Source organism: Kogia breviceps, chromosome 4 (genome assembly GCF_026419965.1).
Source record: "Kogia breviceps isolate mKogBre1 chromosome 4, mKogBre1 haplotype 1, whole genome shotgun sequence".
NCBI lineage: Eukaryota > Metazoa > Chordata > Mammalia > Artiodactyla > Physeteridae > Kogia > Kogia breviceps.
The window spans coordinates 90,712,244-91,865,676 of NC_081313.1; the positions used below are offsets into that span (position 1 = coordinate 90,712,244).

Consider the following 1,153,433-nt stretch of genomic DNA (forward strand, 5'->3'; position numbering starts at 1 on the left):
ATTCTCATTATGAACTGTTCAGTCAAGATCTCTCTTCATTCCCTGATTCATCAGATACTTATTGAGAACTTAGTCTGTGTCAGCATCTTATTTGTGCTGGGAATATAAGCGATCAAAACTTGAAAAAATACAGCTGCCAGCAGCTCTGAATTTACATATTTTCCACTTAAACTAATTAGAAAGTGTTTATCTTTAAACAAATCCTGAAATAGAATTTCAATGAGCCTACTTAAACTTTGAACCATAGTTAAGGGTGACTGTATGGTGATATATTTAGGCAGAGGGAGAGAGGCCTGTAACAGATCACAGTTTTCCATGACTGTGGGTGACATTTGGAGGGCTCTGAACTTTCCACCTGTTCACCAGAGGAACGAGGGAGAGCTGAGAGTATAATGTCCACAGGCTGGCTGCAGAGCCACTGTGACACAGTGAGCCACGACCCCATAGCAGAGTGTAACTGAACCATCCTAGCCCAGGGTACAGCTGGAAGGCTAGCTGAGACTTAAGGCACAGGCTAAATGGGATGACTGGTGGGTGGAGGGAGGAGGAAAGGATCTGGCAACACAGAAGGCTTTTATCCACATGCCATCTTGCAAAGGAGAAGGGAGTGGATTGAACCACTGAGAAGAAAGCAAGCCTTAGTGGATAATTTGAACATAAAATTTCACAAAATGTGTATTCGAAAGAGCCTAAACTAATGTGAAAGACACTGAGATACTTTTTATTTGGTAAATTTGTTTCTCCCATCCCCCGAATCCAGTGGCATGACGGTTTAAGATGAAATTCAGAATTCTGTGGGATTTTTTTCAGTGTCTGTACTGTAGGCTGAATTTCCAATTCCAATTATGCTAATTTCCAATTCCAGCTGAATTCTACTAAATATCTCTAAAGGAGTACATAAAATATTCAGTAATTTTCATCTCCATCTTGTAAAAAGTGATTTATCTACACAGACATGCAGATAACAATGATTTAATGTTCATGGGAAAAAATAAGAATGGCACAAATCCTAGACAAATAATTTTTAGCAATATCATTTATTTTCTATTACAGCCAGGAATGTATATTTCAAATCAAAACGTTTTGTTACCATTTTAATTTTTTCCACTGTCTCTGACTAACCAGTTACAACTTATTTTGGCTCTTTTTCCCTACCCGAACTTTCCAAGTGTGGCCTCTGTCCCATAACTCTGGCTTTGTTTCCTCACTCCTGGCCACACCCTGCTGTCTAGAGTAAATATGCAAGCACAGTGGCCGAATTAGTGGTAGGTGCAAGGATTTTCCGGCCTGGATTCACCTTGCCCTGTTGATTGAGTCTCTTAAGCAGTATAACATACGAAAAGGTGAACAGCCTCCCCACCCAGCACAGTGTTTTCGCTCCTTCCTTCAGTCACTGACTTACTCATTCTGCCTCATCAAATGCTACCTTAGCACCTACTCTGTCTCAGGTATTGTTTTATGCTCTTGAGATACTTCACAAAACAAAACATACAAGGACTCCGGTACTTGTGGAGCTGAGTTTTAACTCACCATTCTTTCAAAATCTCTTGGTTGGCCATTTTCCTTTGCTTTCGTTTAGTGCACAGACAAAAGAGATTGTTTCTAAGCCCCTACACTTCGCAAAACCAGCGACTGCCCAGTTTGTTACAAAGCGCGGGCCCCGTGTGCGTGTGTGCGTGCGTGCGTGCGTGCGTGCGTGCCTGACGACAGAAGGTCTCAAGCAGCTTCTAAGCATGCAAGATACCTACGTGAGAGAGAGTACGACGTGAGGAAACGTCTGCTTGCTGTTTCGCTGCGGTTCTTTTTTAACAAAGGATTTGGTTATAACTTAGAAAAGCAGTGCATATAATAAGATTAAATAATTAAGGGGAAAAGAAAAACCTACGTTTTTTTTTTCTCAGAAGACGCCACCTCTCCGTTCTCTGGAGACAACGGGTTGGTACCAGTCGACCAGATTTGAGGAAGCGGAAGCGAGGCATCGGCCCGGCCCCACTTGTTAGACAGGGCTCATGGATCTGAGGGCCACTCCCCAGGCAGCTGGGTGCCAGTGTTCGCTCTTGGCACACTGGACACAGTATGACCCGAAGGGAAGGTGGAGACAGGATGCCTGTTGCTGCGGTGACACGGAGGTGAGGTGAAGGGCACTGTAAAAGCGGGGACTGTAACGGGTGAGGAAATAATAGGTACACATGGGGACCGTGTGCTTCCCTCGGTCCATCCCATTCCCTTTCCTTAGTGGTTCATTTGGAATCCTATGTGGGGTTGGACAAGGTGTTGGAGATACCGACTCAAATAAGGCAGTTTGACCCCAAACTCCAAGAGATGAGCCACACAGGAGGAGAGCATCCGCCTCTGTGAGCCCGGGCAGGCTGTGTGGAGAAAAGGACAACTGTCAGGAGAGCTCAGAGAGAAGTGGGTGGCCAGGGGAGTGGTGGAGTAGAGAGAGACAAGAATTCAGAGACCAAGGGGAGATGAAAAAGGCAGTGGAAAGTCAGGGGTGGCTACATGCTATTTGTTACCTCAGGGGGAGTGTGGAGACCAATGGTCCTTGAACTAAGTACAAAGGAAACGAACTTTTCTGCAATATTTTATGTATTTTTACTTAAAATTAGACAAAATCGGTTAAAATGTTGATTCTGGGTGTTGTATGCTTACATTTCAGTACTCTTTATATTTAGGTGTTTGGTTTCTTTTACTCTATTTTACTTTGTTTTTTACTCTTTTCATTGAGTTTTTCAAATAAAATTTGTTTATGTATATAGCTTAACATCCATCAACCCAAATGTACATACATCCTGTTATGCACATATATCCTATGTGGCTGGCCAGAACTGCATTTCCTCCCGGAAAGCACCACTGGAGCTGCAACTGTGCTTGCTGCCCTAATTACTGGACCTTCACCCAGACCTTCAAACTTGAGCTGATGACACTCGCTTGGGGATGCAAGTCCCTAGCACTGGCTCTTTGAGAGGAGGTGATACTCTCCAGTTCCCGTCTTCTCTCGGCACTTGGCTGACATGAGCTGGGATGTAGGAGACCCATGGAAGTGGCCATGACTCACCTGGCGCTGGGCTGAGTCTGGAGTTCTTCCAGGAAGTTGTGGGAAGGACAACTGGCAAAAGAGATCCACACCTAAATAAATGGTGTGGTGCGTGCCTGAAGTTTCCCAGAAAGCTTGAGGAATATTGGGGCTGAGAGGTTCACTGTTCTTCAGCGGTAAGCAGAAAGAAATAACCCACTTGGTTCCTCATGAACTAAATGGCTAAGAGAGACACAGTATCACATTAGCTTATCTCTTTATGCTTTACCAGAGCCCACAGAAGGAAATTACCATTCTCCTTCCTGCTGGGAAATGACAATCTCACAACAAATATACCACACCTTGTATTGCTTGAAACCAAGTTTATCTTTAAAAATACTAAGCCTTAAAAAATTATTCTTTATTTGAAACAAAAGGCCTTTTTCTTATAATTCTTATGTAGCAAAACTCCTGAACAAAGAACATTGCCCAGAGACACTTAGGGTAAATTTAGATCATACGGGAAAGTGTCTCTCATTGTTTTCCCTTATCTTCAGAGTGCTCTGCCTGGTTGGTTTCCTCCTCTTCTGTTAACATGGCAGTCATGTTCTCATAGATCTGCCTCTGTGCTGTCACCTTCAGCTGAACTTCCAAATTTGGTATAAAGTCCATTTCAGTGTTGTGCACACAACAGGTGTACAATAAATACCTAATTCCATGGTTTTCATAGCGTGATACAGTTGCCTGGGGGTTCCTGAAATCCTTTCAGGGGGTCAGCAAAATGTTATGAAAAAACATTTTAGTAATAAGACTCAGAAGTTAGTTGCCTCTTTTTGATCTCAGTATTTCAAATACAGGAAATATTAATAGGTATAATCTATATAACTAGAGCTTGGTGGGGGCCTTAATAAGTTTTAAGAGTAAAGAAGTCCTGAGACCAAAAATGCTGAGAATTACTGCTCTTATTAATTGGCTAAAGAAATACATAACCTCACCAAGAGGTGCTAGCATATACTATGCAATACCTTATGCTCATATCTGAAAATGCCTTAAAACCTGATGTTCCAAGATATGGAATATGAATCAGTACTGCTCTTAGATTCTCTGAGAGGGCCAGTGGGGCCAGGGCAGCTCTCAGGTTTTGAGATCCCATTCAACGTCAGATTTAGTTGGAATCAGTGGTCTGTTGAGTTCAGTGAGGACTAGATGGCAAACTTTAGGCTAAGACAATGAAGTGAAATCAAGAGTGCTAAAATTGTTAAGATAATGAAATGCATCAATCCATGTGTTTAGAATCAATTTTAGCTATTTTCAACAGGAAAAAAATGTTAAAGAACATTAGGGTAAAGCAAGTATACTCCAATAAAAATTAATTAAAAAAAAAAGAACATTAGGAACCTTTCCAAATCTTTTGTGGCCTTTGTAGTTAAGAACGATGTCCAGATCAGCCCAGGTCACTTGTGTGGCCAGCCCTGGGTGCTGGGTGTCTCTGGTACCTCTGAAGGCTGGGGATCTTGGCCACCACTCTCACTGGAACAGATTCTGTACAGTACCTCCTCCATGGCAATGACTTACAATTCATATTATGTGGACATATCCATTTGGAACAGTCTAAGGCTCATGCCTGTATCCAAGCCACAAGGGAGGCCAAGAGAGTGAGGTTCTGGATTCTGTGTTAGGGATCCAGGGACTTTAAGTGGGAAGAATGTTCAGGAGGTATTTGGACTGCAAAAGTAGGATAGATATCCCCATAGTTCTTCCCTTGGCTGTCCAACACACACCCTTCTTCCCAGCAACAATAACAGCAGCAACAATAATAAAATACTATCTTTCATACAAATAAAAACACACTCACCCTTTCCCTTAAATGGAGAAATAATTCTCTATCAGTTATAAATGATTTGAGGATTAAGTAACAGAAAATCCCAACTAACCATGACTAGAACAAATGGGGACTTATTTTTCTCATACATCAAGAAGTCTAGAGGTAGGTAGTTTTTCACATTGGTTCAATTATTCAATGATGCTGTAAAGGGCATAGGGTTTTGTTTGTTTGGGGTTTTTTTTGTGTTTCTTTGTTTTGTTTTCCTGCTTTCTCTGCTTCATTTTTATGACAGGAACATAGTTCTTCATATCTGTCATTTTGTGGTCTCAGGATGGCTGCTAACAACTGTAGACATCAGACCTATCAAACCTTCCCAAGCATAAAAGAAGGGAGATCAGCAAAATTATTTTTTCTTTTGAGGCTTTGTTCTTTTAATAGGAAAGACTCCTAATCACCACCCAAACAGATTCTCCCTAAGTATCACTGGACAGAACTGGCTCACATGACTACCACTTGGCCAATCACTGATAAAGAGAAATGATTAACTTAGACCAAACATGATTTATCCCCAAGGGCTGGGAAAGAGAGCAATGGGCACTATGTAAACATGAAATTCGGGTGCTATTAGAAGGGAAGAAATGGCAGACATTGCTGTTACATTGGCAATAGACACTGTCTTTGGTTCATAATAACCCAAAACAAACAAAAACTACATCATTCATTGTCTACTGGAGAGTGTTCTTATTGAGTTATGAGTTAAATATAATTTAAATGAAATTTGGTGTATAGTTTAACAGTGGTCAAATATTTTAGTATGAAATGAAAGGGAATGGATATTAAGGGATGAAAATGGTCCAAATAGTCCTGCTTATTCTGCCTTGTGAGCCTGGCTCACCATTTTTGAGTAGCTATGAGTGATGAACACAACACTTCTAGAATTGGCAGCAATGTGGCTCTTAGAAAATAATCTAGAAGGGAAGATTTAAAGCCAAAGGTGACATTTGTGACAAGGTCTGACAGTATTTTCCTGTATAAATTTGCTTTTTAATAGCAGCCTAAATTCCAGACTTCCTTTCAACTCAAGGGCTGGTGCCGGGTGGTCTCGTTGCTCTCAGCTGCCCCACCCCTCTCAGGTCCTCACTCTGCTAAGTCATTATGAGCATAGTAGCTGCTCACATAGTTGTTTTTTTTGAAGTATAATTGATATAAAAAATTGCATGTAATGTATATGTTTTGATGAGTTTGGGACATATGCATAGACCCATGATAGCATCGCCCCACCTTGGCTGGATCAGAGTGCCCTCTGCTGATTCCCAGAGTCCCATGTTCATTCAGCACTAACTAAAGCAGTCTTACTCAGGTCTAGTCCAGGATGTGTGGTCAAAGTGCTGATGAGTCAGCCTTCTCAGCACCTCATCTGTAAGCAGCAACACCTTGTGAAAATTAAGGATCAAAAGGACTTTTCAATCAAGGGATAGCAAACAGCTGATTCTATCTCTTTCTCTCATCTAAAAATGTTAAGTAACTTAATATCAGAAAGAAGATGCTAGGGAAGATTTTAGAACATTTTACAGGGGTTTATATTGAACTGAAAGCCGTCTCAGTATCATCTGCATGAAAATACGCTACATTCAGAAAATTATTTATTTATATACTATTATTATATTTATAATATACTATAATATATATACTATAAATATATCAGTATATTTATAATATGCTACTATTTAAAAGTAAAAAAAATACTTTTTTTACTTTTAAAAATAAAGACAGCTATAAATTTTACTTTCCATTAAGAAGAAGTGACAAAAAGAGAAATGACATGTTTTAAGGAGAGAAAACATGTCACGCCACTTTCCAGGAACAGTTAACCAGTGCTATGTTTTTAAATGAAACGAAATGCTTGTAAATGAAATGCTACATTTTTAAAGAAAACAAATGTAAATAACCTAGAATATAGAGTACTCCATGTTTTGCTCATTAAGCCTAATTATAGCAACTTAAAAACATATCTCTTCCTTCTCCTTCCTTCAAAAACAGCAGCCACAAAAGTGCCTGCTAAAAAATCCAAAATCATTTGGCACTTTTTCAGTTACCAGAAAGTTGTTGGCTGTGGAAAACTGAATTGTCAGTTGTAGTTAGTACTCCACTCTTAGGGTTTCTGGCTGGGCCTGAGAACTAAATTGACACAAACCAATTAACAGTAGAAAAGCATACAGATTTATTCCATATAAGATTCATGTGCCTTGGGAATCCTCATAAGGAAATGAAGACCCAAAGAAGTGACAAAACCTAAATGCTTTTATACTAGGTTGAACGAAGAGAGGCAATTGTGGGAAAGTAACTAAATATATGGGGAGGCTAAAGGAAGATGAGAAGTATTTTAACAAGGTGTGCTTATACAGAATTCTCTCAGCCTTGACTCCCAGTCTTTGGTGATATTTCTTTCCCCCAGTACAGGGAGGGCATCTTTCACACGGGAGTTTTCTCTTCTGTTTTCAAGAATAAAAGCTGAGGTCAAAGCACCTTTCTTACACCTACTGCTTTTCGAGTCTTTAGCAAAAAATAATCCTTATGCCCAAATAGCATATTTGGGCCATTCTGCAGTCACTAAACTGTCTCCACTTCGAACTTACAGTTGGGCACAAAGTATGACATTAGAAGACTTTGGTGTCACAAGCACCTGGCTTCTAAGCAGAGCTCTGCCACTTGCCAGCTAGGAGATCTTAGCTTGTTTGACTCTCAATTTCCTCATCTGTAAAGAGAGGATAAAAAGAATTCTACCTGATAAGGTTATTTTGAGAGTTGATTCCCTATTCTATTCTGGCCTCTGAGAGGCCTAACCCTCCTAGTTTGGGGAGCAGACTGAGAAATAGATTAATACATGATCCCAATCCCTGTCTGAGTCACAGTGGCATCACTGAGTGAGCCTCCACCTTTTTCCAGAGAGAGAAACAGCAGCTCTGCAATGCCCCAAAAGTTCTCAAACATACAGGACTAGATTGACAAATTTTCTCACAATTGTAAACCCCTCTTCCTTTGTTCCTTCTGATTTCACCCAGATGCCTACCTAATGCTTCCCTTGAGGTGGTCTTTGCACCCGAGGTCCCAGTTAGCTGTGTACATCTGCCTCTTTGTACACCATGTCTTTATAATTTATTGGATGGTCTGGTATCTTAGTCTTTGTTGACATCTGCACTGTCTTTCCTTGGAGTTACCCTTACTTATTCTTGATATTCTATTCATTGTAGGCCAATGACATTACACTTTTGTCATGTGCAAAAAACCAGAGATTTTCCATCCATTATGCCTTGTAGACATCAGTTGTCAACACTAGTTTATCTGTCTGTATTTTATCAATCCTTGACTTTTTTTCCCCTCGTTTATTTATTTTGTGCAGGACTTTATCCTCAGATTGTCTACTTATTTCTAAAAATATGGTTTAATTTAAACACATATTTTTAACTAACTTGGTTCATTTTTTCCCAGCAATGAAAATTATATGTGAAAAGTATGAAAAAGCATACAGCATGGGGATCTGATGCAAAGGTTGACACTTAATATCTGAAAGGTTTTGATGAAAACAGACCTTAGAAAATACTGTTCATTATTAGATGCTTCCTTAGGTCTGTTTATACTAAAGGAGCAACTACTGACAAGCAGTTCAGTCAGAGTCTATTCAGAAACTATCTATTTGTAGGATCAGAGAAACAGGGAGGAAAGATTGAAATTGTTATAATTTAGAAGCTTGGAGAAGGGGCCTCGAGTAGCAGGGATTATTATATCTCTGAGGCATGCATCCTGTCCAAATACTACTGGTGCCCTGGATCTGGAACTCAGAATGCTGAGGACAGTGGTGCAGCCTAGCTGGTTACTTGTGTCTCAGGAACTTGGAGGAGGTGCCAAAAGGAGATAGAACAGATCTCTAAGGAGGTTGCTTTGGCCAACTGGTGCTGGTGTCTCTGAGTGAATACTGTGAGTCTGTGAGGCCCTAGTAGTCTGGAAAAACTGCAACCTGGAATCAGCCATTGCTTCTGCAATAAACTGCTGCTTCTGGATCAAAGAGTGTTGCTAGAGCAGAAAGCAAACAAGAAAGAGAATGTCTCTTCTTCCAACTTCAGCTTCTCGTCTTATAGTCTTCCTTCAGTAGCCTCTTATTGGTGGAGCCTGACAGGACTCTAGAGAGAATCCCAGTCTTTCCTACCCCCAGGAAGATAGTAGCAATGTAATTTCCCTGTGGTAATCAGGAGAAATCACCCAGACAGTAGAGCCTCTCCTTTGTCTCCTTTTGCCTGTTTGTTCAGTGGCACAAGGAGCCTAGAGGGTAAGTAGTGTCTCAACTTCCAATTCAGTTTGATTTGTTCCCTGGTGGAAGCATTCTTCCCTTAGGAACCAAGACTTCCAAATCAGAAATGCTGAAAGTTGAGGGGAAGGAAACCAAGCACTCTGAGAGAGGGTTATTCATTGTAATAGGTCCGTCACTCCCACTTTTTCACAACCACTTAATTCTCAGATTCAGACATTTTATTATGGGAGAATCAGCACCATATATTGGTTGTAGAATCAAATCATACACTGCCTTCTGCAAGATAATATCCATCCTATTTTAGGGCATTGTCTCTCAACTAGCATCATAACTGAGTCTTCACTAAACTATTCCAATAGTCTATCAGGTCACGTTCTTCTGAAGTTTCAGGGTCATGGTAAGATCAGTGAATTTCATAAGCATGAGCCCTTTGGTGTACTTCTTTTGCCATGGCCTGAGTTTCTTGACCTGAAAAAATATTGTGGGAATGCCATGGCGGTGACAAAGGCACTCTGTAAGTTCATACATGGTGGTGCTGGCAGAAGTACTAAAAGCAAGGAACACGAATGTGTATCTGGAATATGAGTCTATTGTAGTGAGGACAAATTGTTTTCCCCTCCGTGATGGAAGAAATCCAATATAATTAACCTGCCACTGTATGGCTGGCTGGTTCTCTGAGGAAGTACAAGCATATTAAGGGCTCAGCATTCGTCTCCACTGTGCAAAAGCAAAACACTCAACAGTAGCGGTAGTCATATCAGCCTATGCATGTTTTAAAGCCTATGCTTTGCTTTCATCCCTGCCTCCATGGCCATTTTGTAACATGGGCACTTTAAACAAGCACTAGGGTGGCTGGGGAAAGAGGCCAACTGACATCCACAGTATGTGTCTTGTCCACTGGATTATTGAAAGCTCCCTCTGTAGTGGATGCCCTTTAGTGATATTCATATGGGACACAAATACTTTCACTTTTACCCACTCTGAGAGTCATTGCTCTCAAGTTGTGCAGCTGACCAAATTTACATATGTTGTCTGGATAGAAGAGCCCAGCATACTAATTAGTCAAATGGATTAAGCCCAGGGCAGTTCTTGTCTAGGTGTAGATGCAGTAGCCCTTGAACATTATTTTAGCTATTTTATTCATCCAGAGTGATCATCACAATGCTTTTTATGTGTTTTATCGATTGATATCAGTGTGGAGGATGCTAGAATCATCATATTCTGTCAGAGACCTCAGTTCTTACATGTATAAAATCCTTGACAGAAGCTAATAGATAATGCAGTCTCGGAATCTGTCAATCTGTCATTTTAAAGGTATCTTGAATCTGCTAACATGTCCCACTTTCTCCTCTGACAGTCACCTAATGTGATGATGATATATTTCTCTGCCCTTGCAGCACCAAGGATCTATTAGGTAAGCAACCCCTCCCCACCCACCCCAGCCCCACCCTTTCTCCCTCCCAGGACTTCAAAAGGACTATATCTCAATACTGCCATGCAGTCAAGAGTCATAAACTTCTAAAGTTAAAAGGGCATGGGGAACCTAAGTAGTCATTAAGAATCATCCAAATGATTAGCTCTCTTATTCTTCCCTAATACTTACAAATATTTTGATATTTTCTATAGTAACTGATACTCCAGAAGCAAGTAGCCTGATAAAATGGTGGAATAGCTTACTAAAGCCTCAATTATGTTTCTGAGGAAGCATTTTTCTCAAAAGGAAATCAGAGTCATCATTTTACGTATGTGTCATGCAGATTTCTGAGGAGGTTTAGAAAGACTCTCACCTCAGAGTTTATAATTATTTACCTCACTTGATCACTCCAAATAAATCATCGTTTTTTTCTTTCCAATACCTGCTCGTTTGAAGTAGTTTGGCCAAGATCACTCTCTAGTTAGTGATAGCCAGTGTCTCAGTTTCCAAAGCCTAGTCCACTTAAGGAAACTGGCACAGTGTCATTAACATTTAACAGAGTATTTTTGCACATCCCATAAATCTTGCGATGTCCTGGCTGGGATTAATTATTGCTGGCAAGCTCCTCCTCTTCACCTTGGGGAAAGAACTGTGCTTGTGCAGATTTTTTTTTTAAATGACCTATTCATTTTCTTATCAACTGGAGAACCCTTTTGCTGATCTGGTACCTGAATAGCTGTGAAAACTTCATACCCAGTTGCCCTCTAGATCTATTTGTTTGAGAAGTATTGATAGATCAGAAAAGCAACCTGACTAATAGAGCGTGGACCTCATTAATTACGGGCTTTGATCCCCTTCAGAGCCTCACCCAAGAGTATGGAATTATTTGGAAACTGACTTCCTGACTTACCTGTACTGGTGAACATCACCACTTCCAGAGGAGAAAAAGTGCAGCCAGCCAGAAACTGGTTGTTTGTTTAACTGTAATCTTCTCAGATTTCAAGAAGGCAGTTGAAACTTCAGGGTCCTTGGCTTATGGAAAGTGCTGGCAAGGCTGTTGGCAATATCTATGAAAGCCCTATATTTTCTAAGTTTTCTTGGAATTTAATTTATATATATTTAAATGCACAGATATTAAATACTCAGTTCAGTAAATTTTGAGTTATACAAACTCAATACAAAACTATTAAAAAAAAAACAAGATATAGAACATTTCCATCACGCCAGAACGGTACCTCTTGTCCTTTGCAGTCAATTCTCTACACACTCATCTCAGAAACAATGACTGTTCTTATTTCTGTAACCACAGATTAGTGTTGCCTGTTCTTAGATTACATGTACGGAAAATCATACACTGTGTACTTTTTTTGTGTCTGGCTTCTTTCACTCAACATGATGTCTTGAGATTTATCCTTGTTTTCAGGGATAAATTATATCCCTGTATATCAGGGGTTTTTCCTTTTTATGGCTACTTAGTATTCCTTCATATGAATCTATTAACAATTTATTTTTCCATTTTTAGACTTTCTGGTTGTTTCTGGTTTGGGCTTGTTTAAATTTCCTTTTTAAAAGGATTCAGATTAACTGGAGTAAATTTCATGCAAAACTGTGAAAGGGGAGCATATATTTTGCAAAGAGGAGGTTTCTCTAACAAAAGTTCATTCCTTTTCTGAAGAAAAGATAGGATTGAGTTTGTTTTAGAGCAGAGAGGATTTCAAATGGACTCCTGAATATTCTTAGCTGTAAGATTTGAGGGACATGGAATTCTCTTACATGGGAATATGTGGTATCTCCTTTATTGAAGGACCTTAATGATGCTGATTCTGATTGATTTAGGATAATTTGGATGCAATTCAGAGGCACAAGGAAGGACCAAATCAGTATACTTCAGATGTTGTTTTTACCCCCAAGATGATTTAGCCACCATTCTTTCAAGGAACTACTTCATTAGCTGCATGGTACAGACATGTGCTTTGCTGTTTGAATAAACTCTCAATTTTGCTTTTAGGCAAAATTTCAACTTCCCCTGATCTGCTGAAATTGAACCCTACGCCTCATTTGTTCAGTCATTTGTTCATTTAACACATGCTTGCATACCAACTCTGAGCTTTGCGAGAAGTTAAAGTTGAATAAAACTTACTTATTTTGACATTATTTGAACAGATTGATATCTCTTATAAGGGCCCAATATAAAAGCATTCTGTGTTATTGCTTGGTATATAGTTAAGATCCTAAACACTTATGTCGCAAGCACTAGATTTATTATGGCAAAGACTTGACTTGTGCTTTTCTCCAGACTGGGGGGTAGGATAAGCAGACATGCTGAATTGTGGCAGCAGGGATCTAACATTTAATCTTCATTCTGACCTCTTCCCTCCTACTCATTAACTCCTCCCCAGGGAAGGATGAGTGATTTATCTGGTTGATGGATATAGGAGGAGAAATTGTGCACATTCAGCTCAGCTCTTCTTTCCATTCCTCTTCCTTTAGAGAATGTTATTGTCTGCAGTCTGCCACAGGGTAAAAGTGGCTGCCATTGGAGAGTGGAGACAGTGAAAGGGCTGAACCTGTCCAGTTCTGCCAGGAAATGCATGAACAAGTGAGTTAATTTAGAGTGAAATATGACAGAACTATTTGGCTCCAGCTCTAAAGCCATGTTCTACAGTCAAATTTTCTAGTAAAGAAAGTACATATTTTGAGTATATTATCTTTAAGTATATGAGCTTTGCTAAACTTTTATCTGTTTCCTAATTTGCAGTAGGGTAGGGAAGAGGAGTGTGATAAAATTTTAAAACATGTAACTCATACAGATATATGATGAGCACATGTGAAAGATATATTTCACTCATTAATGATGGAAATATCAAGAAAGTAAAGCTGGTTCAAAGAGGATATAAAAGACTGAAAGAAAGTAAAAGGCAGCTAAGATTAATTCCTCAGATACAAAACTAGTTAGTGTTCTGTAGAGCAGTATATTTCAAACTTTGGGATATCTTTTCTTCTGACAAGAAATTACTTGCATCTCTACTGGACAAAAAAAAAAATGTACTTATGTTCTCCAAGTAAATAAATAGCTTTACAGAAGCAGGGCCTTAATCAAAAGTAAATAATATGTCCAAGTCATCTTCCCTTATATCATCAGATGACCCTTGTTAGACAACATGGCTTCTTAGACAGTGCTCTAGTATGGCTTTCAAAAGGCATGAAGTAATCTTTTTGCCTTATGTGCATGTGTGAATACTTTTTTCTTAAGAGTTGTTCTTTATCAGGACGCCAAAAGTCCTAAAAAAACAAGCACTCATTCAATAAAGGAGAGAAGAAAACACTCTGGACTGGAATATGGCCAGCTGAAGGCAGTTGTCACTAACTGGGCACCTTCACCACCACAAACAACATTCCTAAAACTAATCTATACCCTACAGCATCTGTTAGGGACTGAATATTTGTGTATTCCCCAATTCATGTGTTGAAATCCTAACCGCCCCCACCCCACCTGCTATGTGATGGTATTAGGAGATGGAGCCTTTAGGAAATAATTAGGTCATAGCAGTAGAACCCTCATAATGGGATTAGTGCCCTTATATGAAGAGACATGAGAGAGCTAGTTTCCTCTCGGCTCTCTGCCATGGAGGATACAAGGAGAAGGCAGACAGCTATCTGTGAAACAGGAAGAGAGCCTTCACCAGATATCAGATCTACTGGCTCTACCTTGGACTTCTCAGCCTCTAGAATTATGGGGAATAAATGTCTGTTGTTGAAGCCACCCTGTCTATGATACTCTATTAATAGCAACCCAGATTGACTATGACAGCATCTATATAGTGATTGATTTTGGATAGAAATATTTACCTTTAGATGAGTAAATTGCAAAATGTGCCTTCAGATTGCTAAATTAATTGACCTGTTTTAATAGAGTTCTTTACTGCCTGGACCATAGCATGTAGTTTACCTGGGTGTTAGCCTCTACTTTTATTGCCTATATGAATACTAAGGAGTATCTGATATAAATCATGGTTTTATTGTGAATCATTAACATTTAGTTCTTACAACAATTGACCAGAAAGTTTCTGTTTATTCTTGAAACCACACCTGCTTTCTATGACATAAACATAGAACAGAGCATTTGTATACCTCTTAGCCATGGCTGGAAGCTATGGAGCTGGTTCATCCAAAAGTGTATCTGATCATTTTCACTAAAGATAAATGGAACTAGGACATAAAACTGTCCTATGCCATTTTGTGGTGAAATGTGTTCTGTCAACTGCCTAGTCCTAGTAACTCTGAGAATTACAATTATTTGTAGGAAAAAAAATTCTGAGGGAGCAGTAATAACCTGGTATCTATGTAAAGATGAAATAGCTTGGCTATTCCATTGTTTCTTTTTATGGGATCAGGAAATGATAGCAGGGATACAATCAAAAATTGTATTATGATTCAAAACAGTGAAGAAGGTCTTAAATAACTTAACAATTTACTAAATTGTAAAAGTTCAGTTATATTTCATCCAAGATCTTCCTGTACGTTTCATAGAATACAGTTGAGAAAGTTGGACTACAGCCAATAGTGTATAAAATTGGTACAGATTTACAAGGAAATACATAGAGAAATTCAGTGTTGCCTGTTTGAAAATAAGAGAATTATTGCATAGTGAAATATGTCTGAGAAGGCAAATAAAGGTATAGATATGTTAATATATGTTCTATGTTCTAGGCTTCTGTTAAAATTGTTTTATATACTTATTTCAGTGAGCTGCATTAAGCTAAATTCAAAGCTAAACATTTCCCCCTTTTCATACCACAATGTAGAAAGGAGCATTGTAAAGATAAACAATGCCAGGTGTAATGTGAGTTTTCCCCTTTATTTGAGGATATTAAATTTTGTCATAGAGAATGAGATCAAAAAGAAATGGATGATGAAAAGAAATGAGGACAGTCTCAGAGACCTCTGGGACAACATTAAATACACCAGCATTCAAATTATAGGGATCCCAGAAGAAAAGGAGAAAGAGAAAGGGTTTGAGAATATATTTGAAGAGATTATAGTTGAAAACTTCCCTAACATGGGAAAGGAAATAGCCACCCAAGTCCAGGAAGTGCAGAGGGTCCAATACAGGATAAACCCAAGGAGAAACATGCCAAGATGCTGAGACACATATTAATCAAACAAACAAAAATTAAATTCAAAGAAAAAATATTTAAAGCAGCAAGGGAAAAGCAAAAAATAACATACAAGGGAATTCTCATAAGGTTATCAGCTGATTTTTCAGCAGAAACTCGGCAGGCCAGAAGGGAGTGGCAGGATATATTTAAAGTGATGAAAGGGAAAAACCTACAACCAAGATTACTCTATCCATCAAGGATCTCATTCAGATTTGACACAGAAATCAAAAGCTTTACAGACAAGCAAAAGCTAAGAGAATTCACCACCACCAAACCACCAACAACAAATGCTAAAGGAACTTCTCTAGGTGGGAAACACAAGAGAAGAAAAAGACCCACAACAACAAATGCAAAACAATTAAGAAAATGGTAATAGGCACATATATATCAATAATTACCTTAAATGTAAATGGTTTAAATGCTCCAACCAAAAGACACAGACTGGCTGAATGGATTAAAAAGACAAGACCTGTATATATGTTGTCTACAAGAGACCCACTTCAGACCTAGGGCCACATACAGACTGAAAATGAGGGGACGGAAAAAGATATTCCATGCAAATGGAAATCAAAAGAAAGCTGGAGTAGCAATTCTCATATTAGGCAAAATAGACTTCAAAATAAAGACTATTATAAGAGACAAAGAATGACACTACATAATGATCAAGGGATCAATCCAAGAGGAAGATGTAACAATTGTAAATATTTATGCACCGAACATAGGAGCACCTCAATACATAAGGCAAATGCTAACAACCATAAAAGGGGAAATTGACAGTAACACAATAATAATGAGGGACTTTAACAATCCACTTACACCAATGGACAGATCATCCAGACAGAAAATAAATAAGGAAACACAAGCTTTAAATGACACACTAGACCAGATAGACCTAATTGATATTTATAGGACATTCCATCCAAAAGCAGCAGAATACACTTCCTTCTCAAGTGTACATGGAACATTCTCCAGGATAGATCACATTTTGGGTCACAAATCAAGCCTTGGAAAATTTAAGATAATTGAAATCATATCAAGCATCTATTCTGTCCACAACGCTATGAGATTAGAAATCAATTACAGGAAAAAAAAAAACACCCTGTAAAAAGCACAAACACATGGAGGCTAAACAATACACTAATAAATAACCAAGAGATTACTGAAGAAATCAAAGTGGAAATCAAAAAATACGTACAAATGACAATGAAAACACGGTGACCCAAAACCTATGGGATGCAGCAAAAGTAGTTCTAAAAGGGAAGTTTATAACAATTCAATCCTACTTCAAGAATCAAGAAAAATCTCAAAGAAACAACCTAAACTTACACTTAAAGCAGCTGGAGAAAGAAGAACAAAACCCAAAGTTAGTAGAAAGAAAGAAATCATAAAAATTAAAAACAAATAAATGAAATAGAAACAAAGAAAACAATAGCAAAAATCAATGAAACTAAAAGCTGGTTCTTTGAGAAGATAAACAAAATTGAAAAACCTTTAGCCAGACTCATCAAGAAAAAAAGAGAGAGGATTCATATCAATAAAATTAGAAATGAAAAAGGAGAAATTACAACTGACACCACGGAAATACAAAGGATCATAAGAGACTACGACAGGCAACTATATGCCAATAAAATGCACAACCTGGAAGATATGGACAAATTCTTAGAAAGGTACAACCTTCCAAGACTGAATCAAGAAGAAATAGAAAATATAAACAGACCAATCACAAGTAATGAAATTGAAACCATAATTAAAAATCTTCCAACAAACAACAGTCCAGGACCACATGGCTTCACAGGCAAATTATGTCAAACATTCAGAGAAGAGCTAACACCCATCCTTCTCCAACTTTGAAAAAATTGCAGAGGAAGAAACACTCCCAAGCTTATTCTATGAGGCCACCATCACCCTGATACCAAAACCAGACAAAGATATCACAAAAAAAGAAAATTACAGACCAATATCACTGATGAACAGAGATGCAAAAATCCTCAACAAAATACTAGCAAACAGAATCCAACAGCACATTAAAAGGATCATACACCATGATTAAGTGGTATTTATCCTAGGGATGTAAGGATTCTTCAGTATACCCAAATCAATCAATGTAATAAACCATACTAACAAATTGAAGGATAAAAACCATATGATCATCTCAATAGATGGAGAAAAAGCTTTTGACAAAATTCAACACCCATTTATGATAAAAACTCTAGAAAGTGGGCATAGAGGGAACCTACCTCAACATAATAAAGGCCATATATGACAAAACCACAGCAAACATCATTCTCAGTGGTGAAAAACTGAAGGCATTTCCTCTAAGATCAGGAACAAGAGAAGGTTGCCCACTCTCACCACTATTCTTCAACATAGTTTTGGAAGTCCTAGTCCAATCAGAAAAGAAAATGAAATAAAAGGAATCCAAATTGGAAAAGTAGTTAAACTGTCACTGTTTGCAGATGACATGATACTATACATAGAAAATCCTAAAGATGCCACCAGAAAACTACTAGAGCTAATCAACGAATTTGGTAAAGTTGTAGGATACAAAATTAATGCACAGAAATCTCTTACATTCCTATACACTAACAATGAAAGATCAGAAAGAGAAATTAAGGAAATAATCCCATTTACCACTGCAACAAAAAGAATAAAATACCTAGGAATAAACCTGCCTAAGGAGACGAAAGACCTGTACTGAGAAAACTATAAGACACTGTTGAAAGAAATCAAAGATGACAGAAACACATGGAGAGCTATACCATGTGCTTGAGTTGGAAGAATCAACATTGTGAAAATGACTGTACTACCCAAATCAATCTACAGATTCAATGCAATCCCTATCAGATTACCAATGGCATTTTCCACAGAACTAGAACAAAAAATCTTAAACTTTGTATGGAGACACAGAAGACCCCAAATAGCCAAAGCAACCTTGAGAAAGGAAAATGGAGCTCAAGGAATCAGGCTGTATGACTTCAGACTATACTAGAAAGCCACAGTTATCAGGACAGTATGTACTGGCACAACACCAGAAATATAGATCAATGGAATAGGATAGAAAGCCCAGAGATAAACCCATGCACCTATGGTCAACTAATCTATACAAAGAAGGCAAGAATATACAATGGAAAAAAGACAGTCTTTTCAATAAGTGGTGCTGGGAAAACTGGACAGCTACATGTAAAAGAATGAAATTAGAACACTCCCTAACACCATACACAAAAATAAAACGGATTAAAGACCTAAATGTAAGACTGGACACTATAAAACTCTTAGAGGAAAATACAGGAAGAACACTGACATAAATAAAAGCAAGATCCTTTTTGACCCACCTCCTAGAGAAATGGAAATAAAACCAAAAATAAAAACCAACGGGGCCTAATGACACTTAAAAGCTTTTGCACAGCAAAGGAAACCATAAACGAGATGAAAAGACAGCCCTCAGAATGGGAGAAAATATCTGCTAATGAAGCAACTGACAAAGGATTAAGCTCCAAAATATACAAGCAGCTCTTGCAGCTCAATATCCAAAAAACAAACAGCCCAATCCAAAAATGAGCAGAAGACCTAAATAGACATTTCTCCAAAGAAGATCTACAGATTGCCAACAAACACATGAAAAGATGCTCAACGTCACTAATCATTAGAGAAATGCAAATCAAAACTACAATGAAGTATCACCTCACACTGGTCAGAATGGCCGTCATCAAAAAAATCTACAAACGATAAATGCTGGAGAGGGTGTGGAGAAAAGGGAACCCTCTTGCACTGTTGCTGGGAATGTAAATTGATACAGCCACTATGGAGAACAGTATGGAGGTTCCTTAAAAAGCTACAAATAGAACTACCATATAACCCAGCAATCCCACTACTGGGCATATACCCTGAGAAAACCATAATTCAAAAAGGGTCATGTACCACAATGTTCATTGCACCTCTATTTACAAAAGCCAGGACATGGAAACAACCTAAGTGTCCATTGACAGATGAATGGATAAAGAAGGTGTGACACATATATATGATGGAATATTACTCAGCCATAAAAAGAAACGAAACTGAGTTATTTGTAGTGAGGTGGATGAACCTAGAGTCTGTCATACAGAGTGAAGTAAGTCAGAAAGAGAAAAACCAACACCGTATGCTAACACTTATATATGGACTCTAGAAAAAAAATGGTTCTGATGAACCTAGGGTCATGACAGGAATAAAGACGCAGACATAGAGCATGGACTTGAGGACACGGGGAGGGGGATAGCTAGTGGGAAGCAGCTGCATAGCACTGGGAGATCAGCTTGGTGCTTTGCGACCACCTAGAGGGGGTGGAATAAGGAGGGTGGGAGGGAGACGCAAGAGGGAGGGGATATGGGGATATACATATGCATATATCTGATTCACTTTGTTATACAGCAGAAACTAACACAACACTGTAAAGCAATTATACTCCAATAAAAATGTTAAAAAAATTTTTTTAATCAGGAGGGGCTCCTAATATAATATATTCTAGATCTGTAACTCTTTGATGTTTTAGTTTAATCCACAAGAAGACTTTAAAGTTTTCTCCATAAATATCTTTTTGGTATTGAAGCAGAATTTGATCCATCACTAACTTTCACATAGAGGTGCAGCATCAGATTTTAGTTGCTAGCGGTAGCCTCTACTTAAAAAAACCAAGACTACTTGGAGGGTAGTTGAATCTATGTATGGAGCCATAAAAAAACATGGCTTAAGTAAATCACAAGGCCCTTCTGGGCAGAGGCCTTCTTACTTTACATTGGTTCTTTGTGAAGGATAGCACATGTGCTTGTTAAGAGTGACTCTCCTCCGGATACAAGGAATGAGGCGCAATATCACACTTTGCCAGTAGATGACGACACTAACCGGTGAAGATTCCTGACCAGAAATCCCTTAAGTTTGAGCATTGAAAAAGGAATCAATATTTTCTGTTATCAATCATGTTAGTTTGACTTTCTACTAGTTGATTTTACTTACAATGAGAAATATATGTTTTTATTTGTTTTTTGGTGGTTTTTTTGAGAAATATATGTTCGAAAAGTAATATAAGCATCAGAATTCAGTTGAATATACTCATCTTTTAATTAGTGGTAATTTGTGCTATAAGAAAACAATATTCAAGGCAATGACAGTGATTTATGTGAATTATATAATATATAATTATTTTTATAGATGAGGAAAACTTTCCAGGTAAACAAAATATCTTGTAGCAGAACCAGCAGAAAACTGATTAAGTGAGTTTTACTGCTGTGGCTACAAAGCTTTCAGCCAGAAGTTTTCAATCTTGGCTGTACATAGTAATCATCAGGGAAGTTAAAAAAATTACTGATGCATTGGCCTTATCCCAAGAGATTCTGGTTTAATTGGTCTGGGGTGTGACCTAAGCATCAAATATTTTAAAAGTTTCCCAAGTGATTCTGTTGTGCAGCCAAAATGAGAACACCTGCCATTGGCCTATGGTGTCCATTACTCTATGTTGGAATCAGTTGCTTAAAAGGGCCAGCCTCACCCTATTACAGAGCAGGTTGTCACCTACTGGATGTAATCTGTGGGACCAGGAAGGCTCTTGATCTTCAGTATAGAAAAGCTGCAGTGTCTGCATGCCCACCATGATGGGTGCAGCTCATCATTGCAGAGAGAAATATTTTAAAAAATAAACTCATGAAAATCATACTTTGAGTTTTATTCAACATTGCTGTTAGTTTGTTATGTTAGTCCTTTTCCAATGAATATTCTTTGTGTAAAAGGGACACAAGAAAGTTTTGGAATTTGCCCATGTCATGGAGGGAGTGATCAAGGGCTGAGGCCTTTGGTATATCTCAAAGACGATAGGTTCATTGGGGTCCAAAGTGCCAAGTGTGGTGCTGCCTGTGAGCTCAGTAGCCTGTAGTAGAAAGACGAGTTACAGAGGACAGGGAGTGTGAATATAATCTTTTCCTCATTTACTTTTCAAAACAACCTATGAGAGAATAGTCTCATTTTTATTTCTACATATGAGGCAACTGACATACGACAGTATTTCAGTAACTTACCAAAGGTCACACAGCTGGTAAGCAGTGGAACCAAACTGTTTGGAGTTCTAACCACTGCACTTACCCTCATTTATATCTGCTCCCCTTCTGAGCTGAATGCCTTCAAGCAAATTTGCTGGTTCCACCTCTATTTTCTTGTTTATTATCTGGAAATGTTATCTCTTAGGGTTGTACTGTGAAGTACAAAATATACTGTATGTGAAAGCTCTTAGAAGCCTGAGAGCACAGCATGAAGGCTTGCACTGTTCAGATCCCACTGCTGGACACCCTCTAATGATCATTCTGACACTTAGACATTTCTGCCTTTCTAGTCCCATGAAACCTCCAAAAATTTTAAACCACTTAGATAATATGACTCTTTAAACAGGCAGGTACTAGCACCAAGTCCAGAAAATTCATTCATTCATTGAGCAGTCATTTGCTAAACACCTACCGTGTGCCAGTTATTCCACTGAAGGTGTAAAATTAAATGAGTTATGAATCCCATCCCATCTCCAAAGGAGCTTCTAGTCTGGGAGCTCAACGACATACATCATGATTGTAGAATAGTGGTATAAAATAATAAATTCTCTGATATGCTAGTAATATTAATTCATAATCCCTCATGTTTATTGAGTACTTACTATGTGCTAGGCATTGTGCTCAGTGTTTCTTAAGAGGTAGGTATGAAGTAGGTGTTAGTCCTCATAAATTCCTTAAAAGGTAGGTATGAAGTAGGTGTTAGTAATATGTCCACGTGTAGATGAGGAAACTAAGGTGCAGAAAGTTGACATAACTTGCTCAAGGTCTCCCACCCAGTAAAGGGAGAACCAGGATCTGAACTCAGATGATCTGACTCGAGAACCTGAACAGATACATCCAAGTAAGACTGGGAGGGCCTGTGCAAACTTCCTGGAGGATGTGAGCCTGGAATATACACACGTTCTCACTTTTAGACTCCTCCAACAAGTGTGTATTGAAAGCATGTAATACATGTACTTGATAACATTATTTCACTTGCACTGATCCCTCCATATCCACATATGACAAATGACAAAAAGGAGTGCTACAGTGTGGGAAGCCCCTTCATGCTGCAAAATCAGCAGCTTAAGAGGATAGGTTATTTATACCACAAATCATAAATGTCAAGGTCGTGAATGGGATAGGATGAGTACAGCTTATGACTAATCCAGATGTTAAATACTTCAATGGAGAGTTTGAGGTTGATGCCAAGTTCAGTTTTAGGCACTGAATTGAGGTCCCATATGGGGGAATGGGGGTGGGACTGATGACTTGCTTTGTTTGTTGTGCAGTCCATGCATGATGGACCGATTCCTGTGCTAACCTTCAGGACCATTGGTTTTGCCTATGTCATGAAAAGAGTCCTTTCAATATCAAAAATAACCTTTCATTGGTGGCCAAATACAGTCATAGTAATTTCATACTTGGTGATGGATTTGAGTGGTGTTAAGACAAATTCCCAACCCAAATATCTTAATAGCTCCACTCAGTTATTGAAGCCTGAAAGTTCAACATTAATGCTTTTGTGGTTTTTTGTGGGTTTTTTTTTTTGTTTTTTTTCAAATTTTTTAAAAACATCTTTATTGGAGTATAACTGTTTTACAATGGTGTGTTAATTTCTGCTTTACAACAAAGTGGATCAGTTATACATATACATATGTTCCCATATCTCTTCCCGCTTGCGTCACTCTCCCTCCCACCCCTCTAGGTGGTCACAAAGCACAGAGGTGATCTCCCCGTGCTATGCGACAGCTTCCCACTAGCTATCTAATTTACATTTGGTAGTGTATATATGTCCCTGCCACTCTCTAAGTTCGTCACATCTTACCCTTCCCCCTCCCCATATCCTCAAGTCCATGCTCTAGTAGGTCTGTGTTTTATTCCCGTCCTACCACTAATCTCTTCATGACATTTTTTTTTCTTAGATTCCATATATATGTGTTAGCATATGGTATTTGTTTTTCTCCTTCTGACTTACTTCACTCTGTATGACAGACTCCAGGTCTATCCACCTCATTACAAATAACTCAGTTTCTTTTCATTTTATGGCTGAGTAATATTCCATTGTATATATGTGCCACATCTTCTTTATCCATTCATCTGTTGATAGACACTTAGGTTGCTCCATGTCCTGGCTATCGTAAATAGAGCTGCAATGAACATTTTGATACACGACTCTTTTTGAATTATGGTTTTCTCAGGTCATATGCCCAGTAGTGGGATTGCGGGGTCGTATGGTAGTTCTATTTGTAGTTTTTTAGGGAACCTCCATACTGTTCTCCATAGTGGCTGTATCAATTTACATTCCCACAAACAGTGCAAGAGTGTTCCCTTTTCTCCACACCCTCTCCAGCATTTATTGTTTCTAGAGTTTTTGATGACGGCCATTCTGGCCGGTGTGAGAAGATATCTCATTGTAGTTTTGATTTGCATTTCTCTAATGATTAATGATGTTGAGCATTCTTTCATGATCTTCTTTGGAGAAATGTCTATTTAGTTCTTCTGCCCATTTTTGGATTGGGTTGTTTGTTTTTTTGTTATTGAGCTGCATGAGTTGCTTATAAATTTTGGATATCAATCCTTTGTCAGTTGCTTCATTTGCAAATATTTTCTCCCATTCTGAGGGTTGTCTTTTTGTCTTGTTTATGGTTTCCTTTGCTGTGAAAAAGCTTTTAATTTTCATTAGGTCCCATTTGTTTATTTTTGTTTTTATTTCCATTTCTCTAGGAGATGGGTCAAAAAGGATCTTGCTGTGATTTATGTCGTATAGTGTTCTGCCTATGTTTTCCTCTAAGAGTTTGATAGTGTCTGGCCTTACAAGTAGATCTTTAACCCATTTTGAGTTTATTTTTGTGTGTGGTGTTAGGGAGTGTTCTAATTTCATACTTTTACATGTAGCTGTCCAGTTTTCCCAGCACCACTTATTGAAGAGGCTGTCTTTTTTCCACTGTATATCCTTCCCTCCTTTATCAAACATAAGGTGACCATATGTGTGTGGGTTTATCTCTGGACTTTCTATCCTGTTCCATTGATCTATATTTCTGTTTTTGTGCCAGTACCATACTCTCTTGAGTACTGTAGCCTTGTAGTATAGTCTGAAGTCAGGGAGACTGATTCCTCCAGCTCCATTTTTTGTTCTCAAGATTGCTTTGGCTATTCGGGGTCTTTTGTGTTTCCATACAAATTGTGAAATTTTTTGTTTTAGTTCTGTAAAAAATGCCAGTGGTAATTTGATAGGGATTGCATTGAATCTGTAGATTGCTTTGGGTAGTACAGTCATTTTCACAATGTTGATTCTTCCAATCCAAGAACATGGTATATTTCTCCACCTATTTGTATCACCTTTAATTTCTTTCATCAGTGTCTTATAGTTTTCTGCATACAAGTCTTTTGTCTCCTTAGGTAGGTTTATTCCTAGATATTTTATTCTTTTTGTTGCAATGGTAAATGGGAGTGTTTTCTTAATTTCACTCTCAGATTTTTCATCATTAGTGTATAAGAATGCCAGAGATTTCTGTGCATTAATTTTTTATCCTGCTACTTTACCAAATTCATTGATTAGTTCTAGTAGTTTTCTGGTAGCATCCTTAGGATTCTCTATGTATAGTATCATGTCATCTGCAAACAGTGACAGCTTTACTTCTTCTTTTCCAATTTGGATTCCTTTTATTTCTTCTTTTTCTCTGATTGCTGTGGCTAGAACTTCCAAAACTAGGTTGAATAAGAGTGGTGAGAGTGGGCAACCTTGTCTTGTTCCTGATCTTAGTGGAAAGGGTTTCAATTTTTCACCATTGAGAACAATGCTGGCTGTGGGTTTGTCATATATGGCCTTTATTAGGTTGAGGAAAGTTCCCTCTATGCCTACTTTCTGCAGGGTTTTTATCATAAATGGGTGTTGAATTTTGTCAAAAGCTTTCTCTGCATCTATTGAGATGATCATATGGTTTTTCTCCTTCAGTTTGTTGATATGGTGTATCACGTTGATTGATTTGCGTATATTGAAGAATCCTTGCATTCCTGGGATAAACCCCACTTGATCATGGTGTATGATCCTTTTAATGTGCTGTTGGATTCTGTTTGCTAGTATTTTGTTGAGGATTTTTGCATCTATGTTCATCAGTGATATTGGCCTGTAGTTTTCTTTCTTTGTGACGTCTTTGTCTGGTTTTGGTATCAGGGTGATGGTGGCCTCATGGGATGAGTTTGGGAGTCTTCCTCCCTCAGCTATCTTTTGGAAGAGTTTGAGAAGGATAGGTGTTAGCTCTTCTCTAAATGTCTGATAGAATTTGCCTGTGAAGCCATCTGGTCCTGGGCTTTTGTTTGTTGGAAGATTTTTAATCACAGTTTCAATTTCAGTGCTTGTGATTGGTCTGTTCATATTTTCAATTTCTTCCTGGTTCAGTCTCGGCATCTTGTGCATTTCTAAGAATTTGTCCATTTCTTCCAGGTTGTCCATTTTATTGGCATAGAATTGCTTGTAGTAATCTCTAATAATCTTTTGTATTTCTGCAGTGTCAGTTGTTACATCTTCTTTTTCATTTCTAATTCTATTGATTTGAGTCTCCTCCCTTTTTTTCTTGATGAGTCTGGCTAATGGTTTATCAATTTTATTTATCTTCTCAAAGAACCAGCTTTTACTTTTATTGATCTTTGCTATCGTTTCCTAAATTTCTTTTTCATTTATTTCTGATCTGATCTTTATGATTCTTTCCTTCTGCTAAATTTGGGGGGGGGGGTTTGTTCTCTTTTTCTAATTGCTTTAGATGCAAAGTTAGGTTGTTTATTTGAGATGTTTCCTGTTTCTTAATGTATGATTGTATTGCTATAAACTTCCCTCTTAGAACTGCTTTTGCTGTATCCCATAGGTTTGGGGTCGTCATGTCTCCATTGTCATTTGTTTCTAAGTATTTTTTGATTTCCTCTTTGATTTCTTTAGTGATCACTTCGTTATTAAGTAGTGTATTGTTTAGCCTCCATGTGTTTGTATTTTTTACAGATCTTTTCCTGTAATTGATATCTAGTCTCATAGCGTTGTGGTCGGAAAAGATACTTGATACGATTTCAGTTTTCTTAAATTTGCCAAGGCTAGATTTGTGACTCAATATATGATCTGTCCTGAAGAATGTTCCATGAGCACTTGAGAAAAATGTGTATTCTTTTGTTTTTGGATGGAATGTCCTGTAAATACCAATTAAGTCCATCTTGTGTAATGTATCATTTAAAGCTTGTGTTTCCTTATTTCATTTTGGATGATCTGTCCATTGGTGACAGTAGGGTGTTAAAGTTCCCTACTATGATTGTTTTACTGTCGATTTCCCCTTTTATGGCTGTTAGCATTTGCCTTATGTATTGAGGTGCTCCTATGTTCGGTGCATAAATATTTACAATTGTTATATCTTCTTCTTGGATTGATCCCTTGATTGTTATGTAGTGTTCTTCTTTGTCTCTTGTAATAGTCTTTATTTTAAAGTCTATTTTGTCTGATATGAGAATTGCTACTCCAGCTTTCTTCTGATTTACATTTGCATGGAATATCTTTTTCCATCCCCTCACTTTCAGTCTGTATGTGTCCCTAGGTCTGAAGTGTGTCTCTTGTAGACAGCATATATATGGGTCCTGTTTTTGTATCCATTCAGCCAGTCTGTGTCTTTTGGTGGGAGCATTTAATCCATTTACATTTAAGGTAATTATTGATATGTATGTTCCTATTACCATTTACTTAATTGTTTTGGGTTTGTTCTTGTAGGTCTTTTCCTTCTCTTGTGTTTCTTGCCTAGAGAAGTTCCTTTAAAATTTGTTGTAAAGTTGGTTTGGTGGTGCTGAACTCTCTCAGCTTTTGCTTATCTGTAAAGGTTTTAATTTCTCCATAAAATCTGAATGAGATCCTTGCTGGGTAGAGTAATCTTGGTTGTAGGTTTCTTTCCTTCATCACTTTAAATATGTCCTGCCACTCCCTTCTGGCTTGTAGAGTTTCTGCTGAAAGATCAGCTGTTAACCTTATGGGGATTCCCTTGTGTGTTATTTGTTGTTTTTCCCTTGCTGCTTTTAATGTTTTCTTTGTATTTAATTTTTGACAGTTTGATTATTATGTGTCTTGGCGTGTTTATCCTTGGGTTTATCCTGTATGGGACTCTCTGTGCTTCCTGGACTTGATTGACTATTTCCTTTCCTATATTAGGGAAGTTTTCAACTATAATCTCTTCAAATATTTTCTCTGTCCCTTTCTTTTTCTCTTCTTCTGGGACCCCTATAATTCGAATGTTGGTACATTTAATGTTGTCCCAGATGTCTCTGAGACTGTCCTCAGTTCCTTTCATTCTTTTTTCTTTCTTCTGCTGTGCAGTAGTTCCACTATTTTATCTTCCAGGTCACTTATCCGTTCTTCCGCCTCAGTTATCCTGCTATTGATCCTATCTAGAGTATTTTTCATTTCATTTATTGTGTTGCTCATCATTGCTTGCTTCCTCTTTATTTCTTCTAGGTCCTTGTTAACTGTTTCTTGCAATTTGTCTATTCTGTTTCCAAGATTTTGAATCATCTTTACTATCATTATTCTGAATTCCTTTTCAGGTAGACTGCCTATTTCCTTTTCATTTGTTAGGTCTGATGTGTTTTTATCTTGCTCCTTCATCTGCTGTGTGTTTTTCTGTCTTCTCATTTTGCTTATCTTACTGTGTTTGGGGTCTCCTTTTTGCAGGCTGCAGGTTCGTAGTTCCCGTTGTTTTTTGTGTCTGTCCCCAGTGGTTAAGGTTGGTTCAGTGGGTTGAGTAGGTTTCCTGGTTGGGGGTACTAGTGCCTCTGTTCTGGTGGATGAGGCTGGATCTTGCCTTTCTGGTGGGCAGGTCCACGTCTGGTGGTGTGTTTGGGGATGTTGGTAGCCTTATGATTTTAGGCAGCCGCTCTGCTAATGGATGGGGCTGTAGTCCTGTCTTGCTCTTTGTTGGGCATAGGGTGTCCAGCACTGTTCGTTGCTGGTCCTTGAGTGAGGCTGGGTTTTGGTGTTGAGATGGAGATCTCTGGAGGATTTTCACCATTTGATATTGCGTGGAGCTGGGAGGTCTCTTGTGGGCCAGTGTCCTGAGGTTGGTTCTCCCACCTCAGAGACACAGCCCTGATGCCTGGCTGGAGGGCCAAGAGCCTTTAATCCACATGGCTCAAAATAAAAGGGAGAAAAAATAGAAAGGAAAGAAAGGAAGGAAAGAAGGAGAGAATGCAGAAAGGAAAAAAGGAAGGGAGGAAAGAAGAAAGGAAGGGAGGAAGGAAGAAAGGAAGGAAAAAATGAAGGAAGGAAGGGAGGAAGGAAGGAAGATAGGAAGAAAGGGAGGAAGGGAGGAAGAGAGGAAGAAAGGGAGGAAGGAAGGGAGGAAGAAGGGAAGGGAGGAAGAAAGGAAGGAAGGAGGGAAGAAAGGAAGGAAGTAGACAAAATAAAGTAGGATAAAATATAGTTATTAAAATAAAAAAATAATTATTAAGAAGCAAAATTTCTATACAAAAACAAACAAAAACAAAAACGGGTCGGTCTAACCCTAGGACAAATGGTGAAAGCAAAGCTATACAGACAAAATCTCACACAGCAGCACACACATACACACTCACAAAAAGAAAAAAAGGGGAAAATAATAGCATATCTTGCTCCCAAAGTCTACCTCCTCAACTTGGGATATTTCGATGTCTATTCAGGTTTTCCACAGATGCAGGGCACTTCAAGTTGACTGTGGAGATTTAATCCGCTGCTCCTGAGGCTGCTGGGAGAGACCTCCCCCTCTCCTCTTTGTTCGCACAGCTCCTGGGGTTCAGCTTTGGACTTGGCCCCGCCTCTGCGTGTAGGTCGTCCGAGGGCATCTGCCCTTCGCTCAGACAGGACGGGGTTAAAGGAGCAGCCGATTCGGGGGCTCTGGCACAGGCCGGGGGGAGGGAGCGACACAGATGCGGGGCGAGCCTGCAGAGGCAGAGGCCGGCGTGACGCTGTACCGGCCCGAGGCGCGCCGTGCCTTCTCCCGGGGAAGTTGTCTCTGGATCCCGGGATCCCGGCAGTGGCGGGCTGCACAGGCTCCCGGGAGGGGCGGTGTGGAGAGTGACCTGTGCTCGCACACAGTCATTTTGGTGGCGGCAGCAGCAACCCTAGCGTCCCACACCCGTCTCTGCTGTCCGCGCCGACAGCCGCGGCTCGCGCCCGTTTCTGGAGCTCCTTTACGTGGTGCCCTTAATCCCCTCTCCTCTCGCACCAGGAACAAAGAGGCAAGAAAAAGTCTCTTGTCTCTTCGGTAACTCCGCGCATGTTTCTGGAGCTCCTTTAAGCGGCGCGCTTAAACCCCTCTCCTCGCGCACCAGGAAACAAAGAGAGAAGAAAAAGTCTCTTGCCTCTTCTGCAGCTCCAGCCTTCAGCCGGACTCCCTCCTGGCTAGCTGTGGTGCACTAACCCCTTCAAGCTGTTTTCACTCTGCCAACTCCAGACCTTTCCCTGGGATCCGACTGAAGCCCGAGGCTCAGCTCCCTGCCCACTCCCGCCCCGGTGGTTGAGCAGACAAGCCTCTCGGGCTGGTGAGTGCCGGTCGGCACCGATCCTCTGCAGGAATCTCTCCGCTTTGCCCTCCGCACCCTGTTGCTCCGACATTAATGCTTTTGTTGGTTCAATGGACTGCACCTATTACAATGTGAACATCTGTCCCAGAGGGGAGGCGTCACCTACTGAAATCATTGCAGTCATTGGTTTAGCAGTGCCTTCCTAGTCTGGCAATTAAGTGGGAAGCAGAAATGAAGAAGGTGACGGTCCCTGATTTATAGATACAAACAGGAACTGAAGAGGGAAGAAAGACATCAACAAAGAGAGAGCAGGGTACTAGGGCCAGAAAGCTCACTGCACAATTCTGTCCTGAACACCAGGAAAGGCTGATATCACAGAGACAAAGTTCCATTAAGGAAGCCTTTCTCTTTCACTCAGGAAATGACTAGGAATAACTAGATATCCTGCTGTCATTCTTTTCCATTTAGTCTATTTGCCACCCAGCAACCAGGGTAATTTTGATGAAGTGGGATCATGTCGCTCTCCTAATTGAAGTCCTTCAGTAGCCTCCCATTGGACTTAGAATTAATTACATCAGACCTCCTTCCCATGTTCTACCAACTTGATTTCCTGCCTATTTCTCAAACCTCAACTTACAGCAGTCTCTTTCTTTATCACTGTAGTCTCTATAGCATGTACTCAACAAGCATTTTTTCAGTAATAAATTATTGGAAGACAAAGTGTCTGCCTATCCCTGAGACTTATCGACACCCCAGACACTGGGCCAACTCAGATCCTCAGCTTCATTCATGCTCTGTGACCCTTTTCCACCTTTATTTCTGCCTCTTTGCCTTCTCTTATCCTGCCAAACTGGAGGTCAGGTTTATTTTTGTTTGTTTTATTATTTATTTTTTAAAACAAATCAAAGACTGATCACTGGCCCACATAGGAGGTTTCTATAGCTCCCACCTTTCCTCTGTGACTCCCCAGAAGAGGACTCAACCGCAGGCAGCCAGTTCTTTCTTGGTACATGTTTGCTGTCTTAGTTAACTTTTGCTGGACCTGTCATTATGCCAGGCCTCCTGCGATGGCATCTAAACAGGCCTGCTCTTCCTAGAGGCTCACAGCACCCCACACCTTGCCTTATATTTCAACTCAAGACAGCACAAATATAGAGCCTACAGACCTGATCTCAAGTCCCAGCCCACGTGCTTATTGGTTTATGATCTGGAGCAGTTTCCTTAACCTGGTTATAGTTTTTTCAGATAGAAGTGGGGAAAATAATATTTGATTTACAGGCTTGTTATGAGAATTAAATGATATAAAGTGTGAACTAGCATAGTACCTGGTACAAATAAAGTCTCCCATAAATTATTATTTCTTACCCATCCCGCCAAACCATCTTGTCCTGTGTTCTACTCTAGAGTGGACATGTATTGGTTCATATGGCTGTTCAATATCCATTCTTCCTGGGAGGCACCTGACTTCCTTTGGAGGAATTATTTATCCTCTACAGCCTTGGTGGGGCTGTAAATTAGGAATTTTATTCTCTGTGCACTTGACCCAAACTAGCCAGCTGTTTAATTGCTCCCTGGACTTACAAAGAGATACACAGACAGAAAAGATAAATGCCGACTACACAGCCAGGGTTGCTCTTACACCTGTGCTGATTCCTCTCTTGCATCCAAACTTGGTTCTCCAGATTCTTGTCTGTTCTGTAAGTACTTGTTATCCCTCTAATATACTCTCTTTTTGCTTAAGTAAGCAGAGTTGTTTTCTGTTATTTGCAAGTCCTAACTGATAAGCATTTCCTCAAAAATCTCTGAAGTCTTATTACATTTTACCTTGTTTTACTGTTTGTATATTTGCATGACCTGATGCTGTCTTTTAAGGCTTTGGTCACAAACTTTTTTCTCCATGAAACTTTCCTTGATACCTCCAGTAGTACTTAATTTCTCCATTATTTGAACTCTATGACTGATGGTACTAATAACCTATAGTGATTATTTGTGTATAGATCTCTCATATTCCCTTCAAGACTCCAGTACGATTGGACTAACTTTCTGAGTGAGTTGATTGCCAAGTGATCCAATAAATTAAACTGCATAAAAGGACAAATGCAAAACCCCTCCCAGATTAGGCTGTTTTATCAAGAAAGAGATCTCAATATACAATGCTTTACATCCCCAAAAGTAACCAAACAAGGACCTCCCAGGCTGGGGAAGCAGTAGATGTGGGGTGGAGTGCTTAATGGTGCATTTGGGGGATTTCCTCTTGGGATGCCAAATAATACTCTGTGTTTGTGGCCACCTACTCCACGTACATACAGCCTCTGCGTGAATAATCATCTCCGTGTTGGAAGAGTGACCATAGAGTTGCTTCACAAGTTTTTCCAGGGGAAGGGGAAGGGATGTGTGTGTGTGTGTGTAAGTGTGTGTGTGTTTCCAGATTGGGAGGGAAGGAGTAGAAAGGAAGGTTCGAATTTTTTTAATCTTCCTATCCATTACTCCCAAATATTTGATGATTAGCAATTGGCCATTACATTGTTGGCAAAATAGAAACCATAGCTTTTTGATTTATGTAAAGATATTTATATTTATTTAGTGCCTACTGTAATCGAGATGCTTACACACAGCATCCTTATGAATCCAGATTTATTATTTCCATTCTACAGGTATGAAACCAGTGACTCACTGAGCTTAAATGACTTAGAACACCGCATCTAAACTTATCCTGAACTCCAAATTTTCTGCTCTTTCCATCTAACCTCCTTAAAATGTTGCTTAATGGTAAGATGAAGCAGAGTTTAAAGGAAATCATTATAGGGATTGGCAAGTGAAGACTAGATTCTAATAACAGTCCTGCCACTGTCCAACTAAATAGGGTGACCTTGGGGAAGTTGCTCAATTTGTTATAGACTTTAGTTTTCTTATATTAGGTTGAAGCCTATGAAGTTGCTATTTTTATAGATTAAAAAAAATCAAAAGTTAATAATTTAACTAAAATGAGACAGTTGGATCAGTGTGGCCACATGAGACATTATTGTCTATTATTTTCCATAATTTGATAACCACCATGACCTCCCTGAAAAAGTTCAGCCATAATTCAATGGTGATAACCTTGTAACATCAGAGAAATCAGCCAATCCCCTGGGAGCTGCATTACTTAGTATTTTACATAGGATGATTCCAGTCAACTAGAAGCATGGTTTGAGAATTTTCTGTTGTTTCTGAGTGCTGGGTCAGGGCTTGAAACTTGTATACCAAAAGCAAGGAAGCAGCACACTGAAGTCTTATTTCATCTGGACATATGACCAATTTTAAATGAGGGCAAACATGGAGAACCCAAGAAAATTGATCTGAATTTTGTTTTCCTTTTGCTTTTTATCCTAACTACAGGACCATTTCTAGGAGTGTTGTCTCATGTAAAGAGACATGAATATCTTTGCTGTAACCAGCGCAGGAAGCCTAATGCTTCAGGATTCTGTAATGATCTTTTCCATCAGCATTTTGTTAGGGCACTGGCTTCCTTGCTCAGAAAACTCTCCTCAAGGAAATTAAGTTGTTCTGATTTAAATGTCATGGTTTCTACTTAAACTTGTGTGGGCCTTAGCTGCAGAGGTTTAGGCCAAGAAGTGGTAAGAAGGAGCAAGTGGGACTTATAGCCTCCAGAACTGTGAGAAAATAAGTTTCTGTTGTTTAAGCCACCCGGTCTGTGGTATATTGTTATGGCAGCCTGAGCTGACTAATATAACAATGAACTCACATCAAGAGAGAGAAACCGAGAACCCAGATTGAGGTAGCTTTAGGTTTAGAGAAAGAGATAGATTAATGAAGTATAAATAATTTAGTAATCTGTTGAATTGGGAGAAAAAGAGAAGGAGGAATCTAGGCCAACCCCAAGATTTCTAACATTGGTATTTGGATAGGTGTTAATTTCACTAAGAGTTGGTAAACTTGTGAGTGTGTGTGTGTGTGTGTGTGCACGCACATATACATGCATGCGTGCATGTGTATGTATATAAGTTAGCATAAGACTAAGAATCTATTAAAAAAGCTACCCCCCCCAAAAAAAATTTTTTTGGCTTACAAATGGTAGACTTTTATTTCTGTCTCATATATCAGTCCAAGTTCAGAACTTCAGGTTGATGGACAGCTCTGCTTTGCAATGACCCAGGTTCCTAGGCTGCTGCTTGTCATCATTTACACAGTTTAGATGGGGTTGCCACAGGTTCCAGGTGTTGCAAAAGGGAAGGAAGATGAAATATGGAGGAAACAGATCTGAACGTCTAAAGTCTCAGAGCTGGAAGTGGGACACATCATACTTGTTCACATCCCTTTAAAGAGAAATTAGCAATGTAGTCAAAACTAACTTCAAGAAAGACTAGGAAATTTTGTATGTCTGGGAATCTTCATGCCAAGCTAAAATTCTCTTTCTCCAGAATAAAAGGGTAATGGATTTTGGTGGACAGTAAGCAGTCTTTGCCACAATGAGAATGTGAATGTGGCTAAAGATGTACATTTAGGAGCCGTGAAACTATGAGATAGTTGAGAACTCAAGAAAATATGTGCAGATGAGAAAATGCAGAGAAGAAAGCACCAGCTTTTGGAAAAGGAGCCGGTGAAGGAGGTCTAGAATAACTGGGCACAAATATAGGAGCACATTCATAGCTTTTGGGTAGACATTTATCTTTTTTTTTAGCCTGCCCAGCATCTAAGCGCTCTTCCTATGTTTGAGGAATTTCTTACCTGATGAATTTTGGTATGAGGAGAATCTATCTTCGAATATAGAGGTTGAAGGTGCCAGGTACTTCTTTCCAGCCTTCCTGTAGCAAGAATGTGAGCATGTGACCTAGCTCTGCCAATCAAATGCATCCAACCAATCTGTAAGCTGCTAGCTAGTAAGACTGGCAGCAGTGATGGTTCCAGTGAGATGGAGTGTCCAGGGCAGCCATGTAGTGGTGCCACGGCAGTGTCCAGCACTGTTGGCAGTGCAAGCTGAAGTACTTAGTGTTTGTGACAAGAATAATGGCATTAATATCTTAAGCAGCTTATTTCTGCCTAATTATTTTAAGCATGGCTCCTGTCTGCATAGCCTATAAGCCACCTTCTCCATCTAATTCTGAGATTCTTAGGTCAGTGTAGTATCATTCCTTTTTTTTTCTTAAAAAAAAACTCTTGTTTACAATTAAGAGCTGTGGCCATACGTCTTTTTTAAAATGCAAAATTGTGGTTTGTTCTTTTCTTTTTAAAAGTCTAGTGAATGTATTTCAGAATATTATCTAAGAAGGAAAACATTTTTTTTTTCTAGAAAAATTTGAGGATCTAAATTTCTCTAGAAAAATATGCATGTGCATAACGTAGGTCCTGAGAGGTAGATTGTGGTTGATTACAAAAAGCCTTACCATGTTCAGGCAGGCAAACCCGGAAATGATTTAGAAAATGTTCTAGGTTTTGTTTTCAGTAATACAAGGCTGGTAGTTTTATAAAATTGCACGAACATTGATTTAGATCACAAGAGAAGTGGGACATGTACTTCCAGCAGTGATTAAATGATGGGACGTGCAGAAGAAAGACTAAGCTGCTAATGTTGCAAATTACCTAATGAAGCAATTTTCAAACACAATTTAAAATTTATTTTCCCTATCAGTTGAGGGTGCCATACGTTAACTATTCCCATGGGAATAAGTTATATATTTTATAATTTCAGATTTGGTATTTTTTGTATTCGTCTCTGGGTTAACAGTTAAGATAAACTCTTTTTCTGATTAGAAGGACACAGATTTAAATAGAGATAGCAGATTGCTGATTATTCCATCAAAACCAGAAGTCTTACAGCACTATTGTGGCATTATGATTATTTTTAAAAAGCTATTCTTTATGCTCCCCCACTTCTTTCTGTATTCTAATTCTCTTTTGTATCGCCTTTTCCTAAGAACTTAAGTGGACATTGACCTCTCTGTTTCTCATTCCCATTACTGGTCATTTCTAAGGACCTTTCTAAGTTATCCAACCATCCTCTTCAGTTTTCACTTAAAAAAACAGTCATTTTGGGGGTTTACGTATATGTTTATTTACTCAATAAGGCAGTCTTAGTTTTGAGTCTAGGAGTTCTTTATTAAGTTTTGGTTTGGAATGATTGACTGAATGAACTAAAAAACTGTAGGACATGGATGAGGTCCAACTATACTCTTCTGCAACTAGAGAGAATTTTCTTTTTGAAAAGGAGGAAGTGAAATTATATTGCAGATGAAATGTTCTTGTATTCAAGAAAATCCTAAGAAATCCACTAAAAGACTAACAAACAAAATAAAGTGCAGCAAAGTTGCAGGATACAAGATCAATATACAAAAATCAATTTTTTGTTTATACATTAGCAATGAACTATCCAAAAATAAAATTGCCTAGGCAACTACTTTGTGTCTCTGTGGATTTGCCTACTCTGGACATTTCATGTAAATGGAATTATATTGTATGTGGTTTTTTGTGACTGACTTCTGTGACTTGGCATAATGTTTTCAAGATTCTTCCATCTTGTAGCATTAATCATTTCTTCATTTCTTTTTATTGCTGAATAATATTCCATTGTATGGATATGCCATATTTTGTTTATCAAGTGATAGTTATTTGGGTTCTTTACCACTTTTGGGCTATTACTAATAATGCTGTTATGACCACTCAGGTACAAGTTTTGTGTGGACATGTTTTCAACTCTTGTATTTATACCTGGAAGTGGAATTTCTGGATCTATGGTAACTTTATATGTAACTGTGTGAAGAAATGTCCACCTGTTTTCCAAAGTAGCTGCACCATTTTACATTTCCACTAGCAGTGTATGAGGGTTCGAATGTTTCTATATCCTCACAACACTTGTTATTATCTCTTTTTTGTTTTTGTTTTTGTTTTGTTTTGTTTTTTGGATATATATATTTTTTCACAACTCACACACACACACTGTACTTTATTTTTACAAGAGATAAATAAACTGACACCAAGCATTGTAAATGGATGACCACGACAAAATCAACAATGATTGCAATTACCAAACATGAAACACACTAATACCATGTCATAATATTGACATTCAGTCCAGTAATCCTCCACTGTAACAGCTCCTTTACTTTGCAGTAAAAATTGATTTGTATATCTTTGGCCTCTGAGTCCTTGTGGGATTTTTTTTTTTTATTCAAACAGAAAGTCACAAAAATTATAATCATCCTCATCAGTTCACTCAGTCCCATGTAATTAATTTTTTTCTCATCTTGATCTTTTGTTAGCACTTTTATGAATTCATCAGTTTTCCATTAGAGTTCTGAAAATGCTTATTCATTCAATTCAGCAGTGTAGTCAGTTACCAGAAACCTGTACTTGTCAGTCTTTTCCATGAATTCCTTGAAGATAAAACCCTTTTATAGGAACATTTTTGCAAAAACATCAGAGTACACCCAGAAATGTCTGTAAATGACAAAAGACTTAAAAATGACCACGGTTAAAGATTTGATGGAAGTTCATAATAATACAATTGACAAGGAAATTTAGTTATTTCTGAGATAAACATTTTAAAGTAATAACTAGAATTATGACTTATAACATTATACCAGAACATATGATTTTTAGAAATTTCATGTAATGTCTGAAACATTTATGTTAACATATTTCCATACAAATAACCCAAAGAAAGTTTAGTATTAGTTTTTTTTTGTTGTTGTTTGTTTTTTTTTATACTGCACGTTCTTATTAGTCATCAATTTTATACATGTCAGTGTATACATGTCAATCCCAATCACCTAATTCAGCACACCACCATCCCCACCCCACAGCGGTTTTCCCCCCTTGGTGTCCATACGTTTGTTCTCTGCATCTGTGTCTCAACTTCTGCCCTGCAAACCGGTTCATCTGCACCATTTTTCTAGGTTCCACATACATGCATTAATATACAATATTTGTTTTTCTCTTTCTGACTTGCTCTGTATGACAGTCTCTAGGTCCATCCACGTCTCAACAAATGACCCAATTTTGTTCCTTTCTATGGCTGAGTAATATCCCATTGTATATATGTACCACAACTTCTTTATCCATTCGTCTGTCGATGGGCATTTAGGTTGCTTCCATGACCTGGCTATTGTAAACAGTGCTGCAATGAGCATTGGGGTGCATGTGTCTTTTTGAATTATGGTTTTCTCTGGGTATAGGCCCAGTAGTGGGATTGCTGGATCATATGGTAATTTTATTTCTATTTTTTTAAGGAACCTCCATACTGTTCTCCATAGTGGCTGTATCAATTTACATTCCCACCAACAGTGCAAGAGGGTTCCCTTTTCTCCACACCCTCTCCAGCATTTGTTGTTTTTAGATTTTCTGATGATGCCCATTCTAATTGGTGTGAGGTGATACCTCATTGTAGTTTTGATTTGCATTTCTCTAATAATTAGTGATGTTGAGCAGGTTTTCATGTGCTTCTTGGCCATCTGTATGTCTTCTTTGGAGAAATGTCTATTTGGGTCTTCTGCCCATTTTTGGATTGGGTTGTTTGTTTCTTTAATATTGAGCTGCATAAGCTGTTTACATATTTTGGAGATTAATCCTTTGTCCATTGATTCATTTGCAAATATTTTCTCCCATTCTGAGGGTTGTCTTTTTGTCTTGTTTGTGGTTTCCTTTTCTGTGCAAAAGCTTTGAAGTTTCATTAGGTCCCATTTGTTTATTTTTGTTTTTATTTCCGTTACTCTAGGAGGTGGATCAGAAAAGATCTTGCTGTGATTTATGTCAAAGATTGTTCTTCCTATGTTTTCCTCTAAGAGTTTTATAGTGTCTGGTCTTACATTTAGGTCTCGAATCCATTTTGAGTTTATTTTTGTGTATGGTGTTAGGGAGTGTTCTAATTTCATTCTTTTACATGTAGCTGTCCAGCTTTCCCAGCACCACTTATTGAAGAGACTGTCTTTTCTCCATTGTATATCCTTGCCTCCTTTGTCATAGATTAGTTGACCATAGGTGTGTGGGTTTATCTCTGGGCTTTCTATCTTGTTCCATTGATCATTGTTTCTGTTTTTGTGCCAGTACCATACTGTCTTGATTACTGTAGCTTTGTAGTATAGTCTGAAGTCAGGGAGTCTGATTCCTCCAGCTCTGTTGTTTTTCCCTCAAGATTGCTTTGGCTATTCGGGGTCTTTTGTGTCTCCATACAAATTTTGAGATGATTTGTTCTAGTTCCATAAAAAATGTCATTGGTAATTTGATAAGGATTGCATTGAATCTGTAGATTGCTTTGTGTAATATAGTCATTTTCACAATATTGATTCTTCCAATCCAATAACATGGTATATCTGTTCATCTGTTGGTATCATCTTTAATTTCTTTCATCAGCATCTTATATTTTTCGGCATACAGGTCTTTTGTTTCCCTAGGTAGGTTTATTCCTAGGTATTTTATTCTTTTTGTTGCAATGGTAATTGGGAGTGTTTCCATAATTACTCTTTCAGATTTTTCAACATTAGTGTATAGAAATGCCAGAGATTTCTGTGCATTAATTTTGTATCCTGCAACTTTACCCAATTCATTGATTAGCTCTAGTAGTTTTCTGGTGGCATTTTTAGGATTCTCTGTGTATAGTATCATGTCATCTGCAAACAGTGACAGTTTTACTTCTTTCTTTTCCAATTTGTATTCTTTTTATTTATTTTTCTTCTCTGATTGCTGTGGCTAGGACTTCCAAAACTATGTTGAATAATAGTGGTGAGAGTGGACATCCTTGTCTCATTCCTGATCTTAGAGGAAATCCTTTGTTTTTCACAATTGAGAATGATGTTTGCTGTGGGTTTGTCTCATATGGCCTTTATTATGTTGAGGTAGGTTCCCTCTATGCCCACTTTTTGGAAAGTTTCTATCGTAAATGGGTGTTGAATTTTGTCAAAAGCTTTTTCTGCATCTATTGAGATGATCCTATGGTTTTTACTCTTCAGTTTGTTAATATGGTGTATCACATTGTTTGATTTGCATATATTGAAGAATCCTTGCATTCCTGGAATAAACCCCACTTGATCGTGGTGTATGATCCTTTTAATGTGTTTTTGGATTCTGTTTGCTAGTATTTTGTTGAGGATTTTTGCATCTATATTCATCAGTGATATTGGTCTGTAATTTTGTTGTTTTGTAGTATCTTTGTCTCGTTTTGGTATCAGGGTGATGGTGGCCTCATAGAATGAGTTTGGGAGTGTTCCTTCCTCTGCAATTTTTTGGAAGAATTTGAGAAGGATGGGTGTTAGCTATTCTCTAAATGTTTGATAGAATTCATCTGTGAAGCCATCTGGTCCTGGACTTTTGTTTGTTGGAAGATTTTTAATCAGTTTCCATTTCAGTACTTGTGATTGGTCTGTTCATATTTTCTGTTTCTTCCTGGTTCAGACTTGGAAGGTTATACCTTTCTAAGAATTTGTCCATTTCTTCCAGGTTGTCTATTTTATTGGCATAGAATTGTTTGTGGTAGTCTCTTGGGATGCTTTGTATTTCTGCAGTGTCTGTTGTAATTTCTCCTTTTTCATTTCTAATTTTATTGATTTGAGTCCTCTCCCTCTTTTTCTTGATGAGTCTGGCTAAAGGTTTATCAATTTTGTTTATCTTCTCAAAGAAACAGCTTTTAGTTTTATTGATCTTTGCTATTGTTTTCTTTGTTTCTATTTCATTTATTTCTGCTCTGATCTTTATGATTTCTTTCCTTCTGCTAACTTTGGGTTTTGTTTGTCCTTCTTTCTCTAGTTCCTTTAGGTGTACGGTTAAATTGTTTACTTGAGATTTTTCTTGTTTCTTGAGGTAGAGAATTTTTAAAAACCTTTAATTTCTGCCATTGCTACCCTGTGTCTGTGAATTTCTGGGCTGAATTTACCTAATCACTGCTTCTCTTATGTGGAAAAGAGAATGTTATTTTTAGGATATAATGCTTAAAAGTGGAGCTGGACTTATGCCCCAGGGACCTGAATTGGTACCCATTATTATAATTTAGACTGCTTCCTGTCCCATCAGTGAGGTGGGGGTGGACTTCAGTCCACAGAACCACCTTCGAGAGAATTCTTGCTGTACACCTGTCACACAGTTTTTAATGCTCCCCCTGCCTTCCCACTCCTAACCCATCAGTTTTGTTCTCTTAGCCATGGAGTGGAGTTAGAACATGTGGCAGCCTCCATGGATGGTACCTAGAACTATATTGCTGTTTTGAGTCTCTTTAGTTCATACTTCAGTTCTTTTCTTTGCTTAAACATTTCTCTGTCTTGAGACTTTACTGAAAAAAGGTTTTTTACTCTTGGCTATCCCTAAAACTTTATGGGCTTTCCAGTTCTTTCTAGTGTTTATTTTCATTATCTAAAGACAATTTGAAAGCATTTTTGAAAATAGAAACAGGTGCCTGGTAATTTGTTTCCTTCCTGTTAAAGAACTTATTAAGTTTATCTACTAAATTTCCTGGCAGAATCAAAGCATAGACTCTGTAAAACTCATCAGCATAATAGGCAAAAAAAATCTTGTAATAATGTGAACTTATTTAAAAACCAATATGCAAGTGGACAACCTAGGGAATTAAGTTGACACAAACAGGGACTTTAACCCTTCCTATCTCAGTGCTACAATCTCCAGGTAAGACTGATGGTCTGTTTTTTTTTTTTTTTTTTTTTTTTTTTTTTTTTTTTTTTTTTTCTGGATTGGGTCATTGCTGAGAATATTGCTGATGACATTCAGGATCATAATTCAGTGTTGTTAAAAAACCACAGTATACTTATGTTTGATAAGAATTAAGAAGATAATGAGAAATAGAAGGAAGGAAAAGATGACTAAAAGGGAAGAAGGGTGAGAAGAGAAAAGGACTGAGAAGGAAAGGAGAGCTCAGAGGAACGAGAGAGAAAAGAGGCAGGAGCAGAGGAAGGAAATGGTGAAGAGAAAGAAGGAAAAATGTCAGCAACTGTATTCTTACCTAGTTCCAGATGCAGATTTATCTTCTCATTAGCCTAGGCTGCCTTGCATAATTTCCAGAACTAAAAGAATTGTCCTCTTTTATGATGTAATCCCCAACTGTATCCTTGGCTAGCCTTTTTGGCTTTAAACAAGTAAGGAAAGTTAGCATAGTATTTTAGGATCTTTGTCATTCTTCACAGGAGAGCCTGATTTGGAGATGTATAGGGTCCAAGCAGTTATTTCAGATCAAAATAATTTTATTTCTGAACTTTGGGATGTATGTTGTGTTAAAATAGGGTTGGGTAATATATCTGATTAGTTGGAATGATCTGGCTCATTCAAACAGGCAAAGCTGTGTGTCCTACACATTGGACTGTTTTGAGTGTAGTTGTTTGAGAAATATGTTGAATTGATTGGGAGCAGGGAGTAGGATGTATACTCTCAAGCCTCAGGATTAGTAGCTCTGTGGTTTTGGGCAACTCACCTAACCTCCCTGGTTCAATTGAGCAAGCATATGTGACCAAGTTGAGTTAGTTCCCTTCAACTTGAACATTACACAATTGAATGATTTAAGACATTTCTTGAGATTCCTTCCATGTCTTGTTTGAGGAGGTGTAGGTCATATGAACACAGGAACTATGTGGTGTCCTAAAAAAATGTGGTGGTTAAGAGCACAGGGTCTAGAAAGTCTAATTTAAATAATCCTAGCTCTGTCATTTAACTTCAGGCAATCTTAATCCTTATTCTAACCTTAATCTTTGAGTATTAAAAGAAAAATAATATTATGTAACTAATTCTAGCTCAAAATCAACTGTCAGAAGGGTAAGAATAACCTGGCTTTCCGTGGACTGTGTCCAGTCAAATGAAGAGCGCCCTCCCTCCATTTACACAGAGATTCTGCTGCAATTGCTACAACGTAGCAGCTGTCCTCACCAAAGGCACCTTTATTTTGTTATTGTGAAATCCAAGAAATAGTTTTTTTGCCCTTGTCTTCTACCACAGTCCGCTACTTCCTCTTTCTTGAAAATATTGCCTTGATTTCTGAAACACTGCTCTTCCCAATCTTTCTTCCAGCCTCTCAGGTCATCCCTTCTCTATTAATTTTAGTCTCTTTACTATAAAGCCCCCCCCCCCAAATGTTGGTGTGTTTTGTTTTGGAGTTCTTTCCTAGGAATTCTTATCACTCTATATACTTGCCTTAGAAGATCTCACTTCGGCTCAGGGATCTGCTAACTATGTCTTCAGTCCACACCTTTTTCTTTTGAACATTTTTTCACTGCCTAGATACCTAACATCCTATAAACACAAATACAAAATAGCACGCATCATTTCCTGTCTTAGTTCAGGCTGCTATAACAAATCACCATACACTGGGTAGCTTAAACAACAAATATTTATTTCTCACAGTTCTCGAGGCAGGGAAGACCAAGATTAAGCTACCAGCAGATCCAGTGTCTGGTGAGAGCCTGCTTCCTAGCTTGTAGATAACTGTCTTCTTATTGTATTCTCACATGGCAGAGAGCAGAGAGAAACAAGCTCTCTTGGGACTCTTATAGAGGCACTAGTCCCATTTACGAGGGCTCTACCCTTATGACCTCATCTAATTATCTAATTATCCTAATTATCTCCCAAAGGCCCTATCTCCTAATACCATTACATTGAGGGCTAGCGTTTCAGTGTATGAATTTTAAGGAGACACATTCAGTCTATGATATTCCCAATGAACATGTGCCTCTCTCTTTTATTCCTTTCCCAGTAAATTCTCCCAGCAGCCCAGACAGAAGGCTGAAATTCATCTGTGACTTCTCCATCCCCAGGTCCTATCATTTCTAACTCTTTAAAATGTGTCATGTTTGTTTACTCTCCATTTCCACGACTTCTGCTTCTTGCCTAAATTTTTTCACCAGCCTGTGGAATTACCTGCTTGTCCACAGTACTTTCATTTTCCAACACATCCCCCATTTGAAAGATCATTCTTACCTCCGAATGCAAATCCATTCTGTCAATATCTTTCTGAGAATACAGGGTCCTTCATGATTCGAGCACTGTGACCCAGCCAAGCCCATTCCTCAGCAGTCCCCTCTCCTACCACATTCCATGCTCTAACCCAATAACTACCTGGGATCCCACAATGAAACCTATCTGTGATTGCCACTCAGCTGTTCTCAGGTTTTTTCCTCTGCCCAAGAGGACTTTCTGTTCCTCAACCTTGTAATTAACTCCAGTTTATCTTTATAATGAGGTAAAGTATGTAAAGAATGATTTTCTCTGAGAAGACTTCCCTGAACTCTACCCCAACTCCTTGCTGAACTACTGCACTCCTCTTTTTCATGGAACATCTCAAATACTATTTATTATTTAAAATTTTAAAAATTTCATCAAGGTTATACAAACATATGATTTAAACAAATAGTTTCACACGTTTGAGAAATAACGTCCTACTGTCTAAATTCAACTATTTTCAACTCTTATGGCTTCCTCTTTTAATTCTAACTCATATCTCCAAATGACAATATTTTACTGTTTATACTGCTATTTCTTAATTTTTTGGTCTTCTCTCTGTGGAAAATAAGAATTTAATTTTTTTTCTGCTCTCTCCACAGCCCACCAAACAAAGACACACACACGCGCACACACACACACACGCACACACACACACCTTCCACAATCCTTCTGATATAGATATTACACAGTGGAAATATATGGCTCACAGTTGAGCAATATAGTGTATTACAACTACATTTCTTGTATAACTTTTTGTTTTCCTTGGAGAAGATAATAAATGTTTTATTTTCTTGTCTCCTTAGTTTTCTACGTAGCTATCATTAAATCATCTGTACACTCTTTACCTACCTTAAAAAAAATTTCTGTCAACAATTTAAACTTAATAGCCATTTCTGTGAATTTCAACTCCTTTTACTCCCCTCTCCAAGAACCCACTATGCTCTGGCCAAAATCCGAAATGATTTCTCTCTCAGCCAAGAGGTCATCTGTTGCTCTAGGTTCACCATCATTCTGTGGATTCCCTTTCCCTCTCATTGTACTGGATTCTCTATTTTATGTATCCCATGTTTTCTACTTTCTTAGTTTATTTTCTTTTAATGAACATCTCCATTCAAAACTTCCTAAGAAAGGGCAAGTATGGAGATATTCCTGTGAGACCTTGAAAGTCTGAAAATGTCTTTATTCCACTCTTTTTTTTTAAGGTGTAAAAGTGAATATTTATTTAGAATGAGAAAGAAAATCTCCACAAATACTGGCATATTTGAAATTGCCAGGCCCCTTTCCCCACTGGGATTTCTTTTTCCCTTTTTTTTCCTCTCTATTTTATAAAAAAATTTTTATTTTATTGAAGTATAGTTGATTTACAATATTATGTTACTTTCAGGTGTACAACATAGCAATTTGATATTTTTCTAGCTTATACTATATACAAAGTTATTGTAAAATATTGACCATATTCCCTTGGCTGTATATTACATCCTTGTAAGTTATGTATTTTCTACCTGGTTGTTTGTACCTCTTAATCCCCTTCACCTCTTTGGCTTCTCCCTCCACCCCTCTCTCCTCTGGTAACCACTGGTTTGTTCTTTGTATCTGTGAATCTATTTCTGTTTTGTTATATTTGTTCATTTGTCTTAATTTTTAGATTCTAAATAGGAGTAAAAACATACAGTATTTGTCTTTCTCTGTCTGATTTATTTCACTAAGCGTAATACTCTCCAGGTCCATTTGTATTGTTGCAAATGGCAAAATTTCATTCTTTTTTATGGCTAGTACTCCATTACGTGTGTGTGTATCTGTGTGTGTGTATATATACATATATATATATGTATATACACACATACACACAATATCTTCTTTAGCCATTCATCTGTTGATGGACGCTTAGGTTTCTTCCATATCTTGATTATTGTAAATAATTCTATGAACACTGGGATACATACACCTTTCAAATTAGCATTTTCATTTCTTTGGACAAATACTCAAGAGTGGAATTGCTGGATCATATGGTAGTTACATTTTAATTTTTTGAGGAACCTCCATACTGTTTTCCATAGTGGCTGTACCAATTTACATTCCTACTAACAGTGTACTAGGGTTTCCTTTTCTCCATATCCTTGCCAACACTTGTTATTTCTTGTCTTTTTGATAATAGCCATTCTCGCAGCTGTGAGGTGATGTTGTTTTGATTTGCATTTCACTGATAATTAGTGATGTAGAGTATCCTTTCAGGTGCCTGTTGGCCATATGTATGTCTTCTTTGGAAAAATGCCTATTCAGGTCCTCTGCCTATTTTTAATGGAGTTGTTGATTTTTTTGATATTGAGTTGTATGAGTTCTTATTTTGGATTTTAGCCCCTTATTGGACATTGCAAATATTTTCTCCCACCGGGGTGCCTTTTTGTTTTGTTGATGACTTCCTTTGCTGTATGAAAGCTTTTAAATTTGATTAGGTCCCATTTGTTTTGTTCTACCCTTGATTTTAGATGTTTTGTTTTTCAATTAGTTGATGTTGCTTGATAATGTTTTTCAAATACTCTATATCCATACTGATGTTTTCTTCTTGTTCATAAATTATTGAGAGGAGGGTTTAAAATCTCTAACTATTGTGGGTTTGTCTGTTTCTTTTTCCAGTTTCATCTGTTTTTGCTTCTTGTATTAGGTGCACACACATTTAGGATTATTATGGCCTCTTGAAAAAATGATGCATTTTAGCTGCACTTTAATTCTTCTGTGTCTAATCTTATTAATTCTATCCAGTGAAACTTTTATTTCAGGTATTTTATTTTTCATCTCTAGTAGTTTTAAAGTATCTACTTTGAAAAATATCTTCCACTTCACGGACTTCCCTGGTGGTGCAGTGGTTAAGAATCCACATGCCAGTGCAGGGGACATGGGTTTGATCCCTGGCCCAGGAAGATCCCACATGCCATGGAGCGACTGAGTCCATGTACCACAACTACTGAGCCTGTGCGCTAGAGCTCACATGCCGCAGCTGCTGAAGCCCGCTCACCTAGAACCCGTGCTCCACAACAAGAGAAGCCACCACAGTGAGCAACCGGCACACCACAACGAAGAGTAGCCACCACTCACTGCAACTAGAGAAAGCCTGCATGCAGCAATCAAGATCCAACCCAGCCAAAAAAAGAACAAAACAAAGGAAAAAAACCCACAAAACCACAAAACAAAGCCAAAACAGAGTGCCAACTAAAGAATAAAGCAAAGAAACAAAACAAACTGACAAAAATGATTACAAAAAAAAAGGGGAAAAAACACAGAACAACAGAACGGCAAAGTACAAATGGAAATATAAAAAAATGAAAAATATATTACAGAAAAAGAAGAAAAGAAAAAATGGGAAAAGAACACAGAACAACAGGAAAGCAATGTAAAAATAGAAATATATAAAAAAATAAAAATAAGAAATAAAATAATAATATGTTAAAAAACAAGATCCCAAAAGACTAAATAAAAATAATAATAATAAAACAACAGAAAAAACAAAAAACCAGAGCCAACAACAGAAAGAATCCAAACATAATAAAAGTAATAGTAATAATAATGTTTTCCTGGGGACTCAGCTGTCAGTATCCTGCTGTGAGCCACAGTCCACCTTCGCCTCCCCAAGAGGCCCCCCACTGCCTCTGGGATGGTCTCTGGACCTGCTGTAGGACTTGTGGGGGCCCCTCAGACTCTGATCTGACCCACCTCCCACGTGTGCTGCCCCCAAAGTCCACAGTTGCCAGAGCTGGACCATTTTCATTTGTGGGAACACTCATTGTCTACTCAGATATTCCATAGATGCAGGGTCTACCTAGCTTATTGCAGGGATTTAAAATGCAGCTCGTGCAGCTGATGGAAAGATTTTTGATCCTCTTCCTTAGTTGCCCCATTCCTGGGGTTCGACTTTGGTTTTATCCCCACCTCTGCATGTGGGCCAACCACAGGAATCTAGTCCTGAGGCTTCCCTGGAACACTTGGGTCTGCCGCAGTGAGAGCAGGTCACGGAGGTAGTCCGACTACTTGGATTGTGGGAGCCCCTCTGGTGCCAGATGAGCAGGGAAGCCAGCGACCACGGGTGCAAGTGATACAGTCCTAGTGAGGGCCCTTTCTGGTGCCCAGTGGTAGGCACACGAGGGCCAGCCCTGGCCAGGCTTTTTCTGGCGCCCGGCAGCAAGCACGGGAGGACCAGTCCTGGGAGGGCTTTTTCTATTCATTCCTGATAATTTTAGATTGGATGCCAGACATTTTCAATTTTACATTGTTGGCTGATGGAATTTTTAAAATTTATATCTTTAAATATTTTTGAGCTTTGATCTGGGTCACAGTTAAGTTACTTGGAAAGAGTTGGCTTCTTTTGAGTTGCTTTAAAGCTTTATTATACTGGGTCCAGAGCAAGATTAGTCTAGGGCTAATTTAACCTCACTACTAAAGTGGTAAAGTTCTGATGACTCTACCCACTGACCCATGTGTTAGGAAATCTTTCCATCCTGTCTGGTAGAAACTCCAGACCTTTTTTAGCAATGGAAATTATTTTGCCTACTTTGTTCCAATAGTTCTTTCTTCAGACTTGGGTAGTTTCCCCACATGCATGCACTGATCAGTACTCAGCCAAAGACTCAAGGGAACCCCTTTGGAGATCTTAGAGGTTGCTTGCTATGAAGCTCCTTTCTGTCTATCCCTCTAACCCAAATTCTAGCTGCCTTTAGCCTGTGAATTTCCAACCCTATCTTCTCAACTCAGCAAGACTGCCAAGGTCTCTTTGGATTTCCCCTCTCTGCATGGCACACTGGAAATGCTCTCTAGCATGAGATTCCTTACTTCTTATTCTTCAGATTTCATTTCTCAGACTTCTAAATACCATACAAAGTATGCACTGCATGCTTCAGGTGAAAAAGGCTCATGGTGTACTTCCTTAAGATTGCAACTTATGAAACCTTTTATAAGTATTTTCACTGTAACTAAATAAATTAATAAAATATATAATTTTTATCCCTTAATTCCTTGAAAGGCTATCAGTCCATATAAATAGGTCCCAGTTCTCATACTGATATAATTTGGCAATATTTTTGTTTTCCTTTGTGTGTAGTTCAGTAAATCAGGGGTAAATTTTGAATTTTTAGGCATGTAGGCACAGAAATCTTTGCTATTAAGAGTGTAAACTCTTCCTGGAAATGCCTATGCAAGTTTTTGGCAACCTAGTTTTGATGACCACCATTGCAGTTATGGGCAGGTTTAGGAAAGCAGTCATGTTCTAAAAGTTTAAGATTCTTTATCTGTCTCAAAGGGCTTCCAGCCACATATACAGGGATCATTACATCTTCCATGTTAATGTGCTTCAATTACAAATATGGCAGTTCTTTCATTTAGGGATGATGACACTTACTGGGGGCAAGATAATTTATGTAGCATAAGCCCAATCAGTCTCATGGCAATCATGGATAAGCATGGTTTCTGCAAATAAAATGGGTACCTTTGAGACTGTCATGTTTTCTAAAACTGTAAGTTTCCCCAGAATCAAAGTGGCTTTAGGATCTACAAAAGTCACAGTTTTAGCATGGGCTAAGGAATAGCTACAAGTGCTTACTCTAGGAACACAATGCCACTGTTGACATAGAGCATTAATCCAAGTATGTCAGTTACTAAAAGAAGACAGATATCTCTATACTGTCTTACTGACATGAAAAGGAAAAGTATCAATCATATGAGGTTTCTACAACACAAGCCTCCAACTCTTCCAAGTATTTTCTCAAATGTGAGGCCTTAGCATCATAGGGGCTTTTCCATCAGTGTCCTGAGATGTATGTCATTAGATCCAACTTTTGAAATATAAGCATTGTGCATATTTTTTGACAGCCCAAACAATGTTTTGTATATTTTTATTATAGTGTGGAGCATCAATAAAAAGAGCTGTAATAATAAAACTAGGCACAAACCCATAGTTTTCTGAATTTTTAAAACATTGAATACTTTTTGAATATTCACATAGTTCAAAATCAAAATAATACAAAAAAGTATATGGTGAAAATTATTGCTTCCTTTCCAGCCCACATTCATGTTCACCTTTCGCCTCTCCTCCATCTTACTAGTTTCTGTGTTATCTTTCCAGTGCTTTTAATAATGCAAATGAAAGCAAATATATAAATGTGATTTTTATTCCCTCCCTTTCAGTATAAATGTTAGTATAATATGTGCCCTGAATTTTGCTTTTTTTAAGAAAAGCTAATAATATAGCCTTGAGATCTTTTCACCTGAACATTGATATAGTATTGAGTAGTATTTTTTTATATGAATGTGTTGTAGTTTATTTTACCAGTCCCCTCCTGATGAATACTTGGGTTGTTTCCTATCTTTTGTTATTATAACAGTGTTCCAATGAAGAACCTTATACATACTTTATTTGGTGTATGTATTGATTTAGTTGCAGTATAAGTTCCCAGAAGTGTGACTATTAGGTCAAAGGGTAAATGCATTTGTAATTTTGACAAATATTATCAGATTTCTTTTAAGATAGGTTATACAATTTGTTGCTCCTAAGAAATAGAATGACTTTACCTATAAATTTGCCACAAGAATGTGTTGTAAAGTTTGGATTTTTAACAATATAATAAATAAGTGATATTTTAGTGCAGTTTCATGTACATTTTTCCATTTGAGTCAGTTTAACAATTTCGTATGTATAATAATTTTTTTCCTTTTTTTTTCAGATTGTAAACTAAACTGGGCCAAATGTTCTTAGTTCTTTTTTTTTAACATCTTTATTGGAGTATAATTGCTTTACAATGGTGTGTTAGTTTCTGCTTTATAACAAAGTGAATCAGTTATACATACACATATGTTCCCATATCTCTTCCCTCTTGCGTCTCCCTCCCTCCCACCCTCCCTATCCCACCCCTCTAGGTGGTCCCAAAGCACGGAGCTGATCTCCCTGTGCTATGTGGCTGCTTCCCACTAGCTATCTATTTTACATTTGGTAGTGTATATATGTCCATTGCATAATAATTTATATTTATTTTCGTGAATTCTCTGGTGTTGCCTTTTACCTATTTTTCTATAAATTTGTTTAATTTTTCTTATTTATGTTTGATAAATATTTTTAATTAGAGAGATTGCCTCTTATGATATGAATTGCAAATACTTATTCCTAGTGGGTCTGTCATTTGTTTTGAGTTTTACTTATGGTATATATTTGCCAGTCAGGAGGTTGTTTCTTTTTAATTTAGTTGTTCTTATATGGCTTCTGAATGTTGAGTCTTAGAAAGGCTTTTCCATGTCCAAGGTTATGAAGGAATTCTTTCTTGTATTTTTATTTTTATGTTTTATATTTATATATTTGACTCATTTAGAATTTACTCATGTTTAGTTGGTGACATAGATCTGGTTTTATTTTTTTCTATATGGCTCCCAGTTGTTCAAACATCATGTATTAAAAAGTCCAACTTTTTTGGCTTTTGATATACAACTTTATGACATATTGTCTATTAAGTGTGAATTTTTCTCTATTTTTAAACTTTCTACTCTGTTCTTTCAATAGGAAGAGATCACCACTAATATATCTGAAACTAGGTTAAATTTATTACCTGTTGAAGAAGATAGAAATATGTTTTTAGGACATACTCTTTCTGAACAAAACAAAAAGCCTACTTTAAAGAATTTGGGACAACATGAAGGGTAGGGATTGGCTTATTTTCAGAAGTGATAGATTTTTAAGAATTGGATCATGTTTAGCATGGACTTTAGGGATTGGCTGATTTTCAGAGAGGGAGTACTGAACGAGAGCTGTGATTGACTGATTGGCGGAAGCTTGTTTAAACCAGTTTTGTGGTAACTTATTTACAGCTACAGACTACAGACAAAGAACAGTCAAACTTGGAATGTAGGAACTTTTTCTTCTCTGTTCCATTTCCTGTGCATCTATCCATGGCATGGGCTAATTCCAACGAGGCCCATCATTTTATATAACCAGAAGCCTCATGGTCTTGTTTATGAACATTTTTCCATAGAGACAATTTCATACTCATATGAGCCATGGATAGTATGTCCGGTTTCTCTATGACTGTGGTGAGTTCACTTTTCACAATCCCATTTTGACCTATTTCTACCATTAGTGCTGAGTGCTGTGAGCAGATGAGGTATTGTTGAATCTTTAGAGTTCTGCAAGATTCATTTAAAATGCAGTTTATAAAATATATGCCCTGATTCTGGCAGTAGGCAAAGATATTAACAAACCTAGGAATGAAGTCCTGTAAATGTCTTTTGCTGTCAATTATTATGCTAGTCTTCGCACATAAATATGTACCCACCCAACCAGAAAAGGTATATGCAAACATTGAAATATTTTAATGGAATTAATACTTCTCACTTGAAAAAAATTAAGCTAAATGTCAAAAGAAGTGTCTCTACTAGGGAATATGAGTTGCCTGTATCTTGTCAGGTTTTCAACATTGTAGTCTTAAGATTGAACAGGGAGTTCTGACACTGTTGAACAAAGTGGTAACTTTTGGAATAATCTTAAATTTGTGATACTTCAGGTTTGCAGAGTTATTCATTACTCATCCATCTGGGTTTCATCTTTATAAATTTTATTGCCATAATTTCTTCTGTTCTACTTTCTTATGTAGGTTTATCCCTTTAAATTTTTTAATTTAAATTTTCCTTTATTCTTTACTGTCATTTTATTAGGGTTTCAATTAGGAGTGAAGATAAATGCATGTATTTTGACACCTTCTTCAGCTAGAAACCTTCCCATAGTATTGTAATTGTTATTTTATTCATCTATTGCTTTGACTAATTTGAACATCCCCTGAGACAATACCTATGACTTATTCATTTTTGTATAGTTAGAGCTCCAGCCCATGGTAAACCATCACAGGTTCTCATTAGATCATTATTATGTTAACTGTACATTTCAAAATATAGGTGCAACAAGAGACGGAGATTTTTTTAAAGGCTGCATTGATAGAGAATCTTTCATCAGACTATGTTTTGCACTAATAGAATTGTTTGGATTTGACAGGAGGTACAAGTTTTTCTCTTCAGTTCTCATTATCTATTTTAATCCACTTATTCTCAATATAAGCAACTTGCTTAAATTTGAAATAAGATTAAATCTTATCCAGAAAGAAACAGAACATGGTAACAGAGCAATTTGCTGTCATCTTGTATCATGGAAAATAATTTTCATTTCACAATGATATGTGGCATGCTATCTTAAATTCCCATCACTCTCACTACCTGTTTTTTCCAGAAAAATAGTGTAAACATTCCATTCCAGGAACTACTTTCTACTCATAAGAAGTTGTTCATGAAATGAATAGCTTTTCCTTTCCTCGAAATCAATGGATATGATGAACTTTGTATGTAGAAGTTCTATGTATGTTCATTGCAATGGGCTGTACACTGGTCTCCTTTCAACATAGAAAGTAAGAGAAACAAGTTGATCATAAATGGACCAATCTTATACACATTTTGATTACATTTATTGACTCACAGGGGAGAGTCCTATTTGACTTTAAGAATAAAAGATCTGGCCATATTTTCATTTTACTACTCAATCCAAAAAAGATGCCATGAGCAATGCTGGAAGAGTGATTATTCCAACTATCAGAAAATTTTTAAAATCTTAATGTTGACTCCTGATAAAAATCTAAAATCAACACCTTTCCATCTGTTTCTCCTTCCCTTCCTTCCTTTTTTCTCTCCCTCCCTCCTTTGAAGGGACATTACTTAATATACAGTAAAAAAAAATTAAGGACAAAGGTACACAGTAAAAGTAAATCTACAGCTACATGTAAAAGTATGAAATTAGAACAATCCCTAACACCACACACAAAAATAAACTCAAAATGGGTTAAAGACCTAAATGTAAGGCCAGACACTATCAAACTCTTAGAGGAAAACATAGGCAGAACACTATACGACATAAATCACAGCAAGATCCTTTTTGACCCATCTCCTAGAGAAATGGAAATAAAAACACAAATAAACAAATGGGACCTAATGAAACTTAAAAGCTTTTTCACAGCAAAGGATACCATAAACAAGACCAAAAGACAACCCTCAGAATGGGAGAAAATATTTGCAAATGAAGCAACTGACAAAGGATTAATTTCCAAAATTTATAAGCAACTCATGCAGCTCAATAACAAAAAAACAAACAACCCAATCCAAAAATGGGCAGAAGAACTAAATAGACATTTCTCCAAAGAAGATATACAGATTGCTAACAAACACATGAAAGAATGCTCAACCTCATTAATCATTAGAGAAATGCAAATCAAAACTACAATGAGATATCATCTCACACCGGTCAGATTGGCCATCATCAAAAACTCTAGAAACAATAAATGCTGGAGAGGGTGTGGAGAAAAGGGAACCCTCTTGCACTGCTGGTGGGAATGTAAATTGATACAGCCACTATGGAGAACAGTATGGAGGTTCCTTAAAAAACTACAAATAGAACTACTATATGACCCAGCAATCCCACTACTGGGAATATACCCTGAGAAAACCATAATTCAGAAAGACTCATGTACCAAAATGTTCATTGCAGCTCTATTTACAATAGCCAGGACATGGAAGCAACCTAAGTGTCCATCAACAGATGAATGGATAAAGAAGATGTGGCACATATATACAATGTAATATTACTCAGCCATAAAAAGAAATGAAACTGAGTTATTTGTAATGAGGTGGAGAGACCTGGAGTCTGTCATACAGAGTGAAGTAAGTCAGAAGGAGAAAAACAAATACCGTATGCTAACACATATATATGGACTCTAAGGGAAAAAAATGTCATGAAGAGATTAGTGGTATGACGGGAATAAAACACAGACTTACTCGAGCATGGACTTGAGGATATGGGGAGGGGGAGGGGTGGGCTGTGACGAAGTGGGGGAGTGGCAGGGACATATATACACTATCAAATGTAAATTAGATAGCTGGTGGGAAGCTGCTGCATAGCACAGGGAGATCACCTCTGTGCTTTGTGACCGCCTGGGGGTGTGGGATAGGGAGGGTGGGAGAGAGGGTGATGCAAGAGGGAGGAGATGTGGGAGCATGTGTGTATGTATAATTGATTTAGTTTGTTGTAGAGGGAAAACTAACACACTATTGTAAAACAATTATACTCCAATAAAGATGTTAAAAAAAAAAAAAAAAAAAAGGTAAGAAGGTGAGAGAACATTATCACTCTCATCAACAATAAAATCTGCTGCTGATCTTCAGTTGTGAAGATAGGCACATCTATTATTTATAGGATACAGATTGTTAAATATTAAATACTTGAGCCCAGGACAGTGTGAGGGTAAAACCGGGAGTGTGAACTTGTCAAAATAATAAAAATGGGACCTCTTTGCAACGGTGAAAAAAAAAAAAAAAAAAAAATTTCAAGATAACCATTTATCACTGAAAAGGGAAGCATGTATGGGTATGCATAGGTGTGATTCAAGAAAAAAAAAAAAAAAAAAAAGTAAATCTGTGCCCACTGATGACCTCTTTTGTCTCTCCCCAAAGGCAAACACTGGGGCAAAGCCAATATATTGCGAATCATTCCAGGTATGTTGTATCCTATGCCAGCCTATGTATGCAGATACTAAGTTTTAAATTTTTCTCAAATTTTTGAATATTGTACATTTTTTTAAGTCTTCCTTTTTGCTTAACAATGTACAGAGGAGAGTCGGTATTTAGGAATATTTACACTGTTTAACAGCTGTAACTGCCATTGTATGGTTGTAGCAGCATTCAACATATACCCTATGGATGAAAGTTTAAGTGTTTTTCACTTTTATGTTACTATAAACAATGTAGTAGAGGACCTTAATAGACATTTTCTTCCAAAGAAGACATACAGATGGGCTAAAAAACGCATGAAAAGATGCTCAACATCACTAATCATCAGGGAAACACAAATCAAAAGCACAATGAGATATTACCTCACACCTGTTAGAATGACTGTTATCAAAAACACAACAAATAACAAGGGTTGGTGAGGATGTGGAGAAAAGGGAACCCTCATACACTGTTGGTGGGAATGTAAATTGGTGCAGCCACTGTGGAAAACGGTATGGAGGTTCCTCAAAAAATTAAAAATAGAACTGCCATATGATCCAGGAACTCTGTTTCTGGGTATTTTTCCAAAGAAAGAAACTTTTGAAAAGATATATGCACCCACCACTATGTTCACTGCAGCATTATTTACAATAGTCGAGATATGGAAGCAGTCTAAGTGTCCCTCAACAGATGAATGGATAAAGAAGATGTGGTATATATATACAATGGAATATTACTCAGTCAAAAAAAGGAGAATGATATCTTGACATTTGTGGCAACATACTCTGGTTTCCTTATACCCCTCATTCAAATTTTTAAATATTTTCTTACATGATCGAAAACCAGAATCTCATTTGGTTTTATCTTATGTTTCTCTTATTATTAATAAGTTTCAGCATCCTTTCATGTGTTGTTTAAATTTTACTTTCTATGATTTGTCTTTTCATATTCTTTGCCCATTTTTCTATTGGTTGGTTGACTTATACAAGTTTATTATGTTAATGGTGTTAGTTCTTGTCATCTTTTTGTTGCAAATACTCTTTCCTTATTTTTATTTATCATTTGAACTTGTTTATGTGAAATATTTTTAGGGGGTCAAAATCTGTCTTAATTGCTTCTGGTTTTTGTTTGATTGCTGAGAGAGAGAGAGAAAGAGAGAGAGGAGAATGTTTCTCATTTTCTTTTTTGTACCCTCATCTGCTTTATTTTACATATAAAAAATTCTCTGCTTGCAATGTAGTTTGGTGTAAATAGTGACATATGAATCCAACTGTCACAATGTCTACAGTTTACTTTGAAAATTCTTTAGTATTTATATTGTGGTATTTATGTGTGTTACTTACGTTGAGCTGTAATGCAGGTTAGCTAGTATTGTGTCAGAAAGCCTATACTCCTGAGAAGCAACTGCAGACTCTTCTGTTATACCCATCACCACCAAGCCATGCTTTTCTAATTAGCATACTGAATGTCATAAATTGTTTTTCTATTCTTTTAAGTTTTTCTATTGAAAATTGTTACCTGTTCACTAATTTGGTGAAAATTAGATACAGAAACCCATTGGCAGAATTGAAGGTATTTAAGATTTATGGATGGGTCAAAAAATTTTGGAGATGTTCTAATCATGAGTGAACAGAGTTTGAAAATCCATTGAGGTCTGTTGGGGCTCAGGGCAGACTGCCCCAAAAGATGACAAAGAGACGTACTGATTATTTTGCTTTAAAGTGACTTAGGAAACAACCAGTGCAAGAACACTTTGACCCAACTCTCTGTCTCCCTGGAAGCAGGAAATAAATCTCCCATGTAAAAGGTACTCTCCCTGCACCAGAGAGAGAGACATCCTGAGGTAGGGAAATCGGGGCAGAAGAGGCTATGTAAACAAACTGCTTAGATTCTTCACTAATTAGTACCCAAACCCAACTTTCTTTGTTTTGTCAATTCTTCACAAATTTATTGTTTCTTTGCCTAAAAACTATTAAAGCTGCCTGCTTTGGTTATTTCTTTACATCTTATTTCTATTAGACCTCTGTACATACAAATTCAGTTTTTTTCTGTTAATCTGTCTTGTGTGAATTTAATTATTAGACCCACCAAAAGAACTCAAAAAGCATAGGGGGAATTTTGCTGTCCCCCACAGTTTCTACTTTTAGGAATAGAGCTTGAGTCTTGAATCTCTAAATAGTTTTGAATCCAGTCATTGTATGATGCTGATTATCCTTTCTCAGGAATACTGTCAGGTCTTCCTCATGTGAATCTTTTATCCAATGTGGTGGGTCTCAGGAAAGATTAGAGCACCTCAATCTTTATTTAAAACGTGGGATGTGTGTGTATGTGTGTCTGTGTGTCTGTCTGTAAGCTTGCTTTCTTTTTTAAAAAACTTTTACTTTTATATTGGGGTATAGCCAATTAACAATGTTGTGATAGTTTCAGGTACACAGCAAAGTGACTTAGCCATACATATACATGCATCCATTCTCCTGCAGACTCCCCTTCCATCCAGGCTGCCACATAACATTGAGCAAGGTTCCCTGTGCTATACAGTATGTCCTTGTTGGTTATCCATTTTTAATATAGCAGGGTGTACCTGTCGATCCCAAACTCCCTAACTGTCCCTTCCCTCCACCCTTATCCTCTGGTGAATAAGTTCATTGTCTAAGTCTGAGTCTGTTTCTGTTTTGTAAATAAGTTTGTTTGTATCATTTCTTTTTAGATTCCTTATTTTAGATAAGGGATATCATACAATATTTCTCTTTCTCTGTCTGACTTACTTCAATCAGTATGACAAGCTTTAGGTCCATCCATGATGCTGCAAATGGCATTATTTCATTCTTTTTAATGGCTGAGTAATATTCCATTGTATATATGTACCACATCTTCTTTATCCGTTCCTCTGTCTATGGACATTTAGTTTGATTCCATGTATTGGCTATTGCAATGAACACTGGGGTGCATGTATCCATGTTTTTCTCCAGATACATGCCCAGGAGTGGGATTGCAGAGTCATATGGTAGCTCTATTTTTAGTTTTTTAAGGAACCTACATACTGTTCTCCATAGTGGCTGTACCAATTTAAATTCCCACCAACAGTGTAGGAGGGCTCCCTTCTCTCCACACCCTCTCCAGCATTTATTGTTTGTGAATTTTTTGATGATAGCTATTTTGTCTGGTGTGAAGTGATATCTCATTGTAGTTTTGATTTGCATTTTTCTAATAATTAGTTATGTTGAGCACCTTTTCATGTGTTTGTTATCCATCTGTATGTCTTCTTTGGAGAAATGTCTATTTAGGTCTTCTGCCCATTTTTTGATTGGGTTGTTTGTTTTGATGATATTAAGCCTCATGAGCTGTTTGTAAATTTTGGAGACTTGTCAGTCACATCATTTGCAAATATTTTCTCCCAATCTGTGGGTTGTCTTTTCATTTTGTTTATGGTTTCCTTTGCTGTGCAAAAGCTTTTGAGTTTAATTAGGTCCCATTTGTTTATTTTTGTTTTTTGTTTCCATTATTCTGGGAAAAAGATCTTGCTGCGATTTATGTCAAGAGTGTGTGCTACCTATGTTGTCCTCTAGGAGGTTTATAGTGTCCAGTCTCACATTTAGGTCCTTAATCCATTTGGAGCCTATTTTTGCGTATAGTATTAAAGAATAATCTAATTTCATTTTTTTACATGTAGCTGTCCAGTTTTCCCAGCACCATTAGTTGAAGAGACTGTCTTTCCACCATTGTGTAGTCTTTCCTCCTTTGTGGTAGATTAATTGACCATAGGTGCATGGGTTTATTTCTGGGCTTTCTATCCTGTTCCATTGATCTATATTTCTGTTTTTGTACAGTACCATACTGTCTTGAAGACTGTAGCTTTGTAGTATAGTCTGAAGTCAGGGAGCCTGATTCCTCCAGCTCCATTTTTCTTTCCCAAGATTGCTTTGGCTATTTGAGGTCTTTTGTGTCTCCATACAAATTTTAAGAATTTTTGTTCTAGTTCTGTGAAAAAATGTCACTGGTAATTTGATAGGGATTGCACTGAATCTGTAGATTACCTTGGATAGTACAGTCATTTTGACAAAGTTGATTCTTCCAATCCGTGAACATGGTATATCTTTCCATTTGTTTGTGTCTTCTTCGATTTCTTTCACCAGTGTCTTATAGTTTTCTGAGTACAGGTGTTTTGTCTACTTAGGTAGGTTTATTCCTAGGTATTTTATTCTTTTTGATGCAATGGTTAGTGGGATTGTCCTTGAATTTCTCTTTCCAATGTTTTGTTGTTAGTGTATAGAAATGCAACAGATTTCTGTGTGTTAATTATGAAACCTGCATCTTTACCAAGTTCATTGATGAGCTCTAGTAGTTTTCTGGTGGCATCTCTAGGATTTTCTTTGTATAGAATCATGTCATACACAAACAGTGACAGTTTAACTTCTTTTCCAACTTGGATTCCTTTTATTTCCTTTTTTCTTCTCGGATTGCTGTAGCTAGGACTTCCAAAACTATGTTGAATAATAGTGGTGAGAATGGACATCCTTGTCTTGTTCCCGATCTTAGAGGAAAGGCTTTCAATTTTTCACCATTGAGAATGATGTTTGCTGTGGGTTTGTCATATATGGCCTTTATCATGTTGAGGTAGGTTCCCTCTTTGCCCACTTTCTGGAGAGTTTTTATCATAAATGTGTGCTAAATTTTGTCAAAAGCTTTTTCTGCATCTATTGAGATGATCATATGGTTTTTATTCTTCAATTTGTTGATGTGGTGTATCACACTGATTGATTTGCATATGTTGAAGAATCCTTGCATCCCTGGGTAAATCCCACTTGATCATAGTGTATGATCCTTTTAATGTGTTGTTGGATTCTGTTTGCCAGTATTTTGTTGAGGATTTTTGTGTCTGTGTTCAGCAGTGATATTGGTCTATAAAAATGGAAACATAATGACCCAAATCCTATGGGATGCAGCAAAAGCAGTTCTAAGAGGGAAGTTTTTAGCAATTCAATCATACCTCAAGAAACAAGAAAAATCTCAAATAAACAGCCTAACCTTACACCTAAAGCAACTAGAGAAAGAAAAATAAACAAAACCCAAAGTTGGTAGAAGGAAAGAAATCATAAAAATCAAAGCAAAAATAAATGAAATAGAAACAAAAAAAGCAATAGGAAAAATCAATGAACCTAAAAGCTGGTTCTTTGAGAAGATAAAATTGATAAATGTTTAGCCAGACTCATCAAGAAAAAAAGGGAGAGGATTCATGTCAATAAAATTAGAAATGAAAAAGGAGAATTTAGGACTGACACCACAGAAATACAAAGGATCGTAAGATGCTACTACAAGCAACTGTATGCCAATAAAATGGACAACCTGGAAGAAATGAACAAATGCTTAGAAAGGTACAGGCTCCCAAGACTGAAGCAGGAAGAAACAGAAAATATGAACAGACCAATCACAAGTACTGAAATTGAAACTGTGATTAAGAAACTCCCAACAAAGAAAAATCTAGGACCTGATGGCTTCACAGTTGAATTCTATCAAACATTTAGAGAAGAGCTAACACATATCCTTCTAAAACTGTTCCAAAACTTTCAGAGGAAGGAAAACTTCCAAACTCATTCTATGAGGCCATCATCACCCTGATACCGAAACCAGACAAAGATACCACAAAAAAAGAAAATTACTGGCCAATATCACTGATGAACATAGATGCAAAAATCCTCAACAAAATCCTAGCAAACAGAATCCAACAATACACTGAAAGGATCATGCACCATGATCAAGTGGGATTCATCCCAGGGATGCAAGTATTTTTCAATATCCACAAATCAATCATTGTGATACACCACATCAACAGACTGAAGACTAAAAACCATATGATCATCTCAATAGATAGATGCAGAAAAAGCTTTCAACAAAATTTAGCACACATTTATGATAAAAATTCTCCAGAAACAGGGCATAGAGGGAGCATACCTAAGCATAATAAAGGCCATATAGGACAAACCTACAGCTAACATCACACTCAATGGTGAAAAGCTAAAAGCATTTCCTTTAAGATCAGGAACACAACAAGGATGTCCACTCTCGCCAGTTTTGTTCAACATAGTTTTGGAAGTCTTTGCTTTGTTTCTAACCAAGGAATATCTGACTACATCCATCTCCTCAATGGTTTTCAATAGCTACTATTATATACCCAGACTGAGCTGTACATACCCCAGTTACTTAGATCAGGTTGTAACAACCTAATTCATTAGTGATGGTCATTCTCATCTCTTAAGTAACCCAAATTTCCTTACTGATTCAAAATACCACATTTATCATATACTACATTCCCATAGATATTTGGGTCTATTTCTAGATTCTTTGCTTAGTTTATTCAAGGTATGCTAGCATCAAACTTTTAATTACTGTACCCTCTTTTTCAGAATTGTTTTAGTTTATTTTTTTCATATAAACTAAGAAACTTGTCTCCTTCTACTGCCATCATAAAAAATCCATTTTTATTTTATCTATCTATCTGGCACTTATGTAGTTCTTAGAGTATACTTGGCACTGTTGTGAATGTGTTAAATTTATAAGCTAATTTAAGAAGACAGCTTCTAATAATTTTTACTCTTCTTAACCAAGAACAGGTATATCTTTCTATTTATCAAAGTTTCTCTTATATTTTTCAGTAGGCTTTATAGTTTTGTTCTTACAGATTTTATACACTTAAAGTTTGTTACTTATTGTAACTAGATTTTTCCTATTATATTCTATAATGGGCTGTTGTTTTTTTTAATGAAAAGGCTAGTGATTTTCCAGTATTAGTTTTGCAACCACCTAGATTATTAGATTCCCTTTTGTAGTTTTCAGAAATACAACTTTATCATCTACAAATAATATATTTTCTTTCTCCTTTTCATTGCTTATATTGATATATTTGTCTTGCTGGTATCTAATTGCATCAGCTAGCAGTTCCAGAACTGTAGTAAATGTTTTGTCAGTCGGTGTTCTCACTGCATGATTTTAGGTTGTTTTAAGAGTACCTAGTCAAAAAGAAGACTCAGGTGTTTAAAGTTTCTCTCACTACAGTCTGTATAACCCAATTGTGTGGTTTAATTTGGTTTTGTTTCATATTTAGGGTTGTAACTCCAGGACCTAGTTTAGTCCCTGGGATATAATAGGTGTTTAGCAAATTTTTATTGTATACATAGAACAGTGAGTGAATGAATGAATGAATGAATGGCATACTTATCTGAGGAGAGTATTCATTGTTGTGTTCTCCTTAAAATTCATGGGTACTTTTCTCATTAAGCATCTTTTTTTTTTTTAATATGTATTGACTAAATGGCTTTTTAAAAATTTTGTTTATTTTATTTTGGCTGTGCTGGGTCTTCATTGTGGCACACAGCCTTCTCTAGTTGCAGCGCTCAGGCTTCTCTAGTTGTAGTGTGTGGCTTCTGTAGTTGTGGCATGCAGGCTCTAGAGTGCAGTGGCTCAGTAGTTGCAGTATGTGGTATCTTAGTTCCCGACCAGAGATTGAACTCAGGCCCCCTGCATTGGGAGCATGGAGTCTTAACCACTGGACCACCAGGGAAGTCACTAAGCATATTTCTTTAAGGTTACACTTTTTACTCTCAAGTTCTTTTGTTTTTCATAATTTCTATGTTCTTCGTGTCTAGAACCCTAACTGCTTCTTATTTACCATGATTTTTTTTCTTTTTTCTTTATTGCCTTGTATTTGAGTAATTGAGTTTTTATTATTGCACTTTTTCCTCCTCGATAGATTTGAAAGTTATATGCTTTATTTTTATTCTTTTAATATTTACTCATACATTTGTAATATAAATATAATTTTTAAAGTCTCAAATTAATCAAAAATTGCTTTCATTTCTTATCAATATAAAACTTAACATTAAATACAGAATTGTATTTTAGTAACACCTTGTTTTTAAATACCTTCCGAAATTACTCAGTAACCTTTTTATCAATAGTTATTTAAAATTTCTCATAAGTACCAATTTCTTCACCTATCACTGATTTATTTTTATAAATAGTAGAATTGATCGTATAATTAGCACATACACACTGTAAAAATTCAAACAATGCATATGTGCATGAAAAATAAAGTTTAAAAATTCACATGAAATCCCATAACCTGGAGAGATTAACATTTAAAATACCAATCTTTATTTATCTATTTATGCCCATGTACAACAGCCCATGCATGAAAGCAGAGCTATATGACTCTTTATTTTTTAACACTGAACCTCTTTTTCAAAATGCAGTTTTGGAATATGTGTGTGTCTCTGTGAAACTCTCTTGTCCTCTTTTGTTCTTTACAGCACCCAACCACCCCAAGTAACCAATGTTATCAGGATGCTGATATCAGTGCACCCTTGCAGGCACACAAATACACACCCAGATAATTCATTTTATAAATGTGAAATAATAATTTATATATTTTTCTATGGATTTTCTCACTTAATAACACACAATACAAATCCCTCTGAGTCAGCTGGTAGAAATCCAGTAATATTCTTTTTAATTGCCATATTGTTCTGTGGTGAATGAAGCACAACACATTTTGCCCTTCATCTATTAATTGAAATTCAAGTGGCTTCCAATTTTCTTGACACTAGGAGTGATATTACAATAAACATTTTGTACATAACTCCTACCTGCATGTCATTGGTTTTTTATGGAATTAAAGGAATTGTTAGGTCTAAGGATATATGTGTTTTAAATTTTAATTAAAGTATAACATATAGTGAAAACATCATAGGTATACAGATCACTGAATTTTCACAAGTTTAACACACCTGTGTGATGGTACTTATTTCAAAGAATAGAAGTTTACTAGCACCCCACAAGCTCCCCTCGTAATTCCTTCCAGTCACAATTCCCACAAGGAAAACCATCTGCTTCATTTCTAACTGCACAGTTACTTTACTGCTCCTTTTTTACTTTGTGTAAGTGTCTGTTTGTATTTTGTGCATATTTCTATTTGGTTGACTGCATTTGCTTATTGATTTGTAGGAGTTGTTTATATTCCTGGATATGAGTTGTTTTATATATATGCTGTCTCCACACCATCCATAGCTTGCTTTTTTAGTCTCTTAATAGTATTTTATACACAGAAGTCATCAAGAAGTCATATATCTTAATATAGTTTAATATATCCATATTTTTGGTTCTGCCCCACTTTAAGAAATATTTGCATACTTCACAATCTTAAAGCTATTTCCTATGTTTTTCTCTAAAAGCTTTGTTTTGTTGCCTTTTACTAGTAAATGTGCAATCCACCTGAAATTGATTCTTGTGTACAATGTGAGGTAGGGGTCAAGATATATCTTTTTAAAAAAATATGGATATCTTATTGACTAGTGTTATTTATTGAAAAGACAGTAAGGCCATCTTTGCCAGAAATTATGTTTTTTCACTCTCTTTTATATTCCTCTAGTCAATTTGCTTATTTTTGTCCAGATACTACATTTTTAAAGTAATATACATATTGATACATACATACATTTTAATACATATTGATATCTCTTTTTAAAATTTTTCCAGCTTCATTCTTCCCTAATTGCTTTGACTGTTTCTAGCTTTTTGCATTTCTATATAGATTTTGAAGTCAGCTTGTCAATATTTGCAAAAAACAAAAACAAAAAAAGATAACCTGTTGAGTTTTTGACTGGGTCTGAACTGAATCTATAGATTGTTGAGGAGAATCGACATTTACATCTTTTCACTATGTAGTTTTCTAAGTCATATGCATGGTTTATCACTCCATTTTATGTATTTCTTAATTTCTTTCAGTAATGTTTCATATTTTTATAGTTTTGTATTTTTGAGTATAGAATTTCACCCACTATATGCTAATTATATTTCTAAGTATTTGGTGAGTTTTGATAAGATTGTAAATGATGCTATTTCATTTTATATTTTTGTTGCTAATATATTGAAATATAATTAATTTTTGTACATTGATCTTGTATCCAGCAACCTTACTATATTCACTTACTCTGTTGTGGTGAGGATTAAATGAGGTAGTGACTATAAACCACATAGCATTGTGCATAGGAAGAGCAAATACTTAATAAATTTTATTGCATTATGAAGAGATTTTTAAAATTAGATTAGATCATTGTTATTAAGGTCCCCTCCAACTCTGAGGCTCTGTTATTCCATCATTTATGGATTAGGCTATACTCCTAATATACATTACAAACCACAACTAAGGACATAGCTATATTTGGAGAGAGAATTGTGAGAATGGTAGGTCATACTCTTACTATTTATTTCAAAGTATGAAGCTTGACAGAAAAAAACATATATTTGAAAGTCAAATTGGAAAATAAAACATTTGTATATTTTTATTTATAAACACTTCCTAATTGATCCCAAATTATGTTATTTCATGTTAAAATTTTTATAATATTCCTTTTATAACTAGTACTAGTATTTGAAGAAGAATCTAGAGATTAATTAATATATAATATATAGAGATTGGTTGCAGGGTTGTAATTTAATCAAGAAATTCTAACACAGTGTCATAAACCGAAAGATAGTTCAGGGTGTCATTGTCAACTTAAATAAAGTTATGACACAGATAATCCATTATTTATTATAAGGCAAAGAAAAAGCATCACATTTTATAAATTCATTAATATGATATTAATAAAAAAGTTTAATTGCAATTTTAATCTTTTTGGGGGGATTGCATTTGGTATAATGCAGAAATAATGAAAAATTAAAACATTAAATGATTAAATTTTTGAGGTATGCATGTCCATTAAGATGTAAAAGTATAATTACTGATACTTTTTGATTACTAGCTTTTATCTCTTAGCTTCAAGCCCAACCTTCTCTACTCTTTTGTATGATTCTTGGGCTAAAACTTTGCAAGCCACATTTTTTTTTGCCATCTGGCTCCTTGTCAAATTGGGGACACAAGAGGCAGAAGGAAAAACTAGAGGCAGGAAAGGGGACTTACTCCTGCTTTTGCTTCCTGCTCATGTCAGTGTCATGGCAGCAACAGTTTGTTTCCCATGCTCCCAGAACAGTTTCATTTGCCTCCTCAGAGATGTTGGCACCAGCTTGCTGCTGCCCCTTCAGTGGCCCTTCCTTAGACTTCTGAGTCCCAACTCTGCAGGTCTCTCTTCAGAAGCTCCTGGGATACCAACACCAGCTGGTCAGTTCTAATAACCTCATCCTTTCTCTTTGTTCCTCCAGGTCTAATGGTAGAAGCTGCTTTCTTGAATTCCTTTATCTGTTACTTCAGTGCTTCCTTTTACCTTTCAGTCTTCCAATAACTTCTTCTTTTTTTTTTTTTTTTTTTGTGGTACGCGGGCCTCTCACTGTTATGGCTTCTCCCGTTGCGGAGCACAGGCTCTGGACGCGCAGGCTCAGCGGCCATGGCTCACGGGCCCAGCCGCTCCACGGCATGGGGGACCTTCCCGGACTGGGGCACGAACCCGTGTCCCCTGCATCAGCAGGCGGACTCTCAACCACTGCGCCACCAGGGAAGCCCCCTCCAATAACTATTTAGCCAATCCTTAAATTTACTCTGTTAAAATGACTGTGTGGTTCTGTTTTCATAAATTGATACTGACTGATACATTTATTATTTAGTAAGTCAAGGAAAAGCCATACAAATTTTAAAGGTTTATTAATGTAGATAGCAGTAAAATATCCAAAATAGAAAAAATCTTGACTTGCCTATTTTGGGGGCATTGGGGGAGAAATGTACATTTTAAATAATGTACAACATAATAAAAATTTAAAACGTGAAATGACTAAACTTTTTTAGTATGAGTTTTCATTAAGACATAAAGGCCTAATTACTAAAACTTTCTGTTAGATTTTCATCCTTTTTGGCAAGCTGTACATTTTCTCTATTAAAAGTATTGGGACCGTCATCTTGGTGGTTAGTACTGACTATGCCTTACCTTACAGAATCTGTGTGTGGTACTTCAGAGTGGGTTTGGCAAGGCCTGAGGCTGTTACTGATGTGGCTGCCACTGGATGTTCCCCATTCACTGTCTCTCTGGTTATACTCTCCCAAGTCTGGTCCACTATAAACTTGTGAGATATAACCTGAGGGTCTGATTTTAATTGCTTTTTATCCTAATAAGTAATTTTTATTTTATGAGGCTCAGAAGTTCAAGACAGAAAGGAATTAGAAGTACACAAAATCCTTGACATTCTGGAAAGAGAATTTGCTCTAATAAATTCTTCTGCATTCAAGTACAATTTGTTACAGCATTGTGCTAAAGAAAAAACTAGACTAGATGTTTCCACCTACCCATTAATCCAAATAACATCTTCCTTTGTGAAATATCCATTTCTCTGTTGAACCATGTGATCTTTCCACAGTGATATTAATAGGACTCTTTCTCTTTTTATTGGAAACATCCTTTAGAAATTTGAACCATACTTCAAGTTCAGCAGAAGTGTTATCAAAAGGTCTAAATATTTGTACATGAAACACTAATATTTTTCCTTCTAAATTTCAATATTTTTGTATTGGAGTTTTTATTTAGTATGCATATATGTTATATATGTCAAGTTTAAGCCCAATTAAATTTAAGAGTAGTTAGCTAATTTTAATATTGAAAATAATAATTATTTTGTGTTCAGAATTCTCAGGAATTCAGGCTTCTGGTAGATTACAGATTATTTATTTATTTGGTCAAGGTAAGCACATAGTGGAGGGATAATAAATTAAAGTAAATATCCTGCCCTCAAGGAGCTTATGAACTTGTATGATAAATTAAGCCATGTATATAAATAGCCATAATACAAAGTAGAAAGATTATGACAAATATATATATATATATATATATTTGCTTTAAAATAGTGCTATGGAAATTCAGGCTCAAAAGAAAATTGCCTCCAATAAAGGTGATGGGGAAATTAATTAAATTTACAGATACTAAAACCTAAAAAATATGCTTTTGAAAAACCAATATAATGTCCTAACTCTATTTAAAATGGAAAATAGTTCATAAAAATATATATCTATTTCAATATGTAACTATTAATTAAGATTACAACAGCAGAAAACATAATGAAGCCAAATATTTGCCCTTTATCATAAGGAATAAATCTGGATTTATGAGAAGTTGATCTGACACTTTCAATATGAGAACACAGGAAAACCATAGAGCAGAGATACAGAGGACATAAAAATAAAACCTAGCATTGGGATAAGTAATAACAGACAAGACTTATTTGAATACAATAAAAGTAAACTAACCTCAGTTAACATGGGGATAACATATCAGACAGTTACAGGCAATTACCTTCAGTCTTGGATTTTTGGAGGCCAGGGATAGAGGGTGGACTGAAACAGTAGAAACACCAGGGACCAAGAGAGGTTGTGTGGTAGACTGGGGAAAGGAAAAAAGTAAGAGTAACAAGTAACTCCAAAGAAATAATTTTAATATGTAATTTACCTAGATTTATCCTGTACTATAATTAAAAATTACATTAGGAGGTTAAGATTAAGATTTAATTTGATTAAAGATTTAATTTAAGATTAAGATTAAGATTTAATTTAATTTAATTTAAGATTTAATTTAATTATCAGCTTGCCAGGATCAGACTCAAAGAATGAAAACTTTCAGCAATGCTCTGAAAGACAGCTGAATGATTTTTAATGATCAACATTCACTGAGCTGTTAAGAAGTAAGGCAATCAGGGGGGAATAAATTCAAAATCTGAGAGGCAGAGATGAAATTATAGTCTCATGTAACATGACACATATTTTTAAAATTTTGTATCTAATTGTTGTACACATAGGTTTTTGTGAGTAATTTTGTGTATATATTTTATAAGCATCTTTCTAAGCTGACATTTTACCAAGGCACTGTTTCAACTGGATTATATAATTCACAGTTCTCTTTACTGTAATATTCAAGGTCTCAGTATGCTCCAGTAACTATTACATATTCAAATCACAAATGAGTACTCTTCAGAACTATAACAGTAACTGTATCAGAATAAGTTCAGGAAAAAACTGAAAGTGGTTAAATTTGGAGGAGGAAGGGAGCATTAGAAGTACATGGTAGGAAAGGAGCAGTGGGTGAACTAAGTGATGAAGTCACAATCTTGGGAGCCCCTCAGAACTTCTGTCAAGCAGATGCTTACAACAGCAAATGTCACATATCAACACTCGTCCTGGAACAGTGGTTATTTTAAAGAACCTGTGGACAACTGTTCTCACACACTCAGGTATAAATGAGAAATAATGACTAATTAGATAAGTATTTTTCCCAGACATTTATTTCATTAAAAATATTTAATAACATGATATCAATGATCTAAAAAAGAAATCATGTTTTCTTTTTTCAAAAATGTTTTATTTAGTAAAATTATGTATATTTATCATAGGTTATTTTGATGATGTACTCATTAAATCTTCACTTTTAAACCAGGGAAAACTTTAGAAACAGAAAAATGTCCCAGAATGTAATTTACCTAATCGTGAACTCCTAGAAGGCAGACACCATTCTTGTTTAACCTACTTTGTGTGTGTAGCATCTACTAGAAAGGAAATTGGGTTAAGGACAGCCTGTATTTATTCCTATCATAGCAATTATTTCCCCTATGCTATAATTGCTGTCTGCTTGTCTGTTCCATTCCTTCATTCCCAATAACTCTACTGGAAAATAAGCTTCTTTTCTATTAGATTGGCCTAATTCTTAAAGTGATATATTAAAATCTCCCTGTATAATTTTCAGTTTTATAGTTATAACAGTTATTACCATGTGTTTTTAGTCACTACGTTTTTTTGATGCATACAAGTAGCCTATTACATTGTGTTCAAAAATTGTGCCTTTTCTTATTATATAATGGCCCTTTTGGCTGAGTAATGACTGTATTTTTAAATTGTACCTTATTTTATATATGTATGTATACATATATGTATTCACTCATATTCGTTTTATTTATATTTGCCTAGTAATTATTTCTCTGTCATTTTATTATCATTTTAAAATGTATTGCTTTAGGTATATTTCTTACAAATAACATATAGTTGGGTTTTGGTTTTGGTTTTTCTTTTTTATTGAGTTATAACTGACATTTAACAGTATATTAGTTTCAGGTGTACAACATAATGATTTGATATTTGTAAATATTGCAAAATGATCACCGCAATAAGTCTAGTTAACATCCATTAGCACACGTAGTTACAAATTCTTTTTGTGTGTATGATGTGAACTTTTAAGATCTCCTCTCTTAGCAACTTTCAAATATACATTACAGTATTGTTAACTATGGTCACCATGCTGTACATTACAGCTGCAGGACTTATTTATGTTATAACTGGAAGTTTGTACCTTTTAACACCCTTCACCCTTTTCACCCACCCTCTACCCACTGCTTTTAGCAACCAGCAATCTCTTCTCTGTATCTGTGAGTTCCATTTGGGGGTTTATTTATTTGGTTAGTTGGTTGTTGTTTAGACTCCACATATAAATGAGATCATATGGTGTTTGTCTTTCTCTGACTTATTTTACTTAACAAAATGCCCTCAAGGTTGAGGTTTTGTTTTTTAAACAAAATTAGAACAATTTGGCTCTCTCATATGTGAAGTAAGAATTTATATTCTTCCTGCAGTATTAATATTTACTTTTTATTTTATTATTTCCTTCTTTACTTTCCCCGTTTCTCCTGGTATGATCAAACTACACTTTATTCTCTTTTTTTCTCTTGTTAATTTGAAAGTTCAACTTTATGTTTCCATTGCACTAGGGGTTACCTTCCCATTGCAAATGGAAATTCTCACTTGTGATATAAAAGCAGAATATTAACTGTTCCCTTTGTGGACAGCGGTAGTTACCTACCCACCTATAATATTCTCTCCTTCTGTACTAATCAAAATGCAGATTTCTTTGGGGGAGAGGGAGTGTTGCAAACTTGATTTCCCCTGCTTCCTTTAGACTAGGAGTGGCCAGAGGACTACTTCCTGGCTAATGATATATAAGCAGAAATCTATTGGCTGGGGCTTTAGGGAGAACAATAGTATATATATTCAGCTGGCATGTGCTTTTGCCCTTTGCCCTTCCTATTCTTCATGCCTAAAATGTAGATATCTTTCCTGAAGGTGGAACAGCCACCTTGTGGTCATTATGACAACAGCCACAAGAATAGGGGCCGTGGGAATGCAGGAGTTCAGACCCTTGTTGGCAGTGGGAAATTTTGCTGCACTGCCTGCTCCCAACTTCTGTTACATGAGAAATACAAGGTTCCTGTTTAGTCAGATTTCATTTTGTGTAGCTGAATGCAATCTGAATGGAGACAGTCCCCCAACCAAGGCACATCTAATTCCTCCCTGTTCCCGCAAAGTTAGATGGATTAGTGTTCTAATTCCCTACTCTCCTCAAGCCATGACTGGAATTCTATTACTTCTCTTCCTTTCTCCTCATTCTCAACACAAAAGTTTTGGTGAAATTATTTTGTATTTTAATTCTAAACTGTACTTTTGTATTATTTTAGAGCGTGTCATTTTATTTCAAAGCCCTAAATTATTTTGAGTCACTTTCCCATATATTGCAAAAATCATTTTTCATCACCATTTTTTTCTCCTTCACCTTTGCTTATGTTAAGATTTCTGTTCTGATTCACTCATTTGGCTAAAGTTCTTTATTATGTATTCTCAGATGAGATGTGTGCTGATACCTTCTGTGAATTCTTGCTTATTGGTTCACAGTTCTTTTCTCTCACTAGCCCGTGGATGTTACTTAAATGCCATTCCACAATAACAGGCAAGAAATCGGATGTCAGTCTGTTCTTTTTTCCTTTGTAACCAATTCTTTCTGTCTAGAAGCTTATGATGTTTTGTTTTTTATCTTTGAAATTCAAGCATTTTATCATAATACACATAGATGTTATCTTTTTTTTAAACATCTTTATTGGCGTATAATTGCTTTACAATGTTGTGTTAGTTTCTGCTGTATAACAAAGTGAATCAGCTATATGTATACAGATAGCCCAGTATCCCCTCCCTCTTGGGCCTCCCTCCCACCCTCCCTATCCCACCCCTCTAGGTGGTCACAAAGCACGGAGCTGATCTCCCTGTGGTATGCAGCTGCTTCCCACTAGCTATCTACTTTACATTTGGTAGTGTATATAAGTCAATGCTACTCTCTCACTTCATCCCAGCTTACCCTTCCCCCTCCCTGTGTCCTCAAGTCCATTCTCTACATCTGCGTCTTTATTCCTGTCCTGCCCCTGGGTTCATTAGAACCATTTTTTTAAATAGATGTTATCTTGTATAAGTCAATCTTGCTCAAATTCAGTGAGCACTTTTAAACTGCAGAATCAAATCTCTCTTAAAGCCAGGGAATTTTTCTCTAGTACTTAATTATCACTTCTCTTCCCTTGTTTCTTTCTGTCCTGGATCACCTATCATTTGCTTATTTAAACTTTCATGTGTTCTCCAAATCACTTCTTTCTTCCCTCAGGATTTATATCTCTTTTAATTTTTGCTCCATTTTTGAAACATTTTTATACTTTGATTTTCCATGACAGTAATCCAATTCTCAGCACTGCTCATTCTGTTCTTCATTTCATATTATGCATTGCATTTTTCAAAAGATTAAAAACCATACCTCTTATTTCCAGAAAGTATATCCTTAAGTGCTCTTATTATTTTGTTGTTAATGGTGTTAAATGTGTGGCCTGTCCCCATCAGAAGTTCTGATCCCAGGAGCTACCTTTTACTGGGAAGCACAAGCTATGCTTGTTCTTCCTCCATCTGATGATGGGTCCCTTTGGACCCTGACTTTTATTGCCTTCAGGGCTCAAATTGACTTGTTGGGTATACAAACAGCAGTAGAATCAAGAAAATGGTGGGAGACATGGCGTTATGTACTCTTGTGAGTTGATGATAGACCAGCATGGCTTCTTCCTAAGGAAGCCTCTTTCCTTTCCATTCTCAGCTACAGAATTAGTGTCAGGCTAAAGAGATAGAAAGGCAACATTTTTGGACCATATTGTTTCAGGTCCTGTTCTAAGCATTTTATAACAATTAAGGATTCCTATTATAACAACCTTTTGATCTATACACTGTTATCTCCATTTTATAAAAGAAGACTTAAGAAACTTGCCCAAGCTTTTACTACTAGGAAGCAATGGAGTCAGGACTTAAATCCAGGCATTCTTTGTCCACAGCAAGAGAATCTGCTATTCTGCCCACATGAGCATTACTCATGTTTGTATCCCTAATAGCTATTCCAGGGCCAAGTTGACCGGTAGTTCCTACAGAAGGACCAAGGGTGTCCAAAGGCCAAAATCTTGCCAGTAATCCCAGGGCTCAGTTTCTTGCCTGAGGTCTCTCCATTGCCAGTCTTCAGACTCTGTTGGACAAATGAGGACACATCCTGTTGCCCCTTCAGAACCCAGGTAGGGCAGAAGGCTTTGCACCTGACAGCCATTGTCAAGCTCAGGAGAAGGTGTAGTTGGAAGCTGGAGCAGAGTTTGGATAGGCTGGAGGTAGGGACATTGCATTCATATACCATCCTCTGAATGTAACCTGCTTGAGAGTGGCAACAGTTTTCATTGACTGTTGCATTCTCAATATCTAAGTACGTTATTTAAGTACGTTATAGGGATCATGATAGTAACCCAATAAATATTTACTGAATGAAATTGTAATAGGACTTAACCATCTGAAAGCCATCACCCTAAAGTAATGTGTAAACTTAGGACTCTATCCTCAAACTCTAACCCTCAAACCAGTCATCGTCTTAATTTTTGGAAAGCCATCTCTGGGGTAGCTATCTTCTTAGAATAAGGAAGAGGTATTCTCTCTTCATCCTTTTGCTTATGAGTTTTCAACAATAAAAAAAGATAAGACTTTAATTTCTTACAAAGCAAATGAATGAATAAACACCTTGTGTGTGGAAAAGCTCTAGAAAATGTGTGTGTGTGTGTGTGTGTGTGTGTGTGTGTGTGTGTGTGTGTGTGGTGGTGGTGGTGGTGGGTGGTGATTAGGAAAAAAAGAAGAGGAAGATCAAGCTCATGAAAAGTTAATATGGCAACCAAGCTCATCAGAGAAGGAGGAAATATTGCTTAGCAACTAGAAGTTTCAAGAAGGAACATTCTAAATTCCAGTGGGAGAAAGTGTGGAAGGTAAGTAAATGTGTATTTAAAGTGAAGGCTTTTTAGGTGATTGTTTTGGTGAATAATTTGCTACTTCTTTTCCTTTGTATCCATTGAAAATTTGGCCCTGTCTCAAAGCATGACTAATAAATGGCCAAAACAAATGGAGTGGCCAAAATGGGGCAAATTTGTCCATTACAAACAGAAGTGGCCAGGGACCAAAAAGGAAATTCTTTACTACTTCATTCCTCTAATTGTTTTGTCTTTTTAATTACCTCACTAATACATGAATATATTCTCATTATAAAAGATTTTTAAAATTTGGCATTATTAAGAGCAAACACTGAAATGACCCCTGTGGTATGCTACTCCTACTTTCATTTCTGAGTTGGTACCACTGTCATGTGTCTGATATGCATTCTTCTGACCATTACCATGTATTTTTGTATATATATATTTGCTTCCTAATTTTTAACACAAAGTGGTCATATCCTAGTACTTGACCTTGTAAAAAATAATATGGTTGGAAAATTTTTCATGTTTTACACAGACACACATATATATAACTCATTCTTTTTACATGCCATATATAAAATTCCACTGACAACTTCTCTACTGATGGACATTTCAGTGTTTCCAGTTTTACACTAATATATACAGTAAAGTTATGAATAGCCTTGAATATATCATGAGCACTTGAGAAAGTATCTCTTGAAAATGTATTGCTAAAAGCAGAATTGCTAGCCCAAAGGAATTTAAGATTCAAAGTATATACTTCCTAATTGCCTTCCCAAAAGACTTCTATCTACTGCATACAAATGTACCAGGTTCCCTATACCTATCCCAGATTTGACAGTTTATGCCATCTGATAAGTGAAAACACACACACACACACACACACACACACACACAGAGTTACCAGTGAGAATGACTATCCTCTATGTTTACTGGCCATTTTGTTTCTCTTTGTGAGAATTGCCATCTGGCATCCTTTACTCATTTTAGTATTGTTTGCCTTTTCCTAAATTACTTATAGCAGTCTTTATACATTCTGGTTATTAATACCTTGTCTGCTAAATGTGTTGCAGTAATTTATCTCTGCCACTTGTTTATTTCTCTCCCCTTACACAGAAGCTTTAAATTTTTTAGGAGAAATCTGTCACATATACTTGATGGTTTCTGGGTTGGTGGTATCACTTGAGAAAACCTTTGGTACCCCAAGGCTTTAAAAGTATTCTGTATTTTCCTCTAACACATTTATATTCTTGCTTAACATTTGGTGCTTTAAGCCACATGGAATTTGTTTTAGTAAATTATATGAAGCATAGATAGTATCTTGCTTCACTTTTTTTATACGAGAGCTACTTTCCTACAATTTAGTAAACACAATCTTTTCCCACTGATTAAAAGGGCAAGCAAAGAATAGTCTTACATATATGTGAGTCTGCTTATGTACCCAATTCAACTTTATTTCCCTATTCCTAAACTCTCTAGGCTTAATTAATATAGGCCTCATAGTATGTATTCATACATATTTAGAAGTCCTGTCTCATTGATAGTCCTTTTCAGATATATTTATCTCTTCTGTGGCATCTTCAGAGAAAATAGATAGTAAATCAAATATTTGCTGTCTTGGTTTTGTCTAAAATCCAAGGGCCAAAAGCAAAATAAAAGGTGACAAGGACTCCTACGTTTCAAAATGAAGGGTATTTTCTAGGTATCTTATATTTAATAAGATCTATTTTCCTCGCTGGATAGTGCTCATAAGAGGAAATGTGCTAACTTTATCTCTGCGTTTCTCATATTGATTCCTCCTATTTCTTTCTCTCCATGTGTTCATTACACTGAATATTGCTATAGAAGATATCCTTTTCTTGTGTCTGTAGTCATAATGCTTCTCATATTTTGCCATGAACTATGATATTTTCTGTAGATTTCATATAAGCAACCCTTATTAGATTGAAGATATTTCTTCTTTAGTTTATGCTTGCTAATTTTTTAAGTCATTAAAGAACATTGAAAATAGATTTTTTCCTTAGTTTGCTAATAATGATATATACACTTATTTTCTAATATTTAACCAGGAATAATATTTAAGCAAAGAAACCCTCGCTTAGACACTTCTTTATATGCGGACATTTAAAGATTTTTTTCCTCTCCTTATCGTACCAAAGAACAGAGAAGAACTTGACCATTTAACCAGTCTGAGTAAGGTAATAGAGTCATAACTGGTTAGGGTCACTGCTGATCACAGCTGCACTAGGAGAGATTAGATGCAGATCTATCTACCTCACATGAAGTGGGGAAAAAAAGGGGTTAGTATTAGTTCAGATACATGAAAAAAAAAGTTTCGCATCAACAAAAGCCTGAAACCAGTGTGAAAATATCTGAATATTGTGTAATATTGTATTGGCTGTAGAATCAGTAGTCAATAGAAAATACTCTATTTCTTAAATTTCTTAATGTACTGAAATTTCTGCCTTTATTTATTGTGTGTTTGTGTGTGTGTGTGTGTGTATCCAGAGAAGCAAATTTTCTATGATTTTTGCAAATATCAGTGCAGAAATAACTTTTACTTGATTATGGTATCCTTTAATTTCTTCTGGGTTTAGAATGTTAATACAGTTGACCCTTGAATAACATGGGCTTGAACTGCACAGGTCCACTTATACATGGATTTTTAAAATAGTATATATTACAGTACTATATGATCTGAGGTTGGTTGAATCCAAGGATTCAGAACCTTGGATTCAGAGGAGCTTCCTATATGTATAGGTGGGAGGGCGAACTATAAGCTATGCATGGATTTTCAACTGTGTAAAGAGTTGGCAACCCTAACCCCCAGCATTGGGGCAGCTGTATTTACTGTATTTACTGTATTTACTTTAAGATTGTAATATTCACGCTCATGAGAAGAAATTGGGTTATATTTCTCTCTTTGTATACTTTTTGTCCTTTGTTGATAGTAGAGTTTTGCTATTCTCATAGAATGATTTACCAAACTGTTTAAAAAATCTGTACTCTGGGACAGTTTATATATAATGTGGAAAATCATCTGCTATTTGAAGTTTGGTAGAATCCTTCTATGAAATTTCCTGGACCTAATATCTTTTAAAGAGTAGATTTTAATTTCCTTGGTCATTTCTTTGCTAATAAAACTTCTATTCCTACTTCTACACTTCTTGAACTAATTATAATAACATATACTTTTCTATGAAGTGATGTACTTCACCTAGTTTTCTAAATTTTTGGCATAAGGATAACTATAATATTTTCTTATAATTCTTACCTTATTTAATGTAATTTTATATTCCCTTTCCATCTATAATCTTCTTTACCTGTGTCTTTCCTAACGTTTTTCCTTATAACTACCAGAAGTTCAATTTAATGGGATTTTCCAAGAACAAAGTTTTGCTTTTACTGATTGTGCTTAATGTTCATTTTATTTAATCAATTTCTGCTTTTATTAATTCTTTTCTTTAACTTGCTTTTGTTCTATTTTGTCAATCTTTTCTGGTTCCTTAAGTTTATGTGTGTGGCAGGATTAGTAATCAGATATTTGCTGTCTCAGTTTTGTCTGAAACCCAAAGGCCAAAATAATAGGTGAGAAGGAACCATTACATTTCAAAATGACAGTCTAGTTCATCTATGTACAACTGACAAAAGAAGTAGCTGAAAAGCAGTTTTGTGATCCTTGGGCCCGTGCCCAACTTGAGGACATAAAAGGACTGAGGTAGGAGAGCCAGGAAAGAGCAGATATTTTGAGGAACTGTTGTTGCTTGGTGGCATTTTCCATCCATACTTCCCCTCCTCAGTGTGTGGGTTGAGTGGGTGGAGGGATGTTTCCCCTGACCTCAAGACAAGTTAGATGGATTCTAAGAGTCTTTCTTGTAGAATTTCATATCCCTGCCTTCTTTCTTTGCCCTTACTGTTTGAAGAGGCAAAGAGACAGTTTGTGAGAAAATGAAAAGCAGAAAGTATGTGGCTGGAGCTGTCTGCCTGAGGAAGAGCAAAGAGAGGTGCCTTCTCCACTGACAGCTGAGCAGAGCATGTGTTTCCCTAGACCAGACATGAATCATAAAAAGGAGAGCCATCTGGCTTTGAACAGACCCAAAAGAGGTAACCCTTAGATACTGAACCTGAGGGGAAAATCTTAAGTGGCCAGGCCAGAGGCAGAGCTCTGCCCACATCAAGGGAGTTTTAATTTGATGTTTCTAGTGAAGAAATCTCTAGAAAGTCCACAAAAATACCCTCATGAAGTCAGCAATGAAGATTCAGCCAACCCAGAGAACATATCACCACATCACAGCCCCCATCACCCTATCAAGTTAGACTTTTCTTACTCCTTATCCCATCTCTGACTCTGCCCAATCCAACTCTGGAAGGTCCTAATGTTACAGCTAAAAGTGTGGGAGTAGGTGAGGAGGGGCTGACAAATCAAAGACAGGAGTCTCCACACAATGCCCTCCCTGCTCCCTGCTGAGTCCCAGCCTGAAATGAACCCGAGTTGGGAAAGGGAGAAGTGAAACATAAATAAAATCCCAATGTAGACTATCACTAAAATGGGCATTTTAGTTATCTAAATAAGACCAAAACCATTACTAAAGGTGACTGGAGGATTTTTTTATTACCTTTGGAGTGATCAGAAAAGCTATGACCATTTCTCAATATTTTATCCAAGGAGAGGGGAAGAAAGAGACTATAGAATGGATTTTAAAAGATAGTGAAATGAATTTGAAAATGAATTTGCATTATGTTTGCATCCTATCAATTTCTGATAGTTCCGCGTACCACTTAGCTAGTTTTAACTCATTTATTTTCAAACTTTGTTTACTAATACATACATTTAAAATTATGAATATTTCTGAGTACTATGTTGACTATATTCCACAGATTATTGTAATTAGTGCTTTCACTTTCATTCATTATAAAGGATATAAATTATAATTTATAATTTGAATTTTAGTTTTATCTGAAGGGCATTTCCAAATGCATGATTTCTATTGCTACTTTTTGTTGTTAGTTTCTAATTCTACTGCAATTTGGTAAGAAAATTTGTCCTGCGTGATTTCTTTTTTGAATGATGAAGATTTTTCTATGTGGGCAGAGATTTTTATTTGAGGGCTTCAATCCAGCATCAAGGGAGCAGTTCCCATGCCTGCCCATAAAATCTCCCTTTTGTAATTTCATTTTCTGACTCCCTTGATTCAGGAACCTCAGGATCCAAATTCATGCCAGTACATGTTGGCTAGGTCCTGTATCTCCTTCAGAGTTTAATCCCTTTCCTTGCATAGCATGCCTCAGTTTCCTGGTGTGTTACGTTGTGTTGTGACTTGACCCTAGTTATTGGCCTGTAGACTAAGAGGATGGTGGGAGGAAAGATTCTGAGTGGGATGGGTACTGTCTTGCAAGACTGAAGCCTCAGTATCATCTCCAAGCAATGGAGGTGTTACAGCCTTTAATAGGAGGCGTGTGCCACTTCTACAGGCCCAGATGGTTCAGGGGAATCTGGGGTTTCAAGTTTCTCCAGTGCATCAACCAAGATAGTTCCATCCCAAGACTTGAGTGTCCCATTCCTTCTATCAAAGGCACTATCTTGGTATAGCAGGCTTTCCAGGATTGAGAATTCACTTTTTTTTAATGCAACTAGATATCTTTATAATCAAGTCTTGATTCACAGCTCTTTCCACTGTCCTGCTGCAGAAGCAAGAGTCTCTTCAAAAGCTACCAAGGAGGCCCACTAGCTTTTTCACTTTGCCTTAAACTAGTGATTAATCATCCTTGGCCTTTTATTTTCTTTTTTCCAGTGGCTGGTTGCACTCAACAAAATCCAACTGATTTCATTCTTGATATAATTATGATTTCCCCGAAACCTTTCAAAGATTTGAGACATTGCACCCATCAATGTTTTTCCTCCTACTGTGATCCAACCTCAGTTCATCATTAGTGAAATTTTAACAACTATTCTCTGTGGTAGCTAGTTTCCTAAGATGGTCCCAGTTTTACTGTATCCTACATGTAAATGTCGTACATCCCCTTTTCTGTCCCCATGGATCTGGCCAAAGCTCTGATTTCTTGATCAATAGAATATGGTATAAGTGATACTCTTGGCCTAGCTTTTAATTGAACTAGCAGTTTTCACATCCTCTCTTTTGGAACACTTGTTCTTGGAATGTTCCCTCTTGGAACCCAGCTGCCATGCTGTGAAAATCCCACTTGTAGGCACTCTGATCACCAGTCCTAGGTGATCTTGCAGTTGAAGCCAGCATCAGCCCATGTGAATGAGCCAGTTAACTTCCTAGTTGATTGCAATTTCAGTTGACCTCTTTGAAGCTGAAGAACTGCCCAATTGAGTACACAGTCATGAGAAATAATGAAATAGTTATTTTAAGCCACTAAGCTTTGGAATTACTTGTTATGAAACAATTTGTAATCATAATATGGTGCCATGGTATGCCAGGAGCTACCATTCTCCATTCACTACCAGTAATAGGGTCTTTATTGTTAGCCAGCTTGTGAGTGATTTGGCTCCAAAATTCCATCCTTAAAGTCTGCTTCCTTGGACCACTTGTCACCAACTGTCTGAAATCAAGTCCCCTTAGAAACATTTGTTGAGATAGAGAAGACAAAAGGTGTGTATGCACAAAGTTTATTGGGGAGCAATCAGGAACAATGCCTGCACGGGAATAAGGGAAGGATTGGGCAGAGGAGAGGTTGAACTGTGGTACATTTCTCCCAGAGGTTTCAGCCAATCCCACAGGGACTCTGGAGATGGGATGGGCCTTTAGAGTTGTCCTGAACTGAGGCAAGAAGTCTAAGATGAGTAATTGGATGCAAGTTGCCTCCGGGGAGCAGGGAGGGGACCAACTTGAGTGAGGCATCCTTGACAGTACACTACAACATCCACTATAGTGCCATTTAAAATATTTTGTAATACTGTTTTATTATTTTTTACCCCTCTGCCTTTTGTCTATCAGACTTTCTTTGTCCCATTTCCTCTCCCCACCTTGTTGTTTGAATGCTATAAACACTTTTTATTCTTCTCATTGTTATCCTTACATTTTTGAATGTATATTTAACCTTATAACTTTCTATCACTGTTTATATTTAATCAGAATATCTCTAATTTGCCGGGAAGGGGTGGGATTAGTCATCTACTTTTATGTGTTTTCTGATCCTAGCCTCTCTCCTCTGCGGCCTCTGTAGAATAATATATTATATTAATCCACATTATTATATTGTGCACTAATAATTTTTAAAACTTTAGTTTTTTCTTCAGTTAGCACTCATATTCTATCACTCACTTTCTTGCACATATTAAAGGTTTTACTACAGTTAATACCATGGTGATTATATCTGAGAGAATTGAAAGGGTAATACATTTTCCTAGTCCCATAATATTTGAAAATGTTATTTTGATTTATTTGAAATGGTAGTTGCTTGGGCATAACATATAGGTTCAAAATCAGTTTTTCCCTTGAACTTTGAAGTGGTTGCTTCATTTTCTTCCAGCATCCAGTGTTACTGATGAGAAGTGTGATGAAATTCTGACTATTGTTTCTTTGTAGGTAACCTGGTTCTTCTTTCCAGAAACTTCAGTGTTTTTAAATGGCACCAAAATATACCTTGATGTGGGTCATTTACCTTCACTTTTTTCTTCCAGAATTCCAAATAAATGAAATCATACAGTACATACTCTTTGAGGTCTGACTTCTTTTATTCAGCTTAATGTTTTTGAGGCTCATCCATGTTTCTGTGTATTTTAGTAGTTTATTCTTTTTATTGCTGAGTAGTAAAGTTTAATTTGTTTTTCTTTTCTAGTTGTTTGTTGCCAATATATAGAAATACAATTTTTGAATTGAATTTGGCACATTGGTTTTGTTCAGTGACTATAAACTCATGACTTCTAAGAATTCATTTATAGATTATTTTGGATTTTCAACATAAGCAAATTTATCATCTGTAAATAATGACAGATTCTTTTCAATACTTATTCCTTTTAGGTTTTTATTTTTTTTTATTCTTGCCTTATTACATTGGTTAAGACCTTCTGTACAATACTGAGTAAAAGTAGGAGTGGAGGTAGAGAGCATGCTTTCACCATTTCTGATCTCAGAAGGAAATTTCTCAGCATTTCACCATTATGATTTTTGCTGCAGATTCTATCTTAGTTTTTAAAGTATTTTTTTGGTTTTTATAATTAACAGACTTGACTTTTATCATTTTTTTTCTGCATCTAATGAGATGGCTATATGATTTTTCTTCCTCTATCTTTTTCTCTTTTGAGGCCAGGATAAGCTGGTTTATATTATAGGGAAAAAATTTTAAGGCCAGTATTACTCATGAGCTAATTTTTTTAAATTAAGCAGTACAAAAAAATTATACTATATCATGACACAGTTGGGTTTATTCTAAAATAAACCATATACTTCACCCATGTTAGCAGATAGAAGAAGAAAAATCTCCAAAATATACAAATAGCTCATGCAGCTTAATAACAAAAAAATGAACAACCTAATCAAAAAATGGGTGGAAGATCTAAATAGACATTTCTCCAAAGAAGACATGCAGATGGCCAAAAAGCACATGAAAAGATCCTCAACATCACTAATTATTAGAGAAATGCAAATCAAAACTGCAAATCAAAACTCACACTGGTCAGAATGGCCATCATCAAAAAAATCTATAAACAATAAATGCTGGAGAGGATGTGGAGAAAAGGGAGCCCTTCTACACAGTTGGTGGGAATGTAAATTGGTACAGCCACTATGGAGAACAGTATGGAGGTTCCTTAAAAAACTAAAAATAAAGCTACCGTATGGTCCCACAATCCCACTCCTGGGCAGATAGCCAGAGAAAACCATAATTCGAAAAGATACATGCACCTATATGTTCAGTTCAGCACTATTTACAATAGCCAGGACATGGAAGCAACCTAACTGTCCATCGACAGAAGAATGGATAAAGAAGATGTGGTACATATGTTTCTCAGGCATAAAAAAGAATGAAATAATGCCATTTGCAGCAACATGGACGGACTTAGAGATTGTCATACTGAGAAGGACAAATATTGTATGATATTGCTTATATGTAGGATCTAAAAAAATGGTACAAATGAATTTATCTACAAAACAGAAATAGAGTCACAAATGTAGAAAACAATCTTATGGTTACCAGGGGGAAAGGGTGGGAGGGATAAATTGGGAGATTAGGATTGACATATACACACTACTATATATAAAATAGGTAATAAAGACCTACTGTGTAGCACAGGGAACTCTACTCAATACTCTGTAATGACCTATATGGGAAAAGAATCTAAAAAAGAGTGGATGTATGTATATGTATAACTGATTCACTTTGCTGTACAGCAGAAAATAACACAACATTGTAAATCAACTATATTCCAATGAAAATTTTTTTTTTAATCTTTAGTCTTAGGTAGGCCCTGTGTCCCTGGATCTTGGGGATGTGACCTATTTAGTGCCTTTCCACCATTTGTAGTTCTGTTTTCAGGACATATTCCTGCCTTTCTCTTTAGTGTAGAGGGATTTTTCATGTTCCCTTTCCCCATCTGCTGTGGGCTTATGCCAGTGACACTGTTTGTTGTAGGCACAGTAGCTACTGTTCTCCAGGTTTGCACTACCAAGCATGCTTTTTCAGGACTTTCAACCATCTTTTGTTGTGAGCCCAATAGAGTTTGTGGAGAAAAGTCTGCAAGAAGGTGTGAACTCTTCCTCTATATGTGGCTCCCAGGCTCACATTCTTTTGTTAACCCACATTCAATATCCCCCAATTTGTTAGTCTTCATATCAAGTTCTTATTGGTATGTGGCTGTGTTTGCTGCAGGTAAACAACTGCCATCTTTCATTGTGAACACTGTCTCTCCTTAGATTTTAGACTACTTGGTTGTCCTGTGACCCCAGTTCTCTGAAGTGTTCAAGGAAATCTTGACCTTGCAATTTGGCTTTTAATTGTTGTATTATAAGGGTTAAAGCAATGTTTTTTGTAGTGTTCTACATGCTGAGCAGAAACCAGAAATCTTTTTTTAGTTTTTTAAATTGATTTCTAAGAATTCTTCATATATTCTAGTTACATATTCTTTGTCAGATATTTCTACTGAAAATATTTACTCCCAGTCTGTGGCTTGTGTTTCTACTTTCTTAACTGTGTCTCTTGCTGTACTTAAGTTTTAAAATTTGATAAATTCCAATTTTTAATTTTTTTATGTTTAGAGCTCACTTTGTCCTAAGACATTTTTATCTACTGTAAGTTCCTGAAGATATGATTTAGTCTTTTCTTTTAAAAGTACTACTGTAGTTTTAGCTTATATGCATAGGTTTATGATCCTTCTTAAATTAATTTTTGTTTGTGGTACAAGGAAAATTTTGGCGTTCATTTTTACCTATATATTTATCCAATTGTTCTAGTACTATTTATTGAAAAGACTTTTCTTTGCCCATTAAATTGCTTTGTTACTTTTTACAAAGATTAATTGACCACATGTATCATTTTACTTCTAAACTCTATTCTTTCCCATTGACATTTCTTTCCTTACACCAATGCCACAGCATTTATTTGTGTAGCTTTATTGTAAATTTTGAAATCAGATATAATGAGACCTCCAACTTTTTTCTTTTTTAGGATTGTTTTTATATTCCAGGTATTTTGTATTTCTTTACACATTTCAGAATAAGCTTTTCGATTTCTCCAAACAAAGCCTACTAGCATTAGTCTACATCTCAATTAGGGGAAAATCGATTTGTTAACAATACTGAAACTTCAATCAATGAACATGGTATATCTTTCCATTTATTTCTCTTAGCAATATATGGTGGTTTTCACTATAAAAGATTTGAATACCTTCTGTTGAATCGATTTGTAATATTTTGTGCTTGTTTTATTATATTGTAAATCAGTGGTCCCCAATCTTTTTTGCACCAGGGATCAGTATCATGGAAAACAATTTTTTCCATGGACGGGGGTTGGGGGGCATGGTTCAGGTGGTAATGTGAGTGGTGGGGAGCCGCAGATGAAGCTTCACTCACTTGTTCATCGCTCACCTCCTGCTGTGTGGCCTGGTTCCACACAGGCCATGGACCAATACCAGTCTATGGCCCATGGGTTGAGGACCCCTGTTGTGAATGAAATATTTTTATTGCCTTTCCAGTTTCCTGCAGCATGTAGAAATATAGTTGATTATTTTATTTTGACTTTGTACCCTGTGACCTTGCCAAATTCACTTATTAATATTAGGAACCTAAGTCAAAACCTACGATTTTCTATGTAAAAATCGAGTCATTTATAAATGGGAACAGTTTAATGTCTTCCTTTTCAATATTTATGGACTTTTAATTTTACCTAAAAGAATTGCTGATGCTACTGTTACAGTTTTTATTTGGCTTTATTGAGATACAATTTGCACACAATAAAATCCATTATTTTTAAAAGTATAATTGAAGCGTTTTGACAAATGCATGAAATCATGTAACAATGATCAAACTCAAGATACAGAACTTTCTGTGACCACCCAAATCCCCCCAAACCTATATTCAGTCAATCTTCTACCCTTCCTTGGCCCTGAGAACCACCAATCTGCATTCTGTCACTTCATTTTGCCTTTTCTTGAATATTATTTAGAAGGAATTATATGTAGTATTTTGTATTTTACCTCTACATATATTATAAACCACAAAATTCAGTGTTATAATTTTTGCCTTAAACCATGAGTTGTCTTCTAAATAAGAGAAGAATATGAAATATAGCCTTTTTTATTTGCCCATATATCCCATTTTTGCTGTCTTTTTTTTTTTTTTTTTTTTTTTGGTATGTCTGAGTTTCCATCTTGTTTATTTCCCTACAGCCTAAAAATATTCCTTTGGTATGGAATTCTGGATCTACTGGTTTTTTTTCTTTCAGTAGTTAAATATCTTCAAAGTTAAAAAACTTTACAGATATAATTCCATTGTTTTTTGTCCTACAGTATTTTTGATGAGGCATCATTTGTCATTTGTATTACTTTCCTTTATATATAATATATTCCCCCTCCCCCCTCTTTCTCTCTCTCGGAAGGGGATGCTTTCAGAACTTTTTAAAAAATCTATTGTTGGGAGCATTTGACTTAGATAGACCTATGTGTGATTTTATTTCTATTTATTCTGTTTGGGTTTCTGAGATTCTTGAATCCGTAAGTTGATGTTATTTACCTAATTTGAGGACATTTTAACTATTATTTTTTCAAATAAATTTTCTGCCCGAATCTTTCACCTTTCCTCCTGGAAATTCAGTTACATGTAAGATATATTGATATTGTCCAAAAATTCACTGAGAATTGCTCATTTAAAAAATATATTTTTCTTTCTGTTCTCTAGATTGGATAATTTCTGTTTTTGTTAGTGCTCTATTGATTCATAACAAATTACTCCAAAATTCAGTGACTTATAGCAGCAATAATCATTTAGCTCTCAAAGTTTCTATGAATTTAGAATTCTGAATCATCTGAAATTCTGAATTGTTGGGTGGTTTCAGCTGAGGTCTCTCATGAAGTTATAGTCAAATGTTGGCTGGAGATGCAGTCATTTGAAGGCTTGATTGGGATTGGGGAATCTACTTCAATTGTAGCTTACTCTCATGCAAGCTGGTTCTTCTCCCCATCAGCATCTCCATGGAGCTGTTTGAGTATCCTCATGTCACAGCTTCCATCAGAATAAGCAATCCAAGAGATCAGGGCAGAATCTGCAATGCTTTTATGACCTTGGAAATCACACACTTTCATTTCCACCATATTCTATTTGTCACAGAAGTCAACTGTAATTTAATGTGGTAGGTAAACTCAGAAGAGCATGAATACTAAGAAGTGAAAATCAGTGGGGATGATCTTGGAGGCTGGATACCATATTCTATTTTCAAGTTCACCCACCCTTTCTCCTGAAATCTGCACACTTCTATAAACCCTTTGAGTGATTTTCTCCCCCAAATTTCAGGTAGTTTGCTTGTTCAGTTCTTAAATTTCTAATTGTGTTTTTTGAATCATTTTCATATCTCTGATAGGAATACCCATCTATACACTAATTATGACTATCTTTTCCTTTAATTATTTGAACATATTTATAATAGCAGTTTAAAATAATTTGTCCAAGAATATCAACCTATGAGTCATCTTGGGGTTGGTTTCTATTGACTGATTTTTCTTTTGACTGTGGTCACATTTTCCTACCACTTCATGTATCTAGTCTTTGTGTGTGTGTTTGTGCATGCGTGTGTGTAGACTGGATTGTTAGTGACTCCTTGGAGAGATTCTGGATTCCATTTTCTTTTTCCTGAAGAGATTTTTTTTCTTCCAACCCACAGTTAAATTTGATGGGACTCATATTTCAAACCATGTCTCCCCTGTGGTGAAGAACAGCTAAAATTTCTTCTCAGTGTTTCCAACCTTCCAGTTATTGCTTTGTCCTTTTTGCTGGGTTCCTCAGAATTTCCCACACATATGTGTAGCTCAGAGATTAGCCTATTATTTGTGCACATTTTACATGTAGATTTTTGGATACTTCCACTGTGGTCCCTTCTTTCTGGAATTGCCTCCTCAATTTTTAGCCTCTCTGCCAGGCTTGAATTCTGTTTTCTGACACCTCAAGCTACTAAGAGTTGTGCTGCCTGCAGAGCCCTCAGAGGAAAAGCTGAATAAATGTGCATCTTATTCAGAAGAGTTCCTTTCTTTCATGGGTGGCATCATTTCCAGTTTTCTGATTTTGGTGGTTCTTTCTGCACATTTAATCAACAGATGAATGGATAAGGAAGATGTGGCACATAAATAACTGTTTTTATACTTAGTTCAGAGGTTATAATTGTCATATTCAGGAAGGTTAGTCATACCAGCTACTTTGCCTTACCAGAATGGAAACTTGTCCATTTATATTTGAGTGAGACATAAAATAGCTCATTAGTAGCTTTGGGTTCCTGATCCTGTTTAATGATGGGCTTCACTGTATGGTTTTAACAAAAGCCAAGTTCCTTTGTTGGCAGGGGCGGTATCCTAATTGTCAGTATCCACAGATCCCCCTCTCCTTGGGTTGTTTAGTTTTCTCATTGAGGAATCCTCCAATTTCTGCATGGCTGAGATTGTGATAGGACAAGCCTATTTTTCAGCATCCTGGGAGCCTGTTGGACCTGGAAGTCTCACTGTTTATTATGTAGAGTTTCATGAATCCCTCTGTGTTTAATACATTTGTAGCTATACCTTGTGATCTAAGACATACTTCATTTTTTGTTCAAAATTTCCAAAGATTAAATGTGCTCTCTTTTTGAAGAGCTTAGGAAGTGTGTTTTTTGGCTGTGAGTGATAGAAGAAATGTAGAAGCCTAAGAGCTTCTTATAAAAAAACACTGAACCAATGTCTTATCCTCACTCCACTTTTAGAAAGATCTGGTACTCTAATTCCTGAGCATTTCTGGAATTCTGTGGTAAGAATTATATTTCTTCATATTGGTTTCTCCCATTGCAAATCTGGGTTTCAGGTCTACCCAGTCTTCTGAGTGAGTGACCATTTGTTCATTTGTCCCAAGATTTTAAGTTTTAGTTGATATTATTTCTTCCTTTCTTTTTGTGGATATATGCATTTGTTTCTTTTCTGTCATTTTAGGTGATATTTCATAATGAGTGACAATAAATTGCATAGATTCTATTCCTGTTCCATCTGTTTTAAAATAAATTTTTTCATCTTCAGTTTTAAAATAAACTACATTCATGAAACCAAATACCCTCTTTTTAAGCTGCAGCTAATAACACTTTTGCAAAAGTCAGTTGTAAAAAGCATAGGTGTCAAATAACTAAACCAATGTTGAATGTAAATATCAATTCTACTATCATCTCTGTATCATGAAATGGTGTTTCTCTAGCTATTGTTCCCTAAAATAGCAGGAGAAAAAAAGGCTTACCATCTCTTTCAGTGTAATATGCTTGCTTTCAACTCATGAGTTGAAAAGAATTGTGAATAAAAGAATTGCTCACAACAGACAAGTATCTACATGCAGTTCTGCCACTTCAGGACTTACCTCAAAAAGGTGTAAATAAAAGTGGCCTAGCCACTACTTCATGCCCATCCCACAACAGTCAGTGCCAAGGGAAACTGATTTAGTAAGAACTAGAATTTACTTTCAAGAGCTTCATCAGCTTGCTTTGCTTGTGTACTTGGTTTTCTAACGTGAAGATTACTGAATTCATTCTCTGAAAAGTAACAATTCATGTGAGCATTTTGTCTTCACCATATAATTCAGTATTAATTGAATTTGTATGAATCTACATGTACTTGCTATTTTTTAGGCCATTTGTAAACTGATCATATGCTAATCTTCATAGAATTACCTGTGAAGAACAGTTTCTGTATAGTTTATTTTTCATTTCCTATCAACTAGGGGTCAATTCCTATCATTAATTGGTTAGATTTAGGGGGTTTTGTTTTTGCTCTTTTTGGTTTTGCTTTGTTTTTGGTAGTTCACCAATATAGCATAAAAGCTCTTAAGGGAAAGAAATTAATCAGTAATAGAGGAAACTATTGGACCGTGTTTACTGGTGTAATCAGCAATGGGGACACACTGAGAAGAGTTTAATGCATGTTACAGGAAAGTCAGAAAAGAAAAAAGACTAAAAGTAATACCTGTGAAGTAAGATTAAATAAAGGGCTTAAAGTTATTTAGCCAGAAATGAGATATGATGTAATGTCTTTATATATACAAAGATTTATTACAGAATATAATGACTAATTGTTGTTCATTTCTGCTGAAATCTAAAGAAAGTTCAAGGGTAGAAATATAAATTATATAGATTTAACGAATACTTAGATGGATAGCCTAAAGGTTGATGGGCAGACATTAGAATGCTTGTAATGGGACACATCTCTTGGGAAGAGGAAAGAGCTTTAAATGTAGCAGTCTTCTCTGTCATGAATGATGACAAGTCCTGCTTTAAGGCAGAGGGCTGGACTAGTTGGCTTCCATAGGGCCCTTCCAAACCTGTAATTCTCTGTGTCACTTCTGTTGCTAGCCTTCAGAAGCTGGGAGTCAACTAGACATAGCAAATACCTGCCCTTCCAGGAGCTCCAAAAGTGCTACAGGAGGCAGTGCCAGCAGCAGCACGACAGCACCTACTACAATTGAAGACTTCATTCAAAGGTGAGTCAGGTCACCGTGGACCCAGGCACTTCCCTTTCCTCCAGCTTTCACTGGCTCTGGGCATAGGAGCCCTGGAGGATCGGCGATCCTCCAGATCCCAGAGGACACCCTTCCCAGCCGTCAATATAACCTTTGACAGAGGGAGGAACAAGGGATGGCATGTTAGCTGGTGCTGGGTGGGAGGGGCTCGCCACCTAGACGCGCTCAAGGAGAGATGAGTTGCGCCAACAGGCAGGTCCCTTTTTCACCATCCTGCTGGCCACCCGGACCCATGTGCTCCCAGAGCGCGCTGGGCGCTCAACACTCGGAGCTATTGTCCCTGTGCGCTTGGTCTCTTCCAGGCACCCGATTCCAGCGGGAGGTAGCATGGGATGATGCTTTGGCCCTTGTGCCTTCCCCAGTCTCCAGCATCCGGAGGCGCCCTAGCCGGCTCCACCGCAGCCACTGCCAGAGAGAGAGAGAGGGAAAAAAGGGATGGGGGTTGGAAAGGCTCAGTGGAGGGAGGTGGGGAGGGAAGGACCGAAGGGGGAGGGAACCGCTCTCCTTTGCAGTGCCTCCGCCTCTTCTCTCTCGCCAGCGGCGACTGGGGTTCTCCCTCCACACCGTCCCCCAGTTCCTCGGCCCCTTCTCCGCCCACCCTCCCGCCAGAGCGTGCAGAAAGGGAACCGCAGCCCGAGCGCGGCTGAGGGCGCCGTGGGAGGCGGCCGTGGGTGTGTGCGTGTGTTTGAAGGACGCCACCTCTCGCTCCTGCGTTCGCAGGCAGTGACTGGCGGCGGGGCTTCTCGCTCCGGCAACGGTGGCGACCGCGGCGGCGGCTTCCGGAGTCCCACCGCGAAGATGCTGAAAGTCACGGTGCCCTCGTGCTCCGCCTCGTCCTGCTCTTCGGTCACCGCCAGTGTAGCCCCGGGGGCCGGGAGCCTTGTCCCAGATTACTGGATCGACGGCTCCAACAGGGATGCTTTGAGCGATTTCTTCGAGGTGGAGTCAGAGCTGGGACGGTAAGGCGGAGGGGGCGGGGTGGCGAGCTGGGGCGTTGGGGGGCGCCCTGGACCTAGTGGAGCCGGGCGCCCTGTGCGCGGGCTCCGGCTTCTGGGGAAGCCCGCGGCGCGCAGCGGGCACTCTCCCTCTCGCAGCGACAGCTCCCGAGGATGCGGGAGCCGGCCTCCCTGCCCTTCGGTTTCTACCTGCTCTGGGAGAGAGCTCAGCACCATGCAAGTGCGAGTCGGGTCTCCCCGGGAGAGCCCAGGCCGGTGCAGCTGCTAGCAGCAGCCTGACTCTCTCCCACTCTCCCTCCTCCTCACCGGCTGCCGCTTCCCTTGCGTGACAGCTCCCACCGCACGTGGGCCCTGCTTTCCCAACTGGTGTCTTTGCTCACGATTATAGCTTGCCAGAGGGTCCTGTTTGTCTAGTTATTTTTTTTTGGTTGGGGGGCGGAAGGAGCCTCTCCAAATCATGACAGAATTATTAAATTAGATTCTTGCTCTTTCCCCTCATCAAGCTCTTCAAAGCAAGTGGCACTAGAAATTAAACTTAAACACTAGCTTCCCTGCAGAGTCTGCTCAGGAGTGAAGGGGAAATGAATCATTTAAGAGAGTTCAAGGCAGAATAATGAACTAGTGTGGCTTTAAAGAAAAAGCAGCACATGGGGTGGTAATTAGTGAGAAGAGTTCTGCGGCTCTTCTTTCATGTGCTGGAGTGATTTGTTTAAATTATGTATGCAGAAAACCACCTCCCTGGGGTTGTAGAAATGTTCCTCATCCCTTCTCTGAAGATCCAAACAGGTAGTGGTTTTGCCATGTGAATGATGCCCTGTGTTCTCATATTTTTATCCATTGAAAAATATTTTTCCCTTCCTTCCTTTTTCCTTTTTTCCTTTCTGCTATCCATAGGTAAGGGACTTCTTTTCAACACTCATTTTAGAACCAGGCCCTTTATTATAGGGAATCTTAAGATGTAATTTCAGCGTTTAACAAGTTGAAGCTTCTGTACTTAATATTTCTTTGCAATTTTATTTCCCATTCTTTTTTTGTTGGAAACAGTTTGGCTAACAGCCATTTTCTTTTTTATGTCATTGGAGACTACAGTGTGGGATTCTGGATGTTGGTACCTAGTGGGACTATGTAAGGGCCACTTTCCCCCTCCGAGTTGCCACTACTATTAATGGCTCACTGAGTACAGAAGGTGTGGAAGAAAAGCAAAACTTCTGAATGAAAATTTAGGAGTTGCCACTGTTTTAAAATGTTTCAGAATATTTGAGCATTGAATAATGCATACATAAACATCCCGTTCTTGTCAAGTTTTTCAATGTTCATCTGAAGATCTGCTGTAGTATGCATTCCCTAGTAGGTTGAAAATGAAATATCTCCTTCTGTAAGGTTTGAAGCCTGCATAATTGTATGATGAGCTGCAGTGGAACAGTGTAAACTTCTGATTAAAGTGATAATCTACTTAAAATTGATGAGTTTTAGAAACTGCCACCTAGTAGAGGAAGTGCCTTATGGTGCTCCAGGGACTGTCTCAACTCCAAATCTAACTGCTTTCTGAGTAACGTTTACCTTAGATGCTTCTAATTGGTTATGACTAACCATCAGCACACGTTATCTTTGTGATTAAGCTTTGCCCTCAGGAAGCTCAAGAAATTTCCTTTAATGTAAGGAATGGGAAAATGGGTAGAAAAATAAATAAACTACAAATTGTGTATATATACAAGACGGTAGACTTCCTAGGGAAAACCTAAGGAAGTTGGAGTTTATTATACTTTTTAAAACAGCTTGTTATGTTTTGTACTAAATTTTGGAGCGTGAATATAAATCAATTATATATTGCTAAGACTCTCACTCTGCTAGCTAATCATTTGAGTACCATGAAAATCACAGAATTAATTTTTTTTTTTTTTTTTTTAACGGGCCTCTTACTGTTGTGGCCTCTCCCGTTGCGGAGCACAGGCTCGGGACGCGCAGGCCTAGTGGCCATGGCTCACGGGCTTAGTTGCTCCGCGGCACGTGGGACCTTCCCGGACCGGGGCACGAACCCGTTTCTCCTGCATCAGCAGGTGGATTCTCAACCACTGTGCCACCAGGGAAGCCCAGAATTAAAATATTTTGAGAAGAGATTTAAAATTGTTACTTCTGTCCTCTTTTTCAGTATTCATGTATATTATTAGGTAAGTTCTCTGTAGATGGCAGAATTGGTGAGGTGCATACTTACTCCATTTGGTTGAGACTTTGAGAAATATTATCACTTCATGGTCAAAGTTGTTTTTTTCCAACAAAATAAACCTAAAACATAAAGCAACTCTGTTACAAATATAATTAGTAAGAATCTATAAAGCCAGAGAATGCAACAGAATTATAATTGTAGATATTGACTGAGTGACAAGTTTTCTTCCTCACAAGTGATAAAGTTGAGGCTCAGTCGATTGGTTTCAAATCTTTACTCTCTTTACTCCCAGTCTTGGGCCAAGTCTGCCTGCCAGTGGTGACTCTAAAGCCAAAATATTTAATTCATTAGTAACACATTTGTTATCAAGAGAAATGCCCCTAGTGTTGTGTGGTGCCATTGTAGACAGGATGTAGACAGTTCCCTCCAGATCAAGTATAGATTAAGTTATAGAGTAATCTATTACAATTACATGTTGTAAGCTAGTGACTCCTGAATTCAAGAAAATTGGACAAATGACCATTAGGGCAACATAACTTGAGGATGTATTGGGATATTTCAGGGAACAAAATTCCCAAGGCTGTAACCACTTGAATCCCCTGGATGGTACTGACAGCACCAATCCACATATAGCCATTCAGACCAGGGTAGATGAGATAGCTTTCTTTTTTCAGGATGAGGGTGAGGCAGGAGCTGAAGCAGGGGCTGAAGCAGGGGCCAAAAGGTGTTGAAAGGAATTATCTAAGACTTTCAGGCAAACTATTTTCCCAAAAACCACATTTGAAAATAGTACTATGTTTATAAAATTTGTTTAAAAGTTTACAAAAATCAAGTTTACAACAAATACAATTCTACTCAAAAAAATGAATTGGCCGTGATCCTGTTCAGGACTCCATATCGTAAAGAGTGGTTGGTTCTTTGCCCAGTGATTTGAGAAATTGGTGTTTTAAAGGTTTTTCCAAGGGAAAAGGGAGCCTCCCTCTGGTCCAGATTCTGCTGGGTGGTTTGGCAAACAGAGGGACAGGATTTGGCCTGGGCTGCTCTGTGGTGATGATTTGGCCCTGTGCATCCAAACCCATGTTCTGTTTTCAGTTATTTCTCACGTTTTGTTTCTGTCTGTTGTATGAGATTGAAAGAATGTTTGTAACAAAATCAGATGTATTACCCCACACACACAAGTTCAGGGAAGCAAATGAAAGATAATTAGGACAAGAGAATAAGAGTGTGAAAATCACAGAATTAAATTATTTTGAGAAATACGTTTGCTCTCTTTTTCAGCATAGAAATTGAGTTTTTGGAATCTTTTCTTTTTTAATTTCCATTACATTTCACTATAGTTTGTTTATGCTAATGACTTTCAGTACCTGCCCACCACCCAACTTGATTCACAATTTTTAAAAAAACTTATATAGCAACCCAATTTAAGCATAATTATATAAGATCCCTTGCTATGTGTGTTCTTGCTCAGGAAACAAATTTAGTGAGTCATATGTGTATATAAAATGGAAAAAAAAAGCTTCATAAAACATTGTTTATTCTTATTACCAGCAATGTACTCTAATATTTCCTATTCTGTGCTGTTTGATTTTATTCTAGTTCCTTAAAAATATTGGTTGAACCTACGTGATTTCACATCCCACTAGTAGGTTGTGATTCAGTTTGAAAAGTACTGTTTTAGGCCGTAAATCTGTGTATGCCAGATTAAAGTATGAATATAAGTATCTTCCTTTCGAAAGATGCCATGCAGACCAATTGGAAACATTGAGTAGTGTCCAATTTCATAGCTCTGTAAAGAAAAATCCCCCTGTCTTTCCTTCCAACATTATTGGGTTTCCCTTTTCAAACACTACTGGAAAAACTCTGGTTTCTCCACGAGGCCTGCTAAGTGGAGTGTATTCTGGACTGGCTGAGCAGTTCAGGAGGCTGGACCAGGAGCACCTTCACTGTGGAGTGGAGGAATCCAGAGACCTGAGCATGGCTGTAGTCCACTCGGTAACACGTAACTTTGTTCCCAGGTAATGGTCAGCAAATGCTTCCTGTAAGGAAGCAGCAAAGTGTGCATTTTCTGAAAGGAGGGCTCCAACCTGTGCTCCTGGCTGGGGAGAAATCGGATCCTCTCTTTTCCCCTTTCCCTTCCTTCCTTTTGTTCAAGTCCGTTCCTGGGCCATTCTTAGCCAGTGCTTCTTGGGGTCTTGGTCTTTCCCTCACACTGTCCTTTAGGGCCCCACAGCCTATCCAGCGTATCCCCACAGCTGGCTATGGATCTCCTGCCATACGCACTGCACTTGGTATCTTAAGCTCTGTGGGGGATGATGTTGGTTTTTTTTTTTTTTATCTCACTAGGAATTTAAAGTATACCTGTTCAGTCCCTCTCGTTCTCTGTGCAGCTGATTCTTTTCTCAGGCAGTTGACTCAGTACCAAGTTGGGATTGCAATTGGAAGAACAGAAACGGGCTGCACAGGCTCTTCGCACCAACACTGACTACAAGTTCTGGAAGGCAGGGTCTGTAGATTTGGCTGGTTCACTCTGTGTAATCATTGCCTGGCATACTGCTCAGTACTCAGCAGGTGCTCAACAAATGATTTTGAAGAATGAATGATAACAAAGTGGGCCAGGTACTGTGGGTCCTGATGTGATGATCTCAGTTCTAAGGACCCCAGGGAAAGGGAAATCTGGTTACCTGTTTGACATGTGTGGCCATGATCTTAATCTCACTCAGCACTGGTTTCCTTTCTTGGCAGTATTGATAACTGCCACCTCTGTAGCTTGTTGGTATTGAAAATACTGCTTTTCTGTTGGCAGAGTGCTTTGTGGCTCTGAAATGAAAGGGATTCAGTTTCACCTTTGCTATCATTTTACCACAGGCATGTCAGAATTAGGAGTTAAATCAACTTGAATTTAAAAGCATGAAATGCCTGCAAGCTATGCCAACCACTAAAATTAATACATAGTAAATGCTAAATTTGAAAATACTCTCATTGTAAAGAGCCTTAAAGTCAAGTGAAGATTATGATAGGATCATTACTTTAAGAATGCACTATTTTTCCATGTTTAAATACTGTTTCAAGGATAAAAATAACTCCTAATTTGGAAAAAAAAAAAAAAGACACAGGTGCTATCAGCTTCTAAGTTGTTCTGGTGAACTCTACTTGAAAAAAAGAAAAAAAGCAAAGAAAGAGAACGAAAACACTAACCACAAAATAGCTTCAAAGACCTTTCTTGTAAATGCTTTACCTTCAGACACATCTGTGTGGATTATGTGTTTGCAATAATACTTTTGAGAATAAAGTACTGAGTGGTAGCCAAGCAAACTGTTTCAACTACTAATTGTTATGTTGTTTTATGTTAATGATTTTTTTTTGCTAGCTTAAAAAGTAGTTCTCTTTAGACTCCCTTTCATGAAAGCTAACATCTAATAAAAAATACTGAATTTGTAAAATTTCAAGGTCAGGTTTATTCTGCAAAATATATTATTTGAGTCAATGAACCATATAGTTCAAACCAAGGAATAACTTTACATGAAGTCAATAGCAGCTAGAATCAAAGTTTTACTCAAATTGTATTAATCTTTACTTTAATTATTTTTAAAAACCTATTTGATAGTGCAGGAAAATCTGAAAATTTCATAACTCCAATGGTTTAATTAGGAAGTTAGATCTAAATATTGATGGCATAGTATTAGCATATAAAGGACATGTACTCTTCAGTGTGGTCTATTTTTAAAATTCTAATTGCTAATGGAGGGCAGTGGCTGTGTGGGTGATGTAAAATAATGAAAGGTTTGGGTGGGAGATTTTCCTCAGGAATCTTATCAGTGGCAGATCAAATCAGGACAGAGTGCTGCATAGAGGATGATTTATAACGATGGGCAAAGGGTAGTACCTGTAAAGCTTGCTCTTTCTCTTAGAGCAGTTTCTCAACTTTGGCACTGTAGATATTTGGGGCGGGATAATTCTTTCATGTGGGGCTGTCCTGTGCATTGTAAGATGTGTAGCAGTGTCCCTGGCCTCTGCCCACTAGATGCCAGTAGCAATCCTCCCCCAGCCACCCCACCCCCACCAATTGTGACTACCAAAAATGTCTCTAGACATTATCAAGTGTCACCCCCTCCTCTGTTGAGAACCACTGTCTCAGAAGCTTGAAGCTAGTCTTTTACATTATTTTCTTTTAGTTATGTAGATGGTTAACAAGGAGTTTGATGGAATAAAGTCATTTGGCTTTATTGATTATCTGCTACAACCAAATGTTTCTGACATTTTTATGTATTACCGTTGATTTCTGTTGTATATTCATACCATCTGTGCTATAATTTGCTTAATATTTTTGTTTAAATCACCTCATTTTTGTTAACCTAAATTTATTTACTGAGAATACTTACCTTAATTAAATTGAAAACCAGTATTCATCCCATAAATAGAGGCAATAAGAACAAAGCATTTTTACTAAATCATAGCTAGAAATGCTTGCCTCCAGAAGGCTCCAAGCCTGAGAATTGTTTTCTCTTTGTTAAAAAGGGAGATTGTCAAAGATTAGCAAAGTTAAAACCAGAGTGGCACAAATTGAGGTTTTCTTCCTGATGTAATCAGATGATTGAAAATAATTGAAAAGAGAATGATGTTGTCATTTTTTAATTCCTTGTTATTTAATTCCATGTCTTCATGCCACTTAATGTCCTCTCTGTTACAGGTCTGATCCTTTGAATAACTATGAGCTAGGCAATTTATGGTGTAGGGGGCAGGGTGAGGGGGATAGAGTATGAATGAATATGATAAATAAAACACTACTTGGCCTCCACATGTATAGTTTACTTGTAAGGCACCAACAATTAATCTAATATGAGACAAATAAATAAATAAAACTAATACCAGATGGAGATAATGACAATTACAGCAGTCTTTACACCAGAGTGACAATTCTGACTGGGAAGATTGAGGTGTCTTCATTGGTAGGGGTGGATCTTGAATTTTGGCAGGATTTTAACAAGGTAGAGCTTTGGTGAAGAGCATTCCAGATGGAAAATACATTCTAAAGAAAAAGGCAAAAAACCCAAAACTGTCAGAAGAATGTGGGGTGTACATTTTATTTTGCAGACTTTACAAAGCATGAACATTGTAATGACAGATAAGTTTGGGAGGGTAAGTTGATTATCAGACCAAAGAAAGCCTGTAAAAAAAAATGACTGAGTTTGTATCAACCGAAAACCAAAATTATAGATAAAGAGAAAGAAACCATTATGAGAGCAAAAGGTGCCTATAGAAGCAGCTTTGTCTTGGGCTAAAGATGTGGGACTCAGAACTTGCCACTAACTCACAATGTAGATAAGTGAGGGGGGTGGGTAAGAGAGAACTTACCATGTTGGTTGAAAAAAAAGAAAGAAAAAAGGAACCCTCCCACACTCTAGACTAGAATAAAAAGGGGAAGTGTGGGATTGAGGGGATTAAGATCAGTTACCTACACTGGGTAAAGAGCCTGTAAAGGGATAGACAGTAACTATTTTAGGTTTTGTGGGCCACAGATCTCTGTGGCAACTCTCACCTCTGATGATTGAGTGAAAACAGCCATAGACAACACAGAAACCAATGCACATGGCTGTGTTCCAATCAAACTTTATGATAGTAAAATTTCAATTTCATATAATTTTCACATCACATTCTTTTGATTTTTAAAATGTAAAAACTCTTCTTAAGTTGTGGACTGTTCAAAAATAAGTGAATGCTATATTAGGCCCTTGGCCAGAGGTTTGCTTACCCCTGACCTAGATCAGTCAAGGTAAACTTCTACTCCTCCTCAGTTATACGAGAATTTCAGGTTAAAATGATCTCGAAACTTCATTTATTCAAGGAATTACCTTTAATTTCCCTTTTAACATGTCAACCTGATATTAGCTTTTCCTGTAGGCACAGGCTTTAAATGAATTCTCATCCTTTTTCTACATCTTTTGAAACTATATCAGCTGCAGTTCTTAACCTACATAGCACATTGGCTAGCTCCAATCATCATTCATGTTTTTGAAAATGAAGTAGCTTTATTTGGAGGGTGTTTAAGTTAAATTTCCATACCATGATCAACATTCACATTCAAAGACTATTGGAGGGTCATTTGTTTTGTGTGTAATAATTAGATTTCAAGTTGCTCATTCTTCTATTATATTTGAAGTAGCAGTCATTATAAAGTAATATGCTAAATAATCAATAAAGATTTGCTTCTAATTAGTAAAGTTTAATTAATTCATTTTTCTGTTTACTAATCTATTATCTGCATGTTGAATAATCCTTCTATATGCCATACACATATGACAGGTGGACTAATTAAGGTTCTTTAAGTTGAGACTGTTTAAATAAGCATTTTTTTATGAAAAGTTATTCTTTCTTAGTTTGAATAGAGTTTAGAGCTAACTAAAACAGTCACTCATACCTTAACTACAGCAGAAGTCTCCAAAGTGGGATGTTCATATCCAGCGGGTGCATGATATAAGGGGATGCTAGAAGAACATTTTTTTTCTAATTTTTGCTTTTTAAAAATGTTTTGAAAAGAACATTACATATTGGTTCAATAGCATATGTATTGCATTTATAGGTATGTAAGTATACACAATTTGGGAGCATGTGCTCAAAACATTTTATTTGATGATTACTGGATCAAAGAATGGTAGTTCTAAGTGGTTACTGAATAAGTTTTTTACTTATATTTAAATACTAACATTTTGCTATATGAAAATGATTTTAAAGCAAATACATAGATCAAAATGCAAACAAAGAAATCATATTGCACGGTGTGACTTTGTGCAGAAAGGGGAAGTGGGCACATATGTGCACTTGTTATGCATTTTAAGACTACCCGATGAAAGATTTTGATAAGAACGTAACTGCCATTGTAACCAAAAAAGTCATATGGCAGAGTAAAGAAAAAGAGAAAAGGAATACAGTTTGCCCATCAAGCAGAGGGTTAAATGAATTTTGTTTTTCGTTGTTGTTGACCCCAAAATTCATAGGCAAGAACCTCAATTTCAAAATACCTAACTTACTTCATGGTAAATTTTGTCAGCTGCTGGCTTAAGTAGGTGACTGCATTTGCCTGAAGTGTTTGGTGGGCAGGGGTTGGAGAGTTGTGAGCATTATTGCCAGGATGCTGAGTTTAACTTGGTTAACAAATGCATTGTCATCAGTTAATTACTTCTTAAGTCATGCTTCAGGGTGATATGGTTGAAAAATTCACCAAAATTTTGGTGCAAAAATATTTTTTTAAAAAAACTAGACTAGAGATAGCACTCTGTTTAGAATGGTCTGCTAAAAAAGTAATACATGTGACATGCTCTTAACTGTTTTCTCTACTAGTTTGTGGTAGCATTCTTCCTTAAAAGTGTACTTTCTTTGATTTGTCATGATTATAGACAGAATTTGACTAATATTACAAACCAGAACAAAGAAGAGTAGGGGATAGCAAATCTGTAGATATGTTTACACATTTATTGTTACGTATAATGCAGTATTTGAATGATGATTTCTTCCCACTTTCAGTCTTCATGGACTGTTTAGTAGGGACTTTTGCTTGCATTGCACAGAATCTTGTACTTTTAATATTTTTAAATTTATTTATTTATTTTTAATTTTTGGCTGCATTGGGTCTTTGTTGCTGCTCGCGGGCTTTCTTTAGTTGCGGGGAGCAGGGGCTATTCTTTTTTCTTTTTTATTTTTTTTAATTTTTTTTTTTTTGCGTTATGTGGGCCTCTCACTGTTGTGGCCTCTCCCGCTGCGGAGCACAGGCTCCGGACGCGCAGACTCAGCGGCCATGGCTCACAGGCCCAGCCGCTCCGCGGCATGTGGGATCTTCCCGGACCGGGGCATGAACCCGTGTCCCCTGCATCGGCAGGCGGACTCTCAACCACTGCGCCACCAGGGAAGCCCAGGGGGCTATTCTTCATTGTGGTGTGTGGGCTTCTCATTGCGGTGACTTCTCTTGTTGTGGAGCACCGGGCTCTAGTCATGGGCTTCAGTAGTCGTGGCTTTGTTGCTCCGCGGCATGTGGGATCTTCCCGGACCAGGTATCGAACCTGTGTCCCCTGCATTGGCAGGTGGATTCTTAATCAATGCGCCACCAGGGAAGTCCCTCTTGTACTTTTCAGCTTGGTCTACCTTACTTCTTGTACTGTCTTGAAGGGATAGTTAGTGACTCTTTAACTTAGTGACAACCATCCATGTGGGACTTTCACAGACGTACAAAATTGTTCTTTAGTTGTGACAACTAGTCATTCCAAGTGTTATCTTTAACAGGATATAAATGCACTGCTACCTATTCATTCAAGTGAATCTTATCTATTTTTTTCAAAGCTCCCTGTTAGGACAAGCACTGAGAAAATAAGACTATGTTATTAAATGTAACAAAATTCAAATTATATAATTCAGTAAATCAGCCTGGCCTAGAGTGTTCAGTCATAATAGGCCAATGAAGATTTCTTGTGTGAGTGGAAACATTTTTAGTGGTTCCTTTGGGACTCTGAGTCCTTCCTCTCCTTTTTCCCTCAGTGTGAATACATAAGGTAATAAAAATGTTCAGTGAAGTAAACGTGTGAGTTCTGAGTGTAACCTGTATCTAGAAGCAAATTAAACACATAATAATAAACAGAGCTTGTCATGTGTATGTATGCCACATCAGCAGAGTGGAAACCTGAGGAAATTGTTAGGATAATTCACAGTAAATGGTACAGTTCTTTCACATCTTGAGGTACTGAGGAAATGGAATGTCAGGGCTGAGCTGAGGGCCCCAGGGAGCAGATGAGGTTCTGGTCCAGGCCAGGAGGGGGCAGCAGAGCTCCAGTCCCGGCTTGAGCTGGCAGGTGGTGGCGGGGAGTGATGCTCAGGGAGCCGTAGCCCAAGGGGACAGTTGGGCAAGGCAGCTACTCAGGAAAGCTTTGAGGCTGGGGCAGCAAGTAGGGCATTCTGGACAGTTGAGAGTGGCGATGAAGGAGGACTGCTGAGCCAGGCAGGTGCTAAGCCAGGAGCTGAGCTAGAAGGTGCAAGGTGCAGGCAGGAAAACAAGAAAACAAGAAGGATAAAATTGCCGCTTGATGGCTGGGTCCCTTTGGGCATAACACTAGACCTCACTAAGCCTCATTTCTAAAATGAAGATTTGTGGTAGTATATCCAACACAACGTTGCTCTGACGATGAAATTAGATCGCATGTGTAAAAACACTTAGCTCCATGGTTGGCACTTAAGCTTAATATCATGCCCCAGACAGGACACTAGGTGGAAGGTAGGGGATGATGATTCCAAATTAGGTAGCTACAGGGAAAAAACCTTAGTCCAACTTACTTGGGTCTTTTAGCATTCTGACCCCAACTTGCCTGCCAGCCTTGTTCCCCACCACTTCTAATTACCACCATGGAGTGTTTACCAGGAACTTGGTGTTGAGATTTTCCTCTTTTTTTAATATGCATTGCTAACTATTGCAATAATACAACAAGGTGATCAACACGAGCATCATTTTTCAGATGAGGAGCCTGAAGCTCCGAAAGGTCAAGCAGCTTGTCCAAGCTCACGCAGCTGGGGAGGAGAGCAGAACTGGTATTCAAGACCAGGTTGTCAGACTACGGTGCTCCTCTCTTACCTGCCATCCTCAAGGGACCCCTCATGGTCCTCATATCTCCATGGTGTTGTGTGTGAAACTCTCCTGGCCTGAAACTCCCTTTTCCTTCTAATTCCTCCAGGAGAGTCACCCTGCCCCCTAAGCCGAAGGCTTCTCCTGCCTCCCGGCTCTCATACTATGTCACACATTTATTGTCTTACAGGTAAATGCTTTGTGGCCTTCACCACCAGAGCATCTGTTCCTCAGACAGAGGAACCCCAAATCTTATCCATCTTTTGTCCCCACTACTAAGCCCATTACCAGCTGCCCTCCATAAGTGCTTAATAAGTGTTTGTGGAATAGCGAGTGAATGAATAAATATTAGAAGAATTAGATGAACAACTGCAGGAAAATGAGCACACTCTTAAATCTCTCTTCAGGATGTTTTTCCTATGCATATCCTCTGCTAAACCAGCACACTGTGAAATTACTTATTCAATGTCTTTGTGCTTCTCTTTAGAATGTAAGCCTCTGTGGGCAGGACCTCTGTCTCTTTGTTCATTATTGTGTCCCCAGACCTATTGCAATGCCTGGTGTGTAGTGAGCACTCATTAAATATTTGTTGAGTAAATGAGTCAGTTGTACCAGCAGGGCATTTGCAATTGAAAGTCCTTTGTAATGCTAGGGGCTCTGGTCTTTTATCAGGCTGCTCTGTCTTAAAGAGTCCCCTCATGTCTGAATGAACTGGGAATAGTGTGACCTTCTGTGATTAGATCCTCTCTGTTGAAGGTACTCTCTAGCCACAAGCATCTGTGCATCTATGTTTTCTTCCAGTTGAATTCTCTGGATGATTACCTTAGTTCTTTACTGTGTGTTCAGGAGATAGAGCAGCTTTTGGAGTAAGTAGGGTTCTAAGTTCCAAAGGCTTTGTAAATGTGTTGGAGGCTCCTTGAATAATTTTTTTCTTATTTTGTATTTTTTAAATGCCTAATCTCTTTTTTAGAGACATGTACTCATTATTATATTTGCTCATTTTTACTTCCATAAGATGATACGGAAAAAATCTGAACTATCTTTTTAGCCAGACCAATAATTATTCTGGAAAATGTGTATGTCCCCATCTCTATTTTTGATGACAGAAGCCAGGGAAGTATGGTGAAAGAAAGATTGTGTATAGGAGAGAGGGGGGCAGAGATGGAGCTGAGGGATGGAAGGAAGGTCACTCCTCGCCTAGGGCTATTTTTTGTTTTCTGAGTTAGCTACACCTCAACCCACAAGCACGTCTCTGTCCCTACCTGACTTCTCCCTGTTACTGTTGTCCCACAAGAGCCCAGGTCCATTTCATTTTCCTTGTATCTCCCCTTGTTATGGTCTGAATGCTTGTGTCCCCACCGTGGATTTTTATGTTGAAGCCCTAACCCCCAATGTATTTGGAGAAGGGGCCTTTGAGAGGTGGTTAGGGTTAGATGAAGTCATGAGTGTAGGGGCCCTAATGATGGGATCTGTGCCCTCGTAAGAAGAGAGACGGGAGAGCATACTCTCTCTCCCTCTGCCATATGAGGACACAGCAAGAGGTTAGCTGTCTGCAAGCCAGGAAGAGAGCTCTCACCAGAACCCGACCTGATGTTGGCGCCCTGATCTTGAACTTCCGGCCTCCAGAACTGTGAGAAATAAATGTCTATTGTTTAAGTCCCCCAATGTATTTTGCTGTGGCAGTTGAGCCGACCAAGATGCCCATGTACCCCTTCCCCCACTTTGAATATCTATCTAACTTTGGTCACAACCTCAGAATCTGCCTGCAGTGTTTCAGAAACTAACCTGAGTTAATCTAGGCTAATGTGGCAAGCAGAGCTTGAGGAAAGTGATGTACTTTTCCTTTCCCAGGTGCCCACCATTGTTCTTCTCCCAGATGTTGGGGGATGCAGTCAAGAGGCCCACTTCACAGGCAGTATAGCACGGCCTTGGCTTTATCTAGGAGCTGCCTTCTGGCATTACCACCTTGGTATCCACTGTGCATCCATATCCATACCTGTTGGCTTTCCAAGTGCCCGTGCCTGCCAGCTCCCAGCATATTATTTCCTCAGCAGCTGGCACAGGATTTTTTTGTTGCCAACTAGAAGCTCAGCTATTAAAAAATAAAACTTGGCCCATCTTGAGAATCATATGTTTCCATCAGAACTTGGATCTGCATTCTGGCACAAGTCATACAGTCATGCACCTCTCTCAGGACCAAGAACCCAGTGTTCCTCTGGGTCTCTGACCACACTTTCACCTGCTTATTCCAAATGCAGTTTCCAACCTGGAGTAACCTGTGATGCTTGTGATTTGTTGAGCACCAGTTTACCAACATTTACTTGCTCTTTTTGAATTTATTAACTTGTTCAGTGTTTCTTTAGCACTAGATTGCCTTCTCTGATAGTTTGTGTCAGTTTTATATCTTAAATTGTTAATTCTCAAGAATCAGGTTCATGCTTCCTCAGTTAATGAGAAGCTAACAAACAACATGGAGGCATGGAGTAAACACTGCATGACTTTGCATGAGCTTGAGGCAGTCCAAGAAAGGAGATGTTAATATTTATAAATATCTGACTGCTGTTCTTTTGTATTTCACATACTGAAAATAATATGTGGTATAACCTTAAGGTTTTCCATATCTTCAGACAAAAGGACAGTTGGGGCAGTTTAAAATAACTGCTGTAGATGGGTCTTTCTGTATAATTTTTACAGTTTGCTTTTCTTATAAGCAGAGCATTAAAATTAGAGAATATTAATCATTTTGTAGCTTCGAGATGTTATTTGTGCCAACTTTAACTTTGTCATATATTTATTAATTTTTTACTGAGGATAATGCATTCTTCACTGGAAAGTTAAATAACCAGACCCAGAATCACTGCAACTTGACTGTGATTCAGAAATAAATAGGAGAGTCCAGGAAATCATTTAAGATGTTAAAAAAAAAAACAGATGTGATTAGGAATATTTTAAAGCAGGCTGTAGTCTGTGTACATTGGTAAAAACATATCACATAAAAAAGGAGCGGCTGGGCCCGTGAGCCACAACTACTGGGTCTGCGCGTTTGGAGCCTGTGCTCCACAACGGGAGAGGCCGCGATAGTGAGAGGCCTGCGCACCGCGATGAAGAGTGGCCCCCGCTTGCCACAACTAGAGATGGCCCTCGCACAGAAATGAAGACCCAACACAGCAAAACTAAATTAATTAATTAATAAACTCCTACCCCCAACATCTTAAAAAAAAAAAGATGGTCCACATCAAAAAAATCTTTAAAAAAAAAAGACTTCTTGTATTAAAATGACAAGAATATATTAGAATATATTTCTCGGGCTTTCCTGGTGGCGCAGTGGTTGAGAGTCCGCCTGCCGATGCAAGGGACACAGGTTCGTACCGCGGTCCGGGAAGATCCCACATGCCGCAGAGCGTCTGGGCCCGTGAGCCATGGCTGCTGAGCCTGCACGACCGGAGCCTGTGCTCCGCAACGGGAGAGGCCACAACAGTGAGAGGCCCATGTACCGCAAAAAAAAAAAATAAATAAAAGAATATATTTCCCTAACTTGGTACCTGACTAGTAAAATAAAGTTTGGTTTCATCATACGTTTCTTTAGTAGCTGCTGTTAATTGTCTTAGTCTCTTTTCTGGTGAAGGGATTTCTTTGAAGCACTTAAGAAACAAATGAATAAACTTTGAGAAAGGTGTTAATGAGATACAAATGGCTACGAAAAAAGGGGGAAAAAATAGAGACCAGATGACTTAGGAGGTGTCTTACTGACTGTCATTCAGGTAAGGGGTATTAATTCTGGAATGGCCCTCTGTAAAGAAGGTGATTAGATATCACAATCCTAAGTGATTGGATATCACAGTCTTGAAATGTCTTCTGATTCCAAGATTCTGAATATGAGTTGGCTATAGGCACTCTGAGAATGAAAATCAGGGCTGCAGGCCATATAAAATGAACCCATGACTCCAACAGATATTAATAGAAACCCCAGTGGCAACTATGGTGTAAAAATACGTTCCAACTCTGGTACCTATTAGCTGTCTATTGTTAATTAATTTTTTAAACTGTAATGAGCTTCATTTTCCTCGTCTGTAGAATGAAAATACTAGTGCCTTTCTCACAGGATTATTGCAAAGATTTTAAAAAGACAAATTATGTGACTATTAAGCAAAAAAACTATGTACATACTGCATAAGACTTTTTATTTTAATAATAATAATAATTTTTTTTACTATTAACTCCAGACTTTATTTGGATTTCATCAGCTTTTCCATTAATGTCCTCCCTCTCTTCCAGGCTCTAATCCAGGCAACCACATTGCATTTAGTTGGCATGTTTCCTTGCTGTCTCTGATATGTGACAGTTTCTCAGTCTTTCCTTGTTTTTCATGACCTTGACAGTCTTGAGGAGTATTGGACAGGTATCCTGTAGAGTGCCCCTTAATTTGGGTTTGCCTGTCATTTTTCCACATGATTAACTGGGGTAGTGAGTTTTTGGAAAGAATACCACAGAGGTGAAGTACCCGTCTTGTTACATCCTATGAGGGGTACTCGAAGCCACCTGACATCTCTGTTGATTTTAACCTTCATCACTTGGTGAAGGTGGTGTTTGCCAGATTTCTCTGCTGTACGGGTACCACTTATCCCTTCCCCTATGCTGTCTAGTCTTTGGAACTGAGTCACTAAAGCTAAAATAACCAACTCTTGGGAGGGAGGGTGATTAAGCTTCACCTCTTGGAGGGAGGAATATCTACATATTATTTGTAGTTCTGTAGAGAAGATTTGTGAGGTATTGTTTTATCACTAATAAATTCTTATGTGTATATAAGATGATTGGATATTTTAAGTCATTTTCCAAAATTCTTTTTAAACATACTGCCAGCATACATCATGCAATTAGGAATGTACTAGATGGTGAGAAACTTTGAACCTGGTAGAAGCTGTCCCTGGAATCTTGTGCTTAGACAATGGAGAGTATTGGAGATGTGTGTTTAAGGGGAAAGTGTGAAGTCAAAACCTCTCTTTTGTTTTGATGGAGGTAGATAGGCTCTAAACAGTAGTTGGTCTCTTCCTGTGTCTTGTAGGTGCATATACCTCATAACAGGAATGGCTCTCATTTCAGATGGCCTGCTGAACTCCCCCTTAGAAGAGGCCATATAGGCAGCAGTGATGCAGGTTTTATTCAAACCGACTCCATCTTCCACTCATCTGCAACCAACAGCCATTACCAAACCTGCTTCACTATATGTGTATGTTCCATCTCAGTAAATGTTACCACCATCCACCTTGGCTCCCTGCCTAGCATCCTGGGAGACAGTCTGGATTTTTCCTTCACCCCTGCTAATAAGTTATATTCTTCCACTTAACAGATATATGATCCTGGGAAAGTCCCTTATCCATTCTGAGTCTCAAAAGAGGTATAATAATCTCATAAATTTATTATGAGGATTCAGTGAGATCATGCATTATAAAGTTCTTGGCATGATGTATATTGCAGAATTCAATGAAAGTCATTGGGTGTGACCTCTCTTAAATATATTTTAAATCAGGGGTCCTGGTCCTTTTAGCTCTATAAATTAGGAACTCTTTCCTAGAGTATTGCCCTGGTATCTTAAATATTGTCTCTACTCTCCTCCACTTCCCACTCTGCTTGGAAGGTGACCTTTCAAAGACCAAGTGTGAGTATGCCACTCCCCTGCTTAGAATCTTTTAGCATCTTGCACCCCATTCAGGATGTGGAACCCTTTTGCACGAACAGCAGGTCTTTTCAGAACAGCTTGGGTTGCTTTCCTGTCTTACCTTCACCAAGCCTGCATTCTCACCTTGGGTTCCAGCCCAGCCAGCTATTTTTCCCCATGTAGGATCTATCATGCTGCCCCATTTCAGTGTGCAGTGTGCAGCACCTCCACTGTCTTTTCCCCAATGAGCACCCTTCACACCATACATTCCTTGTCTACTATATCAACACCTTTTTCTTCTTCGTGTGAGCACAGGAAAGCCTTGCCTGACTCAGAGGAAGGCCGTCTTACACTCTGCTTCTATAGCTCTGGTGTACTGCTAGCAGGATCCCCTGCCTCTGCATCTTGATTGGGGTGCTTCTAAGATAGTTTCATTCCCATGTGCCTGCACAGGCTCTGGCAGAGGGAAAATTTTTTGCTGCTCTGCTAAGGATATAGGTTCTATTTTGATTGAGTTAATATAACTGAAAGTTTTACTAGCCCTGTGGTGGTCCCTGTTCCCTTCTAGGCCAACTATTTCTTTTCTCTTCTTTTTTCTTTTCTCTTCATCTTTTGAAGCTTCAGAGAGGATGAGGCAGGATTCAGGCAAATATCTGGGAGAGGGGCATAGATAATGGTTCTCTCCTGTTTTCAAAAAGGGACACTGTTGGTGGCATTGCCAAGCCTCAAATTGTAAAAACATTGAAAATATAGTGACTAAATGTGCATATGACTAAAATGGGTGCACATCTACACCATTCTTAAGATTCTTAGATTTTCAGGACTGTAGAGCTGGATAGCACCTTAGAAAATCAAGCCAAGGGAAGGCACATGTCTTTCCCAGCTCTCCAAAGCTAGTTAATAGTAGAAGTGGGCCAGAACCTTGACCTTCTGCACTTTGACTCTGTGACACACTCCCTTCCCTCATGAGTGCCATTTAAGAAACCAGGGCTTAAATTAAGCCACTCCAAACTCTTCCTCCTAGAGCTTTCCTGAGTTATTTCAGAATACAACATTCCCTAATCTCCAAGAAGCTCTTACAGATTATGATTTTTAAATTGGCACTATTTTCTATTTTGTATGTTGTGCTTCTTTTTTTTTGAGGAGGAGGATGTAGTCTTAAAAACTGCAGCAAAACTATTAAACATTGGATATTTTACACTTAATTTCTTTCACATTTTGGACAGTGTTCATTCACCTTGTAAAAAAACCTGTGTCCCTAAATGTATTGAAATTACGTTTAAGAGTCTTAGCATGCATGTCCGAGTGCAGTCTGTTCCTGTTGGTCTTTGGGGACTGAGATTCCCATTCTTATACAACTCATTAAGAAACTAGTCAATATGGGAACATATGTATATCTATAACTGATTCACTTTGTTATAAAGCAGAAACCAGCACACCATTATAAAGCAATTATATGCCAATAAAGATGTTAAAAAAAAAAGAAACTAGTCAAATATTTAAGTGCCCCATCCACTTTTAAATGGCTACCTATGTTTAACTATAATATAAATAAATAGGCTTTCTTTGTTCTTCCTGAGTCCAGGAAAATTGAATGTTTGAGCAGATGAATTAATATATTACTCCAATATTTAGCACTACTTAGGAACTGGAAAAATTACATAGAGGCATTGTTATGGTGCCTGCACCTGTCGTGAGACCAAGGCTATTTTCTTATAGCTGGGGATGCTACTGATTCCAAAAGTTATTTATAACAGAAATATATTGGATATTTATTCTTAATTTCAATTGATGCTGCCAGCATCTGATTTGCATTAAATAAATATTCTTGTTTTTTCTTCCTAACCCTAGTAGTTTTGCTGACTACAGTGGTAGGCTGTCAAGTTAGGTTTGAATTTTTTTGACTAAGAAGAACTATTTTTATTTATTGTTGATAGAAATGACAGAAATTTTCATTATCTACAACAGGGAAAATTGCAACAATGTCTTATTTTGTTCCCATGCCTATATCTAAGCCTGTGCTGAAGAATGCAACACTAATAATCTTTAATTCTATATCTCATCTTCCTTTCTTAGTATGCCTTCCCTGACATGAGTCAGTACAGCCATTTTAAAATTTCTCTCAACTTCTACTTTGGCCCCTTCAATCTGGTTTTTATCCTCATAATTCCATTAAAAAGTGACAGGTGAGTTCCACTAGACTTCCACCTCCCAAAATTGATTCTCTGATCTCACTTTTTATTTATTTATTTTTTTTTAAATTTTTTTTTTTTTGCGGTATGCGGGCCTCTCACTGTTGTGGCCTCTCCCATTGCGGAGCACAGGCTGCAGACGCGCAGGCTCAGCGGCCATGGTCCACAGGCCCAGCCGCTCCGCGGCATGTGGGATCCTCCCGGACCAGGGCACGAACCCGTGTCTCCTGCATCGGCAGGCGGACTCTCAACCACTGCGCCACCAGGGAAGCCCTGATCTCACTTTTTAAACCTCTTAACTGCCTGTCAATCTGCTGATAAATTTTCCCTTACCTTTTTAAAAGTGATAAGAGAACCATGCTCTGCATGCCATGAAATGCTGTGCATTCATAGACAAAGTTTACTGATGTAAATAAAACTTACCATAAGATTCTATTGGATGTTCATAATCATGTGAACAGTGTTATCAGACCCAGAGCAAATGGTTCTCACAAGTCCCAGGAGCAAATAGTTCTCACAATGTATTACCTGTGTTCAGCCAAACCACATTTTTAGTTCTATTCTTCAATATCTATTTATAACAAGAATCAATGTTGGCAGTTTTTCCTGCCACCATGTAGAGCAGGGATTCCTAACTTTAATCCATAGACCTCTATGCCTATGTTTTAGGACTATATTAAACTCCTGAAATTGAAAGCAGAATGTTGCGTGTGTAATCATTTTTCTGAGGAAAGTGACCATAGCTTTCATCAAATTTTCAAAGGTGTTTAAGCAGCCCTGATGTTTGAGGTTTACCCAGACATATATATTCTTACATCTGCTCAGAACATTTGGGTAGCATGAAGCTTGTATTGACCTAATCATTTAACAAACTTCTTTTTTCCCTTTTCTGCTCCCCTGCCCAGTCCATTTATCCTTAAACAGAGATTTTTATATTATTATATACTCAGTTTTTACCTCTTCTGTATTCCCTTTAATTAGTTAGGATACTGTTATGTGCAGGTGCAATTCAACAAGCATATATCGAAGTGTCAAACTAAACCCAACTCAGATTATGTTAAACAACGAAATGGATTAATTGGCTCGAATAAGTAAAGTCCAGAGGTTGTTCAGGTTTTACATGTGGTTTGACTTGGAACACATTTATTTTTCTTCATTTCTTTCAGCGTTGCCCTCCTAAGTTTGTTGGCTTGTCTTCATGCTAGCTTTCCTCGTGCTAGCAAAATGCAGTAGTTTCAGTCCTGATGTTGGCAACCAATCATCATCATCCAGGACAGTAAGGATCTTCACTTCCTTGTACCACTTAATAAAGCAGAATCAATCAATGTGGTTGAGGGGCATCAGTACATTAATTGACTTAAGCCTGTATTACCACCATACTTGAACAAGTCATGGAGACAAAAGGGAAGAGATTACAGTTTTTGATTAGTGTTATCAGGGTCTACTTTTAGGACTCTGGCATTTCCAACTTGGAGGTGGATGTAGGTGCTGGTGGGAAAGATGCTGAGTAGCAGCTAACAATATTGATTATGTCCCTTAAATTAAGTGGAGTTCAGGCATACAGCTCCTGGTATCTGATTGCAGTTATGCTGTAGAAGATACGATTTTACTGAGGTAGAAGATGGGACTTTATTGCATGCCCTAAAGAAAGTTATGTAAAACATTAGTTCCTTGGGATGTTTCATCAGAGTTCTGCCAGAGAAACAGAACCAGTAATTAATACACACATGCACACAAATGCACATTTATTTAAAGATTATTTAAGTAATATTTTAAATATTATTAAGTATAAATAAATATTCATTTGAATATTATTTATTTATTTCAAGGAATTGGCTTATGTGATATGGAGGCTGGTAAGCCCAAAATTTGTGGGGCAGGAAGGCAGACTAGAAACTCTTGAGCAGGAGCTGATGCTGTAGTCTTGAGGTGGAATATCTTCTTTCTCAGGGAAACCTCAGTTTTGTTCCTAAGAGCTTTCAACTGGTTGGATGAAATCCACCCACATTATTGAAGATAACCTCGTATACTTTAATGTCACCTAATTATAGATGTTAATGAGATCTACAAAATACCTTCTCAGAAACATCAAGACTGGTGTTTAATTGAATAACAGGCTACTATAGCCTAATGAAGTTGACACATAAAACTAACCATCACAGATGTTAATAGTTGTAAGGTCAAAGAAGGGTTCTGTGTTTAAACAAATTTGAGAAATGTTATATTAAACGTTGCTCTAGGACTTTTCATTCTTTAATGTGCTCAAGTACATTGTGGTTTTGAACTATTTTTCAAACTTACTTGATCAGGGACATTTTTTTGTTCCCCTGAAGACTATCTCACTGTACTAGTGAATACATTTTGGGAAACACTGGATTAAATTATGACTGAGAAAAAGGGTTTTACTGTAACTATGGGCAATTTTGTTTGCCTGTATGTTTCTGTTTTTGTGTTTTTAAATGTATTAGTGTGTGCTCCTCTTCCTCTGTTAAATTACAAGCCCCTTTGGGATCACACTTTGTGTTTTCACAAAGTGGAAATTCAATAATGTTGACTGAGAAATATTTTTAGATAAATGAATGGTTATTAAGTCTTGGGTTAATGATCTTTATATTTGCTCAGAGCCATCACTTTCCCTTGGCAGGTATTAAATTGCAGTAGCTTTAAACTGTTTGCTGACCTTTGGAGATTTTCTCTCTGTGGGGAACCATTCAGTACAATGAAGCAGGTTCTATGTCCTGGACAGAGTGTCTCATTTTATTACTTTTACTTTTTAATGTGACAGGCCATAACTTTGTTCTACTTAAGAGATTATTCAAATCCATAGAAAACAAGTGAAAGAAAAGAACAGGACAGGTTAAGGCCCTGAAAGTGTTTCTGTTTTTGTTTTTGTTTTGCTTTACTATCCTCTCACAATATCCAGCATGTTGCTTTACTCTCAGTGGTGCTTGGTATATGTTGTGCCTGACTCTTAGAAGAGAAAAGTATTTTGCCTTAACTCTGCTTAAATCCATTCTTATTGGGATGACAAATTATTAGATCAAACAGAGCTGAGATTTGCTCTCCTGTAACCTATCAGGAATATCACATGATCTAGAGACGGTTTAAAGTCTGGATGTGGCTTAAAGTCCTGGCCAAAGACTATGACCAGTAATCAAATCATGTTGTGGGTAGATCCATTTGCCTGAAAGGCAGTGGAGCATGAAAGGCAGATGTGATTGTCACCTGCATGTCCCTGTGCATGCGAGCTGTATCTTGGATCCCTGCCAAGTCCTCTGAGCTGCTTACTGTATGAGGGCCACCCTAATCTGTATGCATGGATGTTGTGAACAAGTAAACATATTTTTGGAAAACAAATCAAAATTTAAAGTCTGATATTATTAGAAAGGTACTAGTTGAATCTGAAGAAACTATTGTTTTAAAATAACAAGTTTGATTGAATTCAACCAGAATACTTAAAAGACAGTTTGTGTGTGTAGGCATGAAAAAGTGGCCATATTAATTTCCTGTTCGTTTCCTCACTGTCATAAAGAAAAAGAGGCTTTAAAGCTGCCATCAGTCTAGAAGTTGGGGTAAAGCCCAACCTTGTAAAACTTAAAAGGTTTCTTCTTCTTGAGGACAGAGACAGTCCTGAAATTGCCTGTTCTGTTTGAGACAATAACCTGAAAACTGAAAAAAGCTGGCTTTAAAACCTTTATTCCCAGATTATACAGTGAATGACCTAAATATTACCATATTTATATATAATATATATATAGGTATCTATATTTATTACAAATTAATATGTTTAAATGTATTAAATATCTAAATAATTATAGCGTAAATTTGTTTCGAGTGTAGAAATTTTGGAAATGATAGATAAACAAAAGGCATACAATAAAAATTACTTTTAATCCCATTACTCAGAAATGATCACTATTCACGTTATACTCAGTTCTTTTTGTTTTTGTATATGTGTATAATTGTTTTCATCTAATTATTTATCTCCCCAAACAGTTACTTTGTTTTAGGGTTAAGGTTAATGTTTTATAAATTTACAAATATATTTACTGTTGATTGATTTTAATATGCTTTTATATAATTTATATAAAATATAAAAACATATTTAATGTGTTCTTTCGCTGAGTAGACAAAATCACATACAGCAATAGCAGCTGATTTAACAGGTACGTACTGTGAGCTGGGCATGTTATCTTTATTGTCCTCAACTCTCACAATAATCTGCCAGGTGGGCATTATTAACCCACGGAAACTGAGGCCTGGGAAAAGCAATAACCCGCCAGGTCACACTGGCAGTAAGCGCCGTGGCGCAGAATGGTCTGGTTATCTGTCTGACTCCAAAGCTTATACTTCTTAAAACTATCACATTGCCTCTTCTGAAGTGAATTCCCTGTCGAATTTACTAGGTCCCAGACCAAATATCTAAGATATAATGAAATGAAATTATGAGCAAATTGGCCAAGCACACCAATTTGATATTCAGAACCTTACAGAGGCAATTCAGAGTGCTTTCACATTTCAGAGCTACAGTGTGACTGTACCATCAAGGGACTGTGAAGAGCTGAGGGAGAGAGTCCTTTGGTCTGGTCCTACCTGACTGAAGGCATGATGCACTTCTTTAAAGAAAGAAAATATTCTATACAGGCTTTTCTTAAAAGATGAGGTTTGTTTCTGATAATGGCCTCAAAGTAGTATCAGAAGACCAAAATTGGTGACTTTTAGCTGATAACCCATATTATTTTTTGTTATCCATTATCAGTGCCTATGGGCGCATTATGTGCCGACTTTATTTCTAGAATGATGCACGCATAACTGAAGGCTCAATGCCATTTCCCAGTGTACTGCTGCCTCTTCGTATAGTGTCTCCATCCCTTCAACATTCACTTCTTTTTCCTCATATCTGCTTCATTCTTCATACTTTCTGTGCTTACCTGGATCCCATTTTACCATCTCTCTCTTCATTTTCTTTCAGTTTTCCATTCCCAATCATCACTATCTTCTGTCTTGACTACCATTTTATCTTCCACGTTGACCTTTGACTCCTGTGGCAGGCAATACTGAGCCCTTTCCTTGAGCTTTCGCATATTTTTCATCCTCTTTGTCTAGCACTTCCCACCCCTCAGTGAAGTGTGACTTTTGTCAGCCCGACAACTGCCTTCGCTTTGTAAATTATTGGACACTCTTTGCTGTTGCCTACTGAACTTAGATAAAACTTGAGCTTCTAGAGTGGTGGACATTTCTGTATCTTTAAGAAGTATAATGTGGGTAGCTTCATTTTATACTTTCCACTTCTCTTAATTGCACTTTCCTGAGGTTCTATTACCAGAAGAAAGGTTCTTGCGTTGTTAATAATCTGCTTATATTTTACTCTTCAGCAATCTTTTGTACACTACACAAAGGCTTTTGACCAAAAAAAGTTACATCCAGTCCATTCTGCAATGGACAACCCACTTCATTCCAGAGGAACAGGTGTCTTTTTTGAATTCTTTCTCCAGGGTCATTTAGTCCAGCAGAGGTATTGTCTGCTTGGGTGTCCAAGTTGATCTTGGAAATATACTGCACTGGTAGTAATTTAAAAACAAAAATAAAAACAAAAAAACCCTCCAAGACCATAACAAGACACATTCAGCGTGTTTGCCATGCCCACTGCATCACAAGTCTAGAAGGAAGGCAGCCGTCTCTTCATTTAGCTTCTTTTTAAAATAAATAATACAGCTATGAGGATTCAATCTGAGAGTGTTTTATTTCTTTCTGTGATTTTTTTTGGTGTCTATGCTTTTCTTTAATTCCCTCCATTTGCTTTTAATATTTGTCCTTTCTGCCTAGTCTGTCCTTCCCTTTAAGTGCTTCTAAATATCAAATCTAAATAAGTAAGAATGTGATACGTAACTGTGATGGAAGGGAAATTTCAATATGTGTTCATCAGTGAAGGCTTCCTGGTACAGACGTACACTGAGGCAGCTCATACTTTTCAAGTTCATTTTGTGTGGTGTAAGTATATGACTTTGTGGCAGTGAGTTTAGGGTTCACCAGGTTTTCAGTGTTCATGTCTCCTTGCCATTAATGAACTCAGATTTGATGGGAGAGAGCAGGGAATAATTATGAGTCCAAACTCTTGCATATATGTACATTTTCTTTTTCTTTATGTTTGTATTACTTCTTGATTCATGTTAGCATAACAGAAAGCATCTGGGCTAGGGCAGAGAGTTATGAGATGCCAAGGCATAGTCATCATTGTAGAATGCCAAGGCACCATCATATTCATGACAACTCTGGGAATTACTCCCCAAGTCTGTAGTCACACACTTTCCAAGAATGGATCTATTTGGAGGTGTATTTTAAACTTTGTCAACGTCATTTGTATTGGCTTCTTCAGTTGATTCATGTGGGGACTCTGATCGTTGGCTGCTGAAGTACCATCTGTACATAGAGATATAGGACTCATGCTGTAAATAGTATGGCATATTGTAAAGCCAGAAAGAGTAAGTGCCTTCTTACATATTTTTGTTTAGTATGGGTAGTGTGGAAGAACACAAATAAGACTACTTCCTTATTTAGGCCTTCATGATATATTCAAGACCAGCATTTTCTTATGGAGCTCTCCATAAGAGCTCTCCATTTAACCACGTTAAATTGAAAACAGTTTTGGGGAACTGTGGTTACTAATGGTTACACTAATGGTTAGTGTAACAAAATTCTATGAGCCTTACTTATAGGTCTCAATGAGAATGTGTATATAATACTTAATTTTAAAAATCTATAATGACATTCTTAGCAATAGGCTAGTACCTAAAAAATAATAATGTTGCAATAGTAAGTTAATTGTGATGTGATGCTTATAAAAAGAACTTGCTAGAAAAACTTTGACTAAATATTTTGTGACTTGCTACACGTTTGTTTGGGTTTTTTTTTTCTGGAGAAATTCTTTTACCTTTGATTCTACTGATTTTCAAAATAAGGACTGGATAAGGAACTTTCCCCTAACATAATGATAGTTATTAATGTAGCATTGCATGGACTAGAAAAATAATTCCAGTAGTCTACAAATTGTCACCAGTCTGACAACTACTTAGCAATAGCAAATGATGCTACCTGTATTGGTGAGAGCTCTGCACAGACGATGTATAAAAGAGATATAAGGCTGTAAATTGTATTTGCATTTGTATTAGCTTTCTAATTTTTGTTAAGCTTGTTTCCTTGTCTACAGAGACTTATTTCTTTGTCATTTGGCCTTTGCTGATTAAATAACTAGTTTATAGCAACACACACACACATTGACGCTGGTAGTGTCTTAGTCTCTGAAGTGGAGGTGGACACTCATTTCTGCATAGCTGATACTTCATTGTGCCTCTTCTGCACCACCACTCCTACCTTTCATCTTCCTCCAAAAGCACCTTTGGGTTCTGGCAGCTGCATATGGAACAGCCTTGGAGCCATGTGCTCATGCGCCTTTTTTGAGCAGATATCCCCAACCAACCACAGGTGCTGCCTGCTCACTTGCCCTAGAATCCTGGGAGGAGAGTCACTTCCAATTCCAGACAGGGCCGGGCTGTTCTGCCTCAACAGATGGTCAGCATTTGCTTTTCTCAGTCCGGTCACCTGGAGAACTCCAGTACTGTTTTATGTTCCATTATATACTATTCATCAAGAAAGAAGCAGAAAAGGGGAATGCAATGCCATATCAAAATAGTCAACAGCTTCATTGTTGAAGAGAGTGAAACATGATATTTTTAAAAAAAGAAAAAGAACAGAAATGAACATGACACATTTGCTAAAACGCTTAACTACGATGATTTATTTATTTATTTATTTATTTATTTTTTTAAATTAGAGCTTTATTCTTTTTTGTTTGTTTGTTTGTTTTGCGGTACTCGGGTCTCTCACTGTTGTGACCTCTCCCGTTGAGGAGCTCAGGCTCAGCGGCCATGGCTCACGGGCCCAGCTGCTCCACGGCATGTGGGATCTTCCCGGACCGGGACACGAACCCGTGTCCCCTGCATCGGCAGTCGGACTCTCCACCACTGCGCCACCAGGGAAGCCCCAACTACGATGATCTTGATAGTATTTATTTAATTTTATGGACCATTAAAAAGATTTAGCTATTAGGAAACTATTGAGATTTTATACATTTTTTTATTTTTTAAAAATAAATGTGCCAGAAATGGTCACTTTAATTTTCTAATTTTATATTCTTATATGCACACTGATATTTCTTCATCTCAGACAAGGCTTTTGTCATTATCAACTCCATTAAGCTACATAATGACAAGTCAATTCATTATTTGAATAATTTCTGAATAAATTTCAGTTATTTAAATAATGAATTGCTTGATATGTTATATATAAATATTTTCTTTTCACCTAGAAAGCATTTCAGAAGCCTTATGGTGCTCAGGTATAGAACTCTGGTAAAACTGTCAGTTTAAGATCAGAACTTTGAATCTGGCTTTTGAAAAATAGAAGCCCAGAATAAATGATCTTCCTCTAGATTATTGCCGCACATAGAGATGGAAGGGACTTCAATTTTGTTCTCAAACATAGTCAAAGGTCTGTTTTGGAAGTTGAGGGCAAGTGCTTTAGTTCTGCCTCCTGGGATATAACTAGGTATGTTGCTGCAGCCTATTAACTCATTTTATGAGTTTGACACAAAAAGAGAAGCTGACGGAAAATGGGGATTAGGGTGGGGAGCATGTGAGACCCAAAAGGAGATCATTGTGGGCAGACCCTCCAGGAGGCAGATTGCTGCAATGTGACCATTGCAGTGTGGGCTGTAAGATGATCCCAGGTCTGCTCAGAATCCTTTTCTAGATTGTGAGCAGGGTTGACACCCTTGATAAAACACAGGGAATAGACCTGTCAGCCTCATTTAACTCATTCTCACTCTGTGATGACATGAACTGATATTAACATCAAAATACAAATTTTAAAGTGTGGCAGAGATGATGTTCATGTAAGATATGTAGAATTAACATTTTAAGAGAGAAACTGAGGGACGAAGAGGTCAGTTTCTCTCAGGATTCAGAAATCCCTTCTCATAAATACATCTGCTCATCCCATCTACTCTTTATCACCTATGATCGCCAGCATCTGCAGGGAAGGGATCGTCACTGCTAATACCTCAGCATTGCATCAACATTGGCATCTACAATTCTTTGGGTGATGGTGGTAAAAATAAAGCTAATTATGAGTAATGAAGGTACTGGTCTCAATTCCCTAGTTTTCTCTGGGGTTCTGGTTCTTGGGGGCTTATTTCCATATCCTATGTAATTACTTGTGTTGACTTTGATGGGGCCCACATCAGGTGCTGGGGGGAAACCTGAAGCAGCATGTGGCAATAGCACTGCAGTGAGCTCACTGACTGCAAAAGAATCCAATGAAGTCTCAATGTTCCTAAAGCTGACCTTTGTCCAACCTTTACTTAGAACTTTGAAAAAAAAAAATAGAGCAGTTTTTTGTGTCTTCTAAATTGGGGCTGATTACTGGAATTCCCTGGTGTGACTGAAGTACATTTCTGACTGAATTTATTGATGGTCTAATAGCATAGTTGAATGTTATCTGAGCTGTTCTTGATGGCCAGGGGGCCTTGTTCCTGTGTCTTACAAATAACTTTGGTCTGCCTATCCCATGCCCTCATTACCTGCATTGGATCTACTCACTTGGTGAGCTGTGAGTAGAAAACTTCTTTCCAAGTACCAAGCAATTATATTTCTCCTTACAAAGAGAAAATGTTCGCAGCAGTCTTTATTATAATCTGAGTGGGTAATCTTGGACTCATGCCCAGCAAGTTTATTTTTGTGTGGAGTAGGCTGATTTTCTAATTTTCTGTGTATCTCTTGGTAGAATTTACCAAACTACTTATCTTTGCCAACAACTTCAGCTAGGTCAGAGTTTTGAGTAAATGGAGCGGGGCCTTTAAAAAGCCATTATCTAAAGTTGCCTAAGATCTCTATTGCCCGCTTTTAGAGTAACAATTTCTACAGCACCTTAGCTCAGCCTGTCTTGGGAATGAAAACAAGAGCTGAATTGTGTGTTTGCATCCCCAGCCCCAAACTGTATTTGTAAAGTCCCCATTATTTATCTTTGTAGTCTCAGAAGCTTTGCATTTATAGATTCATTGCATCATCATCTTATGATCATTTGGAGTCTCTGATGGTGTTCTAATTAAAAGCTCATTTCCTAGTTACCACAACACTGTTTTACACCACTTAAAATACCAACCTCCTCCAGTGTATTTTTGGATATGTGGGTAATGGATTGGAATCTGCAGTATTGCAGGAACTAAATAATTTTAAAGCTAATAGTGTAAAGACAAAACAATTCCTTTTAAAGTAAGTTTTCTCATCTTTAGAACACACACAAACACACACACATACCCCATATATAGCCATATATATTTTGATACTGACTAATTATTCTTTTAAAACTGAGTGCAGTCCAGGGAAAAATTGCAGCAACTAATGGATTCTCTTAGTGTAACTTGATCTGAAGTATAGAAAAGAAAGAAAAAGTGATTTTAACCTACGTACCCAATAGGTACGTAGGTTACTGTACTCATGGTATCCATGGAAAGAATACTGAAGGAGAAATGAGCATGTTTCTGACAATCCATTTGAAGTAACAGAGATCTGTGGTCTCTGGAGGATAGGTAAAGGTATACTGTTCTGAATTCTCTTCACCAGGTCCTTACAGTGACCCACATGCGTTGCTCCAAGTGATTAGAAGATGTTGTAATTTTTTAAATACCATAGCCATATGTGTGATCTAATTTTTCTGATTTCCATTAAGAAAATGTGATTCACAAAATTTCCACTGTATAAAATTAATTAAAAGTATTTCAAGAGAGCTTCATGTTATCAAAGTATTTCCTGTGACATTCATGTAAGAGTGAACTCCTTTAGGGTGTGAAAGTGGGTTTTTATAGATCATTAACAAATTGACAGATCTGGAAATAGAAAAATATAAAACTGATGTGTTAGGAAGCAATGCCAATTTAAGATCAAAAGTGACAAAGTATTCCTGAAAACTTTAGATGAATTAAGGAGAAAGTTACTCAATTTATAAGCCATTTTGCAAGAACATATCAATTATATACCCTTGTACATTGTCTATAAATTCTTTTGATATTATCATAAATAATAGCTGAAAAGATTTTTAAAGGACAAAATAAATGTATATCTTTTTCCTTTTATGGCTAACATTCTTGAAGGAGAAGTCAGTCCACTTGTTTTCTCCTCATCTTGGTCTCCCATTCTCTATCTAGATCAATCTTGATTCTGTCCTACTAGGTCACTAAAACTTAAACGCTAAGGTCTTTTATTAGCCAAGTTCAACAGAATTTTTGTCTTTATATTCATTGACTTCTTTCTGGCATTTGATGGCTTTGATCATCAAAACTTTTGGAAACATTTTCCTTTGGTTCCACTTATACCATGTCTTCTGGTAAAATCTCCTTCATACCTCACTGGCCCTTCTCTCCCTTCTTCATTGTTGTTTATTTCTTGGTCTATTCCTGAAGTGTAGGCTTCCCCCAAGCTATACCCTCAGCCTTCTTGTCTTCCTCTACAGCTTTTGCTCAGTGATCTTGTATGTGCCAACATTTTTGGTTATAACTCAGTATTCTTGTCTTGAATATGTATCTATAGCACCCAACTCTCTTCTGAACTGTAGGCCTGATTTTCCAATCTGAATATTTTATCTCCTTCAAAAAATTCCCGTTTCTCTCCCCATATACCTGCTTTTACACTTCCAAGCTCCCATATGGTTAATCTCAGTCTCTTCCTTGGCTCTGTTCACTCCTTGTTATCTCTCAGTTCACTTCCTAACTTCCCAAACCTGAAGATCCTTCAAGTCCAGAAACTTCTCTATATCTCTACTGCCACTACTTTGTTGAAGCCCTCAATCTTTCACACTTGGATTATTACTTCAGTAGTACTCTAACATGTATCCTGATCCCTAATTTCTTCCCCTTAACATTTACCCTCCTTATAAAATCAGAAATATCTTTCTAATTAAAATCTGATCATCTCAATCATGGTTCTTAAGACATTTTGCAATCTGATCTCTCCCTGTATTTTTGGATATGTAAATTGGCTGCCAGCTTAATTTTTGGCACCTCCATCCTAAAATGCACTGTCACTCTTCTCAGAATGCCTTTTGTCAGACCTTGTCATATGATGAACCTCTGTTCATTCTCTGTGATAGTTTCATTGTCATACATGGTGAAGTTTTTCCTGATTCTTCTAAAACTCACAACTTTGTCACAAACAATCACAATAATAATTGTCTTCATCTTCCTCACCTCCTCATCCTTGAGATTTCATCTTCTACCTTTGGCAACTGCCTTTCATGTCACCATAGTGAGGTCTTTTTTGTGCTTCTAACATTGGGAGAGAGTCACTCTATTTGGTTCCCACATTTACTGTGCAAAAGTTGGGGGAAATGCTCCCTCCACTTGTGTTGCATTCTCTTCCAATTTATGCATTGATCACAAGCAGAATTTACCTCTTATCCCTTCAGTAATAAGGCCTTATCCCATGACTTACTGTTTCTTACAGACCTTCTCCTCTTGTGAACCAGCTTAAGCTTTCTGGGACTGGAATATGTACCAGTCTGAGTGACTGGCGCTGTGCCCTTCTTAAAAGTATTTCTTTTCCCCACATGTTTAACCATTGTCCAGAGTCAAAACTTGTATAATGTATCGCCCTTTTTCAAGGTATATAGCCTAAGGCATTAAAGAGAGGCCCTTATCCTTTATAGTTTAACAGTTTAGGAGTCTTAGTTCTGCAGGTTCATTCTTGTGTCCACTTATTAGCACCTTCCACAGATTCCTGGGCTCCTCACTCCACCACTATATCTTCATGGGCTGTGAAGACCCAACTTAGGTCTTCCTTCTGCAACTTTGTTGTATTAAAGAAAAATTTCACCCAACCAGCTAAACCAGCAAAGAAGATTTTATACAAGACAACTGCAATAGGGCTTTCCTGGTGGCGCACTCGTTGAGAGTCCGCCTGCCGATTCAGGGGACGCAGGTTCGAGCCCCGGTCCGGGAAGATCCCACATGCCGCGGGGCAACCGGGCCCGTGAGCCACAACTACTGAGCCTGCGCGTCTGGAGCCTGCGCTCCACAACAAGAGAGGCCACGACAGTGAGAGGCCCACACACCGCGATGAAGAGTGGCCCCAGCTCGCCACAACTAGAGAAAGCCCTCACCCAGAAAAGAAGACCCAGCACAGCCAAAAATAAAAATTGAAAAAAAAAAAAAAAGCAAGTATCTATTTAAAAAAAAAAAAAGACAACAACTGCAATAGGGGAGAGAAATTATTGTATTAGTTGAGCTTGAATTCAACTCCACTGAAATAAAAGGCAGGAGTGTTTTTAAGTGCTGAGTTGAGCTAGTGGAAAAGTACTGGAAGACACTAGTGGGGAGATTGGTCAATGTGATTAGGCCATCTGTATCTGCTAATCAGTGCTTACGGAAGTTAGGCTCCTACCTTCACACAGAGACTGGAAGATAAGGATGCTATCTTTCTTGATGTTTACATTTCAAAGGTATAGTTCCCCTGTCCTGGAGAAAGAAAGACATTCCTGGGTTATAGAAGATTTATCTCTCAAAGGGGCAGAGGAAAAAATTATAAATGACAGTTTTCTAAAGTAAATTCTCTACGGAAAGGGAGGTCAGGAGACTATAGTCAGGAAGAAACCTGTCTAAAGTTTAGTCAAACAATTTTAAGTCCATCTTGATCAGATGGATAAGCATAATCTAAAAGGTAAATAATGACCCACTTAACTTGCTTTCATGTGGCTTTTCATATTCCATCAATAACAGTGAAATGGGTTGTGCAGCAGGGCAGGTACCATTATTAATACAATTTTTATATATTTAGCCTAATAATATGCTACAATTGTGAATAATTTCCCTCTTAGGTTATGTCCTTTTGAGGAGAAATGAAAAAACACTTCAAAATAAATGCTTTGCAATTATCACTCTTTTCTTCCTCTGACTCTCTATTTATTATAAGGTGAATGCATTTATCACACAGGCAAATGTTTTTGGTTTGATTGATTTGTATTATTGCTTTCTCTTTCCTGTGGAAGTACCCATTAGGGTAAGTTTTTTTTGCAGCATAGAAAATAGTAATTTAGCACCCTAGCCGGGTTGTTTCTAGAATCAATGAATCATACTAAACCAGAAGGCATATAAGTTAAAAAGAAAGGGTAGCAGTCAGTAAGACAACACAAAGAGATCATAGTTCACCGTCAGCATCTTTCTAGAAGGTACACTTTCAAGAGCTATTCTTGACTACATCAGATGATTTTTCTTTTTCACTTGGTGGAAACAGTGTTTGACTTAGTTTCCCATGCCTGTTATGTGAAATCAATTTCATAAATACAGTTAGTGATCTCAAGTCAATACTGATTTTTAAATTATATTACATATATCATAATTATCATTGTGACCTGACATTTTATATAAAGTTTGTGTGAATTGGGGAAGATAAAGGAAAGATAGGAGCTCAGTCAGGGTACTGAGTTTGATCTCGGGTGGCCTTGGCCTGCAGTGGCTTGCAGCAGGGCTTCGGTTCCTGGCCAAGATTGGGTTTGGGTCTCTGCAGTGAGAGCACCGAATCCTAGCCTCTAGACCAGTGGTCAGTGACAAGGCCCTGGCTCTTCAGCTTTGCAGAAAAAGAATTCCCACAAAGATGGAAAGTAGTGAAACAGGTAACATGTTTATTAGGAGGAAAAAAGAGTACAGTACGTGTGGATAGACACACAGGTAGGCTCAGAGAGAGAGAGTCATGCCTTCGTGGCTGTTTAAATCACTTATATGAGGCATTTCTTCTGGGTTTCTTTGGCCAGTCATTTTGATTTGCCTGGTTCACAATCCGTATTTGGTTTATCTCAGGATCATAAAAGAAAAGAAAAGAAAACTTTCTTTCTTTGTCTCTTAGTCTCTTTCTTCTATAGTGGAATATTCTCTACTTGTCCATTAAATATTGACACTTCCCCTTCCTTCCACACACATCTCTTAGCCAAGATGGACCCTACCGAAGAGGTCTATGCGTACTTAGCATCACTTACTGTGGGGTGGCTCCACCTCCCTTTTTGACCTCTAAGGAGCTTTTCTGCACATGTGTAGTTGGGGAGGTCTCCTGACATTGAGAATGAGAAATATGTGGTCTCTTATATTCTTGGGCAGGGCCCAGCCTTCTCTCTCGATTGTCCTGCTCTTTTTGTCTTGGAGTATCGGTCTACAGAGAACAAATTCCAATTGTTTACCCCGGGGGCCCATTGATCTCCTGCCTCAAGTCGAGTGGTCAGTAAAGGCTGTTTGGGGAGAATCAATAACTTGAGCTCTTTAGGAAATACTGTGATTCATTTCTTCACTTTTATCTTCGTTTGTATTGCCACATTTGTTCACTGATCCATTTCTTTCCTGCCATATTGCTCCCACACTAGCCTGCTTCACCAAACCCCATCACCATTGCCCTCTCTATCTGTCTCAACCCAATTCCAAACCAGCCTCTCACATCTCAGCTGGATTTACATCAGTTTTTAATGCTTCTCTAATATCTATTTTTTACACAGAGTAAGCCTTTAAAAATGTAAACTAAACCAAATTTTTCTTCCTAATATCTGTAAAACTCTCCCATTGCTTCCCAGTATACTCAAAATAAATTTCAAACTGTGACCCTCGAAACCCAATAGACTTTAGACTCTGCCTACCTCATCCACCTAACTTCTCACCTCTTACCACTCTCCCACTGGATCACGATCCCCAGGCACACTGTCCTTTCTGTTACTTACAGTTACCTGAAAATTTTCTTGTTTATCTCTTTGTTTTGCTTGTCAAGGTGCTTTGAGAATATAAGCCCCATGAAGGCAAGGATCTTGCCTCTAATTATATACTGCTGTAACCAAAGCACCAAGAACACCCCTAGAACATTAATATGCTTAGTAGATAGTTGAGTGAGTTAATTAATCAGTTTTTCTAAATAAATATCATTTATTGATGTCCAACTGTCTGCCAGGTCCAATGCAACACTGATTGGGAATCAAAGATGATTATTACATGGTTCCATACATCAGCTGGCTTACTGACTGGTTGTTATCTTTTTTTTTTCTTTTTTCCACGAATTTTATTTTATTTATTTATTTATTTTTTTAAACATCTTTATTGGAGTATAACTGTTTTACAATAGTGTGTTAGTTTTTCCTTTACAACAAAGTAAATCAGTTATACATATACATATGTTCCCATATCTCTTCCCTCTTGCATCACCCTCTCTCCCACCCTCCCTATCCCACCCCTCCAGGTGGTTGTTATCTTTATCTGGGCATCTGGTTATCAAGCTGTCTTTTATGGTTTATATTTAACTTTGGGGAATCAAGATGATTTGATAATATTCATGAGTAGTCAGATACTTTTGGTTCTCTAAGTATACTCTATGTCTACTTCCAAGGAACCTCTTAAAATTTAGGTTCTCTCATTATATACATATTATTTATTCATTTTAATAAGGCTTTATCCATCAGGTACAGAGTCAAGCTTTTTACTGCTTATTATGAGATATACACATGAGAGTAAGATGTTTACCCTGTCTTTAAGGAGTATGAAATTTAGTAGGGAGAGATAAGCTTTGTATTCTGATAAACATGAAATAAAGCTATATCTTATAAATTCCATTAAAAAGGCAGAACAAATAATAGAAGGATCCAGAAAAGGGAGTAATCAGAGAGGAGATGAACAGGAAATGCTCCATTAATAGATATGTTTCATCTTGGGTTTTAATGATCACTATGATTTCAACAGATGGAGGAAATGGCACATATGAAGGAAATGACAAGTTTTTCAGATGAGCAGCAGCATCAACATGAAGTTTTGGAATAGACCTCTATGCTGGAAGGCTTTGAAATGTCTTTGGTAGGTGGTGGGAGCCACTGGAGATTTCTTAGCCAGAGTGCCACTAGCACAACAGTGTAAATTAGACATCTTTTAGCAGAATGCATTGGAGTGAAGCCAAACTGGAGGCAGGAAGAGCAACCGATTAGCAATCTTTTGTGATATGACAGTCCAGAGATGATGGAATAATGGTTTGGTAGAATGGTAGTCTTCCTAAAGAAATATATTCAGGACACACACACACACACACACACACACACACACGGAGACAAATTGTGTACTCACAAGGAACTTTTCCCTTTATACATTTATCCTGAATTGGAGTTACTCCATTCTTCAAACCTAAGTTTTTTTAATACTTATGAACTATCTCTTCCTGTAGGTTATATCAGGAATAGATTTTTGGGTCCACTTTACTATTCTCATGTATTTAAAAGCATGTTAATATCTCTATATATCCTCAAAATGTTTCACACTTTTGGCAGAGTTGAAACATCCAGACTTGAGTTTGGTCTTTATTTTTTATGAATTACTGTCTTGCTATTTATCAGGCTTTCTCAGCAGATTGGCTTAGTTGGCCTAATTTTCTCTGTAAATCTTTCACTCCTTCCCCTTCCCCCCACCCCAACACACACATGTCACACACACCAGATTGAATCATACTTGTCTCAGAGATGTTTTGCCATACAAATCACATGTCTAGCACTGTGACATTCTGTTTGTATATTGCATTCATATATTTTAGTTGAGCCATATACCAGTGTACCACAGCCCCAGCTAAGAGTGTAAAAGTGCATTGGATGTGTTTCACTTCTTATCTTATTTGAATTCTTAGAATATTTGATGCTGATGACCACTCTGTCCTTGAAACATTTTTTTCCATTAGTTTCCATGATATAACATCCTCTATGTTTTTTTTTTCTCTTTGCCTCTTAGTCTCTTTCTTCTCTAGTGGAATATTCTCTACTTGTCCATTAAATATTGACACTTCCCAAAGCCTAGTTCCTCTTCTCTTCTAGTTCTGATTACTGGCCCAGTTGTTAGCTTCATTCCCACATCTTTGGCCAGTAGGATGCTCTTCAGGTTGGCTCCTAAATCCTTTATAAATGACTGTACTAGTCTCTGATAGCTTCCTTACTATCTACTTTGTTAAGATATTCTGGGCTCTCCTTATACCTTTCCTTCCCTAGACCGGGGATCAGCCGTTTCTCAAAAAAATCCTGGTTTTCTTTAGTGGTAAATGTGTTTCAAGACTGTAATTTGGGCCCAGTGGTGCTCATTGAGACAGGATTTGCCATTGTTTCTAGGCTTTTTCATTATATATACATAAATTAACGTTAATACTTATGATTCAGATTTAGGACTATGTGGCTTTCTTTCTTCCACATTGAGAATCTTGGTTCTGAAGGATACAGGGGGTGATAGCATTAGAATATCCCACATTACAAACACAATATCCTCAGAATAACAGTTTTAACACTGTCGCCACAAGTATGATTTATATATTGCTTTTGATTTAGAAAATGTTAGCAAGAGTACTGATGACTATGTTGTGCACATATTCTAATTGATTTAGAAAGTTACAGACCACAGTATCATTTATTTGTTTGCATACCAAATAGTACTGATTAATAGGAATTATTTTTCCTCAGTATTCCCTTCTTTATACTTGAGGTTGTCAGTGGATTCCAAGAGAACCCTAGTGGGAATTACACCCTCAAGAAGTAGAGTGGTATCATTAGGCCCAGTATATTTCACTGTGAGGAGCTACCTGGTAGAGGCTAGAGGTAGGCCCTCTACAGTTCATTATTTTTACTCCTCTTGTAGTAAAGGGAACTTCCACACTCATGAAATTATTAGGTCCATTAGGGATCAGCAATTCTCCTTTTATATGCTTTTCTTCCAATGAACATAGTACTGATTTTTTGTTACCTGCTAAGGTATATTTTAATGGCCAATTCCTTGAAAGCTACTTTGAGAGGATCTTAATTGTTGTTCACATAAAAATGGAGGTGCGTTTGTAATAGATCTAGGATAGAAAAGGTGTTTAATGGATTCATTTTGGAATAACATATATAAATGTTCATACTTTAGGAGAAAAAGGGAAGCTGAAACAGATTTCAACAGGAAGAACGGGAAGGCTGGAATGTTCACACCAGAAGGGTCCCTTGGATTACCAGCCCATGAATGACCCCCACTCAGTTTTTTTGAGACTCAGTATTTTTAGAGCAGCTTTAGGTTCAAAGCAAGATTAAGAGGAAGGTACAGAGGTTTACCATATGTGTTCCACTCAGTTTTACTGTGTAAATTGTTACTTTGTACAAGGAAATTTTTAACATTTGCAGGAAATTAATGAGGAAAAAAGTAAAGTCTTTTGAGCTTTTGTGAAGCAGGTTTTGGGGCAGCTAAACTCTAATTTAACTCTGAAAATATTAAGTATGAAGGAAATAGGAATGGTAGTGGAAATCATATTGTATACCTTTATGTGGTGATTTAATAGCTGAGAAGGCTGGTGTGTGATGTGTGGCATGTCAAGGATAATTTCTTTCTGCTCCTATTTTAGTGAGACATCACTCACAAGGCATTCCTTTCTAGCTGCTTCTAAACCTGAAAGGTATTAAAAATAAAGAAATGACATGTAGAACAGGAAAAATCAAATTAAGGAAACATGGGGATTCATTGAAAAGGAAAAATTAGAGAAGCTAAATATATACAACTTGAATTATATCAGTTTAAGAAAGGATATTATATACAAATAATGATAAGCAACAAAGGAAAAATCTAAAAGCAGGGGATATTGATTTGATGATGTAGAGGTATATGACTAGAAGAAATAAGATGAAATTAAGGTATGGGAAATATAGTTTTAAAGTATTTTAATGTGTATCAATAATGATAACTTGAAAGAATTACTTTTCAGTTACGTACACAACGTTTGTGTACGTTGAAACTGTAAATTTGCACACTGTATGCATATTTTCCAAGAAAACGGAGGTACTTAATGTCCTGTTTGTGAGCTGATTTACATTGAGTAGTGGGGTTTGTGAAGGGTTTGACTGGGGAGAATGGAAAAGGTAAACCTTAAACTTGACAATTTATTGTATCATATTATCTTCTGACTTAAGTAAACTATTTTGGACAGCTCAGTCTTTTTCAAGTGAATATTCAATCTCTAACATGTTTCTTCCTTTCCTTCTTTTCTTCTCCAAAGTGACATCTGGTTGTATGAGGGAATGGGGCTTACATGATATCTTAATGGGGCTAATGGGGGTCACATAACCAATCCACATCCTTTGGACCTTCCTGGGTCCTTGCTGTGCAGGGACTGATTTGGTTCACTTTCGAGACCTGTGGCTGCTGAAGTCTGTCTGCATGACTTACAATGTGGGTACCACATGAGCACTTACAGCTGATGCCCCTGGTCCAAATTCTTTGTCTTTGCTCATAAAATCCCTGCACACTGTGCTTATTTAGTCCCCCTCCAACCCTATTAGCACCTCCTCATCTTCTCCTGGATTCCCTGCATGCCCTAATAGAGAGCATGGGGGTCTTGGAGCTCTAACTCAGCTCACCCATTGAGCCACTTTCAGCTACTTGTGCTCTGCTATATGTCATACAATGCTGGGTGTGGGCATGTGAAGCACTTCCTCAGACAGCATGCATGGAAGTGTGCCACTAGCCAGACTTTGCAGTGTTTTAGAGCTACCTATACCTACCTAAAAGTTTACATAATGCTCTGCCCTTCCCAGAGTGGGAAAGTAAAGGACCTGTGCATCTGCCTTTCAGTCCTGCCAGTATCTCTCCTCTGCTCCCACAGTCCACTAGGCTATATCTGGCAGCCTTTCATTCCCTCCTCCAACCTTACAGTGACTTCCTGTGCAATACCCTTCTCCATCCCAAGGAAGAGTTTCCCCCTCCCCTTCCATTTTGTTATAATGTCAGAGTATCTGCTGGAAAATATTATTTCTTGGGAAGAGAAATGAAAACACATATAGGCAATATGTTTTAAATGTTAACCCTGTTACAGTGATAAAAACAATATCAGATGTAGGTTCTGGTGTAAATGGTTGTGTAAAGCTCCTTTCTCCTTAGGCTCTCACTATCCCATCCACTACCTTTTCTCCTTCCTGTCCATCTCTTCACTGTCACTCTCGCTAGTACACTGAACAGCTAAGTGCTTAGATCACATTTGCTTTCTCCCTCTGGTGACCGCCATCACCCTGGCCTCTGGACTCCTCATCCTCTTTGTCCTTAGTGACCTTTACCTAATTACAGAATGGCTCCACACCTGAAAGTATTAATTCCTGCATCCCAATCTTGGACTGCAGCCTCTCTTTTCTGCTTTCTTACATGATTACTGTTAAAATACTCTTTCTTCTTCAGCCTTTGGCTCCTCAGTTCCCTTTTTGCCTATCAGCTTCCCCTTGTCCCTTTTTTTCTCATTTCTCTGAAATTCCATGAACCATTCCTTCATACCATCTTGAAAGTATCATCAATTCCTCATCATTCTTCATTTTATCAGTCTGGCAAAACCTCAGTTTGCATCAATTTAGTTGTCCACTTTCTCCAAACTGCCACCTAGATTTCTGAGTACCAAGCAGAGTGCTTAGCATATAGTAATTACCTAGTATTTACTGAATGAAAAAAAGTCTGTGGAATACATATGGGGTAGTATTTAAGATGGAATTTGGATGAGACATAGGTACCACATTTTAAACTGAAGGACCTTGGGCATGTTAAGAAACATCTCTGCATTTCCATTTCTTCACCGTTAAAATAAAGATAAAATAGTGTCTACCATACGTGAGGAATTAAGAGGTGCAGTGAGGTTAAGTCACTTGACAAGGGGCTGGCGCAAGGAGCCCTTTAAGGCATGTTAACCATTGTGTAGTTGTTGAAACAGAATGGACCAGTCAGTTACACTTGCACCATGGTTTGTTTGAGTTTCTCTGCCACATTACTTCAGTAGACCAAATAGCTATGATTGGACTGGCTAGTGAGAGGAGAGGAGCAAGGAGCTGGAAGTTAGATAGATGTGAGATCATAGCAAGCAGTAGGTGGGAGTATCTCTCAGTGGTTAGTGAGATGATGTAGTATTTCAATTACAGTGTTTTTTGCCCAGTGCCTATTTTTTTGTATATTGTTACTATACAAATAAATTCATAGAAAAGCAGAATCATCCTAATTTTTGACAAGATTACATCTTAGATTTTGATCGGGCTTATGCTTCGTCCTTGCTTCATTCTTTTCCCCTCTCTCAATCATCAGTCTACCCTCTCATGTTTAGTTCCCAAGTTTTCTTATCCAGGACACTAGTTCTCTAAATGTGCCATAAAAGTTCATATATGCTCTGTATTTGAAGCTTTAGCAAAGAAACAGAACAAAATGGACACTATCATCCACATACCATTGGTTTCCTTACTGCTTACTTAATGGAACATTCTCTCTCTCCCCCTATTTTTCAGTGGTCTTTTTAGATATACTGAGACGTCTTCTCTGAGTGTCTCTCAACTCATAAACCCATAGAGGGAATAGGGTATGTCTTTTTCTGCCCTGTGGTCATAGTCCTAATTATCGTGTCTAGCCCCAAGACAGTCCTAGTTTTGTGTGTGTGTGTGTGTGTGTGTGTGTGTGTGTGTGTGTGTATGTGTGTGTTTATGGTTATTGAGTGAAGTTAAAAGATGGATAATTTACCATAAAGCTCAGATATCCTGAGAGATGTGGCGAGAATTTTTGTTCCAATTTATGATTTCTGGATTTCTTTGCTTTATTTCTGCTAAAGAGGTCACTTCATGACCACTATTGCTTTCTTTCTTCCATTCTCCCTTCTTTCTTTCCTTTCAGTCTTCATCTATGTTATGGTATAGGGAAGGGAACCAGTTTATAGATGCCATTAGTGGTGTTAAGCATTTTCATATATATTAGGTAATCACTTAATGTATTGTGATTCCCATAAAAAATTGTGATTACCATAATAATAACTCAAGAGGTAGATTTTTATCTCCTCCATTTGTAGGTGAGAAAACTGAAATAGAGAGAAGTTAAATAAATTTCCTAAGGACATACAGCTGTTAAGTGACAGGAACCTAGATTTGAATCTAGATTTGAACAATATGTTTTGGGACCATAATCATGAGAGACTACAGCTTACTTAAATTCACATAAAACTTAACACTTAACATATTCATGTCATGCACTATGCCAGTGATTACAAATTAGAAATTAGGTAATGTTACAGATTTCAGTTTTTGTAATTAAGTTAATTAATTACTTGGAAATGTTGTAAATAAAATTATTCGCGTATTTCCACAAAGTTGCAAAATGTCTGAGTGCCAGTTTGAAGGAATTAAAATAAATTCTTTAGTGGGAAATGTGGCTGTGGTAGAAAGGGAGTCATGGGTATCTCTACAGAGTATCTCTACAGAAGACTTTTAAAGAGGCCATTGTTTTAAAAAGGTTTTGAGTCATTTATCTGTATATGTTTGTCTCTATGCACAGTGTTTATTTTATTTTTTTAAATTTATTTATTTATTTATTTATTTATGGCTGTGTTGGGTCTTTGTTGCTGCGTGTGGGCTTTCTCTAGTTGCGGCGAACGGGAGCTACTCGTTGTTGCGGTGCGTGGGCTTCTCATTGCGGTGGCTTCTCGTGTTGCAGAGCACGGGCTCTAGACGTGTGGGCTTCAGTAGTTGTGGCACACGGGCTCTAGAGCACAGGCTCAGTAGTTGTGGCGCATGGGCTTAGTTGTTCTGCGGCATGTGGGACCTTCCTGGACCAGGGCTCGAACCCATGTTCCCTGCAATGGCAGGCAGATCCTTATTCACTGCGCCAAGCACAGTGTTTATGAGTTAGTTGGCAATAAGAAAATTAAGTTTCTAGGGCCTTCCACACCTAATCGTTAGATTGTATACATCACTTTTCCTCACTCTGATACATTCAGGTATGATTTAGGTGACCATGGTTTCAACTTAATCATCAGTATGCATCTAAAGGATTATCTTTCCATGAAGGTACACAAGTACCAGGTCTATTTCTGTGCTTCCCTGACTCAGGAATCTTTGGAAAGAGGTGCCTCACTGTGACTCACCTTTCTATTAGCCTAGAAACTTTTGTCATGTTGGACACGTTGTTGTGTAAATAAATTATATGACTGTTATCTTTGCACCAATCATCACTCATGATTTTCATTATAGTTTCTCTTTCTTCAGTTCATATTTCTTACTACTCCTGCTGATGGCATAACACTTTTCTTAGGATGCACACACACGCATACACACACATATATACACACAAATGAAAAGTCAGAATTTTCCAGAAAAAGTTAGTTTTTATGAGTAATTGGCATACTCATGTACCATTTATATAGAAATTTACTTGTAAGATTTCAAAGAGCTCATCTGGAGAAGAGTATAGCAACAATACCCATTCTTTCAGGATACAAAGTTTGCTGAGTGGTTAACAATGATCATTATTTTTCTTCATCTAATTTTTTTTAACATCTTCATTTGGAGCTCAGGCTCCGGACGCGCAGGCTCAGCGGCTATGGCTCACTGGCCCACTGCACCACCAGGGAAGCCCTGTATTCTTTCTCATCATAAAGAAATTAAAAATATATGGATAGATTTACTAAAATCCCTGTTGACTGCTTTCCCCATTCTAGAGCTGTCCCCAGTGTTTTTCCTCTTTGGAATGTATCCTTCCAGCTTTTAAAAAAATGTGTCCATATATACATACATACATACATACACACACACACACACACACACACACACACAGGACATTTTAGCTTTGTCTTGTGTGTGAATGGTTTTAATATAAAAGGTGTTACAGGCATGTATTATTCTACAACTTTTTTGTTACTCTGTGTATCTCTCAGACTCTGTACCAAGACATATATTTTAATAGCTGCATGCTATTCAGTCAACTTAAAATAAAATCCTATATCCTTACCTGATAGGATCCATGGAGTATGGCCACCCCATCTCATTATCTTCCTTGCTGCCTCCTTTCCAGCCACACTGGCTATGCCTTAATGTTTCTGGAACATACTGAACATAATCCCTTTCATGTCTCTCACTTGAAAAGCTCCACTCCTAGATATTTTTCTTCATTCCTTTACTTCATTCAAGTCTCCACTCAAACATGCCTTGTCAGAAACTCTCTGCTGTTCCTCTCCATCTCCTTCAACCTCCCATTCAGCCTCTCTCTCTCTCTCCTCTCTCTCTCTTCTCTCTCTCTCTCTCTCTCTCTATCTCATCTGTCTATCTTCCCTTAACCTTTTTTTTCTTCCTAACACCTGTCACTACCTGGCCTGTAATAGATTTATTTCTTCATTGTCTGTCTTCCTCCACTAGAATGTAGAACTTACTTTCAGAGTTTGTTCACTCATATATCCCCAAGACCTACTATAGAAGCTGGCCCATAATTGGTGTTCAACAAATATTTGTGAATAAATTACTAGTATGGAAGTTTGTTTAGTTTATTTAACTCTTCCCTTTCTGCTGAACATTTAGGTTTTTTCCAGGTTTACACAATAACAAACAATGTCACCGTGAATATTTTCTTATATGTGTCTATGTATATACATAAAGGTGTGTTTAGGGTGGATTCTGATAAGGAAAATCTTTGGGTTAACATGTATGAATATTTAAAATTTTAATAGACAAGGAAAATAGCCCTCCAAAAAGTTTATACCAATGTACACCCTCCCATATGGGAGCATATATTTCCTTCCTCATATCCTTGACAACAACTATATGTAACTTTTCAATGTTTGTCTGTCTGTTAGGCAAACTGGAATCTTTTGCTAAGAAAGAAAAAGTATGATTTCATAGGAAACTATTAGTTTCCACCTTAAAATTCATTTCCTTTTAAATATTATATCACTCTTTTCTTTTTTTTTCTTGATCATAAGCCACCTTGAAGAAGTTCAGTATGCTGTTGAATAATAGAAGACACAGGGGAGTCCGTTTCTTGTTCCTGGCCTTAGTTTTCACCAGTAAATGTGATTATTGTTGTTTTCTTGTAGATTCCTTATTGAGTCAAGAATATTTCTTAGTTTGCTTTATATTCTTAGTTTTCTATGAGTTTTATTTTTGTTTTAATCAGAAATGGAAGTTTTGTATAATGTTGTTTGAGGTCCTCCTGTGGGTTTTTTCTTCTCTTTTTGTCTGTAGTATAGTGAATTGCATTGATATATTTTTTAGTATTGAAACACTATTGCATTCTTGGAATAAACACTTGGTCTTGATGAAATTGATTTGCTATTATTTTTATAGGAGTTTTAAAAATTTTATTGAAGTATAGTTGATTTGATTTGCTACTATTTTTATTTAGAATTTTTACTACATGTTTGTAAATAAGATTGACTTTTGTTTTCATATTGCCCTGTCTGGCTTTGGTATAGGAGTTATTTTAGCATTATAAAATGATTACAATAGCTTTTTCACTTTTTCCATACCACAGAACAGTTGTTATAAGCTGGAAATTATCTTTCTCCTCAAAGGAGTATGGAAATTCACTCATTAAACTACTTTAACAACTACCTTTTTAAGAGATATGTTCCATCTCTTCTGTTGTTTTCAAACTTTTTAAGGTCTCTGAATTATTTTATGCCAATTTTGATAAAGTTTTCCTAAAGAGATTATTTGCCTAGATTTTCAGATTTATTGTGTAAAACTTCTCATAGTGTTCATTTATCATGTTTTATAAATCTCACAACTATTTTTAATGTTCCTTTTTTTATTCCTTATTTCTTCTCCCTCCTTTTTTAAAATTGACTTGCCAAACCATCTGGATTTTATGTAAATACTTCTATTTTTAAGTATTTTTGGCAACTAATTTGATTTTTTAAAAAAATAACTGAATTGTCCAGGCAAAGCACTGGTACTGGCCAAACTTGAACTGATAATGATTGAATATTATACTCTCGCTTTCTTTCTAGTGGGAAAACCTTCATTCATTTTTAACAAAGATTTAAACTCACATTTTACTTCAATGACCAGAGTTTTTCAGTAGCTATAGTCTCCCCAGATAAGACCAGAATCTAAGGAAAATTGAATTTTTTTCTTCCTTCCTTTCCTTGACATTTCTCATGTTGGTTGCACCTGGGATTTAAATTACAAATTATTATTGCAATTTAAAAAATTTATAATTTACACTTGTTTGCACTTAATCCTACATTTTACTGTTTTCTTTGCTCACCACTACTTCCATGTTCCATTTTCCTCATATTTATTTTTCATTTTACTGTAGTATCTCCTGTGGTAATTCTTTTAGACAGTGTTTGAGAGTGATAACCTTTGAGTTTCACATACTTGAAAATGTCCTTATTTTGTTTTCACATATGAATTATATAGCTTAGGACCGTAGAATTTTAAGTTCAAAGTAGTATATCTCATAACTTTAAAGATATGTTTCCACTGTCTTCTCGTATCAAATATTACTGAGAATTCTGTTTAAACCTAATATTAATTTTGTTTTCTTCAGTGTTTATACTGGAAGCTTAGTGGGTTTTTTCCCTTTATTCTTAGTGTTCCCAGACTGACTGTGATCTGTGTCCTCTGTACTCTCTCATCTCTTTGATTGTGAGGTCTAATGTCTTTATTTAGATTTGAGAAATGCTCAATTATAACTTATTGAAGCATTTCCTCTATTTGGCTGTATCTATTCTGTTTCAGGAACTACTATTATATAAATGTATAAAGATTCATATCCATCCTCTAGGTCTCTATGTTTTTCTTTCAAGCTCTCATTTTCTTTTCCTTTTTTGTTGCATTCTGTTGTACTTTCTTTGCTCAATTTTCCAGCTCACTTCCTCACTCTTTTTAAATGGAATTTATATACTTTAAAATGTACAGATCCCAAGTGCTTAATACTAATTAAGATATAGAACAACTACATGATTCCCAAAGGTCTTTCTGGGCCCCTTTACAGGCAATCCCCACCCTCCACTGGAGACAACCATTATTTTGATAGTTCTATCACCATAAGTTAGTTTTGCCCATTTTTTAACGTTCTATGAATGAAATTAGCATGTACTCTTTTGTATCTGGTTTCTTTCACTCAATATGTCTATGTGATTTTTTTCATGGTGTTGTCTGTCTCAACAGTTTGTTCCTTTGTGAGAAGTATGTCATGATATGAATATATTACAATTTGTTTGTCCAGACTTTTATTGATGAGCATTTGGACTATTTTTTAAAAAGCTACTACGAACAGTCTTGTACAAGTATTTTGTGGACATATGCACTTATTTCTGTTGAACCTATCCACTCTTCAGTTACATCTCTTTTGTTTCTTAGCCTATCTATTCAGTTTTTAATTTAAAAAATAATTTTTTCATTTCTAAGATCTCATTGGTTTTCTGTATGTGATATACATGGAGGGTGATTTGTTCTATTAAATGTGTTACTTCTTTTTGTTCTATTTTCTCTTCTATGGACTGGGTTATTTTTGTGTGTCCTATTTGGGCCTCTCTTTCATATGGTAATTCCATGTTATGTTTCCACCTTTGTCTGTGAGTTTAAGACCTGTTTACAGCATCTTATGCTTCCCTACCCATGATTGTGGAAAAGTGACAGAAGATGCTTGGAGATGTGGTATCCCATTTCTGGGCTGTTGGAGGCTGTCTCTGGGGACTCTGCCTGGACATATCTGCTCAAGTTACCGTGGAGTTGGACACCCCTAGTTTCTCCTTCGGGGTGTAAGTAAGGCTTGGGGGTTATGTAGAGACAGGTTTAGCCATGGAGAGGCATGTGATTGGTGATGCAGCCAAACACCCTTAGCCCCTGGGCCACCTCCACTTCTTTAATTGGCAGTGTACCTGTTCCCGCCACCCCCGAGTTTATTGCTGTCTTGGGGTTGTCCTCCATCTTTTTTGTAGCAGTCTGAATTTTGTCATTTAAATATTTCTTTCTCACTTAGGTCATGTTTTGTTTTCCACCAGCTTTGTGTATTTTTTGTTTTTCAAATATATTTCTGACATTTGTAAGGATTTGGAGCAGGATAGGAGGCTTCAATAAGTTCTTATTCTGACATCTTGATCCCATCCCTTCCTTAATGAAGGGTCAGATAATAGTAATAACTTCTCTATCATGAACATAGCTAAACAGTAGAGATGTTAAGACAGAAGACTCTACTGAAACTTTGTTAAATATATGATTTGGGGGAAGGAAATCTAAAAAAGAGGGGATATAGATATACATATAACTGATTCACTTTGCTTGTACAGCAGAAACTAATACAACATTGTAAAGCAACTATACTCCAATACAAATTAATAAAAAAGAAAACAAAGATTTTTGGCCATCTTTCTGTTAACATTTACTTGTGGTCCTTCCCAATCACAAGAGTTTGGCACTTTAAACCTTCAAAGGCTGTACGGAATTTGGTCTTAATATTAAGCATGTATATTTCTATTTGCCATAGACAATATTTTGCTAGATTGAAATTATCTGTTTTAAATGAAAATCTCCACTTGACTGAATTTCCATTTTCAGGAGATGTGCTCACACAGCCCAAAATATACTATTGGAAAGTTATCTCCTATCTAATTTTCATTAAGATTTTAACACATAGATGATAAACTTTGAGAAACTAGATTTTATGGATACAACACATGAACTTCCATCAGTAATGTGGTATTTGAATCCCAGAGATGTCAGCTATGGTTTTGGAGGCTGCAGGCTTTCAACCACTAAAACTGGAATCTAGTAGAAGCTGGAAAAAGTCCTTGGCTTGTTCTTGTAGCAACTGGCTGAAAAAATATCCATTGAATAAAATAGTGGCATGTGGGTATGCTATGTCATAAAGCATTAGGAGCATAATACATCATAGAGACTCCCTGCAAACTGATTTTCTGGGATTAGAGGTAATGTTTCCCTCAGCCAATTGCCTGTTACAATTTCCGCTAACTTGAAGCCATTTTATTTTTATTTCCCTTTTTATCTGCATCTCAAAGTTTCCTCTAATAAGATTTAGAGTGACTTCAATTTTAGTAAGGAATCATGAATTTCAGCAGCTCCAAAAAGGATAAAGAGTCCATATTAACTTGCAATCAATATAGTTTTTAGGTATTTAAACCCCCACAAATTGTGAATTTTTACATGCTTGTCATGAAACTCAGTCACATTTTTCTTCTCTAAGTTTGTATCACGCAGGTCTTTGTGTCTCTCAACTTTAGCTTCTACACTGCATGTACATACATGTACATTTCACACATTTTTAAAGTGTCACTACTTTTATTGATGGTTAGAGGACCAAATGATTCTAAACTGCTTCTTATTGGTGAGAATTTAGATTGTGTTTTAAGGCTAAGTCTGTATATACATATAAAAATTGTGAATCTAGAAAAAATTTTAATTCAGTACTGCCAGAGGCAATGTTTGATCATTATGGGTAATAATTACTTAATTTTAGGATGTGGTATTACTCAGAGAAAGAGAGAAACCTAGTATATGGCGAAGCTGTGCAGTGTTAGACCTTAAAGAGTCAAGTTATTCTGTTATTTTATGTTTCAGTAGCTATAATAATGCTTTTAGGTAATTCCTCTGTATGCTTTATTTCTCCCAACCGAGATGATTGTGTCCACAAGGGCAAGAGTTTTGCTTTTGCTTCCCTCCTATATGAATAGTTACAGCACTTTAAGCAGTGATCAATAAAGAAAATGCTTGGGAACTTTGGAGTCACTTGTATACCGCTGGACACTCGGGCATACCTACTTTGTATGGGAAAAAGATCTTGACTCAATCCACATAATCATTGCATTTCACAGATTTATGCAATAATGAGTTTCAGTAAGAAATTTGGAGAGGGACTTTCCTGGTGGTCCAGTGGCTAAGACTCCACACTCCCAATGCAGGGGGCCCAGGTTCGATCCCTGGTCAAGGAACTAGATCTCACATGTTCACAACTAACATTTCGCATGCCGCAACTAAAAGATCCTGCACGCCACAACAAAGATCCCGCATGCCACAACAGAGATCCCACACGCAGCAACTAAGACCCAGTACAGCCAAACAAATATTTTTTTAAAAAAAAGAAATTTGGATAATTGAACATTTGTTTATTTGGTTGGGTTTTTTTGCAGTGAAATTTAAATAGTTCAGAATAATTTGAGAAAGGCCATTCTCAATCACTAAAAACTTTAATGAAACGTTTAAAAGCAATGTGCTTTTGTTAACATTCAAATACATGTACAATTTATATATTGTATTACATTATAATATTATAAACAGAGATCCTATTAGGTCTATGTGAATTGATAGTTGACAGAACTAAATGTAGAAATATTTATTAAGTGCTATGAATTTATAATTGTCTATTTTCTTAAAAAGGCTTACCAGACATCTTATAATAAATGGCTCTCTGCCTCCTCAAAAAATCACTCAGTTCTTTCCTTTTTGAAGAAATGAGAGGGAGGAAAAAAAGGGATGGTTTCAAAGTGACTATAGAAAATTTTAAAATATACATACATATAACAGATCTTCTTTCATAGGCAAGAAGTGATCCTAGACAGTTCTAGACAGGACTGTAAAGGGCCTTAAGACACGAACTCAGTCGCAGTAGTGTACCTCAATATAGCCTCTGGGGAGAACCCTCAGAGAATACTCTAGTGAATGGTGCCCCTGGAACTTGGGCCTAGTGTGAATGCTACCCCATTGGGGTATTGCAACAGAGGAGCTTGCTCAGAGAGATGACCTTGCATCATTTGCCTGAAATAAATCCAGTTTGCACATTAAATTCCCTTTGTTTGAAGCAAATTTAGTCATAGGCTTGAACTGATTGTGTATATTGACCTGAGAAGTCAGCATAGAATAATGGATACTACTGGGGAAAAGGAGTGACGTCAGGCTAGGGTTCAGAAGGACCTGGGTTCCTGGCCCAGTGACTGCAGTTCAATATGACATACCCTGACTGAGCCACTTGGAAGCAGGAGCTCTGTCACCATAGCAACACTGGGACCACTTCTGCAGATCTTAAGCTGTCTCTGCCAATCAGCTCCCGCCCTAAGCCATCAAGTCCATTTATGATAAAGCCAGATGCTACACACTGAAGGATGCACAAACCAAACACAGATGAGCCAGAGGGAGGAAATTTTCTCTGAAAGTGATTTTTTTCCTTTATATGATAGAAATAATTAATGGTTATAGAATACAATTCTTCTGTTTTGTGTCAAAATACAGTTAATTCAGTGAATTCTGACTCCCATTGCTAATAAACTGCTTCTCTTTAAGAGCTCCTGAAGAACTTTTTATTTTTTATACTGCATGTATGGCACTCATTATTATTGTATTTTGTTTGCAGTATTCATGCAAACATGTGTATGTGTGTGTATGTTTACTGTGCATTTGTGTCTGTACATGTATTTTTTAATAGATTTTGAGTGCTCTGAGGATGAGAATTATGTGGTATTTATCCTTGTGTCCTTTGTACCTATTTCTATGTCTGGCACTTAGCTAGGCATTCCATAAATGCTATTTGAATTGTTGAAGATAATTGGCAATGGCTAAATTCAATGAATGGTAGAGCTACTCCTGACTAGATTTAATTGGTGAGTGGATTGGAGGTGGCCATACAGAGGAAGGAAGTGTTACAAAGCCTACAGTATAGAAACAGAATTGTCAATTTCAGTGTGCAGCTTGTAAACAAAAACATTAGAAGGCAGTTTTCATAAAGAGCACAAGAAAGTCTTTCAAAATAACCGTTTTCATAAACCCACACACCTACAGTCAGTTAATCTTCAACAAAGGAGGCAAGAATATACAATGGAGAAAAGACAGTCTCTTAGCAAGTGGTGTTGGGAAACTGGACAGTTGCATGTAAATCAACGAAGTTAGAACACACCCTCATACCATACACAAAAATAAACTCAAAATGGCTTAAAGACTTAAATATGAGTTGACACTGTAAAACTCCTAGAAGAGAACTTAGGCAAAACATTCTCTGACATAAATCATACCAATGATAGGTCAATCTACCAAGGCAATAGAAATAAAAATAAACAAATGGGACCTAATCAAACTTACAAGCTTTTGCACAGCAGAGGAAACTACAAACAAAACGAAAAGACAACCTGTGGAATGGGAGAAAATATTTGCAAATGATGCAACTAACAAGAGCTTAATTTCCAAAATATACAAACAGCTCATATAACTCAGTAACAAAAAAAGAAAACAAACAACCCAATCAAAAAATGGCAGAAGACCTAAATAGACGTTTCTCCATAGAAGATACAGATAGGCAATAGGGACATGAAAAGATGCTCATCATCATTAATTATTGGAGAAATGCAAATCAAAACTGCAGTGAGGTACCACCTCACACTAGTCAGAATGGCCATCATTAAACCATCTACAAATAACAAACGCTGGAGAGGGTGTGGAGAAAAGGGAACCCTCCTACACTGTTGGTGGGAATGTAAATTGGTGCAGCCACAATGCAAAACAGTATGGAGAGTCCTCAAGAAACTAAAGATAGAGTTGCCATAAGATCCAGCAATCCGGGCTTCCCTGGTGGCGCAGTGGTTGAGAGTCCGCCTGCCAATGCAGGGGACACGGTTCGTGCCCCGGTCTGGGAAGATCCCACATGTCGCGGAGCGGCTGGGCCCGTGAGCCATGGCCTCTGAGCCTGCGCGTCCGCAGCCTGTGCTCCGCAACGGGAGAGGCCACAACAGTGAGAGGCCTGCGTAACGCAAAATAAATAAATAAAAATTTTAAAAGGTCCAGCAATCCCACTCCTGGGCATATATCTGGACAAAACTATAATTCGAAAAGATACATGCACTCCCATGTTCCTAGCAGCACTATTCACAATAGCCAAGACATGGAAACAACCTAAATGTCTATTGACGGATGAATGGATAAAGAAGATGTGGTATATATATACAATGGAATACTCCTAAGCCATAAAAAATAATGAAATAATGCCATAGATGGACCTAGAGATGATCATACTAAGTGAAGTAAATTAGAAAGAGAAAGACAATGCCATATGATGTCACTTATATGTGGAATCTAAAATATGATGCAAATGAACTCATCTATGAAACAGAAACATACTCACAGACATAGAGAACAGACTTATGGTTTCCAAGGGGGAGGAGGGATTGGGGAGGGATGGACTGGGAGTTTGGGATTAGCAGATACAAACTATTACATAGATATATAGATAGATAGATAACTGAATCACTTTGCTGTACACCGGATACTAACACAACATCGTAAATCATCTATACTTCAATAAAATAAATTTTTTTGAATGTGTGTTTTCATATATCTGATTGTTGTTCACTAATGGAATAAGGACATTACCCAGCTGTCACAGCAGGGGGCCCATTTTGAAACAGAGCAAGCTTTTAAATGATTCTTCTAATATTTTGTCAGGTAATAGTGATAACCTCTTGGTTTTAAAAATCAGGAGATTGCAGCTCCAGGAAATTACAAGCTTGATATGAAGAAACATTCTGAAGTCACTGGACAAATATTATTGTATCTTAAAGGACAGAAAAATAATTCAATAGTTCAAATTCTTTTACTGTTTTTTGAGACTCAAAGTAAGTCTGCCAGTTATATAACCTAGTTATTAACCAGATTTTAAGAGACCTACCAAAAGTCTTGTCTTTAATACCCAGCTTCTTCCCCTCTATCATGCTGCTTTATTATAATTAAAATATATGCAGATGATCAAGAACTTGGCAAAGAAAATGAACACTCCAGAATTATAAATACAATTATTTCTATAGGAAAGCCAACTGTTCTGTTAAAAATCTAGGCTGACTGACCTAGATCTACAAACTGAAAGGTTTGCTGAGACACGTGCAGCCGTGTAAATCTCTGAGATGTGGGTTATTTAAACAGATGGTAACTGTGACACAGTAAGCTCCCCATGCAAATTGGCAGAGACTAAAACCAGAAAGGAAGCAAGCTAGAGAGGAAACATTATCTCACTGTGGACCTCTGAGAATTTTAATTAAAACACAGAACAGAATTCAGAGTGCTCGGATATACTTCTTCAGAATATTAATTGAATATCAGTATTAGTTGTATTGTTGCTATGATACCAATAGTGGGGAAGGCCAGGGATTTTTTGGAATCTTCCTTCACATCTTCTGGATGTGATTTGGTCCTGCCTTTTATACTCACTCAAATAGGATCTGGAAGGAGAGAGTAAAGTGAGGGCAGTGTTTCTGCAGTGTTGTTGATGTTGGCAAGTAAGTTGTAGAGAAGTTTTATTTGTTTGTTTTTTCTGTTACAACATTCTACAGCCATGGTGCTAGTTTAGTAGGTGTCAAGAGGCAAAGTAGAGGCATCCATGGATCTGGAAGTCCAAAAATTCCTGATGGTGATGGGGGACAGTTCTGCCATCTTGTTCTGGGACTCACTCCTAGTAGCCTAGCCTAAAGCCTGCTAGCTCTGGTCCTGCCAGTGATTTTGCAAACTCCTAGTTTCCTGTATTAACTTTCTAGCTTAAAAGAGCTAGAATACATTTTCTTTTCTGCAACCCAAACCTAACTGATGCAGTTCATATAATAAAATATAGGTATTTCGTCTTGCACCACCCTGCCCCACATCTGTATTAAAACACACATCTTTACCTCATTCATCTTTCCCTATAAGGAGGAGAAGAAGAATATTTTAGGAGAAAGGGGTTAAGCTTATTCAGTAAATAACTCAGAGAGATCATTTTGGAACATGAGAAGATTATCAAGAGAGATAAAGATAAAACACTTCGGGCTTCCCTGGTGGCACAGTGGTTGAGAGTCCGCCTGCTGATGCAGGGGACACGGGTTCGTGCCCCGGTCCGGGAAGATCTAGGACCGTGAGCCATGGCCGCTGAGCCTGTGCTCTGCAACAGGAGAGGCCACAAGAGTGAGAGGCCCGTGTACAGAAAAAAAAAAAAAAAGATAAAACACTTCATCTGAGAAGTCAAGTTCATAAGGGTTTAAGGTCATGTTTGCATCTTAAATGTATCAAGACAGAAGATGAAAGAATGGCTGCTTCTCACAAAGAGCTGTTATCTCAAATTGACAAGAAATTTCCTGGAATTAGGGCAATGAAATTTCGATTTATTGCATTTTTTTCCCCGAAGAGAGAGTTAAGAGACATTGCACTTACAGGAGGACTGTCTCATACTGCTGGATGGCTCTGATAGAAAGCTGAATAATCAAATTCATGCTTGATTATTTTATCTGACATTTAAAATATGAATATATGTGTAATTTCCTAATGTTATTTTACTTTCAGAAGTTTGGAGGCTAATGTGGACATTGAAAAAATTTCCAACTAAAAAATAAAGAAGACTGATAGTGCCATTAACCACTGGTTAATGTCTGTATATATTTACTTTCAGTCAATTTTCCTAGGTATGCAGTGCTTGAAAAATATCAGTAATATAAGAGTATGTTTCCCATTTTAGAAGTAGAACTTTATGAATGATTAAGTTAGATCACAGTTTTCTATTATCCCTAGTTCTAATTCCTTCACCTCCACCTGGCCCAAATTAACTTCTATAATTAGCTTTGTGTGTTTCCTTTCAGTTCATTTTTAATATGTTGGTCTGCATGTATATTTGGCTGCAAATGTGTAGGTTATTTTATATTCTATCTATGTGAATAAGATCATACTCTATGCTATACTTTTGCAACCTACATTTTTTTCTTCAACAATATGCTTCTGAGATCTATCCTTGTATTTGCATATAGATCTAGCATATTTGACTCATCAGTATTTTTGTATCACTGAAATAGAAAAAAATTTTCCAATTAAACTGACATATTGAAAGAGCTCTTTTAGACTTATTTAGATGTACATTTTTATCACTTACTACTCTGGGTATGTAGAAAGGAAAATAAAAGAAAAATTAGCTAGTTAAGATATTTCTAAAACTTCTTCACATTAGAGTTAAATTCTTCTTGAATCACTGATTGAATGATACTCGCCTTTTTCTAAATAGTATCATCCTCTATGCCATTGAAAGTATTGATGAAAGAGCACTTCTTTAATGAATGCTCTATCATTATCTCCAGGATTTTCTTCCAAGCTGTTGATACCCACTGTATCAGTTTTGATGCTGACACTTTCTTGGTCTGTCCAGAAGGTGAATGGGATGTTTACATATAGCAATCAGGATTCATATTCATTCTTCAGATAGTTCTTAAATGGTTTGTTGAGTGCAGCTTTACAGGATTGTACTTGTTTATGCATGCTATTATGAGTAACAACCCATTTTTTTGCATGTTTAATCAATGGCAACAGAAGCATGTCTACTGTCTAAGGAACAGAGATTTTATGATGAAATCGATTGTAAATAGCAACCCTATTTCATATAATAAAGGATGAAGAAATACATCTTGGAATTGATGAAATACAGTAGTTCATTCTTTTTAACTGCTATATAGTATTCCATTTAAAAATCTATAGCATATTTTAAGGATCTACTCTTGGGCATTTAGGTCGTTTCATTTTCTCGCTATTCTATTTCAGTTAAAAAATATTTCTATTTTTGTAAATTGTGTCTCCTGTTTAAAACAGGTAACTTGTGAGGCTTTTGTAAAATAGGTAAAGCACTTCAAATATGGTTAAACTTTAATATGTGATTAAAATAACTAAATTAATGACAAGATAACTGTTAAGTGAAAATTATAGTCTCCACTGTTTAAACATGCTATTATCACAATCAATTATTTCAATGCTGCACTTTATATCTCACTTATAACTGTGTAAGCCAAAAGATTTTCAAAATTTACATTGATAGAAGATGATTGCAGGCAACAAACATTTCATATGTGGCGTTGACAGTTTTAAACTTAAATATAAGTATGGATTTGTCAAATATTGATCAGTATATTCATTCAAAAGATTTACACTGGTAGTTTGATATTGCAAGGCACTATATTGGGTAATATGAGAAATATAAAGATGAACTACTGTGAAACTAAAAAGTTATCTAGTCTCTCCATTATGGCCCTTGCTCAGAATCATTTCTTATTTCTCACTTGTCACTTCAGATTTGGAGACGTACATGTGTAGGCTCTGTACCAGGCACAGAGAGAAGCCCTCTCTAGATCTGGGCAGAGCCCCAGCCTGAGGTAGCCCGTCCTGCTCCACCTACCCAGCCCTTCCCCCATTCTAAGAGGACACTTAGTTTAAAGCTGCAAGTGCTTCCCTGGAGCACTGCAGGAGGAGAACTCTTGAGATTTAGGGGTTTTTTTCGTTGTTTTTGTTTGTTTGTTTTTTGCGGTACGCGGGCCTCTCCTGTTGTGGCCTCTCCCGTTGCGGAGCACAGGCTCCGGACGCGCAGGCTCAGCAGCCATGGCTCTCGGGACCAGCCGCTCTGCGGCATGTGGGATCTTCCCGGACCGGGGCACGAACCCGCGTCCCCTGCATCGGTAGGCGGACTCCCAACCACTGCGCCACCAGGGAAGCCCAACTCTTGAGATTTAAAGCCTCCTGACAGGCAGAAGCATAAGGAAGGGAGAAATATCTGAGGGCATTATTGCCTCTTCTTCCTGAAGTTATTTTTGCTAATTTGAAAGTTAAACATACTAATGCCTTTCCAGTATTGTTGAACCCTATGGAAATAAGTAAGACTGCAGTCAGATTTTTGTTGCCCATCTAGCTTACATTTTCTTTTGTTTCTGATTTCTTTATCATTTTTAAGCTATGAAGAATATATCTTCAAAAAACACAGCAAATTCACTTCATCACAAAATCACATATGGAACCTAACTATACATCAGTAGACTGCATAATCATAGAATCATAGGTTGTGTCATGTGTAACACAGCCCGGAAATATTGGATATTTTCTGATTTTTTAACATTTCATACATGATACATATGGAATGTGTGTCAATAAAATAAGAGCTCTATCACATACTATTCTTTTGGCTGGAGCATAAAAATAAAGCCCTATTGCAAGGAATTAAAACAAATGAAAATTGTCTTAAAATGATCATGGTACACCAGAAGGAAAAAAATCCTACGTATTTTAGAATATGTACAAATAAGTGTACTAATGAACAGCTTATATACGATTTGGAAAATGAAATACACACACACACACACATCTGAGTTGTCTGTGTATGTCTTCATGCATTTTAATGAATCCTACAAAATTTGTACTTTTCACAGTCTCTGATGTGTTTACACAATTCACAGGTTGGCAATGTGATTTTCATGAAAATCAGAATGCCTTGGTACTTCACTAACTTAATTGTTCAATAACATAATGTGTCATGTGCTATTAACAAGCTGACACATTTTAGCTTTTCTAAGACATCTATAAACACACTTAAAAGTGCTGCGAAAATTGAGGTTCCCATGCTTACAATTTTCACAGTGGGTGAAAACTGATGTCACCCACTGTGCTGTACACATGGCTCCAATGGATGCAGTTTCTTAATGCATTCAACATTCATGCTTTCTCATGTAGATAATTTCTCATATCTTTTCTTTTTTTCCATGACCGTAATTCTAACTCTGCTTTGCTCTTAGAATAAAGTGACATAGTCATCTGTTTTTATGGTAGTCACCTTAAAGGTGGGTTGTTTATGTTCCTCATTAGGGCTAGTATGATCACAATGACACAATTAATGCTTCTCATCAGCAGGTAAATCTCTGGCCTGTCATTATGTAGGTGCCCCTGTGATGGCATTTCCATGTAGTTATCCATTTTTCTGATAAATTCATAGTAAGGGTTTCAACAGTCTATGAGGAGGACGCTTCATCACTCTCTTTTAGTAGTGTTGCTATGATGCTACCATTGAGCTTGCTTGGAATGAATGATATACTAGTAAGGGTTTCAACAGTCTATGAGGAGGACCCTTCATCACTCTCTGTTAGTAGTGTTGCTATGATGCTACCATTGAGCTTGCTTGGAATGAATGATATACTAGCCAGAATCTGTTACAGCCTGAGTTGATATGTGACCAGAATGTAAAATATATGTTATTACGCTGGGAACACACACCTGTAAGAAAACATGGTGGTATGCAAGATGCAACGAAATCCATATTAGAACAATAATAGTGACATCTAAGAGTTAGAGGGTTCTAGGTTCTGTACATAGCAACATCTGACATTTAATCATCATAACAGCTCTCTTGAGGTAATTCTTAGCATTTTCTCTTCGTAAAGATGAAGTGGAGCTCCAGCGACAGTAAAACTTTATTCTCCAGGATCATATAGCTGTGCCATTTGGCATCTTGCAATACCATATAGAAAATTTTTACTTGATAATGTGTAGTTGACTAATTTTTGCTTATGTGTCCATATTATAGGAATACTAAATATAAAATTAAATTAGCATAATAATTATGAACACTGGTAGTACTTTTATAAGTTGTATAGCAGGTTTTATATACCATATTCTATTTAACAAGGCTTTGAAGCCCAGAATGTTCAAGAAGTTTGCCCAAAATCACAAGACTGTTAAGTTTCAAAGCCAGGACTTAAACCCAGTACTCAGGACCCAAATTGCATACTATTTGTTGAGTATCTAACAGTAATCTAAAAGTTTATTTTATGAAAATTTTGCTGCTTTAAATACTTCATTAACCACTAATATTATAAATTATTTTTAAGTAGTATTTCTAATAGCCAGGTATCCAAATACAGAACACTAAAGTTTAACCTAATCCTATTAGGAGCTTGTGAATTGATGCACATTAGAAAGAAAAACCAGAGAATTGCTACTAAACCTGACTTTTTGATTCCTTAATAGGGGAAGCTCTTTGAAGTTAAAGTTTTCACTGTTTTTAGACAAGTCCATCCCTTCCTGATGCTTATCATTCATTCATTTTCTCTCTCCCTCTCTCTCTTTCTGTCTCTCTCTCTTGCTTTCTCTTCTCTCAGCAAAGCATTTAGCCTTTGTATGTGCTCCTGAGTCTTTTTTGGAAGTCACAGGTAATCAAATTTCATGACTTCTTTGACCTCTTTGTTAGAAGATTGCTAATTAGTGGGGATACTAGTATCTTTTGATAAGAATAGTCTCACTGAACCTTAACTGTTAAATTTTCGTTTATGTCAGATTCCTATAGGTACTGACAGACAGAAGACCACTGCACTTTCCTTCTTTCTTTCCAAAAATGTAAACAGGCCACTAGGGGAAAGGAACCTGAATACTTTTTAGAGTAGACAAATGGTACTAAAGTGGGTAAGGAGAAATGAGTCAAGCCAGATAGGGCAGGATAGGAGCACAGTCCCAGAGAAAGTTGGTGTGAAATTGAGTGATTGTAGTAAAGTTTAGAAGAGATCAACAAAAAGCTTTGGCTAATACTTAAGTAGAAAATGCAACTTTCATATTATATTTTACATGAAATCTTGAATAATTTAGATTTCATTTATTCTGCTTTGAATTTTAATATTGTTAATTTGAAAGAATTATTAAACATCAAGAAAAGTTATTTTTCAAGCATTATAATATTTACTGTGACAGTTATATTGTTTTGACTATTTTGTCAAAATGTCAAAATGTATTTGCATTCTATTTTATATTTTAATACTTTATAAAGTGATGGAAGGAAGGATTAGATACTTATATAACAGTTTGTCTTTCAAATATCTGTAGCATTTACTATCTGACTGCTAGAGATGTAATATTCAAAAAGTGGGCACCTCACATAAAAAACAAATTAAAATTTGCATTTTAACCTTTTTATTGCCAAAAACACCCCATAGGTATAAAGAAATGGAAAAGTACCAACACTCCTGCCTGCCTTTTCCTAATCATATTCCCTTCCTTTCTATAGTAATCAACTTCCTTGCTTTCCTTTGTAATTTTACCACTAAGTTTGCATTTCTAAATAATATAGTTTAGTTTTGCCTGTCTTGAACTTTATATAAATGAAATTATACAGTAACACTATTTTGGTCTGTTTCTTTTGCTCAAATTAAGTTGTTAAGATTTATTCATGTTTTGAGTATGGTTGTAGCTATTTATTTTCATTGCTGTATAGTACTCTACTGTAAACATAAACCACAATTTATTTTTCTGTTCTACTGTTCATGGACAGATGTATTGCTTCCAGGTTTTGGCTATTACAAATAATGATGCTCTGAACATCTTCTTTTGAAACCTGGTATACATAAGTTTCTCTAGGGTGGGTGATCAGAAGTAGAATTGATGCCCTTAGGGGATGCATACTTTAGCTTTATTAGATAATGCTAAGTTTTTTCCCAAAGAGATTATATCTACTGACACGGCCACCAATAGTGTATGAGAGTCTAAATTGCTTCCCATGTTTGCCAAAACACACTATTTTGATTTAGTGCCTCAATTATCTTAATTTGCATTTTTACGATTACAAATGATGTTGAGCACTGTTTCATATATTTATTTAGATTTTCTATTTTATGAAGTTTCCTTTCAGACCTTTTAGCCAGTTTTCTATTATGTTGGCTGTCTTTTTTGTGTTGATTTATGAAAATACTTTATACATTTTGGTTTCAAGCTCTAAGTTATCCTTCCCCTTATAGCAGAGTGTGGGATAGAGGGCTTATCTGCTACTACTTTATTAGGATGTGCAATCCCAAAGAGAAGGAGTAAGTAACAAGATGAGTAAGTCAGAAAAAGAGGGCGGGCCGGTGAAAGGATGAATTACTGAGCAGGCTGCCGCTGTGTACAACTGATTGCTCAATCTCAGAGGATTGTCCCCCAAGAGCAGTAAATGCCTCTCAAGATCTTCCATTGCAGAAGGAAAAGGGGAAAATATTTATCTGCTAGCTCTTGCCTCATACTGGTCAAAGGTCCACCCACAGAGTGTTAACTAACCCACACTTCTGGGTTGCACATATGTGGGTACTGAGTGGGGTCTGCTAGTGCAGTGTCAATAGGAAAGTTCATGGTGGGAGAAGAGAGGCTGAAACACAGGTATGAGGTAAAGTATCCAACTTTCATATGGGACCTTTATTTTTTGAGAATACAAGACGTCCTCCTCAGTAGCCCCTTCAAGGTAGTGACCTGTCACAATCTCTAAAAGAGTTAAGGCAAGAGGGATAGTGAAACAAGTAGTAGTCTCCGTTGTTGCAGGTAATCTCAAGACTGTAGTTTATATGCAGAGTAAATTTCTCTCAACATCAGTTCTACGTTTTTTCTTACTCCTGGAGAACAATTCTGCCAATCTTGGTTGCTTGCCTGGTGAATAGTTCCATATCTCTTAGAAATCTGAACCTTTAGATGCCATGTTTTTGTTGGCTGCTGCAGTTGCCTCTTCACCATTATCACAGATGCACCATACCATGAGATGACCAGCAAACCACCCCCCATCGTGTAGTAGAAACTCTAGCTCCTCTTGATGATCAAGGTTGATTACCCCTGATATTACACTAACTCATTTATTTGTCTGTTGAACCTCAAGCATGAGGAACATTACAATGTCTCTTGAGGAGACAGTATCTTCCTGGGAACTCAATATTCTACACTGGCAGAGTCTAAGCTTGTAGGGACAGGAAATATAAATTCCACAAGTGGGTCATTGGGAGTATTGGTGAGAAAAGCCAATCCTACCTCTCCCCGTAAATTCCCAAACCAGTGCATTCCAGACCAGTACCATACCATATAGATGCCATTGGTTCAATACATAAACCTTGTTTTGGAGAATAGATGCCCCTCAACCTCATGTAATTTTCCCTGACCTGGTACCTAAAATAATTTAATAACCAGCCATTTTGTTGTGCTATTAAGCCACCTGCTTTTCATCTTTGAAATAAGACCAGGGATTCCCATGAACATGCCCCTTTTTTCCATGATCATGAACATTTTTGCACCTTCTTGCCATAAAACGGTCCCCAGCCAGAAATCAGAGTCTGAGGCCAAATCCTTATGAGCTATCAATTAGGGAATTAAATCCCAGGCATTAGGAGTGAGGGAAAAGAGAAATGAACTAGAAAATGAAGGAGAGCCGATATGAAGATGTTTTATTTTGCTGGCAAGCACTAAATGAAACTGATTGTTCGATTCCATGGGACTGCCCCCTGAGAAGGCTTATAAACAGCTTCTCAGGACTATCCATCAGAGGCAGGGATGAGGGGAGAGCACAGGGGAAGAATTTGTCCACTGGTTCTTGAATTGGTCACAGATGAATGTTAACGAGTGTTAATTTGCCCACACTCGTGAATTGCACATCTGTGGATGCCAGGTGGGTCCAGTGGTGGTATCAGCAGGAAAACTCCATGGTAGGAAGTGGGAGAGATGTTGTGAAGACATTAGGTAAAGTGCCAGAAGTCCTCTGCTATTGTCACTAAGGTCTAAAATCACACTTCTCTCAGAGATTTATATAAAAGTAAATATCTAAAACTTGAGTAACCACATGTGCAGATTTGGATTCTATCATGAAATTTGGGCTTATAGTCCAAATGTCATTTAAATTAGGAAAATGCCACATGGCTCCTTATGTTATCATGGAGAATTCTAAGGAAAGAATCTCAGAATCCATGTTCCTGTGGTTTGCATATGCATGAGATTGAAAATTATAAGTGAAATAAGCTCAATTTTTTTTAAAGAATCACTTATCTTTATGTCAAATCATCTAATGTAAATATGCATTGGATTTAATGATTGAATGTAGGAGCTATATTCATTATGTGGTCAAAAAAATGAGAGTCTGCAAAATCTCAGTGTTAACAATGGTTACCTTCAGTGCTTAAATTATCTTCTTTATGCTTTTGTGTATTCTCTGAATATTCAGTAAGAAATATATTACATTTGTGATCAGAAAAAAATGTAATGAATATTTCTTAAAAATAATGGCAAAAGGGCTAAGAAATAACTGATTTTTTCCTATGTAAAAATCAGTTTCTTTCTTGCTATCTGTAGACACACTGCAAGTATCACTTTTCTTTAAAGTTAACCGAAGCAAGTGGAAATTTCTACTCAATCATATGTCTTTGCAGTACCTATCTCCTTGGTGCCTTACAGTATCTGAAGGCTCTATTAAGATTTTAATCAATCTGTATTTTTAAACTTGTACATAGTGGGTTTTTTTCCCTAGGGTCTTTTCTTTATCTGCCTTTGAAGTGATACTTCTCAGTTGTTTGAAATCTTGGGTTTCTCTTGAAAATATGCTATTTTATAAACATTAAACGGAACATGTCTTACAGTAACTTGCAGGTGCTTAAGAAAAGGAGATAAAAAAGCCACAGTGGGTATATGTTTCTAATATCCTACATCATAATCTGTGATTGGCAGGGGAATAAAGAAAATGCCCATTTGCAGTGAATTTTATTTCCATCAAACCATAAATGCATAACCTAAGTCATGCTAACACTGGGTGGTACAATCAGTCTTACAATAACACCAGAGACAATGTCTCCTCATAATTATCTCCATGATGTCACCCTCACAGGTTATAGTGTATGTGAAACAGGTTGACTTTCAGTAGACTTCTGTATCTGTATCATATGTAAATTTATCTAAGTTCCTCTAAAATTTGTTTTCAAACTCTACAATATCAGCCACAGATTATTATAGAAATAAAATACTGCTATATAAGATAGATATATATGATGTGAATAAATGAGAACATGTGTAGCAAGAGCTTACCTCATTATTTTAATAGTACAAATAACAATCTAGCTTCAGAAAAATATGTTTTTTTCTCACCTTAATAGCATAGTATGAAAATTCTATGTCCTTCATTAGCCTTTAGATAATCATGAATTTGGATCATTAAAATATATTTGAAGTATCTCTTCTAAATAGATTTTTTGTGGATTTTAATGTTTAAGTGCAGCAACACAGCTGCCTTTAAAACTGGGCATTAATGACCTGCAGGTTTCCTATATTTAAAATAATTTTAGATTGGAAGAGTTGACAGAGCAAGGATTTGATTTTTGTTGAAGTCAATATAACTGATATTCAGAGGAGTGTAACCAATGATTTCTCTTCGTTTAAAAGGCAGAAAAAGAGACATCATTGACACCGACATTTACTCTTTCCTGCCACACCATGTATAGAGAAGTGGCATGAGCCACACGTTCTGGATTCTGAGATAGAGGACTAAGATGCCAATCCTTGATAACTGACACACACATGCAGTTCATTGTTGAGTGGAATTCCCTGGGAAAATATTCATTTCAAGGTTTTTAGACTTTTAAACTCCAGCTTATATGTAAATTTAAATTTCTGAAGGAAAATACTATGCTTATGGAAGATTAGGTTTTATTTGGTATCCTTGTGTTCTTATAATTTTTAAAAATCATTTGCTTTCTTGAAAATGGTGTAAAGTTTATTCACTAGTTTGTACTTATCTACTTATTCACTAACCTATTTATTCACTAATGTATTCAAACAAATACTCATAGAGAGCTCACAGTTGTTATGAATGAAATGGAAATGGCAGCCTCACATTCTTACAGTAGGAAAGTTAAGAACTGTAAGTGACTTGTGAGCTTTTAAAACTACAAATCTCATGATGTTAAGCATGTTACTTATAATCAGTAAGTTTGGGGGGGAAAAAAACACCCGTAATTCCATCACATTTAGCTTTGCACAATAACTTCTAGTTATTTTGTACATACATGTGTGCATAATTTTAACAAGCTGCATAGAACATGTGCATTTTTTACATTCTTTTTTTATTTAACATTAATATGATATATTAAATTAGAAGGAACATGAAAGATTCAGAATGCCACATTCTCCCTCTTTTATTTTCATCCTGGGGTTTCCAGAGTTACAACAGAGATATATATTATTGAGTACAAAAGCAAGATGGTGACACCATATGAATACTAGCACTGTCTAAGCTACAGAAACACAAAAACTGGTGCACATTGTTCTGTGTTATGTTGCAAATGTTGCTGATTCCTCGGGTATTGGAGAGAATCCAGTGGGGGCTCAGAAGAGCATCTGAGTGGTACTGAACATGCCCTGTGGCAGAATCCCTTGGTGCTTTAATGCCATGTGCCCAAACTTGGGGGTGTTCCCTCCATTTTAAAAAGTAGGTTGCATTCTTCATAAGAAAATTATTAAAAGTTTAGCTATTATTATTATAAATAATTATGAAATTGCTGCAGGTGCTGCTAAGCTCTGTTCAGTGCATGAAGCTGTTATATTTTTCACTTTAAATTCAAAGTGATAAAAAGCTGATTGTCATACAGCTCTGATATCTATTACAGAGAAGTAACTCTTCCTATAAAACATTAAGAGGCAAATTTCATTTTAGAAATTTGTGACTTTAAAAGTCTCTGCAGATCTAAATTTCAAATTAAAAATATATTGCCAACAGCTGTGGTTTAGTAGCGCTTATTAGCAGTTGTTCTGGCTTTCAAATTTAACTCTTTATAATAATTCTCCCAAATTGGCTTTTCCCCTTTATCCTTTTATTTAAGACTTTAAAATAGAAAAGGAAACCAGCACCTGGGGCTGGGGGTGGGAGAAGTCCAACAATAAATATCTTAAAAGTATGACTGTATGACTGTTTTTCAAGTCTCTTCGTATTCAACAGATTTATCATTTAGATGCACCACCATGCTCTCTTCCCAATCTGAAATTGTCAGTGCTCTATTACTCTAAAATTGAAAGTGAAGCATAATGAATTCTGGTTTAAGTTAAGTTCAAGAACTCTAGACTTAGGCTTAAAATGATTACGAAGAGTTACAACAGTTTATCCTTTAGCCTCCAGCTTGGTGCATGTGAAAACCATAATTCATGGTGGTGTGCAAGATGAAATCAACTCAGATATGTATCTGTAAAAACTCTACCTATAATAAGGCAAAGACGTTTAGGTCCTTATTAAAGCTATCATGGAATTATGGCTGATGGAACATATAGGAAAGAATACTCTTTAATTCCAAATTACTTGCTGGGAGAAATCTACAATATTTTAAAATATTCAACTGCTGGGCCCCTCCTTCTTCTCCCAAATGTTGTCTGATTGTATGGGAAACAGAAGGAGCAGAAAATGAGAAAAGAGCAAGGACAACTCAAACCAACAATTTATTTTTCTTGTTGGTCTTACTGTTTTAAAAAAATGAGGTTGAAGCATACAACTAAAATTAGGATTTTTAAATGAATTATGAGTTCTGATTCTGTTATTGGTCTTCATTTACTGTGTAGTTGAACACAGTGACTTCCTTCAAATAAGAGTTTTTTACTGTATTATTTTTATTGTATACATTGTGAAAGGAGACCCACCATCTAGTTAATTAACACATCCATCACCTCATATATTTATCTTTTTGTGTGTGTATGAGAACATTTAAGTTCTACTCTCTTAGCAAATTTCAGTTAAATACAGTGTTATTAACTATAGTCACCATGTTTTATATTAGACCTTATTCATCTTATAGCTAAAAGTTTGTACCCTTTTACCAACCTCTCCCTATTTCTCCCGGCCCCCAGACCCTGGCAACCACTTTTTCACTCTCTGTTTCTATGAGTTAGATTTTTTTTTAAGTTTTTTACATTCCACATATAAGTGATACCATGCAGTATTTGTCTTTCTCTGTCTGGCTTATTTCACTTTTAATGGTTTCACTAATTAATGGTATAATGCTAAATGAAAGTATGTCCTCAAAGCTGTTTTTATTAGGAAAGATAACATGTATTCCTTTAGGAAATTCACCTGGTGAAAACAAAAACAAGTAACAACCCACATGACTTCCTCTAGAAAATTAGCAGCTTTTTTGGTACCCTCTCAACATCCCACCTCCACCCCTGCAGGTATGGCAAGTACCAATACATGTTCATTGGCTGTGTTGGAGAAAGAAGCATCTGGCAGCTCAACATAAGCCTCCTCTAAAAGAAGTCAAGCTTCCCCTTCAGGAAATGTGAGGGGATATTTAAGTCTAGTGAAGACAATTCTGTTACAATCATTCCTACTTTCCATCCCTCAGGAAAATAGTCAGAAAAGTTTCCATGAGTAGCCTTTGTATATTCAGAAGCCTAATCAAGAATTCCTGGTGCAGCAAATCTTTTATTTATTTATTTATTTATTTATTTAGCTACACCGGGTCTTAGCCGTAGCATGTGGGATCTAGTTCCCGTACCAGGGATCAAACCCAGCCCACTGCATTAGGAGCATGGAGTCTTAACTGCTGGGACACCAGGGAAGTCCCAGCATCAAATATTTTAAAAGGGAAAGATAATTAACTCTAATCTTTGCTGTCAGTTGCTTTCTTTCACTTATTTAAATTTGCATTTGCATTCTGCGATTGTTTTGTCAAATAAATATCTTCCAAGATATCTTATACTTTGTTTATAAGACAACTCTATTAATTAGCATGGATAGGCAAATAACCTATGGCTTGAAAGAAATTGATCTGGTGTGAAAAGATATTGATAACCAAATGAGTGGGAGTTTAAACAAAAACAGAACAACATCCTCAGAATATTGGCTTCATTATGATACTGTTATAACCTGTGGGAAATGCTATTGGGTGATGGACCCAATCTCTGCAGGGCCAGACATTTCTGATTCAGTACCAGCAATCCTAGTTCTGTCCATAATACTGAAAAGATTATCAGTCATTCAGTCCTGATAAATATATTTTAGATACATGTGTGGTATAAATCAAGAAAATGGTTATATGCAATGAAATTAGTATTGATTAGAACCTTTTTTAGGTTCTAAAAGGAAAAAACCCTAATGAACCCTTCTGCTCGTAAGTGCTTAGAATTGGCAAAAATACCACATTCAGTTGCTTTGGCTGGTGGAGTTTCAATTTTTCTCTTAAGCTTCTTTAGGGTACAAAAGATTCAGACACTTTTATAACTAAAATGCCCAACAGAATTTTGATTTCTTAAAAATTTGCTCAGTTAGAATCCTAATGTAAAAATGAGTTCTTTCTAGAAAAACTTTAGAATTTAACTTAAAACAATGAAACATTCTCTTCTTTTTCTGTATTCAACCTCCTTATGGATACCATGCAATTAACTTTCAGTACTTGATTGTAGGCAACTTAATAACTCATTCATAATTTCTAAAATCTCTCCCGGTAGTGCCTCTAAATTGATGAGGACAGTGCTCTCCATAGCCCCTAGGATAGGAATATTGGTTAATATTATTCAAAGCTGCTCTGTAATGAGAACATTTTACAATTGGAAATAGTATATATTTCAACATCTTTTATTTTTAAAATTCTTTATTGGCCATTAAAAAATTTTATGGCTAAGTTCTAAGTAAATAAAGATTATAAACATACATTTCAAATTGGATCCCATATAAAATCAAGAATAGTAAAAGGAAATATTTTGCCGTAAGACCAGTACACTTTTCACTGAAGTATAATTAATGCACAGTATACTTAATTTAGATTACTGTGATCTGTTTTGCAGAGTTCTGAGTGTAGCTAGGGAACTCAGCTATGATCATACTCTATCCAGTGAGAGAATTACATTTCCTTTCTCTTTTCATCTGCCTTATTATACTCACGAGTCCTGGTTATGCAGGCAGGACATTGCCTGGGAGAGCAGAGTGGGATGAGGGGCAGCAGACAGGAGTCCCAAGGCCCAATAATGGAAGCAGAGTTAACCCAAGTTACCTGAGTTAGTATATGCAGATTACAAAAATGCAAATTATTGTCAAGGTAAAAAAAAACAAGACTATAGCTAAGAAAATGCTGCCAAGAGAGAAATTAAAATGAGGCCACGATGAGAGTGGGATAATGAATCTCAACGTGGGTAGGCAGAAAGGTCTGGATCCATGTGGAATCAGTGGGAGGACTGGGCTACAGAATGCAGTTCAGAGCTCAGTGGAGGGCAAGATTGTGCTGGAGCCCCCCTTTGACACTGTGCCATTTCCTTAAGCTTTGGAAGTGTGGTGGCTGAAGAGAGACTTAACAACTTAAAAACAAACAAACAAACATATTTGGCACTTTGTCTCGGCTTTTTAAACTTCCATTTAATCCTCATCCCTCTATAACCTTTTTTCGACCTATAGTACTCCAAGAAAACCACTCTCACTAAAATCAGTACTGACTTTATAAGTAACTGGTCCAAAGAGCAATTTTTAGTCCGTGGCATTTAATATTATTGATCCTTTCCTCCTTATAAGTGACCTGATTTAAGTCAAATAGGTGTGTGATTGTACCATTGTTTGGAAAGAGGAGAGAAAAGTTACATTGTTGATTGTGTAGAGAATTGTGACCAAATTTGTTTTCATCACCCCAACTGATAGTTAGGCCTGTGGTAGAAACAGTTCCATGTTTTGCTGCTATCATTCATTTTGTGCAGCTCCTGTATTTCTGTCTACCAGCAATGTTTTAACATAGGAAAAAGGAAGCTCCAAGATTGAGTTGAAGAAAAGTACTGTAATGTGAGGAGAAAATGGATGGGGCCTGACAAGAATCAAAGGTATATTTAGAGGATATTTAGGGAAATACATTGCCATCTTTAAGAGAAGTTAGAAATATGGCTCTATTTTGCTTAGGGGTTACTATACTTCCCTAAGATTTTATAAAATGTCTCAAATGTTTCCTGGAAGAGGACAGATTACGATAATGGTAAGAAATTTAGATATAGTCTTTGCTTTATGGAAAATAACATTTAATTTAGGAATGAGAAATACCTATTTATGTTTACAGTACAAGGCAGTCCAGAATTAAGTGCTAAAATAAATGAACAAGTGACTTTTTCATTTATTTAACATGAAATCATTGAGTGCCTAAAGAATACAAGCACCCATGTTAGGCGGTAAGAGATACTGAGGACTGGGAGAGCAGAGAGGAATAAAATGCTTTGGGAGAAGGGGAGAAAACTCCAATTGGAGTGTTTGTGGGAGGCTGGTAGGAGGAGGTGGAAATCTGAGGGTAACTTTGAGGATGGGCGTAACTTTAAAACGTGAAAGGACATAAGTTGTTCTGGGCAACAGCATAAGTCAAGACATGAAGTGAGTAATGAACCTGTCTTCCAGGCATAGTTAGTGAGAGTGTCTAATTTTGCAGTTTCCTTAAAAAAATCAAAGGAATTGATTGTAAAGGGGAAAATACTTAGTCACAGTAGTCACGGTAGTAGAGTCTGAGTTGCATCTAACGTTCTAGACCTATACTGTCCAGTACAGTAGCCACCTGCCATGTGTGTAGCTATTTAGCAATTGAAATGTGGCTGGTCTGACTTGAGATGTGTTTTAAGTGTAAAATACATGCTAGATTTTTAAAGACCTAACATAAGGACAAAAAAGAATGTAAAGTATCTCAATAATTTTATATTGGTTACATGTTGAAATGACAATATTTTAGATTAATTTATATTGGACATAATTTGGATACATTGATTATATCAAATATGTTATTAAAATTAATTTTACCTGTTCCTTTTAACTTCTTTTTTAAAAATTTTATTTATTTTTTGGCTGCGTTGGGTCTTCGTTGCTGCATGCGAGCTTTCTCTAGTTGCAACGAGTGGGAGCTACTCTTCGTTGTGGCATGCAGGCTTCAGTAGTTGTGGCTCACGGATTTAGTTGCTCCATGGCATATGGGATCTTCCTGGAGCAGGGCTTGACCCCATGTCCCCCGCATTGGCAGGTGGATTCTTAACCACTGTGCCACCAGGGAAGTCCCCCATATTACTTTTTTTTTTAACATCTTTATTGGAGTATAATTGCTTTACAATGTTGTGTTAGTTTCTGCTGTATAACAAAGTGAATCAGCTGTATGTATACATATATCGCCATATTCCCTCCCTCTTGCATCTTCCTGCAGCCCTCCCTATCCCACCCCTCTAGGCGGTCACAAAGCACCAAGCTGATCTCCCTGTGCTATGTAGCTGCTTTTCACGGTCTATCTATTTTACATTTGGTAGTGTATATGTGTCAATGCTACTCCCTCAATTCGTCCCAGCATACCCTTCCACCTCCCCGTGTCCTCAAGACTATTCTCTACTTCTGCATCTTTATTCCTGTCCTGCCACTAGGTTCATCAGAACCTTTTTTTTTTTTTTTTTTTTCAGATTCCATATATATGTGTTAGCATACAGGATTTGTTTTTCTCTTTCTGACTTACTTCACTCTGTATGACAGACTCTAGGTCCATCCACCTCACTACAAATAACTCACTTTCATTTCTTTTTATGGCTCAGTAATATTCCATTGCATATATGTGCCACATCTTCTTTATCCATTTATCCATTGATGGACACCTAGGTTGCTTCCATGTCCTGGCTATTGTAAATAGTGCTGCAATGAACATTAGGGTTCATGTGTCTTTTTGAATTATGGATTTCTCAGGGTATATGCCCAGTAGTGGGATTGCTGGGTCATATGGTAGTTCTATTTTTAGTTTTTTAAGGAACCTCCATACTGTTCTCCAGAGTGGCTGTATCAATTTACATTCCCACCAACAGTGCAAGAGGGTTGCCTTTTCTCCACACCTTCTCCAGCATTTATTGTTTGTAGATTTTTTGATGATGGCCATTCTGACCGGTGTGAGGTGATACCTCATGGTACTTTTGATTTGCATTTCTCTAATGGTTAGTGATGCTGAGCATCTTTTCATGTGTTTGTTGGCAATCTGTATATCTTCTTGTAGAGTTGTCTATTTAGGTCTTCTGCCCATTTTTGGATTGGGTTGTTTGTTTTATTGATGTTGAACTGCATGAGCTGCCTGTATATTTTGGAGATTAATCCTTTGTCAGTTGCTTCATTTGCAAATATTCTCTGCCATTCTGAGCGTTGACTTTTTGTCCTGTTTATGGTTTCCTTTGCTGTGCAAAAGCTTTTAAGTTTCATTAGGTCCCATTTGTTTATTTTTGTTTTTATTTCCATTTCTCTAGGAGGTGGGTCTAAAAGGATCTTGCTGTGATTTATGTCATAGAGTTTTCTGCCTATGTTTTCCCCTAAGAGTTTGATAGTGTCTGGCCTTACATGTAGATCTTTAACCCATTTTGAGTTTATTTTTGTGTGTGGTGTTAGGGAGTGTTCTAATCTCATACTTTTACATGTACCCAGTTTTCCCAGCACCACTTATTGAAGAGGCTGTCTTTTTTCCACTGTATATCCTTCCCTCCTTTATCAAACATAAGGTGACCATATGTGTGTGGGTTTATCTCTGGGCTTTCTATCCTGTTCCATTGATCTATATTTCTGTTTTTGTGCCAGTACCATACTCTCTTGATTACTGTAGCCTTGTAGTATAGTCTGAAGTCAGGGAGACTGATTCCTCCAGCTCCATTTTTTGTTCTCAAGATTGCTTTGGCTCTTCGGGGTCTTTTGTGTTTCCATACAAATTGTGAAATTTTTTCTTCTAGTGCTGTGAAAAATGCCATTGGTAGTTCGATAGGGATTGCACTGAATTTGTAAATTGCTTTGGGTAGTATAGTCATTTTCACAATGTTGATTCTTGCGATCCAAAGACATAGTATATCTCTCCATCTGTTTGTATCTTCTTTAATTTCATTCATCAGTGTCTCATAGTTTTCTGCATACAGACCTTTCGTCTCCTTAGGTAGGTTTATTCCTAAGTATTTTATTCTTTTTGTTGCAGTGGTAAATGTGAGTGTTTCCTTAATTTCTCTTTCAGACTTTTCATCATTAGTGTATAGGAATGCAAGAGATTTCTGTGCATTAATTTTGTATCCTGCTACTTTACCAAATTCATTGATTAGCTAGAGGAGTTTTCTGGTAGCATCTTTAGGATTCTCAATGTATAGTACCAAGTCATCTGCAAACACTGACAGTTTTACTTCTTCTTTTCTGATTTGGATTCCTTTTATTTCTTTCTCTTCTCTGATTGCTGTGGGTAAAACTTCCAAAACTATGCTGAATAATAGTGGTGAGAGTGGGTATCCTTGTCTTGTTCCTGATCTTAGAGGAAATGGTTTCAGTTTTTCACCATTGAGAACGATGTTGGCTGTGGGTTTGTCAATATGGCCTTTATTATGTTGAGGTAAGTTCCCTCTGTGCCTACTTTCTGGAGGGTTTTTATCATAAATGGGCGTTGAATTTTGTCAAAAGCTTTCTCTGCATCTATTGAGATGATCATATGTTTTTATCCATCAGTTTGTTAATATGGTGTATCACATTGATTGATTTGCATATATTGAAGAATCCTTGTATTCCCGGGATAAACCCCACTTGATCATGGTGTATGATCCTTTTAATGTGCTGTTGGATTCTGTTTGCTAGTATTTTGTTGAGGATTTTTTGCATCTATGTTCACCAGTGACATTTGTCTGTACTTTTCTTTTTTTGTGACATCTTTGTCTGGTTTGGTATCCAGGTGATGGTGGCCTTGTGGAATGAGTTTGGGAGTGTTCCTCCTTCTGCTATATTTTGGAAGAGTTTGAGAAGGATAGGTGTTAGCTCTTCTCTAAATGTTTGTTAGAATTCTCCTGTGAAGCCATCTGGTCCTGGGCTTTTGTTTGTTGGAAGATTTTTAATCACAGTTTCAATTTCAGTGCTTGTGCTTGGTCTATTTATATTTTCTATTTCTTCCTGGTTCAGTCTTGGGAGGTTATGCTTTTCTAAGAATTTGTCCATTTCTTCCAGGTTGTCCATTTTATTGGCATATAGTTTCTTGTAGTAATCCCTCATGATGCTTTGTATTTCTGCAGTGTCAGTTGTTTCTTCTCCTTTTTCATTTCTAATTCTGTTTACTTGAGTCTTCTCCTTTATTTCTTGATAAGTCTAGCTAATGGTTTATCAAGTTTGTTTATCTTCTCAAAGAACCAGCTTTTAGTTTTATTGATCTTTGCTATTGTTTCCTTCATTTCTTTTTCATTTGTTTCTGATCTGATCTTTATGATTTCTTTCCTTCTGCTAACTTTGGGGATTTTATGTTTTTTTTTCTTTATTTGCTTTAGGTGTAAGGTTAGGTTGTTTATTTGAGATGTTTCTTGTTTCTTAAAGTAGGATTGTATTGCTATAAACTTCCCTCTTAGAACTGCTTTTGCTGCATCCCATAGGTTTTGGGTCACTGTGTTTTCGTTGTCATTTGTTTCTATGTATTTTTTGATTTCCACTTTGATTTCTTCAGTAATTGCTTGGTTATTTATTAGTGTATTATTTAGCCTCCATGTGTTTGTGGTTTTTACAGTTTTTTCCCTGTAATTGATTTCTAATCTCATAGTGTTGTGGTCGGAATAGTTCCTTGATAAGATTTCAGTTTTCTTAAATTTTCTGAGGCTTGATTTTTGACCGAAGATGTGATCTATCCTGGAGAATGTTGCATGAGCACTTGAGAAGAAAGTGTATTCTGTTGTTTTTGGATGGAATGTCCTTTATATATATGAATTAAGTCCATCTTGTTTAATGTATCATTTAAAACTTGTGTTTCCTTATTTACTTTTATTTTGGATGATCTGTCCATTGGTGAAAGTGAGGTGTTAAATTCCCCTACTATGACTGTGTTACTGTCCATTTCCCCTTTTATGGCTGTAGCATTTGCCTTAGGTATTGAGGTGTTCCTATGTTGGATGCATAAATATTTACAATTGTTATATCTTCTTGGATTGATCCATTCATCATTATGTGGTGTCCTTCTTTGTCTCTTGTAACAGTCTTTATTTTAAAGTCTATTTTGTCTGATAATGAGAATTGCTACTCCAGCTTTCTTTTGATTTGCATTTGCATGAAATATTTTTTTCCATCCCCTCACTTTCAGTCTGTATGTGTCCCTACGTCTGAAGTGGGTCTCCTGTAGACATAATATATATGAATTTTGTTTTTGTATCCATTCAGCCAGTCTATGTCTTTTGCTTGGAGCATTTAATCCATTTACATTTAAGGTAATTATCGATATGTATGTTCCTATTACCATTTTTTTAATTGTTTTGGATTTATTACTGTAGGTCTTTTCCCTCTCTTGTGTTTCCTGCCCAGAGAAGTTCCTTTAGGATTTGTTGTAAAGCTGGTTTGGTGGTACTGAATTCTCTTAGCTTTTGCTTGTCTGTAAAGGTTTTAATTTCTCCATTGAATCAGAATGAGATCCTTGTTGGGTAGAGTAATCTCGGTTGTAGGTTTTTTCCCTTTCATCACTTTAAATATGTCCTGCCACTCCCTTGGCTTACAGAGTTTCTTCTTAGAGAGTTTCAGCTGTTAACCTTATGGGGATTCCATTATATGTTATTTGTTGTTTTTCCCTTGCTGCTTTTAATATTTTTTCTTTGTGTGTGGCTACTGGGAGTGTTAAATTACAAGCATGGCCACCATTCTTAGCTAGCATTTTGCTTCTATTTGGCAATGCTGTTCTAAATGCTATATAACACAGGAGTGTGGAAACAAATGACTTCTGCAATATGATTCCTCCCCAAGTACATGTATTTTTCAAAGCTTTCTTTGACTTCTAATCATGTGCCTTATATGTGGAGAGTGCAGGATTTTCTTTTCAGTTGCCAAACTGACTTGTACAATATTATGAAGTTGCATCTATGCTGAACTTCTCATAGGGTCCATACATTGAGCAAGCCTGCAAGCAGCCCCCAGCTCTATCCAGGAGACAGTTAGAGTTGGGCTCATACTTGGGCGCTTTTTGCACCCCTGCCCTCCTGTCATTTTCATCTATCATTTCACCTAGATTTTAAAGGAAATGAAAAAAGAGAATGAGAAGTGAGACAAAGCATGAGACCATGAAGTTAGCTGAAATCATAAAAATGATAGACAAATTGTCTACTAATATCTGAATCATGGGAGTGCTTTGCTCATAAGATTTATGAAACAAAGTACAGTTGCTACCATTAATACAAGTGAAAAATATAAGAGTGAAAGAGCACATCTGGACTGGCTGCATTTTTCCTTCTTGGTAATCTGAAACTTTGCTTTCTCTGGGAATATGACTCTTTACTTCGTCTAGTTGTTTGAATTATTTTGAGATTCTCTAATTTCCTTTTGGAATAAAACACTTAGTAATATGTATTGTTTTAGTAAAAATGAAGTCATTGATGAAAAGTATAGATAATCATTACAGTAATAGTCTTTTTGTTCAAGTATTCTTCTCAAAGAAAAATAAATAAATAAATGTCTTATTTTCCCCTTTTTGTTAAAATATTTAATTCACTGCTTCTTGGCCATTGATACTATAGTGGTAGATGTCATAGACAAATTGCTGAAAAATAGAATGTAATTGACTTTTTCACTGAATAAATGAGTTTTTCATGCATCACTTTTAGGAGTTGACCCATTTAAACTTTTGCAGTGTATTTTAAGTTAGCTTGAGAGAGGTGTTATGAAAAAACATGGGATCGTAAATGTTGGAATCAAGCGAAAATTAGTTTACTTTAACATCACCTTGTAACATGTCCTAAGAACTCTCCTGTCAAAAATTTGAACTGCATTTTACATTAGATTTAGTTGAATGCGTTTGCATCAAAATTACCAGTTAACTTTCGCTGGGGGGGAAGAAACCTCTTGAGAGCCAAAATGGATTCAAAATATCTCTGTCCTTGTGTTCATGAACTCAGTACCCATAATTTTAGAGAAGAAATTTTATTTACCATTGGGAAAATTTGTAGTTTGCAAATTTGTGATTTGAACTGACCCCTAATGAAAATCCACATACTGGAAAAGGATTTGATGGCTTTATGGTTAATTATTTTTTTAATCAGCCCCCTTCAGATACCGTTTGTAAGAGGTATCTTGCCTCCTTCGCCAGCTAGCTTGTCTATTTGCTTCTACATATCTCAGGCAAAATCTCTTCATAGCAATAATGGAAAAGGTTATTTACTGGAGAACAGCAACAAAAGACTTTTTTGAGAATAATTCATCTCATTTTATAGAATGATTTACATACATGCTTACACACTAAAACAGTCACAGTGAATATAAATGTACATTTAACTAACTTCAAATGATAAGAATAACAGAGTGACTGGTGGTAACTGCTGATCTATTTCTACTCGGGTGTTAGCAAAACTCTTACTGGAGTGGCTAAAGGAACTATGAGTCCTGATTTTATTCCAGTCATGCCTGGGATTGGAATGTCCATGAAGAAAAGTCATTTGTCTTTCAATGGGTTGTGGGAAAGGACCTAGATAGGAAGACGAATTTTTCTTAGTAAATGTAGCTTTCATAGGGATAGCTGAATTTGAGACCATAACTTAGGTAAGTGAATTGGATTCTCCCAATTCAGAGAGACTTAATTCCATCTGTCCAGCTTCCTTATGCCCTCTCCCCACTACATTTTGAGGACCTTGCTTTAACTAGGCTCTACAGAATTTACATTTACATAAATGTGGTTCCATTTACAGATTTAGATTCACTTTTAGGACAGGACTGAAGGACAAGCTATTGTAGTTTTCTTTTCATATTCCCTGTATCACTTATTTTTTCTTTCTGCAATTTACTTGCAAAAAGACTAAATTTAGTTGGTTTTCATATGAGAAAGAGAGAATTCTCTTTGTTCAGTTAAGAATCATTTATTTTGAAGACCTTTTGATATAATTAATCAACTGGCATTTGAATTAGGCAAGGATACTTACTAAAGAGTGAATATTCTTAAATAACAAAGCCTTGGAATCTTTTAAACTACCATTTTAAACTACCATTGACTTTGGACTGAAAGGAAATGTTAAAGTATTTTACACTTATAGGTTATATTCTCTCAGTTTCCAAGCTACTGCTTGGTTGTGAATTAAACATTTTTGGAAACGGCCTGAAGTTTTCAGGATTCCAGAGTCACCTTATAAACGTATTGAAACCAGTTATTGTTTTTAAATGTAACTTACTAGTAAAATATAAGTGTACCTTAAAAACCTATGGTTTAAAAATCCAAATATGTAGAATTATAAGAAAGGAGATGATAATAAGGATTACAGAAGAATATTTTATTTTATGAAATACTCAATGTTCCCTTTAAAGATAATAATTTTTTCCTGTACTTATCATTATTTATATGTGGATATTTATCTATAGGTCACAAAGTTTGCAGATAAAATTTAAAATAACTTTGGGAGCCATTGTCTCTTGGAATCATTTATGCAATGGGAAAAAGGAGCTAATTATCTGGGCTTTAGCACTAGATATTGAACTCATTAAAAATGCCTTCTATAATTTCAAACTGAAACCCAGTTAATAATTTAAAAAGAAAAAGAAAATTAAACATCCAGTCATTTGAAAATAACATTTGTTTAATTGTAAATAAAAAATATAATAATTGAGATGTTGTTAACCTTCCACCTGGCACATTGGGTTTAACTATGTTGTGGTTTTATTTGTTTAATTTCATTGACTGATTGACTTCTTTGTATAACAAACTTGTGCTAAATTCTTACTAGGTGTCACAGCCTATGATCCATGCTGGAGACATAAATGAATAAGACTTGATAACTGGACTTAGGATCTTAGAGTCTTATGGGTTCAGACCCACATGCACACACAGAAGAGTGATGCAGTGTCACAAGATTGTGACAACTGTTGGTTCAGGGCATTATGAGGGTACATAGGTTAATGATTCCAGGACTTTACAACTTAAGAATATTCTATTATCAGTAAGCATCCACACCAAATCAGTTGCCATCTGAATGATCTTATCGCTTCTCCTGAGTGAAAGACAAATAAGGCAGCATCATTAACGACATGCATTTGTATGGAACTCTTCAGGGTCCCGGGTCAACACCTCACTCCCTCCCTGGGGGGCCTGGCCAGTCTTGGAGGAAATGTGTAGCCACTTTTTGCTGCACTTAACCATCCTCTTAAGGACTCATTGAAGTTGAAGCTTCTTAAGCTAAAGCCAAACCAAGACGTGAACTTTGACATTTTGGCCCCTCTTGTGTTGACCCTGATTCTGAGCTGTTTACTGTCTGCTTAGTCTGGTAGTTCTTCCCCTCGGGGTGCTGTGGCCTCCATGCTTCTCACAGTATGTAAGTTGTTTCACCTGCTTCAGTTTGCTTTCCCTGCGTTGAGTGACCCCAACCACCACCCTTTCACCTCCATCATCTCATTAAAATTTAGCTTTGCTCATTTTTAAAAAGTGAGTTTGAAATGAATGTGAGCTGGGTATAGGACTCAATACTTGGGGTTTATTCCATCTCTAGGACCAGTAGTCATCTCAGTGTCATTTGGAGGTGAGGACAGAGGTTGATTAAGAGATGTTTATTGGTCTGATGCCTTGACTTGCGGGAAAATAAATGTGCAATCTTGTAAATGTTTGGCAATAAGCAGGCAAATAGTTTCTTAGATTAAGAATGAGTACAGAAAGGACTTTCCTGGTGGCACAGTGGTTAAGGATCTGCCTGCCAATGCAGGGAACACGGGTCTGATCCCTGGTCTGGGAAGATCCCACTAGCCATGGAGCAACTAAGCCCGCATGCCACAACTACTGAGCCTGCGCTCAAGAGCCCGTCAGCCACAACTACTGAAGCCCGCACGCCTAGAGCCCGCGCTCCGCAACAAGAGAAGCCACCGTGATGAGAAGCCCGCACACCGCAACAGAGTAGACCCCGCTCGCCGCAACTAGAGAAAGCCCACGCGCAGCAACAAAGACCAAATGCAGCCAAAAATAAATACATAAAAAATAAAATAAATTTATTATTTTTTTAAAATAATGTGTACAAGGTAGGTGACACCTTGTTGAGTAATCCTCCCTGGTGTGTACATGTTACTTAGCCTAACATGGCATGTTGAACTTTATTGGTAGTGGTGCAGAACTGATGTAACCATCCTCCTCAATCATGGCATGCTATATTCCAGGTTGTATGAGGTTTCTCTGGCTTTCATTCTTTGTTTCTTCTTCACCAGCCATCCCACCTCCCTACTTCTACCCCCAGTAAGCATCCATTCTAATGTGTTTGATGTATGTCTTTGGAAATGAATGTATCATTATAAAATTCAGTGTTTTCTATATAATCAGGCTTTTAATATACACAAATGGTATTATTCTGCTTAGTGAATGAGATGCCAGGGGGTTGCCAGAAGTTAAGTAAGGCTTGAAGTGAAGGCACTAATAGCAAAAGAGGTAGGAAGGAGCCAACTGATAGATGACCTTATACTTCATGCTAAGGAATTGGGATTTCATCCATCAATAGTAGGGGGTTATTAAAAAAGGGAATGACAATATCAGCTTTGAGGCCCAAGGTTACTCTGACAGTAGTGTGGAAGATGGCTTGGAGGGTATGTATGTAAGTGCTAAGCTTGGCACTTAGTTTGTAGGAACTTCTCAATAATGATAGCTAGTATTACTGTTCATGTTTCAGTAATCCCTGTTCTACTGAACACAGTATAGCTTTAAGATTAAGAATATTCTGACACATTCACTTAAAGAAAATTCTAGTGAATTGCAAAAAAGCATAGTAGTCCTTTTTTTATACTTATTGAACTACAAAAAGTCATTGTAAGTGTATTTTCTTTTCTAGCACACAAAACAATTATTTGTATTCATTTGGGAAGCTTTAGCTAGTGTTCTGGGCTGTGATGAGTATTATGAGTCCTCTTAGCTGTGTTCATCTGATAGCAGTGGTGAGCATTATTCTCACAGGCATATGACAGATCTCACACATACCTACCCTAAGAATGCCATTAAAATATAGTTGAATTTAAATAGTGAAGTTTTTGTGCGGAGAGAATGTTATTAAAGAATCTGACCATCATCAATCTTTCCATAATCAGAGCATTGCCTGGGTGAATGTGAAAAACTTCAAATCCCCCCTTCTACAACTTCCCCCAACACCCTCTGCTATTGTGACGAGATGTGGCATCAGTTTATCTGGCATAGGGTTGTAATGAGGTCCAAGGCAAAAAGAAAAAAAAAATATTCTATTTCCTCTTCCTCATATTTTCTAAAATTGGCTGATGGAGGGGGCTCCCTGCTGCCATGTGGCAGCCACCACCTGCATAGTTGCTGGCTTTGGAGAAGACTTGCTGAGAGAGAGAGTGCTGCTATAAGCATACTATATAGCTTGCCTTGTACCTCTGTGATTTCTGTTTAAAGATTAATTGAGTTTTGAATGGAAAAACTCTAAACAGTTTATATGTTAACCCATTTTTTCTTTGGAAGGAAAAAGGAGTTCAGGAGATAATAGAAAGTCTACATAATGGATAAGAGACCAGCTGGACAATCTGACTCCCACAGAATGTGTAGGGAGATATTCAGGTTTTATAGAGCCAGCATCACACCCTCTGTTCATATGGCAGAGCTGTCATTCAAAGGAAAGTTGAAGGATTCCCTGCTTTTCTAGAGAAGTTTCTCAAGGCCTGATAATTGTAAATATTATATTAAAACAGCTGTTTGCTGTTGTCTTTGTTTTCATTCCAGTAGAGAATCAGTGTGGATGATTTGTCCATCTTCTCAATCTTGAGTAGCAGTGAGGTGGGTTTGTGGTGTTGTTGCTGTTCTTTTTGGGGTTTTTTTGTTTGTTTGTTTCTTTGGTACTTTTTCACTGCCAGTTCTCTTGGTATATTTAGAAAGCCAGATTAAAAGTTACACCGTTCTTTAGAAAAGTCAAAGAACTAAAAATATGGGATGGATTTCTGTTCTGGAAGTGTTAGTCCTTTTCTTTTTAAACAAAAGCATATTCTTGGTTTTCTAATTATAAGTTTTGGTACAAAGAACTTATTCATTACAGGAAATACTTCCATTTCATTGCAAGATGATGCACCCTGCAACATGGCACAAATGTTTCTCATGCAGCTGAGTACCAGGGCCTTAAGACCAAAGTGGAGGACGCCTCATAGACACTCAGAGGATGTGGGTTTGAGGGATTGCCAAATAAGCCAGGTGTCATGGTGGTTACAGGCAGTGGCTTTAATGCTAGAGAGAACTGGGATCAAGTTCCAGATTTACCTTTTGCTAACTGAATGACCTTGAGTAAGTAAGTAACCTCTCTGGGCTTCAATCTTTTCATCTGTAAAAGGGCATAAAAAAGATTTATGCCCATATGTTCTGAGAATTAGATGAGATAATACATGTTTACATGTATTCTTCAGAATATGGTGCAGGGACTTCCCTGGTGGCGTAGTGGTTAAGAATCTGCCTGCCAGCGCAGGGGACACAGGTCCGAGCCCTAGTCCCGGAAGATCCCACATGCTGCAGAGCAACTAAGCCCGTGCACCACAACTACTGAGCCTGCACTCTAGAGCCTGTGAGCCACAACTACTGAGCCCACGTGCCACAACTACTGAAGCCCATGCACCTAGAGCCCGTGCTTCACAATGAGAGAAGCCACCGCAATGAGAAGTCCGTGTACTGCATCAAAGAGTAGCCCTGCTTGCTGCAGCTAGAGAAAGCCACATGCAGCAATGAAGACCCAATGCAACCAAAAATAAAATAAATAAATTTATTAATAAATAAATAAAGTTCTTTAAAAAAAAGAAAAAGAACATGGCACAATGCCTGACCTAGAGTAACTGCTTATTAAATATTAATTATTATCGTTTCTGAGATAGCTGGATTTGTTCATATTTTTCATGATTCCATCAGGCTTAGTCAGAACATAAAGAGGCTTCCTTGACTTCTCCTTTTGAGATATTCTGGAGTTTCTTGTGATAATCAGAAATTTCAGGACCCAAAAGGATGATACTTCAACTGCAGATTAATAGAATTCTTCAGGCTATGCCTTATAAATATTCTAGAACAGTCCAAGAAACTTTCAGAGATGTCTTTGAGTTTAAAACACAGTGTAGGGATGAGCTGAGGGCCCACAACCCATTGGTTCATGTGATTTGTTGGTGGAGGGCCCCTTCAACTCATATTGGTACCTTCAATGGGGCAACCTTTAGAACATTGGCTACAGTATATTTTTTGGAGATTTCAGTTAGTAATAGAATTCCTTTTTTCCATCATTGGGCAAATATGATTAAAACTAACTTCTTTGCAAACTTGAAATTTAACTTTAACTTAAGCTATGTATGAAGGATTTTTTGCTACACCAGATGGATGACCCTTCTATTCTGGATATCCTGTGTTCCTAAACAATTTGCAATTCTAAACTGGGTAAGTCTCACCTTAAGCCAGGGTTTCTCAACCTCAGCACTGTTGACATTTTGGGCCAATAATTCTTTGATTTTTTTTTTTTTTTTGAGTGATGTCACCGTGTGCTTTGCAGGATATTTAGCAATGTCTCTGTCCTCTACTTACAAGATGTTAATAGCAAACCCCACTGCACTCAGACAACAAAAAAGTCTGCAGAGATTGATAAATGTCACCTAGGGAAGGGCCAAAATCACCCACAGTTGAGAGCCACTGCATTAAGTACAGCTACTTAGCATTGATAATTTTAATAACAGGTCTAATTGTGTGACTTTAACATTGCTGCTTTGAGGAAGTTTGCTTTCTCCCCTTGATCTCTCTGTCCTCTGGAGGTATTCATTAAGCCTCTTCTCTCTTTATACTTATCCTGTTCTGTAGCCTCAGCCATCACCTCTAGTCATATGACATCCAACTCTTTCCAATCTGAACATCTTGACTGGATTTTTTAGTTTTAAACTTCATATATCAAAACCCTATTCCCAGCTTCCCTTTCTCCAAGTTCTTTCTTCTCTGTTCACCATTCTTCCAATAGCTCAGGCTTAGACTGAATCACCTCTGACTTCTCTGTCCATCTGTCTTTGTCTCCATCCCACCTCTCTCAGCCATCAAGATGACTTTTGAAATCTCTCCTGCAACTTTCCCTTTTCTCCTTTCCCACCACCACTGCCCTCCTGAATGCCTCCACTTTTGTGATGGCTTCTCCAACAGTCTCCTGGGGGGGGGGGGGGGGGGTTGTTGTTGTTTTTTTATACTCCAACATCTTTATTGGAGTATAATTGCTTTACAGTGGTGTGTTAGTTTCTGCTGTATAACAAAGTGAATCAGCTATAAGTCTTCTGGGTTTTGCTCTCCCTCCAATATATCCTGCATCCCTTATCCTCTTAAAGCACTGATCGTAATACTCCCATACTCAGAAACCTCAATAACTTTCCTCTGCCTATGGGGTTGATAACAGATTCCCAATCTTGGCATGTAAAACTTTCCATACTCACACCTCATCTTATTTCACGTTAGATCACCCCTCATCCACCCAATGGAATAGCCTACCTAAGAGTTTTCACTGTTCTTTTTGTGTGTCTTGAATCCCAGCTTCTGAGCCATTGCTTACTTTCTTTTCATGGACTGGCCATGGCTCTCATCTGTTCCTGCTAAATTCTTCTTATCCTTTAAGGAGAGTCAAATGATGCTTCCTTTATGAAGCTTTCCCTGATTCCATCACTTTTCTTTAAGCTACCATTGCCTTTTTCTGAGCTTCTTCCTTGTATCACTTGGTCTTCCAGCAGCGTGTGTAATTAGAGACTCAGGAAGGATTTTTTGAATAAGTAAGTGAGTGAACAGAGATGGGATCTCTTCATTAACAGAATTAAAACTTGAAATGTTTTACCCTTCTACTGAAAGATCTATTAGAAACTCTGTTATCAATTAATCTGTCTTTATACGTAAGTAATATGAATAGCCACACAACTTTTCTTAAAACTATCAATTATGCAAGTCATCAAATCCTCCCTCCCACTGCATGTTAGCTTTGTGACCTTGGTCATATTACTTTACTTCACTGAACCTTGGTAGTCTCATCTCTTCAAATAAGTTCCTGTTATGAAATCATGTGTGCAAAGGGGTCCATACAGTGCCTGGAATGTAGGGCTCAGTACATGTTGACTATTTGTTCTTTACCGTTGGAACTATCCAAAACACCCTCTTTAAGTGAATTTCTTCTTTCTACAAAATACCTATAATATAGACATAGCTATATTGTACTTGGTTATTTTACTGTTGTGGAGTTAAGAGGGAGGCCAATGAAACGGGACCTAACTTGAATGTATGCTCTTTGAAATGATGTATGAGGTGATGTAAATTGTCCTTTAAAATAATTTCTTGCAGTAATTGTGTGGGCATGTGAAGTGATAGGAGTAGAATCTTCCTTGTAGTGGACATTAGAATTCTTAAGTGTATCTTTTTTCCCCATTAAGGCAGTTTTTTCCTGTAGAAGCCACAGCTCTAAAGTATAATAGAAATTAATGGAAAAAGCAGTCCAATATTAATTATGATATTTTGGGGAATGCACCTGTTTAATATATAAGATATGGCTAGTAATTAGAGTTGAATTTCTTTTAAAGTAAGATTTGGTTAGTTACAGGCTGTGTAATTTTGAGGGAAAGGTAGTGACAGTTTTTGGTGCTCTTAAAACTGCTCATGAAGACTCACCTTTACTGTCTTTGTCCAAATCCAGAGAAGATTTAACCAATAGCACATCAAAATCTATGTAATGGAAAGTCATATTGTTCTAACACTCTTGTAATCATGAATCTGCAAATCCATTTATTAGTAAAGAGTATATCATAATCCAATTTTGTAACAGTGAAGCCTATTAAAGAATATAAAGTATTGCTCTTCTTCAATGTATTTATAAGAATGTAAATTGCTTTATATTCTTCTGGTGAATATAAAGTACTGCTCATTTGCCCCATAATATACATTTTACATTCTAAAAATTTGCTTTATAATTGACCAATAAATTTAATATTACCTTTAATTTAAAAAAGAAACAAACATGGTCCATAATCTTTTCAGAATATTTTCATATCTGAGAATTTTTTAAAGCTGGTAGTTAAAAATCTATTAATTAATTTCTTTATTCTTATCAATATAATGATATACTCCAATATAATTTTGTGTTTCTTTTCTGTTCTTGAATATGATTGAAAACCATTGAGATCTTGAAATAAGTGTCTTCTTAATATGTGGAATTTACTATTTCCATCTTCATAATGAACAATATACAGATGAGGAAAGTTGATATTTACCAATATAGATGTTATTGTGTATAAACTGAACCAGAAATAACTACAAACAACTGAGAGAGTTTTTTCAATCTTGACATTTTGATGAAGCAATAATATCAATTTAGATGATGAAATATCATTTCTGAAATAGATGGACTTGATATCAAAAAAGTATTTTATCAAAGATAAGAGAATGCAGTAGCAGAATGATATGACAAATGGATAACATACATGATTCCACAAGGCTCTTTCTGTTCAAGACACTTTGTTTCCTGATAAACATTTTATTATCTTGTTTATTGCTGGGTCAACTGGGGAATTCTGTCATACCTTATTTGAAATGAATGTGCCTTTGGGTGACCATTTGGCCAGAGTTCTTTAAGAAGAAAACTGTCAGTTGAAAGGTTTTATTTCTTCCACAAAATCAGTGGTCAAAGGGAAAGGTCACTGTTTGCCCAGATAATTAGAAACTTTTGCTAGCATTAGTTTTTCAATTGATAAGGGATAGAAATGGTGAGCTACTTTAATTTAAGGACTATTTTCCTTGTGCAATTTAATGAATATTGATTTGTTCAGGTTAATTTGAAATGATAACATTGAGATGGTGAACAGAACAGGGAATGTCATTTATTAATGAGTCTGTGTCTATCTGACTAGGTTAGTCCTCACATGAGATTCTGAAATCAGATACACTAAGGGGAAAAGGAGATTCTGAAATCAGATACACTAAGGGGAAAAGGAGGAAATTAAAATTCATTTAGCTCCATTTATGCGCCTGACACCGTGCTAGGATCTTTCACATAAAATATCTGATTTAATCTTCAAGACAGCCTTATTTGCCTTATTTGTTGAGGATTATGATTTCCATTGTTTACATATGAAGAAACTTATTCTTACCTCTTCTTATTTTTTTTCCACTCATTCTTTTTGTGTGTGTGGTACGCGGGCCTCTCACTGTGTGGCCTCTCCTGTTGCGGAGCACAGGCTCCGGACGCGCAGGCTCAGTGGTCATGGCTCACGGGCCCAGCCGATCCGCAGCATGTGGGATCTTCCCGGACCGGGGCACGAACCCGTGTCCCCTGCATCGGCAGGAGGATTCTCAACCACTGCGCCACCAGGGAAGCCCTGTAACCTCCTTTTTCTTTACTTTTTCTTTGAAGATTAGGACACCAAGGTGGCTTTTCTTTTAACTCTGAGCCTCTGATATAAATTGAGTGATTGATTTTCCTCCAGCTCTGAGGGCTAGACCCTTAGCTCTAAATGGATCCTGAGGTAAGTACATGAAGTTGCACAGAGAAGGCTCCTCTACAGTCATAGAAAGGGTCGTGTTCAAGTGGAGAACTACATCATTTGTTTAAATTACTTGTTTTAAAAATAGTTGTGGGGCTTCCCTGGTGGCGCAGTGGTTGAGAGTCCGCCTGCCAATGCAGGGGACACGGGTTCGTGCCCCGGTCCGGGAGGATCCCACGTGCCGCGGAGCGGCTGGGCCCGTGAGCCATGGCCACTGAGCCTGCGCTCCGCAACGGGAGAGGCCACAGCAGTGTGAGGCCCGCATACCGGGAAAAAAACAAAAAAAACAAAACAAAACAAAAAAATAGTTGTGTTACATTTTGGTTGTATTACTACAAGAAAAAAGAGTACAGAGCCTGTACTGTCTCAATGTTTTAGTGGCGTTGTTAAATCACTGGGAACGAGGAATATACAATTTCAATTAATATTACATTTTCAGGGATTGGAATGGCAATATTCTAATCTGTTTCATAACTATTTAAATGTTCCCTGGAAGACTGAGTAAGAACAAAGACCGGAACAAAAAGTGAAGATGTTTTACGTTCACACTAAAAAATTGAGTAAATTTTGTCCTTGGATCCTGGCATGTTCTTTGTTTTGAGGATCAAGAACGTATAGGAATTCATTCTGAAATTTCTAGCTAGTTTAAGTTTGTCTCCTTTGCTTTTGAACCAAGAGCAAAATGCAGGAAAATTACTGAAGAGACATTTAAAAAGAAGAAGAAGAAGAAGAAAAAAAAAAGCATCTTCCCGCAAGATAGGACATCCTGACAAAAAGGCAAAGAGCTCAGAATTGAAGAGACCTCAGGCTTCCCTCTTCACAAATTCTTATTTCAGCAAGAAAGAATAAATAGAGCCTATTAATGCATTTGATAATATAACATGCTAGGAGATCTTCTACCCAGAAACTAGGCAGGTTGGGGTGGGGTGGGGGAATTGTAAAACTGAGGGCTGGCTGATGAAGAGACTGGATATGTCAGAAAATGAATGTAAAATTTCAGAGTCCCATGACATAGTGACTTGAAATAGTTCAATTTAGTTTCAAGGAATACATTTGTGCTTAGGTACCTCTATTCATCTATCCCTGTTTCAAGAGATATGTTATTGTTCCCAAAATACGTATATAATTGGTATAAAATCTTGGTAAAGCCTGTTGTTGTAAGAAAGAATCTGTGTTTTCAGAGGGAAATAAATAATACTCATTTGTTTCAAGCTTAAGCCTGTTGGAAGTGTTCTATAATATTGCTTAAGTAAATGAAAAAAAAATGTGCATCAACCAATAACTTTGTAAAACAAACTTATACTTTAAAGTGTTTTGGAGCCTACAAAGCATTTGAACTTATCTCATGTGATCCTTACAACATCCATGAGAGGGACAAGGCAGGTGTGATTACGCCACATTTGTAGATGAACAATCTGAGGGTCAAGGAGGCCAAATGATTTGCATCTGGTGAGGGCCACCTTCATGGACATGTGAGCTGTACAATCACACAGGTTCCAATTCACAAGAACTCTACCCTTGTTTTTGTCCATTTATTTATTGAAGTATAACTGATAAACAATATCATATTGGTTTCAGGTGTACAGCATAGTGATTCAATATTTATATACATTTTGATTTGATCACCATAGTAAGCCTAGTTACCATCTGCCACCATACAAAGTTATCACATTATTGACTACATTCTCTATGCTGTGCATCACCTCCCCTTGACTTATTTATTTTGTAACTGGAAGTTTGTGCCTCTTAATCCTCTTCACTTACTTTGTCCAGCCCCCAACCACCCTTGCCTCTGACAACCACCAGCTTGTTCTCTGTATCTATGAGTCTGTTTCTGTTTTGTTATGTTTGTTCATTTGTTTTGATTTTTAGGCTCCACATGCAAGTGAAATCATACAGTATTTTATCTTTATCTGACTTATTTCACTTAGCATAACATGCTGTAGGTCCATTCATATTGTCACAAATGGCAAGATTTCATTCTTTTTTATTGCTGAATAATATTTCATTGTGTGCATATACATACCACATATCACACACACACACACACACACACGCACAGACACACACACACACATATATACACATATACACATCACATCTTCTTTATCCATTGATCTATCAAAGGACACTTAGGTTGTTTCCATATCTTCACTATTGTAAATAATGCTACAGTGAACATTGGGATATATATATGTTTTCAAGTTACTTTTTTCTTTTTTTTTTTTGATATATACCCAGAAGTGGAGTTGCCAGATCATATGGTGGTTCTATTTTTAGTTTTTTTAGGAACCTCCATACTGTTTTTCACAGTGGGTGTACAAATTTATTTTCCTACCAATGTGTACTAGGGTTCCCTTTTCTCCACATCCTCACCAACTCTTGTTATTTGTTGTGTTTTTGATAATAGCCATTCTGACAGGTGTGAGGTGATATCTCATTGCGGTTTTCACTTGCATTTCCCTGATAATTAGTGACATTGATCATCTTTTCATGTGCCTATTGGCCATCTTTATATCTTGTTTGGAAAATAAATCTATTCAGACCCTCTGCTAATTTTTTAATCAGGTTGTTTGGTTTTGGACATTAAATTGTATAAGTTATTTATATATTATAGATATTAAACCCCTTATCAGGTATATGATTTGAAAATATCTTCTCCCATTCAGTAGGTTGCCTTTTCGTTTTGTGGATCATTTCCTTTGCTGTGTTAAAGCTTTTTGGTTTGAGGTAGTCCATGTTTTATTTTTGCTTTTGTTGCCCTTGCTTGAGGAGGCAGATCCAAAAAAATATCACTGAGACCTATGTCAAAGAACTTACTGCCTATGTTTTCTTCTAGGAATTTTAAGGTTTCACATCTCACATTTAAGTCTTTAGTCCATTTTGAATTTATTTTTGTATATAGTGTAAGATAGTCGTCCAGTTTTGTTATTTTTTTAACATCTTTATTGGAGTATAACTGTTTTACAATGGTGTGTTAGTTTCTGCTTTACAACAAAGTGAATCAGTTATACATATACATATGTTCCCATATCTCTTACCTCTTGCATCTCCCTCCCTCCCACCCTCCCTATCCCACCCCTCTAGGTGGTCACAAAGTACCGAGCTGATCTCCCTGTGCTATGTGGCTGCTTCCCACTAGCTATCTATTTTACATTTGATAGTGTATATATGTCCATGCCACTCTCTCACTTCGTCACAGCTATTTTGCATCTCTGTCCAGCTTTCCCAACTCAGATTTTTTAAGAGACTGTCTTTTCTCCACTGTATATTCTTGCCTCCTTTGTCATAGATTAAAATAAATGCATGGGTTTATCTCTGGGTTCTTTATTCTGTTCCATTGATCTATGTGTCTGTTTTCATGGCAGTACCATACTTTGCTTTGATTACTATAGCTTTGTAGTATAGTTTGAAATCAAGGAGTGTGATACTTCCAGCTTTGTTCTTTCTTAAGATTTTTTTGGCTATTCAGGGTCTTTGCACTTGGTTTAATGCTTTGTTTGTCACCATTTTTCAATTCTTAATAATTTTTGAACAAGTTGCACTGTATTGTCTGAATGCAAAATTACATTTTCCTTTTAAGTAAATGTAGAACCCAGAACCCTAAAACTAGTGGAATAATATATGAAAAAGCATAAAAAGTTTTGAAAGTATTGGGACTTCCCTGGTGGTGCAGTGGTTAAGAATCTGGTGCCAATGCAGGGAACACGGGTTCGAGCCTTGGTCCAGGAAGATCCCACATGCTGTGGAGCAACTAAGCCTGTGTGCCACAACTACTGAGCCTGTGCTCTAGAGCCCGCGAGCCACAACTACTGAAGCCCACGCTCCTAGAGCCTGTGCTCCACAACAGGAGAAGCCACTGCAATGAGAAGGCGGCGCACTGCAACAAAGAGTAGCCCCCCTCGCCGCAGCTAGAGAAAGCCCACGCGCAGCAACAAAGGCCCAATGCAGCCAAAAATAAATAAATAAATTTATTTTATTTTAAAAAGTATTGAAAAGATACCTTTTAATAGAATGTATGAATATAGGTAGGTAAGAAAGAAAGGCAGATTTGTACTACATGTGGAGAGAACTAAACTACTTAATTCAGTTTACACAAGCTACTTAATCCTTTTAAACCCTAGTTCTCCATTTATGATAAGATAATTATAAAAGTGTAATGGTTGGTTTATGTAGGTATACTACTTAATTTAGTAAATGCATTAGGAGGAAGTATAATACTTATCTGACACTAAGTGACTTACTAAGTATTAGCCCTAAGAAAAATGATCAAGCTTTCCATATTTGGACTTTAAGTTGATGAAGTATATGGCTAGCTGAATTCACTATTCCTATGATCCATGTACCTATGTCAAGCCCAGAAGATGTCAAATGGTAAAACCTAACTGTGGTTCCTGTTTTCTGGGTTGAGTCAGAGAGGCTTACTTAGTACAGTTTATGGAGCATAAGACTCCTTTAGGGTTAATTGCCTTAACATAGCTGTGAATGACATTTATTTTATTCCCATCTGAACTTTATCCCCTAAAGGGAAGAGGGAAGAAGACATTATGGTTTTTTGGGGGGGACCCCAACAAACTGGAAATATCAAGCTCTGCTATCAGTCAGAGTCAATTCAACTCAGACAACACTGTCCAGGAGAGCAGTGTTACTTCTAATTGTAAGGTTGACTTTTAAATTGTCACAAAATGTCACTAATGGAACAAAACATTTGGCATTAATGAAAGAAACACATGATACATTAACAGAGAGGTGGCTATGACCTAGTGGAAACAAATACAAGCATCTGAAAGAGTAAATATGACAATGATGTGATTAACACTTTTAAATCCTAAATGGATGGGAAACAATATGAATTTATCAGTTTTATCATGACAAATACTGTTGATAAAAATGGGAAACAATAACTAGGTATAAGTGAACTCTTGTCTGCATGCTTATTTTTCTTCTTTTATAACAGTAGTCTTCTTTCTTTCCTTCTTCCCTTCATTTTTTCCTTCCCTCCTTTCATTTAGGATTTAAGGCATTGTTATGATAGAAACAATAGAGACTTATTCATTCAATTCCTTTAAATTCTCCAAGCCACTATTGCAGGTCTACTACATAAAAGGCACTGGCTGGTCACAGGCCTTCAACCTCAAGTCACATTGGGGAGACATACGCAGTGAACTGTCATACAAAGCAATGCGTGATAAGTTTTGTAATGGTGGGGATACAGAGGATGTGGAGATTAATTTATCAATAGAAAAAATATTGAGGTTTCATGACCTCACCAGGTAGAAAACCACACAAGACTGGGTGTCTTTGTAAGAAATCCTAAGACATGGAGTATAGATTTGGGTTTGGCCTCAGCTCTGCCTCTTATGAACTATGTATTTTTGAGCAAGAGTTGACTTTCCAAACTGTAGTATCTTTATCAACTGTGAATCATGATACCTTGCCTCTTTGCTAGACTGTTGTAATTATCATATCGGATTATTTAAGTCAATATAAAAATATTTTTTGAACTCCAACTATATATGCCAGGCTCTGTGCTAGGCACCAGGGTACACAGATCCGTAAGATACACCCTTACGTCAAGGAGTTCACAGTTCACACCCAAAGTTGTAAACTCTGATGCTTATAGAGGCCAGGGCTGTATTGTAAACAAGTGAAAAAACATTTAAAAAACCAGGGGGACTGGTGGATTCCCTGATACACTGTAGAAAGTATGTCTACTCTGGATGGGGCAGCCTCTGTCAGCTTCAGCTGGTTGTGGTTATCCAGAAATGCTAGTCCCATGTTTCTAGGGACTTAGTTTTCTTAAAATGTGAAAAGTCCCTATTTTTAATGTAGACATCTAATTATAAAAATTGTCTAAACATTTTGTAGGCAGAATGTGTCTGTGAAGGGTGGAATCAACTTATGAACTGGCCATTTGCAAGCTATGGTCTAGACAGGCATGCATGCATGTGAATAACTCACAAGGCAAATAGTAGGTAGGTGCAGAAGCAGACCAAACTAATTTCAAATGGCCCCAGAATGGAATTAAAAGGATGGGAATGTGTACCAAAGAAGGTCTCCCATAAGGGGTTGTAACTGTGCTGAATTAAAGAATGACTAAAATCTGATTAACCAAAAATTCGGAAGAGGTGATTTAAACAAAAAAGATAGCATGCTCAAAGTCTCAGTGAATTTGGTATTGCTAGAAACAAAAGCAGGGGCAAGAGAAGGTGAGATCAGAAAAGAGAAAGCCAAGACAGGGTGTGGTCTCACATGACATGCTAAGGAAACTGGAGCGTAGAGGACAGACATCGCCTGATTTCTGTTCTAGAACGATAGTTCTACTAGATGAATGGAGGAGGACTGAAAAGGAGTGAGACTAGAGACCTGGAGCCTATTTAAGAGGTTATGGCATTGAGAATGGAAATTATGAAGAAATTGAAATTGATCTGTAAACTAGAAAGTATTTTATTAATCACATTCATATGCACAATCTTTCACATTTTCACATCTCTGCAATCAAGATGCAGCTTTCAGTCCATGGGATATCATAGTTAAATGGTAGGAGCTTTTCTCTTTTTTTTAGTGATCAAAGCATAATGATGCCTCTTAAAATCAATGGTGTCTTTAATACAGTGAAATGGAATAATAATCATGCACTTCTAACCACTAAACTGAGTGTTAAAGTGGAGAAATGGAATAAGTTCTAGGAATTGATAATCTCACCTACATCTCTGGAAAGGAGCTTTTAGACATTTATCTGCTTTGGTTGCCAACTATTCCTACTTCCTGAATGTTATTAGATTGAAGGAGGTAAATGTATGCCATAGGAGCTGGTAGGTGGTATAAATGTTTAAAGGTAAGGGGACCACAAGCCATTTCTAAAAGACAGTTGCTTCTCTGGCTCTACCAACTACTACTGGACCCAAATTAAAAATTAGTGTTGCCAGATTCAAGAGAAACTGGAAATCTGAATTTTTTGATGAAATCTCTCAATATTTAAATGTTGGCAAGATATTCGACATTTTTTTAAAAACCCTGTGCAGGCCAAACAAACGTATCTGTGTGCTAAAGAAGCTACCAGCCTCGCCTCTGCTAAGCCACTTGTTAAAGGAGTGATCATACTGATTTCTAATCCTTACATTTTCATAACATTAAATGCCAGACATAGCTAAATGCCAGAGACAAAGTAAGTCACAGCTGGGAGAGATGAAATCTCTTCCTTGTTTGTATCAGCCATCTGGTACAGCTTTCAGCCACAAAAATCTTTCAGAAGTGGCATTGGGGGTAGTCTCAAGGCCTGTGATCTAAAATGAGTTAGTTATTTTGTCCTAAAATATGCCTGTTTGATAATCTATTCAACAGGAAAAATTCTTAGGCACAGTGTTTTGGCATAAAATTATATCTCATGCCTAAAAATTCCTTTTTTCTCCAGAAGCAGTAACAGAAACTGTTGATGTTTAAAAAGCTGCTGGGAATGCCAAAGGGAAATTTCTTAATTCTGCCCTTATAGATTTATCATTTGCTAATCTCCTTCAATCAAAGCTTTATCAACATTTGTAATGTACTATTAATAAATGCATAAAGAATAAATATATTTTCTCCTTTGCAATAATAATGTCTCATATTAACTTAATAAGGTGATAAAAATTAAGACTGTTGGGCTTCCCTAGTGGAGCAGTGGTTGAGAATCTGCCTGCCAATGCAGGGGACACGGGTTCGAGCCCTGGTCTGGGAAGATCCCACATGCCGTGAAGCAACTGGTCCCGTGAGCTACAACTGCTGAGCCTGCACATCTGGAGCCTGTGCTCCGCAACAAGAGAGGCCGCGATAGTAAGAGGCCCGCGCACCACAATGAAGAGTGGCCCCCGCTTGCCACAATTAGAGAAAGCCCTTGCACAGAAACAAAGACCCAACACAGCCATTAATTAATTAATTAATTAATTAATTTTAAAAAATTAAGACTGTAAGGAGGAGTTCTGCTCTAGAAATGATGGAGTACAAGATACTACACTTACACTTCCAAAAACTATTTGGACATAATGCATGAGACAGTTTTTTTCAGGCATTAAATAATGGGCAGCACAGGGCTTTGAACCCTGAGAGAAGGAAATCACAAGGTGAGTGCCATTTTCACCTTGGCTCTCTAACTGGGGATGATGTATGGTGAGACTTTACGAGGGTAAGCACGAGCAGTGTGCTACTGTGGATGGGTTGAGAGCTAACAGAGATATCAAAAGGAAGATAGGCATGTACTCTTAGAAGACGCTGGGTCTCTGGCCAAGCCAGGGTGGATAGACTTCACTGAGAACCTCAGATATTTGGTTGAGACTTCAAAAAGTTTGTACCTTACCTTTATGAGTAAAGATCATACCCTTGAGCAAGGGCCATGATTATGGACCAAGAAAAACCCCAATTGATCTGTTCTAATAACAAATAAAACCAAACTTGACAGAATCAGAAAGATTTGTCAACAGTATAACTGCCTGCCACTAAAAAAAGTCAACTCTCTTTAAAACAAGATAATATAATCCAGACTACCTAATGTGTATCATTTTAAAATGTCTATTACACAAAGAATACTAGATGTTCGAAAAAGCAGGAAATTAGACCCATAATCAAGGGAGAAGAGCAGTTAATAAAACAGACTTGGAGATGACCCAGATGTTGGAACAAGCAGAGGAGGAGTATAAAGCAACTGTGATACATACAGTCAGGAATGTGAAACAACAAGTTGGGCATAATGAGTAAACATATGGGGTATCTCAGCACAGAAATGCAAACTATAAAAAAGAGCCTAATGGAAATTTTAGAATTGAAAAGCACATCACATGAAATGTTAAAATCCATAGGCTTAAGAGTGGATTGGAGGCTGCAGAAGAAAGAGTCAGTGAACTTGAAGACAATCAATAGAAATCCAATTTGAAGAATAGAGAAAAAAAAACAATTGGTAAAAAAAAGGAACAGCATCCCAATAACTTGTGGGAAAATATCCAGAAGGCTATTATACACATAATATGCATCCCAGAGGAGAGGAGAGAAAGAATTGGGCAGGAGAAAAATGTTTAAAGAAATAATGGGCAAACATTTGTCAAATGTGGTGAAGAACATTGCAGATTTAAGAAGTTCATTGAGCAGCAAGCATAATAAATGAACAGAAAACCAAACCTAGGCATATAGACTAAAGCCAAAAAGAAAGGTAAATGGAAAAATCTTTAAAGCAACTGAAGATGATATGATATATACAGAGAACAGTGATACAAATTACAGCTAATACCTCATCAGAAAAAAAACAGGGCAGAAGATAATGGAACAACACCTTTTAAGTTCTGGAAAAAAACCCCTGTCACTTCAGAATTCTGTATCGAGTGAAAATATCTCTCAAAATGAGAGTAAAATAAAGACATTTAAAAATAAATGAACACTGGGCATATCTACTGTCAGTGCACATGAACTACGAGCAATGCTAAAGGAAGTTCTTTGGGCTGAAGGGAAATAATACCAGACAGAAATTCAGATTGGAAATAGAAGAATATAGGTAATATAAAATAGTTTTCACCCTTCCCTTAATATATTTTAAAAAGCTAGTCATTTGAAGCAAAATAAAATCATTGCAGAAGTAAAATATACAAAAACAATAACTAAAGAATAGAGAAAGAGGGGAAGGTGGTTAATGGAATTACTGTTTTGAGTTTCTTGTATTTTACAGTATTAGCTATGAGCCGACTATGATAAGTTAAAGATGTATACTGTAATCCTGAGAACAACCATTAACAAAATAATGAGGTATACCTTAAAGGCCAAGAGAGGTGATAAAATAGATACTGAAAATACTAAAATACTCAATCCAAAGGACAGCAGTAAAATGTAGATAAAGGAACAAAGAACAAATGAAACAAAAAGCAAATAGCAATATGGATGACTTAAACCCAATCATATCACTAGTAATATTAAATGTAAATGAACTGAATACTGCCATTAAAAGGTGAAAAACAATCCGATTAAAATATAGGCAGGGCTTCCCTGGTGGCACAGTGGTTGAGAATCCGCCTGCCGATGCAGGGCACACGGGTTCGTGCCCCGGTCCGGGAAGATCCCACATGCTGTGGAGCGGCTGGGCCCGTGAACCATGGCCACTGAGCCTGCGCGTCTGGAGCCTGTGCTCCGCAAAGGGAGAGGCCACAGCAGTGAGAGGCCCGCGTACCACCAAAAAATAAAAATAAATAAAATAATAAAATAAAATAAAATATAGGCAGAGGGGCCTTCCCTGGTGGCGCAGTGGTTGAGAGTCCACCTGCCGATTCAGGGGACACAGGTTCGTGCCCTGGTCCGGGAAGATCCCACATGCCTCCGAGCGGCTAGGCCCGTGAGCCATGGCCGCTGAGCCTGCGGAGAGGCCACAACAGTGAGAGGCCCGCATACTGAAAAAAAAAAAAAAGGCAAAGGAACGAAATAGACATTTTTCCAAAGAAGATATCCAGATGGCCAATAGGTACATGAAATGATGCTCAACATCTCTAATCATCTGGGAAAATGCAAATCAAAACCACAATGAGATATTATCTCGCACCTGTTAGAATGGCTGTCATCAAGAAGACAAGAGATAAGTGTTGGTGAGATTATGGAGAAAAGGGAAATTTTATGTTGATGGGAATGTAAATTGGTGCAGCCTCTATAGAAAACCATATGGAGGATCCTCAAAAACTTAAAAATAGAACTATATAATCCAGCAATACCACTTCTGGGTATATATCCAAAGGAAACTAAGCAAGTATCTCAAAAAGATATCTGCGCCCCTGTGTTCACTGCAGCATTATTCACAATAGCCAAGGTATGGAAACAACCTAAGCATCCATCAACAGGTGTGTGTGTGTGTGTGTGTGTGTGTGTGTGTGTGTGTGTGTGTATGTATGAAATTCAGCAATGAGAAAGAACATCCTGCCATTTGTGACAACATGAACGGACTTTGAGGGCATTATGCTAAGTGAAATGTCAGACAGAGGAAGACAAATACTATGTGATATCAGTTATATGTGGAATATAAAAAAGCCAAACTCGTAGAAATAGAGTAGAATGGTGGTTGTCAGAGGCTGGGAGGTGGGGGTTATGGGCAGATTTAGGGTACAAACTTCCAGTTACAAGGTAAATACGTTCTGGGGATCTAATGTACAGCATGGTGATTACAGTTAACAATAAATACTGTATTATATACTTGAAAGTTGCTGAAAGAATGTATCTTGAATGTTCTCACCACAGAAATAATTACGTGAGGTGGTGATGAAAGTGTTAACTAACACAACTGTGATAGTCATTTCACAATATGTACTTGTATCAGATCAACATGCTGTACACCTTAACCTTACACAATGTAATATCTCAATTACATCTCATTAAAGCCAAAAAGATATGATAAATAGTATACAAAAACAATAGTACATATTGCATTTGATGTTAACAAGCTTAAGTGAAGGTGTGGAAGTTGGATTAGATGGATATGTATTAAATATAGTAGATGGTATAGAATAGAAGAAAATGGGACTGGCAATGGAGGGTAGATGTAGAAAAAGAAGAGCCATAGCTGTCCTCAAATGTATTGTGGCATTAAATGGTTGATTGGAAAATCAATTCTTTGTGTTCTGCATGCATGTGCACGCACCCATTCAAAGAGAAAAGAAAAAGTCCTCATAAATAGTGAATAATTGATACTATGACCAACAGTATTAAGACCTTTTATATTCACAATTTTTACTGTCGCATCACTTTGTCATTGAGAGTAAATACTTAAGGCAGCCTGATAATTTGAAGTTGTTTTTTACTTACTTTGCGGTGGCCAAAATTCAGCATTTGTATTCTAAAGTTTCTTAAGCTCTTAGTTTACCTAGGATGGGGGTTTTGTTAAATTTTTGCAACAAAAGGTGTCATGTTTCAGCCAGTCCTTGCAGAGATTCAGGCACTAGGAGCAAAGTCACAGCTAGGTGCTGTCAGGCAACCATTGAAAGAAATTGTTAACCAGACAAGCAGGGTTGTGAGAAAACTAGAGACACACTAAGTAGAGAATATAATGGTTTATGATCTGAGTTGGTGATCAGAGTTGAAAAGTTAAACACTTGGCAATGTATATAGGTCTTGAGGAAGGGAATATAGGTCAGAAATTAGACATAAAATACAGAGAATATAGACTAAGCTGACCTCAGAGTGAAATGATGAATGAGAATCTTTCAGGGAGACAGATACAAGAGTCAATATAATTCCCCGAGTAAGAGGACGTGATATGACCCTGTTAGTGAAATGGAGTGCTTGCTCTTGCTCCCTGCGGGATTTAGCAAGTCAATGAACCAGAGAAGGGAGTGCAGTTATAGACAGTTATAGACAAACTCAAGCTTATTAAACTTTGGGCCTTGAGCACTTCTTAAGGTCTGGGGTTCAGTGTCATTCCTTGATATGATATTTTTGAGATTTACTTTAAGATTGTAAAATTTAATTGACTTGGAAAAACTCCAGGTCTAATAGCAACTTTCTAAATTCTAAAGGTTAGCCATTCTTCAAGTTGTAGGTTGAAAATGCCAAATCAGTAATTAAATCATTTCAGCAATATTTTTCTTCTGTTCTTTGTTGGTCTAAGGTTTAGCTTTTTTTTTCTTTAATCTTTGGTGACCAAAGAACATCGTGAAACACTTAAGTAGTGAAGAACATTGAGGAGTTGCTGCTGACGGAGATAGAGAATGAAACAATGAAAAACTGTCTCTGGAATGGAGCCAGATGTATGCTGACATTAAACACTCAGAGACTTTGACTTTTCAGCCTCCTGTTCCTGAATATGACTCTACTTTCACCCCCAAGAAGAATCAATTTTGAGGTTATAACCAGTCTTCTTTAATAATTCATCTAATCAAAATCAGTGAAAAGGCTTGTTAAATAATAGCAAGTCAATCATGTGGAAGAAATACGTTGCTATACAGAGTCGCACACACATTTTCAACATCTGATTGACAGTTCTTATAAACCACATCTTTGCTCTTAAACCTTTTCATAATGAACATTAGGAGGATCTTTTTTGCACACACATACACACCTTGGAAATAAAAAATTTAAAAATCAAATGTAAAAACAAACAGAAGAACAAGAAATAAATGCATTGAAATGTTTAGAAATGGTTAATATTTTGACATAACTATATTCTTTAACCAAGCACCTTCAACATCAGAAAAAGGTAACAAGACTCTTTGGTTCCATTTCAAGACTCCTCCCATTAAAAAATAAATAAATAAAAAAGGTGAAAGTCTTTAATAACTTATGAGGCCTAGGACTTCCCTGGTGGCGCAATGGTTAAGAATCTGCCTGCCAATGCAGGGGACACGGGTTCAATCCCTGGTCTGGAAAGATCCCACGTGCTGAGGAGCAGCTAAGCCCATGAGCCACAACTACTGAGCTTGCGAACCACAACTACTGAGACCATGTGCCACAGCTACTGAAGCCGGCATGCCTAGAGCCCGTGCTCCACAACAAGAGAAGCCACTGCAATGAGAAGCCCATGCACCGCAACGAGGGGTAGCCCCCATTCGCCACAACTAGAGAAATCCCGCACGCAGCAACAAAGACCCAACACAGCCAAAAGTAAATTAATTAATTTTTTAAAATAACCTATGAGGCCTAATGTCCTTAGCAAAGACCATTTTACATGGCTGTGAAGCATGTCATTACAGAGATACAGCTGGAGCCAAACAACAGAGTAGTCAACAGTCCTTCCAGACTTCTATATCTTAAGAGATTCCATACCTGAAGTTCTCTTGCATTTCCAAAAAGCAAGTTTTATGTTTGGTGCCAAGGGAAGCCAAGCTCTATTGCTTCAACCCAGTCACAAATGTCCCACTAGGTCCTCCCCCAGAAAGCCAGTCTCTGATTTATAACCTCCCTTGATGGGAGAATGGCAGTGATTATAAATTGTCTTTTTTCTTTTCTTTTTTTGCGGTACACGGGCCTCTCACTGTTGTGGCCTCTCCTGTTGCGGAGCACAGGCTCCAGACGCGCAGGCTCAGCGGCCATGGCTCACGGGCCCAGCCGTTACGCGGCATGTGGGATCTTCCCGGACCGGTGCACGAACCCGCGTCCCCTGCATCGGCAGGCGGATTCTCAAGCACTGCGCCACCAGGGAAGCCCTATAAATTGTCTTAACGTTGCACAATCATCCTAGTTTCCTAAAACACTGATGTGAATCTAGAACTCGGACTTCCTGCTTCCATTTCGAAGTAGATTAACCTCTGCCTGGCCCTTTGAATGCATTTGTATATCTATCTCTCAGCCAGTGGGTGGACAGTCATGTCAATGCACTTGGATTTCTTTTGAAGGGAAAAATTAAACCAATCTTTAGCCAATCTTGTTTTTCTAAAAGAAGAAAAAAGAGAAAAGCAAAGAGTAAAAGGGTGAGGTTATAAAGAAAAGAAAAGAGAAATACCTATGTTATAAGAGAGATGAAAAACATTTTTGATAGTTGTCCCCTAAGTGTTGACCATGCATGAGGAGCCTGTTAAGGTGAGCAATAGGATAAAAAAAAAAAAACCCTTTCTGTATTAAATAGTCCTAAATGTGATAGCAAGGGGCTCTGCTTGAAATGTCTTCAGGCAAACATTATATCTGGTGCTTTTCCCCCATATCTATAAGTTTGGACACAGTGCTAGGTACCAACATCAAGTGTTTCTTCACAGCTTTACAGGGCAATGGTGTATGTGTGTTGTGTGTGCATTATATATATATATATATATATACACATACGTACACTATATATACACTATGTATATGCACTATATATATATATATATACTATATACAGTATGTGTATATAATAGCATATACCTAGTATTATGGTTGTAATATACACATACTATAAATGATTTTACAAACATGTTGTAGGTTTGACTACCTTCTCTTTCTCTCAGTGAAACATGGTAGTTGACATTTTTAACTACTTGCTTTTAACTTTTTAAAAAATTATCAACCATATTAGACAAGGCTGTATCTAAAAAGTGATTTTGTTGCAAAATTTCTTTAAAGAAAACTAATGTGAAAGTAGAAGTTAGGCCCGGACTCCAAAAAAGTATTGACTTTCTCATCAAAATTATAGCAAAAAAAAAATTCTAACCAAAATAATTTCTATATTTGTTGGCCTTTTTGTTAAAGAATATGTTATAAATGAATAGAAATGAGTAGTGAATATTTTTCCAGTTGAATAACTCCATGAATATAAAATCCTCTATTGTAATCTTGCTTCCTTTGTATCTCAGGAAATTTTATGGCGATTCTCTCTTTATACAATTTATTTTGAAATTTAGATACAACACTTTAACAAAAACTTCTTTATGTATTAAAAATTTATTGTTAATATACAATATATTTTTATTTTTATATAAACATACTGAAAGTGTGGTTTCTTTCTAAAATTATATTTACAGACATTACATGATTTAAATTAATGTTTAATTTTAGCAAAGAATACAGATTAAATTACTGAGGTGTTATTTTTCATATAAGTGTGTTTGGGCTGTTCTATTCTTTTAATTTGATCTTTACATCCTTTAAAAAGTTATTTCTAGGGCTTCCCTGGTGGCGCAGTGGTTGAGAATCCACCTGCCGATGCAGGGGACATGGGTTCGTGCCCCGGTCCGGGAGAATCCCACGTGCCGCGGAGCGGCTGGGCCCGTGAGCCATGGCCGCTGAGCCTGTGCGTCCGGAGCCTGTGCTCCGCAACGGGAGAGGCCACAACAGTGAGAGGCCCTGTACCACAAAAAAAAAAAAAAAAAAAAGTTATTTCTAAAATTGTAACTATGTGAGGTGATGGATATATTAACTAATTATATTGTGGTATAAATTTTGCAATACCTATTTATATCAAATCATTACATTTTACACCTTAAACTTACACACTGTTATGTGTCAATTATATCTAAGTATAACTGGGAAAAAATTTAAAGTTCTATTAATATTAACAAGACTATTACTTAACAAAATAAATTGGACATTCTTAATGGATTCTTCATACACAAAAATTAAAAAAACTTTAAGTTATTTCTAGCACACTTGTATCTTGAGCTTGATCAGACAAGAATGTATTTTGTTAAAATTTCTTTGAAAGCTGTTGTTATGGTAATGATTTATATATTGAAATTATTGATAGATTAATTTACTGTGATAAGAAAATTAAGGAATGGATGCTATTTAATACATTTTCTTTTACATGAATTCTTGAATAATATTAATTTTTCAATTGGTATTAAAATTAAAGTTTTAGTTTTCTTCAATGTTTGCAAATCACTTCCCTGTATATTTATTTTCTCTTTTTTATTTTCTTTCTTTTTTTTTTTAATTTCACCAGTTGCCATTAAATGAAAATAGAGTAAGTTGAATGTTATAGGCTATATTTTGGTAGTGTGGTTTTTTAAGCTTACTTTTGAACAATACAGTTCTCTTGGAAAGGTTTTTTACTGTATTTTTATTAAGGTATAACACTAAATTATATAATTATAAATTTTACCTATTCTATTGCACAGTTCTACCTGTTTGGACAAATGTATATAGTTATGTAAAAACCACCACAGTCAAGATATAGAACAATTTCATTATGCTAGGAAATTCTCCCATACTCACTTGTAGTCAGTCCCTCCCCCACTTCTTAACCACTGATCTATTTTCTGTCCCTACAGTCTTATCTTTGCAAGAATATTATATAAGTGGAGTCATAAAATATACATCCTTTTGAGACTGGCTTCTTTCACTTAGGATACTATATTAGAGAATCATCCAAGTTATTGTGTGTATCCTATTTCATTCCATTTTATTTCTGAGTATTCTACTCATTTCTCAGTTGAGGGATTTGGGAGTTGATGGTAGTGTTTCCTGATTACTGACAAGCTGCTATAAAGATTCATGTTCAAATTTGTGAGTGAACATAGCTTTCAATGGTGTGGTATTCTTAATTTTATAAGAAACTGCCAAGCTGTTTTCCAAAGTGGCTGTATCATTTTGCATTCCTTCCAGCAGTGTATAAATTTCAGTTGCTCTGCATCCTTGCCAGCCATGGTATTGCCTCTCTCCCTCTCTTTTCTTAGACATTCCAATAAGAGTGTAGTTGTATCTTATTGTGGTTTTATTCTGTTTTTTGTTTTTATTTTTTAACATCTTAATTGGAGTATAATTGATTTACAATGGTGTATTAGTTTCTGCTTTATAACAAAGTGAATCAGCTATACATGTACATATATCCCCATATCTCTTCCCTCTTGCATCTCCCTCCCATCCTCCCTATCCCACCCCTGTAGGTGGTCACAAAGCACAGAGGTAATCTCCCTGTGCTGTGCGGCTGCTTCCAACTAGCTATATATTTTACATTTGGTAGTATATATAAGTCCATGCCACTCTCTCACTTCGTCCCAGCTTACCCTTCCCACTCCCTGTGTCCTCAAGTCCACTATCTATGTCTGCATCTTTATTCCTGTCCTGCCTCTAGGTTCTTCATAAACTTTTTTTTTTTAGATTCCATATATATGTGTTAGCAAACAGTATTTGTTTCTCTCCTTCTGACTTACTTCACTCTGTGTGACAGACTCTAGGTCCATCCACCTCACTACAAATAACTCAATTTCGTGTCCTTTTATGGCTCAGTAATATTCCATTGTAAATATGTGCCACATCTTCTTTATCTATTCATCTGTTGATGGACACTTAGGTTGCTTCCATGTTCTAACTATTGTAAATAGAGCTGCAGTGAACATTGTAGTACATGACTCTTTTTAAATTATGGATTTCTCAGGGTATATGCCCAGTAGTGGGATAGTTGCATCATATGGTAGTTCTATTTTCAGTTTATTAAGGAACCTCCATGCTGTTCTACGAAGTGGCTATATCAATTTATATTCCCACCAATAGAGCAAGAGGGTTCCCTTTTTTTCCACACCCTCTCTAGCGTTTATTGTTTGTAGATTTTTTGATGATGGCTATTCTGACTGGTGTAAGGTGATACCTCATTGTACTTTTGATTTTCATTTCTCTAATGATCAGTTAGATGTTGAGCATTCTTTCATGTGTTTGTTGGCTCTCTGTATATCTTCTTTGGAGAAATGTCTATTTACGTTTTCTGCCCATTTTTGGATTGGGTTGTTTGTTTTTTTGATATTGAACTGCATGAGCTACTTGTAAATTTTGGAGATTAATCCTTTGTCAGTTGCTTCATTTGCAGATATTTTCTCCCATTCTGAGGGTTGTCTTTTCATCTTGTTTATGGTTTCCTTTGCTGTGCAAAAGCTTTTAAGTTTCATTAGGTCCCATTCATTTATTTTTGTTTTTATTTCCATTTCTCTAAGAGGTGGGTCAAAAAGGATCTTACTGTGATTTATGTTATAGAGTGTTCTGCCTATGTTTTCTTCTAAGAGTTTGACAGTGTCGGGCCTTACATTTAGTTCTTTAATCCATTTTGAGTTTATTTTTGTGTATGGTGTTAGGGAGTGTTCTAATTTCATTCTTTTACATGTAGCTCTCCAGTTTTCCCAGCACCATTTATTGAAGAGGCTGTCTTTTCTTCGTTGTATATTCTTGCCTCCTTTGTGAAAGATAAAGTGATCATATGTGCGTGGGTTTATCTCTGGGCTTTCTATCCTGTTCTATTGATCTATATTTCTGTTTTTGTACCAGTACTGTACTATCTTCATTACTGTCACTTTGTAGTATAGTCTGAAGTCAGGGAGCCTGATTCCTCCAGCTCTGTTTTTCTTTCTCAAGATTGCCTTGGGTCTTCGGGGTCTTTTGGGTTTCCATACAAATTGTGAAATTTTTTGTTCTAGTTCGGTCAAAAATGCCATTGGTAGTTTGATAGGGATTGCACTGAATCTGTAGATTGCTTTGGGTAGCATAGTCATAATCACATTATTGATTCTTCCAATTCAAGAACATGGTATATCTCTCCATCTATTTATATCATCTTTAATTTATTTCATCAGTGTCTTACAGTTTTCTGCATACAGGTCTTTTGTCTCCTTAGGTAGATTTATTCCTAGGTATTTTATTCTTTTTGTTGCAATGATAATTGGGAGTGTTTCTTTAATTTCACTTTCAGATTTTTCATCATTAGTGTATAGGAATGAAAGAGATTTCTGTGCATTGATTTTGTAACCTGCTACTTTACCAAATTCATTGATTAGCTAGAGTAGTTTTCTGGTAGTATCTTTAGGATTCTCTACGTATAGTATCACGCCATCTGCAAACAGTGACAGTTTTACTTCTTCTTTTATGATTTGGATTCCTTTTCTTTCTTTTTCTTCTCTGACTGCTGTGGCTAAAACTTCCCAAACTGTGTTGAATAATAGTGGTGAGAGTGAGAAACCTTGTCTTTTTCCTGATCTTAGTGGAAATGGTTTCAGTTTTTCACCATTGAGAATGATGTTGGCTTTGTTTTGTCATATATGGCCTTTATTATGTTGAGATAAGTTCCCTGAATGCCTACTTTCTGGAGGGTTTTTATCATAAATGGGTTTTGAATTTTGTCAAAAGCTTTTTCTGCATCTGTTGAGATTATCATATGTTTTTTTTTGTTTGTTTGTTTTTTTGTTTTTTGGTTTTTTTTTTGCGGTATGCGGGCCTCTCACTGTTGTGGCCTCTCCCGTTGCGGAGCACAGGCTCCGGACGCACATGCTCAGCGGCCATGGCTCACGGGCCCAGCCGCTCCGCGGCACGTGGGATCTTCCCGGACCAGGGCACGAACCCGTGTCTCCTGCATCGGCAGGCGGATTCTCAACCACTGTGCCACCAGGGAAGCCCTATCATATGTTTTTTATCTGTTAGTTTGTTAATATGGTTTATCACAATGATTGATTTGCATATATTGAAGAATCCTTGCATTCCTGGGATAAACCCCACTTGATCATGGTGTATTATCTTTTAATGTGCTGTTGGATTCTGTTTACTAGTATTTTGTTGAGGATTTTTGCAGTTATGTTCATCAGTGATATTAGCCTGTAGTTTTCTTTCTTTGTGATATCTTAGTCTGGTTTTGGTATCAGGGTGATGGTGGCCTGGTAGAATGAGTTTGGGAGTGTTCCTCCCTCTTCTATATTTTGGAAGATTTTTGAGAAGGATAGGTGTAGCTCTTTGATAGAATTCACCTGTGAAGCCATCTGGTCTTGGGCTTTTGTTTGTTGGAAGATTTTTAATCACAGTCTCAATTTCAGTGCTTTTGATTGGTCTGTTTATATTTTATGTTTCTTCCTGGTTCCACCTCAGAAGGTTGTGCTTTTCTAAGAATTTGTCCATTTCTTCCAGGTTGTCCATTTTATGGGCATATAGTTGCTTGTAGTAATCTCTTATGATCCTTTGTATTTCTGCAGTGTCAGTTGTTACTTCTCCTCTTTCATTTCTAATTCTATTGATTTGAGTCTTCTCCCTTTTTTTCTTGATGAGTCTGGCTAATGGCTTATCAATTTTGTTTAACTTCTCAAAGAACCAGCGTTTAGTTTTATTGATCTTTGCTATTGTTTTCTTCATTTCTTTTTCATTTATTTCTGATCTGATCTTTATGATTTCTTTCCTTCTGCTAACTTTGGGGATTTTTTGTTCTTCTTTCTCTAATTGCTTTAGGTGTAAGGTTAGGTTGTTTATTTGAGATGTTTCTTGTTTCTTGAGGTAAGATTGTATTGCTATAAACTTCCCTCTTAGAACTGCTTTTGCTGCATCCCATAGGTTTTGGGTCACTGTGTTTTCATTGTCATTTGTTTCTAGGTATTTTTTTATTTCCTCTTTGATTTCTACAGTGATTCATTGTGGTTTGAATTTGCATTTCCCTAATGACTAATGATGTTGGGCATCTTTCTTTGTGCTTTTTGCCATCCATATATTTTCTTTGGTAAAGTATATATTCAAATCTTTGACCCATCTTTAAAATGCATTACTTTCTTATTATTGGGCTTTGAGTTTCTTTCTAATTCTAGGTACAAGTCCTTTATCAGATATGTGATTATAAAAACTTTCTCCCTGTCTGTGTCTTTCATAAAGCAGACATTCTTAATTTAACTGAAGTCCAATTTATTTTTTTATTCTTTGAATTATTGTGCTTTGGGCTGTGTATGTAAGAAATCATTGCTTAACTAAAGATCACAAAATATTATTCTTTTTTTTAAGGTTTAGAATTATAGGTTTTACATGTATATTTATAATCCATTTTGAGTAATTTTTTCATAGAGTGTGAGCTTGGATAAAGGCTTTTTGTTTTTGCTTTTGTTTGTTACGTATGTGTATCCAGTTGTTCCAGCACTATTTATACTTGGTGAAACTGTCCTTTCTCCACCAAATTGCCTATTTATTTACCTTTGTGAGAAACCAATTAGCCATATATGTGTACAACTATTTCTGGATTCTTTTTTCCATTCCATTTGTCTGCATGTTTATTCTTCCTTCAATACCACTCTCTTGATTACTGTAGCTTTATACTAAGTCAGGAAATCAAGTATATGAATCTTTTAACTTCAAAGAGAAAGTGTTTTCTGCTGTTTTTGTGTAGTGTTTTCTAAATGTTATTTAACTTAGTTTAGTTGAATGTTGTTCATGTCCTCCATGTCCTCAGTGGTAATTTTTCTGCTTTCTCTATTAACTTCTGAGAGGGTGTGTTGATGTCTCCAGCTGTATCTGTGGATTTGTCTATTTCTCTGTTCAGTTTTATCAGTTTTTGCTTCATGTGTTTTGAAGCACTGTTGTTAGGTGCATACAGATTTACATTTGTTATGTCATTTTGTGGAATAGACCCCGTAATAATTAAGTCATGTTCATCTTTATCCTTATTTTGAAGTCTGGTTGACATGATAGTAATATAACTACTCCTGCTTTCTTTTGTTTAGTGTTTTCATAGTATCCCTCGTCTATCATTTTATTTTTAACCTATTTACCCTTTATGTTTAAAATTGGTTTATTGTATATGGTGTATAGTTTGGTCTTATTTTTTTCAATCTAATCTGATGATCTTTTTTTTTTTTTTGAACCTGAAGTAATAAGTCATTTATTACAAACAAGTCATTGGCTGAATGAGTTTACATATGACAGAAAATTTGGAGGATACCCTAGTGTGGTAGATTTTCAGCATAAACAAAATTTTCTTAAAACAACATGGAATTATTTGTTTAGGTCATTGCTACAGATTGATACTGAAGATTAAGTGGAGTCTGTCGTAACATGTGACTGATTATCTTTATTTTTAACTGATATGCTTATAAAGTTTACATTTAATGTAATTTTTATATGATTGGATTAAAATATACCATATTGTTAGTTGTTTTATTTTTTAATCTCTTATTTTGTTTTGTTCCCCAACATTTCATTTCTGATTATTCCATTTTAGCTTCATTATTGATTTTTTTCTTTTAAAAATTATTTTATTAATTGCCCTAGGTTACATAATATACATCTTTAATTAATCAGAGCCTACTTTTAAATAATATCATACTACTTAACATGTAATATAAGGACTTAACAGTATTTTCTCAAATTCTTCTCCCATCCTTTGTGCTATTGTTATCATACATTTTACTTTAACATATGCCATAAACACAGTGAATTAATATTTTTGCTTTATATAGATATCATTTAGAGCAATTAAAAATAAAGAAAATAGAATTTTATGTTTACCTCCATTTATTCCGTTGCAACTCTTTATTTCTTTGTGTATATGTTATATCTTACCACAGTTTTTAAAAAATGTATTGAAATTGTTCTTACCTATTAGCATTTACACCACCAGTTCCTGACTCTTGCTGGGTGTATTAAAAATTTGATGTGCGTGGGTAGCTAGGAATATACTTGATTTGTATATTTATTTTGTTCTTTCTTAGAATTTCAGAACCACTGGACTGAATGTATCATGAGATGTCCTTTGGCTTAATCTTCAAAGTATGACAGATTTACTTCAACAGATCTTATTTTAAGACTTATCTGAAGTTCTCTAAGGTTGTACTTAAGCCTGCTCCGTCTCTTTTTATCTCTGTCTTGTTCTCTTGCTCTCATGACTGGAGAGGAAGCATCAGGACCACAATGTCCTGCTTTTTAATGTTCTCTTTTTAGTAACTTTGCACATGTATCACATACATAAAGATAGTCATTGAGTTTCTTCTTACTATTCTGCGTTACAAGTAAAAAACTTTCTCTACTGCTCCAAGTTTTTTATAGAGGGATAAATTTACTTTTTCTCTGTATATCTTTGACCATTTTAATAGGATTTTCTCCTGGACATTTCATATAATCATTTTTGTTAGGCACGTGTGAGTAAATGGTAGCAGTACTCACCAAGATGAAGGAACCGGTATCTCTACGGGACTAATATTGGCTCTGGGAGAATGCCAGGGAACCAAATGAAGTGGTGTAAATTCTCAAGCGTCCCCAGCACACTTTCCAAGTAGTGGAGCCTTTCCTGACCCTTACAGCCTAGTGCTGAAATTAAACCCTCTCCCTGAAACCGTAAGACTTACTTTTCTCCAGAGATGACTGAAGGCAACAGCCTTAGGAAGGTTACTTGTATAGTGTTGAGCTAGGAGAAAAAGAGCAGACAGGAAAATCAGAGCACGCTATCTTTAGTTATAAGGAAAAAATTCTCTCAACAGTTGGGCCAGTCCTGTAATAGAACTTATAAACACTTGTCAGTTATGAGGGTAACTGTAAGACATACTTATTTTCAAGCTTTCCCCTTAATTTCTTGTCCAAAGCATAACATTTTCTTTTTGTCTTTTTCCCCCTCAAGGGGTGCTACATCCATTGTATACAGATGCAAACAGAAGGGGACCCAGAAGCCTTATGCTCTCAAAGTGTTAAAGAAAACAGTAAGTTTATTTCATTATATAATAGCATCTCTAAGGGATCTGTGACCTGGAGAAGGCAGGAGCCCTCATTCAAAGGACAAAGGGCCAGAGAGCTGCTATGTGTGGCTAACTCATTTGAATCATGATTATGAGAGTGCAGCCAAATGAGTGGTTTTTTGATGGAAATTGTGATTCTTTGAAAGCAACTGGATCTCAAATTAGATACGGTTGTGGGGAGAAGTATGGAATGGAAAGACATTTAGAGTTGCCAGGTAAACTTTGCTTTTTATACCTGTCATGTTTTCAGATATATATGTACATTTATATAATCTCCAATCTCAATTTAGTATACTAGAAAAGGTTGCTATTTAAAAATATCTAAATGAAACACAAATAGATGCATTTGTTAAAGAAGTCATCAGCTTCTAACTTGATTTTCAAATGTGGGTTTACTTCAATAAAGTACAACCAGGCAAATGCTAATGTATCTGGGACTGAACCTGCTCATCGAAGAAGTTCATATTTGAACAAGAAGGATTTTTTTTTTTTTTTTTTTTTTGCCCTAAACTTGTAGGTGAGCTGAGGGGGCAAAAGTTACTTAGGCTCATCTCCAATAAGTAAGAAATGCTAAGGTGAGAGTTCAAAATACAAATGCCAGCATGTAATACTGGCATTTTTATACTCCCTGTGCCCCAGAGAATATTTGTCATTGTAATGCCCTACTTATACTTTCTATCCTTAGATTGTTTCCCCTTATAAAACCACAAAAAGACAACATATTCTTTTATAGCAAATTCTTCCTTTCTGAAATTTTATGTGAACAAATATGTGAAATATATATATTTCTGAAAACCCAGATGTAACATATGCTGAGGAGAGACATACTGTAACTTTTGAAGTCAAATAATACGTCTTTGAGGCCAAGGGATTTTTTTTTTTCTTCTTGATCCCAAGGGATTTTTTTTCTAAAGTCAGCTTAATATCACCAACTGTTTATGTATTGTCTGGCATGGAAATTTTAGACTCTCATATAATGAAGAAGAGAATAATGGCACAATGTTTTCAGTCAAGTAGAAGTAGAATGACATTTTCAAACAATCTGTTAGAATTTAAGGCCATTCAACTACCAAGAACAGTATAACTGAAGAAGGTAACAGTTTAAATGGCAATTGCTCCTAATAAGGTCTTTATTCTGGATTTCCTATTCGGAGTAACCAATGATTCCAGAATGTAGAGGCAGCTTTTGATTGATAAGCTTTGGAGTTTTCTCTTAAATCAGTTTCTTATAGTCATAAAATGTATTTGAACTAAGGATTATTAAAATTTTATGAAATAGAATTTCCTGTTCAACATCTGCTTTTTATGAAAACATATTGGCATGCTTTAGCAGTAGTGACACAAGAGATGTTTTTGGACTTGGTTGTATCATTTCTTGCTGGTTAAAAAATTGTCAGTAAAATTTGTGTGTAGTTATTTTATTTTCATAGTTGAGGAAACTTTGAAAGGCACTAGCTATATAAACATCTAGGAAAATGAGTGTTCAGAAATGACTTGTGAATACTCAGAATCCCAAAGGACAGGGGGCTGGTTTAGAGAATATTTGTTTATGTCAAAAAAATCTTTGGATGAATTGGAATAAGAGACAAGTGAAGACACTTGGTGGGTTCATGACTTTTATTCATTGAGAAAGTAAAGCTCTGATTTGCCCTCCCTGTCTTCTCTCCTCCACCTCTGTTGTGGAAACATCTTCTTCAGAAGACAGGCATGAAGAAAATGTGGATGGGAACCAAGTGTCAGATGGAACTGCAGAGCAATGCAGTAAGGCAGATGTTGTCAAACACAGTTACTGTTGTACCAAATGGAGTGAGAGAAATCCCCTGGAGAAACCTCAGTTTTGAACATAAATTAGATGGAATTCCCAGCATTGTCTCCTAGAATCAACCGTGTCCAGAGATGTATAAACAAGAGGAATATCAGGCAAAACCTCAAAGAGAAATTGCCTCCAGTGTTTAATTCTATATAGGTCATGAAGACAGAACTTCCTTATCCAAATGAAATGAATGAAGCCTATGATCTTATTTTAAGACTAAGAATCTATTTATGGAGGAAAAGTGATGCAGGGGAAACAAAGTAATCTTCTAGCAAATTCAGTTAAAGATCTGCTCTTGATGGGGAAAGTGAGCTTCAGAAAACTTGAATGACCTGTGTAATCTATTTATTAGATTGAGCCACATAAAACTGCATCTATTAAAGTATTCTTGACCTACAAAAAAATGACAATTTTATGTGGTTCAACTAACAACTTTGGGGCTTCTATACCACTTCATTGGATAATTCCTTGGGTCCTCATTTTATGATTAGACCCAAACTTAAGAGGTTTGAAAGATTATCTATCTACATCTATCTGTCTGTCTATCATCTATCAACTATCTGTAAGAATTTCATAGGGCTGATGTAATAAACTACCATAAACTGGATGGCTTAGAACAATTAAAATTTATCCTTTTACAGTTTTGAAGTCTAGAAGTCTGAAATCAAGGAGACGGGATGGCAAGGTTGATTCCTTCTGAGGGCACTGATGGAGAATTTGTTCCATGCCTCTCTCCTAGCTTCTGGTGACCATCAGCAATGCTTGATGTTCCTTGACTTGTCATTGCATCACTCTAGTCTCTGTCTTCATTGTCACATGGCAGTCTTCTCCCTGCATGTCTTCATATCATCTTCCCTCTCTGCATGTCTGTGTTCACATTTCCCTCTTCTTATAAGGACACCAGTTCTATTGGATTAGGGCCCACCCTACTCCAGCATGACCTCATCTTAAATTAACTATCCATATTTACAACAACTAATTCCCAGATAAAGTCACATTTTTAAGGACTAGGGGGTTAGTACTTCAACATATTTTGGAGGGGGGAACACAATTCCACCCAAAATCCTATCAATAAAAGAGGACGTCTAAGGTGAATTTCAAAATATTCCACTCAATAATCTATCTGAAGTTGAATAAAACTTTTATCACATTCAAGAAACTAATAAACATAAGAAAATCTATCCATTTTATAGGTGATTAGATTCATATATAAATGTTTTTAAGTCCAGGAAAAGTTCCCTATCTTTTCAACAAGTTAATTATTTGATAACAATAATCCTCTTCCCCAGGATCTGTTTAAAAGCTGTTTCAGGACAGTTTACCCAAATTTTATTTTGTGGCAATATTATGTTCCTTTCTCATAGCTTAATATTTTAGGAAGGATTTAGTTTACATTGGCAATAAGGGACTTATTCCCCCTATAAAACACCCTGCTTGTCATTAACAATCCATTAAGCACTCATATGTCTGAGTGATAGACAAAAGACTCTAATTTATCCATAGGAAGACAGACTAAAGCATCTACTCTTATGGAGAAATCCACATTCCAATGGTTGTCAAGTACAGGACAGAATTAATACTGATAATAAACATAAAGTAGCTTGTTATGTTCAGACAGTTGGGTATTTTAGCTAATAAAATATCCTTGTGGGAACTTAATATGTAATTATAATAAAAATATTATAAGTTACCATATATTTTGTATGTGGATATAATACCATGTTCTTTATCTATAGACAACTACAATTTCTAGAATTGGAATACATTAAAATACATATCGACCAACATCATTAATGTCTGCAACTTACTTTCAGATAGTTCACAATGAAAGAAAACTGTGCATGTGTGTATGTGTGTGCACATATAGGGAGAGAGAGAGAAAAAAATATATGGCGAAAATCAATAGTTATTAAATTTAGGACAGTATACTAGTGTCCATGCTGGATTTCAGAATTTCAGTATAAGAGAAAATTCTCATAACAAAAAATTTGAGTTAAACCAAACTTCAACATTGAGATACTGTTCAACATAACTTTTCTCTGGACATTCAGAAAGCGTTACAAGATCTTACAGTTTCTAAATGTCCTGATAAACACCAGTGACTCTCTATTATAGAAGTATTGAAGTGCCAGAAAACAGAAAATGATAATTGAACCAACTTTTTACTATACTGAAAATCCTGGACTTTTCCGGAAACAATACCCATTTGTCTCATCAAGTCATTAATGAGGATAAAGCTTTGAGGGCAGTGAGAGTAAACAAGAGAAGAAAATGAATTGAAGGGCTCTTTTGGTTGTTCATTTTAAAAAATTTTTTTCCACATAGTATTAGAGATCCTTGGACTGAAGAACTCATCAAGTCACTAGGAGTGCCATACCTACTCTCCTCCTGGGAAAGGTGACCCATTTTGTAACCTTTTATTTTAAAAGTTACAGATTCACAGGCAGTGCCATTTTTGTTGCCCATAAATACCTCATTACCTTGTATATAATTGGCTTGCAGATATCAGTGAAACTTTTACTGTGAACTTTGTAAAATGAATCCAGGGTGAAGGAAACAAGGCTTCCTTTTTTCCTTCACTCATGAGCCTTTCCTCATCTCCGTTTTATGCGATATTTAGAAGAAATTGAAGTAGAGTAGAAAGATTTTCTAAGCTGCGTCCGCAGATGAACAACTTTGGGGCATTAAAAGATCCTGACAGACACGGGTAGTAGGACAATAAGTGATTTACAAGATGGGACCTTTTTATCGATGTTACATGACTTTTTAATATGCTGAACTTAAAACTGCACAGAAGGAAAATAATAGATTCAAGAAAATGTCAAAGTTTGAACAAATTATGCAGATGGAACCTTCAGTCCAGACTGACTTTTGCTGAGTTAAATGGAATCACAACTTGAAGAGTTTTGGTGATAATGGAGTCACTACTTCAGGAATGAGTCACAGGCATTATCTCTTTTCCTAAGGAGTACATCTCTTAGGGTGTGTCTAAATAATCACACTTCAGGCCTATCAATATGGCTCATTTTCAAGAACTGATTGAGATTTAAGAAAATTATGATCATCAATCATTTATAGTGTCCCTGGAATTTTGAAGACAAATATATGAATTCTAAAATCATGATGACATTTCTAGCCATGTGGCTCAACTCTTGAAAAAGATTGCATTCAGATAAAATCCTTTCATGAAATACCCAGTATTGAGTCTAAGAATTAATCTGTGTGTAAATTCAGAATTTATGAGTCTGAGAGCCAATCTCAGTGTATAAGTTCAGAATGTATAGGTCTTCTGACTCTCCTTAAGAATGGCTATGTAGTTGTGGGGTAAGATCATGGGCTGTGGAGCCAGACAACTTGAGTTCAAGATCACTTCTGCCACTTACTACCTGTGTGACCCTAAAACAGTTATGTAAATCTCTCAATCTTAGTTTCTTCATCTGTGAAATAAGTTTAAGAACATCTAGCCTGTGGCATTTTAGTGACAATTAAAATGAGATAACTTATGTAAAATATTTCTCAGCACCTAGGGAGCATGTAATAAATGGTGAACATTGTTCTTAAATTGTAATGGGTCCACACAGATATTTTATATTATAATAGTACCAGCTCATTCTATGTAATTCTCGTGTTTTCATTAGCTTGATTGAAAACTAAGCAGTAAGCAGCACCAGACATATTGTATACTGCTGTATGAATAAACTAATTATATCATTTTGGGATTGCTTTTAAAATATCTGCTAAAAATGGGTATATATTTTACTATTATCAATAAAATTTAATGTGACACTAGAGATTTCTGGTCATACGACCTCATACTTAAACAAATCTTGGATGCCTGTGATTCCTAGATTTGGAACACTTTCAACCCTACTACTGCTCTATTCTGATTCTTGATATTGGAGCACTGTGACTTGATCCATGGTTTAGAAGCTGTTTTAGGTCTAAATTTTGTCATATTTTAGTTATTGTAATGTAAAGTTATCTATAGAGTTCTGGAAAGGCTTTTCTTGAATAATTTAATTAGCATTCACCTAGTAAATGTTCCTAACTTTTATAAAATTTCCATTAAGTGCTAAAGGATAAAAGAGGCCTTTTGTCCTCCTCTCAGTTAGTTGAAGAGCCACACATTGTGACTTGCTAATCATTCTATGAGTTAGTTTTTAATTTGTATTCATTTTTCCTTATGTTCTTATGAATTAGCTCTTTGAGTATGTTACTGATGCTGCAGGAGACTTTGAAAAGTTGCTGTAGATTAAATTACAGAATGTACACAGGCCTCTCTCGAATTCTTGGTAGTTGAATCTCCAGGATGTTTCCATTAGAGGAGTTTTCAGGTTTTTCAGTTCTGAAACAGAAATAATAACATTTATACCACTTGGTAAAATGAGGATTACCTGCTCTTGTCTCTTTCTATCTAACCATTGGGAACATGGAAAACTGATCACAGGCCATTCATTTTTCAATTTCTGTGATATACGTAAGAGAGATGGCTAGGTCAATCTGTGTTAAAGATATGCATCTATTAAACACTGCTATAACTACTTTTAACAATTAATGGGTATGCTCTAGAAGTAGAGTCAGGGTCGCCCTTGGTCAGTGATGGAGAGGAGAATAATAAATTACTAGCTCAAATAGACTTTTTGGGCCCAACTGAGGTCTCAGAACACATTAAGGAAAGTAGCTTGCTGATAACAAGCTGTGTCAAGTGAAGTGAAACTTCTTCAAGCATTCTGTCAGTTGGAACCTATTGATTTTCATAGGGACTATTAAACCAGGTTTCCTGGAATAGGAATAGGAATATTTCTATTCAGTTTGTGACAAGTATATGTCTACAAGAGAAGAGAGGTAGCAGGGTGGAATGTTAAAATCTTGGCCTGATTTGTTTGTTTTACCATTCAAAGATCCACTTGGAAGTCTGAACATTCTTGCAGAGAACTAGTCGTTGCAGTTTAATTTGTTTTCTTTCTTGATAGAAATGCTGCTAGAATCTGTCACAATTCAGCTCACTTATCTATCCTCTCATTTTATTGATCTTTCACAGGCAATTTGTTGCCTTTTAAAAAATAAACATAATCCAGAGGCAAGCTGATACAAGGGAAGTAGGGAGAGAGAGATTGAGAATACAGGCACTGGCCTGTGTGCTATTACTCAGAAAGAAACATACTTTGCAGTTACACCATCTACTCAAGTGATCACATTTAACCCTCTAGTACTTTCTTTTTTAAATTTTATTTATTTTTGGCTGTGTTGGGTCTTCGTTGCTGCTCACAGGCTTTCTCTAGTTGCCGTGAGCGGGGGCTACTCTTCGTTGTGGTGCATGGGCTTCTCACTGCGGTGGCTTCTCTTGTTGCGGAGCACAGGCTCTAGGTGCACGGGCCTCAGTAACTGTGGTGTGCAGGCTCTGTGGCTCGCGGGCTCTAGAGCACAGGCTCAGTAGTTGTGGTGCACAGGCTTAGTTGCTCCGCGGCATGTGGGATCTCCCCCGACCAGGGCTCGAACCTGTGTCCCCTGCATTGGCAGGCGATTCTTAACTACTGCACCACCAGGGAAGTCCCAACCTTCTGGTACTTTTACAAGTAGTGAGTGGTTGGATCTAAAGTGATCTTCACCCTTTATATGAAGCCTATGGAGGCAAAAAAGGAGGTGACTAACTGGCCCAAACCAGATGAAATCTTAGAGGAGGCGCTTATGTTACCATACCCTACTAGAAGAAAGAGACTAGAAACTTCTCAGAGAACTGAGTGGGAAAGACCTTGTAACCAAAGGAGAGGTGCTGGGCAGCAGGAAAGTTGAGAGGAGCCCAAGGAGATCAGAGTTGGGGAGTGGTGCCTGATGGACCACAACCAGGAAAGCTGAGAAGGAACACAGGTAGATCAGCCTCAAAGCAAACTTAGGATTCCTATCTTAGTGAGAAGGGGAAAAGCTATAATCTTAGTGTTAACAGGGAAAAACATTTTAACAAATTTTTATTTTTATATTTCTTTATGGTACAAAGTTGAATGATGGTCAAAGCTGTATTCATCCAGACAATGTAAGAAGAGCAGAGAGAAAGAAGGCTAAGAAAAGATCAAGTCCTGGAACTCCAAAACCATTAATTTGCTGAAAGAGAGGAAATGAATGACTGTGTGCAAAGGATATTGATTAGAAGAGATCCAAATAATTTTCAGTATTGAATTAGCTTACAACAGCTTTTTTTTTTAAGTAAGCATTTTCAAATCACCACATGCCACTCCAGCAATTTTAACAGTAAAGAAGCATAATGCTAATAAGAATGGGACCCATACTTAATTATTCCACAATATGTAGTAGCCCCTTTCATATGTTAACACAACAATGCCTCATGAGACTGTTTTACTTAAGGGAGTTTTAGAGAAGGGATGTTTCCCGGAAGGACACAATAGCATGGAGAATTTGAACATAGGACTTTTGAGTCCCAAATCTGAGCCCTTTCTATTGATACCAGCTAGGTCCTGAAAGAGAAAAAGACCAAAAAAAAAAAAAGTAAAGAATAAGCATGACCCAGATCTGGGACTGAAACTAGATGTTGCTCCTTGCTTATCTGATAAAGGATGAAAAAGCCTTTGTTGACACACAGACACAGAGAAGCTGAGTGCAGTTCAAGTCACACTGAGTGAGCAAGAGTTTCCTGTGTGCAGAGAAAACAAGCAACATATTTCTTTTCCAAATGTTATTAAAACCTTAGTTTAATGTGTCTCAATATACAATATCCACTAACAAATGAAAGAAGAATAATGAAGGAGTGTGTAATGTACAAAACATTGCCGGGTGTGGCTCTCTTTGCCTTTTATCTTATGGATAGGTAGGATGCAGTGATGGTCCCACGTGTGGCTGTGTACATGGAGTTCCGGTTTGCTCTCTGCTGTTAAGTGTCAGTATCACAGGGTACATTGAGTACATTCAAAGCTACTCATACTTATCTCTACCCCAGAAGTCTGAAAAATATATCAAATGTGTAGTTATATCTACAATGCTTTTTCCCCCACAGAATACCATGCTGTCACTGGGAGGATTTTTGCTTGAAATTTTGAGATCAGAATAGTTTAGAACTGTTTTTCCATCATAGCATCAGGACATATTTGGGTGTCATGATCAGTTTCAAGGTGTGACATACATACTGAAGTACTGTAGGCTGTGAATGATTTCTTTTATTGATAAATCAAAGTGGATCCAAGATTACTATCATCATCTTTTAAATTTTGACGTATTTTATGAAGGGGAATATGGATGAGTGTCACAATTTACCTACCATATTTATATCTGCAAAAAAAAAAAAAGAAATTTAAGTATTCTTTGCGTTCTATGATGATTAAAATTCTTCCTGGATCTGGTACCAACTGGATATCTGGGGGGGAAGTACTTAAATTTTTCAATCAAAGATATCTTAGTTTTTTACAGTTTAGTAGTCTCTTTTAGTTTAAAAGAATTTCTTTAGAGTAAATATTCAGTGTAAATTCAGCTCTCTCTCAGAGCTGTTTCTCCCTCACTCTGTTCTTACCACATTGGCTTCTGGGTTCAAGGGAAGCTATGTATTAAATCATTAAGATTTCTTGTATCTCTTTCCTATTCCAGCCCCAGAGCATAATTATATCACTTTTAGGGTCACTTAAAAGACTTTTGTGTCTACAGCCTGTTCTTTTCCTTTCTTTAAGGAAGTTTTTAGCATTTTTGAACAATATTAACCAGGGTATCTGAAAATCTTAATTGTCTTAGAACATCAAGGAGCTAAAGCTTCTAAGAGTGTCTAGGTGTTCCCCTATTCAAAGCTATCCTCAGTAAGGGATTCAACCCCAAGATGTAACCAATGAGACTTAAATGCTAATATTTCCAGGAGTACTTTTTGGTTTTGTTATTTGACAGGTTACAAAGTCATAAGCTTCTTGAATATGTAAATTCTCAGTTTAGTATCTCATAGATGATCACTTAGTTTTAGGATCAAAGGGAGATCTCAGGGCCTCTGAAAATATATGCCCCTCACTTCAAATGGTTTGGGAATTCTGCAACTGAGTCATTGCTGTCCAGCTGAAAGCAATATAAAATGAGAACTAAATTTTGCTGTTTTCATGCCTTCTTGGTAATTTTTAAAATATTTTGAAAAGTACTGCCTTGACCATGTGAAAACGACTAAAAAGAACGAAAAAGAAATGATGAATTTGTTTCAGTTCTATTAGAACCTGAATGTCTATAGGACCTGGCTGATACTCAGGTCTGTAGTAACCCAGGTGTGACCCTGATGGTCAACAGTAATTAATAAACATAAGAAATAGCCTTAAAACTTCCATGGAGCTTAACAACAGTAGTACAGCTCTCATCCCAGTCTTCAAAAAAAGGTGAAGGAAGGTGTTTAAATTTGAATGCAAATAGGCACCAATCCCCCTCTTTGATTACCATTCAGCAAGAAGATTATATTGGACATAGTTTAAGATTTTAATGAAGTTGTCTTCTGCACTTTTAGGGAAAAAAGGATAAATAAAGCTATATTTTCATGTTTATTAGGCATTTTTCCTTTCTAGGGCTGGAATACTCTCATAAATACTTGTATTTCTACACTTTGTTTTAGTTGGATTTATTTTTATGTGAAGACTTAGAAAATTGGAAATAGAAGACTAGGAAATGTTTACCTTACTTTTACAAATTCTTTCAGGAAAGGCACTGAACATCTACCATGGGCCAGGAGATTCCGTATATATTCTCATTTAGTCCTTACAACAATAACATGGTAGGGTAGCAATTATTATCCCCATCTTATCCGTGAAGAAATTGAAATAATCCTCACATAGGATAAGAGACTTTATGAAGGGCTCTAAATGGTAGGGCCAGAATTCAAATTGCATTTTTTTTAAAAGTACAACCAAGGATGTTCATTACAGAATGATTTATATTAGTAACAAAATGTAGGCAATTGTAAGTGTCTAACCATAGGATGGCCATTAGGAAGCTCTTTTTTACATTCTGCTTATGAACATTGGGTATTCATAAAACTTTATGGTATTTTCAGTGAACACTGTAAGAAACAAAATTGTATTTCCATATTTGAAATATATATGGAAATATGCACAGTTTTAAAAACTGAAAGGAAATAAACCAAAATGATAATGATAATGTTACAATGGTAGATATGGTACTCACTCTTATTTTTTATATTTTACATTTTTTTTTAAAAGTGGCTGATACCTTTATAAAAATTTATAATATGTGTTTATTTTCTTCCAGCCCTAGCAACATGAACATAAAAGAAAATTTGGGAGGCTAACATTATATTCATTTTGTGTAAGCACCTAATATCAATTTCTTTTTTGCATGGATTTGACCATGTGGTTATTGAAGTCACCAAATTGGGGAATATGTGACTAGGAATCCAGCGATGCTTTTCTTTTGAACCGTCCCTTGACTGGCACAAAGACAAAGCAGAAAATTCACAGTTGCATCCCTAGAATTCTCTGCTTACCAAGGATCTCACTTCTCCTTCTTTGGGAATGCATAGTATACTCCAGTTCTCACTCTTCTCTTTTCTAATTTTCATCATTTCATTCTCATTTAATCTCTTCTGTGGTTATGTTTGATACACAGCATGTATCACACAAATTAAAGGCAAGGTGTGCTGGTTGAAGAAGAAGCTGTAAAAGCTTTATATCCTGTAAGGAATATCAGTACCTGCTGCAGTGGATTTAGAAAGTCAGTAACTTCACCAGAGCTTTTGTTAATTATATTTCTTGGAACATTCCCCACTTACCCATGGGAGAGTGCAATCTTGAATAAGTGATATAGTGACCCTTTGTGGCTCACAATTTAGAAATCACAAGCTATTATTTGTGTAGGCTCTAGAAGATCTGGGTACTTAACTCTGACTGTGAGACAAGCATTCTTCACTCCATTGGTGTTGATAACATGACAAAAATGTCATACGGATTTGAATGGCAGGAGAAGTGACTAACCAAATCTAATCTCATCTAACCAGAGCTGTTAAACCAGGGATTTTTTTCCTTTGAGCCCCCAACCTTTTGTGTTCAAACACTAGTACCATCCTCATTTATTTATTCAATAAATTTATATACCAGGTGTTGGTAAATAATGCTGGCAGTACTAATGTGTAAAAAATGGACAAGCCCTTGCTATCATAGAGCTTATGTTCTGGTGGAAGAAACAAATAATGAATTTGTAACTAAATGGTAACATAGATTTGTGTAAATTTTATAAAGGGATTAGAGTGATGATTATGGTATGCATATATGTGTATGTGTGTGTAGCTACCTTTGATTCAGTGACCTGGGAAGGCCTCTCATTTGTTTTCTGAGTGAAGTGAGAAGGTCTAGTGGAAGAGGGCATGGCAGGTGTGAAGGCCTTGGAGCCTGGTTTGGGAGTTGAGTGGCCTGTATATATAGAGAAAAATGACATTAGCTCAAAAGGGTGAGGCCAACCCATCCTGAGTTTTAAGGCCTTGGTAAAGAGTTTGCATTTACTCTTAGAACAATGGGATGCCAACATTTAAGTTGGAGAGTGACAGAATCTGATTTACATTTTAAAGACATCACTCTGTCTGCTGTATGCAGAGGGAGTGATTTCAAAGACTAAGAACCAAAGCAGGGAGACTAGTTAGGAAGTATTAAAATACTTCTGCAGCCTTTAAAGTAAGTCAGACCAAAATGGTGACATGGTATAATCAATTTCACGTGAAGAAGAGAGTGATCAAATATATCGAATGCTGCTGACAGAGTAAGATAGATCAGAAAAGTAGTTAGTCTCCTCCAAGGAGATCACTGATTTCTTCTATAAAAGCAGTTTTGGGGGAGTTCTTGGGATGATGCCAGATTGAATTTCACTGACAAATATAGGGGGAAAGGGAGGAGGAAGTGGAGAAAACGCAGAGGGAGCTCTGGAGAGGTTTTCTGCTAAGGGGAGCAGAGCTGTGCTTTGGAAGCAGGAAGAGGGGTGAGGGACTGAGGGTGAGATCTTTTTAAAGATAAGAGGTATTAAATGAGGGTTACCCCCATATATTCTTAATGCCAGGGAGAGATACAGAGATGAAAGAAGAGAGAGGAGTATAAAATATAATGTCCTTTCTACTTTATATATCATGTTTTCTTCCCTTTTTTCTCTCCCTCTGTTAAGCCAAACCTGTTTCTAGAGAAAGTCTGGCAGCAGCCAGATCTTTTGTATAAACTTTGTTCAGCTTGTTATCTCTCCCAGGAATATTTTAAGCCTCCTTTATTCACTGTAAAGTAAAAGACTGTTCCCCGTGAAAGAATTTCTAGCATCTGCGAGCAGGAAGTCTTATGCTTTAGCCTCTAAGAATGAAGGAGGAGAGGTTACATCCTTTGGAAGAGCTGCTGTCTTCTGAACCTACCTGATTTACAGAGGTTTCAGGTTCTGAAAGACAAGTGGGGGCTTCCCTGGTGGCGCAGTGGTTGAGAGTCCGCCTGCCGATGCAGGGGACACGGGTTCGTGTCCCGGTCCGGGAAGATCCCACGTGCCGCGGAGTGGCTGGGCCTGTGAGCCATGGCCGCTGGGCCTGCGCGTCCGGAGCCTGTGCTCCGCAACGGGAGAGGCCACAGCAGTGAGAGGTCCGCGTACAAAAAAAAAAAAAAAAAAAAGACAAGTGTTCTTCTTTCTGGGTTGAGCTTCTGAGAGCCATTTTTGTCTTCTTAAATTCGATTCCAATCCTTGGGATCCTCCTCCATTGGAAAGCTCTACTTTTCTCCTTTTTGCCTCCCAAATGTTTTAGAGTCTGCAGAGAGTAGGAAGTGGCTATTACAGAACCACCAAAGAATACTGTTTCACAATTTTCAAAGCCAAGCTTATCTGAGTGTAATGCTTATTAGTCTGTCTTCTCATAGTGGTCAGAACCAGACTGGCATTATACTAGTCTTGTTAAATGTAAAGTAGAATACTGGTTTCTCTACAGTTTACTTTTTCTGTCGGTCCCACCCCACCATGTCTATTGCTCATCACTGCCTCCACCTCTGAAACGTAACCTCCTCTGTGTAGCTGCCCCTACCGTTCTCCTCTCCATTGAGTCCAAAGTCACACGGAAATATCTGGGAGAAGAACATTCAAGACAAAAGACTATCAAGTACAAATTGGAAAGGCTCAGAAGTGGAAATGATCTTGGCTTCTGGAAAGATCAATTCGATGATCAGTGAGCTGTAGTAAAAGGGGATGAATGGTAGGTGAGTTCAGTACAATGAACAGGGACACGATATTATTAGCATCTTTCTAAACCTGTTTATTCACCGTCCCAGTAAATGGCAATATTATTTTACCCATTTCTCAGGTGGAAAAACAAGCAGTCAACCTTTGCATTTCTCTTTCTCTTATACCCCATAACCAGTCCATCTTCAAATACTGTTTGTTCTTCCTTAAAAAAATGTTCATCTACTTCTCACTCACCTCCTTCATCACTAGCACCTGGGTCTAAGTTACCATCAACTCTTACCTGGATAACTGCCATAACTTCTTATTCAGTCTCTCTGATTTATCTCTTCCAATCATCCTCACATCCTCATCAGTACAAGAGTCAGAGTATCCTTTTTTTTTTTTTTTTTTTTTTTTTGGTTGCACCACTTGGCCTTTGGGATCTTAGTTCCCCAACCAGGGATTGAATCCTGGCCCTCAGCAGTGAGAGCTCAGAGTCCTAACCATTGGACCACCAGGGAATTCCCAAGAGTGAGAGTATCCCTTTAAAAATTAACTGAGGTCATGTCATTCCTCTCTCAAAATCTTCCAAATGTGTCTGACCTCTCCCATACAAAAATATCAAGTCCTTACCATGTTCATCCTGGCTTCTGATCATTAGGAGACTCTGTCATCATCTACTGTTTTCCTCCTCTGTCACTTTCCTCTGGCTAAACTGGCCTCTTTTTTGGAGGCATAAGGGAGGAGAAATGGTTTGGACATAGCAATGAGTAACAAAAAGGACACCCTGTCCTCCTTCCAGGCCCTGTGGTACCTTTCCTACTGGCATGAAAACAAGTCACCACTTGGGAAGACCCTAAAGAAAGTAGGGTAGTCATGAGATGCACAGGTTTCTGTTAGGTCAAGAAGATAAAGAAATAATCAGACTTGGCTAAAATTCTGTAGTTGTTGGATATATTAGCCTCTGGTAGGAAAACCTCAGTACTTTTCTCAGTGTCCCACATTTGATTTTTGCATGTTCAAATAGCAGTTCCTAGCTTTCAAATCCTTGTAGTCTAAAACTGTCATTCTTGAATTTAACAAAGCTCCAGTTGTCAAGTCTTTTCACCAAGCATGTTAGTGCCAGCATGTACTTGTTGATATGTCAGAAAACAGGATGCTAAATTAAGCAGAAGCTATGCAGAAAAGAATTGTGAAAATTTTAAGATATTTGTCTGCTTATTTACCCATTAATAATTTACATTTTGCCTCTTTCCACAAAGGATTTGAGGAGCACAGTTCTGTACTTCACATCATGTTCTCTGGTCATTGTTAAAACCAAAAATGAGCCTAAGAAGCCAGAGAAATAGCAGAGAGACAAAATAAGACTTATGGTCTCAATCTCTGCAAAGAAAATGAATTCTTTTTTTTTTTTTTTCGCTGCACTTCAAGGGACGCAGAGCTTCCCCAACCAGGGATCGAACCCGTGCCCCGTGTAGTAGAAGCGTGGAGTCTTAACCACTAGACCACCAGGGAGTCCCCCTGCAAAGAAAATGAGATGAAGCTGAGCATTTATGTGGAAATGCTGCTTTACTTGTCTGAATCCTAGAAGAACTGCAGCAGTAGTCTCTACTCATTTAGGTCACCCCAACTTGCCAAGAGTATTTGAAGTTTCAGAGTCCAGATCTAGACCACATCTGAGATAGCCAGGAGGATCAAGACCACCAGAAATCTGGTGCTATAGTCCCTCTCCTTTTCTCCAATTCATTCACCACCTCTGTCTCTATCCATCATTCTCACATGCAGAAACTGGTTTTCCTTTTTCTTCCCCCTTAATTCCTCATTACTTTCTTCTTCACATATTTTTCAATTCTTCCTGCTTTTCTTCCCTCATCCTTTCCAGCCCCAGTACAGGAGTATATTTGCGTGTATCTCAGTGAAGGGCCCACATTTGATCAACTTTATTCCAGTGGTGAGCTTTTTTCTCTGATGTTACTCTAGAATTATACCTCTTATCCATTTCTCTTTCTCCCCTCGTGGAGTCAGACAGCAAAGTTGGGATTTCTTTCAATATTAAGGAATCTTGATTTCCGTGGAGGTTTAAAACTGTACAAATCTGTATAATCACTCTTATTAAATTATTTAGTTTTTTTCTTAAATGATTTTATGAGGATGAAGATGTATTTCTTTGAATATTTAGGGCATTTCAAATAGGGGAGCTAAAATAACGCTTTACAGAAAAAGCCCATGTGTCCAAGCCATTTTATGCTTATCCATTTCATATTGGCAACTAAAACAATGGCACAAAGAATGTAAGTGGGAGACAAAGCCCTTTCTGATGGGTAGTAAAATACAGTAGAACTGTGGTCCCACTGCTGTCAATCTGGTTTTCCTGTGACAGATAAAAACTCAAGAGTGAACCGTGATTGGAGAAAACTCTTATAGGCCTTCCTTAGATTCCTTCCACCTGCCTGTCTTCCAGACCAGGGAGGGCTGGATTTCCTGCTGGCAAATTCATACAACTAGCCAACCCAGACACACACCTTAAGTTTCTGGCTCTTCCGCCACTTCTGGATTTGAATGAGATATGATATCTGATGAGGAGGGATATGGCATTACAAGTGACTGCCAAAAAGACTACATATGCAACCCAGAGGTATGGAAAAGTTAATACCACAGGGCCAAAACTCACCAGTGGGAAACAGGAGGAGGTTCCTGGGCAGGTAAATTCCCTCTCTTTCTGCCTTCCCATGAACTTCTTCAAGGCATGGTGACCTTGTTTATCTCCTCTGGGGAAGAACTGTGTGCCAGTTGGATACAACTACCCATGTGATCTGCTGTGTCTTTACAGCTCAGTGTAGCCAGTGGGCTTACTGCACTGTGTCACCTCTTAGCTTGCTGCACTCCCCTTTTTCCTCATTCTCACTGCATTGGGTTTGCACATTCCAAACAAAATACCTGAATGTTAATGTTCACCTTACATTAGTTTTCTAAGTTAGAATGTTAGTAATGTGTATTTTTATAATTGAAAATTGTTAGTAATTAAAAACTACCATTCTTCAAGTTATTTTGTACATAGCGAAGGTGTGTTTTATGGATTTCAGTATTGTTGTAACGTTGATTTGTTAAAGCCATCTGTTCGTGCTTCTGAAGATGCTAATTATAGTAGCTCTTGAAGCTAATTTCAAGGGCCAATAATGACTGTTCAGGTAGCTGCCCATTGACTTTTGTGGCTTGCTTAACAGTTATTTTCTAGGAAAACAACACTTATTCTGAATGGCAGTGCCAGTGCTCAGACCCTATCCTGACCTACCCAGGTATTTGGAAGGGGAAGTCAGAAGTAGGAAGGAAACAGTAGCTCCTGGAACTAGAGGAATATTGAGAAGATATCAGATGAAATGGCTGTCAAGATGCACACCAGTGTGACCTCCAAGACATGACACCTTTGGAGGAACCACTCCCAAAGTCCGGCTGCCTAGGTACCTCTAGACTGTTTCAAAAAGATGACAAATAATTCTCAGCTAATCTCTCTGGGAAGGATTTTCTGACCTCAGCCTTGTCTTGTCCTTGGCTTCTCAGTCATTTATCTGCCTGCTTTTTGTCCACTTCTCTGTCTCAACTTTACCCCCTGCTGGCTGGTTTCCTTGGTTGTCATTACTTTGGCTTCTAGCCCAGATTTTCTCACTCAGTTTACTCTCTGTGGACTGATGGTTTTTAATACCCCATTTTTCTCTAACTTCCTTCTTCAATTCTTCTCAGGCTCCACTTAAGTCATGACCTGCATTCAACCTGGGCTCCAGCATTCAGAGCAGGAAGGAGACTGCATTCACATTTTTCTTTCATTTAAATTATTACTACAGTTTTGTTCTTTTCTTTCTATTTTCTGTTTTCAAATGTATAATGTTAAGTTTTCTGGAGTAGTGGTTCCGAAACTTTTGGGCTTCAGGAGCCCTTTTTATTCTCCAACTTTACTGAGAATCCCAAATAGCTATACACATTTACTATATTAGAGATGAAAGAATCTCGATATAATAGAGCAGGGGCCCCCAACCCCACGGCTGCAGACCAGTACCTGTCTGCAGCCTGTTAGGAATGGGGCCACACAGCAGGAGGTGAGTGGCGGGTGAGCGAGCCAAGTTTCACATGCCGCGCCCCATCACTCACATTACCGCCTGAACCATCTGCCACTTCCCCACTCCGACATCCGTGGAAAAATTTGCTTCCACGATTCCAGTCCCTGGTGCCTAAAAGGTTGGGGACCGCTGTAATAGAGATTAAAGAATTTTTAAGTATTTTTAAATTAATTAAAACTATAACAGTAATAAACCCAGTATGTTTTAACATAAATAACATTTTTAGTGAAAAGTAACTATATTTTCCAAAATAAAAAAATACTTAGAAGAGTGGCATCATTTTGTAAATCTCTTTATTATCTGGCTTAATAGAAGACAGTTGGATTCTCATCTGCTTTTACATTCAATATATTGCTTTGTTTCAAGTATAGGAAAAAATCTAGCCTTACCCAGATGTGCAGTTGAAAAAGGGAGAACTTCATACCTACCATGAGTGAGTCTTAGGGACCTGATAGGGTCCTCTGATCACACTTTGAGAACCACTGATCTGGAGTATAGTGGGAAAATAATTACCCTTTTCAAAATTACCTTTAAAGAAAAATTAATTCTGAATTAAAAATAAATAACTACATTAGAAGATTACTAGTCCAAATAATCTAGTATGTTATGAATATTTCCAGAGTTTAGGTAACTTTCAAAGAACTAATTTTTGAAGGCATCCCAATATTTAATGTGTGACATAACATGATAAAAAATAAATTTGCTTAAAATTCATATTTGTATTAAAAAGTTTTTGTTTACTATGTCATATGAAAAAATTAAAGGATCTCTCTGACACTTATATGGATCAAAAACATACAAAAACAAGGGGGAAAACCTTATATTACATAAACGCTAAATTTGTAGTGAGAAAAATAGGTTTGAATATTAATAAATCTTAATTTAGAGACACCCATGTCCTTAAAATTTTTTTAAGCATCATGCAGTAATGAAAATATATTTATTTTGTATTAGTGAGTAAATTCTTATTGTCCTGTGGAAGAGAAGATTGTGATAAAAAATAATCTGTATTCACTAATTTGTATGGAAACACAAAAGACCCCGAATAGCCAAAGCAATCTTGAGAAAGAAAAACGGAGCTGGAGGAATCAGACTCCCTGACTTCAGACTATACTACAAAGCTACAGCAATCAAGACAGTATGGTACTGGCACAAAAACAGAAATATAGATCAGTAGAACAGGATAGAAAGCCTAGAGATAAACCCATGCACATATGGTCACCTTATCTTTGACAAAGGAGGAAAGAATATACAATGGAGGAAAGACAGCCTCTTCAGTAAGTGGTACTGGGAAAACTGGACAGCTACATGTAACACTCCCTAACACCATACACAAAAATAAACTCAGAATGGATTAAAGACCTAAATGTAAGGCCAGACACAATCAAATTCTTAGAGGAAAACATAGGCAGAACACTCTATGACATAAATCACAGCAAGATCCTTTTTGACCCACCTCCTAGAGAAATGGAAATAAAAACAAAAATAAATGAATGGGACCTAATGAAACTTAAAAGCTTTTGCACAGCAAAGGAAACCATAAACAAGATGAAAAGACAACCCTCAGAATGGGAGAAAATATTTTCAAATGAAGCAACTGACAAAGGATTAATCTCCAAAATATACAAGCAGCTCATGCAGTTCACTATCAAAAAACAAACAACCCAATCCAAAAATGGGCAGAAGACCTAAATAGACATTTCTCCAAAGAAGATATACAGAGAACCAACAAACACATGAAAGAATGCTCAACATCATTTATCATTAGAGAAATACAAATCAAAACTACATTGAGATATCATCTCACACCAGTCAGATTGGCCATCATCAAAAAATCTACAAACAATAAATGCTGGAGAGGGTGTGGAGAAAAGGGAACCCCCTTGCACTGTTGGTAGGAATGTGAATTGGTGCAGCCACTACATAGAACAGCATGGAGGTTCCTTAAAAAACTAAAAATAGAACTACAATATGACCCAGCAATCTCACTGCTGGGCATATACCCTGAGAAAACCATAATTCAAAAAGAGTCATGTACCACAATGTTCATTGCAGCTCTGTTTATACTAGCCAGGATGGAGAAGCAACCTAAGTGTCCATCGACAGATGAATGGATAAAGAAGATGTGGCACATATATACAATGGAATATTACTCAGCCATAAAAAGAAATGAAATTGAGTTATTTGTAGTGAGGTGGATGGACCTAGAGTCTGTCATACAGAGTGAAGTAAGCCAGAAAGAGAAAAACACATACAGTATGGTAACACATATATATGGAATCTTAAAAAAAAAAAAAAAAAAAAGGTCATGAAGAACCTAGGGGCAAGACGGGAATAAAGACACAGACCTACTAGAGAATGGACTTGACTAGAGAATGGACTTGAGGATATGGAGAGGGGGAAGGATAAGCTGTGTCAAAGTGAGAGAGTAGCATGGACATATATACACTACCAAATATAAAATAGATAGCTAGTGGGAAGCAGCCGCATAACACAGGGAGATCAGCTCGGTGCTTTGTGACCACCTACAGGGGTGGGACAGGGAGGGTGGGAGGGAGGGAGATGCAAGAGGGAAGAGATATGGGGATATATGTATATGTATAGCTGATTCACTTTGTTATAAAGCAGAAACTAACACACCATTGTAAAGCAATTATACTCCAATAAAAACGTTTAAAAAAATCTGTATTCACTGAATGATTCCTCTTATATGAGGCATCTAAAATAGTCAGACTCATACAAGTAGAGAGTAGGATTGTGCTTCCTAAGGGATAGGTGGAGGAGGAGATGGAGAGTTGATGTTCAATGGGTATCACGTTACAGTTATACAGAATGAGTAAGTTCCAGAGATCTACTGTACAACATAATGCCTAGAGTTAATAATAAGGTATTGTTCACTTAAAAACTTCTTGAGAGTAGATTTCACATTAAGTGTGCTTACCCCCACACACACACACACACCCCACATACACACACACACAACAAAGAGACACAGGAAACTTTTGGAGGTGATGGATATGTTTATTACCTTGATTGTGGTGATGGTAACATGAATCTATACATGTGTCCAAACTCACCACATTGTGTACATTAATTACGTGTGGTTTTTTGTATACCAATTATACCTCAGCAAAGCTAGAAAAAAATTTTTAATTTTTAAAGTTATCATCTATATCCAAATTTTCCTCAACAGCATCTACAGAACTGAAATGGGGTGTGAGGCAGGAACTCTTTGGAAGAGATCTGTCAGTGTCATCTGCCTGTTTTAGCAATGTCCCTCTTTCTCAGAGCTCTCCCTTTTGATACAAGTAGAATGACTCTTGCTCAATTTCAAATTTTCATGAAATATGTGATTTTTTAACCAGATAAAAGAACTTTTATAGTGTTTTCCTCTAATACTACATTACCCACAGACCATGCTGTCAATATCCCATGTGTTGGGCTGTCTGATATCACTAAGTGGCCATCAGCAGCGCACATATCACACTAGCATCACCTGTGCGCACTTTAACAAGTCTTTCTTCATTTTATATTAACAATAGTGTGACTTTTTTGTTTTTTTAATAAATTTATTTATTTATGGCTGCGTTAGGTCTTCATTGCTGCACACAGGCTTTCTCTAGTTGTGGCGAGCAGGGGCTACTCTTCTTTGCAGTGCACGGGCTTCTCATTGCAGTGGCTTCTATTGTTGCAGAGCACAGGCTCTTGGCACGCAGGCTTCAGTAGTTGTGGCATGCGGGCTCAGTAGTTGTGGCACCTGGGCTTAGTTGCTCCTCGACTTGTGGGATCTTACTGGACCAGGGATCGAACCCGTGTCCCCTGCATTGGCAGGTGGATTCTTAACCACTGCACCACCAGGGAAGTCCAATAGCATGACTTTGAATGGCTAATAATTTCAAAGTCTTTTAGAGTTAGCCCACTGTTTGAATGATAGCTGTATTTTGACTCACAGAAAAATGATCTTCCACTAAACAATGGAATTTTTAAAACAAAACTTGTTTACAACTTATGTTCTTGTATCTTCTTATGGCATCTGCTAGAGGAGTCTTAAGCCCAAAATTAGATTTTAATCTTCCTCTGAAAAAGATGATATTTTGTTTGTTTTTTCATATGCTCAACATTGTTTAACATGAGGCTGAGCACATTAAAAACTATATTAGACCCTTACTATGTACTATAGATCCTTGACTCCCCAGTTCCATGGAACACATTTTCTCTTTTTTAAATAGATCAGATTTTTAGGCTTTCCTCTGCCTCAGACATTTGCAGAATATGATGAATGTTGTAGATCCTCTTCCGTCCCAGAAAACACATAGATCTGAGGAACTGCTTTATCCAAATCTCTACTCCAATCTTTCATATTCAGTCATCATTTCCTTAGACCCCTTTATTTTCCTTCAGCTTACATCACTGATAGCATCAGCAACTCCGGATAACTTAAGTAGAAAAGGAGATTCAGTAGCTCACATAATAAGACAGCTCAAAGGGCAAACTAGCTTATGCATAACTGAATCCAGTGGATTACATGGTCAGCAGTACTCATTCTTCATCTCTAGCAATGTTTTTTTCTGTGATGGCTCCATTTTCAGTGAAGTGTTCTCCATATGGTATCAAAAATGGTCCCTGGTAGTGGCAGACTCTATACTCTTGCTCTCACAATTTCAGAGGAAAAGAAAATACCTCTTTCTTGATTATTTGAGCAAAATTTGGGGGGAGGACCCAGATTGTAATGACTTGGATCTAGTGGATATCCCTGACTCAGGTCACTTTGGCCAGAGAAGAGAGTACTCTGATTGGTTAGGCTGGGTTATATGCTCACTTCTTGGGAAAAAGGCAGACGAAGTGATTGACAGCTCCAATGGGTTTGGGTCAAGGATCCAAAAAAGAAAGGAAGAGAAGGAGGAGGAATAGGTTGAGATGTAGTTGTGCCTTAGTGGTGATAGCGATAATTGTGTGTGTGTGTGTGTGTGTGTGTGTGTGTGTGTGTGTGTGTGTGTGTGCAGTATGCGGGCCTCTCACTGTTGTGGCCTCTCCCGTTGCGGAGCACAGGTTCCGGACGCGCAGGCTCAGCGGCCATGGCTCACGGGCCCAGCCGCTCCGCGGCATGTGGGATCCTCCCGGACCAGGGCACGAACCCGTGTCCCCTGCATTGGCAAGCGGACTCTCAACCACTGCGCCACCAGGGAAGCCCCGGTAGTGATAATTTTTGATAGCAAAGGGGCCACACAAGGGGTCTGACAAGTTGTGACCCATATTTGTAACTAGTTCTCTTTATGTCTGAAACAGAGAGGAAAGACATGCAGCTGGACAAAAAAAGGGAGGAAGGCAACACTTAGAAATTAACCTCTGCCATTGACCTGATTCATCCAGGTGGTTATTGCTGTTTCTGACTCTCTGCTACAATGAAGATATTTCTAAGGTGGGAGTATCTTTCAGTTTTTCTCATTTTGCCTTTTAGGTGGACAAAAAAATCGTAAGAACTGAGATAGGAGTTCTTCTTCGCCTCTCACATCCAAACATTGTAAGTGGTTTTTAGCCTGTTATTTCAAATAATCTCCAATGTTACAGGATGAGATTTTTGTTCTTTAGTGTCCATTCTGACGATGAGAAAGGGATTCTTCTACCTCCAGTAAGTAGCCACCTTCGCCTAGCTCTTGTCCTTATCTGATCCCGTTTTTCAATTCTTTTTAACTGAATAAATCTTAAGAATAATACCCCTTGAAAGAGTTTCAAAATGGGCAGATCAGCAATATATACACCATTGATGTTTTCATGCATAAGAGGATAACTAAAATTGGAGAGTTTTTTTTCACTCTAATAAGACACTGGCTTTTTTCCTTTTGTGGGCCTATCTTACTAATATGCCATTGCTGAAAATGCCTGTGAAGAAAATACGTTGCTTTCCATAGTCATTTCACTCTCCTATGAGAGAGTATTTGCTTCAGAGACAATGTGAAGATTCAAATAAATAATGTACTTGAATGGGGAAAATAAAACATCCTCCCAAGCTCTGCTCTAGGCTATGTCCAGACAAAGGCACTGAGGGAAAGAAGGGCTGGGGAAAAGCTTTCTTGAGCCAGTGAAGTGAAAAGAACAAAATCATTTTCCAGGCCATAACTTGTTTCTATAAATTGAGTCACTTACTTAAAATATTTTACTCATTTCTCTGAGAAAGTTGTGGTGTTCCCGAGGATGACCTGCAATGCTTTGACTCAAAGCAAAGTGCTTAAAACTTGTATATTAGTTAGCAATGCATTCAGCTGTAAATAACAGAAAACTTGAATACGGTGGTCTAAACAAATATTTTTCTTATGTTGTAAGAAATCAGAAGGCAGGCAGTTGTTAACACTCGTTCAGTTCCTCAGTGATGTCATCCAGGACCCAGACACCTTCCATCCATTGGTTCGCCCATCTTCAGTGCACTGGCTTTCACCTTCATGATTTTCCCTCATGGTATTAAAATGGCTGCTCCACAGTGTTCACAAGTCTTCAGGTCTATATTCAAGACAGAAAGTAGTGGAAAGGTTTAACGAGCAGAGTCTGATGAGAAGCGTAAAGGCTTTTTCCAGAATTTCCAGCTGCTGTAGAATTCTCTTCAGTTTGTGGCCACAAGATCTGGTCACAAGATCACCCTCAACTGCAAGGAGACTGGAAAATTAGGGAGTAGGGTTATCATAAGTGGTTTAGATCAAACGTAATCCATAATTTAAGGCTAGGTACCTTGCTTCCCTAAACAAATCAGGGTTCTGTTTGCAGTAAAGTAGGGAGAGAAGGGCTTTGGGTAAGCAATTAACAAAATTTACCATATATAATCGCCACTTTTACATTATCCATCTTATTTCTTTCAAAGAGAAGTCCATATGGAATTTTCCTCAAATATAAATCAGTCCTGGTCACTAGATTCTCAGAAGGAAAATATCCAAAATTGGATAGATTATCTGAATGTGATGAAAACCCTGTTATGGTCAATCAAATCACTATCACTGTTACTTTTCTGAGTATCCTTTCATCCACCAGCAACTTTTTAGCTGTTAAGGGATTCCCTTTCCCTACAGACAGACTTTAACCTGGTCCTGTTCTGTCTCAGACCCCTAATTCAAGTCCCTTTCTAAGAGAAAGAGGCATTTGCATCTCTACCAACCATTATGCTTTCAAATGGTTTAGGAAGTTTTGTTTGCTTCTGTTTGGTTTTTTTTTTTTTTTTTTTTGGTTTTTGGGTTTTTAAAATTCTGTTGAAATGCAGAAATTGGGATGATTTGGCAAAATTTAAGAAGAATTTCTAGGGCAGGTATCTTTCAACTATCAAGATGAAAAATATAAAAACTCAAAAGGACCTTTGAAGAAATGAGGTAACTGATAAAAACAACCAGAGAGTGACAAATGACTGCCTGGTACTAGAATAAGGAAGTTTTTTTAACCATGATCCAACATATTGCTATTACAGAGAGTGCTGTTGTAGCCATAATTTTAACTATTTCCTAGAAAGTTGAAAATAAAGAATTTGTGATTTTTTTTTTATATCTTTTCCCAGATAAAACTTAAAGAGATATTTGAAACCCCTATAGAAATCAGTCTGGTCCTAGAACTCGTCACAGGAGGAGAGCTGTTTGACAGGTGAGTAGGTCCTGGCAATGTAACCACAGTAAGGTTTTGCTTCCAGTCACCAAAAATAACCAAAAGGAAATTTCTCCTGAAATTTTTCATAATGACATATTATACCAGTTGATAACTTCTACTAAAATAAATCTTAAAGGGAGTATAGAATGGAAAAAGTGATATTTGATAAGATGTGGGTAGACTAAAATTTGGGATGCTTAGTGAACAAAAATAGAAACATTGTACTATTTACTTCTGCAAACATTTACTTCTAGATAAAAAGCAGAATTTCTAAAGTCATACTAAATCTAAACTAAATAGTAAGATTTATGAGAATATTTTGTGAGAAAATGTTCAATGAGTATTATAGAAAGTTAAACATGTATTATAACAGTATTCTTTATTATGATCCAAAAGCCATAAAAATCAGTTCTCTCCAAATAATTGTCTCTAGGCCTACTTTCTTTGTTAGGCTGTGTAAAGAGTTCCAAGCTGCAGAGGAAAACATGTTCTGTTATATCCAATTATAGCCAATTTTAGTTGTCTGTTCATATGTTCATCACTCAAGGCAGAGGTTTGAGGATGGCAGGGAGTATTTCTGGAAATCTGGTAGAGCATAATACAGGCACACTATTTGTACAAGAGACACACACTTTAAGCTTCCATAGCTTTCCTACCCTCCTCATCTTCTCAGAATTCCCTCTTTGCTCTGATGGGCTCTTGGGAGCTCTTTGCTGTGCTGAGCAGGGTAATTAAGCAAGAATGGAATTGGAAGAAGACAAAGAGATTGAGTAGGTATATATCAGAAATGGTAAGAAACTACGGTTTCTGTGATGTAAAGGTCTTGTTAGTTGAAGAAAGGGTTAAGAGAAAAGTGGACTGAAGACAGAAGAGAGGTTGATGAACTGCTAATGTAGCATGAGTGCCTGGAGCACAGTAAATTCTCAATAAATATTTGCTGCATGAATGAGTGAGTGAGCAACTGCTACAATGAATGGACCCGGAGGAGAAAGATACCTAAGGGTTTAGAACGTTTTAGGAGAAGAGCATGCCTCCCCTTCCTCCCCACCCCTACTCCACCCAGTTAAATTTACTGCCTCTTCAAGGGCTTCCAAAAATCTTCGTATTGGTTTTCAAAGTTCCTGTCTTCTTTTAATGTTACCCAGTGCAGATTTGGATCTTCAGATAGGAAGGAGAAAAATGGCCTTGATTGGAGCTACATATGTATCTTTAACATTTTGTTCAGATGTATATTAAAGTTTCCTTAGAGCAAGTTATGTGAATTTATCAGATTTTTAAAATTGTAGCATTTAAACTATATTCATTCTTTACAAATAAATGAATCACCTGAGGGAAGTAAGCATAGGTAGCCTAGACATATATTGATACTTCTTGTGGTATTTGGCTCATAGTCAGTTGGACTCATGGTTTTAATCCTGATTTAAGGAACAAATAACTAACATAGAGCAGTTTGCTTAACTTCTCTGAACCTCAGAACAAATTTGAAGCTGTACTATGATCAGGAAGAAAGCCGAGACACTTTGATCCACTATAAGGATAGCCTTATCCTAAAACTATCATGTTCTCATATGCTTAGTCAAGACTCTTCTGGACTAGTTTATTTGAATGTTGCCTAAATTTGCCAATAATTGGTCCTTTTTCAACACCTTTTTAGCTGACTCTTTCATGGGCATATTCCTTCTTTAGGTACATTAACAGAGTCAAATTATAGTTAGATCCTGCTGGCTTTGGAGCCGTGAAATCTTCCTAAGGAAGACTTACATATTTCTCTGCTAATTATGGTCTAACAGAGAAAAATCTCCTGTTCTTTGTAAATAATTGCAGGACAGGAATTTCACAATGAAGTTGTCATCTACCAATGGCACTTACTATTTACCTTCTAACCTCTGTTTGTTTGAATCATTTTGGAATCAGGAGTCTCTTTCCTTCCCTTCTCCCCAGCCTTTCTGGTTCTCTCATCTTACAGTCTAGTTGATTTTGATGGAATAGAGTTAATTCAGCTATAGATAAGAGTGAAAAACTAAATGCTGTTGATAAATTTCATTTACAGTGATAAATGGATGAAATATTCAGATTTAACAGAGGATATCTAAAGAATGGCAGACAGCCAGTAGAGCACTCAACTACTCTATAAACTCTTAGTGGTCATAGATAATAAACTTTTTTTCCCCCTGAACGTTGTTGTCCACATATCTGTTGCCATTTAGTTACTTAATTCTACAGTTATCTTTAAATTTGTATCTAACTGAAAATATATCCTACATTATTATCCATTTATTGCTTTTTTTCTTGAGAGTTAAAAATCAAAATATGGTCTCTTTTTCCTGTACTTAGGTCAGAAACCAAACATATTTAATTGTAATGATTTCTGGTCTAATGATGACTCTAATAGTATCTAATGAATGAACTAATGGAGCAACTGATGAAGAGATAATTATGTTAGTCCACTATAGTCAAAATGGTTGTATTTTTTTAACAAAAGATTGTTCTATGGTGCTCCTAAAAACCGAAACATGGTAAATCCAAGTGGAATCTACTGTTTCATGTAGAGTATGAATAGTAAATTGCATAGGACAATGGATTACAATTTTAGGGATTAAAATCAGTGATATTTTGTGTCCAAGAAAATCCCCCCAAAAAATTTCCACAAAATTACGATATCATGGAAAAACCTCCAGAACATTTTCTGTTCTGTCTTTCTCAATCTAGTCACAATTCTTAAAAATTTATTGAACTTTTTAAGTGGACAATTTCTGAGGTTATGAGTAAATTTTCAAGGATTTTTTTTCCCAGAAAATGATTGTATTTTAAGACAACTAATTTAGCAGTGTCCTTCTGGTCTTCTAATTAAATTGTTTTGAAGGGTTTTTTTTTTTTCTGATTTTTGTCTAACTCCAGTATCAGAATATGTTGTGAATTTTTAATTGTCTTTTTTTTTTCTGTTTTCTCCTTGTGTTTTTGCTTGCTAGATTATGTTTGTTCAAATGCTAAACATTATGTATAAAAGGTTTTAGAATTTGAGGCTTTAAATGTTGTTGCCTTCCAAAAGTGCAGATTTTATTTTGCTCCAGCAGGCAGTTAAGGTAAGGAACAGATCACTTTAATCTAATCAGGCAGTGGACTGATTCAAAGCTGGGCTTCCTGAGGATGGATCTATTTCTTGTCAACTGTTACTCATAGGGTTTTGCTCTTTAAGGGTCCCAATTTAAGCCAGGGGATTTTGCCAGGACCCCCCTTCCTTGACAGACAGACCCTAAATGCCAGCTTCTGTTCCCTCTACCCTGTGAGATGGCCCATCAGCTGCTGATTTAGAATCAGTAAATGCTTTTAAAGGGAAAGCATAGGCATCAGATATCAGGTTTGCTTTTCTGGGTTTTTCTTCTCTTCTAAATCTTGGCTCCTAAAGCCTTAACTTCCTTGGTAACTCTGAGATGTCTTCAAATATACTTTAAAATATCTTTTATTTAGCTTGTTTTCATTTTTCTTGCCTGTACGCTTGTCTACCCCACCATTACTGAGAGCAAAAATTCAGTACATGTGGTTTTAAAAGTTCTTTCACAGACACTAGTGTGTCTTCCTCTTTTATGTCAACCCTTTGGGGCAAGCAGATGAAGAGCATTGTCCCCACTATACAGATGTGGAAACTGAGAATGAGTCACGGTAAATGATCTTCCCCAAATAGGCAGCTGGTGTGTCTTTTCGTCCAACTGTTCCTCCTCATATGGCCTTACTGTCTTTCTTATTAAATCCAGTTAGCCCCTTTTAAATCATTTCTAAGGGAATAAACTATTGTTTATTGTGTTTATGGAGAATCCCTGATGTATTGGTTGGTCCTATGCAAAACTGTGTATGATTTAACTCACTCAATCACCCTTCATGTTTTTCTAAGGCATTATTATCCCCATTTTTTTTAAGAACACCAACTATAGAAATTTATAAATCATAAAGTCAGGCCTGAAACTCACATCTGTCTGACTACAAACTTTTTTTTCATTTCCCAAAAGTGAAAATATTCTCTTTCCAAACAACAAGTCATCAACATGCAGGAGAAATAGTGCTTATGTTTAGGGATTATGAATTTACCCCATTAATTACCTGACAGAGTCCTAGTATATCAGTCCTAATAGTCATTTCTACTTCAGCATTCCTGGGTCTCTTACTCTTGGTGGAAGTAAGTGGAATTTTCAGGACATTGTCATTAGGAAAAGATTCTAGAAATGGAACTTACTTAGGTCTTTTCACCAGACTCCATGGAATTGTGTCATGGTTGGTATTCTTGTTAACCAAAATCAGAAGACATCTGAATTTGTGAAGACTGTTGTGTCAAAAATTAGTCATTAATGTAATTGTCTAAAGTGAAGACCTATAAAATCTTATTGTCTAAAAGGATAATTGGTCACTGTAATGAGGGCCATTTGTGAGTGCCTTTTGGGGTCCTGGCAACGGCAGGGCATTTTACTAATCATGATCTCATTTAATGCTCACAGTAACACATATACAAGCTAGGCCTTGATATATACATTTTGTAGACCAGATAACTGAGGATCAGAGTGTTCCGTTAACTACCATTAGGTCACTCAGTTTACATTGGATCTAATAATTACAGCAACAACAATTAAATGAAACTGGACTCAAGTATGTTAGATTCCAAAGCATATGATTTTTCTACCATGCCATGCTGCTGCTATGTAAGCAAATGCCAGTACTCTTAATACTTAAAAATAAAACTTCAAATTAGTAATGTAACATTTTGTTCTGCTTAAGTGTTGGCTTAACTTAAACATTTATATATATATATATATATATATATATATATATATATATATATATATATATATATATACTTGTTTTTCAACCATGGATATTTTAAATACATCTTCCCTTATGCAGTTTTATCTGGCTACATATGAAGAAAACATATACTTTGATTTGGACTAGATTTAAAGTCTACTTTTCCCAGAAGCTTTGCTCTAAAGGGAAAAATAAAAGTGAGGTAGTAGAAAGGGACACAGGATAAATGGAAGTTTATTTATTATTTTAAGCTGGAACACTGGTAACACATTAATTTGCTGATGGGAAGGAGGCTACAGGATGGGGAAGCAGAAGAGATCTGCGTGAGAGGGACTTTTATTTGGAACATCCCAGAGAAGACACTGAAGGAATAGGATCTACAGCCACATAAAAGGATTTGTTTTTTAAAAAGTTTCCCTCTTCCTCAGAAGCATAGTCAAGCTGAAGAAGAATCAAAGGACCTACAATAGTGGCAACAATTTTGAAAAAGAGGACTTAATATCAGGACTGGGATATAATTCTAGCCTACTTACAAACTAACAAGTTAGCCTTGTACACCTTCATGGATGTTGGGAAAAGATATGAGACTCCTGGTCAGAGTCCCATGGGGGTATCACAGCAGGCTCAAATGGATGCCTTCAGACAGAGTAGGGTGTGTTCCAGGAGAGGAAATAACCTATATTGTCCATAAACAGGCAAATGAACAAACAAAATGTACAATAGAATATCATTCACCAATGAAAAGGAATGTTACTTTGATATATACTGTAACATGGATGAACCTCAAAAACATTAGCTAAATTAAAAAAAAAACAAACAAACAGTAAAGACTACATATTTTATGACTCCACTTATCTGGAATTTCCAGAAGGGGCAAACCTATAGAGAAAGAAAGCAAAGCAGTGGTTGCCTAGGGCTGGGAATGGGATTGTGTTGGGGGAGAGGAGAGTGTAAGAGGTTTAAGTAGCTCAGACTTGATAGGCTCTATTCTTTCAGTATTGTTGAAGAGAAATTGATCTCCTAACAATGGCTGGGAGATAATGGAATAGAACACTTGAGGAAAGAAGTGATAAAGTTTGGAAATGTGAGAACAAAGAAGAATAAGGACTTTCCAGAAGCACTAAGGATCTACCAAGGCCAGAGGCTATGTGTTTTTGGAGAATCTGGTCTGTGTTAGTTTATATTGTTGGTTAAATCTCTCCATATCTTTAGTACAGTTTTTGACAGCATCTTTTTCCCTTGGTTTTTATCTTACTTTTTGGTTTTCTTTATCTTGATCCCTTTCTTAGTTCCTCTTCCTCTTTTCATCCCTTAAATGTCTGCTTTTCCTAAAGTTCTTCATACATTCTCTGTAGGTAAATTGGATGCTTTCCTGTGGCTTCAGTCACATTGGTGACTGTTGTCTCAGCAGAGATGGAAACAGTATTTTCAACAATCTGCTAGACATTTTCACCTACAAGTCCCATAGTCACCTCTAAATCAATATGTCCTGAAATGAACTCAGCATCTTTCCCTCAACTCTCAGTCTTGCTTTTCCTCCCTACTTCTGTGAACTGACTTAACAGCTAAGCTAATCACTTATTTCTCCCTCTTCCCTGCCCCCCTCCCCATAATTCTTTCTGTGAGCAGCTCTCAAATCCATTCCCTCTCCCCTTTCCCACTGCTTCTGTCCTTTTGAGCCTTCACATTCTCTTTCCCATTGCAATAGACTCCTAACTGACATGAGTTTCACTCTCTTCCATCCATCTATGTTTAAAGCACTCATTTGATCACAGATGAGCCCAGAAGGCTACTCACTACTTTTAGTTCAAGTAAATTGTTTTAAACATGGCAAACAAAACCCCTTATAGTCTGGCCTCATTCTACCATTTCAGATTCACTACCCAGTTTATTCTCTTCTCACCACCGTGTTAACCAGAGGACGTTGTCTTCACCCTCAAGTAGCTCACGGTCTAGAAGGGGGAAAGTAAACTGTGATATGGACCCAAATATTACTTTTAATACTACCATCACCTCCAAAAAAGTGTACTAGGCTTATAGAGACAACCACACTATCACAAGATAAAAAAAATAAAGGATGACAAGGGACTAAAAAAATAAAGATAAGAATCAGTAGTACACAAAAAACCTATCACAAGATACTTTGCATTTGCTAGAGACTGGTCACAAATTTGGCTGTAAGGATTCATGTGGGGAAGATAAATGCTATAATTGGGGCATAAACACAGTACATTTGTTACAAATTAAGGGGGTCTTCTAAGCCAGAAATGACTTCAGGGAGCTAATAGCGCCTTTTGAGCTGAATCTTAAATGGGAAATAGAAAGTTAGCAAGTGAAGGATAGAGGGAAGGGCAAAGTGATGTCCAAGGCAGAGCACACTGACGGGGGGTGGGGGTAGATATGAGTATCTTCATGTCCATCTTAGAAGCTGTTCTAGACAGAAAACAAGCAATTTTTAGATATTTGTCAGATGAATGATTGAATAAACTCTATGCTCTTGGGCAATTTATATATCTTTGGGTCAGGCTTTTCATTTACAGCATGAGAGAATTAGACTGGGAATCCCTTAGGCCCATTGCCAGGTCTACAATTTGATTTGGTCTCCTCTTTCTCCTATACTGTCAACTCCTTGGCCAGCACCCACAATGATCCGCAATTCCCTCAATCTCTCCCTAGCTTCTCAAATTTAACAGGTGCTAGTAGTACCCTTTGAAACTTTTTTTTTAAAGCATATGAATTTAATACTCTTTGGGAGAGTTCTTAGAAAAAGCATCAATACAGACAAAGGTGACATGAACGTAATAAGAAAAAGCAGTGAATGAAGCTTATGTAGGAGTGGTAGATTTACACAGGGTACAGCGGAATTCATTTAAATACAGTTTTGTATGTAGCAGCATAATGATGTACTGGCAGCCCTTAAAACTTGGGTCCTGAAACTCATATTATTTGGGGCTTTTGCCCTGTGTCATTCGATCCTTTAGTACACATTTTCACCAGACCAATGTCTTTCTCATATAAACTTACAGTCATCTAATAACATCTCCATTTAAGAAAAAGCTGCCATTTGTGGGGAGAGCAGTAGGGCTCTTAATCTTTGTGCCAGGAAGTCTGAGGGCCTCAGGATATGATTGGATTAGAGCTCTTCAGCTGCATTGCCTGTGCTAACTGCTGGGCTGGAGATGAGCTCAATTCAATTTGCAGCAATTAAGCTGACAGAAGCAAATGTACAAAAGTCATATTTTAAAGCAGATCCTTGGAGAGAAATAGGCATTGCCTGTTTAAAATCCTACAAACTCATCCTACAAGTTTAAAATGATGAGAAGAAAAACAGTCCCAACTGTGGGAAAGAGCATATGGGCCAACATAGCAAACAGTGGAAGTAAAAGGCATGGTCTTGGAATGATAATGCCTATTGAGGCCAAAGAATCACAGCCTGGGAGTCGAAGGAAACACACCCCATTGTGATTCCTTCCCAGATCTCCAGATGTAGCTAGTCCTGTTAGTGACTGAGAGACCTGTAGGAACTGAGACACCAGGGCAGCCTTTTGGGTCAGTGTTGTGATTAAAATCCTAAGAGAGATTTTATTTTTAGCACAGCTTACAATAGAGCAACAGGAAATTGTGCAGCATAGCTAAAAACTACATGGCCCTGGACCTTTGAAAATGATCTTAAAACGCTGGTAGCATCTTAACTGCCTTCTTGTTATGTAAGAAACATGAAAAGGAAATTACTAAATCTGAAAAGAAATATAGCGATAAGTATGTTTAAATACAAAAGACAAAAATATCAAACAAAATGATTCTCCTATTTTTACATCTCTAAAACCCCTATAATGATTGAACATATTGTTGCTTCTAAAAATTGAAGTCACTAGTATATTTTGCATAAAGCTATAAACTCTTAACTGTGTATATGTGGTTCAACTTAATTGGCATTTTTTTAAATTTCAACTAAATTTTTTGTAGGAATTGTTATTTGTTGCCTCATGAAACAAATACTCTATTTTGCTGAATTGAATCACTTTGATATTGTTCAAAAAAGTTTCTAAAAAGATCCATGTTATTACAATAATATCTAGGAACTAGGTAACTGTGAGTTTATTCCTAAGGACAACAATCATGTTTCTACCTGTTGCATGTTGCTTTGGAAAGCATGTATACATACAGTGGTTCTCCCTCTGGATCCATGGCCAGTGTGCTTACAACAACTGAGCATCACTTCCCAGTCCAGTACTTTTGTTCTACATGATAAGGAACATAGGCAAAGGAGTTGTCCAGATGTCCACAGTCTGAAATTTTTCTGGCATCCATTCACGTAGCAATTAGTATTGATTCCACAAATATTTATTGACTGCCTACTATGAGCGAGGCTTGTAGCGAGGCTCCATGGGTGATCAAAGCAACAGTCTAGTGAGAAGGCTAAGAATTTTTCCCACAATACCCAGCAGAAGACATCGACCAAACACATCTGCTGTAGTTTTGCTACCTAAATGAAGAGAAAAAGATTGCACGATTTCACTTTCCTTTGCTTGGTCACTAATATCTTCACCTACAATCTTAGCTCTAAGTTACAAACCTGCATTTGCAACCTGAGAAGTTCCCTGCTATTGCTCTTCCCAATCAGTCATGGATGGCCTGGTTCAACTTATAAAATATTTTAAATTGAATGTCTGAGTTTCAGAGACCTATCCCTGTGACACTCTGATGAACAAATCAGCTGGGAACAAAATTCCTTTTAGCAGAAGGAGCCTGGAAGAGAAAGAGTTGAGTTCTGATGGTAGGGCCAAACTATGGTGTGCAGAGTTCACATGAGACGAGGTGAGGAAGGCACCTGCATTTGTGCTTCTGCCCCACATGTCTGCTCTAGAGTTGTTTCTGACAAAAAAATTAATAAATTTCTTGGCTGTACAAACCTTAGTAAAACATATATTACATCTATGATGATGTATTTATTAGTAATTTCTCTACTGTCTGTGGTCTCATCTGGGGCAGAGCCCAAATCTTATTCTTTATTAAATCCAGCAAGTACCTGACTCACATTAGACAGTTAAAAATATTGATTAAATATCATTACCCCATCCTCACAATCTAATCCTCACTGTAGTCTTGGTCCTTTCTCTTAGAACAGTTTCCCTTCTCTGCAATCCCATACTCCTCCCTTACACCTATCCTACCCCCAGCTCCCACTCTCCCTACAGCTAGAAAACTTCTGTATGTCCTTCAGGTCTGAACTACCTCTGGAATCCTTTTCTCACCCTGCATAGCCTCCAGAATAAATTGTCTGCCCTTTCTAGGAGCTCCCAGGCCATTCTCTAATATCTCTGTCACAGCGTTTAGCACACTGTGTTGATTGTTGTCTGTCTACTCATACCAAGAGAAACCCCATGAGTGCAGAGGCCATGTCTGGTTTACTACTGAGTGCCCAGCACATAGTGGTCATTCCATAATATTTATTGAATAAATAAATGAATGGATATATTTGTTAGAATGCATCCTCTCCATTAATTAGATGAAGTATATTACTAATTTAACATATATATTATAGAAAATTAATGAAATTTTCACCATTCTTCTTACACCTACTATTGTTACCTCTATGCTACCTGAAAACAGCTCCCAAGAAAATTCAGTCCTCCATCCAGCCAGTCACTAGACATTCACACAAGGACAGGTTCTGAACACAGGCATTTAACCCTAAATTATATCAAAATGAAAATGCATAAATATCATATTTAGGTCAAAGCTTGAGACTTCATAATAAAGCAAATGATAGGAAATTCTAGTGGCTGAAGCACTTCTTTTCTAAGGGTTGGGGATGCTCATAAGAACTCATGTGTATTTAACAGACAAGGAGGGATTCCCATTAGGAATGCCACACATGGTTGTGCAAGTTGGTTCTGTAACAAACCCGAAGAGTACTTCTTGCATAAACTAAGCCATGAGTAACACTCCCTGGAGGGGTATCACAAAGCTGTTGTGGTAAAGCTCTATTCTTGAAGAGTGACTATGGGAAAGTCCACACTGTTTATGACAGGCAGGAGGTAATTGATTCTCTCCCCTTATGGGGAGAATGGGAGATGGAAAAAATGTTAATTATCAGCCATTCTTTTCCATTATCTTTGTAACAACTCCCTTCCTTTAACAACTGGAGAAAACCAAGCAGGTGCAGCACACAGAGGACACACTAATTACATTTGTGTTGGCTGATGGATGTACCACAGAATCCACATTTAGAGAGCAACGCAGAGGATGATGCAATGGTAGCCAAAGTTCTCAACTTACACTGACACAATAGTCCTTCTTTTCCCCTTCTCTCGTACTCTATTTAACAATGTTCAGAAAGTATAGTTCAAGAAACCATTTCAATTAAAATTTTAGTAAGTAGATATGTAACTTAATCATGAGTTGGAAAAATTCATATTCTAAGGAAATATCATATGAAAACATTTTAAGAACCAATTAATAACTCCCTGAATATTTTAATCTATTTTCACATTTTATTTGACCCTGGTGCATAACAGGTATCCAATAAATAAAAAGGTGAGGAGGGACATTCCATCTTTCATCCTTTAAAAATATGATGAGTTTGTGTTTCTTGACAACGTTCAAAGTAATTGAATGGAGAAAGTCGTTGGAATTTTTGCATCAATATAGTTTTTCTGGATCTTAATAATTATGATCATTAAGGTATCTTCTTGTAATACATCTTTCTTATTTTGTCCTATCTGTTCTGTTCATGCCTTATTTTGTAAACATTTTCAAAATTCAGCTTCTAACAGTAGCTACTTTGAGACTTGCATCCTTGGAATAAATCTCACTTGATCATAGTGTATGATCCTTTTTTATATATTGTTGAATTTGGTTTGCTAATATTTCGTTGAGGATTTTTGTATCTATATTCATCAGAGATATTGGCCCATAATTTTCTTTTTTTTGTATTGTCTTTGACGTTTTGGTATCAGGGTAATGGTGGCCTCAGAGAATAAATTTTGGAGTTTTCCCTCCTCTTATTAAATTTAAATTTAAATATTAAATTAAATTAAATATATTTATTAATTTAATTAATTTGATATATTTAATAATATTTAATATATTTATTATTATTATTTATTAATTTATAATATATCTGATATATTATAATAATATTTAATTTATTAATTTATTAATTTAATATATTAAATTAAATTAAATTCCCTCCTCTAAATTTTTTGGAATAGTCTGAGAAGGATAGATATTAATTCTCTTTTATATGTTTGCTAGAATTCCCCTGTGAAGCTGTCTGCTCCTGGACTTATGTTTGCTGGGAGTTTTTTTTTTTTTTACAAATTCAATTTCAATACTCCTAATCAGTCTGTTCAGATTGTTTCTTCCTGATTTAGTCTTAACAGGTTGTTTGTATGTTTCTAGAAAATTTTCTATCTCTTCTAGGTTGTCAAATTTGTTGGCATTTAACTGTTCACGGTATTCTCTTATTATTATTATTTTTTGTATCTCTGTGGTATTTGTTGTTATTTCTCTTCTTTCATTTATTATTTTGTTTATTTGGGTCCATACAGTATAAAACCTCTTATATGTGTGTAATTGCATACCCCAAAGAAGAAAAACGAAGCAATGGAAGAAAATAAATATGAAACATTCTAACTCAGGGAAATTCTTGAAATTAAAAAAGGAAAGACTTTAATTTCAAAGAATAATTTCTTGCCCAAATCTATACAAAAAGAGCAAGTCATTTACTTGGAAAAGAAAAGCAGGTGAGAGAGCGAGTGAGGGAATCGGAGAGAGGAGCTACAGGTAAAAAGAGAATAAGAGACATATCAACCAATCAATTGCATGGACCTTATTTGGATATTGATTCAAAAAAACAAACAAACAAATTTTAACATGTTCAATGCAATTAGAAAGTTGAAATACTGCATATTTGATAATATTAAGGAATTGTAATTTATAGACATAACATCATTGTAGTTATGATTTTTAAAAGGTCCTTTATTTTTAGAGATACCTCCTTAAATATCTATGAATGAAATTATATGATGTCTGATATTTGCTTTAAAATAATAAAGGAGGAGGGGAAGTAATTAATTAGATAGATAAAACAACATTGGCCATGAATTGATAATTGCTGAAGCAGTGTGACAGTTAAATGAGATGGTTCATGGTATATTGTCTACTTGGTATATGTTTAAAATGATTTGCAGGGCTTCCCTGGTGGCGCAGTGGTTGAGAATCCGCCTGCTGATGCAGGGGTCACGGGTTCGTGCCCCGGTCCGGGAAGATCCCACATACCGCGGAGCGGCTGGGCCCGTGAGCCATGGCCGCTGAGGCTGTGCGTCCGGAGCCCGTGCTCCGCAACGGGAGAGACCACAACAGTGAGAGGCCCGCGTACCACAAAAAAAAAAAAAAAAAAAAAAAATGATTTGCAATACAAAGTTTAAAAAGAATTTTTTGTCCTCAATAGGATGGAAACTTCAAGCCTAGGCAAAATAAATGTTTTCCATTTTCCTAAATAAACATAAAGACTTCTAGAGTGCCAACTTATGGAAATCTTTCCCCTCGTGTCATGGTAGCCTGCTGCAATTGTTTAGATAAATCTTCTTTAAAGTTAATTTAACTTCTTTTAACATCTACTCAACTGGATGTATGTGTCTGAGAAGGATTTCATGGGTTTTTTTTTTTTAGGATTGTGGAAAAGGGATATTATAGTGAACGAGATGCTGCAGACGCTGTCAAACAAATCCTGGAGGCAGTTGCTGTAAGTATGAAGTGACAGCAATAGTGTAATTCTGGGTAATGTCTTCCTTTTACAGAATCATCACTTAGGAAGTGTATATCTGTGACAAGCCATAAAATTTACAGAAAAACAGTATGAAATATTTACTAGAAAATGTAGAAAAAATTTATATTTTCTATTGATAACTCAAACTCTGAAAGATGCAGTCCTCATATGTAATGCCATAAGTTTGTAAAAATCATTTCCGTCTTATTAGTATGAATCAGGTCAGACTATGGTGCCTATAGTTGTTCTTTTCTCTCTCTTTCCATTTCTTTAGTTTATCTCTTTATTGTTTTTGTTGTTTGGTAAGGAAGTGGAAAAATGTTCAAGGAGATAAATAGAGACCTTAGAGCATAGAGATTATTAATTTTTCTTTCAAGAGAAGAAATGAGTAAATTAGGAGAAAAATTCTGACAATTTTATTTTTTTAAAAGGGAGAAGTATGTTAACATTTTAAACTGGAATAAAGTTTTGTAAGTTAATTATTTTCCTTTCATTCAAAACTTACCTTCTTCAATATGTTTTTTCTGGTTGCCTCCATCCATTTAGGTCAGCTCTTGACTCTTTTGGCTTATCACAGTGGGCATGCTTCAATTTAGTGATACCTCGGGTGGCTGACTGGGAGAATTCTCATTCAGTGAATGAGAAATGGATGCTTTCAGCATCAGGATTTTCCACCTGTTGGAGTTACATCAATTGGGGGATAAAAGAGCCACCAATAGAGATGGAGATGGAGATGCTCCACATAGAACACAGGGACTAGAGTTCCTAGAACTCTATTTCAGGTCTGCAAAGTTGGATTGGTTAGTCTACTGCTAATCTTAAATTTAAAACAAAAACTTAAAATTAAAACAAAAAACCTACTCATAAAGCTCTACAAAGGTCCAGTTTAAGAAGCGGGTTACCGCATTCAAGTCAAACATTCTTTGAAAGAAGTTTTATAAAAATCAGACTGCTGCCCCTAAGGGTTAACTTATAGAAAAAAATTAAAGTAATTTCCCTCAGTGTTTCACAGGTAGAAAGCAAGCAATTTAAAACTTGTGAGAAGTAGCTGACATTTATGAAATAGTTTATTGTCAACTACATGGCTATAGATAGCTATAAAAATAAGACAGTTGGGAACTCAAAGTAATCAGTGATATATCTCACATTTCCTCTGAATCACACACCTTTAAGACTGTATCTAGGCTGGTTTTTGAAAGCACAGAATTAGAAAACTTAAAAATTAAAAATTTCTTGGGAAATATGTCACAGGCATAATGACAGCCCTTAGGCAACAAATCTTGTAATCCTTCTCTTCCTCCCCACTTCATCCCAATTCTTGCCCCAAATATTTCACAATATTTGTCTGACTGTAATCTTGCTCTTTCTGCATTTTAGCTTTAAATAGCATTTTTGAAAGCTTTTAAAATGAATATGAAAGATGTTTCCCCCTTTGCGTTTGAATTCATTCAATTAGTCTTTAAGTGCAGATCTTTAAGCCTTCTTGAGTAGTCTATCTTCCTGAAATGAATTCAAGGTTGTCCCAAGTTAAGCGGTCTAGTCAGTCTGGACATTCAGGAAGGGTCATAGTGTCATGTGTCATAAAGCTCAAGGCCAAACCTTAAAACCCTCCTTTTCCATTTACTTGTAGAGATAACCAGGGAATGTTTCATCTCCTCTGGCAGCTCACTATTGCCACCACCTCTAGTTCTTTCCTTGTTATCATTGCTATCCTACTGTTCCTCTGTTTTCAAAAAAATTGCTGTCCCTCTCTTTTTTCCACCCCTAATGCTGCCTCCCCTCTTTTGCTAACCACAGTTCTCTTGGGCATGTATTAATTTCAAAGCCATGAACTTGGAGCCTGGAGAAACTTGTAATATAGGAGTGTACACTGAATTCAATAAAATAAAAGGAAATGGTTGAAAAAATATTAAATATGTTTGCTATCCCAACACGTAGACTTTTTTGTTCAAATCATTTTAAATATTATGGTGATGGGCGTGAAGAGTTGCAGACAAAAGCATCTAACCCTTTAAGGCTATGGAAAAAAATATGGTATCTGAACATCAAAGAGAAACAGGAAATGGACATGATTATAAGGATGCAGAAATAGTCAAAGCTCCTTTTGGTAAATTTTTTAAAACCTTTAATCTCCCCTAAAAAAGAACAAATTTATCCTATTGGAGAATCAATCGATAAAGAACTAATGACTAGATAGTGAAGAACTGGAAAGGCAAAAGGGGAACACTAAGCTAATGTATTGTAGAGGTAGCAGCTTCGAGAAGCAGCCTCCTCTTGAACTGGATAAACTAGATAAAGAGGTTGAGATTATTAAAATTTAGAAGTTTAAAGGAGGTGCTCTATAGACCTGTGTGAAAGTTCACTGCTTGGCTAGGCTGGTGTCTCTTTTCTCACATCAGAGGCATTGCCCATGCAGCGGGCACTCAAACCTTTGAGAATGGTGTTCTGGCCAGCTAATGCTGGTGTTACTGAAAAGGGACTCTGGGATTGGTTCTGTGAGCACTGGAAGAGTGCTAACTGGAATTAGCAGCTGCTATCGGAATGATCTGCCACTGCGGGGTTAAAAAGTGTTTCAAAGGTACATGGGAAGAACAAGCAGAAAGACAGACTCAGAATGGGAGCAAGTCCCTTCATCCTCTTCAAGCCTTCCACTCTCTTCCTAGTGCCCTCTAATGGCAGAGCCAAACAGGAAGCCAGCAGAGGAAAAGTGTGACTTGTAACTCAAGTCCCCACTTCACAAAGCAGACTATAGAAGGGCAGATATAAAGTTGAGAGACAATAGCTTAATAAATGGTACCGGAAGTTATTTGAAAACAAAAATCAATTCTCAAAATTTCTGTTTCTATTCATAGACTCTTTAAAGTCTTCATAGTCTTTACTAATGTGTGTGAAATGGTTCTAGAGGTCAATGAATTCAAAACACGTGCAGCAGCATTAAAAAAATTACCATCTAGGGGCTTCCCTGGTGGCGCAGTGGTTAAGAATCTGCCTGCCAATGCAGGGGACATGGGTTCGAGCCCTGGTCTGGGAAGGTCCCACATGCTGTGGAGCAACTAAGCCCGTGTACCACAACTACTGAGCCCGTGTGCCACAGCTACTGACATCCCCGTGCTTAGAGCCCGAGCTCCGCAACAAGAGAAACCAACTCAATGAGAAGCCTGCGCACCACAACGGAAAAGTAGCCTCCTCTCGCCACAACTAGAGAAAGGCTGAGCGCAGCAACGAAGACCCAATGCAGCCAAAAATAATTAAATTTATTTTTTAAAAATTACTATCTATATTTACTACCAAGTACTATGCTTGATAACATTTATAGGTTTAATGGGCAGTATATATGTCATTCGACTTTACATTATTTGACACGTTTAAGCCTTCTTCCACCTGACCTCTTATTCCTGTTGACAGAACCAACCTACTTTTATAAAGATGGAAAAGGCTAAAACTTCTCCCACCCTCCCTTTCAGCTAGGCAAGGGCATATGACCTGATCCTCACCAATGAGGTTTTTTTTTTTTTTTTTTTTTTTTTTTTTTTTTTTTTTTTTTTTTTGCGGTATGCGGGCCTCTCACTGTTGTGGCCTCTCCCGTTGCGGAGCACAGGCTCCGGACACGCAGGCCTAGCGGCCATGGCTCACGGGCTTAGTTGCTCCGCGGCATGTGGGATCTTCCCGGACCAGGGCACGAACCCATGTCTCCTGCATTGGCAGGCGGATTCTCAACTGCTGCGCCACCAGGGAAGCCCCACCAATGAGTTTTGATAGGCAGTCTGCTTGTGAGTTATTAGAAAAGTTTCCCTTTAATAAAAGGAGAACCAGGGGAGGAAAGGTCTTTTCTCTTTTCACTGTCATATTGGAGTCTGCGTATGAAGCTGGGAACTGCTTTTGCTGTCTTGCAATTATGAAGAGAAACATAACAATGTTGAAGAAGGCAGAGCAAAAAGTAGACATCGTTGGAATTCTCCTGCTTGATATCTCATAGATGATCATGAGTTTCTCAAAATTTCTGCCACTTTAAATTGTATGTCTCATTACTTGAAGCACAAAGATACTGGACTTCTTATTAAATAAACTTTTGAGTATATACTAATAATGGTTCTGTGGTCAGAGCAAATTGTATAGTTTTCCATCTATCTAAACATAACATGAAGGGCATACTCCTAGATAAAAAGATTCTTGTCCCTCACATTTCTAAAAACTGAATTTCACTGAACGTAAAACACACATCCACATACTGATAAATGAGGATTAAATATGATTTGAAGGGACACTGAGGTTTAAGGTGGTTAACAATAAGCTTGCTTCTGACACTTGTTCTTTGTTTTTGTGAATATTGTTCCTGCTTGGGTCCACCTATTGTCAATTAAAAGATTCTTCTGAGGACTTAATTAAGCAAAGAGAGACTAAGAAAGAAAATGGGGGGGGGTGCTGCTTAAGTTTGTTGGTTCCTGTGGTATTCACATTTTTTTTCTGGGGAGATTTTGTCTCTTGTTACTTCCATTTGAACATTGATCTCTGGAGGGTGGATTTTAATGCAAGCCTCAGGCATTACAACACTATAATGATAATTTTACCAGTAAAAAGTAAAAGTGGTTATATATTCTTACTAAGAATTGAGAGATTACATTCACCTGAGAAGAAATAACAACTAGTTCTGTTAATGTTCTAATTTTTTAATTTATAAACATAGAATAAAGTAGCTCAATGGCTTAGGCATAGCATAGATATTTTATCAAAAAAAAATGGAGCAAAAAAAAATCTACATTCTGAAGATTATAGCTCAATATTAGGAACGTGGAGATCTAAAAATAATGCCTGGGAAGGAGGTTCCTTTCTCGTTAAATGTTTCTGTACATCATTATCGACAATGATATCAAAAGTTTATCAAATTCTAAGTGGCCTTCTCTCTTTTGATTCCAGGGAATCACAATAAATTCTAGATATATATCTAGGAATTTTAAAATAAATATCTAGGAATTTTCCAAGTACTATATACAAAATATCAGGTTAATTGTTACATTCTAAATGACTTGTTTTTTCTGTAAATGTTGAATGATGTCAATAATTCAGTTCAACCATTAGCTGATTCTTTGGTATGTGCCAAAATCTTGGATACAGAGATTAAGAAGTTCATTAGTTTATAGAGCAGATAGACACATAAGCACATAGTTGTAAGATGACATATGTGCACCAATTGATGCATTTTGCAACTTCAAAGACATCAGGGAGAGTGAAACCTATTCAAAACATCTAGAATGAAACTGAGTCAGAAAAATCTTGCCAGAGGATTTTGTCTGTGTTGGGTTTTAAAAGAAAAATTGCTGTTAAGTAGGCAGCCAGTAAGAAAAAAAGGGAATACCAGGAATACTGCTTTTCTCCCACAAATTTTTATAGAACATAATAGACCAAAGATGCAAAGGCATGAATTTCTGGTCCTTGGATATTGCTAGAAAGTAAAGTACACATGGTGAGAACTGGGGTTTGAGCAAGAGGTATGGATCCTGTCCAGAGAGACTTATGTGAAAGAAGTGCCCATGTTTCTGTAGATGAGGAGACCCTGAAGGACTTTTGCTGCAGGACCATCATCCTTCACGGCAGCATGAAGTCCAAAATCAGGGCAGACAGTTAAGAGGTTAGGAAAATGTCCAGTCAGGAGATGAAAAGCATCTGAAAGGACATGGTTTGTGATTCTATGAATGAAATATGCTAACAACTAAGCCCAGGATTCCCCTTGGGTCTGCCCATATTTATTCATGTTACATATATGAAGACTTAGAGATTATGAGAAATAAACTAGAGTGGGGAACATGCATAGAAGAGGACTTAGAGGATTGATAAAAAATTCTCATCAACTTTCTCACCTTTATTAACATTACAATGCATTCTCTTCTCCTCACCTCTGCTCACTCGCTCTCTGAGGCTTTACTCCATTCTCTTCCATACAGTCACACAGTTCCTCTAATTCCTATTTCCTTCACCTACATTTTTTTTTCCTTTTATACTCTCTTTTGCCTCTCCTCTAGCTGAGAACAAATGATGAGTAAAACAACAGCAAAAAATAACAAACATTTTAAGAGACCAACCAAAGCCTCTAGCCTAGGATGACCATATTCTCTACACACAACATGCACTGTAGGTCCTGAGGAGAGCTACAGAAAGTAAACATGAGACACAGTCCCTGCCTGGAAAGATTTAACAAGAAAAAGAGGGTAAAAAATAACATCTAAGTTATCTTTCTTAGAAGGAAACACCTTGGGATTGAGATGAATGTCTTCACTATTGCAAAAGCCCATTGAAATGTCATGCACATGAGGTTACTGTGTAGATATGACCTGATTCTTACTTGATGTCCTTGCATTACAGTCTTTAGAAGTTCATTCGCAGCTGTCTGTCAGGCTTCAGTTGCTAAAGGAATGAGATTCACAGAATCCTTGACTTTGGAGCAGGAGAACTGGATAATCTCAAGTAAGGGTAGGAAAAATTTTTCTAGTTAACAGTGACAGTATTTTTTTTAAAAAAAAAAAAGCACAAAAAAGGAAACAAAATGCAGTAATAGAGATCTACCCGCAGTTTCCTTATGAGGTCAGGAAAGGCACACATTGTTTCTGTTTCTATAGATGACCTACAAAGACTTAATGTGAATAAAGAAAAAGAAAAAAGATAGGAATTCAAGCTGTAAGGGAATATGGTTTTAAGTAAAGTAATAAGTTTTAATTACATTTAAAAATGCTTATTCCAAGCAGGTGTGTATTGGCCATGAAAGGAAGGATATTATCATATTATCATGATACCTTTTCTATTTTAAACAAACCTTACTCTAATTGGCAATTTGGCCTATTTTAGGTTCCTGTGATACAGTATTGCACATCTATGTATTCTGTTCCTCTGACCCTGAATGCTCTGAAAAGCTAAAATTCAGAAAAAGCTGAGCAAAGAATTCTACCACCCACAATGGGCTCTCTAGGAGGACAGTCTCTTCTTTACGTCAATATAGCTTATGTGTGACAACCTCTACCTATGGGCTGCAAGGGAATGACTCTAAGCTAAAAAGATTCCTTTGACAATGGTCCCCTTTTAGGAAAGAATTATCATGTGGGAAATATCAAAGTATTGTGGCTTGAAGGTGAACAGTGATCCTTTCTTTGTATATGTGCTTCTCTCCAAGGATGGTGGAGTAACTAAAGTTAGACTCTAGCTAACTATTTCTATGTTGTTTTTTCATTGGTTATTTATTGGAGCATGGGGATGGGACCATGAAATTTATTTCCTTGCTCTCGGGTAACAGTTGTCTGCCCCAAAACTGAAGTACTCTCTGCCTTGAGGAAATGAAGTCCTACTTTGTATTATAAGGATGAATGTGAATCTTCTACTTATGATGTCTTTGACCCATAAAAAATGAATTTTTATTTTGGGAATAGTTAATTCAGAAGTAGTATGGAAAAATGAATAATCCTGTGAAAGAGTCAGGTAAATATTTTTTTTATTTCTGGGTCAGAAGAAGAACTTTCAAGCTACATTATAATAATACTCTGTTAACTTCATTCCTTGAACATGGACTTTTGATTTTAGTATTATTAAATAATTCAAGAACAAATTCTTGAATTTGTTCAAGAACAAAGTATTTTGCCTGCCTCATAAATGAGAAATATACAATTCAATGAAGATGGCAAATTAACAAATAGGTAGAGGCCTAGGTCATAGCCTATAGATTGCACCAGTCATGGAAACAGAAGGTTAACTTGGTTTTCTTGTTTTAGTCACTGTCTTTGGTCCCATCTCAAGTGTGTAGCTCCTGAATAAGGAGTGCTCACAAAAAATCCAGCTTACTCACTTTGGCTAAGATTCAGAGTTTCTCAATGGAAACAACAGGAACACTAGTTTCATTTGGGCAGGGCAGTTCTTTCTAGGTGTTTGGCCTCACTGGCTATATTAACCTGCTCAGGCTGCTATAACAGAATACCACAGATTGGGCGGCTTAAAGAAAAAACATTTGTTTCCAACAGTTCCATAAGTTAAAAGTCCCAGAACAGAATGCCATCATGGTCAAATTCTTAGTGAGGGCTCTATCCTAGGTTTTAGACTGCAGTCTTCTTGCCGTGTCCTCACAAGGGAAAGAGAGCAAGCTCTGGTCTCTTCATCTTCTTATAAGGGCACTAATCCCATCACGAGGTCTCCACCCTCAAAACTTCATTTAAATCTACTTACTTCAAAAGGCTTCACCTCCGCATACCATCACATTGGGGATTAGGGCTTCAACATATGAATTCTGGGGGGATGTAAACATTCAGTCCATAACACTAACCTCAATACAGTACACTGAATACCATAGGAGGCCAATACATTGCAACTACAAAAAAGAAAATAAATCTTTCACACAGTTTCCAATGTATCTAAGTGCAACTGTCCCCTTAATGTGTCTATTCTCTCCCTCTCTCTCTGTCTCTTTGTCTCTGTCTCTCTCTCCCCCTCTCTCTTACTTTCAACCTCTCTCCCTTTCTCCTTCCTTCTCTCCCTTCCTATCTTTATTTTGTAAATTCCAGAGAATCATCACCATCCAAAGATCTAAAGAAATGGAAACACCATTGCAATATATGCAGTGTTGGACACACTTACAATTCTTACTAACTTTTTGGCCTACTTTAAAGAAAAATTTCAGTAACCACCAGAGGTTTCAAAATGTTTTCTTGACCTAGGACAAGAATACCCTTTCTCATTCCAGTGTTCCACTTTATCTTTCTGCCTTTTGTAAATGTAATTTAAGGCCCCTCTGCAATATCCTCTTTATTTTTGGCTCACGAAAGTAGTGTGAAATAATTCTAATGCATTTTACATGCCATATATTTAATATTAATCTTCTGTGATTTCTGACCTCAGTGTTTCCTCCCAATTATTTATTTTGCTTAGAGTTTACAGAGCCTGCTCTGCTTATTTTTTTCGAGGAAATGGTTCCCTACATTTCATCAATCCATAAAATTTTGCTGGAATGTCAGGGCTCTCCCTATTATGTTATAAACAGTTAGTGGATTAAACAGATAACTATCAATACTTATCTGTGCTCAGGACACTTAAATATAGTCAAAACTCAGATTTTAGGGCTTCCCTGGTGGTGCAGTGGTTGGGAGTCCGCCTGCCGATGCAGGGGACACGAGTTTGTGCCCCGACCAGGGAGGATCCCATATGCCGTGGAGCGGCTGGGCCCGTGAGCCATGGCCGCTGAGCCTGCGGGTCCGGAGCCTGTGCTCCGCAATGGGAGAGGCCACAACAGTGAGAGGCCCACGTACCGTAAAAAAAAAAAACAAAAAAATCTCAGATTTTATTAATAGAATGTTCCACGTGTTTTAAAAGATATGTATAAGTTGCATGCTTTTAGTGGCAAATGATGACCACCAAGAAAACGAATAGTATATATACATAATTTGGAATGTAGACAAGGAAGATTCACATTTAACTGTCCTTTGTTTTCTTTATGTCACAGTATGGGTTGAACCAAAAGTACAGTAGCCCCCCTTATCTGAGGTTTTGCCTTCCTTAGTTTCAGTTACCCGCAGTCAACCATGGTCCAATAATATTAAGTGGAAAATTCCAGGAATAAACAATTTATAGTTTTAAATTGCACGCCATTCTGAGTAACGTGATGAAATCTTGCACTGTCTGGCTCCATCTCGCACCTGATATGAATCATCCCTTTGTCTACCATATCCCACTAGTCATTTAGTTGCCATCTAGGCTATCAGATCAACTGTCACAGTATTGTGTGCTTGTATTCAGGTAACCCTTATTTTACTTAGTGATGGCCCCCTTTAAAGCACAAGAGTAGTGTTACTGGCAATTCAGATATGCCAAAGAGAGCCAAAAAGTGCCTCCTTTAAGTGAAAAGTTCAAAGTTCTTGGGTTAATAAGAAAGAAAAAAGAATCATGTGCTGAGGTTAGTAAGATCTACTAAGATCTATGGTAAGAATGAATCTTCTATGCATGAAATTGTGAAGAAGGAAAAAGAAATCCGTGCTAGTTTTCCTGTAACCCCTCAAACTGCATAAGTTATGGCCGCAGTGCATGATAAATGCTTAAGATGGAAAAGGCATTAAATTTTTACAAGATATTTTGAGAGAGGTAAAGTGATTAAAGAAACAGAATAGAGTTTTTACACACCAAAAAAAAAAAAAGATATTTTGAGAGAGAGATAGAGAGACACCACATTCACATAACTTTTATTACAGTATATTGTTAATAATTATCCTATTTTATTGTTAGGTATTGTTATTAATCTCTTACTTTGCCTAATTTGTACATTAAATTTTATCATAAATACGTATGTATAGAAAAAGCAGAGTATATATAGGGTTCAGTACTATCTACGGTTTCAGGCATCCACTGGGAATATTGGAATGTATTCCCTGCAAGTAAGAGGTGGGGGGTGCACTGTATAATTTTCAGCTCTAATTTTGATACAGCACACCTGCAAGTTGGAGATTATTACATTGGCATCTGTAGTGATCAATTTTCTTCAGATTTATTTTGTATTATTTAAAAGACTTTCTTTGGATGTTTAGGATCCTTCTTGATTTTTAAGATAAAATCATACATCATATCACTCCATTTCCCCCCGTAACCCTCCAGTGTCTCCCCATCACAGTCACCCTCTATGCATGGCCCTCAAAGTCCTGCCTGGAAAGGCCTTCTGCTGACCTCATGATCCTCTTTCCATGGGCCTTCATTCACAGCATTCCAATGACCTTCTGTTCCACCAACATGAGAAGTTCTAGTCCAGGGAATTTTGAGCTCTTGTTTGAAACTAGAATATAAATTACCTGGTGTCTTGAACCTCTTTCTACTATGTCCTACACTCAGAATGGTTCATAGTGTATATTGAGCATTCCATAAATATTTGTTGGATGACTTGACTGACCAAAGATTGTTTATTGCTTCATTCATTCATTCATGCATTTACTCACCACCTAACCAAACAACTAAAAATATTTATTGAGCATATATTTAGATCCTAACACTATACACTCAATGAGAGAGCACATGGCAGGTGTGTGCCAAGAGTTTATATTTATGTTCTTTAGTTTACCATTTGCTAACTGCAAAATACCCAGTGTATTCATTTTCTATTTCTGACTAACAAATTACCACAAATTTAGCAACTAATTATCTCTCAGATCTGTAGGTCTAAGTCACAAAGTGGAAACTAAGCTGTTAGTTGTCCGGGTAATTATCTGGAAATTCTAGGGAAGAATCTGCTTCCAAACTCATTGAGCTTTCAAGCTCCTTCGCCAAATTCACATCCATGTGGTTGTATGACCAACATCCCCGTTCCCTCACTGCTTGTCAGCCAGGGACTGCTTTCAGCTCCTAAAGACTGCCTCATTCCTTGGCACATGCCTCCTTCCAACTTCAAAGCTAAATTGTTTCAAATCCCTGACTTCCTTTTCTGCTGCCAGCCAGAGAAAACTGTCTGCTTTTCAAGGATACATTTGATTTGATTAAACTTATCTGAATAACCTCCTTATTGTCATGTAAATTAATATAATCCTAGGAGTGCTGCCTCATCTATTCATAGATTCCACCCACACTCAGAAGGGAGAGCATTTAATATAAGAGCTAATTTCACATAGGGGTCATTCATAGAATTCTGCCTATTACACCCAGACCAACCTACTGTTACTAATCAAGGTGTGATGCTTTCATTTTCTAACATAATGTATTCGCTCTAATCAACTTGAAATGTGGATTCTATGGGAAAGTAAATTAGGAATCCAAAGTTCAACATTCAAGGATAAACTTGGATGTCATTGGTTTTCAGGCCTTTCAAAGACTCATTCACTGACACGTATTTTGGTTTGTTTTTTAATGTGTAGCACTTAATTTGTGTTCTCATGCTCTTCTATTCTCTCCTGGTGTGTTTTTTTTTTCATATGTTAGGAAATCAATTCTGCTACTTCAGAGTATTAACCACAACAAATATTTTCAGAGGTTTTCAAAACTATTTGCCATATCTTAGAAAACAAGCTGAAACACAGATCAGTCATCAAAAAGAAGGAATGATGGCATGTGGCTGAGGCTATGTGTGGCATCTTGGCACACACACAAAAAAAGAGCAATATGCTTACATACATTTGTTTTTTTATGTTTCTCTCTAACTTATTTTTTTGCTTAACAATATGCCTTGGAAATTTTTTCCATTTATGTGTTAGTTTTCTATTGCTGCATCACAAATCACCACAAACTTGAACACTTAAAATAACACTATATATTATCTTACAATTTTGTAGGTCAAAAGTTGGGCATGGCATGACTAGATTCTCACAATTCCAAAATTAAGGCATCATCAGGGCTGCACTTCTCTCTGGAGGCTCTGGAGAAGAATCCGCTTCCAAGCTCATTCAGTTCCTTGGAGGAATTCAGTTCCTGTAGTTGCCTTGAAACTTGGCCTTCTCCATCTTCTCACCTGCAATGGCATATCAAATCCTTCTGATGCTTTGAATCTATTTCACTGACTCTTCTGCCTTCCTCTTCCGCTTTTAAAGGCTCATACAGTTACCTTGGACCCATCTGGATAATCTAGGATAATCTCTGTATTTTAAGGCAACTGTGATTCATTATCCTAACTACATATTCAAAGTCTCTTTGCCATGTTACATGGCATGTTCACAGTCCCAGAATTGGAGAATGGAGTCTTCCTTGGGACCATAATTCTGTCTATAATATTTTAATACAGATGGATCTTCTTCATTCTTTTAGTTGCTATGTGGTTTTTCATACTGTGAGCTCTGTAATTTATCCAGTTCCTACATGGTTATTAAACTTTTTTCCAATTTTAAAAATTATACATAATATACTAATAAATATCCTTGAGGCATATTATGCACAAGTGAAAATATTTCCTTAAGATACATTCCAAGAAGTGGATTCTATTAAACAATTAATATATTCATTTTACATTCTTTTATGGATGTGGCTAAATTTCAAGGCTTTACCAATCTACAATATTGCTAATAGTTTGAATCTTCCTCTTTAACAGCATGTGCATCTGACCAATCCTGATCGTTATATTCTTTTTTCTATTCTTTGCTCTGTTTTTCAGTGATTTATATGTGTTTTTATGTGTTTTTCTCTTGGTATGTAGGAGCTCTCTATATATTCAAATATTAATCTTGATCATATATGTATAATCTTATGTATATCTTTATGTATAATCCATATCATATAGACAGATGGATAGTAGAGTAAATGTTTTCTCCTAGTTTTGCTTTATTTATGTTGTCTTGCATAATTTTATCATAGGGGATCAAATTTGTAAGGTTTTTTTTCATCAGTTCTAAGATTTTATATTTTTTATATCTTTCTTAGGAATTCCTATCATGTTTTCTCTCCCCCTCTTTCTTTCTCTCTCTCTATATACATAAAATTTCATGTAATTACTCTTAAAATACTTTTGCAGTCATTTTGTTTTGTTCTTGTCCTTTTCTTAGTTTAATAGCTCTTTAACCGACACTTATTATTGATCCATCTTTGTTAGTTTAATTCACATTTGTTTGTTTGATAGCTCTTTACATGGAAATATTATTATTGTTTGTTATTTTAGTGAACTTGTGTGTGCATTTATATTTTTATTTCTCTGGTGATACCTTTTATAACTTTAAACAATATCTTTCAACCTCTATTTTATATTTTATTAAACTTAGACACTGTATATTTTCTCTCCATTGAGAAAAATAAGGAAATTAATATACATTCACTTCCTTCCATTGACCTCCACCTTCAGGTTCTCTCTTGTCATATCTCTGTTTTATACTGGTAAAGTTTACATCATTTATAATCTGCATCTTACTTGTTTGGATTCTACCTTTAATGGACTTGATGCCCATTACCAGCACTTTACCACAGTTTTTTCTCTTTATTTCTTAATTGGCTGGATTTATTCAAGTAGCTGAGGTTTTTTTGTTTATTTGTTTTGCTTTGGGTTTGTTTGTTTTTTCTGTTCCCAGGAGGGTATAGCAACAATATATTCCCCAAGTTCTTTCATGACTTTTATGGTCACTTTAAATTTGCAGGACATTTTGTAACATTTGTGGGACACTTGGTCCTAACCTCAGCAGTCTGTACACATTCCTCTATAATCTCCTGGCACTGAAAGCTGTCTTGCAGAAATCTGACATCAACTTGATACTTCCCTTCTTAGAGATGATCTGCTTTTTGCTGCTTAGAGGTCTATGAATCCCTTCTTTATCCTTGAAGTTCAATTACTTAAGCAGGTGTGTGTCAGTTTTCACAGATCTTTTCCTATTCGGAAAGCAGCAATAGCATTTCCCCCATCTTACAATTGTACACAAACAAGCTTTGAGAGGTTGTTCAAACAGTGGAACCAAAGATGTTAAAACTCCCAGTCTAGGCTTGACCACATTGCCAGGCATCTGTGCAAATCTTCCTTATTGGCCTTTGGGGTTCTGGGTCTTTTAAGTTTCAATCTGTACAGAAGTCCATTAAGTTAAGCAGTCTTGTAGGCTTTTGGTAATTTTCTGTGCTTTTCTCTTCCTGAGAGATATAAATTTAGAATTTTAACAAATCTACTTTCTTCCCTGCACTCTTATGGCATTTTCTACCACTGTAATACAGCACTAACCACACTGTTTTATGGTTAGCTGTACATGGTCCTGTCTCCTGAAATAGGCAGGAATGATGACTTATTTATCAATGTCTGTCATCCTTTTCCTCTGCCCTTTACCACCTTTCCCCACATCCCATATATGCCTTTGTATTCATGGCACAAACAAGTACAATATATATTCATTGACTTGAATCCAATTATTTACAAAAGTTTGTTTAGGATACCAGCATTTTGAGTGCTGGGAATATTTTAGAACTGGAATTGTATCCTTCATTTTTACTTTTTATTTTTTTCTTATTGATTAATTTATTGATTCATGGATATTTATTTTCCCACAAAACTCTTATGAAAAGCAACTTTGCCAGTAGCACTTATTGTAAAACAAAAATAACTTCAAGATCATCTGATTTTTAAAAGATAATAGGACTTCAAACACATTTAATAATTCAAGACACTTAAATCACATTACTTTCAAAAATAATAATGCTAACCCAACTCTGCAGGAGAGCACATTTCATGGAATATAATCTTTTAAAATCTAAATAAATATACATAGCATATTTCTCTGTGTTTTGGAAAAAGATATCTAATTTTGTAGAACTTCATATGATGATAGATATAGAGGAAAATCCATGTTGAAAAACATAATTTCTCACACATACACTTTGCATTCTACTCTTGGATTCTACTTCTCAAAATTTAACCTTAAGATACTTAGATTTCTATGAATAATATGTTGAATGTGCCATAGGTTCTGACTATCTGTGTGATTTATTCTTTGAAATGTTCCCTTGAATGTTGGAACCTATCTAGAACCCCAGTATCTAACTTTTAAATTACCATCCTGACTTTTGCCTGTGAAATTATTGTTACAGAAGCTTAGCCACACTCAAGTCTTAATGGCTCTGGATCCTGCAAAATTCCAGAAATGCCATCTTATAGTAAGTAGAATTTCACTGAGGAAGAGCCTTGTTAACACTGATTCACATTGATCATACCTTCTATTTATATATAATGGGCCATCTAGTGAAGGAACTAAATGCTTATGCTCTACTCTGCTAGAAAACTGAAAGAAGAAAGAATCTTGAGAGGAATATACAGTTGAGCACATGTGACTAAGACCTAATAATAACTATCTCAATAGTAATAGTACCAGCCATCACTACCATGTGTTATCAAGCACTTATTGTGGACCAAGCTTTTGCTAAAAGCTTTATGTAAATTATTTCACTTAATGTTCAAAGGCTATCAGTCTCTTTACATTAATTTCACAGATAAGGAAACTGAGATTCAGAAAAGTTAGGTAACTTTTTTAAGATCACATAGCTGGTTTGTGGCAGAATCAAGATTAGAACACAAAATAAAACTTGACTTCAGAGTTTATGCTCTTAATCCCTCTACCGTCTGCCTTCTTCTACCATATTATGTTATAGACGATGTTGGGCCCAAAGCCAGAGACACAGATGAGCAGACGGGGAGGCCTAAGCACAGAAGGAGTTCAAGGGCTAACATTGAAATGTGACAAGTGAGATACATCTATTTTAAATATCACATAGAGGGGGAAAAAGTCACACCTTTTTAAAAGACACAGGTGCATTGCAGCAGGTGTGACTGTTTATGTTTGCCTTTGCTTTCTTACTCTTGGATTCAGTTCTTGAAAACTGCTTATTTGCGATAATGAGAGAGAAGCACTTTACATGCTATAATTAAAAAATTAAGTCTGTCTCAAATAAATTAGGAATATGTGCAAATGCATATTTCTTTCTTTTTTGGACAAGAGTAGGTGGGAATAATGATAGCTCCACAGATGTAACTCTTCCACGTGCAATCAGCTCTGTCACTTTTGTCTATATCCAGAATGATGGTAGTGTCAAAAGTTGAACAACCCTTGATGTGAGTCAATAGTAAGAAATTGGAGAAGAGACTTAAATTCTATGTAGCCAAATTCAGTGTCCATTTAATTATTGTATTTCTTCACAAGTAGTTGCCCTTTTACACAAGTTTTAGGGGGTCATAAATATTAGTGCAGCACCCATGGGCTGATTATTCAGACTGGTCTTACCAGGCATGCTGATGATGAGGCTGACTCTCAAATAGCAGCTCCCTGTTTTCAAAATGAAAGCGTCTACCTGCTCCTCCTTTGACATTTTGTAGAATCAATCCTTGTTTTCCTCAAAGTTAAGTCAAACAATAAGTAAACTAAGAGAGCTCAGCTTGGCTGAATTCAGAACTTTCTTCATTCATTCATCCAACTTTTCTTAAATATTGGGAATGATAGGTAGGCTAAAAGGAATTAGCATGGTTTGTTATGACAATATAACCAACACAGTACAAATACGATTCTTTTTGCATTGTAGAGTTTATTAAATAACTTATTATATTTGCATATGATTAAAATCTTATTCTCCATGAGAACCAGAAACCAAATTTATATTCACATGGAATTTTCATGGAATGGAAATAGAGATGCATTGATTTGATTTTGGTTTTGAGATGCAGTGTATTGATATACCCTGAGAAAACCATAATTCAAAAAGAGTCATGTACCACAATGTTCATTGCAGCTCTATTTACAATAGCCAGGATATGGAAGCAACCTAAGTGTTCATCAACAGATGAATGAATAAAGAAGATGTGACACATATATACAATGGAATATTACTCAGCCATAAAAAGAAACGAAATTGAGTTATTTGTAGTGAGGTGAATGGACCTAGAGTCTGTCATACAGAGTGAAGTAAGTCAGAAAGAGAAAAACAAATACTGTATGCTAACACATATATATGGAATTTTTTTAAAAAGTTCTGGAGATGCATTGATTTGATTTTGGTTTTGATATTAGATTTCTACCTTAGTATCACTTCAGGAGTTTTAACACTGAGCCTCATCATGTGAATTCTAAAGAAATGTCATTTAACAATTAAAAACATTAAATAAATACAATGTCATTTAACCTGAATTGACATTACCAGCAATTTAAAGAATGTGGTGTTTAATGGAATGATAAAACTTTTTGTATTTGTAAACCCTGAATTACTGAAATTACCAAAAAATCTTATATTCATATATGAAGTACTTGAAAATCCATAACAATTACTTTTATGTATTCTAATTTAGAGTAAAAAGAAGAAAAGAAATAAGAATTCGAGCAGAAATCAATGAAATTGAAAACAGGAAATCAGTAGAAAAAAAAAATCAATGAAACCAAAAACTGGTTCTTTGAAAAGAGTAATAAAATCAATAGCCTCTAGCCAGGATAACTAAAATAATAATAATAATAAGAGACTGGGGACACAAATTACTAATATCAGAAATGAAAGTCGGAACATCACCACAGAGCCATCAACATTAAAAGGATACTAAAAAATACTATGTCAGAAAAGTTGATAACCTTGATGAAAAGGACCAATTCCTTGAAAGACACAATTTGCCAAAACTCAAGCAAGAAGAAGTAAACAATCTGAATGGACCCATATCTATTAAAGAAATTGGATAAATAATTAGTAACCTTCCAAAAGAGGAAATGCCACGCCCATTTGGCCTCACTGGTAAATTCCACCTAACATTTAAGGAAGAAATTTTTACCAATTCTCTACAATATCTTTCAGAGGATAGAGTCAAAGGAAATACTTCCTAACTCATTCTATGAGGCCCACATTACCCTAACACCAAAACCAGACAAAGACACTACAAGAAAAGAAAACTGCAGACCAATGCCTCTTATGAATGTAGATGCAAAAATCCTCAACAAAATATTAGCAAATTAAATCTAACAATGTATAAAAAGAATTATACACCAAGAAAAAGTGGGATTTATTCTAGGTATGCAAGGCTGATTCAACATTTGAAAATCAATTAATGTACTCCATTACATCAACAGGCTAAATCATATTAACAGGTGCAGAAAAAAAATTTGACAAAATCCAATACCCATTCATGATAAAATCTCCCAGGAAACTAGGAATAAAAGGGAAGTTCTTCAACTTGATAAAGAATATCTACAGAAAACTCACAGATAACATCATGCTTAATGGTGAGAAACTCAAAGCTTTCCCTCTAAGATTAGGGACAAGTCAAAGATGTCCCGTCTCAGCACTCCTTTTCAGCATTGCACTGAAAGTTCTAGCTAATGCAATAAGACAAGAAGTGGAAATAAAACATATGTAGGTTGGAAAGCAAGGAAAAAACCGTCTTTGTTCATAGATGACATGATGTCTATTTAGAAAATCTAAAAGAATCAACAAAACTTGAAGTACTTTTTTAAAAAAGATTTTATTTTTTAGAGTAGTTTAGGTTCACAGCAAAACTGAGGTGAAAGTACAGAAAGTTTGCATATTGTCCCTACCCCCACAGATGCACAGCCTCCCCATTATCAACATCCCCCACCAGAATCGTACATTGGTTACAACTGAGGAACCTAAACTGACACATCATAATCACTCAAAGTCCATAGTTTACATTGCAGTTCACTCTCAGTGTTCTACATTCTGTGGGTTTGGGCAAATGTATAATGACACATATCCATTATTATAGCACCATACAGAGCATCTTCACTGCCCTAAACCGTCTGTACTCCACCTGTTGTTAGTCCCTTTGTACCCAGGGATTGAATCTAAGGAAAATAGTATAGGTAAAATGATATTTCCACCAATACTAAATAGACCATTAGAAATATGTACTTAATAGACTTTTATGACATACACATATATAAATAGAAAAATGAATATCCAACCTGTTGCAAGCACCCATGTTGCCCCATTCTGACTTTGTACACCAGGAGACTTGTACCTAAATCAGAAACAAGAATTAGAGTCTGATTGTTTTTCCTGACCAGTTCACCTATCAGCTACTCTAAACTGACACCACAGGTTTCCCTACCCATTGACATTCATAATTATCCTCTCTGTAGAACATCCTACTCTCTTTCCCCATGACATTGCCACTCCAGCAAGCATTTTCTGACAAAGCTTTGCTTTATCCAGACACTTCAAGCCACACCCATAATCTAAATAATGGTGCTCATGTAGGAACCTTACTGCAGGGACAGCAGCGGGCCCAGTCCTCTTCAGGCTCACTACTGGAGTCCAGTGCGGCTCTTTCATTTACAAACGGAGGCCTTTTGGCTTGGTCACTCTTTGCTAATGAGTTATTATGGCTGGACAGCTCAGTTCCATTTTATTACAATGCCCCGTACAATTTATGAATGCTTTAGACATGAAGGAAACTGAAGAGAAAACTAACAGGTGAATTTTCAAGTGTCTTTCCCCAAACTCCCCTGAGGTTTATGTTGTATTGAATATTCAGATCAACTTCAAAGAATGTGAAGAAATTAATTCAGCCATAACTATCAACTTAATGCTAACACAGAAGAAAAAAAATAACGTAATTTTTCAAAATGTCATTTTGTAGATGAAACCCTTTTGCCTGATTTTTTTTTTTTTTTTTTTGGCTGCGTTGCATTCGGTCTTCATTGCTGCTCATGGGATTTCTTTAGTTGCGTGGAGCGGGGGCTACTGTTGCAGTGCACAGGCTTCTCATTGCAGTGGCGTCCCTTGTTGCGGAGCACGGCCTCTGGGTGCGCAGGCTTCAGTGGTTGTGGCATGCGGGCTCTAGAGCTCAGGCTCAGTAGTTGTGGCACATGGGCTTCGTTGCTCCGTGGCATGTGGGATCTTCCCAGACCAGGGCTCAAACCCGTGTTCCCTGCATTGGCAGGCAGATTCTTAACCACTGTGCCACCAGGGAAGCCCCTTTTTGCATGCTCTTACAGTTAAAATATTCTTATTGGATTTTGGCTTTTCTCAAAGTGATGCTGCAAATCTCATCTATCTAACTGATACTGAGCACGTCTGAGGTAACTTAAGTATTATTATCCAGTAAGTATGGTATATGTTTCACAAACGCATAAATGCTGAGCCTTACTTCAACTAAATGTATCGAAGCAATGTTGCTGTGGAATCACTGTAGTGTAAGCACAAGAATTTAAACTTCTGACATTAATAACGGCAAATGAATAAAAGGTGCAGATTACCATCATTCTTGAATATGTAACTACAAGTTAGTGACTAAAAAGTAGAATAACATACATGTCTATAGGAAAATTTATTGATTGATCATTCAAAAGTATTTATTGAGTGCATGTTTAGTGAAGGCATTGTAGAGGAAACTCGGTATCTGAGGAACCAGGTAAAAATTTCCTTGTCTTCATGGAGTTTTCAGTCTAGTGAGGGAGACATCCTTAACATAAAGCTTGCAAAGAAACAGATATGCTATAAAGAAAAATAGGAAGTATCAATGAGAGGATATATGAGTGTGCACATAAGAGAACATGTTAATTTGGAAGGGCAGGTACAACCTCCCTGAGGATTGACATTATAGTCGAGTCCCGAGGATGAGGAGGGCTGGCCTAGTCTGGTGATATTTCTATGATGAAAGAGGGAATAGCAGGAGAGAGGTGAGGAAAAGGCAGTACTGATGGGGCAATGCCTCTGAGTAGGGAGGGGCCATGGGATAGGATCCAAAGCTGCAGCCAGGGATAGCTCCTGAAGAACCACCAAAGATCCAGGAGAATGGAGCACAAGCAAAACAACAGGCCTTGAAATGCAGCTCTTTATCAATGACAGATACTGTATATCACAGAAATTCTTTGTTTTACAATTGGGAAAAACATAGTAAGAATGTTTCAAATCCTAATTGACACAAACTTTGTTCCTTTTCTAACTTCTAAACATTCTTACCATAAACTATGAACACATACATAGCAATTTCAGTCCTTGTTTTTTTTTTTTACTTTTTTTTTGCGGTACACGGGCCTCTCACTGTTGTGGCCTCTCCCGTTGCGGAGCACAGGCTCCGGACACGCAGGCCCAGCAGCCATGGCTCACGGGCCCAGCCGCTCCGCGGCATGTGGGATCTTCCCGGACCGGGGCACGAACCCGTGTCCCCTGCATCCGCAGGCGGACTCTCAACCACTGCGCCACCAGGGAAGCCCCAGTCCTTGTTTTACTTAGACCTGTTTCGAAGGGGAAGAAGACTAATATATAACACATCCTATCTCTCTGTACTTTCTATTGCATCTTCTTGGTTAGAGAAGTTGTGGCAAATTAAATGAAAAATGCATACAAAGTAAAGCTTTTAAAGTGGAAAAAAGAATTTTTTAAAAAGCAGGGAGAGGGAGAAGTAGATAATCCAAATTAGGCTGGTTATTGTAATTGAAACCTCTTTTTCACTGAGTTTTTTGGCAGCCAAGACAGAAGAAGAAAATGTGATGAAATAAAAAGCAAGTATTTTCTGATCAAAGTATCCGTTGATACTTCAGAAAAGAGCAAGTTTTCCAAACCTCAAAGGATTTCTAAATGTAATTTATTTTGTAAGAGACGTGAAATAACAATGATAGAGTCCCAATAACTACTGTTTATAAAGTAGAATATCTACTACATGCTGAGGGCTTCCATGCCCCATCTCCAATTCTCACTACAGCCTGCAAAGTGGACCTTGCAGATGAGAAAACTGAGATTTAGAGGGTGGGCAAATTGCTTAAGGTCGCACAGGTAATAAATGGTATACTTGGGGTAAATTGCTCCAAAGCAGCTCTCATAATCTTTTTCCTTAATAACCATTTCAAAAACAATACCACAAAACCTTATTATGCTTTATTTCTTATATTAACCCTTGATCAAAACCAAGAGCATAATATTGAAACAGAACTCGGCAAAGATATGCCTTTGGCACCAAAATGTTAAATTTATTTTTATAAAATCCTTAAAAAGTATTTGTTTCCTATCTTGATTAGTCTGCAGATAGAATTATACTTGTCATTTAATGTTTTTTTTTCCTAAAAAGAGAATGCACTTTTCAAAAATTGAGCCAGTAAATTAGTTGTGCTTCTCTGCCTCTGACGCTTTCTTTTCCTCCTCCTTCTCCTTCTTCTTTTTATTCCACAGTTTTAATTAAATTCATACACACCTGGTTGTTTGCTCTTCCAATTTCTTTATTAAAGGTTACCATTAGTCAAAATAACCTTTAATAATTAGCTGCTACAATTGTTGTCAGATTTATTATTTATTTATTTATTATTTCTCCCTATTAAATTGTTGGATTCATATAGAAGATTTTATAGATCTTTTCCCAAACTGATGTTTAGGTTTTCAACCTGTTTCCTTGCTTGTCCTCAATTTACTTTAATTATGATTACTTTTAACACTTGGTTTATTCTAGAATATCCAATAATCTCATTTCTTAGTTTTTCTAATCCTTTTGTCTACTTACGTTGAATCCCCATAATCTGTAGCTAAAATGACGATACTTTGATAAGGTCTATTTCTCTGTGATTAGATATTCCTTAATCAGCTCTATATCATTCATATGATATAAAATGTCTTTACACATTTTCCTTTGAGTACACAATTTTGAGGAGCATTTTTCCCCTTAATATCGTTTTCTTCTTCACTTCTCCATGTGCAGTGATCTCGATGTGTCAAAATAAGATTAGCATTTGATAAGATTAGAAGTATGTATTTTATTTAAAACCTATTTTGAAAATAAGGGGAAGTGTGCCTATTATTCAGCTCTTAAAAACTACTCTTTTTATGTCTTCAGAAGCTGTAAGACAAGTGTTCAAAGTATATTCCAGGGATTCCTGGAGGGTCCCTGAGACCCCTTTCAGGGTCTGTGAGGTCAAAACTATTTCATCATAATATGAAAGCTTATCTCCTTACTTATCAATACTGTGGAATTTTCCAGAGTCTACATGATATGTGATTTTACAATAGAGAATGTAGCAGATATGAGAATCCAGCTGTTTTCCATTAAACCAGACATTAAAGAAATTTGTAAAACTTTAAAACAATGGCATAGTACTCTCTAATTTTTTGTCTTAGAAAATAGTTGTTTATGTTTTAAAATGTGTATGTTAATGTCATGAGTTTATTATTTTATTTTTAAATAAATTAATAAGTGATTTTTAAATTTCTCACTTTTAACTACTTACACAGTAACTAAATGTTAGTTTAGGCATAACTCACATAAACAAGAGCTCTTTGAGGTTCTTAATATATATTTTTTAACTTTCTAGAAGTCCTGAGACCAAAAAGTTTGAGAACTGGTGCTCTGGAAGTGTTGCTGCTTCTAATGATTGTATCTCTTTGGGGAAGACAAAAGATCATATACTCCATGCTTTCCTTCTTCCTGGCTTCCTGACTTGAGATAATGTAAAAGTCAAAACTACTAACTATTGATGAAAGGCAATCAGTGGGTCTAAGCAAAAATAAAATTGCCATTTTGCCAATAAAATACACTTAAATGCCTCCTCCCATATGTGTACATGATTATATTATGATTTTTAATAATCTATTATTTTCTCTAAAACTTTTCTTCTGTTATCTGGTCTAGTTCTCCTTTATGGAGTGCCAAATGGTGTTTTGTTTTTGTTTGTTTTGTCTTGCTTTTTTTAGATTTGGACTTAGAACACATGACCACCATTTCTGTTTAAGAAAGCCGGAATAACATTTAAGGAGAATCTTTACATAATTAGTATTTGCTAAACCAACACTTGTCAGTTCATCTCATTTACTATTGTTATTGTGTTGCTATTTTCAGTGTCATTTTCTTCCCAAAGCAGTGGAGCTTCTAAATTGGGTTAGATTAGGGAGGAAAATCAATATTTTCTGTTGATCCCAAACTATGCAATTCTTAGGTATGCTCCAAAGTTATTATATGAGAAACTCACATCTTTGCCTTTCAAACGCTGAATATACGAGATATAGTATCTTCCTCCTTAGGGATATGGTGGTTTTTTCCAGGGTATCATTCGAGGCTGAGTGTGGTCCTTTATCATGCTCTCATATCTCCTCCCACTCTCTTATTACCTTCCTTCTCTTCCATTATTCTCCCCTCTTCTCCTTCATTTTTATTTTCCTCTCATCCCCACCCTACAAAATCAAGAAATAAGTATTTCTTGAGCACCTGCTTGGGAATCATAACATGGGCAAAGGTATGGACTCTGCTGCCAGATGCCCAGGTCTGAATCTTGACACCACAATCTCTAGTTGTGACATTGTACAGATCTCTTAGCCTCTTTATGCCTCAATTTTCTCACTTCCAGAACAAGAATTATATGATTTACATCACAAAGCTGCTGCTAAGATTAAATAAACTAAGAGATCTAAGGTGTTTATAATAGTGCTTGGAATATAGTAAGTGCTTAGGACATGAATGGTATTATTATCTACCTGATAATGATCTAGTATAAAGAGTGAGCTAGACCTGGTAAGACATGAACAAAAGCAACTTTATGTTTTTCTCACTGTTGTCCTAACACATTAACCCTGTGAATCCATTCTTCTCCTCAATGAATAAAATTTCAGGCCATGCCCATAGTTTTTCATGTCCCTCTTGGGTAAGAAAAAGACCAACATTTTATTTTTTACTTTTTTTATTGAAGTATAGTTGATTTACAATGTTGTGTTTCTGCTGTCCAGCAAAATGATTCAGTTATACATATATATATATATATATATATATATACATTCTTTTTTATATTCTTTTCCATTATCATTTATCTCAGGATATTGAATATAGTTCCCTGTACTATACAGTAGGACTTTGTTGTTTATCCATTCTATATGTAATAGTTTCCATTTGCTAAACCCAAACTCCCAGTCCATCCCTCCCCGACCCCTGCCTTGGCAGCTACAAGTCTGTTCTCTATGTCTGTGAGTCTGTTCCTGTTTCACAGATAAGTTCACTTGTGTCATATTTTAGATTCCACATATAAGTGATATCATATGGTATTTGTATTTCTCTTTCTGAATTACTTCACTTAGTATGATAATCTCTAGTTGCATCCATGTTGCTGCAAATGGCATTATTTTTTCTTTTTTATGGCTGAGTAGTATTCTGTTGTATATATGTACCACATCTTCTTTATCCATTCCTCTGTCGATGGACCTTTAGGTTGTTTCCATGCCTTGGCTATTGTGAATAGTACTGCTATGAACATAGGGGTACATGTATCTTTTTGAATTATAGTTTTGTCCAGATATATGCCCAGGAATAGATTGCGGATCATATGGTAATTCTATTTTTAGTTTTTTGAGAAACCTTCATACTGTTTTCCATAGTGGCTGTACCAACTTAACATTCCCACCAACAATGTAGGAGGGTTCCCTTCTCTCCACACTCTCTCCAGCATTTGTTATTTGTAGACTTTTTAATGATGGCCATTCTGACTGGTGTGAGGTGATACCTCATTGTAGTTTTGATTTGAATTTCTCTAATAATTAGCAATGTTGAGCATCTTTTCATGACAAGACCAAAATTTAAGAATCATCCAGTTTTAAACTTCTTCCATTCCCCACCTTGGGATCTGTAATTTATAAACATAGGGGGTAGGAATTCTTGTTAGTTTCTTCTTTTTTTCTTGCTCTTTTTCAACCAGCTAGATGATTGTGGTCCTTCCAGGGTTGGGATGTGAAGGCAATGATGAATAGTGGGTTAGGAGATGGAGGGTTAAGACTTGGTCTTACCAGACTGGCACAGTTCTGGGCTGGCACCAGTGATCTCTGGGTGTGGCAGGTTACAAATGCCTATTGTTTTTTCCATATGGGACACCATTGATAACTCTACAGAGACTCAACGCAGGACAGTTCTCTCACTCCAGGTGATCTGAGTGGCCCTTCAGCTGCCTACTGTCACCTCCCTCATGTTCTGCTTTCTGTGATGCTGAGATGAGGTGGCATCATCCCAGCAGGAAACATCCCGCAAAGAGACCTCTTCTGGGAGACTAGTGTCTAATTCCCTTCTGCACAGTCCATACTGGGCCCATGAGAAATGTGCTTCTTTGTCCAGCTATTATTTGAGGGCAGCTGAACTCACTGAGACCCTCTCTGCTCAATCACCTGCTCCAACCATTTTCCAGTTTTTCATGAGTGAGCCAGGTATCAGTCCCTGTTTCCCCAAATCACTAAGTGACACATGTCAAGTTACCTTGAAGCTGTTTATCCCCTCTTACTTGGCTTGAGTAGAAAGAAAGAAGTACTTCCTCCCTTCCCCTATGAAATTGGAAAGGAGAAAAACTACAGCACCCTGGCAACTTTTTCTCTTAATGCAACAGAAAGATAGGCAAAGGATTTGAATGGGCATTTTATGAAAAGGAAAACCAATAAAGGTATGAAAAGAAGCTAGACTATACCAGTAAACAGAGAAAGACAAATTAAAACTTAAGGTATAATTTTTATACTTAGGAAGACATATACACTTACAATGTTTATGTGAGTAAATACTGATGGAGTCTTTTAGGAAAGTGATTTTGCAGTATATATTAAAATTAAAAGTCTATATGCCTTTTAACCCCACCAGACCTGCTTCCAGGTATCTGTCCTAGAGAAACACCAGCAAAAATACTCAAATATCCAAGTACTGAAGGTTTATTAATGCATTATTTGTAATTTTTTAAAATTTGAGGGCTTCCCTGGTGGCGCAGTGGTTGAGAGTCCACCTGCCGCTGTAGGGGATACGGGTTCGTGCCCCGGTCCGGGAGGATCCCACATGCCGCGGAGCGGCTTGGCCTGTGAGCCATGGCTGCTGAGCCTGCGCGTCCGGAGCCTGTGCTCCACAACAGGAGAGACCACAACAGTGGGAGGCCCGTGTACCGCAAAAACAAAAACAAACTCGAATGTCCATCAAAATGGGAATAGCAAAATAAAAAGTGATAGACATCAAACAAAAAATGGATGCAAGGATTAAATAAAATAAGCTGTGGTGACATGTGGGAAAGATTTCAAAGACATGTTAAGTGAAAAAAGAGCAGTGTAAAAACTTTTATTAATGATACATTGATGTAAGAAAATGGAAAAATCAGGGATATTTCTTTGTATACATATACTCATATTTGTAAATGCATAGAAAAAAATTCAGACCATTTCAAACTGATGAATGATTGCTTTTGGAGAGGACCTGAGGCCTCCCCTGGAAGAGAAGCAGGGTCAGGTAGAACTTGAACATTCATAATGAGAGTATGTTACATGTTTAATTACATATGATTTACAAAATAATTTAAAATGTAATAAAATGAATGGAGTTGTTAGAGGTAATTTTTAAGATAATCTCAAGTATAATACTCTATACTGATAGCTGGATATACTAATCCTCAGAAGAGTCTATGAGAGCATTCATTGTCATTAAACAATATTTTTCATATTAAGGGAAGTTCTCTATAATAATTACATCTAAATGTCTGTTCAAATGATAATTAAGAAATCTTTGCTATGGTTGTGAACTTCTAAGATGACACATACAATTATGCTTTTCAGATAATAAATCAGACAAATTTCAACACAGAGCACCTTGACTTTATTATAATAATAATTAGCCAATTTAAGCTGATATGGTAATATGCATATGAGAACCAATATTCTCTGAGAAGTAAATATTTTATTTCTGGCTGTTGGTTCTATACAATTTAAATTGCATTTCACTTTTACGAAAATATGTATAAGCTATTCTCAAATGGCATTTAGTTTAAAACATTTTCCCTTATGGTGTTTATTTTTAAATCATAGTATGTGTGTTGTTGAATCATATAACTTTGTAAAAATTATTATAATTCTGGAAAGATTAAATGTTGGAACCATAAATATAATTATATGAATGTTACTTAATTATTTTCCCTGTTTAGTACCTACATGAAAATGGGATTGTCCATCGTGATCTCAAACCAGAGAATCTTCTCTATGCAACTCCAGCCCCAGATGCACCACTCAAAATTGGTATGTTTCCTGATGTCTTATGATCCCTTTTCCCAAAGCAGAAGAAATTTATTCCACGGAATTTGTAAATATTGCTCTGTCCAGGTTTGCCTCCATTCAGTTTCCTCAAATATTGGTGTCTGTAAAGGAATAATGCATTGTTTTGGAAGTCTGTGCTCTTTCCTGGAATATTTACCTGAATTAGTGCGTGGAAGGTTGTGCTTCATTGCTGGACACACAAAGGAATCACAGCTCTTGGAAATGACAGGGACTTCAGGAGGTGACCTTGTATTTTGTAGATAAGTTTATATAGTAGAAAATCACAGATTACATGACACTTCTTATTGCACAAGTTAGTTGGAGCTTAATTTTAGATAATGAAGAACTTTGACACAAAATTCTTGTACATATCAGTGCATTTGGGCCCTGAATCATTTGTTTATATGAACAGAGATAAACTGAGATCTGTATTTCCCAAAGTACACTCCACAGAACACTGGTCCTCAGTTGAGTGAACCATTCCCCGCTCCCTTTGGTGGGGGGAACAGTTTGTGGAGGTGCTAAGTTTGGTCAAGTAAGTTAAGAAATGCCAACTTACAGTGAAACAAGATTTTTATTTCTGCAGGACTTTTGAGAAAGTTAAAAATTTTAATGTGTAGACTGACATCTAAATTAGTGTCTGTGAGGCTTTTTCCAAACCTTATTTGACTCTGGAAACCTTGGTTTGGTTTTTTTCCCCCAATAAGCACTTTGAAGAACTACAAAGATGATTTGGGAAGTTCTGATCTACCCAAAGAGATCATTAAATCATCCTTTTAGAAAAATGTATATTAAATTTTACTTTCCATGTCCCTTACAGAGCAAATCTTTGTTTGCAAAAATAATTATAAAATTTATTTTAGATGAAATCTCCTTAGTAGAATCTGTACTAAATCCTCTAAAGGGCATTGCTCTTTTGGCGCTGTCCTTTATAATGCTAATCTGATGAGTTCACTGCATTTATAATGTTAACACTTTTGAAAATCAAGTTATACATATCATGGAAGAGCTCAGACAACATAATGTGCTTTATGAATGCAAGAACCTAAAGAAAAAATACTGAAGTCGTGCTGGGCAGCCAGCTTGTTCTCATAATCACTCCTGAAAGGCAGTAGGCAGCAGGGAGGCTTCCATTTCCTTTAACATCACTTTCAAAGATTTTATCCTTCAAGAAATTTCTTTAAATGGATGGATAGATACTAATTTAGACAGGAGAGCTTTTCTTTCTGAAGGATTTCCTGCTGCTTTTTCTGATAAGGATCAGCACCTCCATGGAAATGTGGGTTTATCTTTGAAGTCTAAAATGGCATCAATTCTGTACCTGCCTCTCTTAAAGAATGGCCTTGAACTGTTTTCTTATGTTTCCTGGGTGAGAAGGATGTAGCCCAGCAAATAGACCATAATAGTAGCAACTTTTGTTAACGTTTTATCTAGGTACCATTCTGAGAAATAAATAAGAATTTTTGCACAAAGTTATATGTTCCTCATACAAGAGTAAATTCTTATCCGTCAAATATACTAGAGAACAAAATTATTTATTTTGAAGCAGAATAAACCTTTGATATTTATGTTCATTTTACTGACATTTACAAAAGTCTAATTTTTTATTTTGATTTCTTCCAGTGGATTAAAAGTTCTGAATTATATCAGTAACTCTATACTGTCTTTTAGAGTTAGTTTCAAATCTCAGAATTAATATTAGACAAAATATATCTGTCACAACTATTATTTCAAGAAGAAATAGCTTATTTACTAAAATCTAGTAATTATAGAGAAGAGCATAACATGTATTTGGGAGTCATGGGGTATTTTTTTTCCAATTTAAAGCAAAGCATGAATTATTATTTAGTTTTTTTAGTTTACTCTCCCAGATGACTGGCCCCTATCTATATCCACCCCAATGTCAAATACAAACAAATAAATAAGTTTTACTTTGAATAACAAAAAAGTAATCTGTCATCATATAAAAGCTGAGAAAAGACTCACTTCATCAAATTTTTTTCTTGTCTCAGCTGATTTTGGACTCTCTAAAATCGTGGAACATCAAGTGCTCATGAAGACAGTATGTGGAACCCCAGGGTACTGCGGTATGTTCTTTAATACTGATATTTTACTTTTATTGTATTCAATGATCTGATTTTTTTTAACTCCTAATATCTCTATTTGAAACACAATTTGATGTAAGTCTCCATGAGGAAGGCATATATAAATGACACTCAGACCACCTGCTGTTCTGCATGAGGGGTTCAATGATGTTGATTTTAGGGCACCCCTGTTAAGACAGCGGGGTTGCCCTCAGAAGGAAGGACTGGGTGTTCTGTACCTGCTTTTAGGTAGTAGCTACTCTTCGACCCACTCAGGAATAGAAACACAGTCACCTGGGAAAAGGGCAGGGAAACAGCATTGTGGTTGGGATTAAAGCCATGAGCCCTTTGTTACTTTACTTATTTACTTTTACTCAGGAAGGTGTGTGAGTAGAGCATATATCATTAATTCCGATGGTGTATAAGACTACAGTGAGAGCGGGGTAGCCCCTAGTTCTCATGGATGGCACTGCCCTAGCCTCACTAGGACAATGGCTTTAGGTGGGGTTTCCCCGCCAGAGTCCCCCAGAGATGAGCTATGGGACAGTCCTCCCATCCTCTTGCCCAGTCTCCCAGAATGGGCTGAAGGTACCCTGAGTACAATTCACAATACAGAGACAGAACAATAGCATTTGATCCAAGCCAGCATGAAGCTCGCCCTTCTTGTCTTGACAGCTATATTAATCTGGCAACAACCTAAAAGCCAATAAAAGTTACAAAAATTATCAAGAATTTCTAAAGTTTTTCTGACTAATGAATATGTCACAAATTAATTAAAATCTGGATTACAAAGAAAAGAGACAAGACTTCAAGTTACCAGTCATAAGATTAGCTATCATTTTCTCTTAGGATCATTGTATTTTTATACAAATCTTCCTTCACTCACTCATCTCTTCAGCAAAATCACCTGCTGTATTTCAGGCCAGTGCTTGGCACCAGGAAGATGCATTTCTTGCCTCCACCCCCATCCCCAGGGGTTCACAATCTACAGGGGAACAGACATGAAACCAAAAAAGTATCGCACCTTAGGAAATACCAGGTTATGCATATGGAAAGGCCTTTATGGAGACACAGGAGAAGGGTGCTATTTGGAGTTATCTGTCTTATTCGTCTATGGCATTTATATTTGTTAGTCACCCCACCTCAGAAATAGACACATAAGAACTACATTACTAACTCATTGTAACAACTTTTGAATTCATAGAAATCAGACTGGAGAGGTGCAGTAAGATAGTCAATGAAGCAAATTATGATTAAATTCACAGAATTTTAGTGCTGAAAGAAACTTTAATATTCATTTACTAACATTCTCATTTTACTAAGGTCAAAAGAGTATGACTTCCCCAAGATCCCACATCTAGTTATTGGTGGATCAGGGATGAGAATCCAGGTATACAGGGTCCTAAAAACAGATTTATAGAATTCCCTATTCAGAAAAGCAACATAGATAAATCAATATAGTTTTCCCTCATAGAAATATTTATCATTTATTGCTTTTAGTTTAAAATGTTCTCTATTTTAATTTTTGAAGCCTCAAAACTATTACTTGGTCATTGTAAGAAGTGAAAATCCAAACATGTGTAATCAATATTAACAGCCTCATTCATTCTTCCACACCAGTCTCCATGTTTCCATGTTCACATAAACATTTTATAATTTTGATTTTAACTAGTTAGTTTCCTGGTCTAAAATAATAATATTTTAGATAACTTTCTTGCAGCTGAATTGTTCATAAATCCAGTAATTACACAGAATTGTGTACCTTTCTTTCTGTTAAATCTTTACATTGTTCCAAATATTCTTTTTCTGGATCTTAAGATCCTTGAGGACAGGAGTAATTTATCAATGAGGAGTAAATTCAGAAAATGAAAAATAACTATGGCTTAAACAAGACAAGTTAATTTCTCTGATGCTAGAGGTCCAGAGATAGGCAATCCTGATGGGTTTCACAGCTATGGCTCTGCAGGTGTGGTGGATCTCAGTGTCAGGGATTCAGACTTTTTCTGTCTTACTCTACCATTCCTGAGTATGTTTCCTCACAGTCCAAAAAGGCTGCTTGAAATCAGTCGTTATAGCTGCATTCTACACAACCAGAAGGAAGAAAATCTAAAAAAGAGTGCACATTTTCACTGTTAAACAGGCTTTCTGAAGCCCCACATGTCACTTCCACTTATATCTTATTAGCCAGTACTTAGTTATAGCCTCCACACTGCCAGGGAAACTGGCAATATGTCCCTTGGCTGCACGTGCTGCTGTCCCAAATGAATTCAGGGTTTTGTTACAAAGAATGAATATTGCATTAGATGACTCACTATCTCTACCACAGGCTTATGAGTAAGATTTTCATTCTCAGAAAAAAATGTGAGGACTTCCCTGGTAGTCCAGTGGTTAAGAATCCGCCTTCCAATGCAGGGGACGTGAGTTCGATCTCTGGTCTGGGAACTAAGATCCCACAAGCTGCAGGGTGACTAAGCCCACATGCTCTAGAGCCCACGCGCCACAACTAGAAAGAAGCCTGCGTGCCGCCACTAAGACCTGATGCAGCCAAATAAATTAATATGTAAAGAAATATTTTTTTAATGTGGAAACCATTACAGTATGTTACCTATAGGCATGCTCTTTTTCATTTTCCTTAGAACTGTTAGCGGACAGCCTATCACCCTTCCCTTCTAATGATGCCGTGTGAACTTTTCCTTTCTCTATTCATATGTCCTTGCCTGTCCTCATCCTGAATTTCTTTCCTGCCTCCAGATCGCCAACAATATGGAGAAAAATAAGAACCTTGAATTTAGTACTGTATGCCAAATAGGGTTGCCTGTTCGTGAAAGCATTGAAAGAGGATAGAGAAAAGTGTGAGACAACAAATTAAGGATTTCTTACAAGAATAAAGCTGGTGGATAATTTAGTAATCGTTATCTAATACTGAACAATAAGTATTCCAGGGAGGTAGGTAGGTTGGAGAAATTCTCTGAGACTTGAGCAGCCCTAAAATTGAAGGATCAGAGAGAACTTACCCTAGTGATCTCTCAGGGTCCCTGCCATGACTAAGAGATAGCAGTCCTTTTAGTGGCTTTGATAATAGTGATAAGAGGGACTTCCCCAATGGTCCAGTGGTAAAGAATCTGCCTTCCAATGCAGGGGATGCGGGTTCGATCCCTGGTTGGGGAACTAAGATCCCACATGCCGAGGGGCAACTAAGCCCACGTGCCACAACTACTGAGCCCGTGCACCTCAACTAGAGAGCCTGTGTACCACAAACTACAGAGCCCATGCGCTCTGGAGCCTGCACACCACAACTAGAGAGAGAAAAACTGCACACCACAACTAGAGAGAGAAAATCTGCGCTCTGCAACTAGAGAGAAGCCTGCATGCCGCAACGAAGATCCCACGTGCAGCCAATAAATAAATAAATAAATAATAATAGTGACAAAAGCAAATCTTTCTTGCAATAGTACAGAATGGTCATTCTATGAATGAATGATTCATTCACTGATAAAATGAACATTGGTTGTCTAATAGACTCCATGTTAGTCACTGAGATTATAAGAGTGCACACAGTATGATCTTGCCCTTCAAGGATTTCATAGGCTATAAAAGAAGAAAGACCTGTACACATAAATCAAAATTTGTTGTAATAAGTTATATATTTATCTGAGCCAAAGGCTCAAGCATGCAGAGGAGAGGGAACAATTAATCCTTCTTAGATGGGCCTTTACAGAGGAGGGGTACTAAAGGATTAGTAGGAGTTCAACAAGTGAAGAGGTGGCCACAAGGCATTGTTTGTCAGCAAGCACAGGAAGAGAAAAGTCAGAGGAGTGGTAGCATCTGAAAAGTTCAGGGATTGTTTGTTACTTTGTCACTGCATGACTGGAAGATAGAGTCTTTGGTACAGAGAATACAGATGGACTTGGAAAAGTAGGATGGACCAAATTTTAAAAGAATCTGTACATTAGGCTAAGGAATTCAGACTTGCTTTGGTAGATAATAGTGATCCAGCAAAGGTTCTTAATCAGGGCAATTATATTTTTAAATCAAATCTGTATTTTATAAATACCTTGAAAATGACATTATGACAGATGGATTTGAGAGAGACAAGAGATCAAAAGAAGACAAATTAGAAAGCAATTGTATATGCTCTTTCCTGTCACTCCATAAACAGCTTCTCAGTGAAAAATGTATTCAATCTACTCCTAAATCCAATCATTTATTTTTTAATATAAAATTATTGTAAAAATACTATTTCAGACTCTTGTCTTTGCCATCTTATAAGACAGGACCATCTTACAGATAATGCCATCTCATAATGGAGGCTTATTTTCTATTTGCTATTTTTTTCCCTGCAGATATCCATATCACCCTTGAGGCTGTGTAATGGGGAAAGGGGAAATTGAGTGGTTGAACAAGATCAAGATAATCCTTCCATTCTGCTATAGGTAGAGACTCATCAGGAAGTAGTAATTTGCTATATTATACAAAAAGGAAGAGAAAGCAGCAAGGAAGCTGGGGCAGGGGTGGAGATTGAGAGAGAAAATATAAGTGCTTTGTGGACTCTGAAGTGCTAAACGTATGTGTGGAATTACTATTATATAGGTTGAGGTAGGCTTAGAAATCAAAAACAAGAAAGTTCAATGTATTTAATTTAAAAAGCAAAGTTCATAATACATATAAAGAGGGAGGACTTCCCTGTTGGTGCAGTGGTTAGAAATCCGCCTGCCAATGCAGGGGACACAGGTTCAAGCCCTGGTCCAGGAAGATCCCATGTGCCATGGAGCAACTAAACCCACACACCACAACTACTGAGCCCACATGCCACAACTACTGAAGCCCGTGCATCTAGAGTCTGTGCTCCGAAGCAAGAGAAGCCACCACAATGAGAAGCCCACATACTGCAACAATGCAACTAGAGGAAGCCCGAGTGTAGCACTGAAGACCCAGCACAACCAAAAAATAAATAAATAAACTTAAAAAAATAACAATATATATAAAGAGACATATATTCATACATACTCTTGGTCCAAAGGAAATACACTAGAATATTACCTCCAAGTGGGAGCAAAGGAGGGGCAGGATTTTAAGGATACACTGAAAGCACTGAAAAAGCTGAGTTAGGGAAAAGCAGAAGTCCTAGTAACACCAAGGCACAGGAACTAGGTGACCTAGAGTGGAGGAAAGATGCAGGGTTTTGAATTTTTTTAATGTAATATAGTAATATTTATATTCATCTGTCTTATAAACAATTAAACCATTTATAGACAAGGCTGAAGCCCTCTTTGAGGATCACCCTCAATTCTAGCCCTTTCTCCCCTCACCACATATAAGTACTGTCGTCAGTTTGCCATGTAGCCTTCTGAGAATATTTAGGTGAGGAGGAAACTGTTCATTTATAGAATGATCTGGAAATGAAACCCAAGAGCAAAACTGGCAACAATCACTGTCATGCTATGGAAAGCATTACTTTACACAGAAACTTTACATTTAACTTGGAACAGTGACAAAGAGGGGAGGGCTGACCTTGTTTCCTTGCTTGATGGGAGGACGATTACATCCTAGATCAATTATCCTTATGTATGCTGCGTCTAGTTTTTTGAATAGAAGCGTTTTTTCAATTACATCTTTGGAGAGAGTGGGTATTTATGTTATACCATCTGTCATTTGTCAGGAAATTAAAAAAGGAAAGTTACCCAATCAGTCTCACTTATAGAACCTTTGCCCCAGGCTATTAATAACAGAAAGTTCTCCTATAAGTGAATCTCAAAAGAAAAAATATCACAGATGCTGTGTGTTTAAGCAAATACTCATTATCTTCTGGGAAATCTGCCCAGTCAAAACTAAACTTCAGGCCAGAAAACTAAAATTGTGATCCAGATAAATGGAATCAATGACTAGTGCTCTGACATAGTCCATGAGGGGGTCAACATTGAAGAAGTTCTCAAAATCTTGTTGTTGGGAAAAGAAACAAGTCTCAAGAAAAAAAATCCATTGGGCCATGGCTCCTGATAAATGTGCTACAATGTAACTATGTAATATTACTTCCAAAATATCTTAACTGGTTCAGATATTTGAGGCTTGAATTCTGTGGGTGTTCAGACTTACCCATGCCCATCACAGAAAAGAAATACAAGCTGTTAGAGTAAAAACAAAACCAGTGTGGAAGTTGTTAGATGAAAGAATGTTTCTGTGTAATACCAAGTATCTAATTTATTCATAGGCTTAGTTAATTAAACTATATGTGTTCATATTTTATACTCCTACTTGTCTGTTTATCCTAATTCTATTTTCAGGGTCCAGAAACTGTTAAGAATTTATTTCCTCTTGGCATTTGCCAGTTCTTATTATTATAGGGATAATCCTTCCTTGTTACCACATTGCTATGTTCTAAAGAAATAACCTATTACATTCACTCTACGAAAATTACAATTTTTCAACAGTCTACAGTCAGAAGAGATTTCTATCTGCATGCACACACATTACCATGAAAAATATTGGAAAATTTACATGAGATAAAAGAAGTAAATTTAATAGTCTAAAATACAAGCTTTCAGGATAGTTTCACATTTTCATTCCTTTCTAGAACACTAAATAGTTAAGGTGAAATAATGAGTATCCAACTACATTGATAATCTAATCAAGTAGGGGATTATCTCACCTGAGAACTAATTAAATACCCACAATGATGCCTTCCTTTTTGCAATGAACTTTAAAAAAAAAAACCACTAGAAGAAATAAACATATAGTAAAATGTCATCTGCACCATGTGTAAGTTTCCCCTTGACAGGCTGGTGTGTGTACACTAGGGTTCCCATGGGGCTTGTTGACAATAGGAAGGGAGTAGGGAAGGCTGGAAGAAGAAAGCAAAGAACGATAAGCAGGTTGGTCCCAGATCCATCTCCCCTTCCTGAGCACAGGCTTTCGTTTTCCCTGAGATATGCTGTGTCCCCAAGCCATCATAAGATTATCCCCGGCATGCTAGTAGTGCCTGATCCAAATGAACAAGTGCCAGGTAAAGGAAAAAGTGGGACTGGGGACAGACACAGGAGTGATGAGGAAAGGTTGTAGCTCATCTTGTTCTTGACCTTGTAAAGGACAGGGACTCTGCAGGTTGAGTGCAGGCTTATATTAAGCTGTCTTGGAAATTTTAAACTTAGTGGAAAATGAGTCTCTTGGGGCCTTTGTATTGGTCTGATACTGATGTAAACAAAGGGTATTTTGTGGAACTTTATTCTTTTTTCATTTAATGAATATTTATTAAACTCCTATTATGCACCAGGCACTGTTCTAGGTGCTAGAGATATAGCAGTGAAAAAATTTCTTCTCTAAGAAAGGTACATTTTAGTGGGAGAAGATAAATAATAAACAAAGTAAATGTGTAAATTATATTAAAAGAGGTTATAATTTCTATGGAAGAATATAGATTTCGGAAAGGGGATAGGAAGTGCTGGGAGCCTGAGTTAATATTTAAACAGGTGTGATCAGTGAAGGCTTCACATGAGAAGGGAACATAAGAGCAAAGACTTGAAAGAGGTAAGGAAGAGAGCAAGCAACATGGATATCTAGGGAAAGAACATTCCAGGTAGAGGGGACAGAGCACACCGACCCTGAGGCAAGAAACAGTAGGTGGGAAAGAGTAGGCTGGAGAAGGGATCAGAGAGCTCCAGCTGGAAACATATAGCTAACATTAACTGAGATGAGGAAGACTTCTGGAGCAACAAGTTTGGGGTTTGTTGATTTTGAGATTCCTGTTAGACATCCAAGTAGAGGTGACATGTGGGCAGAGGAGTGTATATGTCTGAAATTCAGGAGCAAGGGCATGGCTGTTGATGTAACTGTGGGCATTATCAACATATAAATGCTATTTAAAGTCATGAGACTATCTAGCATCACCAAAGCAGAAAAGGAAATGACCCCCACTGATCCCTGGGCAACATCACCATTAGGAGGCCAGAGAGAAGAGAAGAAACCACATTATCATTGAGACTGTCAAATAGTAGAAGCTCCACAGGACAGAATTAGAAATCATGAATAGATGTTGTAAAGCACAGATTTGAGGCTCAATACACACAAAACAATGTTCTAACATCTAAAGCTGTCAGCAATATAAGGGGCTAATATAAGGGGCTGCCTCCCTAGCTTGGGAAATGGTCACAAAAGCTGATTGACTCATCTCTCGAGATTTAGGGTTATCAACAAGGAGAGGGGAGGAAGAGTCCTACAAATTTCTTCATCACCCATATGGTATTCAATAATATTACCACAAAAATCTGTGTATACATTCTATATGTATAAACTAAGTTTAGGACAAACACTCAGTTAAGTCAAAGTTAACCAAGTATATTTTGGCCTGACCTGGCTGATAAAATTGAGTCTAAAGAGATTGTCACCAACATCATCCCCTCACTTCTCTTGCTCCTTTTAGTTTAGAGACAATCTTTTAATGTACTGTTAATCCTTAACTTCTGGGTCTCAATATCACAAATCATTTTCTGTGCCCACTTCCTTATAATTGTAAGAGACTACTTCAAGAACAGAACCAACTGTGCCAGAGAGTTCACATGCCGTGAGCATTCAGCTCTATTATTACATATGTGAGGGTGGAATGATGGGAGGAAAACAGGTCAAAAGGGAGAGGTGATTGATGGCAAGTGGGTAGAAGACTTGCTTAAAACGTATTATTTGGGCCCTGAACACCCACAGAATGTTCCATTTTAGAATGTTTGCTACAGGAAGGATATGCATAAAATAAACATTAAAAGTTTCAAAAGAATTATTATTGATAATTATCAGTAAGATGTATAACGTCTTCAGAGAAAAACACAGTATTTGCCATACTTAACACATGAGGCAGAGTTTGAATGCTAAGTCCATTACTTTATATCTGCGTCTTCATATAAAAAAGAGATTCTTACACAATGTTAATATTAGGATGAGTTGGGTTGATTTATTTATATGGTTTATTTATTTATACTCTATCCCACAAAAAATGGAAAGGCAGCTTTTCAACAGTTAACACTCCTTTGCTGTCCCTCAGCCAGCATCCATCACAGCTTTAAAGTGACCAGAAGACTTGGTATGATTAAGATTTGGAACAAATAGTGATTACTCCAAGATGGGAGAGCTCAATGGAATCATAGAAAAGTGAATTCCATAGAAATGAAACTTTCACAGGGTAATTAAAATCAGTCGCGTTTCTTTTTTCCGCTTCTGAAAGCGCTAGGTGTTCTCAAATATTTGATTTTCTCTTCAGGGTATTATTTAAAAAATTAAAAAGTAAAGTGAGGAAAATAAACAGGCTCTTTCTTCACCCATTTATAAGATTTATACAAAGAGAACTATCATACAATTCATGTGGCGAGGAAGACTTTTTTAACAGCTAAAATGAAAAACATCAAGTGAGAGTTGGATTGCCTGATATTTGCTGTGTAAAAGATCAAGAGCCAAGGAAAATAGAAAAGATGCATTGGAACATAAAGAGCCTATCACTTGTGTTTCAAAACATCCTTCAAACTTTTTTCTTGCTCTACACGAACAAGTTATAAATAACTAAAGTGACAGGGGCTTCAAATGCCTCCTCTCTCGTTCTCAAGCTTCCACAGCATGGCATGCAAGAATTGATAGTATTCTGAGATTCACTGTAGTAAAGTGACAAGGCTGGTCCTAGCCAGAGGCAGCCCCCTCTGGAAGCATCTCTACTCTATCACAGTCTGATCCATTCCATACCTTTGTTATAACATGTAGCACTGGGACATCGCCTGTCTTCTCTGTTGTCAAAGCAAAAATTGCTCTTGACAACGTTAAAAAGGTTATGCCTCATTCTTGCCAAATGTATGTGACACCATCACAAAGGACCACACATGGTACAGATGCTAAGAAAAGCACAAGTTTGGAGTCTGCCCGGCTGTGGGCACTTGCTACCACCTATAGGACACTACCCTGAAGGCATTCTCCTCCCGGTTCCTACGCCAAATTAGGAACCGGGAAGAAGCAGAGAATTTCCAAACACTGCTCTTCTGCTTCTGGCAGATAAATCCCTCTCCTTCCTCCTTCCAAACTGCTCACTCCCCAGAGGCAAAGCTTAGAGAGACTTCTAGACGCTGTGCTAAAGATGCCATGGATTTTTGTGGCCCCAAGAAAACTATGAATTCAAGATAAGCCTCTACAGTGAAAGCTCCACAGTGTTTTTCCCTCAGCTATGGTGGGAGGGGGAGTAGTTTTGTAAAGTCAGATTCAGGCTTTAAGACGAAAATAGATTTTTTTTTCCATTTTGCAATTGAGGTAGAGTTGATTGACAATATTATATTAGTTTCAGATGTACAAAATAGTGATTCAAAATTTTTACAGATTATACGTTTATAGTTATTATAAAATATTGGCTATATTTCCCATATGTTTTGAATGGTTAAAATGAAAATGTAGGAGAGAATTTAAAAACAAACGAACAAAAAAAACCCCTGACCTAGTGGAATCTGCAGTCTGGCCTGAACCTGCCTCCCAGGCGCTGGATGCACCTGGGCCTCGCACACCGGCTACGCTCCACCCACACGGACTGCTCCCGTTCCCTAAGGGCCCCTTGCTCCTTCCTGCTGCAAGGTCTCTTTACGTGTGCGTTCTCCATCGGAACCCTCTTCTGTCTCTTTCAACCACTACCTCTCCCCCTTTGCTTAGTTAACTTCTGTAGATCTTTTACATCTGTTTAAACTTTGCTTTCTCTGATCACATTTCTCCATCTTTCTGACCAGGTCAGCCCTCTGTTAGAGCCACTCCCTCCAAGCATTTCCGGTTACCACTTTACGTTTCTTCGTATGGTTTTCTTCTTTTTTTTTTTAAAGGATACTTTTTAAAAATATATTTATTTCGTTATTTGGCTGTGCCAGGTCTTCGTTGCGGCACACAGGCATCTTCATTGCAGCTTGCAGGATCTAGTTCCCTGACCAGGGGTGGAACCCCGGCCCCCTGCATTGGGAGCGCAGAGTCTTAACCACTAGACCACCAGGGAAGTCTCCGTATGGTTTTCTTTATCAGCATCTACCTCCCCCACCAAACTGTAAGCTCTGTGATGATGGAGACTTGAGATGGAGACTTCTCTGTAACTCCGCATTATTCCCCAGCACTACCCAACAGTATCTGGCATACAGCATGTGCTTAACAAATAGTTCATGATATATTAATTTATTAAATTTATTATAAATTAAATTATTAAATGAGTGAGTGAATGAACCTGTTGATTTCATTCACCTCAGTCTCCCTTGGATTTGTCTCAAAACAGTTAACGGTAGTTTGAAAAAGTCTTCTGATAACGAAAGCCACTCTGTAGTTTTAACTCCATAGGTAGGAAAGGATCATAAATCTCATCTAGGGCATTGACAAAATGAAGTGACCTAAATTATCTCTCTATTCTTCTCCTAGGACTTTAAGAAAAGAGGGAAAACCTAGCACCAATCAGTGTGTCACAGGCTATACCTGATACTTCTTATTTTAGAACCATTTTCAGTTACAGTGATTTTATTTAATAAAACATAATTCATTTCAATCTTTATATGTACATTCAATTGCTAGATATTGGAGTGTGAAGTGTCCTGGGAGTTCTGTAGCATTTAGTGTTTAATGAGCAATAACATAAATGATAAGATAACTTTAGGAAGTGGCAGAAAACTTGGATCTACTTAGAAGATAGCCAGGAAAATCAATAAATGACTATTGGCTATTTCTGAAAAGATGATTCTAAATCACTTAAAATACACTTTTAAAAACTGTATTACACCTTGAAATGTTTTATCCTCCCATTTTGCATTTGTTTGTTTGTTTGTTTGTTTTGGCAATGAGGTAAGAAAATATATGAAGGACATCCAGAAGTGCTTATAGCATTAATAGTTGCACTAGTTGATGCCTTTTCTTGAACTGAATTGGAAGTGGTCAACTATTTCTCACTCTCAGAAAATCACAAATCTGTAGAATTACCCTCAAGGACATTTGATACCTAGGAGACTTGAAGCGCTGGCATGCCAGTGTCTGAAATGTATTCTAGAAAAGCTTTTGGCTCTTGGAAAGGGTTCAGATAGATTACAGGGTGTGTTCTGCTGGTTCTGAAGTCAAGGTCATATTAACTAATGAGTGAAAATATTTAAAGGTTACTGTGAATTGGTGTCCAATTGTGTCTAGGAATTTAGGTGTGGACCCAAATTTTATATTAGGATTAGTAAATATTCAATAGGATAAATTCATTAAAAGAATTCTTTTTAAGAGTAATTTATTATGGAGGGGAAAAACGTTCTATATTCCTTTCATCTCAGTTAACCTCACTATGGAAAGTCTAGCTTTTCACACAACCAGTTTACTCACATTGCAGCATAAGGTCTTACAAGGAAATAAATTGCCTTTGGAGAGTAAGGTTGCACCCAGTGCTGTGAAGGGAAATCAGATATTGCCATATCAGGTAAGAAACCCAGATGCCCTCTAAAGTGGATTCAGAAAGGCTTTTGTTCCGTAGTATTCACTTCATTTGGGGCCTTTGGCCTGGGAGCTATGGAGGATGGCCTGAGAGAGCACCTGACCTTCGAGACAGCGTGCTGACTTCTGCACAGCACAGGATGGGAGGTTTGATTTCACTGGAGCTGACAGGACAGGTGCCTGCAGGACAGCAGACACAGTAGGCACTCTGGTGGGAGGGATGGGATTTCAGCAGGTTCTGTAGCAGGAGTGCTTGTCCTCTCTTCTTGCTTAAACTCTAATAACTATCCCTTTACTAACATCACAGTGGCTAAAACTCAAAGTAAACTTGGAAATTAGCTAGTTCAATTCATTTACTAGAGGTAAAAGCCAAGACTCAGGAAATATAAGACTGTCCCCAACATATCTCTGTGTTTATGTTGAAATGTCAGTATGAGACTTGATAACGCTTCACGGATGTGGAGACTTGGAGTGGGGAAGGGCACATGGTACTAACTGTGCATGCCAAATATGCATGTGTTCAGCTCCCTGACGGTAGCAGCCCTTCTGAAAGTGGCAGCTGAACCTCAGTTCCCTTTGCATTATGATGAGCAAAGCATTTTCGAGTGGGAGTTCAGTGCGGGGGCTGCTGCGGCCCAAAGGAACTATGTGTGGGTACAGATGGCTCTAGAAACGGAAGCCAACCTGACAGAGAGAATGGTGTTGGCTTTGAGCATGTATTTTTCTTAATTATGTTAATTAAATCTTAAAAGGAAAATATTCTAGGAATAATTTGCTCATAGATGAGAAAAACTTCTTGGCCCCAGATCCGTTTCCTCAAAGGGTGCTTCTTGCTGAATTGCTTCTCAGAGTGCTAGAATGCACACAATCATTACACAGGCTCTTCATCTCCTATATTTTATGTAACACAGTTTCTACATAAAATATGAAGAGAATATTCTGGTTGGAAAGGATGGAGGGAAGGGGATAGAATGGGAAGACATCAGTGGAAAATCTGCTGTGTTCTTTCCTGTAAATTAAATTCAGAGTCCCATGAGAACAGCTTCCTTTAGGAGCTCACTTTGACAATCTCCACCAATATTGACATTCCCAGGCTGCATGGACAAGTGATCCTGCTCTCCTGCCCCCCTGAGGGAAGGAGGAGTGTGGTGACCCTGTCCCCAGGGCCTCCTTCAAGGAGCCCTCAGCATTCATCAATCAGCTCCTTCCTCAGGGGCCCTGCTGACACCTACAGACAGCACTTTTGTTCAAAATATAAAGGGGCTACTCTGAGCTCTAAACCTGAGGGTAGAGCTCTCACTTCTTTTCTTCCTTTGTTAGTTAGGCAAACAAACAACACCTCCAATCCTCAGTGCAAACAGTTAGACCCAGTTAACTCTCCATTTTCACGGCTCTAAGGTAATAAAATCATGGAAGATCTCACTATTCTATACTACCAGGCCATTTAATGGCTGAGACCTTCCATTTTCACAATGGTGGGCAGGGCTGATAGGAGCAGCCTCCTTGCGCACAGGGAAGCCCCCCCTTCTCAGTTCAAAATCCCAAACTGACTGGGGACAGCTGCTCTCTGAGGACCTATGTGTAGTTCTCAGCACCGAGACATGTGCCAGGACCCCTCCTAGCTCCTGTTCCAACCTTCCAGTACTAGAGACTTTCCAGTCCTCTCACTGTCTGCCCTGCTCCCTGCCCTGCACGTTGTCAAACACACACACACTCATGGACACCCCAGGTGGCATGATTATGCCTTTTTCCCCTTACTATGCTAAACTTTCATTTCTTTTCTATGTACACAGCTCCCTTTGTAGCAGAGATATAGCTCTATCTGATTTGAGCAGTATCATGATGTTCTGATGTAGAATATGAAAGTTGATAACTTTATTTTTATGCACCCCAAACACAGAGAGACTATACTGTCTCCCACTAAAATAGACGTAAGAATTTGTATACTCATACTTTGGTTTGGGGAGAGAAGATTGGTTATAAAACTGTCCTGAAGTTTCTGTTGACGAATTCATTTCTTCCCTATTGCTTGTTATTAAAATGTGAATATTGAATTTAAACTGTAATTTAATACAGTATTCACTCTTTCTGCAGCACCTGAAATTCTTAGAGGCTGTGCCTATGGACCTGAGGTGGACATGTGGTCTGTAGGAATAATCACCTACATCTTGTAAGTGAAGAAAAGCAATCTCTAAGCATACTGTTTGCCTTTGCTGTAATATTTTCTAGTTTCTCATAGTCCTCATAAAAAACAAGATTCCTTTTTGACTTTTTGTGGTTTTCTATGACATACTAAGTGTAGTTACTGATGGAATTTTCGGAAAATGAGCATTGCTTTTTATTTTGTAATTTTCTTGGGGCCAGAACTTCTGTCTAGGGCTTTACTGTGTCTCATTCTACTATGCAGTGTAGAGCAGATTTGGAGAACAATTCATTGTTTGATGATAGTAATGAGCATGAAACAAGTCCACCTATTAAACTTGCACTTATTTTATTTATGTGCATCTAGTCCAAATGATTAGAGTATTATTCCTTTTTAAGGAGCAAATGGCTGTTTAAACTCTGAAGCAATCCCAAACTGGTACATTTCGTATCAGGAATGTTTTAAATGCATTTGGGCTATCAGTTTTGTTTCCAATATCTGTTAAGTTCTCAAGGACCTTTAGTTTAATACCCTAAACTCAGAGAAACCTGTTCTCTGGTAGAAAAAAAAAAAAAGGGCTAAATCTCTCACTCTCTGGTATCCCCAACTCCATTCCTGAGCTCCTGTCCACTAATAAACATGGGGTTTCAGTTTGCCAAAGAGATGATGGGATTGCAGACAAATACAAGGGAAATAATCAAGAACAATGGAAGAGTATCTGGGGAGGAAGGCTGTTGTAGAACAACTACAAAAGCAAGATATCAACGAGTTCCAAAGTTTAATTCAAACAAGTAGATTTGGTTTTCAATTAGAGGATACTGCAGGAACCTGTAATATTCAAATCTGTAAAGAGATCTTGAAGGGTGTGGAAGAAAGCAAATTAGCTCAGGCCGCTATAACAAAATACCATAGGCTCGGTGGCTTAAACAACAGAAATGTAGTTCTGTAGTTCCGGAGGTTGAAAGCCTGACGTCAGGGTGCCTGTAGGTCAGGTTCTGGTGACAGCTGTCTTCTGGCCTGCAGACAGCTGCTTTTTCACTGTATCCTCGCAAGGCAGAAAGAGGAAGCAAGCTCTCTGGTGTCTCTTCTTATAAGGGCACTGATCCCATCATGAGGTCCTACCCTCATGACTTCATCTAACCCTGTTACCTGCCAAAGGTGCCATCTCCAAATACCATCACATTGGAGGTTAGGGCTTCAACATATTAATCTGGGGGGAACACAATTCAGTCCATAGTAGGAAGAGGTTTGGTTTGGTTTGGTTTGGTTAATTTAATAGTGATCTTAGAAAGTGCAGTGTCTAGGTAATATGGGCTAGGAAGAGGGTAACTAGGGTAGAACCCACAAGCAAGTTAGCAAACTCTAAGTTCACCTGGGTTTATATTGATATATTTATTGGTCAGTAAGAACCATAAAAATGTTTAAAAGCAACCCATAAAATAGCCATCTGCTATTATGTAATGTCAAAAGATATTTTCAGTGATCAATTCCCTGTGTTTTCAGGATATATTAAAGTTTGAAAAGAATTTGGAGAGCTAGGGAACCATGTTTTTTCTTACGAAAGTGAAAACTTTTAGGTAATTTGTTTGCCACACCAAGTGCTTATTAGTTTATTAAAATGAATTCCTAAGGCCGCATCATAGAATCCCTTCAGCTTACATTTAAGATCACTTTTATGCTGCAAAAGAATGTTGTCTCCTGAACTATGTGGGTGACATATCATACTTAGTGATGTTAAGTGAAAAACTGAACTGCAAATAATGCTCCAGATTTGCCCCTAAAATGTAAATGTGCCCACCCAATTAGAGTTTCATGTTGAAATGTGATGGGAGGGGTTGAATCATTGAGGATGTGTAAGAACTCAGAGATGGAGGTAGGAAATTTAGTAACATTTGCCTTGAAAAACTGAAATATGGGATGAGTAAAACTCCACGATATGGTCACTAACATGGGAAAATGAAGAGAAAATATTGTGGCCATTTGAGAAACGTCTTATTGTAACCCTGAAAATAATTTTTAAAATCTCTCGTTTCTTTCCCCTAGTTCACTTAAGGCCATTAATTATAGGTGTTGGTTGAATAAGTGGTAGCAGCCCCCCAAATTAAAATAACAATGCTACTTACAACTAATATTCTTCAGTTCTTTTTTAAAAAAAATAAATTTATTTATTTATTTTTGGCTGCATTGGGTCTTCATTGCTGTGTGCAGGCTTTCTCTAGTTGTGGTGAGCTGGGGCTACTCTTCGTTCCGGTGCCCAGGCTTCATTGCGGTGGCTTCTCTTGTTGCGGAGCACAGGCTCTAGGCACGCAGGCTTCAGTAGTTGTGGCTCTCAGGCTCTTGAGCACAGGCTCAGTAGTTGTGGCGCATGGGCTTAGTTGCTCCATGGTATGTGGGATCTTCCCAGACCAGGGCTCGAACCTGTGTCCCCTGCATTGGCAGGAGGATTCTTAACCACTGTGCCACCAGGGAAGCCCCTAATATCCTTTAGTTCTGATCCAACTTATGTCAGCCCCTAAGCCTAGGGACTTTATATTTAATCTGTAGTTCATTAATAATTGATGAAGTCCACTACGCAAGATTCATTGGAACATTCTCTCCAGTGGATTGTGCCATTGGGCTTATGTACCTCCTTTATTATTATTGAGTTCCACCAGGCTATTTTGTGCTATGACCTTGCTATTTCTAAGGATGACAGTAGCCTGGAAATAAAGGCCATTTTGTTTCTTACAAGAATTCTGGTCCCTCTCTTTGGTTTAAAGCATTAAACCAAAACCCTTTGTCCCCACAGACAAAAGCAACTACTACAGTTCTCAGGTCAAAATCAGAATCAGATAACGTCAGAGATTCAAATTCTCTCCTTCAGCTTTCAACACTACAGTTCTGCTCAATGGCTTGGAGCTACCCTGTGTAATACATTCACACTTCAGGTCTTATAATCCTAATATCCTCCTAAACTGTCATTGTCAGCATTCAAATATTTCCATTTCTAAAGGGTTTTCTTACTCTGTGTGTGTGCATGTGTGCTCATGCACACATGCGTGTTGCTCTCTTTCACATTTCTTCCATTTTTGACATTTCAGGCTGATGAGATAAACTTTTTACCTCTGTTACCAATGCACAGACTTGCTGACATGACTGAGAGGAAAGAAAGGCATTTGAGTACTGTACCTTCTGAACTATCATTTTTCTCTCTAGATTTCCAGAAGGGGAAACATTAAGAGTTCCCTAAACTAAGCCTGGAAAGTGGACCAATTTTTCCATGACTAGCCAACAACAGGCTATGTTTTTCTAGTGTTTTGGAGGGCAGAGGAGGGCCAGGTGAGGCTGAACTGCCTCCTTGGCAACGTGTGGACCTGTGCTCGCTTCTCTCCTTTTGCTGGAGCAGTATTCTCTGCGTGGACTGCTGCAGTGGGAGAGGGAGGATGCACAGCCCAGGCCTCAGCACTCCCTGAGCCTTGCCTTTTCCTGGCTGGCTCCACAATATTTGAAAGAAACAAAGACTCTCCCAACAGTATGTTTGTTCCCTGAGCAAAAGAGCATGAGAAATTGCTTCTTTCTAGAAACTCACTACATTAGGATGCACTGGAACGTTTCATTCTCAGCACCAACCTGGCCAGTTTGAAGGAAGAATTTGGGGAAATGTTTTTCATTCTTTTTCGCTCATTCCTTGTTAGATGCAGCACATGCCCTAGCAGGGACTTTTAAAAAATAGTTCCCTTTTGGTCTTTAGTGATTTCAGTACCTCCACCCACCTATAAACAGTAGAGGCTTGGAGGTCCCAGACCAGCAACTCACTTTTCCTCTCTCTCTTTAGGATGCCAGAGATGGTTCTCTGTTTCTTTTCTCCCATTTTTCTCATAACATTTTTATGCTGACCCATGACGGAAGATGAAGGTGACCATAGTGAGATGTCTTTAAGATGTGCAAAAGTGAGGGTCACTTAGCAGGTTGAACTAACACTAGGCTGCTCACCTCTGCTGGCTGCATCTGCTCACTGTAGTAAGTTTTAAAAGGCCATTCCCTGACAATAGTGTTAGCTCTTGTTTGTTCACTCTGAAATCCAAACTGGAATGGGATGGAAATCAAATATTTTATTCATCTCTATGGAAGAATTCAAGTGAAAAGGGCAGAATAAAAACAACTAAAAACTTTTCTTTCCACCTTTTAACCTTTTTATTCTCAAAATCCTAACTTTTCTGTTTTGTAATCAATTGGAATTCTAATCAATCTGTCTTCTCAATTCCTGGTGGCAAAAAATCCATGGAAATAGCACTATAGCATAATGCCTATAATAGTGTTAGCTATTATTATTGTTGTTTTGTGTCATAATTATTAATATGATTATAACTTTTTGTAGAAATCTTAAATCGGTTTTGTATCTATTCTTACTTCCTGAAGACATGACTGTGTGTTTATATAATCAAAAGTGAATTGTAAGAAGGTGATTACATGCTTAAACTGAGCGATTACATTCATAACAGGAAGCTGTGAAAAAGGACAGTCTTGAATTTCTACAAAAAATTGGTGAATATGCTTAGGCTTTTTAAAGACATTTTATTCTCTATCTTTTGTCCCTCTAGACTTTGTGGATTTGAACCATTCTATGATGAAAGAGGCGATCAGTTCATGTTTAGGAGAATTCTGAACTGTGAATATTACTTTATCTCCCCCTGGTGGGATGAAGTATCTTTAAATGCCAAGGATTTGGTAAGTGTGACCAAAACAAAATGAAACAAAATGAAATAAAATCCCTCGCATTCATTTTTATCTAATTAATGGGCAGTGCCATTTTTTAAATCAACCCCTCTTAATAGCTTATTTCTTTTTAATTATAAAGTATTTTTAATGAAACAATGCACACTAATGCATTTTCCTTATAGATAATGAAAAAAGATATGTTTGATTCATCTGTAGCTGAATTATCACAAGTTACAAATTACAGCATATTAATTAATGAGTTTTTACCATCTAGTCAATGCAGAACCTTGCTTATGATGACAGCTGTGCTGAGTGAATCCAAACATAATTTACACAGAAGACTTCTGTTTTAAAATGGCTTGCTATCACCTTGATTAGTAGTACTTTGAATAAAACAACATTGCTTCTTGAAATGTTCAAACTTATTAAAATATCCTGATAGTAACACAAGTCCCATCATGCATGATTATCATTATACAAGTTACACTATATGTTTTGTTTGGTTTTTTTGTTTGTTTTACTTGGTATCTCACTTCAGGTAACATTGAAGTTTGTTTGCATTCAGGAAACACATACCCTCTAGGGAGATGGCCCACCTGTTCTAAAATAAAGAGGATACTAGGGTGTAATTGAAACATTTACCATCAATCCTCTAGAGAGAAATCCCGAAGAAATAACTAAAAGCTGACTTCTGACTCATAGAAGGTTAGATCTCCAAGGGATCTTAGGAGTCATCTAATCTTCCCTGCATTTTAAAGATGAGTTTGCTAAAGCCCAGAGAAGTGAAATGACTGTCCAAGTTCACACAGCTTCTCAGCAGAAAGGCATTGTTAGGAACTAAGGATACAGATTTCCAGACCCCTTATCCAGTGCTCTTTTCCCTCCTTACCATCTGTGTTCTTTCATGAAAACATATTTCCTACAGGTCACGGATTTTCCAACATGGTTGTGAAAGAGAGGCCATGTGTGTGATGTGGGAATGTGTCATCCCAACTCCTCCCTCATGTCAGGGCCCACACTCCTAAACATCTCTCGAATCCGTCCACTTATCTCCACCTCCACTACAACTGCCTAGTCCAAGTCCCATCCTCTCCTGGTTCACGGCCACAACCTCCTATCTGGTCTCCTTGCCTCTTCTTGTGCTCTTCTCAAGTACACTCTCCACACAGGATCCAGAGGAATGGTTTTGTAAATAAGTGTCACCCTCTCTTCTGCCACTCATTTGACATCACTCTCCCTTGATCTCTCTTTCCTCCAGAGCACTAGACTTCCAGTCCCTCATCAGTGTAGCTCTGGGTATGGGCCATTGCTCTTTTTTCTGCTCTGTGATGTTCTTTCCTCCATCCTCTCCACCATTACATACACATACACACCTCTTTACATAGGTAACTCTTATCTTCAAGCCCTGGCTGCCATTTGGCATTCTCTGGGAGATCTCGTCTTCAGCAGGCCATTCTTCTCACAATTGGTTCATTCCTTCTGCCACTTGTTCCTCTCCCCCTAGACTTCCTTTTTCATGATGGTCATCATTTCTATATACTTGCTCAAAGGTGTTCCTTAATTAGATTGTAAGCTCTGGGAGAGGGTGAAGCACATGTGCCCAGATCTTAGTACCATATGGATATAAAGTACAGGCTCAATAAATATTTGTTGAATGAAACCATGAATCAGGAAACAGACCAAGGATTCTTAAAGTCTGACATGCCTGGATTCAAGTGACCCCCCCTTCCTATAATTTACAGGTATGACCTTGGGCTAGCCTAACCTCTCTGTGCTTTAGTTTTCTTCTCTGGGATGATACCAGTACCTATCTCTAGGTCTTTAGAAGAGTTAAGGGATATAATACATACTAAGTAATCACCACCAACTAACTCAATAATAACCCCATTATTTAGTCCTCCTTCCATTTTTTTTTAATCCCTCATAAAAATTAAATGGATAAGAGGGTTAGCTGTGATGTTCCTTCATTCAGCTAGACCTCCTGTTGGTTAATAAATTTATAAAACTTCAGAACTAAAGCAATCATTGAGCCTCATAATGTGTACTTATTACCAAAACCTGCATCTGTTCTGTCATGAGCAGAGGCTATGGTGCCATTGAGAGGGGAGTTGGGCTATAAGAGGAACCGTAGGATAATGGCAAGGCTTTGGGTTTGAATCCTGACAAGGTCACTGGAAATTTTCAGCAAGTTTCTTTTGTTTTTGTTTTTGTTTTTGTGCGGTACGCGGGCCTCTCACTGTTGTGGCCTCTCCCATTGCGGAGCACAGGCTCCGGATGCGCAGGCTCAGCGGCCACGGCTCACAGGCCCAGCCGCTCCGCGGCATGTGGGATCTTCCCGGACCGGGGCACGAACCCATGTCCCCCGCATCGGCAGGCGGACTCCCAACCACTGCGCCACCAGGGAAGCCCCCAGCAAGTTTCTTAATAATTCTGTGCCGCAGTATCTTCAAATGTAAAAATTAATGATGACATATATAAAATTTTGGTACATACTGGCTTTCAGTTAATTCTTTGTCTTTTCATGAGGAGGAGGATGGTAATGATAAGAGGAAACGGATGATTAGAAAATGAGAGGGAAATATCTGTCAGGGATGGTGTAAGGATTAGGTATCATTTACATAAAATTATTAGTATATGTGCTCAGCAGATGATAGCTCTGACTACTATCAAATTTGTATTACTACTGTGCATTCTTTTTCTTAATTATCCTTATCTCCTTCCACCTCCTCTCTGATTTTAAGACTAAGCAGTCTCACGTCTCTGCCCTTTACAAATTCAGTGTCTCTACCCCCAACACACATTTCTTTGCAAATGCTACAAAAAGGAAGTGAAAAGAGAACCAGATATTCATTCTTCATTTGACTAGCTGCCTGATTCTGTTAGCCTGTGTTCAGTTCTTAGGTTATTAGAGTTAGAAAAGATCATGCCTTAAATCATCCAAAGCCCCTCATTTTACATATTGGCAGACTGAAACCCAGAGAGGTTGACTACCTTGGAGGCACTATGGTGTAGTGGTCATGAGACAAACTCTAAGACCCGAGTTTGAGTATAGCCCCCACCAGTTACGAGTTGTCTGACCTTACACAAGTCACTAAATCTTTCTGAGCTTCCTTCCATCCCTCATTTATGAATTGGAGCTAATAGTTACTAATTGATAAGGTTATGGACAGGGTTACATGAGTTTGTTGGTTTTTTTTAATGTTATATGTCTATAAGAATGTATTTATCAGGGCTTCCCTGGTGGCGCAGTGGTTGAGAGTCCGCCTGCCGATGCAGGGGACATGGGTTCGTGCCCCGGTCCAGGAAGATCCCACATGCCGCAGAGCGGCTGGGCCCGTGAGCCATGGCCGCTGAGTCTGTGTGTCCGGAGCCTGTGCTCCACAATGGGAGAGGCCATGGCAGTGAGAGGCCCATGTACCACACACACACACACACACACACACACACACACACACACACACACACACAAAGAATGTATTTATCGATACAAAGGAATTAGGGTGGAAATGAGGTCATGTACGAAAGGGCCCAGGAGGGTGTCCATAGTCACCCAATTCACATGTGGTCTTTGTCTAAGGTCACAAAAGTAGTTAGAGACTTTGAATAAGTTAGGACTTGAACATGCTTCTTGACTCCAAATGGTCTCTGCCTCATTCCAGGTCACCCCTTCTGAGCCTAGGGCTGGGGATTATTTTGGTTGATGATCTTCCTGGAAATTTATTGTCTGCTCATCCTCACAAGCAGGGGTAAACCTCCCAGAATGGGCTACCATTGGTTTGAATTCAGTCCTTTAAACAAATCATACCCCCAAGCTACTGACACCTTTACTTTGATTCTAAATAGGCTTTTACCCCAGCTCTTGGCTTATTCCTTCAACTACCCTCAAGGGATTAGAGAGAGCTATTAACTTCATTATAGACTCATGGTATAATCATAAGGGCTATGATACTGCCCCTATTGTTTGCCATTCAGTTCCCATAGAAAGAATGATGGATGCAATGAACGATTCCGTCTCCATTGATGTGTATTTTAAGCTCTGAATTCTAAGTGATGTGAAGTGCAGCCGAGAATTATTCAGATGCTAGTTCTCATTCAAAGAACTTCCAGTCTATAGGCAAGGCAGGACTTGTTTCTTTGACCTCTGTGGGCAAGCTGTCCACCAGTTTGGGCTCTCAGGTAGCCTACGCACACCACTCTCAGATTCCTCAGCTACTGCTACCTGAAGCCATCTCTACAGTGACCTCTGGGGACTTAAAAAAACTGTTTTATGTATATTTAGTGTACTGCCAAGGAAATTAAATAAGACCTAGAAGTTCACGAGTTGAGGGGCAAGCCCAGGTCACCGTAAAAATCTCCCTAAGAAGACTATGGTTCTTTATAATTTCAGGTCAGAAAATTAATTGTGTTGGATCCTAAGAAAAGGCTGACTACCTTCCAAGCTCTCCAGCACCCGTGGGTCACAGGTAAAGCAGCCAATTTTGTACACATGGATACAGCTCAAAAGAAGCTCCAAGAATTCAATGCCCGGCGCAAGCTCAAGGTTAGATGGCATTTATTTGTTTTATTTTAAAAAAAAGATTTCTCTCATATCTTGATGATCAAAGATAATTCCACTATTATTTATCTAATACTATTAATCATCTCCTGTGATACCAGGAAAAATCCTGCTTTGAAATCCCAACAGTGCTGGTATAAAGCCAATTGTAGTTCTGTTATCCTCTCATAAGAATTCATTGTGGGGTTTTTTGGTTTTTTGGTTTTTTTGGAGGTGGGGGGCACCACGCCACTCGGCTTGTGGGATCTTAGTGAAAGCGCCGAGTCTTAACCACTGGACCACCAGGGAATTCCCAGAATTCATTGTTAATAAAGGGAAATGTGTTGTATGTTGAGCTTTACTCACCAAACAAATCCATTATCATTGCTTCTCATTTAATTAAGGCTGAACTGCTTGAACAGCATTGTTCAGGAAACATTTACTCAGAAAGTTGTCTACTTTCTGAATATGCAAAAATTGGGGAAAAAAATTTTAACTATGTTTTATTACATAGGCAAATAATTATACTTGGTAAAAATTAAAATAATTCAAGTGATAGGGAAAATTATCTACCAAAACATATCTCTTTTTATAGAATGTATATGGAATAGAAATTAGGTGCTTTTCTCTTACTTAATGGCATTTAGGACTAGCTATACATACAGGGGATCTCAGAGAACAGCTGGGGATCAAAAATAGTGTTCTATTCAGCAATTGCTTACAGGATGATACAGACTAAATAAATCTGAAGGGTTCCATGGTCATATAAATTTGAAATACACTAGATTAAACAACCTTGACTTAACCCAGGATTTCTCAAACAAATTTGACTGTGGAAGTCTTTTATCTAGATAGTGCCTAATACTTTGGGAAACACAATCTAAAATTTTTGAATATTGGTAATCCATGGGAATATGCATTTATTCAAGTTTTTGGTTGTCCAGATGATTAAATACGCTAATTTGAGATTAAACGTATTTTGCTGTTCATTTTCCAAACAAGTTTTCATTAGACAATCTTGGAATAATATACTTTCAAAGATTAAACACTAACATATAATAACAAATTCCCTAAATGCAAAATTGAAATTGAGTTCTGATTTGGGATTTTAAGTGAAAGTAACACCTGACACTTCTGTTTCCAATCAGGCAGCAGTGAAGGCCGTGGTGGCCTCTTCCCGGTTGGGAAGCGCCAGCAGCAGCCATGGCAGCATCCAGGAGAGCCAGAAGGCCAGCCGAGAGCCATCTCCAACACAAGATGGCAATGAAGATGTTAAAGCTATTCCGGAAGGAGTGAAAATTCAAGGAGATGGGGCCCAAGTGGCAGTTGAGGGGGTAGAGGCTGAGCTGATGAAGGTGCAGGCCATAGAGAAAGTTAAAGATGCTGAAATAAATGCTGCTGAGGCCACTAAGATGGTGCCCGAGGCATTAGAGGACGGGATAAAGGAGGCTGACCCAGAAATAGAGGAGGGTCTAGTGGAGGAAAAGCTGAAGACTATTGAGGAAGCAGCAGCCCCCAAAGAAGGTCAAGAAAACCCTGCTCCAGAATTTGGAGCTCAGCAGAATGATGTGATCCTGCCAGAGTACTAAATGGCTTCCTTCCATCTGGGAGCCAAATCCTGGCACTTTATGCATTTTGTCCTTCAGCAAGGAAGGTGTGGAAGCATGATATGCACTATAGTGATTCTGTTTTTAAGGTGCAAAAAAATACATATATATCAGTTGGTAATCCTAACTTCAATGCATGTGACTGCTTTATGAAAAAATAGTGTCTTCTATGGTATGTAATGGATACCAAATACCTACTGATGAATTAAATTTGAAATTGCAAGTAAACACAACATAACATTTAAAAACATACATTTTCAGGGACCAGTAGCACACATTTGAAGTAAATAGTAACAAATTGTTTTTGCTTTGAAAACCTAGCCAGCCTACACCCTTTGGATTTCTTTACAAGGACTGTTGCTCAGCTAATACTAGGTAGAGCTATAAGATGTATTCCCATGACATTCACAGTCTTTTCAGTAATGTGTTCAAACTGTTTACAAGAAGATGGTTAGGTTATAGTTGTATGGTATGTGCAAAAAAAAAAAATCCACTTATAATGGTAAGAAACTGAAGCATACTTTAAGGGCTATGAAACCATATATGCCCCTAAAGCTTGTGTGCAGAATGCTTTTTTATCTTGTCTTTATTTATACACACCATATTACTAATAACCAAAAACATTCTATTACAAATTTCTGCCATTTTACAGTCCTAAAAAAATTATTTTGCAATCTCACACTGAGGAATTTATTCTTTCCTTCACCTGCTCTCTAACAAGAAGTCCTTCTGATGGACAACACTTAGTGGTGGAATAAAGAAATTTAGTGAAGAAAAGGAGATAAGACTGGGACTTAGACTAATAAAGACTGACTCCTTGTCATTTTCCAGATAAAACTGAATTTATTCACAAGTTTGTACAGTTTTAAAGATAGGAACACTTTTATGAATAAACTCTATACTTACCAAGGTTCAGATATTTAGAAAAGTCTACACCAAAGGCTGGTGCCAAAGTGTCTGAATAGAGTGGGAATAATATTCCATTGTAAGATCATCCATTATTGACTTTAGTATAGTAAGGAAACCTCTGTTTTTATAAAAGTCCTTTTTTTCCTTCAACTGATGGTTATTTAGATATATAGCTTATGGACTAAAGATATTTCTGAAAAGCTAGTATATCTTTTTCTCATACTTGGAATGGAAGCACCCATAATTTACAATGTATTTTTGAAAGTTTCCATGTCCAGAAATGTAGAACAATGCAGCTTTTAGTTTACTTTAGTAAACAAAAACAAAAAGAAACAATGAAAAAAAACACTGATTTCAAATCAGACTCTTGAGAAGCTGTAACATTAGACCTAATACATTACCATGATTTTTTTCAAAATATTTTTCTTTGGTTTTCATATAAACACTTTTCCCTTATAAAAATCACAGTTAAATTCCAAATACCTCAGATTTATTTCTAGCTTGAGCTTAAATGAACATTTTTATCAAATTAATTATGCAGCATATTTTAGTAGGTTTCCTTAATTTTAAAAAAGGGTTATTTTCAGGCCAAAATTATGGATAAAAATGACTATCACATAACAATCCTCCTCAAAAATAGAGATCTTAAATTCTTTTGGCTCCTTCTCAGAACTATTAAATTAGAAAATTAAATTAAACATCTGGTTTCTGGGGACTATCGGACCCTGGAGACATTCTGCTTACCAAGTGCAAATCTTCCTTTACTACTGTTCTCATGAGAAGAAAATAAGGTAGAACTTCTTGTCTTCCATAATATAGGGGCCTGACAGATCACTGACGTGGAGGAAAAAGCCCTTAAGGGCACATCATCTGGACTCAGAGAAAGATTTTTTGTTTCATTTTATCTTTATTAATTAGTAGACACTACTTATCTTCTTCTCTACTGTTTCCTTCCTTCTTTATTCTCTCAGAATTTCCATTTTAGCTATTATAAGGGGCTCACTAGTTTCAACATTTAAGAATGCCTTCTTCCCTAAGCATTAAGATTTCTATTTTAAAAGACCAATTACCTGGTATACTTTTCCCAAAGAGACTTAACAGGTGTATATGGTGAGGCATATATGGTAAGTGTCCCATATATTGGAAAAGGGAAGAAGAGAGGGAAAGGAATCTTAATGGAAAGTGGCAATATTAATAAGAAGATGAGAACACATTGTCCCTCCCAGCCCACCTCCATATTGTTCCAAGGGCAGTGGTTATATCATCCTAACACTCAGCACTGACTGCAATGGTTGGACCTGCGGACTGTGTAGTGGGAAGAGCACTGCAAATGACAAGACCAGTGTGTGTTTAAGAATTTACCCATTTAAATGAGTACACATGCCTATTCCCTGGTGAGTACTTGAGGGTGTGAGCATAATTTCCTCTTTTTTAACCTGTAAATCGCACTCTCTAAAAATCAGCAGGAGTTTTAAATTTTGACTTGTATGTTAAAGATTAAGTCCTGGGCTTCCCTGGTGGCGCAGTGATTGAGAATCCGCCTGCCGATGCAGGAGACACGGGTTCGTGCCCCGGTCCGGGAAGATCCCACATGCCGCGGAGCGGCTGGGCCCGTGAGCCATGGCCGCTGAGCCTGCGCGTCCCGAGCCTGTGCTCCGCAATGGGAGAGGCCACAACAGTGAGAGGCCCGCACACCACAAAAAAAAAAAAAAAAAAAAAAAAAAAAAAAAAAAAAAAAAAAAAAAAAAAAGATTAAGTCCTGATAATGCCTAAGTGACTGAGTTAGTTATTTCAGTGGAAAACAAGTCAAAGCTTCACAAAAAACGGGCATTTCAGCCAAATGGTTCAACCTAAGATTTCACAGAGATGCTATTTAAGTTAGGATAGTTAAATTAACATTTTTGAAAAAACAGTAAACATTTATATTGCTTGTTAAAATGGGATATATTATCTATCTCAAAGATTACTTATTTATAATAGTAGACTAATGCAGATAGAACCTTAATTTGATGAACTATTTCATAATGTTTCCTTTAATTGACAATATAGTCACAAAGCAAATAATTAAGGAAATTTCAGCAAACAATAAATTACATTTTGCATTTTAGAGATGACAGTTATTACATTATTGATTTTTGTTCTCAGTTAAGTTCAGATACATAGCATAAACCAGACTATTTTGCCATAGAGAAGGACAATCTTGAATTATTTCTCCCATTTAAAAAGGCTAATTGGAATCCCAGTGGTTTTTCTCAAACTGTAAGAGCTCATTTGTCCCATGAATACATAAATAAGGTAGAAATTAGAATAATATGGTTGTAGAAGTTATTGTCTAGGACAAGTGCTGTGTAATATAGATGATACAAACCACATATGTAATTTTAAATTTTCTCCTAGTCACATTTTAAAAAGTAAAAAGAAAAAAAAGCTGGTAAAATTAACTATATTTTAATCCAATATATCCATACTATTATGCCAATACATAATCAATATGAAAAATTAACAAGACCTTTTACATTTTTTATTTTTGCACTAAGTTTTCAAAAGAAGGATTATGTTACACCTTTAGTACATCAAGTGCTCAATAGCCACATGTGACTAGTGGCTACTGTGGTACTGGAAGAGCACTGGTCTAGAGCACTTTCAAAGCAAAATGACACACGAATTTCTATGCTTAGATTTGAGCTGCCTTAGTTTTCCACAATGATGAGTTGGTAGGAGGCCAAAGAGAAAATGTTTCAGAAATGTCATAGACTGAAATGAGTAAAAACTCTGTTGGCCACGTCTACTTATTCATGTGCTTCAGAGGAGAAGCGTTTCCCACCATGACTGTTAGAGAACTTTCCTGGGCATTGGCAAGTTGTCTGTTGGCTACAGTTCCTCTTTTTGGGCCCTGGAATCTTGACTACAGGCTAGTGTCTCCTGAGTACTGCCATGAAGCCAATCGTGTTCTCACATACCAAAATCTACTGCAGGCGAACCATGTGTCCTCATTCAGGAAGGACTGCACACAGAATCTTGGTGGGATTTTGTAGGCCTGGCCACCAACAAACCTGGACACCATCCTTGTATTGCAGGCAATATTTCTTTATAGAAATCTTCTGAAATATACCAAATTTGCATGATAAAGACTGTATGATGAGGATGATATCACCCCAGTTATCCCTAAAATGAGAATATGGCCATCCATTGGCATTTTTTATATTTCCTTAGAAGAGTTTAATCAACTCTGCCATTACACATGGATTCAAAAGACTTTTTGGAATTTTCTTACATGTTGCTATTTTAGAATAATCCTCAACTTTCTATAGCCATTTTTAGTGGCAGACTTTAAAAGAAAAGAACAGTTTGCCTTTTACTGTGACCTCAATTACATAGTATTTTAAACATATTTTGTAATTTAGAATGTTTAGCAATCCCTATTTCCAGTTTCACATGAAAGGTAACTGCTTGAAGATTGCCTATAGACTGAAAATTTAGAGAAAGCCATTTTGTTTCATAATTCAGTTGTTTCACAGAAGCATCTGGTTGCATTTCAAATCGGAAAATAAAAGGAGTAAATGCCAAAAAGGCAAAGGATTAAATCAGTAAGTCATTTATTCTGTTTTAGGATTGTCTTTGCAAAGCAAATGAAAAAAAAGTCAAAAAAGTGAATCAGCACTAGGTTTTTCTTGATGAGGCTGACTCCACATAAATTGACATAAATATACTGAGAAGAGTCAATTACATAAGTACAGTGTCATTATGTAATTTACTTGTCATTGCAGAGTATTCAGTCTGGTTATCTAGGTCTACTTTAGCTGGTGCAAAATTTTCCGACATCTACTTACATAATAGTATTTGTAATATCCTTGTAATTACTGCCTATTAGGTCATATTCAAATTTCCTTAATGTTCAGCACTGATATGTCTCTGATCAAGGTCGTTGCTAATATTTGAGCATTTACTGGTTAAATACTGCTTACTGGTTAGACTCTATGTGTGTCTTCAGTGTTTTTTTAAAACATTTATGCACATATAATCTCAATATTGGTATAACATTCATAACCATATGTTAAGCAGAAATGTAACCAATAATTTTCTATAAAACTTTTTCAAAGTTCTTTTCTTCCCCTGTCACAACTCAGGGTGAGTTTCTGGCGCCTTGACAAATAGAAAAAGAACCTAAAAGATTACTGGGGAGATATCAGCTATCCACCCATAGTAACCAAGCTCAGCATTTCTTCTTTCTATATCCTGATCTGTTAAGGGCCAGTTTTTGTCATCATTACTTTTAAATATCAACTGAGATCAGATAATATAATCTCAGCTCACATAACCAACCATTTATATACTTTCCTTGGAGAGCAATAACAAACTTGACTAATTTATGTTTGCTTGTTTACAATTCTAATTTTCACACACTCTCTGTGGTGTACTCTAGAGGCTTTAATTGTGTGATTTTAACTTCCTTCAAGATTCAGTCTTTTCTCTGTCACCTGGCCCAGAGGTCTACCTAGGACAAGGAGGAAGCCTTGCCATGAGAGTGGACCATGTGAGTCCTTGACAAGAATCAGACATTGCTCTAGTGAATACTCAAGGCATCTGACTTGGTTGAGCTCAAATGAGCCAAATGGGAAACACCTCTTCCAGTGATACTGCTTGAATATTGGTACAGTGCCATCAGTCAGTAATGGAAAATGAGATTTCACCAATCATTTGTTCTTCCCATGACTTGGTTTGCTACCACTTATCCCAGATCAATGTTTTGTTCCATCCCTATGGCCATCAAGCTGCCCTCTCGAATTTTGAAGTCCTCTAAAATCCTGGAAGGAGTATCCCAGACTGGTCGAAGAAATATGGAGTCCTTGGTGGCCCAGAATTTAGTTTGAAACTCTAAACAGCAATGCTAAGACAGCAAAATCATACTGTTCTTCTTAACTAGTTGTTTTTAGCACATTTTGAAAACTGACTTGGAATACCCATGGATATGGAATATTTATATCTGTGTAGTCTTTTCTGTGATTCACTGTGTTAAAAATGACAGATACTTAATCTTCAGTCAGATTATATAATATTTATTTTCCATTTAAAAGATTATTTTGGGCTACTCAAATATAACAGGCTTCATATTAGAATTTTTGAAAGATGTTGTTTTCCCTAAGCACTCTCTCACTCTGACAATCAGTTGTGGATGATAAAAATTTACTAAGTTTGTCCTTTCTTTGTCCTTTCCTTGATACATGTATGGTAGTTAATCTGGTTTGTAAAGGATACAAGTAAGAATGACTATAAAGTGACAACTGTCATCTCATAACTGCCTCCTTTTAACTTGACCTATCTTTATAGCCTGTCATGCAGCTAATATACAGTAGCATACAAATGAGCATATTCATGAGTATGATTTTTATTGTCAAGATTATTATTTCAGAAGTTCCCAAAATGTTTATATTCATGCACCCTTAATTTCAGTAATATTTTCATGACCCCCTTCCTACCAAGCCAAAAGAATTACCTAACATGCCCATTTTTTAAGTAGTTAGGTCCAAACAACATAATAGTAGTAGTGCATTCCATGTCTGACTGATGTTGCTGTGCTTCCCTTGACATGTTAAAATGTCCTCTGAGTTTACTGAGTGGGAACGGCAGACAGGTGACAGACAAAAGGGATTATTAGTAAACAGTTAGGGGCTAATGTTTATACTCTTTCTTATTCGAATGCCAATCATTCTTTTATCTATGGTCTTTGTGATATACACATAAAACTTACAAGTGCATTTTTTAAAAGTAATTTCCACATAACTACCCAAGAAAATAAAGTTAAATCTTCAAAGATCAGTTTTCAAGAGTCAGGCAAACTATGGGTCACGGACCAAATCCACCAGAGCCCTGTTTTATAAATAAAGTTTTATCAGAACACAACCATGCTCATTTATTTATACATTTGCTATGGCTGCTTTCATGCTACTAGGACAGAGTGGAGTAGTTTCAAAAGAGACTGTACAGCCCAGAAAAGCCTAAAATGTTTATCTGGCCTTTTACAGAAAAAAATTGATGACCCTGGTTTTTCATGGCACCCTGCCTTTTTGGTAACATCTAGGAATACAGATTCCCATACTCCAGATTTCTTCTCCTTAGCTTAGGGTTCTTATCCCATTTGCTTCTTAGGAAGTTAAGAGGTTTGTTTCTGTGCAGGTGGTCTCAACAATAATTTTGATGGAAGTACAACGTAACAGTAAAATTCCCTACAGAACTAAAAATTCAAAACTGCATCATTCCTGAAAAGTTTAGAGTATGAATTGACTTGTTTAAGAGAGAGGAATTAGAAACATTTCTAGCACATCAAGCATGTTTTAGAAATTTGATCCTTTTATTTAAAATCATGTAAATGACATTTTATATTGCCCACGTTTAAGTCAATATGCAGCTGTTACTTAGTAAGCCAAGAAATGAGAGCCCCCTTTGGTTCTGAATCCTTCAGAATATTTTCAAGTAATTTATACCAATTGGATTTTCATTTAATCATTTTTAGGAAATAACATGCTTTATTATGTGGCATTCTATGACAATGACTTGCTTATCAATAGCTCAGGAGATAGGCAAATAGCCAACTTTTTAATGTAAGAAAGCTACTTTCCAATCCCTGTGTTTTTCTGAGTGTTATATATTTCATTTCTTCGGAAAGAGAAGGCCTTGAGCAAATGCTTTCCTTTCCTTTTCTTACATATTTAGAAATCCAGGAGGGGCCCTTTTCTTAGTCTATTTCTGTCACAGAGAAATTATTCATTCCACAATATTTGCCTTAAGGGAAGCAGGTGGCCCAGATATTGAGAATGTAGGCATGCATGACCTCTGTGTTTGACTTTGAACATCTATAGCCAAAAGGTTACAAATGAGATATTGAGTAGAAAACCTATTATCAGCTTATTAATTGGAATACCTAAAATTATATCATGACTCTAATTAAATAATATATTGTTTTCTTTAAACTGTTGCAGCAATCAGTATGATGTAGCCACTGGATACACTATAGAACTCAGGAAAAAAAGAGGTGAATCGTCTGCCTGCTCCTCATGGTTGATGTGAGTAGGAGGGAGACTTTACTGGAATGGAGGAGGGAAAAGGTAAAATGTAGATTAGGATTCCACATTCCCACCTACCCATTTTTCTTGATTGCTCAGAGTTTGAAGGCAGTTGTTAATGGACTAAACTTATCATTTTTAAACTTCTCTCAATATCTAGGTCACCAGCTTCCCTTAGAAATGAGTAAACCAAAGCCAATAGCTAATTTTCCTCCCAGAATAAGAAACTGAACAGTGTAGTTTAGGGAATATTAGACCTACATCGCAAGCACACTTTAAGGAGATGATTCGGTGATTCTGAAGCTTTCTAGGAGCAGCACATGCCAGGGACCCATTTTCTCAGTAAACTTTCACTGAAAAACAATTACGTACAATGAAAGAGTCAGAGTTGAATTAAACCCATGATACCCTCTAGGACTGAGCTTTGTCATTGGAGAGAAAAAACAAGTGTATATATAGCCTGTGCTAAATCTAGGCTGGCAGTAAGCCCTCCAGGGATGGAAAGCAGGAAAAGCTCCCCTTTGCTTGGAATGATCAAGGGAAGCTTCCTGGGAATATTAGCTAAATATAAAGGATGGGGAGAACCTTTGCAGGTAGGGAGGAGGAAGGCAGAACATTTGGCTGAGAAATCTGCGGAGTGAAGGAATGTGTTGAAGGAACAATGCTGGGTGTGAAAGACTGAAATCTGCAGGGAAGTGTTGCCAAGTCTGCATAAGAGTATCAGATCTTGTGCAAAGTTGAATTAGACTTCTTCACCCCTTTCTTACTCTGGGTAGACATTTGTGCAGCATTTCCTCAGAACATGTAGCCCTCTGTGATCTCCTACATACGTGGCTAATTTGGTGTGTCCCCAAGCAGAATAAAAATCACCCAACACATCAAAGACATTTTTGCAAGTCACCAGTTGAAATCAAGCTTCAGTCACTAAAAGCAAAAACTGCACTGGCGAGATCTCCACTGACAAAGCAGAGTAAAAGAAGATAGTGATTATTTGAGTAAGTTTGGCAAAACTCCAGTATCTGGATAACTCCCGGTGACTAGAAAATCACCTAGCTACTTGCTAAAGCTTTGCCAATGGAGGCCACGTCAAGGTTACTTCTTTCACAGTTATTTTAACCTTTTAAATTATCTGACCTGAAAGGGCAATTCCCATAGGATCTAAGATAGAATTATACCTGAAAGTTTAGACTTCAAAAGACAACCTGTGCTAAGCCTCAGACAATGAAATTTAAAATCTTCGGAGCTGCTTTCCCCAAACTTCAAGCCGATCCTGTGCAGTCCTTTCATCTCCATCTCTCCCTTTGCCGCTTTATACACCTTTCTATAATTTCCTTTATATATCACTCATTGCAGGCAGTATTTTACATCCATCTTCAAGAAACTTTTAAAAACATAATCAGATTACAGTATATATACTTCTACTTGTCTTGCCACTTTGCTTGTTTCAGATAATGTCTGTGATTAGTAACTGGCTATATTATTCGGGCAAATGAAACGAAGGAAGGGACAAAGGTTAACCATCATCTGAGTGATGGAAGAGGAGTTAAGACGTGGAGATACTGTCAGGGTACAGAAAACACAACTTAGCAGGCATTGAGAAAGGAATACTTCTTACTAGGGTTTTCAGACTTAGGTGACAGTATCTGGTATGTCTTTTCTAGTTTTTCCTAGAGGAGAAATCTGTACTGCTGCGTTGTCGAAAGTTTTCTGGACTAAAAGGACATAGCAGCTCAACAGCAGCTTGGAGGATTAGATAATGGAATACCACTCTGTACAGGAAACCTACATCTCCAGTAGTTTAGACTGCAAATCATTAGCCAAAAACAACTGCATGTAGGATTTGGAGGACAAAAAGAAAAAGTGTAAATATTGCAGTTTACACCACCAAGATCATAGGCTGCCTTCCCAATTTCTGATTGAAAAGTATTGGAAAAGGAGCTGTGAACATTTCATTTTTAAAACCTGTCAAAATGGTGCTATTGACTCCTTAATACAAAGATATATTACAATATTTTTTAGGTAAACATGCAAGTCTGACCTGGCCATAAATGTAAATACAGAGAATGTTTACAGAGAATTCATCAAAATCATGCCCATTTGCTTTTGACTGAGCTACCGTTTTGTTCAATGGCAGTGACTGACAGTCCTTGCTTCCAGCATATGGGACACATCAGAGTCACTGACTCTCAGCTGCCCAAAGCCTGGGGCAGACAACATGACAGCCATAGACAACTGGCTTCTTCTTGGACTCAGGTTAGACAACTCAAGTAAATGAGTAAACATGCTCATTTTTTGGTGTTTCCCAGGAACATAACAGAAGAGTATGTGACATGAGGCAAAATGGATGTTGGGAGACTGTTGAAATTGACCTTAGTGAGGGCCAGTGTTGCTTTGTGTAAGTTCATTCAGATTTGTCAGAGCATGCCAAAAGAAGCATACACTTTACTGCTGGGAAACTTGTAAAGCAAATTGCATGTATGGTATCATAATAAATCATCTAAGAGCCCACCAATACTTTGCATTCCGTGATTTGAAATATTAGCACAATTCAAGAGTGACACAATGGACATTTTCCTTAAATCTGAAATATGGAGTTTAAGCATTTCTTGATTGTTTTTCCATTCTCTCAGGTAACATTATACTTGAGTTTCATAGCATTTTTAATATTATACAGTGATGTCATAAAATCATAAAGTTAAAAAGGGATCTTAGTATTCATTTAACCCAACCTGCTCATTTTATTAAAGAGAAGTAACACCCAGAGAGGTAATGACTTATCTAAGATCGCAGTTAGTGGCTGAGAAGAGATCTGGGTTGCCCATCTCCTAGTCCAGTGCTCTCACAACTGAGAAGTCAATTCACTGGATACAAAGTCAATCCAGCGATTCATATAAAAATTGATTTTCATTATAAAAATATGAAAATACAGAAAAGTATATTACCATAAGAACGCCTTCCAAAGACAAGCATTGTCTTTTTAAAAATCTACCATTAGTTTATTTTTTTCTTAGAGACTTTAATCATATTGTAACTTTTTTATGTCAACCTAACACTACAGCGGGGATTTTTTTGTATAATCTTCAGAAACAATTTTGATAGCTGCATAATAATCCATTCTCAATTCTTTTTCTTTTCTCAGTTAACACTACATAAAGCTTTTTTCTGAGTTTGGGGAAATCTATCCTAAGGAAATAATCCTAATGTGGAATTGTTGGGCCAAATGATATTCAGTGGTCCTTTCATTATGATGCTTTCAAACCTGCAGGACCTGAGAACGAAGGGGAAAAACCTTTATGTTCCCTCCTAGGAAGCTGATTGTTAGCAACAATAGTTGTAAAAAGAACTAAAAGTCTTTCTTGAGCTTGGCCACCCAATCAGTTAGCAAACATTTGTGTGAAATATTGGGGGGAAAGCATAATATGTCAGTGAGGTTCACTCGCAGAACTGCAGGTTGCTACTATACTATTAGGTCCAAAATCCTCACCTAAACAATGACTTCTGAATTGAGGGAAATGCTAGAGAAAAACAAAAACCTCTCCCATCTGCAAGTCCATTTTTGACTATATGAAACATCTTTTTATTTCAACCTGGTTTTGCACAATCTCTGGACTACTTCCTTTAATAAAAAACCAGCTGCTTGTACTTAAGGAATGTCACTAAAGCAAAACCTAAGAAGGAAGGTAAAGCTCCTGAAAAAGAACAGTACCATCCAAATAATGAGTAAAAAGCCCATTTTGGTATTTGTACACTATGCTTCCTCCATAATTTTTATTGGCAGAATACTACACCCTACTAATCACCTGTACGGCTAACAAAAGTAACATGGATCCACCCTCTATCTCCTGGGATATATGTTTTCCAGCAATTTTCTGTCATCTCCTGGTCTAGAAGTCTTCATCCAGAGTGGACCCTTTGCTCCAGAGGAGTAGAAATGGCGTACTATAGACATAAGTCATTCACATTGGATGCCATGTGACACCAACCATTAATTAACAACCTTCTGAAGAAGCTCCACCACCTCATTACCTCAATGACGGACAGCTATGTAGAATCTGCCATACAGAAGCCCAATCAATGTTTCATGGAGGAGTGAAGGACTACTTTGCTATTTTCATTTCTATTTTGTGAATCTATCATTTTCCTACTGACATTTAAAGGAGCTCTATACACACTTTCCAGAGGTGACCCACTGAGAGATGCTATGACTGGCTAGCCAGAGTCATTACCAACCCTTTCTCCAAGAGGCTGGAAATACTTGCCTTCCCAGCTAGTGGTAGTCACGTGACCCAGACTACTAGAAAGAAAAGCTATTGGAGGCTCTGGAAAAGCTTTTACTTTCCTGATAAAAGAGACAGATGAGTAGTGCCATGCCTTCCCCTGCTTCTTCTTTACTTGAACGCACATGTAATTTCCAAGGCTAGTTGGTCACCTTATCATATCTGAGGGAAAGATGAGAACTGTAGAAACACTGGCCCTGACATCCTAATACTAATAATTACCGACATCCAGATTTTTTATTAAATGAGGAAAATAACTCCCTATTTGGTTTGCTTTGTGTGTGTTTTTTTGTTTTTGTTTTTTGTTTGTTTGTTTGGCCACACTGCACATCTTATGGGATCTTAGTGCCCCGACCAGGGATTGAGCCCTCAGCAGGTTCAATCAGTCCTAACCACTGGACCGCCAGGGAATTCCCGACTCTCTATTTGTTTAAACCACTTAATAGTCATATTTTCTACAGCATATTTCCCGCAGCATCCATAACTGTTTTCTTATAATACAGATCAACAGTTCCTTTGTAATCACTTCCACCTTTTTCCAACTCCAAAGGAAATCATCACTACAATTGCTAATCAGGTTAGTACAATTATTTTTAAATGTATACAATAAACCTTACCTATATGTTACAGTGGTAAGAGCAGAATATGTCATCATCCTTGCTATATAACAGCAAATCAAAATTCAGAAGTATTGTGGCTAATATTATATGAAACATTGGCAGGGGATTAGCATATGCATTGTTAATCTTAATTTTCCAGTTTATATTTTTCTTTTGTAAGAGTTCAGGAAGCTAAACTACATACTTTAAATTCAGATAAGGTTAAAGCAACTTAGATAGTATAAATGGTCAATACACAAGCATCTAGAAACTTTATTCTGATATATTTCATAGAAATTTTAAAATAAATACACATTTTATTATATTAATGCATGCTCTCATTAGTTTAATGAAGGTTCCAGCTTTACACATTGGCCCATAAAAGAAATATAAACTTCTTAAATATAAAATCTATATATAGTATAGCTTTCATTGAATTGCAAGAGATGAATTTTTATTTAACCATACATGTAAATCTTTGGAGACAACAAAATAATACAGAAATTATAATTCCAATTTCCTGTGCTCTGGGATTAATCTAATGTTTCTCCTAAACTCAGGTCCCACCATCCCCTACTTCTAGAATTTGAATTAAAAAGGCATGGGAGATAGACTGGACAAGTAATTATACAACACAGGGTCTAATGGACACCTGGTCAAGTCCCCTAGCTTTTCTGGGTTCTGTTAATTTATGCATAGGTTTGGGATAGCTACAGTATCCACTTAATTAAAAGAAACTGGATTTTAACAACTGATTCTAAGGATGCTAGCGTGCCCTTAAATAAACAGGTAAAGCTTTTATCCACATCAAAGGGAATTACTCATACCTAAAAGCTCAATAGACATTAGAAGTTTAAATTGTGCAATGTTTTCCTATCTTCTCCAGAAGCAATCTCCATTACAGAGTTTTTAGCTTGAGAGGTTAATTTAATTCAACTTGAGTGTTGATAAAATGTCCTTCAGTTAGGAAAGAAAGGGGGAGGAGAGTAGGAAAGGACTTTTTTATTGGGAGATAATTTTACATATAGAAATCTACAGTTTCAAATATATCCAACCTCAATGAACAGTGAAATGAAGAGATTTTTAACATTAACAATCTGTCTTTAATACTCTAGCAGTTTATATTATACATAACTGCAGAACACTAAATTCTCATAATTATTTTTGCTGAGTATTGTGTTAAACTTCAAGGATTAATCAAGGATTATCAATACAAACTAATATTTCATGCAGAAGCATCACTTATGATAAACTATTTTTTTCTTGTATGAAACTAATTTCCTTAAAAAATAGGTATCATGTACTAAAAACAGTACTATACCAAATGTTTCCTGCATACACGTGTTTCTAATACAAACTAGCTATAAGCCAGAGAAAATAATCAACCACATAACTACAAGGCAGATTATATTCTTTCATTTCACCAACTGCCCTATGAAAAGTTAATTATCTTCAAAGGAAAATATTTTGGGGCTGTAATTTTTGTTTTACTGACAAATTACAACTGATTTATTTCTAATGTTAAGGAGTCCACGTTTAGCAAGCACTGAAGGCTTCAAAGAACAGAAAATATTTTGTATTTAAGAGAGTGATTCTATGAAATTCTCTACTTCATATTATAGAAAGACAAATTAATATACAGATTAATATAGAACTGTGTGTTATTAAAATTAACTTGAAATGTGGCTAGCCCAAATTAGTAAAATATACACCAGAAATCAAAAAATTAGTATAAAAGAAGAATGTAAGTAAGCTATCTTAAAGATTTTTACAGTGATTACATGTTGAAATGATAATATTTTTGGATACATTGAGTGAAATGTACTATATTATTAAAATTAACTTCAGCTGTTTCTTTTAATTTTTTTAATGCGGCTGCTAGAAAATTTTAAATTACATATATGGCTCATATTATTTTTCTATTCTACAGCACTGCTATAGAAACAGCAGACTCTATTAAATGTTAATATTAATCCCAATCGACATTGTTAAATTTCATATCATTATGATATTTGACATAACGTATTTAATACATTATCACAAGATTCCTGAGCTTAGAATCAAATACACCTCTACTCTTGAAAACAGAACCAAACAAAATGTGCTCTAATCTTTTCCATCATCTTCTGTATACTTGCAACTGTGCTAAACTTTGGTTATGTATGATTCAGCAAACACGCAAAAGGGATCTTTTGGGTGATAGAACTATTCTAAAACTGGACTGTTGTGATGGCTGCACAACTATAAATGTATTCAAAAATCAATGGATTGTATACTTACAACTGGTAAATTGTATAGCACTGGAAATTATACCTCAATAAAGCTGTTGTTGTTTTTTTTAAAGTACACAGCTAGAGCCCAGCAGATTTAAAGTGCCATCTAGAAGCTGCATATACATTTCAGGTAATTCAAATATAATTCTTCAATCCATCATATGGCTCAACATTGCAATGAAAATTTTTCCATGAGGGTCTTGTTACCTGCAATGGGTCCTCATTCAACAGTGGATTATGTCATCACTAGTTGGAGGTATAAGTTACAAAAAACAAAGGGAACACAGAGTAGCTGAAAGTCGACAGTTTATTAGTGGCACCCAGCTCAGGCGATAATAGCCCTTATAATAATGTACATCTTGTTGCAAACTTACCCAATCTGGGCACCCTATAATTGGACATCTGCTGGTATTTTGCCATGCTAGACTGAATACTGGAATGTAAGAAACCCCCTGCTCTACACTAATAAAACCAAATAAAAGACAATAGATTGAGTCAAAATTAACATTTAACAATTTCCATGCGAAACTGCAAGCTAAACTGCTCATTTCTCTTTCCCTATTGCAAGAAAAAAAAAGGAGCAGAGAAATCCAGCAGCTCAAAAATTATAGTCAATTTGGAAAAACATATTGGTGATTAATAAATTTCAAGTTAAGAACATAGGATTGTTTGTGCATTGCTTCTATCAGACCTTGAAACAAACTATTTACAATCTAAAATTTGTGAGATTATTCATTATGGGTATTATGCTGCTGCCACCTTTTGCTTTTTTTGAACATCATCTCCATACCAAAAAAAAAAAAAAGTCAGCTCTACTTTTTCTACTTTAGCAAAATGGGTCTGAAGAACTATAACTTATGCTTTCTTTACACTCAGGAAAACACAGGAAAGTAAAACACAGATCACACCTTCATGCAATTGAACCACTATACAGTTTTGTGCTTTTTGTGGCCTACCTAGTAAATACTACTTCCAGAGCTCTCTTTACCCCATATTAACCAAAAAAAAAAAAAAGAGAAAATGAAACAATGGGAACAGTAATAATAACACATATATAACTCACATTTAACACTGGAACAGATTTCAAGATGTGTGCATGTACACAAATATAAATATAGACAAAAATTTGCACGGACACTGAGTTCCCTCAAGTTCTCATCTTAGGTATAAACTAGGTGGATAGTTCAAAAGCCAAAGACCATGTGGAGTGTTAAAATCATTTAGGAATGTTGATTTAATGCAGCCACAGAATCGAGGGATATATTATAGTCCATTCTAGTTATAAAATGACTCATCCAGGCATTTAGATAATCTATGAATGCATTTGTTCTAGTTCCAGACTGAAGTTACATTACAATTGTGAATGCTTATGACATAGTTATACTTTATGAGTTGAGTGACACATTTACAACTCAAACATGTATAAAACATTCACTGAATTTGACTTTCTAGAGAGATGATTCTCTATTGGTCAGTATTGGATACCACCATCCATTTCACATAACCCAGAATACTGTCCAATCAATGTGGTGTCCCAGCACATATCTGGCAGTTTTTTATACTGTCTTATTCATTCATAAATGCTTTTAAGACTCCCAAAATAAAAGTCCACAAAGATATGAATATATTTTTAAAGATATCTATAAAATAATGCTATCCAGGTATCAAAACTGAATTGCATTTTACTATGATACCTATTCTTTTCTTATTTCTGATATTTTCAATAGGGAAAGTAGTACAAGTCAACTGACAATGAAGTTCATCTTCATAAAGTATAGAGAAGAGCTTTCTTTCTTTAGTCCCAGATATTGTTAAACTCATAGAACATACGAGAAGTAAAGCATTAATATTTAACTCCTCCCAAAATTAAAATTTTTACAGAATGTTCATAAAACTCTAAAATAGGTGATTTTAACCTACCAGCATGAAGCTTGGCTTTCTCTAATTTCTAAGTAGCCAAAATACTCATACTGAGGCACTATTCAATTTCTTAAGAGTTTGTGTCAGAGAACTATATCTACTTCTTGGTGGATTTCTGTCATACTCTCCATTCCTAGACATATCACCATACGAAACAATGTGCAAATAACTGTTTAGGAAAACTGAAATGCCCACTCTAGATAGCTATTTACTTTAGGAATAAAATAAACCAAAAACATCTCAAAATTTTCTACAGGCTATGCAGAAGACAGGAAAGGATGATTTTTACAGGCCATGCTGCTAAGAGAGAGAGTTGATTCAGGGAATATAATACTATAAGTTTAAACATATGCCTTTTGTAAAGCTTTTTGTAAATCACCATAGAAGTTGATTAAAGTGCTTGCCATGGCTGTATCTACTGCAGACTGGGGAATCATTCCTCGCAGATCCGTCTGAATATAGCCTGTCAAAAGACTCCGGTTTGGACTGTCCTTAAGAGGAACACAAAACCAACCACAGGGATGGTTATATCCACGAACAAATTCTGATCTCTTTTCACTCCAGTCAAGACTTATCCCTACAAGGCAATTTAAAATGACACTATTAATAGCAATGCCTGACATTAATCTAAAACTCTCACTAAAAAATATTATCAGATTTCTTATTTACATATTTTTCTTCTTATCCATGTAGATGAAAATTAAGCCCCAAGAGTGACCGTGGAAGAATGAAAAAGATAATTACTAAATGGAATTCCGACAGAGGCTGGTAGATATGTAATGGGGAAAGTTCTAATCCCTTCAGAATAAATGGCATCATGTCATCTTGGTAACTCCTTGGAAACTACAAATCTTCTCTGTAGCAGCCAGGCCTCAAGGTACTAATAATCAAACCTATGTACCACCACTGCTCCCCACAGGCACTACCATATCACACTTTGGTTCTGGCTGGTTCAGATTAAACAGGTAGATGTGTACCTACAACTGCCAACTCAAATATATATCGTACATACAAAAATATTAATTTACCTATAGATATATTTTAGAAAGCAGAAGCCTTCTAATAGTATCTTTAATTTTGGAAAGAAAAATATTACACAGATCAAGGAAGGAAAAGTACTCTAACACATACCAAGCCTATTTTTTCTAAGTATATGACTAAGAAGCTGTTTCTTGAGAGTGACTTAGAAGGAAACCCAACAACTAGATCTCTTTCTTAGAGGCAGTCATGCGTTCCATATTTGTTAGCTGTGACCTGAAGGATACTGTGTAACGGGGAACGAAAAAAAGATTGCAAAAACCTTCCTGATATTGTTATTTTAATCCTTAGGGTTTAGCATTTGCAAACAGAGCTTAGTGATTATAAAATAACTATGGGGGCTTCCCTGGTGGCGTAGTGGATAAGAATCTGCCTGCCAATGCAGGGGACACAGGTTCGATCCCTGGTCCGGGAGGATCCCACATGCCGTGGAGCAACTGATCCCGTGTACCACAACTACTGAGCCTGCGCTCTAGAGCCCACAAGCCACAACTACTGAGCTCGCATGCCACAACTACTGAAGCCCACATGCCTAGAGCCCAAGCTCCGTAATAAGAGAAGCCACCGCAATGAGAAGCCCACGCACCACAATAAAGAGCAGTCCCCGCTCGCCACACTAGAGAAAGCCCGTGCGTGCGCAGCAACGAAGACCCAACGCAGCCAAAAATAAATTAATTAATTAAAATAAATTTTTTAAAAATAACTATGAAAGTTGAAACTATATCTTGTGTAGAAACATCCAGCCTAGAAAACTCAAAATTTAAAACACACCGAGAGAAAGTAAAAGGTTTTGAGACAATTACCACAGGATAAAAGCCCTTCTTTATAGTCCACAGTATAGGAGAAGTCAACAAACTCTCTTGGGGAAATTATATTCCAAAGCTGACCAGCAGTAGTATAACGCATCACACAGCAATTCTGAAAGAGAACAGGTAACAGCTGTTAGTACTATAGGAAACACATACTCATATATCATAAGTTAATCTTTAGCAAAAAATTCACTCACTTAAAATGTGTTATAATAAATATTAATAACATTTCTTACAGTGATTCTGACAGGTTTAGATCTCTATTCTATATCTCATGGTGACTGTATGGACTTGAGGAGGATATACAATCAAAACACAGAGGTAAGTTACCCAGTATCCAAATCTCTGTTTCAGTAGAGTCACCTCTTATCCTATATGATAAAAGTGAAAGCAGGTAGTATAGACTGTAGGTGTATAAGATAAAATCCACAAGTACTTTGACTAAAACACCAAATGTGTCAATAAAGGATTCAAATATGGCAAGGAATGAATTAATAAAAACAGACAAAGAAAGAAAGCCACTTAGGTTACATAATTCTCTAATGCCTAAGGTAGCATATTTATCTTTGATTTTGGCTAAATATTAATGGAAAACCTACATACTATTACCTAGAAACCTGAATATGATGGTGGCATTTTCAGAATTTTAGATTTCAGAACCTCAGCTAAAGTTTTACAATCAAAGACACTAATGATTTTCTTAAGCAGCAAGGGTAAAGCTACTGCAGAAAACAAACTCAGTTCTGACTAACACTCACTAGTTAATATGAGGAAACTCAAGCTTTTTAAAAGGCAGCAAGGATTCCCCTATGAGATCTTTGCCATGACTACTTATTCTCAAAGCAATGAATATAATGAATGCAAGTATACACACGTGTTCACGTGCACATGCGCACACATACACCCACACACACATACACTCACCCAAACACTCATACACACACACACACAATCTGAAGCAACATTTCTAAACAAATACCTCTTCAAAATACTCCAGAATATCCAATGATGTCATTAAGCTGTCCCAATCCAAGCGACAGGGACCTGGGCGTATATGGTCTATTACACTATTGACGACATCATCTATAACACCTTGGGCTTTGAAGCTGGAGAAAACATATTAAAGTCAAATGCTATTAGAATGAAAAATTTCAGCATGCTCTCACAGTTCAGAGCTCACATCAAAAAAAACAAAATGTAATGAAGATTTTTTAAAACGAGTAAATCCCGACTTTTCTGACAAATTAGGTTCTGTCAATTATTTCATCAGAATGTACTCTAAAACGTCTTCAAATCTAATAAGAGATCTGAAGGCTATCTTATGCATTATCATGAACATAGTAAAATACCTTCATGTTATGGTGTAGCCAAGAGCAGTCTGCAGAACACTGTAATGCTTCTATTTATTTTGTATGCTGTTCTTTTCTCAGCTATGCTCTAACATGTTATTAGTATTTGCATATTCTTACCCTAACTTTTGAAACCTTTTTATTAGGAATAGAAATATAGGTCACCCAAGAATAGAATGCCCAGGATTGACTCAGGAATAATATCAGAACTTGACATATTTCAAAGGTGGCATTACATACCAGTAGGAAAAAGATATACTAGTTCAAAAATGGTGTTTGGATTCAATAGTTATCCTAACAGAGAGAATAAAAACTGAATTCTTACTTCACATCATTCAAAATAACTCCAGATCGACTAAATACCACTACGTAAAAGGTAAACATTTTTAATTTTGAGAAAAATATACAAGTGACCATCTTTGTGACCTCAGGATACAGGGGGATTACTTGAATACATAAAACACACAAAAACACAAATTACACAAGATGGTTAAAATTAAAAACTTACATACCACAAATGACAAAATAAGTAACTTCTTTAAAAACTAGACACAGAGTGGAAGAAGATAAGTGCAACACATATATACAGATATATACTTATTATAGAGGATATATGATTAATTCCTATGAAACAATCAGAAGAGGACAATCCAAACAAAAGATAGGCAAAGGACAAGATTGACCTGAAATGTCAATAAACTTAGAGAAGATGCTCAATTTCACTCATAATCAAGTAATTACTAGCAAGATACCATCTCATACCCCTGAAAAACTGGCAGAGATTAAAAACTTAATAATAAGTGTTGAATGGAAGGGAATGAGAACTCTCAAAGTGCTACCACCACTTTGGAGAGCAATTTGGCAACATGCAGTAAAGTGGGATGATGTATGTCCCTAAGACACAGGCACATCCCAAGAAAATGATACATGTGTGTAGAAGGAGACATATACCAAGAAGCTTACTGCAGAGAAGAATTCACAACAACATGAAAATTCATCAGTAGGCAAACTTGCAAACACAATAAACGCATTGTGGTATATGAATACAGAAGTGAAAGACTAGATCAACATGTAACAACATGGGTAACTCTTGAAAACACAGTATTGAACAGAAAAAATTAAAGTATATTACTGAAACACACACACACACGGTCAAAGTGTGAAATAGGAATAATACACACAACTTCAAGACAGTAGTTATCTCTGGGGAGGAAAGAAAAGAGAGATAGATTGGCTTTAACTCCATCATTGTTTTCAAGGGTCTTTTTTCTCCTTTTTAAGCATCTGAAGCCTTTTTATCATTTTGTAAATCTCTCAAGCTCAAGCTTATATTATGTTCCATCCTAAATCTGCTCTTCTGCCTGTGTTCTCTAACTTGGGGTGAGGGTGGGGGTAGGAGGTGGGTAACACAAATTACTTCAGGCACAAATTAGAAATCTGGGATTCAATTTCAACTCTTCTTTTTCTCTTAACCCCATTCCAATAATCAGAACTAATAAGTCACCATGTTTCATCAGGATGATTTTCCAAACATAAACTGCTTAGAACAATATCTGGTTTTCAATAAATGTTAGTTAGTTATCATCGCCATCATCCTCATCACCACCACCATCACTATCATAAATCTCTTTCAAGTTCATTTGTCCTTTTCAACTCCCATGCTATGTCCTTACTTTGGGAACTCTGTGTCCAACTCAACACTGCATCAGTTTCTAGCTCTTCTGATCATATAATTCTTTAAGAATCTGAAAAAAGCCACAGATGTCTTCCCAGGAATATACACATTGTCACAAAACTTTGTATACAATCTTAGGGACACTTCAAGAAGCTAGCCATGGACCCCCAGGATACAAGCTCTTCTCTAAACTTTCCACGCTCATTTCTGTCTTTCACAATTGTTATTAGAATAAATGCAAAATCCTTTGAGGACCTGGGAGGTATGGGTAGGGTTGAGCAGTAGGTAAATGCAAAACTGAATGCGTTAGTTTAGAATTCAAAAATCCTTCAGACATCCTCTCCCCACCCCCATAATTAATACTCCAGCTATACAAACACAACTTCAGCTTCCCTAAATAAACTCCTTAAAGTGTTTCCCGTCTGTGTGAACGTAGTAAATGAAATTCTCTCTGCCTGGAATATGAATTTATCCTTCATTCCCTAAGAAACACTTACTCTTTCTTTAAGACTCCACTCCAATATTAGCTCCCCTATGAAGTTTTTCCATATCACCCAGCATAGTGCTCCCTTGGCACTTTTTACACTTTTTCAACCCCAGCAGGGATTACTGATCTAAAGGATTAACTTCTACACTTGCTTACAATGTTTAATCCAACTCCAGTTTCCCTGTCCTTCTCATAAATACTGTACAACCTATCTTCCTGGAAATGCTATCTCTGGTAATACACTTCAAAATACTCTGCATATAGTAAGTTCAGTCAACAGTTTCATTTTTAAAAGTGCTGAGTCCCAAGGATGTAACTATTCCACTCCAATTTCACACGGCAACTATCTCCTCTGGCTTTAAAAAACAATATTTTTTTTACTGGTTAAAGGCATAATTCATGTTCAACTATATGCAAAAATAAAAAAACAGAAATAAAAATCACCCATAAAACTGACATCTAGAGGTATATATTTTGTGTTAAATAAAACATTTTAATATATAAAAATATATATTTAAAGTCAACCCATTATTATGCTACATACAGTTTAATATTCTGCTTTATTCACTTTTCATTGTATCTTGAGCATTTTATTATGTTTTTAAAGACTGTAAAATAGCACATTTTATAATTTAATCATTCCCCAACAATTGATTATTCAGGTTGTTTGTAATTTTTAATATTTTAAGTAATACTGTGGTGGAAGAGACAAGTTTAAATAACTATTAATTTTCCCATGATTTCTTCAAGATAAATTCCTAGAATAAAATATGCTACAGCACTGAATAAATGCAGAAAGAATATTAGAAGGGTCTTATACCCCATAGTAAGAAATTAAGATTTTATCAGCTATCTGATATCACTATTTATGATCCCCTCACCACCAACTCTGTCCACCAAGGATATGGACATTTTAAAGGCTTTGAATTCATAGCAGGATTTGCTTCTCAGAAAGTTTAACATCTTAAAGCAAAAGCCAAATTTTGCTGGTAATGATCATTCAGTGATCATGTGTGTAGGTGTGTATATATCTGAAGTTTAGCAATGTCCTAAGAGCCATGTAACACTACAGGAATTTACTTACAGATATCCATTAAATTCTTCTGAAGGTTTCCTCCAAATTGTTACATCTTTCTAGAAAAATAAAAACAGTGTATACTGATAATTACATGGGTGGAAACCTGGATATAAAACTGACAATTTCATAAACTCTACAGCATTAGCTTTTGCATGAAAATAAAACATAAGTAAATATTCAAAGAAATTCACAAAAGTAATTTATACCATAAAATAATCCATATCTGAAAGTAGTACACATCTTACTTAAATTACAGACCCCTACAAAAGGTTTTTCAATAGCTTACTGACACCCAAACACTGTTAAGATTCGGTGATGGCACTATCTCATTGGCCATTATTATTTGCCTCATTCCAATCTCATATATTTACCATTACTGACACATTTAGACTGAGATAATAGAAATGTTAAATATTTCATTCTGAACTTGCTCACATCTCTTTTTAAAATTAAACAATTCAAATCTATTATGACAGTGCTACCTTGAATTAGTCGCTACATTTTTTTCCAGATCATTTCCCAAGAAATTCTGAATAGCAGAATAGCCAGAGGACTTAACTGGAAGAGTCCTGGGTTCAAGGATTAGCTCTTCCAACACTCAGGTATGTCATATTGGTAGAAAAAGAATACTAACTGGTCATTCTCAGGCTTATTAAAATATCTGAAACAATTTCAAATTATCAATTACTATACTTCCTTAAACTGACAATGACACATTTTATTTACTGACTTGAGAGGCTGCTCTTTACAACCTTGTTGCCATGAGTCTATTCTTGTGTCCAATATCTGAAGAACTAATGAAAGCCGTGCAGGATTACTATGTTCTTCCTTTGTGAAACAGTAAACCATCAACTTTATTAGCATGTTTATCTATCCCGCACATTCATCTAAAGTATGGTCCATATTTTTCCGTACCATTTTGAAAGTCATCCACCAGCTCATTAGACAGAAGATACACCCTCAAACATAAGTAATTTAATTAATTTACCATTTTCTTAGCAACTCTCCACTTGTCATCTTCAAGGCTGTGGTATTGGATGAGAGTGTTTTTAAGTCTAGTCGCCAAAACAACTGCATCAGGCAGGTCTTCCATTTGTTTTCCCTGTTACAAAGATTAAGATTATCATCAGCAAATACCAGAGTTAAATGCAGTAGACCAATGGGTCTCAAATATGGCTTCATAAAAGAGTCACCTGGGGAGTTGTAAAAGATACCTATACCTGGACCCCATCCCAAATCAACTAATCGGGATCCCTGAGGATAAGACCTGGCTATAGGATACTTTTCTAAAAGCTTCCAAGGTGTGGAACACATAAGGATAAGAATCACATATGTTGAGTTATTAAAATCACTCACATAAAAAATAAAATACAAATCCTATTTCCCTTTCTAATAGAATCTAACCCAAAGGAATAAATTATAAAATTCCAGATAACTTAAAGAAAAAAAATACTGCTTTTTCAAAAATACAAAAATAACACACAAGGCATAAACTCTTCTAAAATTCCTTAGAGATTCAGCCATTGAAAATTTTCATTTTACCAGCCAACAGATATAGGACTCAATCTAGCAAACAAATGACAACCACAATTGGAAACCTCCTCTTACATCCTTTAAGGATAGGGCTAGAGACCTCTGAAGAATTTCAAAAGTTTGAAGGACTCTATTGTCTTCAATATTTTATTTCATTTGATGAAGTGTCATAGGATTCAGTGACGTACTGTGTAACATAGGAGGTGATATGAAGACCTTGGAACCACCAGTACAGCAGAAATAAGTGGTTTATAATTTTAAGGCAATAATTTTAACTATACAGAGAGGAAAGTACTATATCATTAATAATTCCAAAGGTATGTTATTGTTCAACAATACTTTAAAAGAGAAATGATTACTAATCTTGAAAGATTATAAACAATATGAGGGATTCTATAATGTGATCATTTTAAAACATTGCTGCAAATTCTGTGACACTCTACCCATCAAGAGGGATTGACATATATACACTACTATGTATAAAATAGATAATTAATGAGAACTGACTGTATACCACAGGGAACTCTACTCAGTGCCCTGTGGTGACCTAAATGGGAAGGAAATCCAAGGAAGGGGGATATATGTATACGTGTGGCTGATTAACTTTGCTGTACAGCAGAAACTAACACTACATTGTAAAGCAACTATATTCCAATAAAAATAAATAAATAAAGTGAAAAAAAAAATTAAAAGCAACAAAGCATTTACAGTGAAAAAAAAAGAAGTGCAGTCTGTGACGCTGCATGACCTCTACAGCTAGGTTAGAAAATTCCATGCAGCCTCTGTACGTCTCTCTTAGAATAATCGCTCTGAGAGCCTTTGATCAACATGTAAGCATACAAGGAATCTGGTTATCCTGAGGCTGATATGTGGAAAGGTCCAGATGGAAAGAAGAGGAAAGGAGGGGAAAAAGGAGAGGGAAAGACAGAGACAGAGACAGACAGACACACAAACATACGGATCCAAAATCCCACCTCCAGAAGCCTATTTAGGGCTTCGCACCTAATGGGCATCTCTTGCTTCCCCAGTCTTCCTTCAATTTGCCTCGGTCTTCCTCATCTTAATAATTTTACTATTAAAATGATAATTGAGCCAGTTGCTCAATGTCAAAAACCTTGGAATCATCCTTAATAGGTATTAGGAGATTCATCACATACCATTGCCTACAATGCTCTTGTCCTACTGGTTTTCTTTCTGTCCCTTAAATACATCAAGCTTGTCACTGACTTTGGGACTTTGTACTTACTATTATTTCTCCACCTGGATTAGTAGATCCCAAATCTGAGCATGACTAATAACAACCTGTAATAATAATTTCAGATTAAACCTCCTGTCCTTAATACAACCTTCCCCAAATCACTATTATACCCTTCTTTTATTTTCTTCATAGTGCATCACTATGTGAAATTAACTTGTTTATTTATTGATGTACTATATTCTACTCTTTGACTACCATGTCCCCATCTAATAGAGTGGCTGTCCCATGTCTGCCTTTTTCACTACTATATCCCCACCAACTAGAACACTACCTGGAACACAGTAGGACCTTAATATTTGTTGAAGTGTGTTTGCTTCAAAACATGATTTATTTGGTCTTAACTTCTCTCCTTTTGGTGCCATGGTACTCTCCAGTAAAAGGCTAAAGAAGAAAAGGCTTTGAAAGAAAGCTGTCCATTTACAGAATCATGAAGTCACTACTAAAAAGGAGATCAAGAAAAGATCTAAATGAACTATCAAGGCTCAAACCTCTATGGGAATAAGGATGCAATTCTCACTACAAATGCATACATCAGAATCATGTTGTTATGATTTTTAATAGTTGTAGACCAGGGCACAAACCCGTGTCCCCTGCATCGGCAGGCGGACTCTCAACCACTGTGCCACCAGGGAAGCCCTCTATTATGTTTTTGAAGTAACTACTTGTGTAGGCAGTTGCTGCCACCATTGAGTGGGCAGCCTTCACAGGTTAAAAAATTTTCTTGAGGCCATCTATCAGAACCACAGTCTTTGACCAATACAATTTTAATTTTTGTCAAATGTCAATGAAATGGCCATAGGTTTTAATTAACTATGGAATAAAATAAACATTTTAACCTCTAATAAAAAGTGAATGCCATAAAAATCCGTTTGTACTTATGTAGTATGATTAAGTCAGAATTCACATATTAAAGAAACTCATATCAGAATCGTTTTACCTTCCATTACCTGATTGATATGTTTCATGTATGTGAATAGCTTCAATTTAACATGCCACAGATCTTCCCTAAGATGTGCAAACCAAGGCCCTGTAAATTAAATTATATTTTCTACCTAACATAAAAATTTCAGCATAGGCTTAATCGCCAGTCAATTTTGAATTAGTAATTTAGCTTTTCCAATTAGTCAAATATGGTAGTTTCTCATTTTTGAGACTGGCTGTAGCAGGAATGCAACAGGGTAAGTCTTCATCTGCAATGTGACTGATGATACTCCGATTCAGAGCTCACTTTGGCTTATTTTAGGACAAGCTTTACAACACCAATGAGACTTTTACAACACTTAAGACAATATTAATTTCTAATAACGTCACAGCTTTAAGTTTGAGTCCAAGTTAATGTTCAAGCTCCTAATGCTCTAATCCTTTATTTAAAAAAATAATAATAGCTAACATTTATTGATCATTTAACTACGTGATCAGTCTTTCCGGCCACTTCAAACTGTATTATTTCATTTAGTCCTCATAAATAACCTTAAGAGCCCATCCTATTATTGTCTCTATTTTACAGAAAGGGAAAGTATCAACACGGAGGTTAAGTCATTTGTCCAAGATCACACAGCCCATAAGTGATGGAGCCAGAATTCCAACCCAGGACCTCTGCCTCCAGAGACTAAAGGTCTATTCTGTGAAACACTGGAAGCTGATCAAAGGCTGCAAGAGACTCTAAAAATCTGACATCATGCTGAATTTGCTGTATTTTGTCTTGCTGAACCTAAAAAATCTCAGGTAATCTTTCTTAATTGTAAATTAGGGATAACAGCAACATTAATTTATTGAGGAATTACAAGAGTTAATATATTTAGTACCGAATTTGGAAGATAGTAAGCACTCCGAAAACACTGCCTCTTAACAACACAGCTCCGTCAAAGCCTGGTGTGAGGGAATAGACCTTCTGTTGTCTGTGTACCTACTAAGAACCAGGGAGCACTGTGCCCATCACAGAACGGTATCTCAATGAATCTTCACCCCGGCCCCCCGAAGCGAGGTTATTACCGCCCTTTCCCCATTTAACAGATGAAGTAATTTAGAACTAATCGGCGTCCTAACGCTGGTGAACTGGGTTGAGGAGGAGAGGGGCAAGACCTGGGATCCAACCAGCGCGACCCTTACCCTCAGTTTTCTCTCACCTGTGAGGTCCACACGCGTCCGGACGCCGGTTCCGCCATCCTGGACCTCCACGGCGGCTTCCCTCGCCCACTTCCCGGAGCAGCTCCGGGAAGACGACCCTGTCGCCCCGCCTCCAGGTGGCCTCACCTCCGTGCTGCTACTCAACGCTACTTGATGTGAAGCGAGGAGTGCGACCGAGATCAGGCGTGCCAGTTAGACAGGAAACTCACGATTTCTGCAATACTAACTCTCCAGCTCTCTCGGCTTCCCCGCCCGCGGAGGCCATCGGTGGCAGCAGCCAATGGTCGCCAAGCCACTGCCAGTTGCAGCCAATTGGAAGGCATCAAGCCTTCAGGGGAAGGCGGGCCGAACCCCGCAACCACGCCCCCGGCTCGAACACTGGCCTCCTCGGGGGTGGGTAACGGCAAAAGTTGGCAGAAGCAACGTGTGTTTGCAGGGATTGGCTGGCGCGGCAGCGTGCGGAGCGCTAATTGGTCGCCGAGAGATGGACTGATTCCACGTCGGGTAACAGTTGACGGTCTCCGGGCCACCTGCGTGTACGGAGTCGCCTGTGGGTTTGGCTCTGGAAGGGTGCCCTGTGGCCAATTAATTCTGAAAGAATTTCTCGTGGCAGTAAATCCAGCTGGGAGAATATGAACGCGAAGAGGGAGTGAATGACGACGGTGAGGGATAAGGCTGGCTAAAATTCGCTCTGAAGATCTAGTATCCCGCGGCTGCGTTGCCCCTCCCAAGGCCAGAGTCAAATAAGAAATAAGAAAAAAAAATGCACCCGTGCGAGGATGACCGGCTCTTCGGCTTCCTGCGGACTCCCATGACTCAAAGCTGAGAGTACTATACGAGAAAACATGTAAACAAAGTCACTGCTACAGTGTGAATGGATATTTCTCCAAATGTTTACCCTCAGATATGGGAGTTCAGAGGAAAACCTTTTAAGTAGGGAAGAGTTGGGGTGCGCAGGTGGCTTTAGCAGCCTCACAAAGTGTTCTAGTTTTCATCTGTTTGAAGGTGAGTAACATTTATACCAGTGCCTGTGAAGTCACCCATCTGATAGGATGCTTGGCAAATCTGAATACTAAAAATCAGGTGTTTGCAAATTACATCTACCAGGATATGTAGTTTGAGAACCAAGAATAGGAAGGAATGCAAGGCTACACTATTAGTCATTTTTGATAGACTTGCACTGAGAATAAACAATACTTCATAAACATTTTAATTAGCATCACTAAGAGAATCACCAAACCCCACTTGCTAGTTATTATTGGCAGATTTTAAAAATCTTACCTAATTGTTTATATATAAAAGGAATAATAATTTGGTGATAACTTTTCCGTTATCATCTTACATGTATTCATCTGTAAAACACACCTACCTTGGGGGGCTGTGTGGAGTTAATGAGATATAAAGTATGTAAAACTTTAACCAAAGCACTTTTCCATGACTATTTCAAGGTATTATCCGTACATACATGCAAACAAGAACCACGATGATTGGCCAATAATAACTAGAAAGTGAATGGAGCCCCAGGCATAGATCGTCAAGGCAGATTATGTAATTTCTGAGTAGCTGAACTGGAATTTGGTCCAGGTCTGCTGGATTCTGAAACTGGGGCTCTTAACCCCCATGAAACTCATAATGTGTTTCACAGGCTGTCAGGCACATACCTATGCACAGCAGGCGGGACCAGAAATAAAGCCCTAATCCCTGCCAGGAAGCTTTACACAGGTAAATGGTGGAGAGGAGCAAGTCCACTTAACCATTTCAGAAAAGTAGATTCGTATCTCTCATTATTAGAATTGAGCTGGGTACATTGCTCGGTAGCTTTGCATATTTTCTTACAGAACCTGGTAGAATATGTTTAAAAGAAAATCAACTTGACTTTTTTTTTGAAAGGGGTTGCTGCGTAAAGTCATACATCACACTTACTCCTGTAAGAAGGTTTTGTTTCTTTGCCCTTTGCTCTTCATCTTTTGCCTTGTTTTTCTTGGTTAGAAAGAAGTTGGGCTAACTCAAAACCCCTCTGTGTCTATCAAAGTGGAATGCTACTGAAAGCAAAACTGCAGGTTCAGAAAAAATTAAATAATATTATCTGAAGCTGTTATTGAGGACCATGGACCAGGCACAGTGCTAAGCATTTTACATGTATTAACTCATTTAATCCTGATAACCTTATAAGGTATGCATTATTATTATTATACTCACAAGAGAACAGTAATATATAGGGCAACAGACAGGTCCCCTATCCAAATAGTTTGGAATAGGTGGAGTAAATGGAAATTAGCTTTCCATCTAAAGTTCAAGTATAAAAGAGATATATAATGTATTTTACCAACTATAGAAAGTCACCCTAGAGAGGAAAAATAGCTTCCCTGCCAATCCCTGACTGTAATCAGACTGAATATATTAACAAATCTAAAAAAGGAATTTTTAAGAAGAAAAACAGAAAAAATTCCAAAACACAGAAATAATATATCCACTATTTCTGCCAGGAGGCAATAAATCTAGAACTAAAAAGCAAAATAAAAACATGGAAAAAAATCCCCAACTACTTGAAATTTAAAAAAAAAATCTGTCCCCCAAACTTTGATCAAAAAGAAAATCAAATATTACATACTGAAGAATGTTAATAAAATATTGCAAACATTAATATTAATAAATTAAACATTAATAAATATTAACCCTTTAGAAAAATTCATAACCTTAATTCACATCAACAAGTATTTATTAAATCCCTGCTGTAGGAAACCTGTTGAAGCTGAGCCAGTTTATAAAGTGACCCCCAACCAATTCCAGAGCTGGATTGAATCCTGAACCTTTTATTTATATAATCCAATAATTTTTTTTAACATCAGTTTGAGCTGACTTTCCCTTGTTTAGGATGAAAAGAGCTTTTAGGGAATAGAGGACCCCTTTTCTCTTGCGACACTTTCTTCCTTTGGTCAATTAATCTATGACAAAGGAAGCAAGAATATACAATGGAGAAAAGACAGTCTCCTCAATAAGTGGTGCTGGGAAAACTGGACAGCTACGTGTAAAAGAATGAAATTAGAACATTCTCTAACACCACACACAAAAATAAACTCAAAATGTATTAAAGATCTAAATGTAATACAGGATACTATAAAACTTCTAAAGGAAAACGTAGGCAGAACACACTTTGACATAAATAGCAGCAATATATTTTTGGATCCCTCTCCTAGAGAAATGGAAATAAAAACAAAAATAAACAAATGGGGACTTAATTAAACTTAAAAGCTTTTGCACCACAAAGGAAACCGTAAACAACAGAAAAGCCTGTGAACTGGGAGAAAATATTTGCAAATGATGCTACTGACAAGGGATTAATTTTCAAAATATACAAACAGCCTATGAGGCTTAATATAAAAAAAAAAAAATCAAAAAATGGGCAGAAGACCTAAATAGACATTTCTCCAAAGAAGACATACAGATGGCCAACAGGCATGTGAAAAGATGCTTAACATCACTAATTATTAGAGAAATGCATATCAAAACCACAGTGAGGTATCACCTCACACCAGTAAAAATGGCCATCATTAAAAAGTCTACAAATAATAAATGCTAGAGAGGGTGTGGATAAAAATGAACCCTCGTACACTGTTGTTGAGAATGTAAATTGGTGCAACCACTATAGAAAACAGTATGGAAGCTCCTTAAAAAACCAAAAATAGAGCTACCATATGATCCTGCAGTCCCACTACTGGGTACATACCTGGAGAAAACTCTAATTTGAAAAGATACATGCACTCAATGTTCTGGTGGCACTATTCACAATAGCCAAGACATGGAAACAACCTAAATGTCCATAAACAGATGAATGGATAGAGAAGATGTGGTACATATGTACAATGGAATATTACTCAGCCAAGAAAGAATGAAATAATGCCATTTGCAGCAACATGGATAGACCTAGAGATTATCATATTAAGTGAAGTTAAGTCAGACAAAGACAAATATCATATGATGTCACATATGTGGAATCTAAAAAAAATGATACAAATGAACTTATTTACAAAACAAATTAGACTCATAGACATAGAAAACAAGACATACACACTACTGTAGATAAAATAGGTAAACAACAAGGACGTACTGTATAGCACAGGGAACTATACTCAATATCTTGTAATAACCTATAAGGAAAAATATCTGAAAAAGAATGTATATATATATATATATATATATATGTACAACTGAATCACTTTGCTGTACACTTGAAACACAACATTGTAAATTAACTATAGTTTAATTAAAAAAACTTTAAAGGAAGAATATCTTCTTTGCAGCATTGTTGTAAGTGTTCAAGACTGGCTGCAGAGGCTGGAGGTTAGCAAAGATTTGGCACTGGTGGGCACAGAGAAATGGTAGTGGGGTTGGGGGGAAGTCCTTGGATGAGAACACGAGTTAGAGTGTGGAACAGAGGTCCCCAAATCTCCCATACATCTGCCTCATGGATGGGAAGCATTTAAAACTACAGACTTCAAGCCCTATCCTGAAACTACTAAATTAGAATCTTTGGAAGTGGGGATATAGGAATGTGACTTCTGGATGATGTCCCATAGCAAATCTAAAACCAGTCTGGGGACTTCCCTGGTGGCGGCACAGTGGATAAGGCTCCGCGCTCCCAATGCAGGGGATTGGTCAGGGAACAAGATCCCACATGCATGCCACAACTGAGAGTTTGCATGCTGCAACTAAGGAGCCCATGTGCTGCAACGAAGTAGCTGGGAGCTGCAACTAAGGAGCCCGCCTGCCACAACTAGACCCAGTGCAGCCAAATAAATAAATATTTACAAAATAAATAAATAAAATAAAACCAGTCTGACTAGTATTTAAGTACTACCAGAAAAGAAAAGGAAGCAAGGTTTGTGTGAGAATAGAGTGGGCCAGAGGCACAGGCAAATGTTAAGATTCAGTGGGTAAAATACTGAATTCTCCTTAGTATTTATTTCTGTTACTTAATTTTGTGTTTTACTCTTTTGTGCTGTCTGCTCTATTGTTTAAAGCTTATGCTATTTTTTTTAAGTGCACTTTTAAGAAAATTTAGGGCAACTGAATAGTAAAACATGCTCTACCAATGTACAGAAAATATTCATGTTAGACCATGATTAAAATGAACAAAGCAAGCAAACAAAACTCAAATTTTACTTGTTGTTCATATATCAAAATATTCAGATGAAAATGAAGGCCAACCAGCAATATTATAATCATCATAAATTATATAACTGGCTGATACCAAATTCAACCTTGTAGATAAAATCTATGGACTGTTTATAGTCCAGGCACTGCTCTAGGTAGATATTATCATGATCTCCATCTTGCTTACTAGGAAACTGAAGCTTAGGAAGTTTAGGTAATTATCCTAAAATCACATAGCTAATGAGTGACAGAGGTCAGATGTCAGTAGGAAAGCTGATGCCCCATCAGGAAAAGCAGTAGAATTTCTGTCTGGGTGTGGGAGGCCATGCCAGCTCATGTGTACTCACGGTACCTGAAGATCAGGAGCCTGGTTGCTTCACGTGTGGCTGAGCACAGTTGGTAGCAACTTGCTATCTCCACTGTAAAGATGGTTATTGAAGTTAAAGAAATTTCCTGTTGTGTTTAGGTTCACAAATGGTCAGAATATTGATACATGACTGTAAAGTGAAACCAAGCAGAGGGAAGTGCTGGTCTCAAACACCAGAAGTTAAGTTGAGTGTTTGTGTAAAAGAAAGGACTCTACACGCAGAGAGAGAAGAGAAAGGACCAACTATAGTCCATATCTGTGGACTGATATGATCAGCAAGGTAACTCTGATAGAATTATTTTTTAATTTATTTCATGCAATTATCTAAAACAAGGGTCCGCAAATGACAACCCATATGCCAAATTAGGTCCGCCACATTTTTTTGTAAGTAAAATTTTGTTGGAACATAGACACACTCACTAATCTATGTACTATGATTGCTCTCACACCACAATGTCATAATTGAGAAATGGCAACAGACACTATGTGGTCTGCAAAGATGAAAACATTACTATCTGAACCTTTATAGTAAAACTTTGCTGATCTCTGCTCTAAAACATATTTCACAAATCTAGGTTTAAGATTTAAAATTTTAAAGAGCTAAACGCAGTCTTGATACACATCTGAGAGCTCTTATTTCCTTGGATCACAGGTATCAAACACATGGGGAGGTAAAACCACTTGAGAAGGAACAAAGTATAAGAGAATTCAGTTGGACCAGGACCTTTGACTTACAAGGTCAATTTTTCCTCCAGAGAATGAACTTTGTTCACTGCAAGGGTACATGTATAAATATTCCAGCTCAGAAAACACTGTATTGCACTTGGATAAGCAAAAGTGCAAAGCAATTGTGACATAGTTTGCCTTTTGCAAACCTGATCTCCTGGGTTTTTTTTTTTTTATAAATTTATTTATTTTATTTTATTTATTTATTTTTGGTTGTGTTGGGTGTTCGTTGCTGCACGTGGGCTTTCTCTAGGTGCGGTGAGCGGAGGCTACTCTTCGTTGTGGTGCGAGGGCTTCTCATTGCGGTGGCTTCCCTTGTTGCAGAACACAGGATCTAGGCACGCAGTCTTCAGTAGTTGTGGTGCATGGGCTTAGTTGCTCCACTGCACGTGGGATCTTCCCAGACCAGGGATCGAACTTGTGTCCCCTGCATTGGCAGGTGGATTCTTAACCACTGCACCACCAGGGAAGTCCCTGATCTCCTGTTTCTGATTTCACATTTTCTCTCTTAAGAACTTGTATTGTGGGCTTCCCTGGTGGCACAGTGGTTGAGAATCTGCCTGCCGATGCAGGGGACAAGGGTTCGTGCCCTGGTCCGGGAAGATCCCACATGCCACGGAGAGGCTGGGCCCGTGAGCCATGGCTGCTGAGCCTGCGCGTCCGGAGCCTGTGCTCCGCAATGGGAGAGGCGACAACAGTGAGAGGCCCGCATACCAAATAAATAAATAAATAAATAAAAGAACTTGTATTGTGTTTCCATAAATTTGTCAATAAGGGCCTGCTCTGTGTCAGAGATAGTTCTAAAATATTTACATTCGTAATCTGACTACTTCTTTATTTCCTTCCCCCTTTTCCTTTTCTCTCACAGAATTATAGCTGTTAATTTTTAGCTGGGCACATCAGAGTCCAGAAAAACAGACATTTCCCAGGCACTCTGATAGCTAGAGCTCTGAATGGACTTGGGTCCTGCCAATAAGATGTACTCGTGAGAGATCTGAAAAGATGTCAAAATCATGCTTTACTGCTTCTGCAATTCTAGGCAGTCTTCTGTCTTCCAATGCCCTGCCCCAGTTTAAAGTTGCCTTATGATCCTTATGGTTTCCCAACAGCTGTAGGAACATCTGCATTGTTGGCTCCACACTGTTGTACTGTTCAGAAAGGATTTCTTCAACCCTCCAACTGATTCTCTAAGCAATAACAAAACCTGTACTAAATCTTTTTCTGATTAGACTAGTTAAAATGGCTTCTGTTCTTTGCAAGTGAATGTTTACCAATGCAAAATTTGGAATTTAGAAATGGGGTGATGCCCTACAGGATATTAATGTATGTTTTCTTGACTTAGCAGTCCAAGAAGCAGATGATGAGGACAGGTAACAGTTGGTCCTCCTTATCCACAAGTTCTGCATTCACCAGTTCAACCTCAGAACCTGAGGATACTGAGGGCAAGCTGTATCTCTGCTAAGGAAAGGAGAGAGAATCTAAAGCTGTAGCAGAGAATCTCAACCTGTGTCAGAGAATCTAAAATATTTGTAAGCCTGACGGTTTGGTGCTTCACAGCATTAAAAAATGTCCACTGTATCTGTACCTCCACACTGAAGTGATAATAAGAGTTAGCTGTGAAGGAGTACAGAGGCCCCAAATATTTACAAGAATCTCTAGAAAGCCTTCTGGGCTGGGCAAGAAGAATCAGTACAGCAGCACAGATCAGATTAAGGGTGTTGCCCTACCACTCAAGACTCTTATTATTTTAGGGCATTATGGAAGCTGCCTCTGTTAGTTGCTAGGGCTGCTATAAAAAAAGTACTGAAAACTGGGTGACTTAAACAATGGAAATTTATTGTCTTACAGTTCTAGAGGCTAGAAGTTTGAGATCAAGGTGTCCATAGGGTAGTTTCTTCTGAGAGCAGAGAGGGAAAATCTGTTCCATGGCTCTCCCCTGACTTCTGGTGGTTTACTGACAACCTGTGGTGTTCCTTGGCTTGGGGCTGCATCACCTTGATCTCTACCTTTATCTTCACATGACATTGTACCTGTGTGCATGACTGCATCCAAATTTCCCCTTTTTGTATAAGGACACCAGTCATACTGGGTTAGGGCTCACCCTAATTATCTCATTTCAACTTGATTACCACTGTAAAGATCTTGTCTTCAAATAAGGTCACATTCTGAGGTACTGGGAGTTAAGAATCAAACATATCTTCTTGGGGGGGACACAATTCAACCCATAAACACCATAATTAGGTTGAAAAGAGGCTGTGAAGATCATAGCAGGTAATAATTAAAACAAGGTCTTCAGACTTTTATATATATATGTATTTGATTGATAAATATATATAATACATCATATATATGTGTGTGTATATACACACATGTGTATATGTGTATATACACGTGTATATACACATGTATATATACATATGTGTGTGTATACACACACACACACACATATATAAAGTCTAGGTGATTTCTTTGGGTACAATTTTTACACTGCAACTGACCAGAAGAAAGACTGGATGCCTATTAAGTTAAGAGGAAATAGTTTACCAGAGAAACCATAAACCTGGCCTGCCAAAGCCTGACGGAGTACAGTGCAAACTTAAGTACTCAAACCTACACTAGCAAAAATCAGGATGTGAAAGTTTTGCAGCCCCAAGAAGGGCAGACTCTCCAACGCCCAATGAAGCTGTGATCGAGGCTAATGGACAAAGAAGGACCTCCAAGAAAATAAAGCCAGTAGTCATGGAGATGATAGAGGAACCAGAGGTTTTGGATGGACTAACCTAGAAAATTATAATAGTCTATTGCCAGGGCAGACATCTCTGAAATTTCTGCCCATTACAATATTTTTTTTTTTGGAAGGGAACTTTTTGTTATAGTTATCCTGTTCTTATTCCACCATAGAAGTGGTGTTGGGGGGGTGTGCTTGTGTGTGGGTGTCGGTGTGTGTTGGGCATGGGGGAATAACTCACCAGTCACTTCCTGAATCACCTGTCCACAGGTAGCCACATCTGGACCTAATGGAGAGAACTTTGTGTCACTCAGATAGCCTGGTCTTTGAGCTGGGTTTAGTGTCTGGAAGATGAAACTTTGAAGTCATACCTCTTAGGTAAGGTATGAAGTTTCCCTATTTGGGAAAAAGGGTGCTTACAGATCTCAGGGATGGAAGTGGTGGTCTATGTCAGACTGCTAGATGTCCTCCAATAGCTATTCCTCCCCTTTCTTTTAATCTATGGTGATAGAACCTCCAATGTTTTATTTGAACATAAGATCACTCCAGGGCTTCCCTGGTGGCGCAGTGGTTGAGAGTCCGCCTGCCGATGCAGGGGACACGGGTTCGTGCCCCAGTCTGGGAGGACCCCACATGCCACGGAGCGGCTGGGCCCGTGAGCCATGGCCGCTGAGCCTGCGCCTCCGGAGCCTGTGCTCCGCAACGGGAGAGGCCGCGACAGTGAGAGGCCCGCATACCGCAAAAAAAAAAAAAGATCACTCCAAATAAAGACTATATATCTGAGTTTCCCATGCAGCTACAGCTGTGGTTATGAATTAGTTTCTGCCAATCAGATGCTCTCTTGAAACATTTAGAAGGCAAGAGCCAGGAAAGGCAATGTGGAAGTCTCTGGTTTGCCTGCAGTGGATTCTTGATCAGAGAGGCTTTCCTGGTCATGGTAGAAGCAAAGTAGTTTTAAAACTGGTAACCAGGGCTTCTCCGGTGGCACAGTGGTTAAGAATCCACCTGCCGGGCTTCCCTGGTGGCGCAGTGGTTGAGAATCCGCCTGCCGATGCAGGAGACACGGGTTCGTGCCCTGGTCCGGGAAGATCCCACATGCCGCGGAGCAACTAAGCCCGTGAGCCATGGCCGCTAGGCCTGCGCGTCCGGAGCCTGTGCTCCGCAACGGGAGAGGCCACAACAGTGAGAGGCCCGCATACCGCAAAAAAAAAAAAAAAAAAAAAAAAAAGAATCCACCTGCCAATGCAGGGGACATGGGTTCAAGCCCCTGGTCCAGGAAAATCCCACATGCCACAGAGCAACTAAGCCTGTGCGCCACAACCACCGAGCCTGTACTATAGAGCCAGTGAGCCACAACTACTGAGCCCGCGCGCCTACCTAGAGCCCATGCTCTGCAACAAGAGAAGCCACTGCAATGAGAAGCCTGCGCACTGCAACAAAGAGTAGCCCCCGCTCGCTGCAACTAGAGAAAGCCTGTGCGTAGCAATGAAGACCCAGTGCAGCCATAAATAAATAAATAAATAAATAAATAAATAAATAAATAAATAACCAGTAACCATAGCAGCAGCTTCCCAAATGGACAGGTGGCTTCCCGAACATAGAAAGAGGCAATAGGTCCCTTGGTGGCCCAGTGTTCTTTTGTTTTGTTTTTTAACTATACACATTTATGTATAAAAAACATAAGTTTCATACATCACAAAAAACCTTCCATTATAACACAGAAGTGATATTACCAGACAAGCATCAGTGAAGTATACTGCCTCTTCTACTTGTTATTGTACAAAGCTGTAGATAATGCAGCCCATGCAATATACCCAAGAACACTAGAGTCCTACACCCAAGTACAATTAATATGATAAAGCAGCCCTCTGCAAGTGGTGCTGGATACCACTAAGAAGTCTACTGCAGCCATGTTGGTTATGATTTTCCATGCAGAAGGGTACAGTTACATTAAGAACTGAAGTCTTTAAAAAAGCTTTAAACATTCTTTCTTGAACCAAAACAATTCAACAAAATATGCACATGAAAAATTAGCTATTCAGATACCCTTGCAAATTAAAATTCAGATGCATGTTACTCAATAGAGCTGCTGTATGTGAAAACCAAATGTAGAGTTTTAACTTCGTCTTGTAGACAAATTAATCTTAGTGCAGTTCTGTGCTACACAATATTGTTAGCAATGAGAGTAATGCAGACATCTTCTGGTGCAGGCCAGCACGATAAGCTTCAAAGATAGCTCAAGACCCTGTTGACTTGATCTGTTTTACTCTTTATAACCAGTTATGATGTGTACCTTCCAAAGAATGTCTTATTTGACAACTTTTAGAAGACCAATTAGCCAGGCTTACATATGGCACCAAAACACTAGTTTCACGGAAAGGTCTGATAGCTTTCTTTATAGCTTTCTTCCCACTTCCAAGGAAAATGTGAAAATTAACAGGGTAAAGTTTATGGTAGAAGTAGACTGCCAGTCCTTTTCTGGTGTACCATTAAAAAAAAAAAATACAGGCACATAACACTAGCCACAGATTATACCTTGATTACATTCTCAAAGGCAGATATGCTGCAAACATGCAGATATTTCACGTACTTTGTTTGGCACAAGGGAACTAAATTTTGTCCCTGTTATCTGTGTTTTCAACTTGCTATGCAGATTTTCATCCAATTTTATTCAGGGGAAGGCATATACATTTTGTAGGGCTGTATCTATCCAATTCTGCCTGTAACAAACACCCACACATCCTAAAATATCAATTATAAGACAGACGAGTGTAAAGTAAAACTCTGGAGAACATCAAAGGAAAATGGCCATGCATCTGCTCTTTAATGTTTTCCTACGATATACTAAAATAAAAACAATGTTATCAGTCTCTTCACAAGTAGTAATTTATATTCTCTGGATTTTTTCAGCCACAACAACTGGATTCTCTTTTCTAATTTTTGCTGCAGCTTCTGCTTTGTAATCATATGGACAGTTGTGCTTGTCAGAGTAACGGTGAAGTCCACAGAACAAATTTCCACACCGGCAGTCAAACCCTGTAAGGCCAACTTTCTTTCTGCACATGAAACATCTGTTCTTTGGTTTGGGCAACTCAGGGGCTTTTTCTTCACTTTGAGAAGTACTGGGCTGAGAAACTGATGGACTGGGCTGAGTGACAACTGGCTCTGACACCTCTGTTTTCAGGGTAGTTATTTTGTCCTCTCTTGAAATGCTCATTTCTGTCATTTGCTGAGTTACAGGCAACGCAGCCACAGGCACATTTCTTGATTTTTCAGATGTGCTGCCAGCAGCACCTTCACAGTTGTTTAAACTAGCATCTGCTCTTTGTACAGATGCAGAATCTGAGGTAGGGCTGTTGGAACCACTAGCTGTCCCCATTGGGCTCATTCTGCCACTATTCTGCTGCCTCTGAAGATGTTCTTTGTAGCAAACAGAACACATTCCATTTGTCCTAGGATTCCCATAAAAGCCACATCCTGTACTACACAGCATGGGCCCTGGGGTCTGGTTAGTCTCCTGGTCATTTTTCTGCCTTTGGTGGCAGGAACAGAGCTGGCGCGCGACGCCGGCGCCGTGGGACCGGGCCGAGTCCTCAGGGAGGGGCGAGCCGGAAGCCCTGAATTCACTGCCACCGCGGCCGCCACCGCCGCGGGTGGTGGCCCAGTTTTATGCTATGACTCTCAGATTTATTTATTTATTTATTTTAACATCTTTATTGGAATATAATTGCTTTACAATGGTGTGTTAGTTTCTGCTTTACAACAAAGCGAATCAGTTACACATATACATATGTTCCCATATCTCTTCCCTCTTGCATCTCCCTCCCTCCCACCCTCCCTATCCCACCCCTCTAGGTGGTCACAAACCACCTAGCTGATCTCCCTGTGCCATGCGGCTGCTTCTCACTAGCTATACACCCTACTTTGGTAGCGTATATATGTCCATGCCACTCTCTCACTTCATCACAGCTTACCCTTCCCCTTCCCCATATCCTCAAGTCCATGCTCTAGTAGGTCTGTGTTTTATTACCGTCCTACCCCTAGGCTCTTCATGACATTTTTTTTTCTTAGATTCCATATATATGTGTTAGTATACGGTATTTGTTTTTCTCCTTCTGACTTACTGCACTCTGAATGACAGAATCCAGGTCCATCCACCTCAGTACAAATAACTCAGTTTCATTTCTTTTTATGGCTGAGTAATATTCCATTGTATATATGTGCCACATCTTCTTTATCCATTCATCTGTTGATGGACACTTAGGTTGCTTCCATGTCCTGCCTATTGTAAATAGAGCTGCAATGAATATTTTGGTACATGACTCTTTTTGAATTATGGTTTTCTCAGGGTATATGCCCAGTAGTGGGATTGCTGGGTCATATGGTAGTTCTATTTGTAGTTTTTTTTTTTTTTTTTTTTTTTTTTTTTTGCGGTACGCAGGCCTCTCACTGTTGTGGCCTTTCCCGTTGCGGAGCACAGGCTCCGGACGCGCAGGCTCAGTGGCCATGGCTCACGGGCCCAGCCGCTCCGCGGCATGTGGGATCTTCCCGGACCGGGGCACGAACCCGTGTCCCCTGCATCGGCAGGCGGATTCTCAACCACTGCGCCACCAGGGAAGCCCTATTTGTAGTTTTTTAAGGAACCTCCATACTGTTCTCCATAGTGGCTGTATCAATTTACATTCCCACCAGCAGTGCAAGAGTCTTCCCTTTTCTCCACACCCTCTCCAGCAGGTATTGTTTCTAGATTTTTTGATGATGGCCATTCTGAGTGGTGTGAGATGATATCTCATTGTAGTTTTGATTTACATTTCTCTAATGATTAATAATGTTGAGCATTCTTTCATGTGTTTGTTGGCAATCTATATATCTTCTTTGGAGAAATGTCTATTTAGGTTTTCTGCTCATTTTTGGATTGGGGTTTTTTTTGTTGTTATTGAGCTGCATGAGTTGCTTCTAAATTTTGGAGATTAATCCTTTGTCAGTTGCTTAATTTGCAAATATTTTCTCCCATTCTGAGGGTTGTGTTTTGGTCTTGTTTATGGTATCCTTTGCTGTGCAGAAGCTTTTAAGTTTCATTAGGTCCCATGTGTTTATTTTTGTTTTTATTTCCATTTCTCTAGGAGATGGGTCAAAAAGAATCTTGCTGTGATTTATGTCATAGAGTGTTCTGCCTATGTTTTCCTCTAAGAGTTTGATAGTGTCTGGCCTTACATGTAGGTCTTTAACCCATTTTGAGTTTATTTTTGTGTGTGGTGTTAGGGAGTGTTCTAATTTCATACTTTTACATGTAGCTGTCCAGTTTTGCCAGCACCACTTATTGAAGAGGCTGTCTTTTCTCCACTGTATATTCTTGCCTCCTTTATCAAAGATAAGGTGAACATATGTGTGTGAGTTTATCTCTGGGCTTTCTATCCTGTTCCATTGATCTATATTTCTGTTTTTGTGCCAGTACCATAATGTCTTGATTACTGTAGCTTTGTAGTATAGTCTGAAATCAGGGAGCCTGATTCCTCCAGCTCCATTTTTTGTTCTCAAGATTTCTTTTTTAATATAGGTATATACAGGAAGACTATTACCCCTATATTACTGCTTTAGGAATTATTACTTCTTTAGCTGTATACCATAAAATTTCTTATGCTATGTTTTCATTTTTATTCAGTTAAAAATTTTCCTAATTTCACTTTAGATTTCTTTTTTGACTCATGGGTTATTTAAAAGTGTGTCACTTAATTTCCAAGTAGGGTTTTGTCCAGATAACTTTCTGTTATTGATTTCTAATTTAAGTCCATTGTGGTCAGAGAACATAGTCTGTATGTCTTTTGTTCCTCTATTTTGATTGCAAACAGAAATTCAATCCCATATTTTTGGACTTGTAGGTTGTTTCTAATTTTTGTGCTATTAAAAACAATTCTTGGGCTTCCCTGGTGGCGCAGTGGTTGAGAATCCGCCTGCCGATGCAGGGGACACAGGTTCGTGTCCCAGTCCGGGAAGATCCCATATGCCGCGGAGCAGCTGAGCCCGTGAGCCATGGCCACTGAGCCTGCACATCCGGAGCCTGTGCTCCACAATGGGAGAGGCCACAACAGTGAGAGGCCCACATACCGGAAAAACAAAAAAAAAACCAATTCTTAGACAAAGATGAACTTGGAATCGTTGCACCCATTCTTTAGTATTTTCTTAGGTAAATTTCAAGAAGCAAAAATTCTGAGTTAAAGAATGTTTACTTTTTATAGAATTTGTACATACTGTTAGGTGGCTTGTTTCATGCTTTCGTTCATATTCAATAATGTGCAAATACTTTCTTCAGATCAATTTTTTCTATAACATGTTCTTTCTGATTGCATAATACTTTATTGATACACCAAATTGTATTTAATAATTCTCTCTTGTGGACATCTTGGCTCTTTCTAATTTGGGACAAATTTCCATAATGCTTTAATAAATTATATTGTGGATCATTAGTTTCTGGGAAAATATTGACCTCATAAAAGCAGTGATTGGGAAAATTAGTCAGGGACTATATATCTGTTGAATACATTGAATCAAATCAAATCTAACACCACATTAAAAGGATAATTAATTATATTGTGGATCATTAGTTTCTGGGAAAATATTGACCTCATAAAAGCAGTGATTTAGGAAAATTAGTCAGGGACTAGATATCTGTTGAAGACATTGAATCAAATCAAATCTAACACCATATTAAAAGGATAATACATCGTTACCAAGAGGGGTTCATCTCAGGGGTGCAAAGTTAGTTTAGCATTCGAAAAGACAATCAATGTAACTTACCATGTTAACAGACTAAAAAAGGAAAACAATATCATCATCTCAATAATGAAGAAAAAGCATTTGACAAATACCCGACGTCGATTCTGATAAAAAAACACTCTGAAAACTAGGAACAGACGTAATAGCCTCAACCTGACAAAGGACATCTATGTACTGCTAACATAATGATGAAAGGCGAACTTCTTCCTGCTAAGATGAGGAAACAGGCAAGGATGTCTACTCCCACCACTTCTATTCAACATCGTACTGGAGGTTTTCACCAGTCCACCAGGCAAGAAAGAGAAATAACAGACATCGTGATTGGAGACGAAGAAGTAAAATTGTCTTTAATCACAGATGACTTGATCATCTATATAGAAAATCCTATGGAATCTATATATCTATATATTTACTAGAGCCAATAAGTAAGTTTAGCAAGGTTGGAAGATGTGTGATCACTATACTAGCAACAAACAAATGGAAATTGAAATTAAAATAATAATACCATTTATGATCACATAAAACATGAACTACTTGGAGATAAATATAAGAAAAAAATGTGGAAGACCTGTGCACTACAAATATAATGAGAGAAATTAAAGAACTCCTGGGACTTCCCTGGTGGTCTAGTGGTAAAGAATCTGCCTTACAATGCAGGGGACACAGGTTCGATCCCTGCTCAGGGAACTAAGATCCCACATGGTTCATGGCAACTAAGCCCAATCGCCATAACTACTGAGCCCACGCGCTCTGGAACCCACACACCACAACTACAGAACCCATGTGCCCTGAAGCCTGTGTGCCACGACTAGAGAAGAGAAAACCCACACGCCACAACTAGAGAGAAGCCTCTGCACCACAATGAAGAGCCCACGTGCCACAACGAAAGATTCCGTGTGCCGCAGCTAAGACTCGACACAACCAAAATTTAAATAAATAAATAAATATTTAAATAAAGAAAATAAAGAACTCCTAAATGAATAGAGAAGAAATGCCATGTTTATGGATAAACATGGATAAAATATCAATTCTCCCCAATTTGATATATAGGTATAACACAATCCCAATTAAAATCTCAGCAGCCTCCTTTGTAGATGTTGAAAGCTAATTCTAAAATTCATGTTGAAATGCAAAGGATGTAGAATAGCCAAACAACTTTGAAAAAGAAGAACAAAGTTGGCTAATTTATACTCTCTGACTTCAAGTTTTAGTATAAAGTTACACTGATCAAGTTGTTATATTAGAATTAAAAAGACAAATACATCAGTAGAACAGAATACAGAATCTAGCAATAGACCCACACACATATGCTTAATTGATTTTCAACAAAGATGCAGAGGCAATTAAAAGTATGAGGTTTACTGAGTAAATTATTTTGTATAGGATGCAGCCATTAAATTTTGCTGTAAAAATACATATGTCAACAAAGTAACATGCTCATAATACATTAAAAGAAAACTGTAGGGTCTAAAACCGTTTATGAATTATTATTCTATTTTTGAATAGGATCTACATTTCTTTCAAAAGGATACACACACAAATAAATACATGCATACACATACAATAGTGATTGTTAATAGTAGGAGCTTGGAAGTGCTTATAATTTTAGTTTTGCTTTTAATGTTTATGCTTCTATTTTGTTTATTTATAATAGATATACACTGTAATAAAAGACAAAACCAAAACATTAAAATGCTGTATAATTATTACATAAAGTGCAATAACAGTATTATTTGGGAAAAAAAGGGGATTGTGTATAATATAAAGAATGGAAATATATTCCAAGTAATACAAAGAGAGATGGAGTTACAGATGGTCTTTTAGCTTTCTCTTTACTGGTTTCCAAGTTTTCTACATTGGGCATATCTAGCTTTTAAAATATTACAAAGGCAAGGTAATCCATATTATCCATACTCACAATAATTCTCTATAACTACCCAGCTAAAGATCTAACTTCTTAATCGGATGTTAAGATCCTCCATGAACAATATGGCCCAGACTGACCTTTCTGACTTTCCTCTTTTCCCCTGCAAGTCCTCCTGTTCTCTGCTTCATTTACCTGGTTCTGTTCTTCGCACCCACCCTCCCTCCCTTCCTCCACTGATGTCCCTTCTTACTTGGGCCATGCTTCCTCCTCTGTACCTTTCTACTTCACCCCAAAGTTTGACGTCAAGTTCCTGCTGTCTCTGAAGTTCCTCTGAGAAATGCTTTTAAGTTCTATCTCTGAATTCCTATGGCACTTCTGTCTTTCCCATACATTTGACACTTAACCATGTTCTAGTTAAAGGATAAGCAAGTTTTACATTAGTGGGGAGAACTTTGATTCCACAGTACTAATGTACATGTTGACCCTATGCTACGGAGACTTAAGGTTCTGGAACTAGACTGTTGGGTTCTAAATCTTGGCTTTACCTTGTTAATAGGTGGTTGATCTTGGGGGAAAATTTTAACTCGCTTTATCTCAGTTTTCTCTTTTAAAAATTGTATAAAAGAGAACTTACCTCATAGAGTTGCTGTGGGGTAAATGAGTAGTACTGAAAAGTATTAGAATGTTTTTTGGAACATAATAAGCACTCAATAGATGTTAGCTATATTATTACAATGATTGTTTTTATTATCATCACAACCTTAGAACCAAGTCTCAGTCATATGTGTCCTTTTGGTCAACCTGGAAATTTTAAGGGCTTAGAAAGCATTCTGAAATAACCCCTATATTTGAATTTCTAATATTTAGTCTCCTTAGTTAATTTAAGATTTCTCATATGCTATCTGTCTCCAAGCAGTATTTAGGCAGCAAATAAAGCTAGAATTTAGAGCTGATTGAAAATTAAATGTCCATTGCAAAGCCCAATTTTTGCCACGAGGTGGCGATAAAAGACTAATGATTTTTAAAAATCAACTACAGAAAACATTCATAATTTAAAGAAATGTTCCATATTTCACATTTACTTGCATGATTTCTAATTGCTCCCTCCTCATATAGGGAAGAAGGAGAGAAAGGGAACCAGGAGTCAGAAGTCTTCCTCTTTGAGACCACGGGGCTTGTTCAGAGGAGTTAGTATTTTTAGGAACCTCCCTAGCTTGGCTGCACATTCTGACGAGAAGCCTGGCAAAGGTCGTGTTCTATCAGAAGCACTGCTTGCCTAACCTGTGCACTCTGGACATGAGGAATCTTGATTTTTCCATCACTTGCTGCCTAATAATAGGGGAAGGCTTATTTACCTGCAAGCTCCCTCTGGCTTAACTGTTCCATAGGAGAGAGCAATGCTGTGGTCTGACATGATAGGGCACGGGCATCCAGCAAGAAGATGGAGACAGAAATTAGGTTTAATGCTGGAGAGGTTGCCAGTGACTCATATGAGCAACCTGTCCAGGTTCAAGGGAAGGTCTAAGTCCCTAGGAGTCAGTGCTGTAATAATATGAAAATACAAAATTCTCTTAGTCTCTGTATATGCAGGTCCTAAACATTCAGATTTAAAATACAGGATTGTCCACTGTATTTAAAGTTCTTGAATATATTCTCCCCAAGATGGCTCCCCACCAGTCTTTTTTTTTTTTTTTTTGCCGTGCCACGCAGCTTACAGGATCTTAGTTCCCCGACCAGGCATCGAATCCAGGCCCACGGAAGTGAAAGCACCAAGTCCTAAACTCTGGACTGCCAGGGAATTCGCCACCAGTCACTTCTTGCCAAGGAACAGCTCCTCTCTGCATCAACAGGAGGAATGTCTGTATGACTCTGGCTGCTGCCTGTGCCTGCCACAGGTGCGGAGCTCAGAGAGAATCACATCCCATCCTCCTTTTGCTGGGGAGTAACTTCCAGATCCAGGTCAAGTCTCCAATTGGTCTAAACATAGACTCCATTCTCCTGCAATACCATAAATGTTCACTACGGATGCCACTTCTCAGGAGGATTCATTATTATTACTGTGGTAAAAACAAAAAACATAAAATTTACCATTTTTAAATACACAGTTCAGTGGCATTAAGTATATTCACAAATTGTGCAACCATCACCACTACCCATTTCCAGAAGTTTTCCATCATCGCAAAGAGAAAATCAGTGTACATTAGACTAAACCTTCCCATTCCCTCCTCTCTCAGGGGGTTACTTGTAAACAGTTTTGGTGCCCACAAAGCCTGCAGCTGTTTTTACACCTCTTTTAAAGGACTTTGTTATTTCATTTCTTTAACAGACATTTATTAGGCAACTCTACTGGGTGAAATCAAATAAATACCTGAAGGAACTTGCAGCGAAGGAGCTTGTAATGAACTGATATAGACAGATAAATGATATCAGTGCAGTGTGATAAATGCTATGAGAAAGGAAAGAAGAGAACTGGCTAGATATCTAGTGTTTATGGAACACAAACTGTCAGGCTGCGCCGAAGTGCTTAGGCATTTCATTTCTCTTCATAATAACCCTGTAAAGTAGTTACTGTTACCCCATTTTGCAGATAAGGAATCTGAAATCTAGAAGGATCTAGCAATTTGCCTACAGGAGCTCAGTAGCTCAGGGTGCAATAGAGGGGGCAAGCCCTAAACAGACAGTTAGGAGTTCTGGGTGCCAATCCAGACTGTGTGATTGACCAGCTTCACGAATGTTGGTTTGTGCTCACAGTTTCCTGGGCCTTAGTTTCCTTTGTATAAAATGGAGGAACTACAGTAGTAGACCTCTTAGGACCTTTTCATCGAAACATGAAAAAGACTGAGTGAATACTGGAGAGTTCTAGTCTCAGATCTGAAGAGGAAACAGACTGAAGAGAATTCTGTACCTCTGGACTCAATGCAGGAGTGCTCCAGAGCTGAGACCCCATTAGCTGGGTAGGTGGGGCTTTGGGACCACAGAAGTGTGGCTTTTAAATCAGTTTGGGACTCAAGACTGCTTAACAGAGGAGGTTGGACTTGGTCTGGTAAATTTTGTTGAGTTATTAATTTATGTTTTCTGCCTCAGTTTTCCATTTTCTTTATGCCGTATTCAGGCAGTTAGCCAAACTCCCCCCTTGCCCCAGGAGAGTACTAAGGCAAGGTGGTTTGTATTCAAACACACTCAGCTAGGGGACTATATGGAGGGAGCAGAGGGAAATAGTAATAGGAGAGGACTGAAGATGTAGGTCTTGGATGAGATTCCTCCAGGCTGGGAGAGAGAAAAGATACTAGGTGGATTCTCAGAAATGCACCTAACTGTGTCATGGCACTGCTGATGGGGTGGAGATGGAAAATTCTCAGATACAAGTGTACATAAAGTGGAGTGTGGGGCTTCCCTGGTGGCGCAGTGGTTGAGAGTCCGCCTGCCGATGCGGGGGAAACGGGTTTGTGCCTTGGTCCAGGAAGATCCCACGTGCCGCGGAGCAGCTGGGCCCGTGAGCCATGGCCGCTGAGCCTGCGCATCCAGAGACTGTGCTCCGCAACAGGAGAGGCCACAACAGTGAGAGGCCCACGTACCACACACAAAAAAAGGTGGAGTGTGGGCAGAAGGGACTGTAGCCTCACTTATGTAGCAAATACGGGTAGATCTCCCCATGTACATAGCAGAATATGATGCTTCCAGGCTTTGACCAATGCTTTGCTCTCTGCCTGGAGAGGCCCTTCTTTCTTGCCTACTTGTTGGCTTTGTGTTGTCGGAGCAAAATTGCAGCAAAGTTAAACAGTCAAGGAAGACCTAATTCAAAGCTATTGCAATTGAGGAGAGGATCCAGAACCAAACCTTAACTCAACTTCACTGAAACAAAGGGCAGGAGGGTTTTTAAGAGCAAAATGAGCTAGTGGAAGAGTACTTGGGGACTTTAGAAGGAGGCTAATCAATGGGATGTGTCCAGCACATTGAGTTATTCCTGATTATGTAAATGGTTTTCTCTGTGATTAGGCCACATGTTTGCCAATTGGTGCCATAGAAGTTAGGCTTCTCCCTCCCACAGAGAGTGGGTATGGGGATGCCATATTCCTTGATGATTACATTTCAAAGGAATGGTTCCCAGGTCACTGGCAAGCTGCTTTTAAGAAGGTTTACATCTCAAAGGGCAGAGAAAAAATTTACAATTACAAGTTTTCTAAAGAATTGCTCTAAAAAAAGGGAGGTCAGGGCCTACAGTCAGAAGCAAGCCTTTCTAAAGTTGCCAAGCTGAGGGGAACCTTAAGGCCATTTGGTCACTTATTTTTATTTTTATTTTAATTAATTAATTTCGTTTATTTTTTGGCTGCATTGGGTCTTCGTTGCTGTGTGCGCAGGCTTTCTCTAGTTGTGGTGAGCAGGGGTTACTCTGTTGCGATGCGCAGGCTTCTCATTGAAGTGGCTTCTCTTGTTGAGGAGCACGGGCTCTAGGCACGCAGGCTTCAGTAGTTGTGGCTTGCAGGCTCTAGAGCACAGGCTCAGAAGTTGTGGCGCACGGGCTTAGTTGCTCCGCGGCATGTGGGATCTTCCTGGACCAGGGATCAAACCCATGTCCCCTGCATTGGCAGATGGATTGTTAACCACTGAGCCACCAGGGAAGTCCCTATTTTTTTAATTAATTTTTTTTTTTTTTAATTTTTGGCCACGCCACATGGCTTTGAGGTATCTTAGTTCCCCAAACAGGGATTGAACCTGGGAGTCGTAACCACTGGACCGCTAGGGAATTCCCGGTCACTTATTTTTTAATTCCACTTTTTTGTCACTGAAAATATAACACGTCTCCTGATTCTCTTTCTTTCCCCTATCCCTAATTTTTTACTTCAAAATCTATAGAAATTCTGATTCTTGTTCATGCATCCATCACAAGTATATGGAACTGAACTGCAAGTATTGATTTATATATTTGAGATATTTGAAGCAGGGATGGTATCTTATTCCATCAGTACTGTTATGATCACATGGTTGGAAATGCAGAATAAATATTTGCTAAACTAAGTCTTACCAATTCATACAGGCTATTCCAACTGTTTTCACTGACTGACCTTTCCATCAAACTGGCTAATTACATCAATAAATGCACTTACTTTCCCTCACCTATTTACCACATATGACTTGTTTTTTTGTTTTGTTTTGTTTTTTGTTAATTTGAATAGTTTGTGTCCTTAGGTTGAGTGACCAGAATTCTAACAGGACACACTACCACTCAATTTGAGTCCAGTTCAAAGGCTGGATAATTTTATCCAAATTCTCAGTTTTGTCACTAAGCTTTCCACTTTCTCTGTTAGCGACACTCAGGGATGGTAGCACCAAAAAGAACCTTCATGGATGTTATGATGGTTACTTTTGGAAAAGGAATTTGAGTATCCAAATGGCTCCCAATTGTCCATCAATGAAAACACTGCCCCTCACATGGTCCCACCAGTGATCCTACTCAGGCCAAGACTTCGCCTTCACACAGCAAAAGGAAGCGTTGAAGACATGGTTCGCATTGATCTCAAATTCCCTCTTCAAGATTCTCTAGTAAGAGGAAACATTATTCTTTTGGTCTGAATTATCCAAAACTGGTTTCTATTTTGATTACATCTACCAGACAATTTCTAGTCATCTCTGAGTAGTAACCCTATTGAGCCACCCAGATGGCTGAAGATGCCATGCCAACATCCCTTTTCTTAGTATGTTGTCTACCAGACACAGCCTGATTATTACCTTGGGTTTCAATAGGCTCACACACAAAAAAATATGAAATATTATATGGTTGTTGTTTTTATATCAAGCAAGGGCATTATTCTACTCCTGAGACTTAATTTAGGTAATTGTGGACCAACAGTTCCTGTTGGCCACTAGAGTAGCATTTTGTCCACAACACCAGTAGGTTACTAAATGGGTCCCATCACATGAAAGAGTTAACGTGTTTCTAAAAATTATTAGTTGCCAGGTCTCAGAAAGTCGGTTATGTCCAGACCACCAGATGACAAGGAAATAACATCACATACAAGTCTCACAATAAAGTGCATCCAAATTAATTTTGCTCGGGCTAGAACATAAGGATCTTTTCTAACTACAGAGAGAATGAGGTCTTTTGAGACAAACCATATTTCTTAAAATATGGGCTTCTGTTTCCAAATATCTCTTCCTCACAGCTTCCATTCTTCTACTGCTTCATTTATATCAATTACAGTGTATTTTTAATATAATTATCTGATGTGTTCACATGGAGATTGATGTAATGTATATGCTAGACTGAAAAACAGTTGCATGAGAAATATATATGAGAGGGCTTCCCTGGGCTTCCCTGAGCTTCCCTGGTGGCGCAGTGGTTGAGAATCCGCCTGCCAATGCAGGGGTCACGGGTTCGTGCCCTGGTTCGGGAAGATCCCACATGCCGCGGAGCAACTAAGCCCGTGAGCCATGGCCGCTAGGCCTGCGCGTCCGGAGCCTGTGCTCTGCAACGGGAGAGGCCACAGCAGTGAGAGGCCCGCGTACCGCAAAAAAAAAAAAAAAAGAAATATATATGAGAATATGGACTCTCAAGGGAAGAATATGTAAGATGTTTTTGCAGCACTTTTAAATCTGAGACTCTGATTGGTGCTGTGTTTGTTAGAGGCTTGTTATTTATATTGGTTTTTAAAATATTTCCTCCTAAATATCTTTGGTATGGGGGAAGAAAGGTACACATTTAGATGCTAAAAACCTCCTCTTTTTTTATGACATCTTATTAATTTGATGTGACATGGGGCTCTGATGCCAGTAAAGCGTTGGCATGAATACATGCTACTAAGTCTGGTTCGTGGTGTCTCACATTTTTGAGTATCCTCCACGTTTAAGATTTTTGTTTATACGCATAGAGCTTTGGAATGATGTCATTAATAAATTGTATCTCTAGTTCTCTCATGGAAAAGGTCATGCCTCTACAAGGCCACTGAATCAGTTGATTGAATTAACCTTGCATTAAATTCAATTCAGTTAAGAAAGCCCAAACTGCCATGATTAACCATTTCTCACTCTGTGTATCTGCTTAAAGGAGAAAACAATAATCGAACAAAGATAATCATCACATCCACTTTTTCTCAAGGAGAAAGTTCATTGTATGCACATGGCAATCATTAAACAAAGGAGATAAAATTTAATACATTTATGATAAACTATAAGATAATTATCTTACAATTAAAAAAACTACCATGAAAACAAAGTCCTTACCCACAGATAAAAGAGATAGGCTGGCTAAGAGATGTCACCTTTCTCTAAGCCTGAGTCTAGACGGATATATGAGCAAATTATTCCTTTTTCTAGCTGTGCTACTGTGGAAATTTATTTCATGCCATTTGACATATGTTTTTCGGTGCCCTCATCTGTAAAATGGGAATAAAACCCCACCTGCCTCTTAAGGTTCATGTAAGAATTAAATAAGACATTGTTTAAAGCACTTAAGAAAAATGATTGGTGCGTATTAAATTCTCAGTAAATACTAGCCATTATTAATTTCATTGTTAATTAGAGAGGAAAGGACCTGAGAAGATAGGTAAAATATCATAGCCCAATGCCTACTGGAGAGCTGTGGGAATCAGGAAGTCCCAGGGGTTCATGGTTCCCTCAGTTCTGTCAGTCGTGACATTTCTCTTTCACCTCCAGACATTTCCCTTGCTTTTCCTCTTGGAGAAACCCACAAAAGTGCTCAAACTTCTCAATCCCACTCTTATTTCCTTATTAATCACAGATCTCTAGGCCTCAGCCTGCTTTCTTCTCTTCATAACTACCCATGTTGTCCCTGGATGTCTTGTTCCTTCCAGGATGCTAAGGTTGGGGTATGAACTCCCCACCTCCTTCATTCATTTCTGGTTGGAAAGTATGAGACTCCCTCAGTGGCATATAAGCATATGGGAGGATAGCTTATGTAGGAAAAGTAAAAGTCAACATGGCTTGCACTGGAGCACAGGGGCAAGGGAAGAAGCAGGAGAGAAGGGGTCAGATCATGGAAGGCCTGGAAGGTTTCGCTGGCAGGCAGGATTTTATACTGAGGGCAAAGGTGAGCCAATGAGGTATAGTTTAAGCCTGGAGGGACCTGATCACATTTTCATTTTATACTGAGGACTTGGGCTATAGCATTGAGAATGGGTTGGAAGGCCAGATCATTTGAAAGATATAATAGGAGCCTCTTTAAAAGCTGTGGTAATGGGGATGGAGAAAAGAGACCAATATGAGGAGATATTAAGGAGGTAGATTCACCAGGACGTGGTGGCTCACAGGAGGTGGGAAGTGAGGGGCAGAGAGAGGCAAGGACTCTGGGGTTTCTGGTTTGGAAGACTAAGTGGATGATGGACATAATAAGAGGAGCCGGCTGTGAAGAAAGAGAATAAGGTGGAAAAGGCAAGCAAATGGGCTCTCTGCTAGAGCCTGCAGAAGGAACGTGACCTGCTGCCACTTCGATTTTAGCTCAGTGAGACTCATCTCAGATTTCTTTCTTTGTTTTTAAAAAATATTTATTTATTTATATATTTTTTTATTTGGCTGTGCTGGGTCTTAGTTGCGGCATGTGGGATCTTTTAGTTGCAGCACGGCACGCAGGCTCTTAGTTGTGGCACGCGGGATCTAGTTCCCTGACCAGGGATCGAACCCAGGCCCCCCTGCATCGGGAACGCAGAGGCTTAACAGCTGGACCACCAGGAAAGTCCCTCATTTCAAATTTCTGACCTTCAGAACTGTAAGATAATATATTAGTGCTGTTTTAAGCCAGTCAGTTTGCGATAATTTGTTACAATAGTAATAGGGAACCAATATAGGCCATTTTAGCTCCAGAGCTTTCGGTGAGGTCAGACAAGGCTGCTCTGGGGCCTACATCATAGAGTGACTTCTCCCTCTTTCCATGCTGCTCCCTTCACCTCCTTTCCACACTTGTTGGGGCACCAAGGGCACTCCCAAGTAAGCATCCTGCACGTGAAACTCTGTCTTGGAGTCTGCGTCCCAGAAAACCAACCTGGGACAGATTGTAAAAGCTCATGTTAACCTCCTATGATTGTAAATATATGACTAACAAATATAGTAAAGTTTATCATTGTTATCCCTTTTCAGCGTCACTCAAAAAGTATAATGCCTAACATGAATTGCACTGGCCCTGATATTAAGACAATGTGAAGTAAATATGACGAACATGAGCTTGACAGGAAGATATGAGTTCAATTCCAGCTCCTTTACTTGGTCACATTACTTAAACTTTTTGGGTTTAATTCCCCTCACTTGCCATCCCCTGCCCCATAAATAGGAATGATAAACACTTTCCCCCACTAGGTAGCATTAGAGTATTTAAACGCCATTACTGATCTATGACAAGGGCTCAGTGAAAGATAGTCAAGCCCCCTCAACTCTACCTCACTGTTATAATTGATACTCCAGGTGGCGGAGGCAAGTCACCACTAAACTACATGATTCTGCTGTGAAAATGTGTGCTTCAAGCTAGGAGGGGTCTGGGAGATCAGGGTGGCCTGGGGAGGTGAAGGAAGGCTTCTTGAGGGATATGGGAACTTAGCTGGGCTCATAAAAACACCTGAAAGAGAGAAGGGCCAGGAGGAGGCACCATAGGAGTCCTCATTCCAACTCTAGCGTGTCGTTCTAGTTCGGGTAAACAGAACGTGGAAGCGCAAGTACCAGATAATCAAGTTTGCACAGTGCTGCACTTGTTTTAGTTGTTTTAACTGGCAACGTTAGACATGGAAGACAGTATATCTTGTAATGTATACAGTGTATTTTGATATGTTTTACATAAATATGAAGTATTATTATAACCAAGAGGAATCTGAGAAGGAAAAAAACTGGATAAGGACAACAATGTTGAGCTATGTACACATCTCAAATAAATGCATAAAACCTTTGAAATTATGACACAACCAGTACTGTTAGATTTATGGTTATGGGTATTGCTCTCATTCCAAGCTCCTACTTTACATTTATCAACTTTATATTCATATGGCATCTCTATTTTCAATGTCTTAGAAATTTCTCCCTCTCCTAGTAACCTTTTCAGCTGAAATTTCATATGCTTCATATTAGCTCAGAAGCAAATTTTTTTAAAAAATTATTTATTTATTTTTGGCAGTGTTGGGTCTTCATTTCTGTGTGGGGGCTTTCTCTAGTTGCAGTGAGCGGGGGGCACTCTCTTTTTTTGTTTGTTTGTGGGTTTTTTTGTTTGTTTTTGCGGTACGCGGGCCTTGCACTGTTGTGGCCTCTCCCGTTGCGGAGCACAGGCTCCGGATGCGCAGGCTCAGCGGCCATGGCTCACGGGCCCAGCCGCTCCGCGGCACGTGGATTTTCCCGGACCGGGGCACTAACCCGCGTCCCCTGCATCGGCAGGCAGACTCTCAATCACTGCGCCACCAGGGAAGCCCAGGGGCCACTCTTCATCGCGGTGCGTGGGCCTCTCACTATCGCGGCCTCTCGTTGCGGAGCACAAGCTCCAGACTGCAGGCTCAGTAGCTGGGGCTCACGGGCCCAGTTGCTCTGCGGCATGTGGGATCTTCCCAGACCAGGGCTTGAACCCGTGTCCCCTGCATTGGCAGGCAGACTCCCAACCACTGCGCCACTAGGGAAGCCCCAGAAGCAAATTTTTTTTTCTGGTAGGTTGAACCTATCTGTTCAGCCATTTCTGAGTTACTCAAGCATGAACAAATGTTGTTTAGGAAATTTGTCAAGATCCACTTTTTATGTGTTCAGATTTAATTCAAGATGGTTTAAACTTAAATACCCAGAGCTGTCATGCATGTATTCTCTCAGGAGAAAAACATTCTTTGCTTTGAGATATAATTGGTTGAGGTTTACACCCCACTTTCTGTGTAAATGGAGTTTGGTTATGAAGAGACCTACTCAGATCCTGGAAAACCTTTTGGGTTTCCAGACCCTCCATGCACATTTATAAGAATGCTTTTTTTCTTTTTTTCCCCCCAAATTATCAACTTTCTAGGAGAACTTGAAGGTAACAACTCCTGTCTGGCTGTTTATTGTCAGAAAATAATAAAATCTTATTTATGAAAAATTGGAAAAATAAAGATTTTAAATATTTATTTATTTATTGAAACTTGGGCATTAGTCCTTGTTCAGTTGTACACAGCAATATCTGTATTGCTAACAGCATCTTTTAAGCAAATATTATTTGGTATATTGATAAGACTTCTAAGATGGCATACTATTCATCATAAGATTTTAAGTGCTCTGAAATACTGGGAACTTACAAAATTAAAAAGAACTAAAGTAGGAATAGGTGGATGGGGTAGAGACAAGAAAGAAGAGGGCAGAGACATCTTCCTCATGACCTGGCAGACAGTCTCAAAACATGATTGTATCCTAGTTATCTATTGTCACGTGACAAATCACCTCAAAACTTATTACTTAAAACAATAATCCTTTCAATATCTCTGGGCATTGGCTGGGCTCAGTTAGACAATTATTGCTCAGGGTCTCTCATGCATTTGCAGCTTCTAGGGCTAGCATCCTCTGAAGGCTCACTCACTGACTCACTCAGATGTAGCACCTGGGCAGGGAAGCCTCAAATACGAAAGGCTCCTTGGGCATCTCTTTCTGTCTTTACATGGTCTCTCTGCATGGTTTCTCCAGCATGGCAGCTTTGGCATAGCCAAACATTTTTCAAGGTAGTTCAAGGCTTCAAAGATCAGTGTCCCAAGTGAGACAGCCAAATGGAATCTGTATTTTCTTTTTTAACCTGGCCTCAGAAATCAAGACAGTCACAAAGGTCCACTCAGGTTGGAGGGGAGGAGGCAGACTCCACCTCTTGATGAGAGGTGCACCAAAGAATCTGCAGATGTGTTTTAAAACTTCCACAGGATTTCATAGACCTCTGGCAGAAAGTCTGGGACAGAATAGTGAGTCATTCACTAAACCACAAATTGGTTCATTGTGGTTCCTTTCTGCTGTGGTAGAAGGATACTGCCATGTTTAAGGGCTCCTGCTCTGGAGTTAGAATGCCTGCCTGGGCTTGCCCCTGCACTTACACTTACTAAGCTTGAAACCTTAAATAAGTTCCGGTGCCTCAGTTTTCTTATAAGTTGGAGATAATGAGAGTTAACGTTTATTGAGCACTTAGTAGGTGGCAGGCATTGTCATAAGTGCATTATATACTATCTTATTTTATCACCAAGATTAACTCCATGAGGTAGTTACTTTACCTCCTAAATCATAGCATTGACAATAATAGAGACATCCTTCAGTTGTGTCTGTGGCGTGGATCAAATGAGACTTATTACGTTCCCTCTTGACGTTATTAAACCTGATGGGGCAAATTCTAGTGATGACCGGTCAGGAGGGTGAGCCATTGCCAGAAATGGACCAAATGTGCATAATGCCACTTAGGAGCGCAGACTGTTCCAGTCTAGTGCGGAAGACCCAAGGAGGATTAGATTTCTTGATAGGTGTTAAAAATGCATAAAAGATCAGTCATTCCGGGTCTTATCTGGGGTTATGGGTACAGAATACAGCGCAGTCCAGCAGAGTAGGACCACGAGCCCCGCTTTGAGTTTGCAAAAACGGAAGCGTTTATCTTTTTCCTGAAAAAGAAATCCATGACTTGGGGCAGTGAAAAGAGTTCTGGCCGAAGAACACGCTCCCTCAGCCTGGAGCGTCCGCAGGTGTCGAAAGCCCGCTTCTTAGCCGGATGCACAACGCTGACACCCTTCCCGGGCGGCCTCCCCTCGCGTCCCCGTCGCCACCCTCAATTCCCTGACTCCACGAGCCTCCCCCCACTCCTCCCTCTCCCCTAAGGTGCCTACTCCCGCAATTGCAGAGAGCCCATCTTCCCAGGCCGGGCAAAACCCGGAGAGCTGGAATCCCTCTCCTGGAGCGCCCGGGCGGCCACTGGGCATGCTCCGTCGTCAGGCAGGTTCGAGGCGGCGAGCGCGTGTGCGCCTCGCAGATTCCTCCTGCGGCCGCGCGTCCTCCGCCTCCCGAGCAGGGAGCGGGCGCATGATGGCGGCGGCGGCGGGCAGCGCCAGCAGCGGCAGCGGCGGCGGCGGCGGCAGCAGCAGCAGCAGCAGCAGCAGCAGCGACACGTCCAGCACCGGCGAGGAGGAGAGGATGCGGCGCCTCTTCCAGACGTGCGACGGCGACGGCGACGGCTACATTAGCAGGTACTCGGGGAGGTCCGCGAAACGGGCTGGGGCGCGATCAGCCTCTCGGCGCTGCCCTTGACCTCTCCTCTGCCCCCTCGTCCCCAACTTCCAGCAAGTTGCTCAGAAACTCACGCGGAAAGTTGCCTGCTACTCTGAGAGCGCGTCGCCAGATCGGCCACTGAGGCCGAGGGGCTGCTCTGCTTGTCTTCTGGAGGTGCCAGCTGGTCCAACTTTTCCCAGCGCCGTCTTTGTCTGGGTATTGGGAGACGTCTCTTTCGGATGAGAGTTCTCCCCCGGGGCCCGGAGCGCTCCTGCCTGTGGGGAGACGAGTTATGGCCACTTGTTCCCGATAGAAGAGGCTGTCCTGCAGATGTGGGTGTCAAGATGCTGGGCCACCGGGCAGCGATCTTGTCCTGTTGCTCGGTGGACAGACCCGGGGCCGGACCAGGATAGGGATGCGCTCTCAGTGACAGAGTTGACTATGAAAACAAGCTGTGAAAAACTTTCGTGTGGCACAGAGACCCTGCGTTCCCAACTTCGGAGTCCAAAGAATGAGCGTAGTTTGCCGCTCAGTACTGATTTAAACCTGTTAGCCTGAGGGGAACGAAGCGCTCAGGTGCAAACTGGGGGTTTAGAGGTGAGGCTGGAAATAGACCCTAAGCCCTAGCCCGGCTCCGCGCTCTAACCAGGTGAGCCTCCGGAGGGGTCTCGGGGCGCCTCTGCGCGACCACTCCTAACCCTCGCTGTGCTTGCTTCCACCTCCCCTACAGGGGCGGTGTTGCAACGTCAAGCGGCAGGGCTTGGCAAAATAATTACTTCTGCCCCAATTTTTATCACTTATCAGACACTGATGGTGAAGAAGGTAATCGTAATGTTTTCTGGTATGCTTATATGAAAGGTCGACACCGGGCGCTGAAGCCTGTACGCGCCGAAATGTGAATTGCCTTCAAAGACGTAGGCAGCCTGAATTGTGTACTACATCTTTCTTTAGCCTTTGTCTTGGTGATGCTGAAGATCCTCTGAAAATTCCAGGATGCCTCCTGCTGATTGTCCTTGCCTACCTAGAGAAAAAAAGAGTGGGGAATACCTCCCCACCCCCAATTAAAAAAAAAAAAAAACTCTGAAACAGGTGGTTTGACATGTAAAAGAATTTGACAGGTAAAAAAATAATGATTTATTTGGAACTTCACTCAATTACGATAATTCTTAGCTGAACTTTATTACTTTTCTGAAGTTTCATTGGGAAACATTAGAAAGATATCAGAAAACTGTATGGAGTAATTATGTTATGAAATGAAAAAAAATATGTAACTCTAGTTGACCTCATATAGATTTTTATCTGGAAGTCTTTCCCTGTTTTGGTTCTGGGTTAAAAAAAATTTCATCCTATAGTTTAGGGTTTTGTTTTTTTTAAAACTTTATTTTTGGCTGCGTTTGGTCTTCATTGCTGCGCGCGGGCTTTCTCTAGTTGCTGCGAGCGGGGGCTACTCTTCGTTGCGGTGCGCGGTTCTCATTGCCGTGGCTTCTCTTGTTGCGGAGCATGGGCTCTAGGCTTGCAGGCTTCGGTAGTTTTGGCTCGGGGGCTCAGTAGTTGTGGCTCACGGGCTTAGTTGCTTCTTGGCATGTGGGATCTTCCTGGACCAGGGCTTGAACCCCTGTCCCCTGCATTGGCAGGCGGATTCTTAGCCACTGCGCCACCAGGGAAGTCCCGTTTAGGGTTTTTTTGTTGTTGTTTTCCTACTTGAAAAGCCGTTATCTCATTTGCAATAATAAAAACTATCTACATTCTTCATGTTAGAATGCAAAAAGAATTTAATTTCACATGGGCAAGAGTGCATATAGAATACTACCAAATTCTCTCCTTTCCTCCCACTAATCCTATTAATATGTTGCTTTACCTGAACTATACTTTCTGTGTAAATGCTTATATTATTTTGAATGGGGGCTATATGAGCACTGAAGGATAATGAATTCTTTAAGCACAGTTTGAGAACTTTGTTTTGGAGGGTGAAGCATTGTGAGGGCGTGATGTTAAAGAAGGAATTTTAGATGAAGGTAGAAACCTGCTGGGGCAAAAGTGGGAAAAAATGTTATCCTTCCTTGAGCCATATCACTTTAATATATCAGCTTGAAAGTTGGAAGGCATGTGCAATAGTGGACCCAAAGCCAAAACTTTAGCTGTGGGCAGATTTGCCCTGGAAGTTATTTTTAGGCTGTGACAGAATTTCCATATAGGAGGAGTTCAGGGGTGGCAATCTTATTGAGAGCAGGCACCAAAGAACTTGTCTAGAAGTGTGTTTACATAGCAAGCACAGTTTTATTGGAATATATGTTTATTTGGTATGCTTGAGGAATGGGGTTAATGAAAATAATGACTCCCTTTCCAATGTCACTCCTTTGTGCTGCCCCTATTTAATGACTTTACTGACCACTGTACAGTGGGAGATAAGGTGTGGAATGCTGTGAATTTTCTCTTTTATTAAACATGAGAGTTGGGCTTTCTGCTTTAAAACCTTGAAAACCTTGAATTCTTCTAAAGATGTCAAGTTTATGCTAATCATAAATAGCTATATCCTTTAGGATTTCAGTTTGTCTATATATAATAGAATCACAGTCAAATAAGTGTTGACTGTCACACCTAGAAGTCTTGAGGTGGGCCATCCACACAGAGGCAGCAGCTCCAGAATGGTATCAATGTCCACCTTCCTTGTATCTTTCTGCATTGCATTCTTCACATGGAGCATTCATTCATCCTCATGGTTATCTCGCAGTCCTAAATTGATTGCTCTGTCTCCAACTTCATCTCCAAGTTCTAGGGAGGGAAGGTGTAAGAGGAAGCTGAAATGAATGCTGCCTGTATCATCAAAGCGCAGCTTTCCCAGATCCCTAAATTGACATCATGTTGGTCAAACTACATCACTGTACCATGCCTACTTGAAGTAGAGTTTAAGGAAGTATATCATCCAATTGGGTACCTGGCCTCCTATACAAAAGTTGAGTTCTGTTATTAAGAGCAGGAAATGGATATTGGATAGGCAAGTAACAACCAATACGTATAATAAAACTCCCCATGTTAACCTAAATTCAACTATATTGGCTCCAGTCCTTTTACCTAGCCATTATCCTCAAACAGGAGTGAGCTGGAGATGTTATACTTAGAGGAAGGATGAGTGGAAGAGAGACTGAGGCCATTGGAGAAATATCAGGGTATATCATTTCAGGAAGCAGGGAGGTAAAAGTTAGGGCTCTGTGTCTTAAATATCCCCTTGGCTCAGCCTTCCCAATCAAACTAACAAAAAGGGTATTAGCTAGCTGGACGTTCCTGGAGTTGCTACTTCTGCCCTGGAACTCCCAGCCTGCCAGAGGGACCCAGAATCATTTCCATGGATACTTAAGCTGGAGCAGACAACTACCATCAGGTGGAGCCAAGCCATAGCTTGGACAGGGCAGGATTTGGGCTGCACAGTGTGACCACAGCAGGGTCTTCTGGTGCATTTATTAACCTTACAATGAGCTTCGGGAGCCCTGTATATCATGTTATAGGAGATGGTGGTTTTACTCTAGTTGTTGAAATTAATTTCCCTTTGGAATTTTAAAGCTTCTTGTTTTTATCCTTCAGTTTAAGAAACTGTTGAACATTTTGACAAATATCTAATACCAACACTTAAACATTTATATCTAGTCCCCAAGCCTCAGCTTAAACGCTGTTGCCTTAGAGAGAACTTCCATGACCACTGTATCAAAGTGTTAGGGAATTCCCTGGCGGTCCAGTGGTTAGGACTCAGCGCTTTCACTGCCGAGAGCATGGGTTTAATTCCTTGCTCGCGGAATGAAAATTCCACCATTGGCTTTCTTCCAAAGCACTCTTTGCAACTTGTAATTGCATTTCTATTTATTACTTTGCCCATTTATTGTCATTCTCCCATTGGCCTTCATGAGGGCCAGAATCATGTCTGTTTTATTAAAACAGTACACTCAGGATCTAGCACAGTATTTGCCATATAGCACTCAGTCAGTAAATTCTGATGAATAAATGACCAAGGATAAACAGTGGTATGTTTATATAGGTTGAAAAATCTTTCAAGCATTTTTCATGTTTATGAGATACTTAAATGTAAGTATATTTTATTATGTAATATTTTCCTTTAAAATAACTTCTTTTTGGTTATATAAAAGGTATTTTTATTGATGAAAATTCACAAAATACAGAAATATATAAAAATAAAATCAGGGCTTCGCTGGTGGCCCAGTTGTTGAGAGTCCGCCTGACGATGCAGGGGACACGGGTTCATGCCCCGGTCCGGGAAGATCCCACATGCCGCGGAGCGGCTAGGCCCGTGAGCCATGGCCACTGAGCCTGCGCCTCTGGAGCCTGTGCTCCACAACAGGAGAGGCCACAACAGTGAGAGGCCCGCGTACCGCAAAAAATAATAATAATAAAAATAAAATAAAATCAAAATCACCCATTATCCCATAATTAAGGTGTATTATTTCTGTTTTCCTGGTGACATATCTATACCATATCATTCCTCTAGTACGTTTAAAATGATTCGATAAAAGGAAAAGCATCTCATGTTCACGGTTAGGAAGTTTTAATATTGTTATGATGGCAATACTCCCCCATTTCGCCCCAACCTCCCCAGCCCTAGGTAACCATTAATCTACTTTCTATCTCTATTGATTTGCCTATTACGAATATCTCATGTAAATGGAATCATGCATTATGTGACCTTTTTGTTTTGGTGTCATATCCAAGAAGGTTTTGCCTAATCCAAGGTCACAAAGATTCACTCCTATGTTTTCTTCTGAGAGTTTCATAGATATAGTTCTTACATTTAGGTTTGTGATCCATTTTGAGTTTATTTTTGTGTATGGTATGAAGAAGGGGTCCAAGTTCATTCTTCTGCATGTGGCTGTCAAGTTGTTCCAGCACCATTTGTTGAAAAGACTAGTCTTTCCTATTTTCATGACACTCTTGTCAACAATCAATTGACCATAAACATAGAGTTTATTTCTGGACTCTCATTTCTTTTCCATTGGTACATATGCCTATCCTTATACCAGTACCACATTATTTTGATTACTGTCGCTTTGTAGTAAGTTTTAAAATTGAGAAGTGTGAATCCTCCAGTTTTGTTCTTCTCTTTTTAGGATTGGTTATTCTTAGTCCTCTGAGTTCCCATACACATTTTAGGATCAGCTTGTCAGTTTCTTCAAAACAGGCAGCTGGAATATTTGATTGGGATTGTGTTGAATCTATAGACCAATTTGTTCACATGCATTTTTAGTAAGTATATTTTTCAGGATAGTTTTGTTTTTTTCCACCAGCCCTTTATTTTACAGTCTTTTAATTTGGAGTCAGCAGGTTAGTGAACATCTGAAGTAATAATAGCAAATGTGTATAGAAGCTTTTATAGTTTACAGTCAGTTGGTCCATATATTATCTCACTTAATTCTCGCAACAAGAATTAATATCTCTGTTTTAAGACAGGGAGCCAAGGTAACATCGGCTCTAAGGAAAAAGAATGAACCTGTGGCCCTTACTTGAGAGCCTGTTTTACCATAAATGCTGCACAGCTAACACAAGAAAACCTATTAAAACCCCTAAAGCCTTAAAGTTATTTCCTGTTTAATATACCCAAGGTCTATGGTGCAGATGAATTTTCATTTTAAAACTGGCTTCTTAGCATCAGTGGGAATGGTATTTAAATTCTTGGTACAGAAGGTGAGGCATTTGCATTCTAAATGAGTTTCCATGGGGGTCTCAGCTGGGGAGACTCCCTGTTCTTCAGTAAATTGAAAATCTCTTTAAGTGTTAGTCCCAGAGTAGAAACCATATGGAGAGAAAGGGCATTTCCTTAGAGAACAGTTAATTGTCAGCTTCTTATTGTCATTTCAAAATGTCAGTTTAAATATGTAAATGAGTAATTACTAAATCCGTGCAATTGATTATTGATGACTCTGATGGGAGAAAAAGAGTTGGGTAGGCAGAAGTGCTCTCTGGACCTATTCATTGTTCAAATATTTTGGATCCCTGTCCCTTAGCAAAGTGAAAATGTAAACGGAACAAATTGCTAGGTTGACCCAATAAGCATTAAATGTGTTTGTCTGATGTGATAGTTGTTAGTTGAGTTTAAGCATAGCCCTCAGTTGAATATTTAGTTGTGAAACTTTTGCTTGGAAAATTCTAGATAGATGAGCTCTTTGTTTAATTTTTTAAATATTCACATCACAATGTAGAAGATAGTTGAAAATACATCTTAGACGTGATGTTGGTGTTAATTGGGCATCTATTCAACATTGTGGCAAGTGCCATAGATTAAGACACCTGTTGTCTATTGTTTAAAAGTTCTCATGTACACATTTGTGATACAGATGAAGGAAGTAAAAACAGATAGGGTGAAGGAGGGCATTTATGTAAAAGTGTGACTGCATTGCATTTAAATGTCAGAATTTTTCACTTATTTACAAAAAAATCAGAACTTCTTTCTGAGAATAACAACCTTAACAGAATATTCCACATTAGAGGTTAATGCTTTTAGGCAAGAGTTTTACTTTAACAATTGTATGTACTGTAGAGTCTTAACCTGAGTGTACTTCATGATAAACAGGGTGGAAATCATTGAGAGAATATTGTTGGGGAAGTATTTACTCTTCTAAAAATATGTGGCAGTTTTTTATTTATTGTAAGCAAAGGGTGAAATCAGTGCTGCTCATCATCCTCCCCCTTCTTGGTTTCCTAAATTCCTTCATCTCTGACCAGAATTATTCTCCTAGTGTCGTAACATGCAGGCTTGGCTCCTCCAAGCCACTTTACATGGACATTAAAGTCATTTTTCTATAAAATAAAGCTGAGCAGGCAGCTCCTCATAAAGTCCTTCAACAGTTAGTTGACTGTTTCTTACAGCTAATTTCAGGCTCCTCCTAGGGCCATTTGATTTGAAGCGCCTGGCCATCTGGCACAGTGATTGTATCCCCTCTAGCATTATCTTTCACACCCTCTCCTCTGGCAGGCCCAGCTGTTCCAAACTTCAGTGCTTTGCACATGCAGCTCCTCTGTAAGTGCCCTTCTCTCCCCCTTGTTGTCTAGTAAGCACCTTCTCAGTTTTCCTAGACTCAGTTCTCATGCAGCTCTTTCTCTCTGGAGACTTTCCCTCATGCCTCAGGACCTTATACACACTCCTAGGCCAGCACAGCTCACCTTTGATAGTCTCACTGTTTCCATTTCCTTGCTTCCCACACTCAAGGCAGAGACTATGCTACTTTTGTCTTTTGTCTTCATAAACTCAGTGCCGAACATGTAATAGAAATTTATAAAATATTGGTCAAATAAAATTGTTCATGTGTAATGGTAATTTCAAACACTTTAGAATACTTAGAAAAAGATTTATCAGGTTTTGTCCAACTTAGAAGAAGCTGAGAACCTAAATGGCTGTCGACAGATGAGTGGATAAAGATGTGGTACACATATACAATATATAAAATATATAATCTATATAATTTAATATATAAAACATATATAAAAAAGAATGAAATAATGCCATTTGCAGCAACATGGATGCAACTAGAGATTATCATACTAAGTGAAGTAAGTCAGAAAGAGGCAGACGAAAACATATGATACCACTTACGTGTGGAATCTAAAATATGATACAAATGAACTTATTTACAAAACAGAAACAGACTCACAAAACAAACTTATAGTTACCAAGGGGAAAGGGGGTAGGGGAGGGATAAATTAGGAGTTTGGGATTAGCAGATACAAACTACCATATATAAAACAGATAAATAGCAAAGTCCTAATTTATAGCACAGGGAACTATATTCAATATCCTGTAATGAACCATAGTGGAAAATAATATGAAAAAGAATATATATATAAGTGAATCACTTTGCTGTACACCAGAAACTAACACAACATTGTAAATCAACTATACTTCAATAAAAAAGAAGAAGCTGAGAAATTTATATTTGAAAATACGTATCATGTGCATTTTACCTAATCTAGAATATTAGAGTGATGGGGATTCTGTGCCCCTTCAACTAACTAGTCATGTGACTTTAGGCAAGTCACACAAACCTCTCCAATCAGTCATCTTCTATAAAGTGATTTTAACATCTTTTTCAGGACTGAAAACATTTTATTTTATGGACTGTAGGTACTAGGATTTTTTTGGTAGCGTATTTTTTTGGGAAAGCATACTGTTTAAATTAGTCCCATTGGGCAACTGTTGGTGTTTGCTTGTGAACTAACTGTGATAAATCCATAATTTCTATGTATTAGTAGCTGTTATCATCCAATAGTCTTCAATACCATCTAGTTAGTAGTATTTTCAAAAGCATTGAACTGTTGGTTAGGTTTTGTGTCAGTTCCTGAGTAAAGATTATAAGATGAAGTAAATGGAAAAAAAAAAAAACTACTTTAATTGTGTATTCTAGTTGTTATTAAAAAGTTGTTTGGCAGTTGACCACATGGTTCTATCCTGACTCTTTCAGGGTATATAAAAGCTTTAAAAAATATTTTCAAATTAATATTTATAGTCCACTTTTCTTAGGCTATTCCTTTCTGGTTACTGGGTATTCACAGTGAACAAACATTTTAAACTAATCACAGAATAAAAAACTAATAATAGAATTAAGGGAATTTACTTAATCCTAACTTGTGTTATAGTAACTTCTATTCAATTTCTTTCACCTACCAGATTATAAACTTCATGAGTGTAACAACCATGCCTTTTATCTCTCACACCACCTGACACTATTCCTTGTACATAAATGCTGTGTACATAGATGTTAAATCAGTGTTGAATGAATGAAGTGGTGGATTAATACTACCTTAAGACAAAATTATGTTGCTAATTCTACACTTGCAAGGTAGGATTTTGATTTTTCTCATTCCTAAGATAGAGAAAAACTCCTGTGCCAGTGTTGACCTGTCTCTAACTGTATGCTTACATGCTTCCAGATTTACCATCAGTAAAATAACATGGAACGAGGAAAACACAAAGACTATTGCCATGTAAGTTAGTTTGTTAAAGTCCCCCATTTTGGTAATATAAAATAAAGGTTCCCTTAAAGGAGTAATTTGCTATCCATAGTGTTTTTTACTTTATAGATTCCTTCTCAATCTTCAGTCCCTATAGCCTCTGCCGACTGTCATACCAGAGCAAATTTAAGAATATTAAATTTTATTTTTAAATGTTTATTGAATGCCCACTGTATGCACAGAGGAATTCAAAGATGGGTGTGTTACAACATCTTCCTTTAAGGAGTATTTGGTCTTATGCAATAAGTACACACATGACCAGAAACAAGGAAAAGTGCAAAGCATCTAGGAAGGTTCAGGGGAAGGGAGGAAAACAACTGGGCTTTATAGGAGGATATTGTTTTAGTACGTTTGTTGCAAGGAACGTGTAACTGGCCCAGAATGGTCGCTTAGCTTCACCTCCCATCATAGATCATGGCCTCTGTCTTTACTTCAGCCAGAGTGGCTCTAGCAATGGCTTCCCTGTTGCCCTGCACCCTCCTACAGACAAAGGAGCCAAGGGCAGCCCTGATGACAAGGAGAGACCGCCCTGCAGAGGCCCTGGCTTCCTCAGCGACTGCCTGGACTTGTCAGGTGCACAACCCTGAGCTGTTGTGGAGGTCACACCCTCTGGAGCAGCAACCAGTGAGAGACAGGAAACAGGAGGGAACCAGCTGTTAAGCTGCTCCTCCTTCCTCCCCGCTGAGGACCTGTTCTGAATGCAGTAGTTTCCTCCGGCCTCTGTAAGACCAGACTACCAGCTACATGTGCTGCAGAGCTGTGGCCAGCTTGCTTGCACACCCCTTACGTGAGCTTTCCCCGCTTTGTTTCCTCACTCAGCTTTTCCCTTCACTCGTACTTTCCTGAGACTGCACCCCAATAATGTATAAGCATGTAAGTTTAAGACAGAACCCGTGTAAACCGCTCACAAAAAGAAGATTATTGTCCAAATACATTGGGCTTCATTGGCCCTGAACCTAATTGAAAAAAAAAAAAAATTCATTCAATAAGTAAAAATACAAAGAAAAAGAGATCATTCTTAATCTCATCTTCCCAGAGATAGTAAGAGTAAATACACAAGAGATACACACAGATATGATGTAGTGCTCATTATTTGTTGCCCACATCTATCCCTACTTCTCTTCTTTCCAAAAGATCCCTAACAAAAGTGCAGGCAGCCTCTCCTCCTACAAGAAACCCATGTATTGCAGGGTCCCACCTCCCAGTGTAAGGGCAAGCCTGACAGATCTAAGGGTAATCCCAGCCTCTTCATAACATTTGAGTTAGGAATGGACATGTGATAAGACTTGCACTAACGAGTCTCTAGAAAAAGTGTGCTGGAGATAGCTAGAAAAGGTTTCCACGTTCTTCTGGTAGAGTTTCTGAAAGCAGCTCCTTCTCTCTTTCCCTCCCAAATGGGAGATAAACATGAAGAGGATGCATGTACCCTTGATTGCCAGTAGTAGCCACTACAGATCCAAAGGAGATTAATATTAGGAAGAAGACCACACTTTTAAGGGAGAGGAACAGCATGGAAACAGCTAAGACCTTCGTGATATTGATTGAACCACCCTGCCTCTAGCCTTCCTGCTGCACAATACATTTCTTTATTATTTAAGATCTCTTGAGTTATATCTTTTTTACTTATGCCCTAAAGCATACCAATGTATTTATATATAAATGGGATTTTACTAGGCAGGGTGTTTTGTAATCTGCTTTTTTCTTTACATACTATATCATGTAAATTTGACATGTAAATATAGACCTCATATCACCAGTTAAAATTAAGTATTGCATGGTGTCTGTGTGTGTTTGTGTGTGTGTGTAACTTGATATATTATACTAGTTGTCTCTCTACAGAAATTTTATTTTACTTTCTTAGTTTATTTGTTGCTCACCGCAAAACTCAGTGGCTTAAAACAACACATATTTATCATCTCACAGTTTCGTGGGTCTTGAATCCAAGCATGGCTTAGCTGGGGCCTCTATTTAAGGGTCTCTTAAGAGGCTGCCATCAGGGTATCGGCTGAAGCCAAAGTCATCTCAGGGTTCAACTGGGCAGATCCGTTTCTCAGCTTCCTCAGTGGTTGTTGACAGGATCCAGTTCCTGGAGAGCTGTTGGACTGACAGCTTCAGTTCCTTCCTCACTGTTGACCCGAGGCCACCCTCTGTTCCTTACTCCATGCTCCTCTTCCCCAGAGCAAGCGAACAAGAAGGGCCAGCAAGAGAGAAGCCACAGTCTTTTGTACCATGATCTCAGAAGTGACATCCATCACTTTAGCAGTGTTCTGTTCTTTAGAATCAAGTCCCAAGGTCCAGCTGACACTCAAGGGGAGGGGATTATATAAGGGTGTGACTCGCAGGAGGCAGGGATCATCGGGAGCTATTTTAGAAGGCTACCTATCCCACTTTCTGACTTATACAGTTATCTGTACGCCAAGGAGAGAGAGGCCTTAGAATGAAATCAACACTTCTAATACCTTGATCTTGGACCTCTAGCCTCCATAATGGAGAGAAAATAAATTTCTGTTGTTTAAGCCACCTAGTCTGTGATACTTTATTATGGCAGCACTAAAAAACTAATAAACCCCTCTATGAATATCTGGGTTAATATATTACTAATTGCCTTCCAGAATTTACTGTGCCTTCTGGAACCTGTAAAAGTGCCCATTTCCTCACATATTCAGTAATGTTACATACACATTATTACCTTTTTTAGCCTTCACCAATCTGACCTCTGAATAATAGTATCACATTATTTAATTTTACAATTCTTTGAATCCTAGTAAATTTGGACATCTTTTTGATTTATTTATTGACTAGCTCTGTTTCTAATTTGTGTCTTTTCTCAATTCTCTTTTTTTTTCTGTTAGAGAATTTGTGTTTTTCTTTTTGGTTTATAAGAAGTCTTTGTATATTAGGAATATTAATTTTTTGTCAGGTTGCAAATGTTTTCCCCAAATTTTTGCTTTAGTTTAAAATTTGTGATATCTTTTGCAAAACATAAGTTTTAAATTTAAATGTAGCCAAATCTGTCACTTTCTTCTTTTACTTTTGCACATGTTAAGGCTCTATCTATCGAGCTCAATAGATAAATATTGACATTATTTTCTTATAGCTATCTTATGGTTCCTTTATAAATATCGAATTCTTCTGGAATTTATGTGTATATGATTTACATGATAGGAAGCATCATTTTTTCCCCAAATGATTAGTCATTTGTCCTAATCCCATTTAATAAATCCATTCTTTCCCTGACAATCTGAATGTACACTTTATTGTATACTAACTTTAAAAGTATATATATTTGCATTTGATTATAGATCCTACATTTTCTTTTATTGATCTACCTGTTCTTGTATTAATACTGTTACTTCATAATATGGTTAAATATGCCATATGGATTCGCTTCCCTCATTGTCTCTCCTCACCCCCCAAAAAAACCATTTTGGCTATTTCCAGGCATTTTTCCCATCTAAAAGAACTTTAGCAATTCCGTTGAATTTTTTTTCCTTCTAGTTTTATTGAGGTATAATTGACATACAGCACTGTATAAGTTTAAGGTGTACGTTATAAAGATTTGACTGACTTACATCATGAAATAATTACCACAGTAAGTTTAGTGAACATCTATCATCTCATATAGACAAAAAATGAAAGAGAAAGGAAAAAATATTTTTCCTTGTGATGAGCACTCTAAGGATTTATTACTCTCTTAACTACTTTCGTATAATGTAACACACAGCGGTGTCAATTATACTTATTATGCTGTACATCACACCCCTAGTACTTATTTATCTTTTAACTAGAAGCTTGTACCTTTTGACCGCCTTCATCCAATTCCCCCTTCCTCCATGCCCCCACCTCCGGTAACCACAAATCTGATCTCTTTTGCTATGAGTTTGTTTGTTTTTGAAGTATAATTGACCTATAGCACTGTGTTAGTTCCTGGTGCACAACATAGTGATTGGATATTTCCATATAATACAAAATGATGACGATGATAAGTCAAGTTACCATCTGTTCCCTTACAAAGATGTTACGTTATTTTTGACTATATTCCCCATGCTGTACCTTTCATCTGGTGACTCATTTACTTTGTAACTGGAAGTTTGTACCTCTTAGTCTCCCTCACCTATTTCTCCCCTCCCCCTAACCTCCTCCCCTCTAGCAACCATCTATTTATTCTCTGTATCTATGACTCTGTTTCTGTCTTGTTATGTTTGTTCATTTGTTTTGTTTTTTATATTCCACATATAAGTGAAATCATATGGTGTTTGTCTTTCTCCGTCTGACTTATTTCATTTAACATAATACCTTATAGGTCCATCCATGTTGTCACAAATGGCAAGATTTCATTTTTTTTATGACTGAGTAATATTACATTTTATATATTTATTATATATATAATATTCTTAATATATATATATTCTTTATCCATTCATTTATCAGTGGGCACTTAGGTGGCTTCCGTATCTTGGTTATTGTAAATGCTACGATGAACATAGGGGTGCATATATCTTTTCAAATTAGTGTTTTTGTTTTCTTCAGATAAATACCCAGGAGTAGAATTGCTGGATCATATGGTAGTTCTATTTTAAATTTTTTAAGGAACCTCCATACTGTTTTCCATAGTGGCTGCACCAATTTACATTCACACCAACAGTGCTCAAGTGTTCCCTTTTCTCTACCTCCTCATCAATACTTGTTACTTATTGTCTTTTTGATAATAGCCATTTTGACAGGTGTGAGGTGATATCTCATTGTGGTTTTGATTTGCATTTCCCTGATGATTAGTGATATTGAGCATCTGTTTATGTGCCTGTTGGTCATCTGTATGTCTTCTTTGGAAAAAATGTCTATTCAGTTTCTCTGCCAATTTTTAAATTGAATCATTTATATTTTTTGATGTTGAGTTGTATGAGTTCTTTGTATGTTTTGGATATTAACTCCTTATCAGGTACTTTGTTTGCAAATATCATCTACCATTCAATAGGCAGCCTTTTTGTTTTGTTGGTAGTTTCCTTCACTGTGCAAAAGCTTTTTACTTTGATGTGGAAATTTCATTGACTTTTAATTGTCTGTTAATTTTAATTTCATTAACTTGTGATACATTTCTAAATTAATGTAGGAAGAATTGATATATTTGCAAGCCAGTTTTTTCATAAGAGGGATTGTATATCTCTACATTTACTCAAGTCTTTTTTATGTCACTCAGTGGTTTTCCTCATATTTACACATTACTTTTTGTTTTGTTTTGTTTCTCTGTCTTTCCCTCCAGATTTTGCTGTATCATGAATGGAGCTTTTTTTAAACCTCTTTGTTTTTCTAGTTGATAATTGATGGTGTATATTAAAGCTATTTATTTATTTGTTCAAATATTTTATTTTTTCAACACATTTTTTGAGTGCTTACTAAGTAATAGACACTGGTCTAATCACTGAGACTGTAGCAGTGATCAAAATAGACAAAATTCTCTGCCCTCAAGAAACTTAACATTCTTGGGGGAGGGGATGAGATAAATAGTAAACACAAAAGCAATATATGATCTGTCATATGGTAAGAAGTACCAAATGAAGCAGGGAAGGGAATAGTCAGCACAAGCGAAGAGGTGAATTTTAATATTAAATAGGGTAGTTAGGGGAGACCTAAGTGAGAAAATAATTTTTGAGCCAATACCTGTGGAGTTAGGGAGCAGCCATTTATTTATGTGGAGGAATAAGTTTCCTGACTGAAGGAACAGCAAATGCAAAAGTCATGAGGCGGAAGCTGGTGCATCCAAAGAATAAGGAAGTCAGTGTGGTCCGCGTGAGAAAGGGAAGAGAAGTGGAAGATGCAGGAAGGAGGGGTAGATGGTATGGCCTGGTAGGTTTCTGTAAGGACTTTGGCTTTTAGTCCGAGTCAGAGTTTCCTGCTTGATTCTGTAGGACTGGCTTTACATACGCTCTCCATTTTTTACTCCCCATAAACTCCTCAGCCCACTGAATTCTGGTATCTGTCACTGTCATCAATCCATACTTTCACGACATTACTAAGGTCACTAGTGACTTTGTCAGTAAATAAAATGGGCATTTTCAGTCCTTGCCTTGTATTAATTACCTCTCAGCAGTCAACCATGCTGACCATTGCCCGCTGCTCGCAGCCCCATCTCTTCCTGGCTCCCACGACCCCACAGTCTTCTTGCTTTTCTCCCATCTGTCTGGCTCCTCCTTTCTGTCTCATTTGCAGGTTCACCTCTTCTACATAGCTCCCGAGGATCAGAATTTCGCAAGGCATCAACTTTTGCCCCTTCCTCTTTTAACCTCATGCATTCTGTCTGGGCATTTATGTTTCATCTCTCTTATTTATGTTTCAGCTTCAGTTATCTTTGAAGAGGCCATTGACTCCCATAGTAAATGTCCAGCTCAGACTTCTCTTCTGAGCCTCAGACCTGCAGGACCAATTAACTCAATTGCCTATAAATCATGTCCCACCAGATATTTCTAAAACATGCTGAATTATACCAGTCCAATATTGGATTCATAATCTGCCGCCTAGTCTTGCTATCTCAGCAAATGTGTCTCCACGTACACCCACTTACACAAGTCAGAAGAGATCTTGGCATCATCCTGGACACCTCCTTTTCCATCAACTCCCGTACTGGTTTCACGACCAATTCCTAATATTTTTTAAATTTAATTTTTATTTTATATTAGAATATAGTTGATTTACCATGTTGTGTTAGTTTCAGATGTACAACGAAGTGATTCAGTTATACATATATCCATTCTTTTTCAGATTCTTTGCCCATATAGGTTATTACAGAATATTGAGTAGAGTTCCCTGTGCTATACAGTAGCCAAGTCCTATTATTTCACTTTCTAATCCTCTCTCATATCTGTCTACTTCATTCCATGTCTACTCCTGCCAGCCTAATTCTCTCTCTTGGAGTGCTGCAGATACTCCTAACTGACTTTCTTGTGTCTCCTTTGGCCCTCCTCCCATCCAGCCTTCCACACTGTAGCCAGAGGAGATCTTTCCTGAAGTGCCAGTATGCGCATGTCACCCCAGCTTAAAACCCTTCAGTTCAGATTCTTAACTTGGCTACCACAGGCCATGCATGGTTCCACCTCCTCCTTCCTCTCCTGCCTCATCTTGTCTCTCCTCCTGGCTCTCTGTCCACCAACCACTCTAGTCCTTGAATTTCAGCTTCTCCATCTTGTTCTGCTGTCAGTTCCCATCCAGTTCCCGTGCGGCTGAATATATCCAGCTGTTCTCAAGCTCCTCAACTGAACTTCAACATCACTTTTTCAGCCTTCCTTGGCCCTCCCTCCCATCTTTGTTGCCTTCAGAGCACTTATTTCAATTTGAAACAATGTGCTCATTTGTGGGAATTTCTTGGTGAATGTCTTTCTGGCTCACTCAACCATGAGTTCAGGAGAACAGGGACTGTTTGTTCACCATTAAATCCTCAGGCCTAAAGCAGGAACCTGGCACATTGTAGGCACTCAGTAAATATTTGAGGAAAGACTCAGTGAAGCCCTTTTTGCTTCTTAGAACTAAACCAAACGTTGCATGCATTTTTGCATAACTGGCACACTAGTACACATATAATTATTTGCGTAGGCAACTTATTTCTATAAACATAAAAGCACCCCTTTTGAGAGGTTTCTGAGTTTTTCTGGAGATGCTAGAGAGGAAATTGCTGTTGGGTATTTTCTTACTTTATCAAGATCTGATATAACTCCTCTGTTCTTTGTGCCTGCCCCCCCACCACCCGGACTCAGGATTGAGTAAACACACACATTCTGAGATGATAGCTATCCAACACTGTTAATGACTTTTCCAAATGTGTTAAGGGTGTTGTTGTTTTTTGTTTTTGTTTTTTTTTCAATTTTTTATTTTCTATGCAGGAGTCATTTCCCCTTTATTGCTATTTTTTTTAACATCTTTATTGGAGTATAATTGCTTTACAATGGTGTGTTAGTTTCTGCTTTACAACAAAGTGAATCAGTTATACATATACATATGTTCCCATATCTCTTCCCTCTTGCGTCTCCCTCCCTCCCACCCTCCCTATCCCACCCCTCTAGGTGGTCACAAACCACCTAGCTGATCTCCCTGTGCTATGTGGCTGCTTCCCACTAGCTATCCACCCTATGTTTGGTAGTGTATATATGTCCGTGCCACTCTCTCACTTCATCACAGCTTACCCTTCCCCCTCCCCATATCCTCAAGTCCATGCTCTAGTAGGTCTGTGTTTTATTCCCATCCTACCCCTAGGCTCTTCATGACATTTTTTTTTTCTTAGATTCCATATATATGTGTTAGCATACGGTATTTGTTTTTCTCCTTCTGACTTACTTCACTCTGTATGACAGACTCCAGGTCCATCCACCTTACTACAAATAACTCAATTTCGTTTCTTTTTATGGCTGAGTAATATTCCATTGTATATATGTGCCACATCTTCTTTATCCATTCATCTGTTGATGGACACTTAGGTTGCTTCCATGTCCTGGCTATTGTAAATAGAACTGCAATGAACATTTTGGTACATGACTCTTTTTGAATTATGGTTTTCTCAGGGTATGTGCCCAGTAGTGGGATTGCTGGGTCGTATGGCAGTTCTATTTGTAGTTTTTTAAGGAACCTCCATACTGTTCTCCATAGTGGCTGTATCAATTTACATTCCCACCAACAGTGCAAGAGTGTTCCCTTTTCTCCACACCCTCTCCAGCATTTATTGTTTCTAGATTTTTTTGATGATGGCCATTCTGACTGGTGTGAGATGATATTTCATTGTAGTTTTAATTTGCATTTCTCTAATGATTAATGATGTTGAGCATTCTTTCATGTGTTTGTTGGCAGTCTGTATATCTTCTTTGGGGAAATGTCTATTTAGGTCTTCTGCCCATTTTTGTATTTTTTGTTTGTTTGTTTGTTTGTTTTCTGTACGTGGGCCTCACACTGTTGTGGCCTCTCCCGCTGTGGAGCACAGGCTCCGGACACACAGGCTCAGCAGCCATGGCTCACGGGCCCAGCCGCTCCGCGGCATGTGGAATCCTCCCGGACCGGGGCACAAAACCACGTCCCCTGCATTGGCAGGCAGACTCTCAACTGCTGCGCCACCAGGGAAGTTCTGCCCATTTTTGGATTGGGTTGTTTGTCTTTTTGTTACTGAGCTGCATGAGTTGCTTGTAAATTTTGGAGATTAATCCTCTGTCAGTTGCTTCATTTGCAACTATTTTCTCCCATTCTGAGGGTTGTCTTTTGGTCTTGTTTATGGTATCCTTTGCTGTGCAAAAGCTTTTAAGTTTCATTAGGTCCCATTTGTTTATTTTTGTTTTTATTTCCATTTCCATTTCTCTAGAAGGCAGTTGTTTTGATTAGGGTGAAATCCACTTTCTGGAGGCTTCAGGAAAATATTTCAAGGTGAGGTGCTATTTCCTGGTGTTTCTGTTGAACACTGCCCAGGGGAGTATGAAATAGGCAGCCAGGAAACCCAAATCTGTGGGCAAATTTGAGATCAGAGCTGTGAGGTGTTTCCGAAGGATGCAAGGCCCAGAAAAGAAAATAGAAAGTGGGTGAATGGCTGGGTCTGCTGAAGTCACATCACCACACAGACAGTTCCAGAATGCCAGAGGCCCAACTCTGTGGGTGCTCTGCAACTAATTTTGAGGTATTTTGACCTGACTGACAAGTCAAACAAGAAGAGTACCAATATTTAAATCTTATTTATTTCCCTCAGTTTCTAATGTGCTGTGTGGGCATTAACTGGCGAGGGTTCCCAAACGTGTGGGTTAAACCTTTTTACTTTACCATTCAAACTGACCTTCGTTTCTAAAAACGTTTGTAAATGTATCACTAAAGTATAGTAGTTTTTGTTCATTTAGTATAACAATTTTTGTTTATTTACTAAATAAGTTATCACTGCTACTTATCTTGAATTCCTGATCATCTGATGGGAAGAAGTTTTCACTTCTTATAGCTCTTCCTGAACTAACAGTCCTTTTGGAAGAGAAGGATCCCTCTGGACATTCTAGTGTAATCCATAGCTTCCAGAACTGTTATTAAGTTTTCAACACCTGTGGATAAATTTTTAATGTTGCAAAGTGGCCATCCTTTAATATCAATTGTAATTATTTATTGTATGTCTCCAAGAGGCAGGCAGTATATAGAGTTGTGACATTCCGAATGGGTTCTGGTGTTCTAATCCTGACTCCATCACATACTAGCTGTGTGACCTTAGGCAACTACTTAATACTTTCATACCTTGGTTTCCTCATCTATAAAATGGGGGTGTAATAATATCTACTGTACTATTATAAATGAGGTTGTTCTGAGGAGTACATGAGTTACTGTTGGAAAGACTGTGTCCTTAAGAGTGCTTGGCTTATAGTACTTACTATGAGGTTTCTTAAATAGAATAAATATGATAAAGTTCCATAAACCAGTACTTCTCAAATTTTGATGTGCATAGAAATCATTTGGGGATATGGTTAAATTGCAGATTCTGACTCTGCAGTTCCAGTGTGGGACCTGAGAGTCTGCATTTCTAAGATGCTCCCAGCTGTTGCAGCTGCTTCAGGTCCACAGACCACACTTGGAGTAGCAGCAGCCAAATACACGGCAGCAAAAGCTGCATCTGTCTCCAAAATTCTGCCCGGATGTGACATGCTGCATTTATAAGAAGCTGGGGTTCCCAAATGCTCCTCTCTTCTGCAGCTCTGTGAGTACAGTGGGCACAGAATGCAGCATGGGGCTGTCAGGGGAGCCTCAAGCGGTCTTCAGGCTCCTCTGGTCCCCACAGCTTTCAGTGGAAGAGAAGCCAGAATCCTTGTTGCTGGGATTAGTTCTCTGATCAGCTGGGGGTGAGCTACGTGTGCTGTGTGTTTGGCAAGAAAGAGAAGGAGGAGGGCAGGCTGATGAGAAAATTCACAGGAAGAGATATTCATCTGAGTATTAGTTGAACCAAAGAACAAATGGTCACATCCAAATAAAGGTTCCTGTGCCTCTTCAGTTGAGGGATCCTCACTGACAAGGTGCCTCAGAGGATTTGTCACGTGCCTCGGGCTTGACCCTCTTTCCTGGCTCCACAGATGGTCGGTATTGCCAATGGAAAGAGGGTTCCCTTTATACAAGATATTCCCCAAATCCAACCATGGCGATAATGGAAAACTAGAAATAATTTCAGCTACAACCACGTGGGAGGTTCTTTTTTTTTCCTTAAACATTTTTTTATAGTTTAGGCATAAAAACTGTATCTGTTTTCATGCAGGGAACTCTGGTGGGCAACCTACTTGCTATTGTTTCGGTGCTTTCCCTTTCTCTCAGCTTTCCATGAATATCATGTGAACAGAGAAAAAGTTTACAACTCAGTTCCCTGCCCTAGGATGTCTAGTTTCCCTTTCTTTAAATGTCTGTATCCACAGAATATGACTCAGGTATGTGTGTGTGTGCTACATGTGTGCATACATGTTTTTTTTGGAATGGGTGTCTGGGTCATTTATTTTCCTTTGAAGCATTTGTCTGCCCTTTGACTTTCAAATCATTGATCTAAAGGTAGATCAGTTGGTTCAGTAGCAACACAGGTTTCTGAGGTAGCACATGATTACTGGCTACTTCTGCTCCAAAAGTTGCCTTAAATCAGGATTACCCCTCCTCCCCCACCAGTCAGAGAATAACAGAGTGTTTATAGTTCAAATAAAATTCTTTGAACACAGAATTCTGATTTTTTCAAAAGATCTCTTTTTCCAAGGTCTTCACTCATATTCTACACACAACATACACACACACACACACACACACACACACACACACAGACACACACACACACACCCTCGGCCCTGGTCTTGATTGGCCCTCTCAGCTTGCCTGGATCTTCTTGAGCAAGCTGTCTGGGAGAGGTCTGTGCCTGGCACCAATGGGATGTTTGTTCTCAGGAAAACTCTCCCCCAAAGTCAGTTCCACTTTGCTGAGGTGAAAACCCTTTCATCCTCTGAACCTTTGATCTAGGTAAGTTGAAGATTCCTCTGGTCAACTGAAGTGCTGAAAGTGTGATCTTATTACATAAGCCAGGCCACTTTGGGTTTTATCTTTATCTGTGGACAACCACACCAGACACCTGCTGATTCAGAGCCTGGGGTACTCTCTCTGTATGTAACCCCTCAAGCCTTCCTTTCTAATCCCTTCCACTTGGCCCAGCAGCTCAGGTCTGGCACAGCCCGTACTCTTGTTACGCTGGCCCCATGAGCAGCACACACCGGTCTATTGCAGTCACACACCATTGCGTTTTTATACACTGTGGTGCCTAGTATACGAGCCCTCATTCATTTTTACCTCAAATTGCATCATTTTTACAACTTGGAAGCAATATGACTTTGTCCCCTCCTCTTCATAGGTACCTTGCTATTATAAAAGAACTTAATTTCCCCTGGTGTGATCTCCTGGGCCCCACCCAAGAAGCTGACATTTGAAGCCTTTAAAACCCAGCCTGTGTAGCACAACCATTAAAACCCACTGTGAATGTAAGTTGGTGCAGCCACTATGGAAAACAGTATGGAGGTTCCTCAGAAAACTAAACATAGCATTACCGTATGATCCAACAGTCCCACTCATGGGAATATACCCGGACAAAACTATAATTCAAAAAGATACATGCACCCCTATGTTCATAGCAGCACTATCCACAATAGCCAAAACATGGCAACAACCTAAATGTCCACAGATGAATGGATAAAGAAGATGTGGTATGTATATACAATGGAATACTACTCACCATAAAAAAGAATGAAATAATGCCATTTGCACCAACATGGATGCAACTAGAGATTATCATATTGAGTGAAGTAAGTCAGAAAGAGAAAGACAAATACCATATGATATCACTTACATATGGAATCTAAAATATGGCACAAATGAACCTATCTACAAAACAAACAGACTCACAGATGTAGAGAACAGACTTGTGGTTGCCAAGGAGCAGGGGGAAGGGAGAGGGATGGTCTGGGAGTTTGGGGGTAGCAGATGCAAACTTTTACATTTAGAATGGATAAACAACAAGATCCTACTGTATAGCACAGGGAACTATATTCAATATCCTGTGATAAACCATAATGGAAAAGAATATAAAAAAAGAATGTCTATATGTGTATAACTGAGTCACTTTGCTGTACAGCAAGGATTGGCACAGCATTGTAGATCAACTATACTTCAATTAAAAAATAGTAAATAAAATTAAAAAAATAAAACCCACTGTAATGTGATGGTAATAACTTAGCCTTAGCCTGCTCTGGGGTGCTGTATCCAGGGGTTAAGATCAGTATTCATCTCGGTAAGTTGGGTAGCAGGTTAATCTTTACTTTATTATTTTAATTATTAAGCGTTAATTTTCATAAATGCCACATATATTATTTTGTATGTATCAAATACTGTATCATTTAATCTTTTTAAAATTTTGAGTTCTGGAGTCAGGCATTGGATTTTAGTTTATTCACTGTATGATTTTGGGCAAGTTACTTAACTTTTCTATGTGCCATTTCTTCATTTCTAAAATATATAGGGACAATTGTGCAAGTCCATACACATTTATTTGCATTTCTGAAATCCAAAAGCTCCAAAGTTGACAGCTTTTTTTCATAAGGTTGCTGCAAACTCAGTAGGAAGCAAAACTTGACCTGAACTAATCAGAGTCTACTTACAGTCCATATTTATTCCACTTCATGTGATTATTCGTATGTGTGGCTGATCGTATATGATTATATGTGTATGATTATCAATGATGCCCCAAAAATCCCTCTGGAGGTATTATATATACTCTTTAATATAACATATTGCCTTTCTAAAATACAAAAATGTGTGAAGTTTACACCCTATCTAACCCCAAGAGATTTGGAAAAGGGTTTTTGGACTTGCACTTTCGACCTCAGAGGACTGCTGTGAGCGTTAAACATGGGTGATCTACGGCAAGTACCTATCATATAAATTGTTAGTTGTTACAGACCCCTGAAAAACAAAAACAAACAAAGCAATCGATTTTTTAACACCTTTATTGGAGTATAATTGCTTTACAATGTTGTGTTAGTTTCTACTGTATAACAAAGTGAATTAGTCATACATATACATATATCCCCATATCCCCTCCCTATCCCACCCCTTCAGGTGGTCACAAAGCACCGAGCTGATCCCTGTGCTATGCGGCTAAAGCAATCAATTTTTAACAGGTAGGAATGTGAACGATTTTTAGGGAATTCTTTTAAAAATACTCTTTATATTTATTACTGTAATAATTTTTAAATTAGTCCCTGCACCCTTGCTCCAGGGATCTTCTCTTCTGTGACTGTGTTCTTGTTATTTCATCTAGTTTAACTGTGATGACACAGGAAACAACTGCAAGGCAGCTGTGAAGTCCCTTATAAACCAGGCCTGCTTTCACAGAGGGAAACACCTCTCCTAATGGCTCAGTACCAGAAAGGGAATCATCATACCTGCCCTTGTGGAAGAGTCACAGCCACTGCTGCCTGCTGACTGCTTGTGAAGCACGAGTGATGACAACTTAGACTGTGACACTCCATGGGGGCTCCACTGAAAAAAATGTCAACTTTAATTTTCACTTATTTAAAATAGCTGTTCCACAGCATTTTATGGTGGTGGGACTGTGTGTGTGTGTGTGTGTGTGTGTGTGTGTGTGTGTGTGTGCTCGCACAGGAGCTGGGGACCTGGACAGGTGGGGGGTCAGGTGAGTTAGGCATGGAGGAATTTCATGCCTAAAAGAATCTCAGCTGTAACCATGTATCTGTCTAAGGAGAGGTTTTAATTGGATGACCATGAAATGTGCTTTCAAGCCAGAAAATTCAATAAGACTGTGAGTCAGTCACATAAAAAACCTTCTTCCCATGATTTCTGCTGCCAGGTGGCTCTTTGCCATTAACATTCATCAGCAAGTCCCCTTGTGCAGCCAATCATTTGTCACCTCATACCTTGCTCTTAAAGTCCTTATTGAGAACATTGGCATTATATTAACTTAGACCCACAATTATATATGGGCCTAAGGTAATCTCTGCCTTCCAAATAAATGACATGTAAAGGCAAAGGTGCAGTGATGCCAGCATCACCTGAGAGCAAGTAGGGAATTACTTTCCTGTGTGTCTGTCATGAAACTTAACCCTAGACCTGAACATAAAGAATTAGCAGAATAGTGGCATTCTCACTGATCTTCCTGAGTTCCAACTATACCCCTCCTGGTGTGGTAGACTGTCTGCAAATATAGCTGCCCACAATTCTTCCCATTCCTGTACATGCATGTGGCTTCAACATCAACACATTGAATCTATTTTCTTTGCCTTGAACCTGCTTGGCTTTGGCTTGCTTTGACCAGTAGTACGCAGTGGAAGTTGTACTGTGTGACTTCCAGGCCTAGGCTTTAAGAGACCCGGCAGTTTCCATTTTTGCGCTCTGGAGATCCTGCCATGTAAAGAAGTCTGGGCTGTCCTACTAGAGAGACCATGAGAAGAGAGGTCTTGGGGGATGAGAGGCCATGTGGAGGAGAGCCACACTGCCACCACCAATGGCCAGCACCTACAGCCAAACATGAGAGTGAGACCTGCTTTATTATTCTAGCCGCAGCCAAGCTCCAAGTGGATACTCTGTGAAGCAGAACTGCCCGGCCAACTCGCAGAATCATGAGTAATTATAAGTGAATTTTTCTGAGCCATTACATTTTGGGGTAGTTACACAGCAGTAGGTAACTGAAACACTTGGTGACTTGGGCAAATGATTTGACTCAGTTTTCTTTTTTATTTTTTTGTGGTACGCTGGCCTCTCACTGCTGTGGCCTCTCCCGTTGCGGAGCACAGGCTCCGGACGCGCAGGCTCAGCAGCCATGGCTCACGGGCCCAGCCGCTCCACGGCATGTGGGATCTTCCCGGACCAGGGGCATGAACCTGCGTCCCCTGCATCGGCAGGTGGACTCTCAATCACTGCGCCACCAGGGAAGCACCCAAACCTCAGTTTTCTTAATCTGTAAAATGGGGATTATACAAATGACATTTGCCTCACAGGTTTGTCATGGTGACCAGTAAGATAGGTAAATGTTCCGGATAAACTGTAAATTGAATTTAAAATGCTAGTTGTTTCATTGTTATTCCTTCTTCATCTCCTCCTGAAGAAGCACTTATTTTTACCTTGGGGACTTTTATTATAGTACAGAGGGCAGGCAGGCCCCTGTGGAGAGTATACATGCAAAGAAATTCCACCTCAGTCAGGATATTCAAAACGTTTTTTCTTGGTGTTATATTTTTCTCTACATTTAACCCTTTTCCTTTTGACAGTTTGATGTGTATAGCGTATGAGTGTGTTTATTTATTTGCAAATATAGAAACATTTCAATGTTTGGTTGAGAAGAGATTCTCTAAGTTATTTCATGCAGGTCATATAAATGAAAGGGTTTGGACAGGGAACATATTCTCTTTTCTGCTGTTCAGTATGAAGCTGAGAAAGTATTATTGAAATACGGAACTTTACATAAATGTGAAAGCATGTAGAACAGTGTCTGGAACATAGTAAGGGCTCAGTAGGTGTTAGCTATAGTTATTATAATGAAGCCCTATCACCCTTCTGTAATGGCTCCACTACCCACACCACCCACTCCAAACCCTCCACAAATGTTTGGCTTCATCTCAGGGGTCTAAAGAAGAGGTGAATGAGTAGAGCATCTCATCAGGTGTGGTTAGGAGTAGGGACCACATACTGGTCCAGACTAATAAGACTTCCTTCTACCAGGTAGGAAGTTTTATTTTACTTCCTGAATTCCACTTAAGGGGGCCAAACTGTATCGTGACATGTGCTGGCCTATGTCACAGGTAGGAAAGAAAAATATACAGTTGTGGAAAGGGAAAGATGAATGAGAATAAACAAAGCAGATAAGGCTGTGGGTCAGAGGGAAAAATCAAGGAGAAAGAAGCCAAGAAAAGGAAGGTAGTGGCTGTCCTTAGAGCATCTCAACCTGCAAGGTCCTTCTGTTAGTACAATGAACACTAACCGGCCTCTTTCAGAATAGAAAGGTAAGTCTTTGTAAACGTGTTTCAGGAATTTGCATCTGCAGCCTTTACCAAAGCTGCTGATGGTGCATTGCAGAAGGGCTCCCTCTCGAGACCACCCTTTTCTCGGGTGTGTATGTACATGTATACAATGGAAGAGGCCGTTTAAGGGGAACATATTAGAAAATGCTTATGAAAACACATTCAAAATCAGCTTTCGAGAGGGGTGTGGAAATTCTGCACTACCTTACAAGCATTTCTTGTTTAAAAAAATTTATTTATTTATTTTTGGCTGCATTGGGTCTTTGTTGCTGCGTGCAGGCTTTCTCTAGTTGCGGCAAGCAAGGACTCCTCTTCGTTGCAGTGCATGGGCTTTTCATTGCAGTGGCTTCTCTTGTTGCAGAGCATGGGCTCTAGGCACACAGGCTTCAGTAGTTGTGGCACACGGCTTCAGTAGTTGTGGCTCGCGGGCTGTAGAGCACAGGCTGAGTAGTTGTGGCGCATGGGCTTAGTTGCGCCGTGGCATGTGGGGTCTTCCTGGACCAGGGCTCGAACCTGTGTCCCCTGCACTGGCTGGTGGATTCTTAACCACTGCACCACCAGGGAAGCCCCACAAGCATTTCTTAATGTGGCCTATGCGGTGAGAACATCTGTTAAATGGCTTCAAAGGTGTGCAGGGTCCCATAAGGGTCATGGTAATAAGCAAATGGTCCCAGCCAAAACGCTTCCTCTCCCAGGGCTCACACACATTTCTGTTCATGGGGCGGCCAAGTTTGAGGGCACCATGTTGGTCAAAGACAGTTATATTTGCCAAAAGAATTGTCTCAAGCTGCCGGGCCCGGGGCCAGGCCCGCCGCAGCCTGGAGCTCACCTTCGCCTTCTCCCCGAGGCTCTTTCACAGCCTGAGCCGCTCTGATGTCTCCCGGCTGCCAAGAGGCCGTTCTCTAGGCTCAACTTAATAAACAAGCTCAAAATACGGTATTAATAACAAGGTAACATTTAATGTTATTTCTCCTCAACCCAGCATTTGATTTTAGCTGTGAACTTCTACTCTAACTCAAGGGAAGAATTCAATGAAGGAACTTCATTCTTAGGGCCTTGGGGAAGGGTGTATACAGGGAGAGACCCTTCAAGTGTCCATAAAATCATATCTTTAAAAAAGTCCACTAAAATGGTGGCAGTGTATTCTTCACATTATACCTCATGAGCTGTGTCCCTTTTATAAAGAAAAAAGTAAACCTTTTGAAATCGAGAAAGTCAAACTCCAAAGGCAGCCGTAGACTTCGCCAACTTGTAACACAACCCAGACCTCCCCATCCAAAGAAAGGTGTTCTTTTCTTTGTCCCACACAGGACTATAAATGAAATTTCTCATCTGGCAATACATATACTTTTAAAATCATCATTGATTTGTTGTGATTTTGAAGATATTGCTAGGATCAGATTAGGCAAATGTGACCATAAAGATAAGTTCATGCCAAGTGTTTGTCTTGTAGACTGTCCTGGGTCTTAGCAGATGTAACTCACGGGCAGCCTCACCTCAAAAACCTGCTCAACGGGGAATTCCCTGGTGGTCCAGTGGTTAAGACTTCGCCTTCCAATGCAGGGGGTGCAGGTTCGATTCCTGGTGTGGGAGCTGGAATCCCGCATGCCTCGCGGCCAATAAACCAAAACGTAAAACAGAAGCAATATTGTAACAAATTCAATAAAGACTTTAAAAATGGTCCATATCAAAAAATCTTAAAAAAAAAAAAAAGACCTGCTCAATGACTGCTCCAAGTTTGAATATTGCTTTTTTTCCTATTTCACTTTACACTGCTCTGCTTCCCTCAGAAAGGAAGAGAAGAAACAAGTGAAATCCCAATTTAACCCTTTGTCTTTAGGTAAAACTGCACAGAAATCATCATAGAAGAGGCGGTGACTGGCCTCTGCGGAGGCAGCACCCAGCCAGTGTCTTGCTGGGGCTAGAAACCTAGGTCTTACTGTGGAAGCAAGGAAAGAAGGAAGGGAGGAGAGAACCCTTTCTCAGTTCCCAGGTATAGTGTGGACTCCCTGACATCACTATATTGGCCTCATTTTATTCTTGTTCTTGCTTCCTTGCCCCAGCTATCTTTTCCACTTTTGATATATACAGGAAGACCTTTACTACAACATTCTTCAGCTTTGTCTTTTCCAGGTTAAGCAATTTGTTTCATTTAGCTTTCCTCATAGGTCCTATTCTCTAGCTTTTACAATTAGCTGTTTTTCTCTCACTTAAATCCCCAGGGCTGAGGAATGTCAAATGGGCTTCCAGTAAGGATCTGCCCTCACCTGAGAATAATTATACAATTGATTTGTTCGTGAGCCATTTGTGCTATTTATTCCCAGTAACCAGGAGAGCTGACCCCTGTAGGATTTTCCTGGTGACCATGAGAGATGGAGCAGGCACTGAGGAGTGGTTGAATGTTAACAGTAAATCAGAGCACCAGACAGTGTTAACTTTTACCTGTTATGTACAGTATATGTAACACAAAATGGATTAGTTAAAAATTGAATCTATGTTGCAAGCCTTCCTTACTAGAGAGTAATGAGTCAAATACAAGACTGACAAGGTCAGGATCAAATGCTATGCCTTCATTTGTGTAGTTGCTTTGGAGATTTCTTTAAAGATCATCCCTTCTTGTTTTTCTCTCCTTTCCTGTGAGCACTGAGATCTAAGGACTTTACAGTAATGATTTTTTTAAGGTGACAATTTTGTAATGCCAGGAAAAAAACATTAAAGAGGAAATCCTTAATATGTAAAACAAAGCATTTATTCCTAATATCAATATAAAGGCTAAAGTTTTAAGAATCTGGGGTCTATATGCATCACAGCTGAAGGCAGTGTATCAAATCTGAGAAATAAAAGACGTCAGGAGTCATTGAACCTACAGCTGTCCTTCTGTGTCAGGGTCTGACAGTCTGGAGAAGCATTTATGAATTCCCTTTCACTTGAGGATATCACTGCCTTTCTTTGTTACTTAGACTGTATTCTTGTGTCTGGTTTTACTTAAGTTTAAGATTTAAACAAAATGTTTACCTTGGAAAGTTTTTCTGCTGTGAAGCCAGTTGTGTCTGAAACCATGATATTTTCACGAGTTATGTGTCCTTATCAGACACAGCTCTTCCCCATATGTTCTTCCTTCCGAGGTTATGCACCAGAAAGCAGAAGAAAGGAGAGGCAGACCCACTGCCATGCTAATAGCATGGCGCTGCCTGCCGGCCCACCCCAGGAACTCTCCATCTCTCAAAAAAGGGCTCTAAGCCTCAGCATAATTAAAAACTTTTGGAAGCTGATAGTAGGCTAATGACAGAAACATCCTGTTGTGAGATGTCATATGTGTTCCTCATTTTATTTACAGCAGTGGTGAAATCCACACTTCAGTTCTGTTACTTTACCAGGCACTTTTCATTTTCCTTCCTTCCTCCAGCCCCTTTCCACCTCCCCACATAATGGCCAGATTCCAGCCCATAGGACTCCTGAAGAAGGTCACAAAAGCCACAGCTATTTGTTGGCCCTCTCCCAGCGATTGCACCGGAGGGAGGCAGCTGGCCCTCTGTCTCAGAAAGCTGTCCCTCGGCATTGCAAACACTGCAGGACATTTGGCATGAACACAGAGGCCCCATGTGTCTTACAGTCTCGGAGATAGCATCTTCCAACTCTGAGAGAGCAGATCTGGAGAGAGAGAATGTGGGGAGGATCTGTTTGTTTGAATTCTAGCCAATTTAATAGTGGCTCACGTGTTTAAAAAAGATAAATCTTTAAAAAAAAATCCTTGGGGAATGAACCAACTCTAAGTGAATGTCAGAATGTATTCATATTGAACATGTGGTCTCGCTCACCTGTCAAAGGAGGTGGTGGGACTAGATATCTCTAAGACCTCTTCTAGCTCTCAGTTCAGCTGTAGAGAAATCAAAGTGGGATCGTAATGGACACAGATACCTGCAGACCCTCAGGGAGAGAGGTTTAATCAAAGCTGAGAAAAGGAGGGTGAAGGAAGGACTGGACCAGTTACTACAAATTATATCATGTTCCCAAGACTCCCTAGACCCAATTTATGACTCAGAGAGACAAAGAAGGTGGCTCCAGCCTTTCTGGAGAGTGAGGATGAAAAATGGGCCATATTCCAAGGTGGTCATTCAGTGAGATTGAATGATTTAAGATTATGCATCATGTCATGTTATAGTTAAATATGCAGCTCCACCCTTGGCTCGCCCTGACCTTGAATAAGTTACTTAAATGCTTTGAGCTTCAGTTTCCTTATCTACACCTGTAATTCCTTTATAGGGTTATTGTGAGGATAAGTGACATAAAGCAATCTAAAGCCCACTTTAACATTATTATTGTTGTTATTATTGCCATTGGGTCATTGGCCTAGAAACCAATTCAAGGCCTCCAGTATAGAGAATTATAATACTAAATGAGCTTTTAACGTAAAAGAGCTATAATAATTGATGAACAAAAGAAGCTTTTTCATTAGTGAAATAAAAGAGCCAGGAATCAGTAGGAACATTAAGGAGATAGATGGGTTTTGAGCTCCAGTAATGAAACCAGGCATTGATTTGACGGCCAAACACCATACAGATGGCTACACATCCCATCCTTCCTTTGATTATCCTCAAGGTTGTATGGTCTAGATGTGGAACATACAACTGTTACCCAAATAAATCTGGGGTCCACACGGCCCAGTCTTGCTTCCTTCTTTCTTTTTTTTCTTTTTTGTTGTTGATTTGGTGATTTTATTTTTATTTTTTTACATCTTTATTGGAGTATAATTGCTTTACAACAGAGTGTTAGTTTCTGCTTTATGACAAAGTGAATCAGCAATACATATACATATTTCCCCATATCCCCTCCCTCTTGTTTCTCCCTCCCACCTTCCCTATCCCACCCCTCTAGGTGGTCACAAAACACGGAGCTGATCTCCCTGTGCTATGCAGCTGCTTCCCACTAGCTATCTGTACATTTGGTAGTGTATATATGTCCATGCCACTCTCTAACTTCGTCCCAGCTTACCCTTCCCCCTCCCTGTGTCCTCAAGTCCATTCTCTACGTCTGCATCTTTATTCCTGTCCTGCCCCTAGGTTCTTTAGAACCATTTTTTTTTTAATTCCATATATATGTGTTAGCATATGGTATTTGTTTTTCTCTTTCTGACTTTCTTCACTCTGTATGACAGACTCTAGGTCCATCCACCTCACTACAAATAACTCAATTTAGTTTCTTTTTATGTCCGAGTGATATTCCATTATATATATGTACCACATCTTCTTTATCCATTCATCTGTTGATGGACACTTAGGTTGCTTCCATGTCCTGGCTACTGTAAATACTGCTGCAGTGAACATTGTGGTACATGAATGTTTTCTGAATTATGGTTTTCTCAGGGTATATGCCTAGTAGTGGGATTTCTGGGTCATATGGTAGTTCTATTTTTAGTTTTTTAAGGAACCTCCATACTGTTCTCTGTAGTGGCTGTATCAATTTACATTCCCACCAACATTGCAAGAGTGTTCCCTTTTCTCCACACCCTCTCCAACATTTATTGTTTGTAAATTTTTTGATGATGGCCATTCTGACTCTTTCTTCTTTCTTCCTTCAAAGAAATTCAATCCAGTAACTCTTGAAGGACATCAAAAGAGATCCAGCTCATAACCTACAAATACAATTTTAATAATTCCAATGTCTCAGTATCTTTTCCCTTGTAGCTACCCAATATCTCTCTTCTCATCCCTCACTTTCAATTCTCAACTAAAACTCTTTCCAGACCTTCAGGCTCTTTATTCTTTCTTCCTTCTCCTTGCAGGAATGTGCAAACTATGGTCTTCCAGCCAAATTTGACCTATAACCTATTTTATACAGTCCTCAAGATAACAATGGCTTTAATATTTTTAAAGTGTTGTACAAAAATAAAAAAGTATTTGGGACAGAGAGCACATGTGGCCCTCAAAGCCTAAAATATTTATTACCTGGCTCTTTAAAGAAAACGTTTACCAATACCTGTTCTACACCACTCCCTTTCCTCTATTACTCGTAGACCTTGTTTGTTTCTAATTCCGCATCTATCTTTCTTGGTTATTCACCTGCCTTATTAACCTAATCTGCAAATACACAGTGGGGATGGGGGTAGAGAAGAGAAGAAGCTGTCAACTCATAGACGTGAGTTTAACAGTTTTTGTCCCTGTGACACCACGATTCCAGCAGTAATGTGAAAAAAGAGGTGGTTCTTTCATTATCAACCATAGTAATTAAGTTATGTTAAACTTCTCCTAATAAAAATGCTCTATTTCTTTCTTCTCCTTCTCTCTTTCCATTCTCTCTTATTTCTCTACTTTCTTCATTTGCTGACAAATTTACTGAAAATGAGTTATTACCTATTCCCTTTAAAGACATAGGCATTTTTCTTTCCTTCCCTTTTCTTTACTTTTCTCCTTCCCCCCCTCCCCTCCTCTCTTCTCCTCTCTCTCTCTCTTTCTCTCTCTCTCTTTCTGCCTATTTCCCTCTTTCTTTCCTTCTATTTCTTTCTTTTTTTCTTTTTAAAATTTTTATTGGAGTATAGTTGATTACAATGGTGTGTTAGTTTCAGGTGTACAGCAAAGTGATTCAGTTATACATATACATATGTCCACTCTTTTTTAGATTCTCTTCCCACATAGGTCATTACAGAGTATTGAGTAGAGTTCCCTGTGCTATATAGTAGGTCCTTATAAGTGATATCATTTGATATTTTTCTTTCTCTGACTTACTTCATTCAGTGTGACAATCTTTAGGTTCATCCAGGTTGCTGCAAATGGCATTATTTTGTTCTTTTTTATGGCTGAGTAGTATTCCATTGTATATATGTACCACATCTTTTTTATCTACTCCTCTGTGGATGGGCATTTAGGTTGCTTCCATGTCTTGGCTATTGTAAATAGTACTACAGTGAACATAGGGGTGCATGTATCTTTTCAAATTATGGTTTTCTCCAGATATATGCCCAGGAGTGGGATTGCTGGATCATATGATAGTCATTTCTTTCTTTCTTGTTTCTTTGAACAAATATCTATTGGGGACCTACAGTGCATTGTGCACTGAGAATCCAGGGACAAATAAGATGTGATATTTGTCATGGAAACACTTAGCTGGGGAGACAGATAAGTAAATGAACAACTTCACTGTAGAGTGTTAAGCACCTGTGATAAAAATGAGATCAAGGTATTGTGGCCTGACTGGGGATGCGGTGAAGAGGAAAGTCAGGGAAGGTTGAAACGAAGACAGAGCCAGGCCGAAAAGAGGGGACAAGGCAATAGAGGCAGGCTTGGCAACACATACAAAGGCTCAGAGATGAGAGACGTGAAGAACATAGAGAAAGTATAATATTGGAGGGAGTCAGGAGAGCATAGCAGGAACCAGATGCCAAAGGGCCTGAGATTCTGAAGGAATCTGTACTTTTTCCTAAGGACAGTGGAGTGGAGATCTATTTAGGAATTTGAAGCAGAGGAATAAAATATCTGGATTTGTCTCTAATAAAGAATGCTGAGGCTACATGGAGGCAAATGCTAGACTGGAAATGGAGAGACCAGTCAGGGGGCTATCACAGCGACTGGGTGAGAAAAGATGAGGGTATACATGAAGGCAGCATCAGCAGTGATGGCTCAGATGTGATAAAGTGACCATCAATAATAACAACTAACATGAGTTAAGCACCTACTGTGTGCTAGCCTTTGCTCAGCACTATCCATCATTATCTCATTGGTTCCTTGCAATAATCTTATGAGATAGATACTGTTATTGTCCCTATTTTACAAATGTGGTTACAGAGGCTCAAAGAGATGGAATCAGTTGATTAACTGTGACCCCAGACTAGGATTTTGCTTCTGCCTGTCTCATCAGCATGATCTCTAGCAGAAAATTTGTGACTAACCGTTAGATTTTGCTTCCTAGTCCTATCAATTGTGAGGTAGCCTAGAGCATTGAGCGACCTTCTGAGAGCACCTGCCATGTTTTATTTATCCCTGTCTCCCCCGTGGCATTTTTCATATAATAAAGGTTTGTTCCTTGCTATAGTCATTCATTTCTCTGTTTTATTCAGATGTTTCCCTTTCCTATCTACCCTAGCTACATTTACCTGTATAACTCGTACCCTTATTTCAGGGTCACAAATATCTCATCACCTCCATGCTGCCCTCTACCTATTCCTTGTTAGCCACGTGACACAACCAGGTCTCAGGCTTGACTGAAACTCACTCTGAGCCAGTTCCTCACCACTAGTCTTGCTCTCCAACCCCGTAGTTTTGGCCTACCTACCTGATCAGTCACCTGGGCTCTTTGCACCTTTACAAACTGAATTTTGGTTCCCACTTTTCCATATGATCCCTTGGGTTTTTCAGCCTGGTTTGTTGATGGTTTCCTTCGCTCAGACCTTGGCCCTGCATTGTGGAATGTCTACCCAGAGTGATCCTTGGCCACTGAAGGATATGCTCTTTGGTTTCAAGTGCTGTGGTCTTAGAAGGTACTGTCCCCGCACCCTGCCATGGGTCACCTCCCAGCCACTGTATAAGTTTAATACTTTAATAACATTCACATATATTATAGTGATTTCTCCAAGTATAAAAATTTCTTAAAAGATGGGGCCATATCCTAATTTTTTTAGCTTCCCCACAGTGCCCAATAGTATTGAGAAAAGTGTTCAGTAGATATTTGAAACTAATTTGTTTACAGGATCCCTTCTGGAATGTTCTAAGATAGATCTACATTATAGTGAATGTCATTTTGTACATAACTTGGGCCCAATATAGTAGAGTGGCTCTGCTCTACACCATTATGACATAATGCAGTCCTAGGATAAGAAGAGGTAATATGCCAGGAATTACCACATTTAATCCTTACAGTAATTGTATGTAGTGCATCCCCATTTCACAGATGATAATCAGAGAAGAACGCAACTTACTTTCCCAAAGTTACACTGCTGATAAGATGGGGCCACTGGGATTTAAAACCAGATTTATCTGCTCCATATCTGGTGTTCTTAACTTACCTCAGCTCTTCTGCTTCACCATATGGCAGATGGAGCCCTTGAGGACCCATCTCTTCAGATATAGAGTCACAAAGTGCTAGATGTGGAAAGGACCTTAAGAATTTCTAGAGAAAATGCCTTTTTTTTTTTTTCCTGCCAATAAGAAAGCTAAGGGTGAGAGGCACAAATCATTTGCTTAAAGTCACAAAATGAGTTGTCAGAGCGCTAGGACCAGGAGTGGGTCTCCTTTTAGGCATTCCACGTATGAAACTATTTTCCTTCCCAGATCCTCAGACTTCTGCTTGCTCTATCACTAGGTCTTACAGATGGGTGATGCTAGCAAGATCACCCATCTTGATGGGTGTCGATTTTAGGACACTTCATCAACCTATGGGATGGTCTTCAAAGAGAATCCCGTGAGGCACTGAAGGAACAGATATGCAGCGCGAAGCAGCAATAGTTGGGGGTCTTCCTGCCCCTCACCCCACACCAGAATTCACAGAATACATTTATCCACTCATTCTGTACCCAGGAGCAACCTAATCAATAATAAAATGCCTTAGTCAGAGCTCTGGAATAGCTCGGGAGTAGATAAGGAGCTCTTTGTACTGAAAGCATCTGAAGAATCAGAGGAGGACCAAAGGGGTGGGGGAGACTGGAGAGTTGATTTCAGAAGTATGCTCAGAGAATTTTGAGCAAAACCAGATAGCATTATGAGTGCTGCAGTATTTCTGCTTTATCTCCAAGTGATTTGTATGTATGTCTATGTATGACTGTGTGTGTATTATCTGTCGCCCAGATTTTCGTGAAATGCAAATATTCGATGACCCCATCAATTTAGGATTTTAGGTATGTTGTTCCTCCATAATCCCAAGGTAATTATTTGTCATTCTGAGTGAATACCTCATACCTCACTGTCTTTATCCTTGGACTACACAGAACACAAAAAGATAAAGGAATAATAAAGGAAAATGGTTTTTTTCCCCTCCCCTTCTGTGCCAGTCAGTCAAGTCAGCCAGTGTTTATTCAGTGCGTGACTGTGTGTGAGGCTTGTGCGGAGGGCAGCCAGGGGACACACAGATGGGAAAGCCCAGTTTGCAAGAAGCTGTCTTCCTTACCTCTCTCTTGTGTTTGCCTTTGCTTGTCTTTATTTCCTCTGTAAGATAATAGCACTGGGACCAAAATAAAATTGTTTTAGCTGCTTTATTCCTAAGGGTAAACATAACACTGGATGTTTGTCATTGTAGACAGCAATAAAGATAAACTTTTAAGGAACACTTGAAAAATATTTTTAAAGCATTAAGCTGATGGAAATGCTGGAAATCTTTTATGCCATATGCGCTTCTTTCAATGATATCTTAAGATTCTCAAGAATAGCATAGACTGGAGAAAATGGAAGAAAAGACAAGAAGAAATAGAAGCTGACTTAACTTCGAGTTTATTCAATTTTAATTTTCTTATCTCATTTTTCTCTCGCTTGTTCAAATTCTGTATTGGTAAGTATTCTGTATTTGAAAATGAGAAGTTGGAAATTTTATTTCCACTTCTAACTCTTCTGTATTCTTTTTATTTATTTATTTATTTATTTATTTGGCTGTGTCGGGTCTTAGTTGCAGCACGCAGGATCTTCATTACAGTGTGCGGGCTTCTCTCTAGTTGTGGCGCGCGGGCTCCAGAGCCCCTGGGCTCAGTAGTTGCAGCATGTGGGCTCTCTAGTTGTGGCACGTGGGCTCTAGAGTGCACAGGCTTAGTTGCCCCGTGGCATGTGGGATATTAGTTCCCTGACTGGATACTGAACCCGCATCCCCTGCATTGGAAAGTGGATTCTTAGCCACTGAACCACCAGGGAAATCCCAGTCTTCTGTATTCTTGAGCCTTCTCTTTGTAACTGATATTATAGCTAATTACCCTCTATCACCACCCCCAGAAGAAAACTTGATAGATTAAGGGAAAGGTTTTATTTTTCTTTTCTTTAAATTTAAACTTTTATTTAAATGCTGATATCCCATTAATGGGCAAATGCATCACCTAACACTGAAAGCAATAAAATATAATCATTATATGAATTTTTGATTTCTATAAACTCTTTTACTAGATGCACCATCTTGTGCAAGTCAGTTAACCTGTATGAATGTTGGCTTCTTCATCTATAAAATGAGAAAAATAATAGTACCAACCTCATTAGGTGTGCTATTTATTAAGGTGTTTAGTTCTCATAATTCCATGGGATAGATCTTATTGTTACTCCCATTTTATAAATAAGAAATTGAGGAAAAGTCAGTTTTAGTACCTTGGTCACAAGATAAATAAGTGACCGAACTGAGCTTGAAACTCAGACACTCCAGCTCCAGAGCCCACGGTCTCAACTACTAAGCTGTTGCCTCAAAGTGGACCCCTTTAAGGCCCACATCTTCATGGCCCATTGCAGGAGGGGGGTGGGAAGAATTCAGAGTCAATGCCCAGGGGTCCTTGAAGAGCAACTCCGCCTCCTTTTTCCTAGTGCCTCAGAAAGCCCTTCATCCACAGCTGTGAGTTGAATTGTATGCCCCCAAGTTTATCTGTTGAAGTACTAACCTCCAGTACCTCAGAATGGGACCTTATTTGGAAATAGGGTCATTGCAGATATAATTATTTAAGATGAAGTCATACTGGAGTCAGGTAAGCACCTAAACTGATATGATGGTGTCCTTATAAAAAGGGGAAATTTGGACACAGACACGCACACAGGGATACTTGCATGTGAAGATAAGAGTTATATTGCCCCAAGCCAATTAACTATTAGAAACCAGGAGAGAGGCCTGGAACAGGTCCTTCCCCACTGCCTTCAGAAGAAGCATGGTCCTGCCAACATCTTGATCTTGGACTTGAAACCTCCAGAACAGTGAGACAATAAATTTCTGGTGGTTAAGCTAGTCAGTTTGTTACAGCAGCCCTAGCAAACACCCCTATGCATCTAACTGGTTAGCCCCTCAGCACCTCTCAGTGAGTCTTCTCTCCGGCCCCTCTCAGCTCCATCTTAATCCCGTGGATTGCTTCCTGCCTCGTTTCACCATCTCAGGCTCCTCCCCTTCCTTCCTCACTCCCTCAGCAGATGATCACACCTTCTACTCTCCCGAGGCCTCGCTGCCTCCTATGAGACCACTCATGTTCCCTCCTCCTCCTCCTCTGTCACTGCTGGCTCTTCTTCTCCTCAGACCACTGCTCTTCCTATCATTCACCCTTTTGCATTCCACAGGCTTGGTCCCTCTCCGTCTTTTCTCTCTCTACGTGCTCCTCTCAGTGTTCATATTCATTTCCATAATTTGAAGTATCAGCCCTGCGCTGTGAACTCTGATGCTCATTCCTGCGGCCCAGCTTCTCTCCAGAGGCCACGCCCCTCACTCACAACCACTTTGCGGTCAGTTCCAGCTGCTGACTCTTCGATTCCGGCCACACACTATGATGAGCAAGTCGTCTGACCTCTGTACCAGCTGCTTCTCTCTCTTTCTCCACAGTCAGTCAGACCCCCAAATTTCTTCCTTTTCCATGGCCTTCTGCAAACAAAGTCACCAAGACATGCTGATACTCTCTCTGCAGTGCCTCTCACATACATACTTTCTCATTTCCCTCAGCCATTTCAAATCCTCATCCACAGCAACTAGGGTAGCTTACTGCCCTTCCTTTTACTCTAATTTTCTGCCTGGCTTTCACAGGCTGCCAGAATCATCTTCTCAACATAGAATTACACTCCTGTCGCTACCCTAGCTGGCCTGGGCCCTGGTTGCATACAGAATAAAGTCCCATCTAAATTTAGCATTCAAGGCTCCTCTTTGATCAAGCCACAGCTCACCTCAATATAGTCCCCTAAAATAACCAAGGGTTATTAACCAATTGGTCTCAACTGTCAACACAGAAAGAGCTTTACTCGGTTCCATCCCTTAATGGAAACTTCATCGTCTGAAACTAGATTTATCATTCCTTTACAGATGACCTGGCTCAGCTGAGCTAATTCATGTTAACAAAATTCTTGAAAGACACAGTACCTGTTATAATTGCATTGCATATCTGAGTATACAAAGATGTGGCCTTGATTGAGTTTTTGTTTTTCCATAACCACAGGATTCTCTCACAGGATGTATTACTTCTATAGGTGGCTAACCTCATTCACAGTGTTGATTGCTTTGTTCATTCATTTGTTTATATGTTTGCTAATTTAGCACTCAGCTGCCTTATCTCCAGATTCTAATGGCTCCTTACTATGTGGAGCTCCCTCTGAATTTCTCTGAATAGGTTTTAGGCTACCACTCAGCAGCCTTTGAATCCTGAACAGACAACATTAGCTGGTCCAGCCAGGGTCAGAAATTTAAAATGTATGCCATTGATTTATATGTATATTCTGTATACCCTCGAGTTAAGGGCACTGACACTGAATGAGAAAAAAACAAAAAGGAGCTGAAGAAAAGAAATTGAGTAAACGGAGAGAAGCAGGGACTTCCCTGGTGACGCAGTGGTTAAGAATCTGCCTGCCAATGCAGGGGACACGGGTTCGATCCCTGGTCCGGGAAGAATCCACATGCTGTAGAGCAACTAAGCCCATGAGCCACAACTACTGAGCTTGAGCTCTAGAACCCGTGAGCCACAACTACTGAAGCCCGCGCATCTAGAGCCCATGCTCCGCAACAAGAGAAGCCACTGCAATGAGAAGCCCGCACACCACAAGGAAGAGTAGCCCCTGCTCACCACAACTAAAGAAAGCCCGCACTCAGCAATGAAGACCCAAAGCAGCCAAAAATACATAAATAAATACATACATACATTTATTTTTTTTAAAAAAAGGAGAGAAGCAGAGCTAAGAAGAAAACAAAAGATGCATTTGTGAGGAATAGTACCACACTATAGTTTACTTACGTTACCCCCTCCCACAAATTCAGTCAGCTTGGGCTAACTAATAATGATCTTCACCATAACAAAATACCATAGACCGAGTAGTTTAAACAACAAAAATTTACTTTCTTACAGTTCTGGAGGCTAGGAATTTCTAGATCCAGGTGCCAGCCAACTTGGTTTCTGGCAAGAGCTCTCTTCTTGGGTTACAGGTGACCACTCATGGCAGAGAAAAAAATCTCTCTCTCTTCCTCCTCTTAGAAGGTCACAGTCCTATAGGATTAGGGCCTTACCCTTATGACCTCATTTAACCATAATTACCTCCTAAAGACCCCATTTCCAGGTATAGTTACATTGGGGGTTAGGACTTCAGCATATGAATTTGGGGGTGGGGACAATTCAGTCCATAGCACCCCCGCTCCCAAAAAAGTATACATAAAGTTTTTTTCTCCAGTAAGTGAAAGAGAGCTGATGAATAGTGGGATACTTAGGTATAGTGTGAGTAGAGATAGTAAGTTCTGACCCAACATACCTGCCTAATAGTTGTAGGTTAGTAGCTAGAGACTGGGAAGCCATTCAGCCTGCTCCTATTATATTAAGATATGTGAACCTAGGGGCTTCAAAGACAGTTATTCCAATGGGAGGTCTAAATTTCATTTAATGTCTCATGGACTATGAAAACTTGAACCCTTAAATCTAGAAAGTTCAACTGTGATTGGTTGGAGTTAATTTAATTTGTTACAGAAAGCCAAACTATAGGATTCCCCTTAAATCCTTTCTTGAGTTTGGGTTCTTCAAATGGGGATGTCTTAGGTTGAGTTCCCCAGGAAACAGACTCCGGTAGAGATTTGGGTGCAGAAGGTTTGTTTGGGAGCACCTGTGTGAGAGTTGAAAGAAGCAGGATTAGGCAGATGGAGATGTGGAACTGTGATGCATTTACAAGAGATGTCTCAGCCAGTCTTAGTGGAAGGCCTGGAAGTAAAATGGCCCTTAGCATATCCAAGATTTGAGGAAAGGGGGCCAGGCCTTTGTCAACCAGTTATTAGGTATTGGCTGCCTCTGGGGAAGAGGCATAACTTTGGACAAGTTGGCTCCCTTACCCAGAGAGAAATTCCCAGGAAGGAACTCAGTCATGAGCCTTAAGAAGGTAACACTTCTTGCAGCTTCAGTCCATAAAGGCGGTGGTGGTCTGGTGATGCATCACTGCATCCACTACATGGGACCAAGGAGCCATTAGTTATACATTAAAATCTGTTGACATTCTTCTACACTTTTTTTCTTGTGGCTAAAAGATCATCCTTGTGCTAGAGGCTAAAGATTTTATATGTAGGATCCCTCTGAAAATTCTGGGTTGCGGCTAGCTAAGACTGGTAATTAATGTAAAACTAAAATGCACAATATTTCCAGTCATGTCATTACAAGCATAAGGGAGGGAGGAGCTAGAACCAGTTGTACACTTAGTTGGAAATGACTGACAGATGATGTGATGAGGAGCCAGTTTCAGACAAGCCTGGACATTTATTTTGGAGGAGCTGATTTCCACAGAGGTACCTGTAGTTTCTACAACCTTCCTGGCCATTTTTTTCCCTGAGATTGTTTAAATTCTTTTACTAGAATCAGCAGAGGTGTTATGAATGTGGAAGATGGTCCACTGCTGTATAAGTGTACCTCAACACTTGACTGTTAATTAGTGTGGTTAGGTTTAATGAACTCATTTAATAACAATATTCCTGCTGAGAATTTTGGGGGGCACTAAATTCTTAAATTTAATAGTGCAAAACTTATTTGTAGAGTGTTAGTAATGGTTGTAGGACTTTCAGAGAGTAAAATAGTGGAAGGTTAAGTGAAATGGATTAATTAAATAAGAAAACCCAAATTACCTTTCAAAGTGACTCCATAATGATCTTCACTTTGTATTAATGAATAAAGCAGGCCATGTCAAATGCCATTTGTGGGTGTTAGTTTAAAAGCAGCATTCAAAGCTAGCAAGTTTAGATCAGAGGAAACACAAACACAGCAAAATATTTTGCTTGGCAAACAGCATTTTGTTTTCTGTACTGATCCATTAAATTGAATAACTTGATTTTCTTACAGAGTGTCAACAATATGCTTCTTCCATGTAGAGAAATCAGTGGGAAGTCTCCAGTTAACTCCTGAACAGCAGCAGCTTGTATCAGCAGTGATCCACATAAGCACTTGAGAAATGTTAATTGTTTTAATTGCATTTTAGTGAAATGACACAATCTTCTTATTATAGCTTTTCCAAAGTAAGCAGTTCATTTAAATTGGCTAAGAACTTTTAAACCGATAAAAATACCCTTTTTATGGTATATTCAAATTATTTTTAGCAAATTTTTCAGGATGATGTTTTGTAATTTATTATCATAATGAATTGTTTGGACCTGGGAGAGGTATGTCCCTCAGTTTTCCCATCTGCACAATAGGGATAGGAAAAAATGCCAATTAGGATGTGATAAGGCAATGTATGATTACATATGCACACTTTGAGTTCTCCAGGGTCCTCAAAGGCAATTTCATTTGAGGATGAATTTTGTGGATTTTGTTTGCGGAAAGATAATTACTCCAAACAGGAATCCTGGGGGAGAATATTGAACTCATTTTTCACTCCCAGTGGGTTATAGAGGAGTAAATTTTGAGATTCTGAAATACTAAAAAAGAAGTTGTAGTTTCCAATCAAATCCATTCTCATCGTATTGGGAGGTCACATCCGTTAAGAATGTGTTTAGTTACTTTATTTCAAGCATCAAGAATTCTGGGGTAGGTGGCTCAATGTTGCCTTCAATGAATCTTTTTCTTTTCTTTTTTTTTTTTTTTTCATCTTTATGCTCTGCCATCCTTAGAATACCTGCTGCCACTGGGTTGTAAGATGCTCTGCCCATGCAGATGTTGCTGCATTTCTAGGTATCATATTCCAGGCATGAAGAAGATGGAAAAAGGAAGTAGGAAATTGTGGCATCCATATCTGGAAAGAAAGCTTTCCCAGGAACCTTCAGTGTTTGTTTCATTGGCTGCATATTCTTTTATTGTATGGATGTAGCACAATTTAACTAGTCCTCGGGGTAGATTTTGTTGGGTTACATATGGCACCCAGGTAGGGACTAACAGACATTGTAAAGGAAGAGAATGACCTGCAGCTCTCAGATCTAGAGGCTGGTGTTGATTTGGTGTTGGTCAGGCTACCCAGGTGTCTATTATAGTTTTGCTTCCCTTGTTGCCCTTGTCTTCCAGGCTCAGCCTGTGCTTAGCTCTCATAAGACGTAGGTAGAGAGTGAGCCCCAAGCCCTGTGGGCCTCAACATCTACTCCCGTTGTCTGCCATACAGGCTCGAGCCTGCTGTCCTGGTTCCCATCCCCAAGTCCCCATATTACATTGTTTCCTGGGCCTGACTCCCTGTCTTGGAAACCTACTAGCCCTCAGTCCCTGGAGAACCTGGCCTGCCTAGTTCTTATTTGCTCCCCTCTAGGGAGGGAAATTCTAGGTTTGAGCTTCTGCCTGGTGGCTGGGCTTCTACCATCTACTGACAGACTTAGTTACGAATGCTGTGGGCTTCAGATCATTGCCAGCTCCCATGACACCAGATCCCTGGCCTGGCCTCTGCCTCCCAGTCCACTCCCCGACACACACACTCACACACACATGCTTGATCAAAGATACATGGTTTAAAATATCAGGTAGATATTTGAGATTCATAATGAAAAAGAGCACTGTTCTGTCCACCCCTCCCTACTTCCCATTCTTTTCTGTATAAAACTTACAGTACTGTCAACTATTTCTTTTCATTTGCCTCCATAATTTATAATTTGCTTATATTGCTCTTTCTTCCATTTTACTTCAAATGTAGACATTATTGATTGATTTTCTACAAAGGAATATGTTGATTTAGTGTCCCTCCCCAAACACGTACCTACTTCCCCTTTACCCATTCTCCTAATTATAATTTTTTGTTAGATTGATATTCAGATTTCTTGTTACACAGGAGAAAAGTCAACTTTCTAGCTAATGCCATTTTTACTTGGTCACTGATTATATGCAGCTGATATACCGTGTTTCTGTCTTTCTTGTGAATGCTTTTTGGTGGATCCCTCCTCTAGTAGATTCCCAAGAAATCATCCATGACAGCTAAATGTTTTGAGAAATGTCTTAAGTCTGCCATTTCATTTGATTGATAGTTTGGGCATAGAATTTGAAGTTGGAAATTATTTTCTCTAGGAATTTTGAAGTGATTGTTCCAGGGTCTTCCAGCACCTGGTTGCCATCCAAAAAGTAGGTTCTGTTATGATTCCCAGTCCTTTGTTTGAGACCTCTTGTTGTTTCTCTTTTTCTCTTCTGGAAGCTTTTAGAATCCTCTTTGCCCAAAATTTCATGTTGATGTGTCTTAGTACGGGTGTAGGTTTATTTTATTTTTTTCCCTCCCCCCTATTTTTTTTTAAAGTCCATTATCCTGGTCCCATGAAGGACCCTCTCTTATGGAAACTGATATCCTTCAGTTCTGGGAAATTTTTAAAATTTACATTTATGATAGTTTCCTCCTCTCTATCTTCTCTGTCATTCTTTCTGGAACTCCTGTAATTTGGATATTAAATATTCTAAAATGATCTAATAATTTTACTTTATCTCTCATATTTTCCAGTTCTTTTTTTTTTTCTTCCTAGTGTTGCTGTCTTATTTCCTGGATTTTCTTAAAGTTACCTTTCATTTCTTTTATTAAAATTTTAGTTTCTGCTTTTAATTTCCAAGAATTTTTTATGTTGTTATTCTCTGGGTGTCTTTTAAAAATCTTCCTATTCTTGTTCCATGAATGTTATATCATCGTTTAACTCTATACAGAGTCCCATGATAGTTTTGAGGAAGTGTTCTTTTGTTCCACCATTATTTCTTTGTTTCCTCTGAATTGTTTTTTCTTTTTTTGTTCGTTTTTGTCTCTCTCTTCTACGTTAGATGCTCTCTTCCATCATCCAGTTGTTGCTGGCTATCTCCTCCTATTGAACAGTAAGATGCAACAAAGCTACTTAGAAATAGTGTATGGGTGTGTATGTATGTGTGTATTTAGGAGAGGAAGACTTTTTGGTCAGTGGGCTTCACCGTAGCTGCCTATTATATACAAGTATTTTTTTTTTTTTTTTTTTTTTTGTGGTATGCGGGCCTCACTGTTGTGGCCTCTCCCGTTGCGGAACACAGGCTCCAGACGCGCAGGCTCAGCGGCCATGGCTCACGGGCCCAGCCGCTCCGCGGCACGCGGGATCCTCCCAGACCGGGGCACGAACCCGTGTCCCCTGCATCGGCAGGCGGACTCCCAACCACTGCGCCACCAGGGAAGCCCTACAAGTATTTTTTTTTGGCCCAGGTAGCATCCCCAGAGGGACATTCTTTCAGCCTGGATGGTATAACGCTAATAGCAAGGGTTCTCAGAGCTGAGGAGGGGAAAAGGAGCCCAGGGTCCTATCATTCAACATGTGGACCTTCATTTAACTCCCTGGTTTTAGGACAGCACCCTTATCCTCTGAGCGGTGGCAATAAATCCAGAATCTATTGGGGATCAACTTCTGTAGAAAATAAACCTCTAGTTTTCTGCCTGGGTTGGGAGGACTTGACTATGCTGGGTTGGGGATGGGAAATAGGGATCTCACAGCTTCTTACCCACACTTTCAACTAATCCACCTATTTTGGGCTTTACCTTCACTCTCTGGCTCTCTTGTTTCTGAGCCTGTCCAAGGTGTTGCTTCACTCTGGTTTTCTCTGGTGAGCTAAATCCACTCATGCCTCTGCTTGGTGACTTCTGAAATTGAGTTCTAATCTGTCCTTGACATTATACAATCAGTTCTCATCATTTGCAAAAATTATGTTCTATGAAGTCACTCCAAACACCGAATTAGTAAATACTGAACCATGCTCCAAGGAGAAATACAGGGTTTAGGTACCTGCAAACCTTGTCAACTAATCAACACATAACCTTGTGTTCAATGTACTTCTGTTTAAAGACAGCTTATTTAACATATATGATTGATTCATTAACATTGAACTTATGGCCAACAGCACGATAACTCATGCCTGAATGAAGCTTATCCAACACACACATTTTCTCCATATGGTGCATCACAGCCCGCTTGTGCCTAGGGACCTAGACAGCACTTCAGTGGTTTGCTTGGGTGCCATTTTAAACAGCAAAATCAACAATAAAAAGCACAAAACTTTGAAAAATGTTTCCCTAAATAGACAGTGGAAAGGATGCTTGTTTACACTGTGAGAGCTGAAGCAAGAAAGGAAAGGGTCACCTTGTTCAACCTCAGTTGAAAACATGAGCATAGGAGGCTTAAAATTTTCACCACCTTGAGCCTGTCCACAAATGACAGTGAAAGCACCATGAGTATTGCTTTTTGGGTTTAGAAATAAGTTTTAGAGAGTAGTCAAGTTCACAAATACAGAATCTGCAAATAATGAGGATCGACCATAGTTTATTGCTCTTTTTCATTCTGTTATCTTTTTAGAGTGGCTTCAGGAAGGATCAAAGGGAAACAAGTAAGATAAATGAGCATATTAAATCCACCACCTTTAACTGCAAGTCTCTGTCGTTCACCCTAGTTATTTTGTATAGGACCCACTGATACTACTTGTCTACAGTGACATGTCAGATCTTCGTAGCGCAATCTGCCTCTTCCATACTTATGCATCCCCAGTGGGCTCATCCAGGTGCACGTAACACTCCTCATGTGGTCCAGGTCCTCTGCAATTAGCTGGGTCGAGCCTGACCTTGTCACAACATAACTGATGGCAATGTGTAACCAGTAGTGTGCTGGACCTGGCTCATACTGGCTCACAAAAAACAATTGCTAATTTCTCAGGAATTTTGTGAGGCCATTGTTAAACATGACCATTGTTAAAAATCAAATCGCATAGCTTACAATTAAGTAAATTACAACAACCTCTGTTAACAACAGAGATAGTAAACACTCAAAACTCATCACTTCCTGATTGTTTACTATTAGCTATATTCTTGAGGTTATTTACATGTCTTGAACCTCTCTGGTGAAAAAACTATATCACGGTGTGCTACTGCACATCTCTCCCAAATTCACAGTCAGTGACATGACATTGATAGTTTAAAATTAGCAGTGACAGAAGTATTTATACTATGGAAATGAGCAGATGCTTCAAATCTGGACTTTTTTCCCCCAGAGAGCCCATTGTTAAACATTCACCAACATATCCCTATAGCCTGAAAAATTGTGTGGAATTGAGTAAAAGTAGAAATTGACTGACAAAGGGAATGGGGAAGGAGTCAGTTAGCTAGATCCAAAGTTATACGTTAGCTACTTGGATGTTTATTAAGCAGAATAAAGAAGAAAATGAAATGAAGACTGGCAGACAGAGTCACAGAAAAAGAATCTGGGTCTTTCTTGCAATGTATTTATTATAGAATCTGACCCAACTGAGCCACAGGGTCTTGTATATATGAGCTTGGAAAAGGTAAACTTTTATAATTAACAGATGGGGATTAAAAATTACTGATACCCAGTTAGAATCATATTGCCTAGGAAACTCGTGTGAATAAGAGATGACTGACCCATATAATAGGTTATTTCACTGACCAGTTAGTACTGTTGTGAAATTAGAGTAAAAGTTAGTGTTTTCCCTGAGCAATAGCTCTAGGGAAGTTTGTTGAAATAATTATTGCAGGAAAATCCAGAAGGAAAAAATCATATTTAAAATTACTTTATGAAATTTCTACTAGTTGTAGATCCTTGTGAAGTTCAAGTTACTGGCTTATAGTATAAAGTCAGTAAGTATTTTTAGGAGATTTAAATGTGTTAGATTTAACTTTAAGTGCCTGCAATCAGTTGATTCCAAAGAGTTAAAAAAACGAATTGACTGATATATCCTTGGAAAGGCAGTTAAGCAGGGGAAAAAAATCAATGTAGAAGGTAAAAACAGAAAATAGTATTGCTGCTGTCCTTCATAGCTATCACTGTCATGAAAAAAAACTGCTTATAAAGACTGTCATACAGAGTGAAGTAAGCTAGAACGAGAAAAACAAATATCGTATATTAACACGTATATGTGGAATCTAGAAAAATGGTATAGGTGATCTTATTTGCAAAGCAGAAATAGAGATACAGACATAGAGAATAAGTGTATGGATACCAAGGGGGAAAAGGGGGGGTGGGATGAATTGGGAGATTGGAATTGACATATACACACTACTATGTATAGAATAGATAGCTAATGAGAACCTACTGTATAGCACAGGGAACTCTACTCGGTGCTCTGTGGTGACCTAAGTGGGAAGGAAATCCAGAAAAGAGGGGATATATGTATATGAATGGCTGATTCACTTTGCTGTACAGCAGAAACTGACACAGCAGTGTAAAACAACTCTACTCCAATTCAAAAACAAAAAAGAAAATAGTAGTGCTGCTGTCCTTCATAGCTATCATTGTCATGAAAAAACTGCTTATATTTTAAAAACAGAATGATTCCTCTTCATAGTCACAAACATATTGGCGTGTAGGGGAAGGCGCACCCCTGGGCATACTGTCATACTGATTCTTAGTTTTTGTCCCAAACTCTGGTTTGGGGACCCTTTAGTGTAATGTCTCTGAGGGAAAAAGAATTGCTGACAGGTTTATATATTAAAATTTGCTTCACAAAGATGATCCTTGCTTGAAGTGTTAGCCCTTTAAGTAAACTGAAAGACTTCACAAAGCTGCTCAAGGGAGAAGGCAAAAATATTTTTCCTGGGTTGTTTGGTATAATCTCCACATAACAGAGACTTTGTGAATAGTCCTATCAGATTTCTTTTTTCCTTTTCTTTATTTGAACTGTTCCCAGTTCGTGTCTCACTTGCTTTTAGTGCTGTGTTGTTGCATTTACATAAAATCATCCTTCAAGATTACAATATTAATCTTAAATATGGGCCATCTTTGGCACCATCAATGTATTCATTTCTTTTTTTTCAATTGGGATATAATTTACATACCATACACTTTGCCATTTTAAAGTGTACAAGCCAGCGGTTTCTAATGTATTCACTACGTTGTGCAACCATCACCACTGTCTAATATCAGAACATTTCCGTCACCCCCAAAAGAAACCCCATACCTATCAGGTAATTTTTCAGGATAAATACCTAGAGTGGAACTGCTGGGTCATATGGTAATTCTATGTTGAAATTTTGAGGACCTGCCAAACTGTTTTCCAGTGAATTCATCTCTGCTAGGCTCTTACCCTTACGTCCTTTATTGTTTGGACCCCTCCAAATATGTGTCCCTCTCTGGTATGTTGTGCCAGTTGTGATGTTCTGTGAGAGAAATGACAAGGAAGAGGTGCTGCTTGAGGTAGCGTGCAAGTCACTGATTTTTGTTTTGTTCTGTTTGTCTGAAGCTTGTCAGGAAATATTTAAAAACCCATATTCCCAGAACTGCTGTATGTAGACTCATTTGTCGTTTATGGTCTATTCTGCCTTCACCTTTGATAAATGGCCACATTCTGTGTTCATCTTCTTGATGATGATGATCACATCACAACTCATTAGCTGCTTTCCTTGTGTGAGGCACTGTGCCCAGAGCTTTGTATACGTTATTTTATTTAATCCTCACAGTGTGCTTCTGAGATGGATATTTTAAATTCCCTTTTCACATGGCCAGACCAAGGTTTAAATCAGTGAAGACACTTCACATAGCTGGAGGCTGACAGAACATTAGGAAAGTGCTGCCAGACTGGGGCCTCCGACTCCTTGGAAAGGTTTACCTATTCATTCTAGTTTGTCCTACTGTATTTGAAAACTGAGATCATACCTGAACCTATATCAGACAGAAAGGAAAAAAGAAAACCTTGGACAGAACCACCATGTAGTTTCAAATTCTGTACCTGAAAAAATACACGAGGGGAAAAATGACCACAAAAGCAGCATGCAATTGCTGTCCCACTTCTGTAATATATGAGTCTACTCTCCATTTTTTTTTTTTATTTTTTGCGGTACGTGGGTCTCTCACTGCTGTGACCTCTCCCATTGCGGAGCACAGGCTCCGGACGCGCAGGCTCAGCGGCCATGGCTCACGGGCCCAGCCGCTCCGCGGCACGTGGGATCTTCCCGGACCCGGACACGAACCCGTGTCCCCTGCATCGGCAGGAGGACTCCCAACCACTGCGCCACCAGGGAAGCCCCTACTCTCCTTTTTAAATGACACTAGGAAGATTTATTTCTTCTTTTCACCTTAGTATGACATTTTAATGTTGTCCATTACACATAGACATCATAAACCTAGAAAAATGTACACTAATGATTATTGGCTTTTAGATCCCCAAGATGAAAATTCTTTCTCTCCAAGAGTCATCATGGTTGTGGCTTTTCAAATGCAGAAGCTGTTTTGTGCCTCAGTGGACCCCCCTTGCTGCACTGGTGCCAAGGGAGGTCATCGATTGCTTAAGCAATAGTGGTATAAACTGTAGCAGCTTTTCCCTAAATGAAAGCATGGCCACTGGTAGCATAGTAACAAGCAGTTCTGCTTTATAAATAGGTTTGCCCAAAATGCTTGTGGATTTTAAGACTATTATAGGAGTTTTTAGAAAGATATATCTTAGGCAAGAGCATGAAAAGGCAATTCATAAGAGAAGAAATACAAATAGCCAATAGGTTAAAAAAATTTGTTCAAACCTCTAGTTATTGAAAAATGTAAACTAAAATGAGACATAAATTGTTTATTATTAACAGGTAATATATGCACATGGTACAAAATTCTAGAATACAAAATTATATACAATGAAAAGTATATTTCTCTCCTCCCATGCTCTTCTCCGGCCACTCCATACTCCTTCTCAAAGGCAAACACCATTACCAGTTTGTTATTTTCTTTTTTTGGCCGCGCAGCTCGTCTTGCAGGGTCTTAGTTCCCCAACTAGGGATTGAATCCAGGCCCCAGGCCCTGGCAGAGAAAGTGCCGAGTCCTAAACACTGGACCACCAGAGAATTCCATTACCAGTTTTTTATGGACTCCTTTAATGGTTGTCCGTGAACGTGGGTGTGTGTATACATATACATGCCTACACGTATACATCTGTGTATATATGTATAACATACATACATACATAATATTACACACAATCTTCTACACCTTGCTTTTTTCACATAACTGTTATTCTTATAAATTTTTACACATGGATACATATATATATCTGCCTCATTCTTTATCCCCCTCACATTTTTTTTTCCCCTAACATTTTTTAAATAAAAAATTTTAAGCATACAGAAAAGTTGGGACCTTGTTCTTTTTAACAGTTGCCTAGTATTTCATTATGTGGATTACCACAATTCATTTTACTAGTCCTCTATTGACATACATTTCAATTATTTCCCATCATTTGCCTTTATAAAATAATGCTGCAATAAAATCCTTATACATAGGTCATTTGACATATATGAGAATGTATCAGTATGGTAATTCCCTAAGAGTGGAATTGCCAGGTCAGTAGTGTATGTATTTTTAGTTTTATAGATGTGGCCAAACTTTCTCCGTGGAGATTAAAGCAATTTATGGTTATACTCCAGAGAGTTGCTGTTACCCCATACTCTCACCAAAAGTGTTATCAAAAATTTGATCTTGGGGCTTCCCTGGTGGCGCAGTGGTTGAGAATCGGCCTGCCGATGCAGGGGACACGGGTTCGTGCCCCGGTCCGGGAAGATCCCACGTGCTGCGGAGCGGCTGGGCCCGTGAGCCATGGCCGCTAAGCCTGCGCGTCCGGAGCCTGTGCTCTGCAATGGGAGAGGCCACAACAGTGAGAGGCCCACATACCACAAAAAAAAAAAAAAAAAAAAAAAAAAAAAAATTTTGATCTTGGTCAGCTTTAATGGATGAAGAACCAAGATACTATTTTTTCCTTTTGTTTTGGAAAATATTTTTAAATAAGAGAATACCCAGTGTTGGTGTAGGTGTGACAAAAAAAGGAAGACTCATACATGCAGGTAAAAGTAAAATTGATTGAGTCAGCCTTCCTGTAGGGCTGTGTAACATGTGTGAAAGTCTTTTCTAAGCATGCTTTTTTTGACCCAGCAATTCCACCTTTAACCTAAGGAAGTAGTCAGACAAGTGCTTATAAGAGAAGAATGATGGAAAAAAACAAATAAATAGACTTTTAAAACTATTATGCTGTAGCTATACAGTGGATACCCTGTTAGTATTAAAACATATGCAGAGCCTGACTTATTATCATGGAAAGATGTTTATGATTTTTTGGCTACATGAATACACAGGTTACAAAACAGTACGTTCAGCATGATCCCATTTAAGGGGAAGATACAGAGAGATAGATACAGAGATATGCAATTTGAGAAATAAATACCATTACATAAACATATACAAGCAGATGTTGATCTATCTATCTATCTATCTATGCATATATATACCTGGAGCAGTGTCTGTAAGAATGTACATGTTTGTAACAGGACATATGATCATTATATACTACCAAAAATATAGATAATTTTCCTTTGCTTTTATTATGTCCTATATTATAAACAAATTTTTATAATTAGCATATGCTTTATTTATTATCACAAAATAATACAATGGAAAGAAAATTTCATGTGGAATCCATAACACCAAATAATCTATGTTTGTACATGTAGTTGCAGTTTATTCATTTCCATGGCTTAAATTTCATTGTGTGAGTGTAGCACAATTTCTTTATCCGCTGTCTTGTTGACAAAAAATAGAGTTGTTTACAGTTTTTGGTATGTGCAGGGACATTCTTGAACTTGTATTCTGAAGAACATATCATATGTTTCAGATGGCTTTATAACTAAGGTGGAATTTCTAGGCCACAGTCTATGCATATGTTAGCTTTAGTAAATGCTGGTAGATAGTGTTCCAGCATGTTAACTGCTAGCAATGCATAAAGAGTTCTATGTGTTCCACCTCCTCCCCACACTTGGAGATGTCGTTATTTTCAATATGAGACATTCTATTGGTAATCCCATGACAATTTTAATTTGAATTTTGCTGATTACTTATGAGATTGAGCTTCTATTCATATTCCTAGTGTCCATTTGGATATCCTCTGCTTTCTATGCCAGTTCATCTTTTGCTCAGTTTTGTACTGTTTTTTTTATTATTATGTTTTTATTGATGTATAAGAATTCTCTGTATATTCTGGAATCAAGGTTTATGTATTAAATATTTTCTCTTAAAACAAAAATCCTGCTGAATATATTAAAAAGTCACTTATTGAGGTGACATTTATTAAGTGTCTACCGTGTGTGAACCCTCTGGTCTACGTGTTGGGGAAGGGACAGAGACCACCTAAACATCCCTATCCTCATGATCTGATATATAAATTGTCTGAGTACTGGAGTGGGCTGGGAGTGAGTGAGGAGCACATGATTCTTATTTTTCTTTAAAATTACCAAATTTCAGTTGGTAAGAATTATCGTGATGATGTAGATGTAACGCGCAATTGTTTAACAATTTTATCTGCAAGCTGCATTTTCATTGTCCCGGAGAAGAAGGCTTTTATGGCAGCTTTTTTGGCTAAAAGTAAATATCCACATGCAAGACAGTTTTAGCTGACAACTCCTTTCCTTCAGCTGGAAGGAAATAAAACAGCATAGAGCTGGATTCTAAGATGTATATTGCAGGGAAGAAGATGTATCTGTAATTAACTTAGAAAGTACTGTTTGTGTTTAACTTCACCCTAATTTTTCAGGATGAACAAATTGCACATTAGATAGGGCAGGCAAGAAGTAAGGCTTTTAACAAGTGTAAATGTTTTTTTTCCTGGTTGTAATTTCTAAGATGAACTTGTGTACTTTTAATTTATACACTGGTCTGGAGTAATTAGCCCTTGAATTGTCTATATTTCTTTAGAAGAGGGACGGACCATAGAGAGCATCTTGATTTTCTTAATCTTCAGAAGAAGAATGACACCCTTCATTGAAAATCATACACTAATGCTCAAAAGGAAAATATAGTCTTGCAGATGTAAGCTAAATACTTAAAATAATGTCATTTATTAATATTTTTGCTTTGCAAAAACCACAGTATATATCGTATGACTCATTTTCCCCAAATCACTTTGCCTGGTAGATTTTGAGCATTTTTCTATCTTTACAAAGTTTGGAAAGTGAAAAGAATTCAAATTCTCTCCAACTACCGGGTAATTAAGTCTTGTTTTAATATCTTGTAGAGTGATGTCTTTGTTACATAAGTTACCTACTGAAGATTTACTAACGAGTTTTGGACAATAGAAATGAACTGTTGTCAAGGCCAAATGTGAACTGCAGGCTACTAAAAAATCTTGACAGGATAATAACTGGAATAACCTGTAAGCTGATACACGATATGGAGGCATCTGGTTCCTCTTGGCGGGATACTGGGTGACAAAGCTAAACTCCTGGCTCACTTTTCTCTACCACTGCTCTTTAGATACCAGGATTCTGAAGACCTGGTATGTAGCTTTTTAAAAAAGACCTTATATGTGCACATGAATTCACAATGTGCCCAAAAAGGTGGAAGGCAGGGTAAATTTCTGTCTCATCTCTGTCCTCCAGACACAGTCCCTTTTCTGGAGGCAGTCCTGGGTAACAGTTCCTCAGGTGTCGTTCCAGAGATAATCTGTGCATATCAAGTGCATAAGGACACCTTCTACTTATGCTTTTATACATATGGTCATATAACTTATTCACTGCTCTTCACCTGCCTTTTTGTAACTTGACCTATTTTGGAAATTGTGCCATCATGATACATAGCTGCCTTATTCTTCTTAAAGTTTGTTTAGTATTCATTGCATTGTATAGCTTGACCATAACTTATTTACCAGACCCCCACTGGTGAATATTTAGATGATTTCCAATCTTTTGCTAATAAGACAAGCAGGACTGCATTGAATAACTGTACCTTCATCATTTTGCATACATCAGCATGTCTGTGGGACACATTCCTAGAAATGGAATTGCTGGATCAAACAATCTGTGCATTTTTTATTTTGACAAATGCTGCCAAAGTGCAGGAGCTGTCATACAAGTTATACTCCCCCCAGCAGGGTATAAGAGTGGCATGTGCTTTTAAATCCTAGACCTAGCCTTTGTCACGAAGGGCGTTTTTTTCTGAGTCTAGTCACAGTCCCTAGCCTCTGGGTTCACTTGTGTTATGTTGGTGGCTTTCTGTCTGTAATCGGGACTTATTTTTCAACACTCCTGGACGCTGTGGGTTTTTTTCCAACTACTTGAGGTCGTTGCTTAAGCCTCAGTAGGAAATAGGCTTATTTTTATGAGTTTCCCCATAGACACGGGGATTAAGGGGGTTACTGATGTTTCAGAGCCTTTCAGAGTTTAGGCGATGCAGAAGCATTAGAGGGGTTAGTTTATTTTCCTTAATTTGAAAATCAACATAGGAAGGTATCTTCCCACCCTCAAATAGAGAAATAAACTGAAGGGTTATTTTTTTGTTTTGGGGTTGTTTTTTTTTTTGCGGTACGCGGGCCTCTCACTGTTGTGGCTTCTCCCGTTGCGGAGCACAGGCTCCGGACGCACAGGCTCAGCGGCCAAGGCTCACGGGCCCAGCCGCTCCGCGGCATGTGGGATCCTCCCGGACCGGGGCATGAACCCGTGTCCCCTGCATCGGCAGGCGGACTCTCAACCACTGCGCCACCAGGGAAGCCCCCAAACTGAAGTTTTGACCTTTAACGCTAGAGTGTTGGTGATGTCTTATGGTTATCACTTTACCCCTGAGCCCTCTCTGCTAGCCCCACGTCACACGCTCTCCTGGGCCTGGATCCCCGTCAGCTCTCCCTGGGACACCGTTGGGGGCGGGTGTGCGAAGCCCTCTCCCTCTGCGGCTTCCTTCCCTATTCTGGTTCCTCTCCTTCATTTCCTCTTCTCCTTCTTATCCAAACAGCTTTTTATGACTTCTGTTGGAACTTTACCACGTCTGCCTAAGCCACCAGCATAACACAACAGGTTCAGGCACAAAGCAGAACGAGCTCCCTTTGATTTTTATATCTACAGATCTTTCTCCCCTTGCTTACTATTTTGTAATCTTTGCTATAGTCTGTATTCCAAACTTCTAAAACATAAAGAACCCTTTCTGTTCAATTACGTAAAGCACCTAGCTCACCGTGCTTACTTAAATATATGATACTGTGGTTAGTTGAGAGAGATTTTTTTCAAAAACTTACCTTTAAATTTATTTTGATTTAAATATATTTATATTTATAAATGAATTTATATATTTATAGAAATATATTTTTATATTTATATATTGTGTTTTAAAATATAAATATATTTATAAACTATAAAATTATGATGGCATTTCTGTAGGTGATTTCCCAGTGCAGTGTTCACTAAGACTGAACATAGAGTTAAACGTTATCACAGTACGTACTTACGTTCCTTAGAATGATAAGTCCAGGTAAACAAAGGTGGTGAGCTACCAAGGATAGTGGCATTGCTGCTGTTTGGTACCATTCATCCCATGTTGGTCTTTCGTTTATGGAGTCAGGGATTGCTTTAGTCACATCATGATATCCAGAAAACAGAACTGCTCCAAGAGTGGCCCACAGAGTGGTTGGTGGTTTTCATACCTGACTGCAACAAGGTAAGCATAGGAATTGGAAATACGTGTTCAGAAACTTTCAAACCCATATGACAGAATTGAACCTAAGTTTAAAAAATTGAGCTTATATTTTTCTATATCTTTTGCAAATTTTTTTCTGAAAACTCATTTTATTTTATTCTATAAAATACCAATCTATTACAGTTTAGATTTTGTAAAGTTATCTCGAAAATTCTTCAAATGTTGGTGACTCTCTAGCCTATAAGGCAGCCTATAAGTGCTCTTAACATCATTGCCCTGGCTTGTTTTCATAGTGGGACAAGTGTGACATCCCCATGTAAGATGTGAGGGAATGAGACACAGTGACAAAATTTCTTGCCTCAGGCTGCTGCATATACTGGGATTAAATCTTTCCCTTCTCATTTCTGTGATCAGACTACAAGGCTTTGGCTTTTCACATTATGATATTTTAATTAGAATCTGAGAGAGTGAGTTGAATAAGAAAGTTAATTCGTGAAAAGAATCCTGCAATTTTTTTTTTATCCTTCAAAGAAAAATGTAAATAGCATTTCCTCCCATATTATTTTTCCTTTACTGTCATTTTCTAAAACTAAAGTACCTTGCAAGATATTTAGGACAATTTTAACACAGTGGCTTTGCACTGAGAGAAAAAAAAAAAAATCTCTGTGTGCTGAATGTTTTTTGTTGCGGTACGCGGGCCTCTCACTGCTGTGGCCTCTCCCGTTGCGGAGCACAGGCTCCGGACGCACAGGCCCAGCGGCCATGGCTCACGGGCCCAGCCGCTCTGCGGCACGTGGGATCCTCCCGGACCGGGGCACAAACCCGTGTCCCCTGCATCGGCAGGCAGACTCCCAACCACTGTGCCACCAGGGAAGCCCTGAATGTTTTTAAGTGCTGGTGGAGAGTATATACATAATAAAATTGGGGGAAATTTGCAAGCCCCACAATGTCATCCTTAGAAGGAGGTTTGGGTTTCCATCCTGGCCAAATGAAGACTCAAGGAGCCAGAATAAATATTGACAACATCTCCAATTCTGAGTGTGGATGCGACAAGCCTTTCCTGGGTGTGAGCAGAGTCGATGGAAGTTAGGATGCCAGACGTACATTTCCCCATGACACGTGAAGCAGGAAGAACTGAGGGATGTTAGATGAGAGAGAGAATGAGACCATGGGACAGAGGACTGAAAAGAATAGGGATGGGTGGGAGGCCTCCAGGGTGGCTGAGCCTCAGTCTCATGGTGACAGACCCTGTGGGTGGGTCACTTCCATTTGCCAGGGGTTAAGGGCACATTTGGAGCCTAGCCTGAAAATGTGTTAGCCTTGGTGATTCGACTTAAGAGCATTTGGTGAAAATTTTTGCTTTATCTCCTATTATCACGTTTAGGTATTCCTTTTCTACAATGGAAAAAATAAATATAATTATAAGTTTATCAATCACAGCAGGTTATGTGTCTTTTATATGTTAAATACATGTTGTAATATAAATCTTTTGCCTTGATGAGAAAATTTGGGTGCAGTTGTCTTTTTATAATAATGGTGTTATGTGTGTGCTGTAATTTTCTCATGAAAGTGTGATCTGAAATAATCTGAAAGGATAACTGTTCTTGAGATGTTGTTAATATACACTTATAAATAAGTTTTTATAAAAGTGGCACACTACCCAAATTCTTTTATTGCCCCCAAACATATCTATCAGCCTTTTCCGTGTATCTTCTCTGTCTATATCTTTCAGACATGACTGCCTTATGTAGTTTTTGGATCGAGAGTCAATTGCTTAGCTTTAGTGGGGTTTTGCAGGAACATCTACATATTAAGAATCACTTAACTGTTTGTCATACTGACCATTACTGTTAGTATATTCAATTAGTAAGGATTTTCTGAGTGCTCACTACAAGGTTCTGTGTCTGTCACTGAGATTACAGAAGAGCTACCTTCTATTCATTCATGCATCCACCAACCTGTTGAAGTACCTGTGATGGACCAAGTACGGTGCCAGGAACTTGGGACAAGCTCCCTTTTACACAGAACTGATAGACCCTGTAAAATGGGGATAATATCTCTTAAAGTTATTATGAAACTTAAATGAAATAAGATTTCTAAAGCACCTAGCACAGCCCCTGAATCATAGGTACTCTGAATGATATTTTTCCCCAGGAATGGCAGAAACTTCTTTTAAGCAGCTTTTAACAATTCACTGTGAAGGTAAGCTGAATCTTGCTTAATAAAGAATGTTAACTTACTGATTAAAATAATAAGCCAAGGGCAAACACATTAAATATTTTCTCCCACTGGACTATGGATGGGAAAAGCCAAATTGGGAGGTTGCTAAAAGAATGAAGAGTAAGAGTATTAGGAGTCATATGTAAAAGAATTATAGAATAAAAGAGCTTTTAAAAAATATGTAAGTGTAGTATTTTACTTGCTTGTAGATGCATTCTTCTTGAGTATTGGCTTTTAGTCGCTCTTGACGTTTCACCTGGAGAAGGGGAAACCATCATATCATTGATTAATCTTGGCTATTCATTATTACAGTGAACTCTCAGGAAGTTCAGGGTAAACATCAGAAACAATTACTATTACAATAACTTAAATCTAAGAAGACAAAGCTAGTGCTTCCTCTAGGGAATATATGCATCCTTCCACCTGCCTTCTAAAGTCTGATAAATCTTTCAACCTATGTTTTTTGATCGGTGGGTAGTGTATCGGACATGAATTTGAATCTGGTCAGATTTCCTTAATCAAAAAGTGGGGATTTTTGTGTGTCCTGTGAATAAGAGTGAACCCCAAACTCGAAAATCAGCTGCAGAGAAAACTGTTTTATGACATAATGGCTTTTCTATATTCAGACTTTTTATATATCCAGCTTTGTCATTCCTTCTTTACCTAGAAATAATAACTGACATTTGTAACAATTCCCTTGCTTGACTGATACTATTGCCTGAAGCCTTTGAGGGTATTGTTCTTTATTTTATTTTCCCAGTGCTATCCCATGGGACGTTCTGTGATGATGGAAGTGTTCTATGACTGTTCTGTGCAGTGTGATAGCCGCTAGCCACATGTGGCTATTGAGCTCGTATAACTGAGGAAATGAATTTTTAATCATATTTAATTTTAGTTAATTTCAGTGTAAGCTTAAATAGCCACCTGTGTGTATTGACTGCCATTTTGAGCAGCGCAACTCAAGACTCTAAATATTAATTCACAGGAGTTAAAATAGGTTTCAACATAGACAATATTGAGAAAGTTGGTAATGGGAAATTCTGGCTTTCCAAAGAGCTTATATCTCAAATATTCCATTAGGAGTGAAATTTTTCAAAAGGAAAATCTTTATAATATAAATTCGATGACAAAGTGTGTCTTCTTTCAATCTTGACTTTCGTTTTGTCTTTCCTATTTTTCTGTATTTTTTCAAGTTGGTAACCTCAACCAAAAGCATTTTTTTCAGTTATAAAAATTAGGCCAACAGCTTTATAATTTCTAGTAGTATTTCTTATGAGAAAGAGAGAGAAGAAACAAGGAAACAGAGAGAGTTAGCCAGCCTCAGATATTCTTCCTTGGGCTAGCGTGCTTAGTGCTTTAAGAGGGAAGGTCCAAGACGATTTCTGTTAATTCCTTAGGATGCATGTCGTATGGCATTTGGTTTGTTTAGGTAATGTCACCAATTTTATCTTTCCTTCATGGCTTTTCATGTTCTCTTCCCATGAGTTTGCAGATGACAGCTAACCTTTTTAAAAGTCAATATTGAATTTTTTTAGAGGCTGGGCTGCATTTACCCACAGCAATATCTCTTTGCTTTCCCTTTTTAAAATCAAAACACTCTTTTAACTTGTAGAATGTAATGTTTATGCCCCTAAAAAATGTTGTCTGTTGATTAACTGAAGATTATATTTGCCAATTTGCCTTCTTTGTGTATAAAATTTCAATTAACTGGAATATTTCTGGGGCTTGTGGCTGACTAAAAGGAAATGAAAAACTTATTCATACATACATCATTTGTTTACTGATCGTCTGTTTCATGCCAGGTACTGTTTTGGGTATCAGGAATACAAGAGTGAACAGAAGAGACAAAATGCTCCACCCTCATGGAGCTTAAATGCTAGAGGAGGAATCATTTTGTCTCTGCCTCTGTAGATAACTTTTCTAAAATATCTCTTTCTTTTCATCTTACTAGTATATAACTTATCAAAATCTAATGTGTTTCTTTGGTTGGTTGGTTTTAAATTAAGATTTTTGAGTTGCCTCAAAGCTCTCATCCCTTCAGACTGTAGGTGTAGAAGTTCTACTCTGAATCACTTAGGAAGCCTTTTAACAAATATTGATGCTGCCCCCTCCTCCCCATCCTGATTTAGTTTGTCAGCGATGGAACATAAGCATCAATATGTTTTAATCACCCCAGGTGAACATCATATGCTGTCAGAGTTGAGTACCATTAGCAAAGAAGAGTTAGATTACTAGCTTGAAGGGTACAGAGCCTCTCATATACACTAGAAGATATTTTGAAACCTTATGATATGGGGACTTCCCTGGCAGTCAGGTGGTTGGGACTTTGCCTTCCAGTGCAGGGGGTGTGGGTTCAATCCCTGGTCAGGGAGCTGGGATCCCACATGCCTCGAGGCCAAAAAAACAAAACGTAACACAGAAGCAATATTGTAACAAATTCAATAAAGACTTTTAAAATGGTCCACATCAAAAAAACCTTAAAAAAAAACCCTAATGATATCAACTTGTTTTGTTTCCATTTGTGATTATAAATTGGGGTATACAAAAAGCAAAGAAGAAATGGGATTGAAGGTTCTCATTAACTTCTCTCCCCACCTCTTTTACCTCAAATCTAACATTTTATTTACCCACTTATTTATTTAACAGCTATTTGTATGCCAGGTGTTAGGGATTCAAAGATGAACAAAGAATGAACCCTCTCCTCTAAGAATTTACAGTCTAGTACAGAAGTTTGCAACTTCTTTTAAATAAAAGGCCATATAGTAAAGATTTTTGGTTTTACAGGCCATATAGTCTCTGTCACAAGTATTCAACTCAACTGTTGTAGTGAGAAAGTAACCATAGACAATACATAGACAAATGGGTATGCCAGGTTTCAATAACCTTGACTTACAAAAGCAGGCAATGGTCTGGATTTGGTTGTAGGTTTTAGTTACCAGTCTCTGGTCTAGTAGAAGAGAGAAAAAAATAAATCAATAATTACTGTACAGTGGGGTAAGTAATCAAAGCAAGCACAAGTGACTTAGTAACACAGGGAAGGGGCATCAAATTAAACTGGGAGTTACCTGAGATATTTAGGGAAGATTTCTGAAGGAGATGCTATTCAAGTGAATTATAAGCATGGGCTGGCATTTGGAGAAAGGTAAAGAGAGGATTTTCCAAGCAGAGGGCTAAATATATACAAAGTATGGGCATGTAAAACAACAATGCCTCTTATGGAACCTAAAAGAAATTCAGTGGGCTAGGATGCAGGTTGTCTACTTTAGCAGGAGAGTGAGGCTAGAGAGATAGGGCCTTAGCTATGAAGTGAGAAACATGGGTATGAAGCTGAAAGTCTTGAGGGGAACAAAGAAAGGATTTTAAGCAGGGAAAAATAACATGTTGCCTACCAGTTGGAAAGAGGGAGAGCCAGTAGGCGACCATTATAGTAATTCAAGTGGAAAATGATGAGGGTTAAGAATGATCAGGATGGGATGGATATGAGAGCCATTTAGAACAACAGACACTATTTTTGGTGACTGATTTCAGGGGGAATAAATGAGAAGGAAGCAACTTAGAACATTTCTAGACTTCTGCAGTGGGTGACCAATGGTGTAATTTATGTAGAGAGGAGGAGTCAACTTGTAAAGGGATACAAAATGGTGAATTCAGTTTAGGACTTTGAGTTCAAGATAAATGTATGACACTGAAGTGTAGCTATACAGTCAAAATGGATTACTACTTAACTGGAGAGGGAGATGTGGGAGTCAATGTTCCTAGTGATAGATAAAGCCATAAATTTAGATTAGATCAACTATAGAGAGTCTATAAAGTGAGAAAATAGAAAGGACAAGGCCTTGGGTAACACGGATATTTAAGGACAAGAACTCTGAAGGAGCAGTCATGCAGAGGTGGGAAACTAGAAGACAGGGCTGTTACACATGAAGGAAGGAGATTCAAGGAAAAGGCAGCTGTCAGTACTGAGTGCTGAAGAGAAGGAAAGAAATGTGTCTCTGGGAATGTGTGGTATAAATGCCTTCACAGAAAAGAAAGTGAGACCATAGAGATGGGGAATTTGATTCTGCTCTCCAGAAAAGTATGTAAAACAAGTGTGGGTAGCTGAAACACTGCTGGTGGGGCCAAAAATTGGTGGATGTTTCTCAAGGGATGTTTGAAAAACTGTATTGAGAGATTAGACTGTTTAACAATGAGTAATTCTTTTAGAAAAATCATACCAGGAAAATAATCAGATGCTCTATAGCCTGTAAGGATGCACAGTGTCATTTTGGATCATCTAATTTGATCAACTCCATGAGACATGTCCTACAAGTGCTTACTGATATGAATGACATTGCTCATTTTAAATGTTTTATCCTTCAACCGTGGCCTCAGACCAAATTTGTTTTAAGTTGCCTTTCATACATTAGATTTTTTTTATTAAGACAGATTTTAAATATTGAAAACTACAAAGTGTATAGTAAGCACACATGTATCCATACCCAGATTGAAAAGATGTAGACATTGTGTCATATTTTGCATATGCTTTTTTAATATAACATTGGAAATGCATGTTAAAACCCCTTTATACCCTTCCCCAATTCTATTCCCCTCTCTCCCTCACACCTTTATGGTTGATTTTTTTTGCTTTCTGACTTTGTTTTTATTATTCATATATAATTTATAGTGTTTTTTGGTATATTTTTAAACTTTAGATAAATACTATCCTGTCGTTCATGTTATTCTTGAGGTTTTTACTCACTGCTGTTTTTGAGATTTATTAATTATATTACAAATGTATCTCTTCTGAAAACTCTGTTCATATTTCATTAGCTGACGATTCCTCAATTTATGAGTCCGCTAGCTCAGGCCCTGGCACACAGTAAGCATCCGATGCATGTTTGCTGTTCTTATTAGCATGATTGTTAATACTAACCTTTTTCCAAATCTTTGCTCTTACAGATATTGTGCATGTCTCCTTCCATCCTTGCATAAGTTTCTTTAACATATATAACTAAAAGTCATACTTCTGGTTGAAGGGTGTGCATTTTTTTTAGATGTTGCCAAAATTCTTTCTAAAGAAGTGGTACCAGTTTTTATTTTCCACCAACACCGCATGAAAGTTTCTGCTTCTTTGTCAACATTTGGTATTGTCAGACTAACATTTTTGCCAGTCCTATACCTATTAAAATGGTATCCCATTGTTTGCTTGAATTTGCATTTTCCTTATGTTTATCGAGGTTGAGAATATTTCCACATCTTTGTTGTTTCCACATCTTTGCCATTTTTTGTTAATTTTCTGTTCTTATCATTTACCCATTTTTCAACTGGGTTGTTATCTTTTTCTTATTACATTGTAGGAATTTGTTGTATATTTAAATACTAATCTTTTGTCTGTTATAGCTCAGATTAATGACTTATTTGATTTTTTAAACCTGAAAACATTACTTTTATCAAAATAATTCATGCACATGGTAAAATAAAATAAAATGGTACAGAAGGGCACATGACAAAACACAAGTCTCTTGCCCCATCCACCTCTCAATGCCCAAGCTCACTCCCCAGGTACACATTTTTACCACTTGTGCTTTTAGTTCTCTTGATGACTTTTTCCATAATGTGCTTATACCACTGTGTAAGTATCCTGATTTATCACCTTTGAACATCTATTTGTTCCATGCTCTGAAAGGTAAGGTAGCCCCACCGTTGGCAGCCCCAATTCTCATTCTCATCATGCAGCATACTAACCAGCTTCTCCCATCTCTTTACTATCTTTCTGAATTTTGTTGAAGTCCTTCAGATCAATCAACTATTCTTTTTTTTTTTTTTTGCGGTACGCTGGCCTCTCACCGTTGTAGCCTCTCCTGCTGCAGAGCACAGGCTCCAGACACGCAGGCTCAGCGGCCATGGCTCACGGGCCCAGCTGCTCCGCGGCATGTGGGATCCTCCCGGACCAGGGCACGAACCCATGTCCCCTGCATCGGCAGGCGGACTCTCAACTACTGCGCCACCAGGAAGTCCTATTCTCCTTTTAACGATGTTTGTTTGCTTATTTAGTTGTTTGTTTTGTCTTCACTTTAGATCAGATAAACTCAGAAGCAATTGTGAAAGGCAAATGCATTTGCTCCCTCCAACAATTACTCAGAAATTACCAGCTGTAGCCCAGAAACCTGTTTTTTAATGACTTATTTATGATTTTTCACACTTTGAATACTTATGGAACTGAAATTAGAGTCCCCTAAATTACATTTTTGTGTGACTCAAATTGAACAGTTAGAGAGACAAAATGAACTTTTAGATTTATTTTGAGTTCTTTCATAATCAGCTATTTCTGGCATACCTATTAGTTCCAAAGGTGTCTGTTAGTTGAGAACTGTGAACAGAAGCATCTAACCGTTCCTCAGAGTAACAACTGCTTTCACATAGCCCTCATTCCGACTGGGTTTGGGGTTTAGTATCATTGTGGGGAAGAATAGTGTTTTTCTCTGCATCTGAGCTTGAGAGACCTAAGCCCATCTTTCCTGTTATGTATTCCTGATGTTAGGCTGTGAATTTCCCTCAATGATGAATAGCTTCATTGAATTTTCACTTCCTACTCAATTTCTTCACAAGTTAAAAGAAAAAAAATAGCCAAGAGACCAAAAGGCTTCTACATACAGAAAGTAATAGCTATGCTTTGTAAAACCATGCAGTTTTGAGCTAGAAGCATTGATCTTCAGTGCTGCCTGGTGATTGGTGTTCTCTGCAGAGCCAAATATTACCTGATTTGACCAGTTCCTCTGCTAAACTGGAATCTATTCCTCATGATTAGATCCTCTGAAGATAAGATATGCATATATGAATATGAATAAATATGCAACACCTTCTAGAGCAGTTGCAGCAATGATGAAAGGAAAATTTTATTTGGAAGAAATTTATTTATTTAGAGGAAACTTAGAGGAAAAAATGTTTACCATAATTTTGTGAAATTAGTTAAAATGTTCACTGTGGTCATTGCTGGGTAGAAAGGTAGCATGTAATTTGTATTTTCTTCTTACTAGTCTACATTTTCTAAAATGAATGGATGTATTTTCTGAAATAATATACAAAAGTTTGTTGGTTTTTATTTTAAAGGCAGGTGCTTTATATGATGATGTTACTACTACTGAAATAGTTCTCCACTGGACTATATTAGTTTTGGACAACCACTGCTTATTATGTCTTCCTCTGAGAAACGTTCCTGACCTAGTGCGGAGAAACCGTCATGTTGCTCTGTCACTAAGGCTACAAGGTTGCTGTTTGTTTTTACGGTGCCCATTGGTCATTCATACTCACTTAGCATCCCATGTGCTGCTGCCTTCTGTGGGAAGATACAAAGACAGGTATTGTGGGAAGATGTCAGATGAAGTGGGGACCCCCTTCAAAAGAATGATCATGTTTAACTTCTGAGAGTTTACAAATCCATCTATCAAAACAAATGGGATGGAGTTCTGTTGTGTACAGGGTGATGTGCTGGTTGCTGCACGGATCTTAAGGGAGATTGATGAATGGCCACTGGCTTCCAGGAGCCTGTGGTCAGGCTGGGAAGATAAGACTTGAGTGTGGGAAAATAATTTTTTGAAAGAGAGAAAGAGAAATGAAAGTTTAGTACAACAATCTAAAAGTTGTCCCACGCTGTATATAGTCACTGAATGAATGGTACAGGTGCTAAATGCTAGAATAAGGAAGAGACCACTTGTGGCCTTGAGTGGGCAACAAGGCCAGCACGAAGCTGGAAGGATTTGAGCTGAAAGTGGAAACTACAAGGCATGATAAGGCATGTGTTCATGAATCCTAGAATGTTCGTTATTTCTGCCACATTCCACTGGTCAAAGCAAGTCACAAGGCCAGCCCAGATTCAAGGTCAGGGAAATAGCCTCCATCTGTTGATGGGAGGAAAGGCAAAGACATAATGCAAAGGGGTGTAGTCCCAGGAGCATGTGACTCACTGCGAGCTGTTTGAAACAGCCCTAGCACAATGGCTGATAATGAAACTGTGATCAAGTTCTCTGGGCTTGCTCTTATATGTAAAGGAGAGCTTTGGGAATTTTTTTTTTTTTTTTTTGGCTGTGTCACTGGGCTTGCGGGATCTTAGTTCCTGTAGTGAAAGCACAGAGTCCTAACCACTGGACCACCAGGGAACTCCCTGGAATTTTTTTTTCTCTCTCTTGTAACTGTTTTCTCATGTTGATAACAAAATGTAATATTATTCTTATCCGTATTTAACATAGTCAGGTAGCACATATATGTAGTCTTTCTGGTTTAAGATAAAAGTACTGTTCATTAATGACTGTTGATTATCAAGGTGTTCCTATTATCGCTGTCCTTATTTGTGTTCAGAGGCCAAAGTTTAAGTATCATTGACATCCAAGGCGGTGTTTGGTAGAATGCAAAGGGCAAGAGCTTTGGAATCAGACTGATTTGGTTTAGATTCCTGGCTCTGCAACATATTAACTCTGGGACTCTTTCAGCCTTCACATCTTCATCTATAAAATGGGGATAATAGCATTTCCCCCTGCAGGATTGTTAGCTGTCCTTGCTAGTTCTGTGTTTCTATACTGAGAAACTTTAGCTTTCATTTAGTTTTTAGAAACTAGCACCGCTGTTTAAAGATTACTGTCTGACTTAATTTAGTAGGATGTACTGTATTTTGTTTTTGACCTTTTATGAGAGTCTCTCAGTGACCTACACTTTTTTTAAAATTTTTAATAACATCTTTATTTGAGTATAACTGTTTTACAATAGTGTTAGTTTCTCCTTTACAACAAAGTGAATCAGTTATACATATACATATGTTCCCATATCTCTTCCCTCTTGTGTCACCCTCCCTCCCACCCTCCCTAAGTGACCTACACTTTTTAAATAAAAATGCAAAATTATACATTCTCCTCTGAGTTGACATTTGACATTTCTAGAACACAAATCCTTTTTTGAGCTGCTTTTTGTGGAATGGGGCTTCTCAAGCTTGGACAGGCTTGGGTTTCTCACCAGGATGCCCAAGTGTAAGTGGGCCACAGGCAGGGGGGAAGGCGAGCCTCTACAGATAGATTGCTCCACTTAGTGAAGGAGTTAGTTCAGTTCAATAAGCATTATTTTCCCCTGAGCAGTTTGTGCTTAATTCTAATGACTTAATCGTGAAGCTGGGGCATTGTTAAAGATTTATGATCAATAATTATAAAATAATCATAATAATGGCTACTATTTATTGAGTACTTAATATGTGCCAGGAACTGTGTTAAGTGCTTTATATGCATCATCTCATTTATCCTCAAAACAACCCTAAGAGATAGGTGCTATTATTATCCTCATTTTTAAAACCTATAAAATGACACAGCAATTTATGAAAGTAGTATAGTACATTCTATAAAGTTACAAATACAATAGGCAAAAATAAGAAAATGAAAACACCATATTCCTACTATTCAGAAAATATTAGTGTTAACATCTTATTATGTGAACTTCTGAAATTTAGAAAACTTATTTATCTCCCACCAAGCCTAATTTTTAAGATTATTGTCTAAAAACATGATAAAGAAATTCTGTTTTTAGATGTAGAACTTGAACATCGGCCCTTTCTTTTAGTTTGCATTCCTGTTTTACTGTTATGTAAACAATACATAAACAGTACTGCATTCCTGTTTTACAGGAATCATAATCATTCCTGTCTTGGATGAATCCAGCTGAATATCAGACAGGTTGTATTCAGCAAAGGGCAAAAAAATAAACATATGAATAGATAAAAAATTATTCCAATGTGTCATTTAGCTATTGCTGGGGAACAATCACAAAATCTCATTGGCATAAACAATAAGAATTTATTCTTGATTACATACGTTTGGGTCAGCTGCAGTGATTCTTATGCTACAGGTCTGCAGATCAGCTGAAGTGCCTCATTTGGGGGCCCAGGCTAGAGGGTTAATAGCTACCTTGTTTGTTCTTCTCATAATAATGGCAGAAGCAAAAGGGGACAAGCCCAGTAGGGGATTAAGTAGATAAACACATACATCCCAGAGGCTAAGTTAGATGTCAAGACTGAAGTTAAAACGATGGGAAAGATCGTACCTACCATGAGTGTCCCTGGCCCCAAGGCCAAGGCAAGGGTATAGACGTATAACAGTTCTACAGGGAAATGAAAAATTAGGACTAATTTAATCTACCATACTTCCTTCCATATGTGTATATTTATTTATCTACCCATCCATCTATCTTACAAATAAAAGCATAAATATATACACATAAGTACTATATACTGTACGTATATACACAGACATACAAACAAGATAAACTAAAACTTGTAGCTGTGTGTGTCAAAATTCTTTATGAAACACGAAAATGAGGTGGCATATGGAAGCAAGGTGATCAACTAAAGAAGCTAATGTAATAGACCTGGTATAAACTGAGAAGGTTTTGGAGAATGTTATGAGTATTGAAAAACATAATAAAGAGTAAGTATAGAAGCATTTCAGGAACAGGACTAACAGAAATTTGATGAGAGATTGGATACTAGGGACGAGGATGGGGGGAATTAGGGTTAAAATGGAGTGAATGAGAAGATATTAAAAATATCGACAATTCTGTGAGCCTAGGGAACTTGAGGAATCATACTAGCATTGACCAGAAGGAACTTGTGAAGGGTGACTGGAGAAGGGTTGGTCTTTTCATGGTTAGGTTTCAGGTATCAGCAAACATCAAATTGGTCATGGTCTCCAGATGACTGGGTTTGGTGGTGTGTTGAGACAGGAGCACTAATTAGCTGTTCTTGTGACCATGGCCCAGTTCCTAATATCTCTTCCAGCTCTTAAATTCATAATACTTTTACCTTTATTGAGACTTAGAGTTGGAGCAATCTGAACAAAGTATTTTCCCAAAGAGTTTAGAAAGAGAGAAAAGAACAAGATTTATACATTCAGGGTCAGATGATGTCCTCCAGATAAATGTTCTTGGCCAGCATAGTGTTGTTGTTCTTGTTTCTTTTTTATTCTTTTTCTTTCTGTTTATTTAACTTGAGAACATGTAGGCTGAATATACTTCTCTAGTCCAGCCACAGACTCCAGAAAGCCCTCTTGTCTTAAATCCACCCACTTCACACGTTTACATTAAGTCCTAGATCTGGAAGACTTTTGGGATTTTGATCCCTGCTCTAGGGCTTAGGGTTTACTAATTGCTGATGAGAAGGTGGAAAATACTCAAAGAAAAATCAGGAAAAACCAGAGGTAGGTGAGCACGGAGTCATGAAAGTTGAGATTAAATAGCATTTTAAAGAAGTACTAAAATTAGCTGATTGGTCCAGAAAGTTGAAAGTCAAGCCTGTTAAAATCTTTCTTGTTCCTTTACAATTTGAGGAGATTTTCAACTCTGCCAAGAGTGGAAACAATATCTTTTCTATGTTCTGAAACTTTATCTTACAGTTAGGTAACAATGCTACCCTCTACAGGTGCTTTGTCAATTTCAAAAGAAAGAAAAGGAGGAAAGGGCAAGGACACGGGAAGAAAAAGGAGAACAAAGGATTTAAAGTTGCCTCACTGTTCCAAATAATAATAGAGTTCTTGTCTAGAATAACCCAGGTGGAACAGATCTTTTTGCACACTTAGCACTTTTCCAGAAGCAATGCGAAATGTGGAAGTAGGTTTCCTACGTGTGGATGTATTCAAGACTCTTTTTTTTCATTAACTATTTTCTCTAGCTTAAATGTCTCTCCTAACAAGCTGTTTTTCTGTTCAATCCCTTCTGTAGAAATGACTTGTTGATGGTCTGTCGCCAATTGAATATGGAAGAGTCTGTGGCTGAGATCATGAACCAACTGGGCGCTGATGAAAATGGGAAGATTTCCTTTCAGGATTTTACAAGGTGCCGCATGCAGCTCGTCAGAGAAATTAGGAAGGAGGAAGTAGGCCTTTCTGAGAAGTCAGACAATTTCTGTAAAAAGAAGAAGCTGAGAGACAGAATTGCTTCCTGGCCCACGAGCAGTGACAACAGTTTGGGTAGGTACAACCCCATGACAGTTGATAATGCACCCCTATCCCTACTTTGTGACCTTCGTGAGACTGGCCTGCCCAGCCTGATGCCTGCTTGTGCCCAGGCTGTCCTCTGTACCACACTTGCTCTGGGTGAGCACTTACTAATCCCCCAGTTCCGTCCTGTGGCTTCCCAGTTCCTGGTTTACTGCTTTCTTTATTTTAGTTCTTCCATTTCCCGAGTATAATAATGCACTCAAATAGCTATTGGGGAGGAAGGGCAAACTGGATGAGAAAGGTGGTAATTGAATCAGCAGGCCTCAGAAACTCTTTAGGGACTTCTTCAAAGCTTGGTTCAGATCTGCACAGTGAGGTTTTTAACCATTTCTTTTTTATTTAATGTGTAAAAATGTTTCTACAAACTGTTTTCCTGTTCCTAAGTATTATTGTTTCCTACTAATGCAAGATAAGCAACTAGGAAGAAAATTCTGAAAAATGTTGATAATTACTGAAGCTGAGTGATGGAAACATGGGGTTTATTGTACATGTTTTTGAGAACTCAAATATACATATTTTAGTATGTTTGCAAATTTTCAGAATAAAAAGTTTAAAAGAAAAAATGCATTTTAAAGGGATAGCCTGAACCAAGGGATACAGGAAGTATCTGAATTTCCTGCCTATACTTTAGGGAACTTTTTTTCCTTGGAAATGTCTCCTGGATCTCCCTCTCTGTTTCTTTCTCCACTCAGTAGATCTAGTGGCAAGAAGTGAAGCTCCATGTTAATTGTCCATCATTTGTTAAATACATACTAATTAGCTTGGATGATTTTGTACTGCCCCACAGAACACACACACACACACACACACACACACACACACACACACACAGACATGCACACCCTGAATGGTGTTCTGGGCAGTGGAATAATTGGGAGCATTATTATTGAGTAATTGAAATAATAAAAATGCCCTCCTATCCCCTATGCCTTGCTATCTTAATGGATTCCATTTTAGATGCAAATTAGATATCTGGTAATTCATATGCTCTTAGTGCAATATGTAGAAATATTTAATTTTTGAACTAACATTTTTCTGAGTATTAGTGTATGTTCATTATAGAAAAATAAGGAAAAAAAGGCAAGCAGAAGAAAGCAAAAATCATCCTTAATATCTTACTACCCAGAAATAACAACTACTGTTTACATTTCTCCCTCTCTTTCTCATGTGGTGTGTGTATGTGTGATTTAATTGTTTCTTACATATTTTTTCACATACTTTCCATATAATTTTGTATCCTGCAGTTTTTCCTCTACATTTTCCTCATGCTTTTAAATAGCATTAGAAAGCATGATTTGTAATGGTTGCATCATGTAAAATGGGAACTAAGAATTGGTTTATTAAATGAAAGGATGAGTAGAATTCTTTTTGCTAAGCTGTATTTTCTAATTTTTCTGCCAAGAACTTGGACTCCTTCTATAAGTACATAAGCACACACACATATATATATTTGAAGAGTTAAGTAAACTGTAGTATGTCTCAACAATTGAATACCATAGAGCCATTAAAGTAATATATAAATGTGTATCAAATGTGTTTACAGAAGGAACACTTGAATGAAAAAAAATTATACTAGCTGTTCAAAATTGTATTTTAATGTGTGGTGTTTATAAAATATCTTGAAAGGAACGGTTTTGATAGAATTGCTGCCCACATCTAATTGGTTTGACGTCTCATAAGATTGCCCCAACTAAAGAAAGAGTTGAAAAACAATTCCTTTTTATCCTTTTCTATAACCACATACCCTTAGAGAAAGAAGAGGTAAGTGAGAGGAGGTGAATCGTAAAACGTATCATGAACTGAGGAAATGCCAGCACACATAAGACCATTTACCAATTTATCCTGGTAGTTAAGGCTTCAGAGGCAGCTTATGTGAGTGGGAATCCTGGTTCTGTCACTTAACTGCCGACACAGCACTAGAGAAGTTACTTAATCTCTCTGTATCTCAGTTTCCTCATTAAGTATAACATGAGAACAATTATTGTTATTTGGAGGAATAAAGAAGCTAATATAGGGCTTCCCTTGTGGCGCAGTGGTTAAGAATCCGCCTGCCAATGCAGGGGACACGGATTCAAGCCCTGGTCCGGGAAGATCCCACGTGCCGCGGAGCAACTAAGCCTGTGCGCCACAGCTACTGAGCCTGTGCTCTAGAGCCCGCGAGCCACAACCACTGAGCCTGAGTGCCACAAGTACTGAAGCCTGCACGCCTGGAGCCCGTGTTCCACAACAAGAGAAGCCACCGCAATGGGAAGCTCACGTGCCGCAACAAAGAGTAGTAGCCCCTGCTCGCCGCAACTAGAGAAAGCCTGCGCACAGTAACTTAAGACCCAACACGGCCAAAAATAAAGAAAATTTTAAAAAAATTTTAAAGAAGCTAATATATATGGAAAGCACGTGAAATGATGCCTGGCATAGCAAGATAAGCTATAAGCCCTAGATGCAAGTTAATATTGTTATTATTATTGCCACTCAGTTTTATTTCCTGCAGATTGTCACAATTACACTCATGTTGGAAAACAACTTCCTATTCAGTCTAATGTGAATCAGGTACATTTAAAAATCTATAATAATTCAACAAAGCTTTATGTGTTCCATCAGTCCCTCTCTTTTCTACATCATTAATCTTTCCTTCTGATTCTATATAGATAAACTCTAGTATCTCCCATCTTGAGGTCAGGAGAAGCCTTTTTTTTTTTTTTTTGCGGTATGCGGGCCTCTCGCTGTTGTGGCACAGGCTCCGGACGCGCAGGCTCAGCTGCCGTGGCTCACGGGACCAGCCGCTCCGCGGCATGTGGGATCCTCCTGGACCGGGGCATGAACCCGCGTCCCCTGCATCGGCAGGCAGACTCCCAACCCCTGCGGCACCAGGGAAGCCCATGGAGAAGCCTCTTCTTGACTGCATGTGCCTTCTAACTACTGCTCCACTTCTCTGCTCCTCTTAACAGTTAAACTTTTGGAGGAGTCTGCTACACTGAATGCTTATCTGTCCTTACCTCTCATTCTTCCTTCAGCTCACTCTTCTCAGCTCCAGTCATCAGCACTCCACTGACCCTGCTCTTACTGCTTTCACATTGTCTAACCCAGTGGTTCCTCCTCCATCCTCATCTAGACCTTTGGCATTGGCTCAGCTGACCACTCCTTCATTAAGCTGCAGTGTATTTTCCTGGACTTCTCAACACGACGTTCTCCTGGGTTTCTGCATACTGTTTTGGCTTCCCTCTCTCTCTGTCTCTCTCCCTCTCTTTCTTTTTTTTTTTTTTACTCCTCTTCTCCTGGACCACTTCCAAATTTTGAGGTGCCTTGGAGTTACATTTTCTCCCTAGATGATCTCATGTGGTCTCATGATTTTATTTTATTTTATTTTTATTTTTATTTTTATTTTTTTTGCGGTACGCGGGCCTCTCACTGTTGTGGGCTCTCCCGTTGCGGAGCACAGGCTCCGGACGCGCAGGCCTAGCGGCCAAGGCTCACGGGCTTAGTTGCTCCGCGGCATGTGGGATCTTCCCGGACCAGGGCACGAACCCGTGTCTCCTGCATCGGCAGGCGGATTCTCAACCACTGTTCCACCAGGGAAGCCCGTCTCATGATTTTAAATACTGTTTTTGTGCCAGTGACTCCCAAATGTATGTATCTAGCCCTGCCCTTTCCCTTGAGCTTCAGAATCAGGTAAAATTGACACATATTCCTGCATATCTTATAGATGACTCAACCTTAACATGGTCAAAAAAGTATTTTTGATTCCCTTCCCTACCCTTCCTCCCAGGGTCGTTTCTGTCGCAGATATCCCCACCTAGGAAATATCACCATCCACTAGTTTGCTCAAGCCAGCAAGTTCCATTGCCTCTTTTGCCAGAGTACTTCCAGAATCTATCCACTTCCTTGGCTCTCCTGCCACCACCCTTTTCTAGCACCATCATGTCTTGCCTTGGCTACTAAAAGAGCCTGTAACTGGCCTCCCTGATTCCTCCCTTGACTCCTTACATTTCATTCTTTACCCTGCAGTCAGAGTGGTCTTTTAACAGTATGAAAACATGCTTAGGTCATTCCTGTGCCTACAGCGCTCCATGGCTTCCACATGACCTCAAATAAAGTCCAAATTCCTTACTGCAGTCTACCCCGTTCCCACCAGTCTAAGTTGATCTCATAGCAATTCCCCTACTTCTTTTGCAGGCTCCAGCCACACTGACCTTCCTGCTATTCTGCTAACTTAGCAAATTTAGCCAGCCGCCAACCTCTGCCCTGGCTTTTTCCTCTCGTCTAAAAGACTCTTCTTTCTGACCTTCTCTCTCTGACATTCTCTTTGCATGGCTAACTCTTTCCTGTTATTCAGATTTCAGCTTAAATATTCCCTCTTTGGAGAGGCCTTTCCAAGCTAATGTAACCTCTCCTCATTTACTCCTTCCCATGCCCTTATGCTTCATACCACTAATTCTTATCTGACATTATATTATATGCTTACTTGAACACTTATTTATCCATCTCCCCCAGTGCAATAAAAGTTCCGCTAGAATACTGATGGCCTTGCTGGGGTCCTGCTATACCCCAGCACTTAGAACAGTGCCTGGCCCATGAGACTTGCTCAGTGCATATTTGTTGAATGAATGAATGAGCAATGCACTGTGTTCATGCTCTTTTAGGACTTCACAGAAGTGCAATGCATAGTTCCAGACACTAAGTAACTTGCAGTTTAATTGTGGAGTCATAAGCACATGACAAATTAGGTAGCAGTAAGGTTTAAATTAGAGTCAGTGAAACTTTAGAGGCCATTGAATGGTGCAGAAAATAAGGTCCATAAGGAGATCTAAGAAATACTTGAGCAGGAGCTTCAGGAAAGGGTTGAGATTTCACCTGTGGCTGCATTGTGAAGAGAAGTAGAAAGAATGTTGTGCTGTTGTGAGAAAAGCCTGAGAAAAACCTAGGTTTAACACGTAAGTGTCAGAAAGACTTCATTGTCAGCCCTAACATTTCACAGCACATCACGGCAGGGAGTCGAGTTGACAGAAAAAGACCTGTCAAAACATTACAGGCTCTACTTGGAAGAGGAGTTTCGATAGATTTATTTTTCCCAAATGTTTTCCTCAGAACACTGATTTCAAGAGATGCTCATAAGTATTATGTGAAGAAAGAATTTCTTCGACAAATACATTTGAAAACTTTGGGTTAAATTAGATGAAGAGTTTACTTCGAGACATCTCGGAGTCTTGAATGTGCTAATGTTTCCTGTGAATCTCCAGGAGAAGAATAAAATACATAGCATTCTCCACATTTAATTGACCTTAAACTTTTATTTACAGATCTTCTCTTTGACCTTTCTCAAATATACTTTGGGGAAAAATCAAGATACCTGATCAACTGAATCATAATAGATTTTTGTATCATTTTATGTCATTTTAGAAATAATATTCAAAATTTTTTGTCTTTCAGGCACCAGCTATATAAAATTTAATAGTTATAGCAATAATTTAAAAAGTTAAAAATTACCAGTATTTACTGTGCACAAGGCAGTTTTCTAGGAACTTGTATTATATGCTAAAATGATAAATCCACAGGTTCACAACTGAGTTGCTGTGGGACTTAGGCTACATTCCTGATTTTTCTGAGCTTCACTTCTCTTCTCTTTAAAAGTAGAGTAGTAATACCTGCATTATAGGGTATTTGGAAGGACTTAGTGGGATATCACTTGTAAAGTTCTTACACAGTGCCTCTTCACATTAGGTTTTCAATAAACAATAACATTACATTAATTATCATCTCTAATCCTTGTGACTACATTCCAAGTTTAGAATAGAACCCTCCTTACATAGAGGAGGGCACTGAGGCTCAGAGAAGTTCAGTGATTTGCTCTAAGCCACAGAGCTACTAAGGAGTTGAGAACACTAAGACATCACTTATTGAAAGAGATCATTCTTTGAGTCCCCGGAAACTTTTGCTTATAAACTTTATCTTCATGACCAAGATGCAAACTAATAAGAACACTGCCATCCAGAGACCACTTCCAGCAATTGCAGACACATGGTGCCCAGGGTCTTGAGGAGGGATCTGAGGACAAGGCCTGTTAGAGAAGCCCATCTCTTTGGCAGCAAAGTGACAGCATGCATTATGCCAAAATAGTTACAAGTTTGTGTGTATGCTACCTAATTTTCCATTGGAAAATAAATAATCTAGATTCATTATAATTATTTGTAATTTTCATTTTAAAATTTTGTGATTAAAAGCTTTTCATTTTGGGGGGGGAAGGATAAATTGGGAGATTGAGACTGACATATACACACTACTATATATAAAATAGATGGGCTTCCCTGGTGGCGCAGTGGTTGAGAATCCGCCTGCCGATGCAGGAGACACGGGTTCGTGCCCTGGTCCGGGAAGATCCCACATGCCGCGGAGCAACTAAGCCCGTGAGCCATGGCCGCCAGGCCTGCGCGTCCGGAGCCTGTGCTCCGCAACGGGAGAGGCCACAACAGTGAGAGGCCCGCATATCGCAAAAAAAAAAAAAAAAAAAATAGATAACTACAACAAGAACAGGCTCTTACTTCCCATAAAATGTCTAGGTGAAGGAAAATGCAATAAAATATGATTTAAAGGGAAAAAATAATAAAATAGATAACTAATAAGGACCTACTGTATAGCACAGGGAACTCTACTCAAAACTCTGTAATGGTCTATATGGGAAAAGAATCTAAAAGAAGAGTGGATATATGTATATGTATAACTGATGCACTTTGCTGTACACTGAAAATAACACAACATTGTAAATCAACTATACTCCAATAAAAATTTTTTAAAAAATTTTTTAATTTAAAAATTTTTAAAATTTAAATCACATATTAAAAATTGTGATTTAAATTTTTTTTTCAATTTTCTTTGTGATAAGGGAAGACTCTGGAATTTTTTTTTTTTTTTTTTTTTTTTTTTTTTTTAACATCTTTATTGGAGTATAATTGTTTTACAATAGTGTGTTAGTTTTCCCTCTACAACAAACTAAATCAGTTATACATACACACATGCTCCCACATCTCCTCCCTCTTGCATCACCCTCTCTCCCACCCTCCCTATCCCACCCCCCCAGGCGGTCACAAAGCACAGAGGTGATCTCCCTGTGCTATGCAGCAGCTTCCCACCAGCTATCTAATTTACATTTGATAGTGTATATATGTCCCTGCCACTCCCCCACTTCGTCACAGCCCACCCCTCCCCCTCCCCATATCCTCAAGTCCATGCTCGAGTAAGTCTGTGTTTTATTCCCGTCCTACCACTAACCTCTTCATGACATTTTTTTCCCTTAGAAGACTCTGGAATTTTTAAAAATTCCTAGCATTAGGTATTTATGTATGTTAGCAATTCCAGCAGAGCCTTTATTCAACCGTGCCCTTTTAAATAAACAGTTTTTTACTTCAACTAAGCTGTGATCTTTAGACATGATTTCTACGTATTCCTGTCAAATGTGTGAATTATGTGAAAGAGGTACTGCTTCAGGGTGATGACCACTAAAAAAAAAAAAAAAAAAATGGCTGAATTGTTTGCAGAGAGATGATATGAGCCTGCAAGCTTGCCTAATGAGGTCTGTGCTTTTCATATCTTTGGGAGCATTTGTTTTTCTTCCTTTGGTCAGGTCTCAGAGAGCCCAGGAACTTATTTGAATCAAATCCCCATGGTTTTAAAACATTGCTTAAGACAACAGACATTAAAATCTGCTAATTAATGCAACTGAATTTAATTTATGCTAAGATTAGAACTCTGGGCACAGTTTCCAATAACCTGTATCTTCAAAGATGCTTTATTGGCCTTTCCTTGGTATATATTCCCACCTGATGTGTCAGCTTCATTAATTACTGCTCTGATAGTGCCCCTGTGGTCCAAAAGGATCATATAAAGTACTGAAGTTTCTTGGAGAAACTAATAGGAAGAATTTTCCTTAATGGAACTCAAAGTAAAAAGTTAGATCAAAGAATACATAGTTAGACAGGAAGGACTCCAAACCCCACAAGTCTAAGGAAATGTAAGGAGATATCCTGATTCCTTGGCACATTTAAAGAGACAAGCAACCCCCTGAATTTTGGTTTAGTATCTTGCTTTTAAAGAATTAAAACTAAAATTAGTTAATATATGCAAAACCTGTCTAGTCCTGAAACATCCCAATTTTTTCAGAATGAACGGTACTCTTAAATATTGTTGAGGTCTTGTCTATAAATATTTTTCTAAACTCTTAAAACAGGTTAAATTAAGTGAGACAGAGGGCATTTTCCAATTCAGCTGCATTGACACTAGTATGTGGAGTTATGGCTGGTAAATTTAGAGAATCAAATGCGGTTTAAGCCCTCTATGGACTCTGGATGAGAAATTAATAATTAGAACAGAGTCTTTTAAATAAAATCACTCATTGAGAGTGTTTCATTGTTAAAAATACTGCCCAGTTAGCATAAAACCAGACTAAAGTCACAGCAGTTTTTAGCCCAGTTGAAGTTTTCAAGAAGTTTGTTTTTTTGTTGGTGGTACTGGTAGTTTTTTACGTACTCTAAGCCCTATGTCATAGGGTTAACAATATGTTTATTTAATTTATCCTACTCCTAGAAGCTTCTAAATTCTTTAAATAATAGGTACCATGTTAATGTTCTTCTGTTGCATACTGAGAATACTGTCAACAACTGTCCATAGATTGACTGTTTTTAGAGTTAATTTGGGTAGATTTAGTTCTTGATTAACTTAGTCCACTTGTATCCCTTTTTATTAATCATTGTCCTTCCTGACCTTGAGCAGTTCCTAATACCCACTGATTCACCTGTTCATACTTCTCAGATTAGACCTGTCATGGTCCAGATCTGGGTCTTCCTCCCCATCCTCTGAATTACTGCAGTTTCCTTCTAACAGTTCTTTTCGTCTAATTCCAATTGATGCTGCTATGACTTCCAAATATTTTAAATATGTACTTATGGTAAAAATGCACTGATTCTCTCTTGCCTACTTAAGAGACTCTCTGAACTCTTTTGGATATCAAGACTCCTTACCATCCAGTGGGCTCATCCTACCTTACTCCATCTTGTTCCCCATTACTTCTTCACATGGATGCTTAGCTTCAGTAATGCTGGCCTTCTAGTTGATACATTCTCCTCAAGCCTACGTTTTGAGTTTTGTTCCTTCTGTACTATATTAGTTAGAGCTTTTTGGTGACAAGCCACAAACCCTCAACACTAATATTTTGAAGGAAAAGGGGAAGGGGAGAAGGAGAGAGAGGGAGGGGAGAGGGAGAAAGGAGGAAGGAGAGATAGAGAGAGAAAATGTGAATATATTGGAGGATCTATGCAGTTAGATCTAGCAAGAATAGCTCCAGAGATTCAAATGCCATCAGTCTTCTTTCCCTGTTTCAGCCCTTTCCCTCAGAAATAGCTTTATTCTCAGGCTCCTTGTTGTAGCCTACAGCAGCCCCAGGATTACTCCCGTTCTGTTGAGTAACTACAAGAGAAAAGAGTGATTTTTCTCTTCACAGCAGCTCCACAAAAATCCTGGAAATTGGTCTCATTAGGTCTTCTTGGGTCATATACCTATCCTTGAACAAGTTCCTGTGGCCAGAAGAATGCAGTGGTCTGATTGGCCAGGCCTGGACCACACACTCAACCTATAAGATTGGAGTGGAGTTGTTTCTGTCCACATCATATGGACTGAGAGTTGAGGAAAGGAGGGAGGGAATCAAGGTACTGTCACCACAAGAAGAGTAAATGGATGCAAGGCAGGTAAAAAGAGCAGATGGCCACCACATGGTCCTATGTGTAAATCTTGCCTCCTATCTTTTCATTCAATATATACCTTTGCAATCCTCAAAAGGCTTTAATAATTCTACATTAAACTGACATGTACACATATATTTTGCAACGAGGAGATTCACGTGTGTCTTGTCATAAAACCAAATAGTAAAAATTTTAATGCATTCTGGTTTTTAAATGTGCTTCTATTATATCCTATGCCTACACGTCATTGTAATTATGAACCATCCTGTGTTATAATTGTACATTTATATTTCTTTCTTCTCAACTAGATTATGAATCCTGGGTGGATAACAGAGAGCCTCACACATGCCAAACACTAGATGAACGTTTGATCAATAAATTAACATATCAATGAGCAAAACTGTTTGGTACTCATAGTACCTAGTCTTAGGTTTAGTAACTATTTGCTGATTTATTGTCAGTCTTCAAAGCATGGGCCTCTTTCTTTGAGGTAGAACTATTCCTTTCAAATAAGACGTGTGTTTGGACCTAGGCATTTTTTAAAAAGAAAATTAGTCCAAGTAATGAGTTACAGATCAATCTTTTCAAGATTAATTTTTTTCCTTTAAATCTATTCTTATCTTGAGGTTATAGTCTCAAGCTGGATATAATGAAAGTACCAGAACATTGAGTTCATTTCAGCTAGTGTCTAGTAGGTGCCTTCACTGTAACACTTGCTGCTAAAGTGACAAAAGAAGGAGGTTTGCTGTCCTTGATTGAAAAATATGGCCACAATATTTTGCAGCTCTTTTCCTACACCCCTTGAATCTAGGGTGGCTTTGTGGTTTATTTCAACCAACAGAATGTGGCAAGAGTGAAATTGTGCAAGTTCTAGAGCCTAGGCTTTAAAATGCCTTGCAGCTTCCTGCTTCACCTCTTGGAACATTCCTGCAACCATGAAGGGAAGTCCAGGTTAGACTAACAAATGGTGAGAGACCGCACAGAGAGGCCCAGCCAATAACCAGCATCAAGGCCCTGCCAGTTACCAGCACTGAGGCCCCAGACATATGAAAGTGCACATCATAGTTTCTCCAACCCCAGTTGAGCCACCAGATGACTGCAAGTCACGTTAATGATCCTAGGTGAGATAAGATGGAGAACTGCCCAGGTGAGCCCAGCCCAAATTGTTGACCCCAGAATCACAAGAAACAGTAAGTTGCAGCTTTTTCAAGCTACTAAGTTTTGTGATGGCTTGTTACATAGCAGTAGATAAGTGATATATATATATAGGGAATTACCCTAAGAAGTTTGTGAAAGTATTATGAATATGAGGCAAGACAAAAGACCCCAAGCCATCTATAAATTAATTGCAACCCCTATCAAAATCCCATTGGCATTTTGCACAGAAAAAAAAAAAAAAAAAAAAAAAAACGAGCCTAAAATTCGTACGGAACCACAAAAGACCCCAAATAGCCAAAGCAATCCTGAGAGAGAAGTACAAAGCTGGAGGCATTGTACTTTCTGATTTTAAGCTATATTATAAAGGCATAGTAATCTAAACAGTATGGTAGTGGTATTAAAAACAGACACATAGACTAATGGAACAGAATCAAGAGCTGAGAAATAAACCCACACATATACAGTTAACTAATACTTGACAAGAGAGCCAAGAATACTCAATGAGGAAATGATAGTCTCATTGATAAATGATGTTGGGAAAACTGGATATTCACATGCAAAAAAATGAAATTGGACCCCTATCTTATACCACTCATAAAATTAACTTGAAATGGATTAAAAAATTAAATGTAAGATTTGAAACTGTAAAACTACTAGAAGAAGACATAAAAGTTCCTTGATATTGTCTTGGCAATGATTTTTTTTAATAAGACAACTAAAAGCACACGCAACAAAAGCAAAAAATATAGAAGTGGGACTGCATCAAACTTAAAAGTTTCTGTACAGCAAAGAAACAATCAGCAAAATGAAAAGGCACCCTACAGGATGGAGAATGTATTTGCAAACCATCTATCTGACAAGCAGTTAATATCCAAAATATGTAAGTAACTCTATAGCAAAAAAAAGAACAAACTATCTGATTAAAAATAGAGGACTTGAACCGACATTTTTCCAAAGAAGACATACGGATGACCAACAGACACATGAAAAAATGTTCAACATCACTCATCATCAGAAATATGCAAATTGAAGCCACAATGAGATATCTCTTTACACCTGTTAGAATGACTATCATCAAAGACAAGAGATAGGTTGTTGGTGAGGGTGTGGAGAAGAGGGAATCTTGTGCACCATTGGTGGGAATGTAATTAGTACAGCCACTGTCAAAAATACTATGAAATTTCCTCAAAAAATTAGAAATAGAATTAACATATGATCCAGAAATCCCACTTCTGGATATATATCTGAAGAAAATTAAAACACTAATTCAGAAAGATATCTGCACTCCCATGTTCATTGCAGCGTTATTCACAACAGCCAAGATAGGGAAACAACCTAAGTGTCCACTGATAAATGAATGATAAAGAAGATGTGGTAGGGCTTCCCTGGTGGCACAGTGGTTGAGCGTCCGCCTGCCGATGCGGGGGACGCGGGTTCGTGCCCCGGTCTGGGAGGATCCCACATGCCGTGGAGCGGCTGGGCCCGTGAGCCATGGCCGCTGAGCCTGCATGTCCAGAGCCTGTGCTCCGCAACGGGAGAGGCCACAACAGTGGGAGGCCCGCATACCGCAAAAAAAAAAAAAAAAAAAAAAAAAGATGTGGTATATATGTACAATGGAATAGTATTCAATCATGAGAAAGAAGAAAATCCTGCCATTTGCAACAACATGGAGGGACCTTGAGGGTATTATGCTAAATGAAATTATACAGAGATACAGGCCTTCCTCAAAAAGCAAGAAAAAATCTCAAATAAACAACCTAACTGGGCATCCCTGGTGGCGCAGTGGTTGAGGGTCTGCCTGCCGATGCGGGGGACGCAGGTTCATGCCCCGGTCCGGGAGGGTCCTGCATGCCGTGGAGCGGCTGAGCCCATGAGCCATGGCCGCTGAGCCTGCGCGTCCAGAGCCTGTGCTCCGCAACAGGAGAAGCCACAGCAGTGAGAGGCCCATGTACTGCAAAAACAAAAAACAGAAAAACCTAACCTACCACCTAAAATAATTAGGAAAAGAAGAACAAAGTCCACAGTCAGCAGAAGGAAGGCTATAATAAAGATCAGAGAAGAAATAAATAAAACAGAAATCAAAAAAAAAAAAAAACAAAAGGAAATAGCAATGAAACCAAGAGCTGGTTTTTTGAAAAGATAAACAAAATTGATAAACCTTTAACCAGGCTCACCAAGAAGAAAAGACAGAGGACCCGAATAAAAAAGAAATGAAAGAGGAGAAATAACAGATAACACAGAGATACAAAAAAATCGTAAGAGAATGCTCTGAACAGTTACAGACCAACAAATTGGACAACCTAGAAGAAATGGACAAATATCTAGAAACATACAGCCTGCCAAGACTGAGTCAAGACGAAGCAAAGAATTTGAACAGATCATTAGAAGTGAAGTAGAATCTGTAATTTAAAAAAAAAAAAAAAAAGGTCCCTGCAAATAAAAATCCAGGACTGGATGGCTTCACTGTGGAAGACTACCAAACACATAAAGAAGAACTTAAACCTATCCTTCTCAGTCCCACTCAAACTATTCCAAAAATTTGAAGAGGAGATAACACTCCCAAATTTATTCTACAAGACTACCATTATCCTGATACGAAAACAGACAAAAACACTACAAAAAAAGAAAATTACAGGCCAATAACTTTGATGAATATTGATGCAGAAATCCTCAACAAATATTAGCAAACTGAATCTAACAATACAATGAATGATCGTAAACCTTGGTCAAATTGGATTTATTCCCGGGTTACAAGGATGGTTTAACAGAGGCAAATGAATCAATGTAATACACCACATTAACAAAAGGGAAGACGAAACCCACATGATCATCTTAATAGATGCAGAAAAAGCATGTGACAAAATTCAGCATCCCTTCATGATTAAAAACTCTTATCAAAGTGGATATAGAGGGAACATACCTCAACATAATAGGGGGCATTTATAACAAACCTACAGCCAACTAGTAATACTCAGTGGTGAAAAGCTGAAAGCCTTCCCGGTAAATTCAGGAACAAGAGAAGGATGCCCACTATCAATACTTCTATTTAACATAGTATTAGAAGTCCTAGCCACAGAAACCAGACGATATATATATGTGTGTGTGTGTGTATACACACACACACTCTTTCTCTCTTTCTCTCTCTCTCTCTCTCTCTCTCTCTCTCTCTCTCATCTGCCTTGGAGTACTTTGGTGGAAAAGACTGAGAAACATTGTATTAAAGGATCTCTTTAAAAGTGCATGAACCTTGGAGCTTCTTTCTCTTCTAGTTTGTTTTCTTGGGCTGTTTAAGGCGTTTGACATTTGAGCTGACAATCACTCTGGTACCAGATAATAACCTACAGAGTCCATCAGGGTCAAGGAATAAAGAGGATCTAAGGCTGCCCAAACACTGTTACGGTCACCAGCAAAGGCACTTTCTGGAGTGGCTATTGCAATGGCTTTGATAGTTTTTAAAAAAACAAAAAGAAATAGAGGTTTCAACTCGGCATATACAGGGAAGCAATCCTGCAGGAAAATCTTGATTACCCAGCAGCAGCTTATATGTAGCAAATCTTGCTTTCAAATTATGAGCGTAATTAAGGATATAACATAATAATGTCCTTAATATATCTCACAAATTTAGTAACCTGAAGATCAACAGCATCCATTAAAACCAAACATTTTCCTTTTCCCTAACCCAGGGAAAGTGTGAAACACTAAAATAGAGAGAAAATCTGTTTGGGTTTAGCCTGAGAAGTCATGTCATTTGCCATGAACAGACTAAGAGACCTTCTGAACAAGGCAGTGGGATAGGATATCGTAAATCATTTATCCTCCATCCCCAGCATCACCAAGTTATGTCCTCATTGGTTATTTAAGGTGTTGTGTGTTCTCAGAAGATTGAACACACATATTAAAACGTAAGTATAAAACAGCTAACAAAACCAAAGACAACAAATGTTTTTGACATCATCTGAGACAGTGAGAATGATCAAGAGTCATTTCTACATTACTTATCTATCAGAATGGAAATGTTTCTGTATAGGTATATTTGAACTTCAATTCTGTATGTGTGTGTGCATGTAAAGTTTAAATATTCTGCACTTAAGATGTCAAATTCTATTTATGGTACACTGGCTTTCATCTCTCCATTCTGAAGTCACTGCAGACAGAACAAGGAAACAAAATATGATGTATTTTGTTTTTAAACTTCTAAGCAAGCATGTGTAAGATCAGTGGATTCTCAGGTATTTCTTGAGATATTAAATAATTTAGATTTCTCTTGTAGATTAGTACCTCATGTAATAAAATACACTGTTCTGTGGCGGTCTAAATTCTTGTAAAGTGATGTCTCAAGTAGTGCATCTGGTTCTGTCTTACTTCCTGATTTTGTCTTTTATCAGCATTTCAAGCTATTCGATGCTGCTATTTTTGCATATATTATTTTAGCCTCATTCCCAGGGGCACTAATCACTTCATTTTAGTCAGCAAAAGACAAAGAGTTCATGGAAATCCAGGTGTGTTTATCTCAGGTGGTAATCCTGGCATGAAGGGTGCCAGTGATTACCTTTGTAGATTATATCTTTTGAACCACACAGAACCCAATAAAATTGTTCATCTTTTTTCTCTCCAGCATGATTTAACTGCACCAATTCGTTAAGTGTCACTGTTTTTATGGGATGTTGAAACCATGCCAATTTCAGTGGCAGTGATAAAACTTGGCATGATTTTAGATACTTTTCATGGAATAAAAATGATTACTTGGCTGAGATAAAGGCTCAGTCTGCTCACAGAAAGTGTTTAGTTTGGCCAGACTATTTCATTGTCCATTGTTCATTCTAGAGAAATTGTCACTCAACATTATAAGCACAAAAGCACAGGAAGGATTATTTTGCTTCCTGTTTTATCTTTTGTAAGACTACTGCAAGTTTGTTGGAGAACATAAATGAAAGAGCATTAATAAATGACTGTTTAAATCAGTTAAATCTTTATGGTTGTTTTGGAAGAATTTTGTATGGTTTCCAGTTGATCCATTTAAGTTGCTATCTACAAGAATATCTAGTTGAAGGAGAATTTAATCCGATACCTTGTGTATTTATTTAGCTCTCATTTATGAATACATATCAGTCAGTTCTAGATAAATTTTAATGCAAAAAATTACCATGTCAGATTTCTCTCTTGGTATTTACAATGTTTTCTTTGATTTATCTGATTTAAGATTTAGAGTACTTGATAAGATTTTGCCCTTGAATTATAAGACTACAGCCCAGAGAATCTGTTAAATGTCATGTAGTTTCACCATCTGTTTAGTATAGATGAGGAAATGGAGAACTGGAGGATTAAATAATAACTGTTAGGCCACAGAGTTAGTTGGTGGCATGGCTGAGGCTAGACTGGAGCTCTCCTGCCTCCTAGTTTGTTCTTCTGCGAATTCACACTGCCGTGTTCTTTCGTCTTTTTCTCTTGCTGTATTAACAAAAACTTAGAATTCCAACCTCTAAGATTGTTTTGTTTTTCTATTAGGAATTTCTAGGTAGAGATTTAGAACTCTGCACTCCTTGAGCTCCTAAAGAGTACATTTAGTTTCCAATCTCACCTACTTCAGTTGCTTTAATGCCACAACCAAGACACTCAAAATGCTTATGTTTTTCTAACACTTTACACTTTGCCTTTTTTTTTTAAACTTAAGTTATACTATTCTTCAAGGGATTTTTCACTTAATCTCATTTGGATAACAATAACTAGGTCTAGAATCTATGGATGTAAACATTAACCTTTTCACCTTGCCCTTTGTATGTCAACATAGTACTTAAATGTCATCTATCTCCAGACTTGCCACTAGATGGTACTGGTTCTTGGGCAAAAACCCTGATAAAAAAGGACCCCATTGTTAGTCTCCACCTCATGTATGAAATTGAGACTATAGTTTATGATATATACTTAGGTCTACAAGGCCACAGCCCTGGGATGGGTGGGGTCTCCCCTGAGCAGGAAGGTGATTTCTGATTGTTCCTCCCAGTCCATCGCCTGGGAAAGAGTAGGTCCTCAGATATAGAACTGTAACTCAAAAGAAAGGGTTGCAAATGCTTACTGAGGGCAGGTAGACAACATAAATGAGTGAAGTTGACCAGATGGAGGCTCCAGCAAACTGGAGGACACATGCCCATTTACAAAAAGGCAGCCAATGCTCAACTACAGCCAAATGTGGGAATGGGAGCCAAATGTTTCCAGGCATTGTATGTGTGTATGTTTGTGTGTGCGTATATGTGTGTGTGTGTTCAATAGCAGAAAATATTTTTACTTTTTAAAAATATGATCTCTCCAAATTTTTAATACTGATGACTAAATTTTTTTAAATGATTTTTTAGTAGAATCAACAAAATATAACTGTGGACCAGATATAGTTCATACCCACCACTTTCTTAAGACTTAAGAACGTCTTAAGTCAACAGAGTAGGAGGTGACTTCTTGAGCCTTCGCCCCTTGCTTTTGGAATAAGAGGAATTTGACTATCTAGTTTTATGCTCTTAAATGCTGGGAATTGGGATAATATCATAACATAGGCTGGACCTGGAATTAGGATGGGATAGGGATAGTACCCACAAAAAGTAAATAGATGGGATAGGGATAGTACCCACAAAAAGTAAATCTCCACTGATATGCCTGATTATCGAGTTTCAAGCCATTTCTATGTTAATTTCTCTTTTGATGTTTATAAAATCTTTTATGAATGCTGCCACTTTGCTTTGTTTGTGGTATTAAGGAAGAACAATTGTCCATTCTTGGGCCACAATGTCGGAGGGGAAACAACTCTGCCTCTTCATGGCCTGGGAATGGTTGCAGGGATAATTAGAGGGAAATCCTGAAGGGGAAGGTGAATTATGGATGATAACAGTTGAGATTATGAGGTTCTGTTACATCACCTGTTGTGGAGATTTTCCCTCCATTACCAGGTTTGTTTTTATTAAGAGAGTTGTCTATCTTATACATTTCTGCTGATTTGCTTTGTTGTTGACTAAGCTGTACTCTTAGAGTCTATTCCTTTGGTTTATCCCAAGGAATGCTTTTGTCCTCATTTTTTAAAAGGCAAACACCAGAGAATATATTTAGCCTTATCAGTCATTCGTACTGTGTGTTAGTAAAATGATCAGATTTTTTTACTTGAGCTGGCTCTCTAATGAGGGGAATCAAAGGGAGAGATTCTGAAGAACAGGTGGGAAGTGGGAGAATTAGTGTTGTGGAAGAAATCTGAGGAAGGAAGAAAGAGGTAAGGCTGGGGAAAAACATTTTGTCTTTTTCAGTTCTGTGTATGCCTGGTCTGATGAAGTCCCAATTCATCCAGTATGGCACAGATCAGTGTTTCCTAAGCTAAGCTTGAAAGGCTTCCATAATTTGGGGAATGGGGAACTGAGATCTTAGAGTTGGAAGAGGTCATATGGCCCAAAGGAGCAATCAACCAAGGAGGAGCACCAAGACATCTGAGGAATTCCTCTAAAATGAAAGATAGAGACCAAAACAAGTAGAAAAACTTAAAGGGAACATAGACTCTGCAAGGAGAATACTCAAAATAGTCCCTCTTTAATATACACAGGAAAAAATATTGTATCCATTAAAAAAAAGCAGGATAAAGAGAAACATTAACAAAACCTGCTCTGGAAAAAACATAGCATAAATTATAAGCTCAACAAAAAGAATGAGAAATAAACATAAGAATATCTTCTAGAAAGAGAAGCAGAGAAACAAAGACATTTAAGATAGGAAAGAAAAGATAAGAAAAATTAGAGGGCTGGTGCAGGATGTTTACCACCCAAATAACAGGCATTCTTAAAAGAGCAAAGAAAACACAGGGGGAGAAATCATCAACAAAATGGTCCATGACATTGTCCTCCAAACTGAAGAATGTGTTTCCTGATAGAAGGGGCTGACCAAGCATCACCTACCACAGAATTTTAAGACACACATCATTGTGAAATTTCATAACACTAGGGACAAAAAAATATATATATATATTCTTCAGACTTTCAGAGGAAAAACAAAAGAGCACAAATATAAAAGATTTGGAATCAGCATGGCTTCTGACTTCTCAAAAACAATGACAGACATTAAATTAGCATTGTCTTCAAAAGTCTGAAGAAGAATTGTTTCCAACTTAGAATTCTTTACCAACTATTAATGAAGTATAAGTATAAAATGTAAATGTTTTCACGCATGCAAAGTCTCAGAAAATTTATTTCCCGTGCCTAATTTCTTAGAAATCTAGTAGACCTCCAAAAAAAAGGAGTTAACCTAGGAAGAAAAATACATGGAACCATGAAGCAAAGAGTGAAAACAAGTTAGAAGTGAAGCATAATGGTCTTTGGAACCAGTCTGGACTACAGCAGGTCAAAAAGCTCCAGGAGAAGTTTTTCTGACTAAATTTGGTGGAATATCTCTGTGTCTTAAATTATTAAGAGGAGATTTAGATAATTAGCTAAGAAACTGAGGCTGAATTCATGATACATAGAAAACTAAACAAAGATACAAAGTATTAATTTTAGGGAAAACAAGATTATTCAAGAAAAGAAAAGTAGGCATGGCCCATCTGTGAATATGTAGTTTACATCATCATAATTCACACAAGTCATATTTTAAAGAACAAATATGGACTCCCATATCAAGTAACATGATTAGATATCAGGATGTATCTTCCAGCTGAAACAGGTTGTAAAGCTTAAATGACTATAATTTTAAAGCCCTCCTTTAACACACTGAATATCTGGTAAAATAGTAAAATTTGTGAATCTAAAACATGTCAATGAGGAAGCTTGGAGCATCAAGCCACTTTCACCTTGAGATTATTGTCTGTACCTGCTAAAATTGAATTTTGGATTACATGACCTTGTGGGTTCTGGGAACAGAAGACAAATTCCAAGGACTGATCAGGTAGGGAATTTTATAAAATATACCCTTATTTCAAGTGCTAGAATATTAGAGGGCTCTACCCTCTGTGTAAAGTTGAACCAGAAGTCCACAACCCTCAGAGTATTCTAAGATAAGTTGCCTTGGAGATGAGTAAAGCAGTTCTAAAAGTATCGCCACAAATAATTTTCCAAGGAATACAGGCAACTCAGTATCTAAAATTACTAAGTATATCAGGAGACTACATACCACGAGCAGGAATTAACATAAAAAACAAAGCCACCAAGATTTCATTTATTGGAATTATCAGACTCAGAATATAAAGTAATTATGTTTACTATGGTCAGAAAGAAAATCTAAGGTAGAAACAGAAAACCAAAAAACCAAGCTTCCGGAGCCTGTGCTCCGCAACGGGAGAGGCCACAACAGTGAGGCCCACGTACCACACACACACACACACAAAAAAAAAAAAAAAAAAAAAAAAAAAAAAAACCAAGCAGATTTGAAAAAGTACCAAATGGACATCTAGGAATGAGAAATGTTATAGTTGAAATAAAACAATTAAAATTAACAACAAATTAGAGATAAAGAGAGAATTAGTGAAATAGAAAAAAGGTTAGATGACATTTTAAAGCACAGAGGAAGTAACACATGTAAAAGGTAAAACATGAAAGACATAACATAAAATTGGATTCTCAGAGAAAGAATGAAGCAGAATAAGCATTTGAAGTAATGGCTTAGAATTTTTGAAAACTAGATACTAAGCAGTAGATTCCAAAATCCCAATGAGTCCTGAGCAGGAAAAATTACAATAAATATACATATCAAGTAACAAAATTAGATAATTAGACACATTACTGTGAGCCTGTAGAACACCAAAGATAAAGAGAAAATCTAGGAAAGTATTTTTTTAAGAGGCAGATTACTTTCAAAGAAGCAACAGTTAGGCTGAGAGCAGATTCTCAAGAATAATGGAAGACAATGGCATTCCTCTGTCCTCTATGTATTGAGAAAGGTAATTGACAAGCTAACACACCATACCCAGCAAAAAAGTATCTTTCAAGAATCAGGGTGAAATAAAGACATTTAAAGACAAACATGAACCTAGAGAAGACCTTCATTAAGATAAACTCTAAAGGATATATTTAGAACAAAATGAGAGTGGTTCCAGATAGAAGTTCTGAGTTGGAAGGGAGAAAGAAGAATAAAGAAAGTGGTAAATATGTGAATAAACTTAAATTAAATAAACAGTAAAAAACAATACTTTTCTTGGAGTTTTAAGAGAAAATATTCAACAATAGAAGCATATAGGTTGAGAGTGGGATGAATAGATTTTAAGTTTTCTAAGGTTCTTATATTGTCCAGAGCTAGGTAAAGATATGGATAAACTTTAGATTTTGATAAATTAAGGATGTGTGTTGTAACGTCTATCATAATCAGTAAAATAGAAAGCATTTAACTCTCAAACCTATAGATGTAAAATATAGAATGAGAAAATGTTTCGAAAGGCAAGAAAAGAGAAAGAAATATAGAACAAGTAGACATATAGGAATAACAAAATAAGATGAAAAGAGATTAATCCTTGTATTAGTATTTCAATTAAATGTAAATAGATTAAATTCTATAGTTAAAGACATAAGTGGTAAGAATAGATTGTAAAAATCTGCTTATGGGCTATTTATAAGGGATAAATCAGAAACCAATGAGGGACTTCCCTGGTGGTCCAGTGGGTAAGATTCCACACTTCCGATGCAGGGGGCCTGGGTTCCATCCCTTGTTGGGGAACTGGATCCCATGTGCATGCCTCAACTAAGAAGTCCACATGCCACAGCTAAAGATCCCACATGCTGCAATGAAGATCCCACGTGCCACAGCTAAGAACTGGCACAGCCTAAATAAATAAATAAATATTTTTAAAAAAACAATGAAAAGCTTGAAAGAAAAACAATGGCAAAATGTATGTTAAGCCTTCCTCAACAAAAGAAATCTGGAGTAACTATAATAATAGGAAACAAACTTGTCTTTAAGTTCAAAAGTAGGGTGTGGGTTTTTTTCCTGACACCAAATGGGTCACTCCAATACCAAGTCTCTGATTCTCTGACCCAACCAGATGTCCTACAGTTCATTTCAACTCTGATGCTACCTGGAGTTAGCATAGACCCCACAAGTTAAAGCATCAATCCCACAACCCTGCCTCAACTTCAGACATCACCCACAAAGGGGATCCCCAGGCTACCTGTACCTCTTCCTGGCCAACTACAAATTCAGGGGTTTCCACAACACCCTTCTCAGGTTTTATAATTTCTAGAATGACAATAGAACTCAGTAAAGTGCTATACTTATTATTACAGTTTATTGTAAAGGTATAATAATTGAACAGCCAGATAAAGAGGTATATAGGGCAAGACCCAGAGAATCCCAAACACAGGAGCCTCTGTCCCCATGGAGTTGGGTTGCACCACCTTCCCAGCACGTAGATGTATTCACCAACTTGGAAGCTCCCGAACCCCATTGTTAAGGGGATTTTATTGAGATTTTATTTTGTAGCCATGGTTAATTAAATCAACTGCTGATGGCTGAACTCAGTCTCTTGCCCCTATAACTCCCCTTCTCCAGTCCGTTTGAGTCATCTCATTAGTATACAAATGATACTCTTATTCAGGAAATTCCAAGAATTTTTAGGAGCTCTGTGCCTGGAAAAGGGAGCAAAAGCCAATATATATTTTTTATTATACCACAAAAATTTCAAAATGGTGAAGGATTAAATTCACCAAAAAGATGTAACAATTTTAAATTTGTATTTACCCAATAAAGTCTCAAAATACATGAAGTAAAAATTGACACCTATAAGAGAAATATACCAATCCATCATCATTATGAAGGATTATGAGAATATTTCTCATTAATTGCTGGAATATGCAGAGCAAAACAAACAAACAAAAGCCAAAATAAATAAGGCTCTGTAAGATTTGAACAACCCAATTAATAAACTTGACCTAATGGTCATATAAAGCAGACTCTATCCAACAACTATGAGATATACTTCGTTTTTCAAGTGTACATGGAACATTTGTAAAATTTGATCATGTACAGGCCATAAAACAAGTCTCAACAAATTTAAAAGGACTGAAATAACATAGACCATGTGTTCTGAATATAATGCAGTGAATCTATAAATCAAAATAATACCAAAACCCCATATGATAGGAAATTAAGAACATACCTTGAAATAGTTCCTCTATCTAAGACAAAATTATGAAAATAATTTGAATTGAAATTCAAAATAATTTGAATTGAAAGATTATGAATTGAAATGCAGCACTTAGAGGAAATTTTATAGCTTTTTATGCATATATTAGAAGATAAAATAAAAGGGCTGAGTTGAGCATCCATTCCAAGAATTTAGAAAGAGAACAGCAAAATAAACAAAAATAGAAAAGAAAGGATATAATAAAGATAACCAAAATCAATGAAATAGAAAACAAGCACACAATATAGAGGCACAGTATAGACTAAAGGTAGGTTTTTCTAAAAGATTTATGAAATTTATAACTTCCTGGCAAGAATGCTAAAGTGAAAAAAGAGAAGGAAGAAATAGTTGTTAAAGGAAAAAAGATAAATAAAGACCATTAGAGAGCAAAGATTGAATACTGAGTGGGAAAGTTTTACTGCCAAACAGGCAACTCAATCAAGCATGGAGTCCAGGAAGGCTCTTCAGGTTGAGGTCAGGGGAAAAGAAGACCATGAACTCTCTTGGTCCAGTATTAGGAATGCAAAGCCCTTGGGCACTGTTGATTAGCAATATTTGGGTTTGTTGGCTGAGGTCATATGCTATGTAGGCATAGCATGTTTGTAGCAGGAATAGGACATCCGGGGGCCTCAAATTTGCACATATAGCAACTGAGTCAAGATTATGTCACCCAGTCAAGCCAAATAAGGGATTATTATACCCAGTATCAGGAGTGAAAAGCAGACATTGCTAGAGATGCTGCAAACATAAACAAAAAGCAGATGCTATAAATAGCTTTCTGCTGATATAATTAAAAGTTTAGAAGAAATAAAGAAATTTCCAGAAAATAGAACTTACTAAAACTGATTCATTAAGGAATATAAAATCTGAATAACTAGTTTTATAATGCATTAAGGAATATAAAATCTGAATAGTTTTATAGCTAAGAATGAAATTAAAACAGTAATTTACAAAAAATCTTTCCACAAAGGACACTCAAGACCCAGACAACTTCACCAGCAAGGTCTACCTAACACTAGAAGAACAAATAATTCCAGTCTCACATAGACTCACACATAACCTTGATACCAAAACATGACAGGTACAGTATAAGAAAGAAAAATTATAGGCCAATTTTACTTTTGAACAGAGATGCAAAAATCATAAACAAAATACTAGCAAACCAAAATCAATAATATATAAACAAGATATCACATACTTTGACTATGTTGGGTTTGTCTCTTGAATGCAAGCTTGGTTTAACATTGGAAAATTAATATAACCTACCACCTTTTAAAAGCTTAAACGAAAATGCCAACTTTTCAGGAATAAAAAATAATTCTCTTATTTGCTAAGAAGCTGGAATCAGCATTCAATTTTTGTATTCCTATTTGTGTATTCCCCGCCTCCTCCCACCCTTCCCCAGCATTTTCCTGTTTTGATTAGACTAATTTTCAGCCAAGAAATACGACCATCTCTATGGGCATGCCAACCAAAGGATGTGTATGATGCTTCTCACCACAGAGAATAGGTCCAGATTAGCATTATCCCCATTTAGTCTTATGGTACTTAAAAATCAGTGACTCCCAAGGGCTTACCGAATACATGGTCCATTAATATGCCTTGTGAGAAAAGGATAAGTTGATCCAAAATACCGAGAGAAACAAATCTTTTAAAAAAAATATTAAAGTCTTGTAGACCATAGTTGTTACCTCCCCCAACCCCAAGCCAGACTCAGAGTCAAGTGAATCTCAGTTAACCCTTCTTTACTCCAATGCCTCCTCATTTTAACACACTTTCTCTAAATTCTCCTTTGAATTCTTTAGCTCCGAATCAACCCTCTTGCTTCTCTCCTTCATATGTCTAGTTTAGACAAACCAAGATAACAAGCTACCAAATATTATTTTTAGTTTTTTTAAAAGGTTAAAGATGATTACCACCACATCTTTATTAACTGCTGAAGGGCAGACACTTTGCCTTTTATATTATATTTGGTAAAGAACAGAACAATAGACTCTCAAGCTGGAGAAGAATTTTAAGGGCTGTTTGTTCCAGCTATCCCTTTGGTTGTCTCTAAACTATCTTCCATTTAGTGTTCTCAAGCCTGTGCTTAAATACATTAAGGACTGCTGAATTTACTTGTACAGAGGGGAACATTAAGAAATATCGGGCTTCTCTGGTGGCGCAGTGGTTGAGAGTCCGCCTGCCGATGCAGGGGACGTGGGTTCGTGTCCCGGTCCGGGAAGATCCCACATGCCGCGGAGCGCCTGGGCCCGTGAGCCATGGCTGCTGGGCCTGCGCGTCCAGAGCCTGTGCTCCGCAACGGGAGAGCGGGAGAGACCCGCGTACCGCAAAAAAAAAAAAAAAAAAAAAAAAAAGAAATATCCACTAATGATGATGATGATGTTGGTAAACACACTTCAATAAGAAATACATTTCTTCATTTCTTTCTTTCTTGTCACCTGTCAATAGTCTTGGGGTCAGGGGAGAGGGGAGGGAGTTGCATTTCAAAATGTATCTTCCACTGTATTCCTAATGTTCCATTGAAAATTAAGTGCATTGTCCCCAGATAGGACACTTGTGACCTGTATTCAAAATAGGATGCTAATAGACTCACTTCCTAAAGATTGCCAAAGGCCAAAGAACTGACTTTTTGAAATTGGAGTATAGTTGCTTTACAATGCTGTGTTAGTTTCTGCTGTACAACGAAGTGTAGCAGCTATATTTTACATATATCTCCTCCCTCTTGGACCTCCCTCCTACTACCCCCCCCACCCCACCCATCTAGGTCATCACAGAGCACTGAGCTGAGCTCCCTGTGGTACACAGCAGGTTCACCTCCCCTTAGTAGGATATGTGCTTCGAATTACTTTTTGGTTTTTTATTTTTTCTCAGAAGGATACATAGATTTTTTTAAACTATCCTGTCCTACCCAATTCTCCTGGAGATCACAGACACAGATTTTAAGACAATTGGCCTGTGTTTGCATGTAATTTGTGCTGTAGGAAGCTAGAAGCCCTCATGGGAATTGAGCTCCTGAATTTTCTACCAAGAATTGACATTAATAACTGACCAAAGATTCATATGGTGATTCTCCTTTGGACTAAAGGATTTACTGCTGCTTCTGTTGATGTTAGTGTTATCTAGAAATAGTAAATGTGCTATGACAGGGAAGGCTGACACCTGACATACAATTTGTTCAAATTCCCCTGTGCTGCTTTCTGTTGGTGTGGTAGTTCTGAATTCAGAATGGTAGCTGCTTCCAGTGTTTTGAAAGGAGTATTTTCTCTCTTGCCACTGAAGGTAATAAATTAGGCAGTGTTCTCTAAACAATCCACATAAATGAAAGATTAATGACCACTCATAAAATACTGTTAATACATGTCTCAGGATCCCCTAAACACTCTGCATTATCACCTGCCTGTGATGTGATGAGAGGCCCCGGGCATTCAAATGAAGGACGGAAAAGAAAGAACTGGAGGTAGAAAACGGGTGTCTAGGGTGGCCAGAGCACAAGTCTGATGAATAAATCATATCTACTGAGCCCTTGCTGCCGCCACTTGCGGGCTGTGCAGATTTCCTTACAGTGCCAGCCACAGATGTTAGGAAGGCCAGGTGTCCTCTGGATGTAGGAGTTGGCCAAGTAGAACAGGGAACCAAAGTCTGTCAAACCTGATAACCAAACACTGTGAGTTGTTAATGGAATATTCCATACTCAGAGAAACATAACTTTGGCTGTGGCCTAATTGGCTATTTTTATTGTCTGTAATGCTGATATTAAGTACAAAACTATTGATGAAAATTTAGCCACTGGTTAGGTGCCAAAGGTTTATTTTTTAAAAATTGGTAATTTTGGACTTCCCTGGTGGAGCAGTAGTTAAGAATCCGCCTGCCAATGCAGGGAACACAAGTTCGATCCCTGGTCCGGGAAGATCCCACATGCCACGGAGCAAGTACTGAGCCCATGTGCCACAACTACTGAGTCCGCCTGCTGCAACTACTGAAGCCCGTACACCTAGAGCCTGTGCTCTGCAACAAGAGAAACCACGGCAATGAGAAGCCCTCGCACCACAACGAAGAGTGGCCCCCACTGACTGCAACTAGAGAGAGCCCATGCACAGCAACGAAGACCCAACACAGCCAACGATAAATAAATTTAAAAAAAAAATTTTTTTTTAAAGCTCATAAATTTAAAAAAAAAAGAATTGGTAATTTTAACAGGTACCTTTCAGAACCCGGGGGGTACACATTTCTCTCATATATTTATTCCTTAATAAATTGTCCAAAATGGGTTCCAAATGACTAAAATTGTGAGGTGTGAACAGATAATTGCTCACATTTCTTGATCAGTTTGTCATATACCAGGGATTGTCTCATACGTTCTACATATTTTAATCTTATTTAACTCTCACAGCACCTCTATGAAATACATATTATTATCCCCATTTTAAAGATGAGAAAACTGAAGCTTACGTTAAATAATTTGCTTGAGGTCACATAGCTGGTCATGGTGACTCTTGACTTGACCTCAGTGAATCTGACCACAAAACCCCAGCTCTTAACCACTATTCTATGCAAATGAGCAAAGTCTATAAAATGAAGCTAAAAAAATAAAAAAACAAAAATTTAAAAATTTTTTAAAAATTAAAAAAATTTATAAAAATAAAATGAAGCCAAAAGAGAGTAAATATCTTTTTTTCTTAAAATGGAAAAATGACTTCGCTATTCATAGACTGTGGGTGGATCCATATTAGATAATATATGTAAGGTTCTTAGAACAGTGCCTGGCCCTTATTGGCTTTGAATAAATGTTAGCTGTCATGGTTATTATAGTATCTTTAAGGTAAATTTCAGGTGTTCCAAATGTTGGTTTGCCTGATTCTCACAGGGAGCTTGGCCCATGGGAAGGTGGCATAGTGCCTTTGGTGAATAAGTGCATTAATTGCAGGCTTTGGAACCAAACCTGGGTGGCACTTTGAAAATGGGATTAAAGCCCTAGCTTATAGCCAAGCACCCAGCAGAGCAAGGATTGGAATGTTTGGCAGATTTGCTGTTGCAGCATCCTCTCTGAAAGCAGGGTTTTCCCAGCAATGTATTTTATAAAGATGTCAAATTGCCCCTTGTTTCCTGTGCTTTTCTGATAAGAGAAGCACTTGGAATCTGTGTTCTGCCACCTTTAAACACTAAATATTCAGATTTTTAAAAGTATACATCATACTTCAGAGCACCCTAGAGGATTATGGTGGCAGGTATTATGGCCTCCTTTGGTTCTGTGTATGCAGAGACCTCTAGGCCCAGGGAGTGCTTTGGCCTTTGGTATTTAACGGGATGCTGTACAGTCACTGTCCTTACTGGCCTGGAGAGCAGTTGCTCAGTGGTTATTATGGACTGAATATTTGTGTCCCCCCAAAATTCATATGTTGAAGCCCTAACCGCCAATGGGATAGTTGTTGGAGATGGGGCTTTTGGGAGGGGAATAGTTAGATGAGGTCATGGTGATGGGGCCCTCATGATGGGATTAGTGTCCTTATATAAAGAGACATAGAGAGCCTGGTGAACATGGGGGACAATAGAACATGGTATCCATATTCAGGAAAAGAAAACATGGCCATCTGCCTATGGTCAACAAGCTTCTTTTGAGGTGAGCAAGGAAGTGAAAAGAGACTGGCATGAGGCTGAGGGTGAGCCTGTAAACCTCTGGTACCATCATGCTTCAAGGGGCAAAAGGAAGATGGTTACTAGATCTACATTTTTGAAATTTTTCAGTGAGTTCTTCCAAATTAAATGATGAATTTTGCCTCAGGAATGTTGGGTTTTATCCAGAAAAATGTAATGTGAAGACAGATTAAAAGAGAGTAATGGGGGGCTTTCCTGGTGGCGCAGTGATTGAGAATCCGCCTGCCAATGCAGGGGACACGGGTTCGTGCCCCGGTCCGGGAAGATCCCACATGCCGTGGAGTGGCTGGGCCCGTGAGCCATGGCCGCTGAGCCTGTGCATCCAGAGCCTGTGCTCTGCAATGGGAGAGACCACAACAGTGAGAGGCCCGCGTACCACAAAAAAAAAAAAAAGAGAGAGTAATGGGAATAGTCTACTATATTTTTTTAATTGAAGTATAGTATAGTTGATTTACAATGTTATGTTAATTTCTGCTGTACAGCAAAGTGACTCAGTTATACACATCTACTGTATTTTTTTAAAAATACACTTTGTTTTTTTGTGGTCCATTTATGTGGATGCTAATATGATTGCCTTGGCTCCTTAGCAGAGGATCTGAGTTCTCAGCATCGCTTCAGCAAAAATTGTTATGGTAATAGAGTGAGGGCTTTTTGATCTTGCTGATTAACATGGAGCTTGGCTAACCTGATTATATAACTCTGCCCAAAACTGGGTTTCGGTCTGTTAGTACAGCATAATACATTCAAATGAAGCTTCCTTGGGCTGTCTTATCCCAGAACTGTTGTGATTTATTATTTGAAATGAAGTTCTCATAAAGAACTTTGCATAAAGAAAAAGTTTAAGTGTATAATTTATTTTGATTTTTAAAATTAATCTCCATGTTGCTTTTCTTGGTTAAGAAGTGAAACCCTGGGGTACTACAACTGTGAATAATTCAGCAATCCATTCAATAAATGTGTGTTAAATTCCTGACATGTCGGGGCTTCCCTGGTGGCGCAGTGGTTGAGAATCCGCCTGCTGATTCAGGGGACATGGGTTCATGCCCCAGTCTGGGAGGATCCCACATGCCGTGGAGCGGCTGGGCCTGTGAGCCATGGCCGCTGAGCCTGCGCGTCTGGAGTCTGTGCTCCGTAATGGGAGAGGCCACAATGGTGAGAGGACTGTGTACTGAAAAAAAAAAAAAAAAAAAAAAACCAGAAAAGAAAAAAAATTCCTGATATTTCGCAGGCTATGTGCAAGGTACTGGGGATACCGTGGTGAAACATAAAAGGGCAGGGCCCAACGCTATGCTTTTTTGCCTTATGTATGAGCTATCAGGCCATCAATGATTCAACCCATTTTTCACCTCTAAGATCAGTCAGTCTTCTGGCCACACATTGCTGGGACCAGGACAGAGAATGTGTGGCAGCTAGGCAGACAGCATTCAGAGGAGCAGTGGGGAGGAAGGGCAGGTATTTTGGAGTCTATGCTGATATGGAAAGCAAAGCCACCCTTGCAGTACAGTTGATAGACTTTAATATTAAAATAAACTTTGGGCAATTTCAAACATAGCAACAGAGTTGTCTGCTTTGGTAGAAAGACATGTCACTCCAGCTATACAGCATTGTATGAAAAAAGTGTTGGGTCAGGCTGACTGAAGAAGATAAGCAGAACATGAACAGTAGAGGGAAACCATCTGAAGTGGTTCCAGACAAAGACAGTTTTCCTAATTCCATTGATGAAATTCACCAATACCCAATAAGGGGACATTAGAAATTCACATCAGAACCCGCTGTACATAATTTTTAGTTTGCTCTATGTAATTATACTCAAGTAAATTATCGAGGAATCTGTATATGTTCTCCTTTCATAGTACAAATTAAATCATTTTAACGAATCCATTTTTTAAAATTAAAAGTCATGTATTAAAGACCCACCAAAATGAAAACTCCACAAGCAGGGACTGCAATTCATCATGCTCACTGCTCTGTCCCCAGAACAGTGTGTAGCTCGTTGTCATATTTTCTGGATGCCCAGGCCTTTTGCATGCTCTTTCCTATGCTTAGGAAAGGTCTCATCTTACAAATCCTACCTCCCCAAAGTGGAAGCCAGAAAACAAATTTCCCAGCCTCCTTTACAGCTAAGATAGAGGCATGTGACCCAGGATCCACCAGCCAGCTGCACCCACAAGGGACTTCTACTCAGAAGTGAACACAAAGAAGCAAGCTTTACCCCAAATCTAATTTTTCTAGCAAAGGTGAAGACTGAAACATCAGTCTTTCTCCTCCAGTAAGGTTTCCCTGAATATCGCCCATCCTTCTTGAGGGCAGTCGGGTTTAGACCTTCTCTAGGTCTACTTTTCATTGTACTTACCCATGCTATTATAATGATTATCATCTTTAATTAGGTTCTAATCTGCTGTGATAGTTAAGGTAATCCTAGCTGTTCTCACAAACCAAAAATATATGGTGGATCAATCACAGAAGAAGTTTTCCTTTCCTGATCACATAAAGTTAAAATGATACCTGGGGGCTTCCCTGGTGGAACAGTGGTTGAGAATCCGCCTGCCAATGCAGGAGACACGGGTTCGTGCCCCGGTTCGGGAAGATCCCACATGCCACGGAGCAACTAAGCCCGTGAGCCATGGCCGCTGAGCCTGCGCGTCCGGAGCCTGTGCTCCGCAACGGGAGAGGCCACAACAGTGAGAGGCCCGCCTACCGCAAAAAAAAAAAAAAGGTACCTGGGTTCAGCCGACAGCCTCCTGGGAGGAGGTAATTCATAGATCCAGGCATCTTCTATCGTGCTGCTTTGCCATCTGTACCACGTGGCTTCCAAGGGTGCCATGCCCATCTGAACCAGTCGAGGCAAAGGGCCTGAAGAATCAAATGCTGGGGGTTTTATGAGCTAGCCTCTGAAGCTATGCTTATCACTTCTGTTCACATTCTATTGTTCAGAGCTCAGCCATGTGGCTACACCTAACTGGCAAATACAGTCTAGCTTCCCATAGCTTCTTCCAGTTAAGAGTACATGGGCACTAGAAAATTATGACAAAGTGCCATATCTAACTTTCTATCTTCTCTCTTGCTTCCATCCTCCTCAACTGGGAAAAAGGATGACAGTAAGAAGGCTAATCATACAGTAACACTGTGTAAATCACAGGCAGCTGTAGCTCTGATCTGGATTCCCTTTTCTTGGCTCTTCTGTGTTTTTTGCTAAACATTTCTCTTGGGGTGGGGGGAAGGCACATATTCATTGGATAGTTATTTCTGAATCCTTCGCCTAAAACTGCTTTTATCTCCAAGCTCCCCATGTGTCACTTTGAAAGGGAAAGTGCTTAGCGTGCAGCCTGGGCGCCACATGTGTTCTGACGCTCTGGCACGTGGATGAGTTAGGAGGTTCCAAATCATTGCCTCTTGGCCTCCCCCAGGCTAATGCAGGAAACATCTCTTTTTCGCCCCTGCCTCTCCTGGACCTAGGTGCCTTATCAGCGGCCAGGGAAAGCTGGGAATACGACTCGGGAGCCAGGGACCTCCAGAGCCCGGACTTGCAGAGTCAGTCAGCCCTACAGAAGCTTCTTGAGCATGGGGGAAGCTCTTTGCATCAACAGGCTGCTGCTCTCCACAAGCTGCTCACACAGTCCCCGCGTTTTGGCAACTCTGTAGGAGGAAGCTATCTAGAGCTGGCCAACACGGTGAGTCCTTTCTTGTTCAGAGAACACATCTTTAGGCCTGTGTGTATGCCAATACAAAATTTGAATTTTGAGCTCCAGGGGGCATATCGGGTATTGTCTTTTTTATTGAGCTAAATGTTGTACCATTCCCAGCATTGCCAATAATGTTAAGGGCTCCAAATACTTAAGATTGGTGACTTCACTCTCACTATTGAGAGCAGAGTTGTCGCCTAAAAAATGTTTTAAGTCTGTGTGTTGTACAGATTTAACTACTAGAATCTCTACAATGGCTTCACCATAGAATATTTTCTGGGACCAGACATTACAAGTGAATAGGATATAATTCTTTGTGTTCCCTAATTGGGACTTTACTCGTTTGAAAAGCAAACAAGAAAATATTTCATTGAAAGTCTGATAATTGTTTCTGCTTGTACTTTAAAAACATATTCTGTTGAAAACTATGGAACAGCTTAGAATTCCATTGTGCTTAGTTTAAACTTCTTTTTTACCTCAGGATGAATTATTACAGTGATGACCTTTGGGTGAAAAGCTATTGTCTTCCCTTTTAAGCTAGAGCTGGGGAACGGAGGTGGGGTTGGCTGATGACCTGGGCCATGTTGGGGTGACATGCAGACAGTTTATAAATTAGGGTTGCTATCTAGCCACTGTGTGAAAGGTCCGTAAACCTACCTTGCTTTTTGAAAGTGAAGTTTGAAACCAGAGGTGGTATAAGCATCGCATCTTGACAACTTCATTTACGTCTATTTACAGTCTGCTTTGAGGTAGACTAGTGGTTTTCAGACTTCTTGTGTTTGAGGCATATTTTCTAATTCTGACATTTTTGGTGACATGTTTGAAGGCACTAACAATTCTAAATACGCAGCAAAAATTACAGTACAATCATCAGACAAATCCCAATTAAAAGACATTCTGCAAAATACTTGACCAGTACTCTTTGAAATTGTCAGGGATATCGAAAGTAAGGAAAGTCTGAGAAAGAGAAACTCACAGCTAAAAGGAGCCTAAGAAGATCTGACAACTTCTTATTTGTGGTACCCTGGCTGGGACATAAGGTAAAAACTAAGGAAACCTGAATAAATTATGGATTTTAGTTAATAATAATTATCAGTACTGATTCATTAATTGTGACACTGTACCATAATCATGTAAGATGTTCATAATAGGGGAAATTGGGCGTGAAGTATGTGAGAGCTCTCTGTCCCATCTTTGCAACTTTTCTAAAAAATTTTTAAATATCTTAAAAACACACACAATCACTACAACAGTGTAACTATGTCCCATAAAACCTGTAAAAGAACCCATAGTTATTGCACTGTTTGCCACTTGGTCACCCTTCAAGGACATTCTTGCTCAGTTTGAGTAGAACTATTAACTCTCCAAATCTCATCTTCCTGTGTGCCCAAGAGACTAGGCAAGTAGCAGGAAATAAGTCATCTCTCTCTGGCATGGGCCTGGATTTAGGCTATGCTTTTACAAATAATTTGCAGCAAGTTGAACTTTACTCTTTACTATATCAGCTCAGCCTTTTTCAAGACAGACAGTGATGTGGCAGGATGGCTTATAGCAAGAATCTATGTTATAGACTGATCAAAATTTAGTGGCCCCCGCTCTGAAGGGTTCAGGGCTTGAGGCCCACCAGTTTTCTTCAGCAGACCTACTGGTGAAAACAGCAGGAGTTGGCTGTTTCCTACCTCTGCTTGACTCCTTGATTCTTAACCTTTCCAGGAACTGCTTGGATTTTGTTCTGTTCTCCCTTCAATCCTGGTCAGCCCCTGGGCTTCCCACAGCCACGTTCTCTTTTTGTATTATTGGTGAAGATTTGGAACTGATGGAACCCTGCCTGTGATGGCCTTTGCAGAGGCCAATTTGAGAAACACTCCCCTTACATGTTGAGCACCCAGCTCATGCAGGAGTGTTCGCTTTATTAAAAGTCACAACCTGGGAATTCCCTGGCAGTCTAGTGGTTAGGACTCCACATTCTCACTGCCGAGAGCCCGGGTTCAATCCCTGGTCGGGGAACTAAAATCCCACAAGCCACACAGTGCAGCCAAAAAAAAAATAAAAGTCATGACTCATATACTTACAGTTGGCACACTTTTCTGTATATATGTTGTTGATGAAAATAATCAATAAACAACCTAAAATAGTAATAGAAAAGTGTTTTATTTGAACCCAGCTGAGGACTATAGCTCAAAAGACAGCCTCTCAGATAGCTCTGAGGAACTGCCCTGGAGAAGCATGGTTTTCAGCACAGTTTTGTATCTTGTCAGAACAAAGAACATTAAACAAGTCAGGGATACATTCCTTCAGGATTAAAAAAAAAAACAGATCAGCACGTACATAGCGAGTCAGCATGACCTTGACAGCTGGGAAGTGTGTCTTATCATTGAGGGGGTACTAGCATTGGCGTCCCAGGAAGGGAGGAATTTAATCTCTATTTCTAACATAAACATTCTTTACTTCTGGCCCTTTTCTTTATTAATTAAAGCAGATGTACAGTGTATGTTTGATAGGCCACAAACAGGCTATTTTAGTTAGCATAAAATTCAGATTAACTCATGTATAAGCCAGAATGACTTCTCCATAACTCAAAAATGTGAAAATCTTTTTTATCAATGTTATATGTCTATAAAAGCTTATAATGAACACATAATCAATGGTGGTGACCTATTCAGTAGTATTCATTAGAATACGTTGAATAAGTTTTTTTTTTTTTAAGTTATAACTCCACGAATGAAGAAATAAAGTTGTACATGCTCACTTAAGGTGATCCTTGGTGAGAACCAGACCAAAATGCAAATGCAGGGACTTGCAATCTATGACAGTGATTATGTTCTTTATTTTCTCACTGAATTGAAAATGCACAATTTTTAGAATACATTTTATTGAAATATACATGATTTACAGTGTGTTAATTTCTGCTGTACATCTAAGTGATTCAGTTATACATATACATACATTTCTTTTTTATATTGTTTTCCATTATGGTTTATCACAGGATATTGAATATAGTTCCCTGTGCTATACAGTAGGACCTTGTTGTTTATCCATCCTATATATACTAGTTTGCAATTGCTACCCCAGAACTTCCCCTCCATCCCTCCCCCGTCCCCCCCACCCCTTGGCAACCACAAGTCTGTTCTCTATGTCTGTGAGTCTGTTTCTGTTTTGTAGATATGTTCATTTGTGTTGTATTTTAGATTCCACATATAGGTGATATCATACGGTATTTGTCTTCCTTTTTCTGACTTACTTCACTTAGTATGATAATCTCTAGTTGCATCCATGTTGCTGCAAATGGCATTATTTTAATGGCTGAGTAATACTCCATTGTGTATATATACTACATCTTTATTCATTCATCTGTCAATGGACATTTAGGTTGCTTCCGTGTCTTGGCTATTGTAAATAGGGCTGCTATGAACATTGGGGTGCATGTATCTTTTAGAATTAGAGTTTTCATCTTTTCTGGATATATGCCCAGGAGTGAGATTACTGGATCATATGGAAACTCTATTTTTAGTTTTTTAAGGAACCTCCATACTGTTTTCCATAGTGGCTATACCATTTTACATTCCCACCAACAATGTAGGAGGGTTCCCTTTTCTCCATACCCTCTCTAGCATTTGTTACTTGTAGACATTTTAATGATGGCCATTCTGACCGGTGTGAGGTGTTACCTCATTGTAGTTTTGATTTGCATTTTTCTAATAATGAGCATCTTTTCATGTGCCTTTTGACCATCTATATGTCTTCTTTGGAGAAATGTCTGTTTAAGTCTTCTGCCCATTTTTCAATTGGGTTGTTTTTTTTTTGTTATTGAGTTGCATGAACTGTTTGTATATTTTGGAAATTAAGTCCTTGTCAGTTACATTATTTGCAAATATTTTCTCCCAGTCCATAAGTTGTCTTTTTGTTTTGTTTATGGTTTCCTTTGCTATACAAAAGCTTATAAGTTTGATTAGATCCCATTTGTTTATTTTTGCTTTTATGTCTGTTGCCTTGGGAGACTGACCAAGTCTCAGAGAATCTTTTGTTTATGTTTTTTTTAGGACTTTTATGGTGTCATGTCTTATGTTTAAGTCTTTAAGCCATTTTGAGTTTATTTTTGTGTATGGTGTGAGAATGTGTTCTAACTTCATTGGTTTACAAGCAGCTGTCCAGCTTTCCTACTACTACTTGCTGAAGAGACTGTCTTTTCTCCATTGTATGTTCTTGGCTCTTTTGTCAAAGGTTAATTGTCCATAGGTGTGTGGGTTTATTCCTGTGGGTTTATTTCTCTCTGTTCTTTTCTGTTGATCCATATGTCTGTTTTTGTGCCAGCACCACACTGTTTTGATTACTGTAGCTTTGTAGTACTGTCTGAAGTCTGGGAGAGTTATGCCTCCTACTTTGTTCTTTTTCCTCAGGATTGCTTTGGCAATTCTGGGTCTTTTATGTTTCCATATATATTTTAGGATTATTTGTTCTAGTTCTGTGAAAAATGTCATAGGTAATTTGATGGGATCGCATTAAATCTGTATATTGCTTTGGGTAATATGGCCATTTTAACAATATTTATTCTTCCAATCCAAGAGCATGGGATATCTTTACATTTCTTTGAATAATCTTCTGTTTCCTTTATTAATGTTTTGTAGTTCTCAGCATACAAATCTTTCACCTCCTTGGTCAGGTTTATTCCTAAGTATTTTATTTTTTTGATGCGATTTTAAAAGGAATTTTTTTGTTTACATTCCCTTATGATATTTCATTGTTAGTGGAAAATACACAACTTAAAAATATGATTTAAACTGATAGACCCTTGATAACTCCTTGGACCCTGTGGTAAAGGGATTTTTGAACCCCATTTCTTCATCCTTTCCTATATCTTCACTGTTTGTCTTGTGACTTTGGTGTCTTCCTGTCAAATATCTGAGAAATAACAAAAGATTGTTGTTTTAACTATTGTGTTTAGGATGGTTTCTTTCATAGCAATAGTTGACTCAGGGTCTACTTGCAGTGGTCCATAGAGCCCAGATTGAGAAATACCCCTTATAAGTGGCCAAAGAAAGCAAATAGCCTCTCTAAAGTGCACACTTGGGCAATCCCTTCACTTATAAAACCATATTAAAAGTAATTTATGTTCCTTCTAAAACAAACCCTGAACTAATAAAATTAGATTTTAGTGGTTTTTTTTGAAAGTAGCTACTAAGAGCAAAAGGCATTTTATCAGTGCCCAGTTAGGAGACAAGAAGCACACGCTAATTCACACAGGGAAAGTTTAACATAAAAAGTGATTAACTAGTAGCAGGGGATTACCTACTGAGGAGTCAAGAAAATCTAATGAATATAGGAATAGTACACGTGAAGAGCAGTCACTCCCTCTAAAACTGAGTCCAGTACCCAAGGAAGGAATATATTTGGAAGAGGGCCCTCCCTTCACCCAGGGCTGAGATTCAGACCCCCTTGACAAGGAGTGGCTGGTACCCACTGGATGGCAGAGAAATTCCCTGAGATGCCGTGGGCCAGGGTTGGCAGCAGGAAGCCAGCTCTCTGGAGTGTCGGCCCAGCTGGCTGGGATGCCACCCACTGGCGCATCACTGAGAAAGTGCCCACAGAGGAATTCACTGGGAAGCTGCCCACCAGAGTGGTAGCAAAACCCACAAAGAAGTGCCCCAAATGGTGGCACTGAAACTTACTGGGGATGAGTGCCACTGCATGTCCTGTGCTACTGGTCTTCACCCAACACAAGATCCAGCAGGGAAGAGTCCAGAAGAACCAGCATTCCCTCCCTCCCCCAGTGGCCCTCCAGTGCCCCTGATGACAGGGGACAAATCTCCAGCTTCAGGATCATAAAGCAGGGCAAGGAAAGATGGGTTTGGAGATGAGAGAGATAAACTGATAACTGGCACAGGCATTTTTAACATTGAGAAGCTTCTGATAGCATCCTACACAAGATTTACCTTTCTAAGCATCCCTTCTTTTCTTCTACTACCAAATACCTGTCTTCTTCTGCTTCTACCAGACACAGTGCCTATTATGACGTTGAGGCTTAACACACTGTTTAAAATGCAAAGGCAACAAGATGATGTTGTACATAGAAACTTGTGGCAATTAGAGTTTATCTGAGAAGCAGAATGGCTACCCATGATATATAATAAAGTATCTACAGAAACAGACTCACAGACATAGAGAATAGACTTGTGGTTGCCAAGGGGGAGGAGTGGTGGTGGAAGGATAGATTGGGAGTTTGGGATTAGCAGATGCAAACTATTATATATAGAATGGATAAACAACAAGGGCCCTACGGCATAGCACTGGGAACTATATTCAATATCCTGAGATAAACCATAATGGAAAAGAATATGAAAAAGAATATATGTATGTATAACTGAATCACTTTGCTGTACAGCAGAAATTAACACAACATTGTAAATCAACTATAATTCAATTAAAAAAAGAATAAAGGATCTATGGTGAAGCAATCTATGCAGCAGGCTCTTGTTCTGCATCTGTGTTGAGTCTAAAGTTACTCTAGGTCTATCAGATCAGCAGATAAGAAGGAAAGCTGGATATAGAAGACAGCAGGACAAATGGGAATGCATGAACACAAATTGAGACTCCATGAGGACAAACTGGAACCCACTTCTATCTCTGAACCATGTCCAACCTTGATGCTGTGGGTGACCTGCAGGAGAGCTGGCACCCATTATCAGGGAACCACACACACATCTAGCCAAGGGCTCAGAGAAGCTGAAGGAGGTGGCCTTGGGAAGTTGGAGTTGCTACAAGTCTGATTCACCAAGTAGGTAAGCAACAAATTGGCAACAACTTTCAGAGCATAAATAGTATGACTTCCTCACTTCTACCTCTGGTCTTCACATGGAGTGTCTCTCATGTCCAGACAGAATCATGCAGGAAAGAGAACTTTGGGAAACATAGATCCAGCTTAGCTAAGTTGACTTAGCACCACAGAGCAGCAGAGAAACTGTCAGTGCAATCTGTACTGTATTCCTAAAACTATCAGCAAAACAAAATGAAGCACTTCGGTTTAGTAGAGCAGAGATGCAGTGGAAAGGATATACTGACTGTCTGCTGATGGATTTTCTCTCCAAAGATTTGTATTTCAGAGAAAAGTGCATGTATAAATTATAATGTTATAGATTCTAAGTAGTGACATATTTAAGTATTAAAAAGCATAAAACACAACTGAAGTTTTATTGTCTAGCTACAACACTGATAAATTACTGAACAAAATATCAGTTTCTTCATAGATTCTTGCAGTCATGCTACTTGGTCTTTTAAGTATTTATTACCAGGTTTATTAATTTTTATTAAGAAAAATATTGATAATTCATTGATAATGATTAATTATGACTGATTATACTAGAAAAGAAGTCATGTACAACATATAAAGTATTTGATTTACAATAGCCAGGACATGGAAGCAACTTAAGTGTCCGTCGACAGATGAATGGATAAGGAAGATGTGGCACATATATACAATGGAATATTACTTAGCCATAAAAAGAAATGAAATTGAGTTATTTGTAGCGAGGTGGATGGACCTAGAGACTGTCATACAGAGTGAAGTAAGTCAGAAAGAGAAAAACAAATACCATATGATAACACATATATATGGCATCTAAAAAAAAAAGGTTCTAAAGAACCTAGGGGGAGGACAGGAATAAAGATGCAGATGTAGAGATTGGACTTGAGGACACAAGGAGGGGGAAGGGTAAGCTGGGACGAAGTGAGAGAGTGGAATGGACATATATACACTACCAAATGTAAAGTATATAGCTAGTGAGAAGCAGCTGCGTAGCACAGGAAGATCAGCTCAGTGCTTTGTGACCACCTAGAGGGGTGGGATAGGAAGGGTGGAAGGGAAATGCAAGAGGGAGGAGATATGGGGATATATGTATATATATAGCTGATTTACTTTTTTATACAGCAGAAACTAACACACCACTGTAAAGCAATTATATTCCAATAAAGATGTTAAAAAATGATAGAACAGGATTATTATATTTGAAAAAAATAAAAATAAAAGTTGCCTTGGGGATCATGTGAACTCAAAATAAAGCTCAACTTATAGATGAAAAAAAAAGATATAAAGTATTTGAACCAATATAGAAAGTTGATGTAAAGTTAGTCGTCATTCGTCTCCCCATGTCTTCCCTCATTTAAAAGGTCTTCATCATTTTTTTTTTTATGTATCCCTGATTTGCTTTTAATATAAGGAACTTTCCATTTCTTCTTTGGTAGTATTAATTACTGTGATGCTAATGATCCTAATATAATGCTATGATCATTACGGTACTTGCCAAACTTGGGATTCCCATATTGAAACCTTTGGTCAAGAGGATGTGTCCTGTCTTTGTGGTCGGAGCAAGGCTGATTGTTCTGTCAGCACCCTCTTCTGGACATTGTTCAGAATCAGTGAACAGGAAATTCTTAAGCATAGGGCATGCTTATCAACTTTGCGATTTTCAGGAAATTAAGACAGTACAAATGAAATATTCTATTTTTGAGAGTAGCTATGGACGGGTCTAGAACATAGGGTTGATAAAAAAATTTCTTCAAAATCTTGAATTGTCACTTCCAAATGATTGAAGCTGAATTTCAAAATAAATCATCAAGGAGTTTGAAAATTCTTAAAGAGTTATCAAAAAATTGGAAATGGAAGATTACTGGTTACCCTTTCAAAGTCATATTAGAGCTCCTTACAAGTCATCTGAGGCTACAGGAGATGTAACCTCGTTTGGCTTACCGTTTATGAATGAAGGGTAGCAGAATATACCATCCCAAATATGACTATAGGAGTTCAGTGCATGCCACCCTAAAATATGTCGTTTTGGTGTTTTGATTATTTTGACCTGCTGGCACGTGGGAAACCATAAATGCAGGGAGAGGCTTTCTCTGAATTCCCCTTATCTGCCTAAAAACTGATCCTCCAAAAGGATCTCAGTTGTCATAGATCCCCTTCCAGGAGTTTCATCAACCAGGGAAGATTGACTTCTTTCAAAGGAGAGGAGAAGAGAAGTCAACACCACACCCTCACAGACTTTGTCACAGACGATCACACCTCCCACCTATTCTTCTAAGGTCCCATTCATCTTTCCTAAAAATCATTTACTCTCCCCTAAGAGTCCTACATCCCCCAACCCTTTCCGTATTAAGATGGTATTTAATCCTGAATTCTAAGCCACCTTGGGGAGGTACTCTTCCCCCACGCCTCGCTGGGCTTCTCTCAGGTACACATGAGATATACATATTAGTAAACTCGTTTATTTTTCTCTTGTTAATCTTTTATCATAGAGTCTCAGCTAGAAATTCAGGGGGTAGAGGGAAAATTTTTTTTCCTCCCCTACACTGTTAATTAGGGTCCACATTCTTCCAATGTGGATGTTAATTTGCAGAAGATTGATAAATTATCAGTGGTTTTGATAGAGATACAAATTATTTTTGTCCAGCAGAAAAGATAACCTTTTGTTAACAGACACTGTTACATTTTATTTTCCCTGGTAAGACATTAACCAGTTTTGTAACTGCCATCTTATTCCAGCATTCTTTTTCTTCTCCACCTTCTGTGAATAAGCTTTATTCTTCCGGGTTCCTCAATGAATTAAATAAATCTTAAGAAAAATGCTTACCCTATATTTATATGAAAGTCCTGTTTTTCCTTTTTTGAAAATTATACTTCAACACTGTGTTCTTTTTCTGTTTGCTTACTGCTAATGAAAAGAGAGAAGTAGATAGGAGTTAACAAATGAAGCACTTTACAAGGGTCGGGTTTCTGTGTAAATTACCTCATTACCTTTAGATTAGGCAGGCCCAGCCAGTCTCTTACTGACTCTCTCTTTCTCATTTATTTTATAGGACTTTAGATCCTTTCATTCTTCTTTGTCTTCCATCCTCACCTCCACCCGACCCGCAGCAACCTCACCTCCTTTCTTTGAAAAAAATCCCCCCACATGGCCCTACCCCCATGTCTTAGGTCCTGAAGCTGGTACTTCCTGTAAAGGAATAGAAAGAAATATAGGGTCCTGTAAATTCTTTATCTCCAAAGAAATTCATTACATCCCCAGGGCAACTTGGAACTGGCAGCGCTATCATTTTAGCTCACACTTCTGTTAAGTATGCGGCATGAAAGCATAAGGAAGTTGCCCCCCTACCCCCTGCAACAAAAAGGATGAGAAAGGAAGATTTCGCTGGATATTTATTTGCCTTGTGGGAGATTTCCACAATTGTACAGAGATGATTTATTATGGTGTATTCTAATTCTTCACAAAGATTGAGTTATTAAAAGGTCTTCACAAATACTTTTTAATCTCTAAGATACTCGGCAGTCATAAATTTGAGATTAAGTTCTAACATCATATTGAAATGATAGTACTCTTTTGGAGAAGAACTTTGACAAAGGTCTTTATTATGAAAATGAAGATGCTGTTTAAGGATTGTTGCTGTTACTATTATTGCTATTAATATTATAAAATCTGCAAATGCAGGATCTGTGGTTTACGTTCTGGGTTTTTTTCTGGAGAGCTTCTCTGTTCTTGGTTGGAGGAATCTGAGCTTACTCTTACTTTTTTCCCACTCCTCTTAGCTTAGCTTCTGTTTCCTCCATGTCTTTGTCACAAATGGAAGAACTGACTTACATATATAATGGCCTGAGGAATCCCGTTCTTCCTCACCTATAGTCTGTTCGGACTGTGAAGAGATAATATGACCCTCTTTTTACCAACTATTTATCATCAACAAGGCATACAAAAGGCAGGCACACCACCCTTCAGAAGCTTTTAATCTTGGGAATGACCAGAGTACCCACACAACAAATCCTCATACTACTAGGAACAATTGCTCCCAGACATTGCAATTTCATGGACTGATAACACTTCAGAAGGTTGAAACTTGCCAAATTTTTATGTTGCTAAAAATCAAAAGCCAATCTATCTACTATCCAGTATCACTATCTACTGTCATTTCATAAAAGAAAGGACTTTTTAGCAACCAAAGGTAGGTAGCCTCTAGATAAGTAAATAAATGAAAAGGTACATTTAGCATCATGGAAGAAATCACAATTGTTCTTGTTTTTACCATTTCTTCTCTAACTGATGGGAGTAGCTAAGGATGTGGACTTTAGCAACACACATCATGCTCTTAGGTCTGACTTTGGATGAGTCATTTAGCCTCTTTTAGCATCTGCATTAAGGAAAATAGGAATAATAATACCTTCCTCATATGGTTGTCATGGGAACTAAATGGCTAATGCATATAAAGTGTTTAATAAAATGCCTCATGCAAATAGATGCTCTGTACACGGTAGTGGTCGTTATGGCTCTTCCCCCAGCTCATTATCAGAAACAAATCTTTGAGAGTTACTTACAAGTGGATTCATTTGGGGTACAATTTGGAAACAGAAATGTAAAAATTGTGAAGAAATGAGATATTCCAAGAAGATTTCGAGATATTTATTGAGCACTTTTTTATGAGCTAGGAGCTGTCTCAAAGATATCGTTAAAAATTATAGTAAATGAACTTGTACATAGGATACTTTTGGAAATACCAGATCATGAAAAAGCATAAGATCATAATTCCTACCTAGAGGTAAAAGGGCCCTTAAAAAAAACCCTGGTCTAACCTCTCACTTGAAGAATGGAGGCATGGAGTCCCAGATCAAACTATCTGCTAATGTTACACAGGGAGAAGGAGAAGGGAGGCTAGAGGGCAGGTGTCCTGACAGCCCTGCACTGACACCACCATGCCCCTGCCCTGTACTGGGGCGACGTCTCCTGCCATTGGCAGAAGAAACAGCTGCTGGTGGGAGACGAGGGACCCCTGCATCTCTCTCCTTAGCATATTTGCTGTTGGACGCCGGGTCACTCTTCTACCCTGCTGGGTGGCAATGCTGCTTCTCTTTATCCTCAAGTCTCTTTCATGAGCTAATGTTCAGCCAGAACACTCTAGTACAGACAACCATTTGTTCAAATCTTGGCATACTTCTGTGCCAGGCCCACTCCTCTCCTGGCTACCTGGTCCCCTCTCTCAGGAGGCCCCTGCCTCTCCATGATTCAACCTCTAAGGTTCAATGCTGGGGCCCCAGCACCACTGCCAGCTGGCATCTTGCAAGCGTCTATTCTGGATGCCAGTGGCTGTGCCACACCGTTTGTCAAATATTTTTAATACCTCTTCTGTCCTTCGGGCAGTCTGTTGGACTGAAAACAATAAATCCATTTTTAGGGCCTGATAAGAGTGTGGGAACAGATAGTAAGGTAATAGGAAGCCATCAAATCTCACTCTCTTAATAATTTACGTTACTTTAAAATGATTCTGCTGGATAGTTCAACAGGGTTTCAAGTTTTATTCTGTTTTCTACTGTCTTTGGGGTAAAGATATCTGATTTACCAGGACAAAGGTATTTTGCAAATCTGAAAGTACACACTAGAGGGCAGTGGCCCCATAACTAGACACCTGACAGTTTCCACTGTCTGCATTTCTCTGGCCTTCCTGTGTGTAGGGGAGGGAGAGGGGAGTCTCCTCCACATCATATAAATGCCATTTACGCCTGAAGTGTTTTCTGAAAATAGACCAGCTGCTTGGCAGCACCCTGTCATTCCTTGTTGTTTCTTTTCCATTCTGCTTCCAATGGTTTATCTCAGTGGGGTTTTAATAACAGAGTTATATTAACATCTTAATGATCTTTCTCTTTCTAAACACAAGGGGAAGGAGAGATAGGTAACATACATTCCTAATTTGGAATATTAATGTTTTCTATCTTTGCATCTTTGTGAATAAAGTCTTGAATTAAGAATGAGGAAGAAGAAAGGTACAGTGAGTTATTCTTGTATTTTGCAAATGCAGAGGCTAAAACCATTTATGTGAGTCTGCAGAGCTGCCCCCTTCCCCATAATAACTAAGGAGAATCATGTTTCAGCTCAGCTTTACCTCTCCTGCCTACTTTGAAGTAGGAGAGAGTCCTGCTCACTGGGAGAGGCAAAGCTGACCTGTATAGTCAAGAGCAGGGCTGGGGTGAGGGGACTGAGAGATAGTAGAGCCACTAGGCCATGTGGTTGCAGAGCTCTGGGGTAGCAAAGAGAGAAGTTCCAGTGCAGCTGAATAGTGTAATGAAGTTCAAGAGGAAAGCAAAGGGACATTGAGAGGTATGTCAGTGGGTTATTTATGCATCTGCCTTTGATGGAATCTGAGGAACCTAAATAAAGGATTTGATTTATTTTTAATTACTTTTGGTTGTTGGACTGTTTCTTTGAAAAGAATAACCCTCTAAAACTGGATTATGTGAGTCCCTTAATTTCTAGGCATATCTCAGAGATTTTGCAGTTCCAGACTACTGCAATAAAGCAAGTATCAAAATTAAGTGAATCACATGAATGTTCTGGTTTCCCAGTGCATACAAAAGTTATCTTTACACTTTACTGTAGTCTATTTAATGTGCAATAGCATTAGGTCTAAAACACCAATGTATGTACCTTAATTTAAAAATACTTTATTGCTAGAAAGTGCTAACCATCAACTGAGCCTTCGGCAAGTCTTAGTAGTAACATCAAAGATCACTGATCACAGATCACATAACAAATATAATAATAACTTAAAAGTTTAAAATATTGCCAGAATTACCAAAATGTGACACATAGAAACGAAGTGAGCAAATGCTGTTGGAAAAGTGGCACCTACAGGCTTGTTGCCACAAACCTGCAATTTGTAAAAAAATGCTGTATCTTTGAAGGGCAGTAAAGCAAAACAACATCAAATGAGGTATGCCTGTATAAATGTTATATATTGAATGAATTTGCAGCGGTTTGTTTTTGAATTTGTGAAATCTAAAGCAATTGTGTTCCTTTATATTTATTTTTAAGTGTTTGTTCACTAAGTTTACTCTTAAACACAGGAGAGAGATAAGATATTCTTCTTTGGATTCACCCAACCAGGTCTTGGGTGGGGGAAGGAACACCTAGACCCTCGTAGCAGCCTGTTCTCTGCAACAGGCTGCAACAGGGGACTCCCTCTGCATTTCTCTTGGTGTTGCTAATGTTTATTGAGCATTTACTATATACTACATGTTGTGTTAAGTGTCTTGCATAGATCATCTTGCTTAATTCTCACCACCTTATGCCATATGCATGGTTATGATCCCTATTTACAGATGAGGAACCTGAGGATTAGAGAGGTTGCTTGGGATGAAACAGTGAGGATACAGCAGGCTGAGGTTTGAACTCACGTTTGCCAGCCTCTGACCTTATAACCATCATTTATGTGACCCTAAAGGACAGAGCGAAGCTGCAGGCAGTTCCATCGTGAAATCATGCCACCAGACCAACCTTATAGAGTGCAGTGCTGTCTCAAACACCCTGAACTGGGTATGGGTTCTTGATCTTATTCCTTCAGAGGACAGAAACGATGCCCTGGCTGTTCTGGGGATAGCCTGGGCCACCACACACACACACACACACAGACACTGGTTAGGTTTTCATTTCTCTGACTTTATATGACATTGTCACTGGAGAATAATTAAAACTCCTGGTGGATTTATGTTGGGGCCTCCTGACATGGTTATGTAGGTACTTATGCCAAGATGTCAGGGGAGATTAGCATTAAATACTGAGAGAAATGCTCCTGCCATTTTGATGCAGTTAGAGGCATCTATCAAAGATGCATTAGGAACCAAGAAACCTCAATCTTGTTGCCAAGAATGCTGTAGGCTTTCTTCAGCTAGACTTAAAGGTGGAGAGAAAAAGTAGTTAGTGGAAACAGAGGTGGACCCCACCTTAGCTTGACAGTAGATTCTTCAGGGGCAGAGGAGTCATCCCTTGCCCAGTCCTGTCTCCCTTGGTCTTTGAGGTAATAGTCCTTGTGCCACAGATGAAGGCAAAACCTTCTTTTAGAGACAGAAGCAGGTAGAACGACTTATGTGTCCGTACTATTACTACTAATAATAATTGGTCACATTTGTTAAGTGTTTATTATGTGCTGGATATTGATGAAAGGGCCTTGCCTGTATCATCTCATCTACTCCTTAGATGGTCAGCCCCTCTTTCAAGCCTGACCCCTCCCCCAACTATCACTTACTCTGCTATTTATTTCTTTCAGGGGAGGGAGAAGGTACTGCTTATTTGTAACATTGGCATTCATACAAGCTCAAGAAGTAAACGTTGCCAATGACTAAGGCACAAAAGGATCAGTGGATCTATGAATTAGGGTGTCAGTTACACTTCTACTGAGAGGAATAATTTGCTAGTTGTTAGATTTTATTTCATGTTTACAGACATCAGTATGTTTCATACTAAAATAATAATAATAATAATTAGTAGTAGTCGTCGTATTATAATAACCCAAACGTCAGCTGCCCCTGTGTCCTTCAGTTTCAGCGTCTGTGCTATCTCTGGTTTTGCCCATTGCAACCCAGATTTGGAACCCAGAGAGAAGAATCTATGATCATAAAAGAATTGGTGAGCAATTTTGATTTTAGTAAGGGAAGAAGTCATGGAGGAGATCTGTTACCACACCACCGCCCCCCACACACACCCCTCTTGTTAAGCAAGGAGCCTAAGTCCATATTAGGCACCTCTGTCCTCTAGAGACCCTCTCTGTCCCAGATCTGAGGCTTTTCTCTCTATGTTCTACACCCTTCTCCCCATCAGTGCCCTTGCTCACTCTTCTCTATGTCCTTCTTTTTCTTAGGAGGGATGCAAATTGCTCTCCTAATAGGTTATAGTTTATAAACCATCTTTTGTTACTAAACATGTCCTTAGCATCTTATGCTTCCACCCTTCGTGGTTTTGAGGTGTTCCTTAGAAAGAAACTCCTTACAAGAAATTCTAGGATATTAACATTTTCATTCCATTATAGAAATCAGCATTACTGAAACAGAATTCTGAAATGAGGGACTATTTACAGAATCTTAATTCTAAATAGTCTGATATAGTCCAACCCAATTCAGATATCTTACATTTAACAATACTTGAAGGAGTTCATTAGCATGGGAATTTATGAAAATGGCAAAAATAGTGTTGGGAATGACCAAATCCATACTCTGTAGTGAGAACCATAGAAAATTCTCTATAAACTTAATATAGGGACTTCCCTGGTGGCACAGTGGTTAAGAATCCACCTGCCAGTGTAGGGGACAGGGGTTCGAGCCCTGGTCCAGGAAGATCCCACATGCCATGGAGAAACTAAGCCCGTGTGCCACAACTGCTGAGCCTGTGCTCTAGAGCCCGCAAACCACAACTACTGAGCCCATGTGCCACAACTACTGAAGCCCGCATGCCTAGAGCCGGTGCTCCGCAACAAGAGAAGCCACCACAATGAGAAGCCCGCACACCGCAATGAAGAGTAGTCTCCACTCCCCACAACTAGAGAAAGCCTGTGCGGAGCAACGAAGACCCCATGCAGCAAAAAACAAACAAACAAACAAACTTAATATAGCACCAAAGCAATATATAAATAATACATGGTGATTTCTATAATAATCATACTTCCCCTTTACTGTGAAACCAGATGTAACCTTTAAACAGACAGTCCTGGTTCTGGCTGGGTTCTTCTGTGGGCCCATATTACTCATGTCCCTAGTTTTGACTCATAGTTAGCTATGAGAAATTCAAACCATATCACATTCAAACACATCTCCACTTGTGTCCACTAATGGATTTAATCAAGACAAACATCTAATTTACAACCAAAGGTGTAAATGAAACCCTAATTCATGTATTTGCTCATTGCCTTCCCTCTCCTGCCCTGCTCCCCACACACCCAGAGGCATCTCAGGTTACCTTTTTTTTTTTTTCCCCTCAGGTTACCTTTTTATAATGCAGTCCAAATTCCCAACTTCACCACAGCTTTCCAGAGTTTAGATACATTAAGATCATGTCTCTGTTAGACCCTGTTGGCTAAAAATATTCCCAAAGAATCCAAACAGGTAACTGTAGTATCAGAGTGGTAAAACCATATCAGAGTTGGCTATAGACGGATGATTAAAAATTCCTGTGAAATTTATCTGTAGTGGTTCCTTTTAAGCAAAATACATGTTTATGCTCTTAAAAGTTGAGTCTGCCTTCAAATTAATTAAACCTCAATTGAAACAGCATCATGCATGGTAATACTTTCCATTAAGTAAATGGCTTTTAGTTGTTCAGTAAAATATTGAAGATTAACACTGAGATTTAAGTTTTCCTGGGCTTACAGCACTTATGATTCTGGGCGATTGCCTAAGATAGCAACAAAAGACTTTTCAGGGAAGTCCAAGGAATAATATGAGAATAAGGATGGCTAATGTCCAGAAGTGGAAGAATTTTTACTTAAAACTTGGACTTGGGTCATTAGAAATATAATGAGAGAAACTTAGGCAACCAGGACAACCAGAATTTAATATGTTTGTCTAGATAGGTTTTGTTTTGAGGTTGAAAATTCAGTTTGAACATACTTATTGTATGAATTATTAGTACTGACCCTACAATATATTATAGAGGGGAGTTGTTGACTAGGATTTGTGGTGAGAAGGAACCTCTTTTTCCTATCCCCTATACCTTATCTATCTTAATGTGAGGCATGAAAATGGTGTGAAAACCCTCTACAAAGGGAAGAGTCCTCCAGAGAAAGACAAATATGATATAATATCACTTATATGTGGAATCTAAAAAAATGATACAAATGAACTTATATACAAAACATAGATAGACTCACAGACATTGAAAACAAACTTATGGTTACCAAAGGGGAAAAGGGGGGGGAGGGATAAATTGGGAATTTAGGATTAACAGGTACACACTACTATATATAAAATAGATAAACAATAGGGACCTACTGAATAGAACAGGGAACTATATTCAATATTTTCTAATAACTCATAATGGAAAATAATCTGAAAAAGGATATATATATGTATATGTATGTGTATGTATATATATAACTGAATCATTTTGCTGTACACCTGAAGCATTGTAAATCAACCATACTTCAATAAAGAAAAATGAAGTAGGGAACAGTCCTCAACATTTATTTTCCTTTTCAAGTGATCTAAGGGGGTAGGATAAAATTAAGGAAATGAGTATTTGTAAAATGGCAGCTCAGAGTGACAGCTGCAGACTTGAATGAGTTTCTAGCTGCCTTAGGATTCGCAGGAAGAAATAGAGGTGGTATTATTGGTTCCATTTATTTTTTTCTTCATATTTTCTGTGTGTTCAAAGCTACCTAAAACCAGCATCTAAGGTTTTTATAATGGAGAAGAAAAAAACTTCTAAATTTTTAGTCTTTATTTTAGAAGAGTTTGAGAAGGATTGGTATTAATTCTTTGAACCTTTGGTAGAATTCACCAGTGAAGCCATCTGCTCCTGGACTGTTGTTTTAGATCACTGATTTTATCTTCTTATAAGTAATTGGTTTGTTCAGATTTTCTATTTCATCATGATTCAGTCTTGGTATGTTCTATGTTACTAGAAATTTATCCATTTCTTCTAGGTTGTCCAATTTGTTAGTGTATAGTTGTTCATTATAGTCTCTTATGATCATTTGTATTTCTGTGGTATGAGTTTAATATCTCCTCCTTCATTTCTGATTTTATTCATTTCTGTCCTCTTTTTCCTGGTAAAACTAGCTCAAAGTTTGTCAGTTTTGTTTCTCTTTTCAAAGAACTAACTTTTAGTTTCATTGACCTTTTCTATTGTCTTTTTAGTCTCTACTTCAATTTTTTCTGCTCCAATCTTTGTTATTTCCTTCTTTCTAACTTGGGGCTTCACTTGTTTTTTTTCTAGTTCCTTCAGGGGTAAAGTTAGGTTACTTATTTGAGACTTTTCTTGTTTCTTGAGATACATATTTATCACTATGAACTTCCCTCTTAGAACTGTTTTTGCTGCATCCCATAAATATTGGTATGTTACATTTACATTTCATTTGTCTCAAGGTATTTTTTATTTCTCTTTTGATTTCTTTTTTGACCCATTGGTTGTTCACTATCATGTTGTTTAATCTCCACATATTTGTGGATCCAATTTTCTTCATGTAATTAATGTCTAGTTTCATACCATTCCGGTTGGAAATGATACTTGAGTGATTTCAGTCCTTTTAAACTTATTAAGACTTCTTTCGTGGCTTAACATATGATCTATCTTGGAAAATGTTCCATGTGCACTTGAGCAGAATGTGTATTCTGTTGCTTTTGGATGGAACACTCTGTAAATATCTGTTAAGTACATATGGTCTAACATGTCATTTAAAGCTGATGTTGCCTTATTGATTTTCTGTCTGTATGATCAATCCATTGATGTAGTGGGGTATTAAAGTCTCCTTTTGTTATTGTATTATTCTCTATTTCTCTCTTTAGATCTGTTAATATTTGCTTTGTACACTTAGGTGCTCCTATGTTGGTTATGTAAATATTTACAAATGTTATATCTTCTTGTTGGATTGACCCCTTTATCATTATGTAATGGGCTTCTTTGTCTCTTATTGTGGTCTTTGTTTTAAAGTCTTTTTTGTCTGATATAAGTATAGCTATTCCAGTTTTCTTTTCATTTCTATCTGCATGGAATATCTTCTTCCTTTCTTTCACTTTCAGTCTGTGTGTGTCCTTAAATCTAAAGTGAGTCTCTTTGAGAATAGATATCAATTACAGGAAAAAATCTGTAAAACATACAAACACATGGAGGCTAAACAATACACTACTAGATAACCAAGAGATCACAGAAGAAATCAGAGAGGAAGTCAAAAAATACCTAGAAACAAATGACAAAACACCACAACCCAAAACCTATGGGATGCAGCAAAAGCAGTTCTAAGAGGGAAGTTTATAGCAATACAATCCTACCTCAAGAAACAAGAAACATCTCAAATAAACAACATAACCTTACACCTAAAGCATGTAGAGAAAGAAGAACAAAAAACCCCCAAAGTTAGCAGAAGGAAAGAAATCATAAAGGTCAGATCAGAAATAAATGAAGGAAACGATAGCAAAGATGAATAAAACTAAAAGCTGGTTCTTTGAGAAGATAAACAAAATTGATAAACCATTAACCAGACTCAAGAAGAAAAAGGAGAAGACTCAAATCCATAGAATTAGAAATGAAAAAGGAGAAGTGACAACTGACACTCCAGAAATACAAAGGATCATTAGAGATTACTACAAGCAACTATATGCCCATAAAGTGGACAACCTGTAAGAAATGGACAAATTCTTAGAAAAGCACTACCTTCCAAGACTGAACCAGGAAGAAACATAAAATAGAAACCAATCACAAACACTGAAATTGAAACTGTGATTAAAACTCTTCCAACAAACAAAAGCTCAGGACCAGATGGCTTCACAGGTGACTTCTGTCAAACATTTAGAAAAGAGCTAACACCTATCCTTCTCAAACTCTTCCAAAATATAGCAGAGGGAAGAACACTCCCAAACTCATTCTACGAGGCCACCATCACCCTGATACAAAAACCAGACAAAGATGTCACAAAAAAGACTACATGCCAATATCACTGATGAACATTGATGCAAACATCCTCAACATTGCTAGCAAACAGAATCCAACAGCACATTAAAAGGATCATACACCATGATCAAGTGGGGTTTATCCAAGGAATGCAAGGATTCTTCAACATACGCAAATCAGTCAGTGTGATACACCATATTAACAAATTGAAGGATAAAAACCATATGATCATCTCAGTAGATGCAGAAAAAGCTTGTGACAAAATTCAACAGCCATTTATGATAAAAACCCTCCAGAAAGTAGGCATAGAGGGAACTTACCTCAACATAATAAAGGCCATATATGACAAACTCACAGCCAGCATCGTTCTCAATGGTGAAAAGTTGAAACCATTTCCACTAAGATCAGGAACAAGACAAGGTTGCCCACTCTCAACACTGTTATTCAACATAGTTTTGGAAGTTTTAGCCAGAGCAGCAGAGAACAAAAAGAAATAAAAGGAATCCAAATCAGAAAGAAGAAGTAAAACTGTCATGTTTGCAGATGACATGATACTATATGTAGAGACTCCTAAAGATGCTACCAGAAAACTACTAGAGCTAATCAATGAATTTGGTAATGTAACAGGATACAAAATTAATGCCCAGAAATCTCTTGCATTCCTATACACTAATGATAAAAAATCTGAAAGAAAAATTAAGGAAGCACTCCCATTTACGATTGCAACAAAAAGAATAAAATACCTAGGAATAAACCTAACAAAGGAGACAAAAGACCTGTATGCAGAAACCTATAAGACACTGATGAAAGAAATTAAATATGATACAAACAGATGGAGAGATATACCATGTTCTTGGATTGGGAGAACCAACGTTGTGAAAATGACTATACTACCCAAAGCAATCTACAGATTCAGTGCAATCCCTATCAGATTACCAATGGCATTTTTCACAGAACTAGAACCAAAAATTTCACAGTTTGTATGGAAACATAAAAGACCCTGAATAGCCAAAGAAATCTTGAAAAAGAAAAACGGAGCTGGAGGAATCAGACAACCTGAATTCAGACTATATTACAAAGCTACCGTCATGAAGACAGTATGATACTGGCACAAATACAGAAATATAGATCAATGGAACAGGATAGAAAGCCCAGAGATAAACCCATGCACATATGGTCACCTTATTTTTGATAAAGGAGGCAAGGATATACAATGGAGAAAAGACAGTATCTTCAATAAGTGGTGCTGGGAAAACTGGACAGCTACATGTAAAAGAATGAAATTAGAACACTCCCTAACACCATACATAAAAATAAACTCCAAATGGATTAAAGACCTAAATGTAAGGCCAGACACTATCAAACTCTTAGAGGAAAACATAGGCAGAACACTCTATGACATAAATCATAGCAAGATCCTTTTTGACCCACCTCCTAGAGAAACGGAAATAAAAACAAATATAAACAAATGGGACCTAATGAAATGTAAAAGCTTTTACACAGCAAAGGAAACCATAAACAAGATGAAAAGGCAACCCTCAGAATGGGAGAAAATATTTGCAAATGAAGCAACTGACAAAGGATTAATCTCCAAAATATACAAGCAGCTCAATATCAAAAAAACAAACAACCCATTCCAAAAATGGGCAGAAGACCTAAATAGACATTTCTCCAAGGAAGATATACAGATTGCCAACAAACACATGAAAGGATTCTCAACATCACTAATCATTAGAGAAATGCAAATCAAAACTACAGTGAGGTATCACCTCACATGGGTCAGAATGCCATCATCAAACAATCTACAAATGATAAATGCTGGAGAGGATGTGGAGAAAAGGGAACCCTCTGCACTGTTGGTGGGAATGTAAATTGATTCAGCTACTGTGGAGAACAGTATGGAGGTTCCTTAAAAAACTACAAATAGAATTACCATATGACCCAGCAATCCCACTATAGGGTATATACCCTGAGAAAACCATAATTCAAAAAGAATCATGTACCACAATATTCATTGCAACTCTATTTACAATAGCCAGGACTGGAAGCAACCTAAGTGTCCATTGACAGATGAATGGATAAAGAAGGTGTGGCACATATACACAATGGAATATTACTCAGCCATAAAAAGAAACGAAATTGAGTTATTTGTAGCAAGGTGGATGGACCTAGAGACTGTCATACAGAGTGAAGTAAGTCAGAAAAACAAATATCGTATACTAATACATATATATGGAATCTATAAAAAAAAAAGTCTGAAGAACCTAGGGGCAGGACAGGAATAAAGACACAGATATAGAGAATGGACTTGAGGACACGAAGGGGGAAGGGTAAGCTGAGACAAAGTGAGAGAGTGACATGGACATATATACACTACCAAATGTAAAACAGATAGCTAGTGGGAAGCAGCCGCATAGCACAGGGAGATCAGCTCCGTGCTTTGTGTCCACCTAGAAGGGTGGGATAGGGAGAGTGGGAGGGAGATGCAAGTGGGAGGACAAATGGGGTATATGTGTTTGTGTAACTGATTCACTCTGTTATAAAGCAGAAACTAACACACCATTGTAAAGCAATTATACTTCAATAAAGATGTTAAAAAAAGTTATAAAAAAAAGCTAAAAAAAAAGATATAGCGAGTCTCTTGTAGGCAGTGTATAGATATGTCTTTTTTTTTTAGCCATTCAGCTACTCTATGTCTTTGATTAGAGATTTTAATCCATTTATAGTTAAAGTAATTATTGATAAGTATGTGCTTATTGCCATTCTGTTTATTGTTTTCTGGCTTTTTTGTGGTTCCTCTCTGTTCTTTTCTTTTCATCTTGCTCTCTTCTTTTGTGGTTTAATGACTTTCTTCAGTGGTATACTTGTATTTCTTTCTTTATCTTTTGTATATTTACTACAGATTTTTGCTTTTTGGTTACCATGAAGCTTACATATAACAACTTATATCTATCACAGTCTATTTTAAGTTGATAACAACTTAAGTTTGATTCCACTGTAAAGTTCAACATTATTACTCTCCCCTCCCATGTTTTATGGGTTTTTTGCATCTTTTTATCATGTGTACACCTTAACTGATTATTTTAATCATAGTTATTTTAACTATTTTTGGTTAACTTTCAAACTAGCTTTATAAGTGATTAATCCATTACCTTTACTATATATTGACCTTTCCAGTGAGATTTATTGTATTATATGTGTTCTTGTTACTAATCAGTTCCCTTTCTTTTCAACTTAAAGGCATTCCTTTAACATTTCTTGTAAGGCTGGTTTAGTAGTGATGAACTCCTTTAGCTTTTTCTTGTCTGGAAAACTCTATCTCTTCTTCACTTCTGAAAACAACTTTGCCAAGTAGAGTATTCTTGGTTAGAAGTTTTTTTCTTTCAGCCCTTTGAATATTTCATGCCACTGTCTTCTGGCCTGCAAAGTTTCTGCTGAAAAATCTGCTGCTAGCTTTATGGGGGTTCCCTTGTACCTAACAGGCTGTTTTTCTCTTGCTGTTTTTAATATTCTCTCCTTGTCTTTTAACTTTTGACGGTTTAATTATAATGTGTCTTGGTGTAGATCTCTTTGGCATCCTTTTATTTGGAACTCTTTGGGCTTCCTAGATCTGGATGTCTGTTTCCTTCCCCAGGTTAGGGAAGTTTTCAGTCATTATTACTTCAAATGAGATTTCTGCCCCTTTCTCTCTTCTCTTTCTGGTAGCCCTATGATGCGAATATTAGTCCATTTGATGTTATTCCATAAGTCTCTTAAGCTATTTTCACTTTTTTTCATTCTTTTTTCCTTTTGCTGCTCTGGTTGAGTGGGTTTCACTGCCTTCTTTGAGTTAACTGATCCTTTCTTCTCCTTCCTCTAGTCTGCTCTTAAATTCCTCTAGTGTATTTTTTATTTAGTTATTGTATTATTTAGCTTCCATTTGGTACTTTCTTGTATTTTCCATCTTTTTGTTGAAATTCTCACTGTGTTCATCCATTCTTCTCTCCAGTTCAGTGAGTATCTTTATAACAAATACTTTGAACTCTATCTGCTAAATTATTATCTCCATTTCATTAAGACCTTATCTTATTCTTTCATTTGGAACATATTCCTGTCTTTGATTCTTTATGGTGGTTTCTATACAGTAGATGAAACAACCACTTCTTCCCATCTTGAAAGAGTGGCCTTGTGTAGGAGATGAACGTTCTCATTCAACCCTGCCTCAGCTCATGGTTATCTCTCAAAATTCTGTGCTTGTCCAAGCAGTCTTTTATATTTTTAATAGCTCCAAGTAGTTGAGGATGTGCCAACACCTCTCAATATCCCAGAGGGAAGGCATTCAGCACCTACATTCAGTTCGACTGAAAGTCAGACACTTGGGCATCAGCTTTTAAAAGTATTCAAATATATACAGTCCTATGAGACTGTAGCATAAGCCTCACTGGCCACCAGAGGTAAATGATCAATGGGCATTCCCTGGGCAGCAGTCACAAACACCAGGGCACCAAACACAAAACCAGGATACCAGGTGCATGTAAAGCTCCCCTCCAGGGGACTCTAACACTCTGGAGTGTGGCAGAGGGTGAGTGCAGAGTTAGTGCCCACCCTCTGAGGTCTCTGGGAAGGATTAGAGTTGGCCCCAAAATGTATGCCTAGCCAGAAGCCTTTCCCTCAGGCCACAGACATGATCATAAGCTAGTAGGCCTTCTTCACAGAAAGACCAAGCTCCTGAGCCTGTTACTTCTTGCTGCTGTGCCCTGTATGTAGTAGCTGTTTAAGAGCACTTTTTCCATTGGTCCCAGTCCTAGGGGACCCACGAGTGTAAGCCCCATGGGACACCAGTGCCAGGCAATGTAGAGTTGTCCCCTGGCAGCAGTCACAAAAACTGGGGCAACAGACAGGGGTATTAGTTCCTTTCTGGGTGACATCAATTATACCCCCATGGGACCAGGAACTCAAGTGCCCCTGGCTTCCAGGGTGGGCAGTCAAGAGCCATCCCCTAGGTGGCAGTCATAAAAACTGGGGCACCACATGCTTGCAAAAGCTCCCCTTCAGGAGACACTGGTGCTCTGCAGCACAACAAAGGGAGAATGCAAATACAGTGCCCACCAGTCTCCAACCCAGAGATTGTTCCAGCAGACTCCTAGATGTGTGTGTTGAATTAGATGCTGCCCCTCAGACCAATGCTTTTATATAAGCAGGTGAGCCTCCTTTACTAAGTCTGGGTGCCATCAGCTGCCTCTGAAGTGGGCCCAGGGATAGGTGAGTCCAAGCACTTGAGCCCTTTAAGAATGGCTTCTCAGATGGCTAGAGTCTTGTAAGTCTTGGGACACAAGCCTTGTTGTTTTTCAAAGCCAAATGTGTTGAGGGCTTGTCACCATCTTGAACCAGAACTCTTCCAAACTCATTTTACAAGGCCAGCATTACCCTGAAACCAAAACCAGACAAGGGTGCCTCAAGGAAAGAAATTACAGGCCAGTATCCCTGACGAACATAGATGTGGAAATTCTCGACAAAATATTAGCAAACCAAATTTAGCAATACAGTAATAGGATAATACACCACAATCAAGAGGGATTTATTCCAGGGATGCAAGGATGCTTCAACATCCATAAATCAGTCAGTGTGATACATCACATTAACAAAATGAAGGATGAAAATCATATGATCATCTCAAGTGATGCAGAAACAGCTTTTGACAAAATTCAACATCCATCCACGATAAAAACTCTCAACAAAGTGGGTATAGAGGGAACTTACCTCAATGTAATAAAGGTCATATGTGATAAGCCTATAGCTAACATCATACTTAATGGTGAAAAGCTGAAAGCTTTTCCACTAAGATCCAGAACAAGACAAGGATGCACGTTCTTACCACTTTTATTCAACATGGTATTGGAAGCCCTAGCCAGAGCAATTAGGCAAGAAAAGGAAATAACAGGAATCCAAATTGGAAAGGAAAAAGTAAAACTGTCACTATTTGAAGTTGAATGATATTACATATAGAAAATCCTAAAGACTCCATAAAAAAACTGTTGGAACTAATAAATGAATTCAGTAAATTTGCAGGATACAAAATCAATACATAAAAATCTGTTGCATTTCTACACACTAACAAAGAACTATCAGAAAGAGAATTTAAGAAAACAATCGCATCAAAAAAATAGAATATTTAGGATTAAATTTAACCAAAGACATGAAAGATCTGTATGTGGAAAACTATAAGAAATTAATGAAAGAAATTGAAGAAGACACAAATAAATGGAAAAATATTTCATGCTTATGATTGGAAGAATTAATATTGCTAAAATTACCATGCTACCCAAAGCACTCTACAGATTCATTGCAATCCCTATCAAAATTCCAATGGCATTTTTCACAGAAATAGAACAAAAAAATCCTAAAATTTGTAGGGAACTATAAAAGACCCCAAATAGCTAAAGCAATCTTGAGAAAGAAGAAAGAAAGCTGGAGTCATCATGCTCCCTGATTTCAAAATCTATTACAAAGCTATAATAATTACAATGGGATCTTATTAGCATAAAAACAGACACATAGTTCAAAGGAACAGAATACAGAGAGCCCAGAAATAAACCCACACACTTATGGTCAATTAATTTACAACAAAGGAGCCAAGAATATACAACAGGAAAAGGACAATCTTTTCAATAAATGGTGTTGGGAAAATTGGATGGCCACATGCAAAATAATAAACTGGACCACTGTCTTACAGCATACACAGAATTTGACTCAAAATGAATTAAAGGCTTGAATGTAAGACCTGAAACCATAAAACTCCTAAAAGAAAACATAGGCAGTAACCTCCTTGACATAGGTCTTGGTGATGATTTTTAAAAATTTGACACCAAAAGCAAAAGTAACAAAAGCAAAAATAAATAAGTGACTACACCAAGCTAAAAGCTTCTTCACAGCAAAGGAAACCATTAACAAAACGAAAAAGCAGCCTACCAAATGGGAGAATATTTGCAAGTCATATATCTAATGAGGCTAATATCCAAAATATATAAAGAATTCATGCAACTTAAGAGCAAAAAACCCAAATAATTCAATTTTTAAAATGAGCAGAAGATCTGAACAGACATTTTTCTAAAGAAGACATACAGGTACATGAAAAGATGCTCTACATCATTAATAATCAGGGAAATGCAAATCAAAACCACAATGAGATATCACCTCACACCTGTTAGAAAGGCTATTATCAAAAAGACTAGAAATACCAAGTGTCGGCGAGGATGCCAAAAAAAGGGAACCCTCATGCACGGTTGGTGGGAATGTAAATTGGTGTAGCCTCTATGGAAAATATTATGGAAGTTCCTCAAAAAATTGAAAATTAGAACTACCATATGATCCAGCAATTTCAATTCTGGGTATTTATCCAAAGAAAAGAAAAACTAATTTGAAAAGATATCTGCACACCTGTGTTCACAGTGGAATTATTTACAATAACCAAGGTAAGGAAACAACCTAAATGTCCATCGATGGATAAATTGATAAGGAAATTGTAGTATATATTTGAATAGTATTCATTCATAAAAAAGAATTAAACGTTGTCATTTGAGGCAATGTGGACAGACCTCGAGGGCATTATGCTAAGTGAAATAAGTTAGAGAAAGACGAATACCATATGATCTCTCTTATATGTGGAATCCACACACACACACACACACACACACACACACATGCATATATATACACATATAAAACTAACCTCATAGATACAGAGAACTGTGGTTGCCAGGGGCAGAGGGTGGGAAGTGAGAGAAATAGGTGAACTGTTTTGGGGTTTTTTAGTTTAAATAAATTGATTTTTTTTTAATTTGAAAAAAACAAATCTTAGTTGTAACCAGTAGATATTACATGTAGTCATAGGGATACTAGAAGGATACCTGCCAATGTGACTGGTAATTTTTAGTTTCTTCTCTTTTTTGCACATTTGCATTTTTAAATTTTTCTGCAGTTCACACTACCTGCATAATAAATGATCATTCTCCTACAGTGAGCATTATCTACATAGTTTAAAAATTGTTTATATTTTTTTAAAAAAATCGTACCTTTACCAAAAAGTAAATTTATTCCTGTTCCACATTAACATTTTAGGCTTCAGTTTCAGTTGTCTTGAGGACATTTCACTAAAATAGAGCAAAATGATTATTGAATCATGAGTGTATGATGAAATATCATACGGCCACGCTTTTCCTTTTAAATAAAAATTTAGCTTTAGAAAATCAGAGCAATTGAATTTCCTAAAGCTGTTGATATAATTGTGTCAACTAAGGAAGTATGTGGATAGTATATTAAAAATATTTGAGAAAGCATCATTAGTGCTGTATTGACACCTTGTTGGAGGGAGGTGAATGGATTGTCATTCAAGTCAAATCTTTCTTCACATTTCCAAAATCTGGCCAAATTATATTATATTTAAGAGCAAGACCTCACCTATATACTAACTTATGTACTGTGGTTTTCATTCGGTAACGTCCATGTGCCCGGCGCTGGGCCCAGCCTTACATTGCAAAGAGGAGGGTGTGATGTGTGTGGAAACCACTTTTTTTGAAGTGATAGTTTGGTCAGGGAACTCTGTTAATAATTAAACTAGTTGCTGGCTCCTGAAAATTTTAAGATACAGCAATATGCTCTCCTAATTCTAAAATAAACATGTATTTTTCCAAATATAAATATTCAGAGTAAGTAGAGGGCTTGTAGATTATCAAGCTTCTTTGCCAGTTAATACTCTGTTTCTCCCAGGGTGACATTTAAATTGTTTTTTTGCAGTGAATCTAGTGCATTTTTCTAAATAGTCTTGCCTTGTATATAATTTTATCACCATTGGAAAATCCTGTTTTCCTGACATGACCTGAATTTGTATTTCTTCCATTTTCAATGTATTTCTCACTTAGGATCTATTGCCATCTCTGCTACTGAAATTCAGTTTTTTGAGACAAACAGCTTTTGTGTGTGTGTGTGTGTGTGTGTGTGTGTGTGTGTGTGTTACTACATAGTAGGTTTGAATATGTACACATGAATGTAGGTTTTTCTGGGAAAACATAGTACATGCATACAGAAAACCAAAATATTGTTTTTATTTTTGCAGAAGTTTATATATTTGTTAAATATGCCAAGGAGTCAAAGTATAGAAGATTAGGAAACAAAATACTTTTGAGATAGGGATGTAGAAATGTCTCTTGGTTATTCTGTTTGATACATGGTGTCAGTTTTTTAGTATTTTATGGTGATGCTCCTGGTACTCTAATAATCATTCTGTCATTCTGTACTTTTTAGAGAAGTAAGGAGAAAATCAGGACAGAATTATGCTGAGAAATGACTTTTGGCCTCAAGTAGCCTCTCTTTGAGTCAGGTTTGCTCAGGAGTAGGCAAGGTCCTAAGAACTTCTAGCCTGTCTTCTCCAAGAAGTTTTGTAAGGAGGAGGGGTCCAGTGAGGCTTGCATGATGATGTCCTGCAATAGTTTAACCAGGAAGCATGGCAAAGGATACTCAACAGTTCCTAGACTCAGTATGCTCTAGGACAAGGCTGTGGGACATTGGTGTCCTGTAAGAATTTGGCCCTGTGTTTAATTTTTAGTTTGCTCTGAGATTTGTGACATATAAAATTTAATTGAATCATACATGGAAACAGAGATCTAGATTCTTTTGAGCTGAATTTTGATTTGAAAAAAAGATAGGATCCAATCAATTTCCTTCTGTCTTCCTTACCAAAAATGGTCAGCCAATGATGTGTCCTTCCCCAGGCATGGCCAGCTGGCCACAGGTGACAGGCAGAGCGGCTCCAGGTGGTATAGCCACATGGGCCACACACATCAGATGAGACTGTATCACAGGACAGTAACAGAATTCCCATTTTAGTTCTCTTTCAGTTCCTGTTTACATCAAGAGAAAAGCCTCATTTTGGTGCTTTAATTCTTAACTGTCTGAGCCCTCCTTATAAGGAAAAGGCAGACCCCAGGTTCTGAGCTTTGGGTAGGCAACCGTGTTTAGCCAGAGTTTAATTAATTTTTCAGTTACCTTCTGCTTATGGCAAATGATATTTTCCATTAATAATGTTATAAATTTTTCTTTTAAAATAAATATTCTATGAAGTATAAATCTATGAATTAGAGAAAAAATATTAAGTAGATTATAACACACATGGTACGTGGTCTGGTAAAAGTTATAAAGGTGATACATGAAAGACTACCTTTGTGAACACTTGTGTAGAAAAAGAACAGGCTTTGGAATCAGATGAGATAGCCTTTGAACTCACATCTCTATTCAGGCACTTAACTAACTTTGTGACTTTGGGGAAATTATTTCATCACTGAGCTTTAATTGTCTTCATCTCAAAATGGCAATAACAATGATACCATGTATATATGTAAACTAGGTAGTACAGTGTTTTTTTTAAAAAAAATGAATGTACTCAAAATGTAGCTACTCTCCAGCTAACTAAACTCTTTAAGACTTCATCATTTATATCTAATTTCCTTCACAAATCCATCTCAATCCATCTCCCAACAGTGCAGTATCAATAATTGGAAATCATCTGGTCTCCACCTCTTTATGATTGGTTTGCTTCCCGTTTGTCCTTATGTGATTTATAAAGCACTTAGGTCTCCCTATGCATCTTGTGATATTTAAGCTGTGTAAAATCTTACGTCTATAGACTGTGATTAAGAAGGCTGAAATTAGATTCTGATTATATTTTTCCTTTGGATAGTCACAAAGTGGCTCTGGAATTTCTGGGTCATCTAGGTGTTGTGAGGTAGCCAACTTAATAGTATACCTTTCCCCATTTGCATCATCTTTAGCCCATCCACACTGGCATTGTTGAAGACATGTGGCTTGCATTAAAATTTACACGGCCATATGCTACCATCTCATTTTTTAATTCTATATGTGGAATGAAGGTTTTATGGAAAACATTTTGCTACAGAGTTGTGAATGTGCTTAGGAGGATTCATGTCATACATCATGACAGCTCTTTCTCTATCATTGCCACATGAACTCTCCCCCTTATATGAAGTGCCTTCCTTAGCATCTGGCTGTACACATCCCTTTTTGGTATTATCGCTCATGAAAATAACTGCTGGTACACCTGTATATATTTGAGTGATGGCACATATGATTAAATAGACATGCCCATTAGAGTGTCATATGTTCAAATAAGTCTCCCAGTGTCCGTTTTAATATAATGCAATACACTCACTTTTCCAGCAAACTCAGAAATTGCAAGCCAAGCTCCATGTTGACCCAAGGGTCTGTTAATTCCACATATGGCCAATTCCCTGAAGGGAGATGTTTGAATACAGTTTTTTTTTTAAGTGGGTTAGCTAACAGAAAATTTAATTCACATGCTAAAGTGTGTCAGGCAGCTGAGTGCCAGCATTCAGTTCATCATTATCTTGAATTGTGGGTTTAATCAAGTTCCTTCACTTAATCTGAATGTTTGTGTTCAAAACCTAGCACCCCTCTTTAAGGAAAACCCTTACCTTTTATTTCTTTTGGATAGTCCCCAGTTTCATGAAATCTGATGAAGACAGCCAGTGAAGTGAATCTAATTTGGATGGTTGAATACTGAGGAGGAATCAGGGAGACTGCATGGAGTGTTGCTTTCATTAAAATAGCTTTGTCCAAGAAGACATTTTCACCATACTCTTGCATCTGTTCCAGTGTTATTTCCATTTTGCTTTGCTTAAGTTAAAAAGGAATGCTATTAAAATGAAACTTGGTTTTAGAAAAAAAATAATATATATATATATGATCAAGGCAGTGGGTTGGGCTGAATGCTATTATTTGACAGATTTCGCATGTCTGCCATGGGATGAGAAAGCAGTTTGGTGTACCCTTTTTGATACAAAGCCAGCACATGTAACGGAGTTTATTTGTTCAGAGCTGGGCATCAGATGTAATAGAATTATGCACTGTGTTTATGTGACCCTGCCTTTTATATCCCTGTAGTTGCTCACTGTAGTTGCTCATTCATTCATTTTTCAGATGTAAATTAAAAGCGGAGATTGTATATTAGATGCGCCAGGGCTCACGTGGGCCATGTGAAGTGTAGTTTCACTCTCAGAACTTATTGAATCATGACAGAAATATAAATGATCTCTAGGACAATATTCAACTCTTATGAGAATTCATTTCCATCAAGAGTAGGTAGTTGCCTTTGCTTGCAGATGAGGCCTGTAAATTTATCTTTTCCTTTGTTCTTGTTATTTGTTACTGTTATTTTAATTCAGTTAGCAATGCAAAGGGCTTTAAGCAATGTTCTCAAGTTACCTCTATACCCTTTCAATTGTAAATATGACTAATGTTAAATAGATTCTCCTACTTAGTAGAAGAAGCATCTTCTAAGAGTCTGCTTGGTGCCCAGCAGTGTCTGGGTACTTTACAAGGAGAAAGAATCCAATCATCCTAATCAATCTTCTGTCATTTTTTCAAAAGGTCAAATGAAGAGCATTTGACCTCTCTGGATGCTATCAAAATAACTTACGTACTTCAAATTTGACCTTCTAAACTGGCTTTGTGCCACAGGACTTAGTATTAAGTTGAACTATTTAAAATTGATGCTGCTATTTACTAATTTCATAAGGTTTGACCAAATACCTATAGATAAATAATTGTATTCAGCATAGGAAGAATATGCTTGTAATTCTAACAATAAAAGGGACAGTACCTTTGGGAACTGCTATTGAAGGAAAAGTTGCTGACATGGATATTGTTAGGAATTTGGGATTTCCGGGCAGGGATGAGGATGTAGGAATGAGAGCACCAGAGCTGAATTTGGGATTTATAATGTAAGATCTTTTAATCCTCACCTTAAAAGAGCCTCATCTAATAATAAGAATTGCCAACTTTATTTGCCAAGAACATGAATACCGAATAGAGCTTATAATGTATTTCTTTACAAAAGTTTTTATTGCTTGGTGGAGAACAAAGCTCACTGGCAGATTAAATCCGCAAACAAAGGGAATATGGGAATCAAAGGCCATCAGCAAAGGCGAAAATGAGCCAAACTCTTGAAAGAGCACTAAGATGGTCCAACTGAATCTTCATACTGACCTGTTGAAGTGAACATAATGGCCCAGTGGGACCGAATGTGGAGAGTTCAGAAACCTGGTGAGGCTCTTTCCTGGTCCGTGGCAAAAGTGCACTCAGCACCGCTCAGAACATCTGGTTGCGTGCCGTGTGGGGCTGAGCAAAACCGTTCTCTCAGGTGGTACTGCTGGCACCAGCAGCACTTAGGTGCCCTCTTTCTATTACGAACAAATCAGGACTTTCAGGAAAACGGAGTCCCCATAAAAATCTCTAGAACAGGGGGTTATAGTTATCCAACCTTCATTCTCAAGTCCATCCATATTGTAATTGGGAAAATGGCCTTTTGTTTGCCTATTGTATCATTTTAAAACGCCGGCTAAAAGCAAAATGTTGCTCCGTGATCTTTTGATTTTATTTAATCTTTTTTTCTAAAAAAGGGAACATTCTTATATGGGCCTCTTCACGAGCTTTGAGAAAATCTGAAATATCTATTTTGGAGTATAGATATCTTCTCACATACTATGGTTTCCACTAGAGGATGCACAAAGAACATCTCAAAACAATAGGAATCCAAGAAAATAGCTGAATTCTGAACTGATCTGTGACTTGGAGATGGACTTCCATACAGGAAGGTATTCTGGATCTCTCCCCCTTGTTTGCTTCCCTTTTCTAGCCTGTCGTCAGCCCAGCTAGCTACCCACTCAGCCGTCAGTGTCAGGTATGACAGATGCTTTCAGGTCGGAATAGGAACTGTCAACTCCTCAAGCTCATCTTACTTCCAATGTGTGTAATTTGTCCCTCACAGAATTAGATACTCCTTCTCTCTGCATCTAAAGCACATTGTTCATATGTCTCTGGCTAGAAAGGGTGTCTTTTTCTCCTGTCTACCTCCCTTACTACACTGTGAGCAGATCAAGAACAGGAGACCTGTCTCTGGGTCTCTCCAGTACCTGTTAGATTGCTCAGTGCAGGCTCATTCATTCATTTAATCTCTGATTCATATATTCATTCTAAAGTAGAGCCTCTTAATAAATATTCATTGAATAAATGGCTGGATGAATGATATCCTTGTTTTAGAGTGAGCTTGAAAAATTGGGCAAATTGCAAGGTGTTTGTGTGAGAAACCCTGTACCCACTCCACAGCTAGGTAAGCACATGAGAAGAACCACTGTTACTGCCATCTTATAACCACTCAGTAGTTCTCACTGTTGTTTGGATCAAGTCTCAAACGCTTCGTGTGTTCTATAAGGCTGTCTGCTTGCTCCAGTCACTGCCTATCGTTCTGGCCTCATTGCTTTGCACTCTCCCCTCTATCGCCATGTTCCAGTCACACTGGTCTTACCGTGACGTAAAGTCTGTACTCCTTCCCTGCAAGGCCTTTGCACATGCCACACCAGTGACCTAAACAACTCTTCCCCTGACTCTTCACCTAGTTAACTTCTGTGCAACCTTTAGATCTTAGCTCACACATGTCTTCCTTAAAGAAGTGTTCTTTGACCTCCCTTCCCCACCCAGTCTAGGCTAGATCTAGCTCTCATGTGCTCTCATATTTCTCTATTCATGTTCTTCAGAGTGATCTCGGGTGGCCTTGGCCTGCAGAGGCTTGAAGCAGGATTTCGGTTCCCGGCCAGAGATTGATGTCAGGCTGCAGCAATGAGAGCACTGAATCCTAGCCACTAGACAAGTGACCAGTGACAAAGCCCTCGCCCTTTGGCTTTGTAGAAATGAATTCCCACAATGACGGCAAATAGTGAAACAAGTAAAGTGTTTATCAGGAGGAAAAAGAGTACAGGTGAATAGACACACAGGTGGGCTCAGAGAGGGAGTCATGCCCTCGTGGTAGTTTGAATCACTTATATGGGACATTTCTTCCGGGTTTCCTCTGGCCTGTCGTCTTGCTTTGCCTGGTTCTGAGTCCGTATTTGGTTCATCTCAGGGTCCTCCCATGTGTGCGCACACATGTCTTAACCAAGATGGATTCTAGTGAAGAGGCCTATGGGTAGGTTGACATCATTCCCTTTTTGACTTCTAAGGAGACTTTCTGCACATGTGTAGTTGGGAAGGTCTCCTTGACCTTGAGAATGAGAAATAATGTGGTCTCTTATCTGGGCAGGGCTTAGCTCCTCCTCCTCTTCTTCTTGCAGTCTCTGTCCACAGGGGACAAATTCCAGCTGCTCAGCCTGGGGCCCATCTATCTCCTGCCTCAAGAGCACGTACTGCAGCTTGTGAGTTTATGTTCATTTTTTATTATTTATTTATTTATTTTGGCTATGCTGGCTCTTCGTTGTGGCACGCAGGCTTCTATCTAGTTGTGGCCCGCAGGTTTTCTCTCTCTAGTTATGGCACGTTGGTTCCTGAGCGCCTGGGCTCTGTAGTTTGCGGCACGCAGTCTCTCTAGTTGAGGTGCGCGGGCTCAGTAGTAGTGGCACGTGGGCTTAGTTGCCCTCGCGGCATGTGGGATCTTAGTTCCCCAACCAGGGATTGAACCCTCGTCCCCTGCATTGAAAGGTGGATTCTTTACCACTGGACCACCAGGGAAGTCCCTTATGTTCATTTTTTAATGATTAAGTGATATATCAGTTATCTGTTGCCACATAATGCTGTGTACTGAAATACCACAAAATCTCATTGGCACTCGACAGTAAGTGTTTATTGCTCGTGTATTTGGGGTCAGCTGCAGGTTGGCAGGGCAACTGTTGCTCTTGCCTGTGGAGGCCAGGCTAGCTTAAATATCTGGGGATCAGCTGGCTGACTGCTGATCTAAGCCTCAGTCTGGGTGACTGGGACAACAACTCACACGTCTGTCATCCTCCAGAGGCTGCCTCAGGGATCACCTGTTAGTGGCAGGTGCTCAAGAGGAGACATGAATGACCTCTTGAGGTGGCACAGGCACACCATTACTTCTGGCCTATTCTAGTGGCCCAAGTTAAGTCACATGGACAAGTCCAGAATCAGAGTGGGAGGGCACTGCAAAGTTGCAGACAAAGACATGCTTCCAAGGAGTTGTGAAGATGGGGCCATCTTTGTGTTCTACCACAACATGACTCTAGGATCACCTGAGGGCAATGATGGCATCTGTTTTTCTTCACCCTTCTATTGCTAGTACCTGGCAAGATGCGTGAATGTTGTAGTTGATAGCTAAATATTTCTTGAATATGAAAAGGCATGAATTTGATGCCACTGTCTCAAGACTCTAGAGGAATGTTCACTTTTGAAGTAGATTCCTGCCTTAAGAAAAGTAAAAGAAATTAGTTTAAAATTGTTATCCTTTTCTTGCTCTTCAGATTTCCAAATTCCTCCAGATAACAAGTGTTTGCATCTTAGGGTTAGCTTTCATGTCCCATGAGATTCATTTCCCTCTCTGTCATTGGTGCCAGAAAATGGTGTGTGAAAAATAATTTGAAATGAAAAGAGTTAAACATCAGCTGTGTGAAGAAAGGGGTAAAAATCTTAATATTTTGGTTGGTTGTGAGGGAAAAATAAGGGTCGTTTTCATTAGTGTGGACAGTGGTCTTTGCACACCTTCTTACATGCCATAGAATTCCACAGAACAGGTTCTGAAGGGCCAAGAGGAGTCTGATGATGATTCAAAGAGTTGTATTCCTAATAACTGGGAAAATAAGTCAGATATTTTGGTTAGTTCTGGAACATGAAATCTTAAAAAGATCAGTACAGGAATGAAACACAAGCAGGAAGGGACTTGTGTTGGAAAGGGAGATTGGCATTGTCAAGACTGTGGAGCATTCAGTGGGTTTCATATTCAGAGAGTGGTAAAGGGGTTGGGGAATACTGATTCAAATGCTGTTAGGAAATCCTTTAAGAGTATGATAATTGTTTAATGGAACCATGTAATTGGGTATCTATAGTAACTTTATTCTTTGATTCTGTCTTCATTTAAGAAATATGACCTCTTTTCTCCAGGGGTGATATTCAAAATACCTGACAATGGGGACAAGCCATGGCAATGCAGAAAGGTTCTAGAGCTCTTGACTGTGCCAAGTGTTAGTCCTATAGCTGCTAAACTGTGGAAAGGTCTGAGGGTTTTTAGAGGTAGGAATGGGGCAGCCTGGGCAGCGAGTGGTCAGGGTGTGTGCACTCTCTGGTTTTGGGGCAGTGGTTATCTACCAACTGGAACAGCATTGTTTCCATTTTCTAATACTGACACAGCCATATGAGTCCTGGTTTTCCCTTTACTTAATTGAGTTCACCGTCATGCAGCTTAGCCTTTAATGGAACCAATCAAGGCCAGAAATGCTGAAGGATTTTGGAGAAGAGAAAGATCAAAACACAGACAATAAGTGTAGGCAAGGATGTAAAGAAATTGAAACCTACATGTATTGTTGGTGAGAATGTGAAATGGTGCAAGCCATTTAGGAAACAATTTGGTAGTTCCTCAAAATGTTAAACATAGAGTTACCAAATTACCAAGCAGTTCCATCCCTGGGCATATACCCAAGAGAACTGAAAACATATGTTTATAAAAACCTGCTCACAGGTGTTCATGGCTACGTTATTCATAATAGCCAAAAATATGGAAACAATTATCCATCAACTGATGAATGGATAAACAAAATGTGGTATAACCATACAATGGAATATTATTTGGCAATAAAAATGAATGAAATACTGATACATACCACAGTATGGTTGAACCTTGAAAATTATTATGCTAAGTGAAAGAAGACAGATATAAGGTGTGACGTATTGTTTTATTTTATTTGTATGAATTGTCCAGAATAGGCAAATCCATACAGACACAAAGTAAATTGGTGGTTGGGATAAATGGAGAATGATGACTAAAGACTATAGATTTCTTTGGGGGAGGGTGATGAAAATGTTCTAAAGTAGATAGTGGTGATGGTTGCACAACTCTGTGAATATTACTAAAAACTACAGAACTGTACACGTTAAAAGGTGAATTTTATGGTATATAAATTGTATTTCAATAAAGTTTATAAAATATCTTTAAAAAGATTTACTTGGGCTTCCCTGGTGGCGTAGTGGTTGAGAGTCCACCTGCTGATGCAGAGGACACGGGTTAGTGCCCCGGTCCAGGAAGATCCCACATGCCGCGGAGAGGCTGGGCCCGTGAGCCGTGGTCACTGAGCCTGCGTGTCCGGAGCCTGTGCTCCGCAACGGTAGAAGCCACAACAGTCAGAGGCCCACGTAACGCAGAAAAAAAAAAAAAAAAAAGATTTACTGGTACAATGACATGAAAGAAAGCTGTATTTTGGAGAAAAATAGCTGGGCTAGAGTATGCAGAATGACTTGGAGTTGAGTCATATCATTAAGTGCAGTTAGCAATGTATAAATAGACAAGGCCCAGGAATTCTCCGGGGGTAAGGACTCGGTGCTTTCATTGCCTGGGCCTGGGTTCAATCCCTGGTTGGGGAACTAAGATCCTGCAAGCTGCACGGCATGGCCAAAAAAAAAAAAAAAAAAGATAAGGCCTGGAAGATGCTGCTATCAGGAAAAGTGGAGAGCAAGAGGAGATGAAGGAGAAGGGAATTGAAAATGACTCCAGAGTTATTTGACTGGAAACTGTGATTCTATTTACAGAAATGTGCAAGCTGAAATTTAACCTAGGTTTTGGTGGAACATGACAAGTTTAGTTTTAGACATGCTTTATGGTGATGACAAGACTTAAAAGTGTCTGGTAGTCACATGAAAAAACATGAACTGGAGAACAAGTAAGGGTCGTGGCTGGACATGCCAATTAAAGAGCATTTGCTCTGAAGGGAAAGTTTGAGCTCACATGACACTTGTGCAGAACAATTGAGGATGGCAGGGAGAGGGAAGGTGACTTATCAAGACAGGCAGAGCCTGTTCCTCATGGCTCAGAGTGTCCCTATAGGAAATCTCTACCAAAGTGCCCAGCCAGCGGCACTTAGTGGACTCCAGGTCCAGGATGATGGCTTTCCCCAACCTGTCTCTCAGATCTTCCGTCTTCATCTGTCAGCTTGGTATGATGCCAGGCGAACTGCCTCCTTTGTCATTAGGTCTGTGAGACATTATATTATATTAATTCTCTCTTTGCCCCTTCTGGGCAGCTGCTGCAACATATTCTAGCTAAAAGAGAAATGGAATGATGTTGTTTTAGCCTCCCAAAGAGCTCCAGAAATAACAGTGGCAGGCATTTGGAATTCATTTAATTTAAGCAACTTCTCCAAATTTTGCTACATCTATTTTCATGCATCTCTTTTTCTTTTTCTTCTCCAGGAGGCTGACTGGCCATATGCAAGTACTCCTGGGAGGATTTAAGACATTTTATTTACTTCCTTGGGTTTCCAAATCCCTAATCTCCCCTGATTATTTTTCCTTTCCATAGAGAATTTGATATAGTTTAAAGAAACTTAACAAATAAGTAAAGATGTTTTTAAAATATTCTGAATATTTAAGGCAAGATGACACAGATACTAAGTTTTGGACTCCAAAACATCTTATCAGACAGCGAAGAAGTTTTTGAGGCATCACACGATGCATGTATGTGGTTGTGAATCTCAACTAGGAATTCCCCACTGATGATGTCAGGGATCTTGATGCCAAATGATTCTAGGTTAGTAGAATGCCTAGGCGGGTGTAAGAGAGTCCATGAATGTAATTAATGAGACGACACACACCACAGGGGTGCTTTCTGCGCTTGAGTTATATTTGCAGTTGAGAAGGCTGGATTTTTGTTTGTTCTGTGTGTGAGGTTTAATCTGGAAATAGTTTTCAAGTATTTCCTTTCTTAGCAAATTTTTTTCTATTTTTAATTGAAGTATAGTTGATTTACAATGTTGTGTTACTTTCTGCTGTACAGCAAAGTGACTCAGTTATACATATATATATATATATATACATTCTTTTTTATGTTATTTTCCATTACGGTTTATCACAGGATGATATTGAATATACTTCCCTGTGCTATACAGTAGGACCTTGTTGTTTATCTGTTCTATATATAATAGTTTGCATCTGCTAATCCCAAACTCCCACTCCATCCATCCCCCACCTCCCCTCCCCTTTGGCAACTACAAGTCTGTTCTCTATGTCTGTGAATCTGTTTCTGTTTCTCACATATGTTCATTTGTGTCATATTTTAGATTCCACATGTAAGTGATATCATATGGTACTTGTCTTCCTCTTTCTGACTTACTTCACTTAGTATGATAATCTCTAGTTCTATCCATGTTGCTGCAAATGGCATTATTTCATTCTTTCTTATGGCTGAGTAGTATTCCATTGTATGTATGTACCATATCTTCTTTATCCATTCACCTGTCAATGGACATTTAGGTTGTTTCCATGTTTTGGCTATTGTGAATAGTGCTACTATGAACATAGGGGTGCATGTATCTTTTTGAATTATAGTTCTGTGTGGATATATGCCCAGAAGTGGGATTGCTGGATCGTATGGTAGTTTTATTTTTAGTTTTTTGAGGAACCTCCATACTGTTCTCCATAGTGGCTGTATCAATTTACATTCACACCAACAGTGCAAGAGGGTTCCCTTTTCTCTACACCCTCTCCAGCATTTGTTATTTGTAGACTTTTTAATGATGGCCATTCTGACTGGTGTGAGGTGATACCCACTGTAGTTTTGATTTGCATTTCTCTAATAATTAGCGATGTTGAGCATCTTTTCATGTGCCCATTGGCCATCTGTATGTCTTCTTTTGAGAAATATATATTTAGGTTTTCTGCCCAATGTTTGATTGGATTGTTTTATTGAGTTGAAAAGCTGTTTATTTTGGAAATTAAGCCCTTGTCAGTTGTATTGTTTGCAAATATTTTCTCCCAGACTGTAGGTTATCTTTTCATTTTATTTATGGTTTCCTTTGCTGTACAAAAGCTTATAAGTTTGCTTAGGTCCCATTTGTTTATTTTTGTTTTTATTTCTATTGCCTGGGGAGACTGACCTAAACTTTGGTACAATTTATGTTAGAGAATGTTTTGCCTATGATCTCTTCTACGATTTTTATGGTGTCATGTCTTACGTTTAAGTCTTTAAGCCATTTTGAGTTTATTTTTGTGTATGGTGTGAGGGTGTGTTCTAACTTCATTAATTTACATGTGGCTCTCCAACTTTCCCAACACCACTTGCTGAAGAGACTGTCTTTTTCCCATTGTCTATTCTTGGCTACTTTGTCCAAGATTAATTGACCATAGGTGTGGGTTTTTCTTAGCAAATTTCAAACACAGATTATCTACTGCAGTCCATCTGTTTCACAGCAGTAAGTCATTGGGTCTAAAAGTGATATAGCTGATTTCATAAACAGTAAGGTGAAGACCCAGCATGATGGAACAGTTATCAGTTTAGGGAGGGGTCCACTGTGCTAACAACTCAGAGTCTCTAATCCCAGCCAAGGGATTCCAAGATAACTTGACTAAAGGGGCATACTAAAGGGAGAAAAGTTCAGAAGTAGAAGTTAGGACTGTTTCAGGGTCTCATCAGATTGTTCAGTAGTAGTAAGGCTTTGGGCAACATGCTTCTCAAAAGTTACCTCCATGTACTCTTTCAACTTTTTCACTTCCTAGTCACTATTCAATCCACACTAATCTAGCTTCTATCCATCGCCACCACTTAATAAAATTGCTCCTCTCATGGTCCCCAGTAATCTCCATTACCAAAGGACACTTCTTTGTTGTCACTTTCTTGAACTCTCAGCAGCATTCCACATAGGTTGCAACTCTCCTTGACACAGTGGTCTCTTGGTATCTATGAGGTCATATCTTCTGTTTTGCTCTTTGTCACTGGTTACTTTTTCTTGATCTCCTTGCTGGATTCTCTTCCTCTATCTGGAAATATTGGAGCATCTCAATGATAAGTCCTGGGACTGCATCTTTTTACTCACTCCCTAGGTGACCTCATGTGTTCTTGTGGCTTTCAACATCAATTATAATCTATATGCTGATGACTTCCAAATACATTTGTCTAGCCTGACTCTCCCCTGAACCCCAAACTCATTTATCCAACAGCTGTTGGCATCCTCTTAAATGTCAAATAGGAATCTCCAATTTAATGTGTCTAAAGTAGAAGAATTGATTCCCCCAAACCCAGTCCTTCCCCACACCCAATTGTTCAACCCCCAAACTGATGGTCATCCTGATTCCTCTCTCTGTCTTATTACCTACATCCAATTATTCACCAAGTTGGGGTCAGTTTTACCTAAATAATATATCTCAAGTTCATCCATTTCTTACCGTCTTCATTGATTTTACTGAGTTTCAAGCCACAGGCATCTTCTTACAACTATAATAGCTTTTAACAAGTTTCCTTGCTCTACTGCATTTATGATGCTACAACCCATTCTTTACATAAAGGTAAAATTGTCCTTTTTTGGCTTTTTATTATGAAGATTCTCAAACATACACAAGTGGACAGAGAGAGAGAGTAGCATGAGCTACACCTGTCACCCAGCTTTAGCAGTTATCAATTCATGGCAGTCTGTTTCATTGACAACCCCATTGATTTCCTTGACTCCTCTAGAATTTTGACACAAATCCCAGACATCATATCATTTCACCCCTAAATATTTCAAAATATATCTATAAATAAGCACAAGGCCATTAACATATCCTTAAACATTAATAATTTAAAATAGCATCAAATATTCAAAAAGTATATTTCTGAATGTCTCATAAAGTATAATTTTTTACAGTCAGGTTATTTGAATCAAGATCCCAATAAAGAGCACATATTGCAACTGGTTGATATGTCTCTGGGGTTCTCCTTCCATTGATATCTCACTCCTTCATGTGCTTTTTTCTCCCTCTTTCAATTTACGTGTTTAAAACACCAGATTGTTTGCCCTGTAGAGTTATAGTCTAGATTTTGCTGATTGCATCTCTGTGGCTAACGTAACATGTTCCTTAAGGAGAAAAACAAATACTGTATGCTAATACATATATATGGAATCTAAGAAAAAAAAACTGTCATGAAGAACCTAGGGGTAAGACGGGAATAAAGACACAGACCTTCTAGAGCACGGACTTGAGGATATGGGGAGGGGGAAGGGTAAGCTGTGGCAAAGTGAGAGAGTGGCATGGACATATATACACTACCAAACGTAAAACAGATAGCTACTGGGAAGAAGCCGCATAGCACAGGGAGATCAGCTAGGTGGTTTGTGACCACCTAGAGGGGTGGTATAGGGAGGGTGGGAGGGAGGGAGACGCAAGAGGGAAGAGATATGGGAACATATGTATATGTATAACTGATTCACTTTGTTGTACAGCAGAAACTAACACACCATTGTAAAGCAATTATACTCCAATAGAGATGTTAAATTTTTCTCCCTTTGCGGAGCACAGGCTCCGGAGGCGCAGGCCCAGCGGCCATGGCTCACGGGCCCACCTGCTCCGCGGCATGTGGGATCTTCCCAGACCGGAGCGCGAACCCGTGTCCCCTGCATTGGCAGGCGGACTCTCAACCACTGCTCCACCAGGGAAGCCCCCCCGCAAATTTTTTTAATTAAAAAAAACCTGCTAAGATGGCTTCATAGGTGGTATTGTATTCTTCCATCGGAAGTCATGTGTTTAATTGCATGTCTTTTTGTGATGTTAGTAGCCATTGTGCTTTATGCCTAAATCAATTAATTCATTAGAGGTTACAAAATAGGGATATTCTAATTGTATCAATTCTTCGTTTATTGCAGGAATACTCATGTAAATGAGGTACTTTCTTTTGTCTACTTTTTAGGTTACCTAGTGGTAAAGTTTGTATAGGAATAGATTTACCTTTTTTTTTTTAAGATTGTTTTTTTGATGTGGACCATTTTTAAAGTCTTCTATTGAATTTGTTACAATATTGCTGCTGTTGGATATGTTTTGGTTTTTTTGCCACGAGGCATGTGGGATCTTAACTCCCCAACCAGGGATGGAACCCACATCCCCTGTACTGGAAGGTGAAGTCTTAATCACTGGACCACCAGGGAAGTCCCTAGAGTTACTTTTTAAAAACATCAATTGCATCATATCTCTGCCCTGCTTAAAGTCTTCCTGTGGCATCTTTATGCACACAGAATGAAATCTATGGCCAACACACACACTGCACGGACTCCTCCATCATTTTTTTGTCATGTTCCATCATAGTGTCTACTTTTGTGTTGAAATTTAAATTAAATTAAAAACTTGAAGTTTATGGGAAAGGGTCAAGCCCTTTTCTGCCTCAGGATTTTTGCACTTGCTCATCCTTCTGCCTGGCTATCTTCCCCCACTTTCTGCTTAGTGGGCTCCTTCTTGACCTTCATGCCGAAATGGCATCTCATCAAGGCCTTCTCTGACTGCTTCATTTAAGGGGCCTGCTCTCCCTCATCATAGCTCCTGTTTAATTCCTTTATAGCATCCATCACAAACTATAGCTATCGTCTTTATTTGTTTATTAATCATTTTCCACCAAGAATGCTAGCTTTGTAAGAGCAAGGATTTTTCCTGTCCCATACACCACTGAATCCCAAGGCACAGCACAATGTCTGGCACACAGCGGGTGCTTTTCTTTTTTGAATCAACACCACAAATTTGCTGCACATCCTCACCGATATAAGTGGAACACAGGGACGAGCTAGGTGATTGTTTTTAACATTGTTCTGTGAGGACACGGAGACCAAGGCCAAGGTCGTCGAGTGCAATGCTTCCTGAATGCTTTATGTTGTGTCACCTGGAGCAAATGATGTCTGATAGGGTAGGCCACTGAGGCTGGCTGGTGGCTCACAGCCAGGGACTCAGTCCTGGCTTTCCGCACCTGGCTTGGTGCCTGAACAGACAGCCACAGGAGTTGGGTTACGGAGAGCATTTCTGGACTTATGGGGGTGGGCTTATAGATTTAGGGCAGGAAATTCTTTTGAGTGTATACTTTGAGGGCTCCCTGACTTTTATGACTGTCAAGGACTCAGAGGATTGGGACTTCCTGCATCTCCACAGGGTTCTGAAATCCCCCTTTCCTCTGAAAAGTCACTTTCTTCTTCAGGAAATCCCACCAATTTCACACTATTTCAAAGCATCCTCTTTTACAATGCAAATACTTTGGGCTTGGTTGAGAAGATTATGAGTATTTTTCACCTTTGTGTGAAGTAGCTTAACCAGGCTGCTTTCTTCCTAAAATCTGAGATATCTAAGTTGGGTTTAGCTTAAGAAAGTCAAGGGGGAAGGGGGCAATTTTGGAGTTTGTTTCCTTATGTGGGCTGGAGGAGGACAGTGTGACTCAGCACAGTGGACTCATGCAATGGGCAAGGCTGGCTTGGACCCCCTAGGGATGGAGACGAGGGCTTAGGTCAGCCAGCCCCCAAGTTCAATTTCCTTCATGCCAGAGGTTCAAGACTTTTACCCAAGATTGCTTCAGTGAATCTGATGTTCATTACCAACGTAGGGTACAGAGAAGACCTGGAATAGAATCCCTACTGTGTAGAAATTCACTGAGGTCAGCAGCCATACATAGAGGGGCCAGCCTGCCCCTGACAGCAGAAAGGCAATGCCAGTGCGCTACAGCCTGTGATTGGTGCACAGAGCCACCCACTCATGCAAACTGCAACTTCTGCTTTCCCAGAAGTGCTCCTGGAACTACCACTGCCTCCTCTTCTCCCAGAAACCAGATGCGAAGAGATTAGCCTCTTGGGAAGACAAGGCCAGAAATAAGGGGAACCCAGGTCATTGCCCAATTGGAAGACAGGTTTTCCTCCTTCACCCGACCTGCTCCCACATCTTGATAAATTCCCCTGCCACTTCCGGTCCGCACCTCTGTGGACAGGGGCTTGCCCTCTGCTGAAGCCGAACTTGGAGAAGCTCTTCTAGAGGGGTCATGCTGAGGCAGCCACAGTATGAAAGGATTTGCAGGCATGCAGTTATATACTTGGTAACCTACAGTGAGCACTAATCTTGGGACCTCTTTCTCATTATATTGGAAATGCACGTGGGTTTTCATTCTCCTTTGGCGTGCTGACACGATATGCTGAGGGGCTCCTTGCATTCCTAACATACTTAGGACATTGACCCAGTTTCATTCTTGTCTGCCGCAATATCTTAGCTTTCTTGATAGTAGATATTCCCAGCCTGATTCCTAACTAACTAAGAGGTGGAAAAAACCCACAAAACATTTAAACTATGCAAAAAAAAAAATCTTCATTTCATGGAATCTTAGATTGGAAGAAAACTGATTTGGACTCTCCCTGATTGCATGAAGCTCTACTCTCTATACCACTGGCTTTCAGTGTGTCCCGCCAGCGTTGAACCTCTGCTTGAACAATTTCAGGGGAGGGGATCACAACTACTCAGTTCTCCTTGTACTGACAGATAGTTCTGTGGTCTTCCTGTTATTAAGTTAAAATTTGATGATAAGTTCTCATTAGTCTTCATTACCCCTCCACAATCACACAGAGGAAGTTGGATGGCTCTTCAAACAAACGCTGTTAGTTACTGTGTATCTCTGAAGGCTTCTCTTTACTAGTCTATAAATTCTCCAGCTCTCCCAACTATTCCTGGCCTCCTTGGAAGGAGCATCTGAATTCTCCTCCTCTCCAAGCCTACTCCAAAGCTAAGCTCATTGTTTTTGTCCTCGGCCCTTTCCTTCCCTCCTTTTTCAAGAACTTTGATCCATCTTCCTTTCCTCTGTATCTTCAGGTTTTCCTTTAGCCCCAGACTACAAATATGCTCATTCTACCCTCTACTCAACGTTGCTGACCTACCTGAAGAAACTCTCCCATCTCTCAATTTGCAGTCACCGTCAAATTAATGGAAAGAGTAGTACATGTTTACTACTCCTAGTTCCTCTTCATTCCTTGTGTAGAGATTTATCTTTGAAGGACATTAATGTCTTAGAGGTGTTCTTTTATCAGTCTTCAGGCTTCTCCCCCCTCGACAGCATGTAATATTGATGCTTTCCCTTCTGTCTTGACATCTCCCTTAGGCTCCCAGACTCAGAGTCCCCCTGGTTATCTTCCTGTTTCTTTAACTGGCCTTTCCTACCATTTCTTCTTTTATTCTTTTCCCTCTATGAAAAAGATGTTCCTTAAGATAATGCCCTCAGAGCACTTCTCTTTTCTCTGTCCTATCTTCTTTGGCAACCTTACCTGTTTCCACGGTTTTATTTAAAATTCTAATAGGAGTTACCCCAAACCTCCATCTCCATCACAACCTTGACTTACCTCTATAGCTCCATTTCAAGCTTCCTTCTAAACATTTCCACTTGAATATGCCACCTCAAACTTACAAAGATGCCACTTCAAACTTATGATATCCCAAATGTAGTTTCCTCCTTAACCTATTTCTTCTCTGGAATACGTATTTTTATTGAGAACATTGTTGAAAACCCCAGTCAGTCAAGTTCTAGATCTACAAGTCATTTTTAAGTTCTCCTCTTTCCACTACAGTTTCTGTTTACTATCTTTCTATTAGAACCTCTTACATCTTAAATGAACCTCTGGATCTTTTCCATTGTCCCAACTCAATTCAGGCCTTTTTAGCCTCTTGCTGGATTGTTGGGATAGTCCAATTGGCATGTCCATTTCCTACTTCCAGTTTACCACATTTAGATGCCAGATTGTAGTGGAGTTCCAGCTTATGTGGGGATTAAGTATTAAAGTTGGTGTTTAAGAAGAAAATCCCATATAATCAACACTGCTCTTGAAAATGCCTTATACTGTCCATAAAGTAGAATCTGCAGACATATTCCTTCTTAATAAGTTCAGTACTGCCAATTTTTCCTCCACTCTTGGAACAGATCACTTTTCTTTTTGTTGAACACCAGATGAAGTCATCTGCTTGGTTTTTAAGGGCCATCTAGTATGAAAAATATGTTTCTTTAAACACCAGAATCACACTCAACATGTCTACTTGACTTCATGTTATTTACTCATGAGTGTGTGAGTAACAAATGAGTGTGATACAAATCCACTGGAATGTCTAAAAAAGCACAGCTCTCTCTGATCCTATTATTTCTTTGATTGAAAACCTTTAGAGGCTTTTTTTTTTTTTTTTTTCCATTGCCAATCGGAAGGCCCATTTCTTTAGCCTGGCACTCGAAACTGTCCATGATCTGGCTTCAACTCACTTATCTAATCCAGGTCCCATTCCAGAATGGAATATCTCCCATTCCCCACACATGCTTTGCACATTCCAGTCTCCATCCACACTTTCTCTCACAGTTGGCCCACATCATGGGATACCTTCTCCTCACTCCCCATCTCTGCTGGGCTCAGCCATTCTTCAAATATCAACTCATGCTGCCTCTTCTAAGAGTCCTTCACAGTCTTCTCCTCCCACCCAACCCAGCCAAAATCCTATTTCCCACCTCTGAACTGCTGTAGGTCTTAATTTGTTCTGCTTTTATGGCAAGTATCTATTTATATTTAGAATAGTAATTTCTGTTTATGAGACTATAAACACCTTATGGGCAGGTTGATGCTTGAGTCTTCTTTATATTTTTATATTCTTTCACCACCATCTCCATCTTCAAGCACACAGTTCTCAACATTTTTAATGAATTAAATAAGTAAAATAATGTGGCTTCCCAAACCCTCCCCGTGCTGAAGAGCTTCTCCTAATGTGCACTGGTCTGGCAGTGTCCCAGAACTTGGGACCGGTGCTCCAAAAAAGCTGCGAACTCTTCCTCATCCCAGTAGAGCCTTCATCAGGCAATGAATGAACTCAACAGTAAGGCACAGGACTAAGAAGATCTATGCAAATGGTCAAGCTTTTTCCTTCTTCTTTTTTTTTTTTTTTTTTTTTGCGGTATGCGGGCCTCTCACTGTTGTGGCCTCTCCCGTTGCGGAGCACAGGCTCCGGACGCGCAGGCTCAGCGGCCATGGCTCACGGGCCCAGCCGCTCCGCGGCATGTGGGATCTTCCCGGACCAGGGCACGAACCCGTGTCTCCTGCATCGGCAGGCGGATTCTCAACCACTGCGCCACCAGGGAAGCCCTCCTTCTTCTTAAAGAGCAAAATAAATATCCTACTTCATTAAGAAAAAAAAGCAGCCTTGGAAATTAATGGCTTAATTAATTAGAAGGCTTCAGGAAGTGCCAAGGTCTGTCATTGGGGATGGAGACATTTTGTTCCCATTGTGTAGAAAGTGACTGATGAGGCCTTTAAAGCAATCCTGCAGACCTATTGTTAAAGGATCAGAATATTTTTCAGTGCATCTCAAGTTCAGTGGGACTTTAACCTTTACGGAGGGAAAAATTCTAGCTCTCTTCTCCCACCCTGCCACACACAGAGGGATGTTTTTACCTTAGGGAAACTCAAGGCTGCAGGGGAGCTCTGATTCCAGGAGTCCACTGAATTTAACAGCCTCTTGAATCTTTCCTGATTCATACTCCAAACCCCACAAATACAAATCTAGCTCTGCTCAGATGAGCTGTAAGATTTCTAAGGAAGGTCTGAGGGTTGAAGTGGATGGGAAATGTAATATTTTTAAGGACTGAGGGTTTGAGAGGATGGGAAATTTGGGCCTGTCTTTCATGTGATGGAGCATCTTAATCTTTACTAAGAACATGCAGAAATTGTAATCTGCCCGGGGTGTGGTGGGGGGAGTTTGACGGTGAATTTACACCCTCAGTGTCGACTTTAGACTGATCAGGGAAAATGACCGCCCCACAATCTTGTAAAATCTTAATGTACCATGAGAAGTGCACAGCGCTGCCTGATGTACAGTGTTCAGATTTGTCTTGACCTTCTTAAATTATGGAAAGTGGCTACTAGGAGGGAAGTGTTTTTGGTTTTGTTTTTTAATTTCTCTGCACAGTTACTCAGGTGACTTTTCCTGTTTCTTCTCTCCTCCTGGACCTGGGTCCTGTAATTACTATCGCAGGGAGCTGGAAGGATGCCTGCTCTCCCGGCGAGGTCTCCTCTGCTCGGCCTCCTCCCTCCCTCCTCACCCCGCCTTTTCTCTTTCTGGCCCCGCCTCCTCCGCTCACCCCGTAGCCAGCAGCTAGACAGCTGTATTCAATCAGAGCACTTACAACTCCCGAGGATTCAAACGGGAAACTTCAGCGTGAAGTGCAGCCGCGCTCCGGCGCTCTCTTAGCTTGCTTTTCCTCCCTGGAACCCGAGACGCGGATTTTCCTGGCCCCGCCGCCCTGGTTTCTTCGGGAAGCCCTCCAGGGAGGCCGGATCCTGCCGGGGTTGCCCTCCAGCCTGGTCATGGGGGGCGGCGAGGCACCATAGGAGACGCGAGGCGGCGCTGAGCGTGGCACTGCCTCGGGTCCCCGCGCCGGCCCGGCCGCTGCGAGCGCGCCTCGCCGCCCAGCCTTCTGCAGCAATGGCTCGTCCGTGAAACGCGAGCCGGCTCTGTTCCTTTTCGGAGTGCCTGCATCCTTCGTGTGGGCTTCACCACTGTCCTGGGTGAAAATGGCTGTCTAGACTAAAATGTGCCACAGGGGACCAAGCAGTGGATATCCAGCCTGTTAAACCCAACTCGTAAGCGCCGAGACCTGGAGGAGGAGGAGCTCGGCTCTGAAAAGTGCAGTCATGAATTCTGGAGTTGCCATGAAATATGGAAACGACAACTCGGCCGAGCTGAGTGAGGTAAGAAACAGCTGAGGTCGGGAGCTCTGGTTTCTTAGGCATTTGCTTTGAGACAAATCCCCCTCCCTCCCCGTCTCCCACTTTTCTACACGCCACCCGCCTCGCGCTCCCATTCTGGAGGCAGCACAATTAAAGACAAATAGATTTTCTGGATCTTGTTTTAACTTGTTGTGCTACTCAGGAAATGACCTGAACTGGCTTGATATTTCAGTCTGAGACGAGTGGCTTAAAAAGGAAACAAGCTCTCCCCGCGTCGCCAAGGCGTTTTACTCTCCGTGGTCTCTGGGTGCCCTGTCCATTCCCACCCCTCTTCCTCCAATGTATGTAACCACGTCGTAACCTTTCGTAGTCGGCAAAATACATGGGGATCCCAGCTGAGCTTAATCTGTTGGTGAGTAAATTGGTGGGGCCGGGGAGCTCATTGGAGTACTGAGTCGGCCGCAGGCTCCCACGTGTGATGCGTTTGGTTCAGTTCAGGCAAGGTGGTCTCTCCTTGGCTGAGACGAATGACCCGCGTTGGGGAGGAGAGTGGAGAAGGAAGCACATCAAAGCGGCTTAGAACTTTATTTCCTGCCCGGGACTGGACTCCTGAGTCGTTGAGGCAAGCGCACTTGCAGTTTCTGAGTGCTGGAGACCAGCTTTGAGATTAAGGCAACATCAAACGGTATGCAAGTATATGAGTGGTCAGATGCTGGAGGCCACCTTTTCTGATGACCGTAGGGGTGCCTCTGGCACATTCTCCGACCCCCCTCCTCACCCCGCAGGCTTTGAATACCTGAAAAGTGTGATGGGAAACCCACAGAACGATGCTCTGAAGAGGAGGAAATCTATCTGCAGCAGGAGACTTGGTGGCTGTGGGTTTTCCTCTTAGCATCATCACTGAGCCATTCATGGGGCAGCGCGGTCTGTGCTTCTTGAGTATGGCTGAAGAGAGAAAAGGCACCGTATAAAGACAGCGGAAGGCAGATAGAGGTGATGTCAGATGACCGACAGTGAAGGGAAAAGGAAAGGATGGAGCCCTCTTTGAGGGGTGAGGGCTGGTGCTGGGGAAGCGAGGGGGGTGTAGATAGGGGAAATCCGAGCAGGTCGGTGGCTGGTATCCAGCAGTGAATACAGTCAGCCCCTGCCTGGTGCTCTAAGTGTCTTGGTGCTGAGCCTTCCCTGCTCCAGTTTGAGATAGCATTTTGAGATGTTGGCCAAATGAGGTAGAGGCATTTCCTAATCCATGTGGTTTTCCCTGTGATGTAGAAAGCTGGGGAGATGCTAAGAGTGAGGGCTTCACTTAAAAACGGGAGGTGGGGGAAGAGGCTCAGAGACCTAAGTGATTTTTGCCAATTTTACATGCAGGGAGAGGTTTCAGATCTAAAACAGAACCCACGACCCTACTCCATTAATAACACTGTTAGGAGAAGCCTTTGACTTCTAAGGACATTTAAGAATAAGAAACTAAAGGCACGTATCTTGCAGAGTCTCTGCCAGGTCCTTCGCATTGTTTGTTTCTGCGTGGCAGCTTTAACTCTCTGTCACCTGAAGTGTGCTATTCAGGTACCTTTGCTCAAAAATGAATCACAGATTTAGGATGAAGGTGGCTAGAAGGCTGGAGAGAGAGAGAGGAGGCCAGGATTGACTTGAAGAGCCCTGGCGCGGTCAGTGGGCGCATTAGATTAGCTGAGAGTATCTGTGAAACTCAGGTGGGAACTAAAACTCTCCATTCTTTGCCTGGTTTTATCCACTCCTTAAGTTTCCTTGGAAACTTGTGGCCAGGTGAAAGAGCTGAGGGTGTTTTGTGGCCCCTGCTTTAGTTGGAGCTGTAGTACTAGAGCATTATAGGACATAGTTTTGTCCCTAAGAAAGTAAACAAGTTTCTGCCCCAACTATGTCCTTCACCACATTTTCTGCCGCTTGCCCTCTTTCCAGCCTTCTTTCTAGGTTCAGTGATTTAGTTGCCCCTCCATCCCCCCGGTCTTGAGTTTCCCTGCAGATTGAGTAATTGCAGTGGAGTATAAGGATAGTTATTTTTAGTTTTTTACATATTTTCAATTAGGGTATATGTAAAGAGAATTTGTAAGCAAAGGGAAGATGTGTGATTCATACCTTGTGGACTCTAAATCTCAGTTCACTTCATCATGGGCAACAGTTGTAGCATTTGCCTTTTCTATAATATCCATAGGGCAGTAGCCATATGAATCCATAGATCTGAATACAATTAATTTGTATTTCTCACATAAGGTGTATGATGTAGAGTTTCTTCTTTTCACTGTAATTTTTTCTCTTAAACACTGATTTTACTTTAATGTCCTGGGGGGCAAAGTTGCAATTCTCTTTTCGTGGTCGGTTCCTCCTTCTCACCTGAAAGCAGAGCTAATAAAAACCCCCTTTGGTGCCATATCTCTTATTGGTGCTCTTATTTGGTGCTCAGGAGCCTCAAAGCTGTCTGAGGTCACCGTAGGGTCAGATTCAACCTGATGCTCACCAGGCGTTTCAGGGGCAGGAAGAATTGTGAAAGGGCCTAGCATTATCCTGGGTATCATAAACAAGAGTCCTCTCGCATTGGTGTTGACTTGTGAATTTACCCCTTCTACAAGGGTTCTCTCGCCACAGGAGTCATTGACTCTTTGACAGTACTGTTGACACTGATGCCATAACATCCTAAACAAGGGGGAGTGACTGGAATCAATTTTTTGTTGTAATCTGCTTGTCCTATTCGTGAAAGCAGCTAGCTTTGGTCAGCAGTTGAGGTGCTGAGCTCCGCCTGCAGTGCTCCAGGAATGCTTGGGTGCAAGAAAGGCAGGAGGGATTTGGGTGTGAGGGATACATGATCAGGAGACCTAGCTGGGTTTTGCTCATGAGGTAGGTGTTCACGGTATGTTTGAGGGCTTTAAAATGGAAAAACAGGAAATTCATGAATGTGTTCCTTTTGTGTCTTTATTTTGAACAATAGCTGTTTAAGATCCTGTGAGATGATTATAACAGACAGTATAATTGTTTCTACCCATGAACATTCAAAATATTTTCATTTATCAATGACCACAAATGATTTTATCAGGTCTAAACACTTTAACCAAAGTGAACTAGTCCTTAGCATTGACAACAATATTACAAAAGGAAAACTTGAGAAGCATGAATTGGCTATTCTTTTTTCTTGGCTAATAGCTCTCCCTATCAAAGACTCAAAGGGTATTTTTCTTTTCCGAATGTGAGGTTAAGAAAGGACTTCAACATCAGCCAAATCAAAAGTATTTAGAAAATTAAATGTTTGACCTTCAGGCTCCCTCCCCCATGATCAAGAAACTAAGTGGACACACATTCAGCAGCGTTAGATTGAATTCTCCCAAACCGTGTCAAGGGAAGGCCACTAAATCTTTTTCCTCATCACCATGGGTTTTCCGTCAGCAGTTAGTTACGTTTGTCTTGGTAAAACTTGTGGGACCAGTATGTAGTTGAACCTTATTTTACTGTCACAATCACATTTCTTGGTTCTTAGAATAATTCAGACCTTAGGAAGATGTCTTTAGGCGCAGCGTTATGAGGGTATGATTTGAATTTACTCATCTTCACAAAATAGCTGTGGACTGGATCTGCTTGCCTGGTAGACAGCTGCCTATTTATGTAGCAAACTAAAAATTTATATTTAAGGGTTTGTTCTTTCCTGGGAATAACTAAAACCTCTTGTCCAAAGCAATCAATGTATATCCTTTGCTTTTTAAACATTAAGTAATGAATAGGTAAAATTCTCCCATCACTATTTACTTTGAAACCTCTGTTGCCCCAGAAAATCATATTTTCCTTACTCTGTTCTTTTTTCTTTATTCAAAGCCTCTTTCATAAGATTATTCCACTCCTGAATGCAGGCTATAGAGGCAACTTTTCATGCTTTCACCATTCACTTGTTGCGTAGCTACTGAAACCCACATCTTCGTTGATACTCTAATTAAGAAGTGGATTTATATAGGAGAAAATTGTTCTCTAGGTATATTATCTTGTATGACTGTCTTTAAGTGGCCGTCTCACAGATGTACTTGCTCTAAACCACGAAGTTACAAAATATCAGAGTTGGCAGAGACTGAGATCACCTGGTATTCCCACACCCATTTCTACTTCTTTATACTCCTCTGTCCTTATGGAATCACACTTCATTGTAATGAGTTGTTTTATGTCTGTCTTAGACACAGACCATAAGCATCAGAATAACAGTGTCACAGCCTGTCACATTGGCTGGCACATAGTAGGTGTTCTACAAATGTTTGAATGAACACCTTGCCTCTTCTCTCCCTTTTTCCCTTTTTATAAACATCAAATTTGAGAAAGTGATTTAAGTGCTTGGTCTGAGGCTTTTTTGGCTATAAATGGCTGTGTAACAAACTGCCCCCCAAATTTAGAGGCTTCAGATAACAATCTTAATTGTTCATGGTTTCGCAGTTTGGGGCAGAGCTCAGGGTGGGAAGACTTGTGTCTGTGACCCCAGCTAGACGATCCACTTCCAAAATGGCTTAGTCCCATGGCTGGCAAGCAGGTGCTGGCTGTGGACTCGGAGATCACCTCACTTCTCTTCTACACGGGCCTGCCCAGGTTCTGCTTGGGTTTCCTCTCAGCATGGCAGCTGGGTTCTAAGGAGGGGGTGGAAGCTGCCAGTTCTTTTAAAATGTAGGACTGAAATTGGCACAGGGTCATGTCTGTGTGTTCTGTTGGTTAAAACAGCTATAGGCTTAGCCCAGATTCAAAGGGGTGAAGAAATAGATCCCACCTCTTGAAGGGGGGATGTGATAAAGAATTTGCAACCATTTTTAATCTACTCCAGAGGCCACAAAACAAGAGCCATGTCTAAAACCCTGATCTCTTAATTCCCAATGGCTGGCAGTAGTTTTTGTCATTTTATTTTGTCATTTTAGCTGTTAATTTAGTGGTTTGTAGTAAGTAACACATTCTAAGCATTGCCCAGGTATTGACATGCTTAATTACCAAAAACTCTGTGAGATACATGCTGTTATGCCCATGTCACAGGTGGAGAAATTAAGGCATAAAGAGGTGAAAACCCTTGCCAAGATTGCACAGACTATTAATGGTGACCTCGAGATTTGAGGCCAAGTAGTTAGTCTTTCTCCAGAGTCTGCCATTCCTCCACTGTTTCCTCTCATTAGCTCCTGTTACTGCTCTCAGCTTTTTTTTTTTTAGTTCATCATTTTCTTTATTCTCAATTACAATTTCATAGTACTTCATTTGGTAAATATACCGTAGTTTACTCAACTGGACTTCTCTGTCTAGATATTTAGGCCTGCAGTATTCGGCAGTTACAAATAATGCTGAAATCTTCCCACATGAATTTTTTTATTGGTTAAGGATCTCTCTTCAGAGTGAATTCCTAGAAGAGTTATTTCTGTGCTCTCAGCTTTTGATCACGTATTCCTAGGAGGGAGTATTCTTTCTAATAAGCCTGTTTGACTTCATTTGTATTGTAATCTCCACGCAATACCCAGATAAATGTTTTTGATAAGAGTGGTATGAATATGCTCATTGCCGTCACCTTCAAGTGGCTGAAGAATTGTAGACATTGATTTTCTAGAGCAGATTTGTTAGTAAGGAATCGGGCAATCATCATCCAGGAAGACCTTCCTTCTGTTTCCACTTACTGCGAGGGAGTTAGAGGTGCCATGACCTCTGTCCCACTGCCTGTGTGCCCTGAGGTGTCTGAGGAATTAGTGCTACAGTATCTGAGGTGCCAGATGAGAATAAGATTTCCTTTGTGACAAGAATTAGGGTTCTCTTACCCCTGCAGGTGGGGCTCTAGGCTTCTTCTGCGGTTGGCTAAATCACTGTGGGGCTGCAGAGCGCTGAGTTTGGTGAAAAAGCCGATGAAGTGGTCGGCCAGGGCTGTGTGGCAAGGCAGCTGCTGGAGGCCTGGTCCTGAGGAAGCAGGTGCTGAAAGGGCCGGCAAGACCCTGAGTGGAGCCCAGTGGGCGGGGCCAGTAGATCAAGCATGGCTAGAACCAGGTGGTAGTCAAGAAACAGGGGAAGGAGCAGTGAGATGTGAGGGGGAGGAGGTTAGTCAAAGACCAGGCAGGAGACCAGGAACTGAGACCGCCACAGACCTGAAAGCAGAGCGAGAACCTTGATTCTGAAGTGCTTTGTCCAGGCAGGAAGTTTCAAAATTAATCCCAAGACTTTTCATGCTGATGAATTATTTACAGGACTATGGCTACCAGATTTGAGGTGCCAGAACTTTGAGTGGAGGCACCCATCCAGAGTAGGGAATATGATGGTGTTACTGAGGAAATAAACTCAAGGTGCTGTTTTAACAGCTGCCTGAAGCTAATTTACCAGTGCATGTCATGTGGAAGGCTTCCTGCAAAGCCAGACTGTAACTGGAAAATAAAAACTGCATTATGGAAAGATTAGGAAGTTGTTGATGAACAAAGATTGCAAATTTAGGTTTTGATCCAAGGAATCAAATTTCAGAAAACCAAGATTACGACGTTTTAAGTAAACTCCAGATTCTGGGAAAGAGGTTTATGTTGGCAAGATTACAGAATCAGACAAGCTAAAAAAAGACACAGAAAATTGATAGTAGTTAAGGATGTGGATTTTTACATCTGCGAGGGGGTGGCATGGCAGAGATAAATTATTTGCAATTATTTTCTCATCTCCCCCAACCACATCCAAATTCCTAGCAGTGGCCATCTTTCATTCTAGCAAGAAACAAGAAGAGAATAACCTGGATTATGCAGATAAAAAGAAGTTCAATTTATAGAGTAAATATTTACTGGGACCACAAAGCTGTCCTCTCTTTCTAGCAAATGTCCTTTTTCTCTTGCTGAACAGAAACAGCCAAAATTAATTCATGGGGCACTAGAAGCCACCTTTTGGAAGGTTTGCTCTATCATAAGGAATGACTGAGGCTCTAAAGCACTCTATATATGTAAGTCTTTCAAGATATTTTTGAAACTCAGCAGAGAAGTTAAACTTTGAGACAATTTAGGAAAAAAAAATTCAGCATTAGCAGCTGTTGATTCTACTTGTCATGCAAAAAGCTGTAGGTTAGGGTTGTTAACTTTGTAAATAGCAATCAAAGTCTGTTGGGCTGGAAAAATCTTACGGTAAAGCTACTCATTGCCTTGGCTGGTGGGATATTTTGAGGCAGATTGCTTGTCAGGAGGTTTGATCAGTGCTTGGAACACAGGATGGGACATATGGGGCCCGAGATGCAAATGCATCTTAAGCCAAAGGCTGTGGTGTTCCATCACCTGAGAACAGAAAGTTTCACAAAGCCTCAGTGTGTGTGCATGTCAGTGAAGGACTCCAGCTGGATTTGTGAGAAATATTGAAGTAGTTGTCAAGGGAAGAATGCCAACGTGAAAAAAGATTGCCTGTCAATTAGAAAAGCAACGGAGTGCTCTGGTTGGTTGCAGGGTAGGAGTGGGAGTAATTGCTTGTCCGTGTTTCCTGTGGGTTGTGTGGGCTTGTCCAGAGAGTACACGGCACACCTGAGATGACTTCTTGCTTCTGCCTGTGTCCCTCCCAACCTCCCAGTTTAGTTGTTCTTCCCTCATCTGTGTTCACAACACTTACTTTAATTATCCACAGCCTCCCTGGGCGACCGTGGGATCTTTGAAGGCAGGGACAGAGTGAAACCCATCACAGCATTGCCAGTACGTAGTCAATATGTGACAGAGGGCATCCACAAACTTCAAATTTACTTGTTGGACCAAACAGCAGTTGCCATTATAGTGTGACAGATGTGTTGGATTGACCACTTATATATTTTGGTTAAAGGACACATTTGAGGAAATTGAGTTTGGTCATTATTACTGTAACTTACTCTGTATTCCTAGTTCATTTTTTCTGTTCAGCAAACACTGTGTGCCTTCTGTATGCCAGGTGCTGTTCTTTGGTGTGGGGATACAGAAACAAAACGGATGTAGTCCCTGTTTTAATGGATACTACATTCTAGAAGGAGACAGGCAATACACGTGCCAGATGTATGTGGTGGTGATGAAGAGGTGATGGTGATGAAGAGATCCAGTGGTGATGAAGAGGAGGAAAGAGGAATGAAGGAGGGAGGGTTGCTATTATAACTGATCAGGGAAGACCTGTCTGCAGGAATCTTTGAACTGAGACCTGAATGCAAGGAGGGATAGAGCCATGCAAAGATGAGGATGATTATTTCAGGAGGTGGGTCTGATAAGGGTCAAGGTCAGAGGCCAGAGCATGCATGGTGTGTGTCAGCAAGGAGGAGACGTGGCTGGGAGTGCATTGAGCAAGGGGAGAGCGGAAGGAGGTGAGGTCAGAGAAAATAGTTCTGGCTAGATCACCTGTATTCTTGTAGGCTTTGGAGAAGAATCTGGATTTCTCTGGAATGATTTGAAAATATGCCTGAATTGATTTTTTTAAATCCTTTTCATGTGTGTGTGTGTGTGTGTATTTTATTGTGGGGCAGGGGCAGGGAGATATCCTCCAAAAGAGGAGGAGCTAGCAAAGAAACCTGGAAAGTTGTGCCCCAAAAGCCAATGAAAGAAAAGGGTAGAGTGATCAGTCAGATGCTTCTCCTTTTGTTTCTTTGACTCTTAAAGCCTGTGCACATAGTCCCAAACTTTCAAATGGTGTCATTTTCTACAAGCAGAAATAATTGTTATATCCATTAAAATCAAACTATAATTATTTTTGGACATTTTCAGAATATGTGAGTGTATTTTCCCCTTAAAAGGAATGGTTTAAAGAACTAAGTGATGTGGCCACTGACCAAGAAGGATTTGAAAACTGCCTTCCCTTCCCTGATGGATGGTCCAGTGTTGATGGATGCTGATGATGTAGAATATAGGTGGGTTTGGAATTAGGAAAACTCAGCTCTGTTTTCCACTCTCACTTGGACCAATTTCCTTCCTCTATTTATAATCACTGATTTTATTTTTAATGAACTTTTGTATGAGTTTTTTGATTTATAACCAATATAGCTCCAAGGAACCTGGAATGCTGAGACCTTTTTTCCTATTGAAAAGGTATTTGGCAGTCAGATTACAACCAGAAAGATTCCAGGTAAGCTTGGAATTAGACAAGGGAGATTGTCTAATTCTGTTGGGTGGTGCCATTAAGCTGTTCTTTGATTTGCAGTTTATTTTATCCAAACCATTTGCACGACTGGATGAGGAAACTGAGGCATAAAGAAGGCCAGCTAGCAGCAGAGGGTGAAGTGTAGAACTCAGATTTTTTTCCTTAACTCTCAGGGATAATTTTTCCTCTTCTACCTCAACTTCCTCAGTTTCTATATCACAGGATTTGTTTTAAAGTATGTGTTTTATAACAGTCTGTAATTATTTTAAAAGGTGGAAGTCCTAATTCTTCAGTATTCTCATATACATAGGACATGACTACTAATGACACTATTAAAATAATCAGAAGAATTTATTTTTAGCTCTGTGATTTTGGGGTATATTGTAATAGTCTGCGCCCTTCTGTCAATTGTGGTAAAATATACATAACATAAAATTAACAGTCTTAACCATTTTAGGGGTACAGTTCTGCAGCATTAAGTACATTCACATTATTGTACAACCATCATCACCATCTGTGTACAGCACTTTTTCATCTTTCGCAACTGAAAGTCTGTACCCATTAAACACTAACCCCCTGTTTCCCTCCTCCCCTGCCCCTGGAAACTACCATTCTCCTTTCTTCCCCACTATGAATTTGACTAATCTTGATACCTCATGTGAGTGTAATCATAAAATATCCCTTCATGACTGGTTTATTTCCTTTTGCATAATGTCTTCAAGGTTCATTGATACTGTAGCATGTGTCATAACTTCCTTTTTATGGCTGAATGCTAATCTACTGTGTGTCTATATTATATTTTGTTTATCCATTCATCTGTCAATGGACACTTGGGTTGCCTCTACTTTTTGGCTATTGTGAATAATTCTGTGATGCATATGGGTGTGGAAATATTTGTTTGAGTCCCTGCTTTCATTTATTTTGGGTACATACCCAGAAGTGTGATTGCTAGCGCATGTGGTAATTCTGTGTTTAATTTTGGGGGGAATTGCCATACCATCTTCCATAGAGGCTGTTCCGCTTTACATCATTCCCACCAGCAATGCGCAGAGGTGGACCTTGTCCACATCCTTGCCAACACTGCTTTTCTGTTTTATTTTGCTTTTTAAATAATAGCCATCATAATGGGTATGAGGTGGTATCTAATTGTGGTTTCTCTTTGCATTGCCCTAAGGATCACTGATATTGAGCCTCTTTTCATGTGCTTATTGGCCCTATCATCGTCAGAGAAATGTCTATTCAAGTCCGTGTCCAATTTTAATCAAGTTGTTTAGGAATCTTCTGTTGTTACAAAATATATTCTTCGTATATTTTGGATATCAAGTCTCTGTCCCTTTTCTCCTTTGTCCAGGTCTGATTTTCTCTGTGGTTGGAGCTTTGCACAGCCACTGACTATTTCCAGATGGAGTTACAGTGAGTGTAAAATGAGGCATGAACATGCACTGCTTCTCCACGGAAAACAAATGGGCTTGCCCAAGCCCAGGAGGACTCCTTCCTCCACGGTGTCCAGGAGGAAGTAACTTCCTGACGCATGGTGGGGCAAGTGCTCATTTCACAGGCTGGCAGCCAGCAGCTCTCCCTCTGGACAGACTAGATGATCTGGAGCAAGGTTAGGCAGGCACCAGAGTTAAGAGTTATGTTCATGGCACTTGAAGAGTTACATTGCTCCACCCACATGTGGTGATTTCACAGTATTTAAAGGGGATTTTTAGGAGAGGGCTTTGGCAACGGGGGCCTGTGGAGAGTAGCCGGGAAGTCTGAGGCTGGCCTGTTAGATTAGATAACTGTTACTTTATTTCTTGGTGCTGGGAATCTAATCCTGGTTAAACCAAAACCTAATTTATTTTCATGCTTGATTGGGGGCACTTTTAATGATGTGTTTGGATGAGAGTGAGCGTGGAATAGGAGTACTGTGGGAATGAGATAGTGCAGGGCTGCTCTGCCTGGGCTGATTATTAATAGGGGGTTAACAGTGACGAGGGGGAAAATAGGCGAGTTGGACCGCAATACAGGAGTTTTTACTTCCAGTGGGTAGATTTAAACTAAAACTGGGATCCCCTTTTTTCAGGATGCCTTGATGTACAGATAGGGCAGAAAGCAGTATGCCTTCTGGTATGATAGAGTGACTTTTAAGACTTTCTCATTTGGGGCTTCTGAGTTGCTAATGAACATACTGTCAGGACAAATGTAATTATGGCCGAAGAAAGTGTCTGATGTTGATAAAGCTGCCTTCAAACCCTTTAATTCCCCGAGTGTTGAAGATGGGGCATCCTTCTTATTTGGTATTAACATATCCCAGCCAGCAAGGATGACCTATTGGGGTCAGGGTAATATGTTGAGTGACTAGGAAAGGCCTCTGTTTTTTGGCCACCTTCTTTATTAACTTCTCCTCTGGGCCAAGTTACTTGATTCATCACCTCAGTTTGTCTGCAAAACCATGTGTGGCAAAGTTGTGAGCTCTGAAATCCTAGCTCTGCCACTTCTTAGCTAGGCTATCTGGGGGAAGTTGCTTTTCTTGGCTGCACATTCCCTATTATAAAATGGTGAAAATAAGAGTGTCCACCTTAGGGAAGACCAGTGACATAACCTATGTAGTGCTTTTCAAAGTGCCTGATAAATACTATTGGTTAGCTCTTGCAACATAATTGTTATTATTATTATTTTGCTACTACAAACGGAACATTAGTAGCTGTGGTTGTAAGTGAGCACGAAAATTATTTAAAAGAAGTTCTTAAGTGGAGGCAAACTTGTCATGAAGACAGTATCCAGGAATCTGAAGAGTTTCACAGCCTGCTGATGTTTGCTGGACCTTAATGCCAAAAGCTCATTATCTGGGAAAATGTTCTTCCAAATATTGACAAGTCTTAGAAAAGAAAGGTATTTCCTTTTTTGTATTTGCAGAACCAGAACGTTAATGAGCTAACGAGTGGCAGTAGTAATCACTTTTAAAATTTTATCTTGTTTATTGCTTTTATTTAATTTCTCCTAATTTTGTCCCACCTATAGTGTCCAGGACCGACCGTAGCACAGCCGAAATTCTAGTTGATGGCATAACATGGGAGAGGGAAGGCACGCCAGGACACTCCCAATGCCCAGAAGGGTGCATTGCAGAGAAACAGATGATGTTCATGTATTGCTATTGCGTAACTTTCTTTCACAGAGATAGGCTTTTATCAGTGAGGCACACTGTGGGTTCCCTTCCGAGTTATGATCTGTTTACTGGAAGAGGGTTGCAGCAGTGCGGGTAGAAGCTTTGCCTGGAAGAACAGTAGCAGGTGGAGGAGGCTCATCTGCTGGAGGCCAGGGGAGCCTTGCTAAGTGGGTCTGAGGAGGACTTGGGATGTGCCCGCCAGCAGTGAGGGCCATCTCTGTTGCTGTGTACAGCTAACGTTTCCATTTGAAAGAATTTTTTTTTTTTTTTGGTGGTATGCGGGCCTCTCACTGTTGTGGCCTCTCCCGTTGTGGAGCACAGGCTCAGCGGCCATGGCTCACGGGCCCAGCCGCTCCGCGGCATGTGGGATCCTCCCGGACTGGGGCACGAACCTGTGTCCCCTGCATCGGCAGGCGGACTCTCAGCCACTGCGCCACCAGGGAAACCCCTGAAAGAATTTTTTAAAAGCTTCCTGATTGAGGTTCTGTCTGATGGTCAGAAAGGAGGAAGTGATGGAATATTTCTTCTTGGATTTTCAAGTTGTTAGACAGTTTGATCATTTGCTGAAGAGGATATACCTGAGGGCAATGAGAAGGAAACTAACATGAGTCTCCGAGAATGCTCCTCCAAGTGATGTTACTCTAAACTACCATCTCTAAGCTGCTGCCTCACAAGTCTGTACCTCCAACCCAGATCGATTTGAATACCAGACAGGTACAAGGAGAAGTGCAGGTCTTGTGTAATACAGAAGCTTCTTGTAGCCAGTATTCTTCCTCCTCGTCCCTCCTGCCCTCTCGCACAGACACTCAGGCCCATCTCTAGAAGGCCTTTGTCAGCTCCCAGTTAACTGTCAAGTACCCCCTGCTGTCTGGCAACACTGCTTCACTGGAAGTGCTCTATCATCTCAGAAGCTTACCTAGTAGGGGAGTGGCCAGTAGCTGGATAAATGCACTTTTCTCAGAGCACATTACTGCAGCGTGGTTGACAGGACACATGATAGTTATGAATGATGAAAAGAAGTAAAAAGAAAAGACTAAGAGATAGAAAAAGTACACAAAGGCAACTACTTTTGTACCAATTAATGGTGTAAACTTCATCGTCCACCACCAGGTCCCCACTCCCTGAAGCTGGATCCGGCTTGCACCTCCCCTCCATCTCCTTCTGAAAACAAACACTGGGCCCTTAGGGACCCACCCAGTATGACTGAGGTTGGAGAGCGTTGCTTCCAGCCCGAGTCTCATGGGCATTATCTGGGCTGCTGTGGGTGTTCTCTCTTAGGAAGAGAGGAGATCAGAGTGGAAGCTGTTTGGAAGCAGGTCTAGTCCTGGGATGGTGGGAGTAGCTCCAGGAGCTAGATTGTGCTATTGTATTAGAAATGATAAATGTGAAGCATGGCAATGCAGATGTTTTGTTGGAATACTTCAAGTGAAACAATATGGTGCAAAATTACTTCTGTTTCATCTTGCAAATATTCCCTCCCTTTATGCATATCAAAGCCTAAATCTGTACCTTTTTTTTTTTTTTTTTTTTTTTTTTTTGCGGTACGCGGGCCTCTCACTGTTGTGGCCTCTCCCGTTGCGGAGCACAGGCTCCGGACGCGCAGGCTCAGCGGCCATGGCTCACAGGCCCAGCTGCTCCGCGGAGCGTGGGATCTTCCCCTACCGGGGCACGAACCCATGTCCCCTGCATTGGCAGGCAGACTCTCAACCACTGCGCCACCAGGGAAGCCCTAAATCTATACTTTTTAAAACATGCTGCCTTCAGTACAACAAAACTGATGCACAAGAATAGTTTTGATATTCAAAAGCATCCGTTATAGTTTTTTCTTAAGAGATTAGTGTTCTTTGATACTCTGACTAAAGTAAAATTGTTAGAACTAGTGAGAATGGTAACTTAATGCCTTTAGCCTTAGCAAGGTTCTTTCCAAAATAGAAATGAATATGTAGTATTTAAGGATGAGGGTGTGGAGATTAATTCTATATGTAATTGTGCCCTACATGCAAAAAGACATCCTTGCAAAGGTAGGGAAGTCCCTGCAGTTAAGCTTCAGCATTCATTTGCAAGTGACAGGAATATGTTAATTGCTTTTCTTAGGTGAATGATTCTTAGTCTGGTGGGAATGATAAAGATTTCAATTCATTTCAGTAATTTAGGTGTTTAAAAATATCAGTGTTCATAGGTGGTGGTATGGAGCTAATAAGGGATTCCAGTAAGGTCTGGGTTACTGGGTAGATTTCATCCAAAGTATGACTGCAATAGTCCTCAGTGGTAGAATTACATTTTCATCAAAGCAATTAGCCCGTGATTCTTTGGATGACTCTGAGTGCCCTGAACCACTAGTGCTTATGTGGGCTGGATGGGAAGATTGGAGCGTATTACGCTATGAAATGATGAGGCTGATGTGGTGTCTTGTAAACACTGCTTAGCACAGCAGTTGGAATTGAGAAGTTAGTGTCATCGGTTATGTGGAGACTTCTGAGGTTTATGACTTACATAAAAAATTAACCTTTTCATTGCTCTTCTGACTGCCGAAGAGGCCGGGTAAAGACTGATGGGATTTTCCCTTTACATTTCTGCCTTTAATTCACCAAGTAAACTGAGGAAAATTTAAAAATTGCTTTTACGACTTTGTAGGTTTGACAGATGTCCACAAGTACATCTTTGTCAGTATTTTGTCAGATTGTCTTTTAAAGTTTACTTTGATTCAGAAACTATTTAGAGTTATGTATCATTCTGTGAAATCTGTCTTATGATAACGTGTTCATATTATCCTCAACTTCATTGGAAATCCAACATGTTACTTTCATTAAGTCATGAATGTTCTTTTGTAATATATTCATATTCAATACTTGAAGGTAGGGCCTCCATAGTTTTGACTGGTGGTAGCACAAGTGCTTGGCGTATCATCGTAGGACCCTGGATGACAATAGAACATTGCTGTGAATTTGGTAACATTATTAGTGGATAGGGATTTTACAGAACTGAAAGTTATATACTAGTTTTTTAAAAAATCATAAGCATATGTATTTTAAGCATTTCATTTTAATGGGAAGTTGGAAGGAATTGTATCAGGCACATTTAGGTTGCCACTGTGCTAACCTGAGAGTAATCAAGAAATGTTCAGGAGTAAGGTTGTCCTCAGAAGAAAGTGTGGCTGGGTCAGTGGTTCTGAGAAAGGAATAACATGGCTGGTTCAAAGTACATAAAGAGGGCCAAAGTGATCAAACTGGAGTGAGTGAGGGGGGAAAAGAGTGACACAGATCTTGTCAAAGAGTAAGCCAGAAACTAGACCATGTCAGTAACGAGATTTAACTCTCCTTAAACATAGGGTATCACTAACTAGTGAGAATCATCCACTGCTAAACTAAGAGTTAACATATATAAACGTGGTTTACCTGCATGTTTTCAGACTCAAAATAATGTTGAAGGCAAGATATAGCTATAATCTAGTTTACCTTGCTTTGCATTTACACAGTACTATTTGGACTTGTAGAACTTCAAAAATGTCAAATTTGCATTTGCAAATTTTTTTTCTCCATTAATTTATATTGTGATTTGAGAGGCTTTTATTAAACTTGCTCTTTTGGATCATCAATTTGCTTCTGCTTCCAACAATAATATCTGAACTACTGTCGAGGATTTCCTCGAAGTCACCAGGGATCCTTATGTGAAAACCCGAAAGTATTAAGAAGCTTATGTTAAAAGCAATCTCTGTAATCAAATCGTTTTTTATGTAAATAAAAAAAGTTTTGAAATACTCTGTAAAAGTACCTTGTAAATTTTTACAGCTTCGCGTATTAAAAAATATTCCTTTTAAAAAACACTCTAACATATTAATAATTAGTAGGAAGAGGATAGCTTAAGAAAAAACATGATTGTAAATGTCTGGACAGCATAAACCAGAGTACACAGTAGTGAAAATGAAGCAGTTACATAGAGTATTCAAGAATAGCACTCAGAAGTGCTGAGCACTTTGCGTGCATGTTAAAAATGGCATTTCCCTGCTTAAAACCCTTCGTTTCAGGGTACCCAGCTCCTTAGCCCCTGTTGGCCTCTCCAGCTATATCTGGCCACTTCTCACCCTCACATTCTAGCCTCCAGCCAACTCAACTACTTGCAATACCTTCAAGGTGCCTGGCTGGCTCTTGACCTTCAAACTTCAAATTTGCTGTTCCTCTGCTGGTACACTATCCATATCCTCCACCTTTACTTATCTACCTTCTGCTAATCTCATAGAACTTAGTTGAAGGGTTAGTTCCCTTGAAAATCTTCCCTGACATTCCCACTCTGGTCTAGGTTCCATCCTCTCCCATATATTCCCACAGCATTGGGCATTTCTGCATTATAGCACTTAATACACTATACAGGACTGCAGATGTGATCATTCCTATCACAGTGGCTGCTGTTCAGCATTGATCACTAGCACTTGTATAGCATCCAGCTATATATTCCCTTTTGAGTGCATGACCTTATTTAAACCTTGCAACAGTCCCGTCATATAGGTCCTCTCTTTAGGGACATTTGGAAGCTCAGAAGGATTAAGGGTCTTGCCCAAGGTCATACATCTAGTAGGTGTCAAGGCCAAGTTTAAACTTGGGTCTGATTCTAGAAGTCCCTGCTGTTTGCATGATGCCTACAGCCCTCTCAGACCATGTCGTCATGGCCTCTAGAACTGGCATCTGTAAGACCTGGGGTTGCTGGGTGGGTTGATAGGTTGCTGGGAAGGAGAGGCATTGGGGGCAATGTCCGGGTTTCTGAGAAGGTTAGGTTGGCAGGAGAGATTGGAGATTTCATGTAAAATCCAGTTTGTGGGGAATGAGAAGTCTGGACTTTGGCATGCTGATTTTGAGATGCCTGTTGGTTATGTAAGTGGAAATATGTTACTAGTAGGCTGTGGGCTAATAAGGCTCAGAAAGAGGTCAGTTTGGGAATCTTTGGTCTTCATGTCTGTTCACTTACAGTACAGATGAGTTGACGGCTAGCGTTGTAGTCTGTTCTAGCCTCTCCACGGTAGATGGCTCCTCTCATGTACCACGTAAGTGAGGAGTAATATGAAGCAACCAAATGGTACTACTGCATACTCTAGTGCAGGTCAAAGTACCATAGTCTTTGCCTTCTAGCATTTTATGTGTATATAATATATGCACACATGTTTATGGTTCAGAATCTGCCATTATAACTGAAACAGGTTGTGCTCTTTTTTTTTTTTTTTTTCCCCTTTTTTTTTTGGTACGCGGGCCTCTCACTGTTGTGGCCTCTCCCGTTGCGGAGCACAGGCTCCGGACGCGCAGGCTCAGCGGCCATGGCTCACGGGCCCAGCCGCTCCGCGGCATGTGGGATCTTCCCAGACCGGGGCATGAACCCGTGTCCCCTGCATCGGCAGGCGGACTGTCAACCACTGCGCCACCAGGGAAGCCCAGGTTGTGCTTTTATAGTCACATTTTCTTTTAAATTTTAAGAAAAATCTGATTTGTTCATGACATCACCTGGGCATTTCTACCTTTGATTCCTCCTTAGGAAAGGGCAGGGTAAGGGGTATATGGGTATGATCACAAAAGTAATGCATGTACATACAAAATTTGGAAAATAAATTAGTAAAAAAGTCTTGTAATTATATTATAGGTAACATTTTGGTATGTTCTTTTAGTTATTAATATTTCTTTAAAGGGATTATACTTGAGTTTCACAGTATTATATCCTACTTTCCTCAAGTTTTCCTTGATATGTTTTCTTTTAAAAAAACTTGAGTTTTTTTTTTTTTTTTTTTTTTTTTGCGGTATGCGGGCCTCTCACTGTTGTGGCCTCTCCCGTTGCGGAGCACAGGCTCCGGACGCACAGGCTCAGCGGCCATGGCTCACGGGCTTAGTTGCTCCGCGGCATGTGGGATCTTCCCGGACCAGGGCACGAACCCGTGTCTCCTGCATCGGCAGGCGGACCCTCAACCACTGCGCCACCAGGGAAGCCCCAAAAACTTGAGTTTTAATAACTCTAATAGTCCATCTTATATGCATGCCAAAATAGCTGTTGAATAAATATTTTGTTCATATAAATAATGCACCTGTATAACTTTGTGTTTTCTTATATATTAATATTTAGGGTAGATGGGTGGAGGGAGAGGAATGAGAGAGAGAGAAAAATGTGAGTGAATGAAGAAGTATTATGCAGAGTTGGTATCTGGTGTTAAAGAAGAAAAAATAAGGGTACCTTGAGGTCTTGGGGTGATCTTTGTAAAATAAGACAAAGACTGAAAAGGCCGATTTAAAAAAAAAAACACCAAAAAACCAAATACACTGGCTAAAATAAATTGGGACCATCTGTTGTTCTACCTTGGCCTGCTTACATAGTCTTCTGCCGCTGCTTATTTAAGAATGCCTTTAAAATGGTGAAGGAGGGCTGCCGGGTGTCAGATGGCAGCAGGGCAGGAGTGCAGAGAGACAGCATGGCTGCTGCACAATTCCATGCTGGTTACCTTTTGGGGCCAGCATTACTGTGGCCACTGTGGCCTTGACGTTCTGATCCATAGAGGTGTGGGAGATGGGGGTAGGGTGAGTTAGCCTGCCTTTTTTTTAAAAAATAAAAAATCACCAGGCAAAGCAATTTTAGAATGATGTTTTTAAAAAGGATATTTTACCTGAACATCTAATAATGTATTACTCCTTTCTTATATGTATGTTGATGCTTACCTTTCTCTGCGTGATCTCATATTAACCTATTGTTGCAAAGTCTTTCATGAACCAGTCTAATTGTAGGAAGCTCAGTCCCTGGGGCCCAGTGGAGTCCTTTTTAATCATAGGAGCTGCTGAGTTTTATTTTCTGGCCAAGTATGACCCTCATGAATTGCTAGTGTTCCTCTGTTTTAATGGTGACTTCCTATAAATAACAGCAAAATGATTACTTGGAAATCCCTAAATTGAACTATGTTGCAAGTACTGGTCTACAGTTAAAGGCTTTATTTAATTTCTGTTTAAAGTGGATGTGACCAAAATGTTAATCTAGAGCAACATTTAACCTACTAGCTTGGGAAACTCTAATATGTAATCAATTTAGCTCTTGGAATTAGAGTAACTATTTTGGCAGATGGAGAAGTGTCCACTTGTAGCTTCAGGGTGTTTTTTTGTTGTTGTTGTTTTCATTTTTTTTTAAGGAGTTCATGAATTGGATAGCCCTCCCTGGATTACATATTGGTTTGAGGCTTTGCTTGTTGGGATGGCCTTAGGTCTTTGTTGCTTTCAGAAGGTTAAGGGAAGCCCACAAGCTGTGTGTGTGAAGCCCCCTGTCCCCATTCTCTGGGCCTAAAAGCCAAGCTGGGAATCCAGGCAGAGGGCGGGGAGGTGTCAGAGTCCGGTTTCTTACCCAGAAATGTCATTGCTTGCAGACATATTTTCTGAATCCTAAGGTATAACATTCATTCAGCAATGAGTATTTATGAAAATAGAGTTGATTGTGGGAACTTGGATGACGAAAGCATTCATACTTGGTGATTTCAATAGCCCAGTGTTTGGCCCATCAAAGGATTGTAGTGGAAACTTGATGGATTGAATGATTGGAAACAGCTGTCAGAGTGCTCATTGGCCTTAGCTTCATTAGTCTTCAAAAGTGTCTTTAGTCAAAATTAAATGATCCCAGCTTAGCACAGATGCTTCTCTGCTGGTTTTCCCCTTTCCTAGGAAGAAGTTGATTTGCTAAGAATTCTTAGCAAAGTGGAGGAAGAAACTGACTGGTTTCTAATGCCCAGAATCTGATTTATGCTCCACTCTACTGCTACACATTGTGACAAGCATGGAGGCTACCATAGGAAGTGGGTGTTGTCTAATAGCATGACTGAACTAAGTCCCTGTGTGGTACTCTTCGGTGACCTTCTGGAAGTCCCCCACCCTGCTTCATATGGCCAGTGGATATACAATGTTCAGCAATTCATGTGTGCTAGAGACGCATTTCTCTGCACAGTCAAAACCCTCTCTTCCTCTGTATGTCAGTGGTACAGATAAACCCTGAGGGCAGCCCATAATTAGAAGTGGAATTTAGGAGCATAACATGATAGGCAGAACTGGGAGATGAAGACAGGAAACGGGACAGAGCGTATTTCATGGAGGAAGGATTTATTAACCTGTCCACCCTTCATATGACTCAGTGTTTCTTTCATAATCCAGTTGATTATCATGGGTGAAGAGGTTCCTGATCTTGATTACCATGGGCATTTGCATTGTGTTATTTGTACTTCTTAATCCAATTTCATTGTGAAAATGCCCTTGTTTGGTCCAGCTGGCACCACCACGTGCCTACTCTCATCCCTCTTTCTAAAACTCCTATTGCGTTTAGTTGCTACAAGCACACGTTAAGTGCTTTAAAACGTGGCTTCATCCTGTTTCTCATGCTTAACTTTCTCCTCCCCTATGAGCTTGTAAGTACCTTCAGTGGTTGGGAATGGCTGGTACTTCATGTATTCTTCTGCTGTCCCTCTGTAATACCTAATACAAGATGAGAAAATCAAAGACGATCCAATTGACAGAGACCCTGCGTGTTGAAGGCATGACTCAGCACAGAATCCCCCACTCTCAGCTTTATGTAAACTTCCTAAGATCTCCTGGCTCATCTACAGTGCTTTCCCTGCAGGCAGCTTTTAGAAAACCCCCCGAGCAAGTCGGAAACCTCTGATCACCTTATGCTGTAGCTGATAATGGAACTTTGCCAGAATGGGAAAATGACACACATTCCAGCATTCCTACAGTTTGTTAGGAACTAGACATTGATTCAGTAATTGGTAATTAATCAATTTCCTGATTTGGAAGAAATGCTGCGTTTCTCTTTCTACTCCAAACATTTGTCCCGTGTCACTCTCAGCCCCTCAGGCACTGTTCTGGTAAATAGTAGATTAAGAGGTTCTTCATTTTCCTTTCTATTATCATAGGACTGGTAGTTCTCTCTCCTTAGTCCATTAATGTTTTCACATGGTGTAACAGTAACTTCTGTAAACCATTCCTTGCTCCATTTCTACAGTCCCTGTTGCTGGCAACCCCAAGGTTCACCAGCCACCTTGTTGACATTATTACATTTTAATGATTTCTGTGCTGCCTACCCACTTGATAGTCTGTGGTTTTATTAGCTTGAGATTGAAAATTCAAATGAATAAAGGACCACAGAGTAAAAGGAACCTAGTCAGATATGATAGGAGACTAATGTCCCTTAATTCATTCATTGGAGTGTTTCTTTGCAATCCATGCATTAATCGTATTCATTTTTGAAAATAATTACTGTATTTTGTTGAAAGAATAGGCTCATAAATTCCAAGAAGCTAATTATATTTTGTTACTAGTGTTGCTAGAATTCTAATAAGCTTATTCCTTTTTCTTAGGTTGGAAAAGGAAACATATCCTAACATGGACAAGTGTACCCTGGTAATTAGAAATCACTGAGAAAGAAATAATGATATTTTGTTATCAGAAGTTTTCTAACACTTGGTTATTTAAAATGAGCATGGTAGAGCCTGACTTTAAAATGACATAGGAAATGAAATTGCTTCTTTATATTTTATGTAGGTATGCCAGAAAAAAAGGGGAAGAATTAAGGAGAGCATATCAACCTGACTGTATTTGTAGGCTCTTCTGAGATTTAAAAAAAGAAGAAGAAAAAGAAAATACACTGTATTTGTAGAGATGATGGGTGAAATTTAAAAATCACCAGTAGAAAAAATAAGGTCATGTCACTAGGCTTACAGTGTTATATAGAGATGATATTATTGGCTTATGTTGGGGTGCTTACTGTGTGCCTGTCATGAGGAGAACTTGAGATAGAGAGCTTCAATAACTTACCCAGGGGGCTTCCCTGGTGGCGCAGTGGTTGGGAGTCCGCCTGCCGATGCAGGGGACACGAGTTCGTGCCCCGGTCCGGGAAGATCCCACATGCCGCGGAGCGGCTGGGCCCGTGAGCCATGGCTGCTGAGCCTGCGCGTCCGGAGCCTGTGCTCCGCAACGGGAGAGGCCACAACAGTGAGAGGCCTGCGTACAGGAAAAAAAAGAAACAAAAACAATAACTTACCCAGGGCCACAGAGTAAATGGCAGAGCCTCAGATATCTAAATCGTTACCTAGTTTTCTTTGGTGAAACTGAAAAAAAAAAAAAAATTCAAGAAGAAGATCAAATATATACAAGCTAAAGCTGGTCAAGCTCCAATTTTTAATGCAGAGAATTGAGTTTAAAGTTGATTAGTCATCTCTGATTATGCAAATATTCTTACTCATTTGGGTTTCTGTTAATGTAACCATCTCTCGGTTTACCCAGGAATTTCAGTGCAAAAACCTTAATAGTCCTGAGCAAACTGGGATGGTTGGTCACCTTGTTTCTGGTGTTGATACCAAGTTTTGTTTTTAATTTTGCAGTAGGAAATTTTTTACTAAAGCAAGGCTGACTGATCATTAGAAACCTTTTCTTTTTATAAGCTAAGTCTCTTGCCTGTGTTACCCGTCTTCCACTTAAGATCTGAGTCTGGGCACCATCACTGTGTACACAATGCTTAACACTTACTTATTAATTTGTGAACCTAATGTTCTGGGTCATTGTAGAACAGGTGACAACTGTGCCGTTGTTAGTGATGGGGAAACTGAGTCAAGGAAGAGCGCAACGTTTCTAATGGCTATGGGAATCCACAGCATCTGAATCAGCAGCATTAGGACCTTGAGTCTGTGCTTGGAAATGTAAACAAAGCCCTCTCTGATAAAAATATTTCCATTATCTTAAAGTAAACATCCTTGATCATTTAAGTAGTCCTGCTGCAATCAAGGACTTGGTTAAGCTAGACTACTTGATAGAGCATTTAATGAAGCAAATATTTTTATCCTTAGCAAACTGTTAATTTTCCTCAAGGAGAGATTAAATTAAGCCTATATATGCCAACTTTTTATTTGTATATTTGTTTTGCAGGGAAATCTAAGAGGTAAAGTGAAATAGTTACCTTTCTGTCAATAGTTTTTCTTAACATCCATTTTGGTAGTATTTGGGCCTTTTAATTTAAAGAGCAAAGACGTACATGGCTACTTGGAAGGTAACACGGGCGGAAGTTAGGGATGCAGCTCAGGTCACATGGAATTTGGCATTGGAATTTCCATTTCTCAACTTTCTAAGCAGAGGCCTTGTTACCATATTCTCTGTCTCCTCCAGTAAGTCGAAAAGTTAAAATGGGCCTTGATTCAGAAACCATGAATCATCTCTGTATCGCATTAGGTGGGGTGGGGTAAAGAGAGTCGTGGAGAGATTGGGGTGGGTGCAAAAAGGATGACCTGTTGCTATCTTGGGAGCCTGGAACTTCTTTTACTTATGAGGTCAGCTGTTGGGAACTAGACTGAGTGCTTTATTTTCTTTATCTTTCATTTTGCCTATCCTTTTTCATCATAATTGGAATGAATTTGATGTGTCCCCAAGGTAAACTTTGGACTTCTGTCAGTGAAAGGCCGGGGCCAGCTCCTCAAATCAACACCCATACATCAATCGGCCTTCTCCCCCGATTCTGTTGCAATGAGCTTAAGTGAGTGCCTCCCATGTTGGGATGTCCAGACACCCATGACCCAAAGGTGAACAGTCCTGTTATCCATTACTGACTCTCAGACTGATTACATGTGTTACTACTTATGCTTATATAAGAAGGATAAGTTGAAATTGCTAAAGATGGAATCTATTTTTATTTTGTCTTGAATAAGTCATAAGCAAAATTTTTTTAGCACAAAAGTGATGAAAGCAATCTAGATCTAGCTCCTCCAGGTACCCTTATTTAGCATCCTAAGATTTGTCATGAATGGAAGCAAATTTTGTTTAAACAGCAGTTCTCTTCCATCTCTCCCCCAAAAACATTTTCTTATGCTCTCTTCCTTCTATAGTGAAGCTTCTTACACGTTTCAGAATTTCAAAATGCAGTTGTACTTCGGACAAAATACGTGGGCATGTTTTGGTACTGAGCTCTGTGTACTCTGTTGGCTTGTCTCTGAACTAGGTCTTGCAGTGGTGAAAGAAAAATAAAAGCAATCTGTCAGTGGGGTGTTCTTGCTACCCTTCTAGTAATCATCTTTATTGCCATTCATTTCTCCTGATTGCTGCTCTGACATTTCCATGAAAATTACTGAGGGCAGCTGAACTAGATAAATTAGGCCCTTTCTGACCAAATAAATGACCATTGACATTTTGGCAGTGCTAACCTCATTAGCAGTATTAGCCAGGAGCCCTGCTTTGAGTAAAGCTCCTTCCTGGGCATGTGACTGTAGGTTGGGGCAGATAAAGACCTTCCAGCTCCTAATTAGCAAGAGTAATAAATGGCAAACAGTTTGTGGGAGTCCCTGAATAACATTAATCAGATGTAGAGCACTACCACAGTTTAACAATTTGTTTCACTGTCAATGTAGAAAAAACACATGCTAAAGATATGAAGGAAGTGCTTTTTTGATGTGTTATCATGGCAGTAGTGAAATTCGAGAGACGGGAGTTGAGCCACATAAGAATTCTTTATCCTTCAGGTTTTCTTTGAGAAAGCTTATGGCAAAGAGTTCATTGGCCTCTGGTTCCCCGAGGCAGAGCCTGCTGGAGTCAAGGGGCCCAGTCCCCGCCTGGAGAGAGAGTGTAGTGCTCTGATGCTGGGCAAGAAACTTGCCTTCTGGAGTTGCAAGGCTTTTTGTAAGCAGATAATCCGTATTCCCTGTTTCCCTCCAGCCTGTGAAGCTGGTCTGACTTCATCCCTGTCTTCTCTGTCCCTTGCTCGCCCACCCTAGTCCTGTTACCTCCATTGTTCCTTTCACTCTTTCTAATTTTTGCTGCCATTCTTGTTTGTCTCTTTGGTACTCTTTGCATCTTCCTTGCCTTCTCATCTTTGAGAAGAAAGTCTGGCCCTTACAGATAACAGCAGTCAGTGTTAATACTTCTGTCCAATCAAGATAACATTGGGTATAACTGTTGGCCTCTCCAAGCTGATCTGTCTTAGCTGATGTTTCTTTTTTTTTTTTTTTTTTTTTGGTATATACTGCAATTTTATTTCAATCACACAAAGTTAGCATGTAGGAAATGTAAATGAAAGTATGGTAAAAATAGCAGAGAACCAAAAAGTCTAAAAGAAGTACACCTAAAACATGAGAATACAACATTCTTTAGTGTTTCATCTTTAGTTTTGATTGACACTTAATGCTTGCAAATTTTGAAACAAACTTTTGAGATCATGATGACTATTCTGTAGAGATTCCAGCACCAGCACTAAGATTTGTACATTCAGTTTGTTTGCATAGTGTACAGGACAGATTTTTCACAGGTCAGATCACAGTGTTGAAGGAAAGAAGTACCTTCCTGTAATTAGAAAGAATCCCCTGAACTGCACTCAGCTTAAGACATCCAGTGTACAAGAGCACGAAAACTGTCATAATAATGGGGCTCCAAGGAACATCGTTTTGATAAGGAAAATAACCTAAGCTTCTGTTTCCCATTTTAATTACTGAAATCTCTAACAATGACAAAACGGTCACATAGGACAGTAAATGTATACAGTAATTCAGTCAAACTTCTTGGAAAGAAAACATTTTAGCTGAAGTTTCCTTCCCCTTAAACTGTTGGGAACAATTCTAGAAGCCAGTTATAACAGTTTGCAGATAAGCAAAGATTAATGGTGATTTAAGAAAAATCCACTTCCCAAACTAAAAAGGTTTTCTTTTGCCATCAACTTCTAGAGTGTTACATTAGACAGTAAATGGGTGACGTGTTATTTCTAGAAGCTCAGGATCATCTTTAATGGTAGCTAAATTGAGTGACACTTGTGTATAACAGTATTCTAGAGGTACTGGATGGAAGGAGGGCACAGAAAAAGTAACACCATCTACCTGCCTGAGCTGTCTTTTGACCCTCACTGGGAGACAGAACGCAAAATTGGCTTCTCTTGTTATCTAAGAGTCAGGTGAATCATACAGACCTATAAGTGATAGGTGTTGAGAGAAACAACATTATGGTCTGGAATGGTCAAGGGAAATTGATGAAGATGGTACATCCTGAAGGACTTCCCATAAGCAGGAAGAAGGAATTTCTGGTGGTGCTGTATGGGTTTGGGAGAGCTGAGCAGACTAGCCTGATGAGGTGGAACCTCTAGATGAAGGGGGAGAAGGTAGGGTTCAGCTTGCCTCCTGAGGGACCTCTGTGTATTCCATGCTGAGTTAGGGACTAATATCATTGGCTACTCGAGGAAAAATCATTACAGCATTTTAGCAGGAGAGTGGTGCAAGAAAATGGTGCTTTGTGGAGGAGGAATTTTGAACCTCCTGCGTAGGAGTGATTGGATAGGGAGATGTAGTGCTCAGGAAAAAGAGTTAAGGAGTTGTCTCAGTAACCAGGTTGGTAGAGACTAGGTGTGTATTAAGGTGGAAAAAATGTTGGTTGCAAGAGTGACAGGATTGTATGAGTAAAAGATTGTGAAAGAATGGAGCAGAGTGGAAGATGTAGCTGAGTTTTTTTTTTTTTTAAATCATCCATTCCACTTTATTTCATTCTACTTTAATATCAATTCTGTTGGGCTTCCCTGCTGGTGCAGTGGTTAAGAATCCACCTGCCAGCACAGGGGACACAGGTTCGATCCCTGGTCCTGGAAGATCCCACATGCCACGGAGCAACTAAGCCCGTGCGCCACAACTACTGAGCCTATGAGCCACAACTACTGAGCCTACAAGCCACAACTACTGAAGCCCAGGCACCTAGAGCCCATGCTCTGCAACAGGAGAAGCCACTGCAATGAGAAGCCAACGCACCGCAATGAAGAGTAGCCCCCGCTCGCCACAACTAGAGAAAGCCTGCACGCAGCAACGAAGACCCAACACCGCCAAAAATAAATAAATTTATTAATTAAAAAAAAAATGATTCTGTTATTTAAAAAATCAATTGTGTTTCAGCAGACCTATCTTGTTTATTAGAGGTTGCATATAAATATAGAAGATATTTTAATAGCTCTGTTGAGATATTCATACATGATAAAATTTATCTAAAGTGTGTAATTCCATGGTTTTTGTATATTCACAAGAATGCGTAACCATCACCACAATCTAATTTTAGGGTATTTTCATCATCCTGGAAAGAAACCCCATCAGCAGTCACTCCCTGCCTCCCACCCACCAGGCGACCACATATCCTCTGTCACTGAGGATTTGCCTGTCCTAGAAGTCAGATATTATGTGGCCTTTTTTTAAAAAAAAAAATAAATTTATTTATTTTTGGCAGCACAGGGTCTTTGTTGCTGCTCGCGGACTTTCTCTACTTGCGGTGAGCGGGGGCTACTCTTCGTGGCAGTGTGCGGACTTCTCATTGCGGTGGCTTCTCTTGTTGCAGAGCACGAGCTCTAGGCACGCGGGCTTCAGTAGTTGTGGCTCGTGGTTCTAGAGCACAGGCTCAGTAGTTGTGGCACACGGGCTTACTTGCTCCACGGCATATGGGATCTTCCTGGCCCAAGGCTCAAACCCGTGTCCCCTGCATTGGCAAGCGGATTCTTAACCACTGCGCAACCAGGGAAGCCCCTATGTGGCCTTTTGTGATTAGCTTCTTTCACTTAAGGTAATGTTTTCCAGGGTCATCCATTTTGTAGCCTGCCTCAGTGTGTAGCTGGGTTGGGACTTGACCGTGGAACAGGTGGGAAATTGTGCCTCTGACAGAAAGAAGCCCAGAAGTGGGGTGGCCATGCCCAACCTGCCAAATGGGAATGACAGCAACCATCCTCTTTACTTCCCAAAGTTATTCTCAAGATCAGATCACGTGTATGAATGTCTGTTGATCTATTTATTTAATATAAACTTAGAAGTCTTCCTGGCATATTTTGCTGAAGACAAGTTTTAGGGGTAAGGGGATGAAATTGAGACATCAGTACATTTGGGTTGATGGTAGCACATGTGTGAATTGCCAGGCTGAAGAGCCTCTTGGGAACTCATGCTGGTGGAGTCCCTGAGGACTGATGAGATTGTCCAGGACAGAGAGGTTAAAGAGGGAAGAGCAGAGGACTGAGATGTGAAGGAGGCCTGTTGGCGGAGGGTAGGAAGAAAAGAGCTGCAGAGGAGGAGCGCTAAACCGGTCCTGCTGGAATGGTGTAAGAATGCCGTCATTGCTAAGTTTTCTTAATTAGCTAACTGTTGGCCAAGTCCAGTCTGTGCAGGATTCTCTGGCTCTGTTCATTCTTGGCCCAAGCCCCTTTGCTAACTGGGCAGTGATTTATGCCCTTATTTAAAAAACAAAGTGAAACAAAACAATGAAGTGCCCGGGGCTTGAAATGTGACCTGCTTCCAGGCCAAGATTCCACTACCTAGTGTGCTGGCTTGAGCTCCGTGCCTGATCTCTGAGCTTTTGGTTGTTTTTGTCTCTACCTGATAGTTAGCTCCTTTGCTGGGAGGTTGAAGACCACCTCCAAGGCAACAATGTGTGCACAAAGGCTTTGTAAGTGCTAAAATGTCCTTGAAAGTAAGGGAGAGGTGCTGTTCCATCCATTGCCCACCCCTCTCCCAAATAAATACAAATCAAGCCTGAAGGAAGATACTGGGAATTTCCCAAGGGAAGGAGCTCTGCAGTGTTGGGTAATGCATCTGTAAGTAGTGTGATTGATTGTTGCTGGGTAAACAAAAGCCCCATTTTGGGAGAATGACCATTCAGACCGACTCCATCCAGCTTAGGTTTTTTCCAGGAGAGGCGGAAACTTTTGTGCTGCTAGTGGGTGTGTTTGTGTGTCTGTGTGTCTGTTGAGAAGGTGGAGTGGGAAAGAGGAAGTAAGCAAAAAGAAGTGTAGATGGAAAGCTGGAGGTGGTGGGCCCCTGAACCAGGACCCAAAAGTTAGATATTTTTCAGTTTTCCAGGAGAAGGAGTGAAGTGAAGAGGAGACATAAAAAAGAAGCTCAGGGTCTTCCCTGGTGGCACAGTGGTTGAGAGTCCGCCTGCCGATGCAGGGGACACGGATTCGTGCCCCTGTCTGGGAAGATCCCACATGCCGCGGAGCGACTGGGCCCGTGAGCCATGGCCGCTGGGCCTGCGCGTCCGGAGCCTGTGCTCGGGGCTTCCCTGGTGGCTCAGTGGTTGAGAATCCGCCTGCCAATGCAGGGACATGGGTTCGAGCCCTGGTTCTGGGAGATCCCACATGCCATGGAGCAACCAAGCCGGTGCGCCACAACTACTGAGCCTGTGCTCTAGAACCCGCGAGCCACAGCTACTGAAGCCCGTGCACCTAGAGCCCATGCTCCACAACAAGAGAAGCCACCGCAATGAGAAGCCCGCGCACCACAACGAAGAGTAGTCCCCGTTCACTGCAGCTAGAAAAAGCCCGCATGCAGCTGCGAAGACCCAATGCAGCCAAAATTAAATAAAATAAATAATTTTTTTTTTTAAAAAAAGGAAGCTCAGTTTTTCCTGGACTTTGGCAGTGGACCTAGGGTTTTAATAAAAGTTGAAATCAAATCCCTGAGATGCCCCATAGTGAGAGAGTCTTACCAGACTTGTCCTTGGAAGGAGACTTACACTCTCTCCTTCTAAACGTACATAGCTTGTTCTCCCCACCTATATGATGGCAGCCCAAGTGGATGCTTAAAATATTACCTAGGTCTCCCTGTCCTCATTTTCTAGGCACCACTCCACACGCCATATATGCTGCTATGTTAGGCCCTATAAACTTGGCCCATCTCCTGGGCACTTGGAAATGGAATATGTTCTACTCCTAGTCTGTCTCTGAATCATGGGAGCTGTTAACTCTGGAGGCCTATGAACTGGGAAGGGGCTGGTCTGCAGTGAGGGAAGGAACCAGGAGATGTGCAGAGAAGGACACAGTCCAGAGATGAGCTCAAGTTCCTGCATGGCGCCCTGAAGCTCCAAGAGAGCCCTGTGTACTTAGAACGGATGAAAAGTGAGTTGGTTGACTTTTTCACTTAAACTGTCTCAAGTTGTCTTGGGAACTTGCAACCCAAGGAGCCCTAACCCTGCTTTAGTAGTTGAAAGCAGCCTGAAACCTTTACAGCTGCTCTGAGGACCTACTATAAGGTAAAGCAGGGGATGGATGTAGGGGACTGAGTTACTGAAAATGTAGCCCCATAGAGGGGGCTGCTCAGCCCTTCCCTGAGCCATCGTTGAATTTGGGGCACATCTGGTGACATCATAGCCTTGCTCTGAAGTAGAAGGAGAAACATTTGTCAAAGGTACCAGTTGGGATAAAACGACCACTGTGTTGCTTTTCAGGACAATTGTCTGTCTCTGGGATTCATTTTGGAATTCATTCATTTCCAGTCTCAAAATGCTCAGATGCATGTAGGACTTGGGCCTGGAGCAGGGGTAGGCACACATTTTTCTGGAAAGGGCCAAATAGTAAATATTTTAACTTTGGTGGGTCATGTGGTCTCTGTCACAACTACTCTGTCATTGTAGGCTAAACACAACCACAGATAACATATAAACAAGTGGGCGTAGCTGTGTTGCAGTATAACTTTATGTACCAACACTGAAATTTGAAATTTATATCATTTTTTGCATGTCATGACATAATCTTTTGATTTTTGTTTTCAACTATTTAAAAATATAAAAACACTCCTTAGCTTACAGGCCACACAAAAACACCCAGTGAGGTGAATTTGGCCCATGGGTTGTAGTTTGCAGACCCTTAAAGCATGATGTGGAAGCAGAGGGACGTGTGTGCTTTTATAATAGCTCATGTGGATGAGAACAGTTTTCATAGAATGTGAGTCCTGAATATTTTAACCCTTCCATTAACACCAGCAGACCTCTGTGGGATAGACAGCTAGTATAGTAACTAACCCTTGAGATAGAGGAAAGATTTTAAGTTCAGTGAGCTGGTTTTAGAACTTGGAGCTAATAATTTCCAGAGCTTTTAGGTGCTTGACTCATGACTGAGGCCCTCGGCGCATTGCCAAGTGGAAATAGTGCTGTTTCGACATATAAGCACGTATAGAGACATCAAGGCTCCTGAAATATTGTGTAATGCTTTATGTGAAGCCCAGATTAGAATTAAGAGTTTAATTTTTCTGAATTAAAATTTTTAAAATTCAGAAAAATTAAAATTTTTCTGAAGCCACTGAAATCCATATCTTCCCTTGCTCTTGAAAGATCTAAATATGTGTGCTGTTTTTTTAAAAAACTTTTATTGAGGTGTTATTGACAGTGAACTGCACGTATTTAAGGTACACAGTTTGAAGGAATTCCCTGGCAGTCCAGTGGTTAGGAATCAGCTCTTTCACTGCCGTGGCCCAGGTTCAATCCCTTGTCCGGGAACTAAGATCCCTGTAAGCTGCCAGCTGCGGCCAAATAAATAAATTAAATAAAGTACACAGTTTGAGAAGTGTATGTGTGTGTGTGTGTGTGTGTGTGTGTATGTGTATACATATATATATATATATATCTCCACGAAACCATTTCCACAATCAAGACACTGAACGTATCCATCACCCCTAAAAGTTTTCCTCTTGCCTCTCCCCTTCTCCATTTCTTCTCTTTCCTAGACAATTGCTGATCTGCTTTCTGTCACTCTACACTAACTTGCATTTTATTGAATTTTATGTAAATGGAATCTTAAAATATGTACTATTTTTTTGCTCTGGCTTCTTTCATGAAGCATAATTTTTAGATCCATCCATGTCTCATGTATCAGTAATTCATTCCTTCTTGTTGCTGAGTACATTGCATTGTATAAATGTATCACAATTTGTTCATTCATCTGTTGAAGGACATCTGAACTGTTTCCATTTTGAGGACCTTATGCATAAATTTGCTGTTAATGTTTGCGTATGGGTCTTTTTATGGACATATGCGGTATCATTTATCTTGGGTAAAGACCTAGGAGTGGAATATCTGGTCACATGGAAAGTATGTATTTAACTTTTTAAGAAACTTCCAAAATTGTTTTCCACAGAGGTTGTACCACTTTCCATTCCCACCAGCATTATAGGAGGATTCTATTTCTCTACATGCTTGCCAACTAAGTGTGCTGGTTTAAGGAAGCATTTTTAGTGGACATTTATGTTGTAAACTCTTTTAAATACAGAAAATCACATCCTCTAGAATCCCTTAATTTTTGTTTCCAAAGAGCACTAAAATCTGCATGTTTTTCCATTTCCAGAACATCCCTGTAAAAGGAGGTATTAGAGGACTGAATCAGATATGTGGCTTAGGCATCATCGTGTGGTTTGGCTTCCAGTCTGACCAGGGTTGTTATTTTCTTTTTCTTTTTCTCTCCTTCAAACACAAGTCTGCTGGCTTCCCTTTCTTTCCTTTTCTACTTCCTTCAGTTATTTTGCTTTTGCCCCATTGAGGTGTGAGGTGTGTGGTATGCGTCTCGACCTGTGTGGAGTTGGTGTGTGAGAATCAAGCTGTTTTCTGTAGCACCATGAATGTCTCAGGAAAATTAAGATGCTCCTGGAGATCACCCCTTGGGTGATAGCTGTATTACAGTTTTTACGTTTCAGAGTGGCTTCCCTGCAATTAAATTACTGCCATCTTTTTGCCCTGTCCTCGAGTTATGTTAGTCTGAGAAATGAAATATTGCTGGAAATGTGTGCATCTCAGTAGGAGTTTTAAAACAATTTGAAAGAGCCGTGTCTTAACAGTGCCAGTTTCGTAGCTTGCTAGGTGGAGGTTTGTTACAATGAACCCATAGCTCTTCAGCTGTCCAAGTGAATCAGGGCCACTATTGATTAATCAATAGTAACCCAGCTGTGATTCTTGGGTATGGCAGCCAGTATCTGATCCAGAGTTAATGTATTGAGAAGATGTCTCCTCTGGTATATTGCATTTCCTGGTCTTTTTGCCTTCAGCTTCCGTTCCCATTAAGGGTTCCCCCTATCACAGTCTCTTACATTTAGCTACAGTCCTCCCTTACTAGTCAAGCTGTCTGCTCTGACTCCAGCAGATGCTGCTAAACTGTTGGTTGGTTTAAAAGAGCCACAATGTAACAACCCTGGTCAGACTGGAAGCCAAACCACCTGACTTTGCCTAAGCCCTGCATCTGATTTGGTCCTTTAATTCCTCATTTTACAGGGGGTGCTCTGGGAATGAAAAGACATGTAGATTTTAGTGCTCTTTTAAACCGACACTCTAGTTCTTAGGGTTAGTCTCTTTGTTTACTCTTTCCTACCTTGGGAACACTCTCCCTCTACCAGGTGAAGAACTCTAGTGACTCAGGGTTTCTTACCAGCCCTTTTCTGCCAGGATGGTGGGGACAGTGGTGGTTGTTCTACAGATTCACTGATGGCACTGTGACTGACTTAGGTTTTCTTTCTTTTTTTTTTTTTAAACATCTTTATTTGAGTATAACTGTTTTACAATAGTGTGTTAGTTTCTCATTTACAACAAAGTGAATCAGTTATACATATACATATGTTCCCATATCTCTTCCCTCTGACTTAGGTTTTCTTGAAGGGCATGGATGGAGAGTAGAAAAATACACAAGTGGGAAAAAAGCATTTCTGAAATTGAATTTTGAAAAATATGTTAGAATTCCATCCTTTTTCCTCCATGAAAATGGAGGCTGTGTTAGCCTTCATTTGCTTTCTGCATACACATTGAACCTTCTGCAAGGTCATGTTGGTTTCGAGCAGTTATTCTCAAAGTGTGGTCCCTGGACCCAACAGTATGAGCATCATGGGAGAACTTGTTAGAAATGCCAATTACCGGGCCCCACTCCACACCTGCTGAGTCTGAAAATCAGGAGATGGGCCCAGGATTTGTTTTGTTTTGTTTTGTTTTGTTGCGGTACACGGGCCTCACTGCTGTGGCCTCTCCCGTTGCGGAGCTCAGGCTCCGGAAGCGCAGGCTCAGCGGCCATGGCTCACGGGCCCAGCCGCTCCGCGACGTGTGGGATCCTCCTGGACTGGGGCACGAAGCCGTGTCCCCTGCATCGGCAGGCGGGCTCTCAACCACTGTGCCACCAGGGAAGCCCAGGAATTTTTTTTTTAACAGCTGATTATAATTCATATCCAAGTTTGAGAGCCACTTGTTTGGCGCCAAACCTGTGCTTGGATCCTGGCTAACTGGGGACTAGTTATTTTTCCTGCAGTTTTTTAATTTCTATAAATTTCTATAACCATCTCTACCTTTCAAGATCATTGTGGGGATTAAGATGATAAGTATAAATATCTGCATGTAAGTACGCAGTAAACAATAACCGCTGGTATTTGGTACCAACTTTTAAAAGGTATGGTGATAGAAAATGAGATAAAGGCATAAAAGATGGGCTCAGCCCTGAAAAGAGTTTGCAATGAGAAGAGGTGACCTACATATGAATGATTACCTGACCTCCAAAAATGGTAACCTTTGTCAGAAAACCCAAAACAAGGCTATTTCCCTTGACTTTTTTCCCTTTCTGGTAGCAAATGTGATAGTTGGAGAAGGTAGAAGTAGTAATGTGCCTGGAGTCATGGAGTTGACATTACTTTTACTGGGAATCTGTTAAGCCTGTATTCATAGTCATATACTAAAGAGGTTTAAGAGGCCTGAGAGGCATCCTAGAGGGTGCCTTTGTTTGAGAGAACCTTAGGAGAATACCCCTTTAGTTTTCTATAGACCTTGTACTTTATTATCCTCATTTATCCCTCCACCCTACCTTTCCCCTTTGGTAACCATAAGTTTGTTTTCAAAGTCTTTGAGTCTGCTTCTGTTTTGTAAGTAAGTTCATTTGTATCTTTTTTTATATGCCACATGTAAGTGATATCATAGGATATTTGTCTTTCTCAATCTCTAGGTCCATCTATGTTGTTGCAAATGGCATTATTCCATTCTTTTTTTATGGCCGAGTAATATTCCATTGCATATATGTACCACATCTTTTTTATCCACTACTCTGTCGATGGACATTTAGGTTGCTTCCATGTCTTGGCTACTGTAAAGAGTGTTGGGGTGCATGTATCTTTTTGAATTATGGTTTTCTCTGGGTATATGCCCAGTAGTGGGATTGCTGGGTCATATGGTAGTTCTATTTTTAATTTTTTAAGGAACCTCCATACTGTTCTCCACAGTGGCTGTACCAATTTACATTCCCACCAACAGTGTAGGAGGGTTTCCTTTTCTCCACACCCTCTCCGGCATTTATTATTTGTAGACTTTTTGATGATGGCCATTCTGATCAGTGTGAGGTGATACCCCATTGTAGTTTTGATTTGCATTTCTCTAATAATTAGCATTGTTAAGCCTCTTTTAATGTACTTTTTGACCATCTGTATGTCTTCTTTGGAAAAATGTCTATTTAGATCTTCTGCCCATTTTTTGATTGGGTTGTTTGGGGTTTTTTTGATATTGAGCTCCATGAGCTGTTTGTATATTTTGGAGATTAATCCCCTGTTGGTTGCTTCATTTGCAAATATTTTCTCTGATTCTGAGGGTTGTCTTTTTGTTCTCCTTATGGTTTCCTTTGCAGTACAAAAGCTTTTAAGTTTAATTAGGTCCCATTTGTTTGTTTTTGGTTCTATTTTCATTACTCTAGGAGGTGGGTCAAAAAAGATCTTGCTGTGATTTATGTCAGAGTGTTCTGCCCACATTTTCCTCTAGGAGTTTTATAGTATTTGGTCTTATATTTAGTGGACCTTGTACTTTAAAAAAACTGTTGAGACATAACATGAAAAGTTAATGCTTTTGAGATGGTGTAAGGGATTGGTTAATCAGTCTTTCCAATTCTTCCCCCCTACCCAGTTTTATTGAGGTATACTTTTCAATTCTTTATTAGCAGATGGGTAGATGGACATGTGGACCCTTGAATTTTTTTTTAATAACCAGGTAGCTTTGTGTATACTAAAGTAACATTTAATATTACTGAAGTATACACAAACCTTATACTTTGAAAGTAGATTTCAGGAGTTATACAGCATTGTGCGTATTCTATAATTTAAAAAGTGATTAGCAGAAATGTCTTGGATTTTGGACAAAACCACATTTGTTCTGTCAAAATCTCAAAAGATCAGTCTTTGGGAAAGAATGTATAAAGATACATCCTTATTTTTACCTTCTGTGCCAAAAGAGAGCTTAATTCCTTCCATGTTGGATGGAATACAATAGGATTTGTGTTTCATTTTTGTTTGTGTCACTGATGTGAACTCAAGTTGGGTTTTTTATTATTTAAATCTAACAAATTATAATATTTGTCAGGCTCCCCCACAAGTGTTAATACTTGGTATTAATGACTATTTGTAATTCTTTTAAAAGAATAGATACCTGCCTAAAAGTTTTGGGCTTGGTTTTATGGCTAGTTTGTCTAATACAGAAAAACCTCAAGTAGAGATACACAAACTTTTAAAAGCATAGCAGATACTATAATATATAAAAATTTTTTGTTCCTTTTTTTTTTCACTTAATATATCATGAGCATTTTCTCATACCATTAAATTATTTGTAAACAGTATAATGGCCACATAATTCCTCATAAGGATGTATCCTAACTTACCTCTTTTTGAGTACTTAAGCCATTTGATATTTTCTCAGAAATAAATGAGGAGCCTATCACTTCAAGGAAAACACCTGATAGTATATGTTACCAGTGATACAATTTGAGCTGTCAAGTGAAAAGTGAAAATTGGAATTTCGGAAAACTTGTATTCAAAACCCTGTGCTTGACAGCTTTTCAATACCTAAAGACATTTTTGCTAAAGCCAATGGTTATATGATTTTTGTAATATTTCCTAAAGAAATGTGTCAACGATTGGAATATCTGCATAACTCATTGAACCAAGATTTTTCAAAAGTATGCATGGGTTAAAGATCCTATCAAAGTGCAAGATAGACAATTGGATTTTAATGTAACAGAGTACAGAGTTTGCTTCCGATTCCACGTTGCAGTTAACTTTTGAGAAACTACCCTCATCAAATTGTATGTACTCGTCAGGTTGTATGCCTTAAATGTGTCCAGCTTTTTTTTTTTTTTTTTTTTTTTTTTTTTAAAGGAAGATGTTGGGGGTAGGAGTTTATTTATTTATTTATTTTTGCTGTGTTGGGTCTTCGTTTCTGTGCGAGGGCTTTCTCTAGTTGTGGCAAGTGGGGGCCACTCTTCATCGCGGTGTGCGGGCCTCTCACTTATCGCGGTCTCTGTTGTTGCAGAGCATAGGCTCCAGACGCGCAGGCTCAGTAGTTGTGGCTCACGGGCCTAGTTGCTCTGCGGCATGTGGGATCCTCCCAGACCAGGGCTCGAACCCGTGTCCCCTGTATTAGCAGGCAGATTCTCAACTACTGCACCACCAGGGAAGCCCTGTCCAGCTTTTTGTATGCCAATCTTATTTCAATCAAGTGGTTTAAAAAAAGGAGAGAGAGAGAGAAACAACTACTTTCTGAATTTTAGGGAAGCACCAAAGAAGCATCCACAATCATCTGAAAAAGGCCATTAAAATACCCCTGCATTTTTCAACTACAGAGCTGTATGAGGCCAGATTTTCTTTACGTCCTTCAGCATAAACAACGTATTTCAGCAGATTGCCTGCGGCAGCAGGCCTGAGACTCTGTTTTCTATTAAGCCAGACATTTAAGAGATTTGCAAAAATGCAGAACATTGCCATTCTTTTCACTAAATTTTTTCCATTTGGAAAATATATTTTTCATTAACAGTATTCAAATTAATATGTAATCTAAAAAAATATTAATGAATAAATCTTTTAAAAGTTTCTTAATTTTGAGTATGGTGAGTAGTGATTGATATACACCACAGAACAAAAGCTCTTTGAGATCCTCAATAATTTGAGTGTGAAAGGGTCCTGAGACCAAAAACTTTGAAAACCACTGGGTTAGATGAATTTCTTTGTTTAATGTTTTTGTTTTTTCCCAGAGTTGGAGGTTATTGATTCCTTTTACTACTCTTGAATTTGTAATGAATTCAGGCCACCTTGAAAGATGTTTATTAATCAACTAAAGTATTCATCTTTTTCTATCTTTTCTAGAGTTTTTTGTGCTTAGAGCTTATTTATACATTTGGTTGAGTTGAGGCTTGACTTTTCCTAGATCTGTGATACCTGAGTACAGTGTCACACATATAAAATAGCTTCACTTTTATTGTGATGATTAACGTGTTCTGGGAATTGGGCTAAAGGGAAAAAATAAGAGCCATGTTCTTCTCCCTCCCCCCAAGTTTAAGCTGATTCCTAGAGATAAAGAAACAAGTGGCTTCACAGTTATCTTTGCAGATGACTTTTGAAGCATATTAAGAACAACATGCTTTTCAATTAATTTTGTTTTCCTTTAATAAATGATAATGAATCTATTAAATGACTTGGAGGTGGGAGTGGAGTCCATTACCTGGCAACTTTCTGTCTTTTCAAAGGCTGTCTTCTAACCCATTCCATAGACTTGTGGAATGAGATGTCAGGGCTGAATGATTTTGAAGGACAGTCTTGATCTCCGAATATTATTGGGGTAAATGAGAAAGACAGCGTGTTCAGTTTTTGACTGTTTCAAGTGGGATTAATCTGTAACAATGGGGCATCTCACAAATGACTGAGAATGGAAAATAAATGCCTTTTTCTATAATGAAGGCACTTTTATAGTTCCTTTGGGAGTGGTACCTTTCTCTTTCTAAGAGATTTTATTTGGCTTCAGTTATTAGAGAGTATTTAACAAGAATGGGGTTTTGTGGAGTTTTGGGTCTTGCTTTTTGCTATTGTAAATCATAAAAATGTGGGTGATTTTAAAGTAAAACACCTTTTAACCTTTTTACTCCAAGCACATGATATGTCCTACAAGTTAACTAGATCACTTAAAGATCTTTTGGTATAAGAATTTTAATGGAAAGCAAAAAGCATAATTATGCGATCAAGCAGAGTAGTACGGTCTCTTAATTTACTGTCAAATTACTTTAAAAGTTTTAATTAACATAATTAAGTAGAGTAAGTGATAAGATACCACTTTATGTATTTTTATATGTATTCTTTCCTTGAGTCACGGCATTTAACAGGAGCCTTTCAATTTAATTACCGCTTCTACTGTTGGCCAGGTGTGAGGCACAAGTCATAACAATGTAGATAAGTGTCACCACAAGCTAAATTGTTTCCACCCTCACCTGAGTTCTCAGAGCTCTTATTCCACCCTCACCTGAATTCTCAGAGCTCTTAAGGGATTCCTTCTATTGTTGTAGTCGTTTGGTTTTCAAATATTTTGACTGCCACCCACGCAGAGAACATTTTACATCATGATTTAGTATACACATAAACATATATTGTATTAACTTATTATATATAATGATTGTCTTTACCGTATGAATAGTACTCATTTTTTATTCTCTTTTTAAAAAATATTGATTTCAGGACCCTTTGCAATCAGCTCACTGAAAAACACCAACTTGGTCTGCTACTCACCACAGTGGTCATCTGCTATGTTTTCTGCTCTCATATCTGACCACTTCCCTCAATTTTAGCGAACACGCTGGCCCCGTGCTTTACAGTGAGAGAGCCCCTGAGTTGTGTGTGGTTCCTCAGCTTGTCACGAGCCTGCAAGTTTCTGCACTGGTACCATCCATTCATCTGTCCTCTCTCCCGCCCTTTATGGAAGAGGTTTCTTTTCTCCACACATGCTCTAGATAGGTATTGCTCTTTGAACTCTGGTCCCACGTACCATGCTGGGCCAGGGTGACTGGCAGTCGTGCCTGGAGTGTATGCCAAATGCCCATGAACCTTAAAACTGAACATGCTCAGCCCCATAAATCCCCAGCTGCTTATGTATCTTGATACCACAAACTTCTGGTAATCTCCACTAACAAGATAGAAAGGATGAGGCAAAAAGAGGTCAGTTTGTGACAACCACTGGTGCCACCAGATATGGGAGGAGGGGTAATGGAGCATGATAAGCTCCTGCTAGGTTTCACCTCCTGCTGCAAAGATGTGAATTGAAATTAGTCAGCTTGGAGGAAATCAAGGGAGGTTGTCATCTGGCTCTCACAATGATATGTGTTTGCTTTTACTAGCATTTTCTGCAAAATAAGTAGAAAGCTGGTGTAGAAATAAAGCAAAAACTGGCGTTATCCCCAGTTTGAAGGCCACAGTGACTCTTTTCTCAGACTTGAGGCAACACTAAGTGTCTGCGTCAGGTTGGAAGAGTGAGTGGCAGTGTTTGCAGGAATCGTACTTTTCTTAAACTGTGTGACTTCCCGTTGGAATTCTGTTTGAATATCTCAAACCTGTGCCTCCCCTAAGTTCTTAATTTCAGTCTGTCTACATGTGCAGGTAGACAGCTTCCTCGAACCTGAACTCCAGGTACCTTAACTGTGCCATGTTATGTTTTGCCGCTAGACCTTTGCATGTGCTGTTGCCTGTGTTAGCAGAACCCATCCCAACTATATCTTATTTTTCTTTTTTTAGGACTCAGTCCCTGACCCCCGCCACCCCCCCCCCCCCGCCAAGTCCCTGTTCTTTATTTCCACAGTACTCTCGAATTTCCCCTCCCTAGGACTCAGTATAGTATGTTGTAATAGTTTGGTGACTCTTCCCTGTCTGAATCCTTCCTTTACCCGCTGGCCTCAGTAAACATAAGCCCTTTGAGGGCAGGTACTCTCTGATTTTCTGGAATATCCACAACACCTGGCATAGCATCTGACCTAGAAGGTGCTTGTTTAATAGTATTAATGACCAAAATAAGCAGTGCTAGGATGAGGATGGGCTTTGATTCAGTTAGTATGGTGGGATGTAGCTGCCTCTTGCGTGGAAACTGGGGAGAACCAGGAATAATTCCACTAAGGAGAGTAACGTTGGCACAGCTGAACAACATTGCTTGTTTCTTTTGAATTAGAACCTTCCATACGGATTCAGTTTACTTGGGGTGTGCAGAATTACCAGAACAACAGAGACACCCAGTTTAAAATATAAATTCATTCAAGGCAAATATTATTTTGGCTTATCTGTGCTATTATTCAGTGAATAAGAGTTTACTGAATAAAATGTTGGTTGTAGCTGAATCAGACCAAACAAGCACTCTTGCATTTTAGAGTTTACTATGTTTGAAATATTACTAGATTGGCCTAAATTACTTCCTTTACTATCGTTGTATCACACAATCCCATACTCTGACAATATTCTGTGTGTTTGTAAACTCTCTGCGCTGTTTTCCTGGGGCCCACGAGGGCAAACGCAGTGTCTCGTTAGGCTTGTTCCATGTTCAGCACAGAAATTAGCCTGTGGTTGGGGCCAAGTTAAGTGTTTAAATGAAAGCTGTGGGACCCTCCACAACATGCTGTTCCTCCTGAAGCTGCAGGTAAAAGATTTGGTCTTTGATTGTGGCTCTTTTTTCCTCCGGAGCAAAGTGCAAAGAAAGAGGATATGTATTGGGTTGGCCAAAAAGTTCGTTTGGTCAATGAATATGTGGTTCAACAAAATTCTTGGTGACAATGAAAAAATGTCTTATTTTTTACTTAAAACCGACCGAACTTTTTGGCCAACCCAGTGTTAGATCTTGCTTGCTTGCAAGAAAGGGAAACCCAACTCAAACCGGGTGTCATTAAAAACCGGAAATTGATTTGTTTTAATTAAGAATGTGTTCCCCAATAACAACAACAAATGGGGATTAGTTTTCTCTTGTAGCAAGAAGCCTGAAGGAAGTCCATCCAAGGCAGGTCGAGCCACTCATGGAAATCATTTCAAACCTTCTACCCTCCTGCCCCACCATTCTTAATACGTGCTTTTCATCCTTAGTCACAAAGTGGCAGAAAAAACAGGGAATGGAAAAGTGCACGGCTTTCTCTTTAGCAAGTCTTGGCCTTTTTATCCTACAGGCAACCATCCCAAGAACTTTGGTGGCTCACATTTCCTTGGCTCTAATTGTGGTCAGATTGCAAAAGGGGTTGGGAAATCAAGGGTGGGAAATGGAGATTTACTCAGGCAACTAACAGTGTCTTTCACACTCTTACACTGGGAAAATCCAAGGAGGTGGTTTTCTTTTTTTCTTGGTTGGATCCAGAGGCTCAGATACCTCTCTTAAAGTGGTATTCAAAAATATGAATGGATCATATAGATGGAATCCTATGTTACTAAGTGTAGCCTACTTAAATGAAGATGTTCTGAGCATATAAGTGAAATTCTTACTTTATGTGTGGTCGTTTGCTTAGGATCATGGCACACTTTTGTTTGCTTCATGTATGGACCACAGTATTCTTCTGGACTTTCTAATGGCCTGTTTTCTCATTAGGAGAAATAACATGTGTTCTCTTTCTCAACACTATAATTTACTCTCTTAATACACAACTTTTTTGAATGCTTTATTATGAACTAACTGCTTTCTAGACGTGCTTACACAGCTGTCATCCTGAAATTTCTTTTTTTTTTTTTTGCGGTATGTGGGCCTCTCATTGTTGTGGCCTCTCCTGTTGTGGAGCACAGGCTCCGGACGTGCAGGCTCAGCGGCCATGGCTCACGGGCCCAGCCGCTCCGCGGCACGTGGGATCTTCCCAGACCAGGGCACCAACCTGTGTCCTCTGCATAGCCAGGCGGACTCTCAACCACTGCGCCACCAGGGAAGCCCCTGAAATTTCTTTAAAAAAAAAAAATTCTTAGACTAGTTCTGCTTTTTCTTGGAGCTCTGTGTTTCTCTTTCTTAGACTTATTTTTAATTTTTCTTGAGTATATTTTGAAATTTTTCAGAAAGAGTGCATGGCAAGCATACTTTGAACCCATGCTTATCTGCCCTCATACTTAACTGGTAATTTGGCTGGGTATGAAAATCTAAGTGCAAAATATTCTTCCCTCAGTATTTGAAAGAAATTTCTTTCTAGCAGTCAATGTTACTGAGTCTGTGCCTTCATATAAACCTTTCTTTGGAAATTTAGAATTTTCTTTCTAAAGAAAGTTTTCTTTCTCCTTGATTGTGTGACCTTTCATGAGAATCTATCTTTTCTCACCTGTTCTGCTCACTACCTGTGGGGCTTCTCATCTTAAGACTTGTATTCTTCACTATCTTCTTGTCTTTTTTCTTTTTGTGGGGGGTGGGGGGTAAATTTAATAGATTGATATCAGACCTCCTGGATTAACTCTTATACTATGTTATCAAACGTTCTGTCTTCTCTTCTTCCTCCTCCCCCACCCCACCCTCCCAATTTTCTGGGAATTTCATGTACCCTTTTATCTCAGCCCTAATATTGAATTTTTAACTTCATAAATCCAATTTTTTAACAATTTTTTAAAAATTTATTTTATTTTATTTTTGGCTGCATTGGGTCTTCGTTGCTGCACACGGGCTTTCTCTAGTTGCGGCGAGTGGGGGCCACTCTTTGTGTGGTGTGTGGGCTTCTCATTGCGGTGGCTTCTCTTGTCATGGAGCACAGGCTCTAGGCGTGCGGGCTTCAGTAGTTGTGGCACGTGGGCTTCAGTAGTTGTTGCTTGTGGGCTCTAGAGCACAGGCTCAGTAGTTGCGGTACACGGGCTTAGTTGCTCCATGGCATGTGGGATCTTCCCAGACCAGGGCTCGAACCTGTGTCCCCTGCATTGGGAGGTGGATTCTTAACCACTGTGCCACCAGGGAAGCCCCATAAATCCAGTTTTAATTTCAATATGTGATTTTCCTTTTCATAATAAGGTTTTTGTTTCAGGTACATATTATGTGCTTCCTAGTATCTTTGACTATATACTCAGATTTTCTCCCCCTTAAATTCTCTTCTGCTTCATGAATTACTGTCTCTGTTTTCTGTGGGATTGGTTCTGTTTGTTTTATACTAGTCTTTCTTTTGTTACTTTAGCTTTCCTCACATCTGATCCCTGATTCCCTGTCCAGATTCATAAAAGAAGGCCTAGGATGATTGTTCTAGAGAGCTGATGTAATTTCCCTCCTCCTACAAGCAGCTGCTGCCCCTGCTCACCTTTCCCTCCACTGGGAGAGCTGACTGCGTTCTGAAACTGAAGGTGCAGGATGTGAAAAAGCAGGTTTCCCTTGAGGGTGTGTCCAGGTGCGACCAGCAGCACAAGTTGTTGAGCTTCCCTCAGTGCCAGAGGAGAGGCCCCTGCTGAGGGATGCCAACCCCTCCTGACAGGTCACTTGCTGCCTTTGGAGAGTAGATATCTGACTTCAGGCCTGGGGAGGACGCTGTGCTGCCCCCACAGGCTGGGGAAAAGGAGAGCTCGGGCTGCGCCACCCATTCTGAGACAGACACTCCTTCCGGTCTCTACACTACTAATTTCACCTTCCTACCATCTTCCGCCTCCGCTCTTGCCTTCACCTGGATGTGTGTCCCAAGCTCAGCTGTGGTTTATTTTTCAATCTTCTCTCATCTCACTTAAAAAATCTTTAGCCCATGGATGTGCCTCAGTGGGTTGTGATGAAGAGATGTCTTGCTTCTCAATCTAGAGTTCCTGCAGCAATACAGTGTTCTAAACTTATATATGCATGCATATATATATATATATATATATTTTTTTTTTTTAAGAAGAAATAAGGGAACTTTGTTTGAGCCAAACTGAGGATTATAACCCGGGACACAGATTCTCAGAAAGCTCTGAGAACTGTTCCACCTGTTAGCAGTCGAAGGCACAATCATACACATTTTCCAGACAAAGGATCAAACATCAAAATGAGATACTAATATTTTTACATCATAAAACTTATTATATTTTTGAGAAAGTGAGACTCATGGTGAGAAAAATTCTTCAAAAAGTATAGAAGGAGATGCAGGGGAAAACAAGCCTTCCTCAAACTCAGGCTCCCGATTCTCCAAGCCCCCCTCGCAGCGGCAACCACTGTCAGCAGCATCCTGCATACTTCCAGAGAATTTACGACGTGGACATTGAGGAAAATTCACTTCGGTAGTTGTGTATAGAAGGGGCTAGGGTTGGAGTGAGGTAGGAAGAGAGAGAAACTGGAGTCTGGGGGTGCCATGGTGACATTAGTGGTTTAGGCCATAGCTAAGGGTCTGCACTAAGGCCATGGGCTGGGAATGAGGGGTGAGACACTGAGAATTCCAGTAGTTATAGGATCCAGCCACTGCTTTGGTGTTGGCAAGATGTCAGGGGAGGCCGGAGTCAATGGGGGAATTGGGTTAGGGAGAAAAGAGTTAAGTAAGCCTCCAGGTCGATTTGGTAGTGGACAGAGGGTGGGGTTTTATTTGCATTAACCCAGTGACTTTACAGAGAAACTGAATGCTTCGTTTGTCCCTGATGTCCATAAAACCTTAATAATTGGCTGTCTCTGCTCATGTTCCTATTGCTTTTACACATTCCCTCAGGCCACTGGAGGATTTGAGACTAACATTCAAAAGTAATTTTAACAGTAGCATCGAATATGCATTATTCCCTTTTCCCCGCAGAGGAGAGCCTGCAAACTGGCAACCAAGTCTAGCCCGTGGGCATAGTTGCTCAGGCACAGACAGTGTTTTGTCTTCTACTTGAGTTAACATTTTACAAAGCTGAGACCTCCCCTAACCCTGGTGGCATGGTTTCTCCTGAGGAAGAGGAAGATCTGGCTGCACTGAGATGGTCTTCCTCACCGTAGTAAACTGGCCAAGCCTGAAGAGCTGCCGCCCCTGTAGACAGGCCGTACCTTCTCCATTGGGCACAGGTCTTGTGACTCACTCAGTTACCTGCCAGGACCCTGCAGCTCTCCATTAGTCATCCAGGCTATTAGAGACCCCACTGCCAAGGATTCTAAACTATCAGAGCAGCTGTCGCTATCTTAAGGTTTTTCTTAGTACACTCTCTGATGGCACTTTTATTCCAAATGTAAACAAATGGGATAACGGGGAAATTTAAATTCTAAAAGGTTGGAATCTAACCTAGGCAATGCTTGATCTTTTGTTTAAAAAGAAAAATGCAGGGGCTTCCCTGGTGGCGCAGTGGTTGAGAGTCAGCCTGCCATGCGGAGGACAGGGGTTCGTGCCCTGGTCTGGGAGGATCCCACGTGCAATGGGAGAGGCCACAGCAGTGAGAGGCCCACATACCACACACACCAAAAAAAAAAAAAAAAAAAGAAAGAAAAAAGAAAAATGCAGGCGGTACTGATTAAAGCTTATTAAAAAGAATACCTTTTGGCTTGGCCATACTTAGGTAAATATTCCTGATGATGTGGTCACCACAGCTGCCATTCACAAAGGCAACGAGGTGACAACTAGAAATCTCCTTCTGAGGTTCATAAGCTAAGAGACTGGATAACTTTATTTTCCTCTGACCAATAGCGACGCATTAACATGCAGGAAAGGAGAGCTGAATAAAACAGTTTTGATTGTATTGTTGAGGGAGTACCCTAAGAAATCCTTCCGGATAAAATCTCTGCCTCTTAAGCCAATAAGGAAAAGATATATATCCCTTGTGCAACATAACAGTTGGGAAAAAAATCATCAGTTGAGATAGTTTATTGGAGTGATGTGCCCTAAATTTACCTGTTTGGTGGGGGGGGGCGTGGTTTTTTTTCTAAGCTCATCCTAGGGAGTTCCTTTTGTGCATGTAGGTTGACCTTGGACTAACCCCAAGATTTCCAGTCACCAAAACGTAGGAAGTAGATGGAGTAGTATTACACATGTTTGGAATCTAGCCCATTAGAAAAAGGCACGTGCATTTTCCAGTGCTGGCCGTCTTTGTCTTCAGTTTTGAATCACTCACTGACCATTTGATCCGAATTCCCCACACTGCTTACATAAACAATTCCACATACTCCTCAGGAAGTGTGACATAACTGTGTGATTGATGTTTGGTTCCAATAGCAAGAACACAAGATTACAGACTTGTGTTAGTTTATAAAGGTCCATGTCTCAGTGTGTAAAAGAACAGAGATCGGGAGGCAGTGTGCTGGTAGCAGGGTGAATTAGGATAATGACCCAAGGAGCATATGGACTCTAATCCCAGCACTGTCTGTGTCCTGCTCTGTGACCGCTGAGCACATTTCCTCTACATCCCCGTTTCCTTTCATGTAAACTAAAGAGGTTGAACTGATGATCTTCAAGGCAGCATTCCCATCTCTGACACTCGAGCAGTCATTGACTCTCCTGCGGAAAGGGCTTCCCCCCTGACTGTCTCATCAGTGATATCAGTTGGACTGTTCTTCCTGATAAAATGACCTGATGTCCTGTGTCACTGAGGTCACTTGGCGAGTCCTCACTGACCGCCTTCCACTCCTCTGTATGCTGTGCATCTGGAGACACTATGGGAAGCAAGACTGGCTTTATAGGGAGACAGTCTTTTCTGTCTGGGTTTCAGAATGCCAGGGAAGTTCTGTTCCTTCTGGAGGTTTCTCTTATTTTTTGATAGTGATTCCTGAAATTCAACAATATTTCTTTTTTCTTTAACCATTTTTGTTTTCCTTCATAAAGACTGTTTTGGAGTGTGAAGAGGCTAGTAACATCACAGAGGATTGGTTTAGCAAATGGCAAAACCAAAGGATTACAGGTAGACAGTGACACCAGAATAAGGCACAGTGGGTAAGAGGGCCTGAAGGTCATCTTCAGCCATCTGATAAACGTGTCCAGACTGGCTCTGGTTGAGCAGGTCTGAAAGGGAGAGGAAGCATGCCGCTCTGCATAGCTCTGCTTCCTGCCCTTGAAACCCAACAGAGGCAGGGGTGTTCTACACGCCCCTAACACAGAAGTGCAGAGACATCCAGACCTACCTGAGCACATTGGTGGGGTGAAGCAGGAAGAAGGGAGAAGATACACAGGAGAGGAAATAACTAATGGAACAGCAGCCGGGCGGAGGCTGGAAAGAATGGGGTTGGAATGTAAGTAGAGGGTAAGGGCTTGCCAGATGTGAAAGGAAATCTCGTCATCACCGAAAGCTGTGAAGGAAAAAAATGAGTTAGTATACAGCCTGGACGCTGGGGAGATGGGGCCGTGAGGAATTGTTTTTTTTTTTTTTCTGACTTGTCTTCAGTCATGTAGGGAGGAAGTCTTACTGTCCTCATTCTCTCCCTCGACCTCCTGATCTTTCTGTGTTTTATTTGATTCTAAGTGGATCTTTATGTTGTTGGGATTGGCATTTGAAGTAGAATAATTGTTGAAGAGTAAACAACAGGGATTCGGCTTTGCTCTACATCAGCTCATCATTTCCTTTCTGAGCCAGCAGAGGAGAGAGTGGTGTTCAGTCAGGCATTTACACGAGAGAGATTGCTGCATGTGTGCCAAGCACCAGACAACGTTGTTCTGTCCTGCTCCTGGTGCAGAAAATTTTTTAAAAAATCAGAACCTCACTATTACCATGGGATAGCATGGTGACAGTACCTTTCCTATGGTAAATGTATCGGACCAAGAAGATGTGACCTATGTCCCTTTAGTGTTTAGAAGACCGCCAGGGTTTCCACACTAAGGAATTGCAGAAGCAGCCAGATCATTTCTTACGCTGTCCTCATATATCAACTTCGCTTAGGTATAAAATTTGTTATATTTACTGAAGCAGTGAGGCAGTGGTAACACATGATAAAACCTAGTACTGCGCTTGGTCTGATTCACATCCTCCAGGGTGACTCTAATCTCCAACTGCCTGTTGAAAGCAAGAAGATGCAAGCCAGGGTTAGCACCCTCTGTTGGGTTCCTGGCTTTATTGCAAATAAAGTGAAGTGTCTCGTTGAGATGGGAAGAACCCAAAAAAGGGAAAGAAGTTGTGTCTTTCATTAAAGACTTTTCAAAGACAGCCTCTAACACAGAGCCCCAGCATCTCAGAATGTTAAGGCTGGAAATGTCAGGTATCAGTGATGCCTGATCGTATTTTCCAGGTGAGAAAACAGGCTCGAAAGACCTGTCCTTGTCCAAGGCTACACAGTACCTGGTGGAGAAGAGCATAGTGACTAAGGGTGCAGATGAGGGCAGCCTGACAGCCTGGGGCCCATGGGTCTACCATGCGTTAGCTTGTGACCTTGGACAAGTTCCTGAACCTCTCAGTGCCTCAGTTTCTACATTTAAAACATGGGACTAATAGGACTCACTTTGCAGACCTGCTGTAGGGGCTGAGTTCATTAACACAGGTCAAACGCGGAGCACAGTGCAGGGCCCGTGTTTCATGCTCAGCACCATGGAGCTGGTATCACTGTTAAGTCTCCAGTTTCCGGAATCACAGTGCACAGAGCCTTTTGTTATATGTCACTGCCTTTTAGATTTTGCTATTTTACTTCTTACTCACAAATAATCAATGTAGATTATTCATATTCCCATGTCTCTTTTTGTTTTATTGCTTACCAACGGCTTTCTTACTTTTTCTTCTAATATCCATGATCTTCTAATCACCTCATCCAGTGTGTTTTCTCTTGTGTTCATTGACCTGGGCATTTAGTTCTATCATGAAGCTCCCTCCTGCCTTTTGTCCTTTGCCTCCTCCTGAGGCTTCTCCTTGTCTGTTCCCTTCCCTGACTTCTCCTGCTTCTCCCTGCCCCCTGACAATGGCCTGCACCGCAGGCTGAGCTCTGGGACTCCTTGCATGACTCAGTCACCCTCAAGATTTGGCCTGGTGTCTTTCCAGAGCTTTAGTTCAACATTTGACATCGCTCTCTCTGGTCGGAGAGACATCATCCTCTCGTATCTGTACCTGAAGATCTGGAGCCTAATTCGATTCCTCCATCTCCTTTCCTGCCCACATCCAGTTGATGGCCAAATCCCATTGACGTTTCTTTGAGGAAGAAAGGTCCTTCCTTCCTCTGCTTACCAGTCCCCGTCCTCTCATACCTGAACTGCTCCTCTCCCCAGGTTCCCTGACTCCAGTCTTTCTTCAGTCTATCTTGCACTGTATTTCCAGAGTTATTCTCCTAAAAGGCTGCCTTGTCCACATCACTTTTATTTTTACTAAAACTTCTATCTGTACCAACAGACATCTTTACTGTCTGTCTGATGAATACAGTCCAAATTTCACAGCTTGGCATTGAAGGCTTTCTGTAGTTTTTCTCCTTCCTTCTCGTCTCTGTTCACATTGTTCTCTGTTGTCTTAAATGTATCATGAGTCACTCCAACACCTATCTTTGTGTCCTGGGGATGGGACTGTACCCCCATTTCTCTTCCCTACTTAGAGTGGTCTCCTCTGGCCCTCACCTGTTCTTTACTCTTTCTCCACCAAAGAGAGACCACTTCCTCTGCTGGCCCTGCCCGTTGGCAAAGGTTCCCTCTCTGGATTCCTCTAGGATTTTTCGCTGACCATATTATCAGCTGTGTTTTCATGTGTCCGCCCAGTTGTAAACTGCTCCAAGGCAAGGGTCATGTCTTCAGACTCCATCTCCAATGTCCAGCATCTTCTTCTTCATCGAACCATTTCAGAACAAAGGTAGAAAGAATGGATTCCATAATGGACTGAACAACGAACCAAGTGGAGAAAACTGGGTTAGGATCTTCCACCTCTGCAAGCACAGAGAACCTGGCCATATCGCCTCATCTCTCTGGGCCTCCATTTCTGCATACCTAACTATGAAGGGAGCTGAAGCCATTTCTCAGGTCCTAAACCTAATGTTATATGAATGACTCCAGGGATTGGATCTGGAAACGATATCTGCACTGCAGTCTCCGCTTCCCTGTTATGATTAAGAAGGAGAATAGAGTGGCTTACAGAAGCAATGTGTAACTTAATAAAGACAAGATGGAGAGTTCACAAATAAAGTGGAAGCATTTTTCCTTAAACATAATCACAGAAAGTGATGAGATAACTTTCGGAAAAAAAAAAAATAATGAAGAGCTCACAACTGGAAACAAAAGACAGTATCTCCTCCTAGGATTCATTTACTTGGCTGTCAGCCTCTGTCTGTGTCCCAAAGAGGATTAGCTGCCAATTCTTTCCATTCCTCCAAATTCCTGGTTGAATTGGCAAATAGCATGTATTTAGCAAAGTCATCACTTGGCCTTCCTGTTCTCCTAAAAATGAAGTCCCCTTCTTCTTCCCCGCGCCACCCCTCAATCTGGAAGACATAATCTGAGTTCCTTTCAGTTCCATGATATATCACTGCCCTTCTTTCTGCTGGGATAAGATTTCCCCCTTTATATTCCTCTTCCTCTGAATCAAGATGAGGCTACTTATCACGAGAAACTGCTTTTGGAAGAATGAATTGACTTCCCACTTATCAATTTAAAAAAAAATACTTCAGTGGGTGGGGATTTCATTGTACTAAATCTCTGATTAGGGGCAAGCAAGCAGAAACATAACTGTCTCTGGAACTCTAAAACTTCTAGAATCTGAGTTGCTACACAGAGTCTCAAAATTCTGGCTACATGCTTTTTCCCTGCCATTGTTTATCAAATTCTCTTCTTGAAAACCATCTTCTATAACTGAATCCACATGTCTCTCTTTTCTACAGAAACTTCATTCTTTTTTGTTCCCCATCTTCGCCTTGGGAAATATTTTTGGTTAGGACTGTATCTCAAAGCCTTTCTAACAAGATCTTTTTTTCAGACCTCTGAAGTAACACTGCTCTCCTTGGCCCCCATGTCATCGTGAAGCCCAGACATCCAGACGTTTTCTGATCCCATTAGATGTTGATTACATTGTTGGCCTTTACTCCTGGTGACTTTTTCTTTCCTTTCAAAGTGGCAGTTGCTGTGATTGAATGGGTTTTAAATTGTCTCAGTAGGAGTTTTTTATGGCTTGGATCTCTTTGGATTTTCCATCTTTTAGGGCGAGGGGATTAAAATAAAACTATGAGGTTTGTCAGACATGTGTTACTGAAACTGAGAGGCTGCACATCCGCTAGGAAGGTTGCAGCGTGATAACACAGCTTCAACTTTAATCATTAGGAGTCCTGTTTCTTACACTGAATTCCAAACCAACTTTTACCCTGGTGGTATACTTCCTTTTTTTAAAAAAATAAATTTATTTATTTTAATTTTTGGCAGAGTTGGTTCTTCGTTGCTGCGCACGGGCTTTCTCTAGTTGCAGCGAGTGGGGGCTACTCTTCGTTGTGGTGTGCGGGCTTCTCGTGGTGGCTTCTCTTGTTGAGGAGCATGGGCTCTAGGTGCGCGGGCTTCAGTAGTTGTGGCACGTGGGCTCAGTAGTTGTGGCTCGCGGGTTCTAGAGTACAGGCTCAGTAGTTGTGGCGCACGGGCTTAGTTGCTCCGCAGCATGTGGGATCTTCCTGGACCAGGGCTCGAACCCGTGTCCCCTGCATTGGCAGGCGGATTCTTAACCACTGTGCCATACCCTGGTGGTATACTTCTTATAGGCTTTTATGTCCTTGATTGCCCCAAAGATATTGTGGCAAAGACTGTATTCCACTCTGCTAACCTTTCTCTGACTAGTTGGATGGCCAATGGCTTCAGCACATTTAATTTAATCAACTTAAAATGTTCAATTGGGTGAAAAAAAGAAACCAGATGACTTGGACAACACAAAAAAGAGGAAATAAGATATTTCTGTGCTTCACTCCTCAAGGGTCTTTGGGTTGAACCTCCATGGAAAAAAATATTTTTATGTTCTTTCCAGAAGCAAGAGCTACCCAGATGATTTAATCCAGCAAGTCTGTATAATTTTTTTAACCCATGTTGACTAATTGATACTAATTTTTGTACACTTGTGAGCAACATTGCTGGTGGAACAACAAAGAAAAAGTCAGATTTTTATCTGACACATTTATTGTCACAGTGGACTTACATTTTATACATACTTAGGGAGTGTTGTACTGATAAGAATATATAGGTGTGGTGTTTGGGAATAGCAGTAAAGTGAAACATTATTTTCCTAATTACTTAGGGAGGCATCTCTTCCCATTGTTGAGCTATCTATACTACTAACCTCAAAGAGTAGAACTCAGTAAATTCACTTAGTGAAATCCTTTCTCCAGTGAGAGAGTGGTTATGAATTTGCACTAATTTTGTTTCCTTCCTTTTGGAGTCTGACATTTAATCTTTCTGACTAAGTAAATTCTCAGTCACAAGAGATATTCCTAGTAGCCGAATGTATTTAGAAATGTTATTTAAGGCTTTTTTCTTTTTTTAAGCTGACACATTTAAAGTTTCGAAATGTATAGGCTAAACTTCAGAGCAGATGTTTAATGCATTCTCTCTCCAATTCCAGAGATTATATCAAGTATTATATAATGTGGAGTGTTTCCTCCATTTACTCAAAGTGTAACTATTGGAAGTTCAAAATACATTTAGTTTATTCCTATAGGCTTTAATATTTAAGTCTACTTGCAGGTCACTTATCTGTGGGTATTTATTTTGTTTATCTGTAGTTCATGGAAACATACATGATCATTCCATGTGTTGTTAGAAGTATATCAGCAAATGAGGCCAACAATCATAATCACATTACATATATAATTTGGGAGTCACAGAGGCATGTTCCCGTTTGGAAATTTGTTTATTAGATAAGCCAGATGTGTCAATTATTTAGATTTAGTTAATTTCAATATTTCCATATATACTATCCAAAGAAACATCTTAACCAGATTTTTATATGTTTACTTTGCTTGCACAGTAGAAGGGGATCCTGGTACGTGCTCACTGTTGCTGGGTATTTAGCGTTCTAATCCACTGCATAGCATCGTGTAGAGAACTCAAATGTGGGTCGACCTGGGTGTTGAATGGGTGGGAGAGCCTGAAGCAAGGAAAGGAGATAGAGAAATGTTGGATGTGGGGTCGCTTGGCTGCCGTATGAGGCAAAGGAAGGACAGCCCTGAGAACTGGGCTTCCAGGAGCCCCTCTGCAGGGCCTTGGGTGCCAGGCTGGAGGTTGGTACTCATGGTTATTCTGTATCTGTCACAGCTTTGTGGCCATGTGAGTTAATAATTGTTTCTTTTAATAAAATAGCATTTTCTTTACCTTTTATATGGGCTGATGATTCCTTAACGGAAATGGGCTGTTGTAACTGCAGTAAAATTCTAGATCATGCCGGTACTTGATACCATCCCATTAAAAAAAGAAAGAAAAGGAAAATCATGGTTAGACAGCCATTTTTAGACCTGGGCTTCTGGAATGTATCGATTGCAAGATGAGGGATACAGAAGGCATGGTTGTTATTTTCAGAATTCAGTAGCCTACTTGACTGGATGTTTTGGCATAAATTTGTAAAATGAATAATCGACTGGAAACAGAAGAGTTTCCCCACGTGGCATTGCACTGTGAACTGGATTTATTTGCTGATCCTAGTCTGAATGGGGAGTGGGAACATGCTTTACCACGAATTCCTGTAACTGGGTGCATGTTCGCTTCTCCTGGTCCTGTCTGACTCTTGTTACTGTTTTTTCGTGAAGTCACAGCTTCACCTCCTCAGTTTCCCATGGCACAGTTTTGCATTCCTCTTGGTGAGATTGGAGAGAACACTTTCTCAGGCCCCTCTGTGGGAAGCGCACACTTCCTCAGCCTGTGCAGTCTTGAGCTGTGCCAGTCTGGTGGCACTTGTCTGTCAGGTGCTGCCCCTCCCAGCACCCTCTTGAAGGCGGTGCCTGTGAGCTATCTCAGCCAGGTCCAGCCGTGGGGCGCCAGTGCACAGAAGGCCCTCAGCGCCCCAGCATTCATCTTCTCCTGCTGCCATCCGACATGGTGTTAGTCTTTGGGGAACCATTTTATAGAAGAGTCGCTGAATGTGTAGGAAGCAGATTCCTGAGGTCATTTTTTAAAAAAATTTCTTTTTCTTTTAAATTGGAGTATAGTTGATTTACAATGTTGTGTTAGTTTCTGCTGTACAGCAAAGTGAATCAGTTATACACATACATCTATCCACTCTCTTTTAGATTCTTTTCCCATATAGGTTATTGCAGAGTATCAAGTAGCATCCCCTGTGCTCTCCAGTAGGTCCTTATTAGTTATCTATTTTATGTATAGTAGTGTGTGTATGTCAGTCCCAATCTCCCAATTTATCCCTCCCCCACCCCACACCCCACCCCCGCCTTTCCCCCAGTAACCATAAGTTTATTTTTTACATCTGTGACTCTATTCCTGTTTTGCAAATAAGTTTTTTTAGATTCCACATATAAGTGGTATCATATATTTGTTTTTCTCTGACTGACTTCACTCAGTATGACAATCTCTAGGTCCACCAGTGTTGCTGCAAAATGGCATTATTTCGTTCTTTTTATGGCTGAGTAATATTCCATTGTATATATGTACCACATCTTCTTTATCCATTCCTCTGTCAATGAACATTTAGGTTGCTTCCATGTCCTGGCTAATGCTGCAGTGAACATTGGGGGTGCATGTGTCTTTTCAAATGACCGTTTTCTCTGGATATGTGCCCAGAAGTAGAATTACTGGATCATATAGTAGCTCTGTTTTTAGTTTTTTAAGGAACCTCCATACTGTTCTCCATAATGGTTGTACCAATTACATTCTCACCAACAGTATAGGAGGGTTCCCTTTTCTCTACACTCTCTCCAGCATTTATTGTTCGTAGGTTTTCTTGATGATGGCCATTCTGATTGGTGTGAGGTGATACCTCACTGTAGTTTTGATTTGCATTTCTCTAATAGTAATGTTGAGTATCTTTTCATATGCCTCTTGGCTATCTGTATGTCTTCTTTGGAGAAATGTCTGTTTAGATCTTCTGCCCATTTTTTGATTGGGCTGTTTGTTTTTTTGATATTGAGCTTCATGAACTGTTTATATATTTTGGAGATTAATCCCATGTTGGTCGCTTCATTTGCAAATATTTTCTCCTATTCTGAGTTGTCTTTTCCTTTGCTGTGCAAAAGCTTTTAAGTTTAATTAGGTCCCATTTGTCTATATTTGTTCTTAATTTATTAATAATTCTTAGTAATTTATATCTCCCTCTATTTGTATAACTCTATAAAAACATGAATGTCAGACAATTTTTGATTCAGTCAATTTTGTCCTTTACTCTGCCTATCATTTAAAATTTGGTTTGGGAAGGATCCTTGTTCTGTCAGCATATATTTTGGCTGTCCTTCCTAGAGTGGTGTCATCTAGAAGTCTGAGAACCATGCCATTGACATACTTATCAATAATTTGCATGAGTGTTGAGTAACCCAGAATGGATGCCTTGTGACATACCACAGAAGGCCTCTTCCCCAAGTTTAGCCTAGCTATCTTCTAACACACAGGAACTCAGATGATATCCTGAAAGAATTTGTTGATGCCTTGTTGATGCTCAGAATATTGTGAATGAATCCAGGTATACAATGCATATTGGTCTACTTGCCAGAGATGGCTATGGTGGGGGGTGTTAGGTTACTCCTGGTAAGGGGTGAGAGGTCATGGAAGAAATTAAGTGTGGTTTATGAGAGGGAGAGTTTTCACTTTATACTGTATTATTTGATTTGGTCTCTCTTTTCTGTTGGAGTAGTTCCTGACATGTATGTATGGTGCTCTTGGTCCTCTGCTCCTACTTAAAAATGTGAAAAAGCTAATTGGAAGCTCTATGGAGTAGGGTGGACTAGCCAACAGGTGGGCTTTGGAGCCAATTATTTTGCCAACTTGAATGTCTGTACAGTAACTGGAGATTTTTTCTCAGTTTTTCCAGAGAAGATTTCTCTAATTTCCTTCTTTAAGGGTGTCTGCCTGGCTTCTTACATTTGGAGAAACAAAACTTCAGAAAAGGAAAACAGCAGTTGAATCCCAGGGCTCAGAATGCATGTTTTAAAAAATACCCCTTTTTTATGCCCCCCTCAATCCAAGCCTCACTTGTGTTGCCTATAGCGCCTGAGGTCTGCAGTCCTCCTACCTCACTTTGGCCGGGGTTCTCTGTTGTTGAGGGAAGAAGGTCAAGGTTAGAAGAGACAGTCCTAGAGCTGTGAAGGGTTAAGGTTGAGACGTGGGGTCCAGTCTCTGTCTAAATAAACTTTCAAACAGTCTCTTCATTTCTAGTCTCACGTCTCACTCCTGTCCTCCGCGGTACACAGTGTCTGCAGGCCTGCGCCTCTTTGGATTTTTGTGAGGGCAGTTTGTTCTCAATATCCCCTCTGCAGGTTCTTCAGAGGCTACAGCAGAGTAGGGAAGTTAGGTCAGGGATCACTCTGCTTTTGTCTTCCCAAATTTGTTGAAAAGGCTCCTCTGCTGTCTTCCCTCCTATTTCTTGCCCTCACCTTTTTCTTTAGGTCTCTTTTGGGGGAGGGGGCAGGGTGGACTTTGCCATCATCTAGATGGCTTTGCACAGAAGAGGTGAGTAGGGTGAGTAGTATATAGTCATTCTGCTACATTTAACCAGCGGCCCGTTATCGCACTCCAGAGAAAAGGCTGGAAGTTAGTTGAGTTTCTATACAGTGTTATATCAATATGTCATGTAACTTAAACACTATTATTATTATGAAATTCAAGATATTCCCACATAATTTCTAAATGACCTGCCGATGTTACTCAGTCTCTGATCCAACAGATTTATAGGGCGAGCAAAGCCCATGGCAGCACGTTGGCACTTGTGTTATAGAGGCAGCTCGACGTCCCCACAAGCACGTCCCTTGTGGGTCGGGGACTGGAGTCTCCTCCCACCTGGCTGTGCGGCGCTCTGAGTTGAATTATTCCCCCTCTAGGACCCAGTTCTTTATTTGTGGATGAGGGTCTGGTCTCTGATGTGCCTTTTAGGTCTGCATTTTGTGACTCCCTGTGACTCCCGGCGCAAATGCAGCCAGCTAAGGGGAGGACGGCTTGTGTAAAAGCCACACGCCTCTCCCTCCAGGGTCTTTCACCTGGACCTGGAGACCCACAAGCACGTGGGAACTGAAGTCCCTTTGAAATGTCGTTGCTTGCATGTAAAGTGTAAGCCTGGGGGACTGCTCCGGTTCTCAGCTCTTCTGGTCCCGAGGCTGTGGTTCCCAGAGAACAGATGCTTGTTGGCTGTAGCGCACACACCCATGTGCTCATGAGATGGCCCGGTTTGCTCTGAGCGAAGTACAGATTAACCTGGAGGACGAGAAACTCTATTTCAGTTAGCATTCAACTTTCTAAGGGAGGGAAATGTGTTATCCGGGCCATTTCCATTGAAACTACGCTCATTGTAAAAAGTCCCACTGAACTATAAAACAAGCCGTATTAGAGGAAGGACGTTCAGTGAAGCTTTATAAACTAGAGCATGGGAATCATGGACTGTGTGACGTCCTTACGTCCCATTTTGTTGAACGATCCAGACATATTTACTCCTGTAGCTTTATAAACAGATGGTGCACCTTTCATAGGAGGGTCAGTTCAGTACGGTCTGAATTCTAGGTTTATTTCAGTTGGAAGTTTAGGACCTATTCCAAGTTAGCTTAAAACAACAACAACAAAATAAACTCATATAACTTGTAAGTCTATGAGTGACCTTGGCTAGATCCTGAGACCCAGCTGTTAGATTCAGACCTGACTCTCTGCATTTCTTTTCACTGCGCTCATGCATGTTGAGCCTCAGGGAAGGTTCACTTGGGTCAGTTCTGACCCCAGACCAGCCCCTATGGGGAGTGGGTATCATGACTGTCCTTCCTCAGGCAGCAGCCCTCTCGCAACCACACTGAAGGGAAGGTTTTCCCCAAAAGGAACAGGATGAGCAGTAACAACAGCTCCTTACCACTCTCTGCTTCATACATGGAAAGTACAGTCACTTGAGAAGATTAAATTTGCAGAACAGGAAACCAGAAAGGAGTAGGGTTTGGATTTTTTAAAGTAGGCAGAGAGGAGCCATTGGAGGATAGAAGCAGTATAATGGATGACCTGATGGGATTTGTATCTTAATGCTCAACCTGGGCTCCATGTGGATAATCAACCCCCTAAACTGAGTTGGAAATAGGAGACCAGGTAATGATCAAAAACTGGTAGCACCTGGCACAGAACCAGAAATCTGTCTTCCATGTTTAGATTTCACCCAGAGAAGAGTTGGCAGCTCGCTGTGGGAAATCTGACAAATGAGAAATGCGTGTGTGTGACAAATGAGTATATACACCATGGTTGACTAAGATGAGCATACCAGATTGAGGCTCTATCCACACAAGCCATTTCCCAGGGGAGGATTTGCCACAAATGAGCCGCACTTGGATGTATTATTGGACCTTAAGTCTCCATCCCCATCTGGACTTGACAACTGAGGTCCTGTCTAGTTGTGGCTGAGGCCCTGTACTGCTTCCTGGGATCATGGTCCCAGGAATCCATGAGTGGTTTCAACAAGTACATCAGTCAAACCCCTGAACATGTGTAAGCAGAAGGTCCATTCCACTTGTCAGAATAAGAGGGGGCTGAACTGAAGGAGATGAAGAACCACTGCTTCATGAAAGTCCCCCTGGAGAAATGAAGTAGCCCCGCTTCCTCTCAGAAGCCCTCTTCTGGGATTGCAAACTCCCATTACTCAGTTTATTTCTGAAGGAGACCCACAGTGTCATGGGATGTTCCAGTGACAGATATATTCCTGGGGCTGTCCCAGCTGAAACAGGAGACATATTTTTATAAAAAAATCTTGTTATCAATATGGTAGCAAGCAAGAGTAATGGTGGTGTTACTGTTAAAACTAATGGTCTCCAAACTTCTCTGTCTAACAAATAAGTAGTTTGAGTTTTTATAGCTTGTATAGCCAATTTCTGTATATTTAGAAAGTAATTACTTTCCCTCCTGTATTAATATTCTGTACTTTATAAAGCACAAACTAGGCATTAAAGGACAAGGTGAGAAATAAACAGATAGATGAATATTCTTTCCACACTTCAGTGAATTGTCACAATTACCTTATCTTTGAGAACTTTGTTTGAAACTACATGGATTAAATAGATTTAGCAGAAATATGCCCCAGCCCCTTTCTTGTACTATTTCCCTTGAAAATATGTTTTAAGTTCTAAGCAACACAAAAATTGAAACTACAATTTTGTTATAAATTTGAGACCTTGAGTTGTTTCCTGCTGCCACATTGCATCACCTTGAGACTGAGTCAAACCCTGGTAAGGACTGGATCCTGTCCTCACCACACCCCATTGGGAGGACAAACACTGGCTAATCCCCGGAATTCCTGAATGTGTTGACAATTTTTTCTAATCTCCTGGCTTTGTCTATACTTTTGAAGTCTTAGCATTAACAGCCTTTGTTTTTGAATTAAAAACAAACAGCAACTACCACCACAAAACCTTAAGGTTGGGAGAAATCTGTAAGCAAAATTTGGTTTCTGTTAAGTGACCAGGTTGTTTCTGTTTTAACAGCTTTAGTGAAGAGTTTTTTAAGGAGAGAATGTAATGCGGAACTGGGTTTTTCGTGTTGTTTTATGTTTGTTGGTTTTTGGGTTTTTTTGCGGTACACGGGCCTCGCACTGTTGAGGCCTCTCCCGTTGCGGAGCACAGGCTCCGGACGGACGCGCAGGCTCAGCGGCCATGGCTCACGGGCCCAGCCGCTCCGCGGCATGTGGGATCCTCCCGGACCGGGGCACGAACCCGTGTCCCCTGCATCGGCAGGCGGACTCTGAACCACTGCGCCACCAGGGAAGCCCTCGTGTGTTATGTTTAACTGCCACTGTAGGAAATAGGACAAAAAAAAAAAAAAAAAAAAAAAGACTGGAATGAAATATACAAAATGCCAATAATAAGTTGTGGAAAGTGATTGCGTAGGTGGCTTTTTTTCCTCTTCATTCCCCAGTTTTCAATTATATCAGGTATAATTGCTTTGTTTACAAAACAAACAGTTTTCTCCCCAAAATGTTACCGCCATTTCTAAAAGTGCCAAAATCTCATCAGCCTGATTTAAGAATGTCTACATCAGTAGGCAGTGGTAGGTATTGAAACATAAATTGATATTTTACTACATTTTATATTCTAAACTACCCAGGTGTCCCCACCCCCAAAGCTTTGTAATTCTTTCATTGCCTACTTTTTAAATTTAAGTAACTGTGAAGTTGAGTGTATATTACTGTGACTGCTGCTTATGCCATGTGGGAAGCCAAATATAGCTGCATTCTTGATGTCTGTCTGATGTCAGTCTAACAGCCAGAAATATTTGAACTCTCCATTATTGTTAAAGGAGGGAAAATCCACAAAGCACACTTCCTTCTTCACCTCTGAATGCCTCCTTTAGTTTATACCTACCACCCTTTCATCGTACTCAATTCATGGAAATTATTTTTCTGCAGTTGTTGAAAAATAATTCAATTCTGACCCTTCAAGCATGAGATGACCCTGATTGTTTTTCACTGCTCTTGCCTTAGAAGAAATTACATCACCAGCAGTATTTTGCATCCAGCCAACACACATCAAAACTCCTGCCTGTCTTGGCTTTGAGAGCCTTGGAAGTTTCTGAATCAGTCAGAAATTACAGTAGAGCTGAGACTGATCAGTGAGGAAGCCCCATTTTATTTTTCAGACACCTTCTATCTCTTGTAGCCCATGTGTGTGTCTGTGCTTTCTCTAAAATACAACTGATTCTTATTCTCTAACTTGTTTTAGCCCGGAAGCTTCTGTGTTTCCCCTCTTCCCAGCTCCCTGCTTCCTTACTGAACAGCTATCATTTTAATGTAAATGACTCGTCTGTAGATTTGAACTTTACTTGGATTTTCCTTAGCAGAAATAAGATTAGGTAATTTTATGACCTCTTAAATCTGGAGGCACCAGTTTTCCTCGTTAGCAGTTTTTAAAAATTGGGTTTCTCCATTAAAAATATTTTAGGAAGGTGAAGATAAATGACTGGTAGAAGCAGCTGCTTTTCATGGATTCTGCCTGTTTACTTACCCACCATGTGATATACATGATGTCAGTGAAAATAACTAAATTTTATTAAAGTATCTTTCACGTATGAAACTCAAACATTTCTGTGGCGTTAGCTTTAAACATGATGGCCAAAATCATACTATAAAGCAGAAATAAAATGTTCACATTTTTGCCTCAGTGAGCTGAGTAGTATATTTATACCAATTAAATATTTAACTTACATGTAAACTGTATTCTATGGTTACTGTTAAGAAGCCAGATACTTAGTGAATTGTATACTCCGAAGAAGAGTTATTCCCTGAAGGCATATACGTTTCCAAGTTCTCTTTGAATAGGCAAGTTCAGTCAATTAGCAAGTGTTTAATGAATACCCCAAGGGCTTTTAGTACATTAGGAGCCCCCTTTACTACTTTCCTTCCCAATTAAAAAAAAAAAATGTGTCAGAGTGAATACAACTTAATTCCAAGGTTTGATTTCTTTTCTCTTAATGTACACATTCTGACTTCTTATTTTGTAAAACTTCATTATAAATTCAGTCTCCTGGGCATCAGCCCGTCAAGAACACAATCCTGGCCCAGCCTCCCAAGCCTGCACCCACATAGTCCCCCTGAACAGACATGGAATCAGCTCTTGGAGGAGCTTGGTTCTCTTCTCTGAGTGTTATGTGCCTCTTCATCTGCCCTGCCCGAAACTTGGGGCTTGAGCTTAATGTGCTATTGCTGGTGCTGAGAGTGCCTCACTTGGGAACTTATAATGTTTATAGCTGGTAACACTAATCATGAAGACAAACACTATGTGGCACTCAGCATCCTGAGCACTTTATAATTCATTAACATAAGGAATCCTTCACTCCTCAACACCTTCCACGTAATTATCCCTATTTTTCAGTTGAGGAAGCAGAGACAGAAAAATTAAGTGTCCAAAGTCACACCGCTATGTAGCATCACAGCTAAAATTGAAGCATGGGAGTCTAGTTCCAGAGCCTGTGCTCCTAGCCACTACGCTGCCTCCCTGGGGGCCTGCAAGCCTGTAAGCCTGTCTGCTACCAGCGGCTCTGGGATTGGTTGATATTTGCATTCCAGATTGTTGGTGTCCTTCTTGGTTTGTGCAGTAAATGACGCAATGTCATTTCAAACCCAAGATCGAGTATCCTGCACCTACAAGCAAGCTGCCATCTCGCGCCCTCTTGGGAGCATGGCTTAGTTGTGTGGGCCAGAGAAGCCTGAAAAGGGGTATTGCCGCCAGCATCATGCCCTATCATAGGATTCCCCCATGGGGGCACTCAAGGGTCTGCCATTAACATGGGGAAGACCAGCTTACACAGGTCAGGATACCAAGTACATGGTAGTAGGAGCCCGAGTAATACTGCCTTCGTCTCCTGGACTCCCAAACAGTCTGGCAGACCCTGCCAAAGTCTTGCGGTTACTAAAATTAGGTAAAGTGAATAGAATGTTCAGATTCTAGTTCTTTCTGCTTCTGCAAAGTTGGAGTTGTCGAGCTTGGTATAAAGTTGAAGTAAAAGATGTCCTTTCCGAAATTGTTTTTGGAAGTCTGAAAGTCTTCATCACAGTGGTTTTCTGCAGAAGATTTTATGCCCAGAGAAACTTCTTTGCACCATAAGTGAAGATGTGCTTCTCCAAGCACTGAATCTCCTTGTGTAGTTCTGTTACGGAAAGTACATGGACCAGGAGAGTTTCCCAGGCAGTCTGCTCTCAAATGCCAAGACAGTGAATTCCACGTCCACCATTTTATTGTACTCCCCACACCCAGTTCCTCTAAGTATTATTGGGTCTTTTTAATTCTCAAGTACTAAATTCCATTTAAATATACTTGTTCTCAGAGGATCGTGTATTTTTCTCATATTGAATGGGTTGAAGAAACGAAATCCACTTGCAAGCTGAATCAGATAGATTTAAGTTTACTTGGGAATTCCTTTGGGGAAATAGCATGGTATATGTATGTGTTTGGTTATTGGAATCTAAGTTAAAAAGGAAGCCAGTGTTTTTATTTAGAGGAAAATTCCTCTTTGATGCATTTCTTATGTATACTGAAATCATACTTTTGAAGAACCCATAATGTGAAGTGAAAAGAAGAGGATGAGGAGAGTTTTGTGTTGTTCCCAGAATTGATTTTTTTAAAAATAGACCCTAGGGCTTCCCTGGTGGTGCAGTGGTTGAGAGCCCGCCTGCTGATGCAGGGGATGCGGGTTCGTGCCCCGGTCCGGGAGGATCCCACATGATGCAGAGCGGCTGGGCCCGTGAGCCATGGCTGCTGAGCCTGTGCATCCGGGGCCTGTGCTCCGCAAGGGGGGAGGCCACAGCGGTGAGAGGCCCGCACACCGCAAAAAAAAAAAAAAAAAATAGACTCTATTTTTTTTTTTTTTTTTTTTGTGGTATGCGGGCCTCACTGTTGTGGCCTCTCCCGTTGCGGAGCACAGGCTCCAGACGCGCAGGCTCAGCGGCCATGGCTCACGGGCCCAGCCGCTCCGCGGCATGTGGGATCTTCCCGGACCGGGGCACGAACCCGTGTCCCCTGCATCGGCAGGCGGACTCTCAACCACTGCGCCACCAGGGAAGCCCAGACTCTATTTTTATTGTGGAACAATTGAACAGTTTTGTGCAGCCCCGAGAGCCAAGTCATCTTACCCCTAAATAATTACAGAAAATCCGTTCGGCCCAGCGTAGGAGAAGCAGAATCGAGAGGCAGCGTTTTAGGAGTAGTGTTGATAATAACACACAGTTGGAAGTTACCACCTCGATCTGTGGAGGGGGGCTAAGGATCCTGACTATGGATCAGGCCCTTGGTTTTTTCTCCTTGCAGATGACATTCGTATCTCTTTCATGTATCTTCGTGCTGAATTGCTAGAACCTAAGAGTTTGTCATTCAGCGAGGAACCTGTTGCTGCTTTTTAGCAGCTTATGTTTTATTTGTAGTCTGCATATCCGGGATCCATGAAGAAGCATAGTATTATGTACAAGGCTGGGTGGGGCTGTGGGTTTCCTTGAGGAAATGGGCAGGAAGAAGAGTCCAATTTTAACTCTGTTTGTTTTCTCTATATAATATCTGTCCTCAGGGCAGCTTTCTATTTTTCTGTCTTTTTGAAGGAAAACTGAAAACTAGGGGTAAATCCCTTTTCTTCAGGGATTTTGGTTTTGTAGAAAGCCTGTCCAGGGGGACCTGCCCTCGCATCCTCAAGCATCATACGGTCCTATAGCATGTCCTTCTGCCGTGATCTGATGCAGTTGCTGCTTGCAGACACGTTTCACAAGGAAGAAGCTGGTAAGCTAATTGCATTTTATTATCGAAGTGTTGCTCTCGGAGGCCTCCTCCTCTTGGCAGCATCGTAACACTTGATTTTAATCAAATACATATTCATTTATATGAGATTACAGACTTATTCTAGTAACTTGAGTGAGCCTCAGTCATTCATCTGATATGTGCTAAATGTTGAAAGTGACTGGCTCACAGTAAGCAACTTTATTTAAAAGTAATCTTCAGTAGTATGGCAGTATTTGTATAAGAGGTTTCTTTATGTGTTAAAATGTCTTCCGTCATCAACGTAAGGATGAGGCAATTTCATTTTCATGAACTATCACAATGTTCCTGAAAGTAGGTCAGCACCACTAAGTTCAGTTACTCGACAAATCCTGAGTGCCTATTTTTCTTTAAGTTTAATGGATCTTTCAGTTTAAAACTCTGTTAATGTCAGGAGGTTCAGAACATCCCCCCCCCGCCCCCACTCTTCATGATAGAGTGGAAGAACTTTTTCTCTGGCACATACACTCTGTCTCTCTGTTCTTTTTTGCCCAGAGCCTACCCATTCTTTGAATTCTTTTCTGTTTGGGAGCAGGAGATGATCAGGCGAGCAAAATCAGTCCTGACAGTCAGGGTCCTCCTAGGCCATCTGTTAGTCTGATAGATTTCATAGTAGTTGGGATGGAATATTATTTGTAATCTAGGGATTTGGGACAGCCAGACATATCCTAGGTGACTTGGGCTGGATTTGGATCTAATTCCCAAAGAAATGTTGATTTAACGGTAAATGCTTCAGCCTTTCTCTCTTAAAGAGGCAGACGTGCTGGTAACATCTGGCCAGAGTGGGGATGGATGGGGAAGAGACTCAGGAGGGAAAGCGCGCACGCACAAGTTAGCATCACCTCAGAACGACAGATCACAGAGAAATCGCAGTCTTGTTTCTGTTCTCAGTCACGAGATTGTCTCTTGGAATAACACAGGACTTTTAACACCTGGGGTTTCAGAGAATCTGGCAAGTTAAGGAAACTTCATTGCATTCATATTTGTGTTTGGAGTCAGTAAATGTGATTACTTTGGTCACCTTTTCTTAAATTCATGACGTGAGGTGCTTCCTAATCTGAGCCATCCAGAGGCATTTGGGGTCTGTGTTTAGTTATCTAAGGTATTTATAGGAAACCATAAAAACCCTTTTGATAACATGTGCTCTCCCGAGTATGCATATTTTTGGACATTTCAACTCATAGCAACTTGCTGTGTAAATAAATATTCCATCTCCCCCACCACCCGCAACAGTTTGTTTCAAAGGAGCCTGTTTTCTTTGCTCTAATAGTTTGAGATAAAGTGAATGGGCTTACAGCCATTTGCTCTTTTGTGAAATTTTGTTTCACTAATATTAGTGATAGTCAAGTTCATAGAGCACTCACTGCTCGTTGGATGCTTTATGTGTAATATCTCATTTAATCCCATTTAATCGTATGGCTTTGCAAATGACTTCCCACTCTGTAAGCAGTAGCTCCTCCAAACCTGGTTTTGCCCCTGGGTAGATACTTTTAATGATCTCCATTTTATAGTTGAGAAGACAGACGTTAAGATCTGCCCCAGGTCACACAGTAAGTGGTAGAGCTGAGCTTGAAGCCCAGGCTGTCTGACTTCAAACCCTGAGGCACTCTGCCCACAGGAAAGAGGCTGGGTTTTTCTGAAGATCTGTTTAAAAGTTTTGCCTCATAGAAATGTTAGATTAATTATACTTAATATGCAATCCTATATTCTTCTTAGTGGTCAAACAGGTCCTTTCTTGCTTTAATCAATTTTCAGAGTACCTTTCATTAGAAGTTTTTTGAAGTGTTAATACATTGAATATATGTGTATATTATTTATGCATTAATCAGAATTTTATGCTAACGTGAAAAACTTACCAAATCAACTGACAGATTCTCCAGGCTCACCCGTTTGGAGCTTTACAGGCAAGTGAATCTGGCATGGGAAGGCAAAGGGAACGTTTGGGGCGACCTAAAAGCTGGCAGACCAGGGCATGGGTGTGGACATGAAGGCTCACATAGCCCGCTGCTGTTGTGTGCTAGTGTCTAGGCAGCTACTTGTGGAAAATTGACTCCAAAAATCAACTAATTAATCCCTTATCCACCCACTGAGGTCTAGTATTCCAGCATTGACAGATGGGATACAGTCATACTATATTAAATAGATTAAGCAGAAATGATTAATGCAAATCTGAAAAAGTTTCGGTTATGTTTTTTTCCTACCTCAGTGTACATGGATGTGGCTTTCATACTTGTTGATTCTTTTTTCTCTGGAGTTTGGAAAATCCAATGTTAGTAGTGAAAAACTTTAGTTTTCCTTGTGATTTTTGAGTTTCCGTTACGGTGGAAGCTAGTTAATAATGTACAGTCTTTGTGTTTGAAAGGGTGATAAACTAGGTAATTGGACTTCATAGTTGATGAATCCACTATACAGTGAATATAAGACCAGAAGGTTACGCTCAAAAGTTATATAGGTCCTATAGAACTTAACTTAGTGTCAGGTCATTGTTGGCATATAAAAACTAGGGATTGGTATAGATAGAACTGAAGTATATTAGCATATGATTTGGATGTTTATAAGGAACATTGGCCATGTGAGATACCCTTGAAATAAATACCACAGCTCACAAAACTCTCTTAGTATCAACAAAATTATGATATTCTATATTGTCTCAAAGTTCAATATATTTTTTCCTGATTTCTTTCGTACATATTGGGAAATTGGTCATCATGATTATCTTAGAGACATTACTTGTAACTTTCATAGCTGTCAAGAAAATTTGTGAGCTTTTTCCTTCTAGGAGGAAATTCCAGTTTGGAGATGATATGAGAGGGAAAGGATTAATGAGGAAGATTATTAACATACTTGGCTGTAGGAACAAAGCAAACATGGGTGACAGCCATGAGTAATGGGTGAAACATCACCCATATCCTGTGGTCATGCGGATGTTCTCAGTCGTGATCTGGCCAAATAACAGGCCTCCTTTATTTTAAGGAAACATGTTAAGAATATCTGCTTTAAAAAACTGAAGCAGTATGATTCTTTTTTTTTAAGGATCTATGTCCTAAGATAGTTTTTAGGTGGGAGCATAGTATTTACTGATGACATGCGAGAATGCAGTACAGACTGAGCTCCTAAATTAGAGTTGGAAGTGTGACATTAGGGAATCTCTAAAGCTGGGAAACTTACGAGGAAGGGGAGAAACGTGCAGGGAGTGAGAAGCACAGACATAGGGAAATGTGGTGGTACCTTAATACTCCAATTTTTTTTAAAAAAAAGGATGTAATCTCTGTAATTTTCACCAGTGATTGAAGGTCAAGTTTTGAATTTTTTTTCACCCTGAGGAAACATTACTGGAATTAGATAGGAGTTTTGGAGAATACGATTAGCTTTTCGTAATGAAGACTTAAAAATTTTGACTGCAATATGTAAATTCTGCAATCCAAGGAATTTCTGTAGCTGGGGAAAAGTGTTTGTTGGGCTCACCTCTTTAGGATCTGAAAACTCTTGTAAGGTATAGGGAGTACGTAGGAGCATGCTAAGAAGAAGTGAGAGAGAATGGTAACAGATACACACTCCTATTTATAAAATAGATAAACAAGGACCTACTATATAGCACATGGAACTATATTCAATATCTTGTAATAACCTATTTTGAAAAAGAATCTGAAAGAATATACATATGTATAACTGAATCACTTTGCTGTACACCTGAGACACTGAAAATCAACTATACTCAATTTAAAAACAAAAAAGAGAGAGAGAATGGGCTGTTCTGCCATCCTCTGTAGTCATATGACCCAAAATCAGTGCAACTGTATGTTTTCGTTTTAGAGCTATCACAATGTGGAGGTGCAGTCATAAGGCCAAGTTCATATAACCTATGTGGAAATGGACACCAGGGCTTTTTCCTAGTTTGGCTGAATATTCATATTTATATCTGCAAATTAGTACACTAAATTGAAGCTTCCAAAGAAGAGGAAGAGTAGATCTTTTTCCAGGTTAGTCTACATTAGCATGTTCTTTCTGCTTTGGATAGACTAAATCTTTAATTCTTATTGGATCAGAGACGTAGCTTTGCTAAAGTGGAAAGAAATCAGCGTGCCTTATTCTCTCTCTAAAGGAAGAAATGTCAAGTTACTGTAGCTTTCAATTCACTGTGCTAGAAAGAATGGTAAGATGGGCCCAGTTGCCTATAAGAATTTGATTAGGGCCCTTTTATTAACGTTTATGACATCAGATTGATTCGTTTCTGAAAATGCAGTGGTTTCTGTGTTGTTGATGTATGAGAGGTGAGATCTCCCTCTGTGTTGTCTAGAAATGCACTACCTGAGAGTCGTATTTCAAGGATGTTGATGTATTACTCTCGTAAGAGTCTTCAAATTGAATTTTTTTAAAAACATCTTTATTGGAGAATAAATGCTTTACAATGGTGTGTTAGTTTCTGCTGTATAACAACAAAGTGAATCAACTGTACATATACATACATATATCCTCATATCTCCTCCCTCTTGCATCTCCCTCCCACCCTCCCTATCCCACCCCTCTAGGTGGACACAAAGCACCGAGCTGATCTCCCTGTGCTATGCAACTGCTTCCCACTAGCTATCTGTTATACATTTGGTAGTGTATATATGTCCATGCCACTCTCTCACTTTGTCCTAGCTTACCCTTCCCCCTCCCTGTGTCCTCAAGTCCATTCTCTATGTCTGCATCTTTATTCCTGTCCTGCCCCTAGGCTCTTCAGAACCTTTTTTTTTTTTTTTTAGATTCCATTATATGTGTTAGCATATGGTATTTGTTTTCCTCTTTCTGACTTACTTCACTCTGTATGACAGTCTCTCGGTCCATCCACCTCGCTACAAATAACTCAATTTCGTTTCTTTTTATGGCTGAGTATTATTCCATTGTATATATGTGCCACATTTTCTTTATCCATTCATCTGTTGATGGACACTTAGGTTGCTTCCATGTCCTGGCTATTGTAAGTAGAGCTACAATGAACATTGTGGTACATGACTCTTTTTGAATTATGGTTTTCTCAGGGTTTATGCCCAATAGTGGGATTGCTGGGTCATATGGTAGTTCTATTTTTAGTTTTTTTAAGGAACCTCCATACTCTTCTCCATAGTAGCTGAATCAATTTACATTCCCACCAGCAGTGCAAGAGGGTTCCCTTTTCTCCACACCCTCTCCAGCATTTATTATTTGTAGATTTTTTGATGATGGCCATTCTGACTGGTGTGAGGTGATAACCTCATTGTAGTTTTGATTTGCATTTCTCTAATGATTAGTGATGTTGAGCATCCTTTCATGTGTTTGTTAGCAATCTGTATATCTTCTTTGGAGAAATGTCTGTTTAGGTCTTCTGCCCATTTTTGGATTGAGCTGTTTGCTTTTTGATAATGAGCTGCATGAGCTGCTTGTATGTTTTGGAGATTAATCCTTTGTCAGTTGCTTCATTTGCAAATATTTTCTCCCATTCTGAGGGTTGTCTTTTCGTTTTGTTTATGGTTTCCTTTGCTGTGCAAAAGCTTTTAAGTTTCACTAGGTCCCATTTGTTTGTTTTTATTTCCATTTCTCTAGGAGTTGGGTCAAAAAGGATCTTGCTGTGATTTATGTCGTATAGTGTTCTGCCTATGTTTTCCTCTAAGAGTTTTATAGTGTCTGGCCTTACATTTAGGTATTTAATCCATTTTGAGTTTATTTTTGTGTATGGTGTTAGGGATTGTTCTAATTTCATACTTTTACATGTAGCTGTCCAGTTTTCCCAGCACCACTTATTGAAGAGGCTGTCTTTTCTCCATTGTAAATTCTTACCTCCTTTATCAAAGATAAGGTGACCATATGTGTGTGGGTTTATCTCTGGGCTTTCTATCTTGTTCCATTGATCTATATTTCTGTTTTTGTGCCCGTACCATACTGTCTTGATGACTGTAGCTTTGTAGTAGAGTCTGATGTCAGGGAGTCTGATTCCTCCACCTCCATTTTTCTTTCTCAAGATTGCTTTGGCTATTCGGGGTCTTTTGTGTTTTCATACAAACTGTGAAATTTTTGGTTCTAGTTCTGTGAAAAATGCCTTTGGTAGTATGATAGGGATTGCACTGAATCTGTAGATGGCTTTGGGTAGTATAGTTATTTTCACAATGTTGATTCTTCCAATCCAGGAACATGGTATATCTCTCCATCTGTTTGTATCATCTTTAATTTCTTTCATCAGTGTCTTAAAGCTTTCTGCATTCAGGTCTTTTGTCTCCTTAATAAGTAGGTTTATTCCTAGGTTTTTTATTCTTTTGGTTGCACTCGTAAATGGGAGTGCTTCCTTAATTTTTCTTTCAGATTTTTCATCATTAGTGTATAGGAATGCAAGAGATTTCTGTGCATTAATTTTGTATCCTGCTACATTACCAAATTCATTGATTAGCTCTAGTAGTTTTGTGGTAGCATCTTTAGGATTCTGTACGTATGGTATCATATCATCTGCAAACAGTGGCAGTTTTACTTCTTCTTTTCCAATTTGTATTCCTTTTATTTCTTTTTCTTCTCTCATTGCTGTGGCTAAAACTTCCAAAACTATGTTGAATGATAGTTGGCGAGAGTAGGCAACCTTGTCTTGTTCCTGATCTTAGTGGAAATGGTTTCAGTTTTTCACCATTGAGAAGGATGCTGGCTGTGAGTTTGTAATATATGGCCTTTATTATGTTGAAGTAAGTTCCCTCTGTGCCTACTTTCTGGAGGGTTTTTATCATAAATGGGTGTTGAATTTTGTCAAAAGCTTTTTCTGCATCTATTGAGATGATCGTATGGTTTTTTCCCTTCAGTTTGTTAATATGGTGTATCACATTGATTGATTTGCATATATTATAAAGAATCCTTGCATTCCTGGGATAAACCCCACTTGATCACACTGTATGATCCTTTTAATGTGCTGTTGGATTCTGTTTGCTAGTATTTTGTTGAGGATGTTTGCATCTATGTCCATCAGTGATGTTGGCCTGTAGTTTTCTTTTCTGTGGCATCCTTGTCTGGTTTTGGTATCAGGGTGATGGTGGCCTTGTTGAATTAGTTTGGGAATGTTCCTCCCTCTGTTATATTTTGGAAGAGTTTGAGAAGGGTAGGTGTTAGCTTTTCTCTAAATGTTTGATAGAATTTACCTGTGAAGCCATCTGGTCCTGGGCTTTTGTTTGTTGGAAGATTTTTAATCACAGTTTCAATTTCAGTGCTTGTGATTGGTCTGTTCATATATTCTATTTCTTCCTGGTTCAGTCTCAGAAGGTTGTGCTTTTCTAAGAATTTGTCCATTTCTTCCAGGTTGTCCATTTTATTGGCATAGAGTTGCTTGTAATCTCTCATGATCCTTTGTATTTCTGCAGGGTCAGTTGTTACTTCTCCATTTTCATTTCTAATTCTATTGATTCGAGTCTTCTCCCTTTTTTCTTGATGAGTCTGGCTAATGGTTTATCAATTTTGTTTATCTTCTCAAAGAACCAGCTTTTACTTTTATTCATCTTTGCTATCATTTCCTTCATTTCTTTTTCATTTATTTCTGATCTGATCTTTATTTCTTTCCTTCTGCTAACTTTGGGGTTTTTTTTTTTGTTCTTCTTTCTCTACGTGCTTTAGGTGTAAGGTTAGGTTGTTTATTTGAGATGTTTCTTGTTTCTTGAGGTAGGATTGTATTACTATAAACTTCCCTCTTAGAACTGCTTTTGCTGCATCCCATAGGTTTTGGGTCATCGTGTTTTCATTGTCATTTGTTTCTAGGTATTTTTTGACTTTCTCTTTGATTTCTTCAGTGATCTCTTGGTTATTTAGTAATGTACTGTTTAGCCTCCATGTGTTTGTATGTTTTACAGATTTTTTCCTGTGTTTGATATCTAGTCTCATAGCATTGTGGTTGGAAAAGATACTTGATACGATTTCAGTTTTCTTAAATTTACCAAGGCTTGATTTGTGACCCAAGAGATGATCTATCCTAGAGAATGTTCTATGAGCCCTTGAGAAGAAAGTGTAATCTGCTGTTTTTGGATGGAATGTCCTATAAATCTCTATTAAGTCCATCTTATTTAATGTATCATTTAAAGCTTGTGTTTCCTTATTTATTTTCATTTTGGATGACCTGTCCATTGGTGAAAGTGGGGTGTTAAAGTCCCTACTATGATTGTGTTACTGTCGATTTCCCCTTTTATGGCTGTTAGTATTTGCCTTATGTATTGAGGTGCTCCTATATTGGGTACATAAATATTTACAATTGTTATATCTTCTTCTTGGATTGATCCCTTGATCATTATGTAGTGTCCTTCTTTGTCTCTTGTAATAGTCTTTATTTTAAAGTCTGTTTTGTCTGATATGAGAATTGCTCCTCCAGCTTTCTTTTGATTTCCATTTGTATGGAAAATCTTTTTCCAAGCCCCCACTTTCAGTCTGTATGTGTCCCTAGGTCTGAAGTGGGTCTCTTGTAGACAACGTATGTACGGGTCTTGTTTTTGTATCCCTTCAGCGAGTCTGTGTCTTTTGGTTGGAGCATTTAATCCATTTACATTTAAGGTAGTTATTGATATGTATGTTGCTGTTACCATTTTCTTAATTGTTTTGGGTTTGTTACTGTAAGTCTTTTCCTTCTCTTGTGTTTCCTGCCTAGAGAAGTTCCTTTAACATTTGTTGTAGAGCTCATTTGGTGGTGCTCAATTCTCTTAGCTTTGCTTGTCTGTAAATGTTTTAATTTCTTTGTCAAATCTGAATGAGATCCTTGCTGGGTAGAGTAATCTTGGTTGTAGGTTTTTCCCTCTCATCACTTTAAATATGTCCTGCTGCTCCCTTCTAGCTTGATCAGCTGTTAACCTTATGGGGATTCCCTTGTATGTTGTTGCTTTTACCTTGCTGCTTTTAATATTTTTTCTTTGTATTTAATTTTTGATAGTTTGATTAATATGTGTCTTGTCGTGTTTCTCCTTGGATTTATCCTGTATGGGACTCTCTGCACTTCCTGGACTTGATTTACTCTTTCCTTACGCATATTAGGGAAGTTTTCAACCATAATCTCTTCAAATATTTTCGCAGTCCCCTTTTTTTCCTCTTCTTCTTCTACGACCCCTATAATTCAAATGTTGGTGCGTCTAATATTGTCTCAGAGGTCTCTGAGACTGTCCTCAATTCTTTTTATCTTAAAAAATAAATTTATTTATTTATTTATTTTTGTCTGCGTTGGGTCTTGGTTGCTGTGCACAGGCTTTCTCTAGTTGTGGCAAGCGGAGCCTCATTCTTCATTGCAGTGCATGGGCTTCTCATTGCGGTGGCTTCTCTTTGTTGCCAAGCACAGGCTCCAGGCACATGGGCTTCAGTTGTTGTGGCACGTGGGCTCAGTAGTTGTGGCTCACAGGCTGTAGAGCGCAGGCTCAGTAGTTGTGACTCACAGGCTGTAGAGCGCAGGCTCAGTAGTTGTGGCGCACGGGCTTTGTTGCTCTGTGGCATGTGGGATCTTCCTAGACCAGGGCTGGAACCCGTGTCCCCTGCATTGGCAGGTGGATTCTTAACCACTGTGCCACTAGGGAAGTCCCTGTCCTCAATTCTTTTCATTCTTCTTTTCTTTATTCTGCTCTGCAGTAATTATTTCCACTATTTTATCTTCCAGGTCACTTATCCATTCTTCTTCCTGTTATTCTGCTATTGATTTCTTCTAGAGAATTTTAAATTTCATTTATTGTGTTATTCATCATTTTTTGTTTGCTCTTTAGTTCTTCTAGGTCCTTGTTAAACGTTTCTTGTATTTTCTCCATTCTGTTTCCAAGATTTTGGATCATCTTTACTGTCATTACTCTGAATTCTTTTTTAGGTAGACTCCCTGTTTCCTCTTCATTTGTTTGGTCTGCCTATTTCGTCTTCATTTGTTTGGTCTGGTGGGTTTTTACTTTGCTCCTTCATCTGCTGTGTGTTTCTCTGTCTTCTCATTTTGTTTAACTTACTGTGTTTGGGGTCTCCTTTTTGCAGGCTGCAGGTTCATAGTTCCCGTTGTTTTTGGTATCTGCCCCCAGTAGGTAAGGTTGGTTAAGTGGGTTGTGTAGGCTTCCTGGTGGAGGGGACTGGTGTGTGTGTTCTGATGGATGAGGCTGGATCTTGTCTCTCCTAGGTCAGGACATCTGGTGGTATATTTTGGGGTGTCTGTGAACTTATGATTTTAAGCAGCCTCTCTCCTAATGGGTGGCTTTGTGTTCCTGTCTTGCTGGTTGTTTGGCCTAGGGTGTCCAGCACTGTAGCTTGCTAGTTGTTGTGTGGAGCTGAGTCTTGGCATTGAGATGGAGATCTCTGCAAGAGCTTTTGCCATTTGATATTACGTGGGGCCAGGAGGTCTCTGGTGGACCAATGTCCTGAACTTGCGTCTCCCACCTTAGAGGCTCAGGTCTGACACCTGGCCAGAGCACCAAGACCCTGTCAGCCACACAGCCAGGTACATAGGGAGTTTCTTGCCTTTGGGGAAGTCTGAGGTCTTCTGCCAATGTTCGGTAGGTGTTCTTTAGTTGTTCCACATGTACATGTGGTTTTGATGTATCTGTGGAGAGGATGGTGATCCCCATGTCTTACTCCACCACCATCTTGAAGGTGCCCCCCCAAAACTGAATTTTTAATGAAAGTATGTTGAATTGATGAAAGCAAGTTTTAAAATCCATTAACAGTTTGTAAAAATCCTATCGCTGCCCTAATTTATTAGGAAAAAGATTAGGTAATTGAACTACCCAGTGGCGGTTTTTAGAATCCACTGTTTAATGTCTTCTCAGTCGGGGACTGAGAATCACTGAGGTGGTGTGAAGACTTCAGTTTGCTTTTGTCCTTTGCCTACATGTTAGCCAGAGAGAAGAATTCCAGTGGAACAGAAATGTAGCATATATAGTAATTGCCAAGTAGTTCTGTAGGTTACTTAGATCTGCCTAGAGTATGTGTCTAAACCTGTATAGGGGGCATCAGAAAATGGTTGTGTTGGGCCCGTAATCCTCAAAAGGCTCAGTTTTGCTGACCTGAGAATTTTTCATCTTTTTTTGTTAAGTCAACTTTTCCGTTTGTGTGTTAGTCGGAATCACTAGTATTTTACAATCTTAGATGCTTAGAAAGATATAATTATAATTTCTAGTGGCTGTTAGTCACCATTTTATATATACCAGTGTTTTTTCCGGTTTCTGAAGCTTTAAATAGGCCTTTAGTTAGCTTGTGATAGATGTGGCCAGGACACTGCTGTCCTGGGCTCTCCCCCACACACACTGGCTACCCCTCATGGTCTCCATTGCTGGTCCTCCCATCCCTCCCCGGCTCCTCATATGAGGATGTCTTATCCAGTCTTGTGGCTGAAACAGCCATCTAAATGCTGACTGCCAAGTCCATATCAACAGCCCAAAGCTGTCTCCTAGTTCCAGATCCATATTCAACTGCCTCCTCATCATCTTTACTTGAATACCCAACAGGTATCTCAAACTAAACAGGCTGAAACCCAACTCCATGAACTTTTTGTAGTCTTTTCAGCATATGGAAATATCAACTCCATTCTTTTAGGCCAAAACCCTGGAGAATCCTTGAACTTCTTTCTCGTACCCCACCCTCAGTCTGTCACCAAACCAGATTATCTCTACCTTCATAAATTACCTAGAATCTGTTCACTCATCACGGTACCTACAGCCAAGTCGTTATCACCTGGGTCATCTATTTTTCTTTGTTTTGTGTTTGTTGTTTCTGTAACTGGACTCTGTATTCACCCTTGCCTTTTTACAGTGTATTCTCACTGGACGATCCTTTTAAAATGTGACTCAACTTAAGTTATTCCTCTGCTCAAAACCCTCTTTCTATCTCACTCAGTGTAAAAGCTGCCAGGTCCTAAAAGTGGACCTAATTGTCCCACTTAATGGTGTATGGTCATCTCCCACTGCCACCATCTACAATTTCCCTCGCATTCTCCTGGCCCCAGACACCTCAGTTGCCTTGCTGTTCCTCTAAGCATGCCAACAGCTTACTTCTCAGGGGCACACTTTCCCCAGATAGGCCCATTATTTGCTTCCTCACTTTTTTCAGGTCCCTGCTCAAATGCCACCTTGTTAATAAGGCCTTTTGGGCCATCCTAGAAATATGGCAGCACCCTTCCTACCCCTCTACGCCTACATTCCCCACATCATCGGAATGTCATAGGGCAGGAACTTGATTTACATACTCCTGTGTTCTGGGAAGCCAGTATAGAGCCGGGTACCTGGTAGTTCTCAGTCGATGTTTAACAGAATAAATGGTCTTTGTGTCCTTTTTTTTTTTCCCCCTGAAAAAGTTGCAGGAGTACATTATTTTATATTACTTTTGATAGTTATGTTGGTCCTCAGTAATTTTATTTATCCTCCTGGATAATTTCCTTTTAATTTCTCTCCATTAAAAAGCCTCAGCTGTGCATATTACCGTTTTCTTGAGAAATGGCAAACCTTTAGAAAAGTTGCAGGTGTAGTATAATGAACACCCGTATACCCTTCACTGATTCTAATATTTTGCCACTTTTGTTTAATCTTTCTGTGCATGAGTTTATATAATTTTTTCTAAACCATTTGAATTAGTTGTAGGTACCATGACCCTTCATGCCTAAAATGCTTCTGAATTTGTATCTTCTAAGAACAAGGACTTTTTCCTACATATCCATGAAAGAAATCTCATTTTCCAAAAATGCTACATTGATTTAGTGCTACTGCCTAATATAGTCCATACTCAAATTTCCCCTATTATCTCTATAATGTCCATTGTAAGTGTTTCTTAAAATCCAGAGTCTAATCAAGTTTCATCGATTGTATTAATTGTCCTGCCTCTTTAGCCTCCTTTAGTCTAGAATATAGGTCCCTGGATTTTATTGGTCTGTCACAGCTTAACATTTTTAAAGAATCTAGGCCAGATGTTTGGCAGGACGTCCTTCAATTTGGATTTGCCTGATTACGTCATCTGAGTCAATCAAGAGGAAATGATTTTGGCAGGAGTAGAACACAGATGATGTGGTGTGCTTCTCTGACTGTCATCAGCAGGCACACGATATCACCTGGCCTCATCATTGGTGATGCCAATTTGGATCATTAGGTTAAGATGTTATCCACCAAACTGCCCCATTGTAAAGGTGTCTTTTTTCTTTTGTAGTCAGTGGTCTCTGAAGTGATACTTTGAGACTGTGAAAATCCTTCTCCCCAGCAACCTTTGACCCAATGGTATCACTCTCTGTTAATGATTCTTACCTGAAACAATTACTGTAGTGTATGTAAAAATGGCAGTTTTTTTCCTATCATTCCTTCTATGTTTATTAGTTGATACTTGTCTGTAAAAACTTTCCCTTCTGTCTCTTGTTTTAAAATCTTTTTCAGTATCAGTATAAATTCATGAATTCTTTTATATCCAATGTGTTCTAATTCATTACATTATTCATTTTGATACCCAAATTGTTATTTGACTAGGGGGAGTTCTGTATTCCAGTTTTGTTGGGGAAAATAATTGAGGCATCTTTTCTTCAGTATAATCAGAAGAAATAAAGGAGTTTCCTAATAATTGTATAACATTAAAGGGAACAATAGTATAGTGGAATCTTTGTGGGGAAAATGAAGAGGTCTCGGGTGTCCCAGAGGGAACAACGTTGTTTAACTGGCTTTCTGCCACTGTATAAATGTCATTCACGCAGGCTGAGGCAGGTCTGGAACTGGGATCCTTCTGTCCTGGAATCATTCCTACCCTGAGTAGAGCAATTTAGCAGAGTCTGAGAAGTTTGGATCTGTCACTACAGCACTGGTACCCAAGTGTAGCCAATCACCAGGAGAGCTATTTTGGCTTATTTTTATTTATTTTTTATTTCTTTAGTACAGCTTCCAGATCTACAGAATCTGACTCTTTGGATTGGGCTCCATATCTCTTCTGAATCGTGAAAAGCTTTCCTCAGATAATATTGACACCTTAGGTTTAGAAATGAGTTTGTTGGTTTAACGGGGACTTGAGTAGTCACATACTTTGGTCTTTTGGCTTTAGTTGAGCCCAGACTCACTGGGGCTAAAGAGTATATAACCTGTGGATTGGTAGCAAGTAGCCTGGTATCAGCTGTGTTGCACTTAATACCTTTACCTGGTTTTGGTTAGACTAGACCAGCCTTTTACCAGAAGGAGTAAAAAAGATCAGACATATGACTAATGAGAAGCCTTCCTTACTCTTTACTACAGGATTTTCATAAGGGAGTGCTACAAAATGGAGACTAATGGAAAGTAATACATCTTATAGGGGGGAAAGACTGCCTTTTACTTCACTTTTATGATAGGAGCAGAATGAGTTTGACATTCACCTCCTACTTTATAGTCATCATAGTCACACAGAAGTAGTATATGCCCATGAAAAATTTATAAGCTATCCTAATATTGTTTCCTCCAGATCTGATTAAGTTCTACAGTCTACCAAAATATGTAATTTGACCTTTGTTTCAAAATTTTTAAATGGAAGTGGTGGGGGAGGTGATCTATAAACCTTTTTACTTAAAGCACAAAGATTGGTTATATGAGTGAACTAGGTACCACAGCTACAGGACAGGAAATGAAGTCAAATTTGGGAACCATGTCCCACAGCTGGAAGGTATCACATCGGTAACTTAAGTTGCCATAAAGTATGCTTGTTAAAGTTAAGGAGTGAAATATTTGGAAAAGAGATGTCTGAGTTATCGAAGATATGGTTATATTCTATACAATATATGATATCTTTTGGTGAGGTTTCATATCCTGATTTCTCTAATGTTTTGACATCTTAGAGTACCTAACAGCAGATTATTTGGCAAAGTTGAGCATGCTTATATTTTCTGGTGTATTGGAGAAAGGATGAAATTTATTCTTTGAAGATGATACAGGGATATGATAGATACTCTAGAGATAAGGTAATAGAGGTGATTGCAAGAAATTAAAATGTGCATTAGAGCATTATGGGCAATTTTTGTTAACAGTCTAAAGGTTTATAATGCTCTAATGCTAAACAAAATTACTTAATTAGTCCCCTCTAGAAATAGGTGGTCTTATCACTTTGGTTGAAAAGTAAAATGATAACTGAGACTTGGTTTTGGTGCTGCTGTTAAATATATCTGACATAATCGCATTACTTTATCCTTAGCAAGTAACAACATACACTCATAATTTTCACAACAGTATATAAGGCAGGTACAGTTATCCCCATTTTCAGATGCAAAAATCATCATTAACATAAAGTAATCAAATTGAAGTCATTCATCTGGTCGATAGCAGAAACAAACTTTGAACTTAGGTCTATCTGAGGCCAAGACTTTTTCAGAAGGCTTTTCCCCTGACAACAAATAGTACTTACCTCAAAGAAAAACACTGTAAAGTTAGAATTCAAAAAATTACCCATAATTTCACATCCCAGAGATAAACACTTAACATTTTAGGGGATATTGTTTATTATTGGTTTGAGAAAGTGTTCAATTAGCTTAATTTAAAGCTTGTGAAGAGCTTATCGAAATTATTGAAATGTAACATCTTTTCTAAAATGTACTGTAATAATTCTAGATCCTCATATTAAATTGTTAGTTACCTGCAAACGTTGTAGCATTTAGACACATGTAACTTAATTGGAAATGAAAGCTATCATTTGAAAGCCTGATTTCATTCTATGCCTGGGTGCTGGAACAGTCTTCTCCAAACCTTTTCATCATGCTACATCCCTGTGTAGAAGTGTTAATGGATTTCTTGTTGCCTGCAAACTAAAATTTGAGCACATCTCATTTTTCTCCATCATGGCTCTTGCCATTCCAGTCATGTTAGTCCTTAATGAGGGACTCAAAGTCATTGCTTTTGGTCCTATCCTGGCCCTTAAGTATTTCAGTAAAACTTTTGTCCCCCAGGAAGGTTCCTAGTATTAGCGTAGATTAAACTGCCTGCCAGCATTCTCACTTTAAGCCTTAGCTTCTTTGTCTCAGAGTTAAAGCATTAGATGCAGTCATTTAATATCCTTTTCACCTCTGATATTCTGTTGTTCTCACTGCTTCCTGAGACACCAATGAGCATGTGTCTGTGACAGTCCAGCACACATCAGTGAACCAGGAGCAGAGGAGGTGCCTGGTATAGGTTCCCTGGGTTGTGATTCCCACCCTCCCACTGTAATAGTGTTAGAAGATCAAGGGGGAGAAGGACTCTCTGGGGCTTGTAGTCATGAAGTGCCCATCAGACTTGAGGGTTGATAAGGGCATGAGTGTTCAGAGGAAGTGACTGGGAGAATTTAGCCAAATCCCATGAATGTTCAGTGAATGCCTGGCGGTAACAGTTGAGACCCAAAGGAAGTTCACTAGGAGTAAGGAGGGACAAGTGGAAGGGTGGTTGAGGTTTGGTTGAAGAAGGGGATCTTGGTATTGAACTGTCAGAGGCAGAGCAGTTCTAAATGGTCCAAGGTATATATGGTGACTTCTTAGGGTGTGTTGGAACTGAGATCTTTAGATTGGTGGCAATCTGAACACTTCAGTGGCAAGAGTTTTAGAAGGAAACTCATTGATAATGTTACAGTTCAGTGGAATATAGGGGAGGGCATGTAAAGTTTAGTGTTATACTTGGGTTCGGGTCAAAACGCAGATAACGAACAGCTTTGTGATACTGGTATCTTTGATTCTGTGTATGAATCTGTAAATACTCATCTCAGGTTATCGCCAAATTAGGCAACGTTTATAAATGTTTTAGGAAAATCATAGAGTACTGTGCAGATATGATTGGCTATTGTTTGGCCCATGTGGATGTGACCTCATTCTTCAACCTCTTTTATTTCTATAAACTGAGTGTAAAACTGGGAGCAGGGCCACCACTTCTACATCTCTTATATTCTACCAACTTGTGTTCAGTTTTCTGTCTATCTATCCTATGCATTTGTTCTCTGACAGAAATTTTTCTTAAGGAGTCACTTGATATTCCCTGGTTGCAGTTGTCTCTGTGAACGGGGAGTGTGTACTTAGACTTACCATTGCGTCTGTAAGAGATTTGAAGTTCATAGCAACTGCACATGGCCGTTGTTTGTACTTTAGGAAGGTTCTTTTGATGACCTTTCAGTTGAGGGTTTTTCCTCTGTTTACTGCCATTTGAAGAGCTGCTCTTTGGATTAGTGGTAGGACTTTTGGAATTTACACAGAAGAAAACATACTGTTTACTGAGTCTGAGAGCCTTAAAAAGCTTCTATTCTTCCCACAGGTTAAAAAAAAAAAATTAAATGTTATGCCACCGTTAGAAAATTCTGAAAAAGGAGGATATTTTCTCCAAGGAAAACAGGTATTTTCAGTTTTAATCCCCTCCAATTAAGACTTGCAATAAGGAAAAATAGTTTTCATGCATTCACTATATAGGCTTTTTAAAAAAAAAATAAATTTTATTTATTTATTTATTTTTGGCTGCACTGGGTCTTCATTGCTGCTCGCGGCCTTTGTCTAGTTGCAGCAAGTGGGGGCTGCTCTTCGTTGCCGTGCGTGGGCTTCTCATTGCGGTGGCTTCTCTTGTTGCGGAGCACGGGCTCTAGGCACGTAGGCTTCCGTTGTGGCATGTGGGCTCAGTAGTTTTGGCTCACAGGCTTCAGAGTGCAGGCTCGGCACCTGTGGCTCACGGGCCCAGCTGCTCCGCGGCATGTGGGATCTTCCTGGACCAGGGCTCGACCCCAGTCCCCTGCATTGGCAGGCGGGCTCTCAACCACTGCGCCACCATGCAAGTCCTAAAAGTAGGCTATTTAAAAGTGCATAGAGAGGAAGAAATAAAGGATTGAAGAAGAAATACTATACAGGTATGCCCCACTTAAGGGATATCCTATTATAAAAAGTTTTGAACTTGAAGAGGTAATAGAGGGGAATTGAGTGATCTATAAAAAGACTTGCTATAAATATTACCAAATCTTCATTAGATCATTAAATTATATAAAATATTAGGCTGGTGGCAATGAAGTTTAAAGCCTAAATGCTAGAAGTGAAAATTAATTGAAGATCAATCAAAAGTAGAGATTAAACATGTATGATAACAGTGTTGGAGAGAAAAAAGAATTTCACTTGCATATAATGGTTTAGGACCCTATCCATAGAGTAAAAGAAACTTGAAGAGAAACCCGAAGGGGGCTACTGGTAATATTTGGCTTGAGGTTTTTGAAGGACATTCACATGAGAATGGTATTAGATACATCTTTTGGGATTCATGAGATAATTGATCCAATTTGCAGTATCTATAGGTAGACGCTATGAGAGTGTCACTCATATGGTGTAGCCGTCCAATGTGCTGTGCAGAGAGGATGGGCTGCCACAGCCCACTCGGAGCATTGAGGCTGGGCTAGGGGTGTGGTACAAAAATGAGCATTCCTCGGTCCTCCAACTTAGTCTTTAGGGAGGGAGCTGAGATCTGTACTCATAAACAGTTCGTCAGGACAGTGTGATGAGCCAGGTTTGGAGACCACCAGGCTAGATCAAGGAAGGGGTAGAGGTGGGTAGAGGCGATCAGCATGTTAACCTATCAAGTTGCTTTATACTCTGAGTTTTCTGGGTCTCTCACTTACAAAGTATTTGAATACAGTATGAAAAATAGTTAAGAACATGAGGTCTATCTAGAGTTAGACTGCCTAGGTTCAAATTCCATCTCTGTCACTTGTTAGAGGTGTGTCTTGGGGCAAGTTGCTTAACCTATTTCCTTATCTGTAAAATAGAGATATTAACAATACCTACTCCAAATTGCTATGAGTATGACTTGAATTACTACTGTTTGTAAAAAGACTTAAAATAGTACCTGGTACATAGTAAGCTCTCAGGAAGTGTTGGTGATACAGCAGTGGAGCAAGAAGATGGGGGTTCACACAGAGAAGGCCTCAGAAGTCCTTGGCCTAGAGACCTGGTCGTAATGCCAGTATTGGAGGGCTTGGCAGGAGTGACAGTTTTCAAGCAAGACATATGGAAATGAAATACTTACTTGGTAAAATGTCAAATCCATAGCCAGGTAATAGAAACTAAACTACCCGCGTTGATGACTTGGCCCTTCCCTTACCTAGGCTAAGAACCTCGACTCCTCCCTCTATTGAATGATCATTTAATCCTTGGTTTAAAAAAAAAAAAAAAAATCTCAATCCTCCTCCTCCTTCCAGGTCCTGTTTCCACTGCACTAGTACAGGCTTGCTGCATCTCCTACCCTGTCCCTGCAACCAGTCATTCTGTTGTAGGCTTGGTGTTGCCACCAGAGGGATTTTATCTAATACCCAGCCCCATTATCAAATGCCTTCTCAGGGCCTACGTTGGGTAGGGACCTTGGTGAACTAGGGTAGCTCTAACGGGGACCGATGCCTCTTGAATCTGGGAATCATGGACTCTGTATGGCCACATCGTCCTAAGAGAAGCCCCAAATCCAAATTAGTGTGTGAATCCCCAGAGTTTTAAACTTTGGTAATTGATGTTTCACAAACGTAACATGTTTATGGGCACCCGAGACCTTCCATGAGAAGTCTCCTACTTGCCTCCAGCCCCATCGTCTTGCACTTCCTGTTTCACACTTGAAGCTGCCCCTGCAGCTGGTAGTTTTCCTTCTGCATCCCATTGTTAGACCTGTGCCTCTACCCCTGTTAGTGAAGTCCTCGCTGCCTGGAGTGCATGTTTTGACCTCCTCACATCCTCACACTTAGCCAGGCAAAGCCCTCTTACTCCTGGATTTGCAGAAAAATATCTGAGCCCTAGGCACTGTGCTTCATTGATGAGTGAGATGGATCTTCCTTGCCTTCAGTGCCTTGCATTGTCTCATTGGCTCAGGGGTCATACCCTCAGGGGGTCTTCCCTGAAGACTCCCCCTACAACCTACCCTAGTATGATTCTGCACCCAGATCTGATATGTGTGGGTGTTTCCACACCACCAGCCAATTCTCAGACACCAGCTGAGTATGCTACAGTTCAGCTCAATTCTGACACTGCCTACCTGGAGACAGCATCACATTCCACAGGTTAAGGGCTCAGTCCCACAAGACTGCCCTCTGCTTCACATGCCAGTCGCAAGTTCAGGTTGTTTGTTTACTGTGCTTCTGACTGACTGGCTGTCAATCAAAGGTTCCCATGATGCACCCCCTTGGGCTTGATTATTTTGCTAGGTTGGCTCACATAACTCAGGAAACTAGTTTATTCACTAGATTACTGGTTTATTAAAAAAGGATACCAAAGGATAGGAATCAACAGCCGGATGAAGAGGTACATAGGGCAGGATATGTGGGAAGGGGCGTGGAGCCTCCATGCTCTCTGAGCATGCCCCTGTCCTTGAATCACCATGTGTTCACCAACCCAGAACCACTACGCACCCATGAGAATGGCTACAACTAAAAAGACTGAATAGAGCAAGCACTGGTGTGAACGTGGAGCAAATGGAACTCCCATACACTGCTGGTGTGAATGTAATATTTTTCACCACTTTAGGAAACAGTTCGGCAGTTTTCTAAAAAGTTAAACATAACACCTTCTGTATCATTCAGTCATTCCACACAACTGGACACGAACGTTCGTAGCAGCTTTATTTGCAACAGCCCAAACCTGGAACCAGCCCAGATGTCCGTCAACAAGTGAATGGATAAACGAACAGTGTAATAGCCACACAATAAAGTATACTCAGTAGTGTGAATTTCTGATACATGCAGCCACGACGATGAATCTCAAAAAATTATGCTGAGTGAAACAAGCTAGACGAAAAAAGAGTTCAGAGTGTATGATTCCATTTATGTAAAACTGTAGAAATGCAAACCAATCTATAGTGACAGAAAGCAGATCAGTAATTGCCTGGGGGAAATGGGAACAGGCCAGGGACCTTTTTGAGGGTCATTGGATGTGTTCATTCTCTTGATTGTGGTGATTCTTTCACGTGTAAATATGTCAACTTTTCTAAATGTCTAAGTGCAGTTTTTTCTATGAACTATTATGCCTCAAAACTGAAAATAAAGAGACAGGGTCTCTATTTCTTTGATCTTGTCCATTGTCTAGAATACATCGTTGCTTATAATAGGTGCTTGTTAATTCCCAAAGCAAATTTCTTTTAAAAGTAAAGTTGGATGTGGGGGAGAGGGGAGTAGGAAAACGTGGGAAAAACCACTACAAGTTCTATGGTCTCAGCTTTATTTGTTCAAATGAAGGCCGGCTGGGATCACCTGTCCTTTTAAACTACTCCACTGTTATTTTCTTGTCTTCAGTAGGCTTGTTTCTGGAAGAAAAGACTGAAAATAGAGCTGGTTTTTAGCTCTGATAGTTAGAGCCTTAAGCTTGTACACCTTTGTTCCCAGTGGGCCTTAAATAATATGAAGGCAAGCTTCACTTTTTACAGGTGAGTAAACCAGACCTGAAGAATTCTAGAACCCAGACTGATACTGTAGTGTTGGCCTTCACGTAAAATGGTTTCACGTTTATTAGCTTTCCTCTTCATGAATCCTATGTGGCAGATGCTTTCTCCAAGTCATATTGTCACTCTTGTTTATTTTTCTGCCTGATTCAGATAGACGGGGAAGGTTATTCCTATTTTAAGGAAAGCTGGCTAATTGCCGAATACAAATTATAGAGTCTGATTCTGCTTAATAATGTACCTCTGTATTTCTGCTGGAAATGACCTTAGTCACTTTGTCTTTGGATTCGTGTATTGCTGTTTTTGGTGCCTCCAAGCAAAATGACATGGACAGAAGTGCTCTTGATCAGATGGGTTAGGTTTATTTCAGTCACTGACCAGGAGTATGTGATGCACCACAGTTCCTTGTACCTGGCTGGTCAAGGCTCCACATCATGCTATAGAGCAGAGAGGCGTGTAGGAAAAAAAATAAGAAGAACTATCCTGCAGTCCAGTTCGGGCTGGTTGAAGAGGGATCAACACCTTCATCACAGCAGACCCAAACCTTCTGGACTGTGGTTTTGTTTTTGTTTTTTTTTTGAAATGATGAGAGATTACATCTATTTATTTATTTATTTTTGGCTGCATTGGGTCTTCGTTGCTGCGCATGGGCTTTCTCTAGTTGTGGCGAGCAGGGGCTACTCTTCGTTGAGGTGCACGGGCTTCTCATTGCAGTGGCTTCTCTTGTTGCGGAGCACAGGTTCTAGGCGCGTGGGCTTCGGTAGTTGTGACGTGGCCTCAGTAGTTGTGGCACACAGCCTCAGTAGTTGTGTCTCGCGGGCACTAGAGCGCAGGTGCAGTAGCTGTGGTGCATGGGCTTAGGTGCTCCACAGCATGTGGCATCTTCCTGGACCAGGGCTTGAAGCCGGGTCGCCTCTGCGTTGGCAGGTGGATTCTTAACCACTGCGCCACCAGGGAAGCCCTGGGCTATGGTTAAAGGACATGAAGTTTAGCCTTTAATAGTCTTATAAGGCTTAAAATGTGTCTTTTTTGTGGAAAGTTTCAAAAATGGAGAAAATAGATATAATGGGATTCACTATACTGTTCCCCAGCTGGTACTTATTAAAATTTAAAAATAATGATTATATGGCTATCAATAACATGCTATTATTAATATAGTCAGAAATGATATTCTATGAGATAGTAATGTTTTAACCTCACATTTCTTCAAATAATTTTTTTTGAGAATAAAAACATCATGTTAAAACTATTTCTAGGTAAGTTTGTGGATAAATACAACAAGTGTTCATTGGTGGTGTTTTAATTGCTGATTCTTAATGCTAGTAACTTTTGGAGGTTGTAGCAGGAGTTAAGGGCCCCTGAGGAAAGGCCTCAGGAGTGAGTTTGTTGCCAAGGGCTGTTTCCTCAAACCTTCCTGTACACAGACTGCAGGGCACCTTCCAAACAATAGTTTCCAGACTTATTTGGCAACAGAACTCTTTGTTCAAATGAAACCTTCAGCATCTGAACATTTAAAACAACCACAAAGATAAAAGCAATGAACAGGTCACCTCCTTAGGCATTTTATTCCAGGTTTGACAGCAAATACTTCATTGTTTACATAAGCTTATAAACATTTTCAGGACGCAGAGGACAATTTCAAAACTGCTGTTTTACTGCATTTCTCTCTCTTTTTTTTTTTTTTTTTTTTTTTTGTGGTACGCGGGCCTCTCACTGCTGCTGTGGCCTCTCCCGTTGAGGAGCACAGGCTCTGGACGTGCAGGCTCAGCGGCCTTGGCTTACGGATCCAGCCACTCCGTGGCATGTTGGATCTTCCCGGACAGGGGCACGAACCTGTGTCCCCTGCATCGGCAGGCGGATTCTCAACCACTGCGCCACCAGGGAAGCCCTGCATTTCTCTTATACGGGGATTTTTTTTTTTAAGACTCTCCCTACTCCCATCGAGAAAATGCCCCACAAATTATGTATTATCCGTAATATGTTGAGAATTTCTGTGGATAATCTTAGTTCTAGATTATTTCCAAAGCTGCTCCTATAACGTTGCTCCTTTTATTGATGGATAGTTATTAATTTAAAAATTTTATTTGTTAAAGTAGCTAAACTGAGGTTTCTTCATATCTGAGTATATTCTGACTTGCACAAAATATATGCCAAACACGTTGTGTGCAAATCAAAGGTTTAATTATTTTAAATGCCTGAGAGGACATTCATATTTTAAATGAATTCTGTAGTGAGTTCATTTATGATGTGAAAAAAAATAGCTTCACTTATTTGAGGGTGATTTGTTTTTTTAAAATTTTTGACTTGCATAAATTGAAATGCACCTACACTTTGGTGTTATGAAGTTCATTTCTACCTCTAGGCATTTTCTTATTAGTTGCCCAAGTGGGATTTGTAGGAAAGAAGAGGGGAAAAACCTAATGCACGTAACTCATGATTCTGACTTACCTTCTACCCTCCTGGTTGAGTGGATGGTAATGTCAGTAATAAGGAGAAAGCAGAGGCACTCAGCAGATCACACTCGGCCCTTTGCCCTTGTCTGACATTCACTCTACTCCTGAAATGCTGTTTCACCCAACCCCCAACCATTCAGCTCAGTGACAAAACTACCAGCTAATCTTAAGAAGATGTAAATGTTAGAGATGCAAAAAAATAAAATTAATAAAAGCCAGGATATGGATCCACCTACCCAGCATACATTCTGAAAATTATTTATCATAGATGAGGCATTTATAAGCCAGTATCAGGTTGATGAGGAAGAGAAGCTGGGTTGAGGGCTCTATCACCCCCCCTCCCCGCCCTCCTTCTGACTGCTGCTTAGGAGCCAGACCCTTAATTAGAAGTTGCGGCTCCTTTCTAAGCCAAACTGTTTGCATAGCCTGGTCAACATGGGGCAGGTCAACCTGCAGAAAATACTGTTAAGAATTCTGTTTTGCCTATCTACTCCCTACTTCCTCAGCCCCCCCAAAATGTGCTGAGTTGGAAGAGGAGTATTTGGGTGTGATGTGTGCACACGCACACACACAGTGCATGTGCCCTTTCTGACCTCTCAGTGTCTCTCTTCTCTTCTGGGAGTAGATAGGATAGCGCTACCATGAGCGGTGCTCAGTGGGCTCTGCCTGGATTCTGTGGTCTCACTCTAAAAGATAAATGGCTTTGGCTTCCCATCATAGTCACACAGGGCCACCAGAACATCAATTAAGGGATATAGGTGGAAGGCAGAGCTTTTCCTCTCATCAGCTTAAAACTCCGCTCCCCCACCCTCCTCAATTCCCAGCCTCTCCAAATATTTTAATATACTGGTGGGATATCTGTGTGTTTCCTTTCAGTGAATTTATTGGTATTACTCTTTCTTTTCGTTTTGACATGTGCAGAATTTAAGTATCTCTGTTCTAGCCTCCATATAATAAGGTCTACCTTTAAAGAAAGAAAAAGTTTCACATATATTCATTAACTTAGAAAAAGTATCTTTGCAATAATAAGACCCTAAAAGTTCATTTACACCATATTGTCTTTTTGATAACCAAAATATCTACTCTTAAAAGTTTGCAACTTGAGTTCTAAGGTATGTGTCAGAGCTGGAACAGCAAGTCATGGTGAAGTCTTATCCGGAAAAGGCAATTTACAGGACAGTTTGTTGATGCTTCCATTTAATATAAGCACTAATAGTTTTTAACTGAAGCTTTACAGGGGAGAGGGAAAAGCTCCTCTCTTAGAGTTTGATCTTTTATTTTGAAGGATAATTATTCATTTAAGACCCAGCCACTTGTCTTTATAATGTAAAATATGAAACAACAACCTGAACCTGGGCTCCTGCCATGAAAAATTAGTGTGATGCTCTAACGCAGAGATGCCAGTTACAGGCACATTCATTGCCAGTGTACTTAGAGCCTTAAAGCAGAAGAACTTGTCCATAAAAATAATACTTCTATTTATTGAGCACTTAAATTGCTTGACAAGGTGGTAGACACTTTACACACATTCTAGGTTTCGCAACCACCTATTATTTCCATTTTACAGATGACGCAGCTGAAGCTCTGAGAATAGACATCTTACTAAGATCACACACACAGCTAGTAAATGGCAAGTTCAGACTTTCAATTCTTAATTAGATGAGAAATCCCTCTTCAGAGTTTCTGCTTTGTCACCCATGCTGCTTATAGAGAGATCAAAACTGATAACACAACTGAATAGAAACTTCATGAATGGAATGATTGTTTTTTTCTCAAGAGATCATGGCTGAAATTTCCCCAGAGACTTTAAATATATTTTTGAAATGCCTTGTAAACACCCATCCACCTAGTTGATTTTTTTTTTTTTTTTTTTTTTTTTTGCGGTATGTGGGCCTCTCACTGTTGTGGCCTCTCCCGTTGCGGAGCACAGGCTCCGGACGCACAGGCTCAGCGGCCATGGCTCACGGGCTTAGTTGCTCCGCGGCATGTGGGATCTTCCCGGACCAGGGCACGAACCCGTGTCTCCTGCATCGGCAGGCGGATTCTCAACCACTGCGCCACCAGGGAAGCCCTAGTTGATATTTTTTGAGTGGCTACCATGTGCCTGGAGCTATGCAGAGTTACAGCTGTAGCACATGGGCCCTGTCCCAAGGAGCCTTGTCTGTTGGGGAAGACAAAGACACCTTACAGATACACTTAACGCTTCAGGTGTGTGATGGAGGATGTTCAGGTGCCACGGGAACCACGATGGAGGGAGAGAATACCTGTCATTGAGAAGATGACGGACAGAATTCTGGGGAGCACCAGCCTCCACTTCCACTGGGCAACAGAAGACAAAAGCCTGTGAAGATACAATCACGGACTGGGAAGGAAACCCATAGGAAAAAGTTACCACAGATAGGGCAGGGCTTGGCAAACTTCTATAAAGAGCCAAAAAGAAAATAGCATAAGTGTTGTGGGCAGCACAGTCTCTGTTGCAACTACTGAACTGTTGTTGTAGCAGGAGAAGCAATCACGGTCACCATGTAAATGAATGGGCATGGCTGTGTTCCAGTGGAAGTTTATTTAAAAAAGCAGGCAGCAGGCCAGCTTTGGCTCACATGCGCCATAGTTTCCTGACCCCTGGAATGGGGGAAGGAGAGGGGCTTGTTATCAAACAAGGGATGACTGGAAAGGAACAGTTTTTGGTTTTTTTTAAACATTTTTTATTGGAGTATAATTGCTTTACAATGGTGTGTTAGTTTCTGCTTTATAGCAAAATGAATCAGTTATACATTTACATATGTCCCCATATCTCTTCCCTCTTCTGTCTCCCTCCCTCCCACCTCCCTATCCCACCCCTCTAGGTGGTCACAAAGCACCGAGCTGATCTCCCTGTGCTATGCGGCTGCTTCCCACTAGCTATCTATTTTACATTTGGTAGTGTATATATGTCCCTATCACGCTTCACTTTGCCCCAGCTTACCCTTCCCCCTCCCCGTGTCTGCAAGTCCATTCTCTAGTACGTCTGCATCTTTATTCACGTCTTGCCCTAGGTTCTTCATGACCATTTTTTTTTTTTAGATTCCATATATATGTGTTAGCATACAGTATTTGTTTTTCTCTTTCTGACCTACTTCACTCTGTGTGACAGACTCTAGGTCCACCCACCTCACTACAAATAACTCAATTTTGTTTCTTTTTATGGCTGAGTAATATTCCATTGTATATATGTGCCACATCTTCTTTATCCATTCATCTGTCGATGGACACTTAGGTTCCTTCTAAGTCCTAGCTATTGTAAATAGAGCTGCAGTGAGCATTGTGGTACATGACTCTTTTTGAATTATGGTTTTCTCTGGGTATATGCCCAGTAGTGGGATTGCTGGGTCGTATGGTAGTTCTATTTTTCGTTTTTTAAGGAACCTCCATACTGTTCACAGTGGCTGTATCAATTTACATTCCCACCAGCAGTGCAAGAGGGTTCCCTTTTCTCCACACCCTCTCCAGCATTTATTGTTTCTAGAGTTTTTGATGATGGCCATTCTGACCGGTGTGAGATGATATCTCATTGTAGTTTTGATTTGCATTTCTCTAATGATTAATGATGTTGAGCATCCTTTCACGTGTTTGTTGGCAACCTGTATATCTTCTTTGGAGAATGTCTATTTAGATCTTCTGCCCATTTTTTGGATTGAGTTGTTTGTGTTTTTGATATTGATCTGCATGAGCTGCTTGTATGTTTTAGAGATTAATCCTTTGTCAGTTGCTTCATTTGCAAATATTTTCTCCCATTCTGAGGGTTGTCTTTTTGTCTTGTTTATGGTTTCCTTTGCTGTGCAAAAGCTTTTAAGTTTCATTAGGTCCCATTTGTTTGTTTTTATTTCCATTTCTCTAGGAGTTGGGTCAAAAAGGATCTTGCTGTGATTTATGCCATAGACTGTTCTGCCTATGTTTTCCTCTAAGAGTTTGAGTGTTTGGCCTTACATTTAGGTCTTTAACCCATTTTGAGTTTATTTTTGTGTATGGTGTTAGGGAGTGTTCTAATTTCATTCTTTTACATGTAGCTGTCCAGTTGGAAAGGAACAGTTTTGACTGAACAACAAAGCAGTTGGTGGCTACTTTGAGGGATTAGTGTGGTCATTCCAGCCCCTACCTAGAATATTTTAGGCATTTAGTAAGTATTTGTCAAATGACTAAGTGATGGCTTCTATTTGGGCTGGAGATAGTAACTGAGGCAATCTGGTAGTGAAAGGAGAGGTGAATGTGATAGGAATTTGATTCAAATTTTAAATGGATTGTGTATAAATTACTTGTGTCTTATTATAAAGAAAAAGAAAAGGTCCTGTTGTCTGAAAGCTTATTTTTATGTTTAAATGGAGTCATAATGATGACCGACCACCTGTTTGGGGCCCAGCAGGCATACTATTATTTTTGGTTGGTTTTCAGGATTTTTTTCTTGGGGTGCAGGGTGGTTGGGGGGAGAGGGGAAGCGTTGGTAATTAGCATCCAAAGATATTGAAGTCATTGAAACTGAAGAAAATTTTGATCTCTCATTGGAAGTCTGAGGATGTATATTATTCACAGGGCACAGACAGAATATGTCTTGAACATGACCAGAGTTTTTGTAAGGCTTAAACTTCAAGGTATCCATTTATATGTTGCTGCCATTAGGTGATTTTAATAACATCCCACTGATGTAAGATATTCATTTGGCACTCTTCTTTCTTCCGAACATCTGTGAAAGCATAACAAACCAGTTCTTTTTTTTTTTTTTTTAAGTATAGTTTATTTACAATGGTGTGTTAGTTTTTGGTGTACAGCAAAGTGATTCAGTTATACATATATACAATTCTTATTCATATTCTTTTTCATTATGGTTGATTACAGGATATTGAATATAGTTCCCTGTGCTACATTGTAGGTCCTTGTTGTTTATTTTATATATAATAGTTTGTATCTGCTAACCCCAATTTATCCCTCCCCAATCCCCTTTCCCCTTTGGTACTCAGAAGTTTGTTATTTTGTCTACAAACCAGTTCTACCATTATTTGAGTCACCGTGACTAATACTTGTCCACAGTTCAGTTGTATAAAAAAAATTAGTCTTAATAATTCAGCTTAGTGATTTTTTTGTGGTACCAAAATGAAGCACAGTTGATCCTTGAGCAACCAAGGGTGAGGGGCGCCCACCCTCCGTGCAGTCAAAAGTCGCCATGTAGGGCTTCCCTGGTGGCGCAGTGGTTGAGAATCCGCCTGCTGATGCAGGGGACACGGATTAGTGCCCTGGTCCGGGAAGATCCCACATGCCGCGGAGCGGCAGGGCCCGTGAGCCATGGCCATTGAGCCTGTTAGTCTGGAGCCTGTGCTCCGCAACAGGAGAGGCCACAACAGTGAGAGGCCCACGTACCGCAAAAAAAAAAAAAAAAAAAAAAAGTCCCCTTGTAACTTATAGCGGGCCCTTTGTGGCCACCCATATTCCTCAGTATCTGCAGTTCCATATCCATGGATTCAACCAACCACAGATTGAATAGTACTGTAGTTACTTGCTGCTGAAAAAAAAATCCATGTTTAAGTGAACCCACGCAGTTCAAACCAGTGTTTTTCAAGGGTCAACTGTCCTTCCTCCCTTACTAGGGAAGACAGAATCTGTCTCTGGCAGCTGTGATTGATATGGAAGAATGAGGCTAATGGGTGGATGGGCTTGGCATTTGGGGTTTTCTTTGCTTAGTTATTTGTTTTTCTCTTTTTTTAAAATTGAAATATAGTTGATTTGCAGTGTTGTTTAATTTCTGCTGTACAGCAGTGTGTCTCAGTTATATACATATATACATTCTCTTTTATATTCTTTTCCATTATGGTTTATGGATATAGTTCCCTCTGCTGTACAGTAGGACCTTGTTGTGTATCTGTTCTGTATATAATAGTTTGTATCTACTAACCCCAAACTCCCAGTCCATCCCTCGCCCACCCCCTCTTCCCCTTGGCAACCACAAGTCTGTTCTCTATGTCTGTGAGTCTGTTTCTTTTTCATAGATAGGTTCATTTGTGTCATGTTTTAGCTTCCACATATAAGTGATATCATATGGTATTTGTCTTTCTCTTTCTGACTTCACTTAGTATGATAATCTCTAGTTGCATCCATGTTGCTGCAAATGGCATTATTTCATCCTTTTTATGACTGAGTAATATTCCATTGTATATATGTACCACATCTTCTTTATCCATTCATCTGTCAGTAGACATTTAGGTTGCTTCCATATCTTGGCTATTGTGAATAGTGCTGCTATGAACATAGGGGTGCATGTAACTTTTTGAATTACAGTTTTGTCCCGATACAGGCTTGGCATTTGTTTTATTATTATTATTATTTTTTGTGGTATGTGGGCCTCTCACTGTTGTAGCCTCTTCCGTTGCGGAGCACAGGTTCCGTGGCCATGGCTCATGGGCCCAGCTACTCTGCGGCATGTGGGATACTCCCGGACCGCGGCACGAACCCGTGTCCCCTGCATCGGCAGGTGGATTCTCAACCACTGCGCCACCAGGGAAACCCTTGGCATTTGTTTTAATTTGAGGATCTTCCCAGAGTGACAGCCACTGACAGCATGGTCACAACCTGGCTGTACCAAACCTGAAGTGAACCATTTTCTTTCTTTGAAGACTCAGATGATCTTTTCCTGTATGAAACCTTCCACCAAAGCTTCCAAACTGAGTTAGACCTTCCATTCAATAAACAATTGTCTGCATCTGTCAGGCGCTATGCTAAGGACAAAGATATAAAGGTGTAGTTCCTGTCCTTATGATCCCTTATTTTCAATAGACATCAAGAGACGACTCTATATAAAGTTCCATTCTAGGCCCCCAAGTGGTTTGATATCTAGTGGAGAAAAGAGATAAGCTATCAAGCAATTATAATACAAGGTCATAAGTTTTACAGGAGGAATTTAAAGGAGAGACATCTAGCCTTGCCTAAGGTGGTCAGCAAAGGCTTCTGGAGGAAATGATATCCATAGCCAAACTTAAAGGACTGGGTGCAGCTAGATAAGTAAAGGGTAAGGGGGTTGGGGGGAAATGGGGATCATGTTCTGAACAGAGGGGAATGGTTTGTGTGCAGAGTCCCGGGGCAAGGTTGAGCATGGTGATTTGGGGGGTACTACAAGTTTTTCAGTATGGCTGAGCCAGGTGCCTATGAGACATGGGGAAACAGAGGGGTTACAAATGGCATTACCATATGAACTGTATCCCGATGGTGAGGAGGATCCATTAGCTGATATTTTTCTATGTTGGAAGTGGGGGGAACCACATCAAGTTTAAGCTTTGAAAGATGTACCTGGCTGCCTTGTGGAGCGTGACTTGGAGGGAGTTGAGGTTAGAAGTGGTGAGAACAGTCAGCAGACAGAAGTAATCCAGGAGGGAGATGCTGGTGACCTGAACTGAGTGAGTGGTGGAGCGGGAGAAGAGTAGAGATTCAGAAGTGAGGTTCTGGAACTGATAACTCTTGTAGTTGGATGGAGAAGGTGAATGAGTCAAGGAGCAGACCTAACGTACTGTAAGATCTCATGCCTGCTTTTGTTCCAACAGCACATGTCCCATTGGATTTTAAGTGTTTGTTTCTTAGATTCCCAAGTTTGACTCTAATTTACTCAAGGTTCACCGTTGTATCCACTATGCCTAATACAGGAGCGCAACAGGAACATTGCGTGGGAAATCAAGTTATGAGATGTGTGGATGTGCCCCACAAGAAGGGACCCCTGAGCAGAGGACTGAGCGTGTGGTGGTGCCTTCTGTCCTCAGCTCTTTTGTCCTTTGCAGGCTTTGAAAGCAGGCCCAAGGGAGTGGGGCGGGGGGGATGCAGTTGGACCTCGGCCGAAGGCCTTTCAGGACTGAAGCAGGAGCTGCTTGGTGTGTGGCTTTGGGCTTTTGTGCATTCACACCACTGTGCGTGGCCTTGTATTTCAAGTCTGGAGTGTGGAGACCGGGTGGGAAGAGGTACACGGGAGAGACAATAGCACTGCAAAAAACCGCCAGTCTGACAAATTCTGACTTGGATGCCTGCGTCCCTTGTGCTGTGTTCTGTGCCTCAGAAATGAGGTGGACTTAGGAAGTGGGGGGGGGGGGGGGGAATAAATGATGCACCCTGCTGGGAAATACTTTAGCATTCCAGAGGACTTGAGGATTAGCTGGTGTGTCCTTTTCCAGACAGAGTAGCTTTTTACAGAACTGTGAGTGATGGGATAACAAAGGGAAGTTGCTGGCTCTGTGAGTGTGTATGAAAGAGCACATGCATCAGGAATTAGAAATCGACCATGCATTTGAGTTAGGCAGCTTCAGAACATGGTTATCGGTCCCACCCTCTCTCTTTCCTGGAAAGGACCTCAGCTTGCATTCCCTCTCACATGGGACGTGCTTTGACACGAGGCTGTCAAGTCCCTGGGCAACTAGTTGGGTACGAGCCTGCCTTCCATCATTAGGCTCCATGCAGTCTTCAGGCTACGTTATTGTTCTCCTTTTATAAAGATATATTTTTATTAGGACATTGCTTGCTATGAACTGCCTGAAGGGTCGTGGCAGTTATGAGCACTTACTGAAAGCCATGAATATTGTGAGACCAGAAGGCTTTACATTTCATACGGCTTCTACAAAGCATTTCGTTCTCTCTCCCTTCCTAGCCTCCTTGGTTCTGTGTAACTCTTAGGGTAGTGTTTGCATTATGTTTCATATTTTAATACCTCATGGAATATCTTATTAGCCCACTAATTTAGCTCCTTGAGGACTCTGATTATTTTCATGTTTATTTCTAGTTGTCTGAGTTAGAGAGGTATGGGGCTGTCAGTAAGTTACAGAGAAAAGTGGCAAATTGCAACAGAAATGCCCCAGCACATGATAGCAGCAATTTCAGTTATCATAATCTTGTAGAAACAGTCTTGGTTAGATTATCCTAAAATGCAGGTCAAGGAATATTTTCACTGGAAAGCAAGTCGAATTTTACAATGCAAGAAAAACAAGTACACTTCAGAAGAAAGAAGGAACACTACAAACAGAGAAGCCGTGTTTGGGAGGAATTAAAGAGTAAAACAAAGTAAATCAAAGGTAAAGAGAACTCAGAATTGGATGGGAAAGGGAAGCATTAGTAGAAGGGAGGGTAGATTAGCAATGGAATAAGGTGGGTTTTGTTTTTGCCCTTTTTTTTTTTTTTAAAGCGGCAGTTAGAGGAGGACCGACCCCTTAGAAACTGTGCAATCTACAAAAGTGCGAGAATGTCTCCCCTTGAGCTCCTTGTGGGCAGGAACTGATTTTGTCGTTCTGTGTTCTGTGCTTGGCACGGTGTCTTGGCATACAATCAGTGTTGGTACATGAATAGTAGCATCTTTGGAGTAAGGGGCTGGGAGTTGAGAGAATGAAATTGCAGGCAGTGATCACTGTTGCTTGAAAGGGTGGAGATTTGGGGTTTGAATATTGGCATGGTAAAATAAAGGTGTTTATATTTAGAGGCTTACATCTTTGTAGTGCTTGCATGCATGTGTGTAACAACTGAGAATGTTAACGTTATAGTGACACTGTCTGCAGTGTGGGATTTTTTTGGTTTTAAAAGATCAGGCTGCATGTGGCAGTTGAATGCTTTCTAAGAATGGTATGAAGCCTTTTCTGTGGCCTTCCCTGGAGTGGAGTCAGGTCATAAAGCTTTGTGTGACGGTGGCTGTCAGCAGCAAATGTTCATGTTCAAAATATCTAGTGATTTAAGATTAGCGAGAAGGAAATGTGTAGCAAGCATGCTGCTTGGCAGAGAAAGGGGAATTGGCTTTTTCTTGCCTTTTAGCATTGGATAGGTGTGTATTGTCTGTAAGTGAATTGATAAAGATTGGTTATATATATAATTTATACATCAACATAGTTTTATGTACTGATGTGTTCTTTTTGAAAGATCTAATGGGATCCTAATTACCAAATATCCATCAGTTTTTAAATGCCAGACCTTAGTGCACTTTATTAGGTACTCTTTCTATAATAGGTACTCTTTCTATAATCGTTTGTAATCTAACAGCATAATAGGGACATCCTCAGAGAGAAACCATGTATTGTATGAGTTTAAAAATTGTAGATAGAGGGAGGAGATGTGGGAGCATGTGTGTATGTATAGCTGATTTAGTTTGTTGTAGAGGGAAAACTAACACACTATTGTAAAACAATTATACTCCAATAAAGATGTTAAAAAAAAAAAAAAAAATTGTAGATGCTTGAGACTTCCCTGGTGGTACAGGGGTTAAGACTCCGTGCTCCCAATGCGGGGGACCTGGGTTCGATCCTTGGTCAGGGAACTGGATCCCCCATGCATGCTGCAACTAAGAGTTCCCATGCCACAACTAAGGAGCCTGCCTGCCACAGCAAAAGACCCAGCGCAACCAAATAAATAAATATATTTTTTAAGTTAAAAAAATGTAGATGCTTGACTGTTTAGGTTATGATCTTAATGAAAATCCATATAGTTTTCAGTTTCAGTTGTTCAGGCATGTTTCACACATCACTCCTCACATTTTTCATGCTTCTGAAAATGTCAGTTTTTATGATATGTTTGTTTCAAATAAAACATCTCCATTCAAGCGGGCTACAAACTGACCTCTAAGCCAATTTGCTTATGTTTAATTAAGTGGGGTTTGGGGTTGGTATCGGCAACCACCATCAGTTGAGGTAGAAGAGGGATATGTCTTCTCCCTCAATCATGTCTCAGATATGAGAGCAGACTCCTACAAACCCGGCTATATATGTGAACACTTCATTCCATTAGTAGGCAGGAAACAGTCACCGAGTCTGTTCTCTGAACTTGTAGGTGCTCTGACAATACCTTACATGAAAAATTGTTGTGAAGCAAATGTGACATTTCTGAGGTGGGATCTTGCTAACCTAGTCAGGGTCAGGTGACAGGAAGCCTGCAAGCCAGTGGCTGCACACGGCATTGTTGCAGAATTGGGCCGTGGGCACCATTGCACAGGGTAAGGTTGGGTTCCTCAGATTCTCTGAGCTTGTTCATCCTTGGGTGGAGTGCCTAGTCCACATTTCTAGCCAGTCCCCAGATCTTAAACACCATGGATTCACCAGTGAGGAATCTTGGCCAGCCTCCATTGAACTAATTTACAAAGCATTTAGTGTTGAGAAGAGGGAGGAGGTGAAGAGTCTGAAGTAGCTGCCTCTTGAGGGATGCCTCTGATGAGCATCTTTCAAATGCTGGCCAAACACTTCCAGAGTAGGTGTGCCTGCTTCGGGTAGATCATGACACCTGGAGAGTAGATTAACACCCCTGTCCTATTTTCTGCGCTAGACTATTTTAAAGTAAATTATGTTCATATGACTCTTACTGGGAAGTAATTTCCACATTTAGGGAGCTTCCCTGGTACCAGTCAACCTTGGTTTCTTCTCCTTCCTATGCTCACTCACATCAAGTTCTTCTTTTTGCCTGGGTACATATGTTCATGGCCTGTCTCCTCCCCACCCCCAAACACACACACATCCTCTTTCACCTCCGCAAATTCCATCTTCAAATTCCTCACCACACCGTACTTCCAAATTCCCAGCCCCTTTCTGTATCCCAACCACACGGAGTCTGGGGACATATATTCATCAGATACACCGGCTGGCTCATACTGGATATTGGTTTTATGTGTGTGTTGAAGGAGGGAGGTGGGATGGTAGTCTTATATTCTTTATGTTCCAGACTAAAATATAGAGTTTAAGATAGGGACCTTGTATGCATTTTCTAAACTACCCTCACCCTCAGTTTAGCAGAGCACAAAACTCATATTAAACACAATAAATATTTAAGGGAGAGAATATGGGCAAATTATGGGGAAGGCATATTTAGATGCCTTTTGATTCTTGGTCAGTCACTTGTCTGGGGAAAAAAAAAAAGTCCTGTTATACTGTTGAGGGCTTAATGCTTCACTGTTGCCAGGCACAGTCTTGTCACCACATTCCCTGCCCTATTTTCTCCCTCTGTTAATGCCAAAATATGTGCTACAAGAGCCTAATAAATGGAATAGGGTAGATCAAATTGTGGTGGCTACATAAAAAGAAAACACAACACTCAACTGTATGTGCATTAAGTCAGGTGGAGACTGTATCTTAATCTTATCACTGCTGACACAGATGGCTGTAAGCATGGACACCATTTTTATTCGTAAAAAATGCAAGAACACTCTAGACACAGATATTTATAAATTTAATGAAAACACTCTCCATTCCTCCCCACCCCCACTTTTTTTTTTTTTTTTTGGTCCAGTCTTGGCGTTTCTTTTTTACGAAGAGTAGGTAAGGTAAATGTGGGATCTGACCAAAGTGTGATGATCCAGGAAGTAGATGATTCCCTGTAGAAATGGCCACAGAAGAAGGAGAGTGTCCAGGATCAGCTTACACCAGGAGCTACAGTCCAGTGTTTGAAAGCAGCTACTTTCCTGTTCTGAGTGCAATGGTGTCCTTGAATGGGAAAAAAACATAACTTGCTTTTTCCATGACAACTTAATATAAAACTCTTTTCCAGAAGAAATTTCTGTACCAGGTCTTTACAATAAAAATCACTGCATCCATAAAGGTAGTCATGTACCCAAAGCCTAAAGGAAATCAGGATAGGTCTCAAATAAAGTATATATATTCTGTCATCGTTCTATTTCCTTTGTAGTCTTTATGGGCTCTGTTTGGAGGAGCCCCGTGGAATTGCCATAGGTACAGGCTGATGTTTTACGTGTTGCTTAGGCAGAGCATGACTGATTGGGCACTGTTGATAAATGTCAATTGGGGGCAATAACATTTGGGAATGAAAATAATTTTTGAAGCCTTACTTTCTCTGCTTCTGAAGCATTTTAATAAGTCTGTTCTTTATGACTTCAGGTAAACATGTCTAGTAATCCCTAAAATCTGAATGAGTTTTGTATGTGTGGAGTAATGAATTGCTTAGAACATCAATCTTGGAATATAAGAGCCTGTCAGGATACCTAGACTCTAGATACAGAATATAATCTTGCTCTGTTGGGTGTACAGCTCCTACAAAAACCCTGGTTGTAAGAGATATTATTTCAGGACGGCAATTGAAGAGGCAGTCTGTATCAATCCACTTCTTTTGAAGTATTTTAGGATCTGTCCTTGGATAAAATTAGACCACTGTAGGAAATTAGACCACTATAGAATGTTGATGTGTTCCATATCCCTTAACCCCTCACAGAGTGTCTTCAGGATCTGACCTCAGTGTTAGGCCCCTGAATTTTGTAGTGAGTTGTAATATACATGTCCACGTGTGGATTTTGTGACCATGTTCTTGGTGACATTGCCTTTGGGTAATGTCATGGGGACTTCTATAATTCTTGAGGTGAGAGATGTCTCTTGAAAGAACTGAATCTTTCCAGAAAAGGAGGTGTTTTTGCTTTTTTACGTGGTATTCTTGTTAGCTAAAACGTCTGTGACTTCCTTAGTCTCAGTTTGTAGTAAACTTAAAAGGTTAGTGTTACCTTCTTATAGCAATTGTACTTGTCTCTTATGGTTGGAAGACTTGCTTTTTTTCAGTTTTTCTTCACCTCACATTTCAGATGAAAATGAAAATCTTATCCTATCTCAAAAAACTTAGTGAAAGAAAGTAGTAAAGATCATTATCCAGAGGATTTGGTCCTTTTTTTTTTTTTTTTTTTCAACACAAGGCAGCAGCCTGAGGTGAGAAACGTTCAAGAGGCCAGCTATAAATAGCTGCTGGGTGTTCTTGAAGGATTGTAGTTTTCCTTCTGTATAAGATTAAGAAACGTTGTAGAAGGGAATTGGTCTTGTCCATCAAAGGGTAAAGGACAGCTAGATGCCAACTTCCTTCTCATAAAGTCATTTTGTTGAGGTTCTTTTCAGAGATGTATTTCTATTAAGCTATTTATTACCACTGGCTAGCGCCAAAATGGAGCACAGATTTGCCGCATTTCACCCAGTAGGTATAACTCTGAAAAGTCATGTGGGTATAACTCATAAATGAGTTCATATTTTAAGCATTCTAGGAAAACCCCTTATTTAAGGGAGCCCTGCTGAGAATCATTTTCTAAAGTGCTGTGCTCACAGTAGACACTGGATAACTACATGGATGGATGGATGAAAAGAAAGATCCTTTTATATGAACAACCCCTTTATTAAAGGCATTCTCTAAGATTCAATTCCTCCAAAAAACGCTGTCTCCCAAAGTTGGGTGGGTGTCTCTGGACCCTGCTCCAGTAATGGCCTTCCTGTGTCTCTATCATTACACTGTGATAATGTTCATTAAAACAGGTAATACTTAGTGAGTGCTTACCATGAACCAGGCCCTGTACCGGACATCTTTAATCTGTTATCTCATTTAATTTTCGAGGCAATCCTATGAGCTGAGGAGAGTGCAGTTTAGAGAGGCTTGCCCACAACTTGCCATACTCACATAACTAGTAAACAGTATGGTCTAGTCACAAATGTGAGTCTGTCTGATTCCAAAGCTTCTATCCCCTGAATTCATGTCTTTATAAAGTGTGTTTGTCTCGCCACTAGATGCCAGCTCCCTGAAAATTGAGCCCTGTTTGCTTTTTGTTTGGGGGTGTGTGTGTTGTTTTTGTTTTTTTGCTGCACTGGATGGCTTGTGGGATCGCAGTTCCCTGACCAGGGATTGAACCCAGGGCACGGCAGTGAAAGCCCGGAATCCTAACCACTAGGCCACCAGGGAACTCCCATTGAGCTCTTTTTTTTTTTTTTAATTAATTTATTTATTTATTATTTGTGGCTGTGTTGGGTCTTCGTTTCTGTGTGAGGGCTTTCTCCAGTTGCGGTGAGCGGGGGCCACTCCTGATTGTGGTGTGCGGGCCTCTCACTGTTGCAGAGCGCAGGCTCGGTAGTTGTGGCTCACGGGCCCAGTTGCTCCACGGCATGTGGGATCCTCCCAGACCAGGGCTCGAACCTATGTCCCCTGCATTGGCAGGCAGACTCTCAACCACTGCACCACCAGGGAAGCCCCTGAGCTCTGTTTTATACGTCTTTGTCTCCTCGGTTTCAACCACCATGCCTGGTATATAAAAGGCTCTTAATTTGAATGAATGGCGAAGGAAGACCTGGGTTCCACTCTAGTGCTGGCACCAGGTAAATCATTGAACCTCTCTAGAGCAGCACGTAAAGTGGGGAAATAATCCTTGCCCTGACTATATCACAGAGTTGTTGTAAGGATCAAATGAGAAAGATCTTGTGGAAACCATAAGGAGCTGTGTAAATGTTAAGAAGGATTCATATACCAATTACCTGATTTAACCATTTTATACATTCAAAATGATTCAGGGCTAGGGTTCCTCAGAGCACCTGAAATATTTAAATCTTTGGAGAATAATTGGCCTAAGGAAAGATAGGGAACAAAGATGTTTTTCAAGCCAGGAGGAGAAAATGCTCCAAGATAAATTTAAAGTCTTAGGGTATTCATGCACATGACTGACAGATAGGCAAAAAATAAGGTTTCCAGTTATATCCCCCCCAGGCTAGTGGAATGTACACTGGGTGAGGAGTTCATTCAGGGACCAGGGTGCTTAGCAAGGCTTGGGTGCTGCCTTTCTTGGGGAAGTGCCTTCATCTTGTTGCCAGGCCTCAGGTTTCCCTATCTGTAAACGAGATACCTAGACTGAATGACTCCAGTGACCTATCATTCTAAACTTGTGTGTTTGGGGCAGCCCTGCAGGACTGAGGTGCATAGCTGTCACTGTTCACCGGGGATGCCAGCACAGAGTTGGCTGCCAGCTTTGGGCTTTTTCATGTGCTGGCAGGGGGCTGGGCAGACCTTCCTAGGCTGAGGCAACAGAGAGGACCTATCCTGTGTTGTGCCTTCAGGTACCTTATAGATGCTGGGTCCCAAAGCTGGTCTGTGCCCTGCATCAACTCCTCATTCACGCCTGTAGCTCTGGTTTCAGTAGTCTTATTTGGGAGAATGTTCTGTTTCCCCCTCGTGCCACTCTCATCGTTTCTTTACCATCTCGCCTCTAATCCATTGTTTCAAAACTGTTAGACTGGGCTTCCCTGGTGGCGCAGTGGTTGAGAGTCCGCCTGCCAATGCAGGCGACACGGGTTCGTGCCCCGATCCGGGAGGATCCCACATTCCGCGGAGCGGCTGGGCCCGTGAGCCATGGCCGCTGAGCCTGTGCTTCTGGAGCCTGCGCTCTGCGACGGGAGAGGCCACAACAGTGTGAGGCCCGCATACCGGGGCGGGGGAGGTGGGGGAACTGTTAGACTTCCTGTATTTAAAGCAAATAAGAGATTTTCCTACTGTACAATAGAAAGATGTTCTTTAAAGACTTTCTTTCAACCTTGGAACTATTTATACTATCCAAACTTAGTCTTTGGATAGAAAGCCCTTTGAGACTGATAAGAATGTGTCCTCTGATAACATCCTGTGTTTTGTAATGTTTGTTTTCGAGTGCATTGTTTAAGCGTCATGTTGACACTAGCAGGTACACAGAGCAGGAATGACTACCCACATTTTACAAATGAGCCTAAAAAGGGAAGGAAGGCACATAAGGGACATGGCAGCGCTAGGCTCAGATTTTGTTTTTGCCATCATATTTTGTCCACCTTCTCAACAGTACAAAGCCACTTTCACCTACCTGGCCATGCAGGCACCAGCTCGGTCCTGTTGAGGACGCAAGCAGGGCAGTGATAATACTGTCATTACAGCTGAGGAGATCAAGCCTCAGATGCTGACATCTTGCTCACGGGCCTGTGGCTGTCAGACCTCTAATCTACCTCCGCTGCCTCCTGGGCCTGCTCTGTTCACCTTATGGGTAGATTTTCATTTCAGCACATTCTGTGAAAGCTTCAGGCAGGGCCCTCATCTCACCAACATAAAAGACATCGTGTTTCAGGAACTCACTGGGGAACACGCTAGTAAGGGCAGGGTCAGGAGATGCGGAGAGGGGGAAGGCGAAGACCAGCATTTGGATTGCCTGCCTCCGTAACCCAGAGCAGGAAGCAGCCCTCAGGGATGGAATTCTCTGTCACTCTGTCTGTAAAAACCGTAAACCGGCTCCATACTCCCTGCTTCAGCCCTGTCACGGGTTTAGGGGAAAGTTACAGACAGTTCCCCTTTAAATTCTAAGTATTTGTCTATACCCTCTATTATTGCCTATTTGCATTTATTAATTATTGCATGTAAAACTAAGACTTCAAAATGGATTCAATTTAATTTTCCAAATTAATCCACCTTGAATTTGAGGTCTAATATCTGACAAATTGCAAAAGGTATTAGGATCAGAAAGTACTTGGAATTACCCTTCTCTCTGGTAATAATTAGAATTCTGGGACAGAGAACAAGCAACTTGGGAAGGAATCCCCACCCTTACTGAATTTCTCCTGGGTCCTTGATGTCCATGCTTTCCCCTCATGTTTTTCTACCTGGAAGCTCGTCTCTGCAGCCCACAGCCTGCTCTCTGTCCCCTCGCCAACCCCCGGTATCTCTCCTCTGTGATGTTCTCTGCAGCTCCCTCCCATCTGCCCAACTGGTTTGAACAGAGACTTGAATAAGCTTCAAGTATATTAATACTAAAAGTACATTTTTAGTTGGTGCATTTTTTTTCCATTTTAATGCATTTCTAAGGAAAAGAGGTTGACTTTTTCAATGGCCATCATCACAGTTTTATAACTAAAAACCTTGCTTTTCAAGATCAATAAGTAGAGCTTTTCTGAGAAGAGAGTTGTGCGTGCAAAGGGCTTCATCTGTTGAGATGGTTTCATAGCTTAACATTTCGTGCTGGAAAAATCCTTTGTGATCATTTTATATATGGCCTAGCATTCTTGTTCTTGCACGTAATGCTGATGAAATTGTTCTTGCAAAACCTCAAGATTGTCTCTCCAGGCATGTATGTCAGCTTCTCTGGGAACACCCAGTTATCTCCTTGACAGTTTGTAGGCTCTGTACTCATTCCTCTTATTTATCTTGTCTGCTCAGAAAGGCTGCAGAGAGGGACCAGGAACAGGGATAAAAATTGCTGGAAAAGATAGGAAAGGTGAGGGAATTGGTCCACTCAGTTTGGTTCCCTGGCACCTTCAAGCTTTGTTTCATTGACTTCTGTTCAGAACCAGTTTAGACTGTTTTGGTTAAAAACCAGTCTTAGTAATTGTTTCAACATTCTTTGAAAACGTATCGCATTTAGTCCAAATTAATCTGAGCATCAGACACCACGTTGCCTTGCCTTGGCTCTGTGGCAAAGACATCTAATAGCAAAACCGATACATCTGGTATTTTTGAGCCCGTCTTAACCCGTCGTTTAATACACAGCCTTTATTTGTAATGTTTTGATTTGGTGGCAGTGGTGGTGCATACAGGAACGATACTCTGCCGTGGTGTTTGTGTTTCATAGAACCCAAGAGTGGTTTTTATCGCTGCATCTATGTAAAATCCTCAGCTCCTGGTTGAGTGGTTGAATATTGGATGCCTAGTTGCTTTGTTAAAGCCACAAAGTTTGGAAGTGAAATCATCACACCAAGCGATCCGGCTTATGTTGACTCTTCCATAAATAGTACGTGCTGGGGGAGTATTCTCTGGCCCCCAGGGAAGGTCAGCAGAGTGGTTGTGAGTCAGAGTAATCTGGTCTGGGTTGTGCTGAAAGCTCTTATTGATATGGGATTAGTCTCAGTGGAGACACCGTGCTGTCACATGGGCATCCCTGCCATCAAGAGGAGTGAGACAGACGGGAGGCCAGTGGGGGGTGGGGAGGGGACGCCGCTGAGTCACTTAGTTCATTAAAAGGCTACTACATGGGCGGCCCGGCTGGGAAGACCAACCCTGGACTCTGCACTGCCGCCACACCCACACCTACACCTCCAGGTCCTTAAGACTCCACTCCATGCCCGGCAAGGAGGACGGCAGCACTTGACAAGGTAGGAACTGGAGAAGCTGATCTATGTGACAGTGACACAGCTGCGCACAGTCCCGGTGGTGGCAGAGTGAGGCCCCGGCGGAAACGCGGGTCCACAGCCTCTGGTCCTAAGTGTTGGGTTTCCATGCTGATGGGAAGGGGGCTCTTCACCGAAAGAGCTCCTGACCCGGTGGCTCAAAAGTTTGGAAAGGGTGAAAAGGAAATAGTATATGTTTTACTTACGTAGCCAGCAGTCGGTTACTGTCAAATGTTTTTGCAGTTTGAGCATTATTGAAAGTCACGTTTAAACTTGGCAGTGAGCAGGCATTGTTGATATAGGTGGAAAAACAGGGTTGAGAATTTGTTAAGCCTCTGTCTTTCCTAGTCTGAAACTTCTATACCACTAGAAAAAGTACAAATATGGCAAACTTTTGTCTGCATTGGGGCTAGGGAAGAAAAGTAGAAGGTATTTGGGGAGGGGACAGTTGGGGCAGAAGTCATAAAGTCCAATAAATCATCTCACTTCTCTAAGTAAAGAGAGTAGTTATGTGGTCTTTGCAGTAAGTTTTGTTCCCAGCCTTAGACACCTAGTACTCCTTCTGTGTATGAGTGTGTGCTGCGTGCTGGATGGAAATGGTGTGTGTATTCTTGTGTCCTCACCACATACACCGGAGACATAGCTGAGTGACTGTTAATACATGAACATGTCCAAAGAAAGAACTACAGAGATGGGTCTAGACAAATTGTGTATGCGTGTGTGTTGTCAAAAAAGATTGAGAATTGGTGGCAGTGCCTGCAGAAAACCTTTTAAAGTAAACTCTAACTGATGGAGGAGCTCCTCCAGTGTAGGTGATTAGTTCTGGAGAATTGATTTTGGCAAAGTGACTGCTTGGACTATGTGAGTCTTTTTTTTTTTTTTTTTTTTTTTTTTTTTTTTTTTTTTAAGGAACGACTAAGGAGTCATTTCTGCTTGACATTCTCCAAGCATTCAGGCAGAACACAGGGTTGCTTTATTTTTTGAACTTCTTCCTCCATCCCTCCCTTTTTTTCCCCCTTTGCCAAACTGAACACTGAATTCTGTTCATCTCAATTGCTTCAGAGGTGTCTAAGGCAAGGAAAGCAGACAGTGGATGTTTGGTGGCTTCGGGGAAAAGGGGGTATTAGTAATGGAGGATAGAGGTTGCACGGGGTCATGGAAGAAGGAAAGCCTGTTTGGTGCAAGAAATGTTTGCTGTTTAATTGGTTGTGTTGGCAGCCAGTAAGGCCTGGGAGGGAGGGAGAGGAAAGATGAAGAGAATGGGGTGGGGAGGGTCATTTCTTGCTGCTGTCACCTCTTTTCTGGCTAGCATGAGTGGAGCCTGTCGGATAACATGTTGCTTGGATGGCCCATCAGAAAACTACTTCATTCCTGGCTCCCCTGGTCTCAATTAGCTGTAAAAACTTCCTTGGTTTAATATGTCCCTCTAGCAGAGTAAGAGTTTCCCCTTTTAAAGAAACAGGAATGTGTGTCTTGGGCATTAATGAACCTTTGCTAAACTAACCTTCCTGAATAATTCAATTACTTACTTTGAACTAAAAGAGCACCTAAAAAATTAAGAGTTGGAGTATGACCCAGAATGTGGTTTAAATATTTCTTTAAAATTTTAAGTAAAGTTCGAAAAATGAGAATGTGAAAAGAATCAACTCTGAAATGCAAGAAGTCTGTTTAGCAACATTCATAACGGGGAAGAAAAACAAAAGCTATTTGGTTCTTGGGTTTTGTAAATTACCAGCAAGGAGCTGTGGATCGGGGCTTCATCTAACCTAGGGCCCTAGATTATGGAGGGGTGGGAAGGCTAGATTGCAGTGGGCCAGTCGTTTCTAACTCCTGATCCAAGCATACGTGGTGGCAAGTCAATTTTAGGGGAATAGATCAGAATCTTTTTTCCCACGTGTAATGGTTCAATGTAAGAATTTAAATGTTTGATGTTAAACTGCCATACTCCAAATAACCTGCACATTATCCAGTGTAGAACGTTAGCCCTTTGTCTGCTGCATGGTCAAGTTAATTTTTGTTCAAGAAATGAGAATACACTTACAGGTACAGCCTGACACAAAGTCTAGCCAAGGGGTCTTCTGGCCTCCCTCCTGGTCTCACCTAGGTAGCTCTGGGGGTACTGTCCAGCTTCAAACCCCCTCATTGCTCTTATTTTGATATTTCTCTTTGTTTTGGGGTCTTGATATTTTTGCTTCTGAGATTAGCTGAATTTTTAAAAAATTTCTGATGTTTTATCCAACATTTCTATATATTTGAAATGAGTAAAAGTAATCCTGTATCAGCTCAGTCTGCTATACAGACCCAAGCTGTAGCATAGCTAAATGGAACTGGGCAGTTCAGTACGTGAGAACATTTCTTTAAGTTGAACCAGAACGTCTTGGGGTGGAAGGAACCCTGCCGCAGCCCTCCTTCTCATAGTCTTCTGCCTGCTAACGGGGAGACGGTCTGTGCAGGCAGGCAGCCAGTGATATATTCTTATAGCCACTCATGGTTCCACGCTGAAGCTGTCATCTTGACACACAGCTGCTCTCCTGTACCCTCCTCTGGATGGCTTTCACTGAACAAGACACACTTTCCTCTTTCTCTGTCCCTTCCACCAAGGCCATACTTGTGTGAGATCACCTTTTCTTTCCTTTGGAAGTTCAGGTTCATGCTGTTTACCACCCGTAGTCTGTGTGTTTATGATGATATTCCAGTTCCCTTTTATTTTTTCTGTTTAGGTTTGAAACCCCTTCTCTGCTAACTTATCATATTTATTGTCTTCCACTGTAGTTGGGTGTTAAGTTTTACCTAAGTGTCTCTCTCCACTTCCCAAATTGTACATTAAAACTTGTTCACCTTGTCAGTTTCTTGACTGCAGAATTTCTTTTTCACTCGTGGTCAAGAGGTGTTCTTTTTCCCGTTAGGAGTCATCATTGTAGCACCTTACACACGTACCTAAAAAAATAACAATAACATGGGCTTCCCTGGTAGTGCAGTGGTTGGGAGCCTGCCTGCCGATGCAGGGGACATGGGTACGTGCCCCGGTCCAGGAAGATCCCACATGCCGCGGAGCGGCTGGGCCCGTGAGCCATGGCCGCTGAGCCTGTGCGTCCAGAGCCTGTGCTCCACAACGGGAGAGGCCACAACAGTGAGAGGCCCGCGTACCACAAAAAACAAACAAACAAACAAACAAAAAACACAATAATAAATACAAATCCTGTTTTCCATCATCATGTATGTTACTGTAATCCCTGTCCATCTTTATCTTTAAAAATCAATGACCTTCACCTGAAAGAAACCAGGAAAACACCTCCGTTGGGTTTCAGGACTGTCCTCTGAAAGTCCAGGATGTGTTAATGGGGTCACTTGTTCCTGTGTAAATTAGCAGATGGGAAAGGAGAGGGCGGGGTCAGCCTTGGCGAGCTGTCGCTTCTTTCTCCTGTTTGTCATTTTCTTCAGGAAGTCTGTAACCACTGGGGAGTAATGATCTCATCCACGTGGGAACCCAACAGGTGTCCCATCCTCACCATCTCCTGGAGCACCCCCAGGCTTGGTTCCGTAGTCCAGGATATTGGGTGCCGGCTTCTGCAGTGCTGCTGCTTCACTTCCTGCCCTTTCTAGCCCTAGGTTTACCTCTTTTTAGATAAGGAATCCTTCCAAGAATCTGAAAACCCCAGCGCTTCCTTCCGGAGAAAATATACACACATTCAAGTCTACTCTCAGGGGATTCTGCAGTTCCTATTGGGAACCCAGGTTAAAGACCCCTGGCATGAATCATACACAGGTTGCTTTGAAACTGGGTAGTTTATCTTATTGCAGTCTGTATTATGGATTTTTTGTTCTCTATATTGTGTGACTCCATTGATTATTTACTTCTGGAATTCAGGTGCCCAGAAATGGGTTAGTCAGTCTTTGGTTTATATCATGCTCATCTCTGGTCTATGCAGAAATCACTTTTATTTCTGTGTAACAACACTTGTGAGTCCACCCCCAACACAGAAACTAGAATGTGACACTATTCACCTCAGCCTATGCAGTCCTGCCTACAACCCAGCGAGTGAGAACCCTTGGGTCTCGGACCCATTGTTTCTTTGCTGTCTTCGGAAATAATTTCGTCACATTTACACATTTCTAAAAGGTTAGCTGGGGTGTGGTTTTGTTCTTAAATCCTCTCTAGAAATATAGAAATTGTCCAAGCTTCATTTATTTTAAAATGCCCGATGGGCTTCCCTGGTGGCGCAGTGGTTGAGAATCCGCCTGCCAATGCAGGAGACACGGGTTCGTGCCCTGGTCCGGGAAGATCCCACATGCCGCGGAGCAACTAGGCCCGTGAGCCATGGCCGCTAGGCCTGCGCATCCGGAGCCTGTGCTCCGCAATGGGAGAGGCCACAACAGTGAGAGGCCCGCATACCGAAAAAAAAAAAAAGAAAAAAAAAAAAAAAAAAAAAAAAATGCCCGAGCACCTACTAGGTGGCAGGAGAAGTTGGGAACAGAATGACGGCCCCTGCTGTCTCGCAGCTCAGAAAGATGCAAAAACCCTTTAAACTCAAATATTTACATCAGCAGAGACACAAACAAGTGGAACCACCTTCTGTGGGTGCTGCCATGTCTCTACATGGAAGGAGACCTGTTTTATGCCAGACTAATAAACATGAGGAGGGATGGAGCCCTGCAGGGCACCCACTTTCCTCGTATCTGAAGCTGTGTCTCTCCTTGCACGCCAGCAGCCCATCTCCCACCTGTCACATCTGCACAGCCCTATCCGTGCACCCTTGGCCACGTTGAGACATCAGACTCAGGTGACACGCCTTCACTGTCCTCCTCACATGCCTCCCCTTCACCTCTCCTCCTGCCTAGGTTTTTGGAGGGCAGCCTAGCACGGCACAAAGAACACAGGCTGTGGTGTCTGTAGCTTTGGGTTCAAGGTCTGGCTTCACAGTTCTTCTATGACCTTGAGTGGGTTACTAAACGCTCTCCCTCTTCTTTCCTCAACTATAAAGTGATGAAAGTAATACTCCCTCATAAGGTTGCTGTGAGGATTGAATGAAATAGTGTGCTTTATTTAATTTATCTCTGAAATCAATGGAATAAAGTGCTTAATGTGTAGTGCCCTGTATGAAGTAGGTCCTCGATATTTGATGCCATCACTAATTGTTGTTTTGGCCTGCTATAGCCTGAGAAATAGTGGAGGTGAAATTAAAGAAATTGGCTTTGTCCCTTGCAGTCTTAGGCATCAGACTTCCTGTGTACAAGGGGTCATATTGAGAACTTCTTTTAAGAAGAAAGAAGCCTGTCACAGTGACCACCTGGCCCATGGCAACCCTTCTCACTTCAAAAGGTCTAAAGTCCTACTTCTTCAATATTAGCTCATGCTGCCATTTCTTGCTCATGTTACCACAGTTTTGTTCCATGTCAGAACTAAGGTTCAAACTCTCTGAGGGCAGAGGCTCTCTTTTATTTTCACTGTTACACGCAGGACCACACCCTTAATAAAGAGTTGCCGAGAACATCAGCAGAGGTTCTAGATCACAGGCACCAGACTCACACCTGGAATCCGCAGATGTGCTTCTATTTACCCATACAGTATTGTTTTAAAAATTAATAAGTGGCCCTTGCATATCAAAATACTTCACTTGAAAATCTAGATATTTGGATTTTTTTTCCTTGCAGAATTATCTAGCAACATGGATCCCACATTCCCACCTGGCAACAAATGCTGGAGTTGAGAAGCAGACACCCAGTGGTAAACGGGGCCCACGCTCTCCAGTTTACTATAGGCCCCGCCGCTCCCTGATGCTCACCCAGCACTGTCCCCTCATGTTGCACCCATCTGACCTCCTGGAGTTTGTACAGGGCACTACATACTAAGCACTTTATTTCCTACGTTTCACTGGCGTTGGGGACCCAATCCCCATTATGGTCTGAGAGCCCAATACCAGAAGGGGAGTACTCACACATGTAGTGCATCTTCTAAGACCTGGCACTGGGTGCTGAGGGGAGGGCAAGGGAGGCAGAGGTGGAGCATGGGGACCAGCTCATGTCTGTCACCAGTAGGTTCAGGGATGACTGGTGAGCGCCTGTCCCTGCCAAATGAGCGGTGCAAATAAAGAACCGAGAGAAGGAGTCCCTGCCTCTGCCTGAGCTGCTCATGGGGGTCCCGAGTGAGACCCAGCTCTTTAAGGATGATAGGGTTTCCATATCTGGAGGAGAAAGCGGCCTTCTCCCCAGAGAGCATGACAGGTGCAGGAAAAGGCAGCTGTGACTTGACCAGCTTGACCCATATGGGAAGGAGCATAGGGGACTGAAAAGAGGGGGTGATGTCCGACAAGGAGACTTCAAGGCCAAATAGTGGCATTCTGGGCGTAGGCAGTGGGGAGCTGCCGGAGAGTTTTGAGAAGATTGCAATCAAAGGAGCTTGAGAAATGAAAACTTTTTTCAATTGTCGGCAAACATCCCGAAGGTAGAAATGGCTGCGGACATGTTTGCTTGGACGCCCGCTGCACCCTCTATCCTGCTGCTGCTTGAAGCTGCTGCTTCCAAGGGTGCTCTGATGAGGCGGGAAAGATCCCCTTTCCTTCTTAGGCCTGTGGCTGCTGCCAGGTTGACAGGCTCCCAACACTGTCAGGCCCAGAGCCCATAGACAGGTGATAAATGTCACATGCAATTTGAAGTGCATTAAAGGGGTGGTGACACTTAAAGAGGAGCTTAACCTGCCTGTCAGATACAGAGATGGAAAGTGTATCTTGGGCTGCTCTAAATTATTTCAGACTAATTCGGACAGTTTGTGTCTGGCTCCAGCCAGATTGTAAGTCTGATTAATCTAAGTGAGACTCACTAGGTTCTGATAGTTGTTAATTTGCTGCCTGCCAGTGAGTACTGGCAGAGACACTGCCTTCCTGGTGTTCGGTGCGGAGGTCTGGGTGATGGTGAGAGACACTGCTGTCCCCTTTGGAGCACATTCCTGCTGCTACTGCGGAATAATTACTGTTTGATGCCTTCACGAAGTCTGCCTCTGTCCTCACCGAGTGTGATCTACATGCTATCTTGGAGCTGGCTTCCTTTGCTGCTCTTTTCAATGAACGCTCTGATACGTCTAGTCTGCACTGTGCCCTCGGAAAGCCTGTGGTATAATCACCATCAGAAACGGGTACAGATGCTTCTTAGCTGCGATGACCTGGTTTCACTCACAGTTAAACATCCCTGCTCCCAGCGACGGAACCACCAGCCTGGCTGTGATGTTGCCACAGAAAGCAGAGAAGTGAGATCTGCCCCTGGAGCTGCAGGGATGCTTATTCCTTTATCTATTTTGTGGTTGTTTTAGGTCTGGTTTATTTCATTTGTTTTTTTTTGTTGTTTTTTTTTTTTTTTTTTTTTTTTTTTTTGCAGTACGCGGGCCCCTCACTGCTGCGGCCTCTCCCATTGCAGAGCACAGGCTCTGGACGCACAGGCTCAGCGGCCATGGCTCACGGGCCCAGCCGCTCCGCGGCATGTGGGATCCTCCCGGACCGGGGCACGAACCCGTGTCCCCTGCGTTGGCAGGTGGACTCTCAACCACTGTGCCACCAGGGAAGCCCTTCATTTGCTTTTTACACTGCATCTAGATATGTTTTCGCATTGGGTCCTCAAGAAATGACTGTTGATAAAGGAATTCAAGATTGCAGAAGCCTTGAATAGAGTGGAGTGGTCATCACATAGCAGCCACGTGGCATCAGGAGGCCTTTCAAATAGGCTTATGTCATTTTCTGTGGGGCAGTGCTGGACTTCTTTTCCCCATTCACTCAACAGAAGTTTCTCAGTCCTGTTTTGTGTGCACTAAGTGTTCCTCAAAGCTCTGGAGAAGTGAGTGACAGATAAGTGACCATTGTGCACACCTGCTGGATTCCTGGACTTCTTTGTGACAAATTCAAGGCAGAATCATTCACCTGTTAAATAGAACCATTTTTCTTTTTCCCCAACCATAAAACCACAAATGTGATGTTTATGTCACTTAATGGACTTGGGTTTAAAGAATGAGGCCTCTGGACGCAGGTTAATTTTACCCAAGTGTTATTTCTGCAGTTTGTGTAACAGTTACCAGGTGACACCTGCAGACATGAAGTAGAACGGGCATCGGGCTGATCCCCAGGTGTGGGTAACTGGAAAAAAAAAAAAACAGGAATAGCCCACAAAACATGCTTTCATAGAAAAGTAACGCCTATTACGTAGGGAGTGCTTTGGTTAATCATTCTTCAGAACAGAAACAGGTTAGAGGAGGAATTCTGAGGTGTAAAGGATTCAGGTGTAAAGGAACTCCCTGATGGACTAGAGACTTAAGTGTGCAAATTGGCCCCATAAACAAATGGAAATGCACGTGTGTGTGTGTGAATGAGGAGCATCAACTCGGGGAGAGTGGATCCCAAGCTATGAAGCGGTTTCCTGTGCGAAGCAGAATTTACTCTTACTTTATGTGTTTCTGTATTTTTTTGGATTTGTAACAGTGAGTCAGATACACACAGATACATGCACATGTACACATATATGAACCTGACTGGATATGGAAGGAATTCCTAGGCTTAAAATTAGTGGGAGAAGTGACCAAAGAACTGATCAATCGGATTTGACGGCAACTATGTTACTTTTATGGGAAGAATTTAGACAAACTGGAGAAAAATATTTCCAACATATTCATGTTACCATCCTCAAATAGGGTAGTCTATATACTAAGAGCATCTGGTAGGTTGAATAAGGGTACCCTCCTTCTAATCTGTAGAATTTATGAATATGTACCTTACAGGATAAAAGGGACTTTGCATATGTGATTAAGTTACTTTTGAGATGGAAATGTTATCCTGGATTACCAGGTGGCTCCAGTATAATCAAAAGGGTCTTTATAAGAGGGAGGCAGGAAGATGAAAGTCAAAAGAAAGAGATGTGATGACAGAAACAGAGTCAGAGTCTGAGAGAGATTTGAAGAGCAAGGCCGTGGCTTTGAAGATGGAGGAAGAGGCCTTAAGCCAAGGGAAGTGCCAGCAGCCACCAGAAGCCAGAAGAGGAGAGGAAATGAATTCTCCCCTGGAGACTCCGTGAGTCTTGATGTTGGTGTAAGTGAAACTACCTTAGACTCTGACCTCCAGAACCATAAGATAATAAATGTGTGTTGTTTTAAGTCACTGAGTTTGTGGTAATTTGTTTCAGCAGCAATAGGAAACTAACACAGAAACCAAATAAATGAGAAATTTTCCTAGTGATGTCTTGCTGTCACTTAGCAAGTGCTTCTGTGTCTGGACTGAATTGTGTGCTTTGCCTGTATCATCTCTCTTAACCCTCACAAATCTATGGGGAAGGTAGTGTAACTCGTTTTTGCAAATAAGTAAAGTAAAAGGCTTAAGTTGTTAAACTGTGCATCACACCATTAGTGTCAGAGCTAGGAGTCTGTCTATCTGCCTACATGACCCCAAACCCCATACATATGTGTCTTTGTGTATGTGTCACTTACGAGTACATGCAAAGGATATATGCTAACCTGTAAATGGTGGGTGGGTTATAAGTGATATTTTCCTCTTATGGTTTTGTTTTATTTACAGATTTTCTGCAGTGAGTATATGATCTTAAGTTCAGGAGAAGGGGGAAAAGTTTTTAGTGAAAGACTGGTACCTTGCCTCTCATGGTTTATCATAGTGTCAGAGCTAGGAGTCTGTCTATCTGCCTACATGACCCCAAACCCCATACATATGTGTCTTTGTGTCACTTACGAGTACATGCAAAGGATATATGCTAACCTGTAAATGGTGGGTGGGTTATAAGTGATATTTTCCTCTTATGGTTTTGTTTTATTTACAGATTTTCTGCAGTGAGTATATAATCTTAAGTTCAGCAGAAGGGGGAAAAGTTTTTAGTGAAAGACTGGTACCTTGCCTCTCATGGTTTATCATCACTGAGAACAAAGTCTCCCAGAGAATGTTCTTTTCTGAATCAGAAGCCCTCTAGAAAGCACTCTCGAAGGTGGTTGTCAAAGGGTGCCTTGACTTAGCAGTTGGCCTTATCAAAACATCTCCAGGTATTGTCCTTGGTTACTCTCAGGTGTGGGCACGTGTTCTGGGCTGGGGGGAGGGGGGGGCGGGGTGCTGTGGTGAAGGGAGGGACAGATGGTGGGACATGTGGCCCTGGGACCAGCAGAATGTGGAAGGTGCAGTCCTGGGGACTGATGGCCTACAAGCAGGCTGCTTGTTTCGGTCGCTTTTCTGTAATCGATTGTGTCACCTTCACCATCACGTAAAAGAGAAGAAACTCAGGAATGGTGGCACCACCGTTAGCCCCGTGACCTTGCTGCCTTTCTGTACCCCTTCATGTGCACAGAGGTGTGGCTCAAGAGGTAGTGCTGCCAGAGGTAAGGAGGAAATCTCTGCCTGCGTCACTGTGAGATCAGGGAGCCCCTACAGCTGTCGTCTTTGTTTCCCTTGCGCCCCTCTTTCTTCCATCTGCCTGTTCCTTCCTTTGCTCCAGCTGAAGGCCGCAAGCCTGGCTATGGGAGAACATGGTCCAGCGGGAGGGCCTGGGTGCCCTCTGGATTCTGTAACATCATGCTCAGGACAAGCCCTGTTTTCCCATGTGAAACTTTGTTTCACCAGGACCACCGATGCTCCTGCATGAGCCAGGGCCAGAAAGGGCCATGTTAAAAAAGAGAAGAGACACCACCACCACCCCCCGCCACTTCCTCGTTCCTCTGAAGGGATAGAGGAGAGGAGAGTGGCAGCAGCAAAGGCCAGGGCTGACCTGAAATGAGAGGTGTAGACAGCTGACTGGGAGGCTGGGTGAATTGAGAACAGAGTAGACACTCGCAAAGAATTCTCAAACCCTGTTCGGAAAAATGTGTGGAAAGCTGCTGTGGAGACTGATGGGGTCAGACCACCCTTGCCAACCCTCCCCACCTCTGCTGTTTATCGTGACGGGATGGGAAGCAATCAGGAGCATGGACAGGTAAACCGTTTCCACCTTCTCCACAGTGACATTTGGAAACTTACATGCAGTGTGATGGATAATGCCAAAAGGCGGTGATGCAATGTTTGCATTTGATGATTTCTGAGCCTTTAAAACTATTCATATAATCCAGAGAGGACCAGCCGTCCTGATCATGCCTGCTGTGAGTGGGCACCGAGCTCTGGCCTCCACTTCATCCCCCTCTCCCACTTCAGGGTGCTTTTGTTTGGCCCTTAAGAGGTTTGTAGTTGTGGTAATGGGCTTGTTTTCCAGAGATGTTTCCATTCTGAAACTTGAGGGGCATCTATTGTTTTTCTTTGCCTCTCAGAATGAGGCAGGTCCCCAGGGAAAGGAATCAGCTTGGTGGGTATCTTCATGCCCTTCCCAGGCTTCATTGGCAGAGCCTTTTTGCATCTCTAGATGCTTTAATTCTTGAACCATTAAGATATTTCTGTACTCTACTGTACCAGCTCCTGGTGGATATTATTGTAGCAGCTTCTGCGTTTCACTCTACCCCACCCCACCCTAATTTTTGCGATTGTTTTGTCTGCGTTTAGTTTTACCAGCAGAAGGGAGCGTAATTACTACTAGCTCTCCCTTCTTTAGCTGTGACTCAGGAACAAGTTTTCCTCCCTAGATTTGGAGCTTTGCTTTGTTTTGATCCAGAGCCATTTGTTTTCTGTGTTCCAAGCCCCTCCTTTTCCTGTGGAGTATGTCATTTAAAGTTTTCTAACATTGGAGAGTTCTTCTAAGAGCCCTTCCCTGCTGAACTTCACATGGAAATGGAGACCAAGTGGCCTGTCAAAGCCTTCATGACTTGGAGCAGCCTTGCAAATTCAAGCAAAAGACGACTAGCTAGTTCTTTCACAGCTGGTCACCTGACCCTGTAACCTGTGCAGTTTGCTCACTTTACAACAGCAAGATTGAGCAAGATTGTCATAGCAGCTCTCCAGGGAGGAAGTACAGGGACCTCATGGGCACTTTAACACCTGATTGGATGCTGATAGAAGAGCCCGTGTGGAGGGGTGGCGGGCTGCAGATGGCTTGGCTGGGTTGACAGGCTTTCTCTGGCCCCTGACTGGCCCTTTAGTCAAAGACCTGGGGAGGCAAATGCGGCTATAGTAACCCCTAGCTAGGGAGGAATCCTGGGGCTCCTCCTGCAGGAACATCACACAGCTGGGTTGGTGGTGGTAATGGGCTGCCTCTTTATGGATGACTGTTTAGTTAAGACTGTGGCTAATAAAAAGTAAGTGGCCAACCTCTTAAAATTAAATGCGGTAGTACCCACCCATGTCCTTGATGACGAAGTACGTCTCTTTTCAAGCTTAAATCATGATTTGACCATATTCTGGTCATTCGCACAGCACTCGGAGCCTCTTGGTTGCTTAGCTGATTTGCATTCACTTTGATTTATTCTCTGACTGTTGTGCAGCTTGATGACAGAGGGATATGTGAGGCAGGGCATTATGGTGATAGGTAGACTTTGGGACTTGGCGTCCCCTGAGTCCCCTGCTCTGCTTTAGCAAGTCAGAGTGATCCTGGAGGGTCCATTCGGTTAACGTCTCAGGCTCAGTTTCACCACCTGTAAAATGGGCTTACACCTATAGGGCAGGCTTTTACCTTGAGACTGCTTTTTGATGATGAGGATGAGGATGATAGCAACTAACATTTACTGAGCATTTGCTATGTGCCAGACACATTGCATTGATATTAGGTGCTTTAAGCACACTATTTTATCATAATAATGCCTCTAGGAAGATGCTATTCTTATACCCACCATTTTACATACATGATAACCAAAGTAAAATGAGGCCAAGGAACTTTACCAGTGTTACATGAGCTACAGATTACAGAGCCGGGATTCTGATTCAAAAGCTCAAATTTTGGGCTTCCCTGGTGGTGCAGTGGTTGAGAGGCCGCCTGCCGATGCAGGGGATATGGGTTCGTGCCCCGGCGGCTGGGCCCGTGAGCCGTGGCCGCTGAGCCTGTGCTCTGCAACGGGAGAGGCCACAACAGTGAGAGGCCCGCGTACAGGAGGAAAAAAAAAAAAAAAAAGCTCAAATTCCTCATCACATTGAAATGTGAATAGAAATAAATAATAAAGGAAGATGTTCACACCCATTAATTTATCAAAAATTAAACTCTAACTGTACGATTTATATTAGGATGAGAAGCAGTAGCTATTCTCATGCGATGCTGGTGGGAGTGTAAATTGGTGCCACCATTTAGAGAAGTATATGGGCAGCTTCCTGGAAGACTGAAGGTAGTCTAGCAATTCCACTTCTAGGTATGTCCCGGAGATGCTCTCCTCCACACGTTACAGGGAGACAAATAGAGGACTTGACATCACAGCATTGGTTATAGTGGTAAATAAATGAAGGGCAGCTGAAACTTCCTGCGGTAAGTGAAATGACAAACTGTGGAATCATCAGACGATGGAATACTACACAGCAGTTAAAATGAACACTTCTTAAAGATTGTGAAAAGGAAGCATTTCAGATTAATACTTCATTACTATTGCTGTATCAGTATAGATAATCTTGTAATGGTGAATGGAGGGGGGGAAGCAACATATCAAAGGCAATGTAGAAGAGAACACTTAGAATGTAAGAAAGATGAACAGTTTTACACATGTATGGGAGGTTATGTTGTATGGAAACCTGGCAGGGCAGGTTCATAGCAGCTTCAGTGGAGTGGCTGTCTGTGAGGAAGAGAATGGGGTCAAGGATGGATATAAAAGGGGGCTTCAGGGCTTCCCTGGTGGCGCAGTGGTTGAGAATCTGCCTGCCGATGCAGGGGTCACGGGTTCGTGCCCCAGTCCGGGACGATCCCACATGCCGCGGAGCGGCTGGGCCCGTGAGCCATGGCCGCTGAGCCTGCGCGTCCGGAGCCTGTGCTCCGCGACGGGAGAGGCCACAGCAGTGAGAGGCCCGCGTACCACAAAAAAATAAATAAATAAATAAATAAAAAGGGGGCTTCAAGGATAGCTGTAACATGATATTTCCTTTAAGAAAATCTGGAAGCGGCTATGACCAAAGGTTGACATTCATTAAATCGAGGTAGGCAATACACAGTATAATTCTCTAGTCATCTGTGAGTTCTAAATCTTTTCTGATAAAAGGGGGGGAAACACAGAGATGACTTTTGGGGAGCTCTCCATTTGGAATTCCTTGCAAAGATTGCCGCACATTCTTGTGACGTTTTCTCAGTAGCCACAAATCTTCATCTTTTGGGGGCAAATTGGAATTTTTAAAAATAAAAGGCCGTTGCATTGAGTCTGCGTGATGTAGATAAGAAATCAGGAGAGTGCTGGTTTTTAACTAGAATTTGACGTGGCAGTCAGAGACAGCGAATGGTTGAGTGGAGGTAGCATTGTGGAAGCCAGTTCCTGTCCCTGCGAGCCGACCTCTCAGGAGGACAGGATGCATCCACGTGAATGTGTAAGTTGAGTCTGCTTGTTTAGTAGGTTACCCTTGCTGTTGACCTGCCCCATAACCATGCTGAATGTCTTTCGACAGACCTACACAGTCCTTCTCTGCTGCAGTCATCTGGTCCTTCAAGCACTGTTCGCTTCTGTTTACGTGAAAAATTAGGCTAAAACTTCAAAGTTTCTTTTTCCTGTCCTGTGGAATCAGGGGATGGTCTATATAGTGAGTCCCTCCACCAGAACCACAGCTGAGAGCCTCACGCACAGGTGACAGCTGACTGTTAGTCACAATCTAGGACATCAGCCTCTTCCAGAGAGGATGTCAGAGCAAAGTGAGGGCTCCTGCTTGGACTGCACATGTTGGATTGCTTCGTGAATACCGGTAGAAGCCTTTGGAAGCCATGGGCAGTCTCTGGTGATAAAGAGTCTGCTCAGGTGCTTCTTTCAGCCCCCTGGATACTCTGCCCTGTGATTGCTCTTCTCAGGGCTCAGTGGCCTCCTGCCTTCTCTAAGGAGGCTGCCTCTGGGCTCTGCATGCAGAAAATCTGCTGTGAAAAGTTCAACTTTGTCCCATGGAGGAATGAGCATTTCTCTTCTCCCATTTACTTTTCCTTGTTTCATATCCTCTTCTCATTTACACTGTCTAATGCTAGCTTGCAGGGTTCTTTGCTCTGTTTTTATTGTTCACGGAGCTCAGCGTTTACCTAAGTAAAAGGCAGGGACTTGGAGTCAGGCAAACATTTTGATTCCTGGCTCTGCCTCTGCCTGACCAGCTGTGTTTCTTGGACACATCATTCTGTCTCGGAGACTCAGTCACCTCACACTCAGATGAGAATATCAACAGCACCTTCCATGAAGGGTTGTTGTTATGATTAAATGAGGTGATGTGTGTATAGGACCTTGCCTTTGACTTTCAGGTTAAATGTGGGTTGGCATCTCCATACCATACCCTCTGAGAAGTGTGTGCAATCTCAGTCTTGATTTCCCTCTTCTCTCTGCTGTTGTGTTTTACATAATACATCTTTACTTAATGATTATGAAAACATAAAGCCTTCAGCTTCTTGATCACATTTACTTATTAAATAATATAAACTTAGCAGCCATACCCCTGCAGTCACTGTGGCTGTCCTTTGAAACTAAATTCAGACTGTATGGTATTCTATGGCAGAGCACGTGAATCTCTGTTTCTTGGTTACCTGTTTCATGATGGTGCTAGAATAATTAGAATCTTTTTAACCTCCTTTTGGTAAATAATGAGATGAATTTAGTTTGTCAGCCAGGCCTCCTCTTTACATGAAGCTTGACAGTATCCGATCTTGGCTGTGATGAACTTATAAATGAAAATGGGGGCATCCAGGAACAAGGACGGGCTTGCGTGTAATCTGGACAAACTGGCTTTGATATAAGCTATATCTGTTATTTCAATTCCCATGTGAGGTCGCCACATCCTTAACTCTAAGTAACGCATGGCCACCTTCACATGCCCTTTGCAAAACCCTGGGAGTGAAAGAGGCTCCTTGATGGCTTGGTTTACTTGCTCCTCCTTTCCCATCTCTAGAATGATGACGGGATCATGCTCTAGCGGGGTGCACACCAGATCTGATCTGTTTATACCCCCGTCGTTCTGCATATGCAATACGGCTGTAAGGAGGCCGGCTTGTAACGTGGGTTGCATCTAATCTGGTGGGGCTCACGTTTGTGATAACTTAACCTCTTTGGGAGAGTCCGTTTGGTTTTTCTCTTTTGGTCACGGGTGCACATACTTTTGTTGGTGTGTTTTATTACAACATTCTCTGCTGGACTAAATGATACAGGGTGTTTGGGAGCTTGCTGAGCATTCGTTAACCACCTGGGAGACAAGGTCTACACAACCAGCTTCGACTCTAAATGATGTTAGTACTGGAATGGTATTCAGGAGTCACAGTAAAACGTGGAGACCTATTTTAAGAATTCTACAGCAGACACACAAATGGAACTAGGCTCTTGGCTGTGGATGTAGGTGGGTGGGTATTTAATCTCTATTTTAGGAACAGGCACTCTCTCAGTGCCTTCTTGGCTCCTGAGAGAATCCCAACTTGCAGTCAGGTGGCACCGTTTCTGGGGAACACAGGGTGTGTCTCAAGCCGGTGCTGTCTCCCTCCCTGTGCAAACGGGATTCCTACAGAAAGCCCCAGTATCGCTGTAGGATTTGGCCGCCAAAGACTCCCTTGTCTAAGTTCTGGTCATCATGACAACTTAGTCCCCTGAGGGTGCTCTCACCCGTTTTTCATCAAGAGAAAGTGAACAAACTAGCCCATGATCACAGAGCCAACTAGAGACGGTGCAGAAACCCAAGTCCTTGTGCACCTGGGTGCAGAGCCCGGGCCTTTAAGCACCTCACAAATACGTGCTCTCGTTGCTTTTCAGACAGCAATGCTGTGAGTCCTAAATGAGGTGGTATAAATACAGTCAAACTGAATGACACAAAACGGAGTTTGTCACATTTGTGATATTATCAAGGTGGTGTTTTGTTTTGTTGTTGTTTTAATTCTTAAAATATGAGAATGCAGAAGGAAGCAATCTCATGTTGGAGCACAGCCCATGGTGACCCTTTAAAGAGTCCATAGCTTGGAAGTTCTTCACCACCTCAGGGCCAGTAGAGGTTTTCTCTTAAAAGTGCCCATGTGTTTTACTTTGCTCTGTGATATATCCATGTCAGTCTTCAATACAGAAATATCTTGTTGACGTTTAAATCAAGTCAAGTGTTGCTCTAGGGCAGGCTTCGCAAACTCAAATGCCAGGCAGGGTAGGTTACATCAATGAAGTGGGCTAGGAGGTGTATCTGTTTTTGTTTAAGAGGAGGTGGTGTGAATTGTGAAAGGTAGCAGCCGAGGCGGGGAGGCTGCCCTCCCTCTAGACCACTGTCATCACGCCCGCTGCAGGTGGTTTCAGGAAATCCGGAAATATATTTGCCTGTTAAATGCATTCACATTTAAAATAGACTCAAAGGAGGGAGACTGTGCAAACCACAGACAGGATGTCTGAATGCCAGTCTGTAAAGTTCCCACCCCACCTGCACCAGAGCCACGCACGTTGTGGCTTCACGTGCCCACTGGCGCACACACCGTCTCCACACTCCGGGTTCCCCTAGTTTGAGAGGAAGGGCCTCTGAGCCGGCGACACCGTGCAGATGTGGTCAGACCCCTGGTAACGTTGTGAGCATCATTTGCAGCACAGGTGAATGTCCTCCTCCGAGAATCCCAGGAGCCCCCCCCACCCCTACCCTGTTTCAGCCGCAGCGGCTCCCACTCAGTCCTTCACACTGGGTTTATGCGCCCTGCTCCCTAGACCCCCAAATCAGCCCTCCACCTAAAAGCAACAGCAATGGCAAAACATCTCTCTCATTATTACTCATTTTCAAATCTCAGGGTCCTAACACCTCTCGTCTGAATGCACACTTATTTTTTGTTCTCAAAACAAGGAGTCCAGAAATGGATGGATCTGACCAGTGTGGGGGTTGAGAGGCTCCCCATGCAGCCTCTGTTACTGTGTGCGAAGACTGCAGAGCTCCTAGTCGGCCCCAGGCACGCTTAATTCTCCATGAACTTCGTGCGAAGTAGAATTCCTAAATCTCTTTTATATGTTCTGCCACCAAGCCATATTTCTCTCCTATACTTGGAATAAATTATTTTAGCGTGCTCAGGGATGGTAATGACTCAAGAGCGACTGAAGTTTGTAAAGCTGTTTGTCCCTCTTGGTGGCCCCAGTCTGCGGCTGAGTTTTTAAATGGGTTGGCTTTTTAAAATAATTGTCTTCCTTACCTTTCTGTCAGCTGTCAGTTCTTGCTGTTATCTGTGTAGCTGTCTCTAGCCTTTTAATTTGTTTCTTCTCATCTCCTATGAGTTGGGAAGTTGTGTGTCTGGGAATGTTAGAATTTTTAGAACCAGACAGACCATCTGTGTGTGGTGGACTCTTCTTATGGGTCAAGGTTGTAAGCTCAGGTTGGACATGACATCTCCTTCGCTGGTCAGAGCCATTTATTTACTTACTTATTTTTAAAAATGTTTAATTTATGTTAGAGTATAGTTGATTTATAGTTGATTTATAGTTGTGTTAGTTTCAGGTGTACAGCAAAGTGATTCAGTTATACATATACATTCTTTTTTTTTTTTTCTGCGGTAATGCGGGCCTCTCACTGCTGTGGCCTCTCCCGTTGCAGAGCACAGGCTCCAGACGCGCAGGCCCAGCGGCCATGGCTCACGGGCCCGGCCTCTCCGTGGTATGTGGGATCTTCCCAGACCGGGGCACGAACCCGTGTCCCCTGCATCGGCAGGCGGACTCTCAACCACTGCGCCACCAGGGAAGCCCCTGTGGTAGCTTTTGTAGAGTGTCTTAACTTGAAACAGAGCTTTGGGTTAAGGACCCGAACTATCCTATTATGTTCTTCCAAAGTATTGATATTATCCACATTCATCTCAACAAATACATGGTGCTAATAAGTGGGAAACCACTCTTGATAAGAGCAAACTCTAATGTTAAGAGGTGACAGGTCTTTGGAATATCACTGAAAATTAAACGCCAGCTGTCTCCTCTGCTGAGCTTTGTGGGGGTGGGAGGTGGCATCAGACATTCATTCTGCTAACCAGCTTTGTGACTTTGGATAGTTGCCGTAACCTCCGTGGGCTTCAGTTTGCACAACTGAAAAATAGAATGGGGAATTGTGAGATGGGGGTGCAGGAGGGGGTGACAGAGGAGGGAGCAGGTGGAAGGAACAAAATGATGGTAGTTCTTTACCTCCCACCCCTTCTCCGCAAGTTGTTCTTCAGACAGAACCTCAGAGAAACCTGACAGTCATTCCTCACTAGTCATAGTTTCCAGATAGTTCCCGTCCCTCTGGATGGTCCGGCTTCCCTGTGGCGCTCTTAGGATGGGGCTTTTGCATCAGCACATTCCTCCAGATGCCTGACTGGCTGTGGGTATGCTTAGACTCCCGCCCTTCTCTGTGCTGCATACAGTATTCCTGTCAGTGCAGGGGAGGTTGGACTGTCGTTTGGGACACTAATGCAGTGTTCCCTCCAGGCTTATTTGGAAGTGAAGCCAGGCCCCTCCTGAGGAGAGAGGTATGGGGGGTGCGCCGGGGAGGTTGCTTAGTCAGGGGCCGAACAGCAGTGGGTACACTCTTCTTTCTTCTGAGGTAAATAAGGAAAGAATGTTGTTTTTTTTCTTTTGTGGTACGCGGACCTCTCCCTGCTGTGGCCTCTCCCGTCGTGGAGCACAGGCTCCGGACGTGCAGGCCCAGCGGCCATGGCTCACGGGCCCAGCCGCTCCACGGCATGTGGGATCTTCCCGGACTGGGGCACGAACCCATGTCCCCTGCATCGGCAGGCGGACTCCCAACCACCGCGCCACCAGGGAAGCCTGGAAAGAATGTTTTTAAGAGTAGTTTTACAGGAAGGAAGAAAGAAAAGATAGATGTGAAGAGTCTTATATTGAAAATATTAAAATTTAGAGAAGCTTACTATACTATAAAGGAAAAATCTCTCTCTCTCTCTCTCTCTCTCTCTCTCTCTCTCTCTCTCTCTCTCTCTCACACACACACACACACACACACACACACACACACACACATATACACACACACACACACACACACACGCAGAGAGCTTAAACTTTTCAGATCTCTCTCTAGTTTCAGTCAGAGCTTTTCTCTCAGGAGTGTAGGGAACCTGCCTTTTGGCTACTAGAGCAGCTTCTAACCTTGTAAATCAGTAACAATCAGGAGCAGATGGGGCCACTGGGCGATACTGGGTGATCTAGAGCCCCAGCTGCATAGAGCCTATCTCCTGGTAGCTCTGTACACATTGTAAATGATACGACGCTTTCACTTAAGCCGTTCTGCCCACCTGGACACTCCCTCCCCGCGAACTTTCATTTTTCATGCCCGTTGAAATCCTACTTCCAGGCTTAGGGCAAATGCCCGTTCTCCAATAAGATCCTCTAAACCATCTCAGGTGGGAACTGCACGGAACTGTCTTCTGTCTCGTGATAAATTATTGGAACTTCCACTGTGGCCCTTAACACAAGCTTCCTGTGGCAGCATGGTTATTCAGTATGCATCTCTCTGTTATCTGGTTTGTCAGCTCCTCACGGGCTGCATGCACGGAGTTCCAACTGTGTGTCAGATATTGTGCTAGGAACTGGAAACAGGTAAATCTAGGAGCTCATCACCATGTGTGGAGACCGGCATGTAAATAAAATTCAAGACTTCCCTGGTGATCCAGTGGAAGACTGTGCTCCCACTGCAAGGGGCACAGGTTCGATCCCTGGTGGGGGAAGTAAAACCTGCATGCCCTGCGGCTTGGCCAAAAAAAAAATACAGTTTACCATGATGGATGTTGTATAGTGAAAGGAGATATCAGGTGCTTTAATATTTTCATGTGAGTGTCTCTGTGTAGCTTTCAGAGGCCTTACCTTTTGAAGCTGAAGAGCATCTTAGCAATCTTTTACTTCCATTCTTAACAGAATGCCTAGCACCTAAGAGGTACCTGATAGGTGCGTATTGAATGAATCACTTACCATCTAGTTAGAAAAAGGAGGCGTGTCCAGTCCACCACACTGGAACACTGGGTCTGGCTTGAGTGCTCTGGTGGAAGAATAGACATGAAGCTGTGGAAGGCTAGAACACCTTTCACGGAAACCATCCGGTATATGCTAACAGAACGAAGAAATTCTGTATAGTGTGTAAGGCAGTTTCATCCTTTCTCTCCTATAAAGACCTCCTTAAAAGCATTTCAGCCATGTGGAGCTCCCCTAGTGCAGAAACTAAACTGACAGGCAAGGAGAAACCCTAGGTGAGGAAGAGCGCTGTGGCTGTGCCCTGGGAAACGCTCGAGGATGCTTGAGCTGACCCGGAGCACAGGGTGGTTCTGCCCTGGAGCTGCAGAGAGGCTCTGGCTGGGCTGTTAGGAAAGAACAGAGGACGCTGATGGGCCACAGCTGGTGGGGAGAGTGCCCTACCGCATGGCGACTGTTACAAGCAGGCGCGGGACAGGGAGCTGCTGGCGGGGCTGCAGTCACGGGTAACAGAACTCGCTCTTCCTCGGCACAGTGACCAGTGCCACTGTCGTCTTGTTTTTCAGAGAGGTATAATTGATGTATAATATTATATAAGCTTCAGGTGTGCAATATTGGCTACTGTATAGCACAGGGAACTATATTCAATATCTTGTAATAACCTATAATACAAAAGAATCTGAAAAAGAATAGATTACATATATATGTGTATAACTGAATCACTTTGCTGTACACCTGAAACTAACACAACATTTTAAATCAACTATACTTCAATTTGAAAAATGTTTTTTTTTTAAAGAAGGAGTCACATTATAGCATAAGCGTTTCTCATGTCTGTAATAGGACTTTTTGTTAAGCAGCTGATCATGGGCCACCCCTTACCTGAAAGTTGAAAGAGCCTGAATCTAGAAGAATATTCTCCTCTCTGTTCACTTTCTTCTGAGCAGGGTTGAAAGCAGAGGGGTGAGGGGATGGAGGAAGAAATCATTAGTCCTGCCTGTGAGGGGGTAATAAGGGAGTTTTGAGGATAAGTGAGTTCTACATCCCATAAATCTGAGTCATACCATATTTATTTCTGTTCACTGGATTTCTGAACTGAAAACACTGTACTGAAAACTTGAAATGTATAACGTGATTAACTTGAAAGCACAGGAGACAGGATGGAATTGAAGTGGAAATAGAAATAAGACCAATAGACAGGAATTAGGAATGAGAAAGTGGCAAATTCAAAACCACATGGGGGGGCTTCCCTGGTGGCGCAGTGGTTGAGAGTCCGCCTGCCGATGCAGGGGACGCGGGTTCATGCCCCGGTCCGGGAAGATCCCACATGCCGCGGAGCGGCCGGGCCCGTGAGCCATGGCCGCTGAGCCTGCGCGTCGGGAGCCCGTGCTCCGCAACGGGAGAGGCCACAACAGTGAGGGACCCGCGTACCACCAAAAAAAACCACATGGGGGATAAGCAGTGGAGATGGGCCAGTGGAGTCCACATGCCAGTGAGAAAACAGTGCTCAGGGAGGATAGGGTGACCAGCTACATCTGTCCTAAAATTGGAGAAGGAGGGTGTCAGGTCACTGTATTCATACTCTATACGAGTCCTCCTTGATGTACTTCTGGGTTGGGAGTAGAAATATCTAGGAAATATTTAGCACAGCGTATGAAGCTACTTTTTCAGGTAATTAAAACCCGGATTTAGGTACACATAACACTACCTTAAGGGGACACATCCAAAGCCCTTGGCTGGGGAACAGTATCTGGCTGGGTGTTAAATGTGCGAAGTCATTCAATACTCGCTATATCCATGGTGGTTGGGTGTGGAGGTGACAAATGGTGGAGCTGGAATCTGAACCCAGGTGTGCCTGTAGTTAAGGCGTATACTCTTGTAAACACTGGCAGGCCTTGGTTCTGATGCTCCCCAGTGTGACCTGTAAGCGGGTGGCACACCCTTGCAAAATGCTCACGGTTCCTAATTGGGTTGTCTAATTTTATAGCAAAATCCGATGAAGTTCCGCTGTATCCTTTTGTCTTTTAAAGAACTTGCATATGACTAATTGGTAAATGAGAAGACATGCTAACACTTGAAAAGAAATCAATCGAAATCAATATAATTTGTCTTAATTTAATAACATCCTACTATCTACTGTTTTTAAAGGCTCAAAACACAACCACAGGGGCCACCAAAAGACCTTAAATTAGTTTGGGGACGCATTTCCCTTTGCTTCCCTCTCTAAGGAGTGTCGAGTCAGTCACTCAAGAGTACAGAGCGTTGCCCTGAAGTAGCTCTCCTGTCCCCCCCAGCCAGTGTACTTGCCTCTAACAGCATTTGAGAAGATAAACGTACCCAGTGCTAGGCTGCAAATGGATTAAAGCAGGGTTGATCCTCATCTGTCAGAACAATTAACATGAGTAAAATACTTGCCCTACTTAAAGCAGATGGAGGGAGGGGAGGGGAGGCAGAGGGGAGGGTGTTCCGTGGTACTGTTCGTGAGATTAATGTTGCTGTACGGGCAGCAAAGAGCACTGGATTTATTTCCTGAACATTACATGGATTTACAGGGATGTCAGTTATTGCTGAAAGCACAGACTGTGTTTTTAAAGGGTCTCCGTAGGGTATTGAACGAGGCGCGGAAGAGGCATGGGGGTGGGGGATGGTGCAGGAGATAGTCGGCATTTCTAACAGGAAAGTATGACTTGTTGACCATTTTTTCCCTCTGGTTTTTAAGCTCTGCTGAACTCAAGGCTTCCCAGCAACCTGGCTTCTTAGAGGATGTGTGAACGTTAATATTTTTTGGTAAGGTAAATGGAATAGGTAGAAATAGAACTGTAATGACTACAGCTCTGTGTTCGCAGGGAGACTTCAGATCCCCTTTGCCTTCCATTGGAGGTGGATTTGTGCTTCTAGGATGGGAGGAAAAGAAAACAGCATGTTAATTAAGAATGAGCTACCAAGGAGGATTTTATTATTCTTTGACAGTGAAAGTGGAATGAGGAAATAGTTGAGGTTAGCACAGGAACGACAGAAGATGAGAGTTGTGTGAGAAGTAACATTTATTTGAGTGCTGAACCAAATTTTCATTATAGGAAGCTGAGGGAGGAACCAGGCTGTTAGCAGAAGTTGAACGGTCTCTGCGAGGTCTGGACTTGGGCGCAAGGAGGTGGTCACTCGACCCATGTTCCTGGCAGAGTAGGTTGAGATTCTACCGTTCCTTCAGATGTGCTCTCCAAAGTGTCCCTCCTAAATAAATTTTCTGCCCTGGTAGCCACTTTCCCCTTGTTTGTTCTTCCTCTTCTTGCCTTCTAGTCCCCCAGGTGTTAGAAAAAGGTAAGAATCCTCTGCTGTCAGTCATGGCTTTCACGTTTATATGGGATACCTAGCACTGCTGGAAAAGCTGCTGTGCTCTGAGATGTCAAATGGTCCACTCACCCCTGGGATGTCCTGTTTCTGAGCAAGGACAGCTGCAGGGTAGAGTCTTAGTTAACTGTCTGAGAACTGAGCATGACTCTAGAATTGCTTCTCTCTGGCCCTTCAGGAACATGTTCCACTTGGACCTTGCCTGTCTGAATTCCTGCTTATCCTCTATTTCAGCAGCATCTCTTTCCCCCTTCTGTCTTCTCCATCACCACTTACAGTTTCCTTCCTTTCATTCCTCTACCAGGCATGTGTTTTGATCTGCAAGCCCTTTCCTCCATAATTACACTAGCCACTACTTTTAATACTGTTCATGTGGACAGTGTCCCAAGCATGCATTCTTTTCAGGTTCTTTCCAGTGGCAAAGGAATCCTCTAAAATGAGGGGGGAAGACATCGTGTCCTAATTGGAAAAAAAAATTTATATATTTGTTTTATGGATCTGTTACAGCATGATTTTAACTAGTAAAGATTAGAAACTGCCTAAATATGATTAAGAAAATTATAATGTGTTTACTTGATGGCATTTATTCTGTCAGTATTCTGAATATGAAGACTGTGTACCCACTTGGGAAAAACTGTACAGAATAGCACTAAATTAGCAAGCTACGCTGTGATTACAGCTATTTAACAAGAAACACAAACATACGGATTACAAAATGGAAAGGCCAGGGAGAAATCTGATAACTATTACAATTGTGATTTTTTTTGGTATAATTTCTTTATGTAAAGTAAAACCAGGTTTTAAAGGTAAAATACACTTAATGTTGATATTGTTTATAATCATAAACAGACTTACATAACTGACTTGAACACTCTTTTGTTTTTAGACTGTGTAGCAGAGGGTCATTGGATGACCTTCCAGCTCTAGCTTTTACATCCTCTGCACCTCAGAGGTTTATGGTTTCCTAATCACTGCTGGAAGTCCACATTGTGCAATTGTGCAAATCAGCAATGACCTCCAGTGCCTGGTTTGGCTTTTCCATGGTTCCCATGGCCCCAGACGGAGGAACTGATTCATGTTCATCTTTAACATACATGTAGTCAGCATTTGCTTTGTGCCAGGCACAGTGCTGGGTGTTGTAAACCAGTCAGACACAGTCCACTCGTCAAGGAATTCACAGGCCCGGTGGAGGAGACCCAAACAACGGAGCTGTTGAGTGGTGTGATAGATGCTGTGAGAGTAGTGAGGAAGCACAGGTGTGCTGTGCCCACCTGGGTCCCAAGAAGTCTTTCCAGAGGCCACCTGCCTGTGATGTGGAGACGAGTGGCAGGGGTGGGGGTACAGGGTTTACTTATCTGGAGAACTGCAGCGTGTTCTAATTGGCAAGAGAAGATAGCTTGCAGGCGGCGGGGGGGGGCGTTATTAGGCCACGTTGAGATATTTGGACTCTACCTGAGGGCAAAGAGCAGCCATTGAAGGGCTGTGGTTATTTATATTTATATTTTAGCAAGAGAAGTGACACACTCATTAATTGCATTTTGAGTATTGCGTTTGGCTCTGGTTTTGGAGAACGCTTTGGAGAGAAAGCAGGAAAACTGGTGACCTCACTGTTGCTGTAATCCAGGTGGGCAGCAGTATCCTGAGCTAGAATGATGGTAGGAAGCCTGGGGAGGAGCGAACACTTTCTAGAAAGTTGTATGAGGTAAGATCTACAGAAACTGATGATAATAAGAGAGAGAGAAGAATTCAGAAAGGATGCTTGAGTCTCTGGCTTTAGGTAAATGGGCATGAAGAACCTGGCTCTTGGCACTTATTCATTTAGTTGAAGCATCCCACCGGGCAGCACGGTGGATGTGTGTGGTGGGTTGGCTTGTAAAAGAAGGCAGGTTGAGTTTGGAATATATTGAGTTGCATCCCTCTGGGTACAGAGGTCTGGTAGGCCGTTGGATGTACAGGTCTGGGGTACAAGGGAGCTGTCACCCACGGCCATCGGATTTGTGATCAGTGCTTTACTTCTGAGAGTGAGGCACGTGGGAGCTTCAAAAGTAAAGGTCATTGGGCTTTCCTGGTGGCGCAGTGGTTGAGAACCTGCCTGCCGATGCAGGGGACACGGGTTCGTGCCCCGGTCCGGGAAGATGCCACATGCCACGGAGCGGCTGGGCCCGTGAGCCATGGCCGCTGAGCCTGCGCGTCCGGAGCCTGTGCTCCGCAATGGGAGGGGCCACAGGGGTGAGAGGCCCACGTACGGTGGGGGGGCGGGGGGAGCGGGAAGTAAAGGTCATTTACCCTGAGGATTCTGCTGGCAGCAGTAGTCTTTGGAGTTCCAAGTGCCAGCAGCCCAGCTGAAGAAGTAACATTTCACATTTGAGGGTTTACTACCGTTGCATACAGTTACTACAGGCCCTCTCTGTTCTACGGGTAATGGTGCTGGGCCGTGAGTGCAATCCTTAGGAAGCTAGCCAGATCGCAGCATTATAACTTTATTATTGTAATCTCCCTTACTTTTATGTGACATTTTAATATACAAGAGAAGGGAATTTACAAGTATTTTCTCAGGGAGAAGTCCAAAGGCAAAGCCTCTTACCCATTATAACACACACTTTGTGAGAGGTGGAGAAAATAGAATTATCTCTTGCCTTTTCTAATGGATATTTTAACCTGACTTTTTTTTTTTTTAATGGAAAAATTAACTCCTTGAAAATCAGCACAGGATGTGGCCATACAGACTTGAGAGAAAGTGTTTTGCTCCTGCTGGTTGGAAGTAGGAAATGTACGGATGGGGGCAGGAAAAGAAAGAGGGGAGTATTTAAGGCAGTGGTTTTTAAACTTTTTTTTCTCATCTAGACCCATACTGATCCAACACACTAAATTTATTTCTAGACTCATTCATGGGTCATGACCCACAGATTGAAAACATTCATGAAAAGTACTCTAGGGATGGTTGACTGAGGACTGTTTTATCTCTTCCTTAGAGTTGACTGTGTTTTAGAGTGTATGATAAGGAATATCATGTGGTTAACCTTTAATTTATCCTCTAGGGGCTCCACAGCAAATTTGCCATCTCATGCAAATCTCATACAGCCTCCTAAACATTTTCCCAAGCAAGTCACACAAGGCTTTCAGAAGTCAAATAAATTACAGCAGCTGTAGCATCATCTCTACTTACCTGTCACTGCTTCTCCTCCAGTTTGAGTGGCTAATCAAACATTAACTGCAATAATCTGATTTGCATTTTGCCTGTCAAATGTGCCACTCTATGAATAGCTAAATTAACTTAGCCTTCCTGGAATATGCCCAAATTTTGAGAACCATTTAGGACCTTTCAAAACCATTTGGTTTATTAGTTCTGTCTTGAGATAAGCAGAATAAATGTCCCTGAAATCAAAGGAAAACTAATTGTAGTACCTCTTTCCAGCTTTGAGTCATCAAACCTTGAGTATCTCAAGTATGTTCTAATGGGGTTCATTATTTTGTTTGTTCTACATTTGATAATTCTGAGATAATTTTACATTTGCATTGTTAATATCCATTTTTGGAAAATTTTTTGACATGTCTTTATTTTGGAGAATAATAATACATGAGCTTTTCCTTTCAAGACATAGAAGCAATGTACACCCATTTTAACAAATCGAATGACAAAGAAGTATACAGTTGTCCCTCGGTATCCCAGGGGCAGGGGGGATTGGTTCGAGGGTGCTTGTGGATACCAAAATCTATGAATGTAAAATAGCATAGTACAGTGGGCCCTCCGTATCCACGGGTTCTTCATTCCAGAATACAGTGGGCCGAGTGTACCCTGCAAAAGCCAACTCAGCCCCTTTTCCTCCATATATACGATCTCCCTCCTTAACCCATGTTACCAACTTGGTGTTTATTCTTCAACACCCATCTGTGCTCACATACAATATACAAGTACTTATGTATGTGGTGAACATTTTTATAAAAATAGATCAGACTATATATACATCCTTGTCTTCATTTTTTTTTTTTTTTAATTTTTGTTTGTTTTTTTTTGCGGTATGCAGGCCTCTCACTGTCGTGGCCTCTCCCATTGCAGAGCACAGGCTCCGGATGCGCAGGCTCAGCGGCCATGGCTCACGGGCCCAGCCGCTCCGTGGCATGTGGGATCCTCCCAGACCGGGGCACGAACCCGTGTCCCCTGCATCGGCAGGCGGACTCTCAACCACTGCGCCACCAGGGAAGCCCTTCATTTTTTTTTAAATTAAAAATATATCATGTTTTTCTAAAATCGCCAATAGATCTTTATTTTTCACAGCCACAGAATGTGGATATGGACAGTTTGTTCGTTCACTCCCCTGTAGATGAGTATTTCTGTATTTCAGTTGGTTAGTTTTTGTCATTATTACAGTGCTATAATCTTTGTAAATATATCTAGTAAGTTGTTAGATCAAAAGAGGCATTCTGTAGATGTCCTGAATAATGCAGGTGATCCTTATCAGTAATCTGGGTTCGATTCACCATCATTCCTTCCACCCTCTATCAGCTGGCTGATTTTTATTAGTTGAGTCTCTTCAGCAAGGCGTTGGGAAGAAGACAGGTCAGGAGGACTAATTCAGGCCATCTTTTTGACCTAGGACACTTCCCTCTCTACCTACCCTTGTCCTGGGCCATCGCTCTTTAAACGTCCAAAATCTCTCTTAGCACTGGGTCAAGGACTTTTAAAAAATAGTTAGCTGATCTTTACTCCTCCATGGCAAGGATATGAAAAGGACCTCACTCTAGTAAAGTTCTGCAGTTCTCAAGCATGAATTCCTAATCTGTTGATTTTAGTTCATCTTTACAGCAGTGTTACCCTCCTCTTTCTTTTGCCCATTGTGGTAATTTAGGAAAGGCACCATCTTTGAAGCTGGTTATTCCATTGGCCAGGTTTGGGCACCGTAGCCTATAAATCCCTTGTACACCTTTGCTCAGTTTACACACACCAGGTGCATTCACAGTTACGTTGCTGGTTTAGCTATTTTGGGTTAAGAGATACTAAATGAGATGTTCGAGACAAAAACAGGTCTAGGTCGCTTTGATTTCATTCAGTAATTGTATGTGTGCTTGCGCTGTGCTCAGTGCTAGGAATGGAACACACTGAGGAGCAAAGCAGACATTGTGTTAGTCCTCAAGGAATTTGTGTCTCGATTAAGGAGAGGCACTACAATGAAAATTACAGTTGATAGATGCACTGTCCATGTTATTAGATGGAACTCAGTGTTTTTTTTTCTTTTCTTTTTTTTTCTTTTTTTTTTTTTTTGTGGTACACGGGCTTCTCACTGTTGTGGTCTCTCCCGTTGCGGAGCACAGGCTCCAGATGCACAGGCTCAGCGGCCATGGCTCACGGGCCCAGCCGCTCCACAGCATGTGGGATCTTCTCGGACCGGGTCACGAACCCATGTCCCCTGCATTGGCAGGCGGATTCTCAACCACTGCACCACCAGGGAAGCCCTGGAACTCAGTTTTATACGTGACCATATTGACTTGGGAGGGAGAGTGGAAGTTTAATGTTGTTCTGATCCAAACCCCTGTGAGGATTTTTTAAATCTTCATAGTAATTTCATCTGTAAGAATAAACAAATAGCTAAAATAGTTTTGAAAAACAATAAAAAGGGGATACTGTACATTAATGAAACATTAGCATTGTAATACTATAATTTAAAACAATATAAAAAGGATTTAGCTATATCATAATGGCTGCAATAAGTAGAAAAGGTTTAATTATTCAGTTATGCTGGAATAAAAACAAATATAAACAAAAAGGTTAGATTTGTAATATATGTATACAATGAAATTCCACATGGAATAAAGTTTTTTTAAAAAATGACTGACCAGGGACTTCCTGGTGGCACAGTGGTTAAGAATCCTCCTGCCAGTGCAGGAGACACGGGTTCGAGCCCTGGTCCAGGAAGATCCCACATGCTGTGGAGCAGCTACGCCCGTGCACCACAACTATTGAGCCTGTGCTCTAGAGCCCGTGAGCCACAACTACTGAGCCCACATGCCACAACTGCTGAAGCCCGTGCGCCTGGAGCCCGTGCTCCACAACAAGAGAAGCCACTGCAATGAGAAGCCCGCGCACTGCAATGAAGAGTAGCCCCCACTCGCCACAGCTAGAGAAAGCCCACGGGCAGCAATGAAGACCCAATGCAGCCAAAAATAAATAAATAAATAAATAATTTTTTAAAGAAAATGACTGACCACATTTTTTTTAAATCACAATAAAGAAAATGTAGGTAACTATCTGAACAGAGTAGAGAAGGACTTTCTAAACAGAAAGCCGAGGGAAAAATCTGTAAAGGCAAAGATTTATGGAGGCAACATAAAAATATCAAACATACAGATGTCAAAAATGCTATGTAAATTAAAAGGTGAATAGACAACTGGGAAAGAATATTTGCAATACATATGGTAAAAGGTTAATATTTGTAATACGTATCAAACTCTTAAGAAGTCAACATAGTGTCAAAATGGGCAAAGAATGTGAACAGGCCATTAAAAAACAAAGCCACGTGTCCAGTAGATTTAGGGGAAAAGTTTAAATTTAATCAAGGAAATGAAGACTAAAAGTCATCTTGGAACCATATTGGTAAAAAAATACATATTTAAGTGATATATCTAGGGCTGTTGAGAGTAAAGCAAAATAGATAGAGCTGGCAGAAGTATATCTTGCAATAGCTTTTGTGGGGGAGGCAGTTTCACACTCAGGAGCTTTGGCCAAATGCTAATTTCATTTCTAAGAATTTGTCCTAATGTTCTTCATTGCAGCATTATTCAACAAGGAAAATTGGTTACACATACGATAATGGGTTGCTGCTTAAATTATGGTACCTCCAGCATGTAGGTAATTATGTTAAGATGGACAGATGGCCATAGCTGGTGATCTTCTTTCTTGTAGCCTGGTTTGTTCTGGGTTCTGTCAGTGTTTAAAAGGTGTGGGGAAAGAGTAAAATGGTATACTTGCGACCCCATCCCTTTTTATTCAGACAAGGTTTTGTACAAAGGGTAAGAGATGTACCTGCAAAGGAAAGATTTCTCAGCTATAAAGCTGTAAGAAGTCAGTAACCACATATAGTGTGAAATGGAAATGGAGCATATTCTGTATCCAAATGAATTGCTGAAGAAGTTAAGTAGCTGTAATAACCTCCAAAATCTTACCTTGGCTGTTAAATAACTTTCAAGAGGTGATTTGACACCTAAAGATGCTTACTTGCATTGTTCTGTGGTCGCATGGACAGAAGCTGTAACAGTCTCTTCTTTTTTTTTTTTTTTTTTTTTTTTGCTGTACGCGGGCCTCTCACTGTTGTGGCCTCTCCCGTTGCGGAGCACAGGCTCCGGACGCGCAGGCTCAGCGGCCATGGCTCACAGGCCCAGCCGCTCCGCGGCATGTGAGGTCTTCCTGGACCGGGGCATGAACTGGTGTCCCCTGCATCGGCAGGCGGACTCTCAATCACTGCGCCACCAGGGAAGCTCGTCAGAGCTGTCTGTGACAGTCTCATTTTTAAGCAGGATTTGGTCATCAGTATGAAGTCAGGTACCTAGATTGTTTGAGCTGAATTATATTCATTTGGTCTGTACTGTCCTTGGTATGTGTCGCTATTGTCTTCCACTCCTTGAGTGGAAAAAAGTGCCTTATATGTTCTCACACAGAATCCTTTCCTTAAGTAATAATCCTTTTCTTTCCCAGGGCTCCCACAGTGCCTGAGGACGGCCAACTACAGTTGGATAGCTTTCCATTTTACCTTTTCTAAGTCAAAAAGTTGGGCTCTTGGTAGATGGATTATAAGGACAGGGAAGGACAGGGAGCCTTTCTTTGAGGGGGCTTCCTGCAACAGTGTCAATTACTGACGAGTTCCAGGACTTCCTGGTTGACAAGCAGACATCTCTGAAACTTGCTGTGCCTTGAAACTTCACAATTTCTGGAGAATTTCTTTGCCATAGCTGCTTCTTTTGTTGGAGGCTGTCCAATAACCACTGTGAAATGAAGCGGTATGCAGAGCCACCAGTGAGGTTTCCTGGCTTAAAGGAGTTTCCACCTTCTGCTTGTATGTGCATTTTTGCCCTTGTCAGCTAATTGCCAGACAGGAGCTTAATACGTTTTGGTGCAGAAATGCAGGCTAATCTGTACCAGAGTGATGAAACAGCTCAATTGTCTGTGCTTCATCTGTTAGTCTTTAGAGTCAAGAAAATGGCTCCCTTCTGCTGGGCAGTGATCTTGTAGCATGCTGTGGTTGTGCTCTGCAGAATTTGTCTCAGAACTTCCTTGTGGATGTATGCGTTTGCGATTAGATGGTTTTCGTGCTGAGGGAAGACATTTGAGTAAACTTCCAGGAACTTTCTGTGATTTGATAAGGGCATGGCCAAACACCCCTACAAAACAGAAATGGTTCTCAAGAACAGCCAGCATATCTGAAGCCAAAGCTTTAGGGACGCTCATCCCCAGCACTTCAGTGAAGTCTCAGTTCAGGATGAAATAATCCCACTATGGGAACCAAATACCCATCCTTTACTTTAGGAGACTCCTATTAGTGTAATGATATTGAAAGTGATTTGACAGTATATGGATCCTGACCCTCAAATTTCAAGTCTTGTCCTTAGAGGTCAGTGCTCCTTAAGGCTCCTTTGTGGGAGCAGGACATGTCAGAGGTGATTGCTTATGCTGTAACTACTGACTCTATTGGCAGAGAGCCTGTAGACCATGATGTGACTTCTTGTCAAACTTTATGAAGTGTGTTGGAGATGAATTTTAAGGACCCAAGTAAGGGGAGTTACATATAAGGGTCAGTAAATAACATTTTGAACTGAATCGTATATCATAGCTAACGTTTTAATAGTGCTTACAACATATAACACTTACATAAACATTTCCGCTTTTCCCAGTATTCCTGGGAAGTGGGTAGGGTAGGTATTAGCTTCCACAGAACAGATAAGAAAACAGGAGTGGGTGGGGGTAGACGAGGTTGGGCCCTGAGATACTTTAATTATAGGCACAGAGCCGCGTGCGTGGGTGCACCTGTGCACGCACACACACATGCAGGGCACCGTTCATGCAGTTGTGGTTTGTCAGACGTTTTCAGAAATGTAACTTCCTGCATAAGAGATGGGAAAACAATATATGATATATTGCCCAATTCTACGAGAGAAGGTTGGTTTCTGCCATGGGGTAGAAATAAAGTCCATTGAAGAAAAGGAGAAAAAAGATGAAAGAAATAATCCTATGACTCCACATGTCCTTGTTTAAAAGAAGTAGTTGCTGTAAAGAAAGAAGGAAAAAATTTAATTTAGAACACCATTAATTACTTCTTTCCATGAAGACCAGACCTGCTAATGATCTTGTCCTTTCAAAAAAATACACATTTGTGCATCTTATAAAAAATCCTAAGAATTTTACATCGGAGTTGATGTATGTGGGGTAGATCCATCTTATTCTATTATAGTAGCTATGGCCATAGTATCACGTACTTGCCATCCCCAGAAGAAAGTACTTTATTTAACTAAAGTGAAGTTGTGCAGTGCGTAAATGCTGGAGCAGAATAGAAATGTATCATTTATGCCGATCTCTCAATCATTGTGCTTTGCTGGCCATTTCTGAATTGCCTCTTGCTACCTGAATAGCTACTATTAAAAAAATGAGGCATTTTGTTTTCTAGACAGCCCTCTGATTGTTCCCTATATTCACGCAGGAGTGCCTGGCTGCAAAGCTTTCTATTTTTCTCCCAGGTCATCCACCAGTAGTTCAAAAGGTGACCTGTCATCGGGAGGACGGCAAGTAGATGCATTTTAAGAAACCCTCCCTTGTGTCTCCGCAGGGCCAGAATGTGACCCGTACAGAGTTTCTGAACTTGAACATTAACCCCTTGGCTCTGCACCTAAGCAGTTTGACCAGATCTGAATGAGAGAGTTCTTTTTTGAGAACAAAAGAGCCGATTGAGCTGATTTTCGGTCCATTCCACCCAGTTACCTGAGCATGCAAGCTCCTCCTTGGAATGCTGGCTGGGAGACCGTGGGGATGGCATTACAGGTGGTGATACAAGATGAAGGCTTGTCACATTTAGGTGCAGGAATTGTCTTGCAAAAAGAAGTCTTTCGAATGACCTTTGTTCAAAAAAAAAAAAACTGAGGTATAATAGACATACAAGAGTTTATTAGTTTTAAGTGTATGATGTGATAATTCAACATTTGTGTATATTAAGAAATGATCACCACAATGAGTATAATTAATATCCATCACACAGTTACAGAATTTTTTTTCTTGTGATGATAACTTTTAAGATCTCTTCTCTTTGCAACGTTCAAATATGCAGGACAGTATTATTAACTATAGGCACCATGCTCTGCATTACATCTCCAGGACATACTTATAAATGGAAGTTTGTACCTTTTGACCCCCTTCACCCATTTTACCCACGCCCCGCCTCTGGCAGCCACCAGCTTGTTCTCTGTATCTATGAGCTTGGGTTTGTGTTTTTTTTTTTTCCCCCAACAGGCCCATTTTTTAAAACCTATCGTGCTAATTCCTGTAATTATTTTCTCATATTTTCCTTTCTCCTTCAGGGTTTCTTGGCTTCCTTCAGAATTAGTGGCCGCCTCCATGTGTATGGCGTATCCATTCTATTTCCCCTTTCCCCCTGCCCTTTGGATTGAATTCCTTCCCCTTTATCCTTTCCCTTTTCCAGCTTCCCCACAAAACAGCAAGAGGGATGCAAATCAGTGTCTCCTCTTTCCCCTCTCCTGTGGCAGAGTAGTGTGGACTGTGGCAGTTACAGAATTTCTATACAGAATGCTCTGGGGCAAGGGACTGGGGGAGGCAGGGGCCACAGGGAGCTTCTCTCAAAGCTCTGTTTTCTTAGCCAACACCATCTTTACATGATTGTTTCTATTGGGTGCCTGCAGGAGAGCTGTGGATATATGATGGGGGCTGAAGCCTGCCTAAGCTGTTGCTACTGGTCTAGCGCCAATTCAGGAGATCTTTGCTATACTGACTTTAAGGGGTAAAAGGCAGTGCATGGTATTGGCCTTGCCAGATCTTTGTCCCTGCCCTGCTCACCCTTCCCACCTCCAATTTGTCTGCCTTCTTCTTCCCTTCCCCCATCCCACTTGCTGGAAAGGCTTAATATATTAAAAAAAAAAAAAAAGACACATCAGAAAAGCTGTGGCCTGCACCCACTATTCAAACTTGGAGATTCAGAATTCCATAAACCACAAGAGTTTTGTGCATATGATATATTCTGGAATTTGAACTCACCATAGGCAAGGTCTGCTTTCTATTATCATCTTTCATAGCATAGATTTATCATTCCATCTACTCCATTAATGTATTTCTGTGGAAATAGTTTAACTTATGGGGAATAACTAATTTTTTTAAGTTTTTTCTTTTTTTGAAGTACATGAATAACTGCCTTTTTGTCCATAAAATGCAGTGGGAAAAAGAAACGCAATTACATTTTTTCAGAAGGTTTTAAAAAACAGATTATGTAAAGAACTGGTCTCTAGATGGATAGCCACTCTTAACATCTGGAATTTATTAAGGAAAAAAGAGCACCTTTTCAGCCAAATTCTGACACTCCTCATTTGAGTTATCAGTTCCTTAAGGCTGTCTAGTTGCCACGTTGACTTGAGCATGTACAGTGCAGAAGCTCCAAGTCGGCTTGCTGTGGCGAGCCCGTGGTTTATAGGAGTAACTGAAGAAAAGTCAACTTAACCTTGCTTTATAAAGAGACTCTCAGCCTCTTTGTTTCCCCAATAAATGATGTGATAGGTTCCCACTTTTTCTTCATGAACATAAATCTGTTACCCAAAAGAATGTACTATCTGGAACGAGATGAGATAAATTCCTAATTTTTTTTTTTTTTTTTTCCGGTACGCGGGCCTCTCACTGTCGTGGCCTCTCCCGTTGCGGAGCACAGGCTCCGGACACGCAGGCTCAGCGGCCATGGCTCACGGACTTAGTTGCTCCGCGGCATGTGGGATCTTCCCGGACCAGGGCACGAACCCGTGTCTCCTGCATCGGCAGGCGGATTCTCAACCACTGCGCCACCAGGGAAGCCCCTAAATTCCTAATTTTTAAAATCTTGAGATAGTAGGCAACTTTTGAATAATTTTACTTTCTTTTAAGATGGCCAATTAAAGGGCAAGTTGGTAGCTGTAGATTAGGCTTCTCTGACCCAGGAAAGATTGTTTTAAAGGTCAAAAGGGAGTTGAGACCTGTTCCATTACAAATTTAAGGTGGTGGTTTTTACCTTTTCTCTCTAGCCCACTCTATGGGGGGAAGTGGAGCTAATCCTTTACGTATCAGTCACTTTAAATAAATATCCAGTTCCACTGCAGTCATTTTCTGGGTAGCCCTGGCCCTGAAGGTATGTAAATGCCACAGCTCTCGGGGCCACAGTGCAGCAAGGAATGAAGTGCTCCGATCGTGTGCTTCTGTAAATGTTGCTCTGTTAGCCAGAGCATGATTGCCAGAATTTTAAAAAGCCAAGAAAACAAGTCAAAAAAGCTTACTCTGTGGTGCCCTTGCCTTCTTTCAAATAACCTCTGTTTGCCTTTGCCACATGAAAAGAAACGTTCTCCATATCTGTGTGTTGACTCACCTTTTTCGCCCGGCACATCTATTGGTGTAAAATGAGGGAATCATCAGACTGGAATGAATTTTGAGAGGCAGTAGACTAAATTCCCAGGCAGGACTGTTACCCACATTAACCCGGAGAGAGGAGACAGACCCCTGTCTTGAAAGGTTTTCCTGGAGAGAAATTCCATAGCATTACTACACCTTTGAAGACACAGCAAGCTCCACTGTCAGGAGAGATGTTGAGAGCAAACCTGAATCCTCAAGCTGAAATGTAAACATTTAGGCAATGGCTAGCTCCTGATAATTTTTAAACAAGGAAATGCTATGATCAAATTGTTATTTTAAGGGTATAAAAAGATCAGTGTATAGGGCCAACTGAGAGAACCCCTCCAATTGTATTAGTCAGTATCTTGGACCGGGTACACTGGTGACTGCCCTCAGTGTAAGAGCTCGTCATTTGCCTATCGGCTAGTGCTAATTTGCCTTCATCCTTCTTGCCTTGGAGCTAAATAATCCTGCTTCACATTTGTGATATTTTTCTGGGAGCCCAAAGCTAAGCTCAATTTTTTTTAAAAAATAAATGATGGCCTGGATTAAGACTGATGGGAGGACTATCTCACAGAGTCTTTGGATTTTGTCATCCTTGTTGACTCATCTCAGAGTGGTGTTTGCGCTTAAAGTATAATATGACCCAACACTAGCATTCAGAATCTTGACAACAGGGCAGATGAACAGGGCAGCTCACTCAGGCCTCTGAGGAGATGGCTTCTGAATATCAGGCAAAAGCTTGCTCACTGTGTTTTCCAGCCCTGTGTTTAGTCCTGTGCCTAGTGATTGACAGTGTCAACTTCTTTAGCAACGAAGCTTAGCTTTAACAGTTTGAGTAAATTTTGGTTTTGCGTTGTTGAAACGGCAGTATTTCTAGTCACTGCCAGATTTAGGATTTCCTTTGATATTTTTATGTAGGTTAGAAATGTTTAACTCTTAAACAGCCTAGGAGTCTTTAATACTTTCTCTGTACACTGCCTTTCTGCTTACAGGAAACAAAATTGGGCAGCTTTAGGGAATTTCCTGTTTGCATTCTAGTGCCATGTCTCTAAGGAGGTAAGAGGGAGGGGGTGCTGGGGAGAGCGTAGACAGTGCAGGAAACTCCAGGATTAGGTGTCACCACTTTTTCTCTGGTGTGTTGGATCTAATGATTTAAGGTTGCACTTCGTGAGCTTGGGAAAATATGCAGTTCCTCCCTTGCAAGCACAGGAAGAGCTTAGTTTGCACATGAACCTAGATGATGGGAAGAAAGCAGTGCCACATCCAAACTGTGTGACGGGAGAACATCTTCCTTCTAGGAGAGTGTGTGCTGTTTCGTTTCCCCAAAGCTCCCCGCCTTCCTGAGCAACCAGCGTGTCTGTCTCTGCTGCCATCCTTCAGTGAGGTCAGACTGTGCTTGGGTTTGTTGGGGGCTGTGCACTAGAGGCTCAAAGACAGTATCTCCCCACTGGGGGCTCCTTCCATTTAGAGAAAGTCAGAAGCGACTGATACTATCTGCACCCACAGGAATTTGTTTCATCAGCCATCCGACTTGGCCTCCCCTTTATCCTTTCTGCTGCTTCTCTTCCAAGGGCGTTACAGCAGGCCCACCACAGCGGCGGGGTGGAGGTGAGCCCCCATGCAGGGGACCTCACGTTGTCCTCAGCTTCCCCGTCTGCAGTGAGCTCTACCACACCCTCCACTGTACTTAAGCATTTCAGAGTTTGCCTGGTGAAATGGAGGGATCAGGAAAGAGGAATAAATCAATTTGTAAGAGAGAAAGTTGTCAAAGGCACATGTGATAAAACGTGTTCTTTGTAGGTAGAGGGGGAAGAAAGGGAGGCCTTGTTTATTAAAATAATGCTGAGCTGTCAGGTGCCTTTTGAATTCGTATTGTGTTGTGGTTTCTAGAGGCCAAGTGGGAGGGTAGGGTGCCTTCGCCCTCAAAGCAGCTCCTTACAGGAAAGGAGCCGGAATGCTGTCAAGCTGGACCCAAACCACAGTGTTTTGTTCTAGTCTGTGGCTCACTTGCTCACGTTACATCTTTCATCTGCAGTTCTGACATCTTCGTGATTTGGCAAGGGATTGTGCAACACTCCCCAGGTGCTGGCCAGGCCGGCAGTGGCAGATGGGTGGGGGGCACACCTGCTTGGGTGAGTTAATGGCTCACTTACAGGAACGGGGTCTTTCTGGGTTTGTCTGGCCACAGAGTTCTCCCTGCCCTTCACCTGCACCGTGCTTCTTGCCTCCAGCGCTGGGCACTGACAAAGCAAGTGCAGGGGATCTCACTGCAGCTCCCTTCCGGTGCCAGTGGCGTTTCCAGTTTGTGCGGCACTGCTAGAAACTGTCTGCTGCTGGGCGCCATCCAAGTCCGCAGTCTTGGATCCTCAGATTCTCTCCCTGGGCCACGTCAGATCATGTGATTGCAAACATTTGACCCTGGATACCCATGGTAAATGAGATGCAATATTGACCAATAGGGTAGGTCAGCTGGAGAGGTTCTGGTTTTAAGTACTAGAAAAACTTACTGTGCCTCCGTTTCTGATCTGCAGAATGAAGTAATCATTACTTCTATCTTGTTGAGTGAGAATTCAGTGAAAACCCGTATAAGGCAATTGGCATGGTCTCTGGCACATAGAAGTGTGCTGGCCAGAATTCATCTGGAGTATTGTGCTTGGTCTTAGGTACCATGTATCAAAAAACAAACAAAACAAAACCCCAAAACACTGACATCCTGGAGGGACCACTGAGGGATGGAGAACTGTTGTAGCCATTTGGTGACCTAGAGGGGATATTAATGATACAGTGGATTATTCAGAGAGTTTGAAGTATGGAAGACAGTACTACATTAGACATTGTTTCACCTAAGGTGTTTTTACTTTATTTTATAAACTACTTCTATTTACACATAGAAAAATATTTGACAGATATCTCTAGGTGGTAGGGGTAAGGATAATGTAAGTTATTTTATCTGTATCTTCTAATTTTCTAAATTTATCCATTCAACAAATCTGTCTGAAGTCCTCCCATGTACCAGGCACAGTTCATCTTGTTTGTTGGCTATTTCCCTAGTTCCGTGACGTGTCTGCCTTCTTGGAACTTATAGCCTCATGGGGGAATGACTCAACAAAAAACTCGTATGATATATTGTCAGGGAGTAATAAGTGTTACGAAAAATAAAGAGGAGTGAAAGGCTTGAGGAGCAGTAGGGGAGAAGGAAAACTTGTTCCAGGTGGTTGGTGGGGACAGGTGGAAAGCAGCTGCAATGAATTGACTCAGCATCCATATGGGAAGTTATGATTACCATGTTAATTATATATTTCTCTATTTTGTTGGCAACATAGCATATTATGCATATCATGCAATTTATTCAACCACTATTTTTCCTTTTTCTTTCTTTTTTTTATTTATTTTTTTTACTGTCATGAGCAGGTCTTTGTGCATATCCTTGCTTACACTAAGCTCTTCTGTCTTGGGATACACTTTTATGGAAGTTCATTTTGGGGTCACTGTATATGTCCCACTTGGTTCCTGACCCTCTCTTACTTTGTGCTATGAGGAGCCAGGAGGTGGGGAGTATAGACTGGGCATAAGGCTCCTCCAGTTTCTAGGCTGTTGAGGATAAATGTGTTTGCCTGCTTCCCTGCAGGCCCAGCCAGGATGTAGGGAGCTGCTGATCCAATTGCACATGTTGAAAGGCAGGCAAAGTGTAGATCACTCTGACTAATGTGAGCTGGGCCTCAAGGTAAAGATGAGTCATTCTGATTGCTTAATCAGGGTTTGTGTAAACAAGGAGATAGGAAAGTAGCCGGTCAACCCGTTTAAGGCCCAAAGTTATCTTGATACTTTTTAACAAGCACAAAGGCATGGCGTGATGATCATGATAATTAAGATGACAACAGTCATTGTGGCTAACTTTCTGCCAGGCAGCATTGTGTTCAAGTGGGCTACCTGTAGTATATTAGTTTAATTTTTACAATTCTGTATGGTTGGCTATCATTACAGGGTGAGTAAACTGAGGCTTGGAAAATTTTAACAACTTAACCAAGCTTTAACTAGTACACAGGTCTGGGGTTTTTATTTGTTTTTGTTTTGTTATAAAGCCTATGTCCTTAACCACTGAACTATGTTTTCCCCATCACTTTCTCTCTTCTTCCTCTCTCATTTTCTTCCTTTTCAGGGAACAAGTCCTGGTTGGGACTAGTATTGACTGGGTTAGGTGATTTGGAAAGGAAAGAAGGTTCAGACCTTTTCTTCTCTCTAAGCACACTGTTCTCTGAAGCAGTCAGCAGGGCCTCTGATGGGAGACAACATGGAGCAGATTTGAAATGTGTCTTCTACCCTTTCCTGGTGCTTTGGATTAGACGCAGCAGTGAGTGGTGAAATGGCCCATCAGTCAGCAGCCCCATGGTGAGGAAGGAGAAGCCAGGGCCCGCCTGAGACTTCCCTGAAATGGGAGCTTGTTTATGGCATCAAGCATTTTAAAGGGATTTTCTTTACAAGAAATAGTGCATGTGAAAATCTCTCTCAAATGTTGGGAATACATTTGAATATGATTGTACTGAATATATCAATACTCAACATCTTGGCTGTCTCCTGTGCTTAAATAAACAGACTGAGGGCTTCCCTGGTGGCGCAGTGGTTGGGAGTCCGCCTGCCGATGCAGGGGACGCGGGTTCGTGCCCCGGTCCGGGAAGATCCCACATGCCATGGAGTGGCTGGGCCCGTGAGCCATGGCCACTGAGCCTGTGCGTCCAGAGCCTGTGCTCCACAACGGGAGAGGCCACAACAGTGAGAGGCCTGTGTACCACACACACGCAAAAAGACTGAGATCATGTATGTGCCTTGAGTTTTGTATACATAGAAAGTTCATATGTATATATGTGTGTGTTAAGTATATATATGTATGTGTGTATAAGTATGTATATGTATACACACACACAAATCTAAATCATCACTTGTTTTCCCAAAGAAAAAACATTGTCCTCAATCCAGTAAAAAATAGGGAACTTCCAAAGAACTCAACTATTGCTATTAAAGTACCTTGGTTTTTCCTGATCTTCAGAGTTTATTGAGTGTTTCATCATTAAAGGTACTTGGTTTCTTTAGAAAGGAGAATTCGATACCAGCTAAATTAGATCAATATAAAAATTTATGAACAATGCAGACCTTATCAGGGAAGTCTTTTACTCCTGTTCATATAATTCTCTGTGGGACTTACTGCCTCAGGGATCACATCAGTATTTAGTACACACTGAAATATTCATGTCTTCTGATTAGCAGGATTTAATTGTTACATCTCAATCTCCTTCATGATGTGCCATTAGGATGCAACCCACCTTGAAATTTAAGCAGGTGCTGACAGGTTATTGCTGTGTCTTTATTTTGTTTGTGTTTCTTTCCAAATATTCTTGTATTGCATGTAATTGTGGTTTCCCTTGAAAATAACGCCACAAAGAGTAAGAATTTATTAGTGGAAAATGCTGTGACTTGTTTTTACCAACAGCTATTGTGTAGTAAATTTTAAAGTATATATATATATATATATATATATATGTAATATTCTGTTTAGATTTTTTATTTTTTAAGATTTATCAGTTAAGATAACCTTTCCTCCCATGTACTGTTTAGTTAGAGCTTTTTCACCTACACGTCAATATTTCCCTTGTTAACTTTCCCTCATCGATCAGGTATGGACATATCCGGAGATTAATTTTTCTCTGCTTTTCTGGGTCTGATATCAGCTTAATGGTCTTGTGTTTTTCAAAATGTTGGAAGTTTTAAAGAATTAATACCTTTTCCCTCATGCTAATTTTGCAGTTATGCTTTTTCCCCTCTTATAAAAAGAACTTGCTGTCTGAGACCTTATCTTCTCAATAGTTTCATGAAAGGATCTCAGCAGTGCTAGGGTATTCTGTTGCAAAGCATGAGGCATGATGGTTGTGAACCAGGCTCTGTGGTTAGACTGACAAGGGTTTTCATTCTAGCTCTGCCACTTATAGTTTGGCAAGTTACTAAACTTCTAAGCCTCAATTCCTACCTCTTTAAATTATGGTTAACAACAGTACCTGTTCCAAAGGCTATGTGAAGAATTAGAAAGTACATGCATGTTACATGCTTTAAATATAGCAATAGTGCATAGCACACGTCCACATGTTAGCTAATATCATTTCCAGTAAAAATTATGTGACATTTTATTTTATTTTAAACGATTTTTTTTAAAACCCCACATTTGTTCATTTATTTATTTTTGGCTGTGTTGGGTCTTCATTTCTGTGCGAGGGCTTTCTCTAGTTGTGGCAAGAGGGGGCCACTCTTCATCGTGGTGCGCGGGCCTCTCACTATCGCGGCCTCTCTTGTTGCGGAGCACGGGCTCCAGACGCACAGACTCAGTAGTTGTGGCTCACAGGCTCCAGACGCGCAGGCTCAGTAGTTGTGGCTCACAGGCCTAGTTGCTCCGCGGCATGTGGGATCTTCCCAGACCACGGCTCAAACCCGTGTCCCCTGCATTAGCAGGCAGATTCTCAACCACTGCGCCACCAGGGAAGCCCTGACATTTTTATTTTTTATTGAAGTATAGTTGATGCATAATATTATATAAGTTACAGGTGTATAATACAGTCATTCACAATTTTTAAAGGTCATACTCCATTTGTAGTTATTATAAAATATTGGCTTTATTCCCTGTGTTGTACAGTATATCCTTGTAGCTTATTTTATACCTAATAGTTTGTACCACTTAATCCTCTACCCCTATATTTCCCCTACACCCCTTCCTCTCCCCACTGGTAACCACTAGTTTGTTCTCTGTATCTGTGAGTCTGCTGCTTTTTTGTTATATTCACTAGTTTGTTTTATTTTTTGAGTTCCACATATAAGTCATATCATGCGGTATTTGTCTTTCTCTGTTGGACTTATTTCACTTAGCATAATGCCCCCTAGGTCCACCTATGTTACTGCAAATGACAAAATTCCTTTCTTTTTTATGGCTGAGTAGTATTCCATTGTATATATATATACCACATCTTCTTTGTGTATTCATCTATTTATGGACACTTAGGTTGCTTCCATATCTTGGCAAGTATAAATAATGCTGCTAAGAACATTGAAGTGCATGTATCATTTCGAATTAGTGTTTGTGTTTTTTTCACATATATACCCAGGAATGGAAATGCTGTGTCCTTTGGTAGTTGTATTTTCACTTTTTTGAGAAACCTTCATACAATTTTTCACAGTGGCTGCACCAATTTACATTCCCACCGACAGTGTACGAGGGTTCCCTTTTCTCCACATCCTTGCTGACATTAGTGTTCTTTTTGATGATAGCCATTCTGACAGGTGTGAGATGATATCTCATTATGGTTTTGATTTGCATTTCCCTGATGATTAGCGATGTTGAGTCTGTTTTCATGTGCCTGTTGGCCATCTGTATTTCTCTTTGGAAAAATGTCTATTCAGTTCTTATTGGGTTGTTTGTGTTTTTGATGTTGAGTTGCATGGACTGTTTATATATGTTGGATATTAACCCTTTATTGGTCATATCATTTGCAAAGGTTTTCTCCCATTCAGTGGGTTGTCTTTTTGTTTTGTCAGTGGTTTCCTTTGCTGTGAAAAAGGTTTTAAGTTTAATTAGGTCCTGTTTATTTATTTTTGCTTTTATTTCCTTTGTTTTAGGAGAGGGATCAAAAAAAATATTGCTTATGATTTTTGTTAAAGAGTGTTCTGCCTATGTCTTCCTCTAGGAGTTTTGTGGTATCCAGTCTTACATTTAGGTCTTTAATCCATTTTGAGTTTATTTTTGTATATGGTGTTAGAGAATTTTCTAATTTCATTCTTTTACATGTAGCTGTCCAGTTTTCCTAGCACCACTTATTGAAAGGACTGTCTTTTCTCCATTGTATATTCTTGCCTCCTTTGTCATAAATTAATTGATCATAAGTACGTGGGTTTATTTTTGGGCTCTCTGTTCTCTTCCCTTGATCTGTGTGTCTCTTTTTGTGCCAGTACACCATACTATTTTGATTACTGTAGCTTTGTAGTATAGTCTAAAGTTAGGGAGTATGATTTCTTTAGTTCTGTTGTTCTTTCTCAAGATTGTTTTGGCTATTTGGGGTCTTTTGTGTTTCCATACAAATTTTTAAGATATTTGTTCTAGTTCATATGCAAGGATTTTTCTCAATATCTGCAAATCAATCAATGTGATACACCACATTAACAAATTGAAGAATAAAAATCATATGATGATCTCAGTAGATGCAGAAAAAACCTTGGACAAAACTCAATATTCATTTATGATAAAAACTCTTCAGAAAGTGGGCTTAGAGGGAGCGTACCTCAACATAATAAAAGCCATATATGACAAACCCACAGCTAACATCATACTCAGTGGTGCTAAGCTGAAAGCATTTCCTCTAAGATCAGGAACAAGACAAGGATGTTCACTGTCGCCACTTTTATTCAACATAGTTTTGGAAGTCCAAGCCATAACAATCAGAGAAGAAAAATAACGAAAAGGAATCCAAACTGGAAGGGAAGAATTAAAACTGTCATTGTTTGCAGATGATATGATACTAAACAGAGCAAACCCTAAAAATGCCACCAGAAAACTACTAGAGCTCATCAATGAATTCAGTAAAGTTGCTGGATACAAAATTAATGCACAGAAATCTCTTGCATTCTTATACACTAACAATGAATGAGCAGAAAGAGAAACTAAGGAAACAATCCCTTTTACCATTGCATCAAAGAGAATAAAATACCTAGGAATAAACCTACCTAAGGAAACAAAAGACCTGTACTCTGAAAACTATAAGATGATGAAAGAAATTGAAGACTACACAAACAGATGGAAAGATACACATTGTTCTTGGATTAGAAGAATTAATACTGATAAAATGACCATACTACACAAGGCAATGTACAAATTCAGTGTGGCTTATTTTTAGAGGAGCATATTTCTGCAGATGGAGTGGGATTGAGGGTTATCTTCAAAGTTGGAAGGATCAGTCTTGGATGCCTCCCCTCCTTGAGAGCTGTCTCCCAGCCATTTGCCTTAAGTAGGTGCTAGGGATGATGGTGTTGCTGTTTTCACAGTTGGTACCTGGGTCCTGCTTTGTGATTTGGCACCATCACCTACATCAGGCACTCTTGGACGGGATCAATTTGTCTATTGGATGGTATTTTAGTGCTACCATGTTGAAGGGGATTTAGAGTGCTGTTTTTGACAACTGAACTTCAGTGGAGGTTTAAAAAGTAACTCAGGGGGGCTTCCCTGGTGGCGCAGTGGTTGAGAGTCCGCCTGCCGATGCAGGGAACACGGGTTCGTGCCCCAGTCCGGGAATATCCCACATGCCGCAAAGCGGCTAGGCCCATGAGCCATGGCTACTGAGCCTGTGCGTCCGGAGCCTGTGCTCCGCAACGGGAGAGGCCACAACAGTGAGAGGCCTACGTACCGCAAAAAAAAAAAAAAAAAAAAAAAAAAAAAAAAAAAAAAAAAAGTAACTCAGGGACCACTGAGCAATGAAATCATCAGATAAAATGAAAGATGAAAAGCTCCTGTTTTCTGAGTTGGTTGAGGTCAGCAAAAAGTGATTAGCGTGCAGGGGGGCAATCTTGTAGATGGTGTTTAATGAGTTTTTACGTTTCAAGGCTATGAGCATCCTTTCTTGAAATATTACACAGTAGGTGCCCCTAGCTGGAATTCTAGCCGTAAATAGGAATGTTCCAGTCCTGGAAGCTACTGAACAGGCCTGATTGTGTCCATCTGGCAAGGAACGTTCCCCGTTTGCCAGGGATTTTGTTCTTTATGTATCTGAATTAGAGCACCCGGCGTGTGGGGAGTCTTGCAGGGGAAGCTGAATGAGGCTGCTTTTTCGTGTACAGATGTCTCCTATTTCGAAGGATGGGGCTGGATATAGACATTTATTCACTACCCAGGAGCTCCTGGATTGCCATATGGGAGAGGAGGAAGCCTCTGGATAGGGAATGAGGAAATCTGAATTTGATGAGCCTTGTTTTTCTGAGTCTGTTTAATGCCTTTACAACGAAGGAATTGAACTAGATGTTCTTGAATTCCCTTGCCAGCCATAAGGTTATGTGTGATTCTGAGTGCTTTTTAAATTTCTAGGGGAAAGATTGTTGCTGATCAGTTCTGTATATAAATGAAGCTTCCTTGGGAAGTGAGCTTCAGCAAATCCATTCTGGGACCAGTGGGCAAATAACGTATGAAGAGCCCCAAGCACAGAACTCAGGGTGGGGCCATCTGATACAGACGTTTCTCAAAAAGATGAAAAAGCACAGAAAGTTAAAGAGAGTCTCCAAATTGACACTGAGCTGAGCTGACCGCCAGCCCCAAGCTTCATCATTGTCACTAGAGGGCTCGCCCTGCCATCTCCCGCCATCCCCTGCTTCACCCCCTGTCCCTGCCTCTGCCAGTGTGCACATCTGACCTCCCACTCCACATCCTCCCACCCATCCACATACATGCACACATGTGTATCCTGCAAGCCAGGAGGGCAGTGGCATGTTGAGTTGGAAGTACCAGCACAGCACATAGAGACGATTAGAGCATGGAGTGTCTGTGTGTTAATATGTCTTCTACTGTTTACCAGTTCCCTGCCCTTGGTCTGATTTCCTATCCCTCCTCTGCGCCTTGATTCCTCATTTGTTAGAAGGAGGTGATAAGACCTGTCTCATAGCATTGCGGTGAGGATTAAATGAGGTACTGCATGAAATGTGCTTAGCCCAAGTACCTGGTACCCGTTAAACATTCAGCACATGGTAACTATTAATGTTATGATTTACTACTATCGAGTTGCCTGGAATTCTTAAAATATTCCCAAAGCTTGGCACTGGGGTTGTGTCCCTTCTTCTGCAGGACTCTGTAGCTGATTGAATTAGGTAAAGTGTAGAAAGCACTTAGTGCAGAACCTGTCAAGAGTGTGTGTTCAGCATATAGTGGGTTAATTAATGTTATTTTTAAATAAATATTTTTAAGTCTCTAAAAAAAAGAATATGTGTTCAGTAAAGGTTAGTTGCCCTTATTTCTTCCCCTTTAAGGAAGAGAACAGTTCACTTAGTGGAAGCAGTTGGCACTACCCATTGTCTCACTCACATATGAGCAAGAACTATGTTGTATACCTTGCAGCTGGAGGGCAAGTGGCCCACTTACAAGGACAGGATGGGCATTCCCATCATCACTGGTGGGAGGGAAATAGAGGTACCCTGGCAGTGGATGGCCTACAGGAGCATCTCAAGTAGCCAGACCAAGTACAGGGAGAGAAAGAATAAGCACAGTTTGCTCTGAGTGAGCTTACCTGCCAACAAAGCGGAAAAGCCTAGCTCAGCCATGTCACCATTAGTACCCCATGGTCTCTGGATGGAGACTTGGGGATGAACTCATTCCTCTGTTTCAGGTGTGGCTGTGGAAGCCTTTGGTCCCTTTGAAGGCAGTGCTGTAAAAGAGCAGACCCAAGTTCCAGAAAGATGAGTAAAATGGTGGGCCTAGAGTTTGGCAGCCTCGATTCTGGTTCTGGACCCCTTCAACAGCTGTGGCCCTTGGGAAGAGTACTTGTTCCTCAGCACACTGGGAATCATAGCCTCCCTGTAAGCCACGGAGGTGTGGTGTGATGGAGACCCAGTGGGATAATGCATAGGAGGGTGCCAAGTGATCAGGAACGCACCGGCATCTGTTCCATGGTTTTTATTGCCAGTAGTAGCAAGATAAAGAAGCATCTTATAGCCATAAGTACACAGTGTTGCTCCTGGAGGCTCATTAGAGTCATTGGGCTGCTGGCTTAAAAGGGCATCCTAAGAACTGTGAAGGCTTTTGTCTCATGGCTAATGGGTAACGGGAAGCACATCTATCCACGTAGCCCAGGAGCAACCACCAGGAGAGACCATCACAAAGGCACTGCTTGCTCCTCACCCGGGCTCCCGGCAGCTGGACACCTTATCTCTCAGAGGCTTCGTAAGCTTGTCTTTACAGCCAGCTGAACTGTGAAATATTAGTCAAGTAATGTTTCATCCAAAAATAACCACCATTTTGACAGTTGTCTTGAAGCCAAATTTCCAGGTGGTTTACTTTTCCTTTGGATACACACTGTAAAATGAATGTGAAGCCAGGCTCAAAACAGCCTAGGGAAATCTTTTATCTCCAGAAATATGAGGTATGCATGGATTTATATCCTTCACGTGCTAGACCCAAAGTTGTATTAGGAAGTGTCATGGTCCCATCCCAACCTTGCTGAGGCCTTGAGTTAAAATTTCACAGAGAATTAAGAGCCTTGACAGTCAGTTCCTTAAACCTTGGGACTTCTGCTGAAGTCCCAAGGCTTAAGGCCTCTCATTCCTATGCTGTTAACCCCCAGGAAGTGTGCTGCTCCAAGACAGGATTGTGTTACTTACTCATCTGAGTGTACCTCTCACTACCTATAGTGAGGCTTCATCTGAGAAGGTTGTTGACTTGAAACTTGCTGACTTAAAACCTGGCTGGGAAAGAGGAAATGCACGTTGTTGAATGCTTACTTGGTTTCAGACACTATGCTGGTCATTTTATGGATGACTATCTCATTTTGCCTTTATGACAGCAAAAAACCCCATTTATAAAAAACCAGTTAAATCAACTGTCCAAAGACAAATTACTAACAAGTATCATAAACGAGATATGAACCCAGGTTTATCTGATTCTTTATAAATTAGGCTCAGATCAACTTCATCTGCCAGAGTATCACAACATAATAGTGGTCTATACAGCGGAGGTCTGTTCTTGCTGTTCTATTACAGAAGTCTGGAGTTAGGCAGTCCAAAGCTAGTAGGGTGGCTCTACGAAGTTGTTAGGGATTCAGGCACCTTCCGCTCCCTACAGTGTGGACCTCATCTTTCTGAAGCAAGATGGCTGCTGGAGCTCCATCCATCACATTAATATACCAAGCAGCAAGTGGGGAGGGAGAAAAACAGTATGACCTCCCTGAAAAAGATTTTCCCAAAACTTCCACATTTTTTTGTGTGTGTGTGTGTGTGTGTGTGTGTGTGTGTGTGTGTGTGTGTGTGTGTGCTAGGCGGGCCTCTCACTGTTGTGGCCTCTCCCGTTGCGGAGCACAGGCTCCGGACGCGCAGGCTCAGCGGCCATGGCTCACGGGCCAAGCCGCTCTGCGGCACGTGGGATCTTCCCAGACCGGGGCACGAACCCGTGTCCCATGCATCGGCAGGCGGAATCTCAACCACTGCGCCACCAGGGAAGCCCACTTCCACATATTTTTGCTTCTGTCTCCTTGGCTAGAACTTTGTCACATGGCTACACCTAGCTCCAGCCGCAAGGGAGGCTGGGAACTGGGATATTTTAGCTGAGGAGTAGTCTAAACAACGAAAAATCGAGGTCTTGTTTCCTGAGCATGAAGAGAAAAGTGTGTTTGAGAAGAGACCAACACAGACTGCAAACATCGTATATTTTCTTTCTCTTTGGTTACTGAAACATCTTTTAATGCTACTTCGAGGTTCATGTGTCTGAAGCTCTGACTCAAGGTAGAGGCCATTTCAGAAGCCAGAATATAAGTAAAGAGATCCTGAAAAATGATACCAGTATAATTTTTCTATTATAGATAGTTGATAGTTTTGGTTGCTGTGGTAAATTTTTCTTTCCAGGATTTAAACCCACTGTCACTCCTTTTAAAAATTACTCGGAAAGACCTCTATTCTCTTATTTTTTAAATGCTGGGCTTGACACAGGTCTACACAGTTTCTGTCATAATACTTATAGCATTGCCCGAAAACTCTCTAGCTATTGAATTTGCAGGGATACCACCAGGTCGGCCAGAATGAGAGGGGTGAAACGAAACCCCAAAAGAAGGAGATCCAGTCAGCTCGAGTACTGGGTGATTGACAAGGTGGAACAGGGGAGCTCCGGAGCTGAAGCTGGCAGGGAGTGTCCACTGCTGAGTACTCGTCAGTGACACTAAGGAACAAGTGTATACTGCACCTGGTTTTTAAAGTTTTACCTTCTATCAGAATTGCTGGTGGACAGGGAAAGAAGATGCAGCAGGGAAAGATAATAACCGTTTACGGTTTTTATGCTATAGCCTTCACCTGCAGAAAACGCTGTGACAACTCTTGTTTTTTTAATACAAAAGCCTCTTTCTCTTAAAAAAAAAAAAAGTATTAAACAGGAAAGTATCCCAGAAGAGTTTGAGACCACCCAAAGGCCATCACCAAAAAGTTAGAATGCCAACTTTACAGTTTATTTTTCTGTTACATATTCATAATTTTTATAATCAGAGGCAAACATTTTAAGTAAAGTTTTCATCCACAGGAAAAAAAAAACCCTGAAAATCACTGTCACATACAGCACTGCATAGTGAGGAAGGGGCATGGTGGCCTTGGTTCTGATGCTAAGCTCTCCATGAGACCTGGAGTGAGCAGGTCAATCTCTGGGTTTCAGTCCTCACTCGCAGATGTGGAAGTGGGAGATGCCACATGCCGAGGAGCTTTCCTCCACTCAGACATCTGTGGTTATGACACTTGACACCATCTGCAAAACTTGGGGGCATCACAGAGCTGGCGTCTAGTCCAGATGGTTCTTAGTTTGGAGTTCATAGATAGATTCCAGGGTGTGTCATCATCTTAATTTGGCGGAACACATGCGTAAGCCCCAACTCACCAAGAGTTCCTCTAGGAGAAGGGCCCATCACATTCATGAGATTCTTAAGGAATCTTCAAGTTAAGAACAACTGAGGGGCTTCCTTGGTGGCACAGTGGTTAAGAATCCGCCTGCCAATGCAGGGGACACGGGTTTGAGCCCTGGTCTGGGAAGATCCCACATGCCGTGGAGCAACTAAGCCCGTGAGCCACAACTACTGAGCCTGTGCTCTAGAGCCCACGAGCCACAACCACTGAGCCCACGAGCCACAACTACTGAAGCCTGCACGCCTGGAGCCCATGCTCCACAACAAGAGAAGCCACCGCAGTGAGAAGCCCATGCACCGCAACGAAGAGTAGCCCCCGCTCGCCGCAACTAGAGAAAGCCCGCCTGCAGCAACGAAGACCCAACGCAGCCAAAAATAAATAAAATAAAATTAATAAATTTTTTTTAAAAAAGGAAAAACTGATCAATTCGTCTTTGATAGATAGGCATCTTCCATCCAGGAAAGCAAAGGGTCTTCCCCCACAAGCACACCTGATGGATCCTTTGGCAACCCGGAGTGCTGGTGTTATCGTCTCTCAGCCCAGGGCTGTCCTCCATAGGATGTGACCCAGCCTGGACCCCTCTGCCCTGTACTGTGATGGAAATAGCCACTCTGTGTGTCTCTCCATCTGGCCCAGTTCATGAGGTCAGTATGGAATATATAGTCTCCTCTGTCAGCTTCTCCCCCGAATTCTCCCCTAACCCCTGCAGGCAGCCCTCTCCCCCAAAAGTAGGAGGGGAGATGGATGAGAGAGGAAGCAAGTCTAGGCTCATAGTTGGGATTCTTGTTTCTGCTCCTATATATCTTAAAGAACGTGTCCGCTCTCCATGTATTTCATCCTTCTTGTCAGAGGTGAGGTGGTGGGTCTTCTCCCAAGACATAATAGCATAGCAGACCACAGTTTCTGTCGCTAAAGGAACATTCTCTGACAGTTGAGAGGCAGAAGGTGCAACCCAGCTATGTAAGGGAGTGAATCTGTGTCCCTCTCCCCACGCTGGGAGCAAAACTGCCTCCAAAAAATTGTACAATGGGAACACTGTGGTATTTGTGCTGAGAATTCATCACAGAAACCCTGTATCTGAAACCCAAAGTGACCTTTTCTGAGCGGCCCTAGCCCTACATGAGAAGGCAAAATACCAGATTGCCTGACATTTCCTTTTTTAAATTTCAAGTGTTCCTGATTTCAAATCGGCTGTTGATCTGTTGGTTTGCAGCCCCGATGCAGTTAAGTGAAGTGTCACAGTCACTGCTGTGATAGTCTCACAAACAACCGCTTTGAAATCCTAGCCCCTGTCCTATGTCTCCTTCTTGCCTGCTCACCCTCCCCCAAGCCTCCCAGCCTCCACGCAGCGTGGAGGGGCAGGTTGCAGAAAAGAGCATCTTTCTAATCCTGCAATTAAAATCTTCAAAGTGGAGTTGTGTGCCGCTGCACTGGGTCCATCTTGAAAGATCAAATTTATTTGCTCCTTACTTTTACATCCTCTTGGCAGAAGCTATACAGAAACCCTATAAAGAGGGAGGGTTTGCTCTGATTCGCATCAGTCACCAAAGTGTCATGTGGAATTCAGCTCACGGATGGTCTGAGCTCCACCTGGGATTGACAGTGAAGACAGCGAAGTAGTGACTCAGAGGGCAAGGAAGGCTGGAAGGTGCTGCTCCAGGAGCCGTGGTTGAACAGATATTAAGGATGGTCCCAGCCATCCACCTGCAAAGCCACAGCGGGCACATGTGTGGTAGGCATGTGTGCATCCCGGGCTCCATGTGCAGAACCTGAAAGCTGAACGGGTTGAGATCCTGGAAGTGCGTGATACGCTTGTTAATCTGCTGAAGAACGTTCTTTCTTGCTCCACTTACCCTGAGAGAGTTGGCTGGGGAAAGGCATAGCGATGGATTCTTGGTTTCTCTCGCCATAGCATTATTTGTCAGAGTTCTGGTTCTGCTTCTGAGAGGCCTGCTTGCACAGAAGCATCATCTGGTCAATCTAGTCTGTCTGGGGGACAATGAGGAAGGAGGAGCTGGCAAGAAAATGAATGCGTCAACTTGAGGAGGAGAACGTTGGAAACAATGAGCTCTCCCTTTTTTTTTCCTTAATACTCAGCCGTTTGGTCTGTCTGGACATGCGGCAGTATGGGTGGTTGAATTGAAAAAAAAATGAATTGCCCCATTCAACGTGCATATTTTCCCAAAGGTAAAAGCTAATTTGGTCCTGCCTTTTCCTTGCTTCTTGAGAATCAGGCAGTCCACACCAGCTCTTAATCTCATCCTTGCTGAGTAACTCGGAGAAAGCCCTTAGAATGAGCAGCTTTCCTCTCCAGTTTTATTAGACAATCCAAAATTAGGTCCTACTGCGTACACATAATAGTGTTCTCCCTGTTACATTGAGGGTGACCAGATAATCCAGCTTGCCTGTGACACACCTGATGTCTGTCCATTGTCCCCTGAGATTAATATCACCCAAGGTGTCCCATTGTAGATGATACATATTTTATGTGATCACACTAATTACAGGAAATGAAGGGAAGGAGATGAGTTTCTGCCGAAGCGTCTAACCTTGTGCTCCTTTCTTCCCGTCACTGCAGCTTCACTTGGCAGCCCTGGCATCACTCAAGGGAGATATAGTGGAGCTTAATAAACGTCTGCAGCAAACGGAGCGGGAACGGGACCTTCTGGAAAAGAAATTGGCCAAGGCACAGGTAAGGGATCTGGAAAGGTTGTTTTTAGTTTATTTTTTAAGATGAAACAGATATAGAAATCTCCACAAAACAAATGACGGTTTGATGAGCAGACCTCCTCATGACCACTGTCCAGGTCAAGAATTAGAACCTGACAGTCATCCCAGAAGTCCCTCCTTATATCTCATCTCAGTCCCACTTTTCCTCCCCACATGTCCAGTCATATTTCCTGTTTCTTTACAGTTTATCGCTGGAGTTTGTATGTCCCTAGACAGTGGAGTTTTGTCTTGCCTGTTTAAAAATTACATGTTTCTTTTGAATCTCTTAATCCACAGGTTCCACAGGTTTCCCCTCCATTCTTTATTGGCTTTATACTTAGTCTTTTATTTCTTTTCTTTTTTTTTTTTTTTTTTTTTTTTTTTGCGGTACGCGGGCCTCTCACTGCTGTGGCCTCTCCCGTTGCGGAGCACAGTCTCCGGACGCGCAGGCTCAGCGGCCATGGCTCACGGGCCCAGCCGCTCTGCGGCATGTGGGATCTTCCTGGACCAGGGCACGAACCTGTGTTTCCTGCATCGGCAGGTGGACTCTCAACCACTGCGCCACCAGGGAAGCCCCCTATACTTAGTCTTTTAAAAGCTGGCCATTTGACCTATGGAGTTTCCCGCAGTCCAGATGTTGCTGACGGTTCACCCATGGTTCAGTTCAGCACGTTCTTCTGTCCCCTGTATTTCCTGGAGAATGGCCCTGGATCCAGAGGACCAGTCAGATTCATGGCCAGTCCCTCTGGCAAGACTGTAGAGGGTATTTGTCTTTCCACTGGGAAGCACATAGTATCTGGTTGTCTTGCCTTCTGAGATGTTAACAGCTATCTTGATACTCAGTGCCCAAGTTCACTGATTCATCAAGACTTTACAAAATCATGATAGTTTAGTTCTACCATTTCTTTCTCAGTTATTAATTGAAGTGCTTTTATAGAGACACTTCCCATCATCTATGATTTATTGAAACAATGGTATAGTTCACAGAGGAAAAGCAGAATCATTGCTTCATTCTTTTGATTGATTTAACATTTTTCAAGATAATGAATTATTTATGATCCTCTGAAAGTGCCCAGTTATTTTTTAAAATATTATGAACTTAGGGATTTAAACATATTTGGGTTTCAGTCCTTTGTAATTATTTTCCTTGTAGAAACTCAAAGTATACTATTTTTGGCCAGTAAGAACCTCTTCAAGTTGGCTCCTGAGTCTTTTGACGTGAGCCTAGTACTTCCTCCAGGCTCATCTAGTACATTTCTCACTCCAAAACTGGAATTAAGCATTCTCCTTGGTTTTTCTCTGTAGAAAATGGTATTTCAAGACTGCATTCTGGGTGCTAAGGGTGCTTATTGCGTCTAGTTTGGTCATTATTTTTAGGCCTCTTTTATAAACATAGCCAGGAAATTCTTCTTTCACTTATTTATTTATCTACATATGTATGTATTTATACATTTTAAGATAAAATACCTTAGGAGCTCATAATAATTTCTCCAATTTAAATTCAGACTACAGGGTTCTTTTACTTAGCTTCTGTATTTTATTTGTATACCCTTTCTTTCACACTAAAAATCTTGGTTCTGAAGTTTACAGAGGATGATTGGATAAGAATATTCCATAATTACTCATTTGCTTCATTTCATATTATATACAATCAGTCTTAAAATAATAACATTAATACTATCATAACAAATACAGTTACTGAGAAGAATTTTTTTAAGTTTTTTTTCATTATGCTTTTCTCATTCCCCCAGTTTTTTGCAACTGTACTATATCCACACTGCCTGACCCCATGGCCATTACATCTTAGACTTTCTCCTTTTAGTCCTCATTTAGTCTTCTACAAGTAAATTATATATTTCATATTTACCATGGTCTTTATGTCAATGTCCCTCTGTTTGTTTAATGCCTGAAGCTATTTTCTAGTAGATTTCCTCAGGGAGGACTCATGGGAATAATCTTCACCAACTTTCTGCTTGTTAATAACAATGTGTCTCTGCCCTTCATACTTGAAAGGCGTCCTTGCTGGCTATAAAACCCTTGACTCATCTTTTCTTATGTTTCTTTATTCTATTTTGGCATAGAGAGTTGCTCTCAAAGTCTGTTAATAATACAACTTTCTTTCTCTCTTTCTCTCTCTCTCTTTTTCTTTCTTCCTTCCTCCCTTCTTTACTTCCTTCCAGTAATTTTACTAGAGTAACTCTTAATCATTCTGGTTTGATATTCTCATGTTTGCTGTGTTTTCTTTTGATTATATTTTGTAATCTTTTTTTAATTTCAGAGAAGTTTTTTCTAATTATAGTGTTTAATATTAGTTTTGTTCCCTTGCCTTTTCTTTTGTTCAAGGATGTTTATTATTTATATCTTAGATCTTCGTTGCCTGTCTTCAGTATCTGTCACTATCTCAAATCCTTTATATCTCTCCCTTTTTACCTTGTTTTTCTTGTTCTCCATCTTCTGTTTTTCTTAGACCTTATATGTTGTATTTATCCCCTTCTGTGTGCCTTCCAGCTTAGTCATATATTTCTGCATTTTTATTTTATTTCTTTGGTGTGTGTGTGTTCTATTACCTTCTTTCTGAGTTTTTCTAATTTTGAATTATGTTCTTCCATGTTTTATGTCATTTCATCTTTTTAAAGTCTTTTAGCTTATTTTGAAATAGTAGTCTATTGTTTGGGACTTTTTGTGGGGAGAGAGGTTCTCTATTTTGTGGCATGCTTTCGTGGTTCATAGGGATGTTATTCTGCTCTTTTTTTCGTTCTTCTTTCTTGTAACTTTATGTGGGATTTGCCCTCAATACTGTTCTGTTTTTCATTTTTATGTGAAAAATAGTTTCTTTGAACTTTTAGGAGGCTGAGTTGAACATGGCCTTTTTAACTTCACAGAGCTTCCTTGTGTTCACGAGTATGGCAACCTGCTTTCCGACACTGCTTGGCTCTGTTCCCCTCACCTGCTTCTATCTTGATCTGTTCTTTCCTTTGTCTCTGTTACCCCATCCTGTTCAATTTTGATCCTACTCCCAGCAGTTTCTCCTCCTGGCAGAGAGTCCTAGGGCCAGTCTTGAAAGTTCACAGGGACTAGCTGCCTTAGTGCCTTCAGATCTTACTGTGGGCCCCTTGCTCACTCCCTCTTGGCTCAGGCAAAACCCCTCCCAGTTGGCCCTCCTCACTTTCCTGTGTATACTTACTGGCTCTTCTGGGTTTTTCCAGTTCTCGGGTCCCTCAGTCTTGTTTCTTCCCTCTGCTTCTACCCATACAGACACCCTTAGGTCTTGTGGATGCTGTTGGTTTTTCCCTACCTGTTTCTGTTTTGTTGTTCAGGAGGATACCTTATCTCTAAGCACTTGGTTTTGATGTGTAGGTTCTCTATGTTTGTGTGGGAATTCAGAGAGATTACAAGAACGGGGCTGCCACAGTCATCGGTCTAGAATGACCTATGGCAGGTTTTGAAAACTCATGTTTCATAATCTTAGACTGTTTGAGTAGAGAGGAAAGACCCTTTGTACTTGAAATCATCTATTTCCACATTTGACAGGCAACCCAGAGAGGTTAACTTGCTTACCCAAGGTCAAATGAGCAGCCAGCCCCAGAGCCAAGACAAGGCTACCAGTGTTCTTTCCTCATACAGGGTGTTAGAGACAGAAATTTTCAATTTTTACTTGGATGAAAACTTTATATTTTCCTTCTGATTATAAAAGTAACAAAAATGTGATAGAAAAAACTGGAAAGACAGCATTATAATGTTTATAGTGGACTCTGGTGAATTAAAACTTTTAAAAATGCTTTGTTGTTGTTTCTTAAGGTGTTTTTTGTTTTTTGAGAAAGTAGTTATTTTTGCATTAAAGAAAAAATAGAATGGTGTTAAGCTGGTGTAAAGCCAGCCATTGTTAGTAGTCTTAATTGGTGAGAATTTTTTTTTTTTTTTTAGGAAAAAGAAATTGTGAGTGCTTTTAACTGGAAGCTGGCATGTACCCCAGTCTTGGATTTTAAAAGATGACCAGGAAGGTTTTTGTTAAAATTTAAGTCTCAAAGACAGAGCAGCTTGTGCAGAGGATGATAAGAGGAGAATGGGAAACTTTTTGTCTGCTATGTCAGGGATTGATTCAGCTCCCTTTTGATTTAACTTATGGTCAAGATAATCTCATGTAATAGTTTTGTTGGCTGGTTTTACCCCTGATGGTTACGTCATAGTACCATTAGTTTACTCTCTTGCTTGTATACTTACAGTAAATATACTTTAGAATTACTCTTCCTTTCACTGGAAATGTCTTCCCAGTTCAGATACTGGGACCCAGGAAAGAACATGAAAAAAAGATTAGTCTTGCCAGGCTTATACCTTTTATAAAGAAGAGATTTATGCAAGAAGTATTAAGAACAAGGAAGTGTCTGTGCTGTGCTTTCTCTGTTACATGCCTTGGTAAGTGATTTGTGTTTGAGGCTTTACCAGCTGGTGGAAGAGCAAGTTTGTGTATAAATGTATAGTCTGTGGCTTTAGTAAGTTTTACCAGCTCTCTAAATATTACAGAGCTGTGATTAAAATGTAAAATATAAATGGTGCTTTTGTTCATCAGAAATAATCAAAGAGAGCTTCATAATCTGTTGAGTAATTATTAATGGTGATACTAGACCTAGTTGAATAAAAGAAGGCTCATTATACATGGGCAGAAGTCAGTGGAGTTTTTTTTTGTTTTTTTTTTTTTTTTTTTTTTTTGCGGTATGCGGGCCTCTCACTGTTGTGGCGTCTCCCGTTGCGGAGCACAGGCTCCGGACGCACAGGCTCAGCGGCCATGGCTCACGGGCTTAGTTGCTCCGCGGCATGTGGGATCTTCCCGGACCAGGGCACGAACCCGTGTCTCCTGCATCGGCAGGCGGACTCTCAACCACTGCGCCACCAGGGAAGCCCAGTCAGTGGAGTTTTAATAGTGATGGGAAAGGAAGAGCTAAGTAAAGGACCCCCAATACCAATGTGATGGGGCAGGCAAAGTGCTTCTGTATTTGTATCCTATTGCTGTGTAACAAATTGCCCCAAACTTACTGGCTTAAAACAACACACAATTATTATCTTACACATTTATTATCTCCTGTGCATCAGGATCCCAGGCATGGCTTAACTAGGTCCTCTGCAAGTTTGCAGTCAAGGTGTGGACAGAGCTGCACTCTCATCTGGACGCTCAACAGGGAAAGAGTACACCTCCAGGCTCACTCACGTCATTAGCAGAATTTCTCTGTGGTTGTAGAATTCATGGCAGCTTGCTTCCTCAAAGCCAGCAATGGAGAGAAAGATTCTAGAATAAATCTTCTGGCAAGACAGTCTTATATAATGTAATGCAATTATGGGAGAGACATGCCATCACCTTTGCCACATTGTGTCAGTTAAAGGCAGTCACACGTCCCACCCAGATTCAGCGAGATGGTAATCACACAAAGGAGACACAGGGATCATATGGTCACCTTGGAGTCTGTGCATCACAGCTTCCTGGGGGATCTGATTAACAGTGCCACTATTAGCCTACAATAGTGATGATCACCACACTTCTTTAGCTCTGTCTTGTGCCAGGCAGTATAGCAAGCATTCTGCATGCTTTATCTCACTGAGTTCTCATAATGACCTGTGATGAGAAAACCTTAACATTCCCATCTACAAATGAAGAAATTGTGAGATTTAGGGAATTTGAATATCTTACCTGAGATTATGGAGCTAGAAAGCACCTAAAGTCAGGGTAAGAATCTAGGTTTCGTGGGAATCCATAGCTGTACTAATCCTGTATTGTTTTTTAAGCTGCCCAGGCTGCCCTGGGGATCTCAAACAGGGTGGGGAATAGGGCACAGGTTAATTTGGTTTAAGTATCTACCCTCCCAAATCAAACAGGTGCTCAGACCCGCGCACGTGATTTGCACCGACACTAAACACTTTCTTGGGGAACAGTCTGGTGGGAAAGTGGCGAAGGTTATATATGGTACTGATTTGATGCTTTCAGCATATTTTCTTTGTGTTTAATACTAACAGTTATTTTCAGTAACTGCATTTTTTAAAAGTACTACAGAAGGAGATATATCGAAACCAGCTTCTGAGCCCCCTTTGAAATTGGTCAGTAGTAATACAGTACACCTTCTATTTCTAAGCTCTCTATCTTTAGATAGCAAGTGTTCTGAATTTTCTACTGCTTGACTTGTAGGAAAAAGACAAATATAGTTTTCATTAAATGTAATGGAGAGAGAGTTTTCTTTAATCTTTCTCTTGTGTGAGATACTTACAGAGGTGGTATGGATGCCTTCTCTTTGCCAGGATCTCCCTCCCCCCATTCCTTCCTTATTTGTTTATACTCTTTGGTACACTGTGCTAGCTGTTTTCTTTTGTCAATGACAAGTTTCCATTTGTGCTGAGCCTCTTTGTTTAGTTGCCTTGGTTCCCCACCCTACCCCTCAGGAGAACCTGGGCAAGGACTTTGAATGAGGGTAGAAATATCCTGAGTGGTATTACTTGTGATCAGTCCGGTGTGACCCTGAGAAAGTAGCGTAACTTCTTAGCGTATTTTAAAAGGGAGCGGTGCCGACCCTCTTCCCACGATGGTTGAGAGGGTTAACGAATGAATGATGGCATTGCATTTTTCAAGAATGGAGTTTATAATACCCTTAGGTTTGACAGCTGAGACCAATGTGATGATTAAAGATCAGTGGCCTCTGTGGAATAAGATAAAACCCAGTGAAGAACATTAACAAAACCATAAAGCTTCTTAGCATCACCGCATTACACAGGGTTTTTCCAACAAGGGCTCAAGTTCTCAGGCCAGCCTGTCTCAGGGCTGACTCACAGCTTTATCCCTGGATTGCACCAGTTGCAGAGATGAGCCTAAAGGGTTTTATTCTTAGTGGTTGTAATGATGATATTGCTTGCTTTTATTGAACCCTTTTGCATATAGGCAGTTTCACCCATTTATGTGGCTAGAGACAAGTATTTATATAGATTTTACATTTGCTTCATCATCATGATAGGAGAGCGGAAACCTAGAGAAAAAGCTCAGGGTATGTATTAAGCTCCAGATGAAATTCAGGAAAAGCAAAATTCCATCCTATCTAATCCCAGTCTTTTTTCTTTTTCTTTGCCTTTCAAACTGAAAGTCTGTAGTTGCAGGAGAAATCCATCTTCCTAATGATACTGACCTCCAGAAATTCATGGCAGGCAAGATGCTGCAAGCCTAGGCTTTCTGGCTTTGCTGTACTGTAGGATCAGTCAAAAATGCAATATAGGTTGGAGGGCCCTGGGTAAAATTCTCTGTAATAATAGAAGAAAAAAAAAAGCAGTAGCATGTTGTTTAAGACCATTTCTTATTTTGCTCAGCTGAAATTATGTGAGATGTTTCTATACAGTAAGGAGGAGAAAGTAATCCCTCAACTGCAAGTTTTGCTAGAAGAAGCCGCCATTGCTTTCTGTTCAGAAAGTTGTTGCTGAGTAATTGACTTTGGTAGCTAAAGCTGGCTTGATGGGAGCTGGAGGGACTTAGAATTCCCTACTTTATACCCCCTGACGTCTACTTTTCTATTTCCGGTGCTCCCAGGGAGTTGAGGAGAGAGCCCTTTGGTTTTCCTAACTCTCCTCTAGTATCGTAAGGCATAATGTTCATGTTTTCTGGAGTTCACCAGAGGTGGTTCAGGGTAAGAGACCAAGGGGGGATCACTCTGCTACCACTTGAGGTCTTTAGGCAAATGGTAAGGAGGAGGTAAGCCCACAGCTCAGGGAGCTGGAAGGGAGTAGAGGCGAGAAGGCTGTGGCTACAACAGCCTCAACCCCTTGATGGCGTGCACAGGACTCAGGACTTTGCAGAGCATTCCGTTTGCTATCTGGGATTTAATAAACAGTCCCTGTGCGTTTGCTCTGTTTTCATGTATAAAGTGGTTGTATCGTAAGGATACGCAATGATGACAAATAACCCCAAATGTTCAGTGGCTTAAATTATCAAAGGTTTGTGTTTTGGCTTCTTGCTGGGAGCTCACTGGGACTGGCAGGAAACTCTGCTGCATTGTCCTCACCCAGCCTCCCAAGCTGATAGCCTCTACCATCTGGAGTGTTGCCCAGAGGAAGAGAATATGGGAAAGCCTACAGAAGCACTTAAAGGCTTCTAGGCAAAAATGGTGTATATTCACTCATATCTTGCTGGACAAGCAAGTCACATGGCCTTATTCAGCTTCATGGGGGAGGAGAAATATTCCTCCACGTGCATGGATGGAGGTGAATCAGAGTTTTGGTAAACGCCCCTGCAGGCTGCCATCAGGGTGCTGAGGCTTATGTATGTGCATATGGTGGTCCTGGCGGTGCCCCACATACATAAGAAAATACTGGAGAAAAATGAACACCATTTGAAAAGGGATCTTGTTAATGGATTATGAAAAAGCAGATGTCTTTTTATCATTCTTTAAAATTGTCTATAATTTATTTAAGTTGAAAAATTTGTGCAAATGTTAAGTAGTAATAGGAGTAATACTCTTTTTCCTGTTTGGTTGTCATTTTTATATTACCTTCTTAAATGAGGCTTTACTGGAATACCTGCCCATAAGTGACTCATATGGAGGTGCAATATACAGCTTGACCTAGCCTGTGTCCTTGTGAAACAGAATACCATAATCACATAGCCTCCTGGGATAAAAAACGCTCTTGGCTCCTGCAGGTGATGACTTGTTTCGTCCTGCACTGTTGCCCTTGTGGGAATTGATGCACTTCTCCCAGCACCACAGCTTGGAAAAGCTCAAGGGATTTTTTCATTCAGCTTGGAGAGCAGCTCTTCCGCTCATCTTTGGCTGGGCATGATGTGTGTGCATGGAATGGGTGAAGCGTGTTTAATGAGATACCTCAAGGGGATTTTGATTTTTTTTCAATTTATTTATTTTTGGCTGCATTGGGTCTTCGTTGATGCGCTGGCTTCCTCTAGTTGCGGCGAGCAGGGGCCACCCCTCGTTGCTGCACGCGGGCTTCCCATTGCGGTGGCCTCCCCTGCTTCAGAGCACAGGCTCTAGGTGTGCGGGCCTAGTAGCCATGGAGAGTGGGCTCAGCAGTTGTGGCCTGCGGGCTCCAGAGCACAGGCTCAGCAGTTGTGGCGCACAGGCGTAGCTGCTCCGCGGCATGTGGGATCTTCCCGGACCGGGGCACGAACCCGTGTTCCCTGCACTGGCAGGCGGACTCTCAACCACTGCGCCACCAGGGAAGCCCGGGATTTTGATTTGTAACCTCAAATCAACTATGAGCTATGTCCTGAGCTATGTCTTCTCAGTCATTCATTCATCTGGAGGCTAGGGATTTCGATAATTATTTTCCAGTATTCTCTTTTCACTGGGAAAAGAATCTCCAGGGCACCATTCTATCATCTCTTCTTCTTCTTCCCCCTCGCCCCTCCAATTCTGTCCATGTTTCTTACGCACCAGCAGAGAAGTCTGCTTGGAAGTTGCGACCACATTTCCCTTCAAGGTGGGTGTCATAGTGACCCTCCCTATGGCACCTAGCACTATATCATAGTTTAGGAAATCAAGATATACCTATTATTTTAGAGGAAGTATTAAATTATAGAGGCTTTCCACCATTGTGAAAAACATACATATGGAAAAATATAGGAATGTAACCTCTGCCTTCAGCTGATAAATTTTTTCCTCTAAGATGTTCTTGTTGCTACTCCCAGATGAACTCCTAAGTTCCAAATAGACATGATGAATCTTTTTTATCCTTTTCACCTGCAAGCGCTGTTCTGTCTGACTGAGTTATTGGGCTTCCTGTTGAGTCTTGTTCATACTCATTACCCTCCAGGTGGACTTTCCAGTTAGAGGCAGGGGGAAGATGGTACGACACCAGCTCTCATGCTCTCGTTATCTGGGTACCAACCATCTGATCTCCCTGCAAGCCGGGCAGCCCCACAGGAGCTCACCTCTCAGATCGCTCCTAACAGCCAACAGGGGCACCTAGAGTGGACTTGGTGGTTATCGGTTGATCCTGTGCCTTTTTCTTGAATAAACACTTATGCATCTTCATCTTTAAGTGGATTTTGCAGTTTCTTGTCTGCCTTGGTGGTGGTGGCAGCGGCCTGTTGACCTGTAAAGACTGAAGGAGCAGGAATAAGTGGGGAATTTCAGGGAGAGTGAGAGCTCGTGGAGTTTGTAAGGGGAAGCGTTTCACAGCAGTTTATAGCCCTAGAGAACTGAATATGGGAAACCCCAGAGCAGGAACCAGCAAGATGACAAAGGAGTAGGAGTCATGGCATCCACAAGATCAAGGTCAGACCGGGCATTATCTCATAACTATTGTAAGATCTGGAACTGGTGACCTTCATGAGAGTGTCAGCTACATACACACATACACATACTACACACATGTGGGTGCATGCACGCACATGTGCACACACACACTCACATACAAAATCTGAAGATGGGAAAAAAGACCAGTAATAAAAGCTCATAGATATTCTGCGGGGACGGAGAGAAGCAGTATTCTGCTTATGGAGAGAAATAAGAAGCTTTTTCATTTACTGACAGGTGCTGTCTGTGAGACACTGTCATTTTGTGGACTTCTGTTGTTCCTCTTAAAGTGTGATGGATCACAGGTGAAAAGACATAACTTCATGGGAAGAGTATTTGTGGCCTGTCAGGGTTTTGTTCCGGTTAGGAAGGCTTCCATGTAGATGGGACTTTCACTTGTCCTTCCTCCTGGCCTCTGGTTCCACTTACTTCCTGTGTGTTGGACCTTGAGTGGAGGTTATTTGATGTTTTGGGTTGTCACTAAGAACAGAAGTTCACATCACTGTTTCTCTGAAAGTCACCATCTCACAAAGGTCTGTGGTACAGGTTCCTCTCCAGTCTCATTTCTGGAGCTCTGAGCAGCACCCAGGAAGTTACTACATTCATAGTGATCAAGCTGTTGTTCATAGGTATGGTCCCTGCCATGATTTATACCAACGTATTTATCATACTTTGCTGAGTACTTCTGTTTCAGGTAACAGTCTGTTTGGAAGGCTTTGTGTCCCTGCCCAGTAGCTTCTGGGTTACACCGTTGGAAGCCTGGCAGATTTAGGGACGGGGAGGACATTGGACGTGGTGGGTGAGAAGTCTTACCTTGCCCGCCTGCCCCCAGCCCTGAAAGTGCACAGCTGGCAAGTACATGTGGCTCTTGGCATTAGGAAAACCTTGCCGAAAATGAAGTTAAAATTCCTCTGCTGGACAGGAAATTAATCAGGACCGAAGGCAGTAGACAGGGGCAGAAGCTTGACTCCTTGTTCTATCACTGACTAGTGTTTTATTATTATGTAAATGAGATTAAATGTACAATGACTGGTTGGGGATTGAGGAGGAGGGAGAGAAGTGAAGGAGATGAACAGGTTCCTTAGGATTTAAACTCAAGATGCAAACATGTTTTTATAGCATCTGCTGCTTCTTAATCCTTCAAATGCTGAGCAAGGGAAGCTCCTCGGCCTCTTGAAACGCAGCGGTTTATTCGTCCCATGGCACGCCTAGGTCACCCACAGTGAACCAGGCTGTGTGCCAGGTGCTAGGGCTAAGTCATGAAAACACCCAGCCCCTGCCTTCCCGGAGTTTATAGTCTAGTAGGAAAGGATATGGGAAAACATTATGTGTGCAGATAACCAGCCAGATAAGAAATGGTGTCATACAATTTAGGATTATTTGATTGAAAAGTGGCTGAAACATACCCTAGCAAACTTCAGCAAAAAAGGAATGAATTGGTAAAAAGGAAAAAATGAGCAGCCATAAAAGAACTTGGGGGGCTTCCCCCAAGTGGCGCAGTGGTTGAGAGTCCACCTGCCGATGCAGGGGACGCGGGTTTGTGCCCCGGACCGGGAGGATCCCACGTGCCGTGGAACGTCTGGGCCCGTGAGCCATGGCCGCTGAACCTGCGCGTCCGGAGCCTGTGCTCCGCAACCAGAGAGGCCACAACAGTGAGAGGCCCACGTACCGCAAAAAAAAAAAAGAACTTGGGAAGAAAGCAGCTCTGGGGATAGAGTTAGCAGGAACTGGAGGGCAGTCTCATCAGGACCCTCAGTCCAGTGAATTGACAGCATGCAACTTTAGATCCATTCACTCAAGATTCAGATTCCCAAAAAAAGGTATCTGCCCACTCCGTGGCTGAGGAAAAACAGGAGGTATGGATAGTGTGCAAAGGCAGAGGGGCCTTTCCCCAAAGAGCAAATGAGAGCTAGAAAGGTAAGGACTCTGATGTCCACCGGGGGCTTTGTGAAGTTCAGCTATTGTCGTGTCTTCTGGGGTTCATGGCCAATGCGCAGGCGTATGTTTATTTGGGGCACACTCAACATTGAGGTTGTGACGGTTTGAGGCCGTAAAATTTAGAATCACTCACCTGTAGGTGTGTCAACTCATTGGCATTTCTGTCTTGTTCTCTCGATCCCAGTGTGAGCAGTCCCACCTCATGAGAGAGCATGAGGACGTCCAGGAGCGAACGACGCTTCGGTACGAGGAACGCATCACCGAACTCCACAGCATCATCGCTGAGCTCAATAAGAAGATAGATCGTTTGCAAGGGACCACCATCAGGTAGTCGGCTCCAAGTCAAGGCTCACTCTCTGCCCGTCTGGGTGGTAACCTGGGTTTCGGACTTGAAGTCACCCCTGTGAATTATAACAGTGTTTTACGTGTAACTAATAGTTTTACAGTTGATAAGTATTTTCTCTTTACTTCGTTAACCGTGTGCTTTCCTGTCCATTATTCTGTTCTGACCTTGAGCCTCACAGTAACCCTGAAGGGTAGACAGGGTGGGAGTTGTAATCCTCAGTTGACTGGTAAGGGGAGGTTGAGTGAGTTGCTTTATCAACAGGTTCTAAATGGAGCCTCTTCTGTCTTAGAGAGCAGCATCCCTACCAGCTCTTTTATTCACCAGGTCTGTTCTAGATATACAAACTCAGCACATCCCTTGGGGATTTTGAGAGATTTATGAACGTGGCTTTTAACTAAACATCACGTATGCTTCTAGATAATCAAAAAATTTTTGAGCTCACTTGAAGTTGACTTAGCAACATTGGCGTAGCCTTGTACAAACTCCTAAGGCGGGCAGTTGGGGAGGAGCAAGATTTGATCTATCACGTTATTGGTGGAAAAGCTGGGGCTTAAAAATGTTAAGTGACTACTTTGAAGTTACCCTTAAGAGGGGGCAGATAGAGGTGGAGTTAGAACCCGCCATAGCTCTGCCTTTGCTCAGTTTTCTTTCCATAAAAGTGATTGTTGGGGATTCTGCCTTCCTTGCCCATCAGTCAGCTGGCCCCTAAGTCTCCCGCACACAGCGCTTAGTTGGTGTGTCTGCCCTGCTGTCCCCAAGAGGGGTTTGCCTTAAGTGACTTACTGAGCCAAGGAAGAGAACTTTTATCTTCCTGCCCATGCTGAGGGAATAACCCTCAGGAAAACAAATGGTTGGCATCGACTTTTATGGAGAAAGAGCTCTCTGTACTCTGCCTGTTTGTATAGGCCTCAATTAAAACATTTTTAGAGGCAGCTTCTTTACACTCTCCCTCTGGAAGTCCTGGGTTAGAAGAAACTTTGGATGCATTTTGTTCCAACTCTGAGAGTTACAGTAATGATGGGGCTACTTGATGAGAGTACTGGTGGACCTCTGTTTCAGGGCAAAGTTGTGGAAAAATTTGCACTGAATTGGAGCCACCCGATACATCTCATATTCCAATTTAGAACCTCAAGCCTTTTAAATTGTATCCTGGTCTTCAGAGTGATTGTAGGTTAAGAAGAGCAGAGAAGAATTTTCAGCCCAAAGAAATGATTATAGCAGACTTTAAAGAGGCTGACAGAGTACACTGGCAAATTTGTAATTTCCATTAAAACATGCTGCACTTTTATACACTGGAGAAGGTGAAGGCAAATGGACTCAGTGAGTTGTGAAAAAAATGCATCACGCATCACCCAGAAAACTCAATTTCAGGATGTTTAAATTGAATATAATGGCCAAACTGCTTCCTGTTAAAATACAGTGAGCTTCTTTTTTTTTTTTTAACATCTTTATTGGAGTATAATTGCTTTACAATGGTGGGTTAGCTTCCGCCCCATAACAAAGTGAATCAGCTATACATATACATATGTTCCCATATCTCTTCCCTCTTGCATCTCCCTCCCTCCTACCCTCCCTATCCCACCCCTCTAGGTGGTCACAAAGCACCGAGCTGATCACCCTGTGCTATGTGGCTGCTTCTCTCTAGCTATCTGTTTTACATTTGGTAGTGTATATATGTCCATGCCACTCTCTCTCACTTTGTCTACAGTGAGCTTCTTGAGCATAAACATTTATCGGTGCCTTTTATTTAAAGGAAGATAGCATCTGTACAGATGTCACATTAAATTCTGTCAGTTTTCATTATGTAAATGCACTAGCCCCTCCTCAAGGTGGGGACTCCCTGCAAGGCTGGAAGACTAGTAGACATGTGGACCAGTAAGGCAAGGCTCTTCTTGTCCTCTGAGCTCTAGTAGCCACCGTATCTCCCAGGCTCCATCACTCCAGGAAATTGGTTTGCTCTCAGGTCCTGAGATGCGATAATAGACCCAGTGCAGGAGGAGCCAGATGCCTTAGAAGAACTCTAACTGCCCTGGCATATCCAGGCTATAGAGAATTGTCATGCTAATCAGGTACATTCCTGGCACCTTATAGACTTTCTTGTCACTTCAATCCGGGTCTGAGTTAAGAATTTATTGGAAAAGCTGAAAAATTATCAATAAGGGAATGGTTTGTGATATATCCACATTTAAGCCATACTGAATTACATAAGAAAAAGATATGACAGTCTCATAGTTAAAATTTTTTTTCTCAGGTCACAGTCAGAGAACCAGGGACCTTCTGTGACTGCCCTAGAAGACTTTCCCATCTTTTATAGCCACAGGGCTACTGTAGTCAAGAATCAGGCACTGCAGGTTGCTGAATTCCAACATAAGCTGAATTCAAAGCCACATCAGATCTCTTAGGTTAAAGGTTAAGCACTGATAGGAAAAGATGAAATGGTGAGAATTTAAATGGACACATTTGGGTAGATTCAAATGAATCAAAATGCCTAGAGCCTGCAAGCACCACTGAATTTCCCCTCCTGCAGAAGCAGTCCCACTCCCAGTCTGATAAAGTTAATCCTACCTTGCTTGGAGACTCTGTAGCAATCTGATGCCAGGCAGAGGGTACCAGATACGTTCATACCTCACCGCTACTCCATTCCTCTTTTATCTTTAGGCCTAAAAGTAGCCAAATTCAATCATGCCCTAGGGGGATAAGTAGAAAATCCAACCTTGGAAGATACAGTTAAAATATGTAAGAGATTTATAAGATTTTATTCATTTATATTCACAGAAACTTGAGAAGAATATGTATGGGATTAGGGCCTAAGTGTTTTAGACCAGGGAGGGAGGAATATAGTGTTAGATTGATGATGAATTTATTGATACAGCTGTTCCTATCAGACATTGTGGATTTAGTGTGTTAGCTCCAGCAGTCTGATTAAATGAGAACTAGAGTCATTGGAGGATTACATTAAATAATGTTGAACTGCCAGAACTTCCCTAGTATAACATAGGAGTCTGGAGGCCATGGGAGTCGGGAATGTTGGGTGGGAGCTGACGTCATTAAAATGGGGTCTTTGATGCCACTTCAGTAGTGGAGTCAGTGTGGGCTTGGCTCTTGTACTGGTCCACAGGGCTGCAGTAGGAATCAAAATGATTCGACCCGTAGAGATTTTTGATAATGGCTAATTGATCACGGAGTCTCCAGGATGACTAGAGTGCGTAATTTCTTGCCTTTTTATGTATATATGCCATTTCCTTTTTATTCTCTTACTTCCTCCTGTTCTTTAAGGTGAGTTGGTATTGGTGAAGCTTAGCATTTAATAGTTAGGCTACGTGATACCTAGGTGAATTTGTCATTAAACTAGAAGAGGAAGGCTCACCTAACAATGGATATAATTACCGATGGGACTTTGGGTCTCCCATTTTGATGAGAAAGTGAGTACATTTACATTTGAACGAGAGGTAGTTACCGAAGCCTGATGTCATTGCTGTTGCAATTTGGAAATTTAAGTATGTGTGAGAGGATGTGTATGGTTGTCAAGTAGTCAAAGACAGTAGTATGGATGGATGTTGTAGACAGTACTGTAGACCCATGAAGGATGTTATCTGGCACCTGATACCATTCCCACCCCTTCTCTCTACTCTCCCCCAAATCAAAGAAGATTGACCCTGGGGACTACTTCCCAAACTCCCTTAACAACTGGGCTCTGGGATACAGTTTTGGTTCTACCAGTGAGATGCATTCACCTGGATCTGGAAGGCTGAAAGGAGGTGGGGGCCATGGTCCCTCAGGCCATAATGGTGGCAGCTGACATACAGGCTTTGGTGAACATGAGGTCCTGCGTTGACTGACCTGACCCTGGAGCTGTGGGCAGGTGTGAAGGCAGCAGCAATTTCCTCATCCTGGAGGGGAGGGGACCACAGCTCTGATGGCAAATCTGACAGCCCCGGGTGGCCTCCACCCACCCTTCTCTTCTCCAGTCCTTCCTTCCGATGGTTTTGTAAGCACGAAACTACCTAAATTAAATCCTACTTGAAACACCCAGAAGAGTTTGTTTTCCTAACTGAACCCTGCCTAATGTGTCCTAAATCTCATCTGCTTGGAATAAACACTGAACAGTTTGTATTTATGGCCTTCTAAAAATTTTTTATTCATGAATATTTTAAGCAAATTGGATCATATAGCGCACACTGTTTTGTAATATGTGCTTTCTCACTTAACTGTAGTGGCTTTTTTTTTAACGCTCATCTGACTTGGGGGGATTATATAATGGAATGAGTAAAATGGAAAAATACGTCAGTAGCTCACTTTGGATCTGGGGGAGGAAAAAAGATGTCTAAGGAAATTAAATGAGATCTTTTGTTTCCCAAGGAGATTATTTTCTTTTCCCAAAAGCTGCTCTCATAACAGCAACCTTTCACTGCCAACTCTCATGAGTAGTTCATGATTTCTACTTCATTTCCCATTTGCTTGTTAGCCCACAGCCGTCTGGCTTCTGACCCCAACACTTTGCCAAAGCTTCTTCTGCTATGTACTGAGTTGTGCGCCCCACCTCCAGTTCACATGGTGAACCCCTCGATATGACAGTGTTTGGAGATGGGGCCCTTTGGGAGGTCATTAGGTTTAGTCGAGGTCATGAGGATGGGGCCACATGATAGGATTAGTGAGTGTCCTTATAAAAAGAGACGGGAGAGAGCTCGCTTGCTCTCCGGCTCTCTCCCTGCCATGTGAGGACGCAGTGAGAAGGCAGCCAGCCGTCTGTAAGCCGGGAAGAGAGCCCTTACCAGAAACCAACCATGCTGGCACCTTGATTCTGGACTGCCAACCAAAGTCTAAATCTGTGAGAAAATAAATTCCTGTTCTTTAAGCTTGTCTATGGTACTTTGTTAACAGCAGCATAAGCTAAGACACTTTGTTGAAAATCACCAACGATTTCTTAACCGAAAAATCCGGTGACCTTTTTCTTGTTTCTGGCCCTTTTTTGCAGCATTTAACCCTAAATCCTCCTTCCCAACTGGTGTACTCTTGTCAAACCTCCATGACCCTTTAAGTCCTAGATCTTCTCCTCTGTCCCTAAGATCCATCTTCAGACTTGGCTCTTACCCTGGGCTCTCCCCCATGCCTTTCACCAGGATGGCTGCAGTCCTAAAGCACTGACCTCTCCTATTTGTGTCACATTGACATTGGCACTTGACCTTTCTGCTTCTTTGTCTGCCAAATTCTCCTTATTTAGTGACTGAGATAGTATCCAAAGCCTCCTTGTACTCTAACACCCATTTGCGAAAATCTTGTGCCGATGCTATGCGCCTGACCTTTCTCCTGATCTTCAGGCCCATACTTGGGCCTGTGTGGTAGGTACATCTGTCTATCCATCTTCATGTTGCTGCATCTCAAACAGTGTAACCAAAACCTCTTTCTTTCCCAGTAAAACATGTTGTTCTGATTAACTTCTGGCCTAAAGAGTAGAATATATTGAAACAAAAAATAAAACCCAGGAAGATAAGGTAGCTGTCTCTCTCTCTCTGTCTTCCTATGTGGTACATATTCCAACCTTGTTCACTATTTGAAGTTTTTGAATATGAATCTTATATCAGACCTTGTTAAAACTAGTACTCATTGATGACAAGGATGGATTATTATATACATAGGAGAGCATTTCAGAGTCCCATTTGTTCAGTTATTCACCATAAGATTCCTAGATGAGTCTGAACTTCCTCTGTACTATATGGAAAAATAAGAAGAGGTATTTACTCATCACTTATTTCCTGCTATAGATCCTCTAGGAGAACTGAAAGGAATACCTTTCCTCCTCGTATCTAAAAAAAATCTTTGTTCTTTAAAAGAATGATGACCATTTCAGGGCAAGTCGGCCTTTAATTGCAAGAGAGACAGAATGTGTTTCAAAAGACAGACCACAGGGCTTCCCTGGTGGCGCAGTGGTTGAGAGTCTGCCTGCCGATGCAGGGGACGCGGGTTCGTGCCCCGGTCCGGGAGGATCCCACATGCCGCGCAGCGGCTGGGCCCGTGAGCCATGGCCGCTGAGCCTGCGCGTCCGGAGCCTGTGCTCCGCAACGGGAGAGGCCACAGCAGTGAGAGGCCCGCGTACCGCAAAAAAAAAAAAAAAAAAAAAAAAAGACAGACCACACACTCAGGTAGACTGGACTAGCTGGACGTAGTTGACTGGCAGTTACCAAGGCACGCAGATGTTCTTCTGGGTCTTGTTCACCGGTCACTCCAATCCAGTTACAAGGCATGAATGTGCCCCCCAAAATAAAACAGGTATAGAGACTGCTACTGAAGTAATATTTTTATCAACTGCTGCTGATTCCATAGTACTTCAGCTCAAGGTCTGGAAAGCATGATAAGGATTATACTTGCATTGAATTTTTCCTCTTCTAATTAGATCATTTCACCCCTAGCTAATAATGAGAAAGAATCTTAAAAAAAAAAAAAAAGAAATCTTTTCTTTAGGCCATCATATTATTGTTTTGTTGGTACTAGATTTAGGAATTAGGCTGTGCTGCTAACTGGTTTGTATAGTCTTAGGTAAGTCGCTTAGCCTCAGTGGTCTTATTTGTAAAACAAAGGTATTGATCCTGTCTTAGATGATCACCAGGTTCCCTTCCAGTCTGCCAGTCTGTGACTTGTCTGCCTCTGCTAGTTACATAGGTGTGTGTACAGTCTAATCCCTGCCCCCGTAGGAGCGTTTTTGGTTTTTTGTTGTTGTTAAGCTAGTAGCGAGCATTAATCATTGCAACTCTAAACTAAGCAACGTGGAAGCACTTCACAGATGCTTCGAAGTAAATGAAATAATGTACATTTAGAATCCTGTGAGATGATCCTTTATGTTCCAAAGAAAAACACCTGAGAACTTTGTAATTCCATAATTAGGAAACTGCCACAGTAGCATACAATTAGCAACATTTATCAGTTTATCAAAGCTTCTGCTTTTTTGACTTAAATTGATCACTTCTTGAACCTTTTCATATTTTCTTCCTTTTCCTCACCAGCATTAGCAGCCAGTGTTCTTGGGGGAGGCATTTTATTCCCCAAAGAAGTAAGATGTCACTTACCGAAAGTTATCATATACACCATGGAAGGAAGCAAACAAGCCACTTTGAGATGCCGATGCTGTGTCATTTGCTAGACACCTTGACCAGCTAGGTGACGCCCTGCTGCTCAGAGCAGCCTTAAAAACACGCCTCAAATTCTTGCCTTTGTAAAACTGCCATGGATCAGCAGGGTGTTTCTGACTTCTTGTTCCATTTCTCTGGATGGACCAATGCTTCTGAATAAAACAGTAGAGAGAGAACCCCCAGCATCAGTCTTCTGCAAATGCTGCAGTCCCAGATTGACTGTCAACTTAACAAAGGGCCCAAAGACCATTGGCTTTTGTCACTTTCCAGTCCCAGATTCCAGTCTCCTTTCAGGAACGGTGCCAATGAGGATGTTCAGGAGATGACGAAGATATGCAACTCCAAGATTTTTTACCAAGATATGCAACTCCAAGATTTTTTACCAAGTCAGCTGGAGAAACAGGGTTACACAAACTTTCTCATGTCAGGTTCAGTTTAACCTTTTAATGCCTCATTTTGGGGACACAGAAGTGCACGTGATCTTCTCACAAGGTTGCTTTCTACCTCTAACTACTGTTTACGTTGTTTGCTTGTGTTGTTTTGCACTGTAACCTTCTTTATGATTACCATAAGGGGGAACCTTAACCATGGATGGTATGTGCTCACCTCAGCCTCTCCCTGTGAGGTCAAAACCACAGACCATCTGCACTTCCCCGCCCGCCACTTATTTTATCTGTTTCCATAAAAGTTCTCAGCAAGACTTACTCCTTCCTCTGAATTCCTCGATTTCACACATTTTTTCCCTTTATTTCTTCCATCTAACCCTGATTATTTGCCTCCTTCAATACAATCAATTCTCCTTCTGATCAAAATTGTCCACTCAGCAAGTGGCCTGAGTGCTGCTCCAGCCTCATGGTTCCATCCTGCACCCCATTTTGGTTTCAGCTCTCCCGAGCCTCTGTCCCAAGCTCTACATGTCCATGTTCACGTTCACGGGCTCAGAGATACTCATACTCATACAGTATCAGATACAGATACTCAGAGGAGTATCTGCATGTGCCCTTGCACTCTCGTGACTTATCTAAAATCTGCTTGCCTTTAGACTCATCTTCAGTGCTGCTTCATCCAGGAAGTCTTCCCTGGTCACTGCACACCTGCAGCCCCACATGCTCCTCCTGTGTCCACCCAGAGCATCCTTCTTAGGTTAGAATTTGTTGTGACCATACCTGACTCCCAGAAGACAGCATCTGTTTGGTTTTTGCCATCCTATCCTTGTTTTGGTGCTCAATCAAATACCTTGAATGAGGATCCTTAGTTTGCATTTCATGACACTGAAAGCCTTCTGCCTAAGGTGACATTTCCAGTGTGGTGTCATTTTTCAGTCTGTGCTCTGACCTCAGGAAGGAATGTTTCCCTCAACAGCTTCCTTCTCCCACCCCTTCCCTATTCACTCCTTTATAAAATCCATCCTAATAAAGTAATTTTTACAAAGCAGGAGATCTGGCAGGCACTATGTGTTTTGGGACCTTCCAAGCCAAGAGGGTTGAAGGTGGCTATGAAAGATTTTTCAAATGCCATTTATACCAGAAATACAGCAGCAGCATTCATCTGGCTTTTTTGGTTGGAAAACGGTCTCAGCCAAGCTGAAGCTGATTACATTGGCCATGCAACAAAGATGATTTATTCATCATACACAAAATCTCCCCTTGACTAAAATCAGGGTTTTAACCACTGATTGAAAGGAGAGCTGATATATCAGGGCACAATTACCCTCTAGATCAAAAAGGTGACTCCTACAAATACTTTTTAATTGTTTTCTTTCCTGAACCTAATTATTGTTGACTTTGCAGATGTCTAATAATTAACTTATTCATAGAACGTTAACCTATATTTTTTGCCTTCACCACTACCATTCTGATTCATATTTTGACTGTCTGGGGGTTTTATATCTGTTTAAAGTCTTCCCAGATTTCTGTGTGGCTCTTATTAGAAATACTTTATAAAGCAGGGGCTCAGCTGATTTCCTTCCCTGAGAGGATGTTGATTTCTTGAGAGAACCAAGAACTCTGGAGAGTTCTTCCCATTTCTTTAATATAGATGTGTCTCCCCAGCTTCAAATGGCAGTTGCCTCTTCCCCAAGTTCCAATGAACACCTCTCACCATCTTGGTCCACCCAAAACTGTGGACATTCTGCCCACCCCACCCCCCACCCCCGGTTGTCAGCAACTTGAAGTGAATGCCAGGTCGAGAGAATTTCTTCTCTTCCGTCCTCTCTTCACAGACACCCTCCCCCTGGGGCTGAGCAGACACACCTGTGGACTTTCCAACCTCAGAGTTAAATCCCTTGACAATTTTCTTTTCTGGCTTAACTTGCAAAATAAATGCTTCAAAGAGGGCTAATGTTTGCTCTCTCTCCATTTCTGTATCCAGTATGCGTGTGGTGCTTGTGGTGGTGTGGGGAGAAGGTCTGCGTGTGCTTTGAAATAAGTATTACAGTTTTGAGTTTTCTTAGCTTGCTCATAGCGAATTCAGAGACCAGCGGTTGTGAGGGAACCATGACAGGCTGAGAAGGCGGTGGGGTGTGCTTGTGCAGATGAAACACGGCTGCATTTCGATGTTGTCTTCCTGCTAGCAAATGCAAATTGGAGGAAGTAGACCGTTGTGTGGTATTCTCCCACTCACTGATTCCATTCTTCTCCTCACCCCATCCTCCTTTCCTATCCCCTAACTCCATTTACTTCCTTTAGAGAAACTAAGTGGGATATTTCTCAGACATGCTGACCCATATACTTCTTGGAGCATTGGTTTTGATCTGCACAGATGAGGTGCTGGTTTTCTAGTCGCTGCAGCCTCAGTACTCCTTATGTCCTCTTCCCGGAAGGAAAGCCACCAGTGGGACCCTGCTGGTGATGGTCTGAGCCACTCCTGTTCACCAGACTTTTGACGCCTCTGCTCACCGTGGCCTCAGTGCTAGTAGTCTCCATTCTTTTTCCGCCTCGGAATTTGAGGGGGTGAAGAGATCTCATTTCTTGAGAAAATCTTTGAAAGGGAAAAGTTCCTGGTAGGCTGATAGGTGAATCTTGTTTGGTGGATAGGTATGGATGTTGACACAGAAGCAAACTTTCAGTTTCAAACGCTGACCGTAGATGTGCCCATCTCTTTGTTCTGCGAGGAATCCTGATCCATGTGGCTCGGAGAGGAGACCTGTCTGTCTTCTTTCTGAGTGTCTTTATCTTGTCCTTAAAAGACATATTCTCTAGGGATTTGTCTTACGTCTCTGTCAGTGGAGGCTGACTTCGTTTTTTTTTCTCAGGGAGGAGGATGAGTACTCAGAACTGCGATCAGAACTCAGCCAGAGTCAGCACGAGGTCAATGAGGACTCTCGTAGTGTGGACCAAGACCAGAACTCTGTCTCCATCCCTGAAAACCAGTCCACCATGGTCACTGCGGACATGGGTGAGTCTGCCTGCCATTACCACAAAGCCGGAGTTCGGTTTCTGGATTGTAATAGGAACTTTAGAAACACAAGGCAGCCTGAATTAAAATTTCATTAGTCAAGGAGCTTATTGAGTAGATGAAGGCCCATGCATTTCAGGTCTTTACATACTCCTTTGTTGGTCAAAATGGAACCAAAGAGCTGAATTCCCTTTCTGCCTTGAGATTCAAATATACGTCACCTTCTGCTTGAAAATTCTGGAACTAGGGAACCAGTTAAAAAGGCTGTGGCATTGTTCCAAGTACAGTAAAATCTGAGCTGAGGTGGCAGGAATGGAAAGGATGGAGTAAGTAGTGACATATCACAGTAGAAGAACCAATAGGTTTCAGCAACTTTGGGGTAAGGAGGAATCCAAAATGACTAACATGTTCATCCTGAATGACTAAGAGAATGATTATGTTCCTTAGTAAGGAAGCTTGGTTGAGAAATGAGTTGGGAAACAGATATATTATGTCTGAGGTTGTAGAGAAATGTCCGTGTGGAAATACCTGGCACAGTGTGTTGGTATGGTGTGTTTTAAACTACAGGTTGTGACCCATTAATGGATCTTGAAATTATATGAAAAAATAAAATATTTTAAAATGAAATTAAATAGAAAAATAGAATGACAGTATTGTTTCATGAAACGTATTTGTTGGATGTTTATATGTTGTAAGTTGCCAAGTGAAATGTTCCAGCTATGGGTTGCAGTCGAAAGGTTGCAAAACCTCTGGTCTACTTGGAGATGCTTAACTAGATCTCTGGAGAGGTTGGGGTTGAGGATAAAGGCTTTGTAGTCATAAGGTAAGGAGATCCCTATGGGGTTGAAAGGGTGTGGAGTCAAAATGGGGAGAGGCACTATATCTTAGGAAATGTTCGTGCACAGGGGAGTGATGGGAAAAGAACGGGGAGAAAGTATAGTACGATTTACAATAGAACTCAAAATTTCGTTGGGGAGAGAGACTTTAATCAAATATTAAACACTTATGTTTAATTATCAACCTATATACATGCTATAACACCAAGAACATAGTACCATGACAGTGTGTCAAAGGGATTCAGTTTAGGATTTCCAGGATAGCTTCCTCTAGGAAGTAACATTTGAGCTGAGATCCGGAGGATAAGTAGGAATTGAGTACATAAAAGAGGAAACGGCATTCAGGGGAGAAGGGAGAGATGTGTTTAAGGCCGTGAGAAAAGATCATCCTGTGTGGAGGGCACAGAGATGTGAGATGGAGGCTTGGAGAGGTAGGCAGGAGTCAGATCGTGCAAGATCTTATAGACCATGTTAGAGAGTCTGACCTTTATTCAAAGACCCACAAGAAACCACTGAATGATTTTAATAGTTGGGGGTCGGGGGAATGAAATGATCAAATTTGCATTTTGAAGCAATTACTCTGTGGTAAAGAGAAAGAATCAGTGGATCAAGAGTGAATGGGGGGGCTTCCCTGGTGGTGCAGTGGTTGAGAGTCCGCCTGCCGATGCAGGGGACACGGGTTTGTGCCCCGGTCCGGGAAGATCCCACATGCCGCGGAGCGGCTGGGCCCGTGAGCTGTGGCCGCTGAGCCTGCGCGTCTGGAGCCTGTGCTCCGCAACGGGAGAGGCCACAGCAGTGAGAGGCCCGCGTACCGCAAAAAAAAAAAAAAAAAAAAAGTGAATGGGGGAGGCCAGCTAGGAAACCACTGCAAAAGTCTAGGTGGGCAAAATTGTTGCTATGATTAGGGTGGTGGCAGTTGAGGTGTGGGAAAGCAGATGAGTGTAGAAAGTCAGCAAGATCTGCTAAAGGATCAGTAACAGGGTGAAGGAGGAAGTAGGCATGTGGGGATCTCCCATAAGTGTCTCGTTCGCACAGTGGATAGACGGTAGGGCCAATCACCAATATGAAAGCAAGGAAAAAGGACCAGGTGGTTTTGCTCTGAATTGTATTTTGTTTTGCTTGGGGGAGGGTGGAGTAGGGTAGAGATCTTGTGTTTTGTTTGGGCATAAGTTTCAGGCATCTGGCGGTATCTGGGTGGAGATGTTGGGAAGGCAGTAGGTATAAATAAACCAATAAAGTTCTGGCTGAAGAAAGCAGTTGAGAGACATCAGGCTGTTTGCAGATAGTTACTGAAGCAATGGAAGTCGATGTGAAGAGCGATGTGAAGAACTGCAGAGAGCTGGAGACCAAGCCTAGGGGGCCACCCGCTGAAGAGGAGACTCAGCAGCAGCTCATGGCAGGGATGCACCTCTCAGCTTTTCAGTCTCAGTTTAAATGCACCTCCTCCAAAAGCAGCTTGTGAGCACCAGGCTGTGCAAGTCCCTGTGCTGACTCTTGCTGCCCCATTGGTTTCCTTCTTACATCACACTGAAATTTCAAGCAATGTATTTGTATTTCTTTGCTTGACTGATGCTCCCGCTAAACCCCACTGAGCAAGAAGCATGTTTGTTTTATCTACTAGTATCTCTCCAGAGCCCACCACATGGCCTGGCACATAGTACGTGTTCAGAGATACTTATCTGAATGAAGGAGTGAAACAGTCACCCAATCCATCAACCAGTCAATCAGCTAAAGCTGTAAGAAGGGAATGAGGAGAGCCTTGTCCACCAGCCAGTGGGGCAGAGAAGGCTCCAATAAAGAAGAAGAGGTCAGCAGGATGGATTGCTGCTAAGGCCGGATAAGATGGATTTAGCTACATCCAAGTCACTGAGAGCTGTATACTGATACCAGGTTGAGCCAGACAGAAATGGGTTGAGGAGTAGGGATACCTCCCAGGCCTGGGGCCTTGGCTTTAGGCTGCAATGGCTTCCCTCACATTAACCTGAACCCAGACCCTGGGCCTTAAGTCACAACACACGCAAACCCCTGCAGTCAGCCCAGCCGTGGGCCCAAGTCCAAAGGGCTCAGCTATACCATCATCATAATCTCTAACCCTAGTGGCCCCGAGCTTCTGGACTCAGCCTTCCAGCCTTAGGCAGTCAGATGAGTGAGAGCAGCTGAGAAGTTTCTGATCACTGCAAAGAGACATTCCTACATAGATCCCTCCGTTAATTTCTCTGACATTGTTTTTTATGAAATGAAGCAAGTGACCCATATTCCAACAAAATATCTTAATCAAATAGGCTGGGGAAATGGAGGGCAAACCCCAGTCAAGTGGGCAGGGCGTCTTCACTGTGGGGCATCTCAGGGGTCCAGCTGTGAGGGAGCATCTGTAGCCCGGGTGCCCCACACAGGAGCCATTGTCTGCTTGTCTGCACTGTGAGCTGGCTTGGTTTTCCCAAATTGTTTATTTTCATCTTTTCCCTCAGTAAAAATACATGTTCATTGTAACTGGTGGTAGTGTCATTCCTGACAAGACTGGGCTCCGGCGGGGGAAGGGACCCTCTCTGCCCGATGCCTGTGCATGTTCTCTGTCCACAGTAGGAGGCCTTCATTCATCTGTGCAGCAGCTCACTGGGAGCTGTGCTGGAGACGGGGCACGTGAGACTCAGAACCTGCCATCAGACCACTCTGCTCCCACGCCCAAATACCTCACCCCCAGAGTGACATCCCCGCTCCTTACCCTGGCCTGCAGGGCCCCCAGAACCTGGGCATCCCAACTTCAGGCCTCATCCTCCCCAGCTCTCCCTTTTTTTTTTTGGTTATATTTATTTATTTATTTTTGGCTGCTTTGGGTCTTCGTTACCACACGTGGCTTTCTTTAGTTGCAGTGCGCGGGCTTCTCATTGCGGTGGCTTCTCTTGTTGCGGAGCACAGGCTCTAGGCTCACGGGCTCAGTAGTTGTGGCTCGCGGGCGCTAGAGCGCAGGCTCAATAGCTGTGGTGCATGGGCTTAGTTGCTCTGCGGCATGTGGGATCTTCCCGAACCAGGGCTCGAACCTGCATCCCCTACGTTGACAGGTGGATTCTTTTTTTTTTTTTTTTTTTTTTTTTTTGTGGTACGTGGGCCTCTCACTGTTGTGGCCTCTCCCGTTGCGGAGCACAGGCTCCAGATGCACAGGCTCAGCGGCCATGGCTCACGGGCCCAGCCGTTCCCTCCCCAACTCTCTTTGTTTTCTTCCCAGCTCTGGCCACACCGGCCTCCTTGCTGTCCCTGAGACCTGACCAGCGTCTCTGGCCTCAGGGTTTCTGCATCCACACGTGCCTCTCTGATGCACGTCAGTCAGCTGTCCTCTCATCACAGGCCTTCCCCAACCCCCTGGTAGAGTCCTGGTGCTGTCACTCACTCTGACACTGCAGGCACTCCCTGCCCATCCCTGCTTCATTTTTCTCCACAGCACTTAGCACTACCCGATGATACCTCGTGTTTGCATTTATTTCCTTATATATGTATCACCAGTCTTTATTAGTCTCTTGCACTAGAATGCAGGTTCCATGTAGGCATGGACTTTGGCTCTCCTGTTGACTGAAGTAACAGTGCCCGCTCATAGGAGGCTCCCAGATATGTGAGTAACAGTGAACACCATCTTGGAGCTCACGGTTCTTTGGAGGATGCAAAGGAAACAGGGAATGACTGACAGTGGGGCCACAAAAGGAGGTGGACAGGGGCCCCTAGTGACACCCTCAAGTGGGAGCATCAGAAGACGTGGCCAGAAGTCACATCTAAGCAGAAAGCTGCGGGATAAGTGGGAACGATGCAGGCAAAGAGCAGGGGGCAGGAGGAGAGTGTTGTGGGCATGGCGGTACCTGCCAGGTCCCCATGGAGGGCAGGCACCGGGACAGCAAGGAGGAGGAGCTGATTAAGGCCCCAGCTGAGCCCCGCCCCTGCATGTTCATTGGAACTGGTTGGCTGCGTCTTGTTACTCCTGTGCCATTTTCCAATTGAATTGCTTCAGTAGGGAAAAAAGCTACCATTTATAAACACCATCACAGGAAATCATTAAAAAGCAGCCATTTCATTATGCCTGCTACATTGGCAAACTTGCATAAGCAACCCAGAGGTTTTCTTGAGCTGGATTTTATATACAGAGTTTGCTGCAGTATATTTGCTGATCTCCACTTAAGAAAACAGGAGTATTCCCTTCATCAAAACGCACTTTTGTTTTCAAACCCCACTCATCACAGCCTGGCTGCCCCCTCGATAAGCTGGCGCCAGGGCACTGTCCTCAGAGCCTGGAGGAGTAAACCAGCAATTTAGAAAGTGTTTTGACTTACCTAAGCAGTCATATACAGCAGAAAGGTCCCGGCGGTGTCACACTGCATCTTAAAATAAATTGCATTACCTCTGTTCAAACCTGGTCACATAATCGTTTATGAAGTAAAGATAACTAACTAGACAAAGATAAGGTAGGAATTATGAGTTGGGATTCCTATTTCGTAATTTGGCAGAGAGTCCTAGTTCAAAGGGAGGCTGCATATCATAACTAACATGCTTTGTTCACTTACTTGGTGTTGAGCATTTACATCCATCCTCATGTTCAATCCTCAGCCTTGAAGGAGGCCCTGTAAATCTCCTCATCTGTAAAACTGGGATGACAGAGTTCAGAGAGGGCAAGTCATTTGTCCAAGACCGCACAGCTAAGCAATTGTCTTTGTTGTTGCCGCCCATGTTTCTATAGATGGCTTTGCTTTTACACACCCCTGCTTAAATGGTGAAGCATGCTTATGGATGGTGTACTCCGCCTAACTGCCCTCCTTTGAGGTCTCTAGTACCAGTGGCAGAATTTAGGGAGCAGCTGTCTGATTACAGCACCTGGCTTACTAGCAGAGTATTTGTTGTTCACTGAGATCTTGCAGGTCTCCATCTTAGAAACAACACCCTTAGACCAAACCATTCTGGGTGTTACAGTAGAGCTGAGCACAGATGTGTGAGACGGGCTCAGCGTTGCGTCATGCATGTTAGCATTTGTGGGGTGCACTCCCTCTAGCAGGCTGTCTTCCCAGCTCTGTTCATGGAACAGCAAAGCTTGTCTGGAGCAATTGTCTATAAACCAAACAAAATCCCTGACCTGATGGACCTTTTCACAGGCTGTGATGGGTTCTGCTCCTGTGTTTTGAGATCTTTTCTGGTTTTAGGTGAGAAATTCTTATTTTTGTGGAATTTAGCAATGCTGAACTATTAAACCCTTAGCGAGGACAGGAAGCATATGATACCATGTTTGCTGGTGTGATCATTTAGATAGAGATTTCCTCCTTGTGCGTAGTTTTTGGAGGACAACCAAGGAAGAATTTACACATGAAACCTGGCTATTTGGCGTGACTGTGACTGTGAAATATGTTTAATGTTGAAGCCAGATTTTCCTGGCTTAATGGCCCATGAGACTTACAGGCTTCAGGAGAAATCTTCCAAAGTGTCGAGCAGCCCCTCGCGGTGGGGACAAAGCGGGGGTCGGGGCAGGGAAAGCAGTTCCGCCTTCTCTAAAAATGATTTCTGCAGAGTGGGAGAGAAGTGTTTACAAAGGCAGGGCAGCCTGTCCAGAGAAAACTGGATTTTTGTTAGGAATGAGGCACTAAGTAGGCAGTTATATTCCAGCAGAGAATTTTTAGAGGAGAATCAGATCATTGGTAACCTGATTCTGAAACTTTGAGAAACCAGTCCCCAGGTTGGAAAAGTTAGGACTGAAACTAGTTACCCTGACTTGACGATGGAACAACCCAAGCCCTGTGTTGCTTTTGTTTTTCTTCTCCTTACTTTAACTGGGCAGCTTAATTTATCCCAAGAGGTTCATGATGTTGGTTGGTCATCCCTGAGAACCAAGCCCAGGGAAGGCTTAGAAGTTTCAAACATTGTCTCACCGGGGGCTCTGTGTACTTCCTCCCGGGGATCTGAGCCTGGTCAGACAAGGCCTGTCTGTGAATGTTAGCAGGGCCAAGTGGCCAAGGAGGCCACCTAATATCATTCCAGAACTTTCCTTACAGAGTAACCAAGCTTGAGAGCGGGAGAGATTATGGCTCCACTTCACTTTGTGGTTCTTTGAAATATTTCCCTCAAACTCTGCTATTCAGTAATTTTTCAGCGCCCAAAAGAGACTTAGAGTTTAAGATAGATATGGAAAGGAATTGATCTGCCACGTTTGCTCAGAATGAGCTCCCATGATTGTTAGGTTCATGAACTCCTCTCCTAAGATAAGCAGACTTTATTTTCTAAGCAGACCATGTCTTCTCAGGTTGGATTGTTTTTTGGGTTGTTTGGAACTCATGACATCTTTTTCCTTAAAACCAGTGTCATAAGGAGTGTTAGCTGCCCAGACCAGCCCCGGAAGCCTATTTCGTCTATAATGGTAATAAAGTACGGACCTCACTAGTGTTACTGCAGCCCACCCATCGCTGTGGACATTGTTTTTGTGAGAAGAGGTTCTGCAGACCACATTAGCGTGCCACAAGCACATTTTCCAAGTTGATGATACTTGGTCAGTGAGCAGTCTAAGAAAACTTGATACTTTTTTTTTTAGTGATTCAGCATTTTTATTGATTATATTCCATTAGAAGTTATTATGCAATAATGGCTGTGTAATTCCCTGTGCTGTATGATATATCCTTGTCACTTATCTATTTTATATATAGTAGTATGTTTTTTTTGGAGTATAATTGCTTTACAATGGTGTGTTAGTTTTTGCTTTACAACAAAGTGAATCAGTTATACATATACATATGTTCCCATATCTCTTCCCTCTTGCGTCTCCCTCCTCCCATCCTCCCTATCCCACCCCTCTAGGGGGTCATAAACCACCTAGCTGATCTCCCTGTGCTGTGCGGTTGCTTCCCACCAGCTATCCAACCTACGTTTGGTAGTGTATATATGTCCATGCCACTCTCTCACTTCGTCACAGCTTACCCTTCCCCCTCCCTATATCCTCAAGTCCATGCTCTAGTAGGTCTGTGTTTTATTCCCGTCCTACCCCTAGGCTCTTCATGACATTTTTTTTCCTTAGATTCCATATATATGTGTTAGCATACGGTATTTGTTTTTCTCCTTCTGACTTACTTCACTCTGTATGACAGACTCCAGGTCCATCCACCTCACTACAAATAACTCAGTTTCATTTCATTTTATGGCTGAGTAATATTCCATTGTATAAATGTGTCACATCTTCTTTATCCATTCATCTGTTGATGGACACTTAGGTTGCTTCCATGTCCTGGCTATTGTAAATAGAGCTGCAGTGAACATTGTGGTACACGACTCTTTTTGAATTATGGTTTTCTCAGGGCATATGCCCAGTAGTGAGATTGCTGGGTCGTATGGCAGTTCTATTCGTAGTTTTTTAAGGAACCTCCATACTGTTCTCCATAGTGGCTGTATCAATTTACATTCCCGCCAACAGTGCAAGAGTGTTCCCTTTTCTCCACACCCTCTCCAGCATTTATTGTTTGTAGATTTTTTGATGATGGCCATTCTGACCAGTGTGAGATGATATCTCATTGTAGTTTTGATGATTAATGATGGAGATTAATCTAATGATTAATGATGTTGAGCATTCTTTCATGTGTTTGTTGGCAATGTGTATATCTTCTTTGGAGAAATGTCTATTTAGGTCTTCTGCCTATTTTTGGATTGGGTTGTTTGTTTTTTTGATATTGAGCTGCATGAGCTGCTTGTGTATTTTGGAGATTAATCCTTTGTCAGTTGCTTCATTGGCAAATATTTTCTCCCATTCTGAGGGCTGAAAACTTGATACTTTTAAAAATTAGCTTAGAAAAAGTCTTTCATTACCTTTACACGTTCAACTCATGCGGTCTTTATCGAGTACTACTCCGTGCCCAGTGTTGTGAGCGCCTAGGAACACAAGGATGGATGAACAGAGTCCCTGCTCCCTAGAGCCAGACTTCGTAGGGTCCATGTGTCAGGTTATAAGTAATTATGGGGAATGCGATGCCTCAAAGAAAGAAGTAAATATGAGACTATAGGTAATCGGGGAAGACTCACTGGAAGAGCAGATTTTAAGGCAAAGCTTTAAAAAGAACCATTATGAAAAGAGAATGAGGGGCTTCCAAACTAGGCAGACACATAACCATTAACTGTGATGTGAATGCCGAGCCCCAGGAGTAAGTACGTTTGAAGTTGGGACCATATTTTGGAGCAGATTCATTCTGGTAAATGCACGTTGTTTGGAATCAAAGGACCAGGGGAAAATTTCTAACATCTAGCCTATTTAGGTATATTTTTATTTGGGTTAGGGTTCTTACAGGGGGTTCAACAAAAGTAGAGGCAGCCTTTAACACCGTATTCAAAATGAACCAACTCTGGTATGGTTTATTGCGTACAGCACTGGGGATAGGTCTAATTGATCCTGAGAGGAAAGAGGAAAACCAGCTTTGCCCACTAGTATGTGTTTAACCAAGAAAGCATGCTGGTGAGGCGTCATTTCCATAGCCATGAATGTCCTCTGGCCTCCTTTCCTGATTTCCCAGGTGCTTGGGTCTTCCCTCAGACAGCAACATAAAAACCTAAGGCTCTGGGTTGTCATTAGAATAATAGACCCTGAGCTGTCTTTTCTCCAGCTGCTATAAGAAGTCTAACTGGGGGAAGTTGCATTTGGAAAAGATGGCCCACCCAGGCAGGAGCTGCAGACTCTTGACAGCGGTGGCCAGCAGATGGGGTGAGGAAAGCAGGCACAACAGTAGAGCACCATGGCCTGACGAGTCCAAAGGGGCAGCTGCTGGCCACTCAGCCCATTGCTGTCATGGGAAGAGCTAGGCCCGGTATTTCCTGACCTTCTCATTTTACAGGAATAGCTGTAAATTCTAATAATTTTTAAATGCTGACAATTGATTAAAAAATGTTTTTTTAAGAAGGCTGCACCAGTTATGAAACCCTGCCATCCAAACAAAACACATCTTTGGCTGCAGGGGGCTAGTTTGCATCCTCTGGTTGAAGGGGAGATGTCCCTTCCATTTATTCTTTTTTATCCTCTGATTCATCTCTACAGCAAATTAGACAGCTAGAAGGCAGAGTGCCAAGTTTGTGTGAGCTTAGCCTTGCCCAGAATTCCCTTTACGTTGTACTTGAATGGTCTATAGCTTAAATTTAATTGAAAGTTAGTATCAGAAGAAACCATATGAAATCTGCATATGTGGGAAATTGTGGCTGAAAAGACTCGCAGTCACATCGCTTCACACCACATATGAGGTCCCAGGTACCTAAACTCTTTTAGCATGTAATTGTTAAAAACACATTGAGTTCCTTGTGCAACTGGAATGCTTCCTCCTTTCTGACAGGAGATCATTCATTTCTGCCCTGGCTGCCTGGGAGCACGGCACTAAGTAGAAGAGTCAGCCCTAGCAGCTGTGTTCACCTCCATTTTGCTTCCTCAGCCTTTCCCTGGTTCCAGTCATTGTGTTTTTCCCTTATTCGTGGTTGCGTGCTATGTGCTACCTCAAATTCATTTTTATAAAGATATAACCTCTGGTAGAGGAATGAGTATTTGCTGCAAAGGACATCCTCTTTGTCCCATGGACACAGAACCGAGCCATTAGCTTTACTTTACAAAGCACGGCATAGCCTGAGGTGCTGCAGAGGGTCTGCCTCGTGTGACCCTTCACACCGGAGTTCCATGTCAAGTGTGCAGTGCAGTGGCACTATGTATATTCACAGAGCTGTGCAACCATCACCAATATCCATTTTCAGAATTTTCTTATCCTCCCAAACAGGAATTCTGTATTCATTAAACAATATTGCCCCATTCACCCAACTACTGTAACCTCTCTTCTTTCTTTTTTTTTGTATTTTTATTTTTTAAATTAATTTATTTATTTATTTATTTTTGGCTCCGTTGGGTCTTCGTTGCTGCACGCGGGCTTTCTCTAGTTGCGGTGAGCGGAGGCTACTCTTCGTTACGGTGCGCGGGCTTCTCATTGCGGTGGCTTCTCTTGTTGCGGAGCACGGGCTCTAGGCGTGCAGGCTTCAGTAGTTGTGGCACGTGGGCTCAGTAGTAGTTCGCGAGCTCTAGAGCGCAGGCTTAGTAGTTGTGGTGACATGGGCTTAGTTGCTCTGCGGCATGTGGGATCTTCCTAGACCAGGGATCGAACCCGTGTCCCCTGCATTGGCAGGCAGATTCTTAACCACTGTGCCACCAGGGAAGTCCCTCTTCTACTTTCTATGAATTTGCCTACTCCAGGTACCTAATATAAATGGAATCATATAATATTTGTCCTTTTGTAACTGACTTATTTCACTTAGCCTAATGTTTTCAAGGGTCATCCATGTTGTAGCAGTATCATAATTCTGTCCCTTTTTAAGGCGGAATAATATTCTGTTGTGCGTTTATACCACATTTTGCTTATCCATTCATCTGTCAACAGATACTTGGATTATTTCCATCTTTTGACTATTGTGAATAATGCTGCTGTGAACATTGGCATACAAGCATCTGTTTGAGTCTATGCTTTCAGTTTTTTGGAGTATGTACCTAGGAGTGGAATTGCTGGGTCATATGGTAATTCTGTGTTTAACTTTTTCAGGAACCACCAAACTGTTTTCTACAGTGGCTGCACCACTTTACATTCCCCCCAACAATGTGCAAGGGTTACAGTTTCTCCATATTCTTGTCAACACTTGTTCTTTTCTCTTGTTGTTGTTTTTGATAACTACCATCCTCTCCGTAGTGTCAATCTTGCCTTTAATCCATGCTGACAGTATCTTCCTTTTGGGGAGTCTGTGAACATTTAATGTAGTTAATGATCGATTGATTGTGGGTCTTTCAGTTTACTATTTTTTTTCTGTTTGCCCCTTCTGAATTTTTTGTTCTTCTATCCATCCTGTCTTCCTTCTTTTGGGTTAACCGCATAGTGTTTAGAATTTTATTTTATTTATTGGTTTCTGGCTATTGCCTCTTCATTGTTATTTTCTAGTGATTGTTCTAAGAATTACATTATACATCGTGAATTTTTCCGAGTCCACTCACAGTTAATATTCCTCCTTTAATTCTGATATATGTCCCTCTTTTGCCTCTCCCGGGAAACAACAGCTATGAGTAGGTACCCTCAGAGGCTTGGCTGAACTGGCCTGTTCTTGTCCACACAGCAGTACTTGTTTTGGGTTGGAGCAGTGTGGTGAAGATAGCCCTAGACACAGAAGGCCAACACTGTAGTTCAAGCCCTGCCCCCCACCCATTGTCCAGCCGTGGGTGAGTAACTGGGTGTCTTCAAGTCTCAGGTTCCTCCTCTGTGGAGCGAGGCTTACCACCTTCCTGCTGGGGTGGAACTTGATGATGTATGTGAAGGCCCTTTCTGAGGTGTCAAGAGTGCTGATCAAACCAAAGTCACAGTGATCATCACCTAAATGAGGAGCCTTTTTTTTTCATTGTAGTAAAAAACGCATTACATAAAATTTACCATCTTAACCATTTTTAAGTGTACCAGTCCGTACTATTAGTTATATTCACATTGTTGTGCAACAGATCTCCAGAACTTTTTTTATCTTGCAAAACTGAAATTGTACCCATCAAACAATACCTGCCCCGTCCCCCTCCTTCCAGCCCCTGGTAACCACCTTCCTACTTTCTGTCCCCTATGCATTTGACTACTTTAGATAGCTCATATAAGTGGAATCATACAGTATTTGTCTTTTAGTAACTGCCTTATTTCACCTAGCTTAATATCCTTAAGGTTCATCCATGTTGTAGCATGTGTCAGAATTTCCTCCCTTTTTAAGGCTGAATAATATTCTGATGTATGTATATACCACACTTGGTTTATCCATTCATTCACCGATGGACACTTGGGTTATTTCCATCTTTTGGCTATTATGGACGTGATATACAAGGATCTGCCTGAGGGCCTACTTTCCATTCTTTTGGGTATGTACCCAGCAGTGGAATTGTTGGATCACGTGGTAGTTCTAGTTTTAATTTTTGAGGAGCTGCCATACTGTTTTCCAAAGCAATTGCACCATTTTACTATTCCCACCAACAGTGTACAAGGACCCCAATTTCTCCACTTCCTCACCAATACCTGTGATTTTCTGTTGTTGTTGATATAGTAGCCATCCTAATGGGCCTGAGATGATATTTCATTGTGGTTTATAAATGAGGCACTTTCTGTTTGTTCTGGAACTCTTGGTCCCTTGTCAGTTTATCTTGCTCCTCTGGTCCCGTAACTTAAACTTCGGGTCTTTTATAAAGACTCCAACTACCTTGACCTTCAGTGTTGAAGCTCCAGTGCCTGGCAGGGCCCATACCATGCAGGGCATTGGAGGCCAAGGGAAGGAACTGAGGGTTTATTCAAAGTCTATGTTTAGAAGAATATGCCACCAACTGAAAGATAAGGCCACCCTGTATTGAGTAGCGTTGATGGTGGGGTGCATGGTGGTGAGTGATTGGTGCTATGCAACAGCACCAACAGGGGACCCAGAATATCTGCTTCTGCCAGCCTGGCCACCCTGTCCTACTGTGAGGCCCCAAACTGGGAACACTGACAAAAGACAGCCAAGGGTCACCTGATTACTGGTGGGGCTTATGTAAAACCAGTGAGTAATAGGCAGGAGTGTGTGGGGTTCATCATCCAGCCTGTGTGATACACATTGGGCTTCCTAAGACCAAGGAAAGCATTTATAGCCCTCCTAGGTATGAATAGAATATGCTCCTGAGCTGTTTGCAGTCTGCATGTTAATTTAAATGCCTTCCTCCATCTTCCTTATTTATTTATTTATTTGGTTGCACCAGGTCTTATTTGCAGCTCGTGGGCTCCTTAGTTGTGTCATGCAAACTCTTAGTTGCGGCATGCATGTGGGATCTAGTTCCCTGACCAGGGTTCGAACCTGGGCCCCCTGCATTGGGAGTGTGGAGTCTTATCCACTGCGCCACCAGGGAAGTCCCCGCTCCGTGTTCCTGATGCTTCATCCTATACTTGCATCATGCTGTCTGTGGTTACTTTCCCCAGGGTGGTGGGAGAGAGGACTGTGGCTTTTGCCATGTACATCTGTGAGCCTCTCAGAGTTGAAAGTCTCATGCTCATCTCTGTACCCTGCTTCTAGCCTGAGGCCAGGGCTCAGCAACTGATTAAAGAATGAGAAAAAAAGACTGATCAGGTCCCTACACTTGCCTCCTGTTCCCTGTATCCCAGCATCCTCAGGACACAGCCTGGTGGCACCTCTCCAGTCCTGCTCTGAAGACCCCTCAGCAGACATGTCCAGGGTGATCATTGCATCAGGTGGGGCCATGCTAGGGAAATCCTTTTTTTTTTTTTTTTTTTTTTTGCGGTACGTGAGCCTCTCACTGTTGTGGCCTCTCCCGTTGAGGAGCACAGGCTCCGGACGTGCAGGCCCAGCGGCCATGGCTCACGGGCCCAGCCGCTCCGCGGCATGTGGGATCTTCCCGGACCGGGGCACGAACCCGTGTCCCCTGCATCGGCAGACGGACTCTCAACCATTGTGCCACCAGGGAAGCCCTAAGGAAATCCTTATGAATGGCTGCATAGAGACATCTTCCTTCCTCATCCCACTCAGGAATAATGCAAATAATTCAGGGGTATGTGTTAACTGCAGCTCAGAGTACCAGGAAACCCTGCACCTCAAGGTCAATGATCCTTTGGAGAAACTTCTCCATTTGTTACCCTGGAATTAAGTGTGCTCTGGAGATAGTTTCATTAGCGTGTGTGGGAACTAAGGAGTGCTGCTCCTGGCTCTGGACCTCCTGGTCTTGAGTTGGTGATGGGCACCTGCTGTCCATCTCCAGAGGGCTTCGGCAGTGGGGATTGTCCTCCTCTTGTCAGCAGTTCAGGGCATGGTCCATACTGAGGACAAAAAGCATAAGGTGGATGTAAAACATGCTGCTGTTGACAGTCTATTTCTAGTCTTGCTGGCTCTTAAATATATGATGATGTGGTATTTATATTTGGTCATTTAAAAAATAACTTTTGATTGCCTATCCTGTGTTGGAGATGAAATGAGGAGGAAGGTCAAAGTCCCTTCTTTCTTGAAGCTTGCACTTTAGTAGAGGAGAGATGACAGACACATAGGTCAGAGCAGATAGTGATAATTGCCATGGAGAAGACAGGATAATAGGACAGGGACTAAGGGGGAAGAGATGGAACCCCATGCTTTAGACAGAGAAGAGCTTGGTGAGGAGGTGGCATTTGAGCTGAGAGCTGAACGTAAGAGGAGATTTGGGTAGAATTCAGTCTCAGCAGAGGGAACAAAGGAAAAGGAAGCCCTGGGGCAGATGAGAGGTTGGCATCTTCCAGGGATGGAGAGAAGGCAGGAGCATGAACACAGCATAGTGGTGCGGCAAGGACCACAGATGAGGCAAGGACCAGAGAAGCCAGTGGTTCCCGCCCCGACTACACGTTAGGGTTATCTGAGGAGCCTAAAAAATTTTCCAGTGCCAAAGCTCCACCCCTAGAGATTGTGATTTAATTGGCCTGGGCGGGGCCTGGACATTGGTGTTTTGTAAAAGCTCCCCAGGAATTTCCACGGTACAGCCTCAGCCTGAGTTGAAACATCAACAGGGTTGATCGTGCAGAGCCTTAGAGACTCTGGTGAGGAGTTTAGACTTTAGCTGAATGATAGTGGGAAGCCATGTAACGGTTTGGGCCAGGGGAGTAACATGATCCAGCTTATGTCCTTAAGAGACTCACTGTGGCTACAGTGTTGGGGACTGGAGGTAGGAGGTTGTTCAGGTGGCTCAGTTGAGCAATGATGGTGGCTCGGACCAAGGCTGGTGTCGGTGGAGATGGTAAGAAGAGGTCAGTTTGGGGATATGTTTTGGAGGTTGCAGTCAAAAAATGGATTGGATTTGGGGTGTGAAGTAAGAGGAAATCAAGGTTGCCAGAGAGTTAACCGGAGTAACTGGGAGGATGGTAGTGCTGTTCACAGAGCTGGGAGAGATGGGGAAAACAGGTTGGAGAGGAGGGGGAGTCATTGAGTTCATTGGTTGCAGTGAAAGCTTCACACTTCTCTTCTGTCTAGATTTAGGCAACTTGTAGATAGAGGCAGTCAAATAAAGTTGCCCAGAATATTCTGAGAAATCCTCTTACCATAATGCTGAGAGTTTTCTTGAAGTCTTCCACAAGTGAGCACCAAAGGCAATGGACTGTTTTAGGGCATGGAACCTGCCATGAGAAGGGAAGAGGAGGGAAGTGTGAAGGCATTAAGCTTCTTTCATCCAGGAGTCAGGCCGGGTGTAAGGGAAAGGCGTACTTTGATAAATTGCTGTCGTTAACACCTGTCTTGCTATAAGAATTGAATGGCATAGTGATACATAGAATCCAAAATAGGTTGACCTATTTATATTTGACTTAAGGGGATTTTTGCCCCCCAAAAATTATCTTTTAAGATATGTCTAGTTCACATTAAGATTATAATTAATTCTCCTACCTGGACTAAGCCCTGGGTGTCCAGCAATTAAAAGTAACCCAGGGGCTTCCCTGGTGGCGCAGTGGTTGAGAGTCCGCCTGCCGATGCAGGGGACACGGGTTCGTGCCCCGGTCCGGGAGGATCCCACATGCCGCGGAGCAGCTGGGCCCGTGAGCCATGGCCGCTGGGCCTGCGCGTCCGGAGCCTGTGCTCCGCAACGGGAGAGGCCACAGCAGTGAGAGGTCCGTGTACTGCAAAAAAAAAAAAAAAAAAAAAAAAGTAACCCAGACTTTCAAGTCAGAATCAAATTATTAGAATTGCTTACAAGACATTTACATGGAGAACAATATGGAATTTGTTAGAATAGTTTGTTTTCCCCCTGATGGAAGAAGTGGTATAAATTGCAGTGGTAGAGCCTGTTGATTGGTTATATCAGGGGAAAAAGTCTTGATTATAAGCTCGCTGAGGGCAAGAACTGTCCCTTATACAGTTGCTATTTTTTTTAAAACACCTAGTGTCTCTGCTCACTCTGGGTTTTTTTTTCGTTTAGATAACTTATGAGATCTTTTTAGCTGAAACTTTTTCTGAAATCAGTCCTCATCTGAATGGCTGAGCAGCAAGGTTGACCAGAAGTCCTAACGGCCCCTCTGGGACACTTCTTTGTTCTTACTAGAGAAACTTGAGATGTGGCTGCCTTTGAGTGAAAGACGAGAGAATGCAATGTGGCATGGCTGTCTAGAAAATGGCCATGGTCTGAAACTCCTTAATAAAGCCTTTGCATGGGCCCCAGGCCTCAGAAGGCCAGCAGGCTGGGAGATCAGGCTGCCGGTGTTAAGCTTGGACATGTCCAGCTCCACTGCTGTCCATTTCACCTGAATGGGTTCCTCTCCGTAAGCAAAACAGAGAGCGCTCATTGCCCACCTGCCTGCTTAACTTGTCGTATCCGCATCCACTTGCAGATAACTGCAGCGACCTGAACTCGGAACTGCAGAGGGTGCTGACGGGGCTGGAGAATGTGGTCTGCTGCAGGAAGAAGAGTAGCTGCAGCCTCTCGGTGGCAGAGGTGGACAGGCACATCGAGCAGCTCACCACTGCCAGCGAGCACTGTGACTTGGCTATTAAGGTAGGACCCCCCCACCCCACCCCATCCTCTCTGTCTGGCTCTTTTCAGATCATGTGAGGGAAATGATCAGGTGCCTTTCTTCTGAAGTGTGATTTTACTCAAAGACCTATTAGAGAGTGAGTGTTTCTAAGAAAGCCATACTAAAGATTGGGCCACCAGGGAGAAGCAGGAGCCCTATAAATTTTTGCTGGGTTGACTCACATCAGAAAAAGTCATTATATCAATAGTCAAGATCACTGGTTTTGCTGCAAAAATGACTACTTCCTTGGAAACTATTAGACTACTAGTATTGAACCATGTCATTTTAGTGTGGTTCATCATGTAGCATTCTGGGGTGATAAGATTAACTTGGAAATTTTGTTAAAGCTTTCAGGTCTCTGGAATATTATTTCCAGAGTTATCTATTCATGGTGCTAACAAGGGGGAAGTTCAGGGCCTGTACGAGTCATCTATCCTGAGTGTACTGGACTGGACCTCAGTCCCGCCTTTCATGTGCATTCATCTTACTGCTTAGGGAGGGCCAGGTGAGAAGAATCTGCTGCATCTGCACAAACTCATCATGAGCATTGGGAATGTCAAGTCCCCTTGATACAGGGCCTCTGGTATCTTTATGTTACTTCACCAGAGCTTAGTGACCTAGGCATCACAGTTCAAACTGAAAAGTCTGAGAGGAGCCTATATAAAGGGAAATTGTGATGTGTTATTTGAAAAATGTCTGGGGACTCTGAGCCCAAGTTTCTATCAACAGGAATCCTGGATTTCACAAAAGAGCTATGGTATCTTGAGGTAAACCATGATTCATGTTTATAATACATCTGGTTTCCCATCTTTATTCATCACAATTATAAATACATAGTTGATGTGGTTTGGGAAACCACTAGTATTTCTTTCTTTGGAATCTCCAGACCCTGTATTTGATTGTAATGTCAGCTTGGGTACTAGCCCCAGCCTTAGCATTGAGAGGGAAGGAGGAAGCCAAAGGTGTCTGCCAACCAGCAAGGGACAGAGCAGGCCCTGGAGTGGGGCTGAGTAGGACATGAGTCTCTGACTTGAGAGGAAGGACAGAGCACTGCATGTGGAAAGTGGCAGCACGATTTGGGTAACTGTCCTCATCAGGGAACCAATGTGAGCATCCAAGAGTGACACATCCTTACGTCACCCATTTTTGAGACCTGTTTCCCATCCCATCTCTTCACTGCCTTCTACCCCTACATGGCAGTCCCACCTGGTCTTTCCAAATCATTTGGTGCATGCTTCCTTTTCCAAAGGACAATAATTGCGAATGAATAGTTTCTGAAAGCAAACAGAATGAGTTGTTCCTTTTTTTTCAAATTTTATGCGTGTTTCTTCTCCATTAATACTGGTGTTTTTAATGAATTTTTAAAAAATCTCTCCATGTAGTATTAAGATTCTGTTCTTCTTAAGCACATAGCTGTGTTATTAATTAAATCCCTGCTGTCTTAGAAACCTCCACAATGAACTTACTCTTTTCTGTGTCACTGAGGTTTATTTTTGTCTTTCTTATCTCGGGACTGAACCTCATTCACACCTTCTGATTCTTTTGTGACACTAAAAGCTGTAAACAGTGATGTGACCTATCCAACTGCTGAGTTGGAACATGGGAAGCCTGTAATTTAGGAAACTTCAAGTTAGATTTTGTATGCAGTTTGCAACTTCACGTTTACTCTATCGGGATCACTAACTGGCTTGCTGTCTGGTTATGTGTATTCACCGACTCTGGACCGTGGGTGAGGGAGATAAACATCTGTGTGGACATGACAGGTAGCACTACTGATAGACTTAAATACCAGGAAGGGATTGTGCTTTTCTTACTGGGGGGACTGCTGGGTAACACAGACTGTGACCCAGGCAAGTGACAGAGCCTCATCTGAAAATGGGGAGAGGATAGATAATCGGGGGCTCTCGCTAGTCTTGATTACATTCTGCAGTGAAGTGACTGTGGAACCCACCCCTCTGGGGACACTCACCCCGGGCTGGCCTGTTTTCTCCCCCTCCCATTTCTCCCAGGGAACTCACTTGGCTTGTCTCTCTGGCTGTGTTTTCCAGACAGTGGAGGAGATCGAAGGGGTCCTTGGCCGGGACCTGTATCCCAACCTTGCTGAAGAGCGGTCTCGATGGGAGAAGGAGCTGGCTGGGCTGAGGGAAGAGAACGAGAGCCTGACTGCCATGCTGTGCAGCAAAGAGGAGGAGCTGAACAGGACCAAGGCCACCATGAACGCCATCCGGGAGGAGCGGGACCGGCTGCGGAGGAGGGTGAGTGCCAGGCCTTTCCCTGGGGGCTGGGGCCAAAGGAGAAGCCAGCTGGTAGAGCCAAGGCAGCCCCAAGAATTTGGTGGCGTTTCTAGTCTTGTGAATCACCATCCCTTTCTGGTGATGAAGTCGTTCTTGAAAGTGTTCTGAAAGTGCTGAGACGTGCAGGTAAGAGTTTTAAAAACATTCTTCTCTGCAATCACAGATCTAAGTGGATGCTAGAAATTATCCCAGTGCAGTGATTCTCAACCATTCTCTGGGGACACACATCTTCCCCCAAGCTCAATTAAAATGTTCTTCCTTTGAGGTAGGATAATATTTTATAATTTGCAAAAATATACAGAATTTCCCCTTGGCAGTTTCTTCTGTAAATTTTTCTTGAAACTTATAGTACCTGCTCTCACATATCCATACTGAGTCTAATGTGACATGTCCTCTCCTCTAGCGCAGACTCATTAAAGTTAATAATCTTATATATATATTTGTGTGTGTGTGTTCTGAGAGAGAGAGAGAGAGAGAGAGAGAGAGAGAGAGAGAGAGAGAGAGAGAGAGTGTGTGTGTGTGTGTGTGTGTGTAATTCCTGGTGGTCACCCCAGCTCACTAAATGGCTCTGTGGCCTGAACATGTTTGAGAACCACTTTGCTTAGGAAATACAGCCATTATTAAAGGAGCTGATGTTTCAGGATAGAAATGTTTGGCAGAGTTGTCAAAGCACTCCCTTTTCCAAAGATGGAGTTTTTTCTTAGGAACCCACAAGTACTTCTTTGTTTGGCTGTTAATTTGATCTGTGATTGGACTGGAGGTGAAGCAATGAATTCTGCAATCAGAAACAATTCCCTCTGAATTTCACTTTGAATTACTAGACCTACTTTATTCTCTTTCTCCATTGTGGCAATATTAGAAGCTTGCTTTCTAGTTGTGCTGTGACTGGTAATTTTGCACACAGAGGAGAAAAAAAATACATCCAGTTGATCACACCATTACTCTTTAACTTGCTTTTCAGTAAGATCAGTGTGTGTACATCATTCTCCTTTTAATCTACATGCGGTTTTCATAATTGCCATTATTTATGAATATAGAAGAAATGACTATTTTTGAATGTTAGCAACTCTTTTCCTCATTTGTGGCTATTGCCAGCATTCCTCACTCTCATATCTGAATGTCATTTTGTGTGAACTCACACGCATAAGCTTATTTTCAGAACCCAGCTGTATCAGATGCCAGTCTCCGTCCTTGCAACAGCAGGTGTAAATCATTGCAGTCAGCAAAGACTTCGGGGCAAGCTGAGGACATTTACTTAGTGCTAAGGCCCACAGCACCTGTAATTTCCTGGGCTACACTCCCTGATCATTATGACTAATGCCCTAATTAGATGTGCTTGCTTAGCGTGCTGCGTTCTGATGGTGCTTACTTTGTGAAGGAAATGTTGGTCGTAGACCTAATTACATATTGCGGTTTAGAATAAATTTCCTCCTCTAACTTGAGTTACTAAAGCACAAGACAGCCCTTGATTGTGACTAGCAAAGGAGAAAAAGCCAGTTCCCCTTCGAGTATTTTCTCCAACTCTGGAGGTTAGTATTAAGGACAGCATAGTGTGATGGTAGCACACTCTGTGCCAGGGCTCTGTGACCACCTGGAGTCACAGCTTGATCTCCCGAGCCACTGTGAGACTCTGGCAAGTTACCTAACCTCTTGGTTTATTCCACCATGAAGTGGGGGTAATAATAGTACCCAGTGCAGGGAAACTAGGTAATCCTCATGATTACCTAAGCACTTAACCAACGCATGGCATGTAGTAAATGCTCAAAAATTATCAGTAATCGTTTGGGATGAAATCCAGAGATACCTGTTTAGTAGTCTGGAAAGATTAACCACCATACCATAGTTTTTCCCCCAAGAATTCTTATATATTTGAAGGACTCTTAGAACTCTTAGATGGACGTTGAATAACTACACACACACACACACACACACACACACACAGAGTACTCAAAATCTTTCTTCTGATCACATTTATTACCGTGTAAGTTTTGCAGTTAATAGTTTTATTTAAATTTATATAATTTATATAAATTTATATATTTTATATAAATTTATGTAATTTATATTTCCAAATAAAAATATATTGGGGAACTTGTATCTCTTCCTCAGTTGGAAATTTCCTCAGGAATTTGTATACATACCCATGAATTAGATTTATTTCTCTTTATTTCAAGACAATTGTGGGTGTCAGAATTTGCTAGATGCCTGTAAATGCCAGTTTGCTAGATTTTAAATGCTGGATGACTTCTACCTACCACCACCCAATATATTTTATTCCCCTGAGGAGAAATCTGTCTTTTGTGGTTGGTCGTTGTGTCTTCTTCATGATGTATAGCTCTGAGGAATGACTGAGGTCTAGTTTCATTTCCATCCTCGTGGTACTACACGATAACATGGCTGGTTGGCCGTTCCTGTCTTTCTAGCAACTCAGAATCCAGAGTTCATCAAAGTTGCGTGGAAAGCAATAGAGGCCCCCTTTTTTTTTTCGTTGCCCACGTTCATTGTATAGAATTTGAACTGACCAGATCAATAGGATTGGTGCTTGCCCCCTGCCTGTAATTAAACAGAGTGCTCTCAGGAGGTTTTCTGAGCCTTGTTCAAGATTTAATTAAATTAGATCTTTAATGTCAGGTAACAGATTGGGCTACTTGGCAGAGCAGTAACTAAGGAACAACAGGCAGACAGTTTTTATTACTAGTCCCGGCTCATTATTAAATGAGGTAATCATTTAGGTCTGCATGCTCTGTAATAGAGCCACTCATTTCCTCACACTGAAAGAAGTGGGTGTAATTTAGGCAAAGTAGAATTAATTACTCTAGAAAGGGAAGCACTTGGCTCTTCATTCATTCATTTTGTAAACATGATTGGTCATCTTCTCTGTGCTAGGCAGAGGGGGTATGGTGATGAACAGGACACAGACCCTGGCCTGAAGGATGTTTGGGAGACAGACCAATAAACAGGTCATTACAATGGTACATGTCAAGAGATAGGGAGGGGTAAACACAGGAGAAGCCCTGAGAACTCATAGGAGGGACATGTGATGGCAGGTCCAGCCTCTCTGTATTACGTATTTTTTACCTAATTGTTTAGGTCAGCTGCCGTTTAGCAAAAATGATCAGTGCTTTCCTCAGATAGTTTGGTAAAGCAAACTGGGTGTGACCACTGGCTCATGAATCTGTGTCCCATTGAACCATAGACTTGAATCAAACACAGGCAACACACATTCTTTATGAGGTTTTGTACAAACTCTTCAGAAAGTTCTGTCAAGTCAGTTATAGTTTTATTATAGCAAAAAGATACAAATCAGAGCCAGCCAAACTAAGAGACATACAGGTGAAGTCTGGAAGAGGTCTGAAGGCAAAGCTCCAGCTGTTTTCTTCGCCTGGAGTCCTGAATGGTGTGACCTCCTTTGCGCTGTGATGTGTGTCCAACTCGGAGTATCGGCAACCAGGGTAGTTCACCCAAGCTTCCGAATCCAAAGTTCTGATTGGGGTTTAATTATGTAAATGTGCTTGATTGAATTGTTGGCCGTGTGGTTGGATTCAGTTCCCAGTTCCTTCTCCTTTAGGGATATCAGGCTGATACCCTTTGGGCCATTTTTAAGTCTGTGAGTCTGCCAGGGATGGTGGTGCTGCACTGCGTCTACCCACAGTCATTCTAATGCAGGAGGGATCTCGGAGGTGTGAGGGGTCCGGCACTGTCCTACTCGGGCATGTGTGCAGCGTGCAGGTGTAGCACTCATCCTGTGAACTCACCGCCTGTGGCGATTTACTGACCATCCTCTTGTATGAGCCCAAGAGCCACCCCTAAAGCCATTAGTTCTAAATCCACTGGCGCCTGTTTCTAACTACTGCACTGGTTCTGAACACCTGATCGAATCCACTTTCACTGTTTGCCCACGTTATCTCGAAGGGCACTTGACGATCAGTGTTCACGCTTAAAGGGGGTTGGAAAGAGGAGTCCAAATCAAATGAAGGAGTCTGCTTAGAAAGAGTAATGACCTTAAAGGTTAACCATGTGTTTTATTATGTACTTCTTTCTACTAATTAATTCATTTATAATATGTACTTACTATTAGGCTGACCACCCTTACTGGGAGATAAGATGTATAGTGTCATGCCGAGGTGTCCAGAGCTGGTCTGTCTCTGAAGCAGCCATTCACTTCATCTGAATTATCTCCCACGATAGGCTGTGTCAGTATCGCTTTGATATTTTTAACTAAAAATTAGTAACAGCAGAGATATTTCTAGAAGTGAAATTGTTGTGACCTTACATAGGTTAAATAAAGGTTCGGCTCCGTTTTGCCTTATTTAGCCTTCGATCTCATGTGACCTCTTCTCACTCAGCCTCCCTCTCCGTGATACTTTTCTTGTCTATATATTGAAAATGCAGGACTGCTAAACAGTACTTTATATTTACTGTGAATTTGTGCCTGAATTCTATATGTGTGTATGCAAAAATATTTAAAATAGAGCAGAACAATTTAAGCCAATCTCATAATAGTTATGGGGTTGGGGGAGTGAGTACCTACGAGTATGGGTCAAAGGATATTTTGAACACTTCTGTAGTGTCCTAGTTTATTTTTTTAAGTGTGTATTCTTAGAGTTGTATGGTTTTTAATATATAGAAGTAGATTCACAATTCACAGAAATAGAACAGAAGCTAATATGCTAAAATATTAAGAGGCTAGTAAGTCTAGGCTGTGAAAAGATAGGCTTGTTTTTTTCTTTCTACTCTTCCTTAATTTTCAAATTGAAGAAACAAAAAAATAAAGTATGGATTATGGACCATGATTGGTATCTCCCAGCTTTAATAACTTGACATCCACACACAAGCACAGTTACTCTCTTTTGTCCTTGATGGAAATTCGTTCATATTTTACTTGTTCCGTTTCTCTTAGGAGTTTCTTCATATGAGGAAGAAGATGCCAATATTAGCGAAGTTTAAATTCATAAAATGCTTATTTAAAAAAAAAACACAAAAAACCCAGCAACCCTATTTTCACGTTCCCAGCCCTAATCTGGCTTCGTAGGAGGGAGCTGAGAGGAGGGCCATCTTGCTCCAGTGTTCTCCTTCCACCTCAGTTTGGGAGTCCCAGCTGGCTCTTCCTTTGTGTGACTGGAGTATTGGTCAAGATGAGGATAGGTTACATAGCAGTAGCAAACTAACCCCCCAAATTTCAGTGGCATGGCCCACCAAAAGAGCTTATTTTCTGGTCACACTGCACGTGCAGCGAAGGTTCAGAGATGAGCACACAGCTCTGCTCCATGTATTCACTCAGGAACCCAGGCTGATGGTAACCGATTATCTAAAACATCACTTGAACAGACTCACCCCTATATCTGAAAGCTTCTGCCCAAAGCCCATTGGCCAGAACTATATAGATGCTCCACCTAACCGTAGAGGGGCTGAGAAATATGAAGGAGCACATGGGTATTTGTTGAGCCGTAAATGTTCCTAACACAGCTGATTTATTTGCTTTGAGTATGATACCAGATAGACTTGGACAGGAATCAGGGTGCCAGAGAAACTGGCGGTTTCACTCATCCATCTCGAGTCTCAACATGTGTGACAGAATCACTGGGAAGCTCTTTCAAAGGATAGATGCCCAGGCCCTTCCATGAGCCACCAAATCAATGAATGGGGTGTCGGACACTTGTACACTTCCCTGCTGTGATCCCAGCCATCTCCCAGACAGGAAAGGGAAGGCAGTGTCCTTCAGTCACTGGGCATGTTCCAAGAGCCTCTCCAGCCATCTTTACCTCTCTCCCCACAGGTGGAGTGAAAAGAGAGAGAATCACAGCCTTCTGGCACTTTCCATTCATGCCTAGCCTGCTCCTCCAGGGGCCACAGTATGGCAGTGATGAATCTTGCATCTGAAACAGGAGAGGTTCCCAACCCTGTCTGTCCACTCGCCAGGGTCACATGAGCTATAGGAGTGGGTGTGGAGAGGGGTGTGCTCAGCCTAGCATCTGGCAGGACACAGGCACCCTGGGGCTCCAAAGGCAAGGTGCATTGCCTGGCATAGGGGAGGACTTCCCGTGCTACCCGATGAAGGAAAATAGTTTTACAAGGTGCCACCTACCAATGCAGTTTTTTTTCAGTGCAGTCTTGATAGTTTATTTTTAAGGATGCATTAATAATTTAATAGTATTAACATTCTTTGGACATTTTCAGACTAAACATACCCCTCTTGGACTAAAACTAGGTACCTCTGAAGGCAAAGTAGGACGCAGAGCCTGAATTATGACACTGAACATGTTTTGAGCATTTACTTGTGATGAGCAGTGATTTATGCACATCTCGTTTGGTCTGCCCAAGAATTCTACAAGAGGTACTATTATACCCTTCTTTGACGTGAGAGAACTGGGGCCCATAGAAGTTTAATAATCTTGGTCTATGCTGACATTAACTCTTAGCACCAAAGCTTCGGCTCTGGTAGCCTTACTGTGGGATGCAGCATTCATTTTTCTATTGTTTGGACTCCTTTTCTGTGTTCTTTCTGTTCTTTTTCCCATTTCTTCTCCTGCTTCCACACAGGCCAGAAGTAAAGCATCCTCTCTTATAGTAACGTGGGTGCCAGACTCCTTAGGGTACCACCCATCAGTCTTCCTGGCATTCCAAAACAACACAAAGTGAAGACAAAATACGTCTGTTTCATAGAGAAAAGGCTATGTGTGCATATATTTGTCTTGAGCCCCAAGGAGCATTATTGGCAAAGCCTGTCACCCCTCTTCTCTGTAGTTCAAGGAAGCTTTAAGTGCAATCCAAGGCAGAGAACCCTCAAAACTCTGATTTCCTCGTGTCTTCTTTGGAAACTGTTTCTAAAAGGACTTTATGCACATTTGTGCCACGGGAACTGTGAAGCAGCTTTTTTAGCTGTGGGCACCAGTGTTGGCTTATCCATCCCTGTCTCCCTTCTCCAGCCTCTGCTCCTGTGAGGAAGTCCAGCTGCATAAAGGCGAGCTCTTGGCTATAAAGCACGTAGCTGACTCCGTTTGTTTGAAAGCTGGTAAGAAATGGGGAAGACAGCCAAAGCACTGACCTTTTCCCTGACACAGCCACTGACCTTTTCCCTGTCCAGGTTCCTTCGTGGGCTGTAGAACAGAAGAACACAATACACCCATCACATCTTTAAAGAATGGAAATGCTGCTGGGCTTGCTTTCCTCCTTCTGTAAATAAATTCTGATTCCTTATCTGTTGGAGGGCTCCAAGAAAGAAAAGTCTTATAAAATCTCCAATAGGAGGAAGTGGTTCTCTACAAAACACTCCCCAAGCCTGGACTTGGAGGAGTATCTTGATACTCCACCAGACTCAATGCCTCAGGCTCATTCAGTAGAACTTTTCCGGCCCAGTGATCCTCAGCCCGCTGCAGGGTAGAAATCATCTCATCTCAGCCAGCCCCAGTTCACAGTGAAACTATGGATTACGACCTAACCTCCTGAAATTACGGCTGTGCAGCGACCGCTCCTCCGTTATCGTCAGTGGAACAGGCTCGTTCTTTTATGGCTAATAATAGTGTTTCTCATCCTACTCAGGACTCCGGTGCCACCTTTCTTTCCTGCTTGTCACTCATCTGTGGACCACATTCACAGATGCCTTCATCAGCACACTCGGTCATCTCGTTGTCTGTGCTCCTACCATGGTCCTGGGAGTGAAGGGCCAGTAGCTGCTCCACTTACGCCCGCCCCTGCCTCACTTTCCCGGTGAACTGCCCACCTTCCCGGAAAACTACCTCTGTGCCCACCCCAGTGATCTTTGTCCACGACAGCTCTAGTACCAGACTCTTGCTCCTCACCAGCATCTTGCTCTCTGGCTCTGCACAATCTCTCAGCCTCATGAGTGCTCATCTTTGTATTTACTTTCTTTCTTTCTTTTTTTTTTTTTAAATTTGGCCTGAGGTGCAGAGAAATAAGCTAATTACATCCCTCTGTTAAAGCACACTCATTGATCGTGAAAAGGCCCTCTTTTAATTTATGTATTGCTTTTCTTTCCCACTCCCTCACTTTTATGTGTGTCCTTATACGCAATGTTTTGTGTGTTGTTTTTAATTCACATCAATCGTGTCATGCTGTAGACGTTTCTCTTTGTTTCCCCTGAGTGCTCTCATTTTTAAGGTCTGTCCACATCACTGTGTACGCATGAGGTCTGATGGCCTCTTGACATTCTGTCATGTCCCCACTATGGTTACCGCGCCTGACATCCAGACCTCCCACTACCACAAGCAGCGCTCCAGTGCATATTCCCGGGCACATGTCCTCTTTGGTCCTGTGTGGAAATTCCTCTGGAATACATGTCCGGGGGTGAGGTTGCAGAGTCCTGGGGTGTGCGTGTTCTTACTTGGACCAAATCCTGCAGTGCAGCTTTCCAGACCAGGCCACCCATCTGTCCGCTCACCGGCAGCATAGGAAGGTTCCTTCTGCTCCTACATCTCCGCCAGTTTTTGTGCTTATCATTGTTCCTCGTATCCCATTCTTTTTCTGAGTTCAATGTTCTTATTCCTGAAAAGCCTGTGTCCTTGGGAAGTTCTTTCAGCAGAGGTCTGCGGGTGCCTAATTCTTAATCTTTGAGAATGTCTTTATTTTTGCCCACACTCTTCATGATAGGGGTACAGTTTCTTGTTGTTGCTTAGACAGATTACCACCAACAGTGGCGTAAAATAACACAGATTTATTAACCAGAGTGTCATCAGGGCTGTGTTCCTTCTCAGTTGTGCTTCCTTGCCTTTTCCAGTCATTCCTGCAAATTCCCTCCTGCCACATAAGGTAATATATTCACAGGTTTCCAGGATTCAGGTGTGGACATCTTTGGGGGCCATTACTCAGCCTACTGTAGTAGGCTAGCTATTGGATTTTCGGGTGACAGCTTTATTTGGCGATGTTCAACAGATTGTATTGAGACTGATGCTGTGTCAGACACTGTTCAGTGTGTTGAATACAGTAGTGAGTGAAACAAACCTACCCGCCTGCCCCAGAGCCTGTGTCATCTCTCCCCACCTGACAGCTTTAAGATTCTCTCTTTATCCTTTCCCCTCGCCCTACATGTGCACCGCAGTGTTTCTAGATACACCGTGTTTTCATCCTCTTCTTCCAGTTAGCACCAGCTGCATAACAAACCACCCCAAACATGGAGACCTAAAACAACAATCATTTACTGATAACTGCATCCTCCTGGGGACAGTTCGTCTTGAAGGGTTCGTTACTCGTTTGTCTGGTGGGTGAGGCTAGCTGCTGTCTGGCCCTTAGCAGGGACTGTTGGTCAGAGCACCCACAAGCATCCTCTCCTTGTGGCCTGTGCTTCCTCATGACAGAGTCATCAGCGTGTAAGGGCCAGCATCCCAAGAGAGAGCTAGGCAAAATTGTTTTGCCTTTTCTAACCTAGCCTTGGAAGTTATGTGGTAGCACTTTCACTACACTCTGTTCACCAGTTGTAATCTCTCAGGCCAGGCGTGTGCAAGGAGAGGAGAACTCGAGTCCAGTGATGGAGGGACTGTCAAAGCATTTGCAGACACAACTAAAAACTGCCACAACTACTTAGCACCTGACATGATACTTAAGTCTCGGGACTTATGTTGGTCTCTACATCTGGAAAACTCACCTGTTTTCTTTTCAAATAGCGTTTCTCTGTCATTATCTGTGTTCCTGTCCTCTGGAACTCCTTTAAAAGTGTGTTGAAGCCTCTCAGTGCCACTTGCATATTTTGTCCTTCTTTAGCTGCCCCATGCTGTGTTCTGAATTCTCTGTACTGTGCTCCTGTTCACTACTTCTCTTTCCAGTTTTATCCAGTCTAAAGCTTAACCTGCACATTGATTTTATTTCATTGACTATGTTTTCCGTGGGCTTTCTCTTTCATCTACCTATTCTTGTTTGTTATCTGCCTATTTTTGTTTCATAATTTATTGTGTACAGAAATTACTCCTTTTATCTCTTTAAGGGCCCTAAACATACTTGTGATTGTGATGTGGTTTACTGGTTGCTTTATTCTGATTTCTTCTCCAGTGGATTCATCTCCTGATTTAGCCTGCAGACTCTCCTGTCTCATCCTCCTCTCCCTGCAATCATCCTTCCATGTCAAGCAGCTCCATGGTCCTGGGCTCCCAGTCATGGGAGGCTTAAGTCTCTTCCTGTTCTCTAATGATATTGGGTGGTTTACCAGTTAGGTTTCTGGGGCAATGAGTGGCCTGGCAAAATCCAGACCAGTTTTCACTGTGAATTTGTAAGATTGGGGTCCCACACTAGGGAGCTAGGATAAACTTGGACTCCACACCCAAATGTGTCACAGGTCTGAGATGTTGGTTTCTTAGGCTTGACCCATCTGCACAGCCCAGGGGCTCCTTTCCGGCTTCTGGGGCAGCTCACTGAGTCCGCTTCTCACAGATGGGTCGGGCAGGAAGGCTCCCAGCTTGATGCTGGAGGATCAGCTCAAAAAGCCTGACCTGCAGGGGCCCCTGTCCCTCTCCCCCACCCACACCCTGGCGTGCACACTCCATGCCCTGCTTTCGATCCCATGGCTTCCTCCTAACCTCTCTAACCTTATTTTTCACTTCATTTCTGGCACCTGGAGATTTTACTGTCTTTCTTTGAACCTTGGCAATGAATTTCTTTCTCGTTGTTCCTTTTTATGCAGCATTTCTATGCATTTTTCATAGGAGGACTATCTGTTTACTTTAGCTGAGGCTGTCATATGCTGAAAATTTCCATTTGTTCTGTATATAGACAGTTACCCCTCCTGTTTTCAGCCCTACTTCTCATTCTTTCGTAGTACCTGCCGAGGCTGTGTCTAAACCCTGCCAACCTTTTTCTGGGTAGATTGGCCACCTCCCCTTGTATAGTTTATAGAATTTGGCTTTTTCCATTTTGTTTCTTTCATCAGTACTCTTCCTTCCACTCTGCTTTTAAGGAATGCGCCCAAATCCTCTGTCCGCTAATGCCCCAAGCACATTCTTTTCACTGTTATGGTTTTGATTCTTTTTTTATTCTTTATTACCATTTTCATGAGGTCTCTGGGGTTTGAAGAAAATAATGCCTTGAGTCAGTCTGCTGTCTAGAATGAAAAAGCCCAGCTGACTTCTCAGTGCTGCTGTGTAAGCCTCTCTCTCTCTTTCTCTCTTTCTCTCTCTGGTTATCGGTCAGCTTCTTTTCTCATTTCTGACTATTCCCTCCTTCTCTCCTAGCAGAGGACCTTAACTCTTGTCTCTAACAGAGACAAAAACCATCAGATGGGAGCCTCCTGTTTCCCATCCTCATTCTCCAGTCTGCAAACACACCTTTCTTATTATCTATCCTCACCTCTTCTTTCTCTCGTAGAGCAAAAGCCCCCCTTTCCTACTGTCCTCAGTTGAGCCTTCAGTCCAACCAGCTACGTAGAGTCTCTCCTCCCCTGCACGTGGCTGCACCTTTTCCCTTGGCAACTTTATCCACATGTAGAAGTCCAGTTCTGATCTCCTTCCCTCAGATTATATTTCTAATTGTTGACTGAATATCCTTCTTCACACATCTGATGGTTTCCTCAAATTCAGTATATCCAAAGTTAGCATCTTTGTTTATCTCTGAGAAATCAGCTGCTTATGTTTTCCCCATTTTGCTGAGTAGTACCATGATCCGCTAAGTCATTCCAGCCACAAGTTTGGGTATCTTGTCCCTTTCTTGAATCGTTCTAGAACTGCATTGACCAATACAGTAACTACTAGCCATGCAAAACTATGTAAATTTGAATTTCAATTAATTAAAATACAGTACAATTAAAAATAAAGTTCCTTAGGTATACTAGGCACATTGCATGTGGCTTGTGGCTACCGTTGTGGATGGTAGGGCTATAGAACATTCCCGTGTTACAGGAAGTTCTATTGGATGATGCTGGCCTAGGGAGTATTAGCAGTCTTTGCTCCCACTTCACTGATGGTGTTTGAGCCGTCATCATTTCTCACGTGTAGCTTTGACTCATTTCCTTTCTATTCCTCACTCCAGTCCATTCTCTTCTCTAATAAAATGATTTTATGAAGCCCTTTTCGCTCTTTGGGAAGTCATTGAACTCTAAGTGAGAGAAGCAGGGTTCTGGCATTTTACTGTCATTTCCTTCCTTGAACCTTCAGAGCCCCCCATGCCTTTTCCTCTTTTTATTTGCTTGTTAAACAGCTACCCAACCTTCCAGATTGCATGCCAGTGTTTCCTACTCTGGGAAGGCAGAATAATGCTTCTTTCACAACGCTGACACTCCTTGTTGGTGTCCCTTCTCAGAGCATGTTTCACGAGATGTCTGGCTAGGGCAGACATCTGAGCCTAGGACTCTGAACCACTGAAAGAGGAGAATCTCACCTTCCTACTCTGCAGGTTTCCAATGTATGTAACAGACAAACTTCTCTCTGGGCCTCTAGATGGGGCCTGGCTACATACTCACTTTAGGAGAAATGAGAAAATGGCCACTGAAGTCATGTTCTGTGTTCTGCTGTTGAAGAAGTCCAATTGGGAAAGGCTTTATGGGTGATGAATTACTTTCCCACAATATCGATTCCTACTTAGGGTTCCTGTGATTCCCAGCTACCCCCTGACTCCAAACCACATATCTGGTTGAGAGAAAGATATTTTCTTTAATAACATATCTTCAGTGAAACATGGGTGTATTAGTTAATTACCTCAAACTTAGTGACATAAAACAACAAAAACATACTCTCTCACCGTTCTGAAGTCTACAAAATCAGGGTGTTGTCAGGGCTGCACTTCCTCCAAGGGCTCTAGAGAGAATCCTTTCTCGCCTCTTCCAGCTTCTGGTAGCTCCTTGACTTGTGGCCAGTCCCTGCCTCCGGCTTCACATGGCCTTCTCTGTGTGTCTGTGTCTCAAATCTCCTCTTTTCTCTTACAAGAACACCAGTCATTATATTTAGGACCCACCCTAAATACAGGATGATTTCATCTTGAGATCCTTAATTTAATTACATCTACAAAGACTGTATTTCAAAATAAGGTCCCATTCACAGGTACTGGGGGTTTAGAACTTGGATATATCTTTTGAGGGGGACACAATTCCACTTACTACAATGGGTAAGAATAAAAGTGAGGACTCTAACAGCAGTCTCTCTCCCCTCTCCTAAGCCTTACCTAAGCTGAATCAGCAGATTGGTTATAGCCTTCATTTCTGTGCATTTATCCTTTTAAATTAAGACCCCACCCCCCAAGCCAGAAGAGAGAGGCTTTTAAACTCAACCAGCTGTCTCTCTTTCTTTCCATGACAGACTCACTCCACCCTTCAGCTGGATTTTTTTCACTGCCTAACCATGATCATTAATTAATAAAGCATAGACCAAAATAAACATGATTACCATCCTTTAGTTTTCAAAGACATTCTCCGTGTCCAGAGCTTTCAATATGAGAATGGGTATTTCGATTTAGAAATCATTTTAAGCTTGTGCCCATGCACAAGCACACCATGGAAAATGACTAGAAGCAATTGTCTCTGTAGAGTAAAAAAGAACATAGGTACTTTTTCTGGCTTCATTTTTCAGTGTCATCTAAATTTTCTACAGTGGACATGTTTGACTTTAGCGATTAGATGAAGAAACTTTTTTTTGGTAACATGGGTAGTTTTAATGACACTTTTATAAAATGCCCAGGGCCATTTTTGCTTTTTTAAAAGAGAGATGAGTGGGCCAGTTGAGATTCTAGGAAGCCCAGACCACTGATTCTTTTGGGGATGATTCACTTTTTGGATTTGGGAGTGGTGTTAACATTGTTGATTATCTAGGACCTCGTCAGACTTTCACAGTGGTAGAACTTGAAATCCATGGTCTCTACCAGCATGGTTTCCCCAGTGCCAGGAAGCTGGCCTGATGGAAAAATGGGTCCTGTCCCTCTGCCATGGGGCACAGAGAGGCACAGTTTATCGGGACCATTCCAGAATGAGCCCTGTAATCTCTCACCAGCAATACCACTTGACTTTGACAGGCATGTGTTTTTCTAGTCTTTAAACTATTTTGAGGGCAGCTTTGTGTCTGGCCCTTTATGAGGACGACACACATTTCTGTTAACCTACAGTCACTGGAAGCTGCAGCAGAGCCAGCTATTAGGCACTTTTGAGCTGTTTCACCATTGAATGCAGTTCTCTCTGAGGGAATTTTCCTATTTTGGCTTCTAATATGCTGATGAATTATTGAAATTTCAATTACTTTTGGTTCCCAATTTAGCAGGGTGGAGACATGCAAGATATTGAATACGAAAAGCTCTCCAGTCGCTTTTAGAGAAGGGTTTGCCTGGAAGGGTTTGGCGTCAGGGCTGGCGGGTGCAGCCCTGCTCCTTCTGTGTCGGGGACTAAAGTACCACGTGGCCTTGGCAGTCCCTTAGGTCACTGCTGCTCAAGGTGAGAGCCCCAAACCGGTACCTGGCATCTGCATCTCCTGGGAGCTTGTTAGATACCCAGACTCCTAGGCTTGGTCTCCACCTACTAATCAAAATCCCTGAGAGTGACACCCTGGGCTCTGTGTTCTAACAAGCCTTCTGGGACATTCTGGTACACTGACAAGTTGGGGAAACCCTGCCTTAGATGTCCTGGTGCTAATTTTTCCCAGTGGGGTCTGGTGCCCATTTGTAAGGGCCCTTGGATGCTGCAGTCAGTGTGCCCTTTAAGATAGACACTGTACGTAATAATAAAACTGTGATCAAGGTCATCAGAGAGACCAGTTTCTAACAATCATCTTCACTTGCTTGGAACGCTTCTCTCTTTGGAAGTCCGTGAGCCATAACCATAGAGAAGCAGGATTTGGATATTTAAATTCTGTGCAGGTAAATGTGTGTTCTAAATGTAATTGAAAGGGCCCTGTGTTTCTCTGTACCGAAGGGCCATTTAGATATTCCTTCCCAGTGTCCCCAGGATAATCTCATCTCGAAGTCCCTTGGGGAGAAGCCATAGGTACCATCTCTGCCTCATCACCTTAGCCTCACCTCCTTCCCAGGGCAGGTCTCTCTCCTACACTGTACACACTGAATAACTTGCAGTTTTTCAGACACAGTATGTCATCCAAGCTCCTCTGCCCACCCCACCACCAAAGCCAGCCCTTACTCATCTCATCCCTTAAGCCCTGTTCACCTGTGAGGCTCTACTCAAGGATGGCTCCCTATTGACTTCAGATGGAGTCACTCTCTTCGCCTTTTCTGCTTCCTGCCAACTCTGGATAGATCTTGATAGCACGCGCCTGCGCTTGTGTTGAAATTGTCTCTCTCCGCTGAGCTCCGAGGTCCACGCAAGTACAGATTTCATCCTGGGTTCTGTCCCTTGTGCCCATGTGTGTCAGGCACACGAGGCTGAATGAATAAACATCTGTCAAAGATGGTCATTCTACTTCTGCTGGAAGCTTCCAGTGCCTTAGGAAACATGTTCCCTTCGTACTTTTGAAGAACAGATACTTGGTCAGCACGTGGCAGACTAGTTAAGAACAACAGTGCATTTTTTGTGGACTCAACCGGCTTAGCTTTTCGGGGAAGCCGCTTTCTTTTTGTTTTTTGTTTGTTTGTTTGTTTTTTTGCGGTACGCGGGCCTCTCACCGTTGTGGCCTCTCCTGTTGCGGAGCACAGGCTCCGGACGCACAGGCCCAGTGGCCATGGCTCACGGGCCCAGCCGCTCCGCGGCATGTGGGATCCTCCCGGACCGAGGCACGAACCCGTGTCCCCTGCATCGGCAGGCGGACTCTCAACCACTGCGCCACCAGGGAAGCCCAAGCCGCTTTCTTAACGTAAATGAAAGTTCTGCCCCCCCGCCAATCTGGCTGTTCTGCTCTTTGGCCTGGGAGCCCACCCACTGTATCTGAAGGTGTTCTTTTTTTTCAGGTTCGAGAGCTTCAAACTAGACTGCAGAGCGTGCAGGCCACAGGGCCCTCCAGCCCTGGCCGCCTCACTTCCGCCAGTCGCCCTGTTAACCCCAGCACCGGGGAGCTGAGCACTAGTGGCAGCAGCAATGACGTCCCCATCGCCAAGGTGAGCTCCCGGGGGCTGCAGGGGCACCTCCTGTTGTCTGGCTTCCCTAGCCTGCATGGGGCAGGGCTGCCGTGCAGGCACACAGTTAGCTCAGCGGGCCTCCTGTGCTGGAGCTGCAGGCCCAGATAACCCACTAATGTTTTAGGCCTCTCTTGGCTGCAGGCTGGACACCAGCGCTCAGTAGTCAGCCAGCTGGGGCGTGTCACAGCTGACTGGCCGTCATGGAGAGTGAGATGTTTTGTCAGGCTCTGCAGTGCGAAGGGGTGGGTGGAGAGCTGCTCTCGAGGATTGAGGTTCAGCCCAGGAGGGGACCCTGAGTAATGAACCAATGATCTCCCCGCTCACAGGACTCACAGCCCTGCCAGCAGAAAAATAGATTGTGATGGGCAGGCCCTGGCAGCTGTGAGAAGTAGCCCCTTCGTTCTCAGCCACAGCCCCCCCGCCCCGCGCCTAAGTTGAGTCTACCCCAGAGAGACTGTTCGAATGATACATGTCCTCTCCCCAGTAGCCCTACCCATCTCCGCAAGAAGGTTCTCAACCATCAAGTTTATTAAGTCAAATCAAACCAGTGTTTCTCAACCAGAAGTGATTTTTGTCCAGAAGGGATATTTAGCAATGTCTGGACACCTTTTCGATGGTCATAGCTGGAGTGCTACTGTCATCTTATGGCTAGAAGCCACGGATGCTGCTAAACACCCCACAATGCACAGAACAGTCCCTACAGCAAAGAATATCCAACCCCAAATGTCAAAAGTGCTAAGGTTGAAAAACCATGAGTTAAGCAGAAAAACTGGACAAGTGAGTCGTTTTTAAGACTCGATGAATCAGTTTAGTGGCCACCGTTAAAGAGTAAGCCCTGTATAAACAGAGTCTCAACAGTTTATATGGGGAATTACGTGTTGTTTTTTGAAAATTTTTTGATTTGTTTTTTAAGATTGCTGAGAGAGTGAAGCTATCAAAGACCAGGTCCGAATCTTCATCGTCTGATCGGCCAGTCCTGGGCTCAGAAATCAGCAGCATAGGGGTGAGTGTTCATGAGAAGCAAGGCAACAAAATACCCAGTAAAGCTACACAGTGGTTTATCCATGATAGAAGAACTCGCAAAGTTCACCCCCAGTAAACCAGTTAATTATAATAAGAAATCATACCTGATTTCCTTCCAAAGGAACCGATAAAAATGTATAGTGGTTTGCACATGGTGAATCACTTCTTCAGCTTTAAGGGAGATTTTTTTTTTTCCTCTAGCTGAAACCATTCAGAAAGAAATAATTTAGGTCTGGTTACTGATTTAGGTCTGGTTACTGGCAATGCAGGTGAAAGTCTTAAAGTATCTGCTGTATATCACCCTGCTTCCCCAAAGATGGAGTAAGTCAGGAAGCTCTGAGAGAACTTTACCTTTTGCACATCCCGCTTGAAAGGGAAGGTGCTCTCCAGTGAGGAGGATTGCTGCCTTTGAAGTGTGGCCAATGCTGTGACAGACCAAAACCTTCCAGCTCAGTACTAGAGTTTGCATTTGTAGAGCCCTGAACCCCGTGGGGCCATAAGCTGATAAATGGTGAAAAGGGGATTTCAGTTCCCTGGGGCTGTCTTTTAGAATTCTGGGGTAAGGCTGGGAAATCCAGCTATTTGATCCTCAGGGGTGGGGAAAACCTGAACAGCACTCTTAAGGCCCTATTTTAGACTTCCGGGCTGGGCAGAAATTGCATGCACCCAGATTCCATGCCAAAGCCAAATTATGAACATAAAGGAGTGGGACGCTCCCCTTGACTACAGCAGCCGGAGAGAAGTCTGGGGGTGGCAGGGGGTTTCGGAAGGGAGAAGGATGTCCAGCCTCTGTTTAGTATCCAAAATTTTAGGTCTCTAAACGCTCATGATGCCTGCTGCCCAGGATGCAGCTTAGAAGATGCCGCTGCATTTTGACACTGTTTTGTGTACTGTTTCACAGTAGTTAAGTTTTCATACTAGGATTATATTATACAAACTGAGAAAGATCGGGCTAGCTATCTCCTGGTGCCTGATTCTCAAGGAACATCGGCTTTAAATTGTTTTGCATGCAAAGCATGCCTGGGGACCAGCGTCCCTGAAGTGACACTGTCCAGAGGGGGATTAATGCTCACCTGTACAGGTATCCAGCAGCGTGGCGGAGCACCTGGCCCACTCTCTTCAGGACTGCTCCAACATCCAAGAGATCTTCCAGACGCTCTACTCCCATGGATCTGCCATCTCGGAAAGCAAAATTAGGGAGTTTGAGGTGGAAACGGAACGGTTGAATAGGTAAGGAGAAATTCTGCATATTTGGATGGTGACACTGGGGGCAACTCCTTTCCCTTCCCAAAGATCAACTCAGGTTGGCTTATGTGTTGTGACATAGAGTGATGCTGTCAGGCTGGTGGGTGGGGAGTTTCCACCATCCTGTTCATCACGGGAGGGATGGCTTCATGGGCATTGTGTGACCTGTCATCAAATGCACAGGGCCTCGTGCTTAAAAGGACCCCACACTTGCTTTACTGCTCTTCTGTCACTGTTTTAAATTCTTCTCTTTTTTTTTGTGGTACGCGGGCCTCTCACTGCCATGGCCTCTCCCGTTGCGGAACACAGGCTCCGGACGCGCAGGCTCAGCGGCCGTGGCCCACGGGCCCAGCCGCTCCGCGGCACGTGGGATCTTCCCGGACCGGGGCACGAACCCGAGTCCCCTGCATCGGCAGGCAGACTCTCAACCACTGCGCCACCAGGGAAGCCCCTAAATTCTTAATAATTTATGAACCAGGGGCCCCGCCTTTTCATTTTGCACTGGTCCTAGCAAATTAAGGAGCAAGTCCCGGGAGCAGTCCATATGGAATGACAAGTAGGTCAGGATGGCAAGATGGCTCCCAAGCATGCAGCCTGAGCTGCTGAGAATCACAGAGAGCAGCTCTGGGATGTGGACTCAGCACCCAGGGGTGCCTGGAGCCAGGCGAAGCAACCTGATAAAGGCGCTCCTGCAATGGAGCAGGCATGCTGGTCTAATCCTCCCTGCTCGAACTAAGGGTTGCCTAATTTTATTTATGCTTTTTGCAAATGTGCACATCCCCCCATCCCTACATCCTATCCTACTTAGTTCTGATTATCTAAGTAGGTTTAACTATCCTGCTTGGAGTAATTCAGCTGTGTGTACCCAGTTTTACGGGTTCTTCCTAAATCTTAATGCCAGAGGTGGTTTGAGTTTGTCCTCCTGCCTCTTGGCAAAGACTGGCTTGTGTGTTGTCCCAACAATGAAAGAGAGCTACTAAAAAAGCAAAGGACCAGGGGCAAGCCACGGCAACTACTCAGAATTGGCTCCACGGTGGCAGAATGGACTAGTGATGGCATCCAAGTGTGCTGTGGCTGCCCTGACCTAGCAATCTTCAGTGGGAGAGCATAGTCAGAATTGGAAAGGTTTACGAGCTAACCAGTAAGAAATGTGGATGCCATTCCCCTGGTGTATGGCAGACCTGAATAAATTGAATTATCCTCGTTAGTCCTCCCTGATTTGAAGCTGTTTAATATAGCACTTGAGAACCAAGGAAATATAGCTATCTAGGTCATTTTAAATCTTGAAATTAAATGGTTTCCTTATGAAATCCAAAATACTTACTAGTGACAATCCTGATGATTGCCTTGTAGCAGTAAAGAAGCAGCCCTCTCAGTATCACAGGCAGAGGAGTGCTTAAAAATTGAATCAGATATGCCCTTTGCAGTTTAATGAAGTCAGATGCCTTCAGGGGCCCTCTGTGTAGTGAGGATCTCCTCTCTACAGATCCTGGGATTTAACACGCCTGCTATGTCGTTGAATTGGAGGGGAGGTTCCTTTCTCTTCAGTTATGTGCACCTAGGAGAGACCAAAGAAGGGGGAACTATTTGGTGCTTGTAGCTCACGTTTATCATGGAGTTTAACTTCTTACAAAAGGCTCCTGCTGACCACCTCTTAACCCTCAACTTGGGAGGGCAGAATAGTCCCATTTCGCAAATGAGAAAACAAAGGCTTTGACTTTGAATGACTTGCCTCAAGTCCAGAGCTGTTAAATAATAGCCCAGCTGATCGACCCCTGCCCCTCTACCTCACCTCTGTTGTTTTCTGTATTATCACAGCTACGGCAAGAACATGGGAATTCTTGTAAATAATCTACCAGTATGTTCTGGTGTCTGTTATTTAACTACCTATCTCAGAGTTGGAGTCCTATTACCCTCCAAAAATATTACAGCCTTTAACTTGTGTTTATGTGGGGGTGGGCAGGGGTGGGTGTCACGTCTACTCAAAAGTGTATTTTCTTATTTAACAAATCCATGTTAAGCACTTACTATATGCTGGACTATTTGGATGCAAAAGAAAGTAAAAAAGACAAGATCCCTGCTTTCATGGAGCTATATCCTGTTAGGGGAGCTAGACAGAAAGCAGACAAATAAGAGCATAAGAAAGCTCCACATAAATAGGACACTGTGACAGAATAACAGGAAGGCTTGGTTTTAGTAGGCAGCCAAGGGAAGGCATCTCTGAAGGGGGGACATGTCAACTGAGATTTTCAGGGGAAAAAGGAACAGCCATATGACAAACTAGGAAGAGACTTATGGGCCAACTTTACCAACGTCAAGGCTGGGAAGTGGTTGGCATGAAGTTAGAATTGCCCAAATGCCAATGGAACTGAAATAGACTGAGTGAAAAGAGGAATTCCATGAGATAAAGTGGCAGAATAGGCAGGGCTGGGTGGGATACAGATTTTGAGGCCATGGACAAAGTTTACTCTTTAAGTGTCATTGCAAGTTGTTAAAGGGTTTTACGTAGGGGAAGAACAGATCTGATTTAAATTTTGAAAGTTCACTCAGGTGTGAAGAATGGAAGGAGGTGGGCAGGCGTGGAAAGCTGGGCCAGTTTTGCAGTGGACCAGCGTGGCCCAGGTGGTGGTGATGTGAAGGGGTCAGTATATGTTTGGTGGTAAAAACCCACAGATGTAAGAAAAAGCGATGGTCTCAAAGGAGAGGCTCAGGTGTCTTACTGGTGGTGTTGGGTACACGGTGGTGGCATTTACTGAGATGGAGAAGATGGGGGAAGATAAGGTTTGAGGAAAATCGAGAGTCCCCTTTGGGAATGTTAAATTGGAGGTGTCCATATGAAACCCTGGATATGTGAGACTGGCACTCAGGAGAGAGGTCTGGACTGAAGAAATCTGGGAGCCATGGGAATATAAGTGCCTGTTAAGGTTGTGGTACTGGATAAAATCACCCCCAGGGGGAGAGTGTTGATAGAAGAAGGGGCCCAGGATGGAGTCCCGAAGGAACATCAACCCTCACAGATTTTATAGAGAAGAGGGAGTCGGCAAAGGAGACAGAAGAGATGACCTTTCGGGTAGGAAGAAAACCAGTAGACACCTCTCATGACCCAAGTAAAGGAGAACGTTTCAAGAAGGAAGCCATACCCGATTACAGGGGTGCTGCCTGAGAAGGTGTCTAAGATAGAATTGACCACATGGAGGTCTGTGAGCTGAGTAAACAGTTTCAGCTAATTAGTAGGAACTAAATGTAACTGGAGCAAGTTGAGAAGTAAACGAGAGAGTGGGGACTGTTTGAAGAAGTCTGAATGTGAACAAGGACAGAAAACTGTGTCCTTGTGACACCTTATGTTGAACTGACCTTGTTGTTGCCAAAGCCACACGGCGGTCTTAGCTATACACTCACCGGACATGTGCTGCGTTGGCGAGTGTCTCCATTATCTGCTCTAAGATATGTGCCCCTAACATTTATCCTCAAGGCAAATGACTTCCAAGCCCCTTAACATTTAGTGTGTGTGAAACGCTGTGTCTCTTTAAGACTTGGTGGTCAGAGTACTACGGATGGGCATGTCCCACAGGAAATGAATCATTGCATCCAGATCATCATTGTCATGGGACAGAAAACAGAGGCTGAAGGCTTACCTTTTTCTGAGTTGCTTTCTGACTTTGCCATGAACTTTTGCCCTGAACGTACAGTTCTCATTCCTATAAAACTTAAAGTTCCCACCACTTATCCTACCAATAGTTAGCAGTTAGGGGTCTGTCCAAGCTGGCAGGAGCTTTGGACACGATCCACAGTTCCCATTCAAAGGCCCCTTAAGTGCAGTTTCTTGTTCATTCACTGATTCATCTTTTGTTCCTGCTCCGTAGTGAGTGTTCTGAGTCGAGGATCTGGGGTCAAACTGCCTGGTTCAAATCCCAAGTATTAATTACCCTTTCTATGCCGCCTCTGAGAAATGCGGATGATAATACTTGGTTCAGAGGGCTGTTGGGAGAGTTACTGATCAAGGGCTCAACAAATGGTAGCTATTACTGTGATTTCATTTGTCCCTGTGGACGGCGGTTCATTGAAGCATACCAGTTGTAACTCTCATGTGGGCCTGAGGTCACATGGTTGATTCCTTTCCTTGGTGTATCTACAGAGCCTAGTGCAGTACCTAGCAAATGGCTCATCTGTGGCTGGCTGGGAAATAACCAGGAATTTATTTTTTATTGCTCATTCACACAGAACTTAGTGATTCTTCAGCATTGAGCTTCTTCCTTCATTACTTCTCGGCAGTTACATTTACTAAAACATCTGACGAGCTCACATCCAACGTGCATTTTGGCCGGAATCTAGAGTCAATGGCTAGAATCTTGGCAGATTCACTGGAATTCTGGTGTAAAATTGTGAATGTGATTTTCCTTCCTTCATAGCCGTATCGAGCACCTCAAATCCCAAAATGACCTTCTGACCATAACCCTGGAAGAATGCAAAAGCAATGCTGAGAGAATGAGCATGCTGGTGGGGAAATACGAATCCAATGCCACCGCGCTGAGGCTGGCCCTACAGTACAGGTAGGAAGTGGGGCGGGGCAGGCGAGTAGCCACTTTAATTTAGAAATGCATCCATAGCAAGCTTCTGCATGAAAGTAGAAAACATAACCAGCAAATGCTAGTGTGATATATATTGAAAATCAATTAGCACCCTGGTGGCAGCAATTAAGAAAATAAGGGTAGTGGGTGTGGTATTAGTAAACAGGTATGTTTCTGTTCACATGATCAGCTTAAATATTATTTCATTCGAGTAGTATCCCTCAGAACATCAAGTTTTGTGTTACATGTTCAAGTCTTGTCCTTTCTAATCTTTGTTTCCCAGTCTTTATTCATATTCATATATATTTTACTTTGTTGTAAATCTGGTGCATTCTCTTCCTTCAGTTTGTTACAGTTTTGTAATGTTGCTTAAAAGTCTCCATTTATTTTGACTGGCTGTATCCCCTACATCAAGTTCATATGGTGTTATTACTCATTTCTCTAAAAGACGTTTAGACTTTTTCAGACTCTTGATATTGAAAATAATTCTACGGTGAATAATTTAATACAAAAACCTTCATTCCTGTGAGTATTTTCCTCAAGATAAAATCCGTGAAGCCAGAATTATAGGTCAAAGGGTTATGAATATTTTCATGGCTCTTCAGGCGTGCTGCCAGTTTTTTCCCATAAAAACAAACCAGTTGAAATGTATATGATTCATTCATTGATGAACAAGTGGTATATGAATGTACCACTTTTTTTTTTTTTTCAGCTTCATCGGCTTTGGAATTTATCTATTTTTAAATTAGTGCTTGGTAAAAGCTACAAAACTATGCTTTATTGTTTTCATAGATTTATTAGTGTCACCACTTAGGCATATTTACCGAAGTCCCCAAGTAGCGATTGTATCTTACTCTTGGCATCCTTTAAAAATTCAGTATTGTTTTAAGAAACATTGCTTCTTCAAAAATCAATATCAAACCTAAATATAGGAGACCAAAGCAAGAAAGCAATCCTACTAGTTGACAGACACAGCAAAGTAAACAGATAATCCTCTATGACAACTCTTGAAACAGGCCGTTCTGCACCGGCACTCTGCCTTTCATCCGTACAGAAGAAACAATGTCCCAGCGTCTCTAACTTGAAAGACCAACTGCCCTTGAGAGGAGAGGCAGTCATTGGACCCTTTTCCTTATCTCTTAGTAAAGGAACTTGAAAGTAAAGACAATAAAAAACAGTCTGTTGACCAAGTGTTGTGTAAAGCAACATTTCCCCTGCTCAGCTTGGAGAAGCTAATCATTTCTTTGCTTGGGGGGGAATTTCACTACTGCAGGCATCTGGCCAGGATGCCTGAGGCATTAGGCACACACTCCATCCAGTGCAGACGTGGGTCCATGTGGGATCACAGGCAGCAGTGGCTTTCAAGAGGTCGCTCTTTGATCCTCTACCTGGTGTACCCAAAGAGAGACTAATTTTCTTGCTCTTAGAAATCCATTCTCAAACTCCTGTCAAAGTTTTTCTGAGTGTTTCATGAAACAGTTGTACAAACATCTAATAGAACTTTCTGTGACGATGGAACTGTTCTCTGTGCTATCCAATATGGTAACTGCTAGCCACACATGGCTGTTAAACATATGAAATGTGGCTACTGCAACGGAGGAACAGAATTTTTCATTTTATTTACCTTAAATTCTTTTTAATTTAAATATCCACATGTGGCTAGTGGCCAGTCTACTGAATAGGCAGGTCTGGGTCAAAATAGTCCCCTTTCTAGGGTGCTGTAGGAATTACCTATTATTGTATGACTGTTTATTACATCACAGTTTCTAGGCTTAGGAATCTGGGAATGATGTGTCTAGGTAGTTCTGGCTCAGGGTCTGTTATGAGGTTCTGGTCAAGCTCTCAGCCAGAGCTGCATCAGCTGAAACCTTAACCGGGGCTGGCAGATCTGCTTCAAAGGAGCTTTGGGTAGAGTCCTCAGTCCTTCACTGGCTGTTGGCTAGGCATCTTAGTTCCTAACCACATGGGCCTCTCCATAGGGCTGCTCAAGAGTCTTCAAGGCACGGCAGCTGGCCTCCTCTAAAGAGGATGATGCAAGAGGGAAAGTGAAGGGAGGAGAGAGAGAGAGACCAAGATGGAAATCACCATGTTTTTTAATAACCTAATCTCGGACATGACATCTCATGACTTCTGCCTTATTCACTTAGTCACACAGACCAATCCTGCAACAACGTGGAAGGGGGATTATGCAAGGGTGTGGATAGCAGTGTGTGGAGATCAGGGTGATTGGAGAGCATCTCGGAGGCTGGCCGTCTGGAGCGTGTTACCTTTCCCTTTGAGCTGATCATCAAAGGGCCAGCAGACTTGCCTCCCTCATCTTTATTGCTTCTCTTGTATTTTTCTAGATCCTAGTTTAAAGCTTAAAACAAACAAACAAACAAACAAAAAACAGTGGCTGGGGAGGGGGCCACATAACAGAGGAAGACCCTGGCTCTGGCCAGGAGTATCCCTGGGTATTTCCTTGCTGACATGGACGGCGAGGCTGAGAGCCAGGTCCCGAGCTGCTTCCCACCCCGGGCACAGCGCTGCCTTGGAGAGGCTCGCCGTCCTCTGCCCGAGTTGAGGATGCCGTGTGCTTCTGTTTCAGTGAGCAGTGCATCGAAGCCTATGAACTCCTCCTGGCGCTGGCCGAGAGTGAGCAGAGCCTCATCCTGGGGCAGTTCCGCGCCGCTGGTGTGGGGTCGTCTCCTGGTAAGCGTGGCCGGAGTCCCTCCATCCCCTTCCTCCTCATCCCCCGCCTCTCTTGCTCTCCTGCCTCCATCTCGGCTGTTGGCATTGGCACGCCTCCCGACAACATGAAATTCCCTTGTCAAGTGTGTTTTTCATTTTTTCCTCATGACTGAGTGAGTAAATTGTTTATGTTGAATGCAGCAAGAACTGGAGTGGAAACAGCATTACAGACAAGTTAAAACAAACCAACCCTCTCAGGAAACATACTCTCCCCGGCTAGCAGTAGAACCAGATGGAGTGGGAGGCCCAGGTTCACGATGAAAGGGACCAGCTCTCCCGCAGCCTCTCTCTGATGCTGGTTGTTGAGGGTCCCTTTGCTGCCCACAAGGCCTTTGCCCCTTCTGGCTGCTTTTGTTGGCTGTGCTTTTTCTCCAGGTTTGTCCCTTTGAGTAGGTTGGAAGCGTGGGTTCCCCCTACCTGGTCTCCAGGTGTCGTGGGACTGCAGAGGAACGTTTCATACCTTGCTCTTGTCAGCCTCACCGAATGCGAGCCCCTGCGGGGGAGCAGAGGTGTCGGCAGCCCACCTCGCAGCCCTGTCCCTCCCTCACCCCGGGGTCATGCGTCCTGCGGGCGTGATTCCTCCCTCCAGATCCACACCGTTTCCCACTGCTGACCCTCACTGCTGAGTAGCTAGAAGGGCTGTGAACGGAAACAGACGCGAGTGGGGCGTCCTAGTTACCATCGTTTGCCAAAACTTCACCAGTGACTATGGCTCTGGACCTTGAGATGACATGGGGACAGTGGCAGTGGAAATGGTGTTTGGGAGGAAAGAAAGCTCCAGGGACAGAGGTTGCCATCTCTGATGGTGAGGCCTGCAAACTCCCTCAGCCTATACCTGATAACAGCAGCTTCTCCCGAGAAGGCATGGCACATAAACAAAAAACTGACCAGACCACTCCAGAGTCAAAGGTGGGCGGTGTGGGTAGGCTGGGGACCGGGCCACTTGTCATGGACTGGCTTTTCCTCGCGGGCTGTGAGCCCACATTAGAGCTAGTCCTTCCAGGACACACCTTGCAGAGAAGGTCGCCTTCGGGGTACCTCCAGAACGCATCCCTGTCTTCCTTGCCAGCTCCTTGCTCCCTGCCTGGGCTCTAGCTTTTGCACTGAACATTCACCTATTTTTCCTCCTTCAGTTTTTTGGTTTTTTTTTTTTGTTTTTTGGGTTTTTTTGGTGGTACGCGGGCCTCTCACTGTTGTGGCCTCTCCCGTTGCGGACCACAGGCTCCGGACGCGCAGGCCCAGCGGCCATGGCTCACGGGCCCAGCCGCTCCGCGGCATGTGGGATCCTCCCGGACCGGGGCACGAACCCGCGTCCCCTGCATCGCCAGGTGGACTCTCAACCACTGCGCCACCAGGGAAGCCCCCTCCTTCAGTTTTGACATGGACAGAAATCTGAAGCAAGTCTGAAGGGAATGAAGTATCCTGGGTGTTAATTTCCTGCTTCATATCCAAGTCACCCAGCGAGGAAGCAGGCCTCCATTTGTATGGGTGACCATCCTCCACCCGCCTCTCTGGAATTTCTGGGTTGTTGGTTTTTTTTTTTAATAGGATTACCATCCCAGCCCAGAAGTAGAAACTCTGCCAGCATTTCCATTAGGAACCTCATTTTTCAGGGTCTTTTAACCAAACCATAAAACTTTATTCCTCCTCTTAAACAGATTCTAAAATGATCTTGGCCTGCTGTCAGGGTTTTTTTGTGTGTGTTTTTTTTTTAAATGTAAGTATTAAGGAAAATGATCAATTAAAGGAAAAGATCAATCATCTTATTTCCAGTTTGTATCAGAGTCTTAATGTCTTAAATGTTTTAAACTGTTCCATCCTTGAAAGGTACCTTTTATGAGGCTTGTATCTACTCAGCACAGTTACTTGGTAGGAGCTGAAAGGACTTAAATAAATCTGCATTTTAAATATTTAAAATCAATTATAAAATGCCTTGTGTTACCATAATCCTGGGTAGCTCATAGGTCCGTTTATAAAATGGGGCAGTCAGTAATACGCCTCTTCAGAATTCAGAGAACAGTCAGTTGGTGAGACATATGTAAAATATCTTATTTGTGGAAGGAGAAAAAAGCATGAAAGTTGGCCAGAGGGAGGTCCAGGGAATCTTAGCCTGTGGGACACGCACACCCACGTTTCCTCCCGCTCCTCTGTAAAGCAGAGCGTTGACTGACTTTTTAGCAGCTCCCTATTAAATCTTACTCTTCCATTCTGCTGACAGTGGCTGCTGACCTGTCAGCCTGCCCTAAGGTGCCATGTAGTTGCACAGGGAAGCAAGTACTAGTTGTAACATTTACCCACAGTGTCAGTTATTGTGGTGTTTTTCTTTGTTTCTTGTTGACTACACGGGCGTTCATTCTAGATGATTTAGACCAGTGCTTTTCGACTGTGCCTGGGAAGCTGGAGGAGTTTCTCTGGGCCTCAGTGGTGGGCGTGGAGGGTGGAGAAGCTGAGTGTATGCCCCCCCACCCCTGCCCACTTCAACCAGTTCCACATTTGCCAGTTTTGTATCTTAGGCTTTGGCATAAGATTTCATATATACACACTTGGAAGATCACGGGTCTGGGCTGCAGAGGTAACAAACCAATGACTTATTTGGCCGGCATGGTTTTTGAAAACACAACCAGAAAGTGACTGTCTTGGGCAGGGAATTCCCTGTCTGGCTCTGTGGTGGTGGCCATGACCCTGACATCTTGCTCCAGCCTAGTTTCCTGGCCTCTGGAGGCAGGGGAGCTCGCCCCTGGCCATGACCTAGCTCAGAGAGAAAGGTCAGGGATAGCGTCCATAGAGGACAGTCAGAGCCAGTCTCAAGGTCTCGTTTTAACCATTAGTTTTGTGTCTCGTGCCTACATGAAGCTCTCGGCAAAGCTGCAGACTTGTGGAGAGGTCGCAAGGTTTGGCCTCAGTTTCTCCCTGGCCTCATTCACAGGGAAGTACCAACCAGCGCAGGGGAGAAGGGCCACACAGGAGACTCGGGGCTGAGCACGGGGAGCAGCCAGGAGCCTGGGGAATTAGAAAATCATAGCAGGTTAGAGCTGGAAACAGACCTCAGAGCTCCTACTGGCCAGCCCCTCATTTGTCGGGGAGGACCGTGGAGGCCAGAGCAGAGAAGAAGCCTTCTTCAGTTCAGTTTCTCGGTGAAGAGCCAGGCCCAGGACACACGTCTCTTCACTGGCATCCACCTCTGGACTCCTCCCTACTGCGCCACCTCCACCCCGAGTAACTGCCTACTGATTATCCAGACTCACTCCTCTAGACCAGCTCTGATTAACCCATTGGCTTCTCTGCCATGCAGGAGACCCATCAGGGGATGAAAACATCACTCAGATGCTCAAGCGAGCTCACGACTGCCGGAAGACAGCCGAGAACGCCGCCAAGGCCCTGCTCATGAAGCTGGACGGCAGCTGCGGGGGAGCCTTTGCTGTGGCCGGCTGCAGTGTGCAGCCTTGGGAGAGCCTGTCTTCTAACAGCCACACCAGGTAATTCTCGGCCTTTCTGCCGCGAGCTGGATGCGTGCCCACGGGTAGTCCGCTCACTAGGCTTGCAGCCTGCTCCCGGGAATCAGAGTCAGGGAATCAGAATGGGAGAGCTGGAAAGCGCCTTCTCACTTTACCGGTGTGGGAACTGCTGCCCAGAGAGAAGGGGTGATTTGCTCAAGGAGGTGGAACCCAAACCTACCTTTCTGTCCGGTACACTTCCCCCTTTTGGTTCTACCCTCCATTTTGTTATAGTCCTTGATTTTCAAGAAGTATTTGGGGCGATGAAGAAGGCCCATGTGCTGCAAATGGTCCTTAAGCACCCAAGACCCAGACCACATCCTATTTCCAGGCTCCATTCTCTCCCTTCCTCTTGTGCCTCTGTCCTTTGTAAGCCCCTCTCAGGCAACAGACTTCCCTTCTCCCCCCTCTTTGCCTTGTAGAGTGATGCATAATCATAGCGTGTGCTTAGCAGACACTTAGTCATGAACCTGGGTTCAAGTTCAGTATCTGTGGATCTAGAAAACCGAAGTGGGTACTTGAAAAAGATGGGGAGGAAAGCAGTGAACACCTTGCTAAGCGTAATTTGCGGAAGCCATTGGATTCTATTGGATGTGGGTGGAGCGTCAGAATGAAACTTTTTCTAATGACCTTCTCATTTCTTGCCACCAAAACTCCTAAAAACATGAATGCCTTCCCTTTTTCTTTCTTTCTGTAAAATTATAGTTGATTTACAATGTTGTGTTAGTTGCTGGTGTACAGCACAGTGATTCATAGAGATATAGAGATATATGGATATATGGATATGGATATATGGATACATATATATGGATATATATATATGGATATTTTTTTTTCAGATTCTTTTCCATTATGGTTTATTACAAGATACTGAATATAGTTCCCTGTGCTATACAGGAGGACCTTGTCATTTATCTATTTTATATATAGTAGTTTGTATATGCTAATCCCAAACTAATTTATCCCAGCCCACCCCCTTTCCCCTTTGATAAGCATAAGTTTGTTTTCTATGTCTGAGTCTATTTCTGTTTCATAAATAAATTCATTTGTATCATATTTTAGATTCCACATATTAGAGATATATATTTGTCTTTCTCTGTCTGACTTCACTTAGTGTGATAATCTCTAGGTCCATCCCTGTTGCTGCAAATAGAATACCTTCCCTTTATATCGCAGTTCTGTCTAGAAAGTACTCTGTTAGAGATTGTCATGTGAAAACCAAATCACAAAAGACAGGAAGGGTAACATACCCCATTTGTACAGGTGAGAAAACCTTGGCTCAGAGGTGAGAGAGTGACTTGCCTAAATAAGGTCACATGGCTGATAGATAAGAGGGAACTCAGAACCCGAGCCCAGGACTTTGGCACCAAGCATATTATTCTTTTCACTAGGCCAGGTTGGATCTCATGATTTAAAAAAAAAAAAAAAAAAACAGTGTCTGCTTGCAGGTCAAGTGACCAAAGCCACATAAGGGTGGATTCAATCTTAAGAGCAAAAGGAGAAATACTGATGTTTTTTTCGGTACCTGAGAGAAACTTAATTGTCCCATGCGTCTTTCCCACTGATAGGACCCAGCCATCTGCCTAAGTGCAGATTTAACTGTCCTGGACCTGGTGCCTCAGGAGAGGGGACATTCCCAGTAACGTACTTGGCCAGGTGCCCACAAACACAAGGGATTTATTTCCTCTGGACTGCAGCAACAGTTGTCTTATTTGGGAAAGCACAGATTATCATTTATTTTTTTCTTAAAACCAGATTCTTCTGTTTAAACACAGAAGCAGATGCTCTTCTTAATGACTTTTCCCAATGTGTATAATCTATAATTTCCACCTTCATTTCGCATAAAAATGTAGTTCTCATGTTGTCAATGATACTGTTCTGTTGCATTAGTGAACACAAGAACTGGGTTGACAGGAATTGTGTACCATTTCAGTGGGTTATAAGGGGTGTGTTACAGATCTTTTGCTCATCCCTCCCCACCTGCAAAATAATTTTGTTGTTTTAATCTAAATCAGAGACGAATTTAGAGCCAGTCAGGAGTGGGAATGTTTTCTCACCAGCTATTCGTTGGAGACCCTGATTATGAATATTTCTTAGAAATATTTTAATGTATAGATGAGCCTTGATTTTTGAGACGGGCTTCTTAGAGAAGCTTAATTTTAGGTAATGTACTTCTGTAGGTTGACATAAACTCAGAACATAGTTCCACTTTGCAAGGATGACCTCACTGAAGAATGGCTCTTGAACTAAATTCAGTCTTCAGTGGATCTTTGCATCAAAGTACAGAGACCTTTAGCTCAGAATTTACTCGATTCTCCTTAAAAATTCCCTTTCACACTCCCACCCAAATCAGAGCAGCTCAGAGAGGGGGTTACAGGCTTCATGTGGCAACACACATTCTTGGGACCTGATACAGCCAGACTGCTTATGTTCACTGTGGCTCAGAAAAAATGTCCCAGACCACCAGATGCTTTCATAATTATAATAATTAATTTTGTTTGTAAATCTTGCCGTTCCACTCAGCCATTCCCACGTGTCAAGATTATGGAAGAAAGAAAGACAAGAGGCTTTCTGAGTTGGAGCTTTATGTGGCTCCATCAGTCGCCTCCCCTCCCACTGTAGCCAGCTGGCAGAATTCTAATCAGAGTCAGCCAGCTGTTCCTCCAGGTCTCAGGAAAGGAATGCTGAGCACCAGGCCTCCAGACGCCTTTCTGGCAGCACAGGGCAGCCCCCAGGTAACAGCAAGGTCATGGTTTCAGAAGGGAGCAGCTGAGGGGCAGTTACCAGCAAGGAGAATAAAAATGGTAGGCAGCCCATCCGTTGACTCTGTAGTCAGGAGCCCAGGGCTGCTGCTGTTTCTGTTTTGAAACATTTCATTTTTTGCAGAAATAACAGCCATGGCCACATCAGAAAGTGTAATTGGCTTAATGGACCGAGTAACTAGGTAATGTGGGTTGCCTGGATAGCTTTATCAATGTATCACAACGGAGAGGCAAATGGACTAAATCGATGAGACGTGCGAACAGGAATTCTTAATCAGGCCCACCCTTTTGGTCAAGCATCACAATTTCAGCTCCTCGGTGGAAGCACAATCATCGATCTAAATCTACGAAAGGACAAGGGGCCAAGACAGAGTAAGCCACAGCAAGTCTGTCCTCATGGAGGCTGGAGTCCCTTTTGTCCTGCCATCAGGTGTGGATCAGGGTGAGGCTTGTGAGACTGGTGATTGCAGCCTTGCAGCGAGCTCTGGGAACATCCAGGGAGCCGGGGTCCCACCTGGCTGACCACTCACACTGGGGCGTAATCCCCAAATTGGAATGGAGAGTGGTGGAGCTCCCAGCCCTCACCCTCTAAGTCAGTCTTAAGATGAAGTTTCACTGGGACGGAAAGAAAGGCTGAGGAGAGTGGAATCATGTCCATTGAAAGGATGAATGAGATTGAAACAGCCATCCAGTTAGGACAGGCCTGTGCCCCACCACCAGCAAGCTTCCGGGCATGAGAGTCAGACTAGGTCTGCCTGTCGTCGTAATAGGCGTCTTTACTTCCCTCTGAAAACCAGAGGTGCTTTCCCCATCCAAGTACCAGGAGAGTCCATCCAAAGTCCTTGGGATTAATGCTTAGAAGTGCTGGTAAATTCTGAAGCCCAGCTCAGACACAGTCCTCCACACGATGGCGTGGTGCTCAGGCCTCCTGCAAAAATGTCCTTGTCACTTGTCATTTAGGTTCTATGGGAACTAGATAGAGACCTGAAATGCTTTTGCTTTTCTTTTTTTAAGAGCTAACTTGCTGATCTCAAAAGAATTATATGCTCATTGTAAAAATAAACTAATCAGGGCTTCCCTGGTGGCGCAGTGGTTGAGAATCCTCCTGCCGACGCAGGGGACACGGGTTCGTGCCCCGGTCCGAGAGGATCCCACATGCCGCGGAGCGGCTGGGCCCGTGATCCGTGGCCGCTGAGCCTGCGCGTCCGGAGCCTGTGCTCCGCAACGGGAGAGGCCACAGCAGTGAGAGGCCCGTGTACCGCAAAAAAAACCCAACAACAACAACAACAACAAAAACAACAACAACAACAAATAAACTAAACAATTGAAATCCAAGCATTACATAAAATTCTCCGTGCTAGGACCCTCCTGGAAAGGACACTGCACACAGTTTAGAGCGTTATCTTCACAGATTTAACTGTCCATTTTTTATGACCTAGACCTTTGGTTGCCAATGACAGAAACATACTCAAATAGCTTAAAAGGGTGTCTTGGTGGAAGAATATCAGGTCTCCCACAGAGGAGCCACGTACCTGGGCAGAGGGCTACAGTGAGCCTGGGCAGAGGAGAACCAGGCACCTGAGCAGAGCGGGGGCCAGACCACACCCGGCCAGTCCAGCCCCCACACACGGCTTTCACCTCTTCCCTGCTGCAGGCTGCTCCCCAGATGACAGAAAACCAGCACACCACCTGCTTTAGTATATACCAGGCTGACTGGTTTCTCTGGTGTCAAGTAAGAAAATCCTGGGAAGAAGGAACATCTCGCCCAGCTGGGCTCAAGTGCCTACCCAGTCATCCGTGGCCATGACAGTTCTTACAGGAGCCACGTGGGCAGAGAGAAGGGGTAGGTCCCAGAAGAAGGTGGAGGGTGTGTCGTCAGCAGACCAACACATGGCATCTTTAAAAATGTGACTCCATCTCATTTTAATCCAATAAGGATCCTATTTAGGTGGACTCTCTCGAAACTTGCTTTTTCCCCTTAGTATTATATTTTTAGGCATCTTTCCATGTGTGTCGTTCTTTTCAGCAGTGCCCAGTCTTCCATTGAATGGCAGTTAGTCATGCATTTAAACAGCTTCCTCTTGTTTGGATGTTTGTATCCAGTTTTTTACTATTAAAACACTGCTGCAGTCACCATCCTTGTCCTTATACCTGCCCACCTCGTGCAGTTTCTGTGGGACCAATTCTGGGAAGCAGAATATGCTGACTCAAAAATGACTATTGTTTCAAATGTCAAATAGCCCTTCCATACATGATCCAGCCAGTGTGTGAAGGCCTCTTTCTCCGCACCCTTGCTGAAACGGGGTAGTATACATTTTTTTAATTTGGCCAATCTCTAGGCAAAAAAGTACCCTTAATATTTTACTCTGTACCTCTTAATTATTAGTGATGTTGAAAATCATTTACGGTCACCCCTCAGTATCCTTGGGAGACTGGTTCTAGGACTCCTGTGGATACCAAAATCTGAGGATGCTCAAGTCCCTTATATAAAACATTGTAATATTTGCATTAGAACATACAAACATCCTCTCATATATTTTAAATCATCTGTAGGTTACTTAAAATACCTAATGTAATGTAAATGCTATGTAAATAGTTGTAAATAAAATGTAAATGCTATGTAAGTAGTTGCCAGCACATAGCAAATTCAAGTTTTGCTCTTTGGAACTTTCCAGATTTTTTTTGCCCCCCCAAAGATTTTCCACCCGTGGTTGGTTGAATCCGCAGATGCGTAATTCTTACATAGGGAGTGCCAACTGTAAAATGTTTAATGTTTTTAATGTCAGAGAAATGGTTAGCAGCAGTATAGGTGTCACGTCTAGATGGTGTTTATCTTGGTGTGTTATCAGCAACCAAATCAGGAGCAGTTTAATATTTGTTTTAGAGATGCCAGGTTTCCAGCCCCATCGTAACAGCCCCATATAAAGACCTGCAGGAATAGAATCCATCTCCTAAATGTGTCTCTCATTTTGCCTTCCACTGTCAGCTGAGCTGAGTTTCTGGAACCAGGCAGTTTTTGAGGACTTCAGTTATCTGGCAGAAGATTTCCCCTACCCATGTAGTCATCCCCTGGGTATCCACCGGAGATTCCTTCCAGGACCCACCACAGACTCCCCCGGTCCCCATCATAAACATAGTACTGTATTTATTTTTTAAAACCCACATATAAGTGACCTGCAGAGTTCAAGCGCATGGTGTTCAAGAGTCAACTGCATTTTTTTAGATAATTTTTCCTCCCCAAACCGCTTCTCCTTGAGAATTCTGATAATCCTTTGAGAGCATTCAGACCTAAGAGGTTTGGATTGTGTTGAGTACTTTTAGTCCTATGTGACAAAGAATAGTCAGGAAAAAAAAGGTAGGGGGGGCATGGGGGGATACCCAGCACAACACCGAAAAAAAAAATTCAGGCAGTTGACAAGGCTCAAGCTTCTGCTTAGAGGAGTGGGGTCGAATGTCACTGGCCTGACCCCCCTCCTTCAAATAAATTTAAAATGCTCAGCCAACAGAAGGCCCCCTGGTGGCACTTTCCTTCTGAAAATGAGCTCCTCCTTGGTGTAAATGAGATCCTAACTGGGGCCAGGTGAGACACTGATAAAAACTTAAGGAAAAATCCACCTCTGGTTTTCAAGGCAAAAGAAATGATGTGTTCTTTTCTCTTTCTGCCGAGACAAGATGAGGAAGCTGGAAAAAAAAAAAAAAAGATTTTTCTTCTAAAAGCAGGATGGGGAGTTGTCTTGAGGACAGGGCTGGGACATGGTGGAGAGGGACAGAAGAGAGGACATTTGAAATCGACGGCTGCTTCAATAAACTGCTGTGCCCACGTCCCACTGTGAACAGGGCAGGCAGGAGGGTGGGCTGCCCCAGGCTGGCCGGCGTGCGCTCGTGTGCAGTGAGCAGACAGATCAGCTGTCAGCTGGCAACTAATGGACACAGAGTAGAGCCAGCCGAGGGGAGCTCAAGCAGAGAGCATCATGGTAAGGAGAAACCCACGCAACCTGGCCCAGCTCCTCGAAAAACCAGGGGAGAAGACAAAAATGTGTGGCCCCAGAATCCTGAGACCAGCTGGGGTCTGCTTCCTCTGCAGCCCTCCCCGCAATCCCTCTCACCCTGGAGAGGAGCAGTAAATCGGCCCACTGGGAAAGTGATTTATTCCCCCTTGACAACTGAGCTCACCCGGCATTCCAAGCCGGGAGAGTTAATGGATGACTTAACCCCAGCCCGGCAGCCAGCAGCCGGCAGCCGGCGGCAGGCTCTCGAGAGACCGACAGCGCCTTTGTCTGCAGGAGGCCTGAGAAGAGACTGCGGCTTCCCCTCCTCTTAGCATTGTCATAATCATATTCCGCGGTGGACCATTAAGATCACAAAGCAGAATTGTAATTAACCTCGCCTGATCTGTTCCCCGCTGGTGTCCTGGAAGGGAGAGAGGGAAGCTGGAGAGGGGCAGCGGGGCTAGGTGCTTACCTTGAAATTAAACTTTCCCCTGGAAAAGCACTTTACAGCTCTGAGCTTCCCGCAGGGGTAAAATCAGTGGAGGGAGATCTTTTGTCCTTTCTTCTTTTTTTTCCTTTCTTAAAACTATACCCACAGCAGAGATGGTGAAACAAAAGCCTTCCCCACCTGGCCTGGGATCAGGCGCCAGGCCCTAGAGGGTTCCAGGACCCCCCAAAGCCTGGCAGCCTCTGCCACCCCACCCCCCATGTTGGTGTCTTCCAGGCAGTTCTGGGGGTTTGCAAGTCCAGTCAACACTTGCTGCTCTGCTTTCCCCGCAGATGGGTGGTTTTCTGCAGGACCTGCTAGGTGACTGACATCCCTGGAGGGAGGCCCTGAGCCTGGTGTTGGGTGTCTCGGGGCCACTGGCACAGCTGTGCTTCCTCCCTGCCCAAAGCAAGTGCTGTGTGTGGGCTGCTGGCTTCAGGACCCATTGTCTCATTTCCATAGTCTGGTGACACGGGAACTGTTAGTATCCCCACTTTGTCACAGCCCAGAAAGGTTGGGTGATTTACTCTGGGGCATAACGCTAGGCATTGGCAGAGGAAGAATGTTTACTCAGGTCTGCCTGATGTCAGAGACCTGCTCAGAATCACTGGTACCCCCAGGTCAGCCCAAGAGCACACTGGGTCTCCCTAGAGAATTTGTGATGGGGTGCCATTACTTTACAGGCTACTTTGCAAATGCCCAGTTATCCTGTGGGGTGGACCAGTTGTTCTCAAACCAGGCTGTGCCTCAGAATCAGTGGGAGAGTGCATTCAAACAGATGGCTGGTCACACTCCCACCCCCGAGTTCCCGACTCTGTGAGTCTGGGTAGTGGGGCCTGGGAACATGCATTCCTAACAAGTTCCCAGGGGATGCTGCTGCGGTCAGTCCCTCGGCTGCTCTTTGACAACCACTGGGGAACACCAGTCCCGCTAAATGGAAAATATGCCAACATATTATCCTTTCAGGGCCTGCAGAATAATTAAAGAACTCTAGCTTCTACTGTCCTTAGAGTTTTGAAATTTTTGTTAAATTTTTTATTGAAGTATATAGTTGATTTAGTGTTGTGTTAATTACTGCTCTACAGCAAAGTGACTCGGTTATACATATATATACACATTCTTTTTCATATTCTTTTCCATTATGGTTTATCACAGGATATTGAATATGGTTTACTGTGCTATACAGTAGCACCTTGTTGTTTATCCATTCTATATATACCAGTTTTCATCTGCTCACCCCAAACTCCCACTCCATCCCTCCCCCAACCTCCTCCCCCTTGGCAACCACCAGTCTGTTCTCCATGTCCTTGGTTCTGTTTCTGTTTCATAGATAGGTTCATTCATGCCATAATTTAGATTCCACATACAAGTGATATCATATGGTATTTGTCTTTCTCTTTCTGGCTTCCTTCACTTAGTATGATCATCTCTGGTTGCATCCATGTTGCTGCAACTGGCATTATTTTGTTCTTTTTTATGGATGAATAATATCCCATTGTATACAGATACCATATCTTTATCCATTCATCTGTTGATGGACATTTAGGTTGTTTCCATGTCTTGGCTATTGTAAACAGTGCTGCTGTGAACATAGGGGTGCCTGTGTCTTTTTGAATTATAGTTTTGTCTGGATATATACCCAGGAGTGGGACTGCTAGATCATATGGTAATTCTATTTTTGATTTTTTTGAGAAACCTCCATACTGTTTTCCGTAGTGGCTATACCAACTTAGATTCCTACCAACAGCACAGGAGGGTTCCCTTTTCTCCACACCCTCTCCAGCATTTGCTATTTGTAGACTTGTTAATGATGGCCATTCTGACCGGCATGAGGTGGTACCTCATTGTAGTTTTGATTTGCCTGAAATTTCTTTTTTAAGTGACAGGAATCAAAGGGTGGCTCAAGTATGTTATATTTCTAAAAAAGCATTTCAAAGAAAATATGACAAAAAGGTCACCCAGGTATTGGTTTAGCTCTGTGTTTTCTCTGTATTTAAAATTTTCCAAAGCGACTTTTAATGAAAAGGAGGACTACAGTTGTAAAGTGAGTCTCTCGTGCTGGGTCTCAGCTTCACGGGAAAGGATCTCCTACCTGAAGCCTCCTCCCCACTCGCTGGAAGAGCAGTGCTGCTGTTTCCCGGTGCCGCGCTGTCTAAACACGTCATGCGTGGGAGCGCATCTCCTAACTCAGCCCCGTGCAGTGCTCCATGAACAGGGCCACCGCTTCAGTTCGCTCTGATTTTGTGGCTCATGTGTGGAAACTTAGGCATCTGTCCCTGCACGTTGTGTTAACAGTCCATGAAGGCAAGCTCCGAGTCCCGTTGAATGGTTTTGTGTAAGGCATGCCTGTCACCGAGCTGTTTGCAAAGCGGGTCTTTACCGAAGAAGGCTGGGATCCTGAGGGAGGGACCCTGTTTCCTCCCTAGGATGAATCCCTTCTTGTTGGGCAGCTGTCATCCTCAGAAGCCCCCGCTGGCTCCCCGGCGCCCTCTGCTGGCGGCACTGGTTGCTCCTTCATGCTTCTCTTGGGCTGCTTTGTTTCTTTATGCAGTTGCACCTGAAGTGTTCCAACTGGAGGGTATTGCTGCTTGTCCCATCTCGTCCTTTTTAAAATACAGCTTGAGAACACATGACATGGATGATGAGTAATTTTTAACCTCCTTCCTGCCTTCCCAGCTTCCACCGTCTCCCCCAAGCTTGTTGCAGTAGCCCCAAAAGGTCTCCCTGCCTCTGCCCTTGCCTCCCTGCATCTCTCCTAGTACAGCAGCCAGAGGGATCCTGTTAAAATGGAAGGCAGATCATGTCACTCCTCTATTACAAACCCTCCAGTGGCTTCTAAGTCTAATTCTAGAGAAAAAGACACAGCCCTTATGAGACCCTGTGTGATGTGGCACCCTGCCCCCCACATACACACCCTCCTGTCTGACCAGCTCTCCTCCCTCTCCCCTGGCTGACCCCCATTCAGCCACAGTCTTATTCTTGCTGGCCAGCCAGCCTTGCTGCCTCAGGGCCTTTGCATTTGCTGTGTCCTCTGCTTGGCTCCCTGTTCCTCCAGATACCCACATAGCTCCTTTTCTCACCTTCTTCACGTCTACTCCTCAAGCTCTATTTGGAAGAATCACCACATCCCCTCTTTGTGATCCCCATAACTGCGTCGTTTTTCTCCCTGGTACTTCTCCCTGTCTGATGTGCTGTTTTACTTGTTTGCCTCCCCTGTTAGAATATGAGTTCCATGAAGGCAGAGATTTCTTTAGGCCCTAGAAAAGTGACCCACAGTAAGCACCCCATTATTTCTTGAATGAATGAATGATGGCTCTATTTACTGAGTGCTTATGGTGTGCCGGGCACTTTTCCAGACACTTTCGGTTTACCTCATTTAATCCTTACCACAACCTTAGGAAGCATGTACTGTATTACCTTCATTTTAAAGATAAGAAACTAGGCACAGAGAGTTTGAGTTGTGCTACCTCTAAATCTACGAAGCGCATAAGGTGCTCGGGTCCCAGGTAAAGGCAGCACCGCTGTATTCAGGTTCCCCAGAGAAACGGAATCAACAGGTGTGTGTGTGTATGGATGGAGAGGCTGATTGATTGATTGATTTTAACGAATTAGCTCATTTGATTATGGTGGCTGGCAAGTCCTAAATCTACAGGGCAGGCAGGCTGGAGACCCCAGGAAGGGGTGATGTAGCAGTCTTGAATTCAAAGGCAGTCTGGAGGCAGAATTTCTTCTTCCTTAGGGGATTTCCATCTCTTCTTTTAAGGCCTCGACTCATTGGATGAGACCCACCTGCACTATGGAGGGTGATCTGCTTTACTCAGTATACTGATTTAAATGTCAATCACATGTGAAAAATACCTTTACAGCAACATCTAAGAGGGGTGTTTGGCCAAGCAGCTGGGCACCATAGCGTAGCCCAGCTGACACGTGTAAGTAGCCATCACAACCTCTGAAAAGGTGTTGTGTGTTGGTCAGACTGATCTTGTTCCCTTCATCTCTAAGGAGCATCCCACCTGTCTTGATGGGGATTGGGGGGTGAAGGATGGTAGGGGGCTGCAGAGAGTCTGTGGTGCTTGGGAGCTCCCAGTCGTGGCAGGAGTTCTCTGACCTGAAGACCACCCCAGGCCCTAGGAAGTTCTCTTCCTTGTGTGCATGGCCTACCATCTCTTCTCACCATTCTCTTCCCGGAAGGCTCGACTTCTTGATAATGTGTCACGTACAAGGGTGGAATAGCCCTTGGTCACATCGAGGTTATGGGGAGGAGATACATCTGCTGTGTTGGGGTCTTGGCCTGTTACCCTTTTCCAGTGTGAGCTGAGGAGGGCAGGCCTGGCCTCAGGGCAGCCAACACCTATGAATACCAGTCCCTGCTCCTGGCACAGCTTCCAACAACAGGAATCTTGGGGAGACAGAGCTGTGGAATAGGGAGACTGTGGCCCAAGTTGAGCTGCACCAGTTTCCATCCTCATGACCAGGCCAGCTACTTAATGACTCAGAACCTCCGTTTCCAAATCTGTAACGACAGAGATGATAATGCCGACCTGCACTATTGTGATGAGAGTTAAATGGGCCCCTGCTTGTTTTTCTGCCATCTTTCTAAAGCCAGTTCCATGAGGGCTACGTCAAGCGTAGGTGGGTCCAGAGAAACCGCCGTAGGTGCATGCTGGCCTCAGGTGCTTGAGAACTGGGTAGAGTGGGCTTCATTCTGAGCCAGTGGGGACAGCCTACAACCGTCTTGAGCACCAAGCCTCAGTTTTCCTGTGATTCTCACCCTTCCATGGTACTCTGGAACCCACAGAAACTTTCATGGACCATCACATTCCCGGGGTTCAGCCCTAGGTGCTCCTCAGAACTGCCAGCCCCTGCTTGGTCACTATTCAGCATGGGTGGCCAAGGGCCCCTTGGACCAGCCTGAGTCCCTGTGGTGGACTCATACTCAGCCATGATACAGAGGAACAGCTCTGGAGGCCTGGGGGCACCCTGCTTTCTAAGTTGGGGCAACATTACACACACAGAGGGTCCCCTACCACTACCACTCCTTCCAGCCGCCACCCCCAGGGGACTGCTGTCAGCAGTCTGGGGTGTGTGTGTGCACAATGTATATGTGTACACACACACACACACACACACACACACACACAATCTGTAGATCATGCCATAGGTATTTTGTTCTTCACCTTGCTTTGTTCCCTTAACATATCCCCTTTTTAAAGTTCTATCCATATATACACCTATTTTTATGACATATTTTTCATCCTATTTCCTCACTCAAACTCTCTCCACCATTGCCATAATTATTCCTGTAACGTCCACATCATGTTCTTCTTTTTGATATGTACTATAATTCACTAAACCTTGCATTCTGTGAAACGTCTTTGTACGTGTGTATCTTGCTGCTTCTGTGGAATCATTTCCTTAGACTTCATTTCTAGGGTCCACACCTTGTCTTAAAGGGTGTAAACATTTTCTGATATTCTTCATACTCATTTCTCTCCCAAAAGGTGGTATCCATTTACTGTGCCATGAAGAATGCGTTCTTTGTTGTTGTTTTTGGATTACCATTTAAATACTGTTGGAGAGGGGAGGGTGTGGAGAAGAATGAGGGGAAAAAAGGCCTGTTGGCCGCAACTGGAAGTATGATGGGTTTTCTTTGCCTTCTCAGCACAACCAGCTCCACAGCCAGTAGCTGTGATACGGAGTTTACTAAGGAAGACGAACAGAGGCTGAAAGATTATATCCAGCAGCTCAGGAATGACAGGGCCGCGGTCAAGCTGACGATGCTGGAGCTGGAAAGCATCCACATCGATCCTCTCAGCTACGATGTCAAGCCCCGGGGAGACAGCCAGCGGCTAGACCTCGAAAACGCGGTGCTGATGCAGGAGCTGATGGCCATGAAGGTATCCGCATGGGAGGCTCTTCTCAGACCCGGGTCCCATTCACTCCTGTGTCACCAGGAGGCAGTACGGAAAGGCCTCTCGGAAGTGGCCAGGCCATCCGTGGTCAGCCGCCTCTCCCCTGGAGGAGAGGCAGGGCCTCGTGTGTAGACAGGGATGGTTTCAGTATGTCTGGGGGGTCACTTGAGCTGGATGTGTTCCTGGAGAGGTGAGCTGAGCGCTGGAGAAACCTCAGGGGGTCCCAGGCCAGAATGGAACACCTCATCTCCAAGAGAAGCCAGGAGAGACCTCTGCAGGGGCGGGGAGCAGCTTCTGTCCGCGTGAAAAGAGCCCTGGTCTCCAGAACGCTTGCAAGTGCTTCCCGGGTTGATGCTGACATTAAGGTGAGGCGGGAAGAAGGGGGCGAGGCCAGTTGCAGCATTTGGACAAGAGCCCTGGTTTCCTGACCCCCTTGTCCCTTTGGTGTTGTGTGGTGGAGCATCAGTAACCCTGTCACCCTCCAGGGTGACTTGCTCAGCACGTCCCTGCCCTCGGTGGCTGCTCGAGCTGGAGTCTGGGTGAAGCCTGGGAGGACTCCGGGCCGTGGCAGCAGAGTCAGATCAGATATTGGCCTCACCCTCTCAGCTCAGACCCTCACTTGACTCCCGCTAGGGAATCCTCATGCGACGTTGGCTGATTTCCCCTCTCACTGCCCACGAGCCGGGCATTGTGTCCATAACCGCCGTGCCTTTTCCCCTCTCTGTGGGCCTTCGCACCCTGTGGCATGAACTGTGAAGCCGCCCTTCCATTACTTCTTCCAAACATCATGTTTCCTTTGGCCCAAGACTCCAGATTTCTTTTATATTCAGGCCAATATGTTGTGCGATAAATTCAGTGTTATTTTGGCCAGGAAAGATATTTTTGGTGAAGTAAAAGCTCTAATATTCCCTTTGCTACTTGCAAATAAAGTGTGTACACATCAGAGAAATTTTCCAAAACAATAGGAATTATAAAAAGCTGGGAGAGAAATAACCCATAATATCGTGACCCAGGGGCAGCCATTGGGTTCCCTCACTAGGAGTTTTTTGAAGAAACACATCAGAGTCACCTCCCTTCCCTGTATGTCTCTAATAGCGTGTTCAAGGGTGTGTGCTTGCCCACGCCAAATCCACTGCTGCAGATTTTGTCGGATTTCACCATTTTGTTCTAGGCTACAACTGCTGAGAGACTCGAGTTTTCTGGGTTTTTTCACTTCTTGTACTTGGTCTTTAATAAACAGCTTTTGATTTCTCGATGATTCACTCGGCTCCTTCTCAAACCCACTCTTCTTTTTAGAATATCCCATCCTTTCATTGTGACTCTTCCTCTTCCTCTTTAATTGCTTTAAATATTTATTTTCTGTCTTCATCCTTGTGAATTCTGGTTCTTTAAATGCCGATGCTACCTCACCGTGACTGACTTCTGTTTTCTCTTCGTGTGTGTGTGTGTGTGTGTGTGTGTGTGTGTGTGTGTGTGTGTGTGTGTGTGTGTGTGTTGGGAGGAGAACGTAGGTGACAGCTCCCCCTTTGTGGAGGTTGTGTCTTCCGTGGGGTCCCGCGGGTCCTGGGTGGAGATGTCCCTGTAAATGGTTGTGTCCTTAGATCTGTTGGGACCCATGGGTTTCAGAGGTTTAGGGCTAGTTTTTGTTATATTCTTGGCTGTGGATTCCTGTAGCACAGCTACACATGCCTCATGCCTACATGATTTCTCAGAAGAGGCTTTTCTTTCTTCTCCCACCCAAAGCCTGAATGATGACACGTTTCCTCGCCACATCCTCGCCACAGGAAGGAAGTCTTCTTGTCTCCTCTCGAGGCGGCACTTGGAGAGTCCTGGCTCCTGTAGGGGGTGGTCTCAGTCCCGGCTGTCTGCCCTGCCCTTGCATAGGTGCTGAAAGCCCAGGGCCTGGGGCCTCCCTGCCTGCCTGATGCCTCAGGTGGCCGGCACTGTGGCCACCTCGCCTTTCCTCTTGGGTGGAGTGCCTGCTTTGTTTCTGGCACCCATGGATTCATCTTTCCTTCTTTCAAGCTTGTGTTTGTATGCTTGTTCTGGGTATGACTGTCCACATTAGCTCAGGATGCAGTGCTGTCAGAACCTTCAGAATCTGGCTTCTGATGGCAAAAGATGAGAAGGTTCAGTGTATGGAAACACCTTTCATCCTGGTTCTGTGTCATTGTTAGGAAAGGTTTGGTGTCGTCTTTTCAGTGATCGCTCAGCTCGGCACATTGCCTTCTCCACGGCAGCCCTGAGTATGACTAGCCGTGGTGGGTACCCTCTAGGTGTTTCCCCATGTTGGAGGTGAGAACATCTACTCCCCAGGTCTGGCTTACCCAGGAGAGCACAGCAGGCCTGTGGCTTGTCACCTCAGAGGAGGTTCACTTCGGGGGTGACCTTGGTGAATTCCTCTCAAGGCAGTGCCTCAGTGTTATGGAGTAAGATGATAGAGATAGCTGGGGAGACTGACCGGGTGGTCATGGGGTGGTGGACTTGCCATCCAGCAGAGGTGAGGGACAAGAGTCATGTGTGGACTCACCTTGAAAGCGGGGCAGGGGAGGAGGAGTATAGCTTAGTGGTTACCTGGGCTCTGAGCCAGACGTCCTGGGTTCAAACTCTGGCTCCACAGTTTACCCAGTAATTGTGGGCTGAGCTGGTGGATTCCCCTCTGCATGCCTCAGTTTCCCCTCCATGAACGGAAATACTCATAATACCTACCTCAGGTTGGGAGGATTAAGTGAGTTACTTAGTGAAAACATTTAAGACAGTGTTACATGCTCAATAAATGCTGGTGATTACCACTGTTGCCTGGCTCTGGTCCCAGTACAGCACGGTCCCATTTGGGAGTCACTTCTTTCTCTCCATAGCAAACTCTAATTTGACTTCTTTAAGATCCTTGAAGAAGTTACCTGAGGAAGAGTCACCTGGGAAGGGCTCTGTTTCGATTAATTTCATTTGGGGCCTAAAGTAGAGAAGAGCTGGGGGCAGTATCATTGCTCTGCACACTTCCCAGCTGCCTGGCACAGCTCAGGGCCCCACACTGCCATCAGGGGTGATTAAATACGTGGATTGGTGCTATGGAAAATGGAAAAGGAAACGGGAATTGGAAGGGACCTAGTCAGACCCAGCCTTATATGAATGACCCTTTTACAACCTCTTTGATGAAGGTTAGCCTCTGCCTGCCAGAAAACTGGTTCCTGTCGTGGCTGATGTCACCACTGGGGATGTGGTCGTGGGGTATTCTAGTTGTTAGAAAGGTTTTCCTTATAGTGAGCCAAGATCTGCTTGCCTGTAACTTCTACCCATTGATCTCAGTTCTGGTGCCTAGTGACAAGTGCATGGCTTGGTACACGAGTCCATCCTTTAAGATGTGCGAAGACAGCTCTCTGGTCTCCTCGGGGTCATGTTCTCCCCAGCTGCCCAGTGATGCCTCCCTCCGGGCTGTGGGTGGTAGCTACGGACCCCCTTCCCCCGCCCAGCCCCGCTCTCACCCCGCGGGTGCCTCGTGTGCTCTGTGCCCCACAGGAGGAGATGGCGGAGTTGAAGGCCCAGCTCTACCTCCTGGAGAAGGAGAAGAAGGCCCTGGAGCTGAAGCTGAGCACGCGGGAGGCCCAGGAGCAGGCCTACCTGGTGCACATCGAGCATCTGAAGTCCGAGGTAGAGGAACAGCAGGAGCAGCGCACGCGGTCCCTCAGCTCCACCAGCAGCGGCGGCAGGGACAGGGCCGGCAAGGTAGGGGCCCGGGGCCCGCCAGCCACCGCTCCTCACCACCCTGCTGCCTCAGCTTCCTCATTTGCATAGGAACTGAAAGCCATTCTAGAAATTCGAAAGAAGGTGACGTTTTGCGGGCAGAGAAACCAAATCCACATTTTTAAAAAAAATCTCACTTTTATGTACAGTTAAAATTGTTACATGCAGTTGAAGCATTTTCACAGATCACAGTCTTATCCAGGGAGCGATCTATGCAGTGGTCCAGGAGTCTCATACTGGTTCCACCTCTTCCTTCTATCCCGTGTCACACAGTGACCATCGTTGGTTTATCACTCTGTACCCGATCACTGCGTGTATCATCTCCCTTAAGTCTCACAACTCTCAGGAAGGAAGCATTATCCCCATTTACATGAGGATAATGAGGTTTAAAAGAACTGAGGGGGTCTCACAGCTAGTAAATGGCAGAATCAGGATTTAACCCCATTTGGCTGACGGCCACTCCTCCTCTTGTCTGTTTCTTCCTTGACTTCCAAGAGGTGGGAGGCCGGAAGCATCATGAGGCAGAGAAGGAGGAAGGTGAGCCCTGCATTACCCAGAGGATATCACAGAGAGTGGGCTATCGATGATATCATCTTGCAAACACACCCTTTCATTAGCCCACAAGTCTTTTTTTCTAGAATCCAAACTCATTCCATCACCCTCTACCTCAGAGTGATTCCAAATACTGCACTGGAGAAAAAAATAGTCCAGACTTTAAAGAAAGATATCCCTCGTCCCAGGGTGCTGGAATTCTGTGTGTCGGATTTTCTGTTCCTAACAAATGCCAGCTTCTCCTGACCCCACTTTGTCTCAGGCCCAGGACTTGTGGGCCTACGCTGACTTGCTGGTCTAATGAGTGGCCCCTCACGGTGCAGATGCAGTGATGTCTTCACGAGACTAGTGTACCTGTGGAGAAAGCACCTTGATGATACTGTGTGGCTGTGAAGAAACAGCTAAACAGCTAAGAACTGACGCATGCTCCACAGAGGCCACAGCTACCCTTTGCCCACCTCTCACCTACAAGGGTACCAAGGAAGTCCATAGCCGTGGTACCCAGCTGGGCCACTCTCCCGAGGCCCCAGCTGCTTCTCAGTCATCCATTCATGTGATGGATGTGGTTTGGTCCAGGCAAGATGCTGGAGGCTGTTCCAGGAGTTTAGATTGCCCTGGAATGGGCAAATAGACGATCACAACGCAGGGACACAATGTTCTTGGGTGAAAGGATCCATGCCCGGTGCGAGGGGAGGCCACAGGCCAGACCCACAATCCAGATCTGGAGATTCGGGACAGGTTTCCTGAACTGAGAGCCAGTGGAGAGCGGGTGCTAGCCTGAGGAAGAGGGCCAGGGCAGACCAGGAAGTACACCCTAGGCCAATGGAATGGCAAGGGCAAAGCCTGGAGGGAGGAGGAATCCATACACTGGCTGGGGAGGCCAGCCGGCTGTGCCATCCTGAGGATGGGGAGGAATCGCTGAGGGGTTTTTGCAGGGGGTGAGGTGACACTCTGAGCTTTGGAAAGGTCACCATGTGGGTGCACCCTGAAACCACGCGCCCGGTGCTTGGGGAGTCTGATCGTGGTGAGCAGCAGCCTCTGGAGGGCTGTTTCACATGGGAGGATCTGGGGCTCTGTTTTGTGCCAGCAGCTTCAGAATCTTTGCTCAGCCTTTTGAGTTGGTTAGCAGACACTTTGGGACAGAGCCTGAGAGACAGAGCCCCAGCGTTCGTGTGTGTGCCCTTAGGGAGTGTTGCAAACAGACTAGTCAGGCTCTTGCCAGAGGCCCAGGGACTGAGCATCCCTCTGGTTCTTAGTATTTATTTCGAGTGGGGGAAGCTCTGTGTTCCGTGGAATAGCTTCAAAGAACAGACATCTCTTTGATGGTAAAGGCCGGATGATTTTTTTTTAATGACTCTCTTATTTATTTATTTATTTTTGGCTGTGTTGGGTCTTCGTTTCTGTGCGAGGGCTTTCTCTAGTTGTGGCAAGCGGGGGCCACTTGTCACCGCAGTGCGCGGGCCTCTCACTGTTGCGGCCTCTCTTGCTGCGGAGCACAAACCCCGGACGCGCAGGCTCAGTAATTGTGGCTCACGGGCCCAGTTGCTCCGCAGCATGTGGGATCCTCCCAGACCAGTGTGCGAACCTGCATCCCGTGCATTGGCAGGCAGACTCCCAACCACTGCACCACCAGGGAAGCCCTAGGCCAGATGATTTATTTTTATTTTTATTTTCTTACATTAGGGTAAGGAGCTTTATAAGAGTGCTCTGTGTTGTTCAGGTAATGAAATTAGAGGAAGCTGATTATTTTGTCTTTCAAAAGTTACATCCAGGGCTTCCCTGGTGACGCAGTGGTTAAGAATCCACCTGCCAATGCAGGGGACACAGGTTCGAGCCCTGGTCCGGGAAGATCTCACATGCCGCGGAGCAACTAAGCCCGCGCACCACAACTACTGAGCCTGCACTCTAGATCCCGTGAGCCACAGCTCCTGAGCCCGCACACCACAACTACTGAAGCCCGCGTGCCTAGAGCCCGTGCTCCGCAACAAGAGAAGCCACCGCAATGAGAAGCCCGCGCACCGCAATGAAGAGTAGCCCCTGCTCGCCGCAACTAGAGAAAGCCTGCACGCAGCAACGGAGACCCAATGCAGCCAAAAATAAAATAAATAAATTTGTTTTTTAAAAAATGTTAGATCCATTTACCATAACAATAATACCTCCCTTCTGGGCTATTCATTTGGTCTTACTTGTTGGTAGATGAGGCAAGCAGTCTGGAGCAGAGGCTGGTATACTGTTAACATTTTAGGATTTTCGGGTCATGTGGACTCTGCTGCAACTACGTAACTTTGCCATTGCGGAATGGTACGGTGAAGGCAGAGACAATACAGACACAAAGGCACATGGCTCTGTTCTAACACTTTATTTATGGACGCTGAAATTTGAATTTCATATGATTTCTATATATCACAAAATATTCCTTAGAATTTTTTTTCCATGATTTTAAAACCAAAAACAATTCTTGCCCTGTGGGCCTTTTATAAAAACAGGTGGCAGGCCAGATTGGCCTCTAGAACATCCACTCTCCCTTCTGAGGCGGGGGGGATGTCATGCTTGGTTTAAAACTTCCCTCCAGCCAACAAGCTGGGTCCCGGATCTTTCCCAAGTGACATTAGGTTTTTTCACTTCTTGTCTGTGTGCAACAGAGATTACCAGACGTGTTCAGTGAAGGGCACTGGGTGAGACAAAGCTGTCCCTTGTCCTTAAGGAGTCTTATGAAATGTTAACCCCGAGGGGAGTTGCTGTATACATTAGAAGAGGGTGTTGGACTCTGGAGAGACTCCAAGGCTGCTGGATGGGGGCTCGGGTCTGCAGGTCACCAGGTGGAGAGGAGAGAGGAAAAGCAGAGCTGGAGGAGCACGGGGATGGGAGGAGTTCAGGTGCTGCGGGCTCCTCCAGAGGAGCCCTGTGTGGTGGCATTTCTGTGCCAGTGGGCTGAGGGGACCCAGCGCCCCCTGTTGTCTGGATTTCTAGCTCCAGGTTCATGCTTCCTGGAAGCCCTCATTCCATCGTGATACAGCCTTCTGTTTACATTCTGTCTCAGCGTAACAGATCACGGGCTTTTATTCTCAAGCCTGGGCTGTAGTCAGCCCTCTGTAAATGTCTGCTGAGCAAATTATCAGGTGAGTGCCGTCCCCTGTGCTTATTACACAGCACAGCAGCTGCCCTCTGTCTAAATGCAGAGAAGGCGGAGCGCTCGGAGGGGTGTGAGCATTGCTTTCTGAATCGTCCTAACTCCATTTAGGCTTTAGGCATTCTGGCTCTTATGTTTCCTCATCTGTAAAAGGGGAGGATTTGGGTTAGGTGGTGTCAAAGCTCCTGTCTGATGCTAGGGCACATCTTCTGTGTCTGTGTGCTTCTGTTGTCCTCCTCCTTTCCTGGGTCTTCTAGATGACTACACTGAACCCAGTAAAGCCCCTAACTCTAGGGAAGATTGGCTCTCTTCCCAGGGGACGCGGGATGAAGGGAGGGGCGACCCAAGGATACTCACATGTGTTTCCCACTTTTATGAGCTACCAGAGGCTTAACCCAGTGGCGAAGGGCACTGACCTGGCATCAGTTGGCATCCTGGTTCCACCGTGTCCCGGCTGGTGACCTGGGGCAGTGTAACTTCCCTGTGCCCTAGTTTTCTCCTTGGCAAAGAGGGGATAATGACAGTACCTGCCTCAGAGGATCTTCACGATGATCAGATAAGAGAGCCTGTGTGTAGAGGGCTCAGCCCAGCGCGCGGCTCCCTGTGAGTGCTCAGAGCACGGGGCAGCCGTCGGACGTCGAGGGGACTTCGAGGGGCGGAGCTGCCGCTGCTGTCGCTGCCCGTCACCTCCTGCGTCTTCCTCCGGGCGCCCTCGGCTTGGCTCCAGACCTGACCCAGCTGTGTTTGCGTCCTCAGGAGTCTGCGGACGCTGCCTCCCCAGCTCTGTCTCTGGCTGAACTGAGGACGGCGTGCAGCGACAGCGAGCTGGCCGCGGAGTTCGCCAACGCCATCCGTCGGTAAGCGCCCTGCTCACAGCCCCGCCGGGCAGTTTATTCCAGGAGTGACGGTTGGGTGCCACGTTCTCCCCGCGCTGATGTCTGCGCCTCGTGGAGCGTTACAGGCTGCCTGGGAAGGAGGAGGCGCCCATACGGGCTTCTTTTGCCCAGACCTGGAGGCCAGAAAGGGGAATGACGGGGAGAATATATACAGTCATTTCACCTGCAGGTAGAAGACTTGCTGTACTTTTTGGTTGTGGTGTGGCATTGGCTAGAACCTCAGGACTATGTTAAATGGTGAGGAACAAATCAGGCATCTTTTCATATCACTGGGATGGAATATTGCAAGTACATTTTGTTGGATCTTTAGGGAATTTTTAACAATTTCTTTGGCTGCTTTATACGTGTATCGTATTTCTCAAATATAAAGGTCATTAAGTTGACTGAAGGAAAAAAAAACACAACAGGCATCTTTATCTTGTTTCTAGCTTCAGTGAGAATGCCTCCCTCCCCATCTCTGGCTCTTTCCAATCATACGGCGGCCTCATTGTTGATTCACTGCTGGATGTTTTTCCTCTATTGTGGCTGTTTCTTTCCCTCTATTCTTTCTCTCTGGATCTGTCTTCCATATTCCTAACTTTTCATACTCTTGCCACCCTTCTGCACTCTGTTCTAGAGAAGGGCTGTCCAGTCGAAAGGTAATGCAAACCACGCCTGATGTCCTAAATGTTCTAGGAACCACATTTAAAAAGTAAAAAGAAAAAGGTACAGTTCACTTTGATAACGTATTTCATTTCACTCATTGTATCCCAAATATCATTTCAAAATATGAATCGATATTTTTTAAAGATATTAATGAGATATCTTATTTTCTTCTAATTTTTTTTTTTTTTTTTTACTAAATGTTCAAAATCTACTGTAAATCTAGTAAATTTACACTTACAGCACATCTCAGATTCAAACCAGTCAGCATTTCCAGTGCTCAGTAGCTCACGTGGCCATGACTGCCCAATTGGATAGTGCAGTTCTGGGGAGGTTCTGCAGCTCTGTTTTCCAGCTCACTCATTTATTCCTTAGCTAGAGCCATCATGGTGTTTGGATGATGTGTTGTTTATTTTGGTGATGAAACCTATCATCTCGTGTCATGATATGATATCTTCTTGCATCTCTCTGAGGATATTTATTATACTTATTCTAAAATGTTATTTTGTCTACTGTATTCACTTTCCTCACATGTGAGTTTTTAAGGTTGAGTTTTGTGACTCTTTCTTGGCTTTGGCTCACAAGCTTGCCTTCTGGGCTTTCTATTCCTCCCGGCTGACAACGGGTCTCTAGGCCACATATCTGACCCAAGCGTCTGGTCCCCTCCGGTTCTAATGGCCAGCACCTCTCACTGAAGCACCTCTGAATCCCTTTCTTCCTTTTGTAGCAGCTTGCTTCTGTGTGCATTTTGAGTTGTGGTTTCCTTTTTCAAGAAGAATAAAAATCTGCCTTTCCTTTTTTATGATTCCTCATGGTTTCTGGCAGATGAAGAGCACTCCTTAGTTTCCATCGTGCTTGAGGATTTGTTTTTAAAATACATTTGCCATCGTTTCTGGGGATTTGGGGTAGGAGGGGGAGGCTACAGTGTGTGCTCAGGCTTCTGTCTTGGTCCAGCCAGGGCTGTTTATCTTATAGTGTGGCCTCCAGGCTGAGGGTGGATTGCAGGCTGCCATGTGGGGAACCTCACTACCCTCCTGATTTACTCACTCTCACTTTTTGTCTTTCCTTCCAAGTTGTAATAGCTCAGTTTTTACATTGCCAGTGCCTCTGGCCATGTGGTTAAATGGTAATCGCTTTGCTTGAGGCAGGAAGAGAGAAGCTGCACGGAAAATGCCCTCAGCTAATCCTGATGACGTGATCGTGCCAGAAATTCGGGATGCAAACCACCCCCTGCTGCCAACAGGGAGCCATTTGGATTTTGTATCTGTAAGCTAAGCCCCTGCGTTTTTCAAGTTCCCCGAACCTCAGAGGCCTTCGCTGGCACAGGCAGGATGCAGGTTCTGCTGACTAAACATAAAGGGATTTCAATTGTTCTGTCAGTCACAATGGATTTCCAATAGCCAGCCTTAAGTTGCTTAGCATGGATTTCTAATCAAGCCCCAGATACATGGAGCCAGGAAAGAACCCACAGGGCTACAGGAAAAAGGAAAATAACATAATTATACTGTAAATATAGCTTAGAAAGTGGAATCGTCGTCATTTCATGAGGATATATAATACAGACACCTAAAGGCTGAGGTTTGGGGATGTTTTTATTTTTAAAAATCAAGTGGAAACTCTACCACCTTCTTTGAAGCTATTAAATCACTGCCACACTAGTGGTTGAGTCAGTTGAGGGAACCTTCCCAGAATTTTCAGACCTATTCCTACCTTGGAAAAGGATGGTTCCAAACACTGAAGCCGTGGGCCAGGGGAACCAGACTGAGAAGAGCAGGTGTGGAGAGGGGGAATGGAGCAGAGGCTAGGCATGGTCTTTTCTGCAGGAGAGCCCCTAGGAAGGTGCCTTGTGACATTCAAGTCACTGGTCCTAGGTTCCTGCCCTGTCCCAGCCTAGTCTCCGCAACACCTAGCGGGACTGCAGCTGCTGTCGGGCCCCTGCCCTGCAACCCTGCTCTCTCGGTGTGTCTGCTCCTAACCTTCTTCTCTTTGGAACAAAACCAGGCCTCTATGCAATCACACATTTACCGGCTACCTCCCATCTGGTCTGATTTCATTCCCTCCACTTGCATGGACGTTTATTGTGGTTTATTGGCTCCGGGGTTGCCATAAAACCCCATCTGGATGGCCAGGTTTCCAGTCTTGCTCATGAGTTTTTGCTTTATCGGGGCACTTGTCTTTGCTGTTGTCTGCACAGGCTGCGTGCCACAAAACCCTTCTTCATCCCAGATCCCTTTCTTGCTCGTGGTCCTAGTAAAATTTACCTGAACAACCAAAGACGTAAACTATACAAATGCGGTTGAGGGAGAGGGAATTTTCAGAAACGAGTTTTCTTTGTACTTAACGTGGCATTCGTGTAGCGTGCCTTCGGGACCCGAGCACAGCTGAGAGGAGCAAACGGTTTCATCTTCGCCGTGCTTAGAAAGCGGCGAGGGGCAGGTGGTGTTCTCCATATGATGCGGGAAGAGGCAGAGGCAGAGGGGAGACCGGCACTGCAAGGCCCAGCCATTTCCCAAGGTCACACAGTGAGGCAGCGGGGAAATCGCAGGCCCAGCCCCGCCGCCTCTCTGCCGCCCCACCCCACCTCCCCTCCGCGTGCTGGCAGAGGTTTGCTTACGGGTGAGTGTGAGCTGAGCCCGCTGGTGTGGGCTCAGCTACCCCTGTACCTGGCGTAGTGTGCGTACCCCTCGACCCAGATGCACAGAGCCCAGATCGTTGTGGTTAAAAGGTAAGGCTGCTGTGCCCCTCAGTGCTGAGGGACAGGGAGGAATCGGGAAAGGGCTGTGACGCAGTGAGCGGCCGCATGTAGCATCACCTCAGATGATTCCACGCCCCTGTCCCTGGGCCCCAAGGCAGGGCAGGACCAGCTCCAGCTCCCACCCAGGCACCGCAGAGGTCGGCCGCCCTGTCCCTGCAGGAGGCTGTGCTCATTTAGTCACAGGCCCGCCAAGGGGCTCTGCTGAGCGCTTCGGGGCACTGGCAGCTGCCACCTGTGTCTGCAAGTGCCAGATGGTTCTACAAAACGCTAAGTGAAGGCAATCAACAAATCACAGCGGCCGCTCTGGCCAGGGACGGGATGCGCCCGACTCATCAGCAGAGAAGGGGCCCTTAGACTTCCTTTTATCTCTCTGATGAGTTACAGGCGAGCCGCTGCCGCCGGGAGAGGGCCGTGTGTCAGATCTCTGTAAGGAGACATCGGGGGGCAGCTGGGCCCCGTCTGGGTAGGGTGGTCACAAGAGACCAGATCTGGAGGATGGGGATGTGCCCCTGTGGGGAGTGGAGCTGGGCCATCCAGGAAGACACACAAGGTGGCGTCTCGGAGTTCAAAGAGACAGAGTGGGAGCTCCCCGGTCAGCCCTGGCCCGTGGGCCTCCGCCTCTGGGTGAATTACTCCTAATGGAAGGGACTCCAGGTGACACATGAACCCGCAGTGCTGACACAGAAGCCAAGCAAAGAACATGTTTCAAAGCAAGGAAGCGACCACTTCAGGTTGGGGTGGGTTAAGAAGGGGAAAGGCACGAAGCGAAGACAGCTGGTGGGAGAAGGTCGCTGTGCAGAGAGGGAACTCTGGGGGAACTCTCTCTAAGAAGGAGACCCCAGAGCGCATCTGTGTGCGCCTGAGGATGACCCCGTAAGAGGGGGCTCTCTCAGGGTCACAGAGTAACTTTACAGGATGCAGATCTGATGGTACCCTCACACTCGTGTTCTTCTGCTGTGTAACAAAGTACCACAAGCTTTGCAGCTTAAACAGTGCTCATTCATTAGCTCACAGTTTCTGTGGGTCAGCAGGGCACAGCGTGACTGGCTTCTCTGCTTAGGATCTTACAAGGCTGCAGTCAAGGCATCATCCAGGGCCCTGTTCTCATCTGGAGGCTCTTGGGAGGAATCTGCTTCCAAGCTCGTTCTGCCTGTTGGCAGAAGTCAGCTCCTGGCTGACTTCTTGGGGCTCTTGGCCAGGGGTAACCCCTAGAGGCCTCCAGAACTCCTTCTGCACAGACTTCCTGGTCCTCAAATCAGCAAACACCTCCCTCTCATCACATCCCTTCCCTGCTTCAAGTCTCTTTCCAGGAAGAGCCCAGTCCTTTTTAAGGGCTCACCTAAGTCCGCCAGGTCTACCCAGAATCATCTTATCCTAAGAAGATCAGCTCTTTGGGACTTTAATTACATCTGTAGAATTCCCTCACAGCAGCACCTGGATGACTGAATAACTGGGAGGTGTGTGTATCCTAACAGGCCAAAATCTCGGAGGCCATTTTAGAACTCTGCCTACTACACCTCATTACCCAAGACTCCGGCTTGGGTGACTCCGGCTGTCTGTGTCCAAGCTCCTTCGCAAGTGTGTGATCTGACCCCTGCCTGCTTCTCCACCCTCGCCTTATCACATGCCCCCTCCCACCCTGAGCTACACCAGGTCCCCCTGCACCTCTGTGCCTCCGGGGCTTCAGTGCTGCTGCTACCTCTTACCTCACACCACCAAAGCCCACGTCCCAGGCACTCACAGCACTGTGCCTCTTCCCTGTCTATAAAATTTGTTTATTTTTTGGTTCTTGTGAGCCCTGATTTCGTTCTGTCAGAGAACACATTATTGCTTTGTTTCCTATGTGCCTGCCTCTTCTTCCCCTGCTTCGCCCTCCGCTGCCTGCAGGAGAGTCCCTTGGGGGGTGGGGGGGCAGGGGTCATGACTTACCCAGCTGTACGACTCTGGTGACTTTGTTCCTTCTAAATGATCCCTCAGTGATCTCAGCCGCATTTCTCTCTGCCCACTGGACATCTCCCCCGAATATCAGGCTAGAGCCTTAAAACACACCATGTCTAAAACAGAAATTATAATCCTGTTTCCTCCTGCCCTTTGAAATTGGCCTCTTTTTCAGAATTCCTATTTATATTTAAAAAAGTAAATTCTTCTAGTGATCCAGGACTATAATTTTGAAGTCTCCTATCTCCGTCTCTTGTCTGCAGATTGTATTGTTTTTTTCCATTAAAATCCCATCCATCCCATGCCACGTGCATTGCCTTCTCCTGAGTTTAGCCCTCAATCCCTCAGAACTCAGTAGCATCCCGATGGGTCACTCTGCCATTAGTCTCACCTTGTGTTCTGCCACCAAAAATACCTTAAAACACACTTCTGATCATGCTGCTCTGCAGATACACCTTAAGTGGCTTGGCCCGCAAGGTCATCTGTAGGTCCCTAACTTAACTTCCTAGCCCATATTTCAGATGTTTCCCTACATGTAACCTGCGGTCCAGATTCATCTGGCCAGTTCATCTTTCCGAGAGCATGCCCTTTGCTTTATCCCCCCACCCTGCCCCATCTCTCTCAACCTGGGGACCCCTCCTCTTCATCCCCTCCCGTAGGACACTCATCTTCTGGAAGCTTCCTGTGTCACCTCTTCTCTGCGCCCCCGATGGTACGGACCACTCATCGTCCATCGGTGCCCGCAGAGCACGTGGTTGTCGGAGGGCCTTAGGACCAACCACAGCAAGCCTCCTTGAGTTCAGATCCATGTCCGAGTTCCAAAAATATCTGCCCAGCTCTAGAAATCTTCCGGATTTGTGGGAAAGAACAACTGGCCATGAAAGGAAAGAAGATGGCACTGATTGACCCCTATTTCAGCAGCCATGGATTAATACTGTTTTTGAGCCGTACACATAGTGGATTGAAATGAAGAGGGAACTGGTTGGAGTCCTTTAACGAGGGAGACCCTGCTGAGCAAACAAGCAGCAGAATCTTCACCATTTTATTAGTAGGACCATTATTTTTAAAGGTGCTGTTTTATTAAACTTGCACTTGCTGATTCTTCCTATGTGGCTGATTTATAAGAGCAGTCAGGCAGTGGAAGTTGTGCTCAGAATTCCATAAATGCACAGGGGTCTGCAGGACGTTAATGGAATACAAAGTGCACCTGTGAGTTCATTATCGTGTCAACAAATGGCTGAGCTCCAGAGCAGGCCTCAGAGGACACAGGGAGAGACCAGTGCTCATCCTGGGGGGTGAGGTAGGCATTGCTTGGATAACTGAGATTTCTTTGTATTCCTGTCATTCCCCCTACGTTCCAAAAGCTCAGAGAAAAGGCCTTCCCCTGGATCGCATAAAGGCGGAGTGATGGAGAACATCCAAGCACCCTGTAGCATGGGCAGGGCAGCAGCGTGCAGATGTGCAAGAAACATGGTCGTAGGCAGGTCTGGGCCGTCATCTTGTGGCTACTCCTGGCAAACTCACCCCAACACAACACCTGCAGAACATCATGATCTGGGACACCCCCTCCTTAGCTCCACAGGCCTGGGCTCTTCACCAGAGAGCTGTCTGCTCTGTCTCCTGCTCCACTGTCTTGGTTACGAATCAGCATACTTCAGCAAGATGCTGAAGAGAAGGCTCGCAGACGGACCCCTGGGTGCATCCCAGCTCCGCCGGCGAACCTGTGCCTCAAGTGCCTCATCTAGAAAACTAGAATAATAATAGAGTGCTGACCTCCAAGGCTTGTGGTGAGAAATAACTTCATCCTGTAAAGGACTTAGAGCTGTTACTGCTGGTTGGATTTTCTAAAAGAGAAGTAGTTATAGACTGTAGTGGCTGCCATGAAGGAAAGAAAATAGGGTCATAGTCTCTGCGGAGATTTTTTTTTTCCCCCAAAAAAAGTAAATATAGGTTGCAGTGAATAATGGGGAAGTGACAAGGTGCTGGGATGTCATTACTCTGGGACGTTTGTTTAGATGGGTGGTCAGGGTAGGCTGCTCTGAGGAGGTGATATTGAAGCTGAGATGAGAAGGAGGAAAAGTAGCCGTGGGTAGGAAGTTCATCCCAAGCAGAGGGGACTGATTGCACGGGGTTCTGTCCTGGGAAAAAGCTTGGTGTGTGCTAAGAATGGATAGGATCCCAGGGTGCGAGGGGGAGGGCGATACCAAAGACTGGGTCAGGCAGGGCCTTTAGTCAGAGTAAAGCCACGGATTTTATTCCAAGTGCAGGGCAATAATACAATCTGAGTTGTCATATTAAAAACTTCCTCTGGCCGCTCTGTGAAAGCTAGACTCGGGGGTACAAAGGTGAAGCAGAAACACCAGTTAGGAGGCTCCTGTGGTTGTCCAGGAGAGAAATGATGGCAGCTTGGGCCTGCGTGGTGGCAGGAATGGCACCCATTTGGTAGCTGCTGAGTGAACGTGGAGGACGAGGAAAAGGGAGGGTCAAGGCTGACTGAAGACGGGTGTCGGCAACTGGGTGAATGGCCTTGCCGGCCGCTGACAAGCGAGGAAGCGTGGGTCGGGGAGGCCGTCTCAGAAGGTCTGCTTTGGACACGCTGAACTGAAGATGCCTGTTAGGTAGAGACGTCACAAGGACAAGTCCAGAGCTCCGGGGAAAGGCCTGAGGATTTAGAAGTTTTTAGCATGTAGGTAGTTTCTAGGAAAATAAATGCGAATGGAGAGAATCAAGTCAAGAAAGGGTGGGGTACAAAATAGGGTCCAGGCCCAAGTCCTAAATACTCCCAGCATGTAGAGGTGGAGGAGAGGATGAGGAACCAGGGCAGAAGACTGCACGGACAGCTGGGATAGTGGGATGAAATCCAGGCGCTCAGGGAAGTGGAGAAGGTGCCGACAGGTAAGATCAGGCCAGAGAGGGGCCTTTGGGTGTGTCAATGCCCAGATCATCGGTGGCCTCGTGAGCAGTTTCCGTGGAGGTTTCAATGGAGACAGAAGCCTGGTAATGGAAGGTGAGGAAGAGGAACCACATAGGCGGACCATTCTCTCGTTGTCTAATTCCACGTAATGAGCAATTACAAAGAAATTCCAGGCCCTGTGGCTGCGACTCCCTGCGGTTTGCTCTGATTACAGCTCCTCTGGAAGGTTTCCTGGCTGGTGCAGCCACTCCCCACCTCATCAGGCCCGGGCCCTTGCCCTGCCTCCCCAGCTCCTCATTTGGACTTAGTGATTAAAGCTGTGCGGCTGGCCTTTTTCTTTGCGGGAGAATGCAGCCTCCTCCCTGATGGCCCCGAGAACCCTCCTTCCAGACCCCTCAGGCACGCTGACAGCCTCACTGCAGAGGCCTGCGAGGCCGCCCCCTGCCCAGGCTGCCCGCCTGGATTTTCTCGTCACCAGCAAACTCCCACTGTGAGTCTCCCTCTCACTTCCCTGTGTGTATGCCGCTGCTGACCATTGTTTCAGTTAAAAATAAAAAGCACTTCCGGCTGCGTGGCTAAAGTAAGATTCGGAGGACCTTTTGTGACCAAAGATGAACCTGGGGATGGGGTGGAACCTGTAAGTGAAACCCACGTGTGTGCTGGGGGCTGTGGGTCTTTGTGGTGAGAATAGGAGCCAGGATTGTCTTCTTGCTGCTGTAGGTGCATATTCCTGAGGGTCTGTATTACTGAGTGTGAAGACACAAGGAAGGGATTACACAGTTCTGGTCTTTCTGGAAAACACTGTGTGAACCCATTGGAGGGGCAAGTGGAACATGTAGTGTTTAATGTGTACTTTCTCATCTGCGTGGAGCCTATGAAAGTGTTCCTTTTAGCCTTATTACCTAGACAAACCATAGAAATTCTTTCTGAACTGAAAGCCAAGCAAATTTGAATCAGAAACTAGAAGGAACAGGACATGAATGGTTGAGGTTCCAAAGTGACTTGGAGTAGCAGGTTTATGGCTCTCAAGTGTTTTTCAGGTCATCCTCTGAAAATCAGAGGAAAGCTGTGGTCTTCAGAAAAGTAGAACCATGCGTGTAATTTTGCATAAAAATTCAGAGTTCAAGACCACCTGAAGCTCATTTGTAGACCCAGGTAAATAGCACTGCTGCCTTACCAGTTTCCCAAATTTGCACAATAATAAGAATCACCTGAGGCATTCTTTTTTATTGAGGTATAATAGACATATAACATTATATTAGTTTCTGGTGTACAACGTGATGATTCAATATTTGTATATATTGCAAAATGATCACCATAATAAGTCTAGTTAACATTTGTCACCATAGTTACCAAAAAAATTTACTTGTAATAACTTTTAAGATCTCCTCTCTCAGTACCTTTCAAATATGCAGTCCAGTAATATTAAGTATAGTCACCATGCTGTACATTACAGCATGTAATGCTGGGACTTATTTATGTTATAACTGGAAGGTTGTACCTTTTAACCCCCTTCACCCATTTCGCCCGCCCCCAGCCTCACCTCTGGCAGCCATCAGTCTGTTCTGTGTATCTATGAGCTTGCTTTTTGTTTTTTTCGATTCCACATACAAGTGAGATCATACAGTATTTGTCTTTGTCTTATTTCACTTAGCATAATAATGCCCTCAAGGTCCATCCATATTGTTGCAAACGGCAAAATTTCACTCTTTTATATGGCCGAATAATATTCCCTTGTGTATGTATCCCACATCTTTATCCATTCATCCACCGATGGGCACTTAGGTTGTTTTCATATCTTGGCTATTGTAAATAGTGCCGCAGTGAACATGGGGGTGCAGATATCTTTTCAGGATGGGGATTTCATTTTCTTTGGATAAATACCCAGAAGTGGAATTGCTGGATCATATGTTAGTTTTATTTTTAATTTTTTGAGGAACTTCCATTCTGTTTTGCATAGTGGCTACACCAGTTTACATTCCCAGCAACAGTACACAGGGTTCCCTTTTCTCTGCATCCTCACCAACATTTGTTATGTCTTGTCTTTTTTATAATAACCATTCTGACAGGTATGAGGCAATAGCTCACTGTGGGTTTGATTTGCCTTCCCCTGGTGATTAACGACGTCAAGCATCTTTTCATGTGCCTGTTGGCCATCGGTTTGTCTCCTTTGGAAAAATGTCTATTTAGGTCTTCTGCTCTCTTCTCATTTTTCTTCTTTTCTTTTAAAATTTTCTCTTTCATTCAAACCCTGGCTTCTGCTTATTTTTTAATCAGGTTGTTTTTTTTCCTATTGGGTTGTATGGATTCTTTATATATTTGGGCTACTAACCCCTTATTAGATACATGATTTGTAAACATTTTCTCCCATTCAGTAGGTTGCCCTTTCATTTTGTGGTTTCCTTTGATGTGCAGAATTTTAGTTCAGTGTAGTCCCATTTATTTATTTTTGCTTTTGTTGCCTTTGCTTTTGGTGTCAGATTCAAAAAATCATCACCAAGATTGATGTCAAGGAGCTTACTGCCTGCGTTTTCTCTAGGAAGGAGTTTGATGGCTTCAGGCCTTACCAGGTCTTTAATCCATTTTGAGTTAATTTTTGTGTATGGTGTAAGACAGTGATCCAGTTTCATTCCCTTGTATGTAGCTGTCCAGTTCTCCCAAGACCATATATTGAAGAGACTGTCCTTTCCCCATTACACACACACACACACACACACACACACACACACACACACACTCTCTCTCTCTCTCTCTCTCTCTCTCTCACTCACTCTTGGCTGCTTTATCATAAATGAATTGGGCTCTCTATCCTGTTGTATTGATCATGCGTCTCTTTTTATGCCAATACCATGCTGTTTTGGTCACCTGGAGCACTTATTTATTTTTTTATTTATGGCTGTGTTGGGTCTTCATTGCGGTGTGCAGGCTTCTCATTGCGGTGGCTTCTCTTGTTGCAGAGCACGGGCTCTAGGCCTGTGGGCTTCAGTAGTTGCAGCACACAGGCTCAGTAGTTGTGGCTCACGGGCTTAGTTGCTCTGAGGCACGTGGGATCTTCCCAGACCAGGGCTCAAACCAGTGTCCCCTGCATTGGCAGGTGGATTCTTAACCACTGCGCCACCAGGGAAGCCCTGGAGCACTTCTTGAAACTACAGTTCCTGGGTCTCAACCCAAACCTACTGAGTCAGAATCCCGGGATACCCCTGGTACTGTTACTATAAACACATGCTCTAGAGCAGCACTGTCCACTAGTAACATCACATGAGCCACAAAGGCAAGTCATGATGTGTGTAACTACATTTTCTAGGAGCTACGTTAAAAACTGTAACAGGGAAATTAACATATTTAGCCCAGTGTATCTAAAATATTATCATTTCAACATATAATCAATGTTTTTTCAGTTATTTTACCTTCTTTTTTTCATATTGTCTTCAAATTCCAGTGTGATTGTACACTTAACAGCACATCTCAGTTCAGACTGGCTGAGTTTCAAGTGCCCAAATGGCCTCCTGATGCCTCTAGGCTGCGTGTGGGAAGCGGCCCTAGAGTTGCTACCGCACCGGGGTTTAGCGTTTGTCCAGACAAGCGACACCAGAGGTGTGACTCTTACTGCAGGCGTCTGCCTCGCTCAAACAAAAACAGGTATAAAGTAACTCACATTTTAGGTTTAAGTTTGAGGTTTAGCTTGTCTTTATAGCTTTAAATAAATCAGCATCATGGTTTTCTACCCTGGTGTTTGGACAGCACTTCACTCCCATCTCCCTCCCTTCCGGAGGCCTAAGGGGTTCTAGGGACAGTTCTCGGCTCCCAGAGATGGCTTCCCACTCCCAGCCCTGTCCCCATCTCCCTTCACCCCCAGCCAGGGTTGGGCAGGGTCTGTGAGGGCCTCTCTTGCCTTCCTGGGTTCCATCCTCCATTGGAGCCCGCCAGTTCTGGAAGGTTCCCTCCATCCTCAGGGGGCCTGGGCCCTTCGTTTTGCAGGAGGTAGGACTTCCACACTCACCCTTTGGGGTTGGGGCAGGGTTGCGGATGTAATTAGGGGGTGGGGGAAGAAGCCGTATTTCTCCAGGCACTTTTTATGTTGTGAATTTGAATTCATGGTTAGATTTTAAATTCTCTTCGTAATTTTCTTCTTTCCTTTTGCACTATTAGTCGACTTCAGAATAAAGATAAAAGAATTGAAACAGTAACAAAATATAAAACAAATAACCCTTCCCTATTCTTTATAGCCAGAGGGAAGAGGGGAGAAATCTTTCATGCTCTCCTCACTTTCCCTCAGCTGACAGAGGGCTGCCTGCAAGGCTGAGGGGATGGGTTGGCGAAGGAGGAAGGAGCCGCCCTCCCCGAGATGCCATTCTTACTTCTGGTAGGAAATGGTGCCACTCTCGATTCCATTGGGAAATGCAGCCAGATCTGAGATTTCCTGGTGGCCGCTAGGGCCCAGGAGAAACCTCAGGCACTAGCTGGAAGGCCCTGCGGGGGGCTCCTGCTCCCTTAGGGCTGGTGGGAGGAAGTCACTGGGTGCTGCGCACACTTATCCTCACTCACAGAAGCAGGCCTGGATTTTTTTTTTTTTTTTTTTTGCGGTACGCGGTCCTCTCACTGTTGTGGCCTCTCCCGTTGCGGAGCACAGGCTCCGGACGCACAGGCTGGGGAGAACCAGGGCTGAACCACTGAGCACCTGAGAGTCCTCCCCTTCAAGGTCACCCCCCCAGGCCCATCCTACAGGAAGCACAACTGAGACTCCGCACATGCTTTACAAAATTATAAACACTTCAAGCAACTCGAAGCGAGTCAGGTAGAAAATGAAAGCGTCCCGTCATCCCCCTTCTGGGAGGTCATGACTGTTGAGTGTTTAGCCTCCTAGTCAGTCACTACAGTATATCAGCTATTCACCCATTTTTGGTTGTTTTTGCAAACGTGACATTTCACTTGACAATGTATCAGCTTCTCTTCCATTCCAGTGTATGTCAGTCTGCATGTTTTATTAACAGGGTAGAGCATTTCAAGAGAACCACTAGGAGACCTTGAGTGACTTAACCAGCCCCCTGGTTGTTTCCCATTCTTAAGCTTATAACCAGAGCTGAAGTGAATCCAACTGTATAGGAACCTACACTCATACTGTTTCTGTGAGAAAAATTCCTATAAAGTTTCTTAGTCAAGGGATGGGTTCATTTTTTGCTAGACGCTGGCAAATGCCTTCCAGAACCATCATGCTAATTTACATTCCTCGTACACTCATGAGTTGTTTTTAGGGGAATTTCTTCCATAAATCCTGGTTACTCGGTGTGCTCCAAGGTATCCCATACCTTCAGTGACCTGTTTTAACAACTGTTGTCACTGTGAAACTATCCCCTAGCGTGGCACTGGGGATACGTCAGGGAAGAAACCAAATAAGGTCCTTGCCGCCCTACAGCCTGCATGCCGGTGGGGGGAGTCTGCTGAGCAGATTACGGCCGACCGTGCCGAGCATGCCACGTGCGACAGAACACAGAGTGGCACCGTGCCTGTGGTGGGGACCTCAGGAGGGAGGAGGGCGGTCGGTAACGCCTCCCTGCCCAGGTCTGTGCTCTTGTGGGAATTAGAGGAAGGCAGTAAGCTGACTGGACAGCAAAAACCTTCTAAGTCACTTGGCTTGGGTCCCTGCAGTAGTAAAGACCCGATGGAACTTGAAGCCAGGGACTGGGGGAGTCGAATGAACGCGAATATAACTTCCGTACTTGAAATGTGATCAAGGACCTTCAAAATGAGGATACCAATTCTCCCTCTACCACGACCACACCTTTTTTTATTTTGCCTGGTAGGATCGTGTTGATTTCATTGAGAAGGGACTCATCCCAGGTAGGCACCCAGACCAGGTTTATACTCTTGAATCCCCACGTGGTTCAGGAGATGCTTAGCACACTTGGAAAAGAGCACGGAGACCAGGACAGGGGTTTGTGGTCAGACTGCACTCTGCTTGCTGAGCATCTGGTCTTCCCACAGCAGGAAGGAACTTCTCCGTGAGCTTAGTCTCCCCATCTGGAAGACGAGAAACAACTTCCTGTCCTTTTCCTTTGCAACACACACTTAGATCTCTAAAGGGCCCTTATCTTTAAAAGCAGACTCCAGCGGGCCTTCGAGACTGCAGTGGTGAGGTGTTCAGGCTCTGCAGAGGGGTGCTCTTGTGCTCTCAGGCGTCTCCCCTTTGGTCTGTACTTCTGTCTTCGGACTTGGCAGGCTAAGCCTTCCTCCTCTCTGCCAGGGCAGCAGCCATCTCCATTCTCTCACGTTACTCACAGCATGCTGCATCTCTCCTTGATACAGAGAAAAGAAGTTAAAGGCCAGAGTTCAAGAGTTGGTGAGTGCCTTGGAAAGACTCACCAAGAGCAGTGAAATCCGACACCAGCAATCGGCGGAGTTCGTTAATGACCTAAAGCGAGCCAACAGGTAAATTCTCCATTTGTAATCCACAGTAGTACCTGGACTCATACACCAGGGTTCCATAATTGCTGGAAATCAACTGTAGAGAACCGTGAATCCTCGGCTGTCCCCCTTAGAGCCTGACCTTCCCTAGGGTATTACTTCCCAGTGTTCCACAGAAACCTAAGGAATGCTCCATAAGGAAAAGTCCTTGGGTCAGATGTGTCTGGGAGATGTAGCAGACTGTGGTCCCTTCTTAACACTTCATATAAGAAAGGTTCTGAGAAGTCATTCAATTTAAAAAGAAAAAAAAAAAAAAGCCTATGTTTAAGCCAATGTTTTCCAAGCCAAATTGGCTACACAACTTTTTTTTTGAGCAGCATTCAAAAATCGGGTGGAACACTTTAGGGAGCATTGCTCTAAGACGGCAGCCTCAAACTTTTGGGGCTCGTGACCCCTGTAAAAAAGTAAGGACCTCAGAGAGTTTTGTTCTTAAAAATTACTTGTCTTGATAAATTTCATTTGAGAAACTAAAACAAATTTTAAGTTTTTATTCATTTACAAAAAACCCCACAACTCACTACATGTAATACAAATGGCATTTATTTTAAAAATTACTATTTTCCAAAAAGTAATTAGAAGAGGGGCACTGTTTTACAATTTTACAAATATCTTTAATGTTTGGTTTAAGACAGCTAGATTCTCACATCCACTTCTACAGGCAATATATTGTTTTGAAGCATACTGAGGAAACCCAGCTTCGTGTACATCTGTAGTTAGAAAATAAAGGATCTCACAGATTTCCCTTGAGAGGGCTTTGGGAATACTGGGGGTCGGTTCTCAGACTACACTCTGAGAACCTAACAGTATATGGAAGGGACCTGGGGTGGTGTTTTGGACCAGAGAAGAGTATGAGGACTTACCTAGCTCTGGGCTCAGCCCCTGCCCTCTTCCCCCAGAGGCCTGTGTCCTGTGTTTGGCTGGCAGCATTAGCTTATGGCCTGTGTGCTCTGAATCCCATCAGCCCAAAGCATAACAGGAAACGGTTGGTGCCTCTCTGTCCTCATCCTAGGTGAGGTGACTTAGACTGCAGTGTGTGAGGAACTCTCTCCTGCAACTGCCACTTGACCATGTTGCAAGCAGCCATGGAACAGCAAGTAGATCCACTATTTGTATCCCCGTGACAGATTTCTGGAATTCAGCTACCTTTTCTGCTTATCTGTTTTGGATGTGGCCAGTTTAGATTGTTGGTTTAAATCCCTCCCAATGCATTAGTGACAAGCCTCTAGCAGTCAGGCTGAATGAATCGTGGTTAAATCAACACACGAGTGGCCGTGAGTGTTGAAATACTAACCGCTTGATTTCAAATTCTTACTGAAGAGGCTGAGTGTCCTCTGTTTGGAGTGGTACTTACTGGACCAGGTTACCCAGTGGGCAGGACAGTGTGCATCTCAGTGCTACTTAGGATAAATCTTCTTTCTCATTTCCTTCTGTTCCCACATAGCAACCTGGTGGCTGCCTATGAGAAAGCAAAGAAGAAGCATCAAAACAAACTGAAGAAGCTGGAGTCTCAGATGATGGCCATGGTGGAGAGACATGAGACCCAAGTGAGGATGCTCAAGCAAAGAATAGCTCTGCTGGAGGAGGAGAACTCAAGGCCTCACACCAATGAAACTTCACTTTAATTGGCACTCAGCCTCCACAGTTCTGTCCGTGGAGGCTAAAGTCTAGCAGGTCGCTGAGGAGAGGGGCCCCAGAGGACAGAGTAACCTGTTGGGAGAAGGAGAAAAGGGAAGGTTGGCAGGTAGGTCAGCACTTGGACAGTGGAGAGCCCTGGACTCAGGCCTGGGGCGAGTGGCCCTGGGACGCGGTGTAGACTGTATCCAGAGGATCCTGCTCCTCCCCTCCTGGGCTGTGGACCGCGTGGGAACCCCTGCCGTGTGTGCTGGCTCCGCAGGTCTTGCTTCTGCTTTCAGCACTGGCTCTGTCACTCTCCCACCTTTCTGTTCTGGAACTTGTGCATTGGTGGTATAATCCAGGCATCATCTGTTCAAGATTTTCCATTCTTTTTTTCTCTTTTTGGTAGACAGCAACCTTATCTCTGACATCCCTAATTTCTCCTCTGTCCTTCTCCTTCAGGGGAAAACTGCCGGGGGGTGGGGGGACGGGGCGTGGGGGGAGGTTTGCGGAGACAATGCTCAGCATCTAGAAGAACTGCTGCTTTGTTTATTGCAACCAGGCTTTGGTTTTCAAGTCCCAGGTGTCAACATTTAAGACACAGGCTGTCACTCAGAGGTGTTCTGGGATGTCAAGCACAGGCGGATGGCACACAGGTATTCCTTACAGTCCCAGACATGTTGAAGCTACAGGGAGAGCAGTTGGGTCTGAACAACTCCGTATGGGAGAATGAGAACTTCCTTCACCTCTCACTGTGAAAGCAGGGCTGGGCAGGGAGCTCTCTTTAGACTGAGATTTCCCCATCCTGGTGGAGCCTTATTAACAGCCAAGGCTCGGAGCTGAGAGAATCCCCTTGATACGTGTAAGGGAACTAAACTTTTGTCAGGAGCAGAGACGCATTAGTACTTTCCACCACCCCAGGGCACTACATAATTGCTGTTCTACAGGAATCAAAGCTCACCCACATGAACAGATAGTTCTGGACCTGCCGCTATTTCTCTTAAGGGCAAGAGGCCGGATGCTAAGTAGATAATGTTTTGCAGGCTACACTCCTCTTACAAAGGACAGGGGGTGAGGGAAGGGTTGTTGAGGCCTCCTTTTATCCCCAGAGACACTGGTGATGGGTAGCATATGGTGTTTCAACGGGAAATTTCAAGCAAAATGCTGATGGGACTGGGCCAGGAACAAAGTACCTGAATTCTTTCAGGAAGGTCTTCCATTTTAAAATCAATTCTTCATCCCTTTTCTACTACAACCTTCCCTGTTGCACCTTTCACTTTTTTCAGTTCTTCTGTCGCTGCCGTACGCTGACTGATACATTTTAAAGGACCACTTGCCATTTATTCTGTAGCACCTGAAGATGCACCTGAAGTCACCTATGAGAAATATGCCCAATAACACAGTTCACTATGTTTTGCTAACGACCAGGTCACTGCATTCACTTCCCCGTGTCCATGAGCTGCTTTCAGAGGGCACGACACAAGTTCCTCAGCCTTCTGCACAATGGGGCAGGACACTCTAGCCACCACCTTGGAAGGCAGAGCAGTTCTATCCCAAAGCAACTACCCTTCTTTCTCAGGCCAGCAGTGAGGCTGCCCCGTATTAAAAAAAAAAAAAAAAAAAAAAAAAAAATCAACTGGTATCAGTGTGAAAGGCCCAGCTTTTGGATGCTGTGAAAGTACCCACTGGCTTCTGTTTCTATAAAATTCCGGTAAATCTGTTTCTGTAGAATCAGGTACACTTGGTTCTTGTGACATTAAGTCAATTTTTACTCTTCAGATAGTTTCACTTTGTTACAAGGAAAATGATTTGGCTGAAAAGTGTGCGCAAAAAGTGTAACAGATGAAATCATGGTTTTCCCCGTTGTTCCAATATGCCCAGGGAAAACGTCCTCCCTAAGCAAACCGTACTGTGCAAAGCGGGGAACCATTCATGGCTTTCTCTTGTATGACTGAACAGGCATCAAAACACATGGACGGTTTTCATTTTCACCAACACTAAAAAGTGTAGCTGATGCAGGACCTCTGTCTACCATTCTTGTTGATCCAAGTAGAAAACAGAAGCTGCTCTTCTAGGGTCATGGAACTCCTCCAGACCTGGGAAGTCTCAGCTGCTACATTATGAGCCCCAGTATTACTGATCCTACTTGGCCTCAATCTGAGTTTATACTTCAGCATAATACTTTCAGATATATGGTGGTTGGGTGAAAACTATTTCCCTGGCAAAACTGTTACTTTTATAAAATGTGTAGAATAAAAGCTATTAAATAGTTGATTACCTTTCCTTATATTTTTCACATACTCCCCTAAGACACAGTCCTTGTTGAAGGTGAACCTACGGGCACTTGGTTATTATGTTAATTGCAGGGCTTACTTAAACAGCATTGATTAAATAAATGATTACAGGTGCCTGGATCATTTTCTTTTTTTTTATAACCTGAATTTTTCTTTCTAAATAGGAGCTGTTTTATATTAACATCTCCATCAGAGGTAAACAGTGATCCTGATTATAACTTGTACAAGGTTAAAAATGTTCAGACTTTCATACGTTTGTTTTAATCCTCAGTGGTTTAACCCTTTTAGGCAGTCACCTTTGCCGTTTAGAGTTGTCTCTGGCTCTTAGAGAAATAGGCATGAGAAGAAAGGACCCGTTTCAAAGTTCCCTTGGAGTATAATTTCCCACTACTACACTGAGGCAAAAATCTCAAGTAAAAGAGACTTCTATCTGTTGCTGAAGTGCCATCAACACGTGCACCTACCAACCGGATCTGATGTTCTGCCGAACCCCATGTGCACCAGCTACCAAAACTGCCATGGAACTGTAGGCGGTAAGATTCCCTTTTGAGATTTACACCAAGAGCTACTGATAATTATGTATCTTATGTGATCAGACAGTTGGGATTTATCATGTCCTCCCTACCTCAGAGGTACACTAGATGCTTTATCATTGCCAATGCAGATAATTAACTGTTGCATATTCACTCTCATCTGCTGGCATGTCAGGTTTCTGAAGTTAATATCCATGCTGCCTGAAACTGGAATGGTAGAATAATAAAAAATTAAGTGGCAGTTAAACATAATTGCTTAACTCTCCTGTGAGGTAATGCATACCTTACTAAGTCTTCCTCTGAGCCTACAGCAAGACTTTACAGGGACGTTCCCCTTCTCCAGGGAGGCAGTCCAAGTTAGAGCCGATGAGGCTTTCTTTTTAGGATGAGGATGGTAAAGATTTTACTATTCTAAGAAAAACCTGAAATCACAGAAAAGTCTCCTAGTTCCCAGCTGCATATAGATTACATTATTTCAAGTGAAAAAAAAATGCCTCATAATTACCCGATCTGGGCTGGATTGCCTATGTAGATGGCATGAATTGTCTCCTATGGCCCACAGAAATTATCCTGCAATTATTTTTTAATTCTATCAAATATCTTAAAGCTCTCAAGAGTTTGGGGTAGCATGCTTGTGTTTTAAGTGAAGTAATGAGAAAGACTACAGAAGACACCCAAACTTTTATTATTAATGACTTCTGAAAGCCCTAAGCTTTTTCCATAAACTATTTGCAAATGCACAGCTGGGACTATGGCTCATCCATGAAACTAAACTCTTTATAAAGTGAAAAGATCATGTTCCCTAAGTTTACAGCTGCACCTATTTCTAGATGGATGCAGCAAACAGCTTTTAATTAGACAGTTTTTAGAGCCCAAAGGGGGAGAGAATTCTGATGATTGAAATTTCTGAATTGAATTTTAATTAGGGTGCATCCCATAGGGTTGCCAAGGATTTTGTGGGTGGGGAGGAAGCATAAGTAAATAACATTTTTGTTTTTCTGCACCACGTGACAGCTTGGTAAAACGACACTGTAAAAAATTCTGAAAAAATCATGTAGCAATTATTTTATTTCTCCAATGGAATGGCTGGCCTATTTGACAGGAAATGATACTGTTACCACCTTTCACCGAGGCTTGCTGGGCACTACTTTGTAGAGGCATCACTTGTTACAAAACACAAAAATTATGCCTTTGCTGCACACAATTCTTATTGAAGTCTATCAAAATTCCTATTCTAGTTAACTGAAATCCTGTGTTCACATAGGCCAGGCTGAACCTGTCACCTTCTGAAGTTCCTATTTCACACACTTGAAGTTAACTTTCTAACTAACTACATTTGTATTACACTAGGAGATGAATGGGGATGCCTTAGGCTGCCAAACACTGATTTTTCAGAATTGGCACCAGAATTATCCATTAATATAATGCTGGCTGTAGCCACCACAGCATCACTGAGCACTCAGTGGCTGTTAAAACATTAAGGAAGTGGAAAAGAATACAAGTTGAATAGCAGCTGTTCACACATTCTCGTCTTTTGCTAATATAGTTTCGCTTACCGGCAACACACTGCATCTGAGTGAGATTTTGCATAAGACCAAGACAAGAAATCCTTCTGACCCAGTAATAGCAACTGCTACTGGATCATCCTATCCTTGCCCAGCAGTACTGATTTTTCCAGTCAAGGTCGCTGCAAAATCACTTACCCACTAATCATCTGAAATACCAGCTCAGCAGTACAGAGCAAGCTAGAGACAAAACTCCCTCATACTGATGACCTGCTTAGTTATCCCAGCTCTACTATTCACTTTTGCACTTTTTTGCAAATCAAATGCACGTGGAAAATGTTCTGTTTGTAGAACTCATAGTATTCACTTATAGTGCTCATGTCAGGACAGCCATTCGGGAGCCCCTAATAATCTGCTTCTCTTTGAACCCAATGCAAAGATGATGGAACATGTTCACTTTTCTATGTCTAATCAGTTTTTAGACTTTGTCAAGACTTACTTACTTTGCATGAGATTTTAGTTTCCTATTATTTGAAAATGTGCTACTTTCAAGCTGCTTGAATGTACTGTCAGAATGTACCGTCAGTTATTAAAGCACATGTGACTCAGTTTGCATTTGTCAGTATTCTACTGTATTAAAGTCTCATTTTAAGGTTGCCCTTTAACACTGTACTATACCTTGTAATTTTTTCTTCACTTGTATGCTTTAAATGTTTCCAGATGCCTTTAGTTTTAGCTGCTGTAAAATAGCTTTGTGTTATTTGATATAGAATTGTTTAAAAAAAACTCCATTTATTTATACAGAGACATTTATAATATTTTACAAACAATCTTATATTCTGAATAAATATTTCTAATTCCATAATGTGCTTTAACTGTATTCACTGAAGGATACGGCTGTCCTGTAATACTGTGTGTCTAACATTTAATGTCAAACATCACAGGTTTCATAGTTACATCAAGAGCCCTCATCAAAGCGGAAAACTACAAGACAGACTGTATTAGGTCAAAACGGCCAACAAACAAACAGCCAAAGAAACCTCATTTATCGCCAGTTTCTACTGGGCTACCTTTTCAGATTTGGTATGAATGCAGGGTTCGTTATCTACTGAAGGATCTGCATCTTTTTTCCTCTTTAAAAGTTACTGAAAGAGGGAATAGAACAATGAGCTGGAAAGTCATCCATGCCTATAAAGAAGGATGGTGAGCAGCTCTGCAAGGTGTCTGATCTTAGAATATTACTGCAGTGTTGTCAGTTCTCATTATCAAAGCAAAACACCTTTGACAGAGCATAACACCTTGGTTACTCTCCTTTCTTAAAATCTTAAATAAAAATTGCTATCATATAGCTGCAGTCTCTAGTAGAGAAGAATGTATTTCTCTGACCCCTGAGATCCAAGGACTGGCAAGCATTCTATTCAGAAAACCAGGCTCTAATACAAATTGAAGAATTGTTGGATTTTATGTATCTAACAATATAATCTTGCTTTAAAAATCAACAACCAAACCATAAACTGAGATGGAGAATACATACCAGTTTTCATTTTTACAGAGACACTCTACCCTTAATATTTCTTCCTATCATATAAACATACCTTTATCTTGTACTTGTCATTTTTTACTGGTCCAAAGAGATGCAGCCAAAATATGAGCAACTTGCAACCTACAACAAGTATCAGTAGCAGAAGCCAGGTTAAGGTAGTAATTAAAACTGCCCAAGCAGCAAAATTTATTGATATTGCACTACAAAGAGTAAATTTAACATGATAATGTTTTTACAGAAAGCCAATATTTGAACAATCAACTGTAAAAATATTTTAAAATACAAAGGAAACCTTCCATCATTCAAACCGTATTTAAGACAGAAGGTTTCTCATTTCTCAAATGGTGTTATTTACATCAAAAGCTTTCAAAAAGAGCATAACTGTTAAGACACTGGACTTTGTTCATTTTCTCAGTGGAGAATACAGCTGGCATTTCTAGTCCACTCTGGAAGTGCAGTAATCCTGCAAACATTAAACTCCTGATTCATAAACATGAGTCACTGGAAAATCCTTTACTTATGAGACACACACTCAATATAAGTGAAAATCAATAGAAGTAAAATCCTTATCCTTTCACTAACACTGAGGGGAAAAGAGAAAACTATTCAGTCAGAATGTAATAAACCCTGAAAACACAATAAGTAATACCACTCTAAAGGTTATCAATTCGTTGAATGATAAGGTGCACCAATAAGGTTGCTTTTGGGGGTCCTTTTCTGCTTTTCCTTAATGTTTGACAATCAAAACAAGCACCAAAAACTTCATTACTACCATAGACAGAATCACTCCAATGGTTTACTTACAGTCTTTCTCGAAACATTAAAATGCCCTAGAAGGTAAAGTAATAAAATACTGATAAAATTAAGGTAAAAATTAAATCATTTTACATGAGACAAAAATTATTGCTGAATAAAGTTTACAAACCTATTTAGTTATCACATTTACTCTAAAGTTCAGTTTTCTCAAGTGGAGTATCATGTTTAGCAAAACCATTTCATCAATTTTTTTCTACCAGATTTTGTCGGCCCACGACTCAGCATAAATATCTTTACCTTTTTCAGACTAAAACCTACCCCCAAGAAAACTGTTTTAAGACTACATGTGTTCCATGAACATTACCTAGTCTCCACAGCATCAAAGACACTTCAAATCTTGTTTTGGAAATAGGCGGGAAATAATAAAGAAATCAATTCTTATTCCCTTTCCCATCCAAACTAAACTGTATGCCCTTATTTTGATGGTCACTTTAGTTAATACAATAACCATAATTCCATTCGATTAATCATTTTATTCTGAAACAAGACTTAAAATTTCATTAAACAGGTAAAATTAAAAATCTGAGTTGTATGAATCAATACTTAGCAAAGACGAATTTTTTATAAAGTATTAAGCTAATAAGCAAACCTCAAAAACAATTAGAAAAAATATATATTGTGTGTATATATATACACAAATATATGTATATGCAAAATAGTTCATGGTTTTATTTTCCTTCCCTATTTATTACTGAAGAAAAACAGTTTATAATATTTATAAAATGGAAGTCAGGTTACCTGTCTCCTGTCCTAACTTTGAAATGAAATTAGCAAAAAAGTAAAATTAAAGAATCAGTTCTTTGGGCTCTCGCATTTGAAATTAAAAGGTACTTGTGCAAGATCCAAACACAAACCTAAAATGACCACCAGAGACAGCAGTGCCCTAGGACAGTAGTGAAATGCACAAAGAAACTCTGCAGATATGTCTTTTGTGCTTTTCTATCAGTGCATATGGTATGTGTTAAGACATGAAGAGTACGGCTACTCATTTGTTCCAAAAGTATTCAATATTAACACATCTAACGAACCAAACTGCTGAGGAATAGTTACTACCTTTCCCAATTTCATTCACAGTTGAGAACCTTTGCTTCCATTTCCTGCCATCCACAGTCTATTCCTAAATATCACAAAAGCATAGTAAGCGAAGATATCATTTTACAAAGATCTAGCTAATAACTTAAAGCTTAAGAAATGACTAACAATGAAGATTTGTGCCAAAAATGTTTCACACCATCGTTTGCAGCTATAGATTGTTTTAGAAACTCAGATTCAATTCATTGTAAGTACACTAAAGTGTTATACCCTACCTCAAAAAGTCCACAACCTAAGAATGTTAACTAAGACCTCTCAAAGACCAGCAGAATACTGCCCATTTTGCCCTAGAACTACACAGACGTTTCCTTTGTTCCCAAACCAATGTGACAGCTACCTGCATGAGACTAAAATAAAACAGCACAGGCATCCACAGCCCTCCTAACTGCTCATGGCCCAATGGTCAAGGTTAAGATGCAATCAGTGCTTGTAAATTCCCACAGGGGCAGATTCCCCATAGGGATGCGTCACAAATAAAAAGAAAAAAAAAAAAAAGATTCTTTTACCGAAAGAAAAGAACTGACACGGGTTGGGCGCTGGCAGGGGAGGGGGGAGTAGGGGCAGGGTACAGTTGGCATGGGACAGACTCAATGGCCACTTCCTGATCAGTCACCCCAGAAAAGGGATTAAGAAACAGGTCTTCAAACAGCACTCACCGGACAGAGGCCAATAACCAAAAGAACACCCAAACACCAAAAAAGCATCAAGTATATGTTCAGGGCCTTATTCTTCCACTGGACTGAAGGATTAAAGGCTACTAACAGGAGGGTCCACGCGAAACAAAGTTACAAAGATAGGCAGTTGACTTCTGCATTTCAATCCCTTTCCCAGAGCACACTTGACCAGCACTACACAGCTAATGCAACCTTGCTAAGGTTAATTCCTCTTAGATTGTGCTTTCAAGCTACCATAGCTAGACCATCCCCTCTGCTAACAACAGAAGACCCAAGACAAATGGAATCTCTTTACTGGTGATTTCATAAGGAACCCAGATTAAAGAGTCAATTATGAACATTTTCTCAAGATAAAACTTTCATACTTTAGCGTAGTTTCTTGTTTACACTTCTCTGTACCTTACGTTAAAGTCTGAGCAACAAAGCTGGTGGAAGCCAACCCTTCAAGTCCACTCCCAGGCAGGGGAGGTAGCTTTACTCTGTTCCCTAGCTACAGACCACCAATTCAGTAATAAATAGTGTCTGCAACAGGAAACTAGACAGAAAGGATCACTATTCAGGACAAATGTATGGCTACCATGTGAAGTGACTATGACACACAGCCGATTATGGCTGTGTGTACTCTGGGTTGTGTTCCTGTAAGCAAGCCATGTACTTCTAATCAGCATATGAAGGACCAGAGTCCCGAACACTGATCATTAAACTGAGAAAAATTATGTTAGATTTACTGGATTGCTTGGCAACCATACTTAGAAAAAATTATACCCAGAGCCAGAAAACGCTTGGTAATGGCCACATATATTAGACTCTGTTTGGGCTAGGCAATGATCACATTTCTAGCCTCGTGCATCATACAGCACTCAATAATTGATTTTATCTTCTAAAATTTCTTCTTCATGCTTTCCTTGCCCAGCAACTATAGCTGTCTTCTTCCTTCAGGGCACTTTTATTCTATAATAATAAACCTATCATATTTTTTAAACTGCAATCCAGAACTCTGAAAGCATGAGAAAGAGCCTACACTGTCCATCTGCCATCTTTATGACAGAGGAGTACAAACTTCAAGAGCAACTCAATTCTAAGAAGAAAAAGATACTGAGAAAGCCCATCATAATCTCATTTTTCGAATTCTTGGCAACTATACAAATGTATCTTAAAGTCTAAGGACAATACAAAGTAAGGAACTCAAAGCTTTACCAAATGATCAGGAATAAAGTTTAACAAAACTGTTACTTACTAACACCCGTTTACCTAGAGACAGGTACTTACAGGCTATTGATACCTTCAGACCGAACAAGACTTTGTCCTACTCACCATTAATCTAAAGTTACAGTGACACATAAGCCCCCTTCCCCAGGCTAGAAAATATCCAAGTCAGAATTGCTAGGTAACACTTATTTTTCTTCAAGCAGAAAAATGTTAATGAATCTGACCTTTTAACTATGATTAATATGCGAAGAAAATACTGCCTCAGGGAATACAAAGACACAATAGATGTCAATCAAAACAAAATCTCTGGGTGGGTACAGGGAGGTCCACTGGTACAAAAATAAAGATAAAAAGCCAAGAGGTGTCATCAGAGTAAGAAAAATAACGGCAAAAAGTCTAATTTTTTAACTGACTGCTCCTTACTGTTCAACTGTTGGAAGCAAACCAAAAAAAAGGTGAAGGAATACGTAATGAAATGTTTTTAATTTTTTTAATGCACACATGCAGTCAGACCTGAACTTTTCTAAAGACTACCATAATGTATTAAGTTTTATAGAAAAATTTAATCCTGTGGAAGGATGTTAATCACTTAGATTTGAGGGGTTTTTTTTTTTTGATATTAACACACAAATTACTAAAGACTTAAAAGACAAAATACCAACCCAATCTCACAGCATAAAATTAAGTTTGCTATACATCTTCATCATCTGTACTTACTAATTGATATGTAATAGAAAAATAAGGATATCCAAGTTCAAAGCAGCAAGCAGTAACCACCATTTCTTTACAGCACAGGAAACTCACCTTTATATATAACCATGAAAATCCAACTTAATTTTCAAACATCTTCATTCAAATTTCATCCATGCTAAAAGAGCTCTATTAGGTTCTCAGACTTCCCCAAATGCTCATGTCTCAGGAGAGCATCACTGTTTGTAATCCTAAAACCATTCATTTGCTATTTCTGAACAAAAATTTGTGAAAGCATGTAAACCATACCCCTATCTTCTGGATTACAATGGTTAAGTACAAAAAACAATTCACTGAACATCTTACAAATCATTACAGTTATACGTAAAAGCACCTAAGAAATTTTAAAAAATAAAAGATTCACAGTGCACTGAACCTTGGAACATAAGGCTGGAACATAAGAACACTGAAAAAGTGGATTCAAAAGACCTGTTCTCTCAAAGACATAAAACATAATGAAGCCAACCCAACACTTTTCTCATCTAGCTTCTTAAAACGCAGCACACAGAAGTAAAGTACTGCATATTCAGCACTCTCCTTTATCGCTTGATTTCTTCAAACCACGCTAAAATTTCTCAGTCGAGAAAGCTAGTTCTGTGCTAAGCATGGCCTTTCTCAAGGTAACCTGAACACTGCGAAACTTAATACACAGGTTTGAGGGAATAAGTATAGCAGAAGTACATAAAACATGTACATCCAACTTATACATTTTCTGCATAGTTAAGTCACATCACACACATAAACTTTAAATCACATCTTTTAACATTTTTTTAAATCTCAAACTGTCAAGAGAGCTAAAAGCCTCAAGTTACCAAAGTTCCATTCCAACAATACCCTTATTTTGTTCCACCCACAGTGCATTAAATGAAGCAGCATAACAGCAATAATATTTAACCATAGTTAAACTACCATTATCGAAAAGAGAGAATCTGTTGGTTCTTGAAAAGGCTCAACACCATTAGAGGCCATACTTGTGGTAATTAATCTCTTCTGCTTTAGTATTGAGAGCTGAAAATTCCAACTTGAGGCACCAGAAAGACTGACCAAAGCACTCACTTAAAAAGGGAAAACCCCTACAAAATCATTAAAAATTAAAGTTTCCAGATGGCAGTAAATGCGTGAAAATTATTTACCTGCCAGGCAAACAGTTTTCACTGTTTCTGTTCATAATTTAACAGAAATCTGGAATGCTGGGACCAACTAAAAATATGGCTCAAGGAGACCCAAGCAAAGCAGCTGTATTTTTGGAAAGAACAGTTAAGAGCTTCCTAATGCAATCATATAATGTATTTTTAAAAGGTCACAGAAGGATTCACAAATCTGTCACATTAAAAGACGCAGGATTGTGAATAACCTAATTCTAAACACACTGCTATAACTGAATTATCCTGCTTAGCACCAGAAGGGTGACACGTGTATTAATAAATAGAATTTCTCCTTTAAAATCAAGCCATTGAAAGCTAAAGCAAATTAATACCAAGTGAACTCCTTACAACAGCACTTCTTTTGAAAGTCCCACCAGGTTAAATAGAACCCCTATTAAATAGGCTATCTATACAGAATAAAGATTTCTACAATAAAATTTACAAGCAGAGATATATTTTGTGGATACCACATGTAAAAAAGATTTTTAAAACCCACATGACAGAAGCACACGCACGCATATGCTCACACTCTCCCCCCAACCCCCAAAGAAATACCTTCAATGAGGTTAGAAGCAGCCCAAACACTAAAGCCCCTTAAAGCCCTGGTGATTGTCCTCAATTATATAGCTAAAATCCTTCTTTAAATGGGCACTGCCATCCTTATTTGGATTTAAGAATCCTAAAGGAGCAAAATACATTCCTAGGAGTGAACTACACATGTTACTTCCGTGTTCTGATCCTCCCCTAGTGAAATGCTTTATCTGTACTTGGGTAAACGGCATACCCTTCCCTTTGGCTCCATCATCTAGGGGCTTCATGCTAATAAAAGTGTGTCAGTCTCTGCTACTACTGCAAATTGGAACCTAATATAACATCAGTTTCCAGAGATCAACACTGAGATGCAATGTAAAACCTAATAATGTCAGTATTCCATACATATTTACACAACTTAATACGGAATAAAATTTCACAAGAATGAAATCATCATATGATACTAAGAGGCTGGCAGCAGGATGGTGCAGATGTGACCAAAGCAGTTTTGGGGTCCCAGCCCCCATGCTCTCTCCCCACTACCCTCTCTCCGCCATCTCCCAGGTTCACTGACTGCACACAGCACAATTCAAAATTAGAGCATCAACTCCCCGCCCAGCCAACTCAGTCCCTCTCCAGGCTGAGGACTTTGTCCTTTAATGAAGTGCTGAGAGTTCATTTTGAACATGAACATTATATAGCAGATGCTGACTCTAAATAAAACCTTAACAAAACTCCTAGCAGAGGAGGATTAGAAAACCTAAGTGGCTAGAAGCAGAGATAGGCACAAAATGCCACCAAAGCAGATGACCTGCAATCTTGACTTCTGTGACATTTCAGCTCTTGTATTCATTTAATAATTATGTATTTTAAGTTTCTTTTAAAATTTTCAATATAAGGAAACTAGTATTATCAATACAATCACTGTAATGGGTTGATGGAGCATTCCCATTAACTTAGCTATCAGTGATGACTCAAACACTATTTTCTTGACCAGAATACAAAATAAAAACCATAATCACACAGAAAAAAATGCCCTCATAAAAAGCAACTTAAATTCATTAGCCAAACACTGAAAAGGTACGTATGTATAAAAAGTTATAACTGCATTTACAGTGCAAACTCATGTTTCTTTCTACTCTCTCTTCTGCACATAGAACATCTCCTCAGAAACATCATTGCCTCCCTGCATTTCTTTAAAACACCTGAGAAAGGTAAGGCTCAAAGAGACACCCACTCAAATGCAACAAGTCTCTGATCTTGGGACTTCCACAACACATCTGTTGCTATCAAAGGTCCAAGATTTTCATTATAGCATTATGGTCAAACTTGAAACTCAAAAAGGCTCTGGATGAAAAGGGGAACTTGCAACGTCCATTACATGCCACAGACTGGCCCTCGGCATGTTCTAGCAACTGGTCTTCACCGGAGCAAGGTAAGTCATATACAGCATCTGCTTAAAAAACAAAATAAATAAGCTCAGTAACTTAGTAAGAAATCAAATCCTGCCCTTCACCTTTTGTTATAAAGGAATTCACATGCAGTATATATTCATCTCCCCATGCTCTAAATCTAACCTAAGTAGAACCACCAAGATATCATCCTTTCCCTAACCTGCTACTCAGGTGAATTTCTAATCTATTATTGCTTATTCCAAACAAACATTCAAAATCTTAATCTCAGCCTTTATTTTAAGACCCTTAATATTCACCTGCTTTCAAATATGGGCATACCTAGGGACTTCCCTGGTGGTGCAGTGGTTAAGAATCCTCCTGCCAATGCAGGGGATATGGGTTCGAGCCCTGGGCCAGGAAGATCCCACATGCCATGGAGCAACTAAGCCCGTGCACCACAACTACTGAGCCTGCGAGCCACAACTACTGAGCCCACGTGCCACAACTACTGAAGCCCGCGCACCTAGAGCCCGTGCTCCACAACAAGAGAAGCCACTACAATGAGAAACATGTGCACTGCAATGAAGACTAGCCTCTGCTCGCCGCAACTAGAGAAAGCCCATGTGCAGCAACGAAGACCCAACACAGCCAAAAATTAATTAATTTTAAAAAATGGGCATACCTTTGTTTACCACCTATATTTGTATTTTGTGCCAACATAAGGGGAGCTTCTTGAGAAGAGATCAAAATGTAAACATTATAAAGATTACAGTTACAATGTAAGATATGTAAAGATTCCAATTCTAGAAAAATAAAGCTGGAGGTTATCAAATCTTCAGGGAGTATGTCAACCTAAAGAAAAATCCAAATTTTCAAAATCATAGTACAACAGAACTCCAACTTATCGGGGCTTCCCCCCCGCCCCCTTAAAGTAGAACAGAGACCTGACCAGGAAAGTAGGTTTGGAATAGACACCAAAAGGTTGAGGCAGAAATGAAGTCTGATATGAGGTTTCCTAGGATAAGAACACTTTTATACTTCCTTCTCAAGACAACTCAAAATTTTATATATCTGAATCATGCCCAACCAAGTTGGATCTACATTATACTGTGCCTTCTTTAATGTTCCTAAACATATGTCTTTTTAAAGATTTTGTGAAATAATTGATTTCTGAAGTTACATTACTTCAACTATCAGCCTATCATGCCCACACCACCTAAGGTGGCCAGAAAAGTCCAACTAAGAGGAATTCTACCCCCATAACTTAATGATAGTTCCAACAACTTCTTACACTTAATTTTCCAAAACAGGGTTAAAGGATCTCTCTCTCTCGTTTTTTTTTTTTGGCCGTGCCGCAGCCATGTGTGATCTTAGTTCCCCAACCAGGGATCGAACCCACGTTCCCTGCATTGGAAGCAGGGAGTCTTAACCACTGGACCACCAGGGAAGTCACCAAAGCATCTCTTTTAAAACAGCTTCTATCTTGCTTAAATCATAAACAGTAATGCAAGAAAATATAATTATAATGCTTCTCAATTCTTAAGAGTTTTCTATATGAAAGACTTAAATCTATCTGGTAAATAAATGCTTACCTACTGCACAGGGAATTTCATACCATTCAGAACAGCACTGAAGAAAAAAAATAGCCTATTGCACTTCCAAATGACATCTATTAAATCAGTATTTACATAGAGCTTTCTACATTCCTCAACATTACCTTCCAAATCGGATCACACACCTACTCTTCATAACTGAGGATGGAGAAGTTCCAAATGTCACTTTAATAAAAGCTATCCTTAGTACCATCTTAACAAGTTGATCATTACCTCAAGTAAGGGGGAAACGTTTCCCTTCTGAAGTTAGCACTCCCCTTACATATATGTGAGAATGAGGTTTCTCCTCACCATTATATTACCTGGGTCTACTCCCTGTCTAACCCTTAAGCAATTATTTATTTACTTACAATATTCATGCAGAGCACCAAGGCTTCACATTCACAAAAGAAATAGCACAGTGAAAGGACAAATAATTTAAATAAATTTATTTTAGCCAGTTTCATATTTAGAGAACTTGACCATATATATGAACTCTCCCTCTACAGCCCATGTGCAACTCTTTCAGCTTATCTATCACAGTTCATCACGCACCACTAAAATCAAGGATACTTCAAAACCAAACCAAATCCCAACCAGCAGAAATTTTAAAAAAGAAAATGACTTGCCTGTTTCAAAAGTATCCTGAAGCTTTCGTGGAGGAAGTTTTTTTTCACATTTCTATTAAAAAACACAAACACACAACATACCATCTCCAGTTATTTCAATTATAAATAAGGAGATATACTATCAAATTTCTCAGGAACAGAATTAAACCATATAATCAACATGCCCACCTTGCATTGGTATTTTTAATTTTATTTTTATTTTGTTAAGCCTAAAACTGTTTTTAGTTCTTGATTACACATACAATATGGAAACACCAGAAAACAATAAAATTATTCATTAAATTTCTCAACCCAGAGATAATTACTATTAACATTCCAGTACATCTTTCCAGCATTTTTTCTATGAAGATATGTGTAAATGTATTTTCATATAATTATGTAACAAAGAGAATTATTCTATACATAGTATTCTATAACCCAATTTTTATTATCTTTTAACATCTTTATTGGAGTATAATTGCTTTACCATGGTGTGTTAGTTTCTGCTTTATAACAAAGTGAATCAGCTATACATATACATATATCCCCATATCTCCTCCCTCTTGTGTCTCCTTCCCACCCTCCCTCTCCCACCTGTCTCGGTGGTCATAAAGCACCAAGCTCATCTCCCTGTGCTATGCGGCTGATTCCCATGAGCTATCTAGTTTACATTTGGTAGTGTATATATGTCCATGCCACTCTCTCACTTCATCTCAGCTTACCCTTCCCACTCCCCATGTCCTCAAGTCCATTCTTTACGTCTGCGTCTTTATTCCTGTCCTGCCCCTAGGTTCTTCAGAACTTTTTTTTTTTTAGATTCCATATATATGTGTTAGCATACAGTATTTGTTTTTCTCTATGTGCCAAATCTTCTTTATCCATTCATCTGTCGATTGGACACTTAGGTTGCTTCCATGTTCTGGCTATTGTAAACAGAACTGCAATGAACATTGTGGTACATGACTCTTTTTGAATTACTGTTTTCTCAGGGTTTATGCCCAGTAGTGGGATTGCTGGGTCATATGGTAGTTCTATTTGTAGTTTTTTAAGGAAGCTCCATACTGTTCTCCATAGTGACTGTTACCAATCTTGCACCAACAGTGCAAGAGTGTTCCCTTTTCTCCACACCCTCTCCAGCATTTATTGTTTCTAGATTTTTTGATGATGGCCATTCTGACCAGTGTGAGGTGATAACCTCATTGTAGTTTTTTGCCTTTGCCCTGCGAGATCTTTTTTTAAAAAACATCTTTATTGGAGTATAATTGCTTTACAATGGTGTGTTAGTTTCGGCTTTATAACAAAGTGAATCAGCTATACAGAAGATTAGTGATGTTGAGCATCCTTTCATGTGTTTGCTGGCAATCTGTATATCTTCTTTGAAGAAATATCTATTTAGGTCTTCTGCCCATTTTTGGATTGGGTTGTTTGTTTTTTTTTAACATTGAGCCACATCAGCTGCTTGTAAATTTTGCAGAGTAATCCTCTGTCAGTTGCTTCATTTGCAAATATTTTCTCCCATTGTGAGGGTTGTCTTTTTGTCTTATTTATGTTTTCCTTTGCTGTGCAAAAGCTTTTAAGTTTCATTAGGTCCCATTTGTTTATTTTTGTTTCTATTTCCATTTTTCTAGGAGGTGAGTCAAAAGGGATATAACCCACTTTTTAAATGTATATACTATGAACATATCCCTTTTTCAATAAATACAAATCTACACCATCACTTTTAATGACTACATGGTAGTCTATGGCTTAGATCTACGATATTGCATTTAATATTATCTTCTTGGATATTTAGATTGTTTCCATGTTTTCATAATTAAGAGCAATGGAGTGAATATTCTTTAAATTTCTCTTCTAGGGAAACAAGGTAAGAACTTTTTCAGGCTTCCAGTATAGCCAAACTACTCTCTAGGAGGCTGTACCAATTAGCAATTTTTAAGTGTTCTCAATATTCTCAACAATACATAAGTGGCTATCTTTTCATCTTTGCCAATCTAATGAGGAAAAGTGGCATCCTGTTTTAATTTACTTTGATTACACATTTATACTTTTATCAGTCACTTTTAGTTCTTCCCTTATAAGCTGTTCATATACTTGTTCTCCATCATTAACTTTCTTTTAAGAACTTTAAAAAAATTTATTCAAGTTCTTTTAGACAAATATGAGAGTCATTTGTGAAGTTCCCCCCCAAAACTCAAGGATTTTGATTGGTATTGAATTAAATCTATGTATTAATTTGAGGAGAATTAACATTTGTATAGTACTATCATTTTAATCTGTCCAGCTTTTGTTAGGGACAGATGTTGAATTAGATTAAAAGCCTTCTGACCATCTATTGAGACTCTTCTTTGTTCTTGTCACTATTTCTACCAGAGTGGAGAGCAATAATAGTAAAGGGCAAGTAGTCTAACAGTAAACTGATCTTTAACATGTGCTTGCTAGTGGAATCAATACACCCCAAGTTAAATCAACAGCACCTAGGGAATTCAAGGAAAATACTTTTGTTAAAAACTTGAAATTACTATCATCACCCACTGTTAAAGAAATAGGTGAAGATACAATAAGAAAATTCAACATAGAAATACCAGGACTGGGACTTCCCTGGTGGTGCAGTGGTTAAGAATCTGCCTGCCAATGCAGAGGACACAGGTTTGAACCCTGGGCCGGGAAGATCCCACATGCCATGGAGCAACTAAGCCCATGCGCCACAACTACTGAGGCCACTAGCCACAACTACTGAAGCCCGCGCACCTAGAGCCCATGATCCGCAGCAAAGAAGCCACCGCAATGAGCAGCCTGCACACCACAACGAACAGTAGCCCCTGCTCGCTGCAACTAGAGGAAGCCTGCGTGCAGCAATGAAGACCCAATGCAGCCAAAAACAAATAAATAAATTTTTTAAAATAATAAATACATCTTTAAAAAAAGGGGAAAGAAATACTGGGACTTACAGAAAAGATAAGCAAGGAGACTTACCAGTTTATGAATTACTTTCTGGAACACAGACTAAAAGAATGGAAGTAAATGCCTTAAAATGCTCACATATATTTGTCTTTCAGCCTAGTCTAATGACTGTGACACTGGCTGTGAATATTTGTTTTCGTTTTCTAAATTCTATCAACTTGAAGAAAAAAAAACAAAAGCAAAAACACTGGGTTATTATTCCAAACTTATAACTTCATTAAAATAATACAGACTCTATTTAGAAAAATATATCGAGAATACTTAGGACTTGTCTAGAAAGCAGGGTTGACTACACACTGTTTCCAAAGTATTAAAATAAATCTAAATACCCACGTATAGATAACCAACAAGATCCTACAGTCTAGCACAGGGAACTCTACTCAATACTCTGTAATGACCTATAAATGGGAACAGAATCTAAAAAAGAGTGGATATATGTATATGTATAACTGATTCACTTTGCTGTACAGCAGAAACTAACACAACATTGTAAATCAACTATACTCCAATAAAAATTAATTTAAAAAATAAATAGATAAATACCCACATAAAAAGTAAAGATCAGATGCACATTTCAATCAATGTGATAAACCTATAATTGAGAGCAGGCAGAGATTTTTTTAGTGGGTGAACAGTACACATACAGCAGGTTCATAAAAACCCTGTCAATATATCAATTCAACGTGCCTTGCCCTATCTTAAAAAGTGTGAACTGCCTTCTTAGCATGAGAGCTGTTAACTCTTACCATCAAGGGATTCTGCTGCTTGCCTGGCTGGCTGTGGACCCCATTTGTTCTTTTCTTTTGATTAGGTGACTCTTGATACTGTTTTCTGCCATTTCCCCTCATACTTTGACTCTGTTTTTCCAATAAGAAGAAATAAAATGTAAACCTATAGCATAATGTAATAGGATAAAACAATATACCCCTATGAATGTATTTAGCTGGTTGAATCCGAGTTCAGCAAAGCCCCCCCACCCAAAACCTTCCTTAAACACTGGAGAACCACTATCAATATATTTTCTTATAGAAGACAGTGCTTCACAAAGCAAGAGTCCTCAAAAGATATGAAATAGCAAATATAATGGTCCCTAGGAATCTTTCCACATCTCTTGCCTTATGCCATTTCTGCTCATAGACTGTGTTTACAAGCATGAAGAGTAAAAGAAAAATGGGAGCAAGGAGAGGAACAACTTTGAAAACCTTATGTGACTGCCAAAGAAAACCTCTCTGTGAGGGAACACTGAGGCACATTGACTACCGTCCTTAAAGCTGGAAACAGGCAGCAGATGTGATCACTGTTACCCTAAAATCTGCTTTAAATTATTAATAAACGAATAGGGATTTTTTAAATTAATAATCTCTTTTTATACAAAATAATAAAGACAACTGGTTTTTAAAATTTGGGCCATTATCCCTAAATTTAGACCTAAAACCTAAATATGCAGTAGTTGACATCTTGCTATTATACTGCTTTAACGAGTTAATTTTCTTAGAAAATAACTCTAAGTTTAACTTAAAACACAAAGTTTTTAAACATTAATTTGGCCTTAGAGGTCTTAAAAAGACAGCTATTTAAGAAGACTAGCTGAAACAGTGAATAGAATAATTTTATCATTTTAAAATGTGTAAAAATACATTTATTTATGTACATTCTATCTACCTACAGAAAAAATTGAACAGTTCCTAAAATAGCTTGAAAACAAGCTAATTTAAAGAAAGAAAGGTAGGGAATTACAGCTTTCAGAGACTCATGTTACCACACTTTTAATTCAATCTCATTCCATTCTTCTTGGTATTTACCTTTTATTGTGGTACCATATACATAAAATTCAGCACTTGAACCATTTTTAAATGTACACTCAGTGGCAGTGTATAGTCACAATGTTGTGCAACCACCACCAGTATCCATCTCCAAAACTTTTTCATCATTTAACACAACTTCATACCTATTAAATAATTCCATATTCCCTCCTGTCCCTCAGCCCTGGTAACCTCAAGTTAATTTCTGTCTATAAATTTGTCTACACTAGGCACCTCATGTAAGTGGAATCATACAATATTTTTCCTTTTGTGTATGGCTTATTTCACTTAGCAAGTGTTTAAGGTTCATCCACGTTGTAGCACGTACGTATCATAATTTCTTTCTTTTTTTTTTTTTTTAATATTTACTTATTCATTTGGCTGCGCCGGGTCTTAGCTGCAGCATGAGGGATCCAGTTCCCTGACCAGGGATCCAACCCGGGTCCCATGCATTGGGAGCATGGAGTCTTAACCACTGGAACACCAGGGAAGTCCCTTTCATTCCTTTTTAAGGCCAAATAATATTCCATTGTATGTTCATTTTGTTTATCCATTAATCTGCTGACAGACACATGGGTTGTTTCCACCTTTTGGCTATCATGAATAATGCTACTGTGAACATTGGGATATAAGTTACCTGTTTAAGTCCCTGCTTTCAATTCTTTTGAGTATGAGCCTAGGAATGGAATTGCTGGGTCATATGGTAATTCTATGTTTAACTTTTTGATGAACCATCCGAACTGTTTTCCATGGCAGCTACACCATTTTACATTCCCACCTGCAATGCACAAGGGTTCCAATTTCCCTACATTCTTGTCAACACATATTATTCTCCATTTTTAAAATTACATTTGTATTACTTCATACCTAGAGGGTATTAATAGTATCTCCTGTGGTTTTTTTTTTTTTTTTTTTTTTTTTTTTTTTTTGTGGTATGCGGGCCTCTCACTGTTGTGGCCTCTCCCGTTGTGGAGCACAGGCTCTGGACGCACAGGCTCAGTGGCCATGGCTCACGGGCCCAGCTGCTCCGCGGCATGTGGGATCTTCCCGGACCAGGGCACGAACCCGTGTCCCCTGCATCAGCAGGCAGATTCTCAACGACTGCGCTACCAGGGAAGCCCTCTCCTGTGGTTTTGATTTGCATTCTACTAATGACTGTGAGCACCTTCTCATGTGCTTATTGGCCATTTGTATATATTCTTTAAAGAAATGTCTATTCAAGGTATCTACCCATTTTTTTTAATTGGGTTGTTTTGTTTGTAGTTGAATTGTATTTCTCCATATATCCTGTATATTAATCCATTTGATATGTGATTTGCAAATTCTCCCATTCCATGGGCTGTCTCTTCTCTTTTGATAGTGATCTCTGATGTATAAAAGTTTTTAATTTTGATGAAACCAGTATATTTTTAAAAGAATGAAAATAAAAAGAAAGAGTGGTACCCAAATAGATGGCTAAAGTAATAAAGACAAATACCATGGATTAGTAAGTATGAGGAACAAATGGAACTCTCATATATTTTGCTGGGGATATAAATTACTTGAGAATATTGTTTGCAGTATATACTCAAGAACATGGGCATATGCACTGCTCCAACATTTCTACCCAATAGAACTGTGTATGTTCCTCAAAAGACATGTACAGAAATAGTCATAGCAGTATGGTTTGTAAAAGCCCCAAAGTGGAAACAACAAACATGTCCACTAAGAGTAGAATGGATAAATAAACTGTAATATAATCATACACCAGAATACAACACAGTAATGAACCTTTCACTGGTAGCATATTTACCAAAATCAGATGTTAATTCATATTACTTACTACACTGGATTAATACCAAAGCTGTAAAGGTTGAGGAGTCTCATCCCTACTTCAAATCACAAGTCAGAAACACAGGAGTCTTGGATTAACAATTCAGAGCTCTACAACTGTCAATCTGTAATTCCTCAACTCAGATACATTTCAAAGTCAAATGATCTAAAGTTATGAAAATCTTTAAATGTGTATCACTCACCTTTGCTTTTAAAAGGTCAGACATTTCAGAATGATTATTATTATATGGTTTTTGTTGCAGTGGTTGCCTGTGCTTTACCCACTGGTCACCGGGAGAACCTTCAGGAAATAATTGCTGACTGTGGCGGAATTTGGTTCGACTACACCAAGATTTAAAAAATAAAAATCAGATCAGAAAATTTTCACTTATAGTTTTTCTAACACCTGTTAGTTTATCTTACAGACTACAAATTTTACTTTATTTACTGTCTCTCTCCGCCCACTGGAGTATAAGTTCCATGAGGGCAGGGGATTCTTGTTGACTCTATCACTTTACTCCCAGCACCCAGAAGAGTGCCTAGCATTCCATATTTCTTGAATGAATTAATAATCTGTTATTTTTAATCCCAAAGTTTCCTAAATTTATTGATACCACTCCTTCCCTATAAATGATTGTACTTTTAAAAATCTGGGGAGTTCCCTGGTGGTCCAGTGGTTAGGACTCTGTACTTCCAGTGCAGGGGGCACGGGTTCGATCCCTGGTTGGGGAACTAAGATCCCGCAAGCTGTGATGCATGCCCCCCCACCCCGCAAAAAAAAAACACAACTGAAGAAAATAATTCTTTCATAAATTTAATAAATTTAGTAATAAATTCAATAAATAAATCTAGTCAAAACAAACAAATGTCAGTGGATCTTCCTTCTTAACAGGACAGACAACTCAATTCTCAATTCTTTACTAGGATGCTTAAGTATGGAATTTTATCTGGCACAGGTCAGTTATGGACCCCAGCCATGCTGGAAGAGGATCTGAAAAATTAAGCTACATTGTACAGCAAAATAACTCAGGAGCTCAAAAAGGATGGAGAAGCAAATTAAATAAAGATCCAGTCTCAAATACTTATACAAAAGAAATCAACTGTAACAGCAGTTTGTAGTAAAGATAAGAAATCGTATTCTGTAGTACCACATACATGTGTAATACAGTCCAGAGTCACTGATCTCAAGATCCATATTACAGTAAAATTGTTTTTTGAGTATTTCAGAATCTGTCCCCTTTCCCATTTAAAAACTGCAATTAAACTGCAGATACTCTTTCTTTAGACAAAATTCAGATATTTCCTCCAACACATCAATAGATGTTATTCTATATGCTAAAAACAGACACCACCCTAAGAAACCTGAAATTTGGTTAAAGAAGTTGCTTTATTGTCTCCTTATTCCATTCTCTAGGACCACAAACCCTAACACTGACTGAAAGATGTGGGAATCTTATCACACACTATGGTGGACAGATTCTCCCAAATATGAACAGTGGCACAATTTCTTTCCAAACACTGTCACTATTTCATGACTTTTTAGTAGTGACTGGGTTTTTTAAATCTTGACTACATTCCTGTCTACTTTACTCTTTTTCTTTTTTACTGCTTCCCTTATGTTTAGTAGTATATAATTTGGTGATTATAATCATAGATTCTGAAAGGCAGAAATGACCTTTCAAGGCATTTAGTCTAATCTCCTATCCTCATAAAATTGAACTAAAATGGAATATTCCCTATGTGTTTAAAAAATATTGACTGCAGATGTGGTTTACTGCTATTGTTTACTTTTTATGCTCTGGGATAAAAACAGAACACCTAAATTAGAGAAAGTATAAAAAGCAACTCTCTCTGAACCTAACAAAAGCAAAGTTCTAGCAAGCTGATTACAAATACATATACTTATTTAAGAAAATTACTTACTCAGCCTACTCTATAATTGTGATTTGGGTACAATTACATTCCAACCAAGAAAATGCTCTTTGCGGTTCATGTCCATGTAATAGTCACTCTTTATAATATACAGTCTAGGCTAGGGAAAGAAAAGAAGCAAGCCCAAGCCTTCACAGTGCTATCTTTCTGAACAAATTATACATACACCAGCATCCCTCATCCCCTCTACACAAAAACAAACTTCAATATATTCCCCCATTCAATCATCTTCAGAAACTCAATTATTTCTAAAGTAAAGATATGAGAACAGGGAAGTAACAGTATAAATACACATACAGAGGATTTTTTGTTTTCCTCATAGTCTATCCATCTAAAAAGTTGATAAGCTCTTATGTATACCATTTTAAAATACGCCTGAAGCTCCTTGCCAACTTCAACTAACCTCTCATCAAAAACCCTTAAAAAAATTTCAATTATTTGTGAGACCAGTACCAAAATAGTACCTACAAAAAGGAAGCCAACACCTCTGCAAACTTTATAAGCAAAATGTCACTGCATTAAAAACTATCAAAAAGTCAGAATCCTAGGCATATATTCCTTTACCTCAATTTTTCCACAGTGGGTTTAGCTGGTGTGCTACCAGCTGAGGAAAATCCATTGTCGCTATCTGAGGAATCGCCAAATCTTCGAGAAAGCCAGTCCCTTAATGGTCTATGGAAACATTAAGAATTCAATTTTAAAACTTGGCTATGTAAAGAAACTCACTATCAGAATTTATGAAGTTTTGTATTTAAAGAAATACGAACATACCTGATAAAAGGAATGGCCATAAAAAATTTGTTCGGTGCCAAACCAAGTTTGGATTTTGGGGTCATATCATTTCTATGACAGGGCAATTTCTCAATGGAGAACCACTCAATGTTCTGAAACACAAGAAAATAATTCATTTTGTTAGTTATTTATTATCAAGGAGTTTCTAAAAGCAATTTCCTACATCATTTAATTGGGATACTGTCCAGCAATCTGAAAATACTTTTCAATTACATACCCGAATTTCTCTTCTGGTTTTCGGGTTAAATTTGGTATCTTTTGGAATTCCTGGAATGATGTACAAACGAGCAAGCTGGTCATTGATTCGAAGTTCAATGTAATCATCCTTACAAATATAATCTTTAATATCAAAACCAGTTTCTTCAAAGACCTGGAAATAACAAATTTAGATGATGATTTTCAAGTTTTGCTGTTAGACCTTCAGTTCATTAAAATTTGTTTATATCAAAGACAAAAATTCGGGACTTCCCTGGTGGTGCAGTGGTTAAGAATCTGCCTGCCAATGCAGGGAACACGGGTTTGAGCGCTGGTCCCGGAAGATTCCCACATGCTGTGGAGCAACTAAGCCCATGCGCCACTACTAGTGAGCCCACAAGCCACAACTATTTAAGCCGGCGCGCCTAGAACCCGAGCTCTGCAACAAAGAGAAGCCACCCCAATGAGAAGCCGGCGCACCGCAACGAAGAGTGGCCCCCACTTGCCGCAACTAGAGACAAGCCCGCACGCAACAACGAAGACCCAATGCAGCCATACATACATTCATGCATTCATTTAAAAACCACCAAGGAAAAAGTCAGAATATTTCAGGGTCTAGCCTCTGCTGAACTGTTCACTATGGAAAAAATTCCTTGCATACCTGAGCCTAAGTTTCTTCACCTATTCAGTGAAGGGTAACGTGGGAAATTATAACTTACAATGATATATATTTGGTCACTGTCCCCCTTTCTGGTACAAGATCTCCTAAAACCCTTGGAATGTCTTAAGGGACGAAAGCAAAAATGTCTTTTTGTTATGTTAATTAGGTGACTTAGGAAGCCCACGGTAAGGGCTGAGTAAGGATTGAAGCTGGTGATTAAGAGGGCTGGAACTTTCAGCCCCCTCCTCCCCCACACCTCCAGGGATTGAGCTCAATCGCTAATGGCCAATGATTTAATCAACCATGACTATGAAATGAAGCCCCCCCTAAAAACCCAAAAGGAGAGTTTCTGGTTTGGTGAACACATGAAGATTTGGGTATAGCAGTGCCCTAGAAAAGAGCATGAAAGCTCCCTGCCCTTTCCCCATACCCTGCCCTATGTATTTATGTCTTCCATTTGGCTATTTCTGAGTTATATCCTTTTATTACAATAAACTGATAATCTAGTAAGAAAAATGTTTCTGAATTCTGCGAATCACTCTAGCAAATTAATCAAACCCAAGGAGGAGGTCAGAAGCACAAATGACAACCTGGACTTGCGACTGGCATCTGAAGCGAAGGAGAGTCTTATGGGACTGAGCCCTTAACCTGTGGAATGTGATGCTATCTCCAGGTAGATAGTGTCAGAATTGAGTTGAACTGTAGGACACCCAACTGATGTACAAAACTTGCTTGCGGGGTGGGCGCCACTCACCTCCTGCTGTGCAGCCTGGTTCCTAACAGGCCGCTGACCAGTACCATTCCGTGGCCCAGGGGTTGGGAGCCCCCGTCTTTCACAAAGAAAACCATTTCTCAAACATAAAAGCGGAATGTGATTAATACTAATATTTAAGTGGACAGATTCCAAGAGTATAGCTAGAACCACATTTGCACATGTGTGTGTGGGGAGGTGTTGTAAATGCACTAAAAATGAGAACTAGTGAAGTGGATTAATGGTTCTAAAACTGCCTTTCCTTACCGTGCCTCAAGGACAGCGGGAGCGTAAATCTCAGGAATAAAATGTCACATCTAACCCTCACCTTTTCCTTCTGCCCGAGGAGCCATCCTTAATTTGATTAAAATCCCAGGCCTCTGCTTAAAATTTAAAAAACCAGTGGTATCTTCTAGCCTTAAAGTTCTCCTTCAGATAACATTTGTGTTCTCTGACAAAGTCCTTCCCCACTCACCCCCAAATGAAAAAGGCTTTGGAGCTTTAGTGTCTAGTAACCAGTGTGCATCTTTTACACTGGAATTCATTCCTCCTCTTCCCTCTAGTTTCAGCACCTTCTAACCAATCAGTGGGACAGAACATGCACAGGCCTGAATCTCTTACAAGGTATGGGTGTGAAGGAGCTATTTCTATCCATTTTTTTTGTCTCTTCCCTTTTTCTCTTGCCAGTACATCTGATAAGAGAAAGGTACATCTTTCTACCTTCCTCAATAAGGGCACATCTATACTTGTCTCAAACATGTGTAGACTGTAACTCCCAATTTAAGCTCCTCTACAACACCTAACTCATTTCTGTATACTCCCAATTATGCTAAACCTTTCCCTAATTTTAAGAACTAGGTGAATATACTTACTTGAAAACTGCTCTATGGTATATAGAAAAAAACAGATATTATTTGTATTTCCTACTTCTGGAAATGACAGAGTGGGAACAGAAATACAGATATGCTACCAAAAAAAAGTTTTCTTGTCCTAAACCAAAACTATATACCTTTTCCAAAATAAAATTCTTTTTTTTTCTTGTGGCTGAACCACTACGGGTTTTTATTTTTGAGGAATTGTTTTCATTGGAGTAAAATTTTTACAATGTTGTGTTAGTTTCTGCTGTACAATGAAGTGAATCAGATATATGTATATCTATATCCCCTCCCCTTCTTGGACAGAATAAAATTCTGAAGCCTCAGTGATAGAGATTTCTTAGTTTCCCACATCCCCAAATCTGAACATTTATATACATAAGACAATGTAATTAAACCACCAATTGTGGATTTATTTCACAACTCATGTACACTATCTGGAGTGAAAGTCCAGATACTTTGGTTTTCCTTTTCTTTGCAACTAAGGTCTACCCTACTCTACTGCTTCAGACACAGCTTAAAAAATTTTTTTTAAATTGTAAATCAATCGGGATGGATATTAGATTTATAACTGTAACAATTAGGACTGGTTTACCTGAAAGTTTACACATCAGTGACATAAAATTGTTTCTCTTCAAAGTTTCCATTAAGAAGGTCAAAAGGGAAGACATAAACCAGAAGACATTCACAATAAACTCAAATCCAGACTATATTAAAAAGTCCTATGGGCTTCCCTGGTGGCGCAGTGGTTGAGAGTCCGCCTGCCGATGCAGGGGACACGGGTTCGTGCCCCGGTCCGGGAGGATCCCACATGCCGCGCAGCGGCTGGGCCCGTGAGCCATGGCCGCTGAGCCTGCGCGTCCGGAGCCTGTGCTCCGCAACGGGAGAGGCCACAACAGTGAGAGCCCCGCTTACCGCAAAAAAAAAAAAAAGTCCTATATATCCACAGGACAAGTAAACCAACTCTTTAAAAAAATGGGTAACATGTAAGTGGGTACTTAATAAAAGAGGACATTCATATGGCCAATAAGAATATGACAATGTGGTCAACATCATTAGACTTCAGAGAAATATAAATTAGAAGCACAATGACAGACCATTACATTCCCATGAGAATGGCTAAAATTTTTAAAAATTGAGATATAATTAACATTATATTAACTTCAGATATACAACATAATTAAGTTTTTGTATATATTGAGGAATGACCATAAAATTTTTCCCAGTTTTACTGATATAATTGATATATATCATTGCTTGAGTTTAAGGTATACAGCTTAACAGTTTGACTTACATATACTGTGAAATGATTACTCCAAGTAAGTTTAGTTAGCATTCATCATCTCATAAACATACAATAAGCAAAAAAAAAAAAAAAGATTTTTTTTTTCATTGTAATGAGAACTCTTAGGATCTACTCTCTGAGCAACTTTCATACGTATCATACAGCAGTGTTAACTATACTCATCATGTTGTCCACTGCATCCCTAGTATTTATTTATCTTCTAACTCAGTTTGTGCCTTTTGACCACCTTCCTACAATTCTCCTCTACACGCACACACCCTCTGATAACCACAGATCTGATCTCTCCCTCTGAGTTTTGTTTTTTCAGATTCCACATATAAGTGAGACCATACAGTACCTGTCTTTGTCTGACTTATTTCATTTTGCACAATGCTCTCAATGTCCATCCACAGTGCAAATGGCAGGATTCTTTTTTTTTTTTTAAACAGCTGAAATATATTCCAATGTGAATATAACATACCACATCTTCTTTAACCATTCACTGATGAACACTTAGGTTGTTTCCATGTCTTGGCTGTTGTAAACAATGCTGCTATGAACATAAGAATGCAGATACCTTTCAAGTAAGCATTTTCATTTCCTTTGGATATATTTCCACTAGTGGAATTGCTGGATCATATGGTAGTTGTAATTTAATTTTTTTTGAGGATCCTCCGTACAGTTTTGCATAGTGGCTGTAACAGTTTACAATCTCAATAACAGTGAACAAGGGATCCCTTTTCTCCACATTCATCTGTCTTTTTAAGGTGGCCATCCTAACAGGAATAAGAGATATCTCATTGTGGTTTTGATTTGTATTTGCCTAATAACCTAGTGATGTTGAGCATCTTTTCACATACCTCTATCTTCCATTCCATTAGCCATTCCTCTACCTTCTTTGGAAAAATGTACATTCAGGTCTTTTGCCCCTCCCCCCTTTTTTTTCCGGTACATGGGCCTCTCACTGTTGTGGCCTCTCCTGTTGCAGAGCACAGGCTACGGACGCGCAGGCTCAGTGGCCATGGCTCACGGGCCCAGCCGTTCCGCGGCAGGTGGGATCTCCCTGGACCGGGGCACGAACCTGTGTCCCCTGCATCGGCAGGCGGACTCTCAACCACTGCGCCAACAGGGAAGTCCTGCCCATTTTTTTTTTTTTTTTTTTTTGCGGTATGCGGGCCTCTCACTGTTGTGGCCTCTCCCGTTGTGGAGCACAGGCTCCGGACGCGCAGGCCCAGCGGCCATGGCTCACGGGCTCAGTTGCTCCGCGGCATGTGGGATCTTCCCGGACCAGGGCACGAACCCGTGTCTCCTGCATCGGCAGGCGGATTCTCAACCACTGCGCCACCAGGGAAGCCCCTGCCCATTTTTTAATTGAATTATTTGTTGAGTTGTATGAGTTCTTTATACATTTTAGCTATTAACCTCTTATCAAATATATGGTTTGCTAGTAATTTCTCCCATTCCGTAGGCTGTCTTTCTACTTTGTTGACTGTTTCTCTTGCTGTACAGAAGCTTTTGGGTTGATGTAGTTGCACTTGCTTATTTTGCTGCTTATGCTTTTGGTGTCAGAGTCAAAAAACCATTGGCAAGACCCATGTCAAGGAGTTTTTATCCTGTTTTCTTCTAGGAGTTTTATAGTTTCAGGTCTTACATTTAAATTTAAGTCTTTTCATTCTTTTACATGGGAATATCCAATTTCTCCAGCACCATTTACTGAAGAGACTTCTTTTCTCCATTGAGTTTTCTTGGCTCCCTCTTCAAATATTAGCTGACCATATATGTGTGGGTTTATTTCTGGGATCTCAGTTCTATTCCATTGATCTATATATTAGTCTGTCTTTATATCAGTGCCATACTGTTTAAATTAGTATAGCTTTATAGTATAGCTTGAAATCGGGCAATGTGATGCCTTCCACTTTGTTCTTCTTTCTCAGGATTGCTTTGGCTACTTGGAGTCTTGTGGTTCCATATACATTTTAGAATTTCTTTCCTAATTCTGTAAAAATAATGTCATTGAAATCTTGATAGGGATCATACTGAACCTAGAGATAGTTTTTGGCAGTAATGACATTTTAACAATATTAATTCTCGCACTCCATGAACATGGGATAAAAATTTTTTAACTGGTAATTCTATGTGCAGGTCAGGACAACTAGAACTCTCATATGCAGGTGGTGGGAATGTATATTGGTTCAACCATCTGGAAAACCATTGGCAGTAGATATGCAACTTCCCTATGACTCAATAATTCCACTCCTAGAGAAATGAAGGCTTACTTTCCTCCAAGGACATGTACAAGAATATTTACAGCAGTTTTATTCTGAATAGCCAAAAACTGGATACAATCCAATGCATAAGAGAATGGATAAACTGTGGTATATTTGTACACTGGAATATTACAAAGAGCAATTAAAAAGGACCAACTGCTAATATACACAACAACACAGATGAATCTCACAGGCATTATACTGAGCCAAAGACATAAAACACAAAGAATAACTATTGCAAAATCCTAATTATATGAAGCTCAAGAACGGGCAAAACTAATCAATGGTGATAGAAGTCAAGATAGTGGTTCCCTTCAGGAAATGTGGGGAAAAGTAGGTATTGATTAAGAAGGGGCACAAAAGTATCTTCTGAGGTGCTGGAAATATTCTTTGACCTAGGTGGTGGTTTCACAGGTATATACATATATAAAAATGAATAACCTGTTAAGATTAGTGTGTTTTATGTTCTTATCCTCCAACAAAAACGTTTTAAAATAACTTTATATAGTTCTTAATTCTATTTTTACAGTTATTGCCTTTAACTACCTTCTTTGAATAATACCTTATAATCAGAAATTAGTATACATACCAGTCACGTATGTCTGTATACTAATTAGAAACTATGCTAAAGGTAAACTGTATATTCTAAGTTCCTTGTGAGCAGAGCCTGTTACCAAACAGAATCTAACTGAATACGTGCTTACTAAAACAAGTATTGGAGGACTGAGGGGCTGTTTCAGATTAGAGACTGAAAACATAACAATTAAATGCAAATACAGTGCATGAGCCTGGATAGAATCCTGGATGGAGGAGGGGGTGGAAACTGCAGAAAAGGACCGTAATGGATCAACTAGCAAATATGAATATGAACTGTCCGTTAGATGACAGAACTTATCAATGTCCCACTCCTGAATTTGATAATTACACTGTGCTTATATAAGAGAACTTCCCACTTCTTAAAATTTACATGTGTAAATAATAAGGGGTTAAGGGGCATTTTGTCTGCAATTTACTCTTAAAGTATTTAGCAATAATAATAAAAACCATTCACCCATATGTATCAAAAATAATAAAGCAAATATGGCAAAATATTAACAGGTGAATCTATTCTTTATATTATTCTTACTATTTTTCTCTATACTTGAAATTCTCTCAATAGTAACACAATTTTAAAGAGTAACAGGTAATCAATGTTTAGGTTTTTCTAGTGCATTCATTCAAATATATTCTGTGTGCTTAGTAAGGTACTGCTTACTTAGGTACTGTCCTAGGCACTGACTTCAGAAATGAATAAAGCAAGTGCTGCTCTTTAAAGAGCTCCATCTAAAAAAGCAATGATAGCTGCAATATGATACATGTGCCAAAAGGTAGATGGGTGCTATGGAAGTACAGAATCAGGGTGCCTAACTCAGTCTTGGTTACAGGTAAGGTGTGGTTGAGGGTTGGGGTGGTCACCTCTGGAAGGCTGTCATGGGCAGCATCCTATTCTGCTGGATACACTTGAGCTAGGATTTAAAAGATGAACAGAAGTTTGCCAGATAGACAAAAAGAAAAAGACATTCCATTCCGATAGCTGGGAATGGCTACAGCTGAAGAATTATATGAGAGGAAATGGTACAACATGAGGCCATCAGCCTAGTTTAACAAAGGCATCTTGAAACCCTGCACAACCAAACTTAGAATAAACATAATATAGTGACAGACCTCTTAATTCTAAAAGTGAGAAAGACTGAATTACCTCTAAAATTAGGTATTCATTCTCAACAAATATTTACCAGGAAAAAATTTTAACAGCTCACTTACATGTATAGACAACAAATATAAAAATTTTAATACCATACCTTCTGTGTATCCATTCCTGTATTATAATACAGACTTAATGTTCCTGGCACATGGACTAATGTCTCAAATGATATCAGATAAAAATCTCTACGTAAGAGTAAAGAAATGTGCTACCCAAAGAACACCAGCATAGACAATGAAATCCTCTGGGTAAAATATATGTCCTATATGCCTACAAGAGGTAGAATAAACCAATAGTTCCTCTGTACAAATTCTATCACGATTAAATCACATAAATGCATATTAAAGTAAGCTTCATTAGAATAAAATATGTTGTTCTGACAAATAATAAGCAACAATATAAAATCCTGAAACCACAAGTGAACTGCCAAGTATTCCTTGTTCTCAAAAACAGGTGGTGTTTCACCGCAAATGACAACAAAAATATACTAAGGTTATCCTAATATAGCCTTTCAATAATATCTAGAAAACATTTTTCATATCCCTGTCCTAAGTCTACTTCACTGAATACAAGTGATCAGAAATAGGGACTTCCCTGGTGGTGTAGTGGTTGAGAATCCGCCTGCCAATGCAGGGGACACGGGTTCAAGCCCTGGTCCAGGAAGATTGCACATGCCACGGAGCAACTAAGCCCATGCACCACAACTACTGAACCTACTCTCTAGAGCCTGTGAGCCACAACTACTGAGCCTGTGAGCCACAACTACTGAGCCTGCGTGCCACAACTACTGAAGCCCACGTGCCTAGAGTCCAAGCTCTACAACAAGAGAAGCCACCGCAATGAGAAGCCCACACACAGCAACAAAGAATAGCCCCCGCTCACTGCAACTAGAGAAAGCTCGCGTGCATCAATGAAGACCCAACATCGAAGACCCAATGCAGCCAAAAATAAACTAATTAATTAATTTTTTTTTAAAGTGATCAGAAATAACCCAATTAACAAAGGTGAACCAAGAGGTCAAAGAGAAGACTGGAAATTACTAAGTGAGATGGCCCTTAGCTTTCTATTGACAATTATTCATACCTTCTCCCTGAGAAGCCTGCTTGCCACTGTTTCTTTTAGCTCGGTCCACAAACACAGCCGTTAAAGGATGTGTCAAATTCTGCTGTAGCATAACAAAACACCTCTATACAGCCATATATGGTGAACTAACAGTAATATAATTATAATAAACCAAATTAAAATGTTATTAAGCAACCTAAAATAAAGCTAAGCATCCATGGAAGAACTGAGTAACTTAAAAATAAGAGAAAAAGTGCTTAAGACATCAGCCTAAGTCTGACTAATGGTAGCTAGAAAATGAGGGCAAAACCTCTCCATATATGTTAATACAAGTGAAAATGAAAAGAAAAAATGTAATATTAACATAAACTCCTATAAATGGAATAACAATCTGGTTTTCAACTAAGACACTGGTGATTCTCCCCTCCCTCAAATAGTGTTGCTTTTATTATACTGCAGTACCACCAAGTGGCAGAAGGATACACTGCAACTCTAGCACTGCTAGTTGAATACTTCATCACTCAAAAATGGCAACTACTATGGATTGAACCCTCCAAAATTCTTATGTTGTAGGCCTAACCCCCAATATGACTGTATGTGGAGATAGAGCCTCTGAGGAGGTGTTACAGGTTAAATGAGGTCATATGGGTGGGGCGCTAATCCAATAGGGCTAGTGCCCTTATGAAAAAGAGGAGATGCTACTAGCACACTAGCTCTCGGGGCACTCACACAGGCACCCGGCAAAGGCCACATGAGCACGCATGCAGAGAAAAGGCAGCCAACTGCAAGCCAGGATCAGAATCCTCACCAAGAAGTCAATCAGCAGGCAGCTTGATCTTAGACTTCCCAGTCTCCAGAGCAGTAGAAAATAAATTTCTATTGTTTTTAAGCCACCCAGTCTATAGTATTTTGTTATGGCAGCCTGAGTGGACTAATAAAGCAATGCTCCACCTTAATCCCAAAACTTTTCTCTTTATGAAAAAAGTATTCACTTAAAAATCAGGAATAAAAGTCAAAAGACTTGCCTTTAAAACTTCTAGCCTCAAAATTTACAGAAATTAAAGTTAAATATTTTTTGACAAGTTCCTTCATCAGCTAAAAGAGACTATTATTTAGACCAGAAAGGTTAGAAGTTAGGATTAATTCTTATTATCAAAGGGAACATTTTTTCCCTGAAATTAAGGGACTGTGCTTTCCTCAGAGCAAGACAAAAACTCTAAAACAGGAGGGAAAAATTCATATTGATCCAACAGAAAGGTAAATGTTATTAGGAAATAGATAGATGTACTTAAAAATCACAAATTCCTTCTGTTTTCATCTGTGTTTAGAAATTCTCACCCATTTACAAATATTCCTTAACTGCCTATATAGCAGTCAAGAACATGAACTCCAGAACCCAAATACTCAAATATCTCTGTTGTGCTGCTTACTGTAAGACCGTGAGCATGTTACTAAACTGCTCTGTTTCAGTCACCCCCACCTGTAAAATGGAGATAACAATTTCCCATACTGGCTGTATCTTTCCCAAAGGATTCTCTTTAGATCCTACAATCCACACTCCATTCTCCCACTTCCCATCACCCCAAGAATAAATTTTATTTACTTTCTTACAAATTTCAGTGATCATCAGTCATTACTGAAATCAGCACCACAGAGATAGGACAACTTTTTATCTTAGTATCCCAGAGCAGAGAACAAACAAGATAAACCAAAGTGAAAACTGTCTCAGTTCACAGGTTAACTTACTCTTTTACCCTAAATATCCTATTTCTGCACCATCCTAACTCTTCATAATACAGTGCAAAAAACTCATCAGATGGAGGTTTCCAGCACTCTTGGGTCTAGGGTCACTCTTCAGTTTTTCCAAGGTTAGGTATTTGATTCCTCCAAGAAGATCCAATTACAGAGACAGCTCATTTCACACAATTCAGCCTAAATTTCTGTTTTTCCCGTTATTATCTTTTCTGGACCTGGACAACTCTCTCACTACTGTAGGACTAGTCTCACACTCCATGTTTAAGATCTACAGATCAATTCCTCTAAGTAGGATGCTATGGTTCCCATTTTTTCCTTCCTTATAAGCAAGATGACTACAAAAATTGAAGGTATAAAAAGGGAAGACTTTACAAGTACTCTGTTTCATCTCCTGCCATCTACAGAAAAGAAAGAAAAAGCTCTTAGAGATTGTGGCAATTCCCCACCTGCTTCCTAAATAGCTTTCGATTTTAAAGGGTGGACATAAACCTTCACCTACTTGTACACAAAAGCTTTGTCTATACGCTGTTGCAAATACTTGCTTAGATAAGTTGTTCCATACGCAATTTAAAATGCAGCATTTTCAATCATTTTAAAAATCTTACTCCAAAGTAAATAACTAATAATTTTTCTACAGTAAATAACCACTAGTGGTTTATAAGAATTTTAACTATTATCCCCCACTAATAATTATACCCGAACTTCAATGAGGCAGTGAATACTGCCACAGGAAAACAATGAATCAAAAAATAAATAAATAAGGCAAGAGGTCCAAATAAAATAGTCACAAAATACATATTGCCATCTCAAAAAAAAAAATCTCAAAATTCAATCACCACCAGCTTAGATTCTAAAGATATCACTTCTAGTTATGAAGATCTTGTTTCTAGTTGTATCTGGGACTTCCCTGGTGGTGCAGTGGTAAAGAATCTGCCTTCCAATGCAGGCTACAGGGGTTCAATCCCTGCTCGAGGAACTAAGATCCCACATGCCACGGGGAAACTAAGCCCGCGTGCCACAACCACTGAGCCCAGGCACCTCAACTAGAGAGCCCACGCGCCCTGGAGCCCGCGCACCACAACTAGAGAAGAGAAAACCTGCACACCATAACTAGAGAGAAGCCAGCACACAACAAAAAAAAGATCACACATGCCTCAATGAAGATCCCGCATGCTGCAACTAAGACCCAACGCAGGCAAAAAAATAAATTAATTTTAAAAAATCTTATGTCTTACAGAGACTTGCGCAAAAGTCTCTAGGCTATTGAACAACATATACTAAAACTATACTAGAACAAAAACCTTTCAACTCCTAGGCCAGTTCTCTTTCCATTTTATCATACTTCCTCATAGCTCAACTTCTCAAATGTCAAGGACAAGGTATAATGTTATAAATGATTAGGAACTAATAAATAAGAATACAGTATACAATATATCACAAGGTACTATACAGTTAAGGCCAAGCAAATGATAAAGACAGCAATTGCTATTAAAGTTCACATTACTGTGGGCTACAGATGACTGGTTACATTTTAAAATAAACAGAATTTAGGGACTTCCCTGGTGGCGCAACGGTTAAGACTCCGTGCTCCCCATGCAGGGGGCCTGGGTTCTATCCCTGGTCAGGGAACTAGATCCCACATGATGCCGCAACTGAGAGTTCACATTCCATAACCAAGGAGCCCACGTGCCGCAACTAAGGGGCTGGTAAGCCGCAACTAAGGAGCCCGCCGGCCGCAACTAAGACGCGGCACAACCAAATAAATAAATTTTTTTTTAAAAAACAGAATTTAAACAAGAATGAACTTCCTTATTTTACAAATAAAGAAACTCAGGCCCTGTATATAGAGCTAGTTGGTGGCAGGCCTTTAGGGAAAAAGAGTAATTTGAGCTGGGTCTAGAAAGATACCTAGATAAGATGTGAATAGGCAGGAAGAAGAGAGGACTTTCCAGGTAGGGAAATCACATATGCAAAAGCTTAGACGTTGAAACAAATCAATCTAATTCAGAGACCAAAGAATTCATTCTTCTGACTAAGAATAAAGAAAGATAAATTTAGGAATGGCTAAGTTTTGTGTTGGGGGTAGGGGAGGGAGTTTCAATACTTAATTAAACTTCATCCTATAGGCAGTGGGAGGACGCTAGAGTGGGTTTTCAGCAACAAACATAAATTTCTTAGAAGAGCCCAAATTGTGCTTTTGTCTGGAAGCCAAGACTATAAACATAAAACAAAGGTTATAACAGCCAAAATATTTAACCAATAACAAATCCAATTCTAAAAGGAAAGGTGGAGAAGATATCATCTAAAAAAAAAAGTTAAATAATAGAATAGAAAATGAACAATGAAAGAAACTGGAAACAAATGAGAGAAGAATAAATGATAGATGTGGACAAATGAATCAACAGTTACATTATAAAAGATGTTACTTCATGCAGTCAAGTTCTGGAAACAGGATTAAATGATCCAAACAAGTTAGTCTCCATGGCTTAAAAAAACACACTCAAAGCATAACCACCAAATGTTACTGTTTCAAACTGCAATAACTCACCTCTCTAGCAGCACAATCATGAGGAGCTTCTTCTTTATTTACTTTTCCTTTTGGAAATCCCCAGCCTGATTTTGCTAGGTACCCCTGAACCAGTAATACCTACAAAACAATCAGAGGTAAAAATAAAACTTGACCGCCTTTCCCATGTTCCTTTCTAAAAGCCAAAAGTGCTTTTCTGCTTACTTCAGGTAACTGTTATCACCAATAATTTTACTTGGTTAACTATCTTACAGGAAGCTAAATATACTATTACTTTTCCTGTGAAGAAAGGCATTCTGTCCATTTTAAAGTATTTCTTCAAAAATCAAGTGATTCCTTTGCAATAAGCCATGCTGCAACAAGTATAAATTATTAAGACCCAGAATGCAGATGAAATATATAAAATCTGGCTTTTTATCACTAAAAATCTAAGTATATTTTTAAAACCTCAGTTCAGAACATTATAAAAACAACATATTAGGATGAAAACAGCTGATCACCATTTCACTAAAAATCTTTTATTACCCTCACTCACATTTTCAAGTGTCTCATCAAGAATAATTGCACCATATGTTGGCACTCCCATTTTATATTCCTTCCATTCATCCAAAATTTTTTCCACATCTTCACCTTGAGGCAGCAAAAATGGACAATGACTGAAGAGTATACATTGTGTTAAGGAAGCTACTTTCCCCCTTAATACAGCGTAATCACTTATAAAGAGATCTATTTAAATCAACTGTGTATTTTACATGAAATTACTCGTTATCTTCACCTCACTTAAGTTTATCCTTCTTGCTTTTGTCTTTTCACATTTGTTTTCTCTTGAACAAGCCATTGCTAACTTCTGCATTTAGCCTAGACACAAATCAAGTAAATTGTGAATACTCAAATACTCTGGCTCCCTAAGTTATTAACACAAATAAATTCAGGACCATGTGAACACTCCGAATAATTCTCTTTGTTAAGTGGGTCGAATTCATCATATTAAGTCAACAGATACTGAAACTGACAGCAAGAAATATGAGCACAGTACACATATACTGGTAAGAGGTCGGAACCATCAGAATAAGTAAAAGTGGGAATTCCCTGGTGGTCCAATGGTTAGGACTCCACACTTCCTGTGCAGGGAGCAGAGGTTCAACCCCTGGTCGGGAACTAAGATCCCACAAGCCTCAGGCCAAAAAAAAAAAAGAAAAGAAAAGAGTAAGTGGAAGTGGCTAACTCTGGGAAGCAAAACTAGGGATGACATATACCACTCTACACCGTCAAATTTCTTTACCATGTATATATATTGCTTCTATAATATAAAACATTTTTAAGACGAAGATTTATTAAGGATTATAGAGAAAGGTAAATACGGGTTTTAAGGAAAGTACGGCCTGTTTCAAAAGAAACTAGGAATGCCTCCCCAAAATTGGGCTGAGTAAAGTTGTTTTTAAAGTAAATAAAACCTACACCTGGTAAAGTATATGCTCAGGCTTCCAATACTCCATGCTACCAAATGCCTCATCACTACAGCACTGTTAATTATGAAAACGGTGGGGAAAATTATAATTTATGACAGCGTTTCTCAAATGGAGGACATTCTCAAGGGTCTTCAAGTCCTCTATGAAAACTTACATATTCTGTCTTTTCATTTTTATGTTAATATAAAGGCATGTAATATGAGCATATTTTCAATAATTTGGATGATCTCATCCATCAAGTACTACACTACTTGATTTTAGAGACCATATTGGTACTAGTACTTTAACTGCTGTAGGCTACTAAAACCAGAAAAAACTTAATACGCAAATAGTGTATTAGGCTCATATGATATTCCATTGTAACACAGAAAGGAAGGTTTCGTGACACATAAAGAAAGGTTCTGGGAAAACTTGTAGTACAGGCACATCAAAACACCCTTAAAGTCAGCATTATATTCACATTGTGACTAGTAGTTTGGTTTAAACAAAAACATCACATTAAATTCACTTTATGAAAACTAATTTTATGAGTTCTACATCTTTGTGTTTAAAATTTTGCTTTGGTTTTATAGTTGTAGTAAGAACTAAGGTTCTCAAAGAGCTCAAAAAAGTCAACCATCTATAACAACACTGTAATTAAAAGACAGGCAGTAGATTAATCTCAATATAAACACTCCTTGCCTTTATTTAGGGAGGGGGGAAAAAGAATAAATTATGGATATAATATTAACTATTCCATGAAGCCCTATGGTTCTACAACAGCTTGCTAGAATTCTGGAAGTTATTTCTCAATAAGTCTGGCTTGAGATGTTCAGTAAAATCCCTCATGTGTTTTAAAGTCACCACAGATTTTTTTGAATCTAGCTATAAATTTAAAATAAATGGATATTTTTCCTTTAAAAATTTAACCATAGTAAAAACAACATATGAATATACCCCAGGAATATAGGTAACTTTCAATAGTTCAAAGAGGAAGACACTTATCTCGTTTTTTTCTTTCTCTTCCTTCTCCCTACAACGTTCCACATAACTTCAAAGTGCATCAACGTCTCTCTAATGAAGTGTTATCTCATTTTTCTATCCATTAAACAACTTCTTTAAAAAGAGTAACAAAAACAAAGGTTGAGCAAAATAAATTAAATCAACTGACATAACCTTGGAAATTATCTACACTCTTCATTTACCTACTTTTTTTCGTATCCCCAAATCACCATAAAATGAGTAAGTTGATCAACCAACCAACTACAGTTCAAGATACACTTGGAATTGGGCTTCCCTGGTGGTGCAGTGGTTGAGCATCCGCCTGCCGATGCAGGGGGCTCGGGTTCGTGCACCGGTCCAGGAAGATCCCACATGCCGTGGAGCGGCTGGGCCCGTGAGCCATGGCCGCTGAGCCTGTGCGTCTGGAGCCTGTGCTCCGCAACGGGAGAGGCCACAACAGTGAGAGGCCAGCGTACCGCAAAAAAAAAAAAAAAAAAAGATACATTTGGAATTAATGTTGAAAAGTACTTGCTCAAGTCCACACAATTAGCAAATAACAGAACCCAATCCAAAATGACATCAATTTCCCCAGTGACAACTCTTCAATCCTCCTCCATATTCAGGAGTACATAAAGTAATTCAAACAAGGGAGTGGAAAGTTTTTGCATACCATTTTTATTTAATGAGACAATGTATTTAATTTTTAAAAACCCTATGACATGCTCTAAGTAATGTTAATTATCTTTCTAATTTTTACTAAAATCACTACTTGGCTACTGTCTTATTTTCTTAACCACCAAACCAAACTATTTTGCATCTTGAATCTGGGTTACTGGGCGCTACACAATAGTTCTAAGAGAAAGACAGAAGATCACATTGATTACATGAAGAATGTAAGAAATTTTAAGTACATATATCTACTTGTATTACATATATCCTCTTTCTTTTTTAACAATTCAGTGATTTTTATACACTCCTTTTATTCTAACATTTTTGCAAAAACATGAAAAATCTGCTCTAACGATAGACAATCATTTAGATAGTAATCTCCATCCTTCCATTATCATAGACGATATTGATCTCCCCAAGAACAACTCATCTCACTCTCCAGGCTCAGTTCCTTGTATTCCTTGTACTTTACATCCATGCCCACTTCTGGGACCAATTCCCACAGGAACATTCTGGACCTTGCCATCAATAGAACTATTCCAGTACTTGGATTAGAATAAAACATTGTGACCACAATTTTCTACAGCAGTCTTCTAATTACTCACAATATACTGTTATTCTACATCATTTTTGACTGTCTTCCTTTCTCCATATTAACACCCTCCTGCTTTTATTTCCTTCCCTAAACAATATGGTCCATCACTTTCATCAATTTCTTAGCAATATCTAAAATTTCTTTGCCCCACTATTCTGAATACAGCTCCCTAGTAAAACCCCAACCCAGGAGCAAGTCCAGGACAGCCATTCTATACCCACACTGCTGAGTGCTTACTGAAGAAAAATCACAAGACCATGCAAAATTAACAAAAGAGAAAACAGAGGCACAGAAAAGCCTCACTATTTGCCCAAGGTTGCACAGCTGGTAAATGGCAAAGGTGGGATGGCAACCCAAGTAATCTGGCTCCACAGCTCATACTATTAACTTTTATTCTACATAGTCTCACCACTTCAATATCCCACAGGTACCACAAACCAACATGTCCATAACTGAGCCCATCATTCCCCCACAAAATTTCTCCTCCATTACTTTTCTACAAATAGAATGGCACACCCATCCACTCAACTGTTCAAATCAGAAACCTGGATACCATCCTAGATTCCTTCTTCCACCTTTCCTCAAACATCCAAGTTAAGACGAATTTTACTCCTAAATACCACTGAAATTTAATCTCTTCTATTCACTTCTATCACAGGTTTCCATTTCTCGCTCATAAATTAATGAAATAGCATCTTAACTAGGTTTCCAATCTCATGTTCCTCCAATTCACTACCTACACTATTTCAGAGCTTCTTTCAAAACACCCCTAGAGAAATAAAGCAAATATGGCAAAAAGCTAACAATGGGTGAATACATAAAAAGGGTATAATGGCAGTTGATTGCAATATACTTTCAACTTCTCTGTAAGTTAAAATTTTTTCCCAAAAGTTGTTGTTTTTTAAATCTCCTATATTCTTTTATTACTCTTATGGATAAAGTCCAAACAAACATGGCCTACAAGACCCTTCCTCCAAAGAAAACTTTTATCTAATTCCAAATCTGGGTTGGATTAGTCTCTTCGCTATTCCTACTGAACCCTATGCTACCTTATCAAAACCTAACAGACTGCAATGTAATCATGTTCTTTCCTGTCTGTAATCTTCTTGAAGACAGCAACCAAATCTACCTTGTTCACTGAACAATGCCTGGCACAGAGGAAGCACTCAATTATTGAATGAAGTCTCCCACACTAGCAATAAAAGTTTTTTCCTCCATATAAATGAATTAAAAGAAACTTAACTAAAACAGAGGCTTTTTTTTTTTAATAACAAGGAAAGTTTTTAAAACTCATGTGCACACACACACAAAATCTTACCCAGAACCCCAAAGTATGTATAGTTGCTCTGGTAGAACCCTAAGTCTATGCAAAACAGACCAAAACCGCAGAAGACAACTTTCCTGTTTTAATCATGTTTATAGCTCCTTAAAAGCAAAGTCTTCTATGATTTCTTCATAAAACCTGCTACCAAGACTTTAACAAAGACAGTGCTCAATGGTACTTCTATTCCTCTTCGATTTTTTCATTTACTTCTCCATATTCAATCTGTCAAACAGCTTGAGCATTTCTGCCACTGAAATCTGTCTCTTCTGTCTTTTCTTTCTGGTCCCTCTACTATGGTTCAGGACCTACTGCTCCATATCTCAAGTATTTAACAGTCCTTGTGGTTCAACCTGTCCTGCCAAATAAGTTTTCTTGAATACCATTTTCAAATGGTCTGAGCAATATTCTTGACTTAGCCTTGCTCAAAAACTTTCAAAGGGGGCTTCCCTGGTGGCGCAGTGGTTGAGAATCCGCCTGCCGATGCAGGGGACACGGGTTCGTGCCCCGGTCTGGGAAGATCCCACATGCCGCGGAGCGGCTGGGCCCGTGAGCCATGGCCGCTGAGCCTGCGCGTCCCGAGCCTGTGCTCCGCAATGGGAGAGGCCACAACAGTGAGAGGCCCGCGTATCACAAAAAAAAAAAAAAAAAAACTTTCAAAGGTTAACAGTAATGCAGAATAAACAGAGTTTCATCCATTTTCTACAGAGCCCTAAGGGGTTCCTTATTTCATACAGCTCAAGAAAAAGCACAGGGAGCTGAGTATGAGGGTTATTTTAGGTCACCTATCTCTACTCCAACTAGTGTAGTACAGTGAACTTGTGGGTACAATTGCATCTGAGCACATGATTTATTGTTAAAAACAATGACCTAGAGAATAAAAATCAAAGCAGTTTGGCTCAGGATTTAAAACCCCACAAATTCCCCCCTATATAACTTCCATCCATATCCCCTCTTGTATCCCTGTAAGAAACTCAATACAAACTAATTTATTTCCCCAAATATCCCTTACCCTTTCCAACTCTCCAATTTTGCTCAGTCCCTTTTCTTTACCTGCAACATATTCCCCACTCCAGCTTGTTTAGAAAATTCTATATTCCCTTAAAAATATAGCTTTGCTTAAAATCGTTCCACCTTTTGCCAAATTCTAAAAACACTTAGTATAAGAAGCATTAGCAATTCATCAATTTTTTTGCCTTGTGACATAGCTTCTTTTATAATCTTAAATATTTATGTCAATCTTATAATTAATAAATGATGACAAGTTTCTATTTTATTTGTAAATAGGGAGGAACAAAAGCTTCTCTAAAGGCAAGGACTTCTGTGAATTTGCCACAGACCCAAAAACTGCTCTGAACACAGCAAGTACTCAATAATTATTTAAGAATTTCTATCCCAGAAAGGTAGTAATCTGAATAAAGATCATCCAGTTAAGTGGAATATCAAGAGGAATGTAAAAAACAGATCAGTTCTAGAAATAGGCTGGCTACATATGAAAAAAAAGAAAATCAAATTTAATTCTAATTATCACTGCACATTTTAGGGGGTCCTCAACATAAAAATAAGAATACAGTTGGCCCCCAGTATCCAGATGTAGGACCCGCAGATACCGAGGGCTGACTGTACTTTGCCATTTTACACAGTCTAAGGAACTTGAGCATCCATGGATCTTCGTAGCCTGTGGGAAGGGGGGTGGTCCTGGAACCATCCCCATAAATACCGAGGTACAACCGTACTATCAAACTGTGCCTACCACAGTCAGGCACAAACCATATATATATGTTTTACATTTTTGACAATTTTTAGAAATCAAGTATGTTTTTATCTAAAAGGTTATAAATCTCAATGACATACAAAAGAAAGTTTGTGCTAAAATACCTTATTAATAAGAATGAAAGACATTCATTATAGTAATAAAAAGGATATCAGCTTTAGCAAAGTCTCTTATCCCACACTGAGGTAATCCTGGTGTGTTCTGCATGTAGAAATCCAAGTAAAACCAATGGGCAAGTTCAATCTGAAAACACACTCGGATAGCATTGTCTCTTTCCTCGCTGGGAATATGCAAAATAAATCGGCTGTCAAAAACAAAAAACATACAAAAATTACATTTGCAAACCATAACAATTTATATTAACCTTTTTAATTGCTTCACTCCTGACCCACCAACATAGAAAAGGGACCCAGAGCAGTACTGATCAAGGAACCAAAACTGGCAGGAAATTACTACAGGGAAGATGAGTCTTTTAAAAAAAAAAAAAAAAAAAAAAGAGCTATCACATGTATCTCATTCATAATAGAATTTTTTTAAGAGGCCATCTACCCTCTGTTCACAAGTACAGAGATAAACTTAAGAGCTCTGTAACAATAAATTAAAGGTGAGCAAGAAAACACACTTCCCTAGGATTCCCTCCCATGTCTGGTAACATTTTCAAAGAATATATGCAAATATATTCATATACTCAAATAGAAAAGATGTTAGCTGCTTAATCTTCATATTTAAAGTATTACCAAAAAAATTAAAGAAATCATTAATAGACCAGATTTCCCATAAAGTTCATCTGAAGAACCTGAGTTCAAAATAACTTTCAAATATACTCACTTTTAAAAAAACCTAAATTGTCTTTTCCAAGTACATTCAGAGGGAGGAAGGGACATTTATTTTAATATGTAGTATAAGTGTGCACTATATTATATACACATATGTATATATATATGATTAATATAATTAACCCCTTTTTTATGCAACAAGTCAAAGTTTATGTGATCTACAGGACTCATTAGGCAACCACCATTAAGCTTCTTCCACGCTTAGCATTTTTGTAATCTTTTTTTCTAGCAGCCTTTAGAGATAGACAGAAATCCACTGGTTTTTAGAGTCATTTTCTAAAATTAAAAATAGCATCACCCAGTTTGATCACTTACACTATTCACTAGCTGTGGTGCTAAATGTTCTTTGTTGTTTTCAAGTTTCAAAGCAAACCTCAAAAAAAATGCTTTTAAATTATAAAAATAATGTAACATTCCAATAGGGGATTGAATAAGTAAATGTTAAGACAAATGTATGTACAATTATCTACAATGCAATATAGAAAAACAATGGGGAAAGGAGCTTAAAACTGCAACTACACTAAAACCAAGACATGTAACATGAAACGCTAATGGCATAATCTAAGATATAAAAATCTGAGCTCTTCCATATGGCATTCAAGATACAGTGCCTGCTCACCTGCACAGCCTCTATCACTCTGTAAGGTTCTTTATACCCAGTGATACCTAATTCTTAGTAATGTCCTAAATTGCCATCCACATACTATATCTATTCCCTTCTCTTGCCCATCTAGCAAACTTGTAATTCATCCCTCATGACTTAATACTGTATCTCCTATACAGGTATATCAGACTCCTCTGAACAGATTTATAAACACTTTCAACTCCTCCCTTATAGTAATTATCTAATTTTTACTATTACTGTCCATAAACTCTTCCAAATTACTTCACTGAGATATCTTTGCATACTTTTATTCCCATAGTCTAGCAAACTGTCTGCATATACTTACAGTGACATACTGATAGTTACAATTTATCTTTGAAAGGTAAGATGGAGTAAGCACACTCCACTCTGTCGCTCCCATAAATCGTATAAAACCTGGACAAAATACGTGGAGCAGCTGTTTGAGGACTGTGAAAAGTAAACAGCAGGAGGAAGATTGGAGAAGATGATGAATATTCAAATCTACCATTTTTCACCCTCCAATATCCCCTAGCTGGATTGGGGGTTAGAAGTGACCTCCAAAAGCCCTCAAGGATCAAGAAAGGCATCTAAAGGAATCTCTTAACATTCGGAGACAGTGGGGGAAATTCCCCCTCTCTTTTCTCCATTCTCTCATGCCCCAGTGCCCAAGCAATGCCACACTAGTTAGACTTGGCAGCAACAGTGGCTGTAACAGGGATCCACAGAGACTAAAACTTTGATGGACGGGAACCTTCCTCTCAGATAGCAAGAGCTGGGAGGTCCCAAAAGATAAGGGCCAACATCCATTGCTTATTTTACTTCTAACCTCCAGCTGCTTAGTCCCAGGCATGAGCAGAGTCACATGAAATGTGTGGTAGAGCACCTTTCCATTTTTGCCATTTTTCAATATTCAATTTCCTCAAAAGGGGGAGCCAAGAAGTATCAGGGAGATAGCAGAAAAGGAGCAACTCAGGAAAATGGTCCCATGAAATTGTTTATGAACTCTGAGGCTCAACCCCAAACTACACAAACTTGGATTAGAATACAAACAGCATACCACACACTCTGTGAGCTGATCGATGTATGAGACAGACCACTGCCCCAAGTCTCAGACTAGCCAGTAGACGATACACAAAGACAAAAAGCACTGCAAGAACTAGCCTTCTTTTATCTGATTTTATTTAACTTACACCAAGTCTCAAAAAAAAAAACCACCTGTCTGCTATTTCTTATTTTCTCAGTTTGGGACATTTTCTGTTGATTTCCATTATGGAAGCTGAAGAATTAACAACTCCACTCCTCCCACTCTCATTCTATACACCATTCTCATCTCTCCATCTTCCCAACAAAATGATATATTAGTTTGGTTAGTTTGTTAACTTCAGCACTATTGACACCTGGAACTGATAACTGTATGTTGAGAGGAGCTGTCTTGTGTGCACTGTAGGTGTTTACCAGCATCCGTAGCCTCTGCTTATTAGATGTAAATAGCATTCCGGTAAGTGGTGACAACCAAAAAGATCTCCAGCCACTGCCAAAGTTCCCTGAGGGGAGCAAAATCACTCCCAGTTAATAACTACCGGGTTAGATCAAAAATTCAGTCTTTACATTACTATGACTCTGCAAACGCAATTCACAACTAAGACATGTGACAAGCTACGATTGTTTTCCCTTTTAAGCACAATCCTTTGTTCTCCCACTAATTAATATATGTCTTATTCTTTGCTTTGTTTTCTCTATACTTGTCACTAACTCAATCTTCCACTAGTTTCCTAAATTTTTTTCTCAAGATGTTAATTCAGACACATCTGTTTCATCTCGAAGACTATCCCTGAGCCTTCTGATCTGTCCCAGTCTGGAGTGGCTGTCACTTCACATAATACACATCTGTCATCCTATGTTATCCTTTCACTAGCATCCTATAGTTTCCAACGCCTCTATCCTGTGTTTTTTTAAAATAAATTTATTTTATTTATTTATTTTTGGCTACACTGGGTCTTTGCTGCTGCACGCGGGCTTTCTCTAGTTGTGGTGAGCAGGGGCTACTCTTCGTTGCAGTGCGCTGTCTTCTCATTGCAGTGGCTTCTCTTGCGTGCAGAGCACATGCTCTAGGCGCGTGGCTTCTCTTGCGTGCAGAGCACAGGCTCTAGGTGCGTGGGCTTCAGTAGTTGTGGCATGCTGACTCAGTAGTTATGGCTCGTGGGCTCTAGAGCACAGGCTCAGTAGTTGTGGCGCACGGGCTTAGCTGCTCCGCGGCATGTGAGATCTTCCCCGGACCAGGGCTCGAACCTGTGTCCCCTGCATTGGCAGGCAGATTCTTAACCACTGCGCCACCAGGAAAGACCCATCCTGTATTTAGATCTCATGTTTCTTATATCCTGTCTTCCTCCTAATTAATGTACTTCCTATTTTCACGAAGTACATCCTCCCATGCCTTCTGGAAAAAGGATGCAGAGGAGATTAATATTAAGACATGGTTGCGGTGTATCTTTAGGTGTTTCCTCGTGGGCTAGTCAGATCATCTAGACAAGAACCTTCCAATCTCCTATCTGGAGGATAAAGCCGAGGCTGCCACATTCTGGGAGCTGAGCAGGGGAAGAAGGATGGTTTTCAATATGTATACAGGATGCATAAACTCACTTCTGCCACTTTTCAATATTCTCTAATTCTGAACTAGACTGACTACTACAGTAATCTTTCACTCTACCAGGTCTGCTAAGTCATATGCCACTTTCCCTTCTGCTGTATGGTTTCCAAGTTTTCTTGCTCATCTCTTTACCCAATCTTCCTTTTCTTGTGGGTTATGCATTTAAAATTGTTAAACTTTACTCTTTTTGTGGAGTAGATGTTTGTGTTCAATCTACTATCTTTAACTAGAAATTTGCATTTCAGACTTCCCTGGTGGTGCAGTGGTTAAGAATTCACCTGCCAATGCAGGGGACATGGGTTCAAGCCCTGGTCCAGGAAGATTTCACATGCCGCGGAGCAACTAAGCTCCTGTGCCACAGCTACTGAGCCTGTGCTCTAGAGCCCGCGAGCCACAACTACTGAGCCCAAGTGCCACAACTATTAAAGCCCGCGTGCCTAGAGCCTGTGCTCCACAAGAGAAGCCACTGCAGTGAGAAGCCCGCGCACCGCAATGAAGGGCAGCCCCCACTGGCCACAACTAGAGAAAGCCCGTGTGCAGCAACTAACACCCAACACAGCCAAAAATTAATTAATTAAATAAAATTTTTTTTAAATTTGCTTTTCAACAAATTTCTAGAGGATACTAACCACAATCTAAAATGGGGTAAGAAAATGCCTAAGGCAGAGAAATCCAATCCCATTCCCATGCCAATCCAGAAAAGTCCCAAATGAAGAAAGGTAAGCTGGAACATGAGAATAAGAAATAAAACTTTTTAAAAAAGGGTAACAGAGAGGTCTATTTATGTAATAGGAGAACATCCTCTCTTCTTTCATTCCTCTGACAGTAAGGAGTTTCTCCTACAAAAGGTGGGGGAAGGAGGAACAACACCCAAGGCCCTTTTCTAACTTTAGCAGATAGGTTTCAGTGTTGGCACCCCAAAGCGAAACTCCTACACACTGGTATTCAAGGGTCTCACAGCATAAAAGTCAGCTCCCTATCTACTCTCATAAAGAAGCCTATCAACAAGTGAGTCCCTCTACAGCCTCATCCTAAATATGAAACAGCAACCAAAAATCATCCAATGTCTAAGGAAAATCTAATTCGTGACAAAGAAAAAAATTAAACACATTAAAAAACTGGTTGTGAAGAAAAGACAGTGTTGAGGATATCTCCTGGAACCTTGATACAGAACGTGTGGACCCTGGACCACCTGGAAACATAACTGTGAGAAGAAAAAGAGACATTTCAGTCATATACGGACTCAGAAAGTTTACTCTCTAATGACCCCCTCAAAGGAAATTACTTCAGAATGTACAACAGCAAAACAAGAATGAAAACCAAGAAAGCATAAAACAGGATTCAAGAAAGAAGAGATACAACCTGGCAGAGCTGGGAAAGGGAATTCTAGTGTGCCAGTTGTTTGGCAAGACTAAGAAGCAGCCAGTCCAGATTAGACTAAGAGAGTAGAGATCTCCAAGACGGCATTATCCAGGAAAAAATAATTCTGTAGAACAGTAGATACTAGTATGATTCAGGGTAAGACCAAGGATAAAGCAAAGGAGCAGGGACTTCCCTGGTGGTGCAGTGGTTAAGAATCCACCTGCCAATGCAGGGGACACGGGTTCCAGCCCTGGTCCAGGGAAGATCCCACGTGCCACAGAGCAACTAAGCCTGTATGCCACAACTACTGAGCCTGCATTCTAGAGCCCGTGAGCCACAACTACTGAGCCCGCGCACCTAGAGCCCATGCTCTGCAACAAGAGAACCCACCGCAATGAGAAGACTGCACACAGCAACGAACAGTAGCCCCTGCTTGCTGCAACTAGAGAAAGCACGCACACAGCAACAAAGACCAAACACAGCCAAAAATTTAAAAATAAATAAAAAACTTAAAAAAATAAAGAAGAATCTTTAAAAAAATAAATAAAGGAGCAGATGAGGGGGTGATGGTGGATGGCAGCAAGAAACTTTGGGCATGTTGGGGGAGAAGGGTAAATGTACAAGAGAATCAAAGTCCAAACATGAAGCAAAAAGCCAAAATTAGAACAAAAGGAGAAAAAATTATTTCAAGAATAGCTAGAAGGAATCAGGGAATAATGAACAAAGCATATGCTTCCTTCTCCGAAAGAAAAAATTAAACTGTATTATTTTGAGCAATTTGTAGAATGTAAGAGAAGAGAATTCATTAGGACATTCATTCTCTTTCAAGATTCTTACAAAAGGATCTTGACTATGGCCAGATGGAAAAGAAACAAAATCCTAACCATTGTAGACTTGCCTCTACTGTGAAAAATATTTACATAGTAATATTGTATAACAAATGCCATTATTATTATTCAGCTTTTGCAATCAACCAGTAGCAAAATGTATAAGATTTCATAAGGTTACAAAATGTAATGTAAATACTATCAATCTTAATTTCTATTTTAAGTTCACCTGGATAGAAACTGAGGGAATGGGTAAGAAAAGAAGAAATGATGGGGCACTAAGTGCCTCACCTTATCAAATACAGACTCAAGAGACACTGAAGTCCGAAAAACAGAAACATAACTTTAAGCATATTAAAGTCACCAAGGTAACCAATGGAACGATTTTAAACAGTGGGGCTTCCCTGGTGGCACAGTGCTTGAGAATCTGCCTGCTAATGCAGGGCACATGGGTTCGCGCCCTTGTCTGCGAGGATCCCACATGCCGCGAAGCATCTAGGCCCATGAGCCACAACTACTGAGCCTGTGCATCTGGAGCTTGTGCTCCGCAACGAGAGGCCGCGATAGTGAGAGGCCCGCGCAGTGCGATGAAGAGTGGCCCCCGCTTGCCACAACTAGAGAAAGCCCTCGCACAGAAACGAAGACCCAACACAGCAAAAATAAATTAATTAATTTTCAAAAAATAGTGATATAACTGTATTGGAAGTAGGACAAGGGCAACAGTAAGTATAAACTGCACCCTCACTTAATAATCTACCAAGATACACTAAATCCTCAATCATTAGAGTTGATAGCAACTGGTGCAAGTATGCTTTAAAATATTGAAATATCCACCAGAAGAACTGAACACAAGACAGGAAGAAGTCTGGAGAGCAGAACTGGGATCAAAGGGGTAGGGCAAGAGACTGTTGCTTTTCATTTTATAAATTTATCTGTATTGTTTGATTTTTTTTTAAAAACCTTACAGATGAGTACATTTTTTAATACTGAAAGGCTAACTTCTTTAAGAAACTTTGTAAGAAATAGGAAATTTTGATACAGGAAAATTAAACTTCAATGCTTTCATTCTGTGAATGTTTTTGATCTGTTTTAAAGATTTAAAAGTGTTTGTATATACATACATATGTATATTTTAATAGCTAAAATAAAATGCTTTCCACAGTATTTTGTTATGGGAAAAATTTCTCCCCCTAACAAAAATGGCACCTTTCCAATGTTCCCACAGATAGACAAAGCATGAGCACAAGGACTACAATTAATACAAAAATGTTTCCGGTGAACTAAACACTAAGATGGCAAAAAGCTGAAGATAAACACAAAACACAAATTATTTAATTAACCTATGTGATCACCAAAATAGCAGCAACATCAGTTGCTAGAAAATACTTTTCTCCTTTTAACACTGGAGTGGCTTTACAATTTAATTCTAACGGGGCTTATAAAAAACTCCAAACACTTCTTCAAGAGAAATAACTTACCGAACTGCAGTTTTCAGTTTTTACTTTAAAAACATGCTTTCCAAATCTTTAATAAGATTATTTAAATAGTACTGAAAAACTATGTATTTTACTTTTAATGTCAAAAATCATGGCGCACCAAAGGCAAATATCACCATAAAATGGTGCTGATTTACTTTTTTACATACACGTACATGTTTTATTATAAAGTAATTTTGGTTCACTAAAGCATTTTAGACCAGAGTCTTCCCTTCCTCTCCTCCAATTCCATTTGCCCCAGAAGTCACCAGTTTTATCAGTTTGGTGTATATATTACTTTCAGACTTCTCCTGTGCATGCACACAAACATATACAAAACATTTAAAATCTGTTTTAACAAAGGGCATAAAATGACTAGTTATTACCCTCAGTAGTATATTGTGTACGTTTTCAAGACACAAACATTTTCCTTCAGTTTACTGTTTGCTAACTGCCTGAGGAATTTCTAATGGCTGCACAGTATTCCTGTAAATGAAATGTCCCATATTCAACCACCTGAAAAATAACATTTCATGTCTTAGGTTATAAGTTGTCTAATGGTTATAAAGTCATATCTTGAAAATTTAAGTCTCTTGCTCTAATGTTTCACATAAAAATCACTCTCAAATTTTACAAACATATTAATATATGGTCAATAACTGACATAGACAAGATTAGCAGGACTGTGTAATTTATCAAAAATCAAAATAACACAGAGCAAAAAAACCCTTACAGGTACTGATCATAAGAATTAAAACTGGAGAAAATACAAAGGGAGTAAAAACAAAAGTCAAGACCAAACTTATAAATCAGCAGGTACTTAAAAAAGAAGTATAGGACTTCCCCGGTGTTGCAGTGGTTAAGAACCTGTCTGCCAATACAGGGGACATGGGTTCAAGCCCTGGTCCAGGAAGATCACACATGCCACGGAGCAACTAAGCCCGCGCACCACAACTACTGACTCTATGCTCTAGAGCCCGCGAGCCACAACTACTGAGCCCATGAGCCACAACTACTGAAGCCCATGCTCCGCAACAAGAGAAGCCTGCGTACTGCAATGAAGACAGTAGCCCCCACTCACTGCAACTAGAGAAAGCCTGGGAGCAGCAATAAAGACCCAACGCAGCCATACATACAAACATACACAAAATTTTTAAAAATCTTTAAATTAATCAACAAAGATATTATAAATATTAACTTGAAAAATGGTATCACTTTTAAAACCTCAAGCTTTAAGAAATGGTTATTTGGTTTTAAAACGGAGCAGGGGCCTTCCTGGGAAAAGACCTCCCCACCCCCTATCAGTTACCTCTTATTCACAGAAAAATTTTAGCCTCCTAGACTTAATTTGGTTCAGAGAAGCAAGAAAATGCAGAAACAAAGGAAAGCAGTCTAGCATGACAAAATAATAATGGCTTAGCCATAAAACAAAGTCAAGGACCTTTAGTTCCTCCTCAAGGCCTATAGATAATATCCTGAGCCATATCCCAAAGTTGTTTTGCAGAAACTAAAACCCCCACCAGGTGGAACAAGTCAACTACATGCTAACCACCAGCAAGCAGACCTCAAACCCTTGAAACCAGGTTGATAATTTGAGATTCCTAAAATGCCACCCCGTTACCTCACCACCAACCTATCAGAAGGATGTCCACGAGCTGATTACTCACCCTGGACCCTTTCCCTCATCTTGCCTTTAAAAACCCTTCCCTGAAAGCCATTGGGTAGTTTGTCTTTTGCGCATGAACTGTCCATTCTTCCTTGCATGGCCCAGCAATAAATGCAGTACTTCCCTTCAACCACAACCAGTATCATAGGCTTTGCTGCACCTCAGGGGAGTAGACCCAAGTTTGGTTTGGTAACTTGCACTATTAGTTTAACAAGTAGCTAGCCCTAATTTTAAAACACATCATTCTTACAGAGCCAAAACACAGTAATTACAAAAAATTTTCTTAAAGGAAAAAAAAATTTTTCTCTATTCCAAAAAATTTGTATAAAATAGTTTAAATACACTAACTAGAAAAACAAGAGAGAATCTTTATTTAACACAACAGATGTTTAACATGAAGTCTACAAAACACAACACCATTATTTTTAAGATTACACACATAAAATCAACCGACTTCATAATGGTGATATGACTTCTTTAAATGATGTAATCCTCCATAATATACAAAATAAACCCAATACTAATGGGACAATTAGTTTAGATGCCTGTAAAAAGTATAGGATTACCCATCTTTTCTAAATCACCTGTATCCCTATTAATTCATACATAAACTACTGCTCACCTTTCCAAATACTACTCATATTTAATTGTTCTAACTACAAAATGTACATCCTGTAAAAAATCTTGGAAACATGAATAAGAAAATAAAAATCATAATCCCACATCTGGTATATGTTCTTCCAGTCATTTACCTAAGACAGGCATCAAACCTCTTTTTTTCTTAAGAAAATTGATCACAGAAAATGAGTGCCTTTTAAGTGGTTCATTCGAGTCTATCGTATTCCAAAAGTTATAATTATACCATCACTAAAGAAGTACAGTGACGTTCATTCTCAGTGGTTGCAGAATTAGTCTATTTACTTATCTACATGTACTTTTCTTTTGTGAGGATATAACGTTAGACTTGACTATTTCATCCACCTGCGTAGGAAAAAAAAAGCAGACATTAAAAATGCCTAAGTCTTAAATCTTGATTTTCTAAATTAAGATGAATGTGACCTTGTGTAAATTACAACTTGAGTCTCTCAGATGAAAATGGAAAAAACTGCACCTACCAAATAGGGTGGTTTCGAGGATTAAATGATACATGTGAAGAGAGCAGCCAGTGCCTGCCTGGCACTCAGTAATAACTCCACAAGTATTAGTTCTTCCTTTCCCATTAAAAGAGGCGTGAATGCGACACAACTACTAAAAGTCAGACTTTTATACATAAATACGTGAAATGTTTGTTTTAATCAGAGCTTTCACTCATTTGTAATTAAAATTACTTCACAACCCACTTACACCGACGACAACTCAGGGTATTACTGCACCAAAATGAGTTACTTTTCCTGAAGTAAAATTTTAAGGCCATTTTACACTTGCTTGACTATCTGAAATCATAGCCAACAAGAGAGAAGAACGCAGGAAATTTCTCTTGTGAAAGTACTCCATGAGTTAAAACCCAGCGGTTGAGAATTTCCTTTAAGAAGGATAATTAAGAGATTGGGAGCGGGGGCGGGGGGTGGAAGCAACTCCAGACTTTTTTTCCCACTTCCAATGATAAGTTTGGGGATGAACAAAAGAATAATTGTTTACAGCAATTTACAGAGAACGCCACGGACCCATAAGAATACTCCGGGGGAAAGGTAAATTTGAAAATTGCTCCCTGCGTAGGTCCGAGAATCTGGGATTCCAAGACTTAAAAACCTTGGGGTCTTTCAACAGAATTGGGGAAATGAGATGGAGGGAGGAGGGGGTAAAACGGTCTGTGAAAGCCACAGAGCCAGAAAAAGCAATGGGAGGGGGAGGGGCTGCCCCCAAAATGCCAAAGATCCAGGCTTTGGCGAAGCGGCTTCGCTTGCGGGGAAACCAAAGTAGTTGGGAAACTAAGAAAATGAAGAAATTCCAGCGCTGTGCGAGGAGGAATGGAGGGGGGCGTGAGAAACAGGGAGGCTGCGGCGGAAAAAGACGGGTGGTGTCGTCCGAGATAAGGGTCGAGGGGGAAAGGGAGCAGCGGCGGGACCCGAAAGCCCGGACAAGGATGTGAGCCGGGGGAGGAGACGCGGAGGCGTCCGGGGTCGCCGAAACTTAGAGAAAAAGAGCAGGGGACGACAGGGGGCCGGAGCAGCGCGGGGCGCCCCAGTACCTGCAGAGATCGTCCAGGACGCTGCAGGGAATCTCCACCCGTTTAGTCTCCATGATGAGGACCCACAGCAGGAGCAGTGCATCCCGGCTCCGCGCGGCCGGGGACCGAGAGTACGGCACGGAGAGCAGGCGGCAGCGGCGACCGCTGCGGTGACGACGGCGGCGGCGGCGGCGGCTCCAACGAAAACGAGAGGGGGAAGGGGCGGGACCTGCTCACTTCCGCCCGGCTGCCTCAGCCTGGGACCCCGAGGCTGGGCCGCGGAGTGGGGGCGGAGCCCCGGGAGCCACACCCCTGCTCTGCTTGAAAAGGCCAATGGGAAGCTGGAGAACCGGCAGCCTGAGCAAGCTGAGCCAATGAGACGTTTGTTTATTGGTCCGTCGGCTCCAATCCGTCTTCAAGCTGCTCAGTTGCTACTCAGAAAACCAACTTCCCGCCGCCTTGGACTGGGCCTTGAGGTGGATAGACGCATGCGCACCGTGCCTCCTTCGCACTATTAGAAAGTCTGGAGGGCTCAGGTCTTTCCACTAGGTCCCAAGACCAATATCCAGGACTTCGGCGTGGTCTGCACCGCCGCTCCGTGACCGAGCAGGCGCTCCGATCTCTGCACTGCAGAGCCCGTGGGCGCTTTCAGCACGAATGTGCATGCGTGGTTTCTGTCACCAGATATCCCGCTCACACACTCACCGCCGCCCCCAGCAATTCCAGGCCAAGGGCTGTGTCTCCTTTCGCTACAAACCCCCAAGAGAGTTGTCATTTTTGTGGTGGCTCACCTCGTTCACTCTGCGGGCACCTATCCCTGACTGTGAAGACAAGGGACTTTACCCCAGTATTTGACACCCTGTAAGATCTCAGAAAATATGAACTGATTGAACCTGAACTCTAGAATCTGCATTTCACCTCCTGCACGCTCACACCACTCCAACTGGCTAGTCCTCATTCATTCCACATCTTGCTTATTGGAGTCCAATCCATTTGGGATCCTTGGAGACACTCTGGATGTATCCATTTCTCAACTTGCTCCTTTTGTATCAGACCCACAGGCCCACACACACCTGCTCAGTCGTGAGTTTAGTCCGTTCTGCCATTTAATCTCCCATCTTTTAATTTCTGTTAAAATGCCCACTGCCTTTACATCAGGTTTGCATTATTTCTTCTCACTAGTCTAAGAGCTGCCTAACCAGTACCTCCTCCACCTCCATCCTTAGACTGTACACCTGCCCAGGTTTGGTTTGGTTTTGTCCAGATATGAACAGGTTACTATCTTTTCAGCTTCTGACAGCCCACCTACATCAGCTTCTGATGTGTGTTCAAGCCCAAACTTGGTATAGGAGCCATGTTACCATCTATTTTACTCTCCTATTTTCCATCTTTGTTCTTTTTGCTTTTTATCGGAAGATTCCTGAGGTTAATTTTCCAGCCATCTATAGTTTTTACTTTTCTAGAATTTTCTTTCATTCTTCAAATGGCTCTTCGTCATGATGTCATAGCCTTGCTTCATAGATCCTATATTTCTATGAGGATGTTAATACATTTCAAAAGTTTTCTTCTTCCTGAATAGTCTTTTATTCCTCTCAGTTGCTTTTTCCTATTAATTTGGCCTCCACCTGTCATATTGGAAGTTTTCTGGTGGTCCTCAACTATTCACTCATACTTAAGAGTATGGAACTAAAAAACTGGAGTCAAGTGCTATAAAAACTGATTGGAAGCTCCCAGCATGTGGGTGGGACTTGTTTCCTGAGAGCCTCACTGTAGCATGGTCTGGCTGGGCTGCTGGTTGGGAACACATGGCATCTGTATCTGTAGGTCATTCTTTCCAGCTGGTCAAATTCCCTGTAGAGAAAATCCTTTCAGGCAAAACTGGAAATATTCTAGGAGCCAAGTAGGGAAGCACAGGCTGGAGTATTCTGGTTGTTCTATTCAGTCCTCCCTGCCACAGTACAAGTCTAGTTTGGGTTTCCTAAGAAACAGGCCCTGCGACAAGGATTTGAGTGTGAGTAGTTGATTTGAGATGTGATTCTGGGAGAGACTGGTGGCAGAGCAGGGAAGGGAGTCAAGGAAAGAAAGAAAGAGAAAGCCAATGAAAGGATTATTATCAACAAAGTTAGCACTGAGGGTTAACTGGAGCTGGAGAACTTTGAAGGCCAGTATGAAACACACCTCAGAGTTATCCTACTCAAGGGGTGAGAAAGATGGAGTATTTATATACTAATTTCCATCAGCTATTGGTTGAGGGCTGCCCTTGATGGCAGCATCCCAGCCTGCCACATGGGCAGCAAGGCAGGCTCTGCTGACCAGAAAAAGCCCTCAGGCAAAGCCCTCATCAGGTGGAAAAGATAATTATGTGATGACCGGATGCTGGCAGTTGGATGTTGTTGTGCTGCACCAGGGCAAGCCTGCAAGCCTTGTAGCTGCCCAGCCTCGAGACCAAAGACAGAGCCCTGAGACAGCAACAGAAACATCAATGTTATATTGGACAAGAGGATATTACACAAAGGGTCCTGGGGTGCCCCTACCATGTGCAGCAGATGGCAGGCAGGACATGGCAGGGAGAAGGAGGCTACCATCTATAGGCGGAATTCACATCAGGTGGACTTATCAGTTACCAGTGACTAATTAAAGCCTATAGTTAAGAGGATTGGACAGTCATGTGAGTGAATCAGGGGCTGGTCAAGCAGGGGTGTACAGAAAGCAAGAGAACAGCCATCTTGAATGGCCTGACCATGCAGACGTCCAGGCAGCTTAGTGTAATGGATTGGTGGATGATGGTAAGCCCCTTCAGTAGCTCTTTCTTGCTTGGTGTGCATTCTATCTATCCTACTGTAACAAGCAGGACCCCATGAATCCTTCCTGGGACAGACCCCACCCCCCCAACACCATGTCCTCTACTTGCCTCTTGTCTGTAGAAAAACTTTAGCCAAATAATAAATTTAATCAGAGTAGTGAGAAAATGTGAAAGCAAAGGAAAAGAACAAGACAAAATTATAATAATTTAGCCATTAAACAAAGTCAAGGACCTTTAGTTCCTACTCAAGGGCTACGGATAATATTCTGAGCTATATCCTTTGAGCTGTTTTGTAGATACTGAAAACCCTCATCAGGTGGAAAAAGTTAACTTTGTGATGACCAGACTGTAGCAATGACATAAGCTGCTCTAGCTTACACAAGTCTGAGAACTGACCTCAAAGAAATGGGAACAAACCAACCCCGGAACTGAAGATTAACTGTACTTAAAACAATCAGGATGACACTGATCAGACCACTGCACGACCAATTTCAATATGATTGTTGGAGCTGACTGTGCTCTTCTGCACTTAGACCCCTCTCTCCGCTTATACACCCCTGAAACTCCCTTTAAAAACCCTTGCCTCCTGATCAGCAGTTGGGAATTGGCTTTTGGACACGAGTCCAAACCTTCTCCCCAGGTTGCCAGCCTCCTAAATAAAGTGTTTTTCCTTTCCTACCAACACCTGTCTCTCAAATACTGGCTTTCGAGCAGCGAGCAGACAAACCTGAGTTCAGTAACACTAACTAAACTTCTTTTCTGTGTCTGAGGGACACCTTGGTGGTTATTTTTCTTACTTGTCCACTTATAGCTCAAGTCTGGTTTTTAGAGTACTCTAAATGGTGGTAGTGAAACAATGGTGGAAGAGAAAGTGGTGTTTACCCCCAAGGGTCCAATGGCATAAAAACAATCAGGCTACCAGCCCCACTGAAGAACCTAGAGGAAGTTTTCCTGCTCCCTTATTTCTTTATAGTCTCCCAGCTCAGGGACAGCTACACAACTACCTCTTTGGCTTTTAAGGGCCCTGAAGTCCCCAAACTCTCTCACAGTGCCAAGTCAATCTCCTCCACAAAGAATTCCAGTGATGTCTGAGGGCAAGCATCTTCCAAGGTACTTTCCTGCCCATTTCCCATCTCACCCCTGCTTCCTCTCACACACATTTCTAGGAGCTGGGCTAGTGCACAGTGGAGCAGCCCTTATAGCAGCCCTCTGAGCTGTGACTTCTAGAGAACCCAAGGCCTCATTCAAACCCAACTGTCCACAGGCCCCAGCAGCCTGTGGATTGAGAGAGGAAAATAAATTGGAGTTTGGAGTTGAGGGAAAGGAAGATGCTAGCGTTCTTAACTTATAATATGATAGATATGATTTTTAAATAATTGGGTTGATCAAAACCTTTATAGTTTTAAACTATGCCATCTCATTTAGTGTTTATAACCACATGGGATGGGCAGATAGAGATTAATGAAGCTTATAAAGATTAAGTGACTTATAAAGACTAAATGATTAAACCACTGTATGCAATGGAGCCAGAGCTAGAATTCAGGTCTTTTGAACTCATCATCAGGAATTCTGCTTCAAGGAGAACGACACAATAATAATTATTCATATCTGTACAGCATATTAGAGTATAAAATTATTTTCAAATACAATAATCCTCACAACAAAATGAGTTGTTGTAGAATTCTAAAAAAATACTTAACATGCTTACTGGCCTCTCCCAAGTCAGCTGAGCTCCTGACAGCTCTGGCTCCATTTTCTACAGGTCTCCCAGCTTTGCCCTACTCTACATGTTAGCTTTAACCTCAGGACACTAGTGAGATGGCCCTGGTAGTTCCAGACATCATATCCCAATCTGATGACATTCAACAAAGAGAGGAGAGAACTAGAGCCGTCAAGTATCTGAGTAGCCAATTAAACCAGCAAGCCAAAAATGAAAGAGTTAAGCCTTTAATCACTTAATGTGACAGTGTGAAAAAGAGGTTAAAACCACACAAAGCATGACTCCCTCCTTTCCATTTTCTCCAAGGAACAGAGCACTTGTCAAGGTCAGATGGATTAGCTCAGACCCACCTGTGTTGGGTGGTGGTTTCACCGAACAAAAGGTTCCAGCTGTTTTATGGACCCTGGGGAAAGGGTTAGGAGTGAAAAAGCACTCCTCCTTCCCAGATAAGGAAGTCTCAGCGGAGGCACCTGAAGACGACCTCTGCCCAAGCCCTAGAAAAGGAGACCTAGGATTAAAGGCCCTGGGGCTAGGAATGCAAATAGCGAAGCACAGGAGTCTGGGAGGCCTGAGTCCTTGACTGCAACCCCCCTCAGAGATAGTAGTCCACTGGCTGTGCACCAAGGCTGCATAGAGAAGGCAGATATTCCCCAAGAGGCCTGCCAGGCAAAGCTTTTGTAATTGCCCAGGGTTAGGCCTGAAAAATCACACATAGGTCTTTAACCGTGAGCCAGACTCATCAAGAACCGCTGGAATTAAGTGGACTCTGAACCCTGTCCTACCTCTGAACCTACATGAACCCATACATTTCTTTTTTAAAAAATAAATTCATTTAGTTTATTTATTTAAATTTGGCTGCGTTGGGTCTTCATTGCTTCACGCGGGCTTTCTCTAGTTGCGCCGAGCGGGGACTACTCTTCGTTGCGGTGCACGGGCTTCTCATTGCGGTGGCTTCTCTTGTTGCAGAGCATGGGCTCTAGGCACGCGGGCTTCAGTAGCTGTGGCGTGCAGGCCCAGTACTTGTGCCTCACAGGCTCTAGAGCACAGGCTCAGTAGTTGTGGCGCATGGGCTTTGTTGCTCCGCGGCATGTGGGATCTTCCCGGACCAGGGCTCGAACCCGTGTCCCCTGCATTGGCAGGCGGATTCCTAACCACTGCACCACCAGGGAAGCCCAATACGTTTCTTTTTATTTCAGCCCAAGCTTTCTGTTACGTGGGCCCAAATCATTCCAACTGATCTGTTTCACTAGCCACCCAGGGGCTCAGACCAGAAACCTAAGAGTGCATCTTGATTCCTATCTTTCTCACACATTACCATTTCCAGTCCATCAGTGAGTCCTGTCCAATCTACCTCCCAAGCCTATCTAAAAACCAATCCCCTTTATATGTATTGGTATAACTGGATCACTTTACTGTACACCTGAAACTAACACAACATTGTAAATCAACTATATTTCAAGCAAAAATAAAAATAAACAAATAAATAAAACCCATTCCCTTTTCTCCAACCTCAGCCTTCCCCACCTCAGTCCAAACCACCTCATCTCTCACTTGGACAACTTCAATAGGCTCTCCTGTCTTCTGCTCTTGCCCTATTTTTTTTTTTTTTTTTTTTTTCCGGTACGCGGGCCTCTCACTGTTGTGGCCTCTCTCGTTGAGGAGCACAGGCTCCGGACGCGCAGGCTCACCTGCCATGGCTCACGGGCCCAGCCGCTCCGCGGCATGTGGGTTCCTCCCGGACCGGGGCATGAACCCGTGTCCCCTGCATCGGCAGGCGGACTCTCAACCACTGCACCACCAGGGAAGCCCTCTCTTGCCCTATTTTAATCCATCCTCCATGTAGCAGCAAGAGTGATCATCTTAAAACACAAATTTGATCACATCGCTCTCCTGCTTGGAAATCTTCATGATCCTTGTAGTTAAATCCAATATGCATGCCGTGGCCCAAGAGACTATATGACGGGGCACCAGACTATCACTCTTGTTTCTTCCTATGTCCCATCTGCATCTCTCTCTCACTACACCCTAACCACACTAACCTTCTTCCGATTCATCAAAAGCTCCAAACTTTGGGGAATTCCCTGGCTGTCCAGTGGTTAGGACGCTGCGCTTTCACTGCGGAGGGGATGGGTTCAATCCCTGGTCAGGGAGGTAAGATCCAGCAAGCCACACGGCCAAAAAAAAAAAAAAAAAGGGAAAAAAAGGCCTCTTTCTGCATACCATTCCCTCTACCTGGAATGCTGCCCACCCCCTTCTATAATTCCCTCCTTTTCATCCTTTCTATACAGCTTAAACATCACCTCTTCAGAAATCCTTCCCTGCCCACTGTATCTAAATAGTCTCTACTGTTATTATCAATCCCATTCCTTTGTTTTCTTCAGACTATGCTTCCTCAATGTGAATTTTTTTCAATCTATTTTTCCCTCTCCCCCACTATACCATAAGTTACAAGAAAGCAGGGATCTTTTCTATGTTATTCATTGAGTCCCCAGTGCTTAGAATATCTTTGTCATATGGTAGGCACTCTATAAACATTTGCTAATTAAGAGTAGGCAAATGAGTAAGTTATCACCAAATATGTGCTGAGATTACTGAGGAAGAAGTGACAAAAATGCAATATCTTAACATCAATAAGTGTGAAGTTCTTCAAAAAAGAATGTGCATCTCTGCTTAGAAATCTGTTGGAAAAGATGAACTCATTCTAGCTCAGATGGGTTTTTGTTTTTTAATTTTATTTATTTAAATTTTTGACTGCGTTGGGTCTTCGTTGCTGCGCACAGGCTTTCTCTAGTTGCGGGGAGTGGGGGCTACTCTTCGTTGCGGTGCGCAGGTTTCTCATTGCAGTGGCTTCTTTTGTTGCAGAGCATGGGTTCTAGGCACACAGACTTCAGTAGTTGTGGCTTGCAGGCTCTAGAGCGCAGGCTCGGTAGTTGTGGCGCACGGGCCGCACCATGTGGGATCTTCCCGGACCAGTGCTTGAACCTGTGTTCCCTGCATTAGCAGGCAGATTCTTAACCACTGCGCCACCAGGGAAGTCCCAGTTTTTGTTACTTTCACCAAACATTTCTAATTAATGCAGAGTTCACTTGCTCTCTCTTTCTCTATGTATGTGTGTATATAAAGATATATATACATATATACTATATCATATATATTATATAAATATATTATGTAAATATATAAAATATAATATACAATAATATAAAAATATATAATACATACCTATGTATGTTAAACATAAATATACATATAAATATATTATGTATATAAAACAACTCTAGACTCTAGAACTCTAGAATACCTTCCTTTACTTTTGCCCTCCCCTTCCTGCTCCTCTGTCATGTCTAACTCCCATGCTCTGATAAGTTTGCCCAGAATTGGAGGAAGCAGTTGAAAGGGGGAAAATGAAGTTGTCAGACACAAATAAAAAAGCTCCACTCCAGTGGTAAACAACCTTTTTTTCCATGGGGGACAGCTCAGGAAAAAAGAAACTTGTTTCAGGATTTTTCTTTTTTAGAAATAATTTCTTAATTTCTTAAAATCAGAAATATAATCTCTATAACAATTCTTAAGAATTTTCTCGTTTAATTCCCTGCCACTGATGAAGGAGTTTTGGTTTTTTTTTACTAAAATTTTGGAAACTAAATTACTAACAGGCACTAATTACTATGTTGATTCTTTGAATAAATTTTGTTGTTGAGTAAGCATGCTGGAGGCTGTTTTGTTTTTCTTTCTTTAACTGACCTTGTAAGCATCTTAACTGGGGAAAGCTGTTTATCTCATAACATCTCATATAGAATTCTTTAAAAGAAGAAATTTTGTTGAAACAACAGCATACAAATCCTAAGCATTTCTCCAATCACTCATTATTAAAATAATCAGCTTAATTGGGCCCCATTACCCATTGGTTGACATGGGACTCATTGTCCACAGTTGGTCTGTTACTCTCCAGACAGAGGCCCCATCTGTGACAGGCCTGGGTGGCCCCAACTGTTCCCAGAGTACACAAGGACACCAGAATCCAAAACAACAAAAGCCTGTTTTATCTCTACCAGCAGAGGGCGTCCATTCCTTTTTCCCATTTTTAAAGTTGACATCATACAGCCTTCTCATGTTTTTAGCACAAGAGCAGGACTTGAAAACTGAGCCTTTTGCCATACGTAGGACTCCCCTTCTAATGACTTCAGGTGAGTATATCATTATCTGATTAAATGATTCAGACCTCTGAAAAAACCCTTTCCCACATAAGGAAAACTCTCCCTGAAAATTGGCTTTCTCTTTCCTATTCTATAGTCACTGCAGCACTGCCAAATGGTGATATAATCTCACCCTCTACATTCGTTTTATATTATATTGCTGCTCTGACAAATTACCAAACTTGGTGGCTTAAACAGTAGAAATTTATTACCTTAGAGTTCTGTAGGTTAGAAGCCCAACAAAGATCCCACTGAGCTAAAATCAGGATGTTGGCAAGGCTGTGTTCTCTACTGGCGGCTCTAAAAGCAGAATAAGTTTCCTTGCCTTTTCCAGCCTCTAGAGACCACCTGCTTTCTTTGGCTCATGCTTCCCTTCCTCCCCTCCCAAGCCAGTAATGTTTGGTCGATTCCTTCTTGCATCACATTACTCTGACCTTCTTGCATAGTCTCATTTCCCTGTGACTCACTCCTCCCGCTTCCTCCTCCATTTTTAAGGACCCCCGTGATTGCATTGGGCCCAACTGGATAATTCAGGACAACCTCCCTATCTTAAAGCCACCTGATTAGTAACCTTAATTCCCCTTTTCCATTAACATAACATAGTCACAGATTCCAGGGACTGGGATGGACATTTTGGGGGGCATTATTCTGCTTGTCACACTGTATAGGTATCCTTGCTTTACAGCTTTTCTCTATGCCTACCCACTCCCCTACCTCCACTTCCAGGAATCATTGCCAAATTTTTTTTTTGGCCCTTTGGCATGTGGGATCTTAGTTCCCTGACCAGGGTTCAAACCCGCACCCCCTGTGGTGGAAGCACAGAGTATTAACCACTGGGCCACCAGGGAAGTCCCCACTGACACATTTTTATGGTGCCTGAAAATAGCTAGTTTTAGTAAATTAAAATTATGCAGTTTTAGCTCCTTTGTTCATTGTGCCTGGGATCACCCAGTTTAAAACCAGCCCTTACTTAAGGGTAAAATAATGCCTGGGATTTGCTTTAAAATAATCCACCACAGGGGGAAAAGTTGCAAGGCAAATAGATAAAATTAGGTAAGTAACTGTTGAAGTTGGGTGATAAGAACATGGAGTTTAATTATATTCTTTTCTTTTGTATATATTTTCAAAAGTTTGTAATTTAAAAATTGAGACTTTCTTGGGACTTCTCTGGCACTCCGGTGGTTAAGACTCTGTGCTTCCATTGCAGGGGGTCTGGGTTTGATTCCTGGTCAGGGGAACTAAGATCTCGCATGCCACATGGCACGGCCTAAAAAAAAAAAAAAATCAAGACTTTCTTACTGAGAATTCAATTGACTTCTCTTCTTGTTTTTGTTGTTGTTGTTTTTTTTACTGTTTGAGAGGGAAAAAAATCACTAAGAATAGTCAAAACTGCATACTAAATATGTCCTTATTAAATGCACTAATTTGGAAATGCAACTGACTTAAAAACAACTTTTTTGAGATATAATTTACAATGAGATGCTGCTGACTTTTATAAAATTAAACTTTGTTTTTGAGAAAATCGGAGATTCATATCTAGTTGTAAGAAGAGAGCTCTGATATACCATTTACCCAGTTTCCCACAGTGGTAACATCTTACAAAACTATAGCAGGATATCACAACCAGGAGAGTGACATGGACAGTCAAGACACACATTTTCATCACCTTAAGGATCTTTCATGATGCCCTTTTATAGCCAGCATTTTCTGTGTAGGTGACATGTATTTATTGTACATTCCAAATGAAGACCCTTCTTATCAATTTTACATGCCTTCCTTTCAGCTTTGCTTAAGAACTTATTGGCAGTTGCTTAAAATTACCAAAACCTATTTTTCAGAGCTGTCAAACACACTGACTGATATAATCCTAAAACTGAACTGACCAAATTTTAGGAACCATAGATAGACAAGCAAAATATGAGCTCAAATAAGGGATTGAGAGCAGTGCACAGAATAGTGGAGAGGCTTCCTGGGACTCCAGCATCAAAGCAGTATGGCAGGGAGGCAGGGCAGTCAGTGTAACCATCTGGGTGGCCCAGTCATCAAACACGTGACAGACACTGCTACTGCCATCTGCCTCTTCCAACATCCAGGCTCCTCGTTCCTTTCAGTTAAAGGGCTCATGTAGGAATGCATGTTGGTGCAGCCACTATGGAAAATAGTATGGAGGTTCCTCAAAAAGCTAAAAATAGAGTTGCCATGTGATCCAGCAATCCCACTCCTGGGCATATATCCAGACAAGACTATAATTCAAAAAGATACATGCACCCCTATGTTCATAGCAGCACTATTCACCATAGCCAAGACAGGGGGACAACCTAAGAGTCCATCAGCAGATGAATGGATAAAGAGGATGTGGTATATATATATATATATATATATATATATATATATATATATATATATATATATATATATATATACACATATACATATACAATGGAATACTACTCAGCCATAAAAAGGAATGAAATAGTGCCATTTGCAGCAACATAGATGGACCTAGAGATTATCATACTAAGTGAAGTAAGTCAACAAGAGAAAGACAAATACCATATGATATCACTTATATGTGGAATCTACAATACAACATAAATGAACTTATCTACAAAACAAAAACAGACTCACAAAGAGAACTGAATCACTTTGCTGTACAGCAGAAATTAACACGATATTGTGAATCAACTATACTTCGATTAGATAAATTAAATTAAATTAAATTAATAAAGGGCTCACTTAAAAGGCTACATCTCCTGGCCCCTCTCACAGCTGTATGTGAGTAGATGGAACAACTGCCTTTGTCCAAGAAGATGTATGCATAGGGTAGTCTAGGACTTCAGGAAAGTCTCTAAAAGAAAGTGGCAAGCTTTTCTTTAGTCCTTCCTGTGGCCAACAGCTGACCCTCTGGTCAGAGAAGTAAAATAGAAGATGCTGTGGACTCTGATGACCTTGGAGCCACCAAACCAGGCCTGGAGTACCTATCTGTAGATTTCCTTTATTGAGAGAAAGAGACAGTCAGAGAGAGAGAGAGGTAAACTTCTGTCTCATGTAAGCCATGATATTGGGCTTTTTTCTCTTACATGCAGACGGTAATCCAAGCTGACATAAGCAATCTTCCCCTTATCTGGAGGCAAAGGCTTTTCTCATTTGAGGCTTGAAACTGCTCTTTTGATTTGGGAAAAAAAACACTTCAATAGGCTTTTTGATCATATAAAATTAAAGGCCTGAAATGATTAGACTGAAGAGTATGAGACAGTGGGAGGTAACCAGCTCTGTGGAATGATGCAAAATTTTCTCTTCCTTTTAGTAGAGTTGAGGCTCTGAAGAAAGACGGTTACTAGGTTGGAGGAAGGGATAATGAGCAGAAAGGAAGGATTTCTTATCTTTTTAGAAGAAAACAAAAGGGTATGTATAGTTGAGGGCCTGACCCTGGGTAGAGTTTAAGTTCAGGATACCCACATCTATCGTCTATTCTCTCAAAGATGCTCTTGCCACCAGGGGCCTAAGGAGAGTGACAGCCAGTGGGGCAGCCTTCTGTAGAGATGGATCTGGGAGCCAGGATATCAGCATACATTAATTTTAAGGTAGATTTTTTTTTTTTCCCTGCACGGTAATTCTCTTTGCTGATGTCCAAATGTAGTGAGCATCTGTCTTTCCTTTCCTTCCTTTCCTTCCCTTCCCTTCCCTTTCCTTTCCTTTCCGCATCCATTTTCCCTCTGGTAACATGAAGCTATGTTTCCTTCAGGAGCAACTCCTCCCCCACCCACATCCTTGTGTTTTGGGAGCATTTGATTCCTCATCCCCAACCCCTCCACCCTAGCCCCCAATCTCCAAGAGCATTTGTCACAGTGATTAGTTAAGGGATAAGCTAGGAACACAAGTCATGCTCAATAATCCCAATACTATGACATTTGGGGGGCTTATTGGGAAAGGAATGTCTTCTTTCTGCTCTACTTGCTAAAGTGCTCAGAACATAAGCCTGGAGATTCTGTGCCTTCTCTGCTACCACTCAGGAGAGCCTGCCTGAGAATGAAGCCAAAACAGAGGAAACAGGGGCACAAGATGAAAAGAAACCATTTCTGATCACATTGTTTGCACCCTGGAATCCAACTGAGCTTTGAACTACATGTATCCCCTGCATTCTTCATGACCTTAGCCAACACATTCTCTTTTACTGATGGTGGTGTTATTGCTCTTTAAAACCAGTTTGAGTTGAGTGTCTGTCTCTTGCAATCCTGAGTCCTGACTGACACACTAAGTCTGGTCTTCCTGTGTTTGGGGGAATCAAGGAAGAAGTGTGTGCCTACATTTGGAGTGTATGTTTATTAGGGGAGCAAAGCGTCAAGAGAAAAAAGTTGTGAGAGCAAGAGAAGATTGGCAGGAATGGAGCAGCAGGCCAAAAGCAAGAGGGCGACCTTGGGAATGGAGACGAAAGCTTAAACTCTCTGTTTGGCACTCAACAAGAATGACCTCCGAAACCTGGAGACCTTGGGAACACTCCGATTATACTAATAAAGTCAGTATATCATAAATGAAATATGGTATCTGCAAAAACTGTCTCATATGTCCAAGTGGGAAGAGCTGAATCAGATGGTTGGCTAATATTATTCACACCTTCAAAAAACAGCGAGTAACAAGGTGTAGAGAGAAAAGCCTGAAAGAGATCTGAGATGCAGAGTTTGGCACTGCCTCTCCAAGTCCCACAGACTGGAGACACACTGAGTAGCCAACTTGAGGCTCTGCTTGGCAGTTCTTCCATATAATGGCTCTGATAGGACCTTTCGCCTTTAAAAATTACTCAACTTAGGTGCCATTTCAATTCAACACTCTTCAAGCAACTTTAAGATTACAATTTCATATCCATGTAGCCTTCCTTCAGCACTGTCAAGGTGGATGCAAGGCCATGGAAAGGAGAGGAGGCAAGTTCAGATTAAAACCATTTGAGAGCATGCAACATCAAACTGCACCAGGAGGCCAAGTCCAAAGACCAGGTCTGGAGGGTCCTAAACAGAAGCAGAGTTTGGGAAAGGGGTGTGAAATTGGAAGGTGGTGTTGGGTGAGGGGGCTACACTTTCTGAGACAGAGACAGAGTAATAAAATATCAGGTTGGAAATGAACAAAGAGATTTGGTAATGGTTCTAATAAAACTATAGAGGGTCTGCATCTGGCCTTTTTTGGCTTGGGCTCTGAGATGTGGGGCTGGTTAAAGGACAGGGCCCACAACACTTGGTCCTAATTTTTGCATGATAGAAGGCTCTCTGCCCACCAGGGGCCAAATCCACATTTTCATTAGTGTTAGAAATACCATTTTAGAAACTTAGTCCTTTGTCCTTATGCTTTTTCCCCTCTTTTGCATTTGGACAAATGCAAATGTCCATGAAGAGCATTAATACATTAAACTTCATCACTTGTATAGACATTCTTATTGAGAATTTTCTTTTTTTTAAGCAAAAATTAGGTGCCTTCTGTTTTACTTCTTAAAAAAGCTTCATTGTTTTTACTAGTAATCGACTTTCTAAAAGTTAATTTTCCTAACTTTGAATATGAAAAATTGATGCAAATCAATGAAGGACTCACTCTGGGAATAAATAATGCATGCAATTTTTATGCTGAAAAAGTCCAAGCCGTGATGTCATTAATATACAAAAATAGATCGCTAATTTCTGTACACCTGCCCATACATATTATTATTTTCATGACAGTGGGGTATGTGAACCAAAAATTTATATTTTCCAGAATTACATGTTTTAAAGATGATCTACCTCTAGTTTTTTTTTTTTTGCGGTGTACGGGCCTCTCACTGTTGTGTCCTCTTCCGTTGTGGAGCACAGGCTCTGGATGTGCAGGCTCAGCGGCCATGGCTCAGCGGCCATGGCTCACGCACCCAGCTGCTCCACGGCATGGGGGATCTTCCCGGAACAGGGCACGAACCCATGACCCCTGCATCGGCAGGCAGACTCCCAACCACTGCGCCACCACGGAAGCCCTACCTCTAGCTTTTGAGTGCCACTTCTTCAGAGGTATTTGTTTAAGAAAGAATTGCAAACAATGACCAGCCGGCAGACTGCCAGGTTTCAAAAGAACTGGTTTGGCCTTCTATCAGTACCTACATTAAAGTCTGTTTATTAAATTTTCTACAGAAGAGAATTTGCACTGCTAAAGTTGGCATGTACATCATGCGTCCCTAATTTAGGTAAAACACCCATTCTGCCAGAAATCCATAATTAGAAAACAAGCATAAAAGCTATACAAAAGCATATGTTAGTTTTTACAAATTTAAAGTTTTATGTGCAAAGCATCAGCCCACTCGATACAGGTGTTACGTGTATCATGAATTATTGAATGAATTATTGCTTTCTCTGCCCTGCTTTTCTTCCTAGTCTGGCTTACCTCCTCTCTCTTCGCTTCTCCCCAGTAATCCGTTTCCCCTACTCTGAGCAAGTTAACAATCTCTGCATGTCCTTGCATGCCTTCTCCCTACTCTTTTTTTCTTTTTTCTTTTTGGCCACGCTGCGTGGCATGTGGGATCTTAGTCTCTGACCAGGGATCAAACCCATGCCCCTGCAGTGGAAGCACAGATTCCTAACCACTGGAGTGCCAGGGAATTCCCTCCCTACTTTTAAAATTAGACAAACATATATAGATGGGGATTTCCTCCTCATTGTCTTACAAAATAAAGGAGGGTTATAAAATTTTTTAAATTTTCTTTCTTAGTAAAAATACGTGGAAATCTCTCCAGTCAATTGATAGAGAATTCACTCATTCTTTTAAGTATATAATATTTTGTGTTGCTTTATATTCTATGATGTGGCTATACCACAATTTAGTCAATTATTTCCCCACTGATGGGCATATACTTTGTTTTCGATCTTTTGTCCCTGCAAAAATAAAGTTCTGCAATAAAAGTCCTTTATGCAAGTCCTTAAGTACTGGTGCCTCTATTTCTAAGGACTAGCAGGAGTGAGACTGCTGGGGCAAGGGTGTGCATATATTAAATTTTAATAGGTACTGCCAGATTGCCTTCCCAATGCACAGTATTGAATTCACAGTTCCAAACGTAATGTATGAGTGTGCCCTGCCCTGCACTCACCTCTACGGCCACCAGTCATAGGCACTGTTATTCTTTTTAATTATTGAATATTGGTAAAAAGTGTTGGCATGCTCCTTGACTTCAGACTATACTACAAAGCTACGGTAATCTAAACAGTGTGGTACCAGCACAAAAACAGAAACATAGATCAATGGAACAGGATAGAAAGCCCAGAAGTAAACCCCCACACTTATGGTCAATTAATCTACAACAAAGGAGGCAAGAATATACAATGGAGACAAGAGAGTCTCTTCAATAAGTGGTGCTGGGAAAATTGGACAGCTACATGTAATAGAATGAAATTAGAACATTCTCTAACAGCATATATAAAAATAAATTTTAAAAAGATTAAAGGGCTTCCCTGGTGGTGCAGTGGTTGGGAATCTGCCTGCCAATGCAGGGGACACATGTTTGAGCCTTAGTCCGGGAAGATCCCACATGCTGCGGAGCAACTAAGCCCATGAGCCACAACTACTGAAGCTCGCGAGCCACAATTACTGAAACCCACGTGCCTAGAGCCCATGATCCTCAACAAGAGAAGCTACCACAATGAGAAGCCTGCGCGCCGCAACGAAGAATAGCCCCCGTTCGCTGCAATTAGAGAAAGCCTGTGCGCAGAAATGAAGACCCAACACAGCCAAAAATAATAAGTAAATAAAATAAATTTATAAAAAGATTAAAGACCAAAATGTAAGACTGGATACTATAAAACTCTTAGAAGGAAACACAGAACACTCTTTGACATAAATCACAGCAATATTTTTTTGGATCCATCTCCTAGAGTAATGGAAGTAAAAACAAAAATAAGCAAATGGGACCTAATTAAACTTAAAAGCTTTTTCACAGCAAACGAAACCATAAACAAAATGAAAGACAACCTATGGACTGAGAGAAAATATTTTCAAATGATGCTATCAACAAGAGATTAATTTCCAAAATGTACAAACAGCTCATACAGCTTAATATCAAAAAACAAACAACCCGGGCTTCCCTGGTGGCGTAGTGGTTGAGAGTCCTCCTGCCGATGCAGGGGACACGGGTTTGTGCCCCTGTCTGGGAAGATTCCACATGCTGCGGAGCGGCTGGGCCCGTGAGCCATGGCCACTGAGCCTGCACATCTGGAGCCTGTGCTCTGCAATGGGAGAGGCCACAACAGTGAGAGGCCCATGTACAGAAAAAAAAAAAAACGATTAAAAAATGGGCAGAAAACCTAAATAGACGTTTCTCCAAAAAAGACATACAGCTGGTCAACAGGCACATGAAAAGATGCTCAACATTGCTAATTATTAGAGAAATGCAGATCAAAACCACAATGAGGTAGCACCTCACACCAGTCAGAATGGCCAATTTTTTTTTTTTTCTGGCCGTACCACACAGATGTGGGATCTTAGTTCCCCCACCAGGGATTGAACCCATGCCCCCTGCATTGAGAGCACAGAGTCTTAACCACTGGACTGCCAGGGAAGTCCCCAGAATGGCCATTATTTAAAAACTCTACAAATAATAAATGCTGGAGAGAGTGTGGAGAAAAAGGAACCCTCCTACACTGTTGGTGGGAATGTATATTGGTGCAGCCGGTATGGAGAACAGTATGGAGATTCCTCAAAAGACTAAAATTAGAGTTACCATATGATCTTACAGTCCCACTCCTGGGCATATATCTGGAGAAAACTCTAATTCGAAAAGATACAGGCACCCCAATGTTCATAGCAGCATTATTTATAATAGCCAAGACATGGAAGCAATCAAAATGTCCATCAACAGATGAATGGATAAAGAAGATGTGGTATATATATATACAATGTAATATGTATATATATACACAATGGAATATTACTCATAAAAAAGAATGAAATAATGCCATTTGCAGCAACATGGATGGACCCATAGATTATCATATCTAGTAAGTCAGAGAAATACAAATATCATATGATATCATTTATATGTGGAATCTAAAAAAATGATACACCCTTGCTAAGATCTATTGAAAGTCAGCTCTCGACACAAGGCTTTGTAAAAAAAAAAAAAAAAGAGAGAGAAGAATGAAAAGGAAAAACTGATATACAAAGGAATTTATTTACAAAACAGAAATAGACTCATAGACATAGAAAAAGAAAAAAAAACCAATGGTTACTAAAGGGGAAAGGGCTGGGGAAGAATAAATTTGGAATTTGGGATTAACAGATACAGACTACTATATATGAAATAGATAAACAACAAGGACCTTCTGTATAGCACAGGGAACTATATTCAATATCTTGTAATAGCCTATAATGGAAAAGAATCTGAAAAAGAATAAATAAATAAATATTTATTTATTATTTGAATGATTTGAATCACTTTGCTGTATACCTGAAACTAACACAACATTGTAAATTAACTATACTTCAATTTAAAAAAATAGAAAAATGTGATAGCTGTGTTTTTAATATTCATTTTTATTAATTTTATCTTGAATGCACACACAGCAGTTATGGATCAGAGTCAGATTTCTTAATACCACACAATAAATAGCATACTGGTCCCCTTGCACTAGTTCTGATTCACTTGTTGTCTGTATCATGGGGAAGTTCTGTGATGCGCTCCCTGAATCCCTGTGGATCCATACAGACTTTTCTTTCACCTCAATAGATGAATGCTATCTGAGCTGGGTAAAGATTCTTGGGTAGGGATTTTTGTTTTTCCTGTCAGTATTCTGTAGATTTTATTTCATTCTCTCTAGCTTCAGATTTTTAATGGGAAATCTGATGCCAGGCTGATAGCTTTCCTTTTTAAGTAACTTTTTCTTTCTATCCAACAGATTCTAAGATTAGTACTGCTGATTCTTGAAGTTCAGGAATTTTACTAGAACATACCTGTGTGTAAATATATGTTTGGGTTTTTTGTTATTATTATGTTTTAATCAATCTGACTGGAACTCAGGAAGGCCTTCCAATCTTCAAATTGTTCTTTAGCTCATATAAAATTTCTTCCTTTTTGGTTCAGTTATTGCCTCTTCTCCATTTTTTCCTTTTTCTCCTTCTGGTAATATTATTTACATGTTACATCTCTAGAATCTGTCTTCCATGTCTTTATTTTTTTACCATTTCTACTGCTTTTTTTCTTCTGTGTTTTGAAATCTTTCTTCCCTTTCCAGAGCACTAATTCAGGTTTCAACATTACCATTCCTTATTTAAATTTATCTGCTAAATTGTAAAATTAGAAAATTATCCTTAATATTTCCAGAAATTCTCTTTCATGCTATAACTGTATCACATTAAATTCTCTGGCTTTTGGGGCTGTGGTTTAGGTTGTCATTTTTCTCCTGCAGTAATTTCTATTTTGCTAGGAGTTCATCTGGTGTATTAGTTATCTATTGCTGTGCGACAAATTACCCCAAAACTTTGTATCTGAAAACAACAGTAAATATTTATCTTCTCTGGAGAATTCAAATGGAATCAAAGTACTCCAAGAAAAGTAAAAGTCAGTTCAAGGTTTTTGAGCACAAGCCACCTGTCCTCCTTGTTGGCCCCTCAATAAACTTTTCTCTGCTACAAAAAAATTTTTAAAAAGAAAGAAAAAGAAAGAAAGAAAGAGTAAAAGTCTTCCTTCTACCCTAGAACTTCACTTCCATCTATCCATTCATCTACCCAGAGATAACTATATTTTATAGTTTTAAAACATTTCTAAGCATATACAAGCAGATACACATATGTGTAAAGATATATTTCTGGCTTTTTGCTTTGAAATAATTTCAGACTTACAGAAAAATTACAAAATGGCACAGAAAACACATACCCTTCACCCAGACTCCTCAAAGATGAGTATTTTGCCACATTTGTTTTCTTATCCTCTCACTCTATACTTTTTTTCTGAACAATTTGAAATTGGGTTGCAAATATGATGCCCCTTTACCACTTTATGAATGCATCACTATGTGTTTCCTAAAAACATGGACATTTTCCTTTATAACCATAGTATAATTATAAAGATCAAGAAATGGGCATCAATGGGAAAACAGTATGGAGGTCCCTCAAAAAACTAAAAATAGAGTTGCCATATCATCCAGCAATCCGACTCCTGGGCATATATCTGCACAAAACTCTAATTCAAAAAGATACATACACCGCTGGGACTTCCCTAGTGCTCCAATGGGTAAGACTCCATGCTCCTAGTGCAGGGGGATGGGGTTAGATCCCTGGCTGGGGAACAAGATCCCGCATGCATGCCACAACTAAGAGTTTGCATGCTGCAACTAAGAAGTCCACATGCCACAACTAAAAGACCCCATGTGCCAAAAGGAAGATCCTGCGTGCCGCAACTATGACCCAGCACAACCTAAATAAATCAATATAAATAACAACAACAAAAATAAAGAAACCCCAAAATAAAAAGATATATAAACCCCCATGTTCATAGCAGCAATATTCACAATAGCCAAAACACGGAAACAACCTAAACGTTCATCGACAGATGAATGGATAAAGTAGATGTGGTACATATATATATATGAGGGAATACTACTCAGCCATAAAAACGAATGAAATAATGCCATTTTCAGCAACATGGATCGACCTAGATATTATCATACTAAGTGAAGTAAGACAGAGAAAGACAAATACCATATGATATCACTTATATGTGGAATCTAAAATATGACACAAATGAACCTATCTATGAAACAGAAACAGAATCAGGGACATAGAGAACAGACTTGTGGTTGACAAGGGGGAGGGATAGATTGGGAGTTTGGGGTTAGCAGATGCAAACTATTATACATAGAATGGATAAACAACAAGTTTCTACTGTATAGCACAGGGAACTATATTCAATATTCTGTGATAAACCATAATGGAAAAGAATATAACAAAGAATGTGTGTGTGTGTGTGTGTGTGTGTGTATATATATATATATAAACTGAATCACTTTGTTGTACAACAGAAATTAACACAACATTGTAAATAATCTACATTTCAATAAAAAAAGAAATGAGCATCAATATAATATTGTTATCTAATCTACAGATCTTATTCAAGTGTTACTAATTACCCCACTAACGTTTTTTATAGCAAAAGAAGAAGCACTTTTCTCTGGTCCAGGATCCAATACAAGGTCATATACTGCATTTAGTTGTCATGCCTCTTTAGTCTCCCTTAATCTGGAAGAGTTCCTCAGTCTGTCTGAGGAACATACAGATATGTTTTCATAAAATCACAAGATAGAGAGCTTCCCTGGTGGCGCAGTGGTTGAGAGTCCGCCTGCCGGTGCAGGGGACACGGGTTCGTGCCCCAGTCCGGGAGGATCCCACATGCCGTGGAGCGGCTAGGCCTGTGAGCCATGGCCGCTGAGCCTGCGCGTCCAGAGCCTGTGCTCTGCAACAGGAGAGGCCACAACAGTGAGAGGCCTGCGTACCGCAAAAAAAAAAAAAAAAACACAAGATAGAATAATTCTATATAAATCTATGTCCCTTGTCTCTGCACTTAGTCTATCTTGGACATTTTCCATTTCAGTACATTTTTAACTGTCTCATATGTTTTATTGGCTGCTCAGTAGACAGAATAAGTCAGGATAATCTAGGTTATGCTATGATAACAAACAACACCAGAATCTCAGTGGCTTAACACAACAAAAGCTGATTTCCTATTCATGTGAAGTTTGCTGTCCTTGCTGTGAAGGCTCAGTCTGGCTGATTCTGTCTTGTGACTCTCCCTCCCAGTGTGTGTTTCTACAAATGCTGCAGCAGAAGAGAGCATGGAGAATCTACCATGGGCTCTTAAACTTCTTCTCAAATCTCAGGGGCCAAAGCAAGTCACGTCAGCATGCTCAACTGCAAAGGGGCAGGGAAGTGTATTCCTTCCATGGACTCAGAAGGAGAAGGGATTAAGATATGTTGGTGAACCCTAGTAATGTCTACCACACGTATCATTGAATGGGTATACCATAATTTATTTAAATAGTCCCTTATTGATGGACATTTAGATTACTTCTGGGTTGTTTTTTTTTTTTAGAGATCTTTCTACTTTTATTTTTGTACACTTGTGTGAGTATATCTACAGCACAAATTCCAAGAAGTGGATTTGCAAAAGTAAAAGGAATTTGTGTCTAAAGTTTTGACAGATCAAGGCTGCCATTTTGAGCTATGTGCAACGTGAGTGAACAGAGGAAGACAGACAACAACGAAGGAGACAGAAACAGGAAAATCAAGGAAAGTAAGAGATGGGAGAGAGAGAGAGAGAGAGAGAGTAGATTTCAAAGCCTGACTTTCCAATTCACAGGCCCTTTGAATGCAAGTATTCATGTCTATTAAACCTCAGTATGTGTTCAATAAGCACTTGTTTTCACTTTTGCATGCTTACGTGGGTTTCTGCTCCTTGCCTTAAGTTATACCAGACTTCAAGGGGAACAGAAAGAGGCCTGGTATGATCCTTACTCTCATGTCAGCTTTCAACCTAGTAAACAGTGGGGGCAGGAAAAGACGTGAGCACTGAGTTACACAACCAGAAGTTTCCCCACTGGACCAGTGATTATGAGTAGAGCTGCTTTTAAATCCAGTGCCAGTGGTTGATGGAATGAATTTTCCTCAGATCTGGAAAAAGAGCACAGTCGAAGAAAAGCCTTGCTTTTCCATCTCTGCACCAGAGGACATTTTTCTCATTTTTAAAAGCCCAGCTCAGATTTCACTTACTTCATGAAGCTTCATCAACTGCTATCAGATCTCATCTGATCTCCAACTTTTCTAAATTCTTATGACACATGACATACAGGTTAGCCCATATTTGGTTTCATATTGTCCTCTGTCTTATATCTAGAATTAGGTTTTAACTTATTTGAGTGTAGGGAAAATACTTTATATTTATTTTAAATTTCCTATGGAAACTTGCAGATTAAACACTCAATAAATGTATAACTGTTGACTGATCAATTCTACCTAAGCCATGCAAAGCAGACTTAACATAAGTGTATTTAAAGCCACAAACAAAATGAAGGACAACTCAGCTGAAACCAACATGTGGTTTGTATTTGCCAGGATTCCCAAGGAATAAAGATTATTGCCTTGTTGATATAACTGCAGCAATTTTGAAAACCTAGTGTGTGCACCTTCTAGTGACTACAGACTATTTTCTTAGACTTGTATTATAAACTTGCCTTAAGTAAGCTTACACACATTCTATAAGCAAATTTATAAAATCTGGTACTCACTCACTCCATAAGTAATCACTCTATAGAGATATTTATTTATTTATTTATTTATTATTATTATTATTTTTTGTGGTACGTGGGCCTCTCACTGTTGTGACCTCTCCCGTTGCGGAGCAGAGGCTCCGGACGCGCAGGCTCAGCGGCCACGGCTCACGGGCCCAGCCGCTCCGCAGCACGTGGGATCTTCCCGGACCGGGGCACGAACCCGTGTCTCCTGCATCGGTAGGCGGACTCTCAACCACTGCACCACCAGGGAAGCCCGAGATATTTATTTTAAGGTATTGAAAGTCTTTCTCCCTTTCTTAGAAAATCATTCTATAAATGTCATTGTATATCATTCCTGTGAATGTTTTCACATTTTTGCCATATTAGTATGTATCCATAAATAATATGTACTATTGCTGTCATGTGCATTTTAAGTGTTATCATACTCTACTTATTATTCTGCAACCTCCCTTTTTTCTCTTCACAATATGTATTTATAATTTATCTCATGTTAATATAACTGTAGATAACTTTTTTTTTTTTTTGCGGTACGCGGGCCTCTCACTTTTGTGGCCTCTCCCGTTGCGGAGCACAGGCTCCGGACGCGCAGGCTCAGCGGCCATGGCTCACAGGCTTAGCCGCTCTGCGGCATGCGGGATCTTCCCGGACTGGGGCACAAACCCGTGTCCCCTGTATCGGCAGGCGGACTCTCAACCACTGCGCCATCAGGGAAGCCCTAGATAACTTATTTTAACTCTCTAGAATTTTATTTTAGTAAACCCATTTTCTTGTTGATGCACATTCAAGCTACTTCCAGGGACTTCTCCGGCATTCCGGTGGTTGGCACTTCGCCTTCCAATGCAGGGGGTGCAGGTTCGACTCCTGGTCAGGGAGCTAAGAGCCCACATGCTTTGTGGCCAAAAAACCAAAACACAAAACAGAAACAATATTGTAACAAATTCAATAAAGACTTTAAAAATGGTCCACATCAAAAAAAAAAAATCTTTAAATAAACTACTTCCAGTTTTTCCCAGGTTCAAAAATAGGCTGCAAGGAAAGTTCTTGTTCATATCTACTTACACACATACAGGAGTTTCTCTGCAGTATTTGCCTACAGGTAGATTTCTGGGTATTGATATCTTCAACTTTGAGAAAGAAACCATCAACAAAATGTAAAGACAACCTACCAAATGGGAAAAGATATTTGCACATGATATGACCAATAAAGGGTTAATAATCAAAATATATAAACAGCTCATACAACTCAGTATTAGAAAAACAAACAACCCAATTAAAAAATGGGCAGAAGAACTGAATAGACATTTTTCCAAAGAAGATATACAGATGGCCAACAGGCACATGGAAGGATGCTTGTCATTGCTAATCATTATAGAAATGCAAATCAAAACCATGAGATATCGCTTCACACCTGTCAGAACGACTACCAAAAAACCCACAAATAACAAACATTGACAAGGGTGTAGAGAAAAGGGAATCCCAGTACACTGTTGGTGGGAATGTAAACTGGTACAGCCACTGTGGAAAACAGTTCAGCGGTTTCTCAAAAAACTAAAACTACCATATGATCCAGCAATTCCACTCCTGGATGTATATGTGAAGAAAACAAAAACACTAATTCAAAAAGGTAAATGCACCCTAACATTCATAGTAGCATGATTTACAATCGCCAAGATATGGAAGCAACCCAAGTGTCCATCAATGGATGAATGGATAAAGAAATATTTTACACATATATCTATATAAATGGAATACTACTCAGCCACAAAAAGGAAAGGAATTTTGCCATTTGAAACAACATGGATAGACCTGGAGGGTATTATGTTTAGTGACATAACTCACATGAAGAAAGACAAATACTGTATGTTATCATTTATTTGTGGAATCTAAACATAAAACAAATAAATGAATATAACAAGAAGAAAAAGACTCATAGATACAGAGAACAAACAAGTGGTTACCAATGGGGAGAGGGCAGCAGGCAGTGGCAAGATAGGGGCAGAAGTAGGGGATTAAGAGATACAAACTACTTTGTATAAAATAAGCTACAAGAATATATTGTGCAGCACAGGAAATACAGCCAATATTTTCATAATGACTTTAAATGGAGTATAATCTATAAAGAATTTTGAATCACTATGTTTTATACCTGAAGCTAATATAATGTTGTAAATCAACTATACATCAATAAAAATTAATTAATTAATTAATTTCTGTGCTTACTATTTTTTCTTGCATCTAATTTCTGCTCCCTGAGTTTACTGTTCTTCTTATTGAAATACATCTTTTACTAGGTCTCTCACTGTAGGTCTATGGTTAGTACATTCTTTTCCTTTTGTATATTTATTTTCCATATTTCATATCTAAAAATATATTTTCATCCAACACTTAATGCTGCTTTTCCTATAGAAAGTAAGCAAATAGAAGTGGACAAGTTTCTCATTATGGAAGTATTTCACCAACTAAACAAAGAAAGAATGATTAAATTTGAATATCACCATTTTGCAACTCCTAATGAATTAGTAGATCAGTGGCTCTCAATATTACACAAAGAGAGACAATCAGCTATTACATGTCTCCTCCATGCCACCTACAATGGAGTCCGTCACAAAATTGTACCTAAATCTGATCAAGTTCATAATCCCATACGCAATATGTAGAAAATACAGAAGACAGAGGAATGGGGAATACAATTAACAAAATCCAATTGTGGGAAACTGTACAAGCAAATCAAACAACCCAGTTTCTTCCAGAACTAAGTTGTAAAGAAAAAGGTGGGGCAAAGGAAGAATAGACTGTACTTGGAGAATTGGAAGAGAATTAAAAGGTGTACATTTTTTAAACTATAGGGTTTAGAGATGTATCTTGGTTGACAGACTATAAAGAAAGCAAGGGGGCTTCCCTGGTGGCGCAGTGGTTGAGGGTCCGCCTGCCAGTGTAGGGGACACCGGTTCGTGCCCCGGTCCGGGAAGATCCCACATGCCGCGGAGCGGCTGGGCGCGTGAGCCATGGCCGCTGAGCCTGTGCGTCCGGAGCCTGGGCTCCGCGACGGGAAAGGCCACAACAGTGAGAGGCCCGCGTACCGGAAGAAAAAAAAAAAAGAAAGAAAGAAAGCAAGGAAATGACCATATAAGTCAAGATATGGTTACTTTTGGGCAAAAGGGAAAGGAGGTTTGGGATTGATACAGGGTAAATGAAGGACCTCTGGGGTGGCTGGCGCATGGACCCAATCAGGGTACAGCGGAAAACAAGACAAAGTCCTGGGTCTCAAGGAGATTGCCTTCTATAGGCAGACATATACCAATTCATGCATAATATATAAAGGATGATTGATCCCAAACCTCTAAACAAGCAACAGCTGAGTTTCACTCCTAACATAAAATATATAGAAAATGTAATTATTTGATGAAGTCAATAAGTAACACAATTTTTCTCAATATCTTATGGCAAAACCAAAGACTGATACATAGAGAGATACCCACAAAGGCATAAAGAAACACCCACATCCATGGGGCCAGTAATTTTATGGAGTAAAATCTTTTACTACTGCTACAAATTCACCACTCTACGTAAATACATTTTCTTTTTTAAAAAATTTATTTATTTATATTTGTCTGTGTTGGGTCTTCGGTGCTGCACGCAAGCTTTCTCTAGTTGCGGCAAGCAAGGGCTACTCTTCGCTGAGGTGCGTGGGCTTCTCATTGCGGTGGCTTCTCTTGTTGGGAGCACAGGCTCTAGGCACATGGAATCAGTAGTTGTGGCTCACAGGCTCTAGAGCGCAAGCTCAGTAGCTGTGGTGCACAGGCTTAGTTGCTCCGCGGCATGTGGGATCTTCCCGGACCAGGGCTCAAACCCGTGTCCCCTGCATTGGCAGGCAGATTCTTTTTTTTTTTTTTTTTTTTTTTCCGGTATGCGGGCCTCTCACTGTTGTGGCCTCTCCCATTGCGGAGCACAGGCTCCGGACACGCAGGCCTAGTGGCCATGGCTCACGGGCTTAGTTGCTCCGCGGCATGTGGGATCTTCCCGGACCAGGGCACGAACCCGTGTCTCCTGCATCGGCAGGCGGATTCTCAACCACTGCGCCCCCTGGCAGGCAGATTCTTAACCAGTGCGCCATCAAGGAAGCCCTATAACCTTATTTTTTAACTTAATATATCATAGATATTCTCGGTATGTGGTAGAATGAAAAAATAAGTTACTGAGTAATACGTATGTTCATAGTATGAATGTATTTCATTTTAAAATTCTATGTTTATATCTAGATACAAATATAAATCTAGATATACAGATATATGACTTTATTTGTACAGAACATGATCTGGCAGGATACAAATCAAACTTTTAACAGCAGGGAATAGGATGGAAGGGGGATAAGTAGAGGAAACTTAAAATTTTAACTTTATATATATATATATATGCATCTATTCTAAAAAGGCATGTACTGTTTCAGAAATTAATAAAAGTATGCATAATGAACAGCTTTTCATGTTCATTAAAATATTTGTCATCCTTTTTAATTGTTCTTTTAAAATTTGTCACCCTTTTAAATTATGTCATCTTTTAAATTGTTTAATAATATTCCATTGTACAGCTATACTCTAGCATTTAATCCATTGTCTACTTATGGGGTTTAGACTTTTATTTTCAATTTTAATTTTTTTTTTCACCCACCAGTCAAAACTGGTATCTCATTGTTTTAACCAGCAGTTTTTGATTTAAAGTGAGAATGAACATGTTTCCCATGGTTGTGTATTTTCCTTACTTTGTGAATTATCCTATTCACTTTGCCCACTTTTCTTGTAATTTTCCTATTTTTCTTAGATAACTGCTTATACATAGTTACTAACCCTGTGTGTGACATACACATGAAATATTTTTCCAGATTTGCTTTTGCCTTTTAGATGTCTGTTTTTACCATTCCTCTCCATTAAAAAATATATATATATATTTATTTATTTGGCTGCACCAGGTCTTAGTTGCGGCACGTGGGATCATCATTGAGGTATGCAGGATCTTTAGTTGTGGTATGCGGGATCTAGTTCCCTGACCAGCGATTGAACCTGGGCCCCCTGCATTGGGAGCAAGGAGTCTTAACCACTGGACCACCAGGGAAGTCCTCCCCTCCACTTTCTTTCACATGTTACTTTTACATATATATTGTTGTCTGTCTATATGTTGTTTTATTTCTCTGATTTATCCATTCTTGCACCAGGATACATGGCTTTAATTACTGTAGCTACATACCTGATAAGACAGTCTCCCTGCATATTTTTCTTTTTTTGAATGTTACTAGCTATTTTTGCATGCTTACCCTTACCGGTGAAATTTAGAATCATTTTGTCAAATCCAAAATGTTGGGATTGTGTTAAACTTATGGATACATTGGGAAGAGCTGACACATTTATAATATTGAATATGTCCCAAGTCTTTTATGTTCCTCAGTCAAGTTATGTAGTTTTCTTTAAATATGTCCATCAGGGACTTCCCTTGTGGTCCAGTGGGTAAGACTCCACACTCCCAATGCAGGGGGCCCAGGTTCGATCCCTGGTCAGGGAACTAGATCCCGCATGCATGCCGCAAACTAAGAGTCTGTATGCCACAACTAAGAAGCCTCATGCTGCAACTAAGATCCCACGTGCTGCAACTAAGACGCAGAGCAGCCTAAATAAATATTTTTTAAATGTCCAACAATATCTTGTCAAATTTGTGCTTATCTATTTTATGTTTTGTGTTATTAATGCCAATAGGAATTTTTATTTCTGCTTAATAGTACGACTGGCATTGTATAGGCATTCAACAAGCATTTATTGAATGAGTAAGTACATAATAGAGAAAACTACTTTTAAAAGTCATGAAAACTGGGCTTCCCTGGTGGTGCAGTGGTTAAGAATCTGCTTGCCAATGCAAAGGATGTGGGTTAGAGCCCTGGTCCGGGAAGTTCCCTCATGCAACAGAGCAATTAAGCCTGTGTGCCACAACTACTGAGCCCATGTGCCACAACTACTGAGCTGGTGCACCTAGAGACCGTGCTCCCCAACAGGATAAGCCACCGCAATGAGAAGCCCATGCACTGCAACAAAGAGTAGCTCGCCGCAACTAGAGAAAGCCTGCACGCAGCAACGAAGACCCAACACAGCCAAAAATAAATAAATAAATTTATTTTAAAAAAATTAAAAGTCGTGAGAACTTTAATTATAGATGAAAGGAGAAATGTGCTTTAATATCTAAAAGATTTTGGTTTAATTGTACTAGCACAAAAAAAATGTAGCCAGCTTGGTTTACTAGGACTCATATCAAAAGGTGAACTGATCATTCAGGACTCAAAGTCAGGACTAGCCTTATTCATTTATGGTGGACCTTGGGAAATTACATACATTTAGGGGAGAAAGGCTCCATTATTGCTTCACTAATGTCTAGAGCTCTACCGTTAATCTCACTGCTTCAAATTAAGGAATTCCTTTCTCTGACAATGCAAACACCTCTGAGAAAGATAGTAGAATACAATGAATTTAGCCATTACAGTCTTTTACACAATAGTATGAATTAACAATCAATTTATTTTCAACTTGTAGCTAATTAAGAAGAGCTTTTGACAACAGGAGAGAATAAAGAGAGCAAAGAACAAGAAGTACTAGGATACTGGACATAAGGGGGAGGTACAGAGGTTAAAAAAAAGGTCAGGAGAGAGAAGCTACAATTTATAAATTTCTTTGGGCAGGAAGTGCATCTTAATCACCTTCAAGAACAATGCTTAGCACATCACAGCCACTGTATAGATATGCGTAAAACAGATGAGTCAGTGAATAAATAGCTCTGCTCACCTCACAATTTTGGCTTTGGGTTGTCCTGCCCAAAGCTGTAGTGTCAGGCTATTTTGGGGTGACTCTGCTATTCTGGCTTCCTTTCCTCAGAATTACTCAACTGGGATAGGATGTCAGAATCTCATTGTTAACAGATGTTAGTTCTCTGGTATAACAAACAATTTCTAACTGGCAACACATTTTGCATTAAGGTAAAACAATAATATGTCTGTTTATACAGTTGGAAATGTCTCCCCAAAGAATAAATGGAGATTATTAACATAAGGTGCTTGGTGAGGTCAATGATTAGCTCTCCCTCCCACTCCTCACGGGTCTGATCATTTCACAACTGACCCCACTAGGGAAGTACTGGGAGACTGGAAGATGGGGGATAACCAATGGATCTTCCCTCTTGTTTAGTTTTTTCCACTATTAGCACTTATGAATTTATTATGTAATGTGGCATAATGATGATTCACCCGTGAAGTCACTACTCCCCCAACTCCTATTGGATCTGGGGAAAGGGGGAGAGAAAAGCTGATGGAGTTGGAAAGGATTTGCTGCTAGCAGAGTAGAGGGTGGCTGGTAAAGAATGAACAAATGATACCACATAATGGTCAAGCGGAGAAGTTTCTTGATCTTGATCATAGTTTTCTCTTTAGTGAAGAAAAACATAAGTATTGGGTTAAGATATTAAAGTTTCTTTCAAATTCTCACTGATCGATATCAAATATTTTGAGATACATCAAGCTTGAACCTCATCTATCTTGGTTTCTGATGTATATTCAGTGCCTAGCAGATAGCAGGTGCTCAGTAAATAAATGTTGAATGAATGAATATTAAGTACTGATGATTCAGTAGCCTTCTGAAAATGAGTCTGAAACCTTTAGCAAATTAAATCTGAATAGTTAGGTCTAATATTAATGCAAAGGGACTTCAAGGGTGGAGGAGTATATTCTGGAATATTTTCTATACTTGACAAAAACAGCACTGACCATTCTAAGTCATCCTGAAAAATCTACCCATGTCCAATTTTTCTCTGTTAAAAGGCCATAGCATGGGGCTGTCTACACCAAGTTATTGTTCATATAAGTTTTAGCAGTAAAATCCAAAGATTTTTGCTTAACTCTCCACTTTCCTCTGTCAGTGGGGATGTAATCTAAGGCAAGTGAAAAGAAATCACACTCTATAAACTGATGCAGGTCTTCAGGCTAAGTTGATTCTTTTCTTTATTCTCCTCTGAATTAATACAAATTGGAAAAAGTAATTTGAGGTAACTATAAAAAATTATTTTAAATAGATTACTCTGAAATTGAGCCAATGTTTTCATTTTCGCTTATCAAGATAACTGCCTATCCTCCACTTAATTTTGCACTCAAGTCTTTTGTGCCTTATTTAAGATATCTGTATCTAACCAAATCATGGCATTAACATTAAAGTTGTGAACTTGATATCAAGCAATCTAAGTATAAAGGCCCTCCTACATGTTAAAGATATATGCTATAAGTAACCACACTCCCCCAAAATCCAGAAATGGAAACTCCTCCTTTAATCCATTTCATATGTCACTACGTTATAAACATACCAAATATTCAGGTGATGTAGACTTGGTGTACTGTGCTAAACATAAATTTAGTGACAATTGTACAAAATTATAAGTTACAGATGTAATGACTAATGTTTCCAAGTTCAAACTGTTTGCCTAAGAACGATCATCAAAAGTCTCAACACTGTGACTTTCAGTAAATTGTGTAAAGCTGATTAAGGTGATACACACAACAGGTGATGTATTTTGGAGGCAGTGTACGTACATCATAATTTTTTATACTAATACATTCTCACTTTCAGCAGAGAGTTTTTCTTTCAGTGGTCGATAGGTAAGGAGTTCTTAGAAACATAAGTGACAAAAAAATCCAGCCTGTACTCCCAAATCTTATTCCAAACCCCTCAATACTAACTAGTTATAAATCTACATCAGCATTGATTTTAGAGAGATCATCCTGGATAATAAGCAAAAGGCTACATGATCAAGTCATCCTCTCCAAAGTGCACGGCAGAGCTCATAATAAAGCAAAACTTATTTACGTATTTTAAGGAAGAGGCATGTTCTTGAGTCAATGAGTGTGGTCACGGCATGAATGATGTCCAAGAGCTGGAGGATCTTGGGCCAAAACCCATCCAAAAAAGGTTGAAAGACAGAGCCCAAGGAGAGAGAGGAAGCATTTGGAGACTGTTAAGTGATAAAGAGCTGCATACATCAGCTTGCTGCGTGTCAGAGGACAGCCTGACCTGACCAGGCATGCGTTGTTAGGTCAGTTTCTTGTTCGCATCTGTGCAGGCCTGGCACAGATGTCCATCTCCTTTGGCCACTGATTAGTCAAAGGGTCCTAAATGCAATAGGAAATTAGCAACTTGGTTTCACTATTGTGTACCTGGAGAAAGCCTACTTTTTAAATCCTCAAGCACCCAGTGCCTCCACTCTATTAAAATATGCTCTTAGATCCTTCATGCACACAAATCCCTAACACGAAATATGAGCTCAGTAAAAATTTTTGTTTTCCTTCCTCTTTCCCTTCATTGCTGATGAAAATATGCTCTTATTTCTTCTAGAGTATTTTTATTTTCACAGATAGCAGATACTGGAATCAAAGGGATGAGACAAGGGAGGAATTTCAGGTATCGACTCATGATACTTCATGTATGTATGAATCTTTCAGATTAGCGAAAACTTCATCAGCACTCATGAGGCTAGGCACCCTAAGGAGTGCTTTAGATGAAGTATGCCATTTGTCTCAACAACCCTATGAGGTATTATATTAGTCCATTTGGACTGCTATAACAAAAATAGACTGGGTGACTTAAACAACAAACGTTTATTTCTCACAGTTCTGGAGGCTGGGAAATCCAAGATCAAGGAGCTGCCAAATCTGTTATCTGGTGAGAGCTGGCTTCCTGGTTCATGGACTGCCATGGTCTCTCTGTGTCCTTGCATGATGGAAGGAGTGAGAGAGCTCTCTAGAGCATCTTTTATAAGGGTACTAGTCCCATTCATGAGGGCTCCACCCTCATGACCTAATTACCTTCCAAAGACCCCATCTCCAAATACCCCCACATTTGGGATTAGGTTTCAACATATGGATTTGGGGAGGACACAAACATTCAGGCTACAGCAGGTAGATACTAACATTACCTTCATTTTATAGACCAAGGAAAGTGGGGCTTTTGGAGTTTGAGAACTTTCCTAAGATTTTGCAGCTAGTAACCCAGGGTGTCTGCTTCAGGACCTGTGCCTTAATTAAACCTTTGCCATGTCCTGGGTGGGCCCTCAGTGTGAATAAAAGGGCTACACCAGCTCATTGATCTTAACATATTCATTCTTTCTAGGGACCTTGAGGCTGGTTTTGGACCCTCCATGTATGGCTGGTGTGGTAGGCAGGATAATGACCCCCCCGAAAATGTCTATGCCCTAATATCCAGAACTTGTGACTATGTCCCCTTGCATGGCAAAAGGGACTTTGCAGATCTTATTAAGGTTATGGACCTTAGAATAGGAAGATTATCCTGGATTATCTGGGTGGACCCAACATAATCACATGAGACCCTAAAAATGGAAGTGGAAGGAAGATGGGTCAGAGAGATGAGATGGAAGAAAAAAGAAGAGAAATTTGAAGTATGAGAGGGATTCAACCGACTGCTGCTGGCTTTGAAGATGAGGAAGGAAATGGCAACCTCAGTCCTACAACCACAGAGCCTGAATTTTGCCAAAAACCCCAAATGAGCCAGAATACAGATCTTCCCCTGAGCCTCCAGAAAGGAATGTAGCCTTGCTGACGACATGTTGGTTTTAGCCCAGTGAGACGTGTTTTCAGACTTCTGACATAAAGAACTGTAAGACAACAGGCTGTGGGTTTTTTTGTTTTTTTTCTCTTTTTTTTTTTGTGGTACGCGGGCCTCTCACTGTTGTGGCCTCTCCCGCCGCGGAGCACAGGCTCCGGTCGCGCAGGCTCCGGTCGCGCAGGCCCAGCAGCCATGGCTCACGGGCCCAGACGCTCCACGGCATGCGGGATCCTCCCGGACCGGGGCACGAACCTGCGTCCCCTGAATCGGCAGGCGGACTCTCAACCACTGTGCCACCAGGGAAGCCCGGCTGTGTTGTTTTAAGCCACCAAGTTTGTGGTAGTTTGTCACAGCAGCCACAAGAAACTGATACAACTGCTTGCTTCCTTTATTCAAGTTAAGTACATTTTCCTGATGTCTAGTCGCAAAGGGAAGTGCACAAAATTGTCTGACTCTTTCTCCTCCTTCTCCTACATGGAAAGAAAAGCAAAAAATGCACACCACCCTACGAGAATTGTTAGAATCTGTATTGTTCTCTGTGGTTGGAACCAGACCCCAGGGTCAGTGGACAATCTCAGTATGGAATCCAAATGCCATGGTTTGTCCAGAACTGGACTAAATGGTCTTGAACATAGAGAAACAACCTACCAGTGACTTATTTTCTATTTGTCTCCTGTGCAGGCACTATGAGAGAAATGGACGGCCATTTTACACCTGGTGAAAATCTCTAGATTTATGTGCAATAGCAATGGCATATGATATTTAATTTCAGAATAAAAATCTTTTGCTAAACAATAGGTTATTCCCAGGCTGATTTATTCTCAATTGTGAGCAGTTATTTTCTAAAATTCAACTTCTTGTTTGATACATGGAAACACAATAAAATGCTTTGTCCATATTTTTAGTAGAAAATGTTTAAGAATAAGACAGATGAGGCAAACAAAATGTAATTCAAATGTATTCAATGAAGCATGGTAATTTTCACATTTTATTTCTTTTAATACTCTTTCTTCAGTTATATTAATAGCCTCTGCATTTTCCTTCTGTCGTCTGTGCCTCAGGTTTTGTTTACTTCATCTTTTCCTCTTTTTATTTCGATGACATGTTGCCACTAGCCTCCTCCAGCAGAGGGAGGGGTGTGTGTGTCCATCAGGGCTGTGTCCACAGGGTCAGAGGGTCTCCTGACTGAGAAGGCTGGCTACCTCATGGGTGCCAGGCTCCAATAAAAGCCAGGGTCCCCCCTCCATATGCGGGGTGGGGGGAGGGTAACAATGAGATTATCTGGCAAACTATGCCCTACAACTTCTTCCTAACATACATGAGAGTTAGAACAAAAATATGTTAATGACTTCAAGTGGTTAAGAAATTACCTTGACCTGAAGAAACAGCCTGTGGAGAACAAAAGTGACCTGATCATAGGTCTCGGGCAGAAATTTCTTCCCTAGCTCAGGAAAGGGTAGAGTAATAGCATTTGCATCATCCCAAGTTGGTTTGACTTCCTTCTTAGGAACTGCCAAAGTCAGCGGGCTTCAGGCCAGCCTGCTCCATGGCCTTCCAGGCAGAGACCTGGTCTGTCTGCTTCCCAGGTCTAACAGGGTCTGGCACCTAGGATATACTCCATAAATACGAGTAGGTGAATGGTTTGAGACCCAAGTCTGAGCTCTTATCTTCTGCATCTTTTTTCTTTACTCTGAAAGAGTCTAAGCTTTGTAGTGGTGCCTGAATGGGCTAAGGGTCCCACACTCCCCAACCTTACTGTCATTTCCTAAAGGCAAGAACTATGTACTCCTCTCTCTCAACTTTAGCATCTAGTTATGTGTTTTCTTCTTCTTTCTTAAATTATTTAAGAGGGACTTCCCTGGCAGTCCAGTGGTTAAGACGTCATGCTTCCACTGCAGGGGGTATGGTTTTGATCCCTGGTCGGGGAACTAAAGATCTCACAAGCCAAAAAAAATGAAAAAAATGAAGAAAATATACATATATACTTAACCAACACTTATTTTGCAACAGGCACTCTTCCAAAAACTTTACAAATAGCAACTCATTCAATCATCATGATAACCCTATGAAATAGGTTCTATTGTCACCCCTATTTTGCAGATGAGGGAACAGAGGAACAGAGAGCTTATGTAACTTGCCCAAAGTCACACAGCTAAATGGTGGAGCTGGGATTTCATCTGTACAGGCTGGATCCAGAGGCTGTGGTCCACACACACACTACGCTTTACCTTGCTGCCTCATCTTGCCAGTGTTAGAATGATGGAGGAAAGAAAAAATTTGGAAGCTAACTTCACAGAAAACTGGGAAGGGAGCAATATTTATACAAAAGAATTCCAAATGAATGGTATGTTTCCAAATACTTCATACATAGTGTGTTGACACTATATGAAATGTAGTCATAAAAATCTAGGTTGATTTGAATACCTAACTTGAAAGATGTTGTTCCCTGGCTTAAAAAAGATAACACTATCAAACTGTGAATCATTTGAAGTTCTCAAAAACATGACACTGACTGCCAGGCAAATGAATAATTACTGTATTTACTTAGTAGGAAATTATACAAACACACAACTGGTTAAAAAGTTCAAAATTCAGTTATCCTCGTAGCCAGTTGTACTAGCTATGGCTGCTGTAACAAAGTACCACAAACTGCCTTAAATAAAAGAAACGTATTGTCTCACAGTTCTGGAAGGCAGATGTCCAAGATCAAGGTGTCAGCAGGGTTGGTTTTATTTGAGGGCTGTGAGGGAAGGCCTCTCTCCTTGGCTTGTAGATGGCTGGCTTCTCCCTATGTGTCTTCAGATCATCTTCCCTCTATGTGTGTCTGTCTCTGCACCCAAATTTCCCCATTTTATAAGGACCCAGTCATATTGGATTAGAGTCTACCCTAATAACCTCATTTTAACTTGATTAGCTCTATAAAGACCCTACCTCCAAATAAGGTAGGGGTTTTAACTCCAACTTACCCATTTTGCAGAGGACACAATTTAACCTGTATCAGCAGTATATTGAGGGGTAAGAGTCCTGTCTGAATTCTAGCTCTGACATTTATCAGTTTTGAGATGCTGGCATATCTCATATCCCTCCCTTAAATGAGGATAAAATAGATAGTATCTACGCCATGCTGTTTTGAGGATTAAGTGAATTAGTACATGTAACACATAAAATACTGAGTAGTACAATGCATGTTAGATATTCGTTAATTCATCAAATAGTTACTGAACACCTATTAAGTACCAGGCACTGTTCTAGGTGTTTGAGACAAAGACATAAACAAAACATGCAAAAATACCCACCTTTGTGGATCTCATAATTTAGTGGGGAAAGAAAAAAAATACAAATAGTAGAACACATAGAATATCAGAGAGTAATAAGTGTTATAGAGCAAAATAAAGCAAGACAGTGGCTAGAGAGCATTGGGGGTTGCAATTCTGGATCAGAGAGGGCCTCACAAATTTGTCATTTGATCAAGGACCTGACGAATGGGAGGAGACAGTTAAGTGCTTATCTGGAGCTTTTAGATAGAGAAGGGTTTCCCCACTTCAGCACTACTGACATTTGGGGCTGGATTATTCTTCTTTGCGGGGGTGGGTGGGTGGGGGACTGACCTGCGCATTGCAGGATGTTTAGCAGCATCCTTACTAGATGCTAGTAGTGGTGAGTAACATCTGCTACCCCAGTTGTCACCACTCGTCTGACAACCAAAGATGTCTCCAGGCATTGCCACATGTCCTGTGGCGGACAAAATCACTGCTGCTTGAGAGCCACTGAGACAGAAGAAAAGTAAAAGCCCAGGGGCAGGAGTGGGCTCAGCTTGTTTGAGGCACAGCAAGGAAGCAGGTAATCGGAGATGAAATTAGAAGGGAGAAGGGTGAACCATACATATCATCTATGACCTTGAGGCCACTCTTTCAGCAGATGGGAAGCTACTGGATGGTTAAGAGCAAAAAGACAACACAACTTGACTCACATTTTAAAAATATTCCAATTGGCTGCCACACTGAGAATTGCCTGTAGGTACAATGACAGAAATGGACACCTCAGTGGGGAGGCTATCACAGTAATCCTATTATTGGTTTATTTACTTTTTTTTTTTTTGATTTAATTTGGTTACTGATTTGCCTCGATGGTCATGGGACTACTGACAGAATTGAGCTAAGATCTGGGGAAGAAAAGAGGAAGGAGAATTAGCACAAAAGGAAAAGCCTAAGAGTGGGCAAGGCAGCTTTTCACCGAAGTGTAAGGCAGTAGTCTAAAGTCAATTTGAAAGAGCAGAGGGGTTGCATAGGACAAAGAGAGAATGTTGGGGGCAAGTCTGTGCGCAGGGCCAGTGAATGCTATACTAAGGAATGGGAGCTCTGGTCTGTAGGGAACGGAGAGCCTTTCAAGCTTAAGCAACGAGGAAAAACTCTGCAGCAAGGTGCAGATCACAGGAGTAAGAAAGAATACTTTCAAAGGGAGTTTCCTGAAATAATACGGGCGAGCGACAACAAGAGCCTAAGTTTAGGTGGAGGAAGAGCATGTGCACGACATTCTGAAGGAAACAAAGTGAAGTCCTGCCCGAAGATTTGGAATTACCTTCTGCAGGGTAATTTTGCTTGTAGGCAAGCGCACACTACTGTCTTCGCGGCTGGGGTCTGGAAAAGTTTCCATGGTATCAAAGATCAAGCAAATGCCAAGCCCACCATGAAATGGTTTAAGCAGTGTAGGGCAGCACTTTTCTTGGAAATGGTGTCCCCAGAGGAGGGTGTGTTAAGTTTCTTCAAGGGTCTTTTCAAAGAGACTACTATCTGTAAGAACTATGCCGACTACTGACAACGAAGGGAAAAGGTAGGTCTGCAACCAAAGAGTTCTTTCAGGATGGTCGAGCATTTCAATTTCTAGATTTAAAACGTCTCAGCAGGTTTAGCAGAGCAGGGTAGGTACATCAAAACAGTCCCGCTACGTTTTAGGTGGGAGCAACAAGGCCGCCTGCCCCCTCCTTTCCACCTCCTTTCGAGTACGATTTCCGAAGGGACCTCACAAGACTCACCACCCTCTTTTTACCCAGTTAACAGAGGTACGCGGCGGCCGCCCAGCAGAGAGCGGCGGCTGCTGCTCGGGCCGCCGCCCCGGGTGTGGCGTTCGCCGGGACCGCGGGAGGGAGAGAGGGCGGCACGGCTGGGCGGGGCGAGGAGGGGGGCTGCGGGGCGCGAGCGGAGGGAATCGCCCGCCTCCCGCCCCGCCCGCCGCCGCCCCAGTCACCTCGCTCTGCGGCGGCCACCCGGCACCAGGAGCAGCCCCAGGCGGCGGCGCGACGGTCCCCGCCATGTCTGCAGCCATGAGGCAGAGGTTCGACCAGTTCCTTCACCAGAAGAACTGCATGACTGACCTCTTGGCCAAGCTCGAGGCCAAGACCGGCGTGAACCGGAGCTACATGGCCCTCGGTGAGTGTGGGGCTGCGGCCCGCGGGATCCCGCCGCTTGCCCGGCCCGGGAGCGGCTGTCGCATCGCAGCTGGGACCACGGGCTCGGTGACAGACGGGGGTGAGTGGCGTCGTCGGGGACAGAACTGGCCGCCTGGACAGGCCAGGGACCAGAGACGTCGCCCGGGATGGCCCGGTGGCGGGGCGCCCGGGACGGGGGGCCGGGGACCGGCCGGCGCTGACGTGTCTGCCCTGCGGCCCAGTGCCGCGTGCCTGTGGCCGAGCGCAGAGCTGGCGCCGAGTGGCGGGGCCCCAGCGGGAGGGAGCGCGGTCCCCGTGGCGGAGTACCGGGTCCTAGCCAGACCCTCCGCGGAGTTGGGCGCGGGACGGGAGGGGCTGCGGGCAGGCGCAGGAATCCCGGCCTCCCCAGACCCTCCGGGAAGGAAGCGGGGCTCCTGCAGCTGGTGCGCAGCGTGGCGTGGGGCCCCTTGCGGGAGGGACGGGGGAAGGAAGGGCACAAAGGTGCGGCCTGCCGGGTATCCCCAGACCAAAGGCAAAGCCCCGAGAAGGCGCGGGCCCAGCCTCGGTTTGGTTTCTTTTTCTCCAATGCCTAGAACGGGCCAAGCTTTGCGGTGTTGGCGGGGGCTGCCCGGCTGCAGCTCCTCGAGTGGCTGCAGCCACTCGACCCACTTCCCTCCTCGTGTCTGCAGGTGTCATCGGGCTGGTGGCTTTGTACCTGGTGTTCGGTTATGGAGCCTCTCTCCTCTGCAACCTGATAGGATTTGGTTACCCAGCCTACGTATCGTAAGTGCTGCTCCCCCTACAACCGTCCCTTCCTCCCCTTCACTCCCCTTCCCCCATTCAGAGCTGTGCTAGTTACTGTACCATCCCCATTTCCCTGGGAGAGTGGTCAGAGGACCAAAGAGTAGTAACTGACTGCTTAAGGTTACACATTTTAGAGCCTTACCTTGACACTTGATCTCCTGATGACTAGCCGAAATGTATATTTCATCAGCTTAAACTGGCGGAGTGTGTGCCTTCTAACAGCTGCACAAATGAAAGGCAGAGCAAAGTCGACCTTTACTGGTGGGACGATCTTAGCGGGTACAGAGAGCCTATTCTTTATCCCTAATAATTATTTCAGTGTGTATTTCACCTTATATTTATGTACACAGTAAAACCCCATCAATTAGAGCTTCTTTAATTCAGAGTTAATGTTAATTCAGACACTGGGGAGAATTTTGTCTTCTTTATAATAAAAAGGCTGGCCACTTATTACAGGCAAACAGGAAACACCCTAGTATAAAAACAAAAACAAACCTTATAAAATACATCCCTAATATATCTCCTTGGTTATATAAATGACCCAGTTATATAATTAATCTAAATTACAAGTGAATCTTATCAGATTATGATCTGACTTTTCTGCTAGCTGAGGCTGTTTTTACTCTTACAGTGTGTTTAATTTGAAAATATTCTACAATTTCATTTTTCCATTCATTCAATAGGAATTATGCCTCTCCACAAATAAATTTTGTTTTATTCTACAGTTTTTCCCAAGAAAGCTGGTGGGTTTTACTTTTATTGAATTGGTCTGTACAACTTTCCTCAACCACAGGGATAAAAAAAGGAAGAAGAAATTTCAGCTGGAAGGCTAAGATACCAATAACACATTACAACTGTGTCTATCATAGGCCAAGCTAGAATTTAATATATGACTAGAAAGGGGAAATGTGTTTTAGAAAAAGTTCTGACTTGAAAAATTAAATCGAAATTACATAGGTAGTAATTACTGAATTAGTTTGGCACAGACACTTAGTGGCTCCAGAAAATCTAGCTACATATAGGACACTACTTGCTTTTGAATTTGGAGATCCTCTCCAGCATTATCTGCTAAAGTACCAACCACACTGTTTGTGTATACCAAACGATTCTGAAGACAGACCAGAAAAACTGGTTTGACTTTCAGATCAATGAAAAAGTTATAAGAATAGCAGTTCTCCATAAAATAATGGATGGTGTAGATAGGAAGTTTGTAGGCAACACTGGTTCAAAATGGCTTATCACTGTGTCTGTGATAATGGACAAAATAACCATGTAGAACATTCCTTTACTTTTCTTGTTTGTGTATTCTACTTGTAAGAGTTCTTTTAGTAACAAAGATTTAAAGCATTGTTCAAGTTTGTGCTTTAGATGTTATTGATCACATTTAGTAACTGCCTAGCTGCTTGAATTGTTTTGAACTAGGGAAGACTGTGGATCTTTAAAAATACTGAAGGGTATAAAAAACATTTTTTCCACATCAGTGCTATTTGGTGAGTAATCTTGTGAGAAACATAACCTTGTCCGTTGGTGTGATTAGATGATTGATAGGGGCTTTAGAAAAGTAAAAATCTGTTTCTGGGTGGGACGTGTAGATCCATGTATGTGGAAATGGATGTGACTGAAGGCAGACAGGGCTTGGACATGCTTTTCTTTGACCTAGTCGATTAATTCTTAGCAGGAGCCACTTTGTTTGTTTGTCTGGTTTTTAATTAATTTTTATTAGAGTATTGTTGCTTTACAGTGTTGTGTTAGTTTCTGCTGTGCAGCAAAGTGAATCAGTTATACGTATACATATACCCACTCTTCTTAGATTTCCTTCCCATTTAGGTCACCACAGAGCACTGAGTAGAGCTCCCTGTGCTATTCAGTAGGTTCTCATTAGTTATCTATTTTACACATAGTAGTGTCTGTATGTCAATCCCAGTCTCCCAGTCCATCCCACCCCACCCTTCCCCCCTTGGTAACCATAAGTTTGTTCTATACATGTGACTCTCTTTCTAGAAGGAGCCATTTTTGAGGTCATATTTTAAAGTAATTTCAAGCCAGTCAATTTCAGTTTTTTATCATGTGTTTGAACTCATTCTTTCATTCATTTTCTACATAGTCAATTGAATATTATTGGCTCTCTTTATTTACAAAAAGCTAAGTGTTCTTGTCTATTGCTAGGAATTCTGTGAAATGGTAGAGATGGTCATGTATCTGAGTGGTTCAGGTAAGTGGGTTTTATATATTTTAGAATTCTTTTCTTCACCAAGTAGACACACTTTTCTATCTGAGTATTCTGAAGCAAAGTGACATTTGTGGTACACTTTAATAGGAGTTGGAAGAGTGTTAAACATCTAAAAAGGGGGATTTAATGATTTAAATAAACATTCAGGAAATAATTTATGAGTGTCTCTAGATTAGTATTTATTCATAGGATGCTTCCTTTTGGTACACCCAGCTCTTTTACCTTTAAAATGAATACAAGATCTTATTATCATAAGGGAATTAAGTGAAAGTTGGTCCTGTGAGTGCTTGGATTTTTCACTAAAACAGTGCTTCTCAGCCTTGGCTGCCCATTGGAATTATCTGAGGAGCCTTAAAAAGTACTGATGCCTGGGCCCCATCCCCAAAGATTCTGATATAATTGGTCTATTGGTCTGGGGTGCAGCCTGGGTTTTGGATTTTTTTTTTTTTTTTTGTGGTACGCGGGCCTCTCACTGCTGTGGCCTCTCCTGTCGCGGAGCACAGGCTCCGGACGCGCAGGCCCAGCGGCCATGGCTCATGGGCCCAGCCACCCCGCGGCATGTGGGATCTTCCCGGACCGGGGCACGAACCCGTGTCCCCTGCATCGGCAGGCGGATTCTCAACCACTGCTCCACCAGGGAAGCCTCGGGTTTTGGAATTTTTAAAGGAGTCTCATGTGCAGCCCATGCTGAGAAGCCCTGCTGTAGAACAGCAGCATAACCTGTGCTTGTTACACTTGAAGAGGGGCTGAAAGGGGCAGAAGAACAGCCTGCTAACCCTGGGAATAGTCCACAGGCCCACCTGGCCTCTGCTTTGTGAAGGAGGTTCAAGGACACAGGGGACTGTGTGCACAGTGAAAGCACACAGACCCCCAGTTAGTAAACATTCAGGCAATCACTGTTATATTAGTCAGATCAAGTCTGTTCATTGCTTAACTGATGTAATTGTATAATTGTCAGAGAGAAAGTCCTTGTAAGTGGTACTATTAGTAGCACCACAATCAGTGTTACTTGAGATGTGATCTGTGACCACTTTGTTTTCCTTGTCTCTTGGAATTCTCCCCAGCCAGAGTTATTTTTAAAAATACAGGTTCATCTATTTAGCAAACATGAAATGCCAACCGTGCACCAGACACTGTGGCAGCACTTCAGATACACCAGGGACTAAGCTGGACATACTCCCCATTTTTGCATGACTAGTCTATTGGGTAAACTGCAATAAATAGTAAAGTAGTGACAGTTTGGTGAGCCCTCCACAGAGCACCCGCAGGGAGCTGTAGTAGAGATTAACAGGAGGGGTCCCCTGTAGGTATTTATCTGAGCTACTATTTGAGTTAAGACTTGAGGGATGAGAAGCTGCCCGCTGAGAGCAGAGTCTGACTGAGGGAGCCTCGTGTGCCAGGCCCAGGCTTGGGCTGTTGGAGGGCCTGGTGCGTTGGAAGCTCTGAGAGGGAAGAGGGGCGAAGGAGGACCAGAGAGGTGCAGCTGCCATCAGGCACAGCTGGTGGCTGGCACACCAAGTGTGCATTTTATTCCAGGTAGCTGTGGGGAGTTTGCATGTTTTCTGATTGCCTTGGATGGGTTCTAAGTAGGAGGTGACACGTTACAATGTACATTTTAAGGTCATTCTGTCTGCTGTGATTCCTGGAAGGAATTGGTGATCCTGCCAAACTATTGCTAATAGTCCTTCCTTTCTCACCTTTCAGCCTTTGCTCCTGCTGCTTCCTTTTCTTGGGCCACCATAGAGTGGCCCACAGACTGTGCTGAATGGTCAGTGATAGGCTTAGAGGCTGCAGGGTGCAGAAGTAAAATAAGGAAAAGCCCATTTGGCTTCGTAGCTTTTCTTGTGACTCATTACCTGGGGAAATCTGTGGTTGGGGTCAGGTGCACCTGGCTTCACACCAGGCCTTTTCGTGTTGGAGCACTAGACAGCTGGAGGCCTGGCTCACCCTTGGGGCGGGGCAACCAGTGCCTTATCAGGTAGCCCCTTCCTACTGGTTACTCTTATTTTCTGTGTATATCATTTCCCTTTGAGAGCAGGGCCATTAATCCTCTACCTCTAAGTTTCCAGACTTTTTGGCCACCCTTTATAGGCAGTTTGAAATATAATTCCAGACTTCTCATTATCAAGAGCTGTTGACAGAATGACTTTAATCTCCCTACTTCCTTCTATTTCTGATAAGAGAAGGCTGACTACTGGATAATAATAGGAACCTTTATTATTACAGCAGACCTGCCCCTCCCCCCACTTTTTGCTGAGATATAATTTCCATGCAACCCTTTTAAAGTGTACAATACAGCGGTTAGTATAAAGTTTTGCAACCATCGCTGCTTTCTTTTTTTTTAAAGAAATAAATTTATTTTTTAAAAAAAGATGATGCAGGAAATATAACAGAAGCAGAAGTAAGATCTCACCCAACAATTTTTATGTAATGTTAAATATAGCATTACCATTACCATTAAAAAATCTCCAAGGATTTTTAATCTTTCTTGTATAAATAACTTACACTGCTCTTAAGTTTATGATCCCCTCTCCCGACTATTATTCTCAGGTCAAAAAAACAATGAAAGTCGTCTAACAAATAAACCCTTAACAGCCACCAAGTGTGTCACTTTTATAAGAAAATTACTGAAATCTTGAGGAAAAAAAACCTGGAATCTAGAAAATTCATGACACAAAAACTAAATTGTGATCCCTTGTGTTTAAAAATCTTAAAACATTTTTTTACCTCTGCTGGAGTTCCAGATCCACCCCATTTTTCTCTCACACATTATTATGAAGAGAAACTACTCAAAAATAAAAATAATAATGTCCTGCATACTAAATACAGTCTTTAAAATATGTTCCACATAAGAGCTCTTCCAAAGAAAAGCCACAGGGCTTCTCTGGTGGCGCAGTGGTTGAGAATCCGCCTGCCGACGCAGGGGACATGGGTTCGTGCCCTGGTCCAGGAAGATCCCACATGCCGCGGAGCGGCTGGGCCCGTGAGCCATGGCCATGGCCGCTGGGCCTGCGCGTCCGGAGCCTGTGCTCTGCAACGGGAGAGGCCACAACAGTGAGAGGCCCGTGTATCGCCAAAAAAAAAGCCACAAATTTCCTTTAATATGGAAAGTAAGAGTTCCAGGCAAATATCTCTTTTGTAATAGTAAGTCTCTTAACAGTTTTAATATCCAGGTTTTATAAAACTATTGGCTTCTATTCAATCTGATATATATAATCCCCAAAAATCAAAGTATGAATAGGTATCTTGCTAAGTATCAGCATCTAAAGAACTTGTTAAAAATACACATGGGGTTTCCCTGGTGGCGCAGTGGTTAAGAATATGCCTACCGGTGCAGGGGACACGGGTTCGAGCTCTGGTCCGGGAAGATCCCACATGCCGTGGAGCAACTAAGCCCATGCGCCACAACTACTGAAGCCCGCGTGCCTAGAGCCCGTGCTCCACAACAAGAGAAGCCACCACAATGAGAAGTCTGTGCACCGCAACGAAGAGTAGCCCCCGCTCACCACAACTAGAGGAAGCCTGCGTGCAGCAACAAAGACCAAAAGCAGCCAAAAATAAATTAATTTATAAAAAATAATAATAAAATAAAAATACACATTATTTCAGGCCCTACGTATTTATATGTCTCCCTTGTTTGACTTAAACAGGATAAACATTCATGTCTAAGAAATATCGTTCCTAACATTGACACCAAAAAGAAGATTCCTATAATAAAATGTTCCCTACTTTTACAGGTTTCACACATTCTCCACAATAAATGAACATTCATTCATATTGCCAATGCAATTTTTGTTTTCTATCCATTATCATAAATTATAAAACGTATATCCCATCAATTTGCAAAAAGTATGATGGAATAGTAGAATTAAAGATTCCACAAGTTTTTCTTTTTATATTAAAGCCAACTACCCATCTATTCAGTTTAACTCTTTAACCTCCTTCAAAACCTGTCTAAACTCCTAAACCTAGAACTCTACTGAGCAAAAGGCTAGAAGCACTTCAGGTACCAATTAGAAAATACCTGGTCATTTGCTCTTATCATTTATACTATATCAAGAATATGATTTACTAACAATGTACTACATTAAAATGATAAAATTCTATAATAAAGACATTGTAACTATCAAATATATCAAAAGAATAGAATTTTTCTTGTATCCCAATATTTAGTACATTTGGCCTGTGTAGGAGATCTGGCTGCATCTTTACATAAGACAGCCATGAGAGTATAATCATCACAGAGTGACCAGCGGTTTCTAAGTACCCTGACCTCTCCTTGCTCTACCCTCTGAATTTCCCCCCAAAGGAGGGCTCATTCAGCCTAATGACTGCAACTACCTACCATTCCCATAGTCTAGTCTCATGGGTCAGATAGAGATAATGTGGCAGGGCATGTAATATTGAAGGAATGACCCAAGATGCCTCTTACCCAGTCTCTCCACAATAATTTTATACTCTTATTTTCCATCTTGTACCTTTATACCCAGCCCTCTGGTGACCCTGCCCCAGTCAGTCAACCCACAGGTACAGAAATGAAAGTTTGAGCTCCCAAGAGAAAAAGAAAGTTATTTTGATTTCTGTTGCCACATGATGGAAATCTAGAGACATTTAACATGAAAATACTGTTATACCTAGCAAACGGGTTCCATATGAATATACTTCAAGTACATCAGTGTTTAAATAAGCTGCTGTTGACTAGTATGGAAATCTAAGAATTTATAACATTAAAACCTCAAATACATTTCCTTATAGAGAAACAATCAGACTAGTGTACATTTATAATACAGTCAATCTGCAGCTGGGAAATGCCTTTACTAAGATATGTAAACCTTATTCAAGTGCATTTATAATACTCAAAAGTACACTATATAAAAAAAATCACAGGACAGTCTTACTAACATCCCCCCATTGCCTCAAAAATTTTATAATTCAATTTAAACATATTCAAGAAAAAAACCAATCAGGTCAATTTAAGAAAAAAGAAAAAGACAAACCTTTACATATAAAAATTAGTACCTTATCCATCTGTTCCTGAACCAGATCTGACAGACCCATCTGTGAAGGAAATGGATTCAGAATCAGAGTCGCTAGCCTCACTTCGGGTGTCATAATCACTTCCCTCTTCCGTCTGGTCTCTCTCATGCTGTTCATATTCTTCTTCTTCCTCCTCCTCCTCTCCATCGTCACCCACCTCTTCATCTTCTTCTGCATCTTCTTCTAATTCTTCATCTTCTTCCACATCTTCCACCCCTTCCTCCTCATTCTCAGTATTGTCGCTTTACTCATCAGAAGAACCAGTGCTGCCAGTCTCATGGTCAGAGCCATATTCTTCAGAGTTCACGTCCTCCTTAGAAGACTGGCTACATCTGCTTGCACGTCTGTCCACTTCAAGCCCAGTTCTCTCAGAACCATCTGGTGTAAGGGATTTGACCCTCCTTTCAGGGTCCCTTTTCCGCGGACATGTTTTTTCAGGTTGACTCTTATAAGGTTCTCTGGAGGCACTGCTTGACAAACGAATTTTCCGATCAGCTTCTAGACGTTTGTTTGTTTCAGATCTTTGATATTCCTCATTTTTATACTCTGTGACTGACTTCCCTTTTGTACTCACCATTCTTTTGTTATTGCTAACTCATGAGCTCAGTGACTTAGAAATCAATTGTCTTGAATGAACAGAAGGCTTTTGTCGCTTTGTGTCAGTAGATTCCATTTGGTCACTTTTTCTTTTTGAACCCTTTTTCTCATTTTTATCTTGTTCACTCTCTGGATTATATAGAGTTCATTATCCTGTTCTGGTACTTCAGTCAAAATATCATCTAGAACATTAAGTTCTCCATCTGCTAGTGTTGGAAGGGCTCCTGCAGAGGTGGGGGGCGGCTGTGGCTCACCATGGGGACAAGGACACTGGCAGTAGAAATTCTGGGAGGTACTCCTTGGTGTGGGCCCTCCTGGAGTCTCTATCACCGCTTTCTAATTCCAAAACATGTTCATCACCCCAAAGGAAACCCTGTACCCATTATCAGTCATTCTCCATTCCTTCTACACCTCAGTCCTCAGAAACCACCAATCTACTTATTGTCTCTATGGATTTGCCTGTTCTGGACATTTCATACAAATGGAATCATATGATACGTGGTTCTTTGTTTCTGGGGCAGCCCTGCTTTGAATGGCACAAAAGCAAGTCTTTGTGAGAGACCTCTCGGGGAGTGTGCTTTGCTGCACCGTCACATACACAAAGTTGGAGCCCGAGACTGAAGGTAACTGCCTCCCAGTGGTCCCAGAATGTGGAGGCTGCTCCTGTCCCTGTTTCTTTATTCAAGTGGAGTTATGACAGAAATCTAATGACTTTGTTTTCTATTTTTATCTTTGCCCTGCAGAGAAGGGAAAGGAGGAGGGTTGACTTTTTGTCCAACTCAGCCATCTTTTTGTTTAAAATTCTATTAAAATGTCTATTACTTTTCCTCTCATTTATTTCGTATGTTTCCTAAGGATCAGGTGGCCACCTTCCTGGGACTATCAGAGCTGGGCCTTAGAGATCAAACATGTAGTCTGATCACTTTTCAAAAGATTGAGGGACAGAGAGAGTTAGAAGGTTTTCCAAGGTCACACAGAGGCTAGACTTGTAACTGAGGGCTCCAGACCTACACAGAAATGTGAAAACACATTTAGGCATATGTGCTTAGAGTCCAGAATTTTAATGTCTGTATTTAATGTTCGGCAACACTTTTCAAAGCTGATACCCACTTTAGTGATCTGTCATTTTATCTTCTGTGTGTCCTCACCAGCCCATTTTAACCTTTTGCTATCAGTACAAAGAGTGTTACTGCTTTTAGGTCTTTGCACGGCTGCTGAATACCGGTGCAGCCCTTAATTTAATAAACACTTAAATATCTCTGTTTAACTGCTTTATAAATGTAGCTTATTTAATCCTCATAACAACCCTATGATATAGGTGTTATGATTATTCCCATTTTACAGGTGAGGAAACAGAGAAAGAAGTAACTTGATTAAGGTCTCATAACAGTAGATGGTGACACTGATATTTAAACCTAGGGAGGTTGGCCCCAAAGCCCAAATTTTTTTTTTTTTTTTTATTTGCTGTAGCCATTTTATTTTTTATTTTTTATTTTTTTAACATCTTTATTGGAGTATAATTGTTTTACAATAGTGTGTTAGTTTTCCCTCTACAACAAACTAAATCAGTTATACATACACACATGCTCCCACATCTCCTCCCTCTTGCATCACCCTCTCTCCCACCCTCCCTATCCCACCCCCCCAGGCGGTCACACACAAAGCCCAAATTTTTAACTTTTCATTATATTGCTTCCCATGTGGCTCTTCGAGTGTCCCATAGATACATGCCATAACCTTACATAGAGATGAAAATTAACTATTGATGTAACTTTTTCTTTTATCAGTTTGACACTGTCAATACAAATACATGACCTTCATGCAGTGTAGTTCTCAAATAAGGTACTACCATCCCAAATCATATATCTGCACACATAGTCATTTGCAGTGTTTTGTGAACATGAGTTAGAATATATTACTAATAAGTTCTTTCTCTTGTTGGCTGTGGTACAGCATTGATTTACAACAGCAGCAATATAGCTCATCATGTGCAGAGACCTGCTCTTTTTTTAAGCAGTGCATACCCATCTGAAGATGACACACTGCATGGTAGCTCCTGAGGAAATGCAGCCTTTAGTTCTTTGTCAGGAGGCAACGAATCTCAAGGGGGAGATGTTTGGGGATGGTCCCTATGAGGTCAGATCAGAAAAGGGGATCGTGAGGGAGAATATTTGAAGGAGACAGTCAAAATAACTACAAGAGTTGTAATACAGCCAACCACAAGTAAAAGCTACAGCATCTTAGCAAACGATGCACAGCAGATAACATGAGGGAATATAGGTTAAAAAGGGTTGAAATCTACTTATTTACAGTTTGCAATGGCAGATGGCTGAACAGGTCCCTACCCAGAGGAGAATTTGGGAAAGTCGCCATGGTTCTGACTGATGGTTCTGAACCACTTTCTGTTTCTCAAGAGCAAGTCATCTGAAGCAGAGCTAGGCTTCCCTAATGTTGCTGGAGGATGTGTATTTGTGGTTGTCTTCATGGACTCATTAGTAAGGCGTGTGTTTGTTTTCTTGTGTGTTTTTTGTTTTGTTTTGTTTTGTTTTGTTTTGCTTTTGCGGTACGCGGGCCTCTCACCGTTGTGGCCTCTCCCGTTGCGGAGCACAGGCTCTGGACATGCAGGCTCAGTGGCCATGGCTCACGGGCCCAGCCGCTCCGCGGCATGTGGGATCTTCCCGGACTGGGGCACGAACCCGTGTCCCCTGCATCGGCAGGCGGACTCTCAACCACTGCGCCACCAAGGAAGCCCTTCTTGTGTTTTTTAAGAACTTGTAATTATCTTATTTTTTTTCTTTTTTTACTCATGAGCACTTGAGAGCAGATATATTTTCTACTAAGCTGCTTATGTTCCTATTACACCAGCTTTTCTCTCTGCAACTGTGTGTTCTTTGTCACTAGCGCTTCAGGGCAGAGCAGCTCATGCCCACACTTTCCTCCTCTGGGTAGCATGAAGCACATGCACATATTCTGGCCTACTGGGCACTTGGACGAAAAATATAACTGGCATTCTGTAAATGCCTTAAGCAACAGTGTAGTCATAAACATTTAAACATTTACCTTTGTCAGCTTTTTACTGGTTGTGTTTTCACTTAGTATTATGGCTAGCAGTACTGAACTATTTTTTTTTTTTTTTTTTTTTTTTGGCGGTACGCAGGCCTTTCACTGTTGTGGCCTCTCCCGCTGCGGAGCACAGGCTCCGGACGCGCAGGCTCAGCGGCCATGGCTCACGGGCCCAGCCGCTCCACGGCATGTGGGATCTTCCCAGACTGGGGCACGAACCCGTGTTCCCTGCATCGGCAGGCGGACTCTCAACCACTGCCCCACCAGCGAAGTCCCCTGAACTATTTTAAAAGGAAGGAGTTGTGGAGAAGACTTAAATGTAGATAATTAAAGCCAGCATTTTGGTTATGTTTTTGTTTTTTTCCCTTTGCCTGTGTCATAGAGTAAAGAAAGTTTTGAGGAGCAAATAAGATTTAAACAATTTATTCATGATCTAGTTTCTGGGCTCTAAAGCAGTTCTGGAGGGTGAGCTCATTCCTAAGACTCTGTTCTGGAGTGTTCCCTATGAACTTCAATGGACTTTTTTTGTTCTCTTTATGAAGGCCCTGGAGATAGGGTCTATATGTCCTTCTGAGCTGCCTCCCTCTCCCCCCGTCCTAGAGCTCTCTTTTTTAGGACTTTGAATGAGAACTCTGTTTTTCAACTTAATATCCTCAGATAGTATTTTAAACAAGTATAAATATTTATGGGCCATTTTAAGATATTTAGTGCCTATCAATAATATTACCAAGTAATTAAGTTTTTGAATAAATGATTATAGCAGAAGTTTAAAAACAATTTCAAAAATTGCTAATGAAATTACTTTTGTAGCAGTTGAAATATAAGCAGGGGCTGCAGAAACCTATCCTGATTTCATTCTAACACTCCCTAATTCCTGGGAGGGGAAGAATCAGGGAGTGGAGCTATCATGCGTCCTTCTCACATGGCTACCATATATATCCTGCAGCTTCTGGTGGTTTGGCCAGGTGATCCTGTAAAGGGATCACTTACACGTCAGAGGTAACTCTGGACTGCTGTCTACATCTTGATGTGGCCCTCTTTTGTCTGGGGAAGGTCAGTTTAGGTTGTTCTTGTGCAGGTTGTGAGGGTGCTTGAGCGTAAGTTAAATTTTCTGATGACAGACCTGACATAGATATTATATAAACAGAGCCATCAATTTTATTGACAGAGGGTTGTCCCAGTAGGATTTGCATCTGCTGTTTTTTTGTTTGTTTACTGAAGTATAGTTGATTTACAAAGTTGTGTTAGTGATTGCAGTGTGGTGTACAGCAAAGTGATTCAGTTTTACATGTATATTCTTTTTCATATTCTTTTCCATTATGGTTTATTACAAGATATTGAATATAGTTCCCTGTGCTATGCAGTCGGACCTTGTTGTTTGCATCTGCTGTTTTATTGCTTCAGGCGTTCATTTTTTTTAACTGTCTATTGAATAGTCTACATGCATTCTGTTTTGAGCTATAAAATGTTAGCTAGGAGAGGTCTTAGAGATCAGGCTGCTGGGGCTATAGCCATCTTTAACAGATTTGGAAACCGAGGAGACAAAATGAAGTTTTATGATTCAGGTCACAAGTTTGTTGAGGCAAAGCCAGGCGTAGGTGTAGGGGTGCCTGACTCCCCTGGCCTGCCCACTGCCAACATTCCTCATGCTTTATATTCGACTGTGACTGAAGTTTCCATTTTGCATTAAAAAACAAAATGGTGAACAGTTGACAAATAAGATCAGTATAATTAAACACCAAAATATTTGACCACTAAATGACTGCTTTTGGTTTTTTTGTAATTTAATCTCCGTTAGAGATGTTTTACAGACTCATCTTAAAATGCATTTGCTTGTGAATTTACCTTATATTATGCATTTCATTAAGTCAGTCATTTTATACTATAGGAGAACACTATATTAAAAATGAAAGGAGCATGGTATATTTTTTCATTGTTCTTGTATGGTCATCTTATAGTTTCTACATATTTAAGCAGCATATTTGCTGCTAGTGATTGTATCTTTTTTGGGGTGGGGAGGATGATTGGGCATGATATAAACAGTAAATAAGCAAATTGGTTTTATTGTATGTTTAGTTTTTTCCCTTTGTTCATTTAATCTCTTGCTCTGTTGGTTCTCTCTCTTGCTTTGAAAGCACACCTACTCTGCAGTGAAAAACAAGTGTACTTTTCTGAGTGCCCATAGTTTCTGACCTTTTTTCCATGAAGAAGAAAAATCTTTTCCTTACTGGCATGGAAATAAAATACTGTTCATGTCTTAAAATGTGTGATTTTTTTTCCTTCTAATTTGACACACTGTATGTGTCAAATAATATTTGCAATGGCAGACTGCTAAACAGAGGTAATAAGAAATAGGAAAATTATTTTGAGCTATCAGGAATTCCTGCTTCCCAATCTCTAATAAACACAGCCAAAAGCAGTCCTACAGGTAGTGGGCACTGTGGATGGTCACACTATGTGTCTGCTGTATCAGAGAGGACTATAGACATTATGGTCCATATTCTTCATATTTATGCTTCAAAGACTCTACCTTGAACTCTGGAATATTTGTTATTAAACATAACTTACCACGTTAGAAATAAAACAAAGCAAATGGACCAGAAGTAGATTCCTTTCTGTTCTTTACCAACCGCACATCTCAAAGCTTTTTATTGTTATAGGTTTTTTTCATGAACTGCTTTTTTTGATGTCCTGTCTGGTAATATAATCAACTCATTAAAATTAAAATCCTATTGATGAGTACAACTGGTTTCAGTAGTAAAGCCAGTGGTCTGAAGACATATAATATTACTTAATTTTATGTCATTTGGCTAGTGTGAACTGTAGTGGCTAAGTTACATATGAACCATGTACAGTACAGGTAGTGTGTACCTAAGTTTCTTTGGTGTGAGTGGTCAGAAACATATGTACATGGACCTGATAATTACTAGTTAAATTAACCCTTGGGGAAATAGATTAACTTTTATAATACTCAGTTTTCTCATATGTAAAAGGAAGGGATAAGTTAAACACTAGCACAGGATCAAGATTTTAGTAAGTGCTTAATTGAGTGTGGCTACTTTTTTTTTTTTTTGGCGGTACGCGGGCCTCTCACTGCTGTGGCTTCTCCCGTTTCGGGGCACAGGCTCCGGACGCGCAGGTTCAGCGGCCATGGTTCACGGGCCCAGCCGCTCCGCGGCATGTGGGATCTTCGCGGACCGGGGCACGAACCCGTGTTTCCTGCATTGGCAGGCGGACTCTCAACCACTGTGCCACCAGGGAAGCCCATGTGTGGTTACTTCTGATCAACATACAAAGAGGAAAACTGACAATCATAGTCATTGTTGTCTAACTCCATGTCATTGAACTTTAAATGATTAAGGAAAAACCTCCAAAGTAGTATTTTCTTTCACTTATTTTTTCCCTTACTCTTTTTCTGTTCCTTATCTTACTTTTTCCTGTACTTAGATCAGCAGCTTAAGACTTCGTTATTCTAAGGCACAATAAAGTACCATAAAGTTTTTTTCTTCCAAGTTATAAATATGTGATATGGCAAGTGGTTTTCATCTCTTTTGGTTCAGTGGTATACATGTTTGTAAGCCCTGGGCATGGTTTAACGAACAATTTTTAAATATTAAACCTATTTTTTACTTGTTTTGTTTCCATTGAGATTTCCAGTTTCCCATAACTCCTTCACTGGACCCCTCCACACACACATGTGCTGCTTACTTAAGAATGGAATGATCTTTTGACTGCTTTTGACTTTATGTCCTTGAGCATCACTGTTTTGGCCTCAGAGCTTCGGTACAGTGTCAGTGCATGGTCAATGCTCGGCATATGCTTGCATCCAAAAGAGTCTGTCACTGACAGTTGCGGTGGATTACCTAGACAGGGCCTCTCTGGCCATTTCACTTCACCCCCCACTACTAAGAATTGAGTGGAGAAAAGTAGAGCCAGTTAGGTTTTTGGTTTGTACTGACGGTAAACAATCTTATTTTTTATCTTAAGAAAAATTTTAACAAAGAAGATTAAGCCAGACAGTCTTATTCCCTGTTAGAAGCTACCTTTAAAGTAGACCATTTGGAATATAGGACATAGGAATAAATAATTGTAAAACTTCTCAGTGAGCTTTTTGTATTTGTCATCTATCTTATGCTTCTCCTTCATTGTAGACATACATGGTATATAATACTAAATATAATATACACACAGTTTATCCTTCATACTATTGTAGGAAATTGACATTTTTTCAACTTAATGACATGAATGAAGATTTTGAAATACCCATTAACCAGGAATAACCTTTGAGTCTGAAAAAGTTAATATAGTGTTAAAAATGCTTAGTTTATAACTACATCAAAGTAAGAGAATGCAGCATCCATCCCAATGATAAATATAACTAAAGTTGTCATTAATGGAAGAAGAAAATCTCAGTAACAAATATCTATGACATATTTCAAAGGCTTAGAAAACATGGCTTTCCTCCACATATCTGCTTTTCCTATTTGCTGGTTTTAATTTCTTAATGGTATAATGATAGAATATTTATAATAGTAAATATTAGGTAAAAGTTGGGTAGCATATTATTTGACATATTATTGTTTATATATGTTAATTGCCTATACCTCTGAAAGCTATTTACATGTTACACATAATAAACATGGACTTTGTCCTAAAAAGACAAGAATTAGAAACGGAAATATAAATAGGTTGTACAATTCATATATAGAAAAGCATTTTTATCTATTTTGCTTACTAATAGCAGGAATCTGAATTGAGAGAATGTGTGTAAAGGTGAATGTTTCCCTGATGGATGTGTTGTGTCTGAAATAATTCTAAAAATAGTATGAACGGTTATCTCTTTCCTGCCCTCCTACATGAGCATTACCTGTAAACAATGATATATAATCAATAGATAAAACCTCAGTAAGGGAAGCAGAGCTGTTTCTGACAGTTACCTAGATATCTAATGTAAGTTTGGCTTAGAAAGCTTTTGGTGGGGCCACTCACCTTTTATATCAGGGTTCAGTCAGCTGCTTCCATTTACAGTGGCCTGAGCCACTGAATTATCTAGCATAATAAGAAGTCTAGAGGTTGATATTCCAGGGCTGGGATGGCAGAGGTTCAGGCTTTTTTTCTGGTGACCTTGGAGTGCTGGCTTTCCTACCCATGCCCATAGCTCCAAGGTATCACAAGACTGTTGCCTCCGTTAATGATTTTTGAACTAGTTCATTTCTAAAATACCTTCCTATTGCCTCACAAAATCATTTAAACCCCTGGACTGTCCTTAGTTTACATGATTTCGTTCTAATAAAGTATTCAGGGGATTTGCAGTTTAGTGGTGCCTGTGGGTCAAAGCATATTTAGGTTCTCTGAATGATGACTCTTAATTTGGGAGGGAGAGGATGCTGGTAGCCTAGGACTGGGCTCAAACTTTGGTTTCTTCACACATGTTAAATGCTATCCTTTGGCTATTTTTAGTTCATGATCTTGTGTTTAGAAAAAGCAGCAAAGAAAGAAATAGATGAGCCAACAAGGTAGAGGCAGCCAGTCAGTACCAGTCAATATACAACAAGGTCCTACTGTATAGCACAGGAAACTACATTCAATATTTTATAATAAATTATAATGGAAACAAATATTAAAAAGTATATACATACACATATATATAACTGAATCACTTCACTATACACCAGCAACTAACACAACATTGTAAATCAACTATACTTCAATAAAAAAATAATAATGACATGGAATGGAACTGAAAATATCAGTGGTTTCATAAGTGTTTGTTTCAGTTTATATTTGTGTGTGGATGTGTGTTTGCTGGTTAGTCATGGACTGCTTTGGTTCCCAAAACTAAGACCTTAAGTGAAATAAAACTATATATCCCCTCTGCCCAGGATGGATGTATAAGAAACAAGTTTTTATCGTAGTGATAACTTTAAAAATCCACTTAAATATAAATAGGTAAACCATATTCTATACCAAATAAAGCACAGAGGGGAAAAAAAACCTTACGTGTAAAGGGTATACATTTGTTAGTTCTTTGGTTCACATGCTTGCCTACGCTTTTCCTTTGGCCTTCTATTACATCAGCTAGCTTTTACCAGAGGAAAGCTAAAACACAAACACAGTCCACATGTGAGAAGCCATTATTTTATAATTAGCTACCTTCAATTCATTTTATGATTCTGTGTTTATTCTTGATGTTCAAAGCAGCATTCATTTAATCACTCCCTCCTCTCCTTTTCCTCATTAGCAGTCATCTCATTCAGCTATAACTTTTACCCCCTCGGTCATCTTCTTAAAACACTCATGCAGGCACACACACCAACACCCACGGCTACTTCCAATTAATTCAGAGGCTTTCTTAGGGGATGAGTCAGCATGATTCATCAGCCTGTCTCTTTGGTGAACCCGTGTTACCAAGTAGCCAATGTATTTTTAATAGTTAACCCATCGCATAGGCTAAACAAGATTCAGGTTTCTTCTAGTTTTCTGTTGTAGTCCAGCTCAGTTACAATAAGTATCCAGGCATATATCAGGGTAGGATAAAAAGTTATGGAATTGAGGTTTAGAATGAAGGGATTCCCAGGACTGGAAGAAATTCCTGTGATTCAGAAGTAAAAGAAGGTTATTTTAAATTTAGTTCTGTTCATTTACAGAGTGAATTTTGTTAAGCAGTAGTTGATACTGAGAAAGTCATATTATTAACTGATAAGAGGAGGAAAGGTCACAGCCTGAGGATCACACAATGTCAGTCGAAACCAAATGATGTTTGTTTTCACCTGTTTGTAATGAAGTGTGTTGTGAACTTTGGACAGTGCCTAAACTATGTTCCAGAAGGTCTTTTATGGAATGCCTCCTCACCATGATGTACTTCAATTATTAAAAGTGCATAAGAACTGAGTTACATGAGTGAATTATTGATATATCCCTAGTGGCAGGACCCCACTTGAGAGTGGGGATTACTCTAGTTCCCAGTCATTGGTGGTATTTTCTGGAGCCTTAGTGGAGACTCAAGCAGAGTAGAGATCCAGGGGACAATGGTGCTGGTTTCTCTGGTAACCAGAGAACCGGTAACAGGTAGTTATAATGGCTTGTCCTGACATCTCTACATTGCTGCCTGTTTTCACGTTGTACTTTTGCATCCAGTGACATGATGCATACATTTGCCTGAGTTTCTCAGTTGGTGTTGGAGGGCAGCTGTGAAAGTATAATGTTTGAAAATGTCTCATTGATATCTTACTACATGATACACTTGCTTTTGTATTGCCTTTCAGAATTAAAGCGATAGAGAGTCCAAACAAAGATGATGACACCCAGTGGCTGACCTACTGGGTAGTGTATGGTGTGTTCAGCATTGCCGAATTCTTCTCTGACCTCTTCCTGTCATGGTTCCCCTTCTACTACATGCTGAAGGTACGTTGGCTTTCCTGAACTGCCGTTTTCTTCCATCTGTGTTTTTGCTTTTCTCCCTACCCCTGAAATAAACTCCATCTCAGGACCTATATACAAGGAATAGGAACAGATGCTTGAATGTCAGACATCTGTGGCTCTGCCTCAGATTAATAAACAGGAAGACAGGATTCAACATGTCTAACTTATCTTGTATATTATCTTGGAAACAGCCAAAGCAATTGTGTCTTTACAATGTGTTTGATAATAATAAAAGATGGAAATACTGTGAACTAGCACAAGCACTGCTCTTTGCCAAGATCCTGTCTTCATGCTCTGTTGTCTGTGTTTGATGCGTCAACATTGTAAATTTTACCAAGTCATCAATTATTCACAGTGGTGTGCTGGAGTCATTATTTCTGGAAAAAAATACTTATTTCTTAATAGGTTTGGAAAAAGCAGATGTGAAACGGGCTCTCTGAGGAAGTCATTTGAATAGCTCTGGCAGGTGTAGTAGTCTGGGATCAGCCCTGCCACACCTTGTGTTTGCCAGAGAACTCTCCTCGGCTACTACTGTGTGAGGAAAGGGAGTAGGACATTGAACTCGTCCCTAATGGCACCTGTATCAACTCCAGCCTTGGCCTCCAAGGCACCTGACGATGAAAAGTTTGCATCTTTTGATAGATGGAGTAGTTGGTTCTTTTTCTCTAAATGGGACGGAATGTCTTCAGTTTATTCCTCAGGTATCTTCCATGGAAGAGGCTTGCTTCTGGTTAGTTGCATAGGATGTAAATAGTTCGTCAGGTTCACCGACCCAGACTTCCCAAGCTGCTGAGGGTGGTGAGTCCAGCTCTTATGAAGTCTGGGTCCTCTTCTTTTCCCTCATACTCTTAAGTATTTGCTTTAGTAAGAGTTACACATGACATAGTTTAAAGACTCAAGTAGCTCTGGAAGAGTTTTGAAGGTCTGCACTCCTGCTGCTTATATTGCCCTTCCTTAAAAGCAACTGCTGTCCCTTCATTTATGACAGATTATTTTGTCATTTACCTCTGGTTCTAAATAATATTCTTGTTTAGTTACCTTTTAATTTTTATGTTTTACACGTTAGCTCTTTTATTTATTTATTTATTTATTTATTTATTTGGCTGGGCCAGGTCTTAGTTGTGGCTTATCTGCAGGATCTAGTTCCCTGACAAGGGATACAAGCTGGGCTCCCTGCATTGGGAGCACAGAGTTTTAACCACTGGACCACCAGGGAAGTCCCTACACATTAGCACTTGATTCCCACCAGAAGATAAGGATTTGGCTTTCTTTCCTCCTTCCTCCTTGCCACACATAAAGGGTTGATAGTAATAAAAGATGTCCCCATCTTCCTCAGGGATAATTTTGGTTAGATAAGGCTTCACTGCTTTTATTATTATGACTTGTTAAGCACTGTTTAGTTGGGCCTATATAGTATATATATAATGTACATGCAGTGTTACTGCAGTTTTTTAGTTTCCCCGGAATCAATAATTGTTCCCTTATTTCTATATTTAGGCCTGTTTTGAGTGTCCTTGTTATTTTAATTTGTCCTAATGTCTACATTTCTATTTACTTGCTTTTTAAATTTTCTATCTAAAGAAATGTAGTTACAGGAAATTAGATAGCGGAAGCTCTGTCATCCTTTGGTCTCCTTCCCCGCAGCCGCCACCACGTTGATATTACCTTGATTTTTAATTCTTGGTAATTATGGATATATTTTTTCTTTTCCTCTGGCCTTACCTATTTTTCAAACATTTTTTGTATTTTCCTTCTTTCTGGGAGATTTTCTCAATCCAATCTTCCAGTTTTCAGTTTTGTTCCATTCTGCAGTTTGTACCATACATTGTGTTCTTATTTCAGCTGTTATATTTTTCATACCTAGTAGTTTTGCTTGGCTCTTCCCTATGTTTTCTTGTTCTTCTTTCATGTCGCTGTATTTCTTTTAGTATAGCTGTTTTTAAATTCTTGGTCGTTCACTTCTAAAATTTCTGCTGCTGATAGAATCTGTAGTTGATTGTGTTGTCTCTGTTTTGAACTGGTTGTACTTTTCAAATACCTTGTAATTTTGGCCTGTTAAGTTCCTTCTCCTCTGGGAGTATCAGCTATTCCATCAGGTGTCAGAATGGAGGAGGCCATACCCTGATCCATGCTAGTCCATAAGCTCAGGGTAGGGGTGTGTGAGTCCTAGGGTGGGGACCCCTAGGCAGCAGAAGAGCCACAGTTGATTACGCTTCCCCCACTAAAGAGCTCCTCAGGTGCAGGTGTCACCCTTTGCTCCCCCAGCAGCACTAGAAGCCATTGCTCCTAAGGTGGAATTCACAGCCCTAGGGGTTGGAGCAGGAGGGCTTGAGGAGGAACTGCCCTGGCTACTTAGTCCCTAGCTATTCTCCTCAGTGCCTCACAAGGCAGTACTTCTATGCCAAAACCTCTGTTTTAGAAGAAGTATAGGAGAATGTTTTTTTAACTTGGAGGTATAGACAGAAACTTCTATATGACAATGGGCAGTATAAGCAAAGATAAAATCATGACAGACTAGGAGGATGTATTTACAACACTTACACCAGATAAGGAATTAATATCCAGAATATATAAAAACATTTACAAGTAAGAAGAAAAGGAGAAAAATGAACAAAGGTTATAAATAGACATTTCACAGAAGAGAAAAAATATGAGTAGTCAGTGATCTGGGAAATGTGAGTTAAAATAATGAAATACCATATTTTGCTCATTACATTGGCAGGTATTTAAAAGGTTGAGAATATCTGGTATTGGTGAATATATTGGGAAATGGATGTGTGGTGGTAATGCTATAAATTGGAATAGCCTTTTTTTTTTGTGTGTGGTACACGGGCCTCTCACTGCTGTGGCCTCTCCCGTTGTGGAGCACAGGCTCCGGACGCGCAGGCTCAGCGGCCATGGCTCACGGGCCCAGCCGCTGTGCAGCACGTGGGATCTTCCCGGACCGGGGCACGAACCCATGTCCCCTGCATCGTCAGGCAGACTCCCAACCACTGCGCCACCAGTGAAGCCCTGGAATAGCCTTTTTAAAGGAGGCTTTGACAGTTTCTTGTCAAAATGAAAAATGATACTCTAGCAGTTCTAAGTATCCATCCTAAGGAAATATTCACCACACATAAGAGAGCTGCATAAGGACATTTACTGCAGCATTCTTGGTTAGAAATTAAAAAAAAAACAACAACCCTGCAGGGTCCGTCAACTGGTAACTGGTTAAATGAATTAATAGTACATCCATACAGTTAAATGAAATGAAATGATCCATATGTAGAGATATAGAAATTTTGCATAATTCATTAATTATAAAAATTATAGAATATTACAGTATGAAACCACTTATGGTAAAAACAAAAAAGCTAAAGTTTAAAAGTTTAAATGAAAACATGGGTATTCTATTAATTTTGAATGCTGTTACCACAGAAGGCCTGTAACACAGCTGAAAATTTTTCCTTCAAAACAAATGGGAAAAAAGTTGGTCTGTGGGAAGATTTAAGATTCCAGAGATTGCTGGATTTTTCATGTGTTTTTGTTATCCAAAGATATTTAGCATTTATAAAAGTAATTTTATAATCTTTAATTTGAATGTCCATATTTTAAACTTAAAATATTTTTGAACCCGTTAATAAGATCCATCTGATGGCAGTGACATCACATTGCAGTCTCTAACAGAAGGAAACCGGGCTTTTGCCTTGGGCCCCACCGCTCACCCTGAACAGTATCCCGTCAGCAGAACCACTCACACCAGTATCTGACCTCAGACTTCCTAAACACAAGCCCGACTTCAGCCTGCTCCTGATCGCCTCTGCTAATGGAGGCCCCTTGAGGTAGAAAGTATCCAAAATAAAAGATAATCACCAAGTCATTTATATTTGATTTTGAAGTACATTACAAAAATTGCTTTGCAACAAATTTTCCTTCCTAACAGTAAAACAAATGCACATCCATTAGTCGTGAGTGTCCAGCTGTTTGATGTCACGGCGTCCAGAATAAGAGAGTGAATTTACCGCATATGTTCCAAATAGATAATATACTTGAGATGATTAAAAATTGATTATGCTCTCAATAAAAATGCTTTCTTTCTGCATTAGTGGCATATTCTGAGTGGCTCCAGTGAACTGACTGAGAAAAGGTCTCAATTGCAGAGTGTGTCGGAGAATATCCCATTTTAAGGACTAGCATAGATCTTACCTACACCATTGCTACAATCACAAGGTGATTTTGTGGGAGGATGAAAAGGAGACCTGCAACTAAGGCCATGTTTACTATTTTATCTTTTGCAGAATTAGTATTGTTGGCCTTTCCCCCCCATTTTTCTAAAGCAGCCTATAAGATTGCAGGAATATAAGAAGAACCAATGATTAGGGATCAAGGGTTAGTTGAGAAGATACTGTTCAATGTATTGAGCTAGAAAAAGTGGATCCTGCCTGTTTAGAGTTTTGCTCTGAGGTCCATCTTTGGACAGGAAGGTTTAAAAGTTAATGTATTTATTTAAAAATAAATGTTTTCTCTGATTGTGAAAGTAGTGTATTTCTTTATTCAGCAGATATTTATTTAGAACCTCTACGTGCCAGAATCTGTTCTAGGTCAGGGGAATTTTGGTGAATAAAACAAGATCCCTGCTGTCATACTGTTTGCATTTGTGTTGTGTGTGTGTGCATGTGTGTTGGGGCATGTTTTAGATAAGGAAGAAAATAGTATTTGGAAGACCTACCACTGTTATCATCTTAGGGTAGTCTTCCTTTTTTTTTTTTTTTAATGTGCAGATAAATTGCTTGATGTAAGACAGTTGTTATTGTCTTAACCATCTATGTATGGTTGAAACCATATATATCAGGGGTCCCCAACCCCCAGGCCACGGACCAGTACCAGTCTGTGGCCTGTTCGGAACCGGGCCACAGAGCAGCAGGTGAGCGGCGGGCAAGCAAGTGAAGCTTCATCTGCTGCTCCCCATCGCTCGTGTTATCGCTTGAACCATACCCTCCCCCCCCGCGGAAAAATTGTTGTCTTCCACGAAACCGGTCCCTGGTGCCAAAAAGGTTGGGGACCGCTGATATATATGATATATGATTCTATAACTCACTTTTTTTCAATTAACACAGTATTATGAGTATTTTCTCATTCAATATTCTTTGACATAAATGTCTAATCCATTATAGAAAATAATGTATTCATTCCCCACTTAATAGACATTTAGGACATTTATCTTGCTATTTTAACTAATGCTACAATGAATATCTTTGCACCTCATCTTTACCCTCATTTGAATCATCTTCTAGATTTATTTTTAAAACAAGGTTGAATAAACTTTGGCAAGTTTAAGTCCTGATCCAGACTGTCACCTGTATTGTCTCACCCATTGACAGAGAGCATAACATTTCTCTTCTTAAATTTGTAGGAGGCAAAAAAGATAGAAAAATCTTCCCCTTTTACCTTTCATTTGTGCATGCTGAGCAGTCTGTTTTAACTTTAGCCCATTACTATTCTCGTGGCTATGTTGCAAAGGCTTCCTGAGGCTTCTGTTTCTGATCAAGTGATTGCAGCATACCAGGAAGTCAGTGCTGAAATACATTTTTTCTGACATTAACTCTCAGTTCTCACCAGGCTAGTCCCAAACCTTGCATATTAAATATATCGCTACCTTGGAAATACCTCTTCTAGGGGAAAATTTAATAGTGATTGCATTAGAATCTTAGAATTATCTGGCCTGTTGTAATTTATAATTTAAGGATTTAGTGTGTCAGTGCTAATAGTGCCAAGAGTTGAGTTGAAATGGCATGCCTGGACTCTTTGTCTGAACTCTTTGTCTGAGTGGGCTTGTGTTTGCTGTTGGAAGTATCATCAGCTGGCACTTTGAGGGCAGCTTGATTAAAAGAATGGCCAGATCTGTGTAGCTCAGAGTATTCCTCGGCTGTAGAGTTGTTACATAAATTAAGAAAAGGGAGTTGTAAAAAGCTGGTGGCTGAATAGCACCTTGAGAGTTGAATAGTAATTAACTTTATTTTTAATACAAGAAAGTTACTTCATATGAGAACTGGAAAATGCTTATGATGTAGGTAAAGAGCAGTAATTATTTTATTGTCTCAAGACGATAGCTAGAGGGTACCAGAAGGAACTAACTGAACAGCCTGGAAAATAGCCTATAAAGTTAATCACATTGCAGAGGTACAAAAATGTAGACTCTTGGCTCTGGTCCTGTCTGGTAGCCATGGTTAATTCATCCAGAAAAGGTGAATGAATCAGCTTTTCTGGGTTGCTGAAGGGCTGTTATCTGCATAGGCAGGTAATATTTCAGAGATATTTCAACAACAGTAAGAACTGTAGGACTTGGTAATACTAGTACTATCTTGTACGTTTTTTAATTTGTGACTTTCCTAAAAATCCTGCAGAAGAGAAAATCGACTCTTAGAGAGGTTGTTTGATTTACATAAAGTCATAGGACAGATACCAAACTCTCCTGATTCTTAACCCAGTGAGTCATTTCTACTTCCCCTTGAGGCCTATGGGCATGTGTGTCTACATCAATAATCCATTCCTGACAATTAGATATTCTACGTAGGAATACCAGCCAGGAGACTATTTCTTACAATTTTAAAGAGTAAAAATTAAAATGTATTACATGTCAATTAAAAACTCCATGCCAATTTAGTAAATGTTAATACAGCAAGATGCCCCTGTATAAATAACAAATATATTGGATGTTAGATGCTAGAAACTAAATCCAAATAGTTCTTGCTCTCCAAATAGTTAATATAGTTGGTGGGAAACTATTGCTTTGTTTGCAGTAAGTAGTACATGGCACATCCCCTTGGACGCTGCATTCTCTTCAAAATGTCCACACAGAATTCCGATGTTCTGTCAAGAATGTAACTTTTCCATTTCCTGTATATCATTTTGTCTAAATTGTTTTATTAAGTGTTAGGTGTGTGTGTATATGTATTAGCATTACCTATATAAGCAACCAATGGAGGGATTTCCCTGGTAGTCCAGCGGTTAAAACTCCGTGCTTGGGCTTCCCTGGTGGCGCAGTGGTTGAGAGTCCGCCTGCCGATGCAGGGGACGCGGGTTCGTGCCCCCGTCATGGAAGATCCCACATGCCGCGGAGCGGCTGGGCCCGTGAGCCATGGCCGCTGAGCCTGCGCGTCCGGAGCCTGTGCTCCGCAATGGGAGAGGCCACAACAGTGAGAGGCCTGCGTACCGCAAAAACATACAAACAAACAAAACTCCGTGCTTCCACTGCAGGGGGTGCGGGTTCCATCCATGGTTGGGAAACTAAGATCCCGCATGCTGTGTGTGTGGCCAGGAAAAAAAAAAAAACAAAAACAAATGATGGAAAACATGAATGTTTGGATACTAAAAACCACAGGGAAATGTTAACTAGAGAGATGTTCTCTAGGGCAGTCACACTTAGTTCCAAACTTTGGGTTAATGCAAATGTGTAGTTCAGAAAACCAGGTTTCTCTGGCACATCTTCACAAGGATGGCTGGCTGAGCCCAGTATGTGCTGGAGCAGAGTCTCACACACACACACACACACACACACACACACACACACACACACACAAGACTGAGGATATTTCAAGGAATTGGCTTCATTTAAGAGCTTGGACCTGTAACAGAAGGTCTTATTTGCCACTGTGTGTCTGTGCGGGCTCACTGGAGTTTTGGGTGGTTGCACATACAGCTGTAGTGAGACTACGAGATGGCCAGTCTGAATCTTTGCCCTTCCCCTTCCTTCTGCCATGCTTTCCCATCCTTTGCTTTCCTAACTCTGAACATCCCATTTTTTCAATAAATGAGTTTTGGAGTCTGTCGCACGTAAGGGGTGGGAGAGGTGAAGAGAGGGCTGGCTTAAAATTATAACTTGGAGATTATGGCAATGAATTGCATTTGGCTGAATTCTCTGACATGGAAAGCAGCAACCTTTTGGGAATACATGGAGAAAATTTTGTCTGTAGCTGTTACTAGTCACTGATTCTACTTATTATTTTATGTTGTTTTCTAATATAGTTTGGCTTGAATATTTACATTTTAAAATACATTGTTTTTTTTATAAATTACTTTCACTTTGTTTTTTCTTTATATTCCAGTTAGAAAACTTTTTTTTTTTTGTAATTGTGTATGTAAGTATGTCATGACCTTGAATTTCATTTCAGGTAGTAAAAGGAGAGGTAAGAACAAAATAATTGTTTAAAAAGGGTGTATGTTGGTCCTGGGATTTGATTTTACGTGGCTTAAAGCTCTAATGAGGTAGCTTGTTACTGTTGCATGGATGTTGGTAGAAGACACAGTATTCTTGGGATAGGGACAGAGCCTTACTATGCTAGATGCTCCAAGCGTTTCTTATTTTCTTACAAAATCTGTATGAGGTAGATTTTTTAAAACTTCTATTAATTTTATTTTTAGAGAGTCAAAACTGACTTCAGCAATTCAGTAACTTGCACAAGGTTTTCCCAGCTAGTAAGAAGATTGGAACCAGTTTTTCTGAGCCCAGTTCTCTTACTTCTATATACTGTAGTATACAATTCTCTTAGTCCCCAGTTTGTTGGGTGGAGAGATCTGTGTATATCTTTAGATCAAGATTTTAAATTTTGTGTATTTTGCTTTGTATTCTTACTGATTTCTAGTTTTTTGATATATCAATTTCTGATGGAAATGTTAAAAATCGATTGTGGATTTTGTCCATTTATCTATATAATTCTGACTTTCATGTTTATACATTTCAAAGCTATATTTGGAAGTGATATATAATTATAAACTACATAATTATAAAAATTAAAATTATATAATTGTAAATATAAAAACCACAAAGCTATATATATTTACGTATTTCAAAAATATATAGGTTCAGGCAAATTGGTCTCGTTGACAAGCTGTTTTCCTTCTTTATCACTGCTTACTTATTTTGCCTTATGTTTATGTACTATTAATATTACTATAATATATGAGCTAATTTGAGAGTTTGTATTTGTCAGATACATCTTTTTTCATCTCCTTATTTTCAGTGTACCTAATTGGTTTTATCTCTGGTGTTTCTTATCAGAAGCATACAGCCATAGTTTGTTTTTTTAAAATCCTGTCTGGTAACCCCTGTCTTTTGAAAGCTCACCCCCCAACCCTAATCTGTTTAGAACCAGCATTTTGTTTTGTATTTTGAGTGTCATAGAAGTTCAAAGTGTAATGGAAATTTCTCAGAGCCAACGTGGTACTGCTGGGGTGAGCTTTGAGCACAAATGTGTGCATTTTAACTCAAGCTCTCTGTCATTAGTAGTAGCCCCTTAGCAGGTTTGCATCTCTAGAGCAAACTTAAAAGACCATCTTAGAAAGGAACATAGCTTCTTGATTATTTGAATACATTCTTTGGTTTGGAATAAAAGGACTATAGAATTAAATATATATGGCATAAGAAGTTGAAACGTTTTTACTTTAAGGAGAAGTAAAAACTATAGATTTGGAATCTCAAGAAATGACTTCTGTTTTTTATAGAGTCACCTATGCTGTGTGGAATACAATATAGTTAGAAGCTTTTAAGCTGAAAGAACACAGTATGCTGTTTATCAAACATTCTAGGGAAATGAGCATATCATTCTGAATGTTCCCTTTTTTGCTCATTCACTATATTATAGAGGAATAAATTGCTTGGAAAACTTAAAGTGCTGAGTTATTTATCATTTGAATAAACAGTAAAGGTTTTTTCAAAGTAAACATAGTGTGACAGTTCTTGTGTACGTTTTTAGGGTAGAACTCTTGTCAGTTTTTCATCTCAATAGCAAAGTAGAGCCATGAAGAAAGAGTTAGGAATAATATCTACATTCAAGGTGAAACATGATGAACAGCTGACTGTAAAGATTCCTTGAAGGCTAAGATCTACCCAAAACTGAGATCCCACTAAGGGAAGAATTCAGGAACGGCCAGGGTAGTTTTTTTCTATAACAGGATGAATAAAGGTGACAAACTTTACTGAGGTAAGCCTGTTGAGAACAAGCCTCATAGATACCTACGTGGACAGGGTTTACACACGCAGATAAATACTGTTTTTTTAATTGATTAAGAGTTATAATTAATAAAATTCTCTTGTAACTGTCAACTAAAAAGTGGTCCAAGTTAGGAAGGAAGTTAAGCTGCTGGACTCGGTGTGCTTTGCCTTTCCTTGTCAGTCTCAGCTTTTCCTTACTAGGTCATTTTTTGTCATGTTTTTTTCCATCTAAGAAAAGCGTACCTGTATCCTGCAGGAAACACTGGAAATGCTGTTGGGGCAAATAGCAGAGGCAGTGCCATCCCCTGAGTAGTGGTGGCGGCGTGTGTTGTCAGATGCCGCTGCCCTCTGTCACCATGCTGCCTCTCCTCTGTGCAGTGCGGCTTCCTGTTGTGGTGCATGGCTCCCAGCCCGGCCAACGGAGCGGACCTGCTCTACGCACGCATCATCCGTCCTTTCTTCCTGAAGCACGAGTCGCAGGTAGACAACGTGGTGAATGACTTGAAGGACAAAGCCAAAGAGACTGCAGATGCCATCTCTAAAGAAGGTATGGCTCGGGGACAGCTGATTCAGCGTGTGAGAGGACATGGGATATACTGAGCCCACATAACAAGCTTCCTCACTTCGTGTCCTGTAACCTTTCCTCAGCCGTGTGCCAGGGCTAGTCTGGGGTTTCTTTCCCAAGACGTTGCCTGTTGCCTTTACTTTTCCCGACATTCTTCTGCCACGTCACATAAAACACATCATCCGGCCAGCACATCAGGAACAATGACTTTCCTTTGGTGGGTAGAGATTTCAGAGTCATCTGTATTTATACACAAGAGCAATCTCTTTAATTCATTTCAGGTTGAACTGCTTAATATGCTGTTCACACTGCTTTTGTCAGAGGGCCAAGAGGATGCCCTCTCTCTCAGCTCTCCTGATCCTTTCCTTCAAACACTTATTTGTTGACGTGCTTATTATGTGCCAAGCATGTTCATAGCACTGGGCATGAACCAGGCAACCAGACAGACCAATGGACCACAGTGAACTCATGAAGGTTACAATCTTGTTGAGAGAGAGAGAGAGAGAGAGACAATACCATTGAAAAGCAAGTTATATGGCATACTTAGCAGATGATACAGAGAAAAATTAAGCAGATGGAAAGATAGGGAGTGCCAGGGGCTGAAGGGAAGTGTACAATTTTAAATAGAGTAATTAGCAAATCCTCACAAAGAAGGCTCTACTGAGTCAAAGTTGAAAGTGTTAAGGGTGGGAACCCTGGGGAAGAAAGCTCCAGATAGAAGAAACGGCATGTGCAGAAGCGGGGAGCGGGCAGAGTATGATTGGAAAGGGGTGCTCTAGAGGGAGAGTTGAAGGAGACAAGGTCAGAGAGGTTGGGGAGTGGAACTGGAATAGGACAGATCATATAATGCCCTCCAGGCTGTTGTAAGGGCTTTGTCTTTTATTCTGCGTGAGATGCGCGTGAGATGCGCGTGAGATGGGGCGCCCCTGGAGAGCTGTGAGCGAAGGAGCAACATGATTCGTCCTCTGTTGGAACAGGCTTATGTTGGCCACTGTATTAAGAATAGACTGAAGGGGGACAAGAAGGAAATCAGGAGACCAGTTAAAAGGTTATTACGGTGATCTGGCTGAAGATGGTGGTGGTGGCTTGACTTGTTTGTAGTGGTAGCAGTAGGAGGTAAGAAGTCAGATCCTTGATAATGTTTTGGAGTTAGAACCAGTAGGATTTGCTTATGGATCAGGCATGGAGTGCGAGAGAGGAGTCAAGGACGAGGCCAAGCTTTTTTAGCCTGAACACATGGGAGGATAGAATTGCCACTGAGCTGGGGAAGACTGGGTGTTAACAGGTGTAGAGAGAAAGTAAGGAATTTAGTTCTGGACATAACTTTGTGTCTACTGGGTACATGGAGAAGTCAGCACAGCCAGGTGGATATGGATGTTGAGAGTTCAGGAGACAGGGCAGGGCTAGCGATAGAAATTGGGGAGGGGGTTTACCCACATATGGACAGTATAATAAGCATGAGACTGGATGAGATCACAAGGGAGTGAGTGTAGTTAGAAAAGAGGAAGTCTGAGGCCTGGGCCCTGTGGCCACCAATATTTAGAGATTGAAGAAATGAGAAGCAACCCAAAAAGCAGACTGATAAGGATTGGCCAGTTGAGCAAGCAAGAAAACTCGAGACTGTGGTGTCCTTCGGGCCAAGTGAAGACACTGTTTCAAAGAGGAGGGAGGGGTCTGTGGTCACATGGTGCAGACGGGTCAAGGAGGATAAGGGCTGAAAACTGACTCTTGGATTTAGCAGTGAGGAAGGCACTAGTGGTCTTGCCAAAACAGAGTTTGTGGGGTGGCGAGAGCAAAATCCTGATCAGAATGGATTTTATGGGAGGAAGGGCATGAGAGAACATAGATTAGTCTTTTGAGAAGTTTCCCACAGAGAGGAGTAGAAGAATGGGGCTGTAACTGGAGGAAGGTACTAGGGTCCTGAGGATTTTTTTTTTTTCTTTTTCTTAAGGTAGAAGAAACAAAGTAGATTTGAAAATTAATAGGAATGATCCAGTAGAGAGCAAAAAAATGATAGGAGTGAGAAGGTGAATTGCTGGAGCTCTGTCCTGGAATAGACCAGAGGAGACAGGGTCTAGAGTACAAATAGAGGGATCGGTCATAGGAGCGGGAACAGTTTAGAATTATAGGGGGGGAAGCAGTGTTGATGGGTGAAGATGCTGGTAGCTGAGCGTATGTGATGGCGAGGGCTTACAGAAGTGGTTTTCTCATCACTTCAAATTCCTCAGTAAACTAAGAAGAAAGAAGGTCAACTGAGAGAGGGTGAGGAAGGAGGTGATAGAAAGGGGAGTTGGTATGAAATAGTTACTTAGGACGAGGGTCAGCAAGCTTTTTCCGTAATGGGTCAGATAATAAATACTTCAGCTTTTGCCGGCCGTCAGGTCTCTGTGGCATCTACTCAACCCTGCCATTGTAGCTTCACGCAACACGCAGCCAGAGGTGACACAGTGACCAGTGAGTGTGACTGTAATGTGCTGGCCGCTCTAAGACAGGGGAGAGTGGATGGACTGGGACAGTGTTGTGTGATCGCCATGGGGCATTAGAGGCTCACTGGTGGTTTGTGTTCCTGAACTTATAGTGAGGCCGCGTAGTCTGCTTGTGTCTTTTTTTCCAGCCACATTTCCAGCTGTGTGGGTGCAGCTGTGGGATAGATGGAGAGCTGCGTCCGGGTTGACTTGCTTAAGTAGGAGCTCTGAAGGGGGATCTAATGAGTGGTTCATGTTTGATGGTGGAGGAGGGAAGTGAGGACAAAAGGGAAGTGAGGAACAGTGAAAGGGGCGATAGAATCGATGGATTTTACAACCAGGTGGTGGGGGAAGAAGAACTTGGAGTCAGGAAAATAGAGGGAGCGGGCTGCAAAGATAGGAGGTGATGGTGGAGTGGGACGCTCGGCACTGAGACCAGAGAGGGGCAGCCATTACTGGTTGTGACAGTGAGGACGTGGGGTAGGCTGGAGCAGGTAGGGTGGAATGTCAGGGTTATTGGAGGGGAGGAACCAAGAGGCCAGGATACTGGAAGAATATTGTAATCACTGATAATTAAAGTAAGAGTAGTGCTAGAGAGTGATATTAAGTTTGGAGTTAAAATCTTAAAGAAATGAGGCAGCACAGCCCAAGGGTCAGTGGACTAGAAAAAGAAGGACTAGTGGGAAAGATAATCTGATGACATGAGATTCTGAACATGGCCCTGAAGAACAAAGGGCGCTTTCTGGACCTCCAGACCCAGTAGTACCAGGGTCATGGAAGGAAAAAACAGCCACACTTGAGAAAGCAGTGTCCTTAGGGGACAGCCAGATTTCTGTAAAAGCAACAAGGTAAAGGAAGCATTCAGAGAAATGGATGAGGATAGAAGAGATCTCGCTAATGATGGGACTTAAATTCCAGAGGGCACAGTAAGGGTTTTAAAAAGTGGAGAATGGGCACAGAATTAGAGAATTTAAAAAAAAAAAAAAAAAAAAAAAAAGAGTTCTACAATAATGAGAAAGTGGGAGACAAGAGGTGACCTGGCCCCTGGGAAACAAGATCCCCCAGACGGTCCCCTGGCAGCTCTGTGTCCCCACAGTGGTGTGCTCTCCCCTCCCCACCTCACAGGCCGTTCTCTTCCGATGCCTGCTCCTGGGCACATGGCTCCAGTATCCTTCTTCAGAACGTTTTTTACAGTTTCTTCACATCCTCCCGCTTTGGGATCGCCAGTTCCTTTTTAAGAGATTTTTTTTTTCTTTTTTTTTTTGCGGTACGCGGGCCTCTCACTGTCGTGGCCTCTCCCGTTGCGAAGCACAGGCTCCGGACGCGCAGGCTCAGCGGCCATGGCTCACGGGCCCAGCCGCTCCGCGGCACGTGGGATCTTCCCGGACCGGGGCACGAACCCTTGTCCCCTGCATCAGCAGGCGGACTCTCAGCCACTGAGCCACCAGGGAAGCCCTAAGAGATTTCTTAACTGTTCCTCCTTGCTCTTAGCCTAACCAGCAACCTCTGGTGATGTCATTTCTGTCTAGTTTGCCCACATTTCTTAGTCTTTGATTCTCTCAGATCTCAGTACTCTGAAATCCGATTTTACTTTGATCCGATTTTACTTTGATACATTCCTAAACAGAGGTGTGAGAATGAAAATAAGAGGAATTTAGGTGCTGACACATTTTAGACTTTTCTCCGAGTTTCTGGATTCTCCAAAAAGGACATTTTTGCAAAAGGCTAGTTAAGAGAGAAGCTGCAGTTTCTGTGTAAACTTTGTTCAGCAATTTTAATTGAGTGAAGGGAGAGCAGCTGTCAGGCAGCTGGTGAACAAGGAGGGCCTCCTTGGCTAGCATTTCCCTTGGGGCTCCATCAAGAACAGCTGCAGTTTGTGGAATCTCAGGAGGCCTGGAGGCTTCCAGAACACTCCCCACTGCCTCATCACACATATCACACTCGTTCTTACAGCACATTCCAAGCCACTTGGTAATTAGGCAGGGTAGGTGGGGCCTAATCTCCCACAGATGTAAGAATATTTTCCTGATGAATGTAGCTTTGTGCCACAAACTTGAAGACTTACAGCAAACTCTTCCCATCATACAAGGAAATGGTGGCACAACGATAGAACATAAACAAGCATATAAGTATTCTATCATTTCTTGATTCGGGGAATGATGATTTTCTCTGATTTTTGTCACCAAGGCATAGACAGCCAACCCTGTTGTCATCAGATTGAGACATAGTGAAATTGTACAGGTGAGCGCTCAGACACAAAGGAGAATTTCTTGAATGTACAGGGGACACTATATGCTCAAGGAATCTCTACTTCTTGTGATACTTAAAGGAGGACAGAGGGCGATGGCTTAGGTGACAGTCACTAAAGGGGGCTAGGCCAGACGACCTTCAGTAACTCTGCTCAAGTACTCAGGATTTGCCCTTGAAGAGGTAGGTCTCTTGTACATTTCCGGGAAACTCTCCTAGCCCAGCCCACAAACCTCGGTATGTTCTCATCTGAGCATGAGTCATCCAAGTTGTTAATGTAGTAGCTACATGAGGCACAGAACCACATTGCAAATAGCTCTGATGCAATTTTCTTTCCTCCTAACAGCCAAGAAAGCTGCTGTGAATTTACTGGGTGAGGAAAAGAAGAGCACCTAAATCAGTGACTGGATGAAACCTTTCTGCCCTCTCTGTACCTTTCTTTTAGAGCTTGATGTTGTATTAGGAACTGTGGTATAAGCATTTTAATAATGTTGCCTTGGAAACATTTTTGATATATTAAAAAAAGGAATGTGTAAGTTTTTTCTGCTTATTTTTACTGTCTGTATACACAGGGAACATTTAAATTTAATGCAATGGGCAGTGTCCAAGTTTTTGGAAAGTACATTTTGCCTCTGGGTAGGAAAAGACATATGTCACCATCCTGCAGGAAATATAAACTTAAAAATTATATATCCTACAGGCTTTGTACTTCAGTGGGCTCTCTGCATGCATTTTCTCTGTACTTTTAGGATACTCTATAACTGTCTACTTCATGTAATGTACAATTTTGTATTAAATGTTTTAAATGTATTTGTGTACACACACGCATAGGGAAATGTTACTGTCTGTGCATAATGCTCATGGGGAGCTCCTGCCAAAGGCTGAAGGTTCCACTGTGCTGTTGTGATCTGAGTAATACTTCAGAAAATTAATACACATGAGTAATGTTTCAAGTGAACAGTTAAGTGATAAATGAGGTTGAAGTGGAGGTTGGCCTGGTGGTTTTCCTAACATTGTAGCAGCTGAATACAAAAACAGCTTTGTAAAGCAGTCAGTTGGGTGATTAATGGGGAAATGTACACACACACATCACAGCTCCCAGTTCTGTAGAACTACTAATATTGTCTTGTAGCTTTTTAAAAATTGGCTGATAAGCTTTCAATCTGTCTGTTTTTAAGATGCTATAGTGGAAACCATCCCTGGTTTCACCTTCATAGCTGAATAATATGTTGGTTTAGTCTTGTTTCTTTTCCAGTCTTTTTAAAAGCAGTTAAGGAACCTCCAGAGGCTTGCCCACTTCTGATTACATGTACATTCTTGTTTTTATCATTAGAAACGACATGCTAATGATGATACCAGGCTCTAAGAGCAATTCTCGGAGAAGAAAGGAAGTATGATATAACCCATAATCCATTTGGCAGTGGTTAAGACAAATGGCCTTCACCTTCTTTCCCTGGCCTTTAAGGTCAAACACCAGACGCTTCCCTAGTTTACAAATCAGAATCATTTGTAGTCCATTTACACGCCTTCATCTTTATGCTTTATTTTGATAAACTGCATAAAACCTCATAGTTTAAGTACAGAACACAAAGTTGAAATTAATGTCACTAGCTTGATTAGCGATATAGCTTATAGGGACCTTGACAACTTGTCTATACTACAGAATCTGAGCCTTGCACCAACCATACTGCTAGGATGCTTCTGAATTAGACCAAACTGACCAAAACAAGAGCATAACAAAACTAAAATATCCAGGCCTGTAAAATATTTCTTAAAGCAAATAAAGATGATTAGTTCCCTTTTAGATAACAATTAGGTAAAATCATAATGATGTCTCATGAAATCATTTCTCATGAAATATCAAATATATCAAAAATAGGGGATAATATCACCCTAATATTATAATATGGATAATATCACACCCAATATTATAATAATATTTTTTGGGGGGGAATGTGATGATAAGGCATCTTATTAACCATACCTTAAAAAATAAAAAACTTTTAGAACGCAAACAGAATTAGTTGTTATTGGAGGAAAATCAAGCCTTAGGTTAAAGATTTTTAAAAGTACCTCTAAGAGTATTTAAATCCCTTTCCCCATAAATAAACTATGCTTTTCTTGGTGGCAGAAGAATGAAAATTAGCAACTTCTAGCTAATCAGAGTATATAATCAGATTGTTAGTATACAAAATATGTAACTTTTAGTATACAAAGTATCAGGCAAGGTGGAGCATACAAGTTACTATTGCTCATAACTACTTACAGGCAAGTATCAGTTTTAAAACTACTATACTAAGAAAATTCTGAATGCAATTTTTTTTTTTATCCCTATAGCTTTATCCTGCAGTGCATTCTGTAAGGAACTTTAGTTACTGTTTTTGGCAGTCAACGTGTACATATTAATGACAGGAGATCTTATGAGTTGAGCAATTGTCTCAGTTTAGTTTTCCCAAATAAGATATTGCCATGGCTAGAGTCTTTGAAAAACTAATGGAGCCTTTGTCTAGCTATAAGACAAGCATTTGTTTATACATGAACACTAGTTCGGGGATATGTAAAGGCAAAGAATTCCTACGGCAATTCTTCTCCTACTTAAGAGCTTCTGATTGACAATTACTGCTACTCTGGGGAGTCTTGCACCTACAGCCTGAAGAACATGAGCATAGCCTTTAAATAAGTTACCACCTATCCTGAAGATGTGATATAGTAAATGAAAATAGATGTAAATAAAATTCCGTTATCTCATTGAGCTGTTTTAGTTCATTTTATTTGATGGGGCTTAAAAGACTTTCCCTAAAAAAATACCAACCAAAAAAAGAGTTTCTACCAGTAATTAGCATTAGATGTAGAGGAAACCGAAACTACTCTTGACCTTTGAAATAACACAGGTTTGAACTGCACGAGTCCATTTACATACGGATTTTTTTCAATAAATACATACTACAGTACTACACGATCTGCAGTGGATTGAATATCCAGTTGCAAAACTGCAGCTCTGGAGAGCCGTTTGTTTGCAAAGTTATCACTGGATAGTTGACTGTGATAGTTGTCAGCTGTACTGCTTTCTACTGGCATGATGTATTACAGTCACATACAACTACTAGTTGGTGTTATTATTGCATGTAAGTATATTTTGATGTAGTAAACACATACGTGCCTCCAAATCACTCTGTACTTTAAGAGACCAAGAAAAGAACTTGGGATTTTATTAAAAATACCTATTTTTGGAGGGTGTACTTTGGTCAGTTTCATCTCCTACATTTGCTTATTACATGTCTGTATGTCTAGAATCATGGTGTTTATAGTAATAGATACAATTCACGTCCTTAGCCATCAAATATTACAGTTCTATATAATACAGCAGGAGAAAGTAAATATATTTGAGAATGACCTTATTTAAAAGTTTTTCTGGCTGCTTACTACAATATTAGCTTATAAAGTATCTTTGTAAACAGACACCTCAGAGAATTAAGAGCAATAAAGAGGTTATTTGGTCAAATCAGTGGTTCTCAAACTTGTGTGCATCAGGATTTCTTGGCGGGGGTTGCAGGAGTGGGAATTGGTAAAACAGACTGCTGGCCTTATCCCCAACGTTTCTGATTCAGGAAGTCTGTGGTGGGGCTGAAAAATTTGCATTTCCAACAAGATCCGAGGTGATGCTAATGATCCAGGAATCACAATTTGACACAAAACCACTGGGTTAGATTAATGCTCTCTTTACACTTAGTATACAGAGGGTTTCAGGCCTGGGCTGTGCATTACAATCATCTGAGCAGCTTTCAAAAAATACCGGTATCTGCCTCCACTACCAGAAATTCTAACATTAACCTACTATACACCCAGGTGCCAGTATTTTAAAACTCTTCAGGTGATTCAAATATGCAGCCAAGGTTGAGAATGTGAAATAAGATTCGTATTTATGGCAAGACAAGAAAAATTTAAACATAAAAATTCTTCTCTGTCCTTTGGTGTCCCCTCTCCCCTCAGTGTGCATTGTGTACCCACATTCTGCATTGACCAAAGCTCCCCCATCAGCAGGAATACCTGCTCGACCCCATAAATAGCAACATTCTCCTAGCAACAACAGGACAACTCCTTGAAAGATAACAGGCCTTCTTGAGCTTGTAAAGGTTCACATGACCTACCACGATGTCGCTTAGATCTGGTTTATGAAAACTGTCAAGTACAAACACATCATTTAACGTACAGCCCTGTCTCAAAAAAAACCATATATAAACTGTGTCTTGACTTCTAATGGGCAGAACAATTCTCAGAGGTTTCTGAGATGCTCTTCCCGGGTTTGAGGATGCTCAATCCTCAAATTTGGCTTGAATAAAATTTTCCCATTCTTTCTTAGATCGACTGATTAAATTTTTCACCAACAAGAACTACTGGTAGAGACTACTAGTAAGGTCGAGAATCCCAAGGTCTGGAGAGTTTGTCTTAGCTCATTAGTTCACCTGGTGTGTTACTTTCCTATTGTTGCTGTTACATATTACTACAAATTCAGTGGCTTAAAACAACACAGATGTATTAGCTTACAGTTCTGAAGGTCAGACATCCAAGAGGTTGGCAGGGCTGCAGTACCTCTGGAGACTGTAGGGGAGAATCCATTTCCTTGCTGCTTTCAGCTTCTACATGCTGCCTGTATTCCTCGGTTTGTGGCTACCTGGTACTCTGACCTCTGCTTCCCTTTTATAAGCACCTTTGTGATTACATTGGGCTCACCTGGATAATCCAGGATACTCGCTCCAGCTCAAGATCCTTAATCTCATATGCAAAGCCTTTTGCCATGTAAAGTAACATACTCACAGGTGGTTTTGTTTTTTCTGTTTTTGTTTTTTGCGGGGGTGGCCAGTGGTAGGGAGATCGGCCTATTCTGCCTACCCCACCTAGTCTCTCTTTGGGTACAGAAATTTCATTATAGTTACCCTCAATATCAAAATAACCGCAAAGAGCATCTTAATGTTGGGAGGAAACTAAAAAAAAAAAAAAAAAAGGGTTTAGGGAAGAACTATTCATATCCAAGTAAAGACTGGAGGTTTATCCTCTCGAGAGAGTAAGAGGATCTTTGGAGTAGGGGACACAGGCAGAGTTAAGGGAGGGAAGTTGCATTAAAAACAGGACTGAGCGACTATGCTGAGACCCATTAGCCCCACCCTGCCTTCTCCCACTAGGCGCCCAGATCTTTATCCTCCTAGAAGCTTCTTAGACTTCTCTCTCGGTAAGCACATCAGCCTAAGAGAAAACACCTCTGATCTTGGAAGTTTCCCCCAAAATGTCTCAGCCAGATATCCCTTTAGTGAAACTCACAGTCTGCAAGCCCTTCTTATGTGCTCAGAACTTCCAATCAACTTTTTTGGTCTTTCACTCTTAAATAAAAAATTAAGGAAAGTCACTTAAATATGACAGGGATCTAAATAAAAACAATTTTTAAAAAAGTGACTTGGAAGTAAAAGGATATAAACCATACCCTCTAAGAAAGAACAAATTACATCCATGAAATAAGAATAGAATGCTAGAAAAAGGAAACATTTAGATGACAAAAGAGCTTACATAAGTTGAAAATAACAAGAAAAATGAAAAGTTCAATAGAAGGGTTGGAAGATAAAGCTGAGAAATTCTAGGAAATAGAACATAAAGACAAAGAAATGGAAATAAGAAGAGAAAAAGATAAGAAAATTTTAGGACTTGCCCAGCAGGTCCAATATTCAAATAAGGAATTCCAAGATCAGCTCTCCGGCTATAGGATGGCTGGATGCACAAAGCCTGAGGCTGATGCCACCAGGACCCTGCGGGAAGAGGGGCTCTGTTCTCATCTTTCAATAAAGCTGTTGGTCTAATTTTTTTTAAAAAGCAATTTCAAGATCAGAAAGGGGAGAAAAATCATCAATGAAATTTTCAAGAAAATCTCCCAGAACTGAAGAACACAAGTCTCCATAATGAAAGGGCCCATTAGGTACCCAGTACAATAGACAAAAGAAGACCCACACAAAGCACACTATTGTGATATTTAAGAATACTGAGATCTGAGTTTCAGTAAGAAAAATGTGAGTCACGATAGATCATGAACCAGAATGGCTACAACAGAAGACCATGAAGCAATGCGCTTAGACTTCTGAAATAAAATGATTTCCAATTCTAGTTCTATACCCAGCCAAACAGTGTGAGGGTAGAATGATGACACTTTCAGATATGCAAGGTCTAAGAACATTTACCTCCCTTACATTTTCACCAGGAAGATCCTGAAGATGCGCTACACAAAACAAAGAAGTAACTCAAGAAAGAAGACATAACATGCAGAAATACAGGATATCCAAAAATAGCAAAGTAGTGAAGCTAGTCACACTCTGAATGATGGTGAAGAGAGAGCCCTGAATGAAGCTGTGCACTGGGTGGAAAGGGTAACTAGTAGAGATTAGAGGCAGGTGAAAGGCTCCAGAAGAGACTTCTTTAAAAGGATGAAATTAATGAACTACTTGGGCTTCCCTGGTGGTGCAGTGGTTAAGAATCTGCCTGCGAATGCAGGGGATACGGGTTCGAGCCCTGGTCTGGGAAGATCCCACATGCCACAGAGCAGCTAAGCCCATGCGCCACAACTACTGAGCCTGCGCTCTAGAGACCATGAGCCACAACTGCTGAGCCTGTGTGCCACAACTACTGAGCCCGTGCACCTAGAGCCCATGCTCCACAACAAGAGAAACCACTGCAATGAGAAGCCTGCTCACCGCAACGAAGGGTAGCCCCTGCTCACAGCAATTAGAGAAAGTCTGCACACAGCAATGAAGACCCAACGCAGCCAAAAATAAAATTTTTTAAAAAACAAAAAAGATAAACTATCTGATGTGAACAAACTATTTGTAAGGACGTCTTGACAACTGATAGTTTATGGCTGAGTTAGTGACAAATATTCAGAAAACTGAGCAAATAAAAGAAAAAAAATTAGCCCCAAAGAAATAAAAAATAACCATAGCATACTTGAGAGTGTTTCTGGAGATCAGCTGGGGATCTTCCTAAATGCATTCGAATTCTGGGCTTGGGCCAGAGATTCTGCATTTTTCACAAGCTCCAAGGGGAGCCCAGTGCTGCTGGATCCCTGACCGTAATTTTGAACAGCAAAGGTACTACATAGTTCAGCTATGAATGGAATATAGGATAATAATGTAAACTTTGAATAGTTATTAAAATTATAAAATACAGTGGTAGAAGGGAAGATGGGAAAGATGCATGCATGTGTTGGGGGTAAAGGAAGGAAAACGAAATCATCCTCTTCTACAGATGGAAGTTAATGCCTAAAATTGAAACTATTAAAACTGGCTGGCTCTTTAAATTTTGTACAAGTATAATACTGATAATAATAAAGTCCTTAAAAAAAAGGGCAAAGGATGTGAACATAATTCACTGAAATAAATACAAATGACATTTCAACATATGAATAAATGCTCAATTTTGCTCATTAGAGAAGAGCCTATTTTTCACTTGATTGGGAAAGAAGCAAAGTTAATTATTCACTGATTGCAGCAAGATGAAGAAACAGCAATATGTTACAGCAATAGTTGTAAAACCTTTTCTGACAATCCTATTGCCCCATAAGTAAAAGAATTTTAGATTCTAGTCATCTTTCTCTAACAAATCTTTTAAGTTGACTGCCCCAGTATCCACTCTCAACTACTCACTTCCTTGGCTGCCTCTACTATCAGGACTGAAAGGCTGTATTTCACTTTGTGCCAGAGTTCTCGACCATGAAACTTAAGTGAAAGTTGGCCAGGAGGGATTTTGAGAAATCTTTGGCTTTCCTTTTAAGGGTGGACAGATGCGGAACTCTGATACAATGTCGGGTCTGGTATCAGCCCTTTTACAAGCTTGCGACAACTCTAAGGATGTTAGAAACATGCCATGGATAGTGGAGTAGAAAGGTATGAGGGCATCACTGAGCAACTGAACCAACACCTATAATAACCTTTGGGTTTCATGTTATTTGAAAAAATTTAATTTCTGCTTAAGTCCCTCATTGTTTTCTGTTACACAGCCAAACACATTCCTAAGTGATACACTTCCCCAAAGAGGGCTTCTCTAAATCATGTTTTGCACCCCTGTATTTATTTATAAGTCTGATATGTAAACTGCTGTACTATTTTTTTTTTTTTTTTTTTTTTTTTGCAGTATGCGGGCCTCTCACTGTTGTGGCCTCTCCCGTTGCGGAGCACAGGCTCCGGACGCGCAGGCCTAGCGGCCATGGCTCACGGGCTTAGTTGCTCCGCGGCATGTGGGATCTTCCCGGACCAGGGGACGAACCCATGTCTCCTGCATCGGCAGGCGGATTCTCAACCACTGCGCCACCAGGGAAGCCCTAAACTGCTGTACTATTATGTTCACTATAAAACGTATTAACAACAGAAGTCGTTAGAGAGAAAAAAACCTAAGTAGCAATTCTAATACTTCTTCCTGCATACCAATGGATCATCTCATACAGCCTGGATGTGTAACCCCTTTTAAAGCTCTGAAAGTCTGGCTTTGTTTATTCTGTAATCATTTGGAATTGTTTGATCTCAAGCAATAAAAACTTAAAGAAATGGGGATTTAAACAAGGACATAGGGAGCTCATAAGATTCACAGAAGAGCTATACCAGGCCTCAGGAAGACAGGAATCAGGATAGCTCAAACTTGTAAACAATTCCCATCACCATCTGTACTTGTGTTTCTACTCCAGATTTAATATTTGTGAGAAATAATCCATTGGCCTGGCTTGGGTCATATCCTGTGGTCAGGATGCAGTCCTATAATTAACTGCCCTTCCAGAAGCATATGGAGTCAGGGAAGGCAGTTCCCCAAGAGATGATCAGTAGACAAAAACATATGGCTGGAATTTTACACAAAATCACCACTTTTAGAACAGTGCTTTGGAATAAAGTCAGAATCACCAATCCAATTTAATTTCTTGAAAAAATGTTTATGTCAAGGTGCTAAAGCATAGATAATTTTAGAACTCCAATTAAAATAATACTCTTAAGTCTACACAATAAGCAAATCTAAAGCTTAAACTCCATGACTTTCCATATGCTAACAAACTAGTAATTGATTAAACAATTCAATTACAATAATTGAGTAGAAGAATATGATCTACAGAGTGAGGTCAGAAAGAGAAAAACAAATATATATTAATGCATATATGTGGAATCTAGAAAAAATGGTATAGATGATCTTATACACAAAGCAGAAAGAGAGACACAGACATAGAGATCAAACATAGGGATACCACGAGGGAAGGGGGGGTGGGATGAACTGGGAGATTGGGATTGACATATACACACTACTACGTGTAAAACAGGTAACTAATGAGATCCTACTGTATAGCACAGGGAACTCTACTTGGTGCTCTGTGGAGACCTAAATGGGAAGGGAATCCAAAAATGAGGGGATATATGTATACGTGTGGGTGATTCACTTTGCTGTACAGCAGAAACTGACACAGTAGTGTAGAGCAACTATACTCCAAGTAAAAAGAAAAAAAAAAGAATATGATCTACAGACTGCCTGTTCATAGACCTCCATAAGGATTTAACCACTTTCTTCTGGTTTTAGGCTCACACTACGCTTCTCTTTATCTCCTCTGCTAGCATTAATTAGTTCATAAGTAAAAGCTAGAAAAGTCAGTTTGAAATTTATTTCATTTAACTTAAATTTCAACTTAAAAGATGAACAAAATGTGTACTTCCAATCTTATTAAACTCATTTATCTGAAACATGTTTACACAGAGGACAAACAGATATAGGATTTCAAGTAACTTATGGTAGAGTCCACTGTCCATTTTAAAATATGATTCTTTCTTTCACAAAAACTCTGCATTAAAAGGCAAAAAGAAAAAATTTCTTTTATACTGCCTAAGAGCTGGATGCATACTTCTGATGTAAGTTTATTCCATTGTCAACTCTGATGCTGAAGCTGGGAGGCACAAATGTTCATAGTTCAGTTAAATGATGCAAACAGAAAACTTCTGTTTCTCTCAGATACAAATGAGAAACCTCCATGTCTCTTACAGTAGTACCACGTCCTTGATTCTCATACCAGGTCACTTCTTCTTCTTTCCTTTCCCTTTTTTACTTCCCTCTCCTTGCTGAAGACTTTGGTCACCACCTCCTATTTTTTGTGTCCTTGTTTTCAGTTTAGGTATCATTTCTGCAGCATACAACATTACTGACTTACCTAGGAACAAGAAGTTAGGCTTAGTGTATAATCTGAGAAATAAGACATAAAAGGTCGTTAACTTGAAAATCATAAAGTTTAAGAAATCATCACCACATCAAGAAAATAAGAATTTAAAAAGAAAAAATCAAATGACTATGAAGACAATGATTTGCTCAAGTGGGGACCTTTCCTGGAGAAAACGTATTAAGAACAACGCTGAAATATTTAAATGAACAAAATAAAAATTTAGAACACTTTATTTGAAATAAAAAATTTGATCTTGGTCCTAGGAATTGACTTGAAGATCAAAGGAAAAGATATCTAAACATAACAAGCTGGAAACGGAGTCAGGATATCATTGTAACTTAAGCTAGGAAGCACAGGCCCTCTAAGTCTTACAGCAAACACCCATGTCATTAAGCTATGTCACTCACATGCCCAAATGATTTAGGCCCATGTGACCCCTGCTCTGGGCACCAACCACCTCCTCCAGCTCCAGTGACTGCTGTCAACACACCAGTCGTTCATCTCTGTTCTTTTTACTTTCTTACTGGAAACAGGAAGCAACATCTTTTCAACTGTAATTTTTACTTCTGTTATTAACTAGTCAAAGCAAAAGGTTGGTTTTTTCTTTTTCTTTTTTTTTTTTTTGTCTTTTGACTTGTAAGAAGTAGTGTAGGAAGATGCCAAAGAAAAGAAAAAATACACTGAATATACTACCTGTCATTCTCAAGTCAGACCCTTAAGTTTCTAGAAATATCTACCAATCCTGACAGGTTTTGGTAGATATTAATAACCAAATAATTATGTTAGAAAAATAACCAGTTATTTTAATTCAATTAAAAACAATTCAGTTGTCAGTTTGGGATTACTGTGTCAAGAAATAAATTAACAGCTCCATTTAAAAAACCTAGAACATATTTTTTACAAATAAAAAATTCAGAAAAGTAAAGAATTACATGTAAATAAATACTCATCTTCCCAATATGCCGAGTTAATATACTGGAATACTGAAGTTTGTTTTGTTTGCTTCTCGTTGTTTTTTAAGAAATAAAACACCAGAGCTAATGCTACAATCTACTCTGACCATCACACCCCTGACCACACTCCTCACCCCCTACTCGCCATTAGGTTAACTACTACCTTAAGACTTGGTGTTTTCTTCCAGTCCGTTTCAAAAATGTTTATATATATGTCAATAAGCAATACTACATATACATCAATCAATAAACAGTAATATTTTGTATTTAAATGTATACCTAAGTGGCACCACACTATGCATATCTCTTGCGTTTTTCACTCAATATGGCTTTTTTTTAATTTTTAAAATTATTTATTTATTTTGGCCACCCCACCCAGCACCCCACCTGACTGGGGATTGAACCCCGGGCCCCTGGCAGTGAGAGCACAGAGTCCTGACCACTGGACTGCCAGGGAATTCCCTAAATATGGCTTTTTATTTTTTTATTTAATAAATTTATTTCTTTATTTTATTTATTTTTTGGCAGCGTTGGGTCTTAGTTGCTGCGCGTGGGCTTTCTCTAGTTGTGGTTAGTGGGGGCTACTCTTTGTTGCGGTGCACGGGCTTCTTATCGCAGTGGCTTCTCTTGTTGCGGAGCACGGGCTCTAGGCACACAGGCTACAGTAGTTGTGGCATGTGGGCTCAGTAGTTGTAGCTCGTGGACTCTAGAGAACAGGCTCAGTAGTGTGGCACACAGGCTTAGCCGCTCCATGGCATGTGGGATCTTCCCGGGCCAGGGCTTGAACCCATGTCCCCTGCCTGCATTGGCAGGCGGATTCTTAACCACTGTGCCACCAGGGAAGCCCTCAATATGGCTTTTAAAATTTACTGATAGCAATGAATAACAGACCTCAAGGGTCTCTAGGATCTGAAATAGCAGTAATGTATGACCATTTAACAATTTCACATTCTTAACCTGGGAACAATGATGGGACTTCCAGAGGTTTATAAAATGTTCATGCAACAATTTTTGTTTTTGGAGAAATGATTAGTAGGTTTCATCACATTCTAAAAGGTCCTTAACTTAAAAGAAGTTAAAAGCACTGTTTACCTCTCTGCATCAGCAGTAGCCCTTTTTCTAAATTAATCTATAGAATGCAAATTATGTTTTTGACCTGTCAAAAGGTCAGTGTTAGAACATTTTTGGCAATGTAGAGGAGTAACCTATCCCAAACTTTATTCAGTCATTAAAAAAAGCTTACGTGATGGGAACTGTACAAGACAGAGGCTGCCATCTTCCTGTTTGAGCTGGACCCGGACTCTGCCCCTGTACTGAAGATCACGATTCCATTCTCTAGAGTACATTTTATTTTTCTAATATAAAGAAATAAATAAAAACAGGCTTTAAGAAAATTATGTCAATGAGATGAGTATGGAAAATAGTGAACAAAGAACCATATCATACCTCAAGAAATACATTAAGTCCAACTGCTGAGCATACATCTTGAATCTCTGTAGCTGTAGGATTTTCAACAGCCTGAAAAGTTAAAAACAAAAACACTAAATAGCTCAGCTTTAAGTGGATATTGCTACATTGTTGTATAAATCATTTCAAATACTATGATCAAAACACATACCAAAATCCTAGGTTTCCCTTTATTTATTTTTTTACTAGGTACAGTTGTTTCGATTGTAATTTTTATTTATTTATTTATTTATTATTATTTTTAATTTGCGGTACATGGGCCTCTCACTGTTGTGGCGTCTCCCATTGCGGAGCACAGGCTCTGGACGCGCAAGCTCAGTGGCCATGGCTCACGGACCCAGCCGCTCCACAGCATGTGGGATCTTCCCGGACCGGGGCACGAACCCGTGTCCCCTGCATCGGCAGGCAGATTCTCAACCACTGCGCCACCAGGGAAGCCCTCGATTGTAATTTTTAAATTCCTAGGACTCACACTGATTCATACTTGTGTATCCACCTCGCTTCCAAGAGAACATAAACTTCACACGGTTAATACTGGTTAAACAACTATTACAGATGCAACCATTTCCTCCCTCCCTCCTTTCTTTCTTTCTGTCTGTATTTACTCTTTAGTTTCCATACTCAGCAAATTATAAGGTATAACAACCTTATATTCAGAATAGACAAAGTTTAGTATGGCTAATGGAGATTCCATTGCTTAATGAGGAGCAGTGTTTGTCCTGATCACCAAGAACCCTTTCTGGCTCCTCCAGTAGCCCTCAGAATTCTGTAGTCATTAATGGTACACGTTGATGGACACATCTGTCTATTAAATAAATATATGCTAGGAACTGTCTTTGCCACAAGGGTCTTTTTTTCAAGAAGTCTACATAATACAGATGCAACCACTTTAGAAAACTGTTTGGCAGTATCTACTAAAGTTAAGTATATGCATTTTTTATGGCCATGCAATTCCACTGCTATAGGTATGCATCAAGGAAAAATACAAAATAGACAATCTCAAGAATGTTCACAATAGCACTATTTTTAATAGCCCCAAACTAGAAACAACCCAACTATCCATCAATAGTAGGCTGGATTGTGGTATGTACACACAATGCAGTAGTACAGAGCAGTGGCTTTCAGCAAGGTAGTTTTGCCCCCTGACATTCAGCAATGCTAGGAGACATTTTTTTTTTTTTTTTTTTTTTTTTTTTTTTTTTTGCGGTATGCGGGCCTCTCACTGTTGTGGCCTCTCCCGTTGCGGAGCACAGGCTCTGGACGCACAGGCTCAGCGGCCATGGCTCACGGGCTTAGTTGCTCCGCGGCATGTGGGATCTTCCCGGACCAGGGCACGAACCCGTGTCTCCTGCATCGGCAGGCGGATTCTCAACCACTGCGCCACCAGGGAAGCCCCTAGGAGACATTTTTGATCATCACAACTAGGATGCGGTAGGGCACTGGCTTCTGGTGAGCAGAAGCCAAGATTCCGCTAAACCCCCCATAGCATAGCATAGCATAGCATAGCATAGCATAGCACAGCACAGCACAACACAGCCTCTGCAACCACGAATCATCTGGCTCAAAACGCTGGTGGTGCTACTGTCGGGAAACTACAACAGAGCAATGAGATTCAACAAACTACACTCACAAATGCAGGGTATAAGCACTCGTAAGCTGAAACCTCTTAAGCTTCATGTTCATTGAAATCAGACAGACATAAAAGTACACAGCGTGTAATGTCACTGAAACAAAATAAGAAACAAGCAAGAGTAATCTATGGTATCGGAAGTCAGGGCAGGGGTCATCCTTTGTAATGAGTGTATGTGGAGGGAACAGAGACTGGGAAGGGACATAAAGGAATCTTCCTGAGTGCTGGTAACGTGTTCTTTTTAAAATTTGGGTGCTTGGTTACCCATGTGTACTCATTTTATGAAATTTAATCAAAATAAACACTTAAGATTTATGTATGTTTCCATATGTATGCTATAAATCAATAAAGTTAAAAACAATTCAATCATTCTCCAAATTATCTCGAGAGCTTGCTTCCAGAGGCCTCTGTCAATGTGGCTTGATGTTAGGCATTATTCTGCATCAGTGCTTAGGCATCTTCTCTTTTACGCTGTAGCAGCAAAGTAGACTTTCCTCTACACATTTAAGCAGTAAAATGAGAGATATTAAATAACACAAAGATAATGTACTGCTTCAGGCCAAGTTCCTTAAATCCATCATTAGATTAAAAATGTAAATTAATCTTAAAAAATACAGGATATAACATTAATTTTGAAAATGAAAAGCTACAAAGGCCCCCGTCACTTGGCACTAGGCACTTTCTAAACTTAAGCCACCAGGCCAACTAAGAACTCGGATTTTTCTACTGAAACAGCACAAGGGAGAAATCATCTCTTTTAAAACTATAAACACTTTCTTTTAAAAAAGTATTAATTTTAAAGTAACTTTACCCCTCTCAAAAAGAAGACGATGACGATGATAATGGACATAAAACTGTATAACTCAACATATCTGAATTTTCTGCAAGTCTTGTTTAAAAACTCAGCTGCATCCTGTATATCATATTGTACAATGCCATAATTCTGGTTTCCTTTATTAAGGGAAAGAGTGTCATAATCTTAAGTTTAAAAAAACAAAAACGTGCAAACCCTACAACGCTCCATCCCAAACTTCTTTCAAACGCACGCTCATGAAGAACCACTTAAAAAATTCTTTCAGTTATGAATCAGTGCCCTCCTGCATCACCATTATTAACGAAAGCACCCCAATTGTTGGCTGCCGTTCTCCTCATGCCCCAAACAATGCAGTAAAGTAAAAGAAGCCTTTGTGGCCCTGACAATACAACCTCCCCAGGCCCTCAAACACAGAAGTATCAGCCCGCTTACCTTACTTATGGGGATTCGCCGCCCCTCCGCTATGGTCTTCTTGTTATTTAAATAAGCAGGATAGATACAAATGAACCTGCCACAGGAAAAGCCCAGCTGGATCACTAGAGAAATATTTCCAAAAATTCTTTCTTTCTCTATACTATTATGTGCTTAACTTTTTTTCTTTAAATTGCCTCCCCTCTATTTAAAAAGCGAACTTTAACTTACTACCTTAGATGGAAAAAAACATCACTTGCTAGAGCGAGGGAGGGAGGGAGGGAGGAAGCAACGCCGTAACTGTTCAGTTAGATACAGGTGCCTGTCAAAAGCTTCTGAGGGCGGGGCCTGCTCTCATAGAAACTACGGAGTCAGAGGTATTAAAGGATTGAAAGAACTCAAACGAGCCTTTCCGAACGTACCAACAACTGAAAGAACAGATTTTTCACACTGTCATTACTTAACGTCATGCCCACGTAGCACTCAAAGTCCTCTGTCTCACGTACAGATAAACACTGAGCTAGGTAAAGTTGGGATCTAGGGACCTGCGAACAGCCCTGGCGGAGCCGGCCTCAGGGAGGAACGGACGCCGGAGGACAGGCCCGGAGCCCGGGGCTGGGGCTGAGCTCCCTCGGCGAGCCTTCCTCAGGGCTGGGGAAGGCTGCGCAACACCCGCGTGCTCGCCGCAAGGCCTCTCCTCTCTCCGGACTCACCTGTCCTGGTCGGCCGGGGACCGCGTAGCAGCGCAAGCCATCTTCACCCAGACCTCAGGCCAAACCTGCAGGTAAAAACCCGGCCTGAATTCAGCTCGGAGATTTCCCAGACCACCCCATTTCCGGCGGATGTCCTGCCCACCGAAGCGCCTATGCGTCCGCCGCTTTTCACCGTCGGTTTGTTCCAGCACCTGTCGCTCGGCGTCAGGGTCTCTAGTTTCTGACGTGGCGTCGAAACCTCTCGCGAGAGTGTCCACGAACGCTACTAATTCCTTCGCTTCTCAAGATCTCGCCAAAACCAGCTTTTGGGGCGCTTGCTCGGACGCTGAAGTTGGCCTGAGTTTTCACGCGCTTACTTGACTAATTTGACACTGCGTTTGGAGGGTGCTAACTTCTCTCGTCCTTAGTTAGAGTAGGGCTCCACACCGCGGGTGATCTGTGAGTTCCGAGCAAGTTGTTAGAGTAGGCAAGAAAATACCCTTTATGTTTAATCTTTAACCGCTCCTTGGCCCTGCAGCTTGCTTTCAACTTGGCAAAAATGGAACTAGCAAAATTACTAAGCCCTGTATTTCAGTGTGCTGTATAATGTTAGAAATTTGACTATACACTTTTCAAAACCTTTACCCTAAAATTCACTGTATTTTTACATACCTTAGGTTAATTGCAAAGCACTGTTTGAGCATCCCATTCTTTAAACACAATTTTATTCCTATTTTCGCAGCGGCCGTTTATTCAGAAAGCCGGACAAGGTAAAATAGGTATTTTCTTCTAAAACTGAAAAAACAAAAAAACAACGAAAAAAATCTGCCCAAAGGCTTGAGTCTCCTCGAGGCTGGGTAATTTTCGCCATTCAACGTTAATGATGGCTGAGCATAAATACCCAGCTGGTCTGACTGGAAGCCCCTGATTTTTCTACATCCCCTCAGTTCCTGTCTCTCAATCTTCCTTGTACTAGTGTCTTAGTTTGGTGGATTAGTTTGGTGCTTATGTATATAAATGTCTTACTTCTTTCTAAAGTGCACAAGATTCCTGTAAAAAGAGCTTCATGCAATGACCAAACCAAACCAGTTTCTACAGAAGTCTGAGAATTTGCCCTAGGATAACTGTCACGGGGGAATTCCAGAGCACAACGTGGTGTTTATGAGTAAGATTTGTCTACATTCCATCTCCAGCCTCTGTTGGATTCATATCTATTGATATATCTTGGTGTAGGAGGGTAGACTGTAAGTAAAATTTCTTTTAGTGAACCTGTTTCATTACAAATCCTTTAAGGCATTTGAACACAAAGCAGTACTGCTCTGGTACTCTTACGGGGAAATGTTACACCAAATACCAAAGTGGAGGACAGGTGTTCTTCCACTTCTAGAGGAATAGAGTGCAACTTCTGGACACCAAGAACTCCTGACAGTATGGTCCCCACTTAGGCACCACCAAGATTCTGGCTGGGGTCTGATGGAGAGCACTGTTTTGGTAGATCTGGTTGGTTTGAAAAGACGTAACATGAGAAAATTTACTGAGCTGAAGACTCAAGATTGAAAAGACGCAGTACTAAAAGATAAGGTTGTGGAAACAAACACACACATGGACTTAAGCTAGTAAAACTGCTTTATTTCAACGATAAAAACAAAACTCTAAAAACACCAAGGTAGGAAATAAAAGTAATCTATAGGAGAAAAGAACTCAGACTGACTGTTGAACTTCTTAGACACAGTAAACATTAGAAGTTAAGAGTTTTGAAGAAAATGAACTGTGACTGAAGTTGTGACCCAAATTATCCTTTGTTTGAGGGCAAAAGAAAAACAATTTTAAACAAGCAAGGATTTAGAAAGTATATTCCCAACTTAGCTTTTCTGGGAAAAAACAAACAAAACTATTTAAGGACATACTCCAGCCAAGCCAAATTATATTAACATAAAGATTTGAAGAAAGTGTTTCCTCTATGCTATATAGGGGAAACAGTGGTGAACACTTATATCTAATATATAAGTGAATTCAAATAATTATTAATAATGTGATGGTGAAGATAACTGCAATGTTAAAAAAAGATTCTGAAAATTAAAAACAAGTGAATCTGTTACTACTGGAAGAGAGATTTTGCAAAGAACTTAGATCTCAACTGAAATAGTGTATGTCCCTCTAAAATCATTACCTGCTGCATCACCAGGGTTTTCATAGGACCTTGACTTACATTTTTTCTGCCTTCTCTTTCCTTTTGTCTTCCTGTCTCTGTTCCTCAATGCCCCCATCCTGGGTCCTCCAAGAACCCCAAGTTCTTGCCTCTCTTAAGCACACCTATGAGATTTTCTCGAATCCTCCTCCCACTCAAACTCCAGCCTTGGCTTTACAGATCCCAAACCCACCAAAGGTCCTCAGCTAAAGAAAAGGACCTTTTGTGAATTTTACCTTAACAAGAGCCACCCTTTCTGGAAGGAAGTTGTGGTTTTAAATAATAATTCTCCTTTTGTTTTGTATAGATGAAGTCATCTGGCAAAGACTGACAGTGTCACTGGTTCCATGGTTTTTGTCAGTATCCCTTTGTGTTTGTAATTTTGTTTCATACACTTGATGCTCTATCATTTGATGTTTAAAGAAAGTCATAACTGATGTTCACCTTCTTTTCATTATGTTTGATGTCTTTTATCCAGAATTATACTTTGACATAAATTTACCTTTACTGTTTTCTTTGCATTTGCCTGTGCAAAAGTGGTTGTGCTTTTAGTTTTATACATTCTTGATCATTTTTAAAATTAATTAATTTTTATTTTTTTGGCTGTGTTGGGTCTTTGTTACTGCGCGGGGGCTTTCTTTAGGTGCAGCAAGTAGGGGCTACTCTTTGTTGTGGTGCGCGGGCTTCTTATTTGGGGTGGCTTCTCGTTGTGGAGCATGGGCTCTAGGTGTGCAGGCTTCAGTAGTTGCAGCACAGGGCCTCAATAGTTGTGGCACTTGGGCCCTAGAGCGCATGGGCTTCAGTAGTTGTGGCGCGCAGGCTCTAGAGCGCAGGCTCAGTAGTTGTGGCGCACGGGCTTAGTTGCTCCATGGCATGTGGGATCTTCCCAGACCAGGGATCGAACCTGTGTCCCCTGCATTGGCAGCTGGATTCTTAACCACTGTGCCACCAGGGAAGTCCCCATTCTGGATCATTTAAAATGTGTCTTTTACTAATGGCGTATAATTGGAGGATTTTTTTTTTTACTTGACTCCAACCTGAGAGTGGTTATTTTACCATATATGCTCAATCCACTCATTATTTGGTATTACTGTGTCATTTTATGCTTCTTTGTGGCTAATTCTCCCTCTCCCATTTTCTCCATTCTTTGATATCTTGTTCAAGTATTCTTAGTTATCTTTGACTAATGATTTGGATGGAAATTTTTCTTTCTTTTTAACATTAGGGTTACCACTAAATAAAAAAATTGAATTTTTATTTTTCCAAGTTAAGAGTATAATAGTATCTTTTGACACTGCCTACTTAAGATGAGAAATTTAGCATGCTTTTACATCTTCTCTCCCTCATTTCCCAGTTTGGGTTGTAATAATCTGGAATTTAAGATTATTAAAATTATTAAGCATTTCATCTTTTCAGTTTTGAGTTACATGGACATTCACAATGAGATTCATTATCAGATTAACCACAATTATTTACACGTTTATTCAAGTTTAAAGGTTTTATTGCTCAAACCATTTCCTTAATAGTTTCCCATTTATTTAAATTGCTTGGGCAGCAAGAATACTATCGTAGAGGTACGTCATGGATTCTGGTTTCCCAGTGCTTTAGAAATGCCCCTCATAGATTTGGAGAATTCATGTCTTATGCATCCTGCTTCCTCAATGGAGAAACCAAACAACCGAGCGTCCCCAGACTCTACAGGCATGTGACAGAGCTTCCGCCAATCGTGTCCACCCAAGCAAGACTTCAATCCAGAAGTGAGCAGTGTGAGGGAGCAAGTGCTGCACAGAATCTTAATTTATGGGGAGGGTGGTGTCAGAGGGTTCCAGAGGTTAGGGGCAACAACTTGTTCTTTTTGAAGCGGTCTCACAGTATGGTTTGGGTATTATTTCCACTGTGGTTTCCAAGTCTGATTTTCTGGCCCTCATACAGCTCCTGTGAGCTACCTAAGATTCCTTAAATGAATGTCTCATCTTTCAGAGAAGGTCTCGTTCTTAATAACTGTAATAAGAATCCCAAATGATACAAGTATTCCAGATAAATTAAATGCTAGTTTGGCTGGTTTCAGAATTCTTAGGTAATATTTCCATTTGCTTCCAAATGCTGTATATATTGTTCCATTGCTTTATTTTCCTTTTCTGGCATTTGATATTGCAGAGAAGAAATCTGATGCCAACCTATTTTTTTTTTTTGGTGGGCAGCCTATTCCTCTCTCCCCACAGATGATTTTAGAAAGCTTTCTCTATATTAAAAAAACAAAAAACCTCACGAAGATGTGTCTAAAGAGTTTTCTGTTAGTTTCAAGTTACTTCAGGAATAAAGTGGGTTTAGAAGTTCATAAATGCCCCAAACACAAGGAAAAGTAGAACTAGGCCCCAGAGTCGGCAGGGACTGAGGTAACACAAGGAGCTAGTGACTCTTGTCTGTCTCTCACTAGCTTTCTATGCCTCCCTCCCATATCTGTTCCTTCTCTCTCTAGTGACTGACTTTCTCTTAGTTTTATCTTCACGGTGCCAATCATAGTGACCTCCGCCTTAACTCTACACGATCTTTCAGTTCCAGCACTCAATCACCAAGCAGAAATTTCCTTTGACTCTTATTTAAAATTGGCCCAGTCTTTTTTTTTTTTTTTGACAAGCCTCACAAGTCTTTGGTCACTGGTCAGTTAATGATGAGTCTCCCCTGGGTCAGGCATCTGCCTCTGGTGCAAACAGCCATGGTTGGAGGGAAAGACTGGGTACGGGGTTCAGTGACCAACAGTGAGACTAAGTGTCTGGATTCCAAAAGGTGGTGTAGGTGGGGCAGGTAATGTGTGCAACATTCTCAATAGTTCATTTTTCACTACTGTTGCTTTATATAGTGGTCACCTCCACTAGCGTAAAGCTGAGTAGTTTTAATTAAAAAAAGGAACAGTCTCATAACTTCAAGAAAATAAGCAAATAGTCACAGATGTAGCGAGTTATCCTGAATATCAGAAGTGTATTTAGCACCAAGAACATTATACACACAAAAAAACATACAGGTTGAAAGAAGCATCAATGGTCTAACAAAAACCAGAATATAGTTTTATAGACCAAAGAACAGAGGAGAATGGCAGGAAAATGACCTGGTGTTTATAGGAGTCAAAGTCAATAGGTTTCAACACTACAAAGTAATATTTAAAAGTCGGCATAATATGAAGGAATTAGAAATTAAAAAAATAATTTATACACTCTATTTCAACCATCAAGACTTTTGAAAAATTATTTTTGTTTGGTTAAGTGTGAACGATCTGATTACTGAAATACTCTTCAGCTCCTGGAAATTTTCTTTTTGCATTTGTGGGACTCTGTTCTTTTGCTATCTTAGATACAAGGAACAGCCTGTGATACCATGAATTCAGATATAGTGCAACTGGCTCCCTTCTCCAGCAAGACTCATCCCTTCAGTTAACCTTGTAACTAGTTTATGGAAAAAAAGTTTTTTGACTGTACTTAGAGTGCAATTTCATTCTTTTGGGCTTATCTTTTATTTCATTATTTCCCTCTCATTAACTTTCCTGTTAGTGCAAGGTTACCTTGTAAAGCTTATTCTCAAATACCAATTTGCCATAGTTAATTGGTTGTTGTTTGTATACTAACAAAACAGGTGCATTTTTCTTTCATCTGAAGTCAATCTGCCTTCACTTCAAAGTTCTCTTTTCTTTCCCCTTTTCTTGGTGTGTGTCTCTTTTGATCTTATTGCAAATCCAAATTAGGTATTTGCTGAAATTTTTGCCTTTTTGATAACCATTCCAAAAGGAACATTAGTCAATCCCTCAGACACAGTCATTGTCTTTAGAATTACCTGTTCATTTATGTCTGGCAAATTTGTCTACTATTGGGAGTTGCGATGGGCTACCTCAGATTGTATAGCTCAATTTTCAAATCTTTCCTGCCTAAAGGAGAGGGAAGTTTGGTATACTTTCTCACATGTCGAGTCCAGTTGTTAAGAGCAGCTGGAACTGAAGGCAATCACTCAAGGAGCTTCGCTGTGGTGACACAGGGCAGTGGTTCTGAGTGTGGTTCCCAGACCAGCAGCATCAGCATCACCTGAGAACTTGGCAGAACTGCACATTCTTGGGCCTCACTCAGAATCACAAAGTGTGGGCATGTGTCTTAACAACATTTTTGGTGATTCAAATGCACTCTAGTTGTTTTTTGTTTTTAACCACAAAGGACATATATTGAGCATGTTTTCATATTACAACATTACAGAATGAATGTATGGATACATTTAAAAAATACACACAGGGCTTCCCTGGTGGCGCAGTGGTTGAGAGTCCGCCTGCCGATACAGGGGACGCAGGTTTGTGCCCCGGTCCAGGAGGATCCCACATGCCGCGGAGCGGCTGGGCCCCGTGAGCCATGGCCGCTGAGCCTGTGTGTCAGGAGCCTGTGCTCCGCAGCGGGAGAGGCCACAACAGTGAGAGGCCCGCCTACCGCAAAACAAAAACAAAACACACAAACAATAAACAAATCCAGCTTGGATTTGCACTAAGATCAAATGCACTCTAGTTTGAAAACCACTCACTGCCTTAGGAGTGCTATTTGCTGCAGTTCAAAGATAACAGGGCACTGCCCTACTTCTCTTAACATGCGTTGCAACCCCACGCGGGTCTCAGTATGTTTAGTATGCCGTTTGTAACAAGCATAAACTGAGAATATTTGGCCTGCTATCACTTATGGCAGCACTCTGTGAAGTTCTAAAAGTAGAATTGAGATTTGCTCCTTTACTAATTCAGAGCCATTATCTCTAACTAGAGGGTCTCATACAGCAACTTTTTCCTCAATGGGCAATGCAGACTGATTGCACCTTCTCCCAGTAGGCGTTGTCTACCGGAATTCTTGAATTTTCTGGCATATGGAAGGCACCTTTTTCATTTTCAGCATTGATGTTTCCTTCCTTGAGAAAGGCGATTTTATTCTAATTGACTTATATCCCATCTCTTTCCATAAAAGTATTTGAAGTGGTTTATAAAAATTGGCACGAGTAACTCAAAAAAATAGAAAATCAGGACTAAAGGAAAAGGAAAGAAATATGACCTATATCTGTGTCCCTGCTGGATAAGGCAGCCTTTGAGAAAAACAGAATAATTTAGTATTATTACTTACAAACTATTTCATTCAGATAAAATTTGACAAAAATTTAAATGTAGATATACTCCAAAGGTCAGTAAATTGAGGTGTTTGCAAAGTGGTGCAATAGAAAGAGTATGGGCTTTGGATTCAAATGCCTTATTTCAAATCACAGCACTTATTTACTGGCATGTTAGTAAATGACTTTAAAAAAGTCATGACCTGTAAATGATAAACACAGGTAAGGGTAGATAATTAACTACATGATGTGATTTCAAAGACACCAGGTAGATGTGCTTACTCCTCACCCCCTTTCCCAGCATCCTGCTATATCCAAATACCTTTTCCCTTCCCCCCAACGCAGAGTGCATGAATTTTATTATTAAAAATAAATTTTCATTTATTCAACAAATACGTGAGCACTTATCATCATCCTTACCCTCTGATCATTTAGAAAACAAATTCTGGGAAGATATATTAAGTTAGCTTTTTAAATACTTCTAGCAGTTTATCTTCCTTCCTGAAGGATTCTCTCCCTGCTGTGTGAGGAAGGGGGAGCTTGAACACATACTCTACAAACCTACCTATCAAAAACAAAGTCTCCCTTAACAGACAGGGGTTTCTAAATAGTCTTTTGAATATCTTAATAGTGTTAAATCTACCTTTGAAGTTCAACATGATTTGCATTTTCTGAGCATGGCAAAGTGCTGATTATACTTGGTGTTAATCACACAGTAACACTTTTTTTTCAGGAAAGGTTAAGTGCCAATGCATGGAATGGTTAAATGCCAACAGTCAGCTTCAATTGTTTTTATTACAGTAAGAGGAATTTTACTCTTAATGCATAGAATTTGAAGAAAAAAATTATATAAGCTTTTAAAAGAGGCCCTTTTGACAATTATTAATACAAATGTGAAATAAGACCCTTCAAACAAATACCAATTTCAGTAACAGTTTATACATACAGCAATAATTTATTCTTAAATGTTCATTTAGTTTCTGTTGAGACACGATTCATGTCTCATTAATAAAAGAGCAGCCATCTCACCTCAAATACCAGAATGTACAACAAGTTACAGCATAGCAAAAATTCTACCTACTTTCAGATAAAATCTAGTTCAGGTAAAATAGTTTCATTCAATGTTTTACAGTTACACAGATTTGTTTGTTTGTTTTGAGCACAAAATAGTGTAAGTTGTTACACTATAGCTATCTATATGAACATCATGTGACCACAGAATTGTTAATTACTTCTGAAATTGAACCATCAGTTTCATTCATGCAGTAAAGCAAAGCAGGCTGGGTAAACTTGTTCATTGGGAACCATATTACTGTGAATTTCACAGCCACATGATTATGATGTCAGATGGACTCACAAGGACTAAAACAGAATGGTTTTTGCATAAATACCAATTTCTCCCTGATGTGTTTAGTCAGTTTATAATCTAGAAATGATTGGTAACAGCAATATATCATATCTTCTATCTGTAGTGTTATTTTAAGACAAGCAATAATTAAAGGATGATGGGATGGGATGCTACTTAAATACATGAAAAACATACTGTACAAATATACTTGGCTTTACCATTTTCTTCCTAACTATCAAGAGTGCCTCCCAAAATATGACCAGTGAAGACGAAGTATACTATCAAATATGGCTTCCAGAACAAAAACCCTCTAACAAGAATCAAACCTATTTACAAAATTTTTCAGTCTTTTAGTTTCATTTGAAACAAAATTTCTTTTTTGAATTTTATTTTTTATACAGCAGGTTCTTATTAGTTATTTATTTTATACATATTGGTTGAAACAAAATTTCTACATAGCAGTTGTAATTAACACATAACATATTCTTAGTTTCATCATTCCAGCTCTTTTTAAACAGATGTCACAAGGTAAGACCCAGAATGGCGTTTAGGACTTTGAGTTCCACTGGATTCTGTATTGTCAGTTTTTGAATCTCGTTTCTTTGTGTTGTTATTCACTGGCGTTGGGATCTGAGACGGTCGGGCTGAAGTGCTATCTGCGCTGCTTTTCCTTGGGCTTGGGTTGTAATTAAAAGGACTCACTCTGGCAGCAACAGTCCCACTCGGTGAACTGTGCTTGCTTGAGCTGCTAGAACTAAATGGGGTACGTTCAGCTATAGAACTTTCATTAGTCTCTGATGCAGGGACAGGATTACTTTGTCCCGGTTTTGCCTCAGTTCCTTTTTGGTCTGGGGCATCTACCTGAATAAAGGAGTTCAGGCGGTTTTCCAAACCCATGGTGCGTACAGGAGCACTACCATTGCTCACATTTTGTTTTCCCTGATTATCTTTTGAATCTTTAGTGTTTGGGTTTCCCTTTTCTGCAACAGTGTCAATCACTGGGGGAGTGTTTCCTGTTGGAGATCTTCCAGATCTAGGGTTGTTAATGGGACAGTCCTCAATTCTCACCCAAACATCCTCTGTTTTAGAAACAGCAGGTGCCATTTGATAAATCAGAGTCTTTGATTCAGCACCATTTGCAGCACCTGAGGAAGTGGTCTGAGAAGTACTATTGGTGGGAGAAATTTCACTTTCTTTCATTTTTCTCCATGTTCCTTTTGTGGATACTTGGTTTTCTTTAGTTTGTTTGGTTCCTGAAGTAGAGTTCACATGTTTTTCATCCTCACTTTTTGCTTTTTCACTAGATTCTGATGAAGCAGAAAGAATTGAGGATGAACTTCCAGTTCTCCTCCAAGTGCTTACTCGAGGAAGGGATGATGAGTGTTTGCTGTGCTCACGTTTCCAGGTTCCTGACCTATTGATGGGAAGTCTGGAAGGACTTTCAGAATGAGAGCGTGCTATATCATGGCGCTTTACTGGTCTTCCATCATTATACTCTATGGTGGGACTGAGATTAGGTGGGAGTTTTCGCCATCCACCAGCCTGAACAGACGAATGTGTAGACAGAGACATATCAGGAAGGGAAGGACTTAAAATTGGAGTCTGTGCCTGGGACCTAGTGGGAGAATCTGGTCTAGAAGATGGAGAAAGAGATTCAAATGAAGCAGATTCCTCCAATTTTCTCCTTAGGGTTGGGCTTGGAGCTTCTTTGATGAAAGTTGACTGGCGTACTAATACAGGTCTCTCTGACCTATCAGATTCACTTCCACTTGATTTAGTTGAAGACATTCTAGAAAGTTCTACCTTTTTATTGGATCCATTGCTAGTACTCATTTGATTCAGTCCTTTGGAGGCAGATTCACTTCTTGGGATACTACTGACATTCTTGGAAAAACCTGTTTGTTTGGTGAGGTTCTGTTGGCTCATCTGTCTGCCAGGAGATGTGTAAGACATTTTCCCAGAACCCGAGGACTTAGTTGAAGCAGTACTAGGGGATGACGTCCTTGGCAGTTGAGATAATTTGTTAGGAGGACTTATTCCATTTCTACCAGGAGAAATTGAGTTTCGCCCTGGAGACTGCATAGGTCTACTTAATGGCTGCTGGGCAGGTCTTGAAGGAGTGGAATCTCTAGATCCTGATCTAGAAGGCCCTTTATTTGACCCAGGTGTCTGGGATGCCTGCCTCGTAACGGGGCTTAATTCTGACTTCACTGATGGCTTGGCTCCTCTGGGGGAAGTGGTAGCTGCCTGACCTTCACTAGGGCTTTTGGAGGCTGGAGTCTTAAGGGGTGGGCCTTTTTTAGATACCGGACTTGTACTCGAAGAGCTATTCCGAACTCCTGGAATATGAATCATTGTCCTACCTCGAGAGATTGAAGGCATGTTTGCTTGAAGGGGTTGTTTCATTTGGCTTGAAACTTCCGAATTAGATCGAACTTTTCCAGTAATCAAACTCTTATAAACTTTTTTCCCTCCTTTTATTCCTTTATTTTCAGATTCTAACTTCTTAGTTTCCAATGTGCTTTTCTCCCCAGGTTTTAGAATTCGTGGGCCTTTATTACTTGCAAAGGGTTTTTCCTCTTGATCAGGTGTAAGATGAAATGGTGATCCCAGAGAGATTCCTGATTTCAGGGAAAGGATGGAATCTGAATCAGACGAAGCTTGTCTAGATAAACATGCGGCAGCAGCAGCTTGATGTAAACTACTTACTATGGAATTTGCACCTTCCTGGATAGCTTTCCAATCGAAATTTTCTGAATCAGGGGATAAACCATGTTCTGAATCTGGTCTCTGTATATCTTTCAAATTGAGTGTCAAATCTTCTACTAATATGCCACCCATGTTTCTGGGACTATGCTTTTCATTATCAGCCTTGAGTCTTGAAGGCTTTTTCTTTTTTGGCATTGCAGAACTTATACATTCCTGCAACAGGTCATCTTCAGAATCAATACTGAGAGAACTGAGAGAACTGTTTCTTGAGAAACAAACAGGGGTATCTTCAACGTGAAATGATTTAGGAGCATAACCTGATGCCTGAGGTTTACTTGGTTCTCCCTGTGAGTCAGGGGGCTCTGTCTCTTTGATAGATTCATTTTCCTTGTTGTTGTTGTTTTCTTGATCAATGTCACTAAGAGAACTTAGAGAGGAATTTCGGGAAAAGCAAACCGGAGTATTTTCAATAGCAAAATTCTGTAATTTCTCATCTGTTGCTGCCCCTCTGTCTGGTATATCTTTGGAGGACTGGGGAAAAGTGGATTGCTTCTGCAGCACGGGTTTAGGCTGACCTCGATTTATTGGATGTTTTGGAACAGCTTGTGTCTTATTAGCTGATTGTTGGTTTGAGGTTAGTTCTGTGTGGTTGGTAACTTTAGCTTCTGATTCCTTATTTTCCTTCCCCTTTCTTAATTCAGCCTTTTCCCTGGAAAGGTCGACATCATCATCATCAAAATCTAGAGAACTCAAAGAATCATTTCGTGAAAAACAGTATGGAGTGCCTTCAATAGGTGTGTAATGATGAGGTGAATCAAAAGTAAAACTTCCTCTGACTCGATCTTCATTATTTGGGACCTTATCATTGAAGTCCTTGGAGTTATTTTTCAAGTTCTGTTTCTTTGAATCTTTGTTGTCTGAGAAATTTCTTTCAGCATTTAAATTATTTTTTGAGTCTGTATTTTTTCTTACACGTGTCCTGTATTCAGTATTTTGTGGTATGGGCTTTACTGGTGAAGTAGGTTTCTTTTTCTTACCATCTAATTGATTTTTGTTAGTTCCAGATGAAGACATAGATGCTTGTTGGACCTGGTCCATTATCTTTTTCACACGGAAAGGCTTGTGACTTTTTCCTTTGGGCATAGCAGAATTAATGCATTCTGCAAGAATATCGCCTTCTTCTGTTTTATTGTCATCCAGTTCAGGTATAGTTACAGATGAGGCTTTCCCTGTTTGAGCCTCATCTGTACTTCTGCCTTCTGTAGGAATGGTGTCTCGTTTTTCAAATTCACCTGACTGTGTTCCTGCTCTAACACCTTCTCCAGCAGCTAACTCATTTGGAGGGGATTCTATCGTTAGATCACTTAGAGATGTAGCTGTGGAAAAGTTTATAGGTGTCCCTTCTACACAATACACCCGAGGCATATCATCTCCTGGTGTAAAACTAACATGCTTTTGTGCTTGTAATCTGTTTTGTGATGGTAGAAGTTTGTACACAGGCAGCTGACTTGGTTTCCTTGCCACAGGTGGAGGTAATTTGGAAGAAGTCTGGGCTGGCTTTTTGGCTTTGCGTGAAGATTTTGTTGGCATGGCAGAAATAATACACTCTTCTAGTATTTCAATATCATCATCATCTGAATCATCTAATAGATCTTTTTCAGAATCAGTGGGTTTTTCTGCCTCTTTTCCCTGGTTTTCATTTGATTCTTCAGGCTGCTCATTTTCTGTTTCATTCCCATTGTCATTTTCCTGAACTGGAGGCATTATTCTTAGTTCCACATCTTTCTGAATAAATGGCTCATCGAGGCTCAGAGCACTCAGGCTAGATGAACAAGAAAATCCATCAGGAGTACTTTCTGTGGCAAAATGTAACAAAGCATCAGCATCTGGAAGAACCTGGACCCTCTGTACTGCAGCATTTACAGCAGCTTGCTTAGGGCCACTTTCTCTCTTCTCAGCACTAGGTGCTTTATTTTTAGGTACTTCTTGCTTAGTCTGAGCTGTCTGAGGAGGAGGGGGAGGAGGGGTTTTACTTCTGCTTGGTGGCATGGTTTGTCCAGGGCTATCTGGAAGGTCACTGGGGCTTATAATGCCACTCACCATTCCACTGCAGGGTTCACTCTGAACGGAGCTGGCAATTGAGCGACTCTCAAAACTATCAAGTGAGCTGACAGAAGTACATCTGCTAAACATGAGTGGAGTCTCCTGAACGTAGTGCTCTGGTGGACTTTTAGGTGTCTGAGCACCACTCTTTGATGGAGATTTGGCCCCTGAAGAAAATTCAACAGCTTTGTGCCTGGTTGATTCTGAAGATAAACCAGAAGCCTGGAGTCTGCTGGATTTGGTTCTAATGTGCTGTGACACTGTTGGAACTTCACTCACAGAATCTTCAGTTGATCTAGTTCCACTGTTTTCTTTTATTTCTGCTATTTGTAAGGTATTAGCAGAATCTGCTTCTTGTGTTGTCTGATCACACCCTATTTCATCTTCAGCTGATGACAAAGATGATAATGAACTACATCTTGAAAAACATATTGGGGTATCTTCTACACAGTAAGTCTGTATTGTTTCTTGGTTGATAGAGGGAACTTTGCAAGAGGAAGAGGTGGCTTTTTGGGCCTGACCACTCCTGCTCTGTGCTGAACTTGGATGGAGCTGATTCTGCCTCTTGGCATTAGATGAAGGTGTGGATGTATTCTCACTGCTTGAAGAGATGTGTTCAGTTTTAGTGCTTTGTCCAGATGAATTCTTGGAGAATGAAAATGCTGGTTTCTGTGAAGAAGGAATGTCTGTGGTATATTTTAAACTATAATCAATAGGCTGATCCACAAGATGTTTTTCTTCATTATATTTTATGCTATAATTGGTTGGTCTCTCTTCCTCCTCATGTTGCTCTTCCTCAGAGTAACGTTCACTATAGTTGGTTGGCTTATCATCTTCATAGTCATCTTCCTGACACAAAGACTGATTTACATTTTGATTAATTCCATGATTAGAACCTACTCGATTTGTTTCTGAACCATTGGCTGCTCTTGACCTATACGGGGAAACACATTCTTGCTGTCCAAAATGTGGTTGGAACTTGAGGTGTTTATCGTCAGTGCTCTCAGGATATACAGGATAAGTTGTGCTTTGACTCCTTGATTGTCTTTGCTCATTTTGTTTCATTTCATCTTCTATTATATGTTTGGGTCTTGCCCATCTTTCATTCTGTGAAGGACTTTGCCTTCCAGAGTTCAACTGTTCATCAGAATATTTAAGACTATAATTTATTGGTGTATCTAGTTCTCCATCATTATCATCCATATGATTTGCACTATGTATTTTATGGGCTAGGTCAGCTGGATACTGACCATAGCTGCAAAATTTACTTTCCTCATCTTCAGAATAGGATTCAACTGAAGGTTTCATTTGACCTCTTTTACCATAACCATCACTACTGCTGACACTATTTAAACTATCATTTGAAGATCTCTTGTATTCTACTTTGGCATATGGCACTGGACATGTCCTGTTTGAGTTTTCTGACTTGGTGAAGTTGTAAGAGTTTGCATGTGTGTGGGCGGTAGAGCTTCTTCTTAGTGCATTCCTCTCATCTGTCCCACAGTGTAGTTCCGGGGTAGACCCAGAACTTCTGTCTTCCTGGGAGGTATGAATGGCTGATACTTCTTCCATGACTTTGGCAATCTGGGCTGCAGTGGTAGAAATCTGCAAACCTCGCTTCGAAGAGGTTCCTGGATTTTCTGTTGCTGGGTGGTAGTTGACTAGGCTAATACCTCGTTCTCTCTCTAAACTTCTATCTTTCTCAGAACGAGAACTATCTAAACTTCCCCTTGATGAAGAGGAGCTGGGCAACACTGTAGTATTTAAATATGGTGACAGGACAGTCATGTTTCCAGTATTAAAATTGTCTGACCTATTATCATCATGTCGATTGGTGTCAAAAACATAGTCACCATAGAGATTTTGCTTGTGTCTCTGCTTACTACGATGAGATGCCTTGGGACTTAAATTGTCAATATTGTCAAAAGTTTCTGATAAATGCTGAGCATCTAATTCTGCTTCTAGGGCTTTTTGTTTCCTGACATGAAGAGAAGGCAAGCTTGAACCAGGAGACATGATATTGGCATCCTTATACTTCGCAGGTCTATTTGCCATGAGATTCCTTAAAGCTGCAGCACTTCCCATAGCAATCATCTTGTGCTTTGAATGAATGAGGTTCTTGAGCATGCTGACTGCCCCCATGTCCCATAATGCTTCCTGATCTTTAGGATTTCTTGCTGAGAGATTCCACAAGGTTCCGCATGCATTACTGACTATTGTCAAACTGTGAGATTTCAAGTGTTGTAATAACGTTTGTAAGCAATTATTCTCTCTTAGGATTTGCCTGAAATACAGATATCACAAAAGTAAGGTTAAAAATCTGTTTGTAGTAACAACAAATAAAAGGACAGAAAACAAATTTAAATAGAAAGATAACTACTAAAGCTTATTAACAATAGGCATAATAAAATTACACCAAATTATACTATAAATTTCAGGCATTGCCCATCTCCTTTTGTTCTATCTTAGTTCATTTAATGTTTATTGTTTTAAAGTACTCATCTGTCAGACTAAAAGAAGTAAAAGCGTTAAGTTTAATCAATTCTGCATTTCCTATTCCTGACCCATTAGCTTTAAACACTTTTTCTTGAGTAGATATATTTACTTTATTTACATAGTGACGGAGTTTCTCAGTTTGAGGAGTACAGATGTATTATGAAATCTTAAGCTGAACAGGGGCTGTGGTAATTTAATCTCTGGATGGGTACCACAATGTCAACAAACTGAGACATCTCAGAAGAGGTAGACAGAAGAAACTGATTGACAATAGATCTTAACAAAGTCAGGGAGCACACTGTAAGCTCCTAGGTCAGCAGAATGACTTTTAGATAATCTTTCTGCCTCTGGTTTGATTTTGTAATACTGCCATTCCCCCTTACAAGTGTTCTCGGGCAAATTGTATGTAGTCGTTATTTCTAAAAATAAAGTGAAAGAAAAGTTTTCAGAACATTAACTATAAAAACAAGAGTTAAGAGCATAATGAATATTAGGATCTGAAAGAGCTATGGCTTGTTTAAGGGATGGTAAAATGAAGTTTAATAACAGCACAGTTGGCACTGGTGCAGTAAGCTTTACCATGGTGGCTCTCTAGCAGTCCAGTAGACACCGGAGTGCTTAACTGAGTCTAAGAGGTCTTCTATGAACAGAAGAAAGGGCTATAAGGCTTGTAGCTGGTGCATCAAAAACTTAAAGAAAAGATGTTTACGTTCTTTTCAAAGCCCTTTTATTAAAGGTACCTCATAGTCTTTTTGAAAATGAGAGAGGAACAATACAGGATAAAATAAATATGCTGTGAAAGATACCCATATTTTTGCTGAGATAATACAGAGCTCAAGTTCTGAAAATATGTGCCTTGTACCTGAGGAGCTCTCTTAGGTTTCACAGCTCTAACAGATTGGATGAATGGTGGTTGGCTGAAAAATATGATGATTATTGATGTTATGGCACCACTAGAAAAATGTGAACCATTGTACTCTCTGGATCATAACCACAAGGTTTTGTTTTTTATAAACCTCATACTCATTTAAGCCATACTAACATATAGGAAAGGATTTTCTTCTCTGTAATATTTATGACTTTCATTTTTTCTTCTACACATGGGTTATACCTCTCAAGTATCATTTATTTCTAGACATCTTTATGATACTATGAACTTTTATTAGAATAAGTGTTAATGAATAAGTCAGGAATTAAGTTATATTTTCATTGTCATAAATGTAATTTGGCTTAGACCTTGCATAATTACACAAAACACTGCTTATCACAGTTGAGTCTTTCTGAGAGTATGAATCTTACAATTTCATTTAAAAGTAATATAAAACCCTGTATTTACCTGTGGTCCTCATTCGTAGCTATCAAGCTGGACACATTCCGTAATATTCCACCTCCACTTTCGATAATAGCTAAAGTATTTGTCTGGCTCCGGTAAGTGAGAGTGCCAACCAAAAACGCAAGCGCACCATCTACGGCACATATATCAGCTTTATTCTCAGTGCAGTGTGCTGACAAATTCCATAAGGCACTCAATACGCTTTTGAGGGTTGATTCCTATCAAGAAACAGAATATGTGTCATCTACTTAGAGTTGGAATTTCCTTCTTATAACGTCTATGTTTATGAGGAAGCTTTTTTTTTTTTTCCTCTTTAAATCTTCCCTGCTGCCCATTCTTCACTGGTGAAGTATTAGGAACTCCTCTTTTAGAAAAACTTTCATAAAATACCAAATCAAACTTAAGACAGTGATATCCCCATGAAACAAGCAGAACACAATATTAAAATAATGACCTTCATGAACTTTATTCTAAGTGTTTAGATGGTGCACGCATATCTCACAAGAGCTTATATTAGAATATGAAACAGAACTGATGGGCATTCTGAAAAGATAGCATTTTCAGGACAACAGAAGCTAGAAAAAACCCTCTACATGCTGATATGGAAAGATATCTAGATGTATCATTAAATGAAAAGAGCAAGTTGCAGAGGAGTATGTGCAATCTTTTTTGTATAAAAACACACATATATATTTATGTGTGCCTGATTCAAAAGTAACAATGTAACTTATTAAAAAGAAAGCATACTAGAAAAACTCCAATTTCTTAAAATCCCCGAAGAAACAAAGTAATTGAAAAACCAGAACTCCCTGGTATACAGTATCACAGTAAACTGACAGATTATAAATGCCACAGAAAATACTCTGAGTATACAATTAAAGATATTTGGTCAAAACTTGCCATGATCCTGATGTCAGTCTTTCTTCTTACTACAAATCAATCAGGGAACAAACAAACATTCATTAGAGATCTACTCTGTGCCTATCACAATTAAAGGCACTCCAGAAAACATAGCAACTGATACTTCTTTGAAGGTGCTGTTTACTCTGGGGAAAAAAGAATGCAAAACCATACTTGAAACCAAGGGCTCTAATGGAAAGATTATTGCCATCTGAATTTAATTAAATAAGTAAAATATTTCACAGGGGAGACCAGAAAAAAAGACATGTACATTCAGAGAGAAGGCAGGGAAAGTAGAAGGAGGAAAGGCATGGCAGTGGAAATAAGCAAGGGAGGACTAAAGAACAGAAAGAAGACACAGAGGAAGTCAAAGTCCATGCTGGGGCATTGTGGGAAGTAAGGTCAGAGAGGTAAAAGAAGGCCCTGAATGTCATGGCAAACATTTTGGGCCTAACCCAATAAGGAACTAGCCATTGTATTCTCTTCATCAAGGTATTAAATGAATAAAACAATGTAGAAACAGGTTTAGATACTACTTATCAGGAAGCAGGGAAGAAGTACTTTCACCACTGAAGATGTGAAAAGGCTAAGAGCTCAATTTTAATTATATTGTGAATGAGGTAAAGGTGGGACATTCAAAGTTTCCTGAGAACAGAAAAAAATGGCAAGAGTTTAGAGAAGTGAGCTAAACTTACAACTGACCTAGAGGTTGAGAGTTGAAGGTAGGAAAATAGAAGTTGCTCTCTTCAAGACTACATGTAGAGGGCCAAGGGTCTTGTTTCAAAGCAGCTTTATAGTTAAAGGAGACAAGGAGAAATGATTAGATGTTGGAAGTACAGGTGGTAAAAACAAAGGGAAGAGATTCAGTAAAGAATGTGATCAAAAAGTATCAAACACAGGTGTAGTTAGAAAAGAAATACCCTAGTTAATCTGTAAGTCTAGATTTTGTTAGAAGCAATATTAGAAAGGACTGAAGAAGGTATGGCCAGTTAAGAAATGAAGCAAGTGACTACATGTTCAGGGTTTTGGTTCTTATAGGAAAAAGAGGAACACTGCAGAAGTTAGAAGAAGCAACAGAGGATTTTTGTTTTCATTTTCAAAATATTGGGCTTCTTACAGATAGCTGAAACATAAAAAAGCCTACTTCTCTACACCCAGTAGAGAAGATACAGAAGACAAGAGTAAGGGACTAACAGTTTTGAGTAAATAGCCATACTTAGGGCACAGAGTGCAAGTGAAGGAAAGATTCTGCCGTGTAGAAGAGTAACAGCCAGCGAATGATGGTAAAATGATGCAGTACGTGCGGAACATGGAAGGTAGTTTTGGTTCTTGTGGTCATTAGTAGTAAGTGAAGTTGATAAGGAAGAGATGACAAATTAGAAAAGAGAAAAGAATGTTCAGAATGACGGTTGCATTGAACGTAGAAAAAGAGGGAAAAAATAAATGCTAATACTGCTAACCACAGCAGGCCCAAACCAGAATTGGATATTATAAATTTCTGATGGGCTACTTTTTCCAAGATTGGTCTTGCATTAAAAATTTATAGATGAATTTAGGGAGAAATGATCTTTAAACTACTACTCTTCCTTTCAAGAACAGGCTATGTCTTTCCATTTATTACGGTATTCTCTTACGCTTCTCAGTAGGATGTGTCTTTTAATCTAACTTTCTTGGTTTGTAGCAATTAGTTTGTATGTAGATCTTTGAGGTCCTTGAGCGACAATAAAATAATGAGCTATTCGGCAGCAATACAAGTTCCCATAATACCTACAAATACATTAAATCTTTCTGAAAACACACAAGCTTGATAAGAAAGGAGTCTTTTTTTTTTTTTTTTTGGTGGTACGCGGGCCTCTCACTGTTGTGGCCTCTCCCGTTGCGGAGCACAGGCTCCGGACACGCAGGCTCAGCGGCCATGGCTCACGGGCCCAGCCGCTCCGCGGCATGTGGGATCTTCCCGGACCGGGGCACGAACCCGTGTCCCCTGCATCGGCAGGCGGATTCTCAACCACTGCGCCACCAGGGAAGCCCAAGAAAGGAGTCTTAAAGTGTACATGGCGCTAATTTTTTTTGTATAATTTTATTAAGGTATAATTAGAGAATAAACTGTACATATTTCAAGTGTGCAATCTGATCATTTTTGATGTATGTGTGTGTCCCAAGATAACATTTATCACCCCCTCCACTTTCCTCATGCCGCCTGTAATCCAACCCCAAACCCCAGGCAACCGCTGTTCTAATTCCTGTCATTATAGATTATTGAATGTATCAATAGGTCATTCTTCTTCTTCTTTTTTTTTTTTTTGCGGTACGCAGGCCTCTCACCGCTGTGGTCACTCCCGTTGCGGAGCACAGGCCCCGGACACGCAGGCTCAGTGGCCATGGCTCACGGGCCCAGCCGCTCCGTGGCATGTGGGATCCTCCCACACTGGGGCACGAACCTGTGTCCCCTGCATTGGCAGGCAGACTCTCAACAACTTCACCACCAGGGAAGCCCTTTTTTTTTTTTTTTTTCTAATAGCCAAATTGTATTCCACAATTTGTTTACCCATTTACCTATTGATGGACATTTGTGTTATTTTTAGTTTTTGGCTATCACAAATAATCTTTCTGTGATTATTTGTAAGTCTTTGTGTGAATTTAAGTTTTTGTTTCTCCTGGGTGGCCAGGTTGTATGGTAAGTAAATGTTTAATTTTAAAACACTGCCAAATGTTCTCTAAAGTTGGATAGGCATACCTCAGAGATAGTATGGGTTTGGTTCCAGACCATTGCTATAAAGCCAATATTGCAATAAAGCCAAGTCACATTATTTATTTTTTTGGTGTGCATATAAAAGTTATGTTTACACTATACTATAGTCTATTAAGTGTCCAATAGCATTATGTATAAAACAATGTACATACCTTAACTGAAAAATAATGCTGTTGGAAAAATGGCACCGATAGACTTGCTTAATGCAAGGTTGCCACAAACCTTCAATTTACAAAAAATGTAATATCTGCAAAGTGCAATAAAGTGAGGTATGCCTGTATGCCACGTAACATTCCCGCCAGCAGTGCATGAGAATTCCAGCTGCTTAACATCCTTGACAACACTTGGCCAATATTTTAAATTTTAACCAATATAATATCTTTAATGGTATCTCATAGTTGTAATTTGTATTTTCCTGATGACTAACAATGTTGAGTATCTTTTCAAGTGCTTATTGGCTATTCACATATCTTCTTTTCTGCAGTGTGAGCACAAGTGTTCTGCTGATTTGGTAGTGTTTTAAAGATATCTTTATGCAGACCCTAAGTATATTTGAGTATTACCTTTTTTTCCCAGTTTTGAGATATAGTTGACATGTAACACTGTTTAAAGTATAAAGCATAATGATTTGACTTATAAACATCATGAAATGATTACCACAATAACTTTAGTGAACATCTATCATCTCATACATACACACAATTAAAGAAATAGAAAAAATTTTTTTTCCTTGTGATGAGAACTCAGGATTTACTCTCAACAACTTTCATATATAATGATACAGCAGTGTTAATAAGATTTATCATACTGTATATTACATCCCTAGTACTTATTTATCTTATAACTGGAAGTTTGTACCTTTTGACCACCTTTGAATATTAACTTTATATGCAGTTATTTAGTTGAATACTTATTTCTAACAAATTTTCAGTTGATTTTCTTGGGTTTTTCAGGTATAAAATAATTTAGAAAAAATATATAAGCAAACAAACAAAACATCCCCAGACTCTTCCTTCTCTGAAAAGGAAATTTTGAAGAGAAAAATATGTAGGCTCTGGATCAAGGAGGACTGGTTGGGTGAAAGGAAATTCAGATTAGCTAAAAAGACTTGCTTAGTTCCTCTCAAATTTTAATTAAAAAAATTAGCTTAGTTTCTGAAGTAGATATACTATCTGGAGATTATTTCCTTTTGTAAACAAATTATTATTTGAGGGATTTCTCACCTTTGGGTCTGATTACCTCTTGACAGGGTGACTATCAGAATTTGAGGACTCAGGTAGATTGAGATTTGGGCAGCAAAAAGTTAACACTTAACACCAGTGATTGGCAACTGAGGGTGATTCTGTCCCTTTTCCTTTATAGAGGACATCTGGTAATATGTGGAGATATTTCTGATTGTTATGACTGAGGGGAAGGTGTATTGCATCTACTGTGCAAAGGCCAGGGATGTTGCTAAACATCCTACAAGGCACAGATCAGTCCTCCAAAACAAAGACTTATCTGGTGCAAGATGTCAACAGTGCTGAGTCTGAAAAACCCTGACTTATACTAGGCTACCCTGTGCAATCTTTTACGGGTTAATACGTCAGGAGTTTGGAGCAGTCTAAGTCTAGGGATAGGCAAGATAAGAGGGTCAGAAATTAGTGAGCCTCAGGGGTGGGAGACGGCAGCAAAAAAGTATCCAAAGATGAAATCCATATTGTAAAATACTAAATGTTTTCAAAGGTACCTTTTTCACTTCTAAAGCACATTCCATCAATGCTTTCACACTTCCAACTTCACGCAAAGTCTTTTTACTATTTACATCTGCTCTCCAAGACAGATTCCTCAAAACACTTGCAATAACCTGCAAATAAATCAATTTTAGAAAAATTTGTTCATAAAGTTATTCATACTAGTTGCTTTGTTGTTTGTAATGTTAAGAGTAGAAATATATTAATAAATAAATTTCTTCTAAATGCTAATATAGTGCCAAAAGGAATTCCTACAATATAATTATTTTCCTCTATTTTGGTGTTAATGTAGCCACAATTTAAACATGAGATGCTGAACACTGAGCCACAGCTTAAATTAATCTAAATCAGGGTATGAACCCACTAATAGCCAGGAAAAACATTTGAAATTCTAAGTAGTACCTGCTGTAAGTCCTCACTTTCAGATTTTAGTTGGGCCACAAGTGCTCTCATGCAGCCTTTCATAGAGCATAGTGTAGCCTGTAAAATCAAATATTACAGAGGGTCAATAATAGGGCAACCTGGAGCCATGCTTTATTTTTGACTAGTAAACTTCAAATCCAGTTTCAATCGTCTCATTTCAATCCTAACTAATGTTTTACCCATAAAAGAACTAGAACCAGATTATATAAATGAAAGACAGATACCCTCCTAATCCTTTGGTATTTGTTCTTTTCTTGGCAAACTGGAAAAATAAAGTGAATAAATGATAAGAAACAATAAGCAAAGGGTTTTTTTTGCTTGTTTGTTTTTCGTGGTACGCGGGCCTCTCACCGCTGTGGCCTCTCCCATTGCGGAGCACAGACTCCGGATGCGCAGGCTCAGTGGCCATGGCTCACGGGCCCAGCCGCTCCGCAGCATGTGGGATCTTCCCGGACCGGGGCACGAACCCGTGTCCCCTGCATCGGCAGGCGGATTCTCAACCACTGCGCCACTAGGGAAGCCCTAGCAAAGGGTTTTAAAGTCTTTTATTTGGATGGAACCAACACACGTATAACACTTGCACCAATCATCAAGATTTCCAGATTTGTGCTATCATTCCCAGGAATAGTATTTTAAATGTGATTACATAAATCCACTACTGTGTTCTATCTTTTGCCTTTGTTTAGGCATAAGACAACCAAATGAGTAAGGATATGCAGTGAGGTATGAAGTACAGGTTTTTGTTGGTCAGTGTTTAATGAGGAGAGTGACAAAAAGAAAGTCAGTGAAAAGTAGACCGTATGAAAGTAAAATAACTCACATCAGAGATATCATAAGAAATGGATCTTATAAAACATACCTTGTTGGCTACATCTCCAAAAGTCAAGTTTGTCAAAGCCATTCCTGCATATCGTCTTAAGGTAATACTGTAGTGGTCATTAGTAAGTCCATACATTTCACAGTCCACTTGCAATAATTCTGCAATGGCCTGTAGTCCCCCTAATTTAAAAAGGGCAAGAGGAAAAAGATAATAATCTAAAATAAAACAAATGGGTACCAAGTTTATAAATTATTAGGAAAAAATCTCAAAGGATGAGAATATATAAATTTAATTTTGTCTTTAGAATTACAAGCTACAGAAAATATTATAAAGGACTCTTGTGTAATATACTTATAAAGTACAAGTGACAACTATTCCATTTTCTGCCAGTTTCTCCACCCTCCAGCACCTTGCCTTACTGAGTGAAATGAACATTATACTCTATTTACTGCACATACACTGTATATTGTCACGGATGAAGAAGGCTATTTTCTAACACTAGGTCTTCCTGAATGTAAGCAGAAAAAGGTAACTTATTTTTATTATTAGGACTTTACACTCTTCATTGTCACACACTGTGGCCTAATTACTTTAATATATTTTTATCTCCCAGATAATTTTTAGTATCCTCAGGAATACTAAAACTTCTAAATGAAACTGTGCATGAAGCAAAGCTTATTTTTTTTATGAAAAAGAATTACCTATTCAACTTATTACTAAGCTCTATAAAACCATTTTTAACTTTTACTTTTTTAATTCTTACTTTTCTTTGATACTCATGAAGTGTCAAATACCAATACTAGGATTTAGTATTTTCTTTCCCCTTGATTCCCACCAATGGGTATACTTAACAACGCCCCCAGTGGTTAGCAGTAGGAAGGCAAGGAGGAAAATGATGGGAAAGGAAAGGAAAAGACATAAAGGAAGGGGTGGTAAAAAGACAAAACAAAACAAAACGACAAAAGGTGAAGCAAAATGGTGAGGGAGTAAATAAAAAGAAAAATAAAACTGCATATGGAGGTTATTCAAAATATTATTCATCATCAATATTAATCATCATGGGACTGGAGATATTCTTTTGTCAGAGAAGTGACTTAGACAGAAAAAGAGAAGATGAATATAAACAGGCAATTCTTGGATACTGTAAGTCTAAACGATCAGGTCATTAATCTGAAAGAGGATCGGTACATTTTTGTAAATGCTCTAGAAGGGTCAGTATGTAGATGAATCAGCAAGTCTGAAAAATAGACCAAGTTCTATCTTGGGTCAAGAATGCCAGGCTAGGGGATTTAACTCTTGGAACATTTGTGTAAATCTTTATAACTAGCACCAATGACAGATGAGTTTGAATATAGGTAAGTAAAAATTAATTTGGTTAAGGAAAATCCAAACCATACTTAGGAAGATTTTTCTCCATCCACCCATGATGATGGGAAGATAAACAGCCAATGAAAAAAACAGCCAATGTCTTTATGGAGCTTACAGATTAGAGCAGAGCCAGCCATTGAACAACTAATTTAAGTGTACTGGATTGTGTAGAAGCACAGGGCAAGATAACAGGTGAACTTAACCTACACTGGGAGGATCAAGAAAATGGCTGAGGAAATAATGTTTAACTTGAGACTTAAAGGATGAATGAATATCTACAAAGGGTGGGGCAGAAACAATAAGGAAGCATTTCTGGCAGATGAAACAGCATGTGCAAGGACTGCTGGGCCTGAAATATACAGCAACAAGGAGAGGGTCACAGGTAAGGCTACAAAAATGGGTAGAGGCCAGATTACGCAAGACTTTGTGTGCCTCACCAAGGATTTAAGGCAGGGGAAGGAATAATCAGATATATGTTCTAAACAGATTCCTATGACTGTAGGCTGCAGAATGGATTATGATTGGAAGTGGGGGGACAAGTAAGACAAACTATGGGAGAACAGGGGAGATGATAGAGGCTTGCTTGGGGTGGGGATAAAAAGAAGAGCAGTGATTTGAGATATATTTAAGAACCAGAATTAAATCATTTATGAGATATAGGGGATAAGGAATAGACTCATGGATGTCTTCTAAGATTCTGGCTTCAGCAAGTGGGTTGACTGGAATGCCATTTTCTGAGAAAAGGAACCCTGGAAGAGACGGAGATTGGGGGATGGAGGAGACAAACAAACTCAGTTTCTGTCAGCTGAGTCAGAAATGTCTGAAAAATCATCTAGGTGAAGATGTCGAATAAGCAGTTTGAAAAATGTGTGTAAATCTCAGGAGAGAGAACTTGGATTAAGCTGTAAATTTGAAAAGCACTGTAATTGAAGCCATGGAGTAGAGGATACTGCCTAGGGAGAGTGGAAGAAAGCCTAGGAGAGAGCTTCAAAAAAATTCCACTATTTATTACTTCGGTAAAGAAGAAGGAACCACCAGTAAAAGAACTGAGAGTTTTGACCCAGGAGACAGATCTGGGACTCACTGTTGACCTGAAGACAGTGGCCTTGTGTACTGAGGAGATCACCAAAATGTTGAGGATTATAAAGCAGACGATCAAAGCCAAAACAAAACATACTATGCTTCGTGCCTACATAAAATTCTGCCTGGCACAGCAGTATCTGTGATACTGCTCTAAGAAAGGTGAAATGATCTAAAGAAAATCCCAAGGAGGCACTTGACTACTTCTGTATGGAAAAACCAAAAATCTTAGGACTTGATTCTGAAAACAAAGATTAAAGAAGGATTTGGTCAATGCCAATAAAACCATGAAGAACGTGGCTAATGAAAAAAGGACATTCAATAAAATTTAGCATATCAGATAAAAGAGAGAGCCCTTTATGATTTCAGGCAGGTAAAAAGAAAACTTTCAGTGAATTTTAAGGCAAAGAATCTATACATTAAAACTATAAATGGTTTCACAAAAATATGATGTGAATTCATGACCAATACAATAAAAAATAGGTTGCCCTAAGAAATATTAGGATGTTTCAAGGTAATGCAAAGGTCATGAACACATCCTTCCACATTTTCTTGGTGTCTATGTTAGAGAATAGTGGTCCAGATGAACCAAATACTATCTCATATGGTATCTCATAACCTTACAGATAGAAGAGGATCAATGGCTTCAGGTGACATTTAACAAAATCCTTAATTTAAAGTTATCAAAAAGAGATAAAAGAAAGATGATACTTAATTTTTAAAAAGTATATTACTTTTCTTTTACTTGGTTTAGATAGTCACCATTAGCATGAAACGCCTCATTCTAAAATAAATATTAGGGGCTCAGCATCAATATTCTATATATTGGTGTTTCACAAAATTTCCCGATCATAAGAATCACCTGGGCCACTTATTAGATTTGATTCCTAGGTTCCCTTCTCCGGAGATTCTACTTTACTACACTTGCTTACCACGCACGGGCCAGAGAAATACACGGTTTGACAACTGCCTCTGGTGATCATTATGATCTAGTTTGGGAAACACTAATGCAAATTAACTATGAATTTCTTGAAAGTCAGGACCACGTCTTAATCTTTTTTATACCTAATGTCTAGCACAGTTTCTGGGACAGAGCTGGGAATTAATAAATGTATACATTACTGATACTATGGTCTAAAACTTGCAATACTAATAGGTGCAAACTTAAATGACCCTAACAGTTGTAGAATTTTCTTCTATGTACAAATGACAGTCCTAGCTGACTGGGCTTAGAAATTTCCCTTCATCCACTTGGGACTTGTTTCCTCCTTATTCCTCACTGTCAGATCCCTTGTGCTGTCTTAATCCATCTCCCCACGGTCCACACACCTTGATCCTTCTTTTGCTCCAATGCAAATTCAGAGGCTAGAAGTGAGAAGGTGGTAATCCCCTGTGGCTATATCCCCAGCAGTCACACCCCCAGAGGCCCCATCCTGCTCCTCACCTGAAAGCCCCTGCCCTAGCTCCTGTGATGAAATGCCCCGGGTAGCCTTCCTACCTGAAGAAGGAAGAGGAACAAATACTGAGTCTAGATTTTACTTGGAAATTCAGATGATTAATGTGTCAGTCCTAGTCTATAGTTCATTGGAACACAGGAACATTTACAAAAAACGTTTGTGGGAGCTTAAAATTGGATTAGTTTTCCCGTTTATTCATTATTTTCCCCATTATTACTAGCGTTAAAAAAAACACACCCAAACTTAAAATTTCACCAATGCTGAGACAGTACTGGGGAGGGGAGAACTCATAAGCTCATACTCAGTTTCACAGGAGGCTGGGGGCATGGGGGAAGGAAAGAGAATCAAGTGGGCCGACTGCTAGGGCCTGTGGGAAGAAAAGCATGGCTGGAGGGCAGGCGGAAATCACAAAGTACACAGCCTCCCGAAGTGATGACTCTGAAGGAGACAACACTCATTTTTGGCCGTTCAGGTTGTGTTTAAGAGTGTCATGACTCTGTCACTTTTAAGATAAGTGATGAATGACAATGATGAGGGGTGGCAGGAATACAAAGTGGGGGCTTGAATGAAATGTAACATAAACGGCACAAAAAGCAAGGGCACAGCTACACTAAGATGGAAACTCAGTGTATGGTTCTTGCTTGTGGCACGACTAGAGCGATCCAGTTCACATGAGATGGCTCAGCATGATGCAACTTATAAATACCACATGTGCAAAATGAACCTAGAAATCAAAGAAAAACCATTACATGAAAAATGGGGGGGCACAAATGCAGGTTATATAAGGTTCAGAGTATGTGAGAACACATACCTAAGAGTAATCCTTCCACAATTAATGGAATGTTTCCAACATAAATCAGAGCATAATGCTTTTCTGTATTAATCAGTTTCAGAGATACCACGCTGCTTATCATGAAAATCCAGTAAAGTACAGATAACCATGAAGATAAATGAGAATCTTAATAATAATTCCTTCTGATGTCTTTCAGAAGTGACTGAGTTCAAGAATAATTACATAGCCCCACGTCTCAAAACAATTCAAATTACCCTCCCCATCAACTGTCACCCAGGGTCTACCTTGACAATAGGGGCAAGAATGGACCATTTAGTATTTTTTCCGACCTTTGGCTAAGATTTTAAAAATCCAAGTTAGGTTACAAGGGTAGTAGTTTCTGCCACTTAGGACATTGTCTCCCCTGGAAACCAGAGTATAGTCATTTGCTACAAGGAGGAAGCAGATGGTAATAAAAGTTAGTGGCCTTACATCCTAATTCAACAGTGATGAAAAATCTTTAGTATTCTTCTATGGCATTAAGAAACATTTTGTCTTACCAAGTTCATTCATTGCGTGTCTATGCTCCTCATCAAACGAAAGTTTCATTAGAACACACACAGCAGGACAGATTTGATGTTCAACAGGAGCTGGCACTGAAAGATAAAATTGACATAAACCATAATGCTTTGTTTCCTCAAAAGAAGTGACGTTTATTATACTTAAAAAATACTCAGGGCTCACTAATACATCCCTAATGCATATCAGTTTAGTGAATCAACAAGTATTTGCTAAAGAGATGAATAAATACTACACACATGGAAAGGAAAACATACAGGTTTTTCTTGGTTCCATGAAAATGTCTACCTCTCATCAGCCTTTGACCAAGTCTGCTGGACTAAGTCCCACGCAGGTTTATGCTATAATTCAAATAATAACTTAAAAATTATATTGGCTATATGAAATAATAAAAACATTTTGGTATAAAACTTTTTATTTACAATCTCTATTTAAACTTAAAGGCATGTGGCTGTATACAAATGTAATACAGAAACCTAGTATAAGCCTAGTATAGAAAGCTTACTATACAGATACCAGATAGTAAACAAAAATTTAAAGACAAGGTGTCCAAGAAAATGTACCTGCACATTTAATACTACGCACAAAGTTTCAAAACTGTTACTTGAAATAAAAATTTAAAAAGCAAGTCTATTTTTCAGAAGTAATAATATTTATTCTATTTAACTTTTCTGAGAATAGGTATTAAGAGCACAAAATGCGAGTCATTATATAATTGTGGACAAAGAAAACAATCCAGAAAGACAATGTTCTTCCAGTAAAGCATCTTATAGTTCTCCTCATCCCTAGGACAAATATATATAAAGGACATTTCTGCTGTACTCTATTCTTGAAAACTTTTAAATTTTAAATAAATTCACTTTTATACCTACCTAAAAAAAATCTGCTAAGTCTTTATAGATCATGTTCTCATCATCACTCTTTCTCCTACTCCCGAAATCAAGATACTGATACAATAGTCCTTTGTCATGTGTGTGTGCGCATGTGTGTGTTCTTATCAGGTGAAAGGAAGGTCTTACCTTATATACTTACTGCTTTTGGTTCTTGCTACAGGAATGAAGTAAGTTATGTCCCCAAAGGTCCCAACTCCCATGTTCCCTGCTCCTGAGGGAGAGGGGCTGGTGGCCAAGGGTTTCTCCCTGAGCAAAGAGCTGGGAGGCTGATCACCCCAGCAACTGGGGCCCCATGGCCTGAAGCAGGATGATGCAGTAGGAAGAGCACTGGGCTGAGAGTCAGGAGATCTGACCTCTGATCCTGGCTCCACCACCCACTAGCTGTGAGGCCACAGGCAAGTCTTTTAGCCTCTCTGAGCCTCAGTTTCTTCATCTGTAAAATGGAGATGATATCTTCCCTTCCTACTTCACAAGGTTGTTGTAAGGATCAAATAACATATATAACACAGCTCTGTATCCACTGAGTAGAGTGATATGCAAATGTAAGAGATTACGGGTTGGTCACTAACAGCTAAAGGAATTTATGTAAAGTCACTTTCTTGAGTTTAATCTCAAGAGATGGAGGACATAATTGCTCAAGTTCTTTCTAGATCTGCTATGCTATGACTCTGTCTTGATTTTCTGTTCTTTTGTGGTTGCACTGTAGTACACAAAACATTTTCCTTTGCTAATTTTTTCTAGAGAAATAGAGAAATTAAGCTTTAAATTATGTTAGCAGTGTAGATGGCTAATATGAATTTCCCAGGCCTATTCATAAAGACATCATCCTAATTTAAAGTTTTCATTTCAAAATTTTTTACATTTGCTTTGTAACATGCACCATACGGAACATACTTGGATTTTTGTCCTGGTCCATGCCTTGTTCATGGGCTTCCTGCCACTCCCAACAGGTTTCACAGTAAGCTCGTATCTGTTCCAAAAGATGAAGGACTCGGATTTCACGCCTGCCTCTCTTGTCATCAGGCTGTGAGTGAATGATGTTGTGGAGTGCTGCACTGGCCCTGGCCCGAGCCTCTTTACTGCCCCGGGAATTTCCCAACAACACAGAGTCTTTGTCATTGCCATGTAAAAGCTGGATGAGGAGAGGAAGACATCCAGACTGTCGCATGGATATACAGCTGTCTTGGGAGCTAGACATAGCTAGCAAAGTTCGCGACATATCATCCTTATCATGAGTACCAAGCATTGACAACAATGAATACACCATTTCCACCTGTGGGCCAAATGAGTTTAGAAACAAAATTATGACTTTAATATCCAAAAGTCAACACCAATGAAGTGATGAATGGGATATTTATTGTAACTCATTAAAAACAAAAACCCCTTTCCAGGATGAAGTAATGAGCGTTATTTCAAAATCCATATAATATAATCATACCAACTGGTTTATGAGTAAATATTAGTAGTGGTAGTACACAGTGTTGAAAAAGAGAAAGTAGGTTCTTGCATAAACCTAAATTGCTGTTTGTCTGGATCAGCTGGTGATAATCCACTGATTATGATGAATGACCATCAACTGATTTACCTCTCTCTCTCTCACATCTCCCCCCCCCACGCACCACCCCCACCCACCCCCACCAACACACACGCAGAGTCAGAAATGCGGTTTATCTAAATTCTTTACACAATTTTAAAACTTTAAATTTTAAAATCTACAACCACAATCAATAAAGAGAAAATATTTTTCAGCAATTATTATTTACTAAGTACTATCTCTCAGCAATTGCTAACCCTCAACAGATTATAATTACAGTAGGTCCCCTACATATGAACGAATTCCATTCTGAGAGCATGTTCACAAGTCCAATTTGTTCATAAGTCCAACAAAGCTAGCCCAGGGACCCAACTAACACAATCGGTGTTTAGTACTATACTGTAATAGGTTTACAGTACATTCTCGTCTTTGAAAGTTCGCAACTTAAAGGTTCATATGTAGGGGACTTACTGTATAATATTGTTAAAGTTAGGATTTCTACCTTATACATGTAAAAATATTTTGTTATAAAAAGAAGAATGCTCTGATCATACAGGGATACAAAGCCAGGATTCTTATTCAATTTTTTTTTTTTTAAAGTAGCTGGTAAGCATCAATTACTCCCTGACCATAAATTCTAAGAATTACTTAGAAGCAGATTAGAAATAGGAAACAGTACCCAGTTTTCCTGCACTGTGATCAACCTCATTTTAAAGTGAGAGCTACTGCATAAAAGTAGAGGCTATTACATAAATGTATATCTGTAAATTAGTGGTTCTTAACCAGGGGCAATTTTATCCACCCTGAGACACTTTTGGCAACGTCCTGGAGACATTTTTGGTGGTCACAACTTCGGGAGGAAAAGCTTCAGGTATCTAGTAAGTAAAGACCAGGGATGCTGCTAAACATCCTACAATGTAATGAGGAATTATCCCCAGCCAATAATGCTGAGGCTGAGAAACTCCACTCTAAATGTGTAAACACACACTACTCTTAGATATGAAAGTTTTATTAGGAAGGCAGTACAGAACTGTGGATAAATAGTCTTTCAAATTCTGACTCCACTATTTACAAGTGAGTTGTGTGACACGACCAAGTTATTTGAATTCTCTGAGGCCCAGTTGTCTCAGCTGCAAAATGGAGAAATGTACCTAATAGGGTTTCCTTTGTGAAGATTAAATAAAATAACACATGTATAGCACAGTAACTGGCATTCAAAAATGTAGTAAGGTCTTAATATTATCATGCATAAATCACTTCAAAAGGAAATGGTATTCTAGCTGCCAGTTTTCATGCAATAGTACTGCTGAATATTAGACATTTTCTTTATAGTGAAAACTACTTGTTGATGTTGGACAGATCTGGGGTTGAATTCCAGTTTATTTACACGACAGCTGTCTGAATCTTTTTTTGGCTTCAGTATTCTCATTTTAAAAAGAGGGGCAAGAATACCTCAAAGGGTTTTCGAGAAGACGAGATAATAAACATACAACTCCCAGCAGTTACTGGCATCCTAGCGGTCCCAAGTAGTAACTATTGTGAGTTATTAAAATGATTAAGTTTCATATTAACAATACCATTGATACTCTAAAATTCATTTTTTAAATCGACATTAGTTATTTCAGTAATGCTTTTCCTAAGAGCCATTATATTATTAAAGTAAAGAAAGACTATGTAGAGTATGCTGTGAAAACTAGTGGAATTATTTAGATTTAACTGAAAATATACTGCTTAGTAATATTAGAATTTCAGCTTTGTTCATATAATAGTAAAGCCTCTGGCTTTAACAATAATAAAATAATTATTTTCTTTTCAAACATACTATTCTCAAGTCCCCCAAAATATTTATTAACATCTAAGAGACCCTAAGAAAACTCACGTATCAGCAGTGGATAACATTCAATTTCAATAATTTTTCCATCCACTAAGTATTTATTAAACACTCATTATGTGCAGATTCTGTGCTAGATGCTGCAAAGGATAAAAAACAGTCCCTATGCTCCAACTGTAGTGATTCAAAGGAGGTAGACAGATTGCATGGGGAGGTGAGAGGACTCTGGAAATCAGAAAATGTTTTGTAAAGAAGGAAAGCCCAAGAAGATTTCTGAAGGCTGGTTAGGACTCTGACAGTCATTTTTCAGTGGAGATGGGAAGTGGAGATGTGTGCCACTGCAGGCAAGGCACAGAGGCAGAAGTCACAGGGAGTGCTCAGTGCTTATAATCTATTACCTTGGTTCCCAGATGACTTGTCAGCCTTCGAGGAGCAGAATGTGTGCTGCTAGAACTCAAAACACTGGCTGTTTCGTGATCTATTCGTGCAGTTGAACCCTAGAAATTAAGCAAATTATAGACAGTATAATTTAGATTATAGATAAATACAGCTAACTTCATGTTAAGGTACTCCAAATGAACTGTCTTTAGGGTAAACAGCTAAATATATCATTAAAAGTGTGAACATTATAACTGCTCAAAATGAATATTTTTACCTATAAACTTAAGTAGAGTTTAGAGAAACACTGAAGGAAAAAAGATTGTTGCAAAAGACAGTTAAAGTACAACGTGGAAGTAACTGAACACTGCAGAAATTCGAAGAGTAAAATTCTTTCACAAATCAAAAGGCATGAAACTACATTCAGTTAAATATAAATTGATTGGTAGAAAGCTCCACTGATGACGAAATGCTCTAAGTTACCACAAAACTAACTGTAAATATCGTACAGACCAAGTTCTCCGGGAGCTCAGAGTAGAAAAAAAGACTGCTTAAAACCTCTGCTGGAGAAAGGCATAAAAAAACAAATAATTGCACTGAGATATCATGAGCACTTAGTAAGAAGAATGCATAAAATACTGAGGGAAAACAGAAAGAAACAACTACTTGCTTAAGAACTATTAAAGACTGAATAAGTTATACTTAAAGGTAGGCCTTGGATTTTGGAAGAATGATGGAAGAGTCTGTGTAAAGGGATAAATATGGAAAGCATGCTAGAAAAGAATATAGGCAGAACACTCTCTGACATAAAGTGTAGTATTTTTTTGGATCTGTCTCCTAAGGCAAAGGAAATAAAAGCAAAAATAAACAAACGGAACCCAACTCAACTTAAAAGCTTTTGCATGGTAATGGAAACCACAGACAAAACAAAAGACAACCTACAGAATGGGAGAAAACATTTGCAAATGATGTGACCTGACAGGGGATTAATATCCAAAGTATATAAACAGCTCATATGACTCAGTACCAAAAAAACAAACAACCCAATCAAAAAATGACCTGAAGACCTGAACAGACATTTCTCCAAAGAAGACATACAGGCACATGAAGAGATGCCCAACGTCACCAGTTATTACAGAAATACAAATCAAAACCAGATATCACGTCACACCTGTCAGAATGGCTATTATTTTAAAAAAAAAGTTTTAAGAGAAAATTACATTTGTAAATATAACTGTAGAAAAAAAACCATAAATGTGAAATTCATTTAACTGTATATTTAAAATGAGTATGTTAGTCTTTCCTCAATAAAGCTGATTTTAAGAAGTTGCAACTTGAGAGGTCTTTCTTATGTCTCCCCATATAAAAGCATGAAGACCCACTTATTCACACCCACATAGGGAAATCTAGGGTTAGATTAAGAATACTAGAACAGAGTCTCAGAGTGGCTACCCTTTCTAGTGTCTACTCCTTCCGTGGGTCTGGATGCTGTATGCCGGTTAGTCCTCTAGGGATACTTCTCAATTTGGAGCAGCAGGTTAGTACCCCTCAGGGTAGGGAGAACAGGCAGCAGAGAAAGACATCCTGCAACTCTTTCCACTGCCACTAGCTACTGGGTACTTCTATAATGGTATTTCAATTCACATGCAACCAAACAACAAACATTTACTGAGCTCTTGCTACTTTGTTGGTACAGTGCTAGTCACTAGGCATATACGTGAATAAGATATTCCCATCCTCACCGCACACAGACTCTAGAAAGGTTGCTCAACATGTAAATGTACAGTAGTAAGTGCTTTGACAGAGGCCACATGCACACACAGGAGTGGCATATACTCAGTCTTGGGAGTACAGAGTAAAGTGCTATCCGATTATGAACTACGAGGAAGAGTTTATATAATAAAAAGGAGGAGAGTTAGCCACAGGGCAGCCCAGATGAGGCAGAAGCATAAGCAAAGGTCAGAAAGAACGTGTGTGTGTGTGTGTGTGTGTGTGTGTGCGCGCGTGCGTGTGAGAGTGTGTGTGTGTGTGTGTGTGTGTGTGTGTGTGTGTGAGAGAGAGAGAGAGAGAGAGAGAGGAGAGACAGACAGAAGCTGATTCACTGATTGATTTGGAAATAAAGAACTTATTCTGATTGCAATAAAGAAGATGGAGTTGAGGGACCAAGACTCAAGGTAAAGAGAATAGTCAGAGGGCTTTTTAAGGAGACTTAGGCAAGAGGCCTCTCTTGCTCTACAGTAGAAGGGGAAAGACTCCTTATCCTGAAGCAAACATACCGTCTTTTTAAAAAAAATTAATTAATCAATTTATTTTTGGCCGTGTTGGGTCTTCGTTGTTGTGTGCAGGCTTTCTCTAGTGGTGGCAAGCGGGGGCTATTCTTCGTTGTGGTGCACAGGCTTCTCATTGCAGTGGCTTGTGTTTGTTGTGGCTTGTGGGCTCTAGAGCGCAGGCTCAGTAGTTGTGGAGCGCAGGCTTAGTTGATCCGCGGCATGTGGGATCTTCGCGGACCAGGGCTCAAACCTGTGTCCCCTGCATTGGCAGGTGGATTCTTAACCACTGCACCACCAGGGAAGTTCCAAACATACTGTCTTTGAAGATATCTAAATATTTTTACTGTTTCTGGTAGTGAGGATCTAACACAACCCCTAACGATCCTTCTTTCTTGGTATTCTCACCCTTATGTAACCGCCCTGCCATTGACTGTGGGCTAGATTTAGTGAATGGCTTCTAGTGAACAGACTGCTGCAGATGTGAAGAGAAGTCACTTCCAAGATAAGGTTACAAAGACTGTGGCTTCCATCCTGGGCACCCTCTCTTGTACTGAGGGAGGCCAGATACTACGTTGTGAAACGCCCTTTGTAGAGACCCTGGTGGCAAGGACATGATATCACTGGCCAACAGCCTGAGGACATGAGGCCTGCCAACAACCATATGAGTGAGCTTAGAAGCACATCTTCCCTGAGTCAAGTCTTGAAATGACCGCAGCCCCAGCTAACACCGTGACCGCAGCCTGTGAGAGACCCTGAACCGGAGGCACTCAGCTAAGCTGCACCAGGATTCCTGACCTACAGAAACAACAATAAATGTTTGCTGATTTTGCTAAAATTGTCAAGCAGCAATAGATAATTAACACATTGTTTGAAACAAAAGAGAAATAAGAGGTTAAACTATGAAACAAGGGAAAACCCATGTCCACACGAAAGCACGTTCCGGACATTCATTTCAGTGTAGATACCAAATCATCTTTAAGCTTCAGTCTCCGTACCTTCCTACACAGCTCCCTGATTTTGGGACACTCACCGCTCTGTTCTCCCGAACTCTCTAGCTAGAAATCCAGATGCATTTCTTATAAGGAGATTCCAAGAGAACATTCCCATACCCACACTACCTATAGGCCTAGAACCCGAGCCCTGAGAATCTTTCCTGGGCCCTTTTATTATGGCTAGGCCTGCACTGACATCTTTAATAGGAACCAGAGAAATGGTAACCTGCAAGAAATGGTACCTTCCTAAGAAGTATTTCCCACCCAACTCATGACTAAATTCTGAAGAAATGAGCGTCACTGACTCTCTCTCAAACTCAAGACCTATTAAATCAGCCATATTTTACATCCATTAAATCAGCCTTGCTCACTGTCCAAAAACATATCACTTCCAACTGTCAGCCTTAAAACGTGTGAGACATTATTTCCTACTATTTTCTTTCCTATCCAAACTTCCTTGTGAAATTTAGGTTCCATGCTCCATAAATACCCATACCTCCTCAACTTTTCACATAATGCTCCTTTCATTCCTGGCCTTAACTGAAACCTAGCTCTTATTGGACACCACCTCCCCCTGCAGCACTCTCTCCTATATCCCATGTACTTTGGCGTCAGGAGGTAGCATAAGCTTATGTTTTCCTCACTCTTCAACACCACTTTGAAACTATTATTTCTCCACCGTCTGGTAATAGCCCCAAATCTCCTTGTGTTATAATCACTTTTCCCTTTCCCCAGTGCTATCACTTACTAACCACCCAATCACTGTCCTCAATCATTAAACAACTTTGGCACAAGGGTCACTGACCTCCTTCTACTTCAATTACTGCCACCATTCTGGGTAACTTATGCCCCATTCAAAACCGTGGTCTCTCAGTTCTCTGGTATCTTCAGTGACGTTTTTCTCCTCTACTCCATTTTAGTCACTGACATCTATGGCTGTATCCTAGACCATTTCCATCACTCTAAAATGTACCATCTCTGAATAATGCATTTAGTTATCTTATGGTAACTCTGAAAACCTATTCTTCTGGCAATCTCCTTTAACCTTCCCCAAGAAAGTGTCTTTAAAATGACTGGAATGTCCAGCGCATGAATGTCTCTACATACTCCACCTTGAATTTTTTCGTGGTCCATCACTTCCGTAATTCTCTTGTCAGTTTTCAATATCTTTGCCCCATGGCTATTCCATCCCACCTGCCTGGAAACATTGCAATTGTAGATGAATCCAACTGTCTGTTTTCTCTACACCCTAATATGGACTGCTAAGCTGTATTTGAGAAATTTGAGCATGTGAGAATATCACACAATTCTCCAGGGTGCTGCCCATATAACATTTATGGTCACCAATACACCTGGGCCCTTAGTCCTCCATCTGTAATCCTTGTGTTTCCCTAGTCAGCTCTCCCTTCTTTGCTCACAGCAGCTATTCTGGATATGTCTCCTTTACCACAAATAATTTTACCTTCTAATTTACAGAGAAATAGAAGCCATCAGACAAAACTGACAAAATTACTTCTCGTTCTATAATCACAGGGGATATAAAAATCTCCCATACCTTTAATTATCACATTTTCACACTTCCCTTTGATTCCAAACCAACTACCTAATAGCCTACTTGACATTTCTGCTTCATTGTCTCAGACTGAACATCTTGAAACTTAACATTTTTGAAACTAGATTATTTTCCCTCACAAACTTGTTCCTCATCTAGTGTTAGCACTGAAATGTATCACCATCCTTGTAGCTGCCGATGACAAAAACCTGGAAGTCATTCCTGACTTCTCCTTCCTCCTCAGCCCTCGCATCCAACACTAACCCTTATGGATTATAGTTTCTAAACCCTCTCAGATACTCAGATATTTGCTGACTAAATGACTCTCTCACATCTATCAATTCTTCCCTAACCCCAAGGCCACCATCATCTTTCACCTAGATTACTGTACCTAATTTACCTAATCATTCTTAAGGTGTCAGAATAAATTAATTTGTAACTTCCTCTAGGATGAAAATCACCCTAACACTAGGTTAAATGCTGTAGCACTACGTACTTGCCCTTTCATAGTACTTAACACATTTTGTGGAAAATGCTCATCTGTCTTACTTCTAGATGATAAGTTTCTTGAGGACAAGGTAGCATCTACCTAGCCCACCACCACACCCGAGGGTTGAGAACAGTCTTGGCATAATGCAGATCCTTAGTAAACAGATTCTGAACAGTGATGAGTTTTATATTATCTTTCAGGTAAAAGGGCTGGGGGAGAAAGTTAACAGCAGAGTGAAAAATGGTCTAAGGAGCAGAGAGGTGGGGATAAGATGAATTGTCTGGAGGGGACCCCTCCAAGTAAATACAATTCCTTTTCACTACATATTAGAATCAAGCATCTATCTTCTGATTCCCCTTTATTCATCCTTAAATATCCATTGCCATTACAGGCACTCAAATGTTTGCTGAGGAACCCTAGAAGGACTATTCCTGGCAGTTAAAATTAGTACAGCTGGGATACAGTCAATTTCAATTACACTTGCTGAATTGGAACCCCTCTTCTATCCTCTGCTTGCTCACTTTACAAAGTGACTCAAAAGGGTTCACCATAAAGGTAGCAACAGTCTCCAAATCACTATGAAACTTGACATAAGAGGGGGAAGAAGCAACCACTCCCCTTGCCTTGCCTTTTTTTCATACAAACTGTATCTGGAAGTAGTCAAACAGAGATAAGGAGAAGTTTCTCTTTATAGAAATACTACAGCTCATTTTGTAACCCCTAATGAATTAATGGGGCTAGGCATTAAGTATCAATGGCTGTTAATACCACAAAATAGAGACAACCAGACATTTTGTGCTTCCTGATGGAAGACCACAATGCCATCTATGAAAAAGGTCTTTGTCCAAAAAAGGGGGGGGGGGCTTGAAACCAAATCTGATCACATCTCTAGATCTAAATACCAATTTATAGGAAATACAGAAGATAGAGGATCATGTCAAACTTCACCATGGAGATGTTCTCAGCAAAATCCAGACTATGGAAAACACTAGAAAACAAATAACTTTGGTTAGTCAACAAACATATAGCAAAAAACTGAGAGACAAAGAGTAAACCTATAGATTAACAGAGGCTTCAGAGACATATTAACCAATCTCTGTGCACGAACATTATCTGGCCCAAGTCAAATAAACTGAAAAATTATGACATTCATGAAACAACTGCAAATTTGAATACTGACTAGATATCTGATGCTACTAAGGAATTACTGTTAGTTTCTTTGGCAGTGTAATAATGGCACTATAGTTATGTATTTTAAAAAACTGTTCTTTGTCCTTTTTCCCCAGGATTGCTTTAGCAATTCTGGGTCTTCTGTGGTTTCATATAAATTTTAGTATTATTTGTTCTAGTTCTGTGAAAAATGTCATGGGCATTTTGATAGGAATTGCATTAAATCTTGTAGATTGCTTCGGGACTTCAGACAATACTACAAAGCTACAGTAATCAAAACAGTATGGTGTTTGCACAAAAACAGACATATAGACCAACGGAACAAAATAAAGAGCCCAGAAATAAACCCACACACCTAAGGTCAATTAATCTTCGACAAAGGAGGCAAGAATACACAATGGAGAAAAGACAGTCTCTTCATCAAGTGGTGTTCAGAAAGCTGGACAGCTACATGTAAATCAAAGAAGTTAGAACACTCCATCACACCATAAATTCAAATTGGTTTAAAGACCTAAATATAAGACATGACACCATAAAACTCCGAGAAGACATAGGCAAACATTCTCAGACAAAAATTATAGCAGTATTTTCTTAGATCTGTCTCCCAAGGCAAAAGAAATAAAAGCAAAAATAACCAAATGGGACCTAATCAAACTTAAAAGCTTTCACACAGCAAAGAAAAACAAAAAAACCCATCAACAAAACGAAGACAAACTATGGACTGGGAGAAAATATATGCACAAATGATGCGACTGACAAAGGGTTAATATCCAAAATGTACAAACAGCTCATACAACTTAATCCAAAATGTACAAACAGCTCATACAACTTATTATCAAAAAAACAGACAACCCAATCAAAAGATGGACAGAAGACCTTAACAGACATTCCTCTGAAGAAGACATACAGATGACCAACAAGCACATGAAAAGATGCTCAACATCGCTAATTATTAGAGAAATGCAAATCAAAACCACAATGAGGTATCACCTCACACCGGTCAGAATGGCCATCATTAAAAAGTATGGAAAGAATGTGGAGAAAAGGGAGCCCTCCTACACTGTTAGTGGGAATGTTAATTGTTACGGCCACTGTGAAAAACAGTATGGAGGTTCCTTAAAAAGCTAAAAATAGAGCTACCATATGATCCAGCAATCTCACTCCTGGGCATAAATCCAGAAACGAGGAAAACTCTAATTCAAAAAGATACATGCACCCCAATGTTCACAGCAGCACTATTTACAACAGCCAAGAATGGAAATGACCCAAGTGCCCATCAACAGATGATCAGTTTAAGAAGATACAAGGGAATTTTATTCAGCCACAAAAAAGAATGAAAGACTGCCACCTACAGCAACATGGATGGACCTAGAGAATATCATACTAAGTGAGGCGAGTCAGACAGAGAAAGACAAATATTATATGATATCACTTATATGGGGGAATCTAAAAAATAATACAAATGAATCTATATACAAAACAGAAACAGACTCATAGACACAGAAAACAAACTTATGGTTATCACAGGGGAAGGAGAAAAGGACAGATTAATGGTATGGGATTAACAGATACAAATAATCTGAAAAAAAATTACTGAATCACTTTGCTGTACAGTTAAAACTAACATAATAATGTAAATCAGCTATACTTCAATTTTTAAAAAAGTAATCTTAGACATAATAAACAAACTTATGGTTACCAAAGGGGAAAGGGAGGGAGGGATGAAACAGGAGTATGGGATTAACAGATACACACCTCCATATATATAAATTAGATAAACAACAAGAATTTACTGTATAGCACAGGGAACTATATTCAATATCTTATAATAACCTATAAGGGAAAAGAACTGGAAAAGAATATATGTATAACTGAATCACTTTGCTGTACAACTGGAACTAACAATACTGTAAATCAACCATACTTCAATTTAAAAAAAAGTATTCTTTTTAAAAAAATGTATTTGGTTGTGCCAGTCTTTGTTGCAGCACACGGGCTCCTTAGTTGTGACATGCATGTGGGATCTCGTTCCCTGACCAGAGATTGAACCCAAGTCCCTCACACTGGGAGCATGGAGTCTTAACCACTGCACCACCAGGGAAGTCCCCCCCAAATGTGTTATCTTTTGGAAATACACAGTGAAGTATTTATGCAAGAAATGATGTCTGGGATCTTTTCCAAAAATAAAATGGGAGGGCAAGTAGATAGGGTACATATAGATTACTATATTATTCTGTCTGCCTCTGTATATATTTGATATTTTCCATAATGAAAGGTTTAAAAATACATTACTAGCAGCAGAAAAGGTCCTCCTACCATTTTCTCTCTTTCCCACTCTTTGTTGAAGTTCACTACTACTTACTGGTTATATCACTAGAGATCTGGTTCTAAACATTAAACAGAAAAGCTGAGGATCAATTCATAAATGAATTACACACATAGTTATATACTAAGCAAACAGGGATCTGACCTGTATAATGTACTTTTAGCTTTCTCTTTTCATTTAACTTCCAGGGGAGATTAATCACAGGTCAAGAAACCTTATTTCTAGAAGGGATGTTAGTCATTCCTTCCAACATACATGTATTTATTGTTGTTATCTACTATTTATCAGGGATTGTGGGGATATAAAAATGGATAAAACTGGAAAGTATCTTTGCCCTTCTGGAGCTTACAGTCTACTGGGGAAAACAGAAATAATCACAGAAATAAACATAAAACTGCAAATGTGGTCTGCAAAGGAGAAGAACAAGCTAGGACAGCCTTTAATAATTGGATTTGAACAGTTCAAGCCTCTTGAGAAAGTCATGCTTAAGCTGAGACACACACAGACTGATGTTAACTGAGTGAAGTGGGATGAGAAGAGCACTACATGGAACAGGAGCAGACGGTGCACAGGCTGCAGAGGAGAAAGCTCAGGAAAGGTGAGGTCCTGAAAGGTCAGTGCGGAAGAAGTGCTGAGAGCAAAGTGTGACATAAAGCTAACACGTTGGGAAGGAGCCAGATTATATAGGTCATAATAAAGGGTTATCTTATTCTAAGAAACAAAGGACGCCAACAAAGGATTTTACAAAGAGGGTGATTTACTCATGTAAAGATCATTCCAGCAGAGTGGATGTGAGCAGGAAACCAGGTGAGGCAGAATGAATTTCCACAAAGTGGCAGAGAAAAGGGCACCAGGATAGGAGCTTTGGTAGATCATGCTACTGTGATCCTGAGAGAGTCTAAAAGGTTATTTTCGTTTTTAATTAGTGTCAATGGTTTTTGTCTCTGGAGCAAATAATAAAACAAAGCAAATGAACAAACCCCAAGCGGTTGTCATATGAGTAGATCCTATTAAGACAGGTTAAAGGAATCTTGGCATAACTGAATCACAGTCCCACAGATATATATCACTCATCTACATTAGGATCTGGGAGTAGCTGTAGCATCATTAATATGATCTTGTAACTTTGCTATGATTTTACGGCATACTGAAGTTTTACATTTTTATACGAAACCTACTGTTCCTTTCTCTTATGGTTTCCTACCCACTTCATGATTATAAAAATTCTACCTTCATTTTCTTATCTTTTAGTATTTTTAATAGTTTTCATTTTTGACATCAAATCTAATCTACTTAGAATTAATTTTGATGTAAGAAGTGTGATAAGGATTCGATTTTTTAAATGAATATCCTGCTTATTGGATAGGTGAGGTATTGGATAGGTGAGGTATTAAAGTATATAATAATTGGACTACCACCCAAAGCACTAATAGTGGGTCTAATCCTAAGCAAACAATTTTTTTCTTCTATCAGAAGACAGAACTTTTCTTCTTTCTACATATGTGTAGGAACATATAATGTTCCCAAAGAATTACCTAAACAATACACAAAGAAATAACCCAAATGTGCTATTTAAATATAATTTCCCTAATTTACCATCTATAGAGTTTTCTCCACTACAGTGCTCACCAGTAATATTAAAGTGAAGTATCTTTTTGTTTTAACTCAGTAAAATAAATTTAAGTACTCAAGTATGAGACATTTTAAACTTTAAATTTTAATGAACTAATAGAAGCAGGCTCTTTTAAAATAAATAGTATCACTAAAAGTAACCTACAGGGCTTCCCTGGTGGCGCAGTGGTTGCAAGTTCGCCTGCCGATGCAGGGGACACGGGTTCGTGCTCCGGTCCGGGAAGATCCCACATGCCGCGGAGCGGCTGGGCCCGTGAGCCATGGCCGCTGAGCCTGCGCATCTGGAGCCTGTGCTCCGCAACGGGAGAGGCCACAACAGTGAGAGGCCCGCGTACCACACACACACACAAAAAGTAACCTACAGACACTAAGGGAATATTTTATATCAACAGTAAGAAAATTTCCTTAAAATTAACTTAGTGAAATTGTATTTAAAACAAATGATTCAGGGGCTTCCCTGGTGGCACAGTGGTTGAGGGTCCGCCTGCCGATGCGAGGGATGTGGGTTCGTGCCCCAGTCCGGGAAGATCCCACATGCCGCAGAGCGGCTGGGCCTGTGAGCCATGGCCGCTGAGCCTGCGCGTCCGGAGCCTATGCTCCACAATGGGAGAGGCCACGGCGGTGAGGGGCCCGCGTACAGCAAAAAAAAAAAAAATCATTTACAACATAAAATATTCATTGAAAAAAATGTGGAGAATACAGAACACTCCAAAGAAAAATACTGTCATAGTAGGATGCATTCCAATAAAACTCTAATAGAAGACTGATGGCAACATAACAAGATAATAGTTCTACATTTAAAAAACAACAAAATTGACGTCCATAATTTTGCTAAAGATGACAATAGTAAACATCATTATGCTATGTTTCTACTTTGTATGAGCATTAGAATCATCTTTTTCAGTGATAGAATTTAAATTTCTAGATTTATGTAACCCTGAAGTACAACATAAAACAAGAACTATAACTAAGTTCTTATGACCATTTTTCAAAAACATAAAAATGTCTCTGCAAAGAATGCCACAGAGAAAGAGCAAACCTATTCAAATACAAGCAATAATAACTAGGTCAAATCACATATGACCAAAATGCAGCTTAGTATTTATTTTCCAAAAAAATTCTTCTCATGCTAATCATTTTAGGCTAAAACAGAGACACACAATTTAGAGCTATAAAATATACTTAGAAATTTTGAAAGCATTATTGTTAGATATAATAAAGAAAAATGACATAGCATTTTGGTACCGAATTCTTCTGGAGATATACATTCAAGACTAAGAAAGTAGATAAGATTTACAGATCTTTCTGAGAATCATCTCACTCTGTATTCCTTTTAAAATATTTAAATAGTTAATTGGAAAAAAAATTAATAAAATAATTTATTTACCTGACCACTACCCGAAGTTGCCATGTTGATTTCTGCCACTCCTTGACTTTCATTCTGTCTCTCAGCTTCATGTGAGCTGGCTTCATGCTTGCTCTGAGATGACCTCTGTTAATATGGAGTTAACATCATTACATACAAAAATGGTGTACGGCTTTCTTAGCCCACAGCTTTTCTTCGTTCTTGCTTTAGAGCTTTGAATGCCTCAATTATACAGGTTTACAAAAGCATGGAGCTGCATTTTATACTTCATCAGCTCCAGCAGGGTTGACTGTCGACTATTTCGGTAAAAGGAAAGTGAAGTGTGTCCCTCGAGCATTAGAGCCACACAAGACAAAGGATTTTCTGAGACTCACAGAAACACCATCCTCCACCAGCTGTGCTCACATCACTATCAGGGATATAACCCAACTAGAACAAATAACTGTCTTTTCCGCAAGGTCACATGGCTCTGGCATTTACTAGAGCTGCAAATTTAACAGTTAAACTATTAACCTAAGCTTAAAAACACCTTTTGTATAACTATGTTTATATGCAGAATATATATATACATCTTCTGCTAATAAAAGTCATATGAAACCAACAGATAAATTCTTAACATTCTGATCTGAAAAAACCAAAAACCTTTTCTAATGTAGCCACCATCTGCTATGAAAAATGAAAGTGACAGATTATATCCAGTAAAAGCAGTCATTTCAAGAGAGATTATATCCAGTACAAAGCAGTCACTTTGAAAAAAAAATCACCTCAGAATCAAAGAAATAAAATAACTTTTCCATTATCTTTTATAGAAACAATCAAATGTTCCTGCCCTAGGAAAATGATAACGCAAAAATAAAAATTACACTTTAAAAATTTGACATAACAGTGGAAAACTGTATTGCAAAATGGCTTTCACTAGAATTTCTTTAAACATAAAGCTTTCCTAGACCATTTAAGATGTGACTTAATAATTTACCAATATTTCCATCAATAAACTAGTATAAGTTATATATAGGCAAAAGAGAGGTAGTCTCAATAATTCAGAAACAGAAGAAAAAATAGCACCATGGGAAAATTACACTACTAAATTCAACAAAATCAACAAAAGTAGAGAAAACAAAATCAACCTAGAGACAAAATGAATCAAAAACCACTAAATCCACCAAGATTTGACACTGGGCTTCCCTGGTGGTGCAGTGGTTGAGGGTCCGCCTGCCGATGCAGGGGACACGGGTTTGTGCCCCGGTCTGGGAAGATCCCACATGCCGCGGAGCGGCTGGGCCCGTGAGCCGTGGCCACTGAGCCTGCGCGTCCGGAGCCTGTGCTCCGTAATGGGAGAGGCCACAGCAGTGAGAGGCCCATGTACCACAAAAAAAAAAAAAAAAAAAGATTTGACACTAACATAATTGAAGACGTCAATATTAAGAGTACTGAGTATCTGCCATGTTGGTTTCTTTCACTAGGTGCTGGGGAATACAGTGTTGGCAAAACCAGACACTGCTCAAAGCACTCTTCAAGCTTCAGTCTAGTCAGGGATACTATCAAATAATGAGAGAAACGACAATAGAGTTAAAACTCTGACAAGTACTCTGAAGAAGGGTACAGGGCGCTGTAAGGATATACACCAGAGGGACGCCATATGTTGTGGGGACTTGGGGGGAAGAGCTCCCTTAGGAAGCATTGTCTGAACTGAAATCTATATACAAACAGGAGTTCTAGGAAATGGGATGGGGATAGAAGGTGAAGGTTTTAGGTACACAGAAGACCATGTGCAAAGAACCTGGGCTGGGAGGAAACATGGCTTGCTCTAGAACATCAAAGAACTACAGTGTGAAGAGTAGAACAGAAAGATGGTAAAAACAAAAACAAAACCAAAAAACTTACTGATTTTACTGAATTTAGTGTGATTCTCAGATGGCACTCTTTTTTTTTTTTTTTGCGGTATGCGGGCCTCTCACTGTCGTGGCCTCTCCCATTGCGGAGCACTGGCTCCGGATGTGCAGGCTCAGTGGCCATGGTTCACGGGCCCAGCCTCTCCGCGGCATGTGGGATCTTCCTGGACTGGGGCACGAACCCATGTCCCCTGCATTGGCAGGCGGATTCTCAACCACTGTGCCACCAGGGAAGCCCTCAGATGGCACTCTTGCCCTCACATAACTAATACCAGTAATACTCATGGGAAAAGGTGCATGTACTTTGATTTTTTTAAAGTCAAATTTAAAATGGTCTAAGTAGGTAGGAAAGAGAAGAGACCAGTTTGGAGACTATGTATTAAAAGAAGTATTAGATAACGGTACTTTTCACCTAGGGAAGCAGTGATGGAGATAAAAGCAGTGGAGACAGGTAAATCTGAAGGACTGCATGACAGATTGGATATGGCGAGTGGAGGAAGAGGTCTGGTGTCAAGAGTTACTCCTGTGTTCCTTAGCTTGCATGACTGAATAATGATGGTACCATTCACAGAGATAGGTAATACTAAAGGAGAATGAAGGTATTTTGGAGGATGCAGGGCTCATAAGGAGGACTTAGGAGGAGAAGATCATTAATTATGCTCTGGATATGTTGGATTTAAAGTGCCTTTAACATAACTAAGTAGAGATGCAGAGTAGGTACACAGATTTACGAGTCTGGAGCTCAGGGATAGAAAAATGAATTTGAGAGCCAAAAGCATACAGCTGGTAAGTGAATCCCTAAGCATAAATAAGATGGTCTCAGGGAGGGAGAGAAAATAAAGAGAAAAGAGAAATATGTCTTAAGGAATGCATACGAACCAAAAAAGGTGCCAAGAGTGTAGTATTTCCAGCAACAGTGTTCAGTAATGTGGAAAATATCAAGATGAAGACTGAAAATGTCAATTTAATTAGCAATATGGAAGTCATCAATGATCCATTTCAGTGAAACTATGAGAGTAGAGACTAGACTGGTGTGTGTGAATGGTGGGGAGGAAATACAGACTTGGAGTCTACAAGCACCTTTGGAGTGAAGATTAGGAAAAGACAATGAGGACAGGAAGGGGATAGATGAAGAACAGCTGTAGGGAGAGGTGGAATTGAGGAAGGTTCACTTTCTATTTTTAAAGATAAGACTTGAGCATGTTTAAATTCCAATGAAAAGATGCTACAGAAGAGAAAGAAGATAAATATGTGAGAGAAACGAGGTAAGAGTACAAAGTTCCTGAGAAGGCAGGAGCTGAAAATCCAAAGCACAGGAACGAAGGCAGAATGCTTCCTGGTAGGAATGAGAGGGAGCTCTGACGATAGCTACTGTTTTCTCTGTGAAGGAGGAGATGAAATTATTAGAAGGACAAAGATTAGTAGACATCAGAAATAGTCATTTCCAGTAGAGAGAGAATGGGAGATCCAGAGAAACACAGTAGGCCTGCAGGACTGCCAGGCCCAACTGATGATGGTGACAATGATGAAAATAATGAAGTTAAAAAAAAAAATCTAATGTTTGTTAAGCACTAATCACTTGGCATCTATTGATTTATTTAATCCTTACATCAACTCTACAAAGCACATACTATTATTATCCCCATTTTACAGATGAAGAAACTGAGGAGGCACAGATGATAAGTATCTGGCTTTAGGTCACATACCTGGTAAATGGCAGAACCAGAGCTGGGATCACAACCCAAGCAGTCTGACTCTAAAGCACAAAGTAATATTTAACACTTACTATCTTTATTTTCTTTACTTATTTACTTCCCTTTATTCTTTCACTGATCCTAGGCTACAGGCCTGTCTGTGTTCTTTGATCACTGTCTAAAACTACTGCTAACACTGAGAACAAAGAGATTGTTTTTGATTCCTTTAAAAGAATAATCCTATCTAGTTTCCTTATTCCCATAGTTGCTGAACACCTTCCCCAGTTTTCTATCCTAGGACTAAAATAATTAAAAAAACAAAACAGGGCTTCCCTGGTGGCCCAGTGGTTGAGAGTCTACCTGCCGATGCAGGGGACACAGGTTCGTGCCCCAGTGCAGGGGACACGGGTTCGTGCCCCAGTCTGGGAAGATCCCACATGCCGCGGAGCGGCTGGGCCCGTGAGCCGTGGCCACTGAGCCTGGGAGTCCGGAGCCTGTGCTCCGCAGAGGGAGAGGCCACAACAGTGAGAGGCTCGCGTAAAAAAAAAAAAAAAAAAAAAAAAAAAAAACAATTTGTTGATGTATTTACATATCTCAAAATTGGTCCACTTTAAGTGTACAGCTCAATGATTTTTAATAAACTTACCAAGCATCACAATACTCCAGTTTTAGAACATTTTCATCACTCTAAAAAGATCCCTTGTGCTCTAAAAGAACCCTTTATAGTTAATCCCAATTCCCACCCAAAGCCTCAGGTAACTATGAATCTACTTTGGCTTTATGAATTTGTCTTTTCTGTACATTTATTATAAGTGGAATATGTGGACTTATGTGTCTAGCTACTTTTATTTAGTATAATTTTTTTGTTGTTTTTTTTTGCGGTACGCGGGCCTCTCACTGTTGTGGCCTCTCCCGTTGCGGAGCACAGGCTCCAGATGCGCAGGCTCAGCGGCCATGGCTCACGGGCCCAGCCGCTCCGCGGCATGTGGGATCTTCCCGGACCAGGGCACGAACCTGCGTCCCCTGCATTGGCAGGTGGACTCTCAACCACTGCGCCACCAGGGAAGCCCTATTTACTATAACGTTCTTGAGGTTCATCTCTGTTAGAGTATGTGTCATCAGTTTGCTCCTTTTTACTGCCAAACAGTATTCCATTGTAAGGGTATACCACATTTTGTTTATTAATTCACCAACTGATACACATTTGCATTTTTCTACTTTGGGGCTATTGTGAATAATACTGCCACGAACATTCAAGTGAAAGTCTCTGTGTGGACATGTTTCCATTTCTCTTAATACCTAGAAGTAGAATTGCTGTGTCATAAGATAATTGTATGTTTAATACTTTAGGTGACTGCCACACCTTTCAAGTGGCCAGACCACTTTAGATTTCTATCAGCAATGTATGATGGCTTCTATTTATCCATAACTCTGCCAATGCTTACAGTTTTCTTCATGATTACAGCCACCCTAATGGGTGTGAAGTGGTATCTCACTGTGGTTTTAACTTGCATTTCCCTAGTGACTAATGATGTTGAACACATTTTCATGTATTAGCCATTCCTATATATTTTTCTGGTGAAATGTGTATTCAAATCTTTGGTTCATTTGTAAGTGGGGTTGTCTCCTTATTAATGGGTTATAACAGTACTCTGCATGGGATTTTAATAAATATTTCTCACTGGCTATTTTCTAGAGATTTTTAAACCGTGCCATAATTTCCCTCACAGTTCGCACCCTTCTGAGCGCCCGCCCCGCCCCCAAATGTATGTGTTTGCCAGTAAACAACCTGTCTGAAATGCTACATAAGAAAATGGCAGCACTGGTTGCCTCACATATCCTTTTGGAACTTTTGAGATTTGAATCATGTGTAATAATTACATCATCTGAATTATGTTCCACATCTAGACCCTAAACCAGAGCTGTCAGCAGATAGGGCAAAGACAGTGTTATAACATGCTTCATGGTAGAGAAATTATTTAGCAGACATCTTTTCTTTTCTTGTCTACACTGTATGCAACCTAATTTATGAGTATCTGACTCCCAGTTTTCTTTATTTTCAAGCTTCTCTCTCTGATCTATATTAGAAGAATGATAATAATGGAATAAAGAAACATCAAACAGCAAAATTAGAGTTTTCTTTCTTGAATAAGACATAGCACCTTCTTTTAGTTTTCATTCACTAAGTAAATGTAAACATTTTAGACTATGAATGATATGACCATTATTATAACAAAAAGAAACAAGAATTAGATTAGGTCACAGTGGTAGACAGCCCCAAATCCAATGATCTAAATAAAATTTTGAACAAACACAAAAACCTGTGACAAACAAGCCCCCAACCTGCAAAAACCTTATAATTGTGCTGGAAAATGAGAATTGCTATTAACAAATGACAACTTTTTAAGGAATTTTCAGAGGCCAGAAAGTTGGTAAAATTTGGAAATATACAGACAGGGAATATGTTACACCAAGCAAATGATGACAGAAAGAAGGCCAGTGCAGTAATACTAATAGCAAACAAAATAAAATTCAAGGTGAAGAGCATTAAATGGAATAAGGAGGGCTACTTCATACACATAAAGGAGTCAATCAAATTAAAAAATGTGAATATTGATATAGAAATAGAAAAAAACTCTGCTGATGCAGCCAAATAGCAATAATCAGAATATAAGAAAGATGGGAGCAATAAAAACTAACTATAACTAAATAAGCTAGAAAGCAGCAAAAACTCAAAGCATAAAATATCAAAAAAGAAAATACAGGGCTTCTCAGGTGGCACAGTGGTTAAGAATCCGCCTGTCAACACAGGGGACAGGGGTTCCAGTCCTGATCTGGGAAGATCCCACATGCTGCAGAACTAGGCCCACATGCCACAACTTCTGAGCGTGCACTCTAGAGCTTGTGAGCCACAACTACTGAAGCCTGTGCACCTAGACCCCGTGCTCCACAACAAGAGAAGCCACTGCAATGAGAAGCTGATGCACCACAACAAAGACTAGCCGCTGCTTGCCCCAGCTAGAGAAAGCCCGCATGCAGCAACAAAGACCCAATGCAGCCAAAAATGAATAAATAAATAAATTTAAAAAAATAAACACTGTGCTGCTCAATAAAAAACAAAAGCTGCCTCTTTAAAAGCAATTAAAAAAATAGAGTGTAGTTAAGTTCAATCAAGGAAAAAAAAAAAACACAGTTGCACAAGCCTCTTAGATAGCCTAATCCACCAGAGGGCAGACAGCAGAAGCAAGAAGAACTACAATTCTACAGCTTGTGGAACAAAACTCACATCCACAGAAAGATAGACAAGATGAAAAGGCAGAGGGCTATGTACCAGATGAATGAACAAGATAAAACACCAGAAAAAGAACTAAATGAAGTGGAGATAGGCAATCTTCCAGAAAAAGAATTCAATATGATGGTAGTGAAGATGATCCAGGACCTCGGAAAAAGAATGGAGACAAAAATCGAGAAGATGCCAGAAGTGTTTAACAAAGATCCAGAAGAATTAAAAAACAAACAAACAGAGATGAACAATACAATAACTGAAATGAAAACTACACTAGAAGGCATCAATAGCAGAATAACTGAGGCAGAAGAACGGATAAGTGACCTGGAAAACAGAATGGGGGAATTCACTGCTGCGGAACAGAATAAAGAAAAAAGAATGAAACGAAATGAAGACAGCCTAAGAGACCTCTGGGACAACAATAAACACAACAACATTCGCATTATAGGGGTCCCAGAAGAAGAGAGAAAGGACCTGAAAAAATGTTTGAAGAGATTATACTAGAAAATTTCCCTAACATGGGAAAGGAAACAGCCACCCAAGTCCAGGAAGTGCAGAGTCCCATACAGGATAAACCCAAGGAGAAACACGCCAAGACACATAGTAATCAAACTGACAAAAAATAAAGACAAAGAAAAATTATTGAAAGCAGCAAGAGAAAAACAACAAATAACATACAAGGGAACTCCCATAAGGTTAACAGCTGATTTCTCAGGAGAAATTCTACAAGCCAGAAGGGAGTGGCAGGACATATTTAAAGTGATGAAGGAGAAAAACCTACAACCAAGATTACTCTACCCAGCAAGGATCTCATTCAGATTTGATGGAGAAATTAAAACCTTCACAGACAAGCAAAACCTGAGAGAGTTCAGCACCCCCAAACCAGCTTTACAACAAATGCTAAAGGAACTTCTCGAGGCAAGAAACACAAGAGAAGGAAAAGACCTACAAGAACAAACTCAAAACAATTAAGTAAATGGTCATAGGAACATACATATAGATAATTACCTTAAACGTGAATGGATTAAATGCTCCAACCAAAAGACAGGCTCGCTGAATGGAGACAAAAACGAGACCCATATATATGCTGCCTACAAGAGACCCACTTCAGACCTAGGACACATACAGACTGAAAGTGAGGGGATGGAAAAAGATATTCCATGCAATAGAAATCAAAAGAAAGCTGGAGTAGCTATACTCATATCAGATAAAATAGACTTTAAAATAAAGAATGTTATGAGGGTTGCGGAAGATGGCAGAAGAGTAAGACACGGAGATCACCTTCCTCCCCACAGATACATCAGAAATGCATCTACACATGGAACAACTCCTAAAGGACATCCACTGAACGCGGGCAGAACACCTCAGACCTCCCAAAAGGCAAGAAACCTACTCCTCCGGGTAAGGCAAAAGAAAAAAGAATAAACAGAGACAAAAGTATAGGGACGAGACCTGCACCAGTGGGAGGGAGCTGTGAAGGAGGAAAGGTTTCCATACACTAGAAGTCCCTTCGTGGGCGGAGACTGTGGGTGGCGGAGGCGGGGAAGCATCGGAGCCGCAGAGAAGAGCGCAGCAACAGGGGTGCAGAGGGCAAAGCGGAGAGATTTCTGCAAAGAGGATCAGTGCTGACCAACACTCACCAGCCCGAGAGGCTTGCCTGCTCACCTGCAAGGGTGGGCGGGGGCTGGGAGCTGAGGCTCGGGCTTCGGTCGGAAGCCAGGAGAGGACTGGGGTAGGCTGTGTGAACACAGCCTGAAGGGGTTAGTGCAGCACTGCTAGTCGGGAGGGAGTCCGGGTAAAAGTCTGGAACTGCCGAAGAGACAAGAGACTTTTTCTTCCCTCTTTGTTTCTTGGTGCTCAAGGAGAGGGGATTAAGAGCACTGCTTAAAGGAGCTCCAGAGATGGGTGCAAGCCACGGCTATCAGCGTGGACCCCAGAGACCGGCATGAGACACTAAGGCCACTCCTGCTGCCACCGAGAAGCCTGTGTACGTCCACAGGTCACTATCCACACCTCCCCTCCTGGGAGTCTGTGCAGCCTGCCACTGCCAGGGTCCCGTGATCCAGGGACAACTTCCCTGGAGAACAAACGGTGTGCCCCAGGCTGGTGCAATATCATGCCAGCCTCTGCCACCACAGGCTCGCCCCGCATCCATCCGTAACCCTCTCTCTCTCAGGCCTGAGGGAGCCAGAGCCGCCTAATCAGCTGCTCCTTTAACCCTGTCCTGTCTGAGCGAAGAACAGATGCCCTCAGGTGACCTACACTCAGAGGTGGGGCCAAATCCAAACCTGAACCCCCGGAGCTGTGCGAACAAAGAAGAGAAAGGGAAATCTCTCCCAGGAGCCTCAGGAGCAGTGGATTAAATCTCCACAATCAACTTGATGTACCCTGCATCTGTGGAAAACCTGAATAGACAACGAATCATCCCAAATTGAGGAGGTGGACTTTGAGAGCAAGATATATTTTTTTCCCCTTTTCCTCTTTCTGGGAGTGTGTATGTATATGCTTCAGTGTGATAATTTGTCTGTATAGCTTTGCTTTCACCATTTCTCCTAGTGTTCTGTCTGTGCAGTTTTGTTTGTTTGCTTTTTTATTAACAAAAATTTTTCTTAATAATTATTTTTTATTATAACTATATTTTATTTTATCATACTTTATTTTATTTTATCCCCTTTCTTTCTACCTTTTCTCCCTTTTATTCTGAGCTGTGTGGATGAAAGGCTCTTCGTGCTCCAGCCAGGAGTCAGTGCTGTGCCACTGACGAGGGAGAGCCAACTTCAGGACACTGGTCCACAAGAGACCTCCCAGCTCCAGGTAATATCAAACATCAAAAATCTCCCAGACATCTCAATCTCAACACCAATACCGAGCTTCACTCAACGACCAGAAAGCTACAGTGCCGGACACCCTATGCCAAACAACTAGCAAGACAGGAACACAACCCCACCCATTAGCAAAGAGGATGCCTAAAATCATAATAAGGCCACAGACACCCCAAAACACACCAACAGACGTGGACATACCCACCAGAACACAGGCACTACTCCTCTCCACCAGGAAGCCTACACAATCCACTGAACCAACTATAGCCACTGGGGACAGACACCAAAAACAACAGGAACTACAAACCTGCAACCTGCAAAAAGGAGAACCCAAACACAAAGATAAGCAAAATAAGAAGACAGAAAAACACACAGCACATGAAGGAGCAAGATAAAAACCCACCAGACCTAACAAATGAAGAAGAAATAGGCAGTCTACCTGAAAAAGAATTCAGAATAATGATACTAAAGATGATCCAAAATCTTGGAAATAGAATAGAGAAAATGCAAGAAACATTTAACAAGGACCTAGAAGAACTAAAGAGGAAACAAGCAACGATGAACAACACAATAAATGAAATTAAAAATACTCTAGAAGGGATCAACAGCAGAATAACTGAGGCAGAAGAAGAGATAAGTGATCTGGAGATAAAACAGTGGAAATAACTACTGCAAGCAGAATAAAGAAAAAAGAATGAAAAGAACTGAGGACAGCCTCAGAGAACTCTGGGACAACATTAAACACACCAACATTCGAATTATAGAGGTCCCAGAAGAAGAAGAGAAAAAGAGAGGGACTGAGAAAATATTTGAAGAGATTATAGTTGAAAACTTCCCTAATATAGGAAAGGAAATAGTTAATCAAGTCCAGGAAGCACAGAGAGTCACATACAGGATAAACCCAAGGAGAAACACGCCAAGACACATAATAATCAAACTGTCAAAAATTAAATACAAAGAAAACATATTAAAAGCAGCAAGGGAAAAACAACAAATAACACACAAGGGAATCCCCATAAGGTTAACAGCTGATCTTGCAGCAGAAACTCTGCAAGCCAGAAGGGAGTGGCAGGACATATCTGAAGTGATGAAGGAGAAAAACCTACAACCAAGATTACTCTACCCAGCAAGGATCTCATTCAGATTTGACAGAGAAATTAAAACCTTTACAGACAAGCAAAAGCTGAGAGAGTTCAGCACCACCAAACCAGCTTTACAACAAATGCTAAAGGAACTTCTATAGGGGAGAAACACAAGAGAAGGAAAAGACCTACAATAAGAAACAGAAAACAATTAAGAAAATGGGAACAGGAACATACATATCAATAATTACCTTAAATGTAAATGGATTAAATGCTCCCACCAAAAGACACAGACTGGCTGAGTGGATACAAAAACAAGACCCATATATATGCTGTCTACAAGGGACCCACTTCAGACCTAGGGACACATACAGACTGAAAGTGAGGGGATGGAAAAAGATATTCCATGCAAATGGAAATCAAAAGAAAGCTGGAGTAGCAATTCTCATATCTGACAAAATAGACTTTAAAATAAAGACTATTACAAGAGACAAAGAAGAACACTACATAATGATCAAGGGATCAATCCAAGAAGAAGATATAACAAATGTAAATATTCATGCATCCAACATAGGAGCACCTCAATACATAAGGCAAATACTAACAGCCATAAAAGGGGAAATCGACCATAACACATTCATATAGGGGACTTTAACACCCCACTTTCACCAATGGACAGATCATCCAAAATGAAAATAAATAAGGAAACACAAGCATTAAATGATACATTAAACAAGATGGACTTAATTGATATCTATAGGAATTCCATCCAAAAACAACAGAATACACATTTTTCTCAAGTGCTCATGGAACATTATCCAGGGTAGATCATATCTTGGGTCACAAATCAAGCCTTGGAAAATTTAAGAAAACTGAAACTGTATCAAGTATCTTTGCTGACCACAATGCTATGACACTAGATATCAATTACAGGAAAAGCTCTGTAGAAAATACAAACACATGGAGGCTAAACAATACAATACTTAATAACAAAATGATCACTGAAGAAATCAAAGAGGAAATGAAAAAACACATAGAAACAAATGACAATGAAAACTCGATGACCCATAACCTATGGGATGCAGCAAAAGCAGTTCTAAGAGGGAAGTTTATAGCAATACAATCCTACCTTAAGAAACAGGAAACATCTTGAATCAACAACCAAACCTTGCATCTAAAGCAATTAGAGAAAGACGAATAAAAAGACCCCAAAGTTAGCAGAAGGAAAGAAATCATAAAGGTCAGATCAGAAATAAATGAAAAAGAAATGAAATGATAGCAAAGATCAAGAAAACTAAAAGTTGGTTATTTGAGAAGATAAACAAAATTGATAAACCATTAGCCAGACTCAATAAGAAAAAGAGGGAGAAGACTCAAATCAATAGAATTAGAAATGAAAAAGGAGAAGTAACAATGGACACTGCAGAAATACAAAAGATCATGAGAGATTACTACAAGCAACTCTAGGCCAATAAAATGGACAACCTGGAAGAAATGGACAAATTCTTAGAAATGCACAACCTGCCAAGACTGATTCAGGAAGAAATAGAAACTATGAACAGACCAATCACAAGCACTGAAATTGAAACGGTGATTAAAAATCTTCCAACAACAAAAGCCCAGGACCCGATGGCTTCACAGGCAAATTCTATCAAACATTTAGAGAAGAGCTAACACAAATCCTTCTCAAACTCTTCCAAAATATAGCAGAGGGAGGAACACTCCCAAACTCACTCTACGAGGCCAACATCACCCTGAAACCAAAACCAGACAAAGATATCACAAAGAAAGAAAACTACAGGCCAATATTACTGCTGAACATAGATGCAAAAATCCTCAACAAAATACTAGCAAACAGAATCCAACTGCACATTAAAAGGATCATACACCATGATCAAATGGGATTTATTACAGGAATGCAACATTTCTTCAATATACGCAACTCAATCGACATGCTACAGCATACTAACAAATTGAAGGAGAAAAACCATATGATCATCTCAATAGATGCAGAGAAAGCTTTCGACAAAATTCAACACTCATTTATGATAAAAACCTGCAGAAAGCAGGCATAGAGGGAACTTTCCTCAACATAATAAAGGCCATATATGACAAACCCACAGTCAACATCATCCTCAATGGTGAAAAATTGAAACCATTTCCACTAAGATCAGGAACAAGACAAGGTTGCCCACTCCCACCACTCTTTTCAACATAGCTTTGGAAGTTTTAGCCACAGCAGTTAGAGAAGAAAAGGAAATAAAAGGAATCCAAATCAGAAAAGAAGTAAAGCTGTCACTGTTTGCAGATGACATGATACTATAAAGAATCCTAAAGATGGTACCAGAAAACTACTACAGCTAATCAATGAATCTCGTAAAGTAGCAGGATACAAAATTAACGCACAGAAATCTCTTGCGTTCCTATACACTAATGATGAAAAATCTGAAAGTGAAATGAAGGAAACACTCCCATTTACCACTGCAACAAAAAGAAGAAAATACCTAGGAATAAACCTACCTGGGGAGACAAAAGACCCGTATGCAGAAAAGTATAAGACACTGATGAAAGAAATTAAAGATGATACCAACAGATGGTGAGATATACCATGTTCTTGGATTAGAAGAATCAACGTTGTGAAAATGACTCTACTACCCAAAGCAATCTACAGATTCAATGCAATCCCTATCAAACTACCACTGGCATTTTTCACAGAACTAGAACAAAATATTTGACAATTTGTATGGAAACACAAAAGACCCCGAATAGCCAAAGCAATCTTGAAATAGAAAACCGGAGCTGGAGGAATCAGGCTCCCTGACTTCAGACTATACTACAAAGCCACAGTAATCACGACAATATGGTACTGGCACAAAAACAGAAATATAGATCAATGGAACAGGATAGAAAGCCCAGAGATAAACCCACGCACATATGGTCACCTTATCTTTGATAAAGGAGGGAAGGATATACAGTGGAGAAAAGACAGCCTCTTCAATAAGTGGTGCTGGGAAAACTGGACAGCTACATGTAAAAGTATGAAATTAGAACAATCCCTAACACCACACACAAAAATAAACTCAAAATGGGTTAAAGACCTAAATGTAAGGCCAGACACTATCAAACTCTTAGAGGAAAACATAGGCAGAACACTATACGACATAAATCACAGCAAGATCCTTTTTGACCCATCTCCTAGAGAAATGGAAATAAAAACACAAATAAACAAATGGGACCTAATGAAACTTAAAAGCTTTTGCACAGCAAAGGATACCATAAACAAGACCAAAAGACAACCCTCAGAATGGGAGAAAATATTTGCAAATGAAGCAACTGACAAAGGATTAATTTCCAAAATTTATAAGCAACTCATGCAGCTCAATAACAAAAAAACAAACAACTCAATCCAAAAATGGGCAGAAGAACTAAATAGACATTTCTCCAAAGAAGATATACAGATTGCTAACAAACACATGAAAGAATGCTCAACCTCATTAATCGTTAGAGAAATGCAAATCAAAACTACAATGAGATATCATCTCACACCGGTCAGATTGGCCATCATCAAAAACTCTAGAAACAATAAATGCTGGAGAGGGTGTGGAGAAAAGGGAACCCTCTTGCACTGCTGGTGGGAATGTAAATTGATACAGCCACTATGGAGAACAGTATGGAGGTTCCTTAAAAAACTACAAATAGAACTACCATACGACCCCGCAATCCCACTACTGGGAATATACCCTGAGAAAACTATAATTCAGAAAGACTCATGTACCAAAATGTTCATTGCAGCTCTATTTACAATAGCCAGGACATGGAAGCAACCTAAGTGTCCATCAACAGATGAATGGATAAAGAAGATGTGGCACATATATACAATGGAATATTATTCAGCCATAAAAAGAAATGAAACTGAGTTATTTATAATGAGGTGGATGGACCTGGAGTCTGTCATACAGAGTGAAGTAAGTCAGAAGGAGAAAAACAAATACCGTATGCTAACACATATATATGGACTCTAAGGGAAAAAAATGTCATGAAGAGGTTAGTGGTAGGACGGGAATAAAACACAGACACACTCGAGCATGGACTTGAGGATATGGGGAGGGGGAGGGGTGGGCTGTGACGAAGTGGGGGAGTGGCAGGGACATATATACACTATCAAATGTAAATTAGATAGCTGGTGGGAAGCTGCTGCATAGCACAGGGAGATCACCTCTGTGCTGTGTGACCGCCTGGGGGGGTGGGATAGGGAGGGTGGGAGAGAGGGTGATGCAAGAGGGAGGAGATGTGGGAGCATGTGTGTATGTATAACTGATTTAGTTTGTTGTAGAGGGAAAACTAACACACTATTGTAAAACAATTATACTCCAATAAAGATGTTAAAAAATAAAAAAAATAAAAAAAAAAAAATCTAGAAACAATAAATGCTGCAGAGGGTGTGGAGAAGGGAACACTCTTGCACTGCTGGTGGGAATGTGAATTGGTACATCCACTATGAGAACAGTATGGAGGTTCCTTAAAAAACTACAAATAGAACTACCATATGACCCAGCAATCCCACTAGTGGGTATATACCCTGAGAAAACCATAATTCAAAAAGAGTCATGTACCAAAATGTTCACTGCAGCACTATTTACAATAGCCAGGAGATGGAAGTAACCTAAGTGTCCATCAACAGATGAATGGATAAAGAAGATGTGGCACATATATACAATGGAATAATACTCAGCCATACAAAGAAATGAAACTGAGTTATTTGTAGTGAGGTGGATGGACCTCCAGTCTGCCATACAGAGTGAAGTAAGTCAGAAAGATAATGACAAATACCATATGCTAACACATATATATGGAATCTAAGAAGAAAAACAAAATGTCATAAAGAACCTAGGGGAAAGACGGGAATAAAGACACAGACCTACTAGAGAATGGATTTGAGGATATGGGGAGGGGGAAGGGTAAGCTGTGACAAAGTGAGAGAGTGGCATGGACATATATACACTACCAAATGTAAAATAGATAGCTAGTGGGAAGCAGCCGCATAGCACAGGGAGATCAGCTCGGTGCTTTGTGACCACCTAGAGGGGTAGGATAGGGAGGGTGGGAGGGAGGGAGACGCAAGAGGGAAGAGATATGGGAACATATGCATATGTATAACTGATTCACTTTGTTATAAAGCAGACACTAACACACCATTGTAAAGCAATTATACTCCAGTAAAGATGTTAAAAAATAAATAAATAAGCGTTTATGAACCTGATAAAGAGCATGCAATGTTAATTTTGGGAGATGCAGACTGATATATGTTTCAATAAATAGATTTTAATTTTCCAAGAAAAAAAAATAAAGACTGTTACAAGAGACATGGAATGACACTACATACTGATCAAGAGATCAATCCAAGAAGAAGATATAACAATTATAAATATATATGCACCTAACATAAGAGCACCTCAATACATAAGGCAACTGCTAATAGCTCTAAAAGAGTAGATCGACAGTAACACAATAATAGTGGGGGACTTTTAACACCTCACCTGCAATGACGGACAGATCATCCAAACAGAAAATTAATAAGGAAACACGAGCTTTAACTGACACAATAGACCAGATAGATTTAATTGATATTTATAGGACATTCCATCCAAAAACAACAGAATACACTTTCTTCCCAAGTGCGCACAAAACGTTCTCCAGGATAGATCACATCGTGGGTCACAAATCAAGCCTCAGTAAATTTAAGAATATTAAAACCATATCAAGAATCTTTTCTGACCACAATGCTATGAGATTAGATATCAATTACAGGGAAAAAAATGTAAAAAACACAAACACATGGAGGCTAAACAATACGTTACTAAATAACCAAGAGATCACTGAAGAAATTAAAGAGGAAATCAAAAAATATCTAGAGACAAATGACAATGAAAACACCATGATCCAAAACCTATGGGATGCAGCAAAAGCAGTTCTAAGAGGGAAGCTTATAGCAATACAAGCCTATCTCAAATAAACAATCTAACCTTACACCTAAAGGTAATAGAGAAAGAAGAACAAACAAAACCCGAAGTTAGCAGAAGGAAAGAAATCATAAAGATCAGAGCAGAAATAAATGAAATAGAAACAAAGAAAACAATAGCAAAGATCAATTAAACTAAAAGCTGGTTCTTTGAGAAGATAAACAAAACTGACAAACCATTAGACAGACTCATCAAGAAAAAGAGGGAGAGGACTCAAATCAATAAAATTTGAAATGAAAAAGAAGTTACAACAGACACCGTAGAAATACAAAGCATCGTAAGAGACTACTGAAGGCAACTCTATGCAAAAAAAATGGACAACCTGGAAGAAATGGACGAATTCTTAGAAAGGTATAACCTTCCAAGACTGAACCAGGAAGAAGTAGAAAATATAAACAGACCAATCACAAGTAATGAAATTGAAACTGTGACTAAAAATCTTCCAACAAACAAAAGTCCAAGACCAGATGGCTTCAGGTGAATTCTATCAAACATTTAGAGAAGAGCTAACACCCATCCTTCTCAAACTCTTCCAAAATATTGCAGAGGAAGGAACACTCCAAAACTCAATCTATGAGGCCACCATCACCCTGATACCAAAACCAAACAAAGACTACAAAAAAGAAAATTACAGGCCAATATCACTGATGAATATAGATGCAAAAATCCTCAACAAAATACTAGCAAACAGAATCCAAGAACACATTAAAAGGATCATACACCATGATCAAGTGGGATTTACCCCAGGGATGCAAGGATTCTTCAATATATGCAAATCAATCAATGTGATACACCATGTTAACAAACTGAAGCATAAAAACCATATGATCATCTCAATAGATACAGAAAAAGCTTTTGACAAAATTCAACATCCATTTATGATAAAAACTCTCCAGAAAGTGGGCATAGAGGGAAACTACCTCAACATAATAAAGGCCATATATGACAAACCCACAGCCAATATTGTCCTCAATGGTGAAAAACTGAAACCATTTCCACTAAGATCAGGAATGAGACAAGGTTGCCCAGTCTCACCACTCTCATTTAACATGGTTTTGGAAGTCTTACCCACACCAATCAGAGAAGAAAAATAAAAGGAATACAAATTGGAAAAGAAGAAGTAAAGCTGTCACTCTTTGCAGATGACATGATACTATACATAGAGAATCTTAAAGATGCTACCAGAAAACTACTACAGCTAATCAATGAATTTGGTAAAGTTGCAGGATACAAAATTAATGCACAGAAATCTCTTGCATTCCTATACACTAATGATGAAAAATCTGAAAGAGAAATGAAGGAAACACTCCCATTTACCACTGCAACAAAAAGAAGAAAATACCTAGGAATAAACCTACCTGGGGAGACAAAAGACCCGTATGCAGAAAAGTATAAGACACTGATGAAAGAAATTAAAGATGATACCAACAGATGGTGAGATATACCATGTTCTTGGATTAGAAGAATCAATATTGTGAGAATGACTATACTACCCAAAGCAATCTACAGATTCAATGCAATCCCTATCAAATTACCGATGGCATTTTTTACAAAACTAGAACAAAAAAAATGTTAAAATTTTTATGAAGACGAAAAAGATCCCGAATAGTCAAAGTAGTCTTGTGGGAAAAAAATGGAGTTGGAGGAATCAGACTCCCTGACGTCAGACTATACTACAAAGCTACAGTAATCAAGACAATATGGTACTGGCACAAAAATAGAAATATAGATCAATGGAACAAGATAGAAAGCCCAAAGATAAACCCATGCACCTATGGTCAATTAATATATGACAAAGGAGGAAAGGATATACAATGGAGAAAAGACAGTCTCTTTAATAAGTGGTGCTGGGAAAACTGGACAGCTACATGTAAAAGAATAAAATTAGAACACTCCCTAACACCATATACACAAAAATAAACTCAAAATGGATTAGAGACCTAAATGTAAGACTGGATACTATAAAACTCTTAGAGGAAAACATAGGAAGAACAAACTTTGACATAAATCACAGCAAGATCTTTTTTGATCCACCTCCTAGAGAAACGGAAATAAAAACAAAAATAAACAAATGGGGCCTAGTGAAACTTAAAACCTTTTGCACAGCAAAGGAAACCATAAAGAAGATGAAAAGACAACCCTCAGAATGGGAGAAAATATTTGCAAACCAATCAACGGACAAAGGATTAATCTCCAAAATACATGAACAGCTCATGTAGCTCAATATTTAAAAAAACAAACAACCCAATCCAAAAATGGGCAGAAGACTTAAATAGACATTTCTCCAAAGAAGACATATAGATGGCCAAGATGTACATGAAAAGCTGCTCAACATCATTAATTATTAGAGAAATGCAAATCAAAACTACAATGAGGTATCACCTCACACCAGTTAGAATGGGCATCATCAGAAAATCTACAAACAAGTGCTGGAGACGGTGTGGAGAAAAGGGAACCCTCTTGTCCTGTTGGTGGGAATGTAAATTGATACAGCCACTATGGAGAACAGTATGGAGGTTCCTTAAAAAGTAAAAAGAGAATTACCACATGATCCAGCAATCCCACTACTGGGCATATCCCCAGAGAAAACCATAATTCAAAAAGACACATGGGGCTTCCCCGGTGGCGCAGTGGTTGAGAGTCCGCCTGCCGATGCAGGGGACACGGGTTCGTGCCCCGGTCCGGGAAGATCCCACATGCCGCAGAGCCGCTGGGCCAGTGAGCCATGGCCGCTGAGCCTGCGCGTCCGGAGCCTCTGCTCCGCAACGGGAGAGGCCACAAACAGTGAGAGGCCCACGTATCGCAAAAAAAAAAAAAAAAAAAAAAAAAAAAAGACACATGCACCCCAATGTTCACTGCAGCACTATTTACAATAGTCAGGTCATGGAAGCAACCTAAATGCCCATCGACAGACGAATGGATAAAGAAGATGTGGTACGTATATACAATGGAGTATTACTCAGCAATAAAAAGGAATGAAATTGGGTCATTTGTAGAGATGTGGATGGATCTAGAGACTGTCATACAGAGTAAAGTCATTCAGAAAGAAAATAACAAATATCATATATTAATGCATATACGTGGAACCTAGAAAAATGGTACAGATGAACCGGTTTGCAGGGCAGAAATAGAGACAGAGATGTAGAGAACAAACATATGGACACTAAGGGTTGAAACTGGCGGGGGGTGGGGGTGGGGGTGTGATGAATTGGGCGATTGGGATTGATATGTATACACCGATGTGTATAAATTGATGACTAATAAGAACCTGCTGTATTAAAAAAAAAAAAACAAAACCCACCAAAACACAGATAAACTACACTGGAAAGCCAAAAGGGGTCATAATAACCAGAATGCCACGTACAGTAATGCCAATGACACTGAAAAAGAAGCAAAGAGATACTGTTTCGGGTTTATTTTTTTAAAAAGTCCTTAAGAGTCAACATTGCAAAAAGGACACTTATTCTTTACATTACAAATATTTGGTTTATATTGACTTAGGTCAGGTTAAACTACTTTTAGCAATATGACTATTACACTGTACTTAAACTGCCTATTTAGCAAAAAAAATGTGTCTACATATTTCGAATTTAGATGTACTGAATCCAAAGTTCTGAATCCAAAGATATTTAAAAAGACAAGCATGGATGAAAATAGTCTTAAAAAGGACTCTACACTTTCAAAAATTGTATTTTTAACATTAGAAACAATTGTCTTCTCTGAGTATAAATGGGCCTGCACTGTTTTTGGCTGAAAACAGAACTGTTCATTATTTGATCAAATTTCCCTCAGGTGGAAAATATGTGCGGCCATAACAGGACATGCCAAATTTGTTTTGTATACAAAAGTTTTCGGGCTTCCCTGGTGGCGCAGTGGTTAAGAGTCCGCCTGCCGATGCAGGGGATACGTGTTCATGCCCCGGTCTGGGAAGATCCCACATGCCGTGGAGTGGCTGGGCCCGTGAGCCATGGCCGCAGAGCCTGTGCGTCTGGAGCCTGTGCTCTGCAACGGAAGAGGCCAAAACAGTAAGAGGCCCACGTACCACAAAAAAAAAAAAAAAATTTTTCTCTTATTATAAAAACTGTCTAGAGTTAGTATAAAAAAATTACAAAACAACTGGCCAAACCAGAAAAAAGAGGAGGTATTAAGAATGGTTATCTGCCTTTTCATATTATTTCTGATACACTATGTTTGTGTATATCTTTTTAAAAATGGGATCAAAGTGTACATACTATTTTGTATATCATAAACATTTAAAAATATCAATAAATGCTTGTGATTTTAGGAATTATATTTAGAAAACAGCACTATGCTGATGTTCCACTCTTTGCAGGCTCTTCCTTTTTTCATGATCTGGAATGTGAGTCTGAATCTGGCTGCACATTAGAAACTTTCCATTGATGTGTCTCAAATCTGTCCCCAAATACTGAGCCAATTTCTCCCAGCAACAATTCTGCTGTTTATTGTTCATTGTGGATTTTTATTCAGCTTTTGTTTTGCTCCTGTTGCACAGAGACAGGTCTTCCTGCAGCTGACTAAAGAAGCAAATAATTTCCTGAAAATTTATTTTCTCTGAGCCTCCCACATGCTTTTCTGAAACTTAATCTGCAATAGTTCACTTAAGTCCCATGTAGGTTTTCTTATTATTTACCTATAAACAAGGTGAGAAGTGCCCAAATTCGCTGGCTATAAACAGATAGATGAGGGGATGGTCTTTTACACCCCCATCCTTCTATATGGTGGTCAAACCCAAATTTCAGCTGCAGAGCTGACCAATACGCACAAGCCTCAGTAACATTCAGTTTCTACCATGTATAAATATACAGTATTTGTGTTCCACTGAGACAGTACCTTCCTCTTACTTCCACTGCTTGGTCTTGTTACTCACTGATAGTATATTAAACATGACTTTTCCTAGGATATACTGCTACCAACGTTTTTGCTTTCTCTAAGCTCCTCTTAAGTTCTTTACTAATCATCATTATCAAGGTATAATTATTAAGCCAATCCAGATTATAGAGGAAGATCAGTATAAATATCTTCTAAATGATGGCCTTGGCTCTTTTAAATGTTTTATCATAGTTACACACAGTTGAAATAATCATTAGTTCTAAAGCCTTGTGACAATGAACAGTGGTCTTCCACACTTGCTTGCTCTGTCCCATTTCCTGTTATCTTAAGGCAAACATTTTCATCTCCTTCAGAGGATTTTTATTTTTTTTGGAACTCACTTATCTATCTCTAAATAACCTGCTTGTGTTGCTAGGTTCTGCTTTTCTTAGTTTAGTGCCTCATTTATTGATTTCCTAGTATGTAAGATGAGGACTGATTTCTCTTTTATCAATATTCCACCCTTAACACACCATACTCATCCTGTTCCTCTATTTGTCCAATTTACATTTTATGGTTAGATAAATTATTCACTATTTGCATGATTTTGACTATTAAATTATAGTCATGAGTGACAGGTGGTATACTATGATTCTTTCCTTTACAACTTCTTGTTGTCCATGGAGTAAGATTACTTTTTTTTTGGTTTATTTATTTGGTGTTCTGTGTACTTATGACACCCTCAGTTTCTCTCCTACTGTGTAAATTTCTTTTCCTTTCCATAAATTCAAAAACATTAATTAGTCTACTGATTTCATCTTCTTAGACTTATCTCTCCCAGAATCTTCTCAATTGTGCCAATAGGGACTCGTTACTTTCCCTATCATTAGTCTCAGAATCTCCCTTCATCTTCATTCTGGGGAGTCTTCCATGTCTTTCTCTTGTATTGTATTCTTTATGTCTTGGATCCCAAATCTTCATTTTTCTTGCTTTACCTTCTCATTTTAACTATATCTGCTAATAGCTTTGAGAAAACAGTATAGAGAAATACATATTTTTGATACTTTGACTATCTGAAAATGCATTCTACTCTCAAATTTAATAGGCAGTTGACTAGAGATAAATTTATAGGCTCGTGTGGTATAATAAAAAAATATATATATATATATCTGGTCTTTGTCCCTTTGTTCTTTGCACAGAGTTTCAAAAACCCTTGGAATTTCTTGAGTTTGCCATGCAGATGAGGTGACCCATGGGGGATCCCTAGATAGCTTCAGAATGGGTGCTGGTCACCTGAAAAGCCAACCATGTGACTAGAGGGTTGAACTAGTCAAGACTGACCTCCAGGGATGGGAAGGGTGCTGGAAACTGAGTTCAATCATGTAGCCACTTGTTTAATCAAGCATGCCTACATAATGAAACCCCAATAAAACTCTGGACACTGAAGCTCAGTGCAGCTTCCTGCTTGGTGAACACAAAGATGTCCTGGGAGAGTGATGTGCCCAGATTCCATGAGAGATCATGGAAGCTCTGCAATCCTCCACCCTCACCTCCTCTAGGTCCTGGCCTTATGTGTCTCACTCGGCTGTTCCTGATCTGCATCCTTTATAATAAAACTGTAATCATAAGTGTAGTGCTTTTACTGAGTTCTGAGTCACTGAAGTGAATTATCAAACCTAAGGTTGTTGTAGGATACCCCAAATTTGCAGAAGTATGGGAGGCTTGGCATCTGAAGTGGGAGTAGTCTTTGTGAAGGGCTCTGCCCTTAACCTGTAAGGTCTAGGCTCCCTCCAAGTAGTTAACGTCAGAATTGAACTGCAGTGTAATACACCCACTTGGGTAGAATTTATAACAAGCTGGGCAGAGTGCAGATGGTTTGGGACACCTGAAACTTGCCTGGTACCTGAAGTGAGGGCAGTCTTATGAATGACTTTACCCTTAAATGTAGGGTCTGTGCTAAGTCTGGGTAGTGTCAGAAATGATTTGAACTGTAGGACGACTAGTGGAGTCAGAGAACTGGTTTGGGAACATAGATGATAATAATCTTTCAGAAGTTTTAAGAAATTGCTACTCTACTTCCCAGCTTCTAGTGTGCTGTTTATATACCTAACGACATTTGCATTTCTGTTTCTTTGTGTTAAATTTGTTTTCTTCTCCTTCTCTACAAGGTTTTAAGATTTTCTCTTTATTCCCAGTGAGATGAAATTTCATCATGATGTGCCTAGTGTGGGATTTTCATCAGTGGCACTGGATACTGGAGAGACCATTTTATTTGGAAAACTATGCCCTTCAGTTCTGGGGAATTTTAATTTATTTTTATGATTTCCTTCCTCTAGTTTCTCCATTCTCTTTCTGGAACCCCCTTTTTATTTGGATATTGAACCCTCCTAGAATGATTCTCTGACTTTCTTATCTTTTCTATTTTCCATTGCATTATTCCTTTGTGCTATTTTCTGAGAAATTTATCTTTTAACCTTTCTGTTGAGTTTTTCATTTCTACTATTACAATTTTAATTCCAAGAACTCTTTTTTAAATTCTCTGAATATTCCTTTTGTATACCATAATTTTCTCACTTTATGGATGCATTATCTTTTATCTTGAGAATATTAATGTTAGTTCTATTTTTCTTAAGTTTTCTTCTTCTTACATAGTCTTTATTTCCATTAAATCATTTTTATTAGAAACTTTCTTAAAATGTCTGGTGGTCTTTAGCTGTCTAGCCATATTTAGGAATGGACTGCCTATGAAGCTCTATGCCTAAAGGATGGAGTCTGTCAGCTGTAGCCATCCAGTAGGGTGGTCTAGCTGGGATGTTTTATTGAGGAATCCTCCAGTGTCAGTACCTTTAGGACTCTCTTCCTGGGTTAGTCACATTTCCTAGAGAAGTTGCTTCTAGAAATTTGTCTGTATTATAAACCTGGATGCCAATGAGGGTTTCAGCATTCAGTAAGGAAATTTTCACTTATTTAGATTTTCAGTATGATACCTCCCTCCCAACTTCAACTATACTAGGATTACCCTTATCCAAAGACCCTTTGTTTTACCTTTTCCAGAATAATCTCTCAGCTTTTGCTGAGACTGGAAAGTAGCAGTCACTTGGCCATGCAGAGTTGAAGAGAGGTTCTGGAGGCTCCACCAGCTTCTTAAACTTTCAGTCATCCTCTTGCTTTTAATCTCTTTCTTAATCCCCACATCCAGAGGTAGCACATCCAGATGTAACCAATTCTGGAACCTTGTAGGACTCCACAGTGTAAAATGGGTTGCTTCCTGACTTCCTACTGCTAACTCAGTGGTCAACTCTCTACCATAAGCTAGAAGAGTAATTTGTTTATCTGCTTTCCAGCTCCCCAAATTTTATTGATGTCACCTCCCCTGGTATTTATGATTTTTCATTTTATCCTTTTACTGTCATTTTAATGGATTTATAGTGTAAGCATAGATATATGTGTATGATCAATTTTTACTATGGATTACATACAAAGAGATAGTTTATTTACAAATTGTTAGTAGCCAAATTAAGTTCGTTTTATCTGAAAACAGATAACTGAAGTAAGGTATCTGTATTCATGACTATAAATTTTAACTGCCTTAAAGTTATGAAGAAACCAAAGTAGTAAAGGTTTTTGAAATCTATTTAATTTAATGAAAAAACTTATTAAATGTCTCAATTCTTTAGAAGAACACCTATTTCAATGATGCCACACTAATTATACCTAATTCCTCTTCTTAGAATAACTACCTATATTTATGTCTACAAACGAAAGAGACAATTTACTAACCTCTGCTTCTGTTGCTTGGGACTGTAAAAGCTGTCGTATACGAAGTATGTCCTTCTCTATTTGTTGAATTCTGGTTATTCTTCGCTAAAATAAAATAAGTAACCAAATTAGATCTATTTTTATTAAAAACATTAGTTTAAATAACCGTACTATGGTTACCATTTAACAGCTTAGGGTTACACCAAATCACTCTTATATAAGAATTAGGTATGTATATATATTCATACACTGATGACATATTAGGATCAGTTCAATTTTTTAATAAATCTAACTTTATACAACAGATCTCTAGATCTACTTACGAAAACTGTAAAAATACAAGTCATATATCAAATTGTATGATGCATATAGTGAGAAATTGCTATTTAAAAGCTAGTCTCAAAAACTACTTCAACAAAGAGAAAATTACATCTGAATTTAATCTTCTATATTAATCCAGATGTCAGTACAGTGTAATGGATTTATACAAAGCATGGTATACCTGTAAAGGGAAAGAGCAGCTGATTTGTTTTAATAAACATCAGGCTTTAAACAGTAAGAATAATCTTCCCCAAAGTTATTCTTATTACAAGTCTGTGGTACCTTTCAGATTTAGCTTTCCCAAATACCTACTGCAGCTAAACATTATTTTTATTCCCAACACTAAGATCACAATAATGGTAAGAGCTACTGCTCTGCCCATATCCTGAGACCTTCAAGTGAACACAAAGCAGTAACTACAGATCAAACAATGTGGAACTGAAAAAATGTGGGAAAAGTGTTTTCAAGTATATGTTTTAAAAACAAGTACTGCGGGCTTCCCTGGTGGCGCAGTGGTTGAGAGTCTGCCTGCCGATGCAGGGGACACGGGTTCGTGCCCCAGTCCGGGAGGATCCCACATGCCGTGGAGCGGCTGGGCCTGTGAGCCTTGGCCGCCGAGCCTGCGCTCCGCAATGGGAGAGGCCACAAGAGTGAGATGCCCATGTACCGCAAAAAAACACAAAAAACAAAAAACAAACAAACAAAAAACAAGTACTGCCAATGTTGTAACATCTTCTATAATAATTCTATAGTTAACATCCTAATATTGGTATAAAAAACTGTATTATAAGAGTAATTGTTTCAATGGGGAAAAAAAGTGTTAGAAACTAGACAGAGTCATTTCCAAACTTTTATGATTATGCACCATCAATAAAAGATTTCTGAGCATGTATACCTCAATAGACAAATAATAAAAGTACTGTAACAAATAGCTTTAAGTATATATAGTTATATAACTTACATACAAAACTTACCCTTTGAGCATAACTAATTTTGCTTAAATACAATGTCCTTACGATTTTATTGCCATAGTAAAAATGATTATTGTTGCTATTTTCCAATGTTATGATAAACACAGAAAAGCTCAAAAAAGTTGTGCTCACCAAAAAAGAATCCTTCCTTCCTCCCTCCCTCCCTTCTTTCCTAAGGTAAATAATATTCTTTAATTAAGAAATTTTACCACATTCAATTTTCATCATGAAAACATGCTGAAGAAGAAATACCTGTGCTTTTGGTAGCTTTCTAAAGAGACTGCAAAGATGAGTGATCACCTGCACATCAGATGGTAAATACTTCCTGGCATTACATAAGCAATGAAACTACATACAATTAGTGGCTTTGTAATATTTTATTGTTCTCCTCTCTCTATGTAACTAGCTCCCCTTCACCAACAAAGTCCTAAGTCACAATTTTTAATATTCAGAGGATGAAGAAAGGAAATCATATCTAATGCTCCTCTCTACAGAACTACATTTCTGTATTGCTATTAGGTCACTAAATCCTGAAGTCAAGTAGGCACCTTGATGATTTCTAACACAACAACCTCTGTGCTTCTGTTACTCAACATGAAAATGGAAGAAGCCAGTAGTATTTCTTTCCATTCTCTATATGACAATCTTGAATATTTATGAAATTATGTTTAACAAAAAAAGCTTACTGGTTCAGGCATATGGAGATGGTATGACTTTTGCAAAACTGATTTTAAAAAGTCATATAGTAATACATTTAAATATGAATTCAGGACAACTCTCAACAAATTAGGAATAGAAGGTAAATTCCTTAACTTGATAAATGGTATCAAAAACCTTGAGTAAACAACATACTTAATGGTGAAAAATCAGAAGGATTCCTTTTAGAGCCACGAGGAGATGAAGAAGACCAATTATCACTGCTTTTTATTCAAAGATGTATTAGAGTTCTTATTTAATACAAAGAGAAAAAAAGGACTGGAAAAGACAAAATTGTCATTACTTGCAAACAAAATAACAGTTTAAATGGAAAATCCAAGAAAATCTTAAACTACTGAGACAATCTACTAAAAGAGTTCAGGAAGACTGCTGGACACATAACAAATCAAATTTAGTAATGTAATTAAAGAAAATCCCATTCACCACACAACAAAAACTGTAAGATATCTAGGAATAAATGTAAGAAAAAAGATGTGTAAGAGTTTTATGAAGAATATTACAAAACTTTTTTGAAGGACATAAAATAACACCTAAATGAATGGAGAGATAAAAAATTAATAATAATACTTAATATTTACTGAGTGTTTTCTGTTTGGTGGATTCCAAGTATTTTACATATATTAACGCATTTAATCCTCACATTTTACAGGGAATCATTATTTGTATTTTACCAGTGGGAAAACTGAGACAGAGAGTTTACCCAAGATCACAGAGCTGATAAGTGACAGGTAGGGAATTAGAACCCAGGAGGACTGGCTCCAGAGTCACCCTTTCAACCAAGAACCAATCTTTATATTGTAAAGATATAAATTCTCCTCAAATTATAAATTCAATGTAATTCTAATCAAAAGCCCATAACGCTTTTCCTTGAATTAGATGAGTAACAAAACAGCATATAAACACATTTTTACAAACAAAAATAAGGACTCACCCTACTAGGTACCAAGATTAATAAAGCTATAGCAAATAAAACAAATGTGGTTATCAGCGCAGGGAGAGAGAAGCTAAAACAGACTAATAGAATAGAGTCTACAAATATCCAGCAAATACAAACTTCTCAGATGCCAGAGACAGCATTACCAATCCATGGGGAAACAGTGGCACATCCAGTAAGTGATAATGGGAAATTTAGTTAACAACATAAATATGCATCGATCTGTATCTGTGTTATGTATATACATAATTAATTATATAATTAATAACATTTATTCAATAATAGAAATTATATTGCATACAATATATATTAATTATATATACATTGATATAAAAGTTATGTGTGTATATATAATTAGATTCCTACCTCCAAAACATATATAATAGCAAATTTGAGATGAATTAAAGACCTAATTGTAAAAATAAAACATATATAAACTATTAGAAAAAAATAGGAGGGTATCTTTAAGGATAGGAAAAGATGCATAAATAGGTCAAAGAAAGCACAAATATGGCAATACAATTAATTTAGCTTTGTAACAAAAACTAATTTTTGTTATCGTGAAGCTAAAGTAGGTAACATATTTGGCAGGGAGGGGTTGTGATATACATTATGTATAACAGATTGGTATCTAGAGGATATTAAAATATCTCTCAAATACATAAGAATAAGACATTTAACATAATAGAAAATGGGCAAAGGATATGGAAAAACGACAAAACGAAAATCTAATAAATACATGAAAAGATAATCAGCTTCAGAAGTACTCATGGAAGCACAAACTAAATGACAAGATAATGTTTCAAATGCCCATTGATTGTTAATTATAAAATGTGACTCACAATTGCTGAAAAAATCAGGTAAAAGAAATGGGAATTCTCACATACGACTAGGAGAAACGTAAACTGATAAAATCATTTTGAGTGCAATTTGGCATACACTATTCAAAACACTCATACCTTATGACCAGCAATTACGCTTTTAGGTATATACCCTAGAGCAGAGGTCAGCAAATTAGGGCTTGCTAGCCATCTGTATTTATGAATTAAGTTTTACTGAAACACAGCCATGCCCATCTGCTTATATATTGTCATCTAATGGTTGCCTTCTTGCTACAAAGGCAGAGCTGAGTAGTTATGACAGAGACCATATGGCCAAAAAGTCTAAAATATTTACCATACAGCCCTTTAAGAAAAAGACTGCTGACTCTTGACCTAGAGAAACTGCTGTGCGAGTTTACAGGATATGAATAAGTATGTTTATCAGAGTTGCTTTAACAGTGAAAAATTACGCATAGAGGAGAGCAGGCACCACCATACTAGGTGCAAATATGTGTTGAACAAATAATGGAGAAAATAAATAAATAACCAAACTGTTAACAGAGACAGATAGAGACTAACTCACATAGGCATGGGCAAGAGTGGATTTTGTTTCAACTTTCCCTAAATTGTTCGCCAGTCATTTGTATGTTTTACTGGTTATTTACATTTTCTTTTCAATAAATTGAATGATTACATCCTCTACCCATATAAAAAAATAGTTGTCTTTTTCTTATTGTTTGTAGGAATTCTTATAGTACAGGGATATTAACCTTTTCCCCTTAATGTGTACAAATATTTTCCCTTAGTTTATTTTCTGCAGGATGAATGTTTTACATTTTTATAATATAAATTCCGCTTCCCACCCACCTTTATTGCTTTTGAGGTTTCATTCTTAATTAAGACCTCTCTTGTCCTATATTTTCTTCTATTAATTTTATGTTTATTTATTTATTTACTTATTTATTTGCGGTACGCGGGCCTCTCACTGTTGTGGCCTCTCCCATTGAGGAGCACAGGCTCCGGACGCGCAGGCTCAGTGGCCATAGCTCACGGGCTCAGCTGCTCTGCGGCATGTGGGATCTTCCCGAACCAGGGCACGAACCCACATTCCCCCGCATCGGCAGGCGGATTCTCAACCACTGCACCACCAGGGAAGCCCTATGTTTATCTTTTACATTTAGATATTTAATCCACCTATAATTGTTCATGTACAAGATGTAAGTGAGGGATCTAATTCAATTTCTCTTCTACCAGACAGGTTCCTAGTTATACCTATGCGTTTATTATTTACCATTTCCCCCCAAATTTATAACTTTTATCATTAAAAGAGTCCATATTTTCTTATATCTTTTTCTAGTCTCTATTCTGTTCTATTTGCCTACGTCTATACCTGTGCTATCATACTGTGATTACTACAACACCTTTACAGTAAGTTTTAACAAATGGTAAGGTAAATCCTCACTCATAATTTTCTTAAATATTTTTGGAAATTTTTACTTTGCAAACTTTAGAATCATTTTTCCAGGCTCCAAACAAATTTAAGGTTATGACTGGAATTGTATTATAGATCAACTTTTTAAAGAAAGGCATTTTTAGGATATTAAAGTCTTCTCACCTAGGCTTCCTTATTTATTTTTTCAGGTACAGAGACATCAATGGTTTAATGGATGGGGGATCTTACACACCTGAAGCAATGTCCCGGAGTGACACCGCACCATGTGTGGCAGACAGCGGGCAGGACATGGCAGCGGGTTTCCCTCCGGGTGGAAGGGGAGATTTGCTAGTTATAGGGAGAATTACCTCAGGCTGGTTCATTAGTTACCAGGGAAGCCAGCAGAAACTAGCGGAGGGGGACGTCCCTCACTGCCCCATTGATGAGAATAATCACCAGCTGCGGCCTGGGGCAAGTGTGCAGGAAGGTTAGTCATGTGAGTGGGGTGTAAGTGAAGCAGGCACTGGTCAAGCAGGGGATGTACAGAGAGCAAGACAACAGCCGTCTTGGGTGGCCTGATCATACGCTCCACCCCTCCATACCCTGCACGACTCTTACCATCTGGGTCCGCCCCGCTTCCGCGATTCTCTGGGGTCAGGTATGTAGGGGGCACTGCAACCAGATACCCCAAATACAATACAGACAGCAGCAAAGGCTCAATTTTTAAGGCCACATTTTGCGTCCTTTAGCAATTTTATATTTTTCTTCATGTGGGTATGTTCTAGGTATTTTAAAGTGTTTTGTTATTGTAAACAGGTCCTCCTACCCCATCTTCCATTTCCAAGTGGTAGCTATTGCTACTAGAGAAAACCTACTAATTTTTGTAATGTACCTTAACTCCAGCCACCTTACTCAATTCTCTTATTAGCTGAAATATTTTTTGCCTCTTCTCTACGGCTTTTCTAGGCAAACAATCATATAATTTACAAATGACAATTATTTGGTCTCTTCCCTTCCAGTTGGAAAACAGTGTAGTATTTAAACAACTTATTTTCTTTCTAACTGAATTAGTGGACCTCCAAACACAGTTAAATAATACTAATGACAGCAAGCACCCAACCATATTAATGAGTGCAATGGTAATAATCTTATTATTTCTCTATTCAAGTTAATATAAAGTTGGCTTCTAGTTTCTGATACATAATTATTCCTTAAAAAACTTTTACTCTATTCTTATTTTATTTGGAATTTTTATCCATCCTTTATCCTTGCAAATGAGATCCCACATTTTTTTCCCATGGCTTCAGGTCTTCCTGGGATCCACTTCCCCATGTTCATTAGCTGGCCATTCTAGTCTTACATGTTGAATCACTCAAGCAGAGAGTTAGGAGGGAAAGATGTACTGTGGACAGTTACTAACAAATAGCTAACAGAAGCTAGCTATCAGCTACCAGAAGATCAGCATCTAATTCTTCTTCCCTCATAATTCCAAGGCATAGCAGAACAGTATCAGGGAAATGAAGTACGAAGGCAGAATTATGTGAACACTGGTTATATTGCCCAGCAGCCATGGTAAACTATTCTTTATTTTTAACGTTTTTATTGGAGTATAACTGCTTTACAATGGTGTGTTAATTTCTGCTTTATAACAAAGCGAATCAGCTATACATATACACATATCCCCATATCTCCTCCCTCTTGTGTATCCCTCACACCCTCCCTATCCTACCCCTCTAGGTGGTCACAAAGCACCCAGCTGATCTCCCTGTGCTATGCGGCTGCCTCCCACGAGCTATCTATTTTACATTTGGTAGTGTATATATGTCCCTGCCACTCTCTCACTTTGTCCCAGATTACCCTACCCCCTTCCCCATATCCTCAAGTCCATTCTCTAGTAGGTCTGTGTCTTTATTCCCATCTTGCCCCTAGGTTCTTCAGAACTTTTCTTTTTAATACCATATATGTGTGTTAGCATACGGTATTTGTTTTTCTCTTTCTGACTTACTTCACTCTGTATGACAGACTCCAGGTCCATACACCTGACTACAAATAACTCAATTTCGTTTCTTTTTATGGCTAAGCAATATTCCATTGTATATATGTGCCACATCTTCTTTATCCATTCATCTGTCGATGGACACTTAGAATGCTTCCATGTCCTGGCTACTGTAAGTAGAGTTGCAATGAACATTGTGGTACATGATTCTTCTTGAATTATGGTTTTCTCAGGGTATATGCCCAGCAGGGGGATTGCTGGGTCGTATGATAGTTCTATTTTTAGTTTTTTAAGGAACCTCCATACTGTTCTCCATAGTGGCTGTATGAATTTACATTCCCACCAACAGTGCAAGAGGTTTCACTTTTCTCCACACCCTCTCCAGCATTTACTGTTCGTAGATTTTTAGATGATGGCCATTCTGACTGGTGTGAGATGATATCGCATTGTAGTTTTGATTTGCATTTGTCTAATGATGTTGAGCATTCTTTCGTGTGTTTGTTGGCAATCTGTATATCTTATTTGGAGAAATGTCTATTTAGGTCTTCTGCCAATTTTTGGATTGGGTTGTTTGTTGTTTTTGATATTGAGCTGCACGAGCTGCTTGTATATTTTGGAGATTAATCCTTTGTCAGTTGCTTCATTTGCAAATATTTTCTCCCACTCTGAGAGTTGTCTTTTCATCTTGTTTATGGTTTCCTTTGCTGTGCAAAAGCTTTTAAGTTTCATTAGGTCCCATTTGTTTATTTTTGTTTTTATTTCCATTTCTCTAGGAGGTGCGTGGGTCAAGAAGTATCTTGCTGTGATTTATGTCAGAGTGTTCTCCCTATGCTTTCCTCTAAGAGTTTGATAGTGTCTAGCTTTACTTTTAGGTCTTTAATCCATTTTGAGTTGATTTTTATGTACAGTGTTAGGGAGTGTTCTAATTTCATTCTTTTACATGTAGCTGTCCAGTTTTCCCAGCACCACTACTGAAGAGGCTGTCCTTTCTCCACTGTACAAACCTGCCTCCTTTATCAAAAATAAGGTGACCATATGTGCGTGGGTTTATCTCTGGGCTTTCTATCCTGTTCCATTGATCTATATTTCTGTTTTTGTGCCAGTACCATAGTGTCTTGATTACCATAGCTTTGTAGTATAGTCTGAAGTCAGGGAGCCTGATTCCTCCAGCTCCATTTTTCTTTTTCAAGATTGCTTTGGCTATTCGGGGTCTTTTGTATTTCCATACAAATTGTCAAATTTTTTGTTCTAGTTCTGTGAAAAATGCCAGTGGTAGTTTGATAGGGATTGCATTGAATCTGTAGATTGCTTTGGGTAGTAGAGTCATTTTCACAATGTTGATTATTTCAATCCAACAACATGGTATATCTCTCCATCTGTTTGCATCATCTTTAATTTCTTTCATCAGTTTCATAATTTCTGCATACAGGTCTTTTGTCTCCTTAGGTAGGTTTATTCCTAGGTATTTTATTGTTTTTGTTGCAGTGGTAAATGGGAATGTTTCCTTCATTTCACTTTCAGATTTTTCATCATTAGTGTATAGGAACGCAAGAGATTTCTGTGCATTAATTTTGTATCCCGCTACTTTACCAAATTCATTGATTAGTTCTAGTAGTTTTCTGGTAGCATCTGTAAGATTCTCTATGTATAGTATCATGTCATCTGCAAACAGTGACAGCTTTACTTCTTCTTTTCTGATTTGGATTCCTTTTATTTCTTTTTCTTCTCTGACTGCTGTGGCTAAAACTTCCAAAACTATGTTGAAAAGAGTGGTGAGAGTGGGCAACGTTGTCTTGTTCCTGATCTTAGTGGAAATATTATCAGTTTTTCACCATTGAGGACAATGTTGGCTGTGGGTTTGTCATATATGGCCTTTATTATGTTGAGGTAAGTTCCCTCTATGCCTACTTTCTGGAGGGTTTTTATCATAAATAGGTGTTGAATTTTGTCAAAAGCTTTCTCTGCATCTATTGAGATGATCATATGGTTATTCTCCTTCAGTTTGTTAATACGGTGTATCCCACTGATTGATTTGCATATATTGAAGAATCCTTGCATTCCTGGGATAAACCCACTTGATCATGGTGTATGATACTTTTAATGTGCTGTTAGATTCTGTTTGCTAGTATTTTGTTAAAGATTTTTGTATCTATGTTCATCAATGATATTGGTTTGTAGTTTTCTTTTTTTGTGACCTCTTTGTCTGGTTTTGGTATCAGGGTCATGGTAAATTATTCTTATTTTGAACTAGTGTCAAAGTAAAGACAGACTTTAACATATCTCTAATAATAAAATTTAATCAATGGTAACAGAGCTGTAATTCATTAGATTCTTAACAGATCTCTAGCTAGTGCTGTTTCATAGTTTAATAATAAATAAGTTACCTGTGCTCGTTTTTCCATATCCTGGCAAGTACCCAGTTGTTCTTCCATTGCAACTCTGATTTGCCTTGCTTCATATTCCAATTGCCTTCTGGTCATATCTGTCTGTAAGGAAAACTAAAACCACAAATAAAATGGAAATGTTAATATCTTGTGTGTTTATCAGTAAAAATTAAAAAGCATATAAGTACCAATAAAGAAAGTGAATAAGCAAATATGTAAGTTACTGTGCATGAGAGAATTATTTTTTACTCTAAGGAGTCCTAAAACTTGATTATCAGCGCTAGGCTCAGACTGGGTCTCTGATGTGAAATGCAGAGTTGAAACACTTTTATTGCCCCATAGTCACAAACAGCTTTAATTAAATTGTACTCTTCCATATAAAATATATAATTGGGGACTTCCCTGGTGGCACAGTGGTTAAGAATCTGCCTGCCAATGCAGGGGACACGGGTTTGAGCCCTCCAGGAAGATCCCACATGCTGTGGAGCATCTAAGCCTGTGTGCCACAAATACTGAGCCTGCGTGCCAAAACTACTGAAGCCTGTGCTCCTAGAGCCTATGCTCTGCAACAAGAGAAGCCACAACAATGAGAAGCCTGCGCACCAAAGAGCAGCCCCTGCTCGCCACAAGTTGAGAAAGCCTGCACGCAGCAACGAAGACCCAATGCAGCCATAAATAAATAAAATAAAATATATAATCGGTCCAGTTAGGGTAAGCCTGTCTTCAGTCACCTTATAATCTTTCTGCTCTGAAGAGGTACTACTTTGAATTATTAAAAACTAGAATAGTAATGTGGACAACATAGAATAATCAAGAATCAGGTCCATCATCCTTAATTTTATACCTCAATTTTAAGTACGGACTGTTGTATACATGTAGACTAAACAGAGAGAACTTTCCCATTTGTAAAAAGAAGAAAATGGAATAAGAAAAAGCTTTTAAATAATATAATCATTAACTGTGAGACAATGCAAACTTTTCTGGTAAAAATCCAAATGTGAACCCAAGTTGAAACAAACCAAAAAAAGTACTTCTTCACAGAGTGGGTGTTAATTCATTCAAAATTTTATTTGCCCTTTAACCAAAATTCCAGGTACTGTGGTTACTGCTAGGCATAAAAAAGGATGAAAAGGACAAGGTAAATAAACTTGCAAAGACATGCTCCAAGAGGTGATAAAGGCTAAAAATATGATTAGACAAAATGATAGGTAACAGAGTTATAATGGGCCATGACGAGAGTAACGAAGTGCTATAGATTTTTCATGCTCTATATGCCCAATAAAAAGCTGCATGTGTGGAATTCCCTGGTGGTCCAGAGGTTAGGACTCTGCGCTTTCCTTGCTGAGGGCCTGGGTTTGATCCCTGGTCAGGGAACTAAGATCCCAGAAACAAAACAAAACAACGCTGCATGTGCACATGTCTGACACAGAATAGAATTTTGTAGGCCTAAGGATCCCAAATTGTGTTATCAGATAAGTCAGAGGAGCTCCCACCCATTTCCCTTGCAATATACAGATGACATAAGCAGAATGTATTCCTACAGGCATACCCACTTAACAGGTTGCAACACAGATGAAATAGTCTGCATGTTATTTCTAATTCCCAGAGAGCCAGTTGTAACTACACTTATTTGTCCTCTACTTCCCCAACCCCCCTGCACAAAAAGTTGGACGTGACACAGTATGTTATAATAATGCAGTTTAGATCTGATGTTTTAAGCAATACTTAGTATCTTAATAAGTATTTCCATATGAGAGTGTTCTTAACTTGGCTTCCCAATATAAAAGCAAAGTTTTGTGAAATTAAAAAATATTTATGACATGGAAGCAATTTACATTTGCTAATGTTGCCAAATGGTCCATAACATCTTACATATCCTCTTTTTCACACACACACACTGCATTTTATTTTTACAAGAGATAAATAAACTGACACCAAGCATTGTAAATGGATGACCACAACAAAAGCAACAATGATTGCAATTACCAAACACAAAACACACTCATACTATTACATATCCTCTTAAATAAATGTGATTGGCTATTTAGTAAATTAATATGGGAATGAATGATTTGACAATTAATCTTTGTTTCAGATATTAACCAATCGATCTTGAATTGTCACATACACGACTGCATGCAGACAGTTGGACTCTAAATTTTGTATACTCTAATTACCAAAGTGAATGTTAAGCAAAACAATGCCTTACTATTTTTAAGAGTAAAAATCTCACCAAACCCTCCTGAGTTCCTAATCCTCATGTGCCAAGAACTCTCCATGAACTGTTCTTTCACTAGTGGTGTCTCCTTAACTCCCAAAAAGACGCTAAGACATCGTCAGGAAGGGAGATTCGTTCCCTCTCAAAATCCTGGATGACTGTTCTAGGAGGCTGAGCACTTAAGCTTCTAGTTCTAGCTCCCACCAGGCAATGCCCACTCTAGTCAGGAAACTATGTGTTTTGAAAAAGGTTTTCCTTCTTTGCACGTCTGCCTTTTGTTTATTATGCTCTCTCAAAAGTGCTATTAGAAAATGAAAGGGAGTTCCCTGGCGGTTCAGTGGTTATGGCTCCGCGCTTCCACTGTAGGGGGCCCAGGTTCAGTCCCTGGTTGGGGAACTAAGATCCCACGAGCCATGTGGCGGGACCAAAGAAAAGAAAAGAAAATGAAAAATTTAAGCTAAGAGCGGAAGATATATTTTAATTAGCCTATTTTTTCCCTTTTTAAAAATTATTTTAAAATTTATGGATAGCAGTTAAAATATAGTCTTGTTTAAAATTATTAATGTATTTCAGAAATGTTCTTATATGTGCCATCCCATGAATAAAACAGTTGACATGGAGAGGCTGGGTGGGGAGGAAGAGGCTGACAGAATTAAATTATTTTTTACTTAGTTATATTTGCAAAACAAATTTAGTATACCTACAAAAAGCCCTAAGATCCATACCACCAGATACTGTCGTTTGAATAGGACACAAGTTATCTCAAAGATACTTTTAATGCAAAAATTATCTGGCATGAGTCCTGTAATACAGTTCAAAAAACATACAGATGGTAATAAACATTTCTACGGAGTACGTCTGGTAATTGAACACACAGAATAAAAAAACAGTTTCTTAGTAGAACCCTGAGTCCTTTAGTATTCAAACTTAAGAGGTTTTCTTAACAAGGGACTTAAAATAAATATGCTTGAGCGTAATGAAGTTTTATCATCTTTATAAACAAAATTCATTGTTAAATATTTAGGTTTAAAGTTGGATGAAACATATTACCGTTTACAAATAACTGTAAATGCAGTTATAAATTTATATATATTTTTAGATATTAAAAATAGGTCATTTTGTCAAGTTACTTACATTTTCAGTTAAAGGAAGACTATCTATTCTTTTAGTGAGATTCTGAAGTTGAGCATAATACCAGTCTTTTTCCTTTTCTTCTTTGTCAAGGTCAGCAAGAAGCAATGATCTGTTTTTCAAAAAAAGTTAAGTTTACACAATGCTAATATAGCACACACAACAGCAGTTCTGATAAGCTATAACTGTACTGTTCTCTATTTGAAGTATAATGAACAAATGAAAATTTTATTAATTTTGGATTTTTGAAGGTGGGACTTAATACAAGAATAAAAAGTATAATAAAGGAGTAAAGAAAAGCAGTAATTATGCAAAAAACAAACCTAGAGTACAGGGAACTACTGCATTGGACATAGGTGTAGCTTTCAGCTTCTCAGCAGTCAAAATAGTAAGAAATATATTGTCACTGTGTAATAAGAGGCAGTTACTCTGAGGGAGAAAAACGTTTTCTTAGTTTGGAATTTGAAGATGAATTTGTTACATAATTCCTCACAACCTAATTGATGATGTCCTCAAAAACAATCTATATCAAGATACTCCATATCTGATCATTATAAAGATAGATGCAAAATAAGAGTGTTAATGGGAAAAAATCAGTAGGTACAAGAAGTATATGATCTATCTCCTTTCATGTGGCTCTTTCCCAAAGCGACCACTATTATCACTATTTCCAGAGATACTCTATAAAAATGCAAGGATAAATGTATATAATCACATGTACATTTTTAAACATAAATAGTAGCATATTTTTATGTGTGTTGTCCTGTAACTTTTTTTTTCCCACTTAAAAATCTATCTTGGAGATCATTCTGTATCAGAACATAAAAAGGTCCTATGTGTTTTTTACTAGCTACAAAGATATTCATGAATCCATACAGGGATAAACTCTAACTGGTTCTATGTTGGAGGGCATTTAGGATCTTTCTAATCTTTTGCTATTACAAACAATGCTGCACTGAATATCCTTATACATAAGTTGATTTCACAAATGTGCAAGCATGTACAGAAGATAAATTCCTAGGGTATGTAAATTTTAAAATTACTGCCCTTATTAGGTACTGTACCTACTTATGCTCTTGCCACCTTCACCAATGCAAACACTTTATCAAATGTTTATAAAATTTTTACATACCTAGGATTTTAAGAAATGGTACATCACTATGGTTATAATTTGATTTCTATTAGTATGAGTAAGGTTAAGTATTTTTTTCAAGTTTAAAATCCATTTGTATTTCCGTTTCTGTGACTTTTTCTTACTTATTTATAGGACCTCTTCTATATTAAGAATGATAGCACTTTGTCAGTTATAAATATTTTTTCTCAGTTTACACTTGTTTTTTCACTATGTTTTTGCCATGTAGAAAATTTAAATTTTCCCGTAGTCAGATCTGAGGATATTTTTTATTATGGCTTCTGGGGTTTGCTCTTACCCAGAGTTGTTCCTCACTCTGACACTGTTACTTTAAAATTCTATTTGATTATATTTTCTTGAAGAATATGTATGCATGTGAGTATGTGGAAGGTTCTATTCTTGCTAAAATTCCCTTTCCTTTAGTGAGAAGCAATTTAAAAAATGAGAAATAAGCCTTTACTTTTGATGTGGCAACCTCAGTAGTGAGGGAATCCATGGGAAGGAAGCCAGGCCCTGGTTATGGTGTAACAACCTGGGGTGGGGGAGGTGTGCTGACCAATGAGAAGCTGTCCCCTCCCTTCCATTTTTGACAAAAGAACCAGGAGAAAGCAATGTAGAAATCTTGAATCTCTTTCACAGGCTGTATACTAAAACTGACATAAAAATGAGATCTGATTCTATTTTTCAATGTTCCCTGGTGAGTACCTGTAGGACCTACCAGGACTAAGGTGGGGAAATAAGGGATAGATGGAGATGCTATTTCCTCTGATTACTCTCCAATAAATAAGCTTATTTAAATAAGATCTGGGTGCTAAAAGTGCTTAAATGGATAGGCTAATGTTAGTGATGGTCGTGGAGTGAGGAAAATGTTAAGGAGAAGAGGGACAAGTTGTTACTCTCAAGTTTAAGATCGAACTGTGGCAAAATGCTCTGGGGAAGCAAAAGTTACCGAATCTTGAGCCAGCACGATAACAAGTGGTTAGCTGAGAGCAGATGATCTTGTAAGTCACACAACAGTGCTTAAGACTCAAAACTGAAACAAGGTCCAGACCCAGAAGCTGGTGGGTCTCTATGGTTTGTTTAGTGTACTAACGGTTTATTTAGTGACTGTCAAGAGTCTTCTTTAAAATGTAAATCTGTCTTCTTAGTCCTTTAGCTAATTTAGGATCATCTAGAAGAGCATGGCACATGTATTATGCACTTAAATATTTGTTAAATGTATTAATGGCTAATGTGACAATAGCTGCCTATTGAGCGTATCAGACATAGTGCTGAGTACTTTTTTTAAAATCGAATTTTATCCTCACAACATCTTTTAAGGTAGTTATTCTTATGCTCATTTTACAGACTGGAAAACTGAAGTTCACGAAGGTTATGGACCTGGGTTTGAGTCCTGGCTTGACTATTTTCTAACACTTATCTCAATTATCTTGGGTAATACCGAAAACAAGAAAAAAAGAGACACAGAGATAGTTGATCTATGACTTAAGCGATGTCTAGAAAGAAAGAACAGAAAAACAGAGGGAGAAAAATCATCAAAGAAATAACAGGATTTTCAAAAGCTGAAGAAAATAAATTTCCAGAGCAAAAGGGCACAGCGAGTATACAGCATGATGAATCAAGAAAACACATAAACCATGGCATTCTGAAAGCTTCAAAAGAAGAAAAATGGTTCCCTGAAAAGGAATGTGAATCAGACCGATACCAAATTTCTCATCAGTGACATTGATTATGAAGAAGCAAAATAAGTTTGAGCCTAGACCTATCCAAACTATCAGGTGTAAGAGCAAAATAAAGATTTTGTCACATAAACAAGAACTAAATTTACCTCCAAACACAGTGAAAACCAAGAGGACACAAGATATATCAGAACTACACACACATATACTCTCCCCCCCCACCTCTGCTAATAAAATTAGACTTTTATCTACATGAAGCAAAGTAAGTTCCTAGGAAAGTCAGTATGCTCACATTCCTCTTAACAGAGCTCAAAGGGGACAAAGAGATGGAAGATTGCAGACCCTAGTTATTAGCTTCTTATTTTTCAGGATAGTGTTTCCTAGACTATCAGAAACAGTCGCGGCTCAAGGTATGAAATAGAGACTCATGTAAACTCAGGAGAGTAAAGAAAGCTTAACACTATTTCTGGTCCAGATGATTATCCATATTTTTAGAGATGGACAAACCTGAAACCAGAGGGAAAGTAGTAAAAGGTCTTTTGCCTCTCAGTGAGATATGCTAGGCATTTTCCATATATTAATATTCATTTTTCATAACTCCACAAGGTAGAATCATACACCTATTTTACAGAAGGGAATGACACAAAAATTTAATGACTTGACCAAGGTCCCAGAGGTAATATGTAACATTTATACATTTGAATATTTCTGGAAAGTCTATTAGAACTTTTAGGAATAAAAATATATGGTATTAATCACACATAAAGGAATTTATAACTTTTTAGAAGGTACAAAACACTTGACAAAGTTCCTAATAACGATATATATTCTGATACTCGTAGTGAGATGATTTTAACTTCAAGAAGAAAAGAATTAATACACTAGCTCTGAGAAACCAGAACTTATTCTGTCAAGTAATGTTTTTTAGACTTGGAAACTGATAAATTTAAAAATGTTTCATTTGTGGCCACTTGTAATAGGCCTTTAATAATGGAAACAGTCATCTTATATTGGATCTAGTAGTTATTTAATTCATTTCAAAAGATAACCAGAAATTCAATTAAAAATCAGTTACATATTTTAGTCAGATATAACTATTGCGATCATGTGTATTAATCAATGTACAGAGCATGTGAGTATTTAAGTGACAAAGTAGAAGTTCAGAATCCCAAGAAATTGCTTCCTTTACATTTTTTCGATTTAAGGTAAGTACAATCAATAACATACTGTTTTTGAGATAATAAATGCAAAATGCTAAGTGTTTGTGATCATACACACTTCATAATTCCTATCTTGTATCACTAAAAAATGACAAAATACTAGCAAAAATTGGAGCATAAAAGTTTACTATTTAATGAAGAAAAGTTACCTCTCTTTTTCAAGTTCTTCTAAATAACCGGTATTTTCTCTGCTTCCATTTACAAACCCTCTTCTCGGAAATGAACCCATAGGAACAGGACTGCACTCTCCTGAACGACTAGATACAGATCCTTCTCGGCTTCCGTAAGAACGGAGGGACATTTTTGACCGTAGTTTCACTCCAGGGAAATTACTGCTATCTAAGTTAAGTTCTAAATAAAATACAGACAAGTTTTTATAAAACAATTGCTTTAAGTAGTCTAAAATATTGCTAATGCAATTATATTATCTTTTTATGTTTTAACATCTTTAGTGGAGTATAACTGCTTTACAATGGTGTGTGAGTTTCTGCTTTATAACAAAGTGAATCAGCTATACATATGTTCCCGTATCTCTTCCCTCTTGCGTCTCCCTCCCCTCCCACTCACCCTCCCTATCCCACCCCTCTAGGTGGTCACAAAGCACCGAGCTGATCTCCCTGTGCTATGCGGCTGATTCCCATTAGCTATCTATTTTACGTTTGGTAGCGTATATATGTCCATGCCACTCTCTCACTTTGTCACAGCTTACCCGTCCCCCTCCCCATATCCTCAAGTCCATTCTCTAGCAGGTCTGTGTCTCTGTTCCCGTCTTACCCCTAGGTTCTTCATGACCTTTTTTTATTTCTTCTTAGATTCCATATATATGTGTTAGCATACGGTATTAGTTTTTCTCTATCTGACTAATTTACTCTGTATGACAGACTCTAGGTCCATCCACCTCACTACAAATAACTCAATTTTGCTTCTTTTTATGGCTAATATTCCACTGTATATATGTGCCACATCTTCTTTATCCATTCATCCAATGATGGACACTTAGGTTGCTTCCATGTCCTGGCTATTGTAAATAGAGGTGCAATGAACATTTTGGTACATGACTCTTGAATTATGGGTTTCTCAAGGTATATGCCCACTAGTGGGATTGCTGGGTATATGGTAGTTCTATTTTTAGTTTTTTTAGGAACATCCATACTGTTCTCTATAGTGGCTGTATCAATTTACATTCCCACCAACAGTGCAAGAGGGTTCCCTTTTCTCCACACCCTCTCCAGCATTTATTGTTTGTAGATTTTTGATGATGGCTATTCTGACTGGTGTGAGGTAATACCCCATTGTAGTTTTGATTTGCATTTCTCTAATGATTAATGATGTTGAGCATTCTTTCAAGTGTTTGTTGGCAATCTGTATATCTTATTTGGAGAAATGTCTATTTAGGTCTTCTGCCCATTTTTGGATTGGATTGTTTTTTTTGTTATTGAGCTGCATGAGCTGCTTGTAAATTTTGGAGATTAATCTTTTGTCAGTTGCTTCATTTGCAAATATTTTCTCCCATTCTGAGGATTATCTTTTGGTCTTGTTTATGGTTTCCTTTGCTGTGCAAAAGCTTTTAAGTTTCATTAGGTCCCATTTGTTTAGTGTTTTTATTTCGATTTACCTAGGAGGTGGGTCAAAAAGGATCTTGCTGTGATTTATGTCATAGAGTGTTCTCCCTATGTTTTCCTCTAAGAGTTTAACAGTGTCTGGCCTTACATTTAGGTCTTTAATCCATTTTGAGTTTATTTTTGTGTATTGTGTTAGGGAGTGTTGTACTTTCATACTTTTACATGTAGCTGTCCAGTTTCCCAGCACCACTTATTGAAGAGGCTCTCTTTTCTCCATTGTATATTCTTGCCTCCTTTATCAAAGATAAGGTGACCATATGTGCATGGGTTTAACTCTGGGCTTTCTATCCTTTTCCATTGATCTATATTTGTTTTTGTGCCAGTATATTGTGTCTTGATTACTGTAGCTTAGTAGTATAGTCTGAAGTTAGGGAGCCTGATTCCTCCAGCTCCATCTTCCTTTCTCAAGATTGCTTTGGCTATTCAGGGTCTTTTGTGTTTCCATACACATTGTGAAATTTTTTGTTCTACTTCTGTGAAAAATGCCAGTGGTAGTCTACTTGGGATTGCACTGAATCTGTAAATTGCTTTGGGTAGTATAGTCATTTTCACAATGTTGATTCTTCCAATCCAAGAACATGGTATTTCTCTCTGTCTGTTTGTATCACCTTTAATTTCTTTCATCAATGTCTTATAATTTTCTGCATTCAGGTCTTTTGTCTCCTTAGATAGGTTTATTCCTAGATATTTTATTCTTTTTGTTGCAATGGTAAATGGGAGTGTTTTCTTAATTTCACTTTCAGATTTTTCATCATTAGTGTATAGGAATGCCAGAGATTTCTGTGCATTAATTCTGTATCCTGCTACTTTACCAAATTCATTGATTAGCTCTAGTAGTTTTCTGGTAGCATCTTTAAGATTCTCTATGTATAGTATTATGTCATCTGCAAACAGTGACAGCTTTACTTCTTCTTTTCTGATTTGAATTCCTTTTATTTCTTTTTCTTCTCTGATTGCTGTGGCTAAAACTTCCAAAACTATGTTGAGTAATAGTGGTGAGAGGGGGCAACGTCGTCTTGTTCCTGATCTTAGTGGAAATGGTTTCAGTTTCTCACCACTGAGAATGATGTTGGCTGTGGGTTTGTCATATATGGCCTTTATTATGTTGAGGTAAGTTCCCTCTATGCCTACTTTCTGCAGGGTTTTAATCATAAACGGGTGTTGAATTTTGTCGAAAGCTTTCTCTGCATCTATTGAGATGATATGGTTTTTCTCCTTCAATTTCTTAATATGGTGTATCACATTGATTGATTTGCGTATATTGAAGAATCCTTTCATTCCTGAGATAAAACCCACTTTATTATGGTGTATGGTCCTTTTAATGTGCTGTTGGATTCTGTTTGCTAGTATTTTGTTGAGGATTTTTGCATCTATGTTCATCAGTGATATTGGCCTGTAGTTTTCTTTCTTTGTGACATCTTTATCTGGTTTTGGTATCAGGGTGATGGTGGCCTCGTAGAATTTGTTTGGGAGTGCTCCTCCATCTGCTACTTTTTGGAAGAGTTTGAGAAGGATTGGTGTTAGCTCTTCTCTAAATGTTTGACAGAATTCACCTGTGAAGACATCAGGTCCTGGGTTTTTGTTTGTTGAAGATTTTTAATCACAGTTTCAATTTCAGTGCTTGTGATTGTTTTGTTCATATTTTCTATTTCTTCCTGGTTCAGTCTTGGAAGGTTGTGCATTTCTAAGAATTTGTCCATTTCTTCCAGGTTGTCCATTTTATTGGCATACAGTTGCTTGTAGTAATCTCTAATAATCTTTTGTATTTCTGCAGTGTCAGTTGTTACATCTCCTTTTTCATTTCTAATTCTATTGATTTGAGTCTTCTCCCTTTTTTTCTTGATGAGTGTGGTTAATGGTTTATCAATTTTGTTTATTTTCTCAAAGAACCAGCTTTTAGTTTTACTGATCTTTGCTACTCTTTCCTTCATATCTTTTTCATTTATTTCTGATCTGACCTTTATGATTTCCTTCCTTCTGCTAATTTTGGGTTTTTTTTGTTCTTCTTTCTCTAATTGCTTTAGGTTTAAGGTTAGGTTGTTTATTTGAGATGTTTCTTGTTTCTTAAGGTAGGAGTGTATTGCTATAAACTTCCCTCTTAGAACTGTTTTTGCTCTATCCCATAGCTTTGGGGTCATTGTGTTTTCATTGTTATTTGTTTCTAGGTATTTTTTGATTTCCTCTTTGATTTCTTCAGTGATCACTTCGTTATTAAGTAGTGTATTGTTTAGCCTCCATGTGTTTGTATTTTTTACAGATTTTTCCTGTAATTGATATCTAGTCTCATAGCGTTGTGGTTGGAAAAGATACTTGGTACGAATTCAATTTTCTTAAATTTCCCAAGGCTTGATTTGTGACCCAGGATATGATCTATCCTGGATAATGTTCCATGAGCACTTGAGAAGAAAGTGTATTCTGTTGTTTTTGGATGGAATGTCCTATAAATATCAATTAAGTCCACCTTGTTTAATGTATCATTTAAAGCTTGTGCTTCCTTATTTATTTTCATTTTGGATGATTTGTCCATTGGTGAACGTGGGGTGTTAAAATCCCCTATGACTGTGTTACTGTCAATTTCCTCTTTTATGGCTGTCAGCATTTGCCTTATGTATTGAGGTGATCCTATGTTGGCTGCATAAATATTTACAATTGTTATAACTTCTTCTTGGATTGATCCCTTGATCATTTTGTAGTGTCCTTGTGTCTTATAATAAGTAGTTTTTGTTTAAAAGTCTATTTTGTCTGATATGAGAATTGCCACTCCAGCTTTCTTTGATTTCTATTTGCATGGAATATCTTTTTCCATCCCCTCATTTTCAGTCTGTATGTGTCCCTAGGTCTGAAGTGGGTCTCTTGTAGACAGCATATATACAGGTCTTGTTTTTGTATCCATTCAGCCAGTCTATGTCTTCCTGTTGGAGCATTTAATCCACTTACATTTAAGGTAATTATCGATATGTATGTTCCTATTACCATTTTCTTAATTGTTTTGGGTTTGTTATTGTAGGTCTTTTCCTTCTCTTGTGTTTCCTGCCTAGAGAAGTCCCTTCAGCATATGTTGTAAAGCTGGTTTGGTGGTGCTGAATTCTCTTAGCTTTTGCTTGTCTGTAAAGGTTTTAATTTCTCCATCAAATGTGAATTAGATCCTTGCTGGGTAGAGTAATATTGGTTGTAGGTTTTTTTTTCTTCAACACTTTAAATATGCCCTGCCACTCCCTTCTGGCTTACAGAGTTTCTGCTGAAAGATCAGCTGTTAACCTCATGGGGATTCCCTTGTGTGTTATTTGTTGTTTTTCCCTTGCTGCTTTTAATATTTATTTTTGTATTTAATTTTTGATAGTTTGATTAATATGTGTCTCGGCATGTTTCTCCTTGGATTTATCTTGTATGGGACTCTCTGTGCTTCCTGGACTTGATTAACTATTTCCTTTCCCGTATTAGTGAAGTTTTCAACTATAATCTCTTCAAATATTTTCTCAGTCCCTTTCTTTTTCTCTTTTTCTTCTGGGACCCCTGTAGTTCAAATGTTGGTGCCTTTAATGTTATCCCAGAGGTCTCTGAGACTGTCCTCAATTATTTTCATTCTTTTTTCTTTATTCTGCTCTGCAGTAGTTATTTCCACTATTTTATCTTCCAGGTCACTCATCCCTTCTTCTGCCTCAGTTATTCTGCTATTGATTCTTCTAGAGAATTTTAAATTTCATTTATTGTGTTGTTCATCACTGTTTGTTTGCTCTTTAATTCTTCTAGGTCCTTGTTAAACGTTTCTTGTATTTTCTCCATTCTATTTCTAAGATTTTGGATCATATTTACTACCGTTATTCTGAATTCTTTTTCAGGTAGACTGCGTATTTCCTCTCCATTTATTAGATCTGGTGAGTTTTTGCCTTGCTCCTTCATCTGCTGTGTGTTTTTCTGTCTTCTCACTTTACTTAACTTACTGTGTTTGGGGTCTCCTTTTCACAGGCTGCAGGTTCGTAGTTCCCGTTGTCTTTAGTGTCTGCCCCCACTGGCTAAGGTTGGTTCAATGGGTTGTGTAGGCTTCCTGGTGGAGGGGACTAGTGCCTGTGTTCTAGTGGATGAGGCTGGATCTTGTCTTTCTGGTGGGCAGGTCCACATCTGGTGGTGTGTTTTGAGGTGTTTGTGGCCTTATTATGATTTTAGGCAGTTTCTCTGCTAATGGGTGGGGTTGTATTCCTGTCTTGCTAGTTGTTTGGCATAGGATGTCCAGCACTATAGCTTGCTGGTCGTTGAGTGGAGCTGGGTATTGGTATTGAGATGGAGATCTCTGGGAGATTTTTGCCATTTGATATTACCTGGAGCTGGGAGGTCTTTTGTAGACCAATGTCCTGAACTTAACTCTCCCACCTCAGAGGCACAGTCCTGACGCTTGGTTGGAGCACCTAGAGCCTGTAACCCACACACCTGGTCACACAGAAATCCACGGGTCAGTGGGGACAGGTGAAACTTGAGGCTGGTTTCAACTCAAACTTGAACTCCAGAGATAACTTGTCACATGAACCCAGCCCCCTGTGGAGAAGACTTTACACACAGGCCAGTGAGCCACCCCATGACTCCCTCCTTGGCACCGCCCAGCGCTTCTATCTTTTAAAAATGAAATCTTTGGTTCATATTTTAGCCCTCCAAATTTAAGCCATTTTATAATATAATTGAAAATACATTATATATATTACATAAAGCCTGTAGGAGTACTAAATTATGGCAATTATTGAGCAGCAAATTTATATAGGAAACAGAAGAAATCCTTATCACAAATGCTGATGCTCAGAGAAATTCATTGACTCCTGGTCCTGTAAGAGAAACAGTCCCACGAAAAATCAGGCCATAGGTATATGAAGACAAAGCACTTCTATCCTGGACAGAACAAAGAAGGTTACTGACTCCTTCAAATGAAGCAATGGGCCCAGTCTGTGGCATACAGCTTATTAAAGGCCTATTTAGTGACTAGCAGAACAGCAATGAGTTTTAGAAAGAGATGAAAATTATCAAGGAAGGAATCTAAAATAGTTTATTCAAAGCCAAGAAAACCCAATACCAACATTCTAATCAAGAGAAGCTGTATTTGGGTATATACACCTAAAGCTGACAACTGGAGCTTAAAAAAATTACTTTAAACACTTTTTAAAGATCTACCTTTGATATATGTACATGTATAGCTGATTTACTTTGTTATAAAGCAGAAAGTAACACACCATTGTAAAGCAATTATACTCCAAAAAAGATGTTAAATAAATAAATAAATCTACCTTTGAGACGCTCTAATAAATCAATCTGTCCAGACGAAGCCATAGCTTCATCTTCAATACTTCCTTGTAGTTGTTTAAGTACTTCCTGTAAAAAAGAACACAATATATTAACATGACAAAGTTCTAAGTAATTATTTTTAATAATATCAACTTTATTTTTTAAATTAAAAAAAAAAATTGGGGGCTGCATTGGTTCTTCGTTGCTGCGTGCGGGCTTCTCATTGCACTGGCTTCTCTTGTTGCGGAGATGGGCTCTAGGCGCGCAGGCTCAGTAGTTGTGATGCACGGGCTCAGTAGTTGTGGCTCGTGGGCTCTAGAGCACAGGCTCAGTAATTGTAGCTCACGGGCTTAGTTGCTCCATGGCATGTGGGATCTTCCTGGACCAGAGATCCAACCTGTGTCCCCTGCACTGGCAGGCAGATTCTTAACTACTGTGCCACCAGGGAAGTCCCCTAAATAACTTTTTGAAGACATGCTTCTAAGTTTCTTGGCATTTAGGTCTGCTCAGGGAACAAAGTTATTTCAGATCTATCTGAAAACGTATCATACATTGTAAAGTATTCTACATATATTACCTATTACTAATTATGAATAATAAATTATAGCCCAACAACAGTGATATTTTGTGATAATGGTGATTATGGGTAGTCTCCATGCAATATATTATATATATGGAATAGTTAAGATATATTATCTGTAACTTCTGAAATAATATAGCAAAGTGGATCATTCTCCTCTTTCAGACAGATCAGCTGAGACTCAAAGACTTGCCTGAGGCACAAAAGCTAGTTATGTGTTTAAAATCCATGTCTCTTAAGCTTATACCAACATGGCCATGAATAACACCAGATTAACACAGTATGCTGTTTTACTTAACACCCCAATAAACAGCAAGTTTTTATATACTACATTTATGTACATTCTACTACTACAATGATTTATAATCAGCAGATAGGTAAGTGACTGTAATGCTCACTGTCTCCTGACTTTTGATCCATCATTTCCTTTCCCATCTAAATCCTTCTCTTGATAAACTTTTATCAAAGAAGGTTGGGAACTTTCATCTTCTACTAGTTTTTCTATAATTTATGTACATTTACATTTTATATATTCTGAGGCATCCCATTCTAGTTCACAGAAAAATCTTTTGTTGCCCAACTAGGTTTCCAAATGCAAAACAGTGTATTTGAACATTTACAATCTTACAGCTATGGGTAGCGTTCCTCTATATGAAAAATGATCCATAAATAGATTGAAAAGGAAATATGTCAAAAAGTGAGTAAATGTAGCAAAGACAACTTCACTGGTTTACCTTGACAGTGACATTATAAGCATTAAGAAAAGAATCCCTATGTTAACAACAAGAAATAGCCTGTGACCTTAAGATCTGACCTTCAAATAATAGACCATGTTGGAGGTTAAAAGGCTTAGATAAGTAGACATGGGAACGTGGAGGTGACTGATATTCACGTTCAGAAATTATGTCAGAGTGTATCACAACTGTGGGATAGAAAATAAATTTGCACAGGGATGCCTTTCTCAAATGAATGTAGATTACTCTAAAACATTTAGTATAAACATCAAGACACCATCTCTTCCATAAATTTTGAGATTACCACTGTAGGCTACCTGCAGTGTTTAGGATCCCAATTCTCCTTCCATCCACTGCTGCTGGTAGTCTTTCAATGATCCTTTAATCTTATCCCTATTTCTTATAATGCCCAGTCTCACAATTCAACAACTGCCTTTCTCAAATAACCTCCAATTATATGTCTAATCCTAACCTCACTTGCAAATTTCAGACTCACTTTCCCAGTATGACTGATGGATGCTTTACATCCGGTGCATCTGGATGATATGAACTGCACATGTAAATGTCCGAACTATCATTTTGTGCCACTAAAACCTGTTCTTCGCCTTGTATTCCTTCAGTTAAATGGCAGTAGCTTTCTTTTGTACCTCCAGGCTCAAATCCTCAGTGTCCCCTCCTTCATCTTCCCAATCAGTGATCAAATTTTGTATTCTAGCTCTATTATCTCTCTTACAGCCATCTCTTTTCTTTTCTTACTGTCACTATCCTGGTTATTAACCTCAAAACTACTAAAATAAACTCCTAAATGGTCCTACCTTGCACAGAACTATCAGAGTAAGCCTTTTAAAACACAGCTCTGATCAGGTCTCTCTTTATACAAGATTATTCTCCAAAGCCTATCATCAAGAGTTAACAGTGGTATTCTATGAAAGTTAGAATTACAAGCAATTTTTTTGCTTGTTTTTGGTTTCCTAATTTTAAAACAACAGGTATTACAAAAAATATTGTTTTTAGAAAAGGTACAAGTACTTAAGAGTTCAAAAACAACAAGAAAAAGAAATCCTTGGCATCTCATAGGACATGTACCTAATTTTTCAAAACTAATGGCACATTAACATTTTAAAAACATGTTAAAAATAAAGAAAAATTAAAATAACACCAACAAAAGAAATTAAAAGGCTAAGTAAACCTGCATGTCCAACAATGGATTAAATAAATTTATGGCATTAGCCATACAATGGAATATTACAGAACTATGAAAATATTATAAAATATTTAATGACATGAAAAGATGACTATATTAAATTTAAAAGCATGCTTCAAAATACGATCCCATTAAATGCATGCCTGCATAAAATGCACAGAGAAACATACACACATTATCAAGGTTACTGCTGGTATTAAAAACATTTTTTAAATGGGTGATTTTGATATCTTTTTGTTTGCTCATATTTCCTAATTTTTAAAAATAGTAAATATGCACAACTTGTAATATGTTTTTTTAAAGTTTCTGTGCATGTGGTTATAAGTCTGTTGATACAAGCTTTAACCACAAAAGTAAATAAAATTATTGAAATTTAAGGTTTAAAAAAAATTTTTTTAAGACTTTCAAAGCAGCCACCTTGGAAGCTACTTATTCCAATATGTTCCATTCAACTTTTTTGTACATTGAGTTATGAACCTCACCAAAAAAAGAAAAAAATGCACACATTATTAATTCATAGTCAGATCTAGTTACCTTGCCTCTAGATGACATCATCCAGCATGACTACATTACTCACTACTTTGTTGTGAATAGTTTATGGCTATTTCATGATAAAAATTAGCCCTATTTTTTTTTTCTGTTTTACTGAGATACAACATACATATGAAAAGTACACCAATATTAAGTTTCTGATGTAATCTAAGTATCTATGTAATCACTACCCAGGGAAGACACAAAACATTTCCAGCATCTCAGAAGGTTCCCTTTTGCCTCTTACCAATCAATATTCACTCCCCAGAGTTAACCAGTATTCTGATTTCTGTATCTATTAGTTGGCATGCTTGTGAACTGCATATAAATGAAATCATACAGTATACAGTCTTTTGTGTCTCACGTTTTTTGCTCACCAAAATTTCTATGAGATTTATTCATGCTGTTGCATGTATCAGCTATTTTTTTTAATGCTATGTAGTTATCCACTGTATGAATGCACCTTAATGATTTATCCTTTATTCGTCCTCTTGATGGACATTTGGGTGGTTGCCAGTTTGGAGGCTATTATGAAGAATGCTACTATGAACATTTTTGCACATATCTTCAGGTGGACACATGCACTCACTTCTCTTGAGTATATATCTGGAAGTTTAAACGCTGAGTCATAGGGTTTAACTTTAAAAGAAACTGCTGAATGGTTTTCCAAAGATGATGTGCCATTTTATACTCCTACCAGCAATGTATAAGCATCTTGATGTTCCACATTTGGCATGATCAGTCTTTTAAATTTTAGTGATTTTAGTAGGAATGAAATGATATTTGGATTTTCCTGAGGATAAAGGATGCTGAAACTCTTTACATGTGCTTACTGACCATTTACCTTCCTTTTTGAATTGTCTTTTCAAGTTTTGGGCCAGATTTTAAAAACTGGACTTTTAAAATTATTGGTTTGTAAAAATTCTTTGTATATTCTGAACCAAGTCCTTTATCAGATATATGTACTGAAAATATTTTCTTCCAGTCTATGCCTTGCCTTTTCATTTTCTTAATGAAGTCTTTTGAAAAGACTAAGTTTCAAATCTGATGATGTTCATTTTATACATTTTTTTCTTTTATGTTTAGAGCTTTATGTGTACTAAGAAATTTTGCCTTCATGAAGGTCAAAGTGATATTATCCTATATTTTCTTCTAGAAACGTAATGGAGTCTTTTGATGAACAAAAGCTGTCAGTTTTAATGATGTCCAACTGATAAATTTTCAGTACTTTGGCATTCTATTTAAAAAATCTTTGCCTACTGTAAGGAGATGAAGCTATTCCCTAAGTTTTCTTCCAGAAGGAAACTGCTCTGTCTTCACATTTACTTTTTTTGCATATGATTTACTTCAATTACTTTTTTGCACATGATCTGAGGTAGAGCTCTTGGTTCTTTTTTGTTGTTTTTTCCTTCATACAGATATTTAATTGCCTCTGCACCATTTATCAAAAAGACCAGCCTTTCCCCACTGATCTGCAGGGATGCCTGGATCATAAATCAGGTGACCATATATATGTAGGTATTTTTCTCAACTCTACTGCTGTTAGTCTACTAATCTACTCTAAGTATCACACTGTCTTAATAACTTCACAATAGCTTTACATTAATTCTCAGCCACTACGTCTTTAAATATTACTTTTGCTCCATTCTCTTCCCCTGCCCCTTCTAAGACTTCAATTATATTTGCCTTTACCTATTTGCCTGTGTCCCTCATAACTCTTACATATTCTTTTTCTTTTCCATTTTTCTTCCTCTTCTGTGCTTCAGTTTGGATATTTTTCTATTGACCTTTCTACATGTTCACTAATTCTATCTTCTCACTAGTTAATTAATCCTGTGTTTAACCTGTGGTCAAGCCCATCCAATAAGTTAATGTTAAAAATATTTCAGTTATAGAATATCTATATGATTCTTAATTACAGATTCCAATTCTCTGTCAAGATTTTCTGATTTTTCATCCATTTAATCCATCTTTTCCTTTTTTTTTCAAAACATTTAAATTACGTTAATATCTTTGACTACTAATTACAACACATGGATCATCTTGGGATTTGCTTCTATTTTCTATTTGTTCTTTTGATTATCAGTCATTTTCCTATTTCTTTGTATTTCTTGTAACTTTTAACTGCATGCTAGTCGTTATGTATACAAGAACAATAAAGACTTCAGATCAGATTTTGCCTCAAAGAGTTTGCCCTTTCCACCACTGGGGTCTGATTTCCTTCATCCAATAACTGAAAATAGGTTGCAGTTGCAGTTTAAGTGAACTTCATATCTGATTTGGTTTGCCAAGTTCCTTGAATGTCTCTCTCCTCTACACTTAGACTGAGGAGACCTGTTGTATGAGTATTCCTCTACCAGGACATGGCCTCCTAACATCCTGCCTCCATAGTCCATCCCCAGTATCCTTCCCCACAGTAAGACTCAGCCAATGCCCCATGCATTTGGAGAAAATTTGGGAAAACTAGCCATGCATTTGGAGCTCCTCTAAATGTCAATACTTCACATCTGCCCACATGTTTGTCAAGACCTCCAACAGTTTCTTTCCTCCAGTACAGTCCTGTGCCAGTGATGAATTATCAGTCTATACCTAGAAATAGCAAATACCCCTGGGGAAGAAAATTACCAGTGATCTCAGCTCATCTAGAAAGGTCTCTTTCCTCTTAGGAATTTTAGTTAATACAGTCCTTGATGATTTCACAGTTCTCCAATGTCTTTAAAAGTACGATTTTTATTTTTTATCCAGTGTTTCTAGTTGCTGCAGTAGTACTGATTGATTGCCTGGGGCTGCATGCTGCATACAACCTAAAAGAAGTCCTCAATTTCAGAGAGTTTTTAAGAGAATATGCAACACAACTGCAAAGCAATTCCAAATAAAATACTTCAAAAAATATTTTGAGAACGACAGCTTTTTAAATTAATATGTAAAATTTAAAGGAGAGAATATTCATTTGTATTTATAAATTCTGGAAGTTTGATTTTAAAAAATTACTTAGTTACATTACATAATCACATTATTTTAAAAAACATTTAAAGATTTTAAAAACATCAGAGACTTAATTATTAGAGACAAAATATGCTGTGGTCCTATCAGTAAATAGGAAATATTTATCAATGAGCAACTGTGTCATTTCAAGGGGGTTTCTGCTTGATCCACTTCTGTTTTTCTCAATATATATCATAGTTATTTATTCTTTTCATTACCAGATACAAGTATACTTGGTAATAAAATCTTCAAAATAAATTATGAAATGTGCCAATTTGAATTTCTACTTCTCATTTTTTCTTATACTCTGAAAACAAAAGATACTTTCCATGTATGGTTTTATAGTTTACAGAGCAAGTTATAAATATTTCATTTTGCCAAAATACAAAAAAGATTAAAATGGTTGATTAATATTTTACCTAAAGATAATTATTTCTATACCATGCCATATCTCAGTTTAAATGCTTCACAACTCACCATATTTACCTTGTTGTTATGCTCACCATTTTAAAGTAAATCACATTCATTTCTAGCCCTGAAGTAAAAAATATAGTACCTAATTTCTCTTAAGGTTAGCTGTAATTGCTGCATTTATCTGATCTAAATCCCACAAAATCTGTATTTTGTTTTAATTACAGAAATGTCAAGTATATACATAAATGTAGAGAACAATATAACAAACTCTTACGTATCCTCACATCTTACTTCAGTAACTATCAACTCATCGGCTTCTTTCATCTATACCCATAACCATTTTCTCCATTCCCCCACAACCCAAATTTATCTGAAAAACAAATCTCAGACACACTGTTTCTTCTGTAAAAAAATTCGATATGTATATTTACACAGGGATTCTTTCTAAACACAACCACAATGCCATCATTATACCTAAAAAATAAGCATTTCCTTAATACTCTCAAATATATAGTCAGTGTTCACATTTCCCTAACTGTTGTACACATATTTCCCTGACACACACACAAAAAATATTTTTATAGTATCAATGACATGTAATCAATAGCAAAGCAGTATTCTCTTTTGCCACTAGATGGTACTACTGCATAAACTTCAGAAATCCTGAGATAGCTAGTTGGAGGAGACACACCTTGCCTTCCATAGTGTAAATACGTTAATGATTAGGAAACATAATTCAAGATTATATGATGGATTCCAAAGTCTAATAAGTGATTTTTTGAGAAATAACCATTGTTTTGGATTAACTTTAATCCAATGTAGGAAGTGCCAATGTTTCCAAGTGTCTTTTCACAAATCGATAATCTACGACAAAATAAACACGTCATGGTTCCTATTCTTTAACACCATAAAGCCTCTTAAAAGGAGAGATACATAAATAATTTCGGTACAAGGGTGTAACTGCTATAATAACATATACCCAATCCTGAAGAAATATGTGGATGGCTTAGCAAGGATGTCTGTAAAAGCACTTGCTGAGTAATAATCAATTCACAGTTAAATCCAGATAATATTAGTATTTAATATTAAATAGTAATATTCATGATGTATATTATACCACATGGCTAAGAGGTCACCCTGATATTCCACTGTAGAAATTTAAGGGTCTGACTTGTATTGTTACTCTGAGAGACATTCCATTTCAACATGGAGATGGATCTAAAGATAGGTTAAAATATTTCCCAAAAATGAATTTTAAATTTGCTCAAGTTTTTTTTTTTTTTTTTTAAAAAAACAACTTTTAAAAGGGATCTCAGAATTCTGCACTACAAAAGAGACATTGAGATAGGCATTCCAGGAAGAATTCCCTACTAAGTATACTTCTGAAGTAGATGAAAGAGTAGTCCTGCTGGGAATTTTAAGATTTTTATCTTTAAACTTTTAAAACCACATGCCATGTACAATAATTTTAGATATATTATGTTGATCTGTGTTAATATACCAGACTATTCTTTTTTAACCTAGTAGGTAATTGAGTCAGCTATTTTTAAGGTCACCCAAAGTCTGTAGTGAGAAAAAATGTTTCTTTATAGTCTACTTAATCTCCAAAAGGACTTGAGGTAGGTATCTTGGAGATCTGTCAACTGCTACTGCCATAGAAATAGGCAATTAGAGTGGAAAAGATTTATAGATACATAGGGAGGGAGGGATGGAGGGAGGGAGAGAAAGAAAGAAAGAGAAAGACAAAGAGAGAGAAAGAGAGAGAGAAAGAGAGAAAGAAAGAGAAAGAAAGAAAGAAAGAAAGAAAGAAAAAGAAAAGAAAAAAGAGAAAGAAAGAAAAAGAAAGAAAAGCTCATATGAGTAAAAGGCTGAACTGTTATGATAATGAATACAAAAGTAAAAGAGGAGCAAAAAGAGTTCAGTGATATACAGAAGCCTGAAGAATAAGGGAGACCTCAAAATGCATGGAAAAAGAACTAGAAGAGACTAGGAAATGAATAAGGAATAAGAGTAGTGAGCAGACAGGAAGAAAGGGTCGGAAACCCAGATGTTAAAATAGCCAAGGTACAGAAACAACACGTAGCAGGAAGAATTTTTCAAAAGAGAAGGAGGTAACAGTTTTGTTGAATCTCCAATTCTATAAAGTTATTAAATTCAGTGAGAGGAGAATCTGCCTAAGTAGCTGGAAATTCAAACAGTTAAAAGTTTTAACCTTAATTATTTTGAAATTAGAACATATTTTCCCCAGTGCAGATTTAATATTTTATAACTTTTCGTGGAGGTTATCACAGCTTTTCAATATTAATTGGGAAACCAATTTCAGGGCGTGAAGGTGTCATGGAAATCATCTATGCTAGTGCAATGACTGTATTTTCCAAATAAGGCAACTTAATTCTAGAAGGGTACCCTAGAATATGTAGTTTAGCTTATGGCAAAACGAGGAACAGGACCAGGTACTGACTCTCAGTTCAGGACTCTTCCCACTAGGGCACCCTGATTTTCTTGATCATCTATCATTGCAGCACTTAAGTGAAGACAAGATCTGAGAGAGTTGGGGATGATGGCAATATTTAATACTTGAGATAGATTCTAAGGTTGTGAGGCTAGTTTCTATGAATTACACGGAACACCCAGTCTCACTATAGTGACGGTTAAGTTGGCCTTTTATTTTTAAGCTTAAAAATAACTAAGAACTAACTAATGAGTCACTGGGGTTTTACAATCATTTTCTTTATATAATTTGCTGGATGAATTCAAAACATTCTGTTTAAAAATATAAATGTTAACTTTTGCAAGAAAGAGTTTACATATTACTGCTTAACTTACAACACACTTTTAAGTAAATGAAGTGTCTAATCCACGTTTACAGAAAGGAGTACTGAATAAAAATGGATAAACTACAATTAAAAGTCACAGTCTTGATACCTTCATATTAGATGCCTCAGTTTCCAGTTTTGTAAGATGATTGGAATTATCTTCTAGCTCTTGTCGAAGATTTGAGTTCTCCATCTTCAGTGCCTCAACTTGCTTTAACAACTGATCATATGAAGCTGCAGCCATCCTTGGCTACCCTTGGACCTATAAGGTTAAAAAGGATTTTGAAATTCACTACTAAAAATATAGTGGCTGCTTGTTTACAAAGAAAGGGATAAAGAAACAAAACCCTGGAGATACTTAATAAGAAGAATTTTGTTTATGTAGTAGTTTCCATCTCAAAACAATATTGTGCAAGTAGCAGCATCTTTCTAAGAGGATGAAATACTGGGGTCTTAATTAAAGACAGAGAGGACTAAAATAGAAGAGAACTTCAGTAGTGTTTGAAAACATTTGTCTTTTCACAGGTGGATGAAATTTCTATTAGGTTAGAATTTTTTAGAAGGTTTTAAAGATATTTTAAATGGCAAGACTTAGGAAATATAGTCATTGATAAGAAATTTATTTATATTGGTAATATTAATTTATTTCTGGATTTTGTCCAATAGTCACATAATTTTAAAGCCAAAATGGATTAATGAGATTAGGTATTGCATTCTACCACTTTTCATTTGATAAAAGGCTAGTCTTAAACATTATCCATAGGGAAGTAAGAAGTTCCAAGAAGGCCTCATTAAAAAGGCAGTCATTAACAAAATGGACACAAGGGAGAAGTTTAGATTGAGACTTCAAATCTTTTGGCTAGAAAGATGATAATAATTACTAGTATAAATTCTAATACATTCATCCAAAAGGATGAATATAACAGGCCATGCTATGGCATATGCATCTTGGGACCCACTGTGTTCAGACTGAGGCTGAAAGACACTTAAAGAAAACTGATGACTTTAGGAGTAGAGACTGTCAAAGAGAAGTGAAGAAGAGCCTGGCTATTAATTACATGACTATGAAAGAAGAGGGGAGAAAAGAAAGATATCAAAGATAGCCAGGTAATAAGAGGTCCTTGGCCTGAAGAATTAGAGAATGCTAGGAGGTACGTTCAGACTAACCAAGTTGCAAAGACCCAGATTCTCTTTTTAGTTTAATCCCAAACTCACTTAGGAATAAATAAAATTCTACCTATATTTAAAAGCTAAAAAGTACAACAACGTTTGTACTCAAGCAATACTTAAAGATCTGGACATTAAAAAAAATGTTTCTGGGGCTTCACTGGTGGCGCAGTGGCTGAGAATCCTCCTGCCGATGCAGGGGACACGGGTTCGTGCACCGGTCCGGGAAGATCCCACATGCCGCGGAGTGGCTGGGCCTGTGAGCCATGGCCACTGAGCCTGTGCGTCGGGAGCCTGTGCTCCGCAATGGGAGAGGCCCGCGTACCACACACACACACACAGACAAAAAGTTTCTGTAATAAAAATCCACTACACAAAATAAGGCAGACAAATTATAATACTGTCTAGTCATGACAATATTGGGGGTTCAGCAACTGGAAGGTCCCTAACAAGGGAAATCAAGGGACTCAGGTCTCGTCTGTTTGCGAATGGCTAGACTCAATGATAAACCTGGTGCAACCCACCGTCTCCTGAGGAGGAAATGGAATCCTGGGAGGTAGGGGTCACTCACAAAAGTCTTTACTGCTGAAAAGAATGACTTGTATTTGGAGATCTGGGTCTTCATGTCAACCTTGGTCCTGTTTTTACCTTTACTCCTTCACTGAAATTCATTTCACCATTTGTACAATGGACATTTACTACCTGTTCTAATATAATTTACAGGGATATTGTTAGCATTAAGAAACAAAAGGAGGGTCTAAAAATAAAAGTGCTGTGTAAGTTATATTACGAAAATACACTTGAAACAGAACTTCCTTAGTAAGACCTACTGTTGATCTATTGTTATTGTTGTAAGCCCCAGTCCCCCAACCGATGGACAAGTGGTGAAGAATAATTCACCCTCTTGAAAAGGACAGAGATGTCTCAAAAACAAGGGAGAAATTCATAGGTGGGGTCACTTATCTGTTTTACACCATACCACTAATAAGCAGGTCTGGAAAGAGGTAGCACATTAAAAACCATGTGACAGAAGTGGGGATCTGACAGTATTTAATAATGAAAGCCCTAAAATTCTTCATTTCAAATAAAATCCTAACAGGTAATTTTCCACTAAAATAATAAAATAAGAGGAAAGGTAATAACACAGAGAAAGAGCAAAGTACACAGAAGTATGCTAAGACACAGAGGTTATAACCTCACACAATCACAAAAAGAACCAGATGGGCAAAATGAACACGAGACTACTGAAAGTGCTCTTCACTGGAGGGAAAAGAATTCAGCCCTTCAGATGGACAATTAAAACATTTGACCATGGGACTTCCCTGGTGGTCCAGTGGTTAAAACTCCATGCTCCCAATGCAGGGGGTCTGGGTTCGATCCCTGGTCAGGGAAATAGATCCCACATGCTGCAACTGAGGCCCAGCGCAGCCAAATGAATAAATAAATATTTTAAAAAAATTTTGATCACCTTTTTTTCCACCCTCCAGAATCAAATCATTTAAGTCATTTCTGCTTTAGAAAGCAGGGTGCTTTCATACAATTTTACAGGAAAAATAAGACGTCTCATGGAGTAATACTTTGCCTTATATCCTTACAGGATGTTGCAGCCATCCCTAAGTCAAAACTGTTTACTGAAAAATTTAAGAAATCATAAATTCACTTTAGAATGCCTTTTATACAATCACATTAATTTCATACCAAATATATCTTAAATGAAAGTCACTCAGCATCATTAAAAATATCAACATTTATCACATGAAATGGGGAAAAACTCTGAATCTTTCACGCTACTGAGAATATACTAAGATCTAAATTTGTTTTTCAGTAAGGATACCAGTAAAGAGATCCTTACCCCTTAAGAGTAGGGTAGGGGAGAAGAAAGCAAAAGGACTGTTATTTAGATTTTTATCCAAATGTTGACTGGAAAACAAATTTACAAGTATCCTAAGAAATTAATGCCAGGAGGCAGAAAAATTTAGGCAGGCAATTAGAATTAAATCTGAAGGATTCTTTATTATAATTTAAGAAGTTTGGGATCACTTTTTAAAAAATTAGTTAAACTGCTTTTATTGTTTTGTTTTAGTGAATTAAAAGAAGATGTATTTGCCAGTACTGTTAGATGGTAATGAAAAAAGAGGAAAATACCAATAGAAAGAGAAGAAACCAAGAGTCATAAAAGACTACTTTGCTCAATTCTATGTAAATAAACTTGAAAACTAAATGAAATAGATAATGTACTAGAAAATGTAATTTATCAAAACTAACAACAAAAAGAGATGGAAAATCTAAAATTTACAACAAAAATCACTATTATAAAATAGACATTATTCAACATATTAATAGATCTACACAGAAGAAAAATATTATCATGCCAAAGGTGATGAAAAGATGCTTTACAAATTCAATGTCCAGTTGTTGAAAATACTCAATAAAATAGGACACTTTTTTTTTAACACAATATATAGCAGCCAAAGCCAATACCACAGAATATGGAAACACTGGGTATACTATATTGCTAAACTAAGGGAAAGCCCATTTTTACCACTCTTACTCATTGTACCAGTCAACACAATTAAAGAATGAAATTAGAAAGGAGTACTATTGGCAGATGATATAATTATATACCTAGAATATCCAAAAGAATCAACTAAATATTACCACAACAAGATAGTCTAGTAATTTAGTGTAGTACAAAATATACAGAAACCTTTCCTTTATATGTGCAAAGAGAAACCAGATAGAAGATGAAATGGAAGAAAAGATCTTATTTATAATCCCCAAAACACAGGCAAAAAAACCCATAAAAAACAAAAACAGGGCTTCCCTGGTGGTGCAGTGGTTGAGAGTCCGCCTGACGATGCAGGGGACGCGGGTTCGTGTCCCGGTCCGGGAAGATCCCACGTGCCACGGAACGGCTGGGCCCGTGAGCCATGGCCACTGAGCCTGCGCGTCCGGTGCCTGTGCTCTGCAACGGGAGAGGCCACAGCAGTGAGGGGCCCGCGTACCGCAAAAAAAAAAAAAGAAAAAAAAAAACCACAGGCATAAACTGAACAAAGAGTTCAAAACATATTATGAGGAAAACTATAAAATGCTTCTGAAAGACACAAAGGTACATTTCGACAAATGGAAAGACATACCTTGTTTGTGTACATAAAGATTCAGTATCATAAAGATGTCATTTCTCCCTAAGTTAATTTATAAATTTTACATGGTCCCAATATAATTATTATATAAGACTGGTTTTTATTTTGTTTTCTGCAGCTAGAAAACTGAAAAAAACACAAACAAGCAAAAAAGGGAAAACATGAAAAGAGAAGAGCAGGAGTACACCTACCACATATTAAATTACTGTACAAAGCCATTATAAGTAAAATAGTATGAAGTTAACTGTATTGTACCAGTAAGTTAATTTCTTAGTTCTGATCATTATACTATGGATATGTAAGTTGTTAACATTAGGAGAAGCTAAGTGAAGGGTACATGGGAACTCTCTATTATTTTTCCAACTCTTTTGTAAGTCCAAAGCTATTTTAAAATAAAAAGGCTTTAAAAAGCCATAATGGGACTTCCCTGGTGGCGCAGTGGTTAAGAATCCTCCTGCCAATGCAGTGGACGTGGGTTCGAGCCCTGGTCCGGGAAGATTCCACATGCCGCGGAGTGACTAAGCCTGTGCACAACTACTAAGCCTGCGCTCTAGAGCCCAAGAGCCACAACCACTGAGCTCGCACATCACAACTACCGAAGTCCGTGTGCCACAACTACTGAGTGCACGTGCTGCAGCTACTGAAGCCTGCATGCCTAGAGCCCATGCACCACAGCAAGAGAAGCCACCACAATGAGAAACCTGCACACTGCAATGAAGAGTAGCCCTCACTCGCCACAACTAGAGAAAGCCTGTGCACAGCAACGAAGACCCAATCTAGCCAAAAAATAAATTTCAAAAGAAAAAGGAAAGCTATGATATTGGCAGATGAATAGATCAACCAAGGGAACACATTTTTTAAAATTCCAGAAGTAAATATATGTAAATTTAGTCAGAATAAAGGTAGCATCTCATACACATGTGAAAAGATGAACTTTAAATAAACGGCGATGGAAACTGGACAGCCATGAGGAAAGAGACAAAACTGCACCCTTCCTTATACTACAAACCAGGGTAAATTACAAACGAAACAGGGATTTAAATGTTTAAGAACATTACGTGGCATTTAAATCATGGAAACAGTTCTGTTTTTAACTAAAGATACTTAAATGGAATATACCTGCTTCCAAGGAGGCTATTATGGAGCAAATGAATATTTTAATTTTAACTGATTAGTTAATGGGTAAGGGCACATGGAGGGCCTGTTGGAGCTCTGAAGTGGTGATGTCTATTACTAGACTAGGAGTGACAGATTGGGTTCTTAGGTTCCTTTAAACAAATGTAAAAGTTTTTACTTGGTATAAAAGCTTAACTACTTTTAAATAAATAGGATACATCCATGCAGTGGAATATTACATTGGCATTAAAAAGAATGAGGTTGATGTAAAAAACAAACCAAAAAAGGGGGAGAAAACAAAAAAAGAGTATAGATCACTATGTCTCATACTGTCCATCTTGTTCTAGTAAAAAATAAAAGGATTGTATAAAGATAAAAATGTCATTGAAAGGATATACAAAAGTACAGTCATTGCCTCTGCAAAAAATGGTCTCAGGGGCTTCCCTGGTGGCGCAGTGGTTGAGAGTCCGCCTGCCGATGCAGGAGACACGGGTTCGTGCCCTGGTCTGGGAAGATCCCACATGCCGCAGAGCAACTAAGCCTGTGACCCATGGCCGCTAGGCCTGCGCGTCCGGAGCCTGTGCTCCGCAATGGGAGAGGCCACAACAGTGAGAGGCCTGCATACTGAAAAAAAAAAAAAAAAAAAAAATGGTCTCAGGTCTGCTGAGAAGAAGCTTTCCTTTTCATTGTATATCTTTGTGTAAAGTTTGAAGATCAGAGCAAAAAGTTGGTTTTTTGAAAATACTGATTATGATTAGAGAGAGAGAAGAGCCCAAACATTTAAAATGAACAAAATTCAAAGGTGGGGGTAACTGACTCAAGAAGAAAAAGAAAATCTTAAAAGTTCTGCAACGATTGAAAAACTGGAGCAGTAGTTAAATATTTCCCCTTTCCTTCTCCTAACACAAAAAATACCAGATTCAAATGGTTTTACAGACACGTTCTACCAAACATTTGAGGAACAAAGTATTCCAACCCTTTCTTTGCCTTTTATACATTTATTTATTTATTTATTTATTTAGGGTTGCGTTGGGTCTTTGTTGCTGCATGCGAGCTTTCTCTAGTTGTGGCCAGCGGGGGCTACTCTTGGTTGCAGTCAGCGGGCTTCTCATTGCGATGGCTTCTCTTGTTGCATGGCACCGGCTCTAGGCGTGTGGGCTTCAGTAGTTGTGGCACATGGGCTCAGTAGTTGTGGCTCGCGGGCTCTAGGGCACAGGCTCAGTAGTTGTGGCACACGGGCTTAGTTGCTCTGCAACATGTGGGATCTTCCCGGACCAGGGCTTGAACCCATGTGCTGTGCACTGGCAGGCGGATTCTTAACCACTGCACCACCAGGGAAGTCCCTAAGGTACTAATTTTCTTCTTGATACAGCTTTAACCATGTTTCATAGGTTTTAGTATAAAATGTTTCCGTCTCTATTTCTTGATAATTCATAATTTTAATATTGATTTCCTCTTTGACTCAGGGATACTTAAAAGATTCTTCTCAATTATTAGGTGTATAAGATGACTCATGACTCATCTTTTTATTGCCATTGATTTAATTGTTTATTAGATTGACTGGAGATTGTTGCCTACAAATGCTACCATTTTGAATTTTTTAAGGTCTGCCTTATAGTCAAGAACATGACTAATTTTCATAAATATCTCACTGAAATTTAAAAAAAGGAAAAAGTGTACAAAGTTCTCAAAGTTATATAGCTATTTATTGACTGTAGCATATTATTTAAATCCTCTGCATATCTGTTAATTTTTGTACTTGATAGGTGAAATTTAGAAAGCCTACCATTTATTGAATATTTATAATATGTCATGTAATACAATAAGTACCATATATTAATATATATGTAATTTAATCTTTGCAACTGTGAGGTAGGTATCACTTCCCATTTTAGAGTTAAGGAAGCTGGGACTTCAAAACGGCAAATAATTTTCGTAAAAACACAGATCATGTGGCTAAGCCAGGATTCAAACTCACATTTGTTCCCAATGCTCATGTTCCTAAGACCATGTAATACTACCTCTACATGGCTTTGATGGCCTGGTGTTCCCAATACCAGTGTATGTTCCAAACTTATTTTCTAGGAAGTTCCAGTATAACCCTTCTCTTTAAGTAATTCCCTCTTCACCATTCCATACAAACTATTTTGTACTTCTGCTCATAATTCATCTCCTTTTTTGAATGCCCCATCCTTTTCCCCTCTGCTTTGCTATCTTTTAAGGCTCAATTCTGTTGCCTTACATAAAACCTTCCTGTCTCCTACAGCCAGTAATGAGTCTTCATGCTGATTGTACAGTAAATACTATACAACTTGGCTTAACTGTTCTCTAATTATTCCACTTTATTTTGGCAAGTTTTGTTTTCTACCTTTAAGACAAGGTTTGTATCTAATACTTAGCTTTTTTAATTCCCAAAATGCTTTACTCAGTGACAGCCACAAAAAGATAAATACATGCAAGAATAAACAGCCATGGAGAGAAAAGAAGAGAAAAAAGAGGGCACAAATTCAGAGAATGTCCAGGATGACTTTCCCATTAAAAGAGTAAGATGATGTGGGCTTCCCTGGTGGCGCAGTGGTTAAGAGTCCGCCTGCCGATGCAGGGGACACCAGTTCATGCCCTGGTCTGGGAAGATCCCACGTGCTGCGGAGCGGCTGGGCCTGTGAGCCATGGCCGCTGAGCCTGCACGTCCATCCGGAGCCTGTGCTCCGCAACGGGAGAGGCCACAACAGTGAGAGGCCCGCATATCGGAAAAAAAAAAAAAAAAAAAAAAAAAAAAGATGGATTTCTCTCTAAGCGATTCAAATTGACAAACATTTGAGAACTTATTATTCACAAGACACCATGCAAATATTATAAGGAGATTTTTGTGGGTTGAATTGTATTTCCCAAAATGATACATTGAGTCACAGGTAGCTAATCTCTGGTACCTGTGAAAAGTGACCTCATTTGGAAACAGGGTCTTTGCAGCTATAATCAAGTTAAGATAAAGTCTTACTGGATTAGGGTGGGCCCTAAATCCAACGACTGGTACACTTAAAACAAAGTCACGTGAGGAAATGAACACAGAGACACAGGAAAAACGCCAAATGACAATGGAGGCAGAGACTGGAGTGAGGCAGCTGCAAACCAAGGAATGCCGAAGACTGCCAGCAACCACCACAAGCTAGGGAGAAAGGCATGGAACACATGCTCTCTCGGAATCTCCAAAAGGAATCAACTTTGCTGACACTCTGATTTTGTACTTCCAGCCTCTAGAACTGTGACAGAATACATTTCTATGATTTTAAGCCACGAGTGTGTGGCACTCTGTCACAGCAGCTCTACAACACAAGGGAAAAGATAAATTGCCATGTTCCTTATTCTCAAGTATCTTATTAACTAACAAATGGGTAGTATTCCAGTAGGAAGGAGAAATAGGATCCGTATACAAATAAATCAGACGTTTGTGTCTCATCTTACATTCTCCTGGCTCACTTCACTTTAACTCTAGTCATTGCCGCATCAATCAGCTCACTGCAAGATATAAACTGACAGCACAATGGCTGTCAGGTATCCTTTTGCTTTCTGTTCTAGTCTCAGTGACACCACAGTGTGGGTCCCCAGCATTCATGCATATACAGCCTATAAAACAGTGAACACCTGATGGGACAATCCTTGACTAAAGGGGAATGGGAGCTAGTAAATATAATTCTTTTCCTTAGATGGACAATTTTATATGGCTTCTTTAAAAGTCCCAGCTTTCAGGACTTTCCAAATTATCCAAAGTGGTGACCAACTTGAGAACACATACTTACACTGGCTGTCCCTCTTCGCTATTTAACACTTTCTAAGCCACTACTCCTGTTCCTGGATCACTTCCCAAAGCAAATATTTCACACAAGGCCTTGTCTCAAGATTCTGACTTACAGGGGACCCATGCTAAGATACAAATTACCTACAATTCAGAGGCAAGTTTGGGTTCAAAAGATTGATATAGAGTCTATGGGAGTCACACCTTGCTGAGAAAATTGGAGGTAAGGGCACAAATATGGACTGGAGCTATATTGTGGCTAGCTATCTTCACAGTGTGAGCAAGATGAGATTTGGATACAGTACCCACAGAAATGGTACGATAACAAGACTAAAAGGTACAAAATCACGTTGCTTTAACGTTTCTCAGTTTCTATTGTAAACAATGTCAGAAGTAGCTAATATACTGACAGATAATTTATCATTTAATTAATGATAATAAAACCAAGAATCTAAAAATAGCTAGTGGAATATATATTTGAATATTCTTCATTGGATATCTGCTTACTATCTTACTCACCATTGTATACCATACTATAAACAAATCTGGTAAATGAAAATCTGTATTTACCCAAAAAAGTAACATTCATTCACAAAAATACAGCTTAAAAAAAAACCACTTCAGCTTAAAACAAGTAACTGTATGTGTATGTCTGAAAACAAATGAAGACCTGTATGTGTATGCCTATAGTAGACAGACAGTGGCCCCACAAAGATGTCCATGTGCTAATCCTGGAGACCAGTGAATATGTTACCTTACAAGGCTAAAGGGACTTTGCAGATGTGAACAAGTAAAGGATCTTAATATGGGCAAATTTTCCTGGATTATATGGGTGGACTTACTGTAATCACAGGGTTTTATAAGAAGGAGACAGAAAAGTCAGAGTCAGAGAAGGATATGTGAAGACGGAAAGGGGGTCAGAGTCAGAGAGAGATTTATTGTGCTGCTCACACAAAGATGGAGGAAGAGGGCATGAGCCAAGGAATGCAGTTAGACTCTAGAAGCTGGAAAAAAGCAAGGAAATGGATTCCCCAGATAGCCTCTGAAGGAAGTACAGCACCGCTGCTATTATGATTTTGGTCCAATGGAAACCATTTCCGAATTCTGATCTCTAGGGTTGCAAGATAATAAATTTAGGTTGTTTTAAACACTAAGTTTATGATAATTTGTTACAACAGCAATACGAAAAATGTCCTATGATCCACTGATCCCTCTCCAAAGAATACATTTCAGTGAAATCTCACTGACTGTGTAGTGATCTCAAAATAGATCCACAATTTCTTTGACCTTCTACCTTCAAAAGTGGAGCTTAATTCATCTCCTCTTGTGTGGGCTGGACTTAGTGACTCACTTCTAATAAGAAGAATACAGTAGAAGTGATGGGCTATGTCATAAATGGCTTCCTTCTTGCTCTTTCTCTCTGGGATCACTGGGGAAGCCAGCTGCAATGTCATGAAGACTCTCAGGCAGCCCCTTGTAGAGACCCATGGAAAAGAAGTGAGGCCTTCTGCCAACGGTCAGGAGAAACAGACTGTGAGTGAGCCATCTAGGAAGTGAATCCTCCAGTCTAGTCAAGCCTTCAGATGACTGTAGCCCTGGCTGACATGTTAACTGCAACTTCATGAGAGATTCTGAACCATATACCCAATTAAGATATTCTTGAACTTCTGCCCCACAGAAACTCTAAAGTAATAAATATTGGTTGTTTAAGCCACTAAGATTTGGGGTAATTTATTGTATACTGATATGTAACTAAAATAGTCTATAAGAAGTCATATACAAGGATCTACACCATAGCAAAGTTTGTGGTAAAAGAGATTTGGAAAAAACCTAGGACCTTCACATCTGATAGACACTACAGAACATTAGATAGCAGAGTTAGAACAACAAACTAGATGGACATAAAGTAAAATAGGTCTTAAAAACAGTATCGAGTTAAAAATGTTCAAAAGTTACGTAAATTAAAAACATAAATTTGGGTACATACCCCCAAAGAAGTGAAAGTAGAAACTCAAACAGATATTTGTGCATCCATGTTCAGAGGAGCATTATTCACAAAAGCCAAAAGGTGGAAGCAACCCAAGTGTCCAGTGAAAAATGAATGGATAAACAAAATGTGGTATACATACACTGGAATACTATTCCGCCTCAAAAAAGATGGAAATTCTGACACATGCAAAAACATGGATGAAACCTGAAGACATATCTTATATGAGGTTCTTAAGGAAGTTAAATTCATAGAGAAAGAAAACAGAATGGTGGTTGCCAGGAATTGGGGGGCAGGAGAAAATGGAGAGTTAGTGTTTACCAGGTAGAGTTTCAGTTGGGAAATGTGAAAAAGATGTGGAGATGGACTGTGATACATTCACAACAATATGAACGTACTTAATGCCACAGAACTATATATACACTTAAAAATGGTTAAGCTGATAAATTTTATGTATGTATATTTTACCACAATTTTTAAAACCCTCATTAACTATAAAAAAGACAAAATGCTAAATATTTCACAAGAATTAATGCATATTTAAGAACATATGTGAATGAGTGCCTATAAGGGGAGTAGGAATAGGGCCTGGGAATAAAGGGGAGAAGGTTTGTCTTTTATGGACTGATGATGTCATGATTGGATTTACTAAAACAATTTTCAAGAACATATCTATTACCTAACATGTGAGATGTCACCTATACCAAAACAAGAAACCGTCTAGGTAGCTTTCCTTCTAAGAGGTGAACTTACAGAAATCAAGAACCACAGATTATTGACTGTTGGAAGTAGAAGATCTAGGAATCACTTCTCTAACCTCATTTTACATTCAAGGCATTTAATACTTCAAAACTAATTTGCTTTTCAGAATTATCTGCTATTCCAAGCAGATTTTACAAGGCATGGTGTTTCAAAGAGCAAACCACCACATTCTTTCAGTTAGAAGACATTTTAGATGATATAAATCTTTAAAGATCCTAGGAGTAGCCAAAGCAATCAGTGTTTTCAATGCAACAGCAATAATATTTCACATAGGTCTATTGTAAGTTTCTTAGCGGTTAGTTTCCATGTCTTATTTGACTCTCCTGAACCTTTATAGGTCTGGCATTTAGTAGGTACTCAAATGTGTAGTGAATGTATTTCCTCAAGTCATCTTTTTTTATATTATATTGCCCTATCCTATCTTATGTGCTATGTAAAATTCCAGAGTGTAGTACCAAAAAACTGCAATTAATAGCTTTGATTCAGTTCATAGACCTACTTATGAATATTTAACTTTTGAACTCCTTAATAGCTCAATTCTAGCAATATCAATTGACAGTGAATAATTTCAAAGACCACTAAAGCCAACAGTACAGTCTTATATTAGGTATTTCATAATGCAAGGGGAAAGAAATCAACTTTTCTTACTTTAGTTCTTTATTTCTTATTTAATTCCAAGAAAATCTCAATCTAACACTGTTCTGTTTAGTTGAAGTTTAAGTTGATTAATAAGATGATAGTTTCATAGAGTTAGAACAAAATAGAAGACTTATGTTCTTTACATCCTTATACAATACATGACCTTGGATAAAGTCACAACATATGCAATTAGGAATAATCTAACATTTAAAATGAAAATAATGCTACATTGAGCTGTTTAAATCATAAAATAATTTATGTAAAAATAAGAATCATAAACTCTCAAAAACTATACCAATTGGAGTTCAAAGAAATGAATGGTATTAGCTATTAAATTTCACTTGAAAAAAATTTTTTTAATTATTGAAAAAAGTATCTTGAAGGATCTTCTGGAAAATTTGGATATACTGCAAAGAACAAATAAATAAATAAATAAATTTCACTTGAAAATTTAATGCAACACCTTTAATTCTAGGTACAGTTTCCATCAGATTTTAAAAAGAGATCCTAAGAACTATTAACCCTGATACCCATGACTAAATAATTCTTAAAGCAAAAATAGTTTTAAAAATAAAGAATAAAATCGCTTATTTATCAGTGAAAACTTTAGTCTAATTTTATTCAAGTCCAATTCCTTATTATCTTGAAAAAAATTACTGAAACAAAAATTATAGGTTCTTTCAAGACTTTCTATTACATAAACACTACTTAAGAGACATTGATCCTGGAGGGCTTTACAAAGCCACTGCCATCCTGTTCAGAGAGTAAGGAGGTGTGACAAGCTGGCTACCATAAATAGGCATAAAGATAAGGCATTTAAAACTGTACTCAACCTGAAAACTTGTTTTTAGGCATTTAATGAAACAAAAATACAGTGAAATGGAAACACTCCATATCAAGAGTATACCTTATGAATATTCACTAAACAGAAATATATCTAAAAGAAAAATCATACTGCTTTAATTTGAAATATTTGCCTATAGACTTTATTCAATGATATCTAAAACTGACCAGAGTAATATAAAATTACTTAATAAACACAGACCTTAAATATTAAGCCTATGAAAAATTTATCACTGTAACTTTTCACAAAGTGATTTACATTATAAAGTTAATTTACTTTTGAGTAACCTAATGAATAGCATAAAGCTATACTAACAAAGGAAAAGATCCACTGCTTCATACATAATTTATTAAGATTTCCTATAGGATTTATTTAAAGCAAAGAATTTGAGCATCTCTTGTGATACAGAATCAAAGTGTCTGATAAATTCCACTGTCAAAACATTCATAGCCTGATATTCTTCCTACTTTAAAAAACTAAGTTATTCTTTCTATCCACGTTGTAACGATAAACTATGGCTTTCTGTAAATAGACTTCTACCACCAGCATTGCTGCAAGGGTTCTTATTCCTCTGCAGTTATCATTCCAGCCTGGGAGGGAAAAAAGCACTGCTGCAGTCATCTGCAAAAAGGCATTACAGTGCGTCTTAAAACTAACAAAGACACTGGTATCTTTTTGCCACCCTATTCACTGGCAGTTCACTTAGAACTGCAAAAGCAAGCACTTTTGGTAACCCAAATTTCACGGATCAACCAAAACCACCACTGAAGCTCTGCAGTACCTGCCTCCACCTCTTCCTCCTCTCCCAAGGAGCCCTTTCCACTAGGTTCATAACAGCCATCAGCAGCAGCTTCGTAACCCCTCCCCTGGCTACCACTGCATGTGTCCTTGTGGCCAGGGAGGAAAAGAAGCCTTTCAGTGGGCTAAAGCTTTTGCTCCTCGCCATGAATATGCTCCATTCTTTGTTGTCCTCTACCCGTTTCCTTAGATACTGTTATTCCACTCGACTTTGTCAACATGCATTATAACAAAACCTCCTTCTAGCTTCAAAAACAGCTCTTTCTCACCAGACTCCCCTTAACACTCCTACCCCTCCCCCCCTTCTTCCTCTTCTGTCAAAAAGCCTGGATCAGAAGCACAGGAAATCCATCTCCTGTGCTGCAATTGGGGGCGGGGGCTGCGAGGGGGGAAGACGCCTCTGCCTCCTCGCTTGGCATGTGGCATCAGACGCTGTGCCAAGGAAGGACCATCGGCTTTAGACAGTGCAAGGGAAAATCGCCTCCTTCTCCCCCAGCAGCTAGCCGGCCCATCGTAGCTCCAGCACCTACCCCATTTCCGAGCTCAGCAGCACCTCCATTCCGTCTCCAGTGACACCCAGGCGGGCTGCGCCAATACAGCCACATGTCGGTCACGTGTGCCCACGCGCAGCCAATCGGAGGGCCCCCGATGGGAAAGGGGAGCGCCCTGGTCCGCATCCAGCGGATTACACAGCTGCTTCACGCTCCGCTTCCCGACCCGCACTCCGCACTCGCACTCCGCAGCAGGACATAGGGCCCCGCCCCGCCCCGCCCCGCCCCACGACTCGGAGCCCTAGCCAGCACTTAGTGCTCACCGACTCCACCTCCAAGCAACCCACTGGAGCTGATGGAAGAAGACAAGCATAATGCGGGTGGGGTGGGGGGGGGGGGAGGCCCACGGGGCAGGAAGATTAGCACAAGATACTGGCGGTGGGTGGGTAATAAATTACATCTCATTCGCTATTTGCTAAGATTTACATGCAACACAGAGAAAAAGAATTTTACTAAATGTATTAAAACGAATAATTTTACATTACGTATCTCCGATTTGTTAGGTAAATCACTGGAACTGTGTTTGAATTAAAGTTACAGTCTCCAGAAAAGCTATGGTGGCAGTACAGTAGAGTAGGTGAAATCAGAATCATGAAGCCAGAGTCTGGACTGAATCTTTGCTCCCGTCACTTACTAGCTGTGTGACTTTAGTCACTTTCATTTTCCCTGCAAAACGGGAGTAGAGTTAATATATAGGAAGCAGTATTTAGAGCAGACCCTGACACAGTAAAAGGTGTTAGTTACTACTAATCTGAGGCTTAAATATTTTAATGCAAATTCTGCATTTCACTTAAATTTAACCAAGTGGAGCTTGAATTACTAATTTTTAAAAATAAATTTATTTTATTTTTGGCTGCACTGGGTCTTCATTGCTGCGCACGGGCTCTCTCTAGTTGTGGTGAGCGGGGGGCTACTCTTCGTTGCGGTGCGTGGGCTTCTCATTGCCGTGGCTTCTCTTGTTGCGGAGCATGGGCTCTAGGCACGCGGGCTTCAGTAGTTGTGGCATGTGGGCTCAGTAGCTGTGGCGCGCAGGCTCAGTAGTTGTGGCACACGGGCTTAGTTGCTCTGCGGCATGTGGGATCTTCCCGGACCAGGGCTCGAACCCGTGTCCCCTGCATTGGTAGGTAGATTCTTAACCACTGTACCACCAGGGAAGTCCCTGAATTGCTAATTTTTATGAGTTAGAAGGACAAAATCCAAATTGCCAAGAATTTAAAGTGGATTTAAATTCTGTTTAAATGGGGATGGGGGTGGAATCAGTTTTCATGATCTATTTCAAATTTAAAAGGATACTTAACTTTAGGTTTTTTAATGAAATGTATTTACTATAATCTTTTAATTTTTCAAATTAATAGCATGAAAAGCAGCAAGCAGGCTATTAAACAGCACACTTGGAGCAATTTCATTTTATTAAAAATGGTATAAATTAGAAAAGTAATAGACAAATAGCAAAATGCTCCTAGATATACACACAATGGATGTTCACAGTGGTTATCCATGGAAGGTGGGATTATGGAGTGATTTCTGCTTTTCCTTTCTGCTTTTGGATATATTTTTCTTTATCTATTATAATGCTTAATATATAGCAAATACTCCCTAAATATTTGTTGAATGAACAAATGAACAAACATCACATATTACTAGTAATTTACTAGTAAGTAGAAAATTATATATTACATAAAAGTTTAAAAATATTTAGAAACACTTTCCCTTGATATTTGAAATAAAGGAAACAAATCAATTTGGTTCTATCTTAAATATCTCTTTTGTCAAGATGACTTAGTTTTACAAAAGGCTTTCAAGATTCTCTTACTGAAAGTGCATGATTCATTGAACAGGACTTATTTATACAGTCATCAACTATTTGTGACAAATTGAATAGATAATTTCTCATAAGGCCTAAAACTTCTGGAAAGGAAAAGTACCCTTCTAAACAAAGAATAGATTTTAGAAGCTCCTAAAAATAACTTCTTAGTACCCTAAGAAACAACTCTATTACCCTTGACTCAGACTATGACTCAAGCTATTATTTAGTATACCAGTTTGTAGCCAAAATATTTGTCTAAATTTTTATTACATGTGTTGTAACAGTGTTTCAAATGACAAAATTTTAAAGAAACCTATGATCATTATATGTTCACCGATCAATAAAAAAATCAATCAAAAAGCAAGCCAATCTAAACACTTTACATTTTACAATGTGGCCAACTGAATTTTTTCAGTAAAATTTTCAAACCAGTTTTCTCAGATTCCACAAAAGTTTGATTTGAATTTTGTATTAAAAATATACTTAGCTATTTTTAAAACTACAATTAAAAACATAAAATCAAAATGTTTTAGACCAAATTTGAAAACAATGGAGGTCACTGAAACATTCATTTGTGCTACTAGATTTATGTGTCTCAGAATAAAGCTCCTGCCATCCCTATTTATATAAAAATGTCATCATTCAGGCTACATACATATGTATGCATTAAAAGTATTTTCTGATCAAAATTTACTACAGAAATAAATTGTACATTAAGGTTATTATAAGACTGTACTGACAAACATGCCCCTGATTTCAAATATCTGTGCTCATTATGATTAGCTTTACTGTTTTTAATAAATATTCATAAGTAAATGTTATAAATATGAACATAGTTCACCTTAAAAAAAATAAACAACCTCTGAACCTTTTGTAACTTAAAAAAAAATTGATGACTCAATAGAAATAGTAGGATTCTTAATGTCTTAAATCCTGCACTCTATTTTAACATGAACATGTTAGGCTTAATTTAAGACTTGTGATTTTAAAAACTGACAAGAATATGGGCAACAATATCAATTAGAATAAAATGAGTTAAAATCAGTGCTCTGAATTCAGTTATCTCAACTCATACTTTAATACTTAACTCTTTCCTTACTGGAGACCTCAGATACATTGATAGCAGAATAGAATAGATTTATGCCTACAAAGAGATCAACAAAAGTTTTTTTCTTTAAAAATAATAATTATGTATTGTAAAAGCACAGGCTAGTGTAAGTTCTCCAGGTGCTAAGCAACCAAATAAAGCTCAAATTCATTTAAAAATCTTCCAGTCTTCAGATTCATACTGGGTTAGGGTATGACAAAAAATCCTAAGAACAGAATAAAGTGGGTCAGAGACCAAAGACCAATTCTCCCATTGTTTCTATACTTCTCATGGGACATGGCAAGGAGCTGAAATGTTGCGATAGAAATAGGATTTTTAGTGATGTATAAACTAAGTGAGAGATATATACATGGTCTTCTATAAGCCAGAGATATAGATGTATTCTGTGTTACCTCAAAAAGCAAAAGTTTCTCAAAAGAAATGTTTCTAGCACCAATAATAGAATCTTAGTGTTTTTCCCTCCAATCTTTCTCCTCTCTAATCAGCAAATATCAAAATAGATTTTTACACCCCTGCTCAAGAACATTTCATGGCTTTCTGTTACTGACAGTGGAAGTGACATAGTTTGGAGTTTCACTGCAGAGTGCCTATGCTAAAAGGCTTCCTACATGTATTAAGTTTTCCATGGCCGCCGTAACAAATTACCACAAATTTAGTGGCTTAAAACAACAAAATTTATTATCTTACAGTTTTGTGGTTCAGAAGTCCAAAATGGATCTCACTGAGCTAAAATCAAGGTGTCTGCAGGGCTCTACTTCTTTCAGGAGGCTCTAAAGGAGAATCTGTTTTCTTTCCCTTTCCAGGTTCTAGAGACCAACTATATTCTTGGTTTAAGGCCTCTTTCCTCCATCTTCAAAGCTAGCAGTGATGGCCTGAATCCTTCTCAATTTGCAGCACTGTCACTTTGCTTCTATTGTCATTATCTCTTTCTCTGAATCTGGTTCTTCTCTTCCCTCTTTTAAGGACTTAAAAACCGTTCTTACATTGGCCCACCTCAACAATCCAACGATCCGGGGTACCTCATTAGCAACTTTATTCCACCTGCAACCTTAATTCCCCTTTGTAACATAATCTAACATATTCACAGGTTCTAAGGATTAGGAACTGGACATCTTTAGGGAGCCATTATTCTGCCTACCACACTAAAGCTTTATCTTCAACTATTCCAGAACTTGCATCCTAATACCAGTCCAATCAAACTAAACATTTAGCCATTTCTTTTTATAAAAAATAAATTTATTTGTTTATTTTTTGGCTGCGTTGGGTCTTCGTGCTGTGCTCAGGCTTTCTCTAGTTGCGGCAAGCAGGGGCTACTCTTCGTTGTGATGTGCAGGCTTCTCATTGTGGCGGCTTCTCTTGTTGTGGAGCATGGGCTCTAGGAGTGCGCTCTTCAGTAGTTGTGGCTCGCGGGCTCTAGAGCACAGGCTCAGTAGCTGTGGCGCACAGGCTTAGTTGGTACGCAGCACAAGGAATTTTCCAGGACCAGGGCTCGAACCCGTGTCCCCTGCACTGGCAGACGGATTCTTAACCACTGTGCCACCAGGGAAGTCCCCACTTCACCATTTCTAAAACTCACCTTAGACATAAAACTTTCTGCCTTTACTATAATGTGGTACAGTGGAAGGCTCCAGCATATGGAGACTGAAAAATCAGGTTTAAAGTTCTGAGTCTTTCATTTTGTAGCTCTGTGACTCTGGATGTTACTTAACTATCCTAAGACTTGGCTACTCTTTCATCTGTAAAATGAGAATAACTGTTTGGCTTATTTTATAGAGCTGTTGTAAGGATCAAATGTGTAACTGTGAACAAACTTTATAAACTATGAAATATGTTTTACAAGTAAAGGATTATTAATTGCTCTATTGGTCCAAATCAAGATTCAGCTTAAACATACATTTCCATGAAGTAATCTACCATCCCACCTAGACTCCTAGACTCCTCACCCTCCTCTTCCCTCCACTGTTCCCTCTTTTTTTTTGTGGTATGCGGGCCTCACTGTTGTGGCCTCTCCCGTTGCGGAGCACAGGCTCCGGACGCGTAGGCTCAGCGGCCATGGCTCACGGGCCCAGCCGCTCTGCGGTCTTCCCAGACCGGGGCACGAACCTGTTTCCCCTGCATCGGCAGGCAGATTCTCAACCACTGCGCCACCAGGGAAGCCCTGTTCCCTCCTTTTATGGCACAAACACACTGTAGCTCTGTGTGTACATCTCCTTTCCCATTCCTGACTATAAGAATCCGAGGGAAGAGCCACACCTGATTTTATCTTGAATGTCTCATGGTGCATACCATAATATTTTGTACATAACAGGTGTTCATTAAGTATTAGTAGAAGGAATGAGTTAAAATTAATCTCCAAAGGGCACCCAATGCAGATGCTCGCAAGGAATAATAGAGCAAATGCTGAATAATGAATATTAGTACAAAGTATAACTTTCTACAGAGGAAATAGAATGCTTTAAATAAAAACCCTAGGCCCTGTAAGTGAAAAAAATGTGACACAGCCTTGGGGCTAAGTTTCTGAGGTGAGGTGGCTGCACGGCAGAATCACTTTAGGAGCTTGAGAAGTTTTAAAAACACCATTAAGTCAGAATCTCTGAGGATGAGGTCCAGGCATTGGTGTGTGCTGCCAGGATTGTGAAGCACCACACACCACTCTAGCTTCTGCTATCAAAGCTCCTACTGCACTATGATAGGGAGACCATTTTGAAATGCCTTTTAATTCAGACTGCTATACAGATTGAGGCATTTGCTTACAGAGGAAAAAAACCTTCCTTTTTCCTGTCAAAAAGTTTCCTAGTCATATATTAGCAATTAATATAAGAAAAACAATGGGGACTAATAAATACATAGAATATGTTCTACTACATTAAGGAATCAAAGAAATAAAAACTAAAGAGTATCATTTTCACCTATTAAATAAACAATGATATTTTAAAATAATATTGCGGGTCAGTGAGGATACATTTAAAAAAAAAAAATAGGCAGTAGCTTTTGAAAATCCTTAAAATGTTTAAAATGCTTATACTGAAATAAGTCCAGTTAAAAGAAATTATCTTATGTACAATCAGGTACATGCACAAAAATTTATATTCAAAGATACTCAGTATTGTTTCCACAACTCAAATTTTAGTAACAACCTCAATGATTGATAAACAGCTTGGTTAATTATACTTTTGGCACTCTTAAAGATGATTAATATTATACCAGATATACAATTACATAAAAAAGCATAAAATACATAAGAATAAATTTACCCAAGGAAGTGAAAGATCTGTACAGTGAAAACTATAAGACAGTGATGAAAGAAACTGAAGAAGACACAAATAAATGGAAAGATATTCCACGCTCACTGATTAGAAAAATTAATAGTTAAAATGTCCATATTACCCAAAGTGATCTACAGATTCAATGCAATCCCTTTCAAACCTCCAATAGCATTTTTCACAGAAATAGAACAAACAATTCTAAAATGTCTATGGAACCACAAAAGACCGCAAATAGCCAAAGCAATCTTGGAGGAATAAAAAGAAAAAAAAAGAACAAAGCTGGAGGCATCACACTTCATGGTTTCAAACTATATTACAAAACTACAGTAATCAAAACAGTATGATAATTGTATATCAACTATACTTCAATTTTAAAAAAACAGCATGGTACTATCATAAAAACAGACATCTAGATCAAGGAACAGAATAGCAAGCCCAAAAATCAACCCAAGCAAATATGGTCAATTAATTTATGACAAAGGAGACATGCATATTCAGTGGTGAAAAGACAGTCTCTTCAATAAATGACGTTGGGAAAACTGGACAGCCACATGCAAAAGAATGAACTGGACCCCTATTTTACACCATACACAAAAATCAACTAAAAATGGATTAAAGACTTATATTTAATACCTGAAACTGTAAAACTCCTAAAAGAAAACATATTGAATAAGCTCCTTGACATCAGTCTTGGCAATAATTTTTTTGGATTTGACACCAAAAAACAAAGGCAATAAAAGCAAAAATGAACAAGTGGGACAATATCAAACTAAAAAGCTTCTACACAGTGAAAGAAACCATCAGCAAAATGAAGAGGCAACCTATCAAAATGGAGAAAACACTTCCAAATCATATATCTAATAAGGGATTAATATTAAAAAATATATACATATATATATATATATAAAACAACTTCATACAACTAAATAGTCAAAAAACCAAACAACTGGATTAAAAAATGGGCAGAGGAACTGAACAAACATCTTCCCAAAGAAGACATCCAAACGGCCAACAAGTACATAAAAAGATGTTCAACATCACCCATCATCATGGAAATGAAAATCAAAACCTAAATGATATCACCTTGCATCTGTTCAAATGGCTGTCATCAAAAGGCAAGAAATAACAAATATTTGGGAGGATGTGGTGAAAAGGGAACCCCACTGCACTCTTCGTGGGTATGTAAATTGGTGTAGCCACTACGGAAACAGCATGGAAGTTCCTCAAGAAATTAAAGTTTAACTCCCATATGATCCAGCAACCCCACTTCTGGGTATATATCCAAAGAAAGAGAGATCTGCACTCCCATGTTTATTGCAACATATTCTTAACAGCCAAGGTATGAAAACAAGTGTGCATCAATGGATAAGTGGATAAAAATCTCTCTCACATACACATAAATACACACACACACACACGCACAAAATGAAGTATTATTCAGCCATGAGAAAGAAGGAAACCCTGCCATTTGGGACAACATGGATGGACCATGAAGGCATTATGCTAAGTGAAATAAGCCAGGCAGAAAAGACAAATACTGAATGGAATCACTTATATGAGGAATCTAAATAAAAACACAAATTCACAGAAAACAATAAAATAAAATTTTCAAAGAAGATAATTATATATAACTGCATTCAATAATTCATATAATATTAAGTGAAAATGCTGAATACTGTATATGCATAATATGGTACCAACTAGCCTTGTCTTTTTTTAATGAATTATATAGGTGCACAGAGAAGACCGAAAGAGATCAACAAAATATGAAGTGTCCTCCCTGGGTGTTGAAATTACAAAAACTGCAATTTTTCTTAATTTTATAAAATTTCCACAACCTAACACACATAATTTCTGTATTTTTTTTCCAAAAGTTAAGTGCCTTTTGGACACAATTTGAAATCACCACATGAGAAGAAGAGAGAAATTAACATTTCTTTCTGCCAAAGGCAGATCCAGATTTTGTGGGGTTCAGGATCATATATTAATTATGGGGGAGCCTTCCTTAAGGAAAATACAAATTAATTCAAAATTGCTATTGCTGCTGCAAAAGAACCTAGGAAGGGTCCATGAAATTAGGTGCATTAAACTTCATTAGTTTCATGATAAATCTTCTAAACCAGTAGCAAACCTTATGATCAGCAAATATATATAATCAGCAAATTCATCTAACTTGAATTTCTACGGAGATTAAAAAAAGATCACTGTTCACACACATAGGCTCAAAGAAATTTCAAAATTCATTCAGGTCCCCACATAGTGAAGTGGCAGTCTGCCTCCTAAGCCAGTGTTGGTCAAACTGCCTCACTCTCCAGGTCTCATGAGCAATTCATGTTAGATCTTCTAATTAGATTTAAATATAGTAGGTGCTCCGTATCCTTGGGTTATTCATTCAACCACTGAGGAGTCAACCAGCCATGGATCAAAAATATACAGAAAAGATTCCAGAAAGTTCCAAAAAGCAAAACTTGAATTTGCCAAGCAGCCTCCAACTACTTACATAGGATTTACAATGTATTAGGTATTATAAGTAATCTAGAGATGATTTAAAATATAGTGGGAGGGATATGTATAGGTTTTATGTAAATACTATACTGTTTTATATAAGGGACTTGAGCATCCCTGGGTTTTGGTATCCTCCAGGGTCCTAGAACCAATCCCTCCTGGATACCAAGGGACGACTGTGTGTCATCTCTGAGAGCAGCTTGTACTTCCTCCTTCAGAGCCTCATGCTTCATAAAAAGTTACTTGTTCAATTATTATCATCCTGATGATTACTGTAGCACCTAGCTCTGTAGTAGTAGGTGCTCAATAAATCCTTATTGAGTGAATACATTTTTTAATAATCAGAACAAGTGAAAACAAGAAATCTCAAACAGCTTTGAAAATGTCAATCTGTAATCTACAAAAAATCCCCTTGACCCATAAATTTTTATCAATGGGTAACCATAGATTTCTCTGGAAGATATCTAGAACAAAATTTCTTTAAATGCAGGAGACATTTTCACATTATCATGTTAATTTAGTTGAATAAAGAGAAACAGTTTGGGGTTGTCTTATGGGTGTGTGGCAAATACAAGGTAATGACTGATAGTGGGCATATAAGCAAAGGCAAAAGAAATCAGAAAAACTGTGAATGACTCAAAAACGGCTACTGTGTCAGAGTTAATTCTGCTTCACTGCCCTTGTATGATGTTAAATATGTTAAACACGTATTAGGCTAAATATGCCCTGGTGTTACAGTAGTGAATATGCTACATTACATGGTAAGAAAGACCTGGCAGATGTAATTAAAGTTATTAACTGGCTGACTTTAAAATAGGAAGATGAAATTCACTACCTGTCACTGGTTCAGCACTTTCTCTGCATGCCATATGGTATCCTGAGCCCCTAAAGGAGGTAACACACTCTGAAGGATGAGCTTATACGGGGAAGATGACCCCCAGAGCATTGTGACCCTTGCCCAGAAGTTCAGGAGTGATCAATGGCAGGATTTGTTTGGCTTTGTTTAGCTGAAATTTATCCAATAATGGTACTGAAAACATCTGCTTTTTTTGAGGCAAGTATGAATGTAATAAAATAAATGCTTTACTGCAGATGAAGAACCATGTGGAGACATGAGAAAAGAAACTTATTACTTGTAAGGAGTAACTGTTACAGCTGCAGTCAAACTCTTGAGATTCAAGTAGGCCAGCTCCAGAGCACTGCAGTCCTGGGCCTTTAGACATGGACTTTCCTTGAGCATGCAGGTCACTTTTGCCTTGTTTTTACATGACTTTTGGGTTAAAATCTTTTCTTGTTCAATAATGCAAATCAGTGCCTAATATTGTGCTAGTCATACGGTACATTCAAGGCGGCAGGGGGAGATGATCCTGGGTGGACCCAATGTAATCACGAGCCCTTAAAAGCTACAAGCTGTTCAACGGCTTCCAAATGAAGTTAGAATAAATTTCAAATTCCTTAACTCAGTTTACAAGACTGTATAACCTATCTCCTGCTCCCATTCCCACCCTCCTCCCTAACTCCCCCTTTCTTCCCTCTCTCTAATGGCTTTGCACTGCCTTTCTTTCAGCTTCAAGAATTCTGTTCCCAAATCCTCAAATGACTGCTCTATTGTATCATTCAGCTTTGGCATAAATGTCTCATCTTCAAAGAGACCTTCCATGACCATCAAATCAACACTGGTACTGTCCTTAAATTTCTATCACATCATACTGTTTTCTCCTCAAATCATTTAAGATCTAAAAGGTTCTACCCTATGTATCTATCTGTTTGTTTAGTTTTCTGTCTCCCTTATCATCGTTTCCCAAACTAGAATACAAATGCCATGAGGAAAGGAACCTATATTCTCAGGCACTGCTGTTTCCTTCACACCTAGAATAGTGCCTGTTGCACAGTAAGCATTCAATAACATTGTTGAATGCATGAACGTAGATGATATAAAGATGAATAAGACATCAACTTACAATCTGATAGGGGATCTAAAATGTGCACAAGAAAAGTTTTAATAGAAGGCAACATGTATATCAAAGGATGAGAGATTAGATAATTTTTGGCCAGGTAATCAAGAAAGATTTCAGAGAGAAAGCAGCAAAAGAACTAGCCTTCAAAGATGTTTAGGAATTTTTTAGGACAGAGATTTAGATTTTGTCTGTTAGGTTAAAAATTTTAGATATCTTATAGGCAATGAAAAATATAAACATTTCAAATAAGGAAGGATACATGATTACAGCAAGATCTACAAAAATTAAGAGAACTAGCTGCCTAGTTCCTACTCAAAAGAAGAAATAATCAGAAGTCATAATGCATACTACTACTAATTTATAGGTGAATTTAATGGTCAAAGGCTTTTTCAATTGGAAAATGTAATAGCAGGAAAAAAACACAAAATTTTACACTCTATGATAAATTTAATTTTGTTTTATTTGGTCTTATTTTGGCAATTTTGACTACACACTTACTTATTAATTTATGTTGTTAGTAAGACAAAAAACGCAAAATCACCTTTGGTAACCATTTTGCCCAATTAACAAATATTCAAACATTTCCATGTAAGTAAAGAAAATTTTTTTTCTACATTCTTAACATGCCCTAATCTGATAAAGTTCCAGTTTCTGGTCAACCAATGTTTTAAGCTACCCTTCCCCTAGGGAAAAAAAAACAAATTCTGATTTTTTAAAAACTAAATGTTTAAAGCAGAATTTTATGCTTGCCCCTGTGTGTGTGTGTGTGTTTTAAGTATGTCTTGTTTAATGTTTTTAGTTTGATCTTTACTGAAAACCCAAAGCAGCTGTAAGACTGCTCCCAAAGGTACAATTTACAATACAAACTTATAAACCCTATTCATAAAGATAACATTTTAGCATTAAAGACTTCAGTGACTTAAGTCACCAAAACAGCACCAAATGTTTATAGTATCACTGTGAATTCAAGAAAAAGGAGCACACAGTATGAGTTTTTTAAAAATAGTCTTTCTCCCAAAATATAATTAAAACTCCCATTATTTTAACATTTAAAATATCATAAAATACTTAGATTACTTGGCAAATCATTTATCAATTTATAACACACAAATTACCTCTTGAAATATATCAGAATTAATAACAAAAAATCCAATTTTTAAATTGACAGTAAAAACAAAATTTGGTGTATATGAAAGAATAAATTTATGGCCTAGTAATGGTGTGTATTTATTAGAACCTTAAACCAAATCCTTGGGTCAAGACTTTTATCCTTACACAATATCCCCAAATTCTTACCCTGAATTAGAAAGCAATGACTTTTTCAATACCCTATATACCCAATGAAGATGGCATAGCCTAATTCTATAACAGCGTTTCCTTCCTTTTTGAATAGCTTCTCTCCTTCTTGCTTTATGCTGAATTTTAATATATAAGGCACAGTACAGACTATAAAATTATTTCACTTTTGGATATCTGAAGATAAATGTTTCCTATTATAGGCTTAAAAATCCAAATGTCTTATTAAGTAAAATGAAAAAACAAAATCTACCAAGCATTACTGGACTGTGTCAATCAAATCAGAAACCTCTGGGTGACTTGGACTACCCACAATAGTATCTAATATATAGATTCATTTTAAGAGAATGAGTCACCTCATAAGAGTTCAACATGAACACTTAGCATTATGTTCTAAAAGGGAAGAGAGAAAGAAAAATCAAGACAAACTAATAAATTTAATTCCTTTTTTCAATATAGATTGTTTTTAAAACAAACTTCATATTTACTTTGTTAAGTCTTTTAAAAAACTTGCTTTGCCAAGTTCTCTAAGATTGGGTAGAATTAGTTGAATTGTCACATAGCTTTTATAGAAGCAAAAAGTAAGATTTCTTAAGAATTGGACTAAATTTCATTTCATATTCAAATACCTTCCTCAACAGACACCAGCGGTCAATAAGTACCTTGAGTCTCAAACCAGTCTGTACTTGATACAATATGAAAAAGGCATTTTCTTATTCTGTTCCCAAAGAAGGTCTGCTATTTAATTCAAACTAATAGTTAGATCTGCTCAATTAAAACACTTGGAACTTTCATAGAAAAGGTATTTTTGATACTTGCTCTTTTACAATAGAGAACACAAAGTTCTTTAAAAAAAAAAAGTCTCCTGTGAAGTGATAAGACAACTCTGACCAACTCCAAAATCTTAAAAAAAAAAATCTCAGAGGAGGGGGAAGAGGGGTAAGAGTAAGATGCACAGATCACCTTCCTCCCCACAGATACATCAGAAATACATCTACACGTGGAACAACTCCTACAGAACACCCACCGAATGCTTGCAGAAGACCTCGGACCTCCCAAAAGGCAAGAAACTCCCCACATACCTGGGTAGGGCAAAAGAAAAAAGAATAAACAGAGACAGAAGAATAGGGACGGGACCTGCACCAGTGGGAGGGAGCCGTGAAGGAGGAAAGGTTTCCACACACTAGAAGCCCCTTCGCGGGCGGAGACTGCTGGTGGCGGAGGGGGGAAGCTTCGGAGCCACGGAGGAGAGCACATCAAGAGGGGTGTGGAGGGCAAAGTGGAGAGATTCCCGTGGAGGATCAGTGCCGACCGGCACTCACCACCCCGAGAGGCTTGTCTGCTCACCCGCAGGGTCAGGTGGGGGCTGAGAGCTGAAGCTCCGGCTTTGGTTGGATCACAGGGAGAGGACTGGCGGCGTGAACACAGCCTGAAGGGGTTAGTGCACCACGGCTAGCCGGGAGGGAGTCCGGGGAAAAAGTCTGGAGCTGCCGAAGAGGCAAGAGACTTTTTCTTCCCTCTTTCTTTCCTGGTGTGCGAGGAGAGGGGATTAAGAGCACTGCTTAAAGGAGCTCCAGAGACGGGTGCAAGCCGCGGCTATCAGCGTGGACCCCAGAGATGGGCATGAGATACTAAGGCCGCTGCTGCCACCACCGAGAAGCCTGTGTGCGAGCACAGGTCACTATCCACACCTCCCCTCCCGGTAGCCTGTGCAGCCCGCCACTGCCAGGGTCCCGAGATCCAGGGACAACCTCCCTGAGAGAACGCATGGTGCACCTCAGACTAGTGCAACGTCATGTTGGCCTCTGCCGCCGCAGGCTCGCCCCGCACTCCATGCCCCTCCCTCCCCCTACCTGAGTGAGCCACAGCCCCCGAAGCAGCTACTCCTTTAACCCCGTCCTGTCTGAGCGAAGAAAAGACGCCCTCTGGCGACCTACATGCAGAGGCGGGGCCTATTCCAAAGTTGAACCCCGGGAGCTGTGCAAACAAAGAAGAGAAAGGGAAATCTCCCGAGCAGGCTCAGGAGCAGAGGATTAAATCTCCACAATCAACTTGATTTACCCTGCATCTGTGGAATGCCTGAATAGACAAGGAATCATACCAAATTGAGGAGGTGGACTTTGAGAGCAAGATATATTATTTTTTTTCTACTTTTCCTCTTTTTTTGAGTGTGTATGTGTATGCTTCTGTGTGAGATATTGTCTGCATGGCTTTGCTTTCACTTTCACCATTTGTCCTAGGGTTCTGTCCATCCGTTTTTTTGTTTGTTTTTTACTTAAAATATTGTTTTTTCTTAATAATTATTTTTATTTTAATTAATTTATTTTATCATACTTTATTTTATTTTATTCTCTTTTTTTCTTTCTTTCTACTTTTTCTCCCTTTTACTCTGAGCAATGTGGATGAAAGGCTCTTCATGCTCCAGGCAGGAGTCAGAGTGTGGCTCTGACGTGGGAGAGCCAAGTTCAGGACACTGGTCCACAAGAGACCTCCCAGCTCCACGTAATATCAAATGGCGAAAATCTCCCAGAGAACTCCATCTCAACACCAACACCCAGGTTCACTCAACGACCAGCAAGCTACAGTGCTCAACACCCTATGCCAAACAACTCCCAAGACAGGAACACAACTGCACACATTAGCAGAGAGGCTGCCTAAAATCATAATAAGCCCACAGACATCCCAAAACACACCACCAGACGTGGACCTGCCCACCAGAAAGACAAGATCCAGCCTCATCCACGAGAACACAGGCACTAGTCCCCTCCACCAGGAAGCCTACACAACCCACTGAACCAACCTTAGCCACTGGGGACAGATACCAAAAACAATGGGAACTACGAACCTGCAGCCTGCAAAAAGGAGACCCCAAACACAGTAAGATAAGCAAAATGAGAAGACAGAAAAACACACAGCAGATGAAGGAGCAAGATAAAAACCCACTAGACCTAACAGATGAAGAGGAAATAGGCAGTCTACCTGAAAAAGAATTCAGAATAATGATACTAAAGATGATCCAAAATCTTGGAAATAGAATAGAGAAAATGCAAGAAACATTTAACAAGGACCTAGAAGAACTAAAGAGGAAACAAGCAACGATGAACAACACAATAAATGAAATTAAAAACTCTCTAGAAGGGATCAATAGCAGAATAACTGAGGCAGAAGAACGGGTAAGTGACCTGGAAGATAAAATAGTGGAAATAACTACTGCAAGCAGAATAAAGAAAAAAGAATGAAAAGAACTGAGGACAGTCTCAGAGAACTCTGGGACAACATTAAACACACCAACATTCGAATTATAGCAGTCCCAGAAGAAAAAGAGAAAAAGAGAGGGACTGAGAAAATATTTGAAGAGATTATAGTTGAAAACTTCACTAATATGGGAAAGGAAATAGTTTATCAAGTCCAGGAAGCACAGAGTCCCATACATGATAAATCCAAGGAGAAACATGCCAAGACTCTTTTTTTTTTTTTTTTTTTTTTTTTTTTTTTTTTTTCGGTATGCGGGCCTCTCACCGCTGTGGCCTCTCCCGCTGCGGAGCACAGGCCCCGGATGCGCAGGCCCAGCGGCCATGGCTCACGGGCCCAGCCACTCCGCGGCACGTGGGATCCTCCCGTACCGGGGCACGAACCCGCGTCTCCTGCATCGGCAGGCGGACTCTCAACCACTGCGCCACCAGGGAAGCCCTTTTTTTTTTTTTTTTTTTGGTACACGGGGCCTGTCACTGTTGTGGGCTCTCCCGTTGCGGAACACAGGCTCCAGACACGCAGGCTCAGTGGCCATGGCTCACGGGCCCAGCCGCTTCTCGGCATGTGGGATCTTCCCGGACCGGGGCACAAACCCGCGTCCCCTGCATTGGCAGGTGGACTCTCAACCACTGTGCCACCAGGGAGGCCCGCCAAGACACATATTCATCAAACTATCAAAAATTAAATACAAAGAAAACATATTAAAAGCAGCAAGGGAAAAACAACAAATAACACACAAGGGAATCCCCATAAGGTTCACAGCTGATCTTGCAGCAGAAACTCTGCAAGCCACAGGGAGTGGCAGGACATATTTAAAGTGATGAAGGAGAAAAACCAACAACCAAGATTACTCTACTCAGCAAGGATCTCATTCAGATTTGACAGAGAAATTAAAACATTTACAGCCAAGCAAAATCAGAGAGAGTTCAGCACCAACAAACCAGCTTTACAACAAATGCTAAAGGAACTTCTCTAGGAAAGAAAACACAAGAGAAGGAAAAGTCCTACAATAACAAACCCAAAACAATTAAGAAAATGTGAATAGGAACAAACATATCGATAATTACCTTAAATGTAAATGGATTAAATGCTCCCACCAAAAGACACAGACTGGCTGAATGGATACTAAAACAAGACCCATATATATGCTATCTACAAGAGATCCACTTCAGACCTAGGGACACATACAGACTGAAAGTGAGGGGATGGAAAAAGATATTCCATGCAAATGGAAATCAAAAGAAAGCTGGAGTAGCAATTCTCATATCTGACAAAACAGACTTTAAAATAAAGACTATTACAAGAGACAAAGAAGAACACTACATAATGATCAAGGGATCAATCCAAGAAGAAGATATAACAAATGTAAATATTCATGCATCCAACATAGGAGCACCTCAATACATAAGGCAAATACTAACAGCCATAAAAGGGGAAATCGACCATAACACATTCATATAGGGGACTTTAACACCCCACTTTCACCAATGGACAAATCATCCATAATGAAAATAAATAAGGAAACACAAGCATTAAATGATACATTAAACAGGATGGACTTAATTGATATCTATAGGACATTCCATCCAAAAACAACAGAATACACATTTTTCTCAAGTGCTCATGGAACATTATCCAGGATAGATCATATCTTGGGTCACAAATCAAGCCTTGGAAAATTTAAGAAAACTGAAACTGTATCAAGTATCTTTGCTGACCACAATGCTATGACACTAGATATCAATTACAGGAAAAGCTCTGTAGAAAATACAAACACATGGAGGCTAAACAATACAATACTTAATAACAAAATGATCACTGAAGAAATCAAAGAGGAAATGAAAAAATACATAGAAACAAATGACAATGAAAACTCGATGACCCATAGCCTATGGGATGCAGCAAAAGCAGTTCTAAGAGGGAAGTTTATAGCAATACAATCCTACCTTAAGAAACAGGAAACATCTTGAATCAACAACCAAACCTTGCACCTAAAGCAATTAGAGAAAGACGAATAAAAAGACCCCAAAGTTAGCAGAAGGAAAGAAATCATAAAGGTCAGATCAGAAATAAATGAAAAAGAAATGAAACGATAGCAAAGATCAAGAAAACTAAAAGTTGGTTATTTGAGAAGATAAACAAAATTGATAAACCATTAGCCAGACTCAATAAGAAAAAGAGGGAGAAGACTCAAATCAATAGAATTAGAAATGAAAAAGGAGAAGTAACAATGGACACTGCAGAAATACAAAAGATCATGAGAGATTACTACAAGCAACTCTAGGCCAATAAAATGGACAACCTGGAAGAAATGGACAAATTCTTAGGAATGCAAAACCTGCCAAGACTGATTCAGGAAGAAATAGAAAATATGAACAGACCAATCACAAGCACTGAAATTGAAACGGTGATTAAAAATCTTCCAACAAAAGCCCAGGACTCGATGGCTTCACAGGTGAATTCTATCAAACATTTAGAGAAGAGCTAACATCCTTCTCAAACTCTTCCAAAATATAGCAGAGGGAGGAACACTCCCAAACTCACTCTACGAGGCCAACATCACCCTGAAACCAAAACCAGACAAAGATGTCACAAAGAAAGAAAACTACAGGCCAATATCACTGCTGAACATAGATGCAAAAATCCTCAACAAAATACTAGCAAACAGAATCCAACCGCACATTAAAAGGATCATACACCATGATCAAATGGGATTTATTACAGGAATGCAACATTTCTTCAATATACGCAACTCAATCAACGTGATACACCATACTAACAAATTGAAGGAGGAAAACCATATGATCATCTCAACAGATGCAGAGAAAGCTTTCGACAAAAATTCAACACTCATTTATGATAAAAACCTGCAGAAAGTAGGCATAGAGGGAACTTTCCTCAACATAATAAAGGCCATATATGACAAACTCACAGTCAACATCATCCTCAATGGTGAAAAATTGAAACCATTTCCACTAAGATCAGGAACAAGACAAGGTTGCCCACTCCCACCACTCTTTTCAACATAGCTTTGGAAGTTTTAGCCACAGCAGTTAGAGAAGAAAAGGAAATAAAAGGAATCCAAATCAGAAAAGAAGTAAAGCTGTCACTGTTTGCAGATGACATGATACTATAAAGAATCCTAAAGATGGTACCAGAAAACTACTACAGCTAATCAATGAATCTCGTAAAGTAGCAGGATACAAAATTAATGCACAGAAATCTCTTGCATTCCTATACACTAATGATGAAAAATCTGAAAGTGAAATGAAGGAAACACTCCCATTTACCACTGCAACAAAAAGAATAAAATACCTAGGAATAAACCTACCTGGGGAGACAAAAGACCTGTATGCAGAAAATTATAAGACACTGATGAAAGAAATTAAATATGATACAAATAGATGGAGAGATATACCATGTTCTTAGATTAGAAGAATCAACATTGTGAAAATGACTCTATTACCCAAAGCAATCTACAGATTCAATGCAATCCCTATCAAACTACCACTGGCATTTTTCACAGAACTAGAACAAAAAATTTGACAATTTGTATGGAAACACAAAAGACCCCGAAAAGCCAAAGTAATCTTGAGAAAGAAAAATGGAACTGGAGGAATCAGGCTCCCTGACTTCAGACTACACTACAAAGCTACAGTAATCAAGACAGTGTGGTAGTGGCACAAAAACAGAAATACACATCAATGGAACAGGATAGAAAGCCCAGAGATAAACCCACGCACATATGGTCATCTTATCTTTGATAAAGGAGGCAGGAATGTACAGTGGAGAAAGGACAGCCTCTTCAATAAGTGGTGGTGGGAAAACTGTACAGGTACATGTAAAAGTATGAGATTAGAACATTCCCTAACACCATACACAAAAATAAGCTCAAAATGGATTAAAGACCTAAATGTAAGGCCAGACACTGCCAAACGCTTAGAGGAAAACATACGCAGAACACCCTATGACATAAACCACAGCAAGATCCTTTTTGATCCACCTCCTACAGAAATGGAAATAAAAACAAAAATAAACAAATGGGACCTAATGAAACTTAAAAGTTTTTGCACAGCAAAGGAAACCATAAACTAGACCAAAAAACAACCCTCAGAATGGGAGAAAATATTTGCATATAAAGCAACTGACAAAGGATTAATCTCCAAAATTTACAAGCAGCTCACGCAGCTTAATACTAAAAAAACAAACAACCCAATCCAAAAATGGGCAGAAGACCTAAATAGACATTTCTCCAAAGAAGATATACAGAATGCGAACAAACACGTGAAAGAATGCTCAACATCATTAATCATTAGAGAAATGGAAATCAGAACTACAATGAGGAGCTTCCCTGGTGGCACAGTGGTTGAGAGTCCACCTGCTGATGCAGGGGACACAGTTCATGCCCTGGTCCAGGAAGATCCCACATGCCGCGGAGTGGCTAGGCCTGTGAGCCATGGCCGCTGAGCCTGCGTGTTCGTAGCCTGTGCTCTGCAACGGGAGAGGCCACAACAGTGAGAGGCTCGTGTACCGCAAAAAAACAAAGAACAAAAAAACAAAACAAAAAACTACAATGAGATATCATCTCACATTGGTCAGAATGGCCATCATCAAAAAATCTAGAAACAATAAATGCTGCAGAGGGTGTGGAGAAAAGGGAATACTCTTGCACTGCTTATGGTAATGTTAATTGGTACAGCCACTATGGAGAACAGGATGGAGGTTCCTTACAAAACTACAAATAGAACTACCATATGATCCAGCGATCCCACTACTGGGTATATATACCCTGAGAAAACCATAATTCAAAAAGATTCATGTACCAAAATGTTCACTGCAGCTCTATTTACAATAGCCAGGACATGGAAGCAACCTAAGTGTCCCTCAACAGATGAATGGATAAAGAAGATGTGGCACATATATACAATGGAATATTACTCAGCCATAAAAAGAAATGAAACTGAGTTATTTGTAGTGAGGTGGATGGACCTCCAGTCTGCCATACAGAGTGAAGTAAGTCAGAAAGATAATGACAAATACCATATGCTAACACATATATATGGAATCTAAGAAGAAAAACAAAATGTCATAAAGAACCTAGGGGAAAGACGGGAATAAAGACACAGACCTACTAGAGAATGGATTTGAGGATATGGGGAGGGGGAAGGGTAAGCTGTGACAAAGTGAGAGAGTGGCATGGACATATATACACTACCAAACGTAAAATAGATAGCTAGTGGGAAGCAGCCACAGAGCACAGGGAGATCAGCTCGGTGGTTTATGACCACCTAGAGGGGTGGGATAGGGAGGGTGGGAGGGAGGGAGACGCAAGAGGGAAGAGATATGGGAACATATGTGTATGTATAACTGATTCACTTTGTTATAAAGCAGAAACTAACACACCATTGTAAAGCAATTATACTCCATAAAGATGTTAAAAAACAAAAAATCTCAGTTTCCAAAGTTTCAGTCTCTGAAGCATACTTCCTATCCCTCTACTGTATGCTACCATCTCCAAATACAACATTCTTTTACCTCACTGGCTTCTTCAATCCAATGTTCTCATCAATTTTCACTATCACTTTCATCTTTACTTTCTTCCTTAGACCGAACAACAGCCATTCCCTTTCACTCAAACCCCTGATTGTTCTCTCCCTCTATTATATTAACCTGGTAAAACCCCAAACCTGGTTGAACTGAATGAACTATTCCACTTTTGCATGATTTCATCAGGGCAGGGTGTGTGTGTGTGTGTGTGTGTGTGTGTGTGTGTGTGTGTGTGTGTGTGTGTGTGTGTGTGTGTGTGTGTGTGTGTGTGTGTGTGTGTTGGGGAGATTGGGCGTGGGTGAATGATCAGATAATAGGGGCTGGCTAGTTTCACTTTAAATTCACAACTATAAACATGGAAGAATATTTAACACCGCCTGGCAGCCCTACTGTGTTTTCTATAAAGTCTGCTTTCTCACTACTTGAGTTAACTTTTTTTTTTTTTTTTTTTTTTGCGGTCCACGGGCCTCTCACTGCCGTGGCCTCTCCCGTTGCAGAGCACAGGCTCCGGACGCACAGGCTCCGGACGCACAGGCTCAGCGGCCATGGCTCATGGGCCTAGCCGCTCTGCAGCATCTGGGATCTTCCCAAACCAGGACACAAACCTGTGTCCCCTGCATCGGCAGGTGGACTCTCAACCACTGCACCACCAGGGAAGCCCCCTTGAGTTAACTTCTTTACACCTTTTTTCTGTCCTCAAACCTGTAACATCTATTTTCCTACCTATGCCACTCTCAGTTGAAGACCTACTTCATTCCATTAAAGAGAAATTCCCTCATATTTCCCTACCATGCCTACACTGCTTCTCTCCTATTAAAATAGAAAAAGCATCCCTGATCCCATCAAAGACCAATACCTTACTTGGGCAATGGAGTCCAGCTAATCAAGAAAACCTTTGATTAGCCCCTCTCTCTCCTGTATAATCAGTTTCTCCTTCTCTACTGGATCATTATCATGAACACACAAACATGCTCTAACATTATTCATCTTTACAAATTCCTCTCCTGACCTTAGCTCCCCTCCATGCACCCCCTCCACTAGATATGACCATTTCTTTGTTCTATTCACAGCCAAACCTCTTGATCTAGTAGCCTTCATTTCCTGTCTCTATTTTCTCACCTCTAATTCACTCTTTAACCCACCCTAATCCTAAACAATCTCCTGAAGCTCAAATCAAGGTCACCAATGACCACCATGTGGCCAAATTCCATTGCCCTCATCTTAGTACAATAACCTCTTAGTAAAATTAGACCAAGCAGATCACTCTTTTCTACTTGAAGTAGATGTCTTCTCTTGGGCTTCTGTGACATTATTCTCCTGGTTTTCCTCCTCCCTCTAATTTCCTTTATTAGTTCTGTCTCTTCACTAGTCTTCTAAAACATGAGTGCCTCAGGGCTTGTACCAGGACTGCTTTCTCTCTTCACTGTTTTCTCACCTACTCCCAAGGCTTTTAACCATCATCTATATGATGTTAAATCTCAGATTTGTATCTTCATCCTAACCCCCTTCTGTGAATATCCAACTATTTATTTGATTATTTCACTTTGATATTTGAGACATTTAAACTAAACAGATACTTGATCCACAAATCTTCCTGTCCTCTCCCTACCAGACTTAAATCTTCAAATTCTTATTCCTCTAAAGATTTCTCTCAAAAACAACACAAGGGCTTCCCTGGTGGTGCAGTGGTTGAGAGCCTGCCTGCCGATGCAGGGGTCGCGGGTTCGTGCCCCAGTCCGGGAAGATCCCACATGCCGCGGAGCGGCTGGGCCCGTGAGCCATGGCCGCTGAGCCTGCGCGTCCGGAGCCTGTGCTCCGCAACGGGAGAGGCCACAACAGTGAGAGGCCCGCATACCGCAAAAAAAAAAAAAAAAAACACAAAAGGCAATTTTTTTTTCTCTTACAGTGGCAGCCTTATTCTTCCATACTATTCCAGCAGCGTAAGTATGCCAGCATCTAAAATCTCTGAAGACTATAGTCGGAATTCATTACTTTGTGAATGAAAGATTCCCTATATCCAGTCAGGTTTCTGAATGACACCTGGATCCAATGGCTAGATTAAAGCAGTAACATCAATAGAAGGCAGTGAAGATTTCAGCACTGTGTTAAAGCTTGAGGATGTATCCTACAGTTTCTAAGAGGAAGCCAGAATTAGTATCTTCAGATATTCCCAGATTATGTGAGTTTTGTTCTTATCAGGCATCAAACATAATAAAAAATAAATCATTGTGAAAAGCTTGGCAATCAAACAGGCATTTTCCTGAGCAGTGCATAAATAATAGAAAAGTGTGCAGCATTCTAAAAGCCTTACTTTTTTTTGCATAAATTCACCTTGAGATTAACATAAACACCAAATATAAGATTGCTGATCCAATACTTATTTAAATGAGGGGTGGGGCTATGGTTGGGAAGTAAAACAGCCACTTTCCAAGATTATCCCTAATGATCTTTAAATTCTGCTATTCAAGCCTTTGTACAGTGCTCTCCCATGCTGAACAGAGCTGACGTGTGTTACCAGTAAAATACTGCAGAAGTGTGTGACTTCTGAGGCTAGGTCATAAAAGACATTGTAGCTTCTACCCTTGGTCTCCTGAATTGCTTACTCTGGAGTCAGCCTCTGTGTTATAAGGATACTTAGGTAACCTTATGGAAAGGCCAACATGGGGCCCAAACCACTAACAACTTGCCAGCCAAATGAGTGAGTGACTTTAGAAGCAGATCCTCTAGCCCCAGTCAACATTTGTTGCTCATGTAGACAGGGAACAAGCAAAACACACAGATTCTCTTACCTTACTGTAACCCACAATGGAAATTCCTCACAACCACCTTCTTTGGTAGCTAGCAAATGAGCCATCCTTGTCAGATTTCTCTGAATTATCTTCAATCATAGGGCTGCTTTTGTTAAACTCCAAACCAGTAGGATTTCCACACTGAAGTACTGGATAATCAGATTGAAGTAGAAAGCTTTTTATCCTCTTCCAGTATCTGCTTTGTAATTTTTGAAGTGAAAAACTGTTCTGGAGCTTGAATGAGTTATCATTATAATTTAAAATTCTTAAGTATGTCATGTTCCCGAATGCTACTTTTTGATGAAAGCACAAATTAGACTTTACCACAATAATATATATTTGCCCTTCTAAAGAATATCCAACAGCTATGTTTGTGAGATTTGGGTTTCTGTGGACCGTAGTTTGAAAAGCTAAACAAGAAACTGTTAACAGTGACTGCCTCTGTGCAGGGGATGTGTGCAACCAAGGAACAAGGGTAGGAAATTTATTTTCATTTCTTTTCACTTTCTCTTGTACTTTTTGAAATGTATACTACATGCATGTAACATCTGCTCAAGGATATAAATTTTAAAGTCTCTTTTCCTGACAAAGCTACATTTTTTAATGTTTAAAATAAGAGAAACATAAAACAACTTCAGTACTTATTCAAAATCATGCTCATTACTTTTTTTTTTTTTTTTTTTTTTTTTGTGGTACGCGGGCCGCTCACTGTTGAGGCCTCTCCCGTTGCAGAGCACAGGCTCCGGACGCGCAGGCTCAGCGGCCATGGCTCACGGGCCCTGCCGCTCCGCGGCATGTGGGATCTTCCTGGACCAGGGCACGAATCCACGTCCTCTGCATCGGGGCGGGGGAGGGGGACTCTCAACCATTGCGCCACCAGGGAAGCCCTATGCTCATTACTTTTTAAAGTGTACCAAGTAAGACATTATCTCAATATCTTACTAGTGCCTACATTTAGGTTTGAGGCCAAGAAGCACATTACATGTTACAACTCGGAAGCAACCAAGAAGATATGATAAGAAACAATCTGGCTTTAATAACATAAAAGAGAAATATGATTTTTAAACTTGTGTATGTAGATCTGCCTTAGAAAAGTTATGACAGTTGTTCCCTATATCACTTCAGAAAAATATTTGAAAAAAAGCATAGTTAAAACGTTGTATGGGGCTTCTCTGGTGGCACAGTGGTTAAGAATCTGCCTGCCAATGAAGGGGACACAGGTTCGAGGACTGGGCCGGGAAGATCCCACACGCCGCGGAGCAACTAAGCCCGTGCGTCACACTGCTGAGCCTGCACTCTAGAGACTGTGAGCCTACTGAAGCCCACGCGCCTAGAGTCCGTGCTCCTCAACAAGAGAAGCCACCACGATGAGAAGCCCGCACACCGCAATGAAGAGTAGCCCCTGCTCGCCACAACTAGAGAAAGCACGTGTACAGCAACGAAGACCCAACGCAGCCTAAATAAACAAACAAACGTAGTATGTCCTCAATAAACAAACAAACAAACGTAGTATGTCCTCATTTCGTGGACGAAAAAGCTAAATCACAGGAAGGTCAAGTGATTTGTCCTGATCTAGTTAAAGGCCGAGCCAGACTTGAATCCAGGTTTCATTTCCCACTGAAAAAAAGTAAATTATTTCTGATTTAGAAACCTAAGTATACTTACTTTTAACAAAGAGATGTCTTCCTTTGCCACTGGTTGGTCCTTAATTTCAATTAAAAAACGGACAAATATAATGAGACATAAGTGTCAGATATGAAGAAAACTGTGTAAAATACCCCAAACTTAAATTAAATGATGAATATAGGTAACCTAAGTAATAAAACCAGAAGCCTCCACTACTAGGTTTACAGAGTGCCTTATGCAACTTCATTAAGAACTAATTAAAAGCCAAATAAAAGATTTTAATTTGCAACTCAGCAATGGTGAGACAGATTAGAACAGAATTTTTAAAAATTACATACAATAATCTACTTTTTTCAGGAATATAGTAAAGCAGTATACCAAACACTGCTTACAGAAGATGAGAAGAAGTCTTTTCCCCATTCAGCTATTCTTTTCAATTCCTTACATTTTGGCAAGAAAACTGTTATGGTTCAAGTCCAGTCCTCAAGGTCCTAATAATAATATTTAATTAGCTAATTGTTATCAGAATTGAGATTTAAAACTTTTTGTCAAAGACCTAACTGTACACTAAATGAAGAATCTCATTAGTCCAATATAAGTAACAGGAAATCACAGCATGTGACAACTCATCATAAAATATTAAGTTGTGGAAAAAAATTCTACCAATATGTACTTCCAACAGATAGAATGTAAATTATTCTATAAAAGTGAAGCAAAGCTGTATTTTAAAGCTTGTATATATAACACATTATATTGGTACAACAGAACTGATTTTTCTCCCACATGACTTCTGGTTTTTGAGTAAGCATTACATTTCTGTGAAAATTCAAACTTAGTTTTAACTGAGACCCAACTCAGTAATTCATTAGAATAATGTGATATGAGTGAGCACATAATTGAGCACTAAATGAGCACATGACTAAAATACATTTGTATATTTTGTCCAGTGTGACATTTTTCCAACCAGAGTTTATATTCTTAACTGATAGCTAATAACATCTTTCAGTGATACTAATATGTAACTTGACGTCTGTTAGAGAAGGCAGAGGAAAAACTCTTGTGTTAGAACTCCAAAGCCATACAAGAAATGCCACTGAGATATTAGAAAAGATATCAGCATCTCTGAAATGAAACTAGAGCAAAGACAGAAGAAATGAAAGAATGACTACAGTGAGAAGAGAAAATGCCCTAGGCCTAATTAAACAGAGGTACTAAAATCAGGCTCTAATGAACATGGATGAATACAACAGAGAAGATGTGTGGCAAGCATTGTAAGATTTTGGAAACGAGTTATTTAACAATGACTAAATATGCTACATGTGTTATCATAGTAGAACGGTGTCATTCATCCATTGTCTTAAGTACTTACTCTAACATAAGAGTTGCTTTACAGGTGATATTATTGAAGTAAAAATCTCCAGAAAATATATGTAAGAGTCCAACTCAGGAACAGCACAGACATTAACAAATGCTGAGACTGAATACTGAGACAGACACACCTGAGTTTAGTCACAGACAGCAAACTTTACAAAATTAAACACTAGACTCACGAATTGAATTCAGGAAGTATAAAATTAATTGCATTTGCAATAAACATGTGGCTAATCAAGATGCATTAATATCTTAACAGATCTTAATAGTTACAGATAAATCATCATCTTATTTATGTCTGGTATAGCTAATGGAATCATCTGGCTGAAAAGAACCTCAAGAAACTATGATGAGGAAGAGATCTGGGTATCAGTTCAGTGTAACTTTAGGCAAATGAAGTCACCCAGACTACCTCAGGCCTCTGTTTTCACATATTTAAAAAGGGAAAGGGGCGCACATGAGAGAATTGATTCCTAAAATTCTCTGTCACCTCATTTCACCCTTCACTTTTCTGAAGGGAAGTAAGCAAACCAAAAACAACCACTGTTTAAATCTAACATAGCAGGGAAGTGAAGGAACTATAATTAACAAGAATCTTCAATTTATTTTCTTTTAGCAGAGAGAAAAAAAGAAAGAATCAAGTAAACAAATACAAGAAGTCTAGGTTTCCTTAAAAGAGAACTGCTTTTGTATTTTATTGATGCACCAATGTAATCACAAAGTGATGGATGGCATTTCATACTAAGAGCTGTGATTAACATCAAATGTGTCTTCAAAATAAAAATATATTGGTATGTTATACTAAATTTTCAACATCCCTGCAACCACAGAAAAAAGCCAATTTATGTAAGGACTAGTTTAGTTTGTCTAGTGTGATTTCTAACCTGTGTGTTTAATCTCCTATTTAATAGATTTAATCTCAGAAATCAAATGCAAATTGTACCTATAATATTTTAAATAGATGTGAGTAAAAAGATTCAGAAGTTATATTCTGTCCCTGAGGTATACCAAAAAATATTTTTAAAAATTAAAATAAAACATGACATACAGAGAGCTATTGCATTAATTATTAGAAATGTACTCCACTTCCAACAGAAATACTAAAGGACAAATTTGTTTGCAGTCCCTCCTCAGTTCAGAGCATTCTCTCTCCCTCTTCACACATCTCCACTTCAAAAATGTTCACTTTGTATTCTCTTTGCTCACACAAAGGACAATTCCTACCCCAAAGCACTACCCACATAATACAAGTATTTCTGACTTCTCCCATCAAATAAAATACCGTCTGCCTCCTTCTTCTGGAGCTTTGCAAAGTAATAAGAACTGAAGATTATTGCAACACATGTTAAAGTATTAAAAGGCAACCATACCTTAATGTTTACCTTTCCCAGCTATCTCATTTGTACCACAAAATGTGTGTTAAAACAAAGGAATGACTAACATAGAAATGTCAAGTTCTCCTTGAACAGTTAGTCAAAGCAATAGTTGGACTTCCACTTGTAAAAGTAGCAAACTACACAATTCGGACCAACTATCCTTCTGAAGTCAACTTAAAAAGTTAGACAAAATATTAAAATAATCTTAAAACCATCTAATAACTACCAACATAGTGAGGAATGAATCACTAGTTCAAATTTACCAGAAGTCAAAAACTCCGAAAGGTAAGCTCAGCTTTTTTTTGTGTGTGTGTGTCTATTTTTTTTTTAATTTCTGATTTTTATTTAATTTATTTTTTATATAGCAGGTTCTTATTAGTTATCTATTTTATACATATTAGTGTATACATGTCAATCCCATCTCCCAATTCATCACACCACCACCTCCCCCCCATCGTCACTTTCCCCACTTGTGTCCATACATTTGTTCTCTACAGGTAAGCTCAGCTTTTGCCTTTTGTGGGTTTGCCAATAAAAAAGTATTTAAGACGCTGAGCTTTATAATTTGTTGCCTGCCTTGCAGGACTGGGGGACAAAAGTCAGAGTCTGGGACCCACTGAAGGTAAGGATGATAATAAAAATGCCCTTGTCTTTGGGCTGGGATTCCCAAGGGATGCACCCTAAGAAGAGTAACAAAGAACCAGATGGTGGTCCAAAAAAGGTAAACATTTCAAATTGGATTAAGATGGTCTCATATTCTTTGCAATAGCAAATGAAAATCTTCTCTAGTGAAAAATTCACTTCAGTTTATACATCAAATTATTTCTACAACAGACAACAGAATCAAACCCAGAGAAACTTAACAATATTGGAATCATAAGACACAGACTGAAAAATAACTATGCTTACTACATTCAAGGGTATAAAAGTTGAACTTCACTATTTTTGCTTGAAGCTGAAAACTATAAAAAGTGACATGGTAGATTTGAAAAAGAACCAAATAAAAATTCTAGTACTGAAAAAGACACCAATCCACACATTCATGAAGCCCTAAGAATCCAATGCCTAATCACAGCATAATAGAACAACAGAAAACCAAAGACAAAGATAAAAATCTTAAAAGCATCCAAAGGAAAATGTCAGATTTTTTTTTTAAGGAAAATGAGACACAAAGAGCTGAGGATTCAACAGCAATCAATATGCTGACATATAAACCACCAACTTACCATGTACTGAAATAGCTGCTAAACTAGAATTTTGTACCTAGCAAAAATATCCTTCAAGAATGAGGTAAAATAAAGACATTTCCAGGCAAACAGACTAAAGGAAATTCTAAAGAGTGTGTTTCACAGTCCTCAAGATCAAGGAAAATGGCCCTAAATGGAAGATCATAGGAAACATAACAACATGGTAGACACATGCACTAACCTGAACTGAATATGGACAGTATAAAACAATAACAACAACAATGAGAAAGAGAATAAATAAGAATGAATTAAAATGTACAACAATACTATATAAGTAGGGCTGCAAGTAAATATAATTAAAGTGTATCATCTGAGAAGAGGATAAAGGCATTAATTAACATTAGGCTTTATAAAATACATATTGTATTTCTTGAATAACTAGTAACAGAAGAGAAAAAGAGGTCATAATTTCCAAATAATAAGGGGAAAAATGTAAAATGACAGAATAGCCACCTCATCTAGATGGCAAGAAAGTAGAGAAAGAGGAACAATTAACAAATAAGGTAGACATAAAGCACATGATAAGATAGGAGATTTAAACCCAATCACGTCACAGGACACACATCTAAAACATAATACAGAAAGACTGGAAGTAAAAGAATGGAAACAGATAAACCATGCAAACAATAATAAAAAGAAAGCTGGTACTGTTGTATCAATCCCAGACCAACTAGACCTTAATGCAAAAAGTACTTTCAGAATAAAAGAGAAATACTTCATAATGTTAAGTCACTAAGAAGATATAACCATTACACATTTCTACCCACCTACTAACACTGTCTGAAATATATAAAGCAAAAGTTGAGAGAATACAAGGGGAAAAATCCACAATCATAAATGGGATATTTTAACACAGGCCTTGTCTGTAACTAATACAAGCAAACAAAGGTCATTAATGATCCTGAAGATTTGAAATACGGGACTGACAAGCATGACCTAATGGAAATATACAGAACACCAAATTCAATAACTGCAGAGAAAAAAAGATAATATACTGGGCCATAGTGTAGTTCTCAAATTTTAAAGGTCTGAAGCCAGACCTCTGAAACACTGGAAGTGTTCTCTGATTACATTGTTATACTGTTAGAAATAAGGAACAAATTCAAAAATAATCAGAAAACCTCCATGTGTTCAGAAATTGAGAAATATAATACTTTCAACTTATCCAAAAGTCAAAGTAGACACCAATGAAAATTAGAAAACATTTTTAAGTGAATTATAAAAGTACTACATATTAAAATTTGAATAACAGAGCTAGCTAAAACAGTGCTTAGAGGGAAATGCTTAACCTTAAATGCATATATTAAAAAAGGAATAAATGCTGAAAAATAGTGATCTACAAGAACTTAGCAAAAGAGCAAAAAAGTAAATCCCAAAAAAGTAGAAGGAAGGAAATAAAGAGCAGAAATCAATGCAATAGAGAACAAATATATAATTTTTAAAAAAGGATCAGCAAGATTCAAATTTTGGTTCTTTTGAAAAGACTGCTAAATCTCCAGTGAGACTTATAAAAGAAAAAGAAAACGTACATATAGCCTATAGCAGACATGAGAAGGTAATTCTTTCCTGCTGTCATTAAACAGATAATGATATTTATTATAAACAATTTTATGCCAGTAAATTTAAAAGTTTAGATGAAAAAGGCAACCTCTTAGGGGGGAAATACCAAAATAATCAAGAAACAGAAAACCTGAATAGGCTTAAAAATGAGAAATCAAATTAGTAACTAAAAACCTTTCTGGGACTTCCCTGGTGGTGCAGTGGTTAAGAATCTGCCTGCCGGGGCTTCCCTGGTGGCGCAGTGGTTGAGAGTCCGCCTGCCGATGCAGAGGACGCGGGTTTGTGCCCCAGTGCGGGAAGATCTCACATGCCGCGGAGCGGCTGGGCCCGTGAGACATGGCCGCTGAGCCTGCACATCCGGAGCCTGTGCTCCGCAAAGGGAGAGACCACAACAGTGAGAGGCCCGCGTACCACACACAAAAAAAGAATCTGCCTGCCAATGCAGGGGACACAGGTTCGATCCCTGGGCTGGGAAGATCCTTCATGCCATGGAGCAACTACGTCTGTGCACCACAACTATTGAGCCTGCACACCACAACTACTGAGCCCACGTGCCACAACTACTGAAGCCCACACGCTCTATGGCCCGTGTGTTGCAACTACTGAGACTGTGTGCTGCAACTACTGAAGCCCACGTGCCTAGAGCCCATGTTCCGCAACAAGAGAAGCCACTGCAATGAGAAGCCCACACGCTGCAATGAAGAGTAGCCCCCGCTCACTGCAACTAGAGAAAGCCCACGCACAGCAACGAAGACCCAATGCAGCCAAAAAATAAATTAAAAATTACAAAAATATATTGGAAAAAAGAAAGCAAAAATGGTAAAATAAACATAAATCATATATTAAATAAAATAAATAAAAACCTTTCCACAAATTAAATTCCCAGCCCAGATGGCTTCTCTGCCAGATCCTCGCAAAAAAGTTAATGAAAAAATAATTCTAGTCCTACACAAACTTTTCCAGAATAGAAAATGAGGGTCAGCTCATTTTACAAGGCTAGCAAAATGCTGACTGTTGATTTCAAATCCTGACAAGGACAATATAGGCCACATCACTCGTGAACACTGATGCAAAACCTTTAGCAAAATATTAACAAACTGAATCCAGAAATATATAAAATATATAAAAAGAATAATATGGTAAAACCAAATTAGGTTTATCTCAGGAATCAGGTTAGGTTTAGCATTTTAAATAATATATAATTCAATATATTAACATAGTGAAGGAGAAAATTCATATGGCAATGAAAAGCTTCAACAGCAACAAAAAAAGCATTAAATTCAAACCAAGAGAACAAAACACAAAATTCTTAGTAAACTAGGTATAGGAGCAAACTTCTTTAAAATGATAAAGGTTTTCACAAAAACAAAACAAAACAGAAAACAAACATTCAGCAAACGTACTTGGAGCGAAAGAGTAAAAGCTTTCTCTTTTGAGATCAGGAACCAGAAGGGAGAGTAGCTCTGGGATGATGGCAGTGCTCTATTTCTTGACCAGAGTAATGACTTCACGTGTGTTTACAGTAACACGTTAAGTTCATGTTATGTTTTATGTACACTTTGAAATATACGTTAAAAACAAAAAAGAAAGACATACTTGGAGATGAACAAAAGGTTTACCTAGGCTATCTCTCAAGCTCAGCAACTCTGTAGGTCCGAATTTTTTCCCTGTTATGATTACCGTACTTTCAAACCACTTAACATTTATTGGGCCTATAAGACATTGTACAATTTGGCAATATGTATCATAAACCTTAAAAATGTTTAATTGAATAAGGCCATGAAGCCTTATCCAGTAACTCTACCATCTATGAGCCTATCCTAAGGAAAAAGACCAAGATAAAAGAGAAAAAAAAATCCATAATGTGTTAAGATGTTCATTGCCCATATGATAATAAAATAGAAAACAACTAAATAACCAACTACAGGAAATAGTTAAGAAAAATAATTTTTATAATGGGATTATTATACAGTCAATAAAAATAAGATTTACAAAATATTCCAAGAAATGTATATAACCTAAATTTTTAAAAATTTGAGATATATACACATGTTTATACTATAAAGGGGGGAAGTGCTGGGCACAGACAAAGGAGAAAATGAGAGAGAGGGAGGGAGGGTAAGGAAAGAGGGAGGGAAGGGCTGGGAGAGACAAAAACTACACTGGTTTTCTTCATATGATAAACTTATAAATGTCACCTGTACTTTTCTTTATCTGTACTTTTTACTGCATTTCCTGAATTTTCTTTAATGACTACATAAAAATTTAGTAAGGGGGTATATAAGAACTGAAAAAGGGGCTTCCCTGGTGGCGCAGTGGTAAAGAATCCACCTGCCAATGCATGGGACGCAGGTTCAAGTCCTGGTCCAGGAAGATCTCACATGCCGCGGAGCAAATGGTCCTGTGTGCCCACAACTGCTGAGCCTGTGAGCCACAACTACAGAGCCTGCGTGCCACAACTACTGAGGCCCTGCACCTAGAGCCCGTGCTTTGCAACAAGAGAAGCCACCACGATGAGAAGCCTGCGCACTGCGACAAAGAGTAGCCCCCACTCACTGCAACTAGAGAAAACCTGCACACAGCAATGAAGACACAACACAGCCAAAAAAAAGAACTGAAGAAAATAATCACAAATCTAAAGTATCCTAAATATTTTTAAAAGTTACTTTAAAATATAACTTTAATATTTCAATTTTTACCTCAGTATGATTTTATTCAGATAAATTATTTTCTAACATTTAAATTGTGTAGTCTATGATATGCTAATTACTTAGAACAGAGATAATTTCTAATTATTTAGTATTTAAAATATTATAACTTTAATTAGATCCCCAAAGATATATCTCCAATTTTCTTGCTAATAACATTCCCATAATTGTAAACCAGTTTGCTCCTTGACAGCTAAAGGAGAAAATTATCTAGAAACAGGCTTCAAGTAGTTATTCCTATAAAAACAAAATAACTGTTAGTCTCTGAATATAAGACTGTTAATGGCTCCTCAGTTTCTTGAGCAGCCATTTTTCTACCTCAGTATTGTCAACCCTGGTATTTTCTGACCAGTTTTGAGAGATGTCTCAAGTAATTCGATATCAATAATAAAGTATAACTGTTTTTAAAGCTTATCATTAGAAATAATAATAAATCGAAGCAAACATAAGTTTATCCCCATATGACTTACTATACTTTGCATCCCAGTATACTTTACTGAGAGAGAGAAAATACTGTAAAGATAAAGCTTACATGTTGGGAATTCCACATTCACTTAATCAATGTTTACTAAGCATCTATTAGAGGCCAGGAGGTATAGGCACTGTGCTAACAACTGAAATAGAATTGAAAATCATTAGATCATAGGGTTAAATATAACTGGCATTTTAGCATTTAAAGCCTTGAACAGACTAACCCAATCCTACTTTTCACTACTCACCCAACACAAACTTCTTTAGTTCTCTGACTTTCTTTTAAAACACTGTAGACTTTGCCTGCTGCCATACCTCTGCTCAAGCTGTTCCCCAGCCTAAATGCTTTTTTGTTCATTCACCAGCACCTTAGACTGTTCACCACAAGCCAGGCACTATGCTTGGCATGATAAAAGCCTTTGCTATCCTTTGTATCCTTTGAAGTCCACGTCAAGTTCCACCTCTTTCTCAGAGATTTACTCACTACCCTCTCCATACTTGGGATGCTATAACTATTACTGTCCAAAACAGTAGCTCCCTATCTTCGATATAAGAACCCATTTTTAGTACCAAAATGTTTCATGAATTCCATTCTCACTCCCCAGGTGATGTCATCTGGTCCCATGGCCCTAAATACCATCTATACACTGATAATTTCCAAATGTTTCCAAATGTTCCAAATGTTTATCTCTAGCGTTGAATATATATACCTATGGAATGTCTCCAGTTGATTTATGTAATAGGTATTTCAAACAAAGCCACATCCACAACAAATCTCCTGATTTAACTTTCCAAACCTGCTTCCCACCAACCACTAACCCTTGCCCCATAGTCTCTATCTCAATAAGATATACCATCTTTCAACCAGTTGCTCATGTCAAAAAATTTGGAGTCATCCTTTATTTCTTTCCCTCACACTCCACATCAATTCCATCAATGAATTCTTATTACTTTACTTTCTAAATATATCACAAATCTGACCACTTCTCTGGCCCTCCACCACGACAACCCTGCCCAAGCACCATATTTCCAACCTAGATTACTGTAAGATTTTCCTAACTGGTCTTCCTGCTTCCATTCTTGCCTCATACAATCAATTTTCTACACATAGCCAGAGTAAACCTCTCAAAAAACAAGTCAAACCTGGATATTCCCATGCTTAACACCCTTCAATGGTTTCCATCTCACGCAATAAAATCAAGTCCTCAAATGACCTTCAAAACCCTACTTGATCTAACCTCTGTGTACCTGTCCTACCACCTCTTCTGCCACACTCCCCTTCTCTCTCTGCTTCAGCCACACTAGCTTCCGTGTTGTTCTTCCAACATGCCAAAGACACTTACTTCTATCTTAGAAGTCGCTGCTTCTCCTACCTGAACATTTTCCCCCAGATAGTTCCATGGCTTACTCCACGTCATTCAGGTCTCTCAGCTCAAAGGGCTTCTCAAAAAGCCTTCCCTCACCAACCTGGCTGAAGTAGTATCCCATTACTTTTTATCCCCTGAAACCTATTTTATTTTACTTCAAAGCCTATTAGCTACCTGATGTGTGTGAGTGTGTGTGTGTGCACACATGTATAATGTCTACTGTCTCCCTCACTAACATTTAAGCTCAAAGAAAGCATAGGCTCTGTTTTGTTCCCCACTGTTGTCACATTATGTGCAAACAGCAGGCTCTCAAAAATATTTGTTGAATGAACGAATGACGGTAATTGGTTTTTTGAGAAAATAATGACAAAACACTACTAGAATTCAGTAAGGCTTACAAATGAATTCATACACAATCACAAGAGCATTACACACATACTCTGGTAGTAGAAGGAGTATAATGTTCATAATTCAAGGTTCAATAACAACTACTGAAGGAATGGGGCCTTCTTGTATTTCTCCATATCCTTCCTCCGTCATTCATTAATTCTTTCCATAAATGGTTACTGTGTACCACTAAGCCAGAGAGTATTCTGGACATTAAGAATACAAAGATAAGTACGACAAGGTTATTCATGAGACATAAAAATAATACCCACAGAGTATGACATGTAATAGAGATATATAAGTTGTAACATAACGGAGGAAGTAATCAACAAATACTTGCAAAATCAAATACAAAAGATATTCTTCACTTTACCTTATATATGAAATGAGGGTATTAAGTCTGAGAATGTTACAGTAATTTGCTACCATGAGATAAGCTAGCTTGAGAATGAAATCAAAACAAGGGGAATGACAGAGCAGAAAAATCACAGAGAAATTGAGCCAAGTCCTTGATGATTTCAGGCTGGATGAAGCCTTAGCTGAAGTTCAATTACAAGATCTAATCATGACTTTTATTGTTTAAGCAGTTTGAATATGGCTTTCTGTCACTTGTAATATAAGTATACAGATGAATCTCAGTGAATTCTTTCAAAAACCAAAACATTTGCTATTTCAGTGTACGGGGGTACTACTGGCATTTTGGAAGGGACAATTCTTGTTTTGTGGGCAAACATCATAGGACACTCAGTGTACCTGGTCTCTACCTGGTAACTGTCAGTAGGACCTCACAATCACTATGACAACCAGAAATATCCCCATATATTTCCAAATACCTCCCACCTCCAAGGGGAACCACAAATCTATTCCCTAATAGTTGTTATATATATATATCCATTTCTCACAGTGCATGCGTAAGTGTACTTAACAACAACCTTAAAAGAACTGGGATATACCACTCAAATATCCTAATTTTATATAATAATCCAATTTTAATCAGTCATCTATGACTATCTAAATGATTGGCCAAAATCCCATGTATAGCTTATATCAACTCAGTGCTTTAAGTTTGCTAATACAATCTGAAAATTCTCATTTATTTAAGCTTACTTCTCCATACAATACTATCAAGATACATCACTGGCACTGTTGGTTACCTTCTCCGTAGCCATTCACCTAATTTCCTTCTAGACTGAAATGCCAGATATTGGTTTTTCCAGCCCCCTTGCAAATAGGGCATAAGCATGCCAGGATGACATCTGATACAGGGCTTCAGTGAAGGGTTTACTTGCCTCATCAAGAGATGGGAGGGCGGGCTTCCCTGGTAGCGCAGTGGTTGCGAGCCCGCCTGCCGATGCAGGGGACGCGGGTTCGTTCCCCGGTCCGGGAAGATCCCACATGCCGCGGAGCGGCTGGGCCCGTGAGCCATGGCCGCTGAGCCTGCGCGTCCGGAGCCTGTGCTCCGCAAAGGGAGAGGCCACAACAGTGAGAGGCCCACGTACCGCAAAAAAACAAACAAACAAACAAACAAAAAAAAAAAAAAAAAAAAAGAGATGGGAGGGTAAACTTCCTCCTGTCTTTGGTGGCTATGTAAGAAAGTGATGCCTGGAGCAGAAAGAGCAACATGCAACCGTGAGAGGATAAACCTGAGCACAAAGGTCAGCAGCTGTGGATTAAGATGAAAAGCACTTGGATCCTTGATAACATCATTGTGCTGTGAAACTGACTCACCATGGAACCCTCCAACTCTGAACTTCTTTCTATGCGAGATACTGTTTAAATCACTATTAGTTCAGTATTATGTAACCTGTGGCCCAACTAATATAAGGTATGTTCAAACTCTGATATCTGAATGAAAGTGGGAGAAGAACCAAGATGACTACAAGGTTTCAAGACTGGGTGGCTGAGAGAAAGGTGGTTAGAAAAAGGAAATCAGGAGGAAATGGAATATATATACCTTCACACATGCACATGTAAACACATTAGGTGAGGTAGGTGGGTGGAAATCAAATTGATTCAGTGTGGTATGAGGTAAGCTTACATTAGTACATCTAAGGTAGAGATATATATAGCAAAGGGAAGAAGGGAAGTAGAGTTACAGCACTGAGAAACACACACACAAAAATGATGACTTACATCATTTAAAAGAGGACATGATCACCAAGAGAACACAGTGAAAAGCAAAGAAACCCCTGGAAACGCCTGCTATCTCCCCATGATCCATTCCACCTCCCTCCCATTTTAGATGGGATTTATCCACTGATTAGGCCAATTAGAATAGTTCCATCCCTCTTGACAAAGCTATTGCGACAGACTTGTCAGCATGATCTTCTCCATTTGTTCAATCAAAGTAAAGCTTAGGACTTTTGGGAAACGGCTAGAAGAGAAGCTTCTCTCTTTGGAAGTCAATGAAGAAGGGTTTAACACGAGCATTGCCGACACCTGTCTTTTTCTAGAAGGGAAGCCAGTCTGAGCATGAAGCCCAAACAGGAGGACAAAGTTTAGCGAAAAGCAGAAAAACAGAACCTCTGCCCTGATAACAAAGCTAAGTTTATGAACAAACTACTCTTTAAACCAATTCTACCTATGCACTTGCCAATTACCTGAGCTAATACATTCCTTTTGTTTTTAAGTCCAGTTTGCATCCTAACTGATGTAGGAAACAGCTATGTTTAGCGGGGAGAGCAAAATCAAGACAGTGCAGGAAATGCAAAGAAGTTCTCAGAGAAGTAAGAGAATCAGGAAGTACAATGCACAAGAACCAAGAAATCAGATCATTTTATTCCTATAGAATATATTTCAAAAATGGTCTAAGGAAACCAAGGATGACTGAGGAAAGGCCATTAGATTTGGTAATTAGACTGTCACAGGTGACTTTAAAAAGCAATTTCAGTGCTGAAATGGTAAAGGAAGTCAGAGTGTAAAGGAAAGAATAATTTATATTTTTAAGAACTCCATAATGTACCAAGCCCTTGGAAAGACATGTAACATGGGTTAAACTCCTTCTATTACAACTCTGTGAGGTAACTGTAACATTCTATTTTATAGATAAAGAATAGAGTCTCAGTAGTAACTTGCCCACGGACACACAGCCAGTAAATTGGTTTTAGCAGATTTCAAAACCAGATCTATGTGGCTTAAAAATCAATGTTCTTCCTACTATACCAGGCTCCTGGGATTAAAGAATAAAAATACAGTGGCACAACAGGCTCAAGATTCAGACTGGCCTCCTTGAATTGAACAGCACAGAGCACTGTGTTTTGGCAGCCCTGGAAAAGGTATAAACATGTGTATAGGCTAGAGAGGGAGAGACTGAAAAAGGAGTGATACTGGACAATTATGGAGAAAGAAAGGTGGAGAGGGATGATCGTGGACACATCTGGACAAGGTTGCTCTTGAAAAAAAAGGAAGGACATTTCTTCTCTTGAGATATGAGTAAATAAGGAAATGATACCAAGATAGAAAAGATTATACCTCAGATGATTAAGATTTTTTCTCAGGAAAGGAAGAGTTACTTGCTGTAAGAACCTTCAGGAAATAAGAAAAAAAGGAACACAATCAACACTAAAGATCCAGCAGATAAGCAGAACACTAATAGGTATGGAAGCAAACCAATAGCCTCACATAACTGTCTCATGTATCCTTCAGGATTTCTGGGGTCAAACTGACAAAGCTAGTGATGAGACTTGTTCAGGACAGGGGATTAGAAAGATAAATCCACAGAAAGTAAGAGAAGGAAGATAAATCTACAGAAAGTAAAGCATTCTAAAGCATCAATGACAGCTTGGTAAAAACTGATGACCATGGGATCCTAGTTACAGGGGGAGGCAAATGAGTTGCAGAAGTAGGTTAATGGGTTGAATGAACAGAGAGACAAAGAGGGGTGTTTTCCTAAAGAGAGTTAGAGGGGGAAAGAGAGAGAGAAAACAGGTTCCATTAAGAGTGTTAGGGTGATTGTGGCCAGAAAGGTCTCACAATGCCCGGGGCAGTGAGCCACTGACTGGGGCTCATCAGTCCTACATCCTTTCAGCTTAAAGCACAAAACTGAGAGACAACCAGCTCTAAAAACATGCAGTCCCTGGTTGTAGAAAAGTGAAGGCTAGCAACAAACAAATGAATTAATTAGCCCATAAAGGAATCAAACATTAAACTATCTCCTCTCCTTTTAAAAAGAACAATTCTAGCTCCAAAGTCAAAAGTCTACAATAAAGGGTAAGGCAGATGTGCGTCATAAAGAAGAATGAAAAGTTAACAAACCTGTCAAGCCAAGTGTAACCCACCTGTTAAAGATTTTCAGTATAGAATTCAAATAGGGCAAGGATAGTTTGTGCTTTAATAACTTTGGAGAGCATCTAGCAGAGCTTCAACAAAATGATATCACTCAATTTAATGTTAATTTTAAAAGGTCCACCCATTAGTAATCTCAATGGACAAGCTGCCATTTATATTTATAACCTCATTTTTACCATTCTGGGCCTCTTGACACATTATCCAACTACAGGAAAAGATGGGAGAATCAGCCATGGCAACTTCCTCCCCTACCACTTCGATCCTGCAGTTTGCACTTAACTCTGGCAAGGTACCATGTTATTTAGGACTTCTTACACCAATAATTCTGACTACTCTTGCCCCAATATTAAAGGAAGGAGAAATGAGACTGGCACAGGCTAAATTTAACAGAAAGTATCAAGTACTATAAAGACTGTTAAGTAGCAGCAACAACCGAGAAACCAAGAAATTTGAGAAGTTTTGAGTTTAAAAAGCTTTTTCTCCATTTTAGTCCTTTCCAAATAAAACAAAGGGCTTGGACAGTACGGGATTCTAAGGCTTCAGTGGCCAGTGTAAGCTAACACTGAATAAAAGACTCACTTAAATCACCCTTTCTTGTACTATTACATTTCTTACATTCATAAAGCCTTCTTTTTAAGAAACGAACACTTCCCAGTTCTTTCCCTAGATCTAGAACATTTACGTCCCCCACCCAAAGTTTACAGACCAGATTTGCGATAGTCAGAAAAAGATTAATTTAGATGATCAATCATTTGCCGTCACCGGCACCATTCCTCAACTCTGCAGGAGTTCGATGGGTCAAAGAGCCAAACTCTCCCAAACCATCCCAGTCCCCTGGGGAATGGATTCCCCCAACAAGGTGAACAAAATCCACTGGCCTCTGGATAACAAGCTTTTTCTTTGTAACTCTGTAAGCCAGGCTATGGGCTAAGCTTCCCAGACAGTTAAAAACTTTTAAAAAGAAGCAAGAAGATCGAAACCAGGAAGATGGGGAGGCGACTAAAACAGGAGGACGACCCACCCACCTAACGCGAAGGAGAGACCGCTAGCAGGGCTGACGCTTCACTAGAAGCCGGGAAAGGTGCGGAGGGCGTCAGGCGTCGCGACCACCACCCACTGGGTGAGAACGAAGGACCTGCAAAGCCAGGGGCCAACTGGAGGCCTGAAAGAGGGCGCGGGGCGGGGAGGGGGTGGGACGTGGGCACAAGGGAGCTGCAGAGTCCGGCTGAGCACCACTACCTAAGCAACGGCGGGGCAAAGCCGACAAAGGTCTGCCAAAGGGGGGGACGCCGAAGCGTGCAGCTTCACTCACCTGCCAGACGTTCGCCCCGCGGACAGAAGAACGGACGCAGCCCCGGCGCTTCCTCTTCTGCCGGACACAGCCCCTGCCGCCGCCGGAGCTCCAGGACCCGAGAGGACAGGGTGGTACCGAAGCAGGCAACGCGGCGACCGGACCCGAGCCGAGGGACGCGTACATAGGGGGCACCGGGGGGCTCGGGAAGGCAACTCTGTGCTTCGCCTTCCTTACCAGTAGCCAACAATGCTTCCTAGGAACAGCATCCTGCCAGCCTCAGCCCGCTGCTCCCGGGCCTTCACCCGCAGCTCCCCTCCCCACCCCCCAGCAGCGGCCGGGTTTCCGGCGGCCACACCCCGCCCCCTCTCTACTTGGCCTCCGCCATCTTGTCGGAAGCGGGAAGACTGCAGTGCGCAGGCGTGCGCCGAGGTTGCCGGCGTCCCCTATCCTCGCGGAGAGGGAGCTATATAATGCGCAGCTGTGTCGGCCGCTGCCCACGGTTGCTGTGTTCCGCTTCGTCGTTGCTGTTTTCTTGCTTTGCACAGGTGCTGCCGGCTTTTCCTGAATTGTACTGCGGTTAGATTAATACACCCTTCTGCGCATCCCACAGTCATTCTGCAAAAACCTATCTCGTGCCTACTATGTGCCAAGTTCCAGGCTAGGCGCTGATGATAGATTAGTAGAACTCGGCTCCAGCGCTAAAGATGCTCATAATCTAGTGAAAAAGCGAACTTTTTTCCTAGTGAAAGAGAGAGTAATTTCCTAAATTCTTGTTTTGTAACTGCACACGACCTCTCTCTTGCACCCGCAATTTTAATTCAAAACATACCTCTTCTAGGAAGTCCTCCCTCTCACACAGTTTGATCAGTTCTTTTACCTTGCGTTACCTCTTCAGCTTTATTTCATTCAGCATTAATTCAACAAATATTTGAGTGCCTATTATATACTAGATATGATTGTAGGTTTATAGCAGTAAGTAATATAAACCCATGAGACTTACATTCTAGGGGAGAAAATAAACAATAAAAGACTAAAAGAAATCAATAAAATAACGCTCGATAGTGAAAAGGGATGGGAAGATAACAAACCACAAAAAGATGATGGAGAGTGAGAAGTGGTAATTAGCGAGCGATCTCTCTCCAGAGATGACACGTGATCTGAGGCCTGACTGACCATAGGGGCCAGAAGTCATGAGACCATCTGGGGCAGAGCCTTCCAGACAGAGGAAACAGCAAAAGCAGAGGCGTGAGGTGGGAATGAGACCAGCACTTAAGGGACAGAAGGAATAGGTGGCATGGATACCTGGGGAGGAAATGAGGTCAGGGGGAGGCAGGGGCCAAATTAGGTAGGGCATTGAGGCCATGATAAGAGTTGGAGTTTACTCCAAGCGGCCCCTCTGTCTCAGTGACACTGCCCGAACTACTCCTCCTCAGTCACTTCTAGCTCCTGACTGCCTCACTGCACGTGCTGATTCCACTGTCTTGAAGACCCTTGCTCTGGTTCTTTACACATCTAGCTTGTCATCTTTCATGTTTCAGTTTAAATGTCACCTCAGAAAGGCTATCCTTCCTAAACTAAGTCTCCCTCCTGCCCTCTCATTAGTCTCCATCATTGCACCTGATCATTTCTTCCAGGGCACTCAACATATTTTTAAATTTTATGTTCATTGTTTTTCACTGGCTCCCCACTAAACTGTGAACTCCATGAGAGAGGGAAGATGTTTCATGTACCAGTGAATACCCCATGCCTAGCTCCATGCCTGGCATGGGTGGTCACTCAATGTTTGTTGTATTCATGAATGTCGAAGTTTGTCAGCACCTAAATAGTCAATGGTATACTACATTGTTTTGCACTTGTTGGTTTTTAAAATTAAATGCAAGTCATTTCCTGTTTATGTCTCCTCTGCTAGATTATAAATAGGAATGGGGGGGAGAGAGAGAAAGAGATGAAGAAGAGTAGGTGATGGTGGGGTAGTGGGCAGAGATTGTATTGCATATTTTTAAAAATAAATTTATATTATTTATTTATTTTTGGCTGCGCCGGGTCTTCGTTGCTGCACGCGGCCTTTCTAGTTGCGGCGAGCAGGGCTACTCTTTGTTGCGGTGCACGGGCTTCTCATTGCGGTGGATTCTCTTGTTGTGGAGCATGGGCTTTAGGTGCATGAGCTTCAGTAGTTGTGGCTCGTGGGCTCAGTAGTTGTGGTTCAAGGGCTCTAGAGCTCAGGCTCAGTAGTTGTGCTGCACGGGCTTAGTTGCTCCGCAGCATGTGGGATCTTCCTGGACCAGGGCTCAAACCCGTGTCCCCTGCATTGGCAGGCGGACCCCTAACTGCTGCACCACCAGGGAAGCCCTGTATTGCATATATTTATATTTGCAGGACTAGGAGGACGAAGGCTTCAATTTAATGGGGCACCTATTATATTCGCTGTGTACTCTGCTAGACACTTAATCCTCACTACACCCCTGCTAGGTAGTTATCTTTGTTTTTATACATAGAAAACTTTAGAGAGATTAAGTCTCTTGCCCAGGGTTCTACATTAAGAGATAGTGCCGAACCTGAAGCCCATGTCCTTCCAATCTAGAGAAACTGGATTTCAAGATGGGCTTGTTTGGTGATTTGAGTCTGTGTCATTAGCAGGCTTTCATTAGTGATTTCAGCTACTGCCATTTAAGAATCCCAATCATACTGCTATTCTTGTGCAGAATCTCAACAAAGGGCCTGATTGGAAACTGCTGTCATTCTTTTCTTTCAGACTAGAGCAGAGCTCATTTTACCATTTCCTTTTCATATCTTTTTAAAATTTGTATTTCTTTTTATTAATAACTTTTATATGTTTGATCAAAGGAAAAGAGGAGATACAGAAAAATGGGTGCATTCCCTAAATGCTAGCTGCATCATCTCAGTTAGGCTTGTTACTGTATGACTAACTCTTTCATCTAGGTCCCAAGTAATATTTTAGTCATCAAAGACAGTTCTCTGGCAAAGAGTGACAGGGTTACTGCAACAGTCACTTATCCCATTTACTCATCAGATTATACACCATCGTTTCCCTCTAAACAGGATAGCCTCAGGATAGCTGTGAGGAACTACTAGAAAGGATGAGGCCACTATCTTATACCCAGGGCCATTCAGTTTTTTATACTGTTAACTCACAATAACACACACTTGTCATCCAAATCCAGTTAGTCCATAAGCAAACCAAGTAGTAGGTGGGAATATATACCAAAAAAGACTCCTCCACCTTCTACCCCACTGTCGTATGATTCCTCCTTGGAATAAATCCTGGAATCAAGGCAATGTCTTTGGTTTCTATGGTATTCTCTCCTCTTATGGTTAACATCTGTTATGGGTTGAATATTCCCCCACCCCTCAAAAGATATGTTGAAATCCTAACCTCAAGTACTGACCAGTATGAACTTATTTGGGAGTAGGATCATTGCAGATGTAATTAGTTAAGTTAAAATGAGGTCATACTGGAGTAGGGTGGACCCCTAATCAAATAACTAGTGCCCTTATAAGAAGACAGCCATATGAAGATAGAGACACACAGGGAGAAAGCCATGTGATGACAAAGGCAAAGATTGGAGTTATGTGTCTACAAGCCAAGGAACACCAAAGTTTGCTAGCCAACCACTAGAATTTAGGAAGAGGCAAGTGAGGATTTCTCTACAGGTTTCAGAGGAAGCATGGTCCTGTCAATACCTTGATTTCAGACTTATAGCCTCCAGAACTGTGAGACAATAAATACCCATTATTTTAAGCTACCCAGTTTGTGGTACTTTGTTACAGCAGCCCTAGAAACAAATACACCATCGTATGTGTGTGTGTGTGTGTACATATACACACACACACACACACACACACACACACACACACACATATATATGTGTGTGTCTGTCTGTCTCAATTTGGCAGCAACCAGCTGGAAGACTTTGGGGCCAATCCCTGTACCTCACGGAGCAAGTCTCCTCATCTGCATGAACAGGAATTATGATAGCTGCTCTACCTACCTCAGAGCTCTGCAGCAATAGCTAACAAGTATTCCTCCAGAGATGATATAACCAAGATGACCTGACAGCTACTGAGAAACAATTATGCAAAAAAAAAAAAAACAGGGTTCCTGCCCTGGGGAATTTTACAGTCTGGCTGAGGAGGAAGGTACTTTTCCTGTGATAATATAACTAGCACAGGTCAAGTGTCAAGTGTGTAGTTTGGATCTGATTCACTGTTGATATGGAAAGAAGAATCATTGTGACCTGGGGTGGAGAGGAGAGAATTCATGAAGAACCTTAGCAGAGAAGGCATTCATTAGAATAATATTGGGTGCCTGTAGGATATTCAGGAGCAACACTCAACATTATGCCCAGAACTGGTCCCGAGGAGCCACCCCTGTATCCACTGCTGGATACAGATAACCAAAACTGGGACCACCAACACCACTTGACATAGACACTGGATGATGTCACTGCTGCCCCTGGAAACAGATACAGTTACTATCGCTGCCACTACTCTCATTAGAACAGAGGGTCACTGTGACTTCACCATGCTAGCTGTCAGTCCCAAGCCTGGGGACAAATGATTGATACAACCCAGTCACATGTTAACACTCTAGCTCAATGCTGTCCAATAGAAATATAATGCAAGCCATATACATAATCCTAAATTTTCTAGTAGCCACATAAAGAAAAAGGTGAAATTAACTTTAACAACATATTTTATTTAAGCCAATATATCCAAAATATTGTCATTTCAACCTGTGACGCTACTGCATTTCATGTGCTCCATAGCTACATGTGGCTAGAGGCTATCATATATGACAGCACAGCTCTAGCTGATAGGGAGGCTGGGAGAACGACCGCATGGACTTTGGATTTCCATTGTGAGAGGTGGGCTCTACTTGATGAGGAAGGCAACTTCCCAGACACCAGAAGAGGGTTCAGATGCAGTCTTGTGAATGGAAGACAAAGTTGAAGGAAAACAAAGACTGGATTGTAGAGAAAGGGAAACGGTAGTGTAAGGACTTTCATTATCAGTCTTATCCTGTAGTGACTGGGAACCACAGAGGGTTTCTGAACTGGGGAAATCCTTTGAAAAGTTTAAGGAAAGTACCATGCAGATACAGGTATAACTTTAAGAATACTAAAAGTAGAATTAGAAACCTGGATTTTAGTTATGCTTCCTATCTGTGCAGCCTTAGGCAGGTTATCCCTCTGGATCTGTCTTCTCATCTTCAAGGATGGGGATGATGATATCTGTCTCTCAGGCTTGTTGTGAGGATTACATGAAATATTGTATGTGAAAATGCATGGCACCTACCAAGCACTCAATAAATGTTACTCAAATCTGGATGAATCTGAGTCTTAGAGATCTAGATAAAGAGCAAAGAGGTTGAACTATTTCCCCAAAGCCAAGAGGAACATTCTAGAGTGAAGAATCAGAAATATGTATTTCAGATACTTCAATTCTGTCTTAGCTTGAACAAGTTAAAAAAATGTACTTATTTCCTAAGTAGCCCATTTCTTCCTTGAAGTTTTTACTGGTCATTCCTGGCTGAAGGTGTTCTCTCCTTCCACGGTCCCAGGTTCTCCTTTGGGCAGTATGACATGGTGTGTTGGGCTCATGCCTCACCTTCTTCACCAGGTACATACATGAGGGCAGAATCCATGTCTCATTCATCTTTGTATCTATGCCCTACAATGTCTTGAACTGGAAGCATCCAAACAAACAAGATCAGCAAAATTTGATAATTTTAGAACTTGGTTGATGAGAACCATGAGTATCCATTATACCATTCTCAGTGCTTTGGGGTATACTTGGAAACTTAAAGAGTTTTAAAAAAAAGACATCCAAGAAACTTCTGCTTCAAGATAGCAGACTAAGTACAAGTGTTTACCTCCCTTCTCTCTGTATCCCATTAAAATGTCAGCAGGGCTTAATTTTCAATGAAACTAATGAAGGTTAGGCTTCAAAGACCCCCATTTGCACAGGCCCTTTCCAAGGTCCTGGAAGGTGGCTTAGCAATATGTTCATGTGTTTGTATGCTTTTCTAAAACCTGCAAAAGTAATATATTTCAACCACAATTGGTTAAGGGCATTGTCTCTTCCTACTCTAATTTCCCCTCTATCACAGTTCTCTTTGTGTCAGGTAGTATTAGAGTGGTTGGAGTCATTTTGGGATCCAGTTAAAGGGAAGTTGAGCTTGGGATACAATTTGTTAGAATTGAGTGGGAGAATATTTATATGATTCACACACAGTCACTTCTGTGAGTAGTATTTTATTGCTAGCCATCCTTGCAGAGCAGTAGCTTCCAGGAATACTCCTCCAGCCATTGTCTGATTTTCCCAGTATCGTAACACCAAGGTGCAGGGCCAGAGGTTGTGCTGCAATATGAACACATCCTATGGCACTTGTACCAGAAGTAAGTACAGAGCCAGAAGCTAGTCTGTAGAAAATTCTTCCAAATTTTATAGCTCCTATAAATGAAACCTAATAGAAGTGTCCCCAAATGTGACTACAATCTTAAAAAATTACAAGTTGTCAAGCTAAAAAAAACAACTTATCAGTAATAAAAATTTTTTGATCAACCATACTTGAAGAAACACTGAATGATCTGTTCAATTGATACAAATATTATAAAACAAAATCACTGTCATATGCAGAGGCAAGTAAAGAGCATCCAGACAAAAAATATAGGGAAAAAGTATTATAGAAGTATGTCAGGAAGTAAAATAATAAACACACTATATTGATTTTTGGATTTTGTGATATTTGTGGATTTTATGTTAGCATTCCAAAATGTATAATTTGTTGTGATTTTTTCTCATTCTAAATTAATATTTACTTCCTTACTTAAATTTGTATTCAAATTTTCTGTTTTTTCTCTTACACAGGGACTCCAAAATTGATCTCTCATAAAACATTGATCCCTGAAATTATAATTGGGGACTTCAACATCCCCCTCTCAGCAACTGATAGAATTAAGAGTCAGAAAATGAGCAAAGTTATAGAAGACCTAAACAACACAATCAACCAACAGGATCTAAATGACATTTATAGACATTCTATCCACAATAGCAGAATACACATTATTTTCTTCAAGCACCAATAATAGACCAAATGCTGGGTCAGAAAACAAATGTTAACAATTTAAGAGAATTGAAACTATACAAAGTATGTTCTCTGACCATTATGGAATTGAATTTAAAATGAATGAGAGAAAGGCAACAGGAAATTTTCCAAATACTTGGAAATTAAACAACACCCTCTAAAATCATACCTTTTTGAGAATTCCCTGGTGGTTCAATGGTTAGGACTCCATGCTTTCACTGCTGAAGGCCCGGGTTCAATCTCTGGTCAGGGAACTAAGATCCTGCAAGCTGCGCAGTGCAGCCTAAAACAACAAAAAAATCACATCTTGTCAAAGAAGAAGTCTCAAAGGAAATTTAAAAGAATACACAGAACTGGGACTCCCCTGGTGGTCCAGTGGCTAAGACTCTGTGCTCCCAATGCAGGGGGCCCAGGTTCGATCCCTGGTCAGGGAACTAGATCCCATATGCCACAACTAAGAGTTCGCATGCCTCAACTAAAGATCCTGCATGCCACAACTAAAGATCCCACATGCAGCAACAAAGATCCCGCATGCCACAACTAAGACCCAGCACAGCCAAATAAATAAATATTTAAAAAAAAGAATACACAGAACTGAATGAAAATAAAAATACAATATTTCAAAATTTCTGGGTTACAGCTAAAGTAGTGCTGAGCAGGTAATTTATGCATTAAATATTACTCAGAAAAATTAGAAAGGTTACATTAGGAAAGTCTCATATCAATAACCTTAAGAAGCTAGAAAAAAGAAAGAGCAGAAATCAATGACTTTGGAAAACAAAATAAAACAAAACAAACAAATGCAACACAAAGCTAGTTAATAGACTTCCGGCAAGACTGCCAAAGGGAGAAGACACAAATCATCAATATCAGTAATGAAACAGTTTATCATTACAGTTCCTGCAGCCTTTAAAGGAGTAATAAGGGAATATCACAGACACCAATAACTTATAATTCAACAACTTAGAATAGACCAATTCTACACACCACCAAAACTCAAATAAGATGAAATAGAATAGTCCTATAACCATTAAAGAAATTGAACTTATTATAATTCCCTGGAAAAAGAAATGGAGAATCCTTTCAAGTATTCTGAGAAACATTAGCACCAATTTTATACAATCTGTTCAGAGAACAGAAGAGGAAGGAATACTTCTCTATTCACTTTATAAGGCCAGTATTACTATGATACCAAAATTGGATAAAGACATTACAATAAAGAAAACTACAGACCATCTCCCTTAAACTTAGATGAAAATATCAACAAAATATTAGCAAATCAAATCCAACACTGTATTAAAAAATACACATGACCAAGTAGGACTTATTCCAGGTATGCCTGACTGTTCAACATTTAAAAAAAAATAAATAAATCAATGTAATCTACATATCAATAGGCTAAAGAAGAAAAATCATATGATCATTTTCAACTGATTCAGAAAATCATTTGACAAGCTCCACATCCAAAACCTATTCATGACAAAACCTGGAGTTGCTCCCTGACCAATAAGTGTACATAAAAGGGAAAACATCCATGAATGTTGAGAATGGGAGAGTGTTCCATCAGTTCATGAAAGATTTTTGACAAGTATCTGTAAGACAGGAAGTGACAGAAGAACCAAGGTGGAGGAAAGACTCCAGCCCAGAACATAAGGGGAGGAAGACTCCAGTGGAGGACCACAGCAGAGGTGGTTGCTAGTTCTTCTTGGAGAAGTCTAGCAAAGACACAGTTTAGCCAGTCATAGTTAGAAACAGAAATGGGATATGGATCACTGTCAACACTGGTGCTTCCCAAGCATTTTTATGTCATGGCACATGTGGGAAATAATAATATGTGTAAGGGATGGTTTTAAGGAAGTGATTTCAGACCAACAACTTTCATATGACTTTGTCTCTAAAACTGATTTGCCTGAGAAGGCATCCGGAGTCATACTGGTTCTCTTTCTTGACTCCATTTTCTCAATAGCTATCCCACCACTTTACCAAAGAGAAGCAAGCATTTCTCAATGATTCATTGCCCTGAATGCCAAGCAAAAGAATAATTTAACATTTATTAATGCCCTCTTAATGCCCCCAGTCCATCTCATTAAGACATTGATTTCTTTCTTTTTTTTTTGTGGTACACGGGCCTCTCACTGTTGTGGCCTCTCCCTTTGCAGAGCACAGGCTCCGGACGCGCAGCCTCAGCGGCCATGGCTCAGGGGCCTAGCTGCTCCACGGCATGTGGGATCTTCCCAGACCGGGGCACGAATCCATGTCCCCTGCATTGGCAGGCAGACTCTCAACCACTGCGCCACCAGGGAAGCCCAAAGACATTGATTTCTAATTTTACTTTTTGTGCTGGTAATTTTTCTTTAATCAATAAGAATAATTTTAAAACACATTACCTTATGCTTACAAAAATAAAAATATAAGAAATTAAATTTGTTTCTAGCAGAGAAGTATGATAGGATTATTAATAAAGATTTTCAGACACTTCCACTTCTGGATAAGATGGAGTAATAAGTACCAGGTACACCCTCAAGCTTTAAACAACCCAAAACTGGACGAAATATGTGAAGCAATGTTTCTGTTTGTTGGTTGGTTTTTGAGGCACTGGACACCTGGCAGTGGAGAACAGTGAGCCCTGAAAAACAGGAAGCAAATATTATACCTTAGATGTTTCTCTTGCTTGTTTGCTCTAAGGAGGCCAGCTGCCATGTTGTGAGCTGCTTTATGGAGAGACCCGTATGGCATGGAACAGAAGAGGCCTCTGGCCAAAAGCCAGCAAGATACTGAGGTTCTTAGTCCAACAGTTCACAAGGAATGCAATCCCACGACAATCATGTGAGTGAGCCTGGAAGTGGATCCTCTCCCAGTCAAGCCTTCAGATGATACCACAGCCTTGGCTAATAGCTTCATAGAAAGACCTTGAGCTACAGGGAGCCAAGTAATTCATAAACTATGCTCAACTTCCTGACATATAGAAACTGTGAAATAATAGCTATTGTTTTTAGCTGCTAAGTCTTAGAGTAATTTGTTACACAGCAACAGATTAATACAGGAAGAAGATTAATACATGAGAAGGGATAAATTCCATTTCTAACACTGCTGGAATTGGACAAAGAGCAGGCTTAAAAATCTTCATCACATAACCAATTACACATTTTAACTCTTTGCCTTCTATCTCTTGTACCTGCTTCAACTTTTCATTCATAATAGAATAAACTGCCATTTATCTAAGCTCCACCTATTCCTTAAAGCTTTCCAACTAAAGTGACTAAATGTAATAAAGTAAACAGCCAGAGATACTGTGTTTTTCCATCTAATGATAGAAAAAAAGAAAACACTCCATCTGGGTAGAAATTGATAATTAGCCATATCCAATTCCTGGACATCTGGCTTTTAAATGAAACTGAACATAGTAATGTTTGTTTCCGGGGGCATTCTTTTACCAAAAATGCAACTTATTCTTTTGGTTTTTAAAAGGATAACGTCAATGCACTTTTAAGTATCAAGTTACCAAAGATTTGTCTCAAGTTTTTTACATATTACCATGGTGTTACATGTTTATTGTAGAAAATTTGTAAACCACAGAAAATTGCAAGAAGGAAAAAAACCTCACCATCCAAGGTAACTGTTCACATTTTGATTACTATCTTCCCATATTTGACTTTAAAAGTAAAAGGAATTTCAGAATAATATTTTTTCCCTGAACAAAAAATCCTCATTAGCAACAAGAGAATATTTTAATGGATGAAATTTAATGAAGAACACCAAACCACTTATGCCACTGAAATCCACATCCATTTTCTCATACAGTTTAAGATGTGGCTGATGACATTGATATTTTAGCCTTGACAACCAGTCTGAATGGCTCAGGGAAATATCCCACAAGGCTAAAGCAGCCCTGGCAATATATTGAGGATAGTGGTGCTTGGGGAAGCAACATAGGTTTGCACCCATTCTCCCTTCATATTGCCTCTGCTGCTACAGAATTTGTGGTGGGGCAGGGGCTCATAGCCTTGCACTCGGATCCTTAATGGGCTGGAGCCAGCTCAAAGAAGTGCTAGAAAACTGACTGTTAAATTTCAGGAATTTTGTGAGCTAGTTCTTAAACACAGTCATTATTAAAAATTAAATGATGTAAGCTTTCAATTAAATAAATTACACTCAGAGCAAAGGTCATATTCAAAACTCATCATTTTTAATTATTTTACTACATTTTGCTGTTGCTTGTGTTCCTGATGCTGTTTCCATCTACTGTATCTGGATGGTGGAAATAGTGTATAATGGTGTGCTGGAGGACTTCTCTTTGTCCAATGATTTCACGTTGGTAGTTTGGAATTGTTCAGTGTGAGAGCATTTAAACCATGGAAATAGAAGGATGCTCCAAATTTGGGCTCAATTTATTGTTTTGTTGATTGTATAGTGATGGAGAAAATGTTAATACTGTAGATTAAACTTAAAAATATGTCGTGTCTATAGCTGTTACATTGTGACTAGCACAAAGTTCAAGGAACTATTCCTCCCGTATTCAAAAACTATTATCAAATTCATCCAAGTCACTCAGGTCATTGATGAATGAGTCAAGTTCCAACACGTATCTTTGTTGTTTCACTTTCATCTTAATCATTAATGTCAGTGAAAATATCAGCTAGGATTCTTGTCAAAACTACACTTGTTTGTTATTTACAATGGTATGTTGGCTACAGATACAAAAGTTCAGCAAAAATCAATGAAACATTCACTGGGAATCAACTGGCTATATGGAATTCACACTAAAGAATAATGTGTGTTCTATTATTATTTATAAACTATGTGTTCTATATCCTTCATATCAGTAGAATTTAAAATAAGTCTGTGTGTGCATTCATGTGTGTGTTTCAGAAAGCTGGTTGTTAATCATTTACCAATACACTTCTGTTCAGAGCAAATGCTTCCCTTTGCCTCACTCACCATAGCCTCCAGCAGATCCCTTTCAGCTAGGCACAGACTGATAAATCAATAGGGAAAAGAAGTGAAAGAAAAGAGCTGGGGTGGGGGAAGCAGAAAGGGGAGGAAGAAATAGAAAAGAAAGAAAGGAAAGAGAAAGTTCTCCTTGTCTTGTCTTTCAACATCAGTCAGCAGCTGTCTAAGAGAAAGGAGACAAACCATTGCACAACCTGTGTGACCTGGAATACCAAACATGGGTGGGATTAGCTGGCAGCCCCACTTGTAGAGAGTTAAGGAGCCAGCAGTCTCCGTCAACAGTGACCATGCTGACTCTGGGTCAGAGGTTGTTTTAGGGTTTTTTTGTTTGTTTGTTTTTAACATTTAAAAAATTAGGTATAATTTATACACAGTAAAATTCCTCATAGAGTACAGTTCTATGAGTTTTGACAAATGCATATAGTCATGTAACTACCACTGCATCAAGATATAGAACATTTCCATCATCCCCCCAAATTCACTTAAGCCTATTTGTGATCACCCCCTCTCCCCATCTCCAGTTGCTGACAGCCACCAATGTTTCCTATCCCTCTCGTTTTGTTTTGTTTTCCAGAATGACATTTAGAAGGACTCATATAGTATGTAGACTTTTGAGTCTAGCTACTTTCACTTAACATAATGTATGAGAGATTCCCTCATGTTGTTGCATGCATCAGTAGTTCATTTCTTTTTATTGCAGTATACAGATTGCAGTATACAGTACCACAGTTTGTTACCCATTCACTGGTTGAGGAACACTTGTGTTGTTTTTAGTTTAGAATTATTATGAATAATTCCACTTGTTTATTTACTTACCTAAAGACTTTTTTGGAAGAGCAGATTTAGGTTCACAACAAAATTGAGAGGAAGGTACAGAGATTTTCCACATATCCTCAAGCACCTCCCTACATGAATCACCTTCTGCATTATTAGCATTACTCACCAAAATGGTACATACATTTGTTACCAAGTATGAAACTACCGTGACTCATCACAATCACTCAAAGTTCATATTTATCTTAGGTTCACACTTGGTATTGTACATTCTGTGGGTTTGGACAAATGTATAGTGACGTATAGCCATAATTAGAATATCATACAGAGTATTTTCACTGCCCTTAAAATCCTCTGTGCTCTGCCTATACCTTTACCACCCCTCCCCAAGAAACAGTGATGTTTCTATTATTGCCATAGAGTTGTCTTTCCTAGAATGTCATATGATTGGAATCATACAGTATGAAGCTCTTTCAGATTGGCTTCTTTCACTTAGTAATATACATTTAAGTTTCCTCCATGTCTTTTAATGACTTGATAGTTTATTTCTTTTTAGTGCTGAATAGTATTCCATTATATGGCTGTATTACAATTTATTTATTCATTCATCTACTAAAGTACATCTTAGTTGCTTTCAAGTTTTGGCAATTATGAATAAAGCTGCTATTAACATCTGTGTGCAGGTTTTTGTGTGGATATGTTTTCAATTCCGTTGAGTAAATACCAGCATGATTAATGGATTGTATAGTAAGAATAAGAAACTTACAAAACGTAGTTTTGTAAGAAATTGCCAAACTGTCTTCCAAAGTGGCTGTACCATTTTGTATTCCCATCAGCAATGAATAAGAGTTCCCATTATTCTACATCCTTGCCAGCATTTAGTGTTGTCAATGTTCCAGATTTGGTCTTTCTAATAGGTGTGTAGTGGCACTTGCTTTTTATGATTGAGTCTAGAGAACTCTTTACATATTCTGGATACAAATCTTTTAACGGACATGCATTTTACAAATATTTTCTCCCAGTTTGTAGCTTGTATTTTCATTTTGTGGTGTCTTTTGAAGAGGAGAAGTTCAAAATTTTGAAATCCAAATTATCAGTTGTTTTTTAAATAAAACATGTTTTTGGTGTTATATCTAAGAAAATTTGCCTAACTCAAAGTCAAAATGTTTCTTCTATGATTTCTTCTAGAAGTTTTATAGTTTATAGGTTGTACATTTATGTCTATGATCTATTTTTGCACATAGCACAAGATAAGGGTAGAGCTTCCTTCTGTTGTTGTTGTTGAACATGGATGTTGTAAATTGCTCACCAGTTCCCAGGGGTTAGTAAATTCCTGAGACAGGAAGCTTGGAGAAAGGCTCAGGCCTATTCTTCTTCTACCTTGAACTAGATGGAATGGGAAGGCAGGCAGATGCTAAGAAATAGAGGCATTATTTCCTTTCACTCTAGTGGTAGGAATAAAAGGCTTTAAGAAAATTATTATTGAAGCAAAAAAAGTCTTCTATTACAGGGCTATCTTTCCTCCTATACTTGTTCACACACACACACACACACACACACACACACACAAACACACACCATAACCAGGTGTTACTAATCTAGTATTCTGAGGTGGAAGAGAGGTCAATTATCTTTGTAAAAATATTTTATGCTGGGATGTAGAACGGAGGTCACTTTGAAATACAATAACATCATCTCTTCTTTTGTGTGCAGTTTTATTTCCCAAGTAATAGGTTTTTTTTCAAACAGAATTTGCTCTGACCTAATCTTTTAAATTGTACATGCAACCAAGCAATATGTGAGTACAAAGGTGAGTACATATTAATTCTAAAATTGATTCTATTTATTAAATGTTTTACTTTTCTCAAATGCTTACTGTAGTGTATTATTTATGTTTCAAACCCCTTTACTCATCCATACTGTCTCAGTAAAACATTAAGAGCATAGCATTACATTAATCTCCACGGCAATTAATATCATAAACCCCAGGTTATGGCTTTGTTACTAAGTGTAGCAGATGGGGACAGAGCTGAGAAAAATAAAGCTCCCTTCAAAACATGGTATTTTAAAAACTGTTATTAAAACTGATAGTGGAGGGAGTACAGGAGTAGTAGCTCAAAGTAACTTGCATAATATTTACCTAAATTCCTTATTTACTTCTACGAAATGTGCTTAGGGCCAAAATCTTATTTCACAAATTAGCTCGTAGGAGTTACATAAGAATGAAGTAGAACATTTTGGCAAAAATCTCGCCATAAGGAACTACTTGGATGTACTGTTTCTAGGTGTATTACCCATAAATTGCTATTACAAACTGGCTTTTCAGGTATTAAACACAGAAGATGCTGGACTTGCCTTTAGTAAAAGAACAAAAGGGCCCCTTTGGGTACCAGAATTTAATTAGTTTCTGGCTGAGGTTGGAGAAACATGATGCCCACCATTTGTTCCTGCTGGAGGAGATAGAAAGTTGCAGGGGAGGGGAAGAAGGGGAGAGGGCTCCATTGCTGTACTTAGAACCACCAAATCCTGATGCTAGGAATTTAGGAAAAGCAACCCTTGAGAGCACAGAGCTTCCCTTTCTCGGTGCTTTCTGAAACAAAGGAAACAAGCCAGATATCAGATGGACTCCTGTCTTGGACTGAAAAGCTTGCAGAGAGCAGGGCGGCAGTGAGGGCGGTAGCATGGATTGGTTTAGTCTCCACTTCTGCCTCTAGCTCCTTGGCTGAAAGCCTTCAGACTTAGGGGACCAAAGACTTCTGGGTCCCTAAGCTTCCCAGGGAACCATTTGGTCAGTGTCATCCCAAGCAGCATTTGACTAAAATTACCAGAGTGTCAACTGGATCAATGTGATTCTGAAAATTGAGGCAAATTGCGTAAATAATTCTGTTCAAACATATAGCTGGCTGATGCAAAAGTAGTCTTTTTGGCTTATCTTAGATAACAATAAAAGTTATTCACATCATTTAGTAAGTATACGTGAGAATTAAAATAATTTTTTTAGGAAAATGTATATATTAATGTGGATGAAGTTGTTAGAACACATTTATCCACAGCATTTACTAAGAGCAGATGACAATGTCTAAAAGACAGACTCTGATGGCAAAATTGTAGAGTGAAGTATGAAATCTACACATACCTTAATCTCAGGGGTAAGAGTCATAATGGTGACTTCCTCCATTGGGCTGTTAGGAAGCATGTAATATTCTGGGTAAAAGGGGGCTCTTTGAGGCAATCAGTGGCTCTAATATACCAAGAATACCACAATATCTTTCTTTAATTTTCTATCTTAGTTTACTAGGCTGAAGTTAGTGTTGGTATCAGTTAGTGAAGGTATTATTCTAATCTATATCCAAAGAGTTTACAATTCCTGGGCTTACAGAGCTCATGCTAATGCAAATTCCATCTTGTCATTCCACTATGTACTAGAGTGATGTGAGCTTTGCACTGGGCAAAACTTCAAAGAGTTGGCAAGAAAATGAAGGGCCTGCCCCAAAGAATGTCCTGCTTCAGCCTCCACTGTGGAAAAATTCTTCAGTGGAGCATACCAGATGCTACAGAAAAACAGAAGTACAAAATCCCTATCAGTGAGCCTAGAACCTGCACTGTCCAACTCGAAAGTACATTGGTATTTGTTGAAGGCCACTATAGAACAGGCTATTGTCAAGTTCTCATGGTAAAAGACAAATAGAATCTCTTTTTCATTTGAAAGAAATGTTCATAATAAATATGACACATTTAAAATTGGATTTTATTGTGTAGACTATTTTTTTAAGGTTAGCATTATCTTAATTTAAATATATACAAAATGAGCTTCTTCCTTTGTACATTCAGTGACTCTAGCTTATTTTCCCAAAATACATCACATAGTCAAACATTCCCACCAAGCTAAGAATAGGAACAAGCTGTTAGTAAGAGGGAGTGATGGGTGAGGACTAGACCTGCCAGGACTGAATGATTATAAATGATCCTAAGTTTAAAGACGCAGAGATTTCCCCCCACTCCATTGTGTTATAACATCTTGCAACAGTAGCACAAATGCTTCTTTGATTTACAACCAAAATGGCAGTATTCCTTAGGTCTGGTGACTTAAAGAAGGAATTCTCCCCTGACCTCCTCCCGTAGTGGGGCATAGTGGGCCAGATGCAGTTCTCTTGCCCTTTGACTTCTTCAAAAGCAGATAATTGATTTTTTAAAATATCATGCTTTTCTTGTTTCTGATTAAGCAAAATGAAAGTTTATTACAAAGAGAAAGTTGATTGGCTATTCCTCATCTCTGGTGAAATGGAGAGCGAGGAATAGGTTTCAACTTCATTAGAAGGAAGTTAGGGTTGACAGGGGAAGAATTTTGTGAAGCCAGGAGTTATGAGGCACAGAGCAGATCCTGATGAATGTGCTTTTCCTGTCCTTGGAGAACTTGCAGGAACAATAAGACATGCATTCACAGGGAGAACTTGCACGGACAATATGGCATACATTTAGGAAGAAGGAGGGGGTGATAACTGTAGTAATGGAATCAGGAATGCAAAATATTAGTTACGGAATAACAGGCCGCTCAGTTGCTAAGGAATCCTAAAAATAGGGATGAGTGACTGGCTGAGAGGGGTGGGGAGGGGTAGATATTTCCATGGGTTTCAACGGGCAGCCCAGACCTGACAAAGGCAGTGCAGAGCTGCTGCTGCAGCTGCAGCAACAGAGCAGCAGTGAGCATGCACAGCTACCTGACCACCAGCTATCTTGCAGAGCTATTCTCCACAGTGGCTGCACTTTCTTCCCGTGCAGGCTGGCCCCAAGGAACACAGACCTCAGACCCACAGTAAGGGCTGGAGGCTCAAGTCCTATAGAACAGGGGTCCAGCGCTCCTCCAAGAACTGTACCCATTTACACATCCCCAGTCCCACTCCCATTTGCTTTTCACACTGATCCTCCAGCTTGGAAATATTTTGGATTACAGACTCACACCCCTCTTTCCACAGGGTATAAAACTGATTACTGGGGAAGTGATGAAAGGAATCTAAGGGTAAGGAGCAGGGTGGGAGATTTTATTTTAGAGGAAAGTAGATTTTGTTTTCATCCTGGACAGGTGACCTTTTCAGTCTGATGATTTCTAATCTGATGATAAAATATTTTAAACAAATTTCACTGCATATCAAATAAATGGAGACACTCCCTAGGGAATTTGCCTGCATAGTTGCCACATCCTCTAACTGATAGCCTATCAATACTGTGCTACTGTTTTTCTCTAAGAGAAGTTCCTTTAGAGATTGTGACTTTCAACTGTTATTTCCTGCTCAGTAGTGTTTGAAAACATTCTGATGTTGCTATAAGGAAGCACTTTGCTCACCCGTTTATTTTTCTTTTGTTGATGGTAAAGCATGGTAGAAATGATATTTGGTTGCTGTGTAGACACTGGGCAGATGGCAGGAAAATGGAGAGAGGTGGAGACACATGGTAGAGGACATGAATTGTGAAACAGAACCCAACTCTCCTCCTCTGAGCAGGTGTTGCTACAGGACATAGCAGGTTGGGTTCATGTTCTCTGAATGCCTTTGATGCCTTTGTCTATTCTTTAAAAAACTGGCACCCAGAAAGAAAGCTCAGGGCTGTTTCCACAGATTTCTACTTTAACCTTGATAGCAAAAATATTAGTTCGTGGGCTTGGAGGCTCACTTAGTGACTTTCTGTTTGTGGGGTTACACAAAGGACATCCTAACCCACAGGAAAAAAATCTTTCCCTAAACTTTCACTGAGATTCTTTTTTTTTTAGTCATTATCTCTCCCTGAAAGGCTCTGTTAAATTCAAAAAACAAAAATAAGAAATCCTTGGTAGGAAAGAACTATTATCAGTATTAGACATTATAACCTTACAGTCTGATGAAAAACTAATAGGGTATAGGATACAGAATAGCTTTTTTCATTTTTAAAAATAAATATAATTTAGATTCAGTAAATTTTAGCCCTTTTAATGTCCAGTTCTGTTAGTGTTGACAAATAAACACAGTCACGTAACCAGCACCACAAACAAGGTAATATGGAACACTTCCATCACAGCAAAAAAATTCCTCTATATCCCTTTGTGTCAAACCATTCTCCATTCCTTAGCAACCACTGATCTGTTTTCTGATCTGATAGGTTTGCCTTTTCCAGAATGTCATATAAATGGGCACATATAGGGGCTTCCCTGGTGGCACAGTGGTTGAGAGTCCGCCTGCCGATGCAGGGGACGTGGGTTCGTGCCCCGGTCTGGGAAGATCCCACATGCCGCAGAGCAGCTGGGCCCGTGAGCCATGGCCGCTGAGCCTGCGCGTCCAGAGCCTGTGCTCCGCAATGGGAGAGACCACAACGGTGGGAGGCCCGCGTACCGAAAAAAAAAAAAAAAAAAAGGGCACATATAATATATAGCATTTTAAATCTGGCTTTATCACTTAGCATAATTCGAGATTCATCCATGTTTCTTTTTAAAAAAATCATTTATTTATTTATGGCTGTGTTGGGTCTTCGTTTCTGTGCGAGGGCTTTCTCTAGTTGCGGCAAGCGGGGGCCACTCTTCCTCGCGGTGCTTGGGCCTCTACTATCGCGGCATCTCTTGTTGCAGAGCACAGGCTCCAGATGCACAGACTCAGTAGTTGTGGCTCACGGGCCTAGTTGCTCCACAGCATGTGGGATCCTCCCAGACCAGGGCTCGAACCCGTGTCCCCTGCATTGGCAGGCAGATTCTCAACCACTGTGCCACCAGGGAAGCCCCATCCATGTTACTTTCTGTTTCAATAATTTGTCAACTTGTATTGCTGAATAGTATCTCACTGTATGGAGGTACCAGATTTTGTTTATTCATTGCCCAGTTAAGGGACTGCTGTGGACTGAATTGTGTCCCCCCCCCAAATTCATATGTTGAATCCCTAACCCCCAATATAATTGTATTTGGAGATAGGGCCTTTGGGTTAAATTAATTATAATCTTAATTAACGTTAAGTGAGGTCAAAAGGGTGGGGCTCTAACCTAATAGGGCTGGTGCCCTTATAAGAAGAAGAGACACAAGAGTTCCCTCTCTTAGCACACACACTGAGGAAAGGCCATGTGAGCACACAGAGAGAAGGCGGCCAACTGCAAGCCAAGAAGAGAGTCCTTACCAGAAACTGAATCAGGTGGCACCTGGATCTTGGACCTTCCATCTTCAAGAACTGTAAGAAAATAATTTCTGTTGTTTAAGCTACCCAGTCTGTGGGATTTTGTTACAGCAGCCTCAGCAGACTAATACAGGGACGTTTGGGTTGTTTTTATTTTTGTAATTATGAATAATATTTTAAAATTTAATTTTTAGAAATAGCTAAAACACTTTCTTGTGGCTCAAAATTGTAAAAAGTAATATTGTAGCAAATCTAATAGATGGGCTTGTTCAGCATATACACCTTATTGTACTGCACAGCACCAACACAGTGTATTATCAAATTTCTTTTTTTTTTTTTTTTGGCCAATCTAATAGGTGAAAAATATTGTCAGTGTATTTTAACTGAAATTTTTTTCATATGTTTAGGAGCCATTTATATTTTCTTTTCTGGTGAACTATTTATCTCTTTTGTCCCTTTTTCTATTGGTCTTTGGTTTTTCATTCAGCATCTTATTTGTAACAGCTATACTAATTAGCTATGTGTTTATAATATGATTTGCAAATTCTTTTTCCAAGTTTCTTTCTTTTTTTTTTTTTTTTTTTTTGCAGTACGCGGGCCTCTCACTGTTGTGGCCTCTCCCGTTGCGGAGCACTGGCTCCGGACGCACAAGGCTCAGCGGCCATGGCTCACGGGCCCAGCCGCTCTGCGTCATGTGGGATCTTCCCGGACTGGGGCACGAACCCATGTCTCCTGCATCGGCAGGCAGACTCTCAACCACTGCGCCACCAGGGAAGCCCCAAGTTTCTTTCTTTTATTTGATTTAGCATGTACTTTAAAATTATGTTTAATGTTTTTGTGTTATAGTTTAGAAAGGCCTTTACCATTCTGAGGATTTTCTCTCATTTTATCATTCTTATATTGCTTACTTTTTGGTAAATGTTTACTTCTTTGATCCATTTGGATTTATCTTGGTATAAGGGAAAGGTAAGGGTCTGTGGGGAGTTGATTCTCCAAGGATCTCTCATGTTTCTGTGCATCTTATGACAGCTTTTGTTCTGAACTATCTTTTCAAGGATGTTTGTATAATAATCAGCCTTGGGTGATAGAAATAGTGTTTTCCTCCATGTTGAAGGGCAGATTTGTTTGCTGTCCAGCGTGATAAAGGTAATGTTTCCCTCTAGATCAGATTTTTTAGCAGTCCCCTTATAAGATAGAGAATTTCCTAAGCTCAGAGTTCCTCAACCATGACACAAACCCACTGTGTATGCAGCTTCCATCTGGACCAAACTCTGCATTACCTAGGGAGCAAGATGAACTAACGCAATCGTGAAGCTCATGCTTCTTGCTGGTCCATGAATAAGAAAATCTTTTGTCTCTGACCTAGGAGTCTCATGTCTTCTGACAGCATCTATGAAAACCTAGCAGGCCAACTTGTTAGTGTACAAGCAGGGTAAAATCTCAGACTCATCACAGCTCTTGACAGGAACTGCCTCTATTTTTTCCATATGGCTGTTACCCCATCACTATTTTTTTTGCAAGAGGGGAATAGTTCCTTTTTTCCCAACTGATTCTAAATGACAATTTTGTTGTATGCTAAATTCTTGTATGAGTTCAGTTTCATTTCTGAGCTCAGATTCTATTTAGTCAATCTGTCTATGTGTGTGCTAAAAATTATTAAGACTATATAATGTTTAACATCTGGTGAAATAAACTACTACTTACACTCTTATTTTCCAGAAATTCCCTGTAACTTCCCACATGATTGTTCTGCTTATGAAATTTAGAATCAACTTATCCAGTTTAAAAAAAATTCCTTGTATTTTATTAATGACAGTGTCAATCTTATAACTTAATTTAGAGAGGATTAACATCTTTATGATGTTGAGTCTTCCAATGCAGGAACATACTGTGCCTTTCTTTTCATTCATTTTTTTCTTCAAACACATGAGCTCTGTTGATTTCTGTATGTGAATTTTATACCCTGCTATTTAAAGAATTTTCTTACTATTTGTTGTAGTTTTTCAGTACTCTTTCTTGGATTTTCAAGTTTTACAATTATAGTAACTAAAATGTAGATAATTTTATTTCTTCTCTTAACACCTTTAAATCCCTCCTTCTTTCTGTTTGGTTTGTCTACTGCCTCAGAAATAATGTTAAATAATTGCAATGTTAGCTAATATTTACCAAACACTTACATGCACCTATCAATTACTTTGTTCCTATCAAGCTGTTAATACCTCATAGCAAGCAACCTTAAGATTTTAAGTATTATAATTATCCCCATTTACAGAAAGGGAAACTCAGCAGAGAAATATTAAGTAAATTGCCCACAGTCACAGAGGTTCTAGGGGGCAAGGTTGGGATTTGAACCTTGGTAGTGGTAGTTGAATACCAAAGTCCACAAGATTTACCATTTACTACAGCATCTCTTAAGAGAAGTGTGAGTAAATAAATATCCTTTGTTTCTGACTCTGGTGGAAATAATCCTGGTGGTTTCCCATTAAGTATGATGGAGGCTTTCAGGTTAAGACAGATCTACTCAGTCATGTTAGGGATTGAGAGTTTTTATGAAGAATAGATGTACATTTTTTTCAAGAGCTTTTCCAGCATCAGTGTAGGTAATATTAGATGACTTTTCTTACAAGATCTATTAAAATGAATTAAGTTAATAGAATTCCTAAAATGGACTTACCCTTGCATCTCTGGAATGAAACCCACTTGGACTTGGTGAGTTATTCTTTTGATGTATTGCTGGATTTGTTTCATAATATTTAATTTATAATTTCTGCATTGTTATTAATAAGTGAATAGGCACAGTTTGACAGTAGAACAAATTCTGGTGTAGAGAAAGGAAGAGAAAGTTTTAGTTGGAGACCCCTTAGTGAAGAGAAGGGGCACTTGGGTGATGGCAAGCAGAGGAGTACGACAGCTATGTGTTCTCATCAAAGGAATTGATGAGGAGATTGAGGAATTCCCAAGCAATAAGAATAGGAACTCTACCTACTTTATACAAGTTTCGTAAGAAATGGTTTCAAATCATTCGAAGAAAATGTTCCTATACCTCCTATATTTTTCCTATAAGTCCTATTGTACGCTTTCTATTTAAAATATTCTAGGGCCTTCCCTGGTGGTGCAGAGGTTAAGAATCCGCCTGCCAATGCAGGGACATGGGTTCGAGCCCTAGTCTGGCAAGATCCCACATGCCGTGGAGCAACTAACCCCGGTGCCACAACTACTGAGCCTGCTATCTACAGCCCATGAGCCACAGCTACCGAGCCTGCGTGCCACAACTACTGAAGCCTGTGAGCCTACAGCCTGTGCTCCGCAACAAGAGAAGCCACTGCAATGATAAGCCCGCGCACTTCAATGAAGAGTAGCCCCTGCTTGCCGCAACTAGAGAAAGCCTGTGCGCAGCAATGAAGACACAAGGCAGCCACACAAAAAATATTTATTTATTTATTTATTTATTTATTAAAAAGGAAAGCACTAAAAAATAAAATAAAAATAAAATAAAATATTCCAGTGGTCGGAAGGGAAAATCCAGCTAGAATTCTAGTCACACCATTACATTATTAGTTACTAAAAAAAGGATAATCATTTGATAACTGAATCATTCCCTAATGATTCATTCCCCTATGATGATGCATAGCTTTCTGCTCTTTAATAAGCTACAAAACCGTAAATGAGAATAACTGAGGGTCCATGGCTAGACCACAAGTGTTCATTTCATCATGGAGAAAAATTGAAGAAATGCCAGAATGAGAAAAGATGAATAAGTTGACAGCTGTCAAAGTAATGATACTAACTGACCTTAAGTCCTTTTTATGACTAGTTCTGCCTAAAATAATTCAGTATTGGAAATGCTCAATTCCGTCCTTCCACCAAGGGGAGAATACAGCTCAGTTCCTCTGAGGGAGTCCTTTGCTGTTTCCTCAGGGTAGTGTTTGTTAGATGAGAGATGATGGGGCCATCTGCATCAGAATCCCCTAGGTGTTTGCTAAAAAGCAGGGTGCCCAGGCCCTACCTGGGGTGAAACTCTGAAACATAAAATTGTTAAAGTCAGATCATTCTGATGCAGACAGTCCTAGGACCTCATTTTCAAAAACTGTTCCTTAAAGATGGTTGATTTCTCCATTCTACCTTTCGTAGAATCAAAGCAAAATGCCATATTTTATTTTATTTTATTTATTTTTAAAATTAATTTATTTATTTTGGCTGCATTGGGTCTTCATTGCTGTGAGCGGGCTTTCTCTAGTTGTGGCGAGTTGGGGCTACTCTTTGCTGCGGTGTGCGGGCTTCTCATTGCAGTGGCTTCTTTTGTTGTGGAGCACGGGCTCTTGGCACATGAGCTTCAGTAGTTGTGGCACGTGGGCTCTGAAGTTGTGGCTCATGGTCTCTAGATCTCAGGCTCAGTAGTTGTGGCACACGGGCTTAGTTGCACCACAGAAAATGCCATATTTTAAATTTATCTTGACTTAGATTCAGGGCCTGCTTCCCAGAAAGATGCATACAGACGGCCTATGATACATTTATGCAGACAGTGCATATACATACTGTGACCATTTCATTATTTTTATGCAGAGAAAACCAGACAAATTGATATTACTGAAACAAATTCATCTAAAGGTAGACAACTGACCTTCCAGGATCCATGGGTTTCTCTGCATAAAACCTTTCAGTCAAATCCTAGATGTCAAGGATGCTAAATGACTGCACATTCTTTCACACCTTTTAGTGGGTTGAACACAGAAGGGAAAATTTCCTGTGGGTGTCGCCATGGGGCATTACAGGAAGACAGCTGTCCCTGGCTTCTGGTCAACAATCTGCAATGAAAAACGAATGTTTCAGTATTTCTGAATAATCTGCTTAATAATTTGGAAAGCAGAACCCATCTTCTGAGGCTTACGAAGCATTTCTAGCTAGTAATTTGGACACATTGATCATCTCTGACATTGCCTAATGGAGCTATCTACTACCCTCGTGCATGTTGAAAGTGACTAGATGAAGTGTATGCATTCTGAACTCTACAATAAAGTGTGTGCCCCAAAGATGGGAGCAGACCACCTTGCGCAGCCAGCCTAAAAAGTTAAACTAACCAGTTCTCCAGGAGCTATTCAGTGGGGGTATTTGTTATTTTAACCTCAAGTAAAATCTCAGATCTTTCAGGGCTGGTCTCTAGGAGTTAAAAAAAGTTTTTAATCCCAGACCATCAAAATATATTCCAGTTTAAAAAAATATTCCATCTTAAACTGAGTGGGAAACAAACACTAGAAATTAGTTGAAAGGAACCTTGTGCTTACTTTAACCAGGTCTCAATTCTAGAACCTGGAGAAAGTGGTGATACTAGAAAAATGTGACTTATTAAGACAGTATAGATAGTTTTAAAACTAGAATAAGAATCTCTGATGATACACAGTGAAGTAAGAAAGAGAAAAATAAATATTTTATAATATCGCTTATATGTGGAATCTAGAAAAATGAGACAGATGAACTTATTTGCAAAGCAGAAATAGAGACACAGATGTAGAGAACAGATGTGTGGATACCAGCTGGGGAAGGGGGAGGTGGGATGAACTGGGAGACTGGGATTGACATATGTACACTACTATGTATAAAATAGATAACTAGTGATAACATACTGTAAAGCACAGGGAACTCTACTCAATGCTCTGTGGTGACCTAAATGGGAAGGAAACCCAAAAAAGAGGGGATATATGTATATGTGTAGCTGATTCACTTTGCTGTACAGCAGAAATCAACACAACATTGTGAAACAACTATATTCCAATAAAAATTAATAATAATAAAAAAAGACAATAACAAGTGTTGGTCAGGATTATAGAGAAAAGGGAACACTTGTGTACTGTTGTTGAGAATGTAAATTGGTGCAGCCACTATGGAAAACATTATGGAATTTCCTTTAAAAATTAAAAATAGAACTACTACATGACCCATCAAAAAAATAAAATAATATAAAATAAGAAATATTTCATATTAAAAAAACAATCTCATGATGATGATGATGATAAAGATGAAGAAAAATAATTGATGGAAGTTTTGGTCCATAATATCTTTAGTAAGTCTGATTAGAAATACATGGCCCCTAAATTAAGAAAAATAAAAGGGAGGGCAGGTGGCAGGCAGCCAGAGAAAGGAAGAATCCAAGATCCATGCCTATATTTTGTCCTTAAATTCATCCACAAAATGGCATAAATCTTGTAAAAGAAAGGTAAGCAGTGGGTTTTTATTGATGCAATCAAGTGTGTACAGGCTCCTTCTAACTATCTGAGGAGAGATAATTCTAGGAAACAGGCTGCTTTTGCTGTAGGGGCATGTTCACTACTCTGATTATAAACTTTGGCATGGTAAGTCTTCCCAAACCTGTCTTTACCAATTCATACCTCCCAATTAAACACTTAGCACTGTCAGCTTAGTTTTTCATTCCAAGAAAGGTGATAAAATAAAATATTACTAAAATGGCTCTTCATACATAAAACCTATTTGCACTTTACCCAGTTTCATAGAATTTCTGAACAGCTATTGAAAACTGAAAGTTTCTGTAACTGAAAGTTACAGATGGATATAAATATTTCAGTCACCCACTGTAATAAGTGTAGCAAATAAATGTTCTTTATGCTTTGGGACGCTTTTCTTTCAAGATGAATTCCAAATGTTAATTGCTACATTTTAGAGTTAGGGTTAGAGAATATTCAGACAGCACTGGTAAAGTCAGTCAATATATTTTCTTGAATTGTGACTATTCCTATTCAATCAGTAAAGCAGTTTCCCCAGAACAATCTCTTGCTTTCATTTTGCTAAGGAAGTATTGTTTTTTGCTACTTTGGGAAGTTAAAAAAAAAAAAAAGAGTATTTCCATCCCTACCCCTAACCCAAAGATCAGGCCACTGGCTGCCCTTCCCCTTCCCAGACAGAGTTCACTATTGGTATAGCATCCTTAGAATCTGTTAAAGTGATTATATGACAACATGGAAAATGAATAGGGTATAATAATAAGTAAATAAACCAAGGTTCAAAATTTGATTCATGAAATGATTGCAAGTTTGTTGATATCATATATACATGCAGACAAGACTCGAAGGAGACAGGGGAAAGTGAAGCCAAATGATTTTTTGGGAAGTGAGATTTGGGATGAATAACTCCTATTTTAAAATTTCCATTACTGTTCTCATTATATTGTTTGAAAAAATAACTTCTTTTAAAAAAGAATCTGACTGACTTGTACTCTGAAAACTACAAAATGTTGTTGAAAGAAATTACAGAACACACAAGTAAATGGAAAGCCATCCAGCGTACATGGATTGTTAAGATGTCAATAAGATGTCAATACTACCAAAATTGATCTCCAGATTCAATGCAATCTCTATCAAAATTCCAACAATATTATTTTCATAAATAGAAAAATTCATCCTAAAATTTCATGTGGGATTCAAGGGATCACAAATAGCTAAACAATCTTGAAAAAGAAAAGCAAAGCACATTTCCTGATTTCAAAACTTTGTACAAAATCCCAGTAAACAAACAGTGTGGTATTGGCATAAAGACAGCCATATAAACCAATGAAATAGAATAGGGAACTCAGAAATAAACTCTCTCATATATGGTCAAATGATTTCAACAAGGATGCCAAGACCATTGAATGGGGAAAGGACAGATTTTTCAATCAATGGTGTTGGAAAACTAGATATCCATATGCAAAAGAATGAAGTTGAACCCTTACCTTACACCATGTACAAAAATGCACATAAAATGGATCAAAGACCTAAACGTAAGGGCTAAAACTATAAAACTCTTAGAAGAAAACAGAGGAAAATCTTCATGACATAGAATTTGGCCATGTGAAACTAAAACCACAGGCAACAAAAGAAAAAAAATAGATAAATTGAACTTCATCAAAATTAAAAATGTTTGTGCATCAAAAGACACTATCAACAGAGTGAAAAGGTAACCCTCAGAATGGGAGAAAATATTTGCAAATTGTATATCTGATAAGGGATTGATATCTAGATTATATAAAGAACTCCTATAACTCAACAACAAAAGAAACAACCTGATTAAAAAATGGGAAAAATGGGCTTCCCTGGTGGTGCAGTGGTTAAGAATTCGCCTGCTAACACGGGTTCGAGACCTGATCCGGGAAGATCCCACACGCCACGGAGCAGCTAAGCTCGTGCGCCCCAAGTACTGAGGCTGCGCTCTACAGCCCGCGACCCTAGAGCCCGTGCTCTGCAATAAGAGAAGCCACCGCAATGAGAAGCCTGCGCACCGCAACGAAGAGTAGCCCCTGCTCACTACAACTGGAGAAAGCCTGCATGTAGCAACAAAGCCCCAACGCAGCCAAAAATAAATAAATAAAATAAATAAATTTTTTTTTAAATGGGGAAAGGACTTGCATAGACATTTTTCCAAGAAAATATACAAATGGCCGCTTAAGCAGATGCAAGAATGCTTAACATCATTAGTCATCAGGGAAGTGCAAAACAAAGCCACAATGAGATACCACATCACACTCATTAAGATGGTTATTATTTAAAAAAAAAAAAAAAAAAACAGAAAAGAACACATGTTGTCAGGGACGTGGAGAAATTGAAACCCTTGTGCATTGTTTTTGGGAATGTCAAATGGTAGAGCTGCTGTGGAAAACAGTAGGGCAATCCCTCAAAAAATTAAAAATTGTATTACCACATGATCCAGCAACTCCATTTCTGGGTATATATCCAAAAGAAATGAAAACAGGGACTTGAACATATATTTATACACCTACGTTCATAGCAGCTTTATTCCCAATAGCCAATGGTGGAAGCAACCCAAGTGTTCTCTGATGGATGAATGGATAAACAAAATGTGGTTTACAAATACAATGGAAAATTATTCAGCCTTTAAAAGGAAAAAAATTCTGACACATGTTACGACATGGATGAACCTTGAAGATATTATGCTAAGTGAAATAAGCCAGTCACAAAAGGACAAATCTTGCATAATCTCTCTTATATGAGGTACCTAGAATAGTCAAATATATAGAGACAGAAAATACCTCCCTTTTCTCCTTTCTTCCACTCCCTAGCAACCTAGGGAGTGGAAGAAAGGAGAAAAGGGAGTTATATTTTTTTAATGAGTTTCTATTTTTTATAGAGTTTCAGTTTTGCAAAATAAAAAGAGTTCTGGGGAATTCCCTGGCAGTCCAGTGGTTAGGACCCTGCACTTTCACTGCTGAGGATGTGCGTTCAATCCCTGGTCAGGGAACTAAGATCCCGCAAGCTGTGTGGTATGGCAAAAAAAAAAAAAAAAAAGAGTTCTGGAGATGATTGGTGGGGATTGTTGCACAACAATATGAATGTGTTTAATATCACTGAACTGCACACTTAATGGTTAAAATGATAAATTTTGTTACATATATTTTACCACAATAAAAGAATCTGATTAATTTCACACTGTAACTATTTTATCCTAGGCAGTACATCCTGATGTCCTTGTCCCTTTCTTTATATCCCCATTTCCCTTGGCTTTTCTCTTAATGAGATAGTTGCAGATTAATTGCCCTAATCTCAAATCTGTAGCAAGTTCTCTTCTGACTACTTCAGCTGTCAATTTCTGTGCTAATGGATTCAACTTTTGAGTTATAAGTATTTACTGATTGTGTAATATATGTGGGGCCCTGTGCTTGCTAGTGTGGACAATAAAGTAGAATATGGACCCACTGACTTGCAACAGCAACACCCTGACAAGATGGGGACACAGAGCACTATCTCCAAAGGAAAATGATACATACATAGGGAGTGCTTCTGACCAAAAGTGCCTTAGGAATTCAGGGAGAGAACTGGGCGAGGTGGAGTTGAAGTAAGCTTTGCAGAATGAATAGGATTTGATTACATGGAGATGGGAGGCATTGAACTGAGGGGGCAATTGATGAATTAACTATTAACATGTGCACTTTCTCCACCTTGGCACCATTGACACCTTGTACTGTACTATTTTTGTTGGAGGGAGCTGTCCTCTACATTGTAGGATGCTTAGCAGCATCCCTGGCCTCTAAATACTAGATGACAGTAACTCCCTTCTCCACCCCCATTGGGACAATCAGAAATGCCTTCTATTTGAGAACCACTGATATATGGAGCCTGTCCCTGAGCTAGAAAAGACATCAATTTGATCAGAACAGAAAGTCCACTCATGAGAGTATCTTTCACCTATGTATTCCAAGTGTCAGTTTTGGCACTTGACACATCATGGATGGTGTATAAGTCTTTTTTGTTCATTCCTCTTTGAATGGTGCTATAAGAAAGTTGATTTGAAACCTTTAAAAGTTGGATAGAGAAAGCCTAGAAGTAGATGGACCATTTAGGAAGCTTCTGTAATAATTGAGAAAGAGATGTAAAGACCTGAACTAAGGTTGTGATAAGTGAAATAGAAAGGGTATGGATGCAAGAATTCGTGTGAAGGAAGAATGTACAGAACTTGGGGGCAGAGGACAGTACATCTGGGTAAGCTGGGTAGAAGACAGAAAGGGCCCTGTTCTTACTGAGAATCAGGGAAATCAAAGTATATATAAGCAGAAGTCTCTAAGTAGATAACTGAGGGTTGAGTGTGAATAGTTATTGGTTATCAAATCATGGAAAGAACTTCTGTAGCAAATAAGCAAGCTGAATATGGAATTATCTTGCAGGTAAAGTAGGCAAGCAAATTTGGACTTTCTTTAATCTCACAAAAAGAAAAGAGAAATATAAGAAGAAGGACAAGGAGAAAAGTATTACAAAATTTATCTTTCTTTTTTGTTGTTTCTGCTCTGTAATATCAGTTGGAGATGTAAAGATGAATAATCTCTGATTTAGGATTCTGAAATCTGCATTTGAAGCTCAGCACATCCCTTTAAAAGCCCTAAGAGAATAAAAACAGTGCTTTTTAAAATTCTAAACCATTTCCCCATTTTCACGGAGGAAATGCAGACAAAGCAAGGGCAAAATTTCAGCATGAGGGCCTCCCCCTGGCTCACGGCCTTGGCCGTCACTAAGCTGGTGAGCATCCCATTGTCATTTGAGAAAGCCAGCTGCACAGCTAGATAGAGTGAGCCTGTCTCTGCAACTCCAAGACTGTAATTATGCTAAAATGGGATCTTGCAGCAGTGAATATAAAGAGAAGCCTTGGAATATCTCTCCTACACTAAACAACTTTATGGTTGAAAGGAAGCAATTACTGAGAACAAGATGAGGCTAAGGAAAAATAGCATAACTTTCCAACTTTTCTAACTTGGTTATTGAGATTGTGCTGACCTCAAACAGTTTTTGCTTTTCTTTCCCCTGAAGCCATAGTAATTCCAGCTTCCTAGCCTGATTTTTAGATTAAGTGGAAAAAAATTTTTTTTTAATTTAATTTTTAAAAATTAACTATCTCCCTCACTCAATTTAAAGCAACGTTCTACATCTTAAAAATATCAATAATTCTACTAAAGTCTTTAGGTTTAGTTATCCCTCCCACCAAAACCTGGAGAGACACTAGTATCCAGTTAAGTCCTTTGCTGTTTACTTGATGCAGCAGATCTAAGTTCCTAAGTTACAACCGTCCAGCCGGGAGTAGAGTTATCTGAGGATAGGACAGATGTGAAAACAGCAGAACCTGAGGGCTCCTAATTACTTTCTTCTCCTGTGATTGAAGTTTGGCAGAAATAGGAAATTGCAAATAGAACAGGATTATGTCTGAGGTTGGAAACTGCAAATGAGTATCACCTACAAAAGTGCATCCATCACCTTCTCATTCTGCCTCAGTTGTCTGCAATTAAAAATGTCCACCTTGAGGGTGTATCAAGATGGCGGACTAGGAGGACGTGGAATTCATGTTTCTGTACAACTAGGGCACATACCAGGCACTAGTGGGGGACCACGGACACCTAAGGGGACGGGAGGAGCTCCCAGCTACCGGGTAGGATGTGGGGTGTGGGGGGAGTGAAGGGGGAGGAGAAGTGGAGGCAGGATGGGATTGACGCCCCTGAGGGGTGGCTGGGGGAGGGGAAGGGACCTCACGCCCGAAGGGGGAAGTTGGGGGACCACTGGGAGGACAGAGGATCAAAAGGGAGTGTGGCCAGGTTTCCCCTGACCACTTGGGCCCCGGGAGCCTGCTGAGATCCTGGGCCTGATCCTCTGCCCACTTAGGCCCCCTCCAGCCACGTGGGTCCTGAGGGAGTGGGAGGGAGGGAAGGGGGGAGCAAAAGTAAAGGCCGGACCTATGAGACCAGCACCCCTGAGGGGTGGCTGGGGGAGGGAAGCAGTTCCTATACCCAGCAGGACCCACCCATGGTTAGGGGTCCAGCAGGGACAGGGGAGACCCTGGGGGAGATGGTGGGGGAGGGGTGTGAAGGAATGGAAGGGAATGCTGGCCAGTGCTTTCCCTGTCCACTTAGGCACCAGGAAGCCTGTTGGGCTCCCAGGCCTAATCCTCTGCCTTGGAGCCTCCCTACTGTCGTGCAGAGCCCAAGCCCCACCCCTAAACCCCCATCCAGGGCCCTACCTCTACACTCGGAGACCCCCCTCCAATGAGCGGGGCTTAAACCCCACCCACACACCCTCACCCAGGGCCCTAACTCCAGACTCCAGAACCCCACACTCCAGAGGCCCTCCTTTCCAAGTGCTGCCTCTCCCCTTCCATGCAGGTCCTAAGCACAGGTCCTGCCCCATGCTTGAACAATGCCCCGCCTAGGTCCCGCCCCACCCTAAACCCCACCCCTGCCTAAGTTCCACCCCAGCCTAAACTCCGCCTCCATAGCCAAGGCTTTTCTTTTTTTTTTCTTTTTTCCTCTTTTAGATTCGGATTCTGTTTTACCTTGTTGATTCATTGTTGTTGAAACTTTTATATTTTTATTTTTCGTAATAAATTTTTTATTTTTCTAATTTTATTTTATTCTTTATACTTTGTTATTGCTCTCTCCTTTTGGCTTGTTCCCCCAGCTCCCTTTTTTGTGTTGTTGTGGTTTTATTTTACCTTGTTGTAGTTGTTTCAATTATAGTTTTATTTTTCCTAATATATTTTTTATCTTTCAAATTTTATTTTGTTTTTTATTCTTTGATATTGTACTGCCTCTTTCTTTCTTTCTCTCTCTCTTTCTTTCTCTTTCTTTCTTTCTTTCTTCTCTCTCTCTCTCTCTCTCTCTCTCTCTCTCTCTCTCTCTCTCTCTCTCTCTCTCTTCCTTCCTTCCTTCCTTTCTTTCTTTCTTTCTTTCTTTCTTTCTTTCTTTCTTTCTTTCTTTCTTTCTTTCTTTCTTTCTTTCTTTCTTTCTTTCTTTCTTTCTTTCTTTCTTTCTTTCTTTCCTTCCTTCTTTCTTTCTCCCACCATGAAGCTTGCAGGATCTTGGTTCCAGAGGTGGGAGCTCTGACTCCAAACCACTGGACTAACAGAAAACCTCACACCCCAGGGAATATTAATCAGAGTGAGGCCTCCCAGAGGTCCTCATCTCAGCACCAAGACCTGGCTCTATCCAACTGCCTGCAAACTCCAGGGCTAGATGTCTCAGGCCAAACAACCAGTAAGACAGGAATACAGCCCCACCCATCAAAAGAAATGACAAAAAATATGTTACAGAGAAAGGAGCAAGGTAAAGACCTACAAGACCAAATAAATTAAGAAGAAATAGGCAACCTACCTGAAAAAGAATTCAGAGTAATGATAGTAAAGATGATCCAAAATCTGGGAAACAGAATGAAGAAAATACAAGAAACATTTAATAAGGATCTAGAAGAACTAAAGAGCAAACAAACAGTGATGTACAACACAATTACTGAAATTAAAGATACTCTAGAAGGAATCAATAGTAGAATAACAGAGGCAGAAGAACGGATAAGTGAGCTGGAAGATAAAATGGTGGAAATAACTGCCAGGGAACAGGATAAAGAAAAAAGAATGAAAAGAATTGAGGACAGTCTCAGAGACCTCTGGGACAACATTAAACGCAACAACATTCAAATCATAGGGATCCCAGAAGAAGAAGAGAAAAAGAAAGGGTCTGAGAAAATATCTGAAAAGATTATAGTCGAAAGCTTCCCTAACATGGGAAAGGAAATAGTCAATCAAGTCCAGGAAGCACAGAGAGTACCATACAGGGTAAACCCAAAGAGAAACACACCAAGATGCATATTAATCAAACTATCAAAAATTAAATACAAAGAAAATATATTAAAAGCAGCAAGGGAAGAGCAACACATAACATACAAGGGAATCCCCATGAGGTTAACAGCTGACCTTTTAGCAGAAACTCTGCAAGCCATAAGGGAGTGACAGGACATATTTAAAGTGATGAAAGGGAAAAACCTACAACCAAGATTACTCTACCCAGCAAGGATCTCATTCAGATTTGACAGAGAAATTAAAACCTTTACAGACAAGCAAAAGCTAAGAGAATTCAGCACCACCAAACCAGCTTTACAACAAATGCTAAAGGAACTTCTCTAGACAGGAAATGCAAGAGAGGACAGGACCTACAATAACAAACTGAAAACAATTAAGAAAATGGTAATAGGAGCATACATATCGATAATTACCTTAAACGTGAATGGATTAAATGCTCCAACCAAAATACAGGCTCGCTGAATGGACACAAAAACAAGACCCATATATATGCTGTCTACAAGAAACCTACTTCAGACCTAGGGAAACATCCAGACTGAAAGCGAGGGGATGGAAAAAGATATTCCATGCAAATTGAAATCAAAAGAAAGCTGGAGTAGCAATTCTCCTATCAGACAAAATAGACTTTAAAATAAAGACTATTACAAGAGACAAAGAAGAACACTACATAATGATCAAGGGATCAATCCATGAAGAAACTATAACAATTGTAAATATTTATGCACCTAACTTAGGAGCACCTCAGCACATAAGGCAAATGTTAACAGAGATAAAAGGGGAAATTGACAGTAACATAATAATAGTAGGGGACTTTAACACCCCACTTTCACCAATGGACAGATCATGCAAAATGAAAATAAATAAGGAAACACAAGCTTTAAATGATACATTAAACAAGGTGGACTTAATTGATATTTATAGGACATTGCATCCAAAAACAACAGAATACACATTTTTCTCAAGTGCTCATGGAACATTATCCAGGATAGATCATATCTCAGGTCACAGATCAAGCCTTGGTAAACTTAAGAAAATTGAAATCGTATCAAGTATCTTTTCTGACCACAACGCTACGAGACTAGATATCAATTACAGGAAAAGATCTGTAAAAAATACAAACACATGGAGGCTAAACAATACACTACTAAATAACCAAGAGATCACTGAAGCAATCAAAAAGGAAATCAAAAAATACCTAGAGGGCTTCCCTGGTGGTGCAGTGGTTGGGAATCCGCCTGCTGATGCAGGGGACACGGGTTCGTGCCCCGGTCCGGGAAGATCCCACATGCCGCGGAGCGGGTGGGCCTGTGAGCCATGGCCGCTGAGCCTGCGCGTCCGGAGCCTGTGCTTCGCAACGGGAGAGGCCACAACAGTGAGAGGCCCGCATATCAAAAAAAAACAAACAAACAAACAAAAAAAAACCTAGAAACAAATGACAATGAAAAACACAATGACCCAAAACCTACAGATGCAGCAAAAGCAGTTCTAAGAGAGAAGTGTATAGCAATACAATCCTACCTCAAGAAGCAAGAAAAATCTCAAATAAACAACCTAACCTTACACCTAAAGCAATTAGGAAAGAAAAACAAAAAAACCCCAAAGTTAGCAGAAGGAAAGAAATCATAAAGATCAGATCAGAAATAAATGAAAAAGAAATGAAGGAAACAATAGTAAAGATCAATAAAACTAAAAGCTGGTTCTTTGAGAAGATAAACAAAATTGATAAACCATTAGCCAGACTCATCAAGAAAAAAAGGGAGAAGTCTCATATCAACAGAATTAGAAATGAAAAAGGAGAAGTAACAACTGACACTGCAGAAATACAAAGGATCATGAGAGATTACGATAAACAACTATATGCCAATAAAATGGACAACATGGAAGAAATGGACAAATTCTTAGAAGAGCACAACCTTCCAAGACTGAACCAGGAAGAAATAGAAAATATAAACAGACCAATCACAAGCACTGAAATTGAAACAGTGATTATAAATCTTCCAACAAACAAAAGCCCAGGACCAGATGGTTTCACAGGCGAATTCTCCCAAACATTTAGAGAAGAGCTAACACCTATCCTTATCAAACTCTTCCAAAATACAGCAGAGGTAGGAACACTCCCAGACTTCATTTACAAGGCCACCAACACCCTGATACCAAAACCAGACAAAGATGTCACAAAGAAAGAAAACTACAGGCCAATATCACTGATGAACATAGATGCAAAAATCCTCAATAAAATACTAGCAAACAGAATCCAACAGCACATTGAAAGGATCATACACCATGATAAAGTGGAGTTTATCTCAGGAATGAAAGGATTCTTCAATATATGCAAATCAATCAATGTGATATACCATATTTCCAAATTGAAGAATAAAAACCACATGATAATCTCAATAGATGCAGAAAAAGCTTTTGACAAAATTCAACACACATTTATGATAAAAACTCTCCAGAAAGTGGTCACAGAGGTCATAATAAAGGCCATATATGACAAACCCACAGCCAACATTGTCCTCAATGGTGAAAAACTGAAACCATTTCCACTAAGATCAGGAACAAGACAAGGTTGCAGAGTCTCACCACTATTATTCATCATTGTTTTGGAAGTTTTAGCCATAGCAATCAGAGAAGAAAAAGAAATAAAAGGAATCCAATAGGAAAAGAAGAAGTAAAGCTGTCAGTTTGCAGATGACATGATACTATACATAGAGAATCCTAAAGATGCTACTAGAAAACTACTAGAGCTAACCAGTGAATATGGTAAAGTAGCAGGATACAAAATTAATGCACAGAAATCTCTGGCATTCCTATACACTAATGATGAAAAATCTGAAAGTGAAATTAAGAAAACACTCCCATTTACCATCGCATCAAAAAGAATAAAATACCTAGGGATAAACGTACCTAAGGAGACAAAAGACCTGTATGCAGAAAAGTATAAGACACTGATGAAAGAAATTAAAGATGATACAAACAGATGGAGAGATATGCCATGTTCTTGGATTGGAAGAATCAACATTGTGAAAATGACTACACTACCCAAAGCAATCTACAGATTCAGTGCAATCCTTATCAAACTACCACTGGCATTTTTCACAGAACTAGAACAAAAAATTTCACAATTTGTATGGAAACACAAAAGACCCCGAATAGCCAAAGCAATCTTGAGAATGAAAAATGGAGCTGGAGGAATCAGACTCCCTGACTTCAGTCTATGCTACAAGGCTAAAGTAATCAGGACAGTATGGTACTGGCACAAAACCAGAAATATAGATCAATGGAACAGGACAGAAAGCCCAGAGATAAACCTACGCACATATGGTCACCTTATTTTTGATAAAGGAGGGAAGAACATACAATGGAGAAAAGACAGCTTCTTCAATAAGTGGTGCTGGGAAAACTGGACAGCTACATGTAAAAGAATGAAATTAGAACACTCCCTAACACCATACAAAAAAATAAATTCAAAATGGGTTAAAGACCTAAATGTAAGCGCAGACCCTATCAAACTCTTAGAGGTAAACATAGGCAGAACACTCTATGACATAAATCACAGCAAGATCCTTTTTGACCCACCTCTTAGAGAAATGGAAATAAAAACAAAAATAAACAAATAGGACCTAATGAAACTTAAAAGCTTTTGTGCAGCAAAGGAAACCATAAACAAGACAAAAAGACAACCCTCAGAAGGGGAGAAAATACTTGCAAACGAAGCAACCGACAAAGGACTAATCTCCAAAATTTACAAGCAGCTCATGCAGCTCAATATCAAAAAAACAAAAAACCCACTCCAAAAATGGACAGAAGATCTAAATAGACATTTCTCCAAAGAAGATATACAGATTGCCAACAAACACATGAAAGAATGCTCAGCATCATTAATCATTAGAGAAATGCAAAGCAAAACTACAATGAGATATCATCTCACACTAGTCAGAATGGCCATCATCAAAAACTCTAGAAACAATAAATGTTGGAGAGGGTGTGGAGAAAAGGGAACCCTCCTGCACTGTTGGTGGGAATGTAAATTGATACAGCCACTATGGAGAACAGTATGGAGGTTCCTTACAAAAATAAAAGTAGAACTACTATATGACCCAGCAATCCCACTACTGGGCATATTTGCAGAGAAAACCATAATTCAAAAATTATCATGTACCCCAATGTTCACTGAAGCTCTATTTACAATAGCCAAGACATGGAAGCAACCTACGTGTCTATTGACAGATGAATAGATAAAGAAGATGTGGCACATATATACAATGGAATATTACTCAGCCATAAAAAGAAACAAAATTGAGTTATTTGTAGTGAGGTAGATGGACCTGGAGTCTGTCATACAGAGTGAAGTAAGTCAGAAGGAGAAAAACAAATACCGTATGTTAACACATATATATGGAATCTTAAAAAAAATGGTTCTGATGAACCTAGGGGCAGGACAGGTATAAAGATGCAGATGTAGAGAATGGACTTGAGGACACGGAGAGTGGGAAGGGTAAGCTGGGATGAAGTGAGAGAGTGGCATGGACATATATACAGTACCAAATGTAAAACAGATAGCTCGTGAGAAGCAGTTGCATAGCACAGGGAGATTAGCTCGCAGCTTTGTGACCACCTAGAGGGGTGGGATAGGGAGGGTGGGAGGGAGACACTAGAGGGAGGGGATATGGGGATATATGTATATATATATAGGTGATATATATATATAGCTGTATATTCCATTCTTTTCAGTGGTCTGTAGGTTGTGTTTCCACAGAAGCAGAACCTGAGGGAAGGAAATGAGTGGAAGTGGTTTATTTGGGAGATGATCCCAAGAAGCATTGGTAGGGGGAGAAAAAGTGAGGGAGGGTAGGGGAGGAAGGCAGTAGGTGGTGTGTTTCGAGTAGCTTACTTGTGTGGGCAGTAGGAACTCTGGGAGACAGTGTAGAACACATATCAGAGTCAGCATAATTGAGAGTGGAGGAACTGGATATTTACCCCTGGTTGTCAGTCACTAACTGAGCTTTGCTGGAAGGAGGCATTAATTCCCCAGCACTTCTCTGTGCCCCACAAGGGGTCATGTGGGCTCAGCTGGTCAAAAACAAATATAAAAACAAATCAAAACGCTCAGAGAGTTGTAGGTGCTAACAATTGGAAACCTGAAAAGCAAACATGGTAACTGTGAATGCTGAGGGGGTGTGGGCAGAGCCCCTACAGTGCCCATAGATACCCTTTGGTTTTGGACTTTTTCCCCAATTCACCCTGGAACTCAAATCCTTCATGTTTTCCAGAGAGAGTCAACACCATTGACTGCCCCATTCTCTATTTTTTTCCTTTCTCTCCATATCCATTTCCATTCATCCTCAGTCAGAAGATGAAAGAGATAGATATACATATGTACTCAGTATATTTCTCTTCAGATTGGTGAGAATCCTCAGGATTTTGTTGCCTGTCTTCTACAGTTTCTGGGAGTGGAGTGAGGTTGGGAGCTGAGCTTTCCTGTGTATCTCGCTTCTACGCTCTGTATTAGAAGCTGGTGCCCCTCCTCAGCCCTCCATACTGCCCACACAGCCTTCCAACTGCCCAGTTTTAGAAGTTTGCTGTGCTTTGGTTTAAAAATATCCACAAATTCTTTGACATCCTCTCCCTGAAAGGCAGAGGCGCATTCCCTTCCCCTGGAGTGTAGGCTGAATTGTCTTCTAATGAATAGAATATGGTGGAAATGAAGGTATGTGGTTAGGTCATGAAAGGCGACCTTTCTCCTCGCTCCTCTCTCCCTCTCTCTCTCCCTCTCAACATTCGCTCTGAGGAAAGCCAACTACCCTATCGTGAGCACACTCAGCAGCCCGATGGAAAAAGGCACACGATGATTCTGTGAACAACCAGCAAGGAACTGAAGCCTCTGGACAACAACGTATGAGTGAGTTTGGAAGAGGATCCTCCAGCCCCAGTCAAGTCTTTTTATGGGAAAACTGGAGCCACAACCACCGAGCTAAGGTGTTTCCAGATTCTTGACTCCCCAAAACTGAAAAGAAATGCATTTTAAGCCACCGAGTTTGGGAGTGAATTGTTAAGCAGCAGTAGATAAATAAGAGAATTGATTAGGATTTTCCATTTCCTAGTTAGGTTCTTTTTGGTAAATTTGGAGCTGGCTTTAAAAAAAAATTTTTTTTTAATTTACTTTATTTATTTATTTTTGGCTGTGTCGGGTCTTCGTTGCTGCACGTGGGCTTTCTCTAGTTGTGGCGAGCGGGGGCTGCTCTTCGTTGTGGTGCGTGGGCTTCTCAACGCCGTGGCTTCTCTTGTTGCAGAGCATGGGCTCTAGGCACGTGGGCTTCAGTAGTTGTGGTGCACGGCTTCAGTAGTTGCGGCACGTGTACTCAGTAGTTGTAGCTCGCGGGCTCTAGAGCACAGGCTCAGTAGTTGTGGTGCACGGGCTTAGTTGCTCTGCGGTATGTGCGATCTTCCTGGACCAGGGCTGGAACCCGTGTTCGCTGCATTGGCAGGTGGATTCTTAACCACTGTGCCACCAGGGAAGCCGGGGGCTGGATTTTAGACTATTTTTTGCTCTCCTTTTTTAAAATATGCAATTTAAATTCACCATATTAAACACCTTTGAAGTTAACTCTTTTGTCTTGAACGTGGCATAATATGTTAAACTTTGCTTTTTACTCCTTTCTGTTGTACGTAAGTCATAGGGACCTAGGGAATCTTTTGTCACTTTATTTCTTGGACAACAGTGAAGACGGAAGCTGTTCAGTATGTCTTTCCCCTTCACATTTTATCTACAAAGAGAACAAGATAGGAGGTTAATACTTTTAGTTGACAGAGGTACTTTAACAAGTTCTAGACAAGGGAAGGCTTTGATGCCGTCTCCAAGAATCTCTTCACTTTTTTCTATCTGCTTCTAAAACTCCTCTTGGATCCTCTGGAATGTCAGATCCCTCAGTCACCAGCACCGCTACTGTCTTCCCTCTGCTTCAAGCTGATTGGAATTGATTGCTCTTCTGTATCACGAGGTTCATAGTCTCAATTTTCTCTGTTTGAAATCTCTAAGAAGTACTTTTCTCCTATAAAGTTCACAGTGGCACTTCATTCTTAGAAATATTGCATGAAGGACATGGAACAAAGTGCGGAATCACACAACTAGGGAGATTATGACTTCATGAATTTATGGTAGACTCTCTTAAACCAGAAACTAAATAAAACAGATATTCCACTTGAAGCAACTCTTGCAACTCAGTTTTTTTAATAACTTAAATCACTTTAAAATAAAAATCTTCTATTTTGAAATGTAAGAATTAGAGAATAGGGTCTCAAGCCAAACTTGATGACTTGAAGAAAAAAAATGGAAACACAAAATCATACATACTCTATGATACGAATCATGTGAAAAGTATGTGTATATGTGGAAGAAGCTTAGGAGAACTAAAGGAATGTAAACAATTATTTCCTTTAGGCTGAGACATTATAGGTAAACTCTTTGAAATTGTAAAATCAAAATCTTTCCGGAAGAAAGAAATATAACTACATATGCTTGGGTGGATTTCTGTAAACGCTACAGAATTTTAAAAAGTAAACTGGGCTGGGTTATGAAGGAGAGAGAAAGAGACCGTTCTTTCATTCTGGCTGAAGGGAGGCGTCTGAGCTGAGACTGCACTCGTACTGCTGAAAAACTCCCTCCTGCTTCCTTCCCTTTCCAGCTCAACCCCATTTCACTATAGTCTGCTTTCCTTCTCTCTTGATAGAAAATCTCCAAATTAGTTGCGAGTTGATTATTTTGTCTGAACAAAAATAATGATAATAAAACTTCTAAAAAAATGAAGTCTGATAAGTCCCAACTGAAACATCAAACCAACCAGGCGGCATCTCAGGGGCTGAGGCTGCTGTCACCTTTGGCTCTTAAGAAACGACAGTCTGCATCCTCCTCCCATGTTTGTGACTCTCTGAGTGTGGAAATGACCTAAGGGAAGCAGCAAAGCATGCTGTGGAGCAGTCTTACAACTGGAAAAAATAAGTAGGCTTGCTTATTAGGTCTGTCTATAAAACTCTGATCTGTTATACCCTGTTCATTAAAAAAGGTAATAAGCACCACAGGTTACATTACAGATGTGCATGTGGTTAACTTTAAAAATGTGACTATCTCCAGAAGGAATTACATTTGGAGAAGGGCCAGTTGCTGGGCAAAGTCAAACTGTTTCCATCTGCCCTGGGAATTGCTGAGCACCGATCTCTTATGCCAGGTTTTAGCATTGGAGTCAGCAAGGCCTTTGTCATCTCTTGGCAAGCAGAGAGGGGGCGGAGGTGTACATCGGACCAAAGGCGATAGATCTCTACCCAGAGGACCCAGCCCTGACCTTGGTGTTTGAGTACAAGTGACCTTGCCGAAGGCTAGGTTTGTTTTTGTAGTCTTTTTCATTATTTACCTAATTTTTTTTTTTTATCAGTCTATCTCCCTCCTCCAGAATGTGAGCTCCATAAGGGTAGGGAATGTTTGTTCATTGCCATATCCCCAGCATGAGAGTGCTAGAAAGTGGTTTGGTCAGTGTGTCCAGGCTGGGTGGGGATGACACAGGGGAAGGAGCTGGGGACGGGGGTGGGGTAAAATCTGGGTCAGAGAAATTCGATATTTTCCAGAGATTGCCAGGGCCACGAATGAGTCAGTAATCATCACCAAGAGAAGCCAAGGACAGAGCTTAGGTAGGTTTAGGGTGAGGCCTGAGGCGTTACATTCTTAACAAGCTCCCAGATGATGCTGATACTGTTGGTCCAGGGACAACATTTGGTAGAGCAAGATTCTAAATTCAGGTCTGCTACGGACTACAGCAGAAACCTCTGTGGAGGAGCCTGGGTACGCTGTGATGAGTGGGAGACAAGAGTGAAGACCTGGGCAGGGTGATGGCCACGGTGGGTCTGTGAGCAGCTCGGGGCATGGCAGCTGGTGTGCAGCCTCAGCTCTGGCTTTGTTAGCCCCTGGCTTTGGGAGAGGTGAGGTCTTTTATCTTTTTAGAAATAACCTGTGGCTTATTTTCTTACGTCCCATTTCATTCTGTGACTTGACTCCTACTACAAGGGCAGAGTGGTTAAGGGAGCCTGGGTGTGGGGAGGGACGTGCATAGGAAGTTCTCTGAAGTACCCCATTCTCTTTGCCCTCCCATCTTATCCTTCAACTTCATCTTATCCTTTACTTATGCACAGTGCGCAGAGCACTGGGCTGAGATGTAGCGAGGTGAGTGGGAGGAGTCTTGAACTTGAATCAAAAGATTGAACTGAGTCCTGGCTCTGCTGCTTATGGAGTGGCCTTGGACAAGTTGCATAACCACAGTGGCTTGCAATTTCCTCAACCATAAAATGGGTTTAGTAAGACCTGCTCTGAGTATCTCATGAGAGTATTGTGAGGATTGAGTTAATGTGTATGAAACAGGAGTTATTACATCAGTGATGTTGCTCACTTTGCCTTTGACTTTGAGTTTACCTTGAGTGTCTTTTTTTTTTTTTTTTTTTTTGTGGTACACGGGCCTCTCACTGTTGTGGACTCTCCCGTTGCGGAGCACAGGCTCCGGACGCGCAGGCTCAGCAGCCATGGCTCACGGGCCCAGCCGCTCCGCGGCATGTGGGATCTTCCCGGACCGGGGCACGAACCCGTGTCCCCTGCATCGGCAGGCGGACTCTCAACCACTGTGCCACCAGGGAAGCCCACCTTGAGTGTCTTGAAATGAACAAGTCACTCAAGTAAGTGTTTCTATTGCTAGCCTTGACCAGGACATACAACAGGTGACTTGTTTCTGTAAAGGTCATTTACATTTGGAATGTTTTAAAAGTTTGCTTCATTTATTTCTTCCCTCAGGAAAATCTCTGTTCTCTGCATGATAGAATCCTTACTCATCTTTTTAAAATTCTACATAAATACTGTAATCACTTTAAAGTTACTGGTAGGAAAAATAGGTTTCTTCAAGATTCCATCATTTGCTACAAAGGGTAAAAGATGACCTTGTCTGAAATACAGGGTGTAATTATTTCAGATTCTGAAAAAACTGTTCTTTGAACAGTCCACGCCTCTCCTTTGCTTGTTTCTTTTAAAAGAACTGCAAGCTCTAGTGAGAAGGATGCCACAAAAATAGAAATGCCAGTCTCTAAAGATCTCAAGGCACTTTCAAAATGATAAATAATTAATTTTCACAGCATCCCTGATATGATTAATCTTGTTTTAGAGATGAAGCAAGGGAGGCCAAAAGAAGTTAAGGGACCTGCCCAAGGTTATAAGCAGCCAAGCCTGGAATAGAAGCCAGACTGGAACTCAGGGCTTCTAACAAAAAGGTTTTGTTTAGTACATTTACTGAGCATGAACTACATCCTAGGTACCATGGGGAATGTATCATCTAGCAGTTCATGATCTAGTGGGGAACACACACACACACACACACACACACACACACACACACTCCCCTAATATAAAGCAAACAGCAATGAATACTATAATTAGATACCAAAAGTATGTAAAAGTAGAAGAGGGGAAAAATTAATTATGACTCAGGCAGAAGGGGAATTTGGGAATGTTTTTATAGAGGAGATGAGATTTGACCTGAGGCTTGGAGAATGGGTTGAGCATTGATAGGAGAACATAGGAAGGGAAACAAAAGGACATCCCTCCAGGCTGGCTATTCAGCTTTGAGTCAATAACCAGGGTTTGGAAAGCAAAGGAGACATTCTTACAAAATAGCAAGTAGAACTGGTTTATATGCAGAGTAGAGATCAGATTACCAAGGATTTTGAATTCTAAATTGAAGAAGATGGATTTTGTTAGCCATGATGAGCCATCAGTGGCTTTGTGGGTCGGGAAGATATAAGGTATCTGTTCTAATAGGAAGGTTACTAAGGCACCGATATGTAGGATAAATGAGAAAAAAGAGAAATATCAGGCAGGAAACCAATAGTAACTTCTTCCAATCATTGAACAAATGTTTGTAGGATATTTTATTATTATTGTGTGCCAGTTGTAATGCTGGGCACTAGGGATACCAATATAGAAAAGACAGAGCCTCTGCTGCTAAAGTGAAGCAATGCTTACAGAACAGCCCAAGAAGTGCTGAGAGTGGTAGGAATAGGGTGCTTTGGAAGCATGGACAGGGGCATCTAAATGAGGGAAGACTGGGTGGGGGCAGGGAGATAAATAATGAGGTTGGGATGAACATACACACACTATTCTATATAAAATAGGTAAACAACAAGGTCCTACTGTATAACACAGGGAACTATACCTTGTAATAAACTATAATGGAAAAAAATCTGAAAAAGAATGTGTGTGTGTATGTAACTGAATCACTTTGCCATACACTTGGAAATCACACAACATTGTAAATTAACTATGCTTCAATTTTTAAAAACTGCAAAAAAAAAGAATCTCTAAACTCAATAACTAACTAAAAAATAACAAATAAATAAATAAATAAATGAGGGAAGACTTCCTGGAGGAGGTTTCCCTCTAGCTAAGTCTAAAAAATGAATGGGGATTGGTAGGTGAATGAGGCATGGAAGCACATTCCAGGTAATGGCACATGAGAGGTACGAATCAGGATGACAGGTTCAGGGAACAAAGGGCTCTGTGTGACTGGGTTGAAGCTGTGTGTGATGGTGAGGGAGGAGAAAGAGAGATGAAGCCAGAAGGCCAGCAAGTCTGGAGCATGAGAGGTTGTGTGTGTTGGGTAATGGAATGAACTTCATCCTGAGAGCTTGTGAAGGACTTCTAAGTAGAGGAGGTACTATATCAGACCAGTTAAGTGCTATTGAAATCATTCTGGTGAGAGATTATAGGGCTTGACCTAGGTCAGTAGGCAGGTGGTGAGACTAGAGAGGACTTCATCATTTGGATGGAGAGTTTAGACTAATGTATAGAATGAGATTAAAAATCAAGGTGAGGGGGGGCTTCCCTGGTGGCGCAGTGGTTGAGAATCTGCCTGCCGATGCAGGGGACACGGGTTCGTGCCCCGGTCTGGGAAGATCCCACATGCCGTGGAGCGGCTGGGCCCGTGAGCCACGGCCGCTGAGCTTGCGCGTCCAGAGCCTGTGCTCCGCAATGGGAGAGGCCACAACAGTGAGATGCCTGCGTACCACACACACACACAAAAAATCAAGGTGAGGTATACTTAGTGAGATTAGTCAGACAGAGAAAGACAAATATATATCACTTACATGTGGAGTCTAAAAAAATAATACAAATGAATGTAGACTTAAAACAGAAACAAACTCACAGACATAGAAAATGAACTTATGGCTACCAAAGGGGGGAGGGAAAGTGACAAATTAGGAGAATGGAATGAAGAGATACAAACTACTATACACAAAATAGATAAGCAACAAGGATTTACTATAAAGCACAGGGAACTATATTCAATATCTTGTAATAACCTGTAATGGAAAATAATCTGAAAAAAATACTGAATCACTTTGCTGTAAACCTGAAACTAACACAATATTGTACAATATTGTAAATCAATTATAATTCAATAAAAAAGGAAACAGAAAGAAAGTCAAGGTGAGGTAAAAGGCTGAATTATGGATGGATGTCAAGGGCTCTGGGATTTTGAAGAGAATAATGTGAAGCCTGGCATACACTGGCAGGCAGGGTTCCAGGAAGGGGTGGGGCCTGCACTGAGGATGGTGTTCCAAGTAAGGACTACATGGCAGGTGGAAAGAGGCAAGGTCAACTTCCATAACCATGAGGAGAAAGGGCTGCATCGGTGGAGAGCTTGTTTTATCATATGGATGGTAGTATGGTAGGGCTGGTTTATAAAAGACTTTAGAAGGAGCAAGACTAGATGAAATAAGCAAGAAAGAGACATTGAAAACTTTTGAACACAGGAGTGATCTAATAAAAATGACATAACTTGAGGGAGTTATGGGATGGCCAACTTTTGAAGGTTCTTGGGGTGACTTAGGAGATGGAGAGTGTCTCTTAATATCCTGAAAATCTGGCTGCAAGATGTGGATCCTTTCAACTTCTCTAACTATTTGATCATATCTTCTCAGGGGATGGCCATGAAATAAATCTTTTTCTGCCACCACCAATAAAAATCTTAGAGTATTAGCCATCACTGGCTAATCTAAACTGAACAGTTGCTAGAAGAGAAGGACTACTTCTGGAAAGCTAACCTCCTAAGGTGTAGAGCACTCAACTTCAGTGAAGAAAGACTCTGTGTCTCTCAGTGAATTTTCCTGGGAAAATTCTGTGTATACTCTGTGTATCCCTGATGAATTACTGTGTACAGAGGCCAACAGAGTGGCAACTTTAAACCTGAGTGATTATAGCAAGACTCAACAGCTAAACAAAGAAAGCTAAAGGTTACATAAAAGAGCAACAATTTGACATAAATCACAGCAATAATTTTTTTGGATCTGCCTCCTAAAGTAAAGGAAATACAAACAAAAATAAACAAATGGGACCTAATTAAACTTAAAAGCTTTTGCACAGCAAAGGAAACCATCAAAAAATGAAAAGACAACCTACTGAACAAGAGAAAATATTTGCAAATGACATGACCGATAAGGGATTAATATCCAACATATATAAACAGCCCATACAACTCAACATCAAAAAAACAAACAGCCCGATTAAAAAATGGGCAGAACTGAATAGACATTTTGCTGAAGAGGAAATGCAGATGGCCAACAGGCACATGAAAAGATGCTCATCATTGCTAATCATCAGGGAAATGTAAATCAAAACCACAGTGAGATATCACCTCATACCTGTCAGAATAGCCATTATCAAAAAGTCTACAAATAGGGCTTCCCTGGTGGGGCAGTGGTTGAGAGTCCGCCTGCCGATGCAGGCGACACGGTTTCGTGCCCTGGTCTGGAAAGATCCCATATGCCGTGGAGTGGCTAGGCCCGTGAGCCATGGCCGCTGAGCCTGTGCGTCCGGAGCCTGTGCTCCGCAACGGGAGATGCCACAACAGTGAGAGGCCCGTGTAACGCAAAAAAAAAAAAAAAAAAAAGTCTACAAATAATAAATGTTGGCGAGGATGTGGAGAAAAGGGAACCCTTGTACACTGTTGGTGGGAATGTAAATTGGTGCAGCCACTGTGGAAAACATTATGGAGATTCCTCAGAAAAACTAAAAATAGAGCTACAATATGATCCAGCAATCCTGCTCTTGGGCATATACCCAGATAAAACTATAATTGGAAAAGATACATGCACCCCAATGTTCATAGCAGCACTATTTGCAATTGCCAAGACATGGTAACAACCTAAGTGTCCATCAACAGAGGACGGGATAAAGAAGATGTGGTGTGTATATATATATGTGTGTGTGTGTGTGTGTGTGTGTGTGTGTGTGTGTGTGTGTGTGTGTACACACACATACATACATACACACACAATGGAATACTACTCAGCCATAAAAAAGAATGAAATTTTGCCATTTGTAGCAGTGTGAATGGACTTGGAGGGCATTATGCTAAGTGAAATAAATCAGATAAAGGGAGATAAATACTATATGATATCACTTATATGTGAAATCTAAAAAAATACAACAATATAATGAATGTACCAAAAAAGAAGCAGACTCACAGATATAGAGAACAAACTGGTGGTTACCAGTGTGGGGGGGGACGGGCAATACAGGGGTGGGAGAGTGGGAGGTACAAACTGTTGGGTGTAAGATAGGCTCAAGGATGTATTGTACAACATGGGGAATATAGCCAATACCTTGTAATAACTGTAAATGGAAAGTAACCTTTAAAATTGTATTTAGTAAAAATAATTTATTTTAAAGGAAGGCAATGAGTAAGAGAAAGACAAAGTCAAGAGGAGAGTTTAGAAATTGACTAAGTGTATAAATCTGTGACTTGGTGACCTAGGAAGGGTAGGCCTGTGGTGGTGAGATTCTTACATCATGGCTAAGACTTGAAGAAAGAATAATATGTCTGTTATGGGCTGGATTGTGTCCCCCCAAAATTCATATGTCAGTGTCCTAATCCCCAGCACCTCAGAATTCAACTGTACTTTGAGATAGGGTCTTTAAAGAGGTAATTAAAGTTAAATGAGGTTGTTAGGGTGGGCCCTAAACCAATATGACTGATGTCCTTATAAGAAGAGATTAGGACAGAGACACACACAGAGGGAAGATCATATGAAGGCAAGGATGAAGATGGCCATCTACAAGCCAAGGAGAGGCCTCAGAATGAAACCATCTCTGTTGACACCTTGTGCTTATACTTCTAACCTCCAGAGTGGTTTAAATTTTTGCTGTTTTAAGTCATCCAGTCTGCATTTTGTTATGGCAGCCCTAGAAAATTAGTACAGTGCTCTAGAACACTAATACAATAGTTCCCTTGGGGCTAGAAGAACTCAAGGACTTGGACCAGAGCCAGAAGTACAGCAGACTGGAAAGCAAGGTTGGAAGAGAGAGGCCAGGGCAGATGGAGGCATACAGATCTAAGGATCTCTGAGTGAGATGTCTCTCAGACAAAGTATTTAGTTTCTGCCTTGAATCATCTGCTGGTTTTTAGGAGTAGCTTGGTTGTACTTGGGATGCCTGGCCTGAGGGTGTGTGCCTTTTGTGATTTAATGCTGATGAAAGATATGAGAGATGATAATTCTACATCCTCAAATTATCCCACTTCTGAGCAGCATTCAAGACAGTTGACCAACCCTTCCTTCTTGAAACTCTCTCCTCCCTTGGATTGTGTGATACCACGAGTCTCCTCTATTTCTGCTGGCTATTTTTAAATTTCATTTTCTGCCCTTTTTTTTTTTTGCTCTGCCTAAATTCTAAATGATGGAGGTCCTCAGGGCTCCGTCATGGATCCTCCTGTCTTCTCTGCCTACTTGATTTCTCCCGGTGAACTCATCCAGTCCCTTGGTTTAAACGCTGTGTATAAACAGATGATCCCAAATCTACTTTGCTGGCCACTCCCTTGAACTCCTGACTCATGTAAACAAACGCGTACTTGATGTTTCCCCCCTGGATGTCACATAGACATCTCAGATTTTGTGAGTACAAGATTACACTCGATTTTCCTGTTCAATCTTGTTACTTTGCCCATCCTTCCATTCTCAGTTACATGTTATCACCATCCACTCAGTTGCTCAAGCCAAGTCATCCTTGATCCCTTCCTTTCTCTAACCCAATCCATCAGCAAGTGCAGACCATTCTACACTTAAAACATATCCCAACCTGTCCATCTCCCTGTATCACCTCTGCCAACATTACAGTACAAGCCACCATCTTTTGTTGCCTGGACTACTGTTAGAGCCTCCTGCTTTGCACATCTACTAAACCCAGTTTGCACCCAGAACCATGGAGTATAACATTCTCAATTCTGCATAGTCTGCTCCCATCCTACAATTCCAGCCTCATGTTGCTCTACTCTCCTCCTTGCCCACTCCCTTTAAGACCTTTATTCAGTTCCTCTAATGTGTGTGTATCCTAGATTGAGTTCCTTGGAAACGACTTACGGGCAAATTGGTAGTGGGGGGCAGGTCAGTGATCCAAAAGGAGTGAGGGCATGAGAAGAATGAGAAAGAAAAGGAGGGGAGAAAACAAAGAGCACAGTTCTGGAAATTGCTGTTGTGAGCAACATGTCTCTCTTTTGCTGAGACCTCCTGAGAAGTGTACAGAATGTCTCCCAGTGATGTTCACGTAAAGGAGGGGAGGCTGAGACATTTATGGACCAGCTCCTGTGCCCTGCAGTTGAGGGTTGCCTGGCGGGGGTGGGAGTAGGGGACAGCATTAATATCCTGGCATTTCTAGGCTGCACTTGTGCCATTATCAGAGAAAGAAGAAAGATACTCAGATGCTTGAGGTGGGTGGCTGTCAGATGGATGTGAGTTTGAGCTGTCAGGGACCATCCACCATAGCTGTGGCTGAAACAGAGGAGGGCTGAGAGGATGTAACATGGGGCACCAGAGGTGTCTCTGACTCCCAACTCTTTCTTGCATTGGTGACTTTGTATATGCTGTTCCCTCGGCTGGCCTTCTCCTCCTTCCTCCTTTGTGAGTAACTGGATCCCTTCCACAGCCTTAAGTCTCAGTTGAATATCACTTCTTCAGAGTTGCCTTCCCTGATTTCCCAGTCTAAATTACATCTCCTTTGGTAGCCTCTCTCATGGCACCTTCAGTGCCTGTGCCAGGAGCTGTGATCCTATATTTGTGTATTCAGTGTTGTATCTGTCATTCACACGAGAACGTTCATCTCTGTACACCCAGTGCCTGGCATTATACCTGGCACATACTAGGTGTACAACTAACAAATGAATGAAGAAAAATTATAAACCTAAATGTGTATCCCAGAAACCCGTCTCAAGTCTTTCTTTTGGCAGCAAAGGCAGGGAGCCTGGTTCTCCATCAGCCTGCATCGCTGCTGGAAGAGTTCCGGTTTCTTGGGCAACAGTTGGACAATAGTGGGAGGAAATTTAAGGACAGCAGAGAAAAACAGGGAAGGATTCAACAAGCATTTGTGGAGCTTCCACTGTGGGTTAAGCCCTGCCTAGGTGAAGGTGATACAGAACTAGTGAAGACACAGTACCTCAGAAGGTGGTCATGGGGGCAGTCAAAGAAACGTATAAGTGGCAAAGTGATCGGAAGACAGTAAATGCCAAGCAATGTGAGGCCGTATGATGATGAAAGATGCAACTAGATGGTTCTGAGGAGGCTTCCAGCCTTTTAATCAAAGGCATTCGTAGTCAAGTGGGGCCAGACCAGGGGGGGTGTGAGCATCTGAGGGAGATTCTTGAACTATTTAAACTCAAGGGGAACTGAAAATAGTTTTGCTCACAACTCTCCAGGGATGCCCAGCACTTTAGAAGATAGTTTCAGATACAGAGTGCAGCTGTGACATTCCCAAGCTGGAGGAGAGAATGTTGGTTCCCTGCCACTTTCTCTGTGGTAAATGAGTAGTCATGCAGGGTTAAAATGGGCCTCCTCTCTTTAGTCTAAACTTTCATGATTTAATACATTTCTTTTTTTTGGCAATAGCCAAAAATGAGTGGTAACATTGAATAAAATTTGATATAATTTATCTCTAAACTTGCAACTCAAAAAGTACATGTTTATATCAAAGATATTCTATGGTTACATTGGCTTTAACAAAATATCTGTCTATCCCGTATCTACCAGTATGGGAGCTGAGTGGTCAAAAGACCCTGAGAATTGAACTCCTTCATCACTGTCCCAGGTCTCTCCTAAAACCACTTCTCCTAAACTGCTTCTCATTGTAGATGCTCCATTCATGCCTAAAGTGTTCAGAACTTCTCAGGAATTCAAAGAGACAACATTCTCAAGGCACTAGCAGGTCACGAAGTATAGTGGGATGCGCCAGGATCTGGGAACTGGGAGACCTGGTTTCTAGTTCAGGCTCTGCCACTACCCAGCTGTGCAGCAGTGAGCACCAACCCCTCTGGTCTGTTTCACCACCTGTGAAGTGTGGCCTGGCTTTTCAGATCTAAACGCACAGGGAAAACACGAGAGGCAGGACATTGTGTTTGGGCCTTAGAGCCAGACTATCTGGATTCAAATCCATGCAAATCAAAGCCACTTACTAGCTGTGTGACTCTGGGCGAATTACTTATCTCTCTGCCTATTTTCTCATCTTTAAAATGAACTAATGGTAGTTTCTGTGTCATAGGATAGTTATGAGGATTAACTGACTTTCTGTACATGAAAAACACCAAGTAAGAACTATCTAAGTTTTTGCTAATATTGCTTATTGTAGCACTGTTTGTAACAGAAAATGCTGGGCATAACCTAAGTACCCATCACTAGGGCACCAGTTACAAAGACTATCAAACAAAGAATGAGGCACAGGGCTTCCCTGGTGGCACAGTGGTTGAGAGTCCGCCTGCCGATGCAGGGAACGTGGGTTCGTGCCGCGGTCCAGGAAGATCCCACATGCTGCGGAGCGGCTGGGCCCGTGAGCCATGGCCTCTGATCCTGCGTGTCTGGAGCCTGTGCTCCACAGCGGGAAAGGCCACAACAGTGAGAGGTCCGCGTACCACAAAAAAAAAAAAAGAATGAGGCACAGCTTGCATGTTCTTATTGAAGATCTCCAAGTCACTGGTTAATTGAAAAAAGCAAGACACAAACCAGGGAAGAGCCTGCTGCCATGTGTGTGAGTTCATCTTTAAAGAGCACGTATGGATAGAATTGGGTTAGTGTGTACATAGAATTTCTAAAAGGACATAGAGAAACTCTTAACAGTAATTATATCTCAGGAGGAGACTAGGTGGGGACAGGTTAAGAGGGACTTAACTTTCTATTTATGCCCTTCTACTTGAATTTGTTGCCCTGTGTGTGAGTGTATTTTTCAAGAAATAAGCTAGTTAAAAACAAAACGAAAAACGATAATGCTTGCTTTGTCTGTCTCAGAAGACCATTTTGAAAAATAGATGTGAGATAATGTATCTAAAAGCATGGTGAAAATTGGAAAATGCTACATCAGTGTAATGCATTATTAAAATAAGAGTGTTTGGCCTACAAGATCTAGAAGCCCTAAATGTACATGGTTGCTGAAATAAATCAGTGTGGCTTTAGAGTATTTGCCTAACAATGGTAACTTTCACAATAGTATTAACAATAGTATTGACTAATGATAGTAAGTAGTATTTTGGGGTATTAGCAGCACCATTAGAGGAGTATTAGTAGCACCCAGGGTTCCAGAACTTTTTTTTCAGAAATCAAGTTATTTTTCCATCTAAATAAAGGGTAAGGGTCCCTTCCCAAGACTTTTTTCCTTTGGAGTTCTAATTATTTTGCAGCTTTGGAAAAACAAATCCAACATTAAATTTTACAGTATTTTAAGTATTTTCTCCTTCTTCTCAAGATGTATAACCATTAAGAAAATGTTCCCAAATTAGATACCTTGCATCTTTCATTAGCTATCCCACTGGTGAAAGAGATTTATCTAAATTGAAACTTTAAAAAAAATTTAAAATCAGTAAGAAATTAAAAATCAGGTTAATGTCTAAGGTGAGGATTGTATGTGTAAGTGTTTTGAAACCAGGCCTGGAGAAGAGAAACCAGATGGGGATGAAAATGAGAAACTCTCCCTCCCCTGTCTCTCATTTCCCACAAAGTGGAAATTTTGAGTCCACCTTAAGAAAACATAGAGTTCCTGCCTTGTGGCTCGATTGTGAAAAAGGAGGTTGTATAATTGTGTACATTGATTCCACACAGCATACACAAGAATGATCCTCAAGACTTCTCTGCACTGGGGTTTGTGAGCCTGGACACACAGCTTCAGGTTACCCGCTTTCCAGGCACAGGCCCTTTGGGACAGCTCCCAAACGTGAGCTTTCTCCTCCCTGTGCAATTTTGCAAGCAGGCGATCTCAGCTCATTCACCAGCCCCTAGCACTTCTGGTTTGTGGTTTCTAAGCACCCCCTAGGGTCCCTGACAACTCAGTTTCCATCTCACAGACCTTTGATTAGAAAGCTGCAGTGTGGCTTTGTGTACACCGCTGGTCCCATCCATCCAAACAGTTCCAAGCCTCAGGGGCCATCCACTGGGAGCCGTGCTGCAGTGCTGCCTCTTTACCACTCCTTCCCACATCCTGGAGAAAGAGAAGTACAACTAGGGCGACTCCATTTTCCTCCCCACTGCATAAACTGGACTGCAAAGAGCTGCTTTCCCCCAGCAGGGGACTCTGCTGGTCATCCTGATTTCTTTGGCTGTCTGGAGGGCAAAATGCAGAAATGCTGATAGTTCATCCACTCTTTCCTGTTTCTCTCAGAAAAGCCCTCTTCCATGCAGTGGCTGGTGGGTGCAGTGACTCTGGCCCCTAGCTGCTCTGGGCAGCTTCTTACCTCTCCCCCCTGCCAAGGCCCCAACCATTTCTGCCTGCTGAACTGCATGTCACAAAAACCTTAATCTCTCCAGATTTGGAGAGAAAGGTTCGGATGCTTGAAGTAAAGTTATAAAGCATTCCTTTCCCCCAGTGACGCAGGAATTCAATCACATGATTCTGCTGGTGTTTGGGAAAGGTGGCTATGAGAGAGGAGAGCCCTTCGGATGAGGCTGTGTTCCTAGGCACAGACTGCCTCTCTGGAGAGCCAAGGGGATGCCTTCACCACAGTTGCCTAAAGGCAAGAGTGGAAACAAAGAAACCTCTGCCCTGGAAAAACAATTGGCTATTGGGCTCTGATTTTGACAGGGTTCTTCCCCCTTCTACTACAGCCCCCAGGACCACAGCTCCGGCCCCCAAGTCCAGAGCAGACATTCTTGCAGTCTGGGTAGCTGGGCAAGGAGACTGCCAATGAGCAGTGACAGGCAGCAGGGAACAAAGGTCTAACGTTTAGTTCCTTTGTCCACTTTCGGGGGGCAAATTGTGGACAAGTGGCAAAAATATATAACAAGGTCCACATTTAGGCTTTGAGGTCACAGAGATAATAATAGGTGATACTTTATAGTGCTCTCCAGCACCAGACCCTCTCTTAAGTTTGTTAATAGTAAGCCATTTCATCATTAAAATAACACTTGGAAGTGGGTGGTTTTATTATCATCCTCATTTCACAGTTGTAGAAACTAAAACTTGGAAAGGTTAAGCAACTCAAGGAGGATCACCCATTCAGTAAGTTATCCAAGTACAACTGAAACCCAAGTATTCTGTGCCAGAGTCTGTAATTGGAACCACCACTTTCTTCACCTTTCTCGGGAACTGCTGGCTTAGGGCTCTCTAAGGTTCCTGATCTTTGTTCTATGAGATAGACATATGAGTAGTCTGGAGACAAAAGAGGCTACTCCTAGCTTTATGCAGGGCTGTTGACCAAAAGAACCCAATGTGTGGAAGAGTTGATACGAATTTTGATTTTGATCTGAAAATGAAATGAAATGAAACAGAGGAAAAACAGAAAACACTAAGTAGGAAAGGAAGATGAAAAAGTAAGAAGAAGGGGAAGGAAAAGTAGGTTTTATTCATTCATTTGTTCATTCATTCAGTTAATAGATGTCGTCTATGTGTTAGGCAATGTGCCAGACACTAGGAACCAATGGTTAGCAAAAAAAGAAAAAAAAAAAAATTTGTCATTGAGGAACTTGTAGTTTAATGGGGGAAAGTGACCATCAAATAACCACATATGTAGATTTCACATGACAACCCCTATTTAGTGCTATGAAGGAAAACATCTTGAGGCTCAAAATGGTATAATAGGGGACCTAGCCTAGTCTATCTCCTGGTTGAAATGTGCAGGGCAGAGGTTTAATACATTGCCCCTTTCAGGGGAAAGGTAGAGTTGATTCTGATATTCTTGAATGAATAAATCTTGCAGACATGATAGTTATCTTCATTTTTCATTAGAGGAGCTTACAAAGGGAACCATAATCGGTATGATTTTTTGCCTTTCAACTCTCCCCAGTCTGCTCTAATTTTAACTTTATTTCTCCTGGTTCAGTGCCCCTTTCCCTACAGTGTGCCTCCTAAATCACTTTACTTCCTCTTCAGTAACAGGTTCTCATTGGGAAACTGTCTGTTGAAGCACTCGTTTGTCAATGATGCTGCTGTCACTCCCTGAGCTTTGCAAAAACACATGGGAGCCAGTTGGCTAACCTCAGTTTCCCTTCAGCATTTGGTTTACCCCCAGAAGGTTTACCTGAACTCTAGGCTCCAATATTCTCCATTGTTTATTAAATTCATTCTCTCTTTAAATTAACTATAGACTCTTTGGCATTATCTTTTTCAATGCATACGGTAAATCCTATTTCTTCTAGTCTCCCTTCACTCCATATAGGAAAGCTTAGAACACTCGAAGTTCTAAGATAATGATGTAAAACAACTAATTATACAGAAATCCATAATATCTTACATCATAGGTAATAATGAATTTGCATATCCGAGGTAACATTTATTTTCCAACTGTTTTGTTGGAACAAAAAAATTGATTAGTTTATAGAACTTTAGCCATTAGGAGTTATATTTAGTTGAAAATTGAGAGAATGATTGTTATTTTTACCACTATTATGCTGTAACTGCTCTTTGCCAAGGACATTCTTCATGTAGACGTTGAAAGGAGTCCAAAGTGGTGGGTCATTGCCTCCTGATATAGGCTTCTTGTGTTTGGATTTGGGGATTTACAGCCTTCGAGGGAGTCAGCAGGCACCAGGGGAAAAAACACACATACTCAAAACATATTCTCTTTTCCCCCTACACACAACCAGGGCATAAAAACAGACACCAGAAACTGAGGGTGCATGTTCACTATTTCCTTGCAGGACACACTGGGAACTCAGGCAAGACCCTCTGAGGAAGAAACCTCCTCACAGCAGGGTGCTGAGCCCAGCTCCTCTTCAAACACGAAAGGGCATTAAATACCTTGTTTTCAAAAGGATGTGTTTCCCTCGTTTCTGGAAATGTTTCCCAGCTGGAGGTGGCTGTGAGACTCTTTCTAGAATTTCCTGCTGTAGGCACTTGAAAGGCACCCTGGGTGACTGTCCAGACCCCTTTCAACCTGAGCTTTCACTTTGGGTCATGGCCTCATCCTGCCTGTAGCATCTTCCAGGAAGAGTCTTGTAGGGATTTCATTATCGAGAAATGTCAAGTGGAAACCAGCATTCAGAGAGAAAGTGATACTTTCCTAAGGGAATAAGTCAAAGTAAGTACCACGCATTCTGTCATTCATTCAGGTACTATCAATCAAGCAGCACTATTCACTCTTCTAGGGCTAGGGGCTGGGGCATATACAATGGGAAGAAAAAGAGCCCTGGGCTCTGTCCTAGTAGAGCACACCATCTACCAGGGAAGAGAGAGATTGATCAAAATGATCCCACAAATATATGAATACAACTGTGAGAAGTGTTGAGTGAAAGGCAGGAAGCCAGGAGAGTAGAAGTGGGTCGGGCAGGTCCATGGTGAACTCAGACCTGAAGGACATCATCCTTCCGTGCCTTGCACTTGGCTGGCTCCTGCCTTTGTCCATGCAGTCTGCTCTGGAACATGGACACCTAGCGGGGTAGGGATTTCACAGGGAGTAACTCATCCACGGAGGCTGGTATAAGTCTTTGTTTAGCACTTGGTGGATGATGCCAGGCCAGCTTCTTGTATCTTATGGAACTAGAGCCTGGGCTCTTAAAACAAGAGAAGTGTTGTTACAAATCTTTCTTGGCAGCATTTAAATGATTTCAACAGGGAATGTGACTAGGAAGTATAACTAAGAGTCATTCCACTTAACAGAGACTTTAACTACATCATATCATCTGGTTCTCATGCCTGCCCCAAAGGTAGATATTCTTTTTATCATGCCCAGGTTTTAGATGAGGACGTAGGCAAGATTGTCGTTTCAGCTACTCATCCCTTCACGTCCCTTACTGTAACACTTAATACACTTTATTGTCATGACTTATTTGATTGTATGCTTCCCTCACAAGACCTTAAGCTTTATGAAGGCAGCTATAATCACCCCTATATCCCAAGAACCTAGCAAGTATCATACATAGAAATAACTGTTTGTTGAAAGAATAAACAAGTGAATGAATGAACTGTTACAAAGAAAATCTGTGTCCTGGAGGAAGAAAAAGACATTGAACTGATTTTCCAGTGGGATGTAACCAAACAAGACTACTTTGTCCCAGATGGGCTGGAATTCAAGACAACAATAAATGTAAGCGCCAACCCAATGTTTCTGATGCCCAAACTGAAAATCTGTAAAAGACATGTGAAAACATACAACACTTATCTTAAGCCTCTCCCACAAAATTACTACCTCCACCTCTGACTGTTGTCAGCCCTGCTGCCAAAAGACACAATGAGAACTCCCTGCCTCATTTCAATTTCCTGCTCTGCTTCATGTCAAGATAATCTCTGAGTATGGCTTTTTACATGTCAGAGCTGAAACAGGAAGTCCTGCGTGGCTGTTTTAGAAATGTGACCTCATCAGGACAGAGGTAAGGTCAGAGCAGTAGTAGCTGCCCTGTGCCCTGTACCCCTCCCCACCTCTCTTCTTCCTCTTTTGATAGAAAGAGGACTCCCTCTACCCTTTGATAGCCAGTTGCTGTGTATAATCCAATGCCCTGCTTGTCAGCACTGTCTTCCCCTTGCTTTTCCACTGGCCGGGGGAAAGGCATTTAGGCCAGAAGAGTTAGCAAATAGGAAGACTTCAGGGGTCATTTTGTTGTACTGATTAGACTGGGGGTTGGGTATCTCTGAGTTTCACACTGAATCAGGTATTCACTGTTCTAGGCTTTTTCCTCCTGGATCCAAATCAGAGTAATGGTAACTTGAGAGTTGGACCCACACTATTTCAGCTTGCGGCTGGCAGTGCAATGCCCCCAGCTGTTATACTACCACCTCTGTTATCACTATTCTGGGGTGTTGAGTTTCCTGCCCTAACAACTGTTCAAAGAACTTCACTTGAGTCAATTGTATGAAACCCATTTCATTGTTGCTAAGGCAGAGAGGATTTGGGGGTAGGGCTGGATATGACGGGCTTAATGGTGCATTAAACCGAGTGAGGTTGGTGCTCCAGACCTCACTCAGACTCCCCAGACATTGTTTTTATTTGAATGGGAGCGTTATCAAGACAAAGCTAACAAAGTAGAGATCCACAAAAAATTTTCTAAGTCCTTAATGATCCTATTTTAAATAATGAATACTTAGGGGAAAAAAAAATTGGGGTCCACATGGAAGAGGTCTTGAATTTATTTCTTCAAAGAAAAAAATAGCAAAACAAAAATATGAGTATTTTAAATTTATCTTCTCCAGATTATCCACTGTAAAAAATTAACTTACACTGGAAGCAATCAATGTACCATAAGAGGATTTAGAAATAAAATTATAGTGACTGAGCTTCTGAATAGACCAGGAATCAGGAAAGCAGTTGCTAATCTCACTTCTGTCCCTTAACTACTTGTATAACTTTAGGCAAGTCACTTCCCTCCTTTAAACCTCATTTTCCTCATTGGCAAAATGGTGGGGCTGGGTTGGATAATTGGTGCTAATTGCAGCAATAAAATTCTCTGGTTCAGTGAAATATTGTAAATATCTAAAGGAAGCCAGTATAATCTGTAGTTTTCAGTGAAGTGAAGTTGGCTTCGGAGCTCTCACTTAGAAGGAATTTTTAAACCACAGACCAGTAAGTGGCAATTTCAGTGAAACAATCTACAACTGAATTTAAAGGACATTAAAAAAAATCCAATCCTACTGGAGTATGTCTGAGAATGTTGAAATGCACTGACTATTTCAACATGAATTTTTAGTAGTAGTAATATTAAATGTTAATAATATTATAATAATATTAAAAAGAGAGAGAACTCTAGTAGCATTACTGTACCACAAAGAAACAAAACAATACAACCCATATTATTAGTCAGTGTGGGATTCCGTTATTTTCCAATGCCATTGCAAAACATGTGTCATCAAGAAAAGAATGTCTGCTGAAAACCCCGCTAGAAGAACTAAGGCGATTGGAATGTTGGAAGCCATGTCTCTAAGGATTCAGAAAGTAAGGCTCTTCTATCATTTTATAGAAAAGAGTATTTCTCAGGTGAGGTCCCTGATGTGCCTCAGAATCACCTTGGCTGTAAAAGTGCACATCCTCAGGCTCCACACAGATGTATGGACTTAGAACTCTAAAAGCTGGACATTTTAACAAGCACCCCATATGCAGAAAAAGACTTGAGAAACAAAGGTCTAGAAATGTACTTGGTGGGGGGAGGGGAAACCTTCTTTGCAGAAAATACCACAGTGGCCCTCTCAGAAGGAAGAGAATCATCCAGGTCCCTACAAATGAGAAAAGATGTTTTGTGTCAACTTATCAAAATCCAATTAGGAATAAAACTCATGAGATCCATTTAGACTAAAAGAGGGCACAGGCTTGGGCAGCTGCCTTGAACTCGGTATGGTAAGGGTGGCAGAGTACAGTGTTAAGAGCACTGTCTTGCAAGATGGCCAGGCCTGGGCTTGGGTCCTGCCTCTCCTCAACTCCAGGCAAGAATGCAAGCTGGAATATTAGTACAGGCACTTAGCCTTTTTTTTTTTTTTTTTTTTTTTTTTGTGGTACGCGGGCCTCTCACTGTTGTAGCCTCTCCTGTTGCGGAGCACAGGCTCCGGACACACAAGCTCAGAGGCCATGGCTCACGGGCCCAGCCACTCCGCGGCATGTGGGATCTTCCCGGACCGGGGCACGAACCCGTGTTTCCTGCATCGGCAGGCCGACTCTCAACCACTGCGTCACCAGGGAAGCCCTGGGCACTTAGTTTTGTTATAACCATCCCAGCACTGAATGATGGGATCTGAATAAATATTTATTAAATGTTTGTACTAGTTTCCTGTTGCTGCTGTAACAAATTACCACAAACTTAGTGGCTTAAAACAAGAGAATTTATTCTCTTACAGTGCTAGAGGTCAGAAATCTAAAGTGAGTCAGTAGGGCTGCATTCCTTTTGGAGACTCCAGGGCCGAATCTGTTTCCCTGTTTTCCCAACCTCTGGAGCCTCCTGAATTGCTTGGCTCATGGCTCCACCCTCCATCTTTAAAGCCAGTGGTGTGACACCTTCATGTCTCCCTCTTTGGTTATCCTGTCTCCTTCTCCCCCTTTGGCCCTCCTGCCTCTCTCTTACTAAGACTCCTGTGATTACCTTGAACCCACCTGGATGAGTCAGGCTCATCTCCCTATCTCAATATCCATAACTTAATCACATCTACAAAGCTCTTTTGCCGTGTAAGGTAACATATTCACAGGTTCTAGGGATTAGGATGTGGATACCTTTGGGGGAGGGTTGCGGGACATTATTCTGTATGCCACAACGTTGCTGAACAAAAGTTTCTTAAGGTCTCTAAACCTTTGGTTTTTCTTCTGTAAAATGGAGTTTCTATAAGGATTAAATGGAGTAATGACTGTAAATGCACAACTTCCTCTCTAGCCCCTTAAAGCTGGAGTCCAGAAATTTGAAGTCTGAGTCCAGCCACCACCTGCTTCTTGACACACTGAGACCTTGTTTGTCAGCAGAAAGTCACGGGAAGATGCTCTCAGTCTCACTCCCAAACTCCAAATCAAACCAAAGTGCATCCATGATGCCCATGAGGCATCTAGAACTCTGGCATCAGGAGAGTCTGGAAAATGTAGATTTCAGTTTTCCAGCCTCTGCTGTGGGGAAGCACAGAGAATGAGATTGAATGCCTGGTGAGCAGCACTCAATCAACCACATCCAAGTCAACCATATCCAAGCCAGTCTCTCCCCAGCACCGCACCTTGTTATTTGCTATTTGAAATATGTCCCTTGGAAGGAAGATCCCCTCCTATGATGTGCTGCACTGTAGGGCTTGAGAAACATTCTAAAACCCCATCGATTGCAGCATGTAGATTTCAGAAGATATTCTTTTTTGTATTTAAAATATCTCCTTTGGGGAAATTTCCAACTTTCTTTTCTCTAAGTATTATAGACTATGCAATATATTTTTTAATTGAATACTTAAAAATATGTAACAATAAAAATTTGAAATACTGAAAAGCTAATATGGTGGGCTAGGAACTGTGAGCAGCAGTCTTATTTAACAAAGGTCTGAAACACAGTAGGCGCTCAGTGAATATGTTTCCTTTCCTAAAACATGGGTTGGCTAGCCTACGGATCTCCCATGTTGGAACTGAGTTTGTTGAATGAGTTAAAATGCATCCAGCTAACTTAAATAGTGAGACTTATTTCTCAAAGCAGGGTCTGGTGCAGATTAACTATGATCAAATATGTACCTTATATTAAGTGAGTTCTCATTAAGGATTCTTTCTCTGTCCTTCTAGTCCGCATATAGTTTCTGCCTACCAGAGGCAAAAATGGAGGGAACCCTTGGTTTGGGGCTGTTTGAAGCTCATTCAGCCATATTTCAGCCCCAAAGAACCTCCAACCCTACTATGTCACATGGTTTTGGCCACATTAGCCTCTCTTGGTATAATCTTGAACATGGTACACAATTCCTAAACCTTCTATCATAGTCTTGAGACACATCAAAACAAAATAAAACAAGAAGAGAGCAAACCATACAGGGTCCTTTGCCTTTGTTTTTCAAGGGAAGAAGGATCTTTTTGAACTACAGCAACTGGAATTATCTGGTGTGAACTGGGAAATGACTACTCCTTGCAGAAACTAAAATTACTTTAGTGGCACCTAAACACACAACTACAAAATATCAACTTAGTAGCCTATGTCAAGCAAAGAAGGTCTATATTTTTGGATTAGGAACATTACATTCTCTTCTGTT

The 1,153,433-nt window shown here is 39.7% G+C and overlaps 7 protein-coding genes and 1 pseudogene across 30 annotated transcripts; 3 read left to right on the top strand and 5 right to left on the bottom strand.

Moving 5' to 3' along the window:
- Window positions 1-90,846: 90,846 nt before the first annotated feature.
- On the top strand, window positions 90,847-302,022 carry CAMK4 (calcium/calmodulin dependent protein kinase IV). 2 transcript variants are annotated; one of them, XM_059062179.2, is made up of 12 exons: window positions 90,847-91,000; window positions 91,760-91,998; window positions 204,149-204,227; window positions 227,797-227,859; window positions 229,870-229,952; window positions 243,426-243,498; window positions 271,800-271,890; window positions 273,921-273,995; window positions 288,528-288,603; window positions 293,157-293,283; window positions 297,662-297,814; window positions 298,957-302,022. In XM_059062179.2, the coding sequence occupies exons 2-12, from the start codon at window positions 91,838-91,840 to the stop codon at window positions 299,395-299,397; spliced, it is 1,422 nt and encodes a 473-aa protein (XP_058918162.1). In that variant the 5' UTR covers window positions 90,847-91,000; window positions 91,760-91,837; the 3' UTR covers window positions 299,398-302,022. The 2 variants fall into 2 exon arrangements, with proteins under 2 accessions (XP_058918162.1, XP_066887534.1); XM_067031433.1 differs by lacking the exon at window positions 90,847-91,000 and adding an exon at window positions 91,267-91,361.
- Window positions 302,023-314,823: 12,801 nt separating this feature from the next.
- STARD4 (StAR related lipid transfer domain containing 4) lies at window positions 314,824-328,083 on the bottom strand. Its single transcript, XM_059062183.2, has 6 exons — window positions 327,808-328,083; window positions 323,879-323,992; window positions 322,897-322,946; window positions 319,281-319,407; window positions 318,296-318,410; window positions 314,824-317,031 (listed from the first exon to the last, which is right to left on the bottom strand). The coding sequence occupies exons 1-6, from the start codon at window positions 327,844-327,846 to the stop codon at window positions 316,796-316,798; spliced, it is 681 nt and encodes a 226-aa protein (XP_058918166.1). The 5' UTR covers window positions 327,847-328,083; the 3' UTR covers window positions 314,824-316,795.
- Window positions 328,084-339,666: 11,583 nt separating this feature from the next.
- Window positions 339,667-345,683, bottom strand: LOC131755708 (AN1-type zinc finger protein 5 pseudogene; annotated as a pseudogene).
- Window positions 345,684-358,387: 12,704 nt separating this feature from the next.
- Window positions 358,388-785,557, top strand: MCC (MCC regulator of WNT signaling pathway). Of its 3 annotated transcripts, XM_067031436.1 has the most exons (19): window positions 358,388-358,569; window positions 429,004-429,251; window positions 461,403-461,617; window positions 674,223-674,336; window positions 686,747-686,889; window positions 697,286-697,428; window positions 714,614-714,777; window positions 716,845-717,051; window positions 732,904-733,050; window positions 733,985-734,074; window positions 735,176-735,324; window positions 739,749-739,889; window positions 742,495-742,598; window positions 745,930-746,113; window positions 759,032-759,266; window positions 762,798-763,004; window positions 767,461-767,561; window positions 782,153-782,275; window positions 783,753-785,557. In XM_067031436.1, exons 1-19 carry the CDS (start codon window positions 358,406-358,408, stop codon window positions 783,931-783,933), a joined length of 3,060 nt encoding a protein of 1,019 aa, XP_066887537.1. In that variant the 5' UTR covers window positions 358,388-358,405; the 3' UTR covers window positions 783,934-785,557. The 3 variants fall into 3 exon arrangements, 2 of the variants coding, with proteins under 2 accessions (XP_066887537.1, XP_058918159.1); XR_010840207.1 differs by lacking the exon at window positions 767,461-767,561 and having other exon boundaries at window positions 358,396-358,569; XM_059062176.2 differs by lacking the exons at window positions 358,388-358,569; window positions 429,004-429,251; window positions 461,403-461,617 and adding an exon at window positions 511,949-512,564.
- Window positions 785,558-794,206: 8,649 nt separating this feature from the next.
- DCP2 (decapping mRNA 2) lies at window positions 794,207-840,737 on the bottom strand. Of its 2 annotated transcripts, XM_059062181.2 has the most exons (11): window positions 840,468-840,737; window positions 828,994-829,145; window positions 822,568-822,695; window positions 822,054-822,152; window positions 809,128-809,280; window positions 808,890-809,002; window positions 808,683-808,790; window positions 806,390-806,528; window positions 803,319-803,429; window positions 799,633-799,684; window positions 794,207-797,470 (listed from the first exon to the last, which is right to left on the bottom strand). In XM_059062181.2, exons 1-11 carry the CDS (start codon window positions 840,518-840,520, stop codon window positions 797,307-797,309), a joined length of 1,272 nt encoding a protein of 423 aa, XP_058918164.1. In that variant the 5' UTR covers window positions 840,521-840,737; the 3' UTR covers window positions 794,207-797,306. The 2 variants fall into 2 exon arrangements, with proteins under 2 accessions (XP_058918164.1, XP_066887538.1); XM_067031437.1 differs by lacking the exon at window positions 803,319-803,429 and having other exon boundaries at window positions 840,468-840,671.
- A 38,509-nt stretch (window positions 840,738-879,246) lies between these two features.
- On the top strand, window positions 879,247-916,648 carry REEP5 (receptor accessory protein 5). The gene is made up of 5 exons (XM_059062185.2): window positions 879,247-879,501; window positions 880,190-880,283; window positions 898,497-898,635; window positions 909,002-909,170; window positions 914,247-916,648. The coding sequence occupies exons 1-5, from the start codon at window positions 879,384-879,386 to the stop codon at window positions 914,294-914,296; spliced, it is 570 nt and encodes a 189-aa protein (XP_058918168.1). The 5' UTR covers window positions 879,247-879,383; the 3' UTR covers window positions 914,297-916,648.
- Window positions 916,649-920,907: 4,259 nt separating this feature from the next.
- On the bottom strand, window positions 920,908-930,483 carry SRP19 (signal recognition particle 19). 2 transcript variants are annotated; one of them, XM_059062184.2, is made up of 5 exons: window positions 930,105-930,483; window positions 929,413-929,488; window positions 926,516-926,587; window positions 926,313-926,424; window positions 920,908-924,107 (listed from the first exon to the last, which is right to left on the bottom strand). In XM_059062184.2, the coding sequence occupies exons 1-5, from the start codon at window positions 930,143-930,145 to the stop codon at window positions 923,974-923,976; spliced, it is 435 nt and encodes a 144-aa protein (XP_058918167.1). In that variant the 5' UTR covers window positions 930,146-930,483; the 3' UTR covers window positions 920,908-923,973. The 2 variants fall into 2 exon arrangements, with proteins under 2 accessions (XP_058918167.1, XP_066887535.1); XM_067031434.1 differs by lacking the exon at window positions 929,413-929,488 and having other exon boundaries at window positions 922,063-924,107; window positions 930,105-930,235.
- A 7,838-nt stretch (window positions 930,484-938,321) lies between these two features.
- On the bottom strand, window positions 938,322-1,090,620 carry APC (APC regulator of WNT signaling pathway). Of its 19 annotated transcripts, none has more exons than XM_067031444.1 (17): window positions 1,090,226-1,090,610; window positions 1,034,295-1,034,447; window positions 1,024,924-1,025,008; window positions 1,018,184-1,018,385; window positions 1,014,007-1,014,115; window positions 1,010,655-1,010,768; window positions 1,001,100-1,001,183; window positions 975,715-975,819; window positions 963,916-964,014; window positions 961,047-961,122; window positions 959,241-959,336; window positions 957,896-957,949; window positions 954,043-954,182; window positions 953,163-953,240; window positions 952,757-952,873; window positions 947,379-947,593; window positions 938,322-945,830 (listed from the first exon to the last, which is right to left on the bottom strand). In XM_067031444.1, the coding sequence occupies exons 2-17, from the start codon at window positions 1,034,427-1,034,429 to the stop codon at window positions 939,245-939,247; spliced, it is 8,295 nt and encodes a 2,764-aa protein (XP_066887545.1). In that variant the 5' UTR covers window positions 1,034,430-1,034,447; window positions 1,090,226-1,090,610; the 3' UTR covers window positions 938,322-939,244. The 19 variants fall into 19 exon arrangements, with proteins under 19 accessions (XP_066887545.1, XP_058918148.1, XP_058918147.1 ...); XM_059062165.2 differs by having other exon boundaries at window positions 961,047-961,425; XM_059062164.2 differs by lacking the exon at window positions 1,090,226-1,090,610 and adding an exon at window positions 1,048,965-1,049,160 and having other exon boundaries at window positions 961,047-961,425.
- Window positions 1,090,621-1,153,433: the final 62,813 nt, after the last annotated feature.

What these genes read in the sequence shown, in the direction of transcription:
- REEP5 (XM_059062185.2), top strand. Translation starts at nt 879,384, where the DNA reads ATGTCTGCAGCCATGAGGCAGAGGTTCGACCAGTTCCTTCACCAGAAG. An exon ending in GGTTACCCAGCCTACGTATC is followed by an intron (nt 880,284 to 898,496) that starts GTAAGTGCTGCT and finishes ATTGCCTTTCAG; the next exon opens with AATTAAAGCGATAGAGAGTC. An exon ending in CCTTCTACTACATGCTGAAG is followed by an intron (nt 898,636 to 909,001) that starts GTACGTTGGCTT and finishes TCCTCTGTGCAG; the next exon opens with TGCGGCTTCCTGTTGTGGTG.
- DCP2 (XM_059062181.2), bottom strand. Translation starts at nt 840,520, where the DNA reads ATGGAGACTAAACGGGTGGAGATTCCCTGCAGCGTCCTGGACGATCTC. An exon ending in AAGAGACTTTGCTAAAGCTG is followed by an intron (nt 822,696 to 828,993) that starts ATATCCTTTTTA and finishes CACAATGTATAC; the next exon opens with TCTTCAGTCATTGTCCATTT. An exon ending in AGCAGCAGAATCCCTTGATG is followed by an intron (nt 799,685 to 803,318) that starts GTAAGAGTTAAC and finishes GTTTTTTAATAG; the next exon opens with AAATGTGAAAAAAAACTTCC.
- CAMK4 (XM_067031433.1), top strand. Translation starts at nt 91,272, where the DNA reads ATGTGCTCCCAGAGCGCGCTGGGCGCTCAACACTCGGAGCTATTGTCC. An exon ending in GCACCCGATTCCAGCGGGAG is followed by an intron (nt 91,362 to 91,759) that starts GTAGCATGGGAT and finishes CTGCGTTCGCAG; the next exon opens with GCAGTGACTGGCGGCGGGGC. An exon ending in AAATCCTGGAGGCAGTTGCT is followed by an intron (nt 243,499 to 271,799) that starts GTAAGTATGAAG and finishes TTCCCTGTTTAG; the next exon opens with TACCTACATGAAAATGGGAT.
- SRP19 (XM_059062184.2), bottom strand. Translation starts at nt 930,145, where the DNA reads ATGGCTTGCGCTGCTACGCGGTCCCCGGCCGACCAGGACAG. An exon ending in TCCCCGGCCGACCAGGACAG is followed by an intron (nt 929,489 to 930,104) that starts GTGAGTCCGGAG and finishes TTCCTGTGGCAG; the next exon opens with GTTCATTTGTATCTATCCTG. An exon ending in TCTTGTACAGTTCCCATCAC is followed by an intron (nt 924,108 to 926,312) that starts GTAAGCTTTTTT and finishes TCTTGTTCCTAG; the next exon opens with GTAAGTCAGTAATGTTGTAT.
- APC (XM_059062163.2), bottom strand. Translation starts at nt 1,090,390, where the DNA reads ATGTACGCGTCCCTCGGCTCGGGTCCGGTCGCCGCGTTGCCTGCTTCG. An exon ending in CAAGTCATCTGGGAACCAAG is followed by an intron (nt 961,426 to 963,915) that starts GTAATAGATTAT and finishes TTTGGCCCACAG; the next exon opens with GTGGAAATGGTGTATTCATT. An exon ending in TTGGAGATGTAGCCAACAAG is followed by an intron (nt 953,241 to 954,042) that starts GTATGTTTTATA and finishes TTGATTTTACAG; the next exon opens with GCTACACTATGCTCTATGAA.
- STARD4 (XM_059062183.2), bottom strand. Translation starts at nt 327,846, where the DNA reads ATGGCGGAACCGGCGTCCGGACGCGTGTGGACCTCACAG. An exon ending in GGAGAGTTGCTAAGAAAATG is followed by an intron (nt 322,947 to 323,878) that starts GTAAATTAATTA and finishes TTATTTTTCTAG; the next exon opens with AAAGATGTAACAATTTGGAG. An exon ending in AGAAGGGCTTTTATCCTGTG is followed by an intron (nt 317,032 to 318,295) that starts GTAATTGTCTCA and finishes ATTGCCTTGTAG; the next exon opens with GGATAAGTCTTGACTGGAGT.
- MCC (XM_067031436.1), top strand. Translation starts at nt 358,406, where the DNA reads ATGATGGCGGCGGCGGCGGGCAGCGCCAGCAGCGGCAGCGGCGGCGGC. An exon ending in CAGAAATCAGCAGCATAGGG is followed by an intron (nt 734,075 to 735,175) that starts GTGAGTGTTCAT and finishes TCACCTGTACAG; the next exon opens with GTATCCAGCAGCGTGGCGGA. An exon ending in TTCGCCAACGCCATCCGTCG is followed by an intron (nt 767,562 to 782,152) that starts GTAAGCGCCCTG and finishes TCCTTGATACAG; the next exon opens with AGAAAAGAAGTTAAAGGCCA.